The sequence below is a fragment of the Lissotriton helveticus genome, chromosome 9 (assembly GCF_964261635.1).
Source record: "Lissotriton helveticus chromosome 9, aLisHel1.1, whole genome shotgun sequence".
Classification (NCBI taxonomy): Eukaryota; Metazoa; Chordata; class Amphibia; order Caudata; family Salamandridae; genus Lissotriton; species Lissotriton helveticus.
Window position 1 is genome coordinate 626,621,520 of NC_136070.1, and position 1,043,172 is coordinate 627,664,691.

The 1,043,172-nt window shown below is 44.8% G+C and overlaps 1 protein-coding gene across 2 annotated transcripts; it reads left to right on the forward strand.

Moving 5' to 3' along the window:
- Positions 1-3,761: 3,761 nt before the first annotated feature.
- LOC144781709 (cytochrome P450 2F3-like) lies at positions 3,762-973,835 on the forward strand. 2 transcript variants are annotated; one of them, XM_078660683.1, is made up of 13 exons: positions 3,762-3,861; positions 5,887-5,984; positions 287,605-287,914; positions 570,297-570,503; positions 788,539-788,790; positions 834,948-835,110; positions 852,415-852,564; positions 853,423-853,583; positions 903,593-903,769; positions 910,540-910,681; positions 926,346-926,533; positions 932,239-932,380; positions 973,408-973,835. In XM_078660683.1, the coding sequence occupies exons 5-13, from the start codon at positions 788,614-788,616 to the stop codon at positions 973,587-973,589; spliced, it is 1,482 nt and encodes a 493-aa protein (XP_078516809.1). In that variant the 5' UTR covers positions 3,762-3,861; positions 5,887-5,984; positions 287,605-287,914; positions 570,297-570,503; positions 788,539-788,613; the 3' UTR covers positions 973,590-973,835. The 2 variants fall into 2 exon arrangements, with proteins under 2 accessions (XP_078516809.1, XP_078516810.1); XM_078660684.1 differs by lacking the exons at positions 3,762-3,861; positions 5,887-5,984; positions 287,605-287,914; positions 570,297-570,503 and adding an exon at positions 689,986-690,120.
- The last annotated feature ends 69,337 nt before the right edge of the window (positions 973,836-1,043,172 follow it).

The window sequence follows — 1,043,172 nt, forward strand, 5'->3', positions numbered from 1 at the left end:
TGTGTTTTTTGCAATTTTCACCCCGAGTGGGCTGGGTATGCTCAGACGTGAGTCCAGGCTCTCCACACCACTGGAGTCAAGCTATCCAGGCTGATGAAGGCTGATAGCCAGAAACCGGTCCTTGAATGCTTGATTCCGGTCTGGGAAAGACATGGCTTGGTAGTTCGGACTGGACTGTTCCCATGAGGCACAGGGTTAGAGCTGATTTGCATATAGCCAGTGTCTAACCTAGGGTGGTGTGGAGTGCAAAAAAACGATGGATTTAGGCCCAGATCCTTGTACTGGGGTGAATGTATGACATTGTTCTACATTCTGTCCATCAACTGTGTTTTTTGCAATTTTCACCCCGAGTGGGCTGGGTATGCTCAGACGTGAGTCCCAGGCTCTCCACACCACTGGAGTCAAGCTATCCAGGCTGATGAAGGCTGATAGCCAGAAACCGGTCCTTGGATGCTTGATTCCGGTCTGGGAAAGACATGGCTTGGTAGTTCGGACTGGACTGTTCCCATGATGCACAGGTTCAGAGCTGATTTGCATATAGCCAGTGTCTAACCCAGGGTGGTGTGGAGTGCAAAAAAACGATGGATTTAGGCCCAGATCCTTGTACTGGGGTGAATGTATGACATTGTTCTACATTCTGTCCATCAACTGTGTTTTTTGCAATTTTCAGCCCGAGTGGGCTGGGTATGCTCAGACGTGAGTCCCAGGCTCTCCATACCACTAGAGTCAAGCTATCCAGGCTGATGAAGGCTGATAGCCAGAAACCAGTCCTTGGATGCTTGATTCCGGTCTGGGAAAGACATGGCTTGGTAGTTCGGACTGGACTGTTCCCATGAGGCACAGGGTCAGAGCTGATTTGCATATAGCCAGTGTCTAACCCAGGGTGGTGTGGAGTGCAAAAAAAAGATGGATTTAGGCCCAGATCCTTGTACTGGGGTGAATGTATGACATTGTTCTACATTCTGTCCATCAACTGTGTTTTTTTGCAATTTTTGCATGATTTTGGCACAAGATGGGGCATGCTGTCATCAAAGAAGATTTTGGAAATCAAATGTTATACCGTATTCTCTAAGTATTGCTGGAACTGTAATTTATCTGGTATGTGTTTCTTTTTAAATTGACTGAAAGGCCTGCATATTCAGCTTTATTGTAATCGTTTTCCAAATAATAAAAAAACAGAAAATGGATGTGATCTTTTTTAACTGTTTCTTAAACTCTATTTTATTCAATGGCATTTGCAAAGGCCTGGGACCTTATTGCACAATGCGGCGCATTTTCCATGTTAACATCGGGTGTGCTTTTCAAAAGGTTCCCCCAGAGCTAACATGAAGAGTGTGCTGTATTAGATTGAACAACTTCTTTTAGGGCAGCCGAGAACGTGTGCTGCCCTGGGGTGCGCATTCAAGTGAAATATGGAGCTGCTTTGAAGCAGTCACTCCCTGTTTCACTGTGCAGGCAGCAATCCGGCTGCAATTTTAAGAGAGGTCAAAGACCCCCTTGCAGGCGGGTGAGCCCTCCTCCAAGGATCCTTGGCGGTGACCCTCGCCTGCATCTACCTCTGCATCTACGTTCTACCGGACATTTGCAGTGCCTTATTGTGTGGTGCCCACCCGACGACAACAACCCGGGAGGTAGGGTCTCTGGCTGCTCGCTGATTCCTAGCGGAGCCTCCCGCTAACATATCGCACCAACAGCATCAACATGGCCTTCACCACCTGGCGCAAGCTCACCCCCACCGAGCTGGCTGACCGCAAGCTCTCCAAGATGGCGACGCGCCTGCGGCTGGCCTCCAGCTTCATCTTCCACCTGGACTCCCACCTTCTCTCCTGGACTTCTTGACTTCTTGTTCTGTCCTGGCCGACACCTTGCTGCTGTTTTCGGACAGTTTTTTCTGGACTCTAGCCCTCCTTCCATTCCGTCGCCCTTTAACCCCTTATCCCCGTGAATGATCCTCAAATGTTTTCTCCCTTTTCTGCTTTCCCTTCTCTCCTTACCCTTGCATCCCTCCCACCCTCCCTTTGTGCTGTGACTGCATCCACACTTTTGGAACTCTGCTCTGTGATTTATTGAAATAACTCTAATCACTGGTAAATGCAGTAGACTCTTAGAGTATATCCATTCATTTCCCCTCCCTATGTATACAGGGATAACTCCAATCACTAGTATATGCAGTAGACCTTTGTACTCTCTACCATTCCTATGTGACCCTTAGAGTATATCCAGTCATATCCCTCCCTATGTATATAGAGATAACTCTAATGACTAGTCTCCTTTGGGACTTTTAGTATATCCATGTGTATCCCCTCCCTATGTATATAGAGATAACTCTAACAACTAGTCGCCTATGTGTCTGTTAGAATATATCCATGTGTATCCCTTCCCTATGTATATAGAGATAGCTCTAATCACTAGAATATGTAGTAGTCCGCGTTGCTCTCTACCCTTCCTATGTGACTTTTAGAGTATATCCAGTCTTACCCCTTCCCTATGTATATAGAGATAACTCTAATCACTAGTTTATGCAGGAGTCCGCTGTGCTTTCTACCATTCCTATGTGACTCTTAGAGTATATCCATGTGTATCCCCTCCCTAAGTAGATAGAGATATCACTAGTATATGCCTAGATTTTATCCAGTTGTATCTCCTCCTTGTGTGACTTTATCTCCTGTACATTTGCAATTTTTTCTGTTTGTACCTTTTTATAACGCATGTAATCCTAAGTCTTTCTATAACGCATGTTATCCTCAATCCGTATGTTTTCAACTGGTTCTTATGTAAGCCAACAATTTGCAAATTCTTTATGTACCGTCAGTCCTTATGTTTGAAACTGGGTCCAATGTAAAGCGCTCTGACACCTTCGGGTAAAGTTCGCGCTATATAAAATCGCATAAATAAATAAAATAAATAAAATAAGTGCAGTGAGTGACTGCACCTGCCTACTAGGGGATGTGTAGGGGGTACATAGGACCCCTTTCACCCTCTCCAGAGAGCTGACATAAGGGGGCCTACTGACAGTGTACCACCTTTTAGGAAGGCTCACTGTCAGCGCGCCTCCTGATAGCTTCTTTACCATTGCACCCACTGCTCTAATACAGTGCGGGCTCAGAGGCAAAGTGATTCCCTCATTTGCATGGGGTTTTATATGTGCCAGCACTATCTGTGTTAGAGAGGGGGCTGCACAAGTGCCTGTGGTTCCTCCTGTAAGGCCAAAGTGCCCCAGGGTGCAAACGCCTGTTGCAGCCATGAAGCACTCGTGCAATACAGTTAATGATGTGTTCTTTCCATCCATCTTTCTGGACTCTGTGCTTCAGATCGTTTTGTTTCTGCTGCTGCACTATAGTTCTAAAATCCGCTTGAGTTCGAATGAGGAATAATGATTTTGAAACTTTAGTTAAAGACGGCACAAATAGGTAGACAGATAGAGAGAGAGGGAGGAGTGCCAAAGAGAATCTGTTATCTCTTCCTTACTCGTGTCCTGACTGAACTTCATGATTGGAAGCAGCATTGATTGCCTGCTCTGGCCTGAACCCTTATTATGTGTGCAATTTATTTCCTCATGGGTCAAACAAGTGCAGCCCTGTCATTTATTTGGCGCATTCTCTCAAAAATTGGCAAATGGGCTAAAGGTGGCAGGGAAAAAGGAACTCATGGTAGATGTCAAAAGAACACACTTGCAGTTTGAAATGAAAGAGTTAAATACAAAATTGGAGGGGGTGGAGTTTAAATCTTCCCTAGAACTTTGCTTAGGTAGTACAAAAAGAGTCAGACAGAGAATAGCAGCGTTTTGCAGGACACCTTTTCCAGAACCCTCTCCCACCTCCTGCATCAGAAAATATTGACTGAAGTCGCTAGACAGGCACAGTAAGTCTTTATTGCTGCAACAAAGAAAAGATAGCTTTATAATGTGTTGGGAGGGACAGGGGGGCGGTGATATGTGTTCTAGTCAAGGCATTTTAGTCATATAGGGGACAAAGAGGACCACCGACCAATCAGATAGGGCCACTGCGAATTATAGAGCATTTTTAGTAAGACTTAGAGAGAGAAAAATAGGGTTATTGGACTACTTTGCAAAGTGTATGCCACCAAGGAATGGGGCTTCCTTGAGAGTTCCAGTTATCTCTACATTTAAAACCAGGCACTGGGGTTCTAAACCAACAACGTGTGGCCATGTGATTTTAATGTTGAAGAACAAATATTTAGGTGACATATAACTGTGTAGGCAGGGGTCACTTATCTCATACAAACAACAAGCATGGGCAAAATCAATATTTCTGGCTTGTTTTAGACATATGTTTGTTTTGTGTGATATACAATAATAAAAAAAACGCAGAGTAGCCCTTAAATACTGATCAGGCGACATGCCATATGAAGCACTGGATTTTAGTTTGCATGTTTCAAGTCATGGCATTAATTACATGGTACACACCTCTTGGACAAGATTCCTAGTTACACTTCTTTGGCCACTCACTTTTCAGGTGCCCCCAGACTTTTTCATCCCACTGAAAGCACTGCATGAGAGTGCAGTGCTGGACCTGTCTTGCTAAGTTACATACAAAGGTAGTTCCCAGTAAAGTGGCAGATCTAGTATGGGGGCAAATAGCCTTGGCACCATCCCTTGATTCCCTCTGTTGTCCTCATATGCCCATATGTCTTCCTATTAAGGACTTTTATGGTAATTAAAAAAAAATATTTAAAGTGGCACAAAGGATTTGGCCAGTGCCTAATTTGTGAATTAAATCAATCAACAGCATTTGTACAGCGAACACTATCATCCCTATCTGGGTGCTGTGTCTCCGTTGAAGAGCCAGGTCTTGAGTCTACTTCTGAAGTCTGCCAGGAAGGGGGATGTACAGAGCTGGAGGGGATGTTCATTCAAGGTCCTGGTAGCGACTTAGGCGAAGGATTGGTCACTGCTGTGGCAGCAAAGGATGTGGGGAGTGTGTGCGAGGGCGAGTGAAGAGGAGAGCAGGTGTCTAGAGGTTTGGTGGTAATTCAGTCGATGGTTGATTTAGGCAGGTCCTCGGTCATGGAGGGCTTTGTAGGCATGTGTGAGAACCTTGAACTGGCATCTCTTCTGAATAGGAAGCCAGTGGAGGTCTCTCAGGTTGGGGACTATATGGGTTAGTTTGGAGAGGTCCAGGATGAGTCTGGCTGTGGTGTTCTGTATGGTCTGGAGCATGGGTACTTGCAAACGTTTGGCCAGGGGCCACAAAGTACAGTCTGTGGTGTGTCGGAGGGCCGCACTGATGCCAGCAGGGTGGAAGTAGGGGGTCTGGGTGGGTCAGGGACTGTGTAAGGAGGTCTAAAAAATGTTAAATTAACAGGTAAGCATTTATTTGCAGGTTAATAAATGTTTGCCTGTTTATTTAACACTGTTTCTGAATATTAGTATTCAGCAATTAACCAGTAGCTCATTCTGCTGTTCACCAACGGGGCTGCATGTAAAGGTCAAGAGGGCCGCAAGTGGCCTCGGGCCATACTTTGAGTATCACTGGTCTGGAGTCTTCTGAGGAGCTGGGTGTAGATGCCTGAAAAAAGGGTGTTGCTGTATTTGAGGTGGCTGGTGACTGCGTTGACCTGTCATTTCATGGTTAGTTGGTTGTCGAGGATGATGCAGAGGTTCCATGCATGGTTGCTATGTTGGTCATGGTGATTTTTCTCTTCCTCCTTTTTTCCCAATCTATGTATTGTTCGCTCTCTTGCACAAGGCAAATATATGGTGCAGAAAAATATGTGCTCACCCCAAAAAATAAGTGTTGGCGGCCTCCACTGGCAACCACTGGCTCAACTGAGCTCCATTCTGAGGTCAGAATGAAAGTGTTTAACCGTGCACGTCGGGCCTCAGTACAGCCCAACTAATGTGCTATAATATGTTTGCCCCCATAGGGCCTCAGCACCGAGGTTAACTTGTGGACCCCCAGTTTAAAGACAAGGACTAGCTGCTAAAATGAAAAGCGGGTGTTGCGCAACTTGAGCAAAGACAGGTAGGTTAACAAAAGAGAACGGAAGAGTAGTTGTGGGTTGGACATGCTCTGTGTGCATGACTGTGTTTGTGTGCTTATCTGTATTTTTTGTATCTGTGTGTGTAATAGAGAACAGAAGGAAGAGAGAGATAGAGAGAGAGAGAGAGAGAGAGAGAGAGAGAGAGAGAGAGAGAGATAGAAAGGACTGAGAGCAAGGGAGGGAGAGAAAGTGAGAGTGTGCAACCGCTAAGGAGCTGCTATTTCCAAATTAGCTCATGTTCCGTAAGTTTTGAATTGTAAAGCTGGGATTCTACAGGTCCTAATGTATGTGTGTACAATGGTTTCCCTACTACTATTGTGAAGCAAAACACAAGCCATAATTTTCTTGCAATGGGCCCTTCTTACCCCATGGCTTTGGTGCCAGTGTACCTGCTGCACTAGTGATAGTTACATACTGGTGTGTATCAATTAATAAATCAAATCAGCATCAGTCTAGTGTTGTTAGGCATGATCCTGGTGACCAGCACAAAGATTGAGTTAGGCCAGATACTTTTCACTGTGAAAGGGAAGAAACCAGTATGCTCTGTGGTGAAAATATTTGGGCTGTCCTTCCTCGGTGTGTCATACTATTTTCAAGGGGACTACACCAAATAGGCATTTAGAGTTCACTGCTTCTTAGTGATGCACTGTTTCTCAGCTGATGCATGGCTTGCCAGTAGATTTTACCATTTAAAAAAAGCTATTTTTTTCAAATCAAAACACATAATTAATCCGGACGTATTAGAAGGATCATTGGGGGATGATCTGACGATGGGATGATGGGCTGCATTCTTTTAAATGTCCACCGGTGGTAGTGTAGTATAATGCTACATGTACAAAGTGAAAGTTAACTCTCTTCAGCATTTGTTTTTGCCTACCTAGCAGGATGTTTTGTAGTCAATCAATCAGTATTTGTAGAGTGCTAGCCTTCACCCCTAGGGGCATCTGGCCCTTGAAGGTGCTGTATCTCCGTTGAACAGCCAGGTCTTGAGCCTCTCTCTGAATCCCCCAGGGAGGGAGCTGTTCAGAGGTGGAGGGGTAGGTCGTTCCAGGTCTTGGCAGAAATATAGGAGAAGGAGCAGCCCCTGTTACGAGGAATGCAGGTGGTGTTCAAGGGAGAGTGAGGTAGAGTGCAGATGTCTTTTTTTTTTATTAATGTCCTCATACATGCTTTCAGGGACGCTCTAGATGGGATTATTCCTCGTCCTCCAAAAAGGCAAATTCGATATCGACCCTTGTCGAATGCCTATGGGAGGGGAGCGAGGTTATCCCTCAAGATAAAGCTGTTTCCTAGTCCCACTCCCGGTGCAGATGTCTTGAGGGCAGGTGGAAGTTCACTCGATGAGTGATGTAGGATGCTCCTTGGTTGTATAGGGCTTTGTAGGAGTGTGTGAAGATCTTGAACTGGTAGCCCCACTGGATAGGAGCCAGTGGAGTTTTCTGAGGGCAGGGGTGATGTGGGTCCATGTGGGGAGGTCAGGATAAGTCTGTCTGCGGTGTTCTCTGTGGTCGGGAGTCCTTTGAGGAGTTGGGTGTACATGCTGTTGCTGTAGTCTCGGCGGCTGGTGACGAGGGCCTGTGTGACGGTCTTTCTGGTGTTGATTGGGATAAATCTGAAGATGTTGCTAGCAAGCAAAGGGTGTAGGAGCACAAGGAGGTGACAACATTGATTTGTCGTTTCATTGTCAGTTGGCTGTCGAGGATGTTGCTGAGGTTGCATGTGTGTGTTCTGTCTGTGTGGGCATTGGTCCAAGTTCGGCTGTCCACCAGCTGTGGTCCCCTATGGAGGTGTTCTTCCTGAAGATCAGTACTTCTGTTTTGTCATAGTTGAGCTTGCGGCAGCTGTCTCTCATCCATTTGGTTACGTCTGTCATGGTGCTGAGGAAGCTAGTTTTGGCTTTGGTAGGGAACTCAGTCAGTGAAAGGATGACTTGAATGTTGCTGGAATAGGAGATTATGGTGACGCCACGGGATCTGACGATGTCTGCAAAGGGGGGGGTCATGTAAATGTTTAATAGGGTTGGGCTAGGGGATGATCCTTGGGCTACACACGCAGGTGATGTCCTTGGGTGCAGAGGTGAAGGGATGCAGTCGGATGCTCTTTGTTCTTCCTGAGAGGAAAGAAGTGATCCATTTGAGGGCGTTTTGCTTTATGCCAGCGATGCAGCATCTGTCAATGAGGGTGTGGTGGGAGACAGGGTCAAACACAGCAGAGAAGTTGAGGAGGATCATAGTCGCAGTTTCTTGACAGTCGAGAAGAGATCTGATGTCGTCTGTGGTGGTGATCAGCAAGGTCTCAGTGCTGTGGTTGGCAAGGAATCCTGATTGTGGTGTCGAGAAGGTGGTTGAGTTCCAGATATTCGGTGAGCTTTTGTTTGATAAATTTCTCAAGTTCTTTGGCCGGGAAGGGGAGAAGGGAGCTTGGTCGGTAATTTTTGAGGGCATTGGGTGGGCCGAGAGCTTCTTTAGGAGGGGTCTGGCTTCCGCATGTCTCCATGCATCTGAAAAGGTGGCTGTGGAGATGGAGGTGCTGAGAATGCTGGTGAGCTTTATGCTAATTGGGATGGCTCTGAGAGATGGTGGGGGCAGTGGGTCAGTGGGTGCCCCGGAATGGTAATGGACAACATGATGGTAGAGGTGGTCTGCGCAGTGAGTGGAGACCAGGTGGTTAGCGATCAGCTGGTAATTGCTGGTTGCTTGATGTTGTTGAGGCTTGGGGGAGTGGATTTGGGGTCAAAGTTGTTGTAGATAAGGGCTATCGTTCTGTGGAATTAGTCCAATATGAAGTCACAGAGTTCTTGGGAAGGGTGGATGGTGTTCTCTGTGGCTGAAAAGTTGGTGAATTCCTTGGCAATCTTGAATAGTTCCTTAGTGTGGTTGGCCGCAGTGTTGTTGCGGTTGGTCATGGCTGCTCTCTTGGCTTCCTTGATGCACCAGTGATAGTCGCTAGGGGCTGTTTTGTGGGCAGCTCTATCGGAGGGGTAATTGGAAGCGCGTCATTGCTTCTCAAGTTGGTAGCAGTTGCTCTTGGTGGTTCTGCGGTCTGGGATGTACCAGCTGGTTTGTTAGTTTTAGCTGGTTTCAGCGGGTCAACTTCATTTGCAAATTTGGTGATCCAGGTGGCGAAGGTCAGGACGACCAGGTTGAGAACTGCTCAGGTTTTGGGTTGTCTAGAGCTGAGGGATTGGGTCCAATTGCATCTTGGTAACTTGTTCCCAACCCTGGTGGGCAGCACTGTGGTGCTAGGTGGTTGTATGCTGGGCTCTGCTGGACACAGTAAAGTGGACAATGGAGTGGTCAGTCGAGGTGAGCTATGTGACATGGGTGGATTTGAGTCTGTTGCTGGAGGAGAAAATGGTGTTGAGTGTGTGTTCAGCTTTGTGCTTCAACTCGTGACTAGTTGGGTGAGGCCGGTGTTGTTGCGGTTCCCCATGCGGGGACTTGGTGCTAGTGTCGTTGGAGTTGTCAATGTGGAAAATTAGATCTCTGAGCAGGACATAGTGGTGGAAGTTAAAGCCAAGCAGTCGATGAGGTTGGAGATAGTGTCACCAAAGGCTGGTTTGGGACCCGGTGGTCTGTAAGCAAGGGTGCCTCTTATTCTGGTCATGGCGTTGCTTTGTAGTCGGACGTTGAGGTGTTCTATTAGAGGCGTGGGATTGTTGTTGGTGATAGTGCATCGTAGTATGGTTTCTTTAATGATCATGGCGATACCTCCACTGTGTTTTTTGGACTGTCTCTGTGTATCATCTTTTAACCAATGGGTCTGGTGATGGCGATGTTGAGGTTTGTGATGGGATTGAGCCTTGTTTTGGTGATGAAGGCCACATCACAGGAGAGGGTGGTGATGGTGTCCCAAATTTTTGGTCCTGCACAGCATGAGGAGTGGCAATGGTGGCAGGTGAAGGGTCCTTTGGTTTATCACGGGGAGGCCACGAAACAGTTGTTGTTGTTGCAGCATCGGTGTAGCAGTAGATGGTGGGAGGACCAGGGTTTCTAGCACTTGGCACAATCCAGGTGCGGACTGGTGCAGATGGGCTTGCTTCTGGTGCAGCACGACCTCGTAGCAGCCTGCATAAGAGGCCTTGGGAGGTGGGAGGAGCTGTCAGGGAGGTGGGAGTCTGTGTGCGGGAACCAGTGGGAATGAGCAGGTGGGGGAAAACAGAAGGAGAGAAGAAGGGCAAACAACCAAATACAATTGCATATCAATGACAAATAAAACAACAGCAAAAGCACTATATTCACAAAACTTTGATGGATGCCAAAAACCAACAACAAGTACCTCAATGGCAGAAGGAATATATTTGCAAAACTATGTTGGAAGCTTAATCACAATCAAACTACTAGGAGGTGAACCGCAGCCCGGACCTGGGAAGACTCAGGTCTCGAGTCGAGAGGCTGAGCTGTGAGGTTGTGAGCACTAGCCAGAGACAAAGGTGAGCAGTGTGGAGACCATGGGCTCAAGGCTCCTCACTGGGGCCTGCATAAGTAATCCTTGGGAGTTGGGAGGGGCTATCATTGAGGCTGGGAGCTGGAACAGCAGAACCAGCGGACAGTGGAAAAACAGTGGAGATTTGAAGGGGGAACAAGGAAATACAAGTGCACAATAACAATGTAAAAAAACACAATGGCAAAAGTGCTATATCCACAAAACTTTGATGGATGCCAAAAACCAACCACAATTACCACAATTACAGAAGAACTATTTTGTAAAACTATGTAAAACTATGTGGTTACAGTTTTATTCAGCACTATGTTGTTGGAAGAAAATCACTTAGTGTGCATTCAGAGATAATTCCAGCTATATATGAAATGTGATAAGCTACCTCATAGTATATGATGGGTTTTTCACCAATGTAGAATCCTGATGACTATATGCTGATTTAACTGTTACATTTGCCTGGTCACGTAGAGGTGCAATGCAGCTGTTTATAGTGGTACTGAGCACTCAATATCCATTTTGAAAGAGGGATTATTGGATGAAGAATTTCAATAACATAAAATTAGCACTGACAGTTACTTTTACAAGGGGATGTTGGGGTTTTAATGGCTATTACATATACCTGGTACTGTAATTTAGTAAATGTTGAAGGAAATCGATTTGGCTGTGTTCTGCATGGGGGATTATGGGTGTTCCATTGCCATTGAATCCTTAGGAAAAAAATAGGATTGTTCCAGGTAGGAAATGGGAAGAGGGATTATCTACATTGGGGATGATGGGCATTAAATGGCGCTTTTGGGACAGACTCACCTGCTGCCACTTGCCTTTGCCGTGAGGGGAACGGCCATCGTGGACCCTCTTGCCGCCACTGCTACTACCTTTGCCGTGAGGGGAACGGCCATCGAGCACCCCCGCCCGCAGCCCCCATGCCTACAACTCCCAGGGGGCTGCACGAGGCGCTCTCACTAAACGTCATCAGGAGGGCGCCGGAGGCCTTCAAAGCCGGCCCCGCCCTCCCGCAGAGCGGGACGTGCTTTTGGTACAGACTCACCTGCTGCCACTTGCCCTTGCCGTGAGGGGAACGGCCATCGTGGACCCTCTTGCCGCCACTGCTACTACCTTTACCGCGAGGGGAACGGCCATCGTGGACCCTCTTGCCGCCACTGCTACAACCTTTGCCGTGAGGAGAATGGCCATCGAGCACCCGCGCCCGCAGCCCCCGTGCTTACAACTCCCAGGGCCGGCGCGCGAGGCGCTCTCACTAAACGTCATCAGGAGGGCGCCGGTGGCCTTCAAAGCCGGCCCAGCCCGGCCCTGCCGCAGCGCAGGACGAGCGCGGGTGAAGCCCAGGCAAAGGGCGGGCCGTCTGTGGCCATCCGGGGCCGATTGAGGCTGGGCTGGGCCACCCCCCTTGGCTACTGCGGCAACAGGACCTCTACAGCCTGTTGAAGTGACGATACCATCCAAAGTAAGACAAACAGGCATAAGAGAAACTTTGGACTGGGACACTGGGTCTTCTAAGCTCAAACTAACAGCGAAGGCTGGAGGGGGGACTGTGTTTCATGACCTACGTCCAGTAGTTGGGGGCATTGGCTTGATTTGGGCGTGTTTAACCGGGGAAGTTGGGGTAGCCTTGGTACATTAGACAGATCATTTTTAGTATGGCCAGTAACGTGAAAACTCATTCAACAAAGGTTAAACCTCATAATACTCTCACTCCCCGGGTAACAGTTCTTGAGCCCAATTTATCACTTCCCCCCAAAGTACAGCCCACCGTGATTGACCTCATGTTGCGGAAAGCCATTGGGGCAGTCTCTAGTGAGATAGAGTGCACGGAAAGGCGCCTATCTCTAACCCCAATAACTGAACTATCCACCCCCGAAGAAAAAAAATGACAATGAGATCATGGTTGTCTCCCCACATGTCACCCTGGAGTCACCTGTTCACGATATTCCTTGTGCACAAATCGCCGTTGTAGTAGAGAAGGCGATACCTTTGCCTGATAAGAAAGCTCCTACTAGCAGAAGAAGAAGAGCAGTCCCAAAGACGTCTTGCTCTAAGAATACAAAATTGAGTCCTACCATCCCCCCAACCAGAAGCACAGAGGTAGAGCTAGAGGTAACGGAGGTACAAGTACCACAGAAGCTAGTGCCGCCGAGTTGGATGGTCCAAGTAGTTATAGATTTACAAAACCACTTAGAAATGCTTATTGTTAGCCAGATTAAACCACTAGTGAGTAGGTTAGATAAAATTATAAACAAATTAAACAAGCGGGGAAGGACACAGGGCATCGCCCTGAACACCAGAGAATTAGATAACATTGCCATGACGGATATTAGCTCCGACCCCCAGCCCCCCACACAAATTAAAAGTGTCAGCAGCAAGCAACATACTGTTCTACAGGCACCAGTCTCTTTAAGTGCGTCAATGCAGCTGGTTGCTGATAACGGTTTGGGAGCAGGAATTATGGACTCAGACAGTGGGCCGAGTCAGTCAATATCACAATCACAAAACAATAAGCTCCCAACTCTTAAACCAGTAGAGACACACCACACAAGGCGGGAGACTAATGGAAGAATTATTAGTCCTGTGCCAACCATAAATTTACCCCCTGAAGCATGCCCTTAGGTAGTTGTACTTGTGGGGGTACCGGAACTGAAGCCTGAACAGAAAGAGACACACACGGAACTAAAAAACAAGATAATAAACTGGCTAAATCAGAACAGGCCACTACCAAACAACAACAGTGGGGAGATCCTGCATGTTAGAAGGGTGAACTGGCTAGGTAGTAGAAGTAAAAACACGATGGGCAACTGTATAATTGTGAATTTTAGGGACACTAGTTTAATATAAGTCAAATAAGCCCCATAAGACCACGGCTATTGGGTTATTTTTACCCTATGGAACGTGTCATCCATGACCCAAGGTACACTTTTGGTAGAGTGGGGATGGGTTTAAATGTCACCAGGGCTAGTAACTACACTCAAGAGGGCTTGGTGCAAAAAGAACAGGGTCTAGCTGACTGGACAAACAGATTTAACCCTTTAATGTCCCTTGATGCTAATGGTTGACTGTCCAGGTCATTGGACCAGTCAGTTAAATCAACTGAGAGGGAGGGTGGAAAAGTTAACTCACAGGAAATACCAGGATTAGTGTCGTGGGTGACTGATAATGTTGACCCACTACAATCCCTTGATAGAAAGGTGTCTCATAGGCCAGCATGTCAAAACAGGGCGACATCCACTGAGTATGGAAAATGTTGCAGTACATCAGAAGGTTCTATCCTAGAAGAGGAGCAGAGGGTGGCTGCAGCACTCCAATCTACGCAGGGACTGGGGGTACAGTTTGTGCCTTTAAGGTCTGAGGATGGGCTAAATAAAGAGACTCCGAGAGTAATGGACTCACATAGGGAACAACCTGGAGAGGGGGGCTTAAAATATTATCCTGGAATATAGCGGGTCTGGCAGGGAAGTTTGACAACAAAGAGTGGTAACAGTACATAAGTGGGTTCCAGTTAATTGGTTTGCAGGAGACTTGGGCAGTCGACAGCACCCCTTTCCATATATCAGGTTATAAAAGTTTTTTTGTGCCAGCACAAAAAACCAGATCAGGAAGAGCAATCGGAGGATTAGTATTATACGTAGATCTAAATCTGGAAGGATTCTGGACATTGCCATCCTGGTCATCGCACACTCTCCAGGGGGCAGGATTTACTGGTAGCGGGCTGAGGTTGATCCTGTTCAACATTTATAACACAGGGATTGCGAAAGGAAATAACTTTGCTCTCCAGGAACTAGATCACAGACTTAGCCAGGAATGAGCCAATAGGAAAGGAGTTGTAGAACCCACTGTACTAGTGATGGGTGACCTAAATTGCCACCTATGTCCAAATCTGTTTCCCCTGAACAGAGATTGGTCCTGCTGCTCAATTGAGAAGGGTCCACACTTCGAAAATACCATAGAGGGAATAGCCCTTAGCAAGCTCCTAAGAACTCATGTACTGAAACACACCATTGATTTGGCCAGCCTAGAGAAAGATGGGTCTCTTTCTCCAACCTTTAAAGGAAGAGGATGCTCTTCCTATATAGATTATATCTTAGTGTCCAGGCTTTAAAAAACTGGATTAGCTCGGTAAGGATTGACTGGAGTATATTTAGTGATCATAACCCTTTAGTCTTAGAACTTATATGTCGAGATCGACCTAAGAAGAGTTTACAATCTGACACTGAGCTGAGGGCCACTGATCAGGGAAGACGGCTCAGGTGGTCAAAAATTGACAGTGAGGCATTTTACAAATCTTTAATGGCTAAGGGGTAAAAACTGATAGGCGATTGCCTAGATCTGAAGATAGAGGGGAGTTCCCTGGTTGGGGCGTTTGGGTCAGTAACTAGCCTGGTAGAGGGTCTACTGAAGGCAAAAGGCCACAGGGGAAACACCTTCCACCCGAGATGGTTTGATAACAAGTGCTCAGGAGCTTTGAGAGACTTAAAATCTAGCTTGAAATCCAACCCCAGGGACAAACTAAGAAAAGTCCACTGCAGACAGACATATAAATGTGTTCTTAAGCAGAGAAAGATTTCTCTTCAAGCAGAAGTGTGGGCAGACTTAAGGGAGGCTGGTGAAATAAGGGACCTGACAGAATTTTGGAGGATAATTAACAGGCCATGTTTTCAGGACAGTAGTACCCCTGGAATTGGGACAAACATCTTACCCGAACAGTGGGTGACACACTTTGAGGGACTTTAGTTCAGATGTAGAATTCTCCCTAGAAGAAATAACCAAGGGGATCCAATGCCTTACCCGTAACAAAGATCCAGGCCCCGACGGCACCCCACCCGATCTGTACTTGAGCAATGTAGACTTATGGGCCCCCATCCTCACGAGGGTGTTGAATGCGGCCATTAAGTCTGGATTGCCCCGCTCCTGGTCTGCCGCAATATTTGTCCCTATCTTTAAAAAGGGTAACAGGGACAACCCACAATGTTACAGACCAATATCCCTGATCGATGTCTCAGCCAAAATTCTGGGCGAGTAATTTTGAAACGGCTCATGGATTGGACGGAGGAGCATCGTATCATCGCGGACACCCAGTATGGCTTCAGATCTGGGAGGTCCACTAGTGATCAATGTCTTAACCTCTATATGCTGGTGGCAAAATACACTAAAGCCAGCAATGAAGCCATCTACATGGGGTTTATGGACCTAGCAGGCGCGTTTGACCACGTGAACAGGAATAAGCTATGGGTCATGATGAGTAACATGGGAATTGATCCTGGTCTGATTGACATCCTCAGAGAGTTACACTGGGACACTACTGCCAAAGGCCGCTATAACATGGAGGGTGGGAATACAGAACCCTTTCTGTGTACCAGTGGAGTGAGACAAGGCTGTATTCTTGCCCCTTTTTTATTCTCGCTCTACATCAACAACTTGGAGAGAACCTTTATTCCCTTGAACACAGATTGCCGAAAAGCAGGAACGCGCCATATACTGGTACTTTTGTACGCGGATGACGCGGTCCTGCTCGCCCGTACCCCAAGGGGCTTGCAGCATCTAATTGACAGATTTGCTACTTTATGGACACTTTAGACCTGTTCGTAAATTTAAGTAAGTCCTTCGTGATGCTGGCAGGCATGAACCCCTGCAGGAAGTTTTCATACAAAATAGGGACTCACACCCTAGAGAAGGTGCAGTCCTTTTCTTATCTCTGGCTGCTATTTGATGGGGCATTAAAATTTAAATCTTTGGTAGAAGAGAGGTGCACAAAACTGATATCCTCAAATGGTGCTATGACAAACTTTGCCCGAAGGTTGGGTCGTTGGTCCCCAGAGCAGGTCATGAACCTATATGGCTCCATAAGTAGCACAAAAGCTATGTACGGATCAGAAGTGTGGGGCTTTGTTGATACCAAGCAATTACAGCTGGAGGTAGATAAATACCTGCGAAGGATTTTAAAAATCCCTCAGAGTACACCAGCAGTAATTGCGCATAGAGAGTTAGGTAGTCCATTCATTAAGGACCAGGTCAAGCTTAGACCTATCATGGCATGGTTAAGAATCTGGGCAAATCCTGAGGCAGACCTAAGTAGACAAATTATGAGAGATTGTCTGTAGAGGGACAAAGGTCTACAGATCCCATGGCTAAAATACATCAAGGACACCTTGGAGGATCTGGATCAGAAGGATCTTTTCAGTAATCCAAGTGCAATATCAAATCTTAACAAACTGAAGATTAAAAAAATGTTGCTTGAACAGTTTGCCACACGTAGAGCAGGAGTAGAACAGTCTAAACGCTCAGTAAGCGCCCACTGTCTCATCAAGAATAGCGAGAGCATGGAACCCTATTTGTATTTGATGCACAACTCCCAGGACAGGTTGTTAATGTCTCATTTTAGACTTAATTTATTACCAAACATTCCTGCTGACCCACCAGGTTTTACTTTAACAATCGAGATGAAGGGTGCCTGCGGCTGCGACAATCGGTCTCCGCAGGACACCCTTCACTTTGTACTCCTGTGCACTTTTTACAAGATGCCTAGACGTAAATTTTTGGTAGACATCTTAAAACAGGCGAAGTTCTGTCATGCTAAAGTTGCCTTGCTCTTTTTACAAAAAGCAAATGACATGCGCACATTATGCTGCATCATGAATTTTTTTAAGGTCTCGGTAAGGCTAAGAAACACGAGAGGACAGAGTTAATTAATGGTTCCAGATAAAATGCTTTTCTATCTTTTTAATCTGTATCGGCGAATTTTAGACGAAGTTCAGATATGTTATTTGATTGTATTTTTAATTGTATATATTTACTTTTATGATGTTTTTTAATCATCGAATAAAGATTTACTGAACTGAACTGAAATGGCTGTTACATATACCTGGTACTGTTATTTAGTAAATGCTGAAAGAAACTGGGTATAGCTTTGTTCTGCATGGGGTATTGTGGGGGTTACATAATAAATGACTATATTTGGGACTGGATTTGCATTGCTCCAGGTAGGAAATAGTACTAGGGTTTTTTTGAATTGAGGAAAATAAATAGTTTTTACATAAACCTTCACAGGTGATTTTATAAGCAAATGGAAATGTTACTTTAATCACAGGGGTTATAGGCCTTAAACAGCCGTTGAATACATTTTCCGCTATATTATAATGGTCCTGACATGAACATGGGAATAGATAATGTTTTTATGGGAGCTTATGGCGCATTGAAGGCTGCTACATATCCTTTGCACAGTATTTTGCATAGCCCTCTTGGAATAATGGCCATAATGATTTCTACAAAGTGGATGATGGGTGTTAAATGGCTGAAACATGTATCTGCTACTGTAAAGTATTGCTTTGTGTTGAGGAAATGGGCATACATGTTTTTTACACAAGTATGATGGAGGTTAAATCAATGGTAATAATACCTAGTACTGTTATTTACTAAATGTTGAAGGTAAATAGGGGAATGTGGGCATTACATAGCCATTGAATTTATTTGGAAATGCATTAGGAATGTTCAAGTTAGTAAATAGGAATTGGGATTTTCTACATCGGGGAAGGTAGGAGTTAAATGGCTTTTAGATATACCTGCCACTGTATTTTCATGAATAATGTAAGGAATTGCAATAGCTTCTTTATTCTCAGTGGATTATGGGTTTTAAACAGCTCTTTAGCACAGTTTCCCATAGTTAGAAATGGGGTTTCTGGGTGGCTAGGGTATGCACCTAAGCCAAGCAGAACCCACCACTCTAGTCAGGGTAAGGGAGTTACACACCCAAGATAAACCCTGCTCACCCCCTTGGTGACGTGGCACAAGCAGTTAGGCTTCTCCCAGAGGCAATGTGTATATCGTTTGCGCAACGCACACGCACAAACAAGTGACACAATAAATACACCACAAAACAGAAACCACAAAGAAGTATGTAAAATATGAATCTGTATTGCATATGTACATAGACCAAACCAACATAATACAATAATCAATTTACTAACTAGGTAATTATCATAACATCACAGTTAGTGCGATAAAGTAAACAGTTCTATGTTACACACGTCATTAAAACATTATCACTGTACATATTCTGCAGGTTCTGAAATGATACTCATTATCTTGCCATTGCAAGGTATAAAAGGACACACATCAACGCTTCAGGGCTAGAAATGCAGCAGGTAATGAATAAATCACATGACTCATCGCATGTCACCATAACACCTTACATATTATGCAAATCCTAACAAGGTAAGGCTCAAATTGACGTACAACATAACCCCAGGGCATAAGGATGCAGTAGGTAATGAATACAAACATATGAATCCCCATAAAAAATGTAGGGCTTAAGGTAGGGCCCAGTACTCCTGGGCTCCTAGTATATATTATAAGGTCCTTTCCACAACACTTTGGTGATAGGAGCCGGCGAAGGGCTCAGAGACACCTGCGTACCTACAACATGTTTCTTTTGGTCAGGGCAGCTTAAGGCAATATCAATGTGCTCAAAACGGCACTCGGAACTCTGCAACAACCAAACCATTTCTCCAAAGTATGGTAAGTTACACATCCCCTGACAACTCGAGTACTCGGTTGCATGCGACCCAATCTCCAAGACCACTCAGGCAAGAACAAAATGGAGACACACCAGGTCATTTGGGAAATACCGCTGTGGAGGCAGGAGCAAACCCCTGCAGGCTCAAGAGAGAAGCCACCCATATTCTAGCAGCGGGGGTAGACATTGCTACGTTCCCCGCATACAGGATTGGAAAGGCAGCTGTCCGCCTTCACGCAGTGCAGCTGCAGTGGGCCCAGTTTATCCCCAACACCTGCTGTGGTGAGACCGGTGCTCGCGTCCCTGGGAACCTGCTCCTGCAGCAGACAGGGGAGGCAATGTCCCCCTACCCTCCAGTGACATCCCATGCGGTACGCTCAGCTGAGTGGCATGACCGCACTCCTCAACTCTGGTTACAGACAGGCTACCGCTATGGAGAGAAAGCTGCAGACATGAGCCCTCAGATGGCATCCTCTCCCTAGGCACTGTGGGTCTCCAATAGGAAAGTCCTCACAAGCGGATTTCAGCCAGCCAGCAAACAGATCCCCAGACAAGGAGATGCTGCAGTAAGACAGCACTTCTTCTCCCAGGGTGCATACGTCACAGCACCTTTCCGAAGGCGGGGAGTTGAGTTGACGAACACTCACGTTGCCACTCTGGATATACGAGAAGCATGCTTGTCGCTAATTTTCCACGAGGTCAAACAAAAGCCCCTACAGTGGATGCATTAGTCCAGTAAGCCACCAGACCAGACTCATAATGGCCATAATGATTTCTTCTTGGGGGATGATGTGTGTGAAATGGCTACAACATATACCTTCCACTGTAGTGTAGGGAAGTATTTTGAGGAAATGGGTATATATATTCTTTATGTGGGGAATACAGGGGTTAAAAGGCTGGTACATATACCTTGTACCGATATTTAGTAAATGTTAAAGGTAAATGAAAATAGCTATATTGTGCATGTGGGATTATGGGCATTAAATGGTCATTGAATATATTTTGAGATGCATCATGATTGTTCAAGGTAGGAAATAGGGATAGGGATTTTCTACATTGGGGATGATGTGAGTTAAATGGATTTTACATATACCCGCCGCCACTGCATTTTCATGAAAACTGTGAGGAATGACAATAGATACTTTACTCACAGGGGATTATGGGCTTTAAACAGCTATTGAACACAGTTTCTACTATATTATAATTGTCCTGTTAGGAAAATAGGAACAGAGAGGATTGTTTACATGCGAGATTTATATATTGACGTTATATATACTCCATTGCAATGGCAACAGGGTATACATACCATCAAGATTTTGATCCACCGCCAAGTTTGAAAGCAGTGAAACCTTGGGTTTAATCACAGTGGAGAATACTCTGTCCCAGCAGTAATTAAACCCCTTCAACAGCCCTGTTGAGCAAGGGCCTGGTGGAGGCAGACCTCTAATTTCACTCACCTAATTCAACATTTAGCATGTTTAGCATGGAGGAGTCTTTCTTGTTATTGACAACCAGACAAATTGCGCCACCAACTAAGAATGGCCATTGATCCACCATCCACAAAATCGAGAAAGAACTAATAATTTGTCCGTCCTTTCCTTGTCCTGGCCAGGTTTCCCATTTTGAGTCAAATTAAGCTGCATACTGCACTCCTGGCGATGACCTTCCGTCAAATCCTTTAAGATTCACCTTTGCAACCACAGTTCACCCAGAACCAAAAGACTTTGGTTACCTGGAAGCTATCCAGTGGTCATGGGAATAACGCTGCTGGATAGCTAGTCAGCATTGTTTATAGTCGTAACACTGATAGTATCTAATCGCACTCCATGTTACATGGAGCTCGCGGAGTTCTGAAAAACTCTGTTCCACGTAGCAGAGCAGAGATTTTATCCTCGCTTGCATTCCTCAATGTCAAGGTAATGACTGTGAGCAAGAAAAATAAACCTCCCATCAAGATTTTTTCTCGTTCGCGATCATCAACATCAAGTTGGTGAGCGTGGAAAATAAACATCCCGGTGAGATTTCTCAACGCAGGGTGGCCAGCTTTCTCATTGAGAGTGGTCTCGTATGCTTGCGACTGCTCACAATGAGACACTGCTTGTTCGCGTTGAGTAAAAATCTACTCGAGGGGCAAAAAAGGGAAAGAAGTAACCGTGTGCGGAGAACTCCATTCCGCACGCAGAGTATATGACGTTTTGCCTACTCTGTGTTCTGCAGAGAACGCGGAGTAGGCAAAACCACGCACACTCCATGACAGAGTGGAGTTGGCCTGCCCCGCCTCCCACCCGCCCTACTATTAACAATTGCTAAAGTTTTTAAAAATAACTTTAAAGCACCTTACCGTACCTGTGGCATCTGCGGCGACCCTGGCTGGCCTCCTCACTTCTTCATCTCGTTTGCGGTGAGAACTGCGCGGTCTCCCGCACATGCGCATTTCTTGCCCAGTTTTTACAGCGAACGCGATGAAGAGAGGAGGAGGCCAGTCGGGGACGCCGCAGACGCCCCAGAGAAGGTAATGTGCTTAAAAGTTATTTTTTAAAACTTTAGCAATTTTTGATAATAGGGCGGGTGGGAGGCAGGGGGTTACGCGGAGCTATGCGGAGCACCACGGAGTCTGTTATCAACTACGTGGCACTCCGCGTAGCTCCGCTACGGCCACTATGCCCAGGCGTAGAAAGAAGGGACAGCTTGCGCTGTGCAATCACTGCAAACGGCATTTTTCTTGCCACTCCGTGGATTTCTGCAAAGCGCAACTCCATAAACTCCACCCAGGGTTACTTCAAACCACTGACTTTTGTTGTTAATTGAGGAAAACATACCTGCCAAATGCTTTGGTTCTTCTTGCCCCGGTCCAAGAATTTTTACGTCTAGTTGCACATATGAATGCTCTCTGCCGTCCTTCTTAGTCAAGGCTCTAGTTCGGAAAACCAACCAAATAGAACCAGAGTCCTATTCTGTAATTCCCAGATCAAGTATTTAAACGAGCAACCTGCTTTAAGCTCTCACATTTTTTCAAAGTAAATGCTTCGGACCCCCAGGGCACTCAACAAAGAGCATCAAGGGGTGCACAGAGGCAGGGGTTGGCACAAGCGGTAGCGCACCTTGTGGCAGACTGCCAGATAATTAACTTAATTAATTTTTATCTACACTATAGGAGCTACACATATTGCTCTGTCTGACACCAGACTTGTCCTCCAAAGGATCCCATTAAAGATTTTTTTTTGTCACTACCTCCTCAAATTGGGAGTGGCTAATTTGGATCCTGCTGCCTTCTTTGGATTTGGTAGCCTTTTCTCAGGCTCCTTAACCTGAATCAAACACTTATTCCCTGTTACCCATGGTCACCATGGTAGGCAGAGAATGCACCATTGAAAGTTGATCCGGCAGACATCTGCATGTTTCGTCACCATCACAGGGATGTCCGTTTGGCCAAGGTTATCTAGAATCACCAAAGCTCCCAGACGAGGCTGGATTGATTTTGGTCTGATAAATGCACACATCCCGGGAGTTCAGCACTCATCAGCATGTATTACCTTTAAAATTACCACAGTTATCAGAGTAACAGATGGAGTCATCAAAGGAGCCATAACTCATTTAATGAGCCAATTCACTGTAAAGGTTGTGTGTACCTATAAGAGCATACCTTAATCTTTCAGATAAGCATATGCTACTGGCAGGATCAAACAGGTAGCCACTTCTGTTTAATGGGGTTCAGAGGAAGCTGATTGCCTTTCCTGGACTGACCTTTGCGCCCCTCAGAAGCCTACTGAAGGGGGAAAGCCGCTGCATGGGGTTTTGTGTGGGGGACAGGTCGAACACATTGGCACAAATGGGCCTGCCTGAATCCACGATGACAGGGAAGAGGGGGGCCGAGGCATAGCCTGAGCGAGACATAGGGGTGCCAGCCTGTGCAGCGGGGGCACCCCATAGAGCTGCTGTGAAATTGTGCTGGGTGGAGAAGGGCAACTGCATGGCGTGTGGGGCCTTGACCACCAGACGGCATTTGAGTCCTGGGCAACCTGACACCTTCCACTGTTGTCGAGCCACTTGCTGGTGCAAGCGTACAGGCTGATTGGCCTTTGCTCTGCTGGGTAGAGCCTCCTCCTCTAGTCAGATGGTCCCTGGCGGGGTAGGATCTCTTTCCTTGAAACAACAGCTGAGGCTAATCAAGAAGTCCATCCCTAATTGAACCAAGCATGCCCAATCGATCAGAGTATGGTGCTGACCAGATGCTTTCCAGGTAGGCCGCCCCACACAGGGATATCGGCTTCTCACCCCTGTCTGCTCTGTGGGAGGACAGGCTGGGAGGAAAAGCGAGTCAGACAGGGCTGACAGCCAGTCAAGGACATGGGCTCCTGGGGGTACAGGCTCTCCAGCCTGGACCCTTGTTGCACTTGGGTGACAAGCGATTGGACCGCAAGGGGGTCCAGAGCAATGTTCACTCTAATTTATTTCCTCTGGGTGAGGCAGTGTAGGGTCTCTGTGCACTGCAGCCAAGGCTATGCGTTCCAAGAAACCCACCATGCATGCACGCATAATTACAAAAGTCACTGGCAAACATCACCCCACATTTTTGTTTACAACAAGATTGAAATAAAAAAGGCTCATTTCCATACATATAGCTCCATGTAATACTTGCTCGAAATATGTTTGCAATGTAGATACACACACCATGACATGAATTGTTCACATAGAAGTGTACTCTCCAGGACAAGACTGTAATGACAGGACTTTGAAGATTGCACCATTATAAGATTTTACTGAACATTCCCAGTTGGAGGACTGTTCATTGTACTTTACCACCATCAGTAAGTAGAGAGTGTTTGAACCTGTCTCCCTGATTCTACGTGCATGTAGGGAGAAGTTCAGAAGACGTGCACACACTTTGATCTTGGCTCTTCGTAAGGCTACTGACAATATGCAAACACTATTCCTGCCAGTGCCAGTGCTAGTTCAGAGGGTGTTCTCACTGTATTACACAGATGCTACAGTAGTTTGAGTGGACGGAAATTGGTGAGTGTATCTTAATGCCTGATTACGATGGCAGTAAGACCACCACCGACAGCCCGTCTGAATATATATATATATATATATATATTAACCACACTCCTTCTTTTGCGCGTAGATCACTCGCTTTTGTCCTGTAATTATGAAATGATCCTGAATTAAAATATTTTGCTGTGGAAAACGAAAGGAGTGCGCCCCAAATCCTTTGCAAAAGATGGAGTGTGGTCAATATTGAAAACGGCGTGGTTCTGCCATAGGGAGAGGCACCCATAACGAGTGCTGCAACCCCCGGGAAGCCTGAACCGATGTGTTTGAAATGTATATTTCTGGGGGAGGTGCGGACTCGTCACATCGAGTTTAGACCCCTGCCCACACCACGTCTTCAACAAAGCTGACGCCATCATCGCACCTCATCTCCGAGACATCATCAACTCCTCCTTCCACACCGCCACCTTCCCGGAGAGCTGGAAGCACGCCGAGCTAACCGCCCTCCTGGAGAAACCAACGGCGGACCCCACCGACCTCAAGAACTACCGCCCCATCTCACTCCTCCCTTTTCCGGCCAAAGTCATCGAGAAGACCGTCAACAGACAGCTCGCCGCCTTCCTCAAGATGAACGGATCCCTCGACACCCAGCTGATCCTCTCTCTCACCAACGACCCCACCACTGCCAGAGCCAACCTGCACGAAGGGATGAAAGACTTCGCAGACTGGATGAAGAACAGCTGCCTTAAACTGAACTCAGTGTATTAGAAAGGGGGGCGGTTGGGCACAGGCTTAATGTTGAGCGGTTGAAAGAATGTAGCGTGCCACGGAGGTATCACCTAGTCGAACATCAGGTGTGATAATCTATGTTGAAAGAAGCGTTCCCTTTATCTTGGGAGCGACCCTCTGAGCGCTGCTGTGTTGGATCGACACTGCGATCTCTTACTTATTGTAAATCATATAAAACCAATGGATAGTAAGTTCATCAAATTTGAATCATCATTTGATTTATTTCATCAATTCTCAATGTTGAAATTCACATCGTGAAGTATAACATGATCATAAATCCGTATATATGTCTAGAGCTTTTCCCAATGCATTTCGTACCTATAGCAGGTACTTCGTCAGGGGAATCTGTAAAGATAATATGTACAAATGAGGGTCCATCTTTCTATCAATTCAATTGCAGATCTCACATATGATAGACATGCAGTACATTTACAAAACACGACAGTTACTATAAGAAAATTAAACCCGGAAACAACTCATTTAAATTAAATAAAACTCTGAGAAATACACTTGTTGTGACCCATAACGTGATGATCTTGTAAACATAGTGCGGCTGGATGAACAAAAACCAATATGTCACATATAAAGCATGGTGGGTATTGCATAGTACCGAAAGAGAAACCAAGCGGTACCTCCGAATTTTCATACAGTTGTTAATCACTCCTACTCGATTCTTGGGTGTGAACATGACCAGTTATTAGCCCCCGCAATAATCGTAATGTTGTCAACTTACCGCTAATGCGAATATAGGTGCGTTGTAATCTCAAGGTGAGTAAACGCGGGACTAACCCGTCGTTGCTGATAAAGCGGTGTGTGTACGTGGTGTTCTAAAAAGGGAAGTCGGACTACCGCTGAGGTGACTAAAAAGTGAAAACGGACTAAAGCTGGGGTGACAAATAAGTTCAGCCATATTGGAACAGGATAATCAGCCTGGATGATCCACCAAATTAATTACTGTACTCACGGGTAATATCTAACTAGCACAAGTGTGGTCATTACTAACAAACTAAATCATAAAATGTGACCTAATCATTAATGGTGGCAATAAATCGCTTTACAATAAATGCAGTAACTGTGGTTATAAAACGTTTGTGTATGTCATTGCTCATAGATAACACGAGAGGTCCAAGCGTTCATTGAGCCCAAATGGCTTTAAAGAGTCCAATTTAAAGATCCATTGATTTTCTTTCTGTAAGAGTTTTTTGTTCACATCTTGATTTCCAATGGTGGTAATTGTTTCAAGTACCAAGAATTTTAATTGCGAAATGTTGTGTCTTTTCTCATTAAAATGTACAGGGATAGGCGATTTTTCATTTTTTGTTCTTATATTACTCTTATGTTCGGTTAAACGAATCTTTATCTTCCTGGTAGTTTTGCCCACATATACCAGTCCACATGGGCACTTGAGAAGGTATATAAGATTCATGCTGTCACAAGTTGCAGTGACTTTCAGACGTATAGGGTTTCCTTGTCGTGGATGATTAATGATAGTTCCCTTAATGATTGCATGACAGTTTTTGCAATTGTGGCATGGTATTGTGCCTTTGAACAATTCTTGTATGGTGTCTTGTGCTCTTTTTTTGAGCATATCTTGGATATTTCTGCTGCGAGTGTAGGCAAATCTCGGCTGATTTTGAAAGATCCCTTTAAAATCCGGTTCATTAGATAAAATTTGCCAATGTCTGAGAATGGATTGCTTGTAACCATAACTTTTGGTGGAAAATGTAGAAACAACTACTGCTCGTTTTTCAGTAACTTTGGGGGAACTCCTCAATAAATCTGAACGTGATTTGGCATCGCATTTAGTGGTTGCAGTCTCCAATACTTTTGTTGGGTAACCCCTCTCTTGAAAACGTTGAATCATACTTTGTGTTTGTGTCTTAGATTCTTCAGGTTCAGAAACTATTCTCTTTACTCTATATAGTTGAGATAGTGGCAAATTGTTTTTCAACGAATTCTGGTGGAAACTAGCATAATGCAAAAGATTGTTGCGGTCTGTGGATTTTTTATACAGTGTCGTCTTGATTTTGTTCCCTTCAATTTGTACCAGGACGTCTAGATATGCTATACTTTTCTGATCGATGGTATAGGTGAACTGTATCCGATCGTTAATTTTGTTCAAATCTTCCAATTGTTGAAGTAATGTTAGTTTGGGACCTAGCCAAAGTACAAAGATGTCATCGATATATCTGTAAAATAAACTTGCATGTCTCTTCCAGTGTTCACCATTCAAAATGTGACTGTTTTCAAAGTTAATCATAAAGATGTTCGCGTAGCACGGTGCTGCGCAATTGCCCATGCTGGTACCTGTAAGTTGCAAAAAGTACCCATCTTGCCATTTAAAATAACTTTGGTAGAGTGTGAAATTTAACAGCTCCAATAGGAAAACTTGAAACTTCTGATCCAAAGTGGAATTGAGTAACATTGTTTCTACCGCATCAATCCCCAGATTGTGCGGGATCGATGTGTACAACGCCTGGACATCAATGGTGCATAACCAAATTTTTTGGTCTGTTGGAATGTTGATTTGTGTCAGTTTCACTAAAAAATCGGTTGTATCTTTAATGTATATAGCAGCTTTGGTTACGAAGTCTTTCAAGTGTAAATCTAAAAACTGGCCAACTGGTTCATGTATACTGCCTCTGGTATTGACAATAGGTCGAAAAGGAGGTCGTTGTAGATCCTTATGTATTTTGGGAAGCATTTGAATAGATGGAGTTCTCGGAAATTGTTTACTCAGAAAATTCTTGGTTTTCAATGATATTGTTCCTTCATCGTAGGCTCTTTGTAAAAGAGACATTAAGTGTGCTTGAAATTTTGCTGTCGGGTCTATCTCCAAAGGAGCATAGGTTTCTATATCATTAACATGGTTGTTGACTTGTGATAAATAGAACTCAGTATCCATTAGTACCAAAGCTCCTCCTTTGTCGGCTTTTTGGATTGTGATTACTGGATTACTAGACAAATTTTTCAAGATGTTGGATTCCTTCTTAGACAGGTTTCGGAATTTGGTGTGTTGTTTGAAATTCATCTTATTGATATCATTCAATACTAATGTCTCAAAAGTATCTAGAGATGTGTGACTGAGTGGAGCTTGGAAACTGCTTTTGGATCGCAAATGTTTGAGTTGTAAATCTGGTTCCTTGATTTCCTCAGAGTCGACAATCACTTCAAAAAAATGCCTAAGTCTTAGATTTCGCATAAATTTGTATAGACTTACATTCAGTTCCAATTTATCAGTGTTGTGAGTGGGGACAAAGGACGTCCCTTTTTGTAGCACTTTGATTTCGCTGTTGGATAATTGGTATGAGGAAATGTTAATCACAAGTTGTTTGCTTATTTCTTCCTCCTCTTGGTTCTGCTGTGTTGCGCTGGAGCCTTTGGAACCGGTATTAGTTGTCTTCTTTCTTTTGCCCCTCCGGGGTCTCCAAGGTCTGACGGGCCTTCTTCTAAAAAAGAAACCTGAGTAGTGGGTTGAGCATTGTCACATGGTTGGGATTCTCTCTGTTGTGGAGGTCTATTTTCACCTTCTGATGATGAAGTTTCTGTTTCCGTGGTGTTAGTCTGTGGTCTATTCTGGCGTCTCCTGGCGTAGACCTCAGCCCAGGAGTACACCTCCCCCAACTTATAATCGATGGTGTCTCTTTTGAATTTCCTGACCTTTCGCTCGTTGATCTCTTCTGTATATTTGTCCAGTTGTTGGTTGATGTCCTTAATGGTCTGTGACCAATCTTCTTCGTTCAGCATATTTTGTAGTTCTTCCTTCGTTGTTGAAATCTCTTTGTTCAGTTCTTCAATCACTTTGGATAGCTCCTCAATTATGAGCAAAATTAAATCAAGCGAGCATTTGTTTAGTATAGCATACCAGCGTTCTACGAACTTTTGATTGTTTTTGCATAGAAGTTGTTTGAATGGTACTCGTAGTCCTCTTGGAATCCTCTGTGCCCGGTGGTACCGGATCAATGTACTGGCATGAAGCCGTTGATTCACCTCACGTTTGGTGAGGTAAAGTAGCTGTTTGATATTGCTCTCTTTACTTTTCTTGTTTGTAATGGAGGTGGACTCCTCATTTATTAACGCATACATCTTGGATGCATCATCCGCAATGTAAGCAAATGTTTCAGCTCTGGCATCAGTCAATTTGGTAATATCATCATAAGTCGCCATTTTTAACTATGAAGTTAGGGTGCTGTGCTCCAATCCTGTGTGTTACGACTCGAAGATTGACAGTGTATTAGAAAGGGGGCGGTTGGGCACAGGCTTAATGTTGAGCGGTTGTAAGAATGTTTGCGTGCCACGGAGGTATCACCTAGTCGAACATCAGGTGTGATAATCTATGTTGAAAGAAGCGTTCCCTTTATCTTGGGAGCGACCCTCTGGGCGCTGCAGTGTTGGATCGACACTGCGATCTCTTTCTTATTGTAAATCATATAAAACCAATGGATAGTAAGTTCATCAAATTTGAATCATCATTTGATTTATTTATTCAATTCTCAATGTTGAAATTCACATCGTGAAGTATAACATGATCATAAATCCGTATATATGTGTAGAGCTTTTCCCAATGCATTTTGTACCTATAGCAGGTACTTCGTATGGGGAATCTGTAAAGATAATATGTACAAATGAGGGTCCATCTTTCTATCAATTCAATTGCAGATCTCACATATGATAGACATACAGTACATTTACAAAACATGACAGTTACTATAAGAAAATTAAACCCGGAAACAACTCATTTAAATTAAATAAAACTCTGAGAAATAAACTTGTTGTGACCCATAACGTGATGATCTTGTAAACATAGTGCGGCTGGATGAACAAAAACCAATATGTCACATATAAAGCATGGTGGGTATTGCATAGTACCGAAAGAGAAACCAAGCGCTACCTCCGAATTTTCATACAGTTGTTAATCACTCCTACTCGATTCTTGGGTGTGAACATGACCAGTTATTAGCCCCCGCAATAATCGTAATGTTGTCAACTTACCGCTAATGCGAATATACGTGCGTTGTAATCTCAAGGTGAGTAAACGCGGGACTAACCCGTCGTTGCTGATAAAGCGTTGTGTGTACGTGGTGTTCTAAAAAGTGAAGTACGACTACCGCTGAGGTGACTAAAAAGTGAAAGCGGACTACAGCTGGGGTGACAAATAAGTTCAGCCATATTGGAACAGGATAATCAGCCTGGATGATCCACCAAATTAATTACTGTACTCACGGGTAATATCTAACTAGCACAAGTGTGGTCATTACTAACAAACTAAATCATAAAATGTGACCTAATCATTAATGGTGGCAATAAATCGCTTTACAATAAATGCAGTAACTGTGGTTATAAAACGTTTGTGTATGTCATTGTTCATAGATAACACAAGAGGGCCAAGCGTTCATTGAGCCCAAATGGCTTTAAAGAGTCCAATTTAAAGATCCATTGATTTTCTTTTTGTAAGAGTTTTTTGTTCACATCTTGATTTCCAATGGTGGTAATTGTTTCAAGTACCAAGAATTTTAATTGCGAAATGTTGTGTCTTTTCTCATTAAAATGTACAGGGATAGGCGATTTTTCATTTTTTGTTCTTATATTACTCTTATGTTCGGTTAAACGAATCTTTATCTTCCTGGTAGTTTTTCCCACATATACCAGTCCACATGGGCACTTGAGTAGGTATATAAGATTCATGCTGTCACAAGTTGCAGTGACTTTCAGACGTATAGGGTTTCCTTGTCGTGGATGATTAATGATAGTTCCCTTAATGATTGCATGACAGTTATTGCAATTGTGGCATGGTATTGTGCCTTTGAACGATTCTTGTATGGTGTCTTGTGCTCTTTTTTTGAGCATATCTTGGATATTTCTGCTGCGAGTGTAGGCAAATCTCGGCTGATTTTGAAAGATCCCTTTAAAATCCGGTTCATTAGATAAAATTTGCCAATGTCTGAGAATGGATTGCTTGTAAGCATAACTTTTGGTGGAAAATGTAGTAACAACCTTGCCCGTTTTTCAGAAACTTTGGGGGAACTCCTCAATCAATCTGAACGTGATTTGGCATTGCATTTAGTGGTTGCAGTCTCCAATACGTTCGTGGGGTAACCCCTCTCTTGAAAACGTTGAATCATACTTTGTGTTTGAGTCTTAGATTCTTCAGGTTCAGATACTATTCTCTTTACTCCATATAGTTGAGATAGTGGCAAATTGTTTTTCAACGAATTCTGGTGGAAACTAGCATAATGCTAAAGATTGTTGCGGTCTGTGGATTTTTTATACAGTGTCGTCTTGATTTTGTTCCCTTCAATTTGTACCAGGACGTCTAGATATGCTATACTTTTCTGATCTATGGTATAGGTGAACTGTACCCGATCGTTGATTTTGTTCAAATCTTCCAATTGTTGTAGTAATGTTAGTTTGGGACCTAGCCAAAGTACAAAGATGTCATCGATATATCTGTAAAATATACTTGCATGTCTCTTCCAGTATTCACCATTCAAAATGTGACTGTTTTCAAAGTTAATCATAAAGATGTTCGCGTAGCACGGTGCTGCACAATTGCCCATGCTGGTACCTGTAAGTTGCAAAAAGTACCCATCTTGCCATTTAAAATAACTTTGGTAGAGTGTGAAATTTAACAGCTCCAATAGGAAAACTTGAAACTTCTGATCCAAAGTGGAATTGAGTAACATTGTTTCTACCGCATCAATCCCCAGATTGTGCGGGATCGACGTATACAACGCCTGGACATCAATGGTGCATAACCAAATTTCTTGGTCTTGGTCAACCTGCACGAAGGGATGAAAGAAGTAGCCGAGTGGATGAAGAACAGCCGCCTGAAACTGAACTCAGACAAGACCCAAGTCCTCATCCTCGGATCATCACCCTCCACCTGGGACAACTCCTGGTGGCCCCCGGCCCTGGGCACTGCCCCCAAGCCAACGGACCACGCACGCAACCTGGGCTTCATCCTGGACTCCTCCCTGTTGATGACCAGACAAGTCAACGCCGTCTCATCTTCGTGCTTCAACACCCTGCGCATGCTCCGCAAGATCTTTAGATGGATCCCCACCGAGACCAGGAAGACCGTCACCCAGGCACTCGTCACCAGCCGACTGGACTACGGGAACACCCTCTACGCCGGAACCACAGCCAAACTTCAAAAAAGCATCCAGAACGCCTCCGCACGACTCATCCTGGACATCCCCCGACACAGCCACATCACCAGACACCTGAGAGACCTGCACTGGCTCCCCGTCAACAAGAGGATCACGTTCAGACTCCTCACCCACGCACACAGGGCTCTCCACGACCTGGGCCCCAAGTACCTCAACGACCGCATGACCTTCTACACGCCCACCCGCCAGCTACGATCGACCAGCAATGCCCTCGCCACCGTACCACGCATCCGCAGAGCCACCGCCGGAGGAAGATCTTTCTCCTACCTGGCAGCCAAGACTTGGAACTCCCTCCCCACCCACCTTCGACGAACCCAAGACCATCTGTCCTTCAGGAAGCAGCTCAAGACCTGGCTGTTCGAGCAGTAACATACCCCTCTCCCCCAGCGCCTTGAGACCCTCCCGGGTGAGTAGCGCGCTTTACAAATGCCGTGATTGATTGATTGATTGATTGATTGAAAAGAGAGGCGGGACCTTGAGCACAGTGATACTCATTTGGAGGCTTTGGGCGCTGACGAAGGCACAACAACAGCCAGAAATGCATCCGCCACTCTCTTCAATAAAGCCTCCAAATGTTTCCCCTTGGGTCTCTGTTCTATTTTTTTGGGAAGAAGTTTATGCCACACATATCTACGCGTCAGCCTGAGACGCCATCACAGAGTACCCCGCCTCACCTTGGGTTCGGACGTCACAGGCTTGGACTGTTTCAGTTCTACGTTGTACCAAAGTTGTTTGGATGGTCCTTTACCCGCCTCGGAGCCCAGGAAGAAAGCCGGCAGTGGCGAGGTTAACCCAACCTCGTTGTGGGCTGCAGGCACTGTCTTCGCAGCCCCTGCCTTATGGACACCTGAAATTGGTGGCTGAGTCGTACCAGGGGAGCAGAGGAGGTTTTGTTGCGGACAATCAAGCTGAAAAACAGAGCATTGCATTTTGTTTTGTTTTGTGGACTCACTCTGCCTACTCCCGAACTCACGCACAAGGTTTTAGTTTCATTCCATCCCCCCAGTACTAACGCCCATGGTCCACTCACAAGGGACTCTGGGACCTGTAGTTTTCCCAGATGCACGGGATACCACACAGGTGTGCTGCCTCAAGTTTCTCTGGGGGAGGTGCGTACTCGTCACATCGAGTTTAAAAGAGAGGCGGGACCTTGAGCACAGTGATACTTTACCTGTGGAGGCTTTGGGCGCTGACGAAGGCACAATAACAGCCAGAAATGCATCTGGCACTCCAATCAATAAAGCCTCCAAATGTTTCCCCTTGGGTCTCTGTTCTCTTTTGTTCGGAAGGAGTTTATGCCGTATATATATATATATATATATATATATATATATATATATATATATATATATATATATATATATATATATATATATATATATATATGTATATATATATATATATATATACATATATATATTCTTCTCCTCCTGCTTCTCCACGCTGCTCGCTGCTATATATATATATTGAGTCCTCGTACAAAACGTACAATGCACTCCACGCAGCGAAATCACCACAAAGTCCAGGAGTCTGCTACCGTAAATAAAGGATTTATTTACATATCCAAAGTCATAACAAACACCCTACGCGTTTCGGCGTTACCGCCTTGCTCACGGGTAAGTTAATGCTTTCAAACACATGTTTTTGAAGTGAATACGTGCACGTGATCACACCACAACATTAGAAGATGGACTGCATGATAACAAACAAAACAAAAGTGTTTAGCGGTAGGGGTCATTTACAACTTGCTAAATCGACACTTTGTCGATATAGAGTTCATATAGCCTGATGTAATTTTGTGTTATGTGCTTGTTCTTAGAACATTCTGAGCAGCCACTCTGCGTGGGTCAAATAAGTTTACTCAGCTTAAATAGCAGGATGATTCTAATTTTCTTTAGATCGCAAACTTATTGTGTTTCAATAAAGTTATTGACAATTGAAAACACACTAGATTCGAGAAAATCCGTCCACCCATGCCATAAAGATATTAGCCCCAAGTGGGTATAAATTAACCCTGGGCGGGCAACTTCGCTACGCCCATGAAGTGGGCGTAGTGTTGCCTACTTCACCCTTTGCAAAGTAGGCGAAGCAGGCAACACTACGCCCACTCCTTGGGCGCAGCAAAGTTGCCCGCCACCTGCCTCCCTCCCGCCCTCCCGAAAACATACCTAATTTAATTAAATGGGCACCAAAAAAATAAATAAAATACACTTAGCTTGTCCCTGGCGTCCCGGGGCTCCCTCTGCTTGTTCACGGCGCCATCTGCTAACCAATGCGCATGCACGGCCGCCCGCGCATGCGCATTGGTTAGTAGACAGCGGCGTGAACGAGCAGAAGGAGCCCCGGGACGCCGCGGACAAGGTAAGTGCATTTTATTTATTTTTCATTGCCCATTTAATTAAATTAGGTATGTAGGGGAGGGGGGCATGCGGCGCGTAGTGGGGCTATGCGAAGTGCGCAGGTGGGCGTAGTTTCTCACCCACTTTGCGTAGCTTTGCGTAGCCCCACTACGCACACTGGGCCCAGGGTTATTATAAATATCCAAACATAACACAATTTCCTAATTCATTTTAAGTACATAATCATAACAATGATAGCAAGTGCTATATATATTAACGATATGTGCTCCAATAATTCCGACTGGTACATAGTTTGCAAAGTTCAGTGATTCTTTTGCCCCGTACTTCCCAAGTGGGTTTGTGTAAAGTCTATATAACCAGTGATATTGAGTGTCAGTCGTCTCTTTATATTTCCTGGTAAGTTGGAACACAGTTTTCATATCTGCATAAGGGCACAAAAAAACTCTATAAGGATGGTTATCCTAATTGCCTGCCAGCACTTAATAATTATGTACATTAAAACCAAAGTGACTGTGACATTAAAAACAGATACGGGATCAAGAAGAACATCATATTCACATACATGTTACATGCTACTACTCCCAAGTTGCCCAGTTAAAGGATACAATTTCTTTCCACTATTCAATGTTGAAACGTTATAGTTATCCTAAGTACCATGCCATTTCTTCTTCAGAGTTCAGACCCCCGGGGATTTTAGTGTCCAGGTCAAGGATATATTGGCATTCAAGTTGTCTAAGTTTGCGTATCCTATTCCCACCTCTTATGCAAGGAGGTATTCTGTCTATGACAAAAAACCGTAGAACATCCCGGTTACTTTTATGAAGTTCCTCGAAATGTCTAGCTATGGGTGACAATTTATCTTTATTCTGAATTGCCCTCATATGCTCGAGAACACGTTTTTTGGCAGTATGCATTGTGCTGCCCACATATTTTTTTGCATACCAGAATGTACACACAGTAATCCGATAAACATGTAAGGTGTTTATCAATGGGTTTATCAACGTTTTAAACTGGATAATGTACGTTTTTCACATTGCAACTATGCTTGCAAGCCTTGCAAGACATGCAAGTGTAAAAGCCTTTGACTTCACTAGTTATATCCTTGCATCTGACAACATCATTGCAACACAATTTGTCTTTAAGGGAAGAACCTTTCCTGTAAGTAACATTGGGAAGGTTTCCCAACACATCCTCTAATGTGTCCTCAGTTTTTAAAATGTTCCAATGCTTACTCAGACATTTGCGTATTAAGGGTGAGCTTAGATTAAAAGTAGAAATGTAGCGAGTGACATTAGTTTCTTGTTTAACAGTTTTAGAATTCAAAAGTTCCTCTTGTTTGAATTGGGTAGCTCTAATACGGGAAGATTCAATTACCTCTGGATTATATCCTCTGTCTTTAAACCTCTGTGACATACATTCACATTCTTTTTCGAAATCTGTGTCAGTTTTACAATTTCTCCGCGCCCGGAGAAACTCCCCATAAGGGATGCTGCGAATGAGTGTGGATGGATGACTGCTCTCTGTGTGCAATAAATTATTGCCGGCAGTTTCTTTGCGGAACAAACTCGTGGTTAATTTGTTGTCCTCAACCTTAATAGCAAGATCCAAAAAAAAAAACTCAACCTTAAATGTACTCATGTTCGACCTCTGATCCTGTTTACCAGGCAGGTCGCTCCCCTCACCGCCACGCAGCCCCCTGTGTGACCACTGACCGCTGCTGCATTGTGTCTGCCTGCGTTAAGAGTGACTGTGCCCTCCTTCTCTTCTGTACCCACGAGTGAGTGATTCTCCCCCACTGTACCTGTGTATGTTGCTGCCTTGATTGTTCCCCTTTCCTTTGGTGCCCAGCTTGTGTCCCTTTTTTCTTCGGTCATTCCCCGCGTCTCCCCCTCGCCGCCCGTTTCCCGCCGCCGCGTCCCGTAGCTCCGCCCCCCTCGCACCCTATTGGCTGCCGCGTCCTGTAGCTCCACCCCCCTCACACCCTATTGGCCGTCCCGCTCCCACCTCCCAGCTGCTCCTCCCTTCCTCGCCCACTCATATGGAGGCCGCGCAGCGGACGCGCGCTGCGGGCGCGCTGCTGGCGCGCCAAAGGCGCTCCTAAGGCAAGCCCGTCTGCGCCCGTCCGCGCCTGGCCCGCGCCCAGTGCCAGGACCCCTGTCTCTCGCAGACACCAGCCCATCCGCCGGACCTACGACGCCACCGAACTCTACGCACTCAACGCCGGCCGAATCCCGGGCTGCTATTGAGCCAACCCGAGACGCACCCACGGACCCTTCTGCTGCCACTCCTGCAAGTTCACCTGCATCCGGACCTGAACTACACCAGCACCGACCAAGCCGAGCACCAGCAGCAACCACCTCAAGTGCATCCTGCTCAACACCCGTTCCGTCCACAGACACGCCGTCGAGCTCTGGAACCTGCTCAACACCACAGTCCCAGACGTCGCCTTCCTCACGGAAGCCTGGATGAACGCCTCCTCAGCGCCCGACATCGCCATCGCCATCCCGGACGGCTACAAGACCATCCGGAGGGACCGCGTCAACCAGACAGGAGGAGGCATCGCCATCATCCACAGGAACACCATCCGCATCACGATCAACACCGACGACACCCTCGCACCCGCCGAACACCTGCACTTCCAGATCCACATCAACCCCAAGACCACCCTCAGAGGCACCCTCACCTACAGACCCCCAGGACCACGCACACAATTCAGCGAAGACATCGCCGACTTCATCAGCCCGCACGCCCTCCTCTCCACTGACTACATCCTCCTCGGGGACCTCAACTTCCACCTGGAGAACAACAACGACCGCAACACCACCACCCTGCTGGACAACCTCGCCAACCTCGGTCTCAAGCAGCTGGTGACCACCCCCACCCACTACGCCGGACACACACTCGACCCCGTGTTCTCATCCAGCAAGGACATCACCTTCAGCCACGCCACCGGACTCCACTGGACGGACCACAGCTGCATCCACTTCAGCTTCAGAAGGACCACGATACACCACCACCAACAACAGGTGGCACACAGAATCTGGAACAAGATTACAGCCGACCAGCTCGCGAACTCCCTGAGTATGAACCCTCCCACCAGCGCAACTAACCCAAGCCAGGCGGCCACCAATCTCACGAAGTGGATCAACAACTGCGCAGACGACCTCGCCCCTCTGAAGACCCCGCCTAGCAGACCCGGCAGCAAGAAAGCCCCATGGTTCACCGACGAACTCAAGACCTCCAAGAAGAACTGCCGAGCACTCGAGAAAGCCTGGCGCAGAGACCCAACACCGAACAACATGACTGCCCTCAAGCTCGCCACCCGAAAACACCAACTGATCCACGCCACCAAGAAAACTGCATTCAAGGAACGACTGGACAACAACGCACACAACAGAAAGGAACTCTTCAACATCGTTAAAGAGCTCTCCAACCCCAACGCTGGAAACAACAACATCACCCCTTTGCAAGACCTCTGCAACTCCCTCGCCTCCTACTTCCACAACAAGATCGCGGACATACACAACAGCTTCAGCACTCAACCGACGCACGCCATGACTGAACCACCGCCCCCCACCACCACCCTCCGCGCCTGGACCCCGATCAGCACCGAAGACACCATCCGCACGATGAACTCCATCCACTCCGGATCTCCGACCAACCCCTGCCCTCACCACGTCTTCAACAAAGCCGACGCTGTCATCGCACCCCACCTGCGGGACATCATCAACACCTCCTTCAACACCGCTACCTTCCCGGAGAGCTGGAAGCACGCCGAACTCAGCGCTCTACTAAAGAAGCCATCAGCTGACCCCACCAACCTCAAGAACTACTGCCCCATCTCGCTGCTCCCGTTTCCTGCAAAAGTCATTGAGAAGACCGTCAACAAGCAGCTGGCCACCTTCCTCGAGACGAACGGATCCCTCGACCTCTCGCAGTCTGGCTTCCGGGCCAACCACAGCACCAAGACCGCCCTGATCGCAGCCACCGATGACATCTGAGCCCTGCTCGACAACGGAGAAACAGCGGCCCTCATCCTCCTAGACCTCTCCGCGGCCTTCGACACTGTCTGCCACCGTACCCTAGTGCGGCGCCTCAGCAACGTCGGAATCCAGGAGAAGGCACTGGAATGGATCATCTTGTTCCTTGCCGGGAGGACACAGAGAGTCCGCCTCCCCCCGTTCAGATCAGAAGCCACCGAAGTCATCTGTGGCGTTCCCCAAGGCTCCTCGCTCAGCCCAACCCTCTTCAACGTCTACATGAGCCCCCTCGCAGCCATCGCACGCCAACACAACCTCAACATCATCTCCTACGCCGACGACACCCAGCTGATCCTCTCCCTCACCAATGACCCCGCCACCGCCAGAGCCAACCTACACGAAGGGATGACAGACGTAGCCAAGTGGATGATGAACAGCCGCCTGAAACTGAATTCGGAAAAGACGGAAGTCCTCATCCTGGGATCTTTACCCTCCGCCTGGGATGACTCCTGGTGGCCCCCCGCCCTGGGCAACACATCCAAACCAACAGACCACGCACGCAACCTGGGCTTCATCCTGGACTCCTCCCTCTCCATGACCAGACAAGTCAACGCCGTCTCCTCGTCGTGCTTCAACATCCTGCGCATGCTACGTAAGATCTTCCGGTGGATCCCCACCGAGACCAGGAAGACGGTCACCCAGGCCCTCGTCACCAGCCGTCTGGACTACGGCAACTCCCTCTACGCCGGAACCACCGCCAAACTCCAGAAGAGACTCCAGCGGATTCAGAACGCCTCTGCACGACTCATCCTGGACATCCCCCGACGCAACCACATCTCCGGACACCTGAGAGATCTGCACTGGCTCCCGGTCAACAAGAGAATCACCTTCCGGCTCCTCACCCACGCACACAAAGCCCTACACAACCAAGGCCCAGGATACCTCAACAGCCGCCTCAACTTCTACGCCCCCACAAGCCAGCTTCGATCGACCGGCCACGCCCTCGCCTCCGTCCCCCGCATCCGAAGAGCCACCACAGGAGGAAGGTCCTTCTCCTACCTGGCCGCCAAGACTTGGAACTCCCTCCCGACCCACCTCCGCCTGACCCAGGACCACCTTGCCTTCAGGAAGCAGCTCAAGACCTGGCTGTTCGAGCAGTAGCGGACCCCCCCTCCCCTAGCGCCTTGAGACCCTCCGGGTGAGTAGTGCGCTATATAAATGCCTTGATTGATTGATTCCCATCCAGTTTGAGATTCAGATCATTACGATTGAGATTATTGATGAAAGATGTTGCCTGCTCCTCACTGCCATCCCAGATCAAAAATAAGTTGTCAATATAACGCAGCCATGTAACAACATGGCTGCGATATTGTCCTTATGTCTTGGGCATTTGCTGCTCCCACCAACCCATCACTAAGTTCGCAAAACTGGGAGCAAAACAAGTGCCCATCGCCGTGCCCTGCTTCTGTTTATAAAACAGACCATTGAATGTGAAAAAATTGTTCTCCAGACCGAACCGTATAATTCTAAGAATCATCTCATTGTGGTTATGATATGAGATTGAGCGTGATTTTAGATGGAATTCACAGGCTTTCACACCATCATCATGTCTGATAGACGTGCACGTCTAACGTTATTAAAAGGAATCCTTCCTGCCAGACAATATTCTCAATCTTTTTTAAAAAATCACGGCTGTCTTTCAAGTAAGAGGGCAATGATTCAACATAAGGGCACAAGAAAAAAACAAAGTATTTTGAAGTATTTTCTAATAGTGAATCCATGGAGGACACTATAGGTCTTCCTGGTGGTCTAGTGGGATGCTTATGTAATTTGGGCAACGAGTACAGAATTGCCACTTTGGGGTTTCTGTTTAACAAAAAAGCATATTCATCCCATTCAAGTAGGCCACATGTGTGCCACTATTTCAGCATAGTATAATATGTGGTATTAGCTTCATCTATTTTACAATTGAGCACCTGTTCATAGCACTCTCTCTGATTAAGTTGGTTCAGACCCTCTTGGACATAATCTTCCACATTTAAAACTACAACATTCCCTCCTTTATCCGACTGGCGGATCACTATACAGTTGTCTTCTCTGAGGGATTTTATAGCTAATCGTTGTTCCTTGGATAAATTGTCCCTTAGCCAAAATTTCTTTTTTGCTAATTTTTTAAGATCATTAATCATCAAAGTTTCAAATGTGTCAATGCCACTAGCAGGTAATACTGGATTAAAAACAGACTTGGGTTTAAAGTCATTGGGACAGTTCAAGTTAACCTGATATCCCAATGTTTGTGCATCCAATGGCAATGATTCCGCATTATCCTGTTCCAATTCTTTGAGAGCAATCAGCGTCTCAACTTCGTTAATTGATTCAGCTATCGGAACCCCAAATGTTTTTGCTCTTGGCTGGGACGCCCCCTTTGCTTTTAATTTATGCCACTTGTGAAGGCGCAGTTTTCGGGTAAAACAGTACAGGTCAATTCTTTCGCGATGGTATCAAGAATTATCAGTGGGACAGAATGAAAGACCGAATTGTAGTACTTCATGTTCAGTGACATTTAGTTCACGGTTAGACAAATTTACCACATTTTTGGTGTTCATTTCCCTTGGCGTTTTTGTCCCCGTGTTTCTACTCCCACCGGGGTTGTCGCTGCTTTTCCATCCACCCCTCCGGGTTTGTTTGCGGGTATTGCTGTACTTCCTGAAGTTTTTCCTCTTCCTTTGCCGTGTCCGGTGTATCCTCTTCCTCTCCCCCTGCCTCTGTCGATATGCCAATTGGATTGATTTTGTCTCTGATTCATCATGCAAAACTCCTTCCAAAAATGCGTCATTTTGGAGGTTACTTTCACGGCTTGTGGTGTCCCATCCTCAGATACATCACTTTCGCTGACTTCACTATCAGCTTCTTCAGTACTTTGTAGATTGTCCAAATTACCTTGAATTCCTTTGCAGCTTACATTGTCATATTTTTGACTGAAAGTGAAGACTTGATAGTCAATTTGATCCGTTAGGAATTTCCTTTCTTTTTTTGCTATAATTTCATCTTCATGTTTTTCAATTCTCTTTTTTATATCCTCCATTTTTATTTTGAAAGTCTCATCTTTTTCTTCTTTTTCAATTTCATTTCTTAAGTCTTCAATTGCTTTAATTAAGGCATTTATTTCTTTCCACGCAAATTTGATCAGTATTGATAACATTCTGTTTGAACAATCCATCAGATTTTCGGCCCATTCCTCTGCTAGTTCAATATCCGAATCTTCGTAAGAGGGAGCAATTAAAATTCTGAGACCCCGTGGTCTGAACTCTGAAGAAGAAATGGCATGGTACTTAGGATAACTATAACGTTTCAACATTGAATAGTGGAAAGAAATTGTACCCTTTAACTGGGCAACTTGGGAGTAGTAGCATGTAACATGTATGTGAATATGATGTTCTTCTTGATCCCGTATCTGTTTTTAATGTCACAGTCACTTTGGTTTTAATGTATTTAATTATTAAGCGCTGCCAGGCAGTTAGGATAACCATCCTTACAGAGTTTTTTTGTGCCCTTATGCAGATATGAAAACTGTGTTCCAAGTTACCAGGAAATATGAAGAGACGACTGACACTCAATATCACTGCTTATATAGTCTTTACACAAACCCACTTGGGAAGTACGGGGCAAAACAATCAATGAACTTTGCAAACTATGTACCAGTCGGAATTATTGGAGCACATATCGTTAATATATATAGCACTTGCTATCATTGCTATGATTATGTACTTGAAATGAATTAGGAAATTGTGGTATGTTTGGTTATTTATACCCACTTGGGGCTAATATCTTTATGGCATGGGCGGACGGATTTTCTCGAATCTAGTGTGTATTCAATTGTCAATAACTTTATTGAAACACGATAAGTTTGCGATCTAAAGAAAATTAGAATCTGCTTTTTAAGCTGACTAAACTTATTTGACCCACACACAGTGTCTGCTCAGAATGTTCTAAGAACAAGCACATAACACAAAATTACATCGGGCTATATAAACTCTGTATTGACAAAGTGTCGATTTAGCAAGTTGTAAATGGCCGCCACCGCTAAACACTTTTGTTTTGTTTGTTATAATGCAGTCCATCTTCTAATGTTGGGGTGTGTTCACGTGCACGTATTCACTTAAAAAACATGTGTTTGAAAGCATAAACTTACCCGTGAGCAAGGCGGTCACGCCAAAACGCGTAGGGTGTTTGTTATGACTTTGGATATGTAAATAAATCCTTTATTTACGGTAGCAGACTCCTGGACTTTGTGGTGATTTCGCTGCGTGGAGTGCATTGTACGTTTTGTGCGAGGACGCAGTAAAGTAACGAGGACGCAGTAAAGTAACGGGCAACCTCTGACCCGTAGTTGCACCTCGGCAAATAGGGCCCGGATACTTCAGAGGAGGAGGAAGGCGTGTTTAAATATTGCCGGTTGACCGCGTCTTTGGGTAGACTTCAGAACCGTGAGTGTACCTGTTGGCTTAGACATTGGCCTTAGAGCGGACATTGCTAATATTTAACAAGTGCGAAAAGACTGGCGCCAGACACACCGTGTCGGTCAATTTGGGTACACTATTGCAGACAGCAAATGCAAAAAAGAAAAAAGCTTCCCTTGACGCAGCCGTCCACGTGAATGCCGATGGTAAAACAGATCGGCGGTTCACATGTGGCTCGCAGCGAACACAAGTGATAACTGAACCATCCCCCTTTTTTAAAGGGTTATCTGTAATAGGAGTCTTGCCTTCTAAAAGGGGAAATAACACTTCACAAATACGAACAAAGTCATATTATGGAGCAAGATACGGAATCAAGGAGAAGGCTGAGAGCCAAAACAATGTTTGTACTAACTAATCAAGCAAAACAAATAAAGGAGGAGGAAATCGGACCTACCTCTCTGCATCAGAAATATCTTAAATTGGAGAAACTCATGCGCAAGGAAATCTCAAAGTGGTTGGAGGCCATCACATTAGAAAAATATCAGGAAGAAAAGCGTGTACCACGGGGTCTCAGAATTTTAATTGCTCCCTCTTACGAAGATCCGGATATTGAACTAGCAGAGGAAGGGGCAGAAAATCTGATGGATTGTTCAAACAGAATGTTATCAATACTGATCAAATTTGCGTGGAAAGGAAGAAATGCCGTAATTAAAGCTATTGAAGACTTAAGGAATGAAATTGAAAAAGAAGAAAAAGATGAGACTTTCAAAATAAAAATGGAGGATATAAAAAAGAGAATTGAAAAACATGAAGATGAAATTATAGCAAAAAAAGAAAGGAAAGTCCTAAGGGATCAAATCGACTATCAAACAGGCAGAGTCTTCACTTTCAGTTAAAAATACGACAATGAAAGCCGCAAAGGAATCCAAGGTAATTTGCACAATATACCAAGCACCGAAGAAGCTGATAGTGAAGTCAGCGAAAGTGATGTATCTGAGGATGGGACACCACAAGCCGTGAAAGTAACCTCCAAAACGACAATTTTTTGAGAGGAGTTTCGCATGATGAATCAGACACAAAATCAATCCAATTGGCATATCGACAGAGGCAGGGGGAGAGGAAGAGGATATACCGGACGCTGCAAAGGAACAGGAAAAACTTCAGGAAGTACAGCAATACCCGCAAACAAACCCGGAGGGGTGGATGGAAAAGCAGCGACAACCCCGGTGGGAGTAGAAACACGGGGACAAAAACGCCAAGGGAAATGAACACCAAAAATGTGGTAAATTTGTCTAACCGTGAACTAAATAGCACTGAACATGAAGTACTACAATTCGGTCTTTCATTCTGTCCCACTGATCATTTTTCATACCATTGCAAAAGAATTGACCTGTACTGTTTTACCCGAAAAACAGCACCTTCACAAGTGGCATAAATTGAAAGCAAAGGGGGCGTCCCAGCCAAGAGCCAAAACAGTTGGGGTTCCGATAGCTGAATCAATTAACGAAGTTGAGACGCTGATTGCTCTCAAAGAATTGGAACAGGATAATGCGGAATCATTGCCATTGGATGCACAAACATTGGGATATCAGGTTAACTTGAACTGTCCCAATGAATTTAAACCCAAGTCTGTTTTTAATCCGGTATTACCTGCTAGTGGCAATGACACATTTGAAACTTTGATGATAATGATCTTAAAAAATTAGCAAAAAAGAAATTTTGGCTAAGGGACAATTTATCCAAGGAACAACGATTAGCTATAAAATCCCTCAGAGAAGACAACTGTATAGTGATCCGCCAGTCGGATAAAGGAGGGAATGTTGTAGTTTTGAAATGTGGAAGAGTGTGTCCAAGAGGGTCTGAACCAACTTAATCAGAGAGAGTGCTATGAACAGGTGTTCAAATGTAAAATAGATTAAGCTAATACCACATATTATACTATGCTGAAAGAGTGGCACACATGTGGGCTACTTGAATGGGATGCATATGCTTTTTTGTTAAACACGAACCCCAAAGTGGCAATTCTGTACTTGTTGCCCAAATTACATAAGCATCCCACTAGACCACCAGGAAGACCTATAGTGTCCTCCATGGATTCACTATTAAAAAATACTTAAAAATACATTGATTTTTTCCTGCGCCCGTATGTTGACTCATTGCCCTCTTATTTGAAAGACAGCCGTGATTTTTTAAAAAAGATTGAGAATATTGTCTGGCAGGAAGGATTCCTTTTAATAACGTTAGACGTGTGCAGTTTGTACACGTCTATCAGACATGATGATGGTGTAAAAGCCTGTGAATTCTATCTAAAATCACACTCAATCTCATATCATAACCACAATGAGATGATTCTTAGAATGATACGGTTCTGTCTGGAGAACAATTTTTTCACATTCAATGGTCTGTTTTATAAACAGAAGCAGGGCACGGTGATGGGCACTTGTTTTGCTCCCAGTTTTACCAACTTAGTGATGGGTTGGTGGGAGCAGCAAGTGCCCAAGACATATGGACAATATCGCAGCCATGTTGTTACATGGCTGCGTTATATTGACGACTTATTTTTGATCTGGGATGGCAGTGAGGAGCAGGCAACATCTTTCATCAATAATCTCAATCGTAATGATCTGAATCTCAAACTGGATGGGAACATGAGTACATCTAAGGTTGAGTTTTTGGATCTTGCTATTAAGATTGAGGACAACAAATTAACCACGGTTTGTTCCGTAAAGAAACTGCCGGCAATACTTTATTGCAAGCAGAGAGCAGTCATCCATCCACACTCATTCGCAGCATCCCTTATGGGGAGTTTCTCCGGGCACGGAGAAATTGTAAAACTGACTCAGATTTCGAAAAAGAATGTGAATGTATGTCACAGAGGTTTAAAGACAGAGTATATAATCCAGAGGTAATTGAATCTTCCCGTATTAGAGCTACCCAATTCAAACAAGAGGAACTTTTGAATACTAAAACTGTTAAACAAGAAACTAATGTCGCTCGCTACATTTCTACTTTTAATCTAAGCTCACCTTTAATACGCAAATGTCTGAGTAAGCATTGGAACATTTTAAAAACTGAGGACACATTAGAGGATGTGTTGGGAAACCTTCCCAATGTTACTTACAGGAAAGGTTCTTCCCTTAAAGACAAATTGTGTCGCAACGATGTTGTCAGATGCAAGGATATAACAAGTAAGGTCAAAGACTTTTACACTTGCATGTCTTGCAAGGCTTGCAAGTATAGTTGCAATGTGAAAAAAGTACATTATCCAGTTGAAAACGTTGATAAACCCATTGATAAACACCTTACACGTTTATCGGATTACTGTGTGTACATTCTGGTATGTCCGTGTGCAAAAAAATAGGTTGCCAGCACAATGCATACTGTCAAAAAACGTGTTCTCGAGCATATGAGGGCAATTCAGAATAAAGATAATTTGTCACCCATAGCTAGACATTTCGAGGAACTTCATAAAAGTAACCGGGATGTTCTACTTTTTTTGTCATAGACAGAATACCTCCTTGCATAAGAGGTGGGAATAGGATACGCAAACTTAATCAACTTGAATGCCAATATATCCTTTACTTGGACACTAAAATCCCCGGGGGTCTGAACTCTGAAGAAGAAATGGCATGGTACTTAGGATAAATATAACGTTTCAACATTGAATAGTGGAAAGAAATTGTATCCTTTAACTGGGCAACTTGGGAGTAGTAGCATGTAACATGTATGTGAATATGATGTTCTTCTTGATCCCGTATCTGTTTTTAATGTCACAGTCACTTTGGTTTTCATGTACATAATTATTAAGCGCTGGCAGGCAATTAGGATAACCATCCTTACAGAGTTTTTTTGTGCCCTTATGCAGATATGAAAACTGTGTTCCAACTTACCAGGAAATATGAAGAGACGACTGACACTCAATATCACTGGTTATATAGACTTTACACAAACCCACTTGGGAAGTACGGGGCAAAACAATCAATGAACTTTGAAAACTATGTACCAGTCGGAATTATTGGAGCACATATCGTTAATATATATAGCACTTGCTATCATTGCCTTGATTATGTACTTGAAATGAATTAGGAAATTGTGGTATGTTTGGTTATTTATACCCACTTGGGGCTAATATCTTTATGGCATGGGCAGACGTATTTTCTCGAATCTAGTGTGTTTTCAATTGTCAATACCTTTATTGAAACACGATAAGTTTGCTATCTAAAGAAAATTAGAATCATCCTGCTATTTAAGCTGACTACACTTATTTGACCCACACACAGTGTCTGCTCAGAATGTTCTAAGAACAAGCACATAACACAAAATTACATCGGGCTATATAAACTCTGTATTGACAAAGTGTTGATTTAGCAAGTTGTAAATGGCCGCCACCGCTAAACACTTTTGTTTTGTTTGTTATCATGCAGTCCATCTTCTAATGTTGTGGTGTGACCACGTGCACGTATTCACTTTAAAAACATGTGTTCGAATGGATTAACTTACCCGTGAGCAAGGCGGTAACCCGAAACGCGTAGGGTGTTTGTTATGACTTTGGATATGTAAAAAAATCCTTTATTTGCGGTAGCAAACTCCTGGACGACGACGCAGTAAAGTAACGGGCAACCTCTGACCCATAGTTGCACCTCGGCAAATAGGTCCCGGCTACTTCAGAGGAGAAGGAAGGCGTATATATATATATATTTGAATGATAACCACAATCCTGCAGTTGATTCTTCTTTGGCAATCACACAGGTACGGACCACGATGTGTAAATAAGTAAAACTTTTTTATTGCAGTTTACAAGTGCAAGTGCGTAAATTCATCCAAGCAAGTGCCCAGCCTGATGTGTTTCGACGGCGTAACAGCGGTCTTGATCACATGATGTGCTGGACCTTTCAAAGCATATATATAGTGACCTAATGTGAGCACGTCTTACAAAATGCAAATTAGTTCAGACTGACAATGGGGATCAAGACAATACTGTTTCCCATAATAAGCATCTATGTCATGGATGTGGCTCAATAATAATAGCATAGTGCTCAAAGAACCTCATCATTCAGAATAAATTCTATGGCAGTATTTGACCCTCCTGTAAACATCATCTGATATGTCACTAAATTGCATTTATAAGATACATGTGCAAAAAGTGCAAACGCGATAGCGTAAAGTGTCAAAATAAATATTCTAAATAAATAGCAGCATTTGGCAGACGCCCTCAATGTTTCCTCAATAAAGTGCCTGTACATAATTAACAATTCATTATTTAAAGAAGCGCCACTGATCAAACTTTCTATATCAAGTAATAAATTGGATGAGACAGACTTTCAATGTATAGTTATAATATTAACTCTAAAATACAAGTGAGAAGTAAACTATATTAAATCAATGAGGTAAAATTCAAATACTGGATCAGTGTCCATTGTCTATTGAGGAACAAGTGCCACGATGTTAAAAACCAGATAAAAACTCTGTAAAACCTAGAAAAACTTAGAAAACCCCAGATAAAACCAAGAGAAACAAAGAACCAACCAGGTAAAAACCATCATGATGCCTGTTTTAGCCTCACCGATTGTGAATTCATTTGCAATAATACAAGAGCTACAGAATTAAAGTGCTTATATTTAGGGCAGATATTTAAACATTGTCATAACATTAAATATTGTGAAAGATTCCAATAGCTAAAAAAACGGGATATCTCCCTCTAAAACCAGATAAAACTAGGCAATCCTAGAATAAAACCAGGCTGAAGCAGAAATAAAAACTAGTTCAAAAACATCCAGGAACCCACAATACGTCACATTGGCGCACATGAGACCTTAACACTGGTTTATAAAAAGTTATGTAAATATTCGCTAGCGTTGAGGCCATTGAGTATTTTCGTATCAAGTAGCATGATAAATTCAGATTCTAATTGTCTTAAACTTTTTTCTCTGTTTCCACCTCTGCTACTTTTGGGTACAGAATTTATAACATAGTAGCTTAGGTCATTCAGATTATTATTATGGACCAATTTCAAATGACATACCACGGGATATTTGGGATCTGAGTTAACCACCGCTCTGAGGTGTTGGAGAATCCTATTGAATACTTGCAGTTTGGTGCTGCCTACATACATACATTAAATGCAAGTGCACTCTAAAACATATACTGCGTGATCAGCCCTACAAGTAAAATGTCCTTGTATTTTCATTGGCTGAGGACTAAAAGCAGTGATGTACATTTTACCAAACTTACAAGCGTGACGCAAACTTTAATTGAAAAAGCCTGATCTAGCTGATAACCAAGTGGTTTGTTGTATAACAGTACGATTAAGCTTTTTCAAATCCTCAACCACACATTCCCTAAAAACATCAATGGCGTCCCTCTGCATCATAAGGATAAAAGTGGAGGGAGATCTAAAGGGGCTGTTCGCGGGACTATTGCCTGCTTCACGTAGATTGTCCTGAGTAGAATTAGATGGTATTTCGCTGTCTCCGGCCAATGATTGTGCTGATAATAAAATACCAATATTCGATGCTTGTAGAATAGAGCATAGTCCCTGAGGTTGCCTGATATTTCAGGCAACTTCCACTGCATTATTTAGTTTAAAATGTTTCCGAAATTTTTGTTTGTGAATAAATTTGAAAACATCAACCCTTGTATGGTTGTATTTGAAACAATTGGTGGGACAATAAGATAAGCCGAACACTAACAGCTGTTTATCCCCAGTTGAAAGGGTTATTTCTGATAATCACCGTGTTATCCATCTCTACCGATCCTGGGCTTACTTATTGTTGTTGTAGCTTTTCTTGCATCTGCCTTTGCCGCCTGAGTTTCCACCTCTGTTTCCTGCGCTGGTTCCTTCTGCTCCTTGTTTCTGCACAAGATTGCGCGGTCTCAGTGTTTGTCGGCGGTCTTCCACTAAAAAAGTAAGCTCTTCACCCGGAGCAAAATTAGTTGGTAATTGTATTGATTTGTGTCTAATACTATCATCAGAATCAACGCTGCTTTCAGCACTACTGGTTTTGGCAAAAGAGGATTGAGCATCAACTTGAGCTATTGATGTGGATGTACTGCTCTTGCTACCTTCATTGACAAGCGCTCACCTTTTATATTGTTGAATTTCTTCGAGAAAGTAAAAATGCGTCCTGTTTCGTAATCGCGTTTGTCCTTGGCGAATTTGAAAATCTTTCTTTCTTTTATAGTTTCCTCATGCTTCCAGCATAGCATTGATTTCTTCTATGTCTTTGAGTATTTTAACTCTATCTATCTCTGCATATTTTATTAAAATGGATGCCATATTTATTGATGCATCCAAGTTGTTGGTCGCCCATTCTTTTAACATTAAAAGGTTTGGACTTTTGAATGAAGGGACAATTATAACCCGCAAACCCCGCGGAACCCTTCCAGCCTCCTTTTATTTTTCTAGCGACTTCTTTTCCCACCATTTAGTCATCTCTGTATGGAGCAATTTTTCCAACTTTTTCAGCAGAGTCTTTACATCATTATTGCAAGTTTGATCTTTTGTACTGCTTCTACTTCCGGTATGTTGAGAAAGAGGGCGTCTGCAGACGCTTCTCTGTCCCTCCGTGTGTCAGCTGTAGTTATCATAGTTATTTGAGTAATCTGCAATCAGTCACCAGTATACCAAACAATCCTTCAAGTCTGTGGCACAGCTCCACTCCACTATCCCTACCTATACGGTACCTTTAATGTCTTCAGACTCCTTGGGTCCTTTACCCCATATCCTTTGGGCAAAGTCGAGCTGCGAACTCCAGTACTGAACTGCGGGGGCTGGCTCGGAAAATACCCCTTCTGGGTTTTGCAATCAATCACTTCCGCAGTATATATATATATAAAGACCCTCTCACACAGTGGCCGTGTTTGCATTGGAAAGAACTGATGGGGTACCGAGGAGTCGGATGAAGTCATGGCCCGCCATCGACATTCCAGAGGCAGTGAAGGCAGCAAATAACATCGAGCACGGAATGTACGGAAAGACACCGTTACCGGATCTGTGCTTACGGCTGCTTTACCGCGGAGGCGAAGGCAGAGAGTTTGGGCAATTGGCAGCTACAAATTATTGTTTTAAAGAAATGAAGACCCACCACTTAATTCAGATTGCAAGCACGGTGAATCATGGGACTGGTAGTCCCTAAAATAAACCTAAGCAGAGACAATCCGGTGCAGGTGAGCCCAGCCACCACATGGAGGAGGAGTTTAAAAGAATCCTGTGTGGGTGTTTTCATTATTGATGGACTAGGCATCAGATGAAGGCACTACGCCGAAACCGGTTATGCCACTGTTCTTGAATGAATAAAGTTACCTGCCTTAACCCGCTGTGTCTCTGGTGATCTTCGTGACGGAAGGGAGAAAGTTCTTCTCTGTGCTGAAGTGAATGACTGGATATATATATATATATATATATTCACTGAAAACCAACATAGGTATAAGGGACGTTATAGTTAGAAATTAACAATTTAAAAAACCTTAGAAATTCACAGAAAAAACCACAGGTTTCAGGGACGTTATATTTAGTTGGCACAAAACTAGAGAAATTCGGCCATTATAGTTAGTTGAGCTAACTATAACTCGCGCCCCCGCAATGCACTGCTGAAGACATCACATATTATATCAATCATGACATGGTCAGTGACATCACTGATGACATCACTGATGACATCTCAAATGACATCACTGATGACATCACTGATAACATCATCCAATGAGTGTTTCTAAAAACTTCAAGAATTATATATATATATATATATATATATATATTCACTTAAAAAACCATAGGTTATAGACCATATATAGTTAGGAATTAGCATTTACAAAACCTTATTTTACTCACACAAAACCATTGAAATTCGCATATATAGTTAGTTGTACTAACTATATATCGCGCACCCGCAATCCACTGCTGATCATGTCACATATTACATCATTCATGACATGGTCAGTGACATCACTGATGACATCACTGATGACATCTCAAATGACATCACTGATGACATCACTGATAACATCTCATTTGACATTACTGATCACATCACTGATGACATCATTCATGTGATAATACGATGAACCTCTTCAGACTCTAATATAACCTTAGATACACTCAGTGTAAACAGACAGTCACAGACTGTCACTCATCCATGGAGTTACTCACACACCTACTCAGTCATGCAAAGAATCAATCACACCTCCATTTTCTCAACTATACAGTTATACACACCTTACCTATTCAAACAGATACTAACACATATTTACTCTCTTATACAATCCCTCATACAATTTCAGAATGATCCATACAGCCACTCACACATTCACTGGTTCTTATGCACATTTATTTATATATGTCAACTCTCACATGTACTGTGTTTTACATATGTACTTACTTTGACATGTAGCACTGAGCACACACCTTTCCCCTCCTGAGGCAGAAGCCGGGAGGTCTCCTGCTTTTCTTTCAATTTTAAACTAATTTTCGTGATTTTACTCGTTTTTTACACCTGTGCTTGCTAATTGTATTTTCTAGCCTGCAGCAGTGTGTAGAGACCCCCCAGCGCTCAGCAGCGCTTAAAAACTCTTTTTTCCCCCCTCCCTGCAGCTCCGGTCCCACCCTCGGCTGAGTGTTGATGCCGAGGGCTGGGCGCCGGTTTTGGCGGCCATCTTGGTTTGGGCTGGGTTGGGGAGGCCATAGACAAGGACTATAAAAGGCACCTGAGACTTGGAAAGCGGTAACATCAGACTTTGCACACACCTTTCCCCTCCTGAGGCGGAAGCCGGGAGGTCTCCTGCTTTTCTTTCAATTTTAAACTAATTTTCGTGATTTTACTCGTTTTTTACACCTGTGCTTGCTAATTGTATTTTCTAGCCTGCAGCAGTGTGTAGAGACCCCCCAGCGCTCAGCAGCGCTTAAAAACTCTTTTTTCCCCCCTCCCTGCAGCTCCGGTCCCACCCTCGGCTGAGTGTTGATGCCGAGGGCTGGGCGCCGGTTTTGGCGGCCATCTTGGTTTGGGCTGGGTTGGGGAGGCCATAGACAAGGACTATAAAAGGCACTTACGGCTCCGCGCAGCGGACGCGACTAGCGGACGTGCCGGACCTGCGCCGGAGTCGTGCCAGAGTCCTGCCCGTCTGCGCTCGTCCGCGCCCAGGCGGGCCCAGGGCCTGACACCATGCCTCACACAGTGACGCCTGTCACCTCCAGGTTACAATACGGAAGAGACGCCCTTATCGCCTTGCGTCCGCCCCACCCTACTAGTTGTAGCTTTGCACAGATGGGGAGTAGCCCATTTTTACCGTGCAGAGCGTGTTCCTCCGGCCACAATTCAGTGGCTGTGAAATCCGTTCTCTCCATGGCTTTACTAAACTGCCGGTCTTTGCCGAGCCATGCCATTGAAATTAATTCACTTATCCTAGACCACGAGCTCGATGTGTTATTTCTCACGGAGACCTGGCTCTCCCCCAGCTCTGGCCCTGATATGGTCAGAGCACTCCCCCCAGGCTTTCATATACTCCACCTTGATAGACCTAAAGGGAGGGGAGGAGGAACTGCAGTTCTCTATAGAGACACGCTCGCCTGTAAGATCCAGAATGGAGGGGTGGCTGATTGTGAGAGCTTACAGTTCTCCCTTCGGTTGTCACCTACAGTGTCTCTGGTGGGCTTGTTGATCTATCGCCCTCCCGGACCGTTGGGTAGTTTCCCTAACTCTCTCTTGGAAATGACTGCACTTCTTGCCTCTTCAACTGCCAACTTTGTTGTTCTCGGCGATTTTAATATCCATCTTGAGGACACAGCCAATGCCACAGGAGTCGATCTGCTCGACGATCTCAGATCTTTTGGACTCAATTTGGCCAATTCGGGCGCGACCCACGAGAAGGGTCACCTGCTTGATCCCTTATTTTCTAACTTGGACCATCTTACTCCATCTCCGGCTCTTGCCCTACCTTGGACAGACCATTATTTGGTGTCCGCGTTATGGCAATTCGATAGCCGAGCTGCGATGGTCCCACGGGTTCACACCCTGGAGAGAGCTTGGTCGAGGCTCCCAGTTGACACCTGGGCGGCACACTTGGAGGCCACGCAGCCCTCTCAGGGAGCCAACCCGATAGTCGCTGACGCGAACTTCCACACCTGGCTCGTGGATTCTCTAGACACTCTCCTACCCAAAAAGAAACAACTTACGAGGGGGAAGAGAGTGGGCTCGGCACCTTGGTATTCATCAGATTTAAGAACTCTGAGGAAAGGATGTAAGAGGCTAGAGCGGTCCTGGAAGAGAGACTGGAGTGAGGCGAATCGTAAAGAATATCGTGCGGCCCTGAGCAGGTACAAATCCGCTATTCGGGTGGCAAAATCAGGATTCTTCGAAGAGCGCATTGGCTCTGCGGCCAACTCTTCCAAAGAGTCATTTAGGGTCATTAAGGAGCTACTCAATGCCCCCGACCCCCAGGTTTTCCACGAGGACCCTCGCAAAAAATGCACAGAACTGGCCTCGTATTTTAAAAGTAAAATCGACAACATACTGGCTTCCCTTCCCCGGCTAGGTGAGATCTCCTCTTTGGAGGACAATCCCAGCTCCCAACCTGAGTCACCATTGGCGGAGTTGGCTTCCCTTGGTCCAGTTACTAAGGAGGAAGTCCTGTCGGTGCTGGGATATATGAAGAGCGGCTCCCCGAAAGACCCAGCACCTATTAAATATCTTAAACAGGTGTCATCTTCTATCGTTGGCCCTGCTACGGACTTGATAAACCTGTCTCTCGCCCATGGGGTGGTCCCCCCCAGTTGGAAAGGGGCGGTGGTTAAGGCTCTTTTGAAAAAGCCTAACCTTGACCCCGCCGATCTCGCCAACTTTTGGCCTATCTCTTTGCTGCCGGGTATCAGTAAGGTGGCTGAGAAGCTGGTGAATAGCCGCCTCTCCAACTTCTTGGAAGCCAATTCCCTCCTGGGCGACTCCCAAACGGGTTTTCGGCCCGGTCAGGGGACCGACACCGCCCTGCTGGCGGTCGTGGAGAATGCGAGGAGCATGCTGGATTCGGGGGGATCAGTGGCAGTGATCCTCCTGGACCTCAGCGCTGCTTTTGACACCGTGGACCATCAGGTGCTTCTCCAACGGCTGTCAGGGGTGGGGGTCACGGGTTTGGCCCTCAAATGGTTCGCCTCCTTCTTGGAAGGTCGTACATTTGAGGTGTGGGAAGGCCAGGAAAAATCATCTTCTACCCCTCTCCAGTGTGATGTGCCACAGGGCTCTTCATTGAGCCCTACCCTATTCAACGTTTACATGGCCCCCCTGGAGAATGTGGTACGGCCGCTGGGTATCAAGATCATCAGTTACGCTGATGATACCCAGCTGGTGGTAGGCCTCTCCCAGTCGGCGCACCATCCCGACCGGCTGCACACGTGTCTTGAAAAGATCTACACGTGGATGTGCAGCTCAGCCCTAAAGTTAAATGGCTCCAAAACGGAACTGATGCTGCTGGGGTACTCCTCTCCATCTTTGCCCCCCAGCAGCTGGCCAGACTGTTTGGGACCGATGCCCCCCCCCAAGCAGGAGATCAAGAGCTTGGGGGTATGGCTGGAGCAGGACCTATCATTTAAAACCCATGCCAAAAAGACTGCTGGCGTGTGCTTTGGCCTGCTCCGTTCAGCCCAGAAGATTCTGCCCCTGCTCCCAGTGGCCACTCGAAGGCTTCTCATCCAGGGACTTATTATCTCGCGGCTGGATTTCAGCAATGCGTTTTTCCTGGGCGCACCCGAATCTACCCTGAGCAGACTGCAGCAAGTGCAGAACGCGGCTGCCAGGCTTTTGACGGGTCTCTCTAGGCGGCAATCTGCCCGCCCGGCGTTGAGGGCACTGCACTGGCTCCCTGTGAAGGACCGGGTGAAATTCAAGTCACTCTGCATCGCCCATAAAGTCCTTCACGGGGTGGGTCCACCTATTCTTGAGGAGATGGTTCAGCCCTATAAGGCCTCTCGTTCCCTCCGCTCTGACCACCAACATCTCCTTCAGGTTGGCAGGGTGAAAAAGGCAAGAACTGGGGGCAGAAGGTTTTCAATAAATGTGGCCTCCTTGTGGAACTCATTGCCCCTACAACTGCGCTCCGAAGCCAGTCTCTTCAGGTTTCGTAAACTTTTAAAAACTTTTTTGTTCTCTGTTTGATCCTTGCATTCTTGCAGCTGTGTTATGTTCTGATAAGCGCGGGGATGCCTATTGGTAACCAGGCGCTATACAAAACTCGGAATAATAATAATAATATCCATTCACTCACCAATACACTCATGCACACAGTCAACCGCCCATACAGCTGTTTCCACATGCACTCTTGAACCCATACATCTAGTGAATCAACTGCTCACACATCTATGCACAGAGTCATACACCTCCCAGCCACCCACACACACACTCAGTCTCCCATACAAATACTTGGGCAACCAATCAATAACCCATATAGTTACTCATATAGCTACTGATCAACACATGCAGCAGTTTACAGAACAACAGACATAATGATGCACAAATTAAGACAGTTTAGTCACTAACCCATGCACTCAGTGAGACACATTTAATCACTCACTCATACAGTCAGTCATGCACCTACTAAATCCTTCATCCAGACACTTATACATCCACTCATTCTTCAATATGTAAGACATATTTTAACTTTACAGAAACATACAGTCACTGGATGTTGTCATCAGTGATGTCATCAGTGATGTCATTTGAGATGTCATCAGTGATGTCATCAGTGATGTCACTGACCATGTCATGAATGATGTAATATGTGACATGATCAGCAGTGGATTGCGGGTGAGCGATATATAGTTAGTACAACTAACTATATATGCGAATTTCAATGGTTTTGTGTGAGTAAAATAAGGTTTTGTAAATGCTAATTCCTAACTATATATGGTCTATACCTATGGTTTTTTCAGTGAATTTTCAAGGTTTTGTAAATGCTAATTCCTAACTATATATGGTATATAACCTATGGTTTTTTCAGTGAATTTCAATGGTTTTTTAATAGCAAATATCAAAAGCTTTAAAATGTATTGTTCTTTAAATCGAAAAATATATTTTATATGTTTTTAATATAATTTTTTTATGTATATATATATATATTTTTTTTTTTTGTTTCGCTACCGGTCCGCGCACCGGGTAGCTTCCCGTTAGCTCAATTTGGTGCCGCGACCCGGTCCGCGAACCGGTAAACGTTCCGTTAGCGCAACTGCCGCGTTAGAAAACAACATCGTGATGCGTCGCGTAAGCGCGACGTATCGCGTTGCCGCGTAATGCGTCTTATGATGCGCCGCGTTAGCGCACCCGGAAGTGCTCCGGAGCACGAACCGAGGCGCGAAGCGCAGCTCCCCGGAAGCGATCCGGGGCGCGTCGCGTAAGCGTGACGTATCGCGTTGCCGAGTAATGCGTCTTATGACGCGCCGCGTTAGCGCACCCGGAAGTGCTCCGGAGCGCGAACCGAGGCGCGAAGCGCAGCTCCCCGGAAGCGATCCGGGGCGCGGCACGGAGCGCGTAACGTAAGCGTAACAGGTCATGTGACTTGTTAATAAGACCAGACCGCCGGGGATGCTTGGTCGCACCTTAGAGATACCCATTAGGGACCATCTCTCAGGGTGAGCCAGGACGGGTTCCCCAGCGGTCGAAGCGCGGAGATACTCCTCCGGGAGTTGATTCTAGCGCTATATAAACCCACAATTAAATTAAATTAAATTAAATAAAACTTTCTATTGGTTCATTTCACTTTTGGTTTCCTAATGATGTAAGGCTAGGTCATGTGACCTAAAAATAACACTTTTCATTGGTTTAGAACATTTTTTTTTCCCAAATGATGAAAGCCCCCACCTTCTTTCCTCACTCTGACTTTCATCTTTGTGAGAGGAAGACCTGTTTTTGCTTATTAAAATAATGGCATCTGTAGTAGCTGCAGCTGGTGGACCCCCACCACCACCACAACCAACTAGGAAGGAAGGACCACCTCCACAGTTCCTTCCCAACCCAGAGGAGGAAGAGGAAGAAGAAGAGGAAGAGGAAGTAGAGAGGAGGCAGTTCTTACGTGAAGAGCCCCGGAAATCCCACCACAAAGACAGTTTTATTTGGCAGTTTTATTCTTTTCCTCGAGGCCAAAAAAAAGTGAATGCCCGACATGTGACATGCCTCATTTGTAAAGAAGTTTTATCTAGAGGTACAGACAAAAAGTATAGTTATGGTAACTATACTATGCACCGTCATATGCAGAGGTGGCATCCACTGAATTACAACGTTGCAGAGATGCGTCACCTCCAAGACAACCCACCAACTCCTGTGGCCAGTACATCAGCACAGGTAACTCTGTCGGGACCAGAGGCGAGGGAAACGGTCCCAAACATCCAACAGAATTTTGTGCACATGAAGATAGTGTGCCTTTATTGTGGTGACCTACTCTCATGTGCAAATATGAGTATCAATTTGATAAACAGAGCATTTGAAAACCACAAGTGCTCAAAACGCCCCAAAAAATATATATATTTTTTTGCTCCTGTTGAGCCCTTTCTAATGCCTGTTTTTCGTTGTTCCCCCTCAAAAAAAACCAAAAAAAATTAAAATCGTTCAAAAAATACAAAAAAAGTAAAAAAATGTTCATAAAAAAAATAAAAAAAATATAAAACAACAAAAATAATTTAAAAAAAAGTTCTTTTCAGAACTACCTCCCCTTTATAAAAAATTGCTAGAATGTTTAGCACTCTGGCAACCTCTATTTCTTTTGATTCGCTTCCCGGTTCACGCGCCGGTACGCGAACCGGAAGCGAACCAGAAAAAAAAAAGAAGAGTAAGTATAAGGGAAGGAAACAGAGAGTAATGTTAAAAGAAAGACAGCTAGAGGGAGTAACACAGAGATACTGTTTAATAGATCTATTTACCGAAGAAAAGATGGAAGAGGGTATAATTGTGAAAAACAAAATAGATAAGAAAGTGAAAGAAAAAAAAGAGAGTAGAAGAATAATAAACAAGAGTTTCTTAGAGAATGTGAGTGAATGTTCAAAATAAGAAGAAAAATAGTAAAGGATGTGGAATAAGAGGTAGGGATAGAACCGGACTAAAAGAACAATCCTGAGGGAAAGTGTTAAGTAAACAGTGAGCAAAAGTAAATAGGAATAAAACAAGATGTATGATAGTGACTAAGGTTAAAACATGTGGAATAACAGAGAGAAAAAACAGAAAGCAGAAAAGAAGAAGTGACAGAAAAGGAATGATTGAAACAGCAAAGAAATGTAAATAACATAAGGGCATATTATCAACACAGGCGATAAAATTATCGCTGCTTTTATCGGCAGAAAACTGCCGCTGAAGCCGCTTTTGCGGCAGAAAACTGCCGGTAAAGCCGCTTTTGCGGCAGTTTTCTGCCGATAAAAGCAGCGATAATTTTATCGCCTGTGTTGATAATATGCCCTTTAGTGTGCTTGAACTACAGGGAGAAAGCATAATGAACAAGTAGTGAAAGAGTGATCAGTCAGAGACAGTGAGAGTAGTAGAGACGGAGTGAGTGAACAGAATTGAGGAACTATGAGAACAGAGGGACTGAGAAAAGGAGTGGAAGGAGTAGAGTAAGTAAGTAATAGAGAAAGGAATGAGGGAAGTAGCAAAGGCAGGAAAATGAGGGTTAAAGAAATGAAACAGTGAAACTAACAGAAGTTAAATGTGATAGAAATGTAACGAAAAGAGTACAAAACATTTACCTTGTCGTTAACTTAGTCACTTGTTATTTTTATACTTTCAATCTGTGAAAGAAAGAACAAAAATTTGAAAAATATTAAAACATGTATTTAAAAATTAGAAAAGACAAAGGAAAAGATTGACAATCATCCAATTTTACAAAGAAATAAAGTTAGAGATAAACATGCAGAAAAAAAAGAGAAAGAAACGGTGATAGACAGTCAGAGACAAAAAGAAATTGAAATAGAGTAAATTACTAAGAGAAAAAAAAGAAGATACTTTCAGTGACAGAAAAGAAGGATAGAAGAGAAAACTAAATTGAAGTTGTGAAAGCTACTAAAAGAAACTGAGTAAGGTAAACTATATAAGGAAAGGTGAATAAGGAAAAGAGAGTGAGGGAGAGAGGAGACAGAGGAAGTGAAGGAAAGAGTGTCAGATACAGACTGAGTGAGGCATCTGCACAATGTGATTCATAATGTTAGGAAACACAGGTAATGTAATTGAAAAACGTTCAATTTTTTTTGTTTATTCCACAATCACATCACTTGTGTTTCCTTTGCTTAGGTATCTCATTGTGCAGATGTAGTCTAGTATATGAAAGACTACGCAGAAGGTGACCACTGTATGCAACAACTTTGACACTTACAGAAGCCTCTGCTTCTCCATACCCCCTACACAGTCCTAAATATATACATTTTAAACTAACGGTATCTTGTTGCAGATGAAGTGAGGCCTATCTTGCAACATAGTGCATCTTTTGCACTGCTGCTGTGTCACAAAAGTGACACAACGGCAGCGCAAAAGAGGTGCACGGCCATCATAAAACTGCCCCTAACATTTTAAATGATTGTTTCAGGATGCCGATAAGGTGTGGCCTATCCAGAGATTTGTTTGAGGTGAGGTCTACTCAGAGTTACAGATTAAATTTAGGCGTGTTGAAGAGTGCAGAGGAGATAATACATGGGCAGGCCTACCAACAAAGTGAGTCATGTCCACTGCACTCTTGAACAAAGGCCAGACCTCCTCTGTCTCCCTGGACAAGCCTAAACCTCATCTGCACAATGTGATTCGTAATGTTAGAAAACACAGGTGATATAATTGAAAAACTTGCAAATATTTTTGCCTATTTAACAATCACATCACCTGTATTTCCTCAGCTTAGGTATCTCATTGTACAGATGTAGTCTAGCATATCCAAGAGTACGCAGAAGGTGAGGACTGTATGCAACAGAGCAATGTACATTACTCACCTCCCTTGACACTTACAGAAGCCTCAGTTTCTCCATGCCTCCTACACAGTTCTAAATGTATATCATAAATACAAAAAGTACAGAATTAATTATACATGTTAAATGGTTTATTTTTGCTGTTCTCAGAAAATATCAAATTTCACTAAAAACAGTGACTTGAAGGTATTCATCATATAACAGCGGGGAAAAAAAACACAATCAAAATGATTGTGTTTAAAAAACCCATATAACATAACCAATCAGAAATCAGAACTCCTCAAAAGTAACTTACTTTCCATGACGTCGAAGGATGTCCTATGAACAGCTTATACTCTGTTGTGCTGTTATTATTTTCAGCCCGTTTTGACAAATATGTTACATACAATAAATGACTTCTCGCTCTCTACCGCACTTCTCCTCAAGGCCAAATCGTGTAAGAGCCATTTATAACTCTTGGAATTCTTCTAAGCAAATCCCGTCATTTTCTTTTTAGGCAACTTTCAGAAAGAAAACGTTCAAGATCACTTTCACAATCCTGTACTAGTAATATCTGACCCTTCTTGCTCACTCATGTTCCACATTTCCTATGACACTGATACTGCTTACTATGAAGCAGACTTACACTACCTCTATGACTACTACAATTATTTAATTCTCTACATCACTTTTAATCACAAAGCAATTTAAAACAGTACATAAAATTATATCAACTGCTAGAATCATTATAGACCAGTTACCTACCCTAAATTCTTTCTTCTGAAAACAGAAAGTAAGAATATTTTTAAATAAAACGGCAACATTGTTTCATAGTGAAATGTGAATTATTTCCGGAACATCAGCTTTTTTTACATTTTGAATAAGATGTGTAATAAGTGGATGTTGTCAAAGGACCATCATGTCATATAATAGCTGCAGTTAGAAATGTTTTTCCTAAAATCAACGACTGTGTAGCCACAACATTTGAAATTAAAGTTGAAAACTTATTTTCATCAGGTTTATATAGTTGGAATTTTTAAATGACATTATAACCAAAAGTTTGTTCAAAAAATGTGTACACCATTGCAGACTTACATTACCTCTACTCCATGTTTTGATTGGCTGCTTGAATTAGCTTATTAAAAGAAACAGTTTTTCTGAACTCATTCAAAGTGCAGTTATTTTTCCATGACGTCAAGTGTTATGGTAAGAACACCGTTTGCTTTGGGAAATACTCTGTTGTCCTTTAACTAATCCGTGCCCACCACTTTCTGTAAGAAAACCTTCTTTTTTTTCAGGAACTACTTAAAACTCAAAAATAACTTTTGACTCTGTACTACACTTATCCTCAAGGCCAAATAGTGTAGGAGCCATTAGAACCTCTTGAAATTCCTCAGAGCAAATCCCGAGATTCTTTCCCTAAAATTTTGGTTGTAAAAACACCAGGTAAGAATTTTTAAGGTCAAAAGGCAATTTTTTTTTTAAAGTTAAAACAGAATCATTGCAGAATGACCAGCCGTTTCTAGACTTCAAATAAGCTGTGTAATGTCCTGATGTTGTTGAAGGACCGTCATGATATATAATTGCTGCAGTTACAAAAGTCCTTCCTGATATTGACAACTGCGAAGCCACAAAATTTTAAATTAAAGTTGTCAATTTTGTTCCATCAGGCCTACATCGTTGGAACATTAAAATGACATACTGGCCGTATGTTCGTATAAATAATGTGGACAACATTTCAGACTTACATTGGCTACACTCCATGTTGTGATCGGCTGCTTTTACTAGCTTATTAAAGGACACTGATTTACTGTCTGGCAAAGTTAAATATATAAATCTTTCTGAGTCTACACTAGTAATACTTGATACCCTACAGTTCTCGCAGTCATGCTGCCATTGATAAGAAAGGCCAAACAGGTGATCTACATCTACACCTTCATCTTGCAATACATCAAGCATATACATTAAAAACTCCTGACAATCTTGCTGAATATTTTGATAGAATTGCGTTTGACCTGAACATTTGTCTAACAGATTTCGAATTTCAGACCCACTTTCTATTTTTGTTCTATCAGTGCTACATTTCTCTAACACAGAATTCAACAAACTGCAAAATCTTTGATCCGAATTGACCACAATCTCTTCTTTTAAAGTTTCTAGAGAAAAGACAACATTAACCACAACATTAGCATAGCAGTTGACACCAGAACTATTTTCAAATTGAAAACCAACAACATCTTCAACAGAATCCATTTTTTTTCTGCTTATAATTTCGGGTTCATCGACTTTTCGTCTTTTTGCTACAACCTCCCTACTATTGGTCACATTTCTTCGTTTCCGGCCTACCACACGTTTCTCAAACAAAGGATATTGAGGCAAATGTGGCGCATACTCTCTTCTTAACCTATTGTATTCCTTAACACAATCTAGATCCGCACAAATGTTTGTGACATCACAATCAATCAAGTACAATCCCGATAAAGTTCTGACTCGTGACAATGCCACATATGCCATACCCTCCTTGAACACAGAACTGCCAATATTCACCAATGCACTGTCTACACTTAAACCTTGCGATTTATGGATTGTCACCGCATATGCCAAGCAAACAGGAAACTGCTTACGGCGAACATATAAGTCTTTTACAAGCAAAAACCTAGCAGAGCAACGACCAATTAGCTGTACTTCCTCAATGCCATCAAATTTAATTTTTAAAAATTCAATTCCATCTCTATTTCTGTATTTCTCAAAATCAACAACATTACCCATTGATCCATTTACTAGACCTCTTTCAACATGTAAATTCCTTCTTAAAATTATACGGCAATTTAAGCACACATTCAGAGTCTTTTCAAAACCAGCAGTTTTAGATATAGTCTTCTCTAATGAATCCAATTTTGATTTCAAATTCTCAGACAAAATAATTGTTGCTCCCATATGCTCTATTCTGTCAATAGCTTCCAGTTTCACAATCTCTTGGTTTTCTAAATTCAACATTTTGTTGTTGAAGATGGCACATTCTGCAAGAGTTGGCATCAAACATATTCCAGATTTCTTCTCAGTAATTTTCCGAAAAATATTCTCAGGCACAACGTCTTCTTCTGGATACAAATTTGACAGTAATCATGCATGTAAAGCTTCTTTCCCATGCTCGGTCACTTTTCCGATTCTAACATCTTGTAGAATATTCTTATAATCTTCATCCTTCGCTTGACGCATATTTTCACGCAGTTCAGCCTAATTGAAGTTTAACCATATATTGACGTTGCCAATGCTCCCTAGGCACTTCCTGGTATCTTCATGCGTGAGCATTTTGAACACAGGTTGTCCTTTCACTGGTGTCAGCTGCAGAAGATCACCGAAAACAATGATGTGTTTGCCACCAAATAACACATCATACTCTGTTTTGAGAACTTCTTGCATTCTCAAATGCACAAAGACAAGCATGACATTGGAAACCATGCTTACTTCGTCAATGATAAGAAGTTTCATTTTCCTCAAGACTCTTGAAACTTCACAACAAGCATCTCCAGATAACTTGTGGTATTGTAATTTGTTATCATGCTCCACTGGCAGCATCAGTAGACGATGCAAAGTAATACCTTTAATGTTATGTGCTGCCAGTCCAGTTGGAGCGGTGACAACACAAGACAGCGATGACTCAGTCCTTTTCTGCAAATAACATGAAATTGCTTTAATGAGGAAACTTTTTCCAGTTCCCGCTTCTCCACTCACGTACAGTCGGACAGGCTTCAACGACGTACATGAGCACTCTTTCTTCTCATGACTTAATCCATGATCTATTTGGTTGGTAACTTCGTCATATATTTTCCTCTGCTCAACGTTGAGTTGTCTTTCCAAGTCTTCTAAGTTAACCGCATCCTCCTGAGCATGTGCCATGGCTCTTTCCACTTCAATCATGGCAGTGCCAGCTTCATTTTCGATAACTGGTCCTCCTAGTGGATCCTGACTCAATGAAACAGAACTCTGACTGTCCTGAGAACTGTCTCTAGCAATCTCGGCTGCAATCGTTGCTTCCTGCTCGATTTCCGCATTCAACATTTCTAGATATTTGTGAAAAACAGGACATTCTATGGTCTCCTTGGCGGCATTGAAAGAGTCTTCGTAACAGAGGAAATCTCCAAGCAGTTCCTCTTCTGCACGCCAAGGCTTGAAAAGTTGCAAAAGTGCTAAATAGAAAAACTCTTTTCTTTCAGGAGATTCGCCACTCAATTTTCGATGGTTTACCAAGTGGCATTTTCTTTGCTTGACCAGACATCCCTCACTTCCAATTACAGCATACACTCCTTTATCAATATCTTCTTTGATGTTCCTCTTGAATATGTAACTTTGTAGAACCTCATACAGACAAACATTCTCGAGGTGACTGCTTCTATTTGGATAATATGTATCCAACATGTTGGTCTTCAAAATATCTGTACTGTTTGGCTCCTTTTCCGCCAAATACTCAATTTCCCGTACAGGTTTCAGAACTCGATTACGCGTTGCAGCAAGACCAAGACTCGCCCAAATGATACTCCTGGATTTGGCATAGAGACTTGCTGAAGACAACCGGTCAGAACATTTGTAAGCTCCGATTTCTCGATGCGACAACATCTTCAGACTGAAACTGTACAACTTCTTACTGAGGCTCTTTTCATGGGAAATGTCCTCCCACATATCCTTCAATTCTGTCTTTTCTTTTTTGGTGATGTAAGATGTCACATACCGAGCCACAGACTAGCAAAAAAATGGTCAGGGGTTCTGCTCATTTAACCCTCCCATACCTGAGCAGGAGACATCCTAAGATGAAAAAGTAGCAAAAAAAGGTACCAAAGGGATGGATCCAAATTTAATTTTCAAACAAGAAACAATTAATTCTCTTGTGACACAAAAATCAAACATGCAAAAAATTCCTATATAAATTCTTCAGCGCACATATGAGCGGACATCAAGGGGAGCACAACAATCAACAATATATCTACAAAATATCACATATACATATATACAAATATACATTACATTTACAATAACACATTTCTATGTACCCCAAACATAACAAAACAAATATATATACAAAAATCTATATATATATATGTATCCTAATTCGGATCGGTGCCTCCACTTAGTTTATAATGAGTGCACAACACACTGGTAGTCCCAAGAGTAAAGCACCTGGGGGATATAAAATCAACCCAATCTATATTTATATAGGTGCCAATCAGAAAAAAATCCAACAAATAATTTCAACGTAACAAGGGACTCCAATTGAAGCAAAAGGTGTCGACGCAGTCGCGGTCGCGTTTCAGCCAGATGATGTAGGCTTCATCAGGACAATGGGTACTCTATACTTATCGGTCCTCGAAGATTCTCGGACAGGTGTTGGCAGCCCGCAAACACACCCACCCTCAAGGGAGGGGTGTGTGGGGAAGGGGCAGAGATAACTATCTGACCCCAAGACAAGGAAATCTTCCTTAATATATACGTAGTGAATCCACTCGGATGGGTCAAACGTGGAACAGGCGTGGCTCGAATTTCACGTGTTGTCTGCAGTAACAAAATATGGGCGACACGGACAACCGATGTTCGCTCCGGTGAGATCGAAACTCTAATCATACCGAGCCACAGCCATACAGTTATTAGCCACAAACTGTATATCCATGTTAGCATTCCACATGGACAAAATCACTGGGTTGTAGTCGTTGATGTACTTGGACTCTTCGTTCCTTTTCAAATTGTAGGTATTTTTGGGTGATTTCTTCATCACATTATGTCGCAGCGAAGACATCAAACTGTTCACTCTTCCTTTAGAAATCACCGGTCGTGGAAAGGCGAAACGACATTTTGTGTAGAACTTGTCCTTGTTTCTGAATTTACGACGACAGTACTTTCCACAACGATGGCTTTGGAAGCGTAAAACTTGTTCTCTTAGGCTTTTGTCTTCCTTTGCCTTTGGAACAGCACATGTAGAATACTGTTCTATGAAACTCATCACTAAGTCATCCGGATCTGTTCCAAATGTGGGTGCATCTTTGATCCACAGCAGGATATGTATATGAGGAGCACCTCTTGCTTGGTACTCCTTTCTCCAGAAGAAATCCAACACCTCTCCAAGAGGTGGATTTTTCTTGTTCATGATGAAAGACATCATAGCTTCAAATCTATGATTGAAGTACCTGCATACATTCACTGGATCCAAAGAGCACAGTTCTCCGGGTGTCTTGAATTCGATATTTTCAATGTTTCCATTTGCCTCTCGTAGAAATTCAAGTAAGTCTTCCCAGCCATACTCGGCACAGCTGAGAGTGAGGAACCATGTGGGAGTTCCTAAGTTCCTCAGCATACATTTTAAATCACCATGACGACGGTACCAGTACTCATTAGTACCACGCTGACACGCCATGAGATTAATCAGTTGAGAATCCAAAATACTGTCTTGCACATTGACTTTATCCATAAAGTCCCTTGCCGAGATATTTTGCATCTGTACACCACTTTTCAAGATGTGGTTCACTGCATATGACAGTCCAGACAGATCGCTTTCAAACAGTAGATGAAACAAATAGGGAATGCATTGACGAAACCCAGGATCTTCTGCATACAATCGTAAAGTCCGGTATTCAGAAGCAGGAATTTGATCAGGTCGCTCATCATATCTTCCTCCTTGACCTGTTGGAAATAGCTGTGGGAAACACTGAGCTTCCAAACTTTCCTCCCAAACACTAATGGGACTTCCTTTGGCTTGTTTCATTTGAAACAACTCAATAGCATTACCCATGACTTCCTTGGAATGCAAAGGATGAACACTATAATGTTCATATATTTCTTCATTTTTAGAGGCTTCTACTTTCTCAATTTGACCAGCACACAAATCGCTATCCTCTTCTTCACTTACTTCCTCTTCTGCAACATATACATTCTTGTAATACTTATTGTTTTTTTCAAATACAATGTTGCCTTTTTGACTTTCCTAACATCCACTAAATCTTGCCAGATTTTCTTACTCTTTGTCGGAACCCCATTAACTAAGATAACCAGAGGTTCCTCTTCCACTTTCTCTACTCCAATTGTATTAATGTTTTTCTTCAAATCTAGAGGCAAATAAACAACTCTTCCCTTTAATCCTCTCTGTAAATCTGATGGAGGCAATTTCCCTGTCTTTGGCTCCATTCGTACAATAGCCTGAAAGGGATGGATACTTTGAATCAAAATAGATTCATAAGTATTTAAATCCTTCAATTCAGAAGGAATCTCAACCAATTCCAGATTATTATGAACCGCTCTAGCAGGCATCCGGTTTTCATTTAATTTGTTACAACAATAAGTACACACACGTTGATCCGATCCCAAATCAAAACAATTTTCTACCATCAAGTATGTTGCGAAATCCTTCCATTCACTATTACTTTTTGCATATAAATCCACTAACTTAGTCTGATTCTTATAATAAGTGCGTCGACAACACACACAAGTGAAATTAGGCCTCTCACTTGATTTCACCTGAAACGTGGCAATTTCCTTCTGAAAATTATCTGTACTGGAAACCTGTACACTCTCTTCCAGATTACCTTCTTCTTCTGGGTCAATTTCAACATTCTTCTCTTTACTTGCAAAGTAACAAAACTCAATTTCTTCACAAATATTCTTCACATCTACTTCAGAACCATGCAAAAGAGTAGTGCATAATTGTTTAAGCATAATTGCTGGACTCTTAGCATAATACAACATTCTAACTAATTTCCTCACTTTATTATGATGCACTGCTAGCATCCTGAAATGATGAAAAACACTCTGGCATACTCTCCTGGAAAGACAAGCCAATGAATGACCATGCAATCCTGTCACTTCTCTCACTCTGCAAGGATCTAATTCTTGCAACAACTTCATCTTCTGTTTCAAACTTTTCCTATTAAATGTCCGTACAAAATCACAAAGCAAATTGATGAAATCCTGTCGCGCACTGCAAATGCTACTACACTTCCAGGTATACACTGGTCCCTTAGGACGTTTTCCTAAAACCTCATTACCTAACATCTCTTCTGCCTCTGTTGTCATAAGGTTTTCTTTTTCAACCGGACTACCATCTTTCACCTCATAAGCTCGACCACTGGTGTCAACTGCATGCACCAAATCATTATCCTGGAAATAACTCTCCTCATTAAAAAATGCCTCACAACTTGAACTATGCATCCATTCTCCTGAAAAAACTTCACAAAAATTACTACGATTAACTGTTCTCTTCCATCTACTATTTGATTTGAAATCATAAATTGCCTTGTTTAGTTTCCTAATTCTATTGATTATCAAAATAAATAACTTTCGCTTAATTTCGAATGCCTCATCAATAATGTTCTCAATATTTTTTTTTCTTTTATAAAAAGCCACTTTCTGTTGACCTTTCTTAATATTTTTTAACAAATTGCCAATTATCCTGTTGCGGAACATTCGTCTACGAATGTCCCTAAACTGATTTTTCCTTCTACTACCATGCACAGAGTTATCTCCTGCTCTAGCAGTAACATTTTTGATTGGCCTTTCCTTTCCGTTTAAATTGGCTCTCTTTTTCTGGACTACTGCATATTATCTGTAGTAATATTTTTTTTTCTGAAAATATTTCTTAGGAATGATTTCGTTGTCTTACCCGGAGCTTTCTTGGTGACTTGACGAGTTTTTATTGTAGAGGACTGCTGCAAGCATTTAGTAATCTGCTGTCTTTGACGTTTTGTAGCCTTTCGGCTTCTTTCTTTAGATGGCATATTGTAGTTTTGAAATGATCTGCAGTTGAATCTGTGGTAAAATATAATAAAAAATTTTATTAACCACTATTACCAAACAGTAAATCAATAACAGTCGTCAAAAAATTAACACACTACTTGTCAATTTTACATACAATATTTTTAGTGCATTGGCAAATTTAGTACTCACAAATAGTAGCAAAGATTTGACCTTTGCTCTTTTATATGTGAATCTGAACTAATTTTTATCAGCATATTTCCCTATTTTATTAAAGACACTTCACACAAGCTGTTTTTGAAGATGTGTTTAATTTTAAATGAAACGGTTAACATGGTTACTTTTCATTTCCAGTAACTTTTAAAAATAACTGTTTACAGTTCCATAGGCTCGAGCAGGTCAGCTTCCCACCCTATGTCATACAATTCTGACAAATCGGCATCCTCATCATGTTCTTCATCATCCTCAGGATTTAAATCATCCAAGGGATCTACTTCCACTGATGTTTCAATCACAATTTCAATGATAATATCGAGATCAACAGATTGCTCATTATCACTCATGCTTGATGTTGTCGTTATCTTTAAAGAAAGAGAACAACAATGAGATGTTGCAGAGTAAGAGACAAATCTCAGAGACTATAATTGTAAAATTGTTTAACAAGAGTAACATTTTGCAGATATTATTTAACCATGTCCAGCGATGCTGAGGAGGTGAGGCCTATGTCCAATTTTTCAGTGAACAGGACTCATCTCTTCTTAACCTTGGATAAGCCTCACCAACACTGTGTCCCCTGCTAATACTTAAATTTAAAGGAGCAGATTTATGTTAACTGGCGCATCCCCAGGGATGCACCAGTTAACGTGCGCCACTGCTCTGCCACCCATGATGTGCCGCATTTACAATGCAGAGCACCATTGAGCAAAAACAGCACAGATGCGTCACGCATCTGTTCCACAAAAACGGCGCATTGCAGGAATCACGTCGTAAGCGCGACATATCTACTGCAATGCACAGGGGCAAGCCACACATTGCATGGTGCATCACTCCTTATGCCTGTTTCAAACAGGCGTAAGGATTTGATTCAGCAATGCCATAAATGTGACTCAGTGAAATCTTCTTAATTTTACTGTGTTAGTTTTACAGGGCTTTCGTGCAAATGACTGCCCACCCTACAACAAAACGCTCACATGAAATCTGATGCAGGTTTCATGTGGCACAGGACTTTACAGCATGACACATCTGCCTAGATGCATCAAGTTGTAAATATGTCGCAACATAGCAAATCTTTTGCACCGCCGCTGCGTCACAAAAGTGACGCACAGCGGGGCAAAAGAGGCACACGGCTATCATAAATCTGTCCCTAACATTTTAAATGATTGATTCAGGATGACGATAAGGTGTGGCGTATCCAGAGGTTTGTTTGAGGTGAGGCCTACTCAGGGTTGCAGATGAAATTTAGGCTTGTTGAAGAGTACAGAGGAGATAATACATGTGCAGGCCTACCAATGAAGTGAATCATGTCCACTGCACTCTTGAACAAAGGTCAGACCACTTCTGTGTCCGTGAACAGGCCTAAACCTCATCTGCACAATGTGATTCGTAATGTTAGGAAACACAGGTGATGTAATTGAAAAATGTGGAATTTCTTTTCCTCATTTCACAATCACATCACCTGTGTTTCCTTTGCTTAGGTATCTCATTGTGCAGATGGAGTCTAGCATATCAAAGAGTACGCAGAAGTTGAGCACTGTATGCAACAATTTTGACATTTACAGAAGATTCAGCTTCTCCATGCCCCCTACACAGTCCTAAATGTTTACAGTTTAAACTGACGGTATCTTGTTGGAGATGAAGTGAGGCCTATCTTGCAACATGGTGCATCTTTTGCATCACTGCTGCATCACAAAAGTGACGCAACAGCGGCGCAAAAGAGGCGCACGGCCATCATAAATCTGCCCCTAACATTTTAAATGATTGATTCAGGATGACGATAAGGTGTGGACTATCCAGAGGTTTGTTTGAGGTGAGGCCTACTCAGGGTTGCAGATGAAATTTAGGCTTGTTGAAGAGTACAGAGGAGATAATACATGTGCAGGCCTACCAATGAAGTGAATCATGTGCACTTCACTCTTGAACAAAGGTCAGACCTCTTCTGTGTCTGTGGACAGGCCTAAACCTCATCTGCACAATGTGATTCGTAAAGTTAGGAAACACAGGTGATGTAATTGAAAAATGTGGAATTTCTTTTCCTCATTTCACAATCACATAACCTGTGTTTCCTTTGCTTAGGTATCTCATTGTGCAGATGGAGTCTAGCATATCAAAGAGTACGCAGAAGTTGAGCACTGTATGCAACAATTTTGACATTTACAGAAGATTCAGCTTCTCCATGCCCCCTACACAGTCCTAAATGTTTACAGTTTAAACTGACGGTATCTTGTTGGAGATGAAGTGAGGCCTATCTTGCAACATGGTGCATCTTTTGCATCACTGCTGCATCACAAAAGTGACGCAACAGCGGCGCAAAAGAGGCGCACGGCCATCATAAATCTGCCCCTAACATTTTAAATGATTGATTCAGGATGACGATAAGGTGTGGACTATCTAGAGGTTTGTTTGAGGTGAGGCCTACTCAGGGTTGCAGATGAAATTTAGGCTTGTTGAAGAGTACAGAGGAGATAATACATGTGCAGGCCTACCAATGAAGTGAGTCATGTCCACTTCACTCTTGAACAAAGGCCAGACCTCTTCTGTGTCCCTGAACAGGCCTAAACCTCAACTGCACAATGTGATTCATAATGTTAGGAAACACAGGTGATGTAATTGAAAAATGTGGAATTTCTTTTCCTCATTTCACAATCACATAACCTGTGTTTCCTTTGCTTAGGTATCTCATTGTGCAGATGGAAACTAACATATCAAAGACTACGCAGAAGTTGAGCACTGTATGCAACAATTTTGACATTTACAGAAGATTCAGCTTCTCCATGCCCCCTACACAGTCCTAAATGTTTACAGTTTAAACTGACGGTATCTTGTTGGAGATGAAGTGAGGCCTGTCTTGCAACATGGTGCATCTTTTGCATCACTGCTGCATCACAAAAGTGATGCAACAGCGGCACAAAAGAGGCGCACGGCCATCATAAATCTGCCCCAAACATTTTAAATGATTGATTCAGGATGACGATAAGGTGTGGACTATCCAGAGGTTTGTTTGAGGTGAGGCCTTCTCAGTGTTGCAGATGAAATTTAGGCTTGTTGAAGAGTACAGAGGAGATAATACATGTGCAGGCCTACCAATGAAGTGAGTCATGTCCACTGCACTCTTGAACAAAGGCCAGACCTCCTCTCTCTCCCTGGACAGGCCTAAACCTCATCTGCACAATGTGATTCGTAATGTTAGGAAACACAGGTGATGTAATTGAAAAACGTGCAAATATTTATGCTCAATTCACAATCACATCACCTGTGTTTCCTCAGCTTAGTTATCTCATTGAGCAGATTTAGTCTAGCATATCCAAGAGTACGCAGAGGATGAGGACTGTATGGAACAGAGCAATGTACATTCCTCCCTCCTTTGACACTTACAGAAGCCTCAGTTTAATATTTCTCAGTTCAATATTTATTTAAAGAACGAGACACCAATATGACCTTCTCATAAATGTGAAAAGGGTTTTTTAAAAAAAAAAAAACGATTTTCTGGTCATAATTTGAAAACACAACACAGGTCCTATGTAGAAGCACACCCTATCAGTACTTAAATTAGCCAAGCACACATGGGGGCGTATTTACAAGGACCTTGCACCACGGGGAAATAACTTAAATTAAAATGGGGAAAATAACATCAAAGGGACTCAAAGGCCTTTTAAATATGCCCCAAGCAGCCTATGAAACTCTAGCAGTACATATCAAGAAACTTAAATGACTTCAATAAACGTTTTTAAACACATCAAGTAAAGCAGTTATTCAACTACATTCAAGGGGAAGTGACTTAAAATGCCCTAACACACATGAAAGCGTATTTTGAAGGCCCTTGCACCATTTTTCCATCACTTTTAACATGGCTATGTAACTCGTAACTCAAAGAAACAAAATCTAAATTTGCCAAGCACACATGGGGGCGTATTTACAAGGACCTTGCACCACAGGGAAATGACTTAAATTAAAATGGGGAAAATAACATCAAAGGGACTCAAAGGCCTTGTAAATATGCCTCAAGCAGCCTATGAAACTTTAGCAGTACATATCAAGAAACTTAAATGACTTCAATAAACGTTTTTAAACACATCAAGTAAAGCAGTTATTCAACTACATTCAAGGGGAAGTGACTTAAAATGCCCTAACACACATGAAAGCGTATTTTGAAGGCCCTTGCACCATTTTTGCATCACTTTTAACATGGCTATGTAACTCAAAGAAACAAAATCTAAATTTGCCAAGCACACATGGGGGCGTATTTACAAGGACCTTGCACCACGGGGAAATGTCTTAAATTAAAATGGGAAAAATAACATCAAAGGGACTCAAAGGCCTTGTAAATATGCCCCAAGCAACCTATGAAACAAAGCAACATTTTAAATACACAACTTTCTTCATAATTTTCTCCCTAAAGCATACTATTCTCTATCTAAATTAAATGAATCTTTTCTCACCTTAGCAAATACTTTTTGAGTTTCAAAACAGTCTCAGACACACACCAATTTGTCTTCAGCAGAGCAAAAGGTATGCACTCCAGAGGCTGCAACCAACAAATGGCACAGAAATGCTGTAATTCATCACACATATCTCTCATGTCACCCAATCAAAACTCTTCCCTCACTTTTTTCAAATCAACACCCTTCCCCCTTCTGCCCTTTCTGCCTTTTTTTCCATAGCAACCACCTCCTGAAAGACCTCTCATGTTTGCAAGTTCACACAACAATGTTTTAATTGAACTCTGAACTCTCAGTACACCTGCGTATCCAGTGCAATCTTTCATAAAATGATTTTTTCTTGACCATTCAAATTACATCTTTCAAAGAACTCATCCATGCACCCTAACTTTCTGTCTTCAGCAATCAAAATCCACCAATCACTGCTACTGATTAATTACCACAGAAACTCCACAGTTTTTTTCATTACATACTCCTACTGTTCCAACTGCCATTTCATTCCCACACTTCATCTGACTGCAGCAGAACCTCCTCTCACCATGTTTTCTGTCTGGATTATTGGACATAGTTACATCCACTGGGCTCAAAGGTATGCTGATAACAGAAATGTACACAACCTCAATTTACAAAATGTGGAAATCAACTGGATTGGCCACAGAGGATTAAGATGTCACCAATTGATACCATTGGTGAAAACCTTTTTGCATTTGCCAAAACCTGACCTGTTAATTGTGCACTGTGGAGGAAATGACTTGGGCACTTTGACTGGGGTAGGTCTGGAAATGCTTTTAAAAGACACCTTTGACCAATTGATGGCACTTTTTCCTCAAACTGCCTTGGTATATTCAAATATATGCCAAAGACAGAAATGGAGGTGGTCCAACCAATTTTGTCCACAAATTGAGAAATCGAGGAAGCATGTAAATAAGTCTGTTTCAGCTTACATGAGAGACCATGGAATGGGCTCCATCTACAACAATAACTTGCGTTACTACATGCAAGATATCTACAGAGCAGATGGAGTTCACTTCTCAGATGAAGGGAACAGAATTTTCATCCTGAATTTAAGACTCTGCATTGGTACCTACTTGTAGGTACCTAAATCAGCCACAGGACCCAAAAGCTCTTTTCAGAGCTACCCTACATCTGATCACTCACAATTATTATTTTACTCTAACTTTTTTCACTAATTTTCACCAAAGTACGCTCCCCGGAGCGCTACCCAGTACGCGCACCGGACGCTAACCGTGCGAAAATTTGAAAAAAAATGGTTTTTTTTCGCACATATGGGCCTCCTCAGCCACCCTCAGAAAACCTAGGGGGTCAGGATACGTCTACCGTGCCCCCTTCTACCCATTCTCAACATTATTTGCCCTCCATCTTGTATCTAAATTCTACCGAAACACAAAATGGAGGACTCCCGTAACGCTGCCGGTTCGCGTACCGGGGCGCGCACCGGGAAGCGCTCGCTCAAAAAAGGTGGGAAAGTAATATACAGAAAAACCACTGGAGACACTTTCACCAAATATAGATTAGCTCATACTACATACCAATCCCTACCATTTTCACAAATTTGGTTGGAATTCCATTTAGCCATTTAGCCTGTAGACCTCTCTAAATACCCTGAGGTAAATTACTTCACAAAACACATCTGAATTGTTGGAATTGACAACCAATTAAAATGTTACTTTCATTTTCTACTTTTTTTACCTGACATTTGATTGGTTATGTACCTGAATATATATAAAGAAAGAGAGAGAAACACAGCCATTTTGACTACTACTTCCTGAAGTACATTGCAAGAGCATTTTCACTGACAACTTAAACTTGTTTTTAAAAGGTAAGATGTTATTTTGTAAATTTGAAAGGAGAACTATGTCATGCACTTTAAATTAATTTGGGAAAACATTTTTAGATAGTTATATACTGTCCCTCTGTAAGAGTTAGACATTGAGAAAGGCTTGTTTATTATAATTATGGATTGATTTAGGTTTCTGTGGTATAATTATGAATTTACTTAGGCTTCTTCACAGGCACTTTTTAATAGTACTACTTCACGCCTGAAACCATACAGTGCCCATAGATTACTTCTCTGTTATAAACTCACAAGTACCTGTCTGAACTTAAACCCAACAGTGCCCTATCTCTACTGATATATTTATTTTTTATGCAAATTACAGCAAGAAAATGGAAGGAGAGCAGAATATTTCCTTCAAAATTGTTCTGGAGAACAACACAGAAAAAGATATTAAGGACAATGATGAGTCAGATTTCATGGATGAATCACGGGACCATGAATTAGTTCAATGTGTAGATGCAGTAGATTCGCTGATTCAAAATGAGGACATTTCCGACAATGTGTTGTTAAATGTTCTGTTAAATTTGGAAAAAGAATCACAAAAATAAATTTATATTTAATAAAAAAAAGCACAAAAAAAATACAACAAAATGAACAATCAATAAACATACAATATTTAAAAAGTCTATCATTCTTATTTCCTTATAGTACGCTCCCCAGACCGCTTCCCGGTGCGCGTACCGGGCGCTCCCCACGCAAAAAAAACGAATTTTTTATTTTATTTTTTTCCCCCGCGGGGCCCTTTTAAAGCCTCCACATCAAACCTAGGGGGTCACGGAGGATCTGCTATGCCCCCTTATGGTCATTTACCCCTTTGTTTTGGCCTCCTCTTGTCTCTCGATCCTACCGAGAGACAAGATGGCGGCCGCTCCGGACTGTTTAGAATGTTGACAGACACCGGAGAGCCAATCAGCTTCGCTTCGCGAAGTTCCGTTACGCGTCAGGTACGCGAACCGGGGCACTGCCCGGAGCGCGCTTACAGATATATATATTTTTTTGAACGTTAATTTCTCAAAATCCACTGGAGCACATATATTGAGACCTAGCAAAGGCACATCGGGCTACCAGTCCCTACAATTTTGCCAAGTTTCGTGGAAATCCATTCAGCCGTTCGAGCTAAAAGTGAGGCCAACCGCCCTATGGAAAATTGCATGGGAAAAATGCGTTTTGGGACCCCCTTTTTTCTCAGCCCCCCCTTGACAAACCCCCCCCCAAATTTTCAGGGGCTGCTCAGAAACAAAATGTTCAATTTTCCTGAAAATTTCAGCCAATTCCGTCCTCAAACGCCAAAGTTATTCGACATAGAATTTTCAAAAATCCCATAGAGAAAAAATCCTAACTATATATACCTACTGGCGACCGCCAGTAGGTAATATATATATATATATATATATATATATATATATATATATATATATATATATCAGCAAACACGAATTTCCGGTGAAAGCCAGTACCTGCTCACGAGTGGGTCGTTTTTGGGGTCCCGGAAAACCCAATATAATTATCCAGCCATTCTCCCATCAGGAAAACACGTAAACGACACACCAGGAGTTGCTGTGCTTGAAATTTTAATTGGCAGCAAAAACAATGTGAGAAGAAAGGGTTGCCACCGCGTTGAGGAGCACTCACAGGAGGCATACTTGATTCAGGAAAGACTCTGCAAACACTGCGCCGCCTGACTCGTTTTGGGCTACGCCCTTCTTCGGAGGCATGTTGTGCGTGGCTCACCAAACATACGACTTCAAATATTTCCCCCTCTTTTATTTCAATAATTCAACACAGGTGAGTTCATTGCATTATGGGACTTGAAGTTCATCAGATGGTACCCAAGTGGGCTGCTGGTGAGATGCGATTCACTACCGCGGAAAAACTGCGGGTCCACAGTGGATTTTGATAAATTAATGTTCAAAAAAATATATATATCTGTAACAGCGCTCCGGTTAGCGCCCCGGTTCGCGTACCTGACGCGTAACGGAACTTCGCGAAGCTGATTGGCTCTCCGGTGTCTGTCAACATTCTAAACAGTCCAGAGCGGCCGCCATCTTGTCTCTCGGTAGGATCGAGAGACAAGAGGTGAAGAAAAACGAAGGGGGAAATTAATGAAAGGGGGCAAGGTAGACCCCTCCTGACCCCCTAGGATTGATGAGGGGGATATTAAAGTGCCCCGCGGGGCAAAAAATAAAAAGAAATTTTTTTTTGCGATTTTTCGCCGTAGAGGCGCGTCCCGATACGCGAACCGGGCAGCTCACCGGGCAGCTAACCGGGCAGCTAACCAGCAGCGTAACGGGAGTCTGAGGAGAGGCTGATTGGCTGTCAACATTGTAAACAGTCCGGAGCGGCCCCCATCTTGTCTCTCGGTAGGTTCGAGAGACAAGATGTGGTGAAAAACGAAGGTGGAAATTAAGGAAAGGGGCGATTTTTAACGGTAGAGGCGCTTCCCGGTACGCGAGCCGGGCAGCTAACCGGCAGCGTAACGGGAGTCTGCCATCTTGTGTTTTTGGAGCGTCCGGTGCGCGTACCGGGTAGCGTCCCGGTAATCGTAACAAGGGGAAAACCAAGAGAAACAGTAAAAAAGAAATTAAGGGAATAGATTTCCAGCAAATTGTAGGGACTGTTTGTTTGATGTGCCTTTGCAAGGCCTCAAGATATGTGCATGTGTGGATTTTGTCTAATTAAGGTTAAAAAAATATATATATCTGTAAGCGTGCTCCGGCGCGCTTACATTACGGGTTTTGTTTGCGCTGCAGAGCCGATACGTCACGGTTATGCAACGCGTCATGAGGCGTCTCACGTGGCTACGTGATACGTCACGTAATAAAGAATATATTTTACAGCTATGGATATTAGCTTTTAAAAAACCAATGAAATTCACTGAAAAAACCATAGGTTATAGACCATATATAGTTAGGAATTTGCATTTACAAAACCTTGAAAATTCACTGAAAAAACCATAGGTTAGAGACCATATATAGTTAGCTGGACATTTTATTGACATAAAACCAATGAAATTCCATATATAGTTAGTTGCACTAACTATATATCGCGCACCCGCAATCCACTGCTGATGATGTCACATATTACATCATTCATGACATGGTCAGTGACATCACTGATGACATCACTGATGACATCTCAAATGACATCACTGATGACAACATCCAGTGACTGTATGTTTCTGTAAAGTTAAAATATGTCTTACATATTAAAGAAGGAGTGGATTTATAAGTGTCTGGATGAAGGATTTAGTAGGTGCATGACTGACTGTATGAGTGAGTGATTAAATGTGTCTCACTGAGTGCATGGGTTAGTGACTAAACTGTCTTAATTTGTGCATCATTATATCTGTTGTTCTGTAAACTGCTGCATGTGTTGATCAGTAGCTATATGAGTAACTATATGGATTGTTGATTGGTTGCCCAAGTATTTGTATGGGGGACTGAGTGTGTGTGTGGGTGGCTGGGAGGTGTATGACTCTGTGCATAGATGTGTGAGCAGTTGATTCACTAGATGTATGGGTTCAAAAGTGCATGTGGAAACAGCTGTATGGGCGGTTGACTGTGTACATGAGTGTATTGGTGAGTGAATGGATATCTCAGTGCTACATGTCAAAGTAAGTATATATGTAAAACACAGTACATTTGAGAGTTGACATATATAAATAACTGTGCAAAAGAGCCAGTGAATGTGTGAGTGGCTGTATGGATCATTGTGAACTTGTATCCGGGATTGTATAAGAGAGTAAATATGTGTTAGTATATGTTTGAATAAGTAAGGTGTGTATAACTGTATAGTTGAGAAAATGGAGGTGTGATTGATTCTTTGCATGACTGACTAGGTGTGTGTGTAACTCTATGGATGAGTGACAGTCTGTGAGTGTCTGTTTACACTGAGTGTATCTAAGGTTATATTAGAGTCTGAAGAGGTTCATCGTATTATCACATGAATGATGTCATCAGTGATGTGATCAGTAATGTCAAATGAGATGTCATCAGTGATGTCATCAGTGATGTCATTTGAGATGTCATCAGTGATGTCACTGACCATGTCATGAATGATGTAATATGTGACATCATCAGCAGTGGATTGCGGGTGCGCGATATATAGTTAGTGCAACTAACTATATATGGAATTTCATTGGTTTTATGTCAATAAAATGTCCAGCTAACTATATATGGTCTCTAACCTATGGTTTTTTCAGTGAATTTTCAAGGTTTTGTAAATGCAAATTCCTAACTATATATGGTCTATAACCTATAGGTTTTTCAGTGAATATATATATATATATATATATATATATATATATATATATATATATATATATATATATATATACATATATATATATATATATATTACCTACTGGCAGTCGCCAGTAGGTATATATAGTTAGGATTTTTTCCCTATGGGATTTTTGAAAATTCTATGTCTAATAACTTTGGCGTTTGTGGACGGAATTGGCTGAAATTTTCAGGAAAATGGCACATTTTGTTTCTGAGCAGCCCTTGAAAATTTGGGGGGGGTTCGTCAAGGGGGGGCCGAGAAAAAAGGGGGGTCCCAAAACGTGTTTTTAACATTGAGTTTTCCATAGGGCGGTTGGCCTCACTTTTAGCCCGAACGGCTGAATGGATTTGCACGAAACTTGGCAAAATTGTAGGGACTGGTAGCCCGATGTGCCTTTTGTAGGTCTCAATATATGTGCTTCAGTGGATTTTGAGAAATTAACGTTCAAAAAAAGATATATATCTGTAACAGCGGACCGGGCAGCGCTCCAGTTCGCGTACTTTTCGCGCAACGGAGCTTTGTGAAGCGAAGCTGATTGGTTCTCCGGCGTCTGTAAACATTCCAAACAGTCCGTAGCGGCCGCCATCTTGTCTCTCGGTAGGATCGAGAGACAAGAGGAGGCCAAAGTGAAGGGGCAAATGACCATAAGGGGGCATAGTAGATCCTCGCTGACCCCCTAGGTTTGATGTGGAGGTTTTAAAAGGGCCCCGCGGGGCAAAAAAAAAAAATAATAATAATAATCGAACGGCTGAATGGATTTGCACGAAACTTGGCAAAATATTAGGGACTGGTAGCCCGATGTGCCTTTGCTAGGTCTCAATATATGTGCTCCAGTGGATTTTGAGAAATTAACGTTCAAAAAAAGATATATATCTGTAACAGCGCTCCGCTTCGCGTACTTTTCGCGTTACGGAGCTTTGCGAAGCTGATTGGTTCTCCGGCGTCTGTCAACATTCCAAACAGTCCGTAGCGGCCGCCATCTTGTCTCTCGGTAGGATTGAGAGACAAGAGGAGGCCAAAGCGAAGGGGGAAATGACCATAAGGGGGCATAGTAGATCCTTCCTGACCTCTTAGGTTTGATGTACCATTTTGCCAAGTTTGGTGTAATTCCGTTCAGCCATTCAGGCTGTAGACGTATGTAAATGTCCTATGGAAAATTGCATGGGGAAAACACATTTGAAAGTGTTGAAATTTAGAACCAATTAAAATGTTACTTTGGTTTTGTATTTGTGTGTGATGAAAGTTAATTGGTTATGTATATATGTCAAATGAGAGGAAACCACAGCCATTTTGTGATACTACTGTCTGAGGTACATTTGTGAGGATTTTTTGGTGGTGAATTTCTGGTGTTTGATTTACACAGTACTAACACTTCTCCTACTTTTAAAAAGGTGAGTTGTTAATTTGTAAGGGGAACTATGTTGTACACTTGAAGATAATTTGAAAAATGTTTTCTGTTATTTATTTGCAGTCCTTCTGTTATACTAAATACTTGATAAAGTTAGTTTTATATTATGTATTACTAAAAACGATAAATGAAAGTGATTATTTTTTTCTGCAATTTACAGCAAGCAATTTCAAAATAAAATGGCTCACAATGAAGAGACCGTGGCAATTTCTTTTGAATTGTCCACTACATTGATTGAAATTGAGAGCACCAATAATGAAATATTGTCACAAGGAGGAGATGACTTGTATGATTCCATTAGATTGATTGAAATGGACAGCACCAATAATGAAATATTGTCACAAGGAGATGACTTGAATGATTCCACTACATTGATTGAAATTGAGAGCACCAATAATGAAATATTGTCACAAGGAGGAGATGACTTGTATGATTCCATTAGATTGATTGAAATGGACAGCACCAATAATGAAATATTGTCACAAGGAGGAGATGACTTGAATGATTCCACTACATTGATTGAAATTGAGAGCACCAATAATGAAATATTGTCACGAGGAGATGACTTGAATGATTCCACTACATTGATTGAAATTGACAGCACCAATAATGAAATATTGTCACAAGGAGGAGATGACTTGAATGATTTTTTTGATCAATCTGTTGATGGCGAATTTATCGAATGTTTGGAGACCATAGAGTTACAAGAATCATCATTGCAGACTTTTCATGAGGAAATTGCTGATGAGGACATGTTACTAGTTCTTTCAAATTTAGAAAATTCTGAAGAATAAATTTATATTTAGAAATCAAAAATTGTTTGAGACATTATTCATTTTTATTTTTAATTTATGAGGTTGTAGCGAAGTGATTGTAGTATAAAATGAGACTTATAGTATAGAGTGCAACATTTTTATGTTACATGGTAAGTTTACTCATATTTACTTCCCTTCTGCCACTATATTATCTCCAATGTGTATTTGACATCTCTTCTTCATCTCCGGCCTCCTTTCTCTCACTGTGTGTCTCCGATGCATCTTATCGCTGCTATTTTGTGTAATTACAGAAGAGAGTAAAATAAAATAGTTCGGAACGTGAAAAGGGGGCAAAGTAGAGTACCCCTCACCCCCTAGGCCTTTTTAGGCGGTCCCAAAAGGATCAGTTTCTGCTTTCCTGAGAGATTATGGTATGAGTTCCATATACCACAATAATTTGCATTACAACATGCAAGATATCTATCTCCTATTACCAACTTTTGGAGATATTCGCGCTAAGCGCGATTATCTCCAAAAGCTAACACCTGCCCTGAGCAGTTCTTAGCCATGTTATCCAATGGGAGGTGGATAACATGGCTAAGAGCATTAGCTCGGTAATGCATGAATATCGCTGACTTTTTAGCGATATTCATGCATTGCGGCCGTTTATTATCGCATTTGCGATAAACCTTGATAATAGCAAGGTTTATCTTCGATAATTTCTGACGATGCTTAGCGGTAAAAAATTCGTTGGTAAGCATCGTTAGCGATAAATATCGCTTAACTTTGGTAATATGCACCAACGTCTGTTAACGTTCGATTCGAAGGAAATGAGGAAGTGTTGAAAAACATTGTCTGCGCCATCTTGCCTTTTTTGAAATGCCACACTTTTGTCGTGCACGGCAGCCATTTTAGATGCCTTGACCAGACCCACTCTCTGCACGCTGTCGATTCGTAGCATGGCTCCCCACCCTCGCAAGCATCTTCCCCAGGCACTGGTCACCCCCGCTCTCGGTCTTATGCATCGGCAATAAACCTCCTCCCATCTGCGCTGCTCTTCCCTGAAAATCACACTCTGTGCCCGCCCGACACCTCCCTTTCGCCCTATTCACTACCGCACCCTCTGACACTCCTCTTCCTCTGTGTCCGATTGTCCAGGCTATCACCTAGCCCTGCAGATGTAGTTTATGGCCCCAGCTGTAAAGAATCACCCCTCTTCAAAGGAGTTATAGTAGACCAAGGCCCACACCCGATGAGATCCGTCACACCACACGTGTTCCTACTATCTGAAAACCATCCTGTATTGTGATTGGGGAGGGGACCGAGCCTGAAGCGGAAGATTCCAGGAATGACTCTTTGTACATCAAAGTTTTTACAATTATGTGTCACATTAAAAATATATAGCACTCCAACAAAGTAGTAGGAATATAAAACTTTAATAACATATAAATATATACAACAAAACAAAAACAGTAAAATCATTTAAACAACGAAGAGACCGTGGCAATTTCTTTTGAATTCCTGATGAGGACATGTTACTAGTTCTTTCAAATTATGAAAATTCAGAAGATGTTGCCTGGGGGTGGGTCGTCAGTAGCAGTCTGTTGTGCGAATAGTTCCAAGGCAGCAGAACGCGCTGAAATATAGATGGCACGAAAGTGATGTCTAGTAAGTTGCTGCCCAGCAAATAACGGCGTGGGGCGCCGCGGGGGTGAGTGAGTCCAGTAGGCACCACAGCTATTCTTACCGGCATTGCAGAATTACTGCTGGGGACAATGCCTGTGCTGTAGCAGGGTCACAGCAGAAACAAAAAGGATTCTGTTGAAGATGTTGTTGGTTTTCAATTTGAAAACAGTTCTGGTGTCAACTGCTATGCTAATGTAGTGGTTAATGTTTTGTTTTCTCTAGAAAATGTAAAAGAGGGGGAGGCAGTCCAAAGTTCCGTTAAAAGGGCAAAGGAAAGGATCGGTGGTTTGAACTATCAGTCAAAAAGGGGAGGGGGTGCAACAATTTTTCCTACCGGGTCACACTGTGCTTTCACCGGAACTGAGGTCTGCAGGATTCTAGTAATTCAAAGTGAGGCTGGCGCCAGCATGGGAGCGCCGACGTCCCGCGGATACAGTTTCGTCACTCCACGGGCGATCATGGCAGTCATTCCCCATCGGGGGTCGGAGACTCCCGCGGCTCCTCTAGAATCTTCAAGGTCGTGGAGGACTACGGTGGTGGAGTCAACCAGTGACCGGGCCATTTCTTTATGCTGGGCCCGCTCTTGCCAGGTCGACCGCCATTTTGAGAGTTCGGTAGCTACTGGCGATCGCGGGGTCAAATGAGCGGACGGGCTCCACCCTGCCGGGCGAGACGTTGCAGCATGGCCACAGTGGAAGAACCCTTTTCCGGGCGCCTGGAGCGCTGAGGGTGCAGCTGGGAAGCCTCCACCTGGGGAGGCGGGAGAGGCCTGTTCGCACCGTCTCTCCCTCCCAGTGCACCCCACGGCGTCTCGCTTGAGATTTGTTATGGCCGGACCAGGCGATGAGGACGAGGGGGGGGGGTCGGAGGCATGTGCAAGACATCCCCCCCCAGTGTTGTCGCAGCCATTATTCAAGAAAGAAGAAGTGTCCCGTCCGTCTTCGGGCCGGGCTTCCGGTAGATGTCGGCCGGATGCCCCTGGCTCTGGCCCCATGAACGGGTTTCTTGGTTTATCGGCTGCAGCCGGATCCCGTCGGCCTCGGCCCCCCGACTGTTGGTGGCCGGACCGGAAGAGCATGTGGCGGGACTACCTGAAACTGTCAAGGGCCACCGCGGCCGGACTGGGAGAGAGAGGGGAGGGTCGAGGAGATATTCCAACCCCTGCAACTCTTCAGCGTTGTAAAGGCAATCCCCTGGCCGGGTCCCGCTGGCCTCGGCCTCTCCTCCGGCTACACCCTACGTTAGGATCTCCTGGCCGAGGCGTGGCAGCAGGACCCGCCTTATATGGGCTGCTCCCGGCTGGGCGTAGCCGCAACCCTGCCCCACCTTGGAAGTTTCCAGAGTGGGGGCGGATGTTCTAATGACTTGCATTTTCCCTAGTCTATCGATTTTTTTGGCGTGGCAGGCGGTGGGACAGCGAGGGGTGATTTGGTTTCTCTTACTGTTTTTCTGGTCTCTCACCACTGGCATATTTTAACGTTTTCTTGTTTCTAGGACATTAATAGGTTTTATCATTATGTTATGTTATCGTTTCTTTGTTCGTTGTTTAATAAAAGTTCATGTTCATCAGTGGCCTACTGATTTTCGTTTTCCTATTCTTTTCTTTCCAGGTTGTTTCATGCTAAAGTTTCTGTTCACAGGATACAGTGATCACTTCGTTATTATTGCATATGTCCTTTTCACTAGGGGTGCTCTCTGGTCGGGCCAGATGACGTATCTCTAGTAAATGGTCCGGGTGAAACAGGTGCATCAATCAGTGGGGAGTAGATAGGCATGACAGATTACAACGGGGGAGAAAGGTCCGCATTACGTACCCTTTCACTATTTGCAAAGATTTTCCTACGTATATTTGCAAACAGGGAATACCTCCAAAAAGAACCAATTCCCAAACAGTCAATGTTTGGGGAAACAATCAATCAATGAGGAACGAAATAGGCACGACGTGTTAAAGGTTTGCGTTACCTACCCTTCACTATCTGCAAAGGGAGAGAGAATATTCCTATTCTTCCTCGTTTGCAGGCAGAGAAGATTCTTAAGAGAATCAACTTCGAACAATTCAATGCTCGATTCAAACAATCAACAAGGGGTACTGTGAACACAAATGAACGCCGCTTATGTACATACACATTGGTATTATCAACAGGTTGTTCCTAATGTTTCTATTTTAGGGAGGTCAAAAAGAGATCCCATTAGTGGCCTACTGATTTTGCTCGATTCCTTTTGTTTTTTTACACGATTTTTCGCTATCTGCAAAGACTAAACAGAGTATTGCGACTCTGTGCTTGTTTGTAAATAGAGAATGAACCAAAGAGAACAATCAATCAAATGGAGAGAGAAGCAGGCACGACGGATTACAACGGGGGCAACGGGGGCAAAGGCCTGCGTTAACTACCCTTCACTATCTGCAAAGAGAGAGTACTCCTAATAGAAATGAGGGGTGGGGGGCAGCATTCAAAGCAGATCAGTGTGCATAAGCACGAAAATGTTTTTACTTACCACGTACTTGACATTCGACAGCTTATGATATTTGCTATTAAAAAACCATTGAAATTCACTGAAAAAACCATAGGTTATAGACCATATATAGTTAGGAATTAGCATTTAAAAAACCTTATTTTACTCACACAAAACCATTGAAATTCCATATATAGTTAGTTGCACTAACTATATATCGCGCACCCGCAATCCACTGCTGATCATGTCACATATTACATCATTCATGACATGGTCAGTGACATCACTGATGACATCACTGATGACATCTCAAATGACATCACTGATGACATCACTGATGACATCTCATTTGACATCATTCTTGTGCTAATACGATAAACCTCTTCAGACTCTAATATAACCTTAGATACACTCAGTGTATACAGACACTCACACACTGCCACTCATCCATGGAGTTACTCACACACCCAGTCAGTCATGCAAAGAAACAATCTCACCTCCATTTCTTCAACTATACAGTTAAACACACCTTACTTATTGAAACATATACTAACACATATTTACTCTCTTATACAATCCCTGATACAAGTTCACAATGATCGATACAACCACTCACTCATTCAGTGGCTCTCATGCACAGTTATTTATATATACCAACTCTCACATGTACTGTGTTTAACATATGTACTTACTATGACATGTAGCATTGAGATATCCATTCACTCATCAATACACTCATGCACACAGTCAACTGCCCATGTAGCTGTTTCCACATGCAGTCTTGAACTCATACACCTAGTGAATAAACTGCTCACACATCTATGCATAGAGTCACACACCTTCCAGCCACCCCCACACAAACTCAATCTCCCATAGAAATACTTGGGCAACCAATTAATAACACATATAGCCTCTCGTATAGCTAATGATCAACACATGCAGCAGTTTACATCACAACAGACATAATGATGCACAAATTAAGACAGTTTAGTCACTAACCCATGCATTCAGTGAGACACATTTAATCACTCACTCATACAGTCAGTCACGCACCTACTAAATCCTTCATCCAGACACTTATACATCCACTCATTCTTCAATATGTAAGACATATTTTAACTTTACAGAAACATACAGTCACTGGATGTTGTCATCAGTGATGTCATCAGTGATGTCATTTGAGATGTCATCAGTGATGTCATCAGTGATGTCATTTGAGATGTCATCAGTGATGTCATCAGTGATGTCACTGACCATGTCATGAATGATGTAATATGTGACATGATCAGCAGTGGATTGCGGGTGCGCGATATATAGTTAGTGCAACTAACTATATATGGAATTTCAATGGTTTTGTGTGAGTAAAATAAGGTTTTTTAAATGCTAATTCCTAACTATATATGGTCTATAACCTATGGTTTTTTCAGTGAATATATATATATATATATATATATATATATATATACCAAGGTATATCGAAGAAAGAGTGGGTGTATCACTGTCTGAATGGATGATTTAGTGGGTGCATGACTGACTGTATAAGTGAGTGATTTTACGTGTCTTAGTGAACGCATGGGTGAATGATTAATCTGTGTGAATGTCTGGATCAGTCTGTCAGTTAGTGTGTAAGTGACTGCATGGTTTGGTGAGTAGCTACATCAGTGTCTATATGGGTTAATGATTGTTTGTCTGAGTATCTGTATGGGTGCCTGAGTGTCTGTGCGGGTGGGTGCGGGGTCTGACTCCCTGCATGGATGAGTGAGTGGGTGATTCACTGGGTGTATGGTTTTATGAGTGTGTGTGTTATGGACTGTATGAGTGACTGAGTATACATATAGCTGTATTGGTGAGTGAACGGATATCTTAGTGGTGTATGTGTAAGTAACTATATATGTGAAAGGAAGTATATGAGAATGTTGGAGTATATAAGTGTGTATATGTGATAGTGAGTGAGTGTGACAGTGGCTGCATAGATAAGTGTGTGCAGATGTCAGTAATTGTTGAAGAGAGTATGTTCATGGTACTATCTGTATGAATAAGTGAGGTGGTGTGTGTGTATAACTGTATAGGTTAGTAAGTGGCAGAGTAATTAATTCTTTGGGTGATTAGGTGTTTGAGTAACTCTTTGGGTGAGTGGCAGTGAGTGAATGTCTATATGGATGTGTGAGTGAATATATCAGTGGCTGTATTGATGAATGACTACATGTATGAGTGACTGTATGGGTTAGTGAGGAGAAGTGTGTGTAGACATATGACTCACTGAGCGGAAATGTACTAACTGGTATTGGTCTGTCTATGGTTTTGATATTGGTAGTCTGTATTTTAGAGTGGGTGTATCAAAGGTTATATCAGGGTGTGAGGAGGCACATCAGATATCACGTGGATGATGTCATCAGTGATGTCATAAGTGATATCATCAGTGATGTAATTTGAGATGTCATCAGTGATGTTATCAGTGATGTCACTGACCATGTCATGAGTGATGTAATATGTGACTTCATCATCAGTACATCGCGGGGGCACAAATTATAGTTAGCTCAACTAACTATAACAGCTGAATTTCTCTAGTTTATTTCGAGTGAAATGTCCAACTAACTATAGCGTCCCTGAAACCTGTGTTTTTTAAGTGAATTTCTAAGGCTTTTTAAATGCTAATTTCTAACTATAACGTCCCTAAAACTGTAGTGAAGACAGGGCCCCGCCTGCACACATTGTTATGTTAGCATAGGCTTATTAGAAGTTTACACACCATTTTGCAACTTTGCAGCTTTTGCACACAACACTACATGTAACTGTTGTTGTAAGTTAGACTGCTTAATTTTCCTCGCATGAGAACGGTCTGTTTTTCACATCGTTAGACTTACATCGCAACCTTAGTCTGTACACTGCGTGCAGAAGCCTTCAAGGTCACCATAACAATGTATGTTGTTGTTCAGGTTGATCGGCTCCTGCTCTAGACACAACACTCACACAGCTGCAACCAACTGAAGTTTTAGAGCCTTTAATACTGCACTGCATGCATGATTTGGGCACTTGGTGAAAAACCTTTTCCAGTGACAGAGAGCTTTGCTGATCCTGTGATGTGATTCACCTCTGCTGATCTTTGAGGTATGAGGTTCCCCATTTAAGCCTAAGAGACCTTCCATTATTATAAAACCTAGTTACTAGCAGGGGAGGGTGGTTCATAAGGTGATATATGACCTGTTTCCACTATCATTGTAACATGATTTCTCCCTTTGTGTTTTATGTAATTGTAACAATGCTGATCGTATTTATTCTAATCAAATGCCTGCTTATGTTAACCAAAATACTGCATCTTAGAGCACGTAATTAAAAATAAACATTTTAAACTTTTCTGTGTCTCTGATTACTCACGTTGTGGACTGGTATGAGAATAAAAATGAAAGAGTTTTCTTGATTCCCACTATTCCTGAGAGTACCCTAAGTCGCATGTCTGGGTTGTCTAATCATTGGTAGCTTCGCTGTAGGACGGAGAGCTAATGAGACACTGATGCTAGTCGGTTAGGGGTTCTGGATACTGAGGTGAGTTTCTGGTACAGCTCAAGTCACTGAGGTCCTGGTTTCCTGCGCACAATTCTGTGCCTACACAGAATCCCCGTCACAAAAGCTATGTTTTTTCAGTGAATTTCAAAGGTTTTGTAAATGCTAATTTCTAACTATAACTTCCCTGAAACCTGTGGCTTTTTCAGTGAATTTCTAAGGGTTTCAAAGGCTACTTCGTCACTATAACCTCTCTAAAACCTATGTTGTTTTGAATCTATATTAAGGAAACTATGAATTAAAGCTCTGGTAACAGCAGGGGAATGTTAGTGGTACTCAGTCTTAAAAGCAAAAGGGAAATGCATACAGTAATGACTTTGCTTAAAGGATTACTTTTCCTGTATAGCACTCACCCGACATGATAACATGCTATAACTTCTCTACTAGTCAGAAGTAGTGTGAGTATGTGCACATCAATGTGCTGCATTCACTGCACTCCAGAAGAAACACACTACCTCTGCCAGGGCAGAAAACAGAGACCAATACAGACCCATTTGGAGGCCCCCTTTAAAAACTGCGGGTGCTCAAGGCCTGGCCCAGTGAAACTCCTCGGTACTCCGTCAGTAAAACGATAACTTTACAAGTCAATGCTCGGTCATTGTGTAAGTCCATGGGTAGTACCTGAGAAAATGAATAAGTGAATCGATAATGCATGAGTGAATGATTGACTGTAACAGTGCTACCTAGCTGATTCCATGATCATATTGTAATGTGCGGCTGTTTAGATGTGTGTATAGGTACTGCATGCTCCATTGCATGAAACATTAGTGTATTGCTACATTCAAGTCCCTTGAAAATACATTATTTATGATTTTTATTCGTTGCTTGTGCATATCGCTGTGACGGTTAAGATAAATAAGTTTTCTTCCCGGTGAAAGACAGAGATTGTTCCATACAACATTCTTTACTTTGTAAACAAATTAAAGTGTGCAGGGATTTTTAACTGTCGTTTCATAATTTCTAGTGTTTTTTTAAAGAAATTCCACTGCCTGTTAGTATACCCACGCTCATTGTTGTTTCGAGCGCAACTTATCTTATCCAAAGTAACCACAACTGCTGTGGCTTACGAAGAGGCACCACGTATATAGGAACTCTTTCTCAACCTGTTACATGTTGCAGCAATGTCTTTTGTCCTCCTCCACATGAGATTGTACATAGTTTCCTATGGCCTTCCTTTCCCACTTTGAAAGCAGACTTCAATAATGTACACAAACTCAAAGCACTATTGTTTCAACAAGAAGAGCCACTCACAACAGCTTGTGAGACCTTCAAATAGCAGGTGGCTAAACCACCAAGTGAAAAGGCATGAACTACTCAGAATAGAGAAAGAAAGAACAGAATGCACTTCGTGGCCTGATGGCAGATGACTCGCTGACAATCAAACCAGCGGATAAAGGTGGAGCCATCGTCTTACTTGACACCACCACCTACAGACAACTCCAAGATATGAAATCATATCTTCCGTTGACAGAAGATCCTACAGAAATACTTGCTAACACCATTGGCCATATGGCTGAGGAGGCAGTCTCAGAAAGATGGATTACATCACAAGAAGCCAACTTCCTACGGACCACTCATCCCACAAATGCCATATTTTTACATACTCCCAAAAGTCCATAAGCAACAACGACCTCCACCCGGACGTCCCATAATATCTAACCCTGGGCGTAGTATGCGTAGTGGGGCTACGTGAAGCTACGTGAAGTGGGCATGATGCTACGCCCACTCACACACTTCGCGTAGCCCCACTACGCGCCGCCCGCCTCCCTCCCGCCCTCTTCTACATACCTAATTTCAGGTAACAACTACATTAAAAGTAAATTAAAGGCACTTACCTGGTCTGCGGCGTCCCGGGGCTCCCTCTTCTATTGCGCGCCGACTTCTCCCATCCAAAAGCGCATGTGCGGCTGCCCGCGCATGCGCATTTCTCATCAGATGCCGCGACGAGACCACTGAGGGGCAAATTGGATTTTTCCATGCACATCGGCCTCTGTTACCTTCCTTTTACAAATGGGGATGGCAGGGAACATTAGGGAGGGGAGGGCAGGCTGGACGGGGGGTCGAGGGTGGTATCAATCCCAGACTCGCAATATTGCGGCCATGTAATGTATGCAGATTCACCATGGGCACCATGGGCAGGCAGCCTGAGAATTAGCTTCACTAATTATCCGGTGTGGTTGTGCAGTGTGAAAAAGTAGCTCACCAAGGTCACATTAGTAAGACAGACACTTCGGCAATGTACAATGCGCCGCTACATCACTTGCAACTGTGTGCAGCTTTTTTATATAGCATGGAAGCCGTGTGAGATTTTGTCTATGCTGCTCAGATGTCGCGACCTGCCCACTGAGGGGCAAAGTGGATTTTTCCACGCACATCGGTCTGTGTTACCTTCTTTTTACAAACGGGATGGCAGGAAACATTAGGGGAGGGAGGGAGGGTGGGACGGGGGGTTCGAGGGAAGTGTCAATCCCAGACTCTCAATATGGCAGCCCTGTAATGTATGCAGATTCAGCATGGCCAAAGAGCCTCAGAATTGGCTTCACTTATATTCTGGTGTGGTTCTGTAGTGTGTAAAAATGCGTGCTGAAACAGTGGAGGCAACATTTGCTTTCTTTTAATCTCACAAAAGTTAATTAAATATTGTTTTTTAAAATCCCCCCCTACATATTTAGCAGCAAGGCGCAATCTCAAATGTGGGTCATTTCTTTAACGTTGCCCGGGCTCATTTTGCATACCAATTTAACCCTTAACCTCAGTCACAAGACCATGCCCTCTTTTCAACATCACACTGCACTTCTTCTTCCACAAAGAGACCTAAAACAAAACCCCATACTCTCTGCCAGCATGTCTCTAACCTCACTTTTGTCTTCCAGCTTCACCACTCTATTGACACTCTTTCTAAATTCCATAACATATTTCACAGCACACCTTTCTAAGAACTTGTAAAATTTTATAATAAAATTCTGACCAAACTTAAAAATACCACTCTTTTAACTGAACGACTACCACACAATACATAACACTTGTTACAAATCTGTAACTCACCTCAGTAATGCTATTGCTGAATATCAAATATCTCAAACGCATGAAAAGTTTTCTTTCTCACACAATAAATGTAATGCACCAGTCTCAACAAGGTAAAACCATTAATGGCAAACTATCCCTCTGATTCTCACCAGAAATATATGTAAGCAAATGATGAAATTCTTTGCCTCATTATTTTGATTGTAAAACACATTTCTATCGGTTACTCATATTAACCTTTCTAAAAAAAAAACGCTTTTTAACTGTGTTCTAAAAGTTCCCAAAGTAGTCCTATAACGTGCTGTAACCCCCACTCCACCACTCTGCCCTATCGCCATGGATTCCCAAACCTTTACGACAGTTTTCCAATAATACTTTTGTTCTTTTTGAACAACATACTTCTTGTAAGCATACTACTGACTTAGAAAAACTAACTGTAATTGCTTATTACTATTATTTAAATTGACACTTCATATGTTAATACCACAGTTGTTTCAACCCTTCCCCCACTCTCCTTAATGGCACAAAGTTACAAATGCAAATAGGAGGTGTGGTTGACTCCTGCAACCTTTTATCTTATCCTATCGACTGTAACTTTGAAACTGGTTATATTAACCAATCACAAATCTCCTTTTTCACAAAAGTAACATGCATCCTATTTTTCAGTGCACAATCTTGATCATTAGCCTATCAGTTATCGGTTTTAGGAAAAAAAGCTTGCTCTCCACTTTCTAACATAGTTCTCATTCTACCAATGGACTACATCAGCTACAGACATCTTTTCTTTCCTTGCACACATCCTTTCAAATGCTTACAGTATGAATCATAGGGCACAGCTATGTTTTCTGGTGCAAAAGGTATGCTAAACACAAAGGGATTGACAAAGACCTAGGTGTGCAAAATGTGGATATTAAACGGTTTGCACAGAGAGGATTAAAGTGGCACCAATTGAGGCTTTTGGATGAAAATGTTCTGCATCTCCAACCCCCAACCTCATGATTGTGCACTGTGGGTGCAATTACCTAGGCACATTGACCGGGGTTGGCCTGGAAATGCTAATGAAGGATACCTTTGCACAGTTGATGTTGCTTTTGCCTCAAACTGTCTTTGTATACTTTAATATATGCCAAAGACAGAAATGGAAGTGGTCAAATCAATTGTGTCCACAGATGGAGAAAGCTAGAAAAAGTGTCAATAAGGCTGTTTCTGCTTAGAATGGGCTTTATATTTAACAATAATCTACATTTTGATATGGATGACATCTACAGAAGTGATGGAGTTCACTTCACAGATCAAGGAAACAGAGTATTTGTCAACAACCTTAAGCTCTGCATCCACACTTACATGTAGCTCCAACAAAGTCATCATGAAAACAAGGGCTATTTTTAGAACCACCCATTAACCCAGAATTCGAATGCATTTAGTTTTATACATACTAATTTCAAATGTTTTTTGGATTCGCGAACCCGTCGCAACGGTGCATGGGTGTCTGCGATTCGGTTACAAATCCTATCCCGAAACGAAAAAATGCATTACTTAATAACCCCCAGTTACATTGGTCTATTTGGGACCCGGGAACCCCATCCCCTCCCATTTCTAATGGCAATTTATATTTTTTATAAACAAACAACTGAGGCCCTCTGCACCCTCCTGTGCATATTAGGTTCCGGGGACCCATTCTCCCAGGGCCTACCCTCAGGTAAGGTAATGCAGGGACAGCTCTAATACCTCCGCAGTCCCTGCAACCTCCCCATCTCCTGCAGGAGCCGGCATTGCTTTTAAACAAAGGCACCTACTGACATGCACTTCCCCTTGCCCAAAAGCAATTCCGCTTCCCTCCATAAATCCAAATGCAAAATTCATACTCCCACTTCCATAAAGCGAAGCAGAAGTTTGCTCAGTCTGGTTTGCAATTTTTTGGTATCGAGACAAATCCAAGGAGTGAGCGTGGAGGAAACAGGGAAAAACATTTGCGCCAAAAAGAATCTCGCCACATTCTTAATCTTCGAACTGTAAGCCCACACGGCCTTAATCAATCTGAGGAGTTATATATTCATCTGTAAAAAGGGACATCTAAAGGCTGGGAAAGAGAAAAGAAAACAATATTTGGAAAAGGGAAAAAAAGAAAAAAAGTAATAAGAATAAAACAATAAAAATAAGGATTCAAACAAAGAAAGAAATTTGAAAGACATATGACTGAAATGTAACTATCATATATGCCACCCCACTGGAGGGGAACATCATTCAATAGGAGAAATAATGATGAAATCCCACTGAAGGGAATGAAACATAATCAGTAACTTTATTTTTGATGTATAATAAGAAAATGGTATTTGATATCTGATATTATATCAAAAGGAAGAGATTTCCAGAAAAATGTAAAGTGTTTTGCTTTTCCAGTTGGTTTTTAATGAAAAAACTACAGCACCCATAATGAAGTTAGACCCTACATACCATGTGACAGGAAATGATGCAGCTATCAGTTGTATGAGGCTTTTCAATAATGCCCAAAAAAAGTGAAAGGTTGATCGTGACCAAGGTGTCTGCGACACCGAAACGCGTAGATCTCTCGTTTTTTTAACCCTGCTAAAAGGAAATGGTCTTTGATTAAAAATCACAGAGCTGTGGAATTTGCTGGTGGGTGCCTCGTTTTTGTGCATCGATGTGAAAGCAGCGTGGTTCCGCTGCAGAGAGCTGCCCCCATGGTGAGCGCTGCGTTTCTTGGATTTCTTTGAACCGACGTGGTGCATATATATATATAAATATATATATATATATATATATATATACTTGCTCCAAACATCACCAGCCTGCTGCACTCTCGAGCGGGTGCTTTCAAACGCGGGGGTGGACCCGCTGCAATATCACTGCTCCCAGATATCCACAAAGTTCGTAAAGAACCGGACAAAGCACTCTCAGGGGGGGTAATCGTACCAAAGAAAAACTTTATTTGGTTACCCCAGCACGGACAAGACGCGTTTCGGCACTTCGCCATTGTCAATTGCGTGGAACAGACGTGCCGCCATTACTTTTAAATCAATTTGTAAAACGTCATCATGAATTTGACATGGAAGTAAAGAAAGGACAAACACTAAGCAGCAAAAATATCGCCATCTTAGAATGTCTGCTTTGCATAAGACGAGATAGTTTTCACATTTACAAGTCTCATATTAGTGAGGTTGTTTGTGGGTTAATAATGACAATACAATTCTCCCACTATCCAATATCATATGTACAATATGTACAGCATTTCATATAGCCCTGAATGGGCTAATATATCTAATATGCTTCCATCAAGCCCACAGATGGGCAAACCTCTAACCCGTTCAAATCATGTGACGAACACAATATATACATACTAATTTACAGTTCCATAAAGGCAAGAAAAATATACTTCATAAGACAGAGAGAAAAATATATAACATGCAGTAGCAGTTCATGGTACAGTTCAACACAATCTTACTGTTACATTTCAGTCTTAATATCCTAAGTGAACTGCCAGTTCCTCATGTGTGTTAAGCCCCGCCGGGCTTTTGCTCTGTAGATCTATAATGTAACGTGATTCGAGACGTCGTAATTTTTGTAGACGATCTCCTCCTCGTGGGAGTGATGGCACACTATCCAGACAAAAATAGGCCAACAGATCCCTGTTGTGCCCATGTAGTTTGTTAAAATGTCTGGCAACGGGGTACGATTCATCAATATTGTTAATAGCACGCATGTGCTCCAGTATCCGCAGTTTAACAGGATTGATAGTACTACCAATGTATCTGAGTCCGCAAGGACACACCAAACAGTAAATTGCATAGGGTGTGGTGCATGTCAGAAATTTAGTTATTTTCTTAGGGAATTTCAAACCTGGGATAGCATAAGTCAAAGTCCTTTTACTGATTTTACAGGCCTTGCAGCGGCCACAGGGATAAAACCCATTCAGAGGTATTTTGTTAGAGCCTTCAGTTTTAGCCACATGATGACTATGAACTAAATCATCTTTTAAGGCTCTTGCTTTGCGATATGTTATCAACGGGTTAGAGGGTAAATCATCTCTAATGATATTGTCCGTTAATAAGATACTCCAGTTCTTTTTGAGTATTCGTCTGATCTGTTCTGAGTTTTCAGAGTAGGTAGTAATCACTCTAAGGGTTCCCATGTCTTTGCCTTTTTTCTGTGTAGATTTGAACAGTTCCAATCTAGGACGTAAATTTACTTTGTTTAGCGCTTTTGTAAGCACTCCCTCCTTATATCCACGAACTCTGAACCGATCTAAACAGAGTTTCGCCGATTTCTGAAATTCACTTTCTGTGGTATTATTTCTTTTCAACCTTAACAGTTCTCCATAAGGGATACTTTCCATAAGTTTTTTGGGATGGTTACTGGTCGCATGTAGCGTGCAGTTACCCGCCGTAGTTTTTCGAAACAATTTAGTTTGTAAGTGTCCATCTTGTACATATACAGTAAGATCCAGATAATTAACACACAACTCACTGATTTCTCCACTGAATCTTAAATTCCCATTGTTGTCGTTGAGTACATCGACATATTTTGTGGCTTCATCAACTGACCCTTCAAAAATAATGAACAAGTCGTCGATGTATCGACACCACGCTCTGTCTTTTTGATTCCAAAACCCATTCGTGTTGTTCCATGCTATCTGCTCCTCCCACCAGCCAACGCACAAATTCGCGTAGCTGGGGGAGGAGCAGGAGCCCATTGCTACACCTGACATTTGTCTATATAATTGTCCATTGAAGACAAAGATGTTGTTGTTTAGGCTGAAAGTTAGAAATTCCATGAGCATTTTATTGTGTTCAAAATACCCCATTTCTCGTGTTTGTAAATAACTCTGAATCGCTTTCAACCCATCAGTGTGTGCAATGCTAGTGTATAAACTAGTGATATCCATCACCATCATACAATATCCTGTTTGCCAAACAAAATCCCCCAACAAGTTCAAAAAATGAGTGGTATCCTTAAGATAGGATTTTAAGGCAACAACAAATGGGAACAAAAAGAAATCAATGTACATGGAAAGATGTTCAGTGAGCCCTCCAAGATAGGCTACAATCGGGCGTCCTGGAGGATTAAAATGATCTTTGTGCACCTTGGGAAGATGATAATAGGTTGGAGTAATAGGATTAGAACAGCGTAGGAAAAGAAATTTGTCACTATTCAACATGTCTTTATCATACCATATAGTGATCATATCATGATAGTCTTTAATACTCTTTTGGTAATCAGAATTGGTAATTTTTTGGTAGCAGTTTATGTCACTTAGTTGTCGCATAGCCTCAGATTCATATTGTGATTTAGTCATCAATACAATATTTCCTCCCTTGTCGGAAGGTTTGCATACAAGGGAAGAATCATCACATAGTTTATCAAAAGCCAACTGTTGTTGTTTTTTGAAGTTAGTCAATTTTTTGTGCTGAAATTGTACATCATGCCTTAATCTCACCAAATCCTTAATTACGGCTTCTGAAAAAGTGTCAATCGCATCAGTCATAGTGGGTGGCATAAAAACAGATGCAGGTTTGAAGGAGGTATTGCCTCCTTTAAGTTGAACATTCATCTCAGAAATCATTTGGGTATTGGTAATATCAGACTCCACTCCCTCCACATTCTCAATTCGAAGTTCCTCCATGGTAATAAGACCACCCAGATCTTTACACACTAGACCTTCCATTGTTCCTGTTAAAGGTTTTTTAGGTGGTTTTGCTGGAATAGGTTACAATTTGAAAAATTTATGTAACTTTAGCTTCCGTATAAATTTGAATACATCTATTCGAGTTTGTGCAAATTCAAATTTCTTGAGCGGACAAAAAGATAGACCCAGCTTAAGAATGGTTTCTTCTTCCACAGTCAATTTTTTAGATGTTAAGTTAATGATAGTTAAATCATCCGTTTTTATTAATTCCTCTTGTTGAAGGTTTTCTTGCTGCGGGTCATTGGGGGTGAGCCTACTACATTTCTTGCCGCCACCCCCCCTCCTCGTCTTCCTCGTACCGCTCTTCTTTCTGGTGGTTTCCCTCTGCCTCCTTCCAGTTGTTGTTTCCGCATCACTTTGAACTCCTCGTAAAAATGGGAAGAGGTAGGAGCCCCCAGATCCTCTTCATGTGCATCTTCATCTGGTGTAGCTTCTGATTCCGAAGCATATTAGATATATTAGCCCATTCAGGGCTATATGAAATGCTGTACATAGTGTACATATGATATTGGATAGTGGGAGAATTGTATTGTCATTATTAACCCACAAACAACCTCACTAATATGAGACTTGTAAATGTGAAAACTATCTCGTCTTATGCAAAGCAGACATTCTAAGATGGCGATATTTTTGCTGCTTAGTGTTTGTCCTTTCTTTACTTCCATGTCAAATTCATGATGACGTTTTACAAATTGATTTAAAAGTAATGGCGGCACGTCTGTTCCACGCAATTGACAAAGGCGAAGTACCGAAACGCGTCTTGTCCATGCTGGGGTAACCAAATAAAGTTTTTCTTTGGTACGATTACCCCCCCTGAGAGTGCTTTGTCCGGTTCTTTACGAACTTTGTGGATATCTGGGAGCAGTGATATTGCAGCGGGTCCACCCCCGCGTTTGAAAGCACCCGCTCGAGAGTGCAGCAGGCTGGTGATGTTTGGAGCAAGTATTAATTTTCCAGTTGCACCGTGAAGGAAGGTTCGATAAGTGTGACCCCTGTGGATGTATGGTACCGCGAGAAATTGAGACATCGTGAGTCTTTCCTGGTTGATACGTCGGAGATCGTCTGTGAATAACTACAGTCAACGTAAAAAAACGGACACTTTAACCGGTAAGCGACAAGCGAGTCCTGTTGCGGTGTTTTTCCACTTGAGTGTGTCACTAACCTCCCATCCATAGAGCGAAGGGGTATATAGCACCCATATATGTGGAGCTGCGGCTGCAGCATTCTACTATAAACAATGTTTTGCGAGACAGAACGTCGAGAAGCCGCTTTAGGAATGTTCCAGAAAAAGCGCAGTGAGAATGATGCTAATACAGCTGGTCCTAGCAATGTGAATGTAAATACCTCCAGTCTAACCACCAAACTAATAACTTTGGAGCGCTTGTATGAGCGCGAAATTCGTAAATGGTGGGAGGCCACCTCATTACAAAATTATGTTGAGGTCAATCGGGTACCGAGAGGGCTAAGAATCTATACCATCCCTGCATATGAGAACCCTGACCCTCTACTATTAGACGCTTGGGCAGAACACATAGGGGATTCTTGCAAAGGAATGTTGGTTATTCTAATAAGATTTGCGTGGAGTGACCGTGACAAAGCGCTCGCCTCTATAAAAGACCTGGAGGAGGATTTACTTAAAGAACAGGACCAGGAACACATTAATGAGAAAAGAGAGAAAATGAAAAAACGGTTGAAAGTATATGAACAAAAAATCAAACAGCGAAAGGAAGAAAAATTTGACAGGGATGAGCGTGACTACAGATTGGGCAGGGTATTAACTTTTTCTAAAAAATATGATAATCCAAGAAAGGAGATCAGGAAAAAACAAACAGGTCCGCCGCCTACAGTAGTTGAAACTTCGGAATCAGAAGCTACCCCAGATGAAGATGCACATGAAGAGGATCTGGGGGCTCCTACCTCTTCCCATTTTTACGAGGAGTTCAAAGTGATGCGGAAACAACAACTGGAAGGAGGCAGAGGGAAACCACCAGAAAGAAGAGCAGTACGAGGAAGACGAGGAGGGGGGGTGGCGGCAAGAAATGTAGTAGGCTCACCCCCAATGACCCGCAGCAAGAAAACCTTCAACAAGAGGAATTAATAAAGACGGATGATTTAACTATCATTACCTTAACATCTAAAAAATTGACTGTGGAAGAAGAAACCATTCTTAAGCTGGGTCTATCTTTTTGTCCGCTCAAGAAATTTGAATTTGCAGAAACTCGAATCGATTTATTCAAATTTATACGGAAGCTAAAGTTACATACATTTTTCAAATTGAAACCTATTCCAGCAAAACCACCTAACAAACCTTTAACAGGAACAATGGAAGGTCTAGTGTGTAAAGATCTGGGTGGTCTTATTACCATGGAGGAACTTCGAATTGAGAATGTGGAGGGAGTGGAGTCTGATATTACCAAAACCCAAATGATTTCTGAGATGAATGTTCAACTTAAAGGAGGCAATACCTCCTTCAAACCTGCATCTGTTTTTATGCCACCCACTATGACTGATGCGATTGACACTTTTTCAGAAGCCGTAATTAAGGATTTGGTGAGATTAAGGCATGATGTACAATTTCAGCACAAAAAATCGACTAACTTCAAAAAACAACAACAGTTGGCTTTTGATAAACTATGTGATGATTCTTCCCTTGTATGCAAACCTTCCGACAAGGGAGGAAATATTGTATTGATGACTAAATCACAATATGAATCTGAGGCTATGCGACAACTAAGTGACATAAACTGCTACCAAAAAATTACCAATTCTGATTACCAAAAGAGTATTAAAGACTATCATGATATGATCACTATATGGTATGATAAAGACATGTTGAATAGTGACGAATTTCTTTTCCTACGCTGTTCTAATCCTATTACTCCAACCTATTATCATCTTCCCAAGGTGCACAAAGATCATTTTAATCCTCCAGGACGCCCGATTGTAGCCTCTCTTGGAGGGCTCACTGAACATCTTTCCATGTACATTGATTTCTTTTTGTTCCCATTTGTTGTTGCCTTAAAATCCTATTTTAAGGACACCACTCATTTTTTGAACTTGTTGGGGGATTTTGTTTGGCAAACAGGATATTGTATGATGGTGATGGATATCACTAGTTTATACACTAGCATTGCACACACTGATGGGTTGAAAGCGATTCAGAGTTATTTACAAACACGAGAAATGGGGTATTTTGAACACAATAAAATGCTCATGGAATTTCTAACTTTCAGCCTAAACAACAACATCTTTGTCTTCAATGGACAATTATATAGACAAATGTCAGGTGTAGCAATGGGCTCCTGCTCCTCCCCCAGCTACGCGAATTTGTGCGTTGGCTGGTGGGAGGAGCAGATAGCATGGAACAACACGAATGGGTTTTGGAATCAAAAAGTCAGAGCGTGGTGTCGATACATCGACGACTTGTTCATTATTTTTGAAGGGTCAGTTGATGAAGCCACAAAATATGTCGATGTACTCAACGACAACAATGTGAATTTAAGATTCAGTGGAGAAATCAGTGAGTTGAGTGTTAATTATCTGGATCTTACTGTATATGTACAAGATGGACACTTACAAACTAAATTGTTTCGAAAAACTACGGCGGGTAACTGCACGCTACATGCGACCAGTAACCATCCCAAAAAACTTATGGAAAGTATCCCTTATGGAGAACTGTTAAGGTTGAAAAGAAATAATACCACAGAAAGTGAATTTCAGAAATCGGCGAAACTCTGTTTAGATCGGTTCAGAGTTCGTGGATATAAGGAGGGAGTGCTTACAAAAGCGCTAAACAAAGTAAATTTACATCCTAGATTGGAACTGTTCAAATCTACACAGAAAAAAGGCAAAGACATGGGAACCCTTAGAGTGATTACTACCTACTCTGAAAACTCAGAACAGATCAGACGAATACTCAAAAAGAACTGGAGTATCTTATTAACGGACAATATCATTAGAGATGATTTACCCTCTAACCCGTTAATAACATATCGCAAAGCAAGAGCCTTAAAAGATGATTTAGTTCATAGTCATCATGTGGCTAAAACTGAAGGCTCTAACAAAATACCTCTGAATGGGTTTTATCCCTGTGGCCGCTGCAAGGCCTGTAAAATCAGTAAAAGGACTTTGACTTATGCTATCCCAGGTTTGAAATTCCCTAAGAAAATAACAAAATTTCTGACATGCACCACACCCTATGCAATTTACTGTTTGGTGTGTCCTTGCGGACTCAGATACATTGGTAGTACTATCAATCCTGTTAAACTGCGGATACTGGAGCACATGCGTGCTATTAACAATATTGATGAATCGTACCCCGTTGCCAGACATTTTAACAAACTACATGGGCACAACAGGGATCTGTTGGCCTATTTTTGTCTGGATAGTGTGCCATCACTCCCACGAGGAGGAGATTGTCTACAAAAATTACGACGTCTCGAATCACGTTACATTATAGATCTACAGAGCAAAAGCCCGGCGGGGCTTAACACACATGAGGAACTGGCAGTTCACTTAGGATATTAAGACTGAAATGTAACAGTAAGATTGTGTCGAACTGTACCATGAACTGCTACTGCATGTTATATATTTTTCTCTCTGTCTTATGAAGTATATTTTTCTTGCCTTTATGGAACTGTAAATTAGTATGTATATATTGTGTTCGTCACATGATTTGAACAGGTTAGAGGTTTGCCCATCTGTGGGCTTGATGGAAGCATATTAGATATATTAGCCCATTCAGGGCTATATGAAATGCTGTACATATTGTACATATGATATTGGATAGTGGGAGAATTGTATTGTCATTATTAACCCACAAACAACCTCACTAATATGAGACTTGTAAATGTGAAAACTATCTCGTCTTATGCAAAGCAGACATTCTAAGATGGCGATATTTTTGCTGCTTAGTGTTTGTCCTTTCTTTACTTCCATGTCAAATTCATGATGACGTTTTACAAATTGATTTAAAAGTAATGGCGGCACGTCTGTTCTACGCAATTGACAAAGGCGAAGTGCCGAAACGCGTCTTGTCCGTGCTGGGGTAACCAAATAAAGTTTTTCTTTGGTACGATTGCCCCCCCTGAGAGTGCTTTGTCCGGTTCTTTACGAACTTTGTGGATATCTGGGAGCAGTGATATATATATATATATATATATATAAACGCTCCAACTTGCTCCAGACTCTGCACTCCAGGGCGGGTGCCCGAACGCGGCGGTGCTTGCCGCGAATAAATTGCGCTCCCAACTCTGTCAATTTCTAACAGAAAACTCAGGCACACAGGAAGCCACCATCAATTCGTTTTATTCAGCAGATGGTATACGGAACAGACGCGTTTCGGATATACTCCTTCGTCAGTGTTACAAAATCACCAATTTTACAACCGTTTTTGTATGTTCCCGCGTCACTGAGCAAACAACAGCAAAGACGGGCTAGTGAAACAGGACCATTCCCGTTATGGCCGCCATCTTAGCCTAGTCAAAATTCAGTTTTGTGAATCTAAACTATGGGGGACAAATTCGTCAAAACATATAAATTATACGTTTGTCAAAAGCCAGTCATTAAAACATTCATGAACTGAAATGCAAAATACTAAATCTTGCTGTGGATCGGCATTGGTCCACTTATAAATGGGTTGGGGAGGCGGTAAAATTAACTTCATGATGAACAAATCTTATTGTGATGATAATTCCCCATGCAACCCCGAAGTGGACAACATGATATAGCCGTGGATCGGCATAAGTAACAAATCGTTCATGACTCCTATTATATAGTCCCCAAAGAATATAGATTACACAACAGAAATATATACATACAATGAAGCAATCACATTTCATAAATTCAATTATGTTGTCATAAAGAAATAATCACATATGTGGTCAACCCAAATGTACTGTCAGTTCCTCGCTACTATTAAGACCGATAGGTGACTTAGTTTGTAGGTCTATAATGTAGCGTGATTCAAGCCTTCTCAAACGTTGTAATCTGTTACCCCCTCTAGGATGTACTGAAACGTGATCAATGCCATAGTATTGAAGTAACTCCCTATTGCTTTGATGTTTTAAGGCAAAATGCCGTGCTACAGGGTAGTTCTCGTCTTTGTTAACTATGGCACGTTGATGTTCTAAAATTCTGACCTTCACATTGTGAACAGTACTCCCTATGTATTTGAGTCCACAGGGACACACCAGACAGTACACTACGTAGGGAGTGAGACAGGTGATACATTTACTGATCTGTCTGGGTTTCCCACATCCAGGGATCATATAATTCAACACTCTCCTACTCGTGGCACAGGCCTTACATTTCCCACAAGGGAAAAAGCCCCTCATATCCTTGAGTGTTCCTGTTCGTGGTACTGGTGGTGCCAGATGACTCTGTACTAGTATATCTCTCAAAGATTTTGATTTGCGAAAGGTCATCAATGGTGACTTGGGGACATCCATACCTATGATGGGATCAGTTTGTAGGATGTGCCAATTACGTCTCAGAATATGTCTCACATTCTGTGCATCTCTCGAATAGCCGGTAATCATCCGAAATTGTGCCTTATGTCCAATCTCGGATGTACCTCCTGTTTCAGCATCTGACTTATTCATCAACAGATCTTCCCGTGATTTCACTTGCACCTTTTGATAGGCAGACTGTAGTAGCCCTTGGTTGTATCCCCTGATCTTAAATCTCACAAGGCACTCAGTTGCTGCTTTCTGAAAATCTGCATCATGGGTGCAATTGCGTTTAAGTCGGAGAAGCTCTCCATAGGGGATGCTTTTAATCAGATTCGGTGGGTGACTACTATGTGCATGGAGGGTAGAATTTCCAGCAGTTGGCTTCCTATAGAGTTCTGTGCTCAAAACCCCCTCCTTAACAAATACTTTGAGATCCAAGTAATTGACCGCAGTGGTGCTCATCTCATATGTGAATTGTAAATTCAATTAGTTCTTATTTAGGTAATTGATAAATTCCTCTGCTTCTCTGGAGGAGCCCCTCCAGATCAGGAAGAGATCGTCGATATATCGACGCCATATGACCACATTATTGGCCCATCTGGTGTTTGCCCCAGCTAAGGCCACCTGCTCCTCCCACCAGCCCACGAATAAATTCGCATAGCTGGGGGCGAAGCAGGTGCCCATCGCTGTCCCTGAGATCTGCCTAAACAGGTCTCCCTGAAATAGAAAGATGTTATTATGTAGGCACAAATTCACAAATTCCAATAACATATTGTTGTGTTCTGCAAACTTTAACGATCTTTTCTTCAAAAAGTAACTAATAGCTTGCATGCCCTGCGAGTGATCTATACATGTGTATAAACTCGTGATGTCAAAAGTAATCAATATGAACGTAGGGTCCCACTCAATCATGTTAATTTGGACAATGAAATCTTTGGTATCTCTAACATATGAGTCAAGTTTGATAACCCACTGGTGGAGGAAAGAATCTATGTATCTTGAGAGGTTCTCAGTCAGTCCTCCTTTGGAAGACACAATAGGCCTGCCTGGCAGGTCCACCAGGCTTTTGTGCACTTTTGGAAGTTGATAGAAGGTTGGAATCAAAGGTTCACAGTTCTTTAGAAACAGATATTCATCAGTCTCTAACATAAGGTGGGTTCTCCACTTGTTAATCAAATCATGGTAGGACGAGACGCTTTCAAGGTACTGTTCTTTAGTAGTTCTCTCATAATATCTCCCATCATTCAATTGTCGCAAGGAGTCACAACAATATTTGCTCTCTCGTCTGAAGAACAATATTTCCCCCTTTGTCTGAGGGTTTACATATTGTGTTCTCATCCTTGCTCATAACACTCAGAATGTTTCTTTGTTCTCTGGTTATGTTCTGCTGTTGGGATGATCTGATCTTAGTACTATATCTCAATTTATTAAGATCTTTAAGGACAGCATCGGAGAAGGTGTCAATAGCGTCATAAGGAAGGCGCGGATTGAATTGTGAGGGGGGCTTGAAGGAGGTCATTGGTGCCTCCTGATCGATACCAATTTTCCTAGATCTTATGATTATGTCCCCTTGTGATTGTCCTGTATCTTGATTCTCCGTGCGTAGGTCCTCCAGCAGTTCCATCATGCTTAGATCGCTAATGGTAAGGAGGTCAGTGTCTTTTCCTGAAGATTTCAATTTCAGTTTCCTTGATTCTGCGATAGATGGTTTCGTCTTATGGAATTTATGTAATTTCATTTTCCGAGTGAACTTGTACAAATCAATTCGAGTTTGGGTAAATTCAAACTTGTCGTCCGGGCAGAATGTCAATCCTAATTGCAGTGTCTTTTCTTGGGCAGATGAGAGTTCATTGGGTGTCAGGTTAATGATGGTGAGATTGGCTTCAGTTTCTGATTCTACCACCTGTTGCCCCTGTTGCTGCGAGTCACCCGCTGCACAGTCTTTCCTCTGCCTCTGCCTCTTCCCCTTCCCACCGCCTCTTCTGGTTCGTCTTCGTTTTCCGGGGTTTTGTTCTTTCCTCCACGGAGCCATGCTTTTCTGATGAGATTGAACTCCAAGTGAAAAGGAGTTTTAGTTTTCTCTGTAGTCGAGGATGCGCTGTCTTCTCCCTGCTGTTCATCCTCGCTGACTTCGGATTCTGAGGTTTCCACCCTCACTTCAGGCTGCGTGGGTTTTTTTCTATTCATCTCTCTTCGGGGACCATCAAATTTCCGGGCAAAAGATAGAATTCTGCCTTGCGCGTAGTCGCGCTCGTCCCTCTCAAATTTTTCTTGTTTACGTTGGCGGATCTTAAGTTCGTATTTTTTCAAACGTGATTTCATCTCTTCTCTCAGTTTTTCAAGTTTACCAGTATCAGCCTCCTTTGCAATTTCTTGTTCAAGGATGCCAATTTCCTCGAGAGCAGTGGCTCTGTCACTCCATGCGAACTTGACCAAAATATCGAGCATCCCTTTACAGGATGCCGCGATGTATTCAGCCCATTGTTGTAACAGTCGGGGGTCTGGGTTCTCATACGCGGGTACCGTATATATCCGGAGACCCCGGGGTACTCGGTCCACATCCATGTAATTTTGGAGGGAGGTAGCCTCCCACCATTTTCTTATCTCCCTTTCGCACAACCTCTCGAGTTTGGTGAACTTTTGGCGTAATTGATTGCCACCATTGCTTACTGCGGCCGCAGTCGCTGGTCCTGTCGTGGTTGGTTTCTTTTTAAAAATGTTGAGTGTCGCCTCACGGCGGTCCGACTCATCATACATGTCCCAATTTATGCTGAAAGGTGAGATGAAGATTCACTCACAGTTTTTTGATGTAGCTCCACACGCCGAGTCGCAGCCCCGCGTTGTTGCGATGATTGCTTCGAGGAAACAGCACCGTGAGAAAACCGCCGGTCAGGGACTCCTCCCAGGTTGCGGTGGGTGTTGTAAACCTCCTAAATTCCACGGGCTCCTTTATTGCTGCGACGGTGCAGAGTTATTAAATAAACGCTCCAACTTGCACCAGACTCTGCACTCCAGGGCGGGTGCCCGAACGCGGCGGTGCTTGCCGCGAATAAATTGCGCTCCCAACTCTGTCAATTTCTAACAGAAAACTCAGGCACACAGGAAGCCACCATCAATTTGTTTTATTCAGCAGATGGTATACGGAACAGACGCGTTTCGGATATACTCCTTCGTCAGTGTTACAAAATCACCAATTTCACAACCGTTTTTGTATGTTCCCGCGTCACTGAGCAAACAACAGCAAAGACGGGCTAGTGAAACAGGACCATTCCCGTTATGGCCGCCATCTTAGCCTAGTCAAAATTCAGTTTTGTGAATCTAAACTATGGGGGACAAATTCGTCAAAACATATAACTTATACGTTTGTCAAAAGCCAGTCATTAAAACATTAAAACATTCATGAACTGAAATGCAAAATACAAGATTTTGACAAACGTATAAACGTATGGTCATGTTTCACTAGCCCGTCTTTGCTGTTGTTTGCTCAGTGACCGGCGGTTTTCTCACGGTGCTGTTTCCTCGAAGCAATCATCGCAAGTAAGCAATGGTGGCAATCAATTACGCCAAAAGTTCACCAAACTCGAGAGGTTGTGCGAAAGGGAGATAAGAAAATAGTGGGAGGCTACCTCCCTCCAAAATTACATGGATGTGGACCGAGTACCCCGGGGTCTCCGGATATATACGGTACCCGCGTATGAGAACCCAGACCCCCGACTGTTACAACAATGGGCTGAATACATCGCGGCATCCTGTAAAGGGATGCTCGATATTTTGGTCAAGGTCGCATGGAGTGACAGAGCCACTGCTCTCGAGGAAATTGGCATCCTTGAACAAGAAATTGCAAAGGAGGCTGATAGTGGTAAACTTGAAAAACTGAGAGAAGAGATGAAATCATGTTTGAAAAAATACGAACTTAAGATCCGCCAACGTAAACAAGAAACATTTGAGAGGGACGAGCGCGACTACGCGCAAGGCAGAATTCTAACTTTTGCCCGGAAATTTGATGGTCCCCGAAGAGAGATGAATAGAAAAAAACCCACGCAGCCTGAAGTGAGGGTGGAAACCTCGGAATCCGAAGTCACCGAGGATGACAGCAGGGAGAAGACAGCGCGTCCTCGACTACAGAGAAAACTAAAACTCCTTTTCACTTGGAGTTCAATCTCATCAGAAAAGCATGGCTCCGTGGAGGAAAGAACAAACCCCCGGGAAACGAAGACGAACCAGAAGAGGCGGTGGGAAGGGGAAGAGGCAGAGGCAGAGGAAAGACTGTGCAGCGGGTGACTCTCAGCAACAGGGGCAACAGGTGGTAGAATCAGAAACTGAAGGCAATCTCACCATCATTAACCTGACACCCAATGAACTCTCATCTGCCCAAGAAAAGACACTGCAATTAGGATTGACATTCTGCCCGGACGACAAGTTTGAATTTACCCAAACTCGAATTGATTTGTACAAGTTCACTCGGAAAATGAAATTACATAAATTCCATAAGACGAAACCATCTATCGCAGAATCAAGGAAACTGAAATTTAAATCTTCAGGAAAAGACACTGACCTCCTTACCATTAACGATCTAAGTATGATGAAACTGCTGGAGGACCTACGCACGGAGAATCAAGATACAGGACAATCACAAGGGGACATAATCATAAGATCTAGGAAAATTGGTATCGATCAGGAGGCACCAATGACCTCCTTCAAGCCCCCCTCACAAATCAATCCGCGCCTTCCTTATGACGCTATTGACACCTTCTCCGATGCTGTCCTTAAAGATCTTAATAAATTGAGATATAGTACTAAGATCAGATCATCCCAACAGCAGAACATAACCAGAGGACAAAGAAACATTCTGAGTGTTATGAGCAAGGATGAGAACACAATATGTAAACCCTCAGACAAAGGGGGAAATATTGTTCTTCAGACGAGAGAGCAATATTGTCGCGAATCCTTGCGACAATTGAATGATGGGAGATATTATGAGAGAACTACTAAAGAACAGTACCTTGAAAGCGTCTCGTCCTACCATGATTTGATTAACAAGTGGAGAACCCACCTTATGTTAGAGACTGATGAATATATGTTTCTAAAGAACTGTGAACCTTTGATTCCAACCTTCTATCAACTTCCAAAAGTGCACAAAAGCCTGGTGGATCCACCAGGCAGGCCTATTGTGTCTTCCAAAGGTGGACTGACTGAGAACCTTTCAAGATACATAGATTCTTTCCCCCACCAGTGGGTTATCAAACTTGACTCATATGTTAGAGATACCAAAGATTTCATTGTCCAAATTAACATGATTGAGTGGGACCCTACGTTCATATTGATTACTCTTGACATCACGAGTTTATACACAGGTATAGAACACTCGCAGGGCATGCAAGCTATTAGTTACTTTTTGAAGAAAAGATCGTTAAAGTTTGCAGAACACAACAATATGTTATTGGAATTTGTGAATTTTTGCCTACATAATAACATCGTTCTTTTTCAGGGAGACCTGTTTAGGCAGATCTCAGGGACAGCGACGGGCACCTGCTTCGCCCCCAGCTATGCGAATTTATTCGTGGGCTGGTGGGAGGAGCAGGTGGCCTTAGCTGGGGCAAACACCAGATGGGCCAATAATGTGGTCATATGGAGTCGATATATCGTTGATCTCTTCCTGATCTGGAGGGGCTCCTCCAGAGAAGCAGAGGAATTTATCAATGACCTAAATCAGAACTCATTGAATTTACAATTCACATATGAGATGAGCACCACTGCGGTCAATTACTTGGATCTCAAAGTATTTGTTAAGGAGGGGGTTTTGAGCACAGAACTCTATAGGAAGCCAACGGCTGGAAATTCTACCCTCCATGCACATAGTAGTCACCCACCGAATCTGATTAAAAGCATCCCCTATGGAGAGCTTCTCCGACTTAAACGCAATTGCACCCATGATGCAGATTTTCAGAAAGCAGCAACTGAGTGCCTTGTGAGATTTAAGATCAGGGGATACAACCAAGGGCTACTACAGTCTGCCTATCAAAAGGTGCAAGCGAAATCACGGGAAGATCTGTTGATGAATAAGTCAGATGCTGAAACAGGAGGTACATCCGAGATTGGACATAAGGCACAATTTCGGATGATTACCGGCTATTTGAGAGATGCACAGAATGTGAGACATATTCTGAGACGTAATTGGCACATCCTACAAACTGATCCCATCATAGGTATGGATGTCCCCAAGTCACCATTGATGACCTTTTGCAAATCAAAATCTTTGAGAGATATACTAGTACAGAGTCATCTAGCACCACCAGTACCACGAACAGGAACACTCAAGTATATGAGGGGCTTTTTCCCTTGTGGGAAATGTAAGGCCTGTGCCACGAGTAGGAGAGTGTTGAATTATATGATCCCTGGATGAGGGAAACCCAGACAGATCAGTAAATTTATCACCTGTCTCACTCCCTACGTAGTGTACTGTCTGGTGTGTCCCTGTGGACTCAAATACATAGGGAGTACTGTTCACAATGTGAAGGTCAGAATTTTAGAACATCAACGTGCCATAGTTAACAAAGACGAGAACTACCCTGTAGCACGGCATTTTGCCTTAAAACATCAAAGCAATAGGGAGTTACTTCAATACTATGGCATTGACCACGTTCCAGTACATCCTAGAGGGGGTAACAGATTACAACGTTTGAGAAGCCTTGAATCACGCTACATTATAGACCTACAAACTAAGTCACCTAACGGTCTTAATAGTAGCGAGGAACTGACAGTACATTTGGGTTGACCACATATGTGATTATTTCTTTACGACAACATAATTGAATTTATGAAATGTGATTGCTTCATTGTATGTATATTTTTCTGTTGTGTAATCTATATTCTTTGGGGACTATATAATAGGAGTCATGAACGATTTGTTGCTTATGCCGATCCACGGCTATATCATGTTGTCCACTTCGGGGTTGCATGGGGAATTATCATCACAATAAGACCTGTTCATCATGAAGTTAATTTTACCGCCTCCCCAGCCCATTTATAAGTGGACCAATGCCGATCCACGGCAATATTTTGTATTTTGCATTTCAGTTCATGAATGTTTTAATGACTGGCTTTTGCCAAACGTATAATTTATATGTTTTGACGAATTTGTCCCCCATAGTTTAGATTCACAAAACTGAATTTTGACTAGGCTAAGATGGCGGCCATAACGGGAATGGTCCTGTTTCACTAGCCCGTCTTTGCTGTTGTTTGCTCAGTGATGCGGGAACATACAAAAACGGTTGTGAAATTTGTGATTTTGTAACACTGACGAAGGAGTATATCCGAAACGCATCTGTTCCGTATACCATCTGCTGAATAAAACGAATTGATGGTGGCTTCCTGTGTGCCTGAGTTTTCTGTTAGAAATTGACAGAGTTGGGAGCGCAATATATATATATATATATATATATATATATATATATATATATATATATATATATATATATATATATATATATATGTATATGTATATGTGTATATATATATATATATATATATATATATATATATATATATATATATACATATATATATATGAAAGAAAGAAAAGGTTGAACCAAAGTAGAGTACACTCGCAGCAGGTTAAATCCAAGACAAAAGTGCTTTATTGGATTTCATACATCTTAGGCGAAAGTTGGGAGCCAACGTGTTTCAGGCATTGCGCCCTTCATCAAAGGCATGCTGACACAAAGCAGCCACTACAAACAACATCCCGTCATTTATGTCCATCACACAGGTGAGTACACAGCATGTGCCTAGGATTATGGGATATGTAGTCCATGTGGTACCCCTGTGGTTTAATTGAATGGAGTACAAGAAGAAACCAACTGAATAATTATTAAGATTGAAATCTATCAATACTGGCTGTAATATTTGAATAAAGAGCCCTGATGACGTCCGGTATAGGATGAAACGCACAGGCTGAAAAGACTTCATGAATATGTGACATATTGATTTATCTGCAACAATTTTGGAATAAAAATTGGAATATTTTATTGGAACTTGGCCTGATGACTGTTTGCTGAAGAAATACAATAATAAATTGTTGATATGGACATTACTATAAGATGTTCCTTTCCATTTTTGTGATTTCATTTTGAGGATTGTGGCCAGGAACGGTGGGCCACGGAGAGTTGAGAGCCTTCTTGGGAAACTTTGAAGAAAAGTACTGAACAGTGACTAAAGTGCACACGTTTTTTTGTCCTCACCGCCTTGCTTTTGGTACTAAACAAACAAATTATTTAAAACATAAATGCATTTATTATATTTCCAACCCTATAACACCACACCAATAAAAAAATACTTCAACATTTTTAGTTACATATATTTCCTTAATTAACATAATTATTAATGAATGTAAAACATATTATTAATAAAAAAAGATAATAAACATTCATTGAGTACAAATTCTTTAACACTATATTATCCACAACACACACCTAAAATTATTTACACAATGACCACAATTAATTACTAATGAATTGATTTAAATTAATTAACAGCTATTTATTAATTCATCAATAAAAAATAAATTACTTCCCACCATTTACACCTATAAACACTACAGCACACACCTAAAATGAATTAAACAATTACCATAATTAATTACTAATTAGTTTCAATTAATTAACTAATTAATAATGCATCTATAAAAAATAAATTACTTCCCACTCTAACCACCATTTTTACCTAGAAACACCACAACACACACCTAAAATTAATTACACAATTACCATAATTAATTACTAATTAAATAATTACAATTAATTACAACTCTTTACTAAATAATTATTAATACATTAATTCACACATTTAACAATATAACATCGCAATTAAACAAATATTAATAAATAAGCATTATTTAATAAATGTAATAATTAAATTACTTCCCAACCTATTCCCCTATAAACCCACAACCTGCTACGGAACTGAAAATGCAAATTTCAAATAAAAAATAATAGCTACTAAAAATAATCAATACATTTTATACAATTAAATTACTTCCCACCCTATTCCCCTATAAACCCACAATATGCTACAGAACTAAAAAAACAAATTTTGAATAAAAAAAATAGTAACTACTAAATATAATCAATAGATTTTATATAATTAAATTACATCCCACCCTATTATCCTATAAACCCACAACCCGCTACGGAACTAAAAATGCAAAATTCGAAACAAAAAAATCTAATAACTACTAAAATTTTAACACATATTATAAAAATACAAACAATTCTTATACAAAAAACAAACATCACTTAACTATAAAATATATACTAAAATACATAATGTTGGACAGGCCTCGTAGCCGGGCCGTCCCCCCCCTACGCACAACAGGGCCCGGACCCCGGCTCTCCCTGAATCCCCAGCAAGAGCCACCCCGGCAACCCCCCGAGGTAATCCACAACCCGTCCACACCGGGACTCCAGCTCCTGAACCCTCCCGTACCGGCTGGCCGGGTCCCCGTCAGCACCATGGCCCCGGCCCGGCAGCCATCTTTGGACCCTACAAACACGAGGCCACGTGGCCTCGACTCGACCCCAACCCTGGGCCTGGCCCGGCCCCGACATCGTGGCACCAACCTCCACACCGGGGGTAAAGAGACCACTTGGCAGGTCAATGGAAGAAGAAGGCGTCAACGGCTCTCCTCCGCCAGGTGTCGATCACCCCCGGCCCCCCTGGGCGCTGGCTCCAACCCCCTGCTGGGTGTCGGGACTCCCTCATTCCGGACCTCCCGACCTCAAGGCGCGAGGGTCCGGACATCAAAGGGAACCAGACCTATAACTGGGGCAGCCCCAGACCAGGAAGGCAGTTGTATCCTGGAGTCGAGAGACACCGAGAAGAACTCATCCTTGGCGGACTGCTGGCGCTGCCGCAGCCCTGCTCTGTTAACCCTCCGTCTTGGCCTGCTGGCGCTGCCGCGGCCCTCTGCAACGTGAACCATCATCTTGGCCTGCTGGCGCTGCCGCGGCCCTCTGCAACGTGAACCATCATCTTGGCCTGCTGGCGCTGCCGCGGCCCCCTGTTACGTGAACCATCATCTTGGCCTGCTGGCGCTGCCGCGGCCCTCTGCAACTTGAACCATCATCTTGGCTTGCTGGCGCTGCCGCGGCCCTCCGCCATTTGACCCATCGCCTCGGCCTGCTGGCGCTGACGCGGCCCGACCTTGCAGACTCTTAAGCTCGAGGATTGTGAGCTTCCCTCCTGCCACCTCCCGTACCGATCCGGTACCAAGATTGTCCCGCTACCTCCTTTCCCTACAGAGACTAGAATTGAGAGGACCCTCGAGTCCTGAATCTCCTGTACCGCTGATAACCTTGCCGCAAGAACCCTATATGAAGAGTGTTGATCTCATCCTTGTGTGGTGTCTATCTGTGGGGAGGGAAGTGACTTGTCTGTACGATCGCCGGAGACGGCCCTCATCGGAGGCCTCTCCCCCAGTATTCGGCCGACCCTCTGGGTCCCCGTCTAACATTGGTGGCAGCGGTGGGATCCGAACCTACGCATAATCGTACAGAGGGTCACTCGCCCCACGACACACAACCACCATGACAACAAAAGAGAGCGGAGCAACGGAAAAATTCCAGATGGAAAGGCTGGAAGAATACAACCACAGAGAACTGAAACAATTTTGCATAGAATTAGGCATTTCAACCACAGGACTGGGCACGAAAGAGGACTTCAAACGAGCCCTGGAATCTTGGGCGGAGACGGGTACGACCGTACCCCAAACACGAAGCCACGAGACACCCGAAACAAGCCCCACGCCGACGGAAGAAAGAAGATCGAGTCTCTCCCCAGAAGAGGTCCGGGAACGGGAAAAAAGCAGGCTCCATGAATTAGAACTGGCACGACTTCGCTTAGATGGAGAGCTCAAATTGGCGGAACAAAAAATAACGTTGGAACACTTACGGCTCCGAGAGGAGCGAGAAGAGAAACAAAGGCAGAGAGAGCTAGAAGAGAAGAAGCTAACCTACGAACATGAGCGCAACCTCAAAGAACTAGAGATTCGGAAGCAGAACAAGGAACTCAGGGTCCCCGAGCGCACAAACCCTCCTGCCCCTACAGACCCCAAGGTCCACATACCCAAAGATGTCGTCAGAGAGTACTACAAGAACGATGATATCCAGCAATGGTTCAAAGCGTACGAGGTAGCCATGACCTCCCACCGGATTCCCCGGAGCGACTGGGGAGCCGGGTTATGGGGGAGGTTTGTCAACGAAGGGCGAGACACCCTGCTGCAACTCCCGGACCATCTGATGACATCCTACGACCACATGAAAGCCGCCCTCCTCACTCGATACGGACTCACACCCGAGATGTACCGCCAGCGGTTCCGCGACTGCAAACGGATCCCGGGTACAACTTGGGTGGAGTACGTGAACTTCTTTAGCCGGGCCTTCGAGGGGTGGATCAAGGGCAGCAACGTGACCACCTACGAGCAGCTCTTTGACCTTGTTGTGTGGGAGCACCTTTCTAACAACTGCTTCATCGAACTCAGGCAGCACCTCCTGGACAGTAAACTAACGGAACCTCGGCAACTCGCCGCCGAAGCTGACCGATGGGAAAGCACCCGAGTTGGCCGAAACGGACCCAGCGAAGCGCACAGAACTGCCCAAGGGCCCCATCGCCCCCGTGGAGGAGGAGGCCAGGGTCGGGGTAGGGACACCGGCCCGGTGACTCCCGCCAGCAACCCCCCGCCCCCGGCCGGCAGGGGAAACCCCCCGATGCGACCCGGCTTCCGAGCCAACATTACTTGCCACCGGTGCCAGCGACCCGGCCACTACGCAAATGATCCCAATTGCACAAAGAACCCGAACCCTTTACCCCGCCAGGTCGCTGCTGCAGCCCTGGGGGAAGAGCAAACCCCAGAAGACCAAGAAGAGTACGAAACCGACCAGCCTGAGTGGGAACCGGCCGCCATGTCCCTGGTTTGCTTAGGGGAACGAGACCTGATCCCTCGGGCCCCCCTTCCCGCCAACACGCAGAAGTACAGCCAGTGGGTCAACATTAATGGCCGCCGGGCTGAAGCCCTCCGCGACACCGGGGCCAGTGTGACCGCAGTCCGCTGTCATCTGGTGGCCCCGGACCAGATCTTGCCGAACATTCTTTGCCCTGTCCGGTCGGCCGACAACTCAGAAAGTCTATGTCAAATGGCCTACGTCCCCTTCGAATGGGGAGGAGTATCAGGGATGCTGAAAGTGACTGTCAGCGATGATGCCCCCGTGGATTGCCTCCTGGGGAACGATCTCGAAAGTTCTCCCTGGGCAGCAGTCGAACGGAGAGAGCACCTGGGGATGCTGGGCCTCCCCGAATGGGTCTGTGCCACGACCCGGTCCATGTCCGCCCGGGCCGTCCCCAGTCCAGAGGAACCCGAGTGGCCGGAGCCTCCTCCCGCGATTGTCCCAGAGGAGGCCACCCCAGAAGCAAGTCCCCCGGCCCAAACCGAAGAAGGACCCGGTCGGCTCCCGGACCTCCCCGACCTGGCCCAGTGGCGTCAAGAGGGGGGTCCCACCCCGGAACAATTCCAACAAGAACAAAGAACCTGTCCCTCCCTCGAGGGACTCCGGCAGCAAGCCCTTGCCCAGAGCGCAGGGGACACCTCGGGGGCCCACTGGATCTACTGGGACAATGACCTGCTCTACAGTGAGCAAAGGATTGCAGAACTGGGGGCCAGTCGGGTGCTGGTGGTGCCACTCCGCTTCAGAGATTTCCTCTTGAACTTAGCCCACGATATACCCCTTGCTGGACACCTGGGACAGGACAAAACGTACGACCGTCTGGTGACCCACTTTTACTGGCCCCGAATGCGAAAAGATGTCACCAACCACTGCAAGGCCTGCCCCACCTGCCAGGCCAGCGGAAAAAGTGGCCAAAAAACCGAAGCACCCTTGCAGCCTTTTCCCGTCGTCACCACCCCGTTCGAACGGGTGGGAATAGACATTGTGGGGCCCCTGGACCCCCGAACCGCCCAAGGACACCGGTTCATCCTGGTCCTGGTGGACCACGCCACCCGCTATCCCGAGGCTATCCCTCTTCGAACCGTGACGGCGCCTGTGGTAGGCCGAGCCCTGATGGGGATCTTCTCCCGGGTGGGCTTTCCCCGGGAGGTCGTCAGCGACAGGGGCACGAACTTCATCTCGAAATACATGAAGTCTCTCTGGCAACAGTGCGGGGTCACCTACAAATTCACGACCCCCTATCACCCACAAGGAAATGGATTGGTCGAGCGGTTTAACCGCACTCTCAAAGGAATGATCATGGGCCTAGAAGAGCCCCTCCGTCGCCAGTGGGACGTGCTACTCCCGTGCCTCCTGTTCGCCTACCGAGAGGTCCCTCAAAAATCCCTAGGCTTCAGCCCATTTGAACTCCTGTACGGGCACCCCGTCCGGGGTCCCCTCAGCCTAGTCAAAGAAGGTTGGAAGAGGCCCCCCCAGGAAACTCCCCCGGATGTATACAAATACCTCTTGGCCCTTCGCAACCAGACCCGGCGATTCAGGGAGATCGCCAAAGTCAACCTTGAAGCCAGTCAGGAAGACATGAAGAAATGGTATGATCAGCACGCCTCCTCCCTCGAGTTCGAGCCGGGACAGCAGGTCTGGGTGATGTCCCCGGTTGAACCCTGTGCCCTACAGGACAAATGGTCCGGACCCTTCAAGGTGATCGAACGCAAGGGGCCCGTCACCTACTTAATCGACATGGAAATTTCCCGGAACCCCCTACGGGTCCTCCACGCCAACAGACTCAAGCCCCATTTTGTACGCTCAGAACTCAGTCTCCTGATGGCTACCGATAATGGGGCGGAAGAAGACTCCGAGCCCCTTCCGGACCTGCTGAGGACCCTCGAGCAGGATGGCTCCGCGGAAGGGGTCAGACTCTCCGAGGCCTTGTCCCCGGAGCAACGTCAAGACTGTCAAGCTCTCCTGACACGATTCGCATCCTTGTTCTCTCTCACCCCTGGGGTCACCCCCTGGTGCCTTCACGATGTGGACACCGGGGACAGCCCCCCTATTCGCCACAGGGCGTACCGCGTACCAGATCGGGTGCGCGCCTGCATCCAGACCGAGGTGTCCAAGATGCTGACCCTGGGCGTGATCGAACCCTCGGACAGCCCCTGGGCCAGCCCCGTCGTCCTGGTCCCCAAGGCCGCCGCCCCGGGCTTTGCCCCTGAGCTCCGGTTCTGTGTGGACTACTGACGACTGAATGCCGTTTCCAGGACCGACGCTCACCCTATCCCCCGGGCAGATGAGCTAATTGACCGTATGGGGGCCGCCCGCTACCTGAGCATCTTCGATTTAACAGCGGGCTACTGGCAAATCGGCCTCACCCCCAGGGTCCAAGAACGATCCGCCTTCTCTACCCCGGACGGTCACTACCACTTCAGGGTGATGCCATTCGGCATGAAAAACGCTCCGGCAACATTTCAACGACTCGTGAACCAGGTACTGGCGGGCCTCGAGGGATTCAGCGCCGCCTACCTGGACGACATCGCTGTGTACAGTCACCACTGGACCGACCACCTCCGCCACCTGCGGGAAGTCCTACACGCCCTCCAGCAGGCCGGGCTCACCCTCAAGGCCAGCAAATGTCAGGTGGGCCAAGGGTCCGTGACCTACCTAGGACACCAAGTGGGAAGCGGTCTGGTGGCCCCCCTCCAGCTCAAAATCGCTGCCATCCAGGCCTGGCAACCCCCTACGACCCAAACCGAGGTCCGGGCCTTCCTGGGGCTCACCGGGTACTACCGGCAGGTTTGTGAAGGACTATGGCAGCATCGTGGGGCCCCTCACGGAGCTCACATCCAAGAAGAACCCCAAAACAGTCAACTGGACTCCGGACTGCCAATCGGCCTTCGAGAAGCTGAAGGCCGCCATGTGCACTGCCCCCGTGCTCCAGGCTCCCGACTACGGCCGGGAATTCATCGTACAGACGGACGCCTCCGATCATGGCGTGGGGGCCGTCCTCTCCCAACTCAACACCGAGGGAGTCGATCAGCCAGTGGCATTCATCAGCCGATGCCTGCTGGCCCGGGAACAGCGCTGGAGCACCATCGAGAGGGAGGCCTTCGCCGTAGTATGGGCCCTCAAGAAGCTCCGGCCCTACCTCTTCGGCACCCCCTTTCGGGTGCAGACAGACCACCGACCCCTGCAGTGGCTGATGCAGATGCGGGGGGAGAACCCGAAACTGTTGCGCTGGTCCATCTCCTTACAGGGGATGGACTTCACTGTGGTGCATCGTCCAGGCCAGGACCACGCCAACGCAGACGGCCTGTCACGCTTTTTCCGCCTCGGCGAGGAGAGTCCCCAAGAGGATGGCTGACTCTCCCTGCCTTCAGCTGGGGGGGACGCATGTTGGACAGGCCTCGTAGCCGGGCCGTCCCCCCCCCTACGCACAACAGGGCCCGGACCCCGGCTCTCCCTGAATCCCCAGCAAGAGCCACCCCGGCAACCCCCCGAGGTAATCCACAACCCGTCCACACCGGGACTCCAGCTCCTGAACCCTCCCGTACCGGCTGGCCGGGTCCCCGTCTGCACCATGGCCCCGGCCCAGCAGCCATCTTTGGACCCTACAAACACGAGGCCACGTGGCCTCGACTCGACCCCAACCCTGGGCCTGGCCCGGCCCCGACATCGTGGCACCAACCTCCACACCGGGGGTAAAGAGACCACTTGGCAGGTCAATGGAAGAAGAAGGCATCAACGGCTCTCCTCCGCCGGGTGTCGATCACCCCCGGCCCCCCTGGGCGCTGGCTCCAACCCCCTGCTGGGTGTCGGGACTCCCTCATTCCGGACCTCCCGACCTCAAGGCGCGAGGGTCCGGACATCAAAGGGAACCAGACCTATAACTGGGGCAGCCCCAGACCAGGAAGGCAGTTGTATCCTGGAGTCGAGAGACACCGAGAAGAACTCATCCTTGGCGGACTGCTGGCGCTGCCGCAGCCCTGCTCTGTGAACCCTTCGTCTTGGCCTGAAAAGCATAGCTCCGTGGAGGAAAGAACAAACCCCCGGGAAACGAAGACGAACCAGAAGAGGCGGTGGGAAGGGGAAGAGGCAGAGGCAGAGGAAAGACTGTGCAGCGGGTGACTCGCAGCAACAGGGGCAACAGGTGGTAGAATCAGAAACTGAAGCCAATCTCACCATCATTAACCTGACACCCAATGAACTCTCATCTGCCCAAGAAAAGACACTGCAATTAGAATTGACATTCTGCCCGGACGACAAGTTTGAATTTACCCAAACTCGAATTGATTTGTACAAGTTCACTCGGAAAATGAAATTACATAAATTCCATAAGACGAAACCATCTATCGCAGAATCAAGGAAACTGAAATTGAAATCTTCACGAAAAGACACTGACCTCCTTACCATTAACGATCTAAGCATGATGGAACTGCTGGAGGACCTACGCACGGAGAATCAAGATACAGGACAATCACAAGGGGACATAATCATAAGATCTAGGAAAATTGGTATCGATCAGGAGGCACCAATGACCTCCTTCAAGCCCCCCTCACAAATCAATCCGCGCCTTCCTTATGACGCTATTGACACCTTCTCCGATGCTGTCCTTAAAGATCTTAATAAATTGAGATATAGTACTAAGATCAGATCATCCCAACAGCAGAACATAACCAGAGAACAAAGAAACATTCTGAGTGTTATGAGCAAGGATGAGAACACAATATGTAAACCCTCAGACAAAGGGGGAAATATTGTCCTTCAGACGAGAGAGCAATATTGTCGCGAATCCTTGCGACAATTGAATGATGGGAGATATTATGAGAGAACTACTAAAGAACAGTACCTTGAAAGCGTCTCGTCCTACCATGATTTGATTAACAAGTGGAGAACCCACCTTATGTTAGAGACTGATGAATATATGTTTCTAAAGAACTGTGAACCTTTGCTTCCAACCTTCTATCAACTTCCAAAAGTGCACAAAAGCCTGGTGGATCCGCCAGGCAGGCCTATTGTGTCTTCCAAAGGAGGACTGACTGAGAACCTCTCAAGATACATAGATTCTTTCCTCCACCAGTGGGTTATCAAACTTGACTCATATGTTAGAGATACCAAAGATTTCATTGTCCAAATTAACATGATTGAGTGGGACCCTACGTTCATATTGATTACTCTTGACATCACGAGTTTATACACATGTATAGAACACTCGCAGGGCATGCAAGCTATTAGTTACTTTTTGAAGAAAAGATCGTTAAAGTTTGCAGAACACAACAATATGTTATTGGAATTTGTGAATTTTTGCCTACATAATAACATCGTTCTATTTCAGGGAGACCTGTTTAGGCAGATCTCAGGGACAGCGACGGGCACCTGCTTCGCCCCCAGCTATGCGAATTTATTCGTGGGCTGGTGGGAGGAGCAGGTGGCCTTAGCTGGGGCAAACACCAGATGGGCCAATAATGTGGTCATATGGCGTCGATATATCGTTGATCTCTTCCTGATCTGGAGGGGCTCCTCCAGAGAAGCAGAGGAATTTATCAATGACCTAAATCAGAACTCATTGAATTTACAATTCACATATGAGATGAGCACCACTGCGGTCAATTACTTGGATCTCAAAGTATTTGTTAAGGAGGGGGTTTTGAGCACAGAACTCTATAGGAAGCCAACAGCTGGAAATTCTACCCTCCATGCACATAGTAGTCACCCACCGAATCTGATTAAAAGCATCCCCTATGGAGAGCTTCTCCGACTTAAACGCAATTGCACCCATGATGCAGATTTTCAGAAAGCAGCAACTGAGTGCCTTGTGAGATTTAAGATCAGGGGATACAACCAAGGGCTACTACAGTCTGCCTATCAAAAGGTGCAAGCGAAATCACGGGAAGATCTGTTGATGAATAAGTCAGATCCTGAAACAGGAGGTACATCCGAGATTGGACATAAGGCACAATTTCGGATGATTACCGGCTATTTGAGAGATGCACAGAATGTGAGACATATTCTGAGACGTAATTGGCACATCCTACAAACTGATCCCATCATAGGTATGGATGTCCCCAAGTCACCATTGATGACCTTTTGCAAATCAAAATCTTTGAGAGATATACTAGTACAGAGTCATCTAGCACCACCAGTACCACGAACAGGAACACTCAAGGATATGAGGGGCTTTTTCCCTTGTGGGAAATGTAAGGCCTGTGCCACGAGTAGGAGAGTGTTGAATTATATGATCCCTGGATGAGGGAAACCCAGACAGATCAGTAAATTTATCACCTGTCTCACTCCCTACGTAGTGTACTGTCTGGTGTGTCCCTGTGGACTCAAATACATAGGGAGTACTGTTCACAATGTGAAGGTCAGAATTTTAGAACATCAACGTGCCATAGTTAACAAAGACGAGAACTACCCTGTAGCACGGCATTTTGCCTTAAAACATCAAAGCAATAGGGAGTTACTTCAATACTATGGCATTGATCACGTTCCAGTACATCCTAGAGGGGGTAACAGATTACAACGTTTGAGAAGCCTTGAATCACGCTACATTATAGACCTACAAACTAAGTCACCTAACGGTCTTAATAGTAGCGAGGAACTGACAGTACATTTGGGTTGACCACATATGTGATTATTTCTTTACGACAACATAATTGAATTTATGAAATGTGATTGCTTCATTGTATGTATATATTTCTGTTGTGTAATCTATATTCTTTGGGGACTATATAATAGGAGTCATGAACGATTTGTTGCTTATGCCGATCCACGGCTATATCATGTTGTCCACTTCGGGGTTGCATGGGGAATTATCATCACAATAAGATCTGTTCATCATGAAGTTAATTTTACCGCCTCCCCAGCCCATTTATAAGTGGACCAATGCCGATCCACGGCAAGATTTTGTATTTTGCATTTCAGTTCATGAATGTTTTAATGACTGGCTTTTGACAAACGTATAATTTATATGTTTTGACGAATTTGTCCCCCATAGTTTAGATTCACAAAACTGAATTTTGACTAGGCTAAGATGGCGGCCATAACGGGAATGGTCCTGTTTCACTAGCCCGTCTTTGCTGTTGTTTGCTCAGTGACGCGGGAACATACAAAAACGGTTGTGAAATTGGTGATTTTGTAACACTGACGAAGGAGTATATCCGAAACGCGTCTGTTCCGTATACCATCTGCTGAATAAAACGAATTGATGGTGGCTTCCTGTGTGCCTGAGTTTTCTGTTAGAAATTGACAGAGTTGGGAGCGCAATATATATATATATATATATATTCACTGAAAAAACCATAGGTTATAGACCATATATAGTTAGGAATTAGCATTTAAAAAACCTTATTTTACTCACACAAAACCATTGAAATTCCATATATAGTTATTTGCACTAACTATATATTGCGCACCCGCAATCCACTGCTGATCATGTCACATATTACATCATTCATGACATGGTCAGTGACATCACTGATGACATCACTGATGACATCTCAAATGACATCACTGATGACATCACTGATGACAACATCCAGTGACTGTATGTTTCTGTAAAGTTAAAATATGTCTTACATATTGAAGAATGAGTGGATGTATAAGTGTCTGGATGAAGGATTTAGTAGGTGCGTGACTGACTGTATGAGTGAGTGATTAAATGTGTCTCACTGAATGCATGGGTTAGTGACTAAACTGTCTTAATTTGTGCATCATTATGTCTGTTGTTCTGTAAACTGCTGCATGTGTTGATCATTAGCTATACGAGAGGCTATATGTGTTATTAATGGGTTGCCCAAGTATTTCTATGGGAGATTGAGTTTGTGTGGGGGTGGCTGGAAGGTGTGTGACTCTATGCATAGATGTGTGAGCAGTTTATTCACTAGGTGTATGAGTTCAAGAGTGCATGTGGAAACAGCTACATGGGCAGTTGACTGTGTGCATGAGTGTATTGATGAGTGAATGGATATCTCAATGCTACATGTCATAGTAAGTACATATGTAAAACACAGTACATGTGAGAGTTGGCATATATAAATAACTGTGCATGAGAGCCACTGAATGAGTGAGTGGTTGTATCGATCATTGTGAACTTGTATCAGGGATTGTATAAGAGAGTAAATATGTGTTAGTATATGTTTCAATAAGTAAGGTGTGTTTAACTGTATAGTTGAAGAAATGGAGGTGAGATTGTTTCTTTGCATGACTGACTGGGTGTGTGAGTAACTCCATGGATGAGTGGCAGTGTGTGAGTGTCTGTATACACTGAGTGTATCTAAGGTTATATTAGAGTCTGAAGAGGTTTATCGTATTAGCACAAGAATGATGTCAAATGAGATGTCATCAGTGATGTCATCAGTGATGTCATTTGAGATGTCATCAGTGATGTCATCAGTGATGTCACTGACCATGTCATGAATGATGTAATATGTGACATGATCAGCAGTGGATTGCGGGTGCGCAATATATAGTTAGTGCAACTAACTATATATGGAATTTCAATGGTTTTGTGTGAGTAAAATAAGGTTTTTTAAATGCTAATTCCTAACTATATATGGTCTATAACCTATGGTTTTTTTCAGTGAATTTTCAAGGTTTTGTAAATGCTAATTCCTAACTATATATGGTCTATAACCTATGGTTTTTTCAGTGAATTTCAATGGTTTTTTAATAGCAAATATCATAAGCTGTCGAATGTCAAGTACGTGGTAAGTGAAAACATTTTCGTGTTTATGCACACTGATCTGCTTTGAATGGTGCCCCCCCCCCCTCATTTCTATTAGGAGTACTCTCTCTTTGCAGATAGTGAAAGGTAGTTAACGCAGGCCTTTGCCCCCGTTGTAATCCGTCGTGCCTGCTTCTCTCTCCATTTGATTGATTGTTATCCAAGTATTTACTGTTTTAGAATTAGTTCTCTTTGGTTCATTCTCTATTTACAAACAAACACAGAGTCGCAATACTCTGTTTAGTCTTTGCAGATAACGAAAAATCGTGTAAAAAAAAAGAAAAGGAATCGAGCAAAATCAGTAGGCCACTAATGGGATCTCTTTTTGACCTCGCTAAAATAGAAACATTAGGAACAACCCCTCATGACAAATACAAAACTAGTGAGATGAACTGAACTCCACACAATGATGGCTGCAAAACAGCTCGGCTCCGCCACCCACCCCGCCCAAAATAACGATAAAGAACGGCTGCCATGATTGGTTGCGGAATGACCACGACGGAGCTACGAAATGGTGCTGCTCTCATGCTAACCCCAGCTTCAGTCTGAAACATCCAGAAACACTGTAGACTACCAATTCGATCAGTTCCGGTAGCGCCCCAATGTAACCCGGTAGAGAAGAACTAGCCCTCCCCTCTTTGACTGATGGTTCTTGTTGCCTGTCCCTTCTGTTGTCATTTAACAGAACTATTTAGCCTGGTGAAAGGGGTTGTGTTCCGACCGCTGGTTGGTGGAGACATTTTGACTATATTCTGGACCTGCGTTGTCGCGTAATGCGTCATATGACGCGCCGCGTTAGCGCATCCGGAAGTCATCCGGGGCGCGCAGCGCGTAACGTAAGCATAACAAGTCATGTGACTTGTTAATAAAACTTTTCATTGGTTCATTTTACTTTTTTATTGTAATGATGAAAGGCTTGGTCATATGACCTAAAAATTACGCTTTTCATTACTTCCGAACATTATTTTTTCTTAAATATATGTTATAATGTTCCAGGCTAATGTACTTTCCCGGAAATTTTACAACTGTCCTGCAAGTAAAATATATTCTTTTTTCGAGAAAAAGAGCGTTTCTTCGTCCCATGACGGAGCCGTTGAGCAAAAGAGGGTCGACCTGCTGTCTTAGTCGCCGATACGCCTGAATATGAGATTCTTATCGATCACTTTATGTTGCAGGAATAGAAAACACAACAGCCCTTGACCATTTATCTTTACTGCGTTCCTTCGTATTATACCTTTTACCCTTCATGTAATTGGTCTGCTTTATTTCACTTGCCTTTTAATGATTCTAAAACAGTCACTATTATTAAAAACTTTACCAATGTATATACTACTACCATGTTTTCTTTTAAAAACCTTTATTGTGAAAATTTCATTATACAAATACGAGCCTATAACCACGTGGGCCTGCCACAGAGCAAACTGTAATCGTATATGATGAATAGACATTTACACTGTAGAGGAACGTAACGGGCGGGCCATTAGGTTGCAAGAACTAAGGTGTCTAACAGTTACGGAATCGGTGGACGTACATTTTATAATTAAAATACGACAGGGCCAGTTACAATAAAATTATCTAGATATACATTTGCGGGCAAGTACCATGGGTGACGTTAATTCGAACTTTCAACAGTACAGTAATCAATAACACATCAGAACTTAATATCAATAGGGATGTCGAAATAGTCAATCAATTCTCGTCCCCGCCCGCCATGTGCTTCAAAACTGCATACGTATCTCGTGATTTCAAGGTTCTGCAACCAGTACACAACAAGGAGTTACGAGTCCCATTTATTCCGGCGCCATTTTGGGCGAGGACGGGCAGGTCCAGGATATAGTCAAAATGTCTCTACCAACCATCGACTATGATGATGTTTATATGCTGTATTTATTAGAGTAACACTCATCTGTCCACATGAAATTAATTTGCCACAATCTAAACATGTCATTTTAATCTTTCCAAAGTTCTTCTAAATATTTGGGACCGTTTCCCTTGCCTCTGAAGCTCTCAGTGCCACTTCTTTGATGAATGTACTAGCAGGTCAGGGGTTCTCCTCCAAATCTCTCTTTTATGCAGCACTATAATTAATTGGTGCCACCTCTCCATATGACGATGCATGGTATAGTTACCACAACTATATTTTTTTTCGGTTCCTCTGGAGAGTTCATCGTGGCAGATGAAGCGTGTAACGTACCGGGCATTTACCTTTTTTTGCATGTACAGGAAAGGAAAAAAAAATCGAGCGTCCGAGTTCTAAGGTGTCCCAGGGCCATTTTAGTGGACCAGGCCCAAATCCAAAGAACAGGCCGCCATTTTGAGAGTCCTCTTGCAGCCGCCTGTCGCTGTAGCATCAAGAGCAGCCGAAACTCAGCTGAATGGCAACTGAAACGGTAAAGGGGCCCCCTACTACAGCAGACGAGCCTCCACCTAGGAAGGCCCATTCACGCCGGCTCCCCCCCCCTTCGGGCACCCCACGCCGTTATTCGGAGCAGTATTGTAGGATGGCCACACCAGTGCGGCAACTTGCTAGACATCACCTCGGTGGTAACCGAATCTCAACGCCTTGTGGTGTCTTCTATTCAAAAAACATTGTTATGCTGCCTTCGACCTATTCGCCGCAAGTGCGCACACAACTCAACTGCATAGCTTGCTAGACACCACCTCGGTGCCATCCGGATCTTGGAATCTCAGCACCTTTTGGTGTCTTCTCTTCAGAAAATATTGTTGCGCTGCCTTTGGCCCCATTCGCACATCAGTCCGCTACTGACGCCATCTCACAGGCTAATGGGGCGCCCCACGCCGACTTTCAGCATTGTAGAATGACCACACCAGTACAGCAACTTGCTAGACATCACCTCGGTGCCATCCGGATCTCGGCGCCCCACTGCAGATGAAGTGCCTCTCAACTATGAAACCACCACGGTGACATCCGGATCTTGGCGCGTTGTGCTGCCTTCGGCCTATTCGCACATCGGTCCGCTACTGACGCCATCTCACAGGCTAATGGGGCGACCCACGCCGAGTTTCAGCATTGTAGGATGACCACACCAGTACAGCAACTTGCTAGACATCACCTCGGTGCCATCCGAATCTTGGCATCTCAACGCCTAGTGGTATCTTCCATACAAAAAATATTGTTACGCTGCCTTTGGCCCCATTCGCACATCAGTCCGCAACTTAGACATCACCTCGGTGCCATCCGGATCTTGGCATCTCAGCGCCTTGTGGTGTCAGTCAGAAAATATTGTTGCGCTGCCTTTGGCCCCATTCGCACATCGGTCCGCTACTGACGCCATCTCACAGGCCAACGGGGCGCCCCACGCCGACTTTCAACATTGTAGGATGGCCACAGAAGTGCGACAACTTACTAGACACCACCTCGGTGCCATCCGGATCTTGGCGCGTTGTACTGCCTTTGGCCTATTCGCACATCGGTCCGCTACTGACGCCATCTCACAGGAAAAACGGGGCGCCCCACGCCGACTTTCAGCATTGTTGGATGGCCACACCAGTGCGGCAACTTACTAGACACCACCTCGGTGCCATCCGGATCTTGGCGCGTTGTGCTGCCTTCGGCCTATTCGCACATCGGTCCGCTACTGACGCAAACTCACAGGCCAACGGGGCGCCCCACGCCGACTTTCAGCATTGTAGGATGGCCACACCAGTGCTGCAACTTGCTGGACACCACCTCGGTGCCATCCGGATCTTGGCGCGTTGTATTGCCTTCGGCCTATTCGCACATCGGTCCGCTACTGACGCCGCCTCACGTGCCAACGTATTTTCTCCGCATTTTATACCCTATGCCGCATAACAGGTCATGTGACTTGTTTATAAAACTTTTCATTGGTTCATTTTACTTTTGGTTTCCTAATGATGGAAGGCTTGATCATATGACCTAAAAACAACACTTTTCATTGGATGAAAACTTTTTTTTTTTTCCCAAACGATGAAAGCCCCACCTTGTTTCTGGATGTTTCAGACTAAACTGGCGTCAGCATGAGAGCACCACCATCTCGTAGCTCCGTCGTGGTCATTCCGCGAGCAATCATGGCAGCCGCTCCCCACCAGAAGCCTGCAGGAGTCGGGGCCCCCAAAACTTTTGATGAATTCTCAAGGCGGAGGGGACGCTTTCGAGAATGGGGTCCAAGACCTAGCAGACAAGCGTCCGATTTCCAAGGTGTCCCAGGGCCATTTCAGTGGACCAGGCCCAAAAAGGAAAGAGCCTGCCGCCATTTTGAGAGTCCTGTGACAGCCGCCTATCGCTGCACCGCAAGAGTGGGCGCAACTCAGCTGAATTGCGGCTTTTGACACAGTGGACCAAAAACGGACGGAATGGCAACTGAAACGGTAAAGGGGCGCCCCACTACAACAGATGACACTCCACCTGGAGAGGCCCGTTCACGCCGCCTCCCCCGGGGCGCCCCACGCCGTTATTCGGAGCAGCATTGTAGGATACCAAAACCAGTGCGGCAACTTACTGGACATCACCTTGGTGCCATCGTTCTGCTGCCTTGGAACTATTCGCACAACAGTTTGCTACTGATGACCCACCCCCCGCGACGCCCCACGCCGTTATTTGCTGGGTGGCAACTTACTAGACATCACTTTCGTGTCATCTAGATTTCGGCGCGTTCTGCTGCCTTGGAACTATTCGCACAACAGTTTGCTACTGATGACCCACCCCCCGCGACGCCCCACGCCGGAAATCTGGACGTTGTGCTGCATTGGGACTATTCGCACAGCCGACCGCTACTTCGTTGTTTTTCCCTAAAAATGTTTATATGTTATTACTATTTTTGTTTTCTTGTATATATTTATTAATTATTAAAGTTTTATAACCTTACTACTTTGTCGGAGTGCTATATATTTTTAATGTGACACATAATTGTAAAAACTTTGATGTACAAAGAGTCATCCCTGGAATCTTCCGCTTCACGCTCGGTCCCCTCCCCAATCACAATACAGGATGGTTTTCAGATAATAGCAACGCTTCTGCTGTGACGGATCTCATCGAGTGTGGGCCTTGATCTACTATAACTCCTTTGAAGAGGGGTGATTCTTTACAGCTGTGGCCATAAACTACATCTGCAGGGCTAGCTGATAGCCTAGGACCGGCCTGGACAATCGGACACAGAGGAAAAGGAGTGTCAGAGGGTGCGGTAGTGAATAGGGCGAAAGGGAGGTGTCGGGCGGGCACAGGGTGTGATTCTCAGGGAAGAGCAGCGCAGATGGGGGGAGGTTTATTACCCATGCATAAGACAGAGAGCGGGGGTGACCACTGCCTGGGTGAGATGCTTGCGAGGGTGGGGAGCCATGCTAATGATCGACAGCGTGCACAGAGTGGGTCTGGTCAAGGCATCTAAAATGGCTGCCGTGCACGACAAAAGTGTGGCATTTGAAAAAAGACAAGATGGCGCAGACAATGTTTTTCAACACTTCCTGATTTCCTTCGAATCGAACGTTAACAGACGTTGGGGCATATTACCAAAGTTAAGCGATATTTATCCCTAACGATGCATTGCAAAGATTTTTTTACCGTCAGAAATTATCGCAGATAAACCTTGCTATTATCAAGGTTTATCGCAAATACGATAAAAACGACCGCAATGCATTAATATCGCTGAAAACTCAGCGATATTCATGCATTACCGAGCTAATGCTCTTAGCCATGTTATCCACCTCCCATTGCATAACATGGCTAAGAACTGCTCAGGGCAGCTGTTACTTTTTGGAGATATTCGCGCTTATCTCGAATATTTCCAAAAGTTGATAATAGGAGATAGCGATGTTAGCGACTGTTTCCAGTCGCTAACATCTTGGCATGCCCACTTTGCATGTCATTAGTGATAAATATCACTCACATGCAAAGTGGGGCCCAAGATGGTCGCTATCTCCTACTAGCCGTCGCTAACTGGTGTTAGCAACAGCTAGGTAATACAGATATAATTTTATATCCGCGAAGCGGAGCGCTGTTACAGATATATATCTTGTTTTTGAACGTTAATTTCTCAAAATGCACTGAAGCACATATATTGAGACCTAGCAAAGGCACATCGGGCTACCAGTCCCTAATATCTTACCAAGTTTCGTGCAAATCCATTCAGCCGTTCGATTATTATTATTATTATTTTTTTTTGCCCCGCGGGGCCCTTTTTAAACCTCCACATCAAACCTAGGGGGTCAGCGAGGATCTACTATGCCCCCTTATGGTCATTTGCCCCTTTGCTTTGGCCTCCTCTTGTCTCTCGATCCTACCGAGAGACAAGATGGCGGCCGCTACGTACTGTTTGGAATGTTTACAGACACCGGAGAGTCAATCAGCTTCGCTTCGCAAAGCTCCGTAACGCGAAAAGTACGCGAAGCGGTGCGCTGTTACAGATATATATCTTTTTTTGAACGTTAATTTCTCAAAATCCACTGAAGCACATATATTGAGACCTAGCAAAGGCACATCGGGCTACCAGTCCCTACAATTTTGCCAAGGTTCGTGCAAATCCATTCAGCCGTTCGATTATTATTATTATTATTTTTTTTTGCCCCGCGGGGCCCTTTTAAAACCTCCACATCAAACCTAGGGGGTCAGCGAGGATCTACTATTCCCCCTTATGGTCATTTGCCCCTTCGCTTTGGCCTCCTCTTGTCTCTCGATCCTACCGAGAGACAAGATGGCGGCCGCTACGGACTGTTTGGAATGTTGACAGACGCCGGAGAACCAATCAGCTTCGCTTCACAAAGCTCCGTTGCGCGAAAAGTACGCGTCCTGGAGCGCTGCCCGGTCCGCTGTTACAGATATATATCTTTTTTTAAACGTTAATTTCTCAAAATCCACTGTAGCACATATATTGAGACCTACAAAAGGCACATCGGGCTACCAGTCCCTACAATTTTGCCAAGTTTCGTGCAAATCCATTCAGCCGTTCGGGCTAAAAGTGAGGCCAACCGCCCTATGGAAAACTCAATGTTAAAAACACGTTTTGGGGCCCCCTTTTTTCTCGACCCCCCCTGGACGAACCCCCCCCCCAATTTTCAGGGGCTGCTCAGAAACAAAATGTGCCATTTTCCTGAAAATTTCAGCCAATTCCGTCCACAAACGCCAAAGTTATTAGACATAGAATTTTCAAAAAACCCATAGAGAAAAAATCCTAACTATATATACCTACTGGCGACCGCCAGTAGGTAATATATATATATATATTCACTGAAAAAACCATAGGTTATAGACCATATATAGTTAGGAATTAGCATTTAGAAAACCTTATTTTACTCACACAAAACCATTGAAATTCCATATATAGTTAGTTGCACTAACTATATATCGCGCACCCGCAATCCACTGCTGATGATGTCACATATTACATCATTCATGACATGGTCAGTGACATCACTGATGACATCACTGATGACATCTCAAATGACATCACTGATGACATCACTGATAACAACATCCAGTGATTTTTTGTTTCTATAAAGTTTAAATATGTCTTACATATTGAAGAATGAGTGGATGTGTAAGTGTCTGGACGAAGGATTTAGTAGGTGCATGACTGACTGTATGAGTGAGTGATTAAATGTGTCTCACTGACTGCATGGGTTAGTGACTAAACTGTCTTAATTTGTGCATCATTATGTCTGTTGTTCTGTAAACTGCTGCATGTGTTGATCAGTAGCTATATGAGTAACTATATGGGTTATTGATTGATTGCCCAAGTATTTGTATGGGAGACTGAGTGTGTGTGTGGCTAGCTGGGAGGTGTGTGACTCTGTGCAGATCAATCTGTACTTGTATCAATGATTGTATAAGAAGGTAAGTATGTGTTAGTATATGTTTGAAAATGTAAGGTGCTCTATGTTTAACTGTATAGACAAGAAAATGGAAGTGTCATTGATTCTTTACAGGACTGACTAGGTGTGTGAGTAACTCCATGGATGAGTGGCAGACTGTGAGTGTCTGTATAGGTGTATGAGTGCATATGATAGTGTTGTAAAGATGAGTGATTGTATGTATGAATGATTGTATGGGTGAATGAGTGAAGGTGTGTGTAGACGTAGCAATCAGTGAGTGCGTATGTAGTAACTAGTATTGGTGTGTCAATGGTTTCAAAAATTATACTCTCTTTTTAACACTGGGTGAAACAGAGGTTATATTAAAATGTGAGGAGATGCATTGTATTGTCACATGAATGATATCATCAGTGATGTGGTCATTGATGTCAAATGAGATGTCATCAGTGATGTCATCAGTGATGTCATTTGAGATGTCATCAGTGATGTCATCAGTGATGTCACTGACCATGTCATGAATGATGTAATATGTGACATCATCAGCAGTGGATTGCGGGTGCGCGATATATAGTTAGTGCAACTAACTATATATGGAATTTCAATGGTTTTGTGTGAGTAAAATAAGGTTTTCTGAATGCTAATTCCTAACTATATATGGTCTATAACCTATGGTTTTTTCAGTGAATTTTCAAGGTTTTGTAAATGCTAATTCCTAACTATATATGGTCTATAACCTATGTTTTTTTCTGTGAATTTCATTGGTTTTTTAACAGCTAATATCTGTAGCTGTAAAATGTATTCTTCTTTAAATCCAAAAATATATTTTATATGTTTATGAATAATTTTTTTTTTAAATATTTTTTTTTCTTCGTTCCCGCTTCGCGAATCGGGAAGCTTCCCGTTAGCTGACCTTGATGCCGCGAAATAGACCGCGAGCCGGTAAACGTTTCTTTACCGCAAGTGCCGCGTTAGAAAACAACATCGTGACGCCTCCCGTCCGCATGACGTTTCACGTTGTCGTGTGATACGTCATATGACGTGCTACGTTAGCGAACTGGTACGCGAAGCGAGTTGCAAAGCGCAGGTTTCTGGAAGCAAACCGGGAGGCCCTGCAAAGCGCTTAACGTAAACACAGCAAGTCATGTGACTTGGTAATAACACTTTTCATTGGTTCATTTCACTTTTGGTTTCCTAATGATGTAAGACTAGGTCATATAATCTAAAATGAACACTTTTGATTGGTTGAGAACTCTTGTTTTTCCCAAATGATGAAAATCCCTCCTTCTTTCCTCACTCTGACTTTCATCATTGTGAGAGAAAGACCCTTTGTGATCACTGAGCAATGGCTTCTTTAGTAGCTTCAGCTGGTGCTTCCCCACCACCTCCACCACATCCAAGGAAGAGTGGACCACCTGCTCAAGTTATAATTCAACAAGAAGAATAAGAAGAGGAACAGGACGACGAGCACGAAGAGAGGCAGTTTTTGCCTGAGCAGCCCAGGACGTCTCACCGGAAAGAAAACTTCATTTGGCAATTTTTTAAAATTCCCAAAGGTCAGAAAAAAGTAAATGCAAGATACGTAACTTGCCTTATATGTCAAGATAGACTGTCCAGAGGAACCGAGAAAAAATACAGTTTCGGAAACTACACAATGCATCGCCATATGACTAGGTGGCATCCTAACAACTACAGTGCTGCACAGTTTCGGAACGACCTAGATAATCTCCCTATTATGGCCAGAAGATCTGTTGTACCGGAAGTAACGGGACCAGAGGGCAGGGAGATGGTGCCAAATATACAAATGAAATTTGGTGAAGTAAAACACATCTGCGTATTTTGCGATGGATTCATTTCCTACGGAGAAAAAAGCATCACTCTGATCAACAGAGCTATTGACTATCATATGCAAGTTTGTACGAAACGCCCAAAATAATAAATACTTCTTTTTTTGTTTTGTTGCTCCTGTTGAGCCCTTTACAATGAATCGTTTTCATTGCCCCCTCCAAGAAAAACCCAAAAAAATATAAAACTGTTCAGAAAAATTCAAAAAAAGTAAAAAAATGTTCCGAAAAATAATAAAAAAAATATAAAACAACAAAAACATTAAAAAAAAAAGTTCTTTTCAGAACTACCTCCCCGTTATTAAAAAATTGGTACAATATTTGGAACTGTGCCAACCTCTATTTCTCTTAGTTCGCTTCCCAGTTCGCTCGCCGGTACGCGAACCAGAAGCGAACCAAAAACAGTAAGTATAAGGGAAGGAAACAGACACTTATGTTAAAAGAAAGACAGCTATAGGGGAGTAAACTAGAGATACTATTACCCGTAATCCACTGCTGATGATGTCACATATTACATCATTCATGACATGCTCAGTGACATCATCAGCAGAGGATTGCGGGTTTTTTGGCAACGTGCCTTATCCACGGTTTAATAACGCTGCCTTTTGCTTTATATACGTTTTCAAATTGTATGAAATATATACCAATAGGTCGTTATGAACCTTTAGGTAGTGCTTTTCTTCATGAGGTCTGGTCGCTTCCATACACATACAGATGTTTCAAAGATGATCAAGAAGTTTATCTGAATGGAGAGGAATGCACTGAGACGCCAGATCATTCACTAATGTGTAGGCATATACAGTTACACGGTTCATGCAACAAACACCGACCAAATATGGCTTGCGTGTTGCAAGGCACGCCAGTTCCTGCTATCATCCCCACGTTCAAGTTGTTGGAAAATGGTAGTTATTTGATGCTCAATAATGAAGATTGTTCTGAGTTAATTAAAAGTATTCCTTTTATCGTAACAGTAAGTGAACGGGTTATTTGCTGCAGAAATGTTCTATTTCCTCCCACACATGAACATAGGGAGTTTTCAATCTGGCCACAAATACCAACCTTGGGACAGATTTCAACGGCATGGCAAGAATAAGAGCTCTTTTGTCTCAGAGAGAGGTGGCCTTGAGTTCGGCCCGTGAAACTTTCGTGCTTCACATAGCGAACACCCGTACAGAGGTGCAGACCCTTTTGAATTCAGATTTGCCTTTCAATTTCAGCAAGATGGTTCCGACTATCTGTAACGCATCCTCCACAAAGACCCTGGCGCACTTTTTTAAAGTTGTTACCAGTGGTCTCGTGACTTCATTTGAGAAAATCTTTGGAGTCATCCCTGCTTCCTTTCATTCTATTTTCTCCACTCTGGTTCGTGGATTGGCATTTTTACTTGCATTACCAGCGGACGCTCTTGTGCTTTTTTACATTTTTAAATATGGATGTCCCTCCTATGCAACCTCCCATCCTGCAGCTGCTGACACTGTTCCGCAATCGCATGCTAGAATATTATGGCACAATGCCGTTGGCGATATTAAGCACGGCATATGGATTATCTTTTCGATTCTCCTACTTCACCTGTGTCCAGCCTGTATTTCACTGCCTGACCTGTGATTTCGATTGGGCCATTGATTTGTGTCTCTGCGGACCGGTTTCTCCTGACGTCGACTTTAATCAGCTGATGACTCCTATCATTACTCACCAGTTGGTTTGTCCTGGCGAAAGGATTATGGCTGTGGCATTGATGCATGGACTACTTGGTCCCTGGAATTTACTGGCGGCAGCACAGTCTTTCTTGGAACAGAGCTTTCTTGAAAACCCACCGAGCTGTCCTCTGATGGTGATAGAGGATCCGGTGCTGGGAGAGCACGTATGTTCTTTTCCGCTTTTAAATTGGATGGCTGAACTGTTTTCGGATGAAGACGGTGACTTCCTATTGGAGGCTGTTGCAGCTTATTTTGCATACACAGTTATGTCATAGACCTTTTTCATGTTTGATATGCTGAGTACTAGCATTTCATTGACAATTCATTGACTTATTTGTCAAGTTTTTATTATTTACCTTGCCTATTGGCTTAAGACTCGATAAGTACTTGGCTGTTTTATTTTTCTTTAGCATTACATTTTCCTAGTTTTTAATGCTTTACCTTGCGGACCGTCCACATATAAACTTGCAATCTGCTCTCATGAGATGGCACTTCTATTATCTTATTCAGTTCGTTTCCGGATCATGGGGAGGTGTCATCTAGGTCCTGGATATCTTTACACCGTGTTAAGTTAGCATGGGCTCATTACCGGTTTAAACGCCATTTTTCCTTTTTTGCAACTTCTGCACACGACACTTAGTTGTTGCTTTAGCTTTCCACCTAGTAGTTCATCGTGGTTTACATGAGAATAATATGTTATTGCTCTACTATCTGCTTTGCTTGTTAAACTATATCTGTACAGCGAGTGCTAAAGTTTCAAGAACAACACGATACAGAATTGTTATGAGGTCTGATCTCCACGACTTCATACTCATAACATAAGTGCAACTTCTGCCAATTCTGGGCATGAGGCGGGTTTTATATTGCTTTGCCGAACACACATACACAACAGTTGATGCGGTTCACATGAAGAGAGAGCTGGTGTATGCTGATGTGATTCCTTCAAATCTAAGACACTAAAGTATGGGCACGCCCTAAACCAACACAAAGAGACCTTCTTAGCAAATAATATAATATGTGTATTAGGGAGGGTGAGATATAAGCAGCCGCGGGCCGTGGAGGGAGTTACGGTGAGGCAGGGAGGCGGGGAGGGGGAGAAGCAGGGTGGAGCCCTCTCTACCTTGCCCCTCCCCCTCCCCGCCTCCCTGCCCCACCGTAACTCCCTCCACGGCCCGCGGCTGCTTATAAGTGTTGCTAACTCTTATTCATTTACAGCATGTTAACATACTGTCACCATTCGCTTTTTATGTACTAGTAACTATGCTGGTAATTTTGCTACTGATAATATGTGTACTTGTATTCGCCAATTCTGGGCATAAGGCGGGTTTTATATTGCTTTGCCGAACACACATACACAACAGTTGATGCGGTTCACATGAAGAGAGAGCTGGTGTATGCTGATGTGATTCCTTCAAATCTAAGACACTAAAGTATGGGCACGCCCTAAACCAACACAAAGAGACCTTCTTAGCAAATAATATAATATGTGTATTAGGGAGGGTGAGATATGTAAGCAGCCGCGGGCCGTGGCGGGAGTTACGGTGAGGCAGGGAGGCGGGGAGGGGGAGAAGCAGGGTGGAGCCCTCTCTACCTTGCCCCTCCCCCTCCCCGCCTCCCTGCCCCACCGTAACTCCCTCCACGGCCCGCGGCTGCTTATAAGTGTTGCTAACTCTTATTCATTTACAGCATGTTAACATACTGTCACCATTCGCTTTTTATGTACTAGTAACTATGCTGGTAATTTTGCTACTGATAATATGTGTACTTGTATTCTCCACCCTGCTTCTCCCCCTCCCCGCCTCCCTGCCTCACCGTAACTCCCTCCACGGCCCGCGGCTGCTTATAAGTGTTGCTAACTCTTATTCATTTACAGCATGTTAACATACTATCACCATTCGCTTTTTATGTACTAGTAACTATGCTGGTAATTTTGCTACTGATAATATGTGTACTTGTATTATCTAAGATACTACGCCTGAGAAGACGGCATTAGTAAATAAACATTTCAAATACACATGTGTTCTTCTTAACTCCATGTTCTGGTTTCTAAGAAATATATAACGACCGACTGTTCATGAGTTCCACGTATCCTGAGGTACTATAAGTTCATATTCTGGATTGTCTAAACATTGAGAGTGTGTTATATCCAATGTGACACTGTACCTAGCTTGCTAAGGAGTTTTTGATTACTAACGTGAGTTTTGGGACACCCTAATTCGCCGAGGTTCCAATCCTCTGTCCACAGTTCTGTGTGAGAACAGAAACCCTGCGACAGGGGCACCCCCGACCCTTGCTGGAGCTTCATCACACTTGCGATACAACTCCAGCAATGCGCCACCTTTACGGCACAGATACATCACGCATCTGTGCTGTTTTTGCCCCATGATGCGCCGCATTGTAAATGCAGCACACCATAGGTGACGGAACAGCGGCACAGAATGACTAACACATCCCTGGTGATGCGCCAGTCATCATAAATGTATCCCTATGCTTCTTATCTTGTTAGAGATGAACCGCCATATGTATCATCAAAGTTTTTTGCATTTCCTAAATAGCGAACTTTAAGGAATAAATAGCGATTCTTTACCATTCCTAGTTTGCGATTAGCTATTTGCTAATTACAAATTACCCATTCATTTCCTTCATTTCCATAGGGCGGTTGGACTCACTTTTAGCTCGAACGGCTGAATGGATTTCCACGAAACTTGGCAAAATTGTAGGGACTGGTAGCCCGATGTGCCTTTGCTATGTCTCAAGATATATGCTCCAGTGGTTTTTACGAAAATTAACTTTGAAAAATATATATTGGGCTACATTGGCCTATATATATGTTGGAGCCCAAATGTAGCCCAATGTAGCCCAATGAAGCCCAATGTAGCCCAATGTAGCCCAAAGATGGCCGCCAGACACACAAAAAAACAAATGTAGCCCAAATATCAGCCAGATGTAGCCCAACTATAGCCCAGTGACAGAATGACCAATCAGCTTCGCAAACCTCCGTTACGCGAAGCGGAGCGCTGTTACAGATATATATCTTTTTTTGAACGTTAATTTCTCAAAATCCACTGGAGCACATATATTGAGACCTAGCAAAGGCACATCGGGCTACCAGTCCCTAATATTTTGCCAAATTTCGTGCAAATCCATTCAGCCGTTCGATTATTATTATTATATTTTTTTTTTGCCCCGCGGGGCCCTTTTAAAACCTCCACATCAAACCTAGGGGGTCAGCGAGGATCTACTATGCCCCCTTATAGTTATTTCCCCCTTTGTTTTGACCTCCTCTTGTCTCTCGATCCTACCGAGAGACAAGATGGCGGCCGCTACGGACTTTTTGGAATGTTGACAGACGCCGGAGAACCAATCAGCTTCGCTTCACAAAGCTCCGTTGCGCGTAAAGTACGCGTCCTGGGACGCTGCCAGGTCCGCTGTTACAGATATATATCTTTTTTTAAACGTTAATTTCTCAAAATCCACTGGAGCACATATATTGAGACCTACAAAAGGCACATCGGGCTACCAGTCCCTACAATTTTGCCAAGTTTCGTGCAAATCCATTCAGCCGTTCGGGCTAAAAGTGAGGCCAACCGCCCTATGGAAAACTCAATGTTAAAAACACGTTTTGGGACCCCCCTTTTTTCTCGGCCCCCCCTTGACGAACCCCCCCCAAATTTTCAAGGGCTGCTCAGAAACAAAATGTGCCATTTTCCTGAAAATTTCAGCCAATTCCGTCCACAAACGCCAAAGTTATTAGACATAGAATTTTCAAAAATCCCATAGAGAAAAAATCCTAATCCTAACTATATATACCTACTGGCGACCGCCAGTAGGTAATATATATATATATGTATATGTATATATATATATATATATATATATATATATATATATATATATATATATATATATATATACATATATATATATGAAAGAAAGAAAAGGTTGAACCAAAGTAGAGTACACTCGCAGCAGGTTAAATCCAAGACAAAAGTGCTTTATTGGATTTCATACATCTTAGGCGAAAGTTGGGAGCCAACGTGTTTCAGGCATTGCGCCCTTCATCAAAGGCATGCTGACACGAAGCAGCCACTACAAACAACATCCCGTCATTTATGTCCATCACACAGGTGAGTACACAGCATGTGCCTAGCATTATGGGATATGTAGTCCATGTGGTACCCCTGTGGTTTAATTGAATGGAGTACAAGAAGAAACCAACTGAATAATTATTAAGATTGAAATCTATCAATACTGGCTGTAATATTTGAATAAAGAGCCCTGATGACGTCCGGTATAGGATGAAACGCACAGGCTGAAAAGACTTCATGAATATGTGACATATTCATTTATCTGCAACAATTTTGGAATAAAAATTGGAATATTTTATTGGAACTTGGCCTGCTGACTGTTTGCTGAAGAAATACAATAATAAATTGTTGATATGGACATTACTATAAGATGTTCCTTTCCATTTTTGTGATTTCATTTTGAGGATTGTGGCCAGGAACGGTGGGCCACGGAGAGTTGAGAGCCTTCTTGGGAAACTTTGAAGAAAAGTACTGAACAGTGACTAAAGTGCACACGTTTTTTTGTCCTCACCGCCTTGCTTTTGGTACTAAACAAACAAATTACTTAAAACATAAATGCATTTATTATATTTCCAACCCTATAACACCACACCAATAAAAAAAGACTTCAACATTTTTAGTTACATATATTTCCTTAATTAACATAATTATTAATGAATGTAAAACATATTATTAATAAAAAAAGATAATAAACATTCATTGAGTACAAATTCTTTAACACTATATTATCCACAACACACACCTAAAATTATTTACACAATGACCACAATTAATTACTAATTAATTGATTTAAATTAATTAACAGCTATTTATTAAGTCATCAATAAAAAATAAATTACTTCCCACCATTTACACCTATAAACACTACAGCACACACCTAAAATGAATTAAACAACTACCATAATTAATTACTAATTAGTTTAAATTAATTAACTAATTAATAATGCATCTATAAAAAATAAATTACTTCCCACTCTAACCACCATTTTTACCTAGAAACACCACAACACACACCTAAAATTAATTACACAATTACCATAATTAATTACTAATTAAATAATTACAATTAATTACAACTCTTTACTAAATAATTATTAATACATTAATTCACACATTTAACAATATAACATCGCAATTAAACAAATATTAATAAATAAGCATTATTTAATAAATGTAATAATTAAATTACTTCCCAACCTATTCCCCTATAAACCCACAACCTGCTACGGAACTGAAAATGCAAATTTCAAATAAAAAATAATAGCTACTAAAAATAACCAATACATTTTATGTAATTAAATTACTTCCCACTCTTTGCCCCTATAAACCCACAACCCACTATGGAACTAAAAATGCAAATTTCAAATAAAAAAATAATAATAACTACTAAAAATAATCAATACATTTTATACAATTAAATTACTTCCCACCCTATTTCCCTATAAACCCACAATATGCTACAGAACTAAAAAAACAAATTTTGAATAAAAAAAATAGTAACTACTAAATATAATCAATAGATTTTATATAATTAAATTACATCCCACCCTATTATCCTATAAACCCACAACCCGCTACGGAACTAAAAATGTAAAATTCGAAACAAAAAAATCTAATAACTACTAAAATTTTAACACATATAATAAAAATACAAACAATTCTTATACAAAAAACAAACATCACTTAACTATAAAATATATACTAAAATACATAACATTAATAAAAAAACAATATTTACAACAACTATATTTTTGCAAACGATATTAAACACTTCGATATTTTTACCTAAATTGATTTACTTACCTAAAATCGATTTTCTTAACCACGAGAATTTGTCTGTCAATATTCCTGACCCACAATATTTTTGACTTGATAGTTGTGCAATTCGATATTTTTTACTCGATATTCTGTCTCTGCACCACAGGAGCCATGAGGCAGTGTACAAACCACAACTGTTCTAATGACAACATAATGATCATACAATTTCAAAGTACAATCAACTAAAGAAAAAAAAGTGCTTGGAGGTACTAAACCAAAAGGTGTAGGTGTTTCATCTAAACCACAAAGTTTGGTGAATTTCAGATACAATTTATTCACATACGCGATCATGCTTGTGATTTAGTAAACATGTAATGTAGCCCAGATGGTTAACAAATCCACAGCAAAGATCTGCGACTTGCAGATCACAGGCTTGAAGACTGATAGTGTTAAGATATATTTTTAAAGGCAACACAGGCCAGACTATTGTTTTTGTAAGAGTGCCATCTCCCCATGCTGGAGAATCCCGAGCAACACATTGAATGGAGTATATTGGATAGAGGGCCTGAATATTTTAAACAGTTAATGCAAATATGTGTGCTGTGAATTTCCAAAACACATGCAGTTGCAATCATATGTACTGTACAATGATTTGAAATCATACACACTAAATTGACTATGTTATATTATGTTATACGGTATTTGTAGAGGGCAGCTTTCACTCCGAGGAGCTACATGGTGCTAAACGGATCACTAACAGACAAGATGGCTGAGACTGGAAAGGGATTTAGATGAGTGCTTAGCATAGAGCGTCAGGGACCATAAAAATCCAGGTTTTCAGAGTCTTCCTGAAAAGGGTTTCTGAATGAATGAAATTTAGGTGATTAGGCAGTTGGTTCCAGGCCTTAGTCCCTATCACTGCGCTTGATTTCCCCCCTTTTCAGACATATCTGAAAACAGAGGGTTTTAGTAGGTTAGCGTTGGACGATCTAAGGGTACGGCGTGGCACATAATGTGCAAACCTAGGCTGAAGGTAGTGAGGGCCTGATTAATGAAAGATTTGAAAAGTAATTATCAAGATCTTAAACAAGATTCTTTTATGGATGGATAGCCAGTGCAGAGCTTCCATGCTGATGAGCTCCTGGGCCATTATAGCACTATTCGGGCTGCAGCGTGCTGTACCATCTGTAGTTTGTGTAAGACCGACTTATTAGCACCTGCATAAAGGCTGTTGCAATTGTCCAATCTGGAGGTGGTTAGAGCCACTGCGATTGCCAGTCTTGTCATACAGGGAAGTTGGTCAAATAACTTTTTAAGTGATTTTATCAGATGGAAGCAAGTTCCAGCCCCTGCTGGGGATTGCTGGTGGAAAGATAGTGCTGAGTCAAATTTTACCCGTAGATTCCTAGCTACTGTTACTGTATTGGGAGGGGGGATTGTCGGAGGGCAACCATAGGCTAGGGGAGAAGATGTTTGTTTTCCCTAGTGGCATGATTTCTGTTTTTGCTGAGTTGCATTTTAAGTGATTTGTTTTCATCCAGTGAAAGACTGCTGTGATACATTGACAGAGGTTTTCCTCAGCCAGTGTGGTATTTTTATCTAAGACCAGGATTAACTGCGTTTCATCTGCATATGAGATGGTATCGATGTTAAAGAATGAAATCAGACTAATCAGGGGGGATATATAGATGTTAAAGAGTGCTGGACTGAGAATAGACCCTGTGGGACTCTGGAAAGCAGCGTTTTTACTGCTGACTGGTATTGTCCGAGAGTGATGACTTGACTTTTGTAGGAATGATTTTAGCCAGGCCAGGGTGAAATGAGAGATACCACATACCGCTAGACAGTCCAGGAGGATGACATGTGAGACTGTGTCAAAAGCAACTAATAGGTCTAATAAGACCAGTACAGCATTTTTTCCCTGATCTAAAGAGCTTTCAGGGATTCAGCGGTATATTGGAGAGCTGATTCTGTTGAGTGTTGAGGCCTAAAACCTGATTGATCAGGGTGTAAGATATCGTCTCCTTCCAAGCAGGTCATAAATGAGAGTCTACTAACTTTTCCGTAATCTTACTAAGACATGGAAGTAGAGAGATGGGTTGAAGATTGGTAAGGGTAGTGCGATCAGCAAGTTTTTTTCTTTTGGAGAGGCTTGACTGCAGCACGTTTCCATTCATTGGGGACTTCAGCTAGTAATAGAGAGGCATTCATTATATTATTGATGACTGGATTAACAGTATCTATAATAGCATGTAAAATTAAGGGGGGGACCAGGGTTAAAAGTAACCCTGGGCATAGTTCACAAAGTAGCGCTATGTGTAGCTACGCAAAGTGCACTTTGCGAGCTACGTGTAGCACTTCACAAACTGTGTAGTACCCTGTTCGCACAGTGCAAGATGCCGTTTTCAATGATAGCATAGTGCGGACAAGCATCCGGCACTGTGCAATCATTGAGAACGGCATCTTGCACAGTGCAAGCTGTAGTTTTCTGCCGCTTGAGTAGATTTTTACTCGAGCGGCAGCTTTCTCAACACAAACACTCATAATGAGAAACCTGACCTCCCCGCGTTGAGAATCTCGCCAGGAGGTTTATTTTCCGCGCTTGCGATCGGCAACTTGATGTTGCTGATCGCGAACGAGGAAAAAGAATCACCAGGATGTCATTTTGTTTGCTCGCGGTTGCCAACTTGAAGTTGAGGACTGCGAGCAAGCAAAAAATTACAGCTGTACTACGCTACATGTGTTTGCACTGTGCTACGTGCAGTTCGCGTAGTGCAAAGTAGCGCAAATTTCACAAACTACACGAGCGTAGAGTAGTGCTTTGCCCAGGGTTAGTTAAAAGGAGAACCTGATTTCACCGCAAGAATAGCCTGACGAGATTGTTCTAGGCTAATGGCTTGAAAAGCTCTAAGGAATGGTCTGTTTTTTCCTAAATTGGCAGTTGTAGTAGCAGGAGGAGTGGAAGGAGCAGGAAAATCTTGTTGTAATGACTGGACCTTCTGTTCGAAGTAGTCAGCTATGCTGTTGCATAGAGACTGTGATGGGGGATATCTTGTTTGGGGGATTTGGGGTAACCCCGGGCGGGTAACTCCACTCCGTCAATGGAGTTTGCAAATTTTTGCCTACTCCGTGCTCCGTTCCATATGCAGAGTTCAGATAAAAACTCCCCTCCATGACGGAGCAGAGTTAGCCAGCCCCTCCACCCTCCCAAATGAATAAAAAAATTAAAATAAGGCACTTACCTGCGTGGCTGCCTCCTCCTCTACCTGGCCGCTCTCCGTCCTGATCTTGGCCGCCCTTGCCTCCCTCCTTCTCCTATGAAAAAACACTAAATTGTGCGTCTTGCGTGTACGACGCACAATGTAGTATTTTTTGATAGGAGAAGGACGGCAAGGAGTAGGAAGGAGAGTGGCCAGGCAGAGGAGGAGGCAGTCACGTAGGTAAGTGCCTTCTTTATAATGTTTGTATTAATTTGGGAGAAGGGAGGGAGTGTAGTGTATTTCCACAGAGTTTTTTCAAACTCCATGGAAATACGCGAAGAGGCACTTCGCCTGCTACGCCCACCCTTATTGTGGGGTTAGTGAAAGAGTTAACTGTCCTAAAGATGGTTTTTTGGTAAGCATTGGCTCTTTTAAGCATCTCAGTAAAATGAAATTTCTTGGCAGCTGGGATTTGCTGGTAAAAGTTTTTAAAAGCGGTTTTGAACCTGGTTAGTTCTACCTGTTTGTATTTTTGTCGCCATCTGCTTTCCTGCTTCCTGCAGTGGCTGTGTGATTCTTTCTGATTTTGGGTATACCATGGGGCAGAGCGTTTTTTAAACAGTTGATTATTTAGTGGGACAGGAGGTGCAAAACGATCCCTTAGAGTGGTTATCCACTGTGTGAACAGTTGGTTGTCCACTGCTGGATCCCGCGACAGCCTGGGCCTGCAAATTGAGGCTTCTAAAATGAGGTCTGGAAGGACTGCCATATCATTCCAGTTGGGTCTGGTGTTTAGAGTGATGGGAATGTGGCCCTTAGGTTTTTTCGCATGCTGGTATCTAATTTCTAGAGCTATAAGCTTGTGATTGGACCAGGTTAAGCTAACTGGGGGCTTGACTGTAAGGGTTATTAGATTAGAGCAGATACCATCCAGAGTGGGGCCTGCATTATGAGTGGGGGTGGATGTCCTCTGGTCTAGGCCAAAAGTATCAATGATTTCCAGGAAGTTCATTGCACCTGGGTCACTTTGTACAGCTAGGTGGAAGTTGAAATCTCCTATTAGGGTGAAATTGGTTTATCTAGGAGTGAGCTCACAATATCTCTAATGCTATCGAACAACGTCTTGTAGGGGCCAGGTGGGCGGTAAAGCAGAGACCCTGAGAAGGAGAAGGAGTCTTCCAATTGAAAGCAGAAACCGATGCTTTCTGCACCTTTGAGGTCTGATATTTCAAACACTGAAAATTTGAGTGCATTGTGATAAATAATCGCCAGCCCTCCTCCCCGTTGTTCTCGTCGATCCTGTATGTGAATAAGATAGCCAGGGGATAGTGCAGAGACAATGTCTGGGTTACACCAGGCTTTAAGCTAGGTTTTCATTATGAAGAGGCAGCCTAGGTTGTCATCTAAGATGAGGCAAAAATGAGACATCCTTGTAAGTAGATGGTATTAGGACTATTTCCCAACAGTGTGTTTTGTGGGGGGGCTGAAGACTAGTTTTTACAGCAGATGGGGCCCTTCCATTTAGTAACATCTAGTGGGTTTTTACAAATGTGAGGACTGCTGTTAAAGGCCAGAAGGGAATCTCTAGTGAAACCTTCCTGAGGAAAATTGGGCAGCACTCCTGGTGCTGGTCGAATTCCGGATGCGCACATGCACAGATGGGTTTGCCTTTGGCGTGCCGGCGGCGCGCCAGTGATGCACCCACTGTGTGACTGCTCCATCCACTTAAATATGCAGAGGCAGAAAGAATCAGAGGAGAGTAGAACGTTTCCCTCCTAAAGATGGCCGCCGCAAAATGGCTATCCGGAAGTGGGAAAACTGCAAGCCAGTCCTCCCTCCACTCAAACAGCCAAAATACTGCGGTGGACCGGGGAGGATTGGCTGGAGGAGGACAAAAAAAGTTAAAATATAAAGAGTGTCAAGAAGGAAGCAACCGGTGACTGCATACATTCTGAAATAATTTATTTAAAGACAGAATTTAAAACGCAAGTTTACGGATCTACTAGGCTTTGCGCTACATGCGCTGGGAGGCTCCCCCAAAAACAGTCTGGCACCAAGTACCTGTCAGTAGTTTAGCTGCTGCATGTCCGCGCCATCATCTGCTTAAATATGCGGAAGCAGAAAGACTCAGGAGGAGACTAGAACGTCTCCCTCCTAAAGATGGCCGCCGCAAAATGGCAATCCGGAAGTAGGAAAACTACATGCCAGTCCTCCCTCCACACAAACAGCCAAATTACTGCGGTGGACCGGGGAGGATTGGTAGGAAGAGGACAGAAAAATGTTAAAATAAGACGAGTGTCAGGAAGAAAGCAAATGGTGAGTGCACAAGTTCGGAAACAATTTAAAAATAGGATTTAAAAAGCAAGTTTACAGCGTTACTAGGCTTTGCGCTACAAGCGGTGGGAGGTACCCCCAAAAACAGTCTGGCACCAAGTACCTGTCAGTTGTTTAGCTCTACTATATTTCAACTGCATTTATAAAGCAAACTGTGCTTTTAAACAAAACACATGGAAAACCGTATTTTTGGTAGAAGGAAAGTCTGCACGAACCAAAAAGAAGTAGGCGGAGAGTTCATCCCTGCTCAGGCAGTGGCACTGCAGTGAGTCGGAATAATGATCATTTTATCTGTGCAAGTTGCTGAACAAATCCACTTTTCTGCCAAAAAATACAACCCTCAGTGCTAGCAGTGACACTTAGCTAAGGTTTAAGCATATTTTTGAAAATACCAGTATGCAGAGTGGTAATAGCCAGTAGCACAGCAAGGATGTAATGTGCCCTGGGCCAAAGAAAATGGCCCCTTTGACTGCTATTGGGATATGAAAATACAGCAATGTACAGGGATAAATTATCCCCTCAGGTCTTTGCACCAGCTGCACCATTGCTAGTTACAAACCTGGAAACAGCATCAGGTCATGCATGATACATGAAAACATCCTCTAAATACAAAATGCTATGATTAGTGCTGTATATACCAGGAATACCGACTGTAATATGTATAGTTTCACAAGCAGAGACAGCCACATTGGGTAGGCCTGTGCACTGAAGCACGTACAGTGAGTAGGCTGATCTCTTTAGTTTCACTCCAATTAGTGCCACTGAGCTGCAAGGGAACAGCCCCTTTGTATGGAGGGACTTTGGAATCTGCTGCTGGGGAGCTGTGCTGAGAGAGCTAGCTGTGAGGTAAGAAGGTTGTTGTAATGTATGAGTGAGCATCCAATTGCACATTTATAAATCAATAACACAATCATTATGTACTTGCATTCTTTTATGGCTGTTTGTAGTAATGCTTCATAGATGGCAATGCCACAATTGCAGGGACCCGCTCTAGGCACACAGGCAAAGAAATTATATGAAAAGGATTCATCTTAAAGATGTTGAGGCACTCTGGGCACGTGGTGACATAATGGGCCTCAATCAATCAATCAGGTGTTTGTAAAGCGCTACTACTCACCCGTTAGGGTCTCAAGGCACTGGGGGGGGGGAGGGTGCAGCTCAGTTGGGGTCATTAAAAGAGCCAGGTCTTGAGGTCTTTCCTAAAATTGGTGCAGTGTTGGGCTTCACCAAACATGAAAGGGGAGATCGTTCCAGGTCTTGGCTGCGAGGTAAAAGAAGAACCTTCTACCCGCTCTGTTCCTATAGGAGCGTGGGACAGTGGCTAGGGAGAGGTCTGCTGAGAGGAGTTTCCTCTTGGGGGCATGGAAGGAGTGGTGAGGTCCGAAAGGACACCTTTAAATAAAGTAATATATATAATTGAACACTTAATAATCTATTAGGATGGCGGTCGGAAAACCACCTTGACCGCCATGGTAGCGGAAATTAACCGTCCGCTGGTTCCGCGGCAAAACCGGCGGTCCAATTAGGATCAACCGCCAAAATAATCTGATTGTGGCAGAACGAGGGCACCAAAGACTGGCCGTAGTATGCGGAGAAGGTGAAAATCCATCCGCACCAGTCGGATCCATGACGGAAACACACCAACCCACCGCCAGGACTGCAGAGAGACCGCATGCAAAATTATGATATCCCCGATGTGACCTCGGTACGTTCTGCGGTATCCGACCGCCGCGGTCGCAAACAGTGATGAATGGGAAAGCCGGTTGAAAGCCTGTAGCATAGACATTGATGTGGACACTCCGCGAAAAAAATGGCGGTCGACAAAAAAACTACAAGAAGGCCACCAAGTACACACAGCAAACTTGCAGGCCCACCAAAACACCTAACTCATCCCAAAGACACACCCCATGGCAAATTCAACAAGTACCATTCCCAGGACAACCCACACAACACACCTGACAGCAATACCCCATCTTGACATACCCACATAGCTGAGCATAAAAGCAGCCCCTTCCCTGACCAGAATCCTTTGCAATACTCTACAACTGAAGGGCTCATCACCACAGGACAAAGGAGAGGCAAACCTGCACACAGCACACCAGCACAACACACACACACACACACACACCACCTACACCACCCCCAACACCCTCACAATTGTACCCCAAAACATTAGCACAGCACATACCTTGGCACCACAGAAAATGCCCAAATTCACAGAGAGTGAGTTGGCAGTCATGGTAAATCATGAAGCGGTGGCATGACCTAAAGAGGGTTGTCAAAGAAAAGAGGAACAAGAACCATTAGCTGGCTCAGAGGACTGGCAAGGGCCCTCCCATCCCAGCAAAAACATTCACCGCATGGGAGGAGAAGGTGCTTGCCATACTGCATCCAGAGAGTCTCACAGGAATACCAGATGGAGTGCAGGCTGGTAAGAACAACAAATATAAACCATCACACTGCCGTGTACTATCTTGCACAACTACAAAGCTACACCTCCTAGGCCCAAGCACATTCAAATGCATCACAATATCCAAAACGGGTCTCACAGATGGAACATCGACTCCATCTTAATCAGCCCAAAGGTTACCTGCAACATTCCCAGGGTTGCATGTGTACAGGCACCCCGCACTACAACACCTACCATGCCCCTTGTCCCACCCCGGAGCAGCATGGAGCATTCCCTCCCACCCAGAAGCATGTGTCAGCCATTGCAGTGTTCACCTTCATCTAACAGGTAGGTAGCCATCTTCCCAGGTTGTGCTGTTTGGTGGTGGGAGGCCTGCACTACAACTCCCACCATGTCCCCTGTCCCACACCTCAGCAGGATGGAGCACTCCCTCCCACCTAGAAGCATGTGTCAGCAAGTGCAGTGTTCACCCTCATCTAACAGGTAAGTAGCCATCTTACCATGGAGGGCTGTATGGGGTGGGAGGCCAACACTACAACTCCCACCATGCCCCGTCCCATCCCTCAGCAGGATGGAGAACTCCCTCACACCCAGAAGCATGTGTCAGACATTGCATTGTTCACCTTCACCTAAGACGTAGGTATCCATCTTCCCAGGGAAGGCAGTTTGGGGGTGGGAGGCCTGTCCCACTACTCCCACCATGCCCCCTGTCTTACCCCTAAACAGGATGGAGCACTCCTTCCCACCCAGAAGCATATGTCAGCCATTGCAGTGTTCACCTTCACCTAACGGGTGGGTAGCCATCTTGCCATGGAGGGCTGTTTGGGGGTGGGAGGCCTGCACTACAATTCCCACCATGCCCCCTGTCCCACCCCTCAGCAGGATGGAGCACTCCCACCAGCCCAGAAGCATGTGTCAGCCATTGCAGTGTTCACCCTCATCTAACAGGTAGCTAGCCATCTTTCCATGGAGGGCTGTATGGGGGTGAATGGCCTGCATTACAACTCCCACCGTGCCCCCTGTCCCATCCTTCAGCAGGATGGAGTACTCCCTCCTACCCAGAAGCATGTGTCAGACATTGCATTGTTCACCTTCACCTAACAGGTAGGTAGCAATCTTCCCAGGGAAGGCAGTTTCGGGGTGGGAGGCCTGCCCCACTATTCCCACCATGCCCCCTGTCTCACCCCTGAGCAGGATGGAGCACTCCCTCCCACCCAGAAGCATGTGTCAGCCATTGCAGTGTTCACCTTCGCCTAACAGGTAGGTAGCCATCTTGCCATGGAGGACTGTTTGGGGGTGGGAGGCCTGCACTACAACTTCTACCATGCCCCCTGTCCTCCCCCTCAGCAGGATGGAGCACTCCCTCCCACCCAGAAGCATGTGTCAGACATTGCATTGTTCACCTTCACCTAACAGGTAGGTAGCCATCTTCCCAGTGAAGGCAGTTTGGGGGTGGGAGGCCTGCCTCACTACCCCCACCATGCCCTCTGCCTCACCCCTGAGCAGGATGGAGCACTCACTCCCACCTAGAAGCATGTGTCAGCCATTGCAGTGTTCACCTTCACCTAACAGGTAGGTAGCCATCTTGCCATGTAGAGCTGTTTGGGGGTGGGAGGCCTGCACTACAACTCCCACCATGCCCCCTGTCCCACCCCTCAGCAGGATGGAGCACTCCTTCCCACCCAGAAGCATGTGTCAGCCATTGCAGTGTTCACCCTCATCTAACAGGTAGGTAGCTATCTTTCCATGGAGGGCTGTCTGGGGGTGAGAGCCCTGCACTACAACTCCCACCATGCCCCCTGTCCCATCCCTCAGCAGGATGGATCATTCCCTCCCACCCAAAAGCATGTATTAGACATTGCATTGCTCACCTCCACCTAACAGGTAGGTAGCCATCTTCTGAGGGAAGGCTGTTTGGGAGTGGGAGACCTGTCCGACTATTCCCACCATACCCCTTGTCCCATCCCTGAGCAAGATGGAGCACTCCCTACCACCCAGAAGCATGTGTCGGACATTGCATTGTACACTTCAAAGTAACAGATATGTAGCCATCTTCCCAGGGAAGGCAGTTTGGGGATGGGAGACCTGCACTACCACTCCCACCATGCCCCCGTGTTCCCCAGATCATCAAGATGGAACACTCCCTCACACCCAGAAGCATGTGTCACACATTGCAGTGATAACCTTCATCTAACAGGTAGGTTGTCATCTTTCCAGGTTGTGCTGTTTGGGGGTTGGGGGGCCTGCACTGCATCTACCACCGGGAACTGCTGTCCCACCCCTCAGCAGGATGGAGCACTCCCTCCCAGATACATGTGGCAGCCATTGCATTGTGTACTTCAAACTAACAGGTAGGTAGCCATCTCCTGCTTCATTGTCCCACCCCTGAGCAGGATGGAGCCTTCCACCACACACACAGAGATGTGTCACAATGTAAACCTAAATTTGACAACAGAACCGGTAAGTAGACAGTGCCATTCCTATCAAAAAACATGCTGCCATATGCCCAAATCAGCCATCTCATCCCACACAAATTCACACATATCCAATTGCCACTTACAGTGTGCAGACAGCTAAGCAAATGTAACTGTCACAGAATCCATAGTGTGAATCACCAATTCACATGTAGAAGAAAGTATGTGCACAATCATGCACAGCACTGAATGCCATGTGTAAGCGCTATGTGGGCAGAGCATCAATGCCCATATGAAAAGCAAAGCAAGCATGGTCTGTAGCAGAAATTGGGATTTGCACATGACATGACAAAGGTATGCATGAGACAAACATGGCTAGTGCATACTCAGATGAAATGTCTGCCATGCAGGCACTAGTGGGCACACCAACAATGTGATAACTAGTAAACTGTGTGGTGTACAACCTGTGAATAAGATGCATCTAACACCAAGTGTGAGGGGTGCACTTCAATGACCATTTCCCCACTGTCCCACAGGTGACCAAGAACTGACTGCAAAGGACAATACCAGCAACCTGCAGACCTTCAATGACCATTTCCCCACTGTCCCACAGGTGACCAAGAACTGACTGCAAATGACAACAACAGCAACCTGCAAAGCCAGACTCCCCCCCCCCCCCCCGGAACATGGACTCTCGGATGAGGACTCCTTGGAACTCTCGGACGCGGGCTCGGAGCCGGCCCATCTGATGTGCCAGGGTGCAACAGGTCCCAGGAACCCATTGTCCCCCCAACCCTTCGGCAACAACACCAGCATCGACGCAGACTAGGGGCGGGTGGAATTTGCGTAATCGTGTTACGCAAATCTCCGCAAACGGTAAAAAATCTCCGCAAACACGCAGAATTGCGTATTCGCGGTGCTTTTTTGCTGTTCTCAATTGCTGTTTGCGTACTCGGGGGAAATATCTCGCAAACACGCATTTTGAGAACGCGAACAAGCAAAAAATTTCGCAAAGTCGCGGAACGCAGAATTTTGGGCAATTTTGCGTTCTTAGCGGAACGCAAAATTACCCAAATTCCGCAAATTCTGCGAGCGGAACGAAATTTACCACCCAGGCCTAATGCAGACCCCTGCTGTAACAGCCTGTGCGGCCTCCACCACCACCACCAGGGCTGCCTGCAACACTCTCCCTGCCACAGAGGATGACCACAAAACACCAACAACTGAGGATGGCAGGGAGAGGATGCGGGTGCCAACAGTGGTGAGGCAACAGGTCCGTGGCAGCAGGGCAGGTGGGAGAGCAAGGGTCAGTCACAGACAACTGGACACAGAGTCTCTGGGACCTCTGCTGATGAGGTCCACGGGCACCCGCATAGGCCAAATCGTGGACCGCTTGGGCCAGCTAGTGGCGGTCATGAGGGACAGGCCTGCACCACAACCAACACCTCCACCTCCCTCTGGTGGCGAGCAGGATGACAGTTCACCATCCTCCCCTGTGGCCACAGAGAGGAGGAGTCCTAAGACCCCACTGGCCCCACAGCAGAGGCCCCCCTGCCAAACGATCAAGGGGCCATCTGAAGGAAAACCAGTGAGGATCCTGTCGCAAAGCACCTGCCAAACGTCAGTCACTGAGCCAGCCATGATTGCAACCCCCTTCACTACCGCATTGACTTTTTGGACTGGCCTTCCCCACACTGCCTTGTGAATGGTATACGTCTGTTGGACTGGGTCACCACATCAATGTGGTGACTACTTGGTTGTCTCATGTACCTTCACTGACAACTCACTGCCTCACCAATCACCTTATTGTAAATAAATATACACCCCTCTTTCACATGTCCACGTTGTAAATAAACACTCCTTACATACACATGTCGTTGTGTCTGCTCCGTGTTTATTCCAGGATGGGCAGTCTTCACCATGATTACAATGTACCTGGAGTTAGGAATGTATTTAGGTGAGGGGAGGCTGAAAGGACCTAGGAAAACACAACAGATCATTATTCACTAGTCAGGTATTGGCATCACAGCCATCACACAACATTTGTCATCAAGGTCCTCCAATATGCACACATTACAATGAGCTACAGTACCAACATATACATCCAGGAGATTTGTCGAACTCCCCTGTCCCACAAACATTGGCAGACATCACTGAGTCAACAACAGGCTGCAGTCAGCAAGCTCACATACACCTTGCCAACAACATCAGCAGACAATGGCTCTGTTGTACACTGTCACTCACCTTCAGGTGAAGTAGCGGTTGATGAGCTATTGACGCAGGTCGACACCTTCCTCCTCTCCACTGTCCTCATCAATGGACATGGGTTGGTTGGCAGGAGGGCCTTGCCTGCTCATCAGCATCCAGGAGCAGGGGGGATCTCCTTGCGCAAGGCCAGGTTGTGGAGCATGCAACTACAATCTGACACACCTTCTTTGGCGAGTACATCAGTGCACTTCCGGTTTTGTCCAGGCAACGGCAACGTGACTTCAGGAGACCAAAAGTACGCTCCACCATACGACGTGTCCTCCCATGGGCATCATTGTAGCGGACTTCACCCGGGGTCTTGGGATTCCGTAGTGGGCTCAGCAACCAAGGACGATTGGGATATGCTGAATCACCTAGGTGTGAGATACACAGACCAACTTTGTAATGTAACTGTGGCAGAGGATAGCATGTCACACACACAGCATGCTAGTGGACTCTTCGTACTCACCCACAATCCATGCATGCTCCGGAAGCAGATTATCCATCAGTCGGGCACAACGCTGTTACACATGATGTATGAGTCATGGACCAAGACTCGGAATTCGGCACAGACGTGTGAGATGATCATATCCACCTGGCACACCACTTGCACATTGATGGAATGGAAATGCTTCCTATTCCCGTAGATGTGCTCACGTGCCTGTAGTGGAAGCAGGCCAACTTGTGTGCAGTCAATGGCACCAACAACATTGGGGATGTGACCAAGTGCATAGAAATCTCCTTTCACAGCCGCCAACTCATGCCTCCTGGGGAAATGGATATATCTGTCCTTGTAGATAATCATAGGGGACAGGACATCACATAGCACCGTGCTGAACATAGGTTGTGACATCCCACCTGCGCTGGACACCGTGTACTGGAAGATTCATAAGCAAAAAATGCAGGGCCTCCATCAGCTTAGACGTTGGTGTTAAAGCACCCCGATATGTCCTGCGGGGTGGGCTCCAACATAGAACATAGGTCTTGGAGGGGGTCTCGATTCAGATGGAATTTCCATATGACCTCATCCTCCATGTCTGCCAACACTGTGAAGGGACGATGCACATTTGGTCTCCTCCTGCGTGAGATGAAAGCGGACACATGTCAAAGCAATCCACCAGGAGATGTGTCCAACAACTTACGATCTGACAGACACAACGCTAACAATGACTAGCATCACAGTTCAGCTTACGGCACAACTTACATGTAGGATACCCTTAGCTACACCATCCGTAAACCTGTCCACTTTTCACACAGCTAGCACCTCACAAATAATATCCAAATATGTGATTGCACAAAGGTGCATGGCCCCGTCTTGCACGGGCAGCCCTGAGTGTAGTACCAACAGCATATGTCGGAAATTGCCACACTACTGTCTCCTACCTAGCTACTATACCTGCCAAACCTTCTTGCAGGTCACACAGGAAACACATCAACCACACAAAGACGCAAAACTGTGCGTAGATTGACAAGTATGTGCATGATCCAATAAAAGTAGACAGTCAAATCTGTAAATTGTAAAGTCAGACATTCATCACTGTGAGTTGCTCAGCACTCTCACACATTGACATGTGTATCCATTGGGGAGTCCATCACTACACTGTTCTGTGTACATGCCCAGCAAAATCACAGGTGACTTGTCAGGGAGTAAATGCCAATGTTCCTAATCATATTCAACAACATGGCATGTGTAGTCAGCAGTGGGATTAAGGTTACATTGGCATTGAGTGCACAGTCTTGTACCATGTTTCATGTGTCCAATGTGCACTGTTGAGACCTGGCCATTGGCCATTCACACTGCATGACGTGTCACATAGGTGCTGTCAAGGTGATATGTCACCCAAATCACGGTCACTGGCTCAAATGTATGGCAGACATTCTGCGGTAGCAACCGCCTGCCCACAGCGGTGTGTCACAGCCAATGCCCAATACACAATCTCGGTAGTGATAGGCATATACACTTGGTCAAATGGTGGTTAGCATGCACCGCCACCCAAATCTCGGTCAGCCATAGCAATGTATGGCACACAAATCACTGTAGCAACCACCTGGTCACTGCGGTGTGTCATAGCCAATGCTCGATACACAATCGTGGTAGTGATAGGCATATATACTTGGTTAAATGGCGGTTGGCATGCACCACCACCCAAATCCCGGTCATCCATCGCAATGTATGGCACACAAATTGCTGTAGAAACCACCTGGCCACTGCGGTGCGTCACAGCCAATGCCCAATACACAATCGGGGTAGTGATAGGCATACACTTGGTCAAATGGCGTTTGGCATGCACCGCCGCCCAAATCATGGACATCCATAGCAATGTATTGCACACAAATCATGGTAGCAACCATCTGACCACTGCGGTGTGTCACAGCCAATGCCCAATACACAATCACAGTAGTGATAAGCATATACACTTGGTCAAAAGGAGGTTGGCATGCACCTCCACCCAAATTCCGGTCATCCATTGCAATGTATGGCACACAAATCGTGGTAGAGACCGCCTGGCCACTGCAGTGTGTCACAGCCAATGCCCAATACACTATCACGGTAGTGATAGTGATGTGAGTGTGGTCAAATGGAGGTTGGCATGCACTGCCAGCCAAATCACGGTAATCCATAGCAATGTATGGCACATAAATCATGGTAGCGACAGCCTGGCCACTGCGGTGTGTCACAGCCAATGCCCAATACACAATTGCGGTAGTGTTAGGCATATACACTTGGTCAAATGGCGCTTGGCATGCACCGCCACCCAAATCCCAGTCATCCATCACAATGTATGGCACACAAATTGCGGTAGCAACCACCTGGCCACTGCGGTGCGTCACAGCCAATGCCCAATACACAATTGGGGTAGTGATAGGCATATACACTTGGTCAAATGTCGTTTGGCATGCACCGCCGCCCAAATCATGGACATCCATAGCAATGTATTGCACACAAATCATGGTAGCAACCATCTGACCACTGCGGTGTGTCACAGCCAATGCCCAATACACAATCATGGTAGTGATAAGCATATACACTTGGTCAAAAGGAGGTTGGCATGCACCTCCACCCAAATTCCGGTCATCCATTGCAATGTATGGCACACAAATCGTGGTAGAGACCGCCTGGCCACTGCAGTGTGTCACAGCCAATGCCCAATACACTATCACGGTAGTGATAGTGATGTGAGTGTGGTCAAATGGAGGTTGGCATGCACTGCCAGCCAAATCACCGTAATCCATAGCAATGTATGGCACATAAATCATGGTAGCGACAGCCTGGCCATTGTGGTGTGTCACAGCCAATGCCCAATACACCATCGCGTTAGTGATAGGCATATACACTTGGGCACATGCACCGCCGACCAAATCATGGACATCCACAGCAATGTATTGCACACAAATCATGGTAGCAACCATCTGATCACTGCGGTGTGTCACAGCCAATGCCCAATACACAATCACGGTAGTGATAAGCATATACACTTGGTCAAAAGGAGGTTGGCATGCACCTCCACCCAAATTCCGGTCATCCATTGCAATGTATGGCACACAAATCGTGGTAGAGACCGCCTGGCCACTGCAGTGTGTCACAGCCAATGCCCAATACACTATCACGGAAGTGATAGTGATGTGAGTGTGGTCAAATGGAGGTTGGCATGCACTGCCAGACAAATCACCGTAATCCATAGCAATGTATGGCACATAAATCATGGTAGCGACAGCCTGGCCATTGTGGTGTGTCACAGCCAATGCCCAATACACCATCGCGTTAGTGATAGGCATATACACTTGGGCAAATGGCGGTTGGCATGCACCGCCGACCAAATCATGGAAATCCACAGCAATGTATGGCACACAAATCGTGGTAGCAACCGCCTGGCCACTGTGATGTGTCACAGCCAATGCCCAATACACAATTGCGGTAGTGATAAGCATATACACTTGGTCAAATGGCGGTTGGCATGCACCGCCACCCAAATCACGGTCATCCATCGCAACATATGGCACACAAATCGCGGTTGAGGCCGCCTGGCCACTGCGGTGTGTCACAGCCAATTCCCAGTACACAATCACGGTAGTGATAGGCATATACACTTGCTCAAATGGCAGTTGGCATGCACTGCCACCTAAATTCCGGTCATCCATTGCAATGTATGGCACACAAATCGCGGTAGCAACTGCCTGGCCACTGCAGTGTGTCACAGCCAATGCCCAATACACAATCACGGTAGTGATAGTGATGTGAGTGTGGTCAAATGGTGGTTGGCATGCACTGCCACCCAAATCACGGTCATCCATAGCAATTTATGGCACACGAATCGTGGTAGTGACAGCCTGGCCACTGCAGTGTGTCACAGCCAATGCCCAATACGCAATTGCGGAAGTGATAGGCATATACACTTGGTCAAATGGCGGTTGGCATGCACCGCCACCCAAATCACGGTCATCCATAGCAATGTATGGCACACAAATCGCGGTAGCAACAGCCTGGCCACTGCGGTGTGTGACCACCATGGCCCATGCCCTTACAGCCAATGGGAACCGCAATCGCGGTAGACTAATGCAATTTTGAAAATCGAGGTAGGCGTTCTCTGCCACTGCGCAGCCGGTCATTGGATGCAATTGAAAAATGCACGACTGTGGTAGCGACGCCTGGCCCCTGCGGGTGTCACCGCCATGGACCATGCGCTTACAGCCATGCTAAAGCGGTAGACTAATGTAATTTTGAAAATCGATGTAGGCGTGCTCCGCCACCACAGGGCAAGTCATTGAATGCATTTGAAAAAGGCTGACCTGGAACACCAATTGCAGCAGCTTAGAACCACTGAAACTGCCCCAGGGGCTACATATGTGTGGGAGAGAGACTCACATTTCCACAGCTTCCAGAGCCTGCTGCCTGCCACCCCTCAACACCAACTGCTGCTGCTCCTGTCTCCAGAGCGTGCTGCCTGCCACCCCTCACCACCAACTGCTGCTGCTGCTCCTGTCTCCAGAGCCTGCTGCCTGCCACCCCTCACCACCAACTACTACTGCTGCTGCTCCTGTCTCCTGGACACAGCATGGCAAGGACTGAGAAGATACGGGCCAGTCCCTTCACCACCGAGGAGCTGGAGATCCTGGTGGACAAGGTGCTAATACAGTGTCCGAGGTTATGTTGTGCTCCAAATGTCATGCTAAGTGTTTCAGAGTGGAAGTGAGAGTGCAGGGGGGCACACACGACGTTCATCTGTTACAGTATGTGCCTGAGGGTGTAGGGTTGTATCATGCACTGTCTAGCATGCTTTCCCCAGGGGAAAGGAGTGGGTAGCCTACTTCACACATCTCCCTGCCTGCACATCACGATTGGAGGGACATGTATTGTCTTGTCACCCATACAGTGACGCAGCAAGTTGGTAATGCTTGAGTCAGGACAGTAATTGCTTGTGTGTATGGATGTGGGCGTCCCTGATGTCATTCAGAGGCTCATCTGTGGCCTTAGCATGGGTTTACGTCCAGAGGGTAGTGGTGGAATTGTGTCTGACTCAAAATTCACATCAGCCATGGCTCAACACTATGCTCAAGACCTTAATACCAGAGGGTGACACTCCTGGGGGCCATTCACCTATTACGCAGCAGGTTGTCGTACTTTTGTGTACAGCCCCTTCCATTTCCACCAGCATGTGTACTGACATGTGTAGGCAATGTTTCAGCTCTCATATTGTCCCTTCCTGTGACATTTCTGATGCCCCACGTTGGACGTCAGTGTGATCCCACATGGCCTGCACAGTCACTGCACAATCTGACTAGGACACATCACTGAATGTACAGAGTGTAACATGTGTGTGGATTGATTGACTCGCCCTCATAGAGCCATCTCAGCCCTGTAGAGTGCACACGACAGGCCTTGTGAGTAGGGTGTGGGATTGTAAGATCATGTCCCTCGATGTGACCTCCTTGACACAGTGAGCCATTCACAGGTATAGGAGATTGTTGGCTGCACAGTGTTGGACACAGTGAGTCGGCCCCTAAACATATATTGAAATGTGATGTATGTCTTGCTAATCCTAAGACTGGATAGTAGATGTGGGCAGCCTACACATGACTTTCTGTGCTGGCATCCTGCATGTGTCAGAAATGGCCAGGTACTGTGTCTACCCTCATGCCTGCATGCATTTTCGTATGATTCTCCCATGCAAATATGCCATATGAGATGCAGTATTGTCTCAGCTTGACATTTCTGTAAAGTTGGGCTGAGTTAGTATCATGCACCTGCACTGAGAAATAGTGGTACAGAACAATGTCACTGATTTTTCCCCCTCTTGTCTCCCATGCCTGGAGCTCAAAGTCCACCAGTGTAAGGCCATGTGGAGGGCCATTGCATGCAAGGTGCGGGCTCTGGGTGTCTCCAATCGATGGCACACACACTGTCACAAGAGGTGGGATGACATCTCCCGGCTGAGCAAGAACGTGGCTGAGATGACTCTGGGGCTGCTCCCTCGGACTGGCAGGTTGATGTGCCGGAGCATGACACCACTAATGGCCCGCATCTTAGATGTGACACAGCCTGAGCTGGATTCCCGTTTGAAGGAGCATCAGCAGCAAGATGGGGGTGTTCATTCTGGGAAGGGTGACTTTGGTTGTGAGTGGTTGCATGTGTTTCAAGCCTGGGCCAGAGCTGGTCTCTGTGATGTGCTGCAGTGGCTTTTAAGTGGCCTCTTTGTTGTGTGCAGCTGTCATACATTTGAACTAGGTGTACTTTCTCATGTCATTGGAGTAATGGTTCTTGACATTGCATTCTGAGTTGTGGCCTTCTGGCGTTGTGTGCATTGGGTTAGTCAGGGACATCCCATGGAAGGGAAGGAGGTGTGCATCATCTGATCGTGCGTTCCTCATGTGTGCATTGCCTTATGTCAGCTTCTCATGTACTTACACTGCACCTTGGACTGGCTACTGGCCTTGTGTTTGCTGATGTTTGCCCCTTCCCTGTGTAGCTTCTCATGTACTTACTCTGCACCTTGAACTGGCTACTGGCCTTGTGTTTGCTGATGTTTGCCCCTTTCATGTGCTGCTTCTCATGTACTTACTGTGCACCTTGGACTGGCTACTGGCCTTGTGTTCACTGATGTTTGACCCTTTCCTGTGCAGCTTCTCATGTACTTACACTACACCTTGGACAGGCTACTGGGCTTGTGTTCACTGATGTTTGCCCCTTCCCTGTGCAGGATCTCGTGTAACTACTCTGCACTTTGTACTGCCAATGACCATGCTCTTGTCTACTTTTTGTGCCTATTTGTGTGATATGTGAATAAAGATAGTTACTCCTGTTGTCTAAATAAAGAGTTTTCTGTGTGGTCATGGTTTACTGTGACACATGCTCAATATACCACTTCAACATTGCCAATGGCCTGTTTCATTTTTTCAGTGTTTTGCAGAGGTGACAGGCACTTTAGTTCTTCTTGACCCTAGGGCTTGAGGCTGCAATGCTGTTGGTTTGTGATGAACTACTGTTATTATATTCACTGTTTGGTCATGCTAGCTATATTGCACACATGTCATGTTTGTATGCACTGCCAGCACGTAGTGGGATTCTATTCACAGGATTGCAGGGTAGCTGGCCAGGGTCATCATGTAAGTGTGAACTTTCTTGATATGTGACCAGCAGTGTTGGTGTATGTTCCGCTTGTGATGGCCAGTCCTCCTAGTCACATGGGTGCATTTCTATGTATGCACGTGGGTGGTCAAGAAGTGTGCTTTGTCAGTGGTTATGTTTGTGTGCCCCTGCAATGTCAACTGCACACATGTATAGTCCAGGAGTTGGGTGCCTGTTATTTTAATTGGTCAGCCCTGTGCTTGTGATTGTGTGCACATGTGGGATTTGTAGGTTGTGCACTGTGCAGTGTGTTGGCGTATCCTTGCACTTCTGGGGGACACCTACATATTGTTGGTGGCAATTGTGAGTATGGAGAGTGTATGACTGGCAAGTGAGTGTTCTGTTTTGTTGTTCAACTATGTGTCTTGATTAACCCTGGGCAATGAACTCTGCTCCGCTAGTGGAGTTTGCAGAGATTTGTTAACTACGCATTCAGTTAAAACACGGAATTCAGGCAAAAACTCTGTTCCTCCACATAGCGGAGTCAGCTACTAAACTGCACCCACACATGCTTTGATAAAGAAACTTTACTTGCTAAAATGCATATAACCAATTCACAAAAGTGAACTTTGAAAATGGAAAATATCAGGCAATGAGAGAGGTGATGATTTTGGGGTCCCCCCTAACCTAGGGGGAGGACCAAGCAGATGGCTTGAACTCAAAGAGCATATCATGCTGAACGATTCAGTGGTGGTCCCATCCTCTTAGGAACACCCCACGCACAGTTATGGGCAAAAATACAATCCCAACCAAAGGCCCTACAAAGCATTATGGGACGAGATTAGCAGTGGGCAGTCAATATATAGTATCCAATATCAAAATAATTCTACAAAGAGCTGCAGTTCAACTAGTCGTTACTAGGTGTCCCTCACTAGTCAAATGCAAAAGCATTGACATTATTAAATCAAGCTGCAGTTCAACTATAGGACAATCTGGTCCGAAGTACCCTGTCCCGAATAATCCAAAGGAAGTCTATCCACTTTTCTTGTAATCTGTGCGCACCGAGTGAAAGAGGGGACCATCTGCACAATGCACCCGACCTCCTGGAGCACTAGCTGACTCGAAGTAGCAAATGAACTCTCATCAGGACTTCCAGGGCAGGTGGCCATCTGGATGCACCATAGGAATGCACAGCACATGATCAGATGGCCGATGACTGAGAGCATCCAGATTGCCGGGCTCGTGGGCCAGCCATCTGGTTGTGGCTTCCCTTAACGAAAAGGCATCCTCTCCCCCTTGGAGGAGACAGGGACCCTGAGGCCTGTTCTCAGAGCCCCAGCTGGGTCGTAGGTGAGAGGGGCCTGATGAGCTCTGGCCCAGGGCCTGGAGCTGCCTAAATATGCCGGCGAAGCGGGGAAGGCATTTCCAGGGCCCATGGGATCCCATCCTTGGTGCTTTGCAAGGACCTGTGCCTAGGGAGTACAGCCCAATGGGCAGCCTAGGGTTCTGACTTGGGGTCTGATCAGACTTTCACTACCTGGGCTGCCAGCGGATAGACGGAAGATGGAAGCCAGGAAGGGGGCTGTCATCCCAGGGCCCACTAGAGTCCTTGCCTGGGGCCCAGTCAGAGCCCCTGAACCCGTCCAGAGCTTCTGAATGCAGAAAAGCAGAGGCAGCTTCCACAGGACCCCATCTCAGGCCCTTTGGGTCCTGCAAGGATGGGGGAGAGCGCCCATGATAAAGGTGCCCAAGCCAGTGCCAAGCCCTGGCCAGGGCACACAGAGCAAGCCTCCCCGGACCAGTGGGACCCTGACCTGGGCTCTTTGCGACCCTGCGGACTGGGGTAGGGAGCTTAGTGTGAGGCTTCCACCGATAGCTAGATGAAGCTCTGACACTGTGCCCAATCAGAACTTCTTTTCCCCTTGTCCTGGGCATTGTACGACATAGAGGGCTAGAGAAGGGAGCCCAAGGCCATGGTGGGCTTGCAGACCCAGGCCATCTGGTTCGCAGGGCTTGCAAGCCTGGACCTGCTCGATCCTTGATCCTGCGGAGCCCCTCCCATTCATTTTGTGGCTCCCAATATCTGACTGGGAGGGGGGGCACAGTCAGGTGTTTCCAACAAAGCAGCCTGTGGCCCAAAAGGCCTAATTATGCACAGCAACTAGAGCCCCCAAGCAGGCTGTCCTGTCCAGGACTACAGAGCCCTTCCCCACATGCATTGTGGCAAAAAGGGTCAATGAATGAAGCAAGTGCCATGCCAGTGCTCTGACCAAGGGGTACAAAAGGGGGTGGTGATGGACGGAGCTCTGAACCAATCAAACACTCACACCCAGTCAAAGGATCTGGGTTTAATCCATCATCGTTCTTTAGCCCACTCTGCCACCCCAGTTCAGACATGGCCATATGCAAATCAGTCTGACCCTGTGCCTCATGGGAACAGTACAGTTCGAACTGCCAAACCATGCCTTCCCTGGACTGGAAACAAGCTTCCTAGGACCGGTTTCTGGCATTCCAGCCGTCTTCAGCCAGGCTTGCTTAAATCCAGTCGCAAAGTGAGCAAGGGACTCAAGTCTGAGCATACCCTGCCAAACTTATGGCGAACAAAGAGGTACAAAAGGGGGTGGTGATGGACTGAGCATCTGAACCAATCAAACACTCACACCCAGTCAAAAGATCTGGGTTTAATCCATCACCGTTCTTTAGCCCACTCTGCCACCCCAGTTCAGACATGGCCATATGCAAATCAATCTGACCCTGTGCCTCATGGGAACAGGCCAGCCCGAACTGCCAAGCCATGCCTTCCCTGGACTGGAAACAAGCTTCCTAGGACCGGTTTCTGGCATTCCAGCCGTCTTCAGCCAGGCTTGCTTGAATCCAGTGGCAAAGTGAGCAAGGGACTCACGTCTGAGCATACCCTGCCAAACTTATGGCGAACAAAGAGGTACAAAAGGGGGTGGTGATGAACGGAGCATCTGAACCAATCAAACACTCACACCCAGTCAAAAGATCTGGGTTTAATCCATCACCGTTCTTTAGCCCACTCTGCCACCCCAGTTCAGACATGGCCATATGCAAATCAGTCTGACCCTGTGCCTCATTGGAACAGTCCAGCCCAAAGTGCCAAGCCATTCCTTCCCTGGACCGGAAACAAGCTTCCTAGGACCGGTTTCTGGCATTCCAGCCGTCTTCAGCCAAGCTTGCTTGAATCCAGTGGCAAAGTGAGCAAGGGACTCACGTCTGAGCATACCCTGCCAAACTTATGGCGAACAAAGAGGTATAAAAGGGGGTGGTGATGGACGGAGCATCTGAACCAATCAAACACTCACACCCAGTCAAAAGATCTGGGTTTAATCCATCACCGTTCTTTAGCCCACTCTGCCACCCCAGTTCAGACATGGCCATATGCAAATCAGTCTGACCCTGTGCCTCATGGGAACAGTCCAGCCCAAACTGCCAAGCCATGCCTTCCCTGGACCAAGGGCACGGCTAAAGCTTCCCTCCTTGCTAGAGGAGGGAGAGGGAGCTTCCTGGGACTGTTGCTTTGCCTTTGCAAGCCCCTGCTCTCGTTGAGGCATGTGCGGCGGTGATGAGTAAGCCTTGTGCTGGGCCCGCCAACGGTACCTTGTGGGTAGGCGGTGCATCAATAGTCACTGCCTTTAAGACTGGGCCAGGGATCTGCTGAGGGCTTCTCAGAGCTCTCCTGGGCTTGTGTTCCAGCTTGGCACCCTGGGGGGGGGTTCGCCTTCATGCAGGTCTGAGCTCCACTGTATGCCCAAACTGAGTGGTGGAGCAAGAGAGTCCTCCCTTGTCTGCAGCCAGCAAGCCCTGGATAGTGACTGCCACCACCATACAATGGGCTGAGGGTACTGCCTTAGGTGGGTTCATTTTACCTTCCTGGAACCTGGGCCTGGAGAGCCAAGGAGGGTTAAGCCCAGCCTACCACAAGCCCAATCCCCTCAGGCCCGCTCGGGCAGCTAATTTTCCTCAACTATTAAGGCTCCACGAAGTGGGGGCTTACAGAGCCTGGGGAGGGACAAAATTCTGAGTTAGTCCCCAAGTCAGTCTGCTGGCCATCTGGTCAGCGAGCCCGGTGACTAGATGGCCTGGGCCCACTAGGAACCAGATGGCCCGGCTGGCCTAGGGACCAGATGGCCCGGGCTGATACAATGACCAGATGGACTGGGCTGACCCAGTAACCAGATGGCCCAGGCTCACCAGAGTGACCCAGAGCTCAGACACACGGCAGTCCGATGATGACAAGAGTGCCCATGAACTCTGAGGCAAAACACTCAAATGTTGCTTATCTCCCGGTGAATCAGGCAAGGAAGGAAGAGGAATTCTGCTCCAGCCATCTGATCACCCTGCTGACCCGTAAGGGATCGAAGACCTGCCCCTGCACCCAGTGGCGCAGGTCAGCAGGGTGAGGCCATTGTATTCACCAGCCCTTTAAAGCCCACAACCTGAGGCAAAAAAAGTGATTGCTATTTCCTTAAAGAAATTATGCCAATACTGTGGCAGGTATATGTACCAGCCATTTAAAACCCATGATCCCCCATCTAAAAAAACACTGTCACTATTTCCTACCTAGAACAAGCCTAACACAGTCCCTGCAATTTGTATTAGTCACTTAGAACCTATAATCCTGGTAATCCTGGTGTAGAACACAGACATGTCCCTTTTCCTTTAGCAATTTCCTAAAAACCGTACCAGGTATTTATAACAGCCATTAAACTCCCATCATTCCCACGTAAAAAAAAATAGGTATGCCCATTTTTTCAAACGAATAACTAAAATACAGTAGCAGTTATATGCAAAGTCACTGGAATTATGATTTTCGCAAATGCCACCCGCTCACTAAAAATATGGATTTGCTGCAATTGCCATAATCTACTGCACAATCAGCCCTTTTTAACAAAAAAATGTTTCTTACTCAAAAGGATCAATCGTTACTAAAATGCAGAAGGCATTTGGAAATTTTGGACAACTTTTTGTTGCTTGTTCCTTTGGGACAGTGCCACAATGGCAACAATGATGTGAATCCTTTTCCAAGATAGTGTTAACATGAAAAATTACAAAATAATTAGGTAAACATCACAAAATGTGGTTCATTATGTCACCTATTTGCCTATTCTTGCTGAATGATTTAGTCGAACCTGATACATTATGTAGTCCTCCCTACTGCATAATTCAATTGGTCCTTGATATATTTTAACAGCCATTAAATACACATTATCCTCCATGTAGAAAATGGCTATGCTAATTATTAAGGGTGGGCAGAATTTGCGAAATTGACTTTCGCAAATTATTGTGAAAATTGCTCAAAATCTCCGCGAGCATGCGGAACTTTCGCGAAGATGCCGAGACTGCTTTTCCCGCCCGTTTATGTCTAACTTGCCCATGCGGTCGCTAATGGGCATGGCCATCTTGCTCACAAAGCTTATTTCCTGTTCCAGGTCCAATTACGTGTTCGCGATCGCAAACTTTGGCGGGATAGCCCGACCGGCTACTAACAATCCAACATCTAGTGGCGCACGCGAACGGATAGGAAAACTCGTCGGCGAACGCAGGGACCCGGTAAGTCACTACCGCGCGCGTGAGATCGCATTTTTAAAGCGCAAACAAGAAAATACCTCAGTTTCATGGCAGATTGCGAAAGTTTTGACATTTTCACACTCTCCGCGGATATTGAAGATGTCAAAATATCACAAATCCCATGAGCGGAACGAAATTTACCGCCCAGGCCTACTAATTATCCCAAGAGGAAAAAATTCAAAAAACTTTGTCCAGGATATGCAATGGCCATTTGTCAGCCATCATCCCCCCATGTTATAATTAGCATTTCACATTTCCTAGAAGGAGCCATTAGAATATAGTGGCCAATGTATTCTTCGTACTTTTAAAACCCACAATCCTTGTGCAGCAAACATGCATTATCATTTTCTTACAGAAATCATGAAAATGTAGTTGCAGGGATATGTAAAAGCCATATAACTCCCATCATCCCTGATATAGATCTCTATCCTTATTTCCTACCTTGAGCAAACCTAACAGGTTTCTCCTATGCAGAATACAACTACGTCATTTACCTTCAACATTCACTAAATAACAGTCCCAAGTATATGTACCAGTCATTTAACACCCATTATCCCCATGTTAGTGTGCATGCTCATTTCCTCAATGCACGTCAGTCATTACTGTGTTAGATATATGTTACAGCCATTTCACACCCACCATCTCATTATGGCATTACCATTTCCTCACAGAAATCAGGAAAATACAGTGGCAGGTAAATGTAAAAACAATTCAACGCCCGTCATCCCCAATGTAGAATACCCATATTCTCATATCCTACTATTAACAATCCTAATACAGTCCTAAATATATTCAGTGACCATGTAACCCCCCCATAATACCCATGCAGATCCCACCTATGCCCATTCTCCTTCAACATTTACTACATAACACAAGTGAGGCACCTAATATTTAGAGACTTGGGGGATTGCTGGGTGGTAGGAAATGTGTTTTTGCCTGAAGATTGTAGGACTTTTTGTCACAGAAATGCAAAAAAATGCATTTTTAGGCAACGTTTTAGCTTTGTAGGCGATCCTGGGTGAAAAAAATCCTGGTGAGAGCCATGCCTGTCATGCACTCCTGTACTCTCCTGGTTTTCTAGTTGTAAAAAATTTACAGGTTTGGCTAGGTGACTGCAGAGCTAGGACACAAGATCCACGGCTACCCATAATGACACAAAAAAACAAGGAGTTCTTACTAAGGGCCATCTTATTTCCACAGGTATAAATATGATACTAATTTGTAAAAGTTAATCCACTACTTACATTGGTTGGTTTCAGCATCTCCAGAAATGCTGGCTTCACAGCACAAATACTTAATAAAGTATCCAAATATTGAAAACCAAGCCTTCTGAAAGTGAGCCATAAAGCCATTTCAAGGCACCAATCACTTTATGGTCTATTCCAAAGCATTCACGCACCGCACACAAGAATTTCATACCGCCGGCCAAGGGCCCAAGTAGGAATCAGTTTACTGCATTTTACCACTTGTCAAGTAATCTCCTCAATTTTTCTGAACATTACCAAATGCATGCCTAGCGAACTTTTACTAATAGCTCCCATGACCGCCACATGAGGCTCAGGAAGACAAGTTTTTCATGTGTCTTTAGCACACTCCCTCTACTAAATCCAACTCCTTTCAGTTTATAAATGCATGTTGGTGGTGATCAAGTTTGCCCCAAGGCCTATTAAACTAACTGAGTAACAATCTATATTTGAAACTAAGGTAAACATGCTATGAAATTTTCGAAAGTTTTCTAGGGGGGGCGTGGCCAAGATGGGGGGGCATGGCCAACATGGCGGGCTGAGAGGTCGCACCGTCCGCGAGCTCCCGTAATCCTGGGCCCTTGAACCACTACGCTTCGCTGATCTCCCCCCAACTGCCCGGAGATCGGCGCCAGACACGAGAGAGCTCGCAGTGACACTGCTCAAGGCTCCGTGCGGCCCTGTGGTTGCGGCGACGGGGCTCCGGAGTGGACCCTGAGGCGGAGACGGCTCGGAGAGCCGGTCGATTGCTGAGACGGCCGGGATCGCGGGGCAGCGGAGCCGCGAAGGGGCAGACTCGGCGCTGCAAGGACCAACTGGAGGTACCGATCGCCCCCCGCACGAGCCCCCAGCGTGATCCGGCAGCGGGGACGCACACGGGGCCCGGGGCTGAATCCACTGCGTGAGGGACCGGCGTAGGATCGCTATGCCAGGCCGGGGACCAGGCCTGCCGGTGGGCCTCCGGCTGCACGACTTCCCCCGACCCATCGGTGACCAGGTGAAGGCGCATGGACGACCACCCGGGGGAGCCTACACACAGCACTGACTGCTGGGGGGAATCTGCCGGCCACCGCACGACCCCCGGCGGGAACCAGCAGCGGCGGTGCACGCGGAGCCGGGGGGCTGACACCGCTGAACGGCGGATCGGCGTAGGGTCGCTACGCGAGTCCGAGGACGCGGCCCGGAAGTGGGCCTCCGGCTGCACGACTTCCCCTCGGCGCACCATTACTCGCGCCGGGGGTGGGGGCACCTTCCACGACCCCTCCGGCGCCCATGGAGGGTCCTGGGCCTAGCGTTGAGGCCCCCAGTGACGGCTGAGACCAGTGACGATCTGTGGAGGGACCACGACGTGGCGGGGGATGAACCGCGTGGGCTGTGGCAGGACTCGCTTCCCGGGGGAGAGGGGGTGGCCCTGCCGCAGTCCCGGCCGGCCACAGCGGGACTCCTACATCAGCGAGTGCGACACCATCTGAACGGCGTGTGGGGCTGCGCTGCCAGACTGCAGAGACCTGTAACGGGGTGACCGCACCACAGACGCACCACCACACGGCCGTGGCACCCCACGATCGATTGAACCACACAGCCTTGCCCCTTGACTGAGTGCGCCTCTATTGCGACCGACGCTGGAGGTGGACTCTTGGTGCGACCTGGGGGCCCGGAGGCAGGTGTGAAAGATAGCTGAGACATCCGCTGGTGTTGCATTGGACCCGGGTCCCACAGGGGGTCGACCCGCCGGGCAGGAGGTCTCCCAGGAACTGTGCCGCATCGTGCGGTTCCCGTCGGAGCGCTACATCATTTGGCGTGCTTCCCCACTTTCCAGATGTCCAGTAACAGAGGGGGAAGAAGGGGGACCGGACATTGCCGGAAATGCTGGGTAGGGGTCCCCCGTGACAAGATAAACGTCAGCACTCGCCGGGCCCCTCGGGCAGTTCCCGAGGGGCAGAGGGGGGGAACCCCCGGTCACCAGATCCTTCCTGGAATCGCTGTTTAGTTCGCTCAGGGATGACTTCCAAGCATTGAAGCAAGAAGTGGCCGGAGAGGTTAGGGAGGTGCGGAGAGAGGTCGACACCCTTGGCGAGAGAGTGGCTACTGTGGAGGAAGCCGGCCACACTCGAGACGAAGAGATCGCGCAGCTACAACAGGAAGTGTTACGACTAAGGGATCAGCAGCTTGACCTCCAAGCGCACAATGAGGATCTCGAGAACAGATCTCGGCGCAATAACATCCGGGTCCGGGGAATTCCATCTAAAGAGGAAGGCGATGACGTCGCTGGATACCTAAGAGACCTGTTTACAGAGATACTGGGTGAACCAGGGGACTTCCCTATAAGAATTGACAGGGCGCACAGAGTGGGCCTGTCGCGCCGGGCCTCGGCGCCGCCCCCTGATATCGTGGCCTTCCTGCCGGACTTCCCTCTGAAAGAACGGATTCTCCGTGAGGCGCGGAAGCAGCAGTCCCTGCGTTTCCGGGGACTCCAGGTAGCTCTTTTTCAGGATTTATCAGCAATCACACTGCAAAAGCGCAAGGCCTTTAAAATAGCAACGGATTTCCTGAGAGAACACGATACGCAGTATACCTGGGGCCACCCTTTCTGACTCATCTTTCGGTGGAACGGGACTCTGCACCAACTTCGGTCCCTTCAGGACACCTGCGGAGTGCTGGGGATCACCGCGACGGATGAAGATGCCCCAGCGGTCGCTCCTCACGCTGCTCCCTGCCCTGCAAGACAAACTGGTATCGTAGCGCCCACAGACAGACTACTGCCTGCATTGATCAGTAACTGATTACCCTCGCTGTGCTAGATCGCCATATTACGCTTGATATACCTGCTCAATTGTGCTGCGCTGCCTTGCCTATTTCACGATCGCTTATTTGCATATTAGCGTGGCGCTAGTCTGCCAAAGCGCGCTGCAACGCTCTGCTGAAGTGTGCTGCCTGTATTTTGGATTTGTGCCTGATTGTGCCTTGTGCCGGTTCCACTGCCATTGACATCGCATATTTTTAACAGTGTGCCCCAACCCGGTTTCCCTTTTGGGCTGACTGCCATTTTGTTTTGTTGTTGTTGTTTGTGCCTCCCTGCCCGGCTCTCCACCCCGCTCCCACCTCCCAGCTGCTCCTCCCTCGCCCCTCCCCTCCACTATCCTTATATGACAGATGCTTTCGAGCGCAGCGGTCACGCGCAGCGGTCGCGCCCCTTGCGCGCCGAAGGTGTGCCAAAGGTAAGCCCATCTACGCCCGTCCGCGCCTGGACCGCGCCCAGTGCCATACCCCCTGGCCCTCGCGATTCCCATTCCCCCCGCATTACTTATGACGCCGTAACCTTCTCAGCCCTTAACCCCAGCCGACTCCCGAACTGCTACCAAGCCGCCCCAGGACTCACCCATGGACCCTTCACCTGCCTCTCCTGCAAATTCGACTGCATAAAGACCCACACCAAATCCACAAACTCCAAACAGAGCTCCGACACTAACCACCTAAAGTGCATCCTGATCAACACCCGCTCAGTCCACAGACACTCCATTGAACTCTGGAACCTACTCGACAATACATCGCCGGACGTCGCCTTCCTCACAGAAACATGGATGAACGCCTCATCAGCGCCCAACATCGCCATAGCCATCCCGGACGGCTACAAGATCACCCGAAAGGACCGCATCAACCAAACAGGAGGAGGCATCGCCATCGTCCATAAGAACACCACCCGCATCACGACCAGCTCCGACACCAACCTTGCTTCCGCCGAACACCTCCACTTCCAGATTCACACCGACCACAAAACCACACTCAGAGGCACCCTCATCTACAGACCACCAGGACCCCGCTCACAATTCAGCAAAGACATCGCTGACTTCATCAGCCCACATGCCCTCCCTTCCGAGAATTACATTCTATTGGGAGACCTAAACTTCCAAATTGAAAAGAAAAACGACAACACCACCACCACCCTTCTGGACAACCTGGCCAATCTAGGACTCAAACAACTTGTAAACACCCCCACCCACTATGCCGGACACACGCTCGACCCTATCTTCACCTCCAGCAAACACATCTCCTTCGATCACACCACAGCTCTCCATTGGACGGACCACAGCTGCGTTCACTTCAACTACAAAAAGTCCACAACCCACAACCCCCCACATCCTATTCCGCAAAGAAATTGGAACAAAATCACCACCGAACACCTCTTCACGTCGCTTCAAAAAAACCCTCCTGCCAAATCATCGGACCCAAACCAAGCAGCCACTAATCTCACCCAATGGATCACCCATAGCGCCGACGAACTTGCACCCTTGATAAACCAGCTTATCAAGCAAGGTAGCAAAAAAGCCCCCTGGTTCAACGATGACCTAAAAAAATCCAAGAAGTCCTGCCGGACTCTCGAGAAAACCTGGAGAAAAACCCAACCTCTGATAACCTAGCCACCTTCAAGAACGCCACCCGCAAACACCACCAATTAATCCGATCTACCAAGAAATCAGCATTCAAGGATCGACTGCACAACAATGCCCTAAACAGCAAGGAACTATTCAACATCGTCAAAGAATTTACTAACCCCACCGCCGGCACCAACGACATTTCTCCCTCCCAAGACCTCTGCGACTCTCTATCCTCATTCTTCCACAACAAAATCGCCGAAATTCATAACAGCTTTGAAATCCAGTCCGAAGACCAGTCCACTCCACCCATTTCCGAACCAACACCGCCCTCTAACAACCTTTACGCCTGGAACCCAATCACCACCGAAGACACCATCCGCCTGATGAACTCCATCCACTCAGGATCGCCAACCGACCCATGTCATCACCACATTTTCAACAAAGCAGGCTCCATCATCGCTCCCCATCTCCGAGACGTCATCAACTGCTCCCTCAACTCCGCTACCTTCCCGGAAATCTGGAAACATGCCGAACTCAGCGCCCTTCTGAAGAAACCCACGGCAGACCCCTCCGAACTTAAGAACTACCGCCCCATCTCGCTCCTCCCATTCCCCGCCAAAGTCATTGAGAAAGCTGTCAATAGTCAGCTCGCAGCCTTCCTCGAATACAACAAATGCCTCGATCCTTCACAATCCGGCTTCCGAGCCAAACACAGCACCGAAACCGCCCTCATCGCAGCAACAGACGACATCCGAACACTACTGGACAACGGAGAAACAGTTGCCCTCATCTTACTTGACCTCTCCGCAGCCTTCGACACAGTCTGCCATAGCACCCTCACACAACGACTCAGCAACGTCGGAATACAAGGAAAAGCATTGGAATGGATCATATCGTTCCTTGCCGGAAGAACCCAGAGAGTCCGCCTCCCCCCCTTCAAATCAGAGGCCACCGAAGTCATCTGCGGCGTACCTCAAGGATCATCACTCAGTCCCACCCTCTTCAACGTATACATGAGTCCCCTCGCATCCATCGCGCGCCAACACAACCTGAACATCATCTCCTACGCAGACGACACCCAGCTGATCCTCTCCCTCACCAAAGACCCGAACACCGCCAAAACCAACCTACACAAAGGAATGAAAAAAGTAGCCGAGTGGATGAAGAACAGCCGCTTAAAACTGAACTCGGACAAAACAGAAGTCCTCATCTTAGGCTCATCCCTCTCGGCCTGGGTTGACTCTTGGTGGCCACCAGCCCTGGGATCCGCACCCACACCAACGGATCACGCACGCAACCTGGGCTTCATCCTGGACTCCTCCCTCTCGATGACCAGACAAGCCAATGCCGTCTCATCATCCTGCTTCAACATCCTACGCATGCTCAAAAAAGTCTTCCGCTGGATCCCCACTGAAACAAGAAAGACGGTCACCCACGCACTGGTCACCAGCCGACTGGATTACGGAAACACCCTCTACGCCGGAACCACAGCCAAACTACAGAATAAACTTCAACGCATCCAAAACGCTTCAGCCAGACTCATACTGGACATCCCTCGCCATGCTCACATTTCCAACCATCTGAGAGATCTCCACTGGCTCCCCGTCAACAAGAGAATAACGTTCCGTCTCCTCACCCACACACACAAAGCCCTCTATAACCTAGGACCCGAATGCCTCAACACGAGAGTGTCCTTCTACACCCCCACCCGCCAACTACGATCATCCAACCAAGCCCTCGCCGCAATTCCGCGAATCCACAGATCCACCATGGGAGGAAGATCCTTCTCCTACTTAGCGGCCAAGACCTGGAATTCTCTCCCCACCCACCTCCGGCTTACTCAGAACCACCTCTCCTTCAGAAAGCAACTAAAAACCTGGATATTCGATAAGTAAATGCACCCACCTCCCCAAGCGCCTTGAGACCCTCTGGGTGAGTAGTGGCTATATAAATTTCTGAACTTGAACTTGAACTACTCCCCGCCGTCGGCGCGTCACCAGGGACGGTTGGCAGACGCTCCCTGGACGGCGATCTCCTTCTTCGCCCACGCGACCAGACTCGCCCACCATCCGGGCAGAAATGGACAGTGCTGTGCGGGAGGTGGCCAGAGACACGGCGTCTGGTGATGTGGCCCTAACGGCCTGAGCACACTCCGGGGGGAGATCGACTCAGCTGCTTCATCAATACAGGTTCGAGGGTTCGGGGGGAGGGGGGGCGGCGGGGGGGTGTAGTGGCTGGACCTTCACTTGAATAACTTTCCACTGACTTGTCCTCTGGGACCGGACTTGGACAATGGGGTTTTGGGAACAGTTGGCCGGGGGGGATGTGGGGGAGGGGGGCAGTTGGGGAGGTTCTGGGTTTGGGTGGTGGGGGGGATGGTTGGAGGGGGAGTTGGGGGGGTGTCCAGTTGGGAAGGGGGGAGTTGGGAAGGGAGGGTGGGTCGTCCAGTGCACTCTAAGGGTTTCTCTCAAGCTAGCGGTGTTTATGTGCCCTACCCCGCTCTGGGGGAGCTCCTGCGCTTCTATTTTTACTCTGTCTTATGCCTCCCACAGCTCTTAAGGTGGTCACCCTCAATGTCAGGGGCTTAAACAACCCAGTCAAGAGAAGGGCCGTGTTGTCTCTGCTGGAGAACACCCACGCAGACATTTGTCTTCTTCAGGAGAGCCACTTGCTGGCCCGCGACTCACACAGACTCCGGTCCCATAAATTCCCAACAAAGTTTTTTTCCTCTAACGCTACTAAGACAGCGGGGGTGGCAATCCTAGTGGCGCGACACTTTAGGGGCGAAATCCTCCATAAATTTGCGGAACACAAAGGCAGACTCTTGGTATATAAGTGCAAGGTGGGAGGGGTCCCTTTCACAATCGGGTCTTTGTACAGCCCTAATGATCAGCAGGACCGCTTCCTCCGCTCGGCGGTAGTGGACGTCACCGCCTCACCGGATAGGCACATTATGATCGGGGGAGACTTCAACATGGTCTTTGACTCGGCTCTCGATAGGTCCGCCCAACGCTCCCCGCAAAGCGATACAAAAGGGGATGATGGACGGAGCGTTTAGGTCGGGGAATTTTCAGCCGAGAGTCGGGCTCTCCTGAAGGAGGTCGACCTACACGATCTCTGGCGAACAAGGCTCCCCCCCGACCGGGGGTACTCTTATTATTCCCATGCGCACAAGACCTACGCGAGGCTAGACCACCTTCTGGTCACGGCCCCGGTGCTTGCCATGGTCTCTTTGACCGATATAGGAGTGTTATCCTTGTCGGACCACGCCCCGGTCACCGCCACGCTCTGTTTGCCGCCGATGTCCTGCCCACCCAGAGTTTGGCGTCTTAGAGATACCCTGCTGCATAAGAAAGTGGTGGTTAACCGCATACAAGACGTGATCCGGGAATACCTATCACATAATGACAACCCCGATACTTCTCTGGCGATGCAGTGGGCAGCCATGAAGGCGGTCCTTAGGGGTGAGTTTTTGGCCATTTCCTCAGCTGAAAATAAGGAGCGTCGAGACAAGAGAGAGGAACTTACCCAACGGGTCAGAGAACTCGAGCAAATACACCGCCGGTCCGGGGATCCCCGGATCTGGAGGCAGCTCAAGGAGGCGAGGAAACTCCTAACGGCTCTAGACATGGACCGTGCGGAATACGCTGCACTTCGCTTACGTCACGCCTATTACACTGGCGGGGACCGCTGTGGCAGACTACTGGCCAATAAACTCCGGGTGGCGCACCAGAGTAGGGTTATTAAGTAAATCTCTGACCCTAACGGGTCGACGGTCACGGAGGATGCTCATATTGCCGAAGCCTTTCGGAGGTTCTATACGGATCTTTACACCGGGGACCCTCCGGATGGGAATGCCACCTCGGCCTACTTAGATTGGGTCACCCTCCCGTCTCTTACCCCCGCGCAGGCGGAACACATGGAAAGGGACATCCGACCTGAGGTAGTGATCTCTGCCATCGCTAAACTTAAGCATGGCAGAGCTCCGGGCCCGGACGGATATACGTCCCTCTTCTACAAAACGTTTTGCGTGTCCCTAGCCCCACTCCTCACCCGCTTATTTAACTCATTCGCTGCTCCGGGGGCCATCCCACCTGACCTTCTGAGGGCCTCTCTCACGGTCATCCCAAAACCGGGGAAGGATCGATCGCACTGCAGCTCCTACAGGCCGATCTCTCTCCTGAATGTCGATCTTAAACTATACACCGGGATCCTCGCGGCCCGCCTGGCCGACCACCTGCCCGGTCTTATAGATCCGGACCAGGCCGGGTTTGTCCCGGGGCGACAGACGGTGGATAACACCAAGAGGATTGTCCACCTCATAGAGAAAGCCTCCCGAGTCCCTGGCGAGAGGATGATGCTGGCGATCGACGCCGAAAAGGCGTTTGACCGAGTCCACTGGCCCTTTTTGGAACGGGTTCTGCTGAAGGTGGGCATGGGGGAGAAATTTTGCTTCATGGTTCTCAACTGCTATACGTTCCCGACCGCAGTGGTGCGAGTGAATGGTCACAATTCCAGTAGCTTCGCCATCGAGAGGGGTATTAGGCAGGGGTGCCCGCTTTCGCCCCTAATTTTCGCTCTCTACATGGAGCCCTTTGCCCAGCGGATACGATCCAACCGGGCGGTGACGGGAATAAGATTTGAAGGCTTTACCCACACCATAAGCCTTTACGCGGACGATGTTATATTGTCACTGGACGAGCCCAGGATCGCCCTCCCGGCGTGCCTTGCGGAGTTCGACTCCTTTGCTGCGGTTGCGGGATTCCGCATGAACATGGGGAAATCCGTAGCCCTAGACGTCTCCCTGACATCCGCCACTAGATCTTACCTGCAGGGGCTGTTCCCACTGTTTTGGTCCTCAGATTTGGTGCCCTACTTGGGGATTCAGCTGGCCCCTACCCTACCGGCCATGGTCACGGCCAACTACGCCGCGCTGGGTCGGAAGATCCGAGAGGAACTGGGGAGATGGGGCCGTGGAACCCTTTCCTGGTTGGGCCGGATAGCGGCGGTTAAAATGACGATCCTGCCCCAGGTCCTGTACCTGTTCAGAGCATTGCCAGTTGAACCCCCCACTGGGTGGATCCAACAAACGCAGGCAGACCTTTCGTGTTTTATCTGGCAGGGCAGGAAACCCAGGATGCGCAGAACGCTTTCTATGCTGGCTCCTGAGGCCGGGGGTCTTGAAATCCCAGACCTTCGCAAGTATTTTCAGGCGGCCCAGCTGCGCTATCTAGTGGAATGGAGCAGGTGGGAATCGGATAAGCACTGGCTTTTCCAGGACCAGGCGGTGGCGGGCCGCCCACTTCAGGAGGTGCCATTTCTGCGCCGGCCTCATCGGCCTGCGAATTTATACGCCTCACTCGTTACCAGAGTACCCCTACGTGTTTGGGACACTACCAACTCCGTGCACAACCTTAATACGTTCCCGTCCCCACTCACACCACTGGTGGACAACCCGGACTTCACTCCGGGGATGGAAAGGGGAGCCTTTACCCATTGGAGGGCGGCCGGGTGCCGGGCCCTTTGCCATTTATATGGCCCGGAAGGGGTCATTTCCTTCCCTCACCTCCGACAGGAACATTCACTCCCGGAGACTGATAGACTCCGCTACATGCAGGTCCGCCACTGGGCCTTGCAACCGCAAGTACAGGAAGCGGCTGACAGGCAACTACTCCCGTATGAAAGATGGCTCATGACGCGTGAGACTGATTCAAAACTGATTACGGACCTCTATAAGATACTGCAGCCACCCCCTTTTCACTCTTATAATCCGGGGAGGGAACGGTGGGAATGGGAGCTGGGCAGAACACTGACACATAAAGAATGGGAGCAGATATACCACAGGGCACGACACTCAGCTTACCACATGGGACTCACCGAGACACTGACAAAGATCTCCACCTACTGGTACTACACACCGGTACGGATACATGAAATGGATAGGAGTAGGAGTGCTGACTGCTGGAGGGGGTGCAAACTGGAAGGCACACTTACACACATACTATGGGATTGTCCGCTGCTCGCCCCCTACTGGAAAGAAGTGCTGGACGAGATTGACTCCCACTTTGACACTGAACTCCCGCGCTTCCCGGCATACATCCTCTTGGGGCTCCCGAACAGACTCATGTATCCACTTAAATCCCGTAGAGGCAGACAGATAGCCATAGCATTAGGCTCAGTGGTCCAAAACATCTTACAGCTATGGCGCACCACTACACTTCCCTTTGTCACAGGCTGGCTTCACTGACTATGGCATATTCTAGGTATGGAGAAATTATCACTCACGGTGGCGGGGGACGTAGAGCAATTTGCAGAGCTCTGGCAGCCGTTTCAGTCCCTGCTGGTCACAGAATTCAGGGAACTCACCTGCCCTAAGAACCTCCGCCTCCTGAGGCTCACGACATCCACGGCATCGGCCACCTGATTGCACTCATGATTGGTCTCCTAGACCGGTGGCGCCCTGGGTGACGGGCGGGGATCCTGTGCACTGGACGAGGGTGGGAGGGGGGGAGGGGGCTCGGGAGTTGGGGCGGGTGGGTAGGGAGTTTTGGGTTTGAAATGTAATTCTTTTTACGCAACACTCTAAGTTCTTCACCGGTGCGGTGGACGGGTCTGCAGCCACACCGTCCTTTCGTAGATGCAAAGTAAGAGAGTTGCCTAAATCGCGGTGGCCTTCCACCTCATGTGCTTTGTATGTTTGTTTATATGTGATATACCAATAAAATACTTTAAACCATAAAGTTTTCTAAAGAGAACAGCATAAACTATGGAGAACAGTAGTTTTTGAAACACTGGTTAGTCCGTGAGAACATAGCATGTGTCCTATCCACCATTATATGCAGTGCTGTGACTGTAATGCACTTATCATACAGCAAATTGAACATCTACTAAGTTCTATAGAGGATGAACATGGCAGGCAGGTCAAGCATTTACCCATACATCCCATATAGAATCACTATTGGGTGAGTACCACACCAAGGGGTTTGAATCGAGAGGTGAAGGTAAAGTCATGGCATGTGTAACTGTACTACCTTTTATCTGCCTTCTACCTTTGCAATAGTTTAGGGAAAGCACACTGACTGTAAGCTTTTCTTACCAGTTCATGTTTCTGTCTTCATCAGAGTTCTGACTAATCCTGTATAATTGCCAAGTGAATCTATGCTAATGCCTTTCATCCATAGCTACTTGAAGCTCAAGAAAACAAGTCTTTCATGCGCCATCAGTGCACTTCCTGTGCTAAATACAACTCCTTCCAGTTTGCGAATGCAAGTTGCATGCTTTCCTCCAAGAACTTATTCCTCGAACTAAGCGAGCATATTTACCATTAAAAGTAAGGCAAACATGCTGGGGAATACTGCCCAAGGTCCCTGAAGTAATAAGCCATAATGATTCCCTGTAGGACTCTTTCAATGTCACTTCTACTTTTGCTTTGAAAGTGTGAAAACTAAATTACCAACTTGTATCATAAGCAATACTAAAGATGTGAAAACAATCATCATACATGATATTGCGTCCTGGACCCTTTTTCAATAACATTTATTATGATACAAGTTACTAATTGAGTTTGCACACTTTGAAAGCAAGTAGATGTGTTGGTGAATAAGTTCCACGGGTCATTTCTTTGACTTTTACACTTACTCTGGTTCTCATGGGCAATCAGGGTGGTTCTTGTGTTTTATACATAAGTTCCAGAAAAAGCACTTCAAAATCTAGTCAAGCCTTTAAAATGTTGTCACACAGGGTGCTCTGTGACAAAGTGGCTTATGTTCCGTCCAACATTATATGTAGTCTGTGTACTATAATGCACATGTCAATCAGTGAACAGAAAGTCAACCATGTTCTGACAGCGAACTAAGGTGTCAAGCAGACAATAAGGAAACCCATGATTTTCTCAAGTAGAGGCACAATAACTCTTGTCTAGTGAAGAAGTGGCCTATAGAAGTTAGGTATCCATGCACAGCCATTGAAACGTTTACATAATGACAGCTCCACCTCAATCAATTTCCCAATAGTTCTTTACTGTGTGGTACAATGTAAAACAATAAGTGACAATACCGAAATTTCATATAGACTTCAAAAGCAATGTGACCAGAGCTAGTAAAAAGATTTAAACATAATTTAATTTCAAGAGTTATCGTATTTGGTAAAGCAATAGGAAATGAATGTTTTATACAATAGCATTGTATTTCATATTTACCATATTCAGAATTTTCTTTGGATATCTGTGAATGATGAAGAAGGCATGTCCCTGACTAATTTCAGCTATGTAAATAATTCCGACAACTTCCAATGTGTAACATCACAAGATAATTTAATTAAAGGATTTAACCATAAAGAAACTCTGTTAGAATCTTTGAGACTAGTATGATAAAGTGTATCTGCAGAAAATTAGATCACTGTTTGAGGGGGGTGGGAGCCTAATCAAGCAGCAACCAAAATCCTTGTCAGGTTAAAGTCACAAGCATATCCTAAACTAGACTGTGCTCAACCCTCCGGTAGCTTGGCACAGAGCGGTCAGGCTTAACTTAGAGGCAATGTTTAAAGTATTTATGCAGCAATTTACACAGAAATAAAGAGAAACATGGCATAAGACGAACCCCACATCAATTCAGACAAAACAGAGTAAACTGTAATATATAATGTAAGACCAAAAGGCCAAAAATCCAATCAGTACAACCCGGGATATACAATTTTAAGTTTTAACTGAAAACAGCACCAAGAAGCACACATTCCCACATGTGGTTATGTGGCTGCAGCAGAATTGGACAAATTCACAAGTACAGACCAACCACAATAGAACTCAAGCCAGCTACAGGGAACCAGTTAGACCTGCCCAGCAAAAGTACTTACAATTCTGGTCGTGGGGAGATGCAGAATCCATTGTCAAGAATGTGTTGTGCAGCTGCGATTCCTAGGGGCTTCGGAGCTGCGGTGTGAGGTCATGTGTTGTTGTTGAGGGTAGCATCAACAAGGGGCTTGTGATGTGAAGCCCTGCACTGAAATGCGTAGTGTACAAGCTGGTTGTGAAGGAACTTTGAAGCTTGCGGGGCAGAGTCCTGCGTCCTCATTGAGGAAGCCGCTGAGGAGCGGCATGCAAATGCGCAGTTCTGCCTCAAGGATTCATCGCGAAGCAGAGGTTCCTGCAGGGCTGCAGGCAGCAATGCAAAGTCCAGCACTGTGCACGAGTCACACACCAGTCCCGATGCAGAGTCAGGAGATGTGATGTGTGGCACAGTGGCTTCGATGCAGAATTCTGGTGAAGCAATGCATTGCCCAGCGGCTCTGGTGCATCAGCTCTGTTGGTGCCACCATTGAGCTTGCAGAGCACCTGCAGGCTCACCTCTAAGGATCCAGGACTGGGGTGGCTCCAGCTGGGAGGGTAGGACTCACAGCTGGCAGAGTCCAGGTGCTGGTTTGATGATAGGAAAGCCTGTTTCGTCCCTGGGGCTTCTGATCGGGATGGTCAGCCAACTAGCCCTTGGAGTCCCTCTGGTGTTCCTGGGTTCAAGATGTAACTCCAATACGTCTTCCTCAGGCAGGAGGGCAGCTGGGCAGTAGTGCAGCAGGGTAGCACAGCAGAGAAGCTAAGTGGCAGACCTTCTTGCAGCAATGGGCACAGCAGTCCTTTTCAAAGTCCTCAACAGGTCAAGATGTGTACTGAAGTGTTGGAGTCTGAGGTCCAATATTTATATGTGGTGCCCACTTTGAAGTAGGAGAACTTTCTAGAGTGTTCCACTGACCTCCCGGGGTGCTTGGAGTTCCCTGCCTCCCTGTTCAGGCCCTGGCTTGTCTAGGATCACAAAGGATCAGTGCCGAAGCTCTTTGTTAGAGTGCTCAGGTAGACCCTTTGTGGCGTGCCAGTCAGGGGTGTAACACATGCCCCCAAGCTCCAGGGCCCCCCCTCAACACAGTACTCCAGACCGAGAGCTCCTGATTGAGCAAGGAACGTGGTGGGGCCCCCTTAAGTTTCGTTATGCCACTGGTGCTAGTATGGTATGTGACATCTCCTCCCCCTCGTTATGACAGAGTGACCCATGCTGCCAATACCTAGCTTCCCCTTGTCTCACTGTCTGTGAGAAATATACAAAGACCAACTGCCAGCTCCACTTAGCCGTGTGAACCAGGGACAGGCTGCATTCACCAAAAAGGTTGGGGAAAAACATGCCAACTTTCTAAAAGGGACATTGTTAGAGTTGTGACTAAAATTATGACTACAATAAAGAAGGCTTTTAATTACAATTATTTACAAATCAAATTCTATCTATCTGCTTTCAATTGAAATGTATACCTTACTAGGAGGTGATGGCGGCTGCTCACTAGCGGCCGTGGCAGGAGTGCAGTGAGGACATAGCGGACCGGAGCTCTAATGATGTAATACTGCCCGGGACCCTATACACTCGCTAATGCCGATGCGCTTTCGAATGCCGGTGAAATAAATGATGCAGTTCGCCCTTTCATGCTGCAGAACAACGAAACGGATTTTACAAGCTTTGGCGTCCATTCTTACCGTGTTGCTGCAGAAGGGAGGACGATTCAGCGCGGCTGGGAGGTGGAGGCGGAGCGAACGCCGAAAGTTGCAGCAGTTGAGGAACGCCATAGCGGCAGCTACACAGAGGCCGGTGTGCAGGAGCAGGAGCGGAGTCAGAGAGACGATCAAGCGGATTCCGTCTGAGAGTTTTGGGTGCAGTGTATCAGAAGAAAAGCTCGACAGCTGTGAAATTATGGCTCCCAAAATTAACCCTGTCGGCAAACCGCAGGGTAAGAAGAAGCACCACATATCTAAAGAGGAGGAATCAGTGGAACTCGGAACGGCGCATACACCTCCGCCTGATGAACGCAAGAAGAAGCAGCAACAACAGCAACAAGCTGGAGCAAGAACCAGGTTGGCTACCGCTTCAATAGCTGAGCTTTTCGCCAAAGCTGGTAAGGAGAAGGGGGCAGAAGAGGCAGAAAGGGCTGAAGAGTCCATGAAGGTTGCCGGGTCCACAGTTAAAATGACAGACGTTGTGAGTGGAGCTGATGGTGGGCCCCTTAAAAACTGTTTAACGACTGAAGAGCTTAATACCCCCAATTTGCCTCCCAGTGCCGCTAAAAGTAAGGAGAATGGAGTTTTTTCAGATGTAGGAGGATTGAATGGAACTACGCCAAATAAGTTAAAGGAGGGTCGGACACAGCAAGATGACCTGGAACTTTTGCAGGACCCCGCTCCCCTAGTCTCTAATATATTGTTAAGCACTACTTCCGCTGCAGCAATTCAATCAAATCTTACACAAGATGTAATACAGAGTGCAGATGTGAATAGCAGCGAAGCCCTGGGCGGCGAAGGGAAGGAGAATGCCCCTAGTGAAGCTTTCTTCTCAGCATCAGATGGCCAGGAATGGTCCGAAGACGGAGAAGCAGGCTCTTCTGACCTAGACTCTGATAGTGATCTTGAACTAGATCAGCCAGCTACAGCTTTAAAGGTTTCAGGGGCTATGAGTAAGGGGCCCCTCTCTTCTGCTCAACACGAGTTAAGCTGGGAACACCCTACAAATAAGACTATGCAGGATAGCCCTGGCCTGGAGTTTGCTCAGATGACACTTTTAGAGAGGATACATCAAGAGATCCTCGCTCACAGGGAAGAAACTCGTAAGGATAATCAGAAAGTTCATTCCTCCATGAAACAAATGCAGGGAGTAGTCAGGAAACTCTCAAAGGTCTGTACTACTACTAATGACAGAGTAGCAAATTTAGAGGACAGGATTGTCTCCACTGAAACTGAGGCTGCGGAGGCAGTCTCTAAAGTCAACACTATAGACGCTCAAATGATAGACGTCCATTGGAAGCTTGAGGAAATGGAAAATAGGCTACACAGAAACAACTTGCGAGTATTGGGGATTCCGGAGGGGATTGAAGGATCTGACATTAAGAGATATATAATTAAGCTATTTACCCAGGCATTTCCCGAGTTGAGTGATTGGGATTGGTTCTCCGTAATTCAAAGAGTACATCTTACCCCTTTCAAATTGAGAAAGAATACTAAAGAGGGGGATTATCCAAGGGCAGTTCTACTATTTTTTGGGAATTTTATCTTGAGACAAGCCGTTGCAGATCTAGCAAAGCCAAAAGCGAAGCGGAGTGTGGAAGGGGTTTCATTCTTTATTATACCAGATTTCTGCCACACTACGGTGGAAAGGCGCTGGCGGTTGAGGGAAATGATCAAGCCTTGTCAGGACAAGAACTTACAGGCCTTCCTGGTAAATACGGCGACCTTAAAGATTATTAACAATGGAAAAACTCTATTTTTCTCTTCTGAGATCAAGGTGAAAGGATACCTTGATTCTCTATCTATGTGAAAAGTTGGTATTTAAGCCGAATAACAGGGTTTCATTGAAGCAAGTGGCTGATGTATAGGCCCGGGCAAATGCATTTATGATTGAGTGAAAACTTATACGGATAATTGTTTTTCTTTTTGATTTGATGTTATTATCTTGAGGAGATTTTGGTTGTGGGCTCCACTGTGGTTGTAGGTTATTGAATTAGTGTACATTTGTCCTCACTGCCCTCATTGCGCTCCATCATTGCACAGACAAGGTCTGCGCGCCCCACAGCTAGGGGAGAGAAGGGGGGGTTGGAGGGGTGGGGCGGTGGTGGTAGGAGGGGGGAGAATGGGAGGGGGGTGGGGTAGGGGTTGGGTGGGGGGAGTGGTGGGGTGGAAAAAGGGGAAAAAAGGGAGGTGGTATAGCGAAGAGCAAGACAGTGAACCGTTGATTAATATTTTGTGGAAGGACTTGAGAGTTGAGTTTAAAATAAAATACAATGATAAACATTAGAATATGCACTATAAATGCAGGAGGTCTGAATGACTGGAAAAATAGACAGAGATTGGCATACATGGTTAAACATGAAAAAATAGATATACTTTGCATGCAGGAGACCCATCTACCTTGGGCTAAACGTAAGCAACTCTTTCTGAATGGTTTTGAACTAGCGGTCTGTTCGACTCAGACATCGACAATTAGGGGCGTCGCTATTTTAGTTCGGAAATCTCTGGGTAGAATAAAGAAAATAAAAGCAGATAGTAACGGGAGATGGGCAGTAGTTGAATTAGAACTAGGCCTCACGATATGTTCAATCTTTTTTATTTATTTATTTTTTTTATTTAAAGGTGACACAGGCATTTTAAGCACATACAAACTATTTCGTTTTAACAAAAATTTTCCAAAATCAACGTAAATATTTCAAGAAGCAGTGAAAAAAGAAAGAAAAAAAAAAAGAATGGAGTGAGTAAATGAAATTACAAAATAGTAAAAAGAAAAGAAACAGGGCTCAATTTCACATTAGTTCAATTCACAAGTAGGAAACAAGCAACCCCAAATTCTATCTATTTTAACCAGAGCTTTAGCACCTCTTTTCCTAGCTAACAGTAATTCCATATGATGTATCTCTGTCACCAAGCACCACCATTCATTTGTATGAGGTGATTGTTCCAATATCCATGCTCGAGCTATGACCAGCCTTGCACATGCTAATAGAATAAAAATTAGGTCTTGGAATGGAGAAGAGTTAAGTTGCAAGCCTAAAAGGATCATGTCTGATGATAATGGTACCTCGATTAGGTGCTTTGATCTCAGAATATTTTCTATGCCGTCCCAGAATGAAGTAAGAACAGGGCATAGAACCAGCATATGTTCTAAATCAGTAGCCTGAGTATGACACTTTGGGCATTTGGTACGATCGTTGAAAACGTTGTTGGGGACCCATTTACTTATTTGTAAAGGGGTATAGTAAAGTTGACATATCGTTTTGTATGCTTGAAGTTCTAAGCTTGAAGAATGGGTTAATGTATCAGTTTTGTTTAAAAAAGAGGAAATGTCATTTGAGCTAATACCGGTCGTGAACCGTAGAGCCCATTTCTGTGCTAATTTGGGACAATCATCTATCTTGCCTTCAATAAAGCATTTATATCCTTGACTAATGGTATTTTTCTTGTTCCCCTCTCCTTTATACATACACAGCCATAAGTCTGAATCAACAATCTCTTTAAGGTTTAATTTCCCTATAAGGAAGTCGCGTATTTGTATATACTTAAAATAAGTATTTGCAGGTAATTTATATAATAGCCTAAGTGTATCAAAATCCAAGAAACCTGATGATCCATAAAGGTCCCCCAATCTTACTATGCCTCGGTTCGCCCATATTTTACATCCTGAATCACTAAAAATACTTGGTAATCCCGGATTATTCCAAAGGGTTAAAAGAGAATGATAGAATGATGCTTTATTCTGGGTCATTACTATCTTCCATATGCTGATTATATCTTTCGCAGTCTTGAACTTAACTCTTTTAAAATAGTTCGGGTCATTATTTCTGGCCAAAAATTGAAAGGAATCTAATCCTAACATAAATTGGTGGAAGAGATATGGATTACTAGAATTAAACAAGCTCTGTAACCGTCCCAAGAATGATGCAAAATAGTACATTCTGAAATCCGGAAAGTTAAGCCCTCCTTTAATGAAAGGTAGTTTCAGGGAAGAAAGTGCTCTACGATTCTTTTTAAAGCCCCATATAAAACTGCCCAATAAGCCGTCGAGTTTCCTAAAAAATATTTTATTTATCTTCAAAGGAATGCATCTAAATAAGTATAAAAATTTAGGCAAAATATTCATTTTAATAAGATTAATTCGCCCAATGAGGTTTAATGGCACCTTATGCCATTTTTTAAGGAGAGCCTGAGTGTCTTTTAGTAAAACATCATAGTTCAATGCCATTATATCCTTGATATTAGATGTTATCTTGATACCTAAATAAGTAGCAGCGTGGCATATTCCCGTTACTGGTATCTGTGGTTTATAATTGGCTATAATTTGGGTCTTGCCTAGATTTAACTTATATCCAGAAACTTCACCAAATACATCCGCTTCTTTGATAATTCCTGCCATAGCTTCCATCACATCAGTAGTATAAACTGCCAAATCATCCGCGTAAGCAGTAATTTTAAGCGATCTTGTCCCAGATGTAAATGGTTTTATCAACATCTGCTCTTGTATTGCATTAATAAAAGGTTCCATGGCAAGAGCAAATAATAAAGGTGAAAGCGGGCATCCCTGCCGGGTCCCTCTCAAAATTAAAAATTTAGAAGAAAGTAAACAATCGTACCCAATTACAGCATTAGGGCGGTCGTAAAGTGCTTGGATTTTAGTTAGAAATGTAGTTTTAAACCCAATTTCTTTAAGAATTACCCAGAGATAATCCCACCCCACTCGGTCAAAAGCTTTTTCAGCGTCGAGTAATATCATTCCGAGTGGGGAGGGATTAGGGGCTGCTATGTCAAACAAAGTAATGGCCGTGTTTACGTGTTGGGTTGTATCTCTGCCTACTACAAAGCCATGCTGATGTTCGCTAACCAACATAGGCATGAGGGGGGAAAGTCTTGTGGCAATTAGTTTAGCGAATACCTTGGCATCAGCATTAATCAAGGAGATAGGGCGGTAAGACCCGCATTCCATAGGTGGTTTGTTCTTTTTAAAAAAATATATAATTTTAGCAGTATTCCAAGAGGTCAGGGCCCTATCTGTTGTACTTATCTGATTAATAACTGAGCAAAATATTGGAAGTAATTCCTCGCAACATAATTTATAGATTTCAATCGGCAAGGTGTCATCCCCCGCAGCCTTCCCAGAGGGAAGAGAGAAGATAGCTGTTTTTAGTTCTTCCTTAGTGAAATCTTTTTCCAGTTCTTCCATATCTACTATATCCTTCTCTAGCCGCCAATTGTTTCTAATGTAATTTTCCACTATCGCCGTAGGGGGGGTGCCCTCTGGGGTGTATAATTTACTATAGTATTCTACAAATTGTTGCAATATCTGCTCTGAACTAGTATAATTAATACCATTTGCGCCTTCTATGCTCTTGATTAAAGAAGTAGATCTATCGTCAGCGATTTTATAAGTGAGGATTTTACCTATTCTATCGCCGCTCTCGTATTGCGAGAATTTATATTTATATAGTTTAGTCGTAACTTTGTCTCTTAAAAATTTCTTAGTCTCACATCGTAAGGTTATCAGCTTAAGTTCTAATTTAGCTTTGTTTAGGTTATGAGGAGCCCCCGCGTCTTCTTTTCTGGTAATTTCTGCCATATGTTCTTCTAGCCCCCTTATCCTTGATGTAATACAACGGATCTCTTCCTTACGATTGGCATTCTGTTGGATAATAAACTGTTGGGCGAAACCTCTGATGCTAGCTTTACAACAGTCCCAAACTGAGGTAACTTTAGCCGTATCAGTATTAAACTCTAGAAATTCTTTTATGTGTTCTTTCAAAAGAGAAATAAACCTAGGATTAGATATCAGATGTCTGGGAAAGGAGAATAACCTAGGTTCTGTCTTTTTAGATACGATCTTGAAGATTACCACTATAGGGTTGTGATCAGATGTTACCTTTGGGCAAATCTCCATTTTACAGCCTTCCAAAATATGGTTGGTTTCCCAAGCCATATCTATACGCGAGTACATTTTATGTGGTATTGAATGGTAAGTATATCCTGGAAGCATAGGGTAAAGGTGCCTCCAAACATCTTTCAGTTTATGTATGCGGGCTAGTTCTAGAATAGATGCCCTAGTCTTACGCATTCTTTGTGAAGAAATGCCCTTGGTCGTATCTTTTGCGTAATTAATAACACAATTAAAATCCCCCATAAGTAATAACTCCCCTTCCCAACCTAGTAGTTCAATATTTAATCGGTCAAAAATTGCTGCATCATCATGGTTAGACCCATAAACTGCACAGAGGGTATATTTGAGATTAGACAGCGTAATTTGAGCAATTACCCATCTTCCGGCTTTGTCTGATGCAACCCTATTAACTTCAACCTTAAATAGCTTTCTCTTGAGTATAGCCACCCCGCGGATAGAGGCATTCAATGGTGTACATATAATGAGCTCAAAAACCCCCTGCTCCAACATTTTCCTATCCTGGTATCGTATATGTGTTTCATTTAATAATGCAAAATGAGGATTGTACATTTTTAATTCTTCAAAGACAAGTTGTCTTTTGTTTTTATTATTAAGCCCTGAAACATTCCAAGCAAGGCAACTAACTTGGCTCATGTCTGAATTCAGATATGTCTTGAACAACTGCTTCAAGAAAGAAAAACCCTTCTAAAATGCTAAATTTGTAACTCATATTGTATCTGCTTGTGTCACCTTTTTCAGTTTCCCCTAAGTCCCCCCCACCCCTCCCCCAGACTCCCCCTAGTCTCAACCTGCGTCCCTCCCCACACCCTGTACCTACCCGGAAGCCTACCCCTATCTTCTGCTGCCGTTGAATGGGCAGCCAGACAGTGGGAGCTCCCCAAGGACCGCTCTCCCTCCGTATTAAATCATACGTGAGTATCCTATTACCCTATTAGAAGAATAGGGAAAAGAGTAGAGAAAAATAGTAAAGTATGAAAAGCACCCCAAAAAAAAGGAGAAAAATGAGAAAAAGAGAGCCAACCCTCTATGATCTGTCTGAAATCAGTGTTTTTTTTTTTTTTTTTAAATTTTTTAATTTTGGAGGGTAATGATCATTAACCAATGAAGCAAGAAATTGCTCAGCCTCTTTAAAGTCGTCGAATATGTGGGTGTGGCCTGCTTTTATCACTTTAAGCCTGGCGGGCTCCTAGAGATAGACCACTGCCCCCTTAGATTTTAAAGGGTCTATCAACTTTCGCAGCTCCCATCGTTTATCCATTGTAGTTTTGCTGAGATCAGAGTTCGTGAAGAATGTAACATCATCCACCGTCACCGGTGTATTGGGCCTGGCTTTGATGGATATTGCCTGTCTTAATAAAAAGTTTCCCAGATAAATCAGTATGGGTCTAGGAAATCGGCCATCTTTTTTCTTCGTAAACATAGGTAGTCTGTGAGCTCTTTGTATTTGGGAATCCCAATCCCAATCGGATAGATCTGGGAAGGCCTTATGTAGAAACTTGATCATATATGCCCGGGTGTCTGCCCCTTCAGACCCCTCGGGTATTCCAAAAAATCGCAGATTCTGGCGCCTTTGGCGATTTTCCAAATCCTCAACCTTGTTCTTGAGTGTCAAAATATCTCTATCCTGGCAATCTGAAGTTGTAACGGTAGTAGCAAGCGTTTCTTCAACAGTAACAATCCTTTGCTGGATTTCAACAATCTCCTCAGTAACATTGTGCAGTTTACGTCTAACCTCCTGCAAGCAACTCTGCATTTTACTGTTGTCTTCTCTTAATTGAGAAAAGCTATGCTGAACTTCTTGACGATGTTCTAATAGCGTCTTCAGAATTAAATCCAATGAAGTTCCCATGGGGGAGGCTGCAGGTGTTTGAGGCGGTTGTTGTTGGGGTGAAGTTGGTATCAATGCTGGGTCTAATGCAGTCAAAGGTACCTGAGTGATTTCGCTGCAAGCGTAGAAAGAAGGCGAGGAGTCAGCATTTTCACCCAATATAGTAGTGGAGCTGGAGCCATTACCTATTACCTTCTGAGAAGGTATTTGCAGAGGATCTGGAGATATATTTTTACTGGCGGGTGTAGTCTTAAAGTTATTTATGCTATTATTGCCAGAGAGGCGTTTGGCTATGGATTTTACTCCTCCTTTTGCCTGTATCCACTCACGCAGTGGGCTCTGATCTTTCAAAAGTTTTTCTCGGGCGCTGGCAGATGTCAATGTCGATGGCAAAATGTTTAAATTCAGGCCTCTGCCCTTCTTGGCCTTAATCTTAGCTTTCCCTTTCCTTTTTAAAAGACCAGTGTTTTTACCGTTGATCGTTATCACGGCATCATCTTCAGCCTCTTCAGTCTCTTCAGTATCTTCACCCTCGGGGCCCTCTCCAGCCCCTAGGTCCTCATACTCATCCTCGTTGGATTCTACTGCTAAAAAGTCGGTTGTAGTTTCATTAGAGGTGCTTGCTATGTTTGTGCTTATAATCTCAATATCAATGACTGAGTTGGCCGGTGAGTCAGATTGATTAGATACCTCATTAAGTACATCATCAGTGATCATCCTCACACTCCCCGTATCAAATCCTGGGGTCTGTGCCCCCTTGTTTGCCCCCTCAAGACTTTGACCGTCTTCAACAGGGCGCTGCACCATGTCTGCCTCAGACTGACATGCATTAACAGAAACTGTATTGGTGTCAACTGGCATTGTAGGCATGTCATTAGTGGTAGTAGTGCCAATGTCTGATTGATTATAGGCAATGGGGCTAGTAGAAGAAGCCAGAGGGTTAGCTAGTCCCTTATTATTAGCAGTAACAGTTACATACTCTCCAACAGTTAATGCTGTAGCTTTGCCCCCTGAGGCCAGTAATACCTATGGACGGATTACTATTTGTTTACTAACTTGATTACCTTGCATGCTGGGAGAGAGAGTGTTCAGGGTAGTGGCAGGTTTGGTAACAGCTTTTGGTGTTAATGGTGTTGCTGTTGCTGGCACTGTTGTTACGTGCTTAACCACCGCCGCCGGCGCCACAGTCTCTTTACCCTCATCAATCTCCTTCTGTAATTTATTCAGGCGAGGGGGGTTTTTGGGTGCGTTTTTAGGGGCCATCACTGCACCGTTCTCCTGTCTCTTCTTACTCCTAGTCCTCGCCACAGCGGGGCTTTTGTTTAACCCTTCTCTGCCGCCTGACCTCTTAGCTGGGAGGCTGCTGGTTTTTGCTTCCTACCTGGCGTTTTTCCCTTCTGCTCCACGCTGCTCTGCCGAGGCTCCAATCCGTAGTTTCACTTGCCGGGCTGCTCTCACTCAATCCGCTCGCTCCGCCTCCACCGCCTCTCTCTGCAGCTGCAGCTGCTGCCTCGAGGAATCCACAGCTACCGGCTCCGCATAATGACTATACAGCGTTCCTCTCTCCTTCTCTCGAGCAAACACAGCGGGTAAGCAGTTTAGGGAATTTTTCTCTTCTTTAACGGGCTTGCCGCGTCTCTGCAGTTTTAGAGCAAATTAAAGTTCGGCTCATCCGATCTCTACTCCATTCTCCAAACAATGTGCAGTTCAGCGCAGCGCAGCCAAACACGAAGGTCGGGAGGTCCCGTAGAAGCGTCCTCACTGTGGCGGCTTCAGTCCGCCATCTTGCTTCCCGCCCATGCTGCTCTTTCCAAGTGTCAGCACACAATATGTTCAATCTATGGTTCAAACTTTTATGAGCCTGATATCTTCGATTTTTTGGAAACTGAACTAGTAGGGTGGTATACCCCGTTGATAGTAACTGGTGATTTCAAAATCTCTGCTGATTGGAATGGCCATACACCATATGCAGGCCGTAAGCCTAAAGTTTTCCAATCTATACAATCCCTGATGGGCTCTCATGGGCTACAGGATGTATGGGGGGGCTAAATCTCCTCAGGATCATGGGTTTACGTATTTTTCTTACCCTGCTCAGAGGTATACAAAATTGGATTCTTTTCTTATTACCTCGTCTGAACTACCAAAAGTGGATATTAGCAAACTTCCCAGACTGGTATCAGACCATAATCCTTTAATTCTATCATATGACTTAGGACATATAGAAAGGAAAAGAAACCCCTGGTCCTTTGAGAAAAAATTGCTTGCTGATGAGAGATTTGTGGATCATTTGAAAAAATGGGTAACACAGTTTTTTGATGTAAACAGGTACAGCACTTCTAGGAATATGGTCTGGGAAACGTTTAAGGCGGCCCTGAGGGGTGAAACTATCAGCTGTTCCGCTAGGTTGAAAAGGGAAGATAGGGAAAAGGTTGAGGTTTTAATGTTGAAATTACTGAAAGCCGAAGAGCAACATATTAAGGATATAATAGCCGGTTCAGATAGTTCTGAAAGCCAGAATGCACTTTTAGTAGTTAAAGCTGCTCTCCAGAATGAAATAAATTTGAAGGCTACCGGCGAATACCAGACTAATAGGACTAAAAGATATGAGACGGGGGAACAAGCAGGGAGAGTGCTCGCCCTTCAGTTAAGGCAGGAAAAGGTAAGGAATAACATTGATCGTATTGAAGAGGATGGGGTAGAGTATACAGAAACCAAGGATATCCTTAAAGTATTTGAGAACTACTATCAGCGGCTTTATGAGTATGAAATGCCTAGTAAGAAACCTGGTGAGGGAATTCAAGATTCTGGCCCACAACTTGATGAGTCAATTAAAAATAAACTTGATGAGGATATTACTTCAGGGGAAATTAGCACTGCTCTTCATGAATTAGCCTCAGGGAAAGCCTCAGGACCTGATGGGATTCCCCTTGAAGTATACAAAGCCATTGAAGTAGAAATTGCACCACTTTTATTAGATCTATTTAATGGGGTTATATATTCTGGCTTGATACCTGAGTCTAGGAAAGAGACAAATATTGTAATTTTCCATAAAAAGGGTAAGCCAGCGGAAAAGGCAGGATCATACCGCCCTATATCTCTGATTAATTCAGACACCAAACTGTACTCAAAGATACTGGCGAAAAGGTTGAGCAGGGTCATAGGCGGTCTCGTTTCCCCGTGGCAGCATGGGTTTGTCCCCGGCCAGGGTACAACTGATCACATAGGCAGGGCAATTACATTATTTGACGCCCAGGCTGCTACGGGAGGGGGGGAGATGGCCATGATCCTGCTCGATGCAGAGAAGGCGTTCGACCGGGTCGACTGGAGCTTTCTTTGGGGTGTTTTGGAGGTGAGAGGATTCGGGCCTAACATTATTGGAGCCCTTAAGGCAATGTACTCAAAACCTATAGCAAGGGTGACGGCTATGGGCCAAAGATCTGGGGTGATTAACATCAAGAGAGGGACTCACCAGGGGTGTCCCTGTTCCCCCATCCTTTTTGCTTTATACATCGATCCTCTTATTCAGAACATCTTCGCCTGTCCCGGAATACCTCCAGTGTACTGTAATGGCTTTCCTAATAACATTTTGGCATATGCCGATGATCTAGCTGTGTTAACAACTGATCCGCAACAATCTCTCCCAATCTTGGGGGAAATGGCTCAAGTGTTCGGCAGTGAGTCGGGGTATCTGTTAAATGAAGCAAAGACTCAGATTATTTGCTCCAAGAATATAAGCAAAACAGATCATAGATATGTTGATTCTGCAACTTACCTAGGTGTTAAAATTAATGCCAGTGTGGAAAAGATTGTTGCTGAAAACTATTTACCACTATTAAAAATCTAGAATCCGAATTAAAGAGAATAGACGTGCTCCATCTGTCTCTGATAGGAAGGGTGTATGCTTTGAAGATGTCTATGTTTCCTAGAGTGCTCTACCTGTTCCGTGCTATTCCATTACTAATAGAGGATAAAATTATGAAACATCTGGAAGCCACCTTTATTAGATTTGTATGGCAATATGGAAGGGTGAGGCGCTCTACCAATCTATTGTCTCTACCTAGAGAGAGGGGCGGGTTGGCCCTTCCTAATTTAAGACTTTATCACTGGGCATGCCTCCAAATGACAATATTAGTCCAGCCCGAACCTGGTGCTATAGATCCAGAACAGGTTGTAGAACAAGAACCACCTTAGATTTTTTAGATGCTTCTGAAGGATAAGGCAGTTGGGCTACTGCATCGTGAGTTGGAGCGTGGCTATTATAAAAAGACTCGGCTAAAGACATTATATGGTGCTTGGCAGGCGTGGAAAGCAATTATGAAATTTTTTAAGGTCCCTAAATTCAATATATATGTACAATTGTCTAACTCGTCCTTCATGCCTCAATTGAAAAATGATAGAAATTTACAGGAATGGAAGAGATTGGGGGTTAGATATCTGGGAGACATATTGGATGGGGATAAAATCCTTGGATTTGAGGCATTGCAGGAAAAATTCGGCATTCCTAGCAGCCACTGGCTGCTGTATGGTCAAGTTGCGCGTACGGTCGCTGCGGTCAGGCCTAAGATCTCACCGAATGCCGACTTTCCTGTGTTGGAGATAATATGTAGAGGATGTAAAAAGATTAAGATTATTTATGACTCACTAACTGAACAAATTCAAGATGATTTAGAAAAGGTAGAGTCAAACTGGGCTTTAAAACTCGATGACCCAGATGTAGATGTGGATCTTTCCCTTCTACTAAATAGAAAGATATTTCGGGCATCTAATCTTCGAGCACAACATTATAAAACTATCTATAATTTGTATCACACACCGGCTAAATTATATGCTTGGAGAATAAGGGAAAATGACAACTGTCCTAGATGTAATGAAAGCCCCGCTGACATAACACATATGTTTTTTTTTTGTAATCGGCTGGATGATGTTAAAAGTGAGATTATGAAATTTTGGCAGGGGCTGCTAGGTCATACTATTGATCTATTCCCTACTTTAATGATTCTTGGTAATGACTCTAAGCTGGGCCTGGGAGATGATGAGAGGGCCCTAATATTTATATCTGTCGCAGTATTCCGAATTTTAATTTCTGTAGCCTGGAAGGATGCGATAGCCCCGTCCTTTCAGATGTGGTTATCCAGATTGTTGGGTATTCATAACATCGAGTCTAATTTGTACAAACTTAAAGGTATTAAAAAACGTGAGAAGGGTGAGCGGCTTTGGGCCCCCATAACAAACTGGAGGGCTACAAGAATTTGATGATTGGAATTGATCTGCGTTGTAATGAGCTGTCTTTTACTTGCTATTTATTACTCCTCTCGCGAAAGTATACATTGTAAATCTGTGTAAATATATCAATAGAAATTTTAGAATTTAATATGTTTTTGTAACTATTTGATGAATTTTTTTATGTCCTTCCGTGTACCACTTTCTCAATAAAATAAAATAAAAAATAAAAAGAAATGTATCCCTTACTAAATTTAATTTGGTAACCGATTGTTCCCCCATGGGAGAGGTAGGCCTTGCAGTAGTGGAAAATGAATCTAAGAGTTTTTCACTTCCAGAACATGTAAAACTTTAAAGTACATGTCAACATTGTAACTATAATACACCCTGCTCTCTTGGCGGTTCATGGCTTATCCTAGGGGTGACTGATATGTATTAAACAGGAAGGTTTAGGACTGGCAAGAGGTTTATTTTGCCAGGTCGAAATTGCAGTTTTAAGCACACACTGGCTGAAATGGCATCCCTGAGACATGTTTAAAGGGCTACTTAAATGGGTGGCACAATCAGTGCGGCAAGGCCACTGGTAGTATTTAATTTACATGCCCTGCGAATATGTAGTACCACCTAACTAGGGACTTCCAGGTAAATTAAAAGTGGCAAGAGGGTATAAGCCAACGTTAGCAGTGGTTATGTGTACAGAGGCTTAAAAACAACAAAAACAGATTTAGAAAACAAGAGTATAAAGGCATAAAATGTTGGCATGACCCTGAAGAAAGGGACAAGTCCAACACTATCATAACATACAATAACTGTTTTGTATCTTTAAGAAGTAAAGATTTTCTGAACAAAGTGTTGTTAGTAGAGATAGCGAGTAATGCAGGTAGTAGTAATGGGTATGTCATATTTTCTACAATTTTAAGCCAAGTAGGGAGGGTATTGTTAACGTGAAATTATAAGGATGCTAGTTGAACAATGAAGGCTGCATGTTAGTCATTGAACTCTGGAAAAGCTAATCTGTCACAATATTCAGAACATTTAAGTTTGGCATAAATACTTCTAGGAGGTATGTGATTCCACACAAAAGTGGATATGACAGATTGTAATTGTTTATAACATTATCTGGGGAAAACAGCATGAAAAGGATATTTGAAACCCGAGTTACAATCACCATTTTTATCGATTGGCCTCTACCCCATCAAATTAAATGAAGAGCAAACCATTTTTCAAATGCATTTCTAACTGCAGCAGTAACATAATCATTAGTAAGTTTCATTGTGTGGTGTATAGTGTTTACATAACTAAATATTTAAGTTCATTTGGGCACCAGATAATGTTGTATGAATGGATCATAGTTGTTGTACATTGAATATTCAAGCAGTAAAATTTAGTTTTAGTTAAATTGAGAGTATACCATGAAATCAATGAATGGTCATTATGTACATTCAAAACAACAGAAATAAAGTTAACAGTATCAGAAATAAATGATAAGACATCATCAGATTATACGTATTTTTCCAATAATTTTGCCTAATGAAGTTGGGAATATATGAGGAGATTCAGGAAACGATCAATAGCTAATAAAAATGATGGGAGACAGAGGACATTCTGAGCTAATACCTCCGAATAAATGGAAAGAATTTAAAGAGTAACCCTTAGCATACATTTTAAGCATTGTGTGTAAAAAGGACATTAACCACAGCAATACATTAGGACCAAATTTGGAACAGGTAATAACTGTAAATAAAACTTGCCAATTAACTTTGTCAAATGTTTTTCTGCATTCAGTGCCAACAGACCCGAAGGTGGGTCAGCATTGGATACATGAGATAAAACATGACAGATATACCTAGTATTGTGAGGTAAAAGATAGCCTTTCATAAAGCCTACCTGTTCTGGATTAATCAAGGAATTACGTATCTTAGAAAGACTATTCAGAAGAATCTGTGTATATAGTTTACAATAATAATTAGTTAAAGAAATTGGTCTATAATTTGAAACTAATTTTGGGATCCTTATCTTGTTTGGGGAAAACAACAAGTGCATCATAAAAGGAACCTTGAATGGAGGATTCATGAGAAAAGTCATGAAAAAGTGATAATAAATATGGTTCTAATTATACCTAAAATTCTTTATAGAATCCATAAGAGATGCCATCTGGTCCAGGAGCTTTCTCAGAACTGAGTGAGATTATGGTCGATCGTATTTTATGTAATGAAATGGGAGATTTAGGCACCAGATTGGCATGTTATCACCCTGATCTCCTAGGCTAAAAGTGTAGCTTAACATTATTATTTCAAAATCGTACGCCAGTTCTTTGCTTAGTAATGATTTAGATTCATATCCAGGGTTTTTTATTGTGTTTTATTTTTAAGATTGGTTTAGGAAATCAAATGTGTTTCCTATTTAGAGATGGCTTTATTTTTTCAGCTCTGACGTCTGAGTAGTAAATTGTTTATTTTCACAAGCCATAAAGGAGGTACCTATATCCCTTATGGTGGCTTTGAAGACATCTAATATAACAATATGAAGTCAATTCTTCTGAGAATACTAAGTAGCTCATGGGGGAGAAAAGAAAACATATACAAACAACATATAAAATAGAGAAACAATGAGTAAACATTCAGGCCTCATTCACAAAGGGCCTCTGCACTTGTGGTGGAGGCCCGTAGTCACGGCGGAATCTCTCACTTGGGGCAGAATCTCTGAAAAAAAAATTCTCATTGCGGAGAGTTTTCCACAAGTACGGAGACTCTTCCATGACTGCAGGGTCGCTGTCATTAGTCTGGAGGTCCTATGTGAATCGGGCCCACAAATTTTCATGAGGCCTAGTGGGATAAGCACAGGCAGTAACAGAACCAGAGCTCTGAAACTAGACAGGTTGAATAGTATATGATCAGAGATTCGTTGCCAATTCAGGTGGCACGTGGAGGAAGTGTACTTGCTTGAGCTTACATGGTAGTGAGATGATGTTCATCTAGAATGTGGATTCGATCCTGAGGAGCACTGAAAGATTTAGAAATACAATTTTTTTCAAATCCACAAATTAGATGGGTCAAATATGCCATATTTATAATCAATGCCTTTGATATGAAGTTGTAGAGGGGCAAGCTGGTTCTGAATAGCAATAGTTTACATTTTCAAAGACCTGATGGATGATATTTTATTGCCATTTACTATGGGAGATGATATTTCATGAGTTGCTTTCCTAATCATTACCAGATGTTGTTGTGAAGCACTTTAAAGATCATGTGAAGTGGCCTGGATACAGCAGCTTACCTGTGAGACTGAATTCAGTGAGCCTTATCAATCGCAAAAGGATCCAGGCATTTGAATTTCAAATGCTGTAGTTTGTAGGTAGGAGGGACAATACCGACCTTCAACATTTTCGGCAAGTTGAACATCTGAAGATTATATTGCCTAGTTTGATTTTCCAAATCTAGAAAAGAAATGGATATCAAAGGACCCTTGGAGACCAATAGAGACATTTAGTAAATTATAATATGATTGTCTCTGATCGTGATTTTATTATCAGAAGGCTAGATATGTCATGTTGAATGTGCTTTATATACAGACTTTCAACATCTATGTTATTAAGAATTGCCTGAATTTTTTCTCGGATTTTGTTTAAAGGGAAGTTTCTTGTGCTTCGACACCTTTAGCCTTACAGGGAGTAGGTGAAGTCATCTGTTTCCTCTTATGGGAAGCTGTATAAGAGTGCTTGTCATTAGGCAAGCCAGACTCAGCCATTAATAATATTCTCTGTGAGAAAAGATGTGGAAAAATATCATTTAAATAGAGTAAGGAAAAAAATAAGTCACTGAATTTTGCCAAAGGAAATAAGTGAGTGTGCAAAGAAAAAGGGCTGAAGATTTTCTGATGAAAATGTGTGCTTGTTGCACTTCAAGAATAGCGGGCTGCCCAGCCTGTTCTCAGGCATGTCCTTTGCTGGGACATGATGACTTTAAACTCACTTCTTATTCTTTGTGAACCTTACTGCCCTCTCACTTCGCAGCCTCTGTGCTCGCCGACTCCCCGGTCCACCGCAGCAATCCCTGTGCTGATTGAGTGGAGGGAGAATACCGAACTCGAGGTAATAGACTGATTCTCATTACTTCCTGGTAGGGACATTCACGGGTGGCCATCTTGGCAGGGTGACACTCTAGCTTCCCTCCTGGCCCTGACTATTTCAGGGCGGAAGGGCACCAACACGCAGTGAACAGATAGGCAGAGGTAAAGCTGTGACTGCTGTGCTGCGTTAGCGCTTAGCTTTGTTTGTTTTAAAAATCACCGAAACTGTTTTAAACTCACTTTTAATCCTTTAGGAACCTTACTGCCTTCTCACTTCGCTGACTCTGTGCTCGCCGACTCCCCGGTCCACCGCAGCAATCCCTTTGCTAATTGAGTGGAGGGAGAATACCGAGTTCGAGGTAATAGACTGACCCTCAGTACTTCCTGGTAGGGACATTCACGGGCGGTCATCTTGGCAGGGTGACGCTCGAGCATCCCTTTTGGTCCTGACTATTTCAGGGTAGAAGGGCGTCAATGGGCAGTGGACAGATAGGCCGAGTTAAAGCTCGGCCTGCTGTGCTGTGTTAGTGCTTGTCTTTCTTTGTTTTAAAAATCACCGAAACTGTTTTAAGGCACTTCTTATCCTTTGTGAACCTTACTGCCCTCTCACTTTGCCACCTCTGTGCTCGCCGACTCCCAGGTACACCGCAGCAATCCCTATGCTGATTGAGTGGAGGGAGAATACCGAGCTCGAGGTAATAGAGTGACCCTCAGTACTTCCTGGTGGGGACCTTCACGGGTGGCCATCTTGGCAGGGTGACGCTCTAGCTTCCCTCCTGGTCCTGACTATTTCAGGGCGGAAGGGCACTGACGCGCAGTGGACAGATAGGCAGAGGTAAAGCTCAGCCTGCTGTGCTGCTTTAGCACTTGGCTTTGTTTGTTTGACCTTGAGTACTTCCTGGTAGGGCGGCCATCTTGGCAGGGTGAGGCTCTAGCTTCCCTCCTGGTCCTGGCTATTTCAGGGCGGAAAGGCATCAATGCGCAACGGACGTGCGGAGCAGGCGTGCAGCTGGCTTACCAAAGGCAAGCCTGTCTGCACCCATCCGCGCCCGTCCGGGCCCAGGGGCCAAAACCCCTGTCAGTTTTCCAGGAAATAGCATAGTTTATAGTTCCCAAACTCTGTATGCGCTGAGAAGGGACATCAACCACAACTGTTTATACTCATTGAACATTGCCAATAGTCCCTCTCACTGCCTTCATTGTAATGTTGTGCTTCAGCCTCATAACAATTACGCGCCCCAGGCCAGTATTCCATTAAGTATGTTTCTTTTAAATTGCTGTTTGCTCCCTAAACATTCAGTTGAATTAGCGCTACAATTAGATGAGCTTAAACCAGATGCTCTTTTCCTAACTGAGACATGGCTTAAGGCCAAAGCCAATCCCGTTATTATCCAAACCCTTCCCCCGGGTTATTTAATACTCAGGGTGGACTGCAAGATTGGCAGAGGTGGGGGCCTAACTACTACATCCAAAGACACTTTTAATTGCCGGACTACCATGGACACGTTACCAGACTGCGAGAGCATGGCCTTTTCTCTAGAGTTTTCACCAACAAGTACCTTTTCCGGTCTATTGCTCTATCGCCCCCCTGGAGCCAAAGAGCAATTTCTCACAGATATCTCCACGACTGTTGCCAATCTAGCTTTAGCTCTGGCAAATTTTACTGTGCTTAGGGATTTCAGTATCCACCTAGACGACTCCTCCAACCACGTAGCCAGTGAGCTATCAATGAGTCTCCTGGCGCTCCAACTCAGGCAGAAAGGAGTCACCTCCACGCATGTCAGGGGTCATCTTCTTGATCATGTGTTTAGCAACCTGCACAACCTTGTCGTAGGCATCCCTACTCCACTCTCCTAGACGGATCATTTCCTGATTCCTCTATTCTGGGAGACCTCTGGGCCTATTCTTTCCCATAGAGTGATAGCAATATGGGAAAGGATATGGTCTAAGCTCTCTACTGACCACTGGACCGCAGTTCTAGAAGCCACAAGACCATTTAGCAACTCCAACCCCAATTTGGCTAACAGTAATTTTAACCTATGGATTCAAAGCTCTCTTGACATAGTACTCCCTAAGAAACCCACTCGCAAGAAAAGGAGACAAAAAACAGCACTGTGGTTTTTCCCCAAACTGAGGGATTTAAAGCAGGCATGTAGAAGACAAGAAAGAAGGTGGAGACAGAACTTTTAGGAGGCTAGGAAAGTAGACTACAGAGAGGCGATTAGGCTATATAAATCAGAACTTAAAACTGCCCAAACCGCATTTTATGAAGAGAAAATTAGTGCTGCTGCAAACTCACCCAAAGAGATATTCGTATTGCCAAGTCGCTATCTACCCTGCCTCAGAAACCTCCGATAACAGAGGGAGCACTAACTCGTTGCAACAATTTGGCAGAATTTTTCCACCAAAAAATTCAAAAGATTTGTATGTCCTTTCTTACCACACAGATCGAGCCCAATGTCACCAGAACGAGGGTCCTCATTCTAATTCCCAGTGCTCTCTAGAGCAGTTTTCTCTCCTGGATGCTGACTTATTGGATTTAAACATCTCCAGGGTAACCTCGGGCTCTTCTTCTGAACGGCCCCCCCAGCCTCTCACTTTAGTTATTAACTCCAACTGCCCAATAATCCTTGACATCCTGAACTCTTCCATCACCTCCGATATGGTTCCCCCTGCCTGGAAGTTTGCGCTGGTCAGGGCCCTCCTGAAGAAACCCAACCTGGACCAATCCAATCTGGCCAACTCTTCTTCCTTGGCTGAGTAGGCTGATTGAGAAACACATAAACACCACACTCATAGATTATTTGAAATCTAACAACTTGCTCTATGATTCTCTTTTTTTTATATATCATTATTGTTGCTTTTTTACCCACATTTTATGCAAGTGAATAGAACAGAACAGAGCAATTAATACAAATAAACCAGCATAAAAAAGTAGAAGAGAGGAAATTTACAGAAAATATCATCATTCCTAAAAAAACTAAGAAAAAACAACATAAAAAACCATAACAGATGTGATAAAACAGAATTAACAAAAGAAACAGTATTAAACTCAAATAATTCCAGTAGTTGGTTAGTCCACTGCCCCTTGAATCCATTTCAATACCGGATCCCAAATCTTCATACCTAATGTTCTTTTTTTGTGACCCTTTGTTCTATATATAGCGATTTCGAAGTTATACGTAGCCAATTGACGGGCTCTCCATGTTTCAAAAGATGGGGGTTCTGGGCTAATCCAATCTAGCGTGATACACGCCCGAATTAATGCCATAAAAATAAATACTAAACATTTCTTCTCTTCTATACAGTGTCCGAATTTACTCCTATCAAAACTAATTCATCTGTCAAAATAACAGTCGTGCCAAACAAAACTGCCATAAAATTTTGGATTGATGAAAGAAATTTGGATAACTGTGGTCAACGAAAAAACATATGTGGTGTGTCTGCTGCATATTCCCCACACCTACTACACGAGGTGCCAACAGTCGTCCCCCATTTCGATATCTTAAACGGCATATAATATAAGTCAAATAAAGCCATATAATGTTGAGAGCGTAATCTGCCAGTAATCAAGATTCTATTTGCTAGGGCAATTGATTCCTCAACATAAATTATATCCTTTGCCAATTTTACAGTCCATTTAATTTGAATTATTTCAATATCATCTAAACAGGAAGAAAGTATCAATTTATAATAATGTCCTATCGGTTTTTTAACTAACATACTATCGATGATCGAAATTGTCCGTAAATGAGATCGAGTTTGTATACCAAGAGAGTTGATAAAACTGTGAATCTGTAAGTACTTGAAAAAATCATTTGCAGGTATATGAAACTTATTTTGTAATTCAGTAAAGGGAATCAGCTGATCATCTTGCCATAGATCCCCCAGATACTGAATTCCGCAGTTACGTCACCTATTCATAACTGAATCTTGAAATATTGATGGGAGAGTGCGAGATGTTGAAAGAGGAGTGAACAGCGTGATCTTAGAAATACCTAATTGGCGCTTTATTATTCTCCAAGCTGCATAAGCTGCTTTCATGGTCTTTAATTAGTTTTTTTTAAAGTAGCTAGGCTCTATGATCTTAAGGAAGCATCCCCGACACTCTTCCCTAATGCAAACTCGTATATTGAGGGTGAGTGACTGAATGGTATCCGTGAATTATCCCCAACTACCAGTGGAGAAATAAACTGTATAACAGATGCCAAATAATAATAAAGAAAATGCGGTATGCCCCACCCTCCCCTATCCTTTGGCAAAATCATTCTTTTATACGCTCTTCTCTGGCGTTTATAGCCCCACAAAAACATATCTGACATTCTCTCCAATTGTTTAAAACAACTTAAAGGGAATTCGAGAGGGATAACCCGGAACATGTATAAAAACTTGGGGAGAATAAGCATTTTAAGAACATTCACTCTACCCACTAAAGATAGGTGAAAATGATCGATTCGCTCAAGCGATGAGTTGACTTTCCTTAGCACGGTATTTAAATTTAATTTTCTGAGACAGTTTTGATTTGAGTCGGTGGGTTCGGTCCAATACATAATATTTGCGTCTTAGCAATGTTCAGCTTATAGCCAGAAAAGAGCCCAAAGCTAGACGCTAACTCCTCAATTTTTGGTAATGCCTTCTGAATATCAGTTGTCACCACTACAATATCGTCGGCATAGGCAAGGGCTCTATAGTTCATACGTGACACTTGCACTGGTGTTATATCCTCTGTCTGATTTAATTTATTTAAAAAAATGTCAATATAGAGAGCAAACAACAGAGGGGAACACGGGCAGCCCTGTCTCGTGCCACGAAAAATTGAAAAAGGGATAGAGTTCTGTCCTGCTAGTCTAATGGATGAAACTGGAGAGAGATACAGAGCTTTTATAGCTTAAATCATCTGAGGGCCAAACCCTTTCAGCTGCAACATATCCCATAAGAACGGCCAAGCTACCCTGTCGAATGCCTTTTTGGCATCCAACAGGGTAATTCCAAGGGACCTGTTGGTCTCATGGGCCCAATCCATTAAAGCTATAAGACGTCGTATGTGATCCGTAGTGTCTCTATTAGGTATGAACCCATGTTGAAAAGGCGAGACAATTGTTGAAATTATACCAGAAAGTCGATTAGCTAAGATCTTTGAAAAAAATTTTGCTATCCGCATTAATTAGGGAAATAGGCCTGTAAGAGGCGGGCGAGAGTGGCGACTTATCCTTTTTAAGAAAGGCCATAATAGTTGATTGGCACCATGATTCCGGTGCATCGCCTTTCTGTGCTTCTTGGATAATAAGAAGCAGATCATTCTTTAATGAATGGCGAAATGTTCGAAAAAATTCCAGAGGGATACTGTCAGGACCCATTGCTTTTCCCATTGCAAGAGAAAGAATAGCAGTTTCTACCTCTTCCCAGGTGATATCTGCATCCAGAATTTCAGCCTGAGTTGAGGTTATTTTAGAAATGAACTCGCCTCCAAAAAAATTCAAAACATCTTCCAAGGAATAGGTTGTAACTTCCTCATTATATAATTTAATATGATATTGTCAGAAAACCTCTACTACTTCTTCAGGTTTATCAACAATTTGTCCATTGTCATCCTGTATACTGTTAACTCCATTGAGCATTTCTTTCTGCCTGATCTTTTTTGGCTAATATGCGGCCCGCATTCTCACCAACCTCATACACTTTAGAGCGGAAGGCTGCTAATTTTTTGCAAACATTTCGTACAGTCTGGATTTATGAATTGCCAAATTTGATTTAATTAATTCAGTATCTTGCCCAAGCTTAATAGCTGCAACTAATTCGGCTTCGCAATCCTGCAATTTCGTATAGAAAGTGGCTAACGTTTTCCGACCTTCCTTTTGATTTCTAATTGAGTAAGCCAAGGTCTCTCCACGGATGCCGGCTTTAAAAGCATCCCAAACTACTTGATTAGAAGCCGAACCATGATTAAATTCAAAATACTCTTTTATCCACTTCCCCATATGTTCAATATATAGTGGATCTACCAGCAGTTTACGCTCAAACGTCCATGCATTTCCCTTAGGCAAGACGTTCTAGGCTAGATTGATTTCAATCATTATTGGATTATGATCGGAGATAATCTTTGGGAATATCTCATATCTTAAGTCCCTACAAGGCCGGGAGGAAGTAAAACAATAATCTAGGCGAACAAATTTCTGATGCGGGGCGGAGAAGAAAGTATATCCTGGAGCAGTAGTACGTTTGGCGAAGCCGATGTCGACCAAACCAAATTCTTTTACTAAGCCTTGTATGGCTTTAAAGATCTTCTTTTTTTCCCCCCATACAGCAGCTCATTCCTTATATCAAAATTGGACTCCATATGAATGTTAAAATCTCCGCATATTATAAATGGAGCTGGCCAACCTGCCAGTTCCAGACTAAGAAAGTACAATATTTCAGGATCATCCGAATTAGGACCATAAATCGAGCATAAGGTCCAAGAGGTTCCTGCCATTAGAATTTCACATATCATCCATCTACCATAATCGTCAATTTTAACCCGTTTGGCGCCAGCCACTCCCCTTTTTATTAAGATTGCTATTCCACCTTGACGGGTACATCTCACCATTTGCATCCCCAAATCATTAAAGCATCGCCTATCCTTCCACATTACATGCGTTTCCTGTAGGCACAATATATCGACCTTCATATCGTGAAGAATCTGTGATGCTATCCCTCTTTTCTTTCTATTATTCAGTCCACAAATATTCCATGAACATATCCTTACTCTTCCCATTTCGATTTCTTAAAAAAATGAATGCGTAATGAACCGTGAAATGCAGTTTTCTCACCAATAAGCATTGAGGTTTTCATATTCACTCAAAAAAGCATAGCAAATTGATACAAGTATTTACTCGATATGTTGCACCATTTACTTAAATTAATACAATCAGTTCTGTTCTCACTTGCCCCACCACCATTCCATTCCCTCCCTCCACCAGTGTCCCCCTCCCCCAACCAAAACCCACCCCGAACCCAACCCAAAGAGGGCTTAGAGGCTGAGAAGCCCCTGTATGTGATGGAATGAGAGACGTAGTGCGTCTCGCCGAGCCCTGTTTGCCCCCCATCACTCTCCACTTTTTCCCTGCATAGACTGTGAGAGAAAAAAAGAAAAAAAAAGAAAAGAAAAGAGAAAAAGGAAGAAACCCTGAAAAACAGCAAGTCTAAACTTTAGGATCAGAAGAAAATGATCAAATCAGAGTTTAGTCGAGGAATAATGATTATAACACAATTCTTAAATTGAAATCAGGAGTTCTTTTGCTGCTCTCTCAGAAGTCAAGAAATGAGTTCTCTCTTTATGGATTATCTTCAATTTTGACGGGTTTAATAGAAATGCTTGCGCTCCCTTAGCTTGGAAAGAAGGTATAAGTTGACGAAATTGCCATCGCAATTGTACAGTAGTGTGGCAATTGTCCGGATGGAAAAAGAATTTCACACCCTTAGCTTTTCGCTTTCTGTCCAATCTAGCCAGGTCATACAACTCTTCAGGAGCGAGAAAGTTGTTTAGACAGATTAATATAGCTCTTGGTTTGATATTCTCTGCTCCCTTTGCATTTTTCTGCGGAAAAGGAAAACGGTGAGCTCTTTGTAACTCCGTATACCACTGCCACTGGGTTAATTCCGGGAAGGCTTCCGTAAATAGCTGTACAACAAACTGCCTAATATTGGAGCCCTCGCTTCCTTCTGGCACTCCCAGAACACGTAAATTGTTCCGCCTGGGCCGATTTTCAAAGTCTGCAAGCTTCCAGTTTATATCCTCACGCAATAGCTCTAATGAAGAAATCTGAGTTTTTTTGTTGGTTTACTTCATCTTCAATCGTGGAGACTCTTTCTTCTGCCTCTCCAACTCTGGCTGCTATTTCACTACAAGTTTTAACTACTCTCCGAACATTGTTTTGAAGTCTTCGAACCGCTCCCTGTGTCCGCAGGTTCTCAGCTTTAGTCTCTTCACGATGTTGCAGCATTACTTGATAGATAGTACTTAATGTAATTTCTGGGATTTGATTCTCGTCCCCCAGATCTAGTTCAGTTTGAGCCGGAGGAGTTAAGTCAGGGGAGCCTTTTATAGTAATAGCGCTTCCATCTGTCTGTGGGTGAGTCTGTAAATGAGCGGGGCTTGCACAAGTGGTTGAAGCTTTTAAATTTTTGTGCCCTGTATCTTCTACTATGCCCCACTCCATTCTCCTAGAATCACTCTCGCCATCTTCATTTCCTCCTTCCTCTAAACGGACGGAACTAGAGATACTGATTTCGCTCAAGTCCTCTCGCCATTCCCCCTCTAGACTTTCTGACCCCAAAGTATTGGATAGGTCAAACATCGAGTAAAAGTTGCCTGCTGAGTCAATCGAGTCAGTATCTTGGTTAGTGTCTTTGTGCGTCGGGGAAGTGTCCAGATTTAAATTTGAGCTCAGTACAGAACTAGTAACAGAACTAGGATGGTGCAACCCAACTTCACGTGTTAAATTAATAATGGATGTATGTCCTTCCAAACCCTGCTCTGGAGGAAGGGTAACCATTACCGCTACCGTTTCAATACTATCCTGACCGATCTGCAGTTCCTTCTCACATGTCTTGTTCAACTTGTCTGAACTCTTAACAATATTAATACCATTAGTACCCTTAGTATTTGAAAGGGCGGTATCAACAGAAGGGCAATGTTCAGTAGCTACTGGATTTGTATTTATATTTACATTCTTCTTTTTACTAAACATACCCGGTATCTTCAGAATGTCCCCAGTCCTGCGTGTCCCAGAATTCACTGCTAGGGCTGCTGGAAGAGATGTTGGAGTATCTCAAGAATTAATCCTCACTGTTTCAGGAGCGAGAATCGGCGTTCCGCTCGTGCCCTGTGATAATGTGCCTTCCGCAGATCCCTCCATTGCCACCGTGGTTGCGCGGGTCTTAGGTTTCTGCCCCTTCGCCTGCGCGGTCATGTTTGGGTTTTTGGGCGCCATCGTCGAGATGTGTAGCAGAGCACTACACCTCCACCTGGTCGATTCTCGCCTCTGCAGCGGCACCTCCTGAGCGCTCGATTGATCCAAGCGGCAGCCCGCAGCCCGATCCTCCCTGCAGAGCCCAGCGGGGGAACGCCAGCCAAAAAGGAGTAAACGCCGGCAGTATCGCTGTAAGTGAAAGAGCATTACGGTCCGTAAATCCCGTGAAATCACCGCATTCTTTAGTCCAAGAAGCAAGAGCTCATTTTTGTTAAAATAGCAGGATAATCTTTTCCCGTCAGCCGATAAGGAAAGTGATGGGAAGCAGAACGCTACCGAGGAGCGGAACGGCTGCTCACTCGGATGCGGTCACATCCGCCATCTTGCCCCTCCCCCGTAAATTGGACCTACTCCATGATTCTCAAACAGGCTTTCTTCCTCAGCTCGGAATGGAAACGGCCCTTCTAGCAGTATTGGAGCAGGCAAGGAGGTTACTGGACCAGGGAGGCACGGCGGCAATCATCCTCCTAGACCTCAGTGCCGCATTTATTAACTTTTAATCATAACATCTTGTCCTGCCGACTTAAAAACATGGACGTGACAGGTATGGCACTAACCTGGTTCCAGTCCTTCCTCAGGGACTGCTTCTTCCAAGTCTTTGAAGGAACATGTTGTGTCCAACTGATATTGTGTCCAACAGGTTGCCTCTTAGCCTTGGGGGTCCCTCAGAGCTCCTCCCTGAGCCCTATGCTATTCAATATCTATTTGGGTCCCCTGGCGGAGATGTCCATCCATTCGGCATAAAGATCATTCCTATGCCGATGACACTCAGCTCGTAGTGGCATTAAACCACCCTGAGAGGGCATCCTGTACCCTAGGTCCTTGCCTAGAGGCGGGGGCCGAGTGGATGGGACTCTCCTGCCTTAAGCTCAATGGGGACAAAACCGAGCTAATGCTCCTGGGTAACCCTCCTTCTTCCAACCCCGCTCTCTTGTGGCCGGTCTGTCTTAGCCCTGCCCCAGCTCCAAAGGCACAGATCAAGAGCCTTGGCATGTGGCTCGACAGCTACCTCAGCTTTAACCACCAGGCCACTAAGCTCTCAGCCACCTGCTATGGCCTGATGAGAATGCTGCGTAAGATCATCCCCCTCCTTCCCTTCCAGGCAAGAAGGATTATGGTACAGGCCCTTATACTTTCTCGCCTCGACTATGGGAGTGCCCTGTACCTGGGAGCTCCCCAATTCACTATTCATAAACTTCAAATGATTCAGAATTGCACGGCCCGCCAACTTCTCCAGATTCTCCAGATTCCCCAGAGACAATCTGCGAAACCGGCACCAAGGAGCCTCCATTCACTCTTGGCCAGGATACAGTTCAAAGCCATGTGTTTGGCACACAGAGCCATTCGGAAGACCAGTCCGGTCATCACTCACTTCCTTGTCACTCCCTATGACCCCCAGAAACCTCTGTTCAAGCCTCTCCTCTCTGGCTACTCCAAAGAAAAAACGAAGAACTAGATGGGGCAGATGCTCCTTTCCCTTTAATGCAACTAATCTCTGGAACACTCTCCCCTCCACTCTGCAGAAGGAAACTAATCTGATGGCCTTCCGCAAACTCTTGAAAACCCATCTCTTCAAGGAATCGCTCTAATGTGGCTGTTTCTCTCCCTGTTTGGTCTACAGGCGCTGGGAGGCCTCAGGGTAGCCATGCACTATACAATTATACATTCATTCATTCATTCACATCCATCTTTCAATGTGTGCACTGCCAAGTCCATTTGATTGAACAAACAACAGGGTGAAAGTCGGGGGGGGGGCAGCTCCAGCTCAGTCGAAAAGCTAGGTCTTAGGTGCCTGTATTTCTCCTATAAACATGATGAAATTGGTATAACTCTAATTGCATATTTTAGTTACCTTCAAATCCCTAGTGTGTGGTACAAAGTATTTGCAGGGCATGTAAGTTAAATATCATAGGGAACTGCAACACCCAATGCACGTCCACTACAGTAACAGCACAACACACAGCTTCAGGCATACCACTATAGCTTGACTAAAATAGCTTTTTAACTCCAATTCTACCTGTCAAAATGAACCCTTTTGACAGGTGAACACCTATTAATAGGTCCACCATAAGCAGGCCCTACTGCCTATATGCAGGGTACATGGTATTTAAAAGTAGGTCATGTAGAAATGCAATGTTACCAAAACACACAAAGGTAAGGTGGCTGTGTAGTATTCCCCATTACCAAGATTCTGATGTTGAAAAGGGGGTAAGAAGGAGAAAGAACAATTGTTAGACCTGGCATCTTTGGTGTTGCTTCCCCTGTTTTTTTGTGTTCTGACCTCCTGTTTTTGACTGTTTTTGCGGACTTCATTTTTGCTGGCCTTAGGAATTTGAGCACTGTACCACTGCTAACCAGTGCAAAAGTGCTTGTGCGCTTTACTTAAAACATGATAGCATTAAGTTATCCCCAATCGGCATATTTGATTTAATTATAAGTCCCTAGGAGAGTGCACTACCTGTGCCCAGGACCTTTAAATCAAATGCTACTAGTGGGCCTGCAGCACTCATTGTGCCACCCATTAAGTAGCCCTTTAAACATGTCTTCGACCTGCCACTGCAGAGCCTTTGTGCGCAGTTCTAAACTGTCATTGTGACTTTGGAAGTTAACCTACTTGCCAGGCCTAAACCTTCCTTTTTATTACATATAAGTCACCCCTAAGGTCTGCCTTGGACAGTCCATGAGCACGGTGTAGTGTATTTAAAAAGCAGGACATGAACTTTTAAGTTTAACATGTCTTTGTTGTGAAATACGCTTAAATTAAATTTTCATAACATCAAGAACTATCTCTCCCACAAGTTAACATTAGGACTGCTTTATTACAGTATATAAGTCTAATTTCTATTTGGGATGAGATGGGACCCCCACATTTGATGTGTCTATAATTGCGATTTAAAAACACAACTTTATGGTGAAGTTATGTATTAGATAGAAATTCTGAAAATGCCACTTTTAGAAAGTTTACAGTATGCGAAAAGAAGTGTTCCTGCACACCTTCATTTAAATGAAAACTTATTGTGTCTTAAATTCACACTGAAAACACTTGTAATTCCCTGTCTGCGTGCTACCGCTAGACGGAGAGAGATACGTCCCAATTATCTCCCCTTGTATTGGAACAATCTGTAGAGGGCCGAGGAAACCACAGCCTAAGCGGAGCACTGCTGGGGGACAACTGACTGTTGTCTCAATAGATTAATCAAAATAATCATAACATAAACATTAGCTCAAGCTATTCAAAAGTTTATCGATTTTATATCTGCATGATTTGTCACACATGTACATCAGTCAAAAGTAAAGATCAATGAATTACAATGTATCTTACAAATCAATAGCACATCATTAGATAGATGAAAACATGAAAAACATGCAAACCAATCATTACATCATTGCAAGAGAAATATTCAAATATATACGAGAGTACTATATATACAAGGATCCCAATGCATTTCGGGTTCCTAAAATGAACCCTTCGTCAGGGGATGGCGTTCAAGAAGTATCCAATTATTCAGGTTTGGTTTCCTCGGCCCTCTACAGACTTTTAAAAAGTTGGCATTTTCTTACTGCAACCATTTGGTGCCTTTTGCCTGTCTCTGGAATACACGTCTGGGAAGGGTGACAGTTAGTGTCATGCACTCCTGCTAGAGAGCCACACAAAAAGCAAGGGTATGAGGGCCTGAGTGGCCATCTGCATGCTGAAGGATCATCATGAGCAGGATAGGATAGAGGAGCTGACACACCTGTAAGGGCTGTGTCCGGTCCTCACACAAAGGTTTACCCCCCGGTAGTGAGTCTGGACCTAGAGCAGGAAAGAGACTGTACACTTCAAAGCACCTCTTTGAAGTCTTTCCTACTTCAAAGGCCCTACTGGGTATAAGTACTTAACACCTGACACCACCAAATCAGAACACTCCTGGATTTGTGGACATTCAACCAGGACTGCTATGCTGCCAGGAGGGACTGCCATTTTGCTGAACTGCTTTGCTGTGTTGGCCCGCTGTCTGTTGCTTCTTGCCGGGAGTGGGAAGAACTGGACCTGCATCGCCGAACCAAAGTATCTCCCAGGGCTTTTTGGCTTGCCTCCTCATTCTGAAGTCCCAGGGATATCAAAAATGTCCTTCTTCAACTTGCAACCAGCACCTGGACTCTGTCAGCTCTGCCAAGTGGAGCCAATCCAGTCCTAGGACCTTAGAATTGAGTTTTCATTGCTGCAACCAAGAAAATTCACGGATTGTGCTGATAGGCGCTGTCGCATATCTGTCAACAGCGATGCATCGCCGCTGCTGTGCGACGCATCGTCCTCTGTTTCTGCTGCATCTCCGACTTTTGGCGGCTCAGCGCCAATGCATTGCTTTGTGCTGCTCTCGTTGCCTACATACCAGTGGTTCAACGACAATGCATCCCCTGATGTTCATCGCATTTTGACCCTTTTTCTTTGTAAATAATCTTTATTGGCATTTATGATATTTAATACAGTGTTGGATATAAACACAGCACACAGAGTATTTTGAAGAGCTGGTTTATTCTCGTCCTGATCTCGGCACTCGCCAGCCTCTCACACCAACGTTCTAACAGAGGCGCCCCACCAACATTCCATGGGGCTGATAACAATGTAAATGGGGAGGGGTGAGTGGAACATACCATTGCAAATACAACTTTACAAAGGAGATTACAACACATCTCCCTCTGTAAGGGAATTAACAACAATTAAGTACAGACCTCTGGGGTAGGCAAGGTATACCTAAACAGCCCTAAGTCACATAGTCTTTTTGCCAGCTTGGTGGCTGACGCACCCTGGTTTCTCTGGCCTCTTGAATGTCCGGAAGAGTATCCTCTTGGTTTCCCTCACACTCAGCCATAGGAACGCACACATCGGGGCAGGCACTTACATTGTCTATGCTCCATGTGCTTCCATCCTCCAGGACAAGCGAGTTATTGTTCACTTTCTTAACTCTTGCTGGTTTGGAGAAAGAGGACACTTTTGCACGTCCAACAACAGGTCTTTTGACTACAACCCATTGTCCAACATGGAACTTCCTACTAGTGGTGCCCAACTTTTGGTCGTAACTGGTTTTGTAATCCATCTGATGTGAATCCACTTTTCCTTTAACAGACTCCCTGTCCACCCACACCGGATTACCACCATTCAACCAGTTGGGGCTGAGCTTTGACCCTGGATTCCTCCCTTTAAGGGATACAAACGGAGATACACCTGTCACCGCATTGGGGGAAGAATGATAAGACCAAAGTGTTTTTCTTATAGCTTCCTCTACAGGTTCATGCATTGAAACAGCCATTTGTATAGAGTTCTTCAACATTCTATTTGCCCTTTCCACCATGCCATTGGCTTTAGGACAGTAGAAAGGTGTTCTTATGTGTGAAATGGCTAACTCTGACAAGAACCTTTTCATTATTTCAGACGTAAATTGAACGCCATTATCTGTTACCAAAGTGCTCGGGATACCCTCTGTAGCGAACACCTCTTGCAAAAACTCCATCAGATCCTGTGTAGTTATTGAGGGTAAAAATTTGGTACTGATCCAATGAGAGTGGTAATCTATGATTACAAACATAAACCTCTGGTTGGTGTTAAGTAAGTTCAATGGACCTATTATATCAATCCCCAACTTGTCCCATGGTTTGCTTGGTACCTCTACTGGAATGAGTGGTGCCTTGTGTACTACTTTAGATTTGTCACACCTTCCACACGCTTCACAATCTTTCACCGTGCTCTCCACCAACCCATCCATCTTAGGGAACCAATAATGTTGTCTGATCTTACTCTTTGTCATGCTTCTTCCAGGATGACCTTCGTGTGCTAACGCTATGATCCTGTCTTTCATTCCTCCCGGAGGAATGATTTTATTTCCTCTCCATACCTGACCATTCATGTTGGATAACTCATTTCTCACTGTCCAATATGGTTTGAGGTTTTCAGCTAACTCAATGTTATTCTCCGGCCATCCTTCTTCAATTAACTTCCTCAACTCCCTCAACACTTGATCACTTTGAGATTCCTTTTCCCATTCATCCTTACTGATCGCCGGGTGTCCTACTGCGAGAATTGCCTCCTCTGGTGGCCCCCCCACATAGTCCTCCCCCTGTATGGGCAACCTTGACATGCAGTCTGCTATGGTGTTTTTCTCACCAGCCACATAACACATGGTGAAATTGTACCCTTGCAATGCCAAAATCCATTTTGCAATGCGTGGGGTGGCCCTTTCAATGTTCTTTGTGGAGAATAAGGGAATAAGTGGTTTGTGGTCGGTCCTCAGGGTGAAGGGGATTCCCCATAGGAAGAATTTAAAGTGATTTATGGCCCAATAGCACGCTAGGGCTTCTCTCTCGATGGTGGAGTAATTAGACTCTGGGTCCTTAAGTGCCCTGGAAGCGAAAGCGATAACTCTTTCGCATCCGCCAACTCTTTGAGTAAGGGATGCCCCCAGGCCCTTGCTACTAGCGTCTGTAGTAAGTGTGGTTATTTCATTAGGATCAAACATGCCTAAGGTGGGTGCCATGGCAATGGCTGACTTTACATACTTGAATTCCTTTTGGCATTCACTACTCCACACAAAGGTACTACCTTTCTTTAAGAGATCCCTCATTGTTCGTGTGTGACTAGAAAAGTTTTCGACGAACTTGGTCATATACTCCACCAATCCCAGGAAGGATCTGAGCTCCTCCTTGGTGGAGGGAGCGGGTGCTAACATCACCGCATCCACTAAGCTGGTTTTAGGCTTAATTCCTTCTCCTGAAATGGTATGCCCGAGGTAAGTTACAGACTTTACTCCTATCTTGCACTTTTCCTTTTGGGTGGTAAAACCTGCTTTACTCAATTTATTCAAAACTTCTCTTAAGTTCAAGTTGTGCTCACTTTCTGAGTCCCCATAAATCAGTATATCATCCTGGAAGCACAGAACTTTACCAAGACCATCTAGGATGTGCTGCATAATGCGTTGGAAAACCGCCGCCGCGGACGCCAACCCGAATGGCATACGGTTATATTGGTATGCCCCAAATGGCGTAATGAAGGAAGTCGGGCTTTTCGACTCAGGATGCAGGGCAACCTGGTGGTAAGCTGCCGAGAGGTCCAAAACACTGAAGAATTTCGCACCTTTCAACACACTGAGCATCTCATTTATTCTAGGGAGAGGATGCCTCTCTACCCAGATGTTGGCATTAAGGTCCCTGAGATCCACACACAGGCGAATCCCTTTGCCCCCACCCTTTGAAGCTACCACAATGGGGGCGAGCCATTCCGAGCTCTCAATTTTTTCAATCACCCCAAAGGATTCTAATTTCTCAAGTTCATTTTTCAATGCATCTCTCACCACCAACGGCACAGATCTTGCCTTATGTACCACAGGCTTGTAATGCTTCTTCAGTTTTATCTTGTGCAGGAAACCTTTCAATAATCCTAACTCATTAGAAAATACTTTGGGGTAATCTTCACACACCTCAGTACCAATGCTTGGTTGTTCTACCAAGTAAACTGGCTCGGGGGCATTGGGATCTAATTTGATGCCTAGGTCTTTTTGATGTTTCCACCCCAGGAAACATGACCCCTTCTTAGTTAGATACACTTTTCCCACAGTAACTCTATCTTTGAATCTGATGTGCATAATGACCATTCCTACCAAGGGTATGGTGTCATGATTGTATCCTCCTGGGTTGATGTAAGGGGCCCTGTCAGGCCTCCTGATGTATCGGCCCCCAGGGCATTTTGGCCCCTTTTCTGCCGCTCTCTTGGAAACCGTCTCATCCTTGGCCCACCTAACATCTAACTTTGTGATAACAGGAGACCTTAACATACACTTCAATGACCCACTCGATTTAGGGGCATCTGATTTAATCTGTGAACTAGGAGCCCTTGGCCTCTCCCTTGTCAATTCAGGAGCCACGCATACGAAAGGACACCTGCTCGATCCCGTGTTCTCGAACATTCCTTCTCTTCAATTCACAAACTCCCTTCCCCTCCCGTGGACGGACCATTTCCTGGTCTCGGCCCACCTACCAGGGATATTCAAGAAACCCCAAAAACCTACAACTTACACCAAGGACAGATCATGGGCCAGACTCTTGGTGGAAGACTGGGCTAATGCCCTAGACGCCACGACCCCCAGTCTTACAGCTGATCCTTCCACCGCGGATATCCAGTTCAGAGACTGGATTTCCTCTTCCCTGGACAGCATCATTCCCATTAAAAATCGGGAGAATAAAAATAGGATTAAGGGCCATGCCCCATGGTATAACACCGATCTAAGAGCTCTCCGCAAAGAGTGTAAAAAGGCCGAGAGACTGTGGAGAAAAGACTGGCTCCATAGTAACAAAGACATGTACCACAGCTCGGTAAGACGCTACAAATCAGCCCTTAAGCTAGCCAAAGCTGCATTTTATGACAGCAGAATAAAAAACGCCACCAACTCGTCAAAAGAATCCTACCTGATAGTTAAAGAACTTTTAAATATCCCAATAACACCCTCCTTTCACTCCCCTCCTCCAGACAGAAGTACGGACCTGGCCAACTACTTCGACTCCAAAATCTCGAGGATATTGGACTCCCTTCCAACCACCAGTCCACCTATCCACACGGATATAGAGGCCTGCAACAATAGCCCACGGCTGTCCACTTTCAGAGCAGTTTCCCTTACCGAGGTATCGTCCACGCTAGATAAAATGAAAAGTGGATCCCCCCTTGACCCAGCCCCGGTTAGATTCCTGAAAACCGTGTCGACCAACATAGCCCCCACCATCAGGGATCTTATTAACACCTCTCTCTCCCAAGGAACGGTGCCCTCCAACTATTAGAATGCGGTTGTCAAGGCCCTGTTGAAAAAGCCCCAACTTAACCCGGACGACATGGCCAATTACAGACCTATTTCGCTTCTCCCATGTATCAGCAAAATTGCGGAGAAACTAGTGAATGCGCAATTGTCCCAAATTCTTGAGACAAATAATCTTCTGCGCCAATCCCAAACAGGATTCCGGCCCGGCCATGGCACGGACACTGCCCTCCTCTCCGTCATCGAGGAGGCAAGGTGTATCCTGGATTCAGGAGGATCAGTGGCAGTGATCCTCCTGGATCTCAGTGCCGCCTTTGATACGGTGGACCACCGTGTCCTTCTACATCGCCTGGCCAGGGCAGGAATTGTGGGAACTGCACTAGCATGGATTGAATCCTTTCTTTCCGGCCGCTCTTTTCAGGTGTGGGACGGTAACTCACGTTCAGACTCACTATCACTCAAGAACGGAGTTCCCCAGGGATCATCGCTTAGTCCCACCCTGTTTAATGTATACATGGCCCCGCTAGAAGATTTAGTGACCCCATACGGGATAAAAATAATAAATTATGCTGACGACACTCAACTCATCGTTTCCTTGTCCCACCTGGATAACCACCCAGACAGCCTGCTGAACTGTCTCCAGGACATCCACACCTGGATGTGTGAATCCTCCCTGAGGCTGAATGGTGCAAAAACCGAAATCATGCTCCTGGGCAATAAATGGTCGTCCATCCCTCCATCAGTTTGGCCGGACGCCTTCGGTGAAGTTCCCACACCAAAAAAAGAGATCAAAACACTAGGAGTATGGTTGGAACCTGACCTCACCATGAGGACTCAGGCTGTCAAAACAGCTGGCACCTGTTTCGGTCTCTTGCGATCTGTTCGCAAGATCCTCCCTCTTCTCCCTCTCCCATCCAGGAAACTACTGGTCCAGGGGCTCATCTTAGCCAGGCTTGACTACAGTAACGCCATCTATCTTGGGGCACCGGAATTCACCCTGGCTAAACTCCAACGCACCCAAAATGCGGCGGCTAGGTTCATTATGAACCTCCCACCCAGAGCCTCAGGCAAGCCGGCTCTAAAGGCCCTACATTGGCTCCCTGTCCGCCAGAGAGTAGAGTTTAAAGCCTTGTGCACCACCCATAAGCTCATCAATGGGGTTGGTCCGGCCGCTCTGAAAGACATGGTTATCCCCTACAAAGCCCCCAGACTCCTTCGCTCTGACGCCGAACATCTGGCCATTGTACCAAAATTCAAGAAGGCTCGTACCGGTGGTCGCCGCTTCTCGGTCAAAGCTTCCACAGGATGGAATTCTCTTCCACGCAGTCTACGCCTGGAATCCTGTCACGCTCTATTCCGAAAAAAACTTAAAACCTTCCTGTTTCCCAAATAGTCCATTTCCCTCCTCCCCCTCTCCTGGTCCACATAGATTTATAGCGCGGGGATGCCTACGGGTCACCAGGCGCTTTAGAAATCGCAAAATAAATAAATAAATAAATAAATAACACTTCATATTCCTTGTCAACTGACTTAGTTTTAAATGTAGTTTCATTTATGAGTGTGTAGGGTGAACAAGAATCTGCATATACATTATAGGTCACATTGTCAAGCATGATCTCACACTCTGGGTAATTACACTCAGAACTCTCCAGAAGTTTGTTAACCTGGAAAACAATGTCCCCTCTTGGTTCCTCCTCATCCAAAACCACATGGGTCACCTCTTTCCTCATGTCATGACATACCTTGGTAAAATGTCCCCTTTTGTTGCACTTCCTACACATAGATCCCCTTGCTGGACACTTCACACTATTCGCAAGGTGACTAGGATTGCCACAACGGAAACATTTCAACTTTTGGGTTTCATCCCTCAGAAAGGAACCTCCTTTTTGTACATGTTTACTTTTTTCATGCTTATTTGACACTCTCAGTATTTCCTCCTCGCAAACTTGCTTCACTTCAACAGCATCCTTCATCTCATTCATGCAGAATGCCGTGTGCTCAATGCTTTTTGCTATATCCACAGCTTGTTTCAAATCAGGGGCATCTGCTAGTAACTTTTCTTGTATCTTTTTATCTGATGTGCACCTCACCAATTGGTCTCTGATCAGGGAATCAGTGAGGTTCCCAAAATCACAAGTAGAAGATAACCCTCTAAGGACTGCTATATAATTCACAACTCTCTCACACTTCCCTTGAGACCTTGAAAAGAATTTATGTCGCTCCAAAACTACGTTAATCTTCTTCCCAAACTGTGCATCTAGTTTCCTTAAAGCAACCTGATATACATCTGGTGGAGCTCCACCATCCTCTCCTCCTCCACTGCTTTCATCAACAACTTCTGGTAAATTATCATAAATTTCTCTAGCATGCTTCCCCAAGTTATGCAGCAAAATGTGCAGTTTCCTGACAGATGAGAACCTGTTCCCTCCTATTGCTATTAAATAGGACTCAAAAATCCTTTCCCAATTTTTTCCATGGAGTGAGGGGTTCACCATCCTCATTTAGGAAAGGAGGTGGTTGTGACATTGACATTGCTGTAGCCATTAATGAATGAAACTGGAAGTGTGTGAAATGTAGTTATATGAGCAGGAACAGTAGGTGAAAAAAAACTAGCTACAACACTCTTAACACATATATTGCCATTTATCACTTTGCCTAAAATGCAACACAAACTTCCCTATCTTCACCTACGCAGAACTGGACTTTTCCTTAACACTAATTCAACATCCAAGCTACATGTAATTTCTTTCACACACCCAGTGGCCAATGTCAATTTTTTTTAATTTTTTTTTTTTAAGTTCTATGATTGCTGTGCCTATCAGCGTGATACCAAGGTGGAATTCTGACAAGCTTCTTGGTTATAGGCTGTGTCTGTCAGCGTTGTCAAAAATGCTTCCTTTTCTCATTAAACACCAATAGGCTTCTTCATGGCTGTGCCTATCAGCGTGATTATAAAAGTGAAATCCTGACAGGCTCCCTGGATGTAAGCTGTGCCAGTCAGCGTGGTAAATAAATATTTCCTTTTTGACCTGAACACCAATAGGCTTCTTGTAAGCTGTGCCTGTCAGCGTGTAGCCAACTTCAATGACATACGGTCTTCCTTCGGAGTTGCTTAACTGCCCTTCCGACCAGGTGCTTCCTCTCACACCCCTGCGCCGCAGTTCCCACACAGGACGCTCTTTTCAGTCTGAAAAGCGTTCTCGCCTTCCTCAGCCTACTGCGCAATAGATATTACTCCGGGCGCCTCGCACGGCTGGCAACAGCTGACAGACTCCACACGCATTTAAACCATTTCCTCATCCATCAAGTCTCCTCACACGACTTGTACACGATGGAAGGGAAGAACGGCTGCACACTACTTTGGCACCGAACTACCACACAAAAGCATAAAGTCCGTGATGAATAACTGTAAACTCGCCGACCATTTAGAAACGTTTACGCTGTGCGGTAATTACTTAGCAAATGTCACAGGCTGACAGTTCACAGAGCGGGCGCTGTCCTTTAACATGACAGGACGCAGAACTGCTTAAGTGTACGCCTTCCGTGCTATATTTGAAAATATATACCACTGGAGCAGTGCGTCTCTCACAGTGCGCAGGAAATTAAACGCACTTGTCACACCGGCAGTCTCTCTTAAACGCCTGACGTAATATCGTAAATTTTCAATATCCTGTGACTCACGGTTGTCTTTAAGGTCGGCGTCTGGACTCACGGCAGTGCTGTATACATGGGGGAAGACCAGGACCTGCCCCCTGCGCAGCCTCGTCGCCAAATTGTTGGATATAAACACAGCACACAGAGTATTTTGAAGAGCTGGTTTATTCTCGTCCTGATCTCGGCACTCGCCAGCCTCATACACCAACGTTCTAACAGAGGCGCCCCACCAACATTCCATGGGGCTGATAACAATGTAAATGGGGAGGGGTGAGTGGAACATACCATTGCAAATACAACTTTACAAAGGAGATTACAACAGCATTTATGATATTTAATACAGTACAAATATTATTTGATCACAGCGTCAACAGTGGATGCCTCCTCCAAACAGTGGGAACCTTGGACATCCCATGTAATAAATTTCAGTATTAAACAAACAACATATCCATCACCGGGTTCATTTCCTAAATAGGTCTCATTCCTTAGGAGGGAGCCACCTCTTATCTCTCAAACCATTTGATAGTGTCTTGCTGTGACAACGTATTTTACAGGGAGTAGTTATGTCTACTGTCTATGCTGCATTCTCGCATATTAATGCCCTTTATGATTCAGTATGTGTGCTACTCTACTGAACCAAGAGATGAGAAAAACTAAACAAAACACTGAAACCCCAACTTAAGGGCGTAAGTAAAACAATAGACACCAATCGGAACTTAAACGTAACTAAATCCACCCCGGGTCCCCGGCTTATGCCAAAAGTCAGTGTATTACCTTTTCAGCTTGTGGGTGTGAGTTTCTCAGAGAGAGAGGGTGGTAATGGGGACAGTGAGGGGGGTGGGGGATGGAACGAAAGAAGTAATCCTACTATATATATTTACAGTCTTAAGTCCAGCACAGGAGGCAGTTTTCGGCACGAAGAGCAGGTCACATGTTGTGGATGATCATTCCTGTTTGGTACTGTCACAGACTGTTGCTGTTGGTGCAAAGTGCAGGTCTCATTTATTTATTTATTTATTTTTGAGATTTGAGGAGCGCACAAATACCCGAGGGCGTCTCGGCGCTACGGACAACAGGCAGAAACAGTAGTGAGCAGTTTATTGATTGAACAACCAGGTCTTCATCATCTTTCTGAAAACTAGCGGAGACTAACAGGATCTAATCTCCACCGGAATGGTGTTCCAGAGTTTTGCCACAGTGACAACAAAGTGTCTATCGCCCCAAGAGACAGTTTTGGTGCAAGGTACTATAAGATGAAATGCAGTGGAAGATCGTAGTGTCATGTTGGGGATGTAGGTGGTTAAGCGATTTATTAGAAACTGGGGACCTATCTTGCGGGAAGCTTTATAGGCAATACATAATGCCTTGAATTGTATCCGATTTTTCACCGACAGCCAAAGGTACTTCTTGATGACATGTGAGATGGACTTGAACTTAGGAGTTCCAGACGGCATTCTGGCTGCTGCATTCTAAATGGATTGCAGTTTTTGAGTGACCATGCTCTGTGCATTGGCAAACAGACCATTGCAGTAGTCTACAGATGACATGACCAATGTACTGACCAATGTTTTACCCGCATTCAGAGGAAGAAAAGGTAAAATCTTTTTGATCATTCGGAGTTTATAAAACGAGGCAGAAACCACAGAATTAGCGTGGGGTGCAAAGGTCAGTCTGTCATCAAATATGACACCTAGGTTCCTGACCTTGGTAACTGGGATCGGAGGGGGGCCTAGAGCAGGTGGCCACCAGGAGCTGGACCAGATGGGGGATAAGTTGCCAAAGATCATGACCTCTGTTTTGTTGCAGTTCAATTTAAGACAATTGCTGGCCATCCAACTGCTGATGGCCAACATGCCCTTTTGGAAGCTCATGTTGCTGGTTGTCACAGACCGTAGCTGTCACTGAGAAGAGCAGGTTGCTCTAAAGATTTTCGGCGGCGGTTGTCACAGGCGGCAGAGTTTTGGCTCAAGGGCGTCTGTTTGTGTTCATGAAAAGCCCAAACTTCAGGATTTTCACCTTGTTTTCCTTCAGGAGGAGTTCTCTCTGATGCCAACCAAACGTACAGGACCTGGGGGGTACCTCTTGGGGACCAGGACCCATTTTAGCAGAGACCAGCATCAGGCTGGTCCAGTGCGGGCTGGTCAGCTCTGGGGAGTTGCAGGGAGGCCTCTGGAAGCTTGTTGTGTAATTGCAGTCCACACAGGAGGTCAGCCAACTGACCCCTAAGGTCACTATGGGTAGCCTGAGACCAAGGCAAGCAGGATACATCTTCCTTCGTCAGGTTGCAAAGCAGTCATTTCAGGAGGAGGACTGTCCTTCTGGGAGTTGAGCAGTCCTTCTTCTGAATCTTCCACAGGTCCATTGGTGTTCTGATTAATGGTTCTGAAGGTCCTGTCTTTATACTTAGTGTCAGTCTCTGTGTTGGGGAGTCCCCTGATTAGACAAAGGGTCATATAAAGGTAAATAGCAACAATAGCTTTGATCATATGGGTAGCTCAGACACTGATTTCTGAGTGTAGTGAACACTCTGCACATAGAACCCTGCTTCTAAAGCTTTTCCGTCCTTTAGAAAGAGTTGTCTCAAAACTACAAAAAAGTGCAGATTACTATCACAATTTTGTGTTATATTGATAAAACTAGATACATGGAGTTTAGAAGGTAATGCTTGTTCCCTTACTTATTTTCTTTACAGTTAAGTAACCACATTGTCATTAGAAAATATAATGTTTTTCCTTTATGGATTTTTAGTCGATCGTATGTTGTCATTGAAAGCCTTAAATCTTTTTTCTTAATTGTCAAGGTAGGAGCGTAAGTGTTTGAAGATCAAACATTAGTACTTTTAAATAACACCCTGTAAATCTCATCCCCATTAATTTTGAATATGCATGGCCATTGTAATATTCCAAACTACCATGGATACCACCAACAGTAGTCACAGCACCATTGGAAATTATATTTGTTAATACTGATATCATTGTATGGTAAGGGCCTATCATTTAAAAGAATGCACTGACAATTGGAATAGGGGTTTATTCCTGGAGAAGCAGTGATACATATGGGAATGAGGCCAACAGTTACTTTGGCATGAGTCACTTACTTAACATCTGTAATTTACTGTTTTCATTAATAGTGCTGTGAATGGTCGAAAAATAGATGTCTAAGTAGGAGGTTTCAATGGTACCTGTATTGTATTTTAGCACCTGTAATTTAGGTGGTGAACAAATGGAAACACTTTAATTATGTTTATATTTATTTAACTCTACTTCCAAAGGGTTTCGATTGTTGATTATACCCAATAGGCAATAATTACTGCACACTAAAGTAAAGAATTCATTTTGTAATGTTTTATTTTGTGATAATCCATACACAATCACTTTTAAATGCTCCCTTTATTAATCCTGCTCTATTCTTATGCAGTGATTCCCTAATGTTTTTGAACCACTACCCAATTTTTAGAACAACCAGCTTTCGTGACCCACCTAACTTTATGGGACATGAGGTATGCTATTTTTGTTTATGTAACAAAAGCACTGTGTGGTAGTGCACGGTCCTTTACAGATAGCACAATTTCCATTGAAATGTCCAATGAAGTTACATAGACATACAGTTTATTGATTAAACTGTACTGCACACAAATGATAATGTGTGAAAATAGGGTTTCAGTGAATAATTATCATTGGCGCATCACCATGGAAAGTCACTTGATTTTATTGTGATCCTATTAAAATCTTTGTTTCCATCACATTTTAGAATTACATTAAAATGTGTTTCATTTTTGCTTTCCTAAGAGCTGAGTGTGTTCAGTTCCTTTACAGATATTTACAGTTTGCTTGTCACAAAAAATTAAATCCAACAGCCTTTCCTGCCACACTTTCTGTATCCCAGCAAGATTGCCACATTATTCTGTTTAGTTTTCTTTTCTCTGACTGCGAAGTGAGAGGAATTTGTAAACACCCATCCCCATGTTTATAAACATAAGCAGCAATTTTTCAGAATTCATAGCCTGAAATTTGATATTTGTCTTTGAAGAACAGAAAATTTGACAGTTAAAGTAGAATTAAAAGGCATCTTTATTTTTTGCTTGGACTTTCCTGACCTAACACAACTCAGCATGTGACCCACAAGTGGGTCACGACCCATAGTTTGGCAAACACTATTTTAAAGCCTTCTTTTACATACTGTAACCTCTGAGTTTTTAATTTTAAAATCATATTCAATACTCAGTGGGGGGGTTTTCTGATCACTGAAAACCACTCAAGAAGAATAACAATAAATTCGTATCCGTTAACACAAAGAAGGTAAATCTGATAAAGAACAAAAGAAGAGCAATTCTAGCTCACCATAAGAAATTAAACATATGTTTAACCCTCCAGCTGGAGACTCTCCTCTCATACTCAAAATTAGAAAACATAACAAATAAAATGGGAAGGAGTACACATCACTACTGTTATTCTACAGATGTAGGGGCCTCGGTATCCTTAAATAAATATCTGAATGTTGATTTCAACAAAGTAATGAAATGTTTGATAGGTAGATAGGTTGAAGTGGTGGTTTCCATAGATTATGAAAATTTACTGATACAGCTGTCCATTGATAGAGAAGCCATCAGGAAGACAAACTATGGCCTCGACTTCTTCACCCCCTGTCTTGTAGTACGTACGCATTGCGTCCTGCCACTCACCATACCACCCTCTTGCCATACACCTTTCTCAACCTAATTTATAATAAAATATACCCAGCATCCTGTTATATACTGTCATGACCCGCAGCATCACTCACTGTTGTCAATCTCAGATATTAAAACAAACATGTGTGTGTCTTTTAATCCACTAACACCATCCAGCATAATTCCCTCCCCTCTTCCACCCAAAAAAAATCTGCCCTGCATTTTATCCACACCACCCTACCCTCTCTTTAGAGATTTCCACCTCCCCAGCTCCTCTTCCAGCATATTTTTGCTTTCTCACCCTTTCAAAGTTATAGCAGTGAATAACCAGATTCAGAATGTGGTGTTCATGCTAACTGTTTACTGTGAGATCTATGTAGAACAAAATCCCCACCTCCAACACCTGTGCTTTATTCTGCCCGTGGCTATGCCCAATGGTGACACCTCATTTTCGTTTAAACCACCACCGTGGTCCTGTCTGAACAAAATCTTTTTCTGTTATGAGCTTTTGACGTGGAAACATCTCAAACCATCTTGGACCCATTTGCAGCCTGTATATTCTATTGCTGCCACAGTTTTGGGTCTTCGAGGAAGAATTGCCATTGATACTAAAGTGCAATTTCATTCTCTTTGTTTGTGAACAGCTCATTTTGTATCAAACACACTAAAACACAGGCGGTGTATTTATAGAGTGTGAATCTAGCAGAAAAGCAGAGGACTGCTGTAGAGGGTCAAAGGTAGAAGCACAGTCAGACTGTGATTGGAGGGTTTGTTGGTTCCAAGCGTTAAAATTGACTGTTACTGCACCATGATGTGGTGTTGTTTAAAGAGATGGGCCTTCTGGTCTTTTCTCTATTGGAGCAGGTTTGGGGCAGTCCTTATTGATATGGGGAGGTTGGTCCAGATCCTGGGTGCGTAGATGCAGAAGCCATGTATTCTTGCTTTTCATTTTTTCACTTCTTGATCTCCACTCCAAGGAATCCTGGCTGCATGCGGGCTGAGAGCCGCTAGAGATGGTGAGCTTGCCAGCCAGATAGCCAAGGGTGATGGTCATGATGGCTTTGTCAATGATGCAGCTGATTTTAAAAGTGATGCTGGCTGGCAAGGATAACCAGTGGAGCTCCAGTAGGTTGGGAGTGATGTGTTCATATTTCCTTAGATCCTTCAAGAGGTGTGCTGCTGCATGTATGTTGTCCTTAAGAGGGGTCAATATGGAACCAGTGACACCAAGAAGAAGGCCACTGCCAACATCCAAATGCAAGAGTGCATGGGATTGAACGGAAATTCTAAAGTCAAGTTCTATGAGGAACTATTTCACTTTTCCTAGCAGAGAGAGCTGGAACAAGGCTGTCTTAGTTTTCTTGGTGATTTGTTCCTTCAGGTTGATACTGATGGCCAGGGTAAGTCCAAATGACTAGGCATTGTGTGAAAGTTGGTGCTCAAATCTGTTCAAGTTCATGTCACTTAACCAGGTTTGTGCTAATTGTTGCCTGCAACTGCAGCCCATGCAGGTAAGAGCGGTGAATGAGGGAAAATTATTAATTTAATTTTCCATCGTCCGTCGAAATTCCCCACCACCGGGCCCCCACACCGCTCTTACCTGCACGGGTCGCAGCTGGTTGCCTGTTGTTTTTAGTGAACAGCAGGAATTCTGGTTTGGTTTGGTTATGCTTCAGGTAGTTACTGGATATCCAGGACAGAATGAGGTGCAACTGTGCTTCAGGCACTGTATGCTGAGACCAGAGGAGACCTTCAGATAAAGCTGTGAATCATCAGTCTGTTGGTCATTTGTAATGTGGTATCTGTGAGCAAAATCCCAGGGGACTCCAATTGGATGTTGAAGAGGATGGAGGATAAGATGAAACTGTGAAACTCCATAAATTATTGAATCTTCTAGGACTTTGAGATACCAATGTGAATCAAATGGTGTCAGTTGGAAAGGTAGGAATAGAGCCGGTGAAATCCAAATTTGAGACTTCAGGGCATGGATGAGGATGGGTTAGTTGACAGTGTTGAAGGCAGCTGGGAGGGCCAGTAAGATCAGGAGGCAGTGGTAATCTCTAGCGGCTGTAAGTATGCACCTGTCAGAACAATAAAGGGGTTTGGAGAGCCGGGTAAATGAGAGTTTTGAGACACAACCCCTTAAAATTGTAGTGAACCAGCCAGTGGCAGCTGGGTCGTCTAGACTTGTGAGCTGGAAAAGGACAGGTAGTGGGGCTTCCAAGATGCTGTAGGTAGCAGTGCAACTTAAGAGGTGAATTTTCAGTAGAACAGTACCAGGCAACTGTTCAGGTTGCATTGGCTTTGTCACTTGTTGTATTAGTTTGTTCATTGTTGCTGTATCCCTCATATTTGTTATTTTCTTTCTATTTCAATGTATTTCTATTTTCTTTTTATTAGGCCCCTATGTTACCTGACTTATTGTCTGCATTTTGACTTTGATTACATATTCTTCTTTGGCTATGGTATTTTGCTTTGCTTCTGTTTCCTATTACACCATGTTCCCAGGATTGCTAGCGACTTGTATCATATGTTGCACCAGCTTACACTCATGTTGTTTTAGGTTTCAAGCAGCCTGCTGAAGCCAGTAGGCAAAATCTTTGTTTTTTTAGATTAATGCAAATGTATTGATGTCTGATTATTGATGGTAAATATACTTGTGTTTTATATACACTCAGTGCATGCCTAACCTGCTAAGAATGACAGCCTGCAGAAACCGTATTCCAAAAGACATGGACCCCCAAGAGAATTTTGATTGATGAGACTGTGATAAACTAGCTATCTCTTTTCTCTCTACCTCCAATTCCCCCTTTCCTCTAGTATTTAGTTCTGCTTGCTGGATTTCATCTTGTACTAACAGAACCATGTTCAGTGGAGCTGGGCAACTTTTCATCATACTCTGCGTACAATATTTATGAATCCTGAGAGCATGTCTATGATTATTAGGGTAGCTGTCTCTGGACTGCAGCATAATCTGAAGCCAGATTGATAGCTGTGCAGTAGATAGTTAGTGTTGATGTGAACGTAAAGGTGTGCATTGACCGCTTTTTTGATGATCTTGCTGATGAAGGATAGCTGAGTGAAGGGGATTTAGTTCACAAGGATATCAGGTTCTAGTGTAGGTTTCTTTAGGACGGGAGGATTTGACCCGTCTTGAGAGCTTCTGGTACGATGCCTTGAGGGAGCAAGGCACTAAAGATGGTGAGTATGGTTGAGAGAGATTCTCCAGGAAGGGCTTCAATAAGTGTCTACGGTTAGACATTATTGTCATACATAGTGGCTTTGAGGGAGCTGATGATGTGGGCGCTGCCCGTGAGAGACAGGGGTTAAAGGATACCCATTGTGTGATGCAATTGGGAGGAGTGGGTGTCAGAGGAGGTGCAAGTTTTGGATTATCGATGTATTGTCACATCATCTGCATGCTTTTTTCTAAAGAAATGTTAGATGGGATTGCACTTGCTGATGGAGTGTGTAGTAGAAGGGTCAGTCAAGAGGTTGTTGGAGAGCTTGATAGTTTTTTTTTTTTTTAATCCTCATTAGCCTTGTCGCCACCCATTATATGGAAGAACGTTACCGCCCATGGGCTTTTACCTCATGTACCTACTTGTCCAAAATGGCTTCTTACAGCATCCCTCAAGGTTACGGACTCTCTTTTCTTACCAAACCCTGATTACAGTCCGGCACTCGAACGACTGCTGTTACCATTTCGACTCAATGCAGGTGAGATAGGCCAAGACCTTAATCATTGGATTTTTCATTTAAACATTACTCATTATTAATACCCCTACCATTACACTATTACTACCCATTATCTCCCTCACCCGAAGAGTGTCAAAAATGGCAACCAATATTTAAATTTTTTCTCATTCCGACCCATAGAATCTACTCTTGCTATATTCCTCATGGCCCTCACCCAATCCATAAGCATCGGGGACACGTTTGATACCCACAGTTTACACAGTTCTCTACGAGCCAGGAGTATCCCATAAAACACTAGTTTGACTTTATCATCTATATTTTTACTCTGTAAATCAAGTCTTCCTGTTATTATTAATTCAGGGCTTACCTCTATCCTTTGCGCTGTTACCTCCGCCAAACTTTTACTTACAGCTTCCCAGAATTCTCTAATATTCGGACACTCCACAAACATATGTAGGTCATCCACATTTACACCTCTGCACTTCGGACACTCCACTACCCCTTCGGCTCTGAACTTGGATAATCTGCGAGGGGTCCAGTAAGCCCTATGGGTTGTAAACAAATGATTCCGCCTTAAATTTGCAGATTTAACTGTTTTGTAAAGTGTAGTCATTGTTACTTGCCATTGAGTTTCCGTAGCGATGTCTGGCAAGCAATTCCTCCACAATGCTTCCGTAAGTAGAAATGCACCATCCTCCGCCTCTAGTATCAACCAATACCAGAGTGATATTTCCTTCTTGTGTGAGCCTCTTGACATTAGTTTATCTTCCAGAGCATTCTGAGATCCAATCATATTTTCTGCTTTGCTTGCCCAGCTGCGGATTTGCAAGTACTTAAATTTTGAAAATCCCTGACCCCACAGACTCTGAACTTGAGTCCAGTCCATCAAATTTCCTTCCAAAAATATGTCTCCCCAGCAGACTACCCCTGCAAGTTTAAGAGGAATCGCCAAAGCATCAAGTGCCCACATAGGTGAACCTGGTCCGTCCCAGATCGGGGCCCTGTAACTATAGTATGGAATCTTCAAAGTTTTCCTTATACTATACCACAGTACTGCAGCATCATGTAGCAGTTTCAACCGAACTTTTTTGAAGTATCTTGGGTCGGGAAATTTACACATAAATCCATGATCGTTATATTTACAGAATTTGAGCATTGCAGCATACATTTTTCCAATATCCGAGGCTGGCGGTGTATCCATTAGCATCCTCAAATTTTTTAATTGAAAAGGCCAAAAGTAAATTTGAACATCTGGGGCCGCCAAACCCCCCTTAACCAGCCGTCTCCTTATCTTTTTCCAGGCCAGCCGAGACCCCTTTGAGGCCCAAATAAAAGAACATATTTCACTCATCACCTTTTTAAACCATTCCTTTTTAAATTCTAAAGGGATAGTTTCAAACAGAAATGTCAGTTTCGGCAGAATTGTCATCTTTATCAGATTAGTACGCCCATATAAGTTAAGTGATAGATGCCCCCATCCCCGTAACATGACTCCTATTTCTCTTTTTATTCTGAAAAAGTTAGTTTTTGCTAGCTCCTCAAGCTTATGAGTAATCCTTACCCCCAAGTACCTCATCTCCATTTTGCATTTGATTCCGGATGTATCCAAATTCCAAGCCATGATTTCGGTTTTATCCTTATTTATTTTGTAACCTGAAACTGATCCGAATTCTTTCGCTATATCTAATATGGCTTGTAGTGACTGATGTAGATTGGGGGTATAAATAATAATATCGTCCGCATAAAGACCCATTTTTTTTTACCATGTTTCAAATCTAAACGAGGGGATATCTTCCGTATTTCTAATCCTGCACGCCAGGGGCTCTATATACAAGTCAAATAATAAAGGGGACAGTGGGCATCCCTGTCTCGTTCCTCGCATTACCCTAATAGATTTAGTTAACATCCCATTAATCAGTACTTTTGATGTTGGTGAGTCATATAAAGATATCAATACATTAGTAAACCTGGTCCCAAGTTCTAGATGCGCCAGCAAGGCCTTTAGATAGTCCCAGTTAACCCGGTCAAACGCCTTGGCGGCGTCAAGTGCTATAAGCACCAAAGGTCGTCTCTCTGTTGTGGCCATATCTATTGCACCAATTAAAGTAAAAGTGAGCTCCTTCATAAACCTGCCCTTAATAAAACCCTTTTGATCTTCATGCACCAACTTGGGAATAACCGTGCTAAGTCTATCCGCCATTATTTTCGCAAATAATTTGTAATCGCAATTTAATAGCGAAATAGGTCTGTACGAATCTGGATATTTAGGGGATTTCCCTGGTTTCGGTATTAAAACAATATTGGCCTCATTCCATGAATGCGGCAGAGCTACCTCTCCTAAAAAGATACCATTAAAAAGTTGGCAAAGTAGGGGGCTTATTATCTCAACTAAACTTTTATACACCTCTAAAGGTAAGCCGTCTGGTCCCGGCGCTTTTCCTTTCTTCCCTTCTTTAATAGTATTTACGACTTCATTCAAAGATATTTCCCTATTTAATATCTGCTTAAACTCAGTCGGGAGCGGGTCCAAAAAATGTAACCAGCCTCTTATTGCAGTTGCCTCTGGTTTTAGCTCTTCTTTGTATACTTTTAGAAAATATTTATAAAATACCTCCACGATTTCTTTGCTGTCTGTAATGCTTAGATTAGCTTCTGGAGATATTATTTCTTTAATACAACTACGAACCTGCTCTTGTTTGGCCTTCCAGGCTAAAAGTTTCCCACATCCCTCTCCATAGCTGAAATGTGCCGCCTTTGCTTGCTTCCCACTTCTCTTTAATTCTGTAATCAAGGGTTGCCATTAACTCTAATTTCCAGTTTTCCAAATTCTGCAAGACTCGGTCGTAACTACCGGAAATCCTGGCACTAATAACCTCTGCCTCAGCCGCCCACATTTTTTCCTCCAGCTCTGTAATTTTACTGTAATAAAGTCTCCTCTTATTTGCTCCAGCTGCTCCCAAACTCCCTCTCAAAAACGCCTTACAAGCTTCCCAAACCATGTCAGTACTTGCCGAACCCAGGTTACTATCTACAAAACCTTCTAACTCATCCTTGATTGTTTTTAAACTATCCTCATCTAGAAGAACTGTCCTGTCCAGCCTCCAAATTGTCTCCCCCTATCCATTTCTAGTTTTAAATTCAGAAAGACAGCTGAATGATCTGATATATGTACTCCCACATGTCTCACCTCAGTTACAAAATCCTTCAATCTGAAGTCCAGAAGATAATAATCAATACGGGATCTGTGTCTGAACTTTTTATTATAGTACGTGTACCCCAACTGTCTACCTTTCTTTACCCTCCATATATCACAGAGCCCAAATTGAGTCATCAGCCACCTTATTTTTGCAGTCATTTTAGAATTTGGTAAACCCCTAGCGTTTACAGATCTATCTAAATTATAATCTAATACTACATTAAAATCACCTACCATGATAATTTTTCCCGTAAAGTCTACTAACTCCCGGGCTATTGTTTCTGAGGGAACATCGTCATCCACATTTGGACCATAATAGCCTACCATAACAAGTGATTCTCCTGCTATTTTTATTTTCAAAATTAGCCGTCTGCCCTAAAACATTCAACACAAAAATGTAGGCCTTGTCTAATCAAAATCGCTACACCTTTTGTAATTAAAGTCTGAGGCGTGTAACCTGAATATGCGATCCACCTCTGAGCCAACAACATTTCTTTACATTCATCTCCCGTTAAATGTGTCTCCTGTAATATGATAATTTGAGCTTGTGATTCTTCTAAATATTTTAATATTGCTCGTCTTCTATGTTTAACCCGTAACCCGTTAACATTCCATGACAAAATCTTTAAGACCATGGTATTAGCGCCACTCATACCATTCAAAAAAAGTTGCTGCTATGTTAAACCGGCTAATGAGGACATTTTTTCCTATTTTCCCCTCTACCCCTTCCAACCCCCAACCCCCTCTTTCCCCCCCCCCCCCGTCCCACCCTGGAAAACCTTCCCATTCTTCCCAGTGGCAAACAGCCCATTGGGATGCCAGCAAAAGGCGCTGCAGATTAGATACACATTTTTGCAATAATTCCTGTTATAAAATAAGGTAAAGTTCGGTGCACAATCCTCTTATCCCTGGAGCTTATACACCATCCTGCCGCCCTGACTCTTGACATTGCGCTATAAAAGTATCCACTTCCTCTATTACCCTAAAGGAATACATCTTGTTCCGCCACATAACTTTCAAAAATGCTGGGAATTTAAGCTGCACTTTAGCTCCCAGTGCCCTTAAAGGATCAATCCGTTTTCCTAATTCCCACTGCCTTTTTGCAGTGGCGGGAGATAAGTCAGATCTGACTTCAATTTTTACTCCATCCAATAGAATAAACTGTTTCTTCAGGGCGGCAATTAGGATTTTTTCTTTTAAATCAAAAGTCAAAAAATTTATAAGAATCTTCCTGGGTTTGCTACGATTTGGATTCAACCTAAAAGGATCTCGGTGGACCCTCTGAATGTCAGCCAATATATCCTCTTCCTCAACGTCCAAGTCCAACTCTCTTTTCAATAAGTGTGCCACAAACTTTTTTATATCCGAACCTTCCTTTCCCTCCGGTAATTTCAATTTTTTTTAAATTATTGCGTCTTTGCATATTTTCCAGCCTCTCCAGTCTATCTTCTTGTATCCTCTCTCTGGTTTTTATTTCATCAATTTCCTTACGGTTCTCTGCAGCTGATTTTTGCAACTTTTTGGTCTCGGCTTCTAACTCCTCTGTACGGGAGATTAATGCATTTAACTTGGCCTCCAATATTGTGCATGAAGCTTGGATACTCTCCTGGTTTACCTTCGAAATCTCAAAGCCTTTATGCATATCTAAATCTAACTTCTTAAGTAGGGCAATTACTGAAATATCCATATTAAACATTTTTAAGTCTTCATCATCTTTATCTTCTGTAGGAGCACAGTCCAGCTGATTAAGAGTTTCTTCTTGAACTCCTGGATCCTTTGCTTCCTCCAACACCATGCCTGTCGAACTTTGAAAGTTAGACTCGACTAAACTGTTTTCCTGAATCTCCTGATCCCCCATTTTCTGTTCTTCCATTTCCGGCATAAGCATTTGATATCGATTAGGACTTAAATGTTTAGACCAATCTGATAATGACTCCTCGATTTCTCCCCCTTTACCCTCCTCGTCGTCAGAGAGAGAAAGCTCTACTGTCTCTGTAGAATTTATTAAGGGCTTGAGAATTAGAGTTTTTGGGATGACTTTAAAATAAGAATTGAGAGAGGGGGTAATTTTTGGTTTGACCTCTGCTAGCTTAGTTTTACCTGATTTATTTGCTCTCTTAAGATTCTTCTTGCTTTACAGTTTTTCTGTAATAACTACCTGTACTTTTTTTTCTTTGCGTTTATTAATTCCACAAACTTGCTTTACCCCTTCCCCTCCAACCCCTCTCCCAGCACTTCTGAGTGCGTATCCCACTACCCTACAGTCCACCTCCTCTACCCGTTTTGTACATCCAAGGCCTGTGAAGCCGGTGAAGTCGGTATTTAAGTCTCGGTTTCTCCAGCTCCCTTTGTTTCTGTATCCAATTTTTGCTGCTGCTCGTCGGCCTCTCCCCACCTCGAATGCCGCTCTCCCCCAACGCCCCAGGTCTGTCCGCGTTGGACTAACAACTGCCCCCGCAATAAACACTTCGTTTGGCTCCGCGTTATCAATCACCGTACCCTGTGTAACTTTTTCCTGGCTGCCCGCCATACAGTTGTCCACCACTATTTTCACGGCGTTGCCTGAAGCCAAAGACTCGCATATATCCAATCTCATCCCCTTTACCTCTGTACAAGCTTTTATCCTCGCATTCACAGTCTCAATACCGCTGCCTTACTCTCTCAGTTCCTTCTCTGGAGCCGCCACCAACAGCCGCCGTAAACGCTCTCCCAAAACGCCAAAACACAAAAACCGCCGTAACAGCCAGCAGCCAGCAATCCGCAGCCAGCAGTCGACAGCCGATCCCTCGAAGCCAGACCCAATCAGCTGATTGCAGCTCCTGACTTCCGGATCAGTCCAAACAAAAAACACACATTATAGCCTCCAAACCAAGCCGATATTATTTTGGAAAATCTTATTTGGAAATCCGCAACGACCGGAAAATTCTGCCAGATACCCCCGCCTAAGTACAGACCGGAGAGGCTGGTTTTAGAGTCTCCGCTGCAGCAACCTCGCTCCGTACCCGCGACCCGTTGCTAGCCGGCCGCCATGTTTTCCCAGAGCTTGATAGTTTTGAAAAGTGTTGATATATATTATTGGACCAATGAGCTGTCTATGTGTTAGCAGAGGGGCTTCCGTAGCGTGAGGTCATCCGGGTATTGTTTTTCTTTCATTCTTTTCTGTCTGCAAATGAAACATTTAATGGAGCCAAGTTTTTTGGAGTATCTGATACTGAAGGGTTTGTATTTCACATGTGTGTTTTATGTGATGCCCAGGTGTTCACATGGTTTTCTAGAAAGCATTGAAGTCATTTAGAATGGGGCAGACATTTGATGTGGAGGTTTTAGGTGATGATTGGAGAGGTCTTCAAATGATCTGAAGGTTTGTTATTCTCTTTTCGGTTGACCTCAGTGAGTTGGATGGATGCTAAGCATGGTGATGGGGATGGCAAGTTGGTAGGCCCACTATTGGGAAATGGGAGGATTGATTTGGATAATTGCTGATGTCAGTTTGATGAGGGTGTCTCTTATTGTTTTCCTTGCTTGAGTTTCCTGGGAGTCACTGAAGATAGTGGGTTGGGCATGTTGGATGGGCGAGGTGATGTCCGGTAATTCATCCACAAAGTCCATGTTCTGTCCAGGAGGCCTGTAGATAAGGTGGAAGATGCCAAACATAGGGGCCTATTACGATGGAGGATTTTCCGCATCCTCCGGGCCGGCGGAAGCCACCGCCGGCCCGGAGGATGCGGAAAATCCTCTGCGGACCCACCAAAGACTCACCCCCACATTAGGATGGCTGGAGGGTCCTGGGTTCCGTCCGCCGCTTTTCCGCCACGGTTGGCTTACAACCGCGGCGGAAAAGCACTAATATGGTGACACCGTCAGCCATTTTAGGATGGCCTGTGAAAAATGCTTTTCCGCGGCGGGATTTCCGCCGTGGAAAAGTATGTGGAACTTCACTGCGGGGGCCCGTTGCGGGCCCCCTGGGTGAAGTGGGGGTGGGGGGTCACATGGGGGGTACCTATGGTACCCCCCTGCATTTGTATGCAGAAATCAGCAGGCACCGCAAGATGCCTGCCGCTTTCTGCATACAAATGCAATGTATGCATTTTTACCATTGCGGCGGATGCAGCTTGAAGCCGCACCCGCCGCAATGGTAAAATTAGAGGTTATGACCGCCAGTGTGGCGGTCACATCCTAATTGCACAGGAGGGAATTCTGCAGGCCATGCGGAGGTTCCCTCCTACTCTATGGTGGCGGACTGACTCAGGTCCGTCCGCCATCATAATCGGCCCCTGAGTTAGAAAGTGTGGGCAGTGGCATGTATATGAGAATTCAATGGAGCTGAGTGTTACTGTTTGCCTTTAGTGCAGGATGAGGAGTACTTATGGATGATGGCAATGCTTCCTCTGTTCTTATGCACATTATCCACATTATCTGAATGCTGTATCCTATAGTTAAAAGGACATTTGTATGTTTCTGGTATAGTTAAAAGGACATTTGTATGTTTCTGGCATGAAACATGCATCAAGGTTGTGATGGGTGGTGAGGTCTGCGATGTCTAGAGCATGAAGAACTGCAGAACATACATTATTAAGCATGAAACAAAGCTTGCATGACGTAGTCTGGAGGTGTGTTGTGATTAGGGGGATGTGTCTGAGGTTGGGTCCATGTATTATGAGGATGCTAGGCTAGTGTGGTCTCGGTCTAGGTGTGAATGTTAAGATTAACAGTGTGATGTGCTGGATGAGAAACATAATCATATCTTATCCTATAAGTAGCAGTGGACCTGGGGTTCGGGCCAACAGACCTTCTAGGACCAAACAAGTCAAAGAGGCGATGCCCTTGACGGTGTCCACTCTTTGCTGGGTACATCTAGGTGAAAGTCCTGGAGGAAAGTAGAGGGAAAGCTGAAAGTTGCATCGATTCCAGTACAATTAGATGCTAGGGAATAAAATCTGATTGTCTAGCTACTTCTTTTAAAAATGGTTTTGATGGTTAATGGATCATGAGGAATCCAGTTAAATGGAACTTGATTTTCCTAATTACTACAGTATTTTTGTCATACTGCAAAATTACGAATTTATTTAAAAAACAAAATAAACATCTATGTATAACTCGCAGTTAACATAACCATACATACACTAAAGAAAGCTGATTTATATATTAGAGAACTGGATCTGAATATATGAGCATGGCAACCATGCAATGTTTTAACATATTATTTTGAGTGCCTGAAAGCCAGTAAGGTACCTGAGCCTCCTGCTTGGCATTGAATGTCGATACGACTGCTGGTGACCTGTATATTTGGTTTCACCTAAGCTGTCTAATCTTTTAAAATACCATGACACAAACAGTGCATGGATGAATATACAAAGCTGTGGAATTTTATAGGCATGTTCAAGCAACAGTCCTCGGCACCTGGGGAGTGTTGCAGACTGCATTCACTAAATTCTTGCCAAATAATTTGGCCCATTAATTGAAGAGCTGTCCCATCCTGGCTTTTTCAGTTTCCTAAAATTGTGTAGTCTTCTCCTGTAGAACGCAACATCGTCAAGTGCTTGGAGGCTTTTGTTGTTTTTTCTATCCATATCAACCGAACGTATTAGTGGATAGACCCAATGGTATACTCACCTAAAGTGAAAGGTAGCCACACCCACCTCAACAAGCGATTGAGAGATTAAGCATTTATGACTATGTTTGCTAATGCTGGAGCACCCCTTATTAGTGGGAGAGCTTTCCCTAACCACCTCATGAAAAATCTGTTCAGTCCCCTGCAACCTGGGTTTGTAACTTCACACCCCTCTTCAGTATATTTGGTGCTTTGGTAGTGATGTTCATCTGTTTGGCAGTAAATGAGCGACATGAATGGAGTCCTTCATTGTTCCTTTTTCCTTGTGGACGTAACAATCTGTGGGTAGTTGGGCTCGGGTCTCTATCTTGGAAACTCTGCTGCCTTTTTCAGAGATTTGGGAACAGAGATTCAGATGCTACCAGAACCAGAGATTTGTGCAGCTTCCATACCTGGCTGAGCCGGGTTTGACTGGATGAGCAGTCCAGTCTACAAATCTGCTCAACATTGACAAAACACCAAAAATGCTATCTGGCTAGTGACTGCCAGTCCACAGTTCAGATTCTCTTTGACTCTCTCCCCTTCCTCTGGTTTAGAAAGCCTTTTAAGGACCCCACAAAAATGCCCTTGCTGCTATGGAGGCCTTAGGTGCAGGAATGTGTGAGTTGGATGGGGAAACATCCTCTACGACGCAACTTTTACCACGCAGTGCCTTTACAACGCAGGTTTTTCAACGCAAGTCATTACAACGAATTGCGCTGGGGGCGCTCTAGGATAGGTAATAGTTTAATTTACTATCCAACACCTTCCCTACTATCCATGGGGACTGGATTTGGAATAGTAAATGAAACTATTCACTATCCAGCACCCCCCAACGCAAGTCGTTGTAACGACTTGCGTTAAAAAACCTGCGTTGTAAAGGCATGCGTAGTAAAAGCATGCGTTGTAACAACGTACATCCGTTGGATGACCTTTCATAGGGCTCAGCTATCCTTCCTCCCCCCCCCCCAGTCCCCATGGTTACTTGTTCTCACCTCGATTCAACCTTTAAACTAGGCAGAACCAGGCAAAGGTAGGATGCCATATCTCAACAGGACATAGTGTGTCAGGTCACACCAAGAAGTCTAAGGCACTGTAGAAGCTCCTTGTCACTTTTATTTTATCAACAAGAGTAAAATATATGTAATTCTGCCAGCGACCTTTGTAATCTAATATCTGTATGTGTGTCTGAAGAGTTTGATGTTGGTATTATTGCAATTTGTTGCATGTTGTTACCTTGCAAGGCACAAGCATTATGAGACAATTCTAGTCAGATAAATAGCTTTAATAAAAAAAATTCTGCATGTGGTTGAGTTAAACTTTAAGACTTTAAGTTATTTTGTGATTTTTTTGGACGTATGTAAGTAAGAAAAGGAATGTGCTGTTTAGACGACAAAGCTTAGACAACTATATAACTTGGGTTCCTTGTGCGAACAGTAGTTCAAATAAGTCTATCATGTTTAACGTTCTGTTATGGAGGTGCATGTTATAAGTATGCTTAAGAGTAATATTTACTGGGTGTTGACAAATGATATGTGCGTTTGACACTCCTTTGACAGGTGATGAGATGATACATCTGAATTGTATTAAAGGCAGTGATGGCTGCTCCCGATGTGACTTAGTAGGTTGGGGATTATGGGAGGACATAAATACATTCTAAAAATATATATTTTTTTTAATTGTGACTTACCTGACACCGGATCGACTCTGTCTTCCCGTCTTCCTCCTCTCCTGAACCTTGACTGGTGCACACTGTGCATGCTCCCAGATACCAATATCAGAGCTTCTCACATACCGAGAATAATATTCCCAGCATGAGAGAATCACTGGGATTGGGAACATGTGTCATGTAGTATATAAAGCACCACACTGTCCCTGAGTCAAGGTCTTCACTATATAAATGTCAGAAAAAAATTCTTACTTTTTGAATACTTCTTGGTAATTAAATGACTGCTGTGTCGTCTGTATGGTTTTGACTGAAAGACGGTTTAGCCGGCCCTTTTAGCCTGGCCAATCCATCATGCTCACTTAGCCTTTCTCCACCCAGCTGTATTGTACAGCCAGGTGGAGAAAAGCCACAGGCTCCCAGGCACTGTCTGAATGGCAAACCAGGCCGCTCAGACCAATCCCTGCGCTTCTCTCATGCTGGGAATATTATTATCACTCAGTAGTGCCCACAACTCCTCCTACAAAAGTTCAGGAGGATGGCAAGTCCCGGCCCTGTGACTCAGCTATGCCGCAGAGGCAACGGTGAAAAAGAAAATGATAATAAAATTACTTTGATCCGCGCCAACAGTCTTCGCTATGGCAAAATTCCTGACTGCAATGTGGCGGGTGCGTGCCCGAATAATTAAGGACACTACAAACTCGTGAAACACTCCTCCCACCCCCTTGCATTCGGCATAGTTGTCTTTTCTAAAACTGTATTATATATAGCACTCGGCACATCCATTTTTTTAGAATCATATTCTAAGATACTGTATTTGTATAATGCTTTTAATGTGTTCTAAATGCATTTTTTATGATCAATGATCAAACTATTTGTATATATCTTTTATGATCTTCTATGATCGAAATAAAGTTTTTTGAATTTGAATTTGAAAATTACTTTATTATCATTTTCTTTTTCACACTTGCCTCTTCTGGGTAGCAGCAGTGGGGCGATGCTCCTCCTCCATAGCAGAGGAGCCGCTCCTGATTGAAGGCCTGTGAAAAGGTCTGTCCCATGTTTTAAGGTTAAATACTTGTATGGTACATCGTAAGTGCTTACCTTGTATATTCAGTGTGTGTTCTGTGTAACATGCTCTGTTGGATGTTGGGATTTCCTGTCAAAGAAAGATATATGTGAAAACAGTGCAGTCCTTTCAGACAAAACCATATAGACGACACAGTAGTTGCTTAATTACCAAGAAGTATCCAGAAAGTAAGATATTTTTTTCCTGAAATTTATTTAGTGCAAACCTGGACTCAGGGACAGTGGAGCACTTTAGATACTACATGACACATGTTCAATAACTTTATCAAGAAAGAAAGGAATTCACAAGAGTAGAGGGGGTTAGTATAAAGTTGTACATTAAGTCAATAGGATGTTGCACAAGGAGGGGTAGTGCAACTGTGAGAAGTTGGCCTGATGTGCAGTGCTCACTATTCTAGTGATCACTATATATCAGTCCAAACAACCCTTATTGATGATTGGTTGTAAGTCAACCTTATAGACCAGCTATCCTAGTAGCATGGATACGAGCAGTCTAAGGCTAAGACTCTAGAGGGCGTGTTAAGCCAGCTGTTTTACCATCACATTACCCCTTGAACACCCAGTGAAAGGACACCACACAAGTTGTTATGAAAATAAACAGTGTATTTATTTATAACAAGACTACCCTGGCTCTTTATGAGACAGGGAGCTAAGCACACAACAAAACTCTTACGAAAATACTTAAGTTAGCACGTTATACACAAATGCCCGAGGGGCACGAAAAACCATATACGCTAAAAGTGGAATGCGAATTACTAGCAGGTAAGTAACAGTTCTAATAGGCTTTGGAATCGCTAGGACTGGACTAGGGAATCGTTAGATTACTACTAGGAGACCCAGGGGACTCGGGTGCAGAGTGTGCACTCTCACGCGGGATGCGGGACAAAGTCTATGGAAGCTAGAATTCACAAAGTTAGTGTTCACGGGCGAACCCGACCTGGTAGGGAGAAAACGACAGTGGATCCTGACCCTTGGATAGTGAGGCTATGCTGGGACACCGGAGTGCCGAAGTTACCTAGCCCAGGGGCTGCAGCTGCATAGGTCTGAAAAGACGTCGGGGATCTCGTTGCCGGACCAGGAGCCTGGAAGGAAGAAGTTGCTGGCAGGCGACCAGTGAAGAAAAGTTCGATGGATCCAAGCCTGGATCAAGGAAGAAGAAAACCTGAAAGCAGAGGGGACCAAGTTCTTGAATCACTAGCCAGTGATTAAGTGGGCACCAGGATGGCACCGGGCGAAGTCACCGCAGTCAGGTGAGTGGGCACTGCTGGGCTCTGCAGTCTCTCGGACCAGGAGGCGTTGTCGGCGACCAGGATGGAGGTGCGAGCTGTCCCACGAAGGATGAAGTCGTTGGCGTCGAAGTTACCCAGGATTGGGCAACAAGCCTTGGCTAATTCAAGCCCACGCGGTGGACTCAAAATGGCGTCTTGAGTGGACCAGGAGGGTCCAGGGTGCTCCTCTTCTGGAAGGGAGCAAGGGCCAGTCTGGAGCAACCAGACCAGCAGCAGAAATGTCGTCGGGCGTCGTCAGGAAGGCCACAAGCCAACGGGCTAGTAGCCAAACAACGCGGTGAGCAGCGGAAAGCAGAAGGGCCCCATGCAGATCGTGGAGATGCTGGGGGGCTGCACTTCGGAGCTGGAGCTGCTCAGAGTCGGGGCTTCTCGGACCCCAAAGCACTCACCAGTAGATTACTCGGCGGGCTTGCTGGAAAGAAGTCGTGCAGTGTTGCAGATGGCCGGTCCCTTGAGGTCTCGTCGCACCCACGGTTCTCAGCTGGGCTGTAGAGGTGGGTAGAGGTCAGAGGTGCCAGGGAAGCCGGTTCTCGTCGAGCTGGGCAGTCGGATTCCGGAGGAAGGACTTACAGCAGACCGCAGTGTTCTTGGATGGTGCCTGCGGATGCAGGGTGACTACTCCTTAGTCACAAGGGAGAAATCTTAAGAAGAAGTCTTGAGTTCCTTTCGCAGAAAGTAGTTTCAGGATTCAAAGATGATCTGATTTGGAAGGGGGCCAGTCTCTACCTTTATCCTGTAAAAAGGGGCTGGCACGCGACTAAGTCCTGCCCTATGGGTGGGACTAGGAGGGGGGTGGTTACACCCACTTCCTTGGCGGGCTTTTCCCCAGCACAGGGTCTGGAGTGACCCTGGAACTGGTTCCAGCCAGCCTATGCACAGTGAGCACCGGGGTGCCACGTGCAGTCACCTTCCTCTAAAGCCCTGCCTACTTACAATACACAAAACCCTGTCTGGGACGGTGCTGGCACCGCCCCTGGCAGGAAACCCTTTGTCCTTATCTCCTGCTCTGGGAGGACTCCCAGCAGCAGGAGGGCAGACTTGTGTCTCGGTGGCAGCATCCATTTTGTGGACGCTAAGGCTCTGTCTGACTTTTAACCGGGTTATAGGTTACAGGCATGTCGTGTCCCTCTAGAAGGGTGGAATGCTAACCCCGTCGCCAGAATTGGCGAGGGGTTAGTATTCCAATTCGTATGACACCTTACTCGACATGTTTTGATAAAGCGATACCAGAGTTGGCACATAACCGCGAGGATTATAATGCACTTAAGAGTATATGGTATGCGATATCATGGAAACGGCTAAGGGATGGATCCCGAAAGCCGCAGACAGGCTCAGCTCATGCTAGAGCACCATCTCACACGATTCCAAGCACTCTGCCTTCAGGATGGTTAAAGCCTGCTATAGGAGTGACTGATAGGAGATCTGTGTGTCCATTTTTAGGGTTAGATATAGGTATACTATATCTAAAGCAAAGGGTGAGTACACCACCTTGCCCCAGCTGTCGTGCAGCCAGTTGTGTCAGTTTTAGTTAGTCAATCCAGGGGTGGCATAATACATGCTTCAGCCCCTGGGAGACTTCTGGGTGCACCTCAGCCCTGGGTACAGGGACTTGGAGAGGGCCCAGTGCCAATTCAGTACCTGGGTACAATTTGGATAGAGAGAACAGCTAGGCTGTGGGTCTGATTAGCAGGCCCACAGCCAGGGAAAGTCGTAAACCAGTGCAGCAAAAAGCAAAAATCTGGGTGATCATAGGATTGCAGACCCTACTCTCCTACATGACCCCCCCCCAAACTTTGGGACAATAAGCTAACCTTGACCAGGTGAGTCTTCTTGCTCTAAGTGGAAATACCTGGAGAGCCCATCAGCATTGCTGTGATCAGTCCCAGGTCTATGCTCCACTGTAAAATCCATCCCCTGTAGGGAAATGGACCACCTAAGCAGTTTGGGGTTTTCACCCTTCATCTGATTTAGCCACAAGAGGGGCTTATGGTCTGTCTGAATGGTGAAGTGAGTGCCAAACAAGTAGGCCCTCAGCTTCTTCAGGGCCCAGACCACAGCAAAGGCCTCCCTCTCAATAGCTGACCAATTTTTCTCTCTGGGTGTCAACCTCCTACTAATGAAAGCAATAGGCTGATCATTACCATCAAAATTCAGTTGAGACAGAACAGCTCCCACACCCAACTCAGAAGCATCTGTTTGGACAATGAATGGCTTGGAGTAATCTGGACTCTTGAGGATAGGTGCTGTGCACATGGCCTGCTTTAGGTCATTGAATGCTTTCTGACAGCTTGCTGTCCACTGAACTTTCTTTGGCATCTTTTTGCTTGTCAGGTCATTAAGGGGGGTCACTATGGACCCATAATTTCTGACAAACTTCCTATAGTACCCAGTCAGGCCCAAGAAAGCTCGAACCTGAGTCTGGGTGATTGGAGGAGTCCAGTCCTTGATGGCCTGTATCTTACTCTCCAGTGGCTGAACCTGGCCTCCACCTACAAGGTGGCCCAGGTATACAACCTGTGACTGCCCTATCTGGCACTTTGTGGCCTTGATAGTGAGGCCTGCCTTTTGCAGGGCCTCTAACACTTTCCTCAGGTGGACCAGGTGATCCTCCCAGGTGGAGCTAAAGACAGCAATATCGTCAAGATAAGCTGCACAGAAGTCATCCAGCCCAGTGAGGACTTGATTCACCAACCTTTGGAAGGTGGCAGGTGCATTTTTCAGTCCAAAGGGCATTACCACAAATTGATAATGCCCTCCAGGGGTAGAAAATGCTGTCTTGGGTTTGGCTTCCTCAGCTAACCTGATTTGCCAATACCCAGCTGTCAAATCAAATGTGCTTAAGAAGTTGGCAGAAGCCAATCTATCTATAAGCTCATCTGCTCTTGGTATTGGGTGGGCATCAGTCTTAGTGACTGCATTGAGGCCTCTGTAGTCTACGCAAAACCACCCCAAAACCAGCCACCTATACCAGGGACAGGGCATGGGCCAGACTCTCGGCAGAGGACTGGACTAAAGCCCTAAACTCAACAACCCCTAGCCTTCCTGACAACCCGGCCACTGCCGACAAACAGTTCAGGGAATGGATTTCCACCTCCCTCGACTCCATCCTCCCTAAAAAAACTCGGGTGGAGAAAAACAGGAAAATTGGCTCGGCCCCCTGGTACAGCCCTGAACTCCGATCTCTCCGCAAAGAGTGTAAAAAAGCAGAGAGAGTGTGGAGAAAGGAATGGCTCCATGCCAGTAAGGATGCCTACCGCAGGTCGGTGAGAATTTATAAATCCACCCTGAAGCTTGCTAAAGCCGCCTACTATGACGCCAGAATACAAAATGCTACCAACTCGGCTAGAGAATCTTACCTTATCGCCAAAGAGCTGCTTAAAATACCAGGGCCATCGTCTTCGCACCCACCCCCACCGGACAGAAGTAACGAACTGGCATCCTACTTCGACTCCAAAATTGCCCGGATACTAGCCTCCCTCCCACCTCCTAGTCCAACCTACCACACAGACAAAGAGGCGGCCGATATTCCTTTGGGCAACAACCTACATCCCCAGCTGTCCACTTTCAGAGCGATTTCTCTGGACGAAGTAGTCTCAACACTGGCCAAGATGAAAAGCGGCTCTCCTCTTGACCCGGCCCCTGTGAGATTCCTAAAAACTGTGTCCCCTAGCATAGCTCCTACTATCAGGGAACTAATCAACATCTCTCTTTCGCAGGGCTCTGTTCCCTCGAACTGGAAGAGCGCTGTTGTCAAGGCCCTGCTCAAAAAACCTCAACTGGACCCCGTGGACATGGCCAACTACAGACCGATCTCGCTTCTCCCTTGTATAAGCAAGATGGCTGAGAAGTTGGTTAATGTGCAACTTTCCCAGTACCTCGAAGTTAACAATCTACTGCGTCGGTCCCAAACTGGATTCCGACCCGGCCATGGCACGGACACCGCACTCCTCACTGTCACCGAGGAGGCAAGGTGCATTTTGGATTCAGGAGGGTCAGTGGCGGTGATCCTCCTGGACCTCAGTGCAGCCTTCGATACGGTAGACCACCGTGTCCTTCTCCAACGGCTGGCCATGGCAGGAATCGCGGGTACTGCGCTCGCTTGGATAGACTCATTTCTATCAGGCCGCTCATTTCAGGTTTGGGACGGCAACTCACACTCTGCCCCTCTTCCACCCTCTAGCGGAGTCCCCCAGGGGTCCTCGCTTAGTCCCACCCTGTTTAATGTCTACATGGCCCCCCTCGAGGATGTTGTTGCACCCTACGGGATAAAAATAGTGAGCTATGCGGACGACACGCAACTGGTCGTCTCACTATCCCACCTTGAAAACCACCCAGATAACCTGTTGAACTGCCTCCAGGACATTTACAACTGGATGAGCGAGTCCTCTCTGAAGCTCAACGGAGCGAAAACTGAAATAATGCTTATGGGCAAGAAATGGACAACCATCCCCCTCTCGGTCTGGCCAGACGTCCTCGGTGAGGTGCCAACCCCGAAAAAGGAAATCAAGACACTGGGAGTCTGGCTAGAACCCGAGTTGACCATGAAGACCCAAGCAGCCAAAACAGCAGGAATCTGCTTCGGGCTCATGCGATCCATCCGCAGGATCCTCCCACTTCTTCCTCCGTTATCAAGGAAACTACTGGTTCAAGGCCTTATTCTTGCCCGGCTTGACTACAGCAATGCCATCTACCTCGGGGCCCCTGAATCCACCTTGGCTAAACTCCAACGCATCCAAAATGCGGCGGCGCGGCTCATTATGGGCCTCCCCTCCAGAGCATCGGCCAGACCTGCCCTCAAGGCTCTTCACTGGCTCCCGGTGCGGCAGAGGGTAGAATTCAAGGCCCTGTGCACTGCCCATAAACTCATCAATGGTGTTGGCCCAGCTGCCCTGAAGGATATGGTCACTCCCTACAAAGCCCCCAGATTCCTGCGCTCGGACAACGAACGCCTGGCCAGTGTCCCCAGATTCAGGAAGGTACGCACCGGTGGTCGACGCTTTTCGGTCAAAGCGTCCTCAGGATGGAACTCACTCCCCCGCAGCCTGCGTCTGGAATCCTGTTACCCCCTCTTCCGTAAAAGACTGAAAACTCTCCTATTCCCCAAATAGTACCTCTCCTCATTACCTCCGGTCTCCAATAACTTTCACAGCGCGGGGATGCCTCCGGGTCACCAGGCGCTCTATAAATCGCTAAATAATAATAATAATCTCTCTCTTACCACCCTGGGTGTGAGGCTTTGGCACTAGAACTACTGGGCTAGCCCAAGGGCTATCTGAGGGCTCAATGACTCCCAGTTCCAACATTTTCTGCACTTCAGTTTTGATGCAGTCTCTAACATGATCAGGCTGCCTGTAGATTTTACTCTTGACAGGCAGACTGTCTCCAGTGTCAACATCATGGGTACACCAATCAGTTTGGCTGGGTGTCAGAGAGAACATATGTCGAAAGGATTGCAGAACTTGCCTGCAATCCTGTTGCTGATGTTCAGTGAGGCTGCCACAAAAGACAACACCATCAACTGACCCATCATCAGGATTCTGAGTGAGCAGGTCTGGGAGAGGGTCACTCTCTTCCTCCTGTCCCTCATCTGTGGCCATGAGCAAGCTCATGTCCTTCCTGTCAACATATGCCTTGAGCCTGTTAACATGGAGCACTCTGAGAGGGCTCCTGGGAGTTCCAAGGTCCACCAAGTAGGTAACCTCTCCCTTTTGCTCAATGATGGTGTGGGGCCCAGACCATTTGTCTTTCAGAGCTGCTGGGGCCACTGGCTCCAGCACCCACACCTTCTGTCCTGGCTGGTACACAGTCAGTACAGCCTTTTGGTCATGCCAAGCTTTTTGAAGTTCCTGGCTGGCCTCAAGGTTTTTAGATGCCTTCTCCATATACTCAGCCATCCTGGAGCGGAGACCAAGTACATAGTCCACTATGTTGGTTGCAGGCTTTTTGAGAGGTCTCTCCCATCCTTCCTTCACCAAACACAGGGGTCCTCTTACAGGATGCCCATACAGAAGCTCAAAAGGGCTGTAGCCAACCCCCTTCTGTGGGACCTCTCTGTAAGCAAACAAGAGGCAGGGGATCAGGACATCCCATCTTCTCCTAAGAGGTTCAGGTAGTCCATGAATCATCCCTTTCAGGGTCCTGTTGAATCTCTCAACAAGCCCATTGCATTGTGGATGATAGGGTGTGGTGAACTTGTAGTTCACACCACACTCTTTCCACATGGCAGTCAGATATCCTGACATGAAGTTTGTACCTCTGTCAGAAACGACCTCCTTAGGGAAACCCACTCTGGAGAACACTCCAACTAGGGCTCTTGCCACTACAGGGGCTGTAGTGGTCCTAAGGGGAATAGCCTCAGGATACCTGGTGGCATGGTCCACCACCACCAGTATAAACTTGTGTCCTGATGCTGTCTGGGGTTCCATTGGACCAACAATGTCAATCCCCACTCTTTCAAAGGGGACCCCCACCACAGGTAGTGGTATGAGGGGGGCCTTTGTTGTGCCACCTGACTTACCACTGGCTTGGCAAGTGACACATGAGCGACAAAACTCCTTGGTATTCTCATTCATATGGGGCCAGTGAAAGTGTGAGACAAGCCTGTCCCAAGTCTTTGTCTGACCTAAATGACCTGCAAGGGGAATCTCATGGGCCAAGGTGAGAAGGAAACCTCTCAGAGACAAGGGGATGACCAGCCTCCTGGTTGCACCAGGCTTGGGGTCTCTTGACTCAGAGTACAGGAGTCCATCTTCCCAGTATACCCTGTGGGCACCTGTGGCATTCCCTGCAGCCTCAGCAGCAGCCTGCTGTCTGAGGGGTTCAAGGGAAGGGCAGCTCAACTGTTCCTTCCCCAGGTCTGCTCTGGAGGGTCCCCCTGAGCCCAGAAACTCAACTTGATCAAGTTCAAGCTCTTTAGGCTCAGTTTCCCTCAGCTCTTCTAGATCAGCCTCCTCAGAGACTTGATCCTCAACCTGGGGCAAGGGGGAAGGCAAAGCCTTACCCTTACTGCTCTTCTTCTTGGAAGGTGTCTGGTCCATAATTTCAGGATCCAGCACCTGTTCAGTGGGGCATCTTCTGGCCTGTGACCTAGTCACAGCAAGCACATGTGCTGGCAAGCCTAACATCTCCATGTGAGTCCTCTGCTCCACTTCTGACCATTGTGATGACTCCAAATCATTGCCCAACAAACAATCAACTGGGAGGTCTGAACTGACTACAACTTTCTTTTGTCCCTTCACTCCACCCCAGGAGAAAGCTACAATTGCCACACTATGACTAGTAGTGACATTGCTGGCATTGGTCACCAGGAAATCAGTACCTGGCATGATCTGTCCAGGGTCCACAAAGTTAGGTGTCACCATGGTGACACTGGCACAAGTGTCCCTATAGGCCTGAGCCATCTTGCCATTAATCAAAGGTGTCTGCCTGTATTTGCCCAAAGTATTGGGACTTATTTCAGGGGACATATCCATATCCCCTGTACAGACAAGGACAGCCTGAGTGAGTGTGCCAACTAAGTTGTCAGACCCCTCAGTACCCAAGGTTAACCCAACTAATGCCTTGGGAGTGACACTACCACTACTGACTGTACTAGGGGGTGCAGTTGCTTTAGGAGCTGTAGTGGCAGGAGTTTGTCCTCCTCCTCTTTTGGTGCACTCACTAAACCAGTGAGATTTACTTTTGCAGTACTGGCACCACCTTTTTGACTGGCCTTCTTGAGTCTTCTTCTTCTGGGAAGCCTGACCCCCACCCTCTTTGGTTTGTTGGGGACCTGGTGAAGACTTCTGGTCATTTTGCTCATTCTTAACATTACCCTTCTGGTCTGCTTTCTTCTGACCACCCTGGTTCTGGTTCTGGTTCTGCTTGATCCTTGTCCTGACCCATTTGTCTGCCTTCTTTCCCAATTCTTGGGGAGAGGTCAGATCTGAATCAACAAGGTGCTGGTGCAGCAACTGGTTCTGACAATTGTTCAAAATTTGTTCTCTCATCATTAGATTATACAATCCTGTGTAATCTGTAACCTTGCTACCCAGCAACCAGCCCTCCAAAGCCTTAGTGGCACAATCCACAAAATCAGACCAGTCCTGAGACTGAGTTTTCTGGGTGTCTCTGAACAGCAACCTGTACTGCTCAGTGGTTAAACCAAACCCATCAACCAGTGTATTCTTCAGGACCTGGTAATTGTTAGCATCCTCCACTCTTGTAGTGAGGAGCTTATCTCTACCTTTACCATCAAAGGAGAGCCACAGTATAGCTGCCCACTGACTCTGGGGAATGTTCTGCACAGTGCAGGCCCTCTCCAGAGCAGCCATCCATTTCTGGATGTCATCCCCTTGCTTAAAGGGGGGCACTATTTTAGTCAGGTGTTTAGTATCTAAACCCTTCTCTCTATCTCTTGGGAGATTGCTGCCACCAGTGGGAGCTAGCCCACTCATCTGCTGCTCTCTTGCCAGGGCAAGCTTTTCTTTGGCCAGGGCAATTTCTTCCCTTTCAATCCTCAGTTCAGCTTGTCTCATCCTAGCCTCATGCTCCTTTCTCTGAGGGGAAGTAAATCTCCTCTGTGGAGGATTCCTTCTCCCCTGAGAAGAGGCATTAGAGTGCAGAGATCTATTGGAGTCCCTAGAAAGAGATCTATCTCTCCTAACTCCAAGGTTAGGCCCACTTCGGGTTAGTACTGGGGGGCCCCCAGATCCTAGCCCAAGTAAGTCTAAGTTGGTCCTAGTTAGCCTTCTGACTACCTCAAGACCCTTGTCTACCTCATCCCCAGAGAGTACCTCCTGATCCTCCTCCTCAACTGCTGAATCAGTGTTGTGGAGATCTGGATCCCCAGAGGTTCCCTCTAAGGCTGGCATGTTCTCATGTAACTGAGAAAGCTTTCTGGCATCATATGTCTCTAAGAGACCTATCAGAAAGGAAGTGGTGGGGTTAGACCCCTGCTTCAGTTTTCTGGAGACACAGATCTGTCTCATCTCATGAAAGCTGAGAGCTGCATATCTTGAAGTGACCTGTGGAGGGTCAACACTGACCAGGGGAGTCTCAGTAGAGTCCTCCTGAGTCGACATGCTTTTCTAGTGAGGTGTAAGTGGTGCACTTACCTACACTATATGTTTGCCTACTGATCCCTTGCTAGAGTTGTAGTTTAGGGTGTGCTAGGCCCTAGGAGCTACAACAGCTGGTTCAGTAGAACTCAGAGTATTCTAAGCTAAGTTATATGTACCTTTAGTACTTATGTGATCTTTCACAAGATATTCTTAGGATATGTGTGGTAAAACAACAGCAAGCTCAAATCCCAACCGCTGCTCACCAATGTGAGAAGTTGGCCTGATGTGCAGTGCTCACTATTCTAGTGATCACTATATATCAGTCCAAACAACCCTTATTGATGATTGGTTGTAAGTCAACCTTATAGACCAGCTATCCTAGTAGCATGGATACGAGCAGTCTAAGGCTAAGACTCTAGAGGGCGTGTTAAGCCAGCTGTTTTACCATCACATTACCCCTTGAACACCCAGTGAAAGGACACCACACAAGTTGTTATGAAAATAAACAGTGTATTTATTTATAACAAGACTACCCTGGCTCTTTATGAGACAGGGAGCTAAGCACACAACAAAACTCTTACGAAAATACTTAAGTTAGCACGTTATACACAAATGCCCGAGGGGCACGAAAAACCATATACGCTAAAAGTGGAATGCGAATTACTAGCAGGTAAGTAACAGTTCTAATAGGCTTTGGAATCGCTAGGACTGGACTAGGGAATCGTTAGATTACTACTAGGAGACCCAGGGGACTCGGGTGCAGAGTGTGCACTCTCACGCGGGATGCGGGACAAAGTCTATGGAAGCTAGAATTCACAAAGTTAGTGTTCACGGGCGAACCCGACCTGGTAGGGAGAAAACGACAGTGGATCCTGACCCTTGGATAGTGAGGCTATGCTGGGACACCGGAGTGCCGAAGTTACCTAGCCCAGGGGCTGCAGCTGCATAGGTCTGAAAAGACGTCGGGGATCTCGTTGCCGGACCAGGAGCCTGGAAGGAAGAAGTTGCTGGCAGGCGACCAGTGAAGAAAAGTTCGATGGATCCAAGCCTGGATCAAGGAAGAAGAAAACCTGAAAGCAGAGGGGACCAAGTTCTTGAATCACTAGCCAGTGATTAAGTGGGCACCAGGATGGCACCGGGCGAAGTCACCGCAGTCAGGTGAGTGGGCACTGCTGGGCTCTGCAGTCTCTCGGACCAGGAGGCGTTGTCGGCGACCAGGATGGAGGTGCGAGCTGTCCCACGAAGGATGAAGTCGTTGGCGTCGAAGTTACCCAGGATTGGGCAACAAGCCTTGGCTAATTCAAGCCCACGCGGTGGACTCAAAATGGCGTCTTGAGTGGACCAGGAGGGTCCAGGGTGCTCCTCTTCTGGAAGGGAGCAAGGGCCAGTCTGGAGCAACCAGACCAGCAGCAGAAATGTCGTCGGGCGTCGTCAGGAAGGCCACAAGCCAACGGGCTAGTAGCCAAACAACGCGGTGAGCAGCGGAAAGCAGAAGGGCCCCACGCAGATCGTGGAGATGCTGGGGGGCTGCACTTCGGAGCTGGAGCTGCTCAGAGTCGGGGCTTCTCGGACCCCAAAGCACTCACCAGTAGATTACTCGGCGGGCTTGCTGGAAAGAAGTCGTGCAGTCTTGCAGATGGCCGGTCCCTTGAGGTCTCGTCGCACCCACGGTTCTCAGCTGGGCTGTAGAGGTGGGTAGAGGTCAGAGGTGCCAGGGAAGCCGGTTCTCGTCGAGCTGGGCAGTCGGATTCCGGAGGAAGGACTTACAGCAGACCGCAGTGTTCTTGGATGGTGCCTGCGGATGCAGGGTGACTACTCCTTAGTCACAAGGGAGAAATCTTAGGAAGAAGTCTTGAGTTCCTTTCGCAGAAAGTAGTTTCAGGATTCAAAGATGATCTGATTTGGAAGGGGGGCAGTCTCTACCTTTATCCTGTAAAAAGGGGCTGGCACGCGACTAAGTCCTGCCCTATGGGTGGGACTAGGAGGGGGGTGGTTACACCCACTTCCTTGGCGGGCTTTTCCCCAGCACAGGGTCTGGAGTGACCCTGGAACTGGTTCCAGCCAGCCTATGCACAGTGAGCACCGGGGTGCCACGTGCAGTCACCTTCCTCTAAAGCCCTGCCTACTTACAATACACAAAACCCTGTCTGGGACGGTGCTGGCACCGCCCCTGGCAGGAAACCCTTTGTCCTTATCTCCTGCTCTGGGAGGACTCCCAGCAGCAGGAGGGCAGACTTGTGTCTCGGTGGCAGCATCCATTTTGTGGACGCTAAGGCTCTGTCTGACTTTTAACCGGGTTATAGGTTACAGGCATGTCGTGTCCCTCTAGAAGGGTGGAATGCTAACCCCGTCGCCAGAATTGGCGAGGGGTTAGTATTCCAATTCGTATGACACCTTACTCGACATGTTTTGATAAAGCGATACCAGAGTTGGCACATAACCGCGAGGATTATAATGCACTTAAGAGTATATGGTATGCGATATCATGGAAACGGCTAAGGGATGGATCCCGAAAGCCGCAGACAGGCTCAGCTCATGCTAGAGCACCATCTCACACGATTCCAAGCACTCTGCCTTCAGGATGGTTAAGGCCTGCTATAGGAGTGACTGATAGGAGATCTGTGTGTCCATTTTTAGGGTTAGATATAGGTATACTATATCTAAAGCAAAGGGTGAGTACACCACCTTGCCCCAGCTGTCGTGCAGCCAGTTGTGTCAGTTTTAGTTAGTCAATCCAGGGGTGGCATAATACATGCTTCAGCCCCTGGGAGACTTCTGGGTGCACCTCAGCCCTGGGTACAGGGACTTGGAGAGGGCCCAGTGCCAATTCAGTACCTGGGTACAATTTGGATAGAGAGAACAGCTAGGCTGTGGGTCTGATTAGCAGGCCCACAGCCAGGGAAAGTCGTAAACCAGTGCAGCAAAAAGCAAAAATCTGGGTGATCATAGGATTGCAGACCCTACTCTCCTACAGCAACCCATACCATAAAATGAAGTATGAAAAGCTGAGTCTCTAGATTGTTTATGAAAGGTATTAGATTGAGACTGAAGGCCTGATTTAGACCCTGGACTATTGTCTGTCATGGTGGCGGAGGACTTAATGTCTGCCGTCTTGATGGACTGTAGTGTGTCTTATGTAGGGATGACCTCCAGCCCAGCTATCATTACTGAATGATGAAAGGAACCACCATCACAGTAGTTCGTTTCAAGGTGCAAAACCTTTGTGAAAGGTCTCAGTTTGTTTTTACAGCTGCCCACCAAACCTTGAACATGTTTTGTGGTTTTCAAACCCAAAAAACGAATGCTCCTTGGACCATGGACGTTTTCTACCAGGGTGTGAAGTGGTAGGAAAATAAATACTATTTGCATGCACCCTCCCAGGAGCAAATGAAATAACCTCACCAGACACAGTAGTTTGCTCAGAAACAAAAAAAATTATTTATTGGTACCCGTGCATGTTTGCTAATCAGCAAGGAAGAAGTAAGGTCACCACTGGTGCTCTCAGCCTGCTTCTTCCTTGAATGACTGGTTTCTGGGTCCTATATACATTTAGTAATGCAACGTCAGTGGAACTAGAATAAGATACACTGCCAAATATGGTCAATTAAGAAATGCAAGATCAGCACCATGCCAAATATACTACAGACATACAAGATGCGAAATATGGGCAGAAAAGCAGTAATGCACGATCAGCACTGTGCCAAGTATACGCTGTGCCAATTATGCTGCAGACCTACTGTGTAAGCAAAATGAAAAACCATATAAGCAAACTAACATGGAAGCAGGACAAGGAAAGTGACCTCTGATGTGGTTCTGAATCGCTGTTGAATTTGTCAAGACAAATTTAAATTTGACAGCCTTTGCAGCTCCGGGGATCTGTTCCAGTGTGATAAATCTAAGTATGACATATTTGTAGTACATACATATGAATATATATGGATATATAGATATATACTTTTTCCCACATGAAGGTACTTATTTTTGTAATGTCCATCAAAAAACAGAAAATCAGATCATCCATTCCAAATAGAGTAGATGGTGTGATTGCTTTACTCTGATGTGCCCTACTCTGTCCTACCATTAGAGGTAGCTTTCTGGTGACGGAGCCAATGGAAACTTCGCCGATGAAAAGGTAAAACATGAGTTTTGTGGAGAGCATACTCGGTCACTTTTGTGAGGAAGAATCTTGTCTCTCAAATACTATTTCACCATTGACTATGGACATACCTGATATTACAGGTTGTGCTGAGGGTATCCTTCCACATAGTATGTGTGGTACCAACATATTGAGATGTAAATATTGTCTGACAAAAATATTGTGACCCAAACATTGTTTACAACAATATCACCCAATGGGGTTAATAACAGATATTCTTTACCCAACGAAGCAATATATTTGCTAACAGTATTTTATTTCTGACAATATTTTTGCTCTTAACATTCTAATGTAAAACTATTCCCGTGCTCTCCCCACTACACTGTAGATTCCCAAAAACTGTTTGGCAGGACTTCCTTGCAAGTCTCTGATGCAGAATGTGTACTCCTTTATCTGTGGACTGCAACTGTTGTTATCTTCTGTTATGTCTGTGAGGTCTGCATGCCATGGAGTATCAGAGAAACTGTAATTCATAGACCATGGACAAGGAACCTATTATTTGCCTTTGGCAGATTTAAAAATACATGTATTACATGATGTCATATCATGCGAGGACACAGGAACTTTGTCTTGACAGATTATGTGCAGGTTTCAAAAGACTGTCCATGCCATCATGGCATATATCTTAATGTTATACCTCTGACACTTTGTAATGCTAAATGTAGATGGGTCCAGTAACCGCCTAATGTGATGCAACCATCTACAAGCGCCTTTCGAGCTTAACATCATACCTACATTCCTGTTTGTCTTCATTTAGCAATATGAGAGGAACATTACTGAAGTAAGTCAAGACATCAGATGTTGAAAGGTGGTGTTTTCTTTTGTAGATCTCTGACAAATGATTATGTGGGAGTGGAAGTGCTATGTGTGACTATGGCACCTTTAGATGTCCATTGTCAGCCACTATTAAAATTGGCATGCATGAACATCAAACTTGCATGGGTCAGGAGTGAGTATTCATTGAAACTTCCTTTTAATCTCTGCTTAGCATCACTTACCCACATGAGGCAAAGGCAGTCTAACAATATTCTTCACCTGTGGAATGAGTTCTTCTCCTTGAATAATACTAATTGCGTGCTAACTCCCACAGGCCTGTAAAACATGGATAGCAGTCTAAATTCATGTGCTAGGATTTTTTTCCAACCCCTCGTAACACCGAAATTTATGTAATGCCATCAAATGTTCTCTAATCATATTTAAATTGATTAAGAAAGAAGGTGCTATGCTTCCTACTGTGCTAAACTGGGTAGTTTAAACTAGGATATTGGAAAAAGTAATTGAGTAACCGTTCCCTTAAAATTGTTCATCCAAATGAAGCTGGCTGAGTAGCTAAAATTTCACTAGGTTTTAAGTTTACAAACCCATAGATCCCAAATGCAGCTGGTCTCTTGTAGCCTCGAATATGGTGTTTATTTCTTTCATCGGCAGTCTCCAGGGAGTGTGCATTGGTTGATTCTGTCAGCTTGTCTGTTTCATTTCCAGACATGTATTTCTTTGACATGAAACTCCAATACAGTTGCCAATATTCAGGGACGGACATGTCTACAGGTATAAGTTAAAACTGCACTGATTTTCAAATGTGAGACACTTTTTTTCAGCTATCTCATTCGCTAATAGGGGACACTTTTATGACGCACGGGCTTTTCTCTTTTCCAGTTCGGCCAAGCCAATATATACACCTCAGTTGCTATAGTTTTTTCCCCAGACCTAGAGCATGCAGATTAAACATGCCCCACAGGAGCTGAGGTCAAACCTTCCTATATTTTTCAACATGCACTCACACACTGCACATTACATCATACTTTTATTGACCATACCCTAAAACCACCCCACCTATTACGCAGTTCCTGTCTGGAGTCTCCCCCAGAACCACAAGAGTCCTAGTGCATACAGTCTCAATATGCTGCATCTTCCCATTTCTTAAATATAAAATAGTAAAAATCACATCTGTTATTTATTTTATTTTATTTTTTATTTTTATTTTAAAAGTTTTATATAACGCTGGCTAGAACCAAGAGGTATCAGAGCACTTTACATGAGGAGATAATATAAGGCAAATATGGCATACACGTAGATAAAAAGATAGTGAGACAACATATAAAGTATACAAATCAAGAACAGATATATAAGGTGCAAAAGCAATACACTTCAAGTAATTAGGAAGATGATTTTTGGTAAAAGGACAAATAGTTACATAACAAATATAACATGATGATTTGAAGAAACAGGTGCAGGTCACAGGTCAATACTAATTTGGCCAAACATGCCATACAAGTTGATAAAAGAATAATGAAAACAAACTGCGAGATATACAAATCAAACAGAGTAATAGGGGCAAGAACTGTACACATTAAGTAGTCAGTCAGTCAAAAGTTATGTTTATTTAGATCATAATCTTTAAACAAGTGCAAAGGAATAAATACAGATTTTAAAATGTTCTACAGCAGTACAAAAAAATAAATAGTTACAGGTTAAAATATTCTACAACAATATTTATAGCGTTCGCGCAATAAATCCGTAGTTTAAAAGAAGGTACCAACAAATAAAAGCATCACTCTCTTTGGGTGGTCCTACCCTTTAAAAATTATTACCAGTTATACTCAACCTTTTCTCTTAAATAAACAAACTATATAATTCATTTGTTGAACAGTTTCTAAAATTATTACTCATGTATTGTTAAGAATCTTTATACAACCTTTAAATAATTCCCTAGCGCAATTGCAATTGCAATTTCGATAGAAGACATTTCTGTCAGGAGATTGACCGCCTGTGACCGTGATCTTATGTCATGTTTTAAAAATATTGGACGCAGACATAGTTTGCGCTGTTCTATAATAGTTGTACAATCTAACAGGATGTGCACTAAATAGCCCTTTGTGCTCAGCCTACACTTACAACACCCTTTGTTGTCCAGCATTTTCGATTTAAAATTTTTGTTTATCAGCCACGGGTGAATCCCAATTCGCATTCTTAGTATCTCCTGTCTATACCAGTTATTCGGTAAGATATCGAGATCAGAGAACCAATTTTCCTTAGACCAAGCACTCATCATGAACTCTACCGATTTTTTCTTAGCCAGGTATTCCATATCATTTCTTCTGGACACTTCTTGCCCAGTAGACTTCAAATCACTTTTAGTGCGGTCTACACGTAGGGATTCTTGGCATATATTTTTTTTATTTTATTGAACTTATATTGCGCACCTGAACACCTTCATACGCTCACAGGCCTGTAACAATTTCTTCCTGCTTAATTTGGCCCATTTTAAATTACTAAATTGGATCTCTCTTCTACACCATTGTGCAACTTTCTGGCCTTTTTCGTTTTCCAGGCGTTTCCAGAATCTAATCAATGCTATTTGTGATTGGACCCCCTCAAGCTGTTGTTCCTAGTTCAGTTCTTATTGCTTGGACCATTGATGATGGGGGGAGGGACAAAAGGGATTTCAGGCATTTTCCTTCCTCCTGGTCCCAGACTCCTTTACCGCTCAAATAAAGGTTCTCTGCTCCATAGAGTACTTGTGGTGGTATCATTGCACTGAATGCTTTTAGCGGCCGTCGATGACACATATCCCCGTAATCCTGGTTAATACATTTTTAGTCCAGAAATTGATGTGTGTGCTTTAGCTTTCTGAGCTTCCAAATGCATATGCCACTTTAGGGACTTATCAAACCACATCCCTAGGTAGCGATATTCATTAACAGATTCCAATTTAAGATCTCCTAAAAACCAATTAAACTTATTCACCTTTTTTCCAAAGCATAACATTTTTGTTTTGTCCAAGTTTACTGTTAAAAATTTCTTTGCACAAAATTCGCTAAAAGAATTCAACTTTCTTTGGAGGCCCAATTCGGTCTGGTCTACTATTACCAGGTCATCCGCATATAAGAGGCAGGGCACCTTGTTACCATCCATTCTTGGGCTTGCACTACCCTCAACTTCTAGATAGGCAGGTAAGTCAGATAAAAATATAGAGAATAGCTGCGGGGCTAGTACGCAGCCCTGTCTCAGGCCATTTTCAATGGGTATTTTTGGCGTCAATGACCCCTCTGTGTCTCTATTTACTTGTGCCCAATTACCCTGGTGTAATTCTTTTATTGTAGTCAGCAAGTCTTTCGGTATATTTTTATTTATAAGAGTTTCCCAAAGGCAATTACGATCTACTGAATCAAATGCTGCGCGAAAGTCGATGAAACAGCAGCAGAGCTTACCGTTTTGTTCCGTCGACTTTCGTGCCATTGTCCATAGTGTGAAGCAATGATCTATCGTGGAATGCCCTTCTCTGAAGCCTCCCTGTTCAGTAGGTACGATTGAGAACTCATCGAACCACGCATTTAGCCTATTTAACACTATTTTTGAGAATACCTTTTCTCCTACGTTGAGGAGATTAATCAATCTATAGTTTTGTGGCGCGTCCTTGTTACCTTTTTTATGGATTGGCCTGATTACAGCACCCTTCCAATTCATTGGCATTGCACCTTCTGCTAATATTATTTGGAATAATTAGGAATAAAAACTTGCCCACCACTTTAACTGTGACTTTAATATTATTGCTGGGAGATTGTCTGGCCATGCCGCTCGGCTTAACTTCAGGTTCCTTATTATGCTTTCTACCTTCTGTTCGGTGAAATCTAATTTGAATTCTTCCGAAGTTTCCTGCCTATGCTGTGGCTCTATACCTTCTAGGTGTTCTCTAGGACCATACAGCTCTCTTAGGTACTTCTCCCAGGCTGCCTCGCTGACGACACATATCATTTCTCCTGCCGTGGGAGCGGATGCTACTTTTACCAGCTTCCAAAATTGTCTTAGGCTTTTTGCTTTGATAGATTCTAACAAATTTACCCAACATTTCTCTTTGTAAGACCTTTTTGCATCTGTAACCATCTGTTTAAACTCCTTTTTTAACTTGATAAGGTAGTTCTGCCTCTCTTTGTTGAACTTTTTCCTTTGGCTTCTTGCTACTGTCCTTATCTCCCTTTTTTTAGTTTGACAGTTGACGGAGAACCATTTCAGTCGGCTTACCGGGATTATGATACCCTTTGTTTTATCTTTTTTTAGTTATACCGGGAGGCACTTTACTACGTGGGCTACCTTCTCCTCATACCATTCCAGATTTTTTTTCCCGCAGTCCTCCAGTTTAACCTTATGGTGAAAGGTCTTTAATTTTTCCTGATACTCCTCTGTTAGTCTTGTTGTCACTCGCTTGGGGTACTCAACTTCTTGTGGTATCACTTTCTCTCTGTGTTTCCTCCTTCCCCCATATATATTCAGTTGCAACGGATTATGGTCGCTGCCTTCACTTTGGGGTATCTTAAATTCCCAAACTAGTGGGAAATTCCAGGCTGGCATAAACGCATAATCAATTGGGCAATTTTGTGATCCTATTTTAAAGGTCTTCTTTGCCGGGCAATCTGTTTTAAATCTGCCATTCAAACAAAAGAGACCCTTCGTCCCTAGATAGTTTATCAATTCTATGTCTTGTTTCAGGGGTTCACACACTGAGAAACTGGCATACTTTATTCCATAGGCATCCAACAATTCCCTGTGCCAGAGATTGATCTTCTTTGGGTTCAGCTTATGGTTAAAATCCCCCAGAATGAGAAACACATCTAAGGCATATTTTTCTAATAAAGAGTCTATGTCATATTTGAAGTTCCCCATCTCCATTCCATACTCTGTCACATTGTCCCATTGCATGTATACATTTATGAGGATTACATTTTCATAATTCTTGTCCTCGGTCAAACAAACTAAACTACATGCCAATAACCATTTACATTTCACATTTAACAAGGTTGAATTTCTTATTAGTTTTGTCGATATGAGAGTCATAATTCCCCCAGATGGACGTCTGAATCTTTTCTTCTTAGCAGGTCGGTTTAATTGTAGGTAACCGTCGAAAGTCGGAGTTTCGTCGCATAGCCAAGTCTCTTGCAGGCAGGCAATTTCATCATTATTTACTAATTTCTTTACCTGTTCTTGTTTTATTTCATTGCCTAAGCCATTTATATTCCATGATAGGAGACTTAGGCTATGGACTTCCCTTTATCCTATTCCACCTCGCTTAGACCACCATCTTCAACCACTTCATCCATATATCTCTCGGAGGGTTCTCCCGGGTTGCTTCTTTGTCTCCAATTACCCCAGGAGTCATCCTTTACTGAGTTGTTTACCACTATCTTCAAGCGGCTGCCCTCTTCTTCGTTGTCCCTCATTAACCTCACCTGTCTGTTACCAAGGCCTGCATGACACTTTAGGAAACTATTTCCTAATTGGGCATTTCTCTTAAGTTCCCTCTCTGGAATTAACCCTATTCCTACCTGGAGTATCTAATTCGCCGCTTTCTCAATGGCAATTTTCACCAGGTCAGAGTAAAGTAGTACTTTTGTTATTTCCTTACCATTCGTATTTTCTATAAATCCCACCAGTTTGAGATCTTTAGAGCTAAACCCACTTAGACTTGGGCATGTATCAGGATTTGCGCCCTATTAAGTGGATTCATTTTCCTCAGTTTCTTCCCCCTTTGTCCTGATTGCACCAGTTCCAGGTACACCCATTTGTTGCTATCCACCTCTGGTGCTTTCCTAGGGGATTCTAAATTTAGCTGACTATCATTTACCCATCCAGAGAGCCCCATTTTATTTTCCACTTCTACTCTCCTCTGGGGCTGTGGTACTTCTTCTGAGATAAAATCCCTCTGGTGGTTTCTGGGTAGTCCCCCTAGGGATGGGTTTACTCTCTGGTTTGCGAATTTGATTTTTGATGTCTTCTCATTTAGACCCTTACTACTCGGATTCTTTGTTTGTGCACTTGGGCGTTTTTTTAATCGCAACTATCGGGGGCATAATGGGCACAAAAGACTGGGCGGAGGCATTTAAACTTGGCTCTTCCTCTGCCTCCCTTTCCTTCCTTTTTTCCTTTGTTTCTATTTTAGGTACTGTTTCTTATTTGTCCTACCTTTAGTATGGACCCTTACATATTCACGTCTTCTTTTTATCAGCATTGGGCATTTGGATATGTATACATTATCTGGTGCTTCTGCAGTCTCTCTATCTACACTCTGTTCTGTGGGCTGGGGGCCAGCTACGGGCCTAAGCATAAATGGCATTTGCCCTTTAATTCCTACCAGCTCTTCTTCAATCTTTTTTAAGAACAACTTTTGTGACTTCAAGACTCCATTATTCAGCATTGTTACTTTTAGAATCCCCTGAAGGGTTTTCTGTAACATTAATAATATGTCCATCATGGAGGATGAAGGTGTCGCTGAAATGTCCGAATCCTGGATACTGTTTCTCTCAGGAGCAGCTTGGCTTCCTGTTCTTGAAATATCCTGCTGAATTAAGTTTTTTAGCCCATTTAGATGTTGCAATAATTGGTTCGGTGAGGCCCCCCAAACAAAACTTGAGCCATGGTTTTCGGATCCTGATGGCCCTGTGATCTCCAGCTTTATGGTTTGTAATGAAAAGAGTTTTGGGGATGATGAAAGACGTGGCGCTGCTATTTGTATATTTTGACTCAGGAGGGAATGGTTTATTAGCAAGGGATCCTCCATTTTCTCTTCTGGAGATACTCCCATGCCGCTCTCTGTCCGATGCTCCTCCTCGTTTTCCAAATTTATTACAGCTTGCTCTGTGATTTTGTAATGTTTCCCTACAAAGTCCTTTATTGATTTAGTAACTGAGGAACTATCTTTAAGATTAACAACTGAGGTACTACCATTTTGGAATTACGGGTTTTTTTTGGCAGCTCTTTTCCTCTTCTTTCTTGTCCCCTTGTTAATCTCCTCAGCGGAGGTCTAGCTTTCCTGGGTCTTTTCCAAGGTCCTAGAGCCATCTGATACCTCACTCCTTGCGTAATTTTTGCTTCCTTTTTGGGGCCATCGTCCTTTAATTCGGGATTCCTCCCTTTTGTTGAAGCCCCTTTGACTCTGGTGTTACAGTGGGGCGTAATTCTGACTTTACCTGCCTTTTTCACAATTTGTATATTCTTTGCCGGGTGTTTGGGTTACTGCATTTATATTTCACTCACTCACTTACCTCTGTTGTGCCTTGCCCACTAAGCCTGCCAGCTCTTTTCCTTTTTTCAGAAGGACTCTTTCTCAGCTCTCTGTTCTACTGGCCTCCCCCTTTTTCCTTTCCGGTTTTCTGCTGGGTTGATGCCTGGGGGAGCTGCCACTCAGAGATCTGCTTCGCTTCGCTTCACCAGCTTTTACTCCTGCTCCTTCCCCTTCCCCTTCATGGGATCCTTGTGGTTCCTTTCCTTTTTCACCATGGGGTTCCCAGTCCCTCTTTCAGCTTAGCTCAGCCCCTCCTTACTTCCCGGGGCGAGTCTGTGTGCGAAATTATGTTGGGCACTCAGCTATATCTCAGCTGTGGCGTGTGTGCGTGCCCGCCCGCTGCCGGTCCGCTACACCTTTCCGCGGGGCGGGGGTGAAGGCGAAGGCTCCGTGGAGAACTCCGGCTGGGCTCAGGATCGGCTCCCAGCGTCCTCTCCTGTCGGTCCGCGGTCTGTGTTCCGCGTTCCTGGGCTGCGCACATCTGCTCTCGTCACTACGTCGATTCACGTCAGATGGACGTCCGATAGGCGGCTGGCTGGCTTACGGCTTCGGTAGTAGTTTGTAAGAGGAAGCTCAGGAAAAGGATAAATATTACTGACATTAAGTAAAATGGTGAAATTGGAGATTAAGTGCAGGTCCCAGGTTATGATCCCCAGTAATGATTGAGGATTTGAATTTTTAGGTGAAAGCAGAAATTGGAGGGGTTACAGCGCAGGCTTTTTGGGAGAGCTTTCCAGATGAAAGGGGCATTACCAGAGAAGGAGCATGATTGTGTGGATTTCTTTTTATGCAGTGGTGGGATTAGAAGGAGGGTGTTTGTGCTTCTCAGAGGTCGTGTGGTGCCTGCAATGAGGAGTTTCTTGGAGAGGTACTCTGGAGTGTTTTGGTGGAGGACTTTATGAGTGATGCAGGCAATTTTGTAGGCAGATCTACCTTCAATAGGGAGCCATTTATGAGATTTCAGAGCTGGGGAGATATGGTCGAAGCGTTTGCAGTCTGCGATGAGCCTAGCTGCAAGGTTGAGTACAGCTTTGATTGGAGCAAGGTGGACCTTGGGGGTTACGTTGAGGATGGCATTACCCTAATCAATACATGAAACGACAAGTGATTGAACTACAAGTTTAAAGTAATCGGTAGATATAAAGGGTTTGATTTCCTTGAGGTGAAGGAGAGTGCAGAAGGCTCCGTTAGCAGAGTTTTTGATGTGGACGTTAAGGGTTACGGTGTTGTCGATAGAAATACCTTGAGATTTGACGGAGTTGGACAGGGTGAGTGAGCAGTTGAGTGTCTTAGGGTCAGAGATCCAGGATTGAACTGGAAGAGTGTTATTTTTAGGGGAAAAGAGAATTATTTTGGTTTTGTTAGGGTTAAGTTTTAAATGATTGGAATGGAACCAGGTTTGGATCTTGGTGAGGGTGTTGTTCTGGTGTTGGATGTCAGTGTGATGCTTGTTCTTGTAATAGTTTTGGGTGTTGTCAGCGTAGAGGTGGTAGTTGATGCCTGCTTGTTTAAGAATGATGGTGAGGGGTTCCATACAGAGGTTAAATAGGGAGGGAGAGAGAATAGATCCTTGGGGGACTCCAAGGGAGACAGGAGTGGGGTTAGAAAGACAGTTTTGAATTTTAATTTGCTGAGTTCGATGTTGTAGGTAGGAGACAAACCATTTGAAGGTAGTGCCATTAAGGCCGAAGCGGATCCTAAGCACATTAAGTAGGGCTGGATGGTTGACTGTATCGAACGCAGCAGAGAGATCAAGGAGGATAAGAAGGCAGGTCTCGCCCTTATCAATTGAGTGGTGGATGTCATCAATGTCATTGAGCATTGCTGTTTCGGTGCTGCAGCCTTTCCTGAAGCCTGATTGAAAGGGGTTGAGTAGGTTGAAGTTTTCGATGTGTTTATCTAGTTTTAGTAGGACGCCTATTTCAAAGACCTTTGAGAGAACGGGGAGGTTTGTGATGGGGCAGAGATTGTTTAGGTCATTGGGTTCAGCTTTGGGGTTCTTGATATTGGGAGATATTTGTTCAAGTTGAAGGGAGGTGGGGACACAGCCAGTGGAGAGCGAGGTGTTGATGATTGTGGTCCAGTATGGGGCAATGATATGCTTACAGACAGGGACAAGGCTAGATGGTAAGGGGTCTCTTGTGTGGGAGGACGGTTTAAGATTACCAATTATTTTAAGGACTTCAAGCTCAGTCATGGGGAAGAAGTTGAGCAAGGAGGCATTGTTCTTTAGTTGTGAGTTAAGGGAGTTGGATTCTGGAGATATGGTAGAGGATAGGTGTGGGGAGTGGTTAGGGGGGGTGAGGAAGTAGGCAGGTGAGGAGAGTTGCTGGGGAGCGGTAGAATAGTGGACGAGAGAGAGAAGGGGTCAACTGGTTGAGGGTATGTGGAGAAGGGATTAGAGGTGAGGACAGGATTGCATTGGGAGTTACAGGGGAGCTTCGTGGGAAGGAAGGATTGATCAATTTGGCTATCTTTTCAGAGAAGAAGTGTGAGATTTCTACACATCTGGCTGAGGTAGCGATCAGAATTGGAGGTGCGGGGGTAGTTTGGTTTTGAATGATTTTGAAGGGTTCCCTAGATCTGTTTTTGGCACAATCAAGTTGAGTGCGGAAAAAGGATGCCCTTTCCTTGAAGATATGTTTTTTGTATGTGGATCTAGTACGTCTGAGGAGTGCAAGATGGGAGGGAGATTGATGGTGTCTCCAGGTTCTTTCCGACAAACTGAGTGACGTTTTTCGTTATTAAGCTTGGTATTAAACCAAGAGTTGGAGGGGGTATTTCTTTGGTATTTGAGTTTAGGCGGGGACAATTGGTCAAGGATACCGCTGACAGTATTGTTAAAGTGTTCAGTGAGCTCATTGGCGTTTTGTGAGGGAGGAATGAGAAGAAGTTGAGCTTTGAGTTTAGACTCAAGAACACCCGGGGGGAAACGTTTTAGATTTCTGGTCAATTACTTAGGTCTGTTAATTTTGGAGGTGGGGAGATTCACAGTGCTAGCAATGGTGAACAGTATAAGGTGATGGTCAGACCAGTCAATGGGGAGGATGCTGGTCATGGAGGCTAGATCTTCGTTAGAGAAAATGGCGTCAAGTATGGCTCCTTTAGTGTGTGTCGGGGACAGGCATAGTTGTTTAAGTTAATTGAGAGATCAATGAGGAGGGAGATAGTGGGGTCATCGGTATCGTTCCAATGGAGGTTCAGATCCCCAAGAATGAGATTTTTTGAGTTGGATAGTGAGGATTGTGTCAGGAGCTCAGATAAGTCCTCGATGAAGTGCTGGGGGGCTGCAGGGGGGGCGATAAATATTGTGTAGATGAATTGGCCGGGAATTTTGAGTTGTCAGTTCAGCTTCCAGGTATTTGCAGGAGGAGTAGCCAGAGTTGTTCACAAGGGATGACTGAAGTTCATTTTTTAAAATAATGGCTAGACCACCCCCAAATCTGTCAGGTCTATCTTTCCTAAGAATAGAGTATCCCAGTGGGAGTGTGTATGCTCATTGAGTTGTCATTGAGCCAGGTTTCTGTGAGGAATGCAATGTCAATTGATTCACTCAGGATAGTTTCCGAAATTTCCGTGGCATGTTGTACTGCGGAACGACATTTGACAAGCATACATGTAAGTGGTGTGGGGTTGCATATGGTGGGTGTGCAAGAGTCGATTGATGTGAGTTGGGGCGGTGGTCTGGGGGAAGTGGGAAGAAGGGGGTTCTATTAGTCCTAAGGATAACAGGGATGTGGGAGTAGGGGGGTTCGAGGATTGGTGGTTGGTAAACTAGGAAGGTAAGAGTTGCATAGGTCAGAGAGGTTGGATGGGGAGAGATGGCTTGAGGTACGGTGAGGTTTATGTAAACGGCAGCGGAAGAGTTGATCTCCAATGATTTTGTTTGGTGTTAGGGATTTTTTTGGGGGGGGGGATTTTATGGTGAGGGAGGGCTCTGGCACTGAGGTAGATCAAATGTTTCCAGAATTGAGAAAGTTCGGTAATTCATTTAGATAGGTCAAGTTCAATATTGTGTAGTCTCTGGGCAATTATGGTGAGGAGAGGTACTGAGGGTGCATGGTTTGGGTTAGTTGCGGAGAGTGTACTGATATGAGTGGGGCGAGATAGTGTAGTGGGTGTTGAGTGAGGAGGGACGAGGCAATTAGGTGTGAGGGGTTTGGTAATCAAGTTCAATTAGTCTGTGAGGTGTTTGCTCTAGTCTGCCGGCTCAAGCGATCTGAGATGATCTGGGTCCACCCTTATGGAGCAACGGTGGCTTTGCCTCAGGCGCATGAGCCAGACCTGCTGGCAGGGTTAACTCACACATGGTTTCAGGACTTGACAATCATTGTGGCAGGTGTTTGAAATGTGATGTGTTCTGAGTGATAATTCGTCCAGGACGATGTGCTGTCACCAACTGGCCTATACATGCCACAACCTGTAGAGGATGTGCATCAAAAGGAGTGTCTGTTTCGGTTTTAGTCTCTATTTAACCATTTTTCAGCTTTCTTCTTCAAAGACTGTTTCCTGGGCATGGTGACACTGGTCTGCATAGGTTTTACTTTTTCTTTTCTGAGTCACGTCAGTGTCTTGAATCTGGTCAGTGCTCACTGATGGATCCGAGGTAAAGTGAGGTAGTTTTGTTCCAAAGGTTCTTCCAAATAGCAAGGTGGCTGGACTCTGACAAGTTGTAGAGTGAGGAGATGATTGATAGGCCCAGAAGGCCTGACATAAGGCTCAGTTCAGAACGATTCCTTCCATGGTCACTCATTGAATGACCCTCTTGAGGGTACCAATGAATCATTCAACTACACCAGTGGTGAGGGGCAAGAGGGGTGTGCTCTATTGGTGTTTGACTTGGAGTCAAAGAAGAAATTATTTGAACTCTTCGCTATGAAAGGGTGGGCCATTGTCAGATTTGAGAATTGTCGTTGCAAAGATGTCATCAGGTTGTTCTATGAAATTGTCATGAATTGTTGAAGATAGGTCTTACCAAAGAAAAACGTGAATATTTTTACTACTAGATGATGGTTGTCTGACTCTGATTGTGCCCGGGGCTCTGCTAACGAGACCCAGGGCCAGTGCTCTGTTTAAAAGGTATATGATAATTAGATGTAATTATAATTGGTATGACAACCTACCTGTAAGCACTTTGTATATGATAAGGCATATAGTTTTAGAGGCCCAGTAGATTTAATGTACTTAAGAGTGTACTGCTGTCATTTTAAAAACAACCCAGCGTTGCAGCCTTCTTTTAAAGGTAAATTAAACACAAATTTGACTTTGTAATTAAAGGTACTTCCAAAGTTTGAAAATACCTTATATTTACATATGAGTCACCCCTCAGGTCTGTCCTAGATGCCCCAAGGGTAGGGTGCCTTGGAACAACTATAAGCAGGGACCTTATAAAAGAAGTTTTATGTGCCCTGGTGAGTGAAAAACTGACAATTTTGTTTTTCCTCATTATAGACTTTATGTCAAGCAAATATTCCCTTTGGGACACCTTACTCTTAAAACAAATATCCTTACATACACATAGACAAGCATAAACAATATACTGTACTAACGAGGCAATATGCAAACACAAACAAAATTATGAAAAATACTGAACAGTTTATTCATTACATAATCCAGAATTAAAAATGATTAAAAAACAGGGAATAGACATTAAAAAAGGAAACAGTAGATTCCAGTGGACTAATACCGGTTTAAATTAGAAATGGATTTATTATTATAAATCCTTAATTGACACACGGTGACGAAACCCTTCTCATCAGCCACACTCATAAACGGTGGTATATAATGACAAACGACGGAGTGGTTCCTTCACGTGTTTTACTTGGATACCACCAGAAATGTCGAAATGCCAGCGTCCCGTGTGTCAGACAGCTCCAGCCTACCGGCTTGAAAAGCCAGTAGGCTGGAGCTGATGAGAAGGGTTGATGAGAAGGGTTTCGTCACCGTGTGTCAATTTGAATTTGAATTTGAATTTTTTTAAATTTATAAAGCGCACGTTCACAATGCAGTTTCATGGCGCTAGAGGGATTCCTGGGCAAGAGAGAATACAGAAAACTATAGACTGAAAGCCTGCTGGAACAAGAGAGTCTTAAGGGCCTTGCGAAACTCCATGTAGGTGGAGGAGAGTCTGATATGGGGGGGAGGGTGTTCCAGAAGGTAGGCGCAAGGACCGCGAATTTCTGGCCTCCCGATCTTTGTTTCTTGAAGCGGGGGGTGACTAGTAGGGATTTGGTGGATGAGCGGAGATCTCTGAGAGGGCAGTAGTTGGTAATGGCAGAGTTGATAAAGGCAGGAGCCGTGCCCGTCCGGGCTTGAAAAGTGAGGCAACCAAGTTTGAACAGGGCCCGTTGCTTGATGGGGAGCCAATGAAGAGCAATGAGGAGGGGTGACGAGTGGTGAAATTTAGATAGGCCATGTACCAGGCGGGCTTCCTGGTTCTGCACCAGTTGAAGGCGTTGAAGTGCATAGGCGGGAGCACCATTATAGATAATGTTCCCATAGTCGATCTTAGATAAAACCATGGCCATTACGATCAGTTTGGGTGCGGAGGGAGAGAAAAACCGGGATACTTTCCTAATGATACGCAGGGTAAAGAAACAGGAGGAAACAACAGAACTAATGTGGGAGTGAAGTGTCAAATGATGATTAAGTGTGATACCAAGGGTCTTAACTGAGTCAGAGGGGGTGGGGGTGGGCCCAGGGAGGGGGGCCAGAAAGAAGGAGACCAATGGTTGCCACTGCCACCCGTCAGAATCAGCTCTGTTTTGTCCGGGTTGAGTTTAAGGTGGTTCGCATTCATCCAATCCCGGATAAACAGCATGACAGACTGGAAGGCAGTGACACCTAGTGAGGGGGAGGAGACGTTAAAAAAAAGTTGGAGGTCATCAGCGTAGTTGTAAACTGTGACCTCCATTTGTTGCAATGCAAAAATAAGAGGGAAAATATAAAGATTGAATAAGAGGGGGGAGAGAGAGGAGCCCTGAGGGACACCGCATTGCACCCTGCGGGGCGGGTCGAAGAATTCGGCCAGGTGGACGGCCTGGGTGCGGTCAGCTAGGAAGGAGCCTATCCAGGCCAATAATTGTCCGCCTATGCCCGCCGCCTCGACACGGGACAAGAGAATGGAGTGGTCCACCGTGTCAAAAGCGGCGGACAAATCCAGGAGGACCAGGGCCTGAGGGGTGTTGGTATCGAGCCCCTCCCTGAGTTGGTCCATGACCGAAATGACCACCTTCTCAGTGGAGTGGCGGGGGCGAAAGCCCGTCAGGCAGGGTGCAAGGTAGTGACTGTCCTCTATGAAGGCGCTGAGAGCCTGGGTGACATGGGACTCAGCTACCTTACCCAGGTAGGGGAGAAGAGATATCGGACGGTAGTTTGCCGGGATGGAAGGATCTGCCCCCTGTTTTTTTAGTATAGGGAGGATTGTTGCAGTCTTAAAGGAGGCAGGGACGACGCCATGCATAAGGCAATCATTAAGGAGGGTAAGGACAGGGGATGGGCATTCGGCAAAAATCTGATGGAGAATACGTGCCGGGCAGATGTCAGCTGGAGAGCCCAACTTAACACGACTAAGTAAAGGAAGCAGGGATTCTCTAGTAAGTGGGGGAATAGAGGTAAGGGACAGATTATTGCCAGGAGGATGGGGGTGGGAGAACATGGGCGAAGGGGGGGAAATGTTGGCTTTGATACAAGCTATTTTATCGATGAAAAATTCGTTAAGCGAATCACATAGGGCCTGAGAGGGGGGAATCTTGGGCAGAGTTCTGTCCGAGGATGCCAGCTCGTGGACGGTGGCAAAGATCTCACCCGTCTGGCTTTCTGAAGCTAGAATACGCTCCGAAAAGTAATCTGTTTTAGCTGCTAGGATGGTTTGTTTGTATTAGCTGAGAGTGGTAATATAGTATTGTTTCCGGGTTGGGCAATAAGTTCTTCTCCAAGCTCGTTCAGCCTGCCGTACCTCCAGTTTCTTGGCTTTGAGGCCAGGGCTAAACCACTTGTTGGCATTGTGGGTGCGGTTGATGGTAATCCGCTTCAGGGGGGCCACTGGGTCGCAGGCTTTGGTAAGCCAATGATCTAGGATGGAAGTCTGGGAGTGAGGGGTCAGGCCCGATAGATCCGGGCATGTGACAGCTAACGAGTTGCACAAGGATGGAATGTCGACTCGATCCCAATTTCTTGCCCGGGTGTTTTTAGGATAGGAAGGTGTAGTATTTTGGCTCAGATCCAAGGAAAAAGCGAGCAAGGAGTGATCAGACCATGGGCAGGGCGAAATAGTTGGAGCAGAAGTCGGGATGTTTAATGTCCATATCTGATCAAGGATATGGCCCCGGATATGGGTGGGACCTTGAACATGCTGGGTGAAGTTTAGGCTAAGAAGCAGTTGTGTAAAGTCCTTGGATTTGGTGTCCTCAGCAGGGTCAGTGGGCCAGAAATAAAATCTCCCAGAACGAGAACAGAGGCACTATTGACTACTAAGGTGGCCAATAGGTCCTGGAAGGCAGAAAGGAAACCTGGGGATGGTTGAGGTGGCTGATATGTTAATACGCAGGTAATTGGGGTCTTGAGAGGTAGAGCAAACTACAAGGCAATCAGCTGCTGGTATCGTGGGCGATGTGAGTGTCTGAAAATGGAGTTCCTTGCGGGCAATCAGGGCTACCCCGCCGCCTGCTTTCGCCTCCGAGCGATCTGCGCGGAGCATGGTATAGTGAGGCGGGATGGCTGCCAGGATGCTTGGTAGGGAGTCAGACTTGTACCATGTTTCGGTTAAAAACAATAGGTCCGGAGAGTCGGAGTCTAAAAGATCAAATATTTCGGTCTGGTGCTTGACGGCTGACCTTGTGTTCAGAAGCAGAGCAGCAATAGGGGGGGGGGAGGAGCGGGTGCGATAGATTTAGGGGAGGCAATGCCAAGATGTTGAGCATAAGACAGTATTGCGGAATTCAGTGGCCAATTTTTATTGAGGGCGCACAGTTGTTCAGGAGTATGTGTTAAGAATTGCGCATAGTGGCGTGCCCCTTGCCCCAGTCGGGCGCGGACGGGCGCAGACGGGCTTGCCTTTGGCGCGCCTTCGGCACGCTGGCGGCACGCCCGCTGCGCGACCGGGGGAAGCTCATTGTATATAGGGAAGGAAACGGAAGGGGCGTGGCCTGAAGTGGTGGGCATGGCCAGTGGCCTCCGCGGAATGGCGGCGGCAATGTGATGGCCCGCAGCAGCGATAGGATTCGCTGTGCGGGGCTGCCCAGAGCGGGGAAATGCTCAAGAAGGAGCAAATAAGCAGGTAAAAACACAAATAATCATACAGTTTAAAAAGTGCAAGTCCTAGCGTTCTCCCGGCTTTCCGCCTCAGGAGATGAGGAGAGTCTCAATGAAGGATTTATAATAATAAATCCATTTCTATTTTATACCGGTATTAGTCCACTGCGGTAGTACCTGAGAGATGGTCCAGGTTTACAAACTACACTACTGCTACTAGCATCGAGCAAGATTGTTGGTGACAAGGAGGTTTCTTCTGACTGGATGAGAGACGATTTTAAGACATAGGAGGTTTTCACCCCAAGTGGTTATGTCTAGGAACTAGCTTTAAAGAAATTACTGGGAAGACAATAAATGTATTCCTGATGAAGGTGGCTTTATTAGATGGTCCACCGAAACGCGTCGCATAAGAGAAAGGAGGATTGTGTCCTAAATTTGCTGGAGAATGATTCTGACGCTTTGCTGAATTAATTTTTCTGTTTATACCTCCTTTTTACGAATAGGAATCTACTGTTTCCTTTTTTAATATCTTTTCCCTGTTTTTTAATCATTTTTAATTCTGGATTATGTAATGAATAAACTGTTCAGTATTTTTCTTAATTTTGTTTGTGTTTGCATATTGCCTCGTTAGTACAGTATATTGTTTATGCTTGTCTATGTGTATGTAAGGATATTTGTTCTAAGACTAAGGTGTCCCAAAGGGAATATTTGCTTGACATAAAGTCTACTGTGGTACTCCATCCCTTTGGGTCTTGTGGTCCCTTGCTCTTTTATTAGGTTTTCTTCATTATAGTACACTGGCTCCATAGGCTACCATCAGAATACTTTAATAAAGTATAACTATTGATAGGAATGAGATCAAATATAATTTAAACGCTTAAAAGAATAGGCATGATAAATCCAGCAACTTGCCACTGTTAGATTTATCATAACTATAACAGTAAAGAAGTTATGGAACTTGCTTTTCTGATGAGCCAAAATCCAGCCTTCTGGCAACCTCTCCTGATTGGCAAGCCTTTGGTAGGCTGAGTCAAGCTCCTCTGATGAGGTGTGAAGTGGCCTGCATAGAGACAAAGAACGGACATTTGGTGGGAGGAAAACTGCAACTGACAGAGCAAAATGCAGGAAGAGGGTTGGGTAGCCATACTGGTATTTAAAGAGGGGTTGACAGGACAGAACTAAGCATGAGCGCAAACTCCGCTACGCTCGCGAATTTCGCGGATTTTCGGTAAATCCGCGATCCGCGAACTCTCGCGAATTTACCGAAAATTCGCAATCCGCGAGCGGCGGATTCCGAGGCCAAAAGTTCAAGCCTTCCTGGCCTGTTGTTGTAACTAATTTACGATGGCGCTGGCAAGCTGCCAGCGCCATCGTAAAATAGTTACTAAATTAGCTTCAACAGGAAGCACTAATAGATAAAATCAAGCAGGCGCTCGTGCATCTGCTTTATTTTATCTATTCAGCTTCCTGTTGAAGCTAATTTAGTAACTATTTTAGGATGGCCCTGGCAGCTTGCCGGCGCCATCGTAAAATAGTTAACAGGCCAGGCAGCTGTGCCCCCTTCCCAAATATACCATCGAAAATCGGCTGTGATGCTGGACAGAGGCCTTTGCATCCTTGACTGTCACGAGCGCAATCCACGTGCAGTTCCTGTGGCCAGGAGCTTTTATAGCTCACTCAAGGGACCCCTGCTCCCTTCGGCGCTATTGCATAGTAACACACACCTGGTCGCTGTAGACAACTCTCTGGCACTTTAGGCAGCTGTAGTGTAGTGTAGTGAAAGCACTATACATTTAGCCATTTAAGCATGTGCCCTAGTTGAAGCTTAAATTCAGTGACTCATTCATCGGTCCAAAAAACAATTGTGAGCGTTGTCAAGGCTGGGCAGCTGTGCCCTCTTCCCAAATATACCATCGAAAATCAGCTGTGATGCTGGACAGAGGCCGCCTTTGCATCCTTGACTTTCACGAGCGCAATCCTCGTGCTGTTCCTGTAACCAGGAGCTTCTGTATCTTCTTAATCCGCTGCTCTGATCGGTCTCTGACCTTTTATACACACAAGAGGCATGTGCACTCGCATGGAAGCCCCGCCCCAAATCCGCAAATACGCTAATCCGCAAATACGCGGATTTTGCGGATCCACGATCCGTGAATACGCAAATCCGTGAATCGTGGATCCGCAAAATCCGCCCATGCTTAGACAGAACACAGTCTCACCGCCACATCCTGCACCCCGAGTCAGGCTGGCGCCCCAGTAATTGGATTATCAGAGGGGTTGGAAGGGAAGTGTCGGGGAAGATTAGCCACGCTAGTGGGCTGGCTTAGCCTGAGCTTAACCTCCAGGAAAGAGTTTCTCTATTTTGGATTTTAAAAAAATAGTCCTTCCTGGGACAAGATTATGGCACACTTTGAAGGAAGTTCTCATGCATGAGGGAGGCATCCTTCACCCCATTGGTCAGGAATGCCTCCCTGCTTGTCACCAAGGAACACTGGATAAATATGTGAGAGCTGCCCAGCAACTCAGATCTGTGTCTTGAAACTGCAGGAAGAAGAAGGATGGCCCTGTTGACCCTTAGACTGCACAAGAGAGTACTGCAATCATAAAGACTTTGCCTTGCTTCTTTCAAAGTTGAAGAAGTGGACTACCTGGTAGCAACAGGGTAAAATAGCTCCACCTGCATCATCTCCACATTGAAGAACCTAGCTAGCTGGACAGTGTCCATTGGACTTTTAAGGATTTCACCAGTTGTCTTGTGGGAGATGTAGTCCAAGGAGCAACTCAGCTCTTGGAACCTTGGCTTGGTGTTGTGAACACTTTGAAACCTCAAAAGGACCTTCTGGAAAATGATCTAGAATTTTAAGATCATTTGGAGAATTTCAGGAAAAATCACCATAAATTTCCTGACTTGTCAACGAGAGTCAAGCTACCGCCAACATACCACGACCCAGCCAGGTTTTCAGGTATGTCCCACTAATAACACTGAAGCTCAAGACTCACTGAGGCCTCACACTGCATCAAGCCGCCATCGTCGACTCGAAACCCAGCCTGAAGAGTTGCCTCACTCGACGTCGAGGGAAGAAGCTCCAGAAAAGTAATTGAGTCAAAAGGTAAAAACTTGACCGGGCCCTCCCACTCAGTGTCTCTGACCGACGCTCCATCACGGTCTGCCTCAAAAGTTTACTTTGTTTCTGTTAAGCACGACCTGATGTCCCCAGTTGGCACTTTTCAATTTTAGGCACCAGAAAGTGTTTACTCTTTAAAAATGGATGTCTCCGGTTCCCTACATTGGATGTTTGTCATTTTGGTGGCATTTTAATCATAAAAAAACTTTCTGTTTTTATAAATTAGTGTTGAATTTCTGTGTTGTGCTTACTTATTTAATGTTTTGTTGTTTTTAAATGCTTTACACACCTTTATCCAAATTTAAGTCTGCCTGCTCACTGCCAGCTACCAAGGGTTGAGCAAATGAATAATTTATTAAGGCCTTGACCTGGCCTTATATTGTGATTGTGGCCTTATTACTATTGGCAGGCTTCTACTTATACCAGATAATAAACCACATTCCAACAGCAGCCATCAGATGTATTTGAGACACTTGGCTTCTTCATTGGTGAAGTCACAGAACTTGCAATGCTTAATAAGTGTATCAAGTCTTTCAACAAACTCATCCATTGTTTCACCAACCTGTTGTCATGCTTAGTTGAAGATGTAGCTTTCATAGTCATCATTTGGCATTGGGCTGAACTTGTCCTCCCATGCTTCTTTTACCTTTTTGTATGATTTTGCTCCAGGTTGTGAAATCTTCTTCAGTGTTTCTTTCACTCCATTACCTGCAAGGTTTCCCAAGAATTTAATGATCTTCTTTTCATCTTCTTCTTCTACCGCTTCTAACCATAATTAACAGAGTTCTGGGGCAACAAAAATAATGTAGCAGTCTTGGTACCGGAAGAAACTTGGGTGAGTTATTTAACAGAGTTGTATAAAATCAGAGTGGCAGAGAAGGCTAGAGTAGGGAGCAGCCAGGCAGGGGATTTGGTTCAGGAGGAAGAGGTTAGCCACTCAATTCCGTCAGTAGTGGAGATAGAAGCCAGCATAAAAGGTATTAAATGTTCCAAGCCTAGGGACCTGATGGTCTCTCTTCCTATATAATTAAAGTTTATTCAAACCTATGGGCTCAAGATTTAGTACTGGTATTTGGAGCAATTGTAAGTGGTCATTATATTCCTGTAACCTGGAAAGGTAGTACAAGGGTCCCGCTTTTCAAAAAGCGGCAGTGGGACCTACCGTCATATTTCCATATGATCACGCTACTTGATATTCTCAGTAAGATATATACACAATACCTCTCAGGGTTGCTAGAGGGCTGGGTAAGTGAGTTCAAATAGGGTTTCAAAAAGGCTATTCAACAACCAATGGCTGCCTTATATTAAATATGCCTTTAAGAAAAAGCAACATCTGTGCGTCTCTTACATTGATTTGTCAACAGCGTTTGACACGATAAACAGGCCCCTACTCTGGGAGAAGATGAGGAAATTGGAGTGTCCACCAGGCTTGTTAAAACTGATCATCCAACAACACGAAGGCTCAGGGAACAATGTGGAATTGGGGGGAAACTAAGAAGAAAAACTGATACCCCTAATGGAATAGACAGGGGTGTATGTTGACCCAGCTTCTGTTTTACATATATATAGCAGACACTATGGTAGGATTAAGCGTGGTTTGATCATTTCCGTCAAAACTTGGTAATGACGCCATTCTAGTAATATTTATGCCGATTATATGGTTTTGCTTTCTCTGATGCCGGTCGGGCTTGCAAAGACAATTGAATGCATTTAATGAATATAGCAAATCCAGTGTTTAGAAAATAAATACGGGGAAGACTTAGGTAATGGTTTTTACAAAAGGTAGGGTACAAAAGAGAAGGTCTAAGTGGTGGTTAAATGGGGTCCCGTAGAAAAGGTAAAGGAATATCGCTACCGTGGCATTCTTTTAAGATACAATCTTAATTTTACACCACATATTGATATACAGGAGGGGAGGGTTAAGTCCATTGTAACGGTGCATTTGGTAGGATCAATGCTGCATTGGGCTATAGATCCCCCAAAGTGCTTAGGGAGACATACACATGTTAGTTCACTGCTGTATGGGTGTGAGGTACTGCCTGCAAAGTATGTAAGAAGGATGCAAACTATAGAAATGAATTTTTGGAAGAAATGGCTGGGCCAACTTAGAGGGACTGTAAATAGTGCCTGGAGGCTCAAATTGGGCTTCACCAATGTACTATTTAAGCAACAGCTGCTTAACTGTTGGCTCAGTCTTTTTAGAGCAGATGCCCAGTTCCTTAAGGCAAATTATAAATCCTACTTGCAGGAGAAGTATGCTGGCTGGCGGGTGGCCACCCTACTGGGTATTAAGATATCTCTAGATGTTGCAGTAGGGGAGAAACTCTAAGGGTTGTCAGTAACGCTACAGAACCAAACCATAAAGCATTTAGTAAAGGAAGGCTCTAGGAGGAGTGACCTAGAAGATGTGTGCAAGAGAGATAATCTCTGCCATCTAAAGGATGTAAGGTATGGAGGTGATAGAGCTTGGGTCCACCTGCCTGGTTCAGTTCAATGTTGGATCTCCCATGGTTCTTTTTAGTCGCATGAATGCGTAGAGGGAAGGAAAGGTCATAAGTTATTTGAAATACAGTGTAACACAAATGGCTACACAAGAACCCAAATGGACAATCAAATGAAGGTTAGTCAGTTTATTACAAATTCAAAAATAGTTGGACATGGACAAATCTCAACATGAGGGAATAGAAATACAAAGGAAACTAAAGGAAGCCAATCTTTCTCATAGGGTTCACTCAATGGAGCATGAGAAGAACAAGAGGCTCATTTACGATTAGGAAACAGAAGCTCAAGTCTCCATGTATCAGCACTTCTTATTGGTGCAGCATTTAATTCTAACTATACCTACTCTAACACTAAAGTGGCATCCCAAGAACTAAATCACGAGCAGGGGACGCTAGAGAGAGGAAAAAGGTGGCAGTGAGCGAAGCCTTCCTAAGAAGTCACTTTGCCATCAAATGGGTCAGAAGCATGAAGTCACAAGAAATAGAAAGAGCACATGCGCACATAGGTCAGTAGTTCAAGCTGGAATCGGTATAGCTGTCTCCCTCTACAAAACATCATATACATAAGGTAGTATTCATCAAAAGTCGCAGGATGCTTTTCTCCTCGTAGTCGCATAAGGGGCTCAGCCACATACTTTTACATGATGTTGAGTACTTCACAACCTTCTTTGCATACACGCCCCTCTGTAACAGCTCGTCCGTGGTCTTTTCTATGTCTCTCATGTGAAAGCACCTCCCTCCACCTTATCTACTGCTACCAAGCTAACTGTATCTCCTCCATCCTGCAACCTTGCCTAATGAAACATTACCCCTACTTTTCTCTAGTACTTCGATCACCTGCAATACAAACGTGAGACAAAAACATTGTGCAAATTTCAAATACGAAGTTAAACTTCACCGTTAGAAATTAAGGGGCAGATGTATCAATAATAATAATCTTTATTGCATGATTAATTAAAATCTTTGCAATTTCTCAGTAAAACAAGAGGGAAGGAGTAGTATAAATATAATGATTTTGCAAGCAATTAAAAACACTTTTTGGGAAAAGAAAAAAAAACAATTAAAAAAAAAACATGCAACTAATACAATGCGGTCCATTGATAGAAAAGGTCCTTTGCAATCAGTAGTGACTTTAGTTATCTGAAGAAAATGGTCTTTAGAATGCGAAAACAAGTCACAATAGTTCAAGTTTAGTTAGTGGCCTCTGGATTTAGGGCATGTTGGCTATTTTCATAAAGCGCACTAGCCTGCTGGCTAATTGAATATCTTCTCCCTTGAAGCTCATCAGCAGAGCTTGTCTGCAAGTGCGCACACGTCTTTGATTCCAAAGCTGTGTTAGTAAGTTTTTTCGGGCACTATCAAGAGCTTTGCAGCTACACAGCAGGTGCAGAACGTCCTCTTTTGCGTTATCACAGAGCCTACACTTGGGGTTACTGTCCAGTCGCTTCCAAGGGGGAAGATGTACTTTGGATGGTATTGCCCCCATCCTCAACCGTAAAAAGTCTTCCTTCGCTTTCCCTGAAAAGCTGGTATTGAAATATGGCTGTGGTGAGGCGCTGATGTAGCCTTGAATTACAAACCACCCATGGGACCTCTTGGTTAGTGCTGCTTTGTCCTCTTCCAACGAGATTGTTTTAACAGATTTGTTGACAAGGCGCTTGAAGCAATTGTGTGTGCAACTCGAGACCCAAAGATCTTTTAGCACAAGGGAGTTAATGGCTGCTTGGAGGTACACCATTGCGGGGGAATCCTTGTTTGTTTCCATCTCTTTCCAGAGATGAGCATTCAGGGAGTCTATTTCAGCGTTCTTTACTTTGTACCAGCATTTTACGTGAGCGCCTTTACGTGCAATTTGCTGCTTCTGTAGGCCAAACTCGAGCCTTAGCTGTGCTGGGGAGGTGTATGGAGGGAGCGTGAATAGTATTCGCAATGTTTTGCTGACCACGTTGTCTAAAATAATCTCGTCCTTCCCTCTCATACATTCACTACCATAAGTTATTGACGGCAGCAATTTCGCACGAAATAAGTCTAACAAGGGGGTTAAGTTTGGGCCCGTTATTTTGTTTTTAATGCTTTTTAATGCAATGGCCAGTGAAATCCCTCTGTTCCTTATTGCTGTTTCTTGTCGCTTGAAGGAGCCTTTTGAATCAAAAATTATGCCCAAATACTTGTATTCTTGAACTATTTCCATTTTGTTGTCCTGAAGAGACCATTGAAATACTTGCTTTTTTGATTTTTGGTTTAGTACCATCACCTTCGATTTTTCCGTGTTTACACATAGCCCGTTCTTTTCGGCAAATTTGCTTGTGGTGTTGATGAGGTGTTGCAAGCCTACTGGAGTTTGGCTGATTAGTATCAGGTCGTCTGCATATAGCAGGTTGGACAGCGTAAAACTCCCTAGATTTGGGGCATGGTGGTTGCAGTTATCCAAATCTTTGGAGAGGTCGGACATAAAGAGGTTGAACAGGGTCGGTGCGAGAACGCACCCCTGTTTCAGCCCTTTAGTAGTTGGAATTTCTTTGGACAGACAGTTGCCGGCCCCAAGTTTTACTTGGATCCATGTATCTGTATGTAGCAGCATCAGTAGTTTCAGCAGTTTGTGGTCCACTCCCCACCTTGAGAGTTTTGCCCATAGTTTTCCTCTGTCAACGCTGTCAAATGCAGCTGAAAAGTCGATATAACACACATATAGTGGCTTTTTCTGTTTGATAGTAGCATCTGTCAACAAGGAAAGGGCTAAGATATTTGTCGTGGTGCCCAGATTTTTTTGAAAGCCAGTCTGATTGATGGGGATCAGTTTTTTGCGTGACGCCCATGCTGTTAGTTCTTCCAAGAGAAGCCCCGAGAAGTATTTAGCGTCTATATCTATAAGGGCTACGAGCCTATAATTCTTTGCCTCGTTCTTGTTACCCTTTTTGTAGATTGGGGCAATTATTGAACCCCTCCAGGAGGATGGAAGTTGTTCGGTCCTCCAGGTTTCCACAAAAAGGGGGAGCAGTTGTTCAGCCCAGTAAGTTGGATCTTCCTTATAGAGGATGGGAGGAATTCCATTTGGACCTGGTGCTCCCTCCTTCCGACCTTTCGCGATTCGACCCTTTAACTGGGCAATTGAGCCTGGGAAGTTAGACTCTTCGACTAGAGGCTTTGGAGCCATCAGGATTGCTTGACAGAATTTTGGGCTTTGTTGGTTTTTGCATTGGCCTTCGTCATTGAAGTGTTTAAAGAGAAAATCTGCCCATGTGTCCTCAGTAATGTAGGAGTTCACGCCGCGGGCGTTCGGGTTCTCTATTATATTGATAGTTTTCCAGAATCTTGCGCTGTTGTTTTTTGAATCATACAGCAATTTGGCCCAAGTTTGTTCAGTGGACTCCTGCTTGATTCTCCACAGGATTTTGTTCTTTTGACACTTCAATGATCTCAGGTTGGTCAATAGGTTGGTATCACTCCTAGGGTTCCGCAGCTCACGGAGTGTTCTATTTATGGCCGTTTTTATTGCCCTTAAATTAAGGAATAGAAGAGTCTGAGATTGTGTTTTTGAGTCACTACTGGTACTGGTAATTATTTGTTGGCCTGTCCATATGTCGTTTTCTCGAAAGAGATTGGACTTAACATTCAAACAGCCGAAGGTTTTCAGGAAGGTCTCCCAGGCAGTAATATGACCAACATTCGAGTCTACAGCACTTTCCCAGCACAGCTTCGCTTCTTTTGCTAGTCGCTCCGGGTCATTGATATTGCACTTAATTCTTTTGCATTTTGTTGAGGTCAGTAACTTTGGGCCATTGGTGGGAAATGTTAGAGCTGTCCCTTGCGCCCTTAGTGTCAATTCTTGCGGGAGATGGTCACTGCAGTCGAGTGTGCCTATTATGAAGGCTTGAACTAATGTAAACATTGCAAAAGATAGGACGGTGTAGTCGATCGCCGAGCTGGCGGACGTGTTGTAAAAAGTTGCCGCTTGTGGTCTGTCCCCCGGCGATCGGCCATTTATCGAAATCAGGCCCAGGTTTGACAAATCTTCCATTAATCTTTTTGATATATTTGTCAAACTGCCCCATGGACACACTTCCAGTGTGGGAATCCCCCTGGTCAGCAGATGTTCTTCCATTGGCGGATTCTTACCAGTTGACTTCGAAAGGAACATATTAAAGTCTCCTGAGACAATAAGGTTCGAGTTTTCCGCTTCTGTTATTAATTTAGTCAATTCTGTCACCAGGTGTTTCGCCCCACTTTTTTTGCCTTTTGGGTGAAGGTAGATGTTAACCAGGGTTAGTTCCTGCCTAATGGTTCCTGATGTTTTTATTTCCAGCTGGACTGCAATGATCCCGTTTTCTATCCCCGAAGTGTTTTTATTGAGAAGTTCTTTTGCATTATTTATTGTTTGTATCGAGGTGAATATCATTAAGCCGCCTTTCTCGTGGCCAAACTTTGAAATTCTCCTTGCTGGGAGATGAAATGTTTTGTAACCTTGAAGATGAAATGGTTCTGCTAACCAGGTTTCCTGTAACAAAATTAGATCATACTGCTGGAAGTATAACAGTAGATCTTTATTTGACGTTTTTGATCCTAATCCGTTTATGTTCCAGGAACACAGTTTTAGTAACGGCTTTGTGTTTGGGGTGCAGCTGTTTCTCTCCTCAATTTGTCAACGAACAGACGGTCTGATGTTGATTGTTTTTGCAATCCAGTCCCATTCTTGATATGGCAGATGTATCAAGATTCCATTTTGCGATTCCTAAATAGCGATTTTTAAGGAATCGCTATTTAGAAATAGCAAAATGGAATGTATGAAAAAAATCGCTATTTTTTGCCATTCCTTACACTTCCTTATTTGCGAAATCGCATTTTGCGAATTCACAAATAAGGAATAATTTCCCATGCATTCCTATGGGCCAGGAGGCCCATAGGAATGATTTTGAACTAATTCTCAAATTGCGAATTCGCAATTTGCTAATCGCAATTTGAGAATTATTTCAAGGGTGCAGGGGTGTCTGAAAGACACCCTGCTGCACCCCGGAAATGTACATATGTGTGCATATGGCGCACATACATGCCCTATGGGCATGTGTGCTGGTCACATGCCACCTTAAAAATGCAAAATTGTGCATTTGTTGAGGACTTCGCAAATTACCATCAACTACAAGTTGGTGGTAATTTGCGATTCCTTAACCAAAATTCGCAAAAGAAAAATGCTTCATACATAGCATTTAAGGAATCGCAAATTTTGCAATTCCTTAAATGCTATGGCAAATTAAGGAATCGCAAATCTTTGCGAATTCTTAATTTGCTAATTTTTGATACATTCAAAATCATGCAAAATGACCATTTGCGAGTCGCAAAACGGTTGATACATCTGCCCCCAAGCCTCTTCTAATGCAATACAAGTAGAGGCTTATGAGTCAAGCTAAGTTAATAAATTCGCCATACAAAGTAGGCTAGCAACTACATCAACTAACTACATTAATTCACATTTTTGTATTCATCATTGACCTAGAAAAGCACTTATCATCATTAATACATCAGTGAATCACATTTGTTAATGGACCCTAAACTGAGTTACATTGATTACCATGGTAAGTACATTTTCTAAATCATTGAACCTTACATTGGCTTACATTCATTTTCACATTAACAAGTTAGTGGATTTCAATGTTCTTCTAATATCGAATTCTTTCATAACAGTAAATAATATGTGAGTGCAATTTATAAATGATTACATTACACTCTTAACAGGTACCCTATGTAGGATACAGCTCCTTTGCTCTATCAGGGGCATATTTAGCCTTACCTCTAGGGCATAAAGAGTACCCAGATAAGGAGGTGGGCACTGAAGATAATATTGGGGCTGGTCCTGGCTTTTATACATTTGAAGATGGTTTGTCAAGCTTGGTTGGATAAAGCGAAGTGCCCCTTCTGTTTGAGGGGACCACTGAAGTTTTTGCACCCACTTATAGCTTGCTCCTGTTTTGCTGCTAGTAGAAAAGCATTATTGTTACCGGCCTTTAAATCGACTCAGATTCGCCATACAAATGGTTTAATGCAATTAATTTTGAGTTTTGATAACATACCCTTGTGTGATGCAATAGGAAAACTCTTGTCTGTCGTCTACGATTAGTGAATTAAGCAGAAAGGTTTACTGTATTAAGCATATGGAATGGGTATATTGAGGTCACTATGTCTTTGTTATACCCTCAACATAATAAAGGGTATTTTGTGGAAAGGTCGCTTATAAATACTGTAAAATAGTACATGTATTATGCATTTTTGTTGCTTTATTTTACACACAGGAAATTGCATTTTTGCACATTGATAATTAATTGAACATCTTCGGCATCAACAAACTTAATGTCTGCTTTGATTACATGCTTAAGGCCTAGAGATGATTGTAGGATAACAATTTGTCCCGAATTATCATTGATCATTTTCGAATATAAGAAATTGGTCATGGTAAAATGTTTATCAAATGTCCATCTCGCACACTTGCTCAAAAGATCAAAATTATCACTGTTATAATGCTGTTGCCCTTGTTAGCACCTTAGAGGATTGTATTTTGTACAAAGATAAAGTTAACCCTGTCAGAAACGAAGGTTGGCAAAATATTTCTGTGGCAAGGGGGTTAAGGTATGTTGTTTTATAATAGATAGGAAATAGGAGAGATTTCAAAGTTTTAGATATCAATCGGTTAGCGGATAAAATGAATATTTGTTGATTTTAAATGCTGTTATGAGGGAATGTAATGTTAGTTGCAAATTCTTTATTGTAAAGTATACGTTTTCATTAGATTTTTTTATATAATACTCATGTTTATGAATTGTTTGTATTGCTTTTTTAGGCAAGATACCAAACTATCAATAAACCTAAACTCCTAGCGCATCCATGAAGTCATTGAGTGTTCGAACCACGCAACCCACCAGGCATTGATGTTCTGCAACTTACAAGTGTCAAAAGGCAGTGGTGGTTTCAGGAACACAGTTGCAGTATATGTTGGGCTCCCTTTTGCTGCCATTGACGGCACATGCGGTTCAGAAAGCATTTGTTGCAGAAAGCAGGACTGGCAACCTGTGCACACAACACCCCAGTTGCTTGAATGTGGGTCTCCACATCCGAATGGATGTCGTAAAGCAATTCACTTGTCCTTGACAGTAAGTGCGTTTCTGTTTTTCGTATCTGGTTGTCGCTGCCTCTATCTCTGCTTCATCTGAATATTGTTCTGTGTTTAGGGTGCAGCGTCTTTGCCAGTGACATTACCGGCGATATCTTCGCAGACGTTTTGAATATGATTCTCTGCAGGGCCTTTTACTTCTGTGGCTGTGTACTGACTGGAACAGGGCTTTGACTCCACTTGTGCTGGTTACAGACTGCTTTGCATTGATTTCGGGCACACATGGTATACAAAGGCAGCATGGTGTATCACTGCAAACTCTACAGGAGAGGAGTCTTATTTTCTTCTGGGCACGTATCCCCTACTAGTCTGTGGCATCTTCCCCAGCCCTAGAGAATGCAAATGAAATATGCCACACAGGAGCTGCAGCCAAACTTTATTTTATTCTTCATCATACACTCACACACTGCACAATACATCATACTTTTTGTTGACCACACTTTGACACCTTCTCACCTATTATGCAGTTCCTGTCTAAAGTCCTCCCCAGAACTACAAGGGTCATAGTGCGTGTAGTCTCAATATGTTACAGTGGCCATGCCTGTTGAGATTATCTCAAAAGAAATCTGTGCCTCATTGTTTTTTTTTTAAAATACGATTGAATTGATTTGATTAGCGAATCCACTTGTAAGAATAAAACAGTGTAAAATTGGTGTTTGGTTTCATGGATTGTAAAATGTATCTGTGTAGACACTTGGGCCCTGATTATGAGTTTTTCATTATATTCCGACCCATGCGTAAACCCCAGTTTACGAATGGGTCGGAATTATGAGTTTGGAGGTATTTAAAGCATTCGTTTGTTATTGGCTGCATTAAATAACCCAGGGGCATATTACCAAGCAATAGCGATAATTATCGCTATTGCTTGGTTAGAGACAAAATTTTACCGCTGAGCTGCGGCGATTTTTACCGCAGATAAACCTTGGTATTACCAAGGTTTATCGCAAATGCGATAAAAAACGGCCGCAATGCATGAATATCGCTGAAAAGTCAGCGATATTCATGCATTACCGAGCTAATGCTCTTAGCCATGTTATCCATCTCCCATTGGATAACATGGCTAAGAACTGCTCAGAGCAGGTGTTAGCTTTTGGAGATATTCGCGCTTAGCGCGAATATCTCCAAAAGTTGGTAATAGGAGATAGCGATGTTAGCGACTGTTTCCAGTCGCTAACATCTTGGCACGCCCACTTTGCATGTCATTAGTGATAAATATCACTGACATGCAAAGTGGGGCCCAAGATGGTCGCTATCTCCTACTAGCTGTCGCTAACTGGTGTTAGCGACAGCTAGGTAATAGGGAGATAATTTTATCTCCGCTTTCTTGGCTTTTAAAGCCAAAAAAGCAGAGATAAACCCCCTTGATAATATGCCCCTCAATCTTTCTTAAAGGTTGGTAGGTCAAATCGGCTGAAATTTAATGGGGAAATGTGTACTGTATTTACTGTACCATGCAACAATTGAGGAAAAACATACAGTATTTATTGTATCGTGGATTTTGGTGCGTTACACACCAAAATCTGCATGTTATTCTTCAAGACCTCATAATAAGTGTTATTTATTGGACTCGATAAATAACGTACCATGTAACATTTTTATTTATCATAAATAATATCTAAACTCATAATTGAGTCATTATGAAAATTATGAGTAGCTCGTTAAATTCCATGCCATGCATAAACCTTTGTTTATGCATGGCACAGAATTACGAGTTTAGTTTTATTTAACGCATCCGATTATTACTAGAACCGTTAAATAACACAACATGCAGGTCATACCTGCCAAAATTTAACAGAGAAAAGCACATGGTATATACCATAACAAGCGGATTTTGGTGCATTAAACACCAAAACCCGCATGTTATTGAATTTGAAATGAATTTGAAGGGATTTGTATAGCGCTTGTACACCTGGCGGTTTCTTGGCGCTTAACTGGCAACTGCTACTCGGCGGGTAGGATATGGGGGGGAGGTAAGCATTCAAGATGGGAAGGCTTGGGTGAAGAGGAAGGTCTTAAGGTCTCTACGAAAGAGGGGGTACTGGGTACAGGATCTGAGAGACATTGGGAGAGAGTTCCAAAAGGCTGGACCCGCGGTAGCAAACTTGGAACCACCCCACTTCTTGCGTTTGAAGCGGGGAACCACAAGAAGGTGGTGGGAAGAGGATCGGAGGTCTCGTGAGGGGGTGTAAGTTTGAATGGCCGAGTTGATGAAGGAGGGGGCAGAACCTGTCCGGGCTTTAAAAATGGTGCAGCCAAGCTTAAATAGGACGCGCTGCCGGACAGGGAGCCAGTGCAGGGAGAAGAGGAGGGGAGTTACATGATGTGATTTAGAGAGGTTAAAAACCAGCCGAGCGGCCTTGTTTTGAACCAGTTGGAGGCGCCTCATAAGGTAGTCGGGCATGCCCTGGTAGAGGGCGTTGCCATAGTCTAGGCGGGATATTACCATGGCCAGGAGAATTAGTTGAGAGCATCAGGGGCGAAGAATCGTGAGACTCTGCGAATCGTCCTAAGAGAGAGGAAGGCAGAGGAAACCACAGCAGAGACTTGGGAATGAAGGGAAAGCTGGTTATTGATTTTGAATCCAAGAGTTTTAACTGAAGAGACAGGAGTGGGTGGGGGACCTAATGAGGGGGGCCAGAAAGAGGAGGACCAGGGACTGGAGCAACCACCTGTCAACACCAACTCCGTTTTATCGGGGTTGAGTTTCAGGTGGTTGAAATTCATCCAGTCCTGGATGAAAGTCATGATGGACTGAACATTGGACATGGACTCGGGGGAAAAGGAAATGGGAAAAATAAGCTGGAGATCATCTGCGTAGTTGTACACAGAGACCTCCTGTTGCTGTAACGCAAAAATGAGGGGGGCGATGTAAAGGTTAAATAAGAGGGGGGATAAAGAGGAACCCTGGGGGACACCGCACTGGATGGGTTGAAATTCCGCAGAGAACTCTCCCAGGCGAACCGCCTGAGTCCGGCCGCTCAAGAAAGAGGATAACCATAGTAGGGCTGTTCCTCCGATTCCCGCCGCCTCGACACGTGACAGTAAGATGGTATGGTCCACCGTGTCGAATGCGGCGGAAAGATCTAAGAGGATCAGGGCCTGATGTTGATTGGTATCCATTCCTTTTTGGAGGTTATCCAAAACCGATGTTATAACGGACTCAGTTGAGTGGCTGGGCGGAAGCCGGCCTGTCTTGAGGCCAAAACGCCATGACTTTCCACGAACTCGCTCAGGGTTTTTACCACGTGTCGTTCCAATACCTTTGCCAGAAAAGGCAAAAGGGAGATGGGGCGGTAGTTAGCTGGGTCGGAAGGATCCGCTCCAGGTTTTTTTTGGATCGGAACGATCACTGCCGATTTGAGAGCGGGGGTAACGATGCCCTGAGCCAGCGAGCTGTTGAGGAGCACTAAAGGTGGTGAGGGGCAGTAGGTGTAGATCTGCTTTAGAATGTAGGCAGGGCAGGGGTCCAGTGGGGAGCCGGACTTGACCAACGGAAGTATGGAAAGAAATGAATCGATCGAAAGGGGGGGAATAGAGTCCAGATGTGCAGTAGCTGGCAGACGACGGGGATCAGTGAAAGCCGGGGATGGAGGAGGGATTTTAATTTTGATTTAGCTGATTTTGTCTAGGAAGAAGTGATTAAGGGAGTCGCATAGTGGTTGAGAAGGTGATGGTTTGAGTGAGGCTCTGTCGGAGAAGGCAAGGTCTTGGATGATAGAGAAAATTTCTCTTGGCCGGTTCTCTGCAAGTTGGATTTTGGAGGAGAAATACGTTTTTTTAGTGTCTAGTATGGCTTTCTTATATTGAGTGAGAAGTTCAATATACCGGGTTTTAGCAATAGGGCAGTAGTTCCGTCTCCATTGTCGTTCAGCTTGGCGAAGAGTGAGTTTTTGGATCTTTAGGTCGTCTGAGAACCATCGGTTTGCATCTTTAGGGCGTTTGGTTGCGATGCGTTTTAGAGGAGCGATAGTATCGCACCCGGCCCGCAGCCAGTTGGTGATGGCTTCTACCTGACCAGATGAAGGCAGCGCGGTCAGATCGGGGGTGGAAAAAGAAAGGGAAGTCGATAGAGCTTCGACATCGACGCGGTTCCATGAGCGCGCCCAGACATTTCTCGCGGGAGCGGGCTTAGGAGGTGGAAGAGGGGATAGGGAAAAGGTGATCAGTGAATGATCTGACCATGGACACAGGGAAATAGAGAGAGAAATGACCGGGCAATCACGTTGCCAGATTTGGTCCAGGATGTGTCCCTGCCTGTGTGTGGGAGTATTGACGACTGATGTAAAATTGAGCGACTGAAGGGAGTCTGAGAACTCTTTGGACGTTGCGCATTCCGCAGGGTCGGAGGGCCAGAAGTTAAAGTCTCCCAGGACTATGATGGAAGAGTGGTTAACCATCAGAGTCGCCATTAGATCTTGAAAACTGGGGAGGAACGTTTGGGGGGAGGACGGGGGTCGGTACACGAGGACACAAGTGAGGGGGGGAATAAAAGACAGAGAGCGCACCACTAAACAGTCTGAAGTTCCCATGGAGGGGGAGACCAGAGGGTGAAAAGTGAATTCCCTACGAGCGATCAGAGCGACCCCTCCACCAGGCCTGCCAGAGGAGCGGTCGGCTCGAATGGCATAATAGGTCGGGGGGAGTATCGCTAGCAGGGAGGGAAGAGAGCTGTCCGAGAACCAGGTCTCGGTAAGAAATAATAAATCGGGTTTATGGGATTCAAGTAGGGTGAAAAGATCGAGCTGGTGTTTTACTGCTGATCTTGTATTTAAGTACATAGCAGTTATTGTTGTGGGGGGGAGGGCAGCTGGAAGCAGATTTGAGAAGCTGTTATTTAGGGACGTGGATAGGGTGTTGGTATGGACTGAATTATGTGAAGTTATTAGTCCAAGATTGGAGATGCGAGCTAAGGTGGTAGCAGGTAGAGTCCACTTGCCTTGATGAGCAGTGAGTTGCGAGTGGGAGTATTGAATGGGAGAGGCAGGGTGAGTGGCCTCTGGTCTCGGTCGGTCGCGGACGGGCGCAGACGGGCTTTCCTTAGGCGCGCCTTCGGCGCGCAGTCGGCGTGCCCGCTACGCTCGTCCGCTGCGCTTCCTGGGGAGGCACATACTTATGGAATAGTGAGTAGATGAGCGGTGGGCGTGGCCTCCAAGGGGGGCGTGGCCAGTCGATCGGTCGAAGCGCTGGCAAGCGTTTTACACGCCGGTTTTTGCTCAGCGGAGGGTCCGCTTGTCAATTGCAGAGGATTGGGGTGAGTGAAATTCAGTTTAAAACACAAGAAAACACAAGAAAACAATTTTAAAAAGTGGAACACTCTCCCGGCTTTCCGCCTCAGGAGCAGCGTGTTAGCAGATGGAGACGCTAGTGATCAGCGTCCCTTTTATGCTGTGGGCGGTGGGCGTGGCCTCCAAGGGGGGCGTGGCCAGTCGATCGGTCGAAGCGCTGGCAAGCGTTTTACACGCCGGTTTTTGCTCAGCGGAGGGTCCGCTTGTCAATTGCAGAGGATTGGGGTGAGTGAAATTCAGTTTAAAACACAAGAAAACACAAGAAAACAATTTTAAAAAGTGGAACACTCTCCCGGCTTTCCGCCTCAGGAGCAGCGTGTTAGCAGATGGAGACGCCATGTACGAAGAAAAGTTGTTATTTATCACACCGATAAATAATTCACCCCGTAGCATCGTTATTTATCAGGGGTGACAAATAACACAGCAATTCATAATGATTATGAGTAGCATGGTATATTCTGACCAGTGCATAAACCCCTCTCAGAATTACGAGTTTAAAGGTATTTAACGCTTCCTACAATCAACAGATGTGTTAAATACCTCGAGCTTAATTACATTTTGGAAGGTCAAACCTAGCAAACTTTAACAGAGGAAATCTGTACGGTGTTTACTGTACCATGCAGCTTTCGGTGTATTAGGAAAAGGCCCAGAAAAAACATGCGGAAGTCGGCGTATTAAAAACTGATTCTACATGCTATGCCTCAATTTCCTCATTGGGGTGGGGTAATGGAATTTACCAACTGTGGTAAATATCCCACCTTATTTGGACAAACTTGTAAAGGGGGCCATAGGCTTTCCAACGATTAGGAGGTATTGAAATAATGTGAAACACGCACAACCTGACCTGCTAGTGGGTTTGTAAAGGAAGGAAGAAATGCTTTGATGCGCTTACCACTTTGTATTTTTCAAACTGGTAGATGAAGGCTTTAATTTAAAAAAATAAACATCCATGTCTAACTCAAGGTGATGAAGCAAAGCTTCGCATATTTTGCGACCTTGCCGAAGTCATGAACCTCGTCTATGTGTAACAAGGTAATAAGTGTACGTCTTACTAACGTTTATATATAGTTTGAATAAGGATTAAGAAGCTTGCCTATGTGTATTCCTAATGATTTTAATCCGTGTCCGTAAAATATGGCCGCCGCTTGTATTTAGTTACTGCGCATGCGTCAGCCACACTCACGTGTCCTGACGGGTCTGCAGAAGTGGAGGGAAATTTATGCGCATGCGTAATTCATAGCTTTGCCTGCGACGTGGTACTGCTCGTGCCACTGCTCTTGTGTATGTTATATGTAGCTAACATTTAGACTGCATAAGTATATTTTGTAGTGATAAGTTGAAAGTTCAAAACCAAATGATGTGTTTTCATAACATTATTTCTATGTATTAATTTGTTCTCGCTTACTTTTCATGTACCGCGGGGAATGGGGGTCTGTTTGTACCGATGAGCCATCTTGGAGGTCCCTTCTGCGCATGATCGCTTTTCCAGGGACCTGACAACTTTGGCTGATGGAACTTAGCCAGCTGGCAGTGATGGGCAAGATGCTCCTGAGAACTGACCTGAAAAACCCAGGAAAACAGAGACAATTGTCCTAGCTCGGCAACAATGTAAATTGTCACTCGTATTTCTGCACAATTTCTCATGGGAACCCCAATCTCGCTAGGCGGTACCCAAATATGTAAATGTAGCATCTAAATAGACTGTTATGATTGGTGTGTTACCCAAAGCCTACCTTAGGACCAATCGAAATTGGGGATTCTGACACTTTGCAACATTTGGGGGGTGGTACACTGACCCAAAAGAGTATATCTACCCTGGGTTCACCTAGGGAATTGTCCGACTTGTCTGGTTTAGCTGACCTGTCACTGACCCATCGTACTCAATAGGTGACTGAAGATACAGAGCGCTGCGGAGCACTCTGTCCGAAATTGACCATAGACTAAGGTTTTACTGAACCTTAAAGTGCTGGCGAAGCACTTTGCTGGGAGTTCGCTGACCCAATCGGGGTCTTGATCGATAGCTGCAGAGAGGGTGGGACGCAGGCGTTGCTTCCAAACTGCGGGTGTGGTCCTGTCCTGAGCGGTCCTGTCCTGAGGGTTTGCTGTCCTGTCTTGAGGTCCTGTCCTGATTCCTAATCTGAGGGTATCCTGTCCTGTCCGGGGTGTCCATTCTGCACCTGCTGTCCTTTGAGGGGTATCCTTCCTTGAGGGTTTCCTGTCCTTAACTGACCCGTGGCCAGGGTTTGGTTTCCACACCAGTCTAGGTAAATACTGCTTTAAGTTCCTTAAACTTGCACCTTTCTATATTTCTGTCTTTTGCTCAAATAAAGAGACATCTTGCATACGTTGATTTTTCCATGATTTTGCCGCAAACTATTGAAACGTAAAGTCATTTGCATAATTTTTCTTGATATGTTCTCATGTTACCCTATCTTTTAGAAATCATATTTTGCATTGCAGTTTGTCATTTTCTGATATGGTCTAGAACGACCTTACTTAGATTTTCTAAAGAATTCCTGCCTTGAATGCATAGCATATTTCCTTTGCATCTCATTATTGCATTTTAATGATTACCCTGACTTTATTTCTCTATAGTTATGTACTTTTCATTATCTTGATTATCGATTGTCTTATTCTTGTAAATCTCATGCTTTCAGAAAACGAACTTTAGATAAACATTTTAAAACTTCCAGTTGTCCGTGGTCATTTACAACAGTATTGAATGTCATTTTGAAATTGCATTTGCTGCCTTTCCTTTTACAGCTAGGCCCCTGATCCATTGAAGTCATAGGTACCCGTGTCGGTGGATGGTAAGTCGGGTACACTAAGTAATAACAGTAGGGAACACACACAATTGGTAGCAGCCCGTGAAGTCGCCTGGTCAATGAATAGTGTGAATTGAAAGTATATGGGCCCTGAAGCCGGAAACGGCGAAATCATTGGCTGGGTGACCTCGCGCGCTCTATCAGTTTTCTGGTAGATCAGAGGATGGTTAGGGACTAGCTAAAGGTTAGGTAGAACTAGTTAGACTAGTTGAGTCGGAAGCTGCTAGTACATTAATGCTGCTATAAGAGCGGCTGTTGCGAGGGAACCGATCACTCTCTTGTGAATACGCTGCTGAAATTCATGAATTGTTGTATTGTTATTATTCTTGTTCTTATATTGTTATATGTATTAATCCATGCATTTGTAAACCGTATTGTTTCTTGTTGTCCGAACTCCCCGGGGAATTGAAAGGGCAAGTGGTGAATAGAATCCATTGTCCTGGGGTCACAGGCTTAAGGAAAGTTAGGTGCAGGTTAGGATAACCAGGAAGCACTAACTAGGGTTTTTTCTGAATATATGTGTGAATAAATGTCAGTAACGAGGTTCATTGGCAAAATTCCCATAGTGGCGTAACCTAGTAAGGGTCACATCGGAAGAGTAGCAGGTTCATCGGAGCTTGGGTGAAAGCAAAGGGGTCCGCTGGGAAACCTTAGACTCGGATATATCCCGGAAAGAAGTGGATGAGTTTAGGGGAATAACAGGTTCACCGATGCTAGAGTGAAGGGTAGGCGGAAGAGATCTGCCGGCAGCGCGTGAAAAGTAAATGGAAGTAGTTTGCTTGCAGTAAAAGAAATCTTTTCTGTCTAGACACTTGAGCACTGTGGCGAATGTGTATTTGTTGTAAAATAACCAAGCACTGAGCACTTTAAAAGGAAAGAAAGTTTCCGTTACCTTGTGAAGGGAGGGAGTCAGTCGCGAAGCGCCTCTGACGTCACTCCGTGCCGCGCTGGGATTGGTAGAAACAGCGGGCGGGTAGCGGGGCTGAAATTGTAAAGGAAGGGTGAAGCGCCGAGGAGTGAGAACTGTCTCACGAAGGGGCCGCGCACCCATTGGCCAAAATTATTTGAACGCGTGCACCTCATTGGTCGCACGGAATTGCAAGACGCGTTCTGATTGGAGGTGACTTTGTAAACAGAGTTAAGCGTAGAAATTGTATGTGGCACTCGTATTGTCCAGAGACTAGACCCGATCCAAGAAACCAAGGGTTTGAAAGGGATCAGTGGAAAGCTAATAGATACGATATTATGTACGGAGCTAAGAGAAAGATGTCCCTTGTAAGCAGGGTAAAGAATTTCTTCAAAACGGACAACCCGATTAAGTCTAGAGAGGGCGTTACTATCCCGCCACCGAATACTCCTGCCTCATTCATGATGTTTGACCGAGGGTACAACACCTGTGTGTGGTTGGAGAATTGGGTAAAGTACACAAAAGATGACGGAGTACTGGCTTTTCCGTTAGACGGTACTTTTAATGGCAGAATTTTATTTAATTTGAGAACCCGCATGAATGAATTACATCCCAGACCGAGACTAACGCAGTATGAGGCATTAGAGGAATGGGAAATTGAGGCTTTCGAAAGGGAGAAACCCCGAATGGACAAAGGTCTGACTAAGTGGTACCCCAGGCTGAAACAAGAGACAAGGGACAAGAGGATGAAACAGTGGAGGCAGAGCATGATTGTTGAGGGTCTGTTTCCTATGATGCCAGCATGTACCCCGTCGGGGGAAGAAAAAAGGACAGAAAAGTGTAAGCATTGGGGAGCCCTTGGAGAGTCAGATGATGAATTGTTAGATGACATCTTTACGAGAAGTCCGCCCCCTTATAATGAAGGAGCCCGACCTTCCAGTGCAGGAGAGAATCTCCAGCGTCCATCTATTAAGGAGGAAGACAGATCCCTATGTAGGGGGGGAGGGGGCCAGGTATTGCCCTATTTTGAGAAGCCCGAGCCCCCGGAGGTACGAAAAATATATCCTAGAATGCCCGAGAGCTCAGAGGAAAAATATTCCCGTGAAAGAACATTTTTCCCCAGACCTCTGTATGAAAACGAAGAAAAGCCAGTAAGTTCAGGAGTACCCTTTTTGCAGCCTCCATATGGGGAAGACCGTAGGTCATTTGGCACAGGAACTTTGTTCCCGAAACCAAATTATGGTGGGGGTCCAAGTGAAACGCATCCTACTGCCCCGAGTCTTACCCCTCACCTGACCCCACAGATGATACCTGACCGGACATTAGGAAGAGTACTAGATGAAAGGGAGCAAGAGGCCCTAGCTAGACAGAGGACAGAAATAATTCAGAAGATCTCCCAGTTAAATACCAGTCCTGAAGCTTTGACTATTCCGGTAACAATCGGACCAGTGGTTCCATTGTACGGGAATAATCAAGGAGGTCTGAACCCTCCAGTTATGAACCCGATAATGGCCCCGCCGAGGCAAGAGCCCCTACTGATAGACGATCAGTCCAGTGAGTGTGAGTCCGAAGTGGTGTTCTTGGATCTACCAAACAAACAGACCGGAAAGGGAGTGCAGAAGAGGCATAATCCTTTTGATGCGAAAGAAATTAAATTAGAATCAGCAACAGGGACTAGGAGTGTTTCCTTGGTAACGACAGAAGAGATTGAAAATTGGAGTCGTGATTTAGAAAAACAGGCTCCGCAAACGAAACCTTTAGACCTCTATAAACTGAGGGTAGAAATAGAGGAATTGATGGCAGGAAATGTGGGGTTAGACAGATTAAACACCTATTCTGAAGAAGAATTGCTGTTCATGTGTAAAAGCCTTACCAGAAGTACCAGGGTGCTCCACGAAAAACTGACCGACACTGCAGCTAGTATGGGGATAGATATATCGAGATCGAAGCCCTTGCAGAAACCATACCGAGCTGAGTTCTCAGATAAGGATTTAGAGAACTTGAATGTGTCAGGGAGGAAGTTGCAGATTAAAGAGTTGCTTGCAGTTTTGCAAAAATGGGGAGACGTGGAAAGGTGGAAAACGAGGTGGGCACGTAAGAAAGATGAGGCCCGATCGAGACAAGCTACCCCTGAGTTCCCTCTGAGAGAAGTAGACAAACCCGAAACATTATGCCCCATGCGGGAAGTACCAGGTGGGAGGTATGTGCACGTTCCATGGTCCAGACAGGATATTGTGTCCTTTACTAACGATTTCCCGAAACTGCGCGAGAAACCGGTTGAATGGTACCGGCAAGTGGAAAGGTTCATAAAGGTGCAGAAATGCCTGTGGAAAGACCTGGATGGGTTTTTCGACATTGTGGTCCCAGTCGATCTATGGACCGAGTGTAAAATAGCCATAGCCTGGCCTAGTGAGGAGTATACCAGAGATAAAGAAACAGGGGAACCTTCGAAGGAAGTCATGAGAAAGTATGAACAAGTAATTCAGCATCTGAAACTAAAGGTGCCAGCTAAGGAAACTGATTGGACCAGGATAGATAGAACAACGCAGGAAAGAGAGGAGACAGTGCACTCCTATTATGAAAGGCTGTTGCAGGTGTTTAAAACATACAGTGGTATAGATAACATCGAGATGAAGGACATGACGCACTTCATTTACAGGTTTGTAAACGGTTTAAGACCTGAAATTTGTCAGTGGATAAAAGATAACAAAATCTGTTGGCACTCCAAAAAGGTAGACGAGGTCCTGCGGTACGCAAAGTACTGCGAGGACGAGATGGCAGAAAAGAAAAAGGCTCTCAAGGAAAAAGTGATGTGGGCTCAGGTGAAGCTCGCAGAACAGCAGGAAAAGCAGTTGAGTAACATGGTCAAAAATACAAAGAACGAAGGCCCTGGGGGAGGGGGAGGAGGCAAGCCCCGGCCCAAAATGAGCAGGGAGGAGGCTATGAAGAAATTTCCCTGCCATCAGTGCGGCGAAATTGGACACTGGCGTAACGAGTGTCCTTACTTGCCCGAAGATAACCCCAAAACTCCTGATTTAACTCCACAGACGCAGAAAGAGAGACCAAGAAAGACTCAACCACTGGTAAAAACAGTTCAGGTGCCCCGAGCACCAAAGCAAGTATACAGGGGAAAACAGGCAGAGGGAGATGAGATAGAAGTCTGGGAAAGCAATGAAAACAGAAATGCAGCAACTTCGCAGTATCTTCTAAATGATACCTTCCTTTGTGATGACCAGTACTGACGGGGCCTGAGAGGGGAGGACGAGGAGTGCGTACTTGGCGCCTCCTTGCCGGTAGACCAGTCCGGACCATACATTGAAGGAAAGGTTGACGGAAACGATGTCACCTTTCTGTTGGACACTGGCGCTACCCGTTCTACTGTGAGAACAGTGGACGTTCCAAACCTACCCCTCTCGGGAGAAGCCATCCAAGTAGTGGGTGTATCTAATCAATTGATTAGTACTCCTGTTACCAAGCCCATGGAGATCTCAATTGGAAATTTTAGGGAAATGCATAGATTTGTCGTTTGTGACACCAGTCCAGTGAACTTACTGGGACGTGATTTGCTGTGCAAAATGAACTGTACCATCTTTTGCACACCAAAGGGTGTGGAAATTCAGACCCCAGATGAAGACGGCATTTATAAATTAATGTTAGTCAGACCTGACTCGGAAATTAAACGAATGACCATGCAGGATTTGCCCAAAGAACTCCAAGAAGCAGTAAAGCCAGAGGTGTGGGACTTTACCGGGAAAGATGTAGGGTTAATGAAAAATGTGGACCCCATACAGATAGCAATAAAGGACAATGCAGTATACCCCAATACTAAACCCTACAGGATGAATGCAGAAGTGAAAGCTGGTGTTGCTGTGGAAATAAAGAAATTGTTAGAAGGAAACATCATACAGGAGGTAATGAGTAGTCCATGTAACTCTCCGATTATGGGTATCAAGAAGCCTAGTGGCAAGTACAGAGTAGTACAGGATCTCCGAAAAGTCAACAAAATAGTAGTTCCCTGTTGCCCTATTGTCCCGAATCCAGCAGTGATTCTGTATCAGATTCCCTGGGATGCTGAGTGGTTCACCGTGATAGACTTGTGTCATGCATTCTTTTCCATTCCCTTGCATCCAGATAGCAAATTTCTTTTCTCATTTGCCTTCGAAGGTCACGTGTATTGCTGGAACCGGGTCCCTCAAGGGTATACAGAGAGCCCCTCTATCTTTAATCAGATCTTGAAAAAATGTTTGGAAACTTTAGTCCTACCTGGGAACTCTGTCTTAGTGCAATATATAGACGACCTCTTGGTGGCGTCTAAAAGTCATAAGGATTGTGTGATTGACACCATTGCCCTACTGAATCACCTGTGTGAAAAGGGACATAAAGTGTCCCCTGACAAGTTACAGTTTTGTGCAAAATCGGTGAAATATCTGGGGCACCAGATAGAAAAAGGTGTCAGAAAAGTGACATCGGAAAGAGTGAGAATAATTCAAAAGATGCAGTTGCCCCGTACTCAGAAAGAAATAAGAATGTTCCTGGGTGTGATAGGATACTGCAGGCAGTGGATTCTGGGATTTGCAGTCCTAGCCAGGCCCTTGATAAAAATGACTAAGAGAGGAATACCGGAGATTGTAGAATGGGATGATGAAAGCTTAACAGCCTTCACCAAACTACGAGATTGTCTGTGTACTGCTCCTGCATTGGGGATGCCAGACTATTCCAAGGAGTTTGCCCTATTCTGTGACACTCGCGATAATTGCGCATTGTCAGTCCTAACTCAAGAACATGGCACAACGAGAAGGCCTGTGGCATATTTCTCTGCCACCTTAGATCCAGTGGCTGCTGGATTACCAGGTTGTCTGAAAGCAGTAGCTGCTACCTGTGCCAGTTTAGAACAGAGTGAGTCAATTGTCATGGGACATCCGGTAACTGTGTATGTTCCGCATGGAGTGGTAATTTTGTTGACCAGAACAAAAACTCAGTATCTCACCCCTAGTCGTCTGACTAAATATGAGAGGATTCTTGTGGGTGCTGCAAATGTAAACATTGTTAGGTGCAGTATTCTGAACCCAGCCACCTTACTCCCCGACCCAAAGGATATGGAAGGGGGGGTGGATGATGAACATGATTGTATTGATCTAACAGAATTCAATACCAAGCCACGCCCAGACATAAAGGAAACGCCATTGCCTGTGCATGATAAAGAACTATTTGTAGATGGTTCATGTCTAAGGCATGAACAAGGAGGCCTGAGTGCTGCCTATGCAGTAGTGTCCCTAGAGAAAATTGAGGAAGCAGGTTATCTATATCACATCAAGTCTGCACAAGTAGCCGAATTGATTGCTATGATAAAAGCTTGCCAAATTGGGAAGAACATACGCATAACAGTGTATACTGACAGTCAGTACTGTTATGGGGTTGTGCATGACTTTGGCCAGTTGTGGCTACAGAGGGAGTTCCTGACTTCATCAGGTACCCCTATTCGAAATGGAAAAGTTGTCCAAGACCTTTTAGAGGCAATCCAGTTACCAAAGGAACTGGCAGTGGTAAAATGTGCTGCTCATAAGAAGAGCATGGACAAGGTATCACTGGGAAACGATTATGCTGATCGAGTGGCCCAATGGTGCGCAAGAGATCGGTATATCGTAAATCCAAAATGAGGGGGGCCAGGAACCAGCTGCCAACTTCAAGTGTTTGAAGAGGTGCCCACATGGGATGAAGTGAAAGAGTGGCAGCAGGCGGCACCTTGGCAAGAAAGAGAGAAGTGGAAGGACGATGGGTGTAGACCAAGACGTGTGGATGGTGTCATTTTAGGTCCAACTGGTATGCCTGTGTTGCCTAGACACTTACTTAGCACAATGGCGAGGTTGATACATGAAGGATCACACATTGGTAGGGACGCCATGATTCTAGTGTTCCAACAGACTTGGTACAGTAAAAAGTTCAGGAAAGTAGCAGAGTCCCTCTGCCAGAGGTGCCTGTCATGTCAAAAGATGAACCCAGGGAAGAGGACTGTGGTGGAACTGGGGGAAATTGGGAGGTCTGGGGGTCCCTTTGTAAGGATACAGGTTGATTTCATCACCATGCCCCGTTGTGAAGGGAAACGATATGTCCTTGTCATGATCTGTTTATTTTCAAAGTGGGTGGAAGCTTTCCCTACTCCCCAAAATGACGCAAAAACAGTAGCTAAGTGTTTATTAAAAGAACTGATACCTAGGTTCGGGGTTCCAGTCACTATTGAATCAGATCAAGGCTCACATTTTCAGAATGCAGTGATCGACGAACTCTGTAAGGCCTTTGGAATTTCCCAAAAGCTTCACTGTGCCTACCGTCCAGAGGCTTCTGGAGTAGTGGAACAAATAAATGGAACTATCAAAAACAGACTAGCAAAACTGTGTGACGCAACTAAACTGACCTGGGTGAAGGCCCTACCCTTGGTCCTGATGGGACTCAGAAGTATTCCTGATCGCAAGACAGGCCTAAGTCCCCATGAAATCATTATGGGAAGAGTGATGAGACAAGCATGGAAGCAAACTGTTGAGTATTACTGATGATTTGGTGCTTGAATACTGCAAGAGATTGGGTGACCAAGTGCGTTCTATCTCTCGCCAGATCGGAGAAGACGCCATCCTCAATCCAACGACTCCTCTCCATAAACTGGTCCCGGGGGACTGGGTGAAGATAAAGAAGCATACTCGGAAGAGCTGCCTGGAGCCAAGGTGGGGAGAAAAACGTCAGGTGATTCTGGTTACTACCACAGCAGTCAAGTGTGCAGGGGTTCCGTGTTGGATACACGCCAGCCACACCCAGAAGGTACCACCAGACGAAGTGCCTGAAGCGGAAGGGCGTCCAGCAGAGGACTCTGCAGGAGCCAGACCAGAAGTAGCTGACGACGTACAGCCCAGTACCAGTCGAGCTACAGAATCAGCAGACGTTGGCCCAAGAATAGTTGACAACGAACTACCAGGAGCCCAGCCTGCTGAAGGGGTAAAGGAAGCTGAGCCAGAAGTAGCTGAAGACGAGCTGCCTAGCATATGGCCAGAAGAGTGGATTCCATTGATTGATCTCACCGAAGACCCCATCCGAACAAGTGAACGACTTTGGGAAGGTAGAGAGTGGACTAGAGAGGAAAAGCAAGGCACAGGCGAAGAACCTCAGACTCTTGAGATTCACATCAAAACTGAGGAAGGAGAAGGTCAGACAGGGACAGAGCACGTGATTGATACAGAACAAGTGAATAAGACTGAACAAGTGCCCGATACTGAACAAGTGAAGGATCCTGAACAAGAGAGGAATACAGAACAAGTGATTGATACTCCTCCACTGACACCTGATATCAGGAAGGGACAGACTAGACATAGTGTAATAGTTCGAGCAGAAGGAAGTCCAGAGATCGAAGTGCTTGAACAGGATCAGATAGAATTAGAAGAACGTGTTCAGGAAACAGAGTCAGAGACACTTGAAGAGCAAACACACAAATTACCTGAACAAGGCCAGATTAGTACCCAGGCAGAAGAAACAGATGCTAGCCCTGGAATTAGTCAGATAGAAGAAGAAGAAACTGAAGCAGAGTTGCCACAAGCTAATGAAAATAAGAGGGCAAGAGAAGAAAACGAAGTTCAAGTACCAACCAAAAGACTTAAGAAAAGAAAGCATCTTGAGCCTAAATACATAAAGAAATTGAGATTGAGAATAAAAACAGTAGAAGAAAAACGTGCAGAAGAAAGGAGAAGTGCTCGTATAGCAGAACAACCAGAAGACACTTCCAAAAGAAGGAGTGATCGGATAAAGAGACAAAACAAAAAGTACAAGTCACCTGAATGGACACTTGTGTTAGAAGAACTTGAAGATCTCGATATCACTGACGTAAGCGACGGAGAGCCCGTCCCTGAGTACTCTGACGAAGAGGAAGAAGAGCCACCGTGAATTTGCACAAAGTAAGATACTTGTGTAGAGACACAAAGAGGGGTTGAGAAACTTCTTCTGAAGCCAAAATGTCTGATTCAAACGTGAATGGTAGACCTAGTCGCAGCTGTTGCAAAACATGCTGCAAGGTATGTGTCTGTAGTATAGTTGTCCTGATATTACTCTGGATAGGACTAACCATTTTCATTCCCTTTGCTGTAAGCAAAGATACTAATATTGTCCCTACTGAAATTGTAAATACTGACAGTGAAGAGCTGACAACACAGAGTGTAGCTAGACATGAGAGAGCACTGAGACAAACAAAACAAGACTTAGAAGCATCAGATGAGGAAGAACTACACTATCATAGAATCAAAAACAGGACACGTTTAAATGTTTTCGCAAACTTGTTAATACACTATGTAGAGACTATGGAAATTGAAGATTGCTATGTCTGCATGAAGCTACCTACTTCTGTAGCTGAAGGCGTGACATACCATCACTTGCCACTGACATACGGAATTTCCTGCAGCATTTTAGCTAGCTTATTTTACAAAAGAGGACCGTTACAGTACTATTACTCTAATAATGACGTGATCTTTTCTGAGCTTCCTATACGTGGGAACTTGAATCCTGTACATACCAAAAGTGACGCAATACGATACATGGGGGATTACTTCCTAACAATAGGTAATATCGACATAGCTGACGCACACAGAGATAACTTGACTTGTTCTTTGCATGAGCAGGAAAAGATGTTCCTAAACATGGCAGAGAAAAGGAGAATTAAAATACAAAAGAAGGCTAATGATGAAAGTCAGAAAAGGCCAAAGTGGGCAGAGAACATGGAAGGCACCTCAACTGGTGGGGCGGGTCCTGCTCTGTTGCTGGATTTTGAAAAGAAAGGCAAGCTATGTCTTCACCGCGAGAAGACTAGCTATTATAATAACATTTTCATTGGTTCCAGTGAATGCGAACATAATTACAAGGTAATTGGAGGTTGGGGTTTCAAAAATGGGTCAGAGCCTGTGTTTCCTGGAATTTATTATATTTGTGGGGACAAGGCTTATTTCAAATTGCCGGATCACTGGTATGGAAGTTGCTATTTTGGCATTGTCTTCCCGAAAATATACCATGTGAATGGAGTTGCTGGAAGCAGTGAAAATACTAATGGCTTAGTGCGTAGTAAAAGAGAAAGTATAGGTGAAATTATGGGTAGTATTTTCAGTGCACTGATACCTGGAGTGGGAGTGGTTCTGAACACTCACAGAATTTGCAAATTGTCCACTATAGTGGATGTGTTGTCGACTGAGACAGCTCATGGATTTCTGCTGGTCAATACCGAAATGGTTGCGATCAGATCAATGGTTTTGCAGAATCGACTTGCTCTTGATACCTTATTGGCGAAAGAGGGCGGAGTCTGCCGGATGTTGAAGGCGCAACATTGTTGCACTTATATTCCGGACAAAAGTGTGCAGCTCAAAAGATATGTGAGAAACATTACTAATTTGGCAAAGGAACTCAGACCACTCGAGGTTGATAGTGCCTGGAAGAGACTGGTAGATGGTCTCTCAAATGTAGGTCATTGGTTCGCTAGTATAGGTAAAGGCTTATTGCTCAAAGTACTGATGCCAATTGGAATTATAGGTCTCATCCTATTTTTCATATTTGTCTGTTGCAAATGCCGCAAGCACACAAAGAAGTATGAGGTGAATGCGAGAGAAGTAAATACAAGAGGAGTGAAACGGAGTGTGGATGAGCTCGAATTAGAAGAGATGAATAATCAGATCTATAAAAAGGTGAAGAATTCTCACCCTACCAAAACTGAACGAGAAAAGCTGGAGCGATTGCTAGAAGAGATAGAACTGTATAAAGTGTGAAAGAAAAGTTGGCATCTGGTTCCATTTATTTTGTGATGATAGTAAATATCATCAAAGAGGGGATTGATGAAGCAAAGCTTCGCATATTTTGCGACCTTGCCGAAGTCATGAACCTCGTCTATGTGTAACAAGGTAATAAGTGTACGTCTTACTAACGTTTATATATAGTTTGAATAAGGATTAAGAAGCTTGCCTATGTGTATTCCTAATGATTTTAATCCGTGTCCGTAAAATATGGCCGCCGCTTGTATTTAGTTACTGCGCATGCGTCAGCCACACTCACGTGTCCTGACGGGTCTGCAGAAGTGGAGGGAAATTTATGCGCATGCGTAATTCATAGCTTTGCCTGCGACGTGGTACTGCTCGTGCCACTGCTCTTGTGTATGTTATATGTAGCTAACATTTAGACTGCATAAGTATATTTTGTAGTGATAAGTTGAAAGTTCAAAACCAAATGATGTGTTTTCATAACGTTATTTCTATGTATTAATTTGTTCTCGCTTACTTTTCATGTACCGCGGGGAATGGGGGTCTGTTTGTACCGATGAGCCATCTTGGAGGTCCCTTCTGCGCATGATCGCTTTTCCAGGGACCTGACAACTTTGGCTGATGGAACTTAGCCAGCTGGCAGTGATGGGCAAGATGCTCCTGAGAACTGACCTGAAAAACCCAGGAAAACAGAGACAATTGTCCTAGCTCGGCAACAATGTAAATTGTCACTCGTATTTCTGCACAATTTCTCATGGGAACCCCAATCTCGCTAGGCGGTACCCAAATATGTAAATGTAGCATCTAAATAGACTGTTATGATTGGTGTGTTACCCAAAGCCTACCTTAGGACCAATCGAAATTGGGGATTCTGACACTTTGCAACATTTGGGGGGTGGTACACTGACCCAAAAGAGTATATCTACCCTGGGTTCACCTAGGGAATTGTCCGACTTGTCTGGTTTAGCTGACCTGTCACTGACCCATCGTACTCAATAGGTGACTGAAGATACAGAGCGCTGCGGAGCACTCTGTCCGAAATTGACCATAGACTAAGGTTTTACTGAACCTTAAAGTGCTGGCGAAGCACTTTGCTGGGAGTTCGCTGACCCAATCGGGGTCTTGATCGATAGCTGCAGAGAGGGTGGAACGCAGGCGTTGCTTCCAAACTGCGGGTGTGGTCCTGTCCTGAGCGGTCCTGTCCTGAGGGTTTGCTGTCCTGTCTTGAGGTCCTGTCCTGATTCCTAATCTGAGGGTATCCTGTCCTGTCCGGGGTGTCCATTCTGCACCTGCTGTCCTTTGAGGGGTATCCTTCCTTGAGGGTTTCCTGTCCTTAACTGACCCGTGGCCAGGGTTTGGTTTCCACACCAGTCTAGGTAAATACTGCTCTAAGTTCCTTAAACTTGCACCTTTCTATATTTCTGTCTTTTGCTCAAATAAAGATACATCTTGCATACGTTGATTTTTCCATGCTTTTGCCGCAAACTATTGAAACGTAAAGTCATTTGCATAATTTTTCTTGATATGTTCTCATGTTACCCTATCTTTTAGAAATCATATTTTGCATTGCAGTTTGTCATTTTCTGATATGGTCTAGAACGACCTTACTTAGATTTTCTAAAGAATTCCTGCCTTGAATGCATAGCATATTTCCTTTGCATCTCATTATTGCATTTTAATGATTACCCTGACTTTATTTCTCTATAGTTATGTACTTTTCATTATCTTGATTATCGATTGTCTTATTCTTGTAAATCTCATGCTTTCAGAAAACGAACTTTAGATAAACATTTTAAAACTTCCAGTTGTCCGTGGTCATTTACAACAGTATTGAATGTCATTTTGAAATTGCATTTGCTGCCTTTCCTTTTACAGCTAGGCCCCTGATCCATTGAAGTCATAGGTACCCGTGTCGGTGGATGGTAAGTCGGGTACACTAAGTAATAACAGTAGGGAACACACACAATTGGTAGCAGCCCGTGAAGTCGCCTGGTCAATGAATAGTGTGAATTGAAAGTATATGGGCCCTGAAGCCGGAAACGGCGAAATCATTGGCTGGGTGACCTCGTGCGCTCTATCAAAGGTTAAGTACTTCATTACATTTGCATAAAAGAAATCGTATTTATTTAGTAGATTTTGATTTTGATTATCTGAGCATGGCAACCGTGTTATGTTCTTTCAGATTTAGAGTGGCCGAATGCCCACAAGACACCCGAACCTCATAATTGACATTGAATGTTGAATAGGACAGCTGGTGACCTGTGTATCCGGTTTCTACTTAGTCGGCAAAGCTTTCAAAATACCAAGTCACAAATAATGCATGGATAAATACACAGTGCTGTGGGGATTATATGCACGCTCAGAGACACTTTTCAGCACCTGGGAAGTGTTGCAGACAGTATGAACTAAAATATTGCCGAAACATTTAGCACAGTAATTGAACTGCTGATCATCCTCACGTAATGTGAAGAGCTGTTCTAGCCTGCCTTTTTCAGTTTCCTGTATGATCTCGGATGTCTTCTCCTGTAATACGCGAAATGGTGAAGTACTTGGAGGCTGTTGTGTTGTCTTTTTTTAGTTCTATGGACACAAAATTAGTTGATATGGATAGACTTACGGCTTGAGGGTTTATGGAATATTTGTGAATGCTGGAACACCCCTTATTGCCTGTTCCCCTATGAGAGCATCCACTTGCCATCTCATTTAAATTCAGTCTCCTGTAACTTGGGTTTGTAACTTCACACCCCCTTCAGTGTCTTTGGTGTTTCAGTAGAGGTGTGTGTTTGGGAGTCAATATGTTGTGTTGAATGGAGTCCTTCATTGGTGTATGTAACACTCTGTGTGTAGATTTGTCGCGTTAGGGCTCTCTACCAAGGGAACCCTCTTCTGGGACGTGGCCTGACAGCATGGCCGCCTAGACGTGTTTAGGCGAGCTCCATGGTCCATGCTGCGGCCCGTTACAACCTAAAGAATCCTGTGTTATCCTAGTAGCTGATTGATCCCAGACTGAATCCTGTCTAGCGTAGACCCCTGCACAACTGCCGATGACTGTCGTGGAGGTGTGGACATTGATGTAACTCCCGAAGTTTCCGGGCTACGTGAACTACGTGGTGGCGCCATCTTGCATCGCAGGAAACAGGGACGCAGAGTTGTTCCACTGCGGATGACTGAGAGCCGAAATACCCTTAGATTTGTCTCTGAAACTCTGCGGCAGAGAGAGCAAGCTCGGGGCTCTGTGGCGGTGATCCTGATCCTAATGCTGGGTGGAGGCGGAAGCTGCGATATGGGAGGGCCGCGGGAGCTCTGGGACAGAGTCCTGTGCTGACATGGAGGTGCTCTCCCGATTGTGCCTCCGTAAGACGTTGCTGTGTGGAGGGCAACTCTGGGGGACCGGAGCCTGCTGGAGGTAACCTGGACTTGGCGTGAGCTGCCGGTAAGAGCCCCTCCTCCACAAGCCCGAATGGTGGAGGGCCCTGCCTGAGAGAGAGCGGGCGCTACCCAGGGCCCTGGATAGTACTGAAGGGGGAGTAGACCCCCTTGCACAGTGCTCGGGAAGATTCTGGGACAGGGGAAAACTAGGAGCAAGCCGGCCCCTCCACAACAATATACTGGGCACAACAATGATTTTCTTGGGGAATCCTACACACTAATATGGCTCCCTGTGACAGAGACAGGGCTTGAAAGGACAAATACAACTCCACTCCAGAGGCGAGTGACATCTGATGAGGGGCGCTGCCTCTGAGTGGGCCCGTCTGTTATGACCTGTACTGTCTACAGAGGGGAAGTTCATGGCCTAACCAGGGGATGCCTTGGTGGATGGTGTTTCTTGCACTGAAAATTGGAGGATTGATGTGCCCTGAAATGGGATGCTCCTGGGGCGGTAAACAGTAGGAGTGTTCTGATGACTGTGAGTGGAACAGCCTGAGCTGTGCGACGTCCGGTGGGAGAAGGTTCGGTTGCAAGGAGAAAGGACTCAGGACCCCTCACGAGGCCTAGAGGCGGAAAGGCAGTTCCTGGAAAGACCTTCAGGGAATCCTGTGTGTGTGGCAATGGGCATCCTGTACAGGCTTGCCGCCTTGAGAGACAATGGAAGGGTGTGTTGGATGAGTGGTACCCACCCCGAAACTCCAGCTAGTTGAGTAGCTCGCCTCTGTCTGGTGTCGGGCCATCACGAGTCGGGAAGGGCGGAAAATTACGTGAGGAGACGAAGGATCTTTCTTGTGGTCCGTCTTGGTGGTCATGAAGGACGTGTGGGAACTGCCTGCCTCTGTTTGAAGGCTGCTATGGGGAAAGATGAAACAGCAACATTCCAGTCTAATAAGATCTTAAACTATGCTCAACCCATATCTCATGGTCAAGAGAACAGAAGTGAACACCCCATGATGGAACAGGGTACACTGGAGGAATCTGCTGACAACACTCTAACACTGATGGATGTCATCAGGGCCAGTCAGACCACTAGAGACGATATGATTAAGAAGATCGACGCAGTGGCCATAGATGTTATTCTATTATGATGCGATCTTAGGAAAGTCTCTGATAAGGTGACGACCACCAAGAAAGACAAGGCAGCCCTCCATAAAGAGGTAAAGGATCTTAGTGAAATGGTGGTTGAGCTGAAACGTCAGGCACTCAATCTTGACGACCGAGTGGAAGATGCAGAAGGATGCTCCAGGAGAGGGACCCTACACTTTGTTGGGTTTCCAGAGAATGCGAAAAGGCCAGATGTGGTCCTGTTCTTGGAGGACTGGATTGCTAAAGAAATGGCTCCTAAACACTTGTCGAAGTTCTTCAGTGTGGAGTGGTGCATAGGGCACTGGCTGCCCCTCCAAGACCCCGAGCACCTCCTTGAGCCATAATTGCAAAATTGTTAACTTCCGAGACAGAGACCTTTTACTTCAGCTTTCACGAAGTGGCAAACACTATTTCTTCGAGGGTCATTCGATAGCAATATTCCCAGATTATACCCAAAGGGTTCAGGTTCAGTGGAAAACCTTTATCACTGTAAAAAGGAGGCTGCAAGACTTGAATTTAAAATACAGCCTCATGTTCCCAGCGAAGATTAGGGTGGAAAACGAGGGATGAGTATTATTCATCTTCTCTGAGGGAGAGGCGAGTGACTGGCTTGATGCCAGGGCTCCAGGTGGGAGATGCTTGGTCCCTTCTATGAGTTCCAGTGGGACACCATCTTCACTGTCCTCCACAAGAGGCCGGAGACAATACACACGTCAGAAACCACAAAAACGGACGATGAGCCTGGGTCGGATATCAGTCAGACATGACAGACAGATTCAGAGGACATGACGAGACATTGTGTGGGGAACGGATGGACTCGGCAGCGGCTGTGAATGAACTACATGTACTGAACACTACCTGCTGTGATGTAGAGATAAGTCCTGCTTATGTTACAGTTATGATGATAGATTGACGTTTCTGTGCGACCTAGTTGTATTGTGGGTCCTTGGGGGATCTCCCTCTCCAGACGAAGGGAGCAATTCCTTTGTATGCTCCATTAAGTCCCTCCACTAGGGCCTACTTTAATTGTTTCATAGATACGAGTGGGTGAGATCACGGGCGGCAACAGGAGCAGCGTCGTTCCCACTAGAGACTAGGGTTGTTGGGGAAGCTTGAGAGGAATCTCGCGCCCCACGTCACCATCTCTCTTGCACAGCGTTTAGTAGGCGCTTTTCTGCTAACTTGGATAATGAAGACTTGAGTCAATGTCTTAAGTGACACATGCTGTTTTTGGGATGCTTCAGGGAAGGGAGGTTATGTAATCTACTGCCCAGGGGAGGAAGAGGGATAAGAGTTTGTTTATTTTTTGCAAGTTGTTGTTGTTATCGGGGAACCAACAGAGTCACATGGGATTACGCTTGGTTATACTGGCTGGAGAAACAACGTGTTGAGTGCACGGGCCTCTGGGACATGTGTAGGAGGTGCATATTATATTATTGTCATGACAGTCCAGATGTTGAAGGTCCTTAGCTGGAATGTCCATGGGATAGTGGGCCTGGATAAATGTCCCTGGATACATGCCTCCATGAGGAGATACAGGGTAGCAATTGTGGGGCTACAGGAAACACATATATGGGGGACTGCAATACTAAGCCTACGGAAGAGATGGAGAGGGCACATTTACGCCACATCATATGCTGGTTTTCCATGGGGGCCCTTATATAGCTGGCGCCAGTGGACCTGTTCCAACATATTCATCATGTCCTAGACCCGGAAGGGAAGATATGATATCCTATTTGGGAGATGGGAAGGGAGAGAAATATGCGTGATTAATGTCTATGCCCCCATTCTTGTTTGTCCGGATTTGTTCCTGACTGTCCTGAAGGTGGCTATTCCATACTTGGGGGCTGAGGTCCTTCTTTTTGGGGATTTTAATTGTTATATTTGATGGGGACGTGGATAGGGAACCCCCTAGAGATCCCACCAAGCCTTGCATGCTGCGATCTCTCACGGGTATCCTGCATGGTATGCAATTGCAAGACGAATGGCGAGCACGTAATCCCACCAAGAAGGAGTTCTCCTGCTATACCCCTGCAGCCCAGACATTTTCCTGCATTGACCATTGTTGTCTTTCCAGGGGCCTGTCTGCGGCCATGCAGACCATTTTGTACTTACCACGGTACCTCTTTTACCATGTGCCGTTGCTATTGACCTTGTCCAGTGGACCTGGACGTCCACCTCTTCCGCTGTGGCGATTTTGGGAGGAGGCCATTATGGACCCCTCGTTTGTTCAGACAGTGACTGAGGCCCTCGGGCATTACTTCGGGGAAAATTGGGGTTCCACAAACTCGAGGTCTACGGAATGGGAGGCAATGAAGGTTGTTATTAGAGGGGTTTGTATGAAAACTACTTATGGAGTTTGTCAGCATCTCTGTGCTGATAATGAAACTTTAGAAAAACGTATACAGTCCCTAGAACGCGTATTGCATAAGATTCTCACTGACATGACAGAGTGGACACGACTCCGGGGGGACCTTCTTGAGGCCTGGTCGAGATTGGAGAAACACAACTATACCACGTACAGGCAACAACTGTACATGGATGGGGACAGATCGGGGGCGCTCTTGGCACGACTCATCCGCACAGATACGGAGCAGACTCTGGTGTTGAAGCTTCATGATACTTTGGGGAACAAAGTGTACACCCAAGATGCAATCCTAACATAATTCGCTACTAATTTGCGATGGACAAGTGCTGCTGAGGTGCCGATTAGCCCACAGGTGTTACAGGTTTTTTCAGGGAACATAACACTCCCTATCCTGGAGGAGGAAGACGCCACAGCTTTGGGGGGCGCCCCTCACAAGGGATGAAGTATTAGCTGTGATGCGTAAATTAACCTGCCCGGGAAGTGACGGTCTTCCGGCTGAATTTTATAAGAAGTTTGCCCCACTGCTGGTGGATCATTTGTTGGCGGTGTACACTGAGGCTTTGGATACGAGGCCCCTTCCTCCCACCATGATGGAAGCGCTGGTGACCATGAACTCAAAACCAGACAGGGATCCCCTCTGCCCGGGCTCTTACAGACCCATTATCCTGACAAATATTGCTGACAAATTTCTCAGCGGGTTGTTAGCTGCACGCCTCTTGCCATATATGACCCAATTGGTCCACCCATACCAAGCCGGATTTGTTCCTGGTCTCAATACAACTCATAACCTGCGTAGGCTTGCACATGTCTGCCATGCGCCACACCTGCGGTGGGAGGATTGGGCTTTGTGTCTCTTGGATATCCGACAGACCATCGACTCCGTTGAATGGGATTATATGTGGACGGTGCTGGGGATGAATGGGGCTGGGAGATGGATATTTGCAAAGGCTAACATTGTTATACAATAAGCCAACTGCCCGGGTCCACCTTCACAAACAGGTGTCGGGCAGCTTGGATCTCCAGAGGGGTACTCAACAGGGTTGCCCCCTGTTGCCGCTCCTTTTTGCTCTTGTAATGAAGCCCCTGGTGGATTCCCTTAGAGGTAAGATGGCGCACCGATGGGATCCTCCTAGGGGTGACCCTCCATGTGGTATCTATGTATGCCAATGATACCTTGGTATTTCTTAGGCGCTCATCAGACACAGTTCCTGAGCTCCTACAGGAGCGCAATGCCTTTGGTGCACTGTCATGGCTTTGCCTAAATCCAGGGAAGTTTAAGCTTTTCCCAATGGGAAGCCTGGTGGGCAAGGAGGAGAGTGACCTACCTTTGGTGGGGATGACCTGGATTAGAGCCTCGGTACCTTATCTTGGGATATGGCTTTCGCACATACAGAAGACCTACCTGGAGTGCAATATGGGGTGGTGTGTTGAGGGCATTCGCAAATCCATCGAATTTTGGAGGGATTTGCACCTCTCCCAGATGGGACGGACAGCATTGATTAAAATGGTGATTCTACGACGTTGCTTATACACTATGCAGAACTCCCTTGACCGTATTCCATGGATCTACATTCGTACACTAGATCACTTACTGGTGGATCTCCTTTGGGGGACCAAGAGGAAAAGAGTGAAATTAGACACCCTACAGAGGGTTCCTAGGCTGGGTCTCTACTGTATGGCGACGCAGCTACAACACGCCATCCAGTGGCTAGATTGTGACGACAACTGGGAGAAACGGTTGCTGGAGGGCACCCACGGAGGGACTCCTCTCCTGGATCTTCTCATAATGGGATCCCGAGTGCCAGAGAGCTTCCCCTATATTATAAGATCTGTGACCGACCTCTGGGAAGGTGCAATAAAAACCCCTATGCACCGGAAGCCCCGCTGTGGGCGGTGGTACTGTTTAAACAAATTAGCTGAACTATGTCCACTCTCTGCTGGAAGGAGGGGGTTGCTCCATGATGGTGGATTTATATACAGACCAACAGTTTGTTACCAGAGAGCAGGCGGAAAATTTGTTTGGTTTGGGTAGGAGACAGTATCTTCAGTATGCCAAGATCTCCAATTTCGCACGGGAGGTATTTCATTATTTACTTATTTAGTGTTTTATAAAGCGCAAACTTGACCCATGAGGGTATTAGAGCGTTGTACAAGATTTACAGAAGTGAACAAAAAAGGCTACGAAATACAGAAGTATACAAACGATTGGAGAAGGGCGGGCGTGCTGGACACATAGGGGAATAGAGGGACACATGTGTATGGCTGCAATTACAGTTAATCAGTATAAAACCCTACAGTTTCTTGGTGGAGTGAGTAGGTGATCTGAGGAAAAAGCGATAGTCGTAGATTAGTCTGGCTCCCTGTGGTGGTTGAAGGCAGAGATTAGGCGAGAAATGTATCCATGAGGAAAGTTTCAGCCTCCTTTTTAAAGCGTGCCAGAGAAGGGATTCTTCTAATGACGGGTGGGAAAGAGTTCCAGGTTCTTGGTATGTCCCCGGAGAAAGCCTGTTTGTAGTTTTTTTTCCCCCTAAAATGGCCAGGTTGGAGCAAGAGGTCTCTGGCGGGCCCGGAGTTCCTGCTTCCTCCAGATACCACTAGTTTCTGTGCTAGATAAATAGGGGAGTTTGGTATAGAACCTTGTGTGTAATGCATGCCAGTTTCAGATGTATTCTGGCCTCGAGGGGAAGCGTTATCACATCTGCACCTGGGGCACCCAGTGGGGCAATCCGGATATATTTTATTCAGAACATGGGAGGTGTGGCCAACGTTACCGGTGGAGTCACCTATTTCTACTATGTTTCAGGCTCTTGTGTCATTGGCGGGTGGTCGTAAACTGGTGTCCCATATTTAGAAGGCATTAAGGGGGGATTTGAGCACACACCCGCTCCCGGTTCAAGCTAAGTGGTATGGTATGCTGGAGGAGCCCTTGACAGCCTTGGAATGGCAGATGGTACACAAAGAGGTTAAAACTATGAGCTCCAACACTAGGTTAAAATGCATACAATTCAATATAGTGCATCAAACCTACTTGACACCGAGTGTACTGCATAAAATACATCCGGATTGCCCCACTGGGTGCCCTAGGTGCAGATGTGACAACGCCCAGTTTTTGCATATGATATCGAAGTGTCCGAGGTTGGGGCCATTTTGGGAGTTAATCTTAGAGACTCTATTCCGAGTGACAGGGTGGTCATTACCTCGCAGTATTAGAAGGATACTGCTGGGATTACTCTCTAGACCCAAAGGGAAAAAGCTTACATTTTGATTTATTCTGCTGGGGTTGGTTTTAGTTAAGAGAAGGATTGCAATTAGTTGGCTGAGTCCGAGGCCCCCCATGGCACAACAGTGGACTGGGGGTCTGTGGGAGTGGGTGACGGCGGAGCTTTTACGAATGAGGTGGGTGTGCAAAGATGATAAACTGGAAGAAGATGCGACAGCTTGGTATGCTTTGATTATGGGCGTATATATAGGGGAGGGCCTTGCTTCACCAGTGGTAGAAGAACTTAATAGTGAAGGAGATGATTTTGAGGGAGTAACAGGCCCACAGTCCTCGCGTGCCCTGAGCAAAGTGTAGCCATCCACACACATACTCAGCATCTGGCCTATACCATGCCCATATGATTGTGATTTCTTCACAGGTGACTCAGGGGTGGGGGTGGGGAAGTTAATGTTACGACACAATGTTTTTTGTTTTTTCTGGCTACGACTGATTGCTGTACATCTCTACACAATACTGTATATATCGAAACAGATGTGATGGAAATTTGTTGTCTTTTTTATTCCTTGCATGTTTTGGGTGAGATTATACTTGTAAGAGTGACTCCTATGTGTATTTGCATACGACCTGCAATGTTAGCCCTGAGTATTGTATTATGTATACAAATTAAGTCAATAAAAAAATATTTTTTAAAAAGAAAGGGGAGCCCTGTTCTCCTTCTCAGAAAACTGGCAAAGGTCCATCCACATTCTACCAGAGCTAAATATTTGTACAGAATCAATGTCTTACTGATGCCGACCTGACTGGATGAGTCGAGAAGTTCCTTCGTCTGCGCAATAGCAGTCCACACCCCATATTCCTTTGAATTCTCTTCACTTTCACCAGCGTGGAAAAGCCTGTTAAGGGCCCCACAAAGATGCTTACTTGTAAGGATGGCCCAGTACTAGGAACTTGAAGGTGGCACACAATTTGCTCGGCCTTGGCTTCCCTCCGGGCTCCAGGTTAGTTGTACCTTGATTTAACCTTCAAACTCTGCAGCGCCATATCAAAGTAGGACGCCATATCTGAATCAGGGCACAGTGTGGTGGGAAACGGCATTTATAAGGCAGGCTGAGCCACATGTGTTGTTCCCTCACAAGCGTAACAACGCTTGCTTGAACCACACATCTGCCTTACCCACGCAGCCACGTGATTGAGGAAGAAAGTGGTGTAGTGTCCAGATGGGCAGGGAGAGGAACATGAAGCATCTGAAGAGGAAGCTCTGGACGCAGACACATAAGAGTGGCTGGGGAGGTGGTTTTTAGGTGTCGGTTTTAGGGCTCAGGCCGAGGTGGGCGTTAGGATAGTTTTCTGAAGAGGGACAGGGTTTTAGGGCTCCTGGTGGAGGTTTTAGGGTTTGGGCTAGGTTTGGGGTGTAGCTTTTATGTGCGGAGGTCAGTTTTAGGGCTCGAGGTAGAGGGGCATCAGGGTAGTTTTTTGAAAGGGGCAGGGTTTTAGGGTGCAGGGGAGGGGTAGTGTTATAGGCTGAGTTTGGGGAGGTAGTTTTAAGGGGTGGAGGTTGGATTTAGGGCTCGGTGCTGGGGGTGGGGGTGTAGCAGACTTTTTAAAGTGGGGCAGGGTTTTTGGGCTCAGGGTGGGGGTCAGGTAGTTTTAAGGATGGGCGGTATGTTTTAGGGCTCAGGGTGGGAAGAGGGGGTAGTTTTAAGGACAGGGTTGGTTTAGGGCTCGGGCAGTAGGGTCAGGGTAGTTTTATTGAAGGGGCAGAGTTCTAGGGCTCAGGGCTGGGGAAGGGGTAGGGGTTAATGGCAGGGCGGGGTACATTTTAGGGTTCACAGTGGGGGAAGGGGTCTGGGTAGTCTTTGTTAGGGGTAGAATTTTAGGCCTCAGGGCTGGGGGAGGCGAAGGAGTAGTATCAAGGGCAGGATAAGCTCAGTTTTAGGCCTCATGGAAGGTGAGGGGCTGAAGTAGGAGTATAGGATTTTAGGGCTTAGTGCAGGGAGGGGTTTGAAGTAGTGGCAATGTACCACACTTATCCTCTTAGGACACATGCCTTTACAAAAAAAAAATGTTGTAAAGGCATGAATGGTAAAGGAATGCGTGGTTAAGATGCAGTTGTTGTTGCAACCACATTGTAGAGGCACACGTGGTTCAGTCATTCTTGCTTCTGTCATACAACCCAGTATGGCAGGTACCCTCGAAGAGGGTAAGACAACAGAGAAACCCTCAAGCTGTGTTATGTTATTATTTCTGATCCCCATTTCTGCAATTTGCGTGGAATCACCGGGCTTTTAGAGCACAGTCTTGCTTGTGTTACTGTTCAAGGAATCAAATTGACTGGACTTAAAGTGGTGTGGTGCCATCTAGTGATGGAGAATATTGAGTTACTGACTCAAGAGAAAAGTCAAATATATCTGACCCCAGAGATCATTACAATGTAATATCTGTATATGTGTCAAAAGAGCCATGAGTGTACTGTTTCACTGGGTTTGTTTCAGTTGCAAGATATAAGTACTATGTGACAAGTTTAGTCAGATACATCGCGTCAATAAAATGCTGTGTGCATTTGGCTGGATTATGCTGTACATGCGCATGTTTCACATATCTATTTTTTTATTTCAATAATTTTTATTGAAAATTTCAGTACAACAAAATTATACAGTGAGAAACATTATATGTGCTGTTGAAGGTACATCTGAACAGAAAGAAGAGCATTTGGCTGAATACGGTAGACCAAGCATGAGAAGGCATAACCATGATGGACGTTGCTACATACAGATGTGACCGGGCATTTTGCTTGTATCTCAACAAATTCAAAAGGCCTCATTTTTACAGGGTTCAATAGGAAGAGGAAAAAGGATGAGAGATTAGTCCTACATGAGCAGAGGATAGAGAAGAAAGGAAGATAAGAGAAAGGAGAAGAAAAAGGAAAGGAAAGGAGTGTGCCACCATGGAATAGGCAGTTCCGACCATTCCAGTATTACCCGGGATGTGTATGTCCTGATCGGTTTGAGAAGGACTTCGTGGGTTACAAGTGGTCAGGAGAAGTGGCTATTCATGGCGGTTTATGAGTGTCAAAGTAGATATCAAGTGATTTCCACATTCTCCTTCATGGGGGTCGCCACGGTGTGGTCTGGAGCGTGATGTTGTCAGCCCCTCGGAGGTTAATCACCCAGTTTAACCAACAGGCATACCTTGCTTTTTTTGTGTCTTTCCAATTGTTTAGGATGACCTTAATAGCTGCCATGAGCAGGAGGTCTAGGAGGGCTCTATCTGGTTCATGGAGTTGTGTTTCTTTAACAGAGCCAAAAACAAGATTGGGAAGTTCCTTGGGCGGTGTAATGTTGAACAGTTTGTGGATGAACATAAATACTTTGTCCCAATAGGATGAGACGCAGTCGCATTGGAGAATAAGGTGGTCCAAATCACCTTCAGCATGCTTGCAGTTCCATCAAAAAGTGTTGGGGCTAATTTTGGGAGAATAGAGGCAAGCAGGCGTCCAGAAGACCCGATGCATGAGCCAGTATTTGGTTTGTGATAATGTAGGGCTTATTTTGTGGCTCATACAGGATTTCCAAGTTGCGACCACTCCGGCTCAGAGATGGGGAAAGAGGCGAGAGAGGACCAGAATTGCGTATCTATTTTAATGAGGAAAGGTACATGTTGTTGAGATCTCAAGGATGAACAAATATACAGCTTTGGTCTCTTGTTGTCCGAATAATATTACACAAATCTATTGTGTTTTATGTTTAAGCTGTCCTGTTGGGGAAAAGCATTAAAAGAATATTTACTAGGTTTTGACAAGTAATATGTGCTTTTGAGAGCCCTTTCACATCTGACGAGATGGCACTTCTGAACAGTACTTGAGGCCTGTGTAAAGGTCTGTCCCTTCTTTTAAGGTTAAGTGTTTGTGTGGTAGTTCAGATATTGGATGAATGTGATGTCTTCTATGTAACACGTTCTGTTTCTTGTCGAGAAAGGCATATGTGAAAACAGTGCAAGCTTTTCATATTGATAAACACAAACGACATAGCAGTCCTTTTATTAAAAAGGGACTGAAAAAGTAAAATGTATTAGTTTTATATTGTTCTGGTATTTATAGATCAGGAACATAGGCACAGGGGCACCGGAGCGCTTTAGATTCAACATAACACCTGTACAGTATACTTCAGCAAGAAAAAAATGAAATTCGTAGTAGCAGCACTGGTGCAGTACAAATGTATAGAGAAGGTGTTGCACAAGGTGGATGAGTGCAACCTATATCCTAAAATAAAGTTTGAACAGCTAAGCCTCAAGAGATTTTTAAGAAGGAGGGAAGATTAGTTTTATAGTTTGAGGGATCAGCAGCAGAAGATAGGATGTGCTTCTTGTTAACATACCTTCTTCAAAGATATGTAGTTTGTTTTTCAGGTTTGGAAGAGGTCCGGGGTACAGAACAGTTTGCTCTGTTATCGGGAGTCACTTCAGATGTTGCCCTGATTTGTCAAGAGTAGCCCACACTGTGCGCTAATGTACCCTATAGTGCATCAGTTTAACCAGTGGAAGGTAGAGTAACCTCCTCAGGTTGGTTGTGAGGCTACTGTTATGAGGTCACTGAGGCCCAGACAAGACAAAACAACCATTTTGCAGGCTCACGTTTAAAGTTGACATCTTTCTCGAACGTTGACACACATTTGCGTACATGCCAATAATATTCTCTTCAATGGCTTTGCTTACATCTACGTTTCTTCTTCAACATATTGTCAGAGCCTTGAACATTCTGTATGAGGACTAAGTTCACTGCGCAATATGTTGATGTTTGTTGTCTGCTCCACAACAGCTGTGAAAAAATAGAATCAATAATGGCAGCCTGACTGGGACTTCGGCACGGTGACATGGGTGAAGTATATTATATAAACAACATAACTCCTTTATTTAGACATAGGAGCATTTTGCTGACACTGCAGAGGACGCCTCACGCCGGAATTCCAGCCCAGCTGAATCATGTTTACCTCCTGATAAAGATGGTGCCATGCTCTACACCAAGACAGGCTCCCAGATGAAACATACCAACAGGTAACTGGGGAGTTAGATCACCCTAAGGCATTCTGGCAGATTCACCCACCCTAGGCACACTAGGATATTGAGTGCTAGGTAGGAGCATAACTATAATTATATGGAAACATATAATCCATGTAACAGCACACTGGTTGAACTATTCATTTTCTGTAGCATTATTGTAATGCTGAATACTCTGTTTTGTTTCCTTCTATCAATCATTGCAGCACATGTTTTTTCCCGAAGGATCATATTTCTTCAATAAATGTTTGAAATGCCAATTTGAGTATTTCATGTGTCTCCCTTTGAGTTACTAAACGAGAGGGTATAGATCTCTTGTCACAATTTCCTTAGAGAGTCAGTGTTGTCATGTTCTGAGATTGCACATACCACCTGTTACCTTGCAGGGCTAGGGGTTCAGATGGTGCACTGTGAGCTGGCCAAGACTAAGGCCAACAGATCATGATGATGTGTGTGGACTCAGGCTTGCACAGTTTTGATGTTAATGTTGTCCAAAACGCACAGTCTCACACAGAAAGTATGAACTATACTATACTACCAAGAAATTGAATGTTCCTCATTTCCTTTCTCCTGCATACATGCCATGGTTACTGCACTGTACCAGGGTCTCCTCTGCCTTAGGTTTGCATGAGGCTGAAACAGGCAAGCCCACAGTTCTCTGGGTGTCCATTATGGGGGTTACCAGTGTAGAGAGAGGACAACAAATCAAGGGCAGTCATGTCATAAAAAGAAAGAAAATGGCAGAAAGATAATAGAATTCCACCTTCTTTTAGTGGGAAGAGAGTTCAAAGGAGACAAGCCAATGGGAAGATGAAACCCTTGTGGGGGGGTCCCTCATTGATGCGGGCCAAGTCTTACAACCTTCTGGAAGGACAACTGAGGGATGAATAGCCAACTTATAAATGCAGGTCTTAGAGCGTTAGTTTGGAAAGCTGGGCACCCTCCGAATGTCTCCTCACCATTCCTTGCAGGCAATTTAGTGAATCTGTGGAAAGGGTGTGTGATGTATACTTGCAGGATGGGAGTTAGGTTGTAATGCTAGGCACCTTCCACACTTTTGCTTATCATTCCTTGTAAGTGATCAAAGCAGGCAGTGGGCCCCTCACTCCTGATTTTCATAAAGCCCAGAATGCTAGCCCTTTTAGGAACCAAACCAATCAGAGAAATTAAGAATTAAGCGACGGCTTAGTGGCCACTCTGAGTGAAACAGAAAGCGCAAGTAGGCTTTTCCTGCAGAGAAGGACTGTAGAAATATGACAGACTTTGAAATTCCATCATGAAGGAATAAAGGATGACTCTTCGAAAAAGACACTCATAGATTTTGAAGCTTTGGGGCAAAGAGTTTTCCTCTGATGGTTTTAGGACTAACCATTCATGTAGGAACATGGCCCACTCTGAAGGGTCACTCCAAACTTTTTGACTTTTGCCTCCAATTTTTGCAGGTTATCTTTGTTGGTATTAGGACTCTGAGCACTTTACCACTACTAGCCAGTGCTAACGTGCATGTGCTTCTCCCCTAAACATGGTGACCTTGGTGTGTAACCAATTGACATCTTAAGTTTAACTGTAAGTCCTATGTAAAGTGATATACCATATAGCCAGGGCCTGTAAACTAATGGCTACCAGTGGGCCTGCAGCACTGATTGTGCCACCTACATAGGTAGTAGCCTTTCAAACTTGTCTCAAGTCTGTCATTACAGGGCCTATCTGCGCAGTTTACTGCCACTTTGACTTGGCGTTTAAAACTACTTACAAAGCCTTAAATCTCCCTTTTATCACATGTAAGTAAACCCTAAGGTAGGCCCTTTGTAACCCTAAGAGCAGGGGGCTTTGTAAGTAAAAGGTACGACATGTACCTGTATGTCTTACCTGTCCTGGTAGTGACAAAACACCCAGATTCGTTTTAGGGTACAGGGTGGCTATGGGTTTTGGGGTGCTAAGGTTAACTTTAAAGTTCAGGGTGGTTATGGGTTTTGTGGTGTGAAGGGTCATTTTTGGGTTTAGGGGGTAAGTATTAGGGTGGTGTTAGACCTGGCACCTTGGCGTGAGTTTCCCTTCCACTTTTTGCTGATGTGCCTCAGATGTTTTTGCTGGTGTCCGCTGCTCAGGGCACTGCGCCACGGCCAATCCGTGCCGCAGTGCAAGTGCTCCCTATGTAAAGTGAAACTGTGATTGATGTTCCTGATTGGTTCATTGGATTTACTGTCAGTCCCCTGTAGAGTGCACCAGGAGTGCCAGGGCTTGTGAATGCCAATTCTGCTAGTGGGCCTGCAGCGCTGGTTGCGCCACCCACAGAAGCAGCTTTTTAAAAATGTGTCTAGGGTCTTCCATTGCAGAACCTGTGTGCAGTCTGGTACTGTCATGCTGGCTGGGCAAGTGCACACACTTGCCAGCCCCTAAACCTTCCCTTAACTTCATATTAGTCACCCCTATGGTAGGCCCAAGGGCAGGGTGCATTGTAAGTGTAAGGTAGGACATGCTCTGATGTGTGTGGCATGTCCTAATAGTGAATTACAGCCAAATTCGTTTTTCGCTAAGGCTACCTGTTCTCTTAGGCCAAGATGGGCTGCTGGAATTATTACACTCTATAATCCCTGCAAGCTCAAGGAACATGGTAGAAAATAAAGTTTAGTATGCCTGAACTCAATATAATAAAATACTTCTTTTAGTAAAGTTTATTTTACTATCCTGCGTTTGCAAATGCTACTTTTAGAAAGTTAGCATTTGCTTGCCTAACCATTTCAGCCCGCCTCTGCTTGGATGTGTATCTGACTGTCTGGGTTATGTGAGTGACAGGGCTGGGGGATGACAGGTGGTGAATGCAAGGATTACACCTTAGTGGGAGGTGGGAGTGCCCCTGGACTCTGAATAGGGCTGTGCTCTGCCACCACATTGCTGGCTCCGCCCCCTGGGGAGCGACTAATGACTCAGCAGGCACCTGGCCCAGGAAGGGCAAAGCACTGTCATCAAGGTACTCCTGGCTGCCCCTGTCCACATAATGCTGGCTCCACCTCCTGTGGAGCGTCTGATGTGCCCGCCCCTCACACTGAAAGAAGACACCAGAGTACACCCAACAAAGTACTCAGAGACTGAAAGAAGTTATGCAGAGGCTCCCCTGGCCTGCAAGAACAAAGAAAATGCTGTATAAAAGTAGGAGCACTGCTCCTTGTAAATCAGATCCTGTTTGCGCCAAAGAAGAAACTCTGCCCGACGAGAAGGACCTGGAAAAACTACAAGGAGGACTCCTGTCTCTAATCCTGAGAGACTGGCCTGTGGTGGATGCCTTGCTGCAGAAGGAGAGAAGGACAAAAACTAGAGACTTTACTTTATTTTCAACTTGTGCCAAACTTCTACAAAAATCTCCAAGGGTTTGCTGTGGAACTTGCCCCCTGAACTGCGTCCCAGGAACAGTGGGCGCTACCCCCCCTGAAGGAAGCTGCTGCTGGCGTGGGCTGTCTGTCCCTGCAGCGCCGAGTGAAGGAGAGTTGAGAGCGTCGTGCTTCTACGCCGCGCTCTCTACCAATTTGTGCATCTGTGTCCCCTGAGCCCCGTGACTGTGGCCTGATCGTGCGGCAGCTACAAAGTGAAGACCAGCCCCTCGCTGGTACGAGCACCGTGACTGCCCCCGTTCTGAGCCGTAGCCCCCATCGCGAAGGAGGACCTGTCCGGTCCGAGCATCGCCGCCTACTGATCCCCGTGTCGCAGGCTGCCCAGCAAAGACGGACTCCGCCTGGAATTGTGCCCTCCATGACCCGTGCGCTGAGACCCGCTCCCCGCAGCTGTGAAGTGAAGTGCTGCGGGGCCGCGCCTGGCTGGTACGTCTTGTTCTGCGAATCGTACCCCCATCAGCCCCGCCTGCAGCCGCTCCTCCTCCAGGGTCGAAGCGTACGCAGCGGGTACGTCTGTTTGCCCCACAACGCCCCGTTCTGGAAGAGCCTGCGCCTACGCCTGACGAGCCGTAGCCCGCCGTAGCCCCCAAGGAGCCGTGCCGTAGCCCTTCGCATCACCCACAAGAAGGTACTGTAACTGTGTGCAAAGTGCGCGGCGCGCACTCCCTCGAGTCCCCTGAAGCCCCTCCGCTGTGCGGCCGTACCTGCGAGACGTCCCCATCCTGTCTCCCGGCTTCGGTACGACTCGCACAGCTCCAGCGCCCAGTACGCCTCGCCCCCCTTCCTCAGTGCCGTACGCTTCTCACGCGAGATGCGTGAGGTTTAGCGGGGCCGCGCTGGATTTCCCATTCGAGACGATCTAAAGCTCTGTGAAGCGTACCAAACGGAGCAAAAGGGATCCACACGCAGCACACGGTGCCTGGACCATTTTGGTTCTAAAGTTAAGCAGGAGAAGGTCATTTTACACCCAGTGACATTGGTCCAAGAATTAAGAACTATTTTTAAAGCTGAACAAGAACTACCATTGCTTTGAAACCTGTGACATATCTAGAGAGTAACTGGAACCGCTTTTTGAAATCTGAAAGACTGTATTTACAAGGCACTGCTTGAAGAGTATATGTACAACCTGAACAAGTAACTGGAACCATTTTGAACTGTACAAAGACCATATTTACAAGCCTGCTTTAAATCTATATAAAAGAGAAATATTTTTACAAGAATACAGTCTGGTGTCATTGTGTGGTGGGTTGATGGTTATTGCGCGTGATACTGCAAATGTTTAACCCTATGTACTCTGGAGATTAGCCTTGACTGCTTGCGCCACACTACCTAGAGGGTAAGCAGGGGTTATTTTTAGAGGGTAATCCTTCGCCCTGACTTAGAGGAAAGGGTCCCTGCTTGTCGCAAGTACATACCTGCGCCAACCAGAGACCCCCAATTCTAACAGGTGGTATGGGTAATTTGAGTATTTTAGGTGGGTATGGTTACTGGGGCACCAAGGGTAATTTTTGTGTTTTAATGGGCAGTAAAAAACACACAAATATATATGTATATATATATATATATTCACTGAAAAAACCATAGGTTATAGACCATATATAGTTAGGAATTAGCATTTAAAAAACCTTATTTTACTCACACAAAACCATTGAAATTCCATATATAGTTAGTTGCACTAACTATATATCGCGCACCCGCAATCCACTGCTGATGATGTCACATATTACATCATTCATGACATGGTCAGTGACATCACTGATGACATCACTGATGACATCTCAAATGACATCACTGATGACATCACTGATGACAACATCCAGTGACTGTATGCAGGGCCGGTCCTAGGATTCGTGGGGCCCCGGGCAGGATAGGAACATGTGAGGCCCCTCTAATTTGCATAAAATGTAGTATCACAGCAAGTGACATCATAAGAAGTGTCCACTGACTAATCATTTTTTGGCACTGTTGAAGTAGCTTTGCAAGAAGCTACCTCTCTAATGTGTACATCACTGAGATGGCTACAAATACAAAAAATAGCCCTAATAAAATAAGTGCAAATATTTTAAAGCTGTATTATGTGGAAATGCAACACGTCAAACGGGGTTTAAAAGCTATGCCTCTATCTCTCCAAAACCAATGTTTCCAGATTAGTGCATGAATAAAATTCTAAGACAGACTGTCCCATAGCTATACAGTGGATTTTCAGGTGGCTCCCTGATAATCCAGTTGCACCAAAGAAGTTCAAGGTTAAGGCATTTGGTTTTAGCAGGTATGGACATCAACATAAAGGGATCCATGATGGTTCGGGTGAGCGACCTGAAAATGCTCCAGTAAACAGAAAGCACAAATAAGAGAATGAGATGGCACTTGGAAAATAAAGAGGCAGGTAATTGAAAACTTTGGCAGAAGGTTCAATGTACTTAGCAGCACATGCTAGTTCAAAGACAATTTTACCTCTCCTCCAGCCTCCTACTTTTTTTTGCTGGTTCTGCCCACTTACATTCACCTCTCTCCTCTGTGCTTTACTTTTGACCTCACCTCTTGCTCAGCCTACTTTCTTCTACTTTCTTCTCTTGCTGTTTCAGCCCCTCTTACATCCACCTCATTCTGCATGCTCTCCTTTTAACGTATTATCATTCCCCAATGCCCAAGCCTTTTACCTTTACTCTTTGGTTCTGCCACTCTTACATCCATCTTGACCCTCACACCTCCATGCTCTACTCTTTACCTCTCATCTTTCCACCTTGCCTCTGATATTCACTTGCTGATTCCTCCCCTCTTAAATCCACATCTCTCTTCTCTGTCCTACTCTTCACATCCCAACTCTCTACCCAGTCTTTATCTATTTGCTGGTTATGCCATCCTAAATCCAGCCATGCCTTTAACTTCTTCCCTTTCCTTTTATCTTTTCTTTCTGCTCCTACTTCATTACATACAACTCTCCCCTTACTTCCTTCCTCTCTCCTCTTGCTGATTCTGCCACTCTTCCATCAAACTCTACTATGCTATCTTCACTGCTCATCTCTCCCCCAGCCTTATAACTTTTGTCACTGGTTCTGCCCCATTTCCATCTTCTCTCGATTTTCATCCTCTTGAACACTCTAATCTTCTCTCACAGATTTTGCCTCTTACACCACCTATTTCCATTCATTATTCATTCATATTATCATCTCTTCCTCAAACCTTATTTCATGGACTCTGCCCCTTTTACATCAATCTCTCTGCTATCCCCAGCTTTGTTGCTTCTCTTTCTCGTTATGTCCTTATATCCATCTTTCTCCTCCATGCAGTATGGCTCATCTCCCCCCTGCCTCTTACCTTTTTCACCGATTCTGGCCTTCTACATCCACATCTCATCATTCCCTCTCTCTTCTCTGTATAAGCTTTCTTGATTGTTCTGCCTCTCTTACATCTACATACCGCATCCATGTACTGCCATTCTTCTCTCATTTCTTCCTTCAGACTCCTAAGATTTCTTTGCTGGTCTGTCCCCTTTGCATCCACCTCTCCTCTTTGATCCCCTTACCTCTTACCTTGTCTCACTGTTTGTCTCATAAATCCATGTCTCCCTTCCATGCTCTACACTTCACTTTATCTTAACTATTGTCTCTTACCTTTCTCACAAATCCTGCCTATATTACACCCACCTCCTACCTACCTGCTGAGCTCTTCACCTCTCATCTCTCTGCAGTCTCTAGCCTTCTCTCACTGGTTCTACCTTTCTGAAAGTTACCTCTCCCCTGCCTCTCTACCCTAGCCTCTTACCTGCTCTTGGTTGTCTTGCCCTCTTATATCCAACACTCACCATTCCCTCTCTTTGACACTTAAGTTTTCCTGATGGTTCTGCTTCTCTTATATCTAACTCGCCTATCCAAGCACTGCCTTTCATCTTTCTCTTCTACTTTGTTCACGGGTTCTGCGTCCCTCATGTCCACCTCGCCCCTCCATGCTCAACTCTTTTGGGGATATTCCGAAAAAAGTCATGTGACGCATCGCAGCCTCCCCCTCCCCCATTCCCGTGCGGCTGCGCTGCACTGCGCGACAGCCAGGGAGCAGGAGAGCACCATATCTTCAAACACTTGGCTCTCTCCTCCCCTTTCCCTTACACCGTCACTCGTTTCAGCTCTGTGCGCCATGCACACACCTTAGCGCTGAAGCGCTAAGGTGTGTGCATGAATGTTGCATAGGTTTTGTACAGAAGGGTACCCTTCTTGTGCAAAATACTATGCTGGGTACGATACTACACTTTTCCCACTTTGCATACGTGCTGCGCAGTATAGTGCGCATGCAAAGTCGTAAAAGCATGGAGAAATGAAATCATTTCTCTTGTTAGCGCCTCCTTTGAAGGGGCGGTAACTTTTGTCGCAAAACCATGTTCACAAATTTTTGTAAATATGGTTTTGCGTCAAAGGGCATGGGTGGTTACATGGTCACGCCCATGTACCACCCCCTCGGCGCAAAGTAACGCAAAGTAGTGCTTTGCGCTTCTTTGCACTACTTAGAGGGTGCTTTCCAGCACAAAACAAGTTTTCGCTGGAAAGAAAATAGCAGCAAAAAAAATGTGCGCTGGTTAACGTCACTTTTATGACGCAAAACCTGCACAAAATGTTTGAAAATCTTCCCCTTCATGTTTTATCTCTATCACCTCTACTCTCCATTCACTGTTTCTGCCTCTCAAGCTTCCACCTCTCCCCTACATACCCGGCTATTCACCACTCTTCTCTCCGGCCTCTTACCTTTCTTCACGTCTTGTGCCTGGGCGCAATACAGTCCCCTGCAGCACAGATGGGCCCACAACACTTCTGAGGGCCCCATCCCTCCAGGGGCCTCCCATTCAGCCTAGGGCCAATGAATATCTGTGAGATGTGGGAGACTCTGGGGCCCATTATCACATTCTGCAGTGAGGGACCCCATCATTTTGTGTTACACAACTGCTCTCATATTACTTTTCAGATGCGTAAAGCAATGAATGGTGAGTGGCCTGAGGGGTTATATGACTTGGGTGTATCTTGGAGGGTTCATTGCACTCCCCTTGGGGTGATAAGGATGGATGTGGGATCACCCCCCCATCGCTTCCCCTAACTGAATGTTAGCATCTCAACTTAACTTTTAAAGAGCGAATTGCTCATTCTTCCTTCGGTTCATGTAAATTACATGAAAATAAAAAACACCAATCGCTTATAACTGGAGTTATTTATGTTCAACTCCTTTTATGTTTGTTTTGGATGAACTTGCTTGTTTGAGAAAAAAAACAGAGTTGCAAAAAAAGAAAAGAATAATAAGCCCTTTATCCATTTCTTCCATAGAAGGAGCAGCGCCTTTTGTAATGTGAGATCACTCTAAGTTTTTGTGTTGTGAGCCCTGCAGGTTGCTCTGCGTTTCTTTCATGCAGGGGCAGGGCTCACTTCACACCTCACGCCAATTCAAGCATCTCCCTAACTGCTGTTATGCAGATGCAGCGATTAGGCTGATCAGGGTCCAATCTGCACTGCAGCATCTGAAAGGGATGGGGTGTCATATTGCACTTTCAGTCCATGGCAGCCGGGGAGTGAGGGGGCCCCCGCCGTGGGCCGCGCGCATTGCACCACGGCTGCAAACCCCAAGGGAGGGGGCTCCCCACCTGTTACTCTTACAATGGCACCATTTCAAAGGTTGATGGGCCCGTGGGGGGCCCCCTCACAGTTACACAGCCGCGAGGCCCTGGGCGGCTGCCCACTCTGCCCATGCCTAGCGCCGGCCCTGACTGTATGTTTCTGTAAAGTTAAAATATGTCTTACATATTGAAGAATGAGTGGATGTATAAGTGTCTGGATGAAGGATTTAGTAGGTGCATGACTGACTGTATGAGTGAGTGATTAAATGTGTCTCACTGAGTGCGTGGGTTAGTGACTAAACTGTTTTAATTTGTGCATCATTGTGTCTGTTGTTCTGTAATCTGCTGCATGTGTTGATCATTAGCTATATGACTAACTATATGGGTTATTGATTGGTTGCCCAAGTATTTGTATGGGAGACTGAGTGTGTGTGTGGGTGGCTGGGAGGTGTATGACTCTGTGCATAGATGTGTGAGCAGTTGATTCACTAGATGTATGGGTTCAAAAGTGCACGTGGAAACAGCTGTATGGGCGGTTGACTGTGTGCATGAGTGTATTGGTGAGTGAATGGATATCTCAGTGCTACATGTCAAAGTAAGTACATATGTAAAACACAGTACATGTGAGAGTTGACATATATAAATAACTGTGCATAAGAGCCAGTGAATGTGTGAGTGGCTGTATGGATCATTGTGAACTTGTATCAGGGATTGTATAAGAGAGTAAATATGTGTTAGTATATGTTTCAATAAGTAAGGTGGGTATAACTATATAGTTGAGGAAATGGAGGTGTGATTGATTCTTTGCAAGACTGACTAGGTGTGTGAGTAACTCCATGGATGAGTGACAGTCTGTGAGTGTCTGTTTACACTGAGTGTATCTAAGGTTATATTAGAGTCTGAAGAGGTTCATCGTATCATCACATGAATGATGTCATCAGTGATGTGATCAGTAATGTCAAATGAGATGTCATCAGTGATGTCATCAGTGATGTCATTTGAGATGTCATCAGTGATGTCATCAGTGATGTCATTTGAGATGTCATCAGCGATGTCATCAGTGATGCCACTGACCATGTCATGAATGATGTAATATGTGACATCATCAGCAGTGGATTGCGGGTGCGCGATATATAGTTAGTGCAACTAACTATATATGGAATTTCAATGGTTTTGTGTGAGTAAAATAAGGTTTTTTAAATGCTAATTCCTAACTATATATGGTCTATAACCTATGGTTTTTTCAGTGAATTTTCAAGGTTTTGTAAATGCTAATTCCTAACTATATATGGTCTATAACCTATGGTTTTTTCAGTGAATTTCAATGGTTTTTTAATAGCAAATATCATAAGCTGTCGAATGTCAAGTACGTGGTAAGTGAAAACATTTTCGTGTTTATGCACACTGATCTGCTTTGAATGGTGCCCCCCCCCCCTCATTTCTATTAGGAGTACTATCTCTTTGCAGATAGTGAAAGGTAGTTAACGCAGGCATTTGCCCCCGTTGTAATACGTCGTGCCTGCTTCTCTCTCCATTTGATTGATTGTTATCCAAGCATTTACTGTTTTAGAATTGGTTCTCTTTGGTTCATTCTCTATTTACAAACAAACACAGAGTCGCAATACTCTGTTTAATCTTTGCAGATAACGAAAAATCGTGTAAAAAAAAAGAAAAGGAATCGAGCAAAATCAGTAGGCCACTAATGGGATCTCTTTTTGACCTCGCTAAAATAGAAACATTAGGAACAACCCCTCATGACAAATACAAAACTAGTGAGATGAACTGAACTCCACACAATGATGGCTGCAAAACAGCTCGGCTCCGCCACCCACCCCGCCCAAAATAACGATAAAGAGCGGCTGCCATGATTGGTTGCGGAATGGCCACGACGGAGCTACGAAATGGTGGTGCTCTCATGCTAACCCCAGCTTCAGTCTGAAACATCCAGAAACACTGTAGACTACCAATTCGATCAGTTCCGGTAGCGCCCCAATGTAACCCGGTAGAGAAGAACTAGCCCTCCCCTCTTTGACTGATGGTTCTTGTTGCCTGTCCCTTCTGTTGTCATTTAACAGAACTATTTAGCCTGCTGAAAGGGGTTGTGTTCCGACCGCTGGTTGGTGGAGACATTTTGACTATATTCTGGACCTGCGTTGTCGCGTAATGCGTCATATGACGCGCCGCGTTAGCGCATCCGGAAGTCATCCGGGGCGCGACGCGCAGCGCGTAACGTAAGCATAACAAGTCATGTGACTTGTTAATAAAACTTTTCATTGGTTCATTTTACTTTTCTTATTCTAATGATGAAAGGCTTGGTCATATGACCTAAAAATTACGCTTTTTATTACTTACGAACATTATTTTTTCTTAAATATATGTTATAATGTTCCAGGCTAATGTACTTTCCCGGAAAATTTACAACTGTCCTGCAAGTAAAATATATTCTTTTTTCGAGAAAAAGAGCGTTTCTTCGTCCCATGACGGAGCCGTTGAGCAAAAGAGGGTCGACCTGCTGTCTTAGTCGCCGATACGCCTGAATATGAGATTCTTATCGATCACTTTATGTTGCAGGAGTAGTAAACACAACAGCCCTTGACCATTTATCTTTACTGCGTTCCTGCGTATTATACCTTTTACCCTTCATGTAATTGGTCTGCTTTATTTCACTTGCCTTTTAATGATTCTAAAACAGTGACTATTATTAAAAACTTTACCAATGTATATACTACTACCATGTTTTCTTTTAAAAACCTTTATTGTGAAAATTTCATTATACAAATACGAGCCTATAACCACGTGGGCCGGCCACGGATCAAACTGTAATCGTATATGATGAGTAGACATTTACACTGTAGAGGAACGTAACGGGCGGGCCATTAGGTTGCAAGAACTAAGGTGTCTAACAGTTGCGGAATCGGTGGACGTACATTTTATAATTAAAATACGACAGGGCCAGTTACAATAAAATTATCTAGATATACATTTGCGGGCAAGTACCATGGGTGACGTTAATTCGAACTTTCAATAGTACAGTAATCAATAACACATCAGAACTTAATATCAATAGGGATGTCGAAATATTCAATCAATTCTCGTCCCCGCCCGCCATATGCTTCAAAACTGCATACGTATCTCGTGATTTCAAGGTTCTGCAACCAGTACACAACAAGGAGTTACGAGTCCCATTTATTCCTGCGCCATTTTGGGCGAGGACGGGCAGGTCCAGAATATAGTCAAAATGTCTCTACCAACCATCGACTATGATGATGTTCATATGCTGTATTTATTAGAGTAACACTCATCTGTCCACATGAAATTAATTTGCCACAATCTAAACATGTCATTTTAATCTTTCCAAAGTTCTAAATATTTGGGACCATTTCCCTTGCCTCTGATGCTGTCAGTGCCACTTCTTTGATGAATGTACTGGCAGGTCGGGGGTTCTCCTCCAAATCTCTCTTTTATGCAGCACTATAATTAATTGGTGCCACCTCTCCATATGACGATGCATGGTATAGTTACCATAACTATATTTTTTTTCGGTTCCTCTGGAGAGTACATCGTGGCAGATGAAGCGTGTAACGTACCGGGAATTTACCTTTTTTTGCATGTACAGGAAAGGAAAAAAAAAAATCGAGCGTCCGAGTTCTAAAGTGTCCCAGGGCCATTTTAGTAGACCAGGCCCAAATCCAAAGAACAGGCCGCCATTTTGAGAGTCCTGTTGCAGCCGCCTGTCGCTGTAGCATCAAGAGTGGCCGAAACTCAGCTGAATGGCAACTGAAACGGTAAAGGGGCGCCCCACTACAGCAGACGAGCCTCCACCTAGGAAGGCCCGTTCACGCCGCCCCCCCCCCCCTTCGGGCACCCCACGCCGTTATTCGGAGCAGTATTGTAGGATGGCCACACCAGTGCGGCAACTTGCTAGACATCACCTCGGTGGTAACCGAATCTCAGCGCCTTCTGGTGTCTTCTCTTCAGAAAATATTCTTGCGCTACCTTTGCCCCATTCGCACATCGGTCCGCTACTGACGCCATCTCACAGGCTAATGGGGCGCCCCACGCCGAGTTTCAGCATTGTAGGATGACCACACCAGTACAGCAACTTGCTAGACATCACCTCGGTGCCATCCGGATCTCGGCGCCCCACTGCAGATGAAGTGCCTCTCAACTATGAAACCACCACGGTGCCATCCGGATCTTGGCATCTCAACGCCTAGTGGTATCTTCCATACAGAAGTGCTGGTGCTGGTTCCGGCCTATTCACACATCGGTCCGCTACTGACGCCATCTCACAGGCCAACGGGGCGCCCCACGCCGACTTTCAGCATTGTAGGATGGCCACACCAGTGCGGCAACTTGCTAGACATCACCTCGGTGCCATCCGGATCTTGGCATCTCAACGCCTAGTGGTATCTTCCATACAGAAAATATTGTTGCGCTGCCTTTGGCCCCATTCGCACATCGGTCCGCTACTGACGCCATCTCACAGGCCAACAGGGCGCCCCACGCCGACTTTTACCATTGTAGGATGGCCACACCAGTGCCACAACTTGCTAGACACCACCTCGGTGCCATCCGGATCTTGGCATCTCAGCGCCTTGTGGTGTCTTCTATTCAGAAAACATTGTTGCGCCGCCTTTGGCCCCATTCGCACATCGGTCCGCTACTGACGCCATCTCACAGGCCAACGGGGCGCCCCACGCCGACTTTCAACATTGTAGGATGGCCACACCAGTGCACCTTACTAGACACCACCTCGGTGCCATCCGGATCTAGGCGCGTTGTGCTGCCTTCGGCCTATTCGCACATCGGTCCGCTACTGACGCGAACTCACAGGCCAACAGGGCGCCCCACGCCGACTTTCAGCATTGTAGGATGGCCACACCAGTGCTGCAACTTGCTGGACACCACCTCGGTGCCATCCGGATCTTGGCGCGTTGTGTTGCCTTCGGCCTATTCGCACATCGGTCCGCTACTGACGCCGCCTCACGTGCCAACGTATTTTCTCCGCATTTTATACCCTATGCCGCATAACAGGTCATGTGACTTGTTTATAAAACTTTTCATTGGTTCATTTTACTTTTGGTTTCCTAATGATGGAAGGCTTGATCATATGACCTAAAAACAACACTTTTCATTGGATGAAAACTTTTTTTTTTCCCCAAACGATGAAAGCCCCACCTTGTTTCTGGATGTTTCAGACTGAAGCTGGCGTCACCATGAAAGCACCACCATCTCGTAGCTCCGTCGTAGTCATTCCGCGAGCAATCATGGCAGCCGCTCCCCACCAGAAGCCTGCAGGAGTCGGGGGCCCCCAAAACTTTTGATGAATCCTCAAGGCGGAGGGGACGCTTTCGAGAATGGGGTCCAAGACGTAGCAGACAAGCGTCCGATTTCCAAGGTGTCCCAGGGCCATTTCAGTGGACCAGGCCCAAAAAGGAAACAGCCTGCCGCCATTTTGAGAGTCCTGTGACAGCCGCCTATCGCTGCACCGCAAGAGTGGGCGCAACTCAGCTGAATTGCGGCTTTTGACACAGTGGACCAAAAGCGGACGGAATGGCAACTGTAACGGTAAAGGGGCGCCCCACTACAACAGACGAGACTCCACCTGGAGAGGCCCGTTCATGCCGCCTCCCCCGGGGCGCCCCACGCCGTTATTCGGAGCAGCATTGTAGGATACCAAAACCAGTGCGGCAACTTACTGGACATCACCTTGGGGCCATCGTTCTGCTGCCTTGGAACTATTCGCACAACAGTTTGCTACTGATGACCCACCCCCCGCGACGCCCCACGCCGGATTCCGAAATCAGTGAAATCTGGACGTTGTGCTGCGTTGGGACTATTCGCACAGCCGACCGCTACTTCGTTGTTTTCCCTAAAAATGTTTATATGTTATTACTGTTTTTGTTTTCTTGTATATATTTATAAGTTATTAAAGTTTTATAATCTTACTACTTTGTTGGAGTGCTATATATTTTTAATGTGACACATAATTGTAAAAACTTTGATGTACAAAGAGTCATCCCTGGAATCTTCCGCTTCAGGCTCGGTCCCCTCCCCAATCACAATACAGGATGGTTTTCAGATAATAGGAACGCGTCTGCTGTGACGGATCTCATCGAGTGTGGGCCTTGATCTACTATAACTCCTTTGAAGAGGGGTGATTCTTTACAGCTGGGGCCATAAACTACGTCTGCAGGGCTAGCTGATAGCCTAGGACCGGCCTGGACAATCGGACACAGAGGAAAAGGAGTGTCAGAGGGTGCGGTAGTGAATAGGGCGAAAGGGAGGTGTCGGGCGGGCACAGGGTGTGATTCTCAGGGAAGAGCAGCGCAGATGGGGGGTGGTTTATTACCCATGCATAAGACAGAGAGCGGGGGTGACCACTGCCTGGGGGAGATGCTTGCGAGGGTGGGGAGCCATGCTAAGGATCGACAGCGTGCAGAGAGTGCGTCTGGTCAAGGCATCTAAAATGACTGCCGTGCACGACAAAAGTGTGGCATTTGAAAAAAGGCAAGATGGCGCAGACAATGTTTTTCAACACTTCCTGATTTCCTTCGAATCGAACGTTAACAGACGTTGGGGCATATTACCAAAGTTAAGCGATATTTATCCCTAACGATGCTTAGCAACGAATTTTTTACCGCTAAGCATCTTCAGAAATTATCGCAGATAAACCTTGCTATTATCAAGGTTTATCGCAAATACGATAAAAAACGACCGCAATGCATTAATATCGCTGAAAACTCAGCGATATTCATGCATTACCGAGCTAATGCTCTTAGCCATGTTATCCACCTCCCATTGGATAACATGGCTAAGAACTGCTCAGGGCAGGTGGTAGCTTTTGGAGATATTCGCGCTTATCGCGAATATTTCCAAAAGTTGGTAATAGGAGATAGCGATGTTAGCGACTGTTTCCAGTCGCTAACATCTTGGCATGCCCACTTTGCATGTCATTAGTGATAAATATCACTCACATGCAAAGTGGGGCCCAAGATGGTCGCTATCTCCTACTAGCCGTCGCTAACTGGTGTTAGCAACAGCTAGGTAATACAGAGATAATTTTATCTCTGCGAAGCGGAGTGCTGTTACAGATATATATCTTGTTTTTGAACGTTAATTTCTCAAAATCCACTGAAGCACATATATTGAGACCTAGCAAAGGCACATCGAGCTACCAGTCCCTACAATTTTGCCAAGTTTCGTGCAAATCCATTCAGCCGTTCGATTATTATTATTATTATTTTTTTTGCCCCGCGGGGCCCTTTTAAAACCTCCACATCAAACCTAAGAGGTCAAGGAGGATCTACTATGCCCCCTTATGGTCATTTGCCCCTTCGCTTTGGCCTCCTCTTGTCTCTCGATCCTACCGAGAGACAAGATGGCGGCCGCTACGGACTGTTTGCAATGTTTACAGACGCCGGAGAACCAATCAGCTTCGCAAACCTCCGTTACGCGAAGCGGAGCGCTGTTACAGATATATATCTTTTTTTGAACGTTAATTGCTCAAAATCCACTGGAGCACATATATTGAGACCTAGCAAAGGCACATCGGGCTACCAGTCCCTAATATTTTACCAAGTTTCGTGCAAATCCATTCAGCCGTTCGATTATTATTATTATTTCTTTTTTTTTTGCCCCGCGGGGCCCTTTTAAAACCTCCACATCAAACCTAGAGGGTCAGGGAGGATCTACTATGCCCCCTTATGGTCATTTGCCCCCTCGCTTTGGCCTCCGCTTGTCTCTCGATCCCACCGAGAGACATGATGGCGGCCGCTACGGACTGTTTGGAATGTTCACAGACGCCAGAGAACCAATCAGCTTCGCTTCACAAAGCTCCGTAACGCGTAAAGTCCGCGAACCGGAGCGCTGCCCGGTCCGCTGTTACAGATATATATCTTTTTTTGAACGTTAATTTCTCAAAATCCACTGAAGCACATATATTGAGACCTAGCAAAGGCACATCGGGCTACCAGTCCCTACAATTTTGCCAAGTTTCGTGCAAATCCATTCAGCCGTTCGGGCTAAAAGTGAGGCCAACCGCCCTATGGAAAACTCAATGTTAAAAACACGTTTTGGGACCCCCCTTTTTTCTAGGCCCCCCCTTGATGAACCCCCCCCCAAATTTTCAAGGGCTGCTCAGAAACAAAATGTGCCATTTTCCTGAAAATTTCAGCCAATTCCGTCCACAAACGCCAAAGTTATTAGACATAGAATTTTCAAAAATCCCATAGAGAAAAAATCCTAACTATATATACCTACTGGCGACCGCCAGTAGGTAATATATATATATATATATATATATATATATATATATATGTATATATATATATATATATTGCAACAAGATTCCCCAGAGTTGAGGCCGCACTCTTGAGCAGGTCGTGTCACCACCTTTATTCAAAAACAGGCTGATTCACACCCCGAAAATGGTGCTCCCCTGGGTCTGACGCGTTTCGAAGAATCCATCCTCTTCCTCTGAGACCAAGAGCACGAGCAGTCCGTTGTTGTGTGCACTGCAATGATTCAGCACGTGTCATTTTAATTGTTAATTGGTTTCCGGTGTACCGTGGCCTCTGGTGTGCCGTGACCTCTCATGTGCCACCAGTGCATTCTGGACATTGCAGTTTACAATTATACACATTACATCCCTCCAGTGGGTCCGGTGCTCGTGCATAATGAAGGGGCCAATTCTTAACTCTCCAATAAGCCCCGAGTGAGATACAGTCTGTTCAATTCAGATCCTGCTCTACAGATCGCAAGGTAATTGTTCCCTGCGCAGACCAGTCCAGTTCACGGCGGTGCGTCGCCTCCACGGCCTGGAAGCACCGTGATTTTGTATTGCAACAAGATTCCCCAGAGTTGAGGCCGCACTCTTGAGCAGGTCGTTAATTGGTTTCCGGTGTACCGTGGCCTCTGGTGTGCCGTAATGTGTATCATTGTAAACTGCAATGTCCAGAATGCACTGGTGGCACATGAGAGGTCACGGCACACCAGAGGCCACGGTACACCGGAAACCAATTAACAATTAAAATGACACGTGCTGAATCATTGCAGTGCACACAACAACGGACTGCTCGTGCTCTTGGTCTCAGAGGAAGCGGATGGATTCTTCGAAACGCGTCAGACCCAGGGGGGCACCATTTTCGGGGTGTGAATCAGCCTGTTTTTGAATAAAGGTGGTGACACGACCTGCTCAAGAGTGCGGCCTCAACTCTGGGGAATCTTGTTGCAATACAAAATCACGGTGCTTCCAGGCCGTGGAGGCGACGCACCGCCGTGAACTGGACTGGTCTGCGCAGGGAACAATTACCTTGCGATCTGTAGAGCAGGATCTGAATTGAACAGACTGTATCTCACTCGGGGCTTATTGGAGAGTTAAGAATTGGCCCCTTCATTATGCACGAGCACCGGACCCACTGGAGGGATGTAATGTGTATAATTGTAAACTGCAATGTCCAGAATGCACTGGTGGCACATGAGAGGTCACGGCACACCAGAGGCCACGGTACACCGGAAACCAATTAACAATTAAAATGACACGTGCTGAATCATTGCAGTGCACACAACAACGGACTGCTCGTGCTCTTGGTCTCAGAGGAAGAGGATGGATTCTTCGAAACGCGTCAGACCCAGGGGGGCACCATTTTCGGGGTGTGAATCAGCCTGTTTTTGAATAAAGGTGGTGACACGACCTGCTCAAGAGTGCGGCCTCAACTCTGGGGAATCTTGTTGCAATACAAAATCACGGTGCTTCCAGGCCGTGGAGGCGACGCACCGCCGTGAACTGGACTGGTCTGCGCAGGGAACAATTACCTTGCGATCTGTAGAGCAGGATCTGAATTGAACAGACTGTATCTCACTCGGGGCTTATTGGAGAGTTAAGAATTGGCCCCTTCATTATGCACGAGCACCGGACCCACTGGAGGGATGTAATGTGTATAATTGTAAACTGCAATGTCCAGAATGCACTGGTGGCACATGAGAGGTCACGGCACACCAGAGGCCACGGTACACCGGAAACCAATTAACAATTAAAATGACACGTGCTGAATCATTGCAGTGCACACAACAACGGACTGCTCGTGCTCTTGGTCTCAGAGGAAGAGGATGGATTCTTCGAAACGCGTCAGACCCAGGGGAGCACCATTTTCGGGGTGTGAATCAGCCTGTTTTTGAATAAAGGTGGTGACACGACCTGCTCAAGAGTGCGGCCTCAACTCTGGGGAATCTTGTTGCAATACATATATATATATATATATATATATATATATATATATATATATATATATATATATATATATATATATATATATATATATATATATAAAGCAAAACGCCAGGCGCTTCGGGAGGGCTACCCACGGCACATCCGACCATCCAGTCTTCTTCTGCCCCAATCATCCTCACAGCCTTCCTCCACAAAATTTAAAAAGAGGTCCGACGCGTTTCGGGGCAAACACGCCCCTTCTTCATGGACAGGCAAAGAGCACATGACACTCACCATTGCGATTTAAATACAGTTTATTTAAATCGGGGCCGCCCTAAGTGGGCGTGGCTCTTCATGCAGTGCTGCCAGGAATGCTGGTAGCTGTATTCATTATGGTGAATGGAAAAGTATTCCTTCAGTAGGCTGTGCAACATTGTCTTTTGATTTGTCATCTTGATTAAATCACCTGTAGGTTGAGGTGGGGGGGTAGGGTTGGGATGACGATGCATTTTTGTGATGAGTCATGCTGTACAAGCGAGGGTAAGTGTCCTCGCTCCAGTCCTCGTCAGGTTTGTCACAGAGCGCGTTTGACGAGGCGGAGCCCCTCCCACGGTCAAGGCAGACCGGAGAAATATAGAAAACAAAATGCCAGGCGCTTCGGGAGGGCTACCCACGGCACATCCGACCATCCAGTCTTCTTCTGCCCCAATCATCCTCACAGACTTCCTCCACTTCACAGGACTACGTTGACCAAGAGTCCCGGTGTTGCCAGACTCCACCCACTCAGGGAGGACAACGCCAGCTGTTCAAACTAAAATGCGTTTGACCAGCGTGAAGAGAACTTGGTGTTGAACTGCGCACAGTCCATGAGGAAGGGGCGTTTGTGGCCCCGAAACGCGTCGGACCCAATTTTAATTCAAGGGAACCTGTGAACATTGCAGAGGAGCCTAATACAGACCGGAGGGTCGGATGAAGCGGTGAGCCCTCCCGAAGCGCTTGCGCAATTTGCTCTACTATATTCAGGCGGCCTGCCTTGGTCGCGGAAGGAGCTCCACTCTGATGGTGGAACATGTATCCTGTCCTAAGAGACTGAGGCGAGATCAAGCACACTCGCCTGTCAGCGCAACATCCATTTGAATAAAACGTGATGCCCACAGCTTCCCTCCCATCCTACTTAAGGATTTTAATGACAGTAATGAAAGTGCAGACACGCCAGCCTACTTAAGGTTACTATTTTGTTTCACTTCACAGGACTACGTTGACCAAGAGTCCCGGTGTTGCCAGACTCCACCCACTCAGGGAGGACGACGCCAGCTGTTCAAACTAAAACACGTTTGACCAGCGTGAAGAGAACTTGGTGTTGAACTGCGCACAGTCCATGAGGAAGGGGCGTTTGTGGCCCCGAAACGCGTCGGACCCAATTTTAATTCAAGGGAACCTGTGAACATTGCAGAGGAGCCTAATACAGACCGGAGGGTTGGATGAAGCGGTGAGCCCTCCCGAAGCGCTTGCGCAATTTGCTCTACTATATTCAGGCGGCCTGCCTTGGTCGCGGAAGGAGCTCCACTCTGATGGCGGAACATGTATCCTGTCCTAAGAGACTGAGGCGAGATCAAGCACACTCGCCTGTCAGCGCAACATCCATTTGAATAAAACGTGATGCCCGCAGCTTCCCTCCCATCCTACTTAAGGATTTTAATGACAGTAATGAAAGTGCAGACACGCCAGCCTACTTAAGGTTACCATTTTGTTTCACTTCACAGGACTACATTGACCAAGAGTCCCGGTGTTGCCAGACTCCACCCACTCAGGGAGGACGACGCCAGCTGTTCAAACTAAAACGCGTTTGACCAGCGTGAAGAGAACTTGGTGTTGAACTGCGCACAGTCCATGAGGAAGGGGCGTTTGTGGCCCCGAAACGCGTCGGACCCAATTTTAATTCAAGGGAACCTGTGAACATTGCAGAGGAGCCTAATACAGACCGGAGGGTCGGATGAAGCGGTGAGCCCTCCCGAAGCGCTTGCGCAATTTGCTCTACTATATTCAGTAATGAAATTGCAGACACGCCAGCCTACTTAAGGTTACTATTTTGCGCAATTTGCTCTACTATATCACATAAAAGACCCACCCTGCTGGCGCAGCTGAACTTACTTGCCACAAGCCGAAGGCGCCCTCATCCTTTGAAAAAGGTCAGCGGAATGACCGAAATGCATTAGGAAACGCCCGCCCTGCATAGCAAATAAATGCTTACAAATTCACGGGAGGTGTGCGACTCGCTTTTCTTCTCTGAGGAACCTGTTTCAATATATATATATATATATATATATATATATATATATATATATCCGAAAACAACACCTTCTCTGAGGACAAAGTGAGGAGGCCACAGCAGGGGAACAAGTGGAAAGACCTTTATTCCTTCACACAGGTAAGAAGTAGTCCCGCATCACCCACTATCGGCGAATGCATTTCGGCATATTCTGTAGCCTTCATCAGCACCAGGGGTGTGAATGAATCAGGAGATGGGCGTGTATCCCAGATAAAGTATCTTGCCCTGTCCCGTGGTTGTGCATAACTCCGCCCTCAAAAAGGTGAATACCCATCGCAAACATCCCTAGCAGGTCGCTCCTAGAACTGCGACTACCAGTCCCAGCATGCAATGTTTGTGGTCTTGTCTGGTGGATGCTGCGTGGGGCGGACTAGCCCAGCGTGGAAAGGGAACCCTCCAAATCCGATGCTTCCAGAATATGCTGTCTCCTCCGGTCCCCAACCGTTTCAACCTGCATACCACGGGGATCCATTAGGCGGGGGCAGGGATGAAGAATCATACCACGCCCGAAGTGAAGCCCAGTGGCCTCAGCACCGCCCCATCTCTTCCCGGGCTAGCAGGTGGGCTCTGGTAATTCCGGTAACCCGGATCCAAAAAGTCCACCGAAGTGGAAGCCAGTGAATCAGAGCCTGCTTAAAGAAACGGGGGCCTCTAAGCGCGATTCTGGAACCCACGGTGTAGTAAATCCGAAAACAACACCTTCTCCGAAACTTTGGGAACTTTGGCCAGACGCTCACTGACCTGTGGGGGGCCATTCAGGCAGGGCTCCAGACTTCCGCAGCCTCAGCGCTGCCCTCTTCCAGCACTTCCCAGGCTCCCAGGCTCCCTGCTGTCCGGACGCGACGAGACGGCAGATCGGGGACTTCATCCCCCAATACCCCTAGCGCCTTGGAAGGCGTGCTTCCGATCCCGCCCCCCGGAGGTGCGCTAAAGGACAGCGCGAGCCCCGGGGGAGCGGGGAACTTTGGCCAGACGCCCACTGACCTGTGGGGGGCCATTCAGGCAGGGCTCCAGACTTCCGCAGCCTCAGCGCTGCCCTCTTCCAGCACTTCCCAGGCTCCCAGGCTCCCTGCTGTCTGGACGCGACGAGACGGCAGATCGGGGACTTCATCCCCCAATACCCCTAGCGCCTTGGAAGGCGTGCTTCCGGTCCCGCCCCCCGGAGGTGCGCTAAAGGACAGCGCGAGCCCCGGGGGAGCGGGGAACTTTGGCCAGACGCTCACTGACCTGTGGGGGGCCATTCAGGCAGGGCTCCAGACTTCCACAGCCTCAGCGCTGCCCTCTTCCAGCACTTCCCAGGCTCCCAGGCTCCCTGCTGTCCGGACGCGACGAGACGGCAGATCGGGGACTTCATCCCCCAATACCCCTAGCGCCTTGGAAGGCGTGCTTCCGGTCCCGCCCCCCGGAGGTGCGCTAAAGGACAGCGCGAGCCCCGGGGGAGCGGGGAACTTTGGCCAGACGCTCACTGACCTGTGGGGGGCCATTCAGGCAGGGCTCCAGACTTCCGCAGCCTCAGCGCTGCCCTCTTCCAGCACTTCCCAGGCTCCCAGGCTCCCTGCTGTCCGGACGCAACGAGACGGCAGATCGGGGACTTCATCCCCCAATACCCCTAGCGCCTTGGAAGGCGTGCTTCCGGTCCCGCCCCCCGGAGGTGCGCTAAAGGACAGCGCGAGCCCCCGCGTCGCGGGATCGCGCGCGGGAGAGCGCCCGGGGCTAAGCCCGGGCAAAGGGCGTGCCCTCTGTGGCCCTCAGAGGCACGAGGAGGACGGGACGGGCCACCACACTTGGCATCATCATTGGAGAAGGTAAAGCCAGGTTCTATCTTATATCTCTACCGCTTGGAGTTGTCTACCTTTGCCACCAGGATTTTATCTCCAAATTATAATGTCCATCTGGGAAGAGCTGAATGCCCTCTGTGGCACAAACTATATCCCGGATGCACCAATCACTCCCATAGTGACCAGAGTCACTGATCAAGTAATTTGTACTCCCCAGGCAACCCCCAATACAACTCTCTCTCCATCTAACAACTGCAGCCCCTCTGTATCTGGCCCGAACCCTGCCTCATTACCATCGGATAAGGCTGAGACTCGATCCCCTCTACAATCGACCCTACTGGCCCAAATCGAGCGACTGCTATACACTGCTCTATCTCCACTGGTAGTCAAAATTAATGATTTGGGGGACAGACTGAGCAGGATCGAGAAAACTATTGTTCGGTCATACCCACAAACCGGAAACCCTGTTAATCCTATAAGCCCTACCCCCACCAACACTCAGGAAAGGTCTATGATCAATGCCCCCACGATACTGCAAACTTGTGACTCCCCTGTTATACCACCTATCCAAAGTGGTCGCAATGATATCCTTAATCTCGATCATCTCCCACATAGAGCTCCTGTGATCGCACTAAAAAGAAAGCATCGCATTGATTTACCCCCCGAAGCAGCCCCATACATCACTGTTCTCTCTGGGGTCCCCGCACTCAGACCAGGAAAACGTGAACTGCATCAGGACCTACTGAACAAAGCCATCTTTTGGCTCAAAAACAATAGACCATTACCTTCTGCGCTAGACGGTGGGATACTGAGCGTAAGAAGGGTGGGGTGGCTTGGTCTTCTGCCCAAAAATGTCCCAGGGGACTTGATTTTGGTTAAGTTTAAACACAGGAACATTGCCCCCTACTTGCGATCTACCCAGCCCAAACGTGGCGATGGCTCCATCCGTATCTGGGACCTGCATGACTTTTACCCTTGTCCCCGAGCATCGAATCACCATAACAGCGGGTGAACAAGGGGGAAGCTGAGTATTTTGGGTTATCGTTTGAAACGCGTTATTATAAAGAAGCGTATGATTGCTTGTTATCCCTGTCAACTGCACGTATATGTAATGCCGTTTTAAACTTTATTAGACCAGCTTTGGTGATTAGAAATAGATATTGATGGAATTTGGTTTTAAGAAAAATTATGTAAACATGTATTGTGATTTTATGGTTAATTAATTTTATTGCCCTTTTAAAATTGTCTATGCATACTTTTATGGTTTCTATATGAAATCGAAATAAAGTTTTGGAACACCTTCTCCGAGGACAAAGTGAGGAGGCCACAGCAGGGGAACAAGTGGAAACACCTTTATTCCTTCACACAGGTAAGAAGTAGTCCTGCATCACCCACTATGGGCGTATGCATTTCGGCATATTCTGTAGCCTTCATCAGCGCCAGGGGTGTGAATTAATCAGGAGATGGGCGTGTATCCCAGATAAAGTATCTTGCCCTGGCCTGATTGGTTGTGCATAACTCCGCCCTCAAAAAGGTGAATACCTATTGCAAACATCCCTAGCAGGTCGCTCCTAGAACTGCGACTACCAGTCCCAGCATGCAATGTTTGTGGCCTTGTCCGGTGGATGCTGCGTGGGGCGGACTAGCCCAGCGTGGAAAGGAAACCCTCCAAATCCGATGCTTCCAGAATATGCTGTCTCCTCCGGTCCCCAACTGTTTCAACCTGCATGCCACGGGGATCCATTAGGCGGGGGCAGGGATGAAGAATCATACCACGCCCGAAGTGAAGCCCAGTGGCCTCAGCACCGCCCCATCTCTTCCCGGGCTAGCAGGTGGGCTCTGGTAATTCCGGTAACCCGGATCCAAAAAGTCCACTGAAGTAGAAGCCAGTGAACCAGAGCCTGCTTAACGAAACGGGGGCCTCTAAGCGAGATACTGGAACCTACGCTGTAGTAAATCCGAAAACAACACCTTCTCCGAGGACAAAGTGAGGAAGCCACAGCAGGGGAACAAGTGGAAACACCTTCATTCCTTCACACAGGTAAGAAGTAGTCCCGCATCACCCACTATCGGCGAATGCATTTCGGCATATTCTGTAGCCTTCTTCAGCACCAGGGGTGTGAATGAATCAGGAGATGGGCCTGTATCCCAGATAAAGTATCTTGCCCTGTCCTGATTGGTTGTGCATAACTCCGCCCTCAAAAAGGTGAATACCTATCGCAAACATCCCTAGCAGGTCCCTCCTAGAACTGTGACTACCAGTCCCAGCATGCAATGTTTGTGGTCTTGTCTGGTGGATGCTGCGTGGGGCGGACTAGCCCAGCGTGGAAAGGGAACCCTCCAAATCCGATGCTTCCTGAATATGCTGTCTCCTCGGGTCCCCAACCGTTTCAACCTGCATACCACGGGGATCCATTAGGCGGGGGCAGGGATGATATATGATATATATATATATATATATATATATATATATATATTACTGACTGGCAGTCGCCAGTAGGTAGTTATATTTAGGACCTAGTTTCCATAGGAAAATCGTTTTTTGTTTTCCCAATAACTTTGGCACCGGTTGACGAATCTTTGTGAAATTTTCAAAACTAGTGACCCGCTCCGGTCAACTCCTGTCTTGAAAGTTTTGGGGTGATTTGTCAAGTGGGTGCCGAAAAAAAGGAGTTCCCAAAACACGTTTTCTCCATGTAATTTTCCACAGGAAACTTTAGACAAAGCTAAATGCTGAATTGCTAAACGGAATCACAACAAATTTGGCAAAAATGTAGGTCTTGTTTCAGAAACTGACCTTTATTTGAATTGGTGTATATCCGTTCAGTAGTTCCTGAGAAATTAGAAAAAGAAAAAGTTTTGATATCCAGGACAGCAGTGGATTTGCGAACCCTGCTGAGCACAAGCTTCATTCAAATTGGCTGCCAGCACTCCAAACCAGGAAGTGTTGGCAGCCATCTTGTGACTCAGTAGAACCGAGTCACTAGAAAATAGTGAAAAAAGAGGTTAAACATCAAGAAAAGGGGGCAGGGTAGAAACACCCTGACCCCCTAGGCCTGCTCAGGGGGTCCCACAAGGATCCCCAAGGCCAAAAATACATTTTTTAAAAATAATTTCTGCGTAAATTGTGTTGGGATCACGAATCCCGCCGAAATTATAAAAAAACAAAGCGCGGCTACCACGCTTCCTTTTGAAAAAGCCCCTGGGTGGGCCAGGTCCAGGAAGTACTCGCAAATTAATTAGCGAGGCCCACGGGCCCCTGCAGCCCTGGATACCACCACTTCACCGGGGCTGTAAAAAAGCGTGGTGGTGTCCCAATCCCCCTACGCTGCCACAGGGACCGCTTTGATAATAAACTGTGGGGGCACGCAACCCCCCCCCCACAGCCCTGGGACGCCACTTCCCCGGGGAGTAAAAAAATAGCATGGGGTAAGCGCCACAGAGTTACGTTGCAGAGAAGTGTAAAAAGGGGCGTGCCCTCGACCACCTCTCTGCAACACAGCCCTGTGGCACTTACTGGAGGTACCTGGTGGGCTAGTTGGCCCCCAGGGACCCTCAAGATTCAAGGGGAGTAAATCACCCAACTTAAAACACACCATGGGGTGTGGTTGCACAGTGGTGCAGAGAGGGGGGGCCTGATATAAGAACTTAGCAATACTGCTGTGTGGGACTTACTGGTGGTAATAAAAGGGGTAGTTGGCCCCCAAGGTTGACGTTGGGGCTAACTACTACTCCTGTTACCTCAAGTAAATCCCACACAGGTGTTTCGGAGGCTAGCTCACCTTTCTCCACCACTCTGGAAACGCGACTGGTATGTTATAGTTGGAAATTAGCATTTATAAAACCTTTGAAATTCACTGAAAAAACATAGGTATCAGGGATGCTATAATTTCAAATGAGCATTTAAAAAACCTTTGAAATTCACTGAAAAAAACAGGTTTCAGGGACATTATAGTTAGACATTAGTATTTAAAAAACCTTAGAATTTCACTGACAAAAAACCATAGGTTTCAGGGATGTTATAGTTAGTGGGACATTTCATTCGTACAAAACCATAGAAATTCCCCCATTATAGTTAGTTCAGCTAACTATAACTCGTGCCCCCGCAATGCACTGCTGATGACATCACATATTACATCATTCATGACACGGTCAATGACATCACTGATGACATTGATGACATCTCAAATGACATCACTGATGACATCATCCATGTGAAAATCTGATGCACCTCCTCACACCCTAATATAACCTTTGATACACCCACTCTAAAATACAGACCACCATTTTTGAAACCATTTGACACACCAATACCAGTTACTACATTAGAGAAAAGATTGATGGCAGTGGTTCACAACAACAGCCAGCACCTCCGCACTGTTTGCATCAAAAGTATAGTGCAGCAAAATTGTCCTCCACCGTGCTCAATGCCTAACACCGTGCCATCCACAATGCTGATCTACATATAGAGGAAACCTCTGTATATATGACATAATACATTGATTGACAGAGAACAGCACAAACAAGTTATTTACTGACTCATGAAACTCAGGATTCAGTTTAATGACAAAAAAGACAAATATTAGTAAATTATGTTTTGTGGGCCTACCAGCTCTTTTTAGCGGAGGACTGGTCCGCTTTCTACGTGAACGCAGTACTTTGTACAATCTTATTCATACCCTTTGATACTTGGAGGAAAGGGTTCACCTAATCTCAGATATAACAACATAACTTTGAGCCTTGAAAAAGTCATCTCACGACGAAACACGTGTCGGCTGTCTCATTGTTGTAACAACGTGTCAACAGTGGTGAAGATCTCTGATTACCACATATGTTTTGTCATTACTAATATTGGTCTTTTTGTCATTAACTGAATCCTGACTTTCATGAGTCAGTAAATAACATTTTTGTGCAGTGCTCTGTCAATCAATGTACCAGTTACTACATACGCATTCACAGATTCCTAGCTCTATACACATTTCCGCTCATTAACTCTTACAGTCACTCATACATGTAGTCACTCATCAATACAACACTATCATATGCACTCATACACCTATACAGACACTCACACAGCGCTACTCATCCAGAGTTACTCACACACTTAGTCAGTCATGTAAAGAATCAATCACACTTCCATGTATTCACCTATACAGTTATATACAGTTATATACACACCACCTCACTTATTCATTCATAGATACTAATGCATACTTACTCTCTTATGCAATCACTGATACAAGTACACACTCATCCATACAGCCACTCTCACAATCACTCACTCTCACATATAGATATTTATATACACCGTCACTTACATATACTGCCTTTTACATATGTAGTTACTCGCACATGTACCAATGAGACATCCATTCACTCACTAACACACCCATACACACACTCACCCACCCATACAGCTGTTTCCACATGCACTCTTGAACCCATACACCCAGTGAATCAACCACTCACACGTCTATGCAAAGAGTCACACACATCCCACCCACCCACACAAACACTCAGGCACCCATACAAATACTCAGGCAACCAATCAATAACCCATAGAGACACTCATATAGCAACTCACCAACCCATACAGCAGCTTACACAACAGACAGACTGAAACAGACATTCTCACAGTTCAGTCAGCAACCCATGCATTCAGTACGACACATTTAATAACTCGCTTATACAGTCAGTCACGCACCTACTAAATCCTCCATCCAGACACTTATACACCCACTCATTCTTCACTACACCATGGCATATATTTTTAAAACATATTTAAGCTTCATAGAAACACACAGTCACTGGATGATGTCATTAGTGATGTCATCAGTGATGTTATTTGAGATGTCATCCGTGATTTCATCAGTGATGTCACAGACCATGTCATAAACGGTGTAATCTGTGATGTCATCGCCAGTGCATTGTGGGGGTGCGAGTTATAGCTGAACTAACTATACCGGGGGGAATTCTATGGTTTTATATGAGTGAAATGTCCAACTATCTGTAATGTCCCTGAAACCTACGGTTTTTTCAGTGAATTTCAAAGGTTTTTTAAATGCTAATTTTTAACTATAACATACCTGAAACCTAAGGTTTTTTCAGTGAATATATAAATATGCGTAGTTTTCTCAAGCATTAGTGGTAGGGCAAGGAAGAAGAGGAGGGCAGCCCGGGTATGCTGCAATACAGAGATAAGTGGTTTTAAGTTTCTTTTTAATTAATGTTAACTTATTTCTTAATAGGGGGATGAAGGCTGGGGCTGACAAACTCCACTCCGCTGCGGAGTGTGTGGAGATTTGCCTTCTCAGCATTCACCGCGGAATTAGGAGAAGGCAAATCTCTGCACACTCCGCGGGCGGAGTGGAGGTCTCTACCGGGGGTTAGTCTTAAATCTCACTTTTCTCTTGAAGGTTCACTATTAACCGACTGCTTAGAATGTTAGGTCAACCAAATATGAAACAGCAATCCTAAGCATATCACTGTTGTAATTCTGACCAAGTTTGTGATGGTATGCATGCGTGTCTATGCTGTTACCTAGTGACATGTTAAATGAAAATAAACATACAGACACTTGAATACCTGTGTTTCAAACAGCATACTCAGTAAATCTGTGTAAAAAAGGTGCATACATTTCATTCTGCTCACATTACAGGGCACATGGGTATTCAATAGTATATTTGAGTGGCTCTATACCACATATATATATAAGTCATGTCTTCCTGTGCAATCGAATGACAGAGCAGAACTAAGAAGATTTGACCACCTATAAGAGAAGCTACCCGCTTTTTAATCTACCATCTTCAAATGCATAACATATGTGAGAATACATGTGCAATTTGACATATACCTCAGTCACGAGAGCATGCAGACCTTTAAACCTGACAGCTTGCACTTCCCATTTGAATATAGAAACAGGTGAGAGAAGTACAGAAAAGAGCAAGAGAATTGCAGAAAAAAACAAAAGAGGTGCAGAAAGAGTAAGAAATGGGGAGAAAGAGGCAAGAGAAGTGCAGAAAGAGGCAAAAGACGTGTAGAAAGTGGCAAAAGAAGTACAAAAAGAGGCAAGAGAGGAGCAGAAAGAGAGAGGCAAGAGAAGAGCAAAAAGAGATAAGGAGTTGCAGAAAGAGGCAAGAGAGTTGCACAAACAGGCAAGAGAGGTGCAGAAACAGGCAAGAGAGGTGCAGAAAAAGGGAACAGGAGTACAGAAAGAGGCAAGAAACATGCAGAAAGAGGGAAGAAGGGCACAGAAAGAAAGAAGCAAGAGGGGTACAGAAAGAAGCAACAGAAGTCCAGAAAGAAGCAACAAAGGTGCAAAAAGAGGCAAGAGGGGTACAAAAAGAGGCAAGAGGGGTATAGAAAGAGGCAAGAGAAGTGCAGAAAGAAGCAACACGTACAGAAAGAGGAAAGACAGGTACGTGAAGAGGGGTACAGAAAGAGGTAAGAGAGGTACAGAAAGAAGTAAGACGAGTGCAAAAAGAACCAACAGAGATGCTGAAGGAAGCAAGAGGGGTGCCGAAAGAGGCAAGAGGGGTGCCAACATTTTCAAGAGAGGTACAGAGAAAAGCATGAGCAGTGCAGAAAGAACCAACAGAGGTGCAGAAACAGATAAGAGGGATGAAGAAAGAGGCAAGAAAAGTTAAGAAAGAAGCAACAGAGGTACAGAAGGAGACAAGAGAACTGAAGAAAGAGGCAAGAGAGTAGCAGAAAGAGGTAAGGGGGGTGCACATAGAGGGAGAAGGGTGCAGAAAGAGGCACGAGGGGTGCAGGAAGAAGCAAGAGAGGTATAGAAAGATGCAAGAGTAGTACAGAAAGAAGCAACAGGTGCAGAAAGCGGCAAGAGGGGTATAGAAAGAGGCAAGAGAAGTGTAGAAGGAAGCTACAGAGGTATAGAAAGAGGTAAGAGGAGCACAGAAAGAGGGAAGAGGGGTACAGAAAGAGGCAGAAGGGTTGCAAAAAGAACTAAGAAGCAATATAAGTGCATAAAGAAGCAACAGAAATGTAGAAAGGGGGAAGTAGGGTGAAGAAAGAGGCAAGAGGGGTAGGAAATGTAAAAGAGGCATGAGGGTTGCTGAGAGGAGCAAGAGGGATGCAGATAGAAGCAAAATAGGTGCAGAAAGAAACAAAAGAAGTACAGAAAGAAGGAACAAAGGTGCAGAAAGAGGCAAGAGGAGTGCAAAAAGCGGGAAGAGGGGTAGGAAAGAGGGAAGAGGGGTGGAGAAAGAGGCAAGAGAAGTACAGAAAGAAGCAACAGACATGAAGACAGGGAGAAGATGGGTGGAGAAAGGGGCAAGAGGAGTGCAGAATAAAGCAAGAGAGGTGCAAAAAGAAACAAAAGTAGTGCAGAAAAAAGGAACAGACGAGCAGAAAGAGGCAGTGGGGTGCAGATTGTGGGAAGAGGGGTGCAGAAAGAGGCAATAGAGGTGCAGAAAGATGCAAGAGGGGTGTGCAAAAAAGCAAGTGAGGTGCAGAAAGAGGCAACAGGGGTGCAGAATGAATCAAAAGAGGTGCATAAAGTAGAAGAGATGTGCAGAAAGAGGCAAGAGAAGTATAGAAAATGAATGAAAGGTGTAGGCAGAAGAACATAAAACATAAATGCAGAAAGAGGCAAGAGAGGTGCAGAAAGAAGCAAGAGTGGCTTGCACGCTATTAGTACCAATTTAACACCCACATTTAGGAATAAGTAACAGATGACCATTCTAGGTTTACAAAGGAGCTTCCACCACACTGTAACACTTGTAATTCCATTTTTGGTAACATTTGAGTGGCTTGAGCTAGAAACAAGGCTTTTTTATTTAAATCTGTAGATTAGGCAGCAGATGATGGATTATGTGGCTAATGTGGAAAATGTGTAATTGTGTGAAAGTCGATGCAGCCAATCAGTCGCATAATTCCAGTGGCCCTACTCATGCCTCTGCCTAGGTCCAGAAGTGCTCCTCAGTGATTCCTTCTTTTTTTTGTCTCATTGAGTTCATAGTTTAGCGTCCATGGAAATGAGGAAGAGTAAACCTGAGATGACCACTCAACAACACAGACTACCATACCACATAATTATGTTCCATAACACATAGCCCCACTCTACATAATTCCTATACACTAAATACCACATACTTTCTATCCACTTAATTTCACTGCACAACATACCACATAATTTTACTACACACAACGTACATCCACTACACTCAAAAAACATTAGTAAAAAAACTTTTAGATTTACAACCCCAATAGCTCTAACTCTTGCAAATGCAAGACCTATTAAATTACAAATGCTTCTTTAACTGGTAGTCACGTTTGTAGAGGGTGGAGAAAGGGGGCTGGGCCTCCAACCAGCGGTCAGGAATTCCACTGCATAGGACTTACAGGAGGGACCAGGAGGGCTTCTTGGCCCCCAAAGTCCCTAAGGAGTAAAGTGGACCTCATCCTCCAACCAGTACTGTGCCAGGAGACGCGTTTGCAGAGTGGTGAAGAAAGGGCGGCGTGACCTCCAACTACATCTTAGCAATCCCACTGTGTGGGACTTAGTGGAGGTAACAGGGGGGTAGTTGGCCCCCAAGGACAACCTTGGGGCCAACTACCCCTCCTATTACCTCCTGTAAGTCCCACACAGCAGCATTGCTAAGTTCTCATAGCCGGCCACACCCCCTTTCCCTACCACTCTGGAAACGTGCTCCCTGGTGCGCTCTTCGATGGGGATTAAATCCACTTTGCTGCTTGGGGTGCTTAGGGGCCAACTAGCCTACCTGTTACCTCCAGTAAGCCCCACACAGTGGGATTGCTGAGAAGTGGACGCAGGCCCTGCCCCCTTTGTTCACCACTCTGCAAACGTGCCACATAGCATGCTCTTGGTTGGGGGATGAAGTCACCTTCCCTCATGAGGATCCCTGTTAGCCAACTAGCCTTCCTGTTACCTCCAATAAGCCCCACACAGCTGGACTGCTGAGAGTGATCCAAGTCCATGCCCCCTTTTTACACCACTCTGCAAACATGCCGCCTGGTGCACTGCTGCTTGGGGGATGAAGTCCACTTCATTCATGAGGTCCTCAAGGCACAAGGGAACTTCATCACCCCACAAGCAGAATGCCAACAGTCATGTTTGCAGACTGGTTTAAAAAGGGGCATGGCCTTGGACCACCTCTCAGCAAACCCACTGTGTGGGGCTTACTGGAGGTACCTGGTGGGTTAATTGGCCCCTAAAGACCCTTAGCATTCAAGGGGACTTAATCCCCCAACCCAAAATAGATTGGTGCAAGTAGGGGATGGGGCCTCTGACGAGATACCGGCTTTTCTTTTCTTTTTGTATTTTTTGAAGGGGGGGCGGTGTGGCCTTCCTTCTTTTAGTATTTTTTGGGCCATCAGGACCCCATCCCCCAGGGCTTGACCCAATATGTTTATTAAAATTAAAAAAAGTAGGAAGGGGGCCACGCAGACCCCCTCCCAAGGCTGATTTCGGCCCCGGGAACCCTGTCCCCCAGGGCATGGCCTCCTATTTTTTTTTTAACCCTTCTTTTGAAAAGAGTAGGCTGCGCGTCCCCCCATTCTGAGGCCATTTTTGGCCCTAGGGACCCCATCCCCCAGGGCTTTGCCTCTTTATGATATTTATTTAACATTTTATTATGCGAAAGGGGCTGAGTGGACACCCTTCCCTGGGGCACATCTGGCCCCCGGGGACCCCATCCCCCAGGGCCTGGCCAGCCTTTATTATAAATTTTAGTGGGGGGCTGCGCGGCCCCCACCTCAGGCCAATTATGGCCCCGGGACCCCATCTCCAGGGCAGGCATTCCGTGTAAAAAAATGTATTAAAAGGGAGGGGGCTGAGTGGCCCCCCTCCTGGGCCACTTCTGACCCAGGGGACCCCATCCCCCGGGGCCAGCCCTCCTGGTGGGGACCGCAGGGGAGCCCTAATGCCCCCGTGGTCATAGCCGGCTCCCCATCTCCACCGAGAGTAGGCATTGCTTTTGTACAAGGGTTAGCTGTTCCACTTGTCCAAAAGGATTGCTGCTTAGCTTCTTGGAAGTGAGAGTAGGTTTCCTGCTCTCACTTCAACAAAGCAAAGCAGAAGTTTGCAATGACAGGCCATTGCAAACTGCAATGTCCCGGTAGTGGGCATCCCGGGACATTCCTGGGGCCGGCCCTGTGGGGTGGTGGTCCCCGGGCCATTGAGGGCTTCATGAGTTGTGCCACGCGGCCCCCCTCCCATTGTGTAGATAGCCCTGGGGAGGTGGTGGTCCCTGGGGCCGGGGGTCCACAACAGACCCCCATATTAACATAATGAGTGCCCCGTGGACGTGGTGGTCCACTGGGCAGTGTGGGGAGGGGCAGGAGCCCCCCCACACTTCTATAATTTATTTGGAGCCCCAGGGAGGTGGTGGTCCCCGGGGCTTGGGGGCCCACAAGTCACCCTACCCCTATCAAAGTAAAGCCCTGAGATATGGCGGTCTCTGGGGCAGCGTGGGGTGCCACATGCCCCCCACATTCATAACAAAGCCCCGGGGAGATGGCAGCCCCAGGCCTAAGGAGGGCTGCGTGTCTCCCACACATTCATATCAAAGCCCCGGGGAGGTGACAGTCCCAGGGGCAGCGTGGGGGAAGGAGACCCCCCACACATTTATTCGTAAATAAGTCCCGGGAGGTGGTGGTCCTTGGGGCAGCATGGAGGGAAGGAGCACCCCATGCAATTTTTGTAAATAAGCCCCAGGCCTGCAGGGGCCCCTGCGGGCCCCCGCACCATAGCAAAACATTTCCTCCAGGACGTGGCCCACCAAGGGGCTTAAGGAAAACGGAGGTAGCCCATTTTACTTTTTTAAAATGTTTGCTGCCGGTTTCACACACCCAGAGCGTTTTTGGTGAAAACTTTAAAAAAAATGCTGTTCTCAGCAGGCCGAGGGGGTCAGGGTGTTTCTACCCTGCCCCCTTTTCTAGTTTTATTTATACTTTTTTACTGTTTTCTTGTGAATCGGTTTTACTGTCACAAAATGGCTGCCAACACTTCCTGGTTTGGAGTGTTGACAGCCAATCAAAATGAAGCTCGTGCACGGGAGGTTTTGCCAACCCTCCTCGGCCACCAAATATCAATATTTTTATTTTTTTATTTTCACACAATGTTAAAAAAAGGTCGCTTTCAGGACCAAGAGCTAAAGTTTTGCCAAATTTGGTGTAAATCCGTTCAGCAGTTCAGGCTGTAGCTGTGTCTAAAGTTCCTAAGGAAATTAACATGCAAAAAACGTGTTTTGGGACCCCCTTTTTTCTGAGCCCCCGCTTGGTGAATCACCCCCCAAAACTTTTAAGACAGGAGCTAATCTGAGTGAACCATTAGATTTGAAAGTTTCACAAAGATTCGTCAAACGGCAATAAAGATATTGGCAAAAGAAAAAACGCTTTTTGAATAGAAACAAGCTCCTAACTATAACTGAAGGCACGAGAAAGCAAAGAAAAAACGGCGCAAAACGCGAAAAGGGGGCAGGGTAGACACACCCTGACCCTTAGGCCTGTTCAGGGGGTCCCACAAGGACCCCCAGGGCCAAACATTTTTTTTTAAATCACTGGATGTGCGTAGGATCCGCGCATCCTAGCGATAAATAAAAAAAGAAACGCGGTCTCCCGCGGTAAATATCTTAATTTGCCCTTGGGGCAAATCCCGGGGGCATTATTGAAAAAATAGTGTGGGGGGGTCCCAATCCCCCCCACACTGCCCCGGAGACTGCCACCCCCCAGGGCTCTAATTTAATATATGTGGGGGGGTCACGGGACCCCCTGCAGCCCCGGGGACCGCCCCACCCGAGGCTTCTTCAAAATAGGGTGGGGGACTCTCAGGCCCCACAGCCCTGGGGACCCCCACCCCCGGGGCATTAAAATGTTAACTGGGGGCCTCTGAGGCCCCCCCAGCCCCGAGGACTGCAACCCCCCAGGGCTCAATTTTAATGTATGCGGGGGGCTCACGGGGCCCCCCCACAGCCCCGGGGACCGCCACCCCCCAGGGCAAGAATTTAATGTATGTGGGGGGCTCACAGCACCCCCCGCAGCCCCGGGGGCAGCCACCCCCCGGGGCTTCAAACAAATGGGTGGGGGGGCTCTTTGGCCCCCCCAGCCCTGGGGACCACCACCCCCGGGGCGTAAGAAAATTGGGTGGGGGTTCTGAGGTCCCCCAGCCCCAGGGACTTCCACCCCCCGGGGCTTCTCAAAAATGTGGGAGGGGGCAACGCGGCCCCCCTCCTGGAGCCATCGATGGCACTGGGGACCGCCACCCCCCAGGGCCGGCTCCTGCAGTGCCCTGGGGTGCCCACCACCAGGACATTGCTGTTTGCAATGGCAGGGTGGGAGCCTCACGGCTCCCACCCTGCCATTGTAAACTGCTTTCCTATTTGGAAGACTGTCTTCCAAATAGGAAAGCAGATTGCTTTTCCATACTGTATGTGGAAACAGTTGTTTAGGTGAGTGAATCTCTTAATGGGTGTGGTGATGAGTAAATATGTTTCTCAATGATACATGTTCAACAAATTAGAAATATAAAAGGCAGTGTATGTGACAGTTGTTGCGGGTGCTCGAGTTATAGTTAGTACAACTAGCTATAACGTGGGAATTTCAATGGTTTTGTACAAGTGAAATGTCCAATTAACTATAACACCCCTAAAACCTATGGTTTTTTCAGTGAATATATATATATATATATATATATATATATATATATATATATATATATATATATATATATTCACCAAACGCCCTCGACAACCTGTTGTGTGCTTACCTGAGCTCCCTGGGCATTTGTTGACTCATATGAGTGTATATATATAGATATATATATATATATATATATATATATATATATATATATATATATATATATATATATATGAAATTCACTGAACAAACCATAGGTTTTACACACGTTATAATTAGGAACTAGCATTTACAAAACCTATGAAATTCACTGAAAAAACCATAGGTTTGACACCAGTTATAGTTAGCTGGAAATTTTATTGATATAAAACCAATGAAATTCCACGTTATAGTTAGTTGGACTCACTATAACTTGCGCGTGTAATGCACTGCTGATGACGTCACATATTACATCACTCATGACATCACTGATGACACCATCCAGTGAATGTGTGTCTTTCTGAAAAATAAATATGTGTTATATATGTATATATTATTGAATATCTTAGTGAATACATATATTAGTGAGTAATGCTTAAATATTTAAATATATGTATTAGTGTTTCACTTTGTGTATAAGTGGCTGCATGGGTTGATGAGTAAATACATGTGTATGTATATAGGTTATTAGATGTTTTTCTTAGTATCAGTATGAGTGTTTGCATGCTTTGGTGGAGGTATTACTTAGTACATAGATGCAAGAATGACTGAGTCTCTGTTTGTATGTGTTTTGAAGACAGCATATGTGCAGGACTGTATGGGTGGATTAGTGTGCATATGTCTGTGTTAGTGAGTGAATGACTGTCTTTTTAGTGTCTTTATCAGTGACTACATTTGATTTAATGTAGTATATGTGAATATTGATGTATATAAGTGACTATATGTGAGAGTGAAGGATTATAAGAGTTCCTCTTTAAATTAGTATGTGTTTCTATAAGTGATTTTTTAAGAGAGTAAGTATGTGTAAGTTTCCTTAGAAGTAAAGTAATAGTGTGTGTGTATAGCTGTTTATTTTCAATAGTTTATTTGCATGTGTGAGTATGTGTGTGAATAATTTTTGGATGACTTTCGGTGTGTAACAGGATGTGTAGGTGTATCACTACATATGATTACTGAATATATGTATGAGTGAATATATAGAACTGTTGGTGAATTAGTGCATGTGTATATAGATGGTGGAATTATTGAATTGGTTGTTGTAACTGGTATGGGTATCTCCATTTTTTTGAACATTTTAGTTTCTATTTTTGAATATGCATTTCAAGGGTTAGATTACAGTGAAAGGAGGTCTGTCACTGTGTCACAAGGATGGTGTCATCAGTGATGTCATGAGTGATGTAATATGTGACGTCATCAGCAGTGCATTACACGCGCAAGTTATAGTGAGTCCAACTAACTATAACGTGGAATTTCATTGGTTTTATATCAATAAAATTTCCAGCTAACTATAACTGGTGTCAAACCTATGGTTTTTTCAGTGAATTTCATAGGTTTTGTAAATGCTAGTTCCTAACTATAACGTGTGTAAAACCTATGGTTTTTTCAGTGAATTTCATTGGTTTTTAAAATGCTAATTCCTAACTATCTCGTGTATACAACCTATACTTTTGTCAATAAAGTTCTGGCAATATTTTTTTCGAAAACAAGCCGTTTTCTTCAGTGTTCAAGTTGCATAGAGACTTCTTGTAAACGATACAGAATTAGAAAGTATGTACCTTGCGTTTTTTTGAACGCATTAAAATTTGTCTGTAAATAAAAATAGCCTTTCTAAACTTTCGTGCGCGACCCGGTGTGCGCACTCTCGGCAACAGTTCTCAATAAAATGGATAGCGCATTTCCAAGCTTTCGTGCGCGACCGACTACGCGCACCCACCTATATATTTCGTGAAAACTTTGCAATCTGAACTTATTGAATTTCTTCATAGACCCATCAAAGAACTTATAATACGTCAAACAGACTAAACCTAGGCTTCTTTTTTAATATTATGAAAATTTTCATTAAATGGAGCCGAATGTCTTTTTAAACTTTCGTGTGTGACCGAATGTACACACCTTGGTATTTTTAAAAAAAATATAAAAGGTTTTATACTTTAACAATTGTATGCTTGAATCGAGCTCAAAAGATATATTAAATCCGAATATGTTTGAATTTACTTCTTTTCACGTTTTGAAACTTCGCTGAATTAGACCGCTACTTCCAAATGACGTGCGTGACTAGATACTATCACCGCGTACACGTCCTGAGACGCGCATGTGAAGTCATGTGACTTGAAAACAACACTTCCAATTGGTTCTGAGTAGTTTCTATTCTGCAATTTACACGGAGGACTCCACCCACTTCCCTCACTATCTTTTGTATTCTCAAAAGAGAACAACGTTCAACACCCTTCGGAAGACTTTGCTGAAATGGCTGCCGCCCCGCATTCATCTTCCGAATCTGAAGGAAATGAGCGACTACCTTTAAAAAGAAAAAAGGAATCTTTTATTTGGGAATTTTTTACTTATCCTGAAGAATTAAAGAAAGTAAATGCGCCAAAAGTTACCTGCACGATATGCAATTCGGTTCTCTCAAGAGGAAATCCAAGAAAAAAATATTCCTTTTCCATACATACCATGATGCGGCATGTCAAACAAGTGCACCCTGTGGAATTTGCAAAGGCATCGACAAGAGCCCTGGCCACGCTATTACCATCAGAGGTGGCCAGCACATCTTCTGGTGGACGACCTGTATCTCCATCGAGTGCTGTGATGGACTTGAGACCATATCTTGCAAAGGTGCACATGAAATGCAACGAGTGTGGAGAAATTCTTCTGTACGGAGAGCAGAGCCTCATTCTTACTAAACTAAAAATTGAGAGTCATAAATGCCCCGAGAAAAGATAAATTTCTTCATTTCATTTTGATCCTGTGTCACACTTGAAAATGTTGTTGCAAGTTTAAAAAATAAAAAACAACATAACAGTTGTTTAAAAAAAAAAAAAAAAAAAAAGTTCTTTTCAGAACTAACTCATTGTACCAAAAACAGCTCCAGGAGCATATTATAAAGGGCGTTTATCTCTCGTTTTTTGGCTTTCGATCGTGCGCGACCGTGTGCGCGCACCCGCCTATATATTTCGGGAAAACTTCGCGATTGCAACTTATTAAATTTCTTCATAGACCCATCATAGAACTTATACTACTCAGAAGATATATTAAATCCGGATATGTTTCGATTTACTCCTTTTCACGTTTTGAAACTTCCCTGAATTAGACCGCTACTTCCAACCAGATACTATCACCGCGTACACGTCCTGAGACGCGCATGTGAAGTCATGTGACTTGAAAACAACACTTCCAATTGGTTCCTAGTAGTTTCTATGCTGCGTCAATACCTACACCTGCTTCAAACACATGCACAGTTTTGAAACAGCATGGGCCTGAAAGTCACTGAGTGAAATATCATACATTACAGTCAGCCACTTTCAAGACGCATTCCTTCAGAGGAACACTTACCGTTTATTAGAGGTAGATCGTCCGACTCCACCGGAAGACACCCCTAATAAAAAAGACATATATATAAAATGCGGACTAGCCGCTGTTTCGTACTAGCAAAGTTTAACTTAAAAATCGTTAGACAAAACAAAAGGAATCGAACAAAATCAGTAGGCCACTGATAGGATCTCTTTTTGACCTTGCTAAAATAGAAACATTAGGAACAACCCCTCATGAGAAATATGAAACTAGTGAGAGAAACCGAGCTCAACGCCATCTTGCCCCCTTTTAGGCCCCATCACGAACATAGATAGCCCCACATAGCAAAACGTGATCTTATCGCCTGCCCAACTTCAGATCTGACCCCCCCCCTTTTGCTCTCATGTCCTGTCGGAATGTCCGGCTGTAGATTACAATCACATGTTACATTTGGGAGGGGAAACGACATCAGAGCGACAAATATTAGAAATATACCACATGACAGCAAAATAACAGGTTAAAACGTTTTTATTCTTGAACAAAAATATATTAAAACAACTATGGAGAACCATTACGCGAATAGTCCGGAGGCGACACCACGCGCCAAGGCCTGTCCCCAGGATGAACCAAGGGATCCGTTCCTGGGGCCGTGGCAAAGAGCAGCCGGCCGCCATCGGCCAGAGAAGGCATGGGCCCGACCCGAGATGTAGTTGTGGTCCCATTCTCTTCCTCTTTCGGCGCCTTGCAGGCCACGAGGGGGGGATGTCTTGCATATGCCTCCGACCCCCCCCTCTCTTCATCGCCTGGTCCGGCCATAACAAATGTCAGCAAGACGCCGTGGGGTGCACTGGGAGGGAGAGGCGGCGTGGACGATCCTCTTTCGGCGCCTTGTAGGCCACGAGGGGGGGATGTCTTGCATATGCCTCCGACCCCCCCCTCTCTTCATCGCCTGGTCCGGCCATAACAAATGTCAGCAAGACGCCGTGGGGTGCACTGGGAGGGAGAGGCGGCGCGGACGAGCCTCTCCCACCTCCCCACGTGGAGGCTCCTCAGCTGCACCCCCAACACTCCACGCACCCGTCAAAGGAATCGTCCACTCTTGCGGTGCAGCGACGCTCTACGCACCCTGCAAAGGGTTCCTCCACTCTTGCGGTGCAGCGACGCTCCACGCACCCGTCAAAGGACTCGTCCACTCTTGCGGTGCAGCGACGCTCCATGCACCCGGCAAAGGACTCGTCCACTGTGGCGGTGCAACGATGCTTCGCCCGACAGGTTGAGTCCATCAGCTCCTGCAACCCAGTGACTGCCGGTGGTTGCAGATCTTTCCTTTCAAAATGCTGCCAACAATATTTTCTGAATGGCATAGCCACGAGACGTTGGCGCTCTCATGCTGACGCCAGCCTCAGTTTGAATGACCAACAATCCGGGGCGCGGCGCGGGGCGCGTAATGTACGCATAACAGGTCATATGACTTGTTAATAAAGCTTTTCATTGGTTTAGAAATATTTTTATGAGCATATTTGACTATTTTATTAAAAACACTACACATAACCTGTTTTTCAAGTTATGTTTAATTTTAAATGAAACGGTTTACATTTTCACTTTTTATCTACAGTACATTTTAAAAATAAATGTTTATAGTTCCATATGGTGAAGCACGTCAGCTTCCCACCCTATGTCATACAATTCTGACAAATTTGCATCCTCATCATGTTCTTCATCATCCTCAGGATTTAATTCATCTAAGGGATCCACTTCCACTGACGTTTCAATGACAAGTTCAACGATAAGATCGAGATCAACGGATTGCTTATTATCACTCATGGTTAATGTTGTCGTTATCTTTAAAGAAAGACAACAACAATGAGATGTTGCAGAGTAAGAGACAAATCTCAGAGACTATAATAGTAAATTTTTTTAACAAGAGTAACATTTTGCAGCTATTATTTAGCCATGTCCAGCGATGCTGAGGAGGTGAGTCCTATGTCCAAGTTTTCAGTGAACAGGACTCATCTCTTTTTAACCTTGGATAAGCCTCACCATCTCTGTGTCCCCTGCTCATACTTAAATGTAAAGGGGCAGATTTATGTTAACTGGCGCATCCCCAGAGATGCACCAGTTAATGTGCACCGCTGCTCTGCCACCCATGGTGTGCCGCATTTACAATGTGGAGCACCATTGAGCAAAAACAACACAGATGCGTCACGCACCTGTGCCGCAAAAGCAGCACATTGCAGGAATCACGTCGTAAGCACGACATGTCTACTCCAATGCACAGGAGCAAGCCACACATTGCATGGTGCATCACTCCTTATGCCTGTTTCAAACAGGCGTAAGGATTTGATTCAGGAATGCTATAAAGCTGACTCAGTGAAATCTTCTAAATTTCACTGTGTTAGTTTTACAGGGCTTTCATGCAAATGAATGCCCACCTGCAACAAAACGCCTATATGAAACCTGACGCAGGTTTCATGTGGTGTAGAAAATGAAAATGTATATGTACATAAGCGGCGTTCATTTGTGTTCACCCTCACCACTGTTGGAGTTAAAGCGAAAGTCACGGCACAGTGGCCCCGCCATCTTGCCCCCTTTTAGGCCCCATCACGAACATAGATAGCCCCACATAGCAAAACGTGATCTTATCGCCTGCCCAACTTCAGATCTGACCCCCCCCCTTTTGCTCTCATGTCCTGTCGGAATGTCCGGCTGTAGATTACAATCACATGTTACATTTGGGAGGGGAAACGACATCAGAGCGACAAATATTAGAAATATACCACACGACAGCAAAATAACAGGTTAAAACGTTTTTATTCTTGAACAAAAATATATTAAAACAACTATTTACATGACAAACGGCCGCAGCAACAAACCCACAATGCATTTCGCCGTCTACTTGACGCCGTCCCTGTCCCTCCTTCCCCAAAGTAGCAATGTTGGGCTACTATTGGGCTGCTTTCTAGTAGGGTTTTTGAGCGTCAGAAAGTCTACAAAAGCCGTCGGCAATGGCCTGGGGTGGAGAACCATTACGTGAATAGTCCGAAGGCGACACCACTCGCCAAGGCCTGTCCCCAGGATGAACCAAGGGATCCGTTCCTGGGGCCGTGGCAAAGAGCGGCCGGCCGCCATCGGCCAGAGAAGGCATGGGCCCTACCCGAGATGTAGTTGTCTTCCCATTCTCTTCTTTTTTCGGCGCCTTGCAGGCCACAAGGGGGGAATGTCTTGCATATGCCTCCGACCCCCCCCCCTCTCTTCATCGCCTGGTCCGGCCATAACAAATGTCAGCAAGACACCGTGGGGTGCACTGGGCGGGAGAGGCGGCGCGGACGAGCCTCTCCCGCCTCCCCAGGTGGAGGCCCCTCAGCTGCACCCCCAACGCCCAATGCTCCACGCACCCAGCAAAGGGTTCCTCCACTCTTGCGGTGCAGCGACGCTCCACGCACCCGGCAAAGGGTTCCTCCACTCTTGCGGTTCAGCGACGCTCCACGCACCCGGCAAAGGACTCGTCCACTCTTGCGGTGCATCGACGCTCCACGCACCCAGCAGGGTCTCGTCCACTGTGGCGGTGCAGCGACGCTTCGCCCGACAGGCTTGAGTCCATCTGCTCCTGCAACCCAGTGACTGCCGGTGGTTGCAGATCTCCTAAAAATGGCGGTCGACTTTGCAGGAATGGGCCTGGCGTGAAAAGTGGGCCTGGTCGCCTGTTAACCAGAAAATGGGCCCCTGTCTTTCCTTTCAAAATGCTGCCAACAATATTATATCAGACTCTGCATCGGTACTTACTTATAAATGCAGAAACAACTCAATTAACACAAGGGCTCTTTTCAGAGCCACCTTATATCAAAGCACTCAAACTTCTGATTTATCTCCATTTTCACACTTTTGTAAATAGTTGTGCGTGCCCGAGTGCGCGCACCCCGCAACTTTTTTCGGGAAAAAATATATATATATTTTCGCGTTTAAGGTCCTTACTGCACACCCTGAGAAAACCTACGCAGCAAAACAATCTCTACCTTCACCCCTTTCCATGTTCCGACGCTTTGAAACGAGAATATATTTACTCGCACGCACCCCGCAACTTTAAAAAAAAATATATATATATATATATATTTTCGCCTTTAAGGGCCTTACTGCACACCCTGAGAGAACCTACGCAGCAAAACAATCTCTACCTTCTCCCCTTTCCATGTTCTAACGCTTTGAAATGAGAATATATTTACTCGCGCGCACCCCGCAACTTTTTTCGAAAAAAAAAATATATATATATTTTCGCGTTTAAGGTCCTTACTGCACACCCTGAGAAAACCTACGCAGCAAAACAATCTCTACCTTCTCCCCTTTCCATGTTCCAACGCTTTGAAATGACAATATATTTACTCGCAGTGACAAAATGGCGGTCAACACTTCCTGATTTCCTTCGAATCGAACGTTAACAGACGTCACGCAGCAAAAAAAAATTCCGCTCGCGCGCAGCCACTTGAGTGCGCGCACCCGTCCGCGCTTATAGATATATAATTGACTTTGACTTTAATTTTCTCAACAACTACTGAACGGATTTACACCATTCCACAAAAAGCGTAATCTGCAAACCGGACTCTACAGTTTTGCCAAATTTCTTATAAATCCATTCAGCCGTTTGACCTGTAGCCGTGTCTAAACGTCCTATGGAAAATAACATGGAGAAAACACGTTTTGGGATCCCCCTTTTATCTCAGCCCCCACTTCACCAATCCCCCCCAAATTTTCAGGGAAGGAGCGCAGCGGACCGAGCCATCTTCTTTGAGAAATTCGCAAAGATTCATCCACCAGGGCCAAAGTTAATCCAAATAGAATGTTGACAATTTCCTATGGAAACTAGGTCCTAACTATAACTACCTACTGGCGACCGCCAGTAGGTAATATATATATATATATATATATATATATTGCACAAATCCCTTTAGAATAAAGAGAAGAAGTCCGCACTCACAAAGATATTATTTCCCAATCTTCAGATTTAATTCGTCACAATTTCAGCATTTAAAGTTACAACCAACGCGTTTCACAACACACAGTTGCTTGTTCACGGTAAGGTAACTAGTGTACAGGCTCCTCCTATATTTTTTCGAAAGGCCCGCCACATTTTCTGATGCTGATCTCACTTCCTGTGAGCCCACAGGAAGTTAGATGGGAAATGTTGTTTTTAATAGTAGTTTGTTCGCATTATATTTTTACACAGTTGTTTATACCAAACTGGCCATATATACATAAACGAATATATTACTTCATATATCCAGTCAATATGTTCATATCATTCTATTATAACCGGTAAAAATCCCAATTATTATTGCAATTACCTAAACATTTAGAAAATTCTGCTCAAAAGCCCCCTAGTGGACATTTATGCATACATTGTTGCCATAATTTGGCTCCTATGTTCGAAGCTATAATTATATTCAGTCATGCCCTCTGGTGGGCTTAAACAATGTAAAGCAATTTACCAACAGGGGGGTTCCCTTATTTCTACTACTCACAGTATATTAAGGCAAAAGTAATTGGCATATTCTGCACACTGTATTGGATTAGCCCGCATATTGACTGCCTAATCAATCATAATACTCTATTTGGCCATGTGTAACAATCGAATTATTTGTGTGTTTCATATATTCAAAACTACATTTAATTATTTACATTTTTCTTAAAACCAATGTTATCACTATTGTCTCATTTCCTCATCCAAAGGTACATCATTGATACACAACCCCCAAATAGGAGACCAAGGAAAAGTAGAAATTTATAAATGCACATAAAGTTCTTCACTCTGATTTAAACCCCAAGGGGTCATTGTTCGGAAATTCAGGATTTGTCTAGATTCTCTGCATCTGAGTTGTTTTTCCTGATCACCACCCCTTTCATGTGGCAATATACATTCAAGTGCATATGTCTTCAGGAATTTCCAGTCACTGTTGTGTGCTATCTCCATGTGTTTTGCGACAGCATTACTCCTGTCTTTGTTTGTAGTCGCTCTAATATGCTCCAGAATGCGTTTTTTAAATTCATTTTTCGTGCTTCCAATGTACTTTAAAGAGCACTGGCATTCAATCACATATATCACATGTGTGCTCATGCAGTCAATCAATTGTCGTATTTGCCACATCTTTTGGTTGGGTAACATTACTTCCTTTTTATTAATAGCAATTTGGCATACCTTGCAATGTTGACATTTTATGAATCCTTTGGTATTGAGCCATTGGATTCCTTTTTTCTTTTTCGTATGGTCTTGGAAATGACTCTGTATTAGTCTATCTTTCAAATTTCTTGCTCTCCGGAAAGTGACAAGAGGATGGTTACCCATTATTTTTCCAGTAGTTTGATCCAGTTGTAGTAATTTCCAGTTTTTCCGCAAAATATTTACAATTTGTTTTGATTCCCTGGTATAATTTAGCACCAGTCTGGTGCTAGATTATACCAGGGAATCAAAACAAATTGTAAATATTTTGCGGAAAAACTGGAAATTACTACAACTGGATCAAACTACTGGAAAAATAATGGGTAACCATCCTCTTGTCACTTTCCGGAGAGCAAGAAATTTGAAAGATAGACTAATACAGAGTCATTTCCAAGACCATACGAAAAAGAAAAAAGGAATCCAATGGCTCAATACCAAAGGATTCATAAAATGTCAACATTGCAAGGTATGCCAAATTGCTATTAATAAAAAGGAAGTAATGTTACCCAACCAAAAGATGTGGCAAATACGACAATTGATTGACTGCATGAGCACAGATGTGATATATGTGATTGAATGCCCGTGCTCTTTAAAGTACATTGGAAGCACGAAAAATGAATTTAAAAAACGCATTCTGGAGCATATTAGAGCGACTACAAACAAAGACAGGAGTAATGCTGTCGCAAAACACATGGAGATAGCACACAACAGTGACTGGAAACTCCTGAAGACATATGCACTTGAATGTATATTGCCACATGAAAGGGGTGGTGATCAGGAAAAACAACTCAGATGCAGAGAATCTAGACAAATCCTGAATTTCCGAACAATGACCCCTTGGGGTTCAAATCAGAGTGAAGAACTTTATGTGCATTTATAAATTTCTACTTTTCCTTGGTCTCCTATTTGGGGGTTGTGTATCAATGATGTACCTTTGGATGAGGAAATGAGACAATAGTGATAACATTGGTTTTAAGAAAAATGTAAATAATTAAATGTAGTTTTGAATATATGAAACACACAAATAATTCGATTGTTACACATGGCCAAATAGAGTATTATGATTGACTAGGCAGTCAATATGCGGGCTAATCCAATACAGTGTGCAGAATATGCCAATTACTTTTGCCTTAATATACTGTGAGTAGTAGAAATAAGGGAACCCCCCTGTTGGTAAATTGCTTTACATTGTTTAAGCCCACCAGAGGGCATGACTGAATATAATTATAGCTTCGAACATAGGAGCCAAATTATGGCAACAATGTATGCATAAATGTCCACTAGGGGGCTTTTGAGCAGAATTTTCTAAATGTTTAGGTAATTGCAATAATAATTGGGATTTTTACCGGTTATAATAGAATGATATGAACATATTGACTGGATATATGAAGTAATATATTCGTTTATGTATATATGGCCAGTTTGGTATAAACAACTGTGTAAAAATATAATGAGAACAAACTACTATTAAAAACTACATTTCCCATCTAACTTCCTGTGGGCTCACAGGAAGTGAGATCAGCATCAGAAAATGTGGCGGGCCTTTCGAAAAAATATAGGAGGAGCCTGTACACTAGTTACCTTACCGTGAACAAGCAACTGTGTGTTGTGAAACGCGTTGGTTGTAACTTTAAATGCTGAAATTGTGACGAATTAAATCTGAAGATTGGGAAATAATATCTTTGTGAGTGCGGACTTCTTCTCTTTATTCTAAAGGGATTTGTGCAATATTTACCAAGCAGGGCTCTGCTTAGTAGTCCGACACCGGTGGAGAGAGCGCCGTTGGACCACAAAATTTCGAGCCAAGCCGTTTGGATATATATATATATATATATATATGTATATTTATATATATATATATATATATATATATATATATATATATATATATATATATATATATATATCCAAAACCAACACAACCCACTTGGGTTTGAATCATTCATCTATCATGAGGTCCTGAGCACGCCAGCTCACTGCAGCAAGACTTTGCACTTCAACTACCAGCGGTCCACGGGAGTGACCGCGCCCACATGGGCGGTGTTAACAACAGATATGAAGTGCCTAAAAAAGCGTGTCATGACTTCAAAGCCTGTGCCTCTGAAGTAGTGGTCTCCCACGAAACGCGTCAGGCTGAGGCTGAACATTATTGCAGTGAAGTTTGCTCTTTAATCCTTGCAACAGCCTTCAATAAAAGATTTGTGGCATATTACCTACCTGTGATGTGGCTGACTCTATAGAAGGCAAACTTGGTTTTGGATGTTTAGTGGTCTCGCCTGAGCCGCGGAGGAAGCCCGGATGCCCTCGTAGCATTTCTGCATCGACGTCTAAAAACGCCGGTATTCAGGTAACAGGAGCCGTTATTGAAGGAGTAAGAATGATGCAGGAGGTAAAAACGGACAACACAACCCACTTGGGTTTGAATCATTTATCTATCATGAGGTCCTGAGCACGCCAGCTCACTGCAGCAAGACTTTGCATTTCAACTACCAGCGGTCCACGGGAGTGACCGCGCCCACATGGGCGGTGTTAACAACAGATATGAAGTGCCTAAAAGAGCGTGTCATGACTTCAAAGCCTGTGCCTCTGAAGAAGTGGTCTCCCACGAAACGCGTCAGGCTGAGGCTGAACATTATAGCAGTGAAGTTTGTTCTTTAATCCTTGCAACAGCCTTCAATAAAAGATTTGTGGCATATTACCTACCTGTGATGTGGCTGACTCCATAGCAGGCAAACTTGGTTTTGGATGTTTAGCGGTCTCGCCTGAGCCGCGGAGGAAGCCCGGATGCCCTCGTAGCATTTCTGCATCGACGCCTAAAAACGCCGGTATTCAGGTAACAGGAGCCGTTATTGAAGGAGTAAGAGTGATGCAGGAGGTAAAAACGGACAACACAACCCACTTGGGTTTGAATCATTCATCTATCATGAGGTCCTGAGCACGCCAGCTCACTGCAGCAAGACTTTGCACTTCAACTACCTGCGGTCCACGGGAGTGACCGCGCCCACATGGGCGGTGTTAACAACCGATATGAACTGCCTAAAAGAGCGTGTCATGACTTCAAAGCCTTTGCCTCTGAAGAAGTGGTCTCCCACGAAACACGTCAGGCTGATGCTGAACATTATTGCACTGAAGTTTGTTCTTTAATCCTTGCAACAGTCTTCAATAAAAGATTTGTGGCATATTACCTACCTGTGATGTGGCTGACTCCATAGCAGGCAAACTTGGTTTTGGATGTTTAGCGGTCTCGCCTGAGCCGCGGAGGAAGCCCGGATGCCCTCGTAGCATTTCTGCATCGACGCCTAAAAACACCGGTATTCAGGTAACAGGAGCCGCTATTGAAGGAGTAAGAGTGATGCAGGAGGTAAAAACGAACAACACAACCCACTTGGGTTTGAATCATTCATCTATCATAAGGTCCTGAGCACGCCAGCTCACTGCAGCAAGACTTTGCACTTCAACTACCAGCGGTCCACGGGAGTGACCGCGCCCACATGGGCGGTGTTACCAACAGATATGAAGTGCCTAAAAGAGCGTGTCATGACTTCAAAGCCTGTGCCTCTGAAGAAGTGGTCTCCCACGAAACGCGTCAGGCTGAGGCTGAACATTATTGCAGTGAAGTTTGCTCTTTAATCCTTGCAACAGCCTTCAATAAAAGATTTGTGGCATATTACCTACCTGTGATGTGGCTGACTCTATAGCAGGCAAACTTGGTTTTGGATGTTTAGTGGTCTCGCCTGAGCCGCGGAGGAAGCCCGGATGCCCTCGTAGCATTTCTGCATCGACGTCTAAAAACGCCGGTATTCAGGTAACAGGAGCCGTTATTGAAGGAGTAAGAATGATGCAGGAGGTAAAAACGGACAACACAACCCACTTGGGTTTGAATCATTTATCTATCATGAGGTCCTGAGCACGCCAGCTCACTGCAGCAAGACTTTGCACTTCAACTACCAGCGGTCCACGGGAGTGACCGCGCCCACATGGGCGGTGTTAACAACAGATATGAAGTGCCTAAAAGAGCGTGTCATGACTTCAAAGCCTGTGCCTCTGAAGAAGTGGTCTCCCACGAAACGCGTCAGGCTGAGGCTGAACATTATAGCAGTGAAGTTTGTTCTTTAATCCTTGCAACAGCCTTCAATAAAAGATTTGTGGCATATTACCTACCTGTGATGTGGCTGACTCCATAGCAGGCAAACTTGGTTTTGGATGTTTAGCGGTCTCGCCTGAGCCGCGGAGGAAGCCCGGATGCCCTCGTAGCATTTCTGCATCGACGCCTAAAAACGCCGGTATTCAGGTAACAGGAGCCGTTATTGAAGGAGTAAGAGTGATGCAGGAGGTAAAAACGGACAACACAACCCACTTGGGTTTGAATCATTCATCTATCATGAGGTCCTGAGCACGCCAGCTCACTGCAGCAAGACTTTGCACTTCAACTACCAGCGGTCCACGGGAGTGACCGCGCCCACATGGGCGGTGTTAACAACCGATATGAACTGCCTAAAAGAGCGTGTCATGACTTCAAAGCCTGTGCCTCTGAAGAAGTGGTCTCCCACGAAACGCGTCAGGCTGAGGCTGAACATTATTACAGTGAAGTTTGTTCTTTAATCCTTGCAACAGCCTTCAATAAAAGATTTGTGGCATATTACCTACCTGTGATGTGGCTGACTCCATAGCAGGCAAACTTGGTTTTGGATGTTTAGCGGTCTCGCCTGAGCCGCGGAGGAAGCCCAGATGCCCTCGTAGCATTTCTGCATCGACGCCTAAAACACCGGTATTCAGGTAACAGGAGCCGCTATTGAAGGAGTAAGAGTGATGCAGGAGGTAAAAACGGACAACACAACCCACTTGGGTTTGAATCATTCATCTATCATGAGGTCCTGAGCACGCCAGCTCACTGCAGCAAGACTTTGCACTTCAACTACCAGCGGTCCACGGGAGTGACCGCGCCCACATGGGCGGTGTTAACAACAGATATGAAGTGCCTAAAAGAGCGTGTCATGACTTCAAAGCCTGTGCCTCTGAAGAAGTGGTCTCCCACGAAACACGTCAGGCTGAGGCTGAACATTATTGCAGTGAAGTTTGCTCTTTAATCCTTGCAACAGCCTTCAATAAAAGATTTGTGGCATATTACCTACCTGTGATGTGGCTGACTCTATAGCAGGCAAACTTGGTTTTGGATGTTTAGCGGTCTCGCCTGAGCCGCGGAGGAAGCCCGGATGCCCTCGTAGCATTTCTGCATCGACGCCTAAAAACGCCGGTATTCAGGTAACAGGAGCCATTATTGAAGGAGTAAGAATGATGCAGGAGGTAAAAACGGACAACACAACCCACTTGGGTTTGAATCATTCATCTATCATGAGGTCCTGAGCACGCCAGCTCACTGCAGCAAGACTTTGCACTTCAACTACCAGCGGTCCACGGGAGTGACCGCGCCCACATGGGCGGTGTTAACAACAGATATGAAGTGCCTAAAAGAGCGTGTCATGACTTCAAAGCCTGTGCCTCTGAAGAAGTGGTCTCCCACGAAACGCGTCAGGCTGAGGCTGAACATTATTGCAGTGAAGTTTGTTCTTTAATCCTTGCAACAGCCTTCAATAAAAGATTTGTGGCATATTACCTACCTGTGATGTGGCTGACTCCATAGCAGGCAAACTTGGTTTTGGATGTTTAGCGGTCTCGCCTGAGCCGCGGAGGAAGCCCGGATGCCCTCGTAGCATTTCTGCATCGACGCCTAAAAACGCCGGTATTCAGGTAACAGGAGCTGTTATTGAAGGAGTAAGAGTGATGCAGGAGGTAAAAACGGACAACACAACCCACTTGGGTTTGAATCATTCATCTATCATGAGGTCCTGAGTACGCCAGCTCACTGCAGCAAGACTTTGCACTTCAACTACCAGCGGTCCACGGGAGTGACCGCGCCCACATGGGCGGTGTTAACAACCGATATGAACTGCCTAAAAGAGCGTGTCATGACTTCAAAGCCTGTGCCTCTGAAGAAGTGGTCTCCCACGAAACGCGTCAGGCTGAGGCTGAACATTATTGCAGTGAAGGTTGTTCTTTAATCCTTGCAACAGCCTTCAATAAAAGATTTGTGGCATATTACCTACCTGTGATGTGGCTGACTCCATAGCAGGCAAACTTGGTTTTGGATGTTTAGCGGTCTCGCCTGAGCCGCGGAGGAAGCCCGGATGCCCTCGTAGCATTTCTGCATCGACGCCTAAAAACACCGGTATTCAGGTAACAGGAGCCGCTATTGAAGGAGTAAGAGTGATGCAGGAGGTAAAAACGGACAACACAACCCACTTGGGTTTGAATCATTCATCTATCATGAGGTCCTGAGCACGCCAGCTCACTGCAGCAAGACTTTGCACTTCAACTACCAGCGGTCCACGGGAGTGACCGCGCCCACATGGGCGGTGTTAACAACAGATATGAAGTGCCTAAAAGAGCGTGTCATGACTTCAAAGCCTGTGCCTCTGAAGAAGTGGTCTCCCACGAAACGAGTCAGGCTGAGGCTGAACATTATTGCAGTGAAGTTTGCTCTTTAATCCTTGCAACAGCCTTCAATAAAAGATTTGTGGCATATTACCTACCTGTGATGTGGCTGACTCTATAGCAGGCAAACTTGGTTTTGGATGTTTAGCGGTCTCGCCTGAGCCGCGGAGGAAGCCCGGATGCCCTCGTAGCATTTCTGCATCGACGCCTAAAAACGCCGGTATTCAGGTAACGGGAGCCGTTATTGAAGGAGTAAGAATGATGCAGGAGGTAAAAACGGACAACACAACCCACTTGGGTTTGAATCATTCATCTATCATGAGGTCCTGAGCACGCCAGCTCACTGCAGCAAGACTTTGCACTTCAACTACCAGCGGTCCACGGGAGTGACCGCGCCCACATGGGTGGTGTTAACAACAGATATGAAGTGCCTAAAAGAGCGTGTCATGACTTCAAAGCCTGTGCCTCTGAAGAAGTGGTCTCCCACGAAACGCGTCAGGCTGAGGCTGAACATTATTGCAGTGAAGTTTGTTCTTTAATCCTTGCAACAGCCTTCAATAAAAGATTTGTGGCATGTTACCTACCTGTGATGTGGCTGACTCCATAGCAGGCAAACTTGGTTTTGGATGTTTAGCGGTCTCGCCTGAGCTGCGGAGGAAGCCCGGATGCCCTCGTAGCATTTCTGCATCGACGCCTAAAAACGCCGGTATTCAGGTAACAGGAGCCGTTATTGAAGGAGTAAGAATGATGCAGGAGGTAAAAACGGACAACACAACCCACTTGGGTTTGAATCATTCATCTATCATGAGGTCCTGAGCACGCCAGCTCACTGCAGAAAGACTTTGCACTTCAACTACCAGCGGTCCACGGGAGTGACCGCGCCCACATGGGTGGTGTTAACAACAGATATGAAGTGCCTAAAAGAGCGTGTCATGACTTCAAAGCCTGTGCCTCTGAAGAAGTGGTCTCCCACGAAACGCGTCAGGCTGAGGCTGAACATTATTGCAGTGAAGTTTGTTCTTTAATCCTTGCAACAGCCTTCAATAAAAGATTTGTGGCATGTTACCTACCTGTGATGTGGCTGACTCCATAGCAGGCAAACTTGGTTTTGGATGTTTAGCGGTCTCGCCTGAGCTGCGGAGGAAGCCCGGATGCCCTCGTAGCATTTCTGCATCGACGCCTAAAAACGCCGGTATTCAGGTAACAGGAGCCGTTATTGAAGGAGTAAGAATGATGCAGGAGGTAAAAACGGACAACACAACCAATTGGGTTTGAATCATTCATCTATCATGAGGTCCTGAGCACGCCAGCTCACTGCAGCAAGACTTTGCACTTCAACTACCAGCGGTCCACGGGAGTGACCGCGCCCACATGGGTGGTGTTAACAACAGATATGAAGTGCCTAAAAGAGCGTGTCATGACTTCAAAGCCTGTGCCTCTGAAGAAGTGGTCTCCCACGAAACGCGTCAGGCTGAGGCTGAACATTATTGCAGTGAAGTTTGTTCTTTAATCCTTGCAACAGCCTTCAATAAAAGATTTGTGGCATATTACCTACCTGTGATGTGGCTGACTCCATAGCAGGCAAACTTGGTTTTGGATGTTTAGCGGTCTCGCCTGAGCCGCGGAGGAAGCCCGGATGCCTTCGTAGCATTTCTGCATCGACGCCTAAAAACGCCGGTATTTAGGTAACAGGAGCCGTTATTGAAGTAGTAAGAGTGATAGGGGAGATAAAAACGGACAACACAACGCACTTGGGTTTGAATCATTCATCTATCATGAGGTCCTGAGCACGCCAGCTCACTGCAGCAAGACTTTGCACTTCAACTACCAGCGGTCCACGGGAGTGACCGCGCCCACATGGGCGGTGTTAACAACAGATATGAAGTGCCTAAAAGAGCGTGTCATGACTTCAAAGGCTGTGCCTCTGAAAAAGTGGTCTCCCACGAAACGCGTCAGGCTGAGGCTGAACATTATTGCAGTGAAGTTTGTTCTTTAATCCTTGCAACAGCCTTCAATAAAAGATTTGTGGCATATTACCTACCTGTGATGTGGCTGACTCCATAGCAGGCAAACTTGGTTTTGGATGTTTAGCGGTCTCGCCTGAGCCGCGGAGGAAGCCCGGATGCCCTCGTAGCATTTCTGCATCGACGCCTAAAAACGCCGGTATTCAGTTAACAGGAGCCGTTATTGAAGGAGTAAGAGTGATGGAGGAGGTAAAAACGGACAACACAACCCACTTGGGTTTGAATCATTCATCTATCATGAGGTCCTGAGCACGCCAGCTCACTGCAGCAAGACTTTGCACTTCAACTACCTGCGGTCCACGGGAGTGACCGCGCCCACATGGGCGGTGTTAACAACCGATATGAACTGCCTAAAAGAGCGTGTCATGACTTCAAAGCCTTTGCCTCTGAAGAAGTGGTCTCCCACGAAACACGTCAGGCTGATGCTGAACATTATTGCAGTGAAGTTTGTTCTTTAATCCTTGCAACAGTCTTCAATAAAAGATTTGTGGCATATTACCTACCTGTGATGTGGCTGACTCCATAGCAGGCAAACTTGGTTTTGGATGTTTAGCGGTCTCGCCTGAGCCGCGGAGGAAGCCCGGATGCCCTCGTAGCATTTCTGCATCGACGCCTAAAAACACCGGTATTCAGGTAACAGGAGCCGCTATTGAAGGAGTAAGAGTGATGCAGGAGGTAAAAACGGACAACACAACCCACTTGGGTTTGAATCATTCATCTATCATGAGATCCTGAGCACGCCAGCTCACTGCAGCAAGACTTTGCACTTCAACTACCAGCGGTCCACGGGAGTGACCGCGCCCACATGGGCGGTGTTACCAACAGATATGAAGTGCCTAAAAGAGCGTGTCATGACTTCAAAGCCTGTGCCTCTGAAGAAGTGGTCTCCCACGAAACGCGTCAGGCTGAGGCTGAACATTATTGCAGTGAAGTTTGTTCTTTAATCCTTGTAACAGCCTTCAATAAAAGATTTGTGGCATATTACCTACCTGTGATGTGGCTGACTCCATAGCAGGCAAACTTGGTTTTGGATGTTTAGCGGTCTCGCCTGAGCCGCGGAGGAAGCCCGGATGCCCTCGTAGCATTTCTGCATCGACGCCTAAAAACGCCGGTATTCAGGTAACAGGAGCCGTTATTGAAGGAGTAAGAGTGATGGAGGAGGTAAAAACGGACAACACAACCCACTTGGGTTTGAATCATTCATCTATCATGAGGTCCTGAGCACGCCAGCTCACTGCAGCAAGACTTTGCACTTCAACTACCAGCGGTCCACGGGAGTGACCGCGCCCACATGGGCGGTGTTAACAACAGATATGAAGTGCCTATAAGAGCGTGTCATGACTTCAAAGCCTGTGCCTCTGAAGAAGTGGTCTCCCACGAAACGCGTCAGGCTGAGGCTGAACATAATTGCAGTGAAGTTTGTTCTTTAATCCTTGCAACAGCCTTCAATAAAAGATTTGTGGCATATTACCTACCTGTGATGTGGCTGACTCCATAGCAGGCAAACTTGGTTTTGGATGTTTAGCGGTCTCGCCTGAGCCGCGGAGGAAGCCCGGATGCCCTCGTAGCATTTCTGCATCGACGCCTAAAAACGCCGGTATTCAGGTAACAGGAGCCGTTATTGAAGGAGTAAGAGTGATGCAGGAGGTAAAAACGGACAACACAACCCACTTGGGTTTGAATCATTCATCTATCATGAGGTCCTGAGCACGCCAGCTCACTGCAGCAAGACTTTGCACTTCAACTACCAGCGGTCCACGGGAGTGACCGCGCCCACATGGGCGGTGTTAACAACAGATATGAAGTGCCTAAAAGAGCGTGTCATGACTTCAAAGCCAGTGCCTCTGAAGAAGTGGTCTCCCACGAAACGCGTCAGGCTGAGGCTGAACATTATTGCAGTGAAGTTTGTTGTTTAATCCTTGCAACAGCCTTCAATAAAAGATTTGTGGCATATTACCTACCTGTTATGTGGCTGACTCCATAGCAGGCAAACTTGGTTCTGGATGTTTAGAGGTCTCGCCTAAACCGCGGAGGAAGCCCGGATGCCCTCGTAGCATTCCTGCATCGACGCCTAAAAACGCCGGTATTCAGGTAACAGGAGCCGTTATTGAAGGAGTAAGAGTGATGCAGGAGGTAAAAACGGACAACACAACCCACTTGGGTTTGAATCATTCATCTATCATGAGGTCCTGAGCACGCCAGCTCACTGAAGCAAGACTTTGCACTTCAACTACCAGCGGTCCACGGGAGTGACCGCGCCCACATGGGCGGTGTTAATGACCGATATGAACTGCCTAAAAGAGCGTGTCATGACTTCAAAGCCTGTGCCTCTGAAGAAGTGGTCTCCCACGAAACGCGTCAGGCTGAGGCTGAACATTATTGCAGTGAAGTTTGTTCTTTAATCCTTGCAACAGCCTTCAATAAAAGATTTGTGGCATATTACCTACCTGTGATGTGGCTGACTCCATAGCAGGCAAACTTGGTTTTGGATGTTTAGCGGTCTCGCCTGAGCCGCGGAGGAAGCCCGGATGCCCTCGTAGCATTTCTGCATCGACGCCTAAAAACGCCGGTATTCAGTTAACAGGAGCCGTTATTGAAGGAGTAAGAGTGATGGAGGAGGTAAAAACGGACAACACAACCCACTTGGGTTTGAATCATTCATCTATCATGAGGTCCTGAGCACGCCAGCTCACTGCAGCAAGACTTTGCACTTCAACTACCTGCGGTCCACGGGAGTGACCGCGCCCACATGGGCGGTGTTAACAACCGATATGAACTGCCTAAAAGAGCGTGTCATGACTTCAAAGCCTTTGCCTCTGAAGAAGTGGTCTCCCACGAAACACGTCAGGCTGATGCTGAACATTATTGCAGTGAAGTTTGTTCTTTAATCCTTGCAACAGTCTTCAATAAAAGATTTGTGGCATATTACCTACCTGTGATGTGGCTGACTCCATAGCAGGCAAACTTGGTTTTGGATGTTTAGCGGTCTCGCCTGAGCCGCGGAGGAAGCCCGGATGCCCTCGTAGCATTTCTGCATCGACGCCTAAAAACACCGGTATTCAGGTAACAGGAGCCGCTATTGAAGGAGTAAGAGTGATGCAGGAGGTAAAAACGGACAACACAACCCACTTGGGTTTGAATCATTCATCTATCATGAGGTCCTGAGCACGCCAGCTCACTGCAGCAAGACTTTGCACTTCAACTACCAGCGGTCCACGGGAGTGACCGCGCCCACATGGGCGGTGTTACCAACAGATATGAAGTGCCTAAAAGAGCGTGTCATGACTTCAAAGCCTGTGCCTCTGAAGAAGTGGTCTCCCACGAAACGCGTCAGGCTGAGGCTGAACATTATTGCAGTGAAGTTTGTTCTTTAATCCTTGTAACAGCCTTCAATAAAAGATTTGTGGCATATTACCTACCTGTGATGTGGCTGACTCCATAGCAGGCAAACTTGGTTTTGGATGTTTAGCGGTCTCGCCTGAGCCGCGGAGGAAGCCCGGATGCCCTCGTAGCATTTCTGCATCGACGCCTAAAAACGCCGGTATTCAGGTAACAGGAGCCGTTATTGAAGGAGTAAGAGTGATGGAGGAGGTAAAAACGGACAACACAACCCACTTGGGTTTGAATCATTCATCTATCATGAGGTCTTGAGCACGCCAGCTCACTGCAGCAAGACTTTGCACTTCAACTACCAGCGGTCCACGGGAGTGACCTCGCCCACATGGGCGGTGTTAACAACAGATATGAAGTGCCTAAAAGAGCGTGTCATGACTTCAAAGCCTGTGCCTCTGAAGACGTGGTCTCCCACGAAACGCGTCAGGCTGAGGCTGAACATTATTGCAGTGAAGTTTGTTCTTTAATCCTTACAACAGCCTTCAATAAAAGATTTGTGGCATATTACCTACCTGTGATGTGGCTGACTCCATAGCAGGCAAACTTGGTTTTGGATGTTTAGCGGTCTCGCCTGAGCCGCGGAGGAAGCCCGGATGCCCTCGTAGCATTTCTGCATCGACGCCTAAAAACGCCGGTATTCAGGTAACAGGAGCCGTTATTGAAGGAGTAAGAGTGATGGAGGAGGTAAAAACGGACAACACAACCCACTTGGGTTTGAATCATTCATCTATCATGAGGTCCTGAGCACGCCAGCTCACTGCAGCAAGACTTTGCACTTCAACTACCAGCGGTCCACGGGAGTGACCGCGCCCACATGGGCGGTGTTAACAACAGATATGAAGTGCCTATAAGAGCGTGTCATGACTTCAAAGCCTGTGCCTCTGAAGAAGTGGTCTCCCACGAAACGCGTCAGGCTGAGGCTGAACATTATTGCAGTGAAGTTTGTTCTTTAATCCTTGCAACAGCCTTCAATAAAAGATTAGTGGCATATTACCTACCTGTGATGTGGCTGACTCCATAGCAGGCAAACTTGGTTTTGGATGTTTAGCGGTCTCGCCTGAGCCGCGGAGGAAGCCCGGATGCCCTCGTAGCATTTCTGCATTGACGCCTAAAAACGCCGGTATTCAGGTAACAAGAGCCGTTATTGAAGGAGTAAGAGTGATGCAGGAGGTAAAAACGGACAACACAACCCACTTGGGTTTGAATCATTCATCTATCATGAGGTCCTGAGCACGCCAGCTCACTGCAGCAAGACTTTGCACTTCAACTACCAGCGGTCCACGGGAGTGACCGCGCCCACATGGGCGGTGTTAACAACAGATATGAAGTGCCTAAAAGAGCGTGTCATGACTTCAAAGCCAGTGCCTCTGAAGAAGTGGTCTCCCACGAAACGCGTCAGGCTGAGGCTGAACATTATTGCAGTGAAGTTTGTTGTTTAATCCTTGCAACAGCCTTCAATAAAAGATGTGTGGCATATTACCTACCTGTTATGTGGCTGACTCCATAGCAGGCAAACTTGGTTCTGGATGTTTAGCGGTCTCGCCTAAACCGCGGAGGAAGCCCGGATGCCCTCGTAGCATTCCTGCATCGACGCCTAAAAACGCCGGTATTCAGGTAACAGGAGCCGTTATTGAAGGAGTAAGAGTGATGCAGGAGGTAAAAACGGACAACACAACCCACTTGGGTTTGAATCATTCATCTATCATGAGGTCCTGAGCACGCCAGCTCACTGCAGCAAGACTTTGCACTTCAACTACCAGCGGTCCACGGGAGTGACCGCGCCCACATGGGCGGTGTTAATGACCGATATGAACTGCCTAAAAGAGCGTGTCATGAATTCAAAGCCTGTGCCTCTGAAGAAGTGGTCTCCCACGAAACGCGTCAGGCTGAGGCTGAACATTATTGCAGTGAAGTTTGTTCTTTAATCCTTGCAACAGCCTTCAATAAAAGATTTGTGGCATATTACCTACCTGTGATGTGGCTGACTCCATAGCAGGCAAACTTGGTTTTGGATGTTTAGCGGTCTCGCCTGAGCCGCGGAGGAAGCCCGGATGCCCTCGTAGCATTTCTGCATCGACGCCTAAAAACACCGGTATTCAGGTAACAGGAGCCGCTATTGAAGGAGTAAGAGTGATGCAGGAGGTAAAAACGGACAACACAACCCACTTGGGTTTGAATCATTCATCTATCATGAGGTCCTGAGCACGCCAGCTCACTGCAGCAAGACTTTGCACTTCAACTACCAGCGGTCCACGGGAGTGACCGCGCCCACATGGGCGGTGTTAACAACAGATATGAAGTGCCTAAAAGAGCGTGTCATGACTTCAAAGCCTGTGCCTCTGAAGAAGTGGTCTCCCACGAAACGCGTCAGGCTGAGGCTGAACATTATTGCAGTGAAGTTTGCTCTTTAATCCTTGCAACAGCCTTCAATAAAAGATTTGTGGCATATTACCTACCTGTGATGTGGCTGACTCTATAGCAGGCAAACTTGGTTTTGGATGTTTAGCGGTCTCGCCTGAGCCGCGGAGGAAGCCCGGATGCCCTCGTAGCATTTCTGCATCGACGCCTAAAAACGCCGGTATTCAGGTAACAGGAGCCGTTATTGAAGGAGTAAGAGTGATGGAGGAGGTAAAAACGGACAACACAACCCACTTGGGTTTGAATCATTCATCTATCATGAGGTCCTGAGCACGCCAGCTCACTGCAGCAAGACTTTGCACTTCAACTACCAGCGGTCCACGGGAGTGACCGCGCCCACATGGGCGGTGTTAACAACAGATATGAAGTGCCTAAAAGAGCGTGTCATGACTTCAAAGCCTGTGCCTCTGAAGAAGTGGTCTCCCACGAAACGCGTCAGGCTGAGGCTGAACATTATTGCAGTGAAGTTTGTTCTTTAATCCTTGTAACAGCCTTCAATAAAAGATTTGTGGCATATTACCTACCTGTGATGTGGCTGACTCCATAGCAGGCAAACTTGGTTTTGGATGTTTAGCGGTCTCGCCTGAGCCGCGGAGGAAGCCCGGATGCCCTCGTAGCATTTCTGCATCGACGCCTAAAAACGCCGGTATTCAGGTAACAGGAGCCGTTATTGAAGGAGTAAGAGTGATGCAGGAGGTAAAAACGGACAACACAACCCACTTGGGTTTGAATCATTCATCTATCATGAGGTCCTGAGCACGCCAGCTCACTGCAGCAAGACTTTGCACTTCAACTACCAGCGGTCCACGGGAGTGACCGCGCCCACATGGGCGGTGTTAACAACAGATATGAAGTGCCTATAAGAGCGTGTCATGACTTCAAAGCCTGTGCCTCTGAAGAAGTGGTCTCCCACGAAACGCGTCAGGCTGAGGCTGAACATTATTGCAGTGAAGTTTGTTCTTTAATCCTTGCAACAGCCTTCAATAAAAGATTTGTGGCATATTACCTACCTGTGATGTGGCTGACTCCATAGCAGGCAAACTTGGTTTTGGATGTTTAGCGGTCTCGCCTGAGCCGCGGAGGAAGCCCGGATGCCCTCGTAGCATTTCTGCATCGACGCCTAAAAACGCCGGTATTCAGGTAACAGGAGCCGTTATTGAAGGAGTAAGAGTGATGCAGGAGGTAAAAACGGACAACACAACCCACTTGGGTTTGAATCATTCATCTATCATGAGGTCCTGAGCACGCCAGCTCACTGCAGCAAGACTTTGCACTTCAACTACCAGCGGTCCACGGGAGTGACCGCGCCCACATGGGCGGTGTTAACAACAGATATGAAGTGCCTAAAAGAGCGTGTCATGACTTCAAAGCCTGTGCCTCTGAAGAAGTGGTCTCCCACGAAACGCGTCAGGCTGAGGCTGAACATTATTGCAGTGAAGTTTGTTCTTTAATCCTTGCAACAGCCTTCAATAAAAGATTTGTGGCATATTACCTACCTGTGATGTGGCTGACTCCATAGCAGGCAAACTTGGTTTTGGATGTTTAGCGGTCTCGCCTGAGCCGCGGAGGAAGCCCGGATGCCCTCGTAGCATTTCTGCATCGACGCCTAAAAACGCCGGTATTCAGGTAACAGGAGCCGTTATTGAAGGAGTAAGAGTGATGCAGGAGGTAAAAACGGACAACACAACCCACTTGGGTTTGAATCATTCATCTATCATGTGGTCCTGAGCACGCCAGCTCACTGCAGCAAGACTTTGCACTTCAACTACCAGCGGTCCACGGGAGTGACCGCGCCCACATGGGCGGTGTTAACAACAGATATGAAGTGCCTAAAAGAGCGTGTCATGACTTCAAAGCCTGTGCCTCTGAAGAAGTGGTCTCCCACGAAACGCGTCAGGCTGAGGCTGAACATTATTGCAGTGAAGTTTGTTCTTTAATCCTTGCAACAGCCTTCAATAAAAGATTTGTGGCATATTACCTACCTGTTATGTGGCTGACTCCATAGCAGGCAAACTTGGTTCTGGATGTTTAGCGGTCTCGCCTAAGCCGCGGAGGAAGCCCGGATGCCCTCGTAGCATTCCTGCATCGACGCCTAAAAACGCCGGTATTCAGGTAACAGGAGCCGTTATTGAAGGAGTAAGAGTGATGCAGGAGGTAAAAACGGACAACACAACCCACTTGGGTTTGAATCATTCATCTATCATGAGGTCCTGAGCACGCCAGCTCACTGCAGCAAGACTTTGCACTTCAACTACCAGCGGTCCACGGGAGTGACCGCGCCCACATGGGCGGTGTTAACAACCGATATGAACTGCCTAAAAGAGCGTGTCATGACTTCAAAGCCGGTGCCTCTGAAGAAGTGGTCTCCCACGAAACGCGTCAGGCTGAGGCTGAACATTATTGCAGTGAAGTTTGTTCTTTAATCCTTGCAACAGCCTTCAATAAAAGATTTGTGGCATATTACCTACCTGTGATGTGGCTGACTCCATAGCAGGCAAACTTGGTTTTGGATGTTTAGCGGTCTCGCCTGAGCCGCGGAGGAAGCCCGGATGCCCTCGTAGCATTTCTGCATCGACGCCTAAAAACACCGGTATTCAGGTAACAGGAGCCGCTATTGAAGGAGTAAGAGTGATGCAGGAGGTAAAAACGGACAACACAACCCACTTGGGTTTGAATCATTCATCTATCATGAGGTCCTGAGCACGCCAGCTCACTGCAGCAAGACTTTGCACTTCAACTACCAGCGGTCCACGGGAGTGACCGCGCCCACATGGGCGGTGTTAACAACAGATATGAAGTGCCTAAAAGAGCGTGTCATGACTTCAAAGCCTGTGCCTCTGAAGAAGTGGTCTCCCACGAAACGCGTCAGGCTGAGGCTGAACATTATTGCAGTGAAGTTTGCTCTTTAATCCTTGCAACAGCCTTCAATAAAAGATTTGTGGCATATTACCTACCTGTGATGTGGCTGACTCTATAGCAGGCAAACTTGGTTTTGGATGTTTAGCCGGTCTCGCCTGAGCCGCGGAGGAAGCCCGGATGCCCTCGTAGCATTTCTGCATCGACGCCTAAAAACGCCGGTATTCAGGTAACAGGAGCCGTTATTGAAGGAGTAAGAATGATGCAGGAGGTAAAAACGGACAACACAACCCACTTGGGTTTGAATCATTCATCTATCATGAGGTCCTGAGCACGCCAGCTCACTGCAGCAAGACTTTGCACTTCAACTACCAGCGGTCCACGGGAGTGACCGCGCCCACATGGGTGGTGTTAACAACAGATATGAAGTGCCTAAAAGAGCGTGTCATTACTTCAAAGCCTGTGCCTCTGAAGAAGTGGTCTCCCACGAAACGCGTCAGGCTGAGGCTGAACATTATTGCAGTGAAGTTTGTTCTTTAATCCTTGCAACAGCCTTCAATAAAAGATTTGTGGCATATTACCTACCTGTGATGTGGCTGACTCCATAGCAGGCAAACTTGGTTTTGGATGTTTAGCGGTCTCGCCTGAGCCGCGGAGGAAGCCCGGATGCCTTCGTAGCATTTCTGCATCGACGCCTAAAAACGCCGGTATTCAGGTAACAGGAGCCGTTATTGAAGTAGTAAGAGTGATAGGGGAGATAAAAACGGACAACACAACGCACTTGGGTTTGAATCATTCATCTATCATGAGGTCCTGAGCACGCCAGCTCACTGCAGCAAGACTTTGCACTTCAACTACCAGCGGTCCACGGGAGTGACCGCGCCCATATGGGCGGTGTTAACAACAGATATGAAGTTCCTAAAAGAGCGTGTCATGACTTCAAAGCCTGTGCCTCTGAAGAAGTGGTCTCCCACGAAACGCGTCAGGCTGAGGTTGAACATTATTGCAGTGAAGTTTGTTCTTTAATCCTTGCAACAGCCTTCAATAAAAGATTTGTGGCATGTTACCTACCTGTGATGTGGCTGACTCCATAGCAGGCAAACTTGGTTTTGGATGTTTAGCGGTCTCGCCTGAGCCGCGGAGGAAGCCCGGATGCCCTCGTAGCATTTCTGCATCGACGCCTAAAAACGCTGGTATTCAGGTAACAGGAGCCGTTATTGAAGGAGTAAGAGTGATGCAGGAGGTAAAAACGGACAACACAACCCACTTGGGTTTGAATCATTCATCTATCATGAGGTCCTGAGCACGCCAGCTCACTGCAGCAAGACTTTGCACTTCAACTACCTGCGGTCCACGGGAGTGACCGCGCCCACATGGGCGGTGTTAACGACCGATATGAACTGCCTAAAAGAGCGTGTCATGACTTCAAAGCCTGTGCCTCTGAAGAAGTGGTCTCCCACGAAACGCGTCAGGCTGATGCTGAACATTATTGCAGTGAAGTTTGTTCTTTAATCCTTGCAACAGTCTTCAATAAAAGATTTGTGGCATATTACCTACCTGTGATGTGGCTGACTCCATAGCAGGCAAACTTGGTTTTGGATGTTTAGCGGTCTCCCCTGAGCCGCGGAGGAAGGCCGGATGCCCTCGTAGCATTTCTGCATCGACGCCTAAAAACACCGGTATTCAGGTAACAGGAGCCGCTATTGAAGGAGTAAGAGTGATGCAGGAGGTAAAAACGGACAACACAACCCACTTGGGTTTGAATCATTCATCTATCATGAGGTCCTGAGCACGCCAGCTCACTGCAGCAAGACTTTGCACTTCATCTACCAGCGGTCCACGGGAGTGACCGCGCCCACATGGGCGGTGTTACCAACAGATATGAAGTGCCTAAAAGAGCGTGTCATGACTTCAAAGCCTGTGCCTCTGAAGAAGTGGTCTCCCACGAAACGCATCAGGCTGAGGCTGAACATTATTGCAGTGAAGTTTGTTCTTTAATCCTTGTAACAGCCTTCAATAAAAGATTTGTGGCATATTACCTACCTGTGATGTGGCTGACTCCATAGCAGGCAAACTTGGTTTTGGATGTTTAGAGGTCTCGCCTGAGCCGCGGAGGAAGCCCGGATGCCCTCGTAGCATTTCTGCATCGACGCCTAAAAACGCCGGTATTCAGGTAACAGGAGCCGTTATTGAAGGAGTAAGAGTGATGGAGGAGGTAAAAACGGAAAACACAACCCACTTGGGTTTGAATCATTCATTTATCATGAGGTCCTGAGCACGCCAGCTCACTGCAGCAAGACTTTGCACTTCAACTACCAGCGGTCCACGGGAGTGACCGCGCCCACATGGGCGGTGTTAACAATAGATATGAAGTGCCTAAAAGAGCGTGTCATGACTTCAAAGCCTGTGCCTCTGAAGAAGTGGTCTCCCACGAAACGCGTCAGGCTGAGGCTGAACATTATTGCAGTGAAGTTTGTTCTTTAATCCTTGCAACAGCCTTCAATAAAAGATTTGTGGCATATTACCTACCTGTGATGTGGCTGACTCCATAGCAGGCAAACTTGGTTTTGGATGTTTAGCGGTCTCGCCTGAGCCGCGGAGGAAGCCCGGATGCCCTCGTAGCATTTCTGCATCGACGCCTAAAAACGCCGGTATTCAGGTAACAGGAGCCGTTATTGAAGGAGTAAGAGTGATGCAGGAGGTAAAAACGGACAACACAACCCACTTGGGTTTGAATCATTCATCTATCATGAGGTCCTGAGCACGCCAGCTCACTGCAGCAAGACTTTGCACTTCAACTACCAGCGGTCCACGGGAGTGACCGCGCCCACATGGGCGGTGTTAACAACAGATATGAAGTGCCTATAAGAGCGTGTCATGACTTCAAAGCCTGTGCCTCTGAAGAAGTGGTCTCCCACGAAACGCGTCAGGCTGAGGCTGAACATTATTGCAGTGAAATTTGTTCTTTAATCCTTGCAACAGCCTTCAATAAAAGATTTGTGGCATATTACCTACCTGTGATGTGGCTGACTCCATAGCAGGCAAACTTGGTTTTGGATGTTTAGCGGTCTCGCCTGAGCCGCGGAGGAAGCCCGGATGCCCTCGTAGCATTTCTGCATCGACGCCTAAAAACGCCGGTATTCAGGTAACAGGAGCCGTTATTGAAGGAGTAAGAGTGATGCAGGAGGTAAAAACGGACAACACAACCCACTTGGGTTTGAATCATTCATCTATCATGAGGTCCTGAGCACGCCAGCTCACTGCAGTAAGACTTTGCACTTCAACTACCAGCGGTCCACGGGAGTGACCGCGCCCACATGGGCGGTGTTAACAACAGATATGAAGTGCCTAAAAGAGCGTGTCATGACTTCAAAGCCTGTGCCTCTGAAGAAGTGGTCTCCCACGAAACGCGTCAGGCTGAGGCTGAACATTATTGCAGTGAAGTTTGTTCTTTAATCCTTGCAACAGCCTTCAATAAAAGATTTGTGGCATATTACCTACCTGTTATGTGGCTGACTCCATAGCAGGCAAACTTGGTTCTGGATGTTTAGCGGTCTCGCCTAAGCCGTGGAGGAAGCCCGGATGCCCTCGTAGCATTCCTGCATCGACGCCTAAAAACGCCGGTATTCAGGTAACAGGAGCCGTTATTGAAGGAGTAAGAGTGATGCAGGAGGTAAAAACGGACAACACAACCCACTTGGGTTTGAATCATTCATCTATCATGAGGTCCTGAGCATGCCAGCTCACTGCAGCAAGACTTTGCACTTCAACTACCAGCGGTCCACGGGAGTGACCGCGCCCACATGGGCGGTGTTAACAACAGATATGAAGTGCCTAAAAGAGCGTGTCATGACTTCAAAGCCTGTGCCTCTGAAGAAGTGGTCTCCCACGAAACGCGTCAGGCTGAGGCTGAACATTATTGCAGTGAAGTTTGTTCTTTAATCCTTGCAACAGCCTTCAATAAAAGATTTGTGGCATATTACCTACCTGTTATGTGGCTGACTCCATAGCAGGCAAACTTGGTTCTGGATGTTTAGCGGTCTCGCCTAAGCCGTGGAGGAAGCCCGGATGCCCTCGTAGCATTCCTGCATCTACGCCTAAAAACGCCGGTATTCAGGTAACAGGAGCCGTTATTGAAGGAGTAAGAGTGATGCAGGAGGTAAAAACGGACAACACAACCCACTTGGGTTTGAATCATTCATCTATCATGAGGTCCTGAGCACGCCAGCTCACTGCAGCAAGACTTTGCACTTCAACTACCAGCGGTCCACGGGAGTGACCGCTCCCACATGGGCAGTGTTAACAACAGATATGAAGTGCCTAAAAGAGCGTGTCATGACTTCAAAGCCTGTGCCTCTGAAGAAGTGGTCTCCCACGAAACGCGTCAGGCTGAGGCTGAACATTATTGCAGTGAAGTTTGTTCTTTAATCCTTGCAACAGCCTTCAATAAAAGATTTGTGGCATATTACCTACCTGTGATGTGGCTGACTCCATAGCAGGCAAACTTGGTTTTGGATGTTTAGCGGTCTCGCCTGAGCCGCGGAGGAAGCCCGGATGCCCTCGTAGCATTTCTGCATCGATGCCTAAAAACGCCGGTATTCAGGTAACAGGAGCCGTTAATGAAGGAGTAAGAGTGATGCAGGAGGTAAAAACGGACAACACAACCCACTTGGGTTTGAATCATTCATCTATCATGAGGTCCTGAGCATGCCAGCTCATTGCAGCAAGACTTTGCACTTCAACTACCAGCGGTCCACGGGAGTGACCGCGCCCACATGGGCGGTGTTAACAACAGATATGAAGTGCCTAAAAGAGCGTGTCATGACTTCAAAGCCTGTGCCTCTGAAGAAGTGGTCTCCCACGAAACGCGTCAGGCTGAGGCTGAACATTATTGCAGTGAAGTTTGTTCTTTAATCCTTGCAACAGCCTTCAATAAAAGATTTGTGGCATATTACCTACCTGTTATGTGGCTGACTCCATAGCAGGCAAACTTGGTTCTGGATGTTTAGCGGTCTCGCCTAAGCCGTGGAGGAAGCCCGGATGCCCTCGTAGCATTCCTGCATCGACGCCTAAAAACGCCGGTATTCAGGTAACATTAGCCGTTATTGAAGGAGTAAGAGTGATGCAGGAGGTAAAAACGGACAACACAACCCACTTGGGTTTGAATCATTCATCTATCATGAGGTCCTGAGCACGCCAGCTCACTGCAGCAAGACTTTGCACTTCAACTACCAGCGGTCCACGGGAGTGACCGCTCCCACATGGGCAGTGTTAACAACAGATATGAAGTGCCTAAAAGAGCGTGTCATGACTTCAAAGCCTGTGCCTCTGAAGAAGTGGTCTCCCACGAAACGCGTCAGGCTGAGGCTGAACATTATTGCAGTGAAGTTTGTTCTTTAATCCTTGCAACAGCCTTCAATAAAAGATTTGTGGCATATTACCTACCTGTGATGTGGCTGACTCCATAGCAGGCAAACTTGGTTTTGGATGTTTAGCGGTCTCGCCTGAGCCGCGGAGGAAGCCCGGATGCCCTCGTAGCATTTCTGCATCGATGCCTAAAAACGCCGGTATTCAGGTAACAGGAGCCGTTAATGAAGGAGTAAGAGTGATGCAGGAGGTAAAAACAGACAACACAACCCACTTGGGTTTGAATGATTCATCTATCATGAGGTCCTGAGGACGCCAGCTCACTGCAGCAAGACTTTTTACTTCAACTACCAGCGGTCCACTGGAGTGACCGCGCCCACATGGGCGGTGTTAACAACAGATATGAAGTGCCTAAAAGAGCGTGTCATGACTTCAAAGCCTGTGCCTCTGAAGAAGTGGTCACCCACGAAACGCGTCAGGCTGAGGCTGAACATTATTGCAGTGAAGTTTGTTCTTTAATCCTTGCAACAGCCTTCAATAAAAGATTTGTGGCATATTACCTACCTGTGATGTGGCTGACTCCATAGCAGGCAAACTTGGTTTTGGATATATATATATATATATATATATATATGTTTCCCAAAGTGCCCTAAAGCTTTGAGAGGTCACTCAGCAGCACTCTCACCATTCGGCATTTAGATGCAGCTCGCCTGGATGTTCCGGTCTTTACCATTTTCGCCGACGCGTTTCGAGGTACATTTCCTCTTCTTCCTGGGCTGGTAAAACAAACGTGCATCACGGAAACCGTTTCACACCGAGACAGCGCAGCACTCCATATGCTAATTAAGCTCATCTTGCATGTTCCAGTGCCTACTAAGGTCAATAATTGGTTTTAATAATACAAATGCGCATCAACCTACTGGAGGTAACACTGATACTCGCATTAGGAACTATGTAACCCATAATGCACTATAAGAACTCTGCAATAAGAACAGCCCACTGAGGGCAGGTAATTGAAATAAAAGATGTCCAAATGTGAGCCGTGATGCACGTTTGTTTTACCAGCCCAGGAAGAAGAGGAAATGTACCTCGAAACGCGTCGGCGAAAATGGTAAAGACCGGAACATCCAGGCGAGCTGCATCTAAATGCCGAATGGTGAGAGTGCTGCTGAGTGACCTCTCAAAGCTTTAGGGCACTTTGGGAAACATATATATATATATATATATATATGTGAGCAAGGCGGAAATGCCGAAATGCGTTACAGCAAAAGAATAAAACATGTGGAATTCGAATATTCAAGCCCTTGTGTCGGTGTCTGGATTCGTTTGAGAAATTGGACTTGGCGTACATATATATATATATATTACCTACTGGCGGTCGCCAGTAGGTATATATAGTTAGGATTTTTTCTCTATGGGATTTTTGAAAATTCTATGTCTAATAACTTTGGCGTTTGTGGACGGAATTGGCTGAAATTTTCAGGAAAATGGCACATTTTGTTTCTGAGTAGCCCTTGAAAATTTGGGGGGGGTTCGTCAAGGGGGGGCCGAGAAAAAAGGGGGGTCCCAAAACGTGTTTTTAACATTGAGTTTTCCATAGGGCGGTTGGCCTCACTTTTAGCCCGAACGGCTGAATGGATTTGCACGAAACTTGGCAAAATTGTAGGGACTGGTAGCCCGATGTGCCTTTTGTAGGTCTCAATATATGTGCTACAGTGGATTTTGAGAAATTAACGTTTAAAAAAAGATATATATCTGTAACAGCGGACCGGGCAGCGCTCCGCTACGCGTACTTTTCGCGCAACGGAGCTTTGTGAAGCGAAGCTGATTGGTTCTCCGGCGTCTGTCAACATTCCAAACAGTCCGTAGCGGCCGCCATCTTGTCTCTCGGTAGGATCGAGAGACAAGAGGAGGCCAAAGCGAAGGGGCAAATGACCATAAGGGGGCATAGTACATTGTCGCTCACCCCCTAGGTTTGATGTGGAGGTTTTAAAAGGGCCCCGCGGGGCAAAAAAAAATAAAAATAATAATAATCGAACAGCTGAATGGATTTGCACGAAACTTGGCAAAATTGTAGGGACTGGTAGCCCGATGTGCCTTTGCTAGATCTCAATATATGTGCTCCAGTGGATTTTGAGAAATTAACGTTCAAAAAAAGGTATATATCTGTAACAGCGCACCGCTTCGCGTACTTTTCGCGTTACGGAGCTTTGCGAAGCGAAGCTGATTGGCTCTCCGGTGTCTGTAAACATTCCAAACAGTCCATAGCGGCCGCCATCTTGTCTCTCGGTAGGATCGAACAGCTGAATGGATTTGCACGAAACTTGGCAAAATTGTAGGGACTGGTAGCCCGATGTGCCTTTGCTAGGTCTCAATATATGTGCTTCAGTGCATTTTGAGAAATTAACGTTCAGAAACAAGATATATATCTGTAACAGCGCTCCGCTTCGCGGAGATAAAATTATATGTGTATTACCTAGCTGTTGCTAACACCAGTTAGCGACGGCTAGTAGAAGATAGCGACCATCTTGGGCCCCACTTTGCATGTGAGTGATATTTATCACTAATGACATGCAAAGTGGGCATGCCAAGATGTTAGCGACTGGAAACAGTCGCTAACATCGCTATCTCCTATTATCAACTTTTGGAAATATTCGAGATAAGGGCGAATATCTCCAAAAGCTACCACCTGCCCTGAGCAGTTCTTAGCCATGTTATCCAATGGGAGGTGGATAACATGGCTAAGAGCATTAGCTCGGTAATGCATGAATATCGCTGAGTTTTCAGCGATATTAATGCATTGCGGTCGTTTTTTATCGTATTTCCGATAAACCTTGATAATAGCAAGGTTTATCTGCGATAATTTCTGACGGTAAAAAAATCGTTGCTAAGCATCGTTAGGGATAAATATCGCTTAACTTTGGTAATATGCCCCAACGTCTGTTAACGTTCGATTCGAAGGAAATCAGGAAGTGTTGAAAAACATTGTCTGCGCCATCTTGTCTTTTTTCAAATGCCACACTTTTGTCGTGCATGGCAGCCATTTTAGATGCCTTGACCAGACCCACTCTGTGCACGCTGTCGATCCTTAGCATGGCTCCCCACCCTCGCAAGCATCTCCCCCAGGCAGTGGTCACCCCCGCTCTCTGTCTTATGCATGGGTAATAAACCTCCCCCATCTGCGCTGCTGTTCCCTGAGAATCACACCCTGTGCCCGCCCGACACCTCCCTTTCGCCCTATTCACTACCGCACCCTCTGACACTCCTTTTCCTCTGTGTCCGATTGTCCAGGCTGGTCCTAGGGTATCAGCTAGCCCTGCAGATGTAGTTTATGGCCACAGCTGTAAAGAATCACCCCTCTTCAAAGGAGTTATAGTAGATCAAGGCCCACACTCGATGAGATCCGTCACAGCAGAAGCGTTGCTATTATCTAAAAAACCATCCTGTATTGTGATTGGGGAGGGGACCGAGCCTGAAGCGGAAGATTCCAGGGATGACTGTTTGTACATCAAAGTTTTTACAATTATGTGTCACATTAAAAATATATAGCACTCCGACAAAGTAGTAAGATTATAAAACTTTAATAATTTATAAATATATACAAGAAAACAAAAATAGTAATAACATATAAACATTTTTAGGGAAAAACAACGAAGTAGCGGTCGGCTGTGCGAATAGTCCCAACGCAGCACAACGTCCAGATTTCCGGCGTGGGGCGTCGCGGGGGGTGGGTCATCAGTAGCAAACTGTTGTGCGAATAGTTCCAAGGCAGCAGAACGCGCCGAAATCTAGATGACACGAAAGTGATGTCTAGTAAGTTGCCACCCAGCAAATAACGGCATGGGGCGTCGCGGGGGGTGGGTCATCAGTAGCAAACTGTTGCGCGAATAGTTCCAAGGCAGCAGAACGATGGCACCAAGGTGATGTCCAGTAAGTTGCCGCACTGGTTTTGGTATCCTACAATGCTGCTCCGAATAACGGCGTGGAGCGCCCCGGGGGAGGCGGCGTGAACGGGCCTCTCCAGGTGGAGTGTCATCTGTTGTAGTGGGGCGCCCCTTTACCGTTTCAGTTGCCATTCCGTCCGTTTTTGGTCCACTGTGTCAAAAGCCGCAATTCAGCTGAGTTGCGCCCACTCTTGCGGTGCAGCGATAGGCGGCTGTCACAGGACTCTCAAAATGGCGGCAGGCTGTTTCCTTTTTGGGCCTGGTCCACTGAAATGGCCCTGGGACACCTTGGAAATCGGACGCTTGTCTGCCTGGTCTTGGACCCCATTCTCGAAAGTGTCCCCTCCGCCTTGAGAATTCATCAAAAGTTTTGGGGGCTCCGACTCCTGCAGGCTTCTGGTGGGGAGCGGCTGCCATGATTGCTCGCGGAATGACCACGACTGAGCTACGAGATGGTGGTGCTTTCATGCTGACGCCAGCTTCAGTCTGAAACATCCAGAAACAAGGTGGGGCTTTCATCGTTTGGGAAAAAAAAAAGTTTTCATCCTATGAAAAGTGTTGTTTTTAGGTCACATGATCAAGCCTTCCATCATTAGGAAACCAAAAGTAAAATGAACCAATGAAAAGTTTTATAAACAAGTCACATGACCTGTTATGCGGCATAGGGTGTAAAATGCGGAGAAAATACGTTGGCACGTGAGGCGGCGTCAGTAGCGGACCGATGTGCGAATAGGCCGAAGGCAACACAACGCGCCAAGATCCGGATGGCACCGAGGTGGTGTCCAGCAAGTTGCAGCACTGGTGTGGCCATCCTACAATGCTGAAAGTCGGCGTGGGGCGCCCCGTTGGCCTGTGAGTTTGCGTCAGTAGCGGACCGATGTGCGAATAGGCCGAAGGCAGCACAACGCGCCAAGATCCGGATGGCACCGAGGTGGTGTCTAGTAAGTTGCCGCACTGGTGTGGCTATCTAACAATGCTGAAAGTCGGTGTGGGGCGCCCCGTTGGCCTGTGAGTTTGCGTCAGTAGCGGACCGATGTGCGAATAGGCCGAAGGCAGCACAACGCGCCAAGATCCGGATGGCACCGAGGTGGTGTCTAGTAAGTTGCCGCACTGGTGTGGCCATCCAACAATGCTGAAAGTCGGCGTGGGGCGCCCCGTTGGCCTGTGAGTTTGCGTCAGTAGCGGACCGATGTGCGAATAGGCCGAAGGCAGCACAACGCGCCAAGATCCGGATGGCACCGAGGTGGTGTCTAGTAAGTTGCCGCACTGGTGTGGCCATCCTACAATGCTGAAAGTCGGCGTGGGGCGCCCCGTTGGCCTGTGAGATGTCGTCAGTAGCGGACCGATGTGCGAATAGGCCGAAGGCAGCTCAACGCGCCAAGATCCGGATGGCACCGAGGTGGTGTCTAGTAAGTTGCCGCACTGGTGTGGCCATCCAACAATGCTGAAAGTCGGCGTGGGGCGCCCCGTTGGCCTGTGAGTTTGCGTCAGTAGCGGACCGATGTGCGAATAGGCCGAAGGCAGCACAACGCGCCAAGATCCGGATGGCACCGAGGTGGTGTCTAGTAAGTTGCCGCACTGGTGTGGCCATCCTACAATGCTGAAAGTCGGCGTGGGGCGCCCCGTTGGCCTGTGAGATGGCGTCAGTAGCGGACCGATGTGCGAATGGGGCCAAAGGCAGCGCAACAATATTTTCTGATTTGAAGACACCACAAGGCGCTGAGATGCCAAGATCCGGATGGCACCGAGGTGGTGTCTAGCAAGTTGTGGCACTGGTGTGGTCATCGTACAATGGTAAAAGTCGGCGTGGGGCGCCCTGTTGGCCTGTGAGATGGTGTCAGTAGCGGACTGATGTGTGAATGGGGCCAAAGGCAGCGCAACAATATTTTCTACTATATTTTCGGAGTAGAAGACACCACAAGGCGCTGAGATGCCAAGATCCGGATGGCACCGAGGTGATGTCTAAGTTGCGGACCGATGTGCGAATGGGGCCAAAGGTAGCGTAACAAGATTTTCTGTATGGAAGATACCACTAGGCGTTGAGATGCCAAGATTCGGATGGCACCGAGGTGATGTCTAGCAAGTTGTGCCACTGGTGTGGCCATCGTACAATGGTAAAAGTCGGCGTGGGGCGCCCTATTGGCCTGTGAGATGGTGTCAGTAGCGGACTGATGTGCGAATGGGGCCAAAGGCAGCGCAACAATATTTTCTGACTGACACCACAAGGCGCTGAGATGCCAAGATCCGGATGGCATCGAGGTGATGTCTAAGTTGCGGACTGATGTGCGAATGGGGCCAAAGGCAGCGTAACAATATTTTCTGTATGGAAGATACCACTAGGCGTTGAGATGCCAAGATTCGGATGGCACCGAGGTGATGTCTAGCAAGTTGGTGTGGTCATCCTACAATGCTGAAACTCGGCGTGGGTCACCCCATTAGCCTGTGAGATGGCGTCAGTAGCGGACCGATGTGCGAATAGGCCGAAGGCAGCACAACGCGCCAAGATCCGGATGTCACCGTGGTGGTTTCATAGTTGAGAGGCACTTCATCTGCAGTGGGGCGCCGAGATCCGGATGGCACCGAGGTGATGTCTAGCAAGTTGCTGTACTGGTGTGGTCATCCTACAATGCTGAAATGTAGTGGGGCGCCCATTTACCGTTTCAGTTGCCATTCAGCTGAGTTTCGGCTGCTCTTGATGCTACAGCGACAGGCGGCTGCAAGAGGACTCTCAAAATGGCGGCCTGTTCTTTGGATTTGGGCCTGGTCCACTAAAATTGTCCTGGGACACCTTAGAACTCGGACGCTCGATTTTTTTTTCCTTTCCTGTACATGCAAAAAAAGGTAAATGCCCGGTATGTTACACGCTTCATCTGCCACGATGAACTCTCCAGAGGAACCGAAAAAAAATATAGTTGTGGTAACTATACCATGCATCGTCATATGGAGAGGTGGCACCAATTAATTATAGTGCTGCATAAAAGAGAGATTTGGAGGAGAACCCCTGACCTGCTAGTACATTCATCAAAGAAGTGGCACTGAGAGCTTCAGAGGCAAGGGAAACGGTCCCAAATATTTAGAAGAACTTTGGAAAGATTAAAATGACATGTTTAGATTGTGGTAAATTAATTTCATGTGGGCAGATGAGTGTTACTCTAATAAATACAGCATATGAACATCATCCTAGTCGATGGTTGGTAGAGACATTTTGACTATATCCTGGACCTGCCCGTCCTCGCCCAAAATGGCGCCGGAATGAATGGGACTCGTAACTCCTTGTTGTGTACTGGTTGCAGAACCTTGAAATCACGAGATACGTATGCAGTTTTGAAGCACATGGCGGGCGGGGACGAGAATTGATTGAATATTTCGACATCCCTATTGATATTAAGTTCTGATGTGTTATTGATTACTGTACTGTTGAAAATTCGAATTAACGTCACCCATGGTACTTGCCCGCAAATGTATATCTAGATAATTTTATTGTAACTGGCCCTGTCGTATTTTAATTATAAAATGTACGTCCACCGATTCCGTAACTGTTAGACACCTTAGTTTTTGCAACCTAATGGCCCGCCCGTTACGTTCCTCTACAGTGTAAATGTCTATTCATCATATACGATTACAGTTTGCTCCGTGGCAGGCCCACGTGGTTATAGGCTCGTATTTGTATAATGAAATTTTCACAATAAAGGTTTTTAAAAGAAAACATGGTAGTAGTGTATACATTGGTAAAGTTTTTAATAATAGTCACTGTTTTAGAATCATTAAAAGGCAAGTGAAATAAAGCAGACCAATTACATGAAGGGTAAAAGGTATAATACGAAGGAACGCAGTAAAGATAAATGGTCAAGGGCTGTTGTGTTTTCTATTCCTGCAACATAAAGTGATCGATAAGAATCTCATATTCAGGCGTATCGGCGACTAAGACAGCAGGTCGACCCTCTTTTGCTCAACGGCTCCGTCATGGGACGAAGAAACGCTCTTTTTCTCGAAAAAAGAATATATTTTACTTGCAGGACAGTTGTAAAATTTCCGGGAAAGTACATTAGCCTGGAACATTATAACATCTATTTAAGAGAAAATAATGTTCGGAAGTAATTAAAAGCGTAATTTTTAGGTCATATGACCAAGCCTTTCATCATTAGAATAAGAAAAGTAAAATGAACCAATGAAAAGTTTTATTAACAAGTCACATGACTTGTTATGCTTACGTTACGCGCTGCGCGCCCCGGATGACTTCCGGATGCGCTAACGCGGCGCGTCATATGACGCATTACGCGACAACGCAGGTCCAGAATATAGTCAAAATGTCTCCACCAACCAGCGGTCGGAACACAACCCCTTTCAGCAGGCTAAATAGTTCTGTTAAATGACAACAGAAGGGACAGGCAACAAGAACCATCAGTCAAAGAGGGGAGGGCTAGTTCTTCTCTACCGGGTTACATTGGGGCGCTACCAGAACTGATCGAATTGGTAGTCTACAGTGTTTCTGGATGTTTCAGACCGAAGCTGGGGTTAGCATGAGAGCAGCACCATTTCGTAGCTCCGTTGTGGCCATTCCGCAACCAATCATGGCAGCCGCTCTTTATCGTTATTTTGGGCGGGGTGGGTGGCGGAGCCGAGCTGTTTTGCAGCCATCATTGTGTGGAGTTCAGTTCATCTCACTAGTTTTGTATTTGTCATGAGGGGTTGTTCCTAATGTTTCTATTTTAGCGAGGTCAAAAAGAGATCCCATTAGTGGCCTACTGATTTTGCTCGATTCTTTTTCTTTTTTTTTACACGATTTTTCGTTATCTGCAAAGACTAAACAGAGTATTGCGACTCTGTGTTTGTTTGTAAATAGAGAATGAACCAAAGAGAACTAATTCTAAAACAGTAAATACTTGGATAACAATCAATCAAATGGAGAGAGAAGCAGGCACGACGGATTACAACGGGGGCAAAGGCCTGCGTTAACTACCTTTCACTATCTGCAAAGAGAGAGTACTCCTAATAGAAATGAGGGGGGGGGGCACCATTCAAAGCAGATCAGTGTGCATAAACACGAAAATGTTTTCACTTACCACGTACTTGACATTCGACAGCTTATGATATTTGGTATTAAAAAACCATTGAAATTCACTGAAAAAACCATAGGTTATAGACCATATATAGTTAGGAATTAGCATTTACAAAACCTTGAAAATTCACTGAAAAAACCATAGGTTATAGACCATATATAGTTAGGAATTAGCATTTGAAAAACCTTATTTTACTCACACAAAACCATTGAAATTCCATATATAGTTAGTTGCACTAACTATATATCGCGCACCTGCAATCCACTGCTGATCATGTCACATATTACATCATTCATGACATGGTCAGTGACATCACTGATGACATCACTGATGACATCTCAAATGACATCACTGATGACATCACTGATGACATCTCATTTGACATCAATGACCACATCACTGATGATATCATTCATGTGACAATACAATGCATCTCCTCACATTTTAATATAACCTCTGTTTCACCCAGTGTTAAACACAGAGTATAATTTTTGAAACCATTGACACACCAATACTAGTTACTACATACGTACTCACTGATTCCTACGTCTACACACACATTCACTCATTCACCCATACAATCATTCATACATACAATCACTCATCTTTACAACACTATCATATGCACTCATACACCTATACAGACACTCACACTCTGCCACTCATCCATGGAGTTACTCACACACCTAGTCAGTCCTGTAAAGAATCAATCACACTTCCATTTTCTTGTCTATACAGTTAAACATAGAGCACCTTACATTTTCAAACATATAGTAACACATACTTACTTTCTTATACAATCATTGATACAAGTACACATTGATCTGCACAGAGTCACACACCTCCCAGCCAGCCACACACACACTCAGTCTCCCATACAAATACTTGGACAATCAATCAATAACCCATATAGTTAATCATATAGCTACTGATCAACACATGCAGTAGTTTACAGAACAACAGACATAATGATGCACAAATTAAGACAGTTTAGTCACTAACCCATGCACTCAGTGAGACACATTTAATCACTCACTCATACATTCAGTCATGCACCTACTAAATCCTTCGTCCAGACAGTTATACATCTACTCATTCTTCAATATCTAAAACATATTTAAACTTTACAGAAACACACAGTCACTGGATGATGTCATCAGTGATGTCATTTGAGATGTCATCAGTGATGTCATCAGTGATGTCACTGACCATGTCATGAATGATGTAATATGTGACATGATCAGCAGTGGATTGCGGGTGCGCGATATATAGTTAGTGCAACTAACTATAGATGGAATTTCAATGGTTTTGTGTGAGTAAAATAAGGTTTTTCAAATGCTAATTCCTAACTATATATGGTCTATAACCTATGGTTTTTTCAGTGAATTTTCAAGGTTTTGTAAATGCTAATTCCTAACTATATATGGTCTATAACCTATGGTTTTTTCAGTGAATATATATATATATATATATATATATATATATATATATATATATATATATATACATATATATATATATATATATATATAAATATATGTATATATGTGGAGACATCCTCGGGTAGAATGAGGCAAAACTGCTGTAGAAAGTCTTTTCACATGATCAGCGCCCCGGTTAGGGAGAATGCCTTACCTAGAAACCCGTTGGCCACCTGGCCAGGATTAAGGGTTGTCTCTCTCCTTCATGACCACTTGGAAATGTGGATTAATATACATGTGTTGTATCTCTGCATTGGTTAAGCGATGAAATGAGGCCACTTGGCCTAAAACTGTGTGGTTTTTGACTCGAGATTTGTGTGCAAATTTAAAGAGAAATACATCCAGTGTTTTGATTTGCGCAGTAGGCCACTTGGCCAGTCTGCTTAGTTAAATTGTTTACCAAATTTAAATGTAATGAACTATTGTACTAGAAATAGACATTTTGCAAATATGTATATATGAAATATAATTATCCTTCCTTTCCAACACAATCTCATGATATGATTGCATCATAGAGTCTTTCTTTTTTTCTTTTTGTAGTCCACACAGGTTTTGTAGTTCAAACTTTGGGATGTGGTCCTATGTCTCTGTTCACTATTTACCTGGTGCACTTTAAAATGGTGATTGTAATGTTTATATGGTTAGCTATCGAAGAAGACCGCTTGGTCGAAACGCGTCGCCAATAAACGATTCCTACACGGACCCTGGAGTGCGAGTCTTTTGTGTTTCCAAATATACTTGCGGGGACCTTTTCTCACATATATATATATATATATATATATATATATATATATATATATATATCGATACACGCTCGCTTTTTCGAAAGAAAGCAGACGGCACTCCAAACTGGTGGTATTTTGATGGATTTATTAGCAGACCCCCTACCCCATAAGAAGACAAACGCGTTTCGCCGTAAAACGGCTTCCTCAGTGTCAAAGTGAATAAACTCATACGCCATTATATCTCCACCTCTTCAGTAACATCAAAAGAGGACTAAGCCAAAAATTCATTAAAGTTATGGCAGACATCTTGTAATGTGCAAATGTTATTCTTAGCGTTAATACACAGAAAATGGCGATTCATAAAGTGCTCGTGCATTTAAAAACAAGGGAAAGAACCCCCATATGGATTGATTGTTGAATACCTGACTTGCTAGGTGAGAGAAAAATTATGCATATAATAAAAACATATAATTCATATATATACACACATTATTTTTCCTCGCGCATCATGAAAAAATTACATTCTTTTTATAAGAAAAAGTCAAGAGTTAGCATAAAGTGCAACACATAATGCAGATATTTTGTATAACTCTTTGTGACGGTCATCACATATTTCAACATTTCTATGTAACGAGTATCAATCAACAATCTATTTGCATACACCGTGTGTTTTGAATATCTTTCTCTGTGTAGTTATTGACTACAGGCAAGTCACTTTTCTCATTGAGCCCTGAACGGGCATATTTTCTTGTTCTTTTACAATGTCTAGCCCTGTATGGGCATAGACCTCCCTAATTCAATTGTATTCATTTCATGATTAATTATACAAAAAAGCTTTCGGGAGAGATAGCAGAAGATGTGTCCTGATTTCGTTTCAGATGTTACCTGTTTATTTCTATACAGTTGCCCTCGCTATGATTTTAATCCAGGTGTACCCATAGTTCTTCATCATTGTTTAGACCCACCGGCTTCATAGTTTGGAGGTCGATGATGTATTTCGACTCCATGGCCCTCAGACTTCTAATTTTATCCCCACCTCTTTCCTGTTTCTCCAGCTGATCTATCAAGTAGAAGGACAGTAAGTCTCTGTTGCTGTTATGGTGGGTTTCGAAGTGGCGTGCCACTGGATAATTTTTATCCTTATTGGTGATGGCACGCATGTGCTCTAGGATGCGCTTCTTTGCTGGATTGATCGTACTTCCAACATACCTCTTGGAGCACGGGCAAACAAGACAGTATATAACAAATTCTGAATTGCAGTTCAAGAACTTGTTGATAACTCTGGTCGGTCGGGGGTCATTGGGTCTACCCTCGTACTTAGTCTTCTTCTGACTGTATTTACACGCTTTGCAGTGCATACAGGGGTAGAAACCCTGGATTGGTTTGGATCTAGATGGTTTCGGGGGGGTCCCTGTAGTGGCTCCTTGTTAGATGGTCACCTAAGGATTGACAACGCCTGTATGTGATTGTTGGTCTAGGCGATATTCTATCCTTCAGAACATTGTCTGTTTTCAGAATATGCCAATTGTTGTTAAAGATCTGGACCACCTCTTTTGATCTCATATTGTAGGTCGTTATCATTCTAGTTACAGGTTTTATTTTCTCTGTTTTTTTCAGGTTTTTGTTCACCAGCAGATCTTTTCTGTTTACTAGTTCCACTTTTTTTGAGGCCTCTGAGAGTGATTTTCTCGAATAGCCTCGTTCTAGAAATCTAGAGGTTGCTGATTTTTGTGCCTGTAGGAAATCGCTGTGTTCTGAGCAATTCCGTTTCAGGCGCAAAAATTCACCATAGGGAATGTTTTTTACCATAGATCTAGGATGGTGACTAGCAGCGTGCAAGACGGCATTACCTGCCGTCGGCTTGCGGTAGAGCTTCGTTTGAATAATGCCACCTTCCGCAAAAACCTCAAGATCAAGGTAGTGGACTGTTTTGTCACTGATCTCACTGGTGAATCTTAAATTGAGATTGTTTTCGCCTAGCGTCGCCACAAACCTCTCAGCCGAGGGTCTGTCTCCTCGCCAGACGACAAACAAATCGTCAATGTATCTGGTCCAAACCATAAAAAAAAAAAAAAAAAAAAAATATATATATATATATACATATATATATATACACTGAAAAAACCATAGGTTTCACACCAGTTATAGTTAGGAATTAGCATTAAAAAAAACTATTCAATTCACTGAAAAAACCATAGGTTTCACACCAGTTATAGTTAGCTGGAAGTTTTACTCGCATAAAACCATTGAAATTCCCACGTTATAGTTAGTTGGACTCACTATAACTTGCGCGTGCAATGCACTGCTGATGACGTCACATATTACATCACTCATGACATGGTCAGTGAGTCCAACTAACTATAACGTGGGAATTTCAATGGTTTTATGCGAGTAAAACTTCCAGCTAACTATAACTGGTGTGAAACCTATGGTTTTTTCAGTGAATTTAATAGTTTTTTTTTATGCTAATTCCTAACCATAACTGGTGTGAAACCTATGGTTTTTTCAGTGAATTTCAATGTTTTTTTTAATAGCAAATCTTTATAGGTATAAAAAATAATAAATTTTAAAACAAATTTTATATTGTATAATTATGTTAATTTGTTTTTTTTTTTTTTTTTTTTAACCCCGGGGCGCTCCCGGGGCGCGTACCGGTGAACGCACGGGTAAGCGCAATATTACGGCGCGCCCCAGGGCGCGTACCGGTGAGCTTCCCGGGAGCGCTATTCCCGCGAACGAAAACAACATCGTGAATTATCGTGTAGACGCGTAATGCGTCATATGACGCACAGCATAAGCGCACCCGGAAGCACCCGAGCGCATACGATCACGCAAAGTCTTGAAGCGCTTACGCTACACGCCCGCGGGCACGCCCCGGAGCACGACTACGGGCGCGCACCGGGGCGCGTAGCGTAAGCGTGTCGGGTCATGTGACCTGAAAATAACACTTTCTATTGCTGCAGAACAGTTTTGGTTTCCAAATGAGTAAAGCCCGGGTCATATGACCTGAAAATAACACTTCTCATTGGTTCAGGACAGTTTGTTTTTTCCAAATGATGAAAGACCCCACCTTTTTTCCTTATTCTGACTTTGTCCTTTGACTGAGGAAGACCTGTTTCAGCAATAGAGAGAATTATTTTGTACTTTCAAATGGCTACTGTAGCTGCAACAGCTGGAGCATCTGCACCACCACCACCTCCACCACCACCAAGAGGACCACCACAACAGTACATTGGTGGTCAGGAAGACGAGGAGGAGGAAGAGGAAGAGGAGGAGGGGAGAACATGGCTGCCTGAAGAAAATACCCCATACAAGCCAAGGCCACACATTGTATGGGAGTTTTTTTCACTTCCAGAGGGCAAGAAAAAAGTTAATGCGGCCAAGGTAACTTGTCGAATCTGTGGCATGGAACTCTCAAGGGGCAATCCAAACAAAAAATATTCCTTTGGTAATAATACCATGATTCGACATATGACCCGCAAGCATCCTAACAACTACTCTGCTGCAGAGATCAGGGAACTGGCCAGTAACCTCCCCCAGTATTCAAGGACCACCTCCAAAAGAAAGCAACCCACTCCATCGGGACCAGAAATAACGGAGACGATGCCTTGTATTCAACCTCGATTTGCAAAATTTAGAATCACATGTATTGAATGTGGCATGCTCATCGCCTATGCTGAAAAGAGCGTAAAGCTCGTCGTCCTTGCTGGTGACAATCAATTTTTCAATAACATTTTAGAAACACAGTGCATGTCCTATGTACAATCATTCCATTTCAGTACTGAAAAGTCACTATTTTACAAAATACATTTCCTATCTATTGCAAACATTCCTACCAAGCATTACCCAAAAAATGACACAAACCAACAACAAAGAAACTCAGTCTGCTTCCCAATCTGAGGTAAAACAGATAACATGTTTGTAAAAGATTCAAATATTTTTATATAATTATGCACACACTATTTATTCCTTCTTAAAAATGTTAAAGCCATGGAATTGCATTAAAATCGTTTTTCAATTACCATTTTAGGAACAGAACACAGGTCCTATGTACAAGCATTCATTTTCACTACTGAAAGCCATTAATTTGCCCTAAAATCGTATTTTATTTAATATTTTATGAACAGAGCACAGATCCTATTTACAAGCATTAATTTTCATTACTAAAACCCATTGTTTTGCACTAAAATCGTTTTTCAATTAACATTTTAGAAACACAGCACAGATCCTATATACAAGCATTCATTTTCACTACTGAAACCCATTGAAATGTGTCAGTAGTGTAATGAAAAGCTTATACATATGACCTTTTCTCTGTTTTTCAAATTTTATTCTAAAAAAAGATTATGAGGCCTAAGCAGGAGTGCAGATGTGATGAAGCCTGTCCAGGGGAGCACAAAAGGTGAGGCTTCTGTCCAAGAGTGCAGTGGACAGGACTAAACTGGAGTAGTCTGCAAAAAAAAGATGAGCCTCATTTATAAAGCCCTGCATCAGTTTTCCACTGCTGATGCGTCACTTTTTGTGACGCATCGGCGGCATAAAACATGTGCCTTGTTCCGCCATATTTAAAAAGTGACGCATGTAGGTAGATGCGTCACTTTTTAAACCTCTGCACCACATTATACCTCTGTCAGGTGCAATGTACACAGAGGGGTCATTTCTCCGCAGAAAGTCTCGTAATAGTGACGCAGTGAAATCTATGAGATTTCACTGCGCCACTTTTAGGACACTGTTACGTCAAAATCTTGCACCTGCCTCACAGCAGGCGTAAGACTGAGGCAAACGCTTTCACATGGGGCTTTCCCCATGTGAAAGGATGCATTGCTGGAGTTGCGTCATTTTTGTGACACACTCCAGCAATTCGTCACTTTTGCGCTTACAGATGCATCAGAAATACTGACTTATCTGTAAGTCCTATAAACATGATGCGTCATGAATTAAATATAATGCATCATTGGTGTCACAAGGAGTGCACAGTTAAAAGTGACGCATTGCTGTTTTCATAAATAAGGCTCTCAGTCTGCTTCCTAATCTGAGGTAACACAGGTGACATGATTGTGAAAGCTTCAAATTATTTTATTTAATCATGCACACACTTTTTATTCTTTCTCAAAAATGTAAAAGCTATTAATTTGCCCCAAAATCAATTTTTCAATAACATTTTAGAAACACAGTGCAGGTCCTATGTACAATCATTCCATTTCAGTACTGAAAAGTCACTATTTTACAAAAAACATTTCCTATGTCTTGCAAACATTCCTACCAAGCATTACCCAAAAAATGACACAAACCAACAACAAAGAAACTCAGTCTGCTTCCCAATCTGAGGTAAAACAGATAACATGTTTGTAAAAGATTCAAATATATTTATATAATTATGCACACACTATTTATTCCTTCTTAAAAATGTTAAAGCCATGGATTTGCATTAAAATCGTTTTTCAATTACCATTTTAGGAACAGAACACAGGTCCTATGTACAATCATTCATTTTCACTACTGAAAGCCATTAATTTGCCCTAAAATCGTTTTTTATTTAATATTTTATGAACAGAGCACAGATCCTATTTACAAGCATTCATTTTCACTACTAAAACCCATTGTTTTGCACTAAAATCGTTTTTCAATTAACATTTTAGAAACACAGCACAGATCCTATATACAAGCATTCATTTTCACTACTGAAACCCATTGATTTGCACTAAAATCTTTTTTCAATTCCCATTTTAGGAACAGAACACAGGTCCTATGTACAAGCATTCATTTTCACTACTGAAACCCATTGATTTACCCTAAAATTTATTTTTAAAATAACATTTTAGATACAGAGTGCAAGTCCTATGTACAACAATTCAACTTCACTACTGAAACATCACTATTTCACAAAATACAAATCCTCTATTTTACAAATATAGAAACCATGCATTTTCAAAAAGCATCACACAAACCAACAGCAAAGAAAATCAATGTGCTTCTTAATCTGAACTCTCTATCTAAATGAATCATAACTCACCTTTACAAATGCTTTAGGAGATTCAGAACAGTGTCAGATACACACACCAATATTTCTTTAGCAGAGCAAAAGGTATGTTCTCCAGGCACTACAACCATTAATGGCACAGTAAACCTCTAATTTCACACACATATTCCTCATGGTAACCAATCAAAACTCTTCCCTCTCTATTTTCAAATCAACACCTTTCCCCCCCTCAGCCCTTTCTACCTGTTACCATAGCAACTCCCTCCTCACTGAGCTCCCAGGGTTAAATGCTTATTCTACAATGTTGCAAATGAAATCAGCAAGCATGTTTGACCTCTCAATACACCAGCTTATCCACTGCAATCTTTCTTTAAATGACTTTTTCTTAACCATTCAAATTACTTCTTTCACATAACAGAACCATGCACCCTAACTTTCAGTTTTTAACTATCTGAATCCACCAATCATTGCTTGTGATTCAAGAGCACTGAAACTCTACATTTTTTTTGCAAACTCCTACTGTTCCAACTGCCATTTTATTCCTACACTTCATCTGACTGCACCAGAACCTCCTCTCACCATGTACTCTGTCTGGATTATTGGACATAGCTACATTCACTGGGCTCAAAAGTATGCAGCTACCAGAAATTTTCACAACCTTGATTTACCAAATGTGCACATAAAATAGATTGGCCAAAGAGGATTGAGATGTCATCAATTGATACCATTGGTTAAAACCTTTTACCATCTGCCACACCCTGACCTCATAATTTTGCACTGTGGTGGAAATGACCTAGGCACTTTGACTGGGGTAGGTCTGGAGATGCTTTTAAAGGACACCTTTGGGCAATTGATGACAATTTTTCCACAAACTGCCATGGTATATTCCAATATATGCCAAAGACAGAAATGGAACTGGTCCAACCAATTTTGTCCACAATTTGAGAAAGCACGGAAACATGTGAATAAATCTGTTTCTGCTTACATGAGAGACTATGGAATGGGTTCAATATACAACAACAACTTGCGTTACAACATGCAAGATATCTACAGAGCAGATGGTGTGCACTTCTCAGATGAGGGGAATAGAATATTCCTCCTGAATTTAAGACTGTGCATTGGTACCTACTTGTAGGTACCTAAATCAGCCACAGAACCCAAAAGCTCTTTTCAGGGCTACCCTACCTATGATCACTCCAAATGATTATCTTTTTCTAACTTTTTTCACTATTTTTCACCAAAGTACGCTCCCCGGTACGCTTCCCGGTGCGCGTACCGGGCGCTCCCCCCGCGAAACGTTGTTTTTTTTTTTTTTTTCGCTTATATGGGCCTCCTAAGACCCCCTCAGAAAACCTAGAGTGTCAGGGAAGCGCTCCCAAAAATTTTAAAAGTTAATTTACATAAAAACCACTGGAGACACTTTCACCAAATATAGAATAGGCCATACTACATACCAGTCCCTACCATTTTCCCAAAGTTGGTGGAATTCCATTGAGCCATTTGGCCTGTAGCCCTCTCTAAATATCCTGCGGTGAATTACTTGACAAAAACACATCTGAAGTGTTAGAATTTACATCCAATTAAAATGTTACTTTCATTTTCTACTATTATTTCATGACATTTGATTGGTTATTTACATGAATATATATAAATAAAGAGAGGGAAACACAGCCATTTTGACTACTACTTCCTAAAGTACATTTCAAAAGGATTTTCACTGAGAACTTAAACTTCTTTTTCAAGGGTAAGATGTTATTTTGAAAACTGAAGTATGTTGTGCACTTTAAGTTCATTTGGAAAACATTTTCTGATAGTTATATACTATCCCTCTGTAATAGTTATAGATTGAGATAGGCTTCTCTGTTATAGTTATGGATGGAGGTAGGCTTGTCTTGTATAACTATGAATTTACTTAGGCTTTATGATATACACTATTTTTATATTTCTACTTCCAGCCTGATAACATACACTGCCCAAAGATAACTTCACTGTTAAAAAATCAAAACTACCTGTCTGAACTTAAACCCAACAGTGCCCTATCTCTACTGATATATTTATTTTTTATGCAAATTACAGCAAGAAAATGGAAGGAGAGCAGAATATTTCCTTCAAAATTGTTCTGGAAAACAACGCTGAAAAATGTTTTGAAGATAATGAAGACTTAGATTTCATGGATGAATCACGGGACTATGAATTAGTTCAATGTGTAGAGGCAGTAGATTCGCTGATTGAAAATTAGGACATTTCCGACAATGTGTTGTTAGAAGTTCGGTTAAATTTGGAAAAAGAATCAGAAAAATAAATTTATATTTAATAATCAAAAATTGTTCGAGACATTATTCATTTTTATATGTAATTCATAAACTAGTACCAAATGGATTATAATGTAAATTCAGAGTTATAGTATACTCTGCAACTTTTTTATGTTACATAGTAATTTTGCTCATAGTTACTTCCTTTCTCCTACTATATTATCTCCAATGTGTATTTGACATCTCTTTTTCATCTCCTGCCTCCATGTTCTTTCTGCTTCCTGACAGACTATGATATGGATTCCATATACCACAATAACTTCTGTAACAACATGCAAGATATCTACAGAGGAAACGGTGTACATTAAATTTAAGACTCAGCATTGGTACCTACATGTTGGTACCTAAATCACCCACACAACACAACAACTCTATTCAGAGCTACCCCACCTCTAAGCACTTTAAATTATTATTTTAGTGTTTCACTGAGTTTTCCCCATGTGTGGGGGGAGGAGGTGTGTGTGGGGGATGTGTGGGGTGTGTCTGTGAGGTGTGTGTGTGTGTCTGGGGGAGATGAGGTGTATAGGTGTGTGTAGGTGTGTGGGGTATGTGGGTGTGGGTGGGGATGTGGGTGTGTAAGGTGTGTGTGTGGGTGTGGGGTGTTTGGGTGTAGGTGGGGGTGTGGGTGTGTGAGGTGTGTGTGGGGTGTGTGTGGGTGTGGGGGGTATGTGTGTAGGATGTGTGTGTATGTGTGGGATGTGTGGGTGCGTCTGTGAGGTGTGTGTGTGTGTGTGTGTGGGAGGGGAGGTGTGTGTGTGGGATGTGTGGGGTGTGTCTGTGAGGTATCTGTGTGTGTGTGTGTGTGTGTGTGTGTTGGGGGGGTGAGGTGTGTGTGTGAGTGTGGGTGTGTGGGATGTGTGGATGTGGGTGTGGATGTGTAAGGTGTCGGTGTGGGGGTGTGGGGTGTTTGGGTGTGGGTGGAGGTGTGCATGTGTGAGGTGTGTGTGGGGAGTGTGTGGGTGTGGGGGTGTGGGGTTGTGTGCGTGTGTGTGGGACGTACTTGTAGGTACCTAAAACAGCCACAGAACCCAAAAGCTCTTTTCAGAGCTACCCTACCTGTAATCACTCAAAATGATTATTTTACACTATTATTTTCACTATTTTTCACCAAAGTACGCTCCCTGGTACTCTCCCCGGTGCGCGTACCGGGCGCTCCCACCGCAAAAATCGAAAAAAAAATAATTTTTTTTCACCCGTGGGACCCTTTTATGGCCCCCACATCAAACCTAGGAGGTCAGGGGGGTCTACCCTGCCCCCTTTTGGTTATTCCCCCCTTTGTTTTTGCCACCTCTTGTGTCTCGATCCTACCGAGACACAAGATGGCGGCCGCTCCGGACTGTTTGGAATGTTTACAGACACCCGAGAGCCAATCAGCTTTCCGTGCGCAAGTCGCGTGGCGCGCCCGGAGCGCTCCCCGGTGCGCGTACCGGGGCGCGGCTATAGATATATATATATTTTTTAACCTAAATTACTCAAAATCCTCTGGAGCACATATCTTAAGACATAGCAAAGGCACATCGGGCTACCAGTCCCTACAATTTTGCCAAGTTTGGTGAAAATCCATTCAGCCGTTCGAGCTAAAAGTGAGTCCGACCGCCCTATGGAAATGAACATGGGGAAAACACGTTTTGGGACCCCCCTTTTATCTCGGCCCCCGCTTGACGGATCCCCCCCAAACTTTTAGGGAAGGACCGAAGCGCCGCGAGGCAAAGTTGAGGGAAATTTCAGGCAGATTCCTCAACCGGCGCCAAAGTTATTCCCAATAGAATGTTGCGATTTCCCTATGGAAAACAATCCTAACTATAACTACCTACTGGCGACCGCCAGTAGGTAATATATATATATATGTTCGACGAAAATTCCTGCCGATTCGTGCAGAAATGACGAGCCACACCAGGTATGCAGTAAAAGTATTGCAGGTTTATTCAGGCACAAGGAAGACGCATTTCGATCTCGGCTGAGATGTTGGTCACATGACCTTCCGTGGATTTTTTACAAATTTAAAGAGACAGTGGAATGCACGATGCAGCGTGCATAGAAATTAAAGAAATATGCTGATTCATGTCATCATTTTATACACAATAGAAAAAGGTTAATGTCACCATTAAATTATATGAAGATTGAGGTTTGTAAATGCAGTAATTGATGCATTGTAATAATTTAAATTCCTAAAGTGAACAAAAACATGATTGTATAGTACATTACAATGCCTGTCAAACATATCGGGTGGCACAATTACCGGGATCATGGGGGGCTATGAGCAGTCTCGGGGGAGGAATATGTTTACCCAGGTGTTTAAGAAAATATAGTGCAGGTATATAGTCGAATCAAGTTAAAGTACCTTTATATTCTTCGATGATTAGTGGTTTATTACCTTGAAAAAAGCGGGGTTGTGATAGTACCAGTGTTGGGTCTAGACATGAAGTCGCCCGATAAGGTTGCAGAAGTGAGTCTATAGTAGAGACAGCTGTTTAAAGGAACAGGCAGGTTATCATGTGCTCTTATATTTAGCATAGTGTCTATCCTTCCAACCAGGTCAGGGTGGTTGTTTGTCAAGATATAAACAAACAAGTCAGTAACAAGCATTGTTTATCAGTTACGACATACTATCGTTCACATCCCCATCTATTTACCATCTATTGAATAGTTATGGTATGTTATGTTATGTTATAACTACTTGTATAGCGCTCAGCTGCCCCAGCGAAGGGGCGTCCCGGCGCTTACAGCAGCAAAAAGGAAAAGCAGCTACGGAGGCCCAGTAAGACATATACCCAAGAGATATTATTTTTTTGGGGGGGAAAGAGATGAGTATTAACTGCCTTCCTGAAGGTCAGTAGGTCGTTCAATTCTCGTATGTGGATCGGTAGCGAGTTCCATAGTTTTGCTGCCAGATAGCGGAAGGAGCGACCCCATGCTCTACAGCGTTGAATGCGAGGCACCATGACCAAGTGCTGCCCTATGGAGCACAAAGCATGAGATGGGACATATGGGGTCAGCAGGTTGTCGAGTATTTTAGGGGTGGCCAGTTTCAGGATTTTAAAAGACAGACACATCGTCTTAAATTGAATCCTTTGTGCCATAGGGAGCCAGTGAAGCTTCCGGATGGTATTGGTGGCAGAGAAAAACAGCGGAAGGCCAACTAGGGCCCTGGCAGCTGCGTTTCAAATACGCTGCATTTCAATGATTTTGGCTTGATTTGCCCCCAGAAGTAGGGAGCTGGCGTAATCCAGACAGGAGAGGATAGTAGACTGAATTATCAGCTGTCTGGTGGATGCATCAAAGAATTTTAAAATAGGTTTAATGCCACGTACGATGCCAAAACAAGTGGCCACAACTTTTTTTGTGTGGCAGCAGAAGCTAAGAGAGGAGTCTATCCACACCCCTAAGTTCTTAACCTCATTTCTGGGTACAGGGGTCTTACCTAAGATAGTAGGCCACCACTGGTCACTCCATAGCTTGGTGTTCTTACCGACTATCAGGACCTTGGTTTTATTTACGTTCAATTGCAGGTAGTTAGACGTCATCCAATCTGCCACGGCAGCAATTCCATTTTTAAACTTGGAGACGTCCAGACTTGAGCCATCCGAAAGAGCGACCACTAGCTGCGTGTCGTCAGCGTATGAGACCATAGTACGGTCCCATTGCCTGGCGACAGCAGCTAGTGGCTGAACATAGAGGTTGAACAATGTGGGGCTCAATGCCGAGCCCTGGGGGACGCCCTGCTCAATTGGATGTGCTTGGGATAGGAAAGGAGGAGTAGAGACACGAAAGGATCTTCCTGTCAGAAAAGATCTGAACCATTCGAGGGCCAGGTCTGAGATCCCTACCTCTCCAGGCGGCGAAGCAAGACCTCCTGCAAGACCGTGTCAAAGGCGGCACTGAGATCCAGTAGGATCAGTGCCGCCGTTTGACCGGAGTCAAGCATGGTCCGCAGGTGTTCTGCCATCGCAAGGAGGGCAGTCTCCGTGCTATGGCCGGTGCGGGAGCCATGCTGAGTTGCATCTAGAATGTTATTAGAAATCAAGAAGTTGGTGAAGTTGGTAAGTTGAAGGTTCCAATTAATCCACAATCACAATTTAAACATTTGAAACTGCATCCATAGAATAACTGTGGTATTAGCCCTCTAAGTGTCAACTTTATGCAGAGTTTAACAATGCCTACTGGTTAATACATGGAATCACATGAATTATTAGCAAAGTGAGTTAAAATACAGTGTGAGCTCTGTTAAGGATCAAACGGAAATTCATTACTGGTGGTTGGGAAGCAAACTCATAGAATTACAGATGTACATATAATTCCTCATTATTATTCATGCCATCAGGGAACATACTGTCAGCCAGCAGTATCAGTCTAGACTCTAATCGGCGTAACGCCTGTACTCTGTTACCACCTCTTGGGTTTCGTGGCACGGTAGCAAGACCAAAGTATCTGCCCTTCATCCTGTCTCCCTCGTGTGCTTCACTGAAGTGCCTGGCAGTATTAGAACTAAAGTCACGGTTTGTCACCGCTCTCCAGTTCTCTAGGATTCTCTTTTTTACTGGAAAGGTGGTTGAACCAACATACCATTTGTCGCATGGACACGTGATAGCATAAACCACAAAGTCAGTGTTGCAAGTAATTGGTTTCGTGATGCGCCGTTTCTTTTTGAATCTCCTGAGTGACACTTCACTTAAATTGTTGCTGTGACTGCAGGCTTTGCATTTGTTGCATTTGTGGAATCATCTAACCAGGTTTTATTGATGTGTGTGTGTAGATGACTACTGCCTAGGATATCTTTCAGTGAAGTGATTTTCCTATACGACACTGACGGTGATTGACCTAGCTTGACTTTCAGGAGAGGGTCTTGTGTAAGGATATGCCATCTCTTTCTAAGGATATTCCTCAGCTCATTAGCTTGTGTACTATAGGTGGCAACGAGTATCACTGGTGTCTTTGGGTTGTCTTCACTGATAGTACTTTTGGGGGGTGAAAATAGGGCATCATAGTGGCTGATAGTGACAGCTTTAGCCGCCCCCTACTGCAACATTTTGACTGGGTATCCTCTGTTCCTGAACCTCTTCATCATGTCCTGTTTGTTTCTCTGATATGTGACCTCTGGGTTACAGTTTCTCTTAGCACTTAAAAACGTGCTATAAGGAACAGTCCACCTAAAGTTCGGTGGATGGCTGCTGGATGAATGCAGTATGGAATTGCCTGCTGTCTTTTTCTTGTATAGGTCAGTCATCAGTTTCCCCTCATCTATAGTCAGCCTGATGTCTAGAAAGTCAATGCTGGTAAACTTCAGGTTCATGGAATTGCCATTCAGCTGTTTCATAAATTCTAGAAGCTCACATTCACTCCCCTCCCAAACAAAGAAAACATCATTGCTGTACCTGAGCCACAGTCCGATGTTCCTGGACCATGGCTCCAGCTCCTCACTCCAGAGTACATGCTCCTCCCACCAGCCTACTACCAAATTCACGTAGCTGGGGGCAAAGCAGGTACCCATAGAAGTGCCCTGCAGCTGCTTGTACCACCTCCCATTGAACATAAAAATATTCTCACTTAGACAAATCTCAATCATCTGTAGTAACATGCGTGTTTGTTCAAGCAGTTTGATGTTTCTTGCTCTGAGAAAATGCTGACATGCTCTAAGACCATCTGAGTGTCTAATGCTTGTGTAGAGACTTTCTACATCTAGGGATACCATCCAATACTTATTCTCCCAATGTATATTGTATATTTTCTGGAGAAAGTCTTTGGTGTCCCTAAGGTACGAGTTGAGATCTCTCACGTAAGGGAAGAGGAAGTGCTCAACGTATTCTGATGTTTTCTCTAGTAAACTGTTTTTGGAGGATATGATAGGACGTCCTGGGGGGTTTATGGCGTCTTTGTGTACTTTGGGGAGTAGGTAAAAAATCGGTGTTGTGGGGGTCTCTTTAAGTAGGAATTTTCATTCATCTCAGGAAATGAGTTTTTGGTCAAACCAGGTTTTGAGATGTTTATGGTATCTGGTTTGTAGGTTATTCAGGTACCTCTTGTCTACCCTCTCATAGCAGATTGTGTTGTTGAGTTGCCTGAGTGTGTACTTCTCCCTGTCCATTCCCACAATGTTACCCCCCTTGTCAGAAGATTTGATCACAATGCTGTCATCCTTCTGCAATCTGGAAACAGCATCCCAGTGTTCTTTCTTCATATTTTTGTTTTTGGGTCTGGTTTTAATGAGTTTGAGTATGTAATTGCTGACAGTCTCATGGACCAGGTCTATGTACATATCTAGAGGGGGCTCTGAAATGTGTTATACCCATCAAGTCAGTCGGTAGTCCCAATGAATGTAGTGTGATGTTGTCTCCCTCGTGATAAAGGGGATTAGGTGCATTACTGGTTGTTGTGTTCTGGTCTAAAAGATCCTGCATGTCCACCAGAGCAGGTATATTGGCTATGGCTAGTGTTTGTACAGTACCCTCATTAGGGATTTGTGCACTGACATTACTGGTTGTTACATTCACTCGTGAAGTGTGTAGTTTATACAATTTATGAAAAAACAACAAATTGATGGACAGAATGCAAAACAATGTCATACATTCACCCCAGTACAGAGATCTGGGCCTAAATCCATCGTTTTTTGCACTCCACACCACCCCAGGTCAAACATGGCTATATGCAAATCAGCCTCAACCCTGTACCTCATGGGAACAGTCCAGCCCGAACTGCCAAGCCATGTCTTTCCTGGACCGGAATCAAGCATCCAAGGACCGGTTTCTGGCTATCAGCCTTCATCAGCCTGGATAGCTTGACTCCAGTAGTGTGGAGAGCATGGGACTCACGTCTGAGCATACCCATCCCACTCGGGGTGACAAATGCAATAACAACAAATTGATGGACAGAATGCAGAACAATGTCATACATTCACCCCAGTACAGAGATCTGGGCCTAAATCCATCGTTTTTTTGCACTCCACACCACCCCAGGTCAGACATGGCTATATGCAAATCAGCCTTGACCCTGTGCCTTTTGGGAACAGTCCAGCCCGAACTGCCAAGCCATGTCTTTCCTGGACCGGAATCAAGCATCCAAGGACTGGTTTCTGGCTATCAGCCTTCATCAGCCTGGATAGCTTGACTCCAGTGGTGTGGAGAGCATGGGACTCACGTCTGAGCATACCCATCCCACTCGGGGTGACAAATGCAAGAACAACAAATTGATGGACAGAATGCAGAACAATGTCATACATTCACCCTAGTACAGACATCTGGGCCTAAATCCATCGTTTTTTTGCACTCCACACCACCCCAGGTCAGACATGGCTATATGCAAATCAGCCTCGACCCTGTGCCTCATGGGAACAGTCCAGCCCGAACTGCCAAGCCATGTCTTTCCTGGACCGGAATCAAGCATCCAAGGACCGGTTTTTGGCTATCAGCCTTCATCAGCCTGGATAGCTTGATTCCAGTGGTGTGGAGAGCATGGGACTCACGTCTGAGCATACCCATCCCACTCGGGGTGACCTGTCCTCGGAAGCTTGTTTTCCGTCCAGGGAAGGCATGGCTTGGCAGTTCGGGCTGGACTGTTCCCATGAGGCACAGGGTCAGACTGATTTGCATATAGCCATGTCTGAACTGGGGTGGCAGAGTGGGCAAAAGAACGGTGATGGATCAAACCCATACCTTTTGACTGGGTGTGAGTGTTTGATTGGTTCAGATGCTCCGTCCATCACCACCCCCTTTTGTACCGCTTTGGCCGCCATAAGTGTGGCAGGGTATGCTCAGACGTGAGTCCCTTGCTCACTTTGCCACTGGATTCAAGCAAGCCGGGCTGAAGATGGCTGGAATGCCAGAAACCGGTCCTCGGAAGCTTGTTTCCGGTCCAGGGAAGGCATGGTTTGGCAGTTCTGGCTGGACTGTTCCCATGAGGCACAGGGTCAGACTGATTTGCATATAGCCGTGTCTGAACTGGAGTGGCAGAGTGGGCTAAAGAACGGTGATGGATCAAACCCAGATCTTTTGACTGGGTGTGAGTGTTTGATTGGTTCAGATGCTCCGTCCTTCACCACCCCCTTTTGTACCATTTATACAATTTAACCTTACGTACAAATTGGTATAGGTCAATTCGCGTACTAGTGTATATATATATATATATATATGTATATTTATATATATATATATATATATATATATATATATATATATATATCCAAGAAATCTCCTTCAACGAAAGAGAAAGGCCACAACAGGGGAAACCTTCAGAAGCGCTTTATTATGCTGCACAAGCCAGAATGTCTGTCATCATCAATGGCGCACCCTCTATGGCGGATGCATTTCGGCGTGGTCTGCCTCTTCAGCGCCAGGTGCAAGTGCTTGTGTGGGGGCGTGAGTCGAGGTTTAAATGTCCTGCCCTCTCCTCGTTTACAGATCGCAGCTCCTCCCACGCCTATGCCTCCTGTAGCCTGTCTGGTAGACAGCGCCTACAAGTCCCAGCATGCAGTGGCAAAGTCTGGTAGGTATATGCGGGAATGAGGTGGGGAAAGACAGTGTTGCTCCTTAATCTGTAAACAGTCCTGAAACCCCGAAGCACTGTAGCGCAGCGGCGCTTCCTCTGGTCCCCAAACGCTACAACCACCTCAGCAATAGAATCCTTTCTGACGTGGGCAGGCTTGGAAATCCTACCTGCCCCGTGGCGTCAAAGACCTCCACACCATCATACTTCTTCTTCCGCTGGGTGGTGGGCCCTGTGAATTCCGGTACCCCGGAGAAACAAGAGAAACCGCAAAGCGGGATCCAGTGAACACATATGTATATATATATATATATATATATATATATATATATATATATATATATATATATATATATATATATATATATATATATATATATATATTTATATATTACCTACTGGCGGTTGCCAGTAGGTAGTTATAGTTAGGACCTATTTTCCATAGGAAATCCGCAACATTCTATTTGGAATACCGCCGGTTGACGAATCTTCTTGAAATTTTTAAAACTGGTAGGGCACCCCGGTCTGCTCCTATCCTGAAAGTTTTAGGGTGATTCGTGAAGCGGGAGCTGAGAAAAAAGGGGGGTCCCGTAATGGGTTTTCCCCATGCAATATTCCGTAGGATTCGTTCATCGCGGCTACAGCCCGAACGGCTGAACGGAATTACACCAAATTTAGCAAAGTGGTAGTCCTTGGTTCAGACTCATGCCTTTTGCTTATAATCTGTTCCGTAGTTCCTGAGAATATTACAATTAAAAGTACATATATATCTATGGCCGCGGTGGATCGGCGGATCTTGCGCGTACTATAAATACAACGTCCCGATCACGAGCTGAATGCTAATTGGCTGTCAAGTGGTTGTCAGCATTCGAAACCAGGAAGTGTTGGCAGCCATTTTGTGCCTCGGTAGAAGCGAGGGTCTAGAAATTAGTGGAACAAATGTTCAAAACGTATAAAGGGGCAGGTAATAAATATTTTGACCTCCTAGACATGCTTAGGGGGTCCCACAAGGCCCCCTAGGGCCCCCAATTTTTTATTTTTTTTTTAAATTGAGAAATGTGCACTGGGTGCATGGATCCGCCGCAAAAAAATTCAAACGAAGCGCAGGCTTCTGTGCTTGTTTAAAAATTAGCTACCTGGGAAGGACAAATCCCGGGGTCTAAAAGATTGCATTTCAAGCAGGGGCAGAGAAAAAGGGGGGTCCCAAAACGTGTTTTCCCCATGCAATTTTCCATAGGAACCATTCATTGCGGCTAGAGCCCGAACGGCTGAACAGAATTATACCAAATTTGGCAAAGAGGTTGTGCTCTGTTCAGACTCGTGCCTTTTGCTTAAATGGTGTAAATCCATACAGTAGTTTCTGAGAAAATTACAATTAAAAGTACATATATATCTATGGCCTCGGTGGATCCGCGCATCTTGCACGCTCTTTAAGCGCACCCTCCTGATCACGCACTAATTGACTGTCAAGTGGTTGTCAACATTTGAAACCAGGAAGTGTTGGCAGCCATTTTGTGCCTCGGTAGAAGCGAGGATCTAGGAATTAGTGGGACAAGTGTTCATAACGTATAAAGGGGGCAGGTAAAAATATTTTGACCCTCAAGACCTGCTTAGGGGGTCAAAGGTCCATGTAAGCCCCGGGGATTACCACCCTTCGGGGCTTTTTATGTTTTGGGAGGGGGCCGCATGGTCTCCATTCTAGAGCAGTCGAAAGCCTTGGGGAACACCACACCCCAGGTGCGGCTCCTGCTGTGTCTCGGGGTGTCTATCCCCAGGACACTGCTGTTTGCTATGGCAGGGCAGGAGTTGAGGTTCCTGGTATATCATAGCAAACTTGAGAGCATATTAACAAGTGCCATTTCGCCGCAATTTTTAAAGAAAAGGCAAAAATGCGGTGAAAATTATATCGCCCTATTTACCAGTCGACGCTAAGATGCATTAATGCACGTTAGCAGCCGGTTTGCTAAGGGCTCGCCTCATGTCTCCAATGAGTTGCAATGTAGGCAGTCTCAGTGGCAAGGTAGGTGTTCCTATGACAATATAAAAAGGATGAGGGAGGTATGACAACTGCGTTGTATTTGCAAGGTGGCCCTGGTTTTGAGGACCGATAGTAAAACTCTTGCTAATTGCGGTTTATGTCGGATTCTAACATCTGTTCTAAAGTAGACTTAAGCACGTTTAACCCCTTGCATGCTGATGACGGCCCCCAGCCGTCATGCACTACAGTGCTCATGTGCTGATGACGGCTGGGGGCCGTCATGACCGCACCCGCGCTGAAATCTGCAGCACAGGAGTAGAATCGGCCCAGCATGGAAGGGGTTAATATGCAAGGTGGATTGATATGTTAAGTCCACAGTCTTTTATTAACAAGCTTTTCATTTGCGAACATGAATATTCCTGTATTTCTTGCGATACTGAGGGCATATTTACAAGGACAGCGTTAAAATTATCATCGCTTTAGCGTTAGGAAAGTGCTGTTAAAGCAACCATAATGGGCTTAATAATATGCTTTAGAGAATTTGTGAGAATTCCAATAGAAGCCCAGGTTTACACTAGAACATTTTAACGCCGTCCTTTTAAAAATGGCCATTACATACTCTTAATTTTACCGTAAAAAAAAATATCACCTACTATTAATATTTATTCTTCCTCGGGATCCATTCCCATGGGATACAACGTTTGGGACTGTGAGTGGAGGCCCAATGTCCCTACGGTCCCAGTTAGCTCCGTGCGTCCTTCGGAAGCCGCCATTACTTTTGCATACGGGGACCTGCTAATATGCAGCTCCCCGTGGGGAAAAGCATTCTGCTTTGCATTTTAAAAGAGAGAATAAGTAGGTTTTTGTGTTCTCTCTTTCAAAATGCAAACCAAGTTTGCTATGGCAGGGCTAGAGAGCCTCGGCTCTCACCCTGCCATAGCAAACAGCAGTGTTGAAAAAAATCTTCTGGTAAGATAACATAGGATTTTGAAGTCCATTATCGCCATTTTATTTGTAGTTTGTTGCCGTTAAAGCGGCGATAACTTTAACGGCGTCTTTGTAAATATGCCCCTAAATTTTGTAATGTCAACAATCCCATCTCCCATTTAAATATGCATGAAGCATTTAGTGAAGTGCATTGTGAATCGTGAAGCAACACTGTCTAATTGTGATCGATAAAGAATTTGAATAGTTGTGTACTTCTTTTGCTCGTAATGTACATAGGGGAAGATTTATAAGTCCCTTGCACCACTATTGTGTCACTTTTAACATGGGAAAAGGGATGCGAAAGTGGCGCAAATCCGCTCCACAGTGTTCTGTTGTCTGTTTGCTTTTCCCTCTATCACGTAGAGGATCCTGGGTAAATATAACGGTTTCTCTACAGCCAGTACCTTTCAACCCTACCCCCAAACTGCTTACTGCCTGTTACCATAGTACCAGTTCATGGAACACTTAAGTGAGCAAACAGGTCACACGTTCACCACACAATGTTGCTAATCCAAACAGTAACTGTGCTGGAATGTTTAAAATTTTCCATAGGAACTGTTAATTACAGCTACAGACTCTGGTAAAGAGCTGGTAAAGAGTTAGCCTCAGTATTATACTTCTAGTTTTAAACATCATTTGTACTTTTTATTGTTTAATGTTCTCTAAGCGTATGATTATCACACTAAATAATAGTGAAATGTTGTCAGAAAAAGAAGACGTATATACTTTTTTAATTAACTTTTATTACAACAAAAATAAATAACTAGAAACGTAATTTTAACATAACAATATAATAAATAACTAGGGGCCAGATGTAGGTAGAACTTATTTACCGATTCTTAATTACCGAATTTTACCGATTCGGTAATTAAGAATCGGTAAATAAGAAGGGGGGGTATGTAGGAACATCCAGATGTTCCATTTACCGAATCGGTAAATATCTGTATTTACCGAATCGGTAAATACCGACCGGTAATGCTCCATTCATTCCTATGGGCTTTGAAGCCCATAGGAATGAATGGGGCATTACCGGTCGGTATTTTGCCGAATCGGTAAATACCGATTTTGACAAGGGTGCAGGGGGTGTCACTTTGACACCCTCTAGCACCCCCAAAAAAGGTTCGGGGGCCATGTGGCAGGCATACCTGCCCTAAGGGCAGGCCTGCCTGTCATATGGCACAGGTGTGCATGCACACATGTGCATGCACACCTGAATCGGTATTTTACCATCAAATTGAATTTGATGGTAAAATACCGAATTTGTAGGGCTTGTGGGACTCAGAAGAGTCCCACCTACATCTCAATTTTACAGATTCTGTAAAAATACCGGTCGGTAAATTTACCGACCGGTATATTTACCGAATCGGTAAAATTACCGAAATGCCCTGTTGCAATCCCCCTACATGTCGAAAGCCAAATACCGGTCGTAACGGCCGAATTCGGCCGTTACCGACCGGTATTTGGCTACCTACATCTGGCCCTAGAAACATAACTTAATAATATAATAAGGAAAATGTGAGATGCACTCCAATGGTAGGAGGGTAGGTAACCTGCAAAACAAAAATGAAAATAAGTGTTTAAAAGTAGATTGATGTGACTGAATAAGGTCAAAGATCACAAACTAACATAACACTTGGCAATTGAAGAGGTGTCTGTAGGGAAGTGCCTACTGCGTCAGATCTACAGTATGGTCCAGCGGGTGTTTAAAATGATTCAGAGATGAGACAGAATTAGGAGAGCGTTCACATCATTGTGTAGGACAATATTGTTTATTTGCAACGCATTTAATTGGAGGCATTGTGTATCTAGGCCGCTCTGCTTACCTTTTGTTAACACTGTGTCCAACAGAGCTCACAACTTGAGTTCTGCTTTGTTTCTACACTGCAGATTGTATTAATTTCAGCCTTGATTTATTTATCTGCAGAGTGGAGAGCAGCGTCCATAACTTGAAAAGAGAAAGAAAAACAATGTGAGAGAGAGGGAGAGAGAGAAAGAGAGAACAAACCACATTGAAGGTGTGAGAGAGAGAGATTAATAGATGGAGCAGGAGGGGGAGTGTTAATACTGCAGAAAATCTTCGTAGCTTACCTTTTTGCCTCCGCTGTGTGTCCAAGCATGTGCCGGTTCATAGTGCACCCTCAAGTTTAGTGATCTAAAAGATAGTATAGAGTTAGTAATAGCAGAGTACATGCAAAAGTATATTTCTGCTTTATGCCTTTGGACACTCAGGATACTGTATTACATCAACTTTCACTGCAAGGTGGTGTCTGTGCGCTCTTTTTCTCTCAGAGTACTATACCCCATGCACTCCCACTGCATAGGGGTGAGTTCTCATTACTGCGTACCCAGACTGTTCCAACCGATCCATTCTCACTCCCCGGAGGTAATTGTACATTCCTATGGAGTCAAACTGCTGCACACTACCCACTCTCTCCGCCCACAGTAAGATAAGATTGTGCATCATTTATTTATCAAAGGAGAAAGGAAGTGAGATATTGACTGAAAAGAATATTCGCAGCTCACCTTTCTGTCACCGGTGTGTCTTCCACCACGTGCTGGGACATAGGGCACTTGAAGCTCTATATCTAAAAGATAGTAGAAGAAAGATGTTATGATTGGTAATTGTCACTATCTTAATGTGGAGTACAATAACATTGCCCTTTTACACACCTTCCCTCCCGCATTAAAAATGCAACTATTTGTACAGTACCAACTTGTTTAATAGGCTTCGATTTATGAAGAATATTAGAGTAGTAATGTTTTCCATCCGGTTATGAAAGCAAGTGGTGCGCAGTGATAAACATGGTTTCAATCATCACGAGCGACGGACATTTGACCGACTATAAAAACTTTCCTGCTATTGGAAAAAAAAATGCAATAAGATACGGTATATAGGACTGCGTACACCTAAATTGCTGCATCGCCTTTTTGTATCCAGTCTGCTGCACCCCATCTACTACCTCCGGTGTGCACCCAGGCCTCACTGCTTACCTTTTTGCGGACAGGGTATGTTCTACATTATGCAGTCCCGCTCGGCCACCAAGAAGTCTCACATTTGGTGCTGATTCTTGATATAGCTATGGCAAAGGACATACTTGTGCACCCATCTTCATTGCAGGTTCCTCACGTGCTCAGTCCTTGCGGTACCACTAACTCAGTGACCAAAGAAGACATGCACTTGGTAGTGGGCCCTCCTGTTCGGTGGTTCAGGCCTACATGAGGCGTCTGAACTACCAGGATGGGCCATCACAGTGCTTGCATTGGGAGCAACTCTAAAATGGCGTAGAGCACGTGCGCCCCGTCTTTTTTATTGGTTAGGGTCATGTGTGTAGTGACGCATGTGCTGGATAGGTGGTGTATGGGTGTATACCAGCCATGAGGGATTGTGTGTGTGCCATTCTGACAACTAGACCTGGAAGTAAGAAATCAATACAATGGAAATCTGGGCCATGTAGTGTTGTTGTGTTTTCCTAGTAGCGTAAGCAGAGTGGCTGAACTGACGTATGCTAGTGCTGCGCGAGGATGTGAACGATGACTCCAGACCTATGGGCGTGGTTCCGTCGTGAGCTATATGAGAAATCAACTGATTCAGGTGTCCGTGTTGTAGTGCTGCCGTCACCCTGGTCTCAAACGCAAATGTGTCATTATGTCTGTAAAGTCCCACAACATGGCAACATGGAAGGTACGGGGTATCACTGACCTTGTATTCATCCATAGTTGCACACATAAAAGATGGTGGACATGACGCATTTCTGCGAATATGAATGTTTGTTGTACATTCAGTGGAGTGTTGTAGCTGTAATATTACAGGGCTGTGAAAGCTTTAGGTTGTAGTTTTTGGCACATGAAGGGCAGTTAATATATATACGTATTTGGTCATTCAGGTATACTGTCGAACTTGGTGCTGGAAATCAGTGTTCGAGGCACGTCCACATCCTGTTATTGTAGAGAAATTACATAATCTACACGTGCCTCAAAATGTACTGTAAATACGGTGCTCATGTAAATTGCTGATATAGTTTTGGGTCGACTTCGCGCTATATAAATTTGCTAAAAAAACGAGAAATAGCACACACTTATAAATTTACTATACACTTTATTTGCAGTATGGTATTCATCCAGTTTGTACATTTGTATTTGTAGAATGAGCGAGAGAAAGTTGTATAATCAAAGTTTTTGTTACTGGCAGAGGTAGGATGGTTGCATACGCAGTTTAGAGTACAATATAATGTGGTAGGGCGCAGGAACAGCATTTTACAAACATAATAAATACTCAGACACAGATAGATAGTTGAAGTGGGTACGGGCACGTGTGCTTGACTCCATTTTATTACGTTGCTGTTGGTAACAAGTAGAAAAGTATTCATGATATCATACACAGATATTCAATCATAAACGGTTTATGACTTGTGCTGTACAAAGGTAGGAGCACTATATGTGAAATAATACACAGAATATTCTATCGTAAAGGGTTCATGAGTTGTGGTGCACTGAGGTAAGGGCGGTTTCTGTGGAGCCTGCGATGATGCGTGGTTCAGGCAGACCACACTGGTAAGAATGTCTTTTGTCTACTGAATTTCGCCTTAATAAGGCCACGTGGTGATTATTTATGGTGCCTACACAAAAACGTTATCAGAGGGTCCTAGGGAATATCAATTTTTAAAGACCAGGTAGTGTTTTATCCCCAATCTACAACCGAAAAAACACAAGAAACCTACCGGTCTAGAAACCATAAGACATAGGATAACAGAGACACTAGAACTTCCAGGTCAAAGAGAAGTGATCAAAACTGGTGAGTGGCTGTACCAATCACTGGGGTACAAAACAAGCATAGTTTTGATATCACTTTTTGCTGGCTGCACGAATGGTGCAACCAACCACAAATCCCAGATGACGAAGTGTCGCCACTTATGTGGGCTGATGGGATTCTTTTCTACTTATGGAATGCTTTTACTTCTCTTTGACCTGGACGTTCTAGTGTCTCTGTTATTCTATGTCTTATGGTTTCTAGACCGGTAGGTTTTTTGTGTTTTTTCGATTATTTATGGTGGACTTAGTGGTAGGTCTGGTGTTTAGCGTGTGCTCGCCCTGCGATGATGCGTGGTCTGAACGGGCTGCACTCAAAGCATTGACGTTGCATACTGGATTGCATAAACTTTGAGAAAAAAAAACCTACCATCGATGGTTATCAATTGCTCTGCAAACTTGGTCTACTGATTGCTCCCCATAACAAATTAAAAGACTGCACTTCACGCAGTGTATTCTAAATTTCTCAAAATGAGGACCTATGTGTGGTGGCGATGTTGAAGGTGATGTCCCAGAGGTACTTGTGGGCAGATTTACAAGTCCCTTGCGCCACTATTGCGTCACTTTTACCTTGGGAAAAGTGATGCACAAGTGGCGCAAGGGTCTTGTAAATCTGCCCATTGGTATTGCCGGTGGTGCAGGTACATTTTGGCACAGTCTTCTATATTCTTTGTGAGCATAGTTCACAGGATGCAGGGATTGAAGGTGCTTAAGCATACTAGCAGTGCCACAGGAGTATTTGTTGTCTCTGCCTTAAATAAATCGAGGCTGTCTGTAGTATAGATCCAAATCTGAATTCAAGCTGTGAACCCTACTGTCCGCAGTGTACATGGAATGCAATAGTTAGCACAGTTATAGAAGAATGCTTTTTTTCACTTATTTTAACAAAATCAGAATACATACAGTATAATTGTCTCTGCATTAAGTAAATCAAAGCTGAATTCCTTACTGTCTGTAGTGTAGATGCAAAGCTGAATTCAAGGTGTAAACCCTGCTGTCCACAGTGTAGATCTTAGGCTGGACTGCATCATGTGTAATTGTGATTGAAATAACAGATGAAACATGTATGGAATGCATTGTCGAAATATGTATGTTTCAGGGACATTATAGTTCAAATTGTGACCTGTGCTGTCCGCAGTGTAGACTGTAATTAATAGTGCCTTTGCACTTGCAGTGTGAATATTATTATTCGACTAAATCTATAAGTGATATAAAAAATGTTTTTGAAGGAAGCATACTAAAGGGATATTGTAAAGAGTTTGATAGGTGTTATACTTAGTTTGGTTTGCACTGAGTTAGTGGCACCTGAAACAACAAGGTTCTGAGGAGACTGCGATGCTGCGTGGTCCGTGCAGGCTGTACTGATAGTAATGTTTTTTGTTTTGTGAATTCTGCTTTACTAAGGCCACGTGGCAATGATTTTTGGAGCATTGAGTTACTAGTGCGTTTGGCGGTTAGAGTGCACGTACCCTGCGATGATGCGTGGTCGGGGGGGGCACAGTAATTGCAGTAATGTCTTTTGTTGATTGAATTCTGCATGAATTCCATTTAAAAGTGACAGTATGCCCTTATATTGTCGGTACATCGACGATATTTTCTTACTGTGGAATGACACAGATGAGTCCTTGGTATCCATTATTAATTCTTTGAACAGCATGAATCCGCACTTCCATTTGACCTACAACATACAACAGGCCACTATCCACTATTTGGACATCCAGATCCATAAATCATCTTCCAATCAGTTCCACACATCGGTTTACACTAAACCTACAGATCATAACAAGCTTCCACCCAAAAAGTCTGATCAGAATTCGCCTTATTACCAATTTATAACAATACGGAGAATTTGTTCAGATCCTGAGGTGAGCACCATCAAAGTAGAGGAATACTCTCACCGGTTCCAAGCATGAGGTTATCCAGACACCATCATCCAGAATTGCCATAAAAAAGCATTGACTAAGTCAGGCAATGATTTGTTACAGAAACAATCTCCACAGCAAATCACCTGCTTGGTATATGTGTCTAAATATTCAACTGTGTCATAGTCTGTCAAAAAAATCATCATTAATTGCTGGGAATTATTACAAAGTGAGCAAGACTTTCAGGGTTTATTCCTGGAGAAACCTCTGTTTGCCTATACCAAGGGCAATAATTTACGTACCTTACTTGCTACCGCACAAATTGTCCAGACCCACAAGATCATCATGGCACCAAAAAATGCAACAGTTGTACTCATTGTAATAATGTCATTGTTGGACACACTTTAACTCATCCTTTAACTGGCAAAAAGATCAGGCTTAGGCACACCAGTGATTGCAATTCCTCAAACGTAATTTACTGTATTTAATTCCCGTGTGGGAAAGCATACATTGGTAAAACAGCACGTAAAATTAAAATTCGAATCACGGAGCATAAAAGCAGAATATGCACCAAAAACACAACATCTAGCATAGCTACCTATTGGGATGACGCCAAACATTCAATATCGCAACTACGTTTCCAAGTAATTGAGCAGGTGCAGGAGAAGCCAGGTATGGATGTCAATACATTTTTGCTCCAAAGAGAGATCTTTTGGATCAAAACATTGGGTACAATGCATCCTGTAGGTCTTAATTATCGTTTGATATGAGCTGTTTTCTTTAACTAACGCATACATCACGTTAGTCCTGTTTTATTCAGATGTACATAAGAGGTGAAGGTTCTGTTTTTCACAGTTACATTTACTTTATCACAATTTTTGTTATTTTTTCTGTTTCTCCTTTTTTTACTTTTTCATATACTTCTGTCACTTTCGATCGCGCATTTCTTTAGGAATTTTTTTTCATTTATTCTGATCATTATCTTTTGGCACTCTGGCCCTTTTTTGAGTCTCTTTTCTTTCTTGTGAGCGAACATATGCCCGAGTATTGTTTCTGGTAATTGACGGCCTCCGTGCCTTTTTCTTCTTCTCATTTTGTATTGCAGCAATTTTTATTTACGTGTGCCCACATGTCCATTCTTATTTTTGGAGCAACTAGAACTTTTTCAGGCTCTGCAGCGTTCATATGGTACGCGTTAATAGCGTGGTGCTACCTATTTAATACAGAGTGGTCGTATTCAGAGGTTTTTTGTTATTAACGTTGCGATTTGCACTACCTTTTCTAAGATGGTGCTCACACTTTTCTTATAGTCCGCTTTCTACATTTATTCCGTGGCGCGTATTTCTGCCGGTCTCTGCTTTGTGATCTCCATAGCTTTCACAGCCACCTCCGCAAATGCGAGCAGTCAACACTATTGTTTGAAGCTGGTAAGCACCGTGATAGTCATGGCATCCTTTTTTTACATGGTCTTGTTTTGTTTTTCGGTTCGCGGTTGGAGCTTAAGGGTCACTTGTTTTTGCCCGTAGGATTCATATCTTGAAAGGGGTCACAGGTAGCGCATCTTGAAAGGGGCCATTGGTTTTGAATCATTCGGATATCCATTTTCGCGTACATACGGGTGAGTGTCATGCACGTCCCTGGTTGTCTCAGAGGTGTCCTGGATTCACGAGGCTAAATCCCCTACCTTCCCCTCGCCACCTCCCAGGTGTCAGGAATGTAACACTAACACCAGAAAGGTAACCAAGGAGAACACAGGGGAACAAAACAAGGGTAGGAAGGGGGAAAAAGGAGGACTCTCCACCGGTCTTCTTCCACTCAGAGGATATTCTTATCATCTGTAATGGCACTGCAGTGAAAGACAAAAAACAAGAAGTGAGCACTATTCCCTCCCTTGCTATCCCTATATGTAATATGTGTCATATATCTAATATTACCTTGTGAATCACGGGGAGGCTAAAGAAGGAAACCAAGGAAAAGTGTCTGGATCTCTGTGTCTTGAGTTATGACTGGAGATGTGTATTTGAAAACTGAAACACAATATATACAATATGAAGAAATGTAAACTACACCCTATCAGGATATGTCTGCTATGGTAAGCACTCACCACTATTCTCATCAGAATACTCCTCAAAGGATATCCACCACAACCTTATGTAGGTACTGCAGTAATTCTATCTACATGTAGAATCACAATCACCAAGGTACAAAATTCCCCTGAACCAACTCAAAGTATTGGAAACAACCATCCAATAAACACCGCTATAACTTCAGCGGAAAACGATAAGAACGAAAACAAGAACAGAACAAGAAATCCTGAAACAACCTGTTTCTCAAATATCAGAACGAACATACAAAATACCGTAAGAGGCGCAATATCACCGCCACCAACAGCTAGCTCCTCGGACGCCACGAACACAACCCGGAACGAGAATGGGCTCACTCTAGCTAAACGCGAAGCACTTCCTTCCGGATCTGGGCGTGTTTTAAGGTCTGTAACGCTACTCTCCAGCGCATGCGCGGTTACTGCGCATGCGCTATGACTCCTGGAGCCGATTTTGCCAATTGTTGCCAATCACGCCGAAAGAGTAGTCAGTATCTCGGCTCTAAAACAAACAACCACCGTATTTTCTATGCGTGGGTAAGCACATCCTTCCTCTGTACTCTACAGGCATGACAGAACACCCCTCCCACAACGCCCCCCACCGGTTTGGGCTTGTGAGGGAACATCCTGTGAAAAGCTCTCAATAACCGAGGCGCATGAACCTGACCAGCCTTTCTAGTGTATCAAATACTGTAAACGACCACGTACTCTTCTGGAGTCAAGTACAGCCCCCACTTCGTATTCTTCATCCGCATCTACTAGAGAGGGAAGAGGAGTTGTAGGAAGGTGTGTATCAGGTTGTACTGGCTTCAACAGGGAAACATGAAAGACAGGATGTATCTTCATTGAAGGAGGCAATCTCAATTTCAAAGCCACAGGATTGATAACCTTCATAACAGGAAAGGGACCGATATATTTTGGCCTGAATTTACACGCCCCCTTCAAGGCCAAATATTTGGTGGACAACCACACCTTGTCGTCTTGCTGGTAAGATGGGCCTGTGTGTCTATGTGCGTCTGCTGTCTTTTTATAGTCCATCTTGGCCTTATCGAGATTGTCATGGATGGATGAATGCACAATTTTTAAAATTGAGACTAAATCCTGTACAGCAGGTATGGCACTAGGTCTCAATGGAGAAAAGGGTAGAACTTTAGGGTGGAACCCGTAGGAAGCATAAAAAGGGGAAAACAGTGTAGAAAAGTGATGGCTATTATTGTAAGACAGTACTGCCAGCCAAATCAACTCATCCCATTCCCTTTGTTCCTGTAGTAGTTGACAACGCAAAAACTGTTCAAGACTTTGGTTCACCCTTTCAGTTTGACCGTCTGTCTGAGGGTGATGACTAGAAGACAGACGGACTTCCATTTGCAGAGATGTACACAACTGTTTCCAAAATTTGGATATAAACTGAGAACCCCTATCTGTGACAAGGATAGACGGAAGACCATGGAGTCTAACTACATTCTGCAAAAAGATACTCGCTAGAACAAGAGAAGTAGGTAAACATTTCAAAGGGATGAAATGAGCTGCCTTGGTGAACATGTCCACTACCACTAACAGAGTGGTATTGCCTCTACGTGTCTTTGGTAACTCTACAATGAAGTCCATTGAAACTGACTGCCATGGAGCTACTGGTGTAGGTAGAGGAAGTAATAAACCCACTAACCCTTTGTGGGAGGACTTCCCTTGAGCACATATGTGGCACGTTTGAACGTAATGTTGTATGTCTTTAACCATATGAGGCCACCAACAGTATCTCTTTATCAATTCTATCGTTCTTTTGTATCCTGGGTGCCCTGCCACACCATGTGAATGACACCAGTCCAATGCTTGTTGCTGGAGAGAAACAGTGGGAATGTATAACCCTCCTTGAACATAATGAAGGTCTGCCTCTACCGTGGATTGATGTTGTTGCAATATGTTTTGCGCACCGGGCTCTTGTTGGGCCTGTTTTACTTGTAGGAGGAATTCTCTCTCAGATGTAAGTACTCCAATGATCTTTTGCGGAGCAATGATACAGGGGGGCTTTTCCTCACAAGGTATTGGTTCAAACCCCGGACGAGATAAAGCGTCTGCTTTGCCGTTTTGTCGGCCAGATCTGAAATGTATGTTAAAATCGTACTCGTTAAAGAACTGAGTCCATCTCATTTGTCTCATGGACAAAGCTCTCGCCGATTTCAAATACTGTAAATTACGGTGATCTGTTAGGACAGTGACTGTGTGCTTTGTACCCAAGAGATACTGTCTCCATTCTTCCAGTACTTTTTTTATGGCCAGGAGTTCTCTTTCTCCCACGGCATAATTCACCTCAGCAGGAGTCAACTTATGGGAATAATAAGCCACAGGGTGTAATTCACCTGTGTCAGCATCCACCTGGGACAGAATCCCTCCTACCGCTACTTGTGAGGCGTCTACCTCCACCACATAGGGGCTGGATGGATCAGGGTGTTTGAGAATGGGGGCCTGTGTGAATGCAGCTTTTAGGTAAGTAAAAGCCCTGTCCGCTTCCTCCGACCAAAGAAAAGAGACTCCCTTCCGCAACAAACGAGTGATAGGGGCCACTAAATCCGAGAACTGGTGTATAAATCTCCTGTAGAAATTTGCGAACCCAATGAATTGCTGGATTTCCTTGACGTTTCTGGGGGGTGGCCAATCCAAAACGGCACAGATCTTGCTTGGATCCATGCGCAAACCTGTTGCTGACACTATAAAACCCAAAAATGCGACCTGATGTCGATGAAAGAAACATTTGTCTAGCTTGCAGAAGAGATTATTGACCTGCAACTGATGCAGGACAGCCTTCACATGACCTGTATGTTCTTCAAAGGTTTTAGAATAAATGAGGAGATCATCAATGTAGGTTATCACATGCTTGTCCAGATACTCCTTCAGCACTTCATTGATGAAATACTGGAATGCCGAAGGAGCATTACAAAGCCCAAAGGGCATCACCAAATATTCGTACAGCCCGAATTTGGTGCAGAAGGCAGTTTTCCACTCATCTCCATCTCTGACCCGAACCAAGTGATAGGCTCCACTTAGGTCCAATTTTGTGAACCACTTGGCATCCCTCACTTGATCGAGCAGAGATGAAATGAGCGGCAAGGGGTACTTGTTCTTGATAGTGATAGCATTTAACGATCTATAATCGATACAACAGCGCAATCCTCCCTCCCTTTTAGGAATGAAAAACAGAGCTGAGGAAGCAGGAGATCTAGAGGCTCTTATGTACCCAAGCTCTAACATGGTGTCAAGGTATTCCCTCAAGTACAGATTCTCTTTTTCGGTGAGGGAATACACTCTACTGGTCGGTATACGAGAGCCAGGTTGCAAATCTATCCGGCAGTCATATACTCTGTGAGGGGGCAGGCTAGTAGCTTTTTCTCTATCGAACACTGCCAGATACTCTTGATACACAGGAGGTAAAACCGTATCAGGTTGGTCAACTACTTCCAGTTCGACAGGGCCCTCTGAAACCACAAGAACCGTTTTTTGTGCTGGACAGCCTTTCCTCGTGAGTGCTTGATTTACAGGCATTGAATTACCAGTGACAGTAGGTTGCTCTTCTGCTTCTGTGAATGTAATAATGTTTTTCTGCCAATCTATGTGGGGATTGTGGAGGCGCAACCAAGGGAGACCTACGACCACAGGGAACTGAGGAGATTTGATCAAATCAAAGGCTAAAACCTCCTGATGAGATGGTTCCATATGTACTTCCAAAGGAATGCTGGAGTGCATGATGGGTCCAGATTTTAAAGGACTCCCATCAATGGTATATACTTCCTCTGGTGGTGTCTTATGTACTGTAGGAACCTTATTGTCGATGGCCCATTGATAATCCATAAAATTACCTGAGGCTCCTGAATCCAACATAATTGTTTGCTTGATAGAGTGTGAAAACCAGGACAATTCGGACGCAATAAAAAAATGTCCTTCATTATTCAATAATGAGGAGACCATGTGACCTAAAGGACCCGGCGGTAAGGTCTCTATTACCTGCGGGTCTACTAGTTTTCCGACTTGCGGAATGATTTAGGTTTCACTGGACATTCTCTTAAAAAATGGCCAGGTTTGCCGCAATAGAGACATAACCTGTTCTCTCTACGTCTCTTCTTTTCGGCCTCACTCAAAGGACCTTTGATACTGCCTATTTGCATAGGCTCAGGATCCTCAGACTTACTGTCAGAATCTAGTTTTCTGTCTCTTTGGCTGAACCTAGGATGGTCGTACCTCCCTCTATCCTTACGACGTTCTCCCAATCTATGGTCCAGTTTCACCACCAATTAATTCCGGACAGGTTGCAGGAGGATCTACCACATGAGCCAACTCGTCTTTGAGTTCATCACGTAGACCTTTGTAAAAAAGAGCACTACGTTTATTGGCTGGCCAATCGGCTTCCACCACCAATCGGTTGAAAGTTGTGATATAGGTAATAAGATCTTTTCTTCCTTGCTTTAGATTCAACAACTCTGTATCGGCCGCATGGGTAAAAGAGTGCTTGTCAAACATTTTACGCAATTCTCTACGAAATGCGTCATAGTCTAATAACATGGGGTCATCTTTTTCTATAAGAGGTATGGTCCAGTTAGCTGCTGACCCCCCCAGATATGATAGAACAAAGGCCACCTTGGCCTGGTCGTTAGGAAAACAGGCGGCTTTGCATAAGAAATGGAGTTGACACTGTGTCAAAAACGCAGCACATTTCAAGGGATCGCCATAGAACCTTTCAGGGGGGGCTAGGGGAATAGTGTGAGGAGTGACCACTTGTACTACAGGGGTGGAATTGCTAGCTCCTGCTCTATCCCCTCCTTGTGCGCTTAACGCCTCTAGTCTTTCTGCAATATTTTGGGTTTCTCGCTGTAGATTCCCCACCATACTCGCTACATCCTGCAATGTGAGATCCATGACACCTGGGAGACAATTTGATAATGGGCTTCGCGTTCTGTCATGCACGTCCCCTGGTTGTCTCAGAGGTGTCCTGGATTCACGAGGCTAAATCCCCTACCTTCCACTCGCCACCTCCCAGGTGTCAGGAATATAACACTAACACCAGAAAGGTAACCAAGGAGAACACATGGGAACAAAACAAGGGTAGGAAGGGGGAAAAAGGAGGACTCTCCACCGGTCTTCTTCCACTCAGAGGATATTCTTATCATCTGTAATGGCACTGCAGTGAAAGACAAAAAACAAGAAGTGAGCACTATTCCCTCCCTCGCTATCCCTATATGTAATATGTGTCATATATCTAATATTACCTTGTGAATCACGGGGAGGCTAAAGAAGGAAACCAAGGAAAAGTGTCTGGAACTCTGTGTCTTGAGTTATGACTGGAGATGTGTATTTGAAAACTGAAACACAATATATACAATATGAAGAAACGTAAACTACACCCTATCAGGATATGTCTGCTATGGTAAGCACTCACCACTATTCTCATCAGAATACTCCTCAAAGGATATCCACCACAACCTTATGTAGGTACTGCAGTAATTCTATCTACATGTAGAATCACAATCACCAAGGTACAAAATTCCCCTGAACCAACTCAAAGTATTGGAAACAACCGTCCAATAAACACCGCTATAACTTCAGCGGAAAACGATAAGAACGAAAACAAGAACAGAACAAGAAATCCTGAAACAACCTGTTTCTCAAATATCAGAACGAACATACAAAATACCGTAAGAGGCGCAATATCACCGCCACCAACAGCTAGCTCCTCGGACGCCACGAACACAACCCGGAACGAGAATGGGCTCACTCTAGCTAAAAGCGAAGCACTTCCTTCCGGATCTGGGCGTGTTTTAAGGTCTGTAACGCTACTCTCCAGCGCATGCGCGGTTACTGCGCATGCGCTATGACTCCTGGAGCCGATTTTGCCAATCGTTGCCAATCAGGCCGAAAGAGTAGTCAGTATCTCGGCTCTAAAACAAACAACCACCGTATTTTCTATGCGTGGGTAAGCACATCCTTCCTCTGTACTCTACAGGCATGACAGTGAGTGCTGTTAATGCCATTTTTTTTGTTCCTTCATTTAAGCACAGCATGATTCCTACTGTCCATTGTTGTTACCTTATAGTTTTATCATCGTGAGACACAGCGATTACAGTGTTTTGGTCATCTTTTCATTATGTCATAGGTGAGTTTTTTAATGTTATTCACCACCTTATGGCAACTCTGTAGGTTGTTCTTTACTCATTTAAGTAATTGACTCTATCCTCTTCCTGAGCGTGGCATTTAATTCGTTCAGCCAGGTATTGAGAGTTATATCTGTTTAGTATCCATCTGGGCTATTGGCCTTTCACTTGGTTTCTTGTTGGCTATTTATGTTTACTTGTTGCGCACGACTATGTCGTCTTGCATCTTTTCTTCACATTAATGCACATGGGTGTACTTTTTTCACCCTACCACACTTAAGATTTTTTCTCTTAAATCAGGTCTACATTGAGGCATGTATCATTGTGTACTGGTGTAATGGTACCTACGTATTGTTGTTTCTTGAAAATTGATGTTTAAGTAAATTTTTGATCGTGAAATTCATGTTTGTTTCTACAGGTTTCCCCTGAAGAAGGGACGTCACAGTCTCGAAATGCATCGGGCTGCTTTTTAAACATTTATGTTTTGACATTATTGAGCATATTATACTTGCTTGTGTTGATCATGATGTAATGATTGCATACATTTTTTTATCTGTGATTTACCATATATGCATTTCAACTTGTATATGCATTGACATCAGAATGTTGAATAACGAGCCATGAGCTAACCAAAATATAATAAATTATGTATGAGACATAACTGTTTTATCTCATATTATTATTGAATTATAAGTTTGAAGACTTCAGGGTCCAGGTGGACTCTAGCGCACAATGCACAGTGTTTACTGCCGTGCTGGTCAGTATATTAGTTCTGCTTTGATTTACACGCTTGTAGGACAGCAAGCGACACACTGTAGCACCATTAGTTTAGGTGTTTATAGTAGGGCTTCATAGTTTAACTGTTAATAAAGGAGTGTGCTTCCACCCCCCACTCATTCTATCAGTATGCTTCACTGTGACATAAAACTGTTCATTCTTCTTTGCGATGATTTTTGGTGCACTGGGTTAGTAGTACCTTTGGCAGTAAGCTTGTATGTACCCTGCGATAATGCGTGGTGCAGGGGGGGCCGCATTCGGACCAATTTCTTTTGTCTGTTGAATTCTGCCTGAATATGGCCACGTGCCGATGAATTATAGCGCACTGAGTTAGTAGTACCTTTGGTACTAAGCGTGTACGTAACCTGCGATGATGCGTGGTCCGGGCATGCTGCACTGGGAGCAATGTTTTCTGCCTATTCAATTCTGCCTTAATAAGGCCACGTGGAGATGATTTGTGGTGCAATGAGTTAGTGGTACCTGAAGAACTCAGCGTGTGCGCAGCCTGCGTGGTTCAGGCGGGTTGCACTGGTACAATGTCTCTTGCCTACTGGAATGCGTCTTGTGGAATCGCCATTCCACCTGAATCATGAGCTCTCACAATGTAGATCGAAGGCAGTAGTCGGCACTAAGCATGGGCGGATTTTGCGGATTGGCAATCCGCGAACTTGCGTATTTACGGATTCGCAATCCGCGAAGATCCGCGAACTCTAGCGGACTTGCGGATTTTTCCGTTTTTTGTGTTGGCGCGTGTTCGCGCCGATTTTGGGACAAGTTCGCAATTGCGAACTTACTTTTCGGCTTGCAACGGCCGCGACTATGTTGTTTCTACGTCTGGTTTATCATCACAGGTTCACAGCACCCTCTGTTTCACCACTGCCACCCTCTGGGACACCCATGCCACCCTCTAGTACATCCTCACAGGCACCTATTAGGTTTATTTATTACTGTAGATTATGGTGGTTGAAAAAAGCTAGCACACCTGCCCTTCTTCAACTGCCATCAATTAATTTGTGTTTCATTAATGTGTCAGTAATTTTGAAAGTTCCAGTCTGGCTGGCACCTGCTTCCTTCCTTATCTGTAATTTGCTATTTGTTGCAGTGATTTTTTTTTTTGACAGGACCTTTATGGTGCTATTCTATGAGCCTGCTGTTTGGGTCATAGCAGGGTCATAGAATTGTTGCAAACTCTGGAGGGGCCCATCAGGAAGCACTACCTTGAATGTTACTAATGTTAAGTTTGAACTTTTGCACCTGCTCATTGCTTTCATTTTAGCTAAAATCGTTTTTTTTGCAATTTCGCGCGTTATTTGGGGCGCGAATCCGTGCGAGATCGATTTCGGAAGCCGCGAATACGTGCGAATACAAAATTGTTTTTGTTGCGACGTGTATGTTCGCGTGATCTTGCGCGTGTTCGCGAGGCGCTTCTAGCTATTCGTTTGCCAAGTTACCCTATCGGTCGTACACGGGCGCGGCCATCTTGTTGGCGTGACGTAATTCCGTTTCCGCCCGCTATGTGTAATCTCGCAAAGTGTGCTGCTCGCGAGTACAAGTTCGCGCGTACTCGCAAGGAAAATCTCGCGCGAACTTACCCACGCGGTCGTGAACGGGCGCGGCCATCTTGTTTCTCATTCATTGCTATGGTTCTGGGCATGCTTTCTCTATCCTCTCTCAATCTCTGCCATCCTTTGCTTGTTTGAAGTTTTTTTGATCTAATTTTACTTATTATCTAACCCTCTATTTTTCTAGCTCTATATTTTTGTGTTTTCTGCAGCTTTTAGTTACTTTTAAACTACTTTTTTAAACTCTTTTATTTTCTTCTTCACTATTCTATTTCTTCTTTATCATTTAAGTTTATTTCTGCCCAGACCATGGTAAAGGGAGCCGGGAAGCACCCTGAGAAGGGGAAGGGTCCCGCACCCCGTGCCCGGCTCCCGTGCGGGCGTTTAAGGGGGGAGCAAGTGGTCCCGAGGGAGATCTTTAGCGCGGAGGAAGTGGCGGCACTGATCTTCCATGTCCAGCGCCGCCTCCCCAAGACGATCCTGGGAGGCGGCAAGATCGCGACCGGCTATGGCATCCGGGAGCGCCGCCAGCGGTGGGAGAAGGTGTGCCGGGCCATGTACAAGATCTCTGGGGTCCGGCGCACGTATAACCAGGCCACCCACCGCTGGACCGATGTCATGGACCGGGAGCGGGACTTGCTGGACGCGCTCGGCGTAGAGGTCCCCGGGCTTGGTGAGTAGTAGTAGTAGTACATTTACTACTCTGTTTTATCCGGCTCTGTTATTTGCAAATCTTTGTTCTTTACCAAGAGCAATAATGCTGCCGATTACATTGAGGTAAATTATATTTCAAAATCTTCTATGCATTTCATTTTCAGGTGCACTGCTCTCCTTCTCAGTAGCCTTGCTTGCTACTATGCTTCTTTGTTTTGTATGTTGTGTTCAGAAGCATTTCATTGGCCTGAGAAATTATGTATCAGTGTACTGTAAAGAAAAGAACTGCGTAATGCTAGACAGTAAGGGTCATATTTTCAATTACCGGCGCATCCCTGCAAAGTAGCAGGGATGCGGCAGTAATTGTGTGCCATGCCACCACCACCCATTGGCCCAAAACGTCACAGAAGCCTTACGCATCTGTGCCGTAAAGGCAGCGCATTGCTGGAGTTGCGTGCCAACGATGGCGCAGCTCCAGCAATGCTCTGGGGTACCCTATCTCCCCAATGCTGCATCAAGCCGTACGTCGGCTTCAAGCGCGCAGGGTTTGAGTCATGCATCATTGTCATAAAAATGACTGATTGACATCTTGTAGATTTCCCTCAGCCACTTTTAGGATTCGTTCCTGCGCAGGTACGCCCTCCCTTGCGCCGGAACGCCCCCTGATGGCGCAGGGCTTTACAACGTGATGCATCGCCCATATGCCCATATGTGTTTTTTTTTTAATATATACGCCGCACCAACACCATGGCGAGTCTTTTGTTCTGCCGCTGCGTCAGAAAAGGCACGCAACAATGGAGGAAAATCAGCCGCAACTTCCGCAAGGGACTTATAAATCAGCCCCAACAGACTGAAGTCCAGTGTCCTTCCTTTAGACAGTCACATGGCTATCAGAAGAAATAGTGGCGGTGGTGGCGGGTGGATTGATAGTTTGAGTATTCACTGATCTGCAAGCAGGATGGACTTTGTCTGTCACGTGTTGTGCACTACTGCCTGCAGTGCCAGGCCTAGGCAAACCTCTTTAGTAGTCTGTTTATTGAGTTACATAGGAACTTTCTAAGTCAACGTTCCGCAAATCAGGCAATACGAATAACGTAGTATACCACATGAGATAGATCCCGTGGAATAGTTGTCTATCTATTTGCTATTTTTCCAAAATATGTTGTTATTGTTCTTTTGAAATGTTTGATTTGGTTGAAAAATCTCATCCATGTTTTATGGTTTTTCTTTCTTTCATGTTGTACATCAGCTCCCCCCAAGGGCAAGAGGACACAGGAGGAGGGTGCTGAGGATGCAGGCCAGGATCGGGCAGGCGAGGGCTCCTTTGCTGGCCCCAGTAAGTTTACATTTTACTAAACAGTACCTATTTTTTCCTAGCGTTCCTCATTCGATTTTTTCTAAATCGTCTTTGATCTTCTTGTAGACTGAATATAAATTCTTATCCTGCCTCGAATATGATGACTCCCTGTGGTATTACTAGACTATTTTTATTAGTCTGTCTGTGTAGCTAACTAAGATTGGACATTTGGCAATTCCATTGGACTCCCATTATATTCAGCAATACCTCTATGCACTGTCTCCTTACTGACTAGATAGTGTGGCAGAGTCATTCAGCTCCCGAAGTCACCGATTATAGATCCCCAATGATCTCTAGATTATCGTACGCAGGACAAGAGAGTAGTACGGAGTCACAGCACAGTCAAGAAGTGTCAGAGGCACTCATGCTTGCAAAAATTCCAAAACCTTTAGCTCATCCACTCTAGTCTAGAGGAACAAAAACCACAGAGTCTATTTAAGTGTAAAAGCTTTATTAAAAGTAAACACATTTATTGAAATCTACTTTGTCATAAAACTATTTAACTGTAAACGGAAAAGTGGTTAGTGCTGACGATTAATTGGACACATTTCTTGTGGTCGAGCCGAACTCTCACCTACTTTGAACTTGATCCTGGTCGTGTTCTTAGGACTCAGGAGTCAAGCTTCTGTCTGTTAGGAGAAAAAGTGGTGCGTGTTAAAAATCAAAAGCAAGCATTCATCAGTTGTGCATAAAAGTGCAGCAAGACAACAGCCTTCCCTGGAAAATGGGACATTTTTACTATGGAGTAGACAGTCACAAATTATTACATTGTATTCTGTTTTTTTAACATTTCTCCTAGACCAAATATTATATAGTAGTGAGTGGTGTATTCTAACTTTCTTAAATGTACTTTGTAGGTGTAACATCTGGTGACGGGGCCAGCGCGGAGGTGGCTGATGTGTTGGACTTGGACTCGGAGGCCTCTGGGGAGGATGCGGCGGTAGAAGAGCTGGTGGCCGTTCCTGTGGGGGATCAAACGGTGGTGGCGGAAACAGGTAAGCTATATATTCCTTACTTATTGAGATTGAAGACTGCATAGTGTGCTTTCTGCACGGGTGTATTACAATTACAAATCAACCAGGTAGTAGCCTCCTCGAAATGTACTTCGACTTAGCTGTGAAGTTTTTGGTGAGAAGAATCCCAATAAGTTCTTAGACGAACGTGATGGATGGGATGAACGAAAAGCGAAAGAAGGGTGTAAGTAAGTGGGACGCGAACTTGTATGATGGCTGGCAAAGAAGAACGATATGTGTTTGCTTGGACCCAGAGGTGGCTGGGAAGGAAAGAATATGGTATGGTGCATGGCTGGGTCAATGATGAAGCAAGGATGGGTGGAAGGACAGCAGCCTGGGTGGGTGAAACAGAAACTGTATGTGTGCGTATACTTTGAATGAATGGATGCCTGGAGCATGGTATTCTCTGACTCTTACATAGCAAATGTGTATCTAGAGAGAGTAGATGGTCGCCAGGTGAAGTAAGTGTTACCTTGAAGAGCATGTACCACCGCACCCGCACGTCCGTCCCAGTGCAGGGAAGGCAAGGAAAAGAAATTGTAAATGTGTCCAATACTTCCATGAATAGTAGCAGTACTTTGTATTGCGTTTGCATTCACAGCATATATCTGGTTATTACGGTGGACACTCCGTACCTCTCTTAATAACTTTAGTTTACTTGTAGTACGTCATTCATGTGTGGGTGTATCACTGTGTTCACTCAATATTAAGCAAAGCACCTAAAGTCATCTCATCTGTCATTAAATACGTCCCATGTGAAGTGATAGATAATCAAATTAGTTAGCTTCTTCAGTTTCCTTTTCTAGTACTCATTTGCACTGTAGGGTGAAAGGTAAATTAATTAAGCAGTAGCCCTTGTAACAGAGTATTCTCAGTGCCACCCGTAATAGAAAAGTAATAGCTTCACCACCTGCATGTACTGGACCGGTACAGTAACGCAAGTCTGTCTCCATCATCATGGTGTGCAACTTTTTTTCTCGGGTGCAACTTCACTGTGCTGTGTCCATGTCATTCTGCCGGCTTGCATAAGATAACGTACCCATTTCCCTAAACAAGAGAGAAGAAGAAGAATAAGACTGGTGTACTGTCATAGTCGACTGTAATGGAAGTCCATAGTGGTCGTAGAATTAGTTCATTAAACTACCACTACTGTTAGAGCAAGGATGCAGAAGTGGGAGGGTTACATAGATACTGTCCTCAATAGTTATGTACTGTGCTTTCAATTTGCTACTTGTACTCTGTGACCCAACTTTCGGCTCAATCACTTTGTGTTATTAATAAGGAGCATTGGTTACAGACTATGTCTTTCTTTCTTCATATAGTTGCTCCTTCTTCCAAATCAACAACAAGGAGGGAGCAGGCTAGATTGGCCCGGCAACGGAGGCTGGAGGCCACAGTCGCCGAGTATCGGCGGCTGGTGGCCCTGGAGGAGGAGGAGGACACGCAGTCGAGCGGGGCAACATCTTCGACTGCATCCTCCTCCGTGACTAAACCAGCGGGACCGAGCCGGGCTAAGAAAGCCGACCGCCACCGCCAAGCACCGGAAACACCAGCTGCCCCCCACAGGAGCTGCAAGGAACGCCAACACCGCCTCCGAGTCCGCATGTCCAACCTGGAGCAGGAGGTCCTGAGGTATAAGACCTTGGTTAAGGGCCTCCGCTCCGAGCTTGCCACCCTCCGCAAGGAGTATGATGCCCATGCCGCATCATGCACCAGCACCAGCACCCTCCAGTAGTGGAGTGTCCCTTGCCCTTTTTTTATAGACTTTTGGGGGGTGGGATTTGGGAGTTGGGATCGTTTTGGGACGTTTCAGAGACAATCGTTGGGGTTAGGGTGGGTGAGGGAGATTATTTTGTTAGGGATAAATAAATATATTTTTCAACTACTTTATCTGACCATACCTGTTTTTTACTGCTTTTCAGTCTGGTGGGTGGGGGGCGGGGGTGTAACAGTAACTTTGTTTTCCTGAACAGTCGTAGGACTTTAGTAGTACAACCGTCAAACTCTTGTCTACTCCGAAATAATACTCCATTATACTACCTCCCACCAAACGCTTATCTTACCTGTAATTTGTGTTAGAAATTAGGGCTAGGCCCAGGGCTGGCTCCAGGTGAAATGGGGATTAACGTTGTCATTCCTGGGCGGGTGACATTTCCTCATTGCGGTGTTACTAGTGGTGTGACACAGTGGCAGTTGCATGCCTATGGAAAAAAAGAAAACGAAACCTTGTTTGTACTCCTTACTGTAGCATTACAACGGTTACGGTACGATCGAGAAAATAGCAGGTGACAGTACACTAGAACAGTGCCATAATGTAGCCTAACAAATGGTAAAGTATTGCAAGTATAACTAGTACTTGCGTTGAATTTATTTGACATTGGCTACTACTACTAGAAGATATAGTACTGAAGCTGAGTAAGTCTAGAAGATATCCTCGTATTCCTTCACCAGCCTGTTGCTGCTATCACCTTATCCTCCCCAGCAAGTGTGTGGAATTATTGATGTCATTTTAGTCAGACATCAAGCAAAACAACACAGCCCGGGGGAAGAGGGTTAGGGTTTGTAAAATGGATGGGAATGGGGGTTTCTTTTTGGGTAGGTTTTGTTGAGAGAAGAAAAAAAAAGCAGAGCATGGACAAACAATAATTGAAGATACAGAGTTTACAGACAATCTTTGGTTACAAAGTAAAGGTAAGCACATGCAGTCACACTCATAGAATAAAAGACAACAATGGATACTGTATCTGTATTGCGTATGTTGTTGGAGTTGTCCTGTTGAAATTGGTAAGTAAGTTGCATGCAGCAAACAATTCCTCTTATTGGCGGCACTCCTCCATTCCAGCTGACGCTTCGTCCATCAATGTGGTGGTGACCACTGACAGAAGAGACACCCTGTCCACTGCCTGCCTGGCGGATGTTGACTGAAACCCGGCCTGTAATTATTGAACGGAAAACAGGAAGTGCTATTACAATACCACTGATAAATAAATAAAAGGTATGTACGCTGTGTGGTTCAAAAAGTCACACTTTGATGATGCCTAGCAGAAAAATGGTTACAAAACGTACTTTGAAAGTAACAGTAGACCCAAATACAGACCGTGGATTGTATTCAAACCACTTGCCTGCAAGCAAAAGTATCCATAGCCAGCATCGCTCCAACAGTGCTCTACAACAACAGAACCGCGTTGCAATAGAACCCCCCTAAACACATGCAATCCTGCTGCTAGGGCTAACCCTAACGAACCCTAACTTACAAAGTGCCAAAACTGGTGTTTCCTTATGGATTTTGTCCAACTAACTTCTAGCCGGTATTAGACCTTCCCAGGAATGCCCCAGGCAAGACCCGCCAACCCACCCGCAAAAAAACACCCGACACAACACCACCAAACAGCGAAAAAGCTAAATCTCATACTTACAATGTCTCTCGGCCTTCGGTCCAAACGCGGCGCTGTGCAGCTAGGTCGTCATCATCATCAATCATCATAACTCCTGTTTTCCACCACGGATTTCCTGAAAAGCAAATGCAATCAAGATTAGACTGTCGCAGCAGTGCTTCGACAGAGACCCCGGCCGCAACCCACCCACGAACAGCAGGAAGCCCCCCAAAATGCTACATTGAGCAAGATGTCTGAAGAAATGGCAAAAAAAAGGCTGTTCCTTATGGATTTTGTCCAAAACACTTGTATCCGGTATTAGACCTTCCCAGGAAAGCCCCAGGCAAGACCCGCCGGCGCCAACCCACCCGCAAAAAAACACGCGACACAACACCACCAAACAGCGAAAAAGCTAAATCTCATACTTACAATGTCTCTCGGCCTTCGGTCCAAACGCGGCGCTGTGCAGCTAGGTCGTCATCATCATCAATCATCATAACTCCTGTTTTCCACCACGGATTTCCTGAAAAGCAAATGCAATCAAGATTAGACTGTCGCAGCAGTGCTTCGACAGAGACCCCGGCCGCAACCCACCCACGAACAGCAGGAAGCCCCCCAAAATGCTACATTGAGCAAGATGTCTGAAGAAATGGCAAAAAAAAGGCTGTTCCTTATGGATTTTGTCCAAAACACTTGTATCCGGTATTAGACCTTCCCAGGAAAGCCCCAGGCAAGACCCGCCGGCGCCAACCCACCCGCAAAAAAACACGCGACACAACACCACCAAACAGCGAAAAAGCTAAATCTCATACTTACAATGTCTCTCGGCCTTCGGTCCAAACGCGGCGCTGTGCAGCTAGGTCGTCATCATCATCAATCATCATAACTCCTGTTTTCCACCACGGATTTCCTGAAAAGCAAATGCAATCAAGATTAGACTGTCGCAGCAGTGCTTCGACAGAGACCCCGGCCGCAACCCACCCACGAACAGCAGGAAGCCCCCCAAAATGCTACATTGAGCAAGATGTCTGAAGAAATGGCAAAAAAAAGGCTGTTCCTTATGGATTTTGTCCAAAACACTTGTATCCGGTATTAGACCTTCCCAGGAATGCCCCAGGCAAGACCCGCCGGCGCCAACCCACCCGCAAAAAAACACCCGACAACACCCCCAAACAGCGAAAAAGCTAAATCTCATACTTACAATATCTCTCGGCCTTCGGTCCAAAGTAACGCGCTGTGCAGCTAGGTCATCATCAATCATCATAACTCCTGTTTTCCACCACGGATTTCCTGAAAAGCAAATGCAATCAAGATTAGACTGTCGCAGCAGTGCTTCGACAGACACCAAAAATTACACACAAACCCCCGGAACCCCGCCAAAGAGCACCTCAAAGGCAAGCAAGTCAGCAAAAACGGCAAGAAATTTTCACCTCATATTTGGTCCAAAACACTTTTGTCCATTATTAGAGCTTCACAGCAATGGGCCCAAAACCGTCAACTCACCCGCAAAGAAGTACAACACCCCCACAAGTGCTGAGTCTTTCTTCATTGTGCGTAATCCAGCACTCTGCTTGGAGGGAAATCGCAGTCTGGAGGAGGAGGATAGAGGAGCATGTTCTTCAGAACTTGTGAACCTGAGGAATGTAGACTGCGGCACCTTCAAATCAATAAGCAAACAAGTGAAGACAGTACTGATGATGGTCTTCTTTTTGGGATTAGGTGATTAAAGTTTGAATTAAATTAACTGTGCAAAACAAAGAAAGAGAGACACAAAGCACACAGGAATAAAAGTGAATAAGGACGAAAAAGAAAGTTCTTGATTGATTGTCTCATTTTCAGGGCTCGGTGTCAGGGAATAAGAACAAGATTTCGTCATCATACTCTGCGAATTCAGGCTGGATGAGGTCAGTGGCACCGAACAGAGAAAAAATCCCCTCATCTACGTTGCTGTCCTCATCGTCTTCATGTGGCGTGCTTTCTCGCACTTTGTAATCTGGTGGTATGAGGTGCTGATTCATCTTGATCATTGTCAGCCGCTCCACATTTTTGGGCGATAGGCGGCTCCGTTTGGCAGTTACAATGCCACCAGCAGCACTGAAAACACGTTCAGAAGACACACTTGCGAGTGGGCAAGACAAATAGTTTATAGCCAGGTTGTAGAGCTGTGGCCACAATTGTTTTTTGCCATGCCAATACTGCAATGGCTCCTCATTAAGAAAGACCACTGTTGAGTCATTCAGATAGTCCTGCACCATCGACTCAAGGTCATCAACTGTTCCTCCACTTTGCTTACTTTTTGCTGTGCCTGTGACATTTTTTAGAGAACCATACCCCATCAAACTTAGCCAATCCTCCTCCCCAGCCACTGTTAGTGTTGTCATTGTGTGTGGTGCAGATGATCCAGTTGCCGGTGTCTTTAACGGCTGAGAGGTCACTTGTGCCCCAGCCACAGGTGCAGAAGTGGATTCTTGTGACTGCGGATGGCCTGCTGATGCTGATGCTGATGTACTGGCTTCTCCTTCAATAACCTGCCGTTCTTTTTCAAACCTCTTGGCTGACCAGGCTAACCAATGTTTGTACTTTTGAACATCTGCATCAGCGAAAGGAAAGAATGCGTTGTCTGCCAGCGCCTTTTTGTAGCGTGGATCCAGAATAGTAGCACAAATGTAATGCTGATCTGAGTTGATGTTTTTAAGACGTTCATCACCACGTAGGCGATGTAATAATTTCTCAGACAAAATGAAATGGTTTTTTTTTTTTTCATCTTTTTCAAACTCAGAAGAAACCGCCATCAGTTGGTGCTCCAGTATGCACAACAATGGGATAGCTTTTCCCAAATTACAGTCCTCCTGGCTGACTGCACGCGTGAAGAACTCAAAAGGACGAAGCATGTCTGTCAGGCTTTTAACTATGGCCCATTGCGCCTTACTCATCCGCAGGTCCTCCTTCTGAGATGTAGCCTCTGTCAAGAAATAGTGATCGAGTACCGTATACTGCTCATGCAGACGCTCAAGCATGTAGAAGGTTGAGTTCCAACGTGTTGCCACCTCCTGGATGAGTGCTTTCACTGGCATTCCACGTTGAAGTAGCAGTCTCCGCAGATGCTTCCGGGCCTTAAAAGAATGGCTGAAATGGTTGCACATTTTGCGGCAGGTGGCCATTACCTCGAACGCTGGACTCTCTTTATCACTCAAGAATTTTTGAACTACCAGGTTGATACAGTGCGCCAAACACGGCACTCTAACATGGTGACCCTGTGACATGGCCTTAACTACATTGGCGCCATTATCCGTGGAAACATAACCAATCTTGCGTTTTAGGGGGGATAGCATTGACAACACCTTTTTGTCAAACTCTTCCAAAAGGTTTTCTGCTGTGTGACTTTTCTCCAAGGCAAACATGGCTAGTGTTGCATGTTTCCGAGCAGCTTTGAAAACTTGGTCCGGGTCAACACCTGCGTTTAGCTTTGCTATAACACCTGAAAAAGAGACCCAGTGTGCAGTGATGCACATGTAATCATCGCCTGGGCCACTGGTCCACATGTCTGTTGTCAGATGTATTGTGTGAACAGCACTCTTCTGCAAAGCTGCCCCAATCGCCTGCAGCACATCTTCATGTAGTGCTGGAACCGCAACTCTGGCAAAATAGAACCGGCTCGGAACCTTCCATTTAGGGCAGAGCGTTGCAACTAATTCAAGAAAACCTACCGCTTCTACAAAAGAAAAAGGTAGAAGGTCCACAGCTAGCATTTTAGCCAGCTTAGTGTTATACAGACGCGTCAGTGGGTGGTTGCGTTCATATGGCACGTCTGAAGTAAGCATTGTTCTAATGTTGCCCTGGACCAAGCATTTACGGGCTGATAATGACTTCGTTGACCCAATTTTGCTCGCTGGTGAACTTTTGTGCGTTGGTGTCTCACTCGCTCCAACACTCTTAGTGTGCCTCACATTGGGTGTGCTGCTGACAGGGGTACTGGGTGTAAGGGAAGTGTTTGACACGTCTTCTTCCTGCTCGTCATCATCAGATGAAACATCAACGTTTCCTTGAATTTGGCCTTTCTTGATCGCATCTAGGTGCGCAAACCATTTGACAGTGTGCTGTCTCCTAAGATGACCTCTCTGGCCTCCGGTACCATAGTTGGTACCTGGCTTACCACGACTAACTGCTTGCTTACAAATGGTACAAATGGCAAACTTTGGATTTTTTGGACAAACAGTAAAGAAGTCCCAAACGGGGGACTTGAAGTGTCTGTGGGACATGGAGGAGGCGGCGATACTGGTGGTGGTGGTCATGAAGCTAATGCCAGATGAAGTGGAGGATCTGGATTGCCCAACTTTTGTACGTTTTGCACTTTCACCGCCACTAATTAAGGTCGAGGTTGACGGAGGTCTCTTCTTGCCAGAAAGAAATATGGAAGCGGGACGAGTTGGTGTACTACTTAACTCCAATGATTGTGGTGTTTCCACTGCCTCCTCATCGACAACATCATCATCATCATCATCATCACGCTCAGCAGCTCTTCGGGCTAGGGTCAAAATGTCTGTTTGCTGCATGCCCGCTGGGGCTGCAGTGACCTTTATGATGACTGGGTCGTCGTTGGCAGAGTCTTCATCAGCAGCAGTATCCGCCACTTCTTGTTGAGCCTCATCACACTCCATAAGTCTGAGACTTTGGACGAGCTTCCTTTTACGCTTAAGTACCTTTGTTGGATCATGGTGTGCCTCACTCTCAGACGGCTGTGGTGCTGGTTCCCAAGTTTGATCCGTATCATCAGAAGGAGGTGTGCTTGAAGAGGATGTAGACACCACCCTTGATCTCTTCCTTGCTAGGGTTGTGGAAGACAATGAAGGATCATCAGGAGGAGTGGCTTCCTCAAATGATACCTCGCCTTGATTGTCGATTTCCTGATGTGCCCCTACTTCGGGAGGAACAACTATTGTGGGCACTTGTTGTGACCCTCCATGCACCTCTGCATGCGCATCTCCTTGCGCTGCCTCTCCTTCCACATGTACTTGGGCTTGTACTTGCACATGTGATTGTTGTTGCCGCTGTGGTTGTTCAACACTCGTCAGATGAGCTACAACAACCTGTGTTGATTGAGGGACATTGCTGCTGCTTTCTTGCGATGAGCCAACATCACTGGTCGATGGTGATTGAAGAAGTATACTGGCTGCCTCTGCAGCACTCAAGGGCTTGGACTTAAGTTGGCGTGGTGGTGGTGGTGGCACTGAGCCCAATGGAGCGGGGGTGCTGCTGCCAGCTTGGTCCCCAGCAGATCCCGCTGCAGCTGCTGCAGGCATACTTTTTTTTTTACTCACAAAAAAAGGGGCGGGCGGCACACCAGTGTCCTTGGTAACTTGCTTCTTCTGCTCCTTACTGGCACCTTTCTTGCTAGAGGAGCTACGGGTTACTTTTTTTGGGGCCATCTTCTTCAGAGCAGGTCAGCAGGCAGCAGTTGCACGAGTTGCAGAGGGTTCTGTGTCCAGACGTGACGTCGCGTGACGTTATGCTGCACACACCGCTGCAGGACTTCTTCCTGGCACTGGTGGTTCTATTGAGTCTTCTTGTGCACCTAAAAGCAATGGAAGACAGAGGAACATCAGTTCAGTTATACACCCCAAAAAATCGACAAAACACAGAAAAATGAGCACAATCCCATGCCATCCATGATGTTTACATTGAAGACACCCCACAGAAAGACTAGGGACATGCAAGTATGCAACACTCACTACCCCTGGGCATAAGGGATGAAAAGTAGGCAAAATAAGTGCAGGCCTCAGACACTGCCTCTCCTCAAAATGGCCCCCTTACACCCCAAGCACATGTTGCTGCCTGTACCAGCCAGCACTCAAGATGGCCACCACCACCACCCACATGGCCAGTCCACATCAACAGTACACCCCCAAAAAACAGAAAAACAGCCAGAAATCACCACAATCCAATGCCATCCATGATGTTTACATCAAAAAGAGTGAGACAACACCACAGGCACACTCAGTCCATGCACCACCACCACCCCTGGGCAAGCAAAAGGCCACACCAGCAGCCCCCCAAAAACGACAAAAAACAATAAAATAAGCACAATCCCAGCCCATCCATGGCCTCAATTATGTTTAAATTCAAGAAGACACCCCACAGAAAGACTAGGCCCATGCAACACTCACCACCCCTGGGCAAAGGGCCACACCAGCAGGCCCAAAAAAACGACAAAAAACAATAAAATCTGCACAATCCCAGCCCATCCATGGCCTCAATGGTGTTTAAATTCAAGAAGACACCCCTCAGAAACACTAGGCCCATGCAACACTCACTACCCCTGGGCATAAGGGATGAAAAGTAGGCAAAATAAGTGCAGGCCTCACACACTGCCTCTCCTCAAAATGGCCCCCTTACACCCCAAGCACATGTTGCTGCCTGTACCAGCCAGCACTCAAGATGGCCACCACCACCACCCACATGGCCAGTCCACATCAACAGTACACCCCCAAAAAACAGAAAAACAGCCAGAAATCACCACAATCCAATGCCATCCATGATGTTTACATCAAAAAGAGTGAGACAACACCACAGGCACACTCAGTCCATGCACCACCACCACCCCTGGGCAAGCAAAAGGCCACACCAGCAGCCCCCCAAAAACGACAAAAAACAATAAAATAAGCACAATCCCAGCCCATCCATGGCCTCAATTATGTTTAAATTCAAGAAGACACCCCACAGAAAGACTAGGCCCATGCAACACTCACCACCCCTGGGCAAAGGGCCACACCAGCAGGCCCAAAAAAACGACAAAAAACAATAAAATCTGCACAATCCCAGCCCATCCATGGCCTCAATGGTGTTTAAATTCAAGAAGACACCCCACAGAAAGACTAGGCCCATGCAACACTCACCACCCCTGGGCAAAGGGCCACACCAGCAGGCCCAAAAAAACGACAAAAAACAATAAAATCTGCACAATCCCAGCCCATCCATGGCCTCAATGGTGTTTAAATTCAAGAAGACACCCCTCAGAAACACTAGGCACATGCAACACTCACTACCCCTGGGCATAAGGGATGAAAAGTAGGCAAAATAAGTGCAGGCCTCAGACACTGCCTCTCCTCAAAATGGCCCCCTTACACCCCAAGCACATGTTGCTGCCTGTACCAGCCAGCACTCAAGATGGCCACCACCACCACCCACATGGCCAGTCCACATCAACAGTACACCCCCAAAAAACAGAAAAACAGCCAGAAATCACCACAATCCAATGCCATCCATGATGTTTACATCAAAGAGAGTGAGACAACACCACAGGCACACTCAGTCCATGCACCACCACCACCCCTGGGCAAGCAAAAGGCCACACCAGCAGCCCCCCAAAAACGACAAAAAACAATAAAATAAGCACAATCCCAGCCCATCCATGGCCTCAATTATGTTTAAATTCAAGAAGACACCCCACAGAAACACTAGGCCCATGCAACACTCACTACCCCTGGGCATAAGGGATGAAAAGTAGGCAAAATAAGTGCAGGCCTCAGACACTGCCTCTCCTCAAAATGGCCCCCTTACACCCCAAGCACATGTTGCCTGTACCAGCCAGCACTCAAGATGGCCACCACCACCACCCACATGGCCAGTCCACATCAACAGTACACCCCCAAAAAACAGAAAAACAGCCAGAAATCACCACAATCCAATGCCATCCATGATGTTTACATCAAAGAGAGTGAGACAACACCACAGGCACACTCAGTCCATGCACCACCACCACCCCTGGGCAAGCAAAAGGCCACACCAGCAGCCCCCCAAAAACGACAAAAAACAATAAAATAAGCACAATCCCAGCCCATCCATGGCCTCAATTATGTTTAAATTCAAGAAGACACCCCACAGAAACACTAGGCCCATGCAACACTCACTACCCCTGGGCATAAGGGATGAAAAGTAGGCAAAATAAGTGCAGGCCTCAGACACTGCCTCTCCTCAAAATGGCCCCCTTACACCCCAAGCACATGTTGCCTGTACCAGCCAGCACTCAAGATGGCCACCACCACCACCCACATGGCCAGACCACATCAACAGTACACCCCCAAAAAACAGAAAAACAGCCAGAAATCACCACAATCCAATGCCATCCATGATGTTTACATCAAAGAGAGTGAGACAACACCACAGGCACACTCAGTCCATGCACCACCACCACCCCTGGGCAAGCAAAAGGCCACACCAGCAGCCCCCCAAAAACGACAAAAAACAATAAAATAAGCACAATCCCAGCCCATCCATGGCCTCAATTATGTTTAAATTCAAGAAGACACCCCACAGAAAGACTAGGCCCATGCAACACTCACCACCCCTGGGCAAAGGGCCACACCAGCAGGCCCAAAAAAACGACAAAAAACAATAAAATCTGCACAATCCCAGCCCATCCATGGCCTCAATGGTGTTTAAATTCAACAAAACAGTTGTATCATGCACCCATAACCAACCCTGGTCCTACTGGATACTGTGGCTACCCACAATATAATTTATTTAATTTTCTGAAAAAGTTCCAAAATTGTACTTGCAGCAACTGTAATGCCCCAAACAAACTTACTTGTGAAAGTTGATTTCTAATCCAAAAGTGATCCAAAGACAGTCAAAAAGGCCTCAAATCCAAATATCCAGCAGCACCCACAAAAAGTAATCCTTCCAGCTCCAGATCCAAATGAAAGTGACCAGGAGATGGACAAAGCACTGGGAGGAGCCTGCTGGACAGGAACAGGAAGTTGGAGACTGTGGGGCACTTCCTTCCTCCCCCCCCCCCAAAATGGACTCCTTGCAAAAAAAAAGGCCATGCAAATGTCAACCTGAGGAGTGATTCTGATAAAAATCATAATTTTCTGAAGGTTTATCCTGTTTGCTGGTGATTTTCTTGTGCGAAATTGCAAAATCTCTATTTCGCAAGTGCGAGATTGTTCCTTTCCGCCGCAACTACATGTTCGCAATTGCGAACTCTCGCGAGGTGTGCTGTGCAAGGTGGCAAGCCGCGAGTACGTATTCGCGGGCGACAAACTCCCGCGGGAACACGCAGCAAGATCTAAAATGGCGCGTCACTCGCAAAGAAAAACAACTCGGCAAACGCTAAAATGACGGAAAGTGAACGCCGTGCACCACGCCGCGCGCCGCAACCAAGCAAAAAATCCGCCGCGAGCGGATTCACGGATTTTCGACAAATTCGCGAGCGTTCGCGGATTGCGGATTTGCCGAAAATCCGAAAAATCCGCGAGCGGAGCGGATTTTACGCCCATGCTTAGTCGGCACAGACATCAAGAAATTCTTTTTGTCGTATCCTTTAACAAAATCTGAGGACATAAAGTGCAATTATCTCTACCTTAAAAAATCAAGGCTAAATTTCATGCTGTCCGTAGTATAGATCCAAAGCTGAATTCAAGTTGTGAACCCTGGTGACCGCACTGTAGATCGAAGGCAGCATTCAGCACAGATATCGACGAATGATTTTTGTCACTTATTTTAACAAAATCTGAACATATATGGTATAATTATCTATACATTAAATAAATGAAGGCTGAATTCCCTACTGTCCATAGTGTAGATGCAAAGTGGAATTCAAGTTGTGAACCCTGCTGTCCGCAGTGTAGATCGAAGGCAGTACTTGACACAGACATCGAGGGTTGCTTTTTTATCACATACTTTAACAAAATCTGAGGACACAGTACAATGGTCTCTGCCTTAAATAAATCGAGACTGAATTCAATGTTGTCTGTAGTGCTGATGCCCAACTGGTATCAAGTAGTAAGCTCTGTTGATCACAGTGTACATTTGAAGGCAGTAGTGAGTACAGACATTGAGGAATGTTTTTTGTCGCATCCTTTAACAAAATTGTCTCTGCCATACATAAATCAAGGCTAACTCCAATGCTGTCCATGGTGTAAATACAAAGCTGAATTCAAGTTGTGAACCCTGCTGTCCGCAGTGTAGATGTAAGGCAGTAGTCGACACAAACATCGAGGAATGCTTTTTGTCACATACTTACAGAAAATCTGAGGACTGAGTACAATTGTCTCTACCTTAAATAAACCGAGATGAATTCAATGTTGTCCGTAGTGCTGATGCGAAACTGGTATCAAGTTGTGAACTCTACTGACCGTATTGTACATCGAAGGCAGTAGTCAGCACAGATATCGACGAAGAATTTTTGTCACTTATTTTAACAAAGTCTGAGGACATAGAGTACAACTGTCTTTGCCTTACATAAATCAAGGCTAACTTCAATGCTGTGCGTAGTGTAGATCCAGAGCTGAATTCAAGTTGTGAACCCTGCTGTCCTCAGTGTAGATCAAAGGCAGTAGTCGATACAGACATAAGCCTGCGGTACTGTGGCACTGAGTTCGCAATGGGCCTGTATCGAGGAGGCACTGTCGTGCCTGTATTAACCGCGGAAACGTGGATGGCACTTCTAGCATCAGGGATGGTTGGGAAAACACCAAGAGCCACCAACACGCATGCGTGGAGGTTAGCGCATGCGTGTAATTAGTATTAAGTCCTTCCTCGATGTTCAGAGAACGCTTTGCGTTCCTTCCAGTTTTGTAGTAGCTGCAGTACTTCCGGGTCACGGTGGTGGCGTTTTGCTTGTCTCGTCCGGAATCGGCTATCAGCGAACCCTGTCCCTCGCAGATCTAGTCTCTCTGGTGAATTCAGGTATTCCTACTCGGAGAGTTGGTGTCGCTTTATGTTCATTGTTAGAGGCGAACATTATTTGCCTTTTGTTCCGGTTACATGTCTTTTGGTATGATTATTTGGATCTAGAGTTTGGCCGTTTTTAAGTGCTGTCTCTAGCAGAAACGTTTATAGCTTTGAGCAAGAAGCTCTCGGTTTATGTTCATGGGCTCATGATATATTGGAATCCCGCATTTTATGAAAGCAGACATAAAAACCTCACACAGGTAAATTAAGGCTGGATACATACTTATAGAGATATTTGGCTCGAGTGGTTTAACAACGGTGCTTTCTCTATATATTACAGGGTTTACGCAGCATCATTGCCCTCTATATTCTTTTGTGGAGTAACAGGACAATACATACAAAGGCATTCCTCACTCAGGTAACCATAGGGCCCTCCAGATCTACTAAATCCTTACTTAGAGTAATTTCACTAGGGTTTATAATATACACTTACCTTACAGGGGGTCCCCAGCATTCTTTTCCCTATTTACCTCTATTCTGTGGAGTGAACAGGACATTGGTGAAAACCATGAATTTACATACAGCATAACGAACAGGTAGTCTCCTATACTATCCTCTATCATATATCAGTAGACATATAAGGATTGGTATTAATCTCTATTCTTGTCTTCTAGGAAAAGGTTAACAGAAGCCTCCCTGTTCCCTGAACAGACTACCTTACCTCCTGTGTACAAGACCCTGTGTTTCCCCGCCTTTCCTTGTTTTGTTTCCCTGCTTTCCCCACACTGGCATCACTTTTGTTACCAGTAATTATATATCTTGGTGCAGAGTGAACCTGTGAGGGGGAGTTGCGGACTGTGCTTCAGTTCCATGGTGTTTCCGAGGCAACCATATTTACCAGCTTGACAGAACGCGAAGCCTTTATAAATTTGCCGCCCAAGCACCATGGACGTGACGCTAGGTGATTTAGCCAACATGATGGGAAGCCTACAATTAGAAACCCAAGCATTGGCAAGCCGAATAGATAGACTAGATTGAGACGGTGCAGGAGGAGCTTCTGGTTCTCAGAACCCAGTTATACAGGTTGTCACTCCCTCACCCCAATACCTCTAGCCCCTCCTGAAAGATTTACAGGAGACCCTACTAAATGTGCAGCATTTATAAGCCAATGCCAACTACACTACATGTGTAAAACAACATGTTTTCTTACAGATCAGGCTAAGGTCGCTTTTATGATTTCCTACCTAGGGAGTTCAGCTGCCAATTGGGCTATACCACTAATCGAAAGGAATGACCCGCTATTGCTAGATTATGAGACATTCAGGGGCGAACTGCGCAAATTGTTTGACAAACATTCATTCACACATGCAGCCGATACCGAATTACTCAATTTGAGGCAGGGTGCTAGAGACCTACCTACATATATTGCAACCTTTAACAGGTTAGTAGCAGAAGCAGGCTGGCCTCATGAGAAACGTTGCAAAAAACACAGTTGATGGACAGAATGTAGAACAATGTCATACATTCACCCCAGTACAAGGATCTGGGCCTAAATCCATCGTTTTTTTGCACTCCACACCACCCTGGGTTAGACACTGGCTATATGCAAATCAGCTCTGACCCTGTGCCTCATGGGAACAGACCAGTCCGAACTACCAAGCCATGTCTTTCCCAGACCGGAATCAAGCATCCAAGGACCGGTTTCTGGCTATCAGCCTTCATCAGCCTGGATAGCTTGACTCCAGTGGTGTGGAGAGCCTGGGACTCACGTCTGAGCATCCCCAGCCCACTCGGGTGAAAATTGCAAAAAACACAGTTGATGGACAGAATGTAGAACAATGTCATACATTCACCCCAGTGCAAGGATCTGGGCCTAAATCCATCGTTTTTGCACTCCACACCACCCTGGGTTAGACACTGGCTATATGCAAATCAGCTCTGACCCTGTGCCTCATGGGAACAGTCCAGTCCGAACTACCAAGCCATGTCTTTCCCAGACCGGAATCAAGCATCCAAGGACCGGTTTCTGGCTATCAGCCTTCATCAGCCTGGATAGCTTGACTCCAGTGGTGTGGAGAGCCTGGGACTCACGTCTGAGCATCCCCAGCCCACTCGGGGTGAAAATTGCACAAAACCACAGTTGATGGACAGAATGTAGAACAATGTCATACATTCACCCCAGTACAAGGATCTGGGCCTAAATCCATCGTTTTTTTGCACTCCACACCACCCTGGGTTAGACACTGGCTATATGCAAATCAGCTCTGACCCTGTGCCTCATGGGAACAGTCCAGTCCGAACTACAAAGCCATGTATTTCCCAGACCGGAATCAAGCATCCAAGGACCGGTTTCTGGCTATCAGCCTTCATCAGCCTGGATAGCTAAACTCTAGTGGTGTGGAGAGCCTGGGACTCACGTCTGAGCATCCCCAGCCCACTCGGGGTGAAAATTGCAAAAAACACAGTTGATGGACAGAATGTAGAACAATGTCATACATTCACCCCAGTACAAGGATCTGGGCCGAAATCCATCGTTTTGTTGCACTCCACACCACCCTGGGTTAGACACTGGCTATATGCAAATCAGCTCTGACCCTGTGCCTGATGGAAACAGTCCAGTCCGAACTACCAAGCCATGTCTTTCCCAGACCGGAATCAAGCATCCAAGGACCGTTTTCTGGCTATCAGCCTTCATCAGCCTGGATAGCTTGACTCCAGTGGTGTGGAGAGCCTGGGACTCACGTCTGAGAATCCCCAGCCTACTCGGGGTGAAAATTGCAAAAAACACAGTTGATGGACAGAATGTAGAACAATGTCATACATTCACCCCAGTACAAGGATCTGGGCCTAAATCCATCGTTTTTTTGCACCCCACACCACCCTGTGTTAGACACTGGCTATATGCAAATCAGCTCTGACCCTGTGCCTCATGGGAACAGTCCAGTCCGAACTACCAAGCCATGTCTTTCCCAGACCGGGATCAAGCATCCAAGGACCGGTTTCTGGCTATCAGCCTTCATCAGCCTGGATAGCTTGACTCCAGTGGTGTGGAGAGCCTGGGACTCACGTCTGAGCATCCCCAGCCCACTCGGGGTGAAAATTGCAAAAAACACAGTTGATGGACAGAATGTAGAACAATGTCATACATTCACCCCAGTACAAGGATCTGGGCCTAAATCCATCGTTTTTTTGCACTCCACACCACCCTGGGTTAGACACTGGCTATATGCAAATCAGCTCTGACCCTGTGCCTCATGGGAACAGTCCAGTCCGAACTACCAAGCCATGTCTTTCCCAGACCGGAATCAAGCATCCAAGGACCGGTTTCTGCTATCAGCCTTCATCAGCCTGGATAGCTTGACTCCAGTGGTGTGGAGAGCCTGGGACATTGTGACATAGTGACATTAGCAGAGATCCATAGGGAGAACCTCCAATTCGACCTTATCCTGTCACCTCAATTTCCAGTAGTTTAAGGCCTTCCCTGGTTACAATGCCATAACCCGTCTATTGATTGGCAAGAGGGTACTGTACAATTTGAGTCTTTATCATGTAAAGATCATATATGTATCATGGAGGTCCAGAACCTAGAGATACTACAGGAAAAGAACGATATCCCGGACTGCAGTCCACACCAAGATAAACTAGTTTCGAATGCCTCTTTTAATGCATTCAGCAGAGATGAACCAGATACCATATTACCTGAGGAATATCTAGCATTTCAGTCTATTTTTGATGCTAAGGAAGCTACGTGTTTGCCCCCTCACAGGGTGTATAATTGCCGTACCGATTTACAGGCAGGGGCTCGTATACCGACTAGTCGTGTATACTCTTTGACAGAAAAAGAAAATGTGTATCTGAGGGAATACTTGGATAAGATGCTGGATCTCGCGTTGATTCGGGTGTCTAGATCTCCCGCATCAGCCGCTCTCTTCTTCATTCCGAAGAGGGAAGGGGGATTGCGGTGCTGTATTGACTATCGCTCCCTTAATGCGGTTACCATTAAGAACCGATACCCTCTACCACTCATCTCTTCTCTACTCGATCAAGTGAGACTGCCAACTTCTTCACAAAGTTAGATCTACGAGGGGCGTACCATCTTGTAGGAGTGAAAGAGGGAGATGAGTGAAAGACGGCGTTTTGCTCAAAGTTCGGGTTATTTGAGTATCTAGTGATGCCATTCGGTTTGTGCAATGCACACTCAGCTTTTCAATACTTTATTAACGACGTATTGAAAGACCTATTGGATAAATGTGTGATTGCATATATTGACAATTTACTGATTTACTCTGCAACCTTGGAAGAACACGTCATTCAGGTTCAATCTGTTTTACAGAAGCTAAAGGACAATCTCTTGTTTTGCAAGCTAGACAAATGTTTTTTCCATAGATCCCAAGTAGCGTTTTTGGGGTATGTTATATCGTCTCACGGACTGGAGATGGATCCCCATAAAGTTCAGGCAGTTGTACAATGGCCTTCTCCTAGCACAGCTAAGGAAGTGCAGCGATTTATAGGATTCGCCAATTTCTATAGACGCTTTATAGGTCATTTCTCTGACATTGTAACCCTCATCACTAGGCTATTACGGAAAGGAGTCCCTTTTGTGTGGTCTCCTGAAGCGGAAGAAGCCTTTGTCACCTTAAAGGAGGCCTCCACGAGCGCTCCCATTCTCAGGCATCCTGATCAACAAAGCCCCTTTGTGGTTGAAGTAGATGCATCACAGGTAGCCGTAGGAGGCGTACTATCACAGGTTCACCCCGAAACAGGAGAGTTACATCCAGTGGCCTTTTATTCTCACAAGCTTACCACCCCTGAAATCAATTACGCAGTTGGGGAAAAGGAATTACTTGCAATAAAGAAGGTACTGGAGGAGTGGAGGCCATATCTGTTGGGTACCCGATATACTGTTACTATTATAACGGATCATCGAAACCTACAATACCTCAAAACGACCAAGGCATTATCTATGAGGCAGCTAAGATGGACCCAATTCTTCAGTGGGTATGACTTTGAAATCCACTTCAGGGCTGGTAGGAAAAACGGGAAGGCGGATGCCCTCTCACGCATCGGTGTTGATCCTCCTCCATCAGCAGAAGATCCACCTAATATCCTAGATAGTAATAGGATAATAGGGGTACTCTCAACAGAAGAAATGTTCATAAGAGAAGTCAAGGAAGCCCAACAAAATCCTAACACCTTTGAGTATCTTAGATCCCAAGACACCAAATGGAGACAAGGGTTGTGTTATGTACAGGGGGGTTTGTATGTTTCTACTACCCAACAGCGTCAGAAAGTGTTACATTGGTGTCACACTCAGGGAATAGCTGGACATCCAGGGTACAAAAAGACAATCGAAATGGTAAAACGTTATTGTTGGTGGCCTAGTCTTTCACAGGATGTACAAGATTATGTTAAAACGTGCCATGTTTGTGCTCAAGGAAAAGCATCACACATCAAACCAGTAGGTCTTCTCTGTCCTATCCCTACTCCTCCTGGTCCATGGCACACTGTGTCCATGGACTTTATTGTTGAGTTGCCACGCACTAGCAATGGAAACACTACATTGTTGGTGGTGGTCGACTCATTCACGAAAACTGCCCATTTCATTCCTTTGCCGGGTCTTCCTACATCAATGAGGTTAGCACAGGTGTTTTTACAACACATCATCAGATTACACGGTATTCCCTTTGTTCTGATAACAGATAGGGGTGCACAATTTATATCTCGATTCTGGAAACAATTGTGTACGTTGTTACAAATAGACGTTCGTTTGTCATCCAGCCATCATCCTCAAACGGATGGACAAACAGAACGAGTTAACCAAAGCCTCGAACAATTTGTGAGATGCCAATGTATCCAGTCTAGTAGAGAGTGGGACGAGATAATATGGTTAGCTGAATTGTCTTACAACAACAGTCACCATTTCTCCACTTTGTTCACCCCTTTTTATGGGTCTCATGGTTTTCATCCCCGGGTATTGCCTATACCTCTTTCTACCTCCTGTGACACCCCAGCTGTGTCAGCATTGGTCCAGAATTTGCAGGTTGTACACAACTCCATCCATGATAATCTTGATAAGGCCAAAACCCAGTATAAGAAGGGGCGGACGCACACAGGACACATGAACCCACATATCATATAGGGGATAAGGTATGGTTATCAACCAGACACATTACATTGCGAGGGGCATGTAAATTCCAACCCAAATACATAGGCCCTTTCCCTGTGTCCAAGATAGTGAACCCTGTTGCCATTAAACTTGACTTTCCATCGTCCATGAAAATACACCCTATGTTTCATGTATCTCTCCTTAAACCTGTTGAACCTGGTACACGTCTTCCATTGGCCCCTGCCCCTGTTGTTGTTGATTCTGATGAGGAATATGAAGTAGAGGCTATCCTTGATTCCCGAAGAAGTAGGGGCAGATTGCAGTACCTAGTTCATTGGAAGGGTTATGGTATTGAGGAGCGCAGTTGAGAGCCTGCTAGCCAGATACATGCGCCGGGGCTGTTGCGCTTGTTTCACAGACGGTACCCCGGAAAACCCAAACCGGTAGGAGGGGGTTTGGGAGGGGTGTACTGTCGTGCCTGTATTAACCGCGGAAACGTGGTTGGCACTTCTAGCATCAGGGATGGTTGGCAAAACACAGAGAGCCACCACCACGCATGCGCGGAGGTTAGCGCATGCGTGTAATTAGTATAAAGTCCTTCCTCGATGTTCAGAGAACGATTCACGTTCCTTCCGGTTTTGTAGTAGCTGCAGTACTTCCGGGTCATGGTGGTGGCGTTTTGCGGGTCTCATCGGGAATCGGCTATCAGCGAACCCTGTCCCTCGCAGATCTAGTCTCTCTGGTGAATTCAGGTATTCCTACTCGGAGAGTTGGTGTCGCTTTATGTTCATTGTTAGAGGCGAACATTATTTGCCTTTTGTTCCGGTTACACGTCTTTTGGTATGATTATTTGGATCTAGAGTTTGGCCGTTTTTAAGTGCTGTCTCTAGCAGAAACATTTATAGCTTTGAGCAAGAAGCTCTCGGTTTATTTTCATGGGCTCATGATATATTGGAGTCCCGAATTTTATGAAAGCAGACATAAAAACCTCACACAGGTAAATTAAGGCTGGATGCATACTTATAGAGATATATGGCTCGAGTGGTTTAACAACGGTGCATTCTCTATATATTACAGGGTTTACACAGCATCATTGTCCTCTATATTCTTTTGTGGAGTAACAGGAGAATACATACAAAGGCATTCCTCACTCAGGTAACCATAGGGCCCTCCAGATCGACTAAATCCTTACTTAGAGTAATTTCACTAGGGTTTATATTATACACTTACCTTACAGGGGGTCCCCAGCATTCTTTTCCCTATTTACCTCTATTCTGTGGAGTGAACAGGACATTGGTGAAAACCACGAATTTACATACAGCATAACGAACAGGTAGTCTCCTATACTATCCTCTATCATATATCAGTAGACATATAAGGATTGGTATTAATCTCTATTCTTGTCTTCTAGGAAAAGGTTAACAGAAGCCTCCCTGTCCCCTGAACAGACTACCTTACCTCCTGTGTACAAGACCCTGTGTTTCCCTGCCTTTCCTTGTTTTGTTTCCCTGCTTTCCCCACACTGGCATCACTTTTGTTACCAGTAATTATATATCTTGGTGCAGAGTGAACCTGTGAGGGGGAGTTGCGGATTGTGCGTCAGTTCCATGGTGTTTCCGAGGCAACCATATTTACCAGCCTGACAGGCACGTGGTCATGGCGGCAGCCACGTGGCAGGGTGAGGACGTTCACTATGGCAGAGTGTCTTCTCTTTGCAGAAGTGAACCATGCCCAAGGCGTAGCCTAATTATTTATAGTCTTACGCTGGAGTTGCGTACGTTGGACCAGCCCACTCTGCTTCTGCTTCAAAGGGGGGGTGAGACAACACAGCTACATGACCAAAATATTCCCCAGTGACTGAGATAATATGGTTGCGTCGACTGTGCAGTACACTACACGTATCAATAGTATCTCTACACACGGAAAAGTTTTTGGTTTGTATAGAGAGTTGTTTATAGCATATCACCGGTAGTGTTAGTATTATGTACATTAGTGTTGGTGTGCAAGTTCCTTCCCTTATGCATAGTTGATTGCCACATCTCTGAACATTGGGCTAGTGTGCCGTTGAGGGGTTATATTCTTTTGGGAAGGTCCGTTGTCCAGTTTTGCCCTGCCTCTGAGTTAGTGGAGGGGGAGGGGTCATGAGAGGGGGTTGTATTGGTGGTGGCGCTAGGTGTTGGGATTTTGTTGGCTGTTGGAAGTGCATAATTAGTACCTCTATTACATATTTGTCTTTAGATATGGGTGTGATTTGATGTAATTCACGCAGTACATAGTCCACGTCCTTACACTACTTAAATGTTGACATTAATTTGTTAATGGTAAGTGAAACTATCGCCTTTTTTAGGTAGCATTGCAGATTTAGCTTCTTGTTGTTGAAAATATGGGCAAGTGGTGATTTTTTGTTTTTTTACAAAGGGAACGCCTAGTTTGTATATCATTATTGTTAGTTGTGGTTCTGGTTTGAAGAGATTTTCTTGGAGGAAGGATTACATTGAAGAATGGTAGTATTTGCAGTTTTTACGACGTTGAGAACAGGATGATAAATAAAAAAGATAGAAAAATACAGATATGCTTAATAAACATTATAATTAGGAATTATCATTTAAAAAACCTTTGAAATTAATTGAAAAACCCATAGGTTTCAGGCAGGTTAGAGTTGGGAATTATCATTTAAAAAACCTTTGGGCTTGCAGCCGAGAGGATTGGCCGCAGCCTAAACGGGCTCCTTCCCTTCTGCTGAGCAAAAGCGACCTTAAGCCATCAAAAACTCGAATGTGGAGATGTAGAGGCCGGGGGCTGGACATCTGGACCCCCCCCCTTGTAGTGTGTGGCCTTCGGGACTCTCTTGGGGAAAACATGGCGGTCTTAAGCTGCGATTGCTACGTGATGCCAGACCGGAGATCGGCCTGACCTCCCTCTGGCCAAGATTGAGTCCTGCGGCGGGTGAGGGAAGTGAATTGAGGCTGCCGGGGACCCGAGTCGGTGGATCTGTACAACATCGGCCCTTAAGATGAGGGCGAGAGTGCGGTACGGCCAGCTGCCCCAAAATCGAGGCCCTGGCTTTGGGGCCTATATGGAGTGGAGCCCTGAACGACCTTCACCGGCGGCAAAAGCGGATCGGCGGAGGCCTGTGGGGCGTTGCAGGGAGGGGCACGGCTGCATACTGAAGATAGTGTTGGCTGCCCTACGTGGAGTGCCTTGTGCGCCGGAAGCTGAGGTAAACAAAGGAGGGGCACGATGGTTCTCTGAAGACCGGCTGGGAGGCTGCTTGTCCGGTGCTCTGCACAGCATCTGTGGTGGGTCCTCGGCGGGTTATTGGAGGCAGCTAAGATTAGACTCCCAGAAAAGAAGTTGTGTTGGGTTGAAGACTGGGGGCTTGTGGGAAATGAGGCTGGACATGTGCTGGCGGTGCAGCCCTTGAAATATGATGTGAGAAGTGCCAAGGTGCTAGCCTGAAGGTGAGGAGCAATAGGTTGGCGGACATCCAGTGCAGGGGGGAAGAGCCCTTTAGTGCCCTATACAGACTCTGGGGGATGCAGGGCCAGCTGCTGTGGGACACCTGATGAGACTGGCACTGCTTTACCTATATGTTTAGCTGGATATTGTGGGGGTGCCTGAGAGAGTGGACCTCTGGACAGCGCTGTAGCCCTTGGTGACCCCTCTCCGTGATACTATGATGCTACAGTGAATGTCGGACAGCCTTGCTAGGCCCTGCTTGATGGACTCACGGATACTGACTCATGCTGCAGGGGGTTCTCTCAGGGTCCTGTGACTCGGAGGAGTGTGGATGCGGACCTGGATAGGGAGGAGGCCGACCCCGGAGAATATAGTGTCTCCTACTACTGCAGACCTGCTTGGACTGATCGGGTCTACAGGCCGTGGCTGTGCTGGCTGGGTGCCTTTTACACTTGTTTGTGGGTCTGAGCTGCTGCAATCATGGCGACAGGGGGGAAAGGCTCTAGGGCTAACTCCCAGAAACAACTGGCGAAATTTCCTTGGGCCAAAGGGGGGGAAAAAGGTGACTCACCGAGGTCGGAGAAGGAGGAATCGGCGGGCCTCACGCGATGGGACCTCAGGCGACGGGACCGGAGCCAACTCTACATGATGTTATGGCAGCGATAGGTGGGGTACGTACCCCAGTGGACTCAGTCATGGTTGAGGTCTCGCTGATGAGAGCAAACTTTAAGAAAATGGACGAAAAGGTTAAGGAACTGAAAATAGTGACAAGCGCCCTGCAAGAGGACACATCGGAACTTCAAAGCCAGATGCTGGACATGTAGCAAAAGCAGGCAAGGATGTCGCAACAGCTCAATGATTATGAAAGGAAGGCCCGCCGTAACAACATCCGAATTCTTGGGGTTCGAGAACGGATGGAGGGGCCAGCTGCGGACCTATATGTTGAAGAATTAATTATGAAACATCTCAAGCCCAAGAAGCTGTCAAGCTATTTTTCTATGGAAAGAGCTCACAGGGTGCAGGGTGGCCGACCGTAACCGGGTGCGCCTCCAAGGCTCCTGATTGCCAGAGTGTTCAACTACCGAGACAGGGACATAATTCTGCAGACTTCAAGTTCCGGCCCGCCCTTCAAAGTAGATAATTATGAGGTGGCGTTCTTTTTCGGATTTCACGGCCAGGGTTCATGCGCAAAGAAAGCGTTTTCAAGCGGTGAAAAAGGAGCTGAGAGATCGCGAGGTGAAATACGCAATGTTCTTTCCGGTGAGACTGCTGGTAGAATTGGAGGGAAAGTTGTGGTTCTTCGACTCACCAGAGGCGGTCTGGGACTGGATGGAAAGCTGGAGTACGGGGGGGGGGAGCGCAGGAGGGATCGCCCTGATAGGACTGGCCAATAAAGAGGAATCCGGCTGGAGGAGGCAAACACTGACCCTATAGCGGGGACCAAGGGACTGGAGGAGCAGGACTAAAAACTCTGATGTTGGTCTGCAGTGATTTGATCTGGCAGTACACGCAAGTAGGGGATATTGGGAGGGGAGAGGAGAACGGCTCACTGACATGGGACTGTTTTTTAACTCGGGGTTTATGATGTGGTACCATTTGCTGACTTTATTGATGTGATGTGATGTGATGTGATGTGATGTTGATTAGTTACTGTAAGTGAAAAATGGCGGTGAATTGCGATGACTGTAAAGTGTATCAGCGGGAGGGGGGACCGGTTCCCTCTGCATTTCTAGCATTTAAGGGGGATGAGAGGTACTGTGCCATGTTTGGGAGTGGGTAGTTCTAAATCCACAGGCAGGGAGGCGGGGAGGGGGGTGGAGGGAGCAGTATGAGGTGGAGGGGGCATTTTGTGGTTAGTTGCTGTTTTCAAGGCAATGGTGTGATCTTATACTGTGGAAAAGATTGCTCTCTTATTGTGCGCTCTGGTGAAGGGTTTCACAGTAAATGTAATGCGTTGCATTGTTTTCTTTTTCATGTTTCTAATTTATGTGACAGACTAAAATGTGATACTGATACCTTTCTTTGCAAGTTGCGGGTGGTACTGTTTGCTATACTTTTGACCAGTTGTATTATGACGTTAGCCGTGCTGGGGGGTGGGGGATGAACGGGATTCGGTGCTCTCTGTCCTTTCATGGAATGTTAATGGCTTAGGCGATAAAATAAAAAGAGGCGTCTTCCAGCAATACTTGAAGAGGCAGTCCCTGAGTCTGGTTCTCCTGCAGGAAACTCACTTGGTTGGTAATAAGTGCAAGGCCCTGAATCGATGGGGGTACAGGCTCCTAGTGCATGCTGATTATACCACCCGGTCTAGATGTACAGGTATCCTGGTCCGGAAAAACACCCCTTTGATCGTCCATAATACATGGGCGGATCCTATTGGGCGATTTGCAGTAGCTGAGGCCCAGTGGGAAGGGAGGGCTATGAACGTAGTTTCTGTTTATTTGCCGCCAGCGATTGGTAAAGATGCCTTAGTAGAGCTAGGCAGAGTACTGACCAATCTCCCCGACGGTACGTTAATAATGGGAGGGGATTATAACATGACGATGGATGACACGATTGACAGGTACCTGCAGAGGCAGGGGGCGAGGCCAAATGAGCTTATGGCGAGTTTACCGCGGCGCTGGGGCTGTCAGATGTGGGGCGCGAGCTGCAGCGCACAGGGACTGATTTTACCTATTTTTCTGGTGTGCATGGCAGTCTCTTTCGAATTGATTACTTCTTGACATATGCGGCCTCAGTGGGACATTTCAGATGGCCCAAGACTTACCCCAGAGGTCTATCAGATCACTCCCCAGTGGGAATAGATTTCACGCACAGGGACAGGCGGCAGCGTGGCACCATTGTCATTAACCCATGGGTGCCTAAAATTCTGGAAATCAGGGATGAGCTTGGGGTGCAAACTGGGTACTTCCTGGAGGAGAACGTAGGGTCTGTTGCATCGGCACAGACGATATGGGAGGCATACAAAGTGTTTCTTAATTGTTAAGCCCAAAAAAAAAGCCTTTGAAATTCACTGAAAAAAACATAGGTTTCAAGCAGGTTATAGTTAGGAATTATCATTTAAAAAACCTTAGAAATTCACTGAACAAACCAATAGGTTTCAGGGGTGTTATAGTTAGCTGGACACTTCACTCATACAAAACCATTGAAATTCCTCTGTTATAGTTAGTTGTACTAACTGTAACTCTCGCACCCACAATCCACTGGTTATGATTTCACATATTACATTCATGACATGGTCAGTGACATCACTGATGACCAGTGATGACATCTCAAATTACATCACTGATGACATCACTGATTACATCATCCACGTGACAATCACATACACCTCATAATACACTAGTATAACCTTTCACCACTCACTGTAAAATACAGAGTACCATATTTGAATCCATTGACACAGCAATACAAGTATGTAAAAATCCACTCAGTGATTCCTAGATCTACACACACATGTAATCAATTACCTATAGATTAACTCATACATGTTGTCAATGAGCAATAGAACACTATCAAATATACTTAAACACCTATATTGACATTACCGACAAGCACACATCCTATTCACGTATGCAGTCATCCTACTCACTTTTGCGAACAATGTATCATATTTACATTTACTCAGCTACACACTTATACAAATACTACTTCATTTATTCATATAGATAGTAAATCATACTTAGTGTAATATGAAATCACTATTGCAAGTATACCGTTATCTAAACAGTCACTCATGCTATCAATGAGACTTATGTATACTTATTTGTATACAACAATTGTCACATACACTGTCTTTTATTTTTTCTACTTTGTTGGACATGTACCATTGAGAAATATATTTGCTCATCACCACACCCATAAAGATATTCACTCACACTAACAACTAATATAACACGTAGTCTTAACGTCATATATCTACTGAATTAACTATTCACATATCTTTTTAGTCTGTCACAGATTCCCCACCGAACCACACACACATTTACTGTCCCATAAAAATAGTCAGTTAATTAATCAATAACTAATATAGAGTTTCACATAGCTCGTAACTAACTGATGCTGCAGTTTACACAACAACTGACAAAGTAATACAGATATTCACACAGTTTAGTCAGCATCCAATATATTTAGTGAGACACTATAAATTAGTCAAGTAAACAGTCGATCACACTGCTTCAATGCAGATTGCTATATATATAATACATATTTAAATATCGAACCAAACCACATTCACTGGATGATGTCATCAGTGATGTAATTTGAGATGTCATCAGTGATGTCACTGACCATGTCATGAATGATGTAATATGTGACATCATCACCAGTGAATTGTGGGTGCGATAGTTACAGTTAGTACAACTAACTATAACGGAGGAATTTCAACGGTTTTGTATGAGTCAAATGTCCAGCTAACTATAACACCCCTGAAACCTATGTTTTTTTCAGTGAATATATATATATATATATATATATATATATATATATATATATATATATATATATATATATATACATATATCAATTACATCGAGTGCTATTAAAGCAATGCGCACTCCGAAGCAGGTTGCTTTGAAGATTTTTCTTTTATTCCCAAAATACGCTACGCGTTTCGACACCAAAGTGTGTCTTGGTCACACGGTAAACTCCACAAGAAACGGCATGTTTAAATAAACATAAACAAGGGTATTGACATGTTTGATTAAGGTCACCTGATTTTCAGTGCAATTAAATTCGCCATTGCAGAGTGGTGAAATACATCGTTTTAAGCATAAAAAAAGCATAAAAAAACAATTTAAAGCATTGTTTCTTGTCCGTATTTACAGTACTCACTGATATACTAATAAATGATTTATAAACTCGCAATAATTAATTTCATTTTGCTTATTGTATTCTATTTTCGGTTAGCTTCTATCTGAACCCTTTACTCCATGCCATGTTGTACCACCAAAGGATTCACATATCTCAAAACCTTTCTTAAACATGTTTGAGACTAAAGTAAAATAACATAATTAGCATGAGTGTTTGTATTAGCGTTCTCTCGGTCTAGTGCCTACAACCAAATATATTGCTAATATCCTATCTTAAATATAGGTCAGTACCTCCACCTCACATTGTTAGTAGAGAATGCCTACCAGTGATTACATTTTCTAAATTGTCGCAAAGAAAAACAAACTATAATAGCATATGCCCACAGACATAATTTCTAAACAACGATACACCCTTGCTTTATGGCAAAGCCCCAAGTTTATGACAATCAACCTACTGCCGAATCTGAATAAAAATGTGCAAAAAAGTGAGTTTTTCTTATCTTACTCTATTATAGAGATGTCTTGAGTCCAAATGAAGAAAAGGTTAGGGAAACAGTGAAGTGCACAAATGAATGAGGTGAATTATCCCTTCCTTTCCCCCTGAAAAAAACATATGAATACATGTTAAAATCAACATTAAAACCTATATATACATTACATTGTGATCATATTCTATAGACACATATGTACTTTATCCACCCATTACAGATTTTTAGCAACAACATATTTCTATATATGTATATATATATGTCTATATATACACAAAGGTGCCCTCCATACTTTTGCTACTAGCAGCTCAGATTTACTCATGTAAGTGAGTTGCCAGTTCCTCATCCAGATTATGGCCCCCCGGAAATCTAGTTTCGAGGTCCATAATCCACCTAGATTCACGTTTTCAAAGTGCCAATTCACAATTACCTCCTCTCTTGCCAATGTTGACTTGTTCCACTACAAAGTAACTAAGTAGGGAGGTGTTGGATTGATGACACTCCTGGAAATGTTGTGCAATGGGGTAGCGTGCATCTATATGTGTGATCGCTCTCAGATGCTCCTGTACTCTTTTCTTAGCCATGCATGTTGTGCTACCCACATATCTCTTATGGCACGGACATTCCAATACATATACCACAAAAGTTGAATTACATGTAAGAAATTGTTTAATTTTTCTAGGTTGAGGATTACCTGGGATGTTAACTTCTTTGACCATAAGACTCTGTCTACATGCCCTACAATGTCCACAGGGGTAAAAACCCTTGAGTCCCTGAATATGTTGTTTCTTGTTATCGCTGATATCTCCTCTCACCAAGATATCTTTCAAATTCCTGCCTCGTCTATATGTAACCACACGGGCGGTGAAGCAGAGAGTTTGCTAAAAATATTAATACATCAGAAGTCTGGGTATTTAAACCATGACTATTCCCTAAATCTCCGACAACTGTGCATAATTATCGTGATCACGTGAAACACATATGAACTATACAACAACCTAATATTAACAAATACTGGAGAAGTATTGAGGAAGAAAGAAGGAAAGAAGCAGCCACCTTATTTGCTAGAGCTCCGGGCAAAGGAAGCACAAAAATCTTTGTGACAGATAAATCAGAAACTAGCTCACTTAGCCTGAAATTACGCAAATATGAGAAATTTTAAAAACAAGAAAGCTCAAGATGGTGGGAAGCAACATCGTTACAGGATTATGAGGACAAAGAGATGATACCACGGGGTTTAAGGATTTATATTACTCCTTCCCACAAATCCCCCAATCAAATGATGCTTGAGGAATGGGCAAATAACTCAGCAACCAGTTCGAAAAATATGCTGTGCATATTGATCAAGTATGCCTGGCAAGAGCGGGAAGAAATTTTAAAACAACTGAAAGAATTGGAAGATCAATTTATAAATAGCCCAGAACAAGACATCATTACCAAATTTAAAGAGGATCTTAAGAGAAGATTAAAGAAATATGAGGATGACATCAAATACAGAAAACAGAGGAAACTACATCGAGATTGTGGGGACTATGAGACTAGACGTATACTTACGTATAGTCCTAAGTATAATTACCTCTATAAACAACAGGGCGAGGGGCACAAACAATTGAAGGAAACTACTCTTGCGATTAAACCATCCACACCAGTTGCCACCAGTGGTTCAGACACCGATACCTCGAGACAAACAACAAGTACAGCCTCAGAAGTGGAAATAGTAAATATATCAAAGAAACCAGCGTCTTTTTTAGACGAATTCCGGGAATTAAGAACCAGACGGAAAAAGGACGCAGAAACAACTCAACCCCCAGTGTACCAGAAGAGTCAAACAAGAGGACGACCAAGGGGAAGAGCAAGAGGCAGGGGAGATCATGCCAAAGAAGACTCAAGTTTAAGCAGAGGAGAAGAAAAGATCAACATAAAACCTGTGGGAAACAAAGAACGTGGTTACAAGAAAAGGAAATAATCATGGATGATCAAATGGTAAATAAAACTATAATTAACCTGTCATCTAGAACCCTAACATTTAAAGAAAAACAAACTTTGTGTTTAGGACTGACTTTTTGCCCCACGGAACTGTTCAACTATGCGGATACAAGGGTAGATATCTTTAAATTTATTAGAAAATTGAAGTTATCTAAATGGCATCTCCTGTTCTAAAAAAATACACCTACAGAGTCTATCGTGGAAAATACTAATGAGGAATTGGTCGAGTTACCTGAACTAATGGTGGGGGATGTGGAACTGCTACATACCGTATACTCCTTGGGTGATATCGCTATGGATGATGAAGATGATACACAGGTGATAAGCCTTAGAGAATCAAGAACTGATAAGGCAGCTAATACTCCTTTCAGACTGAAATCTGTGTTTTATCCTACTTTGCCTCCTGACTCAAAAGACACTTTTCATGAGGTGGTTACTAAGGAACTTATAAAATTGAAACATAGTAGTTACTATTCTGCTAAAGGGAAATGTAATTTATCACAAGATCAAAGAGAATTTATCTTTTCCTGAGCAGAAGATCGTAACGTCATCTTGAGACCCTCCGACAAAGGTGGTAATATTGTTTTATGGGGGAGAGACATGTATATCAAAGAAGCACTACGACAATTGGAGGAAAACATTTTTTACTGTAGAAGTAACATTGGAGATTACCATGAAAGTATAACAGTTACTTGGGATACACTTAACGAATGGTATGAGGAGGGTTTACTCACTTGGCAGGAATTTCGATTTCTAAAAAATGATTATCCGAAACTGCCCATTTTTTATCTTTTGCCGAAGGTGCACAAGAATGCCAAAGAACCCCCCCGGAAGACCTATTGTTTCTTCTATAGGTAGTGTAAACGAGAACTTGTCGAAATATATCGACCACTTCCTAAGGGAATATGTATGTCTTCTTCCTTCATACACCAAGGATACCACTGACTTCCTCAATAAAATCAGCAACATTCGATGGACAGAGGGATCTCTGCTCATCACTATGGATGTTAGTGCACTCTACACTATCATTGACCATATCCAAGGGATGGGAGCCAGCAATCACTTCCTGAAAAATAGGAATATAGGTTATCTATACTAGCATGCTCATGAATATGATGAAAATATGCCTTAGAAATAACTTCTTTATGTTTGATGGGGACATATTTAAACAAATCCGTGGCGTGGCTATGGGGTCCGCCTTTGCTCCTAGTTTCGTTAACCTTTTTTTAGGTAAGTGGGAGGAGGAAATAAGAAAGGATGCTAATTTTACTGATGACTTTGCGAAAGTTGGTATCTGGATCAGATACATTGACGACTTGTTCGTCGTATGGCATGGGACACATAATGAAGCGATAAGCTTCATTAACAAACTGAATATCAATGAATACAATATACATCTCACATATAACATCAGTAGTGAATGTATAGAGTTTCTGGATACTGAAATTAAAATTGTAAATGGTACCTTGGTGTCTAGTTTACATAGGAAAGATACTGCTGGTAACAGCCTGCTTCACGCCCTCAGTGCCCACCCAGAACCACTCAAGTGGAGTATACCATATGGGGAGCTACTGAGGGCGAGGAGAAATTGTAGCAGCAATGAAGGTTTTATTTCAGAACAAGAAACCATGCTTTCTAGATTCAGAGAGAGAGGCTACCCAGAATGGGTGTTGAAAAAAGCAGTCTCGAAAGTAGCACTAATAGAGAGATCTGAAGTACTTGCATCTAACACTAAAATCAAGGAAGATGCTGGTACTACTAGAGTCATCACCACGTATCATCAGGGATCTGACAAAGTCCGTAAAATCCTATCCGACGATTGGCCTATTCTGAAATCAGATAATATCATAGGCACACGGGTAGGGGACAGACCAATGATTACATATAGACGAGGCAGGAATTTGAGAGATATCTTGGTGAGAGAAGATATCAGCGATAACAAGAAACAACATATTCAGAGACTCAAGGGTTTTTACCCCTGTGGACACTGTAGGGCATGTAGACAGAGTCTTATGGTGAAAGAAGTTAACATCCCAGGTAATCCTCAACCTAGAAAAATTAAACAATTTCTTACATGTAATTCAACTTTTGTGGTATATGTATTGGAATGTCCGTGCCATAAGAGATACGTGGGTAGCACAACATGCATGGCTAAGAAAAGAGTACAGGAGCATCTGAGAGCGATCACACATATAGATGCACGCTACCCCATTGCACAACATTTCCAGGAGTGTCATCAATCCAACACCTCCCTACTTAGTTACTTTGTAGTGGAACAAGTCAACATTGGCAAGAGAGGAGGTAATTGTGAATTGGCACTTAGAAAACGTGAATCTAGGTGGATTATGGACCTCGAAACTAGATTTCCGGGGGGCCATAATCTGGATGAGGAACTGGCAACTCACTTACATGAGTAAATCTGAGCTGCTAGTAGCAAAAGTATGGAGGGCACCTTTGTGTATATATAGACATATATATACATATATAGAAATATGTTGTTGCTGAAAATCTGTAGTTGTTGGATAAAGTACATATGTGTCTATAGAATATGATCACAATGTAATGTATATATACGTTTTAATGTTGATTTTAACATGTATTCATTTGTTTTTTTCAGGGGAAAAAGAAGGGATAATTCACCTCATTAATTTGTGCACTTCACTGTTTCCCTAACCTTTTCTTCATTTGGACTCAATACATCTCTATAATAGAGTAAGACAAGAAAAACTCCCTTTTTTGCACATTTTTATTCAGATTCGGCAGTAGGTTGATTGTCATAAACTTGGGGCTTTGCCATAAATCAAGGGTGGATCGTTATTTAGAAATTATGTCTGTGGGCATATGCTATTATAGTTTGTTTTTCTTTGCGACAATTTAGAAAATGTAATCACTGGTAGGCATTCTCTACTAACAATGTGAGGTGGAGGTACTGACCTATATTTAAGATAGGATATTAGCAATGTATTTGGTTGTAGGCACTAGACCGAGAGAACGCTAATACAAACACATGCTAATTATGTTATTTTACTTTAGTCTCAAACATGTTTAACAAAGGTTTTGAAATATGTGAATCCTTTGGTGGTACAACATGGCATGGAGTAAAGGGCTCAGATAGAAGCTAACCGAAAATAGAATACAATAAGCAAAATGAAATTAATTATTATGCTTAAAACGATGTATTTCACCACTCTACAATGGCGGATTTAATTGCACTGGAAATCAGGTGACCTTAATCAAACATGTCAATCCCCTTGTTTATGTTTAATTAAACATGCCGTTTCTTGTGGAGTTTACCGTGTGACCAAGACACACTTTGGTGTCGAAACGCGTAGCGTATTTTGGGAATAAAAGAAAAATCTTCAAAGCAACCTGCTTCTGAGTGCGCATTGCTTTAATAGCACTCGATGTAATTGAACTGAAATACAACGGCTGGGTTCGCCGTTCTTTTGTGCCACCTGACGAGGGAGAGGATCTCAGCAGGACCCGCTGTTGTTGGAATATATATATAACCAATACCATCTGCTTGTAAAAAAAACTCCAAAACAACAAGGATGTGATAATAAAAAATGCGGATAAGGGAGGAAACACAGTCTTATGGCAGCTAAAGGATTATATGACTGAGGCAGAGAGACACTTATCTGAAACTTCGTGCTATTCAAAATCTACACAGTCCATCATGTTTCAAAGTCATGAAAAAACCCGTAAACAAATCTCCAACTGGAAAAGACTTGGTCTGCTGTCCAAAGATAAAAGTAAATTCTTAACAAATGATCATCCCATCACTCCGAATTTATATTTCCTCCCTAAAATTCATAAACAAGTGACACCCACTCCCGGTCGTCCTATTATATTTGCGATTGGGAGTATGAACGAAAACATTTCCAAATATGTAGACTTTTTTTTTGCAACCCCACATGATCAATCTAACATCTTACCTAAAGGACACTTCAGACTTCTTGGCTAAAATTGCAAATGTAAAATGGTGTGACAATTATCTATTCCTTGTAATGGATATCGAGTCTTTATATACATCTATTAACCATCAACAGGGTATCAGTGCTTGCAATTTTTATCTAAGTAAGCGCGATATATGTTTCCGTGATCATAATGCAATGTTGATGGAAATGATCAGAATATGCCTCACTGCTAATTTTTTCCGTTTCCAAGGTAACATCTACCAGCAGCTGCGTGGTGTGGCGATGGGCTTCATGGGCTCGTGCTTTTCCCCCAGCTACTCATGTTTACATGTGGGTTGGTGGGAGGAGCGCGAGCTCAAAACCACACACCGGCACTGGTCAAGTAACATTGTCAACTATTGGCGATATATAGATGATGTTTTTATAATCTGGAAGGGGATAGTAAATGAGGCGTCATCTTTTGTATCTGATCTCAATACCAACACTTTGAATCTTAGATTTACTGCTTCCATCACCTCACATTCAGCAGAATTCCTAGATGTACAGCTGTATATAAAGAATTCCAAACTGGAGACTCGATTACACCGCAAATCTACAGCGGGTAATTCGATCTTGCATGCCCGAAGCGCTCATCCCCGACACACCATTAAAAGTATCCCTTATGGGGAATTCATTCGCATCTGTAGAATTTGCAGTGATGCCACATCACTTGATGATTGTTTAATGGAGTCCAAACGCAGATTTTTGAATAGGGGTTACACTGAACAAATTTTGGACCAAGCTTTAATTAGAGCTAGGTCACTAGATCGTAAATCCCTACTTGCTCCGAACAATTCTGATAATGTCATTTCAGAATGTTCAGTAAGATTAATTACAACTTTCTGTGCACAGGAACGTAAGATACGGCGCATTATTTGCAAGGAATGGCCCATTGTCTTGACCGATATCATTCTAGGTCCCATTCTACCTGTCATCCCTGATATTACTTTCAGGAGGGCTCCTTCCATGCGAGATGCATTGGATAAACCATCGCCTGAGGTTCTTCCAAAAAAACCTTGGTTCCACAAAACAGGATTTTTTTAGTGCACTTCCTGTCGTGCTTGCACGTTTGCAAAAAACACTACCCACTACATGACTGCATTTAGTGAGGTCCCTGTACCAATTCGAGAACATTTAACCTGCAGGTCTGAATATGTGATCTACAAATTAAGATGTACCTGTAATCTCGAATATATTGGTAGCACGAAACTTCCGGTGCATAAACGTATTCTGCAGCGCATACGAGCAATTGTCAACAGTGACGAAAACTATCCTGTGGCAAGACATTTTCGATCTGTTCATAACAAATTGCTAAAAGATCTGGAATATACTGTCTGATGCTCAGTGCCCCAGCCCGGACGGGGTGGGGATAGGGAAAAATTATTACATCAAAAGGAATCGCACTTTATACTAGCATTGGATACTAAGGTCCCTAATGGGTTAAATTTAACGGAAGACCTTAATAACTTTTTGTAAATCCTGCCAGAATAGCTGTCTAATTTAATAGTGTCTTGGGTACTGTCTAAGATATCAGCATATTTTTTCTGTAGAATGAATTTATACATTTTAGGTCATCGGCTGATGATCACTACTCTTTTTCTGGTTATATGTTTGTATTTTCGACATAACCATATTTCTACAGTTTGATATATCCTTTATTTTTTAAATAAACTGCAAGCTTTATAAAGCTGCCTTTACTGCTTACTCGGCTGTGAGCAACATTTTAATTTCACTTATGGGTGTTGATTTCAACATTCAAAATTTCTTTTGGATTGGCACTTTATGAGCACTAATACTGACATACCATATGAATGAATTATGTCCATAAAAATGTACTATTAAATGCGACCTTAACATTGGTAACAGGCAATTCTGGAGGTTTACAGATTGCGAGACAGTTATAATGAATTTATCAATATATATATTCTATAGAGTGACATTTGTCAAAGGACTGTATTTATGTTTGCAATTATGAATTTTATTAGGACACTATGTCGTCATTACAATTATTTTTCATTCATTGCAAGCATGTTTACTTAAAATTTCAGATAATTTATTCACTAACTGTTTTGCTTCTAATATAATTTTTTCTACAATATGTTGCCTCTTACAATTCTACATTAAGTTGTTGTAAATATCAATTGAATTCTTGGTCTTTATAGTCATTTAACAAAGGAGTTTGTTTGTATTTTACAAACGTACCTTTTTGCATTGGTCTGTCTTTTATGTTTACTATTTCCACTGTGAGGTTGTGCACTTTTTTTTGATTAGTCCCACTATTATGTTTACTATAAATTGTTTGTTCTCTCTGAGCGCGTTATGTGAACAAGCTCCCTTGAGGAGTGAAACGCGTCGTCGGATGGATATTTGTCCTTTATTTTCTTGAAAAATAAATAATCATATTCTTCTACGCTTTTGAGAATTTTAACTTTCTTTGACATGGCTGCATCGTAATATTGAGGTTGACGCGAGGTCCGCACCTGAAGGAATTCCGGCTTCAAGTGTCGGAACAGGACTGTTGGTTTCATATATATATATATATATATATATATATATATATATATATATATATATATATATATATATATATATATATTACCTACTGGCGGTCGCCAGTAGGTATATATAGTTAGGATTTTTTCTCTATGGGTTTTTTGAAAATTCTATGTCTAATAACTTTGGCGTTTGTGGACGGAATTGGCTGAAATTTTCAGGAAAATGGCACATTTTGTTTCTGAGCAGCCCCTGAAAATTGTGGGGGGGTTCGTCAAGGGGGGGCCGAGAAAAAATGGGGGTCCCAAAACGCGTTTTTCCCATGTTAATTTCCATAGGGCGGTTGGCCTCACTTTTAGCCCGAACGGCTGAATGGATTTGCACGAAACTTGGCAAAATTGTAGGGACTGGTAGCCCGATGTGCCTTTTGTAGGTCTCAATATATGTGCTTCAGTGGATTTTGAGAAATTAATGTTCAAAAAAAGATATATATCTGTAACAGCGGACTGGGCAGCGCTCCGCTACGCGTACTTTTCGCGCAACGGAGCTTTGTGAAGCGAAGCTGATTGGTTCTCCGGCGTCTGTCAACATTCCAAACAGTCCGTAGCGGCCGCCATCTTGTCCCTCGGTAGGATCGAGAGACAAGAGGAGGCCAAAGCGAAGGGGCAAATGACCATAAGGGGGCATAGTACATTGTCGCTCACCCCCTAGGTTTGATGTGGAGGTTTTAAAAGGGCCCAGCGGGGCAAAAAAAAAAAAAAATAATAATAATCGAACAGCTGAATGGATTTGCACGAAACTTGGCAAAATTGTAGGGACTGGTAGCCCGATGTGCCTTTGCTAGATTTCAATATATGTGCTCCAGTGGATTTTGAGAAATTAACGTTCAAAAAAAGGTATATATCTGTAACAGCGCACCGCTTCGCGTACTTTTCGCGTTACGGAGCTTTGCGAAGCGAAGCTGATTGGCTCTCCGGTGTCTGTAAACATTCCAAACAGTCCGTAGCGGCCGCCATCTTGTCTCTCGGTAGGATCGAACAGCTGAATGGATTTGCACGAAACTTGGCAAAATTGTAGGGACTGGTAGCCCGATGTGCCTTTGCTAGGTCTCAATATATGTGCTTCAGTGCATTTTGAGAAATTAACGTTCAGAAACAAGATATATATCTGTAACAGCGCTCCGCTTCGCGGAGATAAAATTATATGTGTATTACCTAGCTGTTGCTAACACCAGTTAGCGACGGCTAGTAGAAGATAGCGACCATCTTGGGCCCCACTTTGCATGTGAGTGATATTTATCACTAATGACATGCAAAGTGGGCATGCCAAGATGTTAGCGACTGGAATTACGGAGCTTTGCGAAGCGAAGCTGATTGGCTCTCCGGTGTCTGTAAACATTCCAAACAGTCCGTAGCGGCCGCCATCTTGTCTCTCGGTAGGATCGAACAGCTGAATGGATTTGCACGAAACTTGGCAAAATTGTAGGGACTGGTAGCCCGATGTGCCTTTGCTAGGTCTCAATATATGTGCTTCAGTGCATTTTGAGAAATTAACGTTCAGAAACAAGATATATATCTGTAACAGCGCTCCGCTTCGCGGAGATAAAATTATATGTGTATTACCTAGCTGTTGCTAACACCAGTTAGCGACGGCTAGTAGAAGATAGCGACCATCTTGGGCCCCACTTTGCATGTGAGTGATATTTATCACTAATGACATGCAAAGTGGGCATGCCAAGATGTTAGCGACTGGAAACAGTCGCTAACATCGCTATCTCCTATTATCAACTTTTGGAAATATTCGAGATAAGGGCGAATATCTCCAAAAGCTACCACCTGCCCTGAGCAGTTCTTAGCCATGTTATCCAATGGGAGGTGGATAACATGGCTAAGAGCATTAGCTCGGTAATGCATGAATATCGCTGAGTTTTCAGCGATATTAATGCATTGCGGTCGTTTTTTATCGTATTTCCGATAAACTTTGATAATAGCAAGGTTTATCTGCGATAATTTCTGACGGTAAAAAAATCGTTGCTAAGCATCGTTAGGGATAAATATCGCTTAACTTTGGTAATATGCCCCAACGTCTGTTAACGTTCGATTAGAAGGAAATCAGGAAGTGTTGAAAAACATTGTCTGCGCCATCTTGTCTTTTTTCAAATGCCACACTTTTGTCGTGCACGGCAGCCATTTTAGATGCCTTGACCAGACCCACTCTGTGCACGCTGTCGATCCTTAGCATGGCTCCCCACCCTCGCAAGCATCTCCCCCAGGCAGTGGTCACCCCCGCTCTCTGTCTTATGCATGGGTAATAAACCTCCCCCATCTGCGCTGCTGTTCCCTGAGAATCACACCCTGTGCCCGCCCGACACCTCCCTTTCGCCCTATTCACTACCGCACCCTCTGACACTCCTTTTCCTCTGTGTCCGATTGTCCAGGCTGGTCCTAGGGTATCAGCTAGCCCTGCAGATGTAGTTTATGGCCACAGCTGTAAAGAATCACCCCTCTTCAAAGGAGTTATAGTAGATCAAGGCCCACACTCGATGAGATCCGTCACAGCAGAAGCGTTGCTATTATCTGAAAACCATCCTGTATTGTGATTGGGGAGGGGACCGAGCCTGAAGCGGAAGATTCCAGGGATGACTGTTTGTACATCAAAGTTTTTACAATTATGTGTCACATTAAAAATATATAGCACTCCGACAAAGTAGTAAGATTATAAAACTTTAATAATTTATAAATATATACAAGAAAACAAAAATAGTAATAACATATAAACATTTTTAGGGAAAAACAACGAAGTAGCGGTCGGCTGTGCGAATAGTCCCAACGCAGCACAACGTCCAGATTTCCGGCGTGGGGCGTCGCGGGGGGTGGGTCATCAGTAGCAAACTGTTGTGCGAATAGTTCCAAGGCAGCAGAACGCGCCGAAATCTAGATGACACGAAAGTGATGTCTAGTAAGTTGCCACCCAGCAAATAACGGCATGGGGCGTCGCGGGGGGTGGGTCATCAGTAGCAAACTGTTGCGCGAATAGTTCCAAGGCAGCAGAACGATGGCACCAAGGTGATGTCCAGTAAGTTGCCGCACTGGTTTTGGTATCCTACAATGCTGCTCCGAATAACGGCGTGGAGCGCCCCGGGGGAGGCGGCGTGAACGGGCCTCTCCAGGTGGAGTGTCATCTGTTGTAGTGGGGCGCCCCTTTACCGTTTCAGTTGCCATTCCGTCCGTTTTTGGTCCACTGTGTCAAAAGCCGCAATTCAGCTGAGTTGCGCCCACTCTTGCGGTGCAGCGATAGGCGGCTGTCACAGGACTCTCAAAATGGCGGCAGGCTGTTTCCTTTTTGGGCCTGGTCCACTGAAATGGCCCTGGGACACCTTGGAAATCGGACGCTTGTCTGCTAGGTCTTGGACCCCATTCTCGAAAGCGTCCCCTCCGCCTTGAGAATTCATCAAAAGTTTTGGGGGCTCCGACTCCTGCAGGCTTCTGGTGGGGAGCGGCTGCCATGATTGCTCGCGGAATGACCACGACTGAGCTACGAGATGGTGGTGCTTTCATGCTGACGCCAGCTTCAGTCTGAAACATCCAGAAACAAGGTGGGGCTTTCATCGTTTGGGAAAAAAAAAAGTTTTCATCCTATGAAAAGTGTTGTTTTTAGGTCACATGATCATGCCTTCCATCATTAGGAAACCAAAAGTAAAATGAACCAATGAAAAGTTTTATAAACAAGTCACATGACCTGTTATGCGGCATAGGGTGTAAAATGCGGAGAAAAAACGTTGGCACGTGAGGCGGCGTCAGTAGCGGACCGATGTGCGAATAGGCCGAAGGCAACACAACGCGCCAAGATCCGGATGGCACCGAGGTGGTGTCCAGCAAGTTGCAGCACTGGTGTGGCCATCCTACAATGCTGAAAGTCGGCGTGGGGCGCCCCGTTGGCCTGTGAGTTTGCGTCAGTAGCGGACCGATGTGCGAATAGGCCGAAGGCAGCACAACGCGCCAAGATCCGGATGGCACCGAGGTGGTGTCTAGTAAGTTGCCGCACTGGTGTGGCCATCCAACAATGCTGAAAGTCGGCGTGGGGCGCCCCGTTGGCCTGTGAGTTTGCGTCAGTAGCGGACCGATGTGCGAATAGGCCGAAGGCAGCACAACGCGCCAAGATCCGGATGGCACCGAGGTGGTGTCTAGTAAGTTGCCGCACTGGTGTGGCCATCCTACAATGCTGAAAGTCGGCGTGGGGCGCCCCGTTGGCCTGTGAGATGGCGTCAGTAGCGGACCGATGTGCGAATGGGGCCAAAGGCAGCGCAACAATATTTTCTGATTTGAAGACACCACAAGGCGCTGAGATGCCAAGATCCGGATGGCACCGAGGTGGTGTCTAGCAAGTTGTGGCACTGGTGTGGCCATCGTACAATGGTAAAAGTTGGCGTGGGGCGCCCTGTTGGCCTGTGAGATGGTGTCAGTAGCGGACTGATGTGTGAATGGGGCCAAAGGCAGCGCAACAATATTTTCTACTATATTTTCGGAGTAGAAGACACCACAAGGCGCTGAGATGCCAAGATCCGGATGGCACCGAGGTGATGTGTAAGTTGCGGACCGATGTGCGAATGGGGCCAAAGGCAGCTCAACAATATTTTCTGAAGAGAATACACCACAAGGCGCTGAGATGCCAAGATCCGGATGGCACCGAGGTGATGTCTAAGTTGCGGACCGATGTGCGAATGGGGCCAAAGGTAGCGTAACAAGATTTTCTGTATGGAAGATACCACTAGGCGTTGAGATGCCAAGATTCGGATGGCACCGAGGTGATGTCTAGCAAGTTGTGCCACTGGTGTGGCCATCGTACAATGGTAAAAGTCGGCGTGGGGCGCCCTATTGGCCTGTGAGATGGTGTCAGTAGCGGACTGATGTGCGAATGGGGCCAAAGGCAGCGCAACAATATTTTCTGACTGACACCACAAGGCGCTGAGATGCCAAGATCCGGATGGCATCGAGGTGATGTCTAAGTTGCGGACTGATGTGCGAATGGGGCCAAAGGCAGCGTAACAATATTTTCTGTATGGAAGATACCACTAGGCGTTGAGATGCCAAGATTCGGATGGCACCGAGGTGATGTCTAGCAAGTTGGTGTGGTCATCCTACAATGCTGAAACTCGGCGTGGGTCACCCCATTAGCCTGTGAGATGGCGTCAGTAGCGGACCGATGTGCGAATAGGCCGAAGGCAGCACAACGCGCCAAGATCCGGATGTCACCGTGGTGGTTTCATAGTTGAGAGGCACTTCATCTGCAGTGGGGCGCCGAGATCCGGATGGCACCGAGGTGATGTCTAGCAAGTTGCTGTACTTGTGTGGTCATCCTACAATGCTGAAACTCGGCGTGGGTCGCCCCTTTAGCCTGTGAGATGGCTGTTCTTTGGATTTGGGCCTGGTCCACTAAAATGGCCCTGGGACACCTTAGAACTCGGACGCTCGGTTTTTTTTCCTTTCCTGTACATGCAAAAAAAGGTAAATGCCCGGTATGTTACACGCTTCATCTGCCACGATGAACTCTCCAGAGGAACCGAAAAAAAATATAGTTGTGGTAACTATACCATGCATCGTCATATGGAGAGGTGGCACCAATTAATTATAGTGCTGCATAAAAGAGAGATTTGGAGGAGAACCCCTGACCTGCTAGTACATTCATCAAAGAAGTGGCACTGAGAGCTTCAGAGGCAAGGGAAACGGTCCCAAATATTTAGAAGAACTTTGCAAAGATTAAAATGACATGTTTAGATTGTGGTAAATTAATTTCATGTGGGCAGATGAGTGTTACTCTAATAAATACAGCATATGAACATCATCATAGTCGATGGTTGGTAGAGACATTTTGACTATATCCTGGACCTGCCCGTCCTCGCCCAAAATGGCGCCGGAATAAATGGGACTCGTAACTCCTTGTTGTGTACTGGTTGCAGAACCTTGAAATCACGAGATACGTATGCAGTTTTGAAGCACATGGCGGGCGGGGACGAGAATTGATTGAATATTTCGACATCCCTATTGATATTAAGTTCTGATGTGTTATTGATTACTGTACTGTTGAAAATTCGAATTAACGTCACCCATGGTACTTGCCCGCAAATGTATATCTAGATAATTTTATTGTAACTGGCCCTGTCGTATTTTAATTATAAAATGTACGTCCACCGATTCCGTAACTGTTAGACACCTTAGTTTTTGCAACCTAATGGCCCGCCCGTTACGTTCCTCTACAGTGTAAATGTCTATTCATCATATACGATTACAGTTTGCTCCGTGGCAGGCCCACGTGGTTATAGGCTCGTATTTGTATAATGAAATTTTCACAATAAAGGTTTTTAAAAGAAAACATGGTAGTAGTGTATACATTGGTAAAGTTTTTAATAATAGTCACTGTTTTAGAATCATTAAAAGGCAAGTGAAATAAAGCAGACCAATTACATGAAGGGTAAAATGTATAATACGAAGGAACGCAGTAAAGATAAATGGTCAAGGGCTGTTGTGTTTTCTATTCCTGCAACATAAAGTGATCGATAAGAATCTCATATTCAGGCGTATCGGCGACTAAGACAGCAGGTCGACCCTCTTTTGCTCAACGGCTCCGTCATGGGACGAAGAAACGCTCTTTTTCTCGAAAAAAGAATATATTTTACTTGCAGGACAGTTGTAAAATTTCCGGGAAAGTACATTAGCCTGGAACATTATAACATCTATTTAAGAGAAAATAATGTTCGGAAGTAATTAAAAGCGTAATTTTTAGGTGATATGACCAAGGCTTTCATCATTAGAATAAGAAAAGTAAAATGAACCAATGAAAAGTTTTATTAACAAGTCACATGACTTGTTATGCTTACGTTACGCGCTGCGCGCCCCGGATGACTTCCGGATGCGCTAACGCGGCGCGTCATATGACGCATTACGCGACAACGCAGGTCCAGAATATAGTCAAAATGTCTCCACCAACCAGCGGTCGAAACACAACCCCTTTCAGCAGGCTAAATAGTTCTGTTAAATGACAACAGAAGGGACAGGCAACAAGAACCATCAGTCAAAGAGGGGAGGGCTAGTTCTTCTCTACCGGGTTACATTGGGGCGCTACCGGAACTGATCGAATTGGTAGTCTACAGTGTTTCTGGATGTTTCAGACCGAAGCTGGGGTTAGCATGAGAGCAGCACCATTTCGTAGCTCCGTTGTGGCCATTCCGCAACCAATCATGGCAGCCGCTCTTTATCGTTATTTTGGGCGGGGTGGGTGGCGGAGCCGAGCTGTTTTGCAGCCATCATTGTGTGGAGTTCAGTTCATCTCACTAGTTTTGTATTTGTCATGAGGGGTTGTTCCTAATGTTTCTATTTTAGCGAGGTCAAAAAGAGATCCCATTAGTGGCCTACTGATTTTGCTCGATTCCTTTTCTTTTTTTTTACACGATTTTTCGTTATCTGCAAAGACTAAACAGAGTATTGCGACTCTGTGTTTGTTTGTAAATAGAGAATGAACCAAAGAGAACTAATTCTAAAACAGTAAATACTTGGATAACAATCAATCAAATGGAGAGAGAAGCAGGCACGACGGATTACAACGGGGGCAAAGGCCTGCGTTAACTACCTTTCACTATCTGCAAAGAGAGAGTACTCCTAATAGAAATGAGGGGGGGGGGGCACCATTCAAAGCAGATCAGTGTGCATAAACACGAAAATGTTTTCACTTACCACGTACTTGACATTCGACAGCTTATGATATTTGCTATTAAAAAACCATTGAAATTCACTGAAAAAACCATAGGTTATAGACCATATATAGTTAGGAATTAGCATTTACAAAACCTTGAAAATTCACTGAAAAAACCATAGGTTATAGACCATATATAGTTAGGAATTAGCATTTAAAAAACCTTATTTTACTCACACAAAACCATTGAAATTCCATATATAGTTAGTTGCACTAACTATATATCGCGCACCCGCAATCCACTGCTGATGATGTCACATATTACATCATTCATGACATGGTCAGTGACATCACTGATGACATCACTGATGACATCTCAAATGACATCACTGATGACATCTCACTTGACATCAATGATCACATCACTGATGATATCATTCATGTGATAATACAATGCATCTCCTCACACTGTAATATAACCTCCGTTACACCCAGTGTTAAATAGAGAGTATAATTTTTGAAACCATTGACACACCAATACTAGTTACTACATACGCACTCACTGATTCCTATGTCTACACACACATTCACTCATACAATCATTCATACATACAATCACTCATCTTTACAACACTATCATATGCACTCATACACCTATACAGACACTCACACTCTGCCACTCATCCATGGAGTTACTCACACACCTAGTCAGTCCTGAAAAGAATCAATCACACTTCCATTTTCTCATCTATACAGTTAAACACAGAACACCTTACATTTTTGAAACATATACTAACACATAGTTACTCTCTTATAGAATCACTGATACAAGTACACATTGATCTGCACAGAGTCACACACCTCCCAGCCAGCCATACACACACTCAGTCTCCCATACAAATACTTGTGCAACCAATCAATAACCCATATAGCTACTTATATAGCTACTGATCAACACATGCAGCAGCTTGCACAACAACAGACATACTGATGCACACTTTCAGACAGTTTAGTCACTAACCCGTGCATTCAGTAAGACGCATTTAATCACTCACTCATACAGTCAATCACGCACCTACTAAAACCTTCATTCAGACACTTATACATCCACTCATTCTTCAATATGTAAAACATATTTAAACTTTACAGAAACACATAATCACTGGATGTTGTCATCAGTGATGTCATCAGTGATGTCACTGACCATGTCATGAATGATGTAATATGTGACATCATCAGCAGTGGATTGCGGGTGCGCGATATATAGTTAGTGCAACTAACTATATATGGAATTTCAATGGTTTTGTGTGAGTAAAATAAGGTTTTTTAAATGCTAATTCCTAACTATATATGGTCTATAACCTATGGTTTTTTCAGTGAATTTTCAAGGTTTTGTAAATGCTAATTCCTAACTATATATGGTCTATAACCTATGGTTTTTTCAGTGAATATATATATATTACCGCCCACTGAACTTCGTGCCATGACATTTACTATATATGGAATTTCAATGGTTTTGTGTGAGTAAAATAAGGTTTTTTAAATGCTAATTCCTAACTATATATGGTCTATAACCTATGGTTTTTTCAGTGAATTTTCAAGGTTTTGTAAATGCTAATTCCTAACTATATATGGTCTATAACCTATGGTTTTTTCAGTGAATATATATATATATATATTCACTGAAAAAACCATAGGTTATAGACCATATATAGTTAGGAATTAGCATTTACAAAACCTTGAAAATTCACTGAAAAAACCATAGGTTATAGACCATATATAGTTAGGAATTAGCATTTAAAAAACCTTATTTTACTCACACAAAACCATTGAAATTCCATATATAGTAAATGTCATGGCACGAAGTTCAGTGGGCGGTCTGTCATTGTGAAAGCTTCAATTAAGTTGAATGGCTGCAAGAGGCCCGATTACACCAGCAGCCCTGTTAATATGTCGATCTTGGAAAAAGTTCCTCTGTTGGATTGCAATGGCTGCAGTGGTGGTCTTGGGAAACTGCTTCCGAAAACTCTAAAGGCCACGAAAGCTTGCTATGCTGTTCCTTTGGAAATGCGGTGCTGGGTGATGGAAGTTATTGAAGAGTTGGCAGTGGTGTTTTTTGTGGATTTTGGACGCTCTGCCACAGTCCATTCGAGTTCCAGGGTAGATCAGAGTCGTTCTAGTGGACCAGGCCCAAATCCGGGGAGTCGGCCGCCATTTTGAGCGTTCCGCAGCAACAGCCGCTCTTCACCCCGGCCACCGGAGCGGGTCCCCGGCCATCCAACCGAGTGGAACGCCAATGGCAGTCATGGTGCAGCTGACCGGGGAGTGAAACGCTAAGGCTCGCCCTGCTGCAGCTGACCGCGGGGACGGGCCTTTGCGCGTGGTGTCGCCCCAGGGCTATTTGCACAACGGTCCTCCACCCCTAGGCCGCCACCTATGCTACCTCGACAGGAACAACGTCATGCATTTGGATCGATGTTGCAGCAGGCTGCCATGTAAATAGTTATTTAATAAAACGTTTTACCCTGTTACTTTGCTGGTGTGTTGTATATATTTATAATATTTGCATAGGGTTTGTCGTTATTTTGGGCGGCGGAGCCAAGCTAACTTCTCTTATTTAGTCAGCACATAAATTGACTTACTGGTGCGCATTATTTTGGGTGTACATTTGGAATATCGGTTGGGGTCGGGTTCGTCGTACTGAAATAACCCTTCAAGTTTCTGGTGTAGGCTACTGTCCCATTCACTAGCTCCAGAGAGAGTCGTTCCTAAGTAAGGAAAGTGCTATATTCTTTTTTGTCCTTCACATGCGGATACCATGTTCGGGCTTATTTTTCTCATTCCATTAACCGTTCGATCAACGCCTCAGTCATACAAAAAGCATTCTTTTATTGACCCAGTCGTGCGCCACACATACGCATTCAAACCGTACAAATCAGGGCCCATGCGCACATTCATACCATACAATCGTTCACGCTCCCAGAGATAGCTCGTACATATAATGTACCGTCTCACAGAGCTAGTCTATTTTTCCTCGCGTAGAACACGGTGCGGTTTAGGTCTTCTCCATACTTTAGCTGAAATTCCAATGTAACCTGCAGAGAAAGAAAAGAGGGGGGGGGCAGCGTTCAAAGCACATCAGCGTGCATAAACACAAAAATGTTTTTATCTACCACGTACTTGACTTTTCTCTCTGAGATGCATTCCCTGTGTCTCGGCAATGGTAGTCTGTTCATTACATAGATCGCTCGAGGGCGGTAGTACAGACCGCGCGTAGGAAAGGGTCAAAAGCCAGGGGTATAGGAGTATGTAACAAGCAAGCCATTTAATTGAAAAAACTAAACGTGACAAACGGTTGCAGGATCAGTGAAGGTTAATTTTATAATTGAAAGTATAACAGGATCAGTTACAATAAAATCGTCCATACGCACACCAAGGGCGAGTATCATGGGTAACATTACTTCAAAGCTTTAATAATACAATAATCAATAATGAAAAAACAACATCAATAGGGTTGTCTGTATGCCCAGTCAGTACCCTTCCCCGCCCGCCATGTGCACAAAGACCGCATACATCCCCCATAACGTCAAGGCTAAGTACCTAGAACGTCATAAGGAGTAGCAAGTCGCTCCCATACAGGCGCCATTTTGGTCGAGGCCAGGCAGGTCCTTTCAAGTGGTGTGGGACCTGCCTGGCTTGGGGAATCTTTCAAGTGATGTGACTGAGGAGCAAATTGTGGACCTCTTTAAAGACTTCAACCCACTACATGTCAAGAAATGTCAAAGCGGAATGAAATGCTTTGCATTTGTAGACTTCAGTTCGGCGAAGACCCAGCAGAATGTTATAAGTAAATGTCATGGCACGAAGTTCAGTGGGCGTTCTGTCATTGTGAAAGCTTCAATTAAGTTGAATGGTTGCAAGAGCCCCGATTACACCAGCAGCCCTGTTAATATGCCAATCTTGGAAAAAGTTCCTCTGTTGGATTGCAATGGCTGCAGTGATGGTCTTGGGAAACTGCTTCCGAAAACTCTAAAGGCCACGAAAGCTTGCTATGCTGTTTCTTTGGAAATGCGGTGATGGAAGTTATTGAAGAGTTGGCAGTGGTGTTTTTTGTAGATTTTGGACGCTCTGCCACAGTCCTGGCTTCGTCATTACGAGCACTTGAAAACAAAATATTCTGGACAATACTACCCTTGACGCAGCCCTTTATGCTACAAGATGGTGTCTTCCATACAGAAAATATTGTTGGCAGCATTTTGAAAGGAAAGATAAACGGCCATTCCCCTAGTGAGTCTCACATTCTTAAATTTATGAAGAATGTTGAAGAGTAGTATGTTGAAAATCTGAAGCCATCGTTCTACAAACTCTCAACCAGCCTTGGATGGAAAAATCCTGAAGAATGTACAAACTGAAAACCAGTTTTTGTCTGCATAGCATCAGCAGCAACACTTGAGTCAGCTTTGTGTGAAGCCGCGCCATTTTGGGCGAGGCCGGGCAGGTCCAGAATATAGTCAAAATGTCTCCACCAACCAGCGGTCGGACCAGAACCCCTTTCAGCAGTCCAAAAAGTTCCTTTAAATGACAACAGAAGGGACAGGTAACAAGAACCATAAGTCAAAGAGGGGAGGGCAAGTTCTTCCCTACCGGGTCACGTTGTATGTTGCATCAGTGATGTCATCAGTGATGTCACTGACCATGTCATGAATGATGTAATATGTGACATCATCAGCATTGGATTGCGGGTGCGCGATATAATCAGCCCCTATTTCATTCATGTCAGTTGAGGCAGGGCAGGTGTGCTTTCCCCCCCCATAATCTACAGTGATGAACTAGAGGGTGGCATGGGTGAGCCAGAGGGTGGCATGGGTGAGCCAGAGGGTGGCAGTGGTGAAACAGAGGGTGGCAGTGGTGAAACAGAGGGTGCTGTGATGAAACAGACGTAGAAACAACATAGTCCGACCGTTGCTACCCGACAAGTAAGTTCGCGTTTGCGAACTGGTAAAAAACCCTTGCGAAATGGCAGAAACACTTGCGAACACAAAAAAAAAAGGAATCCGCAAAATTCGCGAGAGTTCACGGATTTTGCGGATTGCGAATCCGTAAATACGCCATTTCGCGGATTGCCAATTCGCAAAATCCACCCATGCTGAGTACCAACATGTAGGTACCAATGCAGAGTCTATAATTCAATGTACACCTTCTTTTCTGTAGATATCTTGCATGTTGTTACAGAAGCTATTGTGGTATATGGAATCCATACCATAGTCTGTCAGGAAAGCAGAAACAGATCCTTTAAGCACTCCCTGAAAGACATAGGGGATCATGGGTAGTCTACCCTGCTCCCTTATGATGTTTTAAAATTGCACAGTATACTGTAAGTTTCACTTTATATTATAATATAAATATAATCATTTTGGAAACTTCATGAAATACATTTAAAAATGAATAATGTCTGAAACAATTTTTAATTATGAAATAAAAATGTATTGGTTAGAATTTTCATAGTTTAATAAAACTTCCAGCATTAGTTCATCTGGAATCTCCTCAAAATTGCATGATTCAATATCTTGTAAACAGTCAATAAATTGTTTGTCCAAAGACTCATCCATAAAATCCTCGTCAACAAAATCTTCATTAAGAATCTTCTCATTTGTAATCTTGAAAGAAACATTGATGTTTTCTTGTTCCCCTTCCATTTTCTTGCTGTAAATTGCATAAAAAATAACTATATCAGTAGAGTTAGGGTACTGTTGGGTTTAAGTTCAGACAGGTAGTTCTGATTTTTTAACAGTGAAGTTAACTTTGGGCAGTGTATGGTATCAGGCAGGAAGTAGAAATATAAAAAAGTGCCTGTGAAGAAGCGTAAGTAAATTCATAATTATAACAGAGAAGCCTAAGTCAATCCATAAATATAACAGAGGAGCCTATCTCAATCTATAACTATAACAGAGGGGCAGTAAATAACTATCAGAAAACGTTTTTACAAATTAACTTAAAGTGCCCCATACAAATTAACAACTTACCTTATTAAAAGGTGATGAAGATCAATGGAGAAAATTCTTTCAAGATGTACCTCAGGTAGATGTAGTCAAAATGGCCATGTTTCCCTCTCATTTTTCATATATATTCATGTACATAACCAATCAAATGCCAGGAAAAAAAAGTAGAAAATGAAAGTAACATTTTAATTGGTTGTAAATCCTAACACTTCATATGTGTTTTTGTCATGTAATTTACCTCAGGATATTTAGACAGGGCTACAGCCCAAATGGCTCAATGGAATTCCACCAAATTTGGGAAAATGGTAGGGACTGGTATGTAGTAGGGCCTATTCTATATTTGATGAAAGTCTCTCCAGTGGTTTTTATGTAAATTAACTTTAAAAAAAATTTGGGAGCGCTCACCGGTGCGCGCCCCGGTAAGCGTACCGGCAGCGCTACGGGAGTACTCCATCTTGTGTTGCGGTAGATTTGAGACACAAGATGGAGGACAAACAACGTTGGGAATTGGTATAAGGGGGCACGGTAGGCACCCCCTGACCCTCTAGGTTTTCTGAGGGGGGCTTAGGAGGCCCATATAGGCCCCAAAAAAAATAAATATATTTTTCGCGGGGGGAGCGCCCGGTACGCGCACCGGGAAGCGTACCGGGGAGCGTACTTTGGTGAAAATTAGTGAAAAAAGTTAGAGTAAAATAATCATTTTGAGTGATCAGATGTAGGGTAGCCCTGAAAAGAGCTTTTGGGTTCTGGGGCTGATTTAGGTACCTACAAGTAGGTTCCAATGCACAGTCTTAAATTCAGGAGGAATATTCTATTTCCCTCATCTGATAAGTGCACACCATCTCCTCTGTACATATCTTGTATGTTGTAACGCAAGTTGTTGTTGTATATTGAACCCATTCCATAGTCTCTCATGTAAGCAGAAACAGATTTATTCACATGTTTCCGTGCTTTCTCAAATTGTGGACAAAATTGGTTGGACCACTTCTATTTCTGTCTTTGGCATATATTGGAATATACCAAGGTAGTTTGTGGAAAAAGTGTCATCAATTACCCAAAGGTGTCCTTTAAAAGCATCTCCAGACCTACCCCAGTCAAAGTGCCTAGGTCATTTCCACCACAGTGCAAAATTATGAGGTCAGGGTGTGGCAGATGGTAAAAGGTTTTAACCAATGGTATCAATTGATGACATCTCAATCCTCTTTGGCTAATCCACTTGATGTGCACATTTGGTAAATCAAGGTTGTGAAAATTTCTGATAGCTGCATACCTTTGAGCCCAGTGAATGTAGCTATGTCCAATAATCCAGACAGAGTACATGGTGAGAGGAGGTTCTGGTGCAGTCAGTTGAAGTGTAGGAATGAAATGGCAGTTGGAACAAGTAGGAGTTTGCACAAAAAAAAACTGCGGAGTTTCAGTGCTCTTGAATCACAAGCAATGATTGGTGGATTCAGATAGTTGAAAACTGAAAGTTAGGGTGCATGGTTCTGTTCTGTGAAAGAAGTAATTTGAATGGTTAAGAAAAAGTCATTAAAAGAAAGATTGCACCTGATAAGCTGGTGTATTGAGAAGTCAAACATCCTTGCTGAGTTCATTTGCAACATTGTAGAATAAACGTTTAACCCTGAGAGCTCGGTGAGGAGGGAGTTGCTATGGTAACAGGCAGAAAGGGCTGAGGGGGGGAAGGGTGTTGGTTTGAAAATAGAGAGGGAAGAGTTTTAATTGGTTAACATGAGGGATATGTGTGTAGAATTAGAGGTTTTCTGTGCCATTCATGGTTGCAGTGCCTGAAGTACATACCTATTGCTCTGCTAAAGAAATATTGGTGTGTGTATCTGACACTGTTCTCAATCTCCCAAAGCATTTGTAAAGGTGAGTTATGATTCATTCAATATAGATAGAGAGTTCAGATTAGGAAGCACATTGAGATTCTTTGCTGTTTGTTTGTGTGATGCTTTTTGAAAATGCATGGTATCAATATTTGCAAGATAGAGGATTTGTATTTTGTGAAATAGTGAGGTTTTAGTAGTGAAATTGAATGCTTGTACATAGGACTTGCGCTCTGTTTCTAAAATGTTATTTAAAAAACGATTTTAGGGCAAATCAATGAGTTTCAGTAGTGAAATTGAATGCTTGTACATAGGACCTGTGCTCTGTTTCTAAAATGTTATTGAAAAAACGATTTTGGGGCAAATCAATGGCTTTTATATTTTTGAGAAGGAATAAATAGTGTGTGCATGATTACATAAAAATATTTGAACCTTTCACAATCATGTCACCTGTGTTACCTCAGATTATGAAGCAGACTGAGCTTCTTTGCTGTTGGTTTGCGTCATTTTTTTGGTAATGCTTGGTAGGAATGTTTGCAAGAGAGGAAATGTATTTTGTAAAATAGTGAGTTTTCAGTACTGAAATGGAATGCTTTTACATAGGACCTGCGCTCTGTTTCTAAAATGTTATTCAAAAAACGATTTTGGGGCAAATCATTGGCTTTTACATTTTTGAGAAGGAATAAATAGTGTGTGCATGATTACATAAAAATATTTGAACCTTTGACAATCATGTCACCTGTGTTACCTCAGATTATGAGGCAGACTGAGCTTCTTTGCTGTTGGTTTGTGTCATTTTTTGGTAATGCTTGGTAGGAATGTTTGCAATAGAGAGGAAATGTATTTTGTAAAATAGTGAGTTTTCAGTACTGAAATGGAATGCTTGTACATAGGACATGCGCTCTGTTTCTAAAATGTTATTAAAAAACTATTTTGAGGCAAATCAACGACTTTTACATTTTTGAGAAGGAATAAATAGTGTGTGCATGATTACATAAAAATATTTGAACCTTGTGAGTTTTCAGTACTGAAATGGAATGCTTGTACATAGGACCTGCACTCTGTTTCTAAAATGTTATTAAAAAAACGATTTTGGGGCAAATGAATGGCTTTTACATTTTTGAGAAGGAATAAATAGTGTGTGCATGATTACATAAAAATATTTGAACCTTTCACAATCATGTCACCTGTGTTACCTCAGATTAGGAAGCAGACTGAGCTTCTTTGCTGTTGGTTTGTGTAATTTTTTTGGTAATGCTTGGTAGGAATTTTTGCAATAGAGAGGAAATGTATTTTGTAAAATAGTGAGGTTTCAGTACTGAAATGGAATGCTTGTACATATGACCTGCGCTCTGTTTCTAAAATGTTATTCAAAAAACGATTTGGGGGCAAATCAATGGCTTTTACATTTTTGAGAAGGAATAAATATTGTGTGCATGATTACATAAAAATATTTGAACCTTTCACAATCATGTCACCTGTGTTTCCTCAAATTAGGAAGTGGATTGTGCAGATGAGGTGAGGCATGTCCAGGGGTGCAAAGGAGTTGAGGCCTGTGTCCCTGAGTGCAATGGAGAGGACTTACCTCCTCTGACCCTTAGACAAGCATTATCTAATCCGTGCCCCTTGGACAGACCTCAATACATTGAGTATAATTGATGGTAACAGGGTGCAGATGAGAAGAGGCGTGTCCAGGAGTATAGATTAACTGAGGCCTGTCTAATGGTGCAGATGAGTTGAGGTCTATTCAGGGTTGCAGATGAGGTGAGGATTGTCCAGGGGTGCATAGAAAGTGATGCCTGTGTTGAAGAGTGTAGTGGAAGAGAGGTCTGTCCAGGGGTGGAAAGAAGGTGAGGGCTGTGTCTAAGAGTGTAGTGGGGGATAGGCTTCATGAAGTCTAGTCCAGTGCACTCTTAGACACCGGTCTCACCACCTATGCTCCCCAGGACAGGCCTTACCTCATGTGTACAATCTGCTTACTAATCTGAGGAAACACAGGAGATATGATTGTGAAATGTGCAAATATATTTTTTTAATCATGCAGATACTATCTAATCCTTGTCAATAATGTAAAACCAATTCATGTGCCCGAAATATTTTTTTAGAATAACATTTAAAAAACAGAGATAAGGTCATATGTATAAGCATTGTAGTGTTTATATCGTTTGCTTATTGTCATTGCTTTGTTGTTTGGTAATAGTGGTCTATAATGAGTTTTTTTTAAATTTGTTTACCACAAATTGAAATCAAGATTTCAATAGTAAGGAAATATGCCCTCAAGGCAGAGGAGACGGAAAGGTGCTAAGCGGAAAAAATCAAAAACAGCAATGGAATTAAAGCAGTCTCCTACAACAAATACTTCAAAAAACGCGAAAAAACTCCTGGTAAGACAACTAAATCTTTTTTTCGGAACATATGTAGATCCAAAAAAAATGATAATATACATGTGAATGTAGAGAAGGAGAGAGCAAATTTGAAGAGGAAGGAGAGATCCCCAAAAAATGTCACTACTGCAGCAGGAGACAATAATATGTATAGGAATAGAAGGCAAAATCAATTTAGGGACATTCGTAAACGAATGCTTCGCAATAGGGTGGTTTTAAATTTTTTTAAAAATATTAAGAAAGGTAAACAGAGAGCTGCTTTTTACAAGAAAAAGAAAAGTGTAGAGAAGATTGTTGATCAGGCTTTTGAAGTTAAGAAAACATTATTTATTTTAGTAATCAATAGAATTAAGACACTTAACAAGACAATTGATGTTTTCAAATCAAAGAGTAGATGCAAAAGAGTAATTAATCTGACTAATTTTTGTAAAGTTTTTTTCTGGAGAATGGATGCATAGTTCAAGTTGTGAGCCATTTTTTAATGAGGAGAGTTACTTCCAGGAGAATGATTTGGTGCATGCAGTTGACACCAGTGGTCGAGCATATGAGGTGAAAGACGGTTGTCCGATTGAAAAAGAGAAACTTGTGCCTAGAGAAGCAGATGAGGTGATAGCTGATGAAGTTTTAGGGAGACGTACTAAGGGTCCAGTGTACACTTGGAAGTGTAGTAGTAATTGTAGTGTGCGACAGGATTCAATCAATGTGCTTCGTAATTTCTTACGTACATATAGTAAGAAAAGTCTAAAACAGAAAATGAAGATGTTGCAAGACTAAGATCCTTGCAGAGTGAGAGAAAACACAGGTTTGCAAGGGCATTCACTGGCTTGTCTTTCTATAAAACTCTGCCAGAGTGTTTTTCATCATTTTAGGATGTTAGCAGTGCATCATAACAAAATGAGGAAATTAGTGAGAAGGTTGTATTATGCAAAAAGTCCAGCACTTAAGCTTAAACAGTTAAATAGTGCTCTTTTGCATGGAACTGAATTAGATGTGAAGAAGATTTGTGAAGAAATTGAGATTTGTTATTTTTGTGAAAAAGAGGACAGTGTAGAAATTGACACAGTAATAGAAGGTAATGTGGAACACAATGTACAGATTTCAAGTACAGAAAAGTTTGACCAAGAAATTACCAGGTTTAAGGTGAAATCAAGTGAAAGGCCTAATTTTACTTGTGTGTGTTGTCGACGAACTCATTATAAGCATCAAACTAGATTGATTGATTTATATGTTAAAAATTGAAAAGATAAATAATTATGAGCGGAAGGATTTTGCAACTTATTTGTGGGTGGAGAATTTTTTTAATTTGAGTTCTGATCAGCGTATTTGTAAATATTGTTATAATAAATTAAATCAAAACAGAATGCCTGCTAGAGCTGTTCATAATAATCTTGAGTTGGTAGACATTCCTCCTGAATTGATGGATTTAAATACATATGAGTCTATTTTGATTCAATGGGTCCATCCTTTTCAGACAATTGTTCGCATGGAGCCTAAGATAGGGAAATTGCCTCCTTCAGATTTACAGAGAGGATTAAAGGGAAGAGTTGTTTATTTGCCTCTAGATTTCAAGAAAAATATTGATACAATTGGTGTAGAGAAAGTGGAAGAGGAACCTCTGGTTATTCTAGTTAATGGGGTTCCGACAAAGAGTAAGAAAATCTGGCAAGATTTAGTGGATGTTAGGAAAGTCAAAAAGGCAACGTTGTATTTGGTCAAAAACAATGAGTACTACAAACATGTATGTGTTGGAGCAGAGGAAACAGCTGCAGATGAAGACAGTGATTGTTCAGCTGGCCAAATTGAAAAAGTTGATGTGTCTACAAGTGAAGAAATATATGAACATTATACTGTTCATCCTTTGCATTCCAAAGAAGTAATGGGGAATGCAATTGACTTGTTTCAAATGAAATCAGCAAAAGGAAGTCCCATTACTGTATGGGAAGAAAGTTTGGAAGCTCGTTGTTTTCCACAGCTATTTCCAACAGGTCGAGGTGGACGATATGCCGATCGACCACTTCAAATTCCAGCATCTGAATATCGGACTTTAAGATTATATGCTGAAGATCCAAGGTTTCGTCAATGCATCCCATATTTGTTTCATCTACTGTATGAAAGTGACTTGTCTGGGCTTTCTTATGCAGTAAACCATATACTGAAAAGTGGAGCACATCTGCAAAATGTTTTGGCGAGGGACTTTATGGACAAAGTCAATCTGCAAGATAATATTTTGGAATCTCATCTAATCAATCTCATGGCATGTCAGCGTGGTACAAACGAGTATTGGTACCGTCGTCATGGGGAATTCAAATGTATGCTAAGAAACTTAGGAACTCCTACATGGTTCCTCACTCTTAGCTGTGCTGAGTATGCTTGGGAAGACTTACTTGAATTTCTACGAGAGGCAAATAAAAACATTGCAAATATTGAATACAAAACACCTGGAGAGCTGTGTTCTTTGGATCCAGTGAATGTATGCAGATATTTTAATCATAGATTTGAAGCTATGATGTCTTTCATTACCAACAAAAAAAATCCTCCCCTTGGAGAGGTTTTGGATTTCTTTTGGAGAAAGGAGTATCAAGCGAGAGGTGCTCCTCACATACATATATTGTTGTGGATTAAAGATGCACCCAAATTTGGAACAGATTCGGATGAAACAGTGATGAGTTTCATTGAAGAGTATTCAACATGTGCTGTTCCGAAAACTACAGAGGAAAACAGTTTAAGGCAACAAGTTTCACGCTTTCAATCCCATCGTTGTGGGAAGTATTGTCGTCGAAAATTCAAAAACAAGGAAAAGTTCTACACAAAATGTCGTTTCAGCTTTCCACGACCAGTGATTTCTAAAGGAAGAGTAAATAATTTGATGTCTTCTCTACGACATACTGTGACGAGGAAATCACCCAAAAATACATACAATTTAAAAAGAAACGAAGAATCCAAGTACATCAACGACTACAACCCAGTGATTTTGTCCATGTGGAATGCTAACATGGATATTCAATTTGTTGCTGACAACATTATTGCTGTGGCTCGATATGTGACGTCTTACATCACAAAAAAAGAAAAGACAGAACTGAAGGAAATGTGGGAGGATATTTCAAATGAAAAGAGTCTAAGCAAGAAATTATACAGTTACAGTCTGAAGATGTTGTCACATCGAGAAATTGGAGCATATGAATGTTCTGATCGATTGTCATCAGCAAGTCTATATGCCAAATCTAGAACCATCATTTGGGTGAGTCTAGGTCTTGCTGCAACACGAAACCGAGTTTTGAAATCTGTACAAGAAATAGAGTATTTGGCGGAGAGAGAACCAGAAAGTACAGATATTTTGAAGACAAACATGTTGGATACATACTATCCAAATAGAAGTCCTTACCTTGAGAACGCTTGTCTCTATGAAGTTCTGCAAAGATATATTTATAAGAGGAACATCAGAGAAGATATCAATAATGGAATATATGCTGTCATTGGATGTGAAGGATGTCTAGTGAAACAGAGAAAAGGTCATTTGATTAATCATCGAAAATTAAGTTGCGAAAACCAAACATAAGGGAATTTTACTATTTGGCTCTTTTGCAACTCTTTAAACCATGGCGTACAGAAGAGGAACTACTTGGAGATTTTCTCTGTTACGAAGACTCTTTTAATGCAACCAAGGATACCATAGAATGTATTGTTTTTCCAAATTATCTGCAAATGTTGAACGAAGCAATGGAGCAAGAAGCAACAATTGCTGCAGAGATTGCGAGAGACAGTTCTCAAGACAGTCAGAGTTCTACTTCATTGAGTCAGGATCCACTAGGAGGACCAATTATTCAAAATGAGGCTGCCACTGCCATGGATGAGGTGGAAAGATCTATGGAACAAGCTGAAGAGGATGTAATTAACTTAGAAGATTTGGTGAAACAACTAAACATAGAGCAGAAACAGATATATGACGAAGTCACAGAACAGGTTAAACATGGATTCAGTCATGAGAAAAAAGAGTGCTCATGTACATCATTTAAGCCTGTCCGACTGTATGTGAGTGGAGAAGCGGGAACTGGAAAAAGTTTTCTGATTAAAGCAATTGCAACTTATCTGCAGAAAAGGACTGAATCACCGCTGTCTTGTGTTGTTACCGCTCCAACTGGGCTGGCAGCACATAACATTAAAGGGATTACTTTACATCGTTTACTGATGCTACCAGTTGAGCATGATAACAAATTACAATACCACAAGCTATCTGGAGATGCTTGTTCTGAAGTTTCCAGAGTCCTGAAGAAAATGAAACTTCTTATCATTGATGAGGTAAGCATGGTCTCAAATCTAATGCTTGCTTTTGTGCATTTGAGAATGCAAGAAATTCTTAGAACAGACTATGATGTCTTATTCGGAGGAAAACACATTATTGTTTTTGGAGATCTACTGCAGTTGACTCCAGTGAAAGGACAACCAGTGTTTAAAATGCTCACGCATGAAGATACCAGGAAGTGCCTAGGAAGCATTGGAAACGTTAATATATGGTTAAATTTCAAATATGCAGAACTGCTTCAAAATATGCGACAGGCAAAGGATGAAGATTATAAAAATATTCTACAAGATGTAAGAATCGGAAAAGTAAGTGAGCATGGGAAAGAAGCATTACATGCACGATTAATTTCAAATTTGTATCCAAATGAAAACAGTCTTCCAGAGAATATTTTTAAGAAAATTACTGAGAACAAATCTGGGATATGCTTGATGCTAACTCTGCAAGAATGTTCCATCTTCAACCACAAAATGTTAAAGTTAGAAAATGAAGAGATTGTGAAACTGGAAGCTATAGATAAAATAGAGCATATGGGAGCAACAATTATTTTGTCTGAAAATTTGAAATCAAAATTGGATTCATTAGAGAAGAGTATATCTAAAACTGCTGGTTTTGAAAAGACTCTGAATGTGTGTTTAAATTGTCGTATCATTTTGAGAAGGAATTTAAATGTTAAAAGAGGTCTGGTAAATGGAGCAATGGGTCATGTTGTTCTGCCCTGTTCCCATGATGCACTGGGCCAGGGACAGACTAATTTGCATATAGCCAGGTTCTGAACTGGGATGGTGCAGTGAGCTAAAAAACGGTGATGGATCAAGCCCTGATCTGTTGACTGGGTAGGAGTGTTCTGCATTAATTCGGAATACTCTGTTTATCACCACCCCCTTCACTGTATCGTTTTGGCCACCATAAGCGTGGTAGGGTATACTCGGATGCGAGTCCCTTGCTCACTGCACCATCAGGATTCAAGCAAGCCGGGCCGAAGACGGCTGTAATGCCAGAAACCGGTCCCCAGAAGCTTGTTTCCTTTCCAGTGAAAGAATTGGCTTGGTAGTTTGGTCTGCCCTGTTCCCATGAGGCACTGGGCCAGGGACAGACTAGTTTGCATATAGCCAGGTTCTGAACTGGGATGGTGCAGTGAGCTAAAAAACGGTGATGGATCAAGCCCTGATCTGTTGACTGGGTAGGAGTGTTCTGCATTAATTCGGAATACTCTGTTCATCACCACCCCCTTTACTGTATCGTTTTGGCCACCATAAGCGTGGTAGGGTATACTCGGATGCGAGTCCCTTGCTCACTGCACCATCAGGATTCAAGCAAGCCGGGCCGAAGACGGCTGTAATGCCAGAAACCGGTCCCCGGAAGCTTGTTTCCTTTCCAGTGAAAGAATTGGCTTGGTAGTTTGGTCTGCCCTGTTCCCATGATGCACTGGGCCAGGGACAGACTAATTTGCATATAGCCAGGTTCTGAACTGGGATGGTGCAGTGAGCTAAAAAACGGTGATGGATCAAGCCCTGATCTGTTGACTGGGTAGGAGTGTTCTGCATTAATTCGGAATACTCTGTTCATCACCACCCCCTTTACTGTATCGTTTTGGCCACCATAAGCGTGGTAGGGTATACTCAGATGCGAGTCCCTTGCTCACTGCACCATCAGGATTCAAGCAAGCCGGGCCGAAGACGGCTGTAATGCCAGAAACCGGTCCCCGGAAGCTTGTTTCCTTTCCAGTGAAAGAATTGGCTTGGTAGTTTGGTCTGCCCTGTTCCCATGATGCACTGGGCCAGGGACAGACTAATTTGCATATAGCCAGGTTCTGAACTGGGATGGTGCAGTGAGCTAAAAAACGGTGATGGATCAAGCCCTGATCTGTTGACTGGGTAGGAGTGTTCTGCATTAATTCGGAATACTCTGTTCATCACCACCCCCTTTACTGTATCGTTTTGGCCACCATAAGCGTGGTAGGGTATACTCGGATGCAAGTCCCTTGCTCACTGCACCATCAGGATTCAAGCAAGCCGGGCCGAAGACGGCTGTAATGCCAGAAACCGGTCCCCGGAAGCTTGTTTCCTTTCCAGTGAAAGAATTGGCTTGGTAGTTTGGTCTGCCCTGTTCCCATGATGCACTGGGCCAGGGACAGACTAGTTTGCATATAGCCAGGTTCTGAACTGGGATGGTGCAGTGAGCTAAAAAACGGTGATGGATCAAGCCCTGATCTGTTGACTGGGTAGGAGTGTTCTGCATTAATTCGGAATACTCTGTTAATCACCACCCCCTTTACTGTATCGTTTTGGCCACCATAAGCGTGGTAGGGTATACTCGGATGCGAGTCCCTTGCTCACTGCACCATCAGGATTCAAGCAAGCCGGGCCGAAGACGGCTGTAATGCCAGAAACCGGTCGCCGGAAGCTTGTTTCCTTTCCAGTGAAAGAATTGGCTTGGTAGTTTGGTTTGCCCTGTTCCCATGATGCACTGGGCCAGGGACAGACTAATTTGCATATAGCCAGGTTCTGAACTGGGATGGTGCAGTGAGCTAAAAACGGTGATGGATCAAGCCCTGATCTGTTGACTGGGTAGGAGTGTTCTGCATTAATTCGGAATACTCTGTTCATCACCACCCCCTTTACTGTATCGTTTTGGCCACCATAAGCGTGGTAGGGTATACTCAGATGCGAGTCCCTTGCTCACTGCACCATCAGGATTCAAGCAAGCCGGGCCGAAGACGGCTGTAATGCCAGAAACCGGTCCCCGGAAGCTTGTTTCCTTTCCAGTGAAAGAATTGGCTTGGTAGTTTGGTCTGCCCTGTTCCCATGATGCACTGGGCCAGGGACAGACTAATTTGCATATAGCCAGGTTCTGAACTGGGATGGTGCAGTGAGCTAAAAAACGGTGATGGATCAAGCCCTGATCTGTTGACTGGGTAGGAGTGTTCTGCATTAATTCGGAATACTCTGTTCATCACCACCCCCTTTACTGTATCGTTTTGGCCACCATAAGCGTGGTAGGGTGTACTCGGATGCAAGTCCCTTGCTCACTGCACCATCAGGATTCAAGCAAGCCGGGCCGAAGACGGCTGTAATGCCAGAAACCGGTCCCCGGAAGCTTGTTTCCTTTCCAGTGAAAGAATTGGCTTGGTAGTTTGGTCTGCCCTGTTCCCATGATGCACTGGGCCAGGGACAGACTAATTTGCATATAGCCAGGTTCTGAACTGGGATGGTGCAGTGAGCTAAAAAACGGTGATGGATCAAGCCCTGATCTGTTGACTGGGTAGGAGTGTTCTGCATTAATTCGGAATACTCTGTTCATCACCACCCCCTTCACTGTATCGTTTTGGCCACCATAAGCGTGGTAGGGTATACTCGGATGCGAGTCCCTTGCTCACTGCACCATCAGGATTCAAGCAAGCCGGGCCGAAGACGGCTGTAATGCCAGAAACCGGTCCCCGGTAGCTTGTTTCCTTTCCAGTGAAAGAATTGGCTTGGTAGTTTGGTCTGCCCTGTTCTCATGATGCACTGGGCCAGGGACAGACTACTTTGCATATAGCCAGGTTCTGAACTGGGATGGTGCAGTGAGCTAAAAAACGGTGATGGATCAAGCCCTGATCTGTTGACTGGGTAGGAGTGTTCTGCATTAATTCGGAATACTCTGTTCATCACCACCCCCTTTACTGTATCTTCTCTTTACTTTCATCACTGAATCACTCTCTCTCAGTACCACTGTTTTAGTCCTCTTCTCCTCTCTTTCCTTTTTTTGCTCCCTTACTCAATCACTTTCCTCACTCATTGTACTCCACTTCACTCAATCCTTCTGTTAGTCTCTCTGTCTACTAACTTCCTCACTCCTTTTCCCTCAATCCTTCTATATTATCCTCTCTCCCTTCATCCCTTCACTCTATGACTCTCCTTCACTTACTCTCAGTTATCTTCAATTCCTCATTCTTCTAAATGCATCCTTAATTAGACTCCTTTCCCTCTCAGTCATTAGCTTTTTACTTACTCCTGTTTCTTGATTTAGTTTTGCTAACTCATATTCTTTTAGTATCTTTCTTACCTTCAGTTCATTTCTCTCTTCTTCTCTTCCTCTCTGCCAGTGAATCTATATGCCTTACTCTTAGTAATTTGCTCTCCTTCTATTTCTTTTTCCCTTTTTTTGTCCTTCTACCTTACTTTATTTCCCTTTCTGTGTCCTTCACTCTTACTTTATTTCTAAATGCACTGTTATTATTATTATAATCTTTATTTCGGCATACAATGCCATAAAAGAATCCAGCACAAAAACATTACAATTTAAAACACATTTTTGAACAATTATACAATTCTTGCAAGAATAAAAAAGAAAAAAAGAAAATATTAAACACATCCTTTAAAATATTGCAATTATCACTCTACATAAGATAGTTGTCTTTTGGTTCATTTGTGGAAATATACATTGGTCATTTATAACTGTTGTCCCTTTCTTTTCCTTAAGAAGAATATTGAGTGTAAGAAGCGACTAACACTAAATATTATTACTTGATTAGAGTTTGTTTTTATTATTCTTAATGCCTGGTTGCATGAGTTAAGCCCTAGCAGTAAGCATAGTGGTCTGATCCATTTTTTCCTGGCTGTGGTGTAGGCAGGACAAATAAAAAGCATGTGAGCCTCGGTTTCAGGATGTTTACATTCGCACATGGTGCATAAATCTTCAGCTTCCAAGGGAGGATCGTTTAACCTCCCGGACCATGTTGCTGTTATGCTTTTAATTAGCAGGTTGCCATACCTGAATTTTAGGAATAGGGTCTTAGCTAGGGGTGGTTCCATCTCGTCGAGAAAAGTCTCGAAGAGGGGCTCAACCTTGAAGCTCAAGAATTTGGTTACCAAAGATCCAACTGACGAAGCATTTGTTGCCCTGCTCACCATGCGATTCCAGAATGCCCTTTTTAAGATTAATTTTGCATTGGGCGGTAAAAGTTCCGGGTTTTCCCAGAAATGGATTAGACCTATGTCAATAAGCCAAGTCTTGACGTGCTTTATCCATGGGATAGTTAAAGAGTTACCGTATTCCATAATTTCTTTTAACCCATCCCTGTAATCATGTAGTTCGGGCACTCTCCATAATCTGACCCATAGCATCAACGGGCGGATTATGGTGTAATGATCGGTTCTTTTGATGTTCAGGTCCAGTTCAAGAGGTACTAAAGGAGTTCCTCTTGGAACTCTTACCAAGCTCCTCATAAAGTTGTTGTCTAAAAGACGAAAGGAGTCTCTCGACCCGGGCCCCCAGATTTCTGCGCCATATAGCGCTGATGGTTGAACCTTAAATTTGAATAGTTCGATTACTGGGGAGACCGCTTTACTAGTGCTCAAGCTTTGTTTTGCAAGGATTGGCTTAGCATTCTGGGTGAATACTAACTTACTTTTTTCCCTTTGGGCTTTCCAGGTGAACTTTGAGTCCAAAGTGCCACCCAAAGACATAAAGTGCGAAACCAATTCTAAATTGGTTCCTTCCAAGGTTAAGGATCCTTTAGCTGTTTTTTGTGGGTTAAGGGACATACATTTGGTCTTGTTCCCATTTATCTCCAAGCCTTTCTTCCTGCAATAACTGCTAAAAGAATTCAATAGGGCTTGGAGACCTCCTTTTGTTTGGGATATCAAGATAGGTTCGTCAGCAAACAATAGTGACGTCACCCTTTCACCATTTAATTTCGGTGAGTCATTTGTACATCCTTCTAGGAATTTTGGGATATCGTTCACAAAAAGTGAAAAGAGGGTAGGGGCCAAAACACAACCTTGGCGGACTCCGCGCTCGATTGGAATGTTTTGGGTTAGTTCCCCATTGGGGCCCCATCTAATTTTTGCAAGTTCCTTTCATGAAGTTCTTTAATTTGTACCAGAAGGTTGTTTGGCAATCCCATATCATGCAATGTTTTCCATAAGAGGTTACGAGGCACTAGATCAAACGCTGCTCTTAAATCGACAAAGGCAACGTATAAATGACCCTTTTTAATGTGAACATATTTCCAATAAAGGCAACAAAATCTAAAAATCTGGTCAATTGTGCTTACTTTGCTACGAAACCCAGCTTGGAATTTCGTTAGGATTATGTTCTCATCCATCCAGTCAGTGACACGAGTTAATATGTGCCGTGAATAAAATTTCTGGAGGATGTCCAGCAAGCTGATTGGCCGATAGTTAGAGGGATTCTTCCGATCCCCTTTTTTATGAATTAAAACAATTTCTGCCCCGCGCCAACTTTCCGGGAATTCTAGACAAAGGGATAATGCATTGCACAAATAATTTATGTACGGTGCCCAGGTAATTATGTCATGTTTATACAGGTCACCAGGGATCTTATCCAACCCTGGTGCTTTCCCCGGTTTTACTAGTTTAATAGCCGATTCTGTTTCGGCTATTGTAAAACCCATACACTCTGTGGGGTATTCAAGACATGGGGCATCCATATCTGTTCCGGTGCCCTCATATTTTTTGTATAAATTGGTAAAGTGGCTAACCCAAGTTAGTTCGTCCAAATGGACATCTTTAGCCACTCTCCCTACGTGATTCCTGTTGGCAACCAACCTCCAGAAGTCTACATTATCCTTATTTTTAACTGCCAACAACATGTCAGCCCATAGTTCTTCTTCCCAGGCATTTTTAGAGACCTTTTGTGCTAGCGAGTAATTATACCTAGCGTTTTTTATCTCAAGTAAATTATGTGATTTTATAGCTGAGATAAGAACTTTTTTGGATTCCTGACAGTTTCTATCGTACCATGGTTTACTATGGGATAGATTCTGTGTTCTTTGTTGGGCTTTCTTGGGCATTTTGGTCACAAGCATTTTTAATTGATTAAAAAAGTTTTTGTGCAAGGAAATAAAATGGGTGGGGTTGCCCTCTGTATTTGTGAGACCTACAAGTGGATCTAAGGCTCCTACAAGGAGTGTATATATCTGTGCCAGGATCCTGCCATGGTCCAAAATAAATGGCCATTTAAGGGCTCGCCTGTTGTTACTAACGTGTATTTCTGTATTACCAACGTTATCTACTGACACGATGCCCGCATCGCCCTGCAGTGCTGGTTCTATTGATAGACTCAATGGAAAGTGGTCGCTCTCCGTTCTGTTTTTAACCTCGAAGTCGTGAATATAGGGCCAAATAGGAATAGATACTATAATGTAGTCGAGGTTGCTCCTGCAATTATTTCTGCTGAAAGTTGGTTTTTTTAGGATGTCGGACGAAAAACGTCCATTACAAGCCCTGAGGGAATGTGCCGCACATATATTAGTTATCTGGACAGCCAGGGTTGAACATTTAATTGGTTTGGCGTTCTCTAGTGCGGGAATTCTATTTGCAATGTCCTCGTTTTCGAAGATATCACTAAGACCCGTTACTGGTTCATAATTGCAGTTTAGATCACCCGCCAAAATGACATATTCAACTTTTCTGTCTAGGCCTTTTAAGAAAATGTCTAATTTGGTTAAAGTTAGCGAAACTTTTGTTAAGGGTGAAGGTCTATTATAGACGTTTATTAAATAAAATGTTTTCCCTTCGCAAGTAGTGATCCTAAGTGCTAATATATCGGGGGAATTTGCATCTACCACCTCGATTTGAACCTTTAAATCAACTTTTACCCAAGTTAAAAGACCCCCCGACGGCCTTCCACTCCTAGATGGAATGGCACCTATTCCAAATGTTTTATATCCTATTCTATGTGGTGTTACCACAGCCCAAGTTTCTTGCAGGAAGCAATAATCGTTAGCATCAATAAATCCTGCCCATTCAGGGTCCCTCAGATGTTTTGAGACACCGGCTATGTTCCAAGAGATCAACCTTAAGGGCTCTTGCACATTGGGCAAGATCGTGTGTTGTCCGGTCAAGGTACACTCCTCAGGCATAGGTCGGCATCTCGACATTGCTTCTCCCATCGCTCCTGAAACATCATGTCCCATTCCAACCTCCTCCCCAACATTAACATCTGTCAGAGGGACATTTGGTATGGGTCTGTACAGAACATTCAAGCAGCCTGAGACGGTCCCAACATCTATACCTTGATTATTTCCCAAGGGGCACAGATCATCCGCCTCCCCTGAAGAATGTACTGCGTTTGAATTCCTTTCAGGTCGGCCATCCCTCAATATACTAGCTGGGGACTGGGGGACAACATTATGTTCTTCTAATTGCGAAGTGCCATAGGCCAGAGACAAGGATGGTGTAACCACAGCTGCAGCCGAGTTGGAAAATGTTGCTGATGTTAAACAATTGGCCCCAGTGCTCACCATCACTTCTGTTACAACCTGTTTACTATCTACTCTGGTGGAGCTGGTGCCTCTTTCATAACTCCCGCCGTTCATAAAGCGTCAATCACACTCATCAATTCCATTGAAGATATCATATCTATTGGTAATCTCCAAGGGCGTAAATGGGTGTAAATGGTCCATTCTCCTATTATAAGAAAAGGTCGTCCTCTTTGGAGCTTGGTTCCAACCATAGGGGTCTGGGTCCAGCAGAGGGTATGTTGGGTAAGGGTTCAACCTTCCATCATAGGTTGTTGGGGGGTAAGCTTGTATTTGCGTGGGAAGAGGTGGATGGTACTGAGGCAGTAGGGCCACTGGTCTGGGGTAAAAGTATGTTAGGGGTCTGGGGGTGATATTGGTGTTATTACCTGCCTGCCAGTTTATTATAAAGTGAACTGCGTAAGGGTCCCTGAAGTTCACCACCACCACGTCTCCCGTGAGATCCTTATGTTTTCCACCCAACCAATGTGCTTGACGGACATTTATAATATCTCCGTCTACACCACTTGGAAGTGGGCGATTTAACCTAAGCCAGTGAATGATCTTATTTTTTAATTGTGCATAGCCTTCCCGCTTATTATCCTCTAGTACTGGGACCCCTGTTAAGACTACTACAAAAGGGACTGCTTCCGGGGGTAATTCTGGTGGAGGGACCCTGTGTAATCTTCCTTCCTTGTGCCTATAACCCTCCGTTTCCTGAGATGGTTTTTTCGGCACAGTCCCTCCTGTCCCAATTAAAGGTTTAAGCGTTGTAGTGGCCAAAGTCTGGGCAGATTGTGGCTTCGGCAGGGTTGGCTGGGATCTCCCACCTTTATTGTCAACAGTTTTCACTATAGTTGGGGCCTTGGATGGAACAGCGCTAGGGGCCTTAGGTGGAACAGAGCTAAGGGAGGCGGTGTTAGGTTGGGCGGGCAGTGAGATCGTTTGAATACCCGTGCCTTGGGATGGTAAAGTAAAAACACCCCTCTTTCCTAATTCCTTTTCCAAATTCACAAGACGTTCTTCAACCTTGTCCAATCTCCCCAGAATCACTGAAGAGTAGTTTTTTATTAGGTTTTCTATACTTTCTAAAGTTACAAAGGTTTGGGCTGTATGGGACGTGGTGGTGTCTGGGCAATTAGAAATAAGCAAGTCCCCCTCAGGCTTGGATATTGTGTTTGGGGACTGTGAAGGACCTGTTGCAGCCTTGTCGCACCCAGGGGTGATTTTAGGTTTTTCCCAAAATCTGAGTGACTTAGTTTTGGTTGCATGAGTTCCCCCCTTTTCCGCCTTTTTTTTGTTGGAGGTGGACCATAGTTGTTAGATAATGAAATTTTGGTTTTTGCCCTGTTCCGTTGATTGGTACAGGGTGGAGGCGCGGGGGTAATTTGGGCCTTCGTTATTACAATCTTACTTGGAGGAGGTATTGGGGAAAGAACGATTAAGTCTGAGTTGGTAGGAGTTACAGGAGTGAGAGTACAATCTCTGAATACTAAAGGCAAGTCATCCATTTGTAATTGGCTTTCATTAATATTTGGGCTCCCTCTAGCCGTGGAAGCAATGGATGCAGGTGACTGTGATACCGGCCTGATTTTCAAACTTTCAACAGAGCGACGGCGTTCTGCTCGTCGCTCTGCTAAAGTAGTTTCCTTAGGGTCATCCCCCACTGATTTGATAAAATACCTATCCAAGGTGCCACTGGACGTCCCCCTTATCTTGTCAGGCATAACAGTGACATTAGTAATAGGTGATCAACAATAATAGGATGCACAGGGTGAGTTCAATAGCAACTTACGCATTAACATGTAACGTCCATAAGGATGTGCCCAGTCCAGTCTCCTCAGGCCTCTGAGGGCCACAGAGGGCCCGCCCTTTGCCCGGGCTTCGTTCCGCGCTTTGCCCCGCGCGTGTCCCGCTAGCGCGTCGTAGGTTGAGGTTATCTAGGGAGGGGGCGGGAAGAGGACCAGCTGTGGCGAGTTTGTAACGCAGCGCCCGCTGGTCCTCGCAGTCCCTGTTGTATTTCTTCCCTCGGCGATACCTCTTGATCAGGCAGCAGTCCGGCAACCAACACTTGTAGAGCCTCGAGCGGCTCCCGCGAAGCGGGGGCCGCGAGGCGTGGGGACACAAGTCAAAAGGGAGCACCCGGTGAACGACGGAGGAGTCTCTGATAGCAGGCACAAAATGCAGGATCAACCCCTCGCTCTTCAAGGCCAGTGGGAGGGGGCGGGAAGAGGACCAGCTGTGGCGAGTTTGTAACGCAGCGCCCGCTGGTCCTCACAGTCCCTGTTGTATTTCTTCCCTCGGCGATACCTCTTGATCAGGCAGCAGTCCGGCAACCAACACTTGTAGAGCCTCGAGCGGCTCCCGCGAAGCGGGGGCCGCGAGGCGTGGGGACACAAGTCAAAAGGGAGCACCCGGTGAACGACGGAGGAGTCTCTGATAGCAGACACTGTTATGATTTTTAACCTCTTCATTTGTATCTTTTATTTTAAAATACATATTTTACTAATAATATCTTATTTTTTCTTCTCTATTTCACAGATACAAAGTGTAGTAAAAAAATGTAATTAAAGTTACATTAATTATATGGTAAGTGTGACAAAAAATAAAATGTAGTTTGTCATCACCCTTTGCTTTAACCTCACTACTATTTTCTTACCCTACCTCACTCATGTTTCTTTACTTTGCTTCCCTCACTTATTCTTATCCTCCATGTTTACTCCCCTTTCCCTAACTCCCCTCCCACATTCAACTTCTTTCAGTCCCCCTACTTTACTTCCCTTACCCTCTGTTCCCTTCCTTTGCTCCCTCACTAATTCCCTTTCCCATAATCATTTACTTTACTCCTGTCACTCCTTCTCTCAGTCCGTCTGTTCTCACAGTTCCTCATTTCTGTTCCCTCACTCTGTCTCTCTTATCGTCGCTGTCTCTGTCCCCTCATTCTGTCAGTACTCTTTCGTCATGCTCACTCCCTACAACTCACCCACACTCCCTCACCTACCTTTCTTTGCTGCTTCACTCACTACCTTTCAGTCACTCCTTCCTTTACTCTCTCTCTCTTTTCTCTCTGTCACTCCCCATGTCTTACCTTTATTCACTTTTATCCACCCTCTTTAACCCCTCTTTACTTACAGTCACTGCTCTTTTCTAACCCTCCATCACCGTTGTTCCTTTACTCCGGTTCCGTCACTACCCCTCATTCCCCATCCTTTACTGTCCTTCCCTTTACTTTCAACACCCACTCACATTCTCCCAGTACCTCTGCTTTAGTTTTCTTCTCTCTCTTCCCTTCTTTTGCTCCCTTAATAATTTTTTTTCTCACTTACACTCTATTATACCTTCTCTCTGTCTTACTATGTAATACACAGTCCATCTGTGTTGCTCCCTCTAGCTCTCTTTCTCTTAACATCACTCTCTGTCCCCTTCCCTCATGCTCACTCCTTCATTATTTTTTTTATTTTTTTATGGTGCGCGCCCCGGTGCGCGTACCCTGGAGAAAAAAGAATGACAGAGTTTTTAAAAAATATAGCATTTTTTTTATAAATTGGAGGTAGTTCTAAAAAGAACTGTTTTTTTATTCTTTTTGTTGTTTTATATTTTTTTATTGTTTTTTTGAACATTTTTTACTTTTTTTGGTTTTTCAGAACAGTTTTATATTTTTTTTGTATTTTTTATGGGGAGAAACAGAAAACAGGGAATTGTAAACGGCTCAACTGGAGCAAAAAAAAATCAGGAAAAAAATAGGGTTTTTTGGGGCAATTGTGGTTGTCACCAGCAAGGACGATGAGCTTTACGCTCTGCTCACCATAGCTGATGGTCTTACCACAAAAAATACAAGTGACCCTGAATTCACCAAACCGTGGTTGTATGATTGGCATCGTCTCCCTTGTGTCTGGTCCCGATGGAGTAGGTTGCTTTCTTTTGGAGGTGCTGGGTGAAGATTGGGGAGGGTTACTGGCCAGTTCTCTCACCTCTGCAGCAGCATAGTTGTTGGGATGCTTCCACTGCATATGCCGAATCATGGTGTAATTACCAAATGAATATTTCCTATTAGGGCTCCCCCTTGAAAGTTCCATGCCACAGATTCGGCATTCACTTTCTTCTTGCCCTCTGGGATGGAAAAAAAACTCCCAAACAATGTGCTCCTTTAGCCTATATGGGGTATTGTCTTCTGGGAGGAATGTCCTTCTCCCCTCCTCGTCCTCCTCCTCCTCTTCTTCTTCTTGACCACCAATGTGATGTTGTGGTGGTCCTCTTGGTGGTGGTGGTGGTGGTGGTGGTGCAGATGCTCCAGCTGCTGCTGCTACTGTTGCCATTTTAAAGTAGAAAAGATTAGAGACAGATCTCCAAACAGGTCTTCCTCAGTCAAAGGACAAAGTCAGAATAAGGAAAAGAGGTGGGGGCTTTCATCATTTGGAAAACAAAACTGTTCTGGACCAATGAAAAGTGTTATTTTCAAGTCACATGATCCGGGCTTTCATCATTTGGAAACCAAAACTGATCTGCACCAATGAAAAGTGTTATTTTCAGATCACATGACCGGACGCGCTAACGCTACGCGCCCCGGGACGCGCCCGGCGGCGCTTACGTTGCGCGATCGTATGCGCTCGGGTGCTTCCGGGTGCGCTTACGCTGTGCGTCATATGACGCATCACGCGGCTACGCAAAACGTCACGATGTTGTTTTCGTTCGCGGGAATAGCGCTAACGGGACGCTCACCGGTACACGCCCCGTTGCGCCATAGCACTGCGCTTACCGGTGAGCGCATCGGTACGCGCCCCGGGAGCGCTCCGAGGCAAACATTTTTTGGGGAAAAAATGTAAAAAAAAAAACTATTACATAATTATACAATATAAAATTCGTTATAAAAAATATTACTTTTCATACCTATAGAGATTTGCTATTAAAAAACCATTGAAGGTATGTCACTCTGTCACAAGGATGGTGTCATCAGTGATGTCATGAGTGATGTCACTGACCATGTCATGAGTGATGTAATATGTGACGTCATCAGCAGTGCATTGCACGCGCAAGTTATAGTCAGTCCAACTAACTATAACGTGGGAATTTCAATGGTTTTATGCGAGTAAAACTTCCAGCTAACTATAACTGGTGTGAAACCTATGGTTTTTTCAGTGAATTTAATAGGTTTTTTAAATGCTAATTCCTAACTATAACTGGAGTGAAACCTATGGTTCTTTCAGTGAATATATATATATATATATATATATATTACCTACTGGCGGTCGCCAGTAGGTATATATAGTTAGGATTTTTTCTCTATGGGATTTTTGAAAATTCTATGTCTAATAACTTTGGCGTTTGTGGACGGAATTGGCTGAAATTGTCAGGAAAATGGAACATTTTGTTTCTGAGCAGCCCCTGAAAATTTGGGGGGGGTTCGTCAAGGGGGGGCCGAGAAAAAAGGGGGGTCCCAAAACGTGTTTTTAACATTGAGTTTTCCATAGGGCGGTTGGCCTCACTTTTAGCCCGAACGGCTGAATGGATTTGCACGAAACTTGGCAAAATTGTAGGGACTGGTAGCCCGATGTGCCTTTGCTAGGTCTCAATATATGTGCTCCAGTGGATTTTGAGAAATTAAGGTTCAAAAAAAGATATATATCTGTAACAGCGGACCAGGCAGCGCTCCGGTTCGCGGACTTTACGCGTTACGGAGCTTTGTGAAGCGAAGCTGATTGGTTCTCCGGTGTCTGTAAACATTCCAAACAGTCCGTAGCGGCCGCCATCTTGTCTCTCGGTAGGATCAAGAGACAAGAGGAGGCCAAAGCGAAGGGGCAAATGACCATAAGGGGGCATAGTAGATCCTCCCTGACCCTCTAGGTTTGATGTGGAGGTTTTAAAAGGGCCCCGCGGGGCAAAAAAAAATAAAATAATAATAATCGAACGGCTGAATGGATTTGCACGAAACTTGGCAAAATTGTAGGGACTGGTAGCCCGATGTGCCTTTGCTAGGTCTCAATATATGTGCTCCAGTGGATTTTGAGAAATTAACGTTCAAAAAAAGATATATATCTGTAACAGCGCTCCGCTTCGCGTACTTTTCGCGTAACGGAGCTTTGCGAAGCTGATTGGTTCTCCGGCGTCTGTAAACATTCCAAACAGTCCGTAGCGGCCGCCATCTTGTCTCTCGGTAGGATCGAGAGACAAGAGGAGGCCAAAGCGAAGGGGCAAATGACCATAAGGGGGCATAGTAGATCCTCCCTGACCCCCTAGGTTTGATGTGGAGGTTTTAAAAGGGCCCGCGGGGCAAAAAAAATAATAATAATAATAATCGAACGGCTGAATGGATTTGCACGAAACTTGGCAAAATTGTAGGGACTGGTAGCTCGATGTGCCTTTGCTAGGTCTCAATATATGTGCTTCAGTGGATTTTGAGAAATTAACGTTCAAAAAAAGATATATATCTGTAACAGCGCTCTGCTTCGCGGAGATAAAATTATCTCTGTATTACCTAGCTGTTGCTAACACCAGTTAGCGACCGCTAGTAGGAGATAGCGACCATCTTGGGCCCCACTTTGCATGTCAGTGATATTTATCACTAATGACATGCAAAGTGGGCATGCCAAGAGGTTAGCGACTTGAAACAGTCGCTAACATCGCTATCTCCTATTACCAACTTTTGGAGATATTCGCGCTAAGCGCGAATATCTCCAAAAGCTACCACCTGCCCTGAGCAGTTCTTAGCCATGTTATCCAATGGGAGGTGGATAACATGGCTAAGAGCATTAGCTCGGTAATGCATGAATATCGCTGAGTTTTCAGCGATATTAATGCATTGCGGTCGTTTTTTATGGCATTTGCGATAAACCTTGATAATAGCAAGGTTTATCTGCGATAATTTCTGACGATGCTAAGCGGTAAAAAATGTGTTGCTAAGCATCGTTAGGGATAAATATCGCTTAACTTTGGTAATATGCCCCAACGTCTGTTAACGTTCGATTCGAAGGAAATCAGGAAGTGTTGAAAAACATTGTCTGCGCCATCTTGCCTTTTTTCAAATGCCACACTTTTGTCGTGCACGGCAGCCATTTTAGATGACTTGACCAGACCCACTCTCTGCACGCTGTCGATCCTTAGCATGGCTCCCCACCCTCGCAAGCATCTCCCCCAGTCACTGGTCACCCCCGCTCTCTGTCTTATGCATGGGTAATAAACCTCCCCCCATCTGCGCTGCTCTTCCCTGAGAATCACACCCTGTGCCCGCCCGACACCTCCCTTTTGCCCTATTCACTACCGCACCCTCTGACACTCCTTTTCCTCTGTGTCCGATTGTCCAGGCCGGTCCTAGGCTATCAGCTAGCCCTGCAGATGTAGTTTATGGCCCCAGCTGTAAAGAATCACCCCTCTTCAAAGGAGTTATAGTAGATCAAGGCCCACACTCGATGAGATCCGTCACAGCACACGCGTTCCTACTATCTGAAAACCATCCTGTATTGTGATTGGGGAGGGGACCGAGCCTGAAGCGGAAGATTCCAGGGATGACTCTTTGTACATCAAAGTTTTTACAATTATGTGTCACATTAAAAATATATAGCACTCCAACAAAGTAGTAAGATTATAAAACTTTAATAACTTATAAATATATACAACAAAACAAAAACAGTAAAAACATATAAACATTTTTAGGGAAAAACAACGAAGTAGCGGTCGGCTGTGCGAATAGTCCCAACGCAGCACAACGTCCAGATTTCTGGACGGCACCCAGGTGATGTTGCCTGGGTGCCGCACTGATTTCGGCATCCGGCGTGGGGCGTCGCGGGGGGTGGGTCATCAGTAGCAAACTGTTGTGCGAATAGTTCCAAGGCAGCAGAACGATGGCACCAAGGTGATGTCCAGTAAGTTGCCGCACTGGTTTTGGTATCCTACAATGCTGCTCCGAATAACGGCGTGGGGCGCCCCGGGGGGGGGGGGAGGCGGCGTGAACGGGCCTCTCCAGGTGGAGTCTCGTCTGTTGTAGTGGGGCGCCCCTTTACCGTTTCAGTTGCCATTCCGTCCGCTTTTGGTCCACTGTGTCAAAAGCCGCAATTCAGCTGAGTTGCGCCCACTCTTGCGGTGCAGCGATAGGCGGCTGCCACAGGACTCTCAAAATGGCCCTGGGACACCTTGGAAATCGGACGACTGTCTGCTAGGTCTTGGACCCCATTCTCGAAAGCGTCCCCTCCGCCTTGAGGATTCAACAAAAGTTTTGGGGGCCCCCGACTCCTGCAGGCTTCTGGTGGGGAGCGGCTGCCATGATTGCTCGCGGAATGACCACGACGGAGCCACGAGATGGTGGTGCTTTCATGCTGACGCCAGCTTCAGTCTGAAACATCCAGAAACAAGGTGGGGCTTTCATCGTTTGGGAAAAAAAAAAGTTTTCATCCAATGAAAAGTGTTATTTTTAGGTCATATGATCAAGCCTTCCATCATTAGGAAACCAAAAGTAAAATGAACCAATGAAAAGTTTTATAAACAAGTCACATGACCTGTTATGCGGCATAGGGTATTAAATGCGAAGAAAATACGTTGGCACGTGAGGCGGCGTCAGTAGCGGACCGATGTGCGAATAGGCCGAAGGCAACACAACGCGCCAAGATCCGGATGGCACCGAGGTGGTGTCCAGCAAGTTGCAGCACTGGTGTGGCCATCCTACAATGCTGAAAGTCGGCGTGGGGCGCCCCGTTGGCCTGTGAGTTCGCGTCAGTAGCGGACCGATGTGCGAATAGGCCGAAGGCAGCACAACGCGCCAAGATCCGGATGGCACCGAGGTGGTGTCTAGTAAGTTGCCGCACTGGTGTGGCCATCCTACAATGTTGAAAGTCGGCGTGGGGCGCCCCGTTGGCCTGTGAGATGGCGTCAGTAGCGGACCGATGTGCGAATGGGGCCAAAGGCAGCGCAACAATATTTTCAGAATAGAAGACACCACAAGGCGCTGAGATGCCAACATCCGGATGGCACCGAGGTGGTGTCTAGCAAGTTGTGGCACTGGTGTGGCCATCCTACAATGGTAAAAGTCGGCGTGGGGCGCCCTGTTGGCCTGTGAGATGGTGTCAGTAGCGGACCGATGTGCGAATGGGGCCAAAGGCAGCGCAACAATATTTTCTGAGTAGAAGACACCACAAGGCGCTGAGATGCCAAGATCCGGATGGCACCGAGGTGATGTCTAGCAAGTTGCTGTACTGGTGTGGCCATCCTACAATGCTGAAACTCGGCGTGGGGCGCCCCATTAGCCTGTGAGATGGCGTCAGTAGCGGACCGATGTGCGAATGGGGCCAAAGGCAGCGCAACAATATTTTCTGAATAGAAGACACCACAAGGCGCTGAGATGCCAAGATCCGGATGGCACCGAGGTGGTGTCTAGTAAGGTGCACTGGTGTGGCCATCCTACAATGCTGAAAGTCGGCGTGGGGCGCCCCGTTGGCCTGTGAGATGGCGGCAGTAGCGGACCGATGTGCGAATGGGGCCAAAGGCAGCGCAACAATATTTTTGGAATAGAAGACACCACAAGGCGCTGAGATTCGGTTAGCACCGAGGTGGTGTCTAGCAAGCTATGCAGCTGAGTTGCGTGCGCACTTGCGGCGAATAGGTCGAAGGCAGCACAACAATGTTTTCTGAATAGAAGACACCACAAGGCGCTGAGATTCGGTTACCACCGAGGTGGTGTCTAGCAAGTTGCTGCACTGGTGTGGCCATCCTACAATACTGCTCCGAATAACGGCGTGGGGTGCCCGAAGGGGGGGGGGGCGGCGTGAACGGACCTTCCTAGGTGGAGGCTCGTCTGCTGTAGTGGGGCGCCCCTTTACCGTTTCAGTTGCCATTCAGCTGAGTTTTGGCCGCTCTTGATGCTACAGTGACAGGCGGCTGCAACAGGACTCTCAAAATGGCGGCCTGTTCTTTGGCTTTGGGCCTGGTCCACTAAAATGGCCCTGGGACACCTTAGAACTCGGACGCTCGATTTTTTTTTCCTTTCCTCTACATGCAAAAAAAGGTAAATGCCCGGTACGTTATACGCTTCATCTGCCACGATGTACTCTCCAGAGGAACCGAAAAAAAATATAGTTATGGTAACTATACCATGCATCGTCATATGGAGAGGTGGCACCAATTAATTATAGTGCTGCATAAAAGAGAGATTTGGAGGAGAACCCCCGACCTGCCAGTACATTCATCAAAGAAGTGGCACTGACAGCATCAGAGGCAAGGGAAACGGTCCCAAATATTTAGAAGAACTTTGCAAAGATTAAAATGACATGTTTAGATTGTGGCAAATTAATTTCATGTGGACAGATGAGTGTTACTCTATAAATACAGCATATGAACATCATCATAGTCGATGGTTGGTAGAGACATTTTGACTATATCCTGGACCTGCCCGTCCTCGCCCAAAATGGCGCCGGAATAAATGGGACTCGTAACTCCTTGTTGTGTACTGGTTGCAGAACCTTGAAATCACGAGATACGTATGCAGTTTTGAAGCACATGGCGGGCGGGGACGAGAATTGATTGAGTATTTCGACATCCCTATTGATATTAAGTTCTGATGTGTTATTGATTACTGTACTATTGAAAGTTCGAATTAACGTCACTCATGGTACTTGCCCGCAAATGTATATCTAGATAATTTTATTGTAACTGGCCCTGTCGTATTTTAATTATAAAATGTACGTCCACCGATTCCGCAACTGTTAGACACCTTAGTTCTTGCAACCTAATGGCCCGCCCGTTACGTTCCTCTACAGTGTAAATGTCTACTCATCATATACGATTACAGTTTGCTCAGTGGCCGGCCCACGTGGTTATAGGCTCGTATTTGTATAATGAAATTTTCACAATAAAGGTTTTTAAAAGAAAACATGGTAGTAGTATATACATTGGTAAAGTTTTTAATAATAGTCACTGTTTTAGAATCATTAAAAGGCAAGTGAAATAAAGCAGACCAATCACATGAAGGGTAAAAGGTATAATACGCAGGAACGCAGTAAAGATAAATGGTCAAGGGCTGTTGTGTTTTCTACTCCTGCAACATAAAGTGATCGATAAGAATCTCATATTCAGGTGTATCGGCGACTAAGACAGCAGGTCGACCCTCTTTTGCTCAACGGCTCCGTCATGGGACGAAGAAACGCCCTTTTTCTCGAAAAAAGAATATATTTTACTTGCAGGACAGTTGTAAATTTTCCGGGAAAGTACATTAGCCTGGAACATTATAACATATATATAAGAAAAAATAATGTTCGGAAGTAATAAAAAGCGTAATTTTTAGGTCATATGACCAAGCCTTTCATCATTAGAATAAGAAAAGTAAAATGAACCAATGAAAAGTTTTATTAACAAGTCACATGACCTGTTATGCTTACGTTACGCGCTGCGCGTCGCGCCCCGGATGACTTCCGGATGCGCTAACGCGGCGCGTCATATGACGCATTACGCGACAACGCAGGTCCAGAATATAGTCAAAATGTCTCCACCAACCAGCGGTCGGAACACAACCCCTTTCAGCAGGCTAAATAGTTCTGTTAAATGACAACAGAAGGGACAGGCAACAAGAACCATCAGTCAAAGAGGGGAGGGCTAGTTCTTCTCTACCGGGTTACATTGGGGCGCTACCGGAACTGATCGAATTGGTAGTCTACAGTGTTTCTGGATGTTTCAGACTGAAGCTGGCGTTAGCATGAGAGCACCACCATTTCGTAGCTCCGTCGTGGCCATTCCGCGAGCAATCATGGCAGCCGCTCTTTATCGTTATTTTGGGCGGGGTGGGTGGCGGAGCCGAGCTGTATTGCAGCCATCATGGTGTGGAGTTCAGTTCATCTCACTAGTTTCGTATTTGTCATGAGGGGTTGTTCTTAATGTTTCTATTTTAGCGAGGTCAAAAAGAGATCCCATTAGTGGCCTACTGATTTTGCTCGATTCTTTTTGTTTTTTTACACGATTTTTCGTTATCTGCAAAGACTAAACAGAGTATTGCGACTCTGTGTTTGTTTGTAAATAGAGAATGAACCAAAGAGAACCAATTCTAAAACAGTAAATGCTTGGATAACAATCAATCAAATGGAGAGAGAAGCAGGCACGACGTATTACAACGGGGGCAAAGGCCTGCGTTAACTACCTTTCACTATCTGCAAAGAGAGAGTACTCCTAATAGAAATGAGGGGGGGGGGGCAGCATTCAAAGCAGATCAGTGTGCATAAACACGAAAATGTTTTTACTTACCACGTACTTGACATTCGACAGCTTATGATATTTGCTATTAAAAAACCATTGAAATTCACTGAAAAAACCATAGGTTATAGACCATATATAGTTAGGAATTAGCATTTACAAAACCTTGAAAATTCACTGAAAAAACCATAGGTTATAGACCATATATAGTTAGGAATTAGCATTTACAAAACCTTGAAAATTCACTGAAAAAACCATAGGTTATAGACCATATATCGTTAGGAATTAGCATTTAAAAAACCTTATTTTACCCACACAAAACCATTGAAATTCCATATATAGTTAGTTGCACTAACTATATATCGCGCACCCGCAATCCACTGCTGATGATGTCACATATTACATCATTCATGACATGGTCAGTGACATCACTGATGACATCACTGATGACATCTCAAATGACATCACTGATGACATCACTGATGACATCTCATTTGACATCAATGACCACATCACTGATGATATCATTCATGTGACAATACAATGCATCTCCTCACATTTTAATATAACCTCTGTTTCACCCAGTGTTAAATACAGAGTATAATTTTTGAAACCATTGACACACCAATACTAGTTACTACATACGCACTCACTGATTCCTACGTCTACACACACCTTCACTCATTCACCCATACAATCATTCATACATACAATCACTCATCTTTACAACACTATCATATGCACTCATACACCTATACAGACACTCACAGTCTGCCACTCATCCATGGAGTTACTCACACACCTAGTCAGTCCTGTAAAGAATCAATGACACTTCCATTTTCTTGTCTATACAGTTAAACATAGAGCACCTTACATTTTCAAACATATACTAACACATACTTACCTTCTTATACAATCATTGATACAAGTACACATTGATCTGCACAGAGTCACACACCTCCCAGCCAGCCACACACACACTCAGTCTCCCATACAAATACTTGGGCAATCAATCAATAACCCATATAGTTACTCATATAGCTACTGATCAACACATGCAGCAGTTTACAGAACAACAGACATAATGATGCACAAATTAAGACAGTTTAGTCACTAACCCATGCACTCAGTGAGACACATTTAATCACTCACTCATACAGTCAGTCATGCACCTACTAAATCCTTTGTCCAGACACTTACACATCCACTCATTCTTCAATATGTAAGACATATTTAAACTGTACAGAAACAAAAAATCACTGGATGTTGTTATCAGTCATGTCATCAGTGATGTCATTTGAGATGTCATCAGTGATGTCATCAGTGATGTCACTGACCATGTCATGAATGATGTAATATGTGACATCATCAGCAGTGGATTGCGGGTGCGCGATATATAGTTAGTGCAACTAACTATATATGGAATTTCAATGGTTTTGTGTGAGTAAAATAAGGTTTTCTAAATGCTAATTCCTAACGATATATGGTCTATAACCTATGGTTTTTTCAGTGAATTTTCAAGGTTTTGTAAATGCTAATTCCTAACTATATATGGTCTATAACCTATGGTTTTTTCAGTGAATATATATATATATATATATATATATATATATATATATATATATATTCAAACCAAGGATTCCTTCATCAAAGGATATCGTGGAGTCGCGTACAAAATCCAAGGATAATCCACCAGGTTTACTTGAAATCCGTTTTTATTTTCAATCCATTTGTGTCAAAATAAAGCAAAAACCATATATATATATATATATATATATATATATATATATTACCTACTGGCGGTCGCCAGTAGGTATATATAGTTAGGATTTTTTCTCTATGGGTTTTTTGAAAATTCTATGTCTAATAACTTTGGCGTTTGTGGACGGAATTGGCTGAAATTTTCAGGAAAATGGCACATTTTGTTTCTGAGCAGCCCTTGAAAATTTGGGGGGGGTTCGTCCAGTGGGGGCCGAGAAAAAAGGGGGGTCCCAAAACGTGTTTTTAACATTGAGTTTTCCATAGGGCGGTTGGCCTCACTTTTAGCCCGAACGGCTGAATGGATTTGCACGAAACTTGGCAAAATTGTAGGGACTGGTAGCCCGATGTGCCTTTTGTAGGTCTCAATATATGTGCTCCAGTGGATTTTGAGAAATTAACGTTTAAAAAAAGATATATATCTGTAACAGCGGACCGGGCAGCGCACTGGTTCGCGGACTTTTCGCGCAACGGAGCTTTGTGAAGCGAAGCTGATTGGTTCTCCGGCGTCTGTCAACATTCCAAACAGTCCGTAGCGGCCGCCATCTTGTCTCTCGGTAGGATCGAGAGACAAGAGGAGGTCAAAACAAAGGGGGAAATAACTATAAGGGGGCATAGTAGATCCTCGCTGACCCCCTAGGTTTGATGTGGAGGTTTTAAAAGGGCCCCGCGGGGCAAAAAAAAATAATAATAATAATAATTGAACGGCTGAATGGATTTGCACGAAACTTGGCAAAATATTAGGGACTGGTAGCCCGATGTGCCTTTGCTAGGTCTCAATATATGTGCTCCAGTGGATTTTGAGAAATTAACGTTCAAAAAAAGATATATATCTGTAACAGCGCTCCGCTTCGCGTAACGGAGGTTTGCGAAGCTGATTGGTCATTCTGTCACTGGGCTGTAGTTGGGCTACATCTGGCTGATATTTGGGCTACATTTGTTTTTTTGTGTGTCTGGCGGCCATCTTTGGGCTACATTGGGCTACATTGGGCTTCATTGGGCTACATTCGGCTAATTAGCAAATAGCTCATCGCAAACTAGGAATGGTAAAGAATCGCTATTTATTCCTTAAAGTTCGCTATTTAGGAAATGCAAATAACTTTGATGATACATATGGCGGTTCATCTCTAACAAGATAAGAAGCATAGGGATACATTTATGATGACTGGCGCATCACCAGGGATGTGTTAGTCATTTTGTGCCGCTGTTCCGTCACCTATGGTGTGCTGCATTTACAATGCGGCGCATCATGGGGCAAAAACAGCACAGATGCGTGATGTATCTGTGCCGTAAAGGTGGCGCATTGCTGGAGTTGTATCGCAAGTGTGATGAAGCTCCAGCAAGGGTCGGGGGTGCCCCTGTCGCAGGGTTTCTGTTCTCACACAGAACTGTGGACAGAGGATTGGAACCTCGGCGAATGCATTGCTGGAGTTGTATCGCAAGTGTGATGAAGCTCCAGCAAGGGTCGGGGGTGCCCCTGTCGTAGGGTTTCTGTTCTCACACAGAACTGTGGACAGAGGATTGGAACCTCGGCGAATTAGGGTGTCCCAAAACTCACGTTAGTAATCAAAAACTCCTTAGCAAGCTAGGTACAGTGTCACATTGGATATAACAAACTCTCAATGTTTAGACAATCCAGAATATGAACTTATAGTACCTCAGGATACGTGGAACTCATGAACAGTCGGTCGTTATAGATTTCTTAGAAACCAGAACATGGAGTTAAGAAGAACAGATGTGTATTTGAAATGTTTATTTACTAATGCCGTCTTCTCAGGCGTAGTACCTTAGATAATAAAAGTACACATATTATCAGTAGCAAAATTACCAGCATAGTTACTAGTACATAAAAAGTGAATGGTGATAGTATGTTAACATGCTGTAAATGAATAAGAGTTAGCAACACTTATAAGCAGCCGCGGGCCGTGGAGGGAGTTACGGTGAGGCAGGGAGGCGGGGAGGGGGAGAAGCAGGGTGGAGAATACAAGTACACATATTATCAGTAGCAAAATTACCAGCATAGTTACTAGTACATAAAAAGCGAATGGTGACAGTATGTTAACATGCTGTAAATGAATAAGAGTTAGCAACACTTATAAGCAGCCGCGGGCCGTGGAGGGAGTTACGGTGGGGCAGGGAGGCGGGGAGGGGGAGGGGCAAGGTAGAGAGGGCTCCACCCTGCTTCTCCCCCTCCCCGCCTCCCTGCCCCATCGTAACTCCCTCCACGGCCCGCGGCTGCTTATATCTCACCCTCCCTAATACACATATTATATTATTTGCTAAGAAGGTCTCTTTGTGTTGGTTTAGGGCGTGCCCATACTTTAGTGTCTTAGATTTGAAGGAATCACATCAGCATACACCAGCTCTCTCTTCATGTGAACCGCATCAACTGTTGTGTATGTGTGTTTGGCAAAGCAATATAAAACCCGCCTCATGCCCAGAATTGGCAGAAGTTGCACTTATGTTATGAGTATGAAGTCGTGGAGATCAGACCTCATAACAATTCTGTATCGTGTTGTTCTTGAAACTTTAGCACTCGCTGTACAGATATAGTTTAACAAGTAAAGCAGATAGTAGACCAATAACATATTATTCTCATGTAAACCACGATGAACTACTAGGTGGAAAGCTAAAGCAACAACTAAGTGTCGTGTGCAGAAGTCGCAAAAAAGGAAAAATGGCGTTTAAACCGGTAATGAGCCCATGCTAACTTAACACGGTGTAAAGATATCCAGGACCTAGATGACACCTCCTCATGATCCGGAAACGAACTGAATAAGATAATAGAAGTGCCATCTCATGAGAGCAGATTGCAAGTTTATATGTGGACGGTCCGCAAGGTAAAGCATTAAAAACTAGGAAAATTTAATGCTAAAGAAAAATAAAACAGCCAAGTACTTTATCGAGTCTTAAGCCAATAGGCAAGGTAAATAATAAAAACTTGACAAATAAGTCAATGAATTGTCAATGAAATGCTAGTACTCAGCATATCAAACATGAAAAAGGTCTATGACATAACTGTGTATGCAAAATAAGCTGCAACAGCCTCCAATAGGAAGTCACCGTCTTCATCCGAAAACAGTTCAGCCATCCAATTTAAAAGCGGAAAAGAACATACGTGCTCTCCCAGCACCGGATCCTCTATCACCATCAGAGGACAGCTCGGTGGGTTTTCAAGAAAGCTCTGTTCCAAGAAAGACTGTGCTGCCGCCAGTAAATTCCAGGGACCAAGTAGTCCATGCATCAATGCCACAGCCATAATCCTTTCGCCAGGACAAACCAACTCGTGAGTAATGATAGGAGTCATCAGCTGATTAAAGTCGACGTCAGGAGAAACCGGTCCGCAGAGACACAAATCAATGGCCCAATCGAAATCACAGGTCAGGCAGTGAAATACAGGCTGGACACAGGTGAAGTAGGAGAACCGAAAAGATAATCCATATGCCGTGCTTAATATCGCCAACGGCATTGTGCCATAATATTCTAGCATGCGATTGCGGAACAGTGTCAGCAGCTGCAGGGTCGGAGGTTGCATAGGAGGGACATCCATATTTAAAAATGTAAAAAAGCACAAGAGCGTCCGCTGGTAATGCAAGTAAAAATGCCAATCTACGAACCAGAGTGCAGAAAATACAATGAAAGGAAGCAGGGATGACTCCAAAGATTTTCTCAAATGAAGTCACGAGACCACTGGTAACAACTTTAAAAAAGTGTGCCAGGGACTTTGTGGAGGATGCGTTAAAGATAGTCGGAAACATGTTGCTGAAATTGAAAGGCAAATCTTAATTGAAAAGGGTGTGCACCTCTGTATGGGTGTTCGCTATGTGAAGTACGAAAGTTTCACGGGCCGAACTCAAGGCCACCTCTCTCTGAGACAAAAGAGCTCTTATTCTTGCCATGCCGTTGAAACGTGTCCCAAGGTTGGTATTTGTGGCCAGATTGAAAACTCCCTATGTTCATGTGTGGGAGGAAATAGAACATTTCTGCAGCAAATAACCCGTTCACTTACTGTTACGATAAAAGGAATACTTTTAATTAACTCAGAACAATCTTCATTATTGAGCATCAAATAACTACCATTTTCCAACAACTTGAACGTGGGGATGATAGCAGGAACTGGCGTGCCTTGCAACACGCAAGCCATATTTGGTCGGTGTTTGTTGCATGAACCGTGTAACTGTATGTGCCTACACATTAGTGAATGATCTGGCGTCTCAGTGCATTCCTCTCCATTCAGATAAACTTCTTGATCATCTTTGAAACATCTGTATGTGTATGGAAGCGACCAGACCTCATGAAGAAAAGCACTACCTAAAGGTTCATAACGACCTATTGGTATATATTTCATACAATTTGAAAACTTATATAAAGCAAAAGGCAGCGTTATTAAACCGTGGATAAGGCATGTTGCCAAAAAACCCGCAATCCTCTGCTGATGATGTCACTGAGCATGTCATGAATGATGTAATATGTGACATCATCAGCAGTGGATTACGGGTAATGGTATCTCTAGTTTACTCCCTTATAGCTGTGTTTCTTTTAACATAAGTGTCTGTTTCCTTCCCTTATACTTACTGTTTTTGGTTCGCTTCCGGTTCGCGTACCAGCGAGCGAACTAGGAAGCGAACTAAGAGAAATAGAGGTTGGCACAATTCCAAATATTGTACCAATTTTTTAATAACGGGGAGGTAGTTCTGAAAAGAACTTTTTTTTTTATTTTTCTGAACATTTTTTTACTGTTTTTGAATTTTTCGGAACAGTTTTATATTTTTTTGGGTTTTTCTTGGAGGGGGCAATGAAAACGATTCATTGTAAAGGGCTCAACAGGAGCAACAAAACAAAAAAAAGAAGTATTTATTATTTTGGGCGTTTCGGACAAACTTGCATATGATAGTCAATAGCTCTGTTGATCAGAGTGATGCTTTTTTCTCCGTAGGAAATGAATCCATCGCAAAATGTGCAGATGTGTTTTACATCACCAAATCTCATTTGTATATTTGGCACCATCTCCCTGCCCTCTGGTCCCGTTACTTCCGGTACAACAGATCTTCTGGCCATAATAGGGAGATTATCTAGGTCGTTCCGAAACTGTGCAGCACTGTAGTTGTTAGGATGCCACCTAGTCATATGGCGAATCATTGTGTAGTTTCCGAAACTGTATTTTTTGTCGGTCCCTCTGGACAGTCTATCTTGACATATAAGGCAAGTTACGTATCTTGCATTTACTTTTTTCTGACCTTTGGGAATTTTAAAAAATTGCCAAATGAAGTTTTCTTTCCGGTGAGACGTCCTGGGCTGCTCAGGCAAAAACTGCCTCTCTTCGTGCTCGTCCTCCTGTTCCTCTTCTTCTTCTTCTTGTTGAATTAGAACTTGAGCAGGTGGTCCACTCTTCCTTGGATGTGGTGGAGGTGGTGGGGAAGCACCAGCTGAAGCTACTAAAGAAGCCATTGCTCAGTGATCACAAAGGGTCTTTCTCTCACAATGATGAAAGTCAGAGTGAGGAAAGAAGGAGGGATTTTCATCATTTGGGAAAAACAAGAGTTCTCAACCAATCAAAAGTGTTCATTTTAGATTATATGACCTAGTCTTACATCATTAGGAAACCAAAAGTGAAATGAACCAATGAAAAGTGTTATTACCAAGTCACATGACTTGCTGTGTTTACGTTAAGCGCTTTGCAGGGCCTCCCGGTTTGCTTCCAGAAACCTGCGCTTTGCGACTCGCTTCGCGTACCAGTTCGCTAACGTAGCACGTCATATGACGTATCACGCGACAACGTGAAACGTCATGCGGACGGGAGGCGTCACGATGTTGTTTTCTAACGCGGCACTTGCGGTAAAGAAACGTTTACCGGCTCGCGGTCTATTTCGCGGCATCAAGGTCAGCTAACGGGAAGCTTCCCGATTCGCGAAGCGGGAACGAAGAAAAAAAAATATTTAACAAAAAAATTATTCATAAACATATAAAATATATTTTTGGATTTAAAGAAGAATACATTTTACAGCTACAGATATTAGCTGTTAAAAAACCAATGAAATTCACAGAAAAAACCATAGGTTATAGACCATATATAGTTAGGAATTAGCATTTACAAAACCTTGAAAATTCACTGAAAAAACCATAGGTTATAGACCATATATAGTTAGGAATTAGCATTTAGAAAACCTTATTTTACTCACACAAAACCATTGAAATTCCATATATAGTTAGTTGCACTAACTATATATCGCGCACCCGCAATCCACTGCTGATGATGTCACATATTACATCATTCATGACATGGTCAGTGACATCACTGATGACATCACTGATGACATCTCAAATGACATCACTGATGACATCACTGATGACGTCTCATTTGGCATCATTCTTGTGCTAATACGATAAACTTCTTCAGACTCTAATATAACCTTAGATACACTCAGTGTATACAGACACTCACACACTGCCACTCATCCATGGAGTTACTCACACACCCAGTCAGTCATGCAAAGAAACAATCTCACCTCCATTTCTTCAACTATACAGTTATACACACCTTACTTATTGAAACATATACTAACACATATTTACTCTCTTATACAATCCCTGATACAAGTTCACAATGATCGATACAACCACTCACTCAGTGGCTCTCATGCACAGTTATTTATATATGCCAACTCTCACATGTACTGTGTTTTACATATGTACTTACTATGACATGTAGCATTGAGATATCCATTCACTCATCAATACACTCATGCACACAGTCAACTGCCCATGTAGCTGTTTCCACATGCACTCTTGAACTCATACACCTAGTGAATAAACTGCTCACACATCTATGCACAGAGTCACACACCTTCCAGCCACCCCCACACAAACTCAATCTCCCATAGAAATACTTGGGCAACCAATTAATAACACATATAGCCTCTCGTATAGCTAATGATCAACACATGCAGCAGTTTACATCACAACAGATATAATGATGCACAAATTAAGACAGTTTAGTCACTAACCCGTGCATTCAGTAAGACGCATTTAATCACTCACTCATACAGTCAATCACGCACCTACTAAAACCTTCATTCAGACACTTATACATCCACTCATTCTTCAATATGTAAAACATATTTAAACTTTACAGAAACACATAATCACTGGATGTTGTCATCAGTGATGTCATCAGTGATGTCACTGACCATGTCATGAATGATGTAATATGTGACATCATCAGCAGTGGATTGCGGGTGCGCGATATATAGTTAGTGCAACTAACTATATATGGAATTTCAATGGTTTTGTGTGAGTAAAATAAGGTTTTCTAAATGCTAATTCCTAACTATATATGGTCTATAACCTATGGTTTTTTCAGTGAATTTTCAAGGTTTTGTAAATGCTAATTCCTAACTATATATGGTCTATAACCTATGGTTTTTTCTGTGAATATATATATATATATATATATATATATATATATTACCTACTGGCGGTCGCCAGTAGGTAGTTATAGTTAGGATCGTTTTCCATAGGAAATCCGCAACATTCTATTGGGAATAACTTTGGCGCCGAATGAGAGATCTGCCTGTATTTTTTAATTTTCATGAACTTTGCCTCACTGTGCTCCTCTCCTTCCCTGAAAATTTCGGGGGGATCCGTCAAGCGGGGGCCGAGATAAAAGGGGGGTCCCAAAACGTGTTTTCCCCATGTTAATTTCCATAGGGCGGTTGGACTCACTTTTAGCCCGAACGGCTGAATGGATTTCTACCAAACTTGGCAAAATTGTAGGGACTGGTACCCCGATGTGCCTTTGCTATGTCTCAAGATATATGCTCCAGTGGTTTTTACGAAAATTAACTTAGAAAAAATATATATTGGGCTACATTGGGCTATATATATATGTTAGAGCCCAAATGTAGCCCAATGTAGCCCAATGTAGCCCAATGTAGCCCAAAGATGGCCACCAGAGACAAAAAAAAACAAATGTAGCCCAAATATCAGCCAGATGTAGCCCAACTATAGCCCAATGACAGAATGTCCCAGAGTGTTCTAAAGAACAACTAGAGCGCTAACAGTCTTACTTATGACAAACGTATGGCACACCTGAAGTCATCTTGATTGGAATAAAGTGTTAACACTTAAAACATTTAATTTGCAAAGGAACAAAATGAGGGGGTTCATTTTGCCATAGAAATTATGATTAGTGCTGAAGAAAGAAAAATTAGGGCACATTTTGAGTGACTTCTTAAATCCTCTTATATTTCATTAAAAAAATTCTGATATGCAGTCTCCCAAGATGGCCACCAGAGACAAAAGAGCTCAAATGTAGCCCAAATATCAGCCAGATGTAGCCCAACTATAGCCCAATGACAGAATGTCCCAGAGTGTTCTAAAGAACAACTAGAACGCTAACAGTCTTACTTATGACAAAAGTATGGCACACCTGAAGTCATCTTGATTGGAATAAAGTGGTAACACTTAATACATTTAATTTGAAAAGGAACAAAATGAGGGGTTCATTTTGCCATAGAAATTTTATATATATATATATTCACTGAAAAAACCATAGGTTAGACACCAGTTATAGTTAGGAATTAGCATTTAAAAAACCTTTGAAATTCACTGAAAAAACCATAGGTTTTGTGGTATATAAATAAATAATACCGGATCTAGGTTTTACTGGACATAGTAATAACAGATAGCTCAATAAATAAGAGTCAAGATTCGAGGTAGTAGGAGTTTGCAGGTTTAATACAGCATAAAGGACAGGAACAGGACAACCTGCACAGGAATGGGATGGCAGCGCTGCCGGGGGCAGGATCAGGATCGGCGTAACATTTAATAACAGTACACAAGCATATATATTAAAACAGTTGCATTGCAATACATATGATAGGCGGAGCAGTGGGTGTGGTCAATAGCAGTCGCGAAAGATAAGGGTGAAAGTAGGTGTAACAGGAGGCGTATACATAGACATGTGATGTAAACGTAACAGAATATGTCATAAATGGGGCGGAAACATGGAGGGGGCTACCTAAGGAGCCGGGACCTCTAACCTAATGGTGCGCGCAAACTGACAATGACGTGTTACTAGGAGAAGCTGGGGGCTATGAACTCTGTGCTAGGAGTAGAGACTGAAGTCTGGAGAGTCAGGGCGACATGTACCTAAACCCTATCTAGTATCTGATGTTTAGAGGACATGTTGATATAAACTAAGAGTCAGGAGGGGAGAGGCTAATAGACTCTAAGACTGGAGCATGCATTATTCTACATGTAGTGCGTGATGAAGAATATTAAATGACCATTAATACAGTATTTCTCTTACATGGAGACGTAAAGGCTAGACAATGACGGAAACTATTGATGCGATTCAGTAGCTTAGAAATGCAGAGAAGGAGGGCTGGACTGATAACTAGAATCATAACATACTCTTGGCAGACTAACAGGCAGAGCCAGGCCGAGCCGGGCACTGTGAGGCAGGAAGTAAGTGAAGGGTCGAGGATACAGGTGGGGGCTGTATCGCTCCTCAGCGAGGGTTCAGGAGACAGGAGCTGAATCTGGTGTCCAGGCCCTTTTGAGGCCTAGAAACGGGGACTTTTCAATGAAATAACGTGCACACTGAGAAACGTGGCAACGTAACTTTACATAGGCCTAATACTCGTAGCTTTCATGAGAACTGGAAACTGGCATACTAGAGATGGACACAACTATAATTGCGTCTTTAATCAAACATGGGGAATACATGTGCATATTAATCATGCACACATAACATAAGATGGAGGACACGTAGGGACACAGAACATGGCAAAATTTACTTTTCCACATTCCCTCCTTGTCACTACATTTCCATCAGGAAACATCAATATTCATGATACCATCTATCATTTCATACAGTATCATTTGCTCGTCTCGAATTCTCTTGGAACGGGATTTAGAACGGGACTTGGGACTAGGAATACAAGAGGTAGCACAAATGCCGCAAATCGCAGGGCCACATTGTAAACAGAGGCAGCAACTGAATATGATCGCTACTGCAATACCCAGAAATGACAATACTTTCCATCCCCAGGTGGAAATCATATTCCAGAACCAACCGGACCATGTCCAGGTGCCTGGATCTTGGCGTAACATATGGGCAATTTTATGGAGTCTGGTAATAGCTGAATAAACAGACGGCGCGTTATTAGGAATGAAAATGCAGCAACTAGATCCGATGACTCTACAGGCCCCGCCCCTATCGGCCAGTATGACGTCAAGGACGAGACGATTCTGGAGCACGACAATTCTCATAAAGGATTGCTCCTCGGTTAAGTTACCTAGAGCAGAAGTAGTCTCAATCACTACTGCTTCAAGGGTTCTGGTTAATCTACGTATCAGTTTACTATTTACAACAGTACCTAAATAAGGGAAGACACCTTTATTGATATCTATGTATTGTTCTAGAGCAGTTTCAGTATAATCGACAATCGGGAGATTTCTCTTGTGTCTAGTATGTACTAGGTGGGAATTCCTATGGTAGTCAGGTGGGGCTAGAAAAACTGGTGGCAGTAGGAAGGCAATGTAACAGGTTCCCTCCCAATCGAGGGGCAGACGAACATATGCGGTCTGACCACAAACAAAATAAGAATGACGTGAAGCTTTGAAAATAGATTTCCTACTGTCACTATACTTGACAATAGTAGTACAATCACTATGGCCTACATGTACGGAACCATTCTTTCGGACACATAATTCACCTTTAACTGGTAGTACTGACATAGCAGGTAAGTCTGGAGTAGTATCAGACTGAACATTCAGGACCATGAAATTCGAAGAATAATTACCTAAATTATAAACTTCATTTTCTAGATCTAACCCTGTTCTGTGGGGAAGACCTTGCTTGTCTGGAAAACATGTACTGTTAAGAAAAGACATATCTGTTGAGGATGACGTTAACGTGGACCATGCTCCACACGAACCATTATGTGAAAATGGATAAGGAAAGAGTGGCAGAACTCCCTTCGGTGTCTGGAAAGGGGGGAGTCGACCACACACCCAACAATTAGTGGCATTGTTGGTCTGGTGTGAATAATGTAACATGCGGATAAAAGAATTATTTCGCATAGCGAGACGATAAGAGAGTTCATGAGGAGGCAGATCACTAAACGTGTGCTCTACTGTAGCATTAGAAGACTTATTTACATGAGAAACTGGAAAACACAAATAAAAAGCATAACTGGTGCAGGTAATCATGAGGCTGAAAAACAATATGAAACTTAGAAAAACGATACATCGGATTGAGTTTTGACTAACTCTCTCACTATGGGGGTCTATTATATACATGTCAGAAACCGGTCTAACCGTTTCACCTAGGGGAGGACTTAGACAATCAAACTGGCTGACTTATTTTACTAGACCTTAATTTGAGCTTATACTCCTGTTGCGGAGTTTTCTCTAACGGGGAGGGTTCAATATCATTGTCTTTTGCGGGACAGTCCTTAAGAATAGTACTTTGGCAGTCTTTAAGATCCTCGGAAATGTTCTTTGAAACAGGCTTCAGTCCAAAAAATCTTTTCACATGTGACAGGTGGACCCAGCCCTTCCTGCCTTCCAGCTTGACGGCAGTACGGGTGGCCAGGAGGACCTGTCGGGGTTCCTTCCAGCGAGGCTCCAGCGGACTTGAACGATCAAAGTTCCGGACAAAAACCATGCATCCGGGAACGATGTCATGCGGTGCCACCTCGGTATTGTCTGGAAATGCGGCAGCAACCTGTGAACGACAAGAGTTGAGGGCAGACATCAAGGAAGCTAGGTAATCTGTCAGCATATTACTTGAAACATCGGTAATACTTCGGGGTCTAGGTGTACCCCACATGTTAGGGGGGCGGCCGAATACGACTTCATACGGGGACAGACCTGATATGGAGTGTGCGACCATGCGCATATAAAATAAAGCGACTGGCAGAGCTACTAGCCAGTCCACACCTTTCTCTTTACAAATCTTGGCAATACGGATTTTCAGGGTCTGATTATGTCTCTCTACTAGACCAGCTGCTTCAGGATGGCGTACACAATGGAACTTCCACTGGTACCCTAACAACAGGGAAATATGTTTCATGAGCTCGGATGAGAATGGCTGGCCGTTGTCAGAATATACGACTCTAGGGAGTCCATAACGGGGGAAGAACTCACGAACCAACTGCTTGGCAGTGGTCGCGGCTGTGTAATCTGGGACTGGATATGCTTCTGTCCACCTGGACAAAGCGCATACAACTACAAGGACATACTTGAAACCTCGACATCGCTCCATCTGAATATAATCCATCTGGAGGACTTCAAAAGGGTGGTCAGGGGGCTGGAATCCACCTTGTTCCACCGGAACACTTTTACCTGGATTAAACTGGCAACATATCATACAGGTACGGACTTTCTGCTTGGCTGCAGCTCGTAAATGCTTGTTGAACCAAATGTTCTGGATACTGTCTAACATAGCTTTTTCTCCTAAATGGGCTGGACTATGTGCGGTATTGATAATGACTTGAACCATGGAGTCGGGGAGAAACCATGTGGCTTTTCCCTTCGTTACCCATCCCTGATCTGTCTGGACCCCTCCTTGTTCGGACCATTTCTTGATTTCATCGGGAGTAGCATGTAACTGAATATCTATGACATCTTGAGTGGGGTCCTTAACTGTCATGCATGTAGTCGGATCTGGAGTAGGTGTCTGTGTTGGATTAACTGAAATGTCTGGAGTCTGTGCTGTAAGCTTGGCTGTGCGATCTGCTAGATCATTACCTTGAGAAATAATGTCAGTAACTTTCGTATGTGCTTTGCACTTCATGATAGCAATAGATGTCGGTAAGTGTATGGCATCTAACAGAGCTTGAATAAGGAGACCATGCTGAATCTTGGTTCCATGAGAAGTCATGAAACCTCTCTCCTGCCAGAGCACTCCGAAGTCGTGTACAACTCCGAATGCGTAACGTGAATCTGTGTAAACATTAACTTTCAGGTTCTTAGCGTGTATGCAGGCTTGTGTCAGAGCAACTAGCTCTGCTGCTTGAGCAGACAGGGTGTCAATACGGTGTGTTTCAATAACTTCAGTGTCAGTAGTCACTGCATACGCGGCTACTAGTTCTCCTGTACTTGTTCTCATACATGAACCATCCACATAAAGTGTCAGGTCGGGATCTGGTAATGGAATATCTGTCAGATCTTGTCTTGGCTTTGTCATAATGTTAACTACTTCCACACAGTCGTGTGTGGCAGGATTTGAATTAACTGACGGTAACAGTGTAGCAGGATTTAGAACGTTGCAGCGTCTGATTTCTATGTGTGGCTGGAACAGTGTCAATTCATAACCTGTTAAACGTGCAATTGTCAAGTGCTGAGTCTGGGTTCGGTTTAAAAGAACTTCCACGGAGTGTGGAACTTGTACTGTCAAGGAATGTCCTAATACTATGGAATCACTTTGTCTGATAGCTAGTGCTGTGGCTGCAACTGACTTGAGGCACGCAGGCAGAGCCTGGGCTACAGGAGCTAGTGTGCTCGAAAAATAAGCACATGGCTTGTATTGACCTGCTTGATCTTGTGTGAGAACAGATAATGCTGTACCTTCACGTTCAGTGACGAAAAGTGTAAAAGGCTTACTGTAGTTCGGTGTAGCTAGAACTGGAGCTTGGCATAAAGCTTTCTTTAACTCATTGAAACTAAGTGTATGTTCAGATGTCCAAGGGAGGACAGTCGATACGGCTGCCTCCTGTGTCGTTAACTGTATCAGTGGTTTAGCTAGAAATGCATACTGAGGAATCCATTGTCTGCAATAAGAAGTAAGGCCGATAAAAGCACGTACCTCCTTCTGTGTCTTGGGCTGAGGAAGACTCGCTATTAACTGGATACGGTCTGGTGTCAACTGCCTACCCCACTTGGACAGCAAGTGGCCTAAATAGATCACTTGCTGGACACAGAATTGAAGCTTCGAAGGGGACACCTTGTGCCCCATCTCGGCGAGAAAATACAAGACTGTAAGTGATGCTCGCTCGCAAGCACGTTCAGAACGGGCTGTGATCAGTAGATCATCGACATACTGGAGCAGGGCAGTGTTAGTTGGCATGTGAATGTTGTCTAGTTGTCTCTTAAGTGCTTGACTGTAAATGCTAGGACTTTCTGTGAAACCTTGAGGAGCTCGTGTGAACATATAGCTCCTTCCATTTAAACAAAATCCGAAAAGAAACTGGCTGTCTGGATGAATGGGGACACTGAAAAACGCGTTCTTGAGGTCTATGACTGTGAAAAATGAGGCTTCGGAATCAATGGCTGTCAATAGGGAAGAGATATCTGGGACGACTGGGTACTGGGGAATAATACATTTATTGAGTTCTCGTAGGTCAATCACTAATCGATATACTGGCGGTGCATTTGGATCAGTACGTTTCATGACTGGAATGATCGGAGAATTACATACATTGGAGTCAGTTTCTACAACTACTCCTTGAGCCATGAGCTCGTCAATAATTTTGGATAAGGCTGCTACAGCCTCAGGTGGCAGTCTGTACTGTCTGATTCGTGGTAACACTACACCTGGTTTGAGAGTCACACGATGGGGTGTGATTTGCATATAACCTACATCAGTTGGACCTTGCGCCCATAGATGCTGCGGAACATTAGACAATCTCGGATCAAAATCTCGTAATACATAGTGACCCTTGAAGTCACGTAGAAACAGGCGTATTCCTTCTGGGGAGCAGCAAATAACTGCACCTAATTCTTTCAGTGTTTTAATGCCTAACAGATTTTCTGCAAAAACAACAAGTGATGGACTGAATGTGGATCAATGTCACACACTCCCCCAGTCAAAAGATCTGGGCCCAAATCCATCGTTTTTTTGCACTCCACACCACCCTGGGTTAGACAATGGCGATATGCAAATCAGCTCTGACCCTGTTGCCCCATGGGAACAGTCCAGTCCGAACTACAAAAGCCATGTCCTTCCCAGAACGGAATCAAGCATCCGAGGACCGGACCGGTTTCGAGGTAACACCTCTCTTCAGCCCGGCTAGCTTGATTCCAGTGGTGTGGAGTGCCTGGGACCCACGTCTGGGCATCCCCAGCGCACTTAGGGCGGCAATTGCAAAAACAACAAGTGATGGACTGAATGTGGATCAATGTCACACACTCCCCCAGTCAAAAGATCTGGGCCCAAATCCATCGTTTTTTTGCACTCCACACCACCCTGGGTTAGACAATGGCGATATGCAAATCAGCTCTGACCCTGTTGCCCCATGGGAACAGTCCAGTCCGAACTACAAAAGCCATGTCCTTCCCAGAACGGAATCAAGCATCCGAGGACCGGACCGGTTTCGAGGTAACACCTCTCTTCAGCCCGGCTAGCTTGATTCCAGTGGTGTGGAGTGCCTGGGACCCACGTCTGGGCATCCCCAGCGCACTTAGGGCGGCAATTGCAAAAACAACAAGTGATGGACTGAATGTGGATCAATGTCACACACTCCCCCAGTCAAAAGATCTGGGCCCAAATCCATCGTTTTTTTGCACTCCACACCACCCTGGGTTAGACAATGGCGATATGCAAATCAGCTCTGACCCTGTTGCCCCATGGGAACAGTCCAGTCCGAACTACAAAAGCCATGTCCTTCCCAGAACGGAATCAAGCATCCGAGGACCGGACCGGTTTCGAGGTAACACCTCTCTTCAGCCCGGCTAGCTTGATTCCAGTGGTGTGGAGTGCCTGGGACCCACGTCTGGGCATCCCCAGCGCACTTAGGGCGGCAATTGCAAAAACAACAAGTGATGGACTGAATGTGGATCAATGTCACACACTCCCCCAGTCAAAAGATCTGGGCCCAAATCCATCGTTTTTTTGCACTCCACACCACCCTGGGTTAGACAATGGCGATATGCAAATCAGCTCTGACCCTGTTGCCCCATGGGAACAGTCCAGTCCGAACTACAAAAGCCATGTCCTTCCCAGAACGGAATCAAGCATCCGAGGACCGGACCGGTTTCGAGGTAACACCTCTCTTCAGCCCGGCTAGCTTGATTCCAGTGGTGTGGAGTGCCTGGGACCCACGTCTGGGCATCCCCAGCGCACTTAGGGCGGCAATTGCAAAAACAACAAGTGATGGACTGAATGTGGATCAATGTCACACACTCCCCCAGTCAAAAGATCTGGGCCCAAATCCATCGTTTTTTTGCACTCCACACCACCCTGGGTTAGACAATGGCGATATGCAAATCAGCTCTGACCCTGTTGCCCCATGGGAACAGTCCAGTCCGAACTACAAAAGCCATGTCCTTCCCAGAACGGAATCAAGCATCCGAGGACCGGACCGGTTTCGAGGTAACACCTCTCTTCAGCCCGGCTAGCTTGATTCCAGTGGTGTGGAGTGCCTGGGACCCACGTCTGGGCATCCCCAGCGCACTTAGGGCGGCAATTGCAAAAACAACAAGTGATGGACTGAATGTGGATCAATGTCACACACTCCCCCAGTCAAAAGATCTGGGCCCAAATCCATCGTTTTTTTGCACTCCACACCACCCTGGGTTAGACAATGGCGATATGCAAATCAGCTCTGACCCTGTTGCCCCATGGGAACAGTCCAGTCCGAACTACAAAAGCCATGTCCTTCCCAGAACGGAATCAAGCATCCGAGGACCGGACCGGTTTCGAGGTAACACCTCTCTTCAGCCCGGCTAGCTTGATTCCAGTGGTGTGGAGTGCCTGGGACCCACGTCTGGGCATCCCCAGCGCACTTAGGGCGGCAATTGCAAAAACAACAAGTGATGGACTGAATGTGGATCAATGTCACACACTCCCCCAGTCAAAAGATCTGGGCCCAAATCCATCGTTTTTTTGCACTCCACACCACCCTGGGTTAGACAATGGCGATATGCAAATCAGCTCTGACCCTGTTGCCCCATGGGAACAGTCCAGTCCGAACTACAAAAGCCATGTCCTTCCCAGAACGGAATCAAGCATCCGAGGACCGGACCGGTTTCGAGGTAACACCTCTCTTCAGCCCGGCTAGCTTGATTCCAGTGGTGTGGAGTGCCTGGGACCCACGTCTGGGCATCCCCAGCGCACTTAGGGCGGCAATTGCAAAAACAACAAGTGATGGACTGAATGTGGATCAATGTCACACACTCCCCCAGTCAAAAGATCTGGGCCCAAATCCATCGTTTTTTTGCACTCCACACCACCCTGGGTTAGACAATGGCGATATGCAAATCAGCTCTGACCCTGTTGCCCCATGGGAACAGTCCAGTCCGAACTACAAAAGCCATGTCCTTCCCAGAACGGAATCAAGCATCCGAGGACCGGACCGGTTTCGAGGTAACACCTCTCTTCAGCCCGGCTAGCTTGATTCCAGTGGTGTGGAGTGCCTGGGACCCACGTCTGGGCATCCCCAGCGCACTTAGGGCGGCAATTGCAAAAACAACAAGTGATGGACTGAATGTGGATCAATGTCACACACTCCCCCAGTCAAAAGATCTGGGCCCAAATCCATCGTTTTTTTGCACTCCACACCACCCTGGGTTAGACAATGGCGATATGCAAATCAGCTCTGACCCTGTTGCCCCATGGGAACAGTCCAGTCCGAACTACAAAAGCCATGTCCTTCCCAGAACGGAATCAAGCATCCGAGGACCGGACCGGTTTCGAGGTAACACCTCTCTTCAGCCCGGCTAGCTTGATTCCAGTGGTGTGGAGTGCCTGGGACCCACGTCTGGGCATCCCCAGCGCACTTAGGGCGGCAATTGCAAAAACAACAAGTGATGGACTGAATGTGGATCAATGTCACACACTCCCCCAGTCAAAAGATCTGGGCCCAAATCCATCGTTTTTTTGCACTCCACACCACCCTGGGTTAGACAATGGCGATATGCAAATCAGCTCTGACCCTGTTGCCCCATGGGAACAGTCCAGTCCGAACTACAAAAGCCATGTCCTTCCCAGAACGGAATCAAGCATCCGAGGACCGGACCGGTTTCGAGGTAACACCTCTCTTCAGCCCGGCTAGCTTGATTCCAGTGGTGTGGAGTGCCTGGGACCCACGTCTGGGCATCCCCAGCGCACTTAGGGCGGCAATTGCAAAAACAACAAGTGATGGACTGAATGTGGATCAATGTCACACACTCCCCCAGTCAAAAGATCTGGGCCCAAATCCATCGTTTTTTTGCACTCCACACCACCCTGGGTTAGACAATGGCGATATGCAAATCAGCTCTGACCCTGTTGCCCCATGGGAACAGTCCAGTCCGAACTACAAAAGCCATGTCCTTCCCAGAACGGAATCAAGCATCCGAGGACCGGACCGGTTTCGAGGTAACACCTCTCTTCAGCCCGGCTAGCTTGATTCCAGTGGTGTGGAGTGCCTGGGACCCACGTCTGGGCATCCCCAGCGCACTTAGGGCGGCAATTGCAAAAACAACAAGTGATGGACTGAATGTGGATCAATGTCACACACTCCCCCAGTCAAAAGATCTGGGCCCAAATCCATCGTTTTTTTGCACTCCACACCACCCTGGGTTAGACAATGGCGATATGCAAATCAGCTCTGACCCTGTTGCCCCATGGGAACAGTCCAGTCCGAACTACAAAAGCCATGTCCTTCCCAGAACGGAATCAAGCATCCAAGGACCGGACCGGTTTCGAGGTAACACCTCTCTTCAGCCCGGCTAGCTTGATTCCAGTGGTGTGGAGTGCCTGGGACCCACGTCTGGGCATCCCCAGCGCACTTAGGGCGGCAATTGCAAAAACAACAAGTGATGGACTGAATGTGGATCAATGTCACACACTCCCCCAGTCAAAAGATCTGGGCCCAAATCCATCGTTTTTTTGCACTCCACACCACCCTGGGTTAGACAATGGCGATATGCAAATCAGCTCTGACCCTGTTGCCCCATGGGAACAGTCCAGTCCGAACTACAAAAGCCATGTCCTTCCCAGAACGGAATCAAGCATCCGAGGACCGGACCGGTTTCGAGGTAACACCTCTCTTCAGCCCGGCTAGCTTGATTCCAGTGGTGTGGAGTGCCTGGGACCCACGTCTGGGCATCCCCAGCGCACTTAGGGCGGCAATTGCAAAAACAACAAGTGATGGACTGAATGTGAATCAATGTCACACACTCCCCCAGTCAAAAGATCTGGGCCCAAATCCATCGTTTTTTTGCACTCCACACCACCCTGGGTTAGACAATGGCGATATGCAAATCAGCTCTGACCCTGTTGCCCCATGGGAACAGTCCAGTCCGAACTACAAAAGCCATGTCCTTCCCAGAACGGAATCAAGCATCCGAGGACCGGACCGGTTTCGAGGTAACACCTCTCTTCAGCCCGGCTAGCTTGATTCCAGTGGTGTGGAGTGCCTGGGACCCACGTCTGGGCATCCCCAGCGCACTTAGGGCGGCAATTGCAAAAACAACAAGTGATGGACTGAATGTGGATCAATGTCACACACTCCCCCAGTCAAAAGATCTGGGCCCAAATCCATCGTTTTTTTGCACTCCACACCACCCTGGGTTAGACAATGGCGATATGCAAATCAGCTCTGACCCTGTTGCCCCATGGGAACAGTCCAGTCCGAACTACAAAAGCCATGTCCTTCCCAGAACGGAATCAAGCATCCGAGGACCGGACCGGTTTCGAGGTAACACCTCTCTTCAGCCCGGCTAGCTTGATTCCAGTGGTGTGGAGTGCCTGGGACCCACGTCTGGGCATCCCCAGCGCACTTAGGGCGGCAATTGCAAAAACAACAAGTGATGGACTGAATGTGGATCAATGTCACACACTCCCCCAGTCAAAAGATCTGGGCCCAAATCCATCGTTTTTTTGCACTCCACACCACCCTGGGTTAGACAATGGCGATATGCAAATCAGCTCTGACCCTGTTGCCCCATGGGAACAGTCCAGTCCGAACTACAAAAGCCATGTCCTTCCCAGAACGGAATCAAGCATCCGAGGACCGGACCGGTTTCGAGGTAACACCTCTCTTCAGCCCGGCTAGCTTGATTCCAGTGGTGTGGAGTGCCTGGGACCCACGTCTGGGCATCCCCAGCGCACTTAGGGCGGCAATTGCAAAAACAACAAGTGATGGACTGAATGTGGATCAATGTCACACACTCCCCCAGTCAAAAGATCTGGGCCCAAATCCATCGTTTTTTTGCACTCCACACCACCCTGGGTTAGACAATGGCGATATGCAAATCAGCTCTGACCCTGTTGCCCCATGGGAACAGTCCAGTCCGAACTACAAAAGCCATGTCCTTCCCAGAACGGAATCAAGCATCCGAGGACCGGACCGGTTTCGAGGTAACACCTCTCTTCAGCCCGGCTAGCTTGATTCCAGTGGTGTGGAGTGCCTGGGACCCACGTCTGGGCATCCCCAGCGCACTTAGGGCGGCAATTGCAAAAACAACAAGTGCTGGACTGAATGTGGATCAATGTCACACACTCCCCCAGTCAAAAGATCTGGGCCCAAATCCATCGTTTTTTTGCACTCCACACCACCCTGGGTTAGACAATGGCGATATGCAAATCAGCTCTGACCCTGTTGCCCCATGGGAACAGTCCAGTCCGAACTACAAACGCAGGTAGTTCGGACTGGACTGTTCCCATGGGGCAACAGGGTCAGAGCTGATTTGCATAAAGCCATTATCTGACCCAGGGTGGTGTGGAGTGCAAAAAAACGATGGATTTGGGCCCAGATCTTTTGACTGGGGGAGTGTGTGACATTGATCCACATTCAGTCCATCACTTGTTGTTTTTTGCAATTGCCGCCCTAAGTGCGCTGGGGATGCCCAGAAGTGGGTCCCAGGCACTCCACACCACTTGGAGTCAAGCTAGCCGGGCTGAAGAGAGGTGTTACCTCGAAACCGGTCCGGTCCTCGGATGCTTGATTCCGGTCTGGGAAAGATATGGCTGTTGTAGTTCGGACTGGACTGTTCCCATGGGGCAACAGGGTCAGAGCTGATTTGCATAAAGCCATTATCTGACCCAGGGTGGTGTGGAGTGCAAAAAAACGATGGATTTGGGCCCAGATCTTTTGACTGGGGGAGTGTGTGACATTGATCCACATTCAGTCCATCACTTGTTGTTTTTTGCAATTGCCGCCCTAAGTGCGCTGGGGATGCCCAGACGTGGGTCCCAGGCACTCCACACCACTTGGAGTCAAGCTAGCCGGGCTGAAGAGAGGTGTTACCTCGAAACCGGTCCGGTCCTCGGATGCTTGATTCCGGTCTGGGAAAGATATGGCTGTTGTAGTTCGGACTGGACTGTTCCCATGGGGCAACAGGGTCAGAGCTGATTTGCATAAAGCCATTATCTGACCCAGGGTGGTGTGGAGTGCAAAAAAACGATGGATTTGGGCCCAGATCTTTTGACTGGGGGAGTGTGTGACATTGATCCACATTCAGTCCATCACTTGTTGTTTTTTGCAATTGCCGCCCTAAGTGCGCTGGGGATGCCCAGACGTGGGTCCCAGGCACTCCACACCACTTGGAGTCAAGCTAGCCGGGCTGAAGAGAGGTGTTACCTCGAAACCGGTCCGGTCCTCGGATGCTTGATTCCGGTCTGGGAAAGATATGGCTGTTGTAGTTCGGACTGGACTGTTCCCATGGGGCAACAGGGTCAGAGCTGATTTGCATAAAGCCATTATCTGACCCAGGGTGGTGTGGAGTGCAAAAAAACGATGGATTTGGGCCCAGATCTTTTGACTGGGGGAGTGTGTGACATTGATCCACATTCAGTCCATCACTTGTTGTTTTTTGCAATTGCCGCCCTAAGTGCGCTGGGGATGCCCAGACGTGGGTCCCAGGCACTCCACACCACTTGGAGTCAAGCTAGCCGGGCTGAAGAGAGGTGTTACCTCGAAACCGGTCCGGTCCTCGGATGCTTGATTCCGGTCTGGGAAAGATATGGCTGTTGTAGTTCGGACTGGACTGTTCCCATGGGGCAACAGGGTCAGAGCTGATTTGCATAAAGCCATTATCTGACCCAGGGTGGTGTGGAGTGCAAAAAAACGATGGATTTGGGCCCAGATCTTTTGACTGGGGGAGTGTGTGACATTGATCCACATTCAGTCCATCACTTGTTGTTTTTTGCAATTGCCGCCCTAAGTGCGCTGGGGATGCCCAGACGTGGGTCCCAGGCACTCCACACCACTTGGAGTCAAGCTAGCCGGGCTGAAGAGAGGTGTTACCTCGAAACCGGTCCGGTCCTCGGATGCTTGATTCCGGTCTGGGAAAGATATGGCTGTTGTAGTTCGGACTGGACTGTTCCCATGGGGCAACAGGGTCAGAGCTGATTTGCATAAAGCCATTATCTGACCCAGGGTGGTGTGGAGTGCAAAAAAACGATGGATTTGGGCCCAGATCTTTTGACTGGGGGAGTGTGTGACATTGATCCACATTCAGTCCATCACTTGTTGTTTTTTGCAATTGCCGCCCTAAGTGCGCTGGGGATGCCCAGACGTGGGTCCCAGGCACTCCACACCACTTGGAGTCAAGCTAGCCGGGCTGAAGAGAGGTGTTACCTCGAAACCGGTCCGGTCCTCGGATGCTTGATTCCGGTCTGGGAAAGATATGGCTGTTGTAGTTCGGACTGGACTGTTCCCATGGGGCAACAGGGTCAGAGCTGATTTGCATAAAGCCATTATCTGACCCAGGGTGGTGTGGAGTGCAAAAAAACGATGGATTTGGGCCCAGATCTTTTGACTGGGGGAGTGTGTGACATTGATCCACATTCAGTCCATCACTTGTTGTTTTTTGCAATTGCCGCCCTAAGTGCGCTGGGGATGCCCAGACGTGGGTCCCAGGCACTCCACACCACTTGGAGTCAAGCTAGCCGGGCTGAAGAGAGGTGTTACCTCGAAACCGGTCCGGTCCTCGGATGCTTGATTCCGGTCTGGGAAAGATATGGCTGTTGTAGTTCGGACTGGACTGTTCCCATGGGGCAACAGGGTCAGAGCTGATTTGCATAAAGCCATTATCTGACCCAGGGTGGTGTGGAGTGCAAAAAAACGATGGATTTGGGCCCAGATCTTTTGACTGGGGGAGTGTGTGACATTGATCCACATTCAGTCCATCACTTGTTGTTTTTTGCAATTGCCGCCCTAAGTGCGCTGGGGATGCCCAGACGTGGGTCCCAGGCACTCCACACCACTTGGAGTCAAGCTAGCCGGGCTGAAGAGAGGTGTTACCTCGAAACCGGTCCAGTCCTCGGATGCTTGATTCCGGTCTGGGAAAGATATGGCTGTTGTAGTTCGGACTGGACTGTTCCCATGGGGCAACAGGGTCAGAGCTGATTTGCATAAAGCCATTATCTGACCCAGGGTGGTGTGGAGTGCAAAAAAACGATGGATTTGGGCCCAGATCTTTTGACTGGGGGAGTGTGTGACATTGATCCACATTCAGTCCATCACTTGTTGTTTTTTGCAATTGCCGCCCTAAGTGCGCTGGGGATGCCCAGACGTGGGTCCCAGGCACTCCACACCACTTGGAGTCAAGCTAGCCGGGCTGAAGAGAGGTGTTACCTCGAAACCGGTCCGGTCCTCGGATGCTTGATTCCGGTCTGGGAAAGATATGGCTGTTGTAGTTCGGACTGGACTGTTCCCATGGGGCAACAGGGTCAGAGCTGATTTGCATAAAGCCATTATCTGACCCAGGGTGGTGTGGAGTGCAAAAAAACGATGGATTTGGGCCCAGATCTTTTGACTGGGGGAGTGTGTGACATTGATCCACATTCAGTCCATCACTTGTTGTTTTTTGCAATTGCCGCCCTAAGTGCGCTGGGGATGCCCAGACGTGGGTCCCAGGCACTCCACACCACTTGGAGTCAAGCTAGCCGGGCTGAAGAGAGGTGTTACCTCGAAACCGGTCCGGTCCTCGGATGCTTGATTCCGGTCTGGGAAAGATATGGCTGTTGTAGTTCGGACTGGACTGTTCCCATGGGGCAACAGGGTCAGAGCTGATTTGCATAAAGCCATTATCTGACCCAGGGTGGTGTGGAGTGCAAAAAAACGATGGATTTGGGCCCAGATCTTTTGACTGGGGGAGTGTGTGACATTGATCCACATTCAGTCCATCACTTGTTGTTTTTTGCAATTGCCGCCCTAAGTGCGCTGGGGATGCCCAGACGTGGGTCCCAGGCACTCCACACCACTTGGAGTCAAGCTAGCCGGGCTGAAGAGAGGTGTTACCTCGAAACCGGTCCGGTCCTCGGATGCTTGATTCCGGTCTGGGAAAGATATGGCTGTTGTAGTTCGGACTGGACTGTTCCCATGGGGCAACAGGGTCAGAGCTGATTTGCATAAAGCCATTATCTGACCCAGGGTGGTGTGGAGTGCAAAAAAACGATGGATTTGGGCCCAGATCTTTTGACTGGGGGAGTGTGTGACATTGATCCACATTCAGTCCATCACTTGTTGTTTTTTGCAATTGCCGCCCTAAGTGCGCTGGGGATGCCCAGACGTGGGTCCCAGGCACTCCACACCACTTGGAGTCAAGCTAGCCGGGCTGAAGAGAGGTGTTACCTCGAAACCGGTCCGGTCCTCGGATGCTTGATTCCGGCCTGGGAAAGATATGGCTGTTGTAGTTCGGACTGGACTGTTCCCATGGGGCAACAGGGTCAGAGCTGATTTGCATAAAGCCATTATCTGACCCAGGGTGGTGTGGAGTGCAAAAAAACGATGGATTTGGGCCCAGATCTTTTGACTGGGGGAGTGTGTGACATTGATCCACATTCAGTCCATCACTTGTTGTTTTTTGCAATTGCCGCCCTAAGTGCGCTGGGGATGCCCAGACGTGGGTCCCAGGCACTCCACACCACTTGGAGTCAAGCTAGCCGGGCTGAAGAGAGGTGTTACCTCGAAACCGGTCCGGTCCTCGGATGCTTGATTCCGGTCTGGGAAAGATATGGCTGTTGTAGTTCGGACTGGACTGTTCCCATGGGGCAACAGGGTCAGAGCTGATTTGCATAAAGCCATTATCTGACCCAGGGTGGTGTGGAGTGCAAAAAAACGATGGATTTGGGCCCAGATCTTTTGACTGGGGGAGTGTGTGACATTGATCCACATTCAGTCCATCACTTGTTGTTTTTTGCAATTGCCGCCCTAAGTGCGCTGGGGATGCCCAGACGTGGGTCCCAGGCACTCCACACCACTTGGAGTCAAGCTAGCCGGGCTGAAGAGAGGTGTTACCTCGAAACCGGTCCGGTCCTCGGATGCTTGATTCCGGTCTGGGAAAGATATGGCTGTTGTAGTTCGGACTGGACTGTTCCCATGGGGCAACAGGGTCAGAGCTGATTTGCATAAAGCCATTATCTGACCCAGGGTGGTGTGGAGTGCAAAAAAACGATGGATTTGGGCCCAGATCTTTTGACTGGGGGAGTGTGTGACATTGATCCACATTCAGTCCATCACTTGTTGTTTTTTGCAATTGCCGCCCTAAGTGCGCTGGGGATGCCCAGACGTGGGTCCCAGGCACTCCACACCACTTGGAGTCAAGCTAGCCGGGCTGAAGAGAGGTGTTACCTCGAAACCGGTCCGGTCCTCGGATGCTTGATTCCGGTCTGGGAAAGATATGGCTGTTGTAGTTCGGACTGGACTGTTCCCATGGGGCAACAGGGTCAGAGCTGATTTGCATAAAGCCATTATCTGACCCAGGGTGGTGTGGAGTGCAAAAAAACGATGGATTTGGGCCCAGATCTTTTGACTGGGGGAGTGTGTGACATTGATCCACATTCAGTCCATCACTTGTTGTTTTTTGCAATTGCCGCCCTAAGTGCGCTGGGGATGCCCAGACGTGGGTCCCAGGCACTCCACACCACTTGGAGTCAAGCTAGCCGGGCTGAAGAGAGGTGTTACCTCGAAACCGGTCCGGTCCTCGGATGCTTGATTCCGGTCTGGGAAAGATATGGCTGTTGTAGTTCGGACTGGACTGTTCCCATGGGGCAACAGGGTCAGAGCTGATTTGCATAAAGCCATTATCTGACCCAGGGTGGTGTGGAGTGCAAAAAAACGATGGATTTGGGCCCAGATCTTTTGACTGGGGGAGTGTGTGACATTGATCCACATTCAGTCCATCACTTGTTGTTTTTTGCAATTGCCGCCCTAAGTGCGCTGGGGATGCCCAGACGTGGGTCCCAGGCACTCCACACCACTTGGAGTCAAGCTAGCCGGGCTGAAGAGAGGTGTTACCTCGAAACCGGTCCGGTCCTCGGATGCTTGATTCCGGTCTGGGAAAGATATGGCTGTTGTAGTTCGGACTGGACTGTTCCCATGGGGCAACAGGGTCAGAGCTGATTTGCATAAAGCCATTATCTGACCCAGGGTGGTGTGGAGTGCAAAAAAACGATGGATTTGGGCCCAGATCTTTTGACTGGGGGAGTGTGTGACATTGATCCACATTCAGTCCATCACTTGTTGTTTTTTGCAACAGATTTTCTGGACATGACTTCGTAAGTAACAGATCAGTAGTGCGGGACAATGGACCTACTTCTAGAGTAACTGGCTTAGATATCTCGTTTACAATAGGCTTTCCTGAAAATCCAAGGGAAACATTTCTAGAGCCTGAGAGCGGAGCCCCTGGAACTTCGGCGTGACTAATGGTCGTCCTACTTGCCCCTGTATCAATCAGAAACTTTCTGTCTTTCCCTAGTACTTGACTATGAACATAGGGACCCTCTTGATCTACAGGTATCTCGATGAGAGGCAAGCCTACCTCCCTCTCTAGGCTGTTTCATGAATATGGCTGATACTCTGGATACTCGGATTGTGCATACTGGTACATCTGCTGTGTAACATGCTGTGTTGCAGCAATAGGCTGCGGTGCTGGAACTGTCTGTTGTGCATTCTGTGGCTGAGAAGTCTGTGAAACTTGTTCTTGTCTAGGCGGACGTGGTCTTTCTTTAGTCTTACCAGTGGCTATATTATGTTTCAGAACTGCACACTCGTTTATGAAATGACCTGGCTGTTTACAATAATTGCATGTCCCTTTAACGGGAGCTGTAGGATGACTGGCTTGATTCGGACCCCTCTTCTGACTGTCTTGAGGAACAGATTGTGCAACTAGTACTTTCATTTTCGTGTCTTTCATACGTTTTCTTTCATGATCTTGTTCTTCTCTGATTCTATTCTGGTGGTACTGGAGCATCTGTAACATCTGGGACGGGGTATTAGCTTGCCATGTACTTTCGACTTTCAGAACTCGATTCTTAACTTGTGGACTCGAATTCTCGACTAATTTAGTAACAAAAAGATGAGGGTATGACTCACTACTTGTCTTGAGGCCACTGTTTATAATAAAACACTTTTCAAATCTAGAATAAAAATCACTAGTGTCTTCATCTTGTTTCTGTTTACAGGCTGAGATTGCATCCCAGTCTTCCTTTTTAGTTGCTAATAATCTGGGCAAAACTTGTATTAACAGTTCTGGTAATTCTTTACATTTCTCTCCAAGACCGGTACCTGGTACTCGTATCTTATCTTCAGCTTCTAGAACTGCCCAATCGATCTTTTTCTCTCCCACCTCCCATTCTTTTTCCTTGAGTTTTTCATATACCCCTGCGGGCAACAGGACTTTTAGCATTTTAATTATATCTGGATACGTGTATTCTCCCATACGGAGCATGTCTTTTAATTCTCGGTGGAACCCTGCTGGATCTTTGTCATGACAGGGAATTAATTTCTTCATCTCTAAGAGTTCCATCTTGGTAATCGGAGTGTAAACAAACACTCGTTGCATTTCACCATCTGTTGTCCTAACTGGGTGTACTTCTCGTAACGGATTCTGTCTATCTATGTAAAAGGGTTTACTTTCTGGGGGTGAGACATGAACAAAATGCGGGTTCAGAAACGTTCTATATTTGTGGCGCTGTTCTAGAATAACACTAATTAAATCGGTACCTAAACCTTTCCATCTATACTGGAGTAACTCGTTCAGGACATCATGTAACGGACCTGGATCAGAATGTTGACCCTCATACAGAGTAATGAGGTATTGGATCATATACATACCCACCAGTCGTTGCTCGGCTGGGGGCAGTTTCAGAAACATTTGTGCCACTATTTCGTCTGGAAAAGTGGTAGAATCAGTAATCCATCGGACTGCTGATCGGACTAGTTCTTGTTCATGCATAGTACTTAGCTCACTGTAACCGATTCGTGACTTCAGAATGTGATCGGTAGCTTGAAATACTTGTTCTAGAGAACCTTGTTCTGGTGCTGGATGATGAACAGTTTTCTTGTAGTCTAGACGTGAATGTTGGTCTGGAAATCTAGATTTTCCTACATACGCTATTCTGACGGGATTCTCGTCCTCTACCTCTTCGGTAGAGTCATTTTCTTTCTCGCTTACTTGTGCTGCTTTACGTTGTTCATGTAACTTTATTATTTCCTTACGAATTCTCTTGTACATACTCTCTATACTACTGATAGTCTTGTGCTTACCCTCGGCTATATTATCACTCCACCTTGTCAGGATTCTCATTTCGGCCGGATCTTTAGTCGGGTAGTCTTGTTCTCTTATTAGACAATTAATCAGAAACTTTAATATCATGAGCTGGATCTCAGCTTTCCTTTGGGACATGGCTTCACCAATACTTTCTGGATCATCCCCTGTACGGATGAAACGATATATTCTGTCTAGATCTCCTTTCATATCTGGTAGGGTGTCTAAATACCCGGTCACCCGTCTTACACGGATGGAATATATTACTGTACTATCATCACCTGCAACCGGATCATAGCGGCATTCAGTAAGAGCTCGTCGGATGTCTGCAACGGACTTAAATTTGGGCGTACGTTGTAACGCACATTCATGTAACTCGGCCAACGTTCTACGTTGGTGTGGTGGCGGGGTACCAGGAGGACCTCCTCCTGCGGCCCCTATGCTGGAATCGTCGACTGATACTCTTCGTGCTGGCAGAGTGGGAAATTGTAATGTGGGCTGAACCGGGGGTACCGTAGCAGGTACTCCGGTGTCTGGAGGAGCAGGATTTACATTATTTACAGGGACTGGCGGAACAGGATTTGCATATTCCGGAACCGTGTCGTCCAAGTAGGACGAAATAAAAATATCAGCTGCGGTCGGTTTGTGACGTAGCTTGGTCGGAACTAATGGTGGCGGAAAATTACTGGATGCCTCCGGGGTCGCTTTTGGCAAGCCCTCGGCAAGAAGAGGATACATACCCTTAATGAGGGCATGTCTCTGTCTATCTGACTGTTCAGTTTTGACTCGTTCACCTATCTCGATTAGTTCCCTTTCTTGGGCTCGTTCTAAAGATTCTCTACTTAATTCTGACCTTCTGATTTCTTTTTCGGTTCTTTTATGAGATTCTTTGCGCCATAACTCGATGGCATCTTTCTGTGACTGTCTGGCTTTCTTTTTCCATAATGCTTCTTCTACTCGCATGATGCACTCGGCATCCCATGTACCCGATACGGGCCATCTATACTTTTCTTCTAACTGTTTGGTATACTCTACCCATAAATCTAGATATAATATGGCACTTATGCCATGCTTCTGATACATAAAATGACCTGGACTGTCCCTAGGCGGGACAGGAACTGCTTCTTCTAACAGACCTTTTCTAGTTCTTAACTGACGTAGTCTGGAAAATAACGGCATGACTGAACTGTAATCTAGTCACAATACAATACACAATGAACACGATAATTACTCCACATTCATACCACGATATTAAAATACATGAAGAACATTTAAAATATCAGTTCGAACAGAATACTACCTGGAATACTGAAAACAGAATACATGAATTTCTCGAGAACAGAACTGACTAGAACAGAAACTAGATGTACTGCTAAAACAGTACGAAACTTACCGGTCTCATAAAGAGACACGTCAGGACCCGCATCCACCGAAGTGGACACTTCGTTTTTGGGTCTGTGTACCACCAACCCACGGACCAGAGTCAATTTAGATTGACCCTGTCTAGATACTACCCCAGCAATGGTACTCACCGGGCAGCAAGAACGGAAGGCCTCGGACTGGACTGGACTGCTTCGACGCCGGACAGACGAACTTCGGACTTCAGTTACGGGTGGGCCTCCGGATACCTCGGACCTTGGACTCTCGGCTTGGGCTCTGGTCGGGACTCGCCGCGTTCCTCCACCGCCTCGTCTGGATGCTGGACCGCCACCTCCGTCTCCTCCGTGGGCCTGAGGGATACTTGAAGCAGAAATATCTGCACGTGCACGGTATGGTTCCGTCACGGCTGCAGAGGGTCAGGGGGCCGGCGTGGCTTCACCGGCGCGTGGGGAAAGGGCAAGTCCCTGTTCGGGCGCCATTATGTGGTATATAAATAAATAATACCGGATCTAGGTTTTACTGGACATAGTAATAACAGATAGCTCAATAAATAAGAGTCAAGATTCGAGGTAGTAGGAGTTTGCAGGTTTAATACAGCATAAAGGACAGGAACAGGACAACCTGCACAGGAATGGGATGGCAGCGCTGCCGGGGGCAGGATCAGGATCGGCGTAACATTTAATAACAGTACACAAGCATATATATTAAAACAGTTGCATTGCAATACATATGATAGGCGGAGCAGTGGGTGTGGTCAATAGCAGTCGCGAAAGATAAGGGTGAAAGTAGGTGTAACAGGAGGCGTATACATAGACATGTGATGTAAACGTAACAGAATATGTCATAAATGGGGCGGAAACATGGAGGGGGCTACCTAAGGAGCCGGGACCTCTAACCTAATGGTGCGCGCAAACTGACAATGACGTGTTACTAGGAGAAGCTCTGGGCTATGAACTCTGTGCTAGGAGTAGAGACTGAAGTCTGGAGAGTCAGGGCGACATGTACCTAAACCCTATCTAGTATCTGATGTTTAGAGGACATGTTGATATAAACTAAGAGTCAGGAGGGGAGAGGCTAATAGACTCTAAGACTGGAGCATGCATTATTCTACATGTAGTGCGTGATGAAGAATATTAAATGACCATTAATACAGTATTTCTCTTACATGGAGACGTAAAGGCTAGACAATGACGGAAACTATTGATGCGATTCAGTAGCTTAGAAATGCAGAGAAGGAGGGCTGGACTGATAACTAGAATCATAACATACTCTTGGCAGACTAACAGGCAGAGCCAGGCCGAGCCGGGCACTGTGAGGCAGGAAGTAAGTGAAGGGTCGAGGATACAGGTGGGGGCTGTATCGCTCCTCAGCGAGGGTTCAGGAGACAGGAGCTGAATCTGGTGTCCAGGCCCTTTTGAGGCCTAGAAACGGGGACTTTTCAATGAAATAACGTGCACACTGAGAAACGTGGCAACGTAACTTTACATAGGCCTAATACTCGTAGCTTTCATGAGAACTGGAAACTGGCATACTAGAGATGGACACAACTATAATTGCGTCTTTAATCAAACATGGGGAATACATGTGCATATTAATCATGCACACATAACATAAGATGGAGGACACGTAGGGACACAGAACATGGCAAAATTTACTTTTCCACAGTTTCACACCAGTTATAGTTAGCTGGAAATTTTATTCGCATAAAACCATTGAAATTCCCACGTTATAGTTAGTTGGACTCACTATAACTTGCACGTCTGCAATGCACTGCTGATGACGTCACATATTACATCACTCATGCATATATTTAAATATTTAAACATTACTCGCTAATATATGTATTCACTAAGATACACTTAATAAGCCAGTTAACCAATCAATTTTTTTTTTAAAACACTGTCATGAGTGATGTAATATGTGACGTCATCAGCAGTGCATTGCAGACGTGCAAGTTATAGTGAGTCCAACTAACTATAACGTGGGAATTTCAATGGTTTTATGCGAGTATAATTTCCAGCTAACTATAACTGGTGTGAAACCTATGGTTTTTTCAGTGAATATATATATATATGAAATCCTGTAGCTCCTTTCACTGGCGTGGCGCTCCTTTGAGCTGTGCCTAACCGCTCCGTATTTTCCAACATTTTCCCTCAAGAAAGAAAGCAAGCAGGTCGCACTCGGATATTATATTTTCAAAGCTTGTTAAACATAGTTATTTCACATCACTCCCAAGGTGAAAACACAAACCAACACGTTTCAATCTCCCCTGAGATCATGTTCACGGTAACGCCCCCCTGGCTATGACCCTTATTTAAAGAGCCTTAATGCTCACATCATTTCTTGTAGTCACATTATGGGTCATCATGGGATTTGTAGTGACTTATGTCAAATCAACACACCAATTATTATACATTTTGATTAAAGTGAAAAAATGAATAAAACTGTGATCTTTTAAAATAACATTGAAACAAATTGCACCCTCTGATTACAGACATACTTCACATTGAACGATTTCCCTCATTGTTCATGAGTATGTTGCCCATTCTCCAATCTTATTGAGTTTTAAACCTTTGTGTGATACATTTAAATTTGGTTTGCTTTGAGAAGTTTAATACAAAAACCAACAAATAGCACCATTGATATCACAGTGACCTATTAATGCCTCCAGTGGCCATAGTTTATCTACTTAATTTGCCCTTTTACTGCTACCCTTTCTCATTATATCTCGCTCCTCTAGTGGAACTCGATTACTAATTTGGTAGATGTATTCAGGCCAATTTGCTATCCCATCTTTCTCCTTTATCTCACACCCGCTAAAGCTGGGCTGTACACTTTTATATACTCCAAAACCAAAGACTTATTACTGTGTGCAAAAACAAATATAATCAATAATAAATCATAAATATTTCTATTTCCTGTGATTACAGTTTCCCTGTGTGTATGAGAGGTTAAAATGATTCCTACTCTAACTGTTATTTTTCCTACATTATGCTATTTACAAATGTCCATATATAGAGAGTTCTTCATAGATTTCCTTACATCATATCATTTACAAATGTATGTATAATTCCTCACTCTGATTCAGTCCGTACGGTGTTTGAGAACGCAAGTTCAGAATATATTTCGATTCTTTTTGTCTGAGTTTTCTTTCTCTGTCACCACCTCTCACCTGCTTCTTAACTGTGCCAATGCCATAAAAACTTAGGGTTTTCCAATTGCTGTCATGGGATGTTTCCATGTGTTTGGCGACTGTGTTACTTCCATCCTTATGTAAAGTTGCCCTTACATGTTTGAGGATACGCTTTTTCAGTACACATATGGTACTGCTAACGTTTTTGAGTTGGCATGGGCATTCTATTACATAAACAACGTTCTGGCTCTTACTTGTGATCAATTCCTGTATATTCCAAATGTTTCCATCCACTGTATATAGTGGAGATATATATAGATATATATAAATATATATATTCTGTATTTACCACGTTCCTGCAAGCGAACGAGGTGGCAATAGGGTGCAAAGATTACGTAGACTCGAATCGAGATACATAATCGATTTGCCCACTATTATTCCCTTTGACCTTAATTCTGAAGAAGAATTAGCAATACACTTAGGATAAGATGGCTCTGACGTAACTGTAGGTGTAATATATTGCTGACCCTGCTTGTATATAAGATGCTCTTGAAACTGTGTGGATATAGAGGATTGTTTTTTGGATCCGATATGAAATGATGGATGATGACTATGAATCTCTTTTAGCAATATTTTTTGCAGGCACATCCGCTGCAGCGAAACACAAAATATATTGAACTGTAATTTTTAGATATGCCCATCCAGGGCTAAATTATGTTTTTGCTTTAACACTTTCTCAGTGGTATGAATTAGATGCCCATCCAGGGCTCAATTATGCGCCATGCATCCAAATTAAAATGATGGATATAACTGTACATATGTATAATAGGACTGAGAGCTAGTATATTAATTTGACACCATGAAGTAATGAAACCTTATTCACTTGATTTAAAGAGACGATATAGACATATACTTCATGTAAATATTGTATATATACAAAGTCTAAGATGGCCCCAAGAGTGGGATCGATGTTTTTGTCTGCTCTCTATGTCTATGAACTAAACCCCTGCGAACGGAAGGGGAAACCAATGAGGCAAATGAATTTTCTTTTACCCTTTTTGAATGCTTGAAATGGCGGGAGCCTCTTTGTTTGTGTTGCCACAGGGGAAAAAGGCACTTTTGTCGAAACGCGTCCTGTTTGTGTGTAAATAAACTGCTGTATTACACCACGAGAGTGCGGCCACTTCCTTCTTTGTTTGAGGGGATTTTCGGAGCAAATATATATATATATATATATATATATATATATATATATATATATGTATGCAGCTTCAATCGTCACTTATGTTCAAAACAAAATCCGTTGGATAGACGAAGCGAACCCAAAGTAGTGATGCAGTTTTCTTTATTGTGTGCCCAGCACCGCTATCGCCATAACGCATTTCAGCCCACGTGGGGCCTTGATCACATGACGATATATATACCATTACTTACCTTAACCACTTTTACCAAGTCTATACATTTACCACGCTTGCCTTTGCATTGTAATGGCATGCATGGTTTGCAATGGTAAGGTATTGTAACAGCACTTGCGATGTATTGTCATATATTTGCTTGTGCACTTCAGAGAGCTGCTTTGAAGTCGCCCCTACATCAAAGGTACTTTTGTGTATAAGTATTGGTTCTCTATCCCCTAAAATCAGACACTACTCATCTTGTAGCTGAAGCTCTGAATGAGGAACTGCTGTGCTGTTCAAAGGAGTCAACTGGACTGCTGATCTGGAAGGCCTGTTATTCTGTTGTTTGACCTGCTGCCAGGTGCTGGCTGCCTCTGCTGAAGGAGAGCTGGACACTGCTTTCACTCCAAGTGATCTCGAACAGCTTGTAGGCTTACCTCCTGTTGCTTGAGACTCAGGTATATCAAAGTCTTTATCCATGTTCCTGTGCCTTGTTCACTGGAAGTGACCTTGCTATTTGCAATACTGATTTTGACGCATCTCCTGTCTGCATGTAGCAGAACCCGTGCATCAACCCGGTTATAGGAGTAAAATATGCTCATCGTTTTGGAAGCAGCACTTTGCCTCTAGAGAACGATGCATCGGACATCGGATTGCCACCACTGCAGCTTGGTTAGATCGATGCATCCCCTCGACAGTGTGGAAGAATCTGGCACATCAGCTTTGGCATTCGCCTTCAGAACTGATGCATTGTCTTCACTGCGTGGAAAAGATTGACGCATCCTGTGCCTGCAGGACTCGACACCTAAGCATCTAGTTGTTTGCAACCAGGAAAGGTATTTTGTTCACCTGGGCCTTCGTTGGTCCTGTAGCCCGTCATCACTCCATTACGGACCATCCGAACTTTAACTTTGCCCCGTTCCAGCATGACCTAGAGTAACCTTTTTAGTGCTACGTACTGCACATATTCCTTTAAATTCAATATCTCAACTACTATACATTGGAATTTTGTTGGTCTTGTTTTGTCTATGATATAATAATCTATTTTTCTAAATCTATGTGGAGTCTTTTTGTGGTGTACTCATAATCTATTTTTCTAAATCTATGTGGAGTCTTTTTGTGGTGTACTCATTATGTTACTGTGTGAGAGTGTTTGACAAATATTTTACACATTTCCTCATTAGATAAACCTGACTGCTCTTTACCAAGCTACCAGAGGGTGTGCATAGTCATAGTCATAGTCAAAATACTTTATTTGGTTTTACGAATAGCAAATCAGAAAAGCAATATTTCAACAATAAAAGGGACAATTATATAATTAAAAATATGTACATTTAAACTTGTACAAGTAATAAAATAATTCAATCACATGTTAATATAAAACAAGTTAAAAAGCTTTCATCCCAGATGTGCAAACTTAATTCTAGAATTTAGTTGATACCATGACTACAGTACAAGTTTCCATTAGTTCGGGAGGCTTTTTCTCATTTTCAGTGCATTTTTAAAAAAAACAACCACAAATAAAGTGCTTTCTGGGCTCAGCATTTGCAGGAAGCAAAGAGCCGGACGTGCCTGGGTGAAATTCAGTTTTTTTAAAAGAGGTTTTAAAAAGAATCTACGGGGAACATCATAATAATGGCAAAAGAACATAAAGTGCATTAGGTCTTGTGGAGATGAAACATCGCAGCCACAGGGCGGCAATACTTGCCCTTTATGACTTCACTTTGGAACAGCAAGTAGAAGGTGGTAATAGATAAACCTAAATCTGTCTAAAAGAAACCGCTTATGGGATGAAATAGGCCACGTTAGATAAGGTTCCAGCGAGGGGACGGTTTTAAGTAACATAAAGTTATGAACACTAGGTTTAACCAGTTCTGCCCCTTCTCTGTTAAATGTTTGCCATAGGCAAAAGGTTTTATTAACATAGGCCACATCCTCGATGGTAATCGTTTCAGGGCTTAAAAAGAGATCCAGTCATCCAAGGTCGTTAAAGCAGGATTTTAAATATTTTAACCAGGGGATTTTAAGCATGTTATCCAGAGTCAGGGCCTCTTTAAGTAGCTGGTGATTGAGGGTAAGATCATTATTTAGCCAACATTTCATCCAAAAAGCAGATTGCGGATAGCTAACGTGTCACCAATAAATGGGAGCCCAGTTTCTTCATGAAGGATTATATTTGAGGTACCCTTTGGTACTCCCAATAATTGTTTTGGATGCCCTTCACTACTGTATAGCCCCATAGCTCACTGCCATAGCTGCCAATTGCAATACTTTTTGCCTGGTACAGCTTCAGCATTGCAGCAATTGGCCGTTTGCCCATTTTGCTTGCAAAGCTGAAGATGGTGGCATTCGCCTGTGTAATCTCCCCTCTTTTCTTCTCAACTAAAGCAGCCCAACTTAAAAGGTCCTCAAACAAAACTCCCAACCATGAGAAAGTTGTAGTGATGAGCACTTTTCCATTGTTTATCATAAAGGGGAAGTTGCGTTTCGGGCGGGTCCCGACCTGCAAAATGAAAGACTTAGATTTATTTATGGCTAAATCACGTTCAGCCATAAAGCTGTGGAAAGCATTCAGTAAGGAATGCAGGCCTCTGGCAGTTCTAGCCAAGAGGACTGCATCGTCCGCATAGAGGAGGACGGGAAGGCCCCTGCGCCCTATGCAAGGGTAGTCCACCTCGGTTTCAATCAAGAACTTCTCTAACTCGTTAATGTATAGGTTAAAAAGAAATGGCGCCAAAATGCACCCTTGCCTTACTCCCCGGGTAACTGTAAAATCCCTCGATACTCCAAGACCGTGTGAGTATCTAATGTCTGCCCTGGTATCCCTATGTAGATCCCTTAGGAAGTTGACAAGAGTGACATCCACCCCAATGGCGTCCATGGACTGCCACAATTTCCCCCGATTGACACAGTCAAAAGCGGAGGAAAGGTCCATGAACGCCATGTAGATGGCATCCTTGCGAGCTACAGTATACTTCCCAAGGATTATATACAGGTTAAGACATTGGGCCAGAGTAGAATGCCCGGGGCGAAACCTGAACTGAATATCAGAGATCACTCTGTTTTCTTTGGCCCAAGTGGTCGGTCTGTTCAGGACTACCCCTCCCACTACCTTGTCTACAGAATCAATGAGGGAAATTGGTCTGTAGCAGCCAGTGTTATTGCGGTCTCCTTTCTTAAAAACGGGGACAATCGTGGAGGTACTCCACGATTCTGGGCATCCTTCCAACACTGCTGCGTTAAGCACAGCCGTGAGGACTGGGGTCCAGAGAGGTTGATTTGATTTAAAGAGATCTGGGGGCAGGTTATCCGGACCTGGAGCCTTGTTACAGGTCAGGCCGGAGATGCCTTTCTCAACTTCACACATCGTAAACGGGGACAATGTTTCATTACTGCCTTCCAATTTCGGGTATACCTTTAACGTGGTGCAGGTAAATATGGACTCAAAATGGTGTACCAGTCATCTTCTGTGATGTTTGTACCAATAGTATCCGACCCTTCTTTTTCAAATAGGGGTTTGTTAATTATTCCCCAGAATTTCACGCTGTTACTTAATATTTCAGGTTCAAGGAGCTCCTTCCACGTATTATCCTTAATTACCGATTTCTGAGATGCCACAGCCCGTTTACAATTAAGGAGAAGGAGCCTGATTCGAGATTGGTCTCTTGGGATGGACTTCAGACCCACCTTTAACTCTCTTGCCGCTCTCGAACAAGAGCTGTCGAACCACTTGGGGTCTCTGGGTAATAATTGTTTGGAGCGGGTAGATTGCAAGGTTCCCGCCTTTTTAGTAATAACCTTGAAGGCATTAAGTACAATCTCTGGAGAGGAGTCAAATGACATGCATACTGCTAAGTCAGGAGCACAAGATTCCTGGATATTATCATAGAATGCTACCGGATCCACCTGGGACCACTTAAGTCGGCGCCTACAGTCTGTAACTTTCAACGCACCAGGCGCTGCTTTCTTCCCTTGTTGGATCAATAGATCACCACCGAGGCGTACACACAGGGTTATGGTCGCTATATATGCTACATATGCTATATATGCTACATTTGATTTTAAACTCCACAAAGAAAGATTGTAAGCAGGTAGATATAAAATTATGGTCAATGAAAGAACCCCCATTGTGTCCTTTGAAAGAAGGAACAGGCTGTTTACTACGGTCATCTACCAGGGACATGGCTGAGATCAGATCTAATTCATTAAGTAGATTATTGAGCACATCTCCCTGCATCGAGTGCTCGAAATGAAGACCCCCTGTCTTTGCACAACCCAGTTCTCCCATGCAAGTCAGTGCCGGGTCTCCGCACGGCCTCAAGTTAAAATCACCTAATACCATAAGGCAATAAAGAGAAGAGCCACAATGTTGTTTGACAAATTCGCCCAGTAGGGTAATCTTGCAAGATCCCACGGTATGAACTGCATTATAAAAATTAATCAAACAAAGATTTGCATTCCCTTGCTTTAAAACAATAGCTTGGAGAACTGGGTTGGGGGAGCAAATTTCCTTTATTTTACATTTCAGGGCTAAAGATGTATAAATAACCAACCCGCCCTTGGCCCTAGCCCTCAACGAGGGTGATGCGGGAAAGAAGAAAGCTTTGTAGCCCTCTAGGAATAAATTGCATTCCACCATCCAAGTCTTCTGTAAAGAAATCACTGGGTATTGTTTGATAAACCAGACCCACTTTGGGTCAAGAAACTTTCCTGCCAGTCCTGCGATATTCCATGAAATAATGTTATGTACTGCTGTCTCAAGGTATCCTCCGGAGGGGCAGACAAATGAACCTCTGATAGTGCAGAGGTACACACCCTTGGGGATGGCTGCCTATGGTGTAAAAATGGGGTAGATAGCGGTCGATCCTGAGATGCACCAACCAAAACAGTCCCAGGGCTCAGTCAGTCGCACTCTTCTAGACCTGAGAGGGCAGCAATTCTGTTTGACCCCTGGTGAGTTGACGAGGAGGGGTACCCCTCCATGGTAGAAACTCTTGGGATATGTGGGATTGCATGAGGTCTCTCATTTTTCTCTTTCTGGGTGTGTCGGTGGTTGTGGCCATAACGATTATCATTACAGATTAGCACAGGGTTGTAAAAGTAGCCCAAGGGGAGGATCTGGATATTTGGTCCCCTGTGCAGCTGGACAGATCGGGATTCTCTCAGTATTCTTTCCGCTATCATACAGTCATTGAACTTTATGATGATGCAATCCCCCTTCCATGTTTTCCTGGTATTGCCCACCCAGCTCACACGGTGGACCATTGTGATGTTTCGGTCTACCGCCGTGCCCACAGAGGTGTTAGTCGAAAGCCAATGTGTGACCTTATTCTTGAGCTGGCTAAATTCTTCCTTGGTGCCTTGGGGAAGAGGTGGAACGTTCCCCAAGATCACCACCAAAGGTGTCGATTCGGGGGGTAGATTAATAGATACAACTTTTGTGGAAGCAGCAGAATAGTTACCTGCAAGATTACCAGCATTATCTCACAGCGACGGGGAGCCTGTGCCTGTTCTGGGGCTGGGGGAGTACTAGCCCTAGCCCGACATTCCCTAGGTCCACCACTACTTGCCCTGTGTAATTTGAGATCAGGTTTCTATGTCGGTTAAAGAGGGTTGGAATCCCCTGATCAACAGAACGGTGTTGGGAACCTGCAGAGTCTAAACTAGTTGGATCGGTGTTAGTGTTTTTAACAATAACAGGTGGTGAAGCAGGTTTCATGTGCACTACTAGATTCCGTTCTATATCATTTAGTTTAGACACAATAGGTGCCAGTTTTTCCTCTAGTAATTTAATTAGAAAAGATTTCATAGATTCTAGTAAGAGGTGTAAGTCCGGCAGTTCAGTTACCACCTGGGAGCGCCTTGTGACTGGGCTGGTGATGATGGGTTATTGGGTTTAGATTTTTTTGCTTGGTTGACGATAGCTTTGCACTTTCTTTTTCTTGTCCCAATAGAGCTACAGTCATCCCTTTGTCCCTTTGTCGGTAACCAACCCATTATTGCCATCAATATGCATAGCAATATTCTCTTGAACAGGGCCACCCTCCCCTGGGGTGTCACTGGAAGAAGTGACCTGCTTATTTATTATTGTCACTTCAGGGGATAGGGGTCTATGCTGTAACTCCCCTACGCCCTCTATAGCATGTTGTAACTGTTCCACTACGAAAATATCTCCTTCTACAACTGCAGGAAGTGAGGTACCTCCTAATATCAAGGTCTGGGAATCCTTGGAGCCCTTATTAGCATCATTAAGCAAAGGGGACAGGGCGCCTGTAGGAGACCTGGATAAATGTCTATTAACCATCTCGATTTCCTTATCGATGACCAATGCGGCCCTCGAGAAGTAACCGCCATTGTTAAAACAGTAGATTTGGCAGCCCTTGTGGGCCGTCTGCAAGGTACCTGGGTCTTTCTCTTCCCCATATCAACCCCTGTTAGAGAGGGCACCTTACGAGTTAAAAATCAGGAAGTTAAATCACGACGTTCAAATAGCAAAGCAAGTCCGATATGCAGCTGGAGGGGGGTGCGATATATCACTGACAGTGGTTAAATAATATTAACACGGACAGCAATAGAAGTAAAACCAAATAACCTGTCCCAGCCCAGCCTCCTCCGGCCCACGACGGCCACACACGGCCCGCCCTTTGCCCGGGCATAGCCCGTCGCGCATCCCGGGCCGTGAGAGGACGCACACGAATATATTCTCTCGGTGGTTGGAGGGAGGGGCAAGCTGTCTCCCTTAGCCCCGCTGGCTCCTGGACCCCGCAGTTCCTTTGACACAGAGCGAATGTCTCCCGATAAGCAGTTTCAATGTCCTTTTTCTCTGCGAAGGCAGCACGACCACTAGGACACCAGAAGCATTGGCAGCGACACCTGCACCACGGCTATAAGTACAAAAAGGGCCCCCCGGTAGTGCAAAGATCAAGCCTGCGCAGTAGGAAGGATTATGTCACTGGTTAGAGAGCATATGTCAAGGCCCCCCACTCTATTGAGAGTCACAGCAATGGTGTAGCCAATGAGAACCTCAGCCCTTTAGATTTAGAGTGAGAGAGCCGGAATGGGGGTGGGGGTGGGTAGCGACCACGTGGTGCGACGGCGCGCAGTTCCACCAACCCTCCCGGTAGATGCAGGTAATGCCCCTTCGAAGTATACGGTCCACTGCTGGCAAAGTCCTTCCACTCTTTCCTCCTCTCAATTTAGCGACATTACACAGTGTCTGTGGGGCCGCGTTTATCGGGATTTCAGGCAACAGTCCTGAATGTGTGGAAATCACAGGCCCAGCAGCTCCGTTAGTGGGCAAACAGGACAGAACCCTGCGTCCGACACCTCAGCACTCTTTCCGCCACTCAATTGAGCTACGCTGCGCTATGTCTGTGGGAGCCACACCAATAGCGATTGCAGGCAGCGGTCCTGTAAGCAGATAAAGGACAGGCTCAGCAGCTCAATCAATTAGTAAATAGGCCGGCAGCCCGCCCGGGAGGACCCTACAACCCAGCGCTACGCTCCATCGGGGGGGGTCCAATTCAAGTTCAGAGTCAGCTCCACGGGGGATAGAATCGGCGTGGCCCATATGCAACGCCGGAACTGGCCGCTCACGTTGTGCAGTGCTCCGGTCCCCCAGCACAGAGCCGCCTCTCACCTGCCGCTGTTGTCCCCCTCCGATCCTACATGTCCACACACCTTTTCCGGAGCCCCTTGCTCCGTGTTCCGATTCGCGCAGGTTACCATAGCTGCAAGGGCACACGTCTCCTGAGAGTCCGCCAGCTCACTACAGCAGTTTACTCTGCCGCCATTACCGCCGCTCCGCAGCTTGCCACGCGGCATCAATCTCCACCCCCTCCCGTGCCGGGGCGGAATCAGTCCGTCTGCTACACACTTTGGGTGAGCATAGGTTATCTTTTAGTGTGTATCTAGCTTACCCTAACTAGTGAGGTGGCTCCTGCCTGGTTTGGGCTCGTACCTCGTCAACCATATATCCAATTTCTAACAAGCTTTATGCTGCGCTGAAAGATGGAATGTTATATGAAGAGAATCTACAGTACTCCAACAACTGTTTTGACTGTGGCATTGTTTCACAAAAATCTTTTTTCGTTAGGTGGGTTAGTTTGAAGTTGAAGTATGCTTGTGGTGTTGTTTTGGGAGTGGGGTTTATATAATAAGATTTTTTTGTATTGGAAACCAAACACATGTCAGAATATCGGGTGGATGAGAGAGGCACAATTGTGTGTTTTAAGGTAGACCAGCTAGAAGAGGGCTACCGCGATCAGGTAGGGATGCACTTGGACTTGGACTGCTGACCTGAAGTCTGAGAAAATGATACAAAACTAATCTGGAGTTGAGTCATAGGCATGGGATCATCCATGTGAGTTTGCCAGTTTGTGGGGTTGTTTTTATGTCAGAGCGAATCTATTTCCAGTGGTTGGAAGAATGACCATTTGTTGATTGATCTGCCTTCTAAAATTTCAGTTTTTTTGGCAGAGGTATAGTTTTCATGAATGTTTTTGTATTTTCATTGAACAGAATATGACAGTCTTTTTGGCCATGATAAAAAAGCTTGAGGTTTTCGGTGAACGCATGTGATGTGTGCAAAATGTTATTATTTCCAAAAGAATTCTTTGATGATTTGTGGCTTTGATTATCTGAATATGGTCTTCAAGGTTTTGATTTTGTGTCTTAAGGAGTACCAGTGCATCTATAAAATGTGTTGGTCGCCAAACATTCTCCATGTTTACTGATTGTAAGTTTACTTACATTTCAGTTGTTGGAGTACAATGGTTTATGAGGTCTGCTCTGATTTAAAGTAAAACTGTTCAGGGTTAAGTAGGCTGTTCCTTGTTACCTTTACATAAATGTCAATGAGTAAGACAGTGGAATTAGAAGAACATTGAAATTTTGAGTAATGACTCCAAGTGCTTCTGATGAAGTCTTCGGCATATTTTAGGAGTCTTTATGCTATTTTGATGGGTTTGGTTGGACCTTATTTCTAGAAGTCATTTTGTCTGGTCTATATTTGTGGAGGATGCAATATCCATTGGGTATTAGGATCTCGAGGGATGGCGGCAATGTCAAGGGATGCAGAGCAATGTCTCTGTGATAAAAATTATATCAGGATTATGAGAGGTTAGAACATTGGCGATCTCACAAGTGAGTGCTTGGGCAGTTCTTGAATTGATGATTTTGCAGTTCAAGGCTGGTGAGGTGAGCTAAAGTAGGAGTGGGAGATATATGCTAGTGTTGCCACTGAGAATCAGGATGTTGCTATGGATCCTTCACCAAGGGGTTTTAATGGGCAGTTTTGAATGCTTTGGTGTTATGAATCAGGAAAGGTGAGTAGTGGAGTTTTGGTAGACACATATGTAAGGTGGAACAAAACAACTGAAGAAGTGTCTAAAATAATAGAGACATCAGGAGTACAGGTAAGGTGCGGAACAAGTTCTAATATAGTATAGATAAACTCATGGAGAGATTATGGTAATACAAGGGGAAAGATGGTGAAGATAAAATGAAGGAGGTGAGTGGGGGCACTGTATGGGGGTTTACTATTGGTCAAGATCAAAGATGAGGGCTCAGGGATGGTAATTCTACATTATGCAGAGAAAGATTTTTTGACTTACCTCAGCAAACCAGTAGCCATGGAGGAGTGAGGTTGGATGTCTCGTAGTTAAAAGCACAAAGAGAACAAAGAATGTCACTAGGAATGAGGGTGGCATACACAGTGACAGGGATCCTTGGTCAACCAAAATCCTTAGTGGGGTGCATAGCTACTTTTGGATTAATTAGTGACCTCAATGAACCAATATCACTGTTAGAGTAGATCTGGGACTATGGCTTTAAGAATCTTGCAAAGTAATGAAGGGTATAACTTTATTAGGCAAGCTTAGCAGGTAATAAAGATACCTAGTGATTAATAAACATCTTTTTGGTGATCATTACATGTGGAGCATTTTAGACAGTATAGAATACTTTTAAAATGGCTAATGACCCAGGGAAGATGAAGTAGGGAGAGAAGGTGGCAAGATGAGGCTAGTGTAGCTAAATCCTGTACTTGATGCTAAAATCAGTAAAGGGGTGAGTGAGAGCCAGAACAATAGACAATTAATGACTGCATCAGACTGTGCTGCTATCTTTCCTTTGATGTCATATGTTCAAGATGTATATTTAGGCCATCTCTGTGACACCTCTCAATATGGCTGTCAAGTAGAGTACAAGGGCTTCTGATGAACTTGAGGTGTGGAAACCTGCCACTGGTAGGCCCTGGTGTAGGGGAGGCAGAATGAACTTAGCTAACAAGGATGCAGGAAATGCTGGGCAGACAATTGTTATAGCCATGAACCCAATCTGGCAACCAGGTAGAGCTGGAGGAAATCCCCTCAACATTTTAGTTAAAGGTCTTTATGGTGAGGGAGCCTTTAATGGATTTGATGAAGACGAGTGTTCATTTATTGCACCTATGCCAGTAATTGCAAATGGTGTGTAGAGTGAAGTTTGCTACACGTACTGATCACATCACTGGGGCTTAGAATAGGTTCTAGAGACCACAAGCCAAAGTCAATGCCATGGAGGCCCTATCACTATGATCGTCAAGAAGATTTGAAAGAAACTCCCAATGCTGGGACTGACAATGCAGCTGGAGTGTGGTTCACAAGTTTGTTGGAAAAATAGATTCTGGGGGTGTAGGATGGCTGTTGTAGCTGTGATATTTGAAATAGAGCCTGTTCCTATTTCAGAAGGTGGCTTTGCTTTGAAGAGCCTGTGCTCTTAAGTCATCATCCCTTGTTTTCCTTAAGCAGCCATCTTCCAGTTCAGATGGTGAGGAGTTCTCTGAGGCAGTCTTCTTGAGGTCGGAAGCAATGCTGTTGAAGAAGCCAGAATAAATGTATGTGGAATGGGGTCTTCGAAATTTAGAAGATTTTTAGTATGATGGAAGTGGGTTCACTTGTAGTTCTAGAGCCATAATTCAGTTGAACTTGGAATGGCATGGGTGATGGTTTGTCCTTTAAGATGGCCAGCTTGGGTAAAACCTCATGAGTGATAGCACATACATTTATTAGATGTAGACCAGTGAAATGCGTTTGTGATACAATTGCAATATAGAACAAATTATGTTTTAAAACAGTGGTCTTTGGTTGTGTTTTTTATTATACTCAGGTCAATATAGATCAGTAGCGTCATGAGTGTAACAACGTTTTCAGGTTGATCTGAACCCATTTTCAAAGGTATGGTGGAACTTTGTATGTATTCTCCCTGTAAGTGATATAGAAGGTACTTGGAGATTTGCTCAGTGTTAGCCCTGGCAGCTCTTGGTATGGTTTTTCCTGTCTTTTTGCCTCTGACCTTCTGTTGTTGATCGCATGCTGAATCTTGTTTTTTGCTGGTTTTAGAACTCTGTGCACTTTACCACTTCTGTCCAGTGCTAAAGTGCAAGGGCTCTGTGTCTAAAACGTGATGGCAATTGGTTTCTACTTGATTGGCATATTTTATGCACTTGTAATTCCCTAGTACAGTGCACCAGGGGTGCCCAGGGCCTGTAAATCAAATACTACTAGTGGGCCTACAGCACTGATTATGCCGCCCATTCAGTATCCCTGTAAACATGGTTTAGTCCTGCCATTGCATTGTCTCTGAGTGAAGTGTTCAACTGCCATTTTGACCTGGCAAGTGCACCCACTTGCCAGTCCCAAATCTTCCAATTTATTACATGTAATTCACCCCCACTGTAGGTCCCAGGCAGATCAATTAGCAGGGTCCAGTGTGCTTAGTAGGTAGGACCTTTACTGTTGTGTTTCACATGTCCTGGTAGCGAAAAACTGCTAAATCAATGTTTCATTATTGGTATGCCTATCTCTCCTATAAGGTAACATGGGGATTGTTGCCTTGGAACATATTTTAAGTGTAATTTCCAATTGGGAGCAGATAGAGATTTGGAGTTTGGTGTCTCTGGACTCATAGTTTAAAAATACATCTTTTAGTAAAGTTGTTTTTTAAATTGCAGGTTTGAAAATGCCAGTTGTGACCACTCTCTGAAAAGCAGGATGTCTGTGATGGCAATAAAGGAGCCCCTACCTCCTAAGACACCTCTCGAGACTATTGGTTGGTGACAGGAGTCCTAGCAGGTTTCCCAAAAGGGTACGTGGATTGGAGGAGAGGAAAAGACACTGCTACGTCTTGCCACCAGGTCCAGCTGCACACCCTATTCTCAGTGAGTACAAGGATTGTTATCAGTATAATGTCACAGTGTATGTTTTTGGGTGGAATAACGAGACACACATATTAGTATTACACCTCACTGAGCAGTCCAGAGCACTTGCACAAGACTACCATTACACTGTGAGCATAATCATCACCTGACACCTAGGACAGAGTTCCTTAATAATCTCTCTTCATATCATCTTGGGATCTCAGTTGCATCATCATTTGAAGCGAAATGGTCTCAGTGGACTTACAGCATGAACACTTCCCATCAAAGTCATTTACATTCAAGTTGGGTATACCTTATATTCAGGGATTACATCAGGGGCTTGTACATGTACATTCAGTTTGGGTATCTTTAAAGTCAGGGTTCACATCAAAGGCATATACAAGCAGGCCAAGTAAAGAAATCAAATAACGAATAAACAAAAACATACCTGGCAATTCGCTCTCTTAAATGCCTAACCATTCATTTTTTAAAATTTTTTTAAAGACCTTTATTGCACATTGAAGTAAAAGAGCACAGTACATGGCCTACAACCTCTGGGGCCGGCCGCAACATCAGTGAACGTTCTGCAGCGTTATACGCAACAGGACACAGCCTTGTAGCCAACAACCCCGGGGTCCGGTGGCGTAATACCGGGCAACATGTGCAGGAGTAACCAAGTAGTAAGTCCGGAAAATCACAGGTCTAGGTGTTTTCAATTTTTAATGCTATATGAAAACAAATAGTTTCAGGGGCGCTGGATATCAAACAGTGCATCAGATGACTACAGTTCCATATCTTGCCAATTGGAACCATGGTATCCGCACAATTACAGTCATAAATCATAAGTGCACCCCCTGCCGGGGCGACTATGCGACAGTGTAGTAGGTATATTTCAGTGCACTATAGGGTGACACACATGGAAATGGATTCGACAAGAAAGAGCAAGCTTAGAAGCTAACTACTACGGGCGTCCCTACGTGGCCAGCCGCAACCTGACAGCTGGGCAACAAGGTGCCCAATGCGGGACAATCTCCCCGGTGCATCCCCATGGTGAGTCCAATCAGGTACAGTGACAATGCAATGCACATTCAGCCCCGTCTACCAAAACAGGAACCTAAACACTAACAACCTGAACTATACAAGAAAAAAAGAAAAAAAAGAAAAAAAATACAAAGACTGGATGGTGACATACAGTGTGTGTGTGTGTGCAACACGTGTTAGCTAAGAGGCAGGTAGGGGGATCGGTCGCATGTGGCGCGGGGACAGCAGAGGGGGCCGCTCAGCGCGGCCACTCAGATGCGCAACAGGGTCGGCGGGGAGGGGGGGGCGGGGAGGGGAAGAGGAGCGTGAGAGCAAGGGTGGGGAAGGGAGAGGGGGGAAAGTGGGCAATAGGGCACTCAGCACCCGTCAGGAATTTAGGCTATGTCCTGCTGAAGGCACGCTAGGTGGTAAGCCGCCAAGGAGTTATCCCATTCCTGCGCTATGGGGTACATACGTAAGCCCGCCGTCTCCTCCCTATGCAGCGCTACACTCTCCGCTCTCGCCCAGTTATCAAAGGAAGTGCGCCAGTGAATCGCCCGGGGGGATACGTTATTTTTCCACCGCTTGGTGATGAGGCGCTTTGCTGTTATCAGCCCCAGATCCCAGAACCGCGCCTGAACTTTCAGCAGTTTCGTTCGTTGAAAAAGCCCCAACAAACAAGCCTCCCATGTGTGTGGCAGACTACCCCCCGTCACCGCCGCCAATGTGGCAGTCACTGAGGTCCAGTAACCGTGTAGAGCAGGGCACTCCCAGAGGACATGCAGCAGGTGTGCGTCCACAAGTCTACACTTCGGGCACGCCGAGGTGCTAAGGTCAAAGTAGCAGTTAAGTTTATCTGGAGATAGATACGCACGGTGCACTATGTAGTACTGTATTATTTTAAACCAGGAGTTGCGTGGAATGTTGGTCGCCCCCGCCAGTACCCATGTCCATTCCCTGTCGGTCCAGTATCGGCCCCTGTCCACCGCCCATTTGTCTTGAAGGCGTTGAGACGAGAATTGCATGTGCGTGTGTAATGCCTGGGCAAGCCAATGTACAATGTGCGAGCCATTGCCCATCACGTGGAGATACTGAATCAGCAGATGTGTTGGCAGTTCCTCCGACATGTCACCCCAGGAACGCATCAGTGTGCGGACAAGAGCTGGGTGTGTCACGAACTGTCCAGCAGGCAGTCCCGTATTAGCCGCTAGGGACGCGAAAGTAAGCAGCGTGCCTTCCGCATACAAATCGCCCAGGCCCTCCAGGTCTACATCTGACCAGCTACGCAGCGCAGCCTCCGTGAGCGCACCCCCCTCTCGGGGTGTCCCCAGTAGAGGCAGATTGAGGGCGTAGGGCTCGACCAAGCTCGTGAGTTTGAGGCTTCTCACGAAGCACTTCCTCACCACCGCGAGGTGCAGTTGGACGGGACAGCAGACCCTAGCCAAGGGATGAAACATGGCATGTACCTGTGCCGTCGTAATAACCATAACTTCCGAGGCAGTGTCACTCAGGTTCTTTCCACTCAGCCAATATGCTACCCATTGCAGCTGCGCTGCCAAGTAATAAAGCTCCTGATTAGGAACCTCCAGTCCCCCAGATTCCATCGCAGCGTACAACGTCCTCAGCGCGACTCTGGGCCGTCCCGCGTTCCAGATCAGGCATCTGGTAAGGGATTCCAAGCCGGGACATATACTGGAAGATTTGCATAGTAATATAACAATCGAGGTAGGACAATCATTTTCACGAGTGTGATTCGGCTCGGGGCATTCAACGGGAGAGAATTCCAAAAGGTCACCTGAGCTGTAAGGGACGAGATCGCTCTCGTAAGGTTACCCTCCAGCAGGTCAGCAGGGTCGCGGTAAACCCGTATCCCCAGATAGCGGAACACCGTCGGGTACCAGAGCAGTCTCTCTCCCATCACCACAATGTCGCACTCCGGGGTATCCGCGGCAAAGGAATACACGCCGGATTTCGCCCAATTAACGCAAAGTCCCGACACTTCGTCGAATGCGCTGAATATGTCAGTGAGCGCGCGCGGGAAGCAAGTCAGGTCCCGGACATAAATCAAGAGGTCATCTGCATATAGCGACACCGAGTGTGTCCCGTCAGCTAAGGGGATCCCCCAGCCCGCGCCGGAGATATGTAAGCGCGCCGCCAAGGGCTCCATCACCAGCACAAAGATGAGTGGCGAGAGGGGGCAACCCTGTCTGGTGCCCCTACGGATTCGGATCGGGTCTGAGAGAAGCCCACCCGCACGCGCACGCGCCACCGGGTGACGATAAAGGAGCTGTACCATCTGGAGATATGCATCACCAAGGCTGAACTTCTCCAGCACCAGCAGCAGATAGGGCCACTCCACAGAGTCTAACGCTTTCTCAAGATCGAGAACCACGCATCCCGAACGAGGCCACCGTGCCGTTGCCAGGCTCTGCACTCGAAGGAGGCGCCTGATGTTATAAGACGTGCTGCGGGTTGGCACAAAGCCATTCTGGTCTGCATGTACTAAAGTGGGGACCAATGGTGCCAGTCTCAGGGCTAGTGCGGACGCTAGGATCTTATAGTCCGTGTTGAGGAGGGCAGTACGATCCCATATTGAGCCCGTCTCTGCCAGGCTTCCAGAGGGAGATCACGTTTGCTTCGTTCAGGGTCGGTGGGAGCGTAGCGTCCTCGAACGCCGCATTGTGCATTCACAAGAGTTCGTTAGGATGGTGGAGTAGGCCTTGTAGAATTCCGCCGGTAGTCCGTCGGGCCTGGGGTCTTGCCATTGGAGAGGGAGAATATGACCCCTCTAACCTCTTCCGCCGTCAGCGGCGCACCCACCTCCATCTGTTGCGCATTAGTAGCCGCAGGCAGTGGCAATTCCGACAGATATTCGGAGATATCCTCGGCCGTGACGCGCAGGCGGGCGCGGTAGAGTTGCTCATAGTGATGCGTGAAGGCCTCGTGGATCGCTCTCTGTGTGTAGACAATGGTGCCGTGTGTATTCCGGACAGACGTCACAGGCGTCGTCTGGGTATCCCGCCTTATGAGCCAGGATAAAAGATTCCCCGGTTTGTCCCCAAGATGATGTGTACGGGCTGAGTTTGCAGCATAATTCAAGTTTTTCAATCTGTCCAGGAGCTGCGCATGCTGCTCACAAGACATCGTCAAGCGCACATCGTCCCCCTCCGCCGCCTCCTGTTCGCTGGCTAACAACGTGGACTCCACTTGTCTCAAATCCCTCTCCACCTGGCGTAACCAGGCAGTGACCCCGGGTGACCACCTTAAACGCATCCCACTCCACACCTGGAGCGGATGCCGTGTCAGTGTTGTCTTCAAAATACTGTAATATACACACCGAAAGGGCCTCCCTGTATGTGGCGTCCAATAAGACATCCGGTTGGAGTCTCCATGTGGGGATCGGCGGGTGTGGGCGTTCCCAGGCAAAATCCAAGGTATGCGGATTGTGGTCCGAATGTGTGCGACCCAGGTAGCCAGTGTCCGTGACGTGAGGCAATAAGTCGCCAGATAGCATGAACCTGTCTAGTCTGACATGCAATGCGTGGGCGCCCGAATAAAAGCAATAGACCCTCGCGGTAGGGTTACGCGCACGCCATACATCATGCAGGTCCCATTGCGTCGCCCAGTCCCTGAGCGCCTTCGAAGCTCCACTCGCCGGGGCACTGGCTAAGGGGGGGAGGGACCGGTCCAGCGCCACATCAAGCGCGCAGTTGTAATCACCGCCTAGCAGCAGTGGCACGCCCGACCACGGTGCCAATTCTGACGATAGTCGTGCAAAAAAAATCCCTTGCTCAGTGTTCCCTTGCTTGCTCAGTGTTAGGAGCGTAGACAGAGTCCAGCACCACTAGTTGCACATCCAGCTTGCCCTGAAGAACCACATATCTGCCCTCAGCGTCAATCCTGCTGTGAATGAGCGCAAAAGGGACCCCAGGGGGTATCCAAATTAACACTCCCCGCGCAAATGCAGAAAAACCCGTGGCATATAGCTGTCCCCTCCATCGGCGCCTAAGAGTAAGGGCCTCAGTAGCCGTCAGGTGTGTCTCCTGCAGCAACGCTACCTGTACCTGGTGATGCTTGAGATAAGAATAGACCTGGTAGCGGCGGGAGAGCGTGTGCACACCACGCACGTTCCAGGTGCAGAATTTAACCATAGTCATCGCGCAATCGTGTCATCACGCATCTCACCACGCATCCGCCTCCGCCACCCGACCCAGCCACCCCATAGAGCAGACACCCACCCAAGCCCCCTCGAAGCACGCACACACCCACACCGCCTCTCGCACACGCATTAGATGTAATGTAGAAGAAAGAAAAAGCCACCAGTCGTATATATATAAAAAAGTAAACCAGAATACCAAAAGAACGACAGCTGAACATGTTATCGTCCAAACGCTCTAAGGAGCTCTAAGAAAACTTAAGTTCAAGGTGGGGTCGCTGAGACTATAGTCCGACCTTTACAACAGTCACATGCCATCAAGGCAAGGGCATAGTTCCTCCCTACAGGCAGGTAGCGACGGTCAGCCAAATGGCCACGAGTGTTCCCAGTCCACAGGATGGCTACCTCCTCCGGTCCTGACGGTCAATCGGTCAGAAACAACACAGAACTGGGCTCAGGCAGTCACTCACCTCTGGGGGACTTGTCCACCCGTTCGTCCCAGTACTGCAGCGCACCAACGGAGGGGGCCCCCCCGCCGCACCACAGGCGCTAGGCACAGGTCGCGCCACTAAGGTCCGCAGGGCCGTGCACCATATCATCCCCAGGGCAGCGCCCACAGTCACGGACTGTTTCTCGTGGGTGGAGATGCACAGCAGCTGTCGGCGCCCCAGCTACAACCAGGTGTGAGGGCATCTCATAGCCCAGTCACTAGACATCATCAGCCGCCTGTGGCGTGACAACCGGAAGGTCCACCGATACCTGGGAATCCGGTAGTCCGTACAAGTACTCGTCATCACTCGGGAGGATCTCAGGGCTGTTCCCCGGAGCAGGATCCTCCGTCAGCGAGCCATTGATCTCCGCCACCATGCGAAGCGCCTCCTGCTGCTCGCTATGCATAAGTTCGGGCGTGGGTCCCACCTCTGTCTCCTCCCGCGTCTCCTCGGCAGCGGTGCCCCAGGATCCTTGTCAATGCCCGAGTCGAGCCAGGCCTCCACCGCTTCGGGAGTGTCAAAGAAATGAGTTTTGTCCTGCGCCACCACTCGCAGGCGGGCTGGAAAGAGCAGAGAGTATTTGAGGGAGAGGCGGCGGAGTCGTTGTTTCACTGGCAGGTAAGAGAGGCGCTGCCTTTGCACTTGCACAGTGTAGTCTGGGAAGAACATGACCTTCGCATTATCCGCTCTAATGTCGTACAATTTCCGGGCCTCGCGCAATATGGCATCGCGATCCCAATAGTTCAAGACACGAATGAGCATGGGCATCGGGTTGGTGCCCGCAGGGAGGGGTCGGGACGGAACTCGGTGGGCACGTTCCACCACAAAATGTTGCGAGAGGGTATCCTCCGGTAGTAATCCTGTAAGCCAGTGTTCCATATGTTCCGCCATCTCTCTAGGCTCCCATCTCTCCGGCAGACCCACCATGTGGATGTTGTTTCTCCGTGCCCGCCCTTCCACGTCCTCCGCTCGGTCCTCCAAAAACTCCATTCTGTTCAGGAGATCCTGAACGTGTTTGTCCATCTGCGTGATCTTGGGAGTCAAGTCCGTCACAGTAGTCTCCAGGGTGGACGTCCGTTCGGAGAGTTTGTTGTGGTCGGCTCGCAAGTGATTGAGATTCACAGCCACACTGTCTATTTTCATCTCCAGGGAGGTGCGGGTCAGTTGCATCGACTCCTCCAGGCGCTCCATCGCTGCCAGCATCGTGTCCAACTTGGAGGCGGTGAGGTCCAGCTCCGCCTGCTTCACCATCTTCCCTTTCATCTGCGCTCCGCTGGCTCCTGCCCTCGTCTTGGCCTCACCTGACATGGGCGGCACAGTAGCGTCCTGGCGATTCTGTAGACGGTCAGATCGCCTAGATGGGCCAGTAGGGAGTCGCCCGGGCCCAGAGCAACACAGGGCGGATGCAGAGGGTTGCAGTCCGCCTCCCCTCCCAGGGAACGCCAAAGTAGGCCTCCCAACAGGGCCAGGCCCAATCTAGCAGAGCCTCAAAGTCGCTCAGAGCGCACCTCCCCGTACCACCATCAGCAGGTAACAAGCTCCTGAGACCAAAAGGGGGGGAAGAGTCCACCACACCAAGCCAGCAGAGGGGTCCCAGCTCCGCAATGGCGGTCCACAACTCCAGGCACACGCGCCCGTGCTCAGACCCAGCTCCGCCTGTAGGCGCTCCGCAGCACACGGCAGTAGGCACCACCGCCCCTGCACCTTCGACACTGTCCACTCTTCACCGCTCCCCAGGGGGGGGAACGACACAGACTGGCGCACCCGGGCCCCCTCAGCAGACAATGGCCTCACGTCAACCAGAGGGGGGGCAGGTCACAGAGCCACAGCCCCGTGTGCAGTCTTTCACTGCCGTCAGCCCCAACAGACACCGCAGCTCACGATCTTCAGTGCTCCCAGCACGAGGCAGTCTCCCCCCCCCCCGGCTCCCGGAGAGGGGCCCAGTGTCAATCCGCGTGTCACCGCTTTCCTCCGCAAAACAGCGCCTCGCGCGCCGCACGACCAGGCCGTGGATGGGGGACGTAGTGAGAGTCTCAACAGGTGGTCCCAAGGTAAGCGGACCACAGCAGGAGTGTCCTGGGCCTGGGGGGCTTAACGTCTCCAGCGGTGCACCTGGGGGCCCAGTGGCTCTCTCGCGTCCCCGGCTCGGGGCGAGCGTCGCCCCCACTTGGAAACGGCTGCGGGCGGGGTACCCAGACCACCTTTCCAGCGGGGCAACTCCGTATAGCCAACCAAGGCTCGTGGGGGAGTTCGCCACTCACCACCGCCAAAGACCACAGGAGGCACCTTGAAGGGGACAAACCTTCGCGCGGCAGTCCCAGGCCCCAAAGCAAGCAGGATGGAGTCGGTAGGAAGGCTCTGTTTCAGCGTGGTCCCCGCATCGCCTCCCTCGGCAGATCGCGCGGCTCTCTCTCCACCGCTGCCCCGGTGTTGACGTCAGCGCCCCCCTCCAGGCGCAGGGACAGCAGTCGGTAGATCTCGGGCATCAGTAGCGGCGCTCCGCCGCGCTCCGTCTCAGGGCCCACACAGGACAGCGCATCCCCAACCTCACGTAGGTGCCAAGGCCAGCCGGAACTGCTCAGAAGCGGGGAAGCAGAACGTCGCCTCCCGCTCGGATCTTCCGGCACCGGTAATCAGCTGCAAACTTCACCCGTTGCTGCAAGGATGCAGTGGGAACACTCGCCACCAATTTGCAGGTCAGACCAGAGTAATTGGGCGGATAAAAGGCCTGTAGTAGGGGAGCCCTCCTCGGAGCTCTACGCAGGCACGTCTACAGCCATTGCCTGCTTGGCCACGCCCCCCCCATGCCTAACCATTCATAGATATAGGTTTGCTAACATAAGACCTTCACATATTGCCCAATAGTTCACGGAACTGAAATGTTCTATGCGCACATAAGATTCTTCCATATGCGAGCGATAAGTGCATCTCTTAGTTCACAATACTCTGCACTGTACCTTTCTGTCCAACTTTAGACCGATAGTGAACCAAGCGTGTGACTCTCAAAACATGTTATGCCCAACAATGTCCAAAACTCATAGCACTGGAAAAGTGTGTCTGTAAGCAGTGGGAGGGTGACTAAAGGTTAGCCCAGTTGCTCTAAGAGTTCTCAAGCAAGCGCCCACTTAGCTCATGTGGAAGGTGGAGTCTGTCACTCCTGTTCCTTGCTCCTGTTGGGCGGTGACTCCGCTAGCACGAGGTTCCAAACTTCCAAACTCTGCCGCATGGAAACAGGAATTTGGAAGAGGAGGTAAGGCAATGGGGGCTCCCAGGAAGCCATAATAAAGCCAAACATGGACGAGGCTATTTATAGCCAATAGCAATGAACATTGGTAGGCACGTGCCTCATGCTTCTTTCAGCGCAGGGTTGGAAAGCACCGACATACACAGCACTATGTCATAGGAAAACGTGTAGATGCACAAGTGGACAGCTCTCCTGCCATCTACAGCTACGATCAAATCCATTGTTGATGCAGGAGAGAATGCGCGCTTAATTTTATTAGACCTATCGGCTGCATTAGATACAGTGGATCACCTCTCATTAATCAATCATCTTAAGAAAGTAGGCATAAACGGAGAGGCTCTGAAATTGATTTCATCCTTTCATACAAATAGAGAGCAAGTAGTGATGCTTGAAGGATATACCTCCACTCCTTTTAAACTTCCCTGTGGGGCCTCGCAAGAATCCTCCTTAAGTTCAACTCTTTTTAATGAGTACATCACCCCACTTATTCAGCTGATCAAAGCACACTGTTTTTTGGTCTATTCTTATGCCAACAACACACAGCTAGTGACAGCAATCTCTTCTAATCCAGAAAAAGTAGTCTTGTAGTACAGCACATGCATGAACAGTATTTCACAGCAGATGCAACTGAAATCTCTTAAGCTTAACTTCGATAAAACGAAGGTGTTAACATTTGGCAACAACAGAACTTTTTGGAACTCCACCTGGTGGTCATGTAATTTGGGTCCTCTCCAAACTCCGCCCGTAAGGTGAAACATCTGGGTGTCATTTTTTACATCAGATTAACCTTCATAGAACATTCAAACCAGGTGACCTCCTCCTGCTTTTTCACGTTAAATTAAAAAAAAAATCTTACCATTAGAATATAGGAAAACAGTAATCATTACCTTGGTAATAACAAGGATTGATTATTGAAATGCACTATTTGTAGATGTCAAACATGTCTTCTTAATAAACTTCGGACTCTGCTAAATGTGGCAGCGAGAGTTCTGTTGAAGTTACCAAAATTCTGTTCAGTTTCCAAGTCCATTAGGGAACTTCATTGGCTTCCAATTAGGGGGTGCATCCAGTGTAAAGCCCTTTGCTTGGCTCATAACGGTCTATACCCTGACGGTCCACTCTTTTTGCAGGACATTTTTCACTGGTCTGTTCCCCCACGTACAGCCAACAGAGTGCAAATACCCAGACTAAAGAAAGCTCATTGGGTGGGAGAAGTTTTCCAATTTGGCAGAAAAATGGTGGAATATACTGCCAAAACATCTACTAGCTCAACCAAATATTTTGAAATGTAGGAATGATCTAAAAATCTGTTTTTTCTCCATGGACCAGCTGGTTGGTACCCTTAAAAGTTTGCTCGTGTATTTTGATTATTGACAATGCTGAGAGTTATTGCCACTAGTGCCAAGACGCCTATTTATGGGGGAAAGCCTTCTTTATAAACCTTTTTAACATAACATTAACATAACACAAATCATGTCGCCCGAGACGGGGTCGAAGTAGAAAAATATGGCCAACCACGATGGAGGGTGTGTCGTATACAAGAAGTGGATTGAGCTCTGTCAGTGCTTACCTTCGAACTTATTTTTTTTAAAAGATTATGAAAAGTTACGTTCAGTGGGGCAAGCCTGCAAGTGGTGTTGAAGGAGGAAGCGTCTTGGTTGTGCAGCCGCTGGACGAACTCACGGTGAAGCTTTCTGTGTTCGGACTAATTCACTTTTTTTCGAAGTACAAAATCTCCAGTAGGATGAGGCATGGGACTGTACCAGATGAGAGTATCATGAGATGGAGCCTCTTTGGTGAAGGACCCCTGAACAGAGTTTGCTGCTGCGGAGAAGAATATAGCAGGAGCCAACCTTCAATGCACCTTGGGCGCATTGACAAGCAGGTTGGCTTTTTTTGGTTCTCAAGGCAGATATAGGCAAAAAATGTCAAAGCCCCAAGTTTTGGATTATGGCTATATGGACACTTTTAGCACCATGGACAAGGATCTATGACTGGAGGGCAACACTTGACTGGTTGGGATTCACCTAGGCTGGGTCCGGGTGCAGGTTCAGGATGGTGGGAGCCTTTTCTGTTCAGAGGGTCTGAAATGTAGGCCAGCAAGCTAACCCTTGGAATCACTCTAGTAGTCCTGGGTGCAGGTGATAAAGCAGGGCCGCAGGGTAGGTCCCTGAGGGTACAAGGCAGACTTCAGGCAGCAAAGCAGGCCTACTAAATGGAGCAAGGCAATCTTCTGAAGTGCACAGCAGGCCAGAGCAGCAGGCAGTCATTTGACATTCTTTTTACAGGTCCACAAAGTTAACTGAAGTGTGAGTCTTACGGGCCCTTTTTATACCTGGTATCTTTTTTCGAAGTAAGCAAATTCCCTTTAAAGTGCTTGAGGTTTCCTGACTCCACTGCCCTGGCTCCAAGCCAGGGTAGAGGACACAACGCAGGGGTGATGAGTCCTCTGTGTCAAGATAGAGCTCAGTCTATTCAGTTACAAGAGGGGCTGTGCCCAGCTTTGCCCCCCATCCTGACAGTTGAAGTCCCATCCAGTCACAATTACCCCTCTCTTGTGGGGCTGTCTGTGAGAAATTCACAAAATCCAACTGCTAACTGCACCCAGTCATGTGACCTAGTACAGGCTGTAGGCACCAAATTGCAAGGGCAGGAAAATTCCAACTTCCTAAAGTGTCATTTTCAACAATTGTAATTTAAAATCCGGCTTTACCATTAAAGAGACTTTTTAATTACAATGTCACAAATACCAAACATAGAATGCTTGCCTGTTCTGAATCAAAAGTTGACACTTATTAAACGTAATAGGGCAACCCAGTGTTATACTGTGGGACAGGTAGGCCTCATAGTAATGAAAAACAAATTAAACAGTTTTCACTACCTGGACATTTTAAACGTAAAAGCACATGCCCAACATTTTAGGTATATTTTACCCTGCCATAAGGGCCACCTAGGGCCTACCTTTGGAGTGACTTAATGTAATCAAAATTGAGTTTAATTTGGCAACGGCCTCATATTGCCAGATCGATTTGGTAGTTTAATACTGCATTCAGGTGACAATGGCTGGTCTGGGACATGTTTTAAGGGGCGACTTAAGTAGGTCGCACCATAAGTGCTGGAAGCCCACTAGCAAAAGAAACAATTGATGGACGGGATGCTGAAGAATGCAAACATTCACCCCCAGTCACAAGGATCTGGGTTTAATCCATCATTCTTTTGCTCACCACACCATCCCAGTTTGGACCCAGCCATATGCAAATCAGTCTTGACCCTGTTCCCTGTAGGAACAGTTCAACCCGAACTGCCAAGTCAGGTCCTCCCTGGACCGGAAACAAGCATCCTGGGTCCAGTTTCAGGGCATCACTTTTCACCAGCCAGGCTAGCTTCCATCCAGTGGTGTAGGGGCATGGGGCCCACGTCTCGGCATACCCTACCCACTTAGGGCGACATATGCAAAATAAAAAATTGATGGACAGAATGCTGGACAATGCAAACATTTACCCCAGTCACATGGATCTGGGTTTAATCCATCATTCCTTTGCTCACCACACCACCCCACTAGCAGCATTTAAATAACAGGCCCTGGGTATATGTTGTACCACTCTACAAGGGTCTTATAAGTAAATTAAATATGCCTATCCGTAATAAGCCAGTTTGACCTGTTTAAGGGAGTGAGCACAAGCACATTAGAACTGGTTAGCAGTGATAAAGTGCACAGAGCCCTAAGGACAATTAAAACAAATTCCAGCACATGTGGTGGGCAAAAGGCAAGAATTTGGGAGGGAGACCACCCTAAGGCTGACAGGTCTCAAAGCTCCTCAATATTGTCCTGTCATGTATGCTATGGTGTGTCATTAACTAAAGCAATGTGCTGCTTCACTTCCCTGTAACTTCAAGGGTCTTTATTTGATCTCCAGCTTGTAGGAGTCCAAGCAGGTTCATTGGGATTGCTCAGTATTTGAATATGGTAATTCTTCCATAAGATAAAAAAGTGTAATTGTTGGTATCCCATGGTTTCTGCTACATATGTATGTATTTACATAGCACACTCTGCATACCTGAATCACCTACAGGCAGTAGAAAATATATAGGTGAGGATAGATGAGGACACCACTATTGTGCAAATTCTGCCCCAGCTGTTGTTTTCTCAGCTCTTGCAACAGCAAAGGATTGGGAAGTGGAAGATAAACGGGAGGGAGAAGCAGAAGAAAAGAGTGCAGAACAATTGTAACATTTGTTCCTTAACAAATATTGCCATGTTTCTGTAACCATGGGATGGTTGAGGAAAAGGAGGAGCATGGAGGAGGCAGCCCCCAAACACATGGGCAATGTGAAATGATTCTGCACTCCACATGTGTGGGAAATGTATGAAAAGGAGGAGTCTGAAGAAGGGTGGAAGGAGCACACACAGTGAAGAAATTAGGTTATTATTTGATAGGGGGGAGAGCACCAGGCAAATATTAAACACAATCCTTGTCAGAATGAAACACAAAAGAAACTAAAGTAACCTGTGCTTAAGCCTCTGGTAGCTTGGCATGAAGCAGGAAGCCTAACTTAGAGGCAATGCATAAAGTATTTATGCAGCACACACACAGTATTAAAGTTAGAACACAACAAAAGAAAAATCCCAAAACAATAATGAAAAAAAGAGTACATTTTAATTACTAAAATGGCACCAAAATGAAAAATATCCCATCAGTAGAAACAGAGTTGTGGATTTCAAAGGTTTTGAGTGAAAAAAGAGTCAAGATGAACAAAATGCCACTAGCAGTTATCTGGTTGTGCTGGACCGGATCATAGTCACAAAACCAGGCCATCTGTGACGGGGTATGAGTCGAATACAGGGACCATGTTCATCCCGGTGAGGATTTTGCCTTCTCAAAGTCCAAGTTTACATGAGGAGCCTCAGCCAGAGCTTCGAGTTGGCCGGAGCCACTAGGAGAACAATGCCAGCGTTAGGAGCCAGAGCTTTGACTTTGTGGTTAATGCTGTTGATCGCTGTTTGTTGTAAAGAACAGGTTGTGGTTGGTGGGGGGAGGCTGCACCCATTTGTGACATGAGGAGCCTGTTTCAATCCCAAAGAGCCCTAAACATCTTGCTTTTCACCTTTATCTTGGTTTTCAGGTAGGAGGAGTACATTCTGATACCAGTCAAGGTTCTGGGACCAGTTAGTGCTGGTCAGCTGAGTCAGCTAAATGGAAAGACTCTGGAAGTTTGTTGTGTCCCTGTAGCTTAAACAGGAAGTCTGCCAACTGGCCCTTGGAGTCGCTTCTGGTGTTCCTGGTTTCAAGGCAAGCAGGTGCAATCTTCCTTTTTCAGACAGCAGGGTAGTCCTTCTGAATATTCCACAGCTCCAGGAGTGTTGAACTGTTCCCATTGGAGCCGGGTCAAGACTGATTTACATATAGTTGGGTCCAAACTGAGAGGGCATGGTGAGCAAAATACCAGTGTTTGATTACCAGTGGCTGAGACTAATTAAAACTTTCCAGTCATCACTTTATTTGTATACTTTTAACTTTATAAAAGGGGCATTGTCAGAGTAGTAATTTGAAATCCAACTTTACCAATGAAGAGGAATTTATTACAATTTAAATGAGTGAAAGAAGTGAAAGGCAGAAAAAAGAGGGAAGGAGTAGATAGGATGGAACACACAGGAGGAGGTCAGATGAAGCATGAGATGCTACATGCAGTTCCTAGATCAATCATGAAAAATCTCAGAAGATACCCGGTTTATTGAGTGTGGGCCACTGAACGGGAGGAAGAGGTGGGATAAAGTAGGGAGGGTAGTTGTTTACCTAGAGCAAAGCCAAGAGTGTCATATGGCAATTATTTTATTCTTAGTGATCTGTACTGTGAGTTTCAATTAGTGGAAAAATAAGTGAATGCCCATACAAGCTGGTATATAACCCTGTTGTGACAACCGTGGGTACTTGTTTGCATAGTCCAATATTTAAACTTGTGGCAAATATATCATTCTGGGTGGGGGCACAGTATTTGAATTTGTTGTCTCATAAAAAAATTTTTAAAGCCCTCCAAAGTGGGTTTGCACTCTTATGCTCTCCTGCCATGGGCTGTTCAAGTAACCTAATGTTTTTCTTGATTGCCGATACCAAATTGTCAATGAGTGATTTTGGAATTGATTGTGCTCTAAATACTTGTATATGTAAAATATTGTTGTTTGATTATCTGTTTAACTCAGAAACAATTCCCCCTTTTGCTGTGTGGAACGCTTTAAAGTCCAAAACTACCGACGTTAGTTCAAGGCACATGACATATGTTAAATTGGCTTAATTGTTCTTGAAATAGAAAACATTACCAGGTATTTAGTGTTTTGTATGCACTATACCATTATGTATCCCCTTTTCCATACCTTTTATTTTCCATCTTATATTTTTTATACAAACAAAATTCTTATTAGTATTGTCTAGCTTGATTTTGAAATATATTGATCAGTAGTTCACATCATAGTTATTCTTATTTCTGTTTTTATTAATAATGCTTCAGTAGGAATACATTGTAGCACTTACTTAATTTTTAAATACATATTTTAAATACAAAAAGACCAATGATTTGTGAAAATTTTATTTTTCCTGTCCATTTAAAATTGATAGGAAGATTTCCAACTGGCTCTACCAATCTTCATGAGAAACTGTGTGGTTATGACTTCCATGGGTACTTGGTCTGGGAAACATCCATCTAATAGCAAGTTATGTCATGTTATGTTACACTTATTTATTTCTACACAGGCATTCTGCCATTGGTATGACATTGTTCTTACTTTGGTCTGCTCGTCATCGCTGACGCACACATCAATCTTGTTTATCCCTTGCCTGCTTGTCATCGCTGACACACACAGCTTTCTTTTGTGTGTCAATTAATAAACCAAATATTCTTCAAAGTTCAACACGCACAAGGTTTTCTCTTCGTGTCAAGATTTTGTATTCCACGACGACGCTGACACACACAGCTAGTTTCATGTGTGTCAGTTGCATTTTTGTACAACATCGCTGATACAGCGCTATATTTCTCCAAAGCATTTTATACATATTTTACTTTTCTTTTTGTGATTTATATGATAGTTGCTTTACTTATTTTATAAAGTTATTAATCTATGTACATTTAAGCTCAACTTTGCATATTTGCAATTGTGTTTGGTATTATAATTTCAAGAAAGAAACACCTCCATTTTCTAACTACAACATGCAGAATGTTCCTGCTCCATCTTTCTTTTTATCATCCCCTGGTGAGCCTGCCCTCCCTTGGTTGAAATGGAAAAAGGTTTTCACAAACAGTGCTAGAGTTTGCGGGACTTCCCTTAGCGCAGAGAGAAAAACCTCTTTATCGATGAATTGTTTGGGGGCTAAGGGTCAAGAGGTTTACGAACATCTTCCAGATCTCCCAGATGATGTTTCATCTACTCTTAATGAGTTTGAAATTGCCATCAAGAAATTAGATTTACATTACTTACCAAAAATAGGCACAGTTCTTGAAAGATACCACTTTGGCAGGCAAAAGAAGGAAGAAACTGTTGAACAATATATCACAGAACTTCAAAATTTAGCCTCTACATGCAATTCTGGAGCATCCTTGGAAGAACGTCTTTGTGACCAGATGATGTTCGGTTGTAGTATTGACAAAGCGAGAGATAGTCTATGGCAGAAGGACAATCCTTCCTTACGTGAGGTAGTAACCATTGCCAAAACCTATGAACACTCAAAAGTATGTTAAGAGGCTATACACAAAAATACCTGGTTTGAAAAGGAACAAAGCTCTGTTATGAAAGTTGACAATGACAAGGACAAAAATATTAAGAGTGAATGAACAAAGAATGCGATATTTAACAAATCTGAAAGTTTACCCAATACTTCTCAAAGTCATAAAAGTAGGAATGAGAGTCAATCCTATACTACAAAACCTTTCTTAGCAAAATGCTTCAGGTGTGGGAATACTGACCATATGGCAAATTTTAAGGGCTGTCCCGGTTGGAAAGCATCCTGTTCCTTGTGTGGCAGAAAGGGACATTTCACTAGATGTTATAGAGCTACTAAAAATCAAAAGAATGTGAGAGAAGTGGATTTGTTTGAGGAAGACATAAAATAAGTTAAAATTTGTCAAGTTAAGAGTTCAACTTGTGATGCCCCAATTGATGTGGGTTTTAGTCAATGACGCTCCAGTAAAGATGCTCTTTGATTCAGGGGCCAAAATTACATTAATTCCCAGGAAGTTCTATGACCAATATCTTTTAAAGAAAGTTTCCCTGTCAAAACCTGATATACGACTCAGAGGATATGGGGGTGAAATGATAGATCTTTTAGGATGGTTTTGGGGAATGATTGACTACAAAAACAGAATTGGTCCTGGAAAGATTTATGTCTCTATGAAGGGTGATTCGTTAATAAGTTGGTTACATCAAAGGGACTTACATGTATTTCTAGATCCAAATGAAAACCCTCCTGTATGTTTGAAGGATTTACCTTCTGTAAATCAACTTGAGAAGGATGGTAAGTCTTGGAGCAGTCGCTTTCCTGATGTATTCAAAAAGAAATTGGGCTGTCTCAAGAACTATATGCATCAAATTAAGATTATACCTGGGTCTGTTCCCAAGGTGGCTAAGGTCAGGGGGGTTCCCATTACAGTAAAGGATAGCATGAAAGCTGAACTGGATAAACTGAAGGAGAATACAATTATAGACGAGATTGAAGCCTCTGAATGGCTTTCCCCTATAGTTATGGCGTGCAAGGCCAATGGTGAGGCCAGACTCTGTGTTGACCTCAGAGAGCTTAATAAAGCAGTTGTGGATCATTACCCACTGCCTAACATCAGTGAAATGCTGTGCTCCCTTGGTGGTGCGAAGAATTTTTCGTCATTAGACTTAACCTCAGCCTACCACCAGATACAACTTCATCCCACCTCCCAAGATCTAACTGCCTTTGTTACGCCCTTTGGCACATTTACCTTTTTAAGAATGCCCTTTGGCTTGATTTCTGCGGCCACAGTATTTTAAAGGGTCATGAAGCACATTCTCGAGGGCATAGAAGGTGTAAAAATTTACCAAGACGACATTCTTGTGTTTGGTACTAATTCAGCAGAACATGATGGGAGGTTGAGTCTGATTTTGGAGAGGTTAAGTAAGGCAGGTCTAACCCTTCGTCCTGACAAATATAAGTTTGATGTATCTGAGATAGAGTATTTGGGTCATCAAGTGTCTGCTAATGGTATTAAACCCAAATCTGCTTTAGTTGAGACAATATGCAAACATTGTACTCCTTTGAACAGAATTAGTGAAGTTTCTTGGGATGGCGGAATTTTACCTTAAATTTGTTCCAAATTTTGCTAGTAATACCACTCACCTGAGAGATCTTTTAAAGAATGGGAGTGAATTTGTCTGGTCTGTTGACTGTGAGAGTGAGTTTAAGCATTTGAAGATGTGTCTCAACAAAGCACAAGATCTTAGCAGCTTTGACCCCAGAAAGAAATCTTATTTGATGACGGATGCCGGCTCTAAAGGCTTGGGTGTTGTCTTGTTTCAAAAGTCAGATGGGGTTGAAAAGGTGGTTTTATTCATGTCCAGACCATTGAGAGGGGCAGAGTGCAACTATTCAGTTGTGGGAAGAGAAGCACTAGCCATCTTTTGGTCCATTCGAAAATTGCGAAAATTCCTATGGGATAGCATTTTTGAGGTTTTAACTGACCATAAACCCTTAAAACTATTTTTTTTAAAAAAGGAATTGACTTTGTTTCACACCGTATTAAAAAATGGGTGGGTGCTCTACAAGAGTTTAACTTCTCTGTGTCATATTTGCCAGGTCACACCAACATTCTTGCTGATTGTTTATCCAGACTAGGTTGTGCCAATGATGATTCAGCTGATTATGATTTTGAAGAAGGTGTAGATGTTTGTCTTATTAGTGACAGTATCATATCTGAAGATGAATGGAGAGGAGCATTATCAAGAGATGGCACTTTAAAAAAGGTAATGAAAATGATTTTGGAAGGTTGGTGTAACAAAAGAGATTGTGAGCAAGAGATTTTGGGATATTGGCAACTTAAAGACGAACTCACTGTTTGTTGATGGGGTGATCTTAAGAGGTAGCCGGTTGATTCCTTCTCTAAAGTTATTGGTGAAATTATTGAAGCATGCACATTCCAGTCACATGGGAATTGTCAAAACAAAGGAAAGGTTAAGAGAGTCATACTGGTGGCCGGGAATGGACTCATGGATTGAAAGGGAAGTGAGGAGTTGCCCAGAGTGTGTCTGCTTTGACAAAATATTAAAATGTAGGACACAACCCATGGTCGTGAGAGAGGAATCTGGTGGTCCTTGGTCTAATGTGGCCATAGATATTTTAGGTCCTGTTAAATTGAAATCGTATGACCGTTATGTTCTTGTTTGTTTAGATATGTTTTCTCGATGGCCAGAGATTAAGGTAGTAAATTTCGTTGAGTCCACTGTGGTTATTGAGTTTATGGACTCTCTGTTTGAGAGAGAAGGGTTTCCCAAGTCAGTTTTGTCAGACAATGGGGTACAATTTACCTCTGCTGTTGTTGAAAATCTCTTAAGTTCAAGAGGCATCAAGCACAAGAGGGCTGCTCTTTATCATTCTGAGACCAATGGGGTTGTTGAACGATTTGTAAAAGTCCTGAAAGAAACTTTACAACAAGCAGTTACTACAGGCACCAATTGCGAGGCTGCGATGAGGAAGAAAGTGAAAGAATATAGGTTTACCCCACACTCATCTACGGGTGTTTTCTCCCTTTCAATTGTTTAAGAAAAGGACGCCTAATACAGAGGTGTGTCCTTCTTGGGTTACCTCCAGGAGTCTGGATGCCGACAAAGATGCAGTGTGTGTTGAGGATTGGAGAGACAGAGAAAGAATGAATAAGGAAAAAAGGAAGCTATAGTATGATAACAGAAAGGCAGTCAAGGAAACTGCTGTTTCTGTTGGTGATTGGGTGAAAATAAGATCTCCCCGCTTAAGCAATACAGGGTCAAAGTACAGTGTACCTTTCAAAGTAATAAAAGTGTTCAATAATGGTGCAATTCAGACAAGTGACCATAAAGTTTGGAACTTGAACAGAGTGGCTAAGTGTTCTTTTTTTTTTACAATATGTTTATTGTCATAACAAGGTCACCCTTATACATATATACATTTTGTCTCCTTTTAGCTACAGAGTATTGTATGGTGCCAACAACGTCTACACAGCAACATTACCTTTTTTACATTTTCTACGATAGTGGTGCTCCCCTATATGACGTCAATATTGCTATAGATTTTCTTCTGTTTCCATTTTGCATCAACTAAAATCCCCCCTCACCTCCCCGGCACTTACATATGGTATAGAGTGTTTCACTTGCGAGCAATGTCCACTCTTTTATGTTCCGTGATAAAATGTCCATCTGAACTGTCATTCCCACCTTTCAATGTTACTGCAAGATACTATATGTTTCGAGTCTGCAACCTGTACTACGTATATGTGACCTCCTGTGGATTGTGATCGGCGCCCCAAGTGGGAGCCCCCTCATGTCCCCGTCAGCCCACCATCACGTCCACCAGCGGTACAGCTATTCACTGGATGTGCGCCTTCGCGCCCACTTCAAACTCCTCCACCATCGAATTCCATTCTATGGAAATCGGGTGTTTGCGTAGGCCCCTTCGCTCCTCTCTTTGTAGCTCCTGGCCCTCTGCCTTTCCCCATCTTACCACCTCGCTACTCCATGACTCCACACACGGCGGTTTCACCGACTTCGATTTCATTGCTATCATCCTCTTTGCTAGTAACAGTGCTAGATCTACAAATCTAGTGGCTACACTCCGCTTCTTCTCTTTGTGTCCCAGTCCCAGGATGTTGTATAGTACGGAATCATAGGGTTTCCCTGGGGCAACCTCCGCTAGGATGTGGTGGATTGTGACCCAGTAATATCCCAACTTAGGGCAGTCCCAGAACATGTGTAGTATACCCGCGTCAACACGGTGACATCTGGGGCATTGATTGGACGCCTCGGGGAACATCGCGTGTATTCTGTGTGGGGTTAGGTATGCCCTATGTACGATCATGAGTTGAATGAATTTGAACTTAGGGTTTCGTGACACTTTCTTGGGGAGGTTTAAAATCCTTTCCCAGTCCTTATCACCAATGTCTCCGTTTGTGTCATCCTCCCAACGTGTACGAAGTGGGTGCAGCGGAATAGCTTTACTTGTTCTAATACCCTTAGCGATCCACTTTGTTAAGTGGCTGCCTGAACCCATGAGATACTGCATAGTGAGCAGGGCCGTCATTTCCGGTTCCATGCCTTCTCTCGCCCAGTGTGTGGAAATGTAGTGCGTGACTTGTGCATGTAATAAAAACATCGACCACGGTGCCTGGTGTATCTGCATAAATTCTGCAAGCGTGAGAAGTCTACCCTCCGAGAAGAAGTCCCCCACTTGTGTTACCCCAGCCTCGTGCCATGAACTCAGCTTACGTTCTGTGAGCATTCCAGTTCCTAAGGGGATGCCCAGAAGAGGTATCGTGGGTGCGTAAGCCTGACGCTTGCCAATGTACCTGAGTGCTGCCCTCCACTGCTGTATTGCAAGCTTAAGCAGGGGGGGGGGCCGATGGTGGTATTTTCGTTTGGGGAGCAACAGTCGGTGTATGTGACCCCCACTCCTATCCGCCTCTGACATGTTCAATTCGTGCAGGTTACGGCCTGCCAGCCAGTAAGCCAGCCACTGAAGTTGGCAAACGTATCCATATGCTATCATATCAGGCACTCCCAGACCTCCACCATCCGTTGGCAGCTGCAGTTTAGCTAAACTTATACGTCTCCTGCCCGTACCCCAAACCAATTCCGTCAGCGGCGTATTCAGATGCTTAAAGAAGGCCCTGGGCACTAGCACTGGCACATTCGTGAAGTAGTATATCAGTCTGGGCAGGACCACCATTTTCGAGATCGCCACTCTGCCTGCGACCTACAATGGTAAAGTGTTCCAAAATCGTATTTGTGGCTTTAGCGCATTAAGGGCCCTACCCAGGTTGCCCTCAAATAAATCCCTGGCTTCTCTGTATATTTGTATACCCAAGTATTTGAATGTTACTGGCGCTATTTGGAACTGGTAGGGTGCAAATTGTATGTGCGTGGCTATCATGGGCCTGTGAAAACTATACCCGCAGGATTTGGACGCGTTAATCGCAAGGCCCGATATCTCTCTGAACACCTCAAACACCTCCGATATCGGCTCTAGTGGGCCTGTCATATCACGCAGGAATAACAATATATCGTCCTCATATGCAGAAATGATATGGTGGGTATTAAGTCGGACGATCCCCATGGTATCCGCCATGGTGCAGACTTTTATCATCAGGGGCTCCAGGGCTATTATAAATATTAAGGGCGATAACGGACATCCTTGTCGCGTCCCCTTTGCAATGGCAAGTAGGGCAGAGATGCATCTATTAGTCCTAACGCGCGCTGTGGGTTTGTGGTACAGTAAAGCGATCCATTTTGTGTATGCGTGCGGGATGCCTAATTTGCCCAATACGGTCAGCATATAATCCCACCTCAGGGAATCAAAGGCCTGCTTAAGGTCCAGTGATATACACCCTTCATTATTCTCCCCTTCATCCCCTCGGGCCATTAGTTGGCTTAGTCTCCTCAGGTTCAATGCAGTGCTCCTGCCTGGTACAAACCCGCATTGGTCTGGGTGCATTAGGTCTGGACTATATTGTGACAGTCGAGTTGCCAAGAGTTTGCTTAGTATTTTATAATCCGTGTTTAGGAGCGATAGGGGTCTGTAATTCTCTAATTGTAACGCTTCTCTTCCTGGCTTCAACAATGATACTATCAGTGCCTAAAGCGTTGATTCAGCATCTGTCAGTTGTGGTATACAAGTGTCAGCCAGGAAGGACTCAAGCTCCAGTTCCGAGAGCGACGCGTGTGGGCCATACAGGTCTGCGTAGTATTTCCGGAACATATCATTTATATCTAATTGGGTCTGCACTATATCTCCATCCTGGTCATACACCTCGGTTATAGGGATACTGTCCGGAGCATTGCGTGTCATGCGCGCCAGTAGAGCACCGGCTTTGTCAGCCTGCGTATGTACCCTATTTGTGTATTCCCTATAATCTATTAACCTTAGCTCTTCCAATAATTCAGCATGTTGGATATGAGCCTCCTGCAACTGCATGAGGTTACCGTCGGTGCCGGCCGCTTCACCCTCTAGCACCGCTAAGCTTCCCTCCACTGCCCTCAACTTCTCCAGTACTAGGCGCTTCACTCCCACTTTGGTGCCCATTGCCACTCCGCGCAAAGTTGCCTTGAAGGCGTCCCACTCTATTTGCCTGCTGCTGGCAATGTTTTCGTTCTCTGTGAAGTATTTTGTGCATGCGTCTAGCAGTGAGGATTTGAACACTTGGTCCTCCAGAAGACCCGGCGATAGGCGCCACGTCGGGATGGGAGTGGGTATCCTCCCCCATTGTAAAGACAATTCTACTGGATTATGGTCCGACAGTGTCTTACCCATGTGCAATACTGACGGGATCGCCCCTCGCAGTGACCTGGAACAAAATATGCGGTCGATCCTGGTGTGTAACCTGTGCGGCGGGGAGTAAAACGTGTATTCCCTGTTGTTTGTGTGTAGGGCCCTTCATGCGTCATCCAGTTCCCATCCGCTTGCCCAGTGTGCCAGTGCTTTGGCTTGTTTCTTACTATCCGTTGTATGCAGTGGTGGGTGTGACCTGTCCAGTGTAGTGTCCAGAACCGCGTTGCAGACCCCTCCTATCACCCAATGTTGTCCCACCCAGTCCGATAGTACTCCGCTAATATCATCGAAGAACCTCGATTGCTCTGTATTGGGTAGCGTATATACTGCCCAACACTATACTCGTGCCATCCAGCGTTCCCCGTATGAACACATAATGCCCATTCCTGTCTACCCGCTTTTCCACTGGTGCAAACGGCACAGTATTCCTGATCCAGATCGCCGCCCCCCCTTGAGAATGCTGAGTATTCTGTGGCATACAGCTGGCCTTTCCATTTGCGGGCTAGTTTCTCTCCCTCTGCCCTATTCAGGTGCGTTTCTTGCAGATATGCTATTTGTGTTTGTCTCCTGTTCAGCTGCGCCCCAACCCTGTGCCTTTTGTGGACCAACCCCATGCCTCTTACATTCCAGGTGCAGAACTGGTAGTGGTTAGGCGATGACATTACATGTATTCTCCTTTCTCTCGAACATTGCCCACGCTCCCCACTCATGTGTCGGCAAAGTGTACATTTTATGGGCCATACTTGTGCTCAACTCCCCAACCTTGAGGGCCCCACCCCACAACTGGCCGGGACCAAACCATAATACCCAACAGGGGTATGTACTGGATGCAGTCATGCCTTCGCCTGGGGGGGCGTGTGCTCAACCGCTCTTTCTCTGCGGTTAACAGTCAAAGGTCCTCCGTTTTTTTCCCCATTATCAACATTTGTCCTGGTTCCTTTTCCCACCCTCCATACGAGTTTACAGTGCCACATATACATCACCACTCCGCTTCCGCTCCGCCTTCCTTCACATGTCCTCTGCCATCTGCGCCGTTATGCGTGGAGACCGGTGTAGACTAGCGTCCGTGTCTGATGCTACCGTGCTTGAACTGTCTTGGCTGTTCGACACCGTATCAATGTTCTTGTCGTGCTCTGCCAGTGCAGTAGTCATAAGCATCACCAATTCCGCCGATTCCCCACCTCTAGATGCTTGGTTTTGTCCATCCTGTGCTGATCTTGCCTCCGGAGCCCCATCCTGGGCCGAGGTGTTGCCCCCATGCGTGGATTGCTTTCGTTTCCGCGTGTCCACGGAATTGTCTCTCGACAAGGGTGTTGGTAGTGTCACCTCAATCCATTCAGACGCTTCCTCCGGGTCATCGAAAAAATGAGAATTGCCATCATGGATCATTTTTAGTCTTGCTGGGAAAAATAGCGCATATTTCATGTTTCGCTCTCTCAGAGCACGTTTCACTCCCCAGAATGACGCCCTTGCTTTCTGCACTGCTTGTGTAAAGTCCGGGTAGATCGAAATCGCCGTTTTCAAGATCGTGTCCCTGTCTTTGAAGTGTAGGAGGCCTGCTATTAACGGCCGTGGCGGCGCTCCTGGTCTCGGCGGTCTCGATGGGACTCTGTGCGCTCTTTCAACACTATACATCTGGGTGAGTTCCGTAGGGTCCACTATTGTCTTCAGCCAATCTTCTACGAACTTGGTCGGGTTGGCCCCTTCGCTTCGCTCCGGCACGCCTAAAATGCGGATGTTGTTGCGGCGCGAGCGTCCCTCCGTATCGTCCACTCTGTCTCTCAACCCCTTGAGCTGCTTTTCCAAGACCTCCAGGCGTGTGGAATGTTCCATCTGTTGCGGAATGAGGGCGGTCAGGGCTATCTTATTCTCCGCAACTTTTTCAGCCAAATTCTTATGGTCGTCTTTCAATAGGGAGAGGCCCGTCGACATCGTGTCGATTCTGGCTTCAAGCGCCTCCCTAGAGGCCCTTATTTCCGTCAGGATAAGGTCCAGCTTCGCATCCTGTGCACTCATCCCAGTTGGTGGGATTATATCGTCGTTTGTAGATGCTATCTGGTCGTCCGAACCAGTGGAACGCGCCGCTCCATTGGCGACCGGGTCCGGCTGTCGGAGTCTATTTCGTCCCATTGTGACCTTCAGTGTTCCACCTCGCGGGCTACCTCTGGGCGGCGACCACCTTTCTTTACGGGGCAGCTGTCTATTTTGGAGGGCAGTGGTATTTCCGCTAGGGGCCTGTCACGCTGTTGGCGTGCTCAAATGGTGTGTCCTTCACTAGCGAGATCCACCACGTTTTCGCCCGACCCGATCCCGGGCCGCCGCGGGTCTAATAATATGAGTCCGTGTCTGCCTCTGTAGTTCCCAGAGTGTTAGATTTCAGGACTTGCGCTCCGCTCTACAGCGATTTCCAGTTGCTATTCTTCACTACCTCCACTATTGGAATAGTAGCCCGAGGTTTAAGTAAAATGTGCCCTACATCCACCTCCACATTGTCACCCGCGGTACATAGGCGGGGTTCGCTAGTGGTTCGTGGCGCAGTGTAATCCCCCGTAGAGTGCTGCAACCAGTGTATCTCCGGGCCGTATCGTGCCTCTACAGTCTGTTTTCTATAAGTGGCGTACCTTCCTCCGTTAGGGGCCCTCCTCACCACTTGGATCCGCAATCGGTTTCCACTTTGACCTGGGGTGTCGGCAGCGTGGCACTCTATGGACCCCTCGATGCCTGTGTGCTGCGCTTGTCTTTGGTGCCCTCAGCGCGCGGCCCCCGCCTCAGCCAACCCCGGGGTCCTGTTCTTGCCCCTCTTGGTAGTGGGCTCCTCTACACCCAGGGGGGGGGGGAACAACCTTCCCCGCCTCTCCCTGGGCCGCTGGGCCGCTGGGCCGGTATTGTCCTTCACGGGGTCGCCCCCTGTTGGGTCTTGTGCACAGCGTTGTATATCAGTCGCACCGACTTCTCCTTCCGTCCCTGTCCCCGGGGTCAAGCCGGTCTTCCCCTGCTATTTCACCTTGTGCAGGAGTTGTCCGTCGGGCCTCTCCCTCCGACTCCCAACTAATCTTGCATCGGTTTCTTTTGACCCCGCAGGCCTCCGGTGCAGGGTCCACCAATCTCGGGTCCCGTGGGGGCACTGGGGTGGGGCCGGCGCTACTTATCTCTGCCAACAGTCCCTTTCGCGCCTTTCAATGGCCGGTTCTGGGGCGCCCTCACACTCGCCGTTTGTGTGCTGCGGCTCCGCCTATGTTTCTTTGTGAGTCGGCCGCTTGGTGCATCCACTTTTGGCCCGGTTACTCAGCAGGAGGAGCGCCAGGGTGTGGGCAGTGTTCCGGTGTCGGCCTCCAGCATTTACCCCACAGCGTACGGACGCACTCCCTCACTCACACCGTCGGGCGGCCACTTCCGGTCCGGTACAGCGGTACTGTGGGTCGCGGCTTTCCCTTGCTCTCCAGGCCTCTTTGCGTCTCCGATTTAAACCGTCCGTCAGGAGGTCCCGGTTCTCCTGCTCCGCTACCAGCCTTGTTGCGTCTCGGTTGTACTGAGGGTAGGATTTTAAGCCAGAATCAGGATAATTGGCAGTATTTTAGGGGGTTCTCGGACGGAGCTCACTCAGCCCTCGTCTGGCATGCTCGGCTGCTAGCCACGCCCCCCACGAGTGGCTAAGTGTTAGTCGGAGTGTTATCAACCTAGTCTAAGATTAGGGGTTCCTGATGCAATGTCACAATCAGGTTCGAGTAGACCTTGTAGGTTTATTCAACGACTTGCCAGATATCAAGATTATGTGTACATTTTGTTCAGTTTTATTGTAGTTTCTTTTCCTTTCGTTCCTTTTATTTCCTTAACTCATGGATTTATCTTTTGCTGGTTTGTCTATATTATTAAGAGTGAGGTGATGTAGTGTTCTCAGTTCTTACATGTCATTCTTGGAATGTTGTTCTTGTATCTAAGATACGAAGATTGAAATGCAGAATCTGTGACTCAGAAAAGACTGAGCAGCTGGCGGTTGGCAGTTGCAGGACTGATTGGTGGATTCTGTACCTAATAAAGCAACCGGTACCTTATCATTCAACGCCTCCGTTCCCTCTTCATTATATTGTTGAACGATTTGTAAAAGTCCTGAAAGAAACTTTACAACAAGCAGTTATTACAGGCACCAATTGGGAGGCTGCGATGAGGATGAATGTGAAAGAATATAGGTTTACCCCACACTCATCTACGGGTGTTTCACCCTTTCAATTGTTTAAGAAAAGGACGCCTAATACAGAGGTGTGTTAGATAGTGAGCATTGTCTGCCAACTGTCTGTCCAAGATTAAACCATTTTGCTCCCCCTAAATAACGAATGGTGCCATTGAAGTCAAATTATTTAGCGAGAATCTCAGTGAATGATTTAGAGTCATGATTCAAGAGACTTATTGGATGATACGAATTTACATCCTGTTCTGGTTTAACCTTTTTAATTAAACTGACAATTACCAATTCAGTGAAGAAAATGGGGATCTTAACGCCCCTTATAATACTGTTGAACAGTCTTACCAAAAAGTGATTAAGTACGGCAGCGAACACTTTGTAGACTTTGGCAGGAATCCCATAGTTCCTGCAGGCCTTTGTATTTTCGGCGGAATTGACTACCTGTGTCACCTCTTCTAAGGTGATTGAAGCAAGAAGTGCTCGTGTCCGCTCTCTTGGTAAGATCGGTGTATCTAACCCATCCAGCCAATTAATCACTGCTTGTGGATATATGCCAAATGCCTCTGAGTATATATTTTCATAATGCTGAAGAAGCACCTCTGCTATCCCTTGTGTCTCAGTTCTTATACTATCTGTTTATGGTCTTTTATCTTGCTTATAAAATTCAAATTGGATCTCTGCTTGACCTCCCTTGCCAAATATTTCCCAATATGTTTGTTTTCTTCATACTTCTGTTATAGGATTGTATTATTATTATTAAGGCTCCCTTTTTCAGTTTTTACAGATAAATGCAGACAGAAAACCATTTGTTTCCCTGTCTGTATTTATTTTTAATGTGGATAAAAACTAAAATTGGGTTCTTTTTTAGTGATTCTAAATGCTGTCAATCATGACTGCCAGGCCAATAGCTGGGGAGATTGACAGGCAAGGGGATTTACAAAACATAGGGGTTTTAGTAAAGAGCCTTAAACAGCAGTAAATTTGCACGACCTTGATACTAAAATGTACATATTTTACCATCTGAGTGTGTATATATCATTGAAACGTGTCACACATTCAGGCACGAGTGCACATTTACTGGTTAAATAAATGCAGAAATATACACATTTCACCTTAATATTCTCACACAACCTAAAAAAGATATGGATAAATACAGGTAAAATTAGCAAGAAATAAATATGGATAAATACAGAAGGAAATGACAAAAATATAAATACCATAAAACCTGGAGCCCTAATTATGATTTAGATTCTCCCTAGCCCAGAAGTGGTACTTTATCTGATTCCATGCCTGTATTGTGAGGCGCTTAGGCTGACTTGAAGGGGCAGCTAAGACTTCTGCCATAGCCTGATTAAAACATTTTTGAAGTCGCTGTATCCCCTCCCATCCCCTCCCATTCCACCCTTTTCAAGCCTATCATAAATGTAGTCACTTCCCCCTGAAGACGGCTTTTATAGCCCCCCAAATAGAGAAATCAGTTGATGATTTCTTTCTAAGAACTGGCTTAACATTACGTGCATGACCACCCACGTTGTATTTACGAGAAGAGATTTGTTGAATACCCATCTTTGTTTTTCCAAGCCTGGATCTATAACTGTGAAGCTCAAGATGACCAGTGAATGGCCCTAAAAAGGATTAGAAATAATTTCGGATTACGTTTTACATACCGAATGGGAAGCTAGAAAGGAATATATACGCAATAAAAAATTAAATATTTTTGAATGGAATGTAGAGTCTCTCATTTGGGTAGGGGTTGCGCCAAGGATCGATCAGAGCAAAATCTTTCATTAACCGTTTTTGGCTTATTTTGAGTTCTATTTGGGCAAGACTTATCATGTTTGATATTGAGAACCGCATTAAAATCACCCTCTATTATCCAGACACTTTGCTCCCCTTTCACCAGATCAAATAATTTTTCCAACCCTCCTAGAGAATCTTCTATATGACCATATTAACTTATTAAGTTGATCAATCGATTTGCGACCTTAATCTTTACACAAACCTATCACACGTCTGGACCCCTACATACTTTCATTATTTCACAGAGTACTTCTATACTGATAAGAATTGTGACTACTTTTATAGCTGCATTTGTGGAGGCATATACTGCATGTTGAAAGTACCTCAAGTTATTATATAAGACAGCACCATTCTTAGATGCATTTTTTGAAAATAAATATTTGCCTGAAGTGATTTAAACCAGGCCAACATTGCTCTTGCCTCGATTGTATTGTTTAGTCCATAGCCTTACAAGAAATTATTCTTAAATATGTATCTGCCATGTTCTTCTTGGCTCCTCATTGAATCACCCTTTGCTATTGTTATCGTTTTAACTGTGTAATAACCACTTTTCCAGCTGCATATTTTTTCTTCTTTTTTTTTTTTAGCGGAGCACATTTAGCTTGAGCCACCAAGCCTTGCCACTTCTCCCGATATTTCCCCCCTCAACCTCCTCACAATCACCCAGTGCCCCAAGACCCCCCACAGCCTTCCTCTCACCCCTTCCTAGAGCCTTCCCAGCCTCTGGCTCCCTCCCCAACATGCTCTCCACTCTTTGTGCCAACCCTACCCCCCAATTCCTTCCCCTACTTAAGTTCCTTGGTATGGCACTCTCCAAGCCCCCACCAGAGAGTGGCTGCTGGATAGTAAACTTTTATGCTGGAGAAGACTGCATACATGTTACCCTGTTAAATCAGATGTTGTGCCCCGTATCATTCTTATTGCCTAGTATTGAACATTATCTAGCTCATCTTCTCCTGCCCTCTGCTCCCTCCGTCATCTTTTTTTTAATCTAATGCCATAGCTCTCTCAGTGGCCACATTCGTTTCTTAATAAAGCCAAAAAGTCATTTGCAAAATGTATTGATTGAAATATGTGAGTCCAGCCCTTGTTAAGCTCTTTGAGTTTGGACATTTGGATGATTCCCACAGGGGCTTCAAAGAGTTTAAACTCATTGCTCAATCCAGAAAATTCCCTTTGTCATCTTGCCGCCAGGATTGACATGTCTGAGAATATTTAGAAGGAGATATTCTCTGCTGTATTGAAAGTCTTTTTCTGGATAGCCTGTAATCTAATCTGATCCTTAATTCTAACATCCCCAAAATTATTCAAAATCATACGTGGGTATCTAGCGTTTGAGGGTCTCACTGCTGGAACTCTGTGAGCCCTCGCGATGGTTAAATCTCCACCTTCTGATGGCTTATTGAGCCAAACATATTTGGAAATCAGATCCGACATCCATTTTACTGTGGATCGTCCTGCCGAAATCTTAGATTAGGGCTTTATTTTCAACATCGTCTATCTTGAACTGTAGGTCTTCTAGTTCTGCTTGAATTCTAAGGTATATATACGAAAAACATTGGTTCCTGTGGAATGATATACTATGACGTTATGATACATAAGCACAATCGTAATATAGAGGGTTAGATAATGGTAGAGCGTGAAGGAACTACTAACACACCGATGTAGTATATTTTAGGGATTTTTTGAACAATAAAGTTAGGAGTAAACCTTGTACATCAAATCAACATCTGTGCATAGTGTTCCAAGTCACAAAGGGAACCTAAACCTAAGTGACAATGTGAATATTATATACAAGGTTTTCACAGTTTGTAAAAGTCGGCCATTATCAAAATATTTCCATGTGAACAGCAGCTTAATTAATTTTACGCCACAGCCGTAGCACTGTAGAATCCCTTTGTGGATTAACAGTGACAATGCACTGGGAGTTTTTCTCGGTAGAAGATTGGAAAAGCGGGACAGCGCTCCAAGTGTAGATTCAGAAAAAGCTGCGTCAGTCATTGAGAACCTGTATTGAGGAATTTTTTGATAGGAATGTGGGATCCGTGGAAAGCATGGGAACAGTATGGGAGGCGTTCAAAGTTACGATTCGAGGTGCGTGTATAGGTATGCAATCTGGGGTGCTTAAATCACTGAGGAACTCTATGAGCAAACTGGAGGAGGAACTATTGGCATTAGAACGTCAGCAGGAACAATTCTCTACTGATGCTAGGCTGGCAGAGATTCGAGAGAAAGTCACTGCTTATAACGAGCTAGCTGACCAGGAGATTAACTTCTTATCCAAACGTTCCAAGGTGCGGTATTACAGTGAAGGGGGGCGCGCGGGGCGAGGGCTAGCTGATAGAATTAGAGAACCATGGGCGAGGCACTGCGGAGTTCAGGAAATAATACATGAGGGCGACACGGTCACCAGTGCTGCGGGTATCCTAGACTGCTTTGCGCAGTATTATGAACAGATGTATAGTTTCAGGAACACGGCTGATGAGCTGGAATTGGCACAATACTTGGACGATATCGCTTTAGTTTGGCTGTCCAAAGGGCAGCAAGATTTTTTAATGCACCATATCACGGAAGGGGAGTTCCGGGATGCGATTTCTGCTCTGCCTAATGGCAAAGCGGCTGGCACAGACGGTTTACCGTCAGAATTTTATAAGGAGTACGCAGATCTGTTGTTGCCACGACTGGCGGCTGTCCTGGAGGACTCATTGGAACAGGGACAGCTACCGGCCACAATGAGGGAGGCGCTATTGGTGGCACTACCGAAGCCAGGAAAGCTGCCTAATCTGTGCGAGTCATACAGACCATTGTCTCTAATAAACACAGACGTTAAGATCATAGCTAAAGTGCTGGCGACACATCTGAGACTTATTCTGCCGGTGATGGTTCTGCCTGACCAATCTGGTTTTGTTGCCCTCCGCTCCACTGCTCACAACCTGAGGGCCTTGTTCGCGATTTTGCACCTTCTCAAGCCGGAACTCTCCGCGTTGGCGGTACTACTGGATGCAGCCAAGGCATTCGATTCTGTGGCTTGGAGATACATGCTAGCGGTGCTGCATCGAATGGGTGTGCCGTACTTTTTCACGTCCTTAATCACTTTGTTGTACACAAAACCGATGGCGCGGGTGAGGATTAATGGCCACCTGTCGGCGACATTCTGTATTCAAAGGGGAACTCGACAGGGGTGTCCTCTCTCGCCCCTGCTTTTTGCTCTCATGCTAGAGCCGCTGGCCTGCATTTTGCGGCAAAGATATGCTGATGCAGCGTTAAGGTTTCCGCTTAGGTCATTTGCAGTATCCATGTACGCGGATGACATGGTGCTATATATCAGAGATCCGGCTCAGCATCTAGAGAGAGTACTGAGGGAGTTCATAAGGTTTGGGCTTTTTTCTGGTCTCTCGATAAATTGGAATAAATCCATTCTGTTGCCCCTTACTGACGCCACCATGCCCTTTCCGCTAGAATTTCCATTAGAATGGGCATTGGAACCGGTGCGCTATCTGGGAATCTGGGTGCACAGGGACTGTACTGAAGTCCTGCGGGCCAATTACGGAGTGGCGGTCTCGAAATTGGAAGACCAGGTGCAGAGATGGATTAGGCTGCCGCTATCGTTTGCGGATAGGGTATTCATCATCAAAATGGTGGTGCTACCTAAGTTTCTGTACTATTTTGTCAATGTGCCCCTCATCCTGACACATTACAACAAGGGGTGGTGATGGACAGAGTCTCTGAATTAAGCAGAGTACTCTCACCCAGTCAAGAGATCAGGGCTAGATCCAACACCGTTTTTTAGCTCATTGCACCATCCCAGTTTCAGAACCTGGCTGTATGCAAATTAGTCTGTCCCTGGCCCAGTGCATCATGGGAACAGGGCAGACCAGACTACAAAAGCCAATTCTTACACTGGGAAGGAAACAAGCTTCCGGGGACCGGTTTCTGCCATTTCAGGCGTCTTCGGCCCGGCTTGCTTGAATCCTGATGGTGCAATGAGCAAGGGACTCACATCTGAGTATACCCTTCCACGCTTAGGGTGGACAAAATACATTACAACAAGGGGTGGTGATGGACAGAGTCTCTGAATTAAGCAGAGTACTCTCACCCAGTCAAGAGATCAGGGCTAGATCCAACACCGTTTTTTAGCTCATTGCACCATCCCAGTTTCAGAACCTGGCTGTATGCAAATTAGTCTGTCCCTGGCCCAGTGCATCATGGGAACAGGGCAGACCAGACTACAAAAGCCAATTCTTACACTGGGAAGGAAACAAGCTTCCGGGGACCGGTTTCTGCCATTTCAGGCGTCTTCGGCCCGGCTTGCTTGAATCCTGATGGTGCAATGAGCAAGGGACTCACATCTGAGTATACCCTTCCACGCTTAGGGTGGACAAAATACATTACAACAAGGGGTGGTGATGGACAGAGTCTCTGAATTAAGCAGAGTACTCTCACCCAGTCAAGAGATCAGGGCTAGATCCAACACCGTTTTTTAGCTCATTGCACCATCCCAGTTTCAGAACCTGGCTGTATGCAAATTAGTCTGTCCCTGGCCCAGTGCATCATGGGAACAGGGCAGACCAGACTACAAAAGCCAATTCTTACACTGGGAAGGAAACAAGCTTCCGGGGACCGGTTTCTGCCATTTCAGGCGTCTTCGGCCCGGCTTGCTTGAATCCTGATGGTGCAATGAGCAAGGGACTCACATCTGAGTATACCCTTCCACGCTTAGGGTGGACAAAATACATTACAACAAGGGGTGGTGATGGACAGAGTCTCTGAATTAAGCAGAGTACTCTCACCCAGTCAAGAGATCAGGGCTAGATCCAACACCGTTTTTTAGCTCATTGCACCATCCCAGTTTCAGAACCTGGCTGTATGCAAATTAGTCTGTCCCTGGCCCAGTGCATCATGGGAACAGGGCAGACCAGACTACAAAAGCCAATTCTTACACTGGGAAGGAAACAAGCTTCCGGGGACCGGTTTCTGCCATTTCAGGCGTCTTCGGCCCGGCTTGCTTGAATCCTGATGGTGCAATGAGCAAGGGACTCACATCTGAGTATACCCTTCCACGCTTAGGGTGGACAAAATACATTACAACAAGGGGTGGTGATGGACAGAGTCTCTGAATTAAGCAGAGTACTCTCACCCAGTCAAGAGATCAGGGCTAGATCCAACACCGTTTTTTAGCTCATTGCACCATCCCAGTTTCAGAACCTGGCTGTATGCAAATTAGTCTGTCCCTGGCCCAGTGCATCATGGGAACAGGGCAGACCAGACTACAAAAGCCAATTCTTACACTGGGAAGGAAACAAGCTTCCGGGGACCGGTTTCTGCCATTTCAGGCGTCTTCGGCCCGGCTTGCTTGAATCCTGATGGTGCAATGAGCAAGGGACTCACATCTGAGTATACCCTTCCACGCTTAGGGTGGACAAAATACATTACAACAAGGGGTGGTGATGGACAGAGTCTCTGAATTAAGCAGAGTACTCTCACCCAGTCAAGAGATCAGGGCTAGATCCAACACCGTTTTTTAGCTCATTGCACCATCCCAGTTTCAGAACCTGGCTGTATGCAAATTAGTCTGTCCCTGGCCCAGTGCATCATGGGAACAGGGCAGACCAGACTACAAAAGCCAATTCTTACACTGGGAAGGAAACAAGCTTCCGGGGACCGGTTTCTGCCATTTCAGGCGTCTTCGGCCCGGCTTGCTTGAATCCTGATGGTGCAATGAGCAAGGGACTCACATCTGAGTATACCCTTCCACGCTTAGGGTGGACAAAATACATTACAACAAGGGGTGGTGATGGACAGAGTCTCTGAATTAAGCAGAGTACTCTCACCCAGTCAAGAGATCAGGGCTAGATCCAACACCGTTTTTTAGCTCATTGCACCATCCCAGTTTCAGAACCTGGCTGTATGCAAATTAGTCTGTCCCTGGCCCAGTGCATCATGGGAACAGGGCAGACCAGACTACAAAAGCCAATTCTTACACTGGGAAGGAAACAAGCTTCCGGGGACCGGTTTCTGCCATTTCATCTCATCCTGACGTCACACTTTTTTGCACAACTGCAATCGTTACTTATCACGCTGGCCTGGGCCGGTAAGAAAGCGCGGGTGAGGTGGGATGTTCTAACAAAGCCATACGAACTAGGGGGCTTTGCAGTACCGGATATGAAACTGTACTATCTTTGCGCGCAGGCTCACTTTGCTTCCTACTGGATATCTGCGCCACCATATACACCACATGTCGCGCTCGAGGCTAGTGCAGTCACTCCGCGACCATTGAAGGCCATGATAGTGAATCGGTACTCTGTGTTTCAGAAAGGGGAGGTGGACACGGTACGCAGTACACACCGCGCTTGGCAAGAGTTGGGCAAACGGTCGGATAGATTACCGTTGTATGCCCCGGATGTGCCGCTGCTATATCATCCCGAGATCTCGGTCTCCAGCGAAGTGGGTGCGCTTCAGCTTCTCCAAGGGGCTGGCATACATAACATGGGGCATGTGTTCCCTACTACTACGTTCATTCAACTGCAGACTCTGTTAGATCGCACGACTAATCCCACTATGGCCACGTTCCTTTATGTTAGGCTACGCGCTGCGGGACTTATATCCCTCCTTTCCGGATGAACCCCCAGTGTTAGGTGCCTTACAGTTACTGTACTCCTCAACGAACCGTGCGAAACTGGTCTCGCGCTTATATCGAGCTTCGCAGGAGGATGAGGGCGGGGGTGGTGTATTGGCGAAAGCGAAATGGGACGCATGTTTGCCGGATCCGCTGACTGATGAGGAATGGAATGAATGCTGTTCTGGGACGGGTGGATTTGCGGCCAATGGGAATTTCCATCTCATTCACTATAAATATTTACAGCAATGGTATTACACACCTGCACAATTGATGAGATATGGACTACGGGATCACTCCGGATGTGTGAGATGTGGCGCGGAAAATGCTGACTTCATACACTTGGCGTGGGGCTGTGCTAAGGTATACGAGTTCTGGACTGCGGTGACGAAGGCACTGACTGAGATGACTTCCATAGAGGTGCCTGCTGAACCGCGATTGTGTTTGTTGGGAATAGCTTCGGGATTGCCTGTTGGAGCTCGACGACTGATAGTGTTAGCATTGCAGGTAGCCAAGCGCAGAGTGGCTGTGACGTGGGGAGGGAAGCGAGCACCTGCTGTCAAGCTATGGTTGCAAGACATGGCGTATTGTCGTGACCAATTGACCTCTTATTATGAGGAATTGCCAGAAGCCTCAAGGCCTAGGGATGTGTAGGGTCCGTATACACTGTACATGTTGTCAAGGATGGCGGTGGAGGGGAGCCCCTAGATCAAGTCTGGTATGGAGGACGGCCTCAGATGAATGAGTGCGACATGAAAGTGGCTTACCCTTGCAAAGATTGTTGATGGAGTGTCACGGATGGTTCATGGCTTTGCCGTCTTTCACGGTATGATAATGAGACACGGCCTTTGAGTCGTTCTATGTACCTCTCTGGATGCACACTTAAACACGACATTTGCTGGGATCAGATCTGAAGCCTGGGATGTTAGATGGGGGGGTTGTTATATGGTTAAGTACTGTTGGGTCGCTTATGAAAAGAGACTGCTTATTAAATGTGTTAGAATCCTTACAAGACGCAGCTTCTGGATTATTACCTGCTATTATTTGAATACTTAATATGAACGGAGATGATATAGTTTTGGATGTGTTGGAAGACAGATGTATTTTGCGGCCGGCCCACGTCTGGGTTGTAGGCCTATGGCTGTGTTCTTGTAATTTGACCAATAAAAGTCTTTAATCAAAAAAACAACAAAAAAAAAGCTGCGTCAGTCATCTTCACCACGTGCAATAAGGTAGTTTTGCTTGCATTCTAAGGAAGGCCTCAAGTTGGTCTAACGTTGGTATCCTCCAGCTCTAAAACCTTTAGTTCTACCTGCGACTGCCGATATGAAGGTTATTGAATATTTTCATTGATCGGACCAGCTGATCGTTAGTAGTTCTATGGGCCTTTTCCTGAGCCAGTGTTATCTCTCGCAATTCTTGAAGGTGGGCGATCTCCTCAGGAGCAGATGATCTTACCCAAAATCCCTCAAACCACAGCCATCAAAAGATGATTACAACTGTTTCTGACTTCAGCGCGGGGGAAAGGTGAAGTGGAAAGACAAAACAACAGAGACTGCCTAAGGATAATGGTTCTTCCTCTGGAAGTTTTCTTTAACCTGAAAGAAATTAACATAAACAATTACTGCTCCCTAGTCTGAACAATTAGATTTCCCTATTTCTTTTTATTTACCTGTTTTACACTGAGAACTATCCCCTCTCTGTTGGTGTTTTGTCTTATATTATCTGATCAATTGAATGAACTTTTCTTCACTCTCATGAAGGTATAGATGATATGAGAGAATACGAAGATTCAATTAGTAAGATAGTCTTTCATGCAGTCGGTGGTAAAAAATAAAACCTTCTAGAGGCTAGTATTCCTTGATAGTTGATAATACTGAATAAGAGTCATTAAATTTTCCAATAACAGGCCATGTGCTTTTATTATTTTTTTGTTCAGTTTCTAAAACCAAGCTGGATAAGTTCGCTGAATTAAGGTGTGCAGCTCAAGCGGCAGTTAGTGGAAGTTCGAACCGCTATGTCAGAGTTCAGACTTGGTTAACAAGAGTTAATGCTTCAGGTGCCGAACACGGTTAATTAACACAGCGGCAAGATGTCCAAAACAGATAGAATACACTTACTTGAATAGTTAGAGAAAAACCTCCTTCACGAAGCCTTCTCCAAATAAACTCTAAGGGCCAGATGTAGGTAAATACCATTTACCGATTCTAAAATACCGATTTTTACCGATTCGGTATTTGAGAATGGGTAAATAGTATGTAAGTATTCATTTGGTAATTTTTACCAAATCTGTAAAATTCGGTAAATACCGATTCGGTATTTACCGAATCGGTATTCCCTATTCATTCCTATGGGCCTCCAGGCCCATATTAATGAATGGGGAGTGCCGATTCGGTAAATACCGAATCGGTAAGGGGGGAAGACCTACAAGGGTGGCAGGGTGTCACATTGACACCCTTTTGCACCCCTGAATAGTGCATGGGTGCACATGTGGCACACATACATGCCCTAAAGGCATGTATGTCTGCCACATGGCACTGTTAAAAAAGCACAAAATTGCTTTTTTAACGGTTTTCGTTATTTACCACCAACGACAAGTTGGTGGTAAATAACGAATCCTTACAGGTGAAAAGCACTCACTTGAGTGCTTTCTACATTTCAGATTCGGTAATTTACCGAATTGGTATTTAAGAATTCGATAATTTACCGAATTCTTAAATACCGATGCAGTAAATTACTGAATCTGAATTGTAGCCACCTAGGGCCCGATGTAGGTAAATCTTTTTTACCACTTCTTAAATACCGATTCATACCGAATCGGTATTTAAGAAGTGGTAAAAAAGATGAGGGCAGATGTAGGTAATTGTATTTTTACAATTACCGATTCGGAAGGAATCGGTATTTACTGATTCGGTAAATACCGAATCGGTAATGCCCATTGATTCCTATGGGCATTGAAGCCCATAGGAATCAATGGGCATTACCGAATCGGTATTTACCGAATCGGTAAATACCGAATTTTGCAAGGGTGCAGGGGGTGCCACTTTGACACCCTCTGGCACCGCAATTACAGGCATGTGTGCCATGTGGAACACAGACATGCCCTAAGGGCATGTCTGTGTGTCACATGGCACAGGTGTGCATGCACAGATGTGCATGCACACCTGGATTCGGTATTTCACCACCCAATTGGATTGGGTGGTAAAATACCGAATCTAAAAGGCCTGTAGCACTGGAAACAGTGCTACCTACATCAGGAATTTTGCAAATCGGAAAAATTACCGATTCGGTATTTTACAGAATCGGTAAATTTACCGAATCGGTAAATTTACCGATTCTGTAAAATATAGCCCCCTACATCTCAATGATTCATTTACCGGTCGGTAACGGCCGAATTCGGCCGTTACCGACCGGTAATGGCCACCTACATCGGGCCCTTACATCCCAAATGCCTAATACCAGTCGGTAACGGCCGAAATTCGGTAATTTTCGTCCGTTACCGACCGGTATTAGGGTTCTTACATCTGACCCTAAGTCAGGAAATCCCTCATAGATACATTGCCAGAGCAACCGAGGTGTGATGACAGTCGGAATCAGAAACTCTTTCTCTGAAGGCAAGAATAGAAGGGGGTTGTCAGGAGATTAGTCAACACACTACTCTGATAACTAAGTGGCTCTCGGAAAAGAAGGTAAAACTTCAAAAACTGTCAAGCGGGCAAACAAAACTTCCCTGACAGGAAGGTCTGTTTGTGAGTAATTTCACAGTTGAAGTGTGCCGCGCGATACTCAAACAGACTGATAAATGCCACTGGGGTGTCTCGAGCCTAAACGACTAGACCAAGAACCCAAACAGGAAATGAGTATTAGCTGTTTTGGCATAACGTTGGCTGAAAGTTTTAATCCATATAAAATGAATCAGAGGGAAGCCTTCCAACTGGGGCTAAGTCTTCTCCAGCGTGGGTATTTAACGGAAGGCTTATTTTTAAGGTGACAAGCAGTTCTTGTTGAAACAATGCTGGAACAAGATAGAGAGTACTTGACAGATTCAATATCATCTCAATTGTGGGGGGAGTTGATACTGACTGGCCTGAGCTTAGAACTGAAGCTTGGGGATTCACATGTGAACCTGCATGCCTTAGTCTAGCTCATTATTTACTTTCTCCACTTTCTCTCCTCCCCGTATAGTTGTTAGGTTCCACTGCCTGCATTTTCATAGGAGCAAGCATTTCTACTGTCTCGCTGCTGTCTTTCATTGCTTCTTTTACTCCTTTTGCTCCTCCGAAAGTGGAGAGGAGATATGACAATGTATCTGTCTTCCACCGAACTATCAAGCTACCTGACCCTCTGGTAGAGGTGGTGGCAGTCTGGCGGAAGTATCTGAACTGGAGGCAGAGTCCATTGTGTCCCCTGTTTTATGCATAAATGTGTCAAGGGATGTATTATGTTGGGTTCCCTTCTTTTGTGATTTGCTACCCTGGTCACTTTTTATTCGTATTTGTCTCTTGTCCCTTTTGAGGTATGTATTATGTGCGCGCGTTTTCATCGAAGAATCCCTGGATAGGCATTTCATTTGTGGGTCCATGTAGCAGATGAATGCAAGCCCTCATATGTAAATCTCTGGTAAATCACTGTCAGTGGTGTGGGGGGAGAGAGTTGAATCCTGGTTTGTAGTTCTCTGGGGCGTACACTCCACAGAGGTGGTGTTTTTTGCTAGTAGTGTGTTAACAAAGGGGAAATGCTGGAGTAGGAAGTAGTCGTGCAGCAAACCGCATCAGCACTAGGCTGACTGCTTCCACCACATCACCACTCCCCCTTCTGCCTGCACGTAACCCAGTGCTCCACCTCAAGCTGCTTAAACTCCCTACCACCTTGATATTTGAACCCTGATTCTGGCGAGTTTTCTTAGCTTTACTCCACCCAGAAGGCCTAGGGTCTGCTGGCCCCCTACATTTTGCAGTGCAGCACCTTCTCCTTATTTCCTTTGCTTCTCTTACATCTTTGCTTCCTTTGGTCTGTCCTGATAATGTACAAGCCCCCAGTGGGACAGCGGAGGGAGCCACTTTGTTTCTCTTTCTCCTCAATGGGCTTGGTTCTATCTGGTTCTGCAGGCATGGGTGATAAAATAAATCTCCTTTTTTTTAAGCCAGCGGTAGCCTAAACTGAAACTGTATCTGTTTCATCTAGCTGCACCGCACACAGCTCCACTCACAGCACGAGTCTGAGCGGGTCCTAGCCATGCTCCCCATCCAGCACTCTTAATCCCTGGTTCTGGCTTCAGCCACGAAGCATGGCAGGAGTTCATGTGTCATAAATGATGTAATATATGATGTAATTAGCAGTGCATGATGGAGGCTTAAGTTAATAGACACTCACCAATACTCCTGCTTCAGAGGACTCCTAATGTGCAGGTTACAGATGTGATTATTGTGTGTACTTACCCACTTGCATTATCCACTTTTCCTTCATGCACCTGGTTGCTACTGTCAACTCTCAAAAGTACCTGAAAATCTTGTCCTTGATTATTTCACCTGCTACATTAGACATAGACTGTTAACCTAATGTATGTATACACTGATCAATATATGCTGGGTGTATTCCCCAACAGTGCTTGATCTTGCATGCCTAATGCTGTACTGTAACTTAAAATTCAATAAGATAGATTCCCCCAAAAAAAACTGATGCAGCCTCGAGTTATTGTTACCTTGGGGCACAAGTTATAGTTACTTCAGATAAATCTAACTATAACTGCTGAATTTCCATGGTTTTGTCTATGTAAAATCTGAACCTAACTATTACGTCCCTATTAGAAATTGTGCCTCTAGTTGGCAGAGGTTTGCACCCTGCCAAGTAGGGACCACAATGCTACTCAGGGCAAGCTAGATAAACATTTTAAATGTACTTATTCTCATCCTCTGGAACTTGGCACAGAGCAGGAAGGTTTCAAGTTTGAGGCAATGTGTAAAGTATTTGTGCAACACACCTACAGAGTAACAGAATGAAAACACGACACAGGTTAGAACAATAGGAAATATTATGTTCATCTTTTCCATACAGTCGGGTTGCTGTGTTAGTGTTGAGCGCCATTGTGACTAAGGCAATGCATTATTGTCGAGCCGCGGAGACCATCGTCGCCGGGCTGTACAGGCTGTAGTACCGCAGTGGATGAACAGCTTCTGTATCAGCATCGATGGGTCTATGCGTCAGCTCTGTTCAATGCAAAGGTAATGATGCACTGATTTTGTAGCAAAAAAGCTGCAAACCCCACTTCTGAGGCTCAGGAAAGGGTAGAGCTCACAGATAGCAGTCTAGCAGCACCAGCATAATAATAGGAAGTCTTTTGTGTCCCTGAGACTTCAGAAAACAAAAGGCAAGTCATTATGGCCTTGGAGTCACTCTTGGTTCAAGTGGGATTGGTCCAGCCCTTATTCTCAGCAGGGCAGCTCAGCAAAGCAGAAAAATCAGTTCCTCAGAACAGTCAGTCAATGTAAAGTGTCAATCCTTACAGCACAGCAGTCTTCACTTCAGCAGAGCTCTTCCCAGATCCAGTAGTGTACTGTTTTCGTTGGGTCAGAGGCCCAGTACTAAAAACCAAATGTACCTTTGAAGTGGGGGTGACTTCAAAGCAGCTCCTTGAATTTCACAGGTCCCCTTTCATCTCAGCCCTGTCTGCGAGGCTATTTGAAGTGGAGTAGTGTGGCTCACTGGTTAGAGGCGGCATACCTGAGAGCAGAGGACGGCCCGGGACCAGGGTTCGATTCCCGACGCGGCAGGTTTCTGGACCAGGGTCAGCGGACTCGATAATTCTCTCGCCTCGGTGCCCACTCTGATCAGCGATCACACTCGGCAACTCTGGGCACTAGCTTGCCTCATCTTCACTAACGGCCCCACCAGACCGCCGGGGATGCCTGGTCTCACCCTGGAGATACCCATTAAGGGACCATCTCTCAGGGAAGCCAGGAAGGGTTTCGCAGCGGTCGAAGCGCGGAGGTACCCCTTCGGGAGTGATTCCAGCGCTATATAAGCACATAATTAATTAATTAATTAATCAGTCCTTTGTGTGGGGACAAAATACAGCCTATTTAAATGCAAGTGTGAGATCTACCCAGGAAGGCTATTAGAATTCAGACGAGTCCTCTGTCACACCCACCCTTCCTGTGTTTGTTGTTGTCTAGAGGATATGCGAAAAGTGTAGCTGTCACCCAGCTCAGACATGTATTGGAGACAGGCTGCAGGCACACAGAGCAAGGTTTAGAGCAGAGAAATGTCTACTTTTTAAAAGTGGTATTTCAAAAATAGCAATGTCAAATCCAATGTAACCACTAAAGAGGATTTATCATTACCATTCTAAAGATATGAAAATTATTTAGCTACTCCTTTCTAATCAGGAATTATAACTGTTTTAAGGAATTCCCAATGCTAGCCATAGAGAGGAGTAGGTCTCACAGTAGTGAAAAAAGACTTAGCTATTTGTCACTACCAAGACATGTAAAACTTAAAAGTACATGTCCTATTTTTCTACTTAAACATCACCCTTAGGGCTATGTAGGGCTTACTTTAGAGGTGAAACTATGTGTAATAAAAAGGAGAGTTTAATGCTTGGTTAATAGTTTTAAATGCCAAGTTGAAGTGGCAGCAAACTGCACACGTAGGCCTGAGACAGGCGTGAAAGGCTACTTGTGTAGCTGGCACAAAAAGTGCTGCAGGCCACCAGTAGCATTTAGATTATAGGTCCTGGGTATATGGTATACCACTTTACAAGGGACTTAAAAGTAAAATAAATATGCCAATCTGGTGTATACAAATGTCACTATGTTTAGGGGAGAATCACATGCACTTTAGCAACTGGTTAGCAGTTCAGAGTCCTACGGCAACAAAAAGATACAGTAAAAAATAGAGCTAAGCATGCAAAAAGTTGGGGGAATACCACCCTAAGGATGACAGATCTAACACGTGTTCCCCTCCCAGCTGAAAGTGGGGAGATCTACCCAACTTCTAGAGAGTGCTCATCACTAAGGCGGCAAAAACATGGATAGACTTCATCATTGACATCATCTACACCTGGTCTGTGTTCCAACCAGAAGGTTCATACCCAGTAGGGAAATTTACCACCTCAACAATTTTGGATTCTCACCCCTCATTTGCATTAGACACCTGAGGGGCATGTTGTCAGTCTGAATCAGGAATTGAGTGCCAAACAGGTATGGCCTCAGTTTCTTCAGTGCCCACACCACATCAAAAGCATATCTGTGTATTGGACTACACCTCTGTATCATGTGGAGTAACCTCCTGGAGATGAGGGCTACAGGCATTGACATACATTTTGGCATGCCTCTGTCCACATCACATTTCTGGGCTGCTTCTTAGAAGGCAGCTCTGTCAAGGGGGCAACAATGGTGCCATATCTCTCGACAAACCTCCAGTAGTATCCAATAAGGCCCAAGAATGCTTTGACTTCTGTCTGGGTTTTGGGTGCTCCGAGGTCATGATAGTCTCTATCTTGGCCTGGAGGGGCTGCATCTTCCCCCTGCCATCCAGGTGTCCCAAGTTCGCCACAGACCCCTGCCCTATCTGGCACTTACTGGCCATTAATAGTCAGGACAGCATGTTGCAGAGCTTGAAGTACTTCCTAGAGGCGAAAAAGGTGGCCCTTCCAACTGCTACTGAAGACTGCTATGTCATACAGGAAGGCAGCTGAGAAGGCCTCCATATAAGCAAGTACCTGGTTCATCAACCTCTGGAAGGTGGTTGAGGCATGTTTTAGTCCAAAGGGTATCACTCTAAACTGATAGTGTCCACTGGAGTGGAGAAGGCTAAAATCTCCTTGGCATCTTCTGTTAGGGTGATCTGCCAGTACACTAATGCAAGATCAAAGATACTTAAGTACTGGGCAACACCAAACCGGTCACTCAGCTCTTTTGCCCTAGGGATGGTATAGGCACCAGTCTTTCTCACAGAACTTAGCTCTCTATAATCCACAACGAACCTCAGTTCAAATGTGGTGCCTGTTGGGGCAGCTTTTGGGACAAGAACAACAGGACTGGACCAGGGACAACTGGAGTGTTCTATCCCCTCCAATTCCAATATCTTAGAGACTTCACTCTTGATGTTGGCCCTCCTCTTATTCAAAAACCTGTAAGATGTATTCTAATCAAGGAGGTTGTCCCCTGTGTCTGCATCATAACCAGACACTGGTCTTACTTTTAAACCACAAATTCTGGGTCTAGTGGGACAGTGTTTCGGTCTTTTAAAAATGCTGAGGAAATTTCTTCCACTTCTGTCCCTTGCCCACAGGATGACCACGGTTCAGGCCCTGATAGGTACTCGGCTGGATTACGCTAACGTGCTATATCTGGGCCTGCCCGAATATCTTCTTTCACGTCTGCAAACGGTGCAAAACTTCGCTGCACGTGCAATTTTCGGCCTCGGCCGGAGATCCAACACTGCGGCGCTTCTTAAATCTCTCCATTGGCTACCTGTGCGTAAACGTATTTCCCTTAAAACTTTAACCGTGGCATTCAAGGCCCTCCACGGTACTGGTGCTCGCTACCTTAGGAAAAGAATAGGCTTCCATCTCCCTTCTAGATCACTACGTTCTGCATCATTAGCGTTGGCTACGCTTCCGACAATTAGGCGATCCCGCATCGGGGGTCGCTCTATCAGACATCTGGTGCCCCAACTATGGAATGCACTGCCTTTGTCTTTGCGGAAGACAGACAGCCTTCCTGCTTTCAGGAAAAATCTCAAAACTTGGCTGTTTGGCCAATAATTTCATCGAGTCCGCTTGTTCGTGCCTGCGTGGTCTAATAGCGCCGGGACACTCTGCCTGAGTAGCTGAGCGCTTTATAAAACCTCTCATAACATAACATAACACTTTCCCCTGTGATCTTTTTATATCCACCCTCCTTCTTCTGGTGTGAACCCTGGCCACTCTTTTGGAAGTCCCCCCAGATGCCTTTTTGGACATTCTGGTGCTGACCCAGATGTCTGCTTCTTCAGCAAGTTTCCTGGGGTCAGTTAATTTGCCATCAATTAGGTGTTGCTGTAGCTCTGGATTATAACTGGAAGCATGTGTTCCTTCAAAATCCAGTTGCACAGCCATGAATAATCATCAGTCTTGCTGACCTTCACCCAACCCTTCAGTGCCTTGCTGGCATAATCCATTAAATCTACCCATGTGTCAATCAATCAATTTATCAAGATTTATAAAAAGCAGCTAATCACCCGACAGGGTATCCAGGTGCTTACAGTCCCTGGAGACATATATTCGAACAGCCAGGTCTTGAGGACCATTCAGAATTCTTGTACTGAGGTGAAGGTCCGGAGGTGCTTGGGGAGACTGTTCCAGGTCAGTGCTGCCAGAGGGAGAAGGAGTGTCCTCCACTTCTGCTTTGGGAGATGCAGGAGTATGGCCAAGTGAAAGGGTGTCGGAACATAGTTTTCTCGATGGTTGGTGGAAGTTCAGGCAGTCGTTAATATAGGCGGGTCCTTAGGTGTGTAGAGCTTTGGGTGCTTGGGTCAGCAACTTGAATTAGCATCTTTTCTGTAGGGGAGACAGTGGAGTTTCTGGAGGTGGGTGTGATATGGGCTCATCGGCGAAGGCCAAGTATGAGTCTGGCTTCAGCACTCTGTATGGCCTGAAGTCTCTGTAGAAGGTGTGCTGAAATTCCTACGTAGAGTGCATTGTCATAGTCCAGTCGGCGGGTGATGAAGGCTTGTGTCACGGTGCGTCTCTTGTGTAGGGGTAGCCACTTGAAGATCTCACGGAGCATGTGAAGAATAAGAAAGCAGGCTGAGGAGATGGAGTTTATCTGTGACTTCATTGTGAGCTTGTTGTCAATGATAATTTTGAGGATCCTGGCATGGTTGGAGGGAGTGGGATCGGGTGGTTTGATGGCCACCAGGAGTTGTTCCATGTGTTGCTGCTGTTGCCAAAGATCAATACTTTTGTCTTGTCTGGGTTCAGCTTCAGGAAGTTTTTCTTCATCTAGTTGACGGCATTTGTCATGCATCTGTGGACGCTGGTTCTGGTAGTGATGGGGTAGTCGGTGAGTGAGATGATGAGTTGGGTGTACTCTGCATAGGAAATTACATTAAGACTGTGGGATCTGACAATGTTGTCCAGCGGGGTCATATATGCATTGAGGAGTGTGGGGCTAAGGGATGAGTTCTTGTGGCTGCCACTGAATCTGACCTGATACCTCTCAGGGCTCAGTCCAAACCTGCTCACTAGGCTGAGCTTCATTACGGTGTAGCATGTCTGCTCTTCTACCTCTAGTGTAAGAAGTGTGCCCCTCCACACTATGGGCATAAATCTTCACAAGCTACCACCCCAGAACTCCTCTGGGACCTTGTGCACTCTCAGAGCCACTTCATAGGCTGCAAACCATTTGTCCATGTCAATCCCGCACCACATAAATGGGTACCAAATCCTTTGGGATCCTGACTCTCCAGTGGGTATTGTAGGATTGCTGCCACCATTGCTGTTGCTGGACACCTCGGTCGGTGTTCTGATGTCCAGCTCTCTCATGCTGAGCTTTCTCTCCTCAAGAGCCCACTCATTCACCAATTTAGCCAGGGTCTACTCTTTCTCTAATTTGGCATGATCCATTTTTAATTTCCTATCCTCCCTCCTCTCAGCTCCTCCGGGGACAGGTTCCTTGATGACACACTGCTGCCTGGTCTGCTGTGGACTTCCATTCCTGGGAGAATGATACCCTCCACATCAGCAGGCTGAAAAGACCCCCATCTTGGTCCTTCTCCAATCCTTCCCCATCAAACTATAACCCCTCCACTCATCCTCTTCTTATTCTGAGTGGGCTACTACCCTTGCTCTTAAGCAGGCCTGGGCGTAGTTCACGGAGTTTTGCTGCATGAAACTCCGCAAAGTTACAAAAAAACTCCGTGAAGTTCCGGGAGTGGTGGAGTGCAGTGTGAACTGCAGTTTGTGCTGGTATTCCTGCCGCTCAGGTAAAAATTCGACTTGAGCGGCAGCTCGCGCTCACGAACTTACCGTTTCCGATTGTGTCCTCCCCCATCTTCAGTACGCGGGTGCGCGAGGCGTGGAGCGCTGACCTGTGTCTGGACATTTCGGACACTGATTGGCTCTATTGTTGTAATCAAACCACGAAACTTTCCCCAAATTATCGGCTCTGATTAATCCATTTCAGGTTTCTGCACAGGTTCTATCGCACTCCACGGCAGCTCCACCGCCTAGGACTTATAGCTGAGGATTCCTGTGTTCGGTGCTCCGCCCCTTCCGTGGATTTCGCTGATTTGGCCTGGCTGTGCCCCCGGGTGCAGGTGTTCTGGCTGGAGGTCTGCTCCGTGATCTCCGAGATTGCTGGCACCGCCATCACTCCAGACCCCCTTCTCTGTCTCCTCGGTTTTGTTAAGCTCTGTCCGGACACGTCGCGCCGGCTGATTTCGATGCTCCTGGTGCTGGCCAGGCGTAGGGTGGCTATGTGTTGAGGCCACCGGCCTGTCCCCGTGGTGTCGGCCTGGCTGGAGGATGCCTCCCGTTGTCAAACGTTGTAATCAGAATTTTGGGATCTGTTGCAGGCTAGATTGCACCCGGTTGATATCTGGGGTCCCCTGGTAGCCTACCTCCTATCCCGCTCCCCCTCTGGTGAACCTGCCTCCCCTGCCCCCCCTGCTGCCCCTGCATCCGCGGCTGCTGCCGCGTTGGTCACTGTGTAGCCTCCCTCTCCGCGTTACTGTTACCTCTCCAGCATGTGGGGTTTTCTTACCGGTGCCTCCCGCCTGATTGGAGGGTGGGTGACCTCATTGGTCACGGTATTACACCCTGGTCTGCTCTCATCCTGCCCCATAGAGAGCAGAGGGGGTTCTTGCCGCTGCCCCATTCCCCCTCCATTTCTGCCGCTGCCTCTCCCACGCTCCCCGCCGTCCTTGGTCCGCGGCGGCCACCGGTGCTGGCTGTTGGTGGTCCTCTTCCCGGTACCTCTCCGGGCTTCATCCCTGGCTTGCTAAGTCCTACGGGGCGCTCCCCCCTCCCTTGCCAGCTCCCCTGGGAGATAGTGTATCAGTAAAGCCACCTTTCTGGTAACGGTTTGTCGTACTATGCCACTGACAATGCACTGTTGATGATCGACTAATATGTACTGATACTGGTTTGTATCTTGCCACTCAGTACTGCGCCTTCGCATGAAACCTGTTTACTTGATTGTATTGTTGTACTGCAACTGATCTAATAAAAAGTTTTTTTTAAAAACTTACCATTCCCGATCGTAAGCAGGGCAAAAATCGGCTGCACATCGCAAAGCGGAGTTTTCTGCACTCTGGGAACTCTGCGGAGTGCGCAGTGCAGAAAACTCAGTAAACTCCGTGAATGGAGCAAAGTTCACCATCAGGCCTACCCTTAAGGGTTTCTGAAGCTCTTTCTTCTTGACACTTACCTTATGAAACACCCTTTTTTCCTGGCACAACTACTGGAGCTGGGCCACTGTGTATGCTTGCCGGTTTGCCAGCTCGAATTCCATATTGCCAGGTAGTACCACAGATTTTGTATAGAAAATGAGTAGGGGGCAAAATTACTTTTCGAAAAATCAAAGATGTCAATCAGGGAGAATGGAAAAGGGTTTGAATTGGTCTTAAGTATAGAGTAGTAGTAAATACTGAATTACTATGTTTTTTTGTTAAACACAAGACCTGCCCTCCCGATGATCACCAATGTTAGAAGTTGGATCTCTAGTTGGCTGAGGTTTGCACCCTGTCCAAGCAGGGACCACAATCCTAGTCAAGGTAAGCTAGATACACACTTCAAATTAACCTGTACTCATCCTCTCGTAGCTTGGCACAGAGCATGCACATTTCAATTAAGAGGCAATGTGTAGAGTATTTGCTCAACACACCCACACAGTAACACAATGAAAACACAACAAAAAAACTCCACGCATGTTTTGAAGAATAGAGAATATTATTTATCTGAATAAAACAAGAACAAAACAAGAAAAATCCATCAGTAGAAGTCAAGATATTATTTTTAAAGAATAAATGCAAAAACAGTGCTTAGAAGTCAATAGCACGAATAGACGGGCGAGCTAGTGTTGAAACTGAGGAGGCTGCGGATCAAGCCACGTTGTAGCAATTACAAGTCTAAAAAATTATCATTGCAATGCAAGAAAATAGTATACATCCGGGGGGTCGGTTTCGCATCAAAAAATCCTAATAAGAGTGATTTTGGACTCAATAAGACTGTTATATCTAGTTTGCTAAGGAAAACAGTTTGTATTAGATTCTTAACCGAGTTTAAATTTAAAGATGGACAAGTTGCAACCATGTGAACAATGTCAGCACAAGAAATGGAACTGCATGGATACTTGGTTCCCTGCCCTGAACTCCACTTTGCTATTCTTGCAGGCATATAACATAGCATAAAACAAGTTTTTAAAAACTGTACTTGTAGATTGCCCAACATTAAAACAGTTTGGGATAAGCCAAGAGACTTTGCAAATTAATTTTCAGTGATCGTTAGCTTATTCTGCCACTTAACACACTGTTTATCAAGATCATCTTTCATTTCGTTGTTCAAAGTCTGATAAATTGTCCCGATGCGGATTGACTTCTACATTATTAAGCTATCAACCAGAACGTTCTTAGCAAAACCGCTGGGACCTCCCAGTTTGTGCTGAAGGAAGTCCCTAACTTGTTAGTATCAAAACTAAAAACGCTCAACCTATGGAAACTAGGGGACTGATTATGATCTTGGCGGATGGGATACTCCATCAGTAATTTAATGGATATTCCGTCCGTTATAAGTTCCATAGGATATAATAGAATTGTAATTTGGCAGTTAAGAAAGTTAAGAGAACTGTAGTGTTCCTGCAGCTCTCATGGCCACGTTAATAAGACGCAGCTCTTGCTGCTGATTTGGTGATGAAAGGCCCCATAAGGAGCTGATAATGTTTTTCCATCTATAAAGTGAGGGTATATTCTGTGCTTTTTGTGCATACTGTTTGGAAATACACATCCTTGAACTGATGTGACATGTGAATCCCTATCTTCAAGTAATTAAATGATAGCTTTCAGCATTATCTAAAATACTAATTTCTGTATATGCATATAGTGGCAGGCAAATTGATATTAAAATAACCTCTTTCTTGGGTACAAGCTATACAATGTACACTCATATAGCATACAAAGGCACCCAATATATGAGCTGAATGTACTGTCTATACGATTTATATACTTATTTAGTGAACATTCCTAGTGCAACGTATATGTGTAGGAAGCACACATCCAGTTTCCCAGTTGCTACACAACATTTTCTAATTGAATCATGTTGCAGCGTTTGGGCCCTTTTTCCATGATCTAGTTAGTAGCCACTCTTTTGATTCACCAATGGACCTTGCTCCATGCAGAGAGTGGTAGGGTAAGAGGGAATTATCCAGCCATCCAATGAGGACCAGGACTTAGATCGCTGTTCTACAAACTTATAATCAGATTCACATATATAACTCTTAATACTATACTGTAGACATATAAAATCAGGATTGGTAAAGCAAATCTCCAGAAGGAACTTAGTCGGGATAGTATCATACCAACCAGTACCTCTGTAAAAGCGTTACAAATTAATAATCTCAATATTTAATATCCAGAGATCTCTCCAGGGCGATTTCTGTCCGTCACTAATACAAAAATTTAGAATGCACAATCAATTGGAAATAAACCATGGCAAGACAGAGACAGGTCGTTTAGTAAATTATTTTTCAAATTTTAGTTAAGTAAGTACATTAGTACTTAAGCTCAATTTAAAGGTAAAGCATAATCAGATAAATCAGAATTTGCCATAAAATTACCAAAACCTGAGTAAGTTCAGGAAGAGACATGAGTTAAGCCAGTTCACCAGGGCGCATTCAGAGTATGCATCACTCCAGAGTCCACAAAGCATGTCTGGATAGGCTCAAAGGAAAATCTGAAAGGCCTCCCACAAAAGGCAATTGTGGGCTAGCCAGCCAGGGTCACTCAGTGTAGAATGTAGGTCATGAGATATAAAGAAAAAACATTTTGCAAGAATATAGGCATTTCAGGCTACATAAACGATTGGATCATCGGGTAGAGGTGGCCCTTTAAACAAAAACTCTTTAATAAGGCACATCAGCAAGTTCAAAATGACAGCTTCCCAGGCAGAGGTTCTTAGTGTAGTGAAAATTGTATCCAACAGTCCTAGTAAGCGCATGAAACTCCTTAAACAGAATACAGTAGCAATACAATTGAAATTCTAAGCTATTCTCCCCTTATGGTCTTTTCATCACAATATCATCTGTCATAAACTTAGGTTTAGGCATAGGTAGTGATAAAGGGAGGTAAGAGTATATTTATTGCTAAGTGATGGGTAAAGGTAAAGGGAGGAAAGGGTAATTTTAGGAATTAGTGGTCGATAGAGGGAGAGGTAAAAGGAGGTAAGTATATTGGTAGGTTTTAAGAATGGGTAGAAATAAAGGGAGGTAAGAGTAAATTGGGGTTTACTGGTCGGTAGAGAAAAGGGAAAGTATTGGTAAATTTAGGGTTTTGTGATGGTAGATATAATTGGAGGTAAATATAATTTCAGGGTTTAGAGGTGAGTATGGGGTAAGGGTAAATGGAGGTAAGGGTCATTTTAAGATTTTGGGAAGGGAAGATGTAACACAAACACACAGGGATGTAGTTTATGGTTTAAATTTCTTTTTTGGATTTTCAAACATACAGAAACAAATGTGGCGTATTTATAGAAGCGTTTCAGGACCCCCTCTTAGCAGGGCACTATGCAATGTGCCTTAACATCCTTCAACACCCCTCCTCCCTCCGCCCCCCCCCCACCCTCTGGACCTGGTGACTGAGAGAATTTGGAAGGAAAATAATAGTAAGAGCTGGATTGCTCCTTCAAGGTGAAGCACTAATGATGGTCTTTATTTGAGTGCCATGCTTCCTTAGGCAGGTGCAGCAGGTGAAGGTATTTAGGGCGGGTAAACTCCAGGAAATCTGATATTAGTAATGTCAGGGATGGTGCCTATAGTTTTGGAAATGCCGGTCCCTGGTTAGACAGAGAGATTGATGTGTGCCATCCCTAATGTATACCACATACGGTGTAGCCAGCCCAGACGTGTCGGAATGTGCTCTGTGCCCTAGTGGGAAAGAATATTTTGCAAGACCACGCACAGGGCTAAGCTGATTTGTTTACCCCATCTGGACTTGATGGAGGAAGGTGATAGGGCTCAGGAGACCTAAGATCATGCTAGCAGGTATTCTAAGCAGTTCTGTGTCCAAGTGAGTGTCAATATCTGTGAGCACCTATGATCAGTAAGACTTACATTTCAGCATTCCCACGGGATGTGAAGCACGGTACCGGGGGATCCACACTGGCGCCAGCACTCTGGAGATTTGGATTGATTATATTTACAAATCCGGTGGGGTGTGTAAGACCAGTAGGTGACAATCTTTGTGGCCGTCTCAATACTGGCCACGTTATGTGCGGTGTGCCGCGTTCTATAGTGGATGTCCTCCTATTCTTTAATCGTTCCCTGACAGTTTCTGATTCCCATCATGATTGGCTCTTGGTTTTGGGGCTCTCCATAGGAGAGTTCATCATGCGGTATAGATTTGAGAGCAGGAGCTTGTCAGAAGTCCTCAACAAGAGCTCTGCGCCTGGGTGAATATAGGGTTGCAATGCCCAGTGTCGGATTGAGTGTAATGCCAGCGCTCCATTTTGGGAATTACATATTCTGCACGGAGGGACTCAAGGAGAGTGGACCCTCCAGATCGAATAGGTGGCCCACCGACCTGCAGCCTGCGTGAGACCAGGCTTGGAATGAGGGGTCCTGGGAACCTGGTTGGAAATCTGGGTAGTTGACTATGGGGGTAAGTGGTGAAGGGAAGGCTGTGCTGCTAAGCTGTCCCAGACTGCCAGTGATGCCTTGGTTATGGGCGAGAGGTATAGCGATTTGGGCCACTCTTCAAATCAAATCAAATCAAAATAGACTTTATTCAGCTATACAAAGATAACATAAAAGAAACATAAAAACAATACATAAGAAAGATCAAGCATATGTAAAAATACATAAAATACAATAAGAAGGCTGAGGGTCATAATCAGTATAATTTAAAAGGAACAAGACTAGCTTTCATAGTGCACTAAGAGTTCACAGCTGATCCCATTGTAAATATTCCAAGATTTCATCAGGCCCCCATCAGTTGTCCATGCATAGTCTTGATTTCAATATTGACTTTAGGTACCCCACCACAAATGGTATACAATCATCTTTAATAATTGCAGATATAAAAGTGCTGGTGCCACTTGCCTAAAGTTAATCTTTTTTAGAATAGGGACCAGAAAATGTTTTTGTGGAACTGAATACAATTTACAAAAAAACATAAAATGAGATAAGTCCTGAGGAGACAGGCCGTCGCAGCCCCAGGGTACTAACTCATGACTAGTATAGCAGCCCTTGGGTCTTGCTAACAAAAGATGTAACATGTGCATCCTTCCTAAACCTGGTTAAGAGAAACTTTTCGTGCGTGGACATTGACCTTAAGAGATATAGCTCTACTAATGGGGTTGTTTTGAGAATTATGTGTCTACCAACACTTTCTTTTTTTAATTCCTGCTCATCCCTGTCCGATTATTTTAATGCCAGGTAGGAAGCCTTAACAAGCTCCACATCCATCCTAGTACTTTTTTCAGGCTTGTTGAATAATTCTGCATGCCGGATCCCTTTAAAGCTGTGTCTAATGTATCTGAGCCACGAAATTCCGGAAGCCTTATCCAGGGACATACATTCACGTATTATATTGTGTGTGAGGGATAGCTCCGGGTTCAGCCAGCATTTTAACCAGAATACTATGGGGCGCAATGCTAAAGTGTCACACAGATACTGAACACCCAATTCCTCGTGAGCCACCATATTAGAGAGACTTTGAGGAGCCAAAGCAGACGCTTTAAGAATTTATTCTCTGCTATCTGTAGAATGTTAACCTTGTTGTGGCCCCAGATTTCCCTCCCGTAACTTGCAGATACCACACTTTTGGTGTGATACAAATTCAGCATTGTGCCTATTGGTCTTCTCCCTATCTTAGAGGAGAAATTAAAAATTGCTGCATTGGCCCTCTCCATGGCTCCCCTTTTCTTACTGGTTTGAGGTCCCCAATTTAACTTATCATCCAAAAGGACTCCTAAATATGAAAAAGCACTTATGCGAGAAATAAGAGCAGATCCCACCCTAAACTGGAAAACCTTCTTTGGTCTCTGGCCCACCTGCGTAACGAAAGATTTAGTGTGATTAAATGGCCAGATCCCGATCCGTCATAAAACTGGAGAAAGCATCCAGTAGAGTCTGTAGACCAAGTGCCGTTCTTGCCAATAAGATGGCATCATCCGCATAGAGTAGCACAGGAAGACCACGGTGCCCTACATAGGGAAAATCTATCTCCATGCTACTCAGAGCCTTGTCCAGGTCATTTATATAAAAGGGAGCCATAATGCACCCCTGTCTTACCCCCCTCTTAATGTCCATATCCCTAGTAATCCTAAGATCCTGGGAGAACCGTATGTTAGCCCTGGATGACCTATGTAGGTCTATCAAAAAGGTCACTAGGCTGTCATCCACCCCACTTGCCCTCGTAGACTACCACAGCTTGGCTCTTTTAACACAGTCAAAAGCTGAAGACAAGTCCATGAAGGCAATATAGACAGTGCTCGAAAGAGCAACTGTATATTTACTTAATATTAAGGAGAGATTGAGGCAATGTGACACAGTTGACCTACCGGGGGGAAAACCATACTGGACGTCGGAGAAGATATTAAACTCCTCCGCCCATCTGGACAATCTGTCCAAAATTACTTGTCCCACAACCTTAACCACTGAATCGAGAAGGGAGATCAGCCTGTAGCATTTAGTGCTACTCCAATCCCCCTTCTTGAAAACAGGGACAATGGTCGAGGTCGCACAGGAGTCAGGACATCCATGCTTCATGGCTGCATTAAACACAGTGACCAGGATGGGCGTCCAAAAAGAGGGGTCTGATTTAAAAAGATCCGGGGGAACACCGTCCGGGCCCGGGGCTTTATTACTTGTTAGGCCAAGGATACCTTCCATTACCTCACCCATTTCAAACATCACCGTAGGAGAATTACTGATATGACTAACGTTTAGGGGGGCTCCATAGGACATCCAAACATAGAGGTGAAGTGGAGTACCCATTCCTCTTCCGTTATGTGGGAGTCGAGAGCCCTTGTCGTAGTTTCATTAAAGAGCGGACCATTAACAATGCTCCAGAACTTTGAGCTACTCTTTAACGTACAGGAGTCTATCAGTGCCTTCCAAGCTTCATCCGTAAGTTCTCCTTTCCTCTTTGTCAGGCAATCCCTATAGTCCTTTCTACAGGCTCGCACTAATGAAATATTTCGGGGGATTACAGATAAAGACTCCCTGAGCTTTTTAGCGGCCTTAGAACAAGCAGCATCAAACCATCTTGGCCCGTGCAGCCCTGATCTGCCTCCAGCGGTGCTTAAAAGTTTTCCCACTTTACTTATGATGGAAGCATATATCTTGATTACCTCGCTTGGTGGGGAGCTAGCATCCAGACATAGTCCCACCTTAATGTTGCACAATTCTCTAACCTTCAGATGGAAGGTATTTTGAGAAATTTGGGACCATTTTAGCCGACGACTATTATCGCCAGCCCTTTAGCAATCCTAAAGGCTCCTCGCCTTCAACCCGTACTGCCAAAGGACCCTGCAGTTGCACGTGTATGGGATTGTGGTCACTATACATACTATCTGCAATATGGAAATTGCCAACAGACGACTGCAGGGACAAGGAAATCAGGATGAAATCAATAAATGATCCCTCCCTTTCCCTTTAACGGTAGGTAGAGAGAAGTTGCGACTAGGATCAGAGATCGACATGGTGCACATCAAGTCCAAATCATTTGATAAGTTATTCAGAGCCTCTCCCATTCTTGAATGTTCAAAATGGAACCCATTGTAACAGGGACACCCCATGTCCGGAACTTTGATAGTCATGGGATTACCACATAAATTAATATTAAAATCTCCGGCAATCACAAGATTGTGGAGAATAGAACTATAGGAGTGATGAATAAAACTGCCCAGGGTAGCAATGTTGTCGGAATCTGAAGGGGATGACACTACATTATAAAAATTAATTAAACCCCATCTTTTGTCTCCGTGCTTCAGTATCATAGGCAGTATGCATGGGCTAGGTGATGGAATAACCTGACTCTGGCAATCCACTGTCAATGAGATATATGTTACTAGCCCACCCATGGGTCTGCCCCGAGCTGATGGTGTGGCAGGCACAAAAAAGGCCCGATAACCCTCCAAAAAAAGATCACAGTCTGTCGACCAAGTTTCCTGGAGGTTAATAACAAGGAATTGTCTCACATATTTGATCCATACCGGGTCTTTAAATTTGTTTGCCAAACCTGCTATATTCCATGATATTAAGTCTGCTATCCACCTCCAGAGTGTCAATCATTAGAGTTTGAAATTGTGGGGGCTGTGAGCCAACTAAACTGTTCTCACCTACATTGTTACACACATCTACACCTGATTATCCCTTGGATTCAGTCACCAGCTTATTTGGCTGTAATATGATGGAAACAGTAACAGAACCCTCTCTTACTTCAGTGCTCATGGGTGCCCCCAGTCAATTGCACTTCTCATCCCTAATGGGGCAAATCTGTTATGTAAATTTAACCTAGGGCCATGATGGCCAGTGGGTAGAACTAGGGGAGGGGCCTCACGTAACGGCTGTTGTATGTGCCTAAGGGATGATTCATAAAAAGTCCCACGTGGGTCTGTAGATATTTGATCAAAACCTGAACGTGCTCCAGCATCGTCAGGTTTATAGAAATGACCTAAAGGTAGAGCCCTCATCTTTGAGGCTAGCGTTCTCAGATCTCTATGAGTATCTCCTAACAGGATCCTGCCTGCTATGTGTGGATCATCAAAATTGATGATTATACAATCACCTGTTCCTCTTTTAATACCTTTACCTATCCAGCTAACCCTGCGAACCATACTGATGTTTCCAGCCACTCTAGCCCCCAGCACAGTATTTAGTGAAAGCCAGTGAAGGGTGTTGTTTTTAAGTTGCTGATAGTCTTCCCTACCCCTCCGGGAGAGATGGAACGTTCCCCAGCACCACCACATAGGGAGTACATTCGGGAGGGAGATCTATTACTGGTAATGCTTCTTCCCATGTTGCTTTAATTTCATGGCTTCTAGACTTAGATTGGAGGTAATTAAAGGGGCCACTATCAAACCCTGTCACACTGTTACAGTCAGGAGGAGGCCGTCTTGCATCTTCTGTAACAGTCCCACCCTCCACCCTCCAACCTCATTAAGGCTCCAGAGTGTGAGGAGGTGTGGTGTAAGTGAAGCACGTTGGGGGGTATCCGGCTTGTTTCTTTGGTCAATCGGTGCACTATTGCCCCAGTAATAGTTTGGCCCGGTTCCATGACAGAGTCTTATACAACAGAGGTTGGTGGCTTGCAAGTAGATGCATAAAAACTCCTCAATACGGGTCAGTCTCATAGAGATAGGGGCCAATTTCACATCTAGTAGACTTAGAAAATGCTTTATTCGATTTTACAAATTGATAAAATCACAAAACATAAAAATGCCGAGCCAGCCTCCTCCGGGCTCTGACGGGGCAGACGGGTCCGCCCTTTGCCCGACGTGCGCCTACACGCATCCCGCGCTGCAGGGTTTTGAGTACTGCAGCTGGCGCTGAGATGATGCTTCAGCCCTGCACCAAGCAGGGGCTTCTGGGGGATGTAGGCCTTTCCCCTCACGGCGTTGGAAGGACCGCTAATGCCGTTACCCTCACGGCGTGGTGTGCAGCTGTGAGCCGTTCCCCTCACGGCAGAAATGAAGTGCCCTGGAGTCAAATCTGTAAGCTTCATCAAAATCCTGCTCTGTGCTAATCGCCGGTAAACAAAATCGGTATACACCATCAACGGCAACTGCCCAACACTCCTTCATGATGGGCCGCTCTTCATTAGGGAGGAATGGAATGCTATATAGTGCCTGGCCCGCTAGTGTCTGACCCATAAATAGCCAGTTCTTTTCAGATTTAGCATGTGACCATTCCAAAAAGCCCCCTAGTTGGGTGGCCTGGTAGTAGCGGTGAAGATCGAGGATTTCCAGGCTACCCTTGTCCAGAGAACAGTAACTTAGGTCTCTACAATGACGAGGACGCTTGTCTGCCCACACAAATCTGATCATTTCTTGTTGAAGGAAAAGCAGTGTCTCGGGCGGGGATGAGTCCGGGAGCACCTGGAAGAGAAACAGAATTTTGCGGAGGATCGTCAGTTTAATTGCCGAAATATGTCTTGACCAGGACAGGGTGTAAGACTGCCACTGATTCATATCGGATTTGATCTGGTGGATGATTTTTTTATAATTAAGAGCGATGGTGTCAGCGATGGTAGATGTTATCTGCAGGCCTAAATTTGGGATGGATAACGGAGCCCACTGCATGGGCAGAGCCTGATGTCACAGCATCTAATATCTATGGCCGTAGAGTGAGATTGAGGGCTTGCAATTTTGGGGTATTTATCTTAAAGCCTGACACCAGGCCAAAAGCCACCAGCTCAGCTAGTAAGGCGGGAAGTAAAATGGAAGGCTCCTCCAAAGAGGCTATGACATTGTCCTCATATAGGCCAATGGCATGCAGTTCCCCGATGAATTGTACTCCTTTATCTGTTGGTTGAGCGTACTTTTTGGGCCATAGCCTCTATATACAGAGTGAACTGCAGGGGCAATAGCAGAACCCCCTGCCTGGCCTCCCTGGTAACAGGGAAAGGGTTGGAGGAGCATCCGTTGATTTGAATAACAGCTGTTGGTTGGGAATGGCAACTGAGAATCCACCTTTGGAAGCAGTCCCCTATGCCAAAGTGGGTCAGAGTGGCCACCAAGTAGGGTCAATGTCACCCTATCAAATGCTTTCTTGGTGTCGACTGCCAGAAGCATATTTTCTTGGACATATCTTTGAGCTTTGTCAATTATGTGCAGGATACGTCTTGTATTGTTACTGCATTGCCGCTGGGGCACGAATCCAGCCTGGTCTGGATCTATGAGGCCCAGAAAGAGGGGACTGAGCCTAGCAGCGAGAATTCCTGTATAGAACTTAAGGTCTGTGTTCAAAAGGGAAATGGGATGAAAAGAGGGGCAATGGGTCCCATCCTTCCTAGGTTTTGGAATCACTACTATGTCTGCTTGGAGCATCAACGGATGGGGCAACACTGTGTTCCTGATGGTGTTGAAGAGCGTGGTGAGATATGGGGCAAGACTTTGGCAGAAAGTCTTATAAAAGGAAGCCGGAAAACCATCCGCCACCTTGGATATCTTTAGGCAGGATATACTAGAAATTACTTCTTCTATCCAAATTGGGTCTTCCAGATCCGCCACCTGCGCGGGCGTCAGGGAGGTAGTAGTGGCACCCCTAAGATAGGCAGGGATTGTGTCCGGTGGGCAGTCTTGTGCTGTGTAAAGAATGGTAGTAATTCCTAGAAGGAGTCTAGTGATGTCTGCATCACCTGTCCAGTCATGTCCCTCCTTATCCAGGACCTTTTGTACTCCTGTCTCTTAGTACAAGCCCCAGAGCTGACTCGCCAGGAGGCAAAAAGACTGCCACTGGATTCAAGCAAGCCAGGCTGAAGACGGCTGGAATGCCAGAAACTGGTCCTCGGAAGCTTGTTTCCGGTCCAGGGAAGACATGGCTTGGCAGTTCGGGCTGGACTGTTCCCATGAGGCACAGGGTCAGGCTGGTTTGCATATAGCCATGTCTGAACTGGGGTGGCAGAGTGGGCTAAAGAACGGTGATGGATTAAAGCCAGATCTTTTGACTGGGTGTGAGTGTTTGATTGATTCAGATGCTCCGTCCATCACCACCCCCTTTTGTACCGCTTTTGGCCGCCATAAGTGTGGCAGGCTATGCTCAGACGTGAGTCCCTTGCTCACTTTGCCACTGGATTCAAACAAGCCGGGCTGAAGACGGCTGTAATGCCAGAAACCGGTCCTCGGAAGCTTGTTTCTGGTCCAGGGACGACATGGCTTGGCAGTTCGGGCTGGACTGTTCCCATGAGGCACAGGGTCAGACTGACTTGCATATAGCCATGTCTGAACTGGGGTAGCAGAGTGGGCTAAAGAACGGTGATGGATTAAACCCAGATCTTTTGACTGGGTGTGAGTGTTTGATTGATTCAGATGCTCCGTCCATCACCACCCCCTTTTGTACCGTGTTCTACTAACATCAGCACTATATTACAAAGAGTTGCTCTTCTCAAAAGGGAATTAGCCTCTACGAGCAAGAAGGTGGATGTTCTTAGGCTTAGTCGAATTAATTCTCCTGCTCTCCCTCCTTTACTCGATTCTAGCCGTGGGCATAGACCCCTGAATACTACGGCTCCTTCTACACTCCCTACGCCCCATAGTGTTATCAATAGGCCCAGTGTGTTGTGATGTATTCCTATAGGTTCTGTATCGATCCCCCTATTCCTGACCCTATTCTGGTTAACAAGTTAACTAGCAGCCATCCCATGAGGCAGAAAACCCCCATGATGCAGGAACCGTTATCTGATAAAGCCACACTACGGCACAGGAACGTGTTATCTGATTAAGTCATAACGCTTGCCATCTAATTAGACAAGCGATATTCCTCCAGCACTGAGAACGAGACGCTGCTTTCTCCTGCCGAGAAATCCAGCTCCGGCGCTTCCGGGTAGCCCTCGCAGGCAGCCTGGGATATCGAGACCAGAGACGAGAGATACCATCCCTCATTCATCCTAGATTCCAGGTACAGAACTGAATAACCCCTTGCAGAGAATTCTTTAGTCAGTCACTTGGCAAAACAAACTTAACTTAAACTGCTACTTTCTATTCCCGCCCACGTATTAGGCTTAGGTCAGGTACACGGGGTAGGCGTTGTTAGAAACACCAGTTGAGTACGATTAGTCAAATGTAAATGTGTATGTATTCATTTTATTCATTTTAAACCTTCATATGGCTTAGAAACCATATCAATGTTTTTACAGTATTATTTTATACTTCTGCTTTTATTGTATGCACTTTACTTAACCATAAGTATTGCAATAATATCGATCCATTTCTCTTGTATGAGAAAAGAGACTGATCAATAAATAACATCTTTTATTGAACACGCCCGTCTCTTCCTTTTCTCTACAATCTGGTGAGACTAAGAATGCATGTACTGACTGAGTAAAATAAGTCGTCTTTTGTTTTCACACGACTCTAGAGATACACTCTTGATTAGGGGAGAGCAAAGTTGTCATGTTCTATGGTTGTCAGAAACTAAATCCCTTCTTGTCTATCCAGGGAGGTTCAACTCCTCCTTGCCTATTCGAGAAAGTTTCTAGTGAACTCTGAGCTAGCTGGCAAAACCCAAAACTTTAAGTCTAATATCGACAGTAGTAGACCTAGTTAACGTCTGGTCTAGGCCTATACTATTGAAGGTATTATTCCAATGCGCAGAGCCTATTGGGATAATAGGAACTACACTACAGTGTGGGTCACCGAGGGAGCAGGTTTGAGGCCAGCATTAGGGCACAAGATCACTGCACAGACGGCCCCTGACAGAGCAAATTGTCCTGGCAAAACTAATTCTAATCCCTGGTGCAACCGAAATTTAATCTTAGGTAACAAGCGAGTAGCATCAGAAAATCAGCCCCCCATAGGAAATGTCCGCAGCGGTGCCCCAATGAAGGAAGGTCAGGGCAGCCTTTTAAGACCAGACACACACATGGGAAATACCCCCTTAGAGAACCCCCTTCCGAAGATATACATGACCAAGGTTCCAAGACTTATAAGTAATCAAAATTATGAGAGTAGTGAGTCCCTTAAAAATAAAGTGATACATTGGACTAGACATGTCAGGGGCTGCAGGTCGGTGATTAGAGAAGACCTGGCAAAAGTAAGAAGGGTTAGCCTAGGAAGTTCTCAGACGGACTGTATTGAGATACAGTTATTCAGCGCTGTCATTGCTAAAAAAACTGGTGGAACTCGAATTCTGTACTCTCCCTCCAGGGCATTCCGCAATTCAGTTTCGTTGCACCCCACAATGGTCATCAGGGGGGAGGGGACGGAGTCTGGCCTAGGCTCAGTTGATTGACTAGACGAGCCCCGAATTATGGATCCCCGTCAGGAAGCAGTGGATGGGGCTTGGGAGGACGAGTCTGCCTGCACTAGTGGTCTAGGGACGGGCAAACTTGTGGGTGGGGGATCGAATGATCCATACATTGGGGAAGGAAGTAATGCAGGTTCAATCAGTCTCCTTTCATGAACATCGCAGGGTTAGAAAACAAAATGCTTCTTCCTGAATGGAAGATATCTGCTTGTTCCAGGAGACTTGAAGTCTGGTTCTCCTACATAAATCCGGGTTCGCAACATATTTTATCCCAGCTCTAAGTACGGGGAGGGTCTCCATATCCGGCTCAATATTTCCTTACACTGGGTTACCATTATGCACACTACACCATCCAACGGCATCTTACATCTGACGGTGAAAGGTCCCCCAAATAGCCCTAACTTGGAGATATTTAACGTGTATGCTAGAGGGTTACCTGGGAATGTTCAATCAGCTATCCTAACAGTTCTTGAATCTGAATTGTCCACCCTACCCCCTAATTCCACCATTATAGTGGCGGGAGATTTTAATTGCACATTCAAACCGCTTAGCGAGGAGGATGTGCTGGGTACTGGGGAGCAGGACACCAAATTTGATATCCCTTTGCTTAGTCTCCCTCAATTACAAAGTGGACACAACGAGCCATACAATTGAATGCCATATTGGTGGAGTTCAATTTGAGAGCTGCAAACGGACGAACACTTTCAGATCCTAAAGGGGCTAACACATACAACAGGCCCATCTTCCCATCGCGGATTGATTATATTTTTCTAGATATCCGACTTTGGGGAGATCTACTGGATATGGAGGTGAAAGCATCTCAGGATAGTGACCACAATCCACTCTGTATGCAATTAAGAAATAACTGGACGATCTTCAAGTCCCCAAATCTGGTGAGGTCGCTGACAAAAGAGGTAGTTCCCTCCCACTGCAACCGCCGCCTTAAATGGCATAAGGTCGCTTATCAGGAGGGAAAATTGGCTAATATTAGAGAGCTCATTGAGCAGAAAGCAATTGAGCTTGAGGTGATCAGTGCTGCTACAGAGATCACTAAGCCCTCTCCTCTTCCCGAATTCTATCAGAGGACGATCGACAGTTTGGGAGAGTTCTTCGCTACCCCGGACCCTAGCAATCAGACTACCCTGATTAAACAGCTTCCCAGGCCTTCTAACCTATGGTACTCAGACGTTTGCAGGGAAAAGAGGCGCAGCCTCTCCTTGGCTTTAAAAAGGAACAATCCTCCTCTGGTTAGATTAGCGAGAAAAGAGTACTCTAGGGCAGTCAAGCTAGCTAAACGCAGTTGGGAAGAAGACCACTGGCAGGAACTCAAAGCGGCCCTTCTACTAAAACATCCTGCAGTATTCTGGGAAATACTTAATAAAGGTAGTCGGAAGGGATCCGATCTGATTCCTAACCAAATTACGGAACATGAATGGCATGCCCACTTCCTTGCCCTGTATTGTGATGCTGAAACAACTTCGGCAGGGTCTAACGGATCTATCCCAGACTACCTGCTAGAGGGGGCTAATTTAGACGAGCTCTTTGAGCCCAACAAGGTTTCATCTGCCATAGCTGGGCTAGCCGCAGGAAAGGCAGCGGGTCCTGAGGGCCTTCCTGATGATTTACTCTTCATCCTCCTCATCATGAATCTGATAGCCAGAGGCCACCCCATCCCGGACTCCTGGAAAGGGGCAGAGGTGGTCACGATATACAAAAAGGGCAATAGGGAGGATCCTGCCAACTACAGGCCGATTAGTTTAATCGACGTAACACAAAAAGTGGTTGGCAGGGTCCTCCTAACGAGAATAAGGTCTCGGATGGACGAAGCCAATGTCCTTTCGCACTTTCAGGTGGGATTCAGGAAGAAAGAAGGGGCGATAGATCAAGTGTTCAGATTCTGCATGCCCTACACTGGAAAGTGGTATCCATTGGGAAGAGTAGCCTATATCTGGCTTTTATCGATCTCAAAACCGCATTTGATCTGGTCCCCCGGGCCAAGCTATGGCAAGTTTTTTTTACCTGGGGATCCCTCCTATGATTCTTGACTTTACTAAGCATCTCCATGAGGGGAACTATGCTAGAATTAGGTGTGGCAATCAAGGCCAGCTAACGGGAAAGGTGGCAGTGAATAGGGGGGTGTGCCAGGATTGTGTTTTGGCTCCAACCTTGTTCTCTCTCTTTGTAAATGGGGTGGTAGGCCATTTGAGAGAGGTTCCATCTGACACCCCAACCCTGGCAGGGGAGAAAAACCCCATCCTCCTATTTGCAGATGATACGTTACTGGTCTCAAAAACACCCTCCGGCCTACAAAAATTGTTAGATAGGTTTAGCCACTTTTGCAATCTACGGGGCCTAACGATCAACACCGACAAAACGAAATTGATGACACTCTCCCCTTCTAAACGCTTCAAGAACTGTATCAACCTGAATGGTACCCCCTTGGAAACTGTAGAGTCTTTTGACTATCTGGGGATCAGGATGAATAATTAAATGCAGCGGAATACCCATCTAGCCAAAATGATCCTTAACCATTGAAGGGTAGCGGGTGCCATTCTAAGAGAACAGCAGTTCTCATCTAGTAGACCAGTAGGCCCGGCTCTCATGGTCTATGATGGTAAGGCACTGCCTTCGGCGCTCTACGGGTCGGAGTTATGGGGATTCGAGGATGTTTGTGAGCTAGAGAGATCAGAGAATACGTTTTTCAGGGGTCTGGTATCTCTTCCTCTATCCACCCCTCTGACTCCGCTCCGTAGAGACCTGGGAAAGCAGTCCTTTACAAATATTACTAGATTACGTCGTCTATTGTTCTGGGTGCGCCTAAGAAGGACTCCCAAACTGGCCAACTACGCGGCTGCACTGAGTGAGATTATCCATCTAGACTCAGGGAACAAGATCAAGTGGATCTGTAAATTAAAGCAGTTGGTAATAGAAATTGGGTTCGGAGAGGCTTTGGCAACCCAGACCGCGCCAGCCAAGCAAATTATTAAAAGGCATACTGGGAATGGGTGAAAGGGGTGGAGGCACGAAAACCCAACTGGGGGACCCTCACTGAACAGTTTTCAGAGCATAAGCCGGTTGCTAAATTTGAGCATTATTTTGATTTTATACAATCTCCCCATGATAGATTGCTATACACGAAGTTCAGGCTAGGAATGCTCCCACTTAATGAATTAGTAGCGGGTTGGAGGAATCATAGCTTGGCTTCTGTGAGCTGTCCAGGTTGCCAAGCAACATCAGAATCACTTCCCCATTTCCGAGCTGCCAGGAGGAAATGGCTGAAACCTATATGTAAAAACTTGGGGTTTACTGACTATAGGGCAGCACAACGCATGTTTAAATCAGATACCTCCTCCCTTAGCATGATCTGTGCGGTAGCAAAATACTTGGGCAGCGCCTGGCTGATACGTTTAAAGCTTAGTAAGAGTTAGCGTCTTTAGGGACCAAATGCTGTTTATAAGCCTACTGTAAATGATATCTGTTTTTTATTGTATATAGTGTATAAACTTCTCTTTTTTAACAGACTTTTTAAACAAATCTTTTAAATTGTTAACTGTTGTATGAATTGTTTCTATTCTTAAAAATATCTTGTTCATGCTTTTATGATATTTTATATCGAATAAAGTACATACAACAACAACAACAAGTCTACCTATAATCTCTACTTGCTTGTGCCCCACCTTCCCTGGGAATGTCTTCGATACCAGACCCCAACCCCTGCCATCATAGACGGGGGAGACAAAAAGAACTGCTAAGGGAAAGCCTTAAAGCAGAGTCTATGTTGATCTTTGGGGAGTAGATGAGTTTCCTCCAACAGGCAGATGTGTGCCCCAGAGTTTTACAGATAGGAAAGAATAGAGTTCTGCTTCAGCACATAGTTAAGGCCTTTAACGTTGAGTGTGAGATTCACTAAGTGATCACTCATGAGGGCTGCAGGTGAAGAGTAGCTACAGTGAATCCCTGGGCTGCGCTGGGCCAAGTGCAGCTGCTCCAAGAGCGTGGACAATCGGGTCATGTGTGAAATAACAATAATGATATGTGCTTGTGCGTCGTGTCACCAGGTCCAGCGAATCCCCATAACAAGAGGCCCTAATGGCCAACGTAAAGAAAAACCACATATTGTCCAAAGAAAGAGCACTGTCCAGGATGGGTGTCTCCATGGAATACTGAAGGTGGAGAGGAATCCCCGGGGCCTCCCTCCCCATCGAGCCCCCAAGGAGGAAGAGAAAGATGACGGTCCCAGAGAGCCGATGCGAGTAGTAAGAGCGGTACATAAGAAGTAGACGTCGGCCCTGCTAGGTCTCCTGCCAGGGTGACTAGAACTGCCTGTCTCTCCCTAGTGATGGTATCAGGGTCTGATCACAGTCCAGGTGGAGGGGCACTCGAGCCTCCCCAGTGCACAAAGCTCACTTCTCTCATGGCCCGACTCCCGTGGCCGAGGCGCTCACAGGATGAGTCTTTCATACCAAGCAGACGGCATGCCTCGTCTAAGGATAGAATAGGATAGGATAGGATTCATATTTATAAAGCGGATGAATGAAAACTGCGTCTTGGCGCTAATGTAAGTGAAAGGATGTTGTGCAGATGTCAAACTAAGTCTGTGGAAACAGCTGTGTCTTTAAGATCTTCCTGAAAGTTTGATGACTAGGCTGTAGCCGAAGAGTAGATGGCAGCTTATTCCATAATTTAGCTGCCCGGTGGGAGAATGCTTTTCCACCCCATCTTGCTCTGCGAATTTTATTTACTTGCATTAGGCAGGCATTACTAGATCTTAGCATCCTAGCTGGGGTATAGAGCCTGAAAAGTCTCTGCATGTCCTTGGCTCCTCCCCCGTAGACTGCTTTCTGCACAGTGCAGAAAGCCTTGAACTCTACTCTTTGCTGTACGGGAAACCAGTGGAGGGCTCTAATTCCCTTTGACGTGAAGCTACCTTTGGGAATGTTCAGCAGCAGCCTTGCGGCTGCATTCTGCAAAGACTGTAGTTTGTTGCACTGGGCTTCATCAATTCCCAGAAGCAACGCGTTACAATAGTCTAGTTTAGACAGCAGAAGGCTCACTACCACCGTCTTTTGCAGAGCTTGGCCAATGTATGGGAAGATTTTCCTCAATTTTTGTATAAGATAGAAACAGGATGATGTAAGACTATTTACCTGCGCTGAAAAATTGAGCTGGGTATCAAAAAATTATCCCCAGATTTCTCACCTTAAGGACCGGCTTAGGGCATTCTCCTGCACTTATTGGCCACCACATAGGATTCCACATAGCTTGTCCTGGCCCAAATTCCATGACTTCCGTCTTATCAGTATTGATCTTTAAATAGGCTTGGTTCATCAAGGTCAGGATATCCAATAGACATCCATGAAATCTAACTGCTGTGTCCTCAGGTTGTTTAGCTAACGAGAAGATTAACTGCGAATCATCCGCTTAAGATACCATCGCAAATCCATGTTTCCTAACAAGTCTTGCTAGGGGTGTAATATATATGTTAAAAGTTGTTGGCGAGATTGCTGACCCTTGTGGGACGCCACAGGGAAGAGTGAAGCCCTCTGATTGCATTCCCTCCCAAACCAATTTCTGTTCTCTTCCTTCCAGAAATGATGTCAGGAGGTACAAGACTAAACCTCCGATACCAATGTCCTGTAGCCGTTGGACTAGCACTGAGTGATTTACCGTGTCGAAAGCTACCGACAGATCTAACAAGACAAGAATCGCCTTGCCTCCTCTGTCGACAGTCTTCCGAATCTCTTCAGTTGCTACCGTAAGTGCAGTGTCTGTGGAGTGGTGAGTTCTAAAACCATGTTGGGTTAGGTCCAGCAGATTATTGGCATCCAGGTATTCAGTAAGAGTCTTATTCAATGTTTTTTCAAGCACTTTAGCTGCCATTGGGAGTTGGTGGAGATTCCCCTCTTGGTGAAAGCGAATATGAAAGGGGTGTCCCCAGGAGTAGAAAACCCCCAGTTCTCGAAGATGGGAGGTTACTGGTCGGAAGGCCTTGCGCTTCTGGAGAGTGGATGCGGCCAGGTCTTGATATAGGAGAGGAGAGTGACCCTGAAACTCGATGGGGTGTTTGTCCCTTGCCACTCTAGGGATTTCCTCCTTGCTGGTAAAATCGTGCACACAAGTAAGAATATCTGGGGGGGCTGGCCAAGGCCCTCCTAGGTCTGACTCTGTGTGCTCGGTTGATCTTGATCTTTACCTCGGGGCCAGCAACCAGGATGGATCTAAACAGCTCAAATACAAAGGCAACAATGTCCAATCCCTCTGCCTCTAAAGCAATGCCCGTATGTGAATGTTGTTGCGCTGGGACCTGTACTCTAGATTTTATGCATGATGCTGGTCTCAGAGGCACAGAATCTCTTGCTGAAGTTGCTCTAGACTTCTTAGCGGCCCTGCTCATGATCCTCCAGGGTGGAGACTATATCCCGCAGGCCCTCCACATCCCTGTGCACCTCTTGAAGCTCCCCAGCCAGCTCTTCTTTAGAAGATTGGAGGTCATCCTGGAGAGATGCAAAAAGTGATTCCTGTAACGATTGGGTGACCGGAACTTCTTCCTGAGTGGTGTCAGCCGGGTCCTCTAGGCTCACGGGCAGGTCTCCAGCGGGGGCTCTTGACCGGCAGAGAGTCACTTCTTTCACTGTCTGAGGTACTGGGTTTTTAAGAACCGGCACAGAACCGCTAACCCAGCGGTGTCAGGGTACACCCAGAGACCTCGAGTTCTTCCTGATTTAGACCACAGAAACTCAGAGTCTTCTAGGTGAAGTCAAGGATCGATTTTATTGGCTGCAACCAAGGTAACAAGTGTCCTAGAATACAACACACGGGGAAGTATATTCTCAGGAGACTGCTCGAATTTACAAAGTCAGGCTTCTCTCTTTATACAGCATATTCAGCTTCAGGCAAACATTCTTTGAATTTGTAGTATGTCATTTACAGTTATTGGTTACAAAGAAAAAGCAGAGTCATGATGACATGTACATATTTCACGTCGTGCTGCCCATAACAAATCACCCGGCAAGGCCCAACATTTCATCAGATATCGGTGGACCCCCAATAAAACAGGCTCCTCCCCATCATAAAGTAAGTGAAGCAAAAGAGTAGAGACAGATGTGAGCAAGATACGGCACGTGTGCGTGCTGAAATGGTTTTATGGCTTGTTGAGCCTTGATGCTATCTTGCTCGGCCACTGGGAGGGGAACTGACCTAACGAGTTCGGCCTGGGGCAATGGTTCCAACTTGCATAGGTCATGGAGAAGTCGATTAAGGAGTACCTGTCCTTGTGGAATTGAATTCAGCTGGATTAAGGCCTATGTAAAGGGCAACACATAAATGGGAGCCAAGGGTTCAGAACGAAAATGACGATTTCGAGGTGAAATCGTCACTCGAATATGCTGAAAATATATGTACATGATGTGCTCGTCATTCTCGGTCTTTTGATACCAAATTCGTCATGTTTCGACGAAGTTTTTATTCTCGAATCCAGAACAATTAAACGAATCCAGATTTTTCAGAACCACAAACCCTCCTTTTGCCCTCACATAGGCAATTAATCTATCCTCATGTTAGTCTGAGTCCAGATCTATATTCCTAAAGTCATTGAGATGTTGCTGTAACATCATTCTAGTACTTAGTTCATCTCTTGACACAGGCTTCCTTGTACATGATGTAACACAGAGGCCACATATTGCAGGAGCACACTGTATGCATAGACAGAACAGGAAAAGAATGGCTAAGACCATCCCAATGACCATTAGAATTTTCCATCCCCAGGCGGATATCAGTTCCCAGAACCATCCCATTAGCGACCAATCTCCTTTATCCACATGAATAGATTCGGAAATCTTATGTAGTTTGGAGATGGCCTGGTACACTGTTGGAGCGTTATCAGGGATGAAGATACAGCAACTAGATTGGATCAATCTGCATACCCCACCTCGTTCTGCAAGTATGACATCTAAAGCGGCCCTGTTCTGAAGGGTCATAAGCCGATCCGACTGGAGCTCAGCAGTCAAGTTACTAAGGGCACCAGCAGTTTCAATCACGGTGGACTCAACTACCCTTGTCAATTGCCTTATGTTCCTGCTGTTAGCCATGGATCCCCAGAACGGCAGAAAACCCTTTGCAAAGTCACCAAATTCTTGACCTGCAGTGTCCTCTTCACTCAAGACACCTCTAACTATCCTTGTCCTGTGGTAGTCTGCCGCTGCTGTGTAGGTGGGAGGCAACAGAAAGGAAACAAAACAGGAGCCCGAAAAGTCAGGGGGCAACCATGTATAGGCTCTATCATGGCAGATGAAATAGGTACCCTTAGCTGCTAAAAACGCTGGGGAAGTCTGAGATCCAAACACATACGTTTCAGTACAGACACTCTTCCCTAACTGAGCCCTGGGATTCGTGCCATTACCTTGCAGACACAGATGACCCTGATGGGGTACAATCCAAATCGGGGACGATCTCTTAGCTTGCTGTTTCTCACTCAGAGTAGCTCCATATCCAGTCATGTTCCATCCCATGTAGACTAGTGTCTCATCTCTAGGGATAGTCTCATAAGAAATACCTTCCTTGATCATGTCGACTATACCCTTGACTAGAGTACTTTTCCTAGGATTGTCTGTTACAGAACGTAGGGGGTAGATTTCGTGTGCATATATGAACATTGTCCTATATGCCCATACAGAACCATTGTGACTAAATGGCAGGACTAGATAAGGGATACCTTTATCCGTTGTGTGAGGCATAAGACCGCACACCCAACAGTTAGTTGTGTTCATTACAAGTTGGTGTTGGTGCAATAACTGAACAAAGGAGTTATTAACGAACTCCAATCTCCTATTTGATTCGTGGTCAGGCAGAGGGTGGAAAGAATGAGAGGAAACAGTAGGTGGAGGTATGGGTGATGCAGTGGGTGCAAATGTTACACGAAAAGAGAATAAAACATAACTTATCAAAAATATCATTACGCTGAATAGCATAAAAATACACAATATTATAAAACTTTTCTTTGTCATCGTGTTACACAGTCTGTGCTTAAAGTTCATTTGTTTGGCGGGTCTCTCCACATCGGGAAACTCCATCCTCTCTAAAGTGCTGCCCGCGGTGGGAGGTTGCCTCTGCTAAGGGATGCTTCCGTCAGTCTAGGGCAACTCCCTTGGACCAACCAGAACTACCGACCTAACGTCGTCAGCTGCACCCCAAAGACTTTAATCAACCGCGGCCCTAGCAGCGGAACCCGGATGGCGGTTCGAAAAACAAAAATAAGCAAGTTTCTTAGATGGGAGAGCTGCACTTTCAAAAATAGTACTTGGGGGGAAAAAAGAAATATCTTTTTATTTGTCCATGGATTTTAGTCTCAAATTGCAAAATAAATGATTTTATTAGTTCGTTTTTCTCGGTCTCAAATTATATCGTCGTTTCCCAGGTATTGTCTGATCCGGGAACAAAAGGTCAGGCTCTGTAGTGTTCACTCGCTTGGATGGTGGCACAGCCTTGTGCAAAATGTTTTCGTTTTCTTGTTCAGAGTCAGTTCCTTTTACATGCAAATCATTAAAAGGGACGGCATTTGGCACGGCATCAAGTTCTGGGTCGGCGACACCCTTCTGGACCCACTGGTCATAAGGCAGAGGGAAAGGGATTTTCTTACAGTGGATCCCGTGGACCCAGTTGGCCTTCCCCTCCACCCGAACGGCGGATCTTGTAGAAAGAAGGACGAGATGAGGCCCGGTCCACCTGGGCTGGTCGTTTTTCGTCCTTTGGAAGTTCCTGATGAGAATCCAGGAACCAGGGTCAATGGCGTGACCCGGAGTCTCAGAGACCGGAGGCAGGTTGTTGTGGACCTGTTGATGCAAAACACGTAATTTAGCCGTCAATTCATACAGATAATTAAGCAAAATAGGGTGTTCAAGCTCGCTGAACTTAGTGGGTCTGGGCACTCCCCATATGTTGGCTGGCCGGCCAAAAATGATCTTATATTGACTCAGTTTCACTCGTGAGTGCACAGTCATTCTAGTGGACAGGAGTGCTAAGGGTAGAGCGTCAGGCCATTTAAGACTTGTGCTCGCTTGGATTTTGGCCAATTTAAGTTTTAAAGTGCCGTTGTAGCATTCTACTAATCCAGCTGATTGGGGGTGATTTGCAGTGTGAAACTTCTGTCGTATACCTAGCCCTTCACACACTCTCTTCATCACACGACCCACAAATTCACTTCTGTTATCAGACCAGACCATTCTAGGCATTCCAAACCTGGGGAAGTACTCTTTCACAAGGGCTTTTGCTGTGGACAAGGCAGTATTGTCTTTTAGGGGATAGGCTTCTACCCATCTTGAGAAAGCACAAACCACAACGAGTACATATTTTAAGTTGTTGCACCTCTCCATGTGGATGAAATCTAGCTGCAAAACCTCGAACGGATACGTAGGAGGTGCAAAATGACCAGCTGGAGTTGGGGTTCCCCTACCAGGGTTGTGCTTCAGACATACCATGCAATTCTTGACAACATTCTCTGCACACTTGGGAATCCCTGAATTCTTCCACACTGGGGCCAACAACTCGCAAATCCCTTTCACGCTGATATGAGCCATTCAATGAGCCATTGTAACCACTGCAAGCACATATGCATCGGGTAACAACCATCTCTGATGCTCTGTCAATTCAATCCAACAACCATTTGCATCCATTCTTCCTGTACTCTCTCTCCGCGTGCTCAACTCTTTCTCTGTGGCCTCAGCTTGGATGGACTTCACACTCTCTATCGTGTCCTCACATATTCCTACATCACCAGTCCATCTTTCAGGGCCTGCAACATACATTCGGCTCATTACATTCTTTGCCGTCTCTTTCGCGATCTCATCAGCAAATGCATTTCCACGACCAATATCATCAGTCACCTTCTTGTGAGCACTGCATTTCACAATCGCCATTTGCAGAGGCAAGGTCAGTGATTCAAGAAGCTCATTCACCAACTGACCATGCTGAATCTTAGCTCCATGCGAAGTCAGGAACCCACGTTCTCTCCACAATCGTCCAAAACTGTGAGCCACTCCGAACGCATACTGACTATCAGTGTAGATAGTCACTTTCATTCCTTTAGACAACACACATGCTCTAGTGAGTGCAATTAATTCTGCTGCTTGGGCTGAACCATGTGGCACTCGTGCGGTTTCGACAACTGTGTGCAAAGTCGTGACAGCATATGCTGCAGTCACGTTACCATTTGGGAGCTTGAAGCATGAACCATCCACCCATAATGTACCATCACATTCAGCAAGAGGAGTGTCGGACAAATCTACTCTACCTTTTGTCTCTTCCTCTGTTCTGAGAAAACAATCGTGCTGTTCTGAAGCATCTGATTCCTCTGCAATTGGCAACAACGTAGCTAGATTTAGGTACTGCACCTTTTTATGTGCACATGACTTGCTAACAGCGTTAATTCGTAACTTGACAACCGAGCACTAGTTAAGTGCTGTGTCTTAGTTCTATTTAACAACGTGTCTACTGCATGTGGGACCATCACGAGCAGTGTATTATTCATTACTAGTCCAGCAGACTGTTGAATAGAAACAGCTGCTGCTGCTGTGGCTCTTAAACAACTTGGCAATGCTTTAGCTACTAGATCCAAAGTCGACGAAAAATAGGTGCATGGGCGCTGCCTACCTCCAAATAACTGAGTCAACACAGACAATGCACAGCCCTCCTTCTCATGGACATACAATGTGAAAGGCTTACTGTAGTTGGGGGTACCTAACACAGGAGCAGAACATAATGCTGTGCGCAATTCGAGAAAACTTTTCGGACACTCTTCAGACCAAGGAATGGGATTGGGTGTACTTTTACGCGTTAATGCCACCAAGGGTTTGGCCAATAACGAAAAATTTGGAATCCACTGTCTACAGTACGATGTAATGCCCAGGAAAGCACGCACTTCTCTCTGAGTTCTTGGCACACTTAATTTTGCTATTGCCTGAATTCTCTCTGGGGTCAGTTTCCTTCCCTCCTTCGATAAGAGGTGACCTAGGTAGGTTACTTCTTGTCGGCAATATTGTAGTTTGGAAAGTGACACCTTGTGATGCAAATCACACAGATGACGCAATAATGACAACGTGGCCTTTTTACAAATTTCCTCAGTATCTGCAGCAATGAGCAAATCATCCACATACTGTACAAGAGTAGCACCTTTAGGTAAAACAATCGTATCAAGCTGTGTTTTTAGAGCTTGACTGTATATTGATGGACTTTCACAGTAGCCCTGAGGAGCGCGTTTAAAGCGGAAGCTGCGACCTCCTAAACTGAAGGAAAAAATATCCCTGCTTTCCTCAGCAATCAGGATACTGAAGAAAGCATTCTTCAGGTCAATCACCGAAAACCAAGAGGCAGAGGCTGGAATCATAGTCAATAATGTGGTAATGTCGGGGACAACTGGGAATTGTGGCACAACTATCTTATTCACCTCTCTAAGGTCAATCACGAATCTGTACACAGGTGGCTGAGAAGGGTCAGTTCGTTTTAAAACAGGCAGAACAGGACTATTGCAAACGTTGCCTCGTGTTTCTTCAATCACATCCTTTTTAATCAATTCGTAAACGATCGCTAGCAAAGCTCTTTCACCCTCACTAGATATCTTATATTGTGGAATTCGTGGCATTTGAACATTGGCTTTCAATGTCACAACATATGGTGGTATTTCTAAAAGGCCCACATCATTAGGACCAGTAGCCCAAAGAATATCTGGAAGAAACGACAATTCTGCTGGAAGTTTATCCCTCGACAAATACATGGGAGAGACCACTTTCTTACCTAAAGTAAGTTGTACTCCTGAAGGAGAACAGTACAAAGTCGCATACAATCTTTTTAATAAATCCAATCCTAGCAAGTTTTCACCACAACCTGTTGTCAGAATGAGGGGTGCTTCTAATTCACAAGGACTAACAGAAAGGGACAAAGGGTCAGAAATTGGATTTCTAACTGGGGCGCCAGAAAAACCTACAGAAACGTTCATTTCGCCAGACAAAGGTGCGCCAGGGAATTTGGAGTGCATAATAGAACTCTTTGTAGCACCAGTATCCAATAGAAAAGGTTCTGACACACCTGATGTAATCACCTCAACGTATGGTCCACTCTGATCTACTGGAACTGAAACAACTCCCTCTCTTTGTCTATGGCTGTCCTAGCAATGATTACCCTCCAAATACTCATCTTCTGTATAGTAATCATCAACATAGTATTGAGCTGTCCTATCAGATGCATTGTTCTGCTGATCGAACCTATTCATAGAATTTTGTGGTGGAAGGGGACGTACGTTTTGGGGGACGTTTCCACGTCCTCTACCTCTAGGCGCTTGCTGAACACCACGACCTCTTACACCAGAAGCACCATTTGCACGCTGTAACAAAATAGGACAACTATACTTGAAATGACCCTCTTCTTTGCAAAATGAACACTGGTTGGGGCCTACAGAGACACGTGGCTGAGCGTACTCGACTCTTTGCGAGTTCCTCTGATACTGTTGAGGCTGCTGGAAATTGTTCTGGTAGTGATTCTGGCTACCATTATTCTGATTACCACCACCACGTGGCGGATAGGCTTGCTGTAGCAAAACCTTCGTTTTCAGTTCTTTAGTTTTCTTCTCTACTCTATCTTTCTCGTCCTTGTCTCTATTTTCGTAATATTGTGCAGTAGCCAATATCTGGGCTGAAGATGAGACTGCCCAAGAACTTTCTGAATCCTTTAACTTTTTACACAATTCTGGAAGCAGATTGTGCACGAATTTATCGACAAACAATCTCTGACCACCTTCTGTGGTCATATCTTGACCGCTGTGGTCGACAAATGTTTCTTCGAACCTGGTGAAAAAATCTGACACAGTTTCTTCTTTCTTCTGCTTGCATGCAGACAATTTATCCCAATTAACACGTATTGCAGGCATTATCGTTTTCATGTAATCTACTATTTTACCAGGGAGTTCTGCTATCAAGGGTTCAGGCTTAGCACCACCAACTTGTCGGGCGTCTGCAGTGGCAATATTAGCCCACGAGTCACCTCATTCCTGATCATGATCTATATGACAAATGTTACCCCATAAAGGCTGTGGAACAACGTTCCCAAATAGCATATCGATATCGGCTAAATTCATTATACATGACCCAGCAGTTTGCGACAACTCTTTGTAATATCCTGCAGGATTTTTACGCGGATCAGGTAATGTTTGTTTGAGTGCTAAAACTTCAGCTCGCTTCCATGGGACATGTACCCATACACGCTGGAAATGTGGCAGAATAGGTGGGAAAGCAGTCGTGTCACCCTCTCTCCATTGTGGGGGAACTTCTCTCATAGGGTATTGTTGCGCCTTTTTCCTACTAGATGTACCAGGCTCAGATTGTGACCCAGAACTACTCCCCTTACTCCGATATGATAACAATATTTCAACCGCTTTCTCTACATCAGGACCTACAATCATGCCTTCTCCAAATTTAAACCGTACACGACACAACTCTTGCGGGTTGCTTTCCAGATAATTGTCTTCCAAATCCTCACAAAGAAAAACACACATCTGTTCGAAAACATATCTCTGTGTCGATGCTTCCCATTGATGGAAGACTTCCATGACAGACTCTACATCATATTTTACAGTGTCCATGACCCATTTCCGTGCTAAACTATTCAGTGAGTCTCTCTCTTGATAGTCAGGCAGTCGACTTCGCAACTGTCTTCGTCCCATGTTAGGGGTCGTAGTAGGCGACCCGAAAAGAGGTAAAAGAAGGTTAGTAACAGTGCTGGCCATTTTCTGCCGAATGGAAGGTGAAACTGAAGGAAGAACAGGTGGAAAAACGGGGTGAGATAAAGTAGGGGCAGAGATAATAGCAGAAGAGGCATCAGGGAAAATAGAAGGAGCACTAGGCAAAATCGTAGAGGGAGCATTAGAAGAAGTAGAAGGTACGTTAGGTGAAATCGTAGAAAGCACAGGTGAAGCAGAGGCGGTCGGTGAGCCTGGAGGAGGCTGCACTGAAGGAGTAGGAGCCAGCTGAAGAACAGCTGGTGGGTGCTGTGGAGGAACAGGAGGCATAGGTTGCACAACTAAAGGTTGCGGGGGTGCCGTGGCATTTTGCGCATAGGGGGGTGGCGAATTTAGTAAATGTGACATTAATGGGTCTTTTTCACGCTCTTTTGCTGCCTCTTGCTGAAGAGACGGCAAAACTGGATAACATTTGTCCATTGCCATTTTACGTTGCCTGTGCAACTGCTCACTTATCTGCTCTTCTTCATTGTCTTTAAACTGCATAGCAGCTTGCATTACTGAAAGTCCCTCTTCTCTTTTAGTTTTCTTAGCTAATTTAATTTCTTTTTGTTTGGCTTCTTTACGCCATAAGCAGAAAGAGTCAAACATCGCCGGCCGGGCTTTCTTTTTGAACAGTTTAACTTCAAGGTTGTCTAAGATTTCGGAATCAAAACTACCATATTGGGGCCATTTTAAAACACCATCTTTCCTGGTGTATTTAATCCACACTTCGTTGTAGGTGATGGGGCCTACCCCATGTTTCACATATAGCTCGTAAGTTGGAGTTCCAACCGGAGGAACCGGACATGAGTCCTCCAATCGGGAGTCCCTATTATTATAACCAAGACAAAACAAATTTCCAAGTCTAAGACTAGGCATCTTCGCTCTCTAGTCTAGTTCCAAACTTCAAAGGATTATCGATTACGATATTTCTCGTGAATACACGATTCCTTCGGTTTTGGTGCTTGCAAGTACCAACAAATTATTCCAAAGGATACCCAAAACTAAGACCAACTAAGGACTGGGAGACACTCCACTTATACTTAACTGAGATATCGATGACGTCACCAGAAGACTCGTCTTAGTGTTTCGCTCTACCAAACTTCAAGTGTCCAAATCAGGGCGATAGCCAGGGCAGCAGTCCTCTGTAGCCGTTGGGAAGCGGGGAACCTCGCAGCAAAGACCTTCGGACCACGTCAACATGCAGGGGTCGATGAGGTGGTTGGCCGTCCTCTGGAATTTTCACACGAAGCTCCTCACGAACCTCTGGCTGGGCTGGTACCACTGGAATCGCCCCAAACGTTGGGCGCCAGCTGAGGTACTGGGTTTTTAAGTACCGGCACAGAACCGGTAACCCAGCGGTGTCAGGGTACACCCAGAGACCTTGAGTTCTTCCTGATTTAGACCACAGAAACTCAGAGTCTTCTAGGTGAAGTCAAGGATCGATTTTATTGGCTGCAACCAAGGTAATAAGTGTCCTTGAATACAACACACGGGGAAGTATATTCTCAGGAGACTGCTCGAATTTGTAAAGTCAGGCTTCTCTCTTTATACAGAATATTCAGCTTCAGGCAAACATTCTTCGAATTTGTAGTATGTCATTTACAGTTATTGGTTACAAAGAAAAAGCAGAGTCATGACGACATGTACATATTTCACGTCGTGCTGCCCATAACAAATCACCCGGCAAGGCCCAACATTTCATCAGATATCGGTGGACCCCCAACAAAACAGGCACCTCCCCATCATAAAGTAAGTGAAGCAAAAGAGTAGAGACAGATGTGAGCAAGATACGGCAGGTGTGCGCGCTGAAATGGTTTTATGGCTTGTTGAGCCTTAATGCTATCTTGCTCGGCTACTGGGAGGGGAACTGACCTAACGAGTTCGGCCTGGGGCAATGGTTCCAACTTGCATAGGTCATGGAAAAGTCGATTAAGGAGTACGTGTCCTTGTGGAATTGAATTCAGCTGGATTAAGGCCTATGTAAAGGGCAACACATAAATGGGAGCCAAGGGTTCAGAATGAAAATGACGATTTCGAGGTGAAATCGTCACTCGAATATGCTGAAAATATATGTACATGATGTGCTCGTCATTCTCGGTCTTTTGATACCAAATTCATCATGTTTCGACGAAGTTTTTATTCTCGAGTCCAGAACGATTACACAAATCCAGATTTTTCAGAACCACATGTCCTCTCCCTCTTGGTCTTCCCGAAGCCATGGTGGGGGTGGTGGTTCCAGCATCCCTTGTTGGAGGTGGGATCACAACCAAAACGGGCTCAAAGGCAAACGGCGACGTGCCTGCAGCTTCGGATCTCAGGCCCATGGGATCCAAGGCCATCCGGTAGGAATGCTAGGCCCTCGCCTACTCACCACAAAGAGAGAGGAAAGCTGGAAGCACAACCTACCCCTGCAGTGGTCAATGACTAAGCAAACTGGCCTACCCTTCCCTCCTCAGTGATAGGCCTGAGGGAGCAGGCCCAGATCAGACAGCAGGACTCATGGGCTTGAGTGCAGTCACCAGATATCCCACCAGTGTAGGCGTGAACCAGCGTGGAAGGCAGCACGCTGAAGCCTTCAGGGCTGCCCCACCACGTAGGTGCTCCAAGGCTCACTCATAGTCACAAAGGAGGTCCCCTACTGTCCAATGTTGAGTCCGCTGGTGTCAGGAATGTATTTTGCCTGGGGGGGTCACTTCACTGTCTCTGCTGCTGCCACCCTCCCTCTCCTCACCTGCTCACAAGGCTCAGTCCTCCGAAGTCTGCCCTTGGTGGACTCCAACTCTACAACCTGTGCTCAAGCCCTTGGTACTTTGTTGGGCCAGCGGGCCACCAAATATGTCTCTCAGGGCATGAGTGGGCAAGAGCCAGGTGTCCGCTCTACGACCCCCAGGGCTCGCCCTGTATGCAGATCAGCTTGCGGCCACAGCCGCGATATCAGCACAGGCTCCCTCACAGCCACCAACGTGGATGCTTAGCTAACCACGGGCCTCAGCCGATTCCAGGCCGGTGGAGCAAGAGGAATCAGAACGCACTTTGCCCCAGTGGGTTCAGTGCCTCGCGGCAAGGTTGGATTGCTCCCAAATTCACAGCCAGGCTTCCAGCTCGCCGGCTCGATGTCTACTATCGGGCACCAACCGCGTGGCCCTGTTTGCCTCCATAGACTCTCCACAGCTTCAGGAGAACAGGGCAGCTGCTGGGTTGGGCCACTCGGTACCGGGGGATGCCCGGATTCATTGTATAGGCCCACCTCTGCTCTCTGTGAGCAATTTTCGGCAGGGCCATACAGCGTATAGAGACGAAAACTTGTCTCATCCGCCCTCCATGCCGCCCAGACATGTTGTTTAAACTTGGTTTGTATAGGAAAAATAAGTTTTCCTAAATATAACTTATGAAAAAATAAATAAAATGAACTCCTCTTCACCACCGCACGCCTCTACTTTGTCCCCACTCGGCACTGGCAGCACTGGAAGCACCTAGGCTCCCAGACTCTCCCAGCCAATCACAACACTGCATCAGCTGAGCGGCCTGTTTGGCTACTCAGGCAGTTCCTGGTAGCCTGCTCATGTTTCCACCGGGCTGCAGCTCAGCCAGGTGGAGAAAAGCTAAGTGCACATGACTGTTTGGGCAGCTCAAAAGGTCTGGGCAATACGTCATTCACACTTTGGGAGTGCAAACCACTCCTCTCTCTGCTCTGGCGAGCTCAGTCCGACCTGCTCTCCAAGTCTAGCTCCCAAAAATAAAATGATAATACATTTTGTTATTATCATTTTATTTTTAATTTTTTGCACTGCTCAAAGAGCAGTGGGGTGACTCTCCTCCGGCTTAGTGGAGGAGCCGCCACTGGTCATAGACTATCAGAGTGGAGTAGAGTGTGTTAGAGTTGAATATGGTGAATTAGAATGTAACAGATTTGATTATCAGCAATTGGAGTATTGCTTAGCACAGTGGAGGAGAGTGTTGTAGAGTGGAGTGTCCTGTCATCTAGTGGAGTCGCGTATCGCAAAAAAGAAGCTGAGTGGCATGTTGTTGCGTGTCATACAGAAGAGTACAGTGGCATAGAGTGGGTGAGTATAGAGTGGAGTAGCATGTCATAAAGTGGCGTAGAGTGTAGTACAGTGTTGTAGAATGTAGTTGCATACACTTGAGTACAGTGTCGGACAGTGGCACTGCGTAGAGCGAACTATAGTACAGTGGAGTAGAGTGGGTTAAATGTAGTAGACTGGAGTATAGTCAAGTTGTGTACAAAGGAGTGGAATAGTGTAGAGTGGATTAAAAAGTCATAGAGTAGAATCGTGGAGTTGAGTATTGCACAGTGGCATACAGTATAGCGTAGTGTTGTGCAGTGGAGTTAAGGGGTAAAGACAGAACTAAAGTGTCTAAGAGTGTCATACAATGTAGGAGAGTGGTAGAGTAGAGTTGCATAGAGTACAGTAGTTTGTGAAACAGTGGAGCTGCGTAGAGTGGATTGTTGTATAGTAGCATAGAGAGAAGTAAAGTCTTGTATAGTGGATTAAAGTCAAGTGGAATGGTGTAACATAGGGTGGAGTAAATTACAATAGAGTGTATTGGTGTGTCGTAGAGTGGAGTGGCATGAAGTGGAGGGTGTTGGCTTAGCATAGGTAGTAAACTGTTATAAATTGAAGTGTGGTCTCATGCAGTACAGTGGAGTATTGTGTCATGTACTAGAGTGCTGTACTTTGTAGTGTACAGGCATAGAGGGGAGTATAGAGTTGGACAGTGGAGTGAACAAGTATACAGTGGATTAGAGTCTATTAGATTGGCACAGAGTGTAGTAGAGGTTTTTAGAGTGTAGTTGCATTGTTGTAGGTTCCAACAGGGCCTGCACTAGAGTCTACATTTTAGCTACACGTTTTAACTTTACTTCTTTGTATTTACATGCTTTGCACTTACATAACTTTTTACTTAACTTTTTACTTATTCTGCATGCTGCACATTTCTTAGTAATCAGATTATCATGTTGCTGGTAGACTATGTCCACGGCTAGAACATTGGACGCGATGCCCTTGTGTTTTGCTTTACCATTGGAGACAGCTGTAAGACTCCAGACCAACCATTTAGCCAGCTCTGCACCTTTGACAGGGTATGATTAGAACCGTGCTGTTATTATATGTGCTGACTCTAACCATCCTCCTGCAAAGGATGACGCTTGCCTACACTAGATTGACTTCCTGATACATCATACACAGGTATAGGGGTTAGGCTATCCAAAGGGATCTTGAAAAGGGTACCCCCATAATGCTCTCCATTGTGTCGGCAATTTTAGATAGGAATATAAATATAAACATAATCGCACAGTAATGTTATAATGGTTGGACTGTTTATCTTTTTTACCATTCTCATAATGATGGTTGCAAAGCTTTGTTTCATCCTCCTAATAATTGCACCTCATGCTTTCTATACAAGAAAACAATCGTAAAGCTAAATTGCATCTTTCTTGTGCTTACCTTGGGCATGCAAAAGTAAAACAACTAAAGGGTTGATTTGTTTCCTCGGGGAATTAGAGTGGTCATGGTCTGAGGTTGCAGATACTATCTGGTACCCTGATAAGGTTAGGGGTTCAGACAGGGCACTATGAGCTAGCTAGGAATTGGGAAAAACTATTCTAATGATATCAGTGGACTCAGTCTACTGTAGCATGCAGTGGAGTGGGATAGAATATAATAGCATATAGCATACATTGGAGTGGCGTAAAGTGTAATAGTGTATAGTTTAGTAGTGTACAGTGGAGTGATGTACACTTGAGGGATGTATTGCGCACTTTCGCATAAGCAGCAAGATGGCCGCCTGAGGAGGATCTCCGTGAAGAGCTCCAGGTTCAGGGATCACCATTTGGTGAAAATCCCAGGTTAAACCACCTCAGAAGCCCACCTCCCCCCCTCCCCCCCGGACCGGAACGCTTTGCCCTTCTGAACCACCCAACAAAATTGAATTTTGTCCGGGTACTCACCACGATTCTTGATCCCGGACTCCGGAGCTGCTGTGACTGCTGTCTGTTGTTTCTTCGGGTCTCCAAGGCGATCTGCGCTGACCCTGGAAGTGGCTGCCTCCGCCGGGCTGCATGGTTGTTCTCCGTCGCTGATGTGGAAGCTGTGCAGGACCGGCCCTAGCCCTGCCTTCTCTTGATGTTGGATGGCTTCCTTGAGGATTGATTTTGGTACGAGCACTTCGAGTTTTTAAACAAGCCTGTGACCGGCTCCTGTGGTGCTGCGGGAGCTGCTCTCGTGGACCTCCTGGGTCCTGCCTCCCCTCGCCGTGAAGCTGCGTCCTTTTCTTCTCCGAGTGCAGCATGATTGTGGTGTTTTGCGCCGAGCCCGGGACCGGCTCCTGTTGGTGCTGTCTAGCCCCTCCTGCCCCCTGCCGTTGCTGCTCTGGGTCTGCGGCTCGCTGATCTCGTCTTCTCTGCCCTGGAGTGCGCACCGGCTGCACGGGCTTCTGGTCCCCACCAACCCTGCTGGATACATGCGGGCTGCACAGGTTTCCTGACCTCACCCACCCTACTCATTCAGGCTGCCCTCAGTCGCGCTGAGCCGTAAATCGCTCGGCGGCACTGTTGGGCGGATGGGATCCTGGGCTTTGTTTTTCTCGCGCGACGTGGAGACTTCACAGCATTTCCCACTATCCACCCATTTCGGAAATGGTGGCTGCACTGGGGGGCACGGTGGTGGCAGGAACTGGTCTAACCGCTGCCCCTAGACGTCCCTGGCTGGCAATCTTCTTTGCCTCGGCATTGTGATACTCTGGAGTTAAATGCCAGTCTCTAAAGTGGTCGAACATTCTTTGCCACAGCTCCACTGGCAGCTGGTGGGCCCCGGGGTGGTCTCTGTCTCGTGACACCCATTTTGTGGTTCCCCGACATATGTTTATACTTTTTGACCGTGTAACACAACAGGTTGGGAAGGGTCCAAGGGGAATTATATTTAAAGACCACTAAATCAGTCTACACCACCGGTTCACTTGTAGCAAAAAACAAAAAGACTAGTAGTGGTCTATACTAAGCAATGAAGACTGAGCAAAAGACAGAAGCAAGATACTATGTGTTGGAATAGCTACATGTGTGAAAGAAAAGAAAATGAATCCCATCAGCCACCCAAATGGCGGAGCCTCATCATCTGGGATTGTAGCAGGTCATAATCTAGATAAGGAGACACACCTGATGAGAATGTGTGTATTTCTCCACTTCTCCAAGACCTCCAGTGATGGATCCGACCCCAAATATTATGTGTGGGTAAGATGGTGTGGAAAAAATTAATTGCAGTGAAGAAAAATGTAAACAAAAATCAAAAGTGCTATTTAAAATTGGCTACCATAATTTCAAGGGAAACTTTATTGGGGATGAATCATGGTGTCAAGATTAAAAGGAAGTGTATGACAGTCTGAAATAATGGCTGTCCAAACTGAATGGTGTAGTGGTCAACATGTTTCTGCCATGTAGGGGAGTCTCCCCACCAGGCTTTCATCAGGACCTAGAAAATACACTACTGCAATCACGTACAAGAAATCAAAATTAATTAATGTTACCACAAAAATACTGGATACTCTACCGTCCGCGAACTACCTTCAGCGTCGGTGTTTCCAGAGTTTCTAAGGGATTCTTTCCCAAATATTCTTGGGAGTAAACCTCACCTCTCCTGGCCACTGCTCAGGAAATGAAGGCCCCGCTCTGTCCGTCGGTACCTCTGGCTTCGTCCTAAGCCAAGGGGGGAGGTATTTTATTTTCTTTCACACACGTAGCTATTCCAACGCATAGTATCTTGCTTCTGTCTTTTGCTCAGTCTTCATTGCTTAGTGTAGACCACTACTAGTCTTTTTGTTTTTTGTATACTTTTTGACCTCCATTTTGCCCTTATGCTTCTATCTTGGTGCTGACGCCCCCGTGCCTTGAAGTGAAACTGAAAAAGGACTAGCTCCACCCTCTCCCACTTGGTAGACATCTTTGAATAGAGCCCTGACCTCAGCCACACTAGCAGTCTTTAACCCTTCGCTTTATGCTGTGCTGTTGTAAACTGTCTACACTCACTTGGCTAGTGAGGCGTAAGACTGTATTATAAGGCATTGCTGCTCTTAATGAAAGATCCTGCCAGTAGGTCATACCCAGGACTAGGTGGGTGACTCCTGGAATCCAAAAGGGAGAATGTACAACTGATGCCCTGGAGAAACTGATGTGCCTTACCCTTTGCCTTTCCGTTCTGGATATTGCCCCCTCCTACCTCTTACAAATGTATAATTGATCCCTTTCTGTATGCCTATATATATATAAGTGTTAACAGTCTAACTTACTTTATTGCGCTATCCACAATTGTATGGCTTCACCTTTGGTCACCTGCTTTTCTATTTCCACTTTCCGTACCTTAATATGTGCTCTTTTGTAAGCCACCCCTCAACTCCCTTCCCGTCTTTACTGTCTATACTTGTATGTGTACATAGTTTCACTTGTTTATTGCACTATCTACACCACTCCCCAATCTACCCCCATCTCTATTGTGCACATATGCGGCACCTTGCTAGAGCGTACGTTTCTCCATGTTAGCCACATCTTTACATTCTAAATTGTAAATTTATAACATGTGCACTCTACTCCTTTCGTATACTCTTTACTTTGCTCCTGTATATGTATACACCCCATCTTTACACAGCTGTTTGCTGCTTTGTCTTAATCGAACTCTACTCCCCCTTTCCTTAGTCCCACTCTCTCTTTTCTCTGTTCAGAGGGTTTTTATGGTTTAATTTATACACCTCTCTCTCTTCCCTTTCCACCCATTATGCCTCCCCTCACACTTTCTCCCACTACCTCAGTATCTCACATCTCTAAACTTGGCCCTAACTCATGGTCCATCCATTACCCCTCCCATCTCTCCAAGCATGGTAGGAAAAACCTCAAGCACAAACTTCTCTGTCTTCACCAAGAAACCTTGTTCGCCGATAGCTAATAGACTCACCTCCTCCATAATTACTAATTTCATCTTCTTCACAAAACGCCCCTCAAAATGGAAAAGACTATTTCTTCGCCACCTCCCTGTAACTAATTCACACAACATTCCTTACGGTCTTAAACTCTCCATCACTCCCTCCTCCTCTTTTCCAGGTAAATTAGACATTTCCATCTTCAAATGTGGCAACATCCTCATCCAAGTGTCTGAAGAACACCTTTACATTTTCGAACGCCACTTCACTGCTCTATCCCAATATCTTTCACAGACCTTGAACCCTCTCCTCCCTCCTCCCAACTCCTTGATCCTTCTCTACCCTTCCCTTCACCTGCCCCCCCTACTCTGCTCGCTATTTCACCTTCACCCACTCTCATCACTGATGTCTACACCCAACCTCCTCCGACTATTCCTGCTCTCAATACTGGAACTAGCATTGACATCCCATACCCTCTTACCCCCGTCCCTCCACATTGACCCTCCCACTCCTTCCCCCACCCGTGACGTCCACATCCCACCCTTACTGCCCAACATTGCCCCCAACTCCGTTTCCAGTACTGACACACTTAATTCCCTTACCCCCTTATCTCCACTCACTAACCCAGCCACCTCCTCCCGCAACCCTGATGCCTATTCCCAATATCCACCGACCTCCCCTCCTCTTAACACCAAACCCTGCTATGACTCCCCTAATCCCCAATCTCCTAGTGTATTATTATTATTATTATAATTGCATTTATCAAGCGCACAGCTACCCGGAGGTTTCCCGGCGCTAAGCGAACTGAGCAAAATGAAGAGCACAAAGAAAGCAAGACCAGGAGGATTAAGAATCAAAAAGCCAGGTTTTAATTCCTTTCCGGAATTTCAGAAAACAGAGTTCAGAGCGCAAAACTTGGGGTAAAGAATTCCATAACGAAGGTGCCAGCAGGGAAAACGAACGTCCTCCCATTTTGGCTCTGGTAACACGGGGGATTTTACATTTGTTCTGAGTGGAAGACCTAAGTGTACGGGAGGGGATGTGTTGCTGAACCAGAGCAGAAAGATAGTGAGGGGCTCTGCCTGTCATGATCTTGTGCATATAGCAGAGAGCTTTGAATTTAATTCTGCTCTCAATGCATAACCAGTGCAGTTTACGCCTATGCTGTGAGACCAAGGATCTCGCAGGGAGGTGACAGATGAGGCGAACTGCCATGTTCTGTACCACCTGAAGCCTCCTGGTCACCTCCTTGCCGGCACCGAGGAATAGAATATTCCCATAGTCCAGGCGTGAGGTGACAAGAGCCTGGACTACAGATCTCAGGGTGTCGGCAGGTAGCATCCACGTGATTTTCCTCAGCCACCTGATGATGGTGGTACAGGTGGCAGAGACTTTCACCGCGTGTTGTTTAAATGCTAACTGGTTATCAAAGGTAACCCCTAGGTTACGAGCAGACACGGTGGGAATGGGTAGAGGCCCCATCTCAGGTGGCCAATGTTGTGGGCCCCAGAGCGAGGTGTCTGAACCAAACAGGAGCAGTTCAGTCTTGTCCCCGTTTAGTTTTAATTTGTGGTTCAGCATCCAATCTGATATTTGTTTCAGCCCGGATTGAAGAGAAGACGAGGGAAGATTTTTGTTAGAAGACAATGAGTAGATGACTTGGGTGTCATCAGCATAAGAATAGATTGTGAGACCCGCCTGTTCTGCCAAAAAAGCAAGGGGTCTCACATACAGGTTAAAGAAAAGGGGACTGAGGATAGACCCTTGGGGAACACCGTGAGTGGAAGGGAATATGGATGAAACAGAGGAAGAAGAGAAAACTTGGAACGTGCGATCAGAAAGAAAATTAGCAATCCAGGCCAGGGCGGCACCTCCAACGCCAATAGCCTTCAGGGTGGACAACAAGATGGAGTGGGAGACGGTGTCAAATGCGGCACTCAAGTCAAGCAAGATGAGTGCCACCGTCTCCCCATTGTCCACCTGCCGTCTGATGGTCTCTGACACACCCAGCAGAGTGGTCTCCGTAGAAAAACCAGCCCTGAACCCGGATTGAGAACCATGTAAAAAATTAGAAGTTTCAACATATGAATTAAGCAAGGAGTTAACGTGTTTTTCCAAGATCTTGGAAAAACATGAAATCAAAGAAATGGGGCGAAAATTAGAGGGATTGTTGGGGTCAGCGTTAGCTTTTTTCAGCAGTGGAACCACCATAGCGTGCTTCCAATCACTCGGAACACTAGCTTCTGTTAGCGAGGCGTTCAGGACATCCAAAATAGTAAGGAGCGAGGCTGAGTCCAGAGAGCTCAGAACTTGAGGGGGCATTGGATCAAGGGGGGAGCCCGATTTGATGTCATGCAAATACTTTTTTAAGAGCTCAGAAGAAATGGGGTCCCACACTTGAAGTGGGGGGATCACTGACTCAGAACAGGGAATAAGAGTAGGGGGAACGTTGCACAGATCTTGCACAGAAGGAATGGAGGCTACGGACATAGAATTAAAAGTGTCATAGATCTTATCAATTTTCGCAAGGAAGAAATTGGCTAAGGCATTGCACTGTGCCGTGTTCAAGCAGGGATCCTTAGGTGCCGAGGACGCACCGGACAAGTCTTTGACTATTTTAAACAGGGCCTTTGGCCTGTTTTGTGCTGTCAGTATGGTACTGTTGGCAAAATTGGCTCTGGCGATGTCGCAGGCCGCATGATAGGTTTTAAGGGCAGACTTATATTTCGCTTTGTGCTCCGGATCATAGTTGGAGCGCCAAATGCGTTCCAGCTTTTTGCAGTTGGATTTTTGTAGGCGGAGGGAGTCGGTAAACCAAGGTGCCGGTGGATGGTGGATTAGCGTTTTATTTTTGTGGGTGGGAAGACACGCGTCCAAAGCAGTTATCAACCATGAGCTAACCGCAGGAAGCTCTGTAATGGTCTTGCAGGAAACTGTAGGTTTTGAGTTGGCAAGAAAAGAATTTAATTTGTCTATGTCTAGACGTTTCCAGTTCCTACTGGCATTATGGGGAAGACCGGGACTCAAAGAGTGGAATTCCCTCAATTTGATGGAAAAATTGACGATGTAATGGTCAGACCAGAGGACCGGTGTTGCAGAATGGTAGACAATATCAGTGAGGTTAGATATGATAGGATCGAGAAGGTTGCCCGCCTTGTGAGTAGGGTCAAAATTATGGAGGTGAAGGTCAAGCGCTTCAAGATCCTGTAGAAGACGCTTAGAGATCGCGCAAGAAGCAGAGTTAAAATGAATATTTAGATCGCCCACGATAATGAAGTTGGTTGATTGCAATAAGAACGGGGCGATAAATTCAGGAAGTGAGGCAGCCCAACCGCTAGCAGATCCCGGTGGGCGGTAAATCAAGGAGCCAGTCAAAGTAAAATGAGGGGAGAGGGTCAGTTTAAATAGCCCAGCTTCACAGTTAGGGAAATCGAGATCTTCCCATTTACAAGAGAATTCTCTCTTGAAAATAATAGCTATTCCCCCGCCATCTTTAAGGACTCGGTTACGCCCTACATAGGTGTAGTCGTAGGGGAGGGCCATGGCGATGTCCGGACCAGAGCAGTCATTCAACCAAGTTTCCGTGACAAACACGGCAGCTGGACCAGCTGTCTCTAGAAGATCAAAAATATCTCTCTTATGCTTCGAGAGGGAGCGGCAATTAATGCTTATAAAACTCAGAGAGGTACAAGAGTTGTGCACAGTGGTAGGGAGAGTAGGCTTAGTGATGGGGATATTCCAAAAAGTAGAAGTAATACAGTCGGTACTTGAATTGAGAGAATCCAAAGCAAGGGAACAGTGGGGGCATGTAATGGGCGCGTTTTGGCAGTTCAGAGAAATGCCCGAGGAACAAAATGGTCCCCGTAGCTGATGTAAAGCAGTACGCGAATAAGATATAGGAATATGGGCAGGGGAACCTGGCCCTAGGCCCGTGCTGGCGCGGACGGGCGCAGACGGGCTTAACTCTGGCGCGACTCCGGCGCGCCTACGGCGCGCCCGCTGCGCTCGTCCGCTGCGCTGACGCATGATAGGCGTCTTTATAGGCAGTGATGCGGTGGGGGAGGAGTCGGGAGGGCGGGGTAGGAACAAATTAAAAACCAGATTGCCGTTCCCAGCTCTTACTCAGCGGGACGGTCGGGAATCAAATAAACACGCTGCTAGCAGTCAGCAGAAACAACTTTAAAAATGCCGAGGTGATTCAAGCGCTCAGCGCGAAGCCAACCGCCCTCTGCCACAGGGCTCTGACAATGCGCGAGGGAAAGAGGCAGCGCCTAAGTAGGCGGTGATGCGGTGGGGGAGGAGTCGGGAGGGCGGGGTAGGAACAAATTAAAAACCAGATTGCCGTTCCCAGCTCTTACTCAGCGGGACGGTCGGGAATCAAATAAACACGCTGCTAGCAGTCAGCAGAAACAACTTTAAAAATGCCGAGGTGATTCAAGCGCTCAGCGCGAAGCCAACCGCCCTCTGCCACAGGGCTCTGACAATGCGCGAGGGAAAGAGGCAGCGCCTAAGTAGGCGGTGATGCGGTGGGGGAGGAGTCGGGAGGGCGGGGTAGGAACAAATTAAAAACCAGATTGCCGTTCCCAGCTCTTACTCAGCGGGACGGTCGGGAATCAAATAAACACGCTGCTAGCAGTCAGCAGAAACAACTTTAAAAATGCCGAGGTGATTCAAGCGCTCAGCGCGAAGCCAACCGCCCTCTGCCACAGGGCTCTGACAATGCGCGAGGGAAAGAGGCAGCGCCTAAGTAGGCGGTGATGCGGTGGGGGTGGAGTCGGGAGGGCGGGGTAGGAACAAATTAAAAACCAGATTGCCGTTCCCAGCTCTTACTCAGCGGGACGGTCGGGAATCAAATAAACACGCTGCTAGCAGTCAGCAGAAACAACTTTAAAAATGCCGAGGTGATTCAAGCGCTCAGCGCGAAGCCAACCGCCCTCTGCCACAGGGCTCTGACAATGCGCGAGGGAAAGAGGCAGCGCCTAAGTAGGCGGTGATGCGGTGGGGGAGGAGTCGGGAGGGCGGGGTAGGAACAAATTAAAAACCAGATTGCCGTTCCCAGCTCTTACTCAGCGGGACGGTCGGGAATCAAATAAACACGCTGCTAGCAGTCAGCAGAAACAACTTTAAAAATGCCGAGGTGATTCAAGCGCTCAGCGCGAAGCCAACCGCCCTCTGCCACAGGGCTCTGACAATGCACGAGGGAAAGAGGCAGCGCCTAAGTAGGCGGTGATGCGGTGGGGGAGGAGTCGGGAGGGCGGGGTAGGAACAAATTAAAAACCAGATTGCCGTTCCCAGCTCTTACTCAGCGGGACGGTCGGGAATCAAATAAACACGCTGCTAGCAGTCAGCAGAAACAACTTTAAAAATGCCGAGGTGATTCAAGCGCTCAGCGCGAAGCCAACCGCCCTCTGCCACAGGGCTCTGACCCTCCCTCCCTCCCTTCCACCTCCACTAATGTCTCTCCCACCCACTCCGTCCACTCCCTCTACCACCCCACATCCTTTCTTCATGCTCCTCTATCATCGTCACCCCCTCTATGCTCACGTAACTTCACCTTCACCCCTTTAACCCTGTTCACTTCGCTCTTCTCCCACGCCCTCCCATCCCGACTTCCTCTCCTGCTCTGCTAGCCTCTCCACACCTCCCTGCCCACAGGCCCCCTCAACCAATGTTATCTCCACTCCCCCTCCTAACTCCTCTAACTCTTCAAATACTCTTGTTTCTTACATACCTTCTCTTGCTTCCTCTATAACCCCGATATCTCTATGCTCTATACAACGCCCCACTCCATGTAATTTCCCCTGAACAAGTCCCCACCATCCCTTACATCTTACGACTCTTCATCTACTCCCCCAGCCCCTCCTATCTACCCCCTCTATCCCCACCTCCCAGTAATCACTATCTTTTATTCACTCCTCTCCTCCTAGCTCCCGCATCTCTCCTCCTCCTGATACACTTCTTCCTCTCCCTCCTCGCCTATCCCCCCGACATACCCCCACAACAGCGCACCCGACATGCCTCAAGATTACTTCATCTCACATTCCCTTGATCACTCTTGTGATCTCCAACATACCAACCACACCACCCCTTACTGTCCTGCCTCCTTATATCCCACTCAATCTTTCAGAACCCAATGCCATAACCTCCCCAACCTCCTCTGTCCCCCTCCCCTCAATAAGATCACACATTTCCCCTCTTCACTCTCCCCCTCTTGTAACCCTCCCACACTTTACAACTCCCCTCTCCCCCACCAGGTTTCCCTCCACTTCTTCTCACCAAACTCCTCTCCTGGATAACTCCAACTCTTCTCGTTTCGCTAATACTAATGACCACCTCCACTCTTCACTCCTCACCCAATCACTCCTTAACGTTGAACTTCTCCTTTCGTCCATTGTCATAGAACTGTCCTCCCTTAGAAATGACGTCTCGCTCCACGCTAGGTCCCATTCTACTGCTCACTCTCACCCCATGGTTCCCTCACAATTCTGCACAGTGTCTCATCCTAATCCACCTCTCTTTTCCCCCCTAATCTCTTGTCTACTTCGGGTACTGACTCCATTAATCTACCCAGTCCACCCCTCCCTCTGAGCTACCAGTCCCCTCCTGATCCCGTGGAACCGAATAATGTCTTCACCCCCTGCACAGATACTACTTTCTCCCCCCCTCAACATGCTTCCTGTTCAACGATCTTGGAAATCAACCTAACTGTTAACTTCCCTATCTCTCCCCCACCTGCCCCGCCACCTAGCTTCACCTTCCCTCACTCTACTATCCCAGTTCTCTTGGGAACAAGCAGATACCCACGCCACCCTGCATCACCCAGCCCCCCTTCACAATTAACTTACATCCCCCCTTGTCCATCCACCCAACTCCTTGACTCTTCACCCCTCTGTTGTTTGTTGATTAACTGCCGATCTGCCTCTTGCCACGCAACAGAGATCGCAGAAACAATACTTAGTGACAACATTGACATTGCTTTCCTCACTGAAACCTGGCTCAACCCCCACTCCACATCTATCCTCGACATGCTCATTCCTCCAGGATATTCTATCCTTAAGAAAGACAGAATTGATCAAATAGGTGGAGGCCTTGCCCTAATTTTCAAAGACAAACTCAAAATCACGCTGGTCCATCTCCAGGACCCATCCACCTTTGAATACCTCTGCACTGACTTGACTGTCCCCGGTTCCCCTACTATCCGTCTACATATTATCTACCAACCCCCCGGTAATTCTCTCCCCTTTACTGAGGAGATGTCTGATCTCATTATCCAAGCTTCGCTCTCTAACTCCAGGAATCTCTTCCTAGGCGACTATAACATCCATTGGAATAAAAATGAAGACCCCGCAGTCATCCTCTTTAATGACACTATGGACATTACTGAACTGACCCAACTCTGCCATTCCCCAACCCACTCGAAAGGTGCCACCCTGGACGCTATTATGTCCAGCAAGGATCTGGCCTCCCTCTCCAAGATCATACCTGTTGACTGGTCGGATCACCACATTATCCTCTTCAAATTGAACACTGAGACTATTCGCCCTACCCTTACTGGCAGTCTTCCCATGAAACATACTCATAATCTTCACCTTATTCCCCCTGGCGATTTGGAATCCTCAATTAAAACTCGTCTACTCCTCCCCCCTCTCTCTCAAAACACCACTGACCTAACTGATCACTATAATAACTCTATCCGCGAAGCCCTTGACCTTATTGCCCCAACCAACCTTAAACTACAAAAAAACATCCCACCCAAAACCTAGTTCAATTCTGACCATAACAATGAAAGGCGGGCCCTCAGACGGATGTATGACGTTACAACGCAGGCTATTACAACGCCTGCCTTTACAACGCGGTTTTTACATCGCATACCATTACAACGCATAGCGCTTTTGGGTGCTGGATAGTGAATAGTTTAATTTACTATTCCAACTCCAGTCCCCGTGGACACTAGGGAAGGTTATTGGATAGTAAATTAACCTATTCCCTATCCTAGAGCGCCCCCCAGCGCAATGCGTTGTAATAGTTTGCGCTGTAATGACCGCGTTGTAATGGTAGTGCATTGTAAAAGTTTCGTTGTAAGTGATGTTTCCCCCTCAGACACTCTGAACGTGAGTGGAGGAGTCATCCCTCCCCGGCTAACTTGGTACTCCTACGAAACGCTAGGGCCAAATACAAGAAGCACATCTTCAACGAAAAAGCCTCTTTCCTCCGCACCCAACTTGACCAAGCCAGAAATCGTCCGAGGGAACTATTTAGCATTGTCAAAAAACAAACTTCCACTGGCCCTTCTAAAATATTAGCCACTGTCGAACAATGTGAAGAAATCGCCAGCTTCTTTTCTAATAAAGTGAACAAGATCGAGCTTTCCTTCTCGTCCACCCCTCTCTCACCCCAATCTCCCTACACCCAACTCCCCCTCACGAACACTCCTATTGCACTTTTATCTTCCTCGTCCCCTCTTCTTGAACCATCTCAACCCCTACTTGCTATCCCCAAGCGATTGCCTCTTTTAATGAACCCCTCCCTAAAAACAATGCCCATTGGAATGAATTCTCTTCAATTTCTGAAACCACTGTCCTTAATATCATCTCTAAACTCAAACCATCATCTCATACCAAAGATCCTCTTCCCCCCAATTGGTCCAAAAACTCAAACACATCATTGCCCCTCATTAGACTAATATCATCAACTCCTCCTTTACCACTGGTTGTGTTCCTGCCTCCCTGCAACTGGGTCAAATCTCACCAATCCTCCAAAACACCTCGGCTGACCCCAATGACCTAAACAATTTACGCCCTATCTCTAACCTTCCTTTCCTCTCAAAAGCACTTGAAAAATGTGTCCTGGCCCAACTAGATGACCACATAGTCTCCTTCAATCTCCTGGACGTTTTCCAATCTGGTTTTAGAAAAGAATGCAGTACCGAAATGGCTATGCTAAATATTACGGATGACATTCATCGATCTCTGGACAAAGGCAAATCCTTCCTCCTAATCCTCCTTGACCTCTCTGCAGCCTTTGATACTGTCCACCATCCCACCCTTCTTACAACTCTCAAAGATCGCTTTGGTCTAAAGGGCAATGTACTCAAATGGTTCACCTCGTATCTCCAATATAGAACCCAACAAATCAAGCTCAGTGACTGCCTCTCCAAACCTCAACCTGTCTCACTTGGTGTCCCACAAGGTTCAATCCTATCCCCAACCCTTTTCAACCTCTTCATGGAACCCCTCACTTTGATTCTCAAACAAGCTAAAATCCGTTATCACCTCTATGCTGATGAAACTCAACTTTACTACAAGATCAAATCCCACAATGACATCTTACACCTCAACGATACCCTGAATAAAATCCAAGCCTGGTTCCATCTTAACCACCTCAAACTTAACCCCAAAAAAACTGAAATCATCCTATTCACTCCTAAAAACTACTCACTGCCTATCCAAAACTGGATCTCAGATATCAAAGCCCTTAACTGCTCGCTCTCCACCACCAACTCTGTCAAATCCCTTGGCATTAGCATTGATCAGAATCTTAATCTCATCCCGCACATTAAAAATGCGGCGAAAGGTGCTTTTTTTCACTCTACACCACCTTAAAAAAATTAAACCCTTCAAAATTGTTGTACAATCTTTTGTCCTCTCAAGAATTGATTACGGCAACGCCACTCTTGCTGGCTCTCCCAAAATCCACCTGGCCCCAATTAAATCTGTTCTTAACCTGGCGGCCAGGCTCATCTCGGACTGCAAACGATTTGATCACATCTCTCCAGTCCTCAAAAACCTCAACTGGCTCCCAATAGAAGGAAGATCCACTTACAAGATTGCCTGTATCACTCATAAAGCCCTTCACCAAAACACCCCTTCTTACCTTTCTGACAAGCTACAAAAGCAGGGTGTTCCAGGTCCTTGAGAAGCACTAACAGCCTTGTCCTTGTCCCCCCTCGACTCAAAAACAAAAAAACTCAATCTCGGGCATTCTCAGGAAATGCCCCTTCGATTTGGAACTCTCTCCCCAAAGCTCTTCGCTGCAATCCCTCATACCCTCTTTACAAAAAAAACCTCAAGGTGCTTCTTCTAAACAAATATTGGGGTACCTAATTTTACTGAAATTATTCTGTCCCCTCCTTCTGTGACCTCTCCTTGACCCACCCCCTCATACTCCCATTTCCAATTTTCTCTCTCCCTCTTTACCTCCCATCTCTATCTAATTTGTGTTTCACCTGTCCTCTTCTCCTATACTGACCTCTTAGCTATTTTTATCTCCTTCGTTCGTTTGATTTAATGCATTATCCTATCTGATTAATCTGCACTATTCTAATTTGTTTTCTTGAGGTTTTAACCTATCTTGTAAAGCGCTCTTATACTCTTGGGTCCAGTAGCGCTATATAAAACCTTTGAAAATAAAAAAATAAAATAAAAAATTGTGGGGTGGGGTAGAATGTAATAACATACAGTGGAGTATCATACAGTGGAGTAGGGTAGAGTGGTATACTATACAGTAGAGGAGCAAAGGTTGAAGTTGCATACAGAGGAATAGCGTAGAGTGGAGAACAGTGGAGTGGTGTAGACTAGAACAGTATAGAGTGGAATAGCATAGAAAAGAATACCGTAGAGTGGAGTGGTGTACAGTGGAGTGAGGGAGACTGAAATAGAATATAGTGGAGTTACATAGAGTGGAGCAGCATTCAATGGACTAGTTAATATAGAATGGAGTGGCATAGAGTAGAGTGGTGAAGACTTGTGTGGCATTTTGTGGATTAGCATATAGTGGAGTGGCATACAGTGGAATAGTGTGATGTGGAGTGGTGTACAGTAGAGTGGCAAAGACTGGAATATGTGGCTTACAGTGAAGTGGTTTAGACTAGAGAGGTGCACGAAATTTAAACAAGGGTACTCCCAAGGATTATTTTAGGTCTAGAGGGGGGAGTAAAATGCAAAAAACCAAGAAAAGAGAACCTCTATACTGACCTATTAATTTTCAAAGCTTAGATTAAATCTAATATATTACACTAAGGATGCAATGTGGATGGAAATATTCACATAGACATGTAATACTTTAGTCTTCTATTTATTTTCATTTAACATCTTAAGATCAAGGGAACATTTTTATCAATTTTCTTCATATTTTTTAAATATAACTGTGCAAGAAGACATTAATGACAATGAAAATGACGGATACCAGCGGACTCGCTGGTATCCGGTGGGGCTTTGACGGAGGTTGGCTTTAGAACAGACCATTACTACTGTGGAATACCTGGTGTATAACTATAGAGAAGCAATACGAACAACACATATTGAATCCAGTGACAGAAACCTATAGGATCTGAACCACTTATGAACATGCCACCTACCCAGCAGCAACCCCCTGTGATAACTATGTAAAGAGACACACTGAGAACTCCAACATCTTCTAAAAAAATAATGCGACAGCAGATTAGATGATCCATTTCTGGGCATCGCATCCCAATGAATTGCACTTAAGAAAGCGATTCTCTCTTTTTTATAATAAATGTAAAGGACCCCTTGTTTTTAACGTTGATTGTATTAGTCTTTGTTTGATGTCGGCCCTGATGAAGGTGATGTAACTAGGCTCACCGAAACGTACGTAGGCCATATACACCTGAGACCCCTACATAAAAAGACAAAAAGGAGAAAGAAGCCTATGAAAAAATGACTCATGAATTTGGATACAATCCAAGATGAAAAGATTGGACACCTAGCCGCAAAGAACCATACTGGGATCTCAGATGTACCGTTGTCCTTTGTTTGTTTTTATTGCACTTTGTTACCATTGAGAGTATGCTAGATTAGGAATGAATGATGAGGAATGCATGTTTTGATAACAATTTTTCTTTGTGGGGTCTAAATCAATTTTCACTTTTTACTATTGTCATTAATGTCTTCTTGCACAGTTATATTTAAAAAAATATGAACAAAAATTGATAAAAATGTTCCCTTGATCTTAAGATGTTAAATGAAAATAAATAGAAGACTAAAGTATTGCATGTCTATGTGAATATTTCCATCCACATTGCATCCTTAGTGTAATATATTAGATGTATTCTAAGCTTTGAAAATTAATAGGCCAGTATAGAGGTTCTCTTTTCTTAGACTAGAGGGGTGTACACTGGAATGGGGTAGAGTGTCATAGCTTACAGTGGAGTGGCATCCAATAGGATAGCACAGAATGGAGTACTTACACTGGAGTGGCGTAGAGTGGAGTAGCATACAGTGGAATAGCATAGACTGGAGTGGCATATAGTGGAATGGCGTAAAGTTAAATAGCATAAACTGGAGTAGAGTATAGAGGAGTGGCATATACTGGAGTGGTATGCACTAGAGTGGCATACACTGAAGAGGAATAGTAAGCAGTTGCATGCAGTCTAATAGCGTAGAAAGGACTAGTTTAGACTTGAGTTGTGTACAGTGAAATAAAGTAGAGTGAAATGGAGTACAGCAGAGTGTTGTACAGTGGAGTAGGGTATGGTGGAGTGGCATATATTAATATGATATAGACTAAAGTGGTGCACAAGGGTGTACATTGTACAGCGCAATAGCATACAGCGGAGTGACATACACAGTGGTGTGATAGAGTGTAGGGGCATACAGTGAAATAACATAGAGTGGAGTGAGGGTCAGTAGAATGGCATAGAGTGAAATAGCATATAGTGGAGTAGCATTCAATAGAGTGATGTAGAGTGGAGTGGCATAGACTGAAGGTGCATGCAGTGTAAGAGCATATAGTGGAGTGACATAGAGAGGAGTCTTGTTCAATGGAGTGTACAGAATGGAGTGGCATACAGTGGAATAGTATAGAGTGGAGTACAGTGGAGTGGTGTAGAGTAGAATAGCGGAGAATGGAATAGCACAGAGAAGAATAGCATAGAGGTTTGAGATGCATAGATTGGAGTGGTGTATACTGGGGTGGTGTACAGTGGAGTGGGGGGAGTGAAATAGCATATACTTGAGTGGCGGAGAGTAAAGTGGCGTTCTATGAACTAGCATAGACAGGAGTAGCTTAGAGTGGAGTGATGTTCACTGGTGTGGCGTATAGTAGAGTAGCAAGTACTGGAGTTCCATAGAGTGGAATAGAGTGGAGTGAAGTGGTGTACAGTAGAGTGGCATAGACTGGAATTGCATATAGTGGAGGAGTGTATAGGGCAGTGGCGTACAGTGAAGTGTTGCAGACTGGGGTGGAGTACACTGAAATGGGGTAAAGTGTAATAGCGTACAGTGGAATGGCATCCAATTGAATAGTATAGAATGGAGTTGGGTAAAAGGAAGTTACATACTCTGGAGTGGCGTAGAGTGGAGTACCATACCATGGATTAGCATAGACTGGAGTGGCATAAAGTGGAATAGCATATAATGGAGTAGTGTATAGAGGAGTGGCATACACTGCAGTTGCATTCACTGAAGAAGCGCAGAAAGGAGTTGCATACAGTGTAATTGTGTAGAGTGGGCTGGCATAGAGTGGAGTTGTGTACATTGTAATATACTAAAGGGGTCATTATATATTAAAATTAGGTTAGAGCCTTGTACCGTAGCAGTTTCATAACAATTTCTGGAATTTTGCAAAAGTACAGTGCTGATACATATCACTAAGTTTAACCCTTTGGCCATGGTGCGAATTCTGCTGTGGCACTGGGGGGTGGACTAGGGGGGTGGAGATTGAGCGCGGCGCTGCCATGCCCGTGACGGAACCATGCCGTCATAAGCCACAGGCGGCGTGTGCTTATGTTGGTGTGGTTCCATCACGGCCCCACCCGCTCTTTATTCGCCCACAAAGGCGGGGAATTAATGCCGTGTGGGCAGAGCGGCCGCAGCATGACGGAACCACGCCGTCATGAGCACACACAGCACGTGGCTCATGACGGTGTGGTTCCGTCATAAGCAGGCAAGGGGTTCAATTCTAATAACTTAATAAATACTTACCCTACTTAACTGCAATGCCCCAAAAGGATAATCCCTGCCTCATAATGTATAATCCTACCAAATGTTATATAAAGCCATTCAACAGTTTTCGTGCTATGTGAAATACAATAGTCTATGGAAAATGCATTGGTGAAAAAATCGTTTTGGGACCCCTTATAATCTTTACACCCTCTGTTAGATCTGTGGAGCTCTAGATGGCAATGGTATTCACCTTTGTCCAAATAGGGACCCTTACTACTAGGTCAGGATAAGGGGATTGCAATCTTTAATAATCCCTGCTCACCCCCTTGGTAGCTTGACACGAGCAGACCGGCTTATCTCAGAGACAGTGTGTTAAGCATTTGTGAATATATATAGTAATACAGTGATAACAGTACAGATGGACACAACACAGGTTTTATAAAAATAAGTATTCTTTATATAGACTTAAACACAAGACCACAAACGACAAAAATCCACAATACTACACTTAAGATTACTTAAAAAGATGATTAAAGTCTCTTAGATCAAGTTGCTGTTAAATGCGACAAAGTTCTCAACAAAGAACCTGGATGAGTAACGCAAAGTGAACAAAATGCTCGAAAAAGGGGTGATGCGTCGGTTCCGTGATCCAGGGGAATGGTTGCGTCCTGCCTCAATGCTTGCGCAGAGTAGGGGACTCGTCGTGAGCCTTACCGGCGGAGGTGATGTGTAGATTCTCGGCTTGCGGGCCCATTGCGATGCGCAAGATGGTGCCTCGATGTGATGCGATGATCCTGTTGCGATGCGAGAAGATGGCGACCTCGATGCGACGATGCGATGATGCACTGGCAGCCTTGCGACGACTCGGTACTTTGGAGCTGCGACAGGCCCTGCGACACGCTTCTCCGGTGATGCGATGGCGTCTTTGGTTTACATAATTCATGTGGCCAAAACTGTGTCTTTTAGTTGTTCATGTAGTAATTCGGAAACCTTACATAAGAAATCTAGTTACTTTTTTGGCCTTCCTTACTCCTTTTATTAGGATTCTGCTATATACTAAGCCCAAAGTGAATGATTATTTTTTTCTGATGACCAATTATCATGCCCATAGTAGTTTGTGTGGCTCAGTGCTGGGCCAATTTTCCATTTTGTTCCACTGGGGTACATAAGGAAGATGGTTTTCGTTTGGCTTGTTGGGCATAGTTTTATTTTGCGAGCCAGAGAGCATGCAAATAAAACTTATGGAGATTAAGATGCATTCTATTAGTTATGTATTTGTTTATAGGTTTCAATTAAGCATGTGACCATAAATGGGTCTTTCAGTTGTTTAAATAGTAGATCTGTGACATAACATATGCAGTCTGTGGGCTTCTTTGCGACTTTTAGTAAGATTGTGCTACATATGAAGGCCAAAGTGAATGAAAAGCAGTCAGTGTTATTGTAATACAAATTGAGATTATTAATGTCCAAGTGGCCAATAATCTTGTCCACCAAAAGCAGTTTACGTGGCTCACTGCTAGGTGAATTTTTCATTTTGTTGCACAGGGGTGCACAATTAAGTTGTTTTTTGTTTGGCTTGTTGGGCTAGTTTTACTTTGTGAGCCAGAGAACATGCAAAGAAAATGAATGTAGATTAGGGTGCATTCTATTCGTTATACATTTGTAAATAGGTTTTCATTAGCATGTGGCCATAAATGAGTCTTACATTTTGGACTTCCAACGTCTTTAAGTAGCATTGTGCTACAAGATATTACTAAGCTGTAGGCCCGTATAACTTCATAACCACTCCATAACATCACATGCAAAAAATAAGTTGCATAGTCTAATGTATATTGCTGTGAAATTTCATTACAATCTATTCAGTCGTTTTGCCCCTGCTTGAAGTACAATAGGTTATGCATTGAATTTCAAGCGTGTTTTGGGACTCCCCTGTATTCTTTGCACCTTGAGCAAATGCCACAAAACGTTCAATCCTCCGACAATGTAACAGGTGCAGTTGGCCTGCAAATGTTTACAGAGATTCATCAAACCTTCCAAATTATATGTACTTTCCCAAATGTTTCTAGGATTGGAGGTAAAATAGCAAATCTCATCTCTACATTGAACTATATCATTTCTAGATTTTCAATCAAAACAGTTTTTTTTGTATTTTGATTATTACATTTTTTTATTTCGCTTAAGATGTTTATGTAATTTATTTAAGAATTTGGAATATGTTGATATTTAATCTTTTAAATAATATATAAATTAATATGATTTAATGAATATTAACTATGCATTTTCAGAAATATGCTTTGATTCAAAATGATACAGTAAAATGTTATATTTATTGACAATTAAATGTTTTTATTTATTGCTTTTTGCTCATGTATATTAATTCTTAAATATATCCACTTCTATTTATAGTTTACAGATCTGTTTATTTGGAAATCATGAGCCATAAAACAATACAACAATATAAAACATACTGTCTTTGCAAATGGTTAACATTTCTCATATGTTAGATCATTGCCAGAGTAATAAAAAGAACTAAAGGTCAAAACGCTGAGTCATAATTCATTGTACTGTGCAAAATAGCAAAATGCAGTGCCTCCATTGTAAAGCACAGCTTCTTAAAAGAGATACAATTCACATAATACCAAATTGTGCTCGAGCTAACTATTTAATATGATTCCAGGATAAAGTGCATTGTGATAAACTTGAGAGAAGTGGATAAGCAAGCAAAAAACAGTGCCTTCCACAGCTAAGGCTGATGAATATCCATAAGATAGCTTAGTTAAGTAGAATATACGATCAAGGCAGGTTTATGATAAAAATTTAGCCACTTATTAGGAAGCACTCAACATTGCATCAATTGCTACAAAGGAAGCTGCCTGCAGCGCTCATAAGGTATAGTTTTTGTATGAACCATGCAGAGTGTGGGAATTTGGCAACACTAATGTAAAGGGGGGTCAGGAATGGACTGGACACGGGGTCTTGGTAACGAGGGTTTTATTTTAACATAAAGTTTCTTTTTGCGTAAAGTGAGTCTTTCTCTTGCAAAACCGGCAGGATCCGTGGTGCTGACTGTGGAGGGGTGTTCTTTCCTCTATAGCGTCTCAGGTCAGGATAGCGCTTCTTCCCAAGGCACCTCTCGCGCCAGTTTTACCGGAAACAAAACACAGAAAAGGACCAATTACTGCCACGTCCTATACTTTTCTTTTCCGGGGTACCAGGGAGTGAGGGACACCTTCCAGTGTTCTAGTTGTTAACTGCGGCTAAGTGACAGGCGTGAGGGAGGGTATTTTACCACGGGGAGGGTAGTGCAGGAAACTAAAGGGTTGAGATTCTTTTTACCGCGGGTGAATGTCCCCGCCTTACCACCCAGTTCGAGAATCGATCCCGTACCTGTCGTAGCCACACTCCTCCCTCGGGAGTGCGGCACGGCGCTGCGCGGTCTCGTTGGCCTCCTGGCACGTCTTCTTCGGACAGAGCCTCTTCTCTCCCAGCCTCGTCTGCTTCTCGTCCTGGCGTCGCGTTCTCCTCCTCTCTCCGGCGTTCTTCCTCCTCGCGGCCTCCTCCCGAGTCGGTGACGTCACACCCCGACCTCCAAGTTTCCGGGGATTTATCCAATGCGATGAAGGATACGTCACGATGGGCAGTCCCGGCGTCCTGTTCCGTCGGCCAGTTAAAGGGGCCGTGTTGTATTTCTTGCGACGGGCTCCCCCAGGCAAAAGGATCGTCCTGTGAAGAAGGAGCAACCATATCCCGTTTAACGGAGCATAGGTCAGCGATAAAAACTAAGAAACTGGCTGCCCCTCTTGTTGCGCATTTCACTGACTACAAACATGCCCCATCTGAAATACGGTGGCGCATATTGGAAAAAATCCATACACCGAGTACAAAGGGAGGTGAAAAAATAAGAAGAAAACGAGAAGTTTTCTGGATTTTCTCCCTTAAGACCTTTAGTCAGGGTCTTAATAATGAATTGCCTTGGCAGAATGCCATTGTATGACATCTGCTATATAGGTCTTAAGAAATCTGCCTCCTGTAAATTAGGTCTTCCCCTTTAAATTTTTAGGTAGGAATTAAACCAATGAGAGTAGCGCTTATATAAGCGCGTTTGAACTACCAACAAGGGTTGTTCTTTCTTGAATACCTGACCGACCGGCAGTGTATCCGGCAATTTTCCTGCAGCCTCGTGGATTCTCACCGGGTAAGATAACAACCACCGGGTGTAGTTAAAATTAGCATTAAATCTAGAGTCGGTGAAAAATAATGTTTACTGAATGCTAAGAGGTTCTATTCTAATCAACAGGAGTAACGTGCGCGTGGCTTTAAAAAGAACAATTACCAGGACGCCTTCGCCGTATACTTTTAAACCGCAAACCACGAGGGAACAACGTATATATTTTTGAACACTGCTCTATTTAGAAATAGGTAAGCGGTATCATTGTTATTGGAAAGTATGTTCGTTTCTGCTTTAGGAAGGGAAACTAAATAGCTTCCCCTGTTTTTTCACCATTAGGTTTTTTCCGTGACTGGCGGCGTAATAAAACTAAAAGTGAGACGCCTACGCCGAACATATCCGTTTTTAATAATACTCAGAGATAGGACCGTTACCACGACTACTTATTGCTTTGTGATTATTTAGGTAAGTGGCAATGTTAAAATCACCGAATTTAGGGATTGAAGAGCAACAATGTAACAGCATGACCGCTGACTGCATTTTTGTAATGTTTAGGAAAGTATCTACTACAACAGCCTTGAGTCGTGGTACGATACTGATAGAAAGGACCCCAGATGAGGAACTGCCCGATAACATTTCAGGGGTAAGGTAATTTTAAGCGTTTCCCCTCTACTGAATAAGGATTAATTATCACTGTTAAAAACTAAAACAAGTGTTCTTATTTGTAGGTTGATATTACTTGCTTAAATTATACAAATCCAGATCATGTATACCACAAAGGAAACACGATTATATGCATAAGGTGAGCGGCTATGTATGTCCATGAGGGTTTAAAATGAGAAACTTAGACCGCATCTCTACAGCCTATTTTGATTTGAGTTTGTCTTTTTTAGAATATTACAAATCAAGATATCAATACCTGGAACGCGATAATACAGCCTTGAATCAGCTTTTTAAATCTATAAGAATAAACAAAGAACAGATTTACCTTTGTACACAAGTACAACTTTTGGTAAGAGAATGGGACGTCATTCAATTAAATAAATAACCTTTGTCTTAGAAAGTTAGTAAGTAGGATACGCTTAGGGGCACCAAATAAAGAACTGCTTGAATCATCTTTTATCTCCTTTCCTTCTCCCCGTTTTTCTTCTATTCCTTAATTCTTCACGAATTGAATATTTAGGAGGGGTAAATTAATAGTGAAATCCACATGTAATCAATGGCTATTGAAATGATGTTAAATGAGGGTAATTGAAATGATGGAAACTATCCAACAATGAACTCATCTGATCTAAAAACATGAAATTAGGTCTTTTGTAACGTAAATAAATCTGAAAATGATGAATGCATTTCTAATGTGTTAGTCTGATATATAGCAAATGTATCAATTTTGCTGTATTATATATGTATATGCCCGCATGTATGGAACACTATGAGTGACCTTGTATAACCCTCTTCTGTATAGGTGTAAAATATTTGTGAAAAGAAAGCGGTATATCAAGAATGTGAAAGTATTGTCTTTTCCGATAGAAAATGTAAACAAACCTAAACTAGTTCAGTTATATTATACTACGTTAGGAGGCCAAATAAGTAAAATATTGTTGTGATCTTTTTTACAGAAACTGGATGGTATATGTCCTGATGAAGACATATTTTTATGTTGAAACGCGTCGACCGGATGCCATCTAATCTTCCCTTTTTTAAATTTGAAATCCCTTGTATAAACAGATGTACAATTATAGGAATGTTTTATTAACTGTAATCAATGCACTGATTTTTAGTGTTGTCTCTTTATCCTTTTTTTAAATCTTATTAAAAATGTATTTGTTCTAAACTGGACTAGTTTGTTTGTTTAAATCTATTGTGTAATTGGTATATGCCTGGGAGTGTTACTTTACATATATTGTTTTTCCCTGTCCCAGGATATTGATCCGTATCAGGGGGTCCTTGTTGTTAACACGGTGCAACCATATCCTCGTCATGAACAGACCACCAGGAAACTTCTCTGCCGCCCTTACTGTTGGGAACTGTCCCGGTCACCTCGCTACAACTAATAACAATCACTCCTCTGGTATCAGATACCAGAACAAGACATTCTTAGAGCATCCTCATACTGTCTTTAACCTAGTTTGATTCAGTTCTTATATGAAGATTTGTTCGCACTAAAAAGAAAAAAAAATGGTGCAAAGTTTCAGACTCCAACCTACATGCTGGACAAAAGGAGCTTAAATCCCTATTATTTTCCCAAATCGCATTAAAACTATGAATAGGGAGAGTCCCACATCTGAATTTCAAGTACAGCTGCTTGAGTAAAAGACCTAAGATAGTGTTGAAGGATGCTAAATATGCATTCGTATCTTAAGTTCCTCCCTCCATTGATATTTTCTTAACTTTTCCTTGATCAATTGCTTAGATATTGCCGAAGCTTTATCTGGGGAATCTCAAAGAGAGTGAAACTCTAGACTGTAAAACATGTTTTGATGTAGGCCAACCAAGGAATCCCTCAAATGCCCTGGGTAATTAATTACTTCTTTATTGGTAATCTATAGGCATCTAATTCTTCAGAGGACAAAGGTCCCAGCTTCACAATAAAGGAGATCGGTTACACTTCCATGACTAGAAGCAATGGGAATCGAGAAGTATTCTGCCGAAGGTTTAGTAGAGATCCTCGGAACTTATTTCCCATTGTGGCTAGTCTGTTATCTTTACGTAGCCCCTTAGTTCTGAGCCATACAAGGCTGAGCTTTTAGCTTTAACGTTATACATTTCGACAGCTGGGGAAAGAATTCTAGATTTCATTCTCTTTGCTAAGTTAAGAATAGCCTCTGATTCCTCCTGTAGTTTTAGTGTGTTCTTACCTGTGTGTGGTCTCCAGCCTAAGATTGTATGTAAAATTCACTCCCAAATAAACAAAGTCTTGCACTTGCTTGAGTGGTGCACGCTGCACTAAAATGATAGTTCTCACAACCGTGAATGGGTTTTTCCATGAGCTTCATTTTGATAATGTTTATCTCAAGCCCTCTCTCACCACAAAACACATAAAAATAGTAAAGTAGAGCTGAGCTCTGAAGGGATTTTAGATACAAGGAGAGTATTGCCCAGGAAAAGAAGCATGGGATTTTAGTAGCACATACTTTAGGTGCATCTTTGCAGGGGGAGATCTAGAAACTGGACTACATCATTAATGTATATAGAAAAGAGGAGGTGGGCCAAAACACTGCCCGGACAAACTCGTTTTTCAATTTTAAAAGAATTAGACGGCTCTCCCTTATTCCCATACTTAACATGCGCATAGTTGGCTTTATGAAGTCTAATACTGCTAAGATATGTTCCGGGTCCCCCACATGGTCCAAGACCTCACATTACTTGCGGTGGGGCATATAGTAAAATGCTGATTTTTAAATTTCCAAAGACCACATAGAAGTAGCCTTTCCCAGTTTCTGCTACGAAAACAGAACAGTTGGTCTAGTGTGTTAGTTTCAGTTCAGAATCCAGCTTGTCGGTCCGATAGGATATGATTGTCTGTAACCCAATCAGAAGGTTATCCCAGGAGATGCCATTAGGATTAGCTTCTGTAGTCCAGCAATTAAACTGATAGGTCTATAATTACAGGGGTTGTCCCGCTGGCCCTTATTTTATATGGTTACTATCTTGGTAGTCTGCCAAGATTTTGGTAGAGGACTGCCATCCAGGGTTGTGCTTGAGAGGACATTGATATAAGGGCCCCATAAACCTAGCTTGGCTGCTTATAAGTCACCCAGAATACAATCAGGCCAGGAGCCTTTCTTGGGGCTCAGGTATCAAGGGACTCCTTAATAGATAGCTCAAGTGGTTCTAGTTGTTTAATTCTGTGTTTGGGCCGCAGACTTATAGCCTTGCTTCAAATGGCTCCCTTTTCTGAATAGAGCCTTTCTAAATGTTCAATGCACACCTGTGGTTGAATATGGAAGTCCACTTGTGAAACAGCTTGATAGCTGCCATGTACAATTATGCCCCAAAAGGTCTTGGAATCGTCTGATTTGGCCGTATACACCAGGTATTTCCAGAACTCTTTCTGCCATTTCAGTTTAGTGAATGTCATCTCCTACTTCCTCTGTGCCATGGAGGTTCCTCCACTGTTTTTAGCTTTTATGGACTGTACAAACAAGGCCTTAACAATTCTGTACTGGTCAGTAAACCATGATGGCCGGGTGACCTTAGTTTTGGGACTTTTGGGTTCTCTAGATAGTAGGTCTCTCAAGATTGAGAACAGTTCCTTGTGGCATGCAAGTATGACATTAGGGGCTAGCATTTGGGAAGGTGGACTGCTCATAGTTTTCAGTGTGTTGGCAACCTTGGAATAGACCAGTTTCCTGAGGTTAGGGTGCCCAAATACATGCTCCCCTTTGAGTGCTTTTTTAATATATGATAAAGTGGCATCACCCAAAAGATTTGGTTTGATCGCTTCCGGATGAGGGGACATAACCCTTTCAGATCGAGTTTAAGAGTGTTATGGTCACTACCCTCCTGGTCTATGACTGTCATGTCTCCCATACACGATCACAGCTGGAGGGACAGTAATATATAGTCTATTCTGCTATATTAATTATGTCTCTTGAAGGTAGGGGCTTTACCTTGGTCAGACAAGGATCTGTCATTACAGGCTCTGAGGCCCAAGCTCAGGGCCAAGCCCAGGCATTGGTTTGAGAAGACAGAAAGTCTGTTAGCTTTTGGAATAATTCACTTTGAAATGCACCTCATTGCATCTTCTTCTTCTGTTAGGCCTACTCCTGAATTGTCAAGTGGTTTGAGTGTTCCGTTGAAGTCACCAGCTATTATTAATGGCTTACCTGCTAGAAGATTACCTATAAAGTGCTCAACTTTGGTGAGAATAGCAGATTTATTTTTCAACCCTAGTGACCTATTAAATACATAAAAAATGTAACCAGGATGATTGTCCATGGAAAGTGAAAGACCAAGTAAATCAGGCGAGTTTTCACAAAGCCCCCCCATCTCTGTAGTTTAGAGTATTCTTTGCCCATATAATCAGGCTGCCAGCAGGACAGCCTCTCACTTGTGTAGTGGCTAAACAGCAAATATTCTTAAAATCAGTCCTGAAAAGAGGCTCCGTGCACCAAGATTCCTGGAACAGGCAAATGTCAAACAGGTCTAAAAAGTTTCCACATGATGGATCTGAGAGCTTTAATTTCAGGTCAGGAGTATTACATGAAAGAATATTCCAAGAATCATTATTGGGAGAGGAGCCGTTTAGATGGAGAGAGTCAGAAGAAGAAAGTCAGTCCCTACACAACTCTGATTGCAGAGGGGCCCTCAGGAAGGACAGACGAATGTTCTTGGGCAGTTGGCTAAGTGCTGGGCCTTTTAGAGGGAATGTTGTACATGTGACCGATTCCCATTGGAACTGTATATGGAAAGCGGATCTCCAATGCAGCTAGAACATCTCCCATGACTTGGGCAGAAAGAAACATTTCAATGAAGTCAAACCCCTCTCCAGGAGCGACAATGTCCTGGAGTACAAATAATTGATGAGCATTTATGAAAAGATCGGATTGAATGGATCACTTTGTTTGCTAAGGTTTGTTAGTCATCACTGGTGCCTTGATGTAATGTTGGAACATTGTGCATCACTAAAAACCTTTCTTGGGCTGCCCTCGGATTCCATAGAGAGGATTAAAAGACACTTATGGAGGACGCTCAGGGGTGAATATAGATCTGAGAAAGATGCTCTTTGGAAGCTGAGGGACAGGTTGGGCAAATAGCCAGGCATCGTTCGGAAAACTCTGCCCAATTCTTTCGGAGGATTATCTTGTGTGTGGAATGGGATGAAGAAGGGGTCACTGTAGACTCAGGGTGGCCTCTCTGCCTCATTTGACAAGCTGGTAGAACAGGTGGAATCTGTGTCCCCCTGAGATGGGTGTGAGCTCTGGTCATTTTAAACTGTTGTTGACTGCTGGTTTAAGGTAAACTGAGGTTGAGGGTAGTCGGTGACCAGCTGCTGAAGTAGTGGAATAATTGCGTTAAATTCACCTGCTAGAATTTTGAGCTGAGACCTTAGCTCCTCAATTTCTGCCTTTAGGACATTCACAAACTTGACTATGTTTGCGACCACTAAGGATAGCTAGGGAGTCAAAAGGTTTCTGGAGGGATTCAACAGTCATTGGGTCTGGCATGTGGTCTCAGATTTCTGTGCATCCAAAATGGAGTACAGATCTGCCGGTTCATAAGAGACTGTCTCTAAAGTCTGTACCAGTTTCTATTTGGAGAGGAACAGTTACTGCACACCCATTTGTGGAGGTTGTCATCTTACCTGGCTGGCGGCCAACCAAATTGTGTAATTTCCCACAATGCGTAAATATTCTGCCTATGGTTTTTCCTTTAGCGCTTGGTAATGTTGAAAATGGGGGGGGGAGAAGGGTGCAGGATTGAAGATTTATTTGACTACCCCAATCAGGTGGTCGATTTCTTTCAGAGCATTGCTATTGCTAGTAGATGCGATTGATTCCTTTGGAAGCATAGACTCATAGCAGACTCAGGTACCTTTCTTTCTCCTGTTTTGTATAATGTAGCAATATAAATTAGGTGTCCAACTCAGAATTAGAAAGGGAACCAAGAATACAGACAGGGAAATGATCCACAAAAGATTGAACACTACTGTTTGGCTCCACAACAATGGTACAGTCCCCCATACCATGAAAGATCCGATAGCAGAGGGGTGGCCCAACCACTTCCCGGGTGAAGATGGGCCTGGTCTTGGGCAGAGGCCAGCCTGGGCGTGTCCCGCGTTTCGGGAATGCTAATGCACTTTTCAGCACTGCGGCAGCGGACAGGGCAGGGCCAATGGCGGTGCCTCTTGGCGCAGTGAATATTGGGAGCTGTACTCCCCCGCGGACTGGCCCCCAATATTTTTCGTATTCTATTGTTATTTTTTAAATTCTATATCATTGTAGCAGAAATGTTGGTAGTGAACACTTTTTTATGCTTTCTATATTATTTACAGTCGAGAATCGAAAGCCAACATTTTGGTAGTAGATATGTTAACATAGTTATTTTGGTACATCGCTACTTTTGTAACTAATATTTAGGACTATACCTTCGCTTGTGACAAGATTTTAGGTTAGAAACAAGATTTCAGGTTTCTAACAGAAATCAGTGTTTGCTTTTTGTTCTATAAGTGTTGGAGCTCAGCCGTTCATTATCTAAGTCGCTCTCTTCCAGAGGTTTCCAATCTGTTCCTTAGATAGGCATCTCTGATATGTGGGCTATTTAGTAATCAAGAAAAAGCCAGTGGCGTTCCACTTTTAGACACTTTAGTCATTTGGTATCTAAATGTAATGCTATAAGAACTCCCCCTTAACGACTAACTAATTTCATAAGATGTGCTTAATATTTCACCCCAGGAAAGAATAAAACAAATGTCCCTTTCTGTTGATCTAAAGTCCTTGAGTTGTTATTATATTGGTACGTGGACAAGTGTGTTATGGAAATTTACCAAAATATGATATTGCTGAGAGGTTGTGATTGCCGAAGTTGGGAGCAGGGTTGGCTTTAGCACTAGTGGCGCCCAGTGCAATATTTATTTTTGGCACCCCCACATCTCATGACCACCTCCTTAAATTCCCTCACTATCACTAGGCATAAGTGCCTCCCATCTCTCCAATTACAAGTTATTTCTAAACACAGTGCCTCCCTTTGAGGCCAGCGCCCCTCCACAGTTCCGCGCCCAGTGCGACCGGTCACACTGCCCTGAAACCGGCCCTGATTGGGAGTCTATATTTACGTCACATAGAAAAATACTAGGAATCGGGGAACCAGACAGACATTTAGCTAGATAAGATCCAAAATGTTTATTGAGATGATTGCTGCTGGCTACATCTCTTGGCTACAAGTGTTGGGAAACATTCTAATTCACCAACATTACTAGGTATAGACATAATATTTAAAATAATTTCCATTTCTAGAAAAATGCTGCTGTTCAAAGGAATAGGAAATCAAGAAATTCGAAGTCATTTGGGACTTATTTGTTGACTTTTTAATTATTTATACACTTTGAAGAAGTTAAAATTAAAGAAGTGTTCTAATGAGACTATTTCATTTAGAGCTTTTGTATAGAGCTATGCGTCTTCCAGCTACTTCAGATAGAGGTGAAATAAAAAGGAAAGGTAGTTAATGTGGAATAAATGAAAGGAGAGTGGCAGTGCCCATTGGTTGTACGTAGTTTAGTTTAAAAAATACACTATAAGTGATTAGCTTCCACAGGTTTGCTGAAAAGGTTGTAGTTTAGTTCATCTGGGGGTCTTGACTTTAGTGTGGTCCATCACATGCGTTCCTAGCCTAAGAGCTCGACCACCTAGTTATTTCTTCTGAAGGTATTCTGACCTATATCAGAGCTTTTTTTTGGGCACAGAGTTCGCAGCTATATAACACAAGCGTCTTGGTACTTTGCCTCAGTATGCTGAGGCAGATGAGTTGTAAAACAGAGGTGCAACTCGTTGTCATCATAAATAGGATCCAATAGCAGAATGTGAGAAGATCCATCAAAGATATGGGAATACATTTCTCAGCATGAAGAGACCAACAATCACTTACATAAATGTTTGAAAATATTCGTCATTTAGACGCTACTCTAGATTCTTCTTGGATCCTTCATAGTACATTGATGTACAGGGGATCTGATGCAGCCAATTGTCTAAGGTATTAGCACCATAGTTTAGAAGCCTCATCGGACATCCTTGATGGCCATGGCCATCTCAGAGTTCTATTTTTGGGATGGCAGAGTAAAAAAGCATGGATCGCTGGCTAATACTTAAAGAAGACGGGACAAGGACGATAGATACATAAAGATTTCTGTTTTGTTGTGAAAGAAGTTGAGTCTGTGTGCTTTGTTGCTGGCCAGGCATGGAGAATCAATCTGTTCATAAAATGGCTGCATTTCATTCAAACTAGAGATAACAGGTGAACCAATTTCCAGTCAGTGAGCAGATCAATGGCTGTTTTTTCTTGTGTCAGTTGGGTTGAAGGATATAAGGACCATTGAAGTCATAGTATTATTCCACTGCCACGATTTAAAGTCCTCAAACATATGTGGGATACTTAAATGAATAAATCTATGACAGCACTCTTCTTCAGAAGTAATGAGAACTTAAATAGTTTCAAACGTTATTACATCCACAGCAGCTTGTCTTAAGGGTTAATATTTCCCTTTTATATTTTGTCTCAAAGCCATGGGATTTTATTTGCGGCTAAGGGTCTATAGCTCTAATGGTAGGTGGATCTGAATGAGAATAAATAACTCATAACATTTTTGAAAAAAGGGAGTGCAACAAGCAAAATCATTCGCTCTAGCTATGTTTTTAAAGAGCAAAATCACATCCCTTGAAAAGCTACAATCAGCAATTTCATGATGAGTGGTGCAGTACCTAATACCACTAACTCGAGGTCCCTTGAGTCACCCATAAGTCTTTGCTGTAGCAGGGTGCAGTATCTTAAGCTGTTACTAGAGGTCTCCTGTGTCAGACACAAATTCTTACTAGAGCAGCCTGCAGTACCATGAGCCATTAATAGAGGTCCCTTCAGTCAGACACAAATTGCTGCTGTACCAAACTACAGTATTTCAATCCATTATGAGAGGCCCCTTGTTACAGACAAACGTCTTTACCTTAGCAGACTGCAGGGACTTAAGCCATGGGACACCTTAGTCAAATGCAAGTTCCCCACAGGTTTTCACCACTTCCCTTTCAATATCTATTTAACAAAGATTTATGATGCACTTACATGTCTCCTTCTCCTGAAAGTAGAAGAGAACAGTGGCAGAAAAATCTCAACTGTGATTTTATTTTCTGAGCAAATATAAGGATGACTGTGGCCTATAAATGTGCTAGCACAGTAAAGTGTGCTCGGTGAAACAGTTGACACTATGTTATCCCAATAGAGTAAAGTATATAAAAGAAATCCCCCAATGTACAGAGAATATATAATAAATGACCAGAGCACCATCAAGTGAATTGTAAATAGTCCGTCAATTCGACAGGTCCATATATTAGTAAAATGAACTCCAATGGTTGTAAAATGAATGCAATAGACCGATGATTCCATTAATTTCTAATGAGTTATTCCATTTCTTGTACAGTTCGATTTGAACACCAGCCGACTCTTGTTTCGTTGTACTCAATGACTTTTTCAAGGCACTAATATGTTGTCAATATACAGGTAGTTGTTCCAAAGAGAATATGAAACACGAATCCTGCTCCTCGGAGCCCAGAGGACCACAAGTACGAATAATCTTATCAAAAACAGGAGGAAGTCATGCTTTTGTTTCAGGACCCTGAAAAGCCCAAGTCTTTGTATTATGGCCACCCGATCCGAATCTGCATGATTTTATTTTCTTGTTGCACGTCATAAAGACGATGAGGATACTACATATAAACCTGCATATTCAATTTTGTAAATCTAATGCATTTTCTTGCTTTCTTTGGTCTAAATATATATCCCAATACTGGGTTTTGATGGTGATGGTCATTACTGAGGCTCTGAGTACAACTGTATGTTCTTTGAAAAGTCACCCTTCTATAGACAGGTAGAACCAGTCACTTGTCTATACAGCACAAGTGTAATGGTTACCGGTGATAGTGATCAGTGATGAGACTCTGTGGGGGTGAGTGATGATGTGAACTGTGGCGACTGGCATGTACCGAAGGTGATGGGGCGGGGACAAAAAAGAATAGATCTACCTTCCTCCGCAACACAACGTCCTCCTCCTTTGGTCTTTGAGGGCAGGCTTCAAAGCGGGACCCAACCAACTCCCCTAACCAATCCTGGCGCTGCTCTCACCAGCATGAGAGCAGTGCCAGGATTGGAAGGAGCGGTACAAAAGGGGGTGGTGATGGACGGAGCATCTGAACCAATCAAACACTCACACCCAGTCAACAGATCTGGGTTTAATCCATCACCGTTCTTTAGCCCACTCTGCCACCCCAGTTAAGACATGGCCATATGCAAATCAGTCTGACCCTATGCCTCATGGGAACAGTCCAGCCCGAACTGCAAAGCCATGCCTTCCCTGGACCGGATTCAAGCTTCCTAGGACCGGTTTCTGGCATTACAGCCGTCTTCAGCCAGGCTTGCTTGAATCCTGTGACAAAGTGAGCAAGGGACTCACGTCTGAGCATACCCTGCCAACTTATGGCGGCCAAAGCGGTACAAAAGGGGGTGGTGATGGATGGAGCATATGAACCAATCAAACACTCACACCCAGTCAACAGATCTGGGTTTAATCCATCACCGTTCTTTAGCCCACTCTGCCCCCCCAGTTCAGACATGGCCATATCCAAATCAGTCTGACCCTGTGCCTCATGGGAACAGTCCAGCCCGAACTGCCAAGCCATGCCTTCCCGGGACCGGATTCAAGCTTCCTAGGACCGGTTTCTGGCATTACAGCCGTCTTCAGCCAGGCTTGCTTGAGTCCAGTGGCAAAGTGAGCAAGGGACTCACGTCTGAGCATACCCTGCCAACTTATGGCGGCCAAAGCGGTACAAAAGGGGGTGGTGATGGACGGAGCATCTGAACCAATCAAACACTCACACCCAGTCAACAGATCTGGGTTTAATCCATCACCGTTCTTTAGCCCACGCTGCCACCCCAGTTCAGACATGGCCATATGCAAATCAGTCTGACCCTGTGCCTCATGAGAACAGTCCAGCCCGAACTGCCAAGCCATGCCTTCCCTAGACCGGATTCAAGCTTCCTAGGACCAGTTTCTGGCATTATAGCCGTCTTCAGCCAGGCTTGCTTGAATCCAGTGGCAAAGTGAGCAAGGGACTCACGTCTGAGCATACCTTGCCAACTTATGGTGGCCAAAGAGGTACAAAAGGGGGTGGTGATGGACAGAGCATCTGAACCAATCAAACACTCACACCCAGTCAGCAGATCTGGGCTTAATCCATCACCGTTCTTTAGCCCACTCTGCCACCCCAGTTCAGACATGGCCATATGCAAATCAGTCTGACCCTGTGCCTCATGGGACCAGTCCAGCCCGAACTGCCAAGCCATGCCTTCCCTGGACCGGATTCAAGCTTCCTAGGACCGGTTCCTGGCATTACAGCCGTCTTCAGCCAGGCTTGCTTGAATCCAGTGGCAAAGTGAGCAAGGGACTCACGTCTGAGCATACCCTGCCAACCCCATGGCAGCCAAAGCTTTACAAAAGGGGGTGGTGATTGACGCAGCATCTGAACCAATCAAACACTCCCACCCAGTCAACAGATCTGGGTTTAATCCATCACCATTCTTTAGTCCACTCTGCCACCCCAGTTCAGATATGGCCATATGCAGATCAGTGTGACCCTGTGCCTCATGGAACAGTCCAGCCCGATCTGCCAAGCCATGCCTTCCCTGGACCGGATTCAAGCTTCCTAAGACCGGTTTCTGGCATTACAGCCGTCTTCAGCCAGGCTTGCTTGAATCCAGTGGCAAAGTGAGCAAGGGACTCACGTCTGAGCATACCCTGCCAACTTATGGCGGCCAAAGCGGTACAAAGGGGGTGGTGATGGACGGAGCATCTAAACCAATCAAACACTCACACCCAGTCAACAGATCTGGGTTTAATCCAACACCGTTCTTTAGCCCACTCTGCCACCCCAGTTCAGACATGGCTATACGCTAATCAGTCTGACCCTGTGCCTCATGGGAACAGTCCAGCCCGAACTGCCAAGCCATGCCTTCCCTGGACCGGATTCAAGCTTCCTAGGACCAGTTTCTGGCATTACAGCCGTCTTCAGCCAGGCTTGCTTGAATCCTGTCGCAAAGTGAGCAAGGGACTCACGTCTGAGCATACCCTGCCAACTTATGGCGGCCAAAGCGGTACAAAAGGGGGTGGTGATGGACGGAGCATCTGAACCAATCAAACACTCACACCCAGTCAACAGATCTGGGTTTAAACCATCACCGTTCTTTTGCCCACTCTGCCACCCCAGTTCAGACATGGCCATATGCAAATCAGTCTGACCCTGTGCCTCATGGGAACAGTCCAGCCCGAACTGCCAAGCCATGCCTTCCCTGTACCGGATTCAACGTCTTCAGCCAGGCTTGCTTGAATCCAGTGTCAAAGTGAGCAAGGGACTCACGTCTGAGCATAGCCTGCCAACTTATGGCGGCCAAAGCGGTAAAAAAGGGGGTGGTGATGGACGGAGCATCTGAACCAATCAAACACTCACACCCAGTCAACAGATCTGGGTTTAATCCATTACCGTTCTTTAGCCCAGTCTGCAACCCCATTTCAGACATGGCCATATGCAAATCAGTCTGACCCTGTGCCTCATGGGAACAGTCCAGCCCGAACTGCCAAGCCATGCCTTCCCTGGACCGGATTCAAGCTTCCTAGGACCGGTTTCTGGCATTACAGCCGTCTTCAGCCTGGCTTGCTTGAATCCAGTGGCAAAGTGAGCAAGGGACTCACGTCTGAGCATACCCTGCCAACTTATGGCGGCCAAGGCAGTACAAAAGGGGGTGGTGATGGACGGAGCATCTGAACCAATCAAAGGATTGGAAGGAGCAGCCTTACTCAGCGCTCTCAAGAGAACTGGAGGCCTGCGCTTCCTCTAACCCAGCTTTGTAAGACAGCTAGGTTAGAGAAATTCAATCTGCACGTCGGGCTGGCCGTCGCAAGACAGCAGGCCAAAGGGACAAGCGAATTTTAACCTTAAGTCAACAGCTCCCTACTGCCACTCAGCAGCACTGGCCCCGCCCTGTCCTGACACTCAGTTCAGGACGGGTTAGTTGCTAAAAAATTTATTGGAAATAAATGAACTTTATTACCATTTTATTTTTCAGCTCTGGGCTGGGGCTTTCCTTAGTGGTGAGAAGCTTCTTCACTAAAACAGAGGATCCTCCGCTAGATGTGAAAGCTCTGTTGTGAAGAGAGTGACAACATCTACCTGATATGGGGTTAATTTCAAACGCTATAAAAAAACATAAAAGGAAAAACTGGTTTCGTATATACCCAGTTGAAGGCTAGAATTCTTCTATCAAAACACAGCGAAACTAAAAAAAAATCCAGAAGTGGGACAAGCACATGAACTGTGAGAAAAGCGGTTGGATGAGGTCCATGAAACTGATAAAGGCAAGAAAGCCATTCAAGCATGAACAAATGGCAGTCCCAAAGCCCACTCAAGGTATGCTTTAAATACTGTTAGAAATAGGTGTACCTGGCAGCGAAAACTGTCTTTTGAGAGACCAAAAAAGTAATCCATAGAAGGGGCTCTAGTAGAATGTCGTATGTTCCTGTTACAGCATGCCCTAGCAGAATGTGCTGATGTTCAATCTATAATTATTTCCTGCAGTCTTTGCCAGGAATCCCATTTAAAAAATATACTTTACCTTTCACACTTTCATTTTCTTTATTGCCTCCCTTCAAATGGAGACGATGTGGTGGGAGATGTGGTGGGAGAAAGCGGGATGTTGACAGCTGAGACTGGAAAACGTGTGCAATGAAAAGAAAGTGTTCAATATAAAATTCCAGGAAGGGTGGAGTTACAATCTCAGCTGATAAAATCGCTCGGATCCGCAGCAGCGGGACAAGAAGAGAGGCTCAGGTACAAAGAGTGACACAGCCTTTGGAGGACTTCCCATTCTGAAATACAGAACTGTTCCCCACCTCCTTCATCAGAAAGCATCTGCAGAGGCTGCCGGACACTTAAACAGTAAGTTTACTTTGGTGGTGCAATTTAGAAAAGCAAGCAAAGCTCCAGACTGGATTAGAAGTGATGCAGTGACAGCAATGTTTTTCCCATAGAGTTCCTGGCAACCTTTTACATTAATGGCAGCGTGGAGGACCCCCGAAAAAGCATAGAGTGGCATAGGAAAACAGGCAAACAAAGGGTCTTCTTTGTGTTTTTAACAGAGGTGGAGAGTGACTGGGGTTGGTGGACCTCTTGTGCCTCTTGCGCTGCGAGGCCTCCGGGTAGTTACGCGCTATACAAGTGCAATTTTTCATTTAATTTCATTTCATAGCATGAGCCACTGAGGTGAAGAATGAGACAAGAAATGTGAGCCCAGCGATGGCCGCCAATCACTCTGCATGTATTAGCAAAGGCAGAGATTTATAGGTTAATATGATGGAAACTAAAAAGCTTGATCACGCGGATTTAATCATGAGTCTCAGACTTACACAGGGATTGCATAACCCGCAACAACAACACACGCATCCTCCAGGGCGTACATGAGTTGTAACGATCTGCATCCATAGCAGCGGGGTGTTCTTCTCTTTTATATAGCGATTGCTACTCCTTTTTGTTACTCCAAAGTCTTGCAAGGTTGTTGCTTTTGTTGTTGATCTTGTGAGATGTCTCGCGACCATCCTGGAGTCAGTTCCCAATCTGCAAAAATAAAAGCTATTAGAGTGCCATGCTAGAGCCACGCACACTCTTGAGTACTGACAACTCCATTACACTAATGCCTTTGTTCCATGTGCTGTAGTGAAAACGTGAATTGTTTTGTGTTAAGAATCCTTGTGTGACAAGAAGTGTAACGACTTATTGTAGTTTTGAGGTGTAAAATAAGCCCTCGTGCATTTCAATGGAAGCAGTCTCGAGGTGGCGGGGCGAGGGAGGCGATACATGAGCCCACCGAGGTGAGAGATGTCTAATCCTCTGAAATCCATTGTATTATGTTTTTATAGTAGTGACATAAGCTCTATCAGACAGATAAAGCTGTTTAGCCAGACCTAAAAATGAATCAAATGATTTATCATTACTGTATGCTAGAGACAAACAGGGTTGTAAAGTGTGCCGCAAACTTGTACTTTTCTTTTTATTAGCTTTATTATTAGTAGTATTAAATTATATTTTAAACAGTACCCATGGATGATTCAGTGTACACCCCATCATGGGGTTAAATCCCTCAATATGCAGGACAAAGCGACGTGGGTACCGAGGATAGAGAGGAACAAACCTTGGCGCATATTATCAAGAACAGGGTTAAAAATTATTGCCGCTTTAGAGAGGAGCACACCAACTCACACTGAAGCATCACACAGGCACTAACAACCTGAATAGAATGGCTGCCAACGTATTGTATAGCGCACAATGCTTAAATACAGTTCAAACTCTTGCTACACAATTTTGGAACATTACAGATTAGAGGCCCAGACTGAAATGATGTGTACAATGTCATACAATACTGATGTGGTCATCTTACTGGTATTTAAACACCCTGTAACTACGTTTTGGTATGAACTTGTTGGACTGGAAATAAACAGGCAAGAGATGCCAAGTTTCTTGATTCCAGAACTTGTTCATTATACAGCATCTCAAGTGATATATATATATATATATATATTGGGCCAGATTTGACAACAATTTTCATCAGTGCAAAGCCAACAAAAGTGATGCAAATTGGTGCAAAGTGTTGACTCTGTAGCTACTTTCCAGAACAAGACTTGTTATGTGATAGAAAGTTGCATGAAAGTAACACAACTAGTTCTACATGCTACTTTGCACTATAACATTAAAGGGGTGTCCCATGGGTGATACATGGACATTCCCAAGCAACCACACATGGTTTTTGGTGCCAGAAATATATGCTTCCTTGAGGTAGGAACAAGAACTTTTCTAACTTTGCATGTGTACTGTTACTGTACAAAGTGGGGGACACAAATAAGAAGAGAGCATCAGCACCATATATTGGGAGATATGCTACTGTTCTGCTTTCTCAATGTCAGGTAAAGCAGCGCAGTGACTTTGGTGGTGGCAATGTGTTGCATGAAAAAATATTAACTTTGCCCTATGGTGTTTAATGCAAAATTTGATGGATACATTTCTCCATTTCACTTTGCCACAATTGCTTTTTTTTTCCTTCAAATTATGTTTTATTGATTTTCACCCAACAAACAACATACATTGGTTTCACAACAATGCAATTGGTTTTATACTCGAGTCTTCAAATTCGCATTTCTTTGAATACGCCATACAGACCAAATTCAATAGTATCGTCCACCATTTTCCTGACATATTTATCTTTTTATAATATGCAGTGTCCGCTTTACAGTTTCAGACAAGCATGTTTCTTTTCTTAGTCCATGCGCCATTGAGTTGTTCGAGCAAAGCACCCATCCGGTTGCAAAACATGCTCTCCCCTGTTTCCCTCCCTAGCCCTCTCCACCGGTGTGTTCAACATTATAATTATGCTAAAAGAAAACGCAGTATGAAAGTTGGTCAAGGGCACATAGCTCCCTTTCCCATTAGGTCAGCTAATCGTATCAACATCTTTCCTATTTCCGCTACAGTATCCCCTGGAATGCTAAAGTGCCCCAATATGAACGCCCCATTCACGGCGTCCCCAGTGGCGTGTCCAACGAATCTCCATCCGACTTGCCACAATTGCTTTTATTCTACATTTCCAGAAAATCTGTTAATTGTAAACCGCCCTGGGCCTGATCTTCAAGGGAGGTGTATGGGACGGAATACCCCAATATCATCTTTCAGTCAGGGCACAGCCTAGTAGTGACTGCTGAGTGCAATTGTTAGTCACCATTAGTTCAAGTTTGGGAGGGTAAGTGCGTCCTAGCATGTGAAGTGCAGGCAGCTGGGCTTTCAGTGAAGCGGGTCAAAGCCAATTTTGAAACAGGACACTACTGGGCTCTTTATTCATGCCCTCAATTTTTCTGGCGAAACCCCAGATTGTTTTCTCACTAAGTATTACCCTTTAGGCACTCTATATCAGCGAATCAGTCTTTGTTTACATTTCACATATTTTATTTTGTCTTGCAATACAGTACTTTCTTTTCCAGATGTAATGTTATTGTAGTTTCATCATGCATCATATTGCTCCTGCAGTGTGCAAACTGTGGCTCCTCCAGTCCTAAGGGTGAGTTCAGGTTACTTTTGAGTGTTTATGACAGGGGACAATTAAGAGCCCTTGAACTGAGGCTGAAGGGAGTGCGAGTTTCTCACGGTTCCTGCCAGTTGGTAATAAAGGTGTGCACCTCAAATCTTTGGCCTCTCGCCATAGTACACAGGGGAATGGTCACACATGTCCCAAATGCCACTACGGGAAAGTCTGTAAAGTAGATTCACAGCCAGTGGCGGCCACCATATACAAAAAGAAGAGGGGCAGGGGAGGGGTTGCGGGGGGGGGGAGAGGGAGCTCAGTGGGGGAGCACAGGAGGGGGCGCGGAGGGGAGTGTTTAAACTAATTCTTTTTTTTTAAAGTTACGCTCACCCGCTGCGGGCCACCTCCCGCTGGCGCTCCTTGTCCTTTCAGACACACTACTCAGTGCGAGGATTGGCCTGAGCAGCCTAGAGAGATGCCCTGCTCAGGCCAGGGAGTCTGTGGGGTTTTTCCAACCCAGCTGCTCAATGCAGCCAGGCTGGAGAAACCTAGATGCACATGTGAGTTTTGGTTGGCCTGAGGCGGCCGGTCAAACACACATGAGCACCTAGGGAGTGCACCTTAGACTCCACCGCCCCTTCTAATGCCTCGGCCTGCCCCTCCCAGCATCTTAAAAATAAAACAATATTGAAATATCGTTTTAGTGTTTTGCTGCTGGCTCTGAGCCTCTGCGGCCCCTCCGCCATTGTGGAGGGGCCGCCCCTGTTCACAGCTACCAATATATAGTCAGCACTAAATGGGGAAAAAAGTAGTGCTTACAATTAAGTGGACAGATTCTGTGCTTGGCGTATGACAAAATGAAGGAGATGAAAAGCAATACATGCAGGAGAGAGTGAAAACAGTGCTGAAGAAAAAAGAGATGGTGTTTGAGATATACAGAAGGATGACTTTAGGAAGATGTCGGGTGAAAAGGGGTTCAAGGGCCTAACATAGGGGGACACTGCAGAGGTGTAGTAATGTGGCTCTGTATAATGTATACTATTAAGTGTTTATACATGCACAGAGCCCAGCGATTCACCCAGAAGTGTAAAGGGCTCAATGCAATCCAAAGTGATCTATTTGTGGTAGTGTGGGCGAGCAGCCTTAGGACTACTACAGAGGAGTGTAAGACATTAAGGGCCCGATGTAGGTAATTCCGATTTACCGACTCTTAAATACCGAATCATACCGATTCGGTATTTAAGAGTCGGTAAATCGGAAGCAGGCAGATGTAGGTAATAAATGACCGAATCTGTACGATTCGGTATTTACCGAATCGGTAAAGACCGAATCGCTATTTCCCATTGATTCCTATGGGCCTTGAAGCCCATAGGAATCAATGGGAAATACCGAATCGGTATTTACCGATTCGGTAAATACCGAATCCTGCAAGGGTGAACGGGGTGTCACTTTGACACCCTGTAGCACCCCAATTCCAGGCTTGTGTGTCATGTGGCACACATACATGCCCTAAGGGCATGTCTGTGTGTCACATGGCACAGGTGTACATGCACAGATGTGCATGTACACCTGAATTCGGTATTTTACCACCCAAATGTATTGGGTGATAAAATACCGAATTCTGAAGGCCTGTAGCACTGTAAACAGTGCTACCTACATCTGGGATTTACAGAATCGGTAAAATTACCGATTCGGTATTTTACAGAATCGGTAAATTTACCAATTTGGTAAATTTACCGAATCTGTAAAATAATGGCCCCTACATCTCAATCATCAAATACCGGTCGGTAACGGCTGAATTCGGCCGTTACCGACCGGTATTTGGTGACCTACATCGGGCCCTAAATATGCACACAGTGAAAATTAAATAACACACAATTCAAAAAAGAGAGCCACACCAATTTTAGAAAAATAAGCTTCTTTCATGATTTATTGTAAGACCAATATGTTCACGAAAAGGTAAGTACATTTTTCAGGAAAAATATTTAACAAGAATGCTATTTTTCAGGTAAGTACACAACTTACAGTTCCAGTCCTCAGGGTTTCAGGTCAACATCAGGATGGCATCAAAACTGCCCTGCCAGTGGCACAGGGGCGGCTGGGTGCAGAGATCAGATTTGTGGTTGGTGCCCAATGTTAACCAATGGAGACTGGAGGTTCTTGAAGATGCACTGCTCACAGGTGAGTGAAGCGGTGTCTGGGATCGATCTCCTGGAATAAAGGTAAGTGCAAGGGGGGGCACAAGGCAGCTCCAAACTTACACCTTCAGCAGGACAGGGGGGGCCGGGTGCAGAGAGCCAACACAGCATTGGGCGCACAATGCAATTCAAAAGGTTGAGGTTGAAGAAAGGCAGCAGGCTCAGGACAGGAAGCCGGACGAAGAAACCCAGAACTGCCAAGGTAAGTAGAGATGCTAGAGGATGTAGGGGTACCATTGGTGAGGATCCCCAAGGCCCAGGGGCTTTGAGTGCAGGGGTTTCCTTGGGCATTGGTAACAGCTTACAGGACAGGTCGCGGTCAGCGGGAGTTTTTGAGATGAGGCTGCAGGCGTCAGGGTGGAGTTTGGCAGGGGTCAGCCCACGGTGGACTCATGCTCAGAAGCACTGGGGAACCTTCACAGGACTTGTGAGACACTTGTACTTGGGCCATACGGGTCAGGTGGACTCTCCTGTGGAAGGGGGCATAGTGCTAGCTCTGATTGGATAAGTCCCATCATTTTCAAGATGAAAAGTGTCCTTAACTTTGCCTCCAGTACCTGCGGGATGGAGTTGGCAAAGGGGGCACACCACCTATTCTTAATAGGTTTTCCTGCTGGTTCTCCAGCCAAAAGTGTGGGTTCGAACCGAGGGCTGCCATCTGTTGCTAGTAGCAAAGGCTGGGGTCAAATTACAAAGGCAATAGGCCTTTTAAGCTTACCTCTCGAGCACTGTGCCCATCCTGGGGGAGGAGGTGTGACACCTCCACACAGGATATGCTTTCTTTCTGGCCTCTGAGAGCAGGGCTCTTAACATAGGGGCCCAGAAACATGTCTGGTGGAAGCTGGTGGTACCAGGGTGCCTGGTGTGGTCAGAGCCCACACCAGGGTTGTTATGTTTTAATGGGGCTCGTCTTTGGTGCCCTATGGGTACGTTTTCAATAAATCCAACCCTGGCATCAGGGTGGGTTTATTGAGAGGAGTTGTTTGGTACCAAACACTCCTGGGTTCAGTGAAACCATCACAGTGCAGGGGAACTCGAGTTTCCAGCCCATGTACTCTCCTTGGCTTCATTGGCACTTACAATATGAAGATTAGACTTAAATATCGTAGGGGCATAACTACTCATGCAGATAAGCCCACACCGTAGATATAGTGTGCCCTGCCTTAGGGCTTGTAAGGCCTGCTAGCGGGGTGACTTACTTATACCTTAGGCAGTGTTGCTTGGCATGGCACAAAGGCAGTGTGCCATGTTGACGTTGTTTTATCACACCATGGTATGCAGGCTGCAGGGAAAATGTGCATGGTTATGGTGAGTGCTGCCCCTAGGGGACCCTCGTCACTGCCAATGCCCTAGATACTAGAGTACCTTTAACATGGACTTACAGGAGGGTCTGAAATGCCAATCGTGATACAGTTTAATTAAAGAACACTGGTACTGGGAACACAGACAGCAATGACCCAGTACTCTACAGTCAAAGATGCATCGAAAGCCAGGCAAAAAGGGTAAAAGGGGGGGGGGTACTGCAACAGAAACCCACATTCCCACAAGAGGAAAAGTTGTATCAAGGGGAGAAGAGAAGTGAATGAGACACTCCAAAGATCACTACCTCTTCTGCAGTCCTTATTAATGTTTACTTCATAGTCTCATATTTTCATAATTGAAACATTTTTACTTCTAATTATTCACAACAAAATATTTATTGTTACACACTTATTTGATACTGCCAACAGGGACTGGCAAAGTCAATAGGCCTGGCTGGTTTTAGGCAGAGGTATGTTGCTGTGTTATATGACTGGATGTAATACAAGGAAATATATAAAGAGGCACACAAATAGCAGCCCACTGTGTGAAGCACAGTATTTTAGTTCACATGCTTTAAGGCCTAGTCCTTAATTACATAGGCCACACTGCTTGCAAAGGATTTTTATTTCTGTTTCTTATGTCACCAACCTTTTAGAGAGCCCCTCCCCCACAATGACCACTACATTTTTCATCTAACTTAAAGCACCAGAATGCAGGGCACAAAGCGGTTGTACACTGTGTAATTTAAAACTGTGTACCCACGCTGAGGGTCCTTGCCTGTCACTCACAATGTCTGCTGATCTGCCGTATCCAGGCGTCGAAGCACACCCAAGGTGCACTCGGTGCCTTGAGTGGGACCCAATGATGAAGCATGTTACCAACTAGGTTGGTGAGTGAGGGTCTTCTTGAAACACAAGTGTGTTGTCCCTTAAGAAACATACACTAGGAGCCTCTACCTGGTAGCTAGTTCCCAATGTGATAATTTCATAAGGTATATAATTCAGCACAGCATTAGTGAGCCTGATCTCACCAAGTGGCAGTACACTTTTATTAAGAAGTCAGCATATGAATAAATAATTTTTGTAGAAGTGCTTCATGCTGTTTCACTCTGACTGTGTACTGTAAGTAAGAGGGTTCTTGGTGTTTGATAACTCTGGTGGTTTAAAAACAACTCGATGCATGCAGAGATCGGTGTAATCTCTGATCAAGGGTCTGAATATGTATCAAATAGGTTGGCAGTTTATTGTGTCTGTGCCAATAAAAACTTGTTAGCAAGGCAATTAATTAATTTAGGCATGGTACTGAGATGAGAGCTAGTAGAAGCATGACAGAACTGTACATTGAGGTGCTTTTACGATAAGCCTGTGTGCTCATGCCAAGCTACCAAGGGGGTGAACAAGGGTTATCTAACTGTCTGATCCACCTTACCCTGACTAGAAGGAAGGGTCCCTGCTTGGACAGGGTGCATATCACTGCCAAATCCAGACCCCCATTCCTCACACACTTGCAATATTTATTAGAGGTAGTTTGATCAGAATTGATCTTTTTCCATCCTTTGGTCTCTATTCTGATCATTGTTTAGTTGTATTAACCTTGTTTCTGCCATCTCGTAAGAGGCAACACACAGCTGTAGTCTCATTAGTTTGATTAATATTGCTGAATTAGTTACAACAAGAAGTGATCTGTAATTGTTTTGTGGGTGCCTTTGATTGTGCAGCAGTGGTTTGAGGGTCCTTAATGAGAGGTTCCTTGGCCATTATGCCACCTGGAACGTAAATATGGTCAATGGGTTGGAGATGTTTTTGAGAAGCTGTGATTGTATTGAGATGAGGTGAACGTCCTTAATGAGATCTTTCTCATCCATCACCCCATTTGTGTTATCCTCCTAACTGTTTCACTTCACCCAATAACAAATTAAACTGAGGGCTGAGTTTTGAATTTTTCAATAATGGGTGAGGGATAACTCTCCTTCGCCCTTGACCCAGTGAACCAGGCTATTTTTTCTTTCAAGCTTTGTATTATCTATTTCTCACACAAATAGTGCAATGTTATGTAACAGATCCTCTTGGATTTTTAATTTACTTGATTGATAGCAAATTGCATTAACAGTTGCATCTAAGGTGTTGAATATGGTGCATAGTAGTAGTGTTGCAAATTAGAACAACATGGGATGAGGTTGGGGAAAGTGAATTATTTGACTGCAAAGGTGCTCTATCAATAAAAGCAAATGATGCCAGAATAGAATCAAAAATGTATTTTGACCTTGTTGAGATTGTAATTACTGAGTGGGGATACGTAGGTTTTAAACCTGGGCGTAGTTCATGTAGTAGCGCTACGCGTAGCTACGCGTAGCTACGCGAAGCTACGTGAACTGCATAGTGCACTGTACAAAATGCTGTTCGCACTGATTGCACAGTGCCGAATGCTTGTCCGCACTGTGCAATCAGTGCAACCGCATCTTGCACAGTGCAAGCGGTCGTTTTCTGCCGCTCAAGTAGATTTCTACTCGAGCAGCAGCTTTCTCAATGCCGACTGGTAGTTTCTCATCGCGAGCGGTCGCGAGCATACGTGACCACTCGCAATGAGAAACCTGACCTCCCCGTGTTGAGAATCTCGCCGAGAGGTTTCTTTTCCACGCTCGCGATCGGCAACTTAAGGTTGCTGATCGCGAATGAGGAAAAAGTCTTGCTGGGATGTCATTTTGCTCGCTCGCTGTTGCCAACTTGACATTGAGGACCGCGAGCAAGCAAAAAATGACTGCTACGCTATGCGTGTTTGCACTGTGCTATGTGCAATTCGCGTAGTGCCAAGTAGCGCAAACTACGTGAGTGTAGCATAGTACTTTGCCCAGGTTAACATAGGTGTCATCAGGGGCATAGCTTGGTCAGTAAGATTGGAGGGGTGTGAGCATCAGATTTCCCAAAGAGAAAAGAGTATGCTGTTCCTGAGTGGAATGAAGCAAAACTGAAGGGGGAAGGTATCTATTTGATGAAACCAGGAGTCAAAAAGAGGAAGATATAGTAAAGAAGCAATAGCTCCAACTAGGAGCAAGGTCCCGCACACATCCCGAAGGGTGTCATGCTTCATCATAGGGCAGCTCCTTGTTGGGCGCTGCAATGCCCAATGGGCCCGACAGGGGGGGCTCTGTGCTAGAGTTCTTTTCTGGTTGCCCACGTGAAGCTAAAAGACGTTGGGGTGTATGTGTAGTGAGTAGAGGTGGGAGAAGGTAAATGTAATTAAAAATAGCTACAGGATTCTCCAAAAATTATTTGTTCGCTGGGTTATCGTGCTATGAGTGACACTTGACTGGAAAGTCGTGGCTGAGGACGGGGGAGTATATCTACCTCAGCTCCGGATGATGTGTAAAGTGTGCACGGGGTTGACATATTTCATGCCTATATTGTTCAGGTGGATCTAGGCATTTCATCAGGACCATGGGATACTCATCTACTCTCGGGGGACGGAATAGGTATATGTGCAAGGAGTTCACGTCCCCTATAGTTCGGACGCGTGCTGTAGTCCTATTTCAAAGTGAAAAAATGACAATACCTATGTGAAATGGTCTATACTTTCTGACAAAAACACCTAGAAGGGGGGCCTATTTGCCTCAACCATGACATCCAGGATACTCGCTGAATGGCTAGTGGAGGAGTGCTCGTATTGAGGTGATCTGTAGCGCGGGACCTACCCGCATCTGGCATCGCCGGGAGTGATCAGATTTCCCGACCATCACGCTGGCATATAATGTTAAAATGCATTATATGACAAGGAGGCTGCATGGGAGGGGATTAGGAGGCAGTGGAAAGAGAGAGGAATACGTATTAATAAGAGTACTAAATGAGAGAAAACGTTATTTTGTAAAATGAACATTTTTTAGGGCTTTCAGAATAGAGAGGAGAGAGAGTATATGTGTGTTTTTTTCAACTTGTGTATGTACAAATACAAGGTGAAATCCGACAGACACTCACCATACCCGATTGAAAGCACCTGTACCCAACTATTCATCTAAAAATACAGTTATTAGTGGGGGGTGTAACACCCCAAACACCCCACCTGAAGCTACGGCCCTGAGTGGCATCTTTATTGGAGACCAAGAAGTAAAATTTGCCAAGTGTTATCATTAGATTTTGTGCTATGTTTAAAATCAGGGGTGCTGCTGCTTAAATTTTTTGCAGCAACATTTAAAGTCTTTGAGGAGTAACTACAGGTGTATAAGGTTTACGATTAAACATTTGCCCTTTTATAGCCCTAAAATCCTTCTTCGGGCTCTTTGCTTGCCTGAACACATTTTAAAGAGAGCATTTAAAAAAATGTAGTCCATTGCCAATCTACCAGCACGAACTCACGGGCTCTCTGCATCCCAATTAATCATGGGACGTTGACGCTTATTGCACATTTACAAGCAGTTAGAGCGGGTGAATTGTCAAAGCATTTTTTATCACGACCATGTGAACCTTTGTTGCACAAGTTATTTATGGAAGTGGCCATTTTCTTGCTGCTAAACAAATAGTTCATAATCTATGTTATTTACCCAGTGGCCAGCACAATAGTACACAATCTATGCTATTTTGCCAATGATGTGCTATTTGATTGGGAGCTCGATAAATAGTGTGAAGGCAGTCAAGTTTCAAGTTTCCAAGCTTTATTCGATTTTTCACACGTTAAAAATCATAAAAGCAATTAATACAAAAAGAGAAATACATCAATACAAATATACATTGTGTTTTAAGAGGGTATTAAATCCATTAAAGTGATTCAATCGAATAGTTTATAATTCATAGTGAACTCCGTTGTTTCAATACACTTTTTAAAAACGTTGTCATTGTCATTATACATAGGGGGTTTCCCAGTAGTTGCAAGTTCAAAAATGCAGGCCTACACTGCCTCCATGCACCGTCTCACAAATATTGTTTTATCCATCTGGAACGTTCTTTGTTGTACAATTTACAAAATAAGACCAGATGGAAAGTGGTCTGGGCGGAAACCTTATCGCATGGACAGACAGCCAGAGTTCTGCTCCAATCATTTTTATTCGGGAATGAGACGATGTGGTGAAAAATGTTAAACCTGAATCTAGTGAGGATAAAACGATCGAACCCCAAAGTCACAATATTTAGGTAAGGTTGTATTTTGTGGGTGGTCAGCAGAGGTTGATGGACAAACACAGATTTTTTGCTGACTTCACTTCCAAACCTTAGTGTGTTAAAATGTTCCATACATACATTTTTCAGAGCTTTCTTCGGGATTTCCCCAATTGATTCAGGGTTCTCGTACCATTCTGGCCTATTGATGTCCAATAGGACTCTCCTGACGTACTCCAGCCATTTAATCCGTTTTGCATTGTCCAGGGCCATAACGTCATTAATTAGTCCTCGGTTTCGGCCCAGTTCTGGTGTCGTCCATACTCTGCGCCAGAGCAGGATTGGCTGAGTTCTAATCAGATCTGTCAGGTGTTCCATCCCCAATTCTACATGACAGTTATAGACCGAGGTACTCCTCAGGAGGGCCAGAAGATATCTCAAAAAGTAATTTTCAGCAATTTGGAGCGATGTTACATCTTGGTACCCCCATACGCCTGCGCCATACAAAGCGATGCTTCTGCATTTAGCCACGTATATGTTGAGCATAATTCCTGGTCGTTTTTTGCCCAATTTGCTTGCAAAGTTTTTAATTGCCGCAATGGCTCGCTTGAAGGCTAGAGTTCTATTTTTCACCTCAGAGACCCAAGCCCCTGATGCCTCAATTGTGACTCCTAGGTATGAAAACGTTTTAGTGGCTTCTACTTGTAGTCCTGCTATATCAAGTTGGTTAAATCTAGCTCCACCCTTACCACAGCGCATCACAAAGGATTTTTTAGCATTAAGTTTGAGGCCCCTGGCTTCCATGTAATCAACGTATTGGGTTAAGGCCCTTTGAGCTCCAACCTTTGTTCTGGCCATTAATACGGCGTCATCCGCATATAGAAGTGAGTAGATATGCCTACTTCCGAGCTTTGGTGAATCTATATTGCAGGCTCCTAATTCCTTCTCTAAGCTGTTGGTATAAAGTGAGAAAAGGAATGGGGCCAGCACACACCCTTGTCTCACCCCCTTTTGTATGTGGAAAGACCCGGTACATTCCCCCCCCAGTCCAAACCTAACTTTGGCAGTGGCATTTGAGTACAATTGTCTTAAAAAGAGAACAATAGCTGGGTCCACATTCATCTCTTCTAGTGTATCTCAAAGTTTGTTATGTATTACACAATCAAAAGCAGAAGAGAAATCGACAAAGATTGCATAAAACATCCCTCTTTTGCCCTGGTATACTTCCCTTGTAACAAGACAAAATTTAAGATTTGTTCAACTGTACCCATCCCGGCCCTAAACCCGTATTGTACGGGTGTTAATATATCATTTTCCTCTGCCCATGTCTGTAATTTGGTCAAGACCACTCTACCTGCGATTTTCATTAGTGAGTCTAACAGGGATATGGGTCTATAATTTGATGGATTTTCCCTATCTCCCTTTTTGTATATTGGGATTATTAGTGATTCTGCCCATGTTTTAATAAAACCTCTTGAGCAGCAAGCACTCATAACCCGCATACAAACTCGTGGCCAGTCTTTATTTAGCTGAATATGAAGAAGAAAGGGATTCCAGGTAATGGTAGGGTGATAGCCCATCTTGTAATGGGAAACAGAAAGTGTGAAGCATTTTAAAGTAAATGTATATGCAAATCTACGAACATATGTACAAAGTAAGTGCATGAATTAGGCTACATTGTTAGTAGATAAAATAAACTAAATCAATTTTGAATAATATAATATTAAAATAAGAAAATTAGGTATCAAAATTCCTCTGCAGGAGCTTCAGAACATGGCACACAGATATTTTGCACTGCAGTCAAGGAATCTTAGGCTGCCTGCAAAGCACAATGAGTATGATTTCTAAAGTATGCTACCTAAATGTACTCTTGACTTATGAGATTATATACGTTTTTTTTAATGTTCTCCATTTTGATGATTTGTGAGGCCTTGTTCTCATTTTGGTCTTTTTCTCAAAGGGGAATTGTGCTTGCTTAGTATTACAGACATGGCAACACAACATTAGTCGAAAAGCAGCAGCAAGCATGGAATGCAGAGAGATAGGTGATATCCAGGCCACTGAGGGATCAGCACTTAAAGTAGGCTATTGTTACTTGGGGCACAGTATTTTGGATGAATTGCTTGCAGAAGGTGAATTGGTTAAGAGACAGTACTGGGGCTTCTGTGGAACAAGGGAAGGGAAAGCAGGAGACAGGTAAGCAATGGATCAGGAGAATTCATGAGAGTAAAGTCTATTCAGGCATCTGGCAGTTGATAAAAAAAACATTTTCATACTATTCACCCTCAGGGTGTGTTTCAGGTATAGATGCTTATTGGTCTCATGTCATGAGTGGCCCCTCTGTCATATTTACATTTTGAGTCACCCCCAATGTATCTTGGGAATAGTAGTATAATAACATGCTAAACAATGTTTCAAGTCCTGCTGCAGCTGGGCTCTTATTTTTGTTCTTGACAATGTTGTCTCAGGAAAAGAAATCTGGAAGCCAAAACATAGAAAAAGATTCTGAGTGACAGGCTTGGAGGCTCTACATGGCTAATGTTAAAGTCGTTGTGGAGGGGACCTTTGAAAAGAAGGGGTAGGACTGGTAGGAGAGTGAATTTGACCAGTAGGAGGATAAGGGCCAGGACAAAAAGAACCAGGAGGGCTAAGACGACCAGAGTCATGAGGACCAGGACAAGAACCAGAGAGACCTAAGTCACAAGGACCAGTATTGCCAGTCTATAGGGACCAAGAACAAACAGACAAGAAGGGAATGTGCAAGGGAAAAAGGACTAGGGGTGCTGGGATCAGTGCGAAAAGGATCAGGATGGCCAGTAGGATCTGTAAAAGAGGGATCAGCACCCAGTCCGAAGAAACAGAAGAACAGGGGTAGCAGGATTAGAAGTCTCTAGACCAGCACAATTGATAAGGGGTAGGAGGGCCTCAGTACACTGGCCCGGACCAGAGACACAAGGGTGACCAGGGGCAGAAATAGTAGACTCCGGTCGGCAGTTCAACGAGGATCTGTACCATTAGAATATTGCAATTTCCAACAATATTTCTGTGATAAATAGACAAAAAATAGGGTTTTTATGCTGGATTCAGCCTGCCACCCTCCTACTCTATCCAGGATGTGGTGTTATGGTCAAAGCTGCTGATTTAGGAACTTGGGAACCGAACTAGTTTTAATTCTCAGCTTGAATTAACCTGTGATTCTGGGCAAACCACTTAATCACACATGCCTTTAAAAAAAGAATGTGACCTTGAGTAAGCCTGCGGACTGCGGACCTTCAGCTACAGCGACCGAGGAGGAGCTGAGGGCGCTCGCTGCTGCCAGCGTTACCTGCCTGTGCCTGCTCCCGCCGCTGCCCCTCGCCGGACCCGCTTCGCGGGTCCCGCTTCGCGGCCAGGAGCTGTTGTGGGGCTTCCAGGTGTGCTGATTCCTTGACCGGCAGGGCTGCGAGCTAGACGCGGGGGACTCCAAGTTCCAGGAGCCCCCGCGCGCCCGTGGCCACCTGGGCTGCTCTCCCTGCCGGCCCCGCCCCTAGAGTGCAACCAACCATCTACAAAGGAGTAGAGTCATCCCCGCTGCGCGAGAGCGTGCGGGAGGGCGCCGGGAGAAGCCCGGGACAAGGGCGGGACCGTCTGTGGCCGTCCGGGGCCGAAGGAGGCTGGGCTGGGCCCACTCCCTAACATCCTACATTCTACGCTAAGGCATACCCAAGGTACTGTTATTGACTAAAAGACACAAATGTAAGAATTTTGATATTCTGTGCCACTGAACATTGTTGCATAATCCCCAATTTATAGCATTCCTCCATTCTCCTCCTTGTTGCCAGACGGGGGTCAGTGGGGCTTTCATGAGCACCCTTTGAATCGCCCAGGCATAAGGTTGAGTAGGGGGGGTTAATGAGGTTGGGTTGGGTCCAGAATCCTTGAATCTTCGTTTAATATTCTTGCGAATACGTATCCTGAGGCTTAAATATCTGCCCCTAAGAAATGGCCCTTAGATCTGGTAAGCAGCGTCTAGTGCACATCCAAACTTCAAATGGGGTTGTTTCAGGCCCCCTAGATGCCTTTATTACCAGAGCAACCGGTATATTGGAAAAAGAAATTGAACTGGTTGAGCATAGATTGTCCCTGGACCTAGTTACTGGGAAACGTTCCTCAATAGGTGATTTGGCTCGTGTCAAAAGCCCTTTAACTAACGCAGCATTTAATTGTATTTCAACATCAGACACCGACATAATTGTCCATGAAGAAGGGATCGAAGCCACTACATCTAGGCTACATGAAAACATGGACGTGGCCTCCAATAGTAATGTGACTAGCTTAGAAGAGAATAGCCAATCTATTGTGCTTGAAACCTCTCAAATAAATGCCACTACTTTACCTTGTACCCCTGCCCCATCAATAGAATCCACCAAACAGGCACCACGGAAAAGAAAACATGTATCCAGCCCCGAGGGAGGAAAGACACAGAAACAACTTAAAATAGATTCCGAGAATAGTCCCTCCCACTCTCAGTCCATCCAAATACCACAGATAGTGTATTGCCCATCATTGGCCCACTCAGGATCCTCTAACCCTTGCCCAACCTGTTTTAGTAGTGATGACATCTTGCTGGCAAAAATGGAAACAATAGTTAAAAACCTACTGCTTCCGGTGGTAGAAAATATAAGGATAATGTCCGCCAAAATAGATGTCCTAGAAGCGGCAATTAATATTAATATGGACCTCTTACAAAACATATCTGGCACTAAGCCAAGGGGGCCAGTTCCTAAAGGGGGTTCTACCCAATGTACCGGGACAACCACAACAATTCCTGCAGTGACATCACCTACCAACACTAACAAGAAACCATTAACAGGGGCAAAAACAACATCTATAACTAGAGCCACCATTAAAGACCCACCGAAGGCTAAACTCGCATCGGTGGTCAACACCGCGCAAGGGGAAAAACATCAAGCTAATGCTGCACCAAAGCAATCAAAAAACACCCCAGCACGCGCCCCTGCATCAAATAGGGATAATAAAATACCATACTCAGATAGGAACAAGAGGTTAGATAATAGAAACTCACGGAAATCTCAGAGGGTCAATCTACCACCAGAAGCGGCTCAATATACTATTGTGCTAACAGGAGTGGCTCCACTTAAAGAGGGCATTAGAGAATCCCAGGTGGACTTGCGGAACAAGGTTACATTCTGGTTGAATAAACATCGCCCACTCCCCCCGTCGTCCCCCACCGAAATCTTATATGTAAGGAGAGTAGATTGGGTTGGAAAGGGCGAAAAAGATCTAGAAGGGGACTGCATTCTAATTTCTTTTAGAGATCCGTGGGTAGTGGATAGAATCCAACGGAAAGCTAGATTTGCCCGTTTGGGAGATGTCCAGACTTTACATCTTGGCTACTTTTATCCCCATACTCATCAAACAAGCCATACGGGATATAATTCATGGAAAGTCAAAGGGGGAAGACCCAGAGAGCCTGTAATACATCACCCCCCATATTATCCCCCCCTCTACAACCACTTTGAGGCACTGTCCGACCTAGAATGGGTTGACTGACTATGTGCACCAAACCAGTCACCCAATCTAGCACTAGTGGAAGATGAAGGAGCCCATACCTCATTCACCCCCACCCCAGAATCGGTAGAAGAGCGACAGCCCACGCCCCATAGTAGCAGGTCAGTAAAGGGATCTTTGGGGGTTAAAGGCACCTCCCCTAATGCAGAAGAAGCAGGACTAACAAACACCCATCCATCGAGTCCCCAATCCCTGTTCTCTGTTAGCAACAACTACGCAGAGATAGATTTGTTACATTCACACTTGGTGTCCTGGAACGTTGCTGGAGCCAAGTCACGCCTGGTATCTGACGATTGGTCGGGGTTTATAGGTAACTATGAGGTGGTGCTACTGCAGGAAACATGGGCTACAGCTCCGTTTTACATGGCTGGCTATATTAATTTTTTTAAACCAGCAGTAAAAGGTGTAAAGGGGCGGGCGTCGGGGGGCTTAACCACATGGGTCAAACAGGCCTGGGGTTTTTCAGCTTCTGAACTGTATGTGGATAACCCTGACATACTGGCTGTAAGGTTGAGCAAAACGGGGGGGCAGGAATTGCTCATTATTAACATATATTCCAGAGGTCTCCCCGGCGGCAGATGCCCCAAATTGATCGGCGAATTAGATACACTGTTAACGGGCTGGGATAAAGCCTCCCTCATCATGCTAGCAGGTGACATCAACTGCACGATTGAGCCTTTGTACCAGCCAGAGGATAATTGGGGGTTCGAAGAAGATGTCACGTGGAAAATTCCTGAACTTTCCAACAAAACCATAGTCAAAGCAACGGAGGCCGCCCTGAACTGGACATCCTTCTGCCTCACATGGGGTTTAAGGGCTGTGAACGGTCGCACAAAATCAGATTTTGGAGCAAACCCTACCTTTGACAATGGTGTGAGGAAGAGTCGTATCGATTATATCTTTATAAAAATGGAACATTGGAATGTAATCGATGACATGGAAATTATAATACGACCTGAGAGTGACCATAACCCCTTGTCCTTGAAATTCTTAACGTGTGATCAGACAAGATTAAGGGAACCTGATCCTAGGGGGCAAGGGGTGATAACTGTATCAAACGACCGGAGGAGAGTGAAGTGGTCACTAATTTCAAATGATGTAACGATTCAGTCCAACATTGAAAATGTAGTGACATGTGCTCTAAATAACATGAAGTCTGTTGCTGTTGAAAAGGGTCAGGATGATTTACATAAATCGATGGGTATTCATGATAATTGTTTTTCCGAACTTAAATATATTCTATCGAAGCCATGTAATCATAATACTGGACATCTGAACCCCCCAAGAAGTAAATGGTACAATAGAGAATGTAGAGAGGCACATAGCCATCTCATAGAAAAAGTTAAATCAAGAGACATCTGTGCTGTTAAAGAGGCTAGGAAAAGGTACAAAAAAGTACAATGGGTGGCAAAAAAGGAATGGGAAGACGAATTTTGGGCAGATCTTCTGGAAGCTAGTAAATCAAACGACCATGTCAAATTCTGGGACATCGTCAAATGTGGTAAAGATGGTGAGCTTCGCATTCCGTCCAACCATGTTTGCCCGGAAGACTGGATCAAACATTACTCTACCCAATTCTGTCCAGTGGCCCATGATTCCCCGTCCAGAATGTCTATGCTGCCGGTAACAACACCAGGCAATTTGACTCTGTCCTTTACCGAAGCTGAAACAGATTATGCATTGGGGCTAACAAAGAGGGGGAAGGCACCTGGGTTGGACCAAATCCCGGCTGACCTCTTTAAAGCGAATACAGGTCTGTGGGTACCTTACTTAACATACATAGCTAACATCATTGCGAGAGGTGCCCACATTCCCAAGACCTGGAAAGGGGCAGAGATTCTCCCCATACATAAAAAGGGCGATAGAACAAACCCAGGGAACTATCGCCCGATTAGCCTAATTGATTGTTTTCAAAAGGTTTTTGCCCGTATGATTTTGGTGAGGGTTCATGGGTGGATGGATATAGAAGGAATACTATCCCCTTTACAGGCAGGTTTTAGACCCGGTACAAGTACTATAGACCAGGTCCTGAGGTTTTGCATGATTTTTTGGAAATTTGTCATACTTGGCGGCGGTACCATCTTTGCTGCATTTATAGATCTAAAATCAGCATTTGATTTGGTGCCGAGAGGAAAATTGTGGCAGGTTTTAAGGGACCTAGGAATGCCGGGGGAACTAGTGGACATCATTATCAGACTACATGAAGACAACTTCGCTAGGGTCAGATGGGGGGCACAAGGCCAATTTACGGACTCTTTTCCAGTCTCTCGAGGAGTCCGCCAGGGGTGCGTTCTCGCACCCACCCTATTCCTACTATTTATAGACCAGGTAGTGAAATTTTTTGGGTTAATTAACACCGATGCTCCGTCTCTGGCGGGGACAAAATTCCCATTGTTGATCTTTGCGGACGACACCCTCCTCTTATCCAAAACGAGGGGGGGTCTGCAGAGGGCATTGAACCATTTTGAGGAATACTGTAATCGTAATGACCTTCAGATAAATGTGGGGAAAACAAAATTTATGGTTTTCTCCAGAAAAAAAAAAACAATACGTAGTAGTGTACAACTTAATGGGGTTAACCTAGAACAAGTTGACACGATGACGTATCTGGGGGTCACTCTGGATTGCCGATTGTCCTGGAAACCACAAATTGAGACCCAGCATTTAAAACTGTCCCAACTCACTGGTTGCCTTTTGCGGGAGCAAAAGAAATCGATTACCAAAAGGGTTGCCCCGGCTTTACAAATTTACGATGTTAAAATCAACGCTGCGACATTGTACGGGGCAGAGTTATGGGGTTTTATGGATCTCTCAAGTTTGTACAAAATCCAGTGCAGGTTCCTTCGTAGTTTGGTGGGACTCCCCCAATCAACACCACTGATCCCTCTTTGCCACGACATGGGTTGCCGTCCAATAACGGATATGGCACGTTACAGAGTAGTGTCTACCTGGAGGCGTCTGTGGACCACGGAGGAGTTGTCACTCTTTGCAAAGGAGGTATCCGAGGTGAAGGCTATTGGGGGCTCAGAGAGAATCCCATGGCTGCAGATGGTGAAAAAGACCCTGCTTGACATGGGCCTTAGCCACCTGTGGTCCTCGCCAGATATTAGCAACTTTCCCTCAAAAAAGGATTTCAAGAGTCTATTCTGGGCTTCTACCCGCCATTCTCTGGTCCAGGCATCCGGCTCTGAAGATCTGACAGGGCGTTTTTTAAGATTTAAATTGGATCCGGTTCGGGAGCTATATTGGGATCTTATCTCAAAGCCCCTAGATAAAAAATTATATCACCAATTTCGGGTGGGCACTTTACCCCTCAATTCCTTCACAGCAACATGGAACAACAAAACTAGTAATCTATGTAGCCATTGCCCTGGGTGTAAGGAAACAGAGGGACACTTTTTGTTTGTTTGCCCGCGATATAGCGAACCCCGTTCAAAGTGGCTAAAACCCATTTTTAAACGTATGAACTGTAATAAATCTTCAGATGCAATATGGGTTTTAAAAACAAACACAATTGGTTTTATTGTGATATGCTTGGCTAAATACCTAGGTTGGGCTTGGGTAATCAGAACAAAAAGGAATCCTATCGTTATTTGACAGAGTGTAAGCTGTATAGTGCCCACCACTAATACTTGTTAAAACCTATTTTAGAGCTTTTTAACTATTATGATATTATATTTGGATTACATAATGTCTTGATTTTGTCGTTGATGGTTTAATAACTTTTTAACCTTGGATTCAAGTATGACGTATAGTGTTGATTTTACATACATAGGCATAACTATCCCTTTTTCCTTATATATAACGATTTTGTTTTGTAACATGAATTGATGTTGATATTGTTGTAAATATTTTGCTAAGTTGTCTTTTATGATTTCATTTATCGAAATAAAGACATTAAAATCTGAATCTGAGTAATGTAATTGGGGCTCATGAAAACGCTAAATTACTTCTGGTCGAGTTTGCGCTATATATATATATATATATACTGCACAAAAAGTAAAAAATAAAGGCATACAATAATGAAAGACAAATAGATACCCATGAAGGGGGTGTTTTGTTCAAAGCGAAACTAGAAAATATTGATGAATCACGGCTACTCCATTTAAACTGTGTGATCTTAAGCAAATATTTTATCTCACCAAAACTACATTTTCGTCATTATCATGTATGAAAAGCACTTTAAAATATGTGAGTTCAGAGTATCAATTGTACAAAAGTTGTGGCAAAAAAAATAATATTCAGTAAGTTTCACCGTCTGCTAGCTACATTTAAAATAGCACACAACTTAAATGAAAAATAAAAAAAGTTGGTACTCAGTGGCAAATGCCCTGTAGTAGATTATGACAGTCTATTAGTTAATGCTCTGCAGATTGCTGTGTGTAACTAGAGAGCCATAAAGTTAAATCTTGGTTGGTGCAGTGGAGAATAGTGACTTGTGTATTTTTAGTGCTACGGGGTCACAGCCTGTGACACACATCACTGTGAATATGTAAGTTACTATTTTAAACTTGCATTGCTTACAGTATGAGATAGACTGCTGCTAATTGTGCAAAATGTTTTAAGTTAAAATGGTGCTTCCAAAATATAGATGTTGTCCCTTCAACACTTTGTCAGGGGTAGGAAGTGCTATACAAATACAATGCGAAGCACGCACTTCACAGCTCAGTTGTTAAATCTTTCCACTACCTCTCAATAAGATTACATAACCTCCAGTAATTACATCAATCAAAGCCGGTTCCAGACCAGCACCCAAGCATCCTTTACGTTTGTAGATCAACCTTTACAATTGCAGAGTAACTCGTTTTGCACATTTGCATTTCTTTCAGGCAGCGGTGTGCCCGATTTCGGTTTCAAAGCACAGGAAGAGACATAGTGAATTACACTTTAGCTGAAGCATTTAATGTAAAGGATTGCAATAATCACAGATGTATAATAAATGAATGACAAACACGAATTTTGAAGAAATTTAACATAATAAAAAATATATGCAATGCTGACCAATTAGTGTTCTTTGCAATTTGCACAATATACACAAAAGAGCTTGAGACATTTTACAATCTCTCACGAAATGCATGTACTAACTTTCTGTAATCAAAATATAAGCATTTAATGTAATAGCCCTTAATTGCTGGGTTAAGACTGAAGTTGCTAAAGGAAGGAGAAGGGCTCATGAGAGAAAATAGCTGGAAAGGAGAGATCGACAGGCCAAGAACAGCGGGGGAAAGTAAGAAGAAGGAAGAGAAGAAGGGTCAAAGGGGCACATGCATCATTGGTTTTTGCATTCGCAAACGGTGCGAATCGCAAAATTCGGCAGTTTGCGAATGCAAATCCAATTTTTGAGATGCATCTGCCCACATGCATCAAAGTCAATTGCATTCGCAAACGGTGCGAATCGCAATTTTCGGCCGTTTGCGAATGCAATTAACTAATTTGGAATGCATCATGTATTTCGCAATTTTAGGAATCGCAACCATGTTTCGATTTCTAAAATTGCGATTGCATTTAAGAAATCGCAATTTCAGATTTCTTAAATGCAATGCATGATCATTTTTTAATTGCGAATTCGCAATTTGGAAGAGGTAAATTAGCACGAAGTTGAACTTCATGCTAATTTACGGAAAACTTTCAAATATGCACAAATTGCATTTTTGAAAGTTTTAATTTACAAACACACATGGCCTTGGGGCATGTGTGTGTGTAAATTGCATTTAAAGTTACATTTCAGGGGTGCAGGGAGGGGTTCTTTGGACTCCCCCCTGCACCCTTGAAATTGCATTCACATTTTGCGAATCGCAATTTGAAATTCACAAAATGTGAATGCCTTCCCATTCATTCCTATGGGCCTTTTGGCCCTTAGGAATCAATGAGAAGGGTTTTCCTTAATTGCGATTCGCAAATTGTGAATCGCAATTAAGGAAAAATACCGAATCGCAAAAATAAATGCAAATTGTTCATGCATTGCGATTTCTAAATTGCGATTCCTTTATTTTCGCAATTTAGGAATCGCAAACGGGTGCAATGATGCATGTGGCCGATCAAGTTTTTTTCTTTTATCGCAATTTAAGAAATCGCAAATTTTTGCGATTTCTTAAATTGCGAATGCATTTAAGAAATCGCAATTTTGCAATTTCTTAAATGCAATGCATCAATTCAAAAAAATTGCGAATTCGCAAATTAGAAGAGTTAAATTAGCATGAAGTCAACCTTCATGGTAATTTAAGAAAAGTTTCAAAAATGCACAAAAGTGCATTTTTTACACTTTCATTTTACTCACACACATGCCCTTGGGGCATGTATGTGTGAAAAATGGACTTTACGTTACATTTCAGGGGTGCAGGGGGGGTCCTTTGGACCCCCCCTGCACCCTTGAAATTGCATTCTCATTTTGCAATTCCTTATTTGCGAATCGCAAAATGAGAATGCCTTCCCATTGATTCCTATAGGCCCATAGGAATCAATGTAAAGGGATTTCTTATTTGCGATTCGCAAAATTGGGAATCGCAAATAAGGAAAAATAAGAAATCGCTAAAATATTTGCGAATTTTTCATGCATAGGTATTTGCGATTTCTACATTGTGATTCCTTGATTTTCGCAATTTAGGAATCGCAAATACCAACAATGATGCATGTGGGCCAAAGAGAGGGAACGTGAACCCGACACCACAGCAAAAGGAGAGAAAACACTCACCCCCGTTGTCTTATAGTCCAATTTTGCAATAGGTAGAGGTGCTGTATTCCATCAGCTACAGCACTTCCAAAGAGGCCCAGCTGTGTAGCTCCTAAATTCCCCTCTCTGCGGGTACTGCAAAGCTCTAAACAGAATGCACAAGGCGCAGTAAAACTGTTTAGAGCACATGGCAGGCCAACTTCCTAATGCTGCAACCCCTCCCTTTCCAAGTCGTCATACTGTGACGACATGAGAAATAAGCAGGCGTGATTAGGCAGCTGATGATAGACAAACAGCCCCAGGAGTACAGGGCTGATACTGTACACAGTAGTAGACAGGTAAAGGCTTTTTGCAATTACCATCCAAATCACTTTTAATTAGAAGGACGTAGCCCTGTTCTGCTGTCCAACCTATTGCTAATGAAATAATAATACATCAGGAACCTAACTTGCATAAAGAGATGAAAGCCAACTGTGTTCACTCCTTGTTTGTAGTTATGCCTGGTGTTAAGTGCCTGTTGAAATCTGTATAACATATAATAATAAAAAATATAATCCATTTAGACAGCAGCTGGGTGAATAGTTAAGTTTTGCTGATGTCTGCAGGACTACTGGCCACGTAGTGCATATTGCCTGCTATTTAGCCAGCCACCAGGTGTATAATGATTTTTTTTTCTATTTAAATGGCTGGGGGTCAAACAGTATAGAATCTCTGCTATTCAGTCAGTGTCCAGGAAAATAAGGTTGTTTCTTTGCTGTTTCCCAGGTCACAGGCCATATGGCACATACTGTGTGCTATTTACGCAGCAGCCAGGTAGACAGTGAACTCTCTTTGCTATTTGCAAGGCCACTGGCCAAACTACACATCATTTCTGCTACTTAGCCTGCAGGCGGATAAAAAGTGAATCTTCTTTGGTATTTTCAAGGTCATCAGCTAAATAGTACATCATTCCTGGTATTTATCCAGTAGCCAGGTAAATAATGAAGTCTATTACCAGTTTGCATGGCTGCTGGGCAAACTCTATGTAATATGTGCTATTTTCAAAGAAGGACTAGCTATGTTTAGGGAAAGAAGGAGACTCAATGAAGTACGTATGTCGGCAAACCAGTTTGTTTGTTCAAAAAGCCCTCACCCACCAACCTAGTTGGTGGCATGCTTCATCATCGGGTCCACCACAGTGACACCGAATGTGTCCCTGGTGTGCTTCAACGCCAGTTTACTGCGGAGCTGGTATGTTCGCTGAGTGTGCAGTGTGGTGAGTGAGAAGGTGAAAATTAAAAAACCATACAGTGGGTCCCAGTAACCGAGGGTAATAAAAAATATACTTTAATTTACTGGGCCCCTGTTGGTTGTTTAAAAGGCAGACGGACGTATTGGAGTATGGATTATGACCTCCTGGGTCCTGTGTGGTCTACATGTTTCAGCCTGGCCTTTTTCAATTTAAAACAGGCTTTCCTCAGGACCGAGTGAGTATGTGATTAAGGTGCAATTTAAATAAATAAACTAAATTATAGTGGTTGTGTTGTATTGGCTATGTGTAGCACTCTCTAAGGTGCTATGTGGGTGAGAGGGGGATTCCCTCTCTCTTTGCTACACATAACATATAGGGGACATAGACAGACGTACAAAGTAGGGTCATGTTAGCATTATATGGCAAGTAGCGCATCATTCAGCCGACTTGTAAGGTGAGTGATCGAACTATGATTGGCTAGGGTGTGGTCATGTCAGTGACAGGTAACTGCAAACACAACAATGATGGACAGAATGTGGATCAATGTCACACATTCACCCCAGTCAAAAGATCTGGGCCCAAATCCATCGTTTTTCCACTCCACACCACCCTGGGTTAGACAATGGCGATATGCAAATCAGCGCTGACCCTGTGCCCCATGGGAACAGTCCAGTCCGAACTACAAAAGCCATGTCCTTCCCAGAACGGAAACAAGCATCCAAGGACCGGCCCGGTTTCGAGGTAACACCTCTCATCAGCCCGGCTAGCTTGATTCCAGTGGTGTGGAGTGCCTGGGACTCACGTCTGAGCATCCCCAGTACACTTAGAGCGGTAACTGCAAACACAACAATGATGGACAGAATGTGGATCAATGTCACACATTCACCCCAGTCAAAAGATCTGGGCCCAAATCCATCGTTTTTCCACTCCACACCACCCTGGGTTAGACAATGGCGATATGCAAATCAGCGCTGACCCTGTGCCCCATGGGAACAGTCCAGTCCGAACTACAAAAGCCATGTCCTTCCCAGAACGGAAACAAGCATCCGAGGACCGGCCCGGTTTCGAGGTAACACCTCTCATCAGCCCGGCTAGCTTGATTCCAGTGGTGTGGAGTGCCTGGGACTCACGTCTGAGCATCCCCAGTACACTTAGAGCGGTAACTGCAAACACAACAATGATGGACAGAATGTGGATCAATGTCACACATTCACCCCAGTCAAAAGATCTGGGCCCAAATCCATCGTTTTTCCACTCCACACCACCCTGGGTTAGACAATGGCGATATGCAAATCAGCGCTGACCCTATGCCCCATGGGAACAGTCCAGTCCGAACTACAAAAGCCATGTCCTTCCCAGAACGGAAACAAGCATTAGAGGACCGGCCCGGTTTCGAGGTAACACCTCTCATCAGCCCGGCTAGCTTGATTCCAGTGGTGTGGAGTGCCTGGGACTCACGTCTGAGCATCCCCAGTACACTTAGAGCGGTAACTGCAAACACAACAATGATGGACAGAATGTGGATCAATGTCACACATTCACCCCAGTCAAAAGATCTGGGCCCAAATCCATCGTTTTTCCACTCCACACCACCCTGGGTTAGACAATGGCGATATGCAAATCAGCGCTGACCCTGTGCCCCATGGGAACAGTCCAGTCCGAACTACAAAAGCCATGTCCTTCCCAGAACGGAAACAAGCATCCGAGGACTGGCCTGGTTTCGAGGTAACACCTCTCATCAGCCCGGCTAGCTTGATTCCAGTGGTGTGGAGTGCCTGGGACTCACGTCTGAGCATCCCCAGTACACTTAGAGCGGTAACTGCAAACACAACAATGATGGACAGAATGTGGATCAATGTCACACATTCACCCCAGTCAAAAGATCTGGGCCCAAATCCATCGTTTTTCCACTCCACACCACCCTGGGTTAGACGGTTTATCCACACTATGTGTGGGAGGGTATGCTCAGACGTGAGTCCCTTGCTCATTGCACCATCAGGATTCAAGCAAGCCGGGCCGAAGAAGGCTGTGATGCCAGAAACCGGTCCCCGGAAGCTTGTTTCCTTACCAGTATAAGAATTGGCTTGGTAGTTTGGTTTGCCCTGTTCCCATCATGCACTGGGACAGGAACAGACTAATTTGCATATAGCCAGGTTCTGAGCTGGGATGGTGCATTGAGCTAAAAAACGGTGATGGATTAAAACCATGATCTCTTGACTTGGTAAGAGTATTCTGCATCATTCAATCATTCAGAAACTCTGTCCATCACCACCCCCCTTTTCCAAAATCGGTTTATCCACACTATGTGTGGGAGGGTATGCTCAGACGTGAGTCCCTTGCTCATTGCACCATCAGGATTCAAGCAAGCCGGGCCGAAGAAGGCTGTGATGCCAGAAACCGGTCCCCGGAAGCTTGTTTCCTTACCAGTATAAGAATTGGCTTGGTAGTTTGGTTTGCCCTGTTCCCATCATGCACTGGGACAGGAACAGACTAATTTGCATATAGCCAGGTTCTGAGCTGGGATGGTGCATTGAGCTAAAAAACAGTGATGGATTAAAACCATGATCTCTTGACTTGGTAAGAGTATTCTGCATCATTCAGAAACTCTGTCCATCACCACCCCCCTTTTCCAAAATCGGTTTATCCACACTATGTGTGGGAGGGTATGCTCAGACGTGAGTTCCTTGCTCATTGCACCATCAGGATTCAAGCAAGCCGGGCCGAAGAAGGCTGTGATGCCAGAAATCGGTCCCCGGAAGCTTGTTTCCTTACCAGTATAAGAATTGGCTTGGTAGTTTGGTTTGCCCTGTTCCCATCATGCACTGGGACAGGAACAGACTAATTTGCATATAGCCAGGTTCTGAGCTGGGATGGTGCATTGAGCTAAAAAACGGTGATGGATTAAAACCATGATCTCTTGACTTGGTAAGAGTATTCTGCATCATTCAGAAACTCTGTCCATCACCACCCCCCTTTTCCAAAATCATGTCAGTGACAGGACCTGCGTGGGTTTTATCTAGAAACCGATTGTAGTGGTGAGCTAGGACAGCGGATATTTGCATGGTGAGGTACAGGTAAGTAAAAGAACATTATCCTCACACAGGCTATTTGCTGTACAAAGCTTCCTTGGGTCACCTGGCAGAGAAAGAGACCCTGAAAAAAGGGTAGTGAAAGTGATGAATTGCATCCAACCTGTAGGGAAAAAGATATCAACAGCTTACCCCAGTAGTTGCTGTAGTGCGCGGTCGAGTTACTCACGGAATTGCCGGTCTGGTTCCTCCTTGGACCTATCGTCCTTCTGCGGTGCCCGAAATGAGTAAGAGGAAACTTGCAGATCGAGTTTAAATAGCCCCGATTATCGTTTTCACCTGTGTGAGTGTAGAGATATAGGGAGGGTTGCAGTCGCGCAAAAACGCTAAGTCATTGCCGCAGCGCGCATGCCTAGTGGTGTAGTGATTGCCGCGCATGCGTATTGCAGTGCGGGGAGCGTCTATGCGTGTGCGCATGCGCGATGGAGAGACAGAGGTTTTTAGTTGGGAAAATTCATCACCGGATAGCGCGTGTCGGTGCGCGAGTGGTGAGGATATTCCAAAAGTATGGGGCTATGCGTGGAAAGGTGCTATTAGTGTTTGCACCACGTAAGGAGATGTTTGCACCACATTAGGAAGGTCTATCCTAATAGATGTGAAGCACAATAGTGCATTGGGGTCTGGGAAACTTGGACTGGGTTTCACAAGTGGGAGAGAAGATGAGGGACATTTTAGGGAGGAATGTACAGTTCAGGTTGTTAGGGAGTTCCACGGTATTGAGTCATTCAGGCCCACAATGTGTGTGGACAGTCTGTATATCCAGCGTTGTTCTTTCTGGAGAAGGTACCTGTCGTTGTTTTCTGTTGTGTCAAACTGTTCTATGACAGTCCATGTGAAGTCATTGGGAGTGTGGTTATTGGACAGGAAATGATCAGTCAATTTGCTTATATTTTTGCCACATCGGATGGTACTCCGGTGTTCAGTCATTCTAGTTCTGACCTTACGGGTGGTCATCCCGACGTATCGTAGTCCACATCTGCAAGTTATTAAGTATACCAAATTTGAGGAGTTACAGTTTTTGAACTGACGTTGCGTCCATATTTTTCCGGGTTCCAGATCAAGAGTTTTGGACGGTGATGTTAAGTGGCATACGCTGCAGGTATTGCACGGTTGGTGCCCTGTGAGTTTGGGTAAGCCCCATATGTAGAGGATCGTGTTGTCTTTGGGAGCGGTGTCGGGTCTGGGTCTCGTGTGGACTAGTGAGTCTTTTAAGTTTTTAGCTCTTTTGTAGGCAAACCGCGGTTTTTCCCAATTTCTGCTGCCTGAGTTGATAATCCTCCAATTTCTGTTGATAATGTTGGAGACCTGATTTGATGCAGTATTGTATGTTGTTACACATGTGAGAGTGGGTTCTTCCGCTGGTTTGACGATGGTCTCAAGTAGTGCCTCTCTATTCTGATTCCTCGCTCTTTTGCAGGTGGTGTTTATAATTCTGGAAGGGTACCCTCTGTCCTCTAATTTGTGGATTAGGGCAGCTGATTGTTGTTTGTAATCCCGAATGTGGCTGCAGTTGCGTCTAAGGCGCAAGAACTGGCCATAAGGGAGGTTTTCCCTTAGGGGTCTAGGGTGGAAGCTATCGAATCTGAGGAGGGAGTTCCTTGATGTGGGTTTGTAAAAAGTTGTGATTGTTAAACCGTTTTGATCTGCTTTGATGTTCAGGTCCAAAAAAGCCAGTTCAGATGGACTGCTAGTGCTTGTGAATCTCAGATAGTTATCACGACCGTTGATCCAAAGGAGGAAGTTGTCTAGGGTCGCCTGATTGCCTTCCCAGATGACAAGAATGTCGTCAATGTAACAACGCCATAGTTTTATGTTGGTTGAGTATGGGTTGGTAGGCGTTTGTATATGGGTCTTCTCGAAATGGGCAACGTAGAGACCCGCTACGCTAGGGGCAAAAACACTCCCCATGGAGGTCCCGTTGGTCTGTAAGTAGAGTTTTCCTTCATATTCGAAGTAATTGTCTTTTAGCGCAAGAGTTGCGCATTCCATGATGAAGCTACGGGGGATTTGGTGGTCCCAGATGTTTCCCATGAGGACCTCATGTAGTACTTTCAGTGTGGCGTCTTGTGGCAAGCTGGTGTATAAGCTCTCTATATCTAGTCCCACAAGGAGTTGGGTTGTGGGGTCGAAGTTTATTTCTTTGATAACGTTGAGGAGGTGTTTCGTGTCTTTTATGTATGATGGTGTCTGTTGAACCAGGGGATTAAGAAAGAAATCACAGAAACGGGACAGTGGTTCAAGGAGTGATTGGATTCCTGACACGATTGGTCTGCCTGGTGGGGGGGTGACTCCTTTGTGTATCTTGGGGACTGTGTAGAAATACGGGGTTCTGGCATTTTTGGTGCATAGGTAGTCAGCTTCTTGTTTGGAGATATGTTCTGCATCTCTGGCGTTCATAACCAGGGTGTTGATTGTACTGCGTAGCTTCTCAGTGGGATCTTTTTTGAGAATCCTGTAGTTTCTGGTGTCGCTTAAGAGTCTGCGGCACTCTTTATCATAATCTATTTTGTCCATGAGGACAATGCCCCCACCTTTGTCTGCAGGTTTGATGACGAGCGATGGGTCATTCTGTAGGCGTTTGATGGTTTCACGTTCCCGGTGGGACATGTTGTTAAAGGTGTCCTTCTCTTGTAGTTTTTCTACCTCCGTGTATACTGCTTGTTCGAAGGTGGAAATCTCTAATGGGATGCTGGTTGGTGGTGGGATGAAGTTAGATTTAAGTCTGAGGCCTGTCTCATTGGGAATCTCTTCGTGATTGTTGCTTGTGTCTTCTTTCTTTTCAAAGAAAGCCTTCAGCTTAAGTTTCCTGAAGAACTCTGCTAGTTCTACATGTAGTTTGAAAGTGTCCAATCTGGTTGTAGGGACGAAGGAGAGGCCTTTATTCAGAACTTCTATTTCTTCATCTGTTAATTGTGTGCTGGAGATGTTGAAGACTAGTTGGCTGGTGGTCCTTGGGGGTGCTACTTGCTCGGCCCCGCCTGTTCTTTGGATTTGTTCCTCGTGTTGGAACTCACTGGGTCCGCTTCTGGTGCCCACTGGACCTGCGGTGTGTTCCTTCTCTTTCCGCGATTTCTTCGGCCCTGTGATAAAAAAGGAAATCTTTGGTTTTGGTTGCCTTGGAAGAAGGGCATGTGCCCTGGTGCATATAGAGGTGGAAAACCGTAGTATGGGGGTGGTATTGGTCCAAAATGTGGTGGTCCAAAGTTGTGATTTTGTTGTGGTTCCTGCCACGGTTGTTGCCAGTGTTGTCCTCGTCGTCCTCTGCCTCTAGATTTATTAGATCCAGTACTGGAGTTGCTCGAGACGGAGCTGTTGTCCCCGGAGCTGTCAGAATCTCTTTTGGGGGCAGTATATTCATCATCTGCGTAGGGGTAAGTTTTCGTAAAGCTGAACTTTTTCAGGTCCTTCTCGAAGTTCTTGACCTTGGTCTGAGTTAGATAATCTTTGTACTTGGCCATTTCTCGATTCTGGTCGTCTAGTTTCTTTTTGAAACCAGTGAGGGTGGTTTTGAAATGGGTCTCTGTTGCTTGGATCTCGATCATGATGGCATCCGATAGGTGTTAGCCGGTTTTTATGATCAGGATGAGCCAGTCCCTGGTGCAGTGCCAGGCGATCTGGGCCCAATCCTTTCTAAAGGTGGCATCATCTAGAAATATTCTTGGAGCGTTGGTAACTATGAGACCTTTTGGGGCTGTGTTGGTGCATAAGTATTGTGCTAAAATTACGCCATGTAGGATGGTTCGAATTCTGTTCCTCTTCTTCTCAGTCAATGTGTCCCAGTCGGTTGTTTGTGCTACTGTTGTGGAGATGTTGAAATCTGCCAGGAGAGATGGGTCAGATAGGATTTCACTGACATCATCTTCTGTGAATGTAAGGCCGATGTTTTCTGCCATTATGGTCGTGGAGGTAGGACTCTCGCAGCTGTGCGCTGCCTGATATTATTAAATCAAAGGAGAGAGTGAGGACTAGGTAAGCTAGTCCGAATCCCCAGTATTATATGTCAGAATCAAAGAAGGACTAGCTATGTTTAGGGTAAGAAGGAGACTCAATGAAGTACGTATGTCGGCAAACCAGTTTGTTTGTTCAAAAAGCCCTCACCCACCAACCTAGTTGGTGGCATGCTTCATCATCGGGCCCACCACAGTGACACCGAATGTGTCCCGGGTGTGCTTCAACGCCAGTTTACTGCGGAGCTGGTATGTTCGCTGAGTGTGCAGTGTGGTGAGTGAGAAGGTGAAAATTAAAAAAACATACAGTGGGTCCCAGTACCCGAGGGTAATAAAAAATATACTTTAATTTACTGGGCCCCTGTTGGTTGTTTAAAAGGCAGACGGACGTATTGGAGTATGGATTATGACCTCCTGCGTCCTGTGTGGTCTACATGTTTCAGCCTGGCCTTTTTCAATTTAAAACAGGCTTTCCTCAGGACCAAGTGAGTATGTGATTAAGGTGCAATTTAAATAAATAAACTAAATTATAGTGGTTGTGTTGTATTGGCTATGTGTAGCACTCTCTAAGGTGCTATGTGGGTGAGAGGGGGGATTCCCTCTCTCTTTGCTACACATAACATATAGGGGACATAGACAGACGTACAAAGTAGAGCCATGTTAGCATTATATGGCAAGTAGCGCATCATTCAGCCGACTTGTAAGGTGAGTGATCGAACTATGTTTGGCTAGGGTGTGGTCATGTCAGTGACAGGACCTGCGTGGGTTTTATCTAGAAACCGATTGTAGTGGTGAGCTAGGACAGCGGATATTTGCATGGTGAGGTACAGGTAAGTAAAAGAACATTATCCTCACACAGGCTATTTGCTGTACAAAGCTTCCTTGGGTCACCTGGCAGAGAAAGAGACCCTGAAAAAAGGGTAGTGAAAGTGATGAATTGCATCCAACCTGTAGGGAAAAAGATATCAACAGCTTACCCCAGTAGTTGCTGTAGTGCGCGGTCGAGTTACTCATGGAATTGCCGGTCTGGTTCCTCCTTGGACCTATCGTCCTTCTGCGGTGTCCGAAATGAGTAAGAGGAAACTTGCAGATCGAGTTTAAATAGCCCCGATTATCGTTTTCACCTGTGTCAGTGTAGAGATAGAGGGAGGGTTGCAGTCGCGCAAAAATGCTAAGTCATTGCCGCAGAGCGCATGCCTAGTGGTGTAGTGATTGCCGCGCATGCGTATTGCAGTGCGGGGAGCGTCTATGCGTGTGCGCATGCGCGATGGAGAGACAGAGGTTTTTAGTTGGGAAAATTCATCACCGGATAGCGCGGGTCTGTGCGCGAGTGGTGAGGATATTCCAAAAGTATGGGGCTATGCGTGGAAAGGTGCTATTAGTGTTTGCACCACGTAAGGAGATGTTTGCACCACATTAGGAAGGTCTATCCTAATAGATGTGAAGCACAATGGTGCATTGGGGTATGGGAAACTTGGACTGGGTTTCACAAGTGGGAGAGAAGATGAGGGACATTTTAGGGAGGAATGTACAGTTCAGGTTGTTAGGGAGTTCCACGGTATTGAGTCATTCAGGCCCACAATGTGTGTGGACAGTCTGTATATCCAGCGTTGTTCTTTCTGGAGAAGGTACCTGTCGTTGTTTTCTGTTGTGTCAAACTGTTCTATGACAGTCCATGTGAAGTCATTGGGAGTGTGGTTATTGGACAGGAAATGATCAGTCAATTTGCTTATATTTTTGCAACATCGGATGGTACTCCGGTGTTCAGTCATTCTAGTTCTGACCTTACGGGTCCTTACAACTTCCTCATTTGGATCAACGGTCGTGATAACTATCTGAGATTCACAAGCACTAGCAGTCCATCTGAACTGACTTTTTTGGACCTGAACATCAAAGCAGATCAAAACGGTTTAACAATCACAACTTTTTACAAACCCACATCAAGGAACTCCCTCCTCAGATTCGATAGCTTCCACCCTAGACCCCTAAGGGAAATCCTCCCTTATGGCCAGTTCTTGCGCCTAAGACGCAACTGCAGCCACATTTGGGATTACAAACAACAATCAGCTGCCCTAATCCACAAATTGGAGGACAGAGGGTACCCTTCCAGAATTATAAACACCACCTGCAAAAGAGCGAGGAATCAGAATAGAGAGGCACTACTTGAGACCATCGTCAAACCACCGGAAGAACCCACTCTCACATGTGTAACAACATACAATACTGCATCAAATCAGGTCTCCAACATTATCAACAGAAATTGGAGGATTATCAACTCAGGCAGCAGAAATTGGGAAAAACCGCGGTTTGCCTACAAAAGAGCTAAAAACTTAAAAGACTCACTAGTCCACACGAGACCCAGACCCGACACCGCTCCCAAAGACAACACGATCCTCAACATATGGGGCTTACCCAAACTCACAGGGCACCAACCGTGCAATAACTGCAGCGTATGCCACTTAACATCACCGTCCAAAACTCTTGATCTGGAACCAGGAAAAATATGGACGCAACGTCAGTTCACAAACTGTAACTCCTCAAATTTGGTATACTTAATAACTTGCAGATGTGGACTACGATACGTCGGGATGACCACCCGTAAGGTCAGAACTAGAATGACTGAACACCGGAGTACCATCCGATGTGGCAAAAATATAAGCAAATTGACTGATCATTTCCTGTCCAATAACCACACTCCCAATGACTTCACATGGACTGTCATAGAACAGTTTGACACAACAGAAACAACGACAGGTACCTTCTCCAGAAAGAACAACGCTGGATATACAGACTGTCCACACACATTGTGGGCCTGAATGACTCAATACCGTGGAACTCCCTAACAACCTGAACTGTACATTCCTCCCTAAAATGTCCCTCATCTTCTCTCCCACTTGTGAAACCCAGTCCAAGTTTCCCATACCCCAATGCACCATTGTGCTTCACATCTATTAGGATAGACCTTCCTAATGTGGTGCAAACATCTCCTTACGTGGTGCAAACACTAATAGCACCTTTCCACGCATAGCCCCATACTTTTGGAATATCCTCACCACTCGCGCACAGACACGCGCTATCCGGTGATGAATTTTCCCAACTAAAAACCTCTGTCTCTCCATCGCGCATGCGCACATGCATAGACACTCCCCGCACTGCAATACGCATGCGCGGCAATCACTACACCACTAGGCATGCGCTCTGCGGCAATGACTTAGCGTTTTTGCGCGACTGCAACCCTCCCTCTATCTCTACACTCACACAGGTGAAAACGATAATCGGGGCTATTTAAACTCGATCTGCAAGTTTCCTCTTACTCATTTCGGGCACCGCAGAAGGGCGATCGGTCCAAGGAGGAACCAGTCCGGCAATTCCGTGAGTAACTCGACCGCGCACTACAGCAACTACTGGGGTAAGCTGTTGATATCTTTTTCCCTACAGGTTGGATGCAATTCATCACTTTCACTACCCTTTTTTCAGGGTCTCTTTCTCTGCCAGGTGACCCAAGGAAGCTTTGTACAGCAAATAGCCTGTGTGAGGATAATGTTCTTTTACTTACCTGTACCTCACCATGCAAATATCCGCTGTCCTAGCTCACCACTACAATCGGTTTCTAGATAAAACCCACGCAGGTCCTGTCACTGACATGACCACACCCTAGCCAAACATAGTTCGATCACTCACCTTACAAGTCGGCTGAATGATGCGCTACTTGCCATATAATGCTAACATGACTCTACTTTGTACGTCTGTCTATGTCCCCTATATGTTATGTGTAGCAAAGAGAGCGGGAATCCCCCTCTCACCCACATAGCACCTTAGAGAGTGCTACACATAGCCAATACAACACAACCACTATAATTTAGTTTATGTATTTAAATTGCACCTTAATCACATACTCACTTGGTCCTGAGGAAAGCCTGTTTTAAATTGAAAAAGGCCAGGCTGAAACATGTAGACCACACAGGACGCAGGAGGTCATAATCCATACTCCAATACGTCCGTCTGCCTTTTAAACAACCAACAGGGGCCCAGTAAATTAAAGTATATTTTTTATTACCCTCGGGTACTGGGACCCACTGTATGGTTTTTTTATTTTCACCTTCTCACTCACCACACTGCACACTCAGCGAACATACCAGCTCCGCAGTAAACTGGCGTTGAAGCACACCCGGGACACATTCGGTGTCACTGTGGTGGGCCCGATGATGAAGCATGCCACCAACTAGGTTGGTGGGTGAGGGCTTTTTGAACAAACAAACTGGTTTGCCGACATACGTACTTCATTGAGTCTCCTTCTTTCCCTAAACATAGCTAGTCCTTCTTTGATTTTGACATATAATTCCGGGGATTCGGACTAGCTTACCTAGTCCTCACTCTCTCCTTTGATTTAATAATATCAGGCAGCGCACAGCTGCGAGAGTCCTACTTCCACGACCATAATGGCAGAAAACATCGGCCTTACATTCACAGAAGATGATGTCAGTGAAATCCTATCTGACCCATCTCTCCTGGCAGATTTCAACATCTCCACAACAGTAGCACAAACAACCAACTGGGACACATTGACTGAGAAGAAGAGGAACAGAATTCGAACCATCCTACATGGCGTAATTTTAGCACAATACTTACGCACCAACACAGCCCCAAAAGGTCTCATAGTTACCAACGCTCCAAGAATATTTCTAGATGATGCCACCTTTAGAAAGGATTGGGCCCAGATCGCCTGGCACTGCACCAGGGACTGGCTCATCCTGATCATAAAAACCGCCAAACGCCTATCGGATGCCATCATGATCGAGATCCAAGCAACAGAGACCCATTTCAAAACCACCCTCACTGGTTTCAAAAAGAAACTAGACGACCAGAATCGAGAAATGGCCGAGTACAAAGATTATCTAACTCAGACCAAGGTCAAGAACTTCGAGAAGGACCTGAAAAAGTTCAGCTTTACGAAAACTTACCCCTACGCAGACGATGAATATACTGCCCCCAAAAGAGATTCTGACAGCTCTGGGGACAACAGCTCCGTCTCGAGCAACTCCAGTACTGGATCTAATAAATCTAGAGGCAGAGGACGACGAGGACAACACTGGCAACAACCGTGGCAGGGACCACAACAAAATCACAAGTTTGGACCACCACATTTTGGACCAATACCACCCCCATACTACGGTTTTCCACCTCTATATGCACCAGGGCACATGCCCTTCTTCCAAGGCAACCAAAACCAAAGATTTCCTTTTTTATCACAGGGCCGAAGAAATCGCAGAAAGAGAAGGAACACACCGCAGGTCCAGTGGGCACCAGAAGCGGACCCAGTGAGTTCCAACACGAGGAACAAATCCAAAGAACAGGCGGGGCCGAGCAAGTAGCACCCCCAAGAACCCCCAGCCAACTAGTCTTCAACATCTCCAGCAAACAATTAACAGATGTAGAAATAGAAGTTCTGAATAAAGGCCTCTCCTTCGTCCCTACAACCAGATTGGACACTTTCAAACTACATGTAGAACTAGCAGAGTTCTTCAGGAAACTTAAGCTGAAGGCTTTCTTTGAAAAGAAAGAAGACACAAGCAACAATCCCGAAGAGATTCCCAATGAGACAGGCCTCAGACTTAAATCTAACTTCATCCCACCACCAACCAGCATCCCAGTAGAGATTTCCACCTTCGAAAAAGCAGTATACACGGAGGTAGAAAAACTACAAGAGAAGGACACCTTTAACAACTTGTCCCACCGGGAACGTGAAACCATCAAACGCCTACAGAATGACCCATTGCTCGTCATCAAACCTGCAGACAAAGGTGGGGGCATTGTCCTCATGGACAAAATAGATTATGATAAAGAGTGCCGCAGACTCTTAAGCGACACCAGAAACTACAGGATTCTCAAAAAAGATCCCACTGAGAAGCTACGCAGTACAATCAACACCCTGGTTATGAACGCCAGAGATGCAGAACATATCTCCAAACAAGAAGCCGACTACCTATGCACCAAAAATGCCAGAACCCCGTATTTCTACACAGTCTCCAAGATACACAAAGGAGTCACCCCCCCACCAGGCAGACCAATCGTGTCAGGAATCCAATCACTCCTTGAACCACTGTCCCGTTTCTGTGATTTCTTTCTTAATCCCCTGGTTCAACAGACACCATCATACATAAAAGACACGAAGCACTTCCTCAACGTTATCAAAGAAATAAACTTCGACCCCACAACCCAACTCCTTGTGGTACTAGATATAGAGAGCTTATACACCAGCTTGCCACAAGACGCCACACTGAAAGTACTACATGAGGTCCTCATGGGAAACATCTGGGACCACCAAACCCCCCGTAGCTTCATCATGGAATGCGCAACTCTCGTGCTAAAAGACAATTACTTCGAATATGAAGGAAAACTCTACTTACAGACCAACGGGACCTCCATGGGGAGTGTTTTTGCCCCTAGCGTAGCGGGTCTCTACGTTGCCCATTTCGAGAAGACCCATATACAAACGCCTACCAACCCATACTCAACCAACATAAAACTATGGCGTCGTTACATTCACGACATTCTTGTCATCTGGGAAGGCAATCAGGCGACCCTAGACAACTTCCTCCTTTGGATCAACGGTCGTGATAACTATCTGAGATTCACAAGCACTAGCAGTCCATCTGAACTGGCTTTTTTGGACCTGAACATCAAAGCAGATCAAAACGGTTTAACAACCACAACTTTTTACAAACCCACATCAAGGAACTCCCTCCTCAGATTCGATAGCTTCCACCCTAGACCCCTAAGGGAAAACCTCCCTTATGGCCAGTTCTTGCGCCTTAGACGCAACTGCAGCCACATTCGGGATTACAAACAACAATCAGCTGCCCTAATCCACAAATTAGAGGACAGAGGGTACCCTTTCAGAATTATAAACACCACTTGCAAAAGAGCGAGGAATCAGAATAGAGAGGCACTACTTGAGACCATCGTCAAACCACCGGAAGAACCCACTCTCACATGTGTAACAACATACAACACTGCATCAAATCAGGTCTCCAACATTATCAACAGAAATTGGAGGATTATCAACTCAGGCAGCAGAAATTGGGAAAAACCACGGTTTGCCTACAAAAGAGCTAAAAACTTAAAAGACTCACTAGTCCACACGAGACCCAGACCCGACACCGCTCCCAAAGACAACACGATCCTCAACATATGGGGCTTACCCAAACTCACAGGGCACCAACCGTGCAATAACTGCAGCGTATGCCACTTAACATCACCGTCCAAAACTCTTGATCTGGAACCAGGAAAAATATGGACGCAGCGTCAGTTCACAAACTGTAACTCCTCAAATTTGGTATACTTAATAACTTGCAGATGTGGACTACGATACGTCGGGATGACCACCCGTAAGGTCAGAACTAGAATGACTGAACACCGGAGTACCATCCGATGTGGCAAAAATATAAGCAAATTGACTGATCATTTCCTGTCCAATAACCACACTCCCAATGACTTCACATGGACTGTCATAGAACAGTTTGACACAACAGAAAACAACGACAGGTACCTTCTCCAGAAAGAACAACGCTGGATATACAGACTGTCCACACACATTGTGGGCCTGAATGACTCAATACCGTGGAACTCCCTAACAACCTGAACTGTACATTCCTCCCTAAAATGTCCCTCATCTTCTCTCCCACTTGTGAAACCCAGTCCAAGTTTCCCATACCCCAATGCACCATTGTGCTTCACATCTATTAGGATAGACCTTCCTAATGTGGTGCAAACATCTCCTTACGTGGTGCAAACACTAATAGCACCTTTCCACGCATAGCCCCATACTTTTGGAATATCCTCACCACTCGCGCACAGACACGCGCTATCCGGTGATGAATTTTCCCAACTAAAAACCTCTGTCTCTCCATCGCGCATGCGCACACGCATAGACGCTCCCCGCACTGCAATACGCATGCGCGGCAATCACTACACCACTAGGCATGCGCTCTGCGGCAATGACTTAGCGTTTTTGCGCGACTGCAACCCTCCCTCTATCTCTACACTCACACAGGTGAAAACGATAATCGGGGCTATTTAAACTCGATCTGCAAGTTTACTCTTACTCATTTCGGGCACCGCAGAAGGACGATAGGTCAAAGGAGGAACCAGACCGGCAATTCCGTGAGTAACTCGACCGCGCACTACAGCAACTACTGGGGTAAGCTGTTGATATCTTTTTCCCTACAGGTTGGATGCAATTCATCACTTTCACTACCCTTTTTTCAGGGTCTCTTTCTCTGCCAGGTGACCCAAGGAAGCTTTGTACAGCAAATAGCCTGTGTGAGGATAATGTTCTTTTACTTACCTGTACCTCACCATGCAAATATCCGCTGTCCTAGCTCACCACTACAATCGGTTTCTAGATAAAACCCACGCAGGTCCTGTCACTGACATGACCACACCCTAGCCAAACATAGTTCGATCACTCACCTTACAAGTCGGCTGAATGATGCGCTACTTGCCATATAATGCTAACATGACTCTACTTTGTACGTCTGTCTATGTACCCTATATGTTATGTGTAGCAAAGAGAGAGGGAATCCCCCTCTCACCCACATAGCACCTTAGAGAGTGCTACACATAGCCAATACAACACAACCACTATAATTTAGTTTATTTATTTAAATTGCACCTTATTCACATACTCACTTGGTCCTGAGGAAAGCCTGTTTTAAATTGAAAAAGGCCAGGCTGAAACATGTAGACCACACAGGACGCAGGAGGTCATAATCCATACTCCAATACGTCCGTCTGCCTTTTAAACAACCAACAGGGGCCCAGTAAATTAAAGTATATTTTTTATTACCCTCGGGTACTGGGACCCACTGTATGGTTTTTTAATTTTCACCTTCTCACTCACCACACTGCACACTCAGCGAACATACCAGCTCCGCAGTAAACTGGCGTTGAAGCACACCCGGGACACATTCGGTGTCACTGTGGTGGGCCCGATGATGAAGCATGCCACCAACTAGGTTGGTGGGTGAGGGCTTTTTGAACAAACAAACTGGTTTGCCGACATACGTACTTCATTGAGTCTCCTTCTTTCCCTAAACATAGCTAGTCCTTCTTTGATTTTGACATATAATACCGGGGATTCGGACTAGCTTACCTAGTCCTCACTCTCTCCTTTGATTTAATAATATGTGCTATTTTGCCATTAATGAGGTAGAGAATTAAGTTTATTTGCTATCTGCTGGAGAGCTATCCAAATAGTACTTAATGTCTGTCTGTTAGCTACAGGCCAGGTAAAAAGCAAAGTGTATTTACAATTTGTATAGCTACTGACCAAATAGTTCATATCCTCTGCTATTTATTCAGCGGTCGACTAAATAGTGACGTATTCTTGGTATCGGCATGGCTGCTGGCCAAACAAATACAGAATATCCAATATTAAACAAGCAGGCAGGTCAAAAACTGACGTTTTTCTGCTATTTCCAAGGACGGTCAAAGAGTAAATGATCTCTAGTATTTATCTAGATGCTAAGTAAACTGCAGAGAACATTCATTACTTACCTTGTTGCCTACTAAGTAGTCACCACCAAACATACATTTTAAAATTTAGGTTTATAAATCCAAGAGCTTGTATGGTGCGATAAACAAGTGGCCAATCTAAATTACTTTTAAGTCAAGCAGACAGGACAATTGAATTGTCATTCATAATAACTTTTCAAATCTCAGGGATCAGTGGGAAGATGCCCAACGGTATATTTGAAGGGCATTAATGAAAACATAGGGCCTGATGCACATTGCACTTTTACAGTCACAAAGCCTCCAGTTCCCACAATGACAGTCTTTACAATTACAAAACTACAGGCTGCAATGTAGAAAAGGCATGTTGCAACTTGAAAATACACATTCACTCTGAAAGTTAAAAATGAAATGGGAAGTGTAATAACCATGATCATTTCCTTTGACATTTAATATGCAATATATCAATACTTTGTGACCGCAATTACAGTCAGAAACCATTATTATGTGAAAGCACCAACAACGCCGATTGTTTTGATTCCTCATTTAGTGAAAGGTTTGTAGCCAAGCTTTAGTATAGCACAATACAGCATGTTCAGGAGCTATGAAAGGGGAACATCCTTTTCAACGCGGATGTTACCCCGCAGTGCTTTTACGACACGTCCTTTACAACGCAAGTTGTAACCACGACTTGCGCTGGAGGGCGCTAAAGGATAAAGAATAGTATATTTACTATTCCAACACCTTCCCTACGATCCACGGGGATAGGTGTTAGAATAGTAAATTATACTATTCACTATCCGCGCCCAACAACGCAAGTCGTTGTAACGACTTGCGTTGTTAAAGACGCGTTGTAAAGGCACGCGTTGAAACGGTACGCGTCGTACCGTCATACATCCGCTATGAAAGCTTCTTTAACAACAGTTGAGGTACTGGGGATAGGCAGAAACAGTAGCTGTGCAAGTTTACCCAGTGGTGTAGCAAGGGGGGGCAGTCCACTTTGGGCAGCATGAGTTTTGGGGGTGGTGACTTCCTCCCCTTTCTTACCTGCGGCCGTGAGGGGCAGCAGGCGCAGGAATCAATCCCCCCACCCATGCTCTTATGGCCGCCATGGGGTGTCAAAGTTTGTGACCGCCACTGGCGGCAAAAGGCCTAGCTACGCCACTCAGTTTACCGTACACAGAACAGATTTAATACAAGGAGTCGGGATGCATTCTCCTTCACATATACACCCACGCACAGCAGCCACACACACAGCAGGTATAAAATGAGCAGAAGCGAATATTTACTCTCATGTCTGATCATTTGTGGTGGTCTGATGTGCCTAACAGTGTGGAATGGTATGTGTGGAACAGGGGGTGAAGAGGATGATGATGCCAAGACTTGACAGTGAGACTTAGAGAGGAGTGTGTGGTGGGGTTGTAATTTGAGGAAGTGATAAAAGGATGAGGTGGAGAAATGAGGGTGAGACTGAGGAAGAAAGGGAAAGGCAGAAAGGTGAGTCTGGGCTACATAGGAGGGTGAGGCAAAGGTTCGAGAATGAGGTGAAGAATTTCGGTGAGGTAGAAAGGAGGGTGAATGAATCCAATCAAAAGGAGTCGACAAAGAGAGGTAGCGATGAGGTCTAGGAGTGTGAGACACATTTGCAGATGGCACAGAAGGGCAGGCTTGAGGGGTGGCAAGGGGCAAAAGGCATAACGTGGAGCACTGGAATACGTTGTCCTAAAAGCGCTTGAGCATCACTATGCTTAAGAGTTACAAGACCTTCTATGACATTTTTCTCACACTGCCTGAAGAGGAAGAAAGTCAGAAAACAACCACCAATGTGAATATCACGTGTGTTATATATGCACATACAAATAGACATACTAATTGTATGAATAAAATCAAAGTGTTACCACAATATAACACATTCGCAAAACACATTATCAAATGACAATGAACATAAGAACTGCATGTAGCATGTTAGCATATGACTTTGGATGTCATAAGTGCACAGGACATCCCAGCATCTTACCTTTGTAAATTGATGCATATCCATTGCAATGCTTGGACAGCTTAACCATTCAATTTTCGCGGAAGAATAACTTTTTTTGTAAGTGAGGGCCACATATATCAAGTAATTTTGCGTTCACAAATAGGCCTGTTCGCAGAATCGGCCAATTTGTGTACCCAAAAAAATGTTTTTTTCATGTATCGAACCCTATTTTGTGATTCGAATTGCAAAATGGGTTTGTGATTTGGTATTTGGAAGGGACGTGGTTAGGGCGTCCCTTCCAAATACGGAATCGTAATGGTATGTATGAATGCTTTTTGACAGTGAATGCAGTCGCACAACAAGAGCATTTGCATTTACCACCAACTTCAGTTGCTGGTAACCCATTCGCAAACAGTAAAGGGTTCCCAAGAGACCCCTTCTTCTTTATGAATGTACGCAAATATTTTTTGATGAGCAGGCAGGTTAAGGAAAATGGGCTACTTTACAACAAAAAAAGATTGCTTTGTTTAAAAGAAATCACGGACATGGTGGTCTCCTGACCTCAGCAGGCCACCATCCCAGTGATTTCTGCAATTACTAATGGGTTGCTAATTGCGACCTACCTCATTAATATTCATGAGGTGAGTCATTTACAACCCACGGAGTATCACAGAAAGTGTTCAACAAACTTTCATACATGCCATTTTGAGATTTTCTAATTGAGAATCGCTAGGATTCACAATTAGGAAATCGCAAAACAGTTTCTTAGGGCCATATGTATCATCAAACTATTTTACATTTCCTCATTGGCGAATTTTAAGGAATCGCTATTTAGGAATTGCAAAATGGTATGTATGAAAAAATCGCATTTTGCGAATTCGCAATTGAGGAATATTTTCCAATGCATTCCTATGGGCCAGGAGGCCCACAGGAATGAATGCAAAATAATTCTCAAATTGCGAATTCGCAATTTGCTAATCGCAATTTGAGAATTAGTGCAAGGGTGCAGGGGTGTCTCAAAGACACCCTGCTGCACCCCTGAAAAGAACATGTGTGTGCATATGGCGCACATACATGCCACCTTTAAAAATGCCAAATTGTGCATTTTTGGAAGAATTCGCAAGTTACCATCAACTACAAGTTGGTGGTAATTTGCGAATTCTTAACCAAAATTCGCAAGCCAAAAATGCTACATACATAGCATTTAAGGAATCGCAAAATTGCGATTCCCTAAATGCTATGGAAAAATAAGGAATCGCACAAGTTTGCAATTCCTTATTTTGGGAATGTTTCATACATCCCAAAACATGCAAAAAGGCCGTTTGCGATTTGCAAAGGCCGAAATTCTGCGAATTTCGGCCTTTGCGAATCACAAAAGGCTTGATACATATATATCTGTCCCTCAGTGACATGCACAGTGGAATGCAGGATATTTTATTGAAGAATGAAACAGATACTACTGTCCAAGGGGTTAAATGTTCCAATACTTTATCCTGCTATGCCAAACCCTATAAAAGATTCTGGCTCTTTTTGTAGCACGTTGCAGCATCAACATATTTAAGAGTGCTGGCTCACACGAAGGGGAGCAATTGGATGTGTGAATGCTAATGTATTGGTTTGCTGATAGCATAATAGACAGTTTACTTCTGGAGTGGTTCTGTGTAGCGTTAAACGCCTGCACAAATGTGCCATTTATTATTTCAGTGTGCTTTCTTTTAGTTGACCTTTCTTCAGTTATTTGCTCCCACAAAAACGCAATGAAACTACACATTAATTTACAAAATGACAAATTGAAAAGCATATAATATACCAAAGTTATACATTTTCTACATCTTGTGTCAACATTTCGAAATGGAGAATTCCTATGCGCAAGCTTCTCCAGGCTTTCAGGCAGCCTAAATGAATGTAGTAAATTAAACGTCAAGTGCAAAGACTATAAGGAAACAAGCTTTTGTGCAGGTTTCCCCCACTCCGTTGCCCCATTTGGACTGAGAGCGGCTGTTTTTTTGACTGTGAGGGTGCACTGAGGCCTGAGGTCCAGACCTCAGTGCCAGTGTTCTGACCCATTGCAAAATGTAAGGTAAATTGGATACAACTAATTGGCAAGTATTGACTTATTTATGAATCCCTAGTATAAGGTACCCAGGGTACCAAGGGCATGTAAGGCTGAGTGTTCACCCAGGGTTGCAGCAGAGTTTGTGTCACCCTGCATGTGAAAGAGACAACATTGAGCCCAGCCTTCAACTGCAGACTGACAGGACAGTTTGTGACACTGTTAGTTAGAGTTTACCATTACACCTTATAACAAAGCCACCCCTTCCCTTTATGATAAATGTAAGTCTTCCTTAAGGAAGGCCGATGGAGCTCTAGGGCAGTGAGCTATATAATATTAAGCAGGACATATTATTTTCAAGCTGTTTTAGCAGCAACCATTTTAAAATGTTGGTTTGCTGTTAAAAAAAGGTTAGGGGACCATCTGCTAACAGAGGGTTACAAGCTGGCACATCAGCTCGGCTAACTTCTGAATGAGAGGGCCTAGCAATGAAGTTAAGCAATTTGTATAAAGTTGCCCACTCTGCACTCCAGCTAGTCCAGTGGTCTCAGAATGGCACCGACACTTATACAGAGATCTGACCACCTTGAGAGATGTGTGAAAGACACCCAGGCCCGGAAAACAAAGGAAGTTGTTGCAGAGCGAGGTATCACCTTCTCTCCCAGGATGGCCACTTGGGGTGTTAGCACAAAAGGCTGGCTTCAAAGGTGAAGGTGCCTTTGAAGAGTCACTTGTGACAACATCCCTGAACAGAATGGCTTCGTTTCTGCAGTCAATGAGGAGACAGAGCCAAAGAAGGCAAACATGTGTCACATGCCATAGGAAACGTCACCATTAGAGGGGTCGAGACCCAGTAGCCCATTGGCTATTGACCGCGTAATCCCCTCAAGGCACTTTCATGGGATAAGCAGGGCACTCATGGCACCCCTTCCCCTTGTTCACTGTGGGGAAGAAGAAAGGTCCGAGGAAGGACTTCCCTGCTCCCTTTAGTTTGCACAAAGAGAGGCTCATCATCAAGAAGACTGCACCTGCTGCATTTTTGAGCTAACAAGACTGGAACTGTGCCTGAAGTTCCTGACCAGGGAAAAGTGATTTACCCGCCTTCACCAATTTCAGTGACTTTGAGGATCAGTCTGCTGATCTCCAGGTACCAGCTCCAGGGACACAATAGCTGAAGGTGGCAAGTCCACACAGTGGTAGGCACTACAGTTGCCGTGCCTCTACCAGTCATTGGAAACACAGAGAGACAAATCTGAGATAGCCAAAAGTTGCACCTATGTCTGCCAGACACGGGTGTGCTAACTGTGAGCGCATATCAATGCAGATTCACACAGTATTTCTACTGTGCTTTTTTGGTGCCACCACCATGGTTGACACCATGCCGTGGGACTGGTGGAGCCCTCAATGATATCATGGGCCAACAGAATTTCTAGTTCAATCTCAACAGCTTCTTGCCAGTGGAAAGTGACTGTGCGGTGCCGCTGGGCGACAGGGTGAATGGAGAAGTGTGGCTCAGGGGTTAGAGGCAGCAGACCCGGAAGCTGAGATTGGTCCTGGACCAGGGTTCAATTCCCCGCCTCGGCGGGTCTTGGGCTCAAAATTCCACGGACTCGATAATTCACGCTCCGGTGCCTACTCGACTCACGGGTTCACACTCTGCGACTCTGGGCAATAGCTTGCTTAATCTCCACTACGGCCCCTCGCGGCGGGATGCCTGGCTTTCACCTTGTGGATACCCTGCCGGGGTTATCTCACAGGGGAATACCAGGACGGGTTCCCTAAGCAAGCGCTTAGATACCGTGTCGGTGATTTGCGCTATATAAATACATGTACATTTACATTTACATTTACAATTGATTGGAGTTCTGATCTGGACTGTTAGGTGGGATTGGCTCGTTCATAGTTGCAGGAGCTGATGATCGTAGAGGTAGATTCTAAAAGTGTGACGTCTCCTGTGTGATGGGCTGTCTGGGATGCTGTGAAGTCACCATGTGTCCTTATCACATCTGTGAAGGGATCCACATCAAATAGAGTGTCTGTTTTCTGCTTTCATTTATGCCACAACAGGACTGTCACCCTCATTGAAAACTGTTTCTCAAACTCTTCAACATTGCACCTTGTAGGATTATAGCTTGCATTTTTGAGAATTGTCAGGGACAAAAAACCTGACAACGTTCAAAGATCTGTTCACTGGCCTCTGCAGAAATTTGGTTCTGATGACTTTCCCAAATAGAAAGGTGGCAGGACTTTCACCAGTGGTGGAATGAGGAGTTGAACAATAAGCATGGAGGGCTTGACACAAGGCTTGGTGTAACCCAATTGCCCCATCAATACTAGTTGGATTACTCTTTTGAGGGTACCCATGAATCCTTCCACAACACCATTGACTTGGGGCCACAGAGGTGTGCTCTTTTGATGCTTGACATTTAGCATAGCTAGGAATTCCTTTAATTCTTTGCTGTTGAATGGCGAACCATTGTCAGACTTGAGAACGGCCGGCATTCTCCATGCTGCAAAGATGAGATGGTATCTAGCCACTCAATGACTTTATCATGGTTAGTTGATGATAACTCTTCTACTAGAGGGAAGCATGAATGCTCAACAAGGACTACCACAAGGTGATGTCTGTTTCCAAAGGGCAACAATGATTCAACTGCAACGCTCTCCTACACCTGTGCAAGAAGGTTAGACATTACCAGTGAATGTTGTGTTACTTCGGGAGACAGGCAAATGCAAAGATGGCCCTCCTTTAGTTCCTTCAGAACTTGTTTATCTAAATGCAGAAATCACACTATTAAGGCTCATTTGGTGCTACAATTCCACAATGTCCTTCATGAGCTAGTTCAAAAACCTGCAGCCTCAGGCTCTCCTGTATGATGGTTCTCGAGCCTCACAATACAATACCTTCCTTAGACACGGACAGTACATCCTGTACATTTTTGAATTTTTGAAATTCAAAAGTGTAAGCAAGAGGCAAAAAAACTTCTGCTAAGATTGGATTAAAATGATGTCTTTGAGAACAGGCATGTTATTATTGGCATTAATAGCAGCAACAATCTGTTCAATGTATAGGGCTGCTGTCATACTGGACCTCACAATGAAGTTAATGTACTCCTCAACTGTTTTGGATGTCAAGCCTGTGACGATGTAGCAGTACTTGTGAAAAGTAATAAGCAAGGTTTTAGTCTTTACCTGGCTTGTGTACAATCTAATAATTGTACTCTTGCAGTCGCAAACCCCCGCTTCTCAGTTTGAGGGGGCATCTTGGCCTTTGGATTTCCAAAAATGGTGAGTAGCGCTTTGTGATCTGTGATAAGGGTGAAGCGTTTTACATATAAAAGCACATGAAAATTTTCACAGGCCCACATCCCAGCCAGACTTTCCTTCTCTGGCTGAGAATAGGCATATTCCGTGACAGATAGGCTTTGGCCCCACAATGCGTCTCTGTGCATTCAGATGATTATTATGCTGAGCAAGAATTGCCCCAGCCCCACTGGACCTGCATCTAGTGTGATCTCAGTCTGTAACTTGGGGTTAAAATAGGCCACCTCGGGGGGAGTCGCGCGAGCGCGTCGACAAGATGGCCGCCGCCACCGGAGCTCCGTAATTTCATCAGCCTAATGAGCTGAATAACGACGATTTTTACCACAAGGTTTGCTAATTTTTGCTAGCGCTTGCCTCCTATGCCGGCCCCCTACCTTTGCTGTGAATTTTGGGCGTTTTCACCGCATGGGGCTCCCTCTGTCTGCTTCCTGGCTCCTCTCCCCAGCCTCTGCTCCGGTTTCTACTGATTGCCTCAGCTCAGGGGGCGGTGCATTTCTGAAGAAAGGGCCTGGCTTGGGCCTAGCCACTCCCACGGCTCACATTAACTCTTGCACTGCCTTTTACTCAAGTGCTTTGGGAGCTTTTAATACCCTTTTCCCTCATATTTATTAAATTTTAAGGTGGAATTGGTATTTCTACATTTTCCTGACGCAAAAAGTTGTTTTTTCTCCTCAAGATGGATAACAAAAATTTTGCTAACAACAAAAGCAAGCAGCAGGTGTCTCCTCCCCCAAATAAATCGAAAATGGTTGAAATTTCTGAACCTTCACTTACTCTGATACTGGAAGAAATAAAAGCGCTGCGCATGAATACTGATACTATTGCAAATGAAGTGAAAAATGTTCGTAAAGATATGGCGTCAATGTCCATGAAAGTTTCTGACAATTCTATTAAAATTCAGGACAATAAAACCAAGCTCGATGCATTTACACCTTTGATGGCTCAGATAGTACCAATGCATACCCAATTATTGGAATTGGAGAACCGTAATAGACAATATAATCTCCGCATTTTCAATTTGCCTGAAGAAGTTGAGGGTTCCGATTGTCGCTTGTACCTGGAATCTTTGCTGCCTGGTCTTCTAAATATCAAATTTCCAGAAAAATTTGAGGTGGACAAAGCGCATAGAATTCCCTCACACAGGAATCCACGCCATACAAAACCCAGGCAGGTGATTTTTAAGGTCTTGCGTCACCATCACTTGGTTCTCATAAGGAAAGCTGTTAGAGACATTCCTTCGCTTCTGGTAAATGGCTCCAAAATATTTATCCATCAAGACTTTGCTAAGGAAACGGTTGCTATTCGCAAGGAATTTTCTTCTATGCGTCCACATCTGAAAAGCCTTGGTTTTAAGTATGGTCTATTTGATCCGTCTACAATGCGAGTTTGGAAAGACACCTTCTCAAAATCTTTTCATCGTCCTGCAGACTTACGACTCTTTCTGGACCAACAAGCTTCGTCATCAATGGAGACTCAAGCTCCTATTACTTGATCGCATTTAATTTGAGCATTCCTGGCGATTCTTCTGTCTTCATGGGCTCCAACGGTCTCTGGCCATGCTTGTGGAACGGGTGTGCGACTCTGTGTCCTTATTTATGTGCCTTGTTTGTACCTTTTTCTTCCTTTTCTGTTTCTTCCTTTTGTGTCTTTCCCTGCCTTTTCTAACTTTCTACGTAGAGTTACTTTTCTTCCATGGCTGTTCTCCCTCTTCTCTTTCTTTAACTCCTCTCTTCATTTTCACTTTACTTCTTCATGGCTACTACACATGATGTTAAAATTGTTTCTCTTAATGTTAAAGGTCTGCGACATCCAGTTAAACGAACGAAAATTCTAGACTACTTGGGGGCTTCTAAAGCTGATATATGTTTTCTTCAAGAAACACATGTTGATGACAACATTTTACAATATATGAACAAAAAGTGGGTGGACACTATTGTTTCGTCACCTGCCCTTGGTAAGAAAAATGGGGTTGTGATTTTCTTTGCAAAGAGATTACACTGACAGATTATTAATAAATTCACAGATGCAGAAGGTAGATTTATTGTTGTTAAAGTTAAAATTCATGACTCCACCTTCTTTTTGCTTAATATCTATGGCCCCACAGCAGATGATCCTTCGTTTTGGTCTAACTTATCTACAGAAGTTCTAAAGTTGGGACAAGTTCCTTTGATTGTTGGAGGGGATTTTAATGTGATTATTGATCCATTACTTGATAGACTTTCTGCTACCAAGTTTAGACCCCCTAAAGTTTTTCATGCTTTTAAATCTTTCCTTAGTACTACTAAACTGGCTGATGTATGGAGACTACACTTTCCCACTGAAAAATGGTTCTATTTTGTCTCTAATCCCCATAATTCTCATTCAAGGATTGATTATTTTTTGATTTCACCTTCCCTACTTCAGTCAGCTACTAATCCTGTTATAGGCACTATAGACATTTCAGACCATGCTTTAATTTCATTTGTCTTAAATATCTCTTCTACTTTTACTAAACAACATAGGTGGCGTATGAACTCCAACATTGTCCTTACTGATAAGCATAAACCGCAACTATTGCAGGCTACAAAAGATTATTTTTTATTCAACCCTGAAGATTCCACATCAATTGTCACCAGATGGGATGCATTTAAGGCCTACATTAGAGGTACCACTATTTCTATTATGGCTCATGAGAACAAACAATTTAACGCTAACATTAAGCATTTGGAAAAGCAAATTGCTAAATTTGAGTGTTTGTTTATCTCTTCCAATGACCCCCAGTACAAACTTACACTTCAAAAAATCCGCTATGAATTTAATACCATTCTTAGTCACAGAGCGGGAGTCCAACTTTCAAAGTCCACTGCTAAATTTCGTTTTAATACCAACAGATCGGGAAAACTCCTTGCTAATTACTTACGAATTAAAAGAGATAAGACTCAGATTACCTCTATACGAGGATCTCAAGGCAAAGTGGCTATTTCTCATAACGATATTGTGCAAGAATTTTTACGTTTTATTCTACCCTATATAGTAAACCTGACACGTGCCCTGAATCTTTAATTGATTCCTTTTTAAATAAGTGCAATTTACCCCATATTTCCTTATCAGATAGAACAGGTCTAGATTTACCAATTACATCTGAAGAAATTTTGCTTGCCATCAAGTCACTTCCCAAGAATAAATCCCCAGGTCCGGATGGTATCCCAGCAGAATTTTACATAGAATTTCAATCCCATCTCCTCCCTTATTTGAACACCCTTTTCTCTCATTTTGGCTCCTCAGGTACTATCTCGGGCTCTTTTACGGACGCCTTAATTATTGTACTGCCTAAGCCTGATAAAGATCCTACTTTGGTCTCTAATTATCACCCCATTTCCCTAATAACCAGGATTGTAAGCTCTATGCGAAAATCCTAGCTACTAGACTAGCTCCTGTACTCCATTCCATTATTCATCCAGATCAATCTGGTTTCATGAAAAATAGATATTCTGCTAATAATACTAGAACTCTACTACATATTATTGAACAAAGTTCTCAACTTACTTCTCCTGCGGGAGTGATGGCATTAGATGCAGAAAAAGCATTTGATAAGATTCACTGGCAATTTTTATTTAAAACTTTATTGTCCTTTGATTTTGGTGCCCCTTTTATTCGTATGATTTCTGCTTTATATTTTTCCCCTACTGCTCGTTTGTTCATTAATGGTCAAATTTCTAGTCAATTTCCGCTCTTTAGAGGAACTAGGCAAGGTTGTCCCCTTTCTCCACTGTTATTTCTCTTAGGTATTGAACCTTTTCTTAATTATATTCGCCTTTGTGATGACATTCAGGGTATTATGATCAATGATGTAACTGTTAAAACTTTAGCCTATGCAGATGATGTTTTATTATTTATTAATAACCCTCTTTCTTCTGTTCCTTCCCTATTAGACATTATTGCTCAATACTCTATGGTTTCAGGTTACAAATTGAATGTAAGCAAAACTGAATTTTTTCCTTTGAATGTGTTTTGTACCTCAGAGATGCTCCCAAACAAAGATATTCTTTGGCAAACAACCAAACTTAAGTATTTGGGTATTCTATTTGCTTCATCGCTGCCAGCTACATTAAAACTTAACTCTGATTTCATAATTGACTACATTAAAAACAAAACGTCCAAATGGTCTGCCCTTCATCTCACTTGGTGGGGAAGAATGGAATCTATAAAAATGAATATAGCGCCTAAAGTTTTTTACTCTTTAGCTATGATCCCCACCCAATTTCCTCTCAGTTTTTATAAAACTATTGACACACTCTTATCTAAATTCCTTTGGTCTAACGAAGCCCCTCGTATTGCTTACAAAAAGTTACAAATCCCTAAGGCACAGGCTGGTTTTTCCCTGCCAGACTTTCACCTTTACCATAAAGCTTTTATCTTAAAGCAGAGTACCCTTTGGTTTAATACTTCACATATGGTAAAACCTCCAATTTGGTTGGATATTGAAGCGTCCATTATACGGCCCTTTTCTTTACCTTCATTGATGTCAATGTCGTCCACAGCGAAAGTTGTTCATCTTTCCTCTATCATTAAGTCCTCCAGATTGATAATTAATGATTTAGATTCTAATTTTGAATTGCCCCTACTCTCCACAGTCCACTTGTCTTTATGGCACAGTGCACTACTTAAATTGAACAGAAACATTAACTTCTGGTCCTCCTGGATTTCAAAAGCAATTTTATATCTTAAAGATGTCTTTAATGGTAATGCATTTATTCCTTTCGAACAGTTACATTTAAAGTTTGGTTTCCCAGCTACTGACCTTTTAAAATATCAATTCTTGTGTAACTCTATTTTGGATTCCTTTCCCAATGGTATTCCCTCTTCCACCACAAATGACCTATTAATTTACCTCACAGCTGCAACATCGTCCCCTAAAGCTGTCTCTGTTTTTTATAAAAAAAATTCCACCTCACTGGGCTCCAATGTTCAGATTATTTCGTCGTTCTGGAACAATGAACTTTCCATCTCCCTGTCAGATGACTCATGGTCCTCTATATGGCTTGACAGTATCTCGGGCTGGCTCCCAGTGTCCCTTTATCAAACCAATGCCTATATTTTATTTAATACTTTGTGGACTCCATCACGTCTATTTCGTGCAAAACTGTTACTTTCTGATGTTTGTTGGCACTGCAATGCTAGCCCTGGGTCACTTCGCCGTATGTTGTTTGACTGTCCAGTTATGATGAAATTTTGGTTGGAAGTATGGAGTGTAATTTTGAAAATTTTACCTTTACAAGATGATATTTCCTTTAATTTATTAATTTGCAAATCGATTGCCCTAACTTATCCCCGTTCTGAGTCAGAGGCAAAACTGTTTAATTTTCTAATCACAGCTGCCTTAAAATCCATTACTTTCTGTTGGAAACATGCTTCTTCTCTTTCAGTCCATGCTTGGTGGTCATGGGTTACCTTTACGAGAAGAGGTGCGCAGCTATCTCTTAAAGGCGTTACTCATAATTCACAATCATTTCAGTCGTTTTGGTGTCCTATTGATTCATATGTTTTGCAATGATATTGTTATACATTTTCTTATGTTCTATTTTTCTATTACAATTTAACTGTAACGCTGTAGTTTATGAATTTATGATCCTATGACATGTTCTTTCCTTCCCCTCTCCCTCCCTTTCCTCCTTTCCCTTCCTTTTTAATTGAGATTCTCTTTTATTATTATATGTTAATATTGCGTATTTTGGTTTAATGCATTTCATATTGATTATTTGATCGCTTATGCTTGTAACTTCCTTCCTCTTTTTTGTATTGTATTTGTTCTTTTTCATTTTGTCTTAAAACTTAATAAAATCTTTCTGAACATAAAAAAAAAAAATAGGCCACCTCTGTTGCAGTTTCAATTGCATGCATTATGCTTTTGAAGATTTGATCACATTCAGCAGACCAGTGGAATAAGACATGTTTCTTGTTCAAGTCTCTCAACAGTGCACACGCAGTAGCAAAGTCACAAATATACCTTGAGCAATAACAGCCCATGCCTAAAAAGGAGCTCAGCATGGTGACACCGTGTGGTGGACAAGTAGCTGACAATGCTTGTACTTTGCTGGGGGTCCTGAGTCAATCCACCATTAGGGTATGTATGCTCAAAGAATTTGAATTTGGTATTGTGAAACTCCTGCTTAGCTACGTTCAATGTGAGGCCTGCATCAGCAAGTAACTGGCATACCTGTGTGGCAGTAAACACAGCAAGGTGATGAGTGGAGTGCTGAAACTTTTCAACCACTCACCCTCAGTCACAGATCTGGGTTTAATCCATCGTTCTTTTGCTCACTATGCCACCCCAGTCTGGGCCGAGCCATATGCAAATCAATCTTGACCCTGTTTCTCCTGGGAACAGTACAGCCTGAACTGTTAGGCCAGGTCCTCCCTGGACCGGAAACAAGCATCCTGGTCTGGTTTCGGGGTATTACGCCTGATCAGCCAGGCTAGCTTGATCTAGTGGCGCCACGAGCAAGGGACCCACGTCTGGACATACACTTGACCACTTAGCAAACACAACAAGATTAGGTCTCACAGCAGTAGCACACTATCTATTTCTAGCAAAATATGCAAATTAAATTGAGCAGCTTCATGCATTATGCTGATTCCCTGGTTTCGATCATGTTCTGGACATTTCTCCTGTTTGTTTCTAGTCACTCACGCTTATTACTCTGTACTATTCCTTTGTTTTCTTTCAGGCAGTGTGCTTTGGAAAGATTTAGGAAGTCCAGGAGGTGCAGCTAATGAATTGTATTCATGAACTAGAGGTAGTACGCATTCACAGACAGATAATGACAGCCTGAAAGTACTTTTGCTACCAGCCTAGAACTGACCCTTTCTTTGGACACTGTAATGAGAGGCCTCTGCTTCTTTTTAATACAATTAATAATATAATCATACTGAGCATCAAATATGGAAAATAGGTAATTATAATAGGTATGAATGACAGGGTAGGTTAGGCTAGGTATATAGTAGGGTAGGTATGGAATGTAGGTACAGAAATTGTGATAAGTTACTTATGAAAGTTATGGTATGTTACAAAAATTAGGTTAATTTTGGCTATAGGTACTTTAGAATGGTATTGAAACCAGCTTGGTAGGCATGCTGGATAGGTGGCTATGGTATGTTAGGGATAATAGGTAAGTTCAGTATGGTAGTGTTGTCTTGCCTTATAACGTTTGGACTATTACAGCAGTTTTCAGGCTTCTTGCTTTTAAATTATTACATTTTTAATGAGAAGCACCAACATGGGCAATAATTAATAAAGCACACTTTTTCATTATAGATATGTGATTTATTACATTTGATGCTGTAATTTCTTATGTTTCATTTTATATTTGCAGCATGAAATCTAAAAAACCTGTGTGTAGGAAAATGCCTCTTATTGCATGATAACCCACATTTTTTGGGACTGATGCTGCTGTTTTTGCACTGGACTCTGCTCACCAGCACCACTGCATGTGCTAATTTTCCAAAAACATTTTGAATTTGGCTATACTTCTGATTGACATTTTTTAGATGACAATAAGTCCCTAATGTATGGTTCGATGTCTACCCTGGGCCTGTAATTTAAATGTAACTAGTGGACTGTAGCACATATTATGCCATTACTAAAATGACACTGCCAAACATGATCGCAGACACGCCACCAGTAAGCTGGATGTGCAGGTTTAAACTGCAAATTCAACCCGTCAAAAAAGCCATTTTGACAGGCCTTAACCATCCTCTCTAAATATGAATAAGCCACCCCTAAGTTATCCTTATGCGCCCATGTAGATTTCATATTATTTTTTACCTAGCCGTGAACTAGTTGCATGTACAAACTTACTGAGGCGGCGAAACATGTGTTGGCTTGGGAACAGTTCACTCACTAAGAACTTGAAGAGAAATTAAAAGAAGAAAAAAATCAACTGATTGACGTGTTGTGTTATATGTGAATAACATTTGAAACTGTATTTTGAAATTCACGTGTGCTGGGGTATATTGTATACATTGTCTTGTTGCTTAGGCCACAATACCTAGGGAGGCGGGTGGTTCTCCCAAACCCTTCACCACTGATACTACTTAGACCTTCACCTTAGCAATACCTAGTGAAATTACCTTGTGGCGCCTATAACCTATTAACTTTACCACCAAATCCAGATTGTTATTAGCAAAGCCAACCCCATTCAGTGCTTTAAAACAAATAAACTGTATGCGAAAAAGGTGCTATGGAGAGATGAGAGTCCCCATTGGAGGGTGGTAGGGAATCCGTGGAGGATGTAATTGGTGGGGGGCAGCGAAAACATGTTTTGCACTATGCACCACCAGCACTAAAGCCAACCCTGCCCTGTTGCACTTATATATGGCAGGATACTGAGTGGGTGTGAGTCCCCTTTATCTTTATGTTATAGAGAAGTGAAAGAGAGAAATATATATTTTTTGGTTTTCTTGGGTCATGTGGTGTATGGGAGAGGCCTAATACCAGAGTCTATCGGTACCTGGAGGAGAATGAGGTGATGTCAGAGAAATGGTAATATATTGCTACTTTGTAACCACTGTCTAAATAGTCTCAGGGGCAGATTTACAAGCCCCTTGAGCTTCCTTGCGCCGCCACTGAATCTCTTTTTTGGACGAAACGGCAGCACAAACAATGCAGCCAATTTACAAGCGACGCATCTAGGGAGATGCGTCACGTTGTAAAGCCCTGCATCACATTATACCTGCACCAGGTATAATGTATGCAGGGTGGGCGTTCCCAAGCAAAAAGCAATGTAAAACTGATGCAGTGAAATTTACATTTCACTGCGTCACTCTACGCCTTCACTGTTTCAAAATCCCTACGCCTGCTCAGACCAGGCGTAGGGAATGACGCAGGGCTTTCTGTATGGAACTCACCTATCTGTTGTGGCACATTGCTGGAGTTGCGTTACTTTAACGATCAACTCCAGCAATGCGTCACTTTTGTGCCAACAGAAGCGTCAGTATTTCTGACGCATCTGTTAATTCTTGCGACATGGAGCACTGTATTGTAAATACAGCGCATCCATGGTGGCACAAGACATTCGGCACTGGCGCTAGGAAACTGATGCATCAATGCAGATGCGTCAGCTCCTTGTAAATCTGCCCCTAACTGCTCACCTTTACAAAGTAGTAGCTTTCATCTATTTTTATTTTAGTACCTTTTGCTGTGTGCCTGCTACAGTTCAATGTTTACAAATAAGCTTCAATCCAATGTTTTCTATAAAGATTATTTAAAATAGTTACACAGCACTTTGGGCAAAGACTGGCAAAACTTTCCATGGAGAAAGTGCAGTGGATGGTAAAGAGTGTGTGATGACAGCAGCCTTCAGGATATTGGTGAGGTAAATGTTGCGGCAATCTATGTGGGTAGGGCCTAAGGAAAGAAATATCAACGTGATGCAACTATAGCTCCAAAAAAAGCAAATGTGAGAGGGTCAGCTGAGGTAAACCAATAGAAATGCAAACTGAGGTTCCATAAAAAGAGAATGATATTTTGAAAAAGCAAATGTGAGAGGGTCAGCTGAGGTAAACCAATAGAAGTGCAAACCGAGGTTCCATAAAAAGAGAATGATATATTGGTCCATTGCAAGCATAGAATATTCGTGGCCTATTGCACTGCACAGTGATAAAAAAGCCCTTATAACATAAAAGGTACGATCTACTTATAAACATGAAAAAAAATATGGCAGTGCGTGAAGCTGGTGTTAAATGACCAATTCCCACATAACAAACACAACACTTGCAGCTATAAAAAAAAATATACGAGAGCTTTGCAGAGCTGAGGAGATAGTAAATTGATTCAGAAGAACACAAGAGCAAAGAGCAAATTCTCGTTGTTTTTCAACTTGCAAGAATAAACTTCCTAAAATACGTGGAGAGCCATAAAGTTAGATATAGTTTCTTTTAGTACAAACGTTTAACGTTTTCCTTTCCTTTTCTTGAAAAATGAATAAACTCCATACATCTGATGAAATATATGTGTTATTCATTGTCTTTTGCCATTGCGAGATACATTTTTATGCCCAAGTTACAAGCACCTATTAAAGGTAATGAAGGCGAAACTCATCCCCCCGCTTACTTATGGGTCAATAATTTTTCGAGGCAGAGATAGCCAACTGTTGGATAAACTACAAATAAACGTTTTTAAATCAATTTTTAGGATCCCAAAAATGTTGGACATGTTATAGTTAGTTTGGAGTTTGGTTTGTTAAGCCGAACATTGGTGAGGCAAGCTGCGTTTTCAAAATCTCCATTTTTACTCTATTTATCAGACCCTGATGAGCAAATTTACAAGAAAGTGACACATCTATAGAGATGCGTCACTTTCCCAGCGCCACACTAAAAAATGCTTGCGCCACTATGGATGCGCCGTATTTACAATATGGTGCACCAAATGATGACGTAGCTGTTGGGGTAAAAGTCACGCATTGCTGGAGTTGTGTCGCAAGCATGATGCAACTCCAGCAATGCATTTTGTGGCCTATTCCTACTACACTGCATCACTCCTTTCGCCTGCGTCAAGCAGGCGTAAGGTTTTGATACAGTGGCGTCCTAAAAGTGATGCAGTGTAATCTTGTAGATTTCACTGCGTCACTTTTATGAGGCTTTCCCCCGTAGGAACGCCCCCAGCATACAATATACCTGACGCAGGTATAATGTGACGCAGGGCTTTACAACGTGACGCATCTCCCTAGATGCATCACGTTGTAAATAGGGCACATTGTTTGCGCCACCGTTGCGTCACAAAAAGCAATGCAATGGTGGCGCAAAGAGGCGCAAGGGGCTTGTAAATCTGCCCCTGAGTCCCTTGCATATATGTGCTGGCAAGAAATTAATAAGAAAGAGTATACCAGCCCATGGAGGTTATATTTAATATTAATAATATTAATAATATTTTCAAGCTCCCATCTTTTGATGTAATGGTTAGAAGAAAGACGGTTTCAAAACAGATTTGAAATCAATCAACTAGATTTGTATCATGCTTATTAGATCAGGAGATGACTGCAATAAAAAGCATGCCTGGTCGGTTATTAACTTGTATAATAAAATAGAACCACAATCCTGTCTAACCTCTTTTTTGAAACCGGTGGTAAGGGATATATTGCTTAAGCTTAGGTTTGGTCACTATCCAACAAAAGATGTGATCCCTGGATGGGTACAAGATTGGCAATCACAAAAATGTAGATTATGTGACTGTACTAATGAAACATTACTGCACATTGTATGTATTTGCCCCAAATTGTGTCAGGAGAGATTAATACTTTTAAAAACAATATTCAAGGAACAAGGGGTGAGAACGTGTCACCAAGCGATAATACTGTGCCTTCAAGGGCATATTATTAATTTAACAGTTTACTTTGTTAAATTTATCCTTATCGCTGAGAAAAAACTTGGCTCAGGACGATGTTTTGGTCATGCTATAAGAATAGAACGTGGCTATGACAGGAACTATATTGTTTCTCCCATACTGGTAATGTAACTGGATACATTTCAACTATGTCTATTTTTCACTGATGATATAGTGGCCCATTAGGATGGCGGGCGGGTTGCCCCTGCCAGGCTGGCGGAAGCCACTGCTGGCCAGGCGGGGGCAATCGGCCCGCCATCCTAACCAGAATGACCCCCCCGCCATATTAGCATGGCTGGGGGGTCCGCGGCAGACGGAAAGACCGTCCGCCGCTTGGGGCGGAAAAGGTCTAATATGGTGGCGGTGTCTAATGCACTCCGCCAGCCATATTAGGATGGGCTTGCAGAGATGCCATCACCTCCACGGAAAGGCATGCGGTCTTTACTTTGGGGGCCCCCTGCGGGCTCCCGGAGTGAAGGAGAGGTGGGGGGTGCACACGGGGGGTACCTGTGGTACCCTCCAGCATTTGCAAACACAAAGCGGCAGGCACCGCACGGTGCCTGCTGCTTTGTGTGTGCAAATGCATACAAGCATTTTTAGCATTGTGGTGGGCGGTGCTGAGAGCACTGCCCGTCACAATGTTAAAAATGCAGGATGCGCCCGCCACAGGGGCAGGCGCATCCTAATACCCCCCACGGGACCCCCACCCTTATGGCGGGCAGTCCCATAATCCGATAGGATGGCGGGCGGACTAAGTCCGCCCGTCATCCTAATAGGCCCTATAGTATCTAAGGTATAAGGAAATCTTAAGAAGCATGGATGCACTTTATATATTAAGTATTAAGATTATAATTGGACTGAATATGTGTTTACCTTATGTATAGCTTCATTTAAGGGGCTGCATATAGACCAGAGAGAGGACTCAAAGATTAATTGTATGGATGGTTTTATTATTATGTATGGTGATTAATAATGAAATGGAATGTTTCTACCAGGTTATTAATGAAATATTTTTCTATGATAGTTTATGTAATACCAATGGTTATTAAGGTATGTTATTATTTACTCAACATCAGTTAAGAACATATGAAATAGTTTTAATTTATGAAATGTGTTGTTTTTATTGTACTGATTGTAAATAATTGGACAATAACCTCTTCACCGCGGCGTACATTCCGCCACAGTGGGGGCGAATTTGACGAGTGCGCAGATTGGACAGCCCCCGGCCGTCTGACGCACATGCCCACCGTGACGTCGGACGGTCTTGGGCCGTCTGACGCATGGAAGTGGTTAGAGAATATAATAATATGGTTTATTCTTTCATTATAAAGACATTGTATTTATCTCTTCTATTTCCTAAAAAGTAAATATACTTTCTACATCCGAGGGACAAGATATTACACACCATCATCATATCCTGTCTTTGAACTTGATCATAGGTTTGGCGGAGCCGTAATGCTCAATAGGATACTGCTCTGCTTGATTAAAAGTGCCCCAGGGGTCCTACTGGCTGGTAAAAATGGGAAACAACCATTACAACGCAGATGTTATAACGTGTTTCCATTACAATGCGGTTCTTACAACGCAACCACCATTACATCGCAATGCCATTACAATGCATAGCATTACAGTGCATATGCCTTTAGCACACATGCCTGTACAGCCAATTTCGTTGTAAAGGCATGAATGGTAAAGGCATACATGTTTTACATGTAAGTATAAGGTAAGTATAGCGTTTAGGGTAGGTTTGGGTTTTGGGGTGGAGGGGTATAGGTTTTGGGGTGCCAAGGTTAATTTTCGGTTTCAGGGTGGATTATGGTTTTGGGGCACACAGGGTAATTTTATGTTTCTGTGTGGGTATAGGTTTTGGGGTAATAAGGGTCATTTTAGGGATCATGGTTGGTTTGGGTTTTGGGGTGCCCAGGGTAATTTTAGTGTTCATGGTGGATTAGGGTTTTGGGGTGCTAAGAGTAATTTTAGGGTTCAGGATGGCTATGGGTTTTGGGGTGCCAGGGGTAACTTTAGGGTTTAGGGTGGGTATGGGTTTTGGGGTGCCAAGGGCAATTTTAGGGTTCAGAGTGGGTATGGGTTTTGGGGTGCCAGGGGTAATTTTAGGGTTTAGGGTGAGTATGGGTTTTAGGGTGGCAGGGGACATTTTAGGCTTCTGGGTGGGTAAGGTTTTCAGGTGCCAAGGTTAATTTTAGAGTTCAGGGTGGGTATGGGTTTTGGGTTGACAGGGGTAATTTTAGGGTTGTGGGTGAGTTTGGGTTTTTAGGTGCCAAGGGCAATTTTAGTGTTCAGAGTGGGTATAGGTTTTGGGTGCCGAGGGTAATTTTAGGGTTCAGGGTGGGTAGGGGTTTTGGGGTGCCTTGGGTACTTTTAGGATTGAGGGTGAGTTTGGATTTTGGGATGCAAAGGGTAATTTTAGTGTTCAGTTAATATATGGGTTTGGGGTGCCAGGTGTAATTTTAAGGTTCTGGCTGGGTTTGGGTTTTGGGTTTTGGGGATCCAGGGGTAATTTTGGGGTTCAGGTGGGTATGGGTTTGGGGTGCCAGGAGTAATTTTGGGATTTAGGGTGGGTATGTGTTTTTTGGTGCCTGGGGTAATTTGGGGGGGTCAGGGTGGGTATGGGATTTGTGGTGCCAGTGGTAATTTTATGATTCAGGATGAGTTTGGGTTTTGGGGTACCAAGGGAAATTTTAGGGTTTAGGGGGCATGGGTAGTGGGATGGTAACTGTAAGTATATAATTGTAGGGGGTATGAGTACCAGGGTAGTAAGGGTAATTTAAGTGTTTTAGGGGGATAAAAAAAAATATATATATATACAGTAGAATCGTCCTCCAGATACAATCACACTCTGTACAGAAGACGAGGCAAACCCAATGGATGCTGCAGCATATGTTTTATTCAATACCCGACGTCACCAGCACCCATGACGCGTTACAGCCCTCGTGGGGCCTTGATCACATGACATGGGTAAGGAAGTTTGAAATCATTTAAAGTGGCAATGAGTGACGTACTTCCCACTTAATAGTAAACATGGAAAACATAGCTGGCAATAGTAGTTCTAATCATGAGTAGTTCAGATGCCTGTAAAATACATTATTGTTGAACAACCATTTCACCTCCTATGGTAATGTATCACATAGGTCAAGAACAGCATATATAATAAATAATATAAATATTATATAAATCACATAAATATTTAAATACATAAATATACAAATAAATAAATACGGTTAAATAAATTCAATCACTATGTCATGCTGTTATCACAATGGCTCACGATAATATCAATCAACTTCCAGTTTATAAAAAGAACATAGTTAAATAGCAACATATAAAAGGCTTAATATTTAATAAGGACTTAAAAAACCTTTTATGTCGTGTACGAGCAATATATAAATGTCTATGTTGATCTATCAGTCTTCCGCTTGTGTATCCATGTTTAAGTGGATAATTGTGCCCAAGTGGGCATCCATTTGATCCTGTGCAAATCGCAAATGGGAGTACGTAAAAAAATTGTAAAGTGCAAACCATGTGTTAAAAAAGAAATTTAGTAACAACATTACATAACAAGGATTAAAAACAGTATCGGGGAGATATGAGGCAGCTAGTATGTATTCTTTTGGTCATAATGACCTAGTAGAGATAGGTGTAAAAATCTACACTTGCATTCAAACCGTTCGGTGCCTTACAGTCCATGAGAATTATGTGCCTGGTCTGGGTACGCGGTATCGCTGTTGGTAATGGCCCGTATGTGCTGGAGTATCCTCTTGCAGACTTGAAGCTTAGTGCTGTCCACATAGCGCAGGCCACAAGGACACTCCAGCACATATACAGCATGCTCCGTTTTGCAGGTGAACTTGCTTTGTATCATAGTGGGTTTGTTACTCAGGGGAGTCATGTATTCCATCTTGCTTATCCCAAACATGCAGGCTTTGCAACTAGAGCATTTTAAGAAACCCTTACTGCTGTAGAGCCATGAACTGTTAGTCCTAACCTCTCGGCTACTGGAAACTAAATGGTTACTCAATGATTTAGCATTCTTGTATGTGATACTGGGAGAATGGGGCATTTGTTGTCCCAAAACAGGATCACTGGCTATAAGAGCCCAATTACTATTCACAATTTTGGGAATGCTTTTGTGTTGACTACGGTAGGTTAGGATTAGTCAGGTTTCATTTTGCTCTGTGTCCTTCTTTTCCAATTTACTAACCAATGTCCTCGATCTGCCCGGTTCATTGGCTTTCCCTATTGCCTTATCCACTAGTTCTGGCAGATAGCCCCTTCTGAGCTTCAGCACAATCCTGATCAGTGCTACAGATCCTTCTAATGCGGAGCATCTCCCATATGGGATGCTCCTGATCAAGTGTGCAGGATGGTGGCTGGAGGCATGCAGTATGGCATTGCCAGCTGTTGGTTTACGATACATTTTAGTTCTTAACTCCTCATCCTGAATACAAATCTCAACATCAAGGAAACAAATCGCATTGTTACTGATCTCACTTGTGAACCTCAAATTCAAATCATTATCATTCAAGTTGACAATGAACTGCATGGCATCACTCTCGGTTCCTTTCCAAATGATCAGGAGGTCATCTATAAACCTAAACCATTTCACAACATTGTTGGACATAATGTCAGGGAATGTGGGTATGAGGACCTGTTTCTCTCAATATCCCATGTGCAGACAGGTGTAGCTCGGGGAGAAACAGGCCCCCCCACAGCCACACCCCTTACCTGCTGGAACACCTGGTTGGATAATAAGAAAAAGTTGTTTTCTAAATACATTCTGATCATAAACAATAACATTTTGTTATATTCATGAAAGTTCATCAATCTCATATTGAGATAGTACTCGATCGCTCTCAGTCCATCCTTATGGTGGATACTGGTGTATAGGAAAGATACTTCTAATGAAGATAGTCTGTTTGCCATTGTATTCCCTGCAATTTCTCTAATAGATCACCAGTATCCAAAATGAATGAAGAGAGTTTCTTGACATGTTCCTGGAGGAAAAAGTTTATATATTTGTTGGTGTTCTCCATGATGGAATTACAGGCCGAGATAATGGGCCTTCCAGGTGGCTTCACAATGTCTTTATGGATTTTAGGGATAAAATATACAATAGGCATCACTGGGTGTTTATTTTTCAAGAATTTGTATTCATCCATGGAGATAAGGCCCAAACTTCTCCATGTCATCAATTTGGTATACAGTAAATTCCATTCCACCTTAGCATCTGCCATTGTAGATCTCTTATAGCAGTTTCTATTCTTTGGATGGCCCAGGACCTCCTCCATGTACATTTCTCTCGCCAGATTACAACATACCCACCTTTGTCAGACTGGCGGATGACCACATTGATGTTCTTTTTTAGTTCATTAACCAACTGGTGATATGCCAAATCACGATATTGGCGTCCTTCAGGTGTAGCTGCCTGAGATCCTGAGCAACCTTCTCATGAAAAATGTCGATATTATCTTTCAACATTAGAGGACAGAACGCAGATTTGGGTTTAAATCTTGTGGGCGCTGTCCCCACCCTTGTTCCTTGGTTCAGGTTAGATGGCACCTAAGTATTCTCAGCCTGCATTTGCACTAAATCATTGAACAACTCTGCATCACCAGCAGTTAGAAGCGGGGAACTTAACTCGGTGGTATGGATAGTGCCTTTGGATTAGACTTGTGAAGTGTGTGATATTTTCGCAGCTTGAGTTTTCAAACATACTTATAAATTTCAACACGAGTTCCAGCATAGTCAAAATTGCTCCTGAGAGACCTAACGCCAAAATGTTATTTTCTTTTTGAGAAAGTGTTAAGTTAGTGAGATTGACAACAGTCTGTGAGTCATTCAACAATGGTTTATCACTTACTTGCTCTTCCATTGTTTGTGCGGCTTTCTGCATGTTGGCTTTGTATTTGCGTTGTCGTTGTTTGTGACATCTCCGCCTGGCGCTGCATTTACTGTTTGCGCTTTGCTTGTGTTTCTGACACTAGAACGAAGGGGCTGCCCTCGATCCTGGTGCATGGAATCCAATTCCTGTGCCAGGGTGAATTTCCGAAACCCCAATCATTGCACCCTCCGCTGTTCACTATTTGGCTCACTATCCACATTTGAGCTGACGTCTGATAGGGATATAACCTCTGGAGGGTCTCGGTGACCCGGTTGTTTACAGTGGGTGTTTCCGGTGTTGTTTTGGTTCTTGCCTTGACACTGTCATATTTTTTAGCAAATGTAAAAATTTGCCCATGCTCATTATCCAACCGGTCACATTGAAATTTATAGGTCTTTCTTTTTTTTAATAATTTCTTCCTCATGCTGTAGTCTCACTAGCATCTCCTCATGCCTCTATCTGACTCTGAAGTTTGACCCGGTCACTCTCGGCGTATTTTACTAGAATTTCCACTAAATGCTGAGAAGACTCCAGGTTGCACTCTGCAAGCATGCGGGGGTCCAGGTCCTCGTATGACGGGGCAACCATTATGCGTAACCCCCCCTACTTCCAGGTATCTTGTTAGCGAGCGGTGCTCACACCACTTTGCCTGCTCTGATTTGCTGGCTTCTTTAAGTGCTTTAAATAGTTCCTTCAGTTTGGACTGAGACCCCTGTGAACTGCTCGGTGTCCGTCTCGATACGATTTACCCCGCCGGGGAATCAGTAAACATACCAGTTGCTGCCTCCTCCCGACTCCTCAACATGTCTTCTGCGGACATGGCGTCTGTCAATGGGCTTGTGTTGCTGCAAAGTTCCGATTTCAACCGAAATCAATATTCTGCCCAAATCACGCACACTCCTCTACGGGGCTCTCAGCGGGGCTCCTACCACAGAGAGCAGTTAAGGCAGAGCACAGGTCCTCTGACCAGCCAACTTCCGACCCAACTCCACCACACCACTTCCCCGCAGTGTGTAGCACTTCCGCTGCCCTGGGACAACCACAGCTGCTCCTCCTCGGAGAGTGAAGGATTCTGTGAACAGAATTGCTGCTTCTTGCCGCACAGCCCAATTTAGAGGAGGGGTTTCGCTGATTTCCGAGGAAGCACCCTCAGAAAGATATTTGCAGTAGAATCGTCCTCCAGATACAATTATGCTCTGTACAAAAGACGAGGGGAACCCAATGGATGATCCAAATGTTTAATTAAATGCCCGACACCACCACCACCATGATGCATTTCAGCCCTCGTGGGGCCTTGATCACATGTCATGGGTGAGGAAGTTTGAAATTATTTAAAGTGACGGTGAGTGACGTACTTCCCACTTAATAGTAAACATGGAAAACATACTATATAGCTGACAATAGTAGTTCTAATCATGAGTAGTTCGGATGCCTGTTTTGAGTTTTGGGGTGCCAGGGGTAAATTTGGGGTTCAGGTGGGTATGGGTTTGGGGTGCCTGGGTTTTTTTGGGGGTTCAGGGTGGGTATGTGTTTTTTGGTGCCGAGGGGAATTTTGGGGTTCAGGGTGGGTATGAGTTTTGGGGTGCCAGTGGTAATTTTATGATTCAGGATGAGTTTGGGTTTTGGGGTGCCAAGGCAAATTTCAGGGTTTAGGGGGCATGGGTATTAGGATGGTAACGGTAAGAATAGCATTTTAGGGGTTATGAGTACCAGGGTAGTAAGGGTAATTTTAGTGTTTTAGGGGGATAATATATATATACGTGTTGAGTTGCACCTGCAAAAAAACTCTATGTGGGCAGTACCATACATCCAGTACACCTCAGGATCCTACAACACCTAAGAGCCATTTCCAACGATGATCCCGCCTACCCAGTGGCCAGACACATAAACGCACCCCACAACGGTAAAGCTGAGGATCTCACGTATTTTGTGATAGATAGTGTGGCACAAAACCCCAGGGGAGGAAACAGGCAACAATCACTCAGAAGACTTGAATCCAAATATATCATCCAACTAGATTGTAAAATCCCTCATGGGCACAACGCAGATGAAGCCCTCAGTGCACATCTGTAAAACCGCACTCAGACTGAATTCCCCTCAATGGCTTCCCAGCTTTGCCAGGAGCAACCCATTCTGCTGAGAACATCTTGTTTCACCATCTTATTTTAATCCACTTAGAGCACGTAACTTTGTATATAGTAACCACTCACACACCACACTTCACAGGCACAGGATCGAGGTTAGGTAACTAGATCACTCACATAGTCTCAGCAATGTACACCCGAACGTAATAACTTCTTTCTTTGCATCGTAGGCATCTTAAACCATTGTTGGAGCTAGCGTAAGAACACCCTATGCATCACCTGTCCTTGTGTTAATCCTCAGACACAGTGGCTTCGTAGTTCAAATATAGTGAGAAAACGACAAATAAAATAGGTCAGCTGCCCACTAGGGCAAGACCCCAGTTTTCGCAAACCTTTACAACTTAGCCAACCATACATACGCAATTAAACGCTTCCAAACACACCAGCGCCTAGGCGGACATCTGAAGCCAGGGCACTGATTCACTAGGCTCATAATCTGGGCCTAAGTGTATACAGCTATTTTGTCTGATTAATGTTTAAATGTTTCAAATGAGACCAACGAGAACCACTGTAAATTTAAAGTACTTGTAGTTCATGCTCCCATAGGTTTAAGGGTGGCTCTTGTTTCACAATACTTTTAGAAAGTTGGCATTTACCAGCCCTAACTATTTGGTGCCTGAGACCTGTTCTGGAGTCACATGACCGGGTGTAGTTTGCAGTTGGACTTTGTTTATTCCCTCCAGAGAGCCACACAATAGAGGGATTAGATCTTGCCGAATGGTCCATCATTGGCAAGATGGAGGGGCAGAGATGGACACAGCACCACTTGCAACTGGATGGGCTGTGCCCTGTCTTCCCACAAAGGACTTGTCACCACAGCTTTGTTCATGCAGCCAGCTTGGAACCAGGGCAGAGGAGGCAGGAAACTTCAAGCACTCAAAGGGAATTCTCTAGAGACTTCTACTACTTCAGAGAAGGTGCCAGGTGTAAAAATAGGACCCTCAGATCGACTCTTAAGTTTACTTTCTAGACCTTTAGAAGGACTGTTAGAGGATAGCCTGCTGCTGTGGACTGCTGTGTACTTCAGAGAGCTGCTTTGCTGCACCTGGAAGGGCTGCTCTGCTGCCTGAAGCCTGACTTTAACCCTCAGAGACCTGCCTTGCTGCTTGAGCACTGTTCTAATGCTGAACCCAGGACTACCAGAATGACTCCAAGGGCTAGTGAATAATGTGCTTGTCAATCTTATAGATGTGACTGTTAACAACTGCAAAGGGCTGGCTGTGTCACGTGTTAGAGCAGTCACTGCGCCACCAAAACAAGGGCAGTGCCATGACCTTAGTCCTGAAGACTATGTCTTGGTTTGGCAGACTACCTGGATCCTCGCTGGAAAGGTAATTTCCAAGTTATACTGTTGACCAATAAATGAATGAATAAATCTCATTTGTGAAGCGCTCAGCTGCTTCACAAGAAGAATCCCATGGTGAAATAAAGCCATTAGAGCAGAACAATGCTTATTTTAGACTCCTTTATGAATATATTAACACCATGGATTTGAATGAATGCCATGTCTACACAATTGCCTGCTTCAGTAGCTGAGGGTACCACATATCACCATATTCCCCTCATTACAAGTATAATTTACATTTAGCTTCCATGCTAAATAAGGAATCCACAGGGTACGATATTTATCGTGTGCGATAAATAGCACCTATTACGTGTTTGCGGGAAATAACATGCAGATTTTGGGTATAGCAAATAGAGTGCATATTTACCATGTTAAAACTCAGCAGGTTTGACCCGCCGGAATTTAACAATGCTTGAAGTATTTAAAGCATACAATAATTATTGCATGCGTTAAATACCTGCAAACTAGTAATTCCAAACCATGCGTAAAATGGAGTTCATGCATGGGTCGGAATTAACCTACCCTATAAAGTTCCAGGGAAAAAATAAGTCCAAAATCCAAGATTACAAAAAAAAGGACTTTAATAGAACAAACCAACAAAAGAATGCCAAAAACTGATATTTATTTTCCGTCTTGTGTAGACAAGAGTGCAAGAATTCCAAAACAGTGCACCTTAAGGCTTATCAATTGCCTTTATTGCTATATCAAAAAAGTAAATTTGAGTTGATATATACAAACAGATCAGGAAAAACAGTGTTAAAAACAGTATACAAAAAACATATCACATTGAATTACTATACACCACCTCACTCTGATTTACATCCATTCCACATTCACACTTACATACATACCTCACGACAGGAGTCCTAAATGGCACCGTGGCTTATTTCAGTACATTTACCACAACTCATACCAAAGAACAAAAAAAGCAGCAAATAATGAATATATTACAGCTTCCAATTATGCAATAACTCAGGATTTAGTTTGAATAATATCCCAATTGTGGAAATTAATTTGTGAACAAGCAACAAGCTTTGTACAAATTAACACAAGATTAATAGGGTCCTTTGGGAGCACAAAAAGGGTGTACTCGTTTAAAACCCCACAGATACGGGGTTCTCATCAGGACTGACGTATCTTCATGCAGCCATGCTCAGTACAACACATGTGAAGGTCCCACAGCACACCGCCAACCTTGCAGAAGCCAGGAGTCAGTGACCACCTCATGCCCACCAACATGTTACCCACTGCACTTACCACCTGTCCGGGGGCACCGTGGAGCCGTTCATAGTGGCTGAGCACACGGTCCACAAGGACATCCAGCTCAGCTGCGGTGAAGGGACGAGACCGGATCTCTCGCACTCTCGACATGGCAAGGTCCAGGACTGTGGCACAACAGCAGCAGTTGTTGGATAGCTCAGGAGCAGCAGGTCGAGGTGACGGTCGCAGGCAGCAGTTGTTGGATAGCTCAGGAGCAGCAGGTCGAGGTGACGGTCGCAGGCAGCAGTGGCTGGAAGCAGTGAATGTGTGCAGAAAATCTTCACACATATATAGGGCCCTGAGCTCATATCAGTGGCACACGTCTGCAGCAATTGGTTTTCCCTGGATGCATCATTCAAAAAGAGCCAATGACTCGCCCTGGTGTGGCGGTGCACGGCTTCCGCAAATTTTGAATGCGCTTACGTGCACCGCGTAACCTGTTCCCATTGGCTACATGTGCACGGACCGTCACGTTCACACACCGGCCACGGTACATCATTTGAAAATAATCACTCACTGGCGCCGCTATGGCGGTGCACGCATTCCGCGGGGGCGGTGCAGGCTAACACATACATTTGATTATGCAATTTGAAATGGCAGTTGATAACCCCCCTTACAGTGACATTGCGTCACCCACCGCCAGTCCTGGCCGGTCACCCACCGCCGGGTGCAGACCGGTCACCCACCGCCAATCCCGGCCGGTCAACCACCGCCAGTCCTGGCTGGTCACCCACCGCCAGGTGCAGGCCGGTCACCCACCGCCAGTCCTGGCCGGTCACCCACCGCCGGGTGCAGGCCGGTCACCCACCGCCAGTCCAGGCCGGTCACCCACCGCCAGTCCTGGCCGGTCACCCACCGCCAGTCCTGGCCGGTCAACCACTGCCAGTCCTGGCCGGTCAACCACCGCCAGTCCTGGCCGGTCACCCACCGCCGGGTGCAGGCCGGTCACCCACTGCCAGTCCTGGCCGGTCACCCACCGCCGGGTGCAGGCCGGTCACCCACCGCCAGTCCTGGCCGGTCACCCACCGCCGGGTGCAGGCCGGTCACCCACCGCCAGTCCTGGCCGGTCACCCACCGCCAGTCCTGGCCGGTCAACCACCACCAGTCCTGGACGGTCACCCACCACCAGTCCTGGATGGTCACCCACAGCCTGGTGCAGGTCGGTCACCCACCGCCAGTCCTGGCCGGTCACCAACCGCCGGGTGCAGGCCGGTCACCCACTGCCAGTCCTGGCCGGTCACCCACCGCCGGGACTGGCGGTGGGTGACCGGCCTGGACTGGCGGTGGGTGACCGGCCTGCACCCGGCGGTGGGTGACCGGCCAGGACCGGTGGTGGGTGACCGGCCTGCACCCGGTGGTGGGTGACCAGCCAGGACTGGCGGTGGTTGACCAGCCGGGATTGGCGGTGGGTGACCGGTCTGCACCCGGCAGTGGGTGACCGGCCAGGACTGGCGGTGGGTGATGCAATGTCACTGTAAGGGGGGTTATCAACTGCCATTTCAAATTGTATAATCAAATGTATGTGTTAGCCTGCACCGCCCCCGCGGAATGCGTGCACCGCCATAGCGGTGCCAGTGAGTGATTATTTTCAAATGATATACCGTGGCCGGTGTGTGAACGTGACGGTCCGTGCACATGTAGCCAATGGGAACAGGTTACGCGGTGCGCGTAAGCGCATTCAAAATTTGCGGAAGCCGTGCACCGCCACACCAGGGCGAGTCATTGGCTCTTTTTGAATGATGCATCCAGGGAAAACCAATTGCTGCAGACGTGTGCCACTGATATGAGCTCAGGGCCCTATATATGTGTGAACCAGAGGCGTCAGCTCATTGATCGATATTTTCCTTGAATGTAAGTAGCTACCTCTTGTGCAGCTAGACAATGCGTGATGGAAGTTTGCTGATGATGTGTGGGTGTGGTGTGTCTATGCTGCCTGTTCTGGTATATTCTGTTAGCAGAATTGTGTGTGAGATGTTGTACATGCAATGCTCCCTGATGTGTGTCCTGTGATCCACTTAATTGGTGATGAGTGTGGTTTGTGGGATGTTGCAGTACATTGTGTTGTGATGGGTGTGAATCACTTTCCTGACCTGTGCTTGTTGTTCTGTCATTTTCCCTAGGTCACTCCCACAGTGGCATGATTCTCAAGAACATTGATCCCTGCACCTGGTAATGACAATTTATTAGACAAACATGTGATTAAAACATGGAGGTCACACAGCATAGAGTGTTAACGTGGTGTTTATTTACAGGTTGTGGATTGATGTTGGTGCATATTTACAAGTAGGTGTTGGGGGGAAGTGAGATTTGAAGGTCATGGCAGATGAAAACACCGTGGGGACACCACATTGTGTGATGTCCACCTAGTCCAACAGACGTGTGCCAATGCTTGGCATTGTGGGGCAGGATAGTTGACAGGGTGAATGGCAGGCTCAAGGAAGTGTGAAGTCCCTGGCGGCCCCTCTTCGAGCGGGTAGAAGGTGCACTTCCACTGCTCTCAGCTGCATCCAGCCTTGGACGGCCCCTCCGTCTTGGAACCAGAGCGGAGACAGCTGTGGGGGCAGGTTGGTCAGGGTCCACCTCCCTGTCCGTGGTCTAAGGTGATGGTGGCGGTGGTGTTTGTGACCTGTCCCGCTGATCACTTGGGTGAGGGGGTGGTGGTGTGGCGCGGGATAACCAATCCCTCCACAGAGCAGTTTGCTGGCCCATGAGGTCCACAATTTGCCCAATCCGTGTGTCAATGGACCGCAACAGCTGGCTGTTCTCTTGCGAGTCTTGGTGGGCCCGATCGGACTGGGCCTGCGACCGCTCATAGGAGGCATTGACTCTGGCGATGGCTTCTAGGGTCTCGGCCCCAGGATGGGGTGGGTCTCCTTCCCGACCTCGCAGAGCAACTACACTCCTGGTTGTGAGCTGTGGCCTCACCTGTGTCCTCTCCCGTCCACTCTCCCTGCTAGCCTGGGATGTCGATGGCCCATCATCGGGTGATGGGTCAGGCAGGGTGGCACAGGCAGGAGTGGTGGTGGTGGTGGTGGTGGTGGCGGTGGTGGTGGTGGTGGTAGCTGCACAGCTCACAATGGCAGGTGTTGGTGTAGTGACACGGGCCAAGGTGGTGGAGGCCGGGATGTCCTGGGAGCCTGATGGCACTGGGAGTCTGCTTGGGCCAGATTCGTCCTCTGTACCCGAGCTGTCAATAGGATCATCCCCGGAGAGTCCTGTCTGTGAGGGGGGCGACTGCTGCTGGCGGTTGCTGCTTTCGCCGGTCAAGTTGCGATCACCCGAGGGACAAGATTTGCAAAATTAATGCTGTGAACATGACATGTTTTTGTTAGCAACATTACATATCCCTATGGAATCAGGACATGGTTGTTGTTGTCATCAGGTTGACAGTACAGGGCAATATGGTGGCGTGGAGTTGGGACGGCAATACTTGGATATGTGTGGTCCTGTCCTGCTATTGGATGTTCCCCTGAGAAGATGTCTATCTACCTGTCAGTTTGCAGGAGGAGATTTACTGGTCACCAAATGGTGGGCGGACTCAATCTTGCTCTGGGGTGAGACATGGGTGCTGGTCTGTCACACCCCCCCCTCCTCTCTAACACACCCCACCCACCACCACCCTCCCTGTAGACATGGGGGCCTGTTGGGAGTTGTAGTGCTGGTCTCTAACACCCCCCACCCACCACCACCCTCCCTGTAGACATGGGGGCCTGTTGGGAGTTGTAGTGCTGGTCTCTCACACCCCCAGCCCCCACCACCCTCCCTGTAGACATGGGGGCCTGTTGGGAGTTGTAGTGCTGGTCTCTCACCCCCCCACCACCCTCCCTGTAGAGATGGGGGCCTGTTGGGAGTTGTGGTGCTGGCTGCTTTGACAACATGCAGGGCTGGGAACGTAGGGGGCAACATTTGTGTTTGGTCATGGTGGGTGCATTTGAGCCCAGGACTTCACATTTGGGTGACTATGTGGCACACATGCATGGATTGGAGCCAGGGAGATTTGTGTTGGCAGTTTTGCAAGGCAGACCATGGCAGTGTGATAGTGGTCATTGGTTTGTACTTACCAGCCTCTAGTCCCTCCTCGATTCCTTCCAGGCTCTCAGGGTGCAGTATGCCCAGCACCTTCTCCTCCCATTCTGCAAATGGTATGGGCTCCGGGGGAGTGCCACCGCCAGTGTGGTGTGCCCGCAGGTGGTCCTTCGCCCTGATGCCTTTCACCCTTGCCTTGAGGTCGTGCCACCACCTCTGGATCTCGTGTTTGGTGGGTGGCACGGTCCTTGACGCATTCACTCTGGTCACTATCCTGTCCCACATGTTGTTTTTGGTTGCCAAGGTGGTCTGCTGGACTAGGGTGCTGAATAGATGTGGTTCGACACGGATGATTTCATCCACCATGACCTTCAACTCACTGTCTGTGAACTTGGGATTTTTCTTAGGTGCCATGGTGTGTGATGTGCAAGGTGTTGGTGGGGTGGGGTGGGGTGTGCAGGTGTGTGGTGTATAGGGATGGTGTTGTGGGTGTTTGTGTGGTGGGTGTGTTTGTGTGCAGGTTGTATGTGTGTTTGTGTGTGTCTGCTGTTAGTGGTGTTGTGGCTCTTGCTTGTAGCTATGCTGTGATGCAACGGACTGTGGTAGTGGGAGGGATTCATTTTATACTCTGTGTGGTGGTGGTGTCCCAATGGTTGTTGGCAATCAGGTGTTCTGTGAGTGTGGTGTTTTTGGTGCATTTTTCGGTGCTTGGGGGGTGTCATTGGGGCATGTAGTAGCTGGGGGTGGGTGTTTCAGGTGGTTGGGTGTCCTATTTAGTGTGTTTTCTATTTACTTCCGTCTGCCATTTTGTAATCGGTTTGACGGCAGGGATGGTGTTTGTGTGGTCCTTCCGCAGTCATGGTCCGTTTGGCGATGCATTGTTTCCGCGGCGGTCGAGGACGGTGGTGAGTTCCGTTGGAATGGCGGCATTATCCTAATCGGGTGTTTCTTTGGAACCGTCCGCTTACGGCGGTATTTGGTGTGCTCCATCCACCGCGGACAGTGTTTGTTATGATCCGTTCGCCGCGGTCGGAGTTTTTTTACATAAATATCCTAATCGCAACCGCGGATTCTCTGCGGTACGGTCGGGAGTGATTTTGACGCGACCATGGCGGACGGGACACATTTCCGTCCGCCATCCTAATAGGCCCTTAAGTCACTTCTTAATAAATATGCCCCTAAGTTCTTAAGTTGCTTCATGGCATCCCCAAAATTACCTACCTAAACATTTTGTCATGTACTAACCAGTCCTAAGCCTAAATTCTGCTAAACAACAGCTGTCACTTACCTTTTGCCTCTTCATTTGATACTCTGAAGTGACTACCTTAAATTCGGAAGCTTATTTAAGACACACTTCTTCACCCAAGCATTCAGTTAATCTCTCAGTAATCATGCAAGCCTTACACAGATGGAGCTTAGGTAATGCTTGATCAGCTGCTTAAGACCAGCTTTGCCTCCTCTTTCAGGCCCTTAGCACTCTGACTCTTCAAGGCTTTGTCTTCTCAATGACACACATTTGGTAATGGGCCATCTCAGAAACAATTTTGTTCCTTTTGATGAAGTTGATTTTACCCTATGGTTCCTGATTCATGCATTGTATTGCCCTGTCATAAGCTCCCTTTCCCAAAATGATCTCAATTGTCCTCAAAAATAAGTATTGAGATTGGTGCCATAAAATGTGTCCCCAGAAACAATCATGTTTGAATGAACAATACTGGCTGTAATAGGCCACCCTAGTAAAGGGGAAATACACACCAAACTTAGCATACAAGGAAACACAAGCCTCCACAACTTGACGAATGAAAACGCCATGATCATGAAGTCAGTGTGTATAAATAGTAAGGAATATTCATACCAAATAGAGAAGATTATGTTCCAGAGGTACAACAACTGCATAAAGTGATACCCTACAAAACATATCATCCAGCCCCACATAAGAACTACAAACCAAATCACAACTCATTCTAGAAGTAGCAAAAAGAAGGGGACAGATCAACACCAATGAGCATGATATTCTACAGATTATCTTTTGAAGTGCCCCCACAATTTCTTTACTTCCAAAGAACCACAAACCTATGAAACAACCCTGTTGAAGATGATGGCTCAGGGTGTAAATCACTATTAAATCCAAAGTTCAAACATGAGGACTCATAACCAAAATCTTTCATTACAGCATCCAAAGCCTACATGAAAGTTAACACATGTATGCTCCATTTAGCAGAGGGATTCTCATTCAATACTAATTATCACATTTCAGAAACAACTGACATGGAGTTCATTTACATAAACAAATTGCAAGATGAGGCCCTGGACAAGACTGATAAATTTCTTGAAATAGGAGAAAGACCATGAGCAGTAATCAACTAAATGTAATTTAAGCCTGGCAATATTCTCAGTAAAATTGTTTATAACCAAGTGGATTAGTACATTCAAATCAAGGGGACAGCTATGTGTTGTTCCTTTCCTCCAGATTTAGCAAATACTTACATGACTACATATAAAATCTGGTGGTTCCTCAAAATAAATCTCATGGTAACATTGTGAAAAAAATTAAAACATTATTTTTGCAATTTCTGTTTGTATTTGTGAGGGGACCAAGGATCAGCTAGAAACCTGAATCATAGAACAGCAGGCACTAAATTCAGTAGTATTGTAGTATAGAAAAGGTACATTTCCTATACTTTTGGATATGGCATATGAAGCTCCCTTAAATACCACCGCCTACATGAAAGAAATATCAAAAAAACATTCCATATACAGAAGTTGTTAACCTAGGAATCTGATTAGCCATGGGGGTCATGCTCAAGACATAGAAGTAACTACAATTATTTTGGCCAGGAATTGGAGGCAAAGAGGGTTATCAAAGAAACTATTGCAAAACTGCAAAAATTAAGCATGTTACACACAAAGGGCAGCCCTCCTAGGAATATCAACTAAACAATGGAAACTCTCATTGTCTGTGCACCTGCAACCATTAAAATTAAAATTATCATTGAAAAAACTTGCCATATTCTGAACACAATGGGATCTGAACTTCAGAAACCACTCTTCAGACTAAGGAAGAAAAAGAACAAGATGCATATAATTTTTAAATTTATTTTTGATAATGTTTTAAAAATAAAATTATGTTTAATAACATTATTAGTAGCAGGATGTTAGGCTTACAGGGGAAAAGGGAATGGAGATTTTTTAATTATGTTTGTTTTAATAATTATTTTAATGAGTACATTTATATTTTATTAATTCTAGAACATCACACATTTATATGTATAGTTTAACATTGTTCTTGTTGAATCCGATAATGTTGCAACAGTTTTTACTATTATAAGTTAAAAAATATTTTGATTTTGTATAAATTTTCCTAAATTTATTTGTATTAATTTTATTTTATGTTCATGTGTATTTTGTGTTAATGGTAATACAACTAAAATATGTTATAAAATAATTTATGTATGATTGCAATGTTTACTTAAGATTAAATCCAAAATAAAAAATATGTATTTTAGCTATTTTTTTTGTTAAATACTCAATGTGCATTTATTAAATATTGAAGTAAACATGTTGATTATGTGCTTTAATTTTGCAATTGTTTTAAATAAAAAAAATACTTAACAGTTTTAATAGTTGGATTTTGTGTTTATAGGATAATATGATATCTAAGTTTTTATTTTACTATTTATATTTTATTTAATGTTTTAGAGTTAAATTGTGTGCTTTGTATTTGTAATTTGTTTTAAAAAATACACTTTAAAATGTAATATTTAATATTGAAAATTAGTATTTTGTGTTTGATAATTGTTAACATTTTTAGTATAACTTTAAATAACTTATTTTAGAATGGTAACATTTAAGATAATGTAACTATTTTAAAATATATTTACATTTTATTTAAATTTTGTGCATATGCGTCGCTATTATGGGCCGTATTACAATTGAGGTCGGTTGGACTTCCACCACCTACTGCGGTGGTCAAGAGACTGACCGACAAGCAGGCAGCGTTCTGGCCACCATATTTTGATATGACCGTCCTGCTTACAGTCGGTAAGTGCTCCATATCACAGAGACGTGTGCTGCAGCCAATGCAAAGGGCTGCAGCACAAGCCGCTGTGGTATGGAGAACCTCCTGCAGGTCCATGGACTGTGTGCCATGCACCATGTCGTGCATGGCACATGGTGCATGTAGGTGAGTGGGTGCACTACATGTGCCTCCAGGGCCACTTTAGAGTGGCCCACGGTGGACAGGGCCCCTGTTTGAGAAGCTCCATATCCCTTTCTGACAGCCTTTTCAAGATAGCCTGGCTGATGAGGCTTATGAACCCGAAACCGGTCCCAGGATGCTTGTTTCTGGTCCGGGTAAGACATGGCTTGGCAGTTTAGGCTGGACTGTTCCCATGAGGCACAGGGTCAGAATGATTTGCATATTGCCATGTTTGAACTGGGGTGGTGGCGTGAGCTAAAGAATGATGATGGATTAAACCCAGATCAGTTGACTGGGGGTGAGTGTTTGATTTGCTAACGCTCCGTCCATCATCCCCTTTGGTATTGCTTTGTTCGCCCTAAGTTGGCAGGGTATGCCCAGACGTGGGTCCCTTGCTCACTTTGCCACTGGATTCAGGATAGCCTTGCTGATGAGGGTTATGAATCCGAAACCGGTCCCAGGATGCTTGTTTCTGGTCCAGGGAAGACATGGCTTGGCAGTTCGGGCTGGACTGTTCCCATGAGGCACAGGGTCAGACTGATTTACATATGGCCATGTCTGAACTGGAGTGGTGGAGTGAGCTAAAAAATGATGATGGATTAAACCCGGATCAGTTGACTGGGGGTGAGTGTTGGATTTGCTCAAACGCTCCGTCCATCATCCCCTTTGGTATAGGCTTTTCATGGCAGTCTTCCTGCCATGAAACGGCTGTTCAAGATGGGATATTGCAATCTTGACGGCAATGCCTACCTCTGCACCGCCGCCATTCAGGGATACGACTCAGACTGCCACCCAGTCTGGATCTCTGATCCTTGCAGAGGCAGAGGTCTTCCCTCTGACCGCTGTTAGTATGACCGCCGGAATTGTAATCCAGCGATCGGACCGAAGGGCTGTTGTTTTTCAGACCACCACTGATAGCCTGTCCGTTCTAATCAGGCCCTATATGTCTATATTGTCTGAATGTATATTTAAATGGTATCAGTTTATAAATGTTTTAAGTCATTTTAAAATTATTTTTTTTACTTTTGTAAAAAAATGTAATCTGAATTTCTAAGTTATTACTTTGTAATGTTAATAATATTTATATTATTAGTGCACTTGTTTTAGAAAAAAAAATGTGTAGTTTAGAAATATCTTACATCAATATTATGTGTTTGACTTTTTTTAATTTGTATTTACATTAATGATTTTAATGTTTGATTTTTTTATTTCTAAATATTGACAATATTGTTTATGTTTTATTTCAATTTTGTTTTATTTTATTATCTTTAATGGCCAGTGTATTGCTCTAAATTGTAAGTATTAATTCCAATAAACATTCACTGCTGTTCGCATGTTTTATAGGATATGTAAATAGATGTGTAGTGCTGTAGAAATAGTAAACATGACCCCTTTATTGTCCAACACCTACCCCAAAATGGATTAGATAGCAGTGGAAATAGTAGATCTGAACCGTTAGTGTTTAACACCTTCCCCAAAATAGTTTAGATTGGAGTGGGAATAATGAATCTGATCCCTTTAGTGCCCAACACCTTCACCAAAATGGTTGAAATTGGAGTGCGAATAATAAATCCGACCTGTTCAGTGTCCACCATCTCCCCCAATATATTTTAGGTTGAAATGGAACAGTAAATGTGGCTCTTTCAATGCTCAACACCTTGTGACCCTTTTAATGCCCAACACCTTGTCGAAAATACTTTAGATTGGTTTGGGGAAATTTAATCTGACCCCTTAAGTGTCTAACACCCTCCGTAAAATGGTTTACATTTAGGTGACTATAGTAATGTGACCCTTTTAGTGTCTAACTCTTCCCAAAAAATAATTGAACTGTAGTGGGAATAATGAACCTGATCCATTAAGGGCCTGATTATAAGTCTGGTGGTGCAACACTGGGTCTGCTCGACAGCCACATCACCAAACCTGTGTGCAAACCGCCCACCCTCTTTGATGTTCCCACAGGGGTGCCTATGAAATTGGCACCACAATCAGAACATCAAAGACAATTCCTGCACGGCATTGACTGGTGCAGTCCATGCCGTGCAGGTACTGGGGTGCATGCATACAGCGGGCCCAAATATGGCCCCCTTTGTTTTCTCTCCGGCATGGATTTCATGGAGGAGGAACCACCATGAAAACTGTTGCCGAGTGGAAACTCATAATATGTTTGGCACGACCGCGGTGGTTCCGACAAGCATATTGCGCCACATGACCATTGCAACACTACCAGGGATCTGTTCCCTGGTGGCTGGGGTGGGGCAATGGTGGTCCAACTGCCCTAATTGTAATAGGGCTGTTGGAAAACCACCACAACCGCATCCCCGCGAGTCCTCCAGACCCGTAATCAGGTCCTTAGTGTCCAACTCCTTCCGTAAAATGGTTTAGATCAGAGAGGGATGAATAAATCTATTCCTTTAAGAGATCAAAACATTTTGAGATTGGATTGGAATAGTAACTGTTACCCCTTTAGTGTCCAACTCCTTTCCCAAAATGGATTACATTGGAGTGGGAATTGTAACTCTAACCCATTTAGTGCCCAAGACCTTCCCCAAAATTATTTTAATTGGACTGGCAATAAAGAATCTCATCTTTTTAGTTTCCAACATGTTGGGCATGGCCCTCTCTGCAGTCACCCCCAAACATTTTGCCTTTACCCTCCACTTTTTGCTGAATTTATTTTTGTCAACCTTAAGTTTCTGTGCACTTTACCACTGCTAACCATCGCTCAAGTGCTTGTACTCACTTCCCTCAAGAGTGGTTAGATTGGCTTCTGCTCAATTGCCAAATTTAATTTACCTATAAGTCCCTTGTAGGGTGGTATACCATATACCCAGGCCCCTGTCAACTTGGCAAGAAAACACCCTTTTCAACCTTGAAGTCCCCTTTTATTACATATAAGTCACCCCTAAGGAAGGCCCTCGGTAGCCCATCGGGCAGGGTGCCTTGCACATTTACTTTTTTAGTTTTTAATGTGTTGGTCGTGAAAAACTCAAATTTGTTTTTCACTACTGTGCTGGCCTACCCCTCCCTTAGGATAACATTGGAGATTCCTTAGACATTTAATAAGCTGTCATTTCCAATTTGAAGCATATATTATATCAAGTTTGGTGTCTTTGAAATTGTAATGTAAAACTCTATTTAATGGTAACGTCAGGTTTTTTTATTACAATTTTGAAAATGTTTAGAAAGCTGGCATTTTTCTGTCCTTGGCACTTTTTTATGTTTGCAACATGTCTTGGGTCACATGACTGGGTATAACAGACAGTCATACACAGTGGGAATAGGTGTGCCTAAATGGGCCTTCTGCTGGCATGATGGGGGTGGAGCTGAGCACAGCCCCACTTAAGAATGGAATAGGAAGTGCTCTGTCGACATTATATTTAAAAATACACATACATTTAAAACCATATTAAAAAACAATCCATTATTGTAACACTTGTGTTGATCATGAAAGCAAGAAATCTTTCATATTATGCATCACTCTTCTCAATATTTTTATAAAGACACATTCCTAGATTGCATACCGATTCCTAGATTGCATGATTATACAGCAGTTGATGGAGCTATATACTAGTCTCTGCTCGTTTGATAACAATATGGGAACCACATACGACATAAACCTGAATCTAATCGAAATTAGAAAGACTATTTACATAGGTGAGTGCATGGCAATTGAAACCTATTAGATTTGTTGTTGAACACGATCCTTAAATATTGATCCATGCAACTATCAACTTAATATAATATGTTAAGTGAACCATCATAGCGGACCTTCCAAGATGGCCGCCAATGAGAAGGCTTTGTTTTTTAAGAATAACAATGGCCTCCGCTCACTCGATAAAAAAATTGGACTCAAATATGGTAACAAACCGGAGCCTTAAGAAACCTATAATATTTTCTGTTGACCACGATCCATAAATAGTAATCGACATAACTACCAACTTAATATATTATATTAAGTGAACCATCATAGTGGACCTTCCCAGATGGCTGCCAATGAAAAGGCTTTGTTTTTAAGAGCAACAACGGCTTCCATTCACTCGATAATAATATTGGACTCAAATATGGTAACAAACCAGAGCCTTAATTAAATTAGAAACTTCCTTTATACATATGAGTGAACTGCAAATAAATTTAGATTTGCTTTTAGAACAATCCTCAAATAACGATTGATATTCCTAGTAACCTTCAGAGCGGACATTTATAGATGGCCGCCACTATTGCGATCATAAAAAAAGCAAAAGTCTTTCGGTGATTCGGCATTAATACCGGACCTCAACACGGTAATATTCCAATTATAAACTGTTATAATTCATACGAGTTTGTAAATAATAAAAAAAATATCTTAATTGAATATTATAGTTAACTTGATCACATGCCTCGTGCAAAGTATATAAGATCCCTTCCGGGCCAGCTCTTTTACGTATCCTGACCCGGAAGACGTTCGTAGGTAGCAGGGAGGTCGGAACACCTTTATCAGGTAAGGCGTGGCATGGGGACTGTCTGCGCTTTGAACAGTTTTTGCGCCTTGACTTCTTAACTTTTTAGTTATAAGACGTATTTGAAGGAGTCTAGTTTATGGTCTTTTGCAAATTAGAACTTAACTTTGGAATAATGAATTATGGTCTTTTCTACAATTTGGAGCCAGGCTGGGGTTAGGGGGCTTAAACTCCAGGGTTTACAACATCTGTCGCTTATTAGATGTTTGAAAAATATAGAGGGAGCTGCTAAACTGAATAAATAGTAGCTTGTAAATCGATTGATGCCTATCTACATGCGTGTAAATCGTTTGATGCCTATCTGCATCTATGTTTCGGACATCTATGTAACCTAAGCACATACAATATTCCCATTACAGAGAGGAAGTGAATTGAGAAATGACCTATAGCCCCTCAATGTAAGAAGGGTAACAGAGACCCTATATGTGTAAGGGACTTACATTAAGCAAATATGATGATTAGAGCTAGAACCGCAAAAATTAATATCGCATAGATAAGTGTAGCTCTGATAAAAACATATAGATTGTATTAAAAGGCCTTTTTCTTGATTGTTACAGATTTTATTTTTTGAGCTGCATTGCCAAGGGAGCAACTAAGCCAGGTAATTTTTCAGCCTATTTTCTCAAATACGATAATATTTATATTTTATTAGGATCTAGAATAGCAATTAAGGATATCATTTTATTTCTTAGAACAACCCCTAAGGACAATTACAAGGTGAAGCTTAATCAGGGCTCAGCTGATTTGTTGATGACAGGGACTGTTTTTTTTTATTGGTAAGCTCCCAATTTGGCGCTAAATTGCTAACTTTACAAACATATTATCTGCATATAAAAGGCAAACCCCTTTATATTTCTATTTTTAAGGACGCCAATATGTTGTGATAAACCTATTGGTGGCTCCTACGAACGTATTTTAACAAGGAGTTGTACCACATAAAAAGGTACGTTAGAACTAACATTCAATAATAAAAATAATAAACATATCATAGGTTGTCTAAATAAAACCTTGCTCATGAATTATGATCAAAATATGAACAATTTGATTCCAGGAAATTCCACGATTTTCTTCACAAAATCAACCAGAAGAATGTTTCCTATCTGAATCATACCGGGGATTCATTGATACATTTTAATAGGTAGGTTTCGATAAGAAAGGATAACGTCGGGTCTTGTACTCATTGTTTTTACTATTCACTAGTTTTTTATTGTGGACATGTAATGATGTATAGTGTGTTTTTTGGCTCATTTTTGGTGGTAGTTAGAGACTGAAGCTTTGATATTTTGTAAAAATGATTTGAAACTGTTTTGTGAAACATAAACTTATATATTGTTGTATTGTTGAATATCACATTTGAAAAAAAATCTGCCCAGAATAAGGTGGTTGATCCTAATCTCACCGAAATGCTGTGTCAACTTTTGTGTCGTTTTCTTGCTTTCGTGATCACAACACAAGTGTGTTACAATAATGGATTGTTTTTTAATATGTTTTTAAATGTACGTTTATTTTTAAATATAATGACGAATAAAAACTGATTTGTATATTTTCAAGAAAACCTTTGTTTTCTGCATTTATGTCTTTACTACATTTTTTATGTCACTGTGATTTTTCTGTATTCACTATGTGTCAGAAGAATATTTTACAATTACTGCGTTTTTGTGAATTTACCTAATTGGTTTAACCCCATCGAGTAGACAAAGCAACACATGATCCAAATTTTTGGTTAGGGACTTGTTTCAATTTTTAGGTTTAATTACCCTGTCCCTATGTTGGAATGTAGGGTTTCTCCTTTTGTTCATTCTATTTTATAGGAAGTGCTCTGCCTTCACACAAAGGACTTATTACCTTTACAGCCAGTTTGGAGCCAGGTCAGAGGAGGCAGGAAATTCCACACATTTCAAAACCAACGTCTAGAAGCTTCTCCTACCTTCTAGAAGAAAGGCATCAAGGTACTAAAATATAGGACCTCAGACACCAAATCTTCAGTTTCCTCCTGGACCTATGCAAAGACTCTCAGAGGACTGCCTGCTGCTGTAACCTGCTGTGTACGCTACAAGACTGCTTTGCTGTACCTGGAAGGGCTGCTTTGCTACCTGGAGCATGTCTTGAACCCTCAGAAGCAAGCCTTGCTGTTCAGCACTGCATTTTACCTGAACCCAAGACTACCAGTGTGACACCGAGGGCTAGATTGCTGGCCTCCTGTTCAGAGCAACAGAGACACAAAAGGCTCCCCCTATCTTGAACGGATGTACGACGTTACAACGCGTACTTTTACAACGCGTGCCGTTACTACGCAACTTTTACAACGCAAGTCGTTACAACGACTTGCGTTGGGGGGCGCAGGATAGTACATTTTTTAATTTAGTATTCCAACTCCAGTCCCCGTGGATAGTAGGGAAGGAGTTGGATAGTAAATTAAACTATTTACTATCCTGGAGCGCCCCCCAGCGCAAGTCATCGTAACGACTTGCGTTGTAAAAGTTGTGTGGTAAAGGTATCGCGTTGTAAAACCTTTGTTGTAAAGGTTGTTCCCATCTTGAACCCACACCTGCACCTAGCCTGAGTTCCAAGTGGAGTGCCAAGTGGTGTCCATCAGTCCTTCACCCTTGATTGTGGTGCTAAAGGTACCCAGATGGCCAAACTGAGGAATATTCTTGGCCCAAAACTACTCTTAGAATCAGGAGGAGATCAGGTCCAACCTGCTCGCCTATCTGCCTGAGGTACAGCTCTGGTCGGATTGACTTCACTGCTTCTCCCGCTATGTTCTTCTTCACAGCAGCAATGCCTGTTCAGTGGTTCTTAGCCTGAGGGGTATTTGGCCATGTGGAATTGTCTTCTGCTACAGCCCTCTGCTTGACCTGTTGGAGATTTTTGACTTCTAAAAAAAAGAGACTAAGGGCATGATTATGACTTTGGCGGTGTGTGTGTGTGGGCTGCCACACCAGTGCCCCGCTCCCACACCCCCAAAGCAGTTTGCACACCGCCTGCCAGATTATGAGTTTCCTTGTGGTCTGGCAGGTGGTGTTTTGGTGGTCAAACAGTGGTGCAGTTCTAAGGCTCACATGTGAGCCTTAGAACTGCAGTGGCAAGGGAGCGCCATCTCCTGACCCACTCCTACAAAGCCCTCCACACCCAAGGACCACACTACATGAACCACCACCTAACCTGCCACCAACGAACCAGAAAACTCAGCTCTACACACCTTTCTCTTGCTCAGACACCACATATCCACCTCAGCCACACTGGAGGACGCTTGTTCTCTCACTTCGCCACCAAAGCCTGTAACACTCTCTCCTCCACTACCCCACTTCACTCTCACTGAACCACTTCAGGATGGGACTAAAGACCTGGTTCTTCAACTAATAGCTGCAGCACAGCGCCTGGATACCCAGGGGTGTGGAATTTAATAAAATATCTACTTGTCCATGGGGCAGGTTGCTTCATAAATCTACTTTTCCAGTAACAAAATCCACTTGTCTCTTTGGTGCCATGTAGTGCGACAACAAATTATGGCAGCATTCTCATTATATAAGAGCTCTGATATAGCCTCTTTGATTATGCCAGGGCTCATACCATAGTAGTGTTTGAATACTTGCAATCCCCTTATGTTGCCACGTTTTCACAGATCTACATACTGGGGCTGAAGGTAATGGTGAGCAATAGTTCCAGGGTTAGAATACCCTTTTGTGTCTGTGCAAACCTGCTAACTTGCATGTTTGGGGTTTTTTCGACAACTCTTCTCTAATCTGAGACATGTTGGAGCTTTTCTCGAGACAATGGCAAACGCAAACCTTCTTCCAGCGTTTGGAAAAAAGTGGCTGAAGGGAAAGTGAACTTGCAAACACTCAGATTTTCACATGAGCAAATCTACACATGCACATTTGCTCATAGTAAAATGCAGTTTGAAAATATTATCTAGGAGTACTATTTCTTGTCCTACTTCTGTAAATTCTTGGGAATTCATGAAAGCTCTATAGCAGCACCTAATGCAAGGACATATATCATGGGTGCAAATATGAGACTTTCTTATATAATTGGGCACCTAATTTGGTCTGGTGTTCACCATGACCTTAAGCGTTTATTAAAATTCTGTCTCTCTCTGTATCGGCTTGCTTCACTGTGAGTGAAAGCATTCTGCTCTTTCACAAGGAGCATATTAGCACACAACGTAGTTTTGTTCAAGGACTTAAACTACTGTGGCGGTGTGTATTTTTTGAGACCAAAAACATTTGTGGGGTTTTGTCACTGTTTGCAATAATGGTGTGGGCCCAGCAGCTCCCACACCAATAAGGTTTTACTGAAACCATGACAAAACAATTCACACATTGACAAAAGTAAAAAGCTGACCACCAATTTCAGACCTACTGGCTTTGCCAATGCTTGTTTATTTTTGTATCCCTTAATCATATTGAAACTGGTGACACTGATTCTCCATTATGAATATTTTTGGGAAATACTAGCATGCATCAACACATGTTACTAAGTGATGCTGCAAAGAAATGGTACCTGAAATTTTACAGTAGTTTAGCAAAATGTTTTATTTTCCTGCTATTTTTACAAACATTTTATTTTGAAAACAAACAATCATCATTCTTGCTTTCAAGCTTCTGAAAATATTTGCATCAACTCAAAGAGCATTCTGGGAGCATGATAGATAGCTTCATATTGCTAAACTATGAAAACATGTGTACAAATGTTTATACTGAAACCACTGTCCATGGTGCAGTCAGAGCGTACACGATTTACTTAGAGTACTCACCCTAATAATAAAGGCTTTCAATAAATGAACCATAAATACAAGTTTGAACAGCGTTAACATATGGACACAAATATTACCTTAATTGCAGACGGTGCCCTTCCCTGATCCATGATGTGGTACTGCAAACTGGCAGGCAAAGGGTTTGTGCTACAAGGGGGTTCGGGCTACTTGTCCCAAGGACAAAATACACATGAAAACTTGTTGCCCTTGACCCCAAACAACATGTCCAGGGCATTGGGCTGTAGGATGTCCGCATCCCTGAAACCGCATGGGCTGATAAGCCGTACTATCCAAAAACGACTTGATTGATTGATTAATATGTGTATTTCTTGGATTGTTGTATTAATAATATATTTTAAATGGTAAATGTATTTTTATTATTTGTTTATGTGTTTGTAACAATTATTTTTTTCTAATAATGTTTAATTTTTTTAAAATGTGTTTAGATTGAGTAGTATATGCTACGTCTGGGAAATGGTCCTTTCAGTGATTTATTTAGTAAGTACTTGCCTCTTCTGTAATGTCATACTAGAGCACACAAAGGAATACGGCAGAAGACACTTAATAGAGTGTGCAAGCTTTTATTGATACATCAAATTCATCAGAAGAAACACAATGGCACCTAAAAGGATGTTTTTTGTGATTACATTAACAAAGCTCCTCAGAATTTGCATTGCACCCAATGCTGAAACGCATGGCATAGTCTGTTTCATATGTTCATAACACAGTGTGTTAATTGTGGAATTTTTTGGTGCAGCAAATGATGCTTCAACATCTTTGCCCAGCCTTCTATAGAGATTTATTTGTTCTTCAGTGTTTGGTTGTTTCAATTCCTTTTTATGGTTATTTTTTTTTTAGGCTATTAAATTATTCAATGCAGTAATATAATTCAAGAAGCTTTTTTGCACTACAGACATTAAGAGAGATTATTTCATCATCTTAAAAAAAACATTTAGTATTAAGTAGTTGGGCTTGTCAGCTGTGGCACTATGACTATAACAGCAAATATTTCAGTCCTCCATTAAGGAGCAAGTGGAAATTTTTAGAGATAAGAAAAACATTTTTTTTTGGTGAAGTCCACCTTGGAAAGGGTAGAACAAAGAGGTATATACGAGCGGAAAGCATGTTAGGCAAATTAGGGAATAGATGGGATACTAGTTAGGAGGCAGAGAGTAAGTAGTGGGAGGTCAGATCCTAGTGTTGGGCCAGACCCACCAAATGTCTGTTTTTCCCTACCAGAAGAGGACACAGGAGGAGGAGACTGACGTGAGGTGATAGAGGGATTCTCTGCGTTATGTTCTTTGAAGTGAATTAGCATGGTGTCCCAGGCTGCTGGTTTGAGACGTTTTCTAATTCTTCAGACTTCCTCCCAATGCAGCGCAGAACTTTCTACTTCACCCCAATGGAGAAAAGCTTGACACCACTGAAGAACGGACGGGGATGCTGTGCTTGCCAACACATAGTTAGTATGTTCTTAGCTAAAAAAAAGGGCTAAATTAGCAAAGCATATTCACATCTTAAAGTTTTTGTCCTTGGAAAAATACCCTGTGCTGTAACTTCCCATGAGCTGAGTGTTATTCCCTCTGTAACTGTAACATCACACACTCCCAAGATCTCTGCAACAAGCTCAGCACCTTCTTCCACCAGAAGATCATGACTCTCTACGAAAATTTCAACGAGCCTATCATGACCTGCACCCCCACTACCACCACCACCACCACCAAACCTACTATCACCACTTGGACCCCAGCATCCATTGAACTCATCACCACCATCATGAAGAAAACTCACTCAGGAGCCCCGATGGCCCCTGCCCCCTGCACATCTTCCACAGAGCCTCCGCGGCCATCGCCCCCGAACTAGCACGTACCATCAACTCCTCCATGGCATCGGGCACTTGCCCAGGGGACTGGAAGCACACAAAAGTGAATCTCCTCCTCAAAAAAACCATCGGCCGACCCAGCTGACCTCAAGAACTACAAACCTATCTCCCTCCTCCCTTTCACAGCCAAAGTCACAGAAAGGCTAGTAAACACCCAGTTGACAACATTTATAGAAGATAACTGCATCCTGGACCCCTCCCAATCCGGGTTCCGGTGTAACCACAGCCTCTCAGCTGCATTCGACACTGTCTCACACCGCACACTAACTACCAGGCTCCGTGATGCGGGAATTGAGGGCGACGCCCTCAACTGGATCCGATCCGGTCATACTCCCCCCTTTCTCCCCAAACCCACCGACATCATTTGCGGAGTCCCCCAAGGATCCTATCTGAGCCCTACTCTGTTCAACATATATATGGCCCTTATCGCCGCCATCGTCAGACAGCACGGACTCAGCATCGTGTCCTACGCAGACGACAACCAGCTCATTCTCTCCCTCACCAGCAACCCCGAAGACACCAGACTCAGCTTCCAGGAAGGAATTACAATCGTGGCCAGATGGATGATAGACAGCTGCCTCAAACTCAACTCCGAAAAGACAGAGTTGCTCATCTTCGGGCCCCGCCCGTCCGCTTGGAACGACCCCTGGTTGCCTCCCGCCATTGAACCCCCCCACCCCAATGGATCACGCTCGCAACCTTGGCATAATCCTCGACTCCACCTTCTCCATGAAGCGTCAAATCAATGCCATCTCCTCCACCAGTTTCAACTGCCTCCGGATCCTACGCAAAACTTTCAAGTGGATCCCCCTGGACTGCAAAAAGACCGTCACACACGCGCTCATCACCAGCCGTCTCGACTACGGCAACTCACTCTACGCCGGAATCAACAAAGCCCTACTACGCAAACTCCAAACCATCCAAAACATGTCCGCCAGGCTCATCCTAGGGTTACCGCACCACAAGCACATAACTCCACACCTGCGAGAACTCCACTGGCTTCCCGTGGAGAAGAGAGTTACCTACAAACTACTCACGCACGCCTTCAAATCCCTCAACAACATTGGACCCAAATACCTCAACAACCGAATGAGTTTCCACGCTCCCAAAAGGAACCTCCACTCAGCCGACCTCGCATTGGCAGAGGTCCCCGCGTTTGCCGGAGCTAGGGCTTTATCTTACACCGCAGCCATAGCTTGGAATTCTCTCCCATTGGACATAAGACACTCTCCAACCCTGCAAACCTTCAAATGGGCAACTAAGACCTGGCTTTTCGACTGACCGGAGAAGCCCCCCACCCTCTTTCCCTTCCCCAGTGCCTTGAGACACGCACGGGTGAGTAGCACGCTTTACCAACCCCTGATTGATTGATAGCTAATAGGGGATTTACCGAATGCCAGAAACTGACAATATCTGGGAACGCCCAAAGCATGTGCCTAAGGTCAGCTGACAGCATGCGGCATCTAGGGCAGACCCATTCAGCCGATGAGAACATATGGTTTATTTGAGAAGGTGTGAGGTAAGCCCTATGAAGAATCATAAATTGAATGTTCTTACATCACCCATTTCTAGATATAACATGAGGAGATCCAAGTGCTAGCATCCATTCAGTGCATTGTTGGGGGGCACCCTAAATCCTCCTCCCATTCCTGATGGAGTTGTCTCAGAGAGATTCCAGTGTGATCTCTAATGGCACTGTAAAACAACATGATTAGGTGCCAACCTGTTCCCAAGGTGTGTAGCTCATGCATCACCTCATGTGTTGGTGGCTCTGTGGCTCTGTGTCCATCACACCCAACAGCACCCTAAGGGCTCCTAATAATTGCTCATGTAGTAGAAATTGTGTTGGAGGAATGCCATTTTCCTGACATTTCTGATGATCAAATGTAAGCAAGTTGTCATTCTGAACCAAATCCCCCACTACATCATTGGAATGCTCATAACAGGTTGCTAATTGATCAGCAGTAGAGAGTCCTGGTATACATTGTAAAGATGTGGCTGGAGAGTAATGGATTGTGCTCTTTAAAAGCTGAAAGACTTGTGCCGAGCACTTGTGAGCTATCCACACATGTAGGGTCCATGAATGAAGCAGCTTAATATTAGGATGAAGAATTTGTTGCATCACATGAAGGGCAAGGGGCCATCCCCGTAGTGCTTTCAAAAAGATTACCAGATAGCCATCTGATTATCCATTAAGCCTCGAAGGATGGTGCGCCCAGTCTTCCACTTTCCACTGGTAACTGAATCTTATTTAGGGCCACCCTACGTCACCCGTTGTCCTAGAGTAAATCTCCCAATGCCCGGTCTAAGTCATGAAAGAATCATCGCTTAGGAAATACTGGGACATTAACAAAGGAATATTGTAGACAGGGAAGGACAATCATTTATATTTTTTGTTTAATCTTTTTATTGACATTTGGGATACAGCGGTCTTCTTTTGCTGGGTACATTGCCCATTTAACTATTCCTCAATCAGCTATGATCAAGTAAAGCAACACGATCCGTATATTGAAACGAACAAAAACATAGGAATTGTAATGTTTATAATGAGAATAAACAATCGCCTTCGTCTTCTCCTGTTACATTAACTCTAGAATATCCTCTGTTCTTTGCTCATCTTTACTACTCTGTCATTACATTATCCCAAGTGTAATTTGTAGATCAATATGTATATTTAACCAACAATGACTTAAACTACCACAGGTTACATCAGTAATCGAAGGCATCCCCCATGTACATACCATGCGCATATATAAAGTGTCATTTGGATTATTTATTCCTAGTTCAGAACATATCCCATTCCACTAAAGTGTCACTAGTTTAGCACTAGCCTTCCCATCCCAACCTCATCCATTGTCCGGCCCTAACCCTAACATTCCCCCGGCCCATCCCGCTGCGTGGTTGAGCTATTAGGATCAAGTTGTATCATGTGTTGAATGCCGTGAGGATTGTGTCCCAGCTTTCCGACAGCGGGAACTTTCGCAGCCCTAGAGTGTCCTCCCTCCTGAGGGACGCACCCTCAGCTACTGCCCAGTTCAGCATAGGACGGGCCCACGCTAAAAAGGCAGCAGGCTCCCCTGCCTTCCAATGCCTTCTGAGGAGTCTTTTAGCCACCGCATAACCGAGAGCAATAAACCGGTATGTGGCCCTGTGTGTTTTGCCCTGGGCAATCGATCCCTGAAAACATGACTCACAGGAGCGCAGAAGATGCCTATCAGTGCACCCCTCCAGGTGCTCAATCACAGCATCCCAAAATTGCTGAAGCTTATGGCAGGACCAGAGCATATGTAAAATGTCCGCATTCAAGTGAGTGCAACTGGGACAGTGGGCATCCATCCAATGGAAATAGCGATTGATCTTTTCCGTGGTGAGATATGCTCGGTGAATTATATAATATTGTATCAATTGGAACCTCGCATTCCGCGGGACTTATGTTGGACTCTCTAATACCCTATTCCATTCTACCTCTGTGAATGCACGATTAATATCCCGCTCCCATCTCTCTCGTTATGGGGCCAGGTTTATTGCAGGATGCTGCTGCAGGGCTTCTGCAAACCATCAGATTAGGTGTCTACTGTTCCCCATTACATGAATGTATTGAATTATCATTGTTTTTTGGAAGTTCCTGCAAAATGTCACCTCATTGCCCGCGTAATACCCTAATCTAGGACGTGTGTAGAAGAAAGTATCCGGGGTGTATACTCTCTTCCTGGGCCAAAGTGTTAAATGGTATCAATCCATCATCATTATATAAGTCCACAAGAGTGTGCATTCCCGCCGCTTGCCATTCCCCCAAGTCAGTAAGGGTGGTATATCCTGCACCCTGGGCAGTCCCACCAGGGGCAGCATAGGCGCATACGTCTTTGTTTGTCTGGTAAGATAAAAAGCCCAGCGGTAACACCTGTATGCTACCTGTGGCAACAGTAGAAGGGATTTATTCTGACTGTGGCAGAAATGAAAGACAGCCAGAACAGTGTGTGTTGTCATGGGAACCCCTCCTCCTCCAGTATCCGATAGGGGCCTACCTTCTGCCCACCGGGCCACGCACTGCAGCTGGGATGCGAGCTAATAATGTTCTAGGTTTGGCACCGACAGCTCTCACTGCCCCGTCGGGAGATACAGCTTTGCAATTGCCACTCTGCACCCAGAGGTGTTCCATATAAGTCCTCGCAACATTCGTTCTAATGGCTTAAAGAAGGAGGGTTGCAGATATATCAGCAGATTTACGAAGTAATATAACAGTCAGGGCAGCACCACCATCTTGACCAAGGAGACTCTACAAGCTACTGAGATGGCCAGCGTTTTCCAGAAGGCCATCTGTGTAGACAAAGCTGTGACTGCTCTGGTGAGGTTGCCATCCAAGAGATCCTGATCACTATGGTATATCCGCATACCCAAATAACGGAACACCGAGGGCTGCCACTCTATGACTATGTCACTAACAGCAAACATCGGATTGGGAGTAGTAGACCTGACGGGAACAAACAGGATTTGTCCCAGTTGACTTGTAGGCCCGAGAGGTGAACAAATTGGTCAAGCAGATTGGGTGTAATCTCCTACATTTTTTATATATAGCAGGAGATTATCCATGAATAGGGATATTGCATGAATCGAGTCACCCATACTTATACCGCAGTGTTCCACGGATGCTCGAATAGCTAATGCCAATGGTTCCAGAGCCAAGGCAAACAGGAGAGGGGAGAAAGGGCAGCCTTATCGAGTGCCTCTTCAGACTGGTATGGGACCTGACAGCAGCTGGCCCTCTCACACCTTCACCACCGGCCCCTGATATAGCAGTCTAATCAGGTAGACTAAAAATGGCCAAAATTCATATTGAGGCACCACATTAAAGATGTAAGGCTACTCCACCGTATCAGAAGCTTTTTCCAGGCCCAGCACCATATAACCAGACCTGGCCAAGTAAGTGGAGCATATTTTATAATACCGAACAGGCACCGTAGATTCAGGGATGTAGATTGATCCAGGACAAAGCCGTTCTGTTCATCATGGATCAGCTGGGGCAACACTTCCACCAGTCTTGCCCTAATATATCAGCCAATACTTTGCACTCTACATTCAGTCGTGCCAGTGGGCAGTATGAGCCTAATCTGGTAGGGTCTCTGTCCGGTTTTAAAAGAGTGATCAAGGCGGTCTCACACGTTGAGGTTGTCATCTTTGACTCCTGTATTGCTTCCTCAAACATCCACAACAGGTTGGGGACTAGTAGGTCTGCATAGGTTTCTTAAATTTCAGTTGGGAAACCGTCCTGTCCCAGAACCTTTCTCAGATGCTAAAGCTTTATTGGCACCTTGGATCTCCTCAACTGTTATCGGATCGTTGAGTTCAGCACGCTGGTCAGGAGTGGGCTGCGGGAAGGGGAGCTTGTCTAGGAACCTGGCCATATCTTCCTCCATTGCCTCCGAGGTGGATGGATACAGCAGTGTAAAATGAGAGACTAAGTCATTGTGTATCTCATGTTGGGTGTAGTGTATTTTCCCCTCCAAGGAGTATAGTGCAGTGATAGGGCTGCACGACTGATCATGCTTTATCAGCCATGCAAGCATAGCTCCTAACTTATCCGCCTTCACAGGGAAGGACAATCATTTATGAAAGGCCTATCCTACCCACCAGGGTCAACAGCAATCGTTCCCAAAACCATATTTAAGTTTTAAGGGTTGCAAATGCCGGCTGTTAGTTACCAACACATAGGCCTTGTTGAGAGTGATAAAGGTGAACCCCAAGATAATGGTCTGCACCGGTCTCACATGTCAATGGCTCTCAAGCCTAACTGAGTTACCTGAGTCGGAGGATCACGGCTAAGCTGCAAAACAAATGATTTCTCCCAGTTCACCCGTAGTCCCACCATTTCTTGAAAATCATGGAAGACCGCCAAAATGGGGGCGATTTCAGTTGATGCATCCCACAAAGATAGCAGTACCTTGTCTGCGTACAGGGACACCACATGCATTTCTCAGGTCCTGAAGGATGCCTCATTGTATCCCCGCTAAATGAAGTCTCTGTGATAGGGGCTTCATGGCAAGTGTAAATTAGATTGGTGAGAGAAGACACCCATGTTATGTTTCACGCCCTATGGTAAAAGGCTTCAAAATCAACCTTACTATGCGTACTCAAGAAGTAGGGTTTGTGTATAATACCATTGCATAAGCTAAGAGAAGCCACCCCAAATCCATGGCCCTCAGTACATCGAATAAGTAGTCCCAAGATAAGGAATCAAAGGCCATTTCAATGTCTAGTATCAGACAAGCTGCTAGAGGGTAGCTCAGAGAGGCCTGATCCATAACATGAAAAAAGCACCTGATGTTATTAGATGTGTTGCGTCCTGGGACAAATTCATTTTGATCCGGATGGATCAGCATAGATAACAACTGCACATAGCGTTTCACTAACACCTTACCGAGGATTTTATAATCTGCCCCTATTATAGCTATAGGTCTATATGAGGAGAGCAGAGTGGAGTCTCTGCCAGGTGTGAAGGAGGGAACGAGAAGAGACTAATAGAGAGAAGCTGGAAGAGAATGTGTGGTAAGGGCTTCATTGTAAATGTAATCCAATTTTGGCGCAAGAAACGTTGAGAAACAATCATAGTATTCTAACAGTAAACCATCTAAACCAGGAGTCTTATTTCGGGAAAGTATATGTATAGCATTCTTCACTTCCTCTATAGTGATTAGCCAGTCAAGTTCCTTACATGTGATAATGGTAATAACGGGTAAGGCTAAGCGATCAAGAACCGCTTGTGATATGTAAATTTGAATTTGGGTTTGTAGGGCCGATCCACCATCCTGTGTAGTCTCTATAATTGGCGGAGTCTGCACCTCTTGATTAACCAGCCATGCAAGCATGTGCCCAGGCCTGTCACCTGTCCCATGAACTCAAGCGGTATATTCTGCATCATTATAAAATTGGAGGTGTTCTAGCAGTGAGGCGTCAAATGCTTTCGAGTCACCTAGGGTGCAACGGGTTAATGCATCTGAAGAGCGAGGATTATCCAGGTTTTTTACTTCCTCTTCAGTGGTCCTCAAGTCCCGGGCAAGCTTTCTAAGAACCCCAGATATAATTTTCATGGAAAAGACCCTGGTTACCACCTTAGAATAGTCCCATTCTATAGCGCGACTTGCAGCGGTGGCATGATTTTCCACAAAGTAACAGTTGATATGTGTACGCTGCTCTTCACAAAAGACTGCGCCAGATAATGTGTCCTTTGAAAGTCGTTACATAGGGTACATGCGGCATACCCCACCTAATAACTACGATGTGACCAGAATGACCAGATGTCACCTGCCCAATGTAGACACAGTGTGCCAATCGCAAGATAAAATCTGAGGAGCAAAGAAAACAGTCTAGTTAAACATATAGATCATGGGGGCAGGGAAGTTAGAGTATAGACGCAGATGTGGATTGCGAGTGCTCCACACATCAAGAAGGGACCATTGCTGAGACCACTGACTACATTGTCTCAAATGCTGACAAGCCAGCGCAATGGAAAGTGGTGGGTGGGATCGATCAAGAGAAAGATCTAGAACGCCATTATAGTACCTTTTTATATGTGATGCTAGCCATTCATGTTTCTGATATGGATTTCGACGTTTGTTTGTGTCATACATTATGAGACTATTGGCTTATAAATGAATATATTCGGATATATGCATCCAAATCTTGCTCATCTATAATAAACGATTTGAGTGGACTTCCAGACTAAACAAGCAGTTTTGTGTAAATACAAATATATCACCACGAGAGCAGGACTACATGAACTGTGTTTATGCTGATTATGAACACACACCATTCATAAGTCAATGTCAACATTTCTCACCCTGTGCATAGAGGCCATTCAATCAGACTGCATTACCAAGGGTTTACATATCTTCTTATAGAGCCGAACTGAACAGCAATGTAAAGATTCAACAACATTTCATGTGCTAATATTTTACTTATTTGTCCCCAGCTAAACCGTCTCATTTTCAATTTGTGACTGTATATTGAATAACAAGAGACAAACACGCCAATACCTGTCACCAGAATGGATTTCAGCAGTACGACCATACTTTTGTTCGTGTTTGCCATCACCTTTCTGATACTTACCTATGTGAAAATGCTGGCAGAAAAAAGGGAATTGCCACCAGGCCCGATGCCCCTACCGCTGGTTGGCAATCTGTTACAGCTGAAGCTCGGGGACATCGTTCGATCGCTAATGTCGGTAAGTTTGTTTGCTTCATTATTTTTTTTCTAGCTATATATCAGTGCTGGCTAGATGTGGCACATGTATTGGTAGTCAAGCATACCTGCTCGACGGATGTAATCTGTTTGAAATTTGACTCATAACTGCTTCCCCATCCACGTCCATCACCCTAAAATCGGAAAGGCACTTAGTTTGCATGATTATGAATGAAAATGTTGGATAAAAATTGCTCAAAATTGTACACACCTAAAAAATGCAACAGTGGCATTTCAGTCTAAAAGATAATGCATAAAAACACAAGACGCGCAAACAGCAGCTGTGGTGATTTTGTTGTTCTTGTGACCTCTATACCAAACGTGTTGTACATATTAAACTTCATATGTGCAATCAGATGGGAGGGGAGCACATTGAACTTTGTATCATTTATTGCCCGGATGTCCTGAATATGTAAACTACCCGTTGTTTTACTGTGTCCTTCATCGCACCCATCACCATTGCTGTATATACCACTTCACTTGTCACTTGCGCCGTCACAAACGTAAGTAGCACTTGTGCACAGTATCTTGTTGGTTACATGTCATTTAATGTAATGCAGTGCTACCCTCCCATGTGCTTGTACACATGAAGTTTAATATGTCCAACATGTTTGAAGTGACTCAAGTACAAGTACAAGTAATTTACTATGTTGATTATTTAAAATCTTACAATATTACACATCAAAAGGAGAAACAGTAAAAAGCTATATTCATATAAAAACAATTTACAATGACATTGCATCAGCTTTGTAGTCAGTTAAATATTTACAGTTGGTACAACTCCTAGTTTCCTTTTAACTATTATTAGGAATTTTACAAAATTAGCATTTAAAATGATATCATTCGAGATTAGGCACTTAATCAGGGCCTGCCTACATGTCCTTATGCCTCGTGCCTTGAAAAGAACCCTAAGCAGTGCTTTTCTCTCTTGCAGGAGTTCAGGGCAGGTACACAGAAGATGAAGAATATCCTCCTCACCGTTCTTGCACAGTCTACATTGCGTTAGGGTTACCGATCTCTCCCACGGTGGAAGGTGACACAGGCCTGGCATTATTCCAAATCTGGCTTTAAGGAACACCTGTTTGTTTTTTCCGTCCAAGGTGTTACCAGATATTGTTGAATTTCCTTCTTTTTATAACCGTTTATTGTCGCCCAGGCGTGTTTTCTCTTTGTAAGGGAAGCTTTATCGTTTAGGATAGATAGGTGGTTTGTGGTTTTGTTAATTATTTTCTTAAACGATGTCTTGGTTATATACGGTGGCAATCAGGCTTATATTATTTTCCCATATCGGCATGACCGCAAAATCCTTTATTGCTTTCCTAAGATAGAGCGCTGCAGTAGAATTGGTGTAGTTATTTAATTTTCTCCATAACAGATGCGATATTTCATTATGGTGGTCATTTTTTATTTGATTCCATACTTTTATAAAGTGGCCCTGCCTTGCATATTGTTGATTGGGGAGTCCAAATTCCAACCTTACTTGGGCAGGGGATGCATTTGCTGGAAGATGGAATATGGCCCGATGTGCTCTAGTTATGATTTTATTCAGAGTTTCGGTGTCCGTACCCATTACCGCTTCACTACCGTATGTGATAGTGGGTAGTAGTCTTGCACCAATAATGCTCAGAAGAGGGCCGTAGGTTAGGCTGGAAAGTGACTTCTGCACAATTCTGAATGCTGCAGTTAATGCATTCGCTTTTCTTTGCATATCCCTTTTTTGTAATTGTAAGTTGCCCTTTGCATCAAATAACACACCCAGATATTTATATACATCTACTTGTTCTAGCTCGGTCTTATCCATGAACCATTTGCTCTTATATCTTATTTTATTGATTTTGGTAACAACCATGATCTTAGTTTTTGTCTCATTTATGACCATCCCGTTATCCTTCGAGTACATGTGGGTCCGCCTAATTAGACGCTGTAGTCCCACTTTAGTGTGGCTCAGAAGTATGACGTTGTCTGCGTACAGCAGGTTCGTGAGACGCTTATCAGCTAGTTTCGGGGGATGCGCATTTTCCTCGTCCAGTATTATAGTTAGGTCGGCGAGAAACAAATTAAAGAGGAGGGGGGGCTAGAACGCAGCTTTGTTTTAGGCCTTCGTTTGCTGGAATCTCCTTAGATATTGTTCTGCCATCCCCCATCCTCACACTCACCCATGTGTCTGTATACAAGAGGCGAATCAGTTTCAAAAGAGGAGGTGGAATTTTCATTTTTTCAAGTTTTTTCCAAAGTAAGTTCCTATTCACAAAGTCAAATGCAGATTTAAAATCTATAAAACATAGATACAGTGGTTGCTTCAGTCTGATTGACTTGTCCATAAGTAGGGCGAGAACCATTATGTTTGTTGACGTTCAAAGGGCGTGTATGAAGCCTGTATGGTTAAGGGGCAATTTCTTCGTTTCTGTCACCCATTCCGATAGTTTGATCAGCAAAATTCTTGCAAACAACTTTGCATCCGTGTCTTGCAAGGTGATCAGCTTATAATTTTCTGCAAGTGCCCAGTTTCCTTTTTTTAAAATTGGAGTTATTAGGGATCCTTGCCAAGACTTGGGTACGGTTCCTGTTAGGATGACTTCTACATATAATTTCACTAGGACCGTCGCCCATAATTCTGGGTTTTCTCTCAAGAGTGCAAACGGTATCCCATTTGGTCCGGGCCCACCGTTCTTCTGTTTTTTTATAGATTTAATTATCTCTTCTTTTTCTATGGGTATTGGCGTATCCCAATCATTCTCATGAGCGGAAGATTCCATATCGTAGTCATTTTTGCACCCATATCGCATTTCCGGTTAAATTGACTGTATGTTGTCGTGATTTAGATGTTTCCTCAGGAAAATCTCCCAATCCTGCTCGGTTAGCGGAGATGAGACTACTTGCTTGTTAGATCTGGCAAGACAATTGATAATTTTCCAGAAATCTCTTGGATTCTTCTGCTTACTGGCATGCAATACTTTTGCCCAGGTCGCCTGTTCTGCTTTCATTTTTTCACCCCATATTAGCTTCTTCAAATTTTGATTTAATAGCTTCAAGTTTTCCAGGTTTTCTGCTTTTACCCCCGGTTTCTTCATTGACCTAATAGTCCTATTTCGCTCTTTCTTCAGTTTCGTTATAGTATATGGCAGATTTAAATAGTGTTCCTTATCCCTGTTTGGTTCTTTCCCCATTCGCTTCTTCTTTGTTTTTGTATGACATTGCGTACTGATCAGCATCCCTGTGAAGTTTTCCCATTGCTCTATCACTGATTCTAGTGCAGTGTCTTTGAAGCATACTTCCGCAAGCCTATCCACCTGTTTATTCGTTTCGTCTTTGTTAACAACATTCCAAAACAGTTTTTTATAGTTAGTTGTTCCAACATGCCCTTGGACAGTCTGATAAACCTTGTTTGTATTTGTTCCAATGTTCATTACAATAATTTGCTGTGTGTGGTCGCTTTCGTTTACTTTCTTTAGTTGGTACGAGGTAATGTTGTGAAACATAAATAATGGGGACATGGTGTAATCAATCCTGGAGTGTGCGTTATACCCAAAGTAACTATATGCTGGTGGCACATCCGTTTTTATTCTACCGTTAAGGATTCAAAGTCCCATAGCCTCAGTGTCCTTTACAAATTTTGTCCCCATTCTGTTCTTATTGGAGTCATTTTCTTTCCCTATATCCTGTTCTGGAATTAGCCATTGGTGATTTTGCGATTGCGTAGTATCATCTCTTGTGTGAGGTGACATAAGATTGAGGTTAAAGTCCCCAGTAATCATAAAGTCGGCTAGGGGATCCTCCAATATTTTGTTGATTAGAACATTGTTCAAGGTTCCACATATTGTTTCCCTACTTCGGTTATTAGGCAGTATATATACAGTAATTAGGTATAACGTTTTAGATTTTTGGTTAGTTATTTTATAGTTTAATTTGACTATAAGGATGTTCGTGCTTTCTACCTGTACTTGCTCGTGGTGTGCCTGAAACGTATTAGAGATAAATATTGCCTGACCCCCACTGGCTCGCCCGAACCTTTGTTCTTTCTTTACGGGTTCATAGTAGCCGGAGTATCCATGTAACAAGAATGGGTTGGTTTCTCATGTTTCTTGTAGTACTATAATCTGGAAACTTCCCACTAGAGAATCTATCTGTGCATTATGGATCTTGCCTCTCAACCCATTAATGTTCCACGAACACATTCTTATTATATTTCTGTCATTACTTATTGTTCCTAGTTTTGATGGACTACCATATCATTGCTTATAGTTGCTATGTAGTGCTACATTAATCAATTTTTCATTTATTTCTAAATTCCTGTCTATGATGTTTTGCGAAAGGTTACAAACATTTTTTGTGGGCGATCTACCAAGTGCATTTTTTAGGACAGAGACGATCTGTGTGTCAACTTTTTCCAGTGTTGTTTCATCCCCAATAAAAGGAGTAGGATAGACCTCTGGGATTTGTTTGGTTAGTTCAATGCCCCAGGTTTTGAATGTCATTCGCTCGTTCATGATCTGTTCAGATATTTTTGGCGATATTAGTGTGATTAGCGTCGGAGTCTGGTTACTATTTATCCCCTCCACAAACTCAACAGAAATAATGTCCTGACTTACAATGTTAGTCAGTGCTGGTGTTGATGAGGAATCATTTTTTGGGTTGAGTTGATAGGGCTCCTTCCATTCGTTTTGTGAGGGTTAGTTGCTTGTTGTTCTTTCTTCTTCTTTCTGGATTGTGTCCCGTATGACAACCTGCAGCTGATTATCTGGGGTCCTATTGTCCACTTGGGCTTCTTGTTCTATATCATCACTCATTGTTGGGATTTGGATTTCTTTTACATTGAGTCACGTTGTTTGCTTTGGACAAGTTGTTGATTTGTTGCCAAAGATAGGAAAATAGTTGTTTCTCCCTTTCGTTGTATCCTCTGAGGTTATTGATATATGGTTGTCGTCTGTCTTCCTTGTATCAGTCGGTTTCAGTTTTTCCTTTTTTCCTGCTTTCCGGAGCTCTTTCCTTTGACGTTTTGACATCGTCGAGAAACCATCTAATTCAGTAGTATTGTGGATTCCTTCCTCTTGACTAGTGTTACACGTAATTTCATTTCCCAGTGGATCCATAGCTTGGTAGGTTGGAAGATTATCGATTTCACCTTGTGGTTGTGTTGACTGTTTTAATTCAATGCTTTTAGGGCTGTCAACCCCATTCCCTGTTTCGTTTTTGTTCTTTTCCTTTGTAATAGCATTATCAGTATTAACTTTCACCTTACTGATTTGGATATTCCTTTTAGTGTCTTCTATTATGCTTGTTAGAACTGCCGGTAGTACTGCTAGTTTGTCCATAATAGGTACATAAATACAATCAGAAGTTGTTTTTTCGTTTTCGGTCTGTGCTCTGATTATCAGATCGTTTAGCTGGGCAAGTTTGTTATCAATTCTCGCCACATTATTTGCCATCATTTTTAGGAGGTCAATTTGCATATCCATTTTATTTGATTGGTACTGGAGCGCTTCTAGTGTGAGAGTAGAGGTTTGGTAGAAGATATCTCATGGTATCCCTGCTTCATGGTGTTTTATTCCCGATTCTGTGTTGTGAGCCATTGCATCCTTAGAGTGTGCGATAAACTGAGGGTTTTTTGTTCCACCATATTTTTGTCAGTGATAGATGAAGGTAAATCCTTTTTTTCCAGAGGTCCTTCAAAATCATCCCCCAGCGTCTTGGTTTCTTTTATTGTTTCATTGAGCATGATTTTGTTGTTATCGCTCCCCCGGTCAATCCTCTCGTGATTATGATAAGTTTCAAATACCTCAGGGAGTACACACCACCGTTTATTGATTTCAACGTTATTTTCAATGGGGTACCTTGGTGGCGCTTGCTCCACCCTGTCTCCATAATATTTTTGATTCGTTTCGGAAGTTTGTGAGTGCAGATTATTAGGGGTAGACTTATCATCATTAGCCCTTGCGTTTACCTTTGCGTCTATATGCAACTTTGTATTGCATATTTGCGACTCTTTTGGGGGTTCTTGCTTAATTGACCGTTGCAGTTGGTCTCCCATCAGTATTTCAAGGTCAACACATTGGTTTTCCTCACAGTTTAGTTCTATTTGTTCCATTTGCTGACTGATTTGGGTCGTGTTACTACTATTAGGATTCATGGGGGTCTTTAATTTGTCCTTGTTTGACTCTGAATTCATTGATATCAGAGCTCCGGTTGGATCCGTCAGAAATTGGAACTTAGCCGGTATTTTACCGGATTTCTCGAACATGCGTGCGATCGGGGAGATAAGTGACTGGGTCATTACAGGTGCGTTAGTTATTAATTGTTTTGATGCCGTGGATTGCTGCATTCTTATTGCGCGTTTTGTTGTTGTGCCTGCAGTCGTTTCTCTTCCTGATCTCATGTAATTTGCTTTATTATAATTTGTGGGCTCTTTTTGGCTCTTTGTGGCTGGGTGAAAATTAGTTTTCGTGAGTGATACTCCAAAGCACACGCTGCTACTCCCCTCTTGCGCTGCTACTACCTGGGGGCTCAGATCCGCACAGGCCGCAGAATCCACACAACCTCCCAAGCCTGTCTGCTCCTTTCGTACTCCTTTCTTGCGCTGCCGTGTAACCACTTCCTACACAAACATAGTGCGCAGGGAGTTTGGAGCAGCTGCCGTCAGGGAGGGGGGTGAATGCGGTATTGCGGAAATGCGGTGTCGGGCAGAGCCAGAGGCAATGGGGTGGCTTTGTCCAACAAAGTTAACTTTCTACACAGGTAGAATGCAGGTTCAGTGCAGAGGTGCATACGTGCACGTCAGGTAAGGTCAAGGAAGGTTCGGTGAGAGTTAAACAGCGTGCAGCTTGTAGTTTTGTTAATATTTAAGTTTAAGTTAAGGTAGCTCTACGATTATTAGGGCTTACTGTTCCAATCCAGTGCTCGATAGTTATCCTCCTTGTGCCTTGAGGCTTTGGCGACTTTAGCAGCTCCAGGCACCGCTACTTTGGGAGGGCTTGTGCAGGAGGTTGCGGTGTCTCTCGTACACCCTGCAGATGGTCACCTCCTTGCACCTCCTCACAGCACCCTCGCAGGCAAAAGCTCCTCTCGTCCTCCTCTCGTCCTCCTCTCGTGCTCTCCACTAACAGAAAGCTAACAGAAAACAGAAAGCCACTCGGCCGCTCAGCAGGCACTTCCAAGGCACATCCAATAACGGCAGTCTAACACCTGAGGGTGAGCGAACTGGAGTATTTTCAGCTTTATCAGTGGGTACTGTGATAATGAACACAGGGGTATATTACCAACAACTAGCGATAATTTTTGTCTCTAACTTGTTTAGAGACAAAAATTATAGCCGCAAATCGGCGATTTTTATCGCAGATAAACCTTGCTATTAGCAAGGTTTATCGCAAATGCGATAAAAAACGGCCGCAATGCATGAATATCGCTGAAAAGTCAGCGATATTCATGCATTATCGAGCAAATGCTCTTAGCCATGTTATCCACCTCCCATTGGATAACATGGCTAAGAACTGCTCAGGGCAGGTGTTAGCTTTTGGAGATATTCGCGCTTAGCGCGAATATCTCCAAAAGTTGGTAATAGGAGATAGCGATGTTAGCGACTGTTTCCAGTGGCTAACATCTTGGCACGCCCACTTTGCATGTCATTAGTGATAAATATCACTGACATGCAAAGTGGGGCCCATGATGGTCGCTATCTCCTATTAGCTGTCGCTAACTGGTGTTAGCGACAGCTTGGTAATAGGGAGATAATTTTATCTCCGCTTTCTTGGCTTTTAAAGCCAAAAAAGCGGAGATAAAACCCCTTGATAATATACCCCACAGTTCTCACAAGTCTCTTTCCAGTCCTAGAGATGCACCCAAAAGTGTGGCAGTGTCACAGACCTCGAGAAAAGTCAATAGGCGCATTGGCTATTGGTCAAGAGTAAGCGGACGTCGAGCACGAGAGATACAGGCAGAGATTACGCTTCTGAAATAGCACTGCAAATAACAAAGCGTAAACGTGAATATCTAGACATACATAAAAGAAGAAAAAAGTCAGTCAGTCTCCGTAGGGGTTTGGGTGGCAGGGTTAGGTGGGTCAGTGTGATAGTGTGTTTATACACCTTGTGGCTGCCTCTCTCCCGTTCGCTAGGGGCACGGAGCGGGGGGCAGGTGCTCGGAGTTCGGAGCTCGGTGCTCAGAGTTCGGAGCTCGGAGCTCGGAGCTCTCGGCTCAGGCTCGGCTCGGGCTCCGACTCGGGGCACAGGACTCAGCCTGTATTCATGCGCCCGCCGGCCAGTTCCATAAGCACCGTGTGCTCCTTGCTCCTACTCACCAGATAGCGCCGGCAGTATTCTCCTGCTCCTGTACCCTGTACCTTGGCGGTTGTAATATCGGAGCAGAGGGCGGCAGCGTTGTTTTCCCAGCGCTAGGCTCAGCGCTCACGCCTGCACGCAGCCTGCCGCCTCTGGCCGCCTCTCTCGAACGGTTGAGCTGATCGCAAAACGTGGTCTGGATCCGTGTATGTCCAACATGTTTGAAGTGACTCTAATACAAGCTACCTTTACATGAATATGTCTCCCTGTGTTTCTCCCCTTTTGGATTGAATCCGCCGCAATTGATTGTGCTGCCTGTATTTGCTCTTTAAATGATACCCATGTTTGAGACATTGTTGTTTGATATAGATTATTGCCCCAGTCTCTTTGTGGTTTAGGGGCTACCTCCTGTGGTCTGATACTGCTTGTTCTTGTGAGCTCGGCACATAATTACACAGTGTGGCATAATGGCACAATTCTAGGAATTTTATGCAACAAGCATAACAAAAAAATACACAAAATGATTTGCAAATCATACCCACTGATTTATAAAAAATTCATAAGTCAGTATTTAGGTGGATTGTTTGCAGTTCGGTGCCTGATCCCATCTTCGAAAAACACGCTAAAACAAGCAGAAAACATACAAACAGCCTGATTCATGTAGCCAAAAGCGCTCGCAAAAGGGCCAGATTCTGAGAATCTGGCCCTTTGCGAGTGCGATTTTTGCATTTGGTATTCACAATCCCAAATGCAAAAATCGCTATAATAAATCGCATATTTGCGAGGAATGGCATTTAAGGAATCTCTAATAGAGATTCCTCAAATGCTATTCATGACACAAAAATAAATTGCGATTTTGCACTTTTGGGCCGCTATTTACCGAGAGGTCACACCTCTCGGTAAATAGCAAAAACTCAGAAAAATGCTTTTTAAAGCATTTTTCTAAGTTGCATGTTGCACACACACATGTCCTTTGGACATGTGTGTGCGCAACACCTGTTCAAATGTGCATTTTAGGGGTGCTACAGGGTGTCCTTTGGACACCCCTGGCACCCTTAAAATCGCTATCTGATTTGCGAGTAGCAAATTGCTACTCGCAAATGAGGGATACTCCCCATTCATTCCTATGGGCCTTTTGGCCCATAGGAATGAATGGGGAGTTATTCCTTTTTTTACGAGTAGCAATTTTCTACTCGCAAATAGAGATCATGTAGGAATCGCTATTTATTTAGCAATTCCTACATAAATGCCGTTTTGCGTGTCCTCAATAGCGAGTCGCTATGATTCGCTATTAGGGCCACGCAAAACGGCACGTACATGAATCAGGCTGATAATGACATATTTCTCTCAACACCATGAAGCTTTGCAAAAAAATCACTTTGACAGGATGTACTGGAAATGCGTAGAGGCTTTTGCAGCACTAATGTACTTACTTGATATGTCACTACAACAAATCATGAAATCCAGGGAAATCCATTAAACAAGGAACAAATTGAGTGGGATGGAACAACCCCACTTGTCTGATGAGCTGTTTCTCTTCCCTGATTCTTACCGTTTCCAAATGATGTTTCTCCAAATTCATAATGTATCTCTTTCATTGATGGGGTTAGGAATCTGTGGAGGTTTGGATAACTACAAGTGTTTTGAGAGAAGCACAGTAAGAAAAATACTCAATCAGTCTTCCATAGTATACCCCTAGACCATTCTTGCTCAAATATGTTATTCATTTTTTTAAGCTCACAAGTCCTGATCAGAAAGATTGAAAGTTCTGTCGCCAGAGCAATCTGTGGTAAAACAGGTTGCAAAAGTGTAGCGGCTATAAATGTATTCACCTATCAGTTACTATTATATTTATGAGAAAAATGTGTTTTCAGGTCTTGTATATATCATATGATTAACATCATAAACATACACAGAGAGGAGGTTGGAGGTATTACTTTAGCCCCTTGACTGCTAAGCTTATCCCCTACGAAGCTAAGCCCTTTTTGGCTATTTATGGCAGTTCTCACTTAACTAACACAAACCTTTTTTCCACATAAGGTATCCACAACAAATTTGCACCCTTTCTTCCCAACATTCTGGGGATTTCATAGGTACACTGGGTTTGTTGGTCCCTGTAAGAGAATGAGGAAATAACCAATATACCGCACCATTTTGAATTTTTTTTAAAAGATAAAAGTGCTGTGCAAAAAGTGGTAGGCCATGTTTCCTAATTTTTGTGCTTTCAGCCCAGTTTGTGGTGGAAACCGGTGTAGAAACAATGAGTGATCCAGGAAAGCAATAGATTTCTGAGAACAAAAAATTCTGAATTCAGCAATGGGCAATTTGTGTAGGTTCCTGAAGGTTTTATCAAAAAACAAACTGTTAAAAATGAAAAAATATAAAAAATGAGTAGGGAAATACAGTTGTTTCAGACAACGTTTTCACCTGTAATTACTGGCTATGATGGGAGATTTACAAAAGCAATATATATTTTACGTCCATTAGACCTTTCTAGTTAAGGGTACGTTATGTTATGTTATGTTAGGTGGTGTTTTATATAGCGCTCGGCTACTCCGGGGAGTGTCCCGGCGCTTTAAGACCCACAGGGGAGGCAGGGACAGTTAGAAAGAAAGCAAGGCCTACTGACTAAATAACCAGGACTTCAGGCCCTTTCTGAAGGCCAGAAAATTGGAGTTTCTGCGAAGAGCAATTGGCAGAGTATTCCAGAGCTGAGGCGCGAGTCGCTTAAAGGACCGGCCCCCAGTCCGTGCTCTTCGTATAGCTGGGACCACAGCAAGAAACTGACGCTGATCTCAGAGATCTAGCAGGAAGATAAAGAGCCAGCCGTTTTTGGATATATTTGGCCCCAGAGGCATTGAAGGCCTTGTGGGCCAAAGTAAGTGCTTTAAAGACTATCCGTTTACGGATAGGCAGCCAGTGTAGGGACTGCAAGAGGTCAGATGCTTTCGTTCGGCTATGTAGGCCAAAAATGGTTTGCGCAGCCGAATTTTGTACCACTTGCAGCCGTTGTAGAAGATACTCTGGCAGGCCCAAATACAGGACGTTGACATAGTCAAGCCGCGCCCCAATGAGGGCCTGTACCGTAATCCTCCTATGCGCCAGTGGGAGCAGAGGAAGAAACTTACGGAGCATCCTCAGAAGGCCGAAGCATACTCCAGCCAAGCCCAAAATCTGAGGCTTGAGTGTCAAGCCGGAATCGACTTTTACACCAAGATCTTTAGCAATTGTGGTTGCGGCCGATGGAGGGAACATATCTGCAGGCCACCAGTCCTGCCAGTTAGGATCCGACCGACAGCCGAAGAAGAGCACCTCAGATTTATCTGAGTTGCACTTGAGGCTGTTTTGCTGGAACCATTTAAAGACAGCCCCAAGGCACCCTCGGATGCTCTCTCCGTCAAACTCCGACCCCTTTCCACAAGTGAAGAGGAGCTGGGTGTCGTCGGCAATGAGACGATCTGGGCCCCATAAGACTCCGCCAGTGTCGCCAGAGGAGTCATGAAGATGTTAAAAAGAGTAGGGCTCAAAACAGAGCCCTGAGGGACTCCGACTTCCAATGGTGGCACTACAGCGGAAAAAGGAGGGGCCCAGACCGTTTGACCACGTCCCTCTAGAAAAGATCTAAACCAGTCGAACACCGTCCCCCTCAGACCAACCTCACTAAGCCTAGTGAGGAGACCCTCATGGGGGACGGTGTCGAAGGCCGCCGACAGGTCGAGCATCACCAGCATAACCTTGCCTCCTCCATCCAATACCTCCTTAATCGCCTCCGTAACTTCCAATAGCGCAGTTTCTGTGCTCAAGTTGGTACGGAAGCCGGATTGCGTAGAATGTAATAAGTTGTGAGATTCGAGGAAATTGGAGAGGGATGTATGGACGTGTTTCTCCACAATTTTGGCCATGGCAGGCAAAAGAGAGATAGGCCTGTAGTTGGCGTAAACCTCGGGATCTAGGCTTGGCTTTTTAAGTAATGGGATAACCATCGCCTGCTTCCAGACTGAGGGGACCACTCCTGTGCTGAGAGAAAGGTTCAGCAAGGGATTAACAAGGGGATTTAAAACCACCGCCATTCTATATATAAATAGGCTTTGTAGGTTCTCTAAGAAACGAAACCAATTGAGCGCACCTTACAGTGGTTTTTCATTGTGCACCGACTACACACCAATCCATTACGGTAAAATATACAGATTGAACAATGGGGCAAAAGGAAACCTATGTATTTCTGAAATGTACACCAGATACTGAGTTTAGGAGCAATGGTTATTTGTATATCTCTGAATTTGTGTGTACCCACACTAGTATGGGGTTCAAAAAAAGTCTTGCTTTCACACTGGCTTACATTTAGATGGCTCAAAGGCTTTCTACCAAGTCTCCCCATGCAAATGGTACCTCACTTCTGTGAATTAGCCTAATTCCGGTGACCATAAAGGAGCACAAAATGCAACATACACATTTTTCCACTGAAAACAGACCCTTTTTTTTCAACGTGGTTAGCTATGGATTTTGGGCCCTAGCTCAGCCGGCACCTAGGGAAACCTAGCAAACATGCACATTATTTTTACGTAGACACCTAGGAGATTTAGGGTTGGTGACTTGTGTTGCTCTCCCCAGGGGGCATATTTACAAGCCCCTTGTGACACTTTTGCGTTACTTTTCCCATGTTAAAAGTGAAGCAAAGGTGGCGCGAGGGGCTTGTAAATCAGCCCCCAGGTGTTCATGCCCAGAAGCCCTTGAAATCCTCAAACATTGACTTAATAAACACATGTTCCTCACACTTCTGTAATGAATAGTTCTAGAATCTTTGGGGAGTCACATATTTCCTACCACCTAGCATTCCCCCAAAACTTCTGAATGGTACCTTACTTGTGTAGGTAGACCCAGTGCCTGCAGCAGAGGGGTATCCAAAAAGCAACATTGACACATCACAGTTTTCTTAACCTGAAGCCCACGCAAACCTTGAACCTTGACTAAAAACACACATTTTCCTCACATTTATTTGAGTAAAATGTCTAGACTCTTCAGGAAACCTCAAATTTCCTACCATCCAGCATTACCCCAAGTGTCCTGATAAAAATGGTACTTCACTTGTGTAGGTAAGCCTAGTGCCGCAACAAGGAAGGGCCAAAATACATTGTGGAGACATCAATATTTTCTGTCGCAAAAATGATCTGATAAAACAGCAAGGAGAACTACACATCCCAAAAGGGCGGGGGGCTGTCACAGGTGGGACATGTGTGGTGAGGGTCCTAGCCATGGTTGCTTGTGATCCAAGGCCCGGTGGTAAAAGGGTTCCTTGGAGGAAAGAGGGAATGATTCGGATGCTTCACTATACACTTCAAGGCAGAGACATAGCGTGTGCATGTATTTCTCTATTGTTTGCGGCACCAAGTAACCACAACCAAGAGGTGTGCAGGCTTAGAGCAAATAGCTCAATGCACCCCTCTCTTACTCCACCCACTTGCAGAACTCTGCTGAATCTCACAGTGAGAAACACTACGAGCTCCGCCCAGGCCTAATGTAGACCACAGACAATTCCCTTTTACTCTCATGGTTGCTCCTAATACTTGTGTTACATGTGGTACAATTTAAAACGTATAGGCACATTGAGGTCAAGATTAGAAGGTCACTAGAGGCAGTCCATACAACTGTCCTTTCGAACTCCTCGTCAGATGCAGATTATGCATCTCCAATAAGAAAAGTCTTTTTGGGTGTTGGAGTAGTGTATCAGTAAAGTGGCGATCTTTCAACTATCACATCCTCAACCATATTGATTCTTGAAGCACTTGCTAGCTCAACTGCAACAAGGCTGTCTATTACAGACTGCTTAAACTGTACAAAAGTCATCTTGAGAATCTGGAGAACAATCTTTGAAAACAACATATGCATTGAAGAATGCCAATTGAACATTCAGTGTATGACTTTTGAACAGCATTGCAAGTAGGCCTGGGTGAAATTTCAATTATGCCAGAATAACTGAAGACATTTTGGTACATCTGCATTACTCTTTGGCGCAGAGTTACTGATATTTACACAATTACTCCTGCTCATGTAACTAAGAATATTTTGTAGGAAAGAATCTTCACACAAGACCACATTTAGCGACTACAAGTGGTCGCTGATTCTTTGTGTTCTGCTGCATTTAGTACTGTTCCGTATTGCAAAATGCATCCATGCATCCATTTTGTATGTGAGGGTGCATTTTGTGCTAAGAAAATAGTGATAATTGTTGCTAGTGAGTTTGGGGAAAATCTTACCCCAAGGCTATTTTTAGTGAGTGCTCACTATTCATTTCTATTGCATTTAGCACTATTTCTTAGCGCAATATGCATCCTTATGTCCACTTTGGACGCAAGGGGGGTGTTTTGCACCAAGAAATAGAGCTTATTGCAGAATTACTCTTCTCATGTAATTCAAGTGTAATCTCACAGAAATTTTAGGTAATTCTGAGCGATTACGCTACACTGAATAACTCAAGCCCCCAAAGTCCCGACCACCTTGAGTGTGCTGGAAGAGGGATGGAATCTGGAGTGAAAGTAGTGATGGTCGGGACTTACAGATTGAGTTGGAGAGGTGAAATACTAGACTTGACACCTCTGGCAAAGGTGGAGGCTATGTGGAGCAGTCCGGGGGGGGGGGCTGTTGTAGTTTTACACTATTCCTGGTCATGTTCAGAGTGTGAATAGTTATTAACATCATATACTATCTCCACAGTTGGTTGGAGTGATAATAGAGCAGAAGAAGGAGTACGGGGAGAGTTGGGTGAATTATTTTTAACTTTAATATTCTATTTTTGTTCTTTAAGAAACTGATGAAAAGAACTGCGCTGAATTTGAATTGTATGCCATGGAAAACTCAATACAGATTATATGTAAAACAAAAAAAACAGTCACAGTGAAGTGCTGTCATTATGAATAGTTGTGAGAAGTTGGACATCTCTTCCATCTGAAAATCTCAAAGCAAGACGTTCATTACTAAGCAAAGCACTGCTCTGTCCAGCTTCAAGGTTGTTTTTACATAGACGCTCTCTAGGGGAACCTTTATTGTTAGAGCAGATTGTGCCACATGACACAGTGCCCACTTCAAACAATTCTTCCATTCATTTCAACTTTATTTCAGTTCAAAGAACCCTAAAAGTGCATGATAACAACTTCTCAATAAAATGCATATCAGATAAAAAGGTATCCAATTCATTAAAATACATCGCTGTAGTAAATTGATATCATAAAAGATCTGTGTACAAAAAAAGGGCACAAAACGCAACCCCATAAGTAGGTGATAACAGACCACCTGATACACGATTCGTTACAGAAAATAGTTTAAAAGATAAAGGCAAATTGTGAAAGTTTTGCATCTATTTATGCTAGAACACACAAGAGTAACTCCCTGCTAAACAAAGTGCAGTGTAGGCAAAATCCTCAAGAAGGGATTATTAATATAAAATAGGCTGTAGGAGGGTCGGCTATGCCAAATGTAATGTCTAGCAGTGTGCACTGGCTCGAAAATACTCAGGCATTACCTACATAAACTGCGTAGTGCATAGATGATAATGTTAAAACATCAATCAGGACGGCTTTTGTTTTGATTGGAATCAACTTAAAAAACATATTAGTTTATACCACAGATTACAATTAACCTCAACTTTTGGCAGACATTCGGAATTCATCATTGTATGGTGTGGTGTCAGAGAGACTATGAAACAGTAAAACATAGTGTGCTCTAGAAAGGTTTAAATTTCAATCTTCTCTTCCTCCGTATATGACTCATGGCATGCAAAGATCTACTAACATCAAATGCAATTAATTGTGAGCTATCTGTTTTCAAAATTCTTAAGGCCTCCGAAAGTGTCCTAAACCTCAGACCCAGGCACATTAGTTTTCTCCATTTCATTCTTGTGGCAACATATTCGGGACAGGCAAATAGGATATCTTCAATTTGTTCTTCTGAGTCTAGCAAAAATAAAGTGCATTTGGTTCCCCCCCTACTATTTGACCAGGTGACCAGTTGGCTGTAATTGAGTAAATCTGGAGAGTCTGGTATTGCAACTTCATAAAAAGAGTTTTTGCTAGTTGTAGTTGGATTTCGTCCAGATAAGGTTCAAACTAAGCATTTGCTGGAAAAGTAGGAATTGTGTAGTGAGTCTTCCCATTCTGCAATCAAGAGTGACCATATCCAATATGAAATCCCAATAAATGTGCATTAGTTCGTTCTCAGAGTTTGCGTTCAATGAACTAGAGTCAGTCCAGAATCTGCACAGGCCTAACTGATGGAACCAATTACGCATGTGACGGAACAAGAGAAAGGTAAGCTGACGGTCAAGTTCCAATAACTTTCTCAGACCTTCTCTATAAGGGTTTAGTTCTTCCGTGGCCCAGATTCTTGTCCAGTATAGTAGGGGTCTCAGTATGGCTAGATGTTCCAATCTCTTGATACCAATATCATAAAACAATGGGATCAAAGGTGTATTTGGGGGGAGAGATGTTAACATCTGCATCACTTTGTTTTCTCCCAGAACAATTTAATTCAAATTCTCCCCATTCCATAGTTCTGCCCCATAAAGGGCTGCTGTCTGGCCTCTACATCTATAAACCTCCAGAGCTAGGGAGATCGCCTTAGTCTCGGTAGCATGCTGCTTTTTAACAATTGGCATACCGTTTTGAAGCGGGACTACCTTAGCCTTGGAAATTGGATACATGCTCCAGTGGTGTTCGGTCGATTGTTATTTCAGTCTTGAGACATTTATGTGGTCTAAGGGCCATGTATTGGGTCTTACTCGAATTTATTTCGAGGCCTTTTAATCTGCAATAGTCGTTAAAATTATCAAGTAGTCTATGTAGCCCCCTTGGGGTCCTGGACAGCAAGACCGTGTCATCTGCGAACATTATTGCAGAAGTAGGGGCCCCTCCTAATTTGGGTGAATCATGGGTGCAATTTTATGCGTGCTGCACTATGTCAATGACACACAGTAAAAAGAGAGTAGTTGCCAGGATGCAGCCCTGCCTCATACCCCTCATGACAGGAATGGCCTCTGCAAGTTCTCCCCGGTACTCCTCGCACTCTTGCATAATTGTCTTGGTGAAGCCTGACTATCTGTGTCAGGATCTCTTCCGGTACACCTTGATGTTGTAATGATTCCCATAGGAGACCCCTTGGTATTAGATCAAATGCAGCTTTCAGATCAATGAATGCAATGTACACATGCCTGGCCTTTAATTTACCACATTTCCAAGCTATACATGACAGTCTGAACACCTGATCACTCGTGCTTGTCTTGGTTCTAAAGCCTACCTGGCATGTTAAGAGAATATCGTTCTCTATTATCCAGTTGTTTAATGTATTCAGTATCTGTCCTGCTTAGACATTTTTTAGGGTGTCTAATAGGTTTATAGGCCTAACAATGCCCGGGTCGTCCTTGCTTCCCTTCTAGTGGATGGGGACGGTTTCGTCCCCCTTCCATGAGTCTGGAATAGGCGCTTCTGATGTCACTGCATTGCTTAATAAGTTGACATACGGTACTCACATTTCTAAGAGGTCCGGGTATTTTGTTAGGTTCTGGGACTTCCCTATGTTTAATGGAATGTATAGCCGCTCTCTTCTCTTCTTTACTAAAGTGCAGGGGCGGTTCTAGCAGTTTATGGGATGGAGCCTCGATTGGTTCAGTAGGATTTATGCAAGACTAGGGGGCCATAGAGTATAATTCAGAGAAGTGTCTACACCTAGTGCCTGGGTCCCGAAAAAGTCTGTGTGAGTCTGCCTTTTTTGTATCCATGTGCTATTATTCTCCAAAATGTTGCCTGGTCGTTAGTTTTGACTGCAATGATAAGATCACCCCAATTGGCATCTTTTCAACTCTTTGATGCCACTTTTAGTACTTTTTTATATTCTGCCATAAGTTGCTTTACCTGTGCCACATTGTTGGTCTTGACTGCCACTATTAGTCTTCTTTTGGCTAATGAACACTCCTTGTTATACCAAAGGGTGTTGTATGAACTCCTGTGAGCTTCGGGGATCGAGCCTGTTTTTTGAGGCTTGGTCAAAAAGACTTTCATGCTCTTGACCAAGCAGTGGTTAATTTGTACTATTGATATAGTATCCAGGCGTACGTTACTATAGGGGATAAGAGCATTATGAAATGCATTATAGATGCAAGTGAGGGACTCAATTCTATTAACAATACCAGACCATTTAACTGACCTGCAATTATTGCTGATTGACAGCTGTGAAAACGTATTTGTGGTGGCAATTAATTGAGCACCAATCAGCCTTCCTTTCACAGTTAGACACAGTGGAAAAGGATCACTCTCTTCTCTGGAATCCACCTTGAAATCGTTCAGGTAGCCCTAGTGTGCGGAGCTCACCATAATGTAGTCTAGTGTGGACTTGGTTCCACCTCATTTGAAAGTGTGGGCACATTGACTATCCGAGGTAAACCAACCATTGCAAGACCTCAGCTCTGTGGTAAAGTGGACTAGTTACATGGCCGCTGATGTAAATGGAACCAAGTTATTTATACTTAAAGAGGCAATTCCTCTGGCCAAGTCTTCATCCTCAAAAATTGATTCTAGCCCCATTATGGGTTCAAATCTACAATTGAAATCTCCCCTAATGAAGGCAACTTGCTCTGGCTTCATAAAACCAAAGGATGTATCTAAATGATGCATCCCTGGGGACTCTGTAGAGTATAATCTTGGTCTTATTTAAACATTAAAAACATACAAGTCCATTCTGTGGGATGTTCTTAGCTTCAGCCCTAGGATATCTGGGGAGGGGATGTTCATAACATCTATGGTACTGTTTAGGTTGGACTTTACTCATATAAACAACCCGCCAGAGGGCATCCCTTTGTTAGAGAGTGTTGCACCACCACTAAATGTTCTAAATCCTAGTTTACGTGGGGGCTCAACAATCCAAGTTTCTTGGAGCAGACAAAGGTCAAATTGCCCTTTTTTTATTCCTGCCAATCCGGGTCTGTATGTTTTTTGTTTTAGCTCCACTATATTCCAAGAGATCATAAGAACGTTTGGTGCAGGTATCTCAGGTTACGAGTCAGGGCTACATTCGGACTGTGTGTTTCTTTTGCCCGTGGTACAATAGGGTAAGTGACACTGTGACATATCCCATTGTCTCCAAATAGGCTTAATTATTACTGGATTATTCTTTTTTCAGTAAACAAAATATCTTCAGAGCTTTGGTTATTTATGGCTATCTATTTATTTTCAACCTTACCAACGTAATAAACAAAATCTGGTTAGCTCACAACACCAACCAATCAGAACCTCTTTTTAAGCCATGTTAGTTCTGACACAACCAGCAATCAATCCCTCAGATAAATACATGGCACGTACACGCTGTACCAACCAACATTCAAGTTAGAGACATTAGACAATAACATTTCCAAGCAAATTTATAAAAGTAAAAAATTTAAAAACCATAATGATAAAAAGTTAAACAGACTAAGGGCCCAATTATGAGTTTGGTGGTCCTGGAGTGGGCTGCATGTCCATTTACAAGCATTTTTGTAGTCTGGCGGGCGGTCCCTTAGCTGTGCATTTCAAAAAGGCACTGCAATTGAAACGTCAAAGCCCAATCCTGTATGGCATGGACTGTCAAGTCCATGCAGTTTAGAAAAGGGGGTGCATGCACACAGGAAGGCACACCATGTGCCCCCCGCATGCATCCAACAGGCCTGAGGCAACAGCGGTCCGCGTAGGGCCCCCTTTATTTTCTTACCACCCGCATATTCATAGTGGGCTCACCACCATGGAAATGCTACTCATAATATGCTTGGCAGTGCCACAGGGACACCGCCAAGCATATTACAGCCTCAAGGCTGCTGCACCACCTCCGGGGATCACAGTTCCCTGACAGTTGCAGTGGTCTCACAATGGTCCTATTGCCGTAGTTGTAATTAGGCTGGTGAACCACTGGTGTGATGGTTTCCGACAACCATTGCACCACCCCTACAGGTTTGGTGGTCCCTAGGACTGCCAAACTCGTAATCAGGCCCTAAGAGATCCAGAGGTATGGGCTAAGAAAAAGTACTTTTAACTTGAAAAACAACCACTCAATTTCGATGCTTGTGGTAGATTGCATGCTCTGAAGTCAACTGTGCCTTTGCTATTGTCCTGCACCAAGGTTATGATGAATTGGGTGTCATCAGCGTAGGATACTGTTTTGACAACATGGCACTCATTTAGTTCAGCAAGGGGGTGCATGTACAAATTAAATAAAGTTGGCCTCAGGGCAGAGCCCTGCCACAGAGGTAGCATCTTGAAAGTATAGGACGGCTGAAAAACCTGAAACGTCTGACCTTGAATAAAGTCTGCAATCCAGCCCAGAACACAGCCCCCAACCCCGAGCCTCAATAACTGTTCTAATAACAGACCATGGGACATCATGTTCAAAGGCGGCACTTAGGTCAAGCATGACTAAGGCAGCAGTCTTCCCCTCATCAGCAGAGAGACGCAGTGACTTTGATGCAAATAAAAGGGCAGATTCTGTCCTGTAGAGCGCTCTGAAACCGGACTGGGACTTATGTAGCAGTCCCTTCTCTTTCACAAAATTCATCAGCTGCTGGTTGAAATATTTTTCGGCAATCTTAGCAAAGACAGGTAGTAAAGACATAGGTCTCAGATTCTCAGGTTTGGAGGTATCTAAAGAAGGTTTCTTTAAGAGGGGAACTACCACGGAGTGTTTCCAATCAGATGGAACGCATCCAGTAGAGAAGGGCAAGTTTAGTAAATTACAGAGCAAGGGGGCAATGACCTCCAGACCCCGTTCAAGTATAGCGGAGAGGCTGGATCAAGTGGATATCTAGATTTCACTTTAGAGAGTAAAAGGTGAGTCTCAGCCACTGATATAGTTTTTAGACTAAGGCAGCCTCCTTATGGAGTGGATGGTATTTGCCCAGATAAAGGGAACTGGAAGTTCCTAGCACTCTCAGGCAAAGACACATAGAAGTAAATTTTCTATGGAATATAGAACGCAACCTGATTGTAGTAATCAGCCAAGGGAGAAATTGTAACAGAGACTCATTCTAACAAAGTCAATGACTTAACTTAAAAGCTCAGATTAACATCCGAAAACAAGTCACCCACCGTCTCCGTTCCGGCCTGTGTCCAGCTCCACAACCTAGCATTTGACAGTATTCCACGCCAGGTGGGCAGGCCACAGAGTAGAATGCTTGGGGCATATGGGGCATGAATTTTTGCATATTTTAGCACCTGTTTCCAGTAATGTATTGCAATATGCAGGAGAAAGGGGGATCGCGCATCCTGTCAGCTCCGGGGCATAGCAATGCCTTTAGTGCTCCGAGCTGCAGACGTTCAGGGGAGTAACCTATTTCAAATAGATTGTGGCTGGCCAACCAGTATGCTAGCCATTGCAGTAATCTGACAATGCAATATGCCTTAAAATCAGGGGCCCCCCATACCGCCTGCAGCGCTTGGAAGAAGCATTTTGACCAAGGCTAATCTATGTTAGTTATGTTATGTTAGTGGTGAATTGTAACACGCACAGCTACTCAGAAGAGTGTCACGGCGAGAGCCCATCAAAATGAGAACAGTGAAACAGGGATTGAGGCAGAAAGGAAAAAACAGACTTAATTGAATAGGAAAGTTTTTTGTTTTTTCCTGAACTGACTAGGGTTTTGAAGGCTGTGAAGCTCCAAGGAAAGAGAGTTCCAAATATGACAAGGAGCTACCCCCCTTTCTTTTCAGATGGTTTTTGGGTATGGAGGCCAGGAACATGTTCGAAGAGCGTAAGAGTCTGCCCAGAACATAAAATGAAAAACGTTTCCTCAGATATGCCATGCCTTATTCATAGAGTGCTGCATGGGCCGTAACTAAAGCCTTGAACAAGACCCGAGCTTTTATCTGCAGCTAGTTCAAGTTGCGGAGATGTTGCCTCACGCTAATGTAATGGGTAAGTACAGCAGCAGCCGCACAGCGGCATTCTGCACCACCTGCAACTTATCCCTTAGGTAGCCCGGGAGACCCACATACAATGCATTGGCATAATCATGACAGGAGGTGACTAAGGCCCGGACTACTGTTTCTTTGGTGCGGAGAGGCAACAGGGGCAGACATTTTCTAAGCATCTTCAAAATGCCAAAACCTGTACCTGTCAATCTACTGATCTGATTGACAAAGCTAAGTTTTTGTCAAACCAGATCCTCAGATTTTTCACTGGAAGTCCCAAAGGGGATGGTCGAGGGGCATCAGCAGGCCAGCAGTCATGCCAAAACCATGGAGGAAATTCCCCAAAGAACAGTATCTCTGTTGTATCTTCATTGCATTTCAACTGGGCCGAAGTAAACCAGTTGAACACAGCAGACAGTCAGGTTCTGATGTGAGCCATAGCAGACTCGTGCTTTTTCCAGGAGAATAAAAGCTGGGTATCATCAGCATATGCTATCACTTTAGCGCCAAGATCCTCGGCTAGCTGGATTAGAGGGTCATATACAGGTTAAATAACAAAGGGCTCAGTATGGATTACTGAGGAACCCCTGTTTGCACAGCTTGGATAGTAGATGCAAAAGGGGGGATCCAAACTTGCTGGGTTCTACCGTTAAGGAAGGACTTTATCCATTCCCATGTGGCACCAATGATACCAAGCCTCTGTAATCGAGCCAGGACGAAAGCATGGGGGATGGTATCAAAGTCGGCAGATAGGTCCAATAGGACCAGAACTGCCCTGCCCCCAGCATCTAAAGTCTGCCGGATGGCCTCCGAAATTTCCACCAAGGCAGACTCAGTGCTATATGAACGATGGAATCCAGATTGAGCTGAATGCAGCAAACCCTGCTGTTCAATGTAGGAGGTCAGTTGTTTATTCACCAGTTTCTCACATGCCATGCCCGGAAGCAGAGAGATAGGGTGATAGTTGGATGGAATGTGGGGATCCAGTGTCTGCTTTTTTATGAGAGGGACCAGCATGGCGTGCTTACAGACATGAGGGACCGAGGCCGATCGCAAAGATTCGTTAATCAGCTGGTTCACCAGAGGATTAATGACTAGAGCTGCGCGGGCCATGAGTTTGGCGGGACACGGATCGAGAGGGGAACCAGATTTAAAGAGGTCAGGGCAGCAAGGGACTCAGCAAGGGGTATGATGGAGAAAGAGGAAAAAGCAGTTTTGGTGTCAGAAGCGGAATTAAAATCCACGAGCACCTGTATGGTCTGGGCTACCGGTGTGTTAAAGAGCAATTGGAGTGATCCAACTTTATTATTAAAAAAGTCAGAAAGCACTTCGCACCAGACAAGGGAGGGTGTGTGAGCAATGTTCATAGCTTTTGGGGAGACATAACTTTCTACAATGTTAGACAGTGCCTTGGCATTATTGCCGGACATGGCGATACGATCGGCGTAAAAACAGTGTTTCGCTGCAACGATCGCAGGGTGGTAAGATTTTTGGGCTTTTTCAATTCCATCTTATCAGCTATGCTATAGTTTTGTCTCCATTTTCTTTCCAGCCTTTTACACTGCTGTTTCTGGGATTTAAGCAAAGGCGTAAACCAGGGTTTGGACAGCGGCGTATTAAGGCGTCGAGGTGTGACTTGTGGCGAAAGATCGCAGATCACCTTCTCAATCCAAATATTAAACTGCCCCAGAGCCGAAGTCCAAATCCTCCGGGAGATGTGACAGACAGTCGGCCAGCGCAGTGCACAAAGCTGCAGGATCAATTTTATGGGGAGTCCTGCGTGTAACAGCACAGCGCGGCCTAGACGAGGAGGGACACTTGGCAATATTCCAGGAAAAGGAGATTTAATAGTGATCAAACCATGTAACAGGCTGCGGAGGGTTCACCAGCAGTGGCAAACTGGAGCATACTACATCAAGCATATGGCCTCCACTATGAGTCGTTGAGGAGATATATGGTATAAGTTCTGTGGAATGCAGCAAGGCTAAAAAATCACGTGTGTCATTCCTATCCAAGTTATCCATGTGAATATTACAATCCCCGAGGAGCAAGAAATGAGAGTAGCGCAGAGCTCTGAGCATAATCCAAGTATCCAGCAACTTTGGAAAAGGGCCTATAGGTCCAGGAGGACAGTACAGCACAATCCCACCCAAGCAGTGGTGGGGGGAAATTTTTATGCAAAAATGCAACGCTTAAATATCAAGAGAATCCGTAAATTCAGTGAAAAGACACTCCCATTCCTCTTTAACCACCACTGACCCCCTCCCCGCCCATTACGCAAAGCAAGTAAAAAATCCATTCCGGGAGAACAACAGGGAGATTCACAAAATGATATAGGAGTCTGGGCAACATAACTATTTTAGACACTGCTAGACAGCCTGCTATCGTTAATGGCAAAGTGGGGTTTCCTGGTTCAAAGCTGCAGTAATGGCTGGTGGCGTGATCAGAGACCATTTATATACTCTTCCTGCATTAGCTTGGACATTGGTAGAGGGGGTATTGGAGAGCTGAAAGGGGACCATATAGTGGGTTGACAATGCAATGGGGATGGGATAAACCGCATCCACCAGCGTGGAGTTTGTGAAAATTGGATCGAGAATATGACTGTAAGTACGGGTGGAAGTTTAAAATAGCTGCTTATGTTGAAACATCCTAAGATATTCAGCCCAGCGGGCTGCCGTAAGGCATTTGTCCTTCCCAAAATGGATGTTAAGGTCCCCTAAATTAGAAAATTAGGGTATCAAATGGCATAGGTGGTATGATGTTCATTAATCAATCAATCAAAGCATTTATAGAGCACGCTACTCACCCGTAAGGGTCTCAATCAAGGCACGGGGGGTGGAGCTGCTACTGCTCGAAGAGCCAGGTCTCGAGGTGCTTCCTGAAGCTGAGATGGTCCTGGGTCAATCGTAGGTGAGTGGGGAGGGAGTGCCAGGTCTTCGCTGCTAAGTAGGAGAATGATCTTCATCCGGAGGTGGTTCTGCGAATTCGTGGGGCGAGGGCGAGGCTGGTGGAGCGAAGCTGGCGAGTGGGGGTGTAGAAGAAGAGTCGGCTGTTGAGGTATTCGGGGACCATGTTGTGGAGCGCTTTGTGCGCGTGGGTGAGCAGTCTGAACGTGATCCTTTTGTAGACGGGGAGCCAATGGAGGTTTCTCAGGTGGGTGGTGATGTGGATGTGGCAAGGGATGTCGAGGATGAGTCGTGCGGCAGTGTTTTGTATGCGCTGGAGCCTAGTCTGGAGTTTGGCGGTGGTTCCTGCGTATAGGGCGTTTCCGTAGTCCAGTCGGCTGATGACGAGGGCCTGGGTGACTGTTCTTCTGGTTTCTGTGGGGATCCACCGGAAGATCTTTCGAAGCATTCTCAGGGTGTTCAAGCATGAGGATGAGATGCCGTTGACTTGTTTGGTCATCGTGAGGGAGGAGTCCAGGACAAAATTAGCACATTATAAAACTTAAGGGCTGGGCCAGGAGGACGATAGATAAGGAAACCTGTTTGTTAGTGTACAGCTCCTTGTGAAAGATAAAGAAAAGAAAGCTGCGTCACAACTGGTGATCTTTAACTCCAAATGATTGCAGCGCAAGTGTTGTTTAAAAATCACTGCGAGACTCCCGCCCCTTTGATTGGGCCGATCGAGTCTCATGATAGCGTAGTCTTGAGGTACAGCGTCAAGAATCTCAGGTGGTAATTGGGCATTTAGACCAGGAATAAAGCAGCTCGTTGTTAAGAGATTAATAGGTCCGCAATCTCATGCTTATGCTTAGTTAGAGGGCGGCAGTTTAACAAAAGGCACTGACCAAGAGTTAAGCAAATCATCCTTAGTCACTCTTTCTCAGGCTCACTTATCACATTTATTTTCACTCACTCTGACTCACTCATTGTCACTCACAGTTACGCCAATAGTGTTGTTCACAGTCACACTCATTGATACAAACTTTTACCCATTCTCGTTCACTCACTCTCACCCACTTGCACTCGATCTTACTCTCATTCACTCAGTCTCCCTCACTTTCACTCGTGCTCACTTTCCCTCATTTTCACTCCCTTCTTGTTCAGTCCCACTCACTTTCACTTAGACAAACATAAGCTCACACATAGACATAGATTCGACACACACAGACACACCTTCTCTCTCACAGACACTCTCACACATCAGACATGTAGAAAACATGTTAATGCATTGTTGTAGCTATATAACTGACTGCGTATGCAACGCTGAAGCATGGAACTGAAAGCAGGAGCCTGGGTAGTAGCAAGTTCCAGATGCCAGGCTATTGAGTTTTATCACTATTGTTAGAAGGAACAAAATAGTGTAGATCAATTTTATGCATCATGAATCTCTAAATCGCAAACTTATTAATTCAATACATTTCTAATTGCTGTGCCTCCAAGTGGAGATTGAAATCATGGCACCTAAACAACCGAGGCTGACCATTTTATATGCTCACCTGGTAGCAAAAACATTTTATTGGGGGTTTCCTTAATTAAATGGTTAATCAATTTCAGCCTCCACTGGGAAAAAGGTGAAGCCATCCACACATACTTACTTTTACCCATCCTGTCGGTGAACCGCGTTCTTCAACATTGCACCTACTCCACTAATACAGGATCAACTATGGACGTGATTTTCATTATAAAAAGAAATCGTTTTCAAATCAATACACTTTCAAATTGGATTCAGGAGATTTCTTCTCCATTCCGCAATGGCACACTGTTGTGTGCATCGATTTGCTTGTATGTAGTTGTGCAATGAATAGTTAAAGTTGTTACTGGAATTCAGAACTAGTAACTAACCATGTACATGATGTGCTTGGAGAAGTCAGATGATTTACTTTCAGGTAATTTGAAAGTAGGTGAGAATGGCAAAAAAAGACGTGGCTTCAGAAGAATACAATCAAGGTCAAGAGATACATTGGATGCGCGAGTGTATGAGTGCGTGTATATGAATTTTTAGGTATTCATCTGTTCACGTGGCTGTTTGTTTTCTGTGTGGCAACAACGTGTGCAAGAGCACGTGTTTTCCGTTAAAGGTTGCCTGTATAGGTATGTGGGTAAAAATCCTTAAGTGTATGATGACAATAAAAAATGAAAATTGAGACTTAGCAGAGCAATAAAATATTTTTTGTAACCATCGGCCGTGTGACTAGTTACTACATAGTATGGCCAACTATCCTGTCATTTCAGCTACATAGGATGCTTCAAACTGCACACATCAATTTCACCAAAACATGAAAGTAATAAAAATGTTCTCTTAAAAAAATATAATAGCCAGTCCTCACCGGAGAACCAGTGGGAACGCTTGATGTAATTCAAAACCTCAAGGACTTCTCACCATTGGCTATACCAGTGAAGACAAAAACAAAGAAATTTACACATGACATCACAAATGTATGCTCAACCCTGTCCCTTTTTTCTGCCCTCTAACTCTACTCCTGCCTCAACTAAATCCCATGTATTTTAAAATAGTATAATTATGTGAGTTCCAGTCATGTTTATTATGAATATATGACATTACAATGCAAACAATTACAATGCATGCTTTTACAACACAGTTTTTACATTGCAACTACATTACATTGCATGATTTTACAATGCATGCCATTACAATGCATTTTTAAAAACTACCATTACAATGCATTCCATTACAACGCATACTACTTTTAGGGTCACAGTAGGGTAAGTGTTGGACAGTGCAGGGGTAAAAATGACTATTCTTACTCCAGTGAGTGCAACAATAGGGGAAGTGATGGATAGTGTAGGGGTAAAATTACTATTCCCACTCTAGTGAGTGCAACAGTAGGGAACGTGTTGGATAGTGTAGGGGTAAAAATTGCTATTCCCATCTACTCCAAAACCCATACCTACCCTAAAACTAAAAAAATCTCGATTACTTACATTATAATGTGTTGTAATGGCATGTGTTGTAATGGTATACGTTGTAATTGCATCAGTAGCGGCCCATGGAGGGAGTTCTGTGGGGCGGTGAGGCGGGGCAGGGGAGGGGGTCGGTGGGGGTTAGTAAAATACGATGCAGCGCACGCAACAAAATTTGTTTAATTTATTTAATTGTTTACTTACCTCCATTCATCCATATTCCGGTGTTTACTACCCCCACCCCGCCCCTCCCCTGCCCCACCTCACCGCCCCACGGAACTCCCTCCACGGGCCGCTACTGAATGGCATGCGATGTAGTGACATGTGTTGTAATGGCATAAGTTGTAATGGCATGCAATGTAAAGGCAGTTGTGTTGTAGAAGCAGTACGATGACCGCGTTGTAAAGGATGTTTCCTGTTTATTATAGTTGTACTCGGAGTAAAATTACACTGTACAAGACTCTCTTTGCCTACAAACTTATTGATTATATGAACCTGGGCATTGTTATATGCCAATCATATGCTAAGTGTTTTTTCCTTTTAATTTAAGATATGGCCCAGATTCACCAAACTGTTACACAACACAGCGGGCTTGACAGAGATATGGTGCTCTCCTCTCCTCTAAAATGTGCCTCATCAGCATTTCATTGCCACTTGATAGATAGATATTTTTCTGTCAATGACAGTGATATTAAAGTAGGAACGGAAAATCAGGGCTCGTGTCCTGTATGAAAGTTGTAACACTGTGATGCAGCAGTACAAATTCTTTTGTGGCTTGTGGATCTTGCCATGTCTAACAAGGTGAGTTGTCTGTCAGGTTATACTATACAGAAATATGGTCTGTCCTCAATAGTATGACCTAAATATATATAATATTACCCCATTGAGTGTGGATTATCTATTATTAACTCCAAAGAAGAAATCTCACAATATTTATATCAGATGAGATACACAATGAAAATTCAGCCTTTCGTTGCGAAGAAATATGTTATTATTAACATAGATCATTCTTAACCTCAACTGAGCTCTTGTTTGAGAATTCTTAATTTTGGCAATCTGACATTTGCACCTGCAAAGTAGCTAACTTTGCCTACTTTAGTATAATAATCAAAACAGACAGCAATGTTACTAAGTCTTTGTCAATTCTAACTCAAGATTTTTTCTAAAAATGTAAAATTTGGAAGGATGAAAGTAATCTAATATCAAAATGTGCAGAAACATTCAGGGGCACATGTACATGCCGCTATCACCACCACAATGTCACTTTTATCGATCTTGTGGTGGTGATAAGGGCATAGCCTTATTTACAAGGCAGCGTTAAGCCACTTAACATAGCTGCCTTCTAAATCAGGCCCCCTTTCAAGCTATGGTTAGCGTGAAAGGGGTGGCTCCCCATCACGCTTTTGTTTGCGTTAAAGGGGGTGGGAAATTGGTGTTGCGGTGGGCGTTCCACCGCAATACCCATTGATTTTGATCCTGCCCCTTATGTACAAGGGCAGCGTACATGAGAGCCAGCACCAAAATTAAAACCAGGTAAAACCTGGTCTTAAGTTGACGAAATGAGAAGAAATACGTTATTTCTCCTCGTTTTTGCTTTTTCGATGCACATGGAAAAAACAAAATGCCATGGATTGTTTATGTACAGGAAGGTCCCCCTTCCTGTACATAAACAATCTTAAAAACAAAATGGCATTTTGTGACTTTTATGTGTGCTGCATTAACCCCTTCGGGGCTGATGACGAGCTGGGCTCGTCATGGCGTAGCCTCCTCGCACGCTCATGACGAGCCCAGCTCGTCATGAGCCCCACCCTCGGGGGAAGCGCCAGCGCTCCCCCCGAGTCAGCCCGATTTTTTTAGTTTCTGCGGGGATGGCAGGGGAAGACCTTCCCCTGCCTCCCCCCGCCCTCCCCGCCCGCGTCATCAATGACGTCAGCGCGCGAGGCGCGCTGACGTCACCGGAGGCTCCATTTGTTTACCGACGCGCAGGGAAGCCATTTGCTTCCTGCGCGTCGGATGGTAAACAGGTTAGTTTTGCGGCTGGGGCGGGGGAGATTTCAGTATTGGTTCTAAGGAGGGAAAGGAAAGGCTTTTCCTTTCCCTCGGTGGCATTTAGAGGTTTCCTGCTGCACGATCGTGCGATCGTGCAGCAGGAATGTTAGGGATTTTTTTTTTTTTTCATGGATGATCAATTTCGCAGTTCGGGGAGCGGCCCCTTGGGGAAGGGTCGCTCCCCTTGTTGGGGGAACATTATCTATGAAGTCTTCTCTTTGCTGCAATGTTGTTGAAAGGCCGTTTTTTCTACAAAAATGCCGATGGGGGTCATTTATAAAGTAAAATAATAGTGCTCATTGTAATGAAGGATGCAAGTGCCTCTGTCCTTCATTACTTATACTGATGTGTGTTTCTGAAGTGGCTAAAAAACACACCTGTGCTGCCTAGGCAAAGCTCACTAGTGTTTTTGGCCTGATGAATGTTTTTTTTTTGTGTGCTGCTTTTCAAACACATGCTTTGTCTCCAGTGACCATGTGTGTGTTACTATGCCATGTGCGAAGGGGTCCCTTGAGTGAGCTGTCCATCATAGTGGGAAGCTCACAAATGTTTTTGGGCTGTTGATTGTTACCTGAATTTGTGCTGCAACTCTAGCGCCATCTTTGTCTCCATTGACCATGGGTGCGTTACTATGCAACTGCACAAATGTGCGCAGGGGTCCCTTGAGTGGGCTGTCCATCATAGTGGGAAGCTCACAAATTTTTTTGTGTTGATGATTGTTTTCCTGAGTTTGTGCCGCAACTCGAGCGCCATCTTTGTCTCCAGTGTCCATGTGTGCGTTACTATGCAATTGCACAGATGTGCGCAGGGGTCCCTTGTGTGAGCTGTCCATCATAGTGTTTGGGGTATGCACGAAACATGTCGACGATAGGAGTTGATAGGTACATCTGGACACATTACGTTTAGGGCAGCCTATCTTTCCACCCCGTTTATTACCACCTAGAGGCAAGAATAAAGTTTATTGTAAACCTACTGGGCAGGTATTTCACACATCACATAGTCCACTCCTCAAATACACATGCACCACACATAGTCTAATAAAGTGCTCCTACGTAACTTTCGCAAGTCGCAGCACGCCCCAGCCCGTAGAGGACTGGGATGGCCCCAATGATGAAGCATGTCACCGTGGGGCAACCCTGGTGAGTGAGGGGACACCTAAAAGAGGAGCATTTCTCCCCTTTTTTGTACACAATACCATATTTTCACAATCGACCCCAGTGTGTGTTGGTTGTTATCTGAATAAACTAGCAACGCTCTTAGGTATCTGGAAGCAGAGACCATTTGTTCATCATAGTGGGAAGTTCACAAATGTTTTTGGGCTGATGATTGCTTTCCTGAGTTTGTGCTGCAACTCGAGCCCCATCTTTGTCTCCAGTGTCCATGTGTGCGTTACTATGCAATTGCACAGATGTGCGCAGGGGTCCCTTGTGTGAGCTGTGAATCATAGTGGGAAGGTCACAAATGTTTTTGGGCTGATGAATGTTTTTCTGAATTTGTGCTGCAACTCGAGCGCTTGCTTTGTCTCCAGTGTCCGTGTGTGTTACTATGCCATCGCACCAATGTGTGCACAGGTCCCTTGAGTGAGCTGTCCATCATAGTGGGTAAATTTAGGAAAGATGGTGCACTCCGCTAGTTGGTGGGCGTTGCCAATAGGGGATCTTCTGTGTGAGTTCACATGCCTCTTATGTGTATAAATGGTCAGAGACTGTTGAGAGCAGCAGATGGGGAGAAAGAAGCTCCTGGTCATAGGAACTGTTTTAGGATTGCGCTTGTGAAAATCAAGGATGCAAGTGCCTCTGTCCAGCATCGCAGTTAACCACAGTAATTCTGTTGTCCCCCTCCCCATGAGAATCCCTGATGATGTCAGCGCGCACAGCACGCGCCAACATCTTCAGGGATTCCCAGGCGGTCGGGAAGCCATTTGCTTCCTGCGCCTGGAGGTGTTAGGTTGGTTTTGAGATATTTGGGGGGGTTTGCAAAGAGGCTTCAGGGGAGAGGTAAGTGATTTTCCTCTCTTCTGATGTCTCTTTGCAGGGCATTTCTGGCTCACGGTCGCGCACAGCATTGCGATTGTGCGGTGGAAATGCCCTCACTAGCACCAGGGATTTTATTTTAGATTGTAGGAAGTGACCCATTGTGCAAGGGTCGCTTTCAGGTGGGTCGGATTTTAAATTTAGATGTTCTGGCCCCCCCCCCCCGGTGGGCAAATCAACCCGTACTTTTGTCCGTTTTGCCCTTTTTGATGGCCCATCTGTGTGGATGTGATTTTGGGGGTACATTTGTGTATTGTTTATTCATTTGTTATGTTGTTTGTGAAATGTAGTATTAAATTATTTTTTTTCTTCTTTGTTTTTGATCCAGGCTTTTGCTGTTTGTATTGGTGTAGGTTGTGGTTCGGTTAATGCTGGTTTTGCAGCTTGTGTAGTTGCATGTGCTTGGTAAGTAAATGTTTTTTGTACTATTTTTCCTAGATAAATGTGTTGTTATGAAAAGTGAAGTTATTGCTGTTTGTGTGGCTTTGTGTTTCTTGATTGTTAACTTTTTTTTTGTATTGCTGCTTGATGTGTACTTTGTCTAATCTATACTTGTTTTTTTTTCTTTCCAGTGGGATTTCCTTTCTTTTTGCTGTGTTTCAGCAGAGTAGGTGCTGGTGAGTCTTCTTATATTTGGTTAGATTTGAATTGTTTTTGAGTGTATTGATTTTTGTGTGAAGACTCTACCTTGTTTACTTCTTCCTTTGCACAGTGTAGGTTGTTGTTCACTTGTGTGTGTAGTCTTCTTGATTTGTAAGGATAATGGCTGCTCGCAGGATTACTGCTAAGCAGGTTGTTAGTTTGCTTTTTGAGTCTTCCTCTGACCATGGTCCAGACACTGACTCCGATTCGGAGCTTGAGTTAGGTGCAGAAGATTCAGGCAGTGAGTTTTCTCTTCGCATGGTATCATCGGATGATGATTCTTCTTCTAGTGCTGATGAAGTGCCTGTGGTAGAGAGGGACATTGATGTGCCGGTAGAGAGGGAAGAGCCATGTGAGCGGCAGCCTAGGTCCTCAAGGTTTCCCTTTTTTTCTCGTCAGGAACAGGCAAGTGTGGTAAAGGCTGCGCCCAAAAGGTTTCACATTGCTGTGGTGCGCCAAAGGTTATCTGGTGCTGCTAGTCTTCCTGTTGTTGAGCAGCATGAGGCATCTGGTGCTGCTAGTCTTTCTGTTGTTGTTGAGCAGCAAGTGGCATCTGGGGATGCGAGTTCTTCTGTTGATGTTGAGATGCAAGAGGCAGCTGGGGATGTGAGTTCGTCTGTTGGTGAAGAGATGCAAAATGTATCTGGGGATGCTAGTATTCCTGTTGGTGTAGTGAGGCAAGAGGCATCTGGGGATGCTAGTGTTCCCGTTGATGTAGTGCAGCAAGAGGCATCTGGCCTGCAGGCTAGGGTGGCTTCTTCTCCTCATGTTAGTGATGACGTCTGGGTTGCCCCTGGCATGGTGCAGCCGGAATTGCCAGACTTCACTGGTGTTCCAGGGTGTAGAGTGGATACTGACAATTTTTTGCCAATTCAATATTTTCAATTGTTTTTTGACGATGAGTTTTTGCAGGAGATTGTGGAGCAAACTAATTTGTATGCAGAGCAGTATTTGAGGGACCACAGTGCCAGCCTTAAGCCCCATTCCAGAGCTACCCATTGGTCTCCCACATATGTTGAAGAGATGAAGAAGTTTTTGGGATTAACTTTTTTGATGGGCTTGCTAAGGAAGCCATCAATGTCTTCTTATTGGTCCACTAGTCCCTTGATGGCAACATCTATATTTCCAGCACTTATGACTCGTGATCGATATATGCTTCTTCTTCGCATGATGCATTTTGTTGATAATGATTTAGCGTTGCCACGCGATCACCCTGATTGTGACCGTCTTTTTAAGATTCGGCCTGTCCTTGATCACTTTGTTGATCGTTTTCCTGAGATGTTTGCACCTGGAAGAGAAATAGCTGTGGACGAGTCTTTGGTGTTGTTCAAGGGCCGCTTGGTTTTTAGGCAATACATTCCTAGTAAGAGGGCACGCTATGGCATCAAACTGTATATGCTGTGTGACAGTGAGACTGGATATGTTTATAATTTCAGGGTGTACACCGGTAAGGATTCCAGCATTAACACTTCTGCTTGTCCGTCCACTTTTGGAGTGACTGAGAAAATTGTGTGGGAACTAGGTAGACGATTATTTAACAAAGGCCACCATTTATATGTAGATAACTTCTACACTAGTGTGCGTTTGTTCAAGGAGTTGGCCAAAGTGGGCACTGTTGCATGTGGCACGATGCGCAGTAACCGGAAAGGTTTTCCAATAGAACTTGTTTGCAAAAGGCTTGTGCGGGGACAGTCTACTGCATTGCGATGTGGGAAGCTTCTAGCTGTGAAGTTTTCAGACAGGAGAGATGTTTACATGCTGACTACTATCCATGACGAAAGCACTGAAGCTCTGCCAGTTCGGGGTGAGACTGCTGAAGTGCGTAAACCTGTGTGCATTTTAGACTATAATAGGCACATGGGTGGTGTTGACAGAGTAGATCAGAGGTTGGAACCTTATGCTGCTCTTCGAAAGGCTTACGTTTGGTACAAGAAGTTGGCTATCCATCTTTTCCACTTGGCATCCTTTAATGCTTTTGTTGTTTTCCAGAAATCTTGTCCTGAGTCAAAGATGCCTTTTGTTAAGTTTCAGGAGACTATAATAGGCAGCCTTGTACTAGTGGAACAGGCAAGTGTGCCAAGATTTGGAGTGGTGGAGGAAGTGGCTAGACTGAAAGATCGCCACTTTCCAGAATACATTCCTCCCACAACTGCAAAAGACAAACCCACTAAAAGATGTAGAGTCTGTTGGCGAAGAGAAGTGCGGAGGGAGTCTCGTATGCACTGTCCTGACTGTCCTTCAAATCCTGGATTGTGTGTGCCAGCTTGTTTTAAATCGTACCACACACAAAAGAAGTTTTGGGAGTTTCATTGAGCTTGTAAGTGTACTGTCTGGTTTGTTTTCTGTAATATTTTTTTGTTTGCTTTTAGGTTTGCATTAGTGCAAAGCATTTAGGTTTTGAATTTGTGTTAGCAGATTTGTAGGTTTCTACATTTGATTTGTGGTATTTCTTTAAAAAATTCTAATTTTGATGGTGGTGTGTGCAGGATTGTGCTTGGATTGTTGGTGTGCGTGGACAGGCGCTTGGCTGGTGGTGTGCGTGGTCTGGTGCTTGGCTGGAATAGTGCATGGATTGGAGTTGTGCTGGGGGGGTTAGTGGATTTTTGCTTGGCTGGCGGAGTGTATGGTTAGGTGCTTGGCTGGCGGTGTGAGTGGAGTGGTGCTTGGCTGGCGGTGTGTGTGGAGTGGTGCTTGGCTGGCGGCGTGTGTGGAGTGGTGCTTGGATGGTGTTGTGTTTGTGGAGTGGCGCTTGGCTGGTGGTGTGCGTGGAGTGATGCTTGGCTGGTGGTGTGTGTGGAGTGGTAGTTGGCTGTCGGTGTGCGCTGAGTGGTGTTTGGCTGGCAGTGTGCATGGTCTGGTGCTTGGATGGTGGTGTGGGTGGACTGGCGCTCGGCAGGCGGTGTGTGAGTAGTTACTTTCTGTTGGTCACTACACACACTGCTAGTTGAGTGACACTCCACACAGTCCATCATTTTGTGTAGTTGCAGTGTCAGAAATGTGGGCGTGTGAAAGTGATGGGCCCTTGAATGGCGCTGTTTGCTGGTGTGAGTGTTGAAATGTGATGGGTCCGCGGCTGGCGGTGTGAATGTTTTGTATGTGTCACGCGTACGAAAGGTGTATGAATGGCCTGTAAAGAGGTTGGTGCCTTGACGTGGCTTTACAGCTCACGAGCTGCGAGTCAGTGGTTCAGTTTATCATACTTTCAATTATACGCAGTGTATTTCATTTTTGATGAAATTACTTGCGTATCCAATTGTATGTACTGAATCATCACTCACCCTCGTGCCAAATCCAACCAGTATGTGTGTGTGCTTGCGGATTAGATGGGTGTGCAGTAATAATTGTTTTTTTTCTAATTTCTGCAGTAGGGTGTACCTTGCCCCTTATTGTGATTGTTGTTATGTGTTGCTTTTCCATTCGGATGGTGTCAATGGTCTGGTTTGTATCAGGTATGAAAGGTGCGTGAATGGCCTGTAAAACGGTTGGTGCCTTGTCGTGGCTTTACAGCTCACGAGTTGCGAGTCACTGGTTCAGTTTTTATGCATTTATTTATTGACAGAGCATTTCATTTTTTTGAAATATCTTGTTAATAAAATTTTATGTACTGAACCATCACTCGCCCTCGTGCCAAATCCAACCTGTATGTGTGTGTCTTTGAGGAATAGATAGCCGTGCTTGAATGTTTGACTTTTGAGTAACTCTGTTAAGGTGTGGTATCCTTTTACTTGGGAGAACAAGGGGAGCGCAGGGTGGTAGGACTTTTTTGCCGGCACGGCGATCCCACGCCAAAATGTTTGGAAAAGTGCTATTTTTACCTATTTTTAAGGTTTGCAAGGAGTTCTGGGTAGGAAAACATTGGTGGACCCACACATGCCATACCTCCCTGGACTCTCCCGGGTGTCTAGTTTTCAGAACTGTTTGGGTTTGCTACTTTCCAAAGAATACCACCCATCCCGGGCCAAAAACTCAGGTGCCTCCCCCCCAAAAAATCAAAGTTATATTGCTTCAGGGTATTTTATATTCACCACTGTTAGATTTGGACCTTTTCCTGTTGCAGCCACTATGGCTACCCACGCAAGTGAGGTACCGTTTTTATCGGGAGACCTGGGGGAATGCTGGGTGGGAGGTAATTTGTGTGAGCCCAGTGATGCCACGCTTTCCCAGACTACAACGTGTGAAAAAATTGATTTTTTTCTGCTAAAATTGAGGTTTGCAAGGGATTCTGGGTAAAGGAACGTTGGCGGATCCACGCAAGCCATACCTCCTTGGAAGCGCCCGGGTGTCTACTTTTCAGAAATGTGTGGGTTTCGTAGGTTTCCATAGATGGCTGTCTCGCACGGGGCCAGAAACCCAGGTAACCCCTAAGTCCACCAGCTTTTGCAAGAGGGGTTACCTGGGTTTTTGGCCCCGTGCGAGACAGCCATCTAGGGAAACCTACCAATCCCACACATTTCTGAAAAGTAGACAACCGGGGGCTTCCAAGGAGGTATGGCTTGCGTGGATCCTCCAACGTTCCTTTACCCAGAATCCCTTGCAAACCTCATTTTTTGCATGGTAAAAAATCAGTTTTTTCACACGTTTTAGTGTGGGAAAGCGTGGCATCACTGGGCACACACAAATTACCTCCCACCCAGCGTTCCCCAAGGTCTCCCGATAAAAATGGTACCTCACTTGCGTGGGTAGGCATAGCGGCTGCTTTAGGAAAAGGCCCAATTCATACTGTGGAGACAAAAACTTTACCTTTAGCCAAATAATCTTATTTTTTGAGGGGGTCACCTGAGCTTTTGGCCCGGGGCTTGGCAGGCATCTTTGGAAACTACCAAACCCAAACAGTTCTGAGAACTAGACACCCAGGGGAGTCCAGGGTGGTATGGCATGCGTGGGTCCCCCAATGTTTTCCTACCCAGAAACCCCTGCAAACCTGAAATTTTGGTCAAAAAACCCACTTTTCCATACTTTTTTGGGTGGGATCTCGCTGCCGGAACAAATGTCCTACCACCCAGTGTTTCCCTTGTTCTCCCGAGTAAAATGATACCTCACTTGTGTGGGTGGGCCAAAGGCATGTGACTTAGGCTGGGGTGCTTAATTTGTAAAACGTAAATATGAGTAAAAACTACTTTTTTCAAAATTCATTTTTGGCGTATTCTGCTTTGGGGCACCCACACAAGTGAGGTATCCTTTTACTCGGGAGAACAAGGGGAACGCAGGGTGGTATGACTTTTTTGCCGACCCGGCGATCCCACGCCAAAAAGTTTGGAAAAGTGCAATTTTTACCTAATTTTAAGGTTTGCAGAGAGTTCTGGGTAGGAAAACATTGGGGGACCCATGCATGCCATACCTCCCTGGAGTCCCCCGGGTGTCTAGTTTTCAGAACTGTTTGGGTTTGCTACTTTGCAAAGAATACCACCGAGCCCCGGGCCACAAACTCAGATGCCCCCCCCCCAAAATCAAGGTAGTTTTGCAATAAGGTAATGTAAATTCACCACCGTACAATTTGAACCGTTTCCTGTTGCAGCCACTATGTTTACCCACGCAAGTGAGGTACCGTTTTTTTCGGGAGACCTGGGGGCACGCTGGGTGGGTGGAAATTTGTTGATCCACGCAGATTCCAGAACTTTCCACCACAGAAATGTGAGGAAAATGTGTTTTTTTGGTCAAATTTTTATGTTTGCAAGGGATTCTGGGTAACAAAACCTGGGGGTAGGCAGGCGAGTCACCCCATCCTGAATTCCCCTGGGTGTCTAGTTTTCAAAAATGTATAGGTTTGCTAGGTTTCCCTAGGTGCTGGCAGAGCTACGGCGCAAAAACAAAAGGTAGTCTTTTTGTCCGAATCGTGCTAAATTTCACTGGGAAATTGAGGTGCGACCATGCTGCGTTTTGCGCTGTTTCATGTCGCAGCCACTATGCCTACCCACGCAAGTGAGGTACCGTTTTTTTCGGGAGACCTGGGGGCACGCTGGGAGGGTGGAAATTTGTTGATCCACGCAGATTCCAGAACTTTCCACCACAGAAATGTGAGGAAAATGTGTTTTTTTGGTCAAATTTTTATGTTTGCAAGGGATTCTGGGTAACAAAACCTGGGGGTAGGCAGGCGAGTCACCCCATCCTGAATTCCCCTGGGTGTCTAGTTTTCAAAAATGTATAGGTTTGCTAGGTTTCCCTAGGTGCTGGCAGAGCTACGGCGCAAAAACAAAAGGTAGTCTTTTTGTCCGAATCGTGCTAAATTTCACTGGGATATTGAGGTGCGACCATGCTGCGTTTTGCGCTGTTTCATGTCGCAGCCACTATGCCTACCCACGCAAGTGAGGTACCGTTTTTTTCGGGAGACCTGGGGGCACGCTGGGTGGGTGGAAATTTGTTGATCCACGCAGATTCCAGAACTTTCCACCACAGAAATGTGAGGAAAATGTGTTTTTTTGGTCAAATTTTTATGTTTGCAAGGGATTCTGGGTAACAAAACCTGGGGGTAGGCAGGCGAGTCACCCCATCCTGAATTCCCCTGGGTGTCTAGTTTTCAAAAATGTATAGGTTTGCTAGGTTTCCCTAGGTGCTGGCAGAGCTACGGCGCAAAAACAAAAGGTAGTCTTTTTGTCCGAATCGTGCTAAATTTCACTGGGAAATTGAGGTGCGACCATGCTGCGTTTTGCGCTGTTTCATGTCGCAGCCACTATGCCTACCCACGCAAGTGAGGTACCGTTTTTTTCGGGAGACCTGGGGGCACGCTGGGTGGGTGGAAATTTGTTGATCCACGCAGATTCCAGAACTTTCCACCACAGAAATGTGAGGAAAATGTGTTTTTTTGGTCAAATTTTTATGTTTGCAAGGGATTCTGGGTAACAAAACCTGGGGGTAGGCAGGCGAGTCACCCCATCCTGAATTTCCCTGGGTGTCTAGTTTTCAAAAATGTATAGGTTTGCTAGGTTTCCCTAGGTGCTGGCAGAGCTACGGCGCAAAAACAAAAGGTAGTCTTTTTGTCCGAATCGTGCTAAATTTCACTGGGAAATTGAGGTGCGACTATGCTGCGTTTTGCGCTGTTTCATGTCGCAGCCACTATGCCTACCCACGCAAGTGAGGTACCGTTTTTTTCGGGAGACCTGGGGGCACGCTGGGTGGGTGGAAATTTGTTGATCCACGCAGATTCCAGAACTTTCCACCACAGAAATGTGAGGAAAATGTGTTTTTTTGGTCAAATTTTTATGTTTGCAAGGGATTCTGGGTAACAAAACCTGGGGGTAGGCAGGCGAGTCACCACATCCTGAATTCCCCTGGGTGTCTAGTTTTCAAAAATGTATAGGTTTGCTAGGTTTCCCTAGGTGCTGGCAGAGCTACGGCGCAAAAACAAAAGGTAGTCTTTTTGTCCGAATCGTGCTAAATTTCACTGGGAAATTGAGGTGCGACCATGCTGCGTTTTGCGCTGTTTCATGTCGCAGCCACTATGCCTACCCACGCAAGTGAGGTACCGTTTTTTTCGGGAGACCTGGGGGCACGCTGGGTGGGTGGAAATTTGTTGATCCACGCAGATTCCAGAACTTTCCACCACAGAAATGTGAGGAAAATGTGTTTTTTTGGTCAAATTTTTATGTTTGCAAGGGATTCTGGGTAACAAAACCTGGGGGTAGGCAGGCGAGTCACCCCATCCTGAATTCCCCTGGGTGTCTAGTTTTCAAAAATGTATAGGTTTGCTAGGTTTCCCTAGGTGCTGGCAGAGCTACGGTGCAAAAACAAAAGGTAGTCTTTTTGTCCGAATCGTGCTAAATTTCACTGGGAAATTGAGGTGCGACCATGCTGCGTTTTGCGCTGTTTCATGTCGCAGCCACTATGCCTACCCACGCAAGTGAGGTACCGTTTTTTTCGGGAGACCTGGGGGCACGCTGGGTGGGTGGAAATTTGTTGATCCACGCAGATTCCAGAACTTTCCACCACAGAAATGTGAGGAAAATGTGTTTTTTTGGTCAAATTTTTATGTTTGCAAGGGATTCTGGGTAACAAAACCTGGGGGTAGGCAGGCGAGTCACCCCATCCTGAATTCCCCTGGGTGTCTAGTTTTCAAAAATGTATAGGTTTGCTAGGTTTCCCTAGGTGCTGGCAGAGCTACGGCGCAAAAACAAAAGGTAGTCTTTTTGTCCGAATCGTGCTAAATTTCACTGGGAAATTGAGGTGCGACCATGCTGCGTTTTGCGCTGTTTCATGTCGCAGCCACTATGCCTACCCACGCAAGTGAGGTACCGTTTTTTTCGGGAGACCTGGGGGCACGCTGGGTGGGTGGAAATTTGTTGATCCACGCAGATTCCAGAACTTTCCACCACAGAAATGTGAGGAAAATGTGTTTTTTTGGTCAAATTTTTATGTTTGCAAGGGATTCTGGGTAACAAAACCTGGGGGTAGGCAGGCGAGTCACCCCATCCTGAATTTCCCTGGGTGTCTAGTTTTCAAAAATGTATAGGTTTGCTAGGTTTCCCTAGGTGCTGGCAGAGCTACGGCGCAAAAACAAAAGGTAGTCTTTTTGTCCGAATCGTGCTAAATTTCACTGGGAAATTGAGGTGCAACCATGCTGCGTTTTGCGCTGTTTCATGTCGCAGCCACTATGCCTACCCACGCAAGTGAGGTACCGTTTTTTTCGGGAGACCTGGGGGCACGCTGGGTGAGTGGAAATTTGTTGATTCACGCAGATTCCAGAACTTTCCACCACAGAAATGTGAGGAAAATGTGTTTTTTTGGTCAAATTTTTATGTTTGCAAGGGATTCTGGGTAACAAAACCTGGGGGTAGGCAGGCGAGTCACCCCATCCTGAATTCCCCTGGGTGTCTAGTTTTCAAAAATGTATAGGTTTGCTAGGTTTCCCTAGATGCTGGCAGAGCTACGGCGCAAAAACAAAAGGTAGTCTTTTTGTCCGAATCGTGCTAAATTTCACTGGGAAATTGAGGTGCGACCATGCTGCGTTTTGCGCTGTTTCATGTCGCAGCCACTATGCCTACCCACGCAAGTGAGGTACCGTTTTTTTCGGGAGACCTGGGGGCACGCTGGGTGGGTGGAAATTTGTTGATCCACGCAGATTCCAGAACTTTCCACCACAGAAATGTGAGGAAAATGTGTTTTTTTGGTCAAATTTTTATGTTTGCAAGGGATTCTGGGTAACAAAACCTGGGGGTAGGCAGGCGAGTCACCCCATCCTGAATTTCCCTGGGTGTCTAGTTTTCAAAAATGTATAGGTTTGCTAGGTTTCCCTAGGTGCTGGCAGAGCTACGGCGCAAAAACAAAAGGTAGTCTTTTTGTCCGAATCGTGCTAAATTTCACTGGGAAATTGAGGTGCGACCATGCTGCGTTTTGCGCTGTTTCATGTCGCAGCCACTATGCCTACCCACGCAAGTGAGGTACCGTTTTTTTCGGGAGACCTGGGGGCACGCTGGGTGGGTGGAAATTTGTTGATCCACGCAGATTCCAGAACTTTCCACCACAGAAATGTGAGGAAAATGTGTTTTTTTGGTCAAATTTTTATGTTTGCAAGGGATTCTGGGTAACAAAACCTGGGGGTAGGCAGGCGAGTCACCCCATCCTGAATTCCCCTGGGTGTCTAGTTTTCAAAAATGTATAGGTTTGCTAGGTTTCCCTAGGTGCTGGCAGAGCTACGGCGCAAAAACAAAAGGTAGTCTTTTTGTCCGAATCGTGCTAAATTTCACTGGGAAATTGAGGTGCGACCATGCTGCGTTTTGCGCTGTTTCATGTCGCAGCCACTATGCCTACCCACGCAAGTGAGGTACCGTTTTTTTCGGGAGACCTGGGGGCACGCTGGGTGGGTGGAAATTTGTTGATCCACGCAGATTCCAGAACTTTCCACCACAGAAATGTGAGGAAAATGTGTTTTTTTGGTCAAATTTTTATGTTTGCAAGGGATTCTGGGTAACAAAACCTGGGGGTAGGCAGGCGAGTCACCCCATCCTGAATTTCCCTGGGTGTCTAGTTTTCAAAAATGTATAGGTTTGCTAGGTTTCCCTAGGTGCTGGCAGAGCTACGGCGCAAAAACAAAAGGTAGTCTTTTTGTCCGAATCGTGCTAAATTTCACTGGGAAATTGAGGTGCAACCATGCTGCGTTTTGCGCTGTTTCATGTCGCAGCCACTATGCCTACCCACGCAAGTGAGGTACCGTTTTTTTCGGGAGACCTGGGGGCACGCTGGGTGAGTGGAAATTTGTTGATCCACGCAGATTCCAGAACTTTCCACCACAGAAATGTGAGGAAAATGTGTTTTTTTGGTCAAATTTTTATGTTTGCAAGGGATTCTGGGTAACAAAACCTGGGGGTAGGCAGGCGAGTCACCCCATCCTGAATTCCCCTGGGTGTCTAGTTTTCAAAAATGTATAGGTTTGCTAGGTTTCCCTAGATGCTGGCAGAGCTACGGCGCAAAAACAAAAGGTAGTCTTTTTGTCCGAATCGTGCTAAATTTCACTGGGAAATTGAGGTGCGACCATGCTGCGTTTTGCGCTGTTTCATGTCGCAGCCACTATGCCTACCCACGCAAGTGAGGTACCGTTTTTTTCGGGAGACCTGGGGGCACGCTGGGTGGGTGGAAATTTGTTGATCCACGCAGATTCCAGAACTTTCCACCACAGAAATGTGAGGAAAATGTGTTTTTTTGGTCAAATTTTTATGTTTGCAAGGGATTCTGGGTAACAAAACCTGGGGGTAGGCAGGCGAGTCACCCCATCCTGAATTTCCCTGGGTGTCTAGTTTTCAAAAATGTATAGGTTTGCTAGGTTTCCCTAGGTGCTGGCAGAGCTACGGCGCAAAAACAAAAGGTAGTCTTTTTGTCCGAATCGTGCTAAATTTCACTGGGAAATTGAGGTGCGACCATGCTGCGTTTTGCGCTGTTTCATGTCGCAGCCACTATGCCTACCCACGCAAGTGAGGTACCGTTTTTTTCGGGAGACCTGGGGGCACGCTGGGTGGGTGGAAATTTGTTGATCCACGCAGATTCCAGAACTTACCACCACAGAAATGTGAGGAAAATGTGTTTTTTTGGTCAAATTTTTATGTTTGCAAGGGATTCTGGGTAACAAAACCTGGGGATAGGCAGGCGAGTCACCCCATCCTGAATTTCCCTGGGTGTCTAGTTTTCAAAAATGTATAGGTTTGCTAGGTTTCCCTAGGTGCTGGCAGAGCTACGGCGCAAAAACAAAAGGTAGTCTTTTTGTCCGAATCGTGCTAAATTTCACTGGGAAATTGAGGTGCGACCATGCTGCGTTTTGCGCTGTTTCATGTCGCAGCCACTATGCCTACCCACGCAAGTGAGGTACCGTTTTTTTCGGGAGACCTGGGGGCACGCTGGGTGGGTGGAAATTTGTTGATCCACGCAGATTCCAGAACTTTCCACCACAGAAATGTGAGGAAAATGTGTTTATTTTGTGAAAAACTTAGCTTTGCAAGGGATTCTGGGTAACAAAACCTGGTGGTAGGCAGTCGAGTCACCCCATCCTGAATTCCCCTGGGTGTCTACTTTTCAAAAATGTATAGGTTTGCAAGGTTTCCCTAGGTGCCGGCAGAGCTAGGGTGCAAAAACTACAGGTAGGCACTTTGCCAAAAAAGGGTCAATTTGTAACTGCTAAATTTAGGTGTGACCACGTTGCATTTTCCGCCGTTTCCTGTCGCAGGCACAAGGCCGACCCACACAAGTGAGGTACCGTTTTTATCGGGACACTTGGGGTAATTCAGATTTGTAAATCAACTGTTATTACCAATTGAGCTTTCATGCATTTCTCCCTTTGAATGAAAGACATTGAGTAAAAAAAAAATCTTTATGAAAAATGACCAATAATTCTCATGCTAGTATGAGTATTCCCAACTTTGAAAATGTGCAATTATATACTGTTTCTGAAGTCTATAATTTGTACCCAATTCAGAAATACATAGGTGTCTTTCATACAGATTATTCCATGTATACATTTTCCAAGACAAAGTGCACTATACCCAGTAAATGAAAAAATACCATTGCAAGTTGCTGCTCAGTTTTTGGATCTGGGTTCGTCGGGTTCTTGGTGAAACTACAAGTCCTATATATCCCCACAACCAGGAAGGTCTAACGGATGTAACGGTATATTGCTTTCCAAGAGCTGTCAAAATTAGAAAAAGTTATAGGTGAAAACGTTGAGACAAAAGGCTGTTTTTTTCAACAAAATTTCAAATATTCCAATATCTAACTGTTAGTTTCTATAACGAAACCTTCATGGATTTAGACAAATGACCCCTTTCTGAATTCAGAATTTTGTCTACTTTTCGAAAATGTAAAGCTTTCCAGGATCCATTATTGCTTTCAAACTCATTTCTACCATTAACTGGAAGGAGGTGGAAAGCTCTAAAAATAGCAAAAATAGGCTATGTCCCAGAAAAATGCCAAAACTGAGTGAAAAATTTCGGTTCTCTGACAAAAGTCTGTCATTCCCTGAAAGCTGAGAAAATGGAGATTTCAGCCCCACAAACCTTTTTGTGATACCATTTTCAGGGAAACACCCAGAGGCTTTCATTTGCAGCCCGTTTTTCCCATTTTTCTGAAAAAAACAAAAAAATCACTATATTTTGCTAAATTTCTGGGCCCCCTCCAAGGGAATCCACAAACCCAGGGCGCCTTTAGAATCCACATGATGTTGGAAGAAAAGGACGCAAATTTGGCGTGGATACCTTATGTGGTCAAAAAGTTACAAGGGCCTAAGCGCGCACTACTCCAAAACGCCAAAAAAAGCCTCAGCACAGGAGGGGAAAAGGCCTAGCAGCGAAGGGGTTAAGCAGCACACATGAAAGTGACAAAATGGAATTTCAGGATTTTTTATGCACAGGAAGGGACACCTTCCTACCCATAAACAATCCTCCCCTGCACGCAGACACCCTTGCACTATGGTGCAAGGGTGCCTGCGCTGGCGCTACACTGCTAAGTGTAGCGCCATCACAGGGGGAAACACAAGGCTGCACCATATTGTTGTAAATATGGTGCAGCCTTGCTTTTCAGAAGTGGCGGAGTGAGGCGTTAAGCCATGATGGCTAATGCCTCACTCCGCCACTTCTATTGTACATACCCCCTCAGTTTCTGTAGTTGGATAATTAGGTTCCATATTATTTAAATGTATACTTTTCAGGAGGAATTCGGATTTTTTTACATAACCAAAATATTGCTGGCCATGTGGTATTATTGTAATTTATCAACACATTTCCTTAAGATATACTACATTTATTTGATAATGTGTATTTATTTTGTTGAATCGTAATTGGTTTATTTTATTCTCATCTATTTTTTCAGTTTTTATATGGTGCTCAAGTTTATTTATAATCTCAAGTTTCTTAAATGAGTTACTTGCTGACTATTATGTTTTTTACAGCTCCATAAAAAGTATGGTCCAGTGTATACAATTTACTTGGGTACCAAGCCAAGTTTGGTGATCTGTGGTTATGATGCAATGAAGGAGGCTCTGATCGATCAAGCAGATGACTTTGCTGACAGGGGAGACTACCCTGTGTTCCTCAGCTGCACAAAAGGGCATGGTAAGTTTAGTAACTGATCATTGTTCCTTAATGGACTCTCATAGTAAGACTAATAAAGTAAGTAATTCGCGTTGATTCGAGTAGCAATGAAAAATCTTTTAATTTTTGGCAGAAATGTTATATTAGGAGACAAATGCACTGGCTGAATTGACACATCCTTACTATCCTTAGAACAGTGAAAACTTCACCACTGCATTCTTCTCCTTGTAGCACTTCTTTGTGAAATTGCAGCTTTTTTCACTTACCATCCAATCTTTAAGCAAACCAGCTTTGGTACACATCTGAGGTCTCAATATGTACTGCCCAAAATTCTTTTTTTTTAATCAAGTTTTTGGTTCAGAAAATATAATTTTAAAAGAAATCTACATTTGCGTACTGGGAATGTCATAGAGTAACAATGAACCTCAAGAATTTGAGACTCAGTCAAACTAGGAGTACCCTATTAAGACTTTTAAAATACACATTTGGCTACTTAACTCCCAGACCTAATTAAATAGGAGCAATTAATGACCCAATCACTTATTGGATTTTCCATCATTCCAAACCAAAGGTTTCCATGTTATGAGGTTGAGTCTTTACCCTGGGATCAGCAGCACTCTTGCACCGAAAATAGGACGATAGCTCCTTAGAGATCTAGAAACTCAAAGGTGGTCCTTTCTTTTTGAGAGAACCAAAATCCCCTTAGCTATAAAAAAAAAACAAGCTCAAACAATACACTGTGGGAGTACAATTACTTCAATATAATATTTTTCTTCACTTGCTTCACTTCATCAATGTCACTGAAATATTAAGCTGTGAGACTGGACATACTGCTTTAGTATAGTAGCAGAGACAACAACGGGAAATATTATAAGCCTCTTTAGCGGGGTTTTCATCTATTTAGCTGTGCATGTGTCAGGGTAAGTAACATAACTTCTGTGAATGTTTCATCAATTTGTTTGCTTTACATTGTGTTTACTTACAAACTTTATATTTATATATATATATATATATATATATCAAACAAACTCTCCAAAAGAAAGGCAGAGGCCACACAAGGGGAACAGCTTGGTGCTTCTTTATTTCAGGCTTGGCAGATAACGGGCGTATGCATTTCGGCTATAGAGCCTCCTCAGCGCCCAGTGTGGATCGGAAGAAGAGTTGTTTGCCACCAGAGTAGATCACCTGCACCAACTGAAATAGTTAGATTTCGCTCCGCCCTCCGATGACGATATTCACCTATCGCAGTTCACTGGGTGTAGAATGAGACTGCATCTCCCAGCAGGCAGCAATCTGCCGGGATCGGGCGGCCAAGTGGTTGCGCGAGTAGCAGTGTGGTGTAAAACCCTCTCGCATGTTTCTTCCATGCCCAAAGAAACAAACAAACACCTCGCGTCCCCAACTGCACAACCAGCAATTGCAGGAATCCATATTCACGGGGGTAAGTCCGCAACTGCGTCTCTCCCAAAGCGGAGTTCAGTGACTCCGACACCGCTCAATTCTTCCTGCTTGTACTGGTGAGCCTGGTCCGTATCAATATCTTGAAAGACAAAGTTTTTTTGCGGAAGCAAAAGGAAGCCAGTGTTGACCAGGCCAGCTTGATGTGCAGGGGCCTCTGTATCACGCCTCTGGCTGGCGATGAAACAATATCAAACAAACTCTCCAAAAGAAAGGCAGAGGCCACACAAGGGGAACAGCTTGGTGCTTCTTTATTTCAGGCTTGGCAGATAACGGGCGTATGCATTTCGGCTATAGAGCCTCCTCAGCGCCCAGTGTGGATCGGAAGAAGAGTTGTTTGCCACCAGAGTAGATCACCTGCACCAACTGAAATAGTTAGATTTCGCTCCGCCCTCCGATGACGATATTCACCTATCGCAGTTCACTGGGTGTAGAATGAGACTGCATCTCCCAGCAGGCAGCAATCTGCCGGGATCGGGCGGCCAAGTGGTTGCGCGAGTAGCAGTGTGGTGTAAAACCCTCTCGCATGTTTCTTCCATGCCCAAAGAAACAAACAAACACCTCGCGTCCCCAACTGCACAACCAGCAATTGCAGGAATCCATATTCACGGGGGTAAGTCCGCAACTGCGTCTCTCCCAAATATATATATATATTCCAAGGATAATCCAGCACGGCGCAGGCTTCCTCCAGGCTGCAAGTACGGACACGAATCCAAATTCAGTGCAAAAAGGTGATTTATTTAGCTTCGATGTTCCCTGCCATCACGACGCGTTTCGCGCTTCCCAGAGCATATATATATATCTACTGATTTACATTTGTACGTCTTCTTTCCCACAAAAAGAGAAGAAAATGAGCTATCCTTCCTTGACATGACTAAAATCACTATTGTCATACTGTCATCATGTTGAATCAGTATCACACATGGAAAGGGACTGCAAAAGTAGTTACTACTGGAAAATGAATTGCCATATTTAGATGAATACATTCCACTTATAAATGTAACAGCAGTACATGAGATCCAACTCATGTGCCACAAAGCACCCACTAACTAGCTCCATCAGCCAATACTGACGGTACCGAGATGTAGACCCGGTCAATAGAGATAGTTGCATGCCAAACAGTCAATTGAGGCATTTAAACTAAATGACTGAACTATTTGATTAGACATGCCTAACATATTAAATAGAAGATACACGAAGAGCAGATACTCAGAGCAGTGAAAATCAATTTATAATGAATTAAAGTTGAGCAGCATCTCATAAACTCAATACCTCTTATGAAATTCTGGCTCTGAATGATCTGCTGGTATTTTGTTTAACTGCTGTAGTCTCTTTCCATCCTTCAGGATATGGAAATTCATCCACAAACCTAGATTCCTTAAGCTACTTTGTGCTTTGTTTTTAAATAACAAAGTTCCGAGCAAGGAGGTATTCAGACTTCACCAAAAATGTACACTTTGGAATATTCTATTCTTAAAAGCTTAAATTCTCCTCTTTCCTGACTACACACAGGAGGTTCAGCAGCAACGTTGTTCTACCTGGAGGTCAAGCAGAACCTCAGGACACTTGGCCTCCCATACCGTGTCTTATTTCCCAATTTTTTACCCCCGGAGTCTGCCTACTTGTGTCTCACGGAAGAACGCCAGTTTCGGGAACATGCTGGGAACCTATCTAGGGGGACGAGATATTGCAAGCCTGCTGGGACAGCAACAGCGCCCAAACCGCGGCAATACTGTAGTCACTCACAAAAACAACGCCACAAGAATCACTTCAAATCCCCCTCGCTATCTCCACCAAGCACAGGGTCAGTCTCCATTCCTAGCGCACTCTTTACAGACCTCTGAAGCAGCGGAGCACGGCCTGCATCGGGAGGACTACCTGTGCTTCCTACCGAATATTACACAGACACTGACTTCTCTCATAGTCCCGCCCTGTTACTCCTGTGCTATTAACTTTCTTTAGGGGTCCAAGGCATCTATGCTGAACCTGATCATTAAGGTCTGATGGTCATCAGTTTTCCTAGATTAAGGAGGGTTTCACTACTTCATTCCCATTGCTTCTTTCCCATTTTCCAAATTGTTTTGCACCTCAGTTTTCTTTTTTATGGTGAAAGATGCTTCTGGTGTAGAAATATGGGGTGCTGTGTGGAAGTAAGGGGTGGGAGGATGTTGGAGGGTTGGGAACTCAGTAAGATGTTAATTTTGCTGATCATTCTGATTTGTTTGTGCATTTGTTTGTTTTTACTTGCACTCAGATACACATCTACAATGTATCTCATGCACCATGACCTAAGGCACGGCTCCCTATTATGCGCTACTGGCACACACATTTTCCTCCTCCTGAGATGGGGCGAATTACTCTTCTATTTCGCAACCACATTCAAACTCTTTTACCCTTATTACGACCTCTATATGAGTTTGGTCCTGATGGTCTCTTTGACCATGTGAAATGCCCCGAAGTCCTCAGTTTTTCACACAGACACCTCCCTGAGGTTCTAATACTCCAAGAGACCCACCTCATGCAAAACCATTTCCCGCAGAGACTACAACGGGGTTTACAACTCAGGCTACTCTCGTGGGTCCCGAGGGGTCGCAATCTTATTGCATCACTCGTTCCCTATGACTTCTCCCGTGATGTTAGCAACTCCCAAGGCTGCTTTCTTGCCATCACTGAAATGCTTGAGGGCCAAACAATCAACATAGTAAGTGCTTATGCTCCCCCAGCAGCTCTAAGCAATCTCTGTGGCCTTTCAAAGATCCTCCTAGACCTCCCACAGTGGTTAACCTTGATAGGCTGTGACTTCAATACAGTTCCTGTCCCGGAAGGCTATTACACAGCTGAACTGGAAATGTATTGCTATAGTAACAAAGGCTCGGTCACCACTGCGGACACCCTCTGGGCTGCCAGTAAGGCGACCAGGGAGGTTGTGCCAAGGCGCAAATTTGTGCACAGTAGTATACCCGCTCCCTAAATATCACTCAGCTAGAAACCTGCTCCCTACCTAGAGGGAAGCCTTACGGCACACCAACACAGTAAAGTTTCCCAATGGTTGAGCCTCCTGCTTTAGGAAATCCGTCTTTAACTGCTGTAAGTCACCAAAATTCTATGGCCTATCACAACAGCAAGAGTTTATGGGTGGGGGTATAAAAAGTGGGAAGCTGCTGTACTGGTTGGCCTCCCATCAACAGGCGAACAGATTTTGCCTGAAATCACTGATGAGCATGATAACACTTCTAATGCTCTTCCAGAGATAGCTCAAAGCCCTGCCCATTACTGTCATTGCCTATACACAGTGTCCCCCAGAGAGGACCCTGACTCTCCCTTCTTGTTCCTTAATGACATAGCTCTTCCTTGCTTGTCCCAGGCCAAAACCCGAATGCCAGATGAGCCTTTCACGTCTGAGGAGATAAGCACAGCTCTGTCCGCGATGACCCCTGGGAAAATTCCCAGCCTTGATGGACTCCCTGCAGAGCATTAAACAACATTCCATGATATACTAACTCCCCAACTTCTCGCCCTTTATAATGAAGTAACACAAAAGGTCACCTTTCCCCCGAAGGTGGACACTGTCACGTTTGTGGTGATCCCGAAAACAGAGCCTCTTTCAGCAGAGTGAGCTGATTACAAGCCAAAATCCCTCATTCATCAATGGTGAAGTCAAGATCGCTGCTGCACTGCTGTCCACCCTTCTCTAGCAGATCCTCCACACCTTGATACATCCAGACCAATCCAGCTTTATTGCCAGCCTGTAGCACGAGACATTGCCTCAGGCACCTACATGTGGCCCTGGCCCATTGTCATCTCCTTCCACCTGCATTAGCCTTACTTTTTCTTGACTTTGAAAAAGCATTTGATACAGTGGACTGGGGATATCGGCAACTAGTACACATATGTGACAGGATCAGGCACCATTTTTGTGGCCTGGTCCAGGCCTTATATTCCAAGCCCACAGTGTGAGTCCAGATTAATAGTGTTTTCTCCAGTGACTTTAGCCCTGGACGAGGGACTAGACATAGTTGCCCCCTGTCCCCACTCCTCTTTGATCTGGTGATTGAGCCACTGGCACACCTAATTGGTAATGATGCACAACTATGTGGATGGAGATAAAGTGAGGGTCACGAAGACTGGGTTGTCTTATATGCCAATGATGTCCTTCTTTACCTTGCAAACCTCGCCATGAGTGGTCCTCATTGCCTCCTCATACTTCAGTACTTTGGGGAGGTGTCTGGTCTCTGGGTGAACCCCTCTAAATCAGTCTTGGTTATGCTGGCCCTCACCTGAGACTGGTATGACTTGCAGGACAATACTCCCTTCCTCTGTTTCAGTTTAAAATGACTGATTGTCTGAGTAGCATTACACCCTGAATTTACCTGGTCCCTTAACCTCTGGTCCTGGTGCGAAAGGCTAAATCTGACCTGGCTAAATGGCAGTCCTATCCCCCTGAATGTAATGGGTTGCACATCCCTATACAAAATGTCAAGGTTTCTTTATATCTTTCAAAATCTCCCTCTCCTCATACTATGGATGTGGTTCCAGGCCCTAGGTATGGTTACGACCCCCTTCTTGTGGCATCGATCCCTTGCTCACTGCCAGCATGCGATAGGGCGCGGGTTTTACCTGCCCGAGAATTTATCATACTCACCTGTGCCCATAAACAACATACACACTTTGAACAAGTAAACCTACGCTTTATACCAGTAGTATTTACATTTAGGACCTATACCTTGACTTGCCAATCCTAATCACTGGTACCTAGAGTCCTAAAGGATCAAGGGAGTTAGCAAGAAAATAGGTAGTAAATAAACATTTTCAAGAATAACCACAAACTCTGGAAAGATTTAAACACTTTCAGCCACATGAATCAAGCTGTTTTGCATTCGCAAACGGTGCGAATCACAAAATTCGGGCGTTTGCGAATGCAAACCTTCATGGTAATTTGCGAAAAGTTTCAAAAGTGCAAATAAATGCATTTTTTAAACTGATATTTTACGCACACACCTGCCCTTGGGACATGTGTGTGAGTAAAATGTACTTACATGACATTTCAGGGGTGCAGAGGGGGGTCCTTTGGACCCCCCCCTGCACCCTTGAAATTGCATTCTCATTTTGCGATTCCTTAATTGCGAATTCGCAAAATGAGAATGCCTTCCCATTGATTCCTATGGGCCTCTAGGCCCATAGGAATCAATGGAATGCAATTCCTTAATTGCGATTTGAAATTAAGGAATCGCAAATAAAGAAAATTAAGGAATCGCAAAAAGTTTTGCTATTTCTTGATGCATAGGATTTTGCAATTCCTAAATTGCGATTCCTTAATTTTCGCAATTTAGGAATCGCAAAATCCTATATTGATGCATATACCTGTTTATCTAAATATTTTCTTTAAATGTCAAAGTCCATGCTACATTAATCAGAACTTGGTCAATGAGAGTTAATAGAATCAAATTGAAATGATGCTAAATTATTATTAGACTTTCATTAAGCATTGAAACATAGGAAAGGTAAGAAGAGGGAAACCGTACACTGACAATACCCACATGTACTTTTATATTTACCTAGAATGGTGTGAAGACCAACCCTGGCCACGGGCTGGGATAATGGACAGAACCCCAAGATTGCAGGTGCCAGCAGGAAAGAACAGGTGCAGACCAGGACAGGTATGAGCCAAATTGAATCAGGATAGGAGCACCTCAGGCTAGAACTGGCACCCACAGCTAAAGGGCAAACGCCTGCATTGGAACCCTCTCTGCAGCTAACAGTTGAACCCCGATTGGGTCATCAACTCTTCTGACAGAGTGCTTCGCCAGCACCCCAACTTCCGAACCCCGATTGGGTTATCGAATCTTCTGACAGAGTGCTTCTCCAGCACCCCAGCTTCCGAACCCCGATTGGGTTATCGTATCTACTGACAGAGTGCTCCGCCAGCACCTCTGCTCTCGATCGCCTATTGAGTGCTTTAGGTCAGTGACAGGTCAGCTATTCAGACAAGTCGGACAAATTAACTAGCTAAGGCTATTCTAGTCATACTATTTTCCGAGGCAGTGTACCACCCCCCAAAGTTGCAAGTATAAGGATCCCCAATTTTGATTGGAATAAAGGACGAGGAGAGGTCATCACGCCATACCAGAATTAAACTTTTTCTTTTGAAACTGAAATTAGCATTCCCGCCCATCAATTTATTTTCTCATGCACTTTTATTCCACCCGGCAGTGAATGTATCAATAACGGATACAATGTAGTCCATAATTTTTTTTTATCTTCCTCCATAAGGGTCAAGAGTTGAAGCTCTCACGAACATCTTCTAGCAAGTCAGGACTTAGCTGGGTTTCAAAGGTCAGTGCTTCATGGACTTCAGTCTTTTCTGCGCAGTCGCAGTTCCTCCAAAGATGGAGTTCAGAAGTACATGTCAGGCCCAAAACTCGATACATGCAAAAATAGAAGAGAAACAGTTTAGAACACAGGTTTAAATGAATGCACTGTATACCATTTATCTCTACTCTATTCCCATTACTTTATTTTTAACTACAGCGTTATGATTAGGCAGAACAAACAGCTTAGCAAAAGCAGTGGTGCAAGCTTCTTGCACGTTAGGACACAAAGCAGCCATCTTAGTTCTAGTGCGCAGAAGCAAACGTTTCCCTCCAAGCGGAGAAATACATCATGTCACGTGTATGTGACAGACGCATGCGCAGTAGGTAATCCCGCGTAGCAGCAGCCATTTTAATGCAAGTGGAATACAATTAGTAAAAGCACATTGGAAAGCTTCCCCTAGATACTATAAATGTTGTGTGGTGCAATTATTAGTACACCAAACATGTTAGTTAGTGTATTAACGTTATTTTGAGAGGGCTGAATCCAAGCAAGTTGCTCTACGTGCGAATCCTTGCTCCATCACATGCCCCATTCAAAGGTGGCTTGGCCAACCTATACTTCTAATGCTTAGCCTCTCACCTCCTGGTGATTCATGACTGGTTTAATGGGGGCTAGTCAGATCCCGCTTACAGACTAGGGCTATCAATTTCAGGGTTCTCCCAAATACTGGCCAAGCTCTACCCCTCCCCGATATCACACAGCACCCCCCCCCCCTCGTGACTAAAACCGCTCTTCTGGCTTGGAGGGTCACCCAATGTCACACTCACTGGGACACAACACTCACACAGCAGACGCCCCTCTGGCACGGTACCTGATTGCATTAGGCACCAGCATCGGGAGGCATTGGGAGGTGGGACTTTATCGGTATTTCACTGATGGGCAATGTGTGGTCGGGGACAGATATGTGATCCTTTCAGGAACTCCAAGACCCCTGCACCCTTACCAACACACAAGTTTACAAATTCCTTTAGTTGTGACATGCCCTTCAATCCCCTTACCCAGAGTTCAGCTTTCAGGAAGCCAAGTTCCTTATGAGTGTACTGATCATTAATGGCCCAGGGACTCTGAACCACCTCAGAACCGGGTGGAAGAACTGGCTGGGTCCCCTCGAAGACAACGACTGACGAGACACACTGATGGCACCTAGGATTACTGCTATCTATTTCAGGCTCTGCCTGATTCAAACATCGGTGCCTCAGCCCCACCAAACTGGTAGTTTGTTGACCTCATTTAGGGGATTGCATGCACAGAGCTTCCACTGGTAAAGCTTCAGTTAGTTCCATTGGTTGAAACCCTCGATCAGAAACATATCCGCCACAGGGCTTGTTTATGTTCGGATTACAGTCGCTGGATTTTTCTGCCTGAGACTATCATGCAATACGGTCGCAGATAAGGAAATCTATCAATGATCCATATGTGCAGATGTTTAACATATGTAGCCTACTTTAAGGTGCCAAAAACCTTCAATTATGTAAAACTTGTAAAGATTGATAGGTCCTCCTCAAATGTAAGCAGTTATATTGTCCCATATTGTTCACTAAGTCTTCAACAGCTCCAAGTCACAAGACTTACCTAAGTCACCAGCACCGTACAGCTGTTCTGAATAACTTCTCACAAGTAGGGACATTGGTTCTCTTCTCACAACCTTCTGTTTTTTCTTAAACGTTTTTCCTATTCCCCAGCCAAATTTCATACGATCATCTTGATGCCCAAAACTTTTTGGTCTACCTCGCTGGTGTTTTATGTTTTTGCTCGTCTCCAGCCTGCAGTGAGTTTCATCTCACCATCAGCACATGCTCATCATTGTTATCATTCCTTGCTTTTACCATGGCCCATGACACCTCTGCTGCACCACTTGGCCTCTCTAGGAAGCAGTGCCAGCAGGAGGGAGGTTTTTATTTAATAGCAGATTACACTATGTGTACACTGTGTGCGTGTGCATATATGGGATATGTTATGCCATCTTTATGTGTATTTGTATATTTTAAATTAGGCCTTTAGCAAAACCCAGGAATTTGCAGCCAGATTCATCAAACTAAAATCGGCTCGCAAAGGGCCAGATTCTGAGAATCTGGCCCTTTGCGAGCGCTATTTTTGCATTTGGGATTCATCATCCCAAATGCAAAAATCGCAATTCTAGAAATCGCTAAATTGCGATTAATTCCATTTAAGGAATCTCAATTTGAGATTCCTTAAATGCAATTCATGAACCATTTTAAAATTGCGAATTCGCAATCTGGGGCCGCTATTTACTGCGAAGTCTAACTATGTGGTAAATAGCAAAAACTTTGAAAAATGCACTAAAGTGCATTTTTCAAAGTTTCATGTTGCGCACCCACATGCCCTAAGGGCATGTGGGTGCGCAACATATGTGCACACATCAATTTCAGGGGTGCAACAGGGGTCCTTTGGACACCCCTGCACCCTTGAAATCGCAATCTCAATTTGCGAATCGCTAATTGCGATTAGCAAATTGAGATTGTCTTCTCATTCATTCCTATGGGCCTTTAGGCCCATAGGAATGAATGAGGAGATATTCCTTAATTGCGACTCGCAATTTGCGAGTCGCAATTAAGGAATTATTAGAAATCGCTATTTTGTAAGTGATTTCTTGATGAATAGCATTTTGCTATTCCTTAATAGCGATTCGGTATTTTTCGCTATTAAGGAATAGCAAAATGTGTTCTTGATGAATCTGGGGGTAAGTGGTTACATGTGTGCAGTAAGGTACAATTACATTAAATAGACCTTGTGGCTATTAGAAAAATGTTTTCTTGTCAAAAGTAATTGTCATATGCAAGCCATGAGGAGTGTTTTGTCTTGCAATTTTTATGTATATTTGTATTCAACTACAACGAGGACTGAAGTGGTTACATTTGTACAGAAATAGGCCTTGTGACTATTAAGAAAATCGTTTGCCATGTCCTTTCTTACTGTAAATTAGCTGTAAAGTGATGTTATAGTTAGGTGTTAAAATGGGTAATAGTCTAACCTTAAAACACCAAGCTTTGGCAGTTATAGTTCAGTGAACTAACTATAACTTGCCCCACCACCCGCAACGCACTGCTCATGATCTCAAATATTACCTCACTCAAGACACATTAAATGACATCATTGATTACAACACGGATGACATCTCAAATGAGTTTCTGAGGAGGAATACATTTTAGCCATGGAAAATGTGAAATGGCAGTAATGAAAAGGCATTTCTGCATGCAAAATTGATTGTGCTATATATTGATTGATTTTGGTGTTGGTTTTTGGATACAGTTTGGGCAGATAATTCCTCTATAGCATTAGGGACCTGCGGGGTTACAAGGTTACAGACTGTTTTTGTTGTCCTAGACAGCCCCTCCATATTACCCATACCACATTCAGCCCGTGTACCAACCTCTGCTTGTACAGCAACAAACAGTGATTCAAGAAGGGAGAGTCTTTCTTCTATAGAGTTCAATCTATCATATATGGGCAGACAGGTCTCAGTAAAAATAAGTTCCAGTTTAACCCAAAAGTCTTCTCCTAAATCAGTAGGAATCATATCACCGATACCTGGGTTTATCATAGGTCTATGTGCCGAAGACTGAGGTGTATCAGGGCTGGATGTGGCCCTTGATGATTGAATTGTCTCCAGATTGCCACTTTTTTGGATTTTAGCCTTCATATTCTTCAGTGTGGCGCTACCACGCTTTCTTTCAACTACTGGCTCTGGTGCCGAGTAGGTGGTCCCCAATTTAGTGCTAGATGCTGACCGGGTTAACAGTCTAGGTTTCGCTACTCCTGGAAGCTCATTATTTTTGGGGGAAATGCATGAATCAATTACAACAGTGTACACGGTCGCTGGGAGGCTAGACATGCTGCCAGATACATTCGATGGCAGCTTGCCCTCTCCTTCCTGGCCTAAAGACGCAGTATCAATTATTTGTAAGGGCACTGGTGACGACGCCAAAGCTAACCCGCCCATTGATGACCTTTTATCAAAAACCAGTTCCATGGATAGTCTTTTTTCAGTCAATTCGATTTCATGCGCAAGCACATTGGACGCCCTGGTCAAGAACTGATCCAATGTGCCCACAATGGTTCCTCCAGATAAAGATTTCCTCCCCTTACCCACCTTGACTGTAGCCATTTCTACCTTTAAGAGAATGCCACTGCACCAGGTACTCGTAATAGCAGAAATGCGGACAGAGTTGTTAATAATCCAGCAGTAGATCACTGACCTTCTTATGTTGCTCCGATGGCAAATTTAAGAGGGTGGCGCTGTCCCGTCCACGGTCGTGCTCGGACAGGCTCAGATGTGCCCGCCCTTGGCCCAGGCTTCGCCCGGCACGCACCCACGCGCGTCCGGCGGTGCAGGGGCCGCGAGCCGCTATGTAGTAGGAGAAGGCGGGGCAGGTAAGTGAGCAGGTGCGCATAGTCCCGGGGCAGCTGGTCTCTGTAGTTCTTCTCCCTCCTGCACAATGATCAAAACTGGCCCCAAACATTGTCCGCGGCTGCGAGCGGCACGTACTCTATATACAATCACAACTATATTTGCTGACATCTGCTTGGGAATTCATAAACCTTTTCCATAAATGAACCTGTAACTATCACATCCAACTAATGACATAACCCTCTGTGGCATTTTTGTCATTTTTTGAGGCGATAATGGAAACGTCTATCCTGAAGTGGGAGAGGAACGAGGATTTCAATGTATTCATTTTAAAATGAACGGTTTGGCAAATCCAAAATGTACTCTTCTTTGCTCAACACACAAATCCAGTGGTTTGTTAGCAAGCAATGCAATTTATCATCCATCATCTGTAGTGCCACTTTTTTAAAGTCCTGCACTATATGTGCGGACACTCGGCATCCACTCATAGTATGATTTCAACACATTGTGAATTTTAGTTTTTTTAAATATGTTTTTCCCCGAGCTTGACACAGTTAAAACTACAGTAGAGAATTGACAAACTGTGGCATATTAACAACTGCAAACACTGGTGGTAAATGTGTATATAACATGTGTGAATACCGCCAGCAACACTGTTGTAGCATGCCCTGTGTTATTTGTGCTGAGCAAAATGCAAAATTGGGAAGTAAAGCCCAGCAGTTATTTTCTCAATCAGGGTATATTTCCTGCTTTAGCACTGCTATTTAAAAAAAAATCACTATTATGTCTCATTTGACTTTGTGATCTTGAATGATACATATTGTTTAGTGTATCATAGGGTATGTCTGTTTGAAATATGTTGTTGTCATGTATAATGCTTACCAGCTCACAGTCAGGTAGGTGCTACTAAAACGTAAAAAATAGTATGTTCATTTGAAATATTGGTTGTGAATATCTATCTGAGACTATCTGACTCTCTTCACACGTTGAACATGTTAAGCTGGGCCAATCTCCATCGAGGGCTTGGAAACACCCTGGGATGCACCCTGTTTTCATGGAGGTGAAATGCTCACTGCTTAGATAGATAGTCTTTATAACATCTAGGGCCAGCTGTAGGAAGGCAATTACCGGTCGGTAACGGCCGAAATCGGACGTTACCGACCGGTAATTGACTTTTCCTATGTAGGGGGGGCACATTTACCGATTCGGTAAATAACGAATCGGTATCATTTACCAAATCGGTAAATGAAATGTAGGAAGCACTTCAAACAGTGCTTCTGGGCTCAAAGGATTGGATATTTACCACCAACTATTAGTTGATGGTAAATAACGAATTCCTATGTAAATGCAAATGTGTGCATTTACACCTGTGCCATGTGACAGTGTGTGCCACATGTGCACATAAGCACTAATCAGGAGTGCAACAGGGTGTCAAAGTGACACCCTGCCACCATTGACTTTTTCCCAATTTTACCGAATCAGTATTTACCGATTCGGTAATTGACATTCATTCCTATGGGCCTCCAGGCCCATAGGAATGAATGGCAAATACCGAATTGGTAATTACTGATTCGGGAAATACCGAATCTTAACGATTCGGTATTGTTTACCGAAAAATTATCTACATAGCATTTACCGATTCGAAAATACCGAATCGGTAAAATTCAGAATTTTCCAATCGGTAAATGTCAATTACCTACATCTAACCCCTAATGTCATCATCAGCGGCGGCTCCTCCACGAGAGCCGAGGAGCAGCGCCCCGCCTGTTGCAAGAGCAGCAGGCAAACACAAAAAAAAAATGCCGTAATTAGGCCATTTTATTTTACCTCCCGCTCTCGCTGTGTAGTATACATCAGGAGCGTGAGGTGGGTGCGGGGCTGAATCCTGCTATTGCAGGATTACTGATGCCCCTATCAGTTTGCATGTCGGGTTGGCCAGCTGGCTACCTACGGACAGTCCGACATGCGCATTGTAGACCCAGGAATCCTCTGGCTTTGAAACAGCCGGAGATTGCTGGCACAAGATCCCAGCCTCAAAATAAGTGCTTGGTTAGCTTGCTCCCGCCAATCCTAAGCAGCTTAGCATTGGTTGGATTCACGTCCCACTGAGGAGGAAGGAAGTCCTTCCATTCCTGCTTGTGGAATGCCAGGGAAAAGTGCGGCATCATATACGGTGAATTTGGCGTCTTCACATCTCACCATATTTGTTATGCTGTAGCCGCCACTGGTCGTCATTCCTTTCTCCCAACTCAAAATTGAGGAGCCCAATCAGCAACTGGTTCTGCTATTTTAAGCCATTTTTATGACATGTCACATTACTCTACCGCGCATAATTTTTAGCTATATATTTGGGTAAATACATTTCAAAATGTATAACTCGAGCATCCACAGTAACTTTAGTCTCTCCCTGATGAGTGCATAAAATGCACTCTTTTTCACATCCCCTAGGCCCTTAGTGTGGTGACATTTTTGACCAGCACTCTCATTCTAAAAATTGTCCCAGCCCCGCTGTTTACAGGGCTTAACAACAGATAAAGTAAGGTCCATAGTGCTATAGAAAACTCAAAGAATTAGGCAGTAAATGATGTTTCAGTTTATGTGTCCATTTGAAATAAGTGTTGTTGTTTTATTAATTTCAAGTTTTATTCTGTTCATGTTTTACATATTTATCGCCTGCGACTCTTGGTATCATTTGACCACATGCATCAAGCTAAAAACCGGTCGCAAACGGGCAGATTCTCAGAATCTGCCCCTTTCTGACTGGTATTTTTGCATTTGGAATGCACCATCCGAAATGCAAAAATCGCAATTTAAGGAATCGTTAAATTGAGATTCCTTAAATTGCGATTGCATTTAAGGAATCCCAAAATTGGGATTCCTTAAATGTAATGCATCAAAGTAAAACAATTAGCGATTTCGCTAATAGGAGTAGCAAATTACCATGAAGTTCAACTTCATGGTAATTTGCAAAAACTTTGACAAAAGCACTTTTGTGCATTTTTCAAGGTTTCATGTTGCGCACACACATGCCCTAAGGGCATGTGTGTGCGCAACATATGTGCACAGATCAATTTCAGGGGTGCAACAGGGTGTCCTTTGGACACACTTGCACCCTTAAAATTGCATTCTCAATTTGCGATTCGCTAATTGCGAATCGCAAATTGAGAATGTCTTCCCATTCATTCCTATGGGCCTCTAGGCCCATAGGAATGAATGGGGAGGTATTCCTTAATTGCGACTCGCAATTTGCGAGTCGCAATTAAGGAATATTAGGAAATCGCTAATCTTTTAGCAATTTCTTCATGCATAGCCTTTTGCTATTCCTTATTAGCGAATCCTTATTTTTTGCTAATAAGGAATCGCAAATGGCATTGTTGATGCATGTGGGCCTTACTTTCTATGATTCCATTGGAATCAAATATCACGTGACTTCACTTAGACTTAAGTGATGAAGTGACATAATTATCTGAAGTTGTTTAAGAACATGAGAACGTAAATGCATATGTTTGAAAGCCCCATGATTTTGCTAAGTATGTCATAAGGGTCGGCTCGAGGGCGTTGCTGATTGGTGTAGTCGCACCTGGCACTGACCTCTCAGCTGTGTTTAGAAATAATGCATGGGATTAAAAGCACCCATTACAGAATTTCCTGTGTGTCAAACAGTTTTCAGGCAACAATAAAAATGTCAAGATAACTCTGGTGATTAATGTTCCTGCTGAAGAGACATGCAGCCTGATTCATGTAGGTAAATTGCACTCGCAAAGGGCCAGATTCTGAGAATCTGGCCCTTAGCGAGTGCGATTTTTGCATTTGGTATTCATGATACCAAATGCAAAAATCGCTATGTAAGAATTCGCATATTTGCGTGGAATGGCATTTAAGGAATCTCTAATAGAGATTCCTCAAATGCTATTCATGACACAAAACAAAATAGCGATTTTGGACTTTTGGGGCCGCTATTTACCGACAGGTCAGACCTGTCGGTAAATAGCAAAAACTCAGAAAAATGCTTTTTAAAGCATTTTTCAAAGTTGCATGTAGCACACACACATGTCCTTTGGACATGTGTGTGCGCAACACCTGTCCAAAAGTGCATTTTAGGGGTGCTACAGGGCGTCCTTTGGACACCCCTGGCACCCTTAAAATCGCTATCTTAGTTGCGAGTAGCAAATTGCTACTCGCAAATCCCCATTCATTCCTATGGGCCTCTTGGCCCATAGGAATGAATGGGGAGTATTTGCGAGTAGCAAATTGCTACTCGCAAATAAAAAACATGTAGGAATCGCTATTTAAGTAGCAATTCCTACATGAATGCCGTTTTGCGTGTCCTCAATAGCGAATCGCTATGATTCGCTATTAGGGACACGCAAAACGGCATGTACATGAATCAGGCTGTAGGAGTTTTGTCTAGTGGCAGTTCTGAGTCATCAAAAAGTAACAATAGGGGTTATAATGCCTTTTGAAAAGAATGTGTACCATGCATCACAGAACTGTATTTTATGTGTCTAGTTCAGGTTACTTTTTTCACAGAGATCCATTTGTTCTTTGCAGTTCATAGTTTACAATCCTAATATAGAACAGTGACCTATAAACTCTCATAAAGTAGCTGCATGCAGACTGCAGAGACTAGGGTTTTTAACTTCTGTTTTCCACAGCCTTTCATTATCCTATTGTTGTTAGGGATTAGTTATGGGTAGAAAAACATTTTTATTAGTAAAGACAATCACTGTGGTACGTTTTAACTCCAGAAATTGTGCTTCTCCAGACCAAACACTCTTAAAAAATACTTCCTATTAGTATAGGTAACATGTGATTCCTACTCCTTGTAATCATATTTGTCTTATGTAACATTCCTACAGACAGATTTACACACTTATGATTCACTGTCTCTGTATGATGTGTGTTATGTAAAGTGCCAGGATACTACACTGAAATGAGTAGAGCTTTAAACCACATAAAATGCATTTGAGAGAGAGGCTATGGGGAGATGAGGGGCACTGTTGGAGGGTGGTAGGTGAGAGAATCTCTGGAAAAGGAAAACTCTGGGAGGTGTAAGCCGACCACATTTGTTGTTCTATAACATATAAACATCCCACAATGCCTTTTATCATGGACCCTTTTTTCAGGGATCGGTTTCAGCAATGGGGAAAAATGGAAGGAGCGCCGCAGGTTCGCCCTCCTGACTCTGAGGAATTTCGGGATGGGGAAAAGAAGTGTTGAGGAGAGAATTCAGGAGGAGGCCCAGTATTTGATCAAAGAATTTAAGAAGACTAAGAGTGAGTATTTCTGATGTTGGAGACAGATAACATGACAACGAGGGATGACTGTTAAACTGCCCTGGTATATTGTTGTTTTGTAGAGTTTTAGAGGAAAAAGAAAAAAAAATGGGGAAAATCCTGGCCTTTTTTACTATGGAGTAATGTGTGCGAATAATTCCTGAAATTTTCCTTTTGAACTGAAATTGTGGGCCAGGGTGTTACATTTTTTTCTTCCATTTTTGGTTCTCAATAATTATACTAGCTGAAAGACTATAGATCAGGGCACTTTCTGTATTTATCCGTTGATTGAGTAACTTGGATGCTACTGACCGAGTCTTTTTAGGTCCATGTCCCAAAATAAGTTGTTCATGCAGTTCCCAGTAGCACTGTGTTTCTGCCATTTTTCTACGTGATTTACCACTATGAACTGGGAATAAAGTGTGCAAACAAAACGTGTTCCTATTTTGCATGTCTTACTATCCCATTTTAATTTTCTCTCAACTGAATTTATTGCTACAACTGGGTAATCCACTTGAGATCCCTGTTTTAGCCTCCCCACAGGTATTAATGCCTGTGTGAGTGGAGGTACTCTTGCTCTGATTGCAGCGATGTTTACCTCCATGTGAGTGAGTCAGTCAGCCATTTTGCAAATGGAAGAATGAAGTGAGTGATTAATGTGGTGATTGATTAAAGAAAGTGCTGCGCGCCTCTAACTGCTGCAACGTTGAACTCATGTTTTACTTAGCTTTTACTGCTGGCCATTGAAGTGACCCAATTGCTTTAAATTTACAAGTCAGTAATAGTTTTTTTTTCATTGTATGTCTTAAATTTGCCTTTACTCCTGTTTGAGATCTTTGTACTTTTGCTGTTTCACAGCGGCACCCGTTGACCCTACGGTCTTCTTCAGCCGCACTGTTTCCAATATTATCTGCTCCATCGTCTTTGGAAGCCGATTCGATTACGAGGACAAGAGACTTTTGGCAATTGTGAACGGAATCAATGACAACTTTAAGATCATGAGCAACACCTGGGGAACGGTTGGTACACAAGATGCCCAAGCATACTGTAAAACATGTGTTCTAGTTTTCACCCCTGAAACATGACTGCCACGCTATTAATGTATGGTTTTACATGGACTCGTCTACTTTCTCACCACGTGCTATCGATCAATTTAATTATGTTTTTGGTATTGACCCTGATCCAAGCCATTGTTTACCAACTGGGGGTTGGTTAGTAGCAATAAGAAAAATTTATCAGGAGGATGAATAGAGTTTCGTAAATGGTGTATTACTCAAATTAGAACGTTATATAATCACTGAATACTTTCTAGACTGTCAACAATAACGCTCTGAAAGATACTGCCCAGATAATTACAACAGAGGTGCACTTATCCTCTGTAATGCATGTGTGAAATCCACCAAAAGAGGGTACGGACTCCAGGTGGTGATGACAGGAAAGTCTTTATTAACAAGATAGGATCACTGCGACCTCAGCCACAGCCTCGCTTCAGTCAGCCGCTCTACACAGTCCCCGGCGCTCGCCTTGGAATGCTGGTCGCGGTGACATTCTAAGTGATGTCACCGCGAGCAGCTCCATTACATGCGAGGCGCCGGGGGGAGTTGAGGTGTGGAAGATACCACACATCCCCCTTCCCTGCGGAAAGGAAAACATAACATCACAAGGACCGTAGAACGCACCAGGTGACACAGGGACACCCAACAGGGGTGTGTAACATAATCAATATTAATGGCCTGGTGTGGAGCTACGGTCCTGCCTGGTACTAGTACAACATTACATATTGTTCAACGCGGAATGGCAATAGTTACCCCATTACATATTGGTCGAAACGCCTGGGAGGTCTGATCACTCTCCTGTTGGGCCTGTGGTCCGGGTGAGAGACACCTGACGGCCTCCTAATGGTGAAACCACTATCCAGACTAGGACCACACTCTCCCTCTCTTTCACTTTCAGGGACTTCAACTGGAGGGTGGTACTTTACAACTCTCCCTAGGTTCCATATTTTCCCTTCTTGAGTTTTAACAGCATTCTTGAAAAGTTTTGTGATTTTAGTGGGACTGCTGTACTCTGACCAGCTTGCCTTCCCTGTGGGTGCCTTGATCTTGATGTCGTCACCTACTTTGAACTCAACTTCCCGTGTGGCCTTGCGTAGGTCGTAACCTTCTTTCCTCACCTTCATGGCCTGTACATGTTTCCTCAGACTATCCTTTTCTTTGGTTCGGTCCGACCACCCCTTGTGCCATTCCATCCACCCCGGGGTTAGCTTAGTGTTGGGTGTCCTTGCGCGGAGCAATTCGAACGGGGTGACGCCCGTCGTCTGATGCGGCGTGAACCTGTACGCTTCCAGACGCCTCCACACCTCTTCTTTCCAATTTATGCCACTGGCTTTGGCCAGCTGGATGCTCTCCTTGATGGTTTTGTTAAAGCGCTCGACCATGCCATTGGTTTCTGGGTGGTATAATGCGCATCGCTTGTGTCTGATGCCTCTTTCTTCTAGGAAGTCTTCCATCTCTTTCGAGCATAGTTGCACTCCGTTGTCAGTGAGGATGTTGCTGGGGAGCCCCTCTCGGATAAATACCTCCTGTAGGAATCCGATGACAGTCTTGGTTGTGACTTCACTGACGAGTTTTATCTCTGGCCACCGAGAATACAAGTCCATGAGCACCAAAATGTAAGGTGTCCGCAGATCCCCAGTCATCGGGCCAACGATGTCCAAAGCCAACTCGTCCCATGGTCCTGACGGGGGTGGCCTACACACCATGGGTGGTGTCTGTTGCTTCAAGACCTTGTCACTATTGCAGCACGGGATGCACTCCCTGATTCTCCTTTCGGTGGCCAGGTCCATGTTCGGCCACCAATAGCTCTCCCTGAGTCTTTGCTTGGTTTTTGTGATACCCAAATGCCCTTCGTGAGCTATCTCGATCAGGTTGTCCCTCACGGTTGCTGGTGGCACAAGCCTTGTTCCCCTGAACAGGCATCCGTCAACAATAGTTAACTCGTCCTTGACGGCCTGGAAAGGTCGTAGGTCTTCGTCTCGTTTGTCACCGTGCTTCCATCCATCCCTCACTCTTCTGCAAATTTCCTCCATAGTCTTGTCCTCTTCCTGTGCCTTCCTCCACGTTTCCTCACCCAACGCCTTCTGAATGGTGCAGACATTCTCAACCATGTATCCCTCTTCTTCTTCCTCAGTTTTGTCTCGCATTTCACTTGCTCCTACACCGCTGACGAGTCTGGACAGGCAGTCAGCTGCAAGGTTTTGCGTTCCTGGGACGTACTCGACATGGAATGTGTACTCTTGGAGACTGACCACCCAACGCCTTATCCTGCTGGAGATGGCATCCAAACCCTTTTTGCTGAACACTTCTACCAACGGTTTGTGGTCGGTTCGGAGGGTGAACTGCGTACCCCACAGGAAGTCTCTGAATTTTCCAACAGCCCATGATACTGCCAATGCTTCCTTTTCGATGACTGAGTAGCTATTCTCAGACTTCTGGAGTGACCTTGAGGCAAAGGCTATAGTCTCCTCTCCTTCCACGCCTTTCTGGGTGAGAACAGCTCCCAACCCTTTAGCACTTGCATCGGTGGTGAGGATCGTCGCCCGGCCGGGCAGGTATGACTTCAAACTAGGTGCTTCTGCAAGAGCTCTTCTTACATCCTCAAACTCGCTCTGGCATTCCTGGCTCCATTCGAATTCGTTTTCCTTTTTTAGCAATAGCCTGATGGCGTAAGTCCTGCTTGCCAAGTTCCTTATGAACTTTCCATAGAACTCCAACATCCCCATGAACGATTTGATCTCGTCTTTGCTTTTGGGAGGCGACAGGTTCACGATGGTGTCTTGCAGTTCGGCCTTGGGACGTATGCCTTCTGTCGTTATCTTGTGACCCAGGAAATCCAACTCGGCACAACTGAATACACATTTGTCCTTTTTTACGGTTAGGCCTTGGGACAAAAACCTCCTCAGCACACATCTCAGTCTCTCATCATGCTCAACTTGGTTCTTAGCGAAGACAAGCACGTCATCCTGGTAACACATGACGCCTGGGATACCTTTCAGGATGTTGCCCATGATTCTTTGGAACACGGCGGCCGCCGAGACCAAACCGAACGGCATCCTTTTGAACTTGTAAGCGCCCATGGGTGTCACAAAAGCAGTGAGTTCCTGAGATTCCTCGTGAAGTTTTATCTGGAAATAGGCCGAGGTGAGATCAAGAGTGGAGAACACCTTGGCACCCTCTAGCATGCTCATCATCTGGGTGATGTTCGGCAAAGGGTATCGGTCAACGATGACCTCTTTATTGAGGGCCCTCAAATCAATGCAGAGCCGGACTGACCCATCCTTCTTCTTCGCTGCCACGATGGGCGCCAACCATTCGGTCGCTTCCACAGGTTCGATGACTCCAGCCTTACACAGTTTCTCTAATTCGGACCTGACCTCTTCTTGAATGGCTATGGGAAGTCTTCTAACTTTTGCTACCACAGGCTTGGCATTTATCTTCAATTTTATTTTGTGACAGTAGTTCTTCAAACATCCAAGCCCTTCCCTAAACACCTCTGCAAACTCCTTAGTGATGTCAGATTCACACTCTCGTATCTCCTGTATCAAAATCTGGGGATTGCTGTTTGGATTGAGATACACGCCCAAACCCTTCTGAGCTCGCCACCCCAAAATGTTGTCTCCTACTGTGGATACATATACTTTAGACACAGTAGTCCTGTTTCTGTACTCAATTCTGCTCAGAAAGTACCCCTTCATGGAGATGGGGCGCCCCGCATACCCTCCTGGCCTCAGGTCTAACCTCTTCAAGATTATCTTTCCTTTAGACACACGTGAGAACTCCTTGGCATTGATAATTGTTATTCTAGAACAGGAGTCAAACAATGCTTCTAGGTCAGTCCCTCCTACTCTGATGGTGTCTTTAGGACTATCGACTTGATCTTCATCCACCTGTGCTGTAACTTCTGCACACAAGGGGTTTCCGGGACCAGGCGCCTTCAACTCTTTGACTTGCACAACAAACTCGTCGCACACCACATTCGTTCTGTCTCTACTCTGTCTACTGGCCCCCTGCCCACTCTTGCAATATTGCCTGAAATGGCCTTTCTTACCACACTTGTTGCATGTGAATCTGAGAGCGGGACACTCCTTATCGTTAGCTAAGTGCCCTTGTTTGCCACACCTGTAGCAGGTACCTTTGAATAATCCTCCTGGCCTGCCTACCTTCTGTTCCTTGCCCACTGCCTTCTGACCTTTAACTACAGAGACAGTCTCGCATTCGGACACCACCTCACTGACATTAATCTTGTCATCATTCTTCTTCTCCCCTGCATCTTGCTTAATCTCCTTTACACACTGCAACATGTGCTCTACCTGCTTGGCTATGATGAGAACTTCTCTCAACGGCGGGTCATCTTTGAGCCATAGCTCTTCACGCACTCGCTCCATCCTGCAGGTCAAAACAAACTGGTCCCTAATTCTCTCCTCACTCGCTCCACCAAACTTGCACGTGGCGGCTAATTTCCTCAACTCAGACACAAAGTCTTCTATAGACTCTCCTTCCTTCTGTGCTCTCTTCCCAAAGTGGTACCTCTCCATGATTGTGCTTGTCTTAGGGAGGTAGTGCAGATCTAACTTCTTAAGGCTAATTTCAAACTCATTCAGACCTCTTGCCTCCTGTGCCCCTAAATCTGGGAGATGGTCTAGAACTTCCTCCCCTTCTGCGCCTAGGTAATAGGCCAACAAAGCAACTTTCCTTTCTAACCCTAAGTTAGGCCCACACACAGTTGCGTAATTTAAAAAAACTTTCTTCCATTTTTTCCATAGGATGGTGGGGTCACCTGGGTTGGTTAAGAAAAAAGGTGGAGGGGTTACACTTTGCATGTTATAACCACAACGGTCTGAGAGTGGTCTTTAGAACCTGGAAGCCTGCACCAACCCCCTCCTTAGACTTAAGGAGAGATTGGTGAACACAATAAGCCTGTACTGAGAGAGTATGTCAGGGAATACTATCAAAAGGCCACCTGCTTGCTATGGCAATGAAACCCTCTGGATCTAATGATACTGAACTCACAATTGGCTAATAAACAAGTTACAGAGGTACTTGTGAGTCTACATCCACATGAATAGGTGAAAAGGACATTGAACTGGCATGGAAAATATAAAAACAGCAATATAATAACACAAAATGTATATATTCTCTTGCACGGCCCTTGCACCATAGGACTGGGAGTATTCAGCACATGACCAACTGTAGGCAGAGAAGTAAAAAGTCACCACTAGTTCAGGGTGTGAAGACACGAGGTTATCTCCTTACTGCCAGCACAGTTCTAAAAGAGGTGGCAAAAACTCCTTCATTCACATCCACTGCCTACTGCTGAAACCGTCCACAGTTCTTGATGATATCTTCTATTGTCTCTGTCAAGGCATGCAGTGCATAAAACACGTGTGGAAATTGATTGCCTGGCCTGCCGTGCTGGTTTATACACACTGTCAGAAGTGATAGAGGAGCTGCCAAACGTGCGCTCGCCTGCCTGATGCGTGGGCTACCGATGCAGAAGAGACTTCCCAGACGGAGCACACAAGTTCAGTCACACCTCGCAGCAGCCAGGTCAGCCTGACTCTGGCATCTAATACAGTTGGAGGTCGTCCCTTCACAATTCATTTAAAACATCTCCCTCGCTGCCTTGTGCGCACACCCTGGACACTGGGCGTGAAAACTGACACGCAATACCACCGAAGAAATAAAGAGACTGTGGGGGGGCGGTGACATGAGATTTCACACGCTGATTCCAATTAAAATAGCTGCCCCGTTACGCGCTGAGGAGACACGCATTAGATGTAGTACGGTCTGGAAAGTGGCAGTGATTGAGCTCGGGCGGAGCTCGCGCCCACGTTACACTTTTCCTCTTTTCAAAGTTCCCCTGCTTGCCGGGCTGATGCGCAAATACAAGTCTTAGATGCCAGAGTTCTTTTTATTTCTAATTTTGCTTTGTGTACTCCGCATGGCCAGAATAATAAAGCGCGCAGGCAGAGGTCACCTTACTTCAGGTCAGGAGCAGCAGGGCAGTTTCCTTTCGACTCGCCCGGTTTCCTCAGGACTTCCAGCAATTCTTCATGCGGGGAAAACGAAGGCTTGTCAGCTGGCGCCCGCTTTCTCGATGTTCATTCAGCTGTGACCTCACCTCGTTCCGGGGGCGTGTTGAGGTCGCAGGAAGGTTTACCCTCGTCGCCAGTGTGAAATCCACCAAAAGAGGGTACGGACTCCAGGTGGTGATGACAGGAAAGTCTTTATTAACAAGATAGGATCACTGCGACCTCAGCCACAGCCTCGCTTCAGTCAGCCGCTCTACACAGTCCCCGGCGCTCGCCTTGGAATGCTGGTCGCGGTGACATTCTAAGTGATGTCACCGCGAGCAGCTCCATTACATGCGAGGCGCCGGGGGGAGTTGAGGTGTGGAAGATACCACAGCATGTTTATTTGACAGAACAGTTATTGGAGGCTCTGAGATAAATGTTTTTAAAGAGATAACGCAAATGCAATTTACTGCTAAGCTGACAATATACGAGGATGACTTAGTGTAGCTTATTAACATATTACTTATCTGTAATCTTCATTACGCTGAATCTAAGTCCCGCTCATCACAGTCCTTACTTCCTTGAGGTTAAACTCCTAGCACAGGCTGTAATGAAAAGACTGGCTAAAAAAATAACATTGTCCCTTTTCTATCTCCATTAACCCAGAGGAATAATACTCCCCCCCCCCACTTTCTCCCGTTTTTAAAAGAATGCACGGAGGAGCAAATTGAGGGATGGGCGACAGGGATAGTTGGACTGGGGTGAGGAAGACTACGATTCAGGGTAATGAACACTACCAGTAAGTAATGGCTTCACTTCCCAACATTCGTCCTGCTAGTCCCTGTCCTTACTTCCTTGAGGATATAACATGTAAACACACAGTGTAAGAATTTGTAGCGACTACATCTTGCTGAACATAAAATTTATGAGGGTGACAATCACTTCATGGCAGAACCCAAAACCACAGCCCTCAATTTTTTTTCTATTGAGACAAATCCAATTTAAAATGATTCGCAAATGTTTGTGGGGATGACCATGCTGCTGCCCTTCATATCTCACTGAGAAAAACTTCCCCCAGTCTCTGCCCTGGTTACCAAAATGGATCTTGTAGATCTACCCTGGCTAACACCTGCTGAAAGTAGGGGTTGATATTTTCTTTACTTTAGTAGCCATACCAAAAGTTACAAATAGGTAGTTGGAGACTCTAAAAGAGCTTGTTGGTCCAAATAAATTAAAAGAGGCCTATGGACATCGAGAGACGACTGTTCACCAAGGTATACCTCCAAAGAAAAACTGGGAGAAGAAATTCTTTGAGGCAGATGAAAATTTGAAATAACTTTTGGGACACGTTTTGGGTTTGGTCTTAAAACTACCCTGTCCGGAAAACATTTCAAGAATTTCCAAAATCCGAAAGGGGTTCTTATAATCAGGTTTCAAAAGTGTAGCTAAACACCAAGACTGAAGCACCCTCCAATGTTTAGAATATGACTTGAGAGTTTACATTTTCCGAGATTACTGTATATCTTCTACCATCCGATGAGAGCATCCCAATTTCTCTAGTCCTGCCTCTCAATTTCCTGATCACTAGGCTCAAATGATGAAGGACCTCCAATGAGAGATTGGGAAACTGAAGAGGAGGAGGACACCTGTTGAAGTAACATCTGGCAATGATATTGTCTGATCTCATCAACAGATTTGTTCCCCCAAACTGGAGTGGAGGATTTGAAAAGCCGTCCATCCAAATTGCCACCAATTATCTCTAGAGTGTGCCCTTTCTTCCTCACTCTGAAGAACTTCTCCCCATCCCCAAAGGCTTGCATCTGTAGTGAGAAGCAGCGGAGTGGGAAGATGGAATGCTCCTCATTAAGTTCTTCTACACCAATCACAACAGGAGATTCTGAACTATTTGAGGATTGAAAGGGACTGGGACCTTGAATTCCTGGGACGCCTGGTCCCAATACTGTAGAAGATGATTCAGGATGGGTTTCAAATGGAACCATGTCCAAGGCACCACTGCCATGCATGCAACCATGAACTCTCGAACCTTCGACCATGCCCTGGTATGATCTGATTGGGCTGACAAGGCTGCAATTATTGAACTGCAAAGGATCATCCTCCTGTGAGGGAGGAACACTCAACCTTCTTGTGTGTTGAATACCATCCCTATGAAAGTCACTTGTTGAGATAACAAATTGGACTTCTTCGGATTGATCATCAATCCCAAGTCTTGGAGAAGACTGCACAACGACTCCACATCTTGCTGTGTCTTAGAAAAAGAAGAAGCATATAAAAGCCAGTCATCAAGATATGGAAACGCAGCAATACCATGTAAGTTTAAGTCAGCCGCTACAGGCACCAATATCTTTGTGAACACCGTTGGAGAAGTCGCGAGGCCACATAGCAGAGCCTGGAACTGGAAATTGTCCCTTACAACAGTGAACCGGAGGTACTTCTGGCTGTTGGTACGTATGTGCATATGGAAGTATGCATCTTTCCAACCCAGAGTTGCTAGAACATTATTCTTGAAGACCAGAGGAACAAAGGACTGGACTGATATCATTCAAAATGACTCCGCTCTGAGAAATTTGTTCAGATCCTTTAGGTCCAGGACTGGGCGAAAGCAGCCATCCTGTTCCAATACCAAAAAGACTATTGAATTAAAATCACAAGTTATCTGAGCTGGAGGTACCTTCAGTATTGCTTCTTTGCACAGAACATTGTTTATCCCCTGAAGCATGGCGTCCTACTTTGATTGATCTTGTGGTAATGGGGTGCATCTGAAGCTGGCTATTGGTGGAGCTTCTTTGAACTGAAATCAATACCATTATCTCATAATTGACAGAACCCAATGATCTTGTTCATTCTGTGACCATTGGTGAAAAACGTTTTAGGCATCCCCTACATCAAATAGTCATTTCTGCTGGGACTCTGACTGTGAGAGCTGGAGCCTGGATTTACCACGAACCGCAGCCACCGGACACAAAAGGGATGCTTAGTGCCTCTTTGGAGCTATAGGACATTCTTCTGAAGAAAGGATTTCTTGCCTGGAAGACATTTTAATGGTCTAACAATCTTTTTCTCCTCTGCAGACTTCTGCACCAGAGTGTTAAGTTCCTCACCACCAAATAACTTAAAACCCAGGAAGGCAATTTTTGGATGAGAGATCTCTGAGCTGCATCCAGTTTTTCTTTTTTTTCAAAATATTGTATTGAATTTTTTTCATAATAAACAATAAGCAAGGACATACAAAAAAGAATAATAATTTGAAAAATCTAGAATATATATAACACAATATATTCTTATTCAATACAGTAGATATGAGGTTAAACGTATTCATAGAAAAACTAAAAAGTGGAGGAGGGGAGGAAACCATTAAATAGCAAATTAGTATTAATTTATAAAAGAGCTACTATGCAATATCAATTAATACAATAAAAGAACAATAAAAGGGGGAACAAGCAATAAATATACCATTCATTTGCTAAATAAATGTCAACAGGAAACCAGAATGAGCGATAAGAAATAGAATTATGAGAAACCCCAGATAGAGATAACTGTGCACCTCTTCTTGTAAAAATAACCCATGACCACCAGGCGTGAACTGATAACTTTGAAACATCTTTCCAACTGAAGGTAATGGATTTTATCGCAGCTGAGATTAAGAAATTAAATAGTTTACATTCAAGATCACTTAAATCCTTCGATAACGTACCAGATTTGCATGTCTAAAAGTGTATGTCGGTGCTGGCCATCAATGAGAGAGACCTGTGCATTTTTTAAATCGGTGGTGAAAAAATATGAGTATGTTGCTGGAGATGTGGGCCGCCGTGCCACCAATGTACTTACCGGGGGAGGGTAAACAACCATTATTCCTCAACTTTCTTTCCGCATACCATCACTCTGCATACTTTCATTACGAAAGTACCATGACTCCTCAATGCCATTATAACGCATGGCATTACATTTTATATGCTTTATCACGCATACATTTACAACGAAATTCGTTGTAAATGCATGAATGGTAAAAGCATGTGTTTTTCTAATGTTTGGATAAGGTAGGTATGGGTATAGGGGTATATGTTTTGGTGTACTGAGGTATATATTTAGGGGTGTTTGGGTATTTTAAGGGTTCAAATATAGTTTTGGGTAATGGGGTACAGGGGTAGTTTTAGGGTTTAGGGATAGGTATGGGGTTTGGGGTACAGGGGTATTTTTAGGGTTCAGGGCTAGGTTTGAGTTTTGGGGTATAGGGGTATTTTTAGGGTTCAGGGGTAGGTTTGGGTTTTGGGGTACAGGGGTATTTTAAGGGTTCAGGGCTAGGTTTGGGTTTTGAGGTACAGGGGTATTTTTAGGGTTCAGGGCTAGGTTTGGGTTTTGGGGTACAGGGGTATTTTAGGGTTCAGGGTAGGTTTGGTTTTTGGGGTACAGGGTTATTTTTATGGTTCAGGGCTAGGTTTGGGTTTTGGGGTACAGGGGTATTTTTAGGGTTCAGGGGTAGGTTTGGGTTTTGGGGTACAGGGGTATTTTAAGGGTTCAGGGCTAGGTTTGGGTTTTGGGGTACAGGGGTATTTTAGGGTTCAGGGATAGGTTTGGGTTTTGGGGTACAGTGGTATTTTTTAGGGTTCAGGGCTAGGTTTGGGTTTTGGGGTACAGGGGTATTTTTAGGGTTCAGGGGTAGGTTTGGGTTTTGAGGTACAGGGGTATTTATAGGGTTCAGGGCTAGGTTTGGGTATTGGGGTACAGGGACATTTTTAAGGTTTAGGGATAGGTTTGGGTTTTGGGGTACAAGGTATATTTATAGGGTTAAGATGCGTTAGTGTTTAAGGGTGTTGGGGTATTTTAAAGATTAAGGGTGGGTTATGATTATGGGGTGCAGGGGTATTTAAAGGGAGCAGGGTGGACACCCGGAGCTGGAATGTACAGAACCTGGGAAGAAAAAACAATGAAATATTGGGCACAACGCTCACTTTTTTCCCGTAATCCCGCGCCCCGCACAAGCCCACGCCCCCAGCACCCGCCCACAGCACACGATATGAAACATGGCATGAATGGCGGAACGTACCACACGCCCCCAGCATTTGTCACACCCCCAGCACACGCCCACAACACACTGCAGACACGCCCACAAGGGACTACTTTGCTGCACTGTACTTTTACCTTTTAAATGTATATGGTGGGCGTCTGCATAGCCTATGTCCTTCTGCTGCAACTGCCCTTTCCAACGCTGTATTGGGTGTTGTGATTGGTTCTGTGGTTCCCGAGATTACCCGCCTCAAAGGTTTGGGCTCTCTCTTTATTATATTAGTATAGATGTCTTCATGAATATTTAAAATCTTTTTATTAATATCCCGAACTTCTGTCCAGAATTTTTAAATTATGGGACAAGTAAAAAGCATATGTTGTAGTGAGCCAGGGTGCAAATTACAATGCCAAAATGTATCAGATTGGAGAAGTTTAGCTTGAAATAAACCTTTTGGAGTCCATAAGCAATTGAGTAAAATATAATAATTAGTTTGAAAAAGCAAAACAGGTAACCATCCAGATATATTACTAAGCCATATATTTTCCCATATATCAATAGACAAGGAAAGCTATAATTCATTATTCCAGATCTTGCAATCATATTTATGTTATTACCTAAAGTATTGGACAATTTTGTATATAAAATAGAAACACCATGAGCATTTGTGGATATAGTTTGGATAAAAATAGATAAATCAGCTTGAATATTCGATGGAACAGCGTGCAAAAAAGAATCTAAAATCGAATTACATAAATATTCATATTTTATAAGTTCAGAATTAGCTAAACCAAACTTTGGGGCATATTACGATGGCGGATTTCCCGCATCCACCGGGCCGGCGGCGCCGGCCCGGAGGATGCAGGAAATCCGCCGTGGAGGCTTGAAAGACCCACCGCCAAATTAGGATGGCTGGTGGGTCTTACAATCTGTCCTCCGCTTTTCCGCTGCGGTCGCCTTCCGACCGTGGCGGAAAAGCATTAACATGGCTGGCGGTGTCTATCAGACACCGCCAGCCATATTAGGATGGAGTACAAAGTATGCTTTTCCACGGCGGCTTTTCTGCCGTGGAAAAGCATACGGACCTTCACTTCGGGAGCCTGTTGCGGGCCCCCTGGGTGAAGGGGGGGTGGGGGGTGCACATGGGGGGTACCTATGGTACCCCCCTGCATTTGCGTGGACAAAGCGGCAGGCACCGCGCGGTGCCTGCTGCTTTGTGCACGCAAATGCCGTGCATGCATTTTTAACATTGCGGCGGGTGCAGCTTCAAGCTGCACCCGCCGCAATGTTAAAGATTGAGGATGTGGCCGCCACCCTGGCGGTCACATCCTAATCTGCACGGAGGGACCGCCGCAGCCCCTGCGGATGGTCCTTCCTACTCTATGGTAGCGGATGGACTCGGGTCCGTCTGCCATCATAATCGGCCCCTTTGTTTGTAAAGTCTCAAACGGTATACAATTGTTATTAGAATAAACAGCTTTAAGGTAAAAAATACCAGCTTTAATCCATGAAAACCAAAAACTAATATTTCTATTCAGTTTAATGATATTGCTATACCATAAAGATAATTCATCAGTACTGCACATGGGATATTGAAAAATTGAATCTATATCATTGAAAATCATTTTAGTAGATTTGAGGATAATAGATTTATGAAAAACTAGATTTGTTAGACATTGTTAGCAGAGTAGGTAATGGAAAAGGTTTCACAATGATTTTTCAATATGGAGCCATGTAGATGGATTATGTAAAAAAGATTGATTAAACCACATGGCACTTTGTTTTAAAATAAACGCTCTATGATAAAAAAGAAAATCTGGAATACCAAATCCTGCATTATATTTAGACATATTTAATTAATTATAACGAATACAGTGTGCTTTGTTATTCCAAAGAAATTTGGAAAGAAGTTTATCAACATCCTTATAAAATTTTAATGAAAATTGAGTGGGAATCATGGGAAGGGTATAAAAGATTTTAGGAGCAATATTCATTTTAATAGATTCCATTCTACCCCACCATGAAAGATGTAATGAAGACCATTTAGACATTTTATCTTTAATATAATTTAAAACAAAATCAATGTTTAAAGTTAATGTCTATTTTATAGAAGAAGAAAATAAAATACTTAGATATTTTAATTTATTCTTTTGCCAAATACTTTCATTCATGGAAATCATATCAGGAGTACAGTAAACATTTAAAGGAAAAAAATCTGTTTTGTTAGTATTTAATTTGTATCCAGGCATCATAGAATATGTTGGTATTATTTCTATTAATAAAGGAAATGAGGATGATGGGTGACTGTCAAATAAAAGTAGATAATCTGCATACGCTAATGTTTTAACGATAACATCCTTAACATTGATTCCTTTAATAGTATCACATTTTCTTATAGAGGCAAGAAAGGGCTCAATACCAATTTAAAATATTAGTGGAGAGAGGGGACACCCCTGACGTGTATCTCTGAAAAGGGAGAATTGATTTGAAACGTGGCCATTAATAAATAAAAGGGCAGTAGGAGCAGAATATAAAGCTGAAACCATGCAGATAAAAGTGTCACCAAAATTAAAAGATGATAACGTATGATATAAAAATTGCCAATGAAGTTTATCAAAGGCTTTTTCAGCATCCAAAGCCATGACACCTGAAGGACTAGTCAACGTATGACCTTGTTTAATGGCATGTATCAAAGTTCTAGTAATATTAGCTGAATATCTATTTTTCATAAATCCAGATTGATCTGGATGTATGATAGAATCTAATACAGGAGATAAACGAGTGGCTAATAGTTTAGCATATAATTTACAATCTTGATTTATTAAAGAAATAGGGTGATAATTAGAAACAAGAGTGGGGTATTTGTCTGGTTTAGGAAGAACAATAATTAAAGCCTCAGTAAAAGAACCAGATATAAATCCTGAGGAGCCAAATGATGTAAAAAGTTGAAGTAATAAAGGTGAAAGTTGGGATTGAAATTCTTTATAAAACTCTGCAGGTAACCCATCAGGACCTGGAGATTTATTTAGTTTGACAGATTTTATAGCTGATAAAATTTCGTCTTTAGTAATGGGTAAGTCCAGTCCAAGCTTGTCTGATTGAAAAATCTCAGGTAGATTACATGAGGATAGGAAAGAATCTACCAAAGAATCATCATTAAAATCAGGTTTATTATAAAATTTAGAGTAAAAATTCAAAAATTCATTAACAATATCTTTATGAGATAAAGCAATTTTACCATTGGAGCCATGAATTGAAGTGATTTGAGTTTTATATTTTTTAATACGGAGATAATTTGCTAAAAGTTTTCCTGATTTATTTGCATTCAAACTAAATTTAGCTTTGGCCTTAGAAATCTGAATGCCAGCTCTTTTACTAAGTATTGTATTAAAATCATAACAGAGCTTTTGTAACTTATCCCTGTATTGTGGATCATTAGATGTAATAAAGAATCGCTTATATTTTGCTATTTGTTTTTCTAAGCGTTTAATATTTGCATTAAAGGACTTATTTTCGTGGACCATAATAGAAATAGTAGCTCCTCTAATATAATCGTTGAAAGCATCCCATCTATCAACCATAGAAGTAGAACCTTCAGGATTCAGTTGAAAATAATAATTAATGGCAGATAAAAGTTTTGGCTTATTATGATCATTGAGAGCTATACCAGAATTCATTCTCCATCTAGATTGTTTAATAAAGGTTGAATTTAGGTTTAAAATACAAGAAATCATAGCATGATCAGATACATCAATATTTCTAATCATAGGTGTTTTGATAGAATTAATAAGTTGGCTTGTAACTAATATATAATCAATTCTAGAATGGGAATTGTGTGGGTTTGAAAAAAAAAGTAAAACATTTTTCTGTAGGGAAATGGAGACGCCAGATATCAACTAACTTAGTAGTTTGAAGAAACGTGTTAAAAGCAAAATAAACCTTAGGGGGATGAAATTTCGTACAAGATAATCTATCTAATAAAGGATCAAAGATAACATTAAAATCACCAGCAACAATTAAAAGAGCATTCCCAATTTTTAACACCTCCCTTGCAAGATTATTCCAAAAAACAGGATCATCCGCACTGGGTCCATAAACATTTAATAAAAATATAATAGAGTCATGAACTTTAACTTTAACAATTAAATATGTCCCATCTGTATCAGTAAATTTACTCAGAATTTGGCAATGAGATTTCTTTGCAAAAAGTATTGCTACACCGTTTTTCTTACCATTAGCAGGAGAAGAAACAATAGTGTCAACCCATTTTATTTTCATATAATCTAAGATTTTATCATCAACATGAGTTTCTTGTAAAAAACAAAAATCGGCTTAGGAACTGCCTAAATGATCTAAAATTTTAGTACGCTTAAGTGGATGGCGCAAACCTTGTACATTTAAAGAAATTACTTTAATATTAGCCATAGAGGAAGAAGAAGAGAGAAAAAGGTAAGAATAGGATAGTAAGAATACGCACATATGATAAGAAGTGAGTAGCTCCAGATAATATAAAAGGTAGAGGAGAAGGAAAACATAGAAAAAAATACAAACATAATACATAAATATGAACCGTGAAAAGTACACATGTTCTACAAGCATGGCCGGAACCGTTGGAGCCCAAAAATTGATGAAATACTTATAAATTTGTCAGCCAAAATCATACTGGAGAAAAATCAAGTAGTAGGTTCTTGAGTGTCCATTGAATGTTGTACTTGTTGATCAAGAAAATGTAGCAATTCTTCTGGTCGTTGAAAGGATTTGGAGAAGTTATCTTTCCATATGCGCATTGTAGATGGATCAAAAAGGCCGTATTTGAATCCAAGACTTCTTAACTGTCAGCAAAGGTCAGTAAATTCCTTACGTATAGCAATTTTATTTATTATTTTTTTTTTTTTTTCATTTGCAACAGTTTCTTTAGCAAAGTCTTAATGAATAAAGATTTTATTGCCATTGACCATCAGTGAGGGAATTTCTCTTGCTGCTTTTCGAATCAGAACCAAATGATGATGACGAAAGACTTTAAATATCATTTGTCTAGGTTTGGTATGTTGAGGGTTGCGATGAGAAGGGATTCCGTGGGCCTTGTCAACTTCAAATTTTTCTGGAAATTTGATATTTAAAAGACCAGGAATCAGATTTTCCAAATATAATCGACAGTTAGATCCCTCAGCTTCTTCAGGTAAATTAAATATGCAAAGGTTGTATTGCCTATTACGATTCTCCATATCCAAAAGATGTGAGCACATAGGAGATATTTTCGCCACTAAAAGCATCCACTTTGGCTTTATTATCTTGAATCTTGATGGAATTATCAGAGATTTTCATAGACAAACATGTCATTTCTTTCCGCACATTTTTTACTTCTGTCGCAATAGACTTGGTATTAGCACGAAGTGCTTGAATTTCTTCTAAAGTTAAAGAAAGTGAAGGTTCAGATGACTGTACCACTTTCGATTTTATTGAAGGAGGTGAAACTTGCTGCCTCCTTTTATTGTTAGCAGGATTTTTATTTTCCATTTAGAGGATAAAAAATCAAAATGTCATTGAATATGATGTCAAATGAGCAATATCAGCTTAAATACAGGACAAGTTATTAAGAAAACCTCAAAAGTACCGGTGCAGCAGCTAAACAGGACTGTGGGTGTGGCTAGGCCCAAGCCGTACCCTTTTCTGATGAACACTCCGCCCCCCTGACAGACAGATCAGGCAATACCTTGCTGCAAGGCTGAGAGCAGGATCCAGGGGGCTTAAAACAGCACTTCCGGGTACCACAGGAACTCCAAAACCCCTCACAAAGCAGGTGACATCTTTTTTTTTTTTTTAACAATTCTTTATTGATGATTTTTGACCGTTCTTTCTCACCCATCCCACCTTATTATAAAAACAACCCCACCCACACAGGCAATGAATATAAACAGAAAGAAATATTTTAAATAAGGCATTATGAAAATAATAAGCGAGAAACACAACGCATGAGTGCAAATCCATACAAAGAAAATCCTTTCATATAAAAGCAATTAATCAGCATTACAAATCTGATCTCTCGATCCATTGTGTAACGGGATACCATATTTCTAGCCCTTTTTTTCCTTTTAAGGCCCTTATGTTTGTATATGGCTATTTCCAAGCTATAGGTAGCAAGGAATCGTGCCCGCCATTGCTGGAATGTAGGCGGGTACGAGTCCAACCATGCAGATGTTAAGCAGATTCTAAGTACCGCCATAGAGATAAACAATAATCCCTGCATGTTGGCGGGTCTAACGTTCCTATCTACCCCCAGTATTATTTCAGCAGTGGTGATCTCAATATTGCTCTCAAATATTCCTGACAAAAATGTTGATATATCTTGTCTGATAGTATTTAGGGTTTGACATGTGGCCAACATGTGTACCAAATCTGCTTCGGGTTTCGCACATCGAGGACATAATGTGCCTTTGCCGGTACTCCATTTAGATAGTCTAGCTGGTGTATAATAAAGTTGAAAAAACGTCTTGTAAAATTGGGCTTGAAGTTTGGTTGACATTAACAAGCAATTTGAAATTTCTAGTGCTTTTCGCGTAAGAGGTTCTGTTAATTCTAATTTGTTTTGCCAATAACGGATATGCTTGTCTAAATCATCTGGGTGACTTACGACTAAATCTTTATAAATTTCGCCAATTCTGACACTATTATTAGTGGGCACCACTGTTTCGATTGCTGGAATTTTATTCATGGCCCTACTGCCACCCCCCTTTTTAGCAATAAAGTCCCTAACTTGCAAATATTTTAAAAAGTCACGCGATTCTAGCCCAAATTTAGTTTTTAGGGATTCGAATGAGCGAAAGCCCGTACAGTCATATAGCGAGCCAATCTGTGTGATTCCCGATCTTACCCATCGTGTCATACAATAATCTGTAAGGATCTCGGGGAGATTAAAATTTCTGACTAGAGTGGTATAGTGGGAGAACCTACCGAGCCCCAATAGTTTTCGCACATGATTCCTAACGATATAGATACCTTTAAGTGTTTTAAAGCGGACCTTTTTGAAATGACAGTCATATGTTAACCTCCACAAATGATCACTTGTCTCTTTGCTTAGAATGAGTTCTTGTGGGGTTGGGACTAACATATCTAGATTGGACTCTTGCCTGGGGGTTAAGAGAGCTCTACTGTATTTAAGGATGGTTGCCCACCAATAGATTTTAAAGTTGGGAAGCGCCAGACCCCCTCTTTCCCTTGGTAAGATAATAAATTTTTGAGCTCTACGAGTTCTTCCATATCCCCAGATAAAGCGAGAGAAAATATTATCCATATCTTTAAATATTGATGGGTCGAAATTTAGACAGATGGTCTGAAAAAAGTATAGAAATTTCGGAAAGAACAACATTTTAATAAGATTACATCTTCCTATAATAGTTAACTGCAAGTTATGCAGGCTGTTTAAGCTTTTCTCAGTCTTTCTAAGAAGTGGGTTCAAATTAAGGTTTACTAAATTGTTTAGATTGGAGGTGATATTGACGCCAAGATATAGTGCATTCTCCACCACCCTGTCGTCAGAAAAATTGATTTGACTATTGGTGACAATCTGGGTTTTGGTTTCGTTCAATTTATACCCTGATATAACGCCAAACTTTTTCGCTTCTTCTTCCATTTGTTTAACTGTTTCCTCTGGATCGGCAGTAACTATTGCAATGTCATCTGCAAAAGCCAAGGTCTTTGTTTCACCATTGGCTGTTTCCTGGGTTGTATTAAGTGGTTTGATTCTAACCTTGAAATAAATGGATCAATAAAAATGGCAAATAATAATGGGGAGCAGGGGCAGCCCTGCCTCGTACCTCTAGTCACGTTGAAGGTGTCTGATAAATCCCTATTAACCATTACCACTGCCTCGGGAGTGGTATACAGCGCCTGAACAGCTTTGATAAACTGGTCGCCAATCCCACTTTTCGACATGGCATGCTTTTTCGGCATCTAGCAATATCAAGGCCATAGGGTCTCCTGCCACTTCTGCTATGTCGAAAAGCGTGATCACCCTCTGAATATGATCTGTGGTTGATCTCCCTGGGACAAATCCGTGTTGTCTGGCCGATACAATTTTATGGATTAAGGGTGACAATCTACACGCTAATAATTTAGAGTATATTTTAGAATCGTTGTTGATTAATGTGATTGGTCGATATGCACCAAGTTCCGTAGGATCCTTATTTTTTTTGGCAAAGACAATAATTTTCGCCCTGGCCCAGGATGCCGGAGGGTGTCCACCTTGAAAGATATGAATCATTAAGTTAGTAAGAATATCTTTCAGTTTGTTGCTAAATCTAGCATTAAATTCAATAGGGATTCCATCGAGGCCTGTTGCTTTGCCCGACGGAAGACTATTTATTGAGAGTAGAATTTCTATCCAATCCGGAGTAACCATGAGAATATCTTGATCCGATTGAGATAAACGGGGGCGTGTAGTTAATTCTAGATATTCATCAATATTAACCTGGCTATTACCTATCTCAGTATAAAGATCCGAGTAATACCGCTTAAAAGCTTCTCTGATTTCTTTGGGATCATGAGTTAATCCATGGACAGGATCTCTAATTGCTTTAATCATATTTTCTGAGTCCTGTTGTCTAATACGAATAGCTAATTGATGACCCAACCGCTCACTCAGTTCATAGGTTTTTTCCCTGTTCAATACCGCTTTATTGATTGCTTTGGAGGTAAATATTTCAGATATTGAATTCCTTCCAATCGCTACCTCTCGTACCGCCCTTTCTACATTGACTCCACATTGCACCGCTCTAGCGGGGGCTTCTTCCCTTCTTATTAGGTTTTCCTGTAAGTTTAGCAGCTTTTGTTTTTCTTCTTTATTATTGTTGATGGAAAATCTAAGAGTTTCGCCCCTTACACCTGCTTTCAATGCATCCCAGACCACATCCAAAGGGGCACTACCCAAATTAAACTTTAAAAATTCTGGGATCCAATTCTCCATATGTAAACAGTATTTTTCGTTGTGCAATAATGCTCTTTCAAAGGTCCACAGACTACGATCTGATTGTATCGTCCCCATATTCATGCACATAAGTAAAGGATTGTGGTCAGAAAGAACCCTGGGTAACCGATCTATTGAGCAGCTAGATACAATGGTGTGTGAAACAAAAAAGTAATCCAGTCTGGCTAGTTTTTGATGAGGATGAGAAAAGAAAGTATAGCCTGGGTTATAAGGGTGTTTTACCTCCCAGCAATCTGATAACCCGTGAGTATTGCAAAGTGATTCAAAGGCTTTGAAAGTTTGGGGTTTCCTGCCTTGATAGTTAAAGTTATGACCAAAGGACCAATTTGTTGGGAGATTAAGATTAAAATCACCACAAATAACCATGGGTACCGCCCAATGCGCTAATTCATTAGATAAAAACAGTAATAATTCAGGGTCATCGAAAACACTGCCATAAACTGAACAAATTGTGATCTTTTTCCCTTCAGCACATAGGCCCTCAGTAATTGCCCATCTGCCACAAGAATCTGCAGCAGATCTTGTAAAACGTACTCCACCACCCCGTGCCAAAATAGCCACCCCCGTGTTTTATTTACCTGAGTTGTAGCAACAACTAGTCTGTAACCCAAATTTTTTAATAAGTGTCTTTGGGAACCCTCAATATGGGTCTCCTGCAGACAAACAATATCTGCCTTGATTGATTGGAGGCCGATTGCTATTTTTTGTCGCTTCCTAAGATCATTAAGCCCACATATATTGATAATCAAGATTTTTAGTTTAGCCATTTATAGGTATTAGAGATTTGTTTTGTATATATTGGTATTTGCACTTTTTACTAGTGAGCAATGCCCGTTTTTTCCCCCCAATTTTTTTCTTGCAGCTATGTCAGTCATAAATTATGAGCTGGTTTGTTGCCTGTTTAATTGCCCCCACCCCCCTCCCCCTAAAACCCATCTACATTTACCCCCCCCCCCACACACCCCGCCACCCCCCTCCACCTGTTTGTGAGGCAACCGGGTTCCGTCTGAACCAGGTTGTGGGCATCATGTGATTCAATGCAGCTGGCGTCTCTCCGCGTCCTAACCCCTATCACTATTGAGAGTGAAGGATTAAATGTTCTTTTTAAGCAATGCATTTTCTTGTCGTCATTTGACACAAACATAACATCTGTCTATGCTAACTATTTTGCCCACCACCCTCTCTCTTTCTCTAATATATCTTTTTCGCTTCTTCTTGCAGCGGGTGCGCTGTTGATAAACATAAAGTTACACACTAAGTGTTATGTTTTTTTCACCCCTTTTTAAAGTTTTTCTTTGCCATCGCTGTTTCTTGTGAGTTCCTCTAGGTAGGTTTGCGCCTGGATTTCGCTAATAAAGGTTCTGGTGCTTCCATTGTAAATGACCTTCAGTCTGGCAGGATTCTGTAGATATACCGTGGCTCCCAGCTGTTCAAAAGGGGTAAAAAGTTGTTGCAACCGCCATCTTCTTTCAATCGTTGCATGGGCAAAGTCAGGTCGACTGAAGAACTTATACCCTTTATGTTCTCTTTTGTGTGTAGGGCGAGCCAGATCAAATACTGCTTCTCATAGAAGAAAGTTGCCAAAATAAACCAAGAATGCTCTTGGGTATTTCTCTGTTGAGTGAGATCGTTTATTTAAAGAAAAGGGAAAACGATGTGCCCGCTGAACCTCTTTATCCCAGTCCCAGGCAGTTAATTCCGGGAAAGATTCTTTAAATAGAGAGATCATATAGCCCCTGGGGTCGTTCCCCTCTGCTCCTTCCGGGATTCCCAAGAGGCGTAGGTTGTTCCTCCGGGCCCTGTTTTCATGATCCTCCACTTTCATCATTAAATCTCGCACAATTCCTTCGTGTTCTTTCCCTTGTTTCTGGAGGACAGAAACATCCTTTTCAAGATTCTCTGTCCTGAGCTCAACAGACGCCATTCTTTCCGAAATTTCTAGGCAAGTTTGTCCCACCTTGTTGATGGAGCCTTGGAGCTTCTTATTGTCAGATTCAACGATATCTTGAAATTTCTAAATTGAGTTAAATACATCGCCCAGAGAAGTTTCACTGTGACTGTCCCCTTCGTCAGATGTTTTGTGTGCAATCATATTTACATCTCTTTGCAAATTGTATTTTGAATAATATTTTTGATCGGACGTTGATTGTCCTTGTGTTGATAGATTCCTATGGCGATAGTCGATCCGATCTGTATTATTGCCTTGATCGGTAGTATCCTCATCTATTAGATTATGATGTCTCCTTTGTCTTCTTTTCTTTTTATCTTGCTTTTTCCTTGTGCTATTTTCTTTAGGAGAGTCATTCGTCTCTTTAAAATTAGTTTTGGAGTTGGAATCAGAGGGCTCGGGGCTTTCAAAATGTATCTGTTCTTGTCTCAGTCCATAAGGTTCACTTGAGGTAGACATTCCCGTCTCATATAGTCCGGACTCTGTCTCTGATTCTAGTTCTGACTCAGATCCTGGGTTGTCTAGGAATGGAGCCGTAGTATCAAATTTTAAATCGAGACTTTGAGAATGCTCGTTTTTTTCCGCGACTGCGCTGGTCCAGCTTGAGGGCAATGATGATAAGGAGCTTGGAGGGACTAAGCTGGTAGTCTGTGCAAGTTCTACCGGTGACATGGCTGTCAGGCCCTCTGGTGGTCCTTTAAGTTCAGTCGAACTGCATAACTCGGTTGTTGGTCCTGTCGTGGCTTTTTCACTAGTGACTATAGAGTATTTGCTCCGATTGCCGGGTATTTTAGATGGATTACTTGAGTTGCTGTCAATTTCTGTTAGCTTCCCCTGGTCGGATTGCCCTTTGGTTGCTGGAGCAAATATGGTCGAGATCCGGGGTTGAGCATCACTAGCCTGGGCACTAGTTCTGGCGGCAGATTTTAGATTTTTTATAGTCTGTAGCCGCTTGGCTTTTTTCGCCAATAATTCCATCTTGGCCACTGTCTGTAAATTATCAGAACCAATGTCTGTATCATGTTCCTTATCTTTGAATTTGTCTTTAGCCTTGTCCTTAACTTGGTCTTTCTCCTTATCCTTCTCCTTATCTCTCTGCTCCTTCTGTTTAACTTTGTCCCTTTCTTTGTCGGTGACTTTTAATCTCTCCTCTTTGTCTTTGTCTTTATTTTTAGCCGCCCTTGTCTCTGGCCGCCACACTGGATTAATCGAGCCCTGAATACTTGCATCCTCAAGACACTTTCCACCCCCCTGTGTGTCAGTTATAGTTATTGCGCCCAGAGCGCTCTCGATGCTTTGTTCGCGCAGTACATACCCGGGGCTGGACCCCTCCGCTTCTGTCATGTCGGCCACCTCTTCCACTGTTGATCTCAGGCCCTGCTGGCCCTGCTGAATTCTCCCCAGGGCATCAGTATACCGGCTAGAACAGGAGCAGGGGCAGGAGCAAACCGTTCTCCCAGCAGTTCTCGGTATCTGCCTGAATTCACTTGACCTCGGTGAGCTCCGATAGAAGCACCCGTAGAAAAGCCGTTTCAAACGGCCTCCACTCCCCAGGCGTGACACAAACCTCAGGAGCGCTACTACCTGGTGACTCAAGCCGCCGGGAGCGCAGCCTGAGTGGAGCTGCCCTGAGCCCGAGCCAGGACCAGAGCCAGAGCCTATTCCAGTCCCTGTTCGAGAATTCCCTTCGTGTGTGCTCTGCATTGAGCACCGGTCGGACCTTGTAGCGTCTAGCAGCGTCGCCCTGGAAACAGGAGAACAGTGGAGCATCGAGTCTATGCAGCCGTCGAACTGTCAGTCTGCCTCAGTCTACCTCGAGGGTTTTGAGTATGAATGAGTCATGGCAAGAGCCGGGCAGTCTGAAACCCCAAACAGCGGGGGGCTACGCACATAGACACCCGTATCTGCCGCAATGGTGGGCGATGGCCAAAGATGACCGGAAGCCCGCTTGGCTGCTTAGCCATACACGGCTGGGCTGGAAATCAGCTTTGAAACCACATCGGTGAGTTTTTGGAACCGCTGCGCCGTAGAACCGCAAGCCGCAGAACCTCTCGGCGTCAGAAAATTATTCTCCCAAGTACCGAGTACCAAGTGAAATACAGGTACGATTGTTTTGAAATGTTTTTTTTAAAGATTGTTTGTCACACTTCGCCCGGCTCAGTGCCGCCCCGGTAGATCTGTTCTCTCTCCTTTTGCTCTACCACCGTTGATAGTTTTCCTCTGTTACAATATCGCTACTGCATCGCCTTCTCACCATGCACCATTGCCGTCCGGAATGCACTCTGCCCTTTGTCTTTTCTTCTCCTGATTCTTCACCGAATTTTTGTCAGGTTAACCATGTCTTAAAGTCCATGGGCAATTTCATGCGGATTCAGCTTGGCTGACCCCCTGAGCATTGCTTCCTAACTCTACAGGGGTCTGGACGCAGCGGAGCTCTGCTTACTGCCACTGATCACACCGACGCCATCTTGCCTCAACCTATTGGAGGTGACATCTTTAATATTGCAGCGACCTCATTAGCGCCAAAATGCTGACATAAAATCATTTTTATACAAAAACGGGCTTATAATGCGACGGAGCTCAGAGGACGGTGGCCATCTTGAATTGCGTGCTCGCGCGTCCCCCTGCATCCAGTTTTTAAGACCTCATCCTCAAGAGTCTCCTTCCTTGGATTGCTGCCCTCGCCACTGTAGCTTCCTGAAGCATCAGATAGGAATTGAGCAGTAAGTTCCATATTTTCTAACACTGAAAGATGGTCAGATCCATTTTGCAAACAACAAAACATTGTTTGAAAGTTCTTTCAAAGAATTTGTGTCGCATAAGCTGCATAGGTATTAGCATGAAGAGAATAGTTAGGTGAAGCAAAAACTCTCATCAGAGCTCCCTCCACTTTTCTGTCAAACACCTCAGGGAGAGTAGCATCCTTGGATACCAAGGAAGATTACAAGATAGTGTTATGTTATGTTATGTTATATATGGGTCTTGTATAGCGCAACGGCTACTCCAAAGGAGTGTCCCGGCGCTTTTATGCTCCAGACCCAGAAAAGGAAGCTAAAAAACATAACAACAGACAGGAAACACAGAGGAAGGAAACAGAAGAAATCTAGTTCGAGAATAACCAGGTCTTAAGATCCTTTCTAAAGGCCAACAGATTGGACGTGGACCGCAACGACAAGGGAAGGGAGTTCCACAACTGAGGGGCCAGGTATCTAAAAGATCGCCCTCCCAGGCGTGCCCTCTTTATACGTGGGATCGCGGCCAGGGCCAAAGACTCCGATCTTAAAGATCGCGTCGGCCGGTAAAAAGCCAACCTTTTCTGTAGGTATTTAGCACCCGTGGCATGCAGTGCCTTGTGAGCTAATGTCAGAGCCTTGAACTTTATCCTCTTCCGTATGGGAAGCCAATGGAGGGATTGCAGCAGGTTTGAGCCACTGGCGCGACGATGCAATCCAAAAATTGCTCGTGCTGCCGCGTTCTGGGTCACCTGCAGGCGCTGTAGAAGGTATTCTGGGAGGCCCAAGTACAGAATGTTGGCGTAATCCAATCTGGATCCGATGAGGGCCTGTACAATTATTCTCCGGTGTTCCTGGGATAAAAGGGGAAAAAACTTTCGAAGCATCCGAAGGATGCCGAAACAGGTTCCAGTAAGGGTAGCCACCTGGGAATTAAGCGTTAGCCCATTATCAATTTTAATTCCCAGGTTCTTAGCCCAGATGGACGCCTGAGCCGGAGGGAACATGTCAACAGGCCACCAATCATGCCAGTTCGGTTCCAGAGGACATCCAAAGAAAAGTATCTCAGATTTATCCGAGTTACACTTGAGGCTGTTCAGATGGAACCAGTTAAAAACAGCCCCAAGGCACTCACGGATACTTTCCCCATCGAATTCTTCGCTCTTACGGCAGGTGAAAAGAAGCTGGGTGTCGTCAGCATATGAGACGATCTGGGCCCCGAAGGACTCCACCAAAGTCGCCAGAGGGGTCATGAGGATGTTAAATAGAGTTGGGCTCAGCACTGAGCCCTGGGGAACTCCGACTCCCAATGGCGGCATTTCGGCAGATCCAGGAGGGACCCAGACCGTTTGCCGGCGGTTGGCTAAGAAGGAACAAAACCAGTTCAGCACCGTCCCCCCAAGACCGATGTCATGAAGTCTTATGAGGAGATCCTCATGGGGGACGGTGTCGAAAGCCGCCGACAAGTCTAACATGACTAACATCACCCTGCCTCCGTCATCCAGCACCTCCTTTATAATCTCTGACACTTCCAGAAGCGCCGTCTCAGTGCATAGGTTGGATCGAAAGCCCGATTGAGACGCATGAAGAAGCTCATTAGGTTCCAGGAAGTTGGAAAGCACACTATGAACGTGCTTCTCCAGGATTTTAGTCAGTGCTGGAAGGAGCGAAATAGGTCGATAGTTGGATGGAGCCCCTGGGGCAAGATTGGGCTTTTTAAGAAGGGGAATCACCATAGCCTGTTTCCAGGAAGGTGGCAGAAATCCCTGACTCAAAGAAAGATTCAAAATAGGATTGGCTAATGGATTGACAACATCAGCCATTCTGGCTAAAAATTTTGCCGGGCAAGGATCACAAGGTGAGCCAGATTTCAGGTTCCTCATCAGAGCTACAGATGAAGCCATTGTGAGGGGCGGAAAGTCCAGAAGGGCCGGGCCAGAGATAGGCTGGTGTGCTATCTCATTAGACAGAGTCAAATGGTCCCCTGCCAGTCTCGGAGAGAAGGACTCCTGAATCTGTCTAATTTTAGTTGTAAAAAAATTAGCAATGGTATTCGCCCAGCTCTCATCTGGAGCCTCCTGGTCCGAGATCGAGCGGGAAGTAGTGAATTCGCGTACGATCTGAAAGATTTCCTTGCAGGAGTTGGCTGCTTCCTCAATTTTCCTAGCAAAGTAACACTTCTTAGCCTGTAAGATTAAAGCATGATATGATTTCATCATGGCCTTATAGGTCTCTTTAGCCTCCCCGTCATAAAAGGCCCTCCATGCACGTTCAGCGGCTTTACACTGTCTGCGGGATTGAGCGACCTCTGCCGTGAACCACGGGGCCGAAGATCGTTTGGTGTCTGATCTAGGGGGCTGTGCAGGCGCTAGTTCATTCACTCTAGCTAAGAGCCAGGACTGCAGGGTCTCTAGATCGAGCTCCAGATCCCCCGTGACGGAAAAAGGATGATTCACCAGGGCCTGAGATAACATGTCAGGGGAGACCTGCTGATACGCCCTGTAGTTCCTTCCCAGTTGCCTGGGGGCTCTGATAGATGGTTTCTCAGTGCCAGATATTTGGAAATGAGCGAGATGATGATCAGACCACAATACAGGCACGAGTGCAGTGACCGTAATTGGTGAGGTAGAAAAGACCTGGTCTAATGTGTGGCCTTTGTCATGGGTCGGGCCGGAAAGATAGGGGAGCAGCCCCAGGGCAGATGTGATATCTAATAGCTTCACAACGTCCTTAGCCTGCCGATTTTCCATATGGAAGTTAAAATCTCCCGCCAAGAGACAATGTTCTGATCTAAGAACTAGTGTGGCTAGGACCTGCTGGAGGTCCTCAAAAAAGGACCCTACAGGGCCCGGAGGCCGATATACTAGAAGGCCCTTCACAGCTTGCTGAGGTGATAGGGAGAGGGTAAAAGCGAGAGATTCGGAACCCGTAATAATCTGCGTGGGCACAACAGCACACGTAGAGGATTTCTTTACAACAAGGGCAACGCCTCCCCCTCTTCCCTTAGCTCTATCTTGTCGATATATGATGTATTCAGGTGGAATAGCAGCCGCAATATCCGGTTGCGATGATTCATATAACCAAGTCTCAGTAAGCATAAGGCAGGTAGGGTTGTTAGTTGAGAGGACATCATAAATCTCCTGAGTATGTCTGGGCAGCGACCTGGTATTAAGGAGTAAGCAAGGGTGAATAATGCTACAATCCTTCGTGAGGGGGGTAGTAGGGAGAACCCTAGTAGGATGCCACTTACAGCCTGGACATTTATATTTACCCCTGTAGCGCCCCGGGAAAACTGAGAAGCAAGAGGCTTCCACAGAGCGCAAAGAGTGGAGCTCCTTGGATGTATACGACAACATAATAATGCTGGGAGAAGAAAGGAGATAAACCAAGGGGTCCTGCCACGCCTCCGGGACGCTGACGGGCAGGACTCTGGCGCGACTCAGGCGCAGATCAGGCGCGTTCGCAGTACGCATCCGCTGCGCGGAGGGAAAGAGGAGCTTTATGTAGCGCTACTAGAGCGCGAGGGCGGAGAGTCCTACCCCCAAGATGGCGGCCCCAAACAGATCCCAGCCCTCGGCGTCAATACTCGGCCGAGGGCGGTCTGAAATCCCTGGTAAGGAGAAGGGAGCAGGCGAAGCGCTTAGCAGCGCTAGGAAGTCTCAGTCTGAGCAGCACGCTCGTGAATCAGGCGCGCTCACGTAATTGCACACAATGTTTAAAAATGCAAAGTCACAAACACAGAGTAAAAACAGGTGGCAAAAGAAAAGAGGAGAGACCTCCCGGCTTTCCGCCTCAGGAGGGAAATGGTTTGTTTGCAGGTGGTAATCCCTGACTAGCAGGCAGGATTCCCTTTTTTAGCGCTACTAGAGCGCGAGGACGGAGAGTCCTACCCCCAAGATGGCGGCCCCAAACAGATCCCAGCCCTCGGCGTCAATACTCGGCCGAGGGCGGTCTGAAATCCCTGGTAAGGAGAAGGGAGCAGGCAAAGCGCTTAGCAGCGCTAGGAAGTCTCAGTCTGAGCAGCACGCTCGTGAATCAGGCGCGCTCACGTAATTGCACACAATGTTTAAAAATGCAAAGTCACAAACACAGAGTAAAAACAGGTGGCAAAAGAAAAGAGGAGAGACCTCCCGGCTTTCCGCCTCAGGAGGGAAATGGTTTGTTTGCAGGTGGTAATCCCTGACTAGCAGGCAGGATTCCCTTTTGTAGCGCTACTAGAGCGCGAGGGCGGAGAGTCCTACCCCCAAGATGGCGGCCCCAAACAGATCCCAGCCCTCGGCGTCAATACTCGGCCGAGGGCGGTCTGAAATCCCTGGTAAGGAGAAGGGAGCAGGCGAAGCGCTTAGCAGCGCTAGGAAGTCTCAGTCTGAGCAGCACGCTCGTGAATCAGGCGCGCTCACGTAATTGCACACAATGTTTAAAAATGCAAAGTCACAAACACAGAGTAAAAACAGGTGGCAAAAGAAAAGAGGAGAGACCTCCCGGCTTTCCGCCTCAGGAGGGAAATGGTTTGTTTGCAGGTGGTAAACAAACCACTTGACTTTTGGAACTTGTGTGAAGTCTTGCTCAAAAGTCTCAAGCAGATATCTCTTTGCCAGGACATGTGGAATTGCTGATTTATGCACATATCTCCACTCCTTAGTTATCAAATTTTTTATAACATCATGTAAAGGCAAAGACTCAGAGGTGCAGCTTTATATTGTCCATAAAAGTCATCCTCTGTCAGAGGATGTTGCTCAAAGCCAAGGACTTCCCTTATGTGAGCCAAAGGCTGCTGAAGATGAGACCCAGAAACATATCTTCCCTTCAGATCTGAGTCCTGTTTGTCATCTGGGTCAGTCCTGGCCCTTTTTGCCTGAGGCTCATTAAGAGCAGAGTCCACCGTCTGCTTGATAAAATCCTCAAAATCTCCCCTAGAGATCAGAAGAACATCCTTCTCCACCAGAGAAGCGAAGTGCTTTTGTTTGACTCATGCCTTATGCGCCTCTGTGTTGAAGCCACAACTAGAATGAAACAGACCATGCTAAAACGGCGGTACTCATTTAGATAGTGTCAAAAACGGAAGCAGCTCTTATTACGAGAGAGCCAGCCTTCCTTTGAAAAACAACAGACTTCCCTGTGCACATGTGCAATCCGCCGACAGCCCACAAGGGGGCGGAAGCACTGACTAGCAGTTTCTCACGGCCTGCTCCCAATGTGATCAATGATTCCCCCCCAGCTTTCGCAAATGAGTTCACTCAGGAAGTGGTGCATAATATTAAATAAATCACCGCCTGCTTGGCATATCAGCGTCACAACAGGTATACACAAAATAAACTTTAAAGTCCTACACAGGGTTGGATTGGGATAAAAAATTGGCCCGGGCACGCCCCAAAAAAGTGGCCCACATTTGCGTATTGCCTTTACGCAAAACAGTGCTTCAGTAAAGTTTTTTGTAAAAGAAAGGGGTGGTGGGTATGTTTTATTAACTTCACTTAGAACAAAAAAAATTGCACAGATTAGTTGACACTGCTGAGCCACACTTGAATCCAAGTGAGATCACTTCTGCTCAGGCTCCCTGCCCTTCTCAGTCAGCATACATTAATGGGCCGGCAGCATCCTACCAGCACAGACAGCTCCCAGGCTGCCCAATGAAGCAGCCCACAGCTAGAACTCAGCTACCGGCCCTTCGGCCATTTCCTGAGTGCCTGCGTTACCAATCCGACCCTGGTCCTACATCGTACCGCATAATGTGTTCCTCGTCACGACCCGCAGGAAACAAAACATGGGGAAGGAAGGTGGTGGGGGGGGGCTATTATTCATCTGGGTTAATGGGAATAGAGAGGGGACTATGTTGTTTTTTTAGCAAGTCTTCTTATTATGGCCTGTGCGAGGAGGCTACCTTCACAGAGGTAAGGACTGGGACGAGGAAGATGGGTGATGGGTAATTATAGATTATAAACAAATTCCCTTATGTTCAAAATGCAATTAAGGCACAACCAACCTACACAGGGCACTAGCTAAACTTCAAAGACCTATGATCATTGTAAACTTCATCCGCAAGACCAGAGGCAGTGCCCCACTACAGACACCTTGAAATCCAGATAACTTGGAATCTGGGAAATAAATTGAAAATGAATAGGTTGAAATTTTAAACTGAGATAATTATAAAATGACAATTCTAGCACAGAACTACACTTGTTGCTAATTTGGACGAGTAACATGGTCAAGTCAAAATGATGAGTCTCGTATAATTTATTTTTTTATTTCTTTGAATTGTGGGGGTTGTAGACTTTTTTATCCCACTATAAACAATACTGCAAGCCACAGCATTAAAAAAAAAACATGGACTGGAGCAGTACACCATGCATTGACCTGAGAAACGTGGTAGTTATGTATGGATAGATCAGGGTTATGCTACTGCAGCATAAGCCAACTACATATATCAACAGATCATGGGATCAGTTATGCAGAATGTGCACAGTCAAAGGGTTTAGTTTTAAAGCATGTGGACATCATTCTGCAGCTCGCGCCTTTGTCCTAGATGGCTGTCTCGGCCATGCCCACAGAAAATGTTCTTTTTTTCAACACCATTCACACAATAGATGGTTGATGTTGCAACTTTTATGAACATGCTAAGGGGTTTGCTATGCAACACATGCAGAAACTGGGTGTTAGATGTACATATCAGTTGCAGAGATCAGGGTATAGGTTTTGTTCCTCATACACAAACCAAAGGATTGGTGCTATAGGTTTCAGCAATTATACAGGTCGGTAGGGATATTCATTTTTAACCTTTGAAGTGAGGCGTTGCTTCTGCAAAACTAGCAGTAACGAAGAGTCACCAAGCAGTTCCTATGTACCATGTACTAAGTGATGAAGTGGATAAACACACAGGGGCAGATTTACAACTGCTAGCGCATCCCTGCAAATCAGCAGGGATGCGCCAAGAAACTACCTGTGCTCCACCATGGATGCACCGCATTTACAGTGTGGCGAGCCCTGGTGCACGTATAGGCAGATGCGTGACGTACCTGCCAGCGTAAGGTTGGCGCAGTGCGAGAGTCATGTTGCGGGCCAGATGCATCTCCAGCACTGTTCCAACTCGGCCTATCTCCAACATGCTGCGTCACGCCTTATGCCTGCTTCAAGCAGGCGCAAGGTTTTGACGCAGCTGCGTCGGAAATGTGACTGAGTAAAATCTTGTAGATTTCGCTGCGTCACTTTTCTGAGGCTTTCCTCCGATGGAACGCCCACACTGCGACGTAACGCCCACATGAAACCTGACGCATGTGTCATGTGGCGCAGTGCTTTACAACGTGACAACTCTGCCTAGATGCGTCACGTTGTAAATAAGATGCAACGTGGTGCATGGTTTACGCCGCCGCTGTGTCACAAAAGTGACGCAACAGTGGCGTTAGGGGCTTGTAAATCTTCCCCACAGAAGGGGAGTGCTTTGCATGGCAAATAAATGATATTATTAGCACTTGTTAAGCTGCCATGGGAGTTTAAGCTCTTCTGGAGAGTGTTAATCTACATCCTTCATGCCCAAGGGCAAAAGGCTGTCACGCAACCATCCTTGGCCTTCTCATATCAGCACACTTCTCAAAAGCCCATGTCTTCCTTCATTTCATTAATGAAATCACAGATTTATGCTTCTCTCTGATCTCCTGCCCCTTCCTTATTGCTTATTTGTCTGATATTGACATACACGTTTATTCAAAGCATTATTCCGTAAATAACTTCCCTCTTTCACGTACAACTTGAAAAGAAAAATGTATAGTTCTCTTTCTGGTAGGTTCTACTCCAATGCTTGCACCTTTTTTTTTGCACAGGATGACATTCGTTGACCTTGACTCTAGGAGAAATGTGGTGCTGGATAAAGCATTGACACCAGACTTATATTTATATTGCTGGCTCTGTGAATGATAGCTTGCTGTTACTACTTTTTCACGATTCTCTAAAATGCCTGGGATAGCAGAAGTGGCATCACCCACTGTTTGACCTTAATGACATTATAGGAAATTACATCATACAAGAGTTAGCCAGACCTGTTCTGGGTGGACTCAAGGGGATTCTTCCCTGAGAACACTTTAGAAAGAAATTGGGTTATACAGTGCCTTTTTTCACATAAATTACCAAAAAAGCCACATGTTCTTAAAGGGCTTTCATTAAATATTCAAGTCTTTTCATTGTGTGCCCAGCCAATGAACCCTGATGCGGCTCAGGCGTTGACTCTATTTTTTTTAAACGTTGTTATTGATGCCCCTTTATTTTAAAAAAATGACCTACATTGTGCCAGGGCCAGATTTTTGTCATGGGTGCCCCTAATGCCAAAAATTACATGAATATGCTCGTGCCAGAAAATTTGTATGAATGCCATCTAAATGTCATGGTTGACCATTATGTCAAAATAACATCTACTATCTGAGGTCCAGCGTTTTGTCATGGTTGCCCCCCCCCCCCCCCAATATGCTACAATTGTCCTCTCTAATGACATGAAAAACCTTCAATGCGCCACGGCGAGCATTTTTCCTTTTGCCAAGAATCACCGCTGGAATCCTAACAGTAGTACTTTCCATGGGTGCTGAATTATACCAAGACATACCAGTAGTAAGTCAGTATCACTATTTTGTGACAGGTGCATGTGATGCTTAGAATTATCTGCAACAAACCAGTAACAGTATTTTGCAATGACTGCCTCCATACACCAAGAATGACCTTCAGAATTCTAGGGCAATGGCAGATTCCAAAGGGTAGCACTAATTCCCACTCACTGTGATTAATTTAGGCATACTAACTGAGACTCAGTCACACTTATTCTCCCTCACCTTCTGTCACTCATTCTCTCCCACTCACTTCCATTCATGTACACAAAGACTCACATGTGAAATGACGGAGCCACCCGGCTGGTCCACACACGCACGCACGCACACACACCCCGAGGGCGGTCTCGCCCAAGGGGATAAATAAAGGGGCGCGAGACCGCACCGGGTCTTCGGCCCAGATTCTATGAATGAGTCTGTGTCCATCATTGTAATTATAGAAGGCCCAAAATTAGCGGCCTAGGTATTTCCTTACCCCTGGTGACCCACGTCACCACACTGGCGATGAGGTGGGTCTGCCCCACACCTCACCCTGTAGACATAAGCCGATCCTGAGACCCCGTGCCCGCGGTGCTCGCGCTGCCTGCACTTAAGCTGCCGCCGGGACACAGCCGCGGGTACCTACCCCGCTCACGGCTGCTGCCCGCACCCGCCGGGTGTTCAACTCAAGACTCGTGGTGCATCGCGCCAGGACCAGCACTAAGGCGAGGCCTCCACTGGCGGAGGCGGTCGGCCGTGCGCACTACCCTCCCTACGCTATGCGCCTCAGGCTGCCAGGCCCGTCCTGTCTCATTGCCGTTTGCACTACCGCCCCCACGTGGTGGATCCGGCAGGCAGGACCGCGCTCCTCAGTCAGTGCGCTCGCTTGGGGGGAGGAGTCGACCCCCGCGAGTTGGGGCCTGCTGGAACACACGTGCCCCCACTGTCTCTGCGGAGGAGCTCTGGTGCGCTCGCTCGGGTGTAGGTGTCGGCCCCCACGAGCTGGGGCCAGCTGAAACACACGTGCTCCCACTGTCCCTGCGGAAGAGCTTCGTGTTGGCAGCAAATCACTTGCCCTGTCATAGGAGGAAGGACATCTCCTGCTGCAGCTCTTCTGACCTGCCCCATCTGCCAGTGAGCCCACATCAGTGTGACAGTTGTGCCCCACGTCTGAAATACCGGACACTGCACAAAGGCCCTCCTGGCCCAAGGGCTCATGCCTCCCTCAGTATACAGCAAGTCCTGCTCCAGTGGCCCTCGCCTGCCTAGAGCCCAGACATGCCGACAGCCGCACACAGCCACGTGGCTCCAGCCCAGGGGTGATCACTGAAGGGAGAAGGTTGCACATGCCCGCGCCCGCACCAGGCACACCCACGTGCAGCCGGGCCCACCGCCCACAGCACCGTAGGGACTGCGCCAGCACCGACTGCACCCCGGAACTATGTCTGGTTCAGCCACCCCCAGCGAAGGTACCACCCCCTCGACTGCGCCAGGGCCTCCACAGGCCACACTTCCGACCCCCCCTCCACAACATGCGGCCCACCAGGCTCCTGCTCCAGTTCAAGCAGCCCAACATGTTCACGGACCACCCGACCACGGAATTGCCGCCCCGCTGTCGCCATTCAGTGAGCTCTCGGACCCGTCCACCGCCGCGGTGAGATGGCGTTCCTGGATCGGTTGCCTTGATCACTATTTCGTGGGCGTAAGGGAGACAGATGAAAAGATAATAAGGTCGCTCCTCATGTGCTATGGCAGAGCAGAACTCTACAATCTGTTTGAGACTTTGCCGGACAGAGGCGGAGATGACGACTATGCTGGGGTGGTTGCAGCTTTAAATCGACAATTTGATCCCCAGTTCAACCCGGACTACAAGTGGTATAAGCTGCGGCAAGCGCGTCAGGGGGAAACGGAAACCATGGACATCTACTATGCCCATTTGAGGAAACTTGCCACTTCATGTGACCTGCCTGATCAGAGACTAGAAATCCATGCGCAGCTCATTCAAGGCTGCCGCTCAGTCCAGCTGAGACGTCTCATTCTCCGACAGCCTCGCATTTCCCTCAACAAAATACTGGTCCTTGCCAGGTCTCACAAACTGTCCAACGCTCGGCCTGACGAGATGGAAGCGGACCTGAATCGCTCTTTGGCGATGCCATGGACACCCGTAATGAAAGAGGAGAAGGTAGATGTGATCCGCAGACGGCCTCAACAGCCCAAAGAAGAATGAGGGCTCCACAGACCTCCATGTGCGGTAACTGTGGCATGAACCACCCCGGGTGGAAAATGTATTGCAAGAGGGAAAATGTGCTCACAGTGGGGCAAGCTCAATCATTTCGCTAAAGTTTGCCGGAGCAGTGGTGGGCGGCGCAAGGCCCCAGGCCGGTGCGGACTTGCACATGGTGTGCGACAGCTGACATTGGAGATCCAGGTCCCTACAGCGACAACTCACGATTAAATTTAGACCTCAAAGAAGATGACAATGATGTATTCTTCGTGTCGTTCGTTGGCAGGGAAGGTTCCAGAAGACGGCCACCACCAATGTGTGACATCACCGTAGCAGATTCCTGGTACACGCCCTGATAGACACGGGGGTGTCGGTCAATGTGATGGACAGCATCCAGTATGAGAAGCTGGCGCCAATCCTGCCACTCCAACCGTCCAGAGCAAAAATATACACGTACGACAGTGATGAGCCTCCCCCTCTGCGAGGTGTTATGGAGGTGGAGATCACCAGCAATGGCCAGAGCCTGAAAACGAGATTCCATGACACGGAGGGGAAGAGAGGGACCCTCCTCAGTTGCCACACAGCAGAAGACTTAGAGCTGGTGTCCTTCGCCAATCAGGTACACGAGTTGCACGCACAAGAAATGCTCAAGGACTTCCCCATGCTGTTTTAGGGTTTGGGCTGCCTCAAGGGGAAGACATTCAAGCTGCATGTGGACCACACGGTCAGGCCCATGGTGTTGAGGCACCGGAGGGTGCCGTTCCACCTGCGGCCGCAGGTGGAAGACGAACTCCGAATGCTTGAAGACTTGGGGGTTATTGAAAAAGTGTCGGGCCCAACCCCGTGGGTCTCACCCCTCATCGTCGCCCCAAAACCAAACCAGCCAGGAGCCATTTGACTGTGCGTCGACATGCGTCTACCGAACAAGGCAGTGAAACTAGAGCGTCATCTCAGACCTACGATGGATGACATCGTCACGGACTTAAATGGTGGCAGATGGTTCAGCAAGTTGGAGCTCAATGCGGGATACCACCAACTGGAGCTCGACCCCGACAGCCGCAACATGACTACGTTTTCCACACATGTCGGCCTACGTCGATACCAAAGGCTAAGTTTCGGTGTCTCATCGGCAGCGGAGGTGTTCCAAAACGCCATAAGGGAGACGCTCTCCGGACTGTCTGGTGTAATCAACTTAAGTGACGACATACTCATATTCTCCAAGACCCTCGAGGACCACCACACACACCTCAGGGCCACCCTGCAACGTCTGGCGGACAACGGACTTACCCTGCACCGAGTGAAGTGCTCCTTTTACCAGGAGTCAGTAGACTACTTTGGCTACATCTTCTCCAGGGATGGTTTGCGTGTTGACCCAAGAAAGGCGAAGGCCATCCGGTCAGCGCCGAGACCGACGACAGCCACTGAAGTCCGAAGTTTCTCGGGGATGGCCACATATTGTGGCAGGTTTATTCCCAACCTCGCATCCCTCTCTGAACCACTTTGGGTCCTAACTAAGGCAGGATAACCATGGACCTGGTCAGCTAAGGAAGACATGGCGTTTCAGGCGGTCAAAGATGCCCTCATCGACGATCGGGTAATGGCATACTTCTGCACGAAAAGGCGCACTGAGGTCGTGGTGGACGCTAGCCCCATTGGCCTGGGGGCTGTCCTCATGCAAGAAACGGAATCGAGAGACTGGGTATCCACTGCATACGCCACTCGGGCGTTGACTGCCACAGAAATGTGGTATGCTCAAATAGAGCGAGAGGCACTGGCCATAAAGTGGGCGTGCCAACACTTCCATCTATTCCTCTATGGCCACGAGCTTCGGGTGATCACGGATCACAAGCCCCTTGTCCCGCTGTTCGTTTGAACAGCCAGGCTCGCACCCCCCTGGATTTAAAGATGGGCCGTACAACTGCAGACGTACCGATTCGAGGTACACTTCGGCCCAGGGGCCAACAATCCGGCTGACTTCCTATCGCGTCATCCGGGTGCACCCATATCATCCCTCACACAGTTTGATGTTGACGAAGTCAAATAATTCGTGCAGATGATCTCACAGGAAGCTTGTCCTGTCGCTCTCACGCTGGAAGCCGTAGGGAAAGCCAATGAGTTCGATGAATGCCTCATGAGAGTGAAGAGTACGCTGACGAACCGAAACTGGAGACACTTCCTGGATGGCGTCAGCTCTCTCACAGCAAAGGAACAATGTTTTCGGCAGCAAGTGTGTAAAGCTCAGAGGGAGCTCAGCGAAGGCCCTCATGGGGTAATACTCCAGGGGACATCCCACGTGACCCCGACTAGCCTGCAGGACGAAGTGATTTGTCTGGCACATCAGGGCCACCAAGGTGCCTCCAAAACCAAAGCCAGACTCCGAAGCAAAGTGTGGTTCCCAGGGATGGATGCCACGGTGGAGAAGGTGATGCGCAACTGCCACTCATGTAACATCACGAGCGGAGACCCAGTGCCACACCTCGTAATCACCGAAGACCCATGTCCGGACCCATGGTCCAAACTGAGCATTGATTTTGGATCGGTCCCAGATGGACGGAACACCCTGGTGCTCATCGACTCTCACTCACAATTTCCTGTGGTGGAAGTGGTGCCCTACACGGCGTTCAAGCTGTACTGGATCGCATATTCGCGATTATGGGTTTGCCCGAAGAAATCCGGTCCGACAATGGATCACCCTTCCAGGGCCGAGACTTCCAGACCTACCTAGCCTCCCGTGGCATCAAACACAGGAAGATTACCCCACAGTGGCCCCAGGCAAATGGGGAGGTGGAGCGGTTCATGCAAACATTGAACCGTGCCCTCCGCATCGGGGTGGAGAAGGGAGACGACGCCGAACAATGCCTCTCACAATTCCTCAGTGCCTACCGCCAAACTCCACATTGTACCACCCGGTGTGCCCCAGCACACCTGTTGTTCCGGAAAACCCCCGGAGACTGCGTACCGGCTGACCCATCCTGGAGTCCCCGGGAACTTGATCAGAATGCCACACAAGGAAGAAGGAAGCAGTCTAACGACAAAGCGAGCCAGGCTCGAAGAGCTCAACCCTTGAACATTGTTGTTGGGGACCAAGTAATAATGAAGGATCGCCACCCAAACTGGAAGTATCACACCACATATGAGCCAGAAGTGTGGGAAGTGGTCAACACCCAAGGAGCCATAGTGTCAGCCAGGAGAGGCACCTGGGTGGTCACACAGAATACATCCTGGTTCAAGAGAGTCCCCAGGGATCGGGAGGCTGCTGACCTATCAACTGAAGAGCAAGGGGGAGGAGAAGAATTGATCTCTGCAGATACCTCACTGAGCCGACAGGAGGAAATGCAAATGCATCTTTCAAGAGAACCAGAAGCGACAGCAACCAGAAAGAGTCCCGTGGAGTGTGAGACTGTCCCTGTGGAGGACCCGGCAGGGTCGAAAGCGAGCAAGAACACCCAGAGCCAGAAGTATGGCCTCCGGCCGAATCCAACCCTGAGCCAGAGACTGAAAGGCTTTGCAAGGTGTGTGCGCAAGATCTGAGTCCTCCCCGGAGGAGAGTTTATGCATCCGAAAGATTGGAGGGATGTAATGACGGAGCCACCCGGCCCATCCACACACGTACGCACGCACACACACCCCGAGGGCGGGCTCGCCCGAGGAGATAAATAAAGGGGTGCGAGACCGCACGGGGTCTTCGGCCCAGAGTATATGAATGAGTCTGTGTCCGTCATTGTAGTTATAGAAGGCCCAATTTAGCGGCCTAGGTATTCCCTTATCCCTGGTGACCCGTGTCACCACAACATGTACATATGCGCACACTCAGACACAGACACGCTGTCTTTCTCAAGCAAACTAACTCTCAAATGCAAACAAGCACACAACATGCATTTTAAAGTATTTTTTTCTACTCACAGGACCTGCTAAAGTCTTGTTCCAGCTCCTGGTGCTTTATTTGATATTACATTCATAGTGACTAATAAACTATTATTTACTATTAGTGTAAGAAAAAATGGGTAGTATACAAAGAGAGCAGAGCCTTAACTACTAAAAGAGCGAGCTGCCCAGTGTTCCTGGCACTAACTTTGCCACCTCTGCGGTCAGGGGTAACAAAAGCAATGCCAGGGGTCACAAGAGGCAAACCAGGAGTCGTAGCTGTCACCCATAATGACCCCTAAATGGCGGGCATGTGCATTTTATGTAAATGTATTGATTAAGCATAGATAGCGATAACCAATTGTCCCTATACCTCCTCATACTTAATTTTGGGACCACACCAACAGTGGGACAGGGAATATGCTGAGACCGAGAATCCGTATGGTATGATATGGTATTGTATGTTATGCTATGATATGATGTATCGATACAAAAGGGGATGATGGACGGAGCGTTTGAGCAAATCAAACACTCACCCCCAGTCAACTGATCTGGGTTTAATCCATCACCATTCTTTAGCCCACTCAGCCACTCCAGTTCAGACATGGCCATATGCAAATCAGTCTGACCCTGTGCCTCATGGGGACAGTCCAGCCCGATCTGCCAAGCCATGTCTTCCCTGGACCGGAAACAAGCATCCTGGGACCGGTTTCGGATTCATAATCCTTATCAGCCAGGCTGTCTTGAATCCAGTGGCCAAGTGAGCAAGGGACTCACGATATGATATGATGTATGGCATGGCATGGTAGATTCTATAGTGCTTACTATCCCTGACGCGAGGCTGAAGTGATTTTCAAAGGGACCCATGTGTTCAGTGTTTAGTCATGAAGTGTTAGTTTGTCATATGGTTTTAATGCTGTTGTATGCATTTTACTATACATGTTTATGCACATTTATTGTGCGGTTCCTTATATATCCAGTTCCTTTCATGGCGTTTAAAGTTCCATATTTTGAGTTGTAGGGGACGCTCCACACTGGGAAATTTACCACTATATTGTATTGTATTCAGCCTCTCTCTGAGGAGATTCTGAAGAGGTTTGTGAACTAGTAGAAAGCCAATGTGTGAAGTTAGAAATAATGACAATGATCTAATGTCCCAAAACAACAAATAACTGTGGGTCTAGAAAGTGAGCTCAAGATATGCTAAATAGTGCTGGCTATGTGTCTGCTACTACAAGGACGTTAGAAGACAGACTGGACATTTCTGGGATTGGGTCATTATTAGAACCTTTGTCCACATTTGTCGATTTCTTTCTTAGGCCTATGGTGAAATTGATGCCTACTTACCTACAGGACACCAAGGACCTTCTCAGATTGCTACCAGAGCTGGACTTCAATATTCTGACAGATCACCTGGTTTCTTTCGACGTGGAGTCTCTTTATACCTCGATTCCCCAGAATGAAACATTGGAGGCCATTGAATCTCTGCTGGGTGCATTATCGTGGGAGTCAATAACACCCATCCCATTAGTGATGGATCTGGCTACGATAGCCATGAAGGAGAACTTTTTTGAATTTGAGGGCCAGTTCTATCTACAGACGTCTGGGACAAGCATGGGCAGCGTTTTTGCTCCATCCCTGGCGAATCTGTACATGCACAAGTTTGAACAGGACTGTGTGCTAACCAATGGGAACCCCTTTTTGGCATCGATATGCTCATGGAAGAGGTATATCGATGATATACTGGTGATCTGGCGTGGTGATGAACGCTCTCTCAACGAGTTCCACAGCTGGCTCAACGAACAGAATACATTCCTGCGGTTCACCTTGGAGAACAGCCAACACTCATTGGCCTTCCTAGACCTGCTGATTACAGCCACACCAGAGGGACTGATATCTGAGCTATACAGGAAGCCTATGGCTCGCAATTCTTTGCTTCAGTACACTAGCTGCCATCCCAAATCGCTACGCGACAACCTCCCGTATGGACAGTTTTTGCGAGTGCAACGCAACTGCACCACCAAAGAAGATTCAATCAGGCACTCCGATGATCTGGCATCCAAACTTGCCCAACGTAGCTATCCCAAGAAATTGATCAGGCGCTCAATGAAGAGAGCAGCGAACAACAACCGGGAGGCATTACTGGAACCACCTGTTCCAAAGACGAAGAACGATAGGCTCACATTCGTGAACACGTTCAGCACGAGATCCAATGCCATACAGCGGATAGTCCGGAAACACTGGAGTATCTTGAACACTGGAGAAGACTCCCTACCACAACCACTCTTTGCGTTTAAAAGAGCTGCCAGTCTGAGGGATAGGCTGGTGCATACCAGACCTCCTTCCAAAGAGGTCCTCCACGCGGGGACATTATGGAACATGCCACCTCTGACTGGGCACCACCCATGCGGGAACTGCGCAGCATGTCCACAGACGAAAAAGACCACCTGTGTTGACATAGGGACTACTCGCCCTTGGGAACAAAAGAGGTTCACCAATTGTAACAGCAAGAACCTTATTTACCTCATCACCTGCCCATGCTCACTCAGGTACGTCGGGATGACCACCAGAAAGATCAGAGTCAGAATCTCGGAACATAAGAGCACAATAAGATGTAAGAAACAAGCCACAAGAATGACGAATCATTTTATCCAAGTTGGACATGGACCAACGGAATTTGAGTGGACCGTGCTTGAACAACCTAACATTCCGACACACATCACTGATACCTCAAGATACCTCTTTAAAATCGAGCAGAAATGGGTGTACAAGCTCAATAGTGATAAGGAGGGGTTGAATGAAGATATCCCGTGGATGACACTGTAGGTTCATTCCTTTATCACAAATATTCAATGTTTGCTTGTATTTTGAGTGGTTGTTGCGTAATGGCCACCGGCCACTATCCTGAGACCAGTGCAAACTAAAGAGGACTGGACCATATATTTCCATCATATCTATCCATGCCTCACAACCAGATAACTGTCTGGCTTATGTATATGCCTTGTAAATATGCTATTATTATGCTGAGGATCTGATGAAGTCTGTACTATCATCAAATCCTTTATTCCAAATACCACTTTAGTCAAGCCCCGGGTAGCAGCCCTGGGTTAGGAGAGTGTTTGAAACCTGACACTCAGAGACTAGCAGTCTATTCACCGCGGGCATACTTCTGATGTCACCGCTTCCGAATAGAGAGGCTTGAGATCAGCGGCATGCTTGTAGAATTAAAGTACACGCGACCTAGCTCCAGCGAGCTATACTACATTTCCCATCGTTTTTGTAGTTTGTACATGCCTAGCGGAAGCGGGACCACATTTCCCGGCATTCTTTGCCTGTTTCTGTAGTTCCATGAGCCGCGCGCGTGACTCACCGCGCAGGCTCAGAAACGATAAGGCACTGCACGGCGCCCCCCGCAGCACCTCCCCAAACAGCCCGGATGGCTGATTGAAGAACCGACGGAGAGGTGAGTCGGCAGGAGGGGCTTTGCCTCTCGCATTAACTCCTTGTTAACTTTGGTATGCTTCATGAGACCCCGTTTGCTGGTACAGACAGACGGCGCCTGTCAACACAGCGTGACCGTTTTGGGGTTAATAGTCTACTGGGCACCTCCGCGATCACTATTAATAGGAGTCCATTTAAGCATTCTCCTTTATCGCTCAGAAATGCCTTTTTGACATAAGATGTATTTAAGATATACTTATGGTTAGATCGCGCATGCTGACACAGCGCATTTAATAATTTCACTGTGCCTTGATGGCCGGTGCTCGCATCAAGACCATTAACAATTGAGAGATTAACGATATTGGACAGCATTGATCGACACCATGAGGCGCCCTTTGACACGCTAAAGGCTTGTATCCTTATGAGGCTGTCATTCGATAATTTACAGAGAGTGACGCTTGATGCGTGGAACAATACACTCCTAAAGTATGCCAAACAATATGCCTTATTTTTGAACAATGATAAGCAAAATGACACCTACTTGGTGCTTTCGGCACCTTTTAGGGATGACTCTGTACCTGCCTGACACTGGTATTTTACACTGACTTTTGTATATATATTTTTTCCGCAATACAGAGCGGTGCTTCATTTTCCTGAGCTGTTTGCCAGGTGAGGTGAGGCATTCCCCCTTACAAATTAAGGTGAGACTTTAATCACGCTGATTTAGTTATACACACTAGGGTCATTTGACCCAGATGCAGTATTTGAATATCTTGTTTTATAATGTGTACACAGCATGAACTAACTTAAGTGCTGTGAATGTTTGTGTTTTCATTACATGTGGATTTGCTGGCTGTGGCATAAAACGGACACTCACAGGAGGATTATGGAAGTGTACAGGTGACACTTTTCTCATTCACTAATGTCCTGTTTTTTCACACTCACTTTGTTTAGCAGTAGCAATTAAGTTTATGGGTCCTGAGGAAGCGGATGGTCTAATGATTGACCAGTCACCGCAGAAACATGTCGACCAGATAACCCAGTCAGAAAGGATTTGCTTGAACCATCTGACTTTTTTGCACTATTGTTTTTAAATTTGGAGGTGCTTGACTCCAGAATAAAGTAATAATTGCATGCACCATCCAATTTTACTCTTACATATTCTTTTCACACTCATTTTTTGTGCACTGCTCACAGTTACGATTAAATCTCTTCTGCCAGACATCCACCCATCACTCTGTATCCCCAATATACATCTATGGAGATAGAGTGGTGGTGATACTACTGTGGAGTAGACCAAATGATGTACTGGGTGCCTAGAAACGCGTAACTGATGGACATTTTTCACAGTGGTTAACTGTCCAGTCTGTCTTCTAACGTCCTTGTAGTAGCAGACACATAGCCAGCACTATTTAGCATATCTTGAGCTCACTTTCTAGACCCACAGTTATTTGTTGTTTTTGAATCCTTGTGTGGGGAGTATAACTGTGCTCTGGTCTTTAAATATTTCCCTTGAACCCTAAAAGAAATGTTTGTTGTTTGTAGTTCCGGAGCAGCTGAGGCTGCGGGTTCTTTTTCCTTCTAAGTGATCTAACTTTCACTACCCACCTCCGCAGAGGAGTTGTGGCAAAAAAAAGTCGCTGTTGACTTTTCAGTGTCTACGCACGGGCAGAGTTTCATTTTTCCTTATTACCCAAAATCGGCAGTGCTTGGTCGTTTTGACGATGGCTTCCATTTTAGGTCTAGCATTCGACGAAGCCGAAATTCAATCTATACTAGATGACAACCCCAGCATGCTGGATAATCTAGCCAAACCTCAGGATAGTGGCCAGGATGGCTGGCCTAAGATCCTTTCTTTGAAAAAAAGCCACTCACGTACATGCATTCATGGAATCACAATGGCGGAGTATCTTAGAGGGAACGGCGCACCAACAGGGCTGATCGTGGTTAACTCACCAAGACTCTTTTTAGATGATCCTGACTTCCTCAGAGACTGGTACCTCATTGCATGGAAATGCACCAGAGACTGGCTAGTCCTGATAATAAAGACTGCAAAAAAAGCTGCAGACAAAATTATGATTGAGATCCAATTGTTAGAAAGCCAAATTAAAACCACCATAACTGGCAAACTGTTTACCAAACAACAGGATGAAAACAACAAGACTAACAAAGATTTCAAAGACAACATCCTTTTCTCTAAACTAGAGAAATGTAAGAAGGACTTGGACAAGTTCTCCAAGGAGAAAATCTATCCCTATACCAGCGCAAATTATGTGCCAACGCCATACAATCGCAATGGAAGAACTGGTGGCTCGACATATGGGACATCCGCCTCCGATAACTCTAGTGATTCTGACTCCTCCAATCAAGGTAACCAAATGACGAAGCCCAGAGGAAGAGGACAGTGGAAACAGAGAGGAGGACAGAACTACAATCAAGGCCAATTTAACCCCTGGTGGCCTCCTAATCCCTGGATGCAAGGGCCACCCCAGATACCCCAACAAATGGGACCCTTCGGACCCGGACCATACTTTCCAGGCCCCAACATGCCTTTTTTAGGGTTTGGCCGAGGGAGGTCTCGTGGACGACGCCGGACAGCACAAGGGCAAGGACAAGTACAATGGAACGTCCCCCCACAGGCAATGGGACTCCGGAGCGGCAAACAGATCCCACAAGATCAAGCGGGCCAGAGCACGGGTCAAGCCTCGTAGTTAATCTTAGTTCACGTCACTTAACAGCTATGGAGGAAAAGGTACTGAACCGAGGCCTAGGCTTTGTAGGCACTAACACAGGCGATCCCTTTTCGACACAGATTGAGATGTCGAAATTCTTTCGAAAAGTAAGACTACACTTCTTTTTCTCTAAAGCTGAACCAGTGGACACCCTCTTGGAGAACACAGGTCTTAAGAAACCTTCCAGTTTCAGTCCCCATTCAGCTATGGTTCCCGCAAAGGTACTCACTTTCGAAGAAGCCGTACAACATGACATACAAGAACTGTTTAGACAATCTCATAATCCCTTCATTAATATTTCAAAAGCAGAACAAGAAGCGCTTAAGGAGTTGGCTAATGATCGCTCCATCACTATCAAGTCAGCAGACAAGGGAGGTGCGACAGTCCTTTTGGATACATCCACCTACAGAGAAGAATGTCTACTTCAGTTGGGAGACACACGCTCCTACCAGCTTCTTACGACTGACCCAACGCCAAGACTGAAATCAACCATTGGTCACATTGTGGAAGAGGCACTGGCAGAAGGATGGATCACGACCAAAGAAGCAGCTTTTCTGACCACTCAACATCCAGTCACTCCATATTTCTATGTCCTTCCGAAAATCCATAAGGCGAGGAGACCTCCACCGGGCAGACCCATCATTTCTGGGATTGGGTCATTATTAGAACCTTTGTCCACATTTGTCGATTTCTTTCTTAGGCCTATGGTGAAATTGATGCCTACTTACCTACAGGACACCAAGGACCTTCTCAGATTGCTACCAGAGCTGGACTTCAATATTCTGACAGATCACCTGGTTTCTTTCGACGTGGAGTCTCTTTATACCTCGATTCCCCAGAATGAAACATTGGAGGCCATTGAATCTCTGCTGGGTGCATTATCGTGGGAGTCAATAACACCCATCCCATTAGTGATGGATCTGGCTACGATAGCCATGAAGGAGAACTTTTTTGAATTTGAGGGCCAGTTCTATCTACAGACGTCTGGGACAAGCATGGGCAGCGTTTTTGCTCCATCCCTGGCGAATCTGTACATGCACAAGTTTGAACAGGACTGTGTGCTAACCAATGGGAACCCCTTTTTGGCATCGATATGCTCATGGAAGAGGTATATCGATGATATACTGGTGATCTGGCGTGGTGATGAACGCTCTCTCAACGAGTTCCACAGCTGGCTCAACGAACAGAATACATTCCTGCGGTTCACCTTGGAGAACAGCCAACACTCATTGGCCTTCCTAGACCTGCTGATTACAGCCACACCAGAGGGACTGATATCTGAGCTATACAGGAAGCCTATGGCTCGCAATTCTTTGCTTCAGTACACTAGCTGCCATCCCAAATCGCTACGCGACAACCTCCCGTATGGACAGTTTTTGCGAGTGCAACGCAACTGCACCACCAAAGAAGATTCAATCAGGCACTCCGATGATCTGGCATCCAAACTTGCCCAACGTAGCTATCCCAAGAAATTGATCAGGCGCTCAATGAAGAGAGCAGCGAACAACAACCGGGAGGCATTACTGGAACCACCTGTTCCAAAGACGAAGAACGATAGGCTCACATTCGTGAACACGTTCAGCACGAGATCCAATGCCATACAGCGGATAGTCCGGAAACACTGGAGTATCTTGAACACTGGAGAAGACTCCCTACCACAACCACTCTTTGCGTTTAAAAGAGCTGCCAGTCTGAGGGATAGGCTGGTGCATACCAGACCTCCTTCCAAAGAGGTCCTCCACGCGGGGACATTATGGAACATGCCACCTCTGACTGGGCACCACCCATGCGGGAACTGCGCAGCATGTCCACAGACGAAAAAGACCACCTGTGTTGACATAGGGACTACTCGCCCTTGGGAACAAAAGAGGTTCACCAATTGTAACAGCAAGAACCTTATTTACCTCATCACCTGCCCATGCTCACTCAGGTACGTCGGGATGACCACCAGAAAGATCAGAGTCAGAATCTCGGAACATAAGAGCACAATAAGATGTAAGAAACAAGCCACAAGAATGACGAATCATTTTATCCAAGTTGGACATGGACCAACGGAATTTGAGTGGACCGTGCTTGAACAACCTAACATTCCGACACACATCACTGATACCTCAAGATACCTCTTTAAAATCGAGCAGAAATGGGTGTACAAGCTCAATAGTGATAAGGAGGGGTTGAATGAAGATATCCCGTGGATGACACTGTAGGTTCATTCCTTTATCACAAATATTCAATGTTTGCTTGTATTTTGAGTGGTTGTTGCGTAATGGCCACCGGCCACTATCCTGAGACCAGTGCAAACTAAAGAGGACTGGACCATATATTTCCATCATATCTATCCATGCCTCACAACCAGATAACTGTCTGGCTTATGTATATGCCTTGTAAATATGCTATTATTATGCTGAGGATCTGATGAAGTCTGTACTATCATCAAATCCTTTATTCCAAATACCACTTTAGTCAAGCCCCGGGTAGCAGCCCTGGGTTAGGAGAGTGTTTGAAACCTGACACTCAGAGACTAGCAGTCTATTCACCGCGGGCATACTTCTGATGTCACCGCTTCCGAATAGAGAGGCTTGAGATCAGCGGCATGCTTGTAGAATTAAAGTACACGCGACCTAGCTCCAGCGAGCTATACTACATTTCCCATCGTTTTTGTAGTTTGTACATGCCTAGCGGAAGCGGGACCACATTTCCCGGCATTCTTTGCCTGTTTCTGTAGTTCCATGAGCCGCGCGCGTGACTCACCGCGCAGGCTCAGAAACGATAAGGCACTGCACGGCGCCCCCCGCAGCACCTCCCCAAACAGCCCGGATGGCTGATTGAAGAACCGACGGAGAGGTGAGTCGGCAGGAGGGGCTTTGCCTCTCGCATTAACTCCTTGTTAACTTTGGTATGCTTCATGAGACCCCGTTTGCTGGTACAGACAGACGGCGCCTGTCAACACAGCGTGACCGTTTTGGGGTTAATAGTCTACTGGGCACCTCCGCGATCACTATTAATAGGAGTCCATTTAAGCATTCTCCTTTATCGCTCAGAAATGCCTTTTTGACATAAGATGTATTTAAGATATACTTATGGTTAGATCGCGCATGCTGACACAGCGCATTTAATAATTTCACTGTGCCTTGATGGCCGGTGCTCGCATCAAGACCATTAACAATTGAGAGATTAACGATATTGGACAGCATTGATCGACACCATGAGGCGCCCTTTGACACGCTAAAGGCTTGTATCCTTATGAGGCTGTCATTCGATAATTTACAGAGAGTGACGCTTGATGCGTGGAACAATACACTCCTAAAGTATGCCAAACAATATGCCTTATTTTTGAACAATGATAAGCAAAATGACACCTACTTGGTGCTTTCGGCACCTTTTAGGGATGACTCTGTACCTGCCTGACACTGGTATTTTACACTGACTTTTGTATATATATTTTTTCCGCAATACAGAGCGGTGCTTCATTTTCCTGAGCTGTTTGCCAGGTGAGGTGAGGCATTCCCCCTTACAAATTAAGGTGAGACTTTAATCACGCTGATTTAGTTATACACACTAGGGTCATTTGACCCAGATGCAGTATTTGAATATCTTGTTTTATAATGTGTACACAGCATGAACTAACTTAAGTGCTGTGAATGTTTGTGTTTTCATTACATGTGGATTTGCTGGCTGTGGCATAAAACGGACACTCACAGGAGGATTATGGAAGTGTACAGGTGACACTTTTCTCATTCACTAATGTCCTGTTTTTTCACACTCACTTTGTTTAGCAGTAGCAATTAAGTTTATGGGTCCTGAGGAAGCGGATGGTCTAATGATTGACCAGTCACCGCAGAAACATGTCGACCAGATAACCCAGTCAGAAAGGATTTGCTTGAACCATCTGACTTTTTTGCACTATTGTTTTTAAATTTGGAGGTGCTTGACTCCAGAATAAAGTAATAATTGCATGCACCATCCAATTTTACTCTTACATATTCTTTTCACACTCATTTTTTGTGCACTGCTCACAGTTACGATTAAATCTCTTCTGCCAGACATCCACCCATCACTCTGTATCCCCAATATACATCTATGGAGATAGAGTGGTGGTGATACTACTGTGGAGTAGACCAAATGATGTACTGGGTGCCTAGAAACGCGTAACTGATGGACATTTTTCACAGTGGTTAACTGTCCAGTCTGTCTTCTAACGTCCTTGTAGTAGCAGACACATAGCCAGCACTATTTAGCATATCTTGAGCTCACTTTCTAGACCCACAGTTATTTGTTGTTTTTGAATCCTTGTGTGGGGAGTATAACTGTGCTCTGGTCTTTAAATATTTCCCTTGAACCCTAAAAGAAATGTTTGTTGTTTGTAATGATCTAATGTCTCCTTTTTTCGGAAGAGCGAGTTTACCTTCAACAAATATCTACTCACCCCCTTTCTTTACTCGTTGCAGATGTACAATATCTACTCAGGTATCATGGACTACCTCCCAGGAGAACACCAACGCATTTTTACAAACTTTAACAAGATATCAGAAGTGATTCTAGGTGAAATGAAATCTCATTTGGAAACACACGATCCCAATTGTCCCAGGGACTATATGGACTGTTTCATCACCAAGATAGCGGAGGTAGGAAGCAATATTTGGTTCAACAAAAGGCAAAGGTAGGAATTACTGGGAGAAACTTGAAACTTAAAATATATTTGCAGATAATATCTAGCCAGGGCCAGATCGGAGTATTCTGCTGTTGCCAGCAAAGTAAACAGCCTCAGCATTTTATGTGGAATCCATGTCGCTTCATCCTGATCCAAACTTTGTGAACTGTGGTGCCACCTAGGAGGGGATGCTATAAAAGACTGCCTTATAACTATGTCAATGACCAATGACAGCACTCCATCTATTGCAATACCACTGATCTTACATAGTTTTAATATTTCCCTTCACTTGCCCAGCGATAAATGATGTTCAGTGTTCGTCGCACATGAACTTCAAAGTTCAGATCATTGTAGAGTCCAACATCTTCAATGCTAGGATGTGCATCAAAAAGACGTCATGTTTCACTGTGCAGGCGACAACCTGCCTGAACATTAAAGAGAGGAGAGAGAGATCCCCTTGCAGGTGGGTGCAGTGCGTGACTGTAAGGGGATGTCTGGAGGGCCCATTGGACCCGCTTCACCCCAAGCCTCTAGGTGCTCCCATCAGGGGGCACACTGACACTGCGCTTCATTTTGGCGGCGCGCTGGCAGTGCTCATCCTGTAAGCTTCTTTGCCTTTGCATATTGTTACTAGAAAGGACAAGTGAACACAAGTGCACTTTATACATGATGTAAAGTTTTCAGTTAATAGATAATAACAATAGATGGCGCGATGTAATGAGTGATACACACACTGGGTCAGTGAGAGTTGCAGGCACACCCTACATAAGAAGAGTAACTTGACATATCTCAGTAATAGTAATCGAAAGTACAATCACAGTAAATGGGAAATAGCAAACAACAGAAACACAACAAGGCTTTTGCGAAGTAAAATATCTTCTTTGCACCAAAGGCCTTATCAACATTTTCTGATTTTTGGCCAGATCATTAAAGTATGTGTATATAAGGTAGAGGTTATAGAATGAATGACTTATACAGGGCAAAGCTTTAAAACACAATTTAGCAAAGTACTGACTGAGGGCCGGATGTACAAAGCGTTTTTGTGTTCGCAAACTTGCCGATTCGCTGAATCTGCCCATTTGCTAATGCAAAAAGGCTTTTTGAAATGTACAAAACACTATTTGCAATTCAGTAACCTAGTACCGAATCACAAATTGGGTTTGCAATTCGGTATTAGGAAGGGGCGTATTTAGGGCCAATACCAAATCGCAGTGGTATGTGTGAATGCTTTGCAACTGAAATACAGTCCTAAAACATTTGCATTTTACCACTTACGTCAACTAGGTCATAATCCATTCGCAAATAGTATGGGGTCCCTTGAATAGTTACTAAAATATGTTTTAAGAGCAGACAGTGGTCCCACAGACTACTGCCTACTCTTACAAAATGGAAAGAAAACGTTTTATTTTTATTTTTGAAAAGCATCCCATTTTCCTTTAACGAGGACAGGCTGTATTAAGAAAAACAGGATGTATTAAAAAAAAGTTAAAAAAGATTGCTTTGTTTAAAACCAATTACAGACATGGTGGCCTGCTGATCCTAGCAGGCCACCATCCCTGTGATTTTTGTGTTTTCCAATGGGTTGCAAATGGATACCTACCTCATTAATATTCATGAGGTAGGTCATCGTTTTTGTGCTCCCCATGATATTCCAGTTTGAACCCAGCCATATGCAAATCAGTCTTGACCCTGCGCCCAATGGGATCAGTCCAGCCCGAACTGCGAGTACAGGTCCTCCCTGGACTGGAATCAAGCATCCTACGACCGGTTTCGGGGTTTTACCCCTCATCAGCCAGGATAGCTTGACTCCAGTGGCATGGAGAGCATGGGATCCATGTCTGCTAAGCACACAGGCCCATATTTATCAAGTTTTGCAAGGTAGCCTTGTGTGGCTTGGTAAATCTCATTTAGGATTTTAGTCACCCTTGTGTCCTCTTGAATGGTGCAATGGCGACATGAAACCTTGATAAATATGGGCCTGTGTGCTTTGCAAAGTACTGACTGAGGGCCGGATGTACAAAGCGTTTTTGTGTTCGCAAACTTGCCGATTCGCTGAATCTGCCCATTTGCTAATGCAAAAAGGCTTTTTGAAATGTACAAAACCCTATTTGCAATTCAGTAACCTAGTACCGAACCACAAATTGGATTTGCAATTCGGTATTAGGAAGGGGCATATTTAGGGCCAATACCGAATCGCAGTGGTATGTGTGAATGCTTTGCAACTGAAATACAGTCCTAAAACATTTGCATTTTACCACTTACGTCAACTAGGTCATAATCCATTCGCAAATAGTAAGGGGTCCCTTGAATATTTACTAAAATATGTTTTAAGAGCAGACAGTGGTCCCACGGACTACTGCCTACTCTTACAAAATGGAAAGAAAACTTTTTATTTTTATTTTTGAAAAGCATCCCATTTTCCTTTAACGAGGACAGGCTGTATTAAGAAAAACAGGATGTATAAAAAAAAAAAAGTAAAAAAAAGATTGCTTTATTTAAAAACAATTACAGACATGGTGGCCTGCTGATCCTAGCAGGCCACCATCCCTGTGATGTTTGTGATTTCCAATGGGTTGCAAATGGATACCTACCTCATTAATATTCATGAGGTAGGTTGTTTTTTCGACCCACTGGGAATCACAAAATGTGTAAAACAAACATTTGTACATTACTGTTTGCAATTACCATTTCTCAAACACTTACCTTCGTACATCCTAAAATTGTTTGTTACCCTGTTGAAGTATTTCCAACTATCATTAAATCTAGACTAACAGATTTGAAAATAATAGATGTCCCTAATGTGTTGAAGCCAACCTCGAAATACCAATGAGTTTGGCTACATTTGTCCTTGTGTAATAATCAGTTTACCAACAGTATTTCAGATTATCAGAAGATGCTAATTGCTAACCTACTTCTCGCAATAGGTATTCATTGCTGGATCAGATATTGACCATAAAGACGCACACATATCCCACAAAAGTCATCACATACATAAAAATGTCTGCACAAGCACATGCACACAGATGACTTCCTTGGTGCAGACACATCTGTCCCCTTAGATATCACTGTATGTCTTTCTGTCCCAGCTAAGCACACATGCAAAAGGAACAATTGACGTACAGAATGCAGAACAATGTCATGCATTCACCCCAGAACAGCGATCTGGTCCTAAATCCTTCGGTTTTTTTCTCCTGATGCCATTCCAGTTTGAACCCAGCCATATGTAAATCAGTCTTGACCCTGCACCCAATGGAATCATTCAAGCCCGAACTACCAGGCTAGGTCCTCCCTGGACTGGAAACAAGCATCCTAGGACCGGTTTCGGGGTTTAACCCCTCATCAGCCTGGATAGCTTGACTCTAGTGGCATGGAGAGCATGGCACCCACATCTGGGCATTTCCGTACCACTCGGGGTGACAAATGCAAAAAGAACAATTGATGGACAGAACGCAGAACAATGTCATACATTAACCCCAGTACAGAGATTTGGGCCTAAATCCATCGTTTTTGTGCTCCCCATGCCATTCCAGTTTGAACCCAGCCATATGCAAATCAGTCTTGACCCTGCGCCCAATGGGATCAGTCCAGCCCGAACTGCAAGGACAGGTCCTCCCTGGACTGGAAACAAGCATCCTACGACCGGTTTCGGGGTTTTACCCCTCATCAGCCAGGATAGCTTGACTCCACTGGCATGGAGAGCATGGGATCCATGTCTGCTAAGCACACAGGCCCATATTTATAAAGGTTTCATGTCGCCATTGCACCATTCAAGGGGACACAAGGGCAACTAAAATCCTAAATGAGATTTACCAAGCCACGCAAGGCTACCTTGCAAAACTTGATAAATCTAGTGTAACGCTAGGCAGCACAAATCGCAGCTTTGCATTACTCTGTGGCAGGGAGGAGGGCAATGGTGGAGCGTGGGTTTTCCTAGATTTACAAACCTGGCAATTTTCCAGAATTGTATGCCTCCCTACCTGAGGTGCAACAAGGAGAAATATCTTTATTTCTCCTTGTTATTTCCTCTTTCTAAGTGTGCTGCATTCTGTAGCATACTTGGAAAGAGGAAAATGCCTTTGAATATTGTGTTTGTGCAGAAAGGTTCCCCTTTCGGCACAAAAACAATCCTGCCTACAACGCAAGCACCCTTGCGCCATGGTGCAGCAGTTTACATTTCCCTAGTGGTGTTGTTATGGTTTAGGGCATCCATATGCTAGGTGGGACTGCAGCAGTCCTGCCAAGCATATTAGGTGTTTCCTCTCTGCCACGGTTTTCATGGCAGTTTCTCCTCCATTAAAACTCTGGCAGAGAGGAAACAAAGGAGCCCTACAGGGCCACCTGTGCCTCTGTGCCTTGTGCATGTACACAGGGGAGGCACTACATGTGCCCCCCTGCGTGCATGCACACCAGTTCCTGCCCAGCATGTATTTTTGTCAATGCCGTGCAGAGACTGTTTTTGGCGTTCCCATTGCGGTGCCTGTTTTTAAAAGCACCGCCGTGGGAATGCCAAAAAAAGCCCTCCAGTCATGCGGAAACTCCTAATCTGGCGGATGTCCTCAACACAGGTTTGGCGGTGCAGGGGTGGGGCGGACCAGGTGTTGCACTGTCAGACTCGTAAACAGGACCTAAGTGTAGCAATGCATTCAGCAGGAGAGTGACAATGGTGTAGTATGTAGCAGATGATGCATTCGGAGCACACTGTCGCAAATATATTACTAAAGCATTATTCGATAGAGCACTCTCATTTACAAATAGCAGATTTTCCACTGAAACAGCGACTAAATGTGCACATACATACAGTTTAACTGGTACAACTATGTAGGTTACACATGATAATGTGTGTGAATCACCAGTTTATAGATCCTGATTTGTTTTGATCCAAATAAAATTCATGTTTCCAATTGCTCTTCAGAATTACAAAAATGTGTTTCATTTTTGCTTTCCTCACTGCTGATATATTCTGAAATATATTTACAGTTCATTTAAAGGTATTGTTCTAAAAATGACATCCTGCATCCTTTCACACTCCAATTGCTCTAGCAGGATTGTTACATAGTTCACTTAAAAAACCTCTCTCACTTTGTACTCAAAGAGAAAGAAAAGTCACCATCAATCCCCATTTTAAAAGAATAAGCTGCAATTTGTCAAAAAGCATAGCCTGAATTTTAACCCCTGTCTTTGAACGCAAGGAAAATGTGCGGAGATAAATACAAAATGTAAAGATATATTTATGTATTGCAATTTCACTGCCCACCAGAAATTGTCTTGGAAACACTGTCCTAGTGAATTCACCAGCTGATTAATGCTCAGCAGTTGTCTCATCTGAGGGTATACCTGTCCAACTACAACCTGTATGTTCTGCTTCACCACTTTCTTGGGCCGGTTTCTTATTTATTATTTGATTGATGTCTTTTGGGCTGGTCCAAAGACCATTACCAAAATTAATATTAGCAAAGGGTTCACGTGGAGACCCTGGGCCTTCTTTAGACCCAGGTGAACAGTACTCCAATTTGCCTGGGGTCTGAGGTCATGACCTCCACCAGCTGGTGGAGGAACCTCCGCCATGTTTAGAGATCTTCATCAGGCTGATCAGTATCTCTCTGCTGTGAAGATATCTGCTGCCATTGCAACTTCCTTCATAGCATTGAAGGCTTGCAAATGGGTGGGGTGTATAAAGTGTATGCCTGAGTTTTGTTCAGAGAAAATAAACTCCCAAAGTGGGAGTTTGTTTTGTTTTCAGTGAACAAAAAAAGTAAATTCCCCCGACATGTAGGGACATGTACCCTGAAAGCAGGGGGCATTTAAAAGTTTCCCAGCACGTTTCTGCAATGCCTCGCTTGACGCACATGCGTACGAAAAATGAGTGATGGTAATCCTGCCCTCAACTCGAGTGAAACAACTATTGTTTTTATCCAGCGGTGCTGTGGATGAAGGGCCACTAAGCCATATGATACCACTGGCCAAGCAGGAGGAGGGTCTCCCAATGTAGCCCAACTGTTCCCCCGATTCTAAATATAGTGGGGAAACAACAGGTTTGTCAAGATTAAGGTCCACCAGTTTACAGTAGTTCCAGTTGACTAGGCAAGCTTGTACAACTACTGGCCACCTCAGTTTGCGTAAATAACCATATCATTGAATGACACTTGAGAGAAATGACTTTCTTATGGAAAGTGGCAAAATGTAGATGATATATCACCTATCTAAAGGTTAAAGAAGGCTGAACGCTGACGCAGATCTCTCTTCTGAACATATTCTGATTTTGATGCATTCTTTTTTTCTGGATTTTTTGAGGTTACTGAAGTTCTGGGGGAATGCTAAAGTTATTTTTAACCAGACCTTATAACCATGACTGATTGATCTTCTCAGGCTTGAAAAGGCCATTTCTGTGCAGGAATTCATAGAGATGTAAATATACTTTTTTTTTTTTAAATCCCTTTATGAATAGTAAAACTACACAAAAGTGTAAGAATACCTTTGTGAATCAGGCCTGACATATTTCATGCTGTCATCTCAGACACATAAGCAAAATACTAGGGGTAAATGTTGGGGTGGGGGTCCCTGCATATTTCACTTTTAAAAAGCACCAACCAATTATTCACATACCAAGAGGGCCATCATGAGAGAGCAAAATTCTTCCATTCTAGATATTGGGGCTCATTTTAAGGAAAAATGAAGAAGAATGGTTTTTCAAACTGGTCGTAAAGTTATTCCTGTCCTAATAACCCTTTTCTGTCTCATATCCAGGAGAAGGGTAACCCCTCAACTGCGTTTTATGACTTGGCCTTGTTAATGAGCGTGCAGAACCTGCTGTTTGGCGGGACAGAAACTGTCAGCACCACCCTGAGATATGGATTCTTGATTTTGATGAAATACCCAAAAATAGCAGGTAAAACTGAAGAACATTCAGCTTACAGTGATTAAATGCTCCCATTTCCAACAAGCAAGATTTTTGTTTGGTTATGTTTGTTTAGCAAACGTCTTTGTAGTTTTATAAAAACATATTTGCTGCATAACACCATACAAAAAGAGATAAAGCCAGCTGGCGCCTCTTACCACAAATAGTAAAATTCCCATAAACTTAAATCTTTCAAAGGCGAACTGAGATGCACAATGATTATTGGCATGTCAGGCAAAGTAAGATGCCTTTGCTGACTTTTATGTTGTACATTGTTAATTGACTGTTAACTTGTCATTTGCTTTTATTGCCACATATTTTATTTTGTTTTTTGTAACTTTGTATTCAGTGTTGTCAGCGCTTTGAAGCAAGGTTTGGTCTTTGTATTTGCTGCTTTTTAATAAATGAAAATAAATACAAACTATGCAACAATTAGAGTAGCACAAAGCCCTTGTTAGAACAAAAATGTCTCTGTGAAAAAGAGAGAAAAGTCATTGAACACTTAATGACATCTTCTGCAGTACGCACGAGGATATTGAAAAAAGTGCACACAGTAGTCTGAATTTTAAATTAACTTGATTCCTATTGTTTTACTTTTAAATCTCTCTATTTCATTTTGGAGTATATGCACCCACATGCATCATTGTAGGAATTTGCGATTCCTAAATTGCGAAAATTAAGGAATCGCAATTTAGGAATCGCAAATTCCTATGCATCAAGAAATCTCAGAAGTTTTTGCGATTTCTTAATTTTCTGTATTTGCGATTCCTTAATTGCGAATCGCAATTAAGAAATGGCATTACATTGATTCCTATGGGCCTAGAGGCCCATAGGAATCAATGGGAAGGCATTAACATTTTGCGATTTTCATTTTGCGAATCACAGTTTGTTAATGCATTTCAAGGGTGCTGTGTGTGTGTGTGTGTGTGTGTGTAACATGACACTTTCAAAAATGCTTTTTTGAGCATTTTTGGTAGATTTCGCAAATTAACATGAGGGTCAACCTCGTGTTAATTTGCTCCTCCTATTTGCAAATTCGCATTTTTTTAAACATTCATGCATTGCATTTAAGGAATCGCAAAAATGCGATTCCTTAAATGCAATCGCATTTTTAGAATTCGCAAAAAATTGGGATTTCTAAAAAATTGTTTAATGCATCCCAAAAAGTGATTTTGGAATCGCAAATGGCCGAATTTTGCGATTCGCACCGTTTGCGACTCCAAAATCGCTTGATGCATGTGGGCAATGGTTACAAATAATGCTGTACACCATCGATAATGTGACAAACGTATGTTTACTGCCAGAATGGTTCAGGTCATAACATTCACAATAGTCTTGTCCTGTCTAATTGTATTTGTTGTATTTAGTGAAACTATGTCACTGGAGGAGTAGGCGTTATTTTGCTGAATCAGTCACAAGGAGATGATGGAGGGAGCGCTGAAACTTTTCAGACACTCCCCCCCCAATCACAGATCTGGGTTGAATCCATCATTATTCTTTAGCTCACTTCGCCACCCCAGTTCAGACCACTAGCTTTATGCAAATCAGTCTTCACCCTGTGCCTCATAGAGACAATCCACCCCGAACTGCGAAGCCAGGTCTTCCCCGGACCGGAAACAAGCATCCTGGGACCGGTTTTGGGGTGACACCCCTCATCAGCCAGGCTAGCTTGAATCCAGTGGCAAAGTGAGAAAGGGACCCACGTCTGGGCATACCCTGCTAAATTAGGGCGAACAAAGCAAACACAAGGAGATGATGGAAGTAGTGCTGAAACATTTCAGACACTTACCCCCCAGTCACAGATCTGGGTAGAATCCATCATCATTCTTTATCTTGCTTTGCCACCCCAGTTCAGACCCAGACATATGCAAATTTGACTTGACCCTGTTCCTCATGGGAATAGTCCAGCCCGTACTGCTAAGCCAGGTCTTCCCTGGACCAGAAACAAGCATCCTGGGACTGGTTTCGTGGTAACAGCCCTCATCAGCCTGGCTAGCTTGAATCCAGTGGCAAAGTGAGCAAGGGTCGCACATCTGGACATAGCATGCCAACTTAGGGCGAACAAAGCAAACACAAGGGGGTCGATTCCGATCCGGTAAAATGCGCTCCGAATCGTCGTACGGAGAGTTTTTTCCCCATACGAATCGTACCCGTAGACATCCCGTACGTACGACGAAGTACGATCCGTACCAGGTGCCAAACTCCATACGAGTCGTACAGGACTCCGTATGACTCAAATGTCCGTACGAGTTTCACTCGGAACCGGCTGTACGCGACATCACTACGGTTCGCGGCTGGTTTTTACGACCCAGCAAGGACGATTCATGTCGGGTACGCGCCGTACGACCCTTTTCCTACGGGAGCCGAAAACAGTCGTAAACGCAGAGTTCGCGCCGAAACAGGTACGGAACGCCCCCCCCCCGGGTACGGCACGTACCCCCCATGATCGCAGGGGTACGCGCCGTACCCCTGTGATCATGCGGGGTACGTGCCGTACGGTGTGTAGGTGATCGTGCGCTTTTCCGTACGAATCGAGGTGTACCGTACGAATCGCGTCGGGGTCGGCCGATCGGAATCGTCCGGTCGTACGGCGTCCGTACGAGTCATACGGAAACGGCTCCGGATACGAATCGTACGGACGGGGATTTTACCGGATCGGAATCGACCCCATTGAGATGATGGACAGATTGCTAAAACATTTCAGACACTCGGCCCCAGTCACAGATCTGGGTTGAATCCATCATGGTTCTTTAGCTCACTTTGCTACCCCAGTACAGACCCAGCCATATGCAAATCAGACTTTACCCTGTGCCTCATGGGAACAGTCCAGCCCGAACTGGCAAACCAGGTCTTCTCTGGACCAAGTTCAAGTCTGATTTTCATATGGTTTTGGTGGTGGTTTAGCCTGGCCCAAGTGTAGGTACAGACAATAAGATGCATGGTTGGAGTTTCTACTTTACGCTATCTCTCATTCGGAACAGAAAGGTGTAGTGCCTTTCAGTGGGATGTGATAATCTCCCTATGTCTATCAAGCTATTGTCTTGAATAATGATTTTGAGGGTTGTGCTACTGAATAACGACACCAACAATATTGCGATAGATCAATATCGAGGACAAAACGCTAGGCTGTCTAGCAGAACCTTCATGAAGTGTTTGGATTCTGCATCCACGAGGGCGGTCATATAATAGTTCTTGGGATTATTCACATCACCCTGTTTAAAAACTGGGTAAAGAAAGGACTTTCTTCATGAATGTGGAAATACTTGTATTTCCAAACATATTGAAAACAAGATTGCCAGCGAGTTTGTCCAAAATTTTTAATGAGCTTTACATTTATTTATTGGAATCTCATTTGGTCAAATGGGCAAGTCAGCTTTAAACTATTAGAGAACAGTGTCTCAACAATCGCTATCATATATTTATTGGTCATAATTATACTCCATGGTGTGACTTTGGAGGACTGCTTTTGGGAACACACACATTGGATATTCATTCCTCATCTTAAATAAGGTTTTACTTGTGCTTATCTAGTTTCCTTTCTTGATTTGTAACTAAGTCTTTGCAATTCAAATGTTACACTCTTTTCTGTTATGTATCTGTATTTTGATTTGTGATTATGTTTTCCACGTTGCTGTGGAAGGGGCTATGGTAACTTACTGCATTCTTCGAACTATGAAAAACTGAAAAAATAAGTAAAATAATTAAAGGTGCACAAGGTGCGGCCCTGCAGTTCATATTCAGTAAATGTCATAGCATCCTAGGGCTGTATTATACATAGGGCGAACTATCCCTGGTTATGGTGCAGTACACTTTTTACTAAGTGCAAGGGGTGCCATCCAGGACAGTGCATTCTGTTACAATTAATGTGCTGCTCTCAGGACAGCCAGAAATTCACTCTTGCCCCGGAGGTAGATCATCAGTGAAAAACGTGCCCGCTGTTTGAAGCATTCTCTCTGTCACAATGCAGACTGCACCAGGCCTGTTTATGAGGGACCGGAGAACCCACTTCTGGTGGATTGAGTGATGGCAGCATCTGCCTGCCAGTGGATTTCTGTGGGGGCCGTGGAATCTCCTCCTCCTTGCAAAGGTTGCCCTCAAGAGTCGAGCTAACTCTTTGTGGAGCACAGTCAGTACACCTCCTGATTGTCTCTTTGCCTCTGCACCCGCGTCCATAACACCAATCAGGCATAAAGGTTGTGTTTTCCTCATTACCATGGTTTGAGAAATCAGGACCTGTTTGCAGTGCCCCCCCCCCACTTTTTGCCCCCATTTTGAACACAAGATGCAGGTTTTCTGACTCTGTTGGTGCCCTGGGCTCTGCTGACTAGACCCACATCCTGTACTCTGTGTACAAACTACATTGCAATTAGGTATAATTACAATTAGGGTTGTATGTGATTTCATAGAAAAACTTTTTCAGGGAATACAATGTACTGAGAAACTATTTCATCTAAACTGTTTAATGAAATTTTCAGAATGAAAGGCAATTACCTTTCCATAGCAACCAATTCATAGAAAGGAAGTCCTAAGCAGTCAGGCAGCAATCAAATCACAGAGTGCCACCCCTGCATTGAAGGAAGGGAGAGTGGAAGAATGATGTCTGCCAAATAATGTGGTAGCCTCCCACTCAAAATAGAATTAGAGGTTCCCGGTACCCATAGTTGCCCATAGAGCAGCTCAGCCACATGTCAGTGGAGAGCTGAGAGTGTGTTTCTGAGTTCTGGCATGTGTCAGTAGCTTCTGCTGGGTGATGGCCTTCTTGGCAACACTATACTTGGCATGGGAGGCAAACTCCATGGCCAAAAACAAGTAAGGCTCCCATGCCCCTGTTGGTCATGATGGCATTGCTCAGGTGTTGAGTAACCACTGTGGGTAAGCTAAGGTGTCACTCAAGCAAAGTTATAAATAGGGAAGGTGAGCATCAAGAAGCTCCCATCCTCGAGTGTATCCAATGGGCTTTTAAGGATTTGGCCAGGTGCATTGTGGAAATTGTAGTCCCAAACTTCCAAGGACTATCTCAGAGTGTCTAGACCCCTGGATTTGTGTTGTGGACACTTTGAACCCTCAGGAGGAACTTCGGGAAGAAGTTCCAGAAGTGTGGAGAAGTTTGGAGCAACTTTTGGAAAAATCTGCATAAGGTGACCGAGTCGACGTCGAGAGTAATGCCAGTGACATTCAACAGCGAACCGGCCTGAATTTTAGGTTTGTCCTACTGAAAGCTCCGGAGCTCCAAACTTCCAGGATTGACTGGGGCCTAGCAAAAAACCAAGTCAATTATGTTGACGCAAATCCAGCTTGAGAGGAGCCTCAATCAAAGTTGAGAGAAAAAGCTCCAGAAAACCAACTAATTGCGAAGGTAAAATTTTTACAGAGGCCTCCTGCTTAGTGTATCCAACCAGGGCTTCATCCCAATCATCCTCAAACTTTGACTTTGAGCCCATGAAGCGCGACCAGCTGTCCCAAAGTGACAATATATGTGTTTAAGCATTAGAAAGTGTTTATTCCTTAATTTTTTTATGTGGTTCGCAACATTGGATTTTTGTCATTTTGGTGTCCATTTCTTCATTAAAATATAACCTTGTTTTTAAATTAGTGTTGAGTTTTATTTTGTGTTGTGTAATATTTATTTCATGTATTGGTGTTTTTAAATGCTGTACACACCTGTCTCCTAAGTTAAGCCTGTCTTCGTGTTTGCCAGCTACCAAGGGTTGAGCAAGGAATTAATTTATTAAGACCCTAACTGAATTTTCTGTTGTGTTTGTGGCCTTATTACTAGTGGTATATCATTACTCATCACTACTACTAATCTAATTTTCAACTCCTTGGTCCACATCCCCTGCTAATGAAGTAATGCTCCCATAGGACAGATATGTTTACTGGTGTTATTTGAATTACAGAAGAGGACACCCAAGCATCTGCAGCTCCTTCTGTGATACCAAAGTGCCCCAAGGGTGCAGAAAGCAGGCGCACAAGCGTACCTCAGCATCAAGCGTTCAATGACCATAGGAACTGTTAATTGATTGGGCAGCTGAAATTCCAATATTCCATCAGATATGCAGTATAATGAGTGTTTATTGATATTTCTATTGCAAATTTGAATTGAGGCTTATACTAAATTTGCAAAGTTGGGAGGGATTCATAATCGTTATCTAGGTCTCCAGACAAATTGCTTTCAAGCCTGTTTCAATATTTGCTTTTCAAGCTTTGTTCCTAAAAAATATGCTACATTAATTTTACATTGATTTTATTGAGCACTCTTACCCCCTGAGACACTTAATGGGGTTATAGGCGCAAAATAGTAACAACCTGTCCGGGTGTGATGTGACGACTATTGGCTCTAGGTTTTTACCATTTTCGAAAACTTATGTTGATCAGTTTCTTATTGGACAATTGGTTAAAAAATATTCCAGGGGGAATTCTGCCAGTGTTCCAAAGTCTTTACCAAATAGTCTAATGTTGTGAAATGAGGACTCTCATAGAATATCATCTCCACTTTGCACAGAAGAAATTTTGTTCACAAGGAAAGACAAATGCAGCTCGATGCACTATGCTTTGACAGTTGGATTTAGTGCACTTCTGTACCAAACAGCAAAGTGGTGAATGTAGGCCAGGTGAGAAATGATCTAATTTTCTGATATGCAGCAAACCCTGGTTACTGAATGTTGTGCATACTGCTAGTCATAAAGGTCATTTAGCCACCTTTGGAGGATGGTGATAGATTTGGGAAATGTGCTTTTGTTTACCACTGAGTTAAGTTATGCAGCTTTGTAGAGTGCACTATCACCTGGGAGGATATGCTGGCACTGAGCCGGTGTGAGGTTCGCCATAACTAGGTCCTGGTAGGACTACTTGAAAAGCCAGGTTTCCAAGAATTCAAAAGAAAGAAGGAGGCCCTTTTATTTAGCTGCAGGTTTTTCCATGATTTAGGAGCTATGTAGGAAAAGGCCCGACTGCCTGATCTGGTTTTCTTTATGTGTGAGATTTATGCAAGTAGGACTCTGGGGTGTCTGGAAGATTTCTGAAAGCAAATGCGATTGTTGAGGTTTGCTGGTCAGTGTTGTGCAGTGCTTTGAAAGTGTTGGAGAGAAGTTTGAAATGTGCTTGGTAATGAATGGAGAGTCTGTGGAGCTCCATCAGCAGTGGTGTGATGTGAGCACAGTGTAGAAGGTTTTTTTTTTAAAACATATTTTATTGATTTTTAAATTTCCATTTACATCCATACAGTGTTGTTTTTTGTTTTTGTTCTCCAATAACACACCCAACATAAATAGTCATATATTGTCATGGTCATACAACGTTTATCCTACACTTTACAGTAGTGAAGTATTTCCAAGGGCTCCAGCAGTATTTCTGCTGTGTTATATATACATTCATCATTTTCATAGAACATTCGTATATGGAGTATGTATTCGTCTCAAAGAACAGGAACCATATAACACCCCCTAAGAAAGATCCCCCCTCCCCAAACAACTCTGGCCAGGTTTCTTGCATTTTAATAGTACCGAACCATGCGCACCATAGCAATGATCTGAATGTTTGTGTTTTAGCATAGTGCATCTACATATTACATTGGGTGATAAGGCATAGGCATCACTTATTATCAGTTTACATTCGACATAATTAAACATGTATACTGATATCAGCGGATTTGAGCTCTTCCAGCATAATCTCCCATTCCATTGCTATTGGCGTCTTAAGCAGTCCCCTTGTCTCCTCTCTACGCAACGCTGCGCCCTCCGCACAGCCCCATCGCATCATTTCAGTGTGCCAGCTGGACACCTCTGGGGATTTACACGACTTCCAACGCATAGTAATGGTCCTGATAGCTAGTATTATTGCCAGATCTATGAATCAGTACTGTACCTTGTGTTTGGACACATGTTTGTGTAGGCCTAACAGACATTCTTCCACTGTGTCTTGGATCGCATGATGCACTGCCTCCCCAGTAATCTCCCTAATTTTAGTCCAATATCCTATTATTTTTGGGCATGCCCATAGCATGTGTATTAGGCCCACCATGTCTGTCTTACATCTTGGGCAGGAGTGTTGTGTCTGTGGGAACATTTTATCCAACCTACCCTGAATCAAATAAGCCCGATGTAACACCATAGTTTGGATGAACTTAAATTTTGAGTTCCTTGATACTTTCCTGGGACGCCCAAGTACTACCGTCCATTCCTTGTCCGTCTGGTCTCTGCCTATCTCCCCTATCCATATGGCCTTCAAGGTGTCTATGGAAACCCGTGTATGTGCACTGATACCAGTAAATATCCAACGGACCAGATGTCTCCACCTCCCCATATAGTGTACCATCTTAACCAATTTGTTGTTCTCAGGTTCTCTCCTTTGTGGTGCCCAGTACTTTTTGATATATTGTACCAATGCAGCGTGTGTTAAATATAGGTGTGCTGGGGCGGCCGTCTCATTGATGAAAGTGTCATGGTCTAGTAGTGTCTCATGTCCAAAAAGGTCCGCTACCGTGGAAATACCGGCCTCAGTTCCGGGCATTAGTGTGCGTTTGGTAAGGGTACCAGCAGTTAATGGGATACCCAGCAGTGGTATTTTAGCAGAGTATGTGAAGACTGTATTTGTGTATCGCAGTGCCGCTTTCCAACACGTGATCACAGTGTCCAACAGCGGGGGCAAGTCTCTCGGGGGTCTATGCCCCGGCAGTAATAGGGCGTGTAGAGCACCAGTGCTTATGTCTGTGTCAGTGTACCCTATTTCCTGGAGGTTGCGCCCTGCCGTCCAGTATGATAACCATTGTAACTGGCAGGCATAATAATAAGCAAGGAAGTCTGGGACTCCCAGCCCCCTATACGGGTGCTCACTTGGAACCTTTTCAAACTTATATGTCTTCTTCCCGTGCCCCAGATAAGATCTGTGAGCAGAGTATTCAGTGTTTTGAAGGTGGATAGTGGCACTATTAATGTCAGGTTAGAGAAATAATACAGCAGATGTGGCAGGACCACCATTTTTGCTATTGTGGCTCTCCCCATAACGGATAGTGGCAATGAGGTCCAAAAGGCAACACTGGACCGTAAAGATCGTATTGTTCTATGAAGGTTACCTTCTAGCATATCTGCATGTGCTCTATAGATTTGAATACCCAAGTATATAAATGTAGTTGGTGCTATCTGCAGGGAGGTATCCCCGAATGCTATGTTTGTGTCCTCAGTATGGTCCACGAAGAAAAAGGCATGCGACTTCGTGGTATTTATAGCAAGGCCGGACAAAGTTTCGATTCATCCATACAGATCATAAATTGGCGTTAAGGTCTGTTGAAAATCACGCATGTATATAATAATATCATCTGCATAGGCCGAGAAGAGGTGGGTTGCACGTCCTATCGGTATTCCCAGACCCAGGAAGTTCTGTCTCATTGCTATTGCCAGGGGTTCCAGTGCCAAAATAAAGACCAGGGGCGATAGCGGACAGTCCGGTCTTGTCCCTTTGTGTATCATATAATCACCCGATATGTGCCCACCCGTTCTCGCACGTGCTCTCGAGGCCTTGTATAGCAGCCGCAGCCATGATATGTATCCTTCCGGTATCCCAAAGTGAGGAAGCGTCTGAAACATATACTCCCAATTTATCAAGTCAAACGCTTTTCTGAGGTCTAAAGAAATACAACCCACATGGGGGAACCGCTTTGGCGCTTCTGTCATTAAATATTGTAATTCCCTAATGTTTAGGGAAGTACTTCGCGCAGGCAGAAACCCAGTCTGGTCTATATGTACCTATTGCGATAGGAATGGCAGTAACCTATTAGCCAGTACCTTACTCAGTATTTTGCACTCGGTGATTGTGACTCCGTAGAGGACTTAGCATCTGTTCGCGGGGCATTCGTGAAGGTTGCCGTAGGGATGCTTCTTACTCTGCCTTACTTGCTGTGAGTTGACTCGCACACTCGCAATAGTCCGCCTTGATCTACCTCCTCTACGGCTCGTCGAGGCACCACCTTGGGATCTTTGCCTGCCTTCCATTTGTGTGGCGATCTCTGCAGTGCTGGTTAATTCCATCACCTCAAGCAAGTCCTCAACATCTCCAGGGCTCTCAAAGAAGTAAGTTTTCTGTTCATGCAATATTTTTAAGCGTGCCGGGAACAGTAGCGCATACTGTATGTTCAAGTCCCGTAGACGTCGCTTCACCGCTGCCTTTGGACTAGCATTGTGTAGTCCGGGTATAAGGAGATTCTTGTATTCTCAAATGTGATCGGCGCCGCCTCTCGAGCTTTTTGCAATAGAGTATCCCAGTCTTGGAAATTTAGTAGTTTCACTATGAGGGGCCTCGGTGGGGCACCCGGCTTTGGCCTCCCGGTGGGTATTCTGTGTGCCCGTTCTATACAATATTGTGTGGAGAGTCCCTCCGCCGTGACGTGGTCTCTGAACCATTGCTCCATATAGCCAGACAAGTCAGACCCTTCACTTTTCTCCGGCAGGCCAATCACCCGGATGTTATTCCGTCTTGCTCTCCCTTCTGCATCCTCCACGCGGTCCATTAAGGTGGCCACCTGCGTTTGTAGCAGCTTCACATCAGTATCAGTCTGTTTCTGCCTTGGTAGTACCTCTGCTAGCGTCACCGCGTGGTCTTTCACCTTGTCCGCCGTCTTCGCATGATCCGCCCTCAGCAGGTTTAGGCTAGTGGTCAGGGTCCCTATCTGAAGTTCAATTGCTTTCCAGGAGTCGCGCACTTCCTTCAATATAAGATCCATCTTGTCCTCCTGACAGGGGGACACAACCAGACGCTGGCGTGCCGTCTGTGCTGTCCAGTCCATCTTGTACGGGGTCGACGCCATTTTGTCCTTGTTGCTTCAGCCTGTTTCGCCCCATATTGCTCAGTCAGTATGGTACACGGCCACACCGGTCCGATCCCGTAGGGCAGATGGTTGAGCATGCGTCGGACTAGTAGATCTCACTGTGTCAGGCAGGGGCCCCAAACCGAAGGGGCAAGCAAACCACTGCTTATGTTATAGCCCACTCCTCATTTATTGCAGTGCTAGTCTATGGCCCATGCAACATCCTCGGGCCGATCCCTGGGCGCAACTCGAACAAGGCCCCGCAAATCACGGTATCCTAGGCAATTCCTCCCGGTTCAGGCCCACAAGCAGGCAAGACATATGTTCATACACAGCTCACCTCACACTGCCAGCTCGCCGTCACACTCTCTGTCTCTGCGTGGCAGGGGGGGTCACCGGTAGCGCCGTCAGGGAGATCCCAATGTGTCACCTCCAGCAATTTTGCATCAGTTATCACCGTGACTTGGACTGAGATACGTTTTGCATGCCGTACACTGTGTGGCCCATTGAGTCACAGCCAAGGACTGCTCCACTATCTTCGCGATGCAGCAATGCGGCCCACCCCCTCACTCCACACGGCGCACAGCGCCACTCCACACCTCAAAATCTGGGGGGGCCCCCGGGAAGAGTGTCTCGGATACAGTTTGTGGGTTTGTGATCCTTCAGGCGGGGGGGGGGGGCAATCAAGCTTTCACTCCTCTACTTCCAGTTGAGCACAGCATCGGCAATAGCGGGGCTGCAAATGTCCGGCACAGTAAGAGGCACCTCAGTCAGGCCTCCGGTTCAGATCCTGCCACCTGAGCTATTTGCATTATAGCGGCATGCAATACCACCGTGTATTTCGCCCCCTCCTCCGCTTGACTGTGCCCTGGAGTATAAATGCACCCAGCAGTCATCCGCCGCCACAAAGAGTAGGCCACCTCGCAACCACGGACTTACGTAGAAGCACTCCCCAGCCACGAATGCACCAGGTCTCCCCTCCGGCAGCGCGGCACTCGACACAGCGCTCGCCACTCTCGCTTAGTCCTGGTACCGGGATATAGTGCTCCGTCTGCCAGGTGTATCTGTGCCGGCGCGGCTCCCCGCAGTTAAGGACGTCGTCTCGGCAGGGCATGGGCCCGTGCTGTCTTTCCGCCCTCGTGGGCGCCGGGAGGTCTCAGCAGCAGTTTCCCCACATTCTGTGCATAGATATTCCCCTCCGGGCGGTGTCGAATGTTGGCAATCACTTCAGCCACCACAGTCTGCAGCCGTCGCCGTCTGCTTACAGTGTAGACCTTGTTTAATACAGGATTTTGTGGGCCCGGGTCCGGAGCTCCCTTAACAGACGTCTGTCATGTTCGGCTGCCAGCCACGCCCCCCCAGTATAGAAGGTTGAGAGTGATTCTGGCTGCTATGTTCTGAATTGTCTGCAACCTTTTGGTGAGTTTTCAGTTGACCCCTGACTAGAGGTTTTTCCTGTAGTCCAGCTTGTTGCGACCCAAGCATGTGTGACAGTTTTCCGGGTGCTGATTAGTATAGGAGCCACTTGAAACTCTTACTCATCATCTTCAGGGCGTGGAACCATGAGGTGGTGATAGCATTGACTTGGGCGGTCATGTTCAGTTTGCTGTTGATGATGATTCCGAAGTTCTTGGTGTGGGTGTTGGGGGTGGGTGTTGCTCCTAGCTCTGTTGGCCACCAGGTGAAGCCTCACTGTGATGTGATCTTCTTGAAGATCGCAATTTCGATCTTGTAGTGTTTAGCTTCAGACACTTGGCCTTGATCCTGTTGGAGATTTCTGTTGTGCAAGCAGTGAGCTTGATCCTGGTGCTGGGCATCTTGTCTATGAGTAGAGAGAATGAGTTGTGTTGTCTGCGTAGGAGAGGATGTTGATGTCATGCGAGCGGATGATGCTGGCAAGAGGTATCTTGTATAAGTTGAAGAGGATTGGGCTCAGGATGGATCCTTGCCTAAATTCTGCAGATGAGGTCACTGGCACCCAAGGTGTACAGTGCCAGGCTGACTGACTGGGTCCTTACAGTCAGGAAGGAGCAGATCCGTGTGAGTGCATGTCCTTGCATTCCAATGTCATGTAGGAGTTGTATGAGGATGGGGTGGATCAAATGCTGTGGAGAGGTTTTGAGGTGTCCCCTCAGTCCAGAGTTATGCAGATGTCATTAGTGGTATCAATAAGGGCATTTTCAATGCTGTGGTTGAGTCTGAAATCAGACTGTGTGATGTTGAGGAGTTGTTGGTCGTTGAGGCATTCTGTGATGGTCTGTTAATATTTTTCTCTAGGACCTTGGCTGGGAATGGTATCAGGGTGATGGGTCTGTAGTTGCTGAGCATGAAAGAGTTCTCAGAATGTTTCTCCAGCAAGAAGACGACAGCTGCATGTAACTGGGAAGGTTGTAGAAGAGGTGGAGGCATTCAGAATGGGTGTGAGAATGCTGCTCAAGAGCTGAAATCCTTTGAAGTATGTGTGGTGGTGACAGGGGTCCAATAGGGCCCCTGAGTGGATGAACTTCATGGTGGTGGCGGTTTATTCTAAGGTGATGACGGGCCATGTGGTTAGCATTGGTTCTATGGATAAGATCAGGAAATTGTGGCAATGTCTGTCTGGTCTGGTTGTGGGCTGAAGTTGTTGCAAATGGCAGTAAGTTTATTGCTGAAGAATTGAGAGACATTGTTGTAGAGGTCATGCAAGGGGGTAATTGAGTTTGAGTGGTGAGGTGAAATCTTTCACAGTGGTGAAGTTTTCTTTGCTTCCATTGGTCCGGGCATCGATTCAGTCCATCAAAGCGGCACATTTGGTGGCTGCAACTTAGATTGATTTGATTTAGATTTTGATTTATCTATTTCTAAAGCGCGCGAATGCCCGGAGGCGTCTTGGCGCTATGATATGTCCATAGTCCTGAACTAGTCTTAGGTTTATGCAGTAAACAACCATGTTTTAATTTGCTTTCTAAACAAGTCCAAGGATGGGCTGTTTTTTATATCTAATGGAAGTTGATTCCAGGTCCTTGCTGCGTGGACGAAGAAACTTCTTCCCCCCCAGTTCGCTCGTTTGAACTTAGGTATTGCTATCAGTTTTTGTTGGCCAGATCTTAGTAGTCTGGATGGTTCATATTTCCTCAACTGCGTTTTTATGAAGAGAGGTCCTTTGCCCTGAAGGGCCTTATAGGTCAAACATAATGATTTAAATTTGACTCTTTTGGCAACTGGAAGCCAATGAAGTGAAGCTAATTTGTGGCTGACGGACTGAAACTTTGGTATATCCAGGATCAGTCTTGCTGCAGCATTTTGCAGGCGCTGCATCTTATCTGTGATTTTTATTCTGGCTCCTGCATACAGTGCATTTCCGTAGTCCAGACGGGATAAAGCTAGCGCTGTGACTACCGTTTTGCGTGCATCTTGAGGCAAATATGGTAGTATTTTTTTTATCATTTTTAATATTAACCAAAACGAAGATGCCAGTTTGTTTACTTGGGCTTCGTATGCTAGCTTGGTGTCTAACATGAATCCCAAATGTTTCACTTTCTCCGAGGGATCTGGACGTGTTCCTAGCTTGTCAGGCCACCAGTCTGGGGACCAGATATCTGAATTACCTCCCAGAAACATCACCTCACTCTTTTCTCCATTGAGTTTAAGGCAATTTTATTGCATCCAATGGCTAACTTTTAACATGCAATAGGGCAGATTTAAATGCATTCCTGTCTGCAGGTGAGAATGCTGAACCTGATGAGGGTGGGGTCTGTCCAGGGGACTGGTGATAGCTCATCAACTTGGTTGTTGTTTGATATTGCCAGAGTTGGATAAAATACGGTGCAGGAGGGGTCCAGCAATATGGTTAGGTCCCTTTACTTGTTTTGGGAGGTCCAGGCTTCCAAGTTTACAGTAAGTGTTCTTGAGTTGAGGTTGGCATGGTCTTCCAGGTAGAAGTCCAGGTCTTCAAGTAGGATGTAGTTGCTAGCATCAAGGTTGAGTGGTGCAACAAAGTCTGTGATAGTGTAGGCAAAGAAGGTGCGTGGTTCCACTGGTCTGTAAATGAGTGTGCCCCTTAGGGTGAAGTTTGCTGTGACATGGAGTTTGAATGACAGGTCTTCCATGTTGGAGGATGACGTGTCCATGAATGTGGTGCGGCTGATGGTGTTCTTGTGGATGATGATGATTCTGCCTCTGGGCTTGTGCAGGCTGCCTTACCTGCCAATATTGTAGCTAAAGGGGATGGCTGTGGCAATGTCAGGTGCCAATGCAATGTTTATCCAGGTTTCTGTCAGGTGCCAATGCAGGGTTTATCCAGGTTTCTGTCTGAAAAAAAGGGCAGCGGCAAAGACTTGCAGCAGGATTCCGATCTCTGTGGTGTCTTGGTGAGTGAGCTGGTGTGAGTAGCATGCATGTAAGTGTCTGTGAGTTGACCCTCCTCATTTAGAAGTCAGAGAATTAGCTTTTGAGCATGGAGGATGAGCCAGTGGCTCAACAGTAAGAGAAAATCAGATGGCAATAAGAATGGCATCTGATGATCCCCTCTTATTTCAGGAGAGATTCTGTTGCTAGGTTCACTTGTGTTTTTCTAACACTGCCATGTAAACCATGGCAATCATAATCACGAAAAAACCCTTAAATATCTGTCACATACTGTAAGACATACTGTTAGACAATTTCAAGCTCAAGAGAGAGCAATGCCTCAATCAGAATGTCTTCTTTAGAAAAGCTTGTCATTAAGAGAGGTACTCATTTGTCCTCTGGAGTAGCCTTTCCAAGGTCTTAAACATGACAGGCATGATGCTCACATAATTACAATGGGTAGTAAGTTATGGTGGATAAAAATATTTGTGCAAAGACCTTATGCTTGGCATTTTATGTTTTTCTCAACAGAAAAAATGTATTCAGAGATCAACAGCGTGGTTGGCCCAAACCGCAGCCCAAATTGTGATGACAAAAGCAAGATGCCCTACACTGATGCAGCCATCCATGAGATTCAAAGATTCTCAGATGTCATCCCGCTTAGCCTTCCCCATGCTGTGACTCGTGACACCAAATTCAGAGGCTATAAAATCCCAAAGGTATTTCATAATGTTTCTGCAATAAGTGGGTACACAATTAACACAGTTTAGTGGCTGATAAAGGCATTTTCCATTGTTTGCATATAGGTTCTAATGGGATGGCGGGTGCAATAGAGTTGCTTTTGAGAAGCCCACCTGGGGATGGGGGAATGGGAGCACCGGGCTTCGAACTATATTAACTGTCAGCACAGCTGCAGTGGGTAGCTAAAGGTCTTGATGAAACCCACATGCATGACCTGGATTTCGTAGGGCTAACAACTAGTCGGGGAAACTGCTGGCATGCCGTTTATTCCCTGTAATAATTATCCAGTGACTCACTGGATTGCTGGGAGTGGCATTACAATGCTGGCACCATTGTATTGTACAAACCCAAAGAGCTCTTTTATACTTGCCTACTTTGCCACTTGTGGGCCTTCTCCATGGAGACCCCATTACTTATTTAACTTCTCCACAACTGTCAGAGTGGACGGAGGCAGGGGCTCATTACAGTGGAAGACTGTTTCCTGTAGGGATCCCTCATTCCACTAGAGGACTTGTCCACTACTTACGCATTACCCAGAGGCCAATTTTTGATGTAGAAAGCATTAGTATGGATGTTTGCTTACATGTGTGCCATGCGTAGGGGCTAACCCCCACATCATATGGTTCTCTAACTGCTACTTTCTATGGGCTTCGTCTGACACCTTGTGACCTAATTTTGCAGAGCGCTGAATGAGATGGAGTAGAGACCATTAGTGAACCTGAGGCCAAGATGTGTGGAGATATTGGGATAAGTTATCACTGACAGGGAGTGGGGGAGACTACTGACCTATCCCAATAATGTCTCACAAACTAACCAACTGAAATATACAGAATTAAATATTTAATATGACATACCTCACCCCACATAGACTACAACGAATACATGGGGGAATACAAGGGTCTGACTCCGCTGTCAGATGCTAGATGTAGATTTCTGCCAAATGACCTGGGGTTCCCACATTTTGCAGATGTTTTGGACCGTGGTCCTACAGAAGCTACAGACTATACTACGACACTCTTTTCCCTGCACAAAGCAGATTTGTCACTTGGAGGACTTTCCCAGGCCCAAATCAGCCAAAATGGGTACTTGTTTTACATTCTTGGCCCTGGCTTGATGCAAGCTCACTAAGGCTTGGTAATCAGACAAGGGGCCAAGTCTAGAAACATGGGAGAGGGACATCACGCTTTGGGTGGTGTTGGATGGACAAGCACTTAGAAGGGAAAACGCCCAGGGTATATGCAGACACCCTGTAGCACATCTGTAGCAGGAGATTTTGACAGCCTGGGAACATCCAGAGGCTGTCATCGACTCCACTTCAGGGAATTATGTGGACGGGGCGGGAGTTTAGAGGATTCGGAAGAGTGGGAACAGGGAGGAAATGCCAAATGAGATTGAAGGGCCTGAATTCATGACTCACACAATCCTGCAACATATACCCAATGACAGACCCATCAGCCCTCGGTATGGTACTCACTGCTGGTCTGGGCTCTGCCCCCCTGTCTCCAGGACGAGGCTCGTAAAGAAGTGTCCACTGATTTACCTAGACAAGTCATGTTTAGGTCTCGCCTAGCGTTGCAGTGCATGCGCTTCACGCTCTGAGAGATCTATTGTTGTCACGTTGATTTCAGAAGTGGAGTGGAAGCTCCGCCCATGCTTTTGATTGGCGTACGTCACACTTTATGCTAAACACTCGCTTTTGATTTGAAGTGAGGCTTGTTTGTCCCCTCCCTGTCTTCTTTTCGGCTTGCCCATACGGACTAGATTGTGCACTCGTGGCGTAACATGGTGGGTTTTATCTGGTGGGTGAGTACTATTTTTTATTACAATGTACACTGATGGGGACAATGATAGCTGCAGCGCTATGTGTTCAAAATTGGATGTTCTTTCTTACTTTAATGAGCGAGGCGTTTGCTAGGGACACTGCGCTTACTTTATTTATTAATATTTCACATTTACGTTGAGCGCGGCGTCCACCTCAGGGACACCGCACTCTGTTTTTATTTTTTTACTTTAACACTGACGGAGACAGAAGTCTTTGCTTAGGTCAAGCAGAAGGCCGTAAAATGTGTGCTCCTGGGCAGATGGAATGTGGTAACCAGTTTTAAACTTAAAAGTGAAGCCGAGATGGTTAACAGGGGCCCTGGTGGAGGTTACCACATTTCATCTGCCCAGGAGCACACATTTTACGGCCTTCTGCTTGACCTAAGCAAAGACTTCTGTCTCCTTCGGTTCAGGGGACTTGCGCACGCTCACCACCTGCAACTGCGAGCTGGCCCTGCTGCCCCTCAAGCAGCTGCTTGCCATGCACCTGAGTACCTGCATCTACAGCTCGAGGAGCAGCCCTACAACCTGGCGAGCTGCCACCTCGGCAGTGGGGGCTACAACCTGTTCTCCAACGGAGGCTTCAGCATGGAGGGCCACAAGTACTGGGTCGTCAACTACATCAGCAGGTGGGTCAAAGTAGCGCGACTCCATTCGGTGATGCGCCAGGCACTATGACGTAATGTTCTTCCTTGCGCCCTATTCCCAGTTCCCCACCTTCCTCCATGGAAACGAACAATCTCCTCTAATTACTGCAGACTGTGTGGAGATCTAAACGAAGACATAATACATATACTATGCATCTGCAATGGCTTGAGAGTGGAAAGGAGACAGTTTCTAAAACAGCTCCTGATTGCAAGTCAGGTTCGATCTTGCAAGGAGGCGGTTAAGGCCTGTTTTGAGGGCAGTAATCTCCGCCTGTCTTGCAGCCTTGTTCGGTTTATGAGGGAAGCAAACGTAAAGTTAAGTCTGGAAGATCCACAAGTTACCGGTCTTTATGCTACGCCAGCGGTTCATGAGACAAGCATAATAACCCGACCACTGGGGCTTTGATTAGATCTACGAATACTACCTTGGCTCCTAAGCTGTCAGCAGACTGCATGGGCCGGCTGCGAGTTCATCGACTTTTGTACTCTCCATAAACATCACTTCACGGGGTGCATCCATCCACGAGAACAAGCCTTATGATGAACTATTTTACTAACCAAGAAGAACTATTTTACCTACCAGTTTTGATTCCCCTGCAATTTTATAGAATTACGACATATTTTGTAATCTTTTAGCATTATTTAATGGTGAAGCTACATTATGTGAATTAATGTTTTACCTATTTGCGAAGGTTTTAATTAATCATGCAATAAAGTCATTAACTATTCGAAGTTACAGGCAGTACCCCCCTTTTAAATTAAAAGGAAGCGCACCAGCACTTATCGGCACAAATGTAGTAATTATAAGGAGAGATTGCTGCCAGTAACATTCAGCTCCTCACGGGTTGGCTGTGTGAAGAGTGCTTATATCGTATTAGGCATGTCGCTACTTTGTCAATTGGCAGGTCTCTGGGTAGACTGGTGACATAACGGTAATAGGTAGTGCTTGTTCTAGAGACTTTGCTGAAAATAAAAATGCACATGCCTATCAGAGAAGCCTTTTCTGATCCTGGCTATATTGCAGACGTTCCCCATCCAGTTTGGCAGGGGGAGGGGGTGGGTGAACAAGACGTAGTACTGGCTTCGCCTCTTAAACAACTATTCCTGAGTCCCTTATTTTGATTGGTTCTATATTTCGGATATTTGTTATGTCCTCGCATTGAACCCACGCTGTCTATAAAATATTCTAATTCTTCTCAGCTTATATAGAGCTCCTAAGTCTAAAGAATTATTGAAGTATTTGATACGCTGCTCATTTATTCGGGTCACTGCAGCTAATTACAAGATAGCGGGGAAAGCATAAAATAATGGTGGTGGCCACACGGTTCGTGAAAGGGTTTCATTTGTTACAGCAAAATAAGTCCAAACTAAGGTAGTCAATGAGGGAGTGTTACATGCCACCAGGATTTAAATCTGAGCAGGCGTGTTGTGAATTACATGGTGTAGAGCGTATAGGAAATACGACTTGCTTGGGATATGGTAGTCCGGAAACGGTATTCAGGGCAAGACGTTTAATTGTTTTGGTAGAAAAGGTTGCTTTTTCAGAAGCTGGATAAAGGTGGTTTAAAGTAGGCCTGGGCGGTAAATTCCGTTCCGTTCGCGGAATTTGCAGAGAGCGTGAAATTGCCCAAAAATCTGCGTTCCATGGCTTAGTGAATTTTTTTGCTTGTTCGCAATCTCAACGTGCGTGTTTGCGAGATATTTCACCCCGAGTATGCAAACAGCGATTGCGAACAGGAAAAAAGCACCACGAACAAGCAATTCCGCGTGTTCACAGAATTTCTGCGTCTTCGCAGAGATTTTTTACTGTTTCGCGGAGATTTGCGTAACGCAATTACGCAAATTCCACCCACCCACAGTTTAAAGGTGAAGGACCTGAGAACCGCAGAGGTATATGGCCAAGTAAATGGAATGCGTAGATGTGGAATCTGTCTTTATACCTTAGTGTTAGTGCATTGCTCATTAAAAAATCCTTGGCTGGCTTTTCTTTTTCTGGGTCTGATTTTCTTCTTTATCTATTTTTTCATTCTTTTAAATTGTTGACCAAATTCATCATGCTCATTTAAACTGGCTCTAATACCTGTCCGTTGACATGCACTTAATAACACCTTCGCCTAAATAAAATAAAACAATTAGTTACACTTATAGCTAAAAATGGTAGTTGTTGTACTTACTCCTTTTACATTAATTGATGTAAATATGTACCATTGTAGACGAGTAGCAGTGACTTATGTTTTATTAACCATTGAGTGTTTTTGAGTAATTTAAAATTGGCGAATGCGAATATAGAGTTGTCTATGGCTTCTCTCAAAACCCAGAGCTAAAAAAGATTCCAGTTAATTACTGTTACCTATCTTTAGTTGTATGTTATGTAAGGCCTGCCCTTTAACACCCTACCTCCCCCTGCTTCTATCAGTTGCACAAGGATTGAGGAGTCTTTGGTGAGCCCTACAAAACATGGCCTCATCTGCCCCCACTCCTGTCCTGCTAGAAACCTGAAGTTCTCAGATCCACACCACCCACCCTTTGGGCGCCCTTCTGGTCATTCACCCAAAATAAACACGCATTTGAAATGCAATAGGTCTCTCATTTACACAAGTTTGAGCTATTGGCATTGAAAATGAACATGCTTTTTATTTATGTTGTGGTTTTTGAAACTTAAATAAAACACATTGGCATTTACAATGTCTATAGCTTAAACCTGTGTAAATGCGAGACCCTATTGCATTGCAAACGCCTAATGTCTGGGGCGCACACACCCCAGTGTGGAGTGGGGTGGCTCTCTGGTTAGAGGCGGCAGACCCGGAAGCAGAGAACGGCCCGGGACCAGGGTTCAATTCCCGACGCGGCAGGGTCGTGGACCTGGGTCAGCGGACTCGATAATTGAACCCTGGTCCCGGGCCGTTCTCTGCCTCGGTGCCTACTCTAACCAGGGATCACACTTGGCAACTCTGGGCATTAGCTTTCCTCATCTCTACAACGGCCCCCCACATTCGCCTGGTATCACCTTGGAGATACCCAGTAGGGACCATCTCACAGGGATAGCCGCATGTCTTATTGATATCCATACCTGAGAAATATAGGCTACTTTGAGACTGAAACAGTCTGATATTAAATATGTTGGTTAATAAAATGCAAAAAATGTACGTGATGTACACAATAATATTTGAATGCCAATAAAAAGATTTTTTTTAAACCTCTTACTTTGATTTCAGGGCACACATGTGATTCCTCTGCTGTCTTCAGTCCATTATGATCCTACAAAGTTCAAAAACCCAAATGCCTTCGACCCTGGAAATTTTTTAAATGAAGATGGATCTTTTAAGAAGAATGATGCCTTGATGCCCTTCGCTGCAGGTAAAATGAGATAGAGGTTAACCTTGCAGTCAGGTTGCATTTCATTTAGAGCGCTGTCTTTTTAGCTTACTGTGGGAAGGGGGGTCGGGGGAAGGAGAGCCTCACAAGTATGAAGATGTCTTTAACCGGGTTTTTATTAAGTACTACTTTACCACCGGTTGGATTGTAAGCAAAACAAGGTTTAAAGTACAAAGAACATAGGTCTGGAGTCCCTTTAGCGGCGAACTGACGAGGTCATCACTTCCAGTCTTTGCCTCAAGGAGAGAAGGCCGGCTTGTTCCAGGGATTTGTACTCGAGAGAAAAGAAAAACAGAAAAGAGCCACGTTAGGGCCGAGACCAATCTAAACAAAGGTAGAGAGGGGGTTAGGGTAGTGAGGGAACACCAGGGTACTACCACCGTCTGTAACCGCCTATCTGTGAAGGATAACAAGGCACGGCGAGAGTGTCCACCCTCAGGCTACCCGGTCCCACCCCGTGAGAAAAACAACCCTTGAAAACGCCCTCGTACCTTGTGTAGCCACACTTCTCCCTTGGAAGTGTGGCGGGGCGGCTCATGGGAACGTTGGCCTCCTGGCGTGTCGACTCTCGGCTCCAGGGGGCTCAACAGCGGTTCTACGACGGTTCCTCCTTCTTCCTCCTTGGCGGTGTCTTCCTCGTCTTCCCCTTCCGTTTCCAAAGGATCCGCGCTGCAGAAGGGAAACGGGGCTTCCTTAAACGCCCCTAGCTCCCGTGATTGGCCAGTGGTGGATGACGTCCAGGCGCCGGATTGGTCGGGTGCAGATGCAGTCGGTGGGGACGCCCCCAGCGTCATGGAGGCTGGACACGGAAACGGACGTGCTGGAGGCAGGGCCGGGGAAGCCCATGAAACGTCACAAGGATCCTGCGGACGGGGTGTAAAGGAAGAGACGTTAGCAGGCACACCCCGTCCGATTGCGTCAGGGAGCTCGTCCAGGTCAGGGAGCCCGGCTTCGTGACACATCCCACCCCCAGGATTGACCCGATCGGGGGGAATCGGATACCGGGAGAGAAAGTCAACATTACCCTGCAGGGAACCCTTCCTGTGACGGACCTCAATCTGGTAAGGCTGCAGGGCCAGGAACCAACGCAGGACGCGGTCATTGTTCCCACGGTTGCGTTGGAGCCAAGTCAAGGGAGCATGATCAGTATACAACACAAAGGGCCTCCCCTCGAGATAGTACCTCAACTTCTCCACTCCCCAGCGGACAGCCAGGCAATCCTTCTCGATAGTGGAATAAGCTTGCTCCCTAGGAAATAGTTTGCGACTTATAAAGAGCACAGGTCGTTCGTCCCCGTTCGCATCCACCTGGGACAGTACTGCACCAATACCCACTCCAGAGGCATCCGTCTGGAGTATGAATGGATTGAGGAAATCAGGAGACACCAGAACAGAGGAGGAAGTCAGGGCGTCCTTCAAAGCCTGGAAGGCCGAAGACTGCACAACAGAAGGTGAGGGGAGTGCAGCTGACTTAGTGTTTTTCCCAAGCAGGTCAGTGAGGGGCCCTGCCAGACCTGCAAACTGAGCAATGAAGCGGCGGTAGTAACCCACCAACCCCAAGAAGGCCCTGAGTTCTTTCTTCGTAGAGGGGTAGGGTATTGCTTTGATCGCTTCCAGTTTCTCAGTCTGAGGTTTAATCTTTCCATCCCCTAAGAGATACCCGAGATACTTGACCTGCTGGAAAGCAAATCGGGACTTCTTTGCGTTAATGTGGAGATTGGCCTCCTTCAGACCGGTTAGTATGTTCCCCAGATGTTTTAAGTGGTCCTCCCATGTTTTACTGAACACCACAATGTCGTCCAGGTAGGCCGACGCATATTGTAAGTGAGGTGCCAGCAGTGTATCCATGGCCCTCTGAAATGTTGCTGGCGCTCCATGCAGCCCAAAGGGGAGTACCGTGAAATGAAAGTGTCCAGAAGGGGTTGAGAACGCCGTCTTCTCCCTGTCCTGAGGAGCAAGGGGTATTTGCCAATACCCCTTGGTGAGATCGATGGTGGTTATGTACCGGGCCTCACCAAGGCGTTCCAGCAGCTCATCGACTCTAGGCAAAGGGTAGGCATCTTGTTTAGACACCCGATTAACCGCCCGAAAGTCGATGCAAAACCTGATACTACCGTCAGGCTTTGGTACCAGGACCACCGGAGAGCACCAATTGCTGTGGGAAGGCACTATGATCCCGGATTTCAGCATGCTGTCAACCTCGTCCTGGAATGCTTTGCGTCTCGCCTCGGGGATGCGGTAGGGCTTTTGTTTTACCACCACATTGGGGAGAGTAGGTATACAGTGTTCTGCCAAGTGTGTATGGCCCGGTTGATCAGAGAAGACCGCTGCATGAGACATGAGTAAGTTGGTCACTTCTTGTTGTTGGGTAGCGGATAACTCAGGGTTGATAGGAGCGTCACCAACGGTGTGACTCGTAGTGGAAACGGGAGACGCCACATGGACATCCTGAGGAGGTGTACCTAACCATTTTTTGAGTAAATTGATGTGATACATCTGGGTTTTACCTCTTCCCATTTGTATTAAGTATGTCGTGCGTCCTATTTTCCTCAAAATCTTAAAGGGTCCCTGCCACTCCTTCCTCATTTTGTGGGTGGAGGAAGGCAATAAGATTAACACCCAATCGCCTACGTCTAATACTCTCCACTTTGTACCCCGATCATAGAGGGTTTTCTGTTTGGTTTGTGCCGCTGCTAAGTGGTCGTGAGCCAGGGTCCGTAGTTTATGGAGCCTGCTCTGTAACTGCCTAGTGTAATCCAACAGGGCCTCTGCTTCCTGTGCTCCCACAGATTCCCAGCTGTCTTTAGTGATTTCCAGAAGAGTTCTAGGGGGTCTCCCGAACAGCAATTCAAATGGCGAAGTCCCTAAACTAGACTGTTTCTGGCTGCGAAGGACAAAGAGAGCCAGAGGCAATAACTGGTCCCAGTTCTTCCCGTCACCTGACAACAGTTTTTTTAACGTCAACTTAAGGGAGCCGTTGTAGCGCTCAACCAACCCGTCTGTTTGTGGGTGATACACAGACGTTTTGATGTGTTTGATGTTTAACTGTTTGCACACCTGTTGCATCAACCGTGAAACAAACGGGGTGCCCTGATCGGTAATGATCTCCTTCGGAAAACCCATACGAGAGAAGACCTCAACCAACCTCTGGGCTATTGTGGTGGTCGTAGCAGCCCTAAGGGGAAATGCCTCGGGATATCTCGTGGCGTAATCAACAAGGACTAAGGCGTACTGATGTCCTCTGGAGGATTTCGGCAAAGGGCCGATCAGATCCATCCCTATTCGGTCGAAGGGAACACCTATAATAGGCATGGGCATCAGAGGGACAGGAGGAGGAGTGTACGGGTTACGTTTCTGACAAATCCTACACTCCTGGCAATATTTCTGGACTTGGGCATAAATGCCTGGCCAGAAAAAATGGCGTAAGATGGACTGACCAGTTTTTTCTACCCCTGAGTGGCCGGCTAACAGATGCGCATGACCAAAGAACAAGATCTGATCACGAAAGCTATGCGGGACCAACAATTGGGGTTCGGCGTCCGCCTTGGCGAGCCTGTACAGTAGACCGTTTTTTTCAACAAAGGTGGGATAACTTCGGGTGGTCGGGTCTTGTCTATTTCGGGCAACCTGCCATGCATTGCTAAGGCTGGCGTCATTTAACTGGGCTGTCCTAAAATGAGTGTCCATGGCCCAGGGCTCTACGGCTAACAAGGCTTCACGAGGAAGGGACAGGGGGTGAAGAACCTCTAACAACAAAGAACTAAAGGAGGGGTTATCTGTCCCTATGATTACAGGCTCGGGTAGACTAGACATAACCCCCACCACTATGTCCATTGGTGTCCCTGAGGGCGTTGTCAACGTGACCTTTGCCACCGGATAATCCTTGACGTCCCCATGGACACAACGGATACTGACCCATCTCCCAGCAAGGAGAGAGGCCTGTTCTACCAACTCCTTTCGTATAACAGACTGTTTGCAGCCGGAATCCAACAACGCTCTTACTTTGGCACCGTTCAATAAGACACGTACGTAGAAAGTGGTTCCGGTTTCTTGTGCGTACAGGATGGACCTGGGGGCATAGCTCACGTCCATAGGTTCTTCTTCTCTTTCCTTTTTCTTCCGACAAAAGCGAGCGATATGACCCCACTCACCGCAATCATAACATTGAGGGCCGGTGTTAGGCAGTTCCGGTCGTTGGAACCGTGCTTTCACGGGTTCAGGAATGGGTTTTTGGAATGTTTTTTTTTCAGTTTTGACAGGAGGTAACAGCTTGGTGTTTTTTTCTGGTTCCCTCGTATAAGGCCTACCCTGGGCTCGGGCGTAACAGGTCGCCATTTCTATAGCATGATCCAGGGTTAAACCGGCATGTTGTTTAAGCCACCTCTGGGTGCTATAGGGAAGGGACTCAATGAACTGTTCAAGATATATCTTGTTCATTATGGCATCGACGTTTCCTTCCTGGGGTTTGAGCCACAGGTCTGCTGATTCTTTCAGTTTGAAAAACAAAGTTTTGGGTAAATCCCCGGGGAACCCTTTTCTTGACGGAACCTAAGTCTATGGGTTTCCTCGTCCACCCCCAACCTGTCGAGGATATACTGTTTCACGACAGCATAAGCCGTAGTTCCATCACGGTTCACAGTTTGATAAGCTGCCTGGGCCTCACCAATCAATAAGGGCGCCAAGTAGAAGGGCCATCTATCCCCTGGCCAGGAACTGGCTCTTGCCGCTCTTTCAAAGTTCAAAAAGAAAGCCAGTGGGTCCTCGCCTAGACTGAATTTTTGTAGCGGTACAATAGTGCCTGGAGGGGGAGCTGAAGTCCTTCCCTGTCCTATCACAGTCATCAATTGTGTTTGTCCTTCCGCCAGTTTAATAAGATTGTCGGACTGGGTCTGAATGGCTTGAGTAAACGCGGCTCTGTCAGCCTCCATTTGGGTCAACAGACTCTCCATTCTGTTTCGAATGGCGGGGTTCACTGAAGGATCCGAGTCACGGCCCCACTTGTGGGAAGGGGGGTCGGGGGAAGGAGAGCCTCACAAGTATGAAGATGTCTTTAACCGGGTTTTTATTAAGTACTTCTTTACCACCGGTTGGATTGTAAGCAAAACAAGGTTTAAAGTACAAAGAACATAGGTCTGGAGTCCCTTTAGCGGCGAACTGTCGAGGTCATCACTTCCAGTCTTTGCCTCAAGGAGAGAAGGCCGGCTTGTTCCAGGGATTTGTACTCGAGAGAAAAGAAAAACAGAAAAGAGCCACGTTAGGGCCGAGACCAATATAAACAAAGGTAGAGAGGGGGTTAGGGTAGTGAGGGAACACCACCGTCTGTAACCGCCTATCTGTGAAGGATAACAAGGCACGGCGAGAGTGTCCACCCTCAGGCTACCCGGTCCCACCCCGTGAGAAAAACAACCCTTGAAAACGCCCTCGTACCTTGTGTAGCCACACTTCTCCCTTGGAAGTGTGGCGGGCGGCTCATGGGAACGTTGGCCTCCTGGCGTGTCGACTCTCGGCTCCAGGGGGCTCAACAGCGGTTCTACGACGGTTCCTCCTTCTTCCTCCTTGGCGGTGTCTTCCTCGTCTTCCCCTTCCGTTTCCAAAGGATCCGCGCTGCAGTAGGGAAACGGGGCTTCCTTAAACGCCCCTAGCTCCCGTGATTGGCCAGTGGTGGATGACGTCCAGGCGCCGGATTGGTCGGGTGCAGATGCAGTCGGTGGGGACGCCCCCAGCGTCATGGAGGCTGGACACGGAAACGGACGTGCTGGAGGCAGGGCCGGGGAAGCCCATGAAACGTCACAAGGATCCTGCGGACGGGGTGTAAAGGAAGAGACGTTAGCAGGCACACCCCGTCCGATTGCGTCAGGGAGCTCGTCCAGGTCAGGGAGCCCGGCTTCGTGACACTTACCTAATGCAATATGACCATGCATTCAGTAGACGCTATTAGTGCAACATTATTTTACAGACTTTTTATCCAACACTTTCACCTAAGATCACCATAGGGCCATTTTCAAATGAGAACTTCGTTTTTTGATTGACTTGTTCAGTCATTACACCCGCCTTATTGGTTACTTTCTATTTTTTAAACTTTCTAACAAAGACAAATGTAAACGAAAAATATTAAATATGGAATTGCAGATTTTTCCCCAAGTTTAGAAAAGGGTGAATTATAACCCAAAGCATCCCATGGAGGATTCTTGCTGTGTCAAACAAGACATCTAACCATAACGTATGACATGCCGACTCCTCATTTCATTGGGCAGCATTTCCTCAAGAAATGACTGATGTGGACACTGGAATTTGGCCTGCAGTTAGTACCAACTCTGGGGCAGATTTACAATAACTGGCGCATCCCTGCATATCAGCAGGGATGCGCCAGTTAGTGTGCGCCACAGCTCCGCTAGCATGGATGCGCAGCATTTACAATGCGGCGCACCATGGGGCAAAAACGGCACAGATGTGTCACGCATCTGTGCCCTAAAGGCGGCACATTGCTGGAGTTGCATTGCAAGCGCGACGCAGCTCCAGCAATGCTCTGGGGGGCCCTATCTTGTTAATGGTGCGTCAATCCTTACGCCTGCTAAAGGCAGTTCCAGGGTTTTGACGCAGCATGGGCTTAAAAGTGACTGAGTGAAAACTTGTAGATTTCACTCAGCCATTTTTAGGAGGCGTTCCTGCGCCGGAACGCCCCAACCTGCGCAGGAACGCCTACATGTGGCCCAGGCCTTTACAACGTGATGCATTTCCCAGATGCGTCACGTTGTAAGTACCCCGCACCATGGTGCAGGATTTGCGCTGCCGCTGCGTCACAAAAAAGACGCAACGGCGGCGTAAATGAGGAGCAAGGGGCTTGTAAATCTGCCCCTCAGTTTTGAAAAGTACTTCACATTTCGCTCCTCACCCCAGACTGACGCTGCCCCGCCCCTCCGCCCTCCGGCGTAGAGCAGACCCATGCAAATACTTCACATTTCGCAAGTATACCAAAAGTCCTCCCTCATTATTGAGTTATCATGGGGCAATTAGTAACCCGTGACACCAAAATATATTTCAAGTTCAGATCCCTGAACAAGATATTGAAGCGACAAACTCAAGGTTGCAAGCCCGCTTGAGGAGCCCTAACAAGTCTCAAAGATGGGTCAGAAGGCCGATGGCTTGGGGATTTGACAGAGGTGTCGCCAGGAACAGTAAACATTTTTAGAGCTGCACACTTAACTATGGTGTCCAAATCCAAGTCCATTTGTAAACATTTTGCCTAGTGCCAAGGTACACTGTCAGTTCATTTAATCAATCAATCAATATAACTGTATTCGATCTTAGACATTAACCCCCAGATGCATGAAGCATCCATTTTGCGATCCCTTATTAGCGAAAAATAAGGAATCGCTAATAAGGAATAGCAAAATGCTATGCAAGAAGAACTCGCTCAAAAAATAGCGAATTCTTAAAATTCCTTAATTGCAAATCGCAAATTGCGAGTCGCAATTGAGGAATACCTCCCCATTTATTCATATGGGCCCAGAGGCCCATATGAATGAATGGGAAGACATTCTAAATTTGCGAATCGCAATTAGCGAATCGCAAATTGAGAATGCGATTTCAAGGGTGCAGGGGTGTCCAAAGGACACCCTGTTGCACCCTTGAAATTGATCTGTGCACATGTGTTGCGCACACACATGCCCTTAGAGCATGTGTGTGCGCAACACAAAAGTGCATTTTTCAAAGTTTTTGCAAATTACCATGAAGTTGAACTTCATGGTAATTTGCCAATCCTATTAGCGAAATCGCTAATTTTTTAACTTTGATGCATTGCATTTAAGGAATCTCAATTTGAGATTTCTTAAATGCAAGTAATCGCAATTTAGCGAATTCTTAATTTGCGATTTTTGCATTTGGGATAATGCATCCCAAATGCATAAATACCGGTCGCAAAGGGGCAGATTCTGAGAATCTGCCCCTTTGCGAGCGGATTTTACCTTGATGCATCTGGGCCTAAGATCATAAAAGTGCAAAGAAAATACATTGATCACCTGTTAAAATTAAGGTACATCACCAGCAACTTTTGTTAAAAACACAGAATAAAAAACAGATAGTAGCCATATACAAGCATTATCCAAGACATTGATTAAAGCATGTAAAATTCATTCAATATCTCATAAAGTGCTTAGTGCAATACTGGGACTGGCTCATTTGCGAACAATGATCACCAAACAAAGTGCCATATACAGTGTTAAAGAGTGCCACGCTCATTTAAAATACAATCTATCATCTCATTAGTCTCCTTTTTGATAAAGCCATACATAGATATGATGCAACACAAAAATTTACATATGGATTTGGAAGCATTTGGAGAAACAACAAGGCTGGGCGACATTGTGCAAATTTATATTTTGAAAACCAATGGCGAATATACATTTGTCGTAGACAAGAATAACATTTGCAGAAGAATATAAAATGTAAATGAGATTGAATAGATGTGCCATCACAGGGGCAAACTGAGAGCTCATTAACTGAGTACATCCCTGATGGTAAGGCCAACATGCACAGAATAGAATAGAGTCTAAATCTCAGGAGTACAAATCTATGTCGAGCATTTGTCACAGATGTCAAATATGAATTTGCTTCCCCGGAGATAGGCAGAAGAGCCAGATATAATGTCACTGTGGTTTTGTTACAGTTTGAAGCACATCTTTTTTTTGCCCTATACTCTTTAGCATGTATTAATTTCCACCGTTGGCGTACCCATACATGTAAATGGATCTGTGTGTAGGGTCACTAAGCCCAGCTTCAACAGTGTATCCTTTACATATGCAACCATGGCACCTGAAGTGCCTTATCAAGGGATAAGCAATCTTGGATAATATTTTGAGTGAGTCCCACTGTGTCTCTGGTCCTGATTGAGTGCCAAAGTAGGACCGGAGCTATAAAAATCTAATCAGATATAAATGAGACATTAAACTCTTGGTGCATAATATAATTTGAGCTACATTTCGGGAGAGAAAATAACTTTTTTAAGAACTTGTCTTTTTTCTGTTGTAGTAGGTCAGTTTTGGCTATGCCTCAAATCCCTGCTCCGTATGTAGCTGAAGCGATAACTTTGGCACCATACATTTTTTTTATTGGTTCCAATGGCTTTGTGCCCATTTTTTTTGTAAATGAGCGAATAGCCAAGGAGTTATTTTCTAGTGCATTACATCTGTTCTCAACCATATTTGTCCAAGTCCCTTCACTATTAAAAAGTACCCCAAGTATAAAATGATTTAATTATTTTGATTTTCCGTGTAGCAATAAAAAATGCTGGTCATTTTTTGGGCTGCTTCTCTACTATTAAGACACTGTCAGTTGCTTTCTGAGGTTTACCCCAAGAGCTTGTTTTTTTTAATGTTTTAAAACCATTTTCAATTGGACATCTTCACCAGCAATACACAGCAATTCATAGACTTATATAATAAAAATAAGGCAAAATCTCCAGTGAGGGTTACTCAAATGCATACTGCACTTAGGACCTATAATCATATTCTTTCTTTGGGGCCTGTAAATTTAAAGCTTCTTTACTTGACTGTAGGCCTTTAAAGTTGGCAGCAAAGAATGTAACGCTAGTTCCTTTCAGAGTACAAACGTTAAGCAGAATTGGAGAGGGCTTCTGGCATCCCTGGTGGACATCAGCTTTTGACAGCTGTCAGCCTTAACTATGCATCCACAAATAAATTGAAATGTGGGAGCAAACACACAACTCTGTGGAAAACACTGACTCAGTGAAAAGCAATCTGCTATATCAGGGTTAAGGTCATTACCCTCTTGTTCAAACATTCCACAGTGAGAGGCTTGTATAAATGTTACCATCCAATATCAGTCCTGGACCTCCCAAATAAGAGATCTGTCAACAAAATCAAAGACTGAGCATAGAACAGTGAACCCGATACATAAACAATCCTGCTTTAACCCAGTAAGTTGTAATCAAAAAGAGGAAGTCAAAGCACTGATCAATTGTCCCAAAACCAGACTTAAAAGCTGCTTATTCTGTAGCAACACTTTTAACCACCATTCCTGTATGTCAAAATAGTCTCCAAAGTATGAATGGCAGTAGAGAATACCAACAGGATTGGGCCCCCATTAGTGGATAGCCTTATAAAAATCCCAGTCTACATCAATCGCCTTGTTTAGGTCTTTGCTGAGTCTCATGTGCCAAATGGTTAATCAGGGCTAGAACCCCATAAAAATTAGAGTTGCTCTTAGAATAGAGTTTAAATTCGGACCTACCTTGTTAAGCATGATACAACCAAAGATTACCTACTGATAGTTGCGAAATGCTTGGCCCAAGCAGCCCCCATTGATATGCTATAGACGTGAGAGTTTGGCATGTCCTATGCCTACAGGCGACCAGTGACTGAGTTTTTTTTAGTTTCCAGTGTTGACAGAGGACTTTAGGTCATACCAGTCTCACTCAAAAGCACCTTCCTTTTCTGCAGAATCAACTGCTTATAATTATTGCAAGAAGTCGAAACCCATAATCGGCACATGTAATTGATAGCTGAGGTGTCCCTAAGGTCCTTGTGCAGTACTCATTGTCAAACCAAAGATGATCTCAGGGTTAGGTTTTTTCTGTAGTAACTAGTGGCATAATATGTCAAACTATCCATTACAACAGCAGTCATGGAAAAATACACACCAATCACAGATGCAGCATTATCTGAGGACCTGAGAAGTGTTTCAACATTAGGAAGCAATAAGGCCAAAAGGGACGCTATTGTACTCACCGCCGGCCAGAGTCCTTGCTGGGGGCTAATTTCCACATCTCTGGACCACGGAGGGGGTCTTACACCCGTGACTCTCTCCGCTTGTGTTGGCTGCTTGTGAGGTTGCCTCTGGCTCCCCGGACTACATCTCCCAGGCTCCCCTGAGTGGCACATCCCACCGATGTCACTCTCAAGCGGCCGGAGGCGCTTAAATCAGCTTGGCGCATCCCACGGCGCGGGGCGCTATTGTACTCACCGCCGGCCAGAGTCCTTGCTGGGGGCTAATTTCCACATCTCTGGACCACTGAGGGGTCTTACACCTGTGACTCTCTCCGCTTGTGTTGGCTGCTCGTGGGGTTGTTCTAACACCATTTTGCGGGACCATTTGTGGCACTCATCTGGGGCACATTGCCATTGCTATTAATATTTTTGAGGGAACTATTGGCAGCAAAAGTTGTGTCCTGATTAGCACGTTACTGCGATAGTTCGATTTTGATATTGACACGTACATAATGGGCAAGAGGAAATCAATGGAGAGTGGGGGGGCAGCTGGGCACAAGAAAGGAAAAAAGGTTAAAAAAGCAAGCCATGCGGCTAATAATTGTGTCCTCGAAAGTTAATAGTATCTGAATGTGAAGAGATCTTAGGGGGCAACAATGTAGTATCTGACACTGGCACAGATCATCAGGAGAACGGATTATATAATAACCCTCCAAGTACAATTCCATCTATGTTTAGAAAACAGGTTCAACAAATTACAAATCCAATCCTCCACAGTCCTCCGGTAGAGGGTACTGAGAAACTTCCTCGACCTCCATCCTCCCCACCTCTATTAAATCGAAATAATCTAGGGGTCACAAGTGACAATCGAGGCAACGAAAACCCCTCCCCAATTTCCTGTGCCAATAGATTTGCAGTATTGGAGCACTTGTCTAAGGGATTTGTACCCCTGACAAGGAATTAATGCAACTCTGCTGGCGCTGGCAATTTGGCGAATAGATGTGGATGCAGGGATTCTGACGAGGGGCTACTGCAGAAAGTGGAGTCACTACAAAAAGAGGTGGACCTCTTAAGGAAAATGGTTGAAGCTTTAAATTGCAGGACCAAGCTTCCTATACCAGCTGCCATCCCAGTGCCACAGCCTTTCCCTTCCACATGTCTTCCCCATCGGAATAGTTTAGCAAGTGGTGTTTCTCCAGAGGGGGGTGGTGGGATATCCTCTGGGTTGCGAGGTCTAAGAAATGCTATTCCTCCTACGGCCCCAGCCCTTAGTTTGAAAAAAGCCCACACCAACCCTTTGAAAGTATCTGGAGCTCGACACATTCCTTCTTCCTCTAGAACCTTGAGGCACCAGGTACAACCCCTTACGGATATGCCTATGAACTCTCGGGCAACAGTCTACATGGTGAAAGTTCCAAAACCCTCCTGTAGACAGGGGTATGAAAGCAGCGAGTCTCTTCGCAACAAGGCAATACACTGGTTGCGACATGTAAGGGGTTGTAGGTCCATAATTCGTGAGGATATCCTCAGAGCGAGGAGGATTGCCTCGCGAAATTCTGAGCTAGATTGCATTGACCTAGTGTTAACCGATGGGGCTCTTGCTGAGAATTTGTTGGCCTTGGAGTTTCGCACCTCCTCTCCCGAGCATTCTGCCATTCAGATTAGACACCTCTCACTTTGGGTATCATCGGGGTGGCAGACCAAGATAAAGCAGGGAGAAGGGGAGGGTTGTCTGGCTTGAATAGGGTAGACTGACTAAATCGCAGCAAGGTGTAGGGAGTCCGATGGTCCAGCTAACTCTCTAGCTGCAGGAATCTCAAAGGGACGGGGTTTGGTTGCAGAAGACGCACAGGCAACGCCTGGTGCCATAAACAGTGTAGCAGTGGAGACCACGACTAATAGGACTAACTCAATAACTCTTAATATCCTCTCATGGAATATAGCAGGGTTAGAGAAGAAATTACTGCTCCCCGAATAGAATAAATTTGTCGAAATGTTTGAGGTATGTCTATTCCAGGAGACATGGAGCCTAACTCCTCTATATAAACCTGGCTACACTTCTTATTGTATCCTGCAACTAGTTCAGGTAAAGGGCGCCCCTCTGAGGGATTGCAAATTTGGATTAGCATTGCCCTCAACTGGATGATCACTACACACACTTGCCTGTCACGGGATATTCTGCACTTGACTGTCAGAGGTACACCCAATGGTACAGCTTTAGAATTATTTAACATCTATGCAAGAGGCTCTCCAGGCGCCCAGACATCATCGACCATACCTTCTTTGGAAAGTATGTTATCTTCCATCTCGCCACATTCTAACATTAAAGTAGCTGGGGACTTCAATGTTACATTTGAACCTCTGAGTGTGGGCGATCTTCTGGGAACTGCCGAAGAAGATGCAAAATGGGCTATCCCGCCCCGTAGTTTAGATTCCATTAAGAAGTTGTCCAGGAGAGCTATTCAAATTAATGCCCTCAACTTGGAATATGGTCTAAGAGCTGTGAATGGGAGAACTCGCTCTAATTTAAGCAGAGCAAACTCCTTTAAAAGGATAAGCTCCCCGTCCAGAATAGACTATATTCTTATTGATGTTCGACTCTGGGGGGACCTGGAAGATATGGTAGTCATGCCTTCTATAGACAGCGACCATAACCCTCTCTGTCTACAAGTAAATAATATCTGGTGACCCTCTGGGTCTAAGGCATGTAATCGTCCCCTAATGACAACCAGAGAGGTAATCTCCTCCAACTGTAAGCAACGCCTCAAATGGCACAAAGTCTCCCAACAAGAAGACAAATTTCAAAGCATTACGGGGGTTGTTGAATCTGAGAACAGGGAACTAATGGTGCTCTATAGCAATATTAGGAAGCAATTTAATTTTCATCATTTTTACCGAGATTCAATCAATAGGCTAAGTTCCCTTTTGACTGTAGAAGGGAAATCAGCTCCAAAGCATGATCAAGCAAGGCCCAATACTCCATGGTACTCTCTTAACTGTAGGGAAAAGAGGGTGGCATTATCTCTTGCCATCAGGATGAAGGATTTACCAGCAACTAAAATAGCAAGGAAAAAGTATTCCAAGGCTTTGGTGGAATCAAAACGCAATTAGGACGAGGCCCAACGGCAGGAACTTAAGCAGGCCTCGGTGCAGAGGGACGCAACACTATTCTGGGATTTAATCAATCGAAGGGACAGGAAAGTATCCAATCCAATCCCCAACCATATTACAGGCCAGCAATGGCAAGAACACTTCTCCAATCTATATTCGGGAGAAGAATGTTCTGCATCCCCAAGCGTTGAGATTTCACCAATCACGACAGGTGCCTCCAAGTTACCGGACAGTTTTGAGCTCCATGAGGTGGAGCTAGCAACAAATACCATCGCTCCAGGAAAGGCAGCGGGTCCCGATGGTCTTCCCGGGGACCTGCTCCTGCACGATCCTAAGCCTTGGGCTAAATTTATTCTACTCATAATTAATCTGATAGCAAGGGGATTTCCCGTTCTGGACTCCTGGAAAGGTGCGGAGGTTGTCCCAATATTCAAGAAAGGGAATAGGGAGTACCCTGCCAACTACAGACCGATCAGTATGATCGACGCGATCCAGAGGTGGTTGGCAGGGTGCTCCTTATGACGATCAGAACGTGGATGGAGGATGGAAACATCCTGTCCCATTATCAAGCGGGGTTTAGGCAGAAGGTGGGAACAATGGACCAGGTGTTCAGATTCTTCTTGATCTATTGGAAAATAGTGATCATAGGGAAAGGCAGTCTGTACCTAGACTTCATAGATCTGAAGACTGCATTCGACCTGGTGCCCCGGGACAAGCTCTGGCAGGTTCTTCAACAACTGGGCATTTCCCCGTAGATTCTTGACTTCCTAAAAGGGCTGCATAATGACAATTATGCAATAATTAGGTGGGGATGTCAAGGGCAGCTGACAGAGAGGATCGTGGTGAGCAGGGCGGTACGCCAGGGATGCGTGTTGGCCCCCACCCTGTTTTCAGTATTTATCAATGGGGTGGTGGACCACCTTAATGAGGAACAAACAGATGCTCCAACTTTGGCGGGGAGAAGACACAAACCCTCCTGATTCGCCGACGATACCCTCCTGATCTCCAAGTCACCGGGTGGCCTCCAAAAGCTTCTAAACAGATTTATCTCCTTTTGTAATTCTCAGGGGTTGATAATCAACACAAGTAAAACCAATTAATGACTATCAACCCTTCTAAACGGTTTAGAAATGGCATCGCTCTAAACGGTGCCCCCTGGATGTAGTTGAGTCTTTTGACTGTTTGGGAATCCGGGTTTCTAAAAACATGAAATGGAGTTCCCATCTCACCAAGATGCTCTTAAACCACAAGCGGGTGTCTGGGGCTATCATCAGAGAACAGTTTCTGTCTGCGAGTAGGCCAGTCGCCCCGGCGCTTGCGGTCTATGACGGCAAAGCACTACCTTTGGCCCTATATGGGGCCGAACTCTGAGGCATGGAGAATACTAGTGAGCTTGCTAAGTCAGAAAACAAGTTTCTAAGAGACCTTATTTCCCTTCCCACTTCTACTCCCTTGAAGCCCTTATTTTATGATATGGGAAGGTGTTCTATTCAGGAAATTGCAGGCCTTCGCCCTCTGCTCTTTTGGGGAACGCATATGAAGGATCGCCGAGCTGTCCAACTCTGCTGCTGCCCCTGATGAACTGGTGTCAGCCGACACAGGGAGCAGAATCAAATGGATAGTAGACCTTAGGCAGCTTCTATTTGATATTGGATTCAGCTTGGGCCAGCCAGACCCCACCATCCAAGCAGGATCTAAAGCGCGCCTATTGGGATTGGGTGCAGATGCGCGAGCTATCTAATCCAAAATCTGGGAAACTTACCGAAGGGTTCTTTGAACACAAAAATATCTGTAGACCAGAACCCTACCTCGACTTTATACAGGTTCCCAGGGACAGGGTCCTATACATGAAGATGAGATTAGGGACCTTGCCACTTAATAATGTGATAGCATCTTGGAAGGGGCCTAATTCAACACCAGCTCCTTGTCCAAGTTGTGCCCATCCCAATGAGTCCATTGCCCATTTCTTTTTAGCATGCCCGGCCTATAGGATTGCTAGAGCAAAATGGCTCAAACCAGTCTGGAAAACGTTAGGCCTTACGAGCCATTGTGCTGCACTGCGCATCCTAAACACTGATACTTCCTCCTTGACACTGATATGTGGGGTAGCTAAATATTTGGGATGCGCATGGCTGATACGAACAAAGATCCAGGCAAAAAATGTAACAAGTCTTAACACCTGAGACATGCATGGGCGACAGTTATGACAAAAGCAATGTCTTAAAATAATAATGTCTAGTGTAAAAATTGTCAGGGTTGTAATTCTATTTTATCAGCCTTGTGAAAATGGATTCCCTTTCTTTTTACTTCATATCTATTTTAGCTTGTATATTAGTGGTTTTTAAGTGTTCGGAACTTAATGTATATTATAATGTTTTTAAGTGCTCCATGTTTACACAAATTGGATTTTTATATGTATATGCTTTTATGATAACATTTTATCGAATAAAGCTTATTACTACTAATAAGGCCATAAGTTGTACTTTATCATACTCTAACAAATGATGGTCAGATCCTTCCAGGAATTACTTGGTAGGATCTGCTCCAAGCAGTTGTTCTCTACAATTGCGCTGTAATATCATAGGTTCCTTAGATTTTTGCTTGCATGGTGATGTCGAAAACTCTTACGCATGCGGATTTATCCAATACAGAATCCCCACCTCCCTGCTGTCAGGCCATCTTCACTGCATACTCAGTTTCTTTTACCGGAATCATTGAGGCATGCCTTCACTGCAATTTTCCTGTTCTATCACTCTGTGCCTAGAAATGTATGCCTCACCGAAAGTTGCACTACTGCATTTGCACATCAGCCACTGGCTTGGGCATGCTGGAAAATGCACAAGCCTACCAAATGGATAATTGAGCATGATCTTCAGTAAATAAATCGGCATGTATTTCCAACATTTGTAATTTCGTGGTGTTTTGCCGCCTGGCACCGTTACTGAAGTGCATGGACACTTTACACTTTCCTTGAACTTAAAAAAAAAAAAAAAGGTGTTGTATTACAAAACTGCAGTATGACATTCCCATTAGCAGGTGGAGTTCTTGCTGGCAGCAGCTTCAATGAACTTCAAGAATGAGGTATCATATGCTGCAGAGACGTTTGAAGGCATGGGCAAATTGGGCTCTTGCCCAGGGTCCCAGCCTTTCTGGGGGCCCCCTGATAGAGCCAGCTCGGTTCTGCAGAGTGTGTTGCCCTGATGACCGTGAATACTTATAAAACACATTTTTTTCAATACCATTTTCCAAAATGTATTTTTAATGTGGGTGATGTGTGAGAGTCGATTACAGACATTTTGGTGGGAAATATGTTTATATTTCATACATAAAGACGTTTCTTTTAGCTCAGAATAAGACATCACGCATGAGAAATGACAGGGTCTCAAACAGAGATTATCTGCAGTAATATTAGTGAGCTGCTTCTGTGTTACAATTTTTGAAAACTCCTTACTATCCATGAATATTAGATGTAGACGCTTTTAGAATAAGGACCAATGACCTAGACAAAGAGGGATGAAAGAGCTGAAATTGGATCATTAATTCAAAGCTGTTCCTAACAGGACCTCCAAAATACCTTTGGCCCAGGGCCCCCAAACTCCTTAAAATGTTCCTAATATGTTTTTATTAGGTTAAGTTTTTGCAGTCTGGAAAGATTGTTCCAATACAGGGAAATTCGTACAAAAAGCTTATTATTATTCCTTTTTGTAAAAAAAAATGTAATTTAGTAAAATAAGGATGAAAACGAAACTAGCACTCAAACAGTAGTTTACATTTCATGTTCACAAACAGATAGTTGCAATAAGCATGTAGATAAGTACAAATCTAAATCAACGAAAGATACATTTAAATAAAATAGAAAATAGAAAGAAATGAGTCGCATTATTAACAAAGTGTTACTAGTTGGCATTCACAATGCATGGCTCCCAATATTCCTACTGATGAGCACTTTCCAGCCAGTGTAACTTTTCTTTTTTACAAGAGTTGGGACGCGTTAGGAAGACAACTTCTGAAATTCTGGACCATCCATTGTTCCCTGTCCCCTCAATGATTTCACAATACATTTACCACTGCTGCTTTCACAAGTCGACCCCTGGCTAGAACATGCTAGGCATTATTCATTGAAGAATGGATATCCTTTTATTTCTGAGGCAACTGATCACACTTCTCAAAAGCATAATCAATTTTGTGCCAGTTTTCAGTAAACATTATTTTTTGCATATGTTCTTTCTGGCAGTATCACTGGGTGAACTGGGGGTGAGTGTCTGAAAAGTTTCAGCGCTTCGTCCATCATCTCCTTGTGTTTGCCTTCAATATCGTACTACAATCTGGTACTAGGCAAGGTGCAACCTACCACCATTGCTCAATTCCAAGGGAGTAGTACAAAAGGCATTCTGCACTGTTGCTGGATTACAAGCATGCAGCACCACAACAGATGAAGTACAGATTGGCAACACTAGTGTGCCGTCTAACTTGAAAGTATTAGGGGAACTTTTGAAGATTGGAATCATTGTTTTATTTCAGAGATGGTAGGACCACACTCTTGTTACAAGTTGCTTTCCTCTGCCTGGCACATTTTCTGTGGTACTATGCAACACAATACTGCTTTATGCCATGACTAAATAGGCATTTACATTGAAAGCTTGGTTTGTATAGTTTTTGTTTTGTATATTTTCAATACATCATTTATCCATTAATCATTAAAGAATGATTTGAACAAATTCATTTTACCATAGTTTTCGTGTATCATGGAAAGCTATTTTTGGACCCCACCTGAGACAGAACTTCTTGAATATCTCTTTCACATGAAAGAGATATTGATATTGAGTATATTTATAGAGTGAGGGGTATACCCAGAGGCATCATGGCGCTAACTGTGATTCATTTATTTATTTATTTATTCATAGAGCGCAGCATTCATCCAGAACGATATCACAGCGCTATGTAGCGAGAACTCGTGGTAGGGCCGCCGATGGGTGTGGTGGAACTGTCAGGTATCAGAACTTGGGGATCAAATGAGTTTTAGGTTTCTTTCTAAATGCTGCATAGTCATATGTGAGGGGTAGGTCTTGGGGTAGTAGTTCGTTCCACTTCTTAGCTGTCAGATATGAGAATGGATGACCTCCTGCCCTCACTTTCCTTATATGTTTTGTCCTGGCCTGCACTTGGTGGCGTGACCTAAGCACCTTGTAGGGACGTAGAATTCGATTTTACTCTGTAGAATTCTAGGGCCACAGTTGTGCAGGGCCTTGTGTGCATGACTTAGCAGCTTAAATAATGCTCTTTGGCACATGGGTAGCCAATGGAGCTGTTTCATGCACATCGATGATGAGCTCAGTCTGCTTTTATTGCACACCAGTTTGTCAGCGGCGTTTTGTAGCACCTGCAGGCGTGTAAAGAGGTACTCTGCCTTGCCTACAAACAGTGCATTTCCATAATCTAACTTGCTGATTAGCAGGGCCTGCGTAACTGTTCTTCTGCGTTCAAATGGAATCCAGGGGAAAAGTCTTCTTAGGAGCTTCAGAGGTGCAAAGCCTCTTCTACATAGGGCCCTCACATGGTCCTTCATGGAAAGGGTATTGTCAATGAGGATGCCTAGGTTTTTTGCACATTGCTTGGGTGCTGGGGCATCGCCCAGGGTTTGTGGCCACCAGGTAGCATCCCAGATTAGGTTGGCTCTTCCAAAGAGCAGGATTTCTGAATTCCTTATGTTTAGTTTCAAGCAATGTTCTGACATCCATAATGCCATCTCTGAGAGGCAGTTGTTTAACTTTACCCTGGTATCCTCCTGCCTTTTTTCGATATCTATCATCAGCTGTGTGTCGTTCGTATAGAAGCAAATACTGAAGCTGTATTTCCTACAGATTTTTGCCAAGGATGACACATAGGCATTAAAAAGTGTGGGGCTCAGGGATGCTCCATATGGGAAGCCACAGCTGATGGTCTTGGGTTTGGATGAGAACTAGACCATTTGTACCATTTGTGTTCTATTGCTCAAGAACGAGCTGAGCCACTGAAGGGCTTTGGCATGGATTCCTTTTTCATGCAGAATTTCAAGCAGGCAGTTGTGTGAGACCGTGTCGAACGCTGCCAAAAGGTCCAACAGGATCAGGGCTACAGCCCCCCTGATTGGTCAGAGATCTTATGATATCTAGGATGGCCAGAAGAGTTGCCTCCGTGCTATTAGTGGCCCTGTAGCCAGTTTGAGTGGGATCTAATAGTTAGTTAGACACTTAATAGTTTGATAATTGTCTATTTACCAACCTCTCCAAGACTTTGAAGAGGTAAGGAAGTTGGGAGATCGGCCGATAGTTTTCAGGGTTGTGAACATCTGTTCCTGCTTTCTTCAGCAGGGGGGTCACTACCGCCTGATTCCAAGTTTCAGGGAAAGCTGCAGTTTCGAGAGATTTATTGAGTAACTGAGTAACATAAGGACATATTACTGCTGTGATCCGGATTGAAATGGTTCAGTTGGTAAAAAGCTAGATTTTTTAACATCTTCCTGAAAACAAGAAGCTCCGATGTTGTCTTTAAAGAAAGAGGGAGACCATTCCACTTGATGGCGTTTTTTCTGACAAAACCCCTACCACCCCATGACATCCGCTTATAGGGGGGAACTACCAGGTTCTTCTTAGAGCTAGATTGTAAGGATCTCGTTGGAGTGTACCAGGTCAGATTCCTTTTTAGATAGTCTGTCCCAGTTTCATGTATGAATTTGTGCACAAGGCACAGTGCTTTAAATGTATTACGCTTTTCTATAGCAAGACAGTGCAGTTTTTTTAAAGCAAGAGACGCAGATTTAAACATAGGGATGTTAAAAAGCATTCTTGCTGCTATGCACTGTTTGAAGTCTTTTCAAGAAGCGTTTTTGGAGGCCTTGTAGGAATCCATTACAGTAGTCCAAACAGGCCAGTACTAGCGCAGTGACAACCGTTTTAACAGGTCAAAGGAAAGCGATGGGCAATCTTCTTAATTGTTTTTAAAATATCAAAGGAGGAAAAAAACAAATAATTGATTTGTTCTTTAATGAGTAATTTATCATCTATCATTACTCCTAGGTTTTTCACCCTACTTTTTGGTTTAGGTAGATCCCCCTGCTCTTGTGGCCACCATGAAGGAGAGCAGAACTACGTATCATTCCCAAAGAGCATACCTGCTGTTTTGGTGGAATTAAACTTAAGGCAGTTCTTGCTCATCCAGTCACTAACCTCACTCATGCAGTTGCTAAATGTATCAGCCGTGGATTGGATGTTGTTGGTAACTGACACAAAGATCTGAGTGTCATCTGCATAGGTTACCAGTGAGAAACCAAAGGATTTTATTAAATTAGCAAGGGGGTAACCATAAACATTAAACAGGGTTGGACTCAGGGATGAGCCCTGTGGGACCCCGCATGGCGGCTAAATGGCAGAGACATAAATCCTTTAAAATTTACAGATTGAGATCGGTCACTCAGGAAGGACTGAATAAGGGCAAAGGCCACACCTTTTACCCCGGCAGCCTTCAACCAGTCCAACAGACAGCTGTGATTGACTGTGTTGAAGGCCGCCGACAGGTCCAATATAATCAAAACAGCTCTGCCCCCTGCATCAAGAGATGATCTAATCTCTTCCAGTGCCACAATAAGCACAGATTTTGTGCTAAAACCACTCCTAAAGCCAAACTACATTTTATTGAGATGATGATAAGTCTCTATATACGTGTACAGTTGGATATTCATAGCCTTCTCGGCCACCATGGTAGTCTACATATTGGTCGGTAATTTGAGGGATCTTTGGGATCCAAATTAGCCTTCTTTAATGGAGGAAGAACCATTTCATTTTTTCATGATTTAGGGAACACCTTTGAAGTGAACACAGTATTGATTACATTGGTCAGAACAGTAGCAATAGTATCTGGAGCCAAATGCGTTATATGCGCTGGGCAGGGATCAGATGGAGAGCCAGATTTTGCAGTAGCAATCAACTGTGCAACCTGATCGATAGATAAATATCCAAAGCTATTGGGAGACAACTGACTGCTCTCTGGTGGTGATGTTAGTGTCTGGGCATTGGTCTTAAATTTATCAAAAATGCCCCAACCTTTGTTCTGAAAGAAGAATGGCAAGGACTCCAAGAGTTCCTGGCTACCTGCCACGGAATCTGACACCGGGGTGGTGGTCGGTTTGGTTACAGTCTGGAAAAGTTCCTTGATGGAGTTTTTTGTGGACTCAATTTGTTTAGTGTAAGTTTGGTAGCATAGTATGGCTTGTTTAGATAGTATGGTTGCAGACATAACAAATGGAAGCTGAATCTTTGGTGCGAAATTACATACACCAAAAAGCAGTTAGAAATGTGTTGCAAACAATCAATCACAGGTCTGCAAGCGCACTACTCACCCTTGAGGGTCTCAAGTCACGGGGGTGGGGTGTCAGCAGTTCCTTTCAGTTGAAGAGCCAGGTCTTGAGAGCCTTCCTGAAGGTGTTCACGGAGGAGGAGCGTCTGATGTCGATTGGGTGCTTGTTCCAGGTCTTGGCCGTGATGTAGGAGAAGGCTCTTACCCCTGTTTTGACTCCGCGGATGTGTAGGGTTTCGGCGAGGGCGAGGTAGGCAGATCTAAGGTTCCTTTTGGGTGCGTGGAAGGTGATTCTGTCATTGAGGTATTGGGGTCCGGTGTTGTGTAGGCATTTGTAGGCATGGGTGAGTATCTTGAAAGTGACTCTCTTCTCAACGGGGAGCCAGTTGAGATTCAGTAGGTGCCGGCTGATATTTTCGTGTCTAGGTATACCAAGGACGAGTCTGGTGTTCAGTATCGTCTGGAGCTTGAGGAGTAGAGGCTTGTTTATGCAGGCATAGAGGGCATTTCCATAATGCAGTCTGCTGGTGATGAGTGCGTGGGTGACGGTCTTCTTTGACTCAGGGGGACCCATTTGGAAGTCTTCCAGAGGATGCGGAGGATGTTGAAGCAACTAGAGGTGACGGCATTGACCCGTCGGTTCATGGAGGGGAAGGAGTCGAGTATGATGCTGAGGTTTCTGGCGTGGTCCATGGGTGTTGGGGGGGCATAGGGTGGTGGGCCACCAGGTGTTGTTCCATGCCGATCGAGTGGTTCAGAGGAAGAGGACTTCTGTCTTCATCCAGGTTGCGACATCCTGCATTCCTTCCTTGAAGTTGATTCTGGTGGTGGTGGGGTCCTTGGTGAGGGAGAGGATGAGCTGGGTGTCATCGGCATAGGATACTATGCTGAGGTCATGCTGTTGGATGATAGTGGCAAGGGGGGCCATGTAGATGTTGAAGAGGGTTGGACTGAGCGATAATCCCTGGGGCACTCCGCAGTTGTTTTCCATGGGTTCGGATAAGAAGGGAGGTAGTCTGATCCTTTAGCTTCTGCCGGTGAGGAACGATCAGATCCAGTCGAGGGCAGTTCCTTGTATGCCGGTATTGTGTAGTCTGGTGGCGAGGGTGCGGTGGGAGACAGTGTTGAGTGCTGCTGATAGCTCGAGTAGAAACAGGGCTGAGGTGTGGCCTTGGTCAAGGAGGGTGCAGATGTCAACTATGGTGGTGAGTAGGGCGGTCTTGGTGCTGTGGTTGCTGCGGAATCTGGATTGAGACGGGTCAAGGATGGAGTTGCCCTCGATGAACCTTGACAGTTCTGTGTTGAGGGTCTTTGCAGTGATTTTCGCTGCAAAGGGGAGGAGCGAGATGGGCCGGTAGTTCTTGAGGTCTGTTGGATCTGCTGAGGGTTTCTTGAGCAGGGGCCTGACTTCTGCTCGTTCCAGTCATTGGGGAAAGTGCTGGTCTCAAAGGTGGTGTTGATGGTGCGTCATAATTCTGGTGCTATGGTGGTGGCTGCACTGTGGTAGATGTGTGGTGGGCAGGGGTCTGTTGGGGCCACTGAGTGGATGCCTTTCATGGTCAAGGCAGTGTCTTGGGTGGTGATTGGTGTCCAGGAGGAGAGGATGGGCTGGCTGGTGTTGCTGCAAGACGGGTTGGTTGCGGAGTCAGGTGTATGGTCGTTGAAGTTGTAGTAGAGGTTTTCGATCTTCAGGTGAAAGTAGGATCCAAGCTTGTTGCAGAGGTCCTGGGAAGGAGTGATGTCTGTGGCTTTGCAGGGGGGCTTAGTGAATTCCAGGATGATGCTGAAGAGTTCCTTGGAGTTGCTAAATTGGCGAGGATTTTGTTGTGGATGAAGGTCCCTTTGGTGGTTCTGGTGTGTTGGTGGTATTGTGTCATGGTGTTCCTGTAGGTGGTGTAGTTGTTTGGCGTCTTGTTGTTTCTCCAGTTCTTCTCCAGGTTTCTGCGTGTGCGTCTGCTTTCTTGGAGGTCGGTGGTGAACCGGGCGGCTTTCCTGGGGCGTTGTCCTTTGGAGGTGCGTAGTGGGGAGAGCTTGTCTGCGCAGTTTGAGATCCATGTGTGGAATTCCCTGGCTGCGAGGTTGGCATTGGTTGTAGCGATGGGGGTGTTGTGGTTGAGGGTGGAGTTGAGCTGCTCCTTGGTCACTCTGCTCCAGTTCATTTATGGGGACGCAAAGCTGGTTTAGACGGCATGGGTTTGTCGATGAGGAAGTGTACACAGTGGTGGTTGGTCCACGGGGGTTGCGTGCTGTGACTGAAATGGACGCTGTTTCCTCCAGTGAAGATGGAGTCCAGGGTGTGTCCTGCCTTGTGGGTCGGTGTGGTGATGAGTTGTTTTAGTCCGATGTTGGCGAGGGTGTCCCAGAGGCTGGTGGAGTTGGGGTCGCTGGGTTTGTTGAGGTGGAAGTTCAGGTCACCGATGAGTATGTAGTCTATGGAGGCAACGACATGGGGTGCGCTGAGGTCGGTGATGGAGTAGGCGAAGAGGGCCTGGGGGATCTGTAGGCGAGGGTGCTGCGGAGTGTGGAGTTGGGGCTGGTTTGGTCCTGGAAGTGCAGCTGTTTGGCAGCAGGGAAGGTGTCACTGGAGGTGGCGAGGTGGAGGGTGTTTTTGTGTGCAATGGCGAGGCCTCCTCCCGGGTGGTTGTGGGTGGTCCTTCCTCTGGATCTTGTAACTGTCTGGGATGGCGATGGCGATGTCCAGGATGGAGGAGGCGTTGGTCCAAGTTTCTGTAAAGAAGGCGACGTCGGTTGAGAGGGTGTCCAGGAGGTTCCAGATCTCCACGGTGTGTCTGTGTATGGAGCGCACGTTGAGGAGGCTACATCCTAGGGCGTCAGTTGAATTGCCGGTCGGGGCAGTGGTTAAGGTCTTGTGGCAGTGGCAGCAGGAGAACTGCCCGTGGGTCTTGTTCAGCGTGGACTGCTGGCAGTTGTTTTCTTCCGGAGTTGAGTGCGAAGAGGGTGGCGGAGATCCAGGGTCCCTGGCGCAGGTCGCGGTCGGGTCAAGATAAACAAGATATTATAATCAGTTTAATGTAAGTTAGATTTATACAATAATTCTGTAACTCAGACTATGTACAAACATGTTGAGATGCTCTAGCTTACCTGTGATGATTTATAGCATGCAAGAAATATCTTTCTGCTGATCTTTGTTCTTTACTTTAAAAAAAATTATCGAAACAATCAAAATCCTCCTCATGTTTTTTTGTTGCCTTTACTGCAGATGTAATTTTACTATGTGACCGTCTATTTACCCTGGTTGACTCTAACATCTGTTTTCCTGATGTCACAATACAACTTTAGTAACATTTTGTTTTTGTGTGCTTTTATAAAAAATATTGCATGCTCCCATGTATTGTATTGTGATAAAGGTTATTAAGCAATATTTCAAAGTCTTTTGAGTTAGGTTTCACGGTGCTGTACATCACAGGACTAATACAACTATGTTAAACATCGTACTACAGCAAAAAACGGTATACCTATAAGCATTTATAACACATACAAAAACAAGAAACAGCAGAAAAATATACAAAAAAACAGGTAATAGATTCAGCATGCGCTTCAGCAACAACACTCCCACAAAAAATGTAGCTTTGCAGCTTTGGTAAAACAACTAACTCAGTGTATTGACGGAGCTAAGAGAATTTGGCAGTGGATTTCACAAACGCTCCCGCTTGCTTTTGGAACCACCTGGAAATGCACAATATTGGATCCAGTTCTGATTGAGGAGTGCTTACATATCTAGTAAAGATAAATCGCATGGCAGTGCATACTAAAATCACTACTGGGAGTTTTGCTGAAATTGCAAATCATCCGCTTCAATGGCAGCAGATTCAGAAGGGGAGCGTTTTTAAAACCCCATACATTATGAATGCAATCCTCAATCATTAGGACAAAGTGTTAGCAAAGATATCCTCCAAATATACCAATGGCCACTTCTTAAGATTAGGCCTGGGCAACATTTTTATTACGCAGGAGGAATCAGAGTAATCCCAGTAATTGCACATTATGCTTGTGATGCGACATTACTGAAATCACACAATTACGCCAGCTTGAGTAATGAAGAGTAATTTGGTGGAAAAATTCTACTTCAGTAAGAACGAACTAAGGGCAGATGCAGGTATCCAAATACTGGTCAGTAACGGCCAAAAATACCGATTTTCGGCCGTTACGGACCGGTATTTGGATACTGAGATGTAGGGCATCTCAAAATACAGATTCAGTAATTTTACCGAATCGGTAAATTTACCGATTCAGTAAAATGACTGATTCGGTAAAATTACTGATTCGGTAAAATTACCGAATCTGTATTTTGAGATGTAGGTGGCACTGTAAACAGTGCCACAGGGCTTTAAGGATTCGTTATTTACCACCAACTATTAGTTGGTGGTAAATAACGAACACCTGTGTATATGCAAATCTGTGCATGCACACCTGTGCCATGTGACAGACATACATGCCCTTAGGGCATGTAGGTGTGCCAAATGGCACACAAGCACTAATCAGGGGTGCAACAGGGTGCCAAAGTGACACCCTGCCACCCTTGACTTTTTCGGTATTTACCGATTCGGTAATTGACATTCATTCCTATGGGCCTGGAGGCCCATAGGAATGAATGGCAATTACCGAATCAGTAAATACCGATTCGGTAATTACCGAATCTTACCGATTTGGTAAAAAATTTCGAATTATTACCTACATCTAATTTACCGATTCTAAAATACAGAATCGGTCAAATTTGGTATTTTAGAATCGGTAAAAAAGATTTACCTACATCTAGCCCTAAGAGAGCCCAGGGGGCTGCTGGCTTCTGCTATTCATGTCCTACAGCACTTAGTGCTATTTTTTTTAACGCAAACAGAATCCTCAGTCCCATTTTGGATGTGATGATGCATTCTTCACTAAGAAAATAGCTCTAAATGCTGGATTGTGGTTCTCACATAAATACACACATAATTACAAGTAATTTTGGGGCAATTATGAATAATTTATACTAGAGAGAATTACACTAGTTATGCCCACCTCTATGTAAGAGCAGGCTCATTTCGGTTGTTTACTGTCCGGGTTTCAAATGTAATAAGTGGAATAATTTACCTTTTGATATGTGTTGACAATTGTTGCATCCTCCTCAGCCCAGGAGCATGGAAAATATACACAACACACACAGAGTTCGTAACTGTTTTCTGTATTCAGAAGTGTACAACATTCAACTGAATTTCTCATTGTCTCCTAACCGTTAATAACCACACCTTATAATCTCCCCAAATGACTATGTAATCCTGTCATTGAGTCCGCCCAGAACCACAGGGTCCTGGTGCTCACAGTCCTAATACACTGCATCTCCTCACTTGTTAAATAAAAATGTGTAAACAATAGTAGCATTTTATACTTCTTTGATAAGCCATCTAGGCACTGTTCGGCCAGATCTTGTGGTACGAGGTTGTTGCAATGCACACTGAGTGGACATTGAGGGTACATGAGATGATGTTTGATCGGGGGCCGTCAGGTGAGGCCACCCCATCTGGGATTACAGAGGCTGATGGATGTCTAGATAGATGTCTGAAATGTGACGAATCCCTTGTGATGGATTTTCCAGGACGTTATGCCGTTATCATATGTCCCTTGTGCATCACAAATCTCAGAGGCTCACCAGCAAACAGAGGATCTGTTTTCCAATTTGGTTTTGTTTAACAACAACCCAGTTACCTTTGTCAAAGACAAGTTCCTGAGTTCCCCGATGTTGATCAGCATATGTCTTCATTTGACATTTCCGAGAAGTGTCAGAGTTAAAACCGCATCAGCACTCTGAGTTCGTTCAGTGATCCACTGTGGTAGCTTGGCTCTTACAGCTCTCCCAAGCAGCAAGATGGCAGGACTCTCACCAATGGTGGAGTGAGGAGTCATATGATAGACATGGAGGGCTTGATAAAGGCCTGACTCAGCTGAATTCCCTCTTGATGCACTTTGGATCACTTGTTTTAGGGTGCCACAAGGGTGTACTCTTTTGGTGCTTGAAATTGAGTCTAGTCAGATGCTCCTTGCTGTTGAACGGTTGACCATTATCAAATTTAAGGATGTTTGGGATGCCCCAGCCACTAAATGACATTGTCATGTGTTGTTGATGAAATTTCCTCCACCAGATGAAAACGGGAATACTCGTCAATGACTACCATGAGATGATGTCCATTCGCTAGGGGCCCAAAGAAATCAATGGCCGCTCTTTCCCACGCATGTGCAGGAGGATCAGAAATGGTTAGTGGATGCTGTGTCACTTAAGGGGAAAGGCAATTAACATAAGTGGCACTCCTTATATTCCCTCTCAACTCTCTCATTCAAATGCAGGAATCACACTCGATCTCTCTATGCTCTTTTGGTGACGACAATGTCACACTGTCCTTCTTAAGCGAGTTCAAAGATTTGCTGTCTGAGATTCTCAAATATGACAATTTGTGAGCCTCTAAACATAATGCCTTCTTTAGTGACAGGCAGTTGATCCTGCACATTCTTCAACTTTTTAAATTCAACATCATCCCTTAAAGTTAGAACGCTTTGTCTCCATGACTGCACTGAAATGATGTCTTTAAGTCCAAGCATGTCTTTACCGGCATTCGTAGCAACAATAATCTGTTCAATGGATAAGGCAGTTGGCGTGCTGGACCTTACAATGAACTTGATGTACTCTTCAGCTGTTTTTGATGTCAAGCAGTGTCGATGAAAGGGTAATCATGAGAAGTAATCTGCAGGGTTTTGGTTCTTGCCTGGCTTATGCATAATTGTATAGTCATACTCCCGTAAATGCACCTCCCCACACATCACAATGTAAGGAGGCATCTTAGTTTTTGTGTATCCGAATATGGTGATCAGTGCTTGGTGGTCTGTGACAACCGTGAAATGTTTTTCTTAAAGAAAGACATGAGGGGCGTGGCCAAGATGGCGACAAAGTGAGACACGTCTCTCCTCCGCTCCGTCCTCGCCGGGCCCAGAACCTCTTTTCGCCTCATTTATAGTGTGACCTCAACTCAGCCGGAGGTCCGGGAAACGTAGCTCGAACGAGCGCTGTTAGCTCGCTAGATGCCGCTGCCCTGGGCGATCGGAGCGTCTGAAAAGGAGACAGGACAGGGCGAGGTGTGGTCATAGGCCCGACCCCAACTACCGCAGAACTTGGCCGGCTGGAGGCGACTTCGGCAGCAGGTGTGTTCGGACAAGAGTGTGCACCACAAGGCAGGGGGCCCCCAAAATTAGGAAGGTGTAGGAGGCAGCAGATGAACGGGAGCAGCAACGAGACGGAGCCGCGTCCTGGGGCCAGAATTGCAAAATACGCAGGTACACCGCCACAGATTCCGAGACCTAGTGAGGAGACCTGCACCCCCCCCCCCTCCCGGTGCGGAGCTATTTTGAGCAAGGCAGATACCCGGGGGGGCGGAGAGGCCCCTACTGCGAAAGTGGCAAGCTTCGCGGGGACGACAAGCCTAACAGCAGTGGCGGAGAATGGTACGTTGGGCTGGGTCAAGTCCATCAGTACACCCAGAGGGCTCTGCAATTGAGAGAGCCTGGTCGCCCTTCCACAGCCACGACGGGGGACCCCTTCAGGGAGACTTGGGCATACGGAGGAACTTTGGGAGGAGGGCTGAGGATACTGTGGCTACAGGACCGGCTGTGGTGCAAGGGAGAAGAGTGTCTTCGCTTGGGGCTAAGGGAAGGCCTATTGGATGTACAGGGTACTCAACATTAGCTCAACCCCACTGACACCTCTACCCTGAGGCTGCTTGGGGAGACCCTTGTGCAGAGTGACGATGACCAAGAGGCACCAAAGGGGCCCGGATTGAGGCAGCCAGGGCATACTCCACAACTCATGCCCCAGCGGAGACTGAAGAGGGATCATGGGAGAGATCCCACGCAGTTGACCGAATCAGAGAGCCTCCCTGCCGTAAAACAAGGAGTATCCAATCAGAGTCCCCCAAGGAAACCACTAGGCCTGAGGCCAAAGAGGAGAGCTTAATCGGTGGCAGGGTTACGTGAGTGGACAGCCGGCTTGCCAGCCTTGCCCTACTCTGCAACTACGACATTAGCTTACCTACATGGAGTAAGGCGAAGACAGGAAAAACTGTGATCCCCCATCCATATATGCCATCCCGGATCAAGGACTAGAGCTCCGTAAACCAACTAGAGCCTATCACTAGGTAAGATGGCATCTAGAAGAGGGAAGTAGGGGGGCTCTATAAAAGACCTGTTTGCTAAATCTGCGGGCCCGCAGGAAAGCAAGACTAAAGGGGGGAAAAGTAGAGCCACCTCTCTGACACAAGATAAACTGGAGGGCCCTGTTACCCGCTCATATTTAGAAACCCTATTTTCAGGATTCAAAGACGATCGACAAACACTCAAGTGGGACTTAGCGAGTGAACTACACACAGTTCGTAAAGAGATAATGGACATTGGTCAGAGAGTAGATGACCTAGAGGAACAGGGCACATCGAGATGACGAAGAGATCCAAAACTACAGCAGGAAGTTATTAGATTATCGGAGCAGCAGCTAGATCTTAAAACTCAAGAGGAAGATTTGGAAAACCGCTCCCAAAGAAATAACATCCGCATTAGGGGAGCTCCCAGAAATGCAGAAGGGGAGAATATTGAGTGTTACGTGACTGAACTTTTTACACATGTTTTAGGTGGCACCCTGCACCGCCCATTCTCCTGGATAGAACACACAGAGTTAGGAGCTTGAACCCAGGGAGGGCACAGACTCTGGATATATTCACCTGAGTACATAACTTTCAGCTTAAAGAAACTATTTTGAAAAAGACCCGTGAACAAACTGACATTCAATTTAAAGGTCATACTGTCCACCTATATCAAGATCTCACAGTTTCGACTCTTGAAGCCAAAAGGAGGTCCCGCCAATCACCAGCTTCCTTTGGGATCAGAACATACCCTATCCGTGGGGTCAGCCCCTTCCGTCTGATCTTCAAGTGGCCGGGCCAACTTCAGCAGTTCCGCTCCCTCACAGAGACAGCAGCACTTGTTCAGATAAAACTTCTGGACAATCCCAGACCGGGAGTTTACCTGAGTCTTCAGAGTCGTGACAATAGAGAGCCTTGGAGGAAAGTTCCTGAGGGAGGCAGAAGATCCTGCCCAGATCCCGCAACAATGGCATCTGAGCAGAAGGCGCTCCTGGCCAAACTGATGGAAGACACCAAAACAATGAACCAGCCTAAGGTGACATAGCGGACACAGTAAGGGGGCCGGGGGGGCTGGGACAGAGCGGAGGGCACTTGTATATACCACTCTACCCCCTCCTATAGACTCTTCTGCTGGAACAGGGATGGCGCTTTGGACGCTGTCCCCAACACAGAGACTTTGGTTTATAATGGGTTCATTCTTGGGGTTTGTTCTAATAGGATTAGTTTTGGGGGGTGTTAGCGGGTGCCTGCTATTTAAATGGGTTGGACTTACATCACTCAGTTCCTATATATTTTCTAGAACAGAAGGTACGGAAGGGAAACTTGCCAAGTGAAATACAGGGCCTGTAGACACATATACATAAGATGACAGGTTTGCAACTTTTGTAGGTGGTCACACTCAATGTTAAAGGGTTAAATAGCCTGACGAAGAGGAAGTCAATCCTTTCTTACCTTGAGAACTCAACAGCAGACATATGTCTTTTGCAGGAAACACATCTACTCGAGGAGACTGGCATAGACTTAAGAGTAGAGCATTTCCCCAACAGTATTTCTCCTCCCTACATCAGAAGACAGCAGGGGTTGCCATATTGTTCTCTCAAACATTTCAGGGGAAGGTGGGCACAAGAGTGGCAGAGATCAAGGGCCGTCTCCTGGGATATTGCATCCAAATTGGCACAACCACACTTTTGATAGGAACTATGTATGCTCCTAATGAAAGGCAGGAACAATTAATTCAGGCTGCTTTCAAAGGGGCACTGGTGTCCCAGGACACCGGGATCCTGTTGGTAGGGGACCTCGGCACAGAGGCAGGGAGTGACACGGGCGCTTAGTGAGGTAGGTGCCCGGTGGTTACAGGAGGTCAGTATTAGAAATCTCTGGCAAGAGTTAAATCCGGACAGAAGAGACTACTCATTTTATTCACATGCACACAAATCATATTATCGATTGGATCACTTTTTGGGCAGCAGGGAAGTCCAGCGGGCACTGCACGCAATAGAAATAGAGCCCAGATCCCTCTCTAATCATTCTGCAGTCCGGATGGAGCTATCCCTCCAACCCCAGCAGAGAGTCCCCCAAGTTTGGCTTCGCCGTCCAGAGACAGTCAAACAGATAGGGGAAACAATAGCGGAATACTTAGAATTCAACAACTTCCCTGAGGGGACCGCCACAATGGTTTGGGATGCCTTGAAGGCAGTAACTAGGGGGGGCTTAATTGCTATCTCGGCAGCTGACAATAAGGCCAGACGATAGAAGCGAGAAGAGCTCCAGACACAGGTACGGGAGCTGAAACGCATCCATCACCGCGCTGGGGCTCCTAGGGTGTGGAGGCAGCTAGAGGTAGCAAGGAAGCAATTAGTGGGGCTGGATTTAGATCATGCAGAATATTCACTCGTAAGCCAGAAACATACATATTACCTTGGAGGGAATAAGTGAGGAAGGGTATTAGCTTCTAAATTAAGGGAGCAATGCCAAACTAGTACAGTAGAGGAACTGGAAACTAAGACAGGAGGGAGACTAAATGAAATGAGGAAATAGCAGAAAGATTTGGAAACTTCTATAAGAACTTATACACTGCTCAGGACATCCCCCCTATCTCGATTGGCGACTACCTAGAGACAACTACAGAGCAAGCAACGAGGCTCGATCGCCCCCTTCAATTTGAAGAAGTCATAACTGCTATATCACAATTGAAACCCAAAAAGTCCCCATCTCCAGCGGGTTCTCGTTATATTTTACAAGACATATTGCTCTGCGTTGGCCCCGTTGCTTATTAAAGTTTTTAATGCAATCGTCAATGCAAATACACTCCCTCCATCAATGCTTCAGGCCTCCATTACCGTGATACCAAAAAAAGGCACGGATTGGGCACTGTTTGAGTCTTACAGACCCATCTCCCTAAACATATATACAACTCCATCAATGCTTGGTGCTCAATGTAATACAGGGGTAAGAACAATTCCACAATTATGTTGACGCAAAGCTAATGACAAATAGAAGAAAATGGAGTGGACAGAGAAACCCCTTGCCCATTGAGAAAATGTTGTGCTTTTTAATTCATTCAAAAACCCAGTGCATAACCTCTTCACCATGATCCCAGCCATCATGCGGATATGCTGCCAGCGCTGCTCCCAAACGAGTACAAATAAAAACATGTAAGAGCTTGTGATGAACAGTTCTTTTCACCAGAATAAATCATGCAGCATGATTAAAAGTATCAAAGTATCCCCAGACCAATGTGACGTCAACACCATTTGTGCAATCCTGCTTACTTGTCTAACTATTACGGAACTCAGCTTCAAGCTGTATAAACATCGACCATACATCTCTACGTTCATTCACCAATGCTGTAACAATGTAAGAAAACCGCAAGTTGTTCAACAACATATGTTGATTGGGCACCGCGTTTTATAAGAACGGTCAAGAATGACAAGCTTTAATGATGATGACAATCAAGATGCACTGAACACTGTTTTTTTTAAATTAATTGAATGCTGTTCAATAGGCAACCATTACTGTTTATGTTAAATGGATTTCATGATAGAAATTAAATACATTTATATAAGTTACTGAAAAGTTCACAGGCTGGAATTTGTTTTAAATTTGTGGTTCAATTGGAATTAGTAGTTTAGTCATTTTTTTTACTGTGAAGCCAGGTATCAGGGGAAGTGTCACTTGTGGTCATGTTCTAGTTATTGTGGAGGTTGGCTACCTCCTCCTGGCAGCACGCATATGTGAATAAACTTGATAATTATTGATTTCGAATTGTAAAACAGGTGTGTGCAGCACTGCATTAATATTTTAGATTTCTCAGCCACTGTAGCTGCAGCACCCCAGGTTATAAAATGTCTTTTGAACGAGGCTGCTATATTTTTCAGGTGTCAAGGAGTGAGTTTGGTGTTTGCCTCAGGGAATATCTCACTCCTCTGCAAACGATTTTTGCATATAAACCAACTTGAAATAATTCAACGGACCCATGGCTGTAGCTTACTCCATCAAATATGTCAGAGTTTATTAGTCGCTTTAACATGCTGGAATTTTAATGTATAATAACTGTCTGTGTATCAAACAAGACGATTAATGCTCAATTCCGTGGTGCCCTGCTCCATATTTGCAAGGCAGTGCTATGCCCCTTTGCCTGGCTTAACCCCACCTTGTAAATATAGTCCTCCTCGATGCAGTTTTCTATGACGAAGGGGAATGCAATGGCGGTTGCTTTGGGCGTTCCCAAGCAACACCCATTGCTTTTTGACACTGTTCCATATTTACAATGATCTGCAAATGTGAGGCAGCGGCACAAACGTACGCCCCCCCCCCCCGGGGGCGGCATGAGTGGTGCACAAGGAGAAATACTTTTATTTCTCCTACTTTTTTGTTCTTTCTATGTGTGCTGCATAGCACACATGGAAGGAGCAAAACGCCATCGATTATTGTTTTTGTGCACTATGGGGCAAGGGTGCCTATGCTGGAGCTTGGCTGCTTTTTTTGCACTGGTACAGGGGGAGTACAGGAAAGTGCCATATTGTTGTAAATACAGTACATTCCTGCACATAGAAAATGACTCACCTCGGTGCAGCAAAACTGATTGTGGCACCGTGCTGCGCCATTTTCCTTGTAAATATGCCCCCAGGTGTTTTAGTCAAATTAGTTAAATGGAGGCAAAACAAGACTACAACGACCAGAATGCATCAGGCTATCACACAAACAATCTGACTGATAACAGTGTGCATAATGCCAAAAGGAGGTGCTCAACCTAACTTAAGATCACTACTTCTTTCTTACTTACTCAGGGGCATATCATCAAGGGCAGTATCGCCGCTTTAGCGGCACTTTTTGCAGCCAAAGCGGTGATAATATTATCGTCCTATTAACAAGGTGGCGCTAACATGCATCAGCGCATGTTGGTAGCCGATTTTCAAACCCTATGCAGCTTAGCGATATACATCGCTAATGAGATGCAAAGTAGGCGTTCCCTAACAAAACTACATTAAAAATATCGCTATCTGCCCTTTGCAGTATTTACAAGCCCACCGAGGACACCCATAGCAATATTAAAAGTCGCGCTAACCGTGGTTATCACCGGTAATTAACGTCTATATTTTTCATTTCATCAATCTTTATTTGGGCACTTTGTGGCCATAAAAGATGCATAAAACCAAAAGTAAATTTCACAGTTGAGGAAAAACAGTTTACATGATGTCGGATGGGGTTTGCAGGAATACATAAAATCCATAAATTAGTTAAGAAGGCATGCATAAAACATTTACTTAAGAACAATTGTACATAACCAGTTATCTGAATCCAAGGAGCAAATCATTATTATACAATCAATAAGAGATCAGAAGAACCTTGTTCACCACAAATAAATATCCACAGACCTAACCATTTATAAATCCAATCCCAATTTTTTACGGGTATAACATACTGACAATAAAAATCTGCTTATACAATAAACAACCAATTGTCTGGAATCCGTTTTGATAATCCTATATGCTTCAACATAGGAGCGTACACCCATGGCATTACACAGTGGTTTAATCCATCTTTTTCTTGCTAATAAATATGCATTACAAAAGAACAGGATGTGATTATCATCCTCCTTTGGACTGGACGGACAACACATACACCTCACGCTTTTTGGAGACCCCACCGTCAGAGACCAACTGGCTAACATTACGTTAGTTTTAAGTATTCCATTTCTGAATTTCAGATATAGGCTTTTTGCCAGGGGTGGTTGGACCTCGTCTAAAAAGTCCTCAAAATATGGGGAGTCCTTGAATGCCAAGAAACTCCTTGTAATGGTACCGCCTCTATGGCTATTTGGGAGATTGTATGCTATGTACGCCCAGAATTTTATTTTGACTGTTTTTTCGCAGCTGAGTGTAAGACATTGGGGTTCCTCCCAAAAATGAGACAGCCCAATTCTACTAAGCCATGTTTGAACGTGTTTCAGCCAGGGGTTCGAATTGTAAAGATCCAGACTCTTAAGTTCGAGGAGACAATCTTTATAGTCTCCAAGTTCTGGTGTGCACCAGAGTCTCACCCAGTAAGAAAGTGGAAGTAATATCTATGCCCCAACTACAGGTGATGCTTCTTTTTGGTCTTCCCTATCCCCTCACATCACCCATTATTATGAAGACAATTTTATTTTGGCGGGAGATTGCAATGAGGTTTTTGATCCTTTTTTAGATAGGAATTCTGTCACTACTTACAATGCCCACAAATCACATAAATCTTTCACGGCACTCATACATCAATTCAAACTTATTGACGCCTGGAGGTTGTGTAATCCTACCTTGAAAGAATATTCTTTTTATTCTCCACCACATCAGACACAATCTCGACTTGATTATTTCTTTATCTCACATCATCTTTCTCAATCTCTCTTTGCATCTGACATAGGTTCCATTTTGATATCGGATCACGCACCAGTCTCCATTCATCTCGACATTTTACAGAAGCCAGCTCTAACCAAGAAATGGCGTTTTAATAATTCTCTCCTTCTTGACTCCGATTTTGTTTCACTCTTTACTACCTTTTTTCATGATTTTTTCCTACATAATGAGTCTTCTGAGGTATCTTTTCCTGTAGTATGGGATGCCTTTAAGGCATCTGCTAGGGATTTCATTATTGGTTTTGTTTCTCGCAAACGTAAGAAAGCTGAGCAAATCAATACTGAACTCTTCCATAGGATCAAGAATCTAGAACACTCATATTTTGCTTCTAAATCTTCTGATTGCCTACACGAGCTCATAGCTACTAAGTTGCAATTTAATAAGGATACCACAAACAATGCTCATAACTACCTATTGCGTTCTAGTGCTAAATTTTATGGAGGCCAAAATAAAGCTGGCAAACTATTGGCTAATTATTTGAAAATTAAAAAGAATAAGACCAATATAGATAGTATTTATGATCGGCATTCTGTCTTAAAACACACAGATGAAGACATCTTAACGAAATTTCTTCATTTTTACAAATTACTATATTCCTCAGAAACAACCTCCTCACCACAGGATATTTCTCAATTACTCTCTGTCATTCATTCTCCTTTCACAACTCCCCCTGATTTTTCTCCATTAGAGGCACATGTGACTCAAAAAGAACTCCTTAGTGCTTTGAAGACTCTCAAAAAAGATAAGGCTCCTGGTCCGGATGGTTTTACTGTAGAATTCTTTCTTCACTTCTCAGCTTTACTTATTCCAAAATTAACTTCTCTTATTTCTTCTTTTCTTGACTCTGGTTCTTCCTCCGGTTCTTTCTCTGACGCTCTTATTTGTATTCTCCCCAAACCAGGTAAAGATCCACAGTATTGTAAAAATTATAGACCCATTTCTTTGGTAAATATTGATTACAAATTTTTTTCCAAATCCTTGGCGCTTCGTTTAGAATCTTTCTTACCAGATTTATTAGGGAAGGAGCAGTCTGGCTTTGTTAAGGGTAGATTTCTTTCAGATAATACTAGATTGTTCTTTGACATTCTTTCCAAGACTTCGCACTCCTCTCATCCTCTTGCTGCCATTGCCTTGGATGCGGAAAAGGCTTCTGATAGAGTCGAGTGGTCGTATCTTTTTCAAAAGCTGAAATGGTTCGGATTTGGTCCACGTATCTCAACCCTCATTTCTCTTTTATATTCTCACCCCAGAGCTGCTATTGCAGCGAATGGTGGCATTTCTTCTTATTTCCCCCTTGCTAGAGGGGTGCGTCAAGGTTGTCCTCTCTCTCCTTTATTGTTTAATCTTGCCCTAGAATCCTTTCTTTTGCGAATCCGCCAAAATGATGCCATAAAGGGTTTTACGTTTCATCAATCCACAATCAAAATGGCTGCGTATGCAGACGATGTCTTATTATTTTTGTCTGAACCCACAATGTCCCTACCTGTTTTTTTAAATGAAGTCAATTCATTTGCCTTTGTTTCAGGTTACAAATTAAACAAAGATAAATGTGAAATTTTACCTCTTACCAAATTTACTTATAAATCTGATTTCATTTCTTCCGGCTTTACGTGGAATCCGAATTGCATCAAGTATTTGGGACTTCATTTCACCCCCACTCTTTCAGGTATGGTTTCCCGATGTATGGATGTTTGCATTAAAAAGTTGACAGATCTTACCACTAAATGGCACCCCTTATATCTTTCTTGGTGGGGTAGGCTGGATACGATCAAGATGATGCTTTCCCCCTTGGTCTTATTTATGATTTCCAACATTCCTTTTTCTATTCCTTTATTCCATTTCAAGAAAATTAACTCCATCTTGTCTTCATTTTTATGGGGTCGCAAGAAGGCTTGTATGTCTTTATCTAAGTTAACAAGACCAAAGGAGGAGGGTGGGGTGAATTTTCCAAATTTTTCTTTATATCATAAATCATTTTTATTAAACCAAGCTTCTAGATGGCTCGATGTTTCTCCTAATTTTTCTCCCCTATGGACAACACTGGAATTGGAATACATTTCTCCCTTCTCTTTCCTAGAATACCTCTCTTTTTCTCGTTCACCACAATCTATTTCTACTCCAATTCTCAAATACACCTTAAAAATTCTACCGCCTCCTTTAATCTCTTCCTTTCATGATCAAACCATATGGCACAACTCTTCGATTTTAATAAATAATAAGCCTTTCTTCTGGAAGTCATGGAGAAATCGTGGTCTTATATGGGTACGTCAATTATTGCATCAATCATGTATTCTCCCATTTTCAGTTGTTGCAGAATCCTTCCGTCTCCCTTCTTCCTTGCGCACCAATTATCTCCGATTAACACAAGCACTTCAATCTGCATTTGATTTGCATATCCGGTTACCCTCTACATCACTTCGGGAGTCTCCTAGCATATCTCAACTACGAACTTTACTTACTAAAGGATCCAGGGCGTCAAAAATATACTCTTTCCTACACGCTCCAACATCACCACGCACCAAGACAAAGGTGGAGGAGGCATGGGAAGTTGACATGGGCCTTTCATGGCCTATAGATCTTTGGGATAGAATATGGGTCAAATTACGAAAATCATCTAGGGCTGCAAACACCATTCAAACTTTATTTTTCATCTATAATAGACTCCTACTTTCCCCATTAACACTTAGTAAAAGATACCCTGCCCTATCTCACGCTTGTTGGTCCTGCTCAACTCCTCAGGCGGATCTACTACACATGCTTTTCAATTGCAATCTGGTTCACCGGTTTTGGGTTCAGGTTTGGTCTCAAATTAATAAAAAAAATTCCACTACCCATCCGTTTCATATATCCCATATTTTCTAGGTAGTATTTCACCTATCTGGAACCCTTACAATCCCGATATAAAAATAATTGACTTACTTCTTTCAGTAGCCTTTCAGCAGATTACAGAAGCTTGGAAAGACTCCACTAAACTCTCTTATCAGGCTTGGTGGTATGCTGTGTGCTATAATCATAGATTAGATACAACATATGTTTATCCACCTGTTTTAGCCCCAAAACGAAAGCAGTTATGGGATCCGGTTACTTCATTTTTTGATTCTTGTGCCCTTCGTTCTCTGCCTAAATCTCCCTTTCAACAAGAAGTTGCTAAACCTCCTTGAGTTCCTCTTTTCTTATTATCTTTTTTCTTTTTCATAATACTCACAAAATTGCTATGTTGTTTACTATTATATTTCGAAGTAATGTATTACTCTTTATCTCCTAGCTGGTATTTCTCTTTTTTTCTTTTTGTATTTATCTCGTATGAACTGTTTTTCTTATCTAATTTTTGATTTTTGATTCTCGTTCTCATGTATTTCATTTATTATTTCTGTATCAATTTTATGCATTCATGTATTTAAATTGTTTATATGACTTTTTCAAAACTTTCAATGAAGCTTATTTTGAACTGGAAAAAAAAAAAAAAAAAAGAAAGTGGAAGTAAAATGGCAAAATGATCTGTACGTTTTGTACTTAGGTCTAACAATAACGGTAAAAGTGGGGTACGTTTGGGTAGTCTTAAAATACTTCTATACAACTTGTTTTCACTCTTTGCAAATAAATTCCCAGCTTTTGGGCCCCAAATTTCTGCGCCATATAAAGCTGCAGACTGGGCCTTAAATTTAAACACTTCTAATGCTGGTGAAATTAATTTGCTAAGACTCGCCCCATGTTTTTTTAAAATTGGTAAGGAGTTCTGGGTTAAAATAGTTTTGCTTTTTTCAATTTCAAATAACGTCTATATAAATACTGAATAACCTATCTTTGACCTGGGAGGTGGATTGACCTGCTAAATCCACATCTCCCTATCACTAAGGATTCCTCTATCACTGCTGGATTATTTCTGGATTCCCAGCGATAATCCTGCATTTGGCGGCTATCGCCGTATTTTACATCGCCGTGGAGATAAGCGTTGTAAATAACGCGATATCCCTGTGATCTAATTCGGCGATAGCCGACATTAAACAAAAGCGCACTAAGTGCGCTCTGCGATATTTATCGCAGTTCGTTGCTGATATGCCCCTCAATCTTTACTCCACCCTTCGCTTTATGCTGAATTAACTACACTGATTAAGTTCACCATAAGCACTTAAGGTTGTGCCCCAATATTAATTGAACACAATTGTTCAGGATTTCTGAAGTGCCACATACCATGTCACACATCTCTCTTTAGGCCAGTTTCCTGCTACATCACTGAATAAAATGTGCATTGTTTTTCTTTTCCTGTTTACTTAGGGAAGCGGATCTGCCCTGGAGAGAGTCTGGCCAACATGGAGCTATTTCTGTATTTCACCACCATCATGCAGAACTTCACTTTCAAGCCCCTGATGACCCCAGAGGAAATTGACATCCAACCAGTAGGCAGTGGACTCGGAAATGTGCCAATCTCTTACAAGTGCTGCATCGTTCCTCGCTGATGAAGACGTGTGTCCGTCTTTCAAATCTTTAATCAAGAGACTGTCTTTTTTTCTGTCATTGATTTGCTTCACTTACATGGAGCAGTATGCAGTAAAGGTAGATCTCAGAGAAGCTAGGCAAAAGCCAAAGCCATGTAGTTTAAATGTTTTGCTAATCTGTGACAGTGATGATATATTTTCTTGACACGATTGCAAAAAAATGCAGAGTTGGTATGGCTAAGAATAAACTTTCTATTCGTTTTCTGATTAAGGAGTGGATTTCTAGTTATAAATGCATCCCAAGTGCAGAGTTTGCTGCTTGATAAAATTGCAGGTTAAGATAACCAGTTTACAGGTATCTCAGATAGTGGTGGTGTCTCTAGGTTGGCCATTAGTTTTCCATACTCAACATGGCATAAAATATACTCATTATATCATGCTATGGCGAAGGTGCCACCTCAGAGAATACAGGGCTGAATACCTTGAAACAATGACATAAGGTAACAACAATGAGGTATATCACACTGAAGTACATGAACAAAATAAGTGTAAACACAGGAAATGAAATAGTTCAAGATATGTTGATGTAGACTCTGAATCATATTAGTGTGAACTCTCCTGGATCACCCAGACCAGCTCTGTAGGGATTGTTTTTATTTGGGACAGAAAAGCTGCCTACAACACACTATTGTTTATTATTCTTAAGGGTACACTTGTTAACATTTAGGACTGAGACTTCTTTTCGAAACCGTGCATGATATAATCCCCAGGAGGGATTAGGGTGACCCCGTCACTTCTAGTCATTACTGACAATGTCTACTCCAGAACCTTTCACCATCACCAACAAATCATTTTTTCAGGTGTGTTGGTCCAGTTAGTTTAATAGAAGCCCAAAAACACGAGGAGACCCAGAATGCACTAGGCTATCACTCATCACTCTAGGACTAGAAACAGAGTGGAGAAGGGGATCACCAAAGGAGGGATATGGAAATGGATAGAAGGCTGCACCATTGAAACCATTGATGGAGTACACTACAAATATTCTGGTGCAACAGTGCAATAACATATATACAATTATCAAACCCTTTTTGATAGACAATGCATTGTAGTACTCAACTCACAATATAATTCATAATGGTGCCTCCTATTCGGCCAACATCCTCTTGCATAAAACTGTGTGTGCCTATGCGGGGATGATAATCAGTAGCAAAACAGTCCTTCAGTGTTGTAGTCGGTAGGAACACCAGGGCACTAAATGCTTGCCTTTATACGCAGTCCCTTACTTTATTTCCAATCTAGGTTTTCTTGTGTCAACTCGGACAATATGCACGTTAGCAGAGAATTGAAAAAATGTTTGTCATCCAACATAGTTGACCGGTCGAGAAGATGAGGAGCTACAATGAGCCAAAGACAACCCTGATTATTACTAAACTATTGTTCTGGGGGGTGGGCGGGGGGGGGGGCTGACTCACACCGCTTTGGTCAGAAATGTATAATTCAATCTGGCATTCTTTTTCTGATTTGAAAAGATATCAAATTGCTCAAGAACATTTCTGTTACATGAATTATCATCACTGAATTAGTAATAAGTTGTTATTACAAAGATTCACTTCTTGCATCAACAGCCTGATCAGTAGATCCCTTCAGTCACTGTATTCCATTTCAGAAGGAGGCCATCCTTAAATATGCTGGGCAGCTTTGTAAATGTCACCAATACTTATGGAGAGTGTGTTTGTGTGTACTGATTGCCATTTAAGTGAGGTGACTTCAAAATGCCATTTCTATGCCTACTATAAAATAATTCATAACCCACGAAATATTTCACCATTATGATTGCACAATGAAGAATATAATTCCTAGGCAATATATAATCACAGTAACACAAATACAGTACAATAAATGAGTTCAAAGGGAGACTTATATATATCAAAAGCAATAATTTTTAATCATAAAAAACAAATACCATTATGATTGCATGCACACCTACAGAGGGCATGAGGTGTATATGCACATATCAGGGATAGCATGCTAATAGGATAATTACACTGATAGATAGATGGGCATGGGTAATTGAATATAGTGGCAGTCAAGTAATCATACATTTTGGGTGAGTTTTACGAAGAAGAAAGATAATGTGTATTATTTTATGTTAAGGATTTCAGAGGGTAAAGATTGTGGTAAGAACAAGTTATGTCATTACTGAACTTTCTACCAGACAATTTAGGAAGCACTCTGTCCAGACATTGCACCAATTAGCTGTACATCATGATGTTCTCCATTTGTTTGATTAGGAGACAGGATTGGATAGTAAACCCAGTTTCATGCATAGGTGGGATGTTAATATCCCACCAGTACTGCAGCAAATCTCTTTGAATAGTTGCTAAGCCATAATGGAATCTGTGTATAGTATCTTGCAGACAAGGAATGCCTTGAAAGAAAACGGCTATTACTATATACGGCTGTCTCTGAAAAGAAAATGCTGTTCCTTTAATCAAGGTCTAAGTAAATCCACATTATTTTCTTCATTAAATATATATTGTAGTCTTGCATTCTCGTACTTAAGCAGAAATTACTTTTCTGTGTGTGTCTCATTCTTTTTAAAAAGTGGAAAATATAATCCAAAAAATGAGAAAAGTAGGGCATTATGAAGAAAGAAAGCAAGGGGAAAACATTACCGGTTTCAAAAAGCTCAAGAATGTAATAATCTCACACTTAACCTATCTAACTTAAATGCTACAACTTATTTTTTATTGCAAATCTGAGCTGAACTTCAAATTAAATTACTGACCTCAGAATCTTCTCTCTTTTCAAATTCAATTTCCTTGCCATTAAGCTTCCCCTTACTGTTTACACCTCCCTTTCGTTATTCTTGATTTACATAGCTAAAGCTCAATTTTTCTTTCTAGCTCTATTTTGCTGCACTTCCTCCTGTCTCTCAAATTTCTTCTTTTGTCTGTCATCCAGTTATAACCTTTGCCTTCAGCTCCCTAAAATATCAGTAATTTGCATCTTCTGTACATGTTTATTTCATATATCTGATACAAACAGATAAAATAATTTCAATACTATATAATGTGTGAATGTTGGCTTTTTCTCCAGCAAATGCATTATACAAACTCTTCCTTTGACCATCCAGTTTCGTGTTTAAGATGTTTCCTAATTTCCCTTTTCAGGTTCTCTCTGTTTAGATTTGAACTTTGCTGTAGATCATTCTTTTTAATGTTGCCCGTTATTTCACTGTAATTCTGTATCTTTTCACACCGCTTTCTGAAACATTATTGCACAAGGCAGTCGCAATTGGAAGCATTACCACAGATTACTACATCCTACCCCATGTTTGGATTAAACACTTCACCAACCTATATTCAAAAGATATTGTTGCAGGCTCATTAATGAATACAGTTTCGGGGTCTTATTCATCGATATCAACTTCTGTTAGTAATATTTCCCTTTTCCCATTGAATAAGTGCATGAAAGGCAGTAAATTATGAAAAGCTCCAAGCTCAGATAAAGTCCTGGAGGTTCTCTATTGATCTGAGATGGAGGTATAAGGACCTTATATAAACCTGTTGTCATATAGGATAATCTCCAGAGTTAGTGGTCCTGAATCCTAGAAGGAGGTAAAAATTATTCCCATCTTTAAGAAAGGCATTAAGGAGTAGCTGAGAATAATAGACCTATTAGTTTATTAGATCTTCCTCATAAAATATTTGCCAGATAGCACCTAGGTAAGCTTCTTGTATGGATGAGCAAAACACCTGCCTCATAGCCCTATCAAGCTGGCTTTAGAGGAAAACCAGTTCCAGTGATCAAGCCTCGCAGTTCGCTCTAATCTGGAAGAATTGTAATCTAAAAAAGGAATCCCTCTATGTGGCATTCATTGACTTGAGGGCTGCATTTGACCTTGTCCCTCGAAACAAATTTTGGTACATACTTAAGTCAATGGGTATTCCAGTATATTCATTAGATACTCAAATTATACTCCATGAACATAACTATACACAGGTGTGCTGGGCAGACAGGGAGAGGTAAGATCAAACAAGTGGTAAGGCAAAGGTGCTTTTTGGCTCCACCTTTTTTCCCTCCTATATATTATTAAAGCCATTGATTTCTTATATAGCTGGGCTCACAATGCTCCCAAAGTAGATGACAAACTTGTTCCAGCTCTTTTATTTGGTGATGACACCCTATTAATGTCACACACCCGAATGGGCATCCAAATCCTGCTTAATAAATGTAGTGATTTTTGTGGCATGAGAGGCCAAGAGATTAACATTTCAAAAACTAAATATATGACTTTAAGACCACATAAGTCATATGATGGTGGAATGAGGCTGGAGGGGCAATTACTTGATGCTGTCAGCCAGTTTGATTACCTGGGGATTAAGGTGGATAATCTATTCTAGTGGAATGCCCAAGTGAAGGAGACTAGTGGATTATTGAATCGTTGAGCGTGAACAGTCAGGAAAGTGTATAGCGCTACAAGCAGTAGATCTGTGTCCCCAGCTTTTGAAGTATATAGAGCCAAAGCCCAGTCTTATACAGTGCTGAAATTTGCGTAATTGTTTACCTAACAGATCTGGCTCGGAGGGAGACCCACTTCTCAAGATGGCTACTCAATTCATCACAAAGTACTCCCTCCTTACCTCTTTACTTTGATCTTGGCCTTAAGAGTTTAGGGAATTTAGTAGCCCCCAAACCATTAATTTTCTGGGTGAGACTATGGTCTACACCAGAGCTATTCTCGTGAAGGCAAGGCCTTTAAGAGCTTTGGCGTTAGACAAGGCATTATCGTTGCTGTGTCTGCTCCGTGTTAAGTTATGGTTAGAGGCTTTGTGGCTGGAAACTGGCACGAAACGCCAATTATGACAAGAGCTACAAAGGAGATTGTAAAAGGTGCCTTCTGGATCCACCATTTGGAACAATGGCAATAATCCGTGAGAAGTTACAGTCTAACTGATGAATGTTTGTTTCTTAAATCGTTTCCCTGCTTAGAAGCCTACATGGAGGATACAACACTATAGCAGGCTAAATTCAGATTTGGAGGTTTATTCACTAATAGTTTCAAATCTAAATAGAAATATGGTTCTATCTCTCCTGCACACTATTTGATCTGCAATAATGTTGTCGAAAATGTTGAACATAATCAATTTTTTGCCCATCTTAAAAGAATGCAAGAACCAAGTGATAAGACCTCTCTGTTAAATATAGGTTTTTGGCACTTTCTCACTGCATCCAGAGTGTTTCAGTCTAATGTAAGCCCGCCTATTATCTTTGGTCTTAGTACGTTTTTATACACTGTATGGCTTCTTAGGAAGCAGCTAGGGCCCCTATTTTAACATTTTGGTATTATGAATTTTAATAAATATTAAACGTCGTGGAAGTCACCTAACTGTTATTTTGTATATATATAATGTCTTTATGTATGTTAATTGTATGGTATGGTTGTCTTGTGTTTTATAGGGTGAATACCTGAAATAAACATATTGTTGATTGATTGTATCTTTTCAGAATACATTTTAAAATCATTTTGCAAAACCTAAAAAGCAATAAAATATTTCCTAATTACTTTGTCATTTTAATTTCTTCCATTCGTTTTTCATTTCACAATTTGTTCTGTAAAATTCACATCGTAAAACCGTCTGTTTTGTTGAAGATTTCCAGCTACCTTTATACAAGGAGTATTTATTTTATTTCATTTTCTTTATATTTGGTTCAAAGTTAAGCTTGCTGAAGTCGACAAAAATATTGTATAAATAAGTGCAATTTGATTGAAAGGAAATTGATGCTCTGAAAAACTACATAGGGCCGATTTAAAGTTGGAAGGAAATGAAAAACCCTCTGATTTCATAAAAGAAAAATGCAAATTCTGAGAATTCAATTTTGGAAATATTTCGAACACATTCACCTTTTTAACTCAGAGTTAGCACATTCTACATTAAACTGTGCATTATCTGTTATGGCCAACTAAATATCCGTGGCCTCATTTATGAAAAGTGACGCATCGCTGCGTGAAAACAGTGATGCGTCACTTTTCACTGCGCTCTCCCTGCGACATGATTGATGTGTCATATTTATAATACGACGCATCATGTCGCAAGGAGTTACAGATACGTCAGTATTTCTGACGTATCTGTAGGCGCCAAAGTGACGCATTGCTGGAGTGTGTCACAAAAGTGACGCAACTCCAGCAATGCTTCCTTTCACATGGGGAAAGCCCCATGTGAAAGGGCTTGCGTCAGTCTTACGCCTGCTGTGAGGCAGGCGCAAGATTTTGATGCAACATCGTCCTAAAAGTGACGCAGTGAAATCTCATAGATTTCACTGCGTCACTATTACGAGGCTTTTTGCGGGTGAACGCCCCCTCTGCATACATTATACCTGACGCAGGTATAATGTAGCGCAGGGGTTTACAAAGTGACGCATCTGCTTAGATGCGTCACTTTGTAAATAGTGCGCATCAGGAGGCATGTTTTACGCCGCCGATGCGTCACAAAAAGTGACGCATCGGAAGCGCAAAACTGACGCAAGGCCTCATAAATGAGGCCCCGGGTTTGGTGTGGCCAATGTAGAAAGCACATTTGCTGTCACAAAGCTTGCAATGCACACATTTATTGCCCTTGCCACAACAAAAAAAAAATTGAAGGCTCCTTGTAGGCCAAAAATGTCTTTGAGACTCGAACCCATTAGTAACAGCAAATCAACAAATCAATGGAAGTGTATAATGGGCATGCTCCTCTCTTTTGCCTTCCATTAACAACGCACTGCATCAGGGCTCTGGAACCGCAATTGCGACCTCAAACCGTTGACCTGTTACTAAGTCTGGGCAGTGAACTCCGTTCTGCTTGCCGAGTTTGTGGAGTTTTCCGTACTCCGTATTTCGCAGAGCTCGCGGAGTTTTGGAAAACATAGCTCTGCGCAGCAGAGTTTTTTTCCTCACTCATGATCGTCAACATCAAGTTGGCGAGCCCAAGCGTGGAAAATCCACCTCCGGAGAGATTTTTCCTCGTTCATGATTGTCAATGGCAAGTTGGCAAGTTCAAGCATGGAAAACCAACCTGCTGGCGAGATTTCTCAACGCGGGCGGTTGGATTTCTCATTGCAAGTGGTTGCATACGCACCACAAATGACATTTATCTAACTCACTCTGCCACTTGCGGAGCTCCAGTTAGAGTGCAGAGTTTCACGTAGCAGAACTCCACGAACCCCACCCAGGCTTACCTGTTACTGACTCCAGAAAACTGATGGTAAGGAATAAACAAAGTGAAAGTTGTCTTTGAAAGCCAGCTTCCACATTGAGAATGTACCTGTAAGCGCTGAGTTGGGGCGGACAGTGGTATTAAGAACAATAGTATGCTACCCACCAATGCCATTCAATCAATTAAACTTTTATGTTTGAAAGCAAACCTGGGGCATCTTTAAAAAATACTTGCATTCCGTGAGTGTGAGCGCAAAGAGGGAGGTCCGCTGCCCTGAACGAATTCCATCCCTTCATTCACACACCTTTTCATAGGAGTTACAAAAGGACACATGCTTCATAAATGTTTTTGAAGGAGGTGTTTTTGCTGCTCCCTGCAAATGAGCAGTTTGCATTTTGAATGATTAGTGCACCAGTCACAGTGAGAAATAAAGGCAGGCCACAAAGCAGGTGGTGTGCAAAAAGGCTGAGGGCCAGATTTAACATTTTTGCATGCAACACTATGCAGCAAGACAACTTGCTGCGCTGCATAACAGGGAGAGGGCAGTAATGTGCTATATCTATCAAGATACGTTGCATTCCTGCCCTCAGCATTCACTGGCGCACAATCAGCAGTTTAGCGCCAATGCAGGCACCATTGCTCCATGAAGCAAGGGCACCTGTGTTACAGGCAGAATAATTTTTGTCTTTCTATTTGGGCTGCAGAAAGCAGCACACTTAGAAAGAGGAAACAATGAGAAGAAATAAAGATATTTCTACTTATTGTGCCTCTTTTGGGACAGGTGTTCAGTGCTGATGCAGTCTCAGTTTTACCAATGTTGGTAAATATAGGAATGCTTCAGAATACATGGGTGAATGCATGGGAGCCCCCACACTCCACCCATGCAATGCCCCCACCATGGAGAGTAATGCAAGGCAGGGATGTGTGCTATCTTGCATTACTCCAGATATACTATGCCACACAAGGCCAAGCAAGGTGGCCTTGCATGGCTTGGTAAATATCGTTCTAGGTTTTGCGTCGCCCTGCATCGCCTTGTGTGGCACAAGGGCGAAGCAACACCTAAATTTGGGCCTGACTACTTTGCAACCCGGTATTATTATATCAGAACTATAGTCTTATTTAAACTTAATAGCAAATTAATAGTAGCAAAGGGTAGCCTTGTAACACATGGTGGCGCTGCTTGCCTATATTTTATTAGAACATTGGAATGTTGAGCACTCCAGTGGAAACACTGGGGTGCTCCAGCCTTCTATAGGCCGATAGAAGCCCGGAGCATCAGCATTCCAGTGTTTAACAAAGGCCTCATGGAGCCAGATGGAATTTCAACCCCCTCAGGCTCTGGGAGGCCCCATCTATGGGCAGAATGTTCTAATAGCCTTAGAGCACTCCGTAGCGAGCTCTACCAGCCATTAAAGGCCACCTCCCCTGTTAAAGCCCTTCACGCTGGAGCGGGCCTTTAATGGCCTGTAGAGTCCACTACGGCGGGCTCTAAGACTATAATAGACCATATTAGTAGCGTATGTAAAAAATCAATATACAAATAAAAAAAGAATAAGAGTTGCACCCCCAGGGCATTCATACAGCTTTGGGTGATCTGGATAGTTCAAGCAGTGTGGTAGTTAGCAGGATGCGTTGCTATTGGCATTTGGTACTGTTGAAGGCAACAGTCAATAGTGGCAGCTGCAGTGGCCATCTGAGAAGTATCTTTGGACTTGGCTTCTTTATGCAAATCAAGCACTGCTGGAATGCTTTACATGGAATGTGTTGCAGGATCCGGAAAATACTCCTTGTGAATGTAAATTACATGTATCACTTATTTCATTGGCAATATTTCATCATACAAAACATGCACGCAGCAAGGAAATTCTCGGTTGTCGTGATGTTTTCTTTTGCTACAAAAACAGCAATGCTTTCTTTTGCTATAAAAACATGATTTGTATTGACAAAAATACAAATAGATTAACTGGCAACGTTTCTGTGCTCATTTGTATAATTTTTTGAATAAGTGCATAATTTACAAACATGCAGAGAACCTTTTCGCCAGTTGCAAATTGCAAGTTGCAGAAGTCGGCAGAAAAAGGGTTGCATCTAAAAACAAAAATCACCCAATATACATATAGAAAGGTCAGTCTTAGAGGAGTGGGCATGTACATGGTATTCATGTGTGATTCACTCAAAAAAAAGGACAAATCCTACATAAGACCTTGCTGGTCCATAAAAATACAATATTAATTGCTCCAGTTGATTGGGTGTAGTAGGACGTGTAATGAAGACATCGCGCGGCGGTCCGCGCAACGTATATCCACTGTATATTCTCGCGCATTGAGCACGCTTCACTTTATGTATTTTTTTAAATGTTGTGGCTCATGCATGGAGGGTTCACCCTGCAGGATTCTAGACTGGTAGTCACCGTTGGGTTTCCTGTGGAGCGGACGCTTCATGTGTTGGGTGGAGTTATTTCTTACATTAAACTGGAACTGCACTGTGATTCAGTTTTCCCGATTATTTCATCTAACATTTGGCGATGATTGGGAAACTCCACCCACACCCACGCAGAAAGATTTACTCAACCTCCAGATCCCGAGTTGGACCTACCTCTTATAAATCCTGTTGATTTCTTCATGTCAGGGAGAAAGGTCTGGTAGGATTGTTCATGTGTCCTGTTTCTACGGAGGTGGTATGTTTTTCATGAAGCGTGTTTGGAGAATTATGGAGACCGTTCACTGGTTCTCAGCTTAAAGGATCGTGATTGGAGAATTACGGAGCTGTTCACTGGCTCTCAGATTAAAGGAGCGTGATTGGAGATTTCCGGAGTCCGTTCACTGTCTCTCTACTTCTCTCACGATTGGCCAGTGAAATTACATTGCCAGCCTGTGACGTCTGCTTGTTACGCCTCTGATAGATTGAGGAACCCTCTGAATATTTTTTCCTGGTTTCTGTCGGAGTGTCACTCTTCTCGTGTTTAGGGAAGTATCAAATTTGTCCACGCATTTTTGTCTATTGAAGCCAGCGCATCAGTGCAGCGATGCGCACGCTCTGAGCCATCTTCCTGTGAATTTGTCAATGTTGTTTCATCTGCACAGCGATACGCACGCTCGTTTTAATTCCGTGTATTTCAGAGATACACGCGCTTTACCAGTATCCTAGCAACGCTAGCAACGTGTATTATCTCAGCGATACTCACGCTTACTTGGCATCCTAGCAACACTGACAACGCGTATTTTCTCAGCAATATGCACGCTTACTTTGTTTCCTAGCAGCACTTGTTTCAATATTTATATTCGCGATTTGGATAATTTTCCTGCGTACTGTTCAGCGGTACGCACGCTTGCATGGCATTTTAACGACATTTATTCTACTGCATATTTTAACACCAACTCGCCTGTTAATTAGAATACTGTCTGTACTTCAACATTGCTTATTGAATATTTATCTTTATTTTATTGTCATTGTGCCAGCATTGCACATTATATCTGCTATTATTCATAATTTACAGCAGTGATTGTAAGATTTCAAGATTTTATTACATTCTATAGGATTTTCAGTGTTTTAGTTACATAATGTCTAATAACCAGTGGCAACAGATTACACAGCCACCCCCTTTTCTTAGTAAACCAGATACCCCTGAAATCATATGGTCTCAGTGGTTTGGTCTTTTTGAAAACCACCTTGTTACTATTGACGCTGTTTCATATGCACCTGAGCGTAAATTTGCTATTCTTTTTGGTTGCCTTGGCCAAGCCGCCCAAAGAATCTTCAGTAGCGTTGTTCTTATTCCTCCTCCTACTGCTCAAGCTGGCGATCGCCAATGGAACGTTTACCTCAAAGCTGTAGCTCGCTTAAAGAAACAGTTCTCTGAAGAACCGAACATTATGTTAGAGTGCCATAATTTCTATGCAAGTAAGCAAAAAGAGGAGGAGAAAGTTGAAGAATATATTTCTGCACTAAGGGTATTGTCAATTACATGTGACTTTGGTACATTATCCGATAATTATATCAGAGATCAATTTGTTTTCAACTGTGCATCCCGCAAAATTAAGGAGAGAATTTTAGGGTGCAAAAATCCCTCTTTAAATGAAGTTATTGAGCATCGAACGTTCAACTCTTTCAAGTAAAGTGATGATGGATTCAACAAAGTGTGGAGTTAACGTGGTTAATACTGCTGATTGTGATCAAGGCAATGCCATATGTGCAATTAACTCGAAGAATAAAACTACAGCTACTTCTAAATTCCCTCAAAAGAAACAGTCCATGTTCTGTTATAGATGCGGCTCTAAAAACCACATAGGGAACTCTCCAAATTATCCTCCTCTCAGAAAGCGTTGTGTAACTTGCAAAAAAGTGGGACATTTTCAAGGAGTGTGCAGAAACGCTATAAAGCCTCCAAGTGTACATTTTGTTGACTCTGATGTTGATGATTGTTGCAACTCTCTTAACAACATTGTAGTGACTCTAGGTTACAATGGTGAAGTTGACTCTATAAAAGGTCAGTTATGTTCCGCAGTAATTGATAATGTTCCTTTGCAGGTAATGTCAGATTCAGGATCCCCTTTCACCATTTTAAGAGATTCAAAGTTTTATGAGTTGTGGGATAGAAAAGTTGACCTGTTGAAATCCGATGTCAACCCTAAGGCATTCGGGGGAAAAAGATATTAACATGATTGGATATTTCCCCGGCTTAGTTCAATGTCTTGGAAGGGAGACAATGGCTAAAATTTACGTTGCAGAGAAGGCAAAGAATATAGTGGAATGGAGGGATCTTTTTCCTGGGGATGAAAATCCTATCAAGGTTAGTGAACTACCTGTGTCTAGCATTGATTGTAACGGTCCTGAATCTGATTCTATCAATTTAAAAGAAATTCTTTCTGAGTTCAAGCCAGTCTTAAATGACTCTGTGGGCAGTGTAAAGGGTTTCGAACACAAGATCAGGTTAATTCCTGGGGCTCAACCGGTTACCCACAGAGTTCAGTCAATTCCTCTGAGTGTGAAGAGCGAATTGAAGGAATCATTAAATGATTTATGTGATCAGGGTATCATAGAACCTGTAGATTCTTCCTAGTGGGTCGCACCCATCATAGTCGCGCGTAAAAAGTCCTGTGAAATTAGACTTTGCGCGGACTTACGCGCTTTAAATAAGAACAATATTATAGACTGCCATCCCCTTCCTAAAATACACAAATTACTTGCAAATATTGGTGAGGCTAAATGGTTTTCGCGGAGTGATTTAAAATCAGCGTACCATCAAGTCACCTTATCAAAGGAATCCCAAGAGTTAACGACTTTCATCACCCCTTTTGGGGCTTACAAATTTTTATGTCTTCCATTCGGCCTGGCATCGGCCGGAAGCGTTTTTCAGAAGCTCATGGATTCACTGTTTCATGAAGTAAAGGGGGTGCAAGCGTTTTTAGATGACATTCTAATTTTTGCAAAGTCATTGGACGAACACAATAACATTTTAAAGCGTGTTCTTTCGATTTTGATGTCAAAGAACATGACTGTTCTTATGGACAAGTGTAGATTTGCAGTCAACGAAATTGAATATTTGGGGCACACTGTTTCACACCTAGGTATTAAACCAACATTTTTAGTCATAAGAGCCATCGAGGATGCCAAGCACCCCACGGACAAGGATTCCTTACAGTCTTTCCTTGGTTTGGCGGAATATTATGCCAGATTTGTCCAATCTTACTCTCAGTTAGTCGAATCTTTACGGACACTGTTAAGAAAGGGTAACAGTTTTGTGTGGTCTCCTGAACTTGACAAGGCATTCAGCGAGGTCAAGAAAATGATTGTATCGGCAAAAGCTCTTCATGCTTTTAGAGAGGATTCCATATCAATTATAACAGTGGATGCCAGTATGTCCGGTCTCGGAGCAGTACTTACCCAAAGAGTTGGAGGTCGTGAGCAAACTGTTGCATTCGCCTCTAGATCCCTCAAAACGTTTGAACAAAAATATAGCACAATTGAAAGGCAGGCGTTGGCATGCGCTTGGGCGGTGCATAAGTTCAGAATGTATATATGGGGGAGAAAATTCGAACTGGTTACTGATCACAAGCCATTAATTTATATCTAACAATACAAATTCGGCTTGTATGTCTGCAAGATTGATGAGACTTGTATCCAAATTGCAAGAATTTCATTTTGTGGTAAAACATATCTAAGGGGGTAAGAATTTTCGGGCGGATTGCCTTTCTAGGTTGTCTATGACGTATGATGATGATGAGGATGTTTCTGCCGAGGATGTTGAATGTGTTACTGTGGTTGATGTGGTGTGTGAGATCAGTTCTGTTATATCCGAAGAGGATTGGAGATCCGCTTACAAGAGTGATGTTACATTACAGAAGGTTATCGATTATTCAAGACATAGTTGGCCTGAGCCCAGATGTTTAGAAGGGGAATTACGCAGATTTGCACAGATGTCAGAGGAGCTTTCGGTTAAGAATGGAATTGTTCGGAGGGGTGACAAATTCATTCCTTCATTCAATTTGCGTTCCTCAATCATTAACAAGGCTCATCAGGGTCATTCGGGGGTTACCAAGACCATCATGAGAATAAAGCAACATTACTAGTGGCCAGCACTAGATGATCAATTTAGGAAATCGATTGATACTTGCCCAGAATGTCTTTTATCAGACAAGCATTGGTGTACCTTAAAAGTCCCCCTACATCCTACTGAATTTCCTAATGCGGCATGAGAGAAAATTGGCAGCGATTTTTCTGGGCCATATTCCATTTTGAACCAAGAATGAAAATACGTCATTTTATTAGTGGATTATTATTCGAAATGGATGTATTTCGAGTTTGTGAAGTCCCCTGATTCTGATTCCACGATTTCTTTCTTAAAGAGAATTTTTGATATGGAGGGTGCCCCGAAAGTGATAGTTACAGACAATGGGATACATTTTATATCTGAGAAGATGTGCACATTTCTGAGTGAGTTTGACATTAAACAATTAAAAGTCGCTTTGTACTCACCTTCATTAAATGATCTGGTGGAGAAGGGGAACAAAGTAATTAAAGAAGGGGTTCAAACAAATGTGGCATGTAATCCTAATGTTGAAGATTTCATTAAGCAAAAAGTATGGCATTATAACATCTCACCTCATTGTACCACGGGGGTGCCACCATTTACTTTGTTGAGGGGAGAGAAATTCATTCACTATGGTTTCCTTCTTGGCTGCAGAGGAAGTCTGGTAATTCAAACGTTGATCTGGACGCCATCCGCAAGAATGTAGGGGTCAAGCAAGATCAGATGAAAATGTATTTTGATAAAAAGATGAATTCCTCTATAACAGATATTTTAGTGGGAGACTGGGTTTTGATTAGGAGACCCGGGAGTGTTAGAAATGGGGAGTCAAAGTTCTTTGAACCAGTTCAAGTTCTTAAAGTAAGTAGAGTGGCTGTGTTTGTTGACAAGAAAGGTTGGTGGAACAAACGCCAACTAGTAAAGGTTTCTCATCAACAGTGAAAATTATTAAAAAAAAGACGCAGTAACTCTAATGAGGAGTTAGATTGGAGTCATTGGTTGGATGCACCAAAAAATAGTACTTGTATGACATCTTCTAATCCACTTCCTAGTTGCTCAAATGTTCAAAATTGTTCAAATGTTCCTAATTACTCAATTGTTCCAAAGTGTTCAAATGATTTAAGTAATGAGACTCGTTCTTCCCGTGGGAGGACTATTAGAGTTCCGGAAAAGTTTGATGGATTTGTTAAATTTTAGGGCTTTTTGTGAGTTTTTTGTGTTTTTGTTTTCCTGTTGTAAGGGGGAAGGTGGTGTAGTAGGACGTGTAATGAAGACATCGCGCGGCGGACCGCGCGATGTATATCCATTGTACATTCTCGCGCATTCAGCGCGCTTCACTTTATGTATTGTTTCAAATGTTGTGGCTCACGCATTTTAGTGTTGACTGGTAGTCACCATTGGGTTTCCTGTGGAGCGGACGCTTCATGTGTTGGGTGGAGTTATTTCTTACAATAAACTGGAACTGCACTGTGATTGAGTTTTCCCGATTATTTCATCTAACATCGGGGTAACTTTTTCGACCGTATTCCACCTGGTACAATTGAAAAATCCTACAGGGACAAGGGAAAAAGAAATAACTTAATTGAAAAAAAAACATATATATTCCTGACATGAGCAGTTTCTCCTCTGATGCTATGCACCTATGCACATTGCAAAAAACAACAAGTGATGGACTGAATGTGGATCAATGTCACACACTCCCCCAGTCAAAAGATCTGGGCCCAAATCCATCGTTTTTTTGCACTCCACACCACCCTGGGTCAGATAATGGCTTTATGCAAATCAGCTCTGACCCTGTTGCCCCATGGGAACAGTCCAGTCCGAACTACAACAGCCATATCTTTCCCAGACCGGAATCAAGCATCCGAGGACCGGACCGGTTTCGAGGTAACACCTCTCTTCAGCCCGGCTAGCTTGACTCCAAGTGGTGTGGAGTGCCTGGGACCCACGTCTGGGCATTCCCAGCGCACCTAGGGCGGCAATTGCAAAAAACAACAAGTGATGGACTGAATGTGGATCAATGTCACACACTCCCCCAGTCAAAAGATCTGGGCCCAAATCCATCGTTTTTTTGCACTCCACACCACCCTGGGTCAGATAATGGCTTTATGCAAATCAGCTCTGACCCTGTTGCCCCATGGGAACAGTCCAGTCCGAACTACAACAGCCATATCTTTCCCAGACCGGAATCAAGCATCCGAGGACCGGACCGGTTTCGAGGTAACACCTCTCTTCAGCCCGGCTAGCTTGACTCCAAGTGGTGTGGAGTGCCTGGGACCCACGTCTGGGCATCCCCAGCGCACCTAGGGCGGCAATTGCAAAAAACAACAAGTGATGGACTGAATGTGGATCAATGTCACACACTCCCCCAGTCAAAATACTGGGGGAGTGTGTGACATTGATCCACATTCAGTCCATCACTTGTTGTTTTTGCAATTGCCGCCCTAAGTGCGCTGGGGATGCCCAGACGTGGGTCCCAGGCACTCCACACCACTTGGAGTCAAGCTAGCCGGGCTGAAGAGAGGTGTTACCTCGAAACCGGTCCGGTCCTCGGATGCTTGATTCCGTTCTGGGAAGGACATGGCTTTTGTAGTTCGGACTGGACTGTTCCCATGGGGCAACAGGGTCAGAGCTGATTTGCATATCGCCATTGTCTAACCCAGGGTGGTGTGGAGTGCAAAAAAACGATGGATTTGGGCCCAGATCTTTTGACTGGGGGAGTGTGTGACATTGATCCACATTCAGTCCATCACTTGTTGTTTTTGCAATTGCCGCCCTAAGTGCGCTGGGGATGCCCAGACGTGGGTCCCAGGCACTCCACACCACTTGGAGTCAAGCTAGCCGGGCTGAAGAGAGGTGTTACCTCGAAACCGGTCCGGTCCTCGGATGCTTGATTCCGTTCTGGGAAGGACATGGCTTTTGTAGTTCGGACTGGACTGTTCCCATGGGGCAACAGGGTCAGAGCTGATTTGCATATCGCCATTGTCTAACCCAGGGTGGTGTGGAGTGCAAAAAAACGATGGATTTGGGCCCAGATCTTTTGACTGGGGGAGTGTGTGACATTGATCCACATTCAGTCCATCACTTGTTGTTTTTGCAATTGCCGCCCTAAGTGCGCTGGGGATGCCCAGACGTGGGTCCCAGGCACTCCACACCACTTGGAGTCAAGCTAGCCGGGCTGAAGAGAGGTGTTACCTCGAAACCGGTCCGGTCCTCGGATGCTTGATTCCGTTCTGGGAAGGACATGGCTTTTGTAGTTCGGACTGGACTGTTCCCATGGGGCAACAGGGTCAGAGCTGATTTGCATATCGCCATTGTCTAACCCAGGGTGGTGTGGAGTGCAAAAAACGATGGATTTGGGCCCAGATCTTTTGACTGGGGGAGTGTGTGACATTGATCCACATTCAGTCCATCACTTGTTGTTTTTGCAATTGCCGCCCTAAGTGCGCTGGGGATGCCCAGACGTGGGTCCCAGGCACTCCACACCACTTGGAGTCAAGCTAGCCGGGCTGAAGAGAGGTGTTACCTCGAAACCGGTCCGGTCCTCGGATGCTTGATTCCGTTCTGGGAAGGACATGGCTTTTGTAGTTCGGACTGGACTGTTCCCATGGGGCAACAGGGTCAGAGCTGATTTGCATATCGCCATTGTCTAACCCAGGGTGGTGTGGAGTGCAAAAAAAAACAAAAAACGATGGATTTGGGCCCAGATCTTTTGACTGGGGGAGTGTGTGACATTGATCCACATTCAGTCCATCACTTGTTGTTTTTGCAATTGCCGCCCTAAGTGCGCTGGGGATGCCCAGACGTGGGTCCCAGGCACTCCACACCACTTGGAGTCAAGCTAGCCGGGCTGAAGAGAGGTGTTACCTCGAAACCGGTCCGGTCCTCGGATGCTTGATTCCGTTCTGGGAAGGACATGGCTTTTGTAGTTCGGACTGGACTGTTCCCATGGGGCAACAGGGTCAGAGCTGATTTGCATATCGCCATTGTCTAACCCAGGGTGGTGTGGAGTGCAAAAAAACGATGGATTTGAGCCCAGATCTTTTGACTGGGGGAGTGTGTGACATTGATCCACATTCAGTCCATCACTTGTTGTTTTTGCAATTGCCGCCCTAAGTGCGCTGGGGATGCCCAGACGTGGGTCCCAGGCACTCCACACCACTTGGAGTCAAGCTAGCCGGGCTGAAGAGAGGTGTTACCTCGAAACCGGTCCGGTCCTCGGATGCTTGATTCCGTTCTGGGAAGGACATGGCTTTTGTAGTTCGGACTGGACTGTTCCCATGGGGCAACAGGGTCAGAGCTGATTTGCATATCGCCATTGTCTAACCCAGGGTGGTGTGGAGTGCAAAAAAACGATGGATTTGGGCCCAGATCTTTTGACTGGGGGAGTGTGTGACATTGATCCACATTCAGTCCATCACTTGTTGTTTTTGCAATTGCCGCCCTAAGTGCGCTGGGGATGCCCAGACGTGGGTCCCAGGCACTCCACACCACTTGGAGTCAAGCTAGCCGGGCTGAAGAGAGGTGTTACCTCGAAACCGGTCCGGTCCTCGGATGCTTGATTCCGTTCTGGGAAGGACATGGCTTTTGTAGTTCGGACTGGACTGTTCCCATGGGGCAACAGGGTCAGAGCTGATTTGCATATCGCCATTGTCTAACCCAGGGTGGTGTGGAGTGCAAAAAAACGATGGATTTGGGCCCAGATCTTTTGACTGGGGGAGTGTGTGACATTGATCCACATTCAGTCCATCACTTGTTGTTTTTGCAATTGCCGCCCTAAGTGCGCTGGGGATGCCCAGACGTGGGTCCCAGGCACTCCACACCACTTGGAGTCAAGCTAGCCGGGCTGAAGAGAGGTGTTACCTCGAAACCGGTCCGGTCCTCAGATGCTTGATTCCGTTCTGGGAATGACATGGCTTTTGTAGTTCGGACTGGACTGTTCCCATGGGGCAACAGGGTCAGAGCTGATTTGCATATCGCCATTGTCTAACCCAGGGTGGTGTGGAGTGCAAAAAAACGATGGATTTGGGCCCAGATCTTTTGACTGGGGGAGTGTGTGACATTGATCCACATTCAGTCCATCACTTGTTGTTTTTGCATGCACCTATGCACATGCATGGATGACTTCAATATTTTATTTCTATTGACATAGATTTCTATATGCATTTGTTTTTTTCAGATGGAATTGACATGCATATTATGCACCAAAAAAATAAATATCTTTGCGAATCAGACCCAAAATGTTGCCTATATATCAAACTATAACTCAAACTGAGTGTTCCTTTAAGATATTCCCCAACAGGATATTTGGACAAAATATTGAGTTGTAAATATAGGGAGACAGAAATACCAGGGTTTTTTCAGGCAAGGAATTTTGTTGTTGTTTATAATGTTTTCAATATTATAGTTGTAAAGAATATCGCTTTTTAATTATTGTAATGTATTTTATTTCATACATAAATTTCTCGTGTTACTATTGTTGGTATAAGTGTTATTATTCTTTTTAAATATGGTTTGTAATTTTATGTGATGTAGAATTAGTTATTTAATTTTTTATAGTAATTTATAATGTTGTAGCAGGTTGTTGAATTAGTTCGGAGAGAGAGTGGAAAGTCAATTAAGTAATATTAATTAATTAATTAATAACTATTTAAGTAAGTATGTGATTGCCCCAACCCTTTTCTATGAAAAGGTACATGACTCCTGTGTTGCAGAATTTGAATTCTGTGTGTCCCCTTACTCTCCCGCTGTGGGCGTTCTTAATTCTTTTGCAGGGATTGTCTCTAAGGTAGGGGCACTATTATCTGTCCCCGCATGTAAAACATCATCTAGTGATCCTAAATGGTTTAACCCACTATGCTCCAAAGCTGCCAGAGATTTAAAGGCCGCTCTGAAAGCAAACCCGAGGGATCAACCCCGGATTCGTGCCCTCCGAATTAACTACAAAAAAGACACTGGCAAGTCGTAAGACAGATATGAAGGATGCAACCTGGCGGGAACTATTAGACCCAAGCACGTTAGGCAGTAGCACAAGATTTTGGGGTATTAATAATGGACCCCTTTTTGAAAGGGACATGACCGAAGATTTAGACACCAATATAACGGAAGGGGAGTGGGTGTCCCGCTCCAGTCGTATCTTTAAGAGCGCAACACCTTTCACTCATTTGCAAGTTAGACACCAAAATAATGCCGTGGCGAAAGGTATTGCCAGCTTGTCGTGCAACAAGGCGCCAGGTCCGGATGGTATTCCGCCGTACCTTTTTAAATCAAATCCTTTCCTCTGGGCCCTGTTGGGTGTGCTCAATGCGGCGGCAAAGGCCGGGTGTCCAGAGTCTTGGGGCACCTCTACTATTGTATCAGTGTTCAAAAAGGGTGACCGCAATAGCACGCTGAACTATAGACCGATTTCCCTTATTGATTCTGTGGTTAAGGTTGTGGGTGGAGTTGTATTGAACAGATTGGCTGCCTGGACGCAAGATAATAAGATCCTTTCTGATATCCAGTATGGGTTACGCCCAGGGCACTCTACCCTAGCACAATGCCTTAACCTTTATCTGATCCTCTGGAAGTATATGGTTGCCCGCTAGGGGATGATCTACATGGCCTTCATGGATCTTTTCTCCGCTTTCGATTGTGTGAACCGGGGGAAAATGTGGCAGTCCATGAGAGCCATGGGGGTGGAGGCTAACTTGGTTGACTTCCTGAGGGATCTGCATAGCGATACTAAGGCAAACATTAGATTCGCTCAGGTTCTTAGGGTCTCTAGGGATTTTAGTACTGAAAGGGGTGCACGGCAGGGGTGCATCCTAGCCCCGTTTCTTTTTAATCTGTACATCAATGATTTAGAAACTGGGGCCAATTTCCCCAATGTGGGGCAAAGGGGTCTGCCCGTTCTGCTTTATGCGGACGACGCAGTACTCCTAGCTCGAACCCCAAGAGGCTTGCAGACTCTGCTTGACATTTTTTGCAGTTTCATGGCAGAACGCGATCTGGCCATAAATAATTCAAAATCCTATGTAATGCAAGTTGGGTTGCGTCCAAAGAGGCAGTATCCCTTCAAGGTGAATGCAGAGAAAGTACTCATAACCTCAACCTTTTCTTACTTGGGCGTCCTATTGGATGATCATTTGAATTGGGGTGCTCTAGTGCGGAGAAGGAGGGGGTGGTGATAAGAGCAAACACAGCTATTTTCAACTTTGCCGCAAAAATGGGTAAGCGCCCGATTGAGGCATTGCTGAAAATATATCAGGCAAAAAGCATCGCCATCGCCAGTTATGATAGTGAATTGTGGGGTTATGCAGCACCGGAGGGAATTCAGATGGCAGAAAACAATTTTTTAAAACAGCTGCTGGGGGTTCATCTGTGACATATTGGCTATGCGCCCACTGCTATTCTGGCTCAACTGCTGGCTAAATAAAGATCTTGGCCTTAACCATGAGCTACTGAAAGAAGTTTTGAGCCTGGACCATATGATTGATATTCCATGGCTAAAATACATAAAGGGCTATTTTGGGGAGCTGGGCCGCCCAGACCTCTATTTAAGACCTGATCTTATAACCGCAGCCGACGTGGCGTTTGTTAAGAAATCTTTTATCTCCCTCACACAATTAAACAGAGATGGGGTAGAACTGTCTAAAACTAGCATCCGTAAATTTGTGATGCTCAAAACTACCCCAGATACTGAGCCATATCTTCTGTGGCCTGTGTCGGCCTACGAGCGTTTTTTATTGACCAGGTTTCGAATGGAGTATTTCAATTTTTTACTTCCTGTTCTGAAGGGGTGTCACAGAGGACAAGTGCTAGCACCCTGTGGCTGCGACGGAGTGTCTCCACAGGATTTGCTGCACTTTATGTTTTTTTGTAGCTTCTATGATGCTCCCCGGAGGTTCTTTTTAAAATCACTTTTAAAAAAGCTACATTTTACTCAGGTCTGCCCAGCCCTTTACTTTCTACAAAGGCTAAAGCCTGAATGTATCCCATTTGTGGTTGGATTATTGAAATGTTCACTGAGGTACAGAAATAGTATGGAAAATTAATTTTTACCCTCCTAATGGCTGTTTTATCTGCTATCTCCTCTAAGGTTACTTGCTCTTCCAAGCCGACTGTCCCATTCAATTTGTATTTTTAGTACTTTTTAGTTATTGTCCAGGGCGTATATATAACCTTTAATATTTTTAGAAATGGCTTTCCGTGCATTATGTTTATGAAATGTATATATGTGCCTCGTTTATTTTTTGGGAGATTTGCAATCTTTTATGGTTTTCTATTTTGTAAACTGAATAAAGTATTTTGAAATTGAAATTGAAATATGTGATTGATATCAGTATGTATATTATGTAATATTGATGTATTATACTTATATTTTAGGTGTGGATTGCTATGTTTGTACGGGTGTAGGGTGGGCAGTTAATTAGGTAATAATTAATTAAACAATGTTTTATATGTTGTGAATTAAATAATTGATTATTAATTATGGAAATTGTAAAACAATCATATATTTTAGTTACATTTTAGGTGCAGGCTTCTTAGGTTGTAGGGGTAAATGATGGGAAGCTAATTAAGTAATAATTCATTTTCAATTTAATATTCATGTATTAAAAATTACTGGATTGATTAATAATTATGTACATTATGTAATACTAATTTATTTTAGTTATATTTTAGTTGGGGGTAGCCAGGTTTGTATGGATGTAATGTTAATTAAGTGATTAATAAAGTATCAATATTAATGTGTAATTAAATACTTGGTTGATTAATTCTTACCGAAATTGTGTAATACAATTTTTTTTTGTTATATTTTAGGCGTGGGCTGCTGGATTTGTTGGCTTGCTAGGTGGGACATTAATTACATTGCAATTAATGAATAATTAATTATTAATTGTTTATTAGTTATGTAAGTTATTTTTAATCACATAAATTATGTTAGACTTATTTATTTTAGTTATATTTTACTCATGGTTTGCTAGTACATTAAGTAATAATTACATAACAACTATTTAATTGAAAATGTATAATTATGTTGTTAATTAATTTTGTAAATTGGTTAATTGTATTTTATTTTATATATATATTAATATATGTATATATTTATATACATATATATATATCATAATAATGTTTATTATAATAATAATGTTTATTTTAAGAGTTTTATATTTTTTCTAAATTAACGGGGTTATTCAAATATGAAATGTGTTTGAAGTTAAGTAGTTTACCTACTGATGCATAGAGTGGAGTGGGAATAGTCAATGTAACCCTTCGGAAGTCCAACGTTTCCCAATTGTTGCACAGAATAGCGTGACAATAGTAAATGTAATCACTTTGAAGTCCAACACTTTCCCTTAAGTTGCACAGACTGGAGTGGGAATAGTAAATTTAACATCCCTGAAGTCCAACGCTTTCCCTACTGTTGCACAGACTGGTGTGGGAATAGTAAATGTTACCCCCTCCAAAGTCCAATGCTTTCCATACTGTTGCTCAGACTCGAGTGAGAATAGTGAATGTCACCCTTCTGAAGTCCAATACTTTCTATACTGTTGCACAGACTGGAGTAGGAATAGTAAAGTTAACTCCTCCGCAAGCCGGCGCTTTCCCTACCGTTGCACAGACTTGAGTTGGACAAGTAAATGTAACCCCTCCAGAGACCATTGTTTTCCCTACTGTTGCTCAGACTGGAGTGGCCTTATGAATATAAATGTAACCACTCCAAAGTCCAATACTTTCCCTGTTTTTGCACTGTTTGGAGTGGGAATAATATAATAACTCTTCTGAAGTCCTACACTTGATCTAATGTTGCATACATTGGGGGTGGGAATGGTATATCTATTATTCCCAGACTCCAATACATTTCCTAATATTGGTTAAAAATATTTATTGTCAATAATTGCTTATAATTCAATTTTATGGTATTTGTTTATATTTGAATTCGTTTTCTAAAATGTTACAATATTTTTGGCAAATCTGTTTCTTTATATATATGTGTGTGTGTGTGTGTGTATATAAACATATATACATACACACATAGATATGTATGTGTATGTATTTAAGTATAAATGTAATCATAGTAGTAAATATTAGGGAGATTTTTAATTAACATTATAGTAATAGTATACATTAAAAGATTTAAAATGTACCACTTCAAACTATATATAGTTTGAAAACGACCTCGCGTCTCCCGCTCCGCGGGAGCCGCAGCGCCTTTGGACACACAGCAACCCGGCACACGGACCACAGGACCACTGAGAGAGGCAGAGCGGCGGGGAAACATCAGCGCGAGGGACTCGCTGTCCCGACAGGCAGCAGTGCGCACAGCCCACCCCCTCCTACCGGGCAGTTGAAAACGACCTTGCGTCTCTCACTCCGCGGGAGACGCAGCGCCTTTGGACACACACCGACCGGGCACACGGACCACAGGACCCTTGAGAGAGGCAGAGCGGCGGGGAAACATCAGCGCGAGGGACTCGCTGCCCCGACAGGCAGCAGCGCGCACAGCCGGGCCCCTCCTACCGGGCAGTTGAAAACGACCTTGCGTCTCCCGCTCCTCGGGAGACACTGCGCCTTTGGACACACAGCGACCCGGCACACGGACCACAGGACCCTTGAGAGAGGCAGAGCGGCAGGGAAACATCAGCGTGAGGGACTCGCTGTCCCAACAGGCAGCAGCGCGCACAGCCCCGCCCCCTCCTACCGGGCAGTTGAAAACGACCTCGCGTCTCCCGCTCCGCGGGAGACGCAGCGCCTTTGGACACACAGCGACCCGGCATACAGACCACAGGACCCTTGAGAGAGGCAGAGCGGCGGGGAAACATCAGCGCGAGGGACTCGCTGTCCCGACAGGCAGCAGCGCGCACAGCCCCGCCCCCTGCCTACCGGATATCATGGGTTGGCCATCTCCGCCCCACGGGACGCGCGCAGGCGGCGCCGGGCGAAGCCCGGGCCAAGGCCGGCCCGTTCTAGCCCGTTACAGACCGGAAGAGACCGGACCAGGCCCATTCTCTAACGCCCAACGGAAACCGTGAGTACCGTCTGCCCTCCACCTTATCCCTAGCTAGCATGGCGGCCCGAAGGGGCATGAAACCTACACCTACAGGGCACGTAGCAGGGACCTTGGACCAATTCATAATGAGGGCATCGTCAGTACTAGAACGTGAGATTGCCATGACAGAACGTAGGATTTCTCAGGACCCGGCTTTTTTCAGGCGATCATCCCTGGGCCCTCTGGCTCAAGCGCGCTCCCCTGGCCCCCCACAACACATAATTGGAACAGAGGGGTTGCCAGGGAGCATAAATATCCCTCCTATTAATGCACTGAGCACAGAGGACTTGACCAGCCAACCATCATCTGGTCTGGTGTCCCATAAAGCGATTGTACACCTAGATCGTACTACAACTCCTCCTAATCTCAGTACTATTAATGAAGGTGCAGTGCCGAAACGGAAACGTGCGGGTGCTCCACTCCGGGGTAGAAAACTTAAACAGTCCAAACACAACAACTGCACCGAGATCCATATTGTAGAGCAAGGTGAACAAAACAAGTCTCTAATTCCGCCACAGAGTTCATCTGAGGCACGAACTGATCTCATACCTTTAACTACCTCTAGTGAAGACCTGATGTTGGGGAAGCTGAGCTCGATCCTAGCATCATTTTTCCAGCCCATGGACCTAAGACTAAAATCTATTGAAAAAAAGCTCTCGAAATTGGAGGATTCATTCGCGTCAAATATGGCTTACGCAAAAGAACTTCCTGCCACCAAAGCACAACTACAAATACCAACTGTTGTAGTGGAGGCTCTGTTACCGCACCCTAAGCTTAAAACTGTTTGCCCCACTAACTCACTGGTCGTGCCTACTATCCAACGACCCGGTGCAAGCTCCAGCAGTTCTGAGCGAATCCTTGCTGGTAAAGATCCATCTTCAAGATCAGACAAGGTAACATCTCCAGACAGAGCCTCTACAAACCGACCAAGGGAGAACCCACGCCCTCTAGACCCACCAAATATCGATTTACCTCCCGAGAGTGCCCCTTATGTGGTAGTCCTCACTGGGGTCCCTAAATTGGCCCCCAACAGATCAGAATCTTTTATGGACCTCAAATGTAAAACAATACACTGGCTGAACACACATAGACCTTTGCCAAAGAGTGTTCAAAGTAAGATTCTGTTTGTCAGAAGAGTCGGTGGGTGGGCCCAAAATCGAAACACTTGATTGGGGACTGTACTGTAATAAATTTCCAGAACAGCAGGGTAATTGATTACGTTTGTAGTAACCGCTTTGATAGCTTAGGTACCAATATCAAAACACTAAAGTTAAGCTACTTTTATCCGCCAGCCAACCCACATTATTCTTACCAAACCGGGAATCTGGATCAATGTTATCTACAAGAAGACACCCGATGGAATGAAGAGGGTACAAGGGGCTGGAGGGGGAGCGATGATGTTTTGGGCTTTCCGGTAAATAACAGGTTCAGCCTACTGGATCAGATGGATTGACCACAAATGTCCCCCACATTTGATGTATTAACCTTACCAGTAGGTTATGGGAGGGTAGGACAGGGGGGGAAGGAAGGTTCCCCGGATTTGTTATTATCTACTGAAGTATGTTCCTATGAAGGGGGTAAATCCGCAAGGGAATCAGTGGTCACCCCAACACTTATTCAAACTACCGTACCATCTGTCCAAAGTTTGCTTTTACAACCAGCCCTGGTACAACATGGGCTCAATAATGTCCGTGGGGGTTCGAATAGTTTGGTTTTCCAGGATAATTTGGTATGCAGGTCACTTAACCAAAATGTGACTTAAAAAATCTTATCCTGGAATGTAGCCGGTCCTGCTGCCAATCTAGACATCCCTGATTGGTGCGCCTTTGTAGACCTTCACGGGATATGTTTGTTCCAGGAAATTTGGGCCCTTAACCCTATACATAGACTGGGCTATGTAACCTATATGGAGCCAGCTATAAAGGGTCCTAGAGGCAGACCATCGGGGGGACTGTGTATATGGGTAGGTGCTTATCTTGGATTTAGTATGAAAAGAATAGATACCAATAGTCCCAATCTGACATGTATTTTACTGTCGCATACTAAAACACCTAAACTGGCACTCATTAATATCTATTCGAGGCCAGCTCGATCGGGAGGCACCTCCCAGACTTTAGACTCTTTGTCTACTTTACTTTACTCTCTTCCCGGAGATGTCGCACTGTTGATTGGTGGTGACTTTAATTGCCACTTCGAACCACTCAATGGTGTATCTCAGATTACAACGGAAGAGGATGAAACCTGGCTAGTCCCGAACCCGAATATTTACCCAGTGAAACATTGGTCAGCCCTGGTTCTTCAGCTAATTTCCCTTACCTATTCTTTCTCCATAAGAGCGTGTAATGGGCGATTTCAGGGGGACAGTCCAGGGCATTCAACTTATAGTGGAATGGGGCGCACTTCTGTAATCGATTACTTTATGGTTAGTATGTTCTTGTGGCCTAAAATCCTTAACTTCCATATAACCAGTCGCTCGGAAAGTGATCATAACCCCCTGTCTATTGAGATGAACTTCGACCTGACCATTAAGGGCAGTGATTCCCCAAAAACCAGTGACATTAGAATAATCCAAGGAGGTAGGAGAATCCGATGGGCAAATATGAAGATGTCCACCGAAAACATGGCTAATATGTACTCGAGTCTAATTCCTCTGTTAGAAAGGGCAAAATCAATTACTGCTCTCCCATATGAAAATAGTGTGGAAAGGATCCTTTCAGGAATACATAAGGAACTTACCGCACTATTGGCGAACTGTTTTTATAAAACAGCCCCCATTAAACCTAGGATACAGGGTGGCAAACACCCTTGGTTCAATGGGGCCTGTAGGGAAGCGAAGCACGCACTACTTAGGGCACTGAAACAAGGCACGCTGGTAAAGTGTCTGAAGCCAGGCGCGCTTACAAGCTGATGATTTTTAATGCAAAACCAGGATGGGAAGAAGAACGATGGCACGCCATCAGATCTGCACTCGTGGCAAAAGATACCAGGACCTTCTGGAATCTCGTTCACACCGGGAAACCAGAAGGTAAGACCTCGATCGATCAAAATATCCCTGAGGAATCTTGGTCTCTGCATTTTAAAGAGCTCTACTCCACTGTTCCTACATTGAGAAGTGCAGCCCCTCCAATCCTCCTGGCCCCGGATCCTATGTAGTCTACACCGCTATTTTCCTTGGCGGAGGTACAAATTGCTGTGCACAGCCTGCAATCTAATAAAGCCCCTGGGCTAGATAGGATTCCAGGTGACCTTTTCAAAGAGGAACCGATAGTCTGGGCCCCATATCTTTTACTATTATATAACGCAATTTTGCAGGGCCTACCTCTCCCAGGTACTTGGTTGGGGGCGGAGATAATACCCATTTACAAGAAGGGCTCTCCGCTCGAACCTTCAAACTAGAGTCAGATCAGCCTTATCGATGTTAGCCAGAAAATGTATGCCAGGCTACTTTTACAACGGTTACAGAACTGGATCAGTGAGAATAATATTCTGACCCCGCTTCAGGCGGGTTTTAGGGCCAAAACGTCCACAACTGACCAATTATTTCGGCTACAGGTTCTCCACTGGAAGCATGTAGTTCTGGACGGGGGAAGTCTATATTTAACGTTCGTGGACTTAAAGTAGCATTTGACATGGTGGACCGGAACCAGCTTCGGTCCATTTTATTATCCATGGGAGTTCCACCATACCTATGCTACCGATTTAAACTCCTCCACGATGGCACTTCTGCCAGAGTACGTTATGGAAAATACGGCCAACTAACGGGGCCCTTCCCGGTTGAGAAGGGGGTTAGGCAGGGTTGCGTCCTTGCCCCAACCCTCTTTTCCCTCTTTCTCAACGGGCTTATAGTAGATCTTATAACTATTAAAGACATTGACTCCCCAAAATTGGCCTCTAAGAGATTTCCCGCATTAATGTTTGCAGACGACACCCTGTTGCTCTCTAAATCACCAATGGGCATGCAGAGGGTGTTGAACCAGTTCATTAACTTTTGTAACAAAAGAAACTTGGTGGTCAACATCGACAAGACCAAGTACATGGTATTTAACGCTAATACTACCAACTGTCCCCATCCTATGATGGAAGGTAGACCCCTAGAAAGGGTCCCAATTTTTGACTATTCAGGCCTAACCCTTAATGATAGAATGGGATGGGGCCCACAAATGGAGTTCAAAAACACTGTGCATTTAAAATAGTTAGTGCCCCATTAGAAATATTCAAAGTTCAAGCTAGGTCATCATCCCTGTATGGGGCAGAACTTTGGGGGCACGTTTCATCCTCCGAGTTAACCATTACAGAAAACAACTTTATAAGGCAAATTCTATCTTTGCCTAGAAACACCCCTCTCGTCCCACTTAGGTTGGATTTGAACATTAGTCCTATTGCTGACGCCATCGCCTCACGTCCACTCCTCTATTGTAGGCGGCTGTGGAGCACTCCCGAGTTTGAAAGTTATAAGGAGGAATTAAAGGTGGTGCTGGCCTCCTTAGGAGTGGGCAGGATTCCATGTTTATCTTTTGTTCGGTAGTCTTTTACTTTGATCGGACATGAAAGTTTTTGGTCAAACCCTGAGGTCTCCTGCTCAGCTATCTCTACGAAAACATTGTCCAACATCATAAAAGACTTTAATTTCGGGGAGACATTTTGTTCAGCTATACCAACGAGTATGACTGATGCCTTCCTCGATCATAAGTCATTTTATAGCTTTGAACAGGAGATTGATGTAATCCAACCCACCCTAGCGAAGAAGCTTCACCTACAGTTTAGATATGGAACACTGCCTCTTTATTCATTGATCGACAGGTGGTCGGGGGGTCCTGCACGCCCATGCCCAGGCTGTAGAACAGAGGATGAAACTATTCTCCACGTCACCCTCTTCTGTCCGGCCTAAGGCACCATACGGAGAAAGTGGATAATCCAGTTGTGTAACAATTTGGGTATTAAGAATTATCTCGTTTCCTTCAGGATCTTGAAATCTGATACAAATCCAGTGATAGTGTCCGCTGTGGTTAAGTTTCTGTTTTCAATGTGGATTACTCGAAGGAAATTGCTCGGTTAAAATTGGCACATTTTACATTTTGTTTCATTGTAGAGACTCAGGGAATTAAGTGGATCAGCAAGGGACATCTTATCATTTTTAAATAATTGTAGATTATTTAAAGTTTTAAAGTTTTAATATATTGTCTCTTCCCCTCTGTTGCTTTAAAACGATGTATTTTAGACATCATAATATTAATGAATTGTTTGAAAACTGTATACGTATTTGTATGTGCTTTTATAGTTAAAACTAACCGAAATAAAGTTTTTTTAACTGAACTGATAATCCCTCTTCTGCCTTGTTAATCCTCTCAATTTTATCATACTACCTCTTAACAATGCCCCAGTCAATATAGATAGAGTGCTGCATACATTCTTGGGCAGATTTACAAGCACCTTGGGCCTCTTTCTTGTTGTATTCTGTCTCATGTGTTGATGTTATGCTGGCAAAAAAGTAGTGCTGCAAATTGGAAATGTATTTTGAAAATGGGTCAGGTTTCTGCACTGTAATGTAGTGCTCATATACATGGGCTGTGTTCTGTCACTTAAACCTTTTACTGAGGTAAATGTGTTTTGGTAAAATGTATAGTTTTAACATTTCTGTCCTGAATCACACTGAGTGTCTGTGTAAAGTAAATAATTATATTTGCACCTTTTTCTATAATCCCACCTGTCTCTCCTCACTGTCTACCTCTCTCTGCTTATACTGTCCTCTCTCTTCTGATATTTCCACTCTTTCCATATTTTCACTTGTGTTTCTAGATAGTGCTGCTTCTTTTGAAACTGACTTCTGTTTTTTTAGTCTCCCTCTATCGTCATTGTCTTTCCTGTCCCCTAATGTTCCCCCTTCTTTTTATACTCCCTCTTCTGCCGTCTTAATCCTCTCTGTTTTATCATATCTCCTCCTAACAATGCCCCAGTCCATATAGATAGAGTGCTGCATACACTCTTGGGCAGATTTACAAGCACCTTGGGCCTCTTTCTTGTTGTATTCTGTCTCATGTTTGGATGTAATGCTAGCAAAAAAGTAATGCTGGAAATTGGAAATGTATTTTGAAAATGAGTCAGGTTTCTGCACTGTAATGTAGTGCTCATATACATGGGCTGTGTTCTGTCACTTAAACCTTTTACTGTGGTAAATGTGTTTTGGTAAAATGTATGGTTTTAAAATTTCTGTCTGGCTGCACATGGATCGGAGCGTGGCTGGGAGGTCAATCTGGGACCTGGTATGGAAGCCCAAGTGCGACAGGCCCAACAATGCTTACATCAGTACCCCCACTTGCACCACTTTGAAGGTTCGGGACTACGTCTCCAAGGATGATAGGTGGACTACATTCCCCTCCCCCTTTACGCCCCTACACTTTAATCCCGCTTTTCACCCAGCGTTGTCTGAGGGCTCCTTTGATGCTTGGAAGGAAGGGGGCTGTCAGGCACTACCACACCTATTCCATAACTTTGACCCACTCACCTTCGACAACTGTAAAAGGGACTATGGGGTTCAGGAGAATGAACGTTATCACCACGTTCAATTACTCCACTGGGCACTGTCTCCTCAAGTAAGAGATGCAGCTACACGACCCCTCACGAAGTTCGAAGCCTTTCTGACCAAAACCTCCTCCATGAAGGGTGCTATCACCTTCATATATGGGCTCCTACTTTCCACTGCGATTTCACCTAGGCCTCGATACATGTCCATGTGGGAGGGGGTCCTTCAACGGGACATTTCAGATGCGGAGTGGACACACTTATGGTCAGACATAGTCAAGTTCAACCACTCCGTGGAACTTAGGGAGGCACACATGAAAACCATGATGGATTGGTACCTACATCCGGCCAAGCTGCGACAGATATTCCCTAACACTTCCGATAGATGTTGGAGGGGGTGTGGGCTGCTAGGAGACTTTCAGCATATCTGGTGGGATTGCTCTATCATCCGTCCATTCTGGGAGGAAATTCTTGCCAAAATTAAGGAGATGCTGGGATACACCATTCCTACCTCGATAGCCTCTACCCTACTGGGTCTCCGTGATCCTAGTCTCGAACATCAGACTAGGGCGTACAAGAAGATTATGTGGCTCAGCATCGGGGCGGCCAAGATCACCCACGCTGCGGCGTGGAAACGAAGGGAGGCACCAGCCATCTCCCTTTGGCATTCGAGCCTTTGGAAGCTATTGAGTTTGGAGAGGATGGCTGACATCTTCCTGGATGATTTTAAGAACTTTGAATTCCGTTGGGGCCCACTGGTCACTTTTCTCTCCAAGGGTCTGCCGTCCGCAGTGTGTCCTGCCAGCGTTAGATCCCTTCACCTATTTCAACTTTAAACTCTCAACATCACGTACCTTGATTTTTATCCTCTGGAGTCGCTACCACCACTGGGGAGGGGGAGGGCTGAGGGGGGGAAGGGGGGGTGTTTGTGTTTCATGTTATGAATGTGCATCCCTCATATCGCTTCTTCTATGGCAATGCCTACCAGGGAACTTGCACGTGGAAGCTCACCATTTGACCTAGCGTAAGGTGGCGGCTGATAGTTTCCGCCTGGGGCACGTAGGTTTCAGCCGAACTGATTTGGAGGTATATGCCCTGACTTTCATTGCTCTCCCACTTACTTCACAGGCCGTTTGGTACACCCGTCTATGTCAGGAACTGTACCTATTGAAGCGTTATTCTGTGTGGTAAGGGTCTGGTTGAAGGGAGCTCTGTCCGGCTTACCGTGATGCTTATGGGCTGATTTCAATGCTACCCCCTGTGTGGGTCGATGTGCGGGATTGTCAAATTTTTTCTCTGTGTTTAAAATATCAATAAACATATCTTTGATACAAAAAATTAGACCTTCCCAGCAGTGCTCCCAGACCCCTCAACCCACCCCAAAAATCTAGAACACCCCCAAACAGCCCCCCAAAAACATGCAATACTGGTATCCCCAAAACATGGCAAATCGCGCCATTAACAAAAAATTGCTGTTTTCAGCACTTCCACTACTTCGATCCTCTTGCAACTTACCAGGACACTTGTTCCAGTGACTCCCAAGAATCTCAGCAAGGCAGAACAAAATCGATCCACTGGAAGGTGTACGACTACTTTTCTCCCAAAGACACGCGCCCGCAAAACACCAAAAAAGGCCAATATTCGGCCAATTCTGGACCAAAAAACGACAAACCCCCCTAAAATATTGCCAACATCATTATGAACGAGCCTGCATTGGGCCCTGAGCCCTAGACTCCGCGGGAACCTTACCAAATTAAACCCAAAAACCCTAGTAAACCGCACTGAACCCTAAACCCTAGATATGCTTTGTCTGTCTGTGTCAAAGAGCCTAGGCATGCTACATCAGGTTGCTTCACTCAGTGGTGCCTGCCTTGACCGTCTGCATGGCCCTGCCGCAAGCATGGGGCAAAAATCCGTTACGCTCAAGAATTTGCGAATTTTCGGCAATTTCGCGTGATTCGTGGATTGCAAATTTGCTGCCGAATAACAGCAAATTTCACGAGCGTAACGGATTTTCGATCCATGCTTGCAGCAGGGCCATGCAGACGGTCAAGGCAGGCACCACTGAGTGAAGCAACCTGAGTAGCATACCTAGGCTCTTTGTCACAGACAGACAAAGCATATCTAATTGTATGCAGCAAGCCACATAGCCCCAATTTTACATGAACTGCTGTCTGGACTCTGCCTGGCATAACAACACTACACTGCCTCGACCACTCCAGACCACGACTAGACAGACATGTAGTTCTGCTGTAGTATTTGTTGTAGACTGGTTTACCTCTTTGCCACTCACAAATTGGCCATAGTTCTTCCGTAAACCGACGCTGATGATCCATCCATCCCAGTGAGCGACTGTATAGAAAAAAAGATATATTATTTATTCAATCATCATGGTATATTGGCAAAGAGTAAGTCCAAGGACATTTTGCGTATTGGAAAATGCAACGTAGTGGCCCCTGCAGTTGAAGTACAATTTGAATTAAATAAGGTTAAAAAAAGCAGAGTAGACTTAAGTTACATTTAGTGTGTAAAAGATTAAATAATAACAGAAGACATATGATTCATTTCATGCACAACAAACAAATAGCAATTGCTTTCATCAGACACAGTCAGCCATTGCTGTCCACTGCATGCCATCTTCTTCTCATTATTCATTACCTGTTCCACTTTTTGTCCGCATCTTCTTCTGAAAGTGAGGGCCCACAGGGCAGCCTCTCCTGTCAATTTCAGAAGTAACTGTCAGCAATCAGCAAGCATGATGTCAGTAATTCCAGTCCCACTTGAGGGGACTCGTCTACGAAGACAAAGTTTCTTTATTCTGCGTAATCCAGCCATCTGCCTTGAGGGAAGTGGATAGGGGGAGTCTAGAGGAGGAGGAAAGAGGAGCATGATTGAGTTGTGAACTTGTGAACCTCAGGAATGCAGACTGCGGCACCTTCAAATCAATAAGGAAATAAGATGAAGACAGTGCTGCTGATGGACTTGTTGTGATTAGGTGATTAGAGTTTTGTTGTGGTAAAAGTTGCAAAACAAAGAAAGACACACAGGAATAAAAGTGAATAAGGATGAAAGAAAAGGAAGTCATTTTAAGGCCTCTGTGTCAGTGAAGTAGAGCTCGTCCTCAAACTCTATGAATTGAGACGGGAGTAGGTTAGCTAACAGAGAAGAACTTCCGTCACCTAAATCGGTGTCCTCTTCTTCCTGCGTGCATTCATGTATTTTGTAATCTGGTGGTATGAAGTGCTGATTCATCTTGATCAGTGTTAACCTCTCTACATTTTTGGGCGAGAGGCGGGTCCTTTTTTAAGTTACAAAGGCACCAGCAGCACTGAAAACACGTTCAGAAGACACGCTTGCGAGTGGGCAAGACAAATAATTTAGAGCCAGGTTGGTGATCAGTCGCCAAAGAGGCCTTTTCCCATACCAATACAGCAATGGGTTCTGATTAACAAAGACCTCTGTTGGGTCATCCAGATAGGCCCGCACCATCGACTCAAGGTTCTCCAGGGTTGCTCCACTTTGCGTACCATCTGTGGCCTTTGCATCACTGGAACGAGCAAACCCTTGATGAGTTAGCCAATCCGTTTCCGACAATATTATGGCTGGGCATCGGTGCAGGTGAGGATGATGATACGTTGCTGGTGTCGTTAACGGCTGTGAGGGAAAGTGACTCCCTTCGGCCACAGATTCAGAAGTGGAACTTGACGCCGGATGGCCTGCTGATTCAGTAGTACTTCTGCCGGCTCCTTCAATTTTCTGCCGCTCTTTTTCGAACCGAGTGGCTGACAGAGCTAGCCAATGTTTGTACTTTGAAACATCTGCTTCATCAAAAGGAATGAATGCTTTGCTGGCCACTGCCTTTTTGTACCGTGGATCCAGAATAGTGGCACAAATGTAATGTTGTTCTGTATGTATGTTTTTAAGCCTTTCATTGGCAACTAGGCGGCTTAATAACCTCTCCGCAACTGATATGCGTCTTGCTTTTCAGCATCATCTCGGAACGTTGAAGACACCGCCTTCAGTTGGTGCTCTAGCATGCGCAACAATGGGATAGCTTTGCCCAAAGTACAGTCCTCCCTGCTGACTTCACGAGTGAAGACCTCAAAAGGACGAAGCATGTCTGTCAGGCTTGCAACTAGCTTCCATTTCTCCAAATCTAGCCTCATGTCTTTCATAGTAGAACCCAGTTCATAGACATACTCATTGATTACTCCCCACTGCTCAGACAGACGCTCAAGCATGTAGAAGGTTGAGTTCCAACGTGTTGCCACCTCCTGGATGAGTCCTTCGACTAGCAGTCTACGTTCATGTTGCATGCTCCTCAGCTCCTTCCGGGCCTTAAAAGAATGGCTGAAATGTGTGTAGATTCTTCGGCAGGTGGTCAGTAACTTGCTCACTGTGATTTCTTTTTTCAAGAAATCTTGCACAACAATGTTAATACTGTGCGCCAAACGCGGCACTCTGAAATAGCCACCTTGCTGCATGGCCTTAACTATATTACTGCCATTATCCGTGGAAACATAACCAATCAAGCGATTTCTTGGATGCAGCCATTCATAGACCTTCCTGCCAAACTCCTCCAAAAGGTTAGTTGCCGTATGAGATTTCTCCATGGCAAACATGGCTACTGTTGCATGTTTCCGAGTAGCTTGAAAAACTGTTTCCTTGTCAACACCTGCTTTTAACTTGTCTTTAACCCCTGCAAAAGAGATCCAGTGTGCAGTGATGCACATGTAATCAAGGGCTCGGCAACTGGTCCACATGTCTGTTGTCAGGTGAATAGTGTGAACAGCACTCTTCTGAATAGCTGCACCAATCACCTCCAGCACATCTTGATGTAGTGCTGGAACAGCAACTCTGGCAAAATAGGACTGGCTAGGAACCTTCCATTTAGGGCAGACTGTTGCCACAAATTATAGAAAACCCACCCCTTCCACTAAAGAAAAAGGGAGAAGGTCCAGGTTTGCATTTTAACCAGCTTTGCATTATACAGATGTGCCGTTGGGTGGTTGCGTTCAAATGGCGCATCCGACCAAAACATGCTTCTAATGGTGGGCTGGACCGTTTTACGTGATGATGATGATGCAGAATTCTTCAAACCAGTTAGGCTCATTGATGTACTTTTTCACATTGGTGTCTCTCCCAGACTCTTAGTGTGTCTCATAGATGTTGCTGGGGTAGAGGGTGTGGCGCTACCACTGCAGTGCTGCTGCCAGGGGTACTGGGTGTAATGTCTGTCACTTCTTCACTTCCCCCTGCACGATCAGCCCCTCGTCAGCCCCTCGTCATCATCAGATGCAATATGAATGGATACATTTGTATTTGTTGTATGTGTGGTTTCCCAGCTCTTGCTCATGTGCGCCTCCCAAATGATAGTGTGGTGTTTTTGGAGATGATCTCTCTGGCCTCCGGTACCATAGTTGGTACCAAGCTTACCCCGACTAACTACAGCTTTACAAATCGAACAAACGACCATGTTTTCCGCCTTTTTGCTAACACTAAAAAAGTCCCAAACTGGGGACTGTAGATGTCTGCTGGTGGTGGAGGTGCTACTTTCAATGCCAGATGAAGTGGAGGATGGGCGTGGCTGAATTTGACTCTGCTGTGCACTTACAGCACCACTACTTGAGGTAATGGAGGTCGAGCTGGATGGAGGTCCCTGCCGGACCTTCTGACGAGAAAATATGGAAGCTGTAGGTCGTGTCGGTGTAGTAGTTAACTGCAATGGTGGTGGTACCAGTGCCACGCCGCCCACATCCTGCTCAGCAGCATTTCGGGATAGGGTCAAAATGTCTTGTTGCATGCCCGCTGGGGCTGGAGTGACGACTGTGATGACTGGGTCGTCGTCAGGCTGTTCATCAGCAGCAGAATACAACACTTCTTGTTCGTCGTCATCACCCATAAGCCGAAGCCTTGCAGGAACCTTCCTTTTAGGCTTAGCTACCTTTGTCGGCTCATGGCGTGCCTCACTCTCAGACTGCATTGGTGGGTTCCAATCAACATCAAGATCATCAGAAGGAAAGGGGCTTGACCTTTTTCTTGCTGGGGGTCTGGAAGACAATGGATCACCATGAGGAGGAGTGGCTTCCTCGGATGATACCTCCGCTTCAATCTCGATTTCCTGATGTGCCCCTACTTCTGGAGGAACAAGCATTGTAGGCAGTTGTGCCGCTCCATGCGCCTCTAGTTGCGCCTCTCGATGCGCCTCACGATGCGCCTCTCCATGCGCCTCTCCTTGCGCCTCTCCTTGTGCCTCTACTTGCGCCTCTCCTTGCGCATGTACTTGCGCCTCTCCTTGTGCATGTACTTGCGCCTCTCCTTGCGCATGTACTTGCGCCTCTTCTTGCACATGTACTTAGGCTTGTACTAGTTGCACCTGTGGTTGTCGTTGCGGCTGTGGTTGTTGAACACTCATCAGCTGAGTTACACCCAGCGTTGATTGGATGCTACTTTCTTGCGATGAGCCAACATCACTGGTCGATGGTGATTGAACAATTAAAGTGGCTGCCTCTGCAACACTCATGTGCTTCGACCTAACTCGGCATGGTGGCACTGAGCCCAATGAAGCGGTGGTGCTGCTCCCAGCTTGGTCCCCGGCGGACACCGCTGCTGCAGCAGGCGTAGTTTTTTTTCTCCCAAAAAAGGTGTCTGTGGGCACATCAGTCTCCTTGGTAGGTGGTGCCACTTGATTCTTCTGCTCCTTCTTACTGGCAGTGGCACTGGTAACTTTTTTCGTAGAGGCGCTTCGGCCACCTTTCTTTGGGTCCATCTTCTTCAGATGTCAGAACAGCAAGCCGCAGTTGCACAAGTTGCAGAGTTGTCTGTGACCACACGTGACGTGACGTGACGTTGTGCTGCACACACCACTGCAGGACTTCTTCCTGGCACTGGTGGTTCTCTTGTGCACCTAAAAGCAAAGGAAGCCAGAGGAACATCAGTTAAACACCCCAAAAAGTCAGAAAACACACAAAAATCACCACAATCCAATGCCCTCAATGATGTTTAAATTCAAGACACCCCACAGAAAGACTAGGTCAATGGACCACTGAGTACCCCTTGGCATAATGGATGAAAGCAAGGCAAACTGGGTGCAGGCCTGAGCACACTGCCTGGCTTCAAAACGGCCCCTTGACCCCCACCCACATGGCCAGACCCTGCCTGGACCAGGCCTCAAAATGGCCTCCACCCACATGGCCAGGCCCCAACACCACCCCAAAAAGTCAAAAAACACACAAAAATCACCACAATCCAATGCCATCCATGCCCTCAATGATGTTCAAATTCAAGGCACCCCCCAGAAAGACTAGGTCCATGGACCACTGAGTACCCCTGGGCATAATGGATGAAAACAAGGCAAACTGGGTGCAGGCCTGAGCACACTGCCTGGCTTCAAAATGTCCCCTTGACCCCCACCCACATGGCCAGGTCCTGCCTGGATCAGGCCTCAAAATGGCCCCCACCCACGTGGGCAGGCCCCAACACCTCCCCAAAAAGTCAAAAAACACACAAAAATCACCACAATCCAATGGCATCCATGCCCTCAATGATGTTTAAATTCAAGACACCCCACAGAAAGACTAGGTCCATGGACCACTGAGTACCCCTGGGCATAATGGTTGAAAGCAAGGCAAACGGGGTGCAGGCCTGAGCACACAGCCTGGCTTCAAAATGGCCCCTTGGCCCCCACCACATGGCCAGGCCCTGCCTGGACCAGGCCTCAAAATGGCCCCCACCCACATGGGCAGGCCCCAACTACACCCCAAAAAGTCGAAAAACACACAAAAATCACCACAATCCAATGCCATCCATGCCCTCAATGATTTTTAAATTCAAGACACCCCACAGAAAGACTTGGTCCATGCACCACTCACTACCCCTGGGCCTACTGGCTAGTGAGGCTTTACAGGCACCCCTAAATTAAAAAAAAAATCCACATATAACAGTGAGCTAAAATTCCATGACATAAATGAGATTTAAGTTAAAAAAACTCACAGAATCAGTTGGATCATGAACCCATGACTAACCCTGGGCCTACTGGATACTGTGGCTACCCACAATATATATTTTTTAAAGTTGTGAAAAAGTTTTAGTTGCAGCAACTGCAATGCCCCAAACAAACAACACCAACTTACTTGTAAAATCTCAAATCCAAAAGTGATCCAAACTCCAAAGTCCAAAAAGTCTTCAAATACAAATATCCAGCAGCAGCCACAAAAAGTAATCCTTCCAGCTCCAGATCCAAATCAAAAGTGACCAGGACATGGACAAAGCACTGGGAGGAGCCTGCTGGACAGGAACAGGAAGTTGGAGACTCTGGGGCACTTCCTTCCCCCCCCCGCCCCCCAAAAATGGACTCCTTGCTCCAAAAAGTCCAGCCAAATGTCAATCTGAGGAGTTATTCTGATAAAAATCAACATTTTCAGAAGGTTTATGCTGCCTGCGGTGGATTTCTTGTGCAAAATTGTAATTTTTGCAAGTTCGGGAAAGCGAGCTGTTCAAATCTCCCGCCGGAAGTCAGCTGCGTGCCGCATCTACGTGTTCGCAATTGTTTACTCCCGCGATGCGTGATCGCGGGCCCTTATGACGTACTCTCGTTGTCAAACTCTCGCTGTGCAAGATGGTGGGCCGCGATGACGTAATCGCGGTCGAAAAACTCTCACGCGATCACGCAGCAAGATCCAAAATGGCGCAGCACATGCAAACCGGGAGAAAAACAACTCGGCGAACACAGAATCACGGTAAGTCAACGCCGCGTGCACGATATTGTATTTTTCAAGCGCGACCAAGCAAAAAAATCCACCAGCTTGCGAATGTATGGATTTTTGGGAAAATTCGCGGGATTCGCGGACCGCGAAATTGCCAAAAATCCGTAAATTCCACGAACGGAACGGATTTTAAGCCCAAACTTAGTAATAAGCATGCATAAATACATGCATAAATACATGAATATTAAATGCATGATAAAAGTGTGTTTACTCCTACAATGCCTATCTAGATGTACCTAAGTGTACCTAGCATGTGAGTAAGTGTGTAGCCAAGAATCCCTCTAGGTTTTAGTCGAACCCCATTGACTGAAGTGTGAGAATGTAGGAGCAAGGGATGTTTAGACCTCTGTCAGCTGGAGTGTCTGCATGCAATAGTCTCAGCGTCTCTGGTCAGTGTGTCGGCCTGGAAGTCTCGATTCCCTCTACCTTATCTTGGCAAGATGTGGTGTATTTATACCCGAAAGTATCTAGGGCGTCTTTGTCCCGTGTATGTTTTGTATGGGTCATTGTCGGACTGAGGAAGACGTAAGGGATGAACCTTGTACATAGATATTATGCAGGTGATGTAGTTTTTGCTTTGTTCCCAAGAATGCTCATACATAATGTATGAGCCCATCGGAGATGCTATAGGAGGCCTTTGTTTAGGGAAAACCCCTCCTTCTGCTCCCAGAACTGAAACTAGATAAGGTTCAATCCTCAGAGCTTGTTATTGTGTAGTGTAGGGAACTAATGTAGGTGAAAGATCATGCCTCTATAAGGGCATCTAGATTCATGCCTATATTAGGACATCTAGAGTAATGCCAATATTAGGGCCTCTATATAAAACATAACAGCCTCTTGGGGAAACCTGTGAGCTATAGGTTCGGTTTAAATATATTTGTAATTAGATATTATTAAAATGTGTTGTGCATGTATTTAATTAATTTTATGGCTAAGAATTCTGTTCCTTGCAAGCTCCTAATCTGTGCACTTGCAGTATATTAAAATGTGTTCTACAAAACTTTCTCTGGGACTCCATTCCCCTGGATGTCGGTCTCACGAGAAAGGGGGTTGTGTCAACAGTAGCTGTAGGCCACTGGCTGTATGCAGTGCCGGTATTGGCCTATTCAGTATTATGTCCTCAAGCCAAAGCTCATTATCCACCTCCCCCCATTACTGTGACAGATCGAGCACCCCTCCTCACTCATGACTTTGACGGGTAAAGACTCTTCCTATCTCTGAGCTCCTAGGTCATATTGTAGCCATGCTGAGCCACCACAGCTTATCTGTACTGTCCTAATGATGTCCTAGTATTTGAACAACAATATACTGTCTTTATGATGTTTCTTATCACCATATGCTGGCAAAAATGCTGATTATTGCAAAAAGCATTTCAATATTCGCAGGGCTCTTGTTCTTTTCATGAACTGTCACTCTACTGCCTTTGATCCTTCCTTTCTGCAGGTCTCCTCATGCAAAAGTTTAAATAAGTTAACATAATCGCCTGCCCATATGTTTTCTTGTTTACTTAGCATTAGGTGAAGCCTCAGAGAGCTGCTATGCCCATGAATGGCAGTCTCACATGTCCATTTGTTCCCTTTTTTGGTTTGTCCTTCCCCTCACTACTTTTCCGCTCTTTTTGCCCCTGTCAACTACCCGGTCAGTTTACTGCCGCTCCTGTGCTGTCGCACACGATGGCCATGCCCCTTATCATTACCCATCTTCTGGGGTTGATCCTCCTTCTCTCACTCTCACCACTCCTGTGAATCAGGGGTCCTTCCACCTTCATGTTCCTTCCCCTGCTTAGCATTTTCCATACGAGTGTCACCGTATTGAACCCTTCACAAACCACCTTTGCCAATGACATGTCCTATTCAGGGACCAGGATCACTTCCCCCTCCGATGTGGAGTCGGACAACTCTTGCAGAGTCTCCTCCTTAGTCCTTGCACACCTCTTTCCTATGTCTCATGCCTCTCTGCAGAGTGCGCCTCCTGGTTTCCACACTTTTGCAGACTCACCTCTCCATGCAAATCTATCATGGCCTTCACAATGCTCATTGCTGAAGACCCTGGAGAGATGCTTTCCTTATAGCCTCGTGGGTCAAACATTTTGCTGCTTCCATGACTCTGGCCTTTTCTTCTTATTTTTTTCATTTTTATTTATTTAGTGTTTTATACAGTGCGAACCAGACCTGTGAGGGTATCAGAGCGCTTTACAGAAGTAACAGTAGGGATACAAGGACATAGGGGGGAAAAAGTCAAAGGGATAGGGACAGATGGATACAGCATATGGTAGAACAAACAATCCTAATATCCGGATGCATTTTGGGGTAGGAACAAATCGATACATTAAGCTAGAGAAGCAGTCTCAACACCCGGGGGTTTGTTTGGGAGTGCAGGGTGGGTCTCATAAGGAGAGAGGGCCCCGGGATAATGCCATAACGATGGGCAAAGACAGGTTACGGAGGTGATTGTAACGTGAGCGTTAGGAGAGGAATTTGCCCATTAGGAAAGTTTTGACCTCTTTTTTAGGTGAGCTAGAGACGGTATTCTTCTGATGGTGGGTGGCAGTGAGTTCCATATTCCTGGGGCAGCCCCAGAGAAGGCCCGATTGTACGTTCTTTTTTTCCTGAAGCATGCAGGTTGGAGCAAAAGGTCTCTGGCTGAACTGGAGTTTCTGGCTCCTCCAGGTATCACAAGTTTCTGAGCGAGAAAAGAAGGGGACTTGGAATAAAGATCCTTGTGGGTGATGCAAGCAAACTTGAATTGGAATCCGGCCTCAAGAGGAAGCCAGTTCAGAGCTTTAAGGTGGGGCGAGATATGGTCGAAATTCTTAGAGCCAGTTAGAAGTCTGGCGGCGGTGTGAGGCAGGCTTTCAAGGGTGCCAGAGAGATCTTGGGTAGGCCTGCAAGGGTGGAGCAACCATATTCTAGCCTACAGATGACTAGGGCCTGAATTGCCGATTTTAGATCTGGGGTGTCGATGAATGGTTTCAGGTTTCTTAGGTAGTTCAAGTGAAATTTGGCATTTTTGGCCATTGCGTTCATATGGCCACGCATGTTCAGGTTGCTGTCTGAGGTAATTCCAAGGGATTTAGCTGATTCCACAATGGTAGGAGAGCAGTTTAGCGTAGAGATAGCCTTGATCCATTTTTGAATGTCTGAATTGGCGTTAGGTGGTGCAATTAAGAGGAACTCCATTTTTTTCTGTTGAGTTTAAGCAGGCTAGAAGTGAACCAGTGAACAGTCAACTTCAGGGGCTCATTCAGGGAGTGAATGTCCTCTGGAGAAGAAATTTTGATGTAGAGCTGTGTGTCATCGGCATACATGTGGTAGGAGATATTGACAATGCGCAGCGCCTCTGAAAGCGGTACAAGGTAAAGATTGAAGAGGATCCTTCAGGGACTCCCACCGTGATCGGAGAGGAAGCAGACAGGTTACCGTTGAGCAGGACTCTCTATGAGCGATTCTGGAGGAAGGACCTAAACCAAGCAAAAACAGTGCCCTCTAAGCCCATCCTCAGATTGAGGCGATTATGGAGAATTTTGTGGTTAACCACATCAAAGGCCAAGGATAGGTCCAGGAGAATCAGGAGATAGGTTTTGCCTTGTTCAAGGGCTTGAAGGGCATCATCCACGATGTGGAGGAGTGGGGTTTCCGTGCTGTGCCCGGGTCTGAATCCGGATTGCAAGTCGTCTAGTAGGTGGAAGTTGGTGATGTGATGGCTCAACTGCTGTTGTACACATTTTTCCAGCACTTGAGCTAGGAGTGGGATGTTATAGATAGGTCTGTAGTTGTCATGAGAAACAGGATCTAGCATAGATTTTTTTAAATGGGGACAAGCTGGCAGGCTTTGAGAGAGTCAGGTATTGATCCTTGTAAGAGGGAGGCATTGATTATTGCAGTCCAAGATGGGATAATAGCCTGAGAGGCAGCGGCTAAGCAGTTTGAAGGGAAAGGGTCATTGTAGTGATTGTTGGGTTTTAAAGAGGATAGTATTTTTGAGACAGATTGTTCATCGTAGACTTTAATGTTGGTCCAGAACGCTTGGTTTTTGAGGGAAGTCTGGAAGAGCATCACGGAGTGAGGAGGAAGAGCCGGCGGGGTTTGGAAATAGGTAGCAGATATGAGTTCCTTTCCTAGGGCAGAGATTTTATCACAGAAGAAGGAGGAGAATTGCTTGCATGGGATTGGAGATATAGAGGTTTCTTTGGACGATTTACGTTATCCAGTTCTGTTCCGAAGAAATCTTTTTTAGAGTTGAGGATTTTCTTGTTATAGGTGTTATAGGTGTTTCTGGCCTGGCGGAGAAGTTTAAGATGGGTGCTTTTTCTAGTTCTGTTCTGTTTGCCGGAGGGACCACCTCTCATTGTTAAGGGATCCGTTTAACCTGGGGTTCCTGTCTTTGATCTGGGTTCTTTTTAGTTTTAGCAGAGCAAGGTCAACAATAATTTTGGATATAGTTGTGTTCAGTGAGGTTGTCAACCGTGGTGAGATTCGGAGGAGGGGGGAGGTCACTTTCACAATGGGCAGCCAATTTCTCGTGGTCAAGGTTCTTGGTGTCTCTGATCTATATTTTGAGGATCACCGGTTGCAATGTCCATGTTTTGTGAGTGCCTCGCATAAGGAAGGTGATAGCGTGGTGGTCAGACCAGTCGCAAGGATCTATGGAGATGAGTTTGACCGCAGATTCGTTAAAGATGATCCAGTCTAGAATGGTGCCTTTCGAGTGAGTAGGGAGAGAGCAGGCTTGGGTAAGGGCTTGGATTGCCAAGAAGTCTCTGATGGCGTTGACCTGCAGGTCCTTGGGGTCGTTCCAGTGCAAGTTAAAGTTGCCAAGGAAAATGTCATTGGAGTTATGGGAGGCGTTGGCTGTGATGATTTCCATGAGGTAGTCTGTGAAGGTGTCATTCTTGCCTGGGGGGTGGTAAAAGATGCGCAGTCTGCACTGAAGGGTGGTGTTGCTTCAGACGGAGAGAACAAGATATTCGCAAGAGTCTGTAGGTTTGGCCAGAAGTTCAGTGATAAGGAGATTGGAGCGGTAGATGCAGGCAATGCCTCCCCCTTTTTTTCTGATTGCCTGTCCAGCCTTATGACGTGATAGTTGGGCGGGACTAGAAGGTCTAGGCAGGGCGTCGATGATTCATTTAGCGAGGATTCAGTCAAGATCGCTAAGTCCGCGTTTAGGTTCAGGATGAGATTGGTGACCCCAGAGGCATGCTTTACAGCAGAGCAGCAGTTGAAAACTCTGGCTGAAATATCTAGAGCCCGAACATCAGAAGCCCTCTTTCAGGAGATAAGGCATAGGAGAATAGCCAACTTAGCAGAAATCTCCTTACGGGACAGGTAGTCATTGTCTTGCCAAGATAAAAGATGGCTAAGAACCACCTTAACATCCCAAAGGCCCGAATAGCACGGCTCAGGGGGACGGGAGAGACAAATTCCCTTCAACAGTTTACAAACCCAAGGATGTTCTCCAACAGGAGACCCATCCACAAGGGAATGACCAGCAAAAATTGCTGACCTGAAAGAATTAATGGTACAGTACACCAAATTTCTATGGAAAAGATCAGAAAGGAAATTAACTACCTCAGTGAATGGGGAGACCACGGGATCCAGGTGTTTCGCCACACACCAACGAACCCAACGGTTCCAAGTTGATCGGTATCGCTTGGTGGTACCCAGGGCCCAGGCCGCTGAATGAGGAGTTCAGCCTCTCTCGAAAAGCGAGTCGTTAGACCAATGTCCCCGGAAATCCTCCAGGCCATGTAGATGGCTTTAGAGAACCAGAGGGTGAGGATGACCCAAGGGATCCGTCAAAAAGATGGCAACCGAAGAGGGCTGTCCCATGACAATTCCAGAAGGGACAGGAACCATATCTGAGCTTTCCAGATTGGAGTGATCAAGATCAGAGAGGCTCGCTGTCTGCGGACCTGGGCTGCAACCCTCTGAATGAAAAGAAACGGGGGAAACGCATAAGCTGGGAACACCGACCAATCCTGGAGGAAGGCGTCCACCGCTTCCGCTCCCGGATCTGGCTTCCAACTGAAGAACCGGGGAAGCTGGGCATTCCATCTGGAAGCAAACAGGTCCACCAGCAGGCGGCCCCAAAGGTAATAGATCCGGTGAAAAACTGTCGGATCCAGCCTCCAATCGCTGGCATCCCCAAAGTTCCTGGAGTACCAGTCCGCAACACAGTTCTGAATTCCCGCAAGATACTCCGCCGTCACCGAGATTTGACGTAGAAGGCAGTAATTCCAAAAGTCCTTGGCAAAGTCCGCCAGCATTTTGGAATGAGTGCCCCCCAGGTGATTGATATACCAAACAGCCGTGGTATTGTCCATCCGAAAAAGGACAGAACAGGAGACCCTGGTCGAGGTGAACGAGCGAATAGCAAAAGAACCCGCAAGGAGTTCCAGGCAGTTGATGTGGAGATGTAACTCTTCCTCCGTCCATCTGCACCCCACAGAGAGGGAGCCGCAATGGGCTCCCCAGCCCTGGCGACTGGCATCTGATCACCAGATCCGGACGGGAGCCAAAAATAACCCTCCCATTCCAAGCATCCATGTGGTCCAGCCACCAGAGGAGTTCCGATTTGGCCTCCGTGGAAAGGGAGATCAGTTCCGAGTAGTTGAGACCTCTGCGGAGATAAAAAGCCTTCAGCCTTTGTAGGGCCATGTAATGAAGGGGCCTGGAAAAATGGCTTGGATCGACGAAGACAGTAAGCCCACAATTCTGGCCAACTGCCGAAGGGAAATACTGTCCCGACGTAGGACCTTTCAAATCTCCTTCTTGATTATGGAGCTCTTCTGAGGAGGGAGATGCAAGGTGGCTTCCCTCGTGTTGATAAGAAACCCTAGGAAAGTCATGTCCTGTTGAGGAAGTAGGTCCGACTTCTGGGCATTGATAGTGAACCCCAGAGATTGAAGAAGAGAAATCGTGACCTGCAGATGAAGAAGAAGATCCCTGGACTGATCCATAATGAGGATGTCATCCAGATAAATGATCAGTCGAATCCCCTTGGTGCGGAGATTTTCGACTACAGGTCGCAGGAGTTTGGTGAAGCACCAGGGTGCTGAGGAAAGTCCAAAGGGAAGAGTCCAGAACTCGTAAACCTGATCCCTCCACAGAAACTGTAGGAAACGGCAATGAAGATCGAACCGAAAGATAAGCATCTTTGAGATCCAACTGAACCAGCCAATCGTTCTGAAGCAGAAGGTCCCTGAGAAGATGGATGCCCTCCATCTTGAAATGACGATAAACTAACCATTTGTTGAAGGAACGGAGGTTGTTAACTGGTCTGAACCCTTTGTTCTTCTTCTCGGATGAAGGTGGGACAGAATAATGGTGCCTTTTAAAAGCATATCCTGAACCTCTCTGTCTATGAGCGCCTGATCTGAGGCAGAAAAAACCAAGGGGCGAGGGCGAGAGGGTAGAACGGGGGATCCGTAGAATTCTATGTGAAACCCCTGAACAGTCTCTAGAACCCAAGAGTCTGAAGTGAGACCTGACCAGTTTGCTAGAAACAGAGCAATCCTGCCCCCTAGACGCACCGGGGAGAGGAGAGGAGTGCTTACCGGTGAATCCTTGGGAAGAGGACTGGTTTCCTCCGCGGCCTCTGCCCTGGCCTCTGCCTCCACGAGATAGGTAGAAGGAGCCTTGTCTCCCATCATTCCATCCGTTGTTTCTTTTGCCTTGACCTCTATTGGAGCCTTGCTGGAACTGGCGGCCGGAAGAGCGACCCCTGCCTCTGCCGGCCCTGGCAAAAACCTTCTTTGGAAAAATCTTTTTCATTGAGGCTTGCGCTTTATCAAGTGCCGAGAAAGTAGCCACAAACTTGCCCAACTCCTTCACAAAGGGATCACCAAATAAAGTGCCTTGGGCCACAGAACCGGCCTCAGACGAGGACAATTCCCCTAACTGACCCGACACCCTAGAGCGTTGAGCTAGCTCAATAATCTTAGTAAGGGGGCCCACCACGTCCAGGAATTTATCCTGGCACGCTCTCCAAGATCTATCAATACCTTTCTTCGGGTCTTTCATGTATAAAGAAAAGAAAGTACACAACTTAAGGTCAATTTCTGGAGTAGCCGCTACCCCATTAGGGAGGGTGGGGCGTGGGCACTCAGACCGTAGGCGAGAACGCACATCCTGAGACAGGGGTTGTCGAACCTTAGCGGCCACATAGTCCGCAGTCATCTTGTCTGGAATCCACTCAGTGGAGCGAGGGAAAAAAAATACAATTTGGGTCAAACATCTCCAGATGAACCGGCTCGCTCTCACCAACTTCCGAGTCAGTGGACCTAGGGCGCCAAGACCTTCCTGAATCCACCAAGTCATAAGACGACTCGTCGTCATCATCTAAAACATAATCATCGTCACCCTCTCCCTCTTCGGGAAACCCTTCCTCCGGGTCAAGGTCTTGGGTGGCCTCGCCACCAATAAAGCCGGGTGAGTCGTCCTCCCGGTAGGGTGCGCTTCTAAGTGTGCGCGCACTCTTATGAAACACTTCAGCAAGCCTGCTAAAGCCCTCCAGGTGCCCCGATTCACGCTTTTTGGCCTTACGTGTTACCACAGAGTGCATACCACTAGGTCCCGCCCCATTGTCTCCCAGTATACCAGAAGATTTAAAAACATGGGCAGACAGTTTAGCTACACTGTCCTGCAAAGGTGCAAGCGCCTGGGCATTTGCCGAAGATAGGAGTTTGTCCACCTCTGCAGGAGGGCGGCAAAGGGGGGTCTGTTCTACAACATCTGCATTGGATGTATAATCATGGTCATGACGAGATTGCATGGTGACAGAAGGATGGGCACCCATAAACCAACACCCAATAAATATTAAAGTGGGTTCCCCCCAATACAGGCACCCAAATGTCCAGACAATAGCAGTGAAAGCACAATGCCAAATAGAAGTATTAACACAGGCAGTACACTTGGGACAAGCCCGTCGAACCTACTGCTGCAAACGCGGTGTCAATGAACGGGGGAGGAGGCCAGAACCACAAAAAGCGAAGCTCAATGCCTCCAGCGCAGTTTCAACCACAAGCGCGCAAAGGGCGCTGTGGAGAACAAGCGCCAGCAAAAGCGTCTGACAGGACACCACACACAGCGCACGCGCGCAGTAAAGACGCTCGGCCGAGAAGCCTACCGCGTCAGTAACCAAGCGGAAGACCCGCTAACAAGGAGAAATAAACTGTGAAAAAACCAACTGTCATACACCAAAAACAAACTGCCCAAGAAATGTCGCAGTAAGGAAAGCAGGGACTTAACTGACGGGGCAGCAATGGAGAAAGAGGAAGGACTACAACGTGGGATTTCCTATATGCACTCGGCTGGACTATCATTGGTTGCCTAGTTACCATGACTACCGCTGAGCCTCATGGGCTATGTAGTTCATGGCGTTTTTTTCTTGTACTTCTAACTTGCTGTCTAATAAATGGAGAAAGGATATGCATAATCCTCGCCTCTGCTTCCTGACATAGAATGGAGAATCAGTTGCACATACCATGATTTTTTTAGATGGCGGAGCCGGGTTGGCTCAGAAGCCGCTATGTTAGGGCCAGGCAGCAAGCAACTAGTGGTTAGATCATCTGGACCTTAACCGATAGGGGAGAAGAGCGAAAGAACTGTTGCCATTGACCAGATGCAGAACAGGGAGGTAAACAAAGGTCAATGCGGACACTCACGGGACGGGAACAGCAACGTGCTGATGCAGTCTTGGGCGTATGCGGTCGCAGAGCACATCGCAGGGCAGCACGGACCTCAGGACTGGCTTAGGTGCTCGCCCAGAAGTGCCGATAAGTGCACAATACAGAGTCTGGGGCTCAGAAGGCAGTGCGGTCTCCTTACTGGGCTTGGGCGCTCGGGAGCGCCGATGATGTGATAAATCCTGAGCAATGTCCGGGTTAAGGCAGCATCCTCTCAAATCGGCCCGCAGCCACAGCGTTGTTCTATTCCAGCGCAGCACCTGCCTCCCGTGACTTTCGGAGGGGCAAAGCGGGATCGGCCAGCAGATGCCCCGCAGAGGCAGGCTCGACGGGGTCTGAGAAGCACCCGGTGCACTTGCCCCTCTCGTCCCACAGCCTGCAACATCAGTGAGCTTTGCAGTGGCAGGCCCGCCGAGACCAAAGGGGCACTCACCTGATTTGTTTAATGGCCACAGCGCAGTTCCGGCCGCCCAACGACTCTGCAGCGGCAAGCGAGACCGACCAACCAGATTGTGGGGGTGCACCATCTTCTCCCGTCCCCAATTCAACACCTTTTTCTAGCATCCAACTCTTCCAAACCATAATTTTTGGCAGTCTGGTGGTGCAGTCTCTCTAAGAGATATTGACTTCGCCTGTGTGATTCTCACCTGCTTGGGCCCTATAACACCTCTTGCTGTTTGGCCTCTCACATACTGGTTGTTGCACCTCTCAGGGCGCACACTTGTCTGTTCTCCTCCGAGAGCCTCCACAGCTCCATCTCCACTTAGTGGGGTCCGAGACTCCGTAAACATGGGCCTGGCCCACTGGTGGGCCTTCTTTGTTCCCTGTCAATATCCTTTGGGCCTTCCTGCTTGGGTACAAATCTCCAGGCTGCTTCTAGACTTTCGGGCTCCCATCAATGGCCTTGGTGAGACCCCACCTCAACATCTCCTCAGTTGGGTCATGCAAGCTGTTATCAGGGGAGCACCATGTTGAAGTTGTACTCATATGCCTCCTGTCTTGTCCCTGTGTCCTAGGGCTTCTACTCTCTGCCAAACCGCAGTGTTCCACTGCTGCTATCACTGCCTTAGTGGCCCACAAGTACTCCACAGTAGGAGCTCCTAAATTTTTTGTAGCATGCAGAAGGAAACTGTTTTCTGTCTGTGCATGCACTTTGCAACTACTCTTGGCAGGGATGCGTCGATCTCACTGCTGACAATGTCATCTGCAGAATACAAGTGAACCACAGCATCACAATTCTCCCAATCTCTAGAGAGGGCATCCATGCGGCCCGCATTCCAGTCAGTTAGTCAGACCTTTTCAGCAATGACGCCTGCTTTTGAATTGTAATTGCATGGATCTAGTGGTAGACGTGGGGCAGATCTGAGGAGCAAGACAGTATCATACTTTTTTAGTTTTAGAAAAACGGTTCTCCTACTTTTTGTCACAAGGCAACCATCCCGGGACGGTTAAATCTGAGAGCTGAAATGCTGCAGCTGAAGTGAGAGTCTTCTGTGCTATGAAACCGAGGGAGTGGCATACAGCTAAACAAGCCTTCTTGCCTGGTTCCCTGCTTGCCTGAAGGAAATGTCAATGTGCACACTTGGCCAATCTTCTAATGAAATGGTTGTCTGGGAGCTGGTATTGGTTTTAAATAATAGAATCACATACATTTTCTGTCCTTGAAAGGTATTGCAAGGGAGCTACCAGTTAAGTTGTTAAGTGCATGCTTTTAAAGACAGGTATTTTTTTTTAAACTGCACTCTATAAAGTCTGTAAATAAATCTATATGTTGGAAGCACTTTTTTTATCTTAAACCATTTTGTGCATTCTGTAGCAGTCTATCTTATACTGTGTGCAATGCAAGTTTAAAATAATGACTTACATATTCACAGTGCGTCCTATCACAGGCTGGTTGGGACCTTGTAGCAATAAACATACACAAGTCACTATTCTTCACTGCCCCAACCAGGTTTCAATTCTTTGGCTCTCTGGTGCAATGCCTTAACTAAAAGAGGTTTAATAATGTAGGATAGTGCCTTTTCTACTGATTAACATAACTTGTATTTAATTTTCCTTCAAGCTGTGGGTTATTTTGTATATAGTTACCAGAAGGTGAAAGATTGAAAACTTAGAGGCTTATTTACAAGCCCATTGCGCCGCTAGTGCGTCACTTTTATTGATGCACCGGCAGCGCAAAGGGCTTCCCCATATTTACAAGGCCATGTAAAGTCACCCTGCATGATTTTTTATGACCTTGTAAATATGTTTCCCTTTTGCGCATAATGCACATGCTACAAGCAACCATAGATGAGACACCTGTTTTTAAATTAATGGTTTCAGCAAGATCTTGCAGAATGACCAACAGCCTGAAAGAATGGCACTTGTTAATGTGAAGTCCAAAGGCCGCGCTATCACTCACTCCTAAAAATTATCATCTCTCTTATACTATGGGGCACATTTATCAAGGTGTTGTGTCGCCCAGATGCCACGTAAGGCCACCTTGTGTAGCCCTGTGTGGCTTGCGAAACCTAGAGTAGCGCAAGGAAATGCAAACTGGTGCCTTGTGTTACTCTGCAGTAGGGAGGCTACCATAGGAGGAGATTGGGTTTTCCTACACATCCACCCATGAATTCAGATGGATTCTCAGATTTACCAACACTGGTAGACCAGGGAATACGTCAGATTTGTAATCCTCCCCACCAGAGGAGAAACAAGGTGAAATATATTTTTTTCTTCTCATTGTTTCATCGTTCTAAGTGGGTTGCATTCTGCAACACAATTAGATAGAGGAAAATACCTCTAAGGATTTTTTTTGTGCCGGAAGGTGTCCCTTCCTGCACAAAACAACGCTGCCTACAACACAGGCACCCTTGCAACATGATGCAATGGAGTTTGCTTGTCGCTAGGCAGCCAAATATGGGCCAACTCTAGGAAAGGACAGGAATGTGCTGTATAATGATAAATACAGCACATTCCTGCCCTTTCCCTTTTCATGCAGCACAGCACCATGCATCAAGGTGGCTGGCTTCATTGTACAAATTATTATTCAGGCTCCCGGTTTTCCGTTTAAACAGATTTTTACATATAAATACATACGGGAACCAAATTTTCCTTTGTCTGTATTTATAAATAGAAACAGTAAAATACTGCCAAAACTGATTCAGAAACTTGTTCTGCACAGCCCTGCTCCAGCCCAGGGTTGCCACAACCCTCTGCCTGATGTAGATCTTTGGATGCACTCTACCTGCCCCCAAACCCCTGCTGACATTTCATAATTAGTTTCTTTCCCCTAGTCATGGTTGGATCCATGTGTCAGTGTGGGCATAACATCCCCCTCAGCCACTTCAAAGCCAATGTAAGTGAAAGGGAGGGTGCATATCCATGTTTTATTATTTGAATAGCGCGGAGCGAGGGAGGGGGAATGCCCTTTTGTAGTGTCAGCCTCGCTTTAAGTGGAGAGGTGAGCGATCCTTCATGCCTGAATCACACTTCTCCGCGCCTCCTTGAAACTCGAGTTCTGGGCTCCACATCTGCAGGGCCGGACTGGCTACCCGGCGTTTTGGTGTGCTGCCAAGCTGGGAGCTGATTTCACTGTGGTGGGGGCTTATTTTGGTGATGGGGACCTGCATGTTCTTCTAAATAAACAAAGCAAAATGAATAGTTTAAGCAAACGCAGGTCTCTATCAACAAAATTAGCCCCCAGCACCAAAACGCCCGGTAGCCATTCCGGCCCTGTATATCTGGTGCGGGTGTCGTGGTTTAATTCCTGACTGGTGTTAAGGGAGAAGCTACAGCTGGATAGGGCTAGTGCAGATCCCCTCTACGTGCTGCATGCAATGTTCCTCTGTTTATTGATGTTTTTTAAACTTCTGGCTTTTCAGAAGCATGAGCGTGCATTCATTTTAAACAACCAGGGTATCAGAGTGCACTATTTCGAGATTTAAGTTTTTAGCTGCAGGGGGTGGGAGGCGAACCATGGTGTGTACAAGGAAGTCCACAAAATAATAAATAGCTGAACAGGATGGGGTGCGAGATCGGCATGTACTCCTGGCTTGCACTGGGTGGCGAACAGTTACTGCTGGTTGCTTTTCTCTAACCAGGATAGGGAACGTATAGCTTTTTACTGACACCGGTGGTATATTTTGTCTTTATTGTTTTGGAACATTGCACGTTGTAGCTATTTCAAGACGTCCTTCTCAGTGTTGTGCGGAAGATAGTTTTAAATCCAAAGTATAGGAGCTCCTAGGTAGCACCTATAACAGTGGATCACAATTTGTCTTATGTCATTGATCGGATGTATGACGGTACAACGCGTACCGTTTCAACGTGTGCTTTTACAACGCGTCTTTAACAACGCAAGTCGTTACCACGACTTGCGTTGGGGGGGCGCGGATAGTGAATAGTATAATTTACTATTATTCTAACACCAGTCCCCGTGGATAGTAGGGATGGTGTTGGAATAGTAAATATACTATTCTTTATCCTTTAGCGCCCTCAAGCGCAAGTCGTGGTTACGACTTGCGTTGTAAAGGACACGTCGTAAAAGCACTGCAGGGTAACATCCGCGTTGAAAAGGATGTTCCCCCATTGATCCTGCTTTGTATACCAATAATTACACACCTCATGAAAAGTGCTACACGACTTGCGTCGGGTTGCAAAGGCCAACAGCTGATATGGTCCTCTCGAGCACTCCGACTCTAGGAGCTTGAACATGTGCTTGTACTACAATGGCAAACTTTTCAGATGAATGTAATGAGGACACTTAATTTGGCATATATATAAATCTATACATCTATAACAACCAAGTGCAAGCGTGCATTGGCTATTTAAATAAATGTGAAGAAATACTAGCTGCTGACTCTTCTTTTGCTTCCTTTAAACAAAATGTGGATAAAATCAGATAAAATGAACAAAAATTAAATATTGATAAATACAGACGGAAATGTTAAAAAAAAAAAATACTATAAAACCGGGAGCCCTAATTAATATTAAACATGGGCCTATGTTCCTATTTCGAATGTAACAGTCTCTGAATGGAGCAGTGCTAATGTGAGTGAATCCACTTACCCTGCAGGTATTATGGAGTTTATACTATCACTATAAATGTTGGGGTCCTGAAAATATTATGGGATGCTTTATCACCTTGGGAATGGACTATGAATAAAAAAGCATGTCCAAAATTTCGTGTATCACTCATAACCGTTCAGTAACTGAGTGGCTGACTGATCTGGCACCAAATGCCACAACCTTAATTTATAAACTGACCCTATGTCGCTCTCTACAGCAAGCCAGAGGAACAATTGGTTCAAGGGCAGGACACATTGCCGATATGCTTTTTGAGCAATTCATTGGATCTAGAATTAAGGAAGACATTTGTTTCTGTAATCTGCACTACTTAGAACCAACCCGAACTCATCTCAAGGACTCCAAAGGCCCGCTGAATGTAGCCCCCCTGAGGACCTGTTACCTGTCAAAATGGCTAAATGCCAAGATTAGGGAACTACTGCCACGGATTAGGCCACCCAAGATGAACTGCTTCACTTTAAAACGTTATTTCACCAATCCTCTCATCATTAACCCTCCAACAGAGCTTCATCCTTCTGTTCAGTGACCAAGGTAGCAAAGAACGAAGGAAGAGTTGCAAAACTCCTAATGAAAACCACTATTTTTATTACTTCCCGAAAAAGGAGTCCCACCCCAGAGGCCTATACCATTTATGTCTGTTTTTGTATAATCTCACTGTCCCTCCTGTTCTCCTGCTACCATTAGCCTACACATCCAGCCTGACCACGAAAGTTGTATCATCCAAAACCACCTCACAGAATGAGTTTCCTCCCTGTTAAGGGGTCCTTGCGTTTCCCTTTAATGTGTCTGTGGAGTCTCCAGAGACTCCTCCTCATGCCTCTGGCATCATTTTGCCCCATTCACTTTTGTAATCACAGTAACTCCCTGCTTGGCACTGGGACCAGGATCATATGTTATTGGTTTGAAGGTATAGGATGCATTTCACCTGAATCAAGCATCCTGTGCAGTTGTGCCCTACAAGGAAACAAGACGGAATTGGTATATACTTGTAAATCATTCTGAACTGTTTGTGCCCAACCACGCATAGATCACCCGGCAGCGTAAGTATTATATACACACACAGGTTTCAATCCTTTATTTTTCTAGAATTCGTACATTTAGGAATGGGTAATTATCTGCCAAGGACTCTCAGAATATGCCCATTTGGTGCTGAAAATATTTACTTGTATTCTAAGTATTTGATTTTTGATAAATCATTTGAGTATGTAAACGTCTTTGGCCCACATGCATCAAAGCAAAAACCGGTCGCAAGCAGGCAGATTCTCAGAATCTGCCCCTTTGCGACTGGTATTTTTGCATTTGGGATGCATCATTTTACACACACACATGCCCTTGGGGCATGCAAGATGTGCTCATATGCAGATTTCAGGGGTGCAACAGGGTGTCCTTTTGACACCCTGGCACCCTTGAAATGGCATTCTCAATTTGCGATTTTCTAATTGAGAATCACGAATTGAGGATGCCTTCCCATTCATTCCTACGGGCCTCTAGGCCCATAGGAATGAATCGGGAGGTATTCCTTAACCCCTTCACTGCGGCGGCTATTCCGCCACAGTGCTAAGGGGGCGGGGCGGCCGCGCGGCGGCCGCATGCTGGTGGCGGAACCGCTCCCTCCGTCACCAGCCGCGGTTGAGCTGTGCTGATGACGGAGCAGTTCCATCATGGCCCCGCCCGCTCAATAGAACGCCCAGCGCAGGAGCGGCGGCAGGGCCATGACAGAACCGCTCCGTCATCAGCACAGCGCCACCGCAGCTGATGACGGAGCGGTTCAGTCATCAGCATGCAACAGGTTAATTGCGACTCGCAATTAAAGAATGTTTAGAAATCGCTATTTTGTAAGCGATTTCTACATGCATAGCCTTTTGCTATTCCTTATTAGCGAATCCTTATTTTTCGCTAATAAAGAATCGCAAAAGGCATTGTTGATGCATGTGCCAGATAGTTGTTAGAAAGGTAAGAAATATTGGCCTGTTGATTCAAATATTGTGCACTGTCAAGGGGTTAAAAGTTTTTGAGCATCTCCAAGAAAAACCTTTGACTAGTTGATCGCACTAGCCCTGTAGGTCAATGCCCGAAGATGAGGGTCTTGGCCTTTCAGTGGACTGTGCAGTAGTAGCCATTTCCTGGAGTCCAATTACAACAGCAAAATGATTCTGCTATACTTTATGGAGCGGACTTATGGAGTTTTGTGGACCTTGCACCCTTGGTAAAAATTCAAAATAAATTCTTGCGCAGTTTGGTTAGTCTCCCACAATCCACGCCAATTATCCCCCTTCTATTAGATATGGGCTGTCACTCCATTAGAGATCTAGCTCGATATAGGATGGTGGCCCTGTGGAGACATATATGGTCCACCCCAAATTGACTTTATTTGCAAATGAAATTTTGGATCAGAGATCTATCCTAGGGTCAGGAAACCTTCCGTGGTTTCGAGACGTGAAGTCCATCCTAGATAATATTAAATTAATTAATTGTGGGTTTATATAGCGCTAGAATCAACTCCCGGAGGAGTATCTCCGTGCTTCGACCGCTGGGGAACCCGTCCTGGCTCACCCTGAGAGATGGTCCCTAATGGCTATCTCTAAGGTGCGACCAAGCATCCCCGGCGGTCTGGGGGGCCGTTGTGAAGATGAGGCAAGCTAATGCCCAGAGTTGCCAAGTGTGGTCCCTGACTGGAGTAGGCACCGAGGCGAGAATTATCGAGCCCGCGGACCCTGGTCCACGACCCTGCCGCGTCAGGAATCGAACCCTGGTCCCGGGCCGTCCTCTGCTTACGGGTCTGCCGCCTCTAACCAGTGAGCCACACCACTCCACTATGGGCTTGAGTTTACTGTGGTCAGACCCTGGAATTTAAGCTACTATACTGGGCAACCGTAAAGGAACAACACGTCCAATTGTCACAGTCTACAAACCTGACAGGTCTTTTTTTGCTTCATAAGGTTGACACCCACCTTGAGCCTTATTGGGATAGTATTACCAAAAGTCTAGAAAGAAAACTCTATCATCAGTTTAGAGTTGGTACACTACCTGTAAGGGCGTTTACATACAAATGGCGGGGTCAACAAAATGAGTCCTGTCCTTCGTGTAGCGGGCAAAGAGAATCCATTGGTCATCTCTTTTTTGTCTGCCCCGCTTACTCTGCCCAGCGGCACAAATGGCTTAAACCCATTTGCAGAAGGATTAATTCACGGGTGTGTATGGAAGCCATCTGGGTTTTAAGATCTAATACCTCAGAGTGTGTGACCATAGCTGTGGCTAAATTTTTAGGGTGGGCATGGATCATCAGAGCTAGGCACCCACTTGTTATTTAATTAGAATAAGACTAATAGCTGTTATATTATTATATTATTCAACCAAATGAAGATTAACATTTCTACTTTTGAATGAATCATTAAACATCTTTCCGAATATATTTAATTCAGTTTTAGTGGACCCCTGATGTTTTAGCGGACATTTTGTGAAATCTTTTAAAATTATTAAATTAATTATGGTGAGAATTTAATCTTTTATGAATTATGTATGTATTTTATATGATGTCTTTTATGGTGTAATATCCGAAATAAAGACGTATGAATCTGAATCTGAATCTGAATCTGAATCTGAATCTGATTCCCAAGGCTTGTCCGTTGCCTCCGTGGCACTCACTGTCTTAGTGAACCGGACTGACAAATGAAGTTTTTGAGGGCAGGTTGTCTGATCCGGAGATACCGTGCATAGGGAGATATCTGGGCAACAGGGGAAGGGAGTGACAGGGATAAAACCTGTGCAAATGATGACAGCGCAATGAATGAACTTAGCCATACAATACTAAACTAGGTGAGTGCACGAGGATGATAGTAACACTTGCGAATTTAAAAAAAAGGGTGGGGCAGCATATACATAACGCCTGACTGGAGTAGCAGCAGTGTTTGGAATATGGAGGTGCATGGTGATTTTTTTGGTAATAATATGACAGTATCATGACTACGTTTTCAAACCTTTCATTATTTACTAAAAAAAGTTATCTTCACTAATGGGCTTATACTCATCCAAACACATAAATGTATCAAAGTATAGAAACAGTCTGCTAAAATAATTAATGAATTAACTTTTATTGAATAGCTGCCATGTAGACAATATTTGATCTCTGCCCTTGTATGGTGCGAATAACATAAAATGACCAAAGAGAAGAACGCTGGTAACACAGTGTGAGGTAAAGACTTTGGGCCTCATTCCAACTGCCACCCTCAACCAGGCTCAAGCAGCCTGTCGGGACGACGGTCAAATTCCTAATTCTCACAATGGGGCAGTGCCTGCACAGGGATTAGTATGTCCCTTTCTGACTGCCTGTTCATGGCAGTCTCACCGCCCTGAACAGGCCGCCAGAAAGAGACTTTGGGGGCCGTAGCAGGGAACCCGTCCTCTGTGGGTCTCTGCTATGGGGCCAGGGGGCTCATTTGATGCCCCCCAAAATATCCATGCACCGTCTGCCAAGAACCATGTGAATTCTGTAATGTAAAAGTAATCAAATATGTTTAAACTTGCTCAATTTCAAAGCTTCACTGATTCCCAATTAGTCCAACACTTGATATATTGGAAATTAATGTGCCATATTTATATTGGTGGAAATCTTAAAGGAATCTATGAGCACCGAGAATCAAGACCTACCAGTTCACTTGGCTGTAATATTTAAAGTAAACAGGATCTTGGCATAACAACCGTCACTGTCCTATTTTCAGAAGAAATGGAGAGGGCGCACAGGTGGAGAAAGGCTTAAAATTCTGTTAGATGTTTAGTACCCAGGTTAAGTTTGGTATATTTGGTCACTCTTGGTATTTCTTACTAAGGGCCTGATTGCGAGTTTGGCAGATGGGATAATCCATCACAAATATGACGTAATCCCGTCCACCTTATTACAGGTTCCATAGGATATAATGATTTTGTAATATGGCAGACGGAATATCCGCCATGTTTGTGACAGAGCATCCCATCCGCCAAACCCATAATCCGGCCCTAAGTCTGATGACCATCATAACTATGATTTGCATCCCTCTGTTTTATAAGCAATGTGTGTCAAATGAAGAAAACATTTGGGCATGCAACTGAAATACACATCAATGTGTGGCATATAACACAAGTACTTGGTTGTCATAAGGCAATGCCGGATATATGTTGAGAGTACCAGGATATGTGGTTGCAGTAGCTTGGCATGTGCATATATGGGCAAGAATGCCTCTTCATGTGGTCCTGCAGGTGAATAATACCTGCTCAAACTTTTTAGTGGGGCCTTTAAACGTGCCTGGTGCACCCACAGGGATATTCTGATTGTGCCCAGAGTGAAGGATAACACCCCCGACATGCATCCTCATGTATAGACCCTTGCAAACAAAATCAAGATCAGAAAATAAAACTTTAAATTAGTGCACAACTTTAATGTTCCTAGACGCCTCTATGCCTTTAACAAAGGTACAACTATCCATCAATATATAATGAGAGCAGCAAAGACTAACAAGACATCAAGAACATATATTTCTTCCATACTAGGGTTTCCCCCACAGCAAGGACATTTGAAATGTAACACAAGCAAAGTCTGAAAGTACACTAGGAACATCACAGACGTAATCATAAATGACACCATTCAGGAACAGAAATTATTTTCTAACTGGAACACCAAGAATGTTGTGAACTGCATATCATGCCCAGGCAATCTATATTATGTTGGTCAAACATCTTAGAAGGTGAAAAAGAGGTCCATTCTGCATTGATCTCGAATTAGGTGCAATATCACAGGGGCACCATTAGTTGCCAGCTCCAAAGAACTGAGGGGCATATTACCAAGGGCTTTATCTCCGCTTTTTTGGCTTTAAAAGCCAAAGAAGCGGAGATAAAAATATTGCCCTATCAACAACAGGGTGCAAACATGCAAAATCGCATGTTAGCACCCATTTTCACTACGCTTCCCTGTGCATCTCTAATGAGATGCAAAGTGGGCGTTCCAGAGCAAAATAGTAGTAGAAGAGTTGCTAAGCGACATTTCTCCTATTATCAAGCTTCACGCTAACCCTGTTAGAGACAAAAAAAGCAGCGCTAACCACGGTTAACGCTGCTTTTTTACGTCTGCTCATTTTCAGACTTAGCCATGTAATCCAATGGGAGGTGGATTACATGTTAAGTCCACCATGGGCTATCAACAAGGATATCACTATCCTTGTAGTTTTATTGCTACATTACCAGCGATAACCTCCCAAAATGCCGATATCGCTGGATTTTTTATTGCCTGGTGGTTAGCGTTGTTAATAACGTGATAAGCAGGCGATATTATCCAGCGATAGCGGGCATTAAAAAAATTAACGCTAAGCGCCCTTAGTGTTAATTTTCCCTGTTCCTTGTTAATATACCCCACAATCAGTCTGAGAATGACATACTCTCATTAGTACTGTCTGTAATTACTTAGGATCCCAGGGATGAATCAGTAGAATGACAACACATAGACAAGAAGCCAGGTTGATTGCAAAATGTGATACCGCCCAAAGGGGTCTGAATGAAAATGACAAGCTATTCACTGTGATTTCTCCATGGCAGTGAGGAGCAACTCACAGACAGTAGTCTACATTATAATAGTGGTATTTATCTAACCCCTCTGCTCATCACTATAAAAATTGTGTCCAAGTCTACTTTGGCATAGGTGTGCACTACAAGTGGAAATGTTTTATGATTAATTGTCTTCAAGAACTGCCAGATAATCTGTACAGGTATCCAAGGAGTACCCCAAGGATCTGCACTCAGTCCGACGTTATTTAATCTCTACGTCCGGCCACGGACTGAGGTCGCCAATCGATGGGAGCTTTCTATAGTCTCATACGCGGACGACACTCAGTTAGTGGCAGTGCTGAGTGAAGATTCTGGGCTGAACTCATCCAAGCTTAAACTTGGCTTGTCCGCAGTTACCAACTGGATGACATCTAATTACCTACAGCTTAATGCCAACAAGACTGAGGTCTTACTTGTAGGAAAGGATGTCTCAGCCTGGGGAGTGAAATGGTGGCCTGATATGCTCGGAACCCCTCCTGAACCCAAGAGTGAGGTAAAAAACCTTGGAGTCTGGCTAGACTCGTCGCTTAATTTTATTACCCACACTAAAAAGGTTGCTGCTACTTGTTTTGGGATCCTTCGGAACCTGAAGCTGATCCTAAAATTTTTCGATCCCCCTACTCGCCAGCTCATAGTTCAGTCCTCCATTCTATCTCGACTTGACTATGCGAGCTCCCTACTTTTGGGAGCTAACCAGGCAGAGGTAGGAAGACTGCAACGAGTCCAAAACGCGGCGGCAAGAGCCTTGACAGGGCTCCCCCGCTCCCAGTCGGTCTCTAGCACCTTGACCAAACTTCACTGCCTGCCCGTGGACAAGAGGATTCAATTCAAGACCCTCTGTCTGGCATGTAAAATCTTGCACTCTGCATCTCCCTCCATGCTCTGTCCCTTGTTGGCCCCTATATCCCCAGGCGCGCGTTACGCTCAGAAGGTCAGCACCTTGTTGTGATTCCTCAAATAAATCACGTGCGAAAGGGTGGACGCTCCTTCCGCTATCTCGCAGCGAGACTATGGAACGCCCTGCCACTCCAGATTCGGGGCCTACAGGACCTCTTGCCATTCAGAAAGGCTATCAAAACCCACCTCTTCTGTTGATCTCTCTGTTATGTTATAGCCGCATGTCCACTTCTGCAGTAGCCGTTCTCCTGCTCATTAAAGCGCCGGGACGCCCCTTAGCTGGGGCAGCTGCGCGCTATATAAGCACCTATAACATAACATAACATCCCATGGAGCCAGCTACATCCCTTCACATCACACAGATTCAATTTCAAGATAGTTCTGGTTTTCCCAAGTTTGCGCTGCTTTCAACTGGGCAATAGAGTTAACTATATAAGTACTGCCTGGTTAACGTGGTGTATGATCCCTGCGGTGACAGCATCCTGACCGCTTCCATCCAGCGCACAGGAATTCGTATATGGAGCAGGTACTGGTGAGTTTTGGCAAAATATACATTCTCCTTGAATCTGTGTGTGGTTCTACAACCATCTCATGTGCAGCATATCTTTTTTAGCTCGAGATACAAAGCAAACACGTAGAGTTGATGTGATGATCTGAGCCAAAGATTGTGGAACAAGCTAGACTGGGCCATGGTGCAATTAATTTCTCGCATATTTATGGTGAGGATTTACCGTTTGTCATGGATTTTTGTGCACCCAGCTAGCCTACTTATGTATACAATTTAGCTAAGACTTCGGGGGATATTGACAAGGACACAACTCCAAATTATCCCCACCGTAACACAACACATGTGAAGCTAGATTTAACACCCCATTCACAAGCTGGTGCAAACTACAGACATCGCCTGTATTCCCACGATAATTGCCCCAAAATTCATCTCCACGGTGGACACGACCAACTAACCCTAATGAGATGCAGAGTAGGCGTACCTGTGCTAAAACACACGAAAAAACCACACCACCACTTTCACAACGAAATGCAAGATCTGCGATGCGAACCACAACCACACGATAAGCTGCGGTAGCAGCAGGTATTTAACACCTGCCTCCTGCAGGTGTAAAGCTGGTCGACTACCTGCAGTAAGCAACAGAACCCCGCACACAGCCACACCTGAAGAACAAATTACGCGATGGAGCTACTCAACATGCAGCTCAGAGCGCCAACAGGGCCACAACACCCACCTCCACCACCCCCTGGACCCGGACCTGCCCCCTCCCTGACCACCACAGAGGCAGCGCAGAGTAAGACAGCGGGCCTACTGAAAATGCACCAGTCTCACAGACCTAAAGCCTGAGGAAGTCAGTGCCAATCTACAGGCTCAAAAGGACAACCATCATCCGACTCATGATCCACATCACCCACAGGTTGACGGTCCCAACACAGCGGAGAACCAACATCCCTCCGCAGACAAAGCTGCTGGCTGTGCTGCACCTGATGGCCTCTGGCACCTTCCAACCAACAACTGCCAGAGTTGGAGGGGTCTCACAGCCAGCCCTATCAAAGTTCATCACACCTGTCCCGGATGCCATCCTCAGCTTCACTTCCCCCACACTGCGCAGGAACAGCAGGAGGCCAAGCAAGGCTTCTGCGCCATAGCCAGATTCCCAACTGTGTTGGGGGCAATAGACTGTACACACATCCCACTTGTGCCCACTGCGGATACAGCACACACCTACCTTTACAGAAAGCACACGCATTCCAGCAATGTGCAGGCAATAGTGGACCACTGGGGACTCTTCATCAATGTTGTCGCAAACTACCCATGCAGTTTGCACAATTCCAACATCTTCTGACAGTCCATCATCAACCAGCGCTTCCAGGATGGAACATATGGAACTGGACTGCTCGTTGGTAAGTACCAAATCAACACACCACACACCTCATAGTCACCATCACACAACACACAATTGTGGAATTGCACACGTGAGCAAACCACATAAAACATGCCAAACAACATACCCACCTACGAGACACAACACCACCACTCCATGGTGATCCTGGCCTACCCCTGCACACAATACAGCCATATCATGGCACCACAGCCACACAACAGCTGAACGTGTGTAGATGCGGAATGCAGCCATGTGCGAAGGATGCAAGTGACCTATGAATGGCAATGTACACAACGGCAAGTGAGGCGTGGTTATGCAGGACATACATGGGTAGGCAAACCACAGCTATGTCCCTGCAGACCACAATTGCTGGTGACTATAGAGTAGCGAACAGTGGATGCAAGCATGCCACACCAGGCCGGGGATCAGATAGCGGAAATGTCGCTCGCTGCCCCCACTGTGTGCGTGAGTGTGGTAGGAGGACCCAGAGTATGCCAGGGCTGCACAGGGGTGGGGACAAAAACCCTGTGGTTCTCTCCCGGAAAGGCCAATATCACTGACAGGGCAGCGTCTCACAGTCCACAACGAGGCAAATGACGTGAGCAGCGGTGCCTGTGACCCTGTGTGCCTGCTGCACCCCAGGACGCTGATAACCAGACTAGGCCTGACTGCACCAGCACCCCAAGGGCACACCGGTCACCTGCCAACACCGTTGTGTGTCAAAGAGGGCCCACCACAAGCCGGGGCAAGCTCCAAGCACCAGTCCCGCAAGCTCTGCAGCCTCCGCACTGGCCTACATTACTCCTTTCTCACGGACATACTCCACCGGCGTCCCCTTCGTCATAGTGGGCCCAACATGTGGAACTGTGCCCTGAGTCCTGAATGGCAGTGACCCCAATTCCATGGCAACGGCCACAGCACCAGACCCCCTTCGATCAGTGAGGCATAATTCCATATGGCAGTCGGTCGACACGTGGTGCCATTAAGCCAGTTCAACGCAAGCCAGACACATGTGGTGCCACTAACCTTGTTCAACGCAAGCCGGTGACAAGTGGTGCCACTAACCCAGTTCAATGCAAGCCAGCGACACGTGGTGCCACTAACCTTGTTCAACACATGCCGGTGACACATGGTACCACTAACCCTGTTCAAAGCAAGCTGGCGACAAGTGGTGCCACTAACCTTGTGCGCCGTGAGTGACCGTCAGCCTCTGGCGGAACATCATTGACGTCTGAGCCTGTGGCCCAGGGGTTGTCATCAGCAAAGGGCAAGTACGGACTTGGTGCTTGGCATGAGTCTGTGGCATTCATATCCTACATGTTGCAGGACACAGCTGGCATGTGCCCTCTGCATCACCTTCCACTGTCCACCGAGTCACTCTGCGACACGCTCCATCAACTTTGATGAGAACCTGCTCTATACTTGTGACCCTACCCCAGTCTCCCGCAGGTCAGCGTCCCATGGCGGTTTGCCTGTGTCGGCCGCTGTGCATCTGGGGCCATTAACCCCGTGCGACTCAAGTCATACCCCCTTGTTGTCCTGCCATTGCTTGTCTGAGTGACTGATAACTGTTGGATTTGTTGCCAGCACCAACTACTCCTTGAGGGCTGGCTTACACTCACCCCACACACAGCCAGCCCAAGCGTCACTGGATTAGTGGGCCTGCCATTACATCCTGCCGAACCAAGTATTGACTCTTTTCTCCCTGCTCGGTCACAGGTGATCAAGGATATGCACTCTGCCCTTGGATGATAACACCCCTCTGAGATGCAAACACACCCACCCAGAGGCAGTGCAATGCAGCCCACATACGCACCAGGGGCATCGTTGAACGCACATTTGGCGTGTTGAAGTCACGTTTCAGGTGCCTGGACGGCACAGGTGGAAAGCTCCTGTACAGCCCGGAGATCGTGTGCAAGATGATCATTGCATTATGTGTCTTGCACAACATCTGTGTATGCACCAATGCCCCAGGATCCCAGTTCCAGCAATCCCAGACGATGATGGGGTCGATGGGGTAGGTGGCCCACATCCCACTGCAGCTGCAGCAGGAATGGCCCGTAGGAACACTATCATTGACAATTACTTCTCATGAGCACGCAACATTGTGGCCATCCCTGGGACAGTACAAAATGTAAAAAAACACAGCATGTGTGAATAAAGCATATTTGCAGTTTGCAGTTTACAGGTACATTGTGATGCCACAGTTCCCTGCAAGGTCATATGTGATTTGCCATGTGCTGCATGTTTGTGGCACCAGTTGTGGTCTGTGTTCTGTTGTGGAGGTGTTGCTGTTTGTACCTGGATGTTGTCGATGTTAAGGTGCACTCATACTTATGTGCGCATTCTGCACAGTTGGTGATTCACTCCTGAGGCTCTGATTTGTCTGCCACTGGTCCCTTTCATGAGGTGTACCTGTCAGTTCAGTGCTTCCATGGTGCTGAGATATTGCAGACTTGGGTAACTTGTGCACTTTGTCGAGTTATGAAACTTGGGCATGGTGTGTCCACAGATGTGTCGTTGGCGTCAAGGGCTGTTTGTACAGGTGGTTGTGTCCGAGTGTGACCTGCTTCATTCCGGTTGTGGTCCGCACTCAGCCACCTCAGTGTTGTCCCGTGTACATTGTCATGGTGATTGGACAGCAGCCATGCTACTCGTCAAATAGTGTCTCTTGCTTTGTCACTGTGGCTGATATATATGTCTGGCTGCTGTGTTTTGTACGTGTGCATGTGTTGGTTGTGTGCTTGTTGTTGTGTTGTGTGGATGCCCCAATGATACGTTGAAGGTGATGTACAGTTGGTGGTGGTGTTCTGGCTTATCCGTGGCGGTACTCTGATTTTCCTGGCGACTGTGCCCTGTCTTCCTCGTCCTGTTCTCATTGGCCTTCCACAGGCCCTGTACTCCTGTGTGTTCCTCCATGGGGATTGTGGGGTTCATTTTGTCCTCTTCAGTGGGTCAGGGTGCATCTGTGGTACTCTGCAGTTGTTTTTGTTTTATCAGTGGCATTGTCAGCCTACTGTTCTTGTGCTTTTTCATGCATTAAACGTGGGTATTGCTGGCCTTGCACTGGTTGTTACTGTTTTCTTATCACGTTTGGGCACATCGCGTGTTTTTCCGCGTTGTTGTTTGTGATTTCATCTCCGTTGAGGTGGTTGTATCACAGACATTGGGCGCGGTTTCGGCAGACTATCGCATGCTACCGCCTTGTTGTGAATTACACGTTAACGCTGGGTTATTTTCCCGCGATCGTCTGTGATGTGCAAAGCTGTGTTAGCATTTTTTGGTGATGTTTAGCGCTCGTTCTTGTGAATATACCCCAAAGTTTGTGTGTCAACATAATGAGTATAGGCCTTTCCCAGTTGACTAGGAGCTATTGTATGGGAATTGTTGTACCAGTATCTGTGTTACCCAACTGGCTTCCACTTTTTGATAAGTAAGATCACATCTGGGCCACTGTTTCATCAATGTGGAGGTAAGAGAGCCTCCCTAAGGCTCAGGTGATGGTGGCTGTGGACGTCTCATGTGGGTGGGTAGACTGAAACCCACTTTAGGACTATTGGAGGTCTTGTGCCGTTCCACACAGCTGTGATAAGGATCTTTGTTTAATAGGTCACTTGTCTCCGTGGGGTGTCTGCTACATTTTTTTCTTTTTGCATGTAGAATACAGACATAATGTTTGTGCCTGCATAATAATTAAATGAAATATAATTACTAAATCAACGTGGCATGACACAATGTAAAATTACATGTGTAATCATTCAGATGTTTTAAATCACATTTTAGATGGGGTGTACTCTTGATGATCTGACCATGGACTGCTATATTGGTTTTAATTTTGTAAATAGTAGGTGATTGTATTCTTTGCATATGTTTTTGTGGGCAGGGCCCCTTAATCTCCTTGTGTAATGACTTGAGGATACCTAAAGTACACAGGTCGAAATGTATTGCCATTTCAGTGGAACGAGGATCTATCCGAACAAGCACAGTAGTAGGAGTATTCATTACATTAAGAGACAAGACCAGTGGTTCCCAAACGGTGTGCTATGACGCCCTGGTGCGCCCTCCAAACTAGCCAGGGGTGCCGCGCTCCAAAGGATTCAAGTCATATTAAATTGCCAGTAACATCTTAGAAATGTGAGGTATTTAGAAAAATCGTATAACCTCTTTGTCCACCAGATGGCAGCAGAGAATTCTTTATTGAGAGTGTAGAATTGAATGTTACTAATGGGGATGGGTTACTCATATTTCCTGCTTAAGAAGCCAGCAACCGAGAGCTTCTGCATTGCAAGAGGTCACCTGTGGCCAACCCACAACGTCAGAGACAGTGGCCATGTTAGCAGGCTTCTATAGAACACAGGAAGGAAAAGCGATTTTTAATACAGCTACCCTATAACATACAGGGCCCATTTTAAATGTGTGTAGCTGGAACCTACCTATCAATGCACTGGATATAGGCAGCACTCTCCAGACTCCTACAGTTCCCAAAATACATTTGGAAGAGGAGGCAAAAAGTGTATTAGTTTTTCCTGGAGGATTAGGGAAGTACTCCAGAACTGAGGAAGAAAGTGTTGTTTTTAAATTAAAAAGAGAACGAAGAAACACTACCTACCCCACCAAGGAGCGAATTGGCCTTGCTTCTGAAGAGCTGGAGTCTGGTGGTTCTGAGTGTCAGTAAGGGGAATCAACTGAGAAAGGCTGGAGGATAGTGACCACTGCTTAGCTTGACTAAGATCTGCTCTGAGGCTCCCCATATGCCCTTATTCCACCACACCTTCTGCTGCACCTGCCCTTCCATGACAAGCAGCGCTGAGCCCATCTGAGCCTGCGTACCTTCTCACCACTCACTCTAACAGTTTTCCTATTGTGAGGGGCCAGAGAGCAATTCATACCCAGCTATGTACTTTTGTTCAATGACAAGCAGCAATAAACCTATGTTTCTCCCTCACACCAGTGTAGCACTTTAAACCTGTCCATTGGCAGTTCTGACAGTCCCAGTGTCAGTTGCTTCTACCAGCTCTGCAGCATTGCAGAACACATCTGCTCATCTGGAGCACACACCCTGAGCTAACACAAAACTGAGATAGGAAGAAATCACAACCGACCCCCAGCATGGATGGTGCTCGAGCAGCCAAGTTCCACCAATGTTGCTCAACAAGAGCAGTATTCCATCTGCAGAACCAAGTTAGATATAGCCTTGCAAAACTGTGCCCTGGCTTTGCGTCTTAACTACAAAGATAAACTTACCATTAAAGCTGTATTTCTGTCATAGATAGTCAGACAGCCCACAGCATAGTCTTAGCTACAAAGTAACCACAAACATTTACTCTGAGAACAGATATTTGGCTTCCTTAAGTTATAAAGTACATCTTCCTAATGTAAATGAAGTCATATTTCTTCTTATCAATTGACATGTATTGTGTGTGATAAATGTCCCAACTGAAATAGGCGC

What these genes read in the sequence shown, in the direction of transcription:
- LOC144781709 (XM_078660683.1), top strand. Translation starts at nt 788,614, where the DNA reads ATGGATTTCAGCAGTACGACCATACTTTTGTTCGTGTTTGCCATCACC. An exon ending in TCATCACCAAGATAGCGGAG is followed by an intron (nt 903,770 to 910,539) that starts GTAGGAAGCAAT and finishes TCTCATATCCAG; the next exon opens with GAGAAGGGTAACCCCTCAAC. An exon ending in GAAATACCCAAAAATAGCAG is followed by an intron (nt 910,682 to 926,345) that starts GTAAAACTGAAG and finishes TTTTCTCAACAG; the next exon opens with AAAAAATGTATTCAGAGATC.